General features: G+C 41.4%; 2 protein-coding genes across 12 annotated transcripts; both read left to right on the forward strand.

The window, feature by feature from the left end:
• Positions 1-26355: 26355 nt before the first annotated feature.
• On the forward strand, positions 26356-527294 carry DGKB (diacylglycerol kinase beta). 3 transcript variants are annotated; one of them, XM_043541125.1, is made up of 26 exons: positions 26356-27264; positions 27933-28054; positions 93215-93482; positions 131847-131923; positions 136720-136740; positions 161097-161250; positions 168703-168843; positions 174493-174542; positions 177809-177883; positions 179086-179205; positions 202065-202182; positions 208247-208335; positions 208417-208533; positions 224317-224415; positions 237523-237639; positions 249015-249088; positions 257494-257568; positions 267842-267927; positions 270962-271051; positions 279436-279596; positions 351370-351434; positions 422985-423075; positions 429237-429432; positions 512902-513022; positions 517326-517386; positions 524854-527294. In XM_043541125.1, the coding sequence occupies exons 3-26, from the start codon at positions 93413-93415 to the stop codon at positions 524959-524961; spliced, it is 2376 nt and encodes a 791-aa protein (XP_043397060.1). In that variant the 5' UTR covers positions 26356-27264; positions 27933-28054; positions 93215-93412; the 3' UTR covers positions 524962-527294. The 3 variants fall into 3 exon arrangements, with proteins under 3 accessions (XP_043397060.1, XP_037746522.1, XP_043397061.1); XM_037890594.2 differs by lacking the exon at positions 27933-28054; XM_043541126.1 differs by lacking the exons at positions 27933-28054; positions 136720-136740.
• Positions 527295-602041: 74747 nt separating this feature from the next.
• Positions 602042-676202, forward strand: ETV1 (ETS variant transcription factor 1). Of its 9 annotated transcripts, none has more exons than XM_027821654.3 (13): positions 602042-602199; positions 602640-602774; positions 603539-603626; positions 605405-605452; positions 615234-615287; positions 639253-639382; positions 641017-641205; positions 645918-646165; positions 662370-662438; positions 662995-663063; positions 667060-667229; positions 669362-669463; positions 673426-676202. In XM_027821654.3, exons 2-13 carry the CDS (start codon positions 602730-602732, stop codon positions 673645-673647), a joined length of 1434 nt encoding a protein of 477 aa, XP_027677455.2. In that variant the 5' UTR covers positions 602042-602199; positions 602640-602729; the 3' UTR covers positions 673648-676202. The 9 variants fall into 9 exon arrangements, with proteins under 9 accessions (XP_027677455.2, XP_043397067.1, XP_043397064.1 ...); XM_043541129.1 differs by lacking the exon at positions 602042-602199 and adding an exon at positions 602383-602506; XM_043541130.1 differs by lacking the exon at positions 602042-602199 and adding an exon at positions 602397-602460.
• Positions 676203-1153433: the final 477231 nt, after the last annotated feature.

Genomic DNA, 1153433 nt, shown 5'->3' on the forward strand with positions numbered 1-1153433 from the left:
GGGATTACACAAATTTTGCTGCATTTGTTTTTGTTTAAGGAGATGGTAACAACGTTTTAAACTCAGAATGTAACCATGTTTGCTTTGAACTCTTTTCAAAACCGTTGTACATGTAAATGCATTACACCTCAGTGAGAGCTCCAGACATTCTAATCTAAATGTAACACCTGCAGATGAAATGGAGGTTGAAGCCAGACACAGGGACAACATACTGAAACCTTGCTCTGCCCAACTCGTATCTGACAGGTAATTCTAATATTTCTTTGGCCTTCAGGATATAACTGGGTTGTCTATGGCTATAAAAGAATAGAAGATATTCAGATATAGATATGATATACACTGATTTTAAGCATAGTATGAATAAACAATCACTGGAAGGGTTTTCTCCTCCTCCAAAGTGCCATTGTTCAGATGGCCATTGCAGAACACATAGGTAAATCAAGCATTTGGTAAGTCAGTGTATCTCAAAGCACTGGGGATTTGTTGGGTCTGAGTCTTCTGACAGCCACATCAATCTCATACTAGCAGTCTGAGCTATGCTTAAAGTTATACTGGCATTGCTATGTTGGTTAGGAATGAGGAGAAAGTCACACTGCTAACCAGCATAGCTATACTGGCAAAATCCCTTGTGAAGAAGCAGTCTGGCAAAAAAGTGCTATTGTTGATATATTTTCTGTCATTTCAGTAAATGGTATAATCTGCACTGGCAAAAACACTCTTTTGTTTATATAAAATAGGTCTAACCGAGTAAGGTTTGCCAGATAACTATATAGTTGTCTCTAGCATAGACAATGTAACTCCATTGAGTTAAAGGGAGCTACTCCTGATTTACATCAGTGGAAGTGACTATTTAAGTCAGACATTTTTAAATCAGCAGGTCCAAATAACTTGCATCCAAGAATTTTAAAAGAGCTGGCTGAGGAGCAAACTGGACCTTTAATCTTGATTTTCATTAACATGAAACACTGGGGAAGTTCCAGAAGACTGGAAGAAAGCAAATGTTTCTGTGCCAATATTTATAGACCTGTCAGTCTGGCATTGATCTTGGGCAAGATAATGGAGCAGTTGATATGGGACTTGAGTAATAAAGAATTAAAGGAGGATAATTAATGTCAATCAACATAGCTGTATGGAAATAGAGCCTGTCAAACTAACATCATATCTTGTTTTAAATGAGATTACAAGTTTGGTTGACAATAGTAATAGTGTTTGAAAATTAACATGGCACACACTAAATGGATTAAAAACTAGCTATTTGATAGGTCTGAAAATGTAAATGGGGACTCGTCCTTGAGCGGGTTTGTTTCCAGTAGAGTCCTTCAGGGATCAGTTCTTGGCCCTTGCTTTTTAGCAGTTTTATCAATGACCTGGAAGAAAATATAAAATCATCACTTATAAGTTTGAGGAGTTGGGGAGTGGTAAATAATGAAGAGGACAGGTCAGTGATTGAGAGCAATCAGGATCACTTGGTGAGCTGGGCACAAGCAGACAATGTATACAGCTAGGAGCAAACAATGTAGGCCATACTTACACAGTGGGATACTCTATCTTGGGAAGCAGGGGATCCGAAAAAGATTTGGGGATCTTGCTGAATAATCAGCTGAACATAAGCTTCCAGTGCAGCTCTGTGGACAAAAGAGCTAATGCAAAAATAGGGGAATTTTGTGTAGGAATGGAGAGATTATTTTACCTCTGGAATGGCACTGGTGCAACTGATGCTAAAATACTGTGTCCAGCTCTCATGTTCACAATTGAAGGACATTAATATATTGAGAATGATTGTCATATGATGACAAACTGAAAGAGCTCAATCTATTTTACTTAACAAAGAGAAGGTTTAGGGGTGACTTGATCACAGTTTATAAGTACCTATATGGGAACCAAATATTGCATAATTGGATCTTCCTTCAAGTGGAGAAAGGTATAACATGATCCAATAGCTGGAAGTTGAAGCTAGACAAACTCAGTCTGGAAATAAAGCATATTTTTTAACAGTGAGGGTAATGAACCATTGGAAGAATTTACCCAGGGTTGTGTGTCCATTTTAAAATCAAGATTGGATGTTGTTCTAATAGGGTGAGCTCTGGGAATTATCTTGGGGAAGTTCTGTGCCCTGTGTTATGGACAGGAGCAATTATGCAGAATCTAGACCCAATTTTTCATTCATGAATTAAGAGTAATCTACCATTTTGAACTGCAAGGATAAGACTGAGGTTAAATAAAAAGTAACTTCAAACTCAAACTAAATTCACTTACTTATTTCAGAATATGGTTCATTATGCCATATTCCAAAAATACTATACAGACAGTTGTATGCACAGTAGTGTGCATACTGCTGTGAGACAGAAGCAACAAATCTACCGCTCCTTTCTGACTACATAAGAACGGCCACACTGGGTCAGACCAAAGGTCCAGCTAGCCCAGTATCCTGTCTTCTGACAGTGGCCACGCCAGGTACCCCAGAGGGAATGAACAGAACAGGTAATCATCAAGTGATCCATCCCCTGTCGCCCATTCCCAGCTTCCGGCAAACAGAGGCTAGGGACACCATCCCTGCTTATCCTGGCTAATAGCCTTACTATCTTTACAATCTATTATCAAAGGAATACTTCCATCTCTAATATTCATCTTCCTTAGGGATGCTATGCAAGCTGGTTTTTTTTAACTTTCTGTTAATTTTTAAAGTGTCTGATTTAATTCCTGAATAATAATGCATCTTGTGCTTATATAGGAATCCCATAGGGTTTTTATTTTTACTATCACAATCATTTATATTTTATTTCTTTGCAAATATAGGGATCCAGTTTTGGTTTTTATGGTTTTGTGGAATAATATTATTTACAAGTATTAGGAGAATTGCTGAGTATGAATGAAAATTATCCTGAGTGGTAAAGTTTCATGAATCACAAATGACAATTCATCCACAAAAAATCCTACCAGAAATGCATGATTACTTATTTTCCTGTTTTGAGCCATTTCCGTTATCCAGTCGGGGAGCAATATCAATTCCATGTAACTTGGGTGGCCAATCACATACCATGAATAACAAAATAAGTTTAAGAGAAAAGTTCACAGATACCCCATTATGTTGAAATTATTCATCCAAATTATTCTTCTTATACTTATGAATAAATAATACATTCAAAGAAAATAGAGAAAATTCAAAGAAATCAAAAAGGAGACTAAATTATTAACAAATATCATTCATAATTAACTATTCAACTGGCTCTAGCCAGACCTCCTCATTTTATAAAAGTCTCTACCCTAAAAGCTCCAGCGGACTTGAATTCAGGCATATGGGGCTAAATTCTGTACTCGTTGATTCTGACATGGATCCGGCTCAAATTACTCTGTTTATACCTGACTTACACAGGTGTCACTAAGACCAGAATTTGTTCTATCCACACCCCACAATTAGATTCCAAGGCCAGAAGGGACCATTGTGATCATCTAGTGACTTTATTCTGCTAGGCTGAGGATTTGTTTTGGAGAACATGTTATTTTAACAGTTGTGGGGAGATAATGAGGTTGATGTAATACAGATTATCAGATTTCCTTGGTGTTCTCACCTAGTACAAAATGCATGTTGTTATGGTCACAGGCTCTCATGACTTGCATTCTGAAAAGAGTAGCAACTTATTACAAATCTGTGCAGAAGATCTGCAGATTATTTATAAATTTTTCTAAAGTAGGTGTGGTTTGGAGATACATGGGAGGAGTGAGGGCAAAGCATAAGTACTTAATGCTACCTGCAAAAACAAAGAGAGAGTCAGATCTTGCCTTGGTGATCCACCCCATGGCTGTTCTCTTGCCTCTGAGAAAGGGTGCCCCATTGCCTTTGTATTACCACCATTTTGTAGGGAAACTTAATTGGGTTTTGCAATCCTCACGAGGGACAGGGGCTGGGCTGGAGGGGATGCACATGGTTAACTAGACAGGGGTGGGTAGGAAACTTGTTACAGTGTGGGTGCCCTACACTGCTTCTGGATAAGAAGGCGGCAACTGCCAGCACAGACTGATTCATGGGAAATGTAAGTTGTTCATGTATCTTGTCTTTATTATGGCAACTGAATCCTAAGCACAAAGAAAGTTGTATGAGGCTCTTAATGAACAGCATATTAATGATTTTGATAATGCACAATTGGGAGACTCTTAATTGAGAGGAAAGAGAATAAGACAGATTGGACGGGTGATCTCCAAACTGGGGTGTGCAAGATGATCCCAGGGGGTGCGCGGCAGCCGTAGCGCCGCCAGATGGCTCGCCACTGTTTTTTTTCTTCGGCGGCAGCTTTGCACGTCCACGGCTGGTGTTCCCCTCCGGCAGCCCGCCTGTGGCAGGTCTTCCGGTCTTCTTCCGTCGGCAGCGCGTCTGCAGCAGGTCACCCTGGGGGTGCGCGAGCCAAAAAGTTTGGAGACCACTGGGTTAGAGATTTTCTGACAGATATTGGTTTGGTTAGCTCTTTTGGGAAATCTAATTTGCAAATCTTCAAGTTGTGTTTGGTGTAGTTAAGTAGATTTGGGAGCTAGGAATAGGTGACTTGAGAGGGTAAAATAAGAGCTAACTCAGATTTTTGCTCAAAATTAAACCCAAGTCAAACTTTTATGGAGTTTTGCAAAAGTTTAGATAGTCTTTTCTGAGATATTTAGTTGGAGTGTTTCTGTACTTCCTTGTTCTATCAGGACGCCTGAACACCAGAATAACACAAGAAAGGCAATTGTCAAGACATTTGAAAATGTCAGAACCACTGCACATAAGTGGAGCAATAGAGTGGATGTCTTTTAGCATGGCAGCTTAAAAGAAGATAAAGCTTTCTGTTTTATTACACACACACATTTTATTGTGAGGTAGGTGTGTGTGTGTATGTGTGTGTACACAATATAATTTTTTTTAAAGCAGGAAATCACTGACACCAGCAAATGTATTTTATAATTCTTGTATACATTCCCTTCTCTGGCCCCAGAAATTGAAATCCCTTCAGTGCCCACGTATAGGTACTGAAGTACAATAAACCACAGGGTCCTTTGAAAACAAAGCTACTAGCCTTAGTAAGTATACTCATGAATCAATTTTCCTTCTTAAATTCTTATCTTGCTGTTTTAATTATTTACTGGAAAGGGTGAGTGTAGGTCTTCTCTGCCCCTTTCCTGTTTTTAATGAGATATTTTCTGTCTTTCCTACCCAGAAAAGAATCTCAATCATAAAATCTCATGGAAATTTGGTCTGGAAACCTACCTGAAAGGGAAAAATGGTTACATAATAGCATGCCCCAATTGAGTAGCAACCTCTAGTTCCTCAGCAGACATAATGTTAGAGATGACCTCTTTGGAGCCTGGCGGGGGCGGGAGGGTAGGTGGTCAGGGAGGTCAATTTGATTAGTTCATATGGGGACTATCCACTTTATATAGTGGATAGAGGGGACACAGGGCACCTAGGTTCTATTCCTGGCTCAACTATTAGCCTCTAGGTAACCTTGGGCAAGTCACTTTACTTCCCTGTGCCTTGCCTTGCCTTCCCCATCTGTAAAATGGAGAATGATGCTTACCACCTTTGTAAAGTGCTTCAAGATCTCTTAATGAAAAGTGCTGGGAGGTATCATTATTACATGTCCCTTTGTAGCTTATCAAGTGCTTAAGCGTAAAATTTAACCCATTGATTTTTCCAGCATGATTCCTGAGTGAACATGTGTCACTCTGGAATTTCTTAACCTTCATCACAGAAATGGAGGTTTATATTTATTATGTATATTAAATAGTACCTAGCCTGGGACCTAATTGTGCTGGGCGCTGTATATATAAATAGTAAGAGACAGTCCCTGCCCCATAGAACTTACAGTCTAAGTAGACAAGACAGACAGGCAGGAGACAATAGTGAAGTGGCTTGCCCAGCAGTGTCAGAGACAGGAACAAGACCCAGGTATTTTGATTCCTAGTGTAGTACCCTATACACTTCCCCTTGATAATCCTGAAACAATAGAAGAAACACCATGAAAATTTCCACTTGCTTTACAGCTTGGCTATTCTTAACTTTTATTGCAGCTACCTGTTGTCCCACCTGAATTGAATCTTTGTGGCCATGTGGTTAATCTGGAGTGTCTGAGAAAAGTTAAAATATTTCACGGAACATGCCATGATCTCAAAATTATTCATGTTGTCCAGGGTCCTTTCCCAAAACACATTTTCTCAATAGGCACCTCTTAATTACTTGCTGTGCTTCTCCCTGCTGCTAATTTCATATACAAATTGCTCTCTCAGCTGTCATAACACAGCACTAAACCTCCACAGGGAAACTAGACCTTTAAAACATGCTATAAATACAGGCAACTTTTCACCTGGATGCTGTCTGCTGTTTCAGAAACCATAAATTTCAGCGAAGACAATTTTCATAAGTGAATAAAACTCTCAACACTTCACTGAGAACATTAAACTTAATTTCACCTTTTTCCCCCCAGTGCCATGAGCTCTGTTAGCCAAGGAAACTTCTTTCACTTATTTGGTCCAACTATGGCAAGGAACATCATTCTTTGTATGCTTTCCTCAGTATTATTTGCTTCTCAAAAACTCCTCTAGATCCATAATTGCTAAACTCATCAGATTTAATCAAAGCACAGTCCAGACTGATTGCTGAAACAAGTCATTTTCTTTCTCTGTTTTCTTTCCAAAAAAAATATTTTTTGGTCTACCTTCTCTTCTACAACACCATCAGTCACATGCTTATTTTCATATTGTGCTTAGTGTAATAATTAAGAGCTTGATCAAATGCCCACTGAAGTCAATGCTTCAGTGTTTTATTTAGTATTCTATTCCATTCAGTTCTTCTGTTTCCCTACTTTTCTCTGCTTCTTCTCCAAGAAAAGAGGAAATAAATTTTTGTGTTTCTGCTCTGAAAAATGACTGTAAAAATGGTCCCTTCATTGTTCAAATCAACAGCTATGCTCCCTTTGTGCTCAGATTCAGGTCTGCTTCCTTTTGTGACAATTTTTTAAAACTCCTTTACTCCTGTTAGTTGAGAGTGAATCAGCTTGGATTCTCTTCTTTCCTATGTATCTTCTATAATATTGTTTTTCTAATTGGTTACATCTGTGTAAACTTATTGTGGCCACTGGAGTGATGCAGAGGATATAATGAAGACAGCAGGGTCACACAGGTGTAACGGAAAGCCTAATTTTGCTTGTAGAACATTTGTTACTGGTAATGATGCATGAGAATGATGAACCTAATTTGATTCTAAGATCCAAGGCTGAGGTTGCAGTAACAACAAAAAAACTATTTGCTTTTAATATGAACGCAACAGATATGGAAATAATAAAGAGCCACAGAACACTGAAATTCCACAATCCCATTTTTACAGACTAACTTTTACAGAGTAAAATCACACTTTAAGAAGAATCAGGGTGTTCTCTTCACTTTTTCCATTTCTCTCTTTCTCTCCTCTTTACATTTTGAGAGGGGAGGAGAAAAGGTTAATAGGATTCTTTCATAGCTAGGCAGAACAATAAAATCCTGGAGAGTGGGCTGAAGGGACTGGATTGACTTAATGGCCTTACATGGTTTGCTTGACAATATTAGGAGTTATATAGTGGTGAGGTTAGGACCAAACTTCTATTCTTGCCCTTCTCATAGATGAGGGGCACTTGAATACTCTCTACAGGAGAGATGGAGTATCGAGTACACCTGTGAATTAGCTCTTAAATATTATCACTGCTAATAAAGCTCATGAACAAACATCACACTCTGCTTTATGTGAAAAGCTGTTTCACTTCAAATATTTTTCTTGCTTCCAGATAAAGAAGAAACCCTTTTCACCAGTGACCATCAGGTTCTCTTTTGCATGCTAAAATGCTGGTTTGTGGCAACATTTAAAATGGAAAGTGTTCTCTCATAGTCTAGTCTGCCAAACTCCCCCATATTGTCTAAAGCAAAATTTCACCATTTATGGCAAGGCTATGTCTTGATACCCTTGGGGTGTTGGAAGGTGTGTGGAAGGGCCATGCTCTTAATATCAGAATTCCTCATGGGGCTCCCAGTCATCAAATGCTTGCACAATAATAGCGATATCACCTTGCAAATTCTTCAATCCGTCTGTCCCCTCATACCTCTCTCCCACACATCCCATGGCAGGTCACCAGGGTGTAGGGAAGAGCCCTTTCTTCAACTTTCCTTTCAGGTATGTATAGTAATGGTGCAGATGCTAAGGGTGAGAAGGGCTTGCACTGCCAAGCCACACTGTGGCTGCCCACTGCATGACATGGGTAGGTTTTGTTGCACACTTCCCACTCTTGAACACCCATTCAAGGATCAGATACAGTCAGAGCCTTAAAAAATTTATTTAGATCAGATTCATGCATTCTTGTGAATACTACTGAAAATTAGCATTTCACATACAAATATTTATAAGCTATGATTGGTAGCTGCATGCAACTCTCGCCCATCAACACTGGAATGTTAACTGTATTATTTCTACAATGCTGACAGTTTCAGATGATGGTTGCATGGAGGAGCAAGTTCTAAAATGGGAAAATGGAGCCAATGTCTTAGTCAAACTTCTCATGTGCCATTGGATACTGACTGTATTCCAGATATTTTATTTTTGTTCACATTTTGGAGACTGAACTGTAATGACAGGAATTGGTAATCAGTATATTTATAGTTTCTGTAGAGCCACAGAGAAGCAAAATCCCAATGGAGAAATCTTAGTCTGTGGATTGAATAATTGTTGGAAAGCTTATGAGAAGGTACAAGCATCTAAAAACTGATACTGGTGTACGGAAAACAGGGAGTTTGCCTCTACTATGTTTAGTTGGTAGTAGGGTAAAGTTTGCATGCTTGCTGATTATTTTTTGTTTCCTGTATAAATGTTTTCTATTCCTTTGATATTTTGTTTAAACATTGGTGGAAAATTGGTGCTTCTTTTGTTACCCAGCTGGTTTACAAAGAAGGGGTATAAAAAGCAGTAAAGAGCCTAATTTGGTCCATTATCCAAACATCATATTTTAAAAACATAGGCACAGGAGGGTTGTGAGGGGACTTCTTTTTGTTCAGAAAATAAAAATTAAAACAAACAACAACAAACCCAAACCTGAATGAGAGGGGTTTATTAAATAAAGAGAACCCTCCCACTCTGCATACTGTTACTGTTAGATTAGATTAGTAGGTGAAGTCAGTGATACTTTTTCACAGAACATCCCATTCAAATGGGATTTTGTTGATAAGGCTACCCTTGATTTAAAAAAACAAAAACTGCAGCTCTTCAATTAAGTCCATACATTCTCTCTTTACAATATATACACCTCAGTGTTCTACTTAAGCTATGTACAATTATTGTTCTTCCAGAACAGCCAAAGAACCATATACTGCTTTTAAGCCCTACAGCAACTTCTTCTGAAAACAACGGTAGATGTGTGTGTGAATCAAAGGCAGATGTGTGTGTGAATCAATGGCTCTTAATTGTATTATTTTATTATTTTAAACACTGCACTAAGGTATTCCCATACATATCTAATTAAAACAATCACATCCTGCTTCCTAGTTGCCCTGTATTCATTTATCTACCTAGTCCTTAGCTTTTGTATCTTTCTTCATTCCTGTTCTGTTAGCTCTACGGATGCTACCTGTAGCATATTATGAATTACAATCTAAATTTTATGCTTGTATTTGCATGCCCAGATTGTAATAGACTCTGAAACAATTTTCTGATACTTTAATATAAAAGAAGATAGACAAAGCAATTGTGCTCAATAGTGCTAAAGCCAAGAGGGTTCCACTAGAACAATCCTTGCCACCTAATTATGTTTGAAAAAGACATGCACTAAAAAAGAAGTATGTAATGGAGAGGAATATACAAATGCAAATCAACAGTTACTGCAATATCATCAGGGGAAAGGAATACAAGTGCACTTATAACAATGCTACAGACAAATTTTTTAAGCACAACATTTCACAATAAATTAGACGTAGATTAGTTAATCAAGAATCTGTTATATGCTTTAGTTTCTGTGATATTAAAATCAACCTTGTAATTAATGAATTTTGAATGACATATTTGGTCATCTTTTAAAGGTGAACTGAAAGCTTTTGTAAAAAATAAGAGGAGAGAAACAATTATGATGGCACATGGACAGCAATATGACTTTTTTGGAACATAAAATGTAATCAGAAAGTATTTTTGAAATAATGTAAATGTTTCTGATTGTGTGTTTTAAAAAAATAATAAACGAGGAATTAAGCAATAAGGAAATTTTAGTTTGGCACTTCTAAGTGCTCCAGTTTCCCTTTTTAATTATTTTTAGTTACGTTACAGATCATATATGCATCCATGAAACAGAAAAATCATTTAAAAATAGACTATTACAATAATGTAAGGCTACATTATGCATCACTTACTAACCCTTACTGGTGAGCACTTACTCGCATGATCAGTCCCACTGTCTTAAATGAAATTATTCATGCAAGAAAGTGCTTGTCACTGTGAATGAAACTGCACAGTTTCATAGAATGTACAGTAAGTTCATGCATGTAGGACTACCCACTTAAGTAAGGGTTTAAGTTCAGGCCTATGATGTTTAAACTTAGGCCTTGATCTGCAATTGCCTGCCTGTACAGTTAGGCACCTGAATGCAGTCTACTGCAGGTTCAAGGCTTTAAATGTTATGGGTGAGATCCTCAGACCAGTTCTGACCCCTATACACTGAGTAAATGGGCCAAAGTGGTGTAAAATACCCTATTCCAGCTGGGGCAGGCACTCAGAGACAGCTGTTCTATGACAACCCTTCCCATTCATTCTTGTTCCTCCTCCATTCGTCTTCTGTTCTCACCACTCCATTGGCAGCATCAGTATCAAAGTCACTAATTACCTCTTCCTTACTAATTTAAAGAGGCATTTCCCTTTTGACAGGTTTCAGAGTAGCAGTCGTGTTAGTGTGTATCCGCAAAAAGAACAGGAGTACTTGTGGTACCTTAGAGACTAACAAATTTATTAGAGCATAAGCTTTCGTGGGCTACAGCCCACTTCATCGGATGCATAGAATGGAACATATAGTAAGATATATACATACAGATAAGTTGGAAGTTACCATACAAACTGTGAGAAGCTAATTAGTTAAGATGCGTGACACCTTCAGCTGCCAACTAAAACCTCTCCAGCGCATCATCAAAGATTTACAACCTATCCCTAAAAATGATCCCTCACTCTCACAGATCTTGGGAGACAGACCAGCCCTCGCTTACAGACAGCCCCCCAACCTGAAGGAAATACTCTCCAGCAACCACACAACAAAAACACTAACCCAGGAACCTATCCTTGCAACAAAGCCCGATGCCAACTCTGTCCACATATTTGTTTAAGTAACACCATCATAGGCCCTAATCACATTAGCCATGCCGTCAGGGGCTCGTTCACCTGCACATCTACGAATGTGATATATGCCATCATGTGCCAGCAATGCCCTTCTGCCATGTACATTGGCCAAACCGGACAGTCTCTATGCAAAAGAATAAATGGACACAAATCTGACATCAGGAATCATAACATTCAAAAACTGGTAGGAGAACACTTCAACCTCTGTGGCCACTCAGTAAAAGATTTAAGGGTGGCAATTTTGCAACAGCAAACTTCAAAAACAGACTCCTAGGAGAAACTGCTGAGCTTGAATTAATATGCAAACTAGATACCATTAACTTGGGTTTGACTAGAGACTGGGAGTGGCTGGGTCATTACACATATTGAATCTATTTCCTTAAGTATCCTCACACCTTCTTGTCAACTGTCTAAATGGGCCATCTTGATTATCACTACAAAAGTTTTTTTCTCCTGCTGATAATAGCTCATCTTAACTAATTAGCCTCTCACAGTTTGTATGGTAACTTCCAACTTATCTGTATGTGTGTATATATATATCTTACTATATGTTCCATTCTAGGCATCCGATGAAAGTGGGCTGTAGCACACGAAAGCTTATGCTCTAATAAATTTGTTAGTCTCTAAGGTGCCACAAGTACTCATTTTCTATTTCCCTTTTGGTGAAGTGTCTCCTGCTTTTTGCATGTATCTATTCCTATTGTAATGTAATGGCAGGCATTTACATTAAGTATATTCCTGTAACTAAATAACTCATTGAATGCAAATGAAAAAGAGTGCTAAATTCAGGGCAATTGGCCATTGTATGGGTACAAAAAGAAAAGGAGTACTTGTGACACCTTAGAGACTAACCAATTTATTTGAGCATAAGCTTTTGTGAGCTACAGCTCACTTCATTGGATGCATAAAGTGGAAAATACAGTGAGGAGCTGAAACCTGTATGGGTACAGACACTTGTCAGATTGTTGTCTGTGACAAGAAGCTGTAAGTACTGATTCTAAGAGAGATCCTTTGTCTCTGGATTGTTTGGGTTCTAACAGCGCAGAATAACTGAACGAGAAGACAGAGCTCCTCAGAGTTATTCTGGGTAGCCCTGAAGGACGTTTGGTAAACTGGCAGTTTATTACATGGTTGCCACCATTTGGAGTTACAAACTATGATTAACATGTTATATTTTATCTGCTTCAACCTCTCAATAACTCTCATTCTTTTTTCTTAGTGTATAAACCTGTAGTTAGTTTACTGAAGAACTTGCTGCCAGAGTTGCCTTTAGTATAAGATCTGGAGTATCAGTTAATTTGGGGCAAGTGACTAGTCTCATGGGACCAGTGGGAGAAACCTGATGTGGTGTGATATTTGGTTTATGTGACCATTATCACTAAGTCCAGTTTGTCTGGGTGGCAAGATAGACTAGAGAGTCTAAGGGGACTGTCTGTGACTCAATGGTAAGACTAGTATAGTGATCCAGGAGTTCACATTTGTTACTGGCTTGGTGAAATCTAATTATAGAACACACCACTAGCTTGGGGCATCTGCCATGTTTTCTGGTGGTCTGAGCTGAGATTGGCACTCATAGTTGTGAGCCACTCCAGACAGCGTGACAGCACCTTTGTCCTCCCATGTGTACTGATGATTATCAGGGTTCTGTCCGTGGCTTTCATTCTTCTCTGTCTGTATTCTTCTTGAGGCAACCTTGTCCATTCTGCTCTTATCCAGCTTTTCTATGTGGATGATTCCAACGTCTGCCTTTTGACTCCTGACTTCCTCCCTTTTCTCCAGATGTGCTTCAGGCATCTCCTCTTGAATGTCATGCTGCTTTCTCAGATCCATCTTTCCAAACCTGAGCTGCTTATCTTTCCTCTTAAATGCTCTTCACTTTCCCAGTCTTCGTATAATAGCAGTAATAGATATTTATATTACGATAGCACCTGAAGGTCCTGATTGGGGCCCCATTGTTGTTGACCGTTCTCCTATTCTCCCTTGGCCAGATTCACTGAAGCTGGCACACCAAGGTGTATATCTCCGCCCTCTTTTCCTACTCCTCCACCTCTGTCTATCCTTACCCTTCTCCCCAAAATCTTATTTCCTGACAAGGGTTATAAAAAGCCCAATTTAAGTAAATGAATTAGTTAGTAGATTGGGGACTCCCAATTTTTGTGGTGGTGTGTTTTGTTTACAGAATTGCAAACTTCTTATTATGAACTCTGTTTATGACCATTTTATGTTTGAGGAGGAGAGATACTTAAGCAGTGAATCACATAGGTGCGTGGGTTTTTTAAAAAATTTCATTTCATCAGCACTTTGTGGTTCTTTCCCCCCCAACATATGATTTTTAGGTGTTCCACTCAGTTTGGGGGAAATAGCAGTCCTGGCCCCTTCATCTGCTCCTATTACACTCAGCTCTGTGCCTTCCTCTATGACAACCTGGAATTTTTGTAACACATTCTCCTAGTTGTTTTCCACAAAGTATGTTCAAATCTCTGCACATGTTCTTGAAATTCACAAATTAAACCTACTTCCTATGTTTATCTCTTTGCTATTGATACCTTGGTGCCTTCAGTTATCTCTGAACTGTTGTCCTCTGTTTTGCCTTATTTCTGTTAGATTATAAGCACTGCATCTTTATTCTGTGTCTTGTAAAATGTTGCGCACATACGCAGCAGTATATAGTTGCTTAATAATAATTATCTATAAAAACTCTGTATGTTAGCCAATAGAAAATACATCACTTAGCAAAAAATCTATGCTCCCTGTTCTACCATGCTCCTCTCTCCTTGTGAAGGACTCATCAGGAGCAGGGAGAAGGCAGGCTGTTAACAGTTTCTCCTGTACATATTTAGATTTAGAGATGTGATTATGCTTTTGCTGGATAACCCACAATAGCTTCCAGCAGGCATCACTCTTCCTGTGGCTCATTGAAATGGACTCTGAGGGACACAGCAGACAACTGTCAGTGGTGACATCACGCACAAAACATCCCAAAATTCAAAAGAAAACTGTTGGGGGCACGGGGAAGAAATAAGGGGAAGAAGGCAACCAACAAAAATGGTCATTTCAAAGGTTTGTGTATGTTCTTATAATAGCAAGAATGAGCTCTGCACAGGGCACTTTCTGGGAATTAATAGCTCATTGGGGGTTAATGATCCTTGACTACAGGCCATCAACTATTCTGAAATGATCATTGGCCACCAGGAAACATATTGCGCTTCAGTTGTTACTACATGTTGCAAAATTACATTTGCTATTGAATGTTAATAAAATAGTGATTACCAAGAACGTATTTTTTAAGGTTCAGCAAAGGTTTATAGTGATGTCACATGTTTTCACATAGTTGTCTTACCTCAGTAAACATACAGATGGTAATTATATTTTAAAAGACAGTTTTTAAATGATACATTAGAGCCATATTTGAGACACTTCACATAAATTTAATACTTTTTTGGAAAGTCTGTGGGCCATATACCCTTTATGTAGCACATACTGAAGGAAAACATAGTATGCAATAAAAAAAACTCGCATGTCACTGAGGGAAAGAGTATGCATGATGTTATGCTACACCAAGAAATATATAGGAATGTGATTTACACTTTTGCCTACTGTGCAGCCGGAGCTAAAGAACTCATACGGAGCTAGTACTCTGCTGTCGTTATCCCACAGCATTCACGTGGGGAGCTATCGGCCATCTGCTTCTGAGGTAAATGTAAGCCACATGGAATCCTTTGTGCTGTGGCACAACACTTATGAATTTGTTTCCACTATTTGCTCACTTCTGAATTTGAGTCCACTATGGGCTTAATCCTGCACCCATTGAAATCAAGTGAAAGCAGGGAGACTACTTAAAATTACCATAATAGAGACTCAGACTAAATGTACAGCCCAAATAAAAAAAAGAAATCAGGAGAACCAAAAGAATCCCACCACGGCTAAACAGCAGACTAATGAAGGGCATTAGAGGCAAAAGGGCATCCTTTAAAAGTTGGAAGTTAAATCCTAATGAGGAAAATAGGGAGGAGCACAAACTCTGGCATGTAAAATATAAAAGCATAATAAGGCAGTCCAAGAAAGAATTTGAGAAACAACTTGCAAAAGATGTAAAAACTAACAAAAGATGTACAGCATGAGCAGGAAGACTGCCAAACAGGCAGTGGGTCCACTTAATGACAAAGGTGGTAAAGAAGCACTCAGGGAAGGGAAGGCCATTGCAGAGAAATTAAATTAATTATTTGCCTCACTCTTCACTGCAGAGGATTTGTTGGAATACCTCGGGGTGGTCCCGGATGATAGGAAAAAGGCAAATATAGTGCCCATATTTTAAAAAGGGAAGAAAGAGAGCCCGGGGAACTACAGACCAGTCAGCCTGACTTCAGTCCCTGGCAAAATCATGGAACAGGTCCTCAAGGAATCCATTTTGAAGCACTTGGAGGAGCGGAAAGTGCTCAGGAACAGTCAATATGGATTCACCAAGGGCAAGTCATGCCTGACCAACCTGATTGCCTTCTATGATGAGATAACTGGCTTTGTGGATATGGGGAAAGTGGTGGATGTGCTATATCTTAACTTTAGCAAAGCTTTTGATATGGTTCCGCACAGTATTCTTGCCAGCAAGTTAAAAAAGTATGGATTGGATGAATGGACTACAAGGTGGATAGAAAGCTGGCTAGATTGTCGGGCTCAATGGGTAGTGATCAACGGCTCAATGTCTAGTTGGCAGCTGGTATCATGCGGAGTGCCCCAGGGGTTGGTCCTGGGGCTGGTTTTGTTGAACATCTTTATCAGTGATCTGGACGATGGATTAATTTCACCCTCAACAAATTCGCAGATGACACTAAGCTGGGGGAAGAGGTAGAAACACTTGAGGGTAGGGATAGGGTCCAGAGTGACCTAGACAAATTGGGGGATTGGGCCAAACGAAATCTGAGGTTCAACAAGGACAAGTGCAGAGTCCTGCACTTAGGAAGGAAGAATCCCATGCATCGCTACAGGCTGGGGACTGACTGGCTAAGCAGCAGTTCTGCAGAAAAGGACCTGGGTATTACAGTGGACGAGAAGCTGGATATGAGTCAGCAGTGTGCCCTTGTTGCCAAGAAGGCCAATGGCATATTGGGCTGTGTTATAGGAGCGTTGCCAGCAGATCAAGGGAATGACCCTCCTCATAAGAACGGCCATACTGGATCAGACCAAAAGTGCTTCTAGCCCAATATCCTGTCTTCTAACAGTGGCCAATGCCAGGTGCCCCAGAGGGAATGAACAGAACAGGTAATCATCAAGTGATCCATTCCCTGTCGCCCATTCCCAGCTTCTAGCTCACGAAAACTTATGCTCAAATAAATTGGTTAGTCTCTAAGGTGCCACTAGTACTCCTTTTCTTTTTGCGAATACAGACTAACAGGGCTGCTACTCTGAAATCTGTCCCCAGATCTAGTTTACCTGAAAGGAATTTTAGTTTGACCATTTGTATAGTGACCATATTTTTTTCTTAAAACATGGTAGTGTTTATCGAATCAGAGTATTGTCAAACAAAGCAATAGCTTTGTTATATTAATTTAATGATAGAAATTTGTTTTAAATTCCTTGTTTATATGGGAGTCAAACGCATGCTTTTATATCAGTAACAACCCAATGGTTGCAGATTTTTAACACTTCTTTGTACTGTACCTGCACTGTAATATTCAAAGTATATCTAAAGAATTCTTTTAGAATTATTTCATTTAAAGATGAAAAAATAATTCACAACAAATTAATTGGAGAATTTAGATTATGTTTTTCCGGCTTACAGAATATACTGTAGCAGGTCATGATTCCCTCAAATGCAGATATCATTTTTTTCAAATTTCCCCCTCACTTCTGTGGCTTTATCTAAGAACAGTTCCCTATAAATATTTGATAATCAGTATTCAAAATATGTTTTTTAATGTGATTGGTTACAAGTCACATGTTATTGATTTTGTTCACTGATTGATTAACAAACTCTGGAGGATCTGAAGTTGGTTTGTTTTTAATGATCCAGGCAGAAGTAACAGATAAGCAGGATTAGGGACTTTTCTAAAATTTGGGTCATTTTGATCTTACCCAAAAGATCACTTGTTGAATACTGAGGCCGGTGTGATCAGTGCTTTCTCGACAGGAGAGCTCTCTCCTGCTGACAAACAGCAGCTACACTGCATGCCTTTTAGCAGCAAGGCTGTAGCAGCACAGCTGTGTTTCTGAAAGCCTCGTAGTGTAGCCATAGCCTTATTGCCTTTTATATCCCTTTCTAGGTGTAACTCACTTTGTGCCTCAGCCTGCCTGATTTTGTCCCTATGTACATGTGCTATTCTTTTGTACTCCTCCTTAGCAATTTGTCATCTTTCCACATTTTGTAGGATTCCTTTTTGATTTTCAGGTCATTAAAGAGCTCCTGATAGAGTCATACTGGCCTCTTACTATCCTTCCTATCTTTCCTTCGCATAGTTTGCATTTGTGTCTTTAATATTGTCTCCTTGAGAAACTGCCAGCTCTCCTGAATTCCTTTATCCCTTAGATTTTCTTCCTATGGGACCTTACGTACCAGTCCTCCATGTCTGTTAAAGTCTTTTTTTTTTGAGTCCGTTGTTCTTATTCTGCTGCTTTACTCCTTCCTTTCCTTACTCAGTTTATACCACACACTACTTCTGGTGAGAATACTTGACCATACAAGCTTAACATCTACTTTCTGCAAAGTGTTGTGTGAGTCTACCTCAATTGCTTGAAAGTTTGCAGAAAAAGAACACAAAATGTGTGGAAGAATGGCCAAAGTTAAATAGCTTTAAAATGTGATCATATACTTATGAAAGTTTGTTTGTGGCATATGACAAGCTCTAATAAATAGACACTATGGGGCAGACCATTAGCTTGTGTTACTGTCACTTGTCATAGTTCCACTGAAGTCAATGATAGTTTGTATCAGCTGTAGATCTGCCTCTTTAAGCCTGATCATGCTGTCATTGAAGTGATGGCAAGCAGGATTGGACCTATTTGTCCCAAGGGTTCTAAGAGTATCCGTAATTCACCATAATTACAGGTGAATTACATGGTCACAACTTCTCAGTAGTAAAAAAAGGTTTGGGAAAAAGTTTTTAAAAATGCGTATCTGAAGTCCATATTTAAGCACCTAAATAAACAGTCTCAAAAATAATGAGCAACAGGATGCATGAGTCCAACACATGCCTATGACAAGATGTGGTGTACCTCATTCAGTGCAGTAAATGCCCCAATAGCAACTATGTGGGTGATACCAGACAATCGCTATACCAGGGGTTCTCAAACTGGGGGTTGGGATCCCTCAGGGGGTCGTGAGGCTATTACATGTGGGGGTCGCGAGCTGTCAGTCTCCACCCCAAACCCTGCTTTGCCTCCAGCATTTATAATAGTGTTAAATATATGAAAAAGTGTTTTTAATTCATAAGGAGGGTTGCACTCAGAGGCTTGTTATGTGAAAGGGGTCACCAGTACAATAGTTTGAGAACCACGGCACTATGCTATCAAATGAACTCACATAGGAATATGATAAAAGACAAAAACACCATATTACCTGTGGGTAAACACATTTCACAAATCGATCACTATCTACCCTTTCAGTCCTCATCCTCAAAGAAAACCAGCATAACACTTTCAAAAGATGACCCTGGGAGCTTAAAGTCATAACTTTGCTAGACACTGAGGGCTAGTCTACTCTGGCAGCACTACAGCGCTGCCATGGCAGCGCTTTAACGTGCCTTGTGCAGTCGCGGTGCAGCGCTGGGAGAGAGCTCTCTCAGGGCTCTAAAAAAACCACCTCAACGGAGGGGCACACCTCCCAGCGCTCGGGCACTGTTTACACTGGCGCTTTACAGTGCTGCAACTTGCTGCGCTCAGGGAGGTGTTTTTTCACACCCCCGAGCGAGAAAGTTGCAGCGCTGTTAATTGCCAGTGTAGACAAGCCATAAAAATCGTGTGCTTAATAGAGACACTGGATTTATGGTTTATTACAATAATCTGCAACCCACTAATGCCCTCCCTTCTTTTCCTCCCTATGACTGGATAGGTGTTAACAGGCCACTTAACACACATTTCAAGGGCCATTCAAGGTGATATACCTTGCAATGCTGGCAAAAAAAAGTGCCATGGGAACACCTGTTCTCACTTTCAGGTGACATTGTAAATAATAAGTGGGCAGCATTATCTCTCGTAAATGTAAACAAACTTGTTTTTCTGAAAAAAGAAAAGGCACCTTGTGGCACCGTAGAGACTAAGAAATTTATTTGAACATAAGCTTTCATGAGCTACAGCTCTGGCTGAACAAGAAATAGGACTGAGTGGACTTGCAGGTGCTAAAGGTTTACACTGTTTTGTTTTTGAGTGCAGTTATACAAGAAAAAAATGTACATTTCTAAGTTGCACTTTCATGATAAAGAGATTTCACTACAGTACTGTATAAGGTGAAATGAAAAATACTATTTATTTTATCTTTTTACAGTGCAAATATTTGTAATCAAAATAATAATATAATGTGAGCACTTTGTATTCTGTGTTGTAATTGAAATCATATTTGAAAATGTAGAAAAATGTCCAAAAATATTTAGTACATTTCAGTTGGTATTCTATTGTTTAACAGTGCGATTAATCACAATTTTCTATTCGTGATTACGCTTTTTGAGTTAATCGCGAGTTAACCTTGATTAATCGACAGCCCTAAAAAAAAAAAAAAAATCCAATATTGAGTTAAAATGATCAGTGATGAAGAATCCACCACAATCCTCAGTAATTTGCCCCAGTGGTTAATTACTCTCACTGTTTAAAATTTATGCCTTATTTCCAGTCAAATTTGTCTATCTTCAACTTCCAACCATTAGATCTTGTTAGCAGAGAAAGATATATTTATTAAATATTTGTTCCCTCTGTAGTTAACTGAATCAAGTCACCCCTTAACCTTCTTTTTGTTAAACTCAAGGAGCTCAATCTGTATAGTTTATCTATATAAGGCATCTTTTCTAATCCTTTAATCATTCTTGTGGCTCTTCTCTCAACCCTCTTCAATTTATCAACATACTTCTTGAATTGTGGGCACCAAAACTGGACATGGTATTCCAGCAGCACGTGCACCAGTGCCAAATACAGAGGTAAAATAACCTCTCTACTCCTACTTCAAAGTCCCCATTTACACATCCAAGGACTGGATTTGCCTTTTTGGCCACAGCATCACACTGGAAACTGATGTTCAGGTGATAACCAGAAATGATCCCCAAATCTTTTTCAGAGTCACTGCTTCCCAGGATAGTTTCCCATCATGTAAGTATGGCCTACATTCTTTGTTCCTAGATGCATACATTTACAGTGTCATATTAAAACACATAGTGTTTGTTTGCATGCAGCTTACCAGGCGATCCAGATATTTGTGACCTCTCCAAACATTATCAGTGATGACTTTGTTTTGTTCCACAACATTAATAAAAATATTAAATAATGTAGGGCCAAGAACCCATCCATCTGGGACTCTACTAGAAACAAACCCACTGATGATTTCCTGTTTACAATTACATTTTGAGACCTATCAGTTAGCCATCTTTTAATCCATTTAATTGTGTGCCATGTTAATTTTATATCTTTCTAATTTTTTTCAACTCAAAACATCATGTGATACCAAGTCAAATGTCTCTCAGAAGTCTAAGTATATTACATGAAGACTATTATCTTTATCAACCAAACCTGTAATCTCATCAAAAATATGAAGTTGTTTTGACAGGATCTATTTTCCATAAACCATTGTTGATTTGCCTTAATTACATTACCCTCCTTTAGTTGTTTATTAATCAAGTCCCATATCAGCGGTGTCATTATCTTGCCTGGGACCAACAGCAGGCTGACAGGCCTATAATTACCTGGGTCATCCTGTTTATCCTTTTAAAAAATTGGCACATTAGCTTTCTTTCTTCTGGACCCTCCCCATTCCTCCAAGACTTACTGAAAATCAGCATTAATGAGCTCCTCAGAGCCAGTTCTTTACAAAGACTTGGATGCAAGTTATCTGGACCTGGTGATTTAAAAATGTCTGACTTTAGTAGCTTCTGGTTAATATCCTCCAGAGATACTAGTGGAATGGAAAGAAGGTTATCATCACCATATGATGGGACTCTGTTCTCTGTTTTTCCCCAAAATACAGAACAAAAATATTTATTGAACACTTCTGCCTTATCTGCATCATTATTAATAGTTCTACCTTTCCCATCTAGTAATGGACAAATACCATTGTTAGGACTCTTTTTGTTCCTAATAACTTAAGCAGCTCCTGCTTACTGTTCTTAACTCTGCTGGCCATGGATTTCTCTTTTTCATCAATTTTCTATAGTTCCTAGCCTCTGATTGATATTCATTACTATTAACTTCTCCTTTGTTCCATTTGTTATATATATTATTTTTTATAGCTGCCTTTACTTTCCCTCTAAACCAGGTCAATCATTTAACCAAGACAGCCTTCTTCTTTGATTGCAGGATTGTGACTTTGGGCATCTAGTAAAGTTTTCTTAATCAATTCCCAATGATCATTCACATTTTTCTGATTAAATTCTTTCACCCAGCTCATATGGCTCATAATTGTTTTCAGTTTTGTGAAATTGACCATTTTAAAGCACCAAATATATATATATTATTGGTCTGGACTTTGTTTGCACATTATAAACGTGATCAAGTCATGATCATTTGGACCTAAGCTTCCATTAGTTTTTTTTAAAATTGGATTCCCTTCATCCATGTCCATACCATCTCAGCTTCCTCATGCAATTTATGTATAATACCACAGACCCCGGTGTGACATGGTGGACTAGGCCCAGAGGTCCCTGCCACACCCATCTCAGGAAAGGAGCAGTGGAATTAAATCCTCCAGGTGGCCTAGAGAGACTGCATAGGAAGCAGCCAATCAGGGGAGGCTGCCAAAGGCTTGCTAGTCAGAGGGTTGCAGGCTAGAATAAAAGGAGCTGCAGTGCTGACCGGAGTCAGTTGCTGCTTGGAGCCTGAGGAGTGAAGACAGGTGCTCCTAGTGGGTGGAAGGACTACAGCACCTTGGACAGCTCAGTGTTGGCAGGGACCAGAGGAGTGAGAGAATGCTCCTGGCTGGCTGCTGAACTTGAACACAGAAGAGTCCTGAGGTAAGGGTGAAGGTGGGGACTGCAGGGAAGTGGCCCAGGGGGCTGAAAGCAGTTTCATTAAAAGGACACAGTGGCATGTGACTGTTATTCTTAGGGTCCCTGGGCTGGGACCCAGTAGTGGGCAGGCCCAGATCACCCCCATAGGCCACTGGAAAAGTGGCCTACATTTGGACAGTGATAAACCCCCAGAAGGGGATCTGAATTACTTAGTGGCCTAGCTGGAGAGCTAGGGCCAGAAGGGCCCAGAGAGGGGGAAATCATTGCCTCCAGGGAGGAACCCCAGGGGGTATGGCCCGATACCAGAGCTGGAACTGTTAAAGACTGCAGACACATCTGACCAGAAGGGGTACTCGTGAGAGGTAGGTGCCATACTGTTACACCTGGTCTGACTTCTGATGACATCATTCTGCTTGTGGTTCACAAAGTCACTGTTCTCATTGCCCACAAACTTCTCATTTTATGGCTTCAGGTCTTAAGTACCTCTTTGGTTGTCCATGTTTCTGATCCTTACAGAAGAGCTTGTTTTACCAGAGTTTTGTATAGTTGTCCCTTAAGTAGTCTAGGTGTCTGTTTATCATAAACCACCCCGGCGCTCATCAGCCTTGCTTGCAGTTCTCTGTCAATTTTCACCATTTGCTGCTAACCAGCCTGCAAGATACTTAAACACAGAAATCTGATTTAGATGTTGGCCCTCATATTGATATTCATCTGTCTTGGTTCTGCCCCAAACACTTCAGTCTTTTCTTTCCTCATTGTGAGACCATAGTTTGTTAGTTCCTTGTTCTAGGCATCCATCGACAGGACCAAATCGTCCTCACTATGGGTCATTAGTAATATCATATGCATAGATCAATTTCATACCTCCTGTCATTTGGATTTGCTAATTTATCAAGCCCATCACAATTATGAGTATTGGGCTAAGTGCTGGTGCCTGGTGGAGCCCAATCTTCGTCTCAAAAACCTCTGTGATGCCAAAGGGCATCCACACTTTTTTTTGTCATGGAACCATCATACATCTGGACAAGATCCTCTGGTACCCTATACAATAGTAGCAGAGGAATGAGCAGTCACCTAGGTACTTTGTCAAATGCTTTTTCCAAATTGAGGAAAGCCCAACTGTGCTCGATGTTTCCTTCTGGCTTCTTATCCACCAACTATCTAGCACTGACCGTATGATCTGTTATCCTTTTTTCCTTTTCTAAAACCAAACTGCTTCTTTCCTAGAATGGGCTCTGCTATTCGTTCAGTGAATGTGGCTATAATACTCTACAATAGTTTCATGCAGTGGGACAACACTTAATTTCTTAGTGCTTTGAACAGTCGTGTGTTACTGTAGTGGTCCCCCGGTCTCAGGTTTGGAGGGAGGCCACTCTGTCTCGCTGCGTCAGGCAACAAACAGTCAATTAGCAGTCAATGGCTCTGGCCCTCTGAGCAGGGCAGAGCAGTAAGCAGTCTCTAGCCCAAGACTCTGGGCCAGAGGAGGTGGCAATCAGGATCTGGGATCTGGCCCTCTGGGCTGGGCAGAGCAGGGAGCCTAAGCCTCCTTGCTAAGGCAGCAAACAAACACGGTCTGGGTCTCCACGGCCTTCTGGCTGGGACAAGCCAAAAACACAGCACAGACCTTCCGGCCATGGGGAGTTTGCCGCCACCCTAGGGGATGGGATTGGTGGTAGGGGGACCCGGTCCAAGCCCAGGGCCCTAACAGTATTGGATGGTTCCACCACTGGGTCAGTGGGTATCCCACCAAAACACACTGTTTCACTCTCCGGCAGCAAAACCAAACTAAAATCTGGTTTCTCTGAGCTACTTCCTACCACAGCCCGGGTGTAGGGCTCCCTAGTCCAATGGTCCTCAGTCTCCTTGGGGTACATGGCTGACGACAGTACTGGCACGTCTTCTCCATGGTCAGTCTCCTGGGGGCTAGGCACTGCACAATGCAGTTTTGGCTCTGGCGTTCTGCAGCAGGCTGAAGATGTCTGGTTCTAGCCCAAATGAGCTGCATGGCCTGTCTTTTATACTTCCTGCTATGTCCAGGGGGAGAGTAGTGGCCTCACACTCTCAGGTTTGGAGGAAGGCCAATCTGTCTTGCTACAGTTACCCTTTTGTTTGTATATTGGTACCAGTGTGGATTCTCTCTTTTCCCTTGTGATTTTTCTTCTAGTTACAAACTGCATGAACCAGCATGTGCCAACCTCTGTCAAGGCTTCGATCACTTCTGCCATGATTTTGACTCGGACCTGCTGCTTTTCCAAATGCCATCTTCAGCAGTGCAGCCTTGATGCTCCCTCAGGTCATTGACATCTATAATGATCAATTCACAGCCTATCAAGGGTTTTCCATTAAGTAGATCCACATAATATTTGTTAGTTGCATACTGTCTTCTGTCACAAGCAGTCTGCCCCTGCATCTTTTGTGAATGGTGTGTTCACTCTGTCTTCCTTTGTTTTGTTTCTTGTCTGCATGATTGCATACATTTTCTTTTTGAGAAGTTTGAAGGCAATTGTTCAACTCATACGGCTTGTCTAAAGCTAGGTTTCTTGCCTTTCTGTTGGTTTATGTCAGGGCCAAATTCCATTTTTGAGTGAGAAAAATCTCCTTGAAATAGTGTATTAAAAAGGAAAATCAATGTCTTGAATATAGAAGAGGTGACAGAGACTAGCAGTGTACTTGAGGTAAATTGTTGTATGGACATAGGAAACGTCTGCTTTCAGTTTTTGCCACCTTTTATCTGCATCACTGGCTGCAGTTGAAAAGTTAGTCTGACTGAGACTGTCACCAGGAAATGCTTCTCCAAATTCATTGAGCCCCCCCCCCCCCCCCCCCCGCCAGTTTTGTGTGTGTGGTGGGGGTGCTCTGGCATGTTGGAAATAGTTGCTTACATCAGCCTGATCTTATCATGCTCAGAATGAGTTGTGCGAGTTACTTCACATGGGAGAACAGGGTATTAGCACCACTCAGAGGTCTCTCAACACCTTTTCAGATCAAGTCCTTTAATCCAGGTCTAGCTCTTGTTATGGAAAGACTCTCATTAACTTCAGTGTGAGATCTAACCCTAATCTATTTCCTGTCCTTTAGGCATTGGTTCTGAGGAGGGGGGAGAGATGTTTTAATAATAAACTATGCTCTGGGATTAACGAAGAGACACTTTCTGTACAGCTTCTATTTCACTAAGGGAGGTAGGGGTGTGTGTTGTGGGAAATAAGGATGTCCGAAGGTGAAGTAGGTAGAAAAGGAAGAAGGCCGCTGGTTGTGGGGATGACAAGACTGGCCTTTAAGTCTAATTTTTGCTCTGAAAAGTGTTCCACTGTCTCTCTCAAAATTTATTCACAAATTCTTCTAAACTCCTTACTGCTGTCTACCACTCCATAAATAAATACCCCCTTAGGTGCTGACTTGAGACCCATGGCTAGGGAAGGAAGTGGGGGAACAGATGGGGCAGTGCATGGCAGAACTTTATTGGAGGAAGCTTCATGAAGGTATCTACATCCCACGGGCAAGGTAAGGGCAAGGTAGGTCAGGCTGAGACCGGGGGGGTCTTGTGGCAGGAGAACGTGCGTTGGTGACTGAGCTGGTCCTGAGGCACTGGGCACAGGTGCCATGTTCGGTGTGGCTGCAGGCAAGTAGCCAGAGCCTGGAGCGAGCAGAAAGCCTGAGGTCCCAGCGTAGGGGAAGGGAGCGACACCCTGACACACACACACACACACGCTGGAAGAGGTAGCCAAACAGACGCTTGCCACCTTTGACAGACACACGGCCAGTGCCCAGTGAGCTCACGGTGGCTGACACAGTTTGCTCGTTTGCACGCACGCGCTGCCCGACATAGCTGGTGCCCCCGGCAGCCAACGCCCGGGGCTGCACGCAGACGCAGGGCGCCAGCCCACGCGCGGAGCCCCACTGAGATGCCTGGCGAGAGGCGCCGACACCCGCGCACCCCCGTGCGCCGCAGCAGTCCGCAGCCTCTACCTAGGGGAGCCCGGCACGGGGCTGACTGCCGCCGCCCCCGGCTGGAGCAAAGCGACAGCCCCCGGCGGAAAGAATCGGTGAAGTTTAGGTGAGTGCTGCCCATGCCGCGGCAGCCGCTCCTCTCACCTGGGGGAGGGGACTGAGCAGCTGCGGCCGCCTCCTCACGAGCAGCAGCAGCAGCAGCAGCGGTGTTGTGCGGAGTCCTTCCCGCATCTCCTCCTGAGGAGACCCAGCAGCCGGAGACGCCGGGGCCGGGGCCCGCCCGCCCGCACAGGTCAGCCCCCCAGCCTCCGCACACCGAGCGCGCACCGCCAGCCCAGGCGCAGCCCCGGAGGAGAAACGCCGCTGCCGGCCAACAGGTACCGCCGCTTTGCTGGTGGCGGGCTGGCTCTGAGCAATCCCTGGGCTTTATTGGGCGCTTCTGGGTGAGACCCTCCCCCCTACCAAAGGGGGTGGGAGTTTTGCTGGTACAAAGCCCGCATACAATGCACGGCAGGGCTTGGGGTTGCCTGTTCCCGGGACAAGAGCAGCGCAGTGAAGGTGCGCGGTTAACTGGAGAGGTGGGTCCATCTTCTGCCGGGGCTGGGAGAGAAGCTGCGGTTAGCAGTTGTTCTGGAGGCCGGTGTTGTGCTGTTTCAGTGGGGAGCAAGGTTAGGGGCTCTGCTGCCGCAGCCTGTGAGAGAGGTGGCGGTGGCAGAGACTGTGTATTTGCAATGATCTGGATAGACGATCAGCTGCTGCTACTCTTTGGTGTGCTGATCCCTCTCTCTCTCCAGAGGTGCACGTTTGCCCGTTCTGCATCGCACTGCAGTAAGTTAGCAAACCACCGGGTGCTTAGATTGATTGATTGCAGTCTTGAAAGCTTAGTTGAGGGGAATATGTGCGTGTATACATGGGAGGGGTTAGGGAGAAAGTTGTAGCAGCCATGAGTGCATTGGATGTTTCATGATTCATTAATCTTCAGTTAGTTCCTACTTAATGTCAGGTCCATTTGTCTCGCTGACCTATATCGTTTTGTTCATGCCACAGTAAATGTCATGTTGCCTGTTGGCTTTTCATCAATTGTTTGATTCAATAAACTTGGCCTCTTAAGCATTCAGTGTGACTAATAGAGTAGTGAGTGGATGAAACAAAACATGCAACTGGAAACTTGAACTGCCAAGGCCCATCTCCTGAAACTTTCTGTTGAGGTGGCAGCCTGTGTGTCTAAATGGCTTTCCAAGAAGGAATTCAAAAATATTGCAATGTTGTATTTGCCTAAAATTTCAGATGTCTGAGGCCAACTTATTTACAGTTCGTTCATGTTTTACAAAGTCCAGTTGTGCTTTGATTCATTTTGTTGTATGAAAGAAATGTGAAGTTTTTTTTTAAATGTCAGAAGTGTTCACATTAAATTTCTGATAAGTGCACCTTTTTTGAGGTGGATTAGGGATTTCCTCAGAACATTACATCATGAATATTCTTCCTCTTCCAAACAGACAGTCTTTGAGTTCCTCTGGTAATTCTCATGGAGACTGTTTTATAGAGGAAAACCAATGACCTTTTGCAATATTGGAAGAAAGGAGACGTTTTAGTCATCTTTAAAAAACAATTTTAACAGGTTAGTATAGCTTCCAAAAGTCAACATTGTAAAAATATGTCAGCAAAAAGAAAAGGCATGGCAACAGAATGAAAAGAGGTAGCAATATTTCCACAAGTGAGGAGGGAGGCAGACGAGGGCTGGGATGGGAGAAGCCATAACTCAAAACCCAGCTTTTTTTAAAAGAAATGCCACACTCCTGTTGAGCTTTAATAACCTGTTTTTTTCCCCCCTCCCTGTTTTCTTTTTTAGATGGATTTTTTTTTCATATGCAAAAACCACACGATCACCATTGTCTCTGAAAATTCTAGGAAGTGCTGTAGGTTCACCAAGGAGTGCCTTAGACCTATGTGAAAAATATGCCGGGACCCCTCACAGGCTTTGCAGATTAAATGAGTGTGTGTGTGTGTGTGTATGCGAGAGAGAGAGAGAGAAATGACAATCCAGAAATACTGCATCGTGTGTTAAAAGGATAGGATGTACAGAATGACAGCAGCTTCTAAGAAATAGCTGACATCCAGAAGCAGAATCTCTTACAGGGTTGTCATGATGCCTCATGCTCATTTGTGGGGGAGGAACAACAGGGACATGCAAAATAATAGCTGTTTATCAGGAAATGAAAGTCCTCAAACAATGCTTTATTAGGGGACTAAAATGGAGAGGGGGTAAACTCCCCTCCCCTCCCCCTCAAGTTTTAATTATTTTGGGCCAAGATCTAGTAACCCTTTTGGAATTAGTAGGATTGCATGCATCTAACAGAATACAGATTCTTTTATTTGTCTGGGAGGAGGAAATACGTGCAGGATGCTACTTGCAGAGGCTGTTTCATAAGCTAATAGAATATGGTATTTGCAGTGTTGTTGTAGCTGTGTTGGCCCCAGGATGTTTGAGAGAACTGGTGGTGAAGTAATGTTGGGTCAGTATTAATACCTAGATGGATAGATAAATTGCTTTTTAAGAGTTTGAACAATCTGAGTAGCAAAGCTATTACAGATTAAAGTAAATTGTGTGGTTTTACTATGTACAAGGATTTTTGTACCACCACTCCTAGGAGGCAAAATGTCATCCATGTGGTGCCTTTTTAGGATGCAGGTGGACACTCTTGACAATTGCTGAGATTACTAGAGGAGGAATGAATAGAATAGTGAAACAGCTGTAGGGGTCGCTAAGGTGCCACAAGTACTCCTTTTCTTTTGGCTGCAGGAGAGCTGCAAGAGCAGCATGTGGACAAAGCAGGAAGTAGATTTGATTGATGTCTTTACAAACAAATTTATAATAGGCTGACTAAGCCTATGGTAGTAAGACAGCATTGTTAAAGATTGTAAAGACAGTCAGCTCTGTGACAGAACTGGATTTCTGCTTTCCGTGCTTGCTTACATTGTAGCATCTCTAAATGCTTTTGAATTTCCCTTTTAAAACAAACTATACTTTTGCAGTCGAGTTATTTGAAATAAAAAAAACTAGAGGGAAGCTTGTTTGAATGTTAGTATAACATTCATTTCCTCTTTGAATTCACATGACCTTTATAGTGCATTGGTGTGTGAAATATACATTCTCACCACACATAATTTTAACAGGTCTGTTTTTAGCAGGCATTATTTCTGTCATTTTCTCTGTTTTTATAATTAAATTTGTCACACACAACATATTTTATAATGAAAGCTACGCACATATTGTAACTCCGTATCCTTTGTCATTCCTTGGTCTGCTGTGTCTACTCTATGGCCAGTTGTTCCCCACTGTTTCCACAAGTGGAAGAGAGCAAGCAGGATAAGATATGTATAGGGAGAGGAGAGGGATGTGGTATGTATGGACAGTTCTTGCTCAGTGACATGCTGTCCAGAAGCATAGGAAACTCAGACAAGTTCCACAGGTGGGGACGGGATGGAATTCAGACCTGTTCCCTCACTGATATGCCATCCCCCTGAAGGGCAGTGTGGAGGGTGACAACATTTGAGGGACATGGTAGGAATATGGCTCCTTGGTGGACAGGAGGCAGTTCAGAGGCACAGACCTCTGGTGGTCTCTTGAGATCGATTGGTTGTAGAGTCAAACCCCTTCTCTGTTCCACTAAACTCTGCTCCCATTCTCAGTGGGGATAATCACTATCTCCTTTCTTCAAAAAGAAAAGCAGCAATGGAACTGATTCTCTTCAGCCTTGTGAAAAAAAGGTGGACCTGTGCAAAGTAGTCTAAAGTGCTACCTAGTCATAATGCCAGCAATTTATATATACATTGTACTTTTAGTAGTAAATTACTACACAAGATGAAAGGCAGTGGAGAAAAATTGTAGTCCTTTTTGCAGGAAAATCACAATTGTAGGATGGCTTGGTTCTTTAGTTGTAAGCTCTTTAGGATTGGGAACTTTCTTCTATTTGTTGTAATGCTCAAGGAATACCTGTGGTGGTATATATTATAATTATTTATTAATAACCTGGAGTTTTCTCATTATAATTCTCTACACACCATCAAAAAAATTCTTTGTAGTAATATAGCTCTTCAGCGCAGTAATTTTTCTATACAATGGTTGGCATGGTATGATAGCTTTCTACCTGGACAAACCAATTAATAATGCTGTTAAAAAGTTAAAGTGACTTTTTTAAAGTTATTTTTCATGTGTTCTCACTTGTATACTCTGACAGGGTGAAAAAGCCACTCAGAAAACTCATATATTGGGCATTGAAACTGTTCTTGCTAGTTTGTCTAATTTTACCTATTTTTTTAACACCATTGCTAATGGTTTAATTATGCAGTGATGAAAATAAATGATTTGTTGAAGATAAATGATTTAACATAATACTATCAGCCAGGCTTGCTGAATACACTGTCTGCTCATTTTTAAAGGAATATATGCAGTGTACATGCTTTTTAAAATCCATATTTTAATAGTTCCAAATCATCAAATAAAACAGCTTTATACAATCTAAAACAAACATTTTCCTCCTTTAATTATTTTTTTGCCTTTACATGAAGATAATGGAGGCTTTGTCTGAGTAATGCTTGTAATATTGGGCCTGAGGGATATGTTTTTTCTTTAGTTACTTTGACACACATTTGAAATTTTAACGAATGTAAGCACTTTGTGGTTGCTTAATTATTCTGTGACTGACCCATTAGTAGCAGTTTGGGATACAAGTAAACAACTTGTGACACCATTGCGCTGTCCTAAACTTTTTGGGGAAAAAAGAGAGAATTTACAAACATATCTGTCACTTTAGTGTTACTAATTAGAGTTCTAGTTGATGTAATTCAGTAACTTCCTCCACCCCACATAAATGTTCTCCTGTTTTAAATAGTGTTTCTATTATTTAATAAACTATACTTTTTTGAAAAATGACATCTAGGTAAACTTTTTTGTGTCTAAAACATTTTTGTGCCACAAATATCAGTTTCTGAGTGTTTCTCAGTGTTTCTCAGTGTTTCTCAGTTTCTCAGTATGATCCTTTTGAATTTCATGCAACTTCATAGGGAGCAGAAATGACATTTTCTGCATATAATAGCAGAGGGATTTTCTGTCCTTCTCCTCTCCCCAGTTATTTTCAAATTTTATAAAAATGTTTTTCTTGAAGCTTTTCAGCTTCATTTGAGGATTTTTTTGACAATATTTTTTCTTTTTGTAGTAATAGTTTTTGTGTGTTTAATAGAAAGTTCTGCAGAAGCTGTATGAATATTGTCAGGTGGTTGTTGTCAAAATTGTTAAGAGTTTTTGGTATCTATATTTTATTCCACCTGACAATTTTTGGCAAAAATAAGACTATAAATTAGACTTGAAAGAAAAAAAAATTACTGATCTATTTAAGCACAAAAGAGTTTGTGCCTCATTTTGATCGGAGTTTCCAAAAGCTCAAATTCCCATCTTAATCATTTTCTCCTCTTTCTGTACTGAAAAGGTATGATGATGCAGATACACTGTAAAATAATTACAGGAGAACCTCAGAGTTATGAACACCTTGGGAATGAAGGTTGTTTGTAATTCTGAACCAAACGTTATGGTGGTTGTTTCAAAATTTTACAACTGAACATTACCTTAATACAGCTTTGAAACTTTACTATGCAGAAGAAAAATGCTGCTTTCCCTTTATTTATTTTTTTAGTAGTTTACGTTTAACACAGCACTGTACTGTATTTGCTCTTTTTTTGGTCTATGATGCTGTTTGATTGTGTGCTTCTGGTTCCAAATGAGGTGTGTGGTTGACTGGGCAGTTCATAACTCTGATGTTCTACTGTAAGCTTGTAATGTTGGCTATAAAAGTAGTCAGACTGAAATATATGCAGGTTTCTTGCAGATTAGGCTGGAAGCTTTGTGTATATACTAAAAAATTGGATTTCATAATTACGAAATCTCCATGAAACAGACAGAAGGGGAAATTGACTTGAAGTTAGTGGACTAGTTTCATGATACATGGGCAATGCTGGCACTTATTGTCATGTAGATCATTTAGTCCAAGGGTTTTCGAACTGGGGGTCAGGACCCCTCAGGGGGTTGCGAGCTGCCAGCCTCCACCTCAAATCCCCCTTCACCTCCAGCATTTATAATGGTGTTAAATATATAAAAAAGTGTTTTTAATTTATAAGGGGGGTCGCACTCAGAGGCTTGCTATGTGAAAGGGGCCATCAGTACAAAAGTTTGAGAACCACTGATTTAGTCAGAGCCCATGTTCATTTGTCCCACTAATGAGCAGTTATGTGTATGAGTAGACTCACTGGATGTAATCATGGCCCCATTGAAAACATTGTGAGTTTTACTATTGTCTTTAATGGGACTACTTGTGTGATCAACAGTTAATCAATGTGAATAAGGGGTTCACAGTCTGGCTTTTAAAGAGGGACTAGTACAACATGAGTAGGAGGCAAAAAAAAAATAATCAGTGCATGAGTCCAAAGCAATTCCCCCCCAAAGTATATATCATGCTTTCTGCATCACACACTGTGGGCCACCCACCATGAAAACCTGCTCCACTTCCCAGTTATTTCTCTTGTGTGAGTTTATGAAGTATTCCGTTGCAATGGTGATTTATACAGGGAACAGAATGTGAAGGAAGTTTAGCAGGATTGTGCAATCCTGATCATGTCATATAGTCTTTACCATCTAAATAATTTAATGCCAAAGGAAACTGACCAATGCAAGTCATTTTCCCTCTACCACAAATGTATAAGCCTTTAGGTGTTCAAGAGTTGTCTTGTGAAATTGGCAAGAGTCTCCAGGACTTTTCATCTTCAGCTCTTCAAGGCTCAAAATGGGCTTCAGGGATCCATTATGGGGAGGCATCCCTGGGGAAGAGTAGAGTCAAGAGGCACAGAATGCGGGAATCAGGTTGGCTAGTGGCTGTCTCTAGTTGACCTCTGCTGCTGCTTGTGTTTGTATTATAGCAGTGATTTGAGGTATCCCATAACATATACAAAGGCCTCAATCCTGTGTGCATGTGAGTAACCATATTGAACACTAAAGGACTACTCAGATAAGTAAGGTTTTGCGTGTGCTTATGTGCTTGCAGGATGGGGGCCATAGCATGATAGTGAGCTAATTTCAAACACTAGGGACAGGAAATGGCAGGAGAGCAATACCTGTGGCAAGCCATGCACTGAGGCAGCTCAGCCCTCCAAAGAATCACAACAAGATGGTGGCAGTCTTTCCAGGACCTTTCTGTGAAAGGAGAAAAGTCTGTTTCCATACCTCTGGGACCTAAAAGTGGTGGCCGTGAGTTAGCACAACAAGAGTATAACATTCTAGGTTGCAATCCAGACCAATGAAGGGTTGTGTGCAACCTTGGGTGCCTTACAATACATTACTGCTGTAGGTCCCAACCTGGGCCCCTCATAAACAGCCAAACAGAATGCAGGTCACACCCTGAGTGTCTTTTGTATAGCTGCAACCTGCTAGCACACTCCAGTCACACTTCCGCTAGCCTTGGTTACCAGTTGCAGCGTGATCCCAACACACTCCCAGCCCTGGATTTTCCTCAGAAAACGTGTTCTGCACTGTACATGTCCTCTTCTGTACAGTGATATCGGAGGTTCATTGCTCCTGTAAGGTGTCAGTGTACAACAGTTTGCTACTTTATTTGGAGTTACCAAACAATTCAGTTTAAACACAATACTGAATTAGTTTTGATTAAAGTTTACTTAACTACAAGCAATAGGTTTTAAGTAATACAAGTGTAAGGCATTAAAATCAGAAATGGTTACAAGAGAAATAAAGAGTAAAGGCATTTAACTTAACAAACTAGACTTGGTTCAAGGTAAAATCCTTACTACATGTTCCCAGCAACAGAACTGACCAAATTCTCAAGTCAGAGCCCCTCCCAAAGTCCAACTCTCTGTTTTCGTTGTAAGGTGAAAGAGAGAAAACCTGAGATGTTTTTGCTCCTCCCTTTTATGGTTCAGTTACTCTTTGAAATGCATTTTCCTGAGGGTGACTCCTATATAAAGATCCTTCCAGCTGTGAGGATGAAGCCCTGGGGTCTCATGATGAGAGGTTCCATGTTATTGTTTGTTAAAATGCAAATTGATCTGTTCCTGCCCCTCTCTGCTGCCAAAGAATGGCCACTTGACCAATGACTGCCAACCAACTTTGATGACCCATGGCTAGAAGTGTCAGTTTATCTTCTGTCTTTGAGAAACTGGTTAACCCATTCCCCAAACTTGTCTCTTAAACACATTTTAGTCATAACTTCAGTTTATGATCATAACTTTACATACATTGCTGCTATGTGCATTTCACCATGATATTAATGACCAGTGAGTTATTAGTTTTCAAATGATACCTCACAAGGCATATTATGTACAAAGATTATTACAGTGATGTGTAGGGTGTGAATATAAGGGTACATTCAGGTACAGTGAGTCACCACTACCCAGTCAATCCATGGGCTCCTCTTGTTTACCTGGAATTCCTTGCCTCCCCATTCCAGTGCTTACATGTCTCGTGCCAACTTTTCATCAAGCGGAAGGGAAAGAAATATTGTGATTGCAGAATAGAAGGACATTTTAAAACAGAGCAGAAAAAGGGAGGGACAGAAAGTGGGAAATAAGAGCAAAGAAGATAGATGGATAGGGAGGAAAACAGATTAAAAATGGAGTTTACAAATTAGAGATGGGGAAGAGATGCAGAAAAAGAAGTAAAAAGGAAAGGTAGAAATAATAGTTAATGTTCTGTGCTTATGGAAAATATAAAGAGATGACACCAATAGGCTTCTATAGAAATTTAATGAGGTTTTTACAAAAATGAAATATTAAAAGTTAATGATTCCTCTTTCCTTGCACCGCAGACACCTGACCACATTTTTATCTTTAATTGTTTTTTAACATTGTGGATGGAGCAATTAAATTGAATTGGTGGTTGTTCAATAGCTAAAATTTGTCACAGACTTCAAAATATAATTAATGATCTTCATAACTGGAAAAATCTGAGAGAATCCAAATCCTAATAATACATAAAATACATTTTCAAGTATTAAAAATGAATGAAGTAAAATCCTCTTATAAAAATAGAGTAAATTTTCATCTGACTTAATTATTAGCCATAGAAAATGTGAAAGGACACCTTTCAAAAAAAAATTGCCTTCACAAAATAAGTACTTTGTCAGACATTTCAATTTTTTTTGTTAAAATGTATTATTTTATTAAAAAGTTTCTCCGTCTCTGAGTTCCATCTCAATAAAAGATATTCAAGAAGTATTTTATTAGAACAAAAATTAAAACCCTTTTATAATGTTCTGAAATATTGGATTTACTCTATTAAGCTTGGATTTACTCTATTAAGTCCTGCCAAGAGTTACTCAGTTATTTTACATAATATTATTTCTTTATTATTTACATCCTATATAAAATGAAAATAAACATGGCAGTGAGCAGACTTATATTAATTTTATATACTATGTCTGAAAATGAGTGCAGCATTACTATAATTTCATCTTAATTGATAGAAAACCAACTGTCCTAGAGATGTGGGGACTTTTTGTCCCTACCTGATTTTTCAAAGCAGATACAGAAGGAATTAACCCTCCTTCCCTTAGCAGTTGCATGGCTGCTTCGTAGGATATTTTACAGATTCTATAACTTTGTGGACTACATAATTGGAATGATAAAATCTTCTACTAGCCTTCATATCATGGCAACAGCACTATTCCTAAGAACTCTTTCAGAACAAAAATAAACAGGTTTGAGAGATCCCATGAATGCTTGCAAAGCACAATAGATGTTCTGGGGATTAAACAACATTTCCACATTGCAGGGCCCCCCCAGTCCTCAGGATTAGTGGAATGTACTAACTGCCCCTGAAATAAGGCACTATGGAAAATGGTAAAACACAATGGAAAGAATTGGAATGAGAAGCTCTCAATAATTCTTATGGCCTTAAGACTGGCTCCAGTGAGCCATGGATATACCCCCTTCATTCCCACAATGGGAAGAAATATGAGGAGCCTGCAGCAGGGGAGGCTGGGTGCAGAAATCCCAGATGAATGGTAGTCTATAGTGCTGAACGACTAGTGGATACAGTGTGCTTATTGTTTAACAACATGAAATGAGTCCTCAGTGTTGGATGCTTGAAAAAGAAGTAGAACACTATAATCAGTTATGAATCAGTTATAATCAGTTATGAAATTATCTGTCTCTGAAAAATCACTAAGAACTTTGTACCAAAGACTGAAACCTCCCCATATCTTGTAATTTAGTTGGGGCATCCAGAGACTACAAAAGGAGCTCATGTGGTTAATTGTGTGACCAGTCAAGATACTTTTCTAGGATTTGTGTTATACAACATACTAGTAAACTTCGGAGGTTTTTACTTGTTGCGGTTGGTGATGAGAAAAATAATCTTGATGGATGACCCAATATTTCCAGTTGTATTTCTAATGCACAAGAGGAAATTCTAGCCTTGTTACCAAGAATTTCTGTGAATTCGTACTTAGGTTGGATGAACATAAGGTCACAGGCATGTCTTTTGTCATTGACAGAAAGAAAGAAGGATTTGTTGAACCTTAGAAATGGACTTTTCTAAACTCCACAATATTTAAAAAAAATCATATTCTAACATTTTAACATGCTGATAGATGTCTAGAGAAGAAAGTAAGCCAATAATAAGCATACACCCATATATTGTGTTTTACATCTTTAAAGCACAGATATTTACAGAACCTACATGATTTTAAAGAATTATTTTTAATGAATAAATATTGCATCTCTTTACATATTTCATAGCTAATTAAAGAAATTCAAAGGCCATTTGTGGAGGCATACAATTATAGTGCATATTCCATATAAAATAGGATATAAAAAGTTTAAGGTTGAACAATAGTTAAAGACTTAAAGGTTCAGAAATTTCAAAGTTAAGATTGAACAGTAACTGTTCTCCCTTATATGATTGCTTTGTTACGTTCTTTAATTACATGATCTACATGCTACTTATCAAATTAATAAAAAAAACTCATTAGAGTAAGGTGGAAGGTGTAGGCAGGAGTAATTAATTCTTGCAGAGATTTCAGAAGTAAATCTGTAGGGCTCTGCCCCCTTCTGCTCAGCAATATATTGGGTGCTTTCTGCAAACTTAGTGTATAAGGTATGAGAATACTTTAATACAATCCCCTTTCTTTAATAGCTTTCTACACACTGAGTTTGGTCATAGCATGGATTTTGATATATCAAGTGGGAAGAGCATTTCATGTATGACTACATCATTTGGTGAGATAAAGAAGCTAAAAAGGTGGAAGTGTTAACTGATGCTGTGAGATATTTGCAGTTGCCAAGTTAATTAGAAGTCTCGGACAAGACAGAGCAAAGAATCCATTTGTATTTTTCCTCAGTCATCTACATTTGTATTAGGATATTAGTGTATGAACTCTTCTGTGCCACTTGAGATGGTTGAGTCCTGTTGTGTTACTAACATGTGTGGTGGGTTGTGCTGCATGTGTGGGTTTTTTGTTTGGGGCTTTTTTGGAGGGGGTTGCAGAACATTCAGTATGAACTGCTAAGAATTAGGTAAGTGACCAAACTAATTGTGTGTTCACTATAAGAGAAAAGATGGGGAATCAAATAAGTCTGGGAAGGAGGACACAACGGACCATATTGTTCTTTACGCTAATCTGAAGGGGAAGTGGAAGGGGGAAAGTGCTGTGTCTACACATTCTCTCACAATCTTGTGAACTCTTGTGGGAAGGGGTTGAACCTATGAGGATCCACACTCTGTTGCATACACCCCTTTAGTCCCTGCGCATATTTCAGTGATAATTCCTACTGGGTCACCTTCATGGCTGCTGATTTGAAAGCCAGGCTAGTCGGGGGTGGGAAGGGGAAAGGAGAGGACCGATAAGGTAGTGCAGAGGGGATGTATAGGCTTCAGAGCCAGCAGGGCTGGGGACAGAAGCCCTATACCCATTGTTTCCTCTGTGGTTCCTTGAATCCTCCTTCTCTGAAGGAAGCATATGTAAGCAACATCCAAATGTGAACCTTCATTAATTTCATAGGCCCTCAACCCTTCTCCCATGAATTTTCTGTGGGAGCATATCACATGGCTCAAGGATTGGTAATTATAATTTCCATGTTGATTCTGAAGCAGATTCTATTTGGTACCATACACTTTTTAAAAATGCCTTTCCTTGTTAAGGCTTTAAAGACAATGTCATTACAATGGTTAGCAAGAGTCATAGGTTTAATATTAGATCTAAGTGGAATACTTATTGTTAATTGTGAATCAGTTGTTTTTGGAAGCTATACGTGTTACAAGTAGAGGCTCTTTCTGCCTTATCCTCTTTACCTGAACCACTTTTAGGACCAGATACTGCCTAAAGGAGATATGTTGTCCTGTACCCTTGCAGGTGAACAAACATATTGCCTGTTGCCAAAAACATTACAATAGGTGCTATTTCAGATGCAGAAAAAATCCTTGTCCATTTTTATATCCACTTTTGCTCTTTGGGGTCTTATCCTGCACCAGTAACACCTCCTGAAACACCACTGGGGCCGATAGGAATTACACTTCTTTGAGTAGTGTCCTTATGGGTTCTCCACTGAAGGTATGTGTGCACCCTTGCGCTGTCAATCGGAGAATTTCAATAGCAGTCGATCCCATCTGTGCACGCAAGGCTCTCTGCCTGCCATGAGGCTAGCCAGCGTGCGCAGGCATTTCTCCCTTAGTTCCTTCTCAACAGCTCTAGGCTAGAGACGGATTTCATCACAGTAACGGACTGACACTTGCAATGTATTTGCTGCCTCAGGCAGAAGCACAATCCACAGAATTGTGGTTGGTGCTAACAGCTAAAACCCCAGGTCCAGGAAGGACAGAGTTAAGGCTAAAACTCCTGCTCATGGAGTAAGCCCTTCACCTCGGGAGTCCCGGACGGAGACATCACCGCAACCTTCTACATTGTGGGCAGGTGATTTTTAAGGAAACGAGCCAGTTATTAAAGACTGGTAAGAAGAGGTCTGTAAGTCCAGATCAATCTGAAATGTTCTCTAGCTTTATCAGTATCTTCAGTACCGATGGTGTCAAAGCCACCTAGAATCCGTACCCAGGGCACGCATGGTACTGAGCTGACTGAGGCAGTTGGAACACCCTCCAGTTTTGGGTAGCGAACTATTAGGCTTTCCTAGCCAAATATGATTGTCAGAATTATTCAAAATTGAACTTTATTGGGCAGCTCCCAGATACATACAAAGACCACTTCATGGCTATCATTAACAAAGGCCAGCTAGTGGCGAAAATATCTCTGCAGTGCACATTGGACATGGCCAACACAGCAGTGTGCTCTATCTACACACATGGTGGTTAGGAGGAGGGCCTCTTGGCTCCATTTGTCCAACTTCCCTAAGGATGTCCAGACAACAGTAGAGGACCTTGCCTTTGAGGGACAAAAACTATTCATCGAAAAGACATGTGTCCCTCCATGTGCTAAATGATTCTCGAGCGACTCTGAGATCCCTGGGGAAATACACAGTGGCCTACAAAAGAAAATACAGTCCTCAACCACAGTTCAAGCCGAGATCATCACAGTACATGCCTCAATACTCGTTGAAGAGATCGTATGAGCCACAGAGAAAGAAATCAAAATTCTCTAAGCCCAGCAATCAGGGCCACAACTGCCCAGGTCTCATCCCTCAACTTCAAAGTGACACTTTTGACCGGTTGGTCGCGGTGCCAGTAGGACACTTCTTATAATCTCATGCTGGAAAACCCCACTCCTCCTTTAGGAGATCACCTTTCCCCATTCCACAGCACCTGGGAACAGATAATCTTTGACAAGTGGGTGCTGGAAATTGTCCAGATTGTATATGCCATCCACTTCTCCTCCCCTCCCCATCCCAAACACCCTTCCTCATCCCTCTTCAGGGACCCCTCTCACGAGAGTCTGCTATGCCAAGAGGTGAATCATCTCCTCAGTGTAGGAGCTATAGAGCCGGTACTCACACATCTCCGGTGCAAAGGTTTCTACTCTTGTTACTTCCTGATACTGAAGAAAAAGTGAGGTTGGAGACCTATACTGGATTTTAGAGCTCTCAACAGGTAGGCCAATGCAAAGATTCAAGATGGTTATGCTGTAAATGATTATCTCAGCGTTAGAAAAAGGGAAATAGTTCTTGGCCCTCAACCTTCAAAATGCATATGTTCACATCTCTATCATACCGAACCACAGGCGTTATCTCAGATTCACCCTAGGCCAGGACCCCTACCAGGGCAGAGTACTCTTTTTTTGGCTTTCCATCGGCCCACTGGGTGTTCTCCAAGGTCCTTTCAGAAGTGGTGGCTCATCTATGTTCTCAGGGTATTATGATTTTTCCCTACCTGGACGATTGCATTCTCGGGGCGCGGTCTTTTTTTGCAGAGGCCCAACAAATTGCTCAGATCACACGAGATTTATTTCTGAGGCTGAGCCTACAAATTAAGGATCAAAAATCATCTTTTAACACAAATTCAAAAACTAGAGTTCATAGGAGCTGACCTCGACTCTGTTCAGGCAAAGGCACTCCTACCACATCACAGATTTCTCAGTCTCTCCTCATTAATATAGAGAATACAATCCAGCCTTCAGATCTTGGCCAGACACTGCCTTCAGCTTCTGGAGCATGTGGCTGCAGGCATATCAGTCATTGCTTGTGCCAAATTATGCATGAGTTGCCTCCAAGCATGTTTGGCTCAGTGTACAAACCAAACAAAGACAATGTAAACAAGATCCTGTTGGTGCCCACCATAGTGAAGCAATCCTTGAACTGGTGGAAGGACGCAATGAACATTTGCATAGGGATCCCATTCGCTGAGTCTTACCCATCCCCTCTTCTGACCACCAATGCATCCCTCATAGGCTGGGGAGCACATCTCAATGGCCGCCCTGTTTAGAGCAAATGATTTCCATCAGAGACATGTCTTCACATCAAGCTGCTGGAGCTCTGAGCGGTGTGAAATGTGTGTGCTGATTTCCTCCCACTGATCAAGGACAACCACACAAAGGTCATGATGGACAACGTAGCCTGTATGTACTACATAAACCGGCATGGAGGTACCAGGTCTCGTTCCTTATGCACGGACGCTCTAAAGCTATGGAATTGGTGCATCTTCTACAATGTCCTAATATCAGCGGCCTGCCTACCAGGAGTACACAACATGAAGGCCAACAGCCTTAGCCGCAAGTTCCCGCTTGACCACAAATGGGAAGTAGAGCCAACCATTCTACACGATATATGCCAAAGATAGCCTTGTTCGCTACCTACCAGAACAAGAAATGTCCACGATACTGCTCCAGAGTGGGAACTGGATGACTCTTCAGGGGAGATGCTCTCCTCCTCCCTTGGAACCAAGGGCCTTCTTTATACCTTTCTTCAATTCCCTCTATTGCTAAAGGCTCTGTTGAAGATAAGAAGGGGGGAAAAAAGCAAACATCATCCTGATTGCCCCCACCTGGCCCACACAGATATGGTACCCTTACCTGTCTCAGCTAGTGTTGCGTCCACCTGTGACCCTACCAATCACTCCCTATCTCCCATCACAGAATGAGGGTTGCACCCTTCGCACCAATCCAGGAGCCTACATTTCAAAGCCTGGCTCCTTCATGGTTCCAGCACCTAGAGGCATCCTACTGAGAGGAGGTACAGGACGTACTACTGCACAGTAGGAAGGGTGCTACTCATCGCACCTATCTACAGAAATGGAAGAGATTCCAGATGTGGTGCCAATCCAAGGATGTCACCCCTAATTCAGCCACCCTATTGGTGATCCTGGACTATCTGTTGTCCCTAAAGAAATTGGGTCTCCCTATTAGCTCTCTGAAGGTTCACTTGGCAGCAATCTTACACCACAGGTAGAGGGCAACTCATTCTTCTCTCACCTGACTAAGAAGAGGTTTCTAAAAGGTGTAGCAAACTTTTCCTCACAACGCAGGACCCCAACTCTGCAATGGGACCTCAGCCTAGTACTAACGGGACTGACAAGACCATCATTCGAACCCATGACCACTTGTTCGTTAACTCACCTTTCCATGAAGATGGCATTCCTCATCGCCATCACTTCTGCCGGAAGGATAGGGAAGATAGCAGCTTTGATGGCACATTCCTCATATATGGTGGTCTTTCTGGACAAGTTCACACTCAGACCACACCCAAAGATGACTCCCAAAATAACTACTGCATTTCACAGGAATCCACTAATTCAACTCCAAGCATTCTATCCAAAACCTCATATGGATAACAGAGAGGCAATCCTCCATATGTTCGATGTGAGGAGAGCTTTGGCCTTCTCATACAGGACAAAAGCCATCCAAAAATCTCCGGGGCTCTTCCTTTCAGTTGTGGATAGGTCAAAAGGTGTGGCGATCTCCGCTTAGAGACTCTCCAAGGTTGGTGGTCTCGTTGATAGCCTTCTCTAAGGTTATCCCCATATTGGAGACATGCAGATCAGCTGCATGGGCATCTGCACATACCTTCACAGAACACTATGCCATGTTGAATAATTTGGCTTCAGACGCCCAATTTGGGGCCTCTGTACTATCATTTGTATCAGACTCGACTCCGAAGTCCCAGCCTCCAGCGGTACTGATTGGGTACTGCTTGGGAATTGCCTACAGTGGAGCACCCATAGGGACAGCACTTGAAGAATTTACTCACCTTGTGCCGTAAGAATGGTTCTTCGAGATGTGTGTCACTATGGATCCTCCACAATCCTCCCTCCTCCCCTCTGCTTCAGAGTTTCTACTGGTTGACTCTGCAGTAGAGAAGGAACTGAGGGAGATATGCCCCACACGCTATCGGAGCCATGAGTGTGGGATGGACTGCTGCTGAAATTCTCTGATCAACAGCACAGGGGCTCACACCTACAGTGGAGCACACATAGGGACACAGCTGTCAAAGAACCCTTGTTACTCACCTTTTGCAGTAACTTCTTCATGTGTTAAATTTGCTGTATCTATCCCAGCTGGTAATTTAGACACTGGTATCTGACACACATTAAGCTAGCTCTGTACATGGAACTTTAATTGACATCATTTGTATGTGACAGGTGGCTTGACATTCATTGGTATGTAGATCATGGGAAATAATTGAATCTCACTTTTGTACTTACATAATCAGAGCAAGTCAGAGACAGAATTTTACTTGGGTAAAATATGCCGTGGACTCAAACTAGTTTCAAGGGCAGTTTTAAAAAAAAGAAGCAGCCTTATATGATTACATCAACATGTATTCCCTGGCAGAAATCATTAGCTTCTTTATTTTCAAAATCTTTTTAAAAAACAAAATATTTTGTTTAAAAAGTTTTTTGTTTTAAAGTTTTTAGTTTTTTTTCTCTTTTGCTACCTTTAAAACACATTTCAATGCTCTGGACTTGATTATGGAAGTTAAAGTAATTTTAAATGGTCATTAAACATTTTTCTGATGAGTATAATTTTTATTGTTGATTTGAAGCTGAATATGTCATCAAGCATTCATCATATACTGCAATCATGATTAAAATTTATAACTTCCAAAAAGTTATTACAGTTTAAGCTACTTTGTAATTAATTACAGGGGTTAAGGAATTTGAAAAAATATCTATAGGAAGATAAAGCAGTAAATGTGGTAGTATTATTTTTTAGTTAACTAGTACAGCAGTGCAGAGACCTATCATTGTTTTTAACATCTGACAGTTAGGATACTTTTAAATAGAGCTAGGTTAATACTGCACAATCAACCTACTAATTTTAATTTGGAATTTTAAACAAATTCACTCTGACTGTATTTGTATCCTTTTTGTGTTCGCTTTCTGCAGATATTTGAGCAAATAAGAGTTACTGGTAAGATTGTTTTATAGAAACATTTTAAAGTGAATTTTAGAGACTATTGGGAGGAAACAACGTTAATATATGTGACTATTACTGGAAGTCTGAGTCTAAGGGTTATGCTTCTCCATTCAGGAACAGAAGAATACCTACCTGTATTTGTCCAATCAAAATAACTTGGATTTTAATTTCATTTCGTATCATTAATACATTTGAGAAAACTGTCATCTGCTCACAATTAGCTGAAAGACAAAAAAGTAATGTGTATCATAATTTATTTTTTATGAAATATTCACTCAGCTTTAATTATAAGTAATAAAACACATGCAATCTACCATTACATAACATCTTTAACCTTTTCAGTAGGAGTCATATAATTTAGTGGCATGTTGTGTGCATGGCTGTGAAATACAATGCTTATCTGCCACTTTTCAGCTGTAGCTTGCAACCTACTCTATGCCTTATCACTCTAACATGTATGCAGAGCCATAAAATGCTGCAATTCAGATACATCCAATGTCAACGTATCCAGCCGTAGCCACTGCATTCATTGAATTCTGACCTCTGTCATATGACATATTAACCTTGTGACACGAACCATGGACAGGTGAATGGGAACAGTGAAGAAAACAAATAGCCCGATCAAATTACAGTACTCCAAATCTGCTGGTTCCACTGTTGTTTCAAAGTACAATTATTTTTCAGTTCACTTTTGAATTTATTCATGCTGAGTGATGCTTATATTTTGAACTTTCAGAATGGTGATTTGAGGAAAAATTGATACAAAGCTTGAAACCCTGTAATGTGTAAATGTTCAGAAGGGGTCTCTACTTTTGTGGGTGGTATGTTGAATCTGCAAATGAATGGATAGATGTCCATTTGCACATGCATTTTGTTACAGGCACTAAAATGTGTGATATCATGGGGACTGTGGCAGTCACAAAACTTCACACTACGGTTAAGTTAAGACTTAATTTCTGCTGGAAGTTATCTAAATAGCATGAAATGTATATGCATGAGTTGGTTTTTTTTGTTTTTTTTTCTGTCACCAACAGCCAAAACATTTTTTTTTTAATGGAACCATTTGTTCTGTCGATTTATCCTAATGCTACATAAAGTTCTTGAGCACTGATGTTTGCCTTAACTTAGGGCCTTCGCTTTAGCAGAGATGTAAAACCCCTTCAACAGCCAGCTCCCGACCTGCTAAACATCTGAGGGAGCTACGGAAAGTAAATTTTCACCTAAAACCAGGATTAAATCATTCTCTAGGGTCTAAAGACTGCCCTCGTTCTACATGCAGAACTGCCACTGATATTAATGGGAATTCCATTCATGCATGGTAAATGATTTTTCAGGCAGTAACATGGAAGTAAGTAGTGAGTTGTACTTGAAAAGCCTATTTTAGTCCAAACTACATGACTGTTGGAGTTACAGCATCAAGAGATATATGTGGATGTGGTGTTAAGCATTTTTACATCCTGCAGTTGAATGATTCTGCTCACAATACACATCTCTTAAGTCACTTTTTAGAGAGATGCTTGTACACCCTTGAGAATAGCACTAGACTTTGGTCTAAATAAAAAAGAAAAATATGCATGTTTGGGCAAGAGATGTCTTTGCAAACCCACTCTGATTTCTAGCAATAACAACATGTTTATTGTACAACCAAAAGGACAGTGGTTAGAAATGAACCTCAAGCCTCCTGAACTAAAATTCTCACTGTGAATCTTCCGGTCTGGTAATTTGTTGTTCTGCAATGTTGTCCCTGAAGTTTGTTGTACATTATTAGCCACCTGTGATTATATATTCACCTTTTAAATGCTGCATAGATGCCATGGCAACAGGCACATTAGAAATACCACAAAAAGCTAAAGATGTAGTTTATGGTTTAACTTTGTGACACACACATACTTTCTTCCATTGTTCATTATAATATCTAACCACCTACTCAATGAGACATGGAAATACCACTGACCTACATAAAAAATATAAACCCCATCCTACAACAGTATTGTAGAATCCATGACTACTACTTCAAATTATTGTCCCTATCAGTGCTTCGCATCAGGATGTGTGCACCTGTGCGCTTTTGATTGGAGATTTTTGTCAGCCCACACCTGCGCCCCCACAAACCTGCCACCACTCCAGTTCCTTCTCAGCCATCTCTGACTTCAGAAAGAGTGTGTCGTGGTGTGCCTTAGCTAGCTTGGTCATTTTAATTTTTGTTTAGTGTTTTATAACACAGGTTTGTGCTTTCATGGGGTTCCCACCCTCTCCCCCCCCCCCTTTAGTGGTCAGGGCTCCACCACCCTCAGTGCTAGTCCTACATGGGTTATGCCAAAGACCCCAGGTTTCAAACCCTATTAGAACTGTCAAAGGTCCTTTCCCTTCAGCTATGGGCATTCCAGCTGTCTTGGAGAGTCTCTCATCCTCTCCAATTGTCAGGTCTGCTCTGGTTTTAAGAGCAAATCAAGAAAGCTGAGAGAAGTTAGGTTGAAATTGCTCATCATGGAGTGCTCCCTGAGATTCTTCCCCTGCCCCCCGCAATCTCTTAGTATGCTCTGGCGATGTCTTCAGCTTGGCTCCAGTAAGCAAAGACCAGGGGGCAGCTTTGGACTCTTCAAAGCCTTTTAAGAGGTACATACTCCATTCCCCTGATAGAGCCCAAAAGAATGGAAAAGTCACCTCTAAGAAGACCAGAGAGCCAGGAGACCTTGCATTCCCATACAGGCATTACTGAGGCTTCTGCCACTTCTGGTTCTGAGATGCAGGTACCACCAGAAAAGACTTCCAGCACACTGGGTAATAAGAAGTCTCAGTAAGCAGCCATCAGAGCCCTCCAAATGCAAGGACTCTTTGAAGAGCAAGGATTCCTCAAATAAATTGTCCTTGGCCCCTGATCTGGTACCACCTTCCTCAGGTTGTGGCCTCAAAGAGCATACAGACTGTTCATCCATATAGTCTCTGGTACTGCTTGATGCTCTTCACCCTGAGAAACAGTGCACAGGTTCACTGGTATTGACCATGTTCCTCTCCTATGAGGATCTCCAAGTCACAGAAGTGCCTGAATCCCTTCTGCTGAGGGGCAAGAGGGATTTCCTGCTGGTACTGACATACCCTCTGGAGTCAGCATACCCTTTTGTTCTGTGACACCTGCACATAGTCTTGACTGCCGATACCAACAATAGTGACCCCTGGAGCACCTTCTCTGAATAAGGGCAACAACACTGTTCAGGATTCCACCATGTTCCCATTTCAGCCTTCTTCCCTTGATATATTTCCCGAGGATGAGACCCCATGGGCTAGTTGACAACAGACCTGTCAACCTTGGCAGGAACATCTTTTGGGGTCTTTCTCCTTTTCTTTATGTCCCACCACAGTGGGCTTTTTGGAACCTTTGGGCACTTTATAATGACCAATTCTACAGGGTGCCCTCATCAAGAGGACCCACGTAAATTAACTACCACTGGTGCTTTTGAGACCTTTTTCCTCAGGAGGATCTTTCAGAGGAGTATGAGTTAAGAGTAGGAAGAGGAGACATCACCATCTAACAAATCCTTCTCTTCCTCCTCACCGGATGAGGCAGTTATGCCCCTTCCACCATCCTATGTGGATGACTTCAATACTTTTCAAGATCTAATGAAAAGAATAGTAGAGGTCATGCAGATCCTCTTGAAGGAAATATTAGAACCTCCACATTCCCTGGTGGGTATTTTGCATACTTCCCCTTGAAGCAAGATTGCCTTGTCCATCAATGACTCTTTACTATCACCAGCCAGTAGGACATGGCAAACAGTGGCAACCATCCCACCCAAATCCCAAAGGGCTGATAAAAGTGTCATGTACAGGTTGCAGAGTACCTTTTTCTCCCGTTCCACCCCTAACCATTTGGTCATCAGTGCTGTCAACAAAAGCAATAGGCAGTATCAATCCAGATCGACCCCCTTCAATAAGGAGCTTAAGTGTCTGGACCTTGGCTATAAGAACTATTATTTTGAAGCTGTACCAAATTCAGGGTTGCCAACAATTAGGTCTTGATGGCAAAATATGACTAAAAATTACAGTATAGTCTCACATTTTATTGATCATTTGCCTCAAGACCAGAAAGAGCAGTTTCAAGCTCTCATTGCAATGGCTTCCCCACAGGCTTTTCTCAGTGTATTGGACAAAGCTTTGAGCTCTCTGGTAGTTGCCATAGTCATGCATTGAGCCTCATGGCTGCAGTCCTCTGGCCTTCTCAGAGAGGTACAAAATATTGTAAAGGACCTTCCCATTTGAAGGGCCTAAGCTATTTAGTGATGCCAAGAATAGATCCTTCCACTTGCTCAAAGACTCTGGGGCAACTCTGCCATCTTTCAGCATGTGCACACCTACATCATCCAACAACAGTATTATAGAATCCATGCCTTCTATGATATGCATGGCAAAAGTTCAGCTTTGTCAGGGTTGCCAACCTTGTCAAAAAGGGCGGTGGTATGGGGATTTTGTTTTTTTGTTTTGGTTTGTTTTTTTAAAATTATTATTGTTATGGATTTCTGAATAATTTTTTGTTGCATCTCCTAAACTTACAATACCAAAAGAAATAGAAGTGAGATGAATTATGCATTAATTCCTTGGGATATATTAACTAGACAATCTGGCAAATGCATAAGAGCATTGATAATGTTATGAAAACTCTTCACACCCCTAGATAATGGCTTTATGATAAAGTTAGTGAGGAAGCTAAGAGGAACTTTAGTAAATTATGGATGACACAAATGGATTTGTTCTACTTAGGTCTACGTTAGTGCGACAAAGAATAACTAATAGTGTCTAAAGCTTTTTTTTTGGTCGTAACAGTTGGCATACATGTGGATTGCATTCATAGATTAGGTTGTTATTCTACAGAGGGAGTCCAGACCTTAGCAGTAGATATTCTTATATACATATGTGCTGTGATGATGCTTTTGTACAATGTAGGTGCAGTTTCCTCTTAAAATTTAAGTTCTCTATTTTTTGTGTTAAATCAGAGCCTTAACTCTTTAATTTAAAGATTGGTATCATTGTGGGGAGAAAATCTTCCCAGCAAATAGTTGTCATTTAGTAAAGCGCTCTCTCTCTGCTTCTTACCTTCATGCAAAGTGGAACTAGTTTGGCCAAACATGTCTCACAGCAATGATACCAAAGACATGGCTGGTCAGATCTGAACACGTAGTCTTCCTGGATACTCACCCCTTTGATGACCAAAATGGGTGAAAACAGGAATTGATTGGCTCCTGTGCCAACAACACTATTCCCAATGTATCTCATGAATGGGGTTGAGGTGGTTTGGGTCAAAAACCAGGGATTCTATGGGACTCTAAACTTCAATAGTTGTGTTAGGCTACAGTTATTTGTCCTTACTCTCAGTCCTGTCTCATCCCCTTGTAACAGCCATGTTTTGCAACTTTTGATACATTTTAGAAATATGTATAACTAAAAAAAGGCTTGTTGTTTTCATTAGAGTGAGCTGATAGTGTAAATTGTACATTAATTGCTTTGGCTATTCAGAAAAAATGCACATCTAAATTTTAAAAGTGATTGAATATGTAGCATTTGTGGGGATTGTAAAAAAGAAGACACATGGGTCCTTTCAAAATGATGATTTATAGTATGAATGTCAACAAAAATGACATTTTAAAAAAAGGTACTTTTCTACTGCGTTAATTATTGATTATAAGGTATATTGGAACCTGTGTTCGCTCTAAGCTCTGTGGTTGGGCAGCCACGTACACATCCGGCAGTGTGTGTTCAGGTGCCCCCCACCCTCCCCCGCTGCTTTGCAGTCATGTCGCTTTGGCCCTCTGCCTTGAAGCCCCTGGCCAGCTGCTCCTGGGATCCTCCTGCTGGTTGTGCAGAGTGGGGGGGCGGAGGAGAGGGAAGTGCTGATGTCAGGATGTCCCCCTCCTCCTGTACCCCATCTCTCTGGGGGACAGGGCTAAGGCGCAGGAGAGCTGCTGTGGTCTGCGGTCTGAATGAGCCTTCCAGGCGATGAGTGAGAGTGCCTTAAAGAGACAACACATGGCTGTAATTTTATTCTTTCAAAGTGTGTTATTTTAGTTTTTTGACTAGTCTATGCATTTTCATAAACTTTATTTCTCTCTTACACTTAAATTTAATTTTTTGAGTTCTAAAATGCCTAACCTGTCCTGGCTGGAGTAATTATCCCTATGGTAACTTTTTAAAAATAGGTTTCAGAGTAACAGCCGTGTTAGTCTGTATTCGTAAAAAGAAAAGGAGTACTTGTGGCACCTTAGAGACTAACCAGTTTACTGGTTAGTCTCTAAGGTGCCACAAGTACTCCTTTTCTTTTTAAAAATAGATATTATATCTAGGTTTTTTTGTTTCTACTAGTGGTGCACATCCAATCATTGCCTCAGTGCACATAACAAAATTCATTCCACACATGGATGGAAAAAATTAGAGGGGACAGTGATTGGAACATCAGTAAACATGGCACTTTACAAAGATAGAGTTCAAGTCTACCACCTTTACTTACATTATTGTTGTACTATGCGAGTAGTCCCATTGATTTCAGTGAGGCTAATGGTGGGGAAAGGTATTAGTTAATCATATAATATCAGGTTTGGAAGGGACCTCAGGAGGTCATCTAGTCCAACCCCCTGCTCAAAGCAGGACCAATCCCCAACTAAATCATCCCAGCCAGGGCTTTGTCAAGCCTGACCTTAAAAGCTTCTAAGGAAGGAGATTCCACCACCTCCCAAGGTAATGCATTCCAGTGCTTCACCACCCTCCTAGTGAAATATTTTTTCCTAATATCCAACCTAAAGCTCCCCCACTGCAACTTGAGACCATTACTCCTCGTTCTGTCATCTGCTACTACTGAGAACAGTCTAGATGAGGGGCGGGCAAACTTTTTGGCCTAAGGGCCACATCGGGTTTCTGAAATTGTATGGAGGGCTGGTTAGGGGAGGCTGTGCCTCCCCAAACAGCCAGGCGTGGCCCGGCCCCCGACCCCTATCCAACCCACATTGCTTTTCGCCTCCTGACGGCCTCCTAGGGACCCCTGCCCCATCCACTCCCCCTGCTCTCTGTCCCTGACCTCCCCTGGACCCCCTGCCCCATTCAACCCCCCCTCTGCTTCCTGACCATCCCCGGACCCGCTGCCCCTAACTGCCCTCTGCTGCCCCATTCAACCCCCCTGCTCCCTGTCCACTGACAGCCCCTGGAAGCCCCGCTCCTGACTGCCCCCCACCGCCCCATCCAACCCCTCCTTTCCTTCCTGACTTCCCTCCCATTCAAGCCCCCTGTTCCCCGCCCTCTGATCGCCCCAACCCCTATCCATGCCCCTGACCACCCTCCCCCCGAACTTGCCTGCCCTCTATCCAACTCCCCAGCTCCCTGCCCCCTTACTGCACTGCCTGGAGCACCAGTGGTTGGCGGTGCAGCTGCACTAGGACAGGCAGCCATGCCACGCAGCACAGAGCACTGGGTCAGGCCGCGGCTCTGCAGCTGCGCTGCCCCAGGAGCTTGCCGCCCCACCGCCCAGAGTATTGTGCAGGTGGTGTGGTGAGGTGAGGTTGTGAGGGAGGAGGGACAGCGGGGGGGGGGCGGGGCAGGGACTAGCCTCCCGGGCCAGGAGCTCAGGGGCTGGACAGGATGGTCCCATGGGCCGGATGTGGCCCGCGGGCCGTAGTTTGCCCACCTCTGGTCTAGATCCATCCTCTTTGCAACCCCCTTTCAGGTTGTTGAAAGCAGCTCTCAAATCCCTCCTCATTCTTCTCTTCTGCAGACTAAATAATCCCAGTTCCCTCAGCCTCTCCTCATAGTCATGTGCTACAGCCTCCTAATCATTTTTGTTGCCCTTCACTGGACACTTTCCAATTTTTCCATATCCCTCTTGTAGTGTGGGGTCCAAAACTGGACACAGTACTCCAGATGAGGCTTCACCAATGCCGAATAGAGGGGAACGATCACGTCCCTCGATCTGCTGGCAATGCCCCTACTTATACATCCCAAAATGCCATTGGCCTTCTTGGCAACAAGGGCACTCTGTTGACTCATATCCAGCTTCTCATCCACTGTCACCCCTAGGTCCTTTTCTGCAGAATGCTGCATAGCCATTCGGTCCCTAGTCTGTAGCGGTGCATGGGATTCTTCCATCCTAAGTGCAGGACTCTGCATTTGTCCTTGTTGAACCTCATCAGATTCCTTTTGGCCCAATCCTCTAATTTGTCTAGGTCCCTCTGTATCCTATCCCTACCCTCCAGCGTATCTACCTCTCCTCCCAGTTTAGTGTCATCTGCAAACTTGCTGAGGGTGCAATCCACACCTCCTCCAGATCGTTAATGAAGATATTGAACAAAACCTGTCCCAGGACCGACCTTTGGGGCACTCTGCTTGATACCGGCTGCCAACTAGACATGGACCCATTGATCACTACCCTTTGAGCCCGATGATTTAGCCAGCTTTCTATCCACCTTATAGTCCATTCATCCAGACCATACTTCTTTAACTTGCTGGCAAGAATACTGTGGGAGACCATATCAGAAGCTTCGCTAAAGTCAAGGAACTCCACTGCTTTCCCCTCATCCACAGAGCCAGTTATCTCATCATAGAAGGCAATTAGGTTAGTCAGACATGACTTGCCCTTGGTGAATCCATGCTCACTGTCCCTGATCACTTTCCTCTCCTCTAGTGCTTCAGAATTGATTCCTTGAGGACCTGCTCCATGATTTTTCCAGGGACTGAGGTGAGGCTGATTGGCCTGTAGTTCCCCAGATCCTCCTCCTTCTCTGCTTATGTAAGGGTAGCAGAGAACAGACTATAGGGTAAAACATGTTATTTTCGTCTTTAATCCAGGTACCATCATTGAAGTCAGTGGAGATGCACAGGTGTAAATTAAGACAGATTTTTGCATTTTGTATCTTGATATTCACATCTACTTATTTTGATGACATTTTTATTTCTGTGTCAGTGTTGTAGAGCAAATAGCCATAATAAAATATTATTTGTATCTGTTCAGTTCTCTCCAGCTTTTTGGGGGGGGTTGGTGGGTGGGTGCATGGGGGACAGCGACTACTAGGGAAAGTGGCAAAGGATATAGATCATTCATCTCTTGGTCACTGAATTTAGACCATATTAGTAGTGACCAAAAGTTGTCGTCGTCTGCAGTTTTTGTTGGCCAATGTAAAATAAGTTAGTGCTCTTACCACCTTCCTCAGTGGATAGGTGCAAAAATGAACATCATAGTTGCTGTCCTCGTTATCAGTCTTGGCAGAAAGAACAAGAAATAGACATGGAAACTGAACTGTCATCTCACTTTTAAGGCTGGGTCTCTTCAGGTGAGGGCTAAGGCACATTTGTGCAAAGAAGCTTGTAATTCTATTGGCCATAGAGCAGTGGTTTTCAAACTTTTTTTCTGATGACCCAGTTGAAGAAAATTGTTGATGGCCATGACCCAACGGAGCTGGGGATGAGGGGTTTGGGTGTGGGAGGGGCACAAGGTTGGTGTGAGGGGGTGAGGGCTGCAGGATGGGGCTGGGAATGAGGGGTTCAGGATGTGGAAGGAGGCTCGGGGCTGGGGCAGGGAGTTGGGGTGTGGGAGGGGGTCAGGGCTGGGGGTGCAGGCTCTGGGGTGGGGCTAGGGATGAGGGGTTTGGGGTGCAGGAAGGGGCTCTGGGTTTGGAGGGGGCTCAGGGCTGGGGAAGGGGATTGGGGTGTGGGCTTACCTCGGGCAGCTCCCAGTCAGCAGTGCAGCGGGGATGCTAAGGCAGGCTTCCTGCCTATCCTGGCACCATGGACCACGCTGCACCCTGGAAGCGGCTAGCAGCAGGTCTGGCTCCTAGGCAGAGGCACACAAGTGCCTCTGTGTGGCTCTCGTCCACAGGCACCGCCCCACTAGCTCCCATTGGCTGGAAACCGGCCAATGGGAGTGCGGAGCTGGTGCTTGGGGCAGGGACAGCGCATGGAGTCCTGTGGCCCCCCTGCCTAGGAGCCAGACCTGCTGGTGGCTGCTTCCAGGGCGCAGTGCAATGTCAGAACAGGTAGGGACTAGCCTGCTTTAGCTAGGCAGCAGTGCCAATGGGACTTTTAACAGCCCGGTCGGCAGTGCTGACCAGAGCCGCCGCAACCCAGTGCCTTGACATTCCACGACCCCGTACTGGGTCGCAACCCGCAGTTTGAAAACCACTGCCATAGTGTATCTGTTGGTGAATACAGAAGAGAACTTGAGTCTCTCGTGCTATCTATATGGCTTCTTTCTGTCAATTCTACATTCATTTAAACACACACAACTACCAGCTAAGTTCTAATTCCAGAACTTTTATCATTAGCGACAGTGAGGAAGATCCAAGGACTACCTTTTGAGTGTCAGATAGTAGGAAAAATGGCACTTAGAAAAATCCGATATTAGTAAACTGAGAAAATCTTTGATGTCCAAAATAGAAGTTTTTGTTGATCTTTAGCATATTTACTGTAATGGTAGCGTGGGGTGATAGTATAGGGATTGGGGCTGACTAAGTGTCTGGATAAAGAAATAATGGTCTTCATACCTCGGCCTCAAAGTAATTAAATATAATATACTTTACATGACTTCTGAATTTGGAAAACAATATAGACAGCTAGATCCTTGGGACTGTCTCATTGTTTTTGTTTGTCTTTATTTGGAGTAAAATGTCATCAGTGTAATGGCTGGCCTTGATGCTGACAGTGTCTTATTGGCTCAGTTTGGTGAACTGCTGCAGCTGATGGCCACTCTGGTCAGTCAAGAAGCAAAGCTCATTGGTCTGGTATTTAATCCAAAAAAAATTGATGTCCCTGGCTATTACCCTCAAACAGTGTCTAGCCCCAGATAACAATCAGATCAATATTTACCTGTTCAGACAGGACATTGAGCAGGTGACAGCTGTCAAATATTTAGACTGCATTATAGACATTGCTGGGGAATGTCCAGAAGACTTGGATGCTTGTATAGCAGCAGCTGCTGTTGTGTTTTGGGCCTCTGTGGGGACATCATGACATCAAGCTTCCAAGAAGCTGTGGATCTACAGAACCAGGTGGGCAGTGAGGGAGGCTGAAGAACACTGGATTAACATTATTGATTCTCGTCTACTCCATGATTTGCTCCATATTAATTGACAGGATAAGATCAGAAACTAGGATATTTGAAGCCAAACCCAGCAACTGGTTCCACTGGCAGGCCTGCTGACAGGGATGGGGCAAAGGGGCCAAGTGATTTAAAAGAGCCCAGGGCCCCCGGCAGCTACTGCTGCCAGCAGCACAGCAGGGCTAAGACAGGCTTTCTGCCCGCCTTCGCTCTGCGCCGCTCCCAGAAGCGGCCAGCACATTCCTGCAGCCCTGGGGAGGGGGTCTTTGCACGCTGCCTGAGCGCCGACTCCGCAGCTCCCATTGGCCGCAGTTCCTGGGCCCTGTGGGGGTGGTGCCTGCGGGCAGTGGTGCGCAGAGATTCCCTGGGCCCCCCACCTAGAAGTTGCTGCCAGAGGGGTGTGCCATTTGCTTTTGCAAGCTGCCCGAGGTAAGTGCTAACCTCTTGCACCCCAACCCCCTGCTCCAGCATAGAGCCTGCACTCTACACCCAAACTCCCTCCCAGAGTCTGCACCCCCTCCCACACTCTAACCCCCTGCCCTAGCCTGGTGAAAGTGAATGAGGGTTGGGGAGAGTGAGCGATGGAGGGAGGGAGGATGGAGTAAGCAGGGGGCGAGGCCTTGGAGAAGGGGCAGGACAGGGGCATGGTCTCAGGGAAGTGGCGGGGCAGGAGCAAGACAAGGGTATTTGTGTTTGTGTGATTAGACAGTTGGCAACCCTACTGGGTGGGCATGTGGAAACCCTGGTCGTGCTGGAACAGCATGCCCAGCAGCACAGCTGGTAGCTCACTGGGCACCAGCCAGGGCAGACGCAGCACCACCCTAATGTCAGGTGGATTGCGTCCGCATGGGCGCATCTTATGTGTGCGTGAGGGCCCATTAACTTTTGTCCTGGGGCCTGGAATTGATGTCGGTGGGCCTGTCCATTGGCAGTGGTTCAGTTTCAGCATCTTTCTTGGTAGGGTATTATAAAAACAGGAGACCAACAAATTCTGAAGCATGAGCACCACGGAATGCCAGTACACAGCTGAGGATAACATGGGTGCCAAAAGTTTTGATGGCATAACAAGATTGGTGGTATATTCAGTTTATGTCCATCACCAGCAGACAACCTTAAGCACCTTGCCAGAGATTGATCTGGATGGCACTTGATTTTCAAGGCGGCCACATCCATTTTTGGGATTTACCACGATGATGATGATTGTAGACTCTCCAGGTATGTCTACCCAGGGAAGAGAAATCTGTGGCTGGCCTGTGTCAGCCAACTCAGGGTTGTCGGGCTGTCTCATTGCTGCATAGACTTCCAGCCTTGGTCTGGGACCTGGGGTCTAGGACCCTGCAGGGTGGGAGGGTTCTAGAGCCAGGGATCCCATACAAGCCTGGAAGTCTACAAAGCAATAACACAGTCCCACAGCCCATGGGTTTCTCTTTGCTGTGTAGACGTAGAAATGTCAGACTAGAAGGAACCTTGTGAGGTCATCTAGTTCAGCCCCGTGCATTAAGGCAAGACCAAGTAAACATGACAGGTTTTTGTCTAACTTGCTTGTAAAAACATCCAGTGATGGGGATTTCACAGCCTCCCTTGGAAGCTTATTCCAATACTTAACTTTCCTTGTAGTTAACTTTGTAGTGTAAAAATGCCCTAAGTCAACTTAATTAAGTCGACATCCAGCCACAGCATTAAGTCGGTTGGGCGTGTCCACACCACGCTCATTGTGTTGGTGGAGGGCATCCTCGCTAGCTGTGTTTGCATCAATGCAGATAGCAGTGCACCATGGGTAGCTATCTCTCAGTGCAACTAGCTGCAGGGGGTTTTGGGAAGGGCTTACAATACCTCATGGGACCAAAATATTGTCACAGGGGGAAATGGGAACATGGCTTCGACCTCCCATGATGCAGTTTCCTCCCTAACGTGATTTCAACAGCAAAAACCCCATACTTTTTCATGCCTTTTTTCAAAAGGCTGGCTTAGCTACGCATATGCCATAGCCTGAGAAGCATGGACCCCGTTCAGTTGTGCACTTTTGTTGTGAGTATTACAAACACCTTGTGTCTTATCCTGCAGTATTTCCAGAGCCAACACAGAAGCCACTGCCTGAAACATTGCAATGTTCTTCAAGCAGCCCCGCTGCAAGCCATAGAATGAAACAATTCCTGGGTGCTGCTGGCAGTTGCTCAGCAGCTGAACACAGTGAAGTGCCATTTCTGGTTCTGGGAGACACGCACTGACTAGTGGGATCTCATCATAATGCAGTTATGGGATGATGAGCAGTGGCTGCAGAACTTTTGAATGCAGAAGTCCACTTTTCAGGAACTGGGCAGAGCTTTCCCCAGCCCTGAAGCACAGCATCACTAAAATGAGACCTTGCTCTGACAGTGGAGAAGCGAATGGTGATTGCTGTGTGGAAGCTTGCAACACCAGACTGCTGCCGGTCAGTGGGAAATCAATTTGGAGTTGTTAAATCCACCGTGGGAGGAGTTGTGGTCCAAGTGTGCAGGGCCATTAATTGTCTTCTGTTAAGAAGGGTAGTGATTCTGGGTAGCGTGCAGGAGGGTTTTGCAACAATAGGGTTCACTAGCTGTGTGTGTGTGTGTGTTGGGGTGGGGGGTGATAAGGATATGCATGCAATCTATCTTGGTACCAGACCACCTTGCCAAAGAGTACATGAACAGAAAGGGGTATTTTTCAATGGTGTTTGCAAGTGTGGAGGATCACACAGGGGCATTTCACCAACATCAACATGGGATGGTGATGAAAGGTGCATGACGTGCGCATCTTTAAGAACACAGGTCTGGTTCAGAAAGCTGCAAAGAGGGACTTTCTTTCCTGACTGCAAAATAACCATTGATTACGTTGAAATGCCAATAGTGATCCTGGGATACCCAGCCTACCCCTTGCTCCCATGGCTCATGAAGCTGTACACTGGACAGCAGTAAGGAATGGTTCAACAATAAGGTGAGCAAGTGCAGAATGGTGGTGGAATGTGCCTTTGGACATTTAAAGGGTTGCTGGTGCAGTTTGCTTAATCTTAGTTCTCAGTGAAAGCAATATCTCCACGGTTATCACTGCCTGTGATGTGCTCCATAATATCTGAGAGGCAAAGGGAGAGAAGTTTCTGCAGGGGTGGGGCATGGAGGCGGATAGGGTGTTTGCTAATTTTGAGCTGCCAGATACCAGGGCAATAAGAAGAGCCCAGCGAGGTACACTGTACACTGCGACTCCGGGAGGCTTTGAAAATCCACAGTAATGCATGCTGCTTATCTGTGTTGTGCCCTCCCATACCATTCACTCCATTGCATCATTTCCCTGTACCTCCCATTCCCTCCTCCCCCACCAAAGCCCCTGTGCTTGGATTGAATAAAGAATATTTCATTTTTGAAACATTTTTGAAACATTGACTTTTATTGCACATATAAAGAAACCGAAAATAATTTAACCTTGGACAGATGGTATGATAACGTTGGGAGGGCAGAAACCAAGTCAGCTTGTCTGTAAAAGCAGAGTAGTCTTGCCCTTCAAAGGTCATCGAATGGCCTCCTTTTAGTACACTCCCCTGGTGTTGTGTGGAAGGGATACCATATCTCCCCCTGCCTCCTTGAACGTTTACGTGGGAGGGAAGGGGGATACAGCAATGTTTGAAGGCTGTTCTGCAGGGGCTATAGAGGGAATCTCTCCTCAAGCTATTTCTCTTGAAGCTTAACCAGATGCCTCAACGTGTCTAATTGGTCATTCATAATCTGCAGCATCTCATCCTGCAAGCTGCACTCATGCTCCTAGGCTGTTCTCCTTTCTTCATGTCCAGTTTTTCAGGGAGTGAAATCCTCCAGGCTCTTAGCTCTGTTTCTGCTGTTCCAGAGCTGTTCATTATCTCGTTGAACACATTGTCATCTCACGTTCTTTTTTTCCATATTCTAATCTTGGAAGTCCTCCAGTGGTGTGGAGGATGAGCTAAAGGCCAAGTCTTCCACAGTAAGGCATGCAAAGCACAAGGTAACCATTGTCAGTGTTTACCCTGGGTCTTGTACACACTTGCTATTTAAATATCACTCCCCTTATTCCACTGAAGTGCAAGCCAGAACATAGTCAGTATCGCTAGCTATTCAGTGAACCAATTGCTGTTCCAGCCATGGTGACTATGGTCCCGTTGAATGAGTGATGAGCCTTGTGCTGCAATTTGTGGGCAACCTGTGTTGGGAGTACAGGTGGGCAGGTGTACAATGCCCTCTCCTCTTAGCAACATGGATGGTGTGAGGAGACCGGGGATCAGTGTTGAGCCTCCCAAAATGTGATCTTTTGTCTGAGGTGGCTCCAGGGAAACCTTCTGCCCCCTTCCCTTAATGCTGCTGGTAACAGTTGCTCTGGACTTGCAGATTTAGGTTAATGCCAATCCCTGCCACCCAAACCACCAACATGTTAGTGGTTGAGAGACCCAGAAATCACCATGGGTGTGGGATCACATGCTCTATTGTTTGCGGTATGAGCACTTGTAATGAAACCGACCACCGTCTCTCCTAGGTGACCCTATGTGATATCAGTCTCTGAGAGTAACCGAGGTGGCAAGGGAGCAGATGCTGCAAGCGTCTGGGTACAGACCTCGTCCTTTTGCTGCCATGCTGTGTACCACAATGATGCCAGCAGAGTTAATACTGGGGTGGTGTGGGAAAATGTTCCACTATACTGAAAGAAACCAAGCAGCCCTCCCCAGAAACCTTCCGCAATGGATTGAAGAGTACCTCTATGAAAGTTTCCTGGAGATCTCCATGGAGGATTGCTGGGCTATCCCTGTGCACATAAACAGTCTCTTTTCTGGAGGGGTGCCCTCTGCCTAGCTGGAGCGACCACTGAGAATCAGATATCCCCTGCATCTCACTTTTTTTTCATATTAAACATAAAATATAAGAGCGTGTAATCCCTACAGTTTGACTGGAATTGCATACTTACCAAAGCTGCCTTCCCTGTCATCACACTTGGCCACGACACTGTCCTACGATTGCCTGGACTGCCCAGGGGTTAAAAATAACTCCTGACTCTAGGGGAGAATGGATTTCCTGCTAGTCTGTCTCCCATTTTCCTGATCCTCGTCCACAATGTCCTCCTCAGTGTTGCCCTACGTGGCCTGGGACTCAGACTCCTGTGAGGTGTCCATACTGCATTTGGGAGTAGTGGTGGGGTCGCCGCTAAGAATTGCTTGCAGGTTATTATAGAAGCGCAATGTCTGTGGTGTAGAACCAGAATGACTGTTTGCCTCCCTTGCCTTCTGGTATGCCTGCTGAAGTTCTTTGATTTTCCAAGAGATGCTGCTGCGTGTCCTAGGTGTAACACTTTCCCCCCCATGCCCTGCATGATCTTCTCATATATGTCAATGTTTCTCCAACTGGTTTGGAGCTGTGCCTGCACAGACTTTTCTCCCCACAGACCAATAAGATTCACCACCTCCTGTGTGCTCCAGCCTGGAGTATGGTTGGGTCATTGAGTTGTCATGATGAGCTGGGCTGCTGAGCTCTCTGCACTGGTCCAACAGGAAATAGGAATTCAAAAGTTCCCAGGACTAATAGGGGAGGGGCTATTTCCTATGTACATGGCTGCTGTGCAGCGGAGTGAAAAATGTTTACCACAGTGGTCACAGCGAACACCTCCTGGAGGCCAATTCAGTTGACTTAAACAACGCTGCCTCTACACTGCCTCTGTGTCGACCTGTCAACATTGAATTAAGCGCTACGCCTCTCACAGAGGTGGAGTAATTAAGTCAACGTAACATTGGTGGAGGGGATCTGGTAGTGTCAATGTAAGGCAGCTTCCATTGACCTAAGTTTGTAGTGTCGACCAGAAATCTTCAGAAATCTCCTTTGCTGCAGATTAAACCTTCTATGCCAAGTCCTATCTTCAGTCAATAGGGATCGCCATACTTTGATAACAGCCTTAATGTATTTGAAGACTTATCAGCTCCCTGCTCAGTCTTATTTTCTCAAGACTAAACATAAAAAAACCCAATTTTTTTTAACCTTTCCTCATAGGTCAGATTTTCTAAACAGTCTATTTTTGTAGCTCTCCTCTGGATTCTTTCCGATTTGTCCACCTCTTTCTTAAAGTGCATTGCCCAGAACTGGATATAGTACACCAGCTGAGGTCTCACCAGTGTTGAAAAGAGTGGAACCGTTATCTTCCATTTCTTACATATGATACTCGTATTAATACACTCAAGAATATTAGCCTTTTTTGCAACTGAATCATGTTGTTTGACTGATATTCAACTTGTGATCCTCTGTATCCCCCCACATCCTTTTCAGCGGTACTGCTACATAGATCAGTGGTTTTCAAACTTTTTTTCTGGCAACCCAGTTGAAGAAAATTGTTGATGCCCCCAACCCAACGGGTATGGGTATGGGAAGGGTCCAGGGTTGGGGTGCAGGGTGAGGGCTGCGGGGTGGGGCCAGGAATGAGGGGCTCAGGGTGTTGGAGGAGGCTCTGGGCTGGGGGTTGGGGTGCTGGAGGGGGTCAGGGCTCCGGGCTGGGGGTGCAGGCTCTTGAGTGGGGCTGTGGATGAGGGGTTTGGGATGCGGGATGGTGCTCCAGGTTTGGGGAGGCTCAGGGCTGGGACAGGGGATTGGGGCACAAGGTTTGGGCGCGGGCTTACCTCGGGCGATTCAAGGTCAGTGGCGCAGCGGGGGTGCTAAGGCAGGCTTCCTGCCTGTTCTGGGACCAAGGACCGTGTTGCGCCCCAGAAGCGGCCTGCAGCAGGTCCGGCTCCTAGGCGGAGGCAAGCAAGCAGCTCCACACGTCTCTCACCCACAGGCACCGCCCCCAGCTCCCATTGCCCAGGAACCAGCCAATGGGAGTGTGGAGCTGGTGCTTGGGGTGAGGGCAGAGCGTGGAGCCTAGGGCCGGACTTGGTGGCTGCTTCTGGGGCGCAGCGTGGTATCAGAACAGGTAGTGACTAGCCTGCCTTAGCTGGGCGGCACCGCCCACGGGACTTTTAACCGCCCAGTTGGCGGTGCTGACCAGAGCCACTGTGACCCAGTGCCTTCCATTCCGCCACCCAGTACTGGGTTGCGACCCGCAGTTAGAAAACCATTGACATAGACAGTTATTCCCCCTTTTGTATTTGTGCATTTGATTTTTCTTTCCTAACTGTAGTACTTTGCACTTGTCTTTATTGAATTTCATATTGTTGATTTCAGATCAGTTCACTTATTTGTCAAAGTCGTTTTGAATTCTTATTTTGTCCTTCAAAGCACTTGCAACCCCTTTCAGGTTGATGTCATCTGCAGATTTTATAAGCATACTCTTCACTCCATTGTCCAAGTCATTAACGAAAATGTTGAATTGTGTCGGACCTGGGACTGACTCCTGTGGGAACCTACTAGATACATCCTCCCAGCTACTGCTGCTGATTTTCTCTAAAACGATAGGTAATAAATTTACTTTGCCATTACAGTATACATTTAATTTCTCATTCTATAGGACTCTTATGCATGAAAAGTATTTTTTAACATAACATTTAATGCAGTAAATAACCTAAGGATAGCCCAAGAAAAATAAAACTATGTAAATCAAATCAGCTCTATTTGTTATATTTATTTTGATGAGCCCAGAATTGTATTTTTTCCATGGAGCCTCATCCAGGAGCCTTACTGCCATGATGAGGGCAGCAAACCAGGCCACTCCAATGGGAAAACGAGGGCTGATCCTCACAAAGTGTTTCTCATGGAGATTCCCCCCCCCCCCCCCCCGAGCTTTCTTCTGTAGGTGTTTCCACTGGAGAGGAATATATGGGCTTGATTTGAACATGTAACCATCACTTAATAGAACTTTATCAATTTATGCTCAGAATAGCAATTTTTAAAATTTTTAATAGTTGGCGTGGAATGTCTTATGGGTTTGGAAAAAAGGTTATTTTAAAAATCCGCTAGTCTGTTGATGTGAATCAACACAAAAATAACATTTTGTTCTTATTTGTACCCTTTGCTACCTCTGCCTCAGTAATTAACTAAATGACAATAGCCTCAGAAGTCTGCTGACATTAATGATACTGGTAAATAATTAAACAAAAGCCATGTTAATTTCAAGGTCCGTTAAAAAACAAGGGGAAAAGATCTGCATAAACAATATAAAGGGAAGTTTATGCGTCATACAATTTTGTTAGGTAACTATTTATGAACAGTTGGTAAATATTTAAAGTTATGAACTCCAAATGACACGTGAACAAAAATTCTCAAATTCTAGTAAAATATTAATAGCGATAAATATGTTATAGAAAAGGGGGGAAGGGAATTTAAAAATTATGTTGCAAATATACTTACAGATATGTAAGAAATCTGATATGCAAAACCTGTGTTTTTAAATTTTTTGAAGGAAGATCTATACTTCCAGTTCACTGCAAAACCTAACTTCAGTAGTTCAGCTGAGTTAGTTTAAGAAAACACAAGATGCTCTGACACAGACTTCCTGAGTGATCTTAGGTAGGTCACTTAGGATATGCCTATACTGTGCAGTGTGTAGACATATCTGAGCTATCTTTAATCTAGTTATCTTGGGCATTGGAGCAGTGAAGCCCTGAGTTAGGCTCCTAGGCTCCCGATACAATATATGGGGAGAGTTATGTGCTTAAGGATTGGATTTTCCAAAGCCAGCAAGCTGAGCTGGACCTGCCTGAGATAGCCAGGAGTGAAGTTCAGAGGAAAATGAGTAGAGCGTAGGGCTTACATCTTTAAAGATACATGGGTGCCATTGATTTGGGCCTTAGGCTGGAGGGAGGCACATATGTCTGCTCAGGACTCCCAGCTATGAATCCTTTTCTGGAGTAATGTGCCCAAGCTACCTCATCCCTTTCTTGCAAAAAAAAAAAAAAAAAAAAAAGAGAGACCTGCTGCATTATAGCTAATAGCCCAATGTTTGGGGCACTCCTATGCAGTGTAGGAGACATGTTTTCAAATCTCTTCTCTGCTTTGATTTGGAGCAGGGACATGAACTCAAGTAGCCCACATCCCAATTAAGTGCCCTAACCCCAGCCTATTGGGTATTCTGGGGTGGGGCTCTCTCAATTTCTTTTTTTGAAGCTTTTCACTTTGTATAAACAAATGAATAAATATTCTTTGGGCCAGAGAGAAAGGAAAGATGAGAATTGACTGTACCCTGTGGTTAGGACATTCAGTGAGGATCTGGGAGAGTCTGGTTCAAGCCCCAGCTCCATTAAATACTTGAACTTGGGACTCCCACAACCCAACCCACACACATACTCTTGCTACTGGCTGTCTTTTGTAGGGGTGTTTGGAACATGCCTATTGGATTGGGCTCTACAGGCAAGATGGACAGGGAAATGCCTAGTTTGAGAATATCACTAGATTAAAATAAAGTCCATGTTTAAGTACTTTGTTGAATCCTGTGCGGCCACATGATACAGGTGTAGATATGGAAATATACATGTTTATTTAGAGATACATGCATCTTAAGTATATGAGTCACATCCATATTCCCTAAAAGGGCAATAAGTAAGAATGATATAACGGTAATAGTCTCACTTAACCTGTTCATCATGTTAAGTTGATTTTATGTTAAATAACCTAATGACATATGTGCTATTTCCCCTTAAATAGCTCCTTGTTGTTTTGATGGTTTGTTTATCTGAAGATTAAGAGAATGGCAGCTACATGTATCACAGTAGTCTGTTGAAACAACACTTTAAAATCACCTTGTAATAGTTTCACCTACAAGTTTAGGTGTAGTCATGCTGGATTTTCTACTGTAGATATTAACCATCAACCATGAGATCTGAGTGGCATCTTTTTAGTTTTAATTCATGAAAGAATTAAACAGTGGAGGACTCAAGATTGAAAGTGGCCAGAACGTTTCACTTCTAGATCATCAGTTCATCTCTGAACTGGTAACCAAGTCAGTGAGAGAAGGTTATTGCAATCTGACTGCTCTTTCTCAGGCCCATGTGAAATGAGTTGGTGGTCTTAGTTCAGTTCCTACTGGATACGCAAGCCACCACCACAACTGGTACTAAATTACTTCTTTGTTGGCAGTGTCTGCAGATAGGCCAAGATCTAAATGTGCATGTGACCTCAAATACTCTCTTCCCCTTAGAGGTGGTAACTCCTGAACTGGGTTGAGGCACATTGGTGAAATGTTGTGAAGGTGCTTGCACTGTTGCTTGCATTTTTAACAAGTTTCATCTTTGTATTATAGTGTTCTACACAAATAACTGCTGAAAGGAGATTATGGTGCATGGTAAAACATTCAAAAGTCAGGAAATGTTAACGCTAAGGTAACATCTTCTACCTTAATTCTGCTTTTATTGTGTGTGCATTACAACACAATATTTGATTACATAATCACATACTGTTTCTCATATTATACAAAAAAGCCGTAAAAAGTTAGCATCACAATTGTATTTTAATTCTTAAAAGTGACTTTTGTCTAAAAGATTACGTGATAAATTATGACAGCTGGGTGTTGCTTGATTGCCAGGAATTACTATCCATAAAATTTAACATATTTTTATTATCTGAAAGAATAATGAGACCATTATGCTGACTATGCAAACAATGTACGAAACTACTCAAGTAAGATGTTTTTAGATAGAATTATCATGAAGAAATTTGCAAATCTATGATGAATTTTATTCTCCTTAAGGGATTATTCAGTTTTTAAGGACTCTGATGGGGTCAGAGGCCCCTTGGTGAAGGCCTCAGGGCCCTGTCTCACCCTGCCCTAGAAAAGAGCAGAGATGTCCTCCAGGCAGCCCAGAGTGACTGCAGGGGAGCAGCCAATCAGAGGGACTGCTGGAGCAACCAAGCAAGGGCCAGAAGGGCCACATAAAAGGAAGTAGCAGAGGGAAAACAGTCAGTTGCTGCCTGGAGCTCAAAGACTGGGTGTCTGGTTGGCTGGAAGAGCAGTAGGACCGCGGACAGCTTACTGCAGGCAGGACTGAGCCCAGGGAAGGCTGCAGAGGACTGGTGTCTGGCTGGTTGGAAGAGCAGTAGGACCATGGACTAGTCAGTGTGGGCAGGCTGAGCCCAGGGGACTGAGCCCAGAACCTAGCCAGACTAGGCGAGGGTTATCTGATGGGCTCTGCTGGTCTGGTTGAAGACTAAGAGTAGGTGAGGGCTTGCAAAAGGACACCAACTCAGGGTACCAAGATGGGACCCTGTTGGAAGGTTAAAGAAGGCAGTGCCTCCAAGGAGGAAGCCTGGGTGCTACAGCTCCATACAAGGGCTGTGAGCAAGAACTAGAGACTGTACACCCCAGAAGTGGGGACAATGTGTGTAACTTGGCTGGAGGGCTGAGTCATTGAAGACCTGCTGAAAGACCCATCGGCAGGGGAGGGGCACTTACAAGAGGCAGATGTCACCCCATTCAAAACTGAGCGATTTGCAGTCACATATCAACCCGAAGAGGGCACTTTCGAAAGGTGGGGACTGATGCCATTACAAGTATGTAACAAAGTTGTTGTTTGAAATACTGAGAATAAAGAGCCAGAATCTGTTACCCTTTCTTTGTTGAGTAGTATCTTGCTCCATAGATAGTTCCTGATTTCAGTGGGACTATTTGAGGAGTAAGAGATTACTCAGTGGGAGTAAGGGTGACAGAATCTGATCCAAAAGGAACAGTTTTATCAAAGAAAGAATATCCATGGTTTTGGGTGGGAGGAAGTTGTATATGTAGGGTTTTTTGGGTCGGGTTGGTTCTTTTGGTTTGCTGTTTTAAATGGCTGGGCTCAGCCATTTTTGTTGGCATTCAGCCCAGTTTCCAATAAGAGTCTGTTTTGCAGATCTGACTCCTTCCCCTGGCGCTTTCTTGCCTCAGTTGGCTTTTCAGAGACAAATCATACAATTTAAGGTGAATGTGAGTCCAGGGGTGGAAAGGCCTGATTCAAAGTCCATAGAAGCCAGTGGCAAGACTCACACTGACTCCGGTAGGCTTTGGATCAGGCCTTAAATGGGCACAGAATTTGGCCCTCGGCTCTCTAAATGAAGGTGTGCATGTACCTAGAAGCTGCTGTACTTTAATTGACAAATTGTGGGAAAAGAGGTTTTCCATTAATTATCTTTTTCTCAAATAACTAGGATCCATCTACTTCTCACTTCTGACATTTTATGTAGAGCACACTTTTTCTTTGTTATTCAATATCTTTTTAATTGGTCTATGGTTCTTTTATAGAACACCAGTCATTGTAGAAGGCCAGTTATCTTCATAGTTCCAAAGGGATATTAGGGCTGACTGTATACAATTAACTCTGTAAAAGTATATCTATACTGCAGCTGGAAATGTGCTTTCCAGGTCAAGTAGACATACATGTACTAGCTCCACTTGAACTAGTGCGTGAAAAGTAGCAGTGTAGCAGGGGGTAGCTAGGTGCCTGAGTGTGTACCAAAGGGTTCTGGGAGGATTTGTACTCAGATGGCTTCCCTGAGCTACTGCTTGTGCTATTCACAGCTATTTTTAGCATGCTAGATTGACCAGAGCTAACGCATGTCTGGCTACCTGAACTGGGAAGCACCCTCCCAGCCGCAGTATAGATGTATTCTAAGGGCAGGTCTACACTACAAAGTTAAGTCGACCTAATTTAAGTGGACATCCAGCTGCCACCGTAATTGTCAGTTGGGCATGTCCACACCATGCTCATTGTGTCAGAGTGAGTCCTCGCTAGCAGCGCTTGAATTGATGCAGAGAGCAGTACACTGTCGATAGCTGTCCTACTGTGAATTAGCTGCAAGGGTTTTTGGGAAGGGCTTGCAATGCCTCATGGGACCAAAACATTGTTGCAGGGTGGGAATGGGAACATGGCCTCGACCACCCATGATGCAGTTTCCTCCCTCCCTACCTCCCTCCCCTAATATCAATGGCAAACAACCCATACTTTTTGTGCCTTTTTTCAAAAGGCTGGCTTAGCTGCACATATGCCATAGCCCGAGAAGCATGGACTCTGCTCAGCTGTGCACTCTTATTGTGAGCATTACAAACACCTTACGCCTTATCCCGCAGTATTTCCAGAGCTGAGACAGGAGCTGCTGCGCAGAACATTGCAATGTCCTTCAAACAGCCCTGCTGGAAGCCATAGAATGAAACAATTCCCGGTTGCTGTTGACAGTCACACAGCAGCTGAACACGGTGAAGTGCCATTTCTGGTTCTGGGAAACAAGCACTGACTCGTGGGATCACATCATAATGCAGTTATGGGATGATGAGCAGTGGCTGCAGAACTTTTGAATGCGGAAGTCCACTTTCCAGGAACTGTGCAGCGCTTTCCCCAGCCCTGAAGCATGGCAACACTAAAATGAGACCTGCTCGGACAGTGGAGAAGTGAGTGGTGATCTCTGTGTGGAAGCTTGCAACACCAGACTGCTACCGGTCAGTGAGGAATCAATTTGGAGTTGTTAAATCCACCGTGGGAGGAGTTGTGATCCAAGTGTGCAGGGCCATTAATCGACTTCTGCTAAGAAGGGTAGTGGCTCTGGGCAATGTGCAGGACATAGTGGTTGGTTTTGCCACAATGGGGTTCACTACCTAGGGGGTGCATGATAGATGGTACACACATCCCTATCTTGGTACCAGACCACCTTGCCCAAGAGTACATAAACAGAAAGGGGTATTTTTCAATGGTATTGCAAGTGCTGGTGGATCATGGGGCATTTCACTGACATCAGCATGGGCTGGTCAGGAAAGGTGCATGATGTGCGCATCTTTCAGCACACAGGGCTGTTCAGAAAGCTGCAAGCAGGGACTTTCTTTCCAGATTGCAAAATAACCATTGATGACGTTGAAATGCCAGTAGTGATCCTGGGAGTCCCAGTCTACTGCTTGCTTGCATGGCTCATGAAGCTGTACGCTGGCCACCTGGACAGCAGTAAGGAGCTGTTCAACAATAGTCTGAACAAGTGCAGAATGGTTTTGGAATGTGCCTTTGGACATTTAAACGATCACTGGCACCGTTTGCTTACTAGGCTAGACCTCAGTGAAAGAAATATCCCCATGGTTATAGCTGCCTCCTGTGTGCTGTATAATATCTGTGAGGCAAAGAGAAGTTTCTGCAGGAGTAGGGCATGGAGGTGGTTAGGCTGTCTGCTAATTATGAGCAGCCATATACCAGGGCAATAGTAACGCATACTATCCCCTCCGTTGAATCATTTCCCTGAATCTCCCTTTGTCTCTCCTTCCCCCTGAAGTCCTCATGCTTGGAATAAATAGAGTATTTCATTTTCAAAACATTGACTTTTACTGCACAAACATAAATTATTTTCCTGGTCTTTCAGTTTCTTTATCCTTGGACAGATGATGTGATGATGTTGGGAGGGAAAAACCAAGTCAGCTTGTCTATGAAAGTACAGTATTCTTGCCCATCAAAGGTCTTCAAATGGCCGCCTTCTGTTCTTTGTACCCTCTGCTGATGTTGAATGGAAGGTGTGCCCGCAAGGGCTGGGGGAGGGGGGGAGGAGATACTAGTGAAAGGAGGACACTCAAGCCTAAGAATAGTGAACTATGCTTTACTGAAGGAAGGAAGAACTTATGCTCCAATCTGCGTGGAGAGCCCCTAGGACACACGGAGGGGCTGCAGGGGACTCTGGTTGTTCGGGACAGCTGACCAGGCAGGACTCCGCCGGGGGAGTCCTCTGCGGCGCTATATTCTCCATGCTTATCTCGGGGTTACATAAGATAAACAGCCAGTTACATTCTTACATGTATGATTTATGCTTATTACATAAACTGACTTGTTTACAGGCAAAAATGTGCTGAGCAATGCTACAATATCTTTTGGCGGGGTCTGTCAGACAAAGTTCATTGAAACTGCCCGCATCCTCCGTTTACATCCAGTCACAAACTCAGTCTACCACTTAGCTCCTCGCCAATCTTCTGTAACCTTGCCCCTACAGAAGGGGTACTCCCCACTTCATCGCCTCCTGGAATGTTTCGGGGAATGGGGAATATGGTGATGTTTGTAGGCCGTTCTGCAGGGGCCCCAGAGGGAGTCTTGCCTCAAGCTGTTTCTCATGAAGTTCAACCAGACACCTCAATGTGTCTGGTCCTTCATAATCCACAGCATCTCATCCTGTATGCCATGCTCATGCTCCTGGGCTGCTCTCCTCTATGTCCATGTCCAGTTTTTCAGACAGTGAAATCCTCCAGGCTCTTAGCTCCATGTCAGCTATCCCCCTTTGTTTTGTTTATTTCTAATATCAGTATAAAGAGGGGAGCTCATTACCACAGCTAGGCAGGCTCAGCAAAAACTTTCCTGTGAATAATCATTTGAACTTTTTAAACAAATTCACTTTGTGTGCTTTGTCCCTTTTTTGGCTGCCTTCCAGAAACATTATAGCAGACGGATTTACTTTAGGGATGCTTACAAAAACAGCAAACTTTTAGTGAATTTTGGAGAACATTCAAAGAAAATGAAATGACACTCATCCAGTCAGGCAGAAGAAACCTACTGTTTGACCTATGTGTTCTGTACAGCTCATATTTTGTGCACTCCTCAGTTTGTGCACAATCTGCATGACAAGAATTACTTATCAGAGTTATTTGGCAAGTGTTTCAAATAACAAGTAAATATGGGAGAATTATAATGTTTGTTCACAAATTGTGAACAGGTGGTGCTATTAATAAAATAAGTTTCTTGCTGTTTCTTTACCCAGACCTCATTTTCATTAAAATACAAAGAATGAAAGAGGAAGCTCTATTGTGGTATGTTTATTTCTTTTATTATACAGAGTAGAAATCCACTTTGCATATTCCAGTATGTTAAAAAAAGAAATTGAAGCTTTGATTCCTAACAAATCATTTTATGAAGCAGCACCAAACCCCTCTTTTAATTGTTATGATAAATGAACACATGAGAGTTTATTCTCCCATTGGTGGAAAAGGGCTTTACATGGCTAAATCATTTTGTAAGGGAGTTATGCATGCCAAATTTGTGCATATTGATAAGCAAATAGACCATCCAAATGGCCTTTCAAGAATCATTTAATTTGAACTCTTCTGTAGTGATAGAGTACTATGGATACAGTCAGGAACAAATGGTAGAGAATAATGCTTATAAACCAATCTGCTTGTTAGACAACAAATATTCAGACTAGACAATGTCATTTATATTTTCTTCTGTAGGATTTAAATTATGTACAATATTTGTAATATACAATTCAATTATGGCCTTCTCCTTACACACCTCAACCTTTAACTTCCCAGTGGAGGTGGAATGAGAGAGAAGCAGACAGTGGTAACTGTGTTCAGTATAGTCTGAACTACACAAAGTCTTAACATGAAAAACAAATAAGAATAAAATACAACATACTGGTATAATGGCTAGCTTTGAAGTAACAAGGTCTTCATTGTTAGCATCTCTCTTTAGATACAAAGACCAAAACTGAATTTGTAAACAACAACCCTACAAGATAGATGAAACAGTATTCACTAAAGTATAATTTGAGCCAATCTTCTGTAACCTTCTGTGCCATGTACCTACCAGCTTCTTCAATCACCAGTATGTCCTTCCAAAGTCTCTCCCCCGTCCATCTTACATGGCCTTTTCAAAAAATAGAAATAAATGTCCATTTGTCATTTTTATTATTTGATTGGTACTAAACAGTTTAACTGTAAAATAACAGAGACCTTCTGAGGTCTCTTCCAATCCTAATATTCTATGATTCTAAATTCCTACAGTGAAAATGAAATGTAAGGCAAAAGAAACTATGTATGTTGCTGTGGAAAATGTTGTTAAGCACTCTTATGAGTGTAAAGTGATTGGATGCTCTCATGTGGAGTGGGCTCAAAATCCAGTTCCTAAAACTAGTGATGCCTTATTCTTGTAGAATTTTGGAATAATGTAATTATTGAACTAATGTACAGTAATGAGAAAGTTTTGTTATGTTAGACTTTAATAGCAAACCTTATCTAGTACCACTTTAGAAACCATCTCCTATAATAGGACCTTTTAAATTAGGAAAACAAAACAGTCCCCCAAAAGAAAAAAACAAGTGGAAAAAGCCCCCAAACCACTCTTTAAAATTATGTGACATTCATTAAAATAGAGTTCTGTATTTTAGTTTGTTTAGTGTATTTTAGTTTGTTTAGTGTGTCATGAATTGAAGCATGAAAGCTGCCTTGCTCTTTGAGTCAGCAGGGACTCTCTGAATCAGTTGCTGTTGGTGTAGGCTCTGTTTCTGTCATGCTGACTTTTTGTAGTTGAATGTGATATGTCAAGTGCAGTGGACACATGCCAACATTTCATCTTAAAAAGAAAATGGAGCCCAGATTGGAAGCAGAAAGTTTTTCTTTTTTCTTTTTTTCCTTCCCCCGAGAGAGAGAGAGAGAGAAGTGATAGTCCTAGTGAAATAGAAATGAGTTTGTGGTTGCAGCTATGCTAGTGCTGTTGCTATAGAAATACACACATAAATAATGTAGGTAACATATACATAGTAATAATTGGGTATTGCTTTTATCCCTGATACTCTGAGTGGGAGTTGGGTCTAGAAGAGTGAATTATATAATTCTTCACTTAACAAAAGAATCAATATAGTAGTATCACACTGCCATCCATTTGGGTTATTTATGCTGTTGTCCCAGATGTGTGGGAAGAAAGACAAGATGCAAGAGATGTGGTTTAATTAGGCCTCGACTTTATTAACTTAACTCATCTGGGAACTACCGGCAATAACTCATACAGTGCAGGTCGTGATTCCTTCCTTAACAGTTTTCAGCTGCCATCAGACCCCCACTCCTCCATAGTTAGTCCCAGCCCTCCTATCTGTTAGCAAGGTTCTCCTCTCCAAGGACCTCATCTCTCTGCTGGGTTCCAACATGCAGCAGCATATGTGCTCCGTAAGTTTTGACTAAAATCATGAGGCCCCTGCAGTCTTAATCTACATCTTGGCTGATCTGTTGCAGACACAACCAACCAATCAACTATTTTGATTGGATACTGGATCATCATTAAGGGCCAGATTCTGCTACCGTTACTCACTCGAAGTAATCACTCACTAACCAAAATCAATGGAAATATTTGTGGAGCAAGGTACAACATAGCAGGAATAAGGATGGCAGAATCTGGTCCTAAGGAAAGTCTACATCTATTATGTCTTTTTTGGCTTTGGTGTTTGGGTATGCTGTGCCTCCCACTTGAGGATGCAATACTGATAGCAATTATCTTTCTTTTCTCTCCTTGCATCTTACCTGATTTACCTGTTCCTAGTTTCATCTTTCTCTTGCCCTTGTCCTCCTTTCAGACTAGATGGAGATTATAAAACATTATAGTGCAATAAAGAGTAGCCAGTTCACTTGTTTCCTCCTGAGAGCAATCATATTTTTAGCCATACATTATTAGCATCCTCTATGCTTGTCTACTCATCAGCTTCACTCGTCAGGCGATATCATAATGTCACCAGAGTCAGCATCAGCTTCTCTCTTGAGCAGTTCATTAGCTGAGTCTGATCCTGCTTTCCTTCTGTCTATTCCTGGCAAGGATTTCAAAGTCAAATTGAACTTTTCTTCAGCAGCTCTGGCATGTTTTATGAGGAGATACCAGAAGTGCCTCTTAGAGGGATGGATGCTGGAGATCCAAGCACTGGAACAAATTACCTAGGCAGGTTATGAAATCTTTGTTACTGGATGTTAGACAAACATCTGTCAGGGATGGTCTATATAATACTTAGTCCTGCCTCCATTCAGGGGACTAGACTAGATGGCCTATCAAGATCCCTTCCAGTCCTACATTTCTATGATGTCACATCTGTCCCAAAGTCTGGTTTTGACCTCCTTGTAGGTGCATCATGCTGTATGTCAGCTTTGAAAGCACACAAGTTACAACATAGCTTGATTTGTCTTTGTGTCAATGTAGTTATCTCACTGAGTCACAAAATAAATTCTCTATGAGGACTGTATTATGGCTTTTGAGTGCGGGGCTTCCCATGCAGCTGCTGACACACTTAAATTCTTGTTGAGCACTTAAATTTTACCTCAGTTATGAAAAGATTAGAAAAAATAACCTAACAGACTGAAATTTTAGGCCTGTGCTTTGTACAGCCTGTGTTCAGGCCTGCCCAGTAATGATATGAGTAAATACTTTGTACTGCTAGCATCTTTCGTTCAAGGATCCTGAAGTAGTGTTAAAACATTAACTCACACATTGCAATTTTTGTCAGAGGCAAAGTCCAGTCAGAACCTCTGCCTCTATCTCCAGTCTATGCCTGCCTCCTTTCTGTACAAAGACAATGACTTTGCAAATAGTTAAAATTAGGACTTTTTTGGTGCTTATGAATACTGTGGAATTACAGAAGTGTTCTAAACACTGCCTTCCCCTGTGTTAGCCTGCACTCAACTGTTATTGCTGTCCTGATAATGTATGGTAGACTCAGCCAATTAAGGATCAGGAGGAGCTAGCATGTGTCTTGCACGATGTGACATCCTGCACAAAGTCTCACAGTGAAACCAGAACAAACCACAAAACTTTGGTTTCTCAATCTTTGTGTTTATTCAGGAGCCACAAAAAGTTTTGTTTTGAGTTTGGGACTCAAGGTGCCTTATGCTTTGCACTTGGGTTTCAATGAAAGGCAGGCCCAAATCTTGAGTTACTTTTACCCCCGCCCCCTTCATTTCCATATTCTAACCTGAACCTGGCTGAATTTCACCTGTGTGAAAGTATTGTGGAAGATCTAGCTATACGTATGTGTGAGATAGAAAGAGATCATGTCAATTCTTGGTTAGTTGACAGACAAGAAGCCAGGGAAAAAATGAGTTAGGATGGGGTAGATATGGGGTAGATCTTATACACCATCTTAACAGCTAGGATTGACTTGATTTGGCCATTTTGGCAACAGCTATTGGTTTCATCCTTTATGGTTGCATTTATGCTGATGAAAGTATAGTAGAGTTGGACTAAACCTTTTCTGTTGCGAAATGGAGGTTCCCAAGTGCACTGGATTTTGAAAGGTTTTCTTATTACAGAGATCTCTCCACTGGTCCACAGAGGTTCTGCATAGTGACAGAAATACTGAAGTAGACTAGTACAATTGATGGCTCATAAAACAGCCTGGGAGGTGCATTTTATATGTGTTACCTGCTAATAGCAAGCACTAACTCCTTGTAACATGGCAGCCTGTCCCTTTAAGGGTCAGGGGACTTGGGGCCAGCCAGCTCTGTTCAATTTATCAGCCTCAGCTGGGAAAGGGATGGACAAGTGATCCCTATAATGAGTTGAGAGCGCTCAGTTCACGGAGTGGCAGGAGGAGATGCAGGAGGGAGATGGGCTGTTGCAGTAGGAGGGACTGACAGGCAAAGGGGAAAAGCCCTTGGGAGCTGTATCCCAGGGTGGGCTGAGGAAGTGTTTTGGTGTTTGATATTGCCTTATTTTTATGATTGGAGAATAAAACTGAACCTGAAAAAAGACTGAACGTAGCTGTGAGTCCTTCATGGGCTAGGGAGACAAGCCAGCAGTCTACATGTGGTAGAGACATGAGCAGGTGATAAGCTGCTGGAACTGAAGGGAAACTGAGGCAGAAGCTCTCTGAGGAGTATGCTCTGGGTGGTTTTTTATATTAAAAATTTAAATGGACATTTTTACAAAGTCTGAAGCCAGACTGGGTAAAGCAGCCCTGCAACACTCTTAAACTGCAGTTCCATTGTGTCTGTCTGGGAAAATTAGGAAATAACAAAATCATAAGATAAATTTGAGGTAAACACACAACTGGGAAAACATACAGGGGAAAAAAAATAGAATTTAAAAGATCCTAACTAGAGAGATGAACTGGTAAGATGACATGGGCTCCAGTGCCAGCAATATGCAGATGAGACACTGCTCTGCTTAGTCTTCACCACCTATGTCCATATTACTCCCACCAAGATAACCCACTGCTTGGATGAGATCAACTCAGATGAAGAACAACTGGTTGAAGCTGAACCCGAGCAAGACTTGGTTATGCTGGTGGGTAGTGGACAGCATTTTGAGGTGCTACTGTCACAGTGCCATCTCCTTGGGTTGAAGATACACACCCACAATTAGTTAATCCAGTCCATACTGTCAATAAGCTCTCTCATAGCAACATCCCTGAGTAACACATTCAACCATCTCCAGCTGTCTGAGACTCCATTCTATCCCAACAGACAACGATCTGACCTCCGTGATACACACCTTGACTCTGGACTATAGCAATACACTATACTTGGAGCCAAGTATCAGGGGGTAGTTGTGTTAGTCTGTATCCACAAAAACAACAAGGAGTCCTGTGGCATCTTAAAGACTAACAGATTTATTTGGATGAAAAATAAATCTGTTAGTCTTTAAGGTGCCACCGGACTCCTTCTAGTTGGAGCCATCACCCTTTAGGAAAATCCAACTAGTACAGAACATTGCAGCACCTCTCCTCTACAGCAAGGACTACCTCTGACTACATTTTCCCATTGACTAGCAAATCTGGGTTAGAGTCTCAGGCCTTATCCTCAAGGCAGTTAGTGGCCTGGGCCCATGATGTCTGAAAGATCACTGAAAGCTCTGGGATGAAGAGTGTAGTTAACAACACTGCACCTCAGGCACGACAGAACATCAGGGTTGGAAGAGACCTCAGGAGGTCATCTAGTCCAACCCCTTGCTCAAAGAAGGACCAACCCCAACTATGCAGGAGACAGAGGTGGGGTTTTTTTGAGGGTCGGTCTGACACTGTGGAACACCAAGTGCAAGGAACACTTGTTCAACTTAAATTTCTCCAGTATCAACACCCAACAGTGTGTACATATAAAATAAATTAAACCAAGAAAACAAACTAAAAAACCACCACCAGCAAAAACTTACTGAAGCAAAATATTGCATTGCACACACTTACACCCTGTGAAGGGGATGGGAGGAGTGGAGAGAGAATTTAGCATTTAGATTGAATTCTGTATAGCTTCTTCTACCACCTACATTGCTGTTGTATTTCATTACATTCTAGTAGTATGTTAAGCAGTGCTAACCAGGGGTGAAAGTAACTCCGAAGACTTACCAGTACGAGGGCCAGCTCCGGGTCCCGGAAGGGGCAGGGCCTCGGATGGAAGGGGTGGGGCTGGAGGTGAGTGTCCCCCACAGCCAGCCCTTCCACACTGCCTGGCCCGCGCCACCCGGGGCTCTAGCTGTGATTTAAAGAGCCTGGTAGCAACAGCAGCGCCCGGAGCCCCGGGCCCTTTTAAATTGCTGGCCCTGGGGCAACTGCTCCCTTTGCCCCCCACAGTGCTTTAAGCAGGGTCCTTTGCTGTGGCAGCACTTTAACGTTGCTGCCCCTTCCCTTCCCCCCATTGGTGGCCCTGCAGGTAGGGACCCTAGTGGCAGGGCCGCCGATGAAGGGGGGGTGCAAAAGGGGCAGCAACGTTAAAGCGCTGCCGTGGCAGCGCTTTAATGTGAGCTACGTATGGGCCGGTACCAGCTTCTTACTGGTATGCTGTACCGGCCCGTACCGCCTCACTTTCACCACTGAGTGTAACTAACGTCTGCCATATGTGGTTAATTCTTTCCCCGGATATGCATGGGTGGTTCCTTTTGACCTAAAGAAGAGCTATGCATATATATCTGAAGGCAGAATTTGACCCCAAAATATTTATTTCCCAGTAGTTCTGTACTTTTGAAACTTTATTTTTGGGGTTAGGGAAAGAGTGACAAACTCATAACATAGAAAAATGTTTGATTGGTCCATACAACAGAAAGTTTTATTTAATGTTCTGCAGTGCAAAGCACTCTCTATGCCAGCAGTTTTATAATACACCTATCAAATTATGTCATTGGTAACAGGCAAATCAGAAATCACTTGCAGCCAGCCATTCATTAACTGAGGCTGGGTCATAAGTTTTGTGCTTCAGCAGTCTTTCATTTTAAGAGTCATTTGAACTTAAAACTGAGCCAGCATATCCCACGTTTCTGAAATAGGTCGTTTGCAGTATATTAACAGATTTTTATCCACTTTTTGGTGAGATTGAATCCCATTGTGTTTTCTCTCTGTAGACCCACTGATTACATATAAAAAGTTAAATCAGGAGAGAACGTGTGTGTGTGTGTGTGTGTGTGAGAGAGAGAGAATTTTAGAGACAAGGTGGGTGAGGTAATATCTTTTATTGGACCAACTTCTTTCTCCAACAGAAGTTGGTCCCATAAAAGATCTTACCTCACCCACCTTGTCTCGCTAATATCCTTGGACCAAAACAGCTACAACTGCATAGAATTTTGTCCTATAGTGAACAGTACCTATTCTGATGGGACTGTAGATAGTTTTGCTCATTTGTGTACGTGTGCACTTGCCTACAAATGGGAAAAAAAAAAAGGACTTGCTCATCAAACGTCATGCTTTCACTTTTCATATTTACATAAATGATTTTTTTTTTTTAAACTCTGATCCAGGAGTTTGAACTCTGGGAAACAAGTCCCTTGAGGCTTATTTGGAAAAGCTTTTGAATAAGTATTGTTTACCTGTAAAATGGGGGGCTGAGGGGGATTTAGACTGGCATCTTTCATGCTGGAATTATATTTATTTGAGTCAATTATATTTATTGAGTTTATTTGTCTAAAAGGAAGACCAGCCAAAGGACAAGAGAGGCTTTCTGAATGTATAACAATGTTAGTACATTTATGTGCTTATTTTGTTCCTCTGAAGTTACCTCCTTTGATTTTATTTTTTCTTTTTAAAATGTTTTATTTTTTTGCAGCAATCCTTAGGCATTCAGATGTAGTCTTCCTGACCTAGCAAAAAGCTTACCTTAACACCCTGGACATAGCAAGAATAAATGGAAGTGGAAAACCTTTTTTAGGTTACTTAGGATCTGGCTTATATAACTTTTAAAATATTTGGAAGCTTAGGGAGAAAAACTTGTACCGTGATGCACCCCAAATTATTTCACTATAACCATAATGGGAAAGATATATTGTAAATATGCACCTCTATATTTAAAATGTAATTAAGTGTTAAATGATTTTATTCATCACACCAGGTCTGATTCTCCTCACAGGCATAAAACTTGATATATTGGAGTGGAGGATCAGGGTCTCTCTGGTTAGTATTCCTCTTAACCATGGGGACTATAACAGTGCAATATTTTCTCCCCAATTCAAATGTTCTTCTTAATGTGTCACATATGTTTTCTATGTCACGTGTCCCCAGTATTACTGGATATATTGCAAATAAATAATTTAAGAAAGAGCATTTGAGTAATTGCTTCTCTGAGGAGTACACTGGGTGTTTTTTTTTTTTTTTTATAATATTAAAAATTTAAATGGACATTTTTACAAGCTCAGTAACACACTCCAGGGTGTATATTTGTCAGGCAATATGCACATTTCTTAGTTGTGTCAAAGGCATTCAGATAAATTTTATGGCTCAGATTCTCAGTGGATAAAAATCAGCAAAGCTCCATTGACTTCAGTAGAGGAATTCCAATTCATACCAGCTGTGTATCTCACTCCATACCTCAGTATATTGGGTGTGTATTACTAAAATGAGTGAATGCTCTTTAATGTGTTTTCTTCTATAAATAACAAAAGAGAAAGTTGCAGCTTCTAACATTTGTGTGTTCACTTAGGGGTTATGAAAACTGTGACTACAAAAAAAAAAAAAGGCAAATAAAATCAGGCCTCAAAAAGAGGAGTGGTAAATGCCTTTGATTAGTATTTCATTCATAGCGCATAATGTAAACGTAATTGGCAGGTGAAGTCTCGTCAACACTGTAGCCATGAATTTTCTAGAAACTGCCAAATGAATTGTAAGGTGTGATGTATTCATCAGTGATTTCACATACACAAATCCAGAAAGAACTCCTAGGACTTTTCAAGGATTGTTAACATTTCCCCCGACCCCTGTATAGCTTGTATGGCACTAACAACCTCAGTGCAGGGCACGGGTGATTAATAGTGAGGCATCAACCCCTCTGAGCTGGTCATCCATTCCCAGGAAATACCACCTTCTTTGATCAATATTGCTTAATTAATAGAGCAGAAATAATGTAATTGGTAACCTTGCACATTTTTAATATGCTACAGAGTTGGAAGTTATAGTAATTCAGGACTAAATCACTCCTCTGCTGTTCATTATATATGCAATTTTTTATTGTGTGACAAGCCTGCAAATGGTAATGCTAAAAGAAAAATGCTTAAACACTGTCTGTATAAGGAAATTCTCTGTGTTCTCAACTGACTTATCTGAAATAGTATAGAAGATAATTTCTTGAATGTGTCTGTGCCAGCATCTGCTGGCCAATAGATATTCTTAAACTGTTACGGAAGACTATTTTGAAGAGTCCATTTGAGCACTTCAGCTTCCTCCCTCCCTCCCCCGCAAATAGAAGTTCTTGTAAACGGTTAGACTTTGCAAATACCCTTGTGTAGTCAGGGCCTTGCTCTACAGAGGTTTGGCTGGTTCAGACAGTGCTGGCAAACCTGCAGGCAAAGGGACTCACAGGTCATAGGTGCACTGCCCTACGAGCAGGTTAAAAGACCAGCGTGATGTTTGTTGGTTGTGCTCCACTGCTGTGTGACATGGAATACAAGCTGTTTTGTGCTGACTAAGTATACTGTGGTGAAAATGTTGAGCCACTGGGGGGATTTTGATTTTTCCCCTTATTGTTGCCTTGCCTGAGACATATCACAAGTTCGTCATCTCTCTTGCGCTCCCCCCACCCCACCATGTCTCCTCCTGTGAAGCAAGAAACACGTGATTGCTGTTTCTATGACTTTCTTCACAAACACACACATCAGTTTGGAACCATCCCTGACAGCCCAGCCTCTATGGGAAGGCTGCCCCCAGCAGGCATGTTAAGGATGTGAATGAAAATGTTTCACACCGAATCTTGGACAGTGAAGTTAGGGAGGGTCAATACAATGGTATCACAGAGGGCCTCAAGTAACTTTGAGTCAGCCCTGTTTAGAGAAGTTCAATTCTTGAAATGCATAATTGTTTCAGCCTCCATAGCAATTAAGGGGTGAAACATTCTGCTGATATATTATTTGTTCCTGTTACTCAAGGAAAGCCACCAATCAGTCATGCTGTGGGGGAGTAACTGGTTTTATAGAGAGAAATTGTTGTCCCTCTGTGGTGTGTTCTCTCTCTTTTTTCTTTTCTTTCAAAAGCATAAAGTTGGAATATGATTTCTATGATTGGCTAAATGAATGGGAGTCATTTTCCTTTTTAGTGGGGGGGGGTAGTGTTGGGGCTTACTGGTTGGCAGGAATGGGGAGAAATGAGTTTGCAGAGGACCTAGATCATCCCAATTCTTTCCTTTTCCTATAACTTGGAGGATGCCTACTTACAACACAGGTTTTGTGTTGTAAAACCTTATGTTGTAAAATCTTATGTTCTTGACCAAACCATTCACTCAGCCCAAGACTATAACAGGGTTCAAAAAAGAACTAGATAAATTCATGGAGGATAGATCCATCAATGACTATTAGCCAGGATGGGTAGCGATGGTGTCCCTAGCCTCTGTTTGCCAGAAGCTGGGAATGGGCGACAGGGCATGGATCACTTGATGATTACCTGTTCCGTTCCCTCTGGGGCACCCGGCATTGGCCACTGTCAGAAGACAGGATACTGGGCTAGATGGACCTTTGGTCTGACCCAGTATGGCTGTTCTTATGTTATCTTATGTTTTTCTTCTATTACCATCAAGCCCACCCTCCCCTTTGAAGAGTAAGTGACTGGAAAGTTTGTGAATAAAGTTGTGTGAGAGAATTTGCATCATCGGAAGATGGGAAGACTTTCCATATAGCGGAAAGTCATAGAGACAACAGAGTAAATTCAAGGGCCAATTTCTGGGACATTTTATTATTTGGAGACTGATAATTTAAGATACGTTGTGACCAGGAGATACCAGAGGAAGTTTTTTGTATTTGTATTGTAATAAAATGGATGCCTTAGTAATAATAGGTCTTCAATTTGTCTTATTTGTAGGATCTGCTTTGTCTCTAAGCTCTTCGTCAACGAGGACTGGGAAGTTACCTAAACAAAGATTTTATGTGAACAAAATGATGGCAGAGATCCATGTATTCTGGAATAGGTCAAACTCTTAGAGGATCGGTGGAGTTTAGTATTTGACATCCTGTATATTTTAAGAGTATACCATATTGCTTTCTTCGAAGTAATTCGCCTTTGCATGGAGAAGTAAATGCACTGTTTATGTCTGTAAAATGCAGGCAATCAGTATTTTGCTTGCCAACAAGCAGGGTCATGTTTGATTAATGCTTTGGTTGTTTTCTTTTCCCATTTGTTGTTGTGCTGTCACTGTGATGGCTTTCCACTTGGTAAACTAGGATAGATTTCTCTTATTGCATGACTTCTATAAGGTCCTCGGGGAACAACATTAAAACAAAGTGCAAAGAATGTATTTTGGTTGAAACTTCATCAAGAAAGCTAATGTAAATTAAATGTTGATTTATATTACTGAAGCCCAACCCATTTGTATGAAATATGTTTCTTGTTGAACGGAAATGTTTATATCTGATCTGACTTATACAACTGAGGAGAAGTGTGCATCAGTGGATATTTGGCATGTTTCCACTATCTGTATAATCTATGATACACAGGATTTTTATAGCAACATCATCTATATTTAATGGAAGACTTCACTGTAAAAAACTTAACAATGAAAACAGAGTAACAGAGCTGCAGGAATGCTACCTTTCCTTATATAGGGCTGGATTGCTCCTTCTGAGTGAAACCCATGCGAGAGGACTGAGAGAGGAAATCTCCATGAGGTTCTCCTTATAGAGATTCCTCCATGTTATTCTGCTGCACCATGTGATAGTCTGTAAGACCTGACCCCAAGTTAGGAATCCGCAGGAGGGCAGGGCCATACTTATAGGGACCTTGCACCTCTGATTTGCCTCCCCAGCATCACTCAACCCATGCAGATTGGTTTCATTGGTCCTAGCTGCCTCAGGGGCCCTCTCCTTAAAACAGATCAGAGAGGGCTTTGTCGAAAAGATATAGCCCCAAAGTCTAAAAGCTTTTCCGTGAAAACTCTGCTGGCCCCAGGATAGGCACCAAGTGCATTTCCCCAGGCCCCACAGCTGGTCTACCCACTGCTCCCCCTGCTTGCTCAGTTCCTGTCCCCTTCTCTCTTGTTAGTCTCCAATCAGTGGAGAGCCTTTCAGGGGTTTTTGGGAGAATGGCATGCTGTCTCAGAGATGGCAGAGACCTCTTGCACATGTGAGGTGGGAGATGTATGTATGTGAAGGGTACCCCCATACATGGACTGGGCACATGATGATCCCCCTTCATAGAATGTTCAACTATAAAGTCATTCTAGTTGCACAGGGACAGAGCAATTAGTTAAGATCCCTGATTAGTCACTGTCTTGTCATGGACACTAATGCTAATGCCAGATTTTTCAAATTAAGTATCTTTATTAAATAGTTGAACTAAGCTACGATGATACAGCATACACTAATGTTAATTTGTACAGATGAAGAATTTAATATAATTCAGAAAACCAGCAGTAATGTGATAACAGTATAATAAATTACATGAATCAGCTATTTAAAAATAAAACTGTCTTCAGTAAAACCTAATCAATCAGAACCAGTCTGTCATTTAATGAAAAATTCCCTGATGATCTCAGTTATTTTTTGACATATAAATAAAACAATGACTGAAGTTCCCATGTTAGAATTGTAGCTATCTTATAAAATGTCAGTTCCGCCTAATGTAGTTCTTCCCCTTTTCTTTGCTATTGAAGTTGACTCATTACTATTTAGCACTGGCTTCTTTGAGAGCTGACATAAATTACCATTAACTGCCATCATCCACAATTATTTTGCTATTTTTCCATTCCACTGTGCTTGCTCCAACCAATCTTTACTATTGTTCAATCATCATTTTAGTGCCATCTCTTTCACTTCTATCCCACATTTTATTTTAATTTGAGAATATGAACGACACAGTAATCTATCTTTAATGTGTCTTATTTGTAAAGCCTGTATTGATTCTGGTTTTTAATTGAACAGGACAAGGACGCAGTCCAAGCAGAGATTTACATGAACAAAGATAACTATTATTTTCATCAGATGGCCATGATTCATTCTTGATCCATGCGTAAATGCTCACCTCACTAACCCGAGCATAGCTTTGGTGAGCCAGGAGCAGTGGAGAGAGAATGAATATCTCAGTCAGGATCAGCTGGGGCAGTGCTCCATGTACTTCCTCTGCTTGCCCCTCCATTTTCTGCTTGTTTTTAGCATGCATGGAGTGGGGGAGAGGGACTGCTTCTTTCTCCTCTCCCTTTTTGCCCTTCCTCTTGCTGCATGGTGTGGGGGTATGTGTGGGAGTGTCACATGCTGCATCTGAGCCTAGACTTTGGAATCTCTCACTGCTGCTACCATTAAGTGCTGGAAGTGTTTAACGAGTGTCTGGAAAGTGAGGGTGCTGCTGCTTCGATGAAGTAGCCATTGTGGGCTCCCTGTTTCAGCCCCACTCTTCCCATCCTTAATCTAGTTGCTGGATCTGATCTCCTGTGATGCTGAGAGCTAGACTGACTGTCAATTCTGGGGTCTGGAAGAGATTTTTCCCATATGCCAAAATTGCCAAACTGCTGCTGCCAAAACTTCCATCTGGCATCCAGGAGGGCTGGGTTTTGGGGGGTGTAAGTTACAATTGTTACAACTTTGGAGGGTTCCAGTGCAGTTGATGTGTTAGAAAGGGTCCAGTCTGAGGTCGTGTAACCCAGTAGTCTGCTTGGGCATTAGTCCTGAGAATGGCATTGCTTCTATGTCTCACACAGTGTGTGGCTCCACTTATCTTTCCTACTTCCAGCGTGGAGGAGGGGAATGGGCTGGAACTCTGGTTTCCAGTCGGGATCCCTTGGTTGATTGGATGGTGACATGGGGACCTGGCCCTCATATGTGCTCTCAGGTTGGTAGTACCACAGACATTGATGCCCATTGAGAACCACACTGGAAGAGCTGTGTCATGTAGTTTGGGGTGGCTAACCAAGTTAGGTAATAGGTTTAAATAAAGTTGCCGCCTCCACGTTTAACCATACGATGAGCTTTGTATCTCTTTGTTTCCATGTCCATATCAATAATCTATATTTCTTAGATTCATCGATTTTATAAAGCCAGGAGGGACCACTGTGAACATAACATAGGCCATAGGACTTTCCCAAATTAGTTCCTGTTTGTACTAGAGTGTCTGTTTCTCTGAAAGATATAATCTTGATTTAAAAAATTTCCAGTGATAGAGAATTCACCACAACCCTTTCTAAGTTGTTCCACTAGTTAATTACCCCTTACTATTAGCAATGTATGCCTTATTTCTAATCTGAATCTGTCTAGCTTCTACTTCCAGTGACTGGACCTTGTTTTGACTTGTGTCTGCTAGATTGAAGAGGTTCTTTTTCTATTTTCCATGTAAGTAGTTAGAAACTGATGAAGCCAACTCTTCACCTTCTCGTTGTTAAGCTAAATAGATTGATCTCCTTGAGTCTTTCACTATAAGGCATGTTTTCCCATCCTTTTAATGATTCTCTTGGCTCTTCGCTGAATCCTCTTCCTCCCCAATTTTTCCACATCCTTCTTGAATTGTGGACACCAGAACTATACAATGTATTCCCGTAGTGGTTTCACCAGTGCAAAATACAGAGGTGTTACGTATAAAAATTGGTGATTAATATAGATTTAAAAAAAAATAATTTTTTTGTTTAAAGTTTTGCTTGTGGGAGGCTGCGGTCCTGGTCCAGTAGAGCAGAGACTCCTGGCCAGGGCTGCAAAGAAGACTAGACTAGATGATCTCCTAAGGTCTCTTCCAACCCTAATCTTCCATGATGCTAAGAGGATGGTCCCCCAGCCATAAGGGAGGCCACCCTCCTGCTGAATAGTTCCTGCCCAGGGATGTCCTACGCTCCCACTCCTGGCTGGTGAATGAATGAGGGTTGTGACAGTGGAGCTGCAGAGGGCTTCCCACATGGCTGCAGGGCTAGTGACACCCGATTCCTGCAGTGCAAAGTATGGGGAAGGCCCTGGTCCTAGCCCAGAAGTGGGCAAACTACAGCCCATAGGCCACATCCAGCCCGCGGGACCCTCCGGCCCCTCCCCTGCTGTTCCTCCTCCCATGCAGCCCCAGCTCACTGCGCCGCTGGCGCAATGCTTTGGGTGTGGGGGCTGTGAGCTCCTGGGGCAGCGCAGCTGCAGGGCCCTGGCCTGACCTGGTGCTCTGTGCTGTGCGGCTGTAGTGCTGCCAGCCACCAGTGCTTCAGGCAGCGCGGGAAGGGGGCAGGGGGGGTTGGAGAGAGGGCAGGAGAGTTCCAGGGGGGGTGTTCAGGGGCCGGGGGTGTGGATAGGGGTTTGGGCAGTCAGAGGGCAGGAAACAGGGTGGTTGAATGGGGTCAGGGGTCCCAGGAGGGCAGTCAGGAAGGAGAGGAGGGGTTGGATGGGGTGGGGGGGGACAGTCAGGGGCGCGGGGGTCTGAGGGCGCTCAGGGGACAGGGAGCAGGGGGTGGTGGATGGGGCAGGAGTCCCGAGGGAGCCGTCAGGGGACAGGGAATGGGTGGGGGGGTTGGATGGGGTAGGAGTCCCGGGGGGGCCCATCAGGGGGCGAGAAGCAGGGGCGGTCGGATAGGGGTCGAGGGCCGGGCCACGCCTGGCTGTTTGGGGAGGCACAGCCTCCCCTAAACAGCCCTCCATACAATTTTGGAAACCCGATGTGGCCCTCAGGCCAAAAAGTTTGCCTGCCCCTGTCCTAGCTGTTCAGCTCCCTATGGATGGGGGCTCGTCCTCCGCTCTGCCCTGGTCCAGCAGTCTCTGCTCTGCCCTATCAGGATCGCAGCCTTCCTTACATCTGCATGGATCCAGTGTCACCAGCCCCATGGTCATGCAGAGAGCCCTCTGCAGCTCTGCTGTCACAGCCCTGCAAGGCTGCAGAGGGCTCGTTGCTCTGCTACAAGGTTGGGGGAATGCAATCCCGGCAGAAGCCATGTGTGAGAGGAGGCTACATTTCCACCAGCTGCTGCTGATGGATATTGTTTTTGTCGATTTCAGTGTGTTAGTGGAAATCGACATTTACCGACAGCTATCGATTTAATTTAGATCTGTCCAAGACTAAATTTTCTCTCTCTACTCCTGGCCAAGATTGCCCTGTTTATACATCTCAGGATCACATTCACCTTTTTGCCCCAGTGTTGCCCTGGGTGCTCATATTCAGCTATTATCCACCCTGATTTTACCCCCCCACCACCAAGTTTTTTTTTGGTCACTGCTTCTCAGGATAGCATCTCGATTCTGTAAGCATTGCCTACATTCTTTATTCTTAGATACGGCTTTATATTTGAACATATTGAAATTCATATTGTTTGCTTGCATGAACAATTCCTTCAACTTTCACTACTGTAGTAGCTACTAATTCTTTTTTTCTTAGCACTGCTAGCCTTTGTTCACTGTAATTAGTTTTCTTTGGCTCTTCAGACTATGCTGTGTATAGTGTGTTGTGCAGGATTAAACTGGCTACAGCTTCAAAAAGCAGGCATGTCAAGATAATCAATATTGCTAATACTTTGTGTCTGAAAATGTTCTACTGAGGAACTCAGGACTAGGATATTAAGTATTTGTCATCAATAGCTGCACCCTGTGGGCATATTATACTCCTGTCTGCCTCAGTTCTGGATACTGTTGGTTTTGCGCTTGTCTTGATCTTCCATTGCATATTGTCACGGGTGTGAGTGTAACCCATACACCTCCTGGGTGTGGTGTTCTGTACCATCTAGTGGCAGTGAGACCACTGTGAGAGAGAATGAGATTGAGTCTGCTCTATAACCTTAGCTGACAGCCAGTTGCCTTTTAGCTCATGCAGTAGACTCATGCACTAAGCTCCAGAGGTCCCAGGTTCGATCCTGCCCACCCGTGTGTGTCACTGTGGCATGTGTCCCCCACTTCCCTCTCCCACCACAAGGGGTCATGAATACCCTCTGCTGAAATTCCAAATGATTAATGGGTCTATTTTGATGGGTAGGTGTCAAGGTTCCTTCCCCACTCTGAACTCTAGGGTACAGATGTGGGGACCTGCGTGAAAACCTCCTAAGCTTACTTTTACCAGCTTAGGTTAAAACTTCCCCAAGATACAAACTATTTTACCCTTTGCCCTTGGACTTCCACTGCCACCACCAAACGTTTATCTGGGTTTATTTTATTAGAAAAGCATTGTTTGGAAACGTCTTCCCTCCAAAATCCTCCCAACCCTTTCACCCCACTTCCTGGGGAAGGTTTGGTAAAAATCCTCACCAATTTGCATAGGTGACCACAGACCGAAACCCTTGGATCTTAAGAACAATGAAAAAAAGCATTCAGGTCTTACAAGAAGAATTTTAATAGAAGAAACAGTAAAAAAGAAGTAACAATAAAAAGAATCACCTCTGTAAAATCAGGATGGTAAATACCTTACAGGGTAATTAGATTCAAAACATAGAAAATCCCTCTAAGCAAAACCTTAAGTTACAAAAAGACACACAGACAGGAATATCCATTCTATTCAGCACAGCTTAATTTCTCAGCCATTTAAAGAAATCATACTCTAACGCAATCTAGCTAGATTACTTACTAAATTCTAAGACTCCATTCCTGTTCTGTCCCCGGCAAAAGCATCACACAGACAAATTCTTTGTTTTTCCCTCCCCCCAGCTTTTGAAAGTATCTTGTCTCCTCACTGGTCATTTTGGTCAGGTGCCAGCGAGGTTATCCTAGCTTCTTAACCCTTTACAGGTGAGAGGATTTTTCCTCTGGCCGGGAGGGATTTTAAAGGTGTTTACCCTTCCCTTTATATTTATGACAGCAAGGAACATGACCAAGGAGTAAATGCACTCAGAAGCAAAGTTCCCCTGGGACATGGCTGGTTTCTGATGGGAAGTCCACGTTTGAGTAAATGTTGCTGGAGCATTAACTCCTCTGTATGGTGAACTGGTTGGGGTGGCTAAGGAGTCAGCCAGTGGCAGCATGGCTATGAAGAGAACCATGATACTTTTGGGGAGAGGATCCTGTATTTCGTATAGATTTCCCAGCCATCTCTGGAAGAGTCCAGAATCTGCACAGATACCCTCTACCCATGGTTGCTTTCCAACCTGAGAGACAAAAGAAACTGCCCATAGATAAACTTCTGCCATTTCTAGAGCATGTTTATTCTCCTGAATGTTTTTCCATACAAAGTGATTATTTGCACCATTGTTTCTTGAGCACAGGTGGAAAAACAATTCAATTGAAAACAAAACACCTTTTTATGCTATTTAGATAGTAGCTTCTTGGCATTTGTTCTTATTTTTCTAACTTTCCCCAGATAGAAAATTAGCATGTTTAGGGCTATTAACATACTTATTCTTAGATACCCATAAAGTAAATCGCTTATGCATCAGTCAATACATTTTGATCACTTGTGTAACAAAGGGACAGACATTGTTACCTGGTTATTATTCTGTGATATAATAGTGCTACACAGTTTGCCATTTAGGTGACACTAAGGCCTTGACTACACTACAAAGTTAAGTCAACTTAAGTTACGCTGACGCCGTAATTAAACCGGGGCTGTATGTCTGAACTACGCTGCTTGTTTTGGCGGAGCGCATCCACAGTAGCAGCTGTTGCATGGACACAGAGTAGTGCATGGTGAGGAGGTATTCCACTTTTGAACTGGCCGCAGGCTGTTTGCAATGCCTCATGGGGGCAGGTACAGGATCTCATGATGCAGGTTTCTCAATCCCATCGTTCCATGGGCCTCCAACTGCTTTTCAGCTGCCCTGGTTACCTGCAAGCCAGCCATCTCTGTCACAAAGCATGGATCCTGCACTGCTCTTCAGTATTGTGCTGTGCATTATGACCACAGGGATATAAGAGGAGATCAACGGGGGGCTATTCGGCTGAGGGGACCTTGAAGGAGCATTTTAATAATGAGCCACAGTAATATGTGTTTCTGTCCTGAGCCTGACGTTGTTTGTTTGCACCATGCTATGAACCTTGTAATGATGGCTGTGTGCCTGACTATAACAATGCAAATGCACTTATTGCTATTGTCCAGTGAATGTAATCAGCAGCCACCATGTGATGGAGAATAATAAAGATAAATTCAGTTTTCATAAGTAATTTTTTTTTTAATTTCACACCCATGCAAACGTACCTATGTAATTCTGAGGTAGACTTCATACATGCAGGGGAAAGTATCTTTAAAGGGGAGGGAACAGGGTGTTCACAAGCACATACACCAACAAGGTGTGGCTGTCCATTGTGTTTAATCTCCTGCAGGGTGGAGTGCCTTGGGTACTGGTTCAGCCCTGGAAGATGCATGGAATGGGGGAGCGGAAGAGTGTCGGGAGGTTCTGGATTCTGGAATGCTTTTTCTTTTCTAATTAAGCTTTGTATGATTGAAGAATGTTTCAGTCAGAATTAAAACAAACCTCAAACACACGAATTTGTTTCAGATAGAGATTATTTACATTTTTATCTAATGATTTGTTGTTGAGTGTTGTAACTCACATGCAGTACACTTCTCTCCCCCTCCCTCCCTACGATCCTATATCAGGACATGTGCACTTATGCAAAGAGAAAGCAAAGGGGAATAAATCCTTATGATTTCTCTGCAGCTACTAGCTCTGATGAATTCTGCTGTAAATATATTTCAGTACGACCACTCCAATAGAGAATTGAGGCAATAGATTCCAAAGAGTATATCAGAGCAAATGTAACTACAGGTGTAGTGGGAAGACAGAGATTCTTGAAACTGGAGGCACTGGTTCAGTTTTTTTCTGACATCTGGTTGCTTTTCAGACTCCTTCCTTCCTTCCTTCCTTCCTTCCTTTGAAAGAGGTGAGAGACCACTGTGATCATTGTGGAGGTAGAGATCCGAGTCATGTTGTCCAGATAACAAAAGTTCATTCCAATTCTGAATATGTGCAATGCAATGGAAATACAGTATCTCTCCACATGACACTGACTCACTTTTAATAACACTGTACAGAGCCATGTAATGCTGCAATTTATTTTAATGTATCATGTTTACTAAATTAAAGATATCTTCTAAACTGGATTTTGTTTTAACACAAAAACTTTCGTCAGGATAAGTAAATCTCTCTTCTTTAATGAATAATGTACAGTAGGTGTACAAAAATTATACCAATTTCCCACCCTCCATCAATAATTAAACCCTGTGCAGTTTATATCTATATGAAAAAGTGAATGCCAGTGGTATCCATTTTTACTTGTTCCAGGGAAAGTTTTAAATCGGTTTTCTTTTTTTTTCATTCTTCCTTAAAACCATGCCCTCTTTTCGCTCTACCTGAGGCTAAGCACCCTGGCCCCCACCCTGACTGCTCCTCCCCATTTCCCTCCCATACCACCACCCTGACCCCAGCTTCTATCTTCCCCCAGAGCCCCCATCCATATACCAACCCATATACCAACACCTGACCCCAGCCCCCTCCTTGTAGAAGCAGCTTGTCTGCAGCTCAACACCGGAGTGGCTATTTGCTTCCCTTGCCTTCAGCTATCCCTGTTGCAGCTCTTTGGGTTTGTTTTTTTGTTTTTGTTTTTTACATAGCACTGCTGCGTGTCCCTATCGTCGTCCTTCTCTTCCATGCCCTGAGCAAGTTCCCGCAGCTGGAGTGGAGCTGTGCCTGCAAAGCATCTTCTCCCCACAAACTCAGCAGATCCACCACTACCACCCGGGTACTCCAGGCAGGAGCCTGTTTGTTGCATGGAGCCAGCTACTGCCCAGCTAAGCATGCCATGTGAGCTCTTCACACTGAGCAAACGGGAAGAGCAATTTCAAAACTTCCTGGGGCTTTAAAAGAGAGGGCCGCCTACATGTGTACCTGGCTGCAGGGCAGTAGAGTTCAAAACGGTGATCGGAGCAGGCTCAGTGGGCATTGTGGGATACCTCCTGGAGGCCACTTAAGGCAGCATAAGCAATGCAGTGTCTACACTGACACTGAGTCGCTCTAACTATGTCACCTTAAGCTCTGCACCTCTCCTTGAGATGGTTTTGTTAGGTCAGCGTATCAGGCAAGTTAAAGTGGTGGGAGGAACATTGTAGTGTGTACACCTCCATAGTTAGGTCGATGTAAGCTGCTTTATGTGGACTTAACTTTGTAGTGTAGACAAGCCCTAAATGTGATCAGACATTCTGCAGTGTAATTCAGGATTCAAAATTTTTCAAGGTGATTTGGTGTTGCACCAATGTCTAAAAATAACTTAATTTGGGAATGACCCTTACTTTTAAAAAATTATCTTACATTAGGTGAATTAGACCTACCCTGTTGCTCATTTCTCTTCTTGATTTCTGAATTGGTTTACCCAGATACAGTAATCAAATCTGAGACTGAAAAGAGATGCTGTCTGTTGTTAGATACATTTGTTTGTCTTTCTTTTCTAGTGCACCAACCTCTCCTGATGTTGTCCTTCCTTTCATTTTCCTCTTCTTCTTTGACATGATGAAAGGGAAAGAGTGGTCTTCTCCTGTCTAAATTCCATCTTCATCATTACCTTAGCCCGACTCTCCCAATTAATACTACTGTTACCCATCCAGTGTACCCCCCATTAGTAAGCATGCTATCCTGTCTGATTGGGATGAAAACTGCATAAAGTTGGATTGAGACTGGGCAGTAGTTTTATCCTGTTGCCTGAATTGAACCATTGTAGTGTAACTATGTTTATACTAACAATTGTTTTTTAGAGATGGCATATAAAGATTAAAACCCTAATTATAATAATAATTTTAAAAATTAATTAGCATTTACATAGCTAGTGAAAAATGAGATTTGGAAATACAAATAGAATAATAGTAATTTTAGAATATTAATATATTTGAACAACTATTAATCTCATCATTATTAGCAAAAGTTGTACCAATTTTGTACTTGGTATGTATATTTTAATTATTTTCCCCTCTTCTTTTAACAGTGCTGTAATTCGTCATTGAAGCCACATATTCAAAACAGTTTATACCATCAAACATTGTATATAGACTGATTCTATGTCTCATAAACTCTCTAAGCACTGTGAATTGAAACTACCAAACTACGTGGAATTTGCAAGTGACTAACACATGGGTCAAATGGCACATTTTTCTGATATTTAATAAGGAGCCTTATCGCCATTATGATGAACCGGGAGAAGTGGGTTAACCTCAGTCCTTCAGAATTTTCTCAGCTTCAGAAGTATGCAGAATGTAAGTACTTATTGTTTGAAATTTTCTACATAATTTCACTGTTAATTCAACATTAAGTCTACTTCAAATTGAAATGTAATACAAAAGATTGTCCTGAGGCTGTATGTTGGCATGTTAAATTTGTATTCTACGGTGACTGAATTGTATTTATTTTTTATTCATTACCATGTAAGAGCTTGAATTAGACTTTGTCCGCAAAGATTTGGTTTCTAAGTAAATTATCTTTTTAGCATAGATGGCTTAAAAAGTTTTTTATGAACATAGAGGGTTTTCAGTTTGGAAAGATCTACCTATACTGATTATTCATGGATGGGATATGAAACACCTCTGCCAAAAGGACTGTGGACTATCTGGAAGCCAATCTGACTGCTATGTGGTGTTAAGCTTACAGTTTCACTTCACAGGCATGTAGGATTTGGAAGTGGTGTAGAGAGAGCATGCTCAGCCATCAGTGAAACAAGCATTTTGGCTTGTACTATTGCATTAGCCTCTGGTGGATGCAGGGAAATATTGATTCATTTTAAAAGGAGCATATCCAGCTCTTTACCAGGAGGATGGTTTCCAGTGTTGAGACACATGAAGATACAGTAGGGATCTGAAAGTGTTGAAAATAGGAATGTGTGTGACTCCTGTTGTTTTCAGTGGAATCTGTTTGCATACCTGAGTGGGAGGACTAGGATTTTATAAAGTAAATTATTTTACCCAATCTGAGGTTGTATGGAACAAAAGGATGTTATGTCTTCCAGGTGCTTTGTATCAGTAATAAAAGTTCTCACACAGTAAAGATGATTTATTCAAGAGAGTATTGGGTCTGCCAGATACAACCCTTGGTTTGAAACTCTAACCAGGTGAAAGTGTTCTCACTGGATGAGGACACTGGTAAGAACATTTTTCAAAGTGTGCTCAAGAGTTCTTAATTTAAAATGTGTAGCTTCATAAGAAACACTACTTAAATATCCAGTACAATATTTTCACAGTATCTCACAACTTTGGCTGGGTTTGAACCATTTCACTCAGAATCCAACTACTGAAAATAGTAAAACTAATGTTGAGAAAAGAGGACGAGATATAAATATTTATGGCAGAAACAGATTACAGGGTATGTTTCCAGTGCACCCTAAATATGAGTCTTATATCAAATACCACTCTCAGAAGGATAAAAATTGTAAAAGAACTGAGCTTTAAACAAGGTAAATGTTTGGGCTTATGGATTTAGCAGTTACTGAAGGAATAAGAATAGAAACATACACACATATTTTGACAGTCTAGATGAGCTGGCAGATGTAATATTGTAACAGTAATAAGGAATGATACAATATGTATATTAAAGGCTTTTATTACCACGATATATATAGTCAGAACAATGCTGACTGCCACAGTGAGAGTTCTAGGGAATCAGTCAGCACAAGAATCAAATTAATAGTGCCAGAGCTACACGCTTTTGGATCCACAATAATATTTGTAATATGAAATGAAAACACATATTGGATACTGTAATATCTCCGTGGGAACTGAGAAAGGGTTAAACAAGCTCCAATTGTTTTTTTTTTTCAAACAGCGTGTTAAATGTTTTTATGAATAACATCATATTTTTGAGATGTTATTTATGAAAATTATAAAATATATCAGTGATTCACTTGCCAGCCACAGACTATGACACGGGATTAGCATTTGCTGTTTCTTGCATTTAATTTGATGTATAAGCTTAATTTTCTAAAATCTTAACTAAATTATGTTATGTATAATTTTAACTTTCCTGAAAAATCTTAACAGGTATAGTAGTTTGTAATCGAGAAAGATAATATTTACAGTTTTTATTTCAGTTAGTGCTGATGCATATAGTACTCCTTTGGGGCCTGATTCAAAGCCCATTGAGGTCAATGGATTTTGGATCAAGCCGTTAGTGATTGATAGGACAGTCAGACGCTTTTACCAATCCTCACTGAGATCAGGCTAATGCTTCTACAGCAAAACAGGGTGAACAGGGTTTTTTTTTGGGAGGGTGGGTTTTTTTTTTTTTTTGGCTGAGAACAATAATATAAAATCATGCTTTAGATTATTTTAACTGCAGTGTGTTGGCGTAACTGGTATGGTACACCAAACCCTTTTAGATATTTGGTAGTGTATTACATGCACCAGGAGATTGAAAGAAACCTTTTAAAGCACTTCAGCATTTCATTTCAATATCAATTTTTAAATATTTTTTTAAATATAATTGAAAGAAATTTTGACAAATAGAAAAAATCAAAACATTTCATTTCAAAATGGTTGAAACAAAACATTTAGATTTTTTTTTAAATGTAAACAATTTGGTGAAATTGACATGAATTTTCAGAATGTTTCAGTTGACCTGAACTGTCTTGCTCACTGAGAAAAAGCTTTGAATGAAAAATTTCACCTAGGTCTAGTTTATAGCTTGATCCTAGCTTTGTTAGAGGTGAGGACTGATAGCTCATTGAATGTAGTCCCTAAATCAAAGGCCCTGCTTCCTCAAGGACTGAGCCTTAAGGACTTTCCCAGTTTCTGATTAGTGTGGATTGAGGGTAAAGGAGAGTATTCACCCAGATTCCTCCTCATTTGCTCACAGTCACAAGAAATGTCACTTAAAGTTACCCAGAAGTTGGAAATAAGTGTACATCTCTCAACTACTATATTTAAATATGGTTATATTTAAATAGTATAGCTGCCATGTCCTTAGAATCCAACTGTGGATAGGACCTATGTAAGTAGCACATTGGGGATTGCCGTCATTGCAATATAGTGGAAGGAATGTGGTATCAGATTAAAATAATGCTTTCTGTACTATCTATTAAAATTTTTTTAGTGGATGATGTCATGCAGGGCCAGTGACTTTCACAGTTTTGAACGCCTCCTTTCCGCACTACAAAAACAAATAGACTAAGAGTAGCTATAGAAATTCCCAATGTGGAGACAACACTTTATTTCCAGTTTAAAATCTTTCCTCCTCCTGGTGTCTGTAGAGAGATGTTTGTAGAAGATTGTAATTTAGAGATGCTCCCTCATAAGGACAGTATTCTGAACATAGGAATTGGAGATGTGCCCTGAAGGTGGGCGCTGGGGACACCCCATGGCTGAGGTCACCAGAGACGCTCTCCAGTTTGTTTTATTAAAGTTTTATTCTTTCTCATTCACTAGTTTGTTATTTAATGAACCCCAAGATCATTACAGTCTCCATTTTTAATTAATTTTCTGCTTCAAAAGTCTATTTGTGGAGCAACACAAACTTTCATTTAGAGAGAAGGAAAGTGAATTTGTGCCAGTGAAAGTACATTTTAATTCAGATTTGGCTCTTCAGTAGCTAATGACTTTTAAAAAATAATAATTGTTCCAGATTATAATTATTCTTTTGTCTCCTCCAGTCTGATCAAGTTAAATTCTCATAGCTGCTACTCTTATGAAGAAGGGGTAGTGGAAGGTTGTGGGGGCTTGTCCTTTATTGGTTTTAGAACACTGAAGATAAAAGAAAAATAAAAAAAAAACTATTCTCTGAACATGTTATGATTATGAAAATAGAGTAGATGCCAAATCCTGAAGAGCAAAGCGTAGAGAAATGTGTACAAGTTATAACTCACGGAGTAGAAGACCAAGGTATACCTTTTCCTATTAAACCTTCACAAGTGATCACCTTTGCCCCTGTCTTTGTTCTCTTTGCTCCTGAACCTTTTACTGTTTGTTTCTTTATTTCTTAGTCCAACTGAGTGACTGATCCAATTCCTGTTAAAATCAAGGGCAGTGTTTCCATTGCCTAAAAGAGGAGTTTGGATCAGGACTGTATTCTTGAAACTGCAAGATCTGCACATGGAAAGCTCTTATTGAAGTTGGTGGGTATTCTGTGTGCAGGATCAGGCCCCTTGAGTGTTTTTAAAGTGCCAGGTGTATGTGTGATGCTATATTATTAATAACAGTAGCAGCCTGGATGGTTAGGGTAGTGAGAAATGTCAGTGAAACTGGGGTGATGTAACTCTCTCCATTGTGATCACATCACTATGTGCAGGACTAGTTTGGGAGGGTCAGTGCTCAATGGGACATCTTATTTTTGTGAGCTAGGTATTAGAATCCTCATTTTCGGAAGGGGAAACTAGGGCATCAATGGGAGATTTGTCATTGACTTAATCATCCTAAAATATGGCCTTTTGTTTAATTCCAGAAGCAGGATTAGAAAACAGTGCCTTGCTCTTAGGCTGATCTTGCTCTCCTGAATCATACAGCATGTCTTGCTCCTGAGCTGCTCTCTTTGTGACCAAAGGGCACAGTGGCTGCTCAGGCACCCAGCTGGGAGGGAGCTTGCTACCACCCTAGTGCCATCAGTGGCAGCTGAGTCAGTGCTGCAAATTGATCTAGCAGTACTAAAAATAGCAAAGCCACAGGTCCTCAAATCCCAGCCCTAAATGGCAATAATGGGGGGAGTATGAATAACCTATAATCTTTAGGGAAAATCACAGTGACAAACTTTTAGTCCTGGAGATTGGTTTTAATAAATTTTATATTTTCAAGGGAGGGATAGCTCAGTGGTTTGAGCATTGGCCTGCTAAACCCAGGGTTGTGAGTTCAATCCTTGAGGGGGCCATTTAGGGATCTGGGGCAAAAATTGGGGATTGGTTCTGCTTTGAGCAGGGGGTTGGACTAGATGCCCTCCTAAGGTCCCTTCCAACCCTGATATTCTATGATTCTATATCTTTGGCAGGAACACTTCTAGAAACTTCCTTAAGAAAAAGAGAGAGAGAGAAAGAGGAAACGAGTGCTGATATTTCTAGCTCTTCTGGATCAGGGGTTCTCTGGTTTTGAGATTAACAGGCCTTAAAAGCTGGTATTGTTTCTTACCATGTCTCAGGGTATATCTACACCAGTGGTTCACTAACTTTAACAACCTGTGAAACCCTTTCAATAAAATGTCGTCTCGCGAACTCCCTCCTAAAAATGAATATTTCCAGGGATTTTCTCCTTTACCTGAGTATAAATTATAAAAGCAGTGATATTGGAAATATAAAATTTGTTTCTTATGACATGCTTATTACACACTATTTATTATTATTACATTATGAAAATGGCAACAGTTTTCCAAGATCTCACTTTCGTAGCTTGTATCACTTTGAATGAGCCTGTTTTAAGACAAGGCTCCTATGTTTCATCAAGGAGTATCAGATGTGAAACAGCATAAAGATATTTAAGAAGCCAACTCAAAGAGTTCCTCCTACACAAGCATTCAGGTCTTGAGCAGTCCAGGCAAACAACTCACGTTACAACAAAGCTTAAACTTGTTCTTCATAATCATTTTAAAAACAATACTAGCTGCCTATTTAATTTTTAAAACAGCAAAAAATATCCACCTCCCTTTCCATTTCTTAAAAGGAGTCTTGAAGTTTAAATCTCCTCAGTGTGATAGATAGGTGTGCTTTGATCTGCTTAGCTCTTGCAAGTCCAGGGGCTCCGGGCTGCTGGCCCCGTGCTGCCCGGGTCCCTACAGACAGCTCTGTCTGCCATTAGGGAATTTTTTCCCGCGAACCTCCTGTAACATTTCATGAACCCCAGTTTGGGAACCACTGATCTACACAGCAATAAAACACTCACGGCTCACCCTTGTCAGCTGATTTGGGCTCGCAGGGCTCAGGCTGTGGGGCTGTCAAATTTACAGTCTAGATGATCGTGCTCAGGCTGGAGCCTGTGTGCTGGGACCCTCCTTCCTGAGTCCAAGCTATAGCCCAAGCCCAAATGCCTACACTGCAATTTTATAGCCCCAACAGCCAAAACCCCGCGAGCCTGATCCAGCTAAGCCGGGCAAGCCGCAGGTGTTCTATTGAAGCATAGACATATCCTCAGAATCCTGAAGGACAAAAGGTGTTTCCTATCCCTTATTGAGGCTTGATCCATTAGCGCAGTGGACTCTTCCCATATTCTAGGCTGAGAGGGAAGTCTGTCTGTACAGATGTGCTAAGAGAAAACCTAAAGAAACCTCTAGGACTTTGCCTAATACTGCAGCCAAGGTGTTGCAGCATCAAGTGATACTACCTTTGAACATAAATTGCTTTGGCTATTTAAAAAAACCCTTAACCAACAACTTATTATAGAAAACATTATTTGAGAACTAATTATGCCTCTGTCATGTTTTTTGCATTTATTTTCTCATTATCTACTTTTTTTTCTTATGGACATTTGCATGCAAGCAGGCAAAATCTTTCATTTCTTAAGAGTTCGTCTGTTCCTGTTGCTCATTGCCTACATGGAGGATACAGGGGGATAAATATAACTGATTTCGGTGGAATTGATTATGATGGCACAAACAAAGAATTACAATGTCAGTTCAGCAAGCTGAGAGGAAACAAACAAAAGATCCTAGAATTGTGTAATTATGACAGAATATCAGCTTTAATTTTTTTTAAAGTTGTGAGCCCTCTTGGTTATGAAGAAATGTTTGAAAATGTATCCCACCCAAGTGTAAGCAATACAGTCCTGTCTTGAGTCAGCACACAACCTGAAACAATAGGTCTGAGAAGTGGGAACTGCCTTATTTAGCTCCATCAGATGTTTACTGCAAGGTCCACTGGCTGGAGGGCCCATCAACATCACCCTAGTAGAGGACTGTTTGTGGCAGGAGGAGAGGTGTGCAGAGATCCTGGCCAACCCACTCAACAGATATATCCTACTGCTGAGTGGGCCCTTCTGCTGCTACTTCTGCCTCTCAAGAATCGGGCAAAGCTCCCATCCCTGCTGCTCCTGAGGGGAATTGTTGCTGTTCCGTGTGGGGAGAAGGAGGCCCTATGCTGTTTCTTTGCCTCTGTGATGGGGCGTGGGTGCAGCAGGGCTGCATGATGGATCCCGCATATCAGCGTGGTCCAAGGGCCCTGGATTGCCTTATTCTGGCTATGCTTTCTGCTAATAAAGCTACCATTGTTCACATTCAATTTGACTTATTCATTTAAATAACAATTTGAGTCATATTTTTAATATGTTCATGGTTATATGCATTTTCATTGTTTTTGAAATACTGAAAATATACTGCTCATTGTGTTGCTTTGGAAGAGTTTTACTGGGAAATTAAGGAGTACCACTATGTAGTTCTGTTGACAGCATTGCAAATTTTATTGGCTGTTTTGGGAGTTTATAGATTGTCTACAGAAAGACACTGCACTGTGGTATATAATTTATTGCTTAGTAAAGCAGTTTGGAATATACTGGAAGAATATACTGCCATTAAATGCCAATATTGTATAATATGGTACTCTTTTATATGGTTAACAAAATAATAAGTTTCATTTTTGCTTAAAGGTCAGATCACTTTATACGAAACCTTGCATATATTGAAACTGAATCATGTTTAAAAACTGTTTGTTGCCTGATAAAGGTGCCATATCTTGGATTGAATGTAATTGTGATGGTAGCTGTTGATAATTGATTTACTTAGAAAAATGTAATAGGTCAGGATGCACTAACTGGCCTATTCAGAGATAATGTGGTTTTACCCAGAAAGACACACTGAATAGCCTTGGAATTCTGAGACTTTGTTTGTTAAAATTTAAAAGTATTCCTTTTTTATTAATTGAATACTATATGAAATTGATAGAGTGGACAACTCCTGCCTTTAGTTTCTCTTTTATATCAATGGCTCTTCACAGTGGTAAGGGCAGAATTTGGCTTCCTTTCTTTTATCAGAATATTAGTTAATAGCGAATATTTTTGGCATATAGGTGTTGTCATGGTTGCTTGGAAGGAAGCACCATGTATCCTTAAGTAAGGGAAACTCAAATGAATGACGGGAAAACAGTAGTGATAGTCTGGAGTGTCACAAGAGGAGGATGAGGACTTTAGATAGTACATGATTTAAGTTAACCATGTACTTGGATGCTCCCCAGGGAAGCACTTAAGTAGCTGGGAAATTATTAAAATGACACTAATGAGGATGAGAGAGGATTGAATAGGTAAGGAAAGGGGTCAGGGCTTTATGGACCAGGATGTAGGTGGTTTAGCCTGGTGGTCAGAGCAGGAGTCAGGTCCAGGGGGCGGAGCAGGCATGTAGTTTGAAGAACAAAGCCAAGGGTCAGTACCAGAGTTAACTGCTGATTTACCAGAGTCAGGAATCAAAGCTGGGTCAGATACCAAATGCCAGAGCCAAGGGTCAAGCCAGAGTCAGAAGTCAGAGCCAGGACTATTAACTGATGACTGAAGCAAGATGTAAGGAAGGAGCTGGAGGAGAGGCAAGGACCAAGCACAGTGGGATCAGGAGTGAAGGCCGGGTTGAGACAGGAGCAGAGCAGGAACAGTGTTGGGTGTAGGAAACAGGCAGAAGCAGAGTCCAATGCAAAAGGAAGTCACCTGGTTGCTCAGACAGGTTCCTGTGTCTCCCTCTGGCTTAAATAGTGAGGTTGGGCCAATCGGTGGAGCCAGTTCCTGTGAGTGGTGCTTGGCTCAGGCTGTAGTCCTACTAGATTCTTGGTCCACCAGGTTTTACCAGACATTAGATGGAGGCCAGGATGTGATGGCTGTCTAGGAACTATCAGGCCTGGGTTTAGGACCTGGGACATCCCAGAAAACAGAGACCAGAGCACTTAAGGGAGTTAAAATATGCGTGCCTGATTCACCACTGCATTAGTCCAGTTTTATGCCAGTGGTTGCAAATAGATATTGGAAGTGCAATCGTGAGCCTCAGTGATGGAAGAAAAGCATTGCTGTTTTGGAAGAAAAATGGAAGAGCTGGAAGAGGAAAGGGGAAGTGTGTACTGGAACAGTGGTGCCCAACCTTATTACACAAGAGGGTCATGTAAACCTAAGCACAACCTTGTGTGGACCAACAGATTCTACATATTTTAATAAGATTTAAAGTCACCTGTATTGATATATATTTTAAGTTCAGCTTGTTTTGTATGTATTTAGATAGAAACAACCTATGTACAGTATTGTCTGTTTAAAAACAAATAAAGAAATCGGTGCATAAAATGTGTATCAGAATGATAGAAAACAGAAAAAAAAACCCATTAATTAATCTGCTGTTAGTATATGGTGTTGAAGCAGGCTGAGGGCCTTATGAAATGCTCTGGTGGGCTGTGTACGGGCCATAGGTTGGGCTCCCCTGTACTGGGGGAAGTCACCATGGTCCTTGGAGTTTCTCCAAAGAACTTTAACAGTAAGGGAGCATAGGCCAAGGAAGTGGATTGAAGTATGAACAATGGTTCATGGAATGAACTGAGTGGTAAGAAAGCAAATAAAAAAAATACATATTGAATTAAATAAGAAAAAACACAGGGGAAAAGGACTGAAAGGAAGAATATCACTCTTCAGAAAATATGAAAATGGCTTCATATTGAATTTCAGAACATGTTTTTAAAAGGGTTTGCAGACCAAGACCCATGGGTGCCTGGTAAATTTACAGCTCCGATATTAAATTAGTTACTGGAGAGGTCAGGAAGCTGAGAGAGATCAGACCTCAGAATGGAATGAGTTTAGAAAAAAATCAGAATAGTGTTGGAATAGGTTTATAGAGAAAAGAGCAGTAGAGGCAATCCAGCAAGGTAGCTTAGCTAAAGCTCATAACACTCAATTCAGAAATTTTTGCTTTTAATGAACATTTGTATACAATGAATAGTAAACATTTGGTATGAAACAGAATGACTGTGACAAAGAGGCGGATCAGATGAAAGGAATCCAAATGACATCTACTGAACAGAAGAAAACTGTAGAGATAGGGTAAACAGCTCTACAAGAGCTATTGCATTTTCTGTGGAAGTTCCCTGTAAAGATTCTGCAAGTGTATAAAAGAAATTTCATACAGAAAAGCTGTTAACTAAGTAAGGCAATCAACATTATTTTAATTAGCAATTAGCTAGTAGTCGTGGTAAAAGAATGACGGCTTGCTTCTAACTTCATGGCTTTATCATAAATGTAGAGCCATGTGTCCCTACCCTATGAATTTTGCATGAAGCTAGACTTGCTGAATCTTGTCATGTTGATGCTTAAATCCAAGCTCAGTACTTCATCTTTTAATCTGTAGAAATGGTCAAGCACATGTTCTTTCTAAAACATATTACTAAACAGGATTGCAATCACACTACTATGCCTTTTAAATAATAAATGCTTTAAAATAATGTTGCAGTTTTGATATAGACCCTTAAAAGAATGGCATTTGTAATAAGTTGTCACTTCTTTCCTAATGCGCTTTAATACTTTCCAACCAATTCATATAGGCCCTGATTAATCAAAACAGATAAGCACATGATTAAAATTAAGCACTTTATGAAGTGTTTTGCTGAATGTGGATGGTTATAACTATGTGATTTAAAGTTAAACATGCACTTATGTTCTTTGCTGAGTTGGTGTCAAAGTCTCTATCAGGGACTTTCAGAGTAGTAGTTGATTTTATGGCACTCCCACAAGACCTGTATTAGTTAAGTACAATGAGTGATTTACGGGAGGGATGCTGACCTTTCTTTTGGATTGTAAGCTCCTCAGAGCAGGTGCTGTCTTTTTACTGTATACTTTGCAGCACCGAACACATAGTGGGTGCTAACCACGCATGTGGTGCAATTAATAAGCAGCTCCAATTGCCTTTGCCATGAATAACCCAAGTTATTCTGCTTCTCATCTAGCTCAACTCTCCTGCTATCACTTTACTCAGGAGCCAAACAAGACCCTGGGTTACTTTAATTTTCCTTCTTCTTCTCCCTCCACACTGTATCAGTTGTCTCATCTACCCACAAAACCTGTGATACCTGTATCAACTATGTGTAACTTACAAAAACAACAAACAACAACATGACAACTGTCGAAACAAGTTAGCAGATAGAACCTCTCCTTCCCTTCCTGACACATGTCTGAATTGTCTTTCAATTATTCCAGGCATGAAAATGTAAACTGTTGCTCAGGATCTGCCTTAAAATCAAAAAGTTACACACAATTCTGCATAATTAGGCATGATCCAATGTAATCACAAGCCTCAATTACTTTTTTTCCTGGAAACTGGTAATACCCTTTTTGTATTACAGAAAGTCTTTATTTTGGGGCTGAGTCAGACCTCTTCGAGTTGTACGTCACCTCTAGTAGCTTAAAGCTGGAGAAATTACTCAAAATGACTGTGAATTAAATTAATGAGCCTAGTAAATAAGGAAACTGGACATCTATGTTTCTTCAGTAGTTTACACACTGTGTGCATTTCGGTTTTCCAGCATGAGAGGAGAACCACATATTGTGCCAAAGCTTGACTTTAACCTGAGAATACCTAACTGTTCTCTATAAATCCAGGCTAGTTGTGAATTTTGTTGTCTGTAAACAACTTAAATCTCCAGTTTGACTGTCCCCATTTTTAATTGTATTGATTTAATTTACTGTCATTGGAATGGATTATACAGTAACTCCTTGCTTAATGTTGTAGTTATGTGCCTGAAAAATGCTACTTTAAGCAAAATGATGTTAAGTGAATCCAATTTCCCCATAAGAATTAATGTAAATGGGGGAGATTAGGTTCAAGGGAAATATTTTTTGCCAGACAAAAGTCTGTCTGTCTCTCTCTACATATACATACACATATACACAGTATAAGTTTTAAACAGACAATTTAATACTGTACACAGCAGTGATGATTGTGAAGCGTGGTTGAGGTGGTGGAGTCAGAGGGTGGAAGAGGGTGGGATATTTCCCAGGGAATGTCTTACTGCTAAATGATGAACTAGCATTCGGCTGAGCCCTCAAGGGTTAACACATTGTTGTTAATGTAACCTCAGTCTCTACAAGGCAGCACGAATGGAGGGAGGAGACACAGCAGGGCAGTGGCTGCAAACATTCCCTGTGGAAACTGAATGTGATGATGAACCCACACTATCCCACTGGAGTGCACCACTCCCTCCACTTTCCAAAGTGCTAGGGGGTGCGCGCGCGCGCGTGTGTGTGTGTGTGAGAGAGAGAGAGACACACACCCCCCCCGTGTGTGTGTGTGAGAGACGCACATAGCCCCTTTAAGTACACTGACCCCACTCTAAGTACACTGCCTTTTTAAATAGATCAGCAAATTGAGACAGCAGCTGCTGCCAGCAAGCTCCCTCCATCCTGAGCCCTGTTGTGTCCCCTCCCTGCTCTGTGGAGATGAGGTACAGGAGCGAGGAGAGGGGGGCCACCCTGACATCAGCACCCCTCTTCCCCCCCCCCCCCCTCCCCTGTACAGCAAGCAGGAGGCTCCCGGGAGCAGCTCCAAGGTAGAGGGCAGGAGCAGCACGAGGCGTGGGGCCGGGGGGGAGGGACACCTGAACTGCCCGGCAATTGATAGCCTGCTGGGCGGCTGATGGGGGGCTGCCGGTCCACCCTGGTTCCAATCCCCCACCAGCTAGCTGCAACGGGCTGCTCTTTCTGCAAGAAGTGAACAAAGCAGGTGGCTGTCAAACAACGTTATAAGGCAGCATTGTGCAACTTTAAACGAGCATGTTCCCTAATTGATCAACATAACAACGAAACAACGTTAACTGGGATGACGTTAAGTGAGGAGTTACTGTATTTTGAACTGAGATTGTGTTGTATCCCCCTTCCTGAAAAACAAGATGCTGATCAGGTCTGATTTGCATCACCTCACTGGCATGCCGAAATGGAAGGCTGAAAGTGAATACCTTATGTAATGGTTAATGTCCCTAGTGACAGTTATGGCCAACACTGAGCATTGGGGAGAGCAGTAATAATGTGTGTTCCTTGGGGGTAACCATAATTGCCATTTGGAGTCATTAACAAAGAAACTAAACTGGGAGGCCTGTATTTACTTTCCACTTTCCATTGGGTGTGAATTATAGGGTGCCATTAGTTAAGCAAGGCAGCGAGACCACTTAGCAAAGTAGTGGTCTGGGAAAGCAAATAATCTATTTAATTTATTTCTTATCCCATTCAGTAGATTTCACCAGGCAGCTAAGTTGGGTGTCTAATTTTCATATTCAGCTTTAGGTTTTATATACTGATCAATCTGAGTATAACTGAGTATCTTTCTCTCTCTGTATAACTATTCAGACTCAAAGCAGAATGTTTTGGACAATGAAAATGAATGGAGTTTTTGAATTAAAAGGTTCTGGAAGGTTCCACGACATGTTGGAATGGCAGTTTAGGAGTAGGAGATGTGTAGGTAGGAAGGGTAGTTGAGAAAAGCAGTGGCAGTTGGGATTTGTAATTGGGATTGGGCAGTTGACAAGAGGAAGGAGAGGCAGGAGGAAGGAGAGGAAGAGAGGGAAGACTAAGAGGAAACAGGGTAATGTGTGCAAGTCATGGATTTGTGAGTGAGTTGAAAGAAGGAAGAGACCAAAAGGAGGAGGCTGCAGAACCAGGGAGGAAGCGAGAGCAGAGATAGGGCGGAAAGAGACAAACAGCTTGAGAAATGCACCTGGATGCTTTTTACCTTGCTGAGACCATGTGGTTATCCAATTAATGTATTTGTTTTGCTGCATGCAAATTAGCCACACAATCATCTGCAGGCTTCTAAAAGACTTGACTGGCATTGAATTCTAAAGAGATTAATAGTAATCCAGTCCTTAATTCTTACAAAGGGATCACTCCCCCACAAGACACAACTGGCTGAATCAGAATTCTTCCTCTTAATTTTCCAGCTTTTACAAGACAAAGAACAGCCCATATGGTGCATGATGAGTCATCTTTGTGATTAAGGCATGCACATGACAGCATCTATATTATACTAACCAGGTGAGCCAGTCTTTTGTCTAAGAAAAAGGGGCCAGGAAACTGCCAATAAAAGGATCATTGCATACTTGTAAGTTGTATAGTATGGTGCAATAGGGGATAAAAATAAAGGACTTCAGTAATAGTTTTATTCTAGATATAGGTACTTACTGAAATACTAAGGCCAAACTTAAGTACCTATCTTTAGGCACCCCCCAAAATGACCTAATTGTAAGAAATGTGGAACACTCAGGGAGCTCTTGCTGACTCAAATGGGAACATTAGGCACCCATGTTGAGAATCTTGGCCTAAGAACTTAGTTGTGAGATTGATTTTGCTGGGATAAACATAGGTGAACCCCTGCACCAACCTGGAGCCCCATTAATTCCAGTGGAATTCTGCTTGGGTACAGGGTTACATGTGTTCACATCTCATTGCAGGATCTGGAATTGATTTGCAGAAATAGTTACACATTGTAAAAGAAATACACTTTTGTATTAATATCCTCCATTGTGATATCTTAATTGTTTACTGACTCTTAGATGTAACATAAAAGATAGCTAAAACATTTAGGCAGAGATTTCCAAAGCTGCCTTAGGGAATTTGGGTGCCCAAGGAAATTTGAATGAGATTTCAATGTTCAAATTCATTAAGCAGCTTGGAATGTCTCAGCCTTTAAACCTGTATTTAAAATGGAAGTTACCTTCCTCACTATCAGACGGGTAGCCGTGTTAGTCTGGATCTGTAAAAGTGGCAAAGAGTCCTGTGGCACGTTATATACTAACAGACGTATTGGAGCATAAGCTTTCGTGGGTGAATACCCACTTCGTTGGATGCATGCAGTGGAAATTTCCTGAGGCAGGTATAAATATGCAAGCAAGAATTAGGCTAGGGATCACAAGGTTAGTTCAGTCAGGGAGGATGAGGCCCTCTTCTTGCAGTTGAGGTGTGAACACCGAGGGAGGAGAAACTGCTTTTGTAGTTGGCTAGCCATTCACAGTCTTTGTTTAATCCTGAGCTGATGGTGTCAAATTTGCAAATGAACTGAAGCTCAGCAGTTTCTCTTTGAAGTCTGGTCCTGAAGTTTTTTTGCTGCAGGATGGCTACCTTTAAATCTGCTATTGTGTGTCCTGGGAAGTTGAAGTGTTCTCCTACAGATTTTTGTATATTGCCATTCCTAATCTGATTTGTGTCCATTTATCCTTTTAAGTAGGGACTGTTCAGTTTGGCCGATGTACATAGCAGAGGGGCATTGCTGGCACATGATGGCATATATTACATTGGTGGACGTGCAGGTGAATGAACCGGTGATGGTGTGGCTGATCTGGTTAGGTCCTGTGATGGTGTCGCTGGTGTAGATATGTGGGCAGAGTTGGCATCGAGGTTTGTTGCATGGATTGGTTCCTGAGTTAGTTAGTATGGTGCAGTGAGTAGTCGCTGGTGGGAATGTGCTTCAGGTTGGCAGGTTGTCTGTGGGCGAGGACTGGCTTGCCTCCCAAGGCCTATGAAAGTGAGGGATCGTTGTCCAGGATGGGTTGTAGATCACTTATGATGCGTTGGAGAGGTTTTAGCTGAAGACTGTATGTGATGGCCAGTGGAGTTCTGTTGGTTTCTTTCCTGGGCTTGTCTTGCAGCAGGAGGCTTCTGGGTACACATCTGGCTCTGTTGATCTCATAGACTCATAGATATTAAGGTCAGAAGGGACCATTATGATCATCTAGTGTGACCTCCTGCACAATGCAAGCCACAGAATCTCACCCACCCACTCCTGCAATAAACCTCTCACCTAAGTCTGAGCTATTGAAGTCCTCAAATCATGGTTTAAAGACTTCAAGGTGCAGAGAATCCTCCAACAAGTGACCCATGCCCCATGTTACAGAGGAAGGTGAAAAAACCCCAGGGCCTCTTCCAATCTGCCCTGGAGGAAAATTCCTTCCCGACTCCAAATATGGTGATCAGCTGAACCCTGAGCATGTGGGCAAGATTCACCAGCCAGATATCCAGGAAAGAATTGTCTGTAGTAACTCAGATCCCACCCTATCTAACATCCCATCACAGGCTATTAGGCCTATTTACCATGAATAGTTAAAGATTAATTAATTGCCAAAATCATGTTATCCCATCATACCATCTCCTCCATAAACTTATCGATTTTAATCTTAAAGCCAGATAGGTCTTTTGCCCCCACTGCTTCCCTTGGAAGGCTGTTCCAGAACTTCACTCCACTCCTCTGATGGTTAGAAACCTTCGTCTAATTTCAAGTCTAAACTTCCCAATGACCCATTTATATCCATTTATTCTTGTGTCCACATTGGTACTGAGCTTAAATAATTCCTCTCCCTCTCCGGTATTTATCCCTCTGATATATTTATAGAGAGCAATCATATCTCCCCTCAGCCTTCTTTTAGTTAGGCTAAACAAGCCAAGCTCCTTGAGTCTCCTTTCATAAGGCAAGTTTTCCATTCCTCAGATCATCCTAGTAGCCCTTCTCTGTACCCGTTCCAGTTTGAATTCATCCTTCTTAAACATGGGAGACCAGAACTGCACACCTGTATTCCAGGTGAGGTCTCACCAGTGCCTTGTATAATGGTACCTCCTTATCTCTACTGGAAATACCTCTCCTGATGCATCCCAAGACTGCATTAGCTTTTTTCATGGCCATATCACATTGGTGGCTCATAGTCTCATCCTGTGGTCAACCAATACTCCAAGGTCCTTCTCCTCCTGTTACTTCTAATTGATGCGTCCCTAGCTTGTAACTAAAATTCTTATTAATCCCTAAATGCATGACCTTACACTTCTCACTATTAAATTTCATCCTATTACTATTACTCCTGTTTACAAGGTCATCCAGATCCTCCTGTATGATATCCCGGTCCTTCTCTAAATTGGCAATACCTCCCAGCTTTGTATCATCCGCAGACTTTATTAGCACACTCCCACTTTTTGTGCCAAGGTCAGTAATAAAAAGATTAAATAAGATTGGTCCCAAAACCGATCCCTGAGGAATTCCACTGGTAACCTCCCTCCAGCCTGACCGTTCACCTTTCAATATGACCCACTGTAGTCTCCCTTTTAACCAATTCCTTCTCCACCTTTCATTTTTCATATTGATCCCCATTTTTTCCAATTTAACTAATAATTCCCCATGTGGCACAGTATCAAATGCCTTACTGAAATCTAGGGAAATTAGATCCAGTGCGTTTCCTTTGTCTGAAAAATCTGTTACTTTCTCAAAGAAGAAGCTCAGGTTGGTTTGGCATGATCTACCTTTTGTAAAACTATGTTGTATTTTGTCCCATTTACCATTAACCTCAATGTCCTTAACTGTTTCTGTATTCCTTCATGTATGTATCGTAGTTTTGAGAATGCTTGGTGAAGATCTTGTAGGTGTTGGTCTCTGTCTGAGGGGTTGGAGCAAATGCAGTTGTACCTCAGCGCTTGGCTGTAGACAATGGATTGTGTGGTATGTCCGGGGTGGAAGCTGGAGGCATGAAGGTAGGCATAGTGGTTGATGGGTTTTCGGCATAGGGTGGTGTTAACGTGACTGTCACTTATTTGCACAGTGGTGTCTAGGAAGTGGACCTCCCGTGTAGGTTGGTCCAGGCTGAGGTTGATGGTGGGGTGGAAGCTATTGAAATCATGGTGGAATTCTTCCAGGGTTTCTTTCCCATAGGTCCAGATGATGAAGATGTCATCAATGTAGCATAGGTAGAGAAGGGGCGTGAGTGGATGAGAGCTGAGGAAGCGTTGTTCCAGGTCAGCCATAAAAATGTTGGCATATTGGGCCATGCGGGTGCTCATAGCAGTGCCACTGGTCTGGAGGTATATATTGTCACCAAATTTGAAATAATTGTGCGTGAGGATAAAGTCACAGAGCTCAGCAACCAGTTGTGCTGTGGCATCATCAGGGATACTGTTCCTGACAGCTTGTATTCCATCTGTGTGTGGAATGTTTGTGTACAGAGCCTCTACATCCATGGTGGTTAGGATGGTGTTTTCTGGAAGATCACCAATGGATTGTAGTTTCCTCAGGAAGTCAGGGGTGTCTCGAAGATAGCTAGGAGTGCTGGTAGCGTAGGACCTGAGGAGGGAGTCTACATTACCAGACAATCCTGCTGTCAGGGTGCCAATGCCTGAGATGATGAGGTGTCCAGGATTTCCGGGTTTGTGGATCTTGAGTAGTAGATACCCATAGAGCCCCGACCGGGGTTATTCTATGTTGATTTGTTCCTGTGTTAGTGTAGGGAGTGTCCTGAGTAGATGGTGCAGTTTCTTAGTGTATTCGTCAGTGGGATCTGAGGAAAGTGGCCTGTAGAATTTGGTATTGGAAAGTTGTCTGGCAGGCTCCTTTTGGTAGTCAGACCTGTTTATGATGACTCCATGTTGTCTGGCAGGTTCCTTTATCAGCCTCTTGATTATAATGTCAGGGTTGTTTCTGAGGCTGTGAATGGCATTGCGTTCTGCATGACTTAAATTATGAGGCAAGCGATGTTGTTTTTCCACAATTTCTGCCTGTGCACGTCGGCAGAAGCATTCAATGTATAGGTCCAGACTGTCATTTCGACCCTCAGGAGGAGTCCTTCCTCACTATGCCATTTATGTGTTTACTTTGACCTTTTGGATGATCATTTTATTTCTTTTAAAATTAGAGTTCTCAGAAGAAACAAGGTTGTGGGTTTTTTATTTTTTGTTTTGTTTTAATGAGGTAATGTATGAATGTAGACAAATTAATGTCTTTGCTATTTGTGAATGACCACAGACTTGAGATATTTTGACAAGGTTCTGGCATATCTCTTAACAGTACAGCTAAAGGGTTGGGGATGACATTACTTTCAGCAGAGTGAATCTGCATGACATATGATATGCTAAAGCCTTGACAGCATGAACACTGCAAGCAAATAAATAATTTACTCTGTCAGTTCTAATGCACATATTCTCAAATGTACCTTGTGTCTGCGTGCAATCAACGTATAAAAAAATGCATTACTCTAGTGCCAGAATGAGGTATGGATGTGGCTATGGGTTTACTCCTGGGAGAATTTAGTGCCATTTCGCATGAGCAGAATTCATGTTCCCCACAGATTTCTTTGCTCTCCCACAGAAAAATGGCTTTCTGACAGGGAAGCAAAGGGAAGCTGCAAGAGCAGTCATGCACCACTCCCTAGTGGAGCAGGTACATCGTTTCAGGCACCTGGAGCAGCCAGTGGAGAGGTAAATCACTGCAGGGCTGGGACACCCCAGCCAGTGGCTCCTACCCTGAGCCAGGATCATCTGCTAGTCCTGGCTGGCCTGGAGGCAGGAGAGGATGGGATTTCCTCTTCCCCTGCAAGGAGTGGCTGGGGCTGTGTCAGACCCACCCCCAGAAACCGCTCCCAGCTGCAGGAAGCTCAGCATCCTCCCCTGCTTCCTGCCCCCATCACTCCTCAACTGTGGGGGGAAGGGTCACTGTACGGGTAGTTGCTCCCCCCATCTACCCAACCCCAGTGCATCCAGACCTCCTGTACCCAGTCATCCCTGTCAAGCCTCAGCCAGTACATCCAGAATCCCCCCTAGCCCTCCATACCCGAACCCCACCGAACCTCTACCCCTGTATCTGGAGTCCCCCTGCCTCTGGACCCCCACCCCTGTACCGCCACTGAGCTCCCTGCACTCAAACTCCCACCTGATGCCCCACCCTCTGCACCACACTGAGCCCACACATCCAGACCCTCATGCCACTGACCCTGAACTAGCTGCACCCAGACTCTCACCCCAACAAGCCCCACTCCCCCAGCACTGAGACCCTCCCCCCACATCCAGACCCCTCCACTGAGCCCCAACCATCTTCACCTGGAAGTTCCTGCAGAGTCTCGTTGTCCCTGCACCTGGAATCCCCCCAACGAGCCTTGGTGCATCCAGATCCCCCCCCATACCTAGACCCCACACTGACCTGCCTGCACCTAGATTGTCTCACACAGAATCCTCTCACCCCACACTGAGCCCCTCCTCACTTGGATCCTGCCTGGCTGAGCCTACCTGCCCCACACCTGGTGTGCATGGTGCAGAGGGGCAGGGCCCCAGGGTGTTTCTTACAAAGGGCCCAGGCCTTGTGCTGTGTCAGGGTCAGGTGCAACCTGACTGCTGAGTCGGTGTCCCGGGGTGGGGGGCCTGCAGAATGATCTCCCACCTTTGTGCAGCCAGTGGCCTGTGCTGCCCACTGCCATGCTGGAGCCTCTGCATTTATTTATTGACAAATAAAACTTGCAGAATTTTAAAATATTGTGTGCTGAATTTTTAATTTTTTTGGTGCAGAATGCCCTCAGGAGTATGGATTTTATACATGGCATACAACATGAAGAATTATAGGGGGCACAGTAGTGAGCACCATAAAGTCGTATAAGAGTTTTCATTCTATCCCCCTCTATATTGTAAATATTCAAAAACTCGTTCACCTTTTTGCCTGAAATTTATCAGGCTTGGTCTCTGTCCAAAAGTGCATGTGTTTGGGGAAGGTTTTAATAAAAATGGTTCAACTCTTTTGGCATACAAGGTGCATGGAGAAAAATACACTTTCCCTGTAAAAAAAACATTGAGTTGAAATGTTGTTGTAGAAAGTTGAAAGTTAGCATCTTGCAATAGTGCTGAACAGATTGCATGATCAAGCTCATGTAGGCCATCTACATTAACGGCTAAAGAGTCCTGTGGCACGTTATATACTAACAGACGTATTGGAGCGTAAGCTTTCATAGGTGAATACCCACTTCATTGGATGCATGCAGTGGACTTCATCTGATAAATAGCACCTAATGTTTTATTGGTTGAACGTGTACAACACTTTGCCACTGGCTAAATTATTAAAGTACATATCTGAATAAAGATGTGTGCTGGACCATTATTAAAATAAAAAATTATTTGAGCAATAGTATGTAATCACACAAGTCAGGACTATATCATAACACATGCTATCATGGTTACAGGGCAAGTTGGCTCTGATCCCTTGCTGATTTCTCTTGCACCCTAGAGATGTTCGGCTTGTGCCCTTACCCTTTCTTGAGGTAGACTCGGGCAATTCTCCCACCCTTAGACTGGGTCCCAGTCTACTGAATTGACCATGATTTGATGTGGATTACTCCAGCAGGTCTGATCAGGTTCAGGATCTGCAGTCCTTTTCTTTGGGAGCTTGTAACCCGTGAATTGTATTGACCCAAAACAGCCTTCTTGAAACCAAAATGTTCCTACTGCTAAACAAACAATAAAGCATAGCATAAGAGAAAATGGATTTTAAAAACAACAAAAGGTCTACAATTCATTTCTGTCTTACCTAAATCCTGGGCAGATTTAACTTTCCTCCAGCCTTAACTTAGGTCTCTCTGCCATGTACTTGAGAGTCTTTCTTTAAATCCAGACAAAGCTTTTTGTTCTCAGTTGTCCCTGGGCTTGGACCTTCTGTCCAAAACACAATTTGTTGAGCTCTACGGGAGGTGGAATCATCTCCACCAGGCGAGTTGCTCTCCCATTGTCATGTAAGGCCCCCTGCACGCACATACACACCCCAAGTGGTTGCTGAGGGAAGTCTTATCCCAAGTCATTGTCCTGCCTTCCTGATTTTTTTGTCCAACAGCTGCTGTTAAACTAAACAAATATATTCATACAGTAAACATCCCTTACAATTAGACAAACATATAGAATATATAATCAAAAATTATTACACAGCAGCTTCAAATCCACCAAGATGCAAATACTGGTGCAGAGTTGAGGTTCTTCTTACAATCATAATTTCCTAAATTTTGAATGCTTACACATGAAACCTTATTGTTTTCCATGCATAGTAGGGCATTTTTTGTTATAGTAGTATTTTCATTCCAAGAAGGGGGTCTGTTTTAATTTAATAAAGCATAACCCTTTAGAACATCAGAAAGATAGGTGATACAGGGACAAATGAGGCCTCCAGAAACTTTAGGGGGCTGGATGGTCTAAAATGTGATATATTTTCCTGCGCTCCTTTTTGGTCTTTATAAATGACTTAGCATTGCTGAAGGGCTGCCTCTTATATGACTCCTTAGTGATAACCCTCTTTTCGAGAGAGAGAGATGAATTGAACAGATAAAGGGAGAGATGAGCTAGAAAAACAAAGGGGAAAATAATCCCTTTTTCTTCCCAGAAACGGACGCAGTATTCCAGGAGTGGGTGCACCACTGCCAAATACAGAGATAAAATAATCTCTCTACACCTACTCAGAATTCTCCTGCTTATGCATCCCAGGATCTGATTAGCAGTTCTGGCCACAGCATCACTCTGGGAACTCATGTTTAGCTGATTATCCGTCACAACCCAAAGTCTTTTCCAGTCACTGCTTCCAAGGATAGAGACCCCCATTATGCAAGTATCGCCTACATTCTTTGTTCCTAGATTCATACATTTATATTAACTATATTAGACTGCATATTGTTGGCTTGCACCCAGTTTACAAAGTGATCCATAAACCTATGTGGGTTTGCATTAATTGCATTGTCCTCCTTTAATTCTTTATTAATCTAGTCCCATAGCTGTTCCATTATCTTGCATGGGTTGAATGCCAGATTGACAGACCTATAATTACCCAGTTCATCACATTTATCCTTTCTAAATATTGGCACAACATTACCTTTCTTCCAGTCTCCTGGAACTTTCCCAGTGTTCCAAGGCTTATTGAAAATCAACATTAATGATCCATCAAGTTCCTCAGCCAGCTCTTTTAAAATCCTTTGGTGCAAGTTTGTCTGGACCTGCTGGTTTTAAAAATGTCTGACTTTAATAGCTTCTATTTAACATCCTCCAGAGATATTAGTGGAATGAAAAGGCTATTATCACTATATGATGAGATTGTATCATCTGTTTTTTCCCAAGACAGAAATACGTATTGAACACTTCTGCCTTTTTTGCATTACTGTTGATAATTCTACCATTTCCATATAGTGATGGACCAACATCATTGTCAAGATTCTTTTTTTCCTAATATATTTTTAAAACTACTTATTGTCCTTAACTCTGCTGGTGATAGATTTCTCTTGTCCTTTTTATTCTTTTTTTTCTTTTTTCAATTTTCTGCAATTCCTCATTTCTGATCTACATTCAATACTATCAACTTGCCCTTTCTTCCTCTTCTTATGTAAGACCTCAGAGTTACTTATACCTCAGGAATGGAGGTTGTTTTCGTAACTCTGAAATGTTCGTAACTGAAAAAAATGTTCTGGTTCTTTTAAGTTTATGGCTGAACATTGACTAAATACAGCTTTGAAACTTTACTATGCAGAAGAAAAAATGCTGCTTTTAACTATCTTAATTTAAATGAAACAAGCACAGAGACAGTTTCCTTACCTTGTCAAATCTTTTTCTAAACTTTCCTTTTATTTTTTGAGTAGTTTACATTTAACAAAGTACTGTTCTGTATTTGCTTTTTGCTTTTTTTTGTCTCTGCTGCTGCCTGATTGCTTACTTCAGGTTCCAAATGAGGTGTGTGGTTGACCGGTCACTTTGTAACTCTGGTGCCCATAACTCTGAGGTTATATTATATATATATAGAGAGAGAGAGAGAGCATAGCTGCTTTCAGTTCCCCTCTAAACCACGTCAGTTTCTGAACCAGCACAGCCGTCTTCCTTGATTGTGACTTTTTTGGGTATCTAATAAGGTGGTGGTAAACAATTCCCAATGATCGTGCACATTTTGCTGATTAAATTCTTCCTCCCAGTTGATTTGGCTCATAATTGTTTTCAGCATTGTGAAATTAGCCCTATTAAAGTACCTATTGAAATGTATATATTATTGATCTGAACTTTATTCTGCTTGCACAGTATAAATGTGATCAAGATGTCAGAAGTGGATTTGTTTCCAAATTAATCAACTTATGGTCTTGCAAATTTCTTGCCAGCAAAGCAATTCATTTGCTCATTTTCCTCCAGTGAGAATTGTCTTAACAGAGCCATATATGGCAAGCAAGTGGTTTCTAGAAAGTAGATAGTGTTGTTTTTTCTCATTCCCTTCTTTTGCTAGACATGGATGGAATTTGATTTCTTTGCTGTCTCTATGAACAGAGAATAATCATGCTTAAATCTCGGGGGAGACAGAACAGTTAAAACAGCAAAAACATACAAATACTTAGTAACAGCCCGAAATGTTGGATTATAACTTTATGAACAAATAGCACATGATTTATCAATTGCTTCCTTTCATAAAACAAGCCTTCATCTATTTTAAGGATAATATATATCCTATACATCTTAAAAGCTTTTGTTGATATCATAAGCAACAAGAGTGATCTGGGTGTCTGTTTAATGCAAATCCAGCTTCCTCTATGTACTTCTCGGGTATTTCAGTACTATAATAATAGACATAGAGGGTCTGATATACTACTGTGTTACTTCAACTTTATCAATTCCATAAAAGTGGAAAAATTCAGTGGTTGACCAGGTTCAGAATATACAGTTTGGTACATTTGGGAATTCCACTGCATTTGTCAATCTAGCCATTGTCACAAGGTCATGTTCTTTGAGTTCCTTGGTACAAGGAGAGGAAGGGAACTCTAACCTATACCAGCATTGCCAACTCTTGCGATTTTATCATCTTGTGATATTAGATATTTTATTTACAGCCTCAGCTCCAGGAGGACTGACAGGATGGGAACCTGCAAGAATCCTCTGAGCCAAGAGCTGTCTCCCCATCAGACCACCTGGTGGGCTGAAGGGGAGCTGTGAGCCTTGGTTCTGTCACAACTTCATCAAAATGGGACTGTATTCATTATACATTTTGATTTGGCACATAAACATTCTCTGATGGGACAAACCTTCCACAGGAGAATTTCCAATCAGCTCTACTTTACATAACAGGACATAATTTATTATTTACTATCTAGTGTGAGGAATTTTTATTCCTTTTTTAGAACTGAGAGAATATTTTTTGGTGAGAAAATATTCTGCTATATCATTAAGATTCTGAAATGTACTTGATTTAAAGATGAACAACCATAGCTCATTAAAATCAAGGTAACATGGTCATTTAAAACAATAACATTTTATTGGAGAAATTATCCCAAAGGAGGGATAAAACAGGTCAGCTTGTGAAAACCCAGAATTACCTGGGGAAAAATGAAGAGTTTGGGAACACTTGTGATTTCTGTTTGGCAGCAGAGAAGGACTCAAACTACTGTAATGAAAATGCTGTTATAGAGGAAGTTATCTGAAATACATTTTTGAATGTGTAATTTTTAGTATCAACACAATTATCTATTTTTACTGTTACACACACAATAAATAACACTTGCTGAGAAATACAGAGTGAAAGTCTGGCCCCACTGAAGTCAATGGCAAAACTCCTATCTTACTTCACTCGGGTCAGGATTTCTCCGCCACACGTTTACACACATGATTAATCTCCATGGTTATTTTGGTGGAACTTAAATATGCAGTGAAATTCACCTGGGTATGGTGTGCCAGTGCAAAGCTTATTCTGCAAATGCTTACACACATACTTAACTGAAATCAGGTGAATAGTTCCACATAATCCTTCATTTCATCCCAGGGGTCAAGAATCTGAATTTTAATTACTACATTTTCTTTTTTACACGTCCTCACAGCGTGTGTGTTTGTCTCTATAATATATATAATTGAAAATCCTATTCACTAATTCTTCATAAGTCACACTTAAATATTAGACAGTCAGTTTTGGAGTTCTGAAAGTAGGGGTCAGAGGGAGAGAGGGCACTGAAACAGCAAAGAAAACTTTTGAAAAAATCAGAAACAAAACAGTTTTTCTAAGACCCATATCTCAAGGATAATCAGTACAATGAACCTCACACTCTTTAAAAAGAAAAGAAAAAGAAAAAACTTTTTTTTTTTTAACCAGAAATCATAAATGACAAATTTCAGGAAAAAAAAAATTTCCCTTAAAAAAATAATTAGGATGTGTGTAAAGATAAGTATCTGGGCTTTTATAATGGAAATTGGTTCACAGCCTTATTTATGCAGTCAATAGCATGGCTCCTTGATTTAACGGTGGTATGATTGTCTCATTCTGCCTTTTTATAAAGCTTTATCTTACAGATACAGACAAGTACTGTGAAACATGGACACAAATGAACAGAGAATGAGAGAAAAGTGACTTAGGGAGAGCACCACAGAGTCACTGACCTTTCATCGCAAATTTCAGGTGTAGGTGCGCAAGCATGCTCGTATCCCCTCCAATTAATAAGTCTGCAAGTACTTGAACTTCTTTTCATATTACAGTGTTCTTGTTATAAATAATAATATTATATGTGTTTTGGATGATGGGGATGTGTAGTCTTTATTCCCAAGGACTGTATTATCAAATGTCCGCTACTTTTGGCCACCAAAGAGCCATTGCTGCTGGAGGAATCTGTGTCTGTTCCAGCCCTAACCTACCTAGAAATTTCCTCCATGCCAGGGAATTCACAAGAAGCTGGATAAGGCTGTCTTACACTGCCAAAGCAATCTTAGTGGAGAATGTAGCCTCAAATTTGTTAATTAACAAAATATGCACAGAGAGAGCCTGAGGTTTCCCAGAATTCTGGAATACTTGTTTCTCCAAAACAATTTCATTTAAAATTCTCCTTTTCACTGTTCATCCTATTAGCAGTATAAAAAAGCTTCTTCTAATTGTTTTGAGTACATATAATGAAAACAAAGATTGTTGGGCCTGATGTAGTAAGATTTGGAAGCCTTTTCATATGTATGAAATATGGTGGCCAGTGCCATGTTTGGAAAATCTTTCTGAAAATTCTTTGGAGGCTTTCTCACCTCCACATATTCGGGATTTTGGAAGGTTGCTGAAATTTTTTGTGTCCCTGCTGTATTAGGCTTCAGAATGGAGGTGCAGGGCTAGAAAATGACTTTTCATTTCCTATTTATTGTAGGTGTCAAATTCAGTTACAATCCAATAAGGAACTTGATTATGAACAGTTCTCATAAAAATTGAAGTACACATCTGGATTTTTAATTGACATGACTCGTACTCTAGCTGTTGTTCAGTAGAAACTACTGCAGTTCAGGTTGCAAAATAGTTTCTGTTATATAGCCCCTTGTTTTCACATTGTCTTCCAAATTATTCTCTTTTTGGGGCTTAAATATTTCTTGCTTGCTCTCATTCCAAAGGATTTTTTTATTATTATTTTGGGTGGTAGTAAGGAAAATCTGATCAAAATTTCCATCGTATTTGAGTTATCTGGAAATGGAAAAACAATACATTGAATCCAATTCTTAGGTACTCATTTTCTCTTGGCATCAAAACTATGCTTCACTGAAGAGAGAGAATTAAAACAAAACAAAAAACAGGAACCGTACTTTTTAAATGTGGATTACAGCAAATATGGTTTGGAATGAGCATGCAATTAGTTTTCAGTGAGAACTAGCATCTTTGTTAAATCTGGAAAAGTTGGTTTTAACAAAGGTTCTGAGTCTGAAAATTGCACTGTAGCATATGCAATATTACTATTTCTATTGTTGTAGATTTATTTATTCTGTCTTTAGACTATTCTGAAACAATATTGCTTTAGCCCAACCCTCACTGTATACCCTGTTCTTTGAACCCTTGTTTTTTGTTCTAAAGTAACATTTCTGCATTTCCATCCCCCATTCTACCTACACCATCCTTCCTGGCAGTGGCACTATAGCAGTGTTCTTCCCACACTACCGTCATGGCAATCATCCTGTGACGTTCCACTCTGGTGTTATCTGAACCGGTGATCTGCTAGGTCACTCCAATCCTTGACTCTGGGAGCCAGCCTTACCCTGCTGTGCCTCCATCTTGCAGTGCCCAGTTATGCCCGCTGGATGCTTATATGAGTTCATCAATTTAACAAAGAAATTGATATGTACCAGGCTTGTTATCCCAAGGGGAGTCTCTGACATGCTTCAAACCAAATGCACTGCTTCAGGTAGAATAAACAAACAAAATTGTTAACTATAAAGATAGATTTTAAGTGATTATAAGTCAAAGCACAAGAAGTCAGATTTGGTCAAATGAAATAAAAGCAAAACACATTCTAAGCTGATCCTAATACTTTCAACACTTCCCTGTTAACAGTTTTTGAGACCTATATATTAGCCAGTTTTAAATACATTAATGTGTTACATATTGATTTTTGTATCATTCTTGTTTCAAGATGTCATGTGGTACCAAGCCAAATGCCTTATAAAAGTCTAAAAATATCTTCATCAACTACACTTTCTCCACCGCTGCCCCCCAAAAAGAGATCATTAGTTTGACAGGATCAGGTTTCCGTAAACCCATGTTTATTGGCATTAATGATATTATCTTCCTTTTAATTTTTTATTAACTGAATTCCATATCAGCTGTTCTGTTATTTTGCAGATGTCTCCTGATGATGTAGCGTTAGTGTGGGCAGTGCTTACGTTGATGTAACTTACGTTGCTCAGAGGGGTGTCCTTTTCATACCCCTGAGCGACACAAGTTACATTGATTTAAGTGGAAGTGTAGACCAGTCCATAGTTGCCTAATGCTTTAAGTCAGGCGTGCTCATGTGCTGCATGTAGCTCTTTTACAGTTAACATGCGGCATATGGAGCCCTCCCCGTCCCCGCCCCCATTCTCCATCTACCAGATTTGTGGGGAGCTTCTGCCCTGTGCCAGAGTGGTAGGGGGTAGGGGCTTCTGCCCTGTGATGAAGGGAGTTTCAGGGCTTTAGCCCTGTGGGGGGATGCTGGGGCTCTGAGCAGGTGTGCCGAGGCTTGGGGCTTCAGCAAGAGCGGGACTGAAGCCCCAGCAGGCATGTCCCACGGGGCAGAAGCCCCAAGCCCTGGCAGGCATGCCCTGTGGCTCTCAAACTTCTGCAGATTATCTTATGTGGCTCGGAGGGTCAGTAAGTTTGGACACCCCTGTTTTAATTCTTTACACTTCAAACTAGCCTTATATCCATTTTTGTGCGTGGATGGTAACTGCTACCGGTTTGCCTGTGTTTATTCCAATTACTAAGTATTGTGCTCCTTTCATTACTTTTCTGCATATCCTACTCTTCTTGATAGTGTTTATACAATATATGTATGTGTGCTTTGTCTGTGACCATCTGTATCTAAAACAGGGGTGGGCAAACTTTTTGGACCAAGGGCCACATCTGGGAATAGAAATTGTATGGTGGGCCATGAAAGCTCACAAAATTGAGGTTGGGGTGCAGGGGTGGTGGTGAGGGCTCTGGCTGGGGGAATGCGGGCTCTGGGGTCGGGCTGGAGATGAGGAGTTTGGGGTGTAGGAGAGTGCTCTGGACTGGGACTAAGGAGTTTGGAGGGTGGGAGAGGGATCAGGGCTGGGGCAGGGGGGCTGGGGTGTGGTAAGGGGTAGGCTCCGGCTAGGGATGCGGGCTCCAGGGTGGGGCTGCAGATGAGGGGTTTGGGGTGCAGGAGGGTGCTCCAGGCTGGGATCGAGGAGTTTGGAGGGTGGGAGGGGGATAAGGGCTGGGGCAGGGGATTGGGGCATGGGGAGAGGCTCAGGAATGCTGTGTCCAAGTGGCGCTTACCTCAAGCAGCTCCCAGAAGCAGCGGCATGTCCCTTCTCCAGCGCCTAAGCAGAGGCATGGCCAGGCAGCTCTGCACGCTGCCCCGTCCACAGGTGCTGCCCCTGCAGTTCCCGTTGGAGCGCTGCAGGGGGCCATTGGAGCAGGGCCTTTGGAGTGCATAGGAGCCAGAGGGGGGCCGTGCTGTGGCTTCCGGGAGCCGTGTGGAGCAGCCCACTCACTCTGGGCTCCAGCTGGAGCACCGGATCGGGGCCATGCAGCTGCTTCCAGGAGTGGCGTGGTGCGGTCCCCGATCCTGTGCCCTAGCTGAAGCGCTGGATCCGGCCTCGGGCCATAGTTTGCCCACTCCTGATCTAAAAAAAGTCCCTTCTCCAAATTAACTGAAAGACAAAAGTAGCTCCCTCATATCTAACTCTACTTTTCTAAACTGTTCACCTTGCCCATAATTCAGCTTGCAACCTTATGTACTAGCTGTATTATGATCTTTTTGTCACTGCCAACCTTTAGCCTACTAACTCCACCAAATCAAAGCTAATTCCTGTCTGCTCTGCACTGTTGTATAATAATCACATTGGATGATTCTTGTACCCCAGCTTTTGTTATGTGTTGTAACCATTTCGACTAGGGTCTGTGTATCTAAATACTGATTATTTTTGAGCAGTAATTGTTGTATGCATGTGAATTTGCCTGAGACTCATACTTAGCTCTCAGAATATTTTTTTTCTGAAGACAGAAGTAAAGAAATAGTAATGGTTTAGCTAGCTTTTGTTTTAAATTGACTGCTTTCAATTATATTGTCCTATTAAGTTTTGTCCTAAACTGTTCTTTCATTAAGTCTTGCTATCAAGTTGAATTATAGTTGTTGTAATTTGATTACTTCATTTAAAATTATACTTCATTATCTGATTCTATTTATTTCAATTTAACCATTTAATTATGTTAAAAATTCTCAGATACTAGTTAACCTTAATTAGGGTAGACAAACTGTTGATGCTGTTAATATCTTAAATAACCGAGTAAATACCATGGTGGTTGATGCTGATATTTTTTTGAATTTTATATTCAGTTTAAACTATTTGTTTGTTCAATATTGTTAACTAACCTTGTTTTAATTTATTTTATATTTTAGAATTTCAAGTTTACTTAAGAGGGTGCTTTAAGAGTTGCTACATTGTATCAGTCAGTATTTTTCTTTTTATTTGAAGTACAGTAACACCCCACTTAATGTCCTCTCATTTAAAGTTATTTCGATCTTATGTCCCTGCTCAATTACAGAACACGCTCCATTTAAAGTTGTACAATGCTTCACTATCACGTCGTTTGGCTGTCTGCTTTGTCCACAGCTGGCAGCCCCCTATCAGCTCCCCTATGCCCCCCCACAGTGCCTCCCGCCAGCTGGCAGACCCTGCGGATCAGGGCCTTCTCCCTCCTCCCCCCCCCCCCCGCCTCCTGCCCACGGCAATCAGCTGGCTTGCGGCGTTCAGGAGGGAGGGGGGAGAAGCGAGAACTTGGTGTGCAGGCTCCCCCCTGCCCTGCTGCCTCCTGAAGTCTGCAAACCAGCTGATTGCCATGGGCAGGAGGCAGAGGAGGGAGGGAGGAGGCTGTGCACTGAGTCTTCACTCCTTCCTGCACCCTCCTGTACCCTGAACCTCGCAAGCCAGCTGATTGCCGCAGGCAGGAGGGAGGGGAGAGGAGGGAAAACGCAGCGTGCCTCCGCCCTCCCTCCCCTGCCTCCTGCCCGCGGCAGTCAGCTGGCTTGCGGTGTTCAGGGGGCAGGGGAGGGGGGAATGGGGAACCTACATGCCGCATCCTCTCTCCTTCCCCCATCCCTCTTGAACGCTGCAAGCCAGCTGATTGCTGCGGGCAGGAGGCAAGGGAAGGAGGGGGAGACGCGAGGACGTGGTATGCAGAGTAAAGGGGCAGAAGCGGGGGGAAGAAGAGGCGGGTTAAGGGTGGGGGCTTGGGGGAAGGCGGGGAGTGGGCGGGCTGAGGGTTGAGCCCCCCACCCCTGGTGCTTGCAGAGTAGGTGAAGCTGCTGCTGATGTTGCGCAACGTGCTTCTCCTAGCTTCCAGCACCTTCAGCCTCCTTGCCTGCCTCAATGTCTCCAGTGCCAGTGGGCTGTGCCTGTGTAGGGTAAGGCAGGGGCACTTCCGAACTATCATACTGTACTGTATGGCAAAAAAAAATTTCCCTGGAACCTAACCCCCTCCCCCGTTTACATTCATTCTCATGGGGAAATTGGATTCACTTAACATCGTTTCACTTCAAGTCGCATTTTTCAGGAACATAACTGCAACGTTAAGTGAGGAGTTACTGAAGCTCATTTGCATACTTCTTGTTTTAATTGTTTGGTTTCTTGTATCATTTTTGAATACTTGAATAAACAGTTGATTTCAAAGTCAAGTTAATTTGTTTATTTTGTGGCATTCCTTAATGTATAGGAGAAAGAATTAATTATTATTGTTCTTAATGACACATACAAGTTACCAAGGATTCTATCTCTTGATTTATTTTCCTGAATTAGTTGTAGGAGAAGCAATTAATTCTAATTATTTGTTTTCTCTGAATTATTAATTTTAATAATTGTTTCTTTTCTTTTTGTGATTTTATTTTTAACGTTACCTGGTACCCATCTCCTTTCTGCCCCACAAAAGTACAAGGCCAAATCCTGCTTGCCCTGCTTATTTGGATATCATCAATAATAATATTTTAATAATTGTATTACCATAGCACCTGGGAGCCCTAGTCATAGACCAGGATCTTATTGTGGTAGGTGCTGTGCTAGTCCCACAGACATCAGTAAGACTTCTTCTCATTTTACTCACATGAGGATTTGGCTCATAACGAGGTCACTGTTGTGTGTGTGTCAGGGGAAGGTAATGTCGAAGCTTGGATAAATTGTTTCTTGGGATCTTTAAACTGTATTTCCATTATTTCTTTTAACAAATTCAATAGGGAAGCTGTACATCCATAAAGAGAAAAAACAAAGTCCAAAGAAACTCAAGAGAACATATTTTCAGGGATATAAAACTGTGCAGCCAAGGTCTCAAAACACACAGAAAAAATAAATAATAAAGGGATTACTGCATACTAGTTGTAATGATAAAAACAGAAAAACAAAACTGGCCATAATTTTTTTTAAAAGCCACAAGCTAATTAAAAACATAATTAAAAACCTAAACATACTCATTTTATTTCAACAGATAAAGTCTGATGTGCAAATGTTTAAACTCCAGAGGGGCTTCCTACAGCCGTAATAGTATGTACTGGAACCACAGAGTGGTTAGATTGGCATTCATTTTGGATGATTGTTTTTTCCCCCCCTCTCCTGAGTAATGTACCACAGTCTCTTCACCTCTACATACTAGAATTTTCATGCATAAATGTATGTATTTAAGAAAAATGGCAGTCTTGTGTTTAAGATCATGTATTAGGACTGAGGAAACCTGGATTCAGTTTGCAGCTCTGCTACAGACTGAGAGCGTGGCGTTGGGCAAGTTGTTTAGGCTTCATTCCTGAAGACTTGTTCATGTGCTTAATATTATGTACTGTGAGTAGTCCCATTAAAGTCACAGGCCCCTTCGTTTGTACGGTTAAATGTGCAGAATAAGATCCTTAATCTCTTTGAGTCTCAGTTCCCCATCTGTAAATTATGAATCAGATGACTTCTTTGTCTGATGAATTAGATTGTAAGGTCTTTGGGGTAGGGATTGTCTCTCTATATGCGTAGGCAGCAGGTAGCTAGGGCTATGGGGAACTCAGTCCCCCCAAATCAGAACCACCCCACTGCCCATGCACACAGCCCAGAGCAAAGCTCTGCCTTTGGTGGCACCAGGGCCTGCTTGGCACTGAGCTGTCTGGGTGCCCAGTAGCAGGAGAAGCAGGGAGAGTCCCCAGAGACCAGCAGCAATTGGTGAGGCAAGTCTGTGGGGCCCTGGCATAGTGCTGCAGGCAGAATTCATCCCCAGTGTGGCCATCGAGCCTGCTCCATCCATGGTGTGGTGGTGGCAAGTCTGTCCCACATCTCTGGTCTCTGTAAGAAGAGCTGGGGCTGATGTAAGGGAGTCAAAGGGAGGAGAGGTGAAGAGGCTGCACAGGAGGAAGCCAGACATAGCGACAGCCAGCTATGGCCACTGGCATCGCCACAGCATTCCCTGCATTCTCAACCCCCTCCTGCCGTAGACCCCCACATAAACCCCTCCCACAGTCACCCCATTCTCCTCGCCATGACCCCCAAACCTCTCTGTCCCATAGCCCCCAGATAATCCCCAGCGCCCTGCTTAAATCCATCCAACCCCCTGATAACCTATCCCTAGGGTGACCATATTTTCCAAAGGGAAAATGGGACACTGAGTAGGTCTGGCTCAAGCTGCTCACCCATGCCCTGTCCCCCTCTCCACCCGCCCACACATGGGCTGGCCTGTGTCCTGCCCCCCCGCTCCTGCCACAGAGGGCTCTCATCTGAGCCCAGATTGCCCCCTGCATGGGGCTGGAATTGCTCAGAGCCCTGCCTCCCTCCCCTCACTCTCCCCGCATGGCTGTTGCTGCTCACCTGAACCCTGCCTCTCTCTCCCCACCCCCAGTGTAGCTGGTGTTGCTGTTCGCTGGAGGCCTGATTTCCGCTTCACCCCCCGCAGAGCTGACATCACCACTTGCCCCTCCTTCATATTCCTTTGCATCCTGCTAAGGGTGCGTGCCGCAGTTTTGGGGCAAAAGTGGGCATTTGTCCCATTTGCTCTTGCCACCTGATCATCACTTTTGCCAAAAAAAAAAAAAAAAAAAAAGAAGCCAGGACAGAGATTAAAGAAAGGGACTGTCCTGGTCAAAGTGGGATGTATGGTCACCCTACCTATCCCCAAAGAAACACACCCGACACAAGTTGAAATTGCCTACTTTGGATCAATCCATAGTCCTGCTTGTAGAAACAGTCTTTCCAGGGTAATTACTTGTTACAATGGTTTCCTCACAAAGAAGGATAATAATTAGTCATAGGATGATTAATCACTTTGTTTCCTTTTTGTATTATGCCTGATCCATATCATACTTTGCAATTTGTTTAGTTTTCCCAGGAAGCATTTACTCATTAGTTGTTTTAATTATCAGTATGGTTGAGAAGGTGTTTTGTTGGATCTTCCCGTTTTCACTGGCTTATAACTTTCCAAACCAATATTTCTTATTTTATTTGATGTGGCCTTCATGTAGCAATGAAGTTTGGAAATTATCTTACAATTCAAATCCTGTTACAGAAACCTATTAAAGCGAGCTGGGCTGAACATGCTCCCAGTATTGGTTTATGTTACCGAAACTGTGAAAGGAGAACTTGATTTCTTTTCTGATAGACTTAGTGAATGAAGGGCAGGCAATTGATGTAATATATTTGGATTACCAAAAAAAAAAAAAAAGATATATTGTCTCATGACATTTTTAAAAATTCATTCAAGTTGGCATGGATATTAATACTGTCCTATGGATTGAAAACTGCTTGAAAGACTATAAACAAGGGGAAATTATAAATGACCGTGCCTCAGTTGTTGGGAGGTATATTGTGTTGTGCCTAAAAGACTCCTGGGGAGCTGGGGCAACCTAGGCAGAACTTAGACCCTCATCCCTCCTTTTCAATTACAGATATGCAGAGTATGGGAGAAGTATGTCGTTAGACCACAGGGTCCAGCTGGCATGCATAAAGGGAAGGGGTAGAGATGCTATTGCTGAAACTTTCCCCATCTTAGTTCTACTTGAGATTTTTTTAAAGCATCACTGCTGGGAGCAGAATTAAAAATGTTCAGAAGTTATAAGAAACATATCCAACTTGTTGGTAATAGGGTTTGTATTAATTACAGTTACATATGTATATAATGTTTGTTTAAAGATTAATAAAATACTGCTGGGAAAACAAAAGAAGGAAGAGGTATAGCCATTTCTAATAAAAAGCCTTGACTCAATCTTATAGCACTTCAGAGAGGGGAGGCTTTTATTTGGGGGTAGCTTCTGGCCCAGAAAGGGGGAATTTTTATATTTCTCTATTCTACCTACCTGTCTTCCCACCAACATCAGCTTTGTGTTCCTCGGATTTAGTTTCAGCCATCCACCTTTCATACACTTGCTGATCTCAGTCAGGCTCTCAGATAGTTGGATGACTTTGCTATCAGCAAGGGAAGTGATTAGGATATAGTGCAGGTGTGTTCATATGGTTATTCAGCAGGATGGTCAGTAGAATAGATCCTTGTGAGGGATCTCGTGAAAGAGGAGAAGTTGTCCATCAGCAAGCTCTGAATGCGGCCCAAAAGGAAGGATCTCATCCAACTGAGTGCTTTCTCCGTGAAATTCCTCAGATGACTAAATGTTTGTAGGATCGGGGCCTTAGAGCCTGAAGTGCTTCTCTGCATGGAATAGGAGTTTTACAGTACTTAGCACATTGGGCCCCTAATACTGATTCAGGCCTCCTCTGGGCACTGCAATCACATTAATGTTTAATAATACAAATAGGGCTAATTTTGCCCTGTATCTGTGTTCTTAACATAGTGTATAACTCACATTATATGGTACTATTTTCCTTATTACAAAGATTTTTTTGTGTGTCTAGAAAATGAAGTGAACTTGTTTGGTGCATTTCAGATTGTGGGGCATCCACACACCATAGATCATGGAACAAGACAGCAATTAGCAACAGTCTTTCATTATCAGGGTGGATAAAAATCAATGATTTTTTAAAAAAAATTAAAAAAAAACATTTTTTTTATTTAAATCAGATTTTTTTGATTTAAATCAGATTTTTTTGATAAAATGCTTTTTGAGGGAAAAAAACTATCTAAAGATAGGATTATAGCTCAAAGATATCTCATCATGGAATAGGGATTATAAATTCTAAATCTATACTATGAGACAATATATTCATGTAATGTTTATGAAAAGTTTTGTAAATGAGTTCCAACAGTTCCTGGATTAGGGACCCAATTTTATGGGGTTCCACAGGCTTCTGTATAGATTATTTAGGTTAATCTTTCTATGTACCCAATGGGACTCAGCGCTCAGTCTAGAAGATACCATCAGAGATGCTTAGTTTTGCAGTTCTCAAACTGTGGATTTGTGTCTCCAGAGGTAACATTTTTGTTAACAGCAAAAATGTTTTTAAATAAATAATATATAGAGGTGAGAAATAACAGACCTCAGCTCTGTTGTCCCTCTGCAAATTTGTGTACACAGTCAATCGCTTACCTCTCTCTAAAAGTGCAGAGTTTCAAAAAGTTCAATGAATAGAAGATTGTTGGGGGTGGAATAGATCTGGACAAGGAAAAGAAGTCTGGAGAAAAATGTGAGAAGTGAGGGACATATGCTTGTTTTGTTAAAATATTATATGTTTGCTGTTGAAGAAAAAAATCCAGAATACTTAACGTTGTTGTTTTAGTTAAATAAAACAATTTAAATGCCTGTCTGGTGAAGTTCTCCTCCTAATACAGCATGGCAAGAAAATCCTCCAAATATTAATGATTAACCTGTTGAACTGGAGATAGTTTAGCTCCCAATGACTTCATAAATGTCTGCTTCAATTATCTTTGGTAAATGAAATAACCAGACAATCATTCATTTTCTGATACAGCTGTAAAACTAATCTGAAAAGTTTTCAGCATAAATCCCTATTTAAAAATGTGTAGTGTGTACCTTCTAAAAATGAAACCTACATCTATCTCTGAGTTGTGAAGAATATGTATTAAGCTTATAACAACCAATAAGAATGCACTTTTATGTAGAAAACCATGACTAAGTCAAGTCTTCCTGACTAGTGATTTAAATCATGATTTAAATCAAATCCACTCTGCTCATCATAGTGTCTTATTTGGCTATCCCTCAATACAAAGATTATGTCTGCCAAGGGGGTTCATTGATGGGTTCTTAGGGGGCTGAGGAGTCTTCTCTGATGGATTGCAACATTGTCATGGTGGAGAGGCTTGCTTGGGCTAAAGACCCTCAGAGCTATATTGTCCAGAGCTTTCATTATAATATAACTGTGAAAGCATTAGTTCTTACAGTGCTTGAACTGCTCTGAAATTATTTCCCTTCAGTTTGTAATGTGTTACAACCAAGACTTTTTTTTTTAATTACATACATTCCTCCTTGGTGTCATATTTCCCTTTTCAGGTCTATTTATTGATTTAAAGATGCACTTTCTTTTTTTAAATCAGTTTGCAGATGGTGAACTCTCAAAAGTTACCACAGTATTGTATTTTGCTGATATAACTTAAAAAAACACAGAGCTAGGCCTGCTATTTGTAACTTAAAGTGCCTGCTGAAAGCTATTTTAAGACATGACTGAGTTGTTAGTTTCTGTTAGCTGGTTGAAATAACGTGAGATGGTCATGTGTAAGTGAATGGCGTGTTTTGAAAGAATCTGAGTCCAGGGATTTGTATAGTGAATAGTTATTGAAATTTTTGTATTAATAGTGAGCAATCAGAATGTCAGTTGAAAATTATTTACCAGTTGTGAGTCAATACCTGCAGAGCATTCCTGCATGTGGAGTGCTTAAAATCATTCAATTTCAGTTTGAGATTTATAGCTGTGGGGAAAAAGAAAATACAAAAGTTAAAGAGCCATACTGCTGCTGCGGTAGTGTTGCTTTGCGCCATTCTGCTGGGGTAAAATAACTCTTAACACTTGCATAGCTGGCCCTGCTAAGAGAATATTTGAGTGGTGTAGAGTTGGTGCAATGGCTTCTGTGCCCTTCCCTGTGGCTGGTGTAGAGGGCTTGGTTGCGGAGAAGGGGCATTGCCCTGGTCTTCCCTGCATTCTGGTGTGTCCTGGCTGCTTTCATGACTCTTGTATCCATTGGGACCTATGCCTGAAAACATCTAGTTTACACTGAGGAGGACTAGCCTGATCCACTGCTGGCACAGGATCAGGGGAGTGCAAAAGTGACTTAAAGTCGCTGATGCAAACAACCTTTTCTGAAATGTATTATTCAACCACAGTCAAAGATTAGGTCACAGAGTGTACAATTTTTCAAATGTTTTTGTCTTTGTTTTTATTCAATTAGAGGGTACAATATGTTCTCTTCTTACTGCACTCGTAATTCCCATACTCCTAGAGGAGATTACGCATGCACTTTGAAAAGAGACTATATTCTCAACAGCACAAACCCAGTCTGAAACAAATAATGCCTTTCTTGACTACAGTTCATACAGTATAAATCAATTTCCTGTTATTTTTTCTGTTTTGTTCTAGACTCCACCAAGAAGATTAAGGATGTTCTGGAAGAATTCCATGGTAACGGTGTGCTAGCAAAATATAATCCTGAAGGGGTAATTCTTCTTTTTTATTAAGTGGTTTAAAAATGTGATTAATGTAAAAAATGTTTTAAAAAATGATGTGGCAGAATAAGCATTTATAAATAGATAATTATTTACAAATTTGCTGTTTGGAGTGACGCTTTGTGCTTTTGAAAGTAAAACATATACTCAAGAACTAAAAAAAAAGATTTATTTAACTAAAAGGATCTATTAATATGATCATTTCATAGAAGCATAGAAATATAGGGCTGGAAGGGACCTCAAGAAGTGATCTAGTCCATCATTCAAAAGCCATAGAACACTCATGTTTATTCTGATGAATAATTTATTTGTGTAAACAAAGTTACAGTTGCTCTTTTATTTAAAAAAAAATCACTTACAAAAATCTTTGAGGTGAAGTTAAGATGTTGCCACAGAACAATGCCTTCTGCTCCATATATTCTTTTTGGATGTGGGACTTCATAACACCAAATTCAAATTTAAAAAAAACTAGAAATGCTCAGGTAAGATCTCCTCACGTATCCATGAAGGAATGTTTAGGTTAGAAAAAACAAACTTAGGAAACTCAGGCAATGCTTATTTGTGGTGCTGCTTCCCATGCAACCTTAATCCTAGCCACATAAGGACGCAAACACCTTGTTGTATCATTATTTTGAGAGTGAGGAATATTTGCCTGAATTGCAAATTGCCTGAGAGTAATATTAGGAAATTCTACAATGCATTGTTAGGTTCTGTAATTGCAGTAGTGCAGTTAGACCAATAAGGAGAGGTAGCTCAGTGTGTCCAGCATGATTCCTGTATCAGTGTGGCTACACAAGCTACTACAGGGCCTTGAATATGAATTCTGATTTGGAGTTATGGCGGACACGGATATAATGCCCATTATTATTAGGAGGAGTAGGCGCACTCTGATGTTACCAGTTCCTATTGCAATCAGTGTAGGATAATTAAGGTTGTGTTAGCTCAAGTTTAACCACAAGTTACTAGGCTTCATGCAGGAATTATTGGGTGAAATTCTATGGGCTGTGCTGTGCATGAAATTGGACTAGATGATCACATTGGTCCATTCAGGCCTTAAAATATATGCAGAAGTGGGACCTTGGCTGGTTTTCATAAACTTTTTTTTAAATATTAACTTTCTTTAGTGATATGTAGGGAATCCTTAGCTGAACAGGGAGCTGCAAAATTTATGCTGCTTTTGGTATTGCCCTCAATTCTTGTAGGGAGTTCTTATCTATGAATATGGGATCTTAATCAGTATTTAAAATAAATATATATATTTAAGAAAAAGCATTTCTGTTTATCTTTAAAAGTATTTTTCTATTTAAACCTATGGAATAAAGCCACATACTACTCTTTAGCACATCCATATAATGTATATCAAAATAGCTAAATAGCTCAATATGTATTTTCCTTCTTGGCATATTTTTCTGTGACTTATATGGAATTCATAATATGAGAGCACTTGTGCTAAGTAAACTTTGTTGTGAATCAGTTCCCATATATATTACTTTGTATTGTATATATTAAAGACAAGAAACATTGGCAAGTAAACCAACTAAAGCCCCTTGAACTTTGAGATCTTCTGTGATACTTTAAATTGTGGTGGTAAAATGCAATAATAAGTAATTTTATCTGACCTCTGGATCTGTATGTATCTGTAGAGCAGTGGTTCTCAACCTATTTATCATTGTGGGCCACATGCACACAATATATATACCACCTGTATGGCCTTGAGGATGTCACATGGGCTGCAGCTGTGTGGTAATTGGGCGCCCGCGGGTTGAGAACTGCTGCCGTAGAGCTATGAGTTATCCTTGGCTGATCATCTTGAATCCGCATTATTTTTATGCCTGGAGTTATGCTATGAAACTTTGTAGTGTACTATATTTATGGAGATAAAAGAGCCTAAACAATCTCATGTTCCAGATTTCTCCTTGCCCTGTGGGTTCAACGCTGTATTCCACTCTAGTGCTGTTGTAGTGCAATTCTTCATTATATGCCACTTTAATAATCAGATTGCTCCAGTACAATTATTACCTTTTTGACATTCAAAACTGAGTTTTGAAATCATGGGGTCTTGTTTCTTCATTGTCTTTCACCTTGTAGAGTCCCATAAATCTGTGCAGAGCGGTCAGATTGGGAGTTAGTTCAGCAATGGAGATGATGAACTTGGCCATCAGAGGGTTATCCAACGTAGGAGGGGACCCTCCAGTGTCATGGACCTGATTGTAGTCAGCTCCTATGCCACTCCCTCTTCCTGCTTTTGGTGTAGGGAATGTGACTGAGGCTTCTGTACAGACCATTGATTCCCAGACGTCATTTCAGTCTCACTGTAGTCATTGTCAGCTGGCATAGTTTGGAGCAACCTTTTAGACTCGCTAGGGGATGAGCTCCTAAAACTCATCTCCGTTATTCAGGATTTATCTCAGCTAGTGCATGGCACCCACTGGCCCTTTAGAAGAGCTATATTGAAGAAATAGTCAAGGTTAAGTTAAGAAAGTAGATGGAGCCAAAGACAATGAAATGTTTATGTATAGCAAGACCAGGGCTCTGTTGTAACAAGACTGTTTCAAGGCAGGCTGTTTCAGCAATTGTGTGGCTCAAGGGGACATGCTGTGGCCATTGGATCTAAGCTGCACCTATGAACTGTGAGTTTGAGATCCTGCCTTTGTCAGAAACGTGAGAACACTAGGTGGGTGTGTTGCTACTATCTACCTGTGTCAAGGGGATTTTATACTTTTGGGGACATTTGCCCTCATTAAAGCTACTTTACAAGGGTATCTATTTCCTGGGGGGGCCCCTCTCTATGCCCCCCATGTGAGTTGGGGTCTGGAAGAGCCTAGTCCCTCTGTGTGGGAAGCTGAGAATAAGCATGCTTGGAACTTGCACCCAGTGCCAAGACTAAGGTGAGTCTTGGGCATGGGCATGCTTGGTGCACAGCACAGACTCACAAGTGCAGTCATTGGGGAGAGGAATAAGAACACCCACTGAGATTAATAGAGCAGTTCACATGTCTCAGAGCTATTGTTTAAAGCTGTATTGATCTCCCTGGGGTGTTCTCGTTTAGCTGAGAACATGTCATTAACATGAAATGGGCCACTTCATCTCTCTGAGGTTATGTTTACTCTGCAATAAAAGACCGGTGGTTGGCCCAGGTCAGCTGACTCAGCTCAGGCTGCATATAAAATTGTAATGTACTGTGACCCTCCCCACCTCTCAGGGTCCTAGAGCCCAGGCTCCAGCTCAAGCCCGAAAGTCTTCCCTGCAATTTTATAGCCACACGAGCCTGAGTCAGTTGAGTCACACCGTAAGCCTTCTATGCTGCATATGCTTGTCCCAGATTTTTGGGGTAGTGACTCTGCAACTCCATTCTCCTGCCTCTTTCTGCCTCCTGCCTCTGGTACATGCACACCTCACAGACTCACCACTTTCCCACCTCCGTATGGCCTGGTAGCATGAAGTGGCAAGGTGGAGTTGGTGAGAGCGTGTGTGTGTGTGTGTGTAAGGTGTACTCAAAGCAGCTGGTGTGTATGTGGGGGGGTGTTGGCGTAGTAGGTGTGCATGGAGGTGGCTTGGAATAACAGACATGTTGGAGGGAATGAGGTAGTAGTAGTGGAGTAGTGATCTCAGCAGTTAGTGGGGAATATATGAGTCAGAGCAAGTGAGGGGTGGTGTGGAAACTGTGCAGAAGAGTGTGTGGTGGAAAGAAGGGGTCAGAGCGGTGCAGTGGAGGATGTTGTGGGGTCTTCAGCTCTGTCTCCATCATCCCCCACATCCATCAATCAAACAATGATAGATACTAATCTGGGCCTATCACTATAGCATCTGAGCGTCTCACAATCTTTAATGTATTTACCCTCACAAGACCCACATGAGGTAGGGAAGTGCTGTCATCCCCACTTTTACAGATAGGAAACTGAGATACAGAGAGTCCAATTGACTCAACTGAGGTCACACAGGGAGTCTGTCGCAGAGCAAAGAATTAAACCTGGGTCTCCTAAGTCCCATGTCCTTATCCTGGACCATCCTTCCTCTCACATCACCCACAATGTCCGTTCCCCCTTCAAAAAATATCTCCACTGACTCCATACTTGTTCTCATATCCTCTGCTCAGCCTATGGGTCTCATGTTGATGCCTGCCTCTTCTTGGGGAGGACAGTTCAGAAGAGAGAACCAGGCTGTACGGGACAGGCAGAGAGATCTGAGGTAGAATTCATACCCAGAACACAGCTTCTATAGATACATCTAGAGTGGTAATTTTTGCTCTGAAGTAGTTTTGAGCATTTGTAGATAAATGGAAAAAGTGAATACAATCCCTTCATCCAAAGCACTGCTTTGATTTACTTATTGTACAAATGATAGGAAACGCAGCATTTCATCACAGGTTTTTAAATGGTGCTGACCAGAGACTATCCTTCTCTGCGCTTGCAGTTAAACTGCTCAGAACTGATTCAGCAACACCTGTTGCTGACATCCATTGTTGACCACAGATAACTTACACAAACTACACTGGGCTGAGGGTGAAAGTTTCAAGACATTGTTTTCATTGTTATTTTTCCTTGGATATCTATCATTGCATGGTTAAAAACCAAATGCTTGCACTGTCTAACTAATCAAGACTAGACCCATTTTTAACAACTATGCTAACATAAAATAATAGAATGTTTGTTCTCTTTCAAACCTGTTTATCTACAAAACGAAACTTTCAACTAAAATAGTCCTATTATAAAAACAGAGTCTGAGTGTTACTATATATACTGCATTAATATGTGTGTTCTCTCTTTCTTTCTTTGCATGCACTACAGAAACAAGACATTCTTAATCAAGTAAGTAATCTTTCTTTATTAGATTTTTTGTTATTACTAATATGAACAGTGATTGTTTATTTGCAGGGTTCCACTGAAACATTCATATATTGATAAATATTTCATGTGGACACTCTTTCAGGTAATGTATTATAATTTGAAGCTGAGAACAAGGTGTATTCTTACTAAAACAGCATGCTGTTTTTCATTAGGCGAATTTAACTTGTATCATTGTGACTGTCCAAAATTTTGCTAAAAGTGTAATTAAGAGCAACATGGAAAATTGAGGTCGGGTAATCAGCCACAAGATAATGTGTAATTTCTAGTGAGTTCTTGTAAATGTTTTCTGTTCCTGTGAGCTATTATTTTTTGAGAAGCATTAATATGATCACATAATCTTTTAATGATCAGACTGTGTCATTCACATGTACACTGGTGTGTGATACAAAGCCAGTTAGTCCCATAAACTATCCACATTTCAGAATTTGAGTAGAATATAAACTTTAGTGTAATTAGCTATATAATAACATTACCCTTTTGTGCTCAGAGCCTAAAACAACAAAATATATCCACTCTACAGTAGATAGCTAACCAGATGAATCTGGAAGTTGAAAGCTGCTTATGTCTTCCCTCTGCACATCTGTGCAAGGGCCAGAGACAATGTGACTCTTAAGGTTTGTAAATCCTGCTTAGTTCACAACTGAAAATGAATTTTGTAATCTTCCGTAATATCCAAAGAACATTTATTTTCCAGGTAACAAAACCATGTCCAATGCAACACGGTTAGTAGCCATGGCTCTAGAGAGGCTCAGTGCTTGGAATAGGAATGTTAAAAATCAGGATTTATATTCAGGAACAAAGTGTCTGTGAGAAATATTGAGTAGTGCAGTCAAACACTGTTCCTGACCTCTGAAAATCCAGTGCAGCTCTTCCTTAGCTTTCATTTATACCAAGTTCATCCATTTCCCAGACCCCCAAAACAGTGAATGAAAGATATTTATCTGGGATATGAAACCATGAGAAGAGGGAGTGAATGCTCCATATAATTGGCTTATTATACAATAACAGCTCAAGCAGCAATATGTTTGAAGAGCCTCTGCCAACAGTGGCAGCAAGGGATTTCAGAAAATTAAGTTCCTCAGCTTTCCAACTACACCACTACCCCAATATAATGCGAACCGATATAACACAAATTCGGATATAACGTGGAAAAGCAGTGCTCCGGGGGGGCGGGGCTGCGCGCTCTGGTGGATCAAAGCAAATTCGATAGAATGTGGTTTCACCTATAATGCAGTAAGATTTTTTGGCTCCTGAGGACAGCGTTATATTAGGGTAGTGGTGTACTAGAGAACAGGTCAGCTAGCAAATATTACATACTAACTCAGTGGTGGGTAAACCTTTTGGCCCGAGGGCCACATCTGGGTATGGAAATTGTATGGCGGGCCATGAATGCTCATGAAACTGGGGGTTGAGGTACGGGAGGGGGTGAGGGCTCTGGCTGGTAGTGCGGGCTCTGGGGTGAGGCCAGAAATGAGGAGTTGAGGGTGTGGGAAGGGGTTCTGGGCTAGGGCAGGTTCCTGGCCAATGGGAGCGGTGCTTGGGGCACAGTCAGTGTGCGGAGCCCCTGTAGGAGCCAGAGGATGGACGTGCTGCTGCTTCCGGGAGCCCCCATCCTGCTCCCCGGTTGGAGCACCGGAGTGGGGCAAGCCCTGGACCCTGCTCCCTAGTGGGAGCTTGAGCACCAAATTAAAACATCTGAAGGGTTGGATGCGGCCCCCAGCCCGTAGTTTTCCCACCCCTGTACTAACTAGTTACTATCTTTCACGTTCTGGGGTGCAATCTAGACCAATGAGAGGTTGTCACTGCCTGCCGCTCTAACCCAGGGTGCCTTACAATGCTTAGCTGTTGTAGCTCCCACTCTCAGTTGGGCCACTCTCAGTTTAGCAGCATGCAGGTCACGCTAAGTGTCTGTGTAGTTGAAACCCTGATCTGGCAGCTCTGACCCCAGCAGCCTGTCATCAACACACCAGTCACACTGGCTTCCACCAGCCTTGGTTACAAACTGACTTATGACTGACATATGACTTATTTTTAAATATTATTTTATGTGTGCACAAGATTCAGCTTTTATAAGCGAGAAGCTGAAATGATTGAAATGCTAAGCCTCTCCAAAATCAGGATCATAATGGAAACAATATATGAATACAGTAGCAATTGTGGATGGTGATATTCATGATAAGAGGCAGGATAAACATTATCCCTTTTTATGTGACAGTATTTCAAAGTACTGTTTAGTGATTCACTTGAAAGTGAAAGTGAATAAACACTTTGTTGGAAGCAAGATTCAGTCAGATAGCTATTGATTTTTTTTTTGTATGGCTATTGATGAATTTTTAAAGGTAAAGCATTTGTAAGCTCACGAGTATAATGAGAAGACGCACAGTCTTGTTTTGGACTTGATTATGGGTTACAGCAATTCAGTTTATATCAGTTTTCTCTGATTGATAATGTGGGACAGTTGTTAAATTGATATGCTGAAACACCAATTGAAAAGCAGTTTTTCTGTGAAATTACTTGCTGCAAGAAACCATGAGAAACAAGGTGTTCTTCAGGGCAGATAATGTCCTCTTTTTTTGTAAAAAGAAAAGGAGGACTTGTGGCACTTTAGAGACTAACACATTTATTTGAGCATAAGCTTTCGTGAGCTACAGCCCACTTCATCGGATGCATGCAGTGGAAAATACAGTGAGGAGATTTTATATACACAGAGAACATGAAACAATGGGTGTTACCATACACACTATAACGAGAGTGATCAGGTAAGGGGAGCTATTACCAGCAGGAGAGAAAAAAACAAAAAACTTTTTGTAGTGATAATCAAGGTGGGCCATTTCCAGCAGTTGACAAGAATGTCTGAGGAACAGTGTGTGTGTGTGGGGGGGAATAGTTTTACTTTGTGTAATGATACATCCACTCCCAGTCTTTATTCAAGACTAATGTAATGGTGTCCAGTTTGCAAATTAATTCCAATTCAGCAGTCTCTCGTTGGAGTCTGTTTTTGAAGTTTTTTTGTTGAAGAATTGCCACTTTTAGATCTGTAATCGAGTGACCAGAAAGATTGAAGTGTTCTCCGACTGGTTTTTGAGTGTCATAATTCTCTATGTCTGATTTGTGTCCATTTATTCTTTTACGCAGAGACTGTCCGGTTTGGCCAATGTACGTGGCAGAGGGGCATATATTACATTAGTAGATGTGCAGGTGAATGAGCCTCCGATAGTGTGGCTAATGTGATTAGGCCCTATGATGGTGTTCCCTGAATAGATATGTGGACACAGTTGGCAACGGGCTTTGTTGCAAGGATAGGTTCCTGGGTTAGTGGTTCTGTTGTGTGGTGTGTGGTTGCTGGTGAGTATTTGCTTCAGGTTGAGGGGCTGTCTGTAAGCAAGGACTGGCCTGTCTCCCAAGATCTGTGAGAGTGATGGGTTGTCCTCCAGGATAGGTTGTAGATCCTTGATGATGCGTTGGAGAGGTTTTAGTTGTTGGCTGAAGGTGATGGCTAGTGGCGTTCTGTTATTTTCTTTGTTGGGCCTGTCCTGTAGTAGGTAACTTCTGGGTACTCTTCTGGCTCTGTCAATCTTTTCTTCACTTCAGCAGGTGGGTATTGTAGTTGTAAGAATGCTTGATAGAGATCTTGTAGGTGTTTGTCTCTGTCTGAGGGGTTGGAGCAAATGCAGTTGTATCGTAGAGCTTGGCTGTAGACAATGGATCGTGTGGTGTGGTCTGGATGATTATAAGAAGATTCTTTAGTGATTTCTAATATCCGTTAACTCCAGTTCCAAGATGGCGTTATGTAAAACACACCAGAAGTTTGTGGTCATGTTCATCACAACACTCTTTTGCGAGTCCTAGTGTTTATATTGTATAATTAACAAGATAATAAAGAGATGAGATTGGTGAGGTAATGTCTTCTATTAGACCAATTTCTGTTGGTGAGACAAGCTTTCTAGCTTACACAGAGCTCTTCTTCAAGTCCTGGGGACAAGATGGTTACAACAAGACATTTACAACACTGCATATAACAAAATAATGACATTCACAGTATAAAAATCTCTATAGAGGAAGGAGCGAGCAGTGGCTCCGAAGCTAATTACTTTGTTTATTAGGCCCTGTGGTATGCAGCACAGTGCTCGTGATAAGAAAACATGGTGTAAAAGAACCTTCTAAGTTGCACAAAAGAAAGTAGAAATAACATTTGATTCCATACTGTATAGCTATTCATACTATATAGCCAGAAATCATTTTACTAATACAGTAGAACCTCAGAGTTACTAATTGTTTGTAACTCTGAAATGTTTGTAATGCTAAACAAAACATTATGGTTGTTTTTTCAAAAGTTTACAACTGAACATTGACTTCATACAGCTTTGACACTTTACTATCCAGAAGTTAAATACTTCTTTCCCTTATTTTTTAGTAGATTATGTTTAACACATCACTATACTGTATTTGCCTTTTTTGTTTTGGTCTCTGTTGCTGCCTGATTGCATACTTCCAGTTCCAAATGAGGTGTGTGGTTGACTGGTCAATTCGTAAGTCTGGTGTTCATAAATCTGAGGTTCTACTGTAACAAAATCCTTTATGGGCTAAAGCACACCTGTCGATACACTTTAGACTCCTCTTGTCCTTCCCCAGATACCAGTACAGGAGATAGTCATAAGGGAGTACAGGGAGGAAAAAGAATAAGACTGTCCCAGCAGGACAAGCACCTGGATGATGTTTGCATGTGGTGTCTGTTGGATTAAATCTATTTACATTTGAACATACAGAAAAGAATGTATCAAACATCCAAAGGCTGGAGTGTCATGACACTATCTTCAATTGCGCATACATTTGCTTCAGACAGACCTTTTGTACTGATCAAATCTTTACCATCTCAGGGGTGATACAGCTGAAGAGTGACCAGCTGCAATAAATAAAAGAAATGACAATTCACTTTTAAACAATACAGAATAATTAGTGTCTTTCTAGTGCATTCTGCCACAATATGGTCACCATGGCCTAAAGGGATATTGTATTATTATTTTGAAATACTTAACTGATGACTGTAGCAGTTTCGCTGGGGTTATTGATGTTTGCAAAATGCCATTGCTTTCGCTCCAAGATACAGGATAACCCAAATTTAGGTGAGTAGATTTAACAATACAGTTTATATGTTAGAATCCGAATACTCGGGTACATCACTCATGAAAAATTGTACAGAGATTTGGTTGTGGAAAGCAAAATATATCAATGAGTGATATTGTCCCTCAGTAGTTGAGAATTAGGTTGGTTGTCCATTTAGAAAATACAATCCATGAGGAAAGTATTTGTTACTTTCCTGATTGCGCTTCTCATCGGCACTCTACCTCATCCCTCCTGGTATTGCCGATGTCCAGTGACGTGTGTAGTACATGTTTTCACACCATTGGACATTTTGTCATACCAAGTGTGTGACACGAGTTAAGGGGTTAAGCAAGAACAATACTGTGATAATTATGGCAAAAATGATACTGTGAGAGCTACTGGACAAACCTCATTGAATTCAATCAAACCGTATTATATTGAATTTAAATATTTTAGGAGTTGATTCTAAAAAAAAAAGTGTGTGTGAGTTGTTGTGGAATTCTATGGGAGATGGTGGGTCAGGTAATACCTTTTGCTAGACCAACAACTGTTCATGAGAGAGACAAGATTTTGAGCTTACACAGAGCTCTTCTTTAGGACTGGGAAATGTACACAGAGGGTATGTATGCAGCAGCAAGACACTCGCAGCCAGGTGGCTCAGGCTTGTTGGGTTTGGGCTTCGGGGCTGTTTCATTCCTGTGTAGATTTCTGGGCTTGGGCTGCAGCCTGAGCTCTGAGACCTTCCCATGTTGCAGGGTCATAGAGCCTGGGCTCCAGCCCAAGCCCAAAAGTCAGTGCAGTGAAACAGCCCCTCAGCCTGAGTCCCAGGAGCCCAAGTCAACTGGCATGGGCCAGCCATGGGGTTTTCTTTGCTATGTAGACATACCCAGAGTGTCCCAGCTCAATACAGTACAAAGTGGAGCAGCTTGTGGAGCATAAGCAGTTAACTCGTATTCAAGGGACCATTCAAGGTGAAGTGGCCTGTTAACACCTGCCCAATCACAGAGGAAAGGAATGGGAGGAAGAAGGCAGCTGAGGGGGGGGGAGGGGGTTGTTGTTAGTGGGTTACAGATTGTTGTAATAAGCCATAAATCTGGTGTGTCTATTCAGTTCATGTTTTTTAGTGTCTAGCAAAGTTATGAATTTAAGCTCCCAGGCTCATCTTTTGAAAGTGTTGTGCAGGTTTCCTTTGAGTATAAGGATTGATAGGCTATGGCTTGGCTACACTTGCAAGTTAGAGCACATTAAATCAGCCCTGGGCTCCCTAACTTCTGAGGTGTCCACACGGGCAAGGCACATAGAGGGCCTGTAAAAAGGCAGAAAAGGACCTAGGGGTTACAGCTGACGAGAAGCTGGATATGAGTCAACAGTGTGCCCTTGTTGCCAAGAAGGCCAATGGCATTTTGGGATGTATAAGTAGGGGCATTGCCAGCAGATCGAGGGACGTGATCATTCCCCTCTATTCGACATTGGTGAGGCCTCATCTGGAGTACTGTGTCCAGTTTTGGGCCCCACACTACAAGAAGGATGTGGAAAAATTGGAAAGAGTCCAGCGGAGGGCAACAAAAATGATTAGGGGACTGGAACACATGACTTATGAGGAGAGGCTGAGGGAACGGGGATTGTTTAGTCTGCAGAAGAGAAGAATGAGGGGGGATTTGATAGCTGCTTTCAACTACCTGAAAGGGGGTTCCAAAGAGGATGGATCTAGACTGTTCTCAGTGGTAGCTGATGACAGAACAAGGAGTAATGGTCTCAAGTTGCAGTGGGGGAGGTTTAGGTTGGATATTAGGAAAAACTTTTTCACTAGGAGGGTGGTGAAGCACTGGAATGCATTACCTAGGGAGGTGGTGGAATCTCCTTCTTTTGAGGTTTTTAAGGTCAGGCTTGACAAAGCCCTGGCTGAGATGATTTAGATGGGGATTGGTCCTACTTTGAGCAGGGGGTTGGACTAGATGACCTCCTGAGGTCCCTTCCAACCCTGATATTCTATGATTCTATGAAAAGCGGCAAAGAGTCCTGTGGCACCTTATAGACTAACAGACGTAGTGGAGCATGAGCTTTCGTGGGTAAATACCCACTTTGTCAGATGCATGTAGTGAAAATTTCCAGAGGCAGGTATAAATATGCAAGCAAGAATCAGGCTAGGGATAACGAGGTTAGTTCAATCAGGGAGGATGAGGCCCTCTTCTAGCATTTGAGGTGTGAACACCAAGGGAGGAGAAACTGCTTTTGTAGTTGGCTAGCCATTCACAGTCTTTGTTTAATCCTGAGCTGATGATGTCAAATTTGCAAATGAACTGAAGCTCAGCAGTTTCTCTTTGAAGTCTGGTCCTGAAGTTTTTTTGCTGCAGGAGGTTGAAGTGTTCTCCTACAGATTTTTGTATATTGTATATTGCCATTCCTAATATCTGATTTGTGTCCATTTATCCTTTTACGTAGGGCCTGGACTCTGCAGCTGGAGTGCTCCTGGTAATCCACCTTCATGAGAAGCATAAAGCTTGCTGTGCCCCAGCTGAAACGCTCGGATGTCAGTGTGGACGACGAGTTGCATTACTGCACTGTGATTGGCCTCCAGAAACATCCCATAATCTCCTGAAGTCAAGGGGCTACTCTTCTCCTTGTTTTGAACTCGGCTGCAGGCATGCGAATATCCCCTTTCAAAGCTCCATTTCTGACAGCCCGCATGCTTATCTGCTCCGGGACTAAGCAAACCATTACTGTGGAATGCTGCTGCTGTGAGTGTGTGTGAGAGAGAGAGGCTGGGGGAAGGAGGGGTCTGCTGCTGTCTGAACTTACAAGACAGCATGCTGACACACTCTCTGCCCCCCAAAACGCACACTCTCTCCCCCCACATACACACAACACACTCACTGTCACACTCCACCCCACCACACCCCCATTTGAAAAGCACGGTGCAGCCACTTGAGCACTGGGATAGCTACCACAATGCACTGCTCTTTGTGGTGTTGCAAGAGCTGCTTATGTGGCCACGCCAGTGCGCTTGCAGCTGACAGTGTAAACACTCGGCAGCATTCTCCTTGCTGCAGTCTCCGAAAGCTGGTTTAACTCCCAGCGCTCTACATCTGCAAGTGTAGCCAAGCCCTCAGTTATAGAGTGATCGCTTTGTTGAAAGTGTTCACTGACAAGTGATGTGGTGTGTTTTTGTCTTTTATCATTTTCCTGTGTGAAATTTGAGAGTGTAGTGATTGTCTGGTTTCACCCACGTAGTTGTTACTCGGGCATTTAGTGCACAGGATGAGGTACACCACAGGTTATGACAGGCACTTAAGACCCAGGGATTTTGAAAGTTCTGTTGTGGGAGGTTTTTTTTTTTAATCATAGTAGCAGTAGAGATATATCTACAGGTTTTGCATTTGTTGCTCTGGCAGGTCTGGTGCCGCTTTGAATCAATGTGTCTTGGTCTATAGGGAGCTTGTTTGTGATGGTGAGCTTGGAGAGGTTAGGGGGATTGTTTGAAGGCCAGAAGAGGGGGTTCAGGAAAGATTTCTTTCAGAAAGCGGTCCTTATTGAGTATGGGTTGTAGCTTTTTTTTACCCTATATAGGTTTCGGTGTGGGATGATAGGTGACAAGTAGGGGTGTGCAGTCGGAGGATGGGAGGGTTATTTCTGTATTGAAGCAAGTTCTCTTGGTGTATTTGGGGGTGGGAGGGCTGTTCCATGATGCGATCTACTTCTCAGGTGGAGTGTATGTAATTTATCTAAAATACTTGACTGATGTAAATGTTGAAGTGTTGTGAGCTTCAGAGGAATCTCTTGAACAATGGGCTTGAACAATGGCCTGAACCAAGGGCATGGCTACACTTGCAGATGTAGAGCGCTTTGAGTTAAACCAGCCTCCGTAGAGTGCAGTAGGGAAAGCGCTGCAGTCTGTCCACACTGACAGCTACAAGCGCACTGGTGTGGCCACATTAGCAGCTCTTGCAACGGCCACCGAGAGCAGTGCACTGTGGTAGCTATCCCAGCATGCAAGTGGCGGCAACATACTTTTCAAATGGGGGTGTGGTGGGGTGGAGTGTGACAGGGAGTGTGTTGTGTGTATGTGAGGGGGAGAGAGAGTGGGTTTTGAGGGGGCTGAGAGCATGTCAGCATGCTGTCTTGTAAGTTCAGACAGCAGCAGACCTCCCCTCCCCCCGCCTCTTTCTCACACACAGCATTCTACACTAATGGTTGCTTTGTTTCGGAGCAGATAAGCAGCCGGCTGTCAGCAACGGAGCTTTCAAAGGGCATATCCGCATTCAAAACAATGAGAAGAGTGGCCACTTGGGGGTTATGGGACATTTCCGGAGGCTGATCAGAGTGCAGTAATGCAACACCTCGTTCACACTGACACCAAGGCATTTCAGCCAAGGCGTAACAAGCGTTAATCTTCTCGCTGAGGTGGAGTACCAGGAGCGCTCTAGCTGTGGAGTCAGAGCGCTCTACATGCCTTGCCACTGTGGATGGGTAGTGAGCTAGGACGCCCAGGGTTGCTTTAATGTGCCCTAACTCGCAAGTGTAGCCAAGCCTCAACAGCGAACTCTTAAAATTAAGTCGGTTTCCCAGAAAATCTCTAGGGGACGTGAATGCAAATGAATCTCCTCTGGTTATGCAAGAACTGAGCTTTTTGAAGCTTCACCCTAAGGGTGAAGGACCTTTGTTTGGCTGATTACCTATTCCTGGTGGCTTCAAAGACCCAAACAGGATAAAAGAGTGACTCTCAGAGTCATGAGGGTGCCTGTTCTGAGCTGAAGCTGTGATGAATGTGTGGCCACAGGAAAAAAAAAAGACCCTTGTGCCGGGGTTTGAAGGATTAATCAACCTTGTTGAAGTGAGGTGGTGATCTCTGACAGGCTTTTAAGTATGTATGTAGGTTCTCTTATTGTTTTTAATGTGTGTGCTCTGTAATGCTTCACCTTCACCTTAGGAATAAATGTGTTCTCTTATAAAGGGCTGTGTGGTAACTTAACTGCTGGTAAATACACTGTTGTTAGTCTCTGAAGAAAAAGGACACTGCAGATGCTGGCCATTTAGGCATTTTGCCCTGCTAGAGGTTATCACCATGTAAACAGGGAACTGCTCATCCTGGAAATACCACAATCAGAAGGGAGAGAGATGAGGGTCTCTGCCCAAAAGAGGTGACGTCTGAGGTCAGAGCCGGGAGCCTAGAGTGGGTGTACTTCTGGACTACAGAAGAGGAATACAGGTGCAGTTGCCCTGAACTGTGACAGATAATACTGTCACATAATATGTGTTTGTAAAGAGCGTCTGACATGCCCTTTTGTACTTGTAAGATATTACTGATATTTTTCTCCCATCCTGCAGCATTGTTTGTTTCTTACTAATAATAAATGAAAAAGACTTTAGAATTCTTAGAGAACATGAACATCTTGCAAGATTATGATACAATTATTTTTTTTTTAGAATGCTTTTGAGAATGGTTGGAAGATGTCAGCAGGGGATTTTTTTCCCACTCATTCTGCTTCATAGTTTCATAAATTTGCATTCTTTAGAAAAAATCCATCCCTAATTTTGAAACATTTCTTCTATAAAATGAGAAAGCTGAAAACACTAAACAGATGTTTCTCTGGTGCTGTATTATGATGTCTGATTTATATCCAGTTATACCTGTTGGCTGAAAAAGGACTGTTCAGTGCTTGTAAGCAATTCTACAAGCCTTTGTATTTTCTGCTCAGGTACACAGTAGGTCTACTGTATTTTCCTCTAATGAATATTATCTGTGAAATTACAGGTAGTGACCAGACTTTGGTAGAATCTCTAAATTCATTTAATTGAATTAAGGTTTATTCAGGTTGAATTAGAAAATACTGGTTAAAGTATTATAACCAATATATATTAAATTGTTGTTTTTCTATTTTTTATTCTAATGTACAATATATTCCATCCCTTTCTGTTTTCATGATGATGGCTTTGTGCGGCAGGTCTGAACTTGTGCAGTGATATGTGGCTGATACTTAAGTATTTCCGCAGTTAAACAACATAGGAAAAACACTCCCTCCAATCATAATACTTACAGTCATTGGTGAACCATTGGATGTGACCTGGGGCCCTTTTTAGTAACATAAACAAGAAGCCATCTTTTCTGGCATCACCCCGGAACATCACTGTTGGGCACATGCCATCACTCATATCTTTCACACTTGCCTTGTAAGCCACCCCTTTTACTATCTATTTCAAATACAATCATTTGTCTTAGAAAATATATTAAAAAAAAAAAAAAAAGCCCAACCCCAATTGGATCAGATTAACATAGCTCCACTGATTTGAAGTGGATATATTTCTGAATGTGAAGGGAACCAAAGCAAGGGGTAAAGGTCCAGATTCACCCACTGCCCTACACCTTGTACATTGTTTTACACTAGTGCAAAGTGGATGTAAATTACTGCCAAATCAAAGTGGTAACATTTTACACTCACTTTGCACTGATATAAATTACCATATAAGGTGCAGGATAATGGTAATTTGGGCCCAGACTATTTAAAGCTCCCAGAAAATCAGTCAGTCACAAGATGAAATACTGAGGGTGATTTGCCAACTTGTAACTCTTAGCAATTTTCAAGGCAGGAGGAAGAAATATAACTATTCACATACCTTATTTGTATATTTATTTTTCATTAAAAATCAGAGGTAGCAAATCTTTCACTGAAGAAGGCTGAAAAATGTGGATCATCTATGCAGGTTTCACTGTAAAGGAAATTTCATTACAGTTAGTATGCAAGATAATATGGCTGTAATAACATGTTTTTATAATATGAAATTTCTCAAGAATTTTATCAAAATAAAATTAAATTAAAATTTATCCAAACTCAAGCTATCATTGGATTTTGGCACTGCCTTCACAGGCAGGGGAATGGTTTGAAACAGTCTGAGCTTCCACTGTTATCAGCTTAATCCCTTTCAATCATAGTTATTCTAAAACAGTATATTATCCCCCTTTCCCAATCCTGCATGGTAATTGTAATTTCTAGCTGTCTCCATTGCAAACAGTCTGTTCTCCCCTTTATGTATGCACATGATAATTGTATTTGTGTTAACACTTTGGCTGTGTCTACACGACCACTTATGTCGGTATAACTTATGTCACTCAGGCGTGTGAATAAGCCACCCTCCTGAGTGACATAAGTTACACCGACCTAAACAATGCTGTGGGCAGCACTATGTTGGCTGACAGCTTCTCCCACTGACAGAGCTACCGCTGTTGGTTGGGGATGGATTAATTAAATCATGTATTAGTGTAGCAACTCTACCTTTCCTGCTGAAAACTATAAATCTCATGTGCTTAAATAATTACTACTGGCCAGATTCTTCTCTGAATTAAGCAGATCATGATGTAAATCCACAGAGGTTGATTATGTAACTCGAGATTTAAACCAGCACCTCTGAGATCAGGTCTTATAATCTACATCATTTGTTCCTTTCTCATTTGTCATGTTATTGTAATGCATGATTTCATGCAATGACACTTTTTTGCCTAAACATAATTCAGGCATAGGGTTGCAGTGTGACCAGTCCTCAGAACCCTGCGTCACTGGAACTATGAAAATTTTCCATCATATTCTAGTGCATCCTGTTGAATTGACTTCTTTGAGGAGACAAACCATTTACGTTAAACATTGTGAAGCTTTGTTGTCCTTCGAGTGCTTCTTCATGTTGATTCCATTCTAGGTGTGTGCGCGCCCACGTGCACAGTTGTCGGAGACTTTTGCTTTAGTGTTTTCCGTAGGGTCAGCTGTGGAGCCTCCTTGAGTGCCGTGCTCATGCGTCGGTATATTAAGCGTTGCTGACCCTATGCCCTCTCAGCTCCTTCTTACCACCCATGACGGTTGGTTGGAGCTCCTAGTCTTGCATCGCAAGAGCATTAGCGGTTCTTTACAGCCATTGTCTATCTTCTTTGTATATAGTTTGTAGGTACTTAGTTAGTGATTAAGTTAAGCGTTAGGTTAGTTTTAAAGTTAGAGTCCCAGCTGGAACTTCGTCCCGGAGCAGGGCATACCCGACTCTCCCAGCTTCAAACCATGCTTGTCATGCAGTAGGCCGATGCCTATTAGTGACCCCCACGACAGCTATTTAAAGTGCCTGGGGAAGTCCCAGAGAAAGGACAAATGTAGAATCTGTAAAAACTTTCACCCTTGAACGCAAAAGTAGCAGGATATTCGCTTGAGGGCCCTCCTCCTGGAGGCTGCGCTTTGCCCTGCATCAGAGCCTTCCCACTCGGAACACATGCCAAGCACCTTGGCATCGGTGCGGAGCACATCACCGGCACAGGGCTCCACCCAGCACCGTTTCCCCCTCACTGGTGCCTAAGAAGCGGCAAAAGAAGAAGAGCTTCTTGGCACTGGAAGGGAAAGAGGTCCTTTGCCCAAAGCCCATGTCAGGCCATGTGCCCGCCCCTGGGCTTCACAGGGGTACCACAGAGATTGGACCCTCCCAGCCCAGCCAGGGATCTGCCTCCGACTTCTGGGAGTGGCAGGGAACTTTGGACTCTTCTAGGGCCCTCATTGCCCGAAGCAGCCCTGGCGGCTAAAGAACAAGTATGCCAACTGGCACCGAAGACACCGCACCAGGCGGTAGACTCAGCTAAGACCCCGACATCTAAGGGCAAGCTGATTATCGGACCATCCTATAGGTCAATGGAGCACCCTTTGCCTGCGATCCGGTGACTTAGATCACCATCTCTGGGGCCTAGGACCCTAGCACCGCATCCTAGGTCTCCAGTCAGAAGACCCAGGTCCCTGACATGCTTTCCTCCTACAAGGCGTGGGACACTGAAGTCAGGACACCAGGCCCCGTACCACTGGTACCGGCAAGCTTCCTGCCAAAGATCGCCACGGCCCAGGTCACCTTTGCCCAGACGGTCTCCCAGACACCGGTCGCCACTGGGACGTGGTTGCTCCCTGTCACTGCATGGGTCTCCTTCCCCCGGTACCATTTGTCATGCAGCCGCTGATCATCACCCTCGCCTCACCGGTCACTGACCAGGATCAGTCGGCAGACCCAGACCTCGATGGCTCCTCCCTGATCACTGGAAAGACAATGGTCTGAGTCAGACTGGGAGTTCAGCCCATCCATCTCATAGTCGCTCACCTCCCTGGGGCCAGGAATGCTTCGGCAGATCTCCTCAGCAGGACATTTTCATCTTGACACGAGTGGTCCCTCCATCTGGAAGTGGTCAGCTTCATCTTCCACAAGTGGGGAACTCCCAAGGTGGACCTGTTCGTGTCCAGGCAAAACAGGAAGGGCCACATTTTCTGCTCAATTTGGGGGATTGACAAAGGCTTCCTGTTGGGCACCTTTCTGCTTCCATGGTTGGGGGCTCTGTGGTACGCCTTCTTCTCCAGTACCATTGATCCACAGGGTCCTCATTAAGATCAAGCAGGACAAGGTGAAAGTGAGTCTCATCGCGCTGGCATGGCCGCACCAGCACTGGTTTGTCACTGTTCTGAACCTCTTGGTGGCTGCTCCATTGCAGCTACTTCTCAGGCTCGACCTGCTGTCCCAGAACCGCAGCAGTCTTCTGCATCTGAACCTGGTGTCACTGCACCTGACGGGCTTGGCTACTGCGTGGTTAAATGCGGAGGAGCAGCAGTGCTTGTCCGGTGTACAACAGGTTCTGTTGGGCAGCAGAAAGCCCTCCACCAGAGCGACTTACCTGGCCAAATGGAAGTGGTTCACCTGCTGGACCTCAGAAAAAGGCATTTGGCTAGAGCAAGCCTCGCTGAAGTTAATCCTGGACTACCTTCTACATCTCAAGTTCCAAGGCCTATCCCTTTCATCTATCAAGGCCCACTTGGCTGCTATCTAGGCCTTCCATCCGCCGCTTGAGGGTAGGTCGGTTTTTGCTCAGGATATGACTGCTAAGTTCCTTAAGGGCCTCGAGCGCCTCTCCCCACACGTCAGGGACCCCGTTCCTCCATTGGACCTGAATCTCATGCTGTCATGGCTCATGGGATCCCCATTCGAGCCGCTGGCTTCCTGCTCTCTCCTTCTCCTGTCCTGAAAGGTTGGATTCCTGGTTGCAGTAACATCTGCCTGCCAGGTCTCTGAGATTAGGGCACTCACCTCGGAACCGCCCTATATGGTTTTTTACAAAGATAAGGTCCAGCTGCGGCCACACCTGGCATTCCTGCCCAAGGTGGCTCACAGTTTCATACAGGCCAGGCCATTTACTTTTTTCCAAAGTCACATAAGTTGGAGGACGAGCATCGGCTGCATACCCTAGATGTCAGGAAGGCGTTAGCCTTCTACATTGAAAGAACAAAGCCATTCCGCAAGTTGATGCAATTGTTCGTCACGGTGGCCAACAGGATGAAAGGTCTTCCAGTGTCCACTCAAAGAATTTCTTTTTGTATTACTGCCTATATTCGCTGCTGCAATGATCAGGCAAAGGTACCACCTCAGGCAATTGTAACCTCCCATTTGACCAGGACCAGGTCTCTTCGTCAGCTTTCCTGGCCCAAGTGCCTATCTGGGACATCTGTAGGGCAGCCACCTGGTCATCCATCTACACTTTCAAGTCCCATTATTCTCTTACCCCGCAGGCCCGGGATGATGCTGGCTTCAGTAGAGCAGTACTGCAAGCCATTAGACTTTGAACTCCGAGCCCACCTCAGAGGATACTCGTTGTGAGTCACCTAGAATAGAATCGATATGAGCAAGAACTCAAAGAAGAAATGGTTACCTACCTTTTGTAACTGTTGTTCTTCGAGATTTGTTGCTCATGTCCATTCCATTACCCACCTTCCTACCTCTCTGTCGGAGTTGCCGGCAAGAAGGAACTGAGAGGTCGGCGGCACCTAATATACCAACACATGAGTGTGGCACTCAAAGGAGTGCCACAGCCAACCCTACGGATACCACAAAGGTAAAAGTCTCTGACAACTGTGCACGTGGGCATGCACACATCTAGAATGGAATCGATATGATCAACACATATCTCGAAAAACAACAGTTACAAAAGGCAGGTAACCAGTATTTATTTTTTTTATTTGGAAACACATAGGGCAAAATTTCGGCAGCTGTATTCACATGGGCATGCAATAGAAAACTTCTCTGCAGAGGGGACTCATGAGCCAGAGTTTCTAATACATTATCTGGCACCAGAAAAACCAGCAGACATGTCATTCTGTGTGCGCTCCTAGGGTGGCGACATCTCTGTGTGTGTGGTCTATACATTGGAGTGGCAATGGCAATTATGCATCTTATCCTGTATATGTGATTTATGTTCCTAGTAGGAATATATTCAAAAGATTTTTAGTTACAAATGCCAATGTCATTATCTGCCACATAATAGGAATCCAATTCTAGCTCATTTTGGTGCATATTAACTCAGCAAAATCACAATTATTGTGTGCCCACCCATAGACTCTTCCCAAGGAGCAGTACTCAAATATGCAAGGAGCAGTCTATGTATGAGCACACACTAATTCTGATTTTGCTGTGCTAACACCTGCACCACAATGGGCTAGAATTTGGTTTCTACTGTGTGGTAGATACTGACATTTACGTTTGTGGTTAAAACCTTTTAAATATATTCCCTAATTTTATTTAAAAAAACAAAAAAAAAAACCCCTAAATACTTAATTCAGGAAATGCTAGAAGAACACATTCACCTCAATACTCAAATGCAACTCTCAGTAAGGGCAATCTCCATAATAAATTTCCACTTTCTATCCCTATCCATTTCCACACTAGAACAGTTTAGAAAAAAACAAAAACAAACAAAAATACTCTTTCAACTTCTGTTTTAATGGGTAATGTCTATTTTATTAGCTCTCTTCATACTCCAGAACAATAGAATAAGTTTAGCATCTTTTCCAGACCAAGGCTCTGCCCAAAGTGTGGAAATTTAAGAATGATTTAAAAATTGGGCTTATATTGGAAATGCATAGGCAATCTTAACTACAGCTGTGACTCGTGCTCCAGCTTTAATAACGAGTACTTCTGAGAGTACTAAGTCTGTGCATAGCAGTGCACCTAGACCCTGCAAAGTCTTGTCCTGTGACATCACAACATTTTTTTAGTATTGGGCCCATGTAGTGTTTAAAAAAAATGCTATCACCATCAGTAGGTTAATACCAATTATACTGTATGTGCTTGGCATCAACTGGAGAACAGGCAGGTTAATGTATAATTAAACAAGCACTTAACTGAAAATTGTATTTTTAACATCGTTGTCCTAATTATACTTGGAATTATCTTATTTACTGAAATAAACGTATATTTCATGAAAATAGGATGGAATGTGTAATGACTTCGATTTTCCATTTACATGACAATGGATACAAAGGGGCTTATGTTGAAATGCTGCATACAGTTTTGAAAAAAACAAACAACCAAGGGAGTATGATGATATTTTAAATATTATTTGTGTTAATGATGAATTCTGAAGCAGTAGATTGTACCTAATCCCCTTTACTTGGACAGTGAGTTGGTGAAGAGTGAGGGAACTTATTGTCCAGCCCTTTCTGCAGCCCACCCACAATAGTAGCTTTTGTGCTCAGGTGAGCAAAAGACAACTGACAAGATTCTCCTCTGCCCTTTCCCTCGTAGGGTATGTTTGGTGAGGGCAATGTTTCTAAGCATAAGTAAGGGATCCTCAAGCTGCTTAGCTTGGGTTAGTCCTAAAGGACATATAGAGCTTGTGCTTTACAACAACTTTTATTACTTTTTGGAACCCAAAACTGCAATTCATTTGTTTGTGTGTATACTTACCCTCTTTAACTTTGTAAATAACTCTCATTTCTTTTTCCCAGTTAATAAACCTTTAGTTACTTTAATATAGGATTGGCTACAAGTGTAGCCTTTGGTGAGAGATCTAGGGTGAACTTGGGGTAAGTGACTGGTCCTTTAGGAATGGGAGTAATCTGAATATTGTTGTGATTTTTGGTATAAGGGATCATTTATCACAAAGGTAGGCTTGTCTGGGTGGCAAGAGCCCATATGACTCCATGTTAAGGCTGTTGTGGTGGCTGAGGAGTTCACACCTGATACTTGGTTGGTGAAATCTAAGCATAGAACTCACAGCCACTTTGGGATTAGTGCACTGGTTTGTAAGTCTGCCCTGAGGTTAGTGCTCACAGTCATCAGCCATTCCAGACAACTTAACAAAGAACACACCTTTTTCTTTCAGTGTAGGCATGCCATTACATGTCCCTACACCAAATGCTACAACAAGCGAACGGGAGAACTCCGGGAGTTATTTTACCTCCCTCTGGGGCAGTTTGGATCCAATGCAAGTCCATTTAGCCCCAATAAAATTACACATTTGTACACAATAGGTAACTGTCAGATATTAAATGTTCTATGCCATGATCAAAAACTCTTATTATTTGTCATTAAAGAAAAAAATTCCACAGGGGAGCAAATTTGTCTAATGGCCATATCGTGTTTTGAAAGTAGAAATCCCATTTAAGTCAGCAGGAGTTATGTATGCTTAATATCCGGATATAGCTAAAGCTGTATGAATATGAGAGCCTTGTGGCATCTGTTCAGTGCAGGAGTCTCTGTCAGGCTAAGTCTTGTTAATATTAGTTGGAGTCACTTACATAAATCCTCATATAATGGAACAATAAATGTCTCTGAGCTCTACACTTCCGTGTGCTGTGAGACATGGAGAGGAGCAAAAGTACAATGGAACAGACAAGCTACAAAACAGCAAGAGAAGGGGTAGAGCTAAAGCCTCATGTTTCCTCCTTCCGATGAGCCTGTGGAAGTGCCCCTATTATCAGTTCTGCTCTGTGGGGGGCAGATGCAGGGAAGGGACAAGGGCCCAGCCACTGTATGTTGTGTGCTGCACTTTAGGGCTTGTCTACACTGGCACTTTACAGCGCTGCAACTTTCTCGCTCAGGGGTGTGGAAAAAACACCCCCCTGAGTGCTGCAAGTTTCAGTGCTGTAAAGCACCAGTGTAGACAGTGCCCCAGCGCTGGGAACTACTCCCCTCGTGGGGGTGGGTTTTTTTAGAGCGCTGGGAGAGCTCTTTCCCAGCTCTATGCCGCGACTACACAAGCCACGTTAAAGCGCTGCTTCAGCAGCACTTTAACATTGCCAGTGAAGACGTGCCCTCAGAGACCCGCACGTATTCAGGCAGGTACCAATGATGAAGTTAATGGGCAAAGATGTGTTAATTTCTGTGTCTTCACTGTCAGAGAAGGATATGCTACAGAGATGTGGAATGAGGAGCCAATGACTGTATGGATCCGAAAGGAGCTGCTCCTTATAAACTTGTGGTTATTAAGAAGGGTGTTTTTCTTGAACTGTAATTTTTATAATGAGGAAACATCCTATTATTTTGTATAACCATGCTACCTCTCCACATTTATTCACATAACCTCTTTTGTTATGAAAGCACTAAAATAAAGTAAAAATAAAATGATGCATCAGATTTAAAAAAGAGGGAGGGAAAATCAGATTTTATCAATCATTTATATACTTTTCAGAGAGAACTGGAAAATGGAATTGTTTACCACATCAGTAACTTGAGAATATGATTGAAAGTGGCTAGGGATTTTTAATACCTATGAAATCTAACATCCCTTTTAATTTTACAGCTCTGTTGTACACAAAGTTGGCTTTCTTAACAAATATAGATTCAAAATGAGCAAGCAACTCAGAACACATGGTTACAACCACCAGAGGCCTGTCCAGCTTCAAGCAAGTTGGTAAGGATGAGAACACACCCTTTCTCATGGGTAGCCTTTTCTGCACATATTAGGCTTTCTGTCAGGATCCCTGTAGAGAGACTTCCTTCAAGGTCTTATCTCAGCCTTCATAGTGAACTCAGGCTAGCCCTTATGTAGTTCCCAAAAAACTTGTCATTTGTACCACAGTCTATTTCCACTTAAAAGAAATATCTGACAGCTGTAATAGTTGCACTGATAGCTCCTGCTTGGCCCTTTCACATGGCTAGACAGCTTCATAGGGAATTTGGAGGCACAGTACCTAATACAGATTCTGGTGCTCTTCTGGTGTGTGGAACCAGAATACATTTAACCATGGACACTTCCATTCCTGCACGTTTGTATATAATGTTGTGTGCGCATGCATGTGTGTGACAACATGGTGCTTTGTTCAATTTTCAATTCCCTTTCATCTCTTCACAAGCCAAAATCTTCAAAGATGTCTGCAACATCACTTCTCTGTGATTTTTTTGAAAGTGTGTAAAATGGTGAAACCATGAAATTATAGCTCACTTCATCGGATGCTGTAGTCCACGAAAGCTTATGCTCAGATAAATTGGTTAGTCTCTAAGGTGTCACAAGTACTCCTTTTCTTTTTGCAAATACAGACTAATACGGCTGCTACTCTGAAACATGAAATTATGAGCTTGAGGTGGGTATGAGAAGCCAGTGTCTGAACAATGAATTGAGCCCTTGGAATGTTCAGTACTTTAAATCACAGGAAAGGAAATGATGGAAATGTTAGTGCAAAGATTTGTGGAAACTCTCCCACTAGTGTTTCACAGACCTATCAGATACTAAGTTGTCTGCAAATATTAGTTTTGTAAGCACAGCAGCTGCATGCTGACTTTTGGGTGCACTGTTTCCTTTTCCAAATGAAAATGTTGTCCCATAATATTTCAGTACGGAATATTTTTTTACATAGCAGTAGGTCACTTGATGAGCTAGAAGAAAAGAGATAGGAGTAACATTAGAGAAAAAGAATAAATTGAAAATTGTACCAATGTATGTCCGACACTCCTACTTTATCAATTCACTAGTCTGTTAGGGTGGCACAGTGGAAGGAGGATCCCTAGAGTGCAGGTGAAATTTGTCAGCCCACGAGTCCTCAAATAAAAATAGTCTTTGCAGAAAATAGCATCTGACATCTTATGAACAGATCTCTCAATTGACCGTAGGAATGTACGAGATTGCAAGACAAGCACAGATCTGTATTTAAAGTTTGCATGCTCGTCTTAAATCACCTGTAGTAATGATAAATGTCGTTGGAAGATGTTGGTATGAAGACGTGTAAAGCTTATATGTTTGCATTGAGGATAAATTGGCTTACAACTGCATATGTCTTACGGTATCTGAGAAATTAGCTTAAATGTGGGCACTATATAATGTAGTTTTTAATTTATTTTCATATTATGTGGCATGGATTAAGGTGGAGCTTTGTATGTTTATTGTCCAGTGCAATTTAGTTTTCTGGTAATGGTTTTCTTACTGCCTTATTGTAAGGCAACTGTAAATAATATGGGCCAGATTCTTGGCCTCATTAAATCTGATTTGCACTGCTTCCATGCATAAATGCCTACCTGAGGATTCCTCTAGCGTACGGTTGTCCTTCAGTGCTGTAGAACTGGCATAGCTGTCCCTACACTATTCCTCTTTTTGCACTTGATGCACTGGAAGCTCCTGTGACAAGTTGAGCTCTGGAACTGAGGTGCTAGCCTAATGTATGTATACTTATTTATTTTATCTTTTATATTGCACTATTTTCATGTTACCCGGAAATAGTTTTGACCTGGCATTGGCCACTGTCAGAAGACAGGATACTGGACTAGATGGACCATTGGTTTGACCCAGTATGGCCGTTCTTATGTTCTAGGGCTTTGTGGTTTTGGACATGTGCCAATAACATCATGCATCCAGGATGATGATGTTATAGTGCCGAGGAGCCCTGGTCATGGGCCCCATTGTGCTGGGCATTTGAGGAAGGACTCAAGGAGGATGGTGAGGTTGCTTTGTCGATATTTACAGGAAACGCCTCCGTCACATTCCGGAGCAGAGTCCAGGTCAGTGAGGGATTGTGGCACTGCCTGCCCCACAACTCTGGGTGCCTAACAATGCTTTACTGTTGTAGCTCCCAACCTGGGGCACACACAAACAGCCTACCCAACATGCAGGTCTCACCCTGAATGTCTGTGTATAGTTGCAGACCTGGTCCAGCAGCTCTGACTCCAGCAGCCAGCCAGCAACACACCAGTCACATGCTGGCTTGCACAAGGCTTGGTTACTATTTGCAGGATGACCCCAACACACTCCAAATCCCGAATTTTCCCAAAATTGTGTGTTCTTCACTGTTCATCCCTCTTCTGTACAGTTCAGATATTAAAGGTTTCTTGCTCCTTTAAAGAGTTAATATTCAACAGTTTGCTACTTTAACTGGAGTTACCAAACAGTTTAGTTTAAACACAGCACTGGATTGCCTTAGATTAAAAAAAAGACAGTTTATTAACACAAGAAGATAGGATTTTAAGTGAATTCAAGTAGGAGATATGACCCTTAATATCCACATCTCAGCAGTACATTTTAGTCCTCAGGCTCACCATAATTTGTTCATAGTAAATCTAGAACCTTGCTGCTTAAAATATTTATACAGACTGGTTTATTTTAAACAACAGTGTCTGCTTATCTTTATTATTTCAGAAAGAGGCAGGATGTCTTACTGGCAGACATATAACATAGACAGTATGTGATGAAGGGACTTTCTTGGGGGCTAGTAGATTTGCCAACCACAGGTGCTACATTAGTTACATATGACTTCTGCAGCACCAAAGTATCATTATATAACATTATAGCTTGATTCTTCAGTACTTTAGTTAAAAATCTCTAGGTTATTTGTCCTGTCGACTTCAGCCATATTAGAGGTATGAATAAGTTGTTTGCAGTGTTAGTGTAGCTGTGTTGTTCCCAGGTTATGTGAGATACAATGTGGGTGAGCTAATAATTTTTATTGGACCAAATTCTGTTGAAGAAGGCAAGATTTCAAGCTACATAGATCTCTTCAGCTCTGGAAAAGGTAATCAGAGTTGAAAAATGTGCACAACAAAAACTTACTGAAGAGGACAAAAGTTGGTGTTGGTGCTGGGGGAGCGGGTGGGAGCGTGCGGCCTAGGACCCCTGCTGCTGCTGCTGGGGAGTGTTGGCGGGGCTGGTAGGCTCCCTACCCAGCTCCGCGTGGCTCTCCGGAAGTGGCGACATGTCCCTCCCTCAGCTCCTAGGCAGATGTGTGACCAGGGGACTCTGCGCGCTGCTCCTGCCCCAAGCCCTGGCTGTGCAGCTCCCAATGGCCAGGAATCATGGACAATGGGAGCTGCAGGGGCGGCGCCTACGGGCGGAGGCAGTACGCAGAGCTGCCTGGCTGCAACTCTGCCTAGGAGCTGAGGGAGGGTCATGTCGCTGCTTTCGGGGAGCCCCCCAAGATAAGTGCTGCCCAGAGCCCTCACCCTTTCTGGTGCCCCTGCCCCAGCCCTGAGCCCCCTCCCCCACCCAAATTTCTCCTGCTGCTGGTGGTGGGGGGAGAGCGTGGTGGCCCAAGAATGCCCCTGCAGCAGTCAACGTGGCTGGTCCAGGGGCTGCCCTAGCTCCTTAGTCGGCCCCTGGGTCAGCCACACCGGCCGCTACAGAAGTCATGGAGGTCCCGGAAAGTCATGGAATCCGTGATGTCCGTGACAGACTTGCAGCCTTATTTATGATATAGAAACAAACGCAGGCAACATAATCTATCCTTTATATTAATTTAAAAAAATGATAAGCTGCTTTTTTTATATTATCACTGACATAATAATGTAACTCCAGTGATAAGTATACAATTATGACACAATAATTGTAATATCTCAAAATCTTTTGATCTGTTCCATGCTATCTTTTATCTCAGAGTCACTCTATATTACTTAATAGGATAAAATGTAATTGTGAGCTTTTACTGTTCATTTAATAACTGATATTACTGTATCACCAAAATGAAAGCAGCAATATAGGCTGATTAGTCTCTCCATTTTACTTTGCTGTAGAATACAAGAACAAATTAAATTAAATGGCAAAAAACACAAGGAAACTTTTGTTTATATAATGCTGTATAGTCAACTTGAAAAATTTTGCTGTCGAAAGTCCTCAAGATAAAGGGATTGGTTCTCACTTATACTGAGGTCCCTTTACAGCATTCTGGTAGTGTAATGGAGCCATAGAGTGAATGTAATTTACCAGATTTGTATAAATGAGCCTTAGAGTAACTAAGAATCAAGGCCAAATACTGTAGGTGGAGTTCTGAAGGCTGTGAATTTTTGAAACATTAATAAAAAATGGTAGTTATGTGAGTTAAAACAGTGTGATTGCCATATTTTATAAATGTAGATTATTGAAGTTTTTCTACTGTTTCAACTAAAAACCAACATTTATTGAATATTAGACTTATTCTGAAATGCCAGAAGTTAAAGGTGTTTTATTTTTATTTTTTTTTAAACTTTAGACAATTGATTTAGAAGGTTTCAGGCTGTTCATGAAGACCTTTCTGGAAGCTGAGCTGCCCGACGATTTCAGTGAACATCTCTTTACATCATTCAGCAACAAAATCTCCCATTGTAGTCCCTTAGTAAAAAACAAGCCCCAACTCCTACCAGGAGGTAAGTAATCAAAATAATACTGGTGTAATGAAGACTGATCTATTTCAAAGAAAAATATCTACATGAGAAATTGAAAGTATAGCGGTAACATTTGTTTCTAAGAGCCATACAAGTATAGCGTTCTAGGCAGTGTATTGAACTTATGCTTTTATCCAGAACTCATGTTGTGATCAGGTGTTTGCAGAATTGGGGGGAAGTATTCCATTAAACCTGTTTTTCAAGGCTGTGCTGTGTTGTGAAGAGAAAATGAAATTAAGTATTGGCACTTTATTAATCCACAGTCACCATCCAGCTGAGGCACTGAGTGGACTAACTTTGCCAAATTAAAACCTATTCAATTTCCAATCTTACATGGCACTGCTGACTATTTTCCTTGTTACTTAAACACCATTTAGGAAACCACTGTTCCTGTAATAGGTTCCCACAACTCCTGCTTGATGCTTTGAAGCTTCCTTGCCCAATTACTTCCTCCCCTGTAATTGACTGGTTGTCCTGCTGCTCCTACCCATCCTTTGCATTGGCTATTTAAGATAGTTGTAGTTACTACTGATCTGCCACATTTCCTCAAGCAACATAAGGCCCTTGTACTCATTGAGTAGTTTGAAGTTTTTTTGCCAGTTTGCAGATTTTTATTAAATATGACTGAGTTCTCAGAGAGGATAAAGCATCTCAAAAATATATAAAAACAGAAAAGTGTAATAAATAAAACAAAACAGCAAACATCCACTCCCCACCCCCAATAAAAACAGATAGACTTTTACTAAACTTGGCAAGAAAAATTAGGTTTAGTGTAAAAATAAGCTTGAGATGTTTCAGTGCACACAGTAATTATTTTGAGAACTTATAACTGCCTGGAGAAACGAAATAAGTTCCCCAATCCTGAAACTACTTATTCACATGCTTATTGAAATCAATAGGATTACTCATGGTAGTAAAGTTACATGTGTGTCAGAGTATGCAAGATTGGGGACTGTTTAATATAATTTTAACCATTAGCATAATACTATATTAAGTGCCTTTTAGTCTCATCATTAATACTTATCAGAATGCTTGTGTTGTTATACCAATAAAATAAAAACCAGCAGGATCTTCTTACAGGGGATAAGACAAAATGTCACATTTATTGTGAATACAAAAAAAATCGTAGTAGGCAGTCAGTTATAGCTATAACATTTCATTCAGTTTCACATTCATTCACACGTTCATTCATACATACACACACAGAGGTTCTGCAAATTTGTTATAGTTACTAGGCTAGAGGTTGCTCATGCCAAGTTACTGGTCAGGTAACTTGGACATGAGGGTGGAGCCGAGACTTTGCCAGATGTGCATCCGATGCTTCTGGAGGGTGGTAGCAGAACCAGACTCAAAGTTTTCAGTTTCTAGAGTCCATTTTTATAGGAATTTATTCCTATGCCAGTCTATGGGAACTGATTCCTCATGCTGTTGCTGAATCAATCAGCAGATGGCACATTCCTGACGGCTCCGTGCTGCCAGATGTTATCTTGTTCTTTGGTTCTCCCATCCTTGAGGCTGTTGGGTGGATTCCAGTCTGCCCTCCGGGGGTCCTCTGGTTGTCTCCACTCTGCGCATTCTTCAGCCGATGGACACTGAACTCCTAGGCTGGCACCTCCCTGATCATTCATTTATTATCCTACACCAAGCATCCATCCACATACATCCTCTATCTCTATTTTAATCACAATTGTTATCAAAGCAAGATAAATACAACAAAAGGGTGGAGAGTCTCTGTGTGCTGTTTCTGTTGTTACAAAGAATTGCTTTGAGTCTCTCTCTGTCTTAGGATGTACTAACACAATTAGCAGCTTGCAAGTTTCACACAGAGAGGGAGAGAAACAGTAACAAAAAAAAAAGAAAAAAAAAAACCCCAAACCAAGAGATCTCTTAATTAGCAATGCCCTGGAATTTAAACTATGGGGAATCAAACTTACTTGTGATTTTAATACAGAATTTCTTTAATATGATCCCACAGAGTAAGCAGTTTTCTACTGTGTAATTAGCCTTTTGCTCCTGCCTGATTTTTACAGTGGTGTTATATTCCGAGGTTTCTAACGTCGCAAATTCCCCAGTGTGGAAGCAATTGAGATTCATTGGCTGGAAGGAGTATATGGCATTAGTGAGAGCATTACTGGAATGCTGTGTCCAGTTCCTGGGTCCATATTTTAAAGTGGATGATGGCAAATTGGAAAAGGTTCAGGAAGGAGCTACAAGAATGATATGAGGTCTTTACAATCTGCCTTACAGAGATTAAAGTAGCTCAAACTGTTTTATTTATCCAATGGAAGATAAAGACGTGACTTGATCATGGTCTATAAATATCTCTAGAGGAAAAGACTTTTTGATTGAGGGCTTTGTAATCTCGCAGACATAGACATCATAAATCCAATGATTGGAAGCTGAAGCTAGATAAAATTAGACTAGAAATAACGTGAGGGTAATTAACCATTGGAACTGCTTACCTAGGAATGTGGTGGAGTCTTTAGTTTGGGATTGCATGTTTTTATAAAGGATACTCTCTAGCTCATCCAGAAGTTATGGACTTGATGCATGAGGCAATTGGTGAAATTTTAGGTGTGGTGCTATGAAGAAGATCAGTCCAGATGATCATAATGGTCCCTTCTGGCATTGAAATCTATAAAATGTGGGGATTCTTTGGGTGTCAGGAATAGAGGACAGGACACCTTTACGGCTTCCTACTGCTGTTGGATTACAAGGGAGTGAGAAAGGGAGATAGACTTACCTGATGGAGCCAAGGTGGAAACAAGAAGTAGCTGGACTACGGAGGGGCACTGACCCACCCCCACATTGGGAAAGGGGACGGTATTTATACCCCTACATTCTGGAACTGTCTCAATCACTGACCAGAATCACTCTTTTCCCTACCCAGGGGATCAGGGTAGAACCAGATTTTATGATCTTCCCTGTGCTTGCACTAGTTGCCTTTTTGGGGAGGACTGAGAAGAATTTTTTACCTGATCACCAGATTGACTGAGGCAGAGTGGGGGTTTTTTTTGTCTTCCCCACAATAGGTTGGTGACGTCAAGATGTTGCAACTTAGTAGGTAACAGGTGTGGCAGGTGTCCAGTGCAGGTAGTCATTACGGAGAGGATACAGTTCCCTGATAAACAGGAGTTGGAAGTGGATTTTGGGGGAGGCACCCCCTAAGAAAGCCTAAAAAAGGTGGGTTGGGACTCCTAATCCCTCATACAAGGGCAGGGTGGTAGGGGTCCCAGGAACAGGCTGACTGGGTCCAGGTTGGGAAGCAGGAGGGCTGACAGCAACCTCCCAAATAGATAGAAACAATTAAGGAAATGATGACCTGTATTGTACAATTTATTGCCACCTATCCCCAAATATGTTAAATGAATATAGTTGCAACCTAATTAGACCACATCCATTGCCTCTGGTCTGTCTTCCTGTGTGGTTGGGACAATGCTGGTTTCTAGCATCAGGCAATGAATCAGACAACAGCGTTCAGAGTGGGGGAGGAACCTTGACAATTGTCCTAGGTTGTACAGAATATTTTTATACTATCATCACCTGCTCATTTTAAACACAATATTTTATACACATACTTTCATAGACATTGAATACACTGAGATACCTTCCCAATAGCAATAAAGGAAGCTGTCTTTTTATAAATCTCCACCAGTAGCAGCACTAGTGTAGACAAGTAGCTGAAAGCACTTGGTATTTTAATCACCTTGTCAGCTAGACCTGCTCAACATGTCAAGCAATAGGGAGGAACAGTGTGTGTGTGTGTGTGTGTGTGTGTGTGTGTGCGCGGGGGAAATAAACATGGGGAAATAGTTTTACTTTGTGTAATGATCCATCCACTCCCAGTCTTTATTCAAGCCTAAGTTAATTGTATCCAGTTTGCAAATTAATTGCAATTCAGCAGTCTCTCGTTGGAGTCTGTTTTTGAAGTTTTTTTGTTGAAGAATTGCCCCTTTTAGGTCTGTAATCAAGTGACCAAAGAGATTGAAGTGTTCTCTGACTGGTTTTTGAATGTTATAATTCTTGACGTCTGATTTGTGTCCATTTAGTCTTTTATGTAGAGACTGTCCAGTTGGCCAATGTACATGGCAGAGGGGCATTGCTGGCACATGATGGCATATATCACATTGATAGATGTGCAGGTGAATGAGCCTCTGATAATGTGGCTGATGTGATTAGGCCCTATGATGGTGTTGCAAGGATAGGGTAACAGAACCACTAACGCAGGAACCTATCCTTGCAACGAAGCCCGTTGCCAACTGTGTTCACATATCTATTCAGGGGACACCATCATAGGGCCTAATCACATCAGCCACATTATCAGAGGCTTGTTCACCTGCACATCTACCAACGTGATATATGCCATCATGTGCCAGCTATGCCCCTCTGCCATGTACATTGGCCAACTGCCCGCCGCCCCCACCATTAAAACACACAGCCTCTTTTAAAACAATGTTATCTGATATAAGCAGAAATGAATTTCAGTATTATTTCTGCCAGTGTATCCTTAGCTTGTTTTTATCGTATGTGTGTGGTTTTTATTGTAACAGTACTATATAAAATATTTTCCCCTTCACTCTACCGTTCAGGTCTTTAGCATCATGAGACTATTTTCTCTCAATAAAATCCTTATGATCCACTCATTATGAGACAATTTCATTCTCACTCTATTGAGTTAAGTCATTTGGATTCAATATGATGCCAAAGGGACTGTTATAATACTGTTCAAACTCACAGTGAAGTCAATGGTATTATGCCTAATACAAATGCTGTGGTGAAAAAACATTCAGTTAGATAATTCCATTGACCTCATAATAGATTTATGGGTAATTTGGGACTGCAATTAAACTATACAATCTCTGACTGATGTATATGATTTTGCATAGCAACAGCACTTATAATAGGTAATATGCAACGTGAAATAACTTTATGGTTGTAAATTTTAATGTAAAAAGGTGCAAAAGGCCACACGAAGGTCTTGAATAATTTTATGTTATGCTATATAACTAGTATATTTTGTAACTAGTATAGGACAGAGATTTGCAAAAGTAGAGAAAATATTTCAAATGCATTTGAAACTCTTCTGGAAGCTGGGCAGACATGTAGGAGCTAGAGGGGAGCTCATAAAAGGATAATGGACAAATGTTGCCAGAGACAGCTGTGTGATGAGCCCATTTGGTGGTGGTAGTTGCTCTCTGCAAGCGCCCCCATCACATCTGTTTATAAATTCTGTTCTCCCTTAGCGGCCTGAAGAGAAACTGGCCACTCTGTCAGGCAAGCTGCTGCCCTGAAAATGAGCATTGGCTTTTCTCAACTTCCTGAGAAATGCCTTTGCTTTCTTACACCTTTGACTTGACAGTGGGCCAAATTCTACTTTGCAATACAGATGCCATGTTCCCTCTGATTTCAGTGGGTGTGAGGGATATATGTATGAGTGCAGAATAGGATCCAGTATTTTAGTTCCTTTTATTTCTCTGGATAGAATACAAGGCCATATTTTACCTTTTAAGCTTCAAAATTCATCCCCATGTAACACATGATAGTATTAAATAGCTGTTTGCACAAAATATTAGGGTTTTTTGCCGTGTTATTTAGGTAGTTTCTTTTAAATATAACTAAGTAAACTTTTGCATTAGTTCTCCACGGAATGGCAGAGTACTTTCAACCAAGAAAAGAGTGGACTTCACTTGCTGAAAAATATATTGTTGTTCCTTACTAGATAAGATTTAACATCTTTTTGATTACTATTGTATGGCAATTTAATTTTATAGGCATTTGTTAGCACTTAAGCCTTGTGATCTTATCAGTTTAGGTCCTAGACCTGCATGGGAGAAACACATGCATCTCTGCAGGGGCCAGACTCACTTCAGTCTCAAGTGCAGATTCAATTGCAAGAACAAGGCCATAATTACCATGTATATATATTATAGTTTTCTGATCTTTGCCCTTTGGTTTCTTTTGTACTTGGCCATCTGCTATGTGAAATTACTTTATTGTTCATTAAATGCCAACATTTTCAGGTGTTGGTATAAAACGCAACTAGCAAGACTTCCCTTGCCCCATAGATGTTACGTTTTAGATGACATTTTTCATTCTAGAAGACAGATACCGAGACTAGAGGAAGGATTCAGAGTAGCAGCTGTGTTAGTCTGTACTCTGTGCATCCGATGAACTGAGCTGTAGCTCACGAAAGCTTATGCTCAAATAAATTTGTGAGCCTCTAAGGTGCCACAAGTACTCCTATTCTTTTTTCAGAGGAAGGAGTTACTTTAGAGTTCATTTTAAAGCATTTTTTTTAGTCTAATGATTTCCATTTGTTATATTTGCAGATTTCTCATAAGGAAAGACCCTTGCACTATTGGGAAGTACTGGTTTTCCCATGTAGAATAACTTAAAGTAATTCAGAGGTAAATTCATATTTAGCGCTGAGGAGCTCCTGGCATTTCTATTTGGGTGCACACTGCCTTCTAAACACCCTTTTATTTATTTTAGTTTTCTTAATCTTTCTTACTATCTGCCTAAAAAATATGCTGGATGTAAACTTGATTTAAATTAATTGCTTCTGCATGCCCAAATTCTGTTTGCTGAAAGGCAAATCCTTCTCACCTTACTCACTCCAGTAATCCCATTGAAATAAGCATGGAATACAATTTGGGAGATGAATGTAGAAGATAGTGGGATTCTGTTTCCATGGCTACAGTAAATATTTTAGCCAAGGAAAAATATGTGAGAGAGAGAAAAATTATGTAGGCAGCTTATCAGTGAAGAACCTGTTCTGAATGAATTACACAAAGTGTTTAAGAACAGTTAATCCTTTTGTTAAGATTCTCTTTTAACATTGCTAAGGTCAGTGAGAGACATAATAAACCTCCTGAATCAGAAACTTTTCTGATTCCTCTCTGGGTTGTCATGTCCTGCTGTTGTTCACATCTTAACTTGGGGCTTGATCCTGCGAGTACTCACACATCTTTGGGAACAGTCCAACTAACTTCTGAATTGAAGCATGAGGATTGGCGGTGCTGAAATTTGTATTTTACAAATGTATTCGCACTAGTTTGACTCAATAATAATTGAAATATTTATATTAAAATTGGGGTATTTATTTTCATAATATCTAGTGGCAGAGATTTTGACAGTTTAATTATTTGTTGCTCTGACACGTGTATGACTCTGCTACTGGCTAGGGTACAAATTTAGGTGGCATGAAAGAGCATTATGTGGCAACAAGCATCTTTGAATAGGGAGCAGCTTGTGAAGCTACATAATTTAGGAGGCCCATGGAGCTTCTACAGGGCCGCTGGAATGGAGGCAAATTTGGGCTGGATTGTGACCGCACAGTGGGAAAAAAACCAATAACATATCCACTAAGTGAAATAGTGGTTTTCTCTATTTATGTTGTTGATAAAGATAACAAACCATATGTATTTTTTCCAGGTTTGAGAATTAATAAAGGTACCACTACATCACGAACTGCTGCTCCTGCCAATTTACATGTACCAGATGTAATCCAGTTGAAAGACATTGTTTGCTATTTGTCTCTGCTTGAAAGAGGAAGACCTGAAGACAAACTAGAATGTATGTATATATTTTTTCGTATCTGAGGAAAAAGCTGCTAAATTAAAACAAAATAACAAAAGCCCCTAATAATTTGCTAATACATCCACCTGACTATAATGCTAGTAACAACAGACATTGCTTTATTTTCAGCTTTGCAAACCTGAGCTGTACGCAATCTTGAGGAAATTTTGAAATGGAAATTTCTGGCTCTAAATTTCAGACTTAATGAAATATGTTTTTTTATTAAAAAGTGACACTATAAAAATGGCATAGCAGAGTTCTGCATTCTTGTGTTTAGCTGATTTCCTTATCAAGTTTGCTCAGTAAGTTACAAGATGTATTTTTTCAGTTTCCAGCCTCAATAATTGACCCTGGACTCTGACAAACTGGGTTCTTTCCATCTTGCACATCATCACTAGTAGTATAGGCTCTGCAGTCCAAATTATCCCCTCAGATACACTTGCACGACCACATTATCTCCATCAGTCATACCTTTGAAAATCCACGTAAGGCTAATGAGGATGCCTAGGGATGCTTAAGTGTGAGTGTAGACAATAGGACTTACAGATGTAGTTGAGATGTTAATATGGCCCGTATATCCTATGTTGCTAGTGGTTATCAGCAAGATGGAAAGAACCCAGTTGTGTGTCCAGGTGAGTCTGTAGGGCTAGCAGTTAGAAAATATGTCTTTACTTACAAACAAAGGCCTCAGTTCAGAAAAGCTATTAAATACGTGCTTTAAGTTAAGCATGTGCCTAAGCACCTTTCCTGAACAGAAATGCTTTCCTCAGTCAGGACCTGAAAAGCTTGATATGGAAATCAATGAAACACAAAGAATATAGAACCCCACAGTGTCATTCTTACGGTCAGTTCTTGGGTTAGACTAACACATTGGCTACATCTACGCTTGGAGCTGGGGGGTGTGATTTCCAGCTTGAATAGACATACTCGTGTTAGCTCTCATTGAGTTAGTGCTCTAAAATAGTAAGGTATCTGGGGAGCCTGGGCATTGTCTAGCTGCCCTTAATATGTACCTGTGGGGTTCAGGCAGGTTTTTGCTTGTGGCTAGTCCATGCCACATCGCTCCCCACTGCCCGTGTTACCATGGCTATGGTTCTAATTTTACTGTGCTACCTGAATGAGAGCTAGTGCAAGTATGTCTGCTCAAGCTGGGAATCACACCCCCAGCTCCAAGTGTAGACTAAGGTCCTTGCTGTCCTTACTGAGGCACAAGTTGTATTGATTTTAATGGGAGGTTTGTCTCCGTAAGAAATGCAGGCCCAGGCCCTGATAGTGTACCAAAAGTAAATATTCAGTATCACTGCTGTAAAAATATGGGCACTAGACTCTATCTGCTGGAAATTTATATTCGTTGCAAGTTTAATGACCATGACTTGTATAAGCCTCCAAGTTTTCTAGACTATAGCTAGCTTATAACTACAGCATGCAAGGTCCTAGTCCTGATAACATAGGATTAGTGGGAGTTTTGCCTGAGTAGTGACTGCCCCAAATTTGCCAATATCATAGCACTGGTATCGTATAAGTGCTACAATATTCCAAGGTTAATGATGTATTGGATGCTTCTCTGCAACCCAAAACAAAATCTGTGGATTATGTGTAGATCCCATGAATAGGAAAATCTAAATTCCTAGGTCTTAATTCAGCAGACAATACATTGAGCCCATCCAAGTGGCAGACTGTGTAGGCCCTTCCAGAATCCTAAAGCCCAGATCCTCACCTTCAGATCCACATTCAGAATGTGGGAAAGCTGCCTCCACTGATCCTAGGGATCTGGATTGTGGGAGAGGGTAGTGACTTGGGTGCTAGGCAAGACCCCGGTCAAGGATGCACATCTCCCTTAGGTCCTGCAGAGGTTCTCCAGAAAAGATGTTGCAGTCTGGGGCTGTAGTATCTTCTGTATGCAGTCTCCTTTCCAGAAGCTGCATTGCCAGAGAAATCCCTGGTATTAAGACTCCAATGGAGCCCTGCTGCCAAGGAAAAGGGATTTGTCAGGAACCAGAGGTGCTCCAGAGGCACAAGACCCCTGCCCAGATGGTAGTGTCCTCTCACCAGTCCCTTGGTATCTACCAGCTTTCAGAATAAATCCCACCCTGACTGGACAATGTGAAGAATTGTCTGTGAGGGGGTTTTTGTGGAAATTTCATGCCCTGGGGCCCTCTGCCACAGAATGCAGTGCAATTATTTCAATCACAGCCCTTGCAGTATAAAATTGTTCTTAATACTGAAGAGATTTGATTGTGATAATTTATTTGGGATGGAGATAAATGTGTAATCCTAATGAACATCAACTGACGCATCATGCAGAATATAATCACTTGCTATAATGCTATAAGAAGTGCTTTGATAAAACACAGAGTCCAAGTGGAAAAGCACAGAGTATTAAAAACAGGTCCATTTGCATTTTATATTAAAAGTTATTTGGAGTGTTATCCTCATACACATAACAATATTTACATAAAACAGCTCAAAAATCTATTCTAATGTAGATGTAACTGTTTTTGCTTCCTTGAAATGCTGTTTTTTGATTATCAAGATTTTATTTGCTGTTCTGTTTTTCTTCTACTACAAAGACTGGCGCATAAGTGAACCTGATTGAGAGATTTGTCGAAATTAGTAGCATTTGAAAATGACAGTCTACATAATTCAACTTTTTTTTAATTTACAAAACAAAAACCTGTAAATAAGTAGTTTACATATGCTTTTGATGACCTTTGGAAATTAAAATTAATTGCATCAGATAAGCATATACAGCAAACACTGAGATTATGTATTTTTGGTTATCACCTTCAACAGAGGAAAAATGTGTCCATGTGGTCACAGTATATTTCACCATGTAAATTAATGGTATTTACTAAATGAGGTCCTGATCCTGCAAACATTTAAGTACTCAAGTAACTTTGCACATGAGTAGTCTTGTTTCTAGAATCAGGAACCAAGTACTTCCTAAAGTGAAAACATTTTAGAGTTAAATAATGCAGTGGTAGAATTCAATACAAAAAGAGTAGCAGAAAAAAAGAAAAATTAAGAGGTGGATTGATCTAACTGTGCCCATAAAGAAGTCAATGGTTCTCCCATTGTCTTCAGTGTCAGCAGAGTTAGATCAAAACTGGATGCTTTTGAAAATCAGATCCAAGACACACAAAAGAGTGGAGAAGTTATGCTTTCAGATAGAATTTGAAATACGATGGAGATCCATTGAGGAAGAGAGATAAAAGTATGATATAAAGATTAATAAATGTTAATCATTTGTTATAGATTGTTATAAAGTCCAGCAAGTCAATAGGTTGCTTATAACCATGGCTTACAACTGTTTATAACACCTTCTACTGATGTACTTAAAGCCATCTTTAATGCTATTAATCATATCTGTGATGTGCTTAAAACATCTATTCATCATTTATTAACCCTTTATAAACTATTTATAAATGGAATTTTACTATAAAGTGTTATCCAAAATTGTGTGGTGGATCGGAGAGGAATATAATACTGATTGAAGAATTGAAGCTCTACAGATTCATATTGAATATATTTGTGTTAACCAGTTTAATTCATCCCTGTGCAGAGGATACTTAAATACTAATTTGAGGACCTAAGTGGGAATTAAATCATGCATGGGCCTGATTTAATCTACATTGTTTAAAATTGCTAACATTATTGGGATTTTGCTATGTATTATAGCCATTTATTGATGCTTGTATATCAATAGTTATCTTTGTCTTGTACAGAGATACATATTTTCATGATTTAGTGCATTTTACTCTAGTACCACGTGTTAAAATTTTGGTGTTGTATAAAACTCCCCAGCTGACGGCACTGCTAGAGACTGCAGGACTTAGTATGAAATCCATTCTGGGAAGAGAAGAGGGATGGTGAAAGAGTTTTCTTACTTTGAACTGAGAACTTTTAAGAAGATATATTTTTCTTTAATTTAAACATTATCTGATGAGTCTCTTTCAGTTTGGGAGAATCTGAAAGGTTTCATAAGTAAATCAGTTTCCTCAAATGTAATACAAGTGGCTGCTCAATGGATGAGACAATAAAGACAGACAAATTTATGCATAGGCACTGTACCTTTTAAGAGGTTGATGGTATACGGTGTCTTTACACTCGCTATAATAAATATTCCATTAGTTACAGAAAAGAATATGTGAGGTGCTGCCCTTAAGATACTTACACTCACAAGGGGCCACACAGTGTACATTAAGCACTACCTATGGGACAGAATGGCCTTGAGCACCAGTTCAGGAAAGCACTTTCATGCATGCTTACGTTCATTCTGTTTTCTGTAGTAGAACTAACTTATGTGCACACTTAAAATTAAGCATGTAATCAAGTGCTGAATAGGAATGAGCTCTTGAATTGGGCCTAGATATGTAAACAACATTTCAGACAATAAGACCAGGGAGATGCTCTAAAGCTGTCTACACTGCACTTTCATTGGTAAAACTTTTGTCGGTCAGGGGTGTGAAGAAAACACTTCAAAAAAGTTTTCCTGACGAAAAGCACTGGTGTAGACTGGCGCTTTGTAGGCGGGAGAGATCGCTACCGCTGCTCGTTGGGGGTGGTTTTATTTTGTCAGCGGGAGAGCTCTCTCCTGCCGACAAAGAGCGTCTACGCTGTGGACCTGACAGCAACGCTGCTGCAGTGGCGCAGCTTTGCTGCTGTGAGGTGTGCAGTGTAGACATAGCCTAAGAGACCATTACAGTTGACTTCAAAAGGAGAAGAATTGTGCCCAATAGCTCTATTTTATATATAGGGCCCTACCAAATTCATCGTCCATTTTTGTAAATTTCACCACCATAGCATTGTAAAAATCTTGAATTTCATGGTTTAAAAACCAAGAATATGTATTTTTAAAACAGCAAAATATAAACATGTAAAGTCCTTAAGACTCAGCATTTCTCAAACTGGGGGGCCCAACCAAAAAGGGGGTTGCAAAGCTATTGTGTGTGGGGGGGAGAGGGGGTTTGCGGTATTGCCACCCTTACTTCTGCGCTACCTTAAGAGCTGGGTGGCTGGAGAGCTGCAGCTGCTGGCCAGGTGCCCAGCTCTGAAGACTGCAGCCCCACCAGAAGCAGCTCAGAGGTAAGGGTCTCATGGTATGCTGGCAGTAGTATTGCCACCCTTATTTCTGCACTGTTGCTGGTGGCAGCTCTGCTTTCAGAGCTGGGCACCTGGCCAGCAGCTGCCACTCTCCAGACACCTGGCTCTGCAGGATAGGGTAAAAATACACAAAAGACCAGATTTCATGGGGGAGACCAGATTTCTGAATTTGGTAGAGTCCTAATTATATACCAGTATTGTGAACTCAGTGAAACCAGGGAAAATTTTACTTTGCAGGTATGGAAAGTATATTTATTGTTGCATTCAGCTGACCTGAAAACTAGTTTCAATAATTTCCATGGGTACAATTAGCTAATGAGTAAGCATTTGCAGAGCTGCTATCATCATAGTGGACTAAAAGCACAGTGAGAGTGCAAGAGGAGGCCAGCAAATTTTCTAACTGGGATCCTGTTTTCTGTAGATATTATCAGGATCCCAGTTTCGAGTCAGACGGTAACTCTCTGTCTTGCTCTTGAGTTAAAGGAAAATGATGTACATCTTACATTTTTTCTAATTTAACGGTCCTTTTTTTTTTTTTTTTAGTTATGTTTCGCTTGTATGACACAGATGGAAATGGGTACTTGGACAGTTCGGTAATTTTATTTCTATTGACATATTATGCTAGCATGAACCGTAACAGTGTACTTGTATGAATCCATGCAGAATGCACACTTTGGATAAACACAAGTAATAACTGGGTATAATAAAAATATTTGTCATCTAGGATATTTTGAGGCTACTCCTAACAATTTGTCCTTCTGCTGAGCATATCCACTTCCCCCTCAACTATAGAGATAGTCAAATGTTGAATCTCCCACTGTGAAATCATTCTTCTGATTTTTAGTTGTAACGTTTTACTGCAGGAGGCAACTTAACTCAGCTCCCAAAACCCCTTTGTACTTATTGGGAGCTATACATGAAAGAGCTATTTGTAGGGTTGCATTGAGAGGGAAGAAAGGTGAGGCTCAACTTTCTGGGAGAAGGTAATAGCAGAAGATGAAGGGGAAAGGCCAGCATGTTCAGAGAGGCCAGAAATGAGGATACATTGTTAAAGGAGAGGTTTAGGAGTAATGCCTGATCATACAATTAAGAGAACATCAGAGAGATGTTCACGAAGTGTGTGACTTGTGGGCAGAGCTGGCACTAGGCATAAGCAGACGAAGCAATTGCTTAGAGCCCTGAACAGCTCAAGGGGACCCACTGTTCACTTTTAATTATAAGACCTTGCCTTTTTAGTATTGTGTGTTTGGGGGGAGCAAAAATATTCCTGCTTTGGGCCCCCAACAGGCTAGCACCGGCTCTGTTTTCAGATATTGGGAAGGAGCTGTGACTCGCAAATTATTGGAAATGGGGCAGGCATCTTTGTCTTTTGCTTCCTCCACTTCCCCCCACCCCCCTGAAAAAAGCGGGGAGAGAAAAGAGAGAGATTGGCATATAGGAGGAAAGAAGGTAAGGGGATATACATATACTTAAACTGGTACTGATAGTGTTCTAGGCAACAGGGGGTTTTAACAAATATCAGCCAACTAATGCATAAGGGATAGAAGGTAGATTAGTTCTCAAAGCTTCTAGCACCCTGTAGAATGAATGTGAAGAGGTTCTATTTTCTTATTTCAGTTCACAGGCTGTAACAGTGGCTGTAGGGTTAGATTTCATCTCCCCAGCTGTGTTACACTCCCCTCTCCTCCACTTACCTACTCAGACTTTATGTGCTGGAGTGGATTTGACTCAGTGATATGAACACACATTTTCCAGTGGGCAAACACCATGTTACCACAATTCAGAAGAGAGAACCAATTTAAATATGCCTTTCATTGAATTAAGTAAGGATCAGTGACAGCTCAAAGGAGAGAAGTTGTGGTGCCCAATGCTAATATACAGGTCAGAACATAATATACAGTTGATCTTTAAATTTAACTCAGAAGAAATTCTATCCCTGATTAAAACATCACCCTTCATAAAGGATTATTAAAGCACTCTTGGAAGTTAATAAAAATTTTAATTATGACAATGTGAAGAGTTTTTGGAATGTAAAAATCACATTTTAAAGCCCACATTTTAAGGACTAAGCAAAAGTAAGATTATTCAGGAATGTAGTGTCCTTGTTTCTCCACACTATTTCTTCCGCCTTGTTCTTGTAAGCTTTTTCAAGCACACACACTCAAAAAAAGAGACTGGAGAGAGGATTAGAGAGCCTTCACTGAGTTGGGTTCTGCAGAAAACATAAATAACTGCAGAAAAATATTGATGGGAACTCTTTCAAACATTGACATCTAAAGTGTGCCTGTAAAATCACCATGAGTAGCTCCCATTGTGTGTGTATGTGAGCAGTTGTGCATCCAAGCATGCATCCAGTTGCATGCACAACTACTGATTTTGTGTGTATGTATTTTGCAGGTGCAACTTTGATGCCAGTGTTTGAGAGTTTGTTCCAAACATTTTGTGGCCAAATTCAGGTTGCCTCTTGTTCATAAGAAAGAAAAAAGGAGGGTAAGCATGGTACAACTTTTGTACCTTATTCCTAGCTCCCCTAAAACCCATGGAATACACACTCCATAGATGCATTCCAGGACGAATCTGAGGTCAGAAAGCATAGTATCTTTAAGTGTGTGTTCCTTGAACCCCTGTGTGCCCTTCCTTGCTGGCATTACTTGTTGGCTGCACGTGTAGGAAGTGGTGGTGGCGGTGGCGAGGGAGGCGGTTATAGGAACTCTGGGGGTTTGAATAATGTTGCAAAATAATGCCGTTTTTGTTGAGCCTTTCACATTATGGCCATTTTTCTGAAGTACTGACAACTTGGACTGCAACTGGAGTTGAGTCCTCAGCACCTTTGAAAATAAAGGCCCCATAGAAATAATTGTAATAATAGTATATATTCACTTGCACTCAGTTTGAGAGCAGTAGTGAAGAAGGCCTGAATGTGTCCCCTTCTCCTCCCCTCCCCCCGCCCCGACATGCATGCTTTTCTTATGGGTGCAATTTATACTGGGCCTGAGTGCTGAACCTAGAGCAAAGGGGCAGATTCTTAGCTGGTGTAAACTGTCATAGCTCCATTGATTTCAGTGTACAGTAGTTGAGGATTTGCCCCCAGGTTTGTACAAATATCTAAATGGAAGTGTACCAAACTTACATTAAAACATATCCATATCTGCGTAATATACATTACCCAAAAATATTAAAATATCATTTGCATACAGTAAGTTCCTGTGATCCTGAAACACTCAAGCACACCTTGATGAACCAAACCCGTGGATTTAAATTAATGACATTTTGTGGAACTGAAATCAGCACGGTGGAGATAACACCGCAAATTTGAAAGAAGATGGTTCAGTGAGAGCCAATCTTTATTAGTCTCGCTTCCAAGAGCACAAATCATCCCAGTTAAGTGATGAGCATAAGTTATACCTGACCAAAGCAACCTGCAAAATGTGAGTTCAGGTCCTCCTTTTTCAATGAAAGATTTTCTTTCTCCAAGGCCAAACATATACACACACACACAAACCTCACCCTAAAATATTCCCTTCTTAAAACAATTAAAAGTAATCCTTTTATTCTGCTTAATGGAGTCCACAATGGATATTTATTTCTGATTTTAACTTCTGTTAGTAATTATATTGATATTCAAATATATATCATATAACTGCTGATTGAATATTTTTACCTTATACTTTGATGTATTAAATGGTTTGATGTTTAAAAGGTTTTGTTAAAATATACATTTAATATTTTCATCCATAGAGATGATGCATCCAAATACGCTGTCAGTCTATATTAAAACAATTATAAACTATATATCTGAATTGTAAGAAATGCAGTATGGTACCGCATTAAAACATCTTTGTTCTTTTTTCCTGCCTAGGAGCTAGAAAATATCATAACTCAAATGATGCATGTTGCAGAATATCTTGAATGGGATGTCACTGAACTCAGTCCAGTAAGTATTTTGTCAGATCATTGATGCAATTAATTCTGGAAAACATTCTGTAATGTCCCATGAATATCTGTGATATTAATACATATAGTGAGTACTAAAAATAATAATAGTTGTTGCTTCTTTCTGGGGCTGGCATTCAGCCCTTTCCTAATCTTTTTTCCAATGAGGACAACGTAGCACCATGGTCATAAGTCTGAAATATATGCCCTCCACTAAAGTTTAAGGCTTTCTCACCATTACATTTAGTAATTCACCTTCTCAGTGTGCCTGGCATATATCTACCCAAAACCCATGAGGGGCGGGAACTATCATCTGTGTACAACACACCTCGTACAATGGGCCCCAAACTGCACTTTAGAAATCTCCATGACCCACTCCATAGTCTGCATTACTGCTCCATGTAGACAAACCCTTAGATGCAAGCAACCATTTCTGGTGTTTTTCCTGGATTTATTAGCTAAACATTGATTTAATTTTTTTATTTGTTTTTATTGGTGGTGTTTTATTGGTGCTTATCAGTCAAAAGCTAAAATCAGAAGCCATAAAAACAGAATTTCAGTGATGCATAGGGCCTTGTGCTACCCTTGGCTCAGGGTGAATTTTTCCCTAAGCTTTATCTTTCCATAGAATTCTAAGAATCTGTAATGCTACAATGATGGTAATATGAAACTATGGTATATAATGTCACTTCTAGAGCTGAATAAAAATAGCAAGCATGTGTCACAAAAAAAATCATTTTCTTGAAGTTTTTGCTGAAAACTGGAAAATGTAATGTTTCCGGTTCCCTATCTCCATTATTTGCCTATTTATTTATTTGCTTCCCCCCAACCAAAACAAAATGGAGGAAAGAGGGAGGGGAATACAGAAAATACAAGGGTCAATGAAAAAATTGGGATATTTAATGTTTTTTGTTTCAAAATTTGAAAATGTTGAAAAAAATTTCCACAAAAATATTTTTTAAATGTGCTTTTTTAATTGAAAAAAAAAGTTTTACCAGTTCTAATAAGGACCTAAGTATGGTTTGGGGGCGAGTTGAGAGGTAAAATGACTTTAAATACATTTCTTTCAAAGTTGCCACATATGATACATTTTACTTTGCTTTTTCCTTCAGAAAGTGGGTGGATCAGGGTTAATACATATTTTTGTTTTCTTAGAAGATCCAATTTATAGGTTTTTGTTTGTTTTTGCTTTTAAATCTACAGATCCTTCATGAAATGATGGAAGAAATTGATTATGATCATGATGGCACAGTATCTCTGGAGGAATGGATCCAGGGCGGAATGACGACAATCCCACTCCTGGTGCTCCTTGGATTAGAGAATGTGAGCATTAATCTAGCAATGTCCAAAGGGTAACTTGTGGATCAGATGTGGCCCCAAAACTAATATATTTGCAGTCTGCCACCATCTTAATCTTAACTATGGAACTATAACATGCAGACACTATCCGGTACGTAGCTACCTCAGGGGGAGCAGCTGAGCCAAGGATGGAGAATTACATAATGAGACCTATTATTGCTATAGGCCACAGTTTCGTATTAAGGATGAAAACAGCTGTAATAATAATTTTATATCAGTTAGATGCAGCTGTTATATTGTTGGCAAATTGCCAATGCCATCTGCCTTCTTGCATTTGAGCTAACTTTGGGCACCTCTCTTTTAGCGTGTCTCAGGTGTGCGATTTTGATATAAAAATATTTGTATTGAAAATTTTCTGTAGTACTTTACAGACACTTAAATGGAGATATTAAAGAAGTCCCTCCACCCCAAATCAAGCCCAGAGTGTTGCAATTATGCAATCAGTTATACGATATTGTTATGAAGGTCGGTTAAGTTTAGCACTTTCTATTGCTAAATATATAACAATATAATAGTTGTGTAAGACTTTTTAATCACAGGATCTCAAAATTCTTCACAAATATTAATTGATTAAGCCTGTGAAGGAAGTATTCCTTGGTAAATATTATTTTCTTCTTTTTACATATGTGGAACTGAGGCACAAAAAGATTGTTACTTGCCCAATACCACAGAAGATATCACTGTCAGAAATGGGTTGCCCTTTTTCCTGACTCATATTCCTAGATTCGTAGTTAGATAGATTCATAGATTCCAAGTCCAGAAGGGACCATTGCATCTATCTAGTCTGACCTCCCATACAGCTTCCCCCAAACAGATCCTAGAGCAGATGTTTTAGAAAAACATCCAGTCTTGATTTAAAAGTTGTTAGTAATGAAGCATCCACCACGATCATTGGCAAATTGTTTCAGTGGTTAATAACCCTCACTGTTAAAAATTTACCTTTGATTTCCAGTCTGAATATGTCTAGCTTTGACTTCCAGCCATTAGATTGTATTATACCTTCCTCTGCTAGCTTGAAGAGCCCATTTATTAAATATTTGTTCCCCAAGTAGGTACTTAAAGACTGTAATCAAGTCATCCTTTAAGCTTCTCTCTGGGTATCTTTATGCTGGGTGGGGGGAACCAACAAAAAACTAAAACACCTCCGGCAGTGAGTCTCAGAGCTCAGGTCTGTAGACTTGGGCTTGCAGGTCTTGTGCTACAGTGTTAAAAATAGCAGTGCAGATGTTCCTGCTTAGGCTGAAGCTTGGGTTCTGAGACCCACCCCTCTTGCTGGGTTTCAGATCCAGAGCTCTAGCCTGAGTGAGAATGTCTAGGCTGCTGTGTTTAGCACCATAGTGTGAGCCCCAGTGTGTAGACCTGGATTCTGAGACTCACTGCTGTAGGTGGTTTTTTGCAGTGTAGACATACCCTATGGTTAGGTGGATAGATTGAGCTCCTTGAGTCTATCACTATTATACTTTCTTAATACTGTAATCATTCTCATGGCTCTTCTCAGAGCCCTCTCCAATTTTTCAACATCCTTCTTGAATTATGGACACCTGAACTGGACACAGTATTCCAGGCGAGGTCACATCAGTACCAAATACAGATGTAAAATAACCTCTCTACTCCTACTCAAGATTCCCCTGCTTATGCATCCAAGGATTGTGTTATCCCTTTTGGTCACAGCGTCAGACTGGGAGCTCTTGTTTAGCTGAACTGAACAGTTCGGAATGCTGCCTCTCATATAATGGATATAGAAAGTCTATATGCTGCTTTTCCCTAGTTCTTATTGCGATATGGAATGGCTACTTTGGGGGGTAGTAAGAAACTATAGTTTTCAGTGGGTAAACTTCACTTTTTTAGAATTTGAATCTGCCTAATTCCATCTATAGATTAATGTAAATCCTTCTCTATAACATTTTTTCATGAGTATGTTGAAGGCAGAAGCTGAAATATTCCAGTGGTGCACATTATGAACATAGGCCTGGAAAATACTAAATTAGATTAAACCAAATGACTTCTAGACTTTCAGAACTTATTTAAAAATATTTCTTTTAAGGAAAAAAATTGATAATGAATATTTTCCTGAGCCAATCCAACAATCAAAATTCCCTAGCATTCTGAAGTACTTATCGGTGTGGCTGTGCATCAGCGCTTTGTCTATCCAGGAATATTTGGATTTATGTGGGAGAAATTAAAATACACAGTTCTGAACAAACGCTTATATAACTCATGTGAAGTTTATTTTTGATTACTTAACAAAACAATATTGACGGGTCTCCATAATGTTTTATTTCTTGAAGACTAGTAGGTGGCTAATGGGAAGTGTAGTGCTTTACGCTATATTATTGTTCGTGAATGATTAGGCCACCAACTCAGGGAACTACACAAGCTGCATCATTAGTCTACCAGGAAAAGTAGTGTAACATTACCACAGGAATGGTGAAAGGCTCTAACATTGCCCCCCCCCCCCTTTTTTTCTTCTTCTTCTTCTTTTTTTTTTTTTAGAGGCCTTTTGGTCCAATGGAATCATACAACAGTTCCTAGAGGAAAGTCAACATTTCACATTTTCCATTGAACCAGCAAAAAGTTATTTTGCCTTTACTGTTAGGTTTACAATTTGTGTATATGTTGAATGGTCAAATCTAGATATATTTTTGGATACTGAAAAGTAAAGTAATATGAAACTCTTTTGTCTCTGTCCTCCGGAATAATTTACGAAGAGAACATAAGATAGATGATGGAATGATAGATGACAAATTGTGGGAATGGTATGAGAAATATTTCTATTTGATAAAGACGCTGCATAATCGTGACACTACATAATACTCCTGAGGGAGTTCTGTGCCAAAAAAATAAATATTTCTGAATCTGTGCACAATATTTTAAAATTCTGCACATTGTATTTGTCAATAAATAAATGTGGAGGCTCCAGCATGGCAGTGGGGAGCACAGGACACTGGCTGTATGGAGGTGGAAGATCACCCTGCAGCCCTCTTACTCTCGGGACATGGACTTGGCAGTAAGGCTGCACTCAACCCTGACACAGCACAAGGGCTGAACCTGCACCAGAAACATCCCAGGGTCCTGTCCCTCTGTGCCAGGTGCACCAGGTGTGCATAGGCAGACTCAGCTTGGCAGGATCCAAGTGTGGAGGGTCTTAGTGTGTGTGGCGATCCAGGTCTGGGTTGAGAGGGTTGTGTGTGGGGCAATCTGGGTACGGGTGGCTCAGTGAGGGGGTCCAGGTGTAGGGGGGAATCTGGATGCACAGGAGGGGTTGTTGGGGGGTTCTGGGTGGAGGGGGAATGGGATTCTGCTGAGGGGTCCAGGTGAAGGTGGTTGGGGTTCAGCAGGAGGGGTCTGGGTACAGGGGTAGAGGTCCTGATGCAGGCGATAGGATCGGCAGGGAGGAGAGGTGTCCAGGTGCAGGGAGATTGGGCTCAGCGGGGGGGGGGGGGAAGAGGGGTTCAAATACAGAGGGGAGGGGCTCAGCAGGGAGAGCTGGATGCAGGGGAGTAGGGGTTTGTGTGGGGGAGTTCTGGGTTTGTGTGGGGGGTGAGGCTTGGTGTGGGGGGGTCTGGGGATGAGAGGCTCAGGGCTGGGGCTCCCCGTGACAGGGTTTGGGCTGGGCTGCCCGGCCTTCCCGGCCACAGCTGCATGCGGGCCGTGCTGCCTTGGCTGCGGCTGGTTCTGGGCCAGGCCTCCCGTGTTCTGAAAGAAAATGGTGTATTGATTGTCTTAATTCGTTGATTTTAAGGCCAGAAAGGACCATTGTGATCATCATAACAAAGACACCATTTCATCCTGTAATTCCTCCACCATGGTCAATAATGTGTGGTTGAACTAGTCCATATCTTTTAGAGAGACATCCAGTTTTGATTTAAAGATTACAAGTGAATGAGAATCCACCCGATCCCTTAGTAAGTTGTTCCAATGGTTAATTACTCTCAGTGTTAAAAAAATATGTGCCTTATTCCCACTATGAATGTGTGTACCTTCAACTTCCAACCACTGGATTTAATTATATCTTTTCCTGCGAGGTTAATAAGTCCTTTTCTGCCAGATATAGTCTTCCTTTGTAGATATATTTAGACCATGATTGAGTCAGTTCTTAACCTTTCCCCCTCATCCCTCAATAAGCTCCTACAGTGTTTTAATTGCTTGATATTGGGACAAATAGGGGTGGGGTTGTGGAGTTGCTTGGTTCATTTTTGACTGTCTACAGGGGTTTTATCTCTTTGCTGAGATATTCTTTCTCATTTTGTATAAAACATTCATATATCAATCAGTGAGACAGATCCTCAGCTGGTGTTTGGTCACAGTTCTATTGACTTCAATGGAACTATGACCATTTATATCCACTGAGGATCTGCCCTGATACCTTTATCACCTCTGTGTTACACCTATAATGTGTGTATCCCTTAAAAGAAAACTGAATTGCTAACATAAAAACGATGTAAGATATTAAATCACTAACAATCCTTTAATTAGTCTTCCTTACTGACTATATAGCTGTCCCACTTAAGGGAATAGCCATCTGAAAATAGTTAAAATGAGACAAGGAACTATATTACATAAATTGCAAGAATTAAAAAATGATCTTCTCTCTGTTTTTCCCCTTTATTTGCTTTATCCCTTTGTTCTTTTTTCTTAGTGCCTGATTCTGCAGCTGCATTGCAGGCAAAACTTTCATTGAAATAAATGGGAGTTTTTCCTGTGGAGCAGCTGCAAAATGGAGACCAGTAATTGTATTTGTATGACGCCTCTTGCCAAGGCAATCAGCATGCTGAACAAACAATTATAACACAATGCAATTAAATTTTAATTGCTAATTAATTATCTCTTGTTTTATACAATGCTTTGAAAATCTAAAGCAAGATCTGAATGTTGTGTAGTACAAATATTGTTTTGTAATTTATGTATTAAAAGGCCAGATCTAAGAATATTATATCTGGTTAATCACCAGTTAACCCTTTAGCACTGGCTGAATGCATCCATCAAGCATCATATCTACTAAAACTGTTCCCATTAAACACCAATAATAATTATTCAATAACATTTGCTTAAATTGCTTCCCTTGGAGATGTTATAGTAAAGTAGCTCTGGTTCTGACTAAATGAAAATTCAGGATCTTTTGAGTGATTAGAAAAAAGGGAGTTAGAATGGAAACCACCATATAGCCTTAATTCTAATGGTTGCTGCTACTACCACAATATGATATTTTGCACCTATTTTATATAGTGCTTTCCATTTCAAAGGATTTCAAAGTGCCTTAAAAACACTAATAAATTAAGCCTGAAAACAGCACCATGAGGTAGCAATGCATGTTCATCCCTTTCTTACAAATAGGGATTCTGAAGCACAGACAGTTTAAGTGATTTGTCCAAGGTTAAAAGGAAGTCTGTTGCAGGGCTGTTTAAAGAATCCAGATCTCCTGGTGCCTCGGGCAGGTTTAAACTTCAACTTAAAATGCTGTAGCAGCGCCACTGTATCATTTCAGTGAAGATGCTACTGTGCCGATGGGAGAGCTTCTCCCATTGCCATAATTAATTCACCTCTTTAAGGGCGGTAACTCTGTCAATGGGAGAAGCCTGTCGATGTAGCAATGTCTACACCATGGCTTAGGTCAGGATAACGGCATTACTCGGCTCTGGATTTTTCACACCCCTGAATGAGGTAATTATATTGTAGACCTGACCCTAGTCTACACTTAGTATTTAGCCACAAGACTCTTCTTACGTTGATTTGATAGTGTATGAAAAGCTATAAGAAATCAGAGGTCGGGAATGTAGTCATCAGCTATGGGTTCTGTTCTTAGCTCTGCCAGTGATTTTAAGCTTCCTGACCACTAAGATCAGTTAGGATTTGGAGTAGTCTCCAAAGTGGAGTGGTGGAAGTCCCTTACATAAGAGATACTTTAGATGGGACAACACATTGCTAAATTCACAGGTCCAGACAGTGTAGCTTCATCACCCTCAGGATATCATAGAGTGGACTGTGTCTCTAGAACTTCTTCCTGGCCTTGGCCAAGTTTTCCATCTAGAAGCTCAAGTCTAGGGAGACTTTCTGGGTCTGTAGGGCCATTTTTCTTTCATGCCTCCATTTCCATATCTGAGCAGAGTTCCACTGAGCTATATCCACTGATTCTGTGATCTTTTCTCAGAGCAGTGGGTGTCATCTGAGGTTCTCTGATTAGTATCCTCCACTTGCACAATGTTGTTAACCATTTAATCCCACTACCAGCCCTACACTTTTGTGTTTCATGTGTCCTGATCATTTGATGCTGCTTGCTTTGTGGCTTCTCGCCTGTGACTGAGGGGTGGGCCATTGCTGTGCCAAGATCAGGGCCTCTATCTTGGGCCCTGACAGTCTCTCATGGAGAGCAAGATTCCCCTGTGGGCGTGCCTCCACTCCAGCCTTGTTCTGCAACCTGCTGGGCAGTTAGTTGGTGATTCCTTCACAGAACAAGAGTACCCTGATACCTACTCTTTCTGCAGTGAGAGTAGGACCTTGAAACACACACTTACTTCCTAAGTCCAGGCTGAAGCCCCTATTCTTCTCCTCCAGTACTCCCTTCTGAGTTTCGGGCTGTATTTCTCCCCATCTTCCTCCCCACCTGTCTGACCCATCCAAGACCCCACCGAGATCAGGTACCTCCTCATTAACCACTTTCTTGTGTTCCCATTTGCCATATATAATTCCATAATAAGGAAGGTCAGTCACAGGGAGATTCTGTGTAATTTTGAGGTAATTATCCTTGCCCTCATTTTCAGACATCTGGGCAGGATTCCATTGCATGGTGTCCAGTTACTCCTTGGAACTCTGAGTGGAGCAGTGGGCATTGTCTGGAATATTCTGCTTGCTGTCCCATACTAGCACGTTTTTCACATCCCCATGACATCACTTTTGATTTGTCACTCAGTCAGTTTACACCCATTTGTGTTTGGTGCCTTTTCTTTTGTGGGCAGGGGGTTACTGTCATTTCTCTGGATGGACCCACAAAAGGAAGGCCAACAGGCTAACAACTTTCACAAGCACTAGATTTACTTTCAAAAGCTAAGTTACAAAGTGGGTGAGGAAATATATTTTAATTTAACCAACTTCTGTTGGTGAGACACAAGCTTTTGAGCTACACAGAGCTCTTCTAGCTAGCCTCTCTCACCAACAGAAGTTGATCCAATAATAGATATGACCTTACCCACCTTGTCTATCTAATATCCTGGAGTTGACACAGCTACAGCAACACAGCTGACCCCTCTCTTCTGGCCTTCAAACAACCCCCAGCCTCTCCAAACTCATCATCTGGGGCAAGCGCCCCACAGACCAGCACACCAACTCAAAGTGGGACCAGACCCTGCCAAATCAGCAGATGCAAACATATCTCCACTGCTACAATGATCAACACCCCTCCACAACACACCTTTCAAGATCCATGTTTCCTACACTTGCCTATCACAACATGTGGTGTACCTCATCCAGTGCACTAAATGCCCCAATAACAACTATGTGGGTGAAACTGGACAACCGCTATGCTCTCTAATGAACTCACAGGAAAATGATAAAAGACAAACAACCCATCACCTATGGGTGAACACTTTTCACAAAGTGATCACTCTATAACTGACCGATCAGTCCTCATTCTCAAAGGAAACCTGCACAGCACTTTCAAAAGATGAGCCTGGAAGCATAAATGTATAATTCTGCTAGACACTAAAAATCATGGCCTGAATAGAGATACTGGTTTTATGGCTTATTATAGCAATCTGTAACCCACTAACCAACCCCCCACACTCCAGCTCCTTCCACTCCCACCCATCCTTTTCTCCCTGTGTGATGGGCCACTTCACCCTGCGTGGTCCCTTAAAATAAGTGTTAACTACTTATGCTAAACAATCAGCTGTGGCACTCTAAGTTTCCCAAACCTGAAGAAGAACAACTCTGTGTAAGCTCAAGAGCTTGTCTCTCTCACCAACAGAATTTGGTCCAATAAAAGATATTACCTCATGCACTTTCTCTAATTCCCTGGGACCAACATGTCTACACCACCACTGCATACAAGAGCCAAGACATTTTGGAGCTGAATATTTTACATTTGCTCTCCTCTTGGTTGCCACTAGATGTCACAATTGCACCACAGCTGCTATTTTGTTGCGGCTCAGAAAGAATCTGCTTTGCTTTTCTATAGTAAGAGAGAAATTCAACAGGAACAAATGCCTTCTAACTAAGGCTAAGATTTTGTCACAGATATTTTTAGTAAAAGTCACGGACAGGTCATGAGAAATAAAGAAAAATTCACGGAAGCTGTGACTTGTCCGTGACTTTTACTAAAAATATCTGTGACAAAATGGGGATAGGCAGGTCCCCACACCACCTGCAGCGGGGCAGCTGCACAGCAGCTGAGAGCTGCGGGGCCTCTGCTGCCTGCAGCAGCTAGGGGCTGTGGGGTACCCCAGAAGCTCTGGGGGTCCCCCCACCACCCACAGGGGCCAGGAGCTGTGCAGTACCCCCACCGTCCACAGCTCTGGGGGTCCGCAGTGGCCGGGAGCTTGGGGGTTCTCCTGCTGCCTGTGGCAGCCGGAAGCTGCAGGGTACCCCCAAAGCCTGTGGCAGCTTGGAGCTCCCTGGGCCACCAGAGGTGGCAGGCGGACCCCACATCTCCCTGCCCCCGTAGGCGTCAGGGAACCCCAGCAGATTCCAACCTCTGCAGGCTGAAGTCATGGAGGTCGCTGGAAGTCATGGATTCCGTGACTTCCGCGACCTCCGTGACTAAATCGTAGCCTTACTTTATAACCTATATTTATTTGTATCACAAGTAATCTGAAACAAATCACGTTTCTTTTTTAAATTACCCCTTTTAGTCTTAACCCATTACACCTACACTCATGAAGCAGACACTGAATATCTGTAAAATACAGAATTAATCATCTCAGTGAGGTAAATACTATACAACCCAAGCATGACAAAGCTACAATTGAATTATAAGGACACTTCCTTGTGAATGAGGTTCACTCATATCCCCATACATCTAATGTATTATGCTATTACCACAGAGAATTTAAAATATGAGTATTTTACCCTTTTTTGGTTAAATGTGAAATCAGGTGCTTTAGTCTGAGTTCATCCTCTTTGTGTGAAATGCCTCCTATTGTGATGTCTAACATGTTATTGTCGTCTGTTGTTTGAGCCCTACATATGTAGAACAAAAACCTGATTTGGAACTCTCACAATTCATTACAATACATCTTGCCAAATTTGTTGTGAATTGTTTGGGGTCCGTAGTATTGTGAGTGGTCCTTCTTAGATTGAAATGCAAAAATGCTTGTGGATGATACCCAACAATTTATGATTTTATAAGATTCTGCCCTTTTCTTTAATTAGAACTAAGATAAATTGTGCTTTTTATATCAACATTAAATGTGCAATTCGTGACTGTGAGGTCACAACAATCAGTTGAGTTTTTAAAAGAATGAGGCATAGATGGACTGTGTACCATTTCCATATACAGAGCTAAGTTCATTAACTCTCACACATGCAGTGCCCATGAGTCTTCTTGTCAGAGGGGTGGGTTCACCCTAAGAGACAATAGGTGCTATTTCTATCACTGCTATCTCTTAGATTTACCACCAGAGGGAGTAGCTTCAATTCCTTCCTGGAGACTTTACCAGGAACTATTGGGAAAAAATTTATGCACTGTTTCTTGTCAGTGCTGCCCACTTTCACCTGCACTAAGACCTCAGAGCCTTTTGCAAAGGAGCTTGCAGACACATTCCACTATTACAGCCTTGTCCCGAGAAGACTTTCTTTCTTGGGAGCCTTCTGCCAAGGCTTATGGTGGTAGAAATTGTTGTAGAACCAGGAGTAACTTTAGCTCATTCTCTGTGAATAAAATATACAAATTGTATCAACAACTCACTTTTATTTGTACTGTGCATTAAAAAGTATCTGTAGCTTTCCAAGCCATGCGGACAGTAGAGGGCTGGCAGATACTGGCTTTGCACCTATTTAAAAATGGTGGTGTAGTGGTGAATTGTGGTTGTGCCTTTGAGGGAGCAAAGCTCACAGAAGCAAGATTCCCTCCCTCCTGTGCTCCCCAGTCTATTATATACCTGTTTATTTTGCACTTGAACTGGCAGTTGTTAAAGCCTGTAGCTCCCCTGCATGCCCTGAAGACGGTAGATGGTCCTGAGGCTTTCTTCTTCTTTGAGTAGTGTCTCTGTGGGTGCTCCACTTGAGGTGCACATGCACCCCACGTGCCTTCTATCAGAGATTTTCAGCAGCTGTGCTCATTCGATCCGTTCGTGCTCCCTAGCTATTCTCATGCCTCAAATGACAGATGAACTGCCCCTTGATTCCTTCTCGAGTTCCCTGGCTAGCGGAGGGCCATTCATAGTGCTCACAGATACCTGCTTATTTGTTACTCTTATAATTTTGTTTTATTTTATAATTAAGTCTTTAATCTTTTATTCACTTCATATTTTATTTCTTTGGTGGTTAGTTTTTCCATTGATGGAGGTTTTTGCCTCCCACGCCCACCCTTCTCTACTGTTAGAACACTGTTTTGTTTTGGCAGCATGCTTAAGTCCCAGGCTTCAAATGTTAGCTCACTTGCCAGGAGTCCTTCCCAGTTAGTGACAGCCACTCATGCTTTCTCTGCTGCCTCCAGAATACACAAGTGTCTTCAAAGTGCAAAATCTGCACTAGTTTTAAGAGTTGCTTCAGGAGGGACAGGGCGATTCAACTTTATGACCAAGTCCTCCCTTGGATCTCCTCTTTTCCCCGCTCAGTACAGTGGCTTCCAAGTGACCATAGTGCCTTCTCTGCCTCCGAGAGATCTGCAAGTGGTGTGGGAAAGACTTCCACCAAGATGAGTACTAAATCTCCTCAAGAAGAGAATACCTCTAAGAGATCTGCTGTACGGGAGACCCCAGGCTCCTCAAAGGCTTCCATGGATGGTTCAAGCTGCCTCAGTACTGAGAATGCTAAAATGAAGTCCTCAAGCTTGTCTCAATCACACAGTACCCGACGATCCATACCAAAGCGATCGGTACCGTTGAAACATGACTGAACTGGTAAAAGCTCCAGGGACTCCACACATTGAAGAAGTTGGTACCTCCAGCTACATTGGCTGCATCTTTGGCACCTTGACTGACCGTCTAGCAATTGTTGGAACCTCTCACACCTTTGTTGGTACCATAGACCTCATTGTGGGAGCCTAGTAGGCTGCAGACATGGCACCACTGCATCTGGCACTGCAGAAGTTCAGGTTGTACCTCAGTATCCTTTTCTGAACTCATTCAGACCTCTAGTACCTCATCTACTGATGGATCTGCCTGATTCCCCTGTACCCAGGCATATGGAGAGACAAACCATCACTTCTCATCTCCCTGTTCCTCCATTAGACTATGCAGATGAGAGTTCTTCAGACTCTGATTTCTATTCAGTGGTCTTATTATTATCTGTGTAGACCACCCTCATCTGAATCTGCTCCTTTGAGGGACACTTCAGAGCTAGGGTGAGCTCAACCTGCTCTGTGCATTGTTACAATCAGTCCTGGATGCCTCCCCCATTCTCTTATGGTCCTCCCCAGTGGCCACACTGGGACCCTTGGCTGTTTACTGCCGACAGTTCTCCAGGGTTCTCAGTGCTGTCAGGGAATCTTAGGGTCAGCACTGTTTGATTCCCTCCATTTCCTCTCAGCAGTCTCCACTGCAGAAGGTGATTGTGAGGAACAAGAATGGAGAGCTGATGAAGAAGCTATGCCAAGGATGAATATTTCATCATCCCCGAATGAAGCTGTTATGCCACCTCCATATACAGTAGATGATTTAAACAATTTCAGGTTTTGATCAAAAGAGTGGTAGACACTCTTCAGATCCCATTAAAAGATATCCAAGAGACTCAACACAAATTGCTGGACATTCTTCACACATCACCTTCAGCAAAGGTAGCCATTCCTGTAAATGAAGTATTGTTAGAACCTGACAAGACAATTTGGCAGACCCCTGACACTGTACTCCCAACAGCTAAGAGGGCAGACAAAAAGTACTATGTTCAGCTATGGGTTCAGAATTTTTATTTTCCCGGTCTACCTTTAGCTTCTTAGTTGTGGATGCAGTAAATGAACTCAAAAGGCAACACCATTCCAAGATTACCCCATATGATAATGACCAAAGCACTTTCTCCATGGTTTCAACAGTTACTTGTCTGCCACCCTGCAATTCAGAATTGCTAATCACCAGGCAATTCTATTAAAGTATTACCAAATTATCTATTCAAAATTTTATTCCTTTATTGAACACCTCCCAGAAGAGCACAGGGAATGATGTAGAGGTACAGCTTCTTGCAAGGACAACTTTTCAAGCTTTTCTCAATGCTGTTGACACAGCAGCCTGCTCCATCTCCACAGCTGTAGTCACGCGCTGAGCCTTATGGCTGTAATCTTCAGGATTTCCACATAAAGTCCAGAACACTATAAAGGACCTCCCCTTAGTGGTCTTAAATTATTTGGCAAATCCACTGATGACTCCCTACATTCTCGGAATGACTCTAGGGTGACTCTTCACTCACTGGACATATATACACCTGCAAATAAGAGGAGATTTAGCTGGTCTCAGAAAGCTCAGAGATCTCTCCCAGCCCAGTTTCCCACCTACAATATGGTGCCAGAAACCCAGAATCAAAAGAGGAAAGTTCTCAACCACTGCACCTGGATCGATGCAGCAGCCATCATCTGCAAAGTATTGATTTTGATACCTTGGTTGATGGCCATGAACACCACTGCAATCCAGATCCAGTGCTGTACCACTCTGCCCTCTCCTACCTTTTGGAGATTGTCTCTCCCATTTCCACAGCTCATGGGAGCATATGACCTCCAACAGATGGAGTTTGGAGGTCAAATCTTGGAGATTATAACATCAGGCTACTCCATCCATTTTCACTGCATCCATTCCTCCCACCCTCCTTCCCCATCCTTTTTCAGAGGCCATCTCAAGAGACAAGAGGTTCTGTCCCTCCTCTGCTTAGAAGCCTTGGAAGCAGTTCCCACTCAATACTTTCTGGTTGCCAAAAACAAGGGCCAATTAAAGATCTCAGGATGCTGAATACCTTTATCAAGGTACAGAAGTTCAAGATGGTAATACTCACAGCTGTTATTCCATGCCTGGATCTGGGAGACTATTTCATGACCCTCAACCTTCAAGACATGTACTTTCTTGTTGTGGTAAATCCCTCTCACAAGATATTCCTATGCTTTGTCATAGGTCATGACCCTCTATCAGTATTGAGTCCTCCCTGTTGGACACTCTGTCACACTCAGTGTGTTTACAAAAGTGAGGTGGCCCAGTATGTACTACATAAATTGAAAAGATCCTCTTCCCTCTGTTCATAAGCTCTCAGGGATGGAACTAATACAGACCCTAGTGAATCCTTATTTTAGCAGTTGGTTTGTCTGGCCTCCAACACTATACCCAAAGATCTCAGCAGACAGTTCACCGAAGATCAGGCGTGGGAACTTGACAGTTCTATCTCAGGCAGATATTCCTTACCTGGGGTTTTCTGAACATAGACCTTTTCTCTATTGCTGTCAACCAGAAATGTGTGAAATTCTGCTTGAGGGGAGGTCTTGGTCACCATCCCCTTTGGGACACGTTTCTCCTTTCTTGGTGAAGAAGTGTCCTCTATAACTTTCCTTCAATGCCTCAAGTCCTCAGGGTTCTAAAAAAAATTAGAGTGGACAAAGCCACTGTAATCTTGATCTCACTAACCTGGCTAAGACAGATGTGGTTTTTCCACCTATTCTGTCTCTTCTCCTAGCCAGCTATCTCCCAATGATGCCTATTCTTCCCACTAAGGATTTGGGGAATGTTTGTCACCCCGATCCACTCTGACTTAGAGGATGGTATTTCCTGTTCCAGAGAGGTTCAAGACGTCCTGTTGAACAATAGAAAGAAATCCACCAGAAAAACATACCTTCGGGAATGGAAAAGATTTACCACTGGTACACTCACCATCACCTATTTCCCGTTGACGTGACTCTCTTGGAGATTCTAAGAATAACTTTTCACTCTAAAGCAAAGAGATCTCTTTTGAGTTCCATTAAAGTTTACCTAGGAGCCATCACAGTATTTCATTCTGCTGTGGAAGGTTTCTTGGTAATTGTTCACCTTGTAACTTCCAGATTCATCAAAGTGTTAACCAACCTATTCCTGAATGTCAAAGAGCCCACTCCAACTTGGGATTTGAACTTAGTTCTTAATTCTTAGATGAAACTTCCCTTTTGTTGTTAGTTACCTGCACCCTTTTAAACCTTTTCATGAAAACTACCTTTTTAGTGACCGTTACCTCTGCTTGAGGAGTTGGTGAATTATTGGATTTGATAGTGGATGTCTCTCATTTTGGCTGCTAGGGTAAGGTATCTCTGTGATCAGACTCCCACATTTCTCGCTCAGTCGTCCTGGACTTTTGTGTAAATTAGACAATTCATCTGCCAGTTTTCCACCCTAACTATAATTAGAGAATGCTGCCCTTTACACCTTAGATGTCCTATTAATAGGACAGAGCAAAACCTTTTCAAGATTGTCCAAGGCTTTTTGTGGACAAAGTGAAAGGGTTCACCCAGAAACTTTCTAATTGGGTTTCCAGCTGCATCTCTGCTGCTCGGCAACTGCTAATGTGTTGTGTCCTCCTAGGGTCATAACTCATTCTACCATATCTCAGTCCATATTTGTGTCCTCAATGAAAGATGTTCCTATTCCAGAAATCTGCAAAGCTGCTACATGGGCTTCAGATCACACCTTCTCAAAACACAATGCTTTAGTGCATGCCTCTAGAGCAGATGCTACCTTCGGTTCTACAGTTATGCAAACAGTTCTAGACCTGGTTCTGAAGCTCCCACCTCCTTCAGAGGGTAATGCTTGGAAGTCACCTCAAGTGGAGCATGCATAGGGACCTTTCTTGAAGAAGGAGTGGTTACTCACTGTGTGCAGTAACTGAAGTTTGCCGAGGGGTGTCCCTATGGGTGTTTCACTACTCACCCTCCTTTTCCTCTGTGTTGGTGGCTCCTCTCATAGAGTCATAGAATATCAGAGTTGGAAGGGACCTCAGGAGGTCATCTAGTCCAACCCCCTGCTCAAAGCAGGACCAATCCCCAATTAAATCATCCCAGCCAGGGCTTTGTCAAGCCTGACCTTAAAAACTTCTAAGGAAAGAGATTCCGCCACCTCCCTAGGTAACGCATTCCAGTGTTTCACCACCCTCCTAGTGAAAAAGTTTTTCCTAATATCCAACCTAAATCTCCCCCACTGCAACTTGAGACCATTACTCCTTGTCCTGTCATCCACTACCACTGAGAATAGTCTAGATCCATCCTCTTTGGAACCACCTTTCAGGTAGTTGAAAGCAGCTATCAAATCTCCCCTCATTCTTCTCTTCTGTAGACTAAACAATCCCAGTTCCCTCAGCCTCTCCTCCTAAGTCATGTGTTCCAGTCCCCTAATCATTTTTGTTGCCCTCCGCTGGACTCTTTCCAGTTTCTCCACATCCTTCTTGTAGTGTGGGGCCCAAAACTGGACACAGTACTCCAGATGAGGCCTCACCAATGTCGAATAGAGGGGAACGATCACGTCCCTCGATCTGCTGGCAGTGCCTCTACTTATACATCCCAAAATGCCATTGGCCTTCTTGGCTACAAGGGCACACTGTTGATTCATATCCAGCTTCTCGTCCACTGTCAGCCCTAGGTCCTTTTCTGCAGAACTGTTGCCTAGCCATTCGGTCCCTAGTCTGTGGCGGTGCATGGGATTCTTCCGTCCTAAGTGCAGGACTCTGCACTTGTCCTTGTTGAACCTCATTAGATTTCTTTTGGCCCAATCCTCTAATTTGTCTAGGGGCCTCTGTATCCTATCCCCACCCTCCAGCGTATCTACCTCTCCTCCTAGTTTAGTGACATCTGCAAACTTGCTGAGGGTGCAATCCACACCATCCTCCAGATCATTTATGAAGATATTGAACAAAATCGGCCCGAGGCCTTGGGGCACTTCGCTTGATACCGCTTGATACAGGGAGCCATTGATCACTACCCGTTGAGCCCGACAATCTAGCCAGCTTTCTGTCCACCTTATGGTCCATTCATCCAGCCCATACTTCTAACTTGCTGGCAAGAATACTGTGGGAGACCGTGTCAAAAGCTTTGCTAAATATCAGGGTTGCTAAAGTAAAGGAACAACACGTCCACTGCTTTCCCCTCATCTACAGATCCATAGAAGGCAAGTAGATTAGTCAGGCATGACTTGCCCTTGGTGAATCCATGCTGACTGTTCCTGATCACTTTCCTCTCCTCTAATTGGAATTGATTCCTTGAGGACCTGCTCCATGATTTTTCCAGGGACTGAGGTGAGGCTGACTAGCCTGTAGTTCCCCAGATCCTCCTCCTTCCCTTTTTTAAAGATGGGCACTAGATTAGCCTTTTTCCAGTCGACCGGGACTTCCCCCAATCGCCATGAGTTTTCAGAGATAATGGCCAATGGCTCTGCAATCACATCCGCCATGGGTTGGTAGAGAAGGAACTGAGGGCAGTTCATCTATCGCAGTCCTATATATTTTTGATAAGGGGCATGAGGATAGCGAGGGTGCATGCACAGGCTGAACAGGCACTGCTGCTGAAAATCTCCAATCGAAGATGCCTGGGGCACATGCACACCACAAGCAGAGCACCCATAGTATACCCATCTCAAAGAACTACACAAGGTGGGTCATCTCTCCTTTCTTTTTCTCGTTATTAGTTGGGAGTAGGAAATGGGCACCTCTCCCACCCATCTCCTTGGCAGGGGATGTTGATCTTGCCCTAACTGTAACAGAATGACAAGGGGAGCCTCCCAGTTATTGAAAAGTCCGGGGGTGGGGAGAGGCCTTCCCTGGAACATAAGCGTGTGTGTGTAAAAAGAGGAGTTCCTTGGCATGGTAGACCCTTTCCTCCTACCCTTTGGCTGACAGGCACAGAGAGGTTTGTCATGAAAAGCTCTGTCTTTAGGCTGTGTAGGTCATTTAAAAAATAAACAGAAAACAACACACTACCAAACAAACAACTGCAGGCAGCTAGGGAATAACCTGCCTACTATGTCCCTTCACATCATTTTTCTGTCTGGTTGCCAAAGAATTTGTACATAGGAAAGATAATAGGCACAACATAATGCCTATTCTGGCACTATGTTGTTGTTACCTAGGAGGAAATACTCCCTCAGAATCATAAATAGCCTTTACTGCTGCATCGTGGGAGAGGCCCTACATAAGAACATAAGAATGGCCATACTAGGTCAGACCAAAGGTCTATCTAGCCCAGTATCCTGTCTTCTGACAGTGGCCAATGCCAGGTGCCCCAGAGGGAATGAACAGAACAGGCAATCAGCAAGTTATCCATCCCATTGCCCTTTCCCAGCTTCTGGCAAAATGAGGCTAGGGACACAGCTCACTGGTTTGAGCATTGGCCTGCTAAACCCAGGGTTGTGAGTTCAATCCTTGAGGGGGCCATTTAGGGATTGGGGCAAAAATTGGGGATTGGCCCTGCTTTGAGCAGGGGGTTGGACTAGATGACCTCCTGAGGTCCCTTCCAACCCTGATATTCTATGATTCTATGACACCCTCCTTTCACATTCTGGCTAATAGCCATTGATGGACCTATCCTCCATGAATTTATCTAGTTCTTTTTCAAACCCGTTTTTAGTCTTGGCCTTCACAACATCCTCTGGCAAAGAGTTCCACAGGTTGCCTGTGCATTGTGTGAAGAAATACTTCCTTTTGTTTGTTTTAAACCTGCTGCCTATTAATTTCATTTGGTTCTTGTGTTATGAGAAGGAATAAATAACTCTTTCTTATTTAATTTCTCCACACCAGTCATGATTTTATAGACCTCTATCATACTCCCTCCCCCCTTAGTTGTCTCTTTTCCAAGCTGAAAAGTCCCAATCTTACTAATCTCTCCTCATATGGAAGTGTTCCTTAACCCTAATAATTTGTGTTGCCCTTTTCTGAACTTTTCCAATTCCAATATATCTTTTTTGAGAAGGGGCAACCACATCTATACTCAGTATTCAAGATGTGGGCGTACCATGGATTTATATAGAGGCAATATGGTATTTTCTGTTTTATTATCTATCCCTATTCCCAACATTCTGTTCTCTTTTTTGACTGCTACTGCACATTGAGTGGATGTTTTCAGAGAACTATCCACAATGACGCCAAGATCTCTCTTGAGTGGTAACAGCTAATTTAGACCCCATCATTTTATTTGGATAGTTGGGATTGTGTTCTCCAGTGTGCATTACTTTGCACTTATCAACAGTGAATTTTATCTGCCATTTTGTTGCCCAGTCGCCCAGTTTTGTGAGATCCCTTTGTAGCTCTTCTCAGTCTATTAACTATCTTGAATAGTTTTTTATCATCTGCAGATTTTGCCACCTCACTGTTTACCCCTTTTTCCAGATCATTTATGAATATGTCAAATAGTACTGGTCCCAGTATAGACCCTTGGGGGACACCACTATTTGCCTCTCTCCATTCTAAACTCTGAACATTTATTCCTACCCTTAGTTGCCTATCTTTTAACCAGTTACCAATCCATGAGAGGACTTTCCCTCTTGTCCCATCACAGCTTACTCTGCTTAAGAGCCTTTGATGAGAGACCTTGTCAAAGGCTTTCTGAAAAATCTAAGTACACTGTATCCATTGGATTGCCCTTGTCCACGTGCCTGTTGACCCCCTCAAAGAATTCTAGTAGATGGGTGAGGCATGATTTCCCTTTACAAAAACCATGTTGACTCTTCCCAGACAAATTATGTTCATCTATGTGTCTGACAATTCCGAGGCGTTTATGTGCCAGCAGACAAAGAGGCAGCTCTTCCCCCTGCATAGAACCTATAAATTCAGTTTATAAACTGTAACCTTGTGTCTTGGTTCCTAATCAAAATCACAATTACATTTATTAATAAATATCTGAAAAAACTAAAATAAGTGAGCATTAACATTAAACTAGTCTAGGGTGGTATAGCTAGTGATTGTGTGCAACTTTTTCATTTTTAAGGTTGGCTGTTCCTTGGTTTGTTGCTTATTTATGGTCCAATTCTTCTGCCTTAAAATCAGTGACAAAGCTCCGACTGACTTCTGTGAAAGTAGGATCAGGACCATAGTCATGAGACTTGGTGTGAGTGAAAAAATGTTACTGTTACCGTTGTGTGCTAACGTCTGTGTATGCCATATGGAGGATTCATTTTAAGTGTAGTATAATGAACTGAGGAAGAGATTTGTATTGAAGCTGCCCTGGTTTGAGATCTTCTAAATGACTATTTGTTGTTAAATTCTGTTTCAGGATATGGAAGTAAAATGACTGAATGACACTCAATGCACTATGTGTCAGTAATGTGGATTTTATTTATATTTAAAGTCTTACACTGAGGGGGTTTGTTTCACATTGTGTGGGCTTTTCTCCCCCTCCCCCCCAGGCAGTGTTTTAAAAAGTTATGTACATGCATAATCATCTGCAGTACTTTATTGCTGATTTTTGGCAGTGCACAAGAGCAAAAATTTAATTTGCTATTTTCTAAAAGTGCATTGTGTTTATGTAATGGATTTCTGCATCAGTTGCAGCCTGTAACACAGTTAAGTGTTTTAATTGGCAGAACACCCACATCAAGACTTGTTTGTTTTTCTGATAAGGAAAATGCCAGCTAAGTTAGTCCATATGTTCTCTTCAAATAAGAAGAGGCACATTCACATGGAATGGCCAGTCTTAAAACTGAAAAAAGTAAAATGAAACTAACGGGAAACAAAAAGTGTATTTATTTGTTATAATTTATTTTATGTGAACTTTAATACAGAGTAAATAGTTTTCTTTTTGAGAAAAAAAGATCAGTTTGGATTTTAGGTTCTTTTTAGCTTAATACTGTACATCAGGGGTAGGCAACCTATGGCACGCATGCCAAAGGCAGCACATGAGCTGATTTTCAGTGGCACTCACACTGCCCGGGTCCTGGCCACCGGTCGGGGGACTCTGCATTTTAATTTAATTTTAAATGAAGCTTCTTAAACATTTTAAAAACCTTATTTACTTTACATACAACAATAGTTTAGTGATATATTATAGACTTATAGAAAGAGACCTTCTAAAAACGTTAAAATGTATTACTGGCACCCGAAACCTTAAAACAGAGTGAATAAATGAAGACTCGGCACACCACTTCTGAAAGGTTGCCGGCCCCTGCTGTACATATTGACCACATTAATATGTTTTAGAATTAAAGTGTTTAAAGTTTGTAATTATTTCTCTCAAAAACATTTACATAATCTTTATTTTCCAGTGCCTAGTCACTCTGTTAGAAGACTTGCAATGTATTTAGTACAATAAAATTTAACACTATTAAAAAAAAAAGTGTGTTGAGTGGGGTATTCAGATCAGGGTTAAAATTATGGAGCTGTGTCTAATAAAACATGCAGTATACAGCTGCCAGTCCTGAAGAAGCTCAACAGGACTCTGGGGCTCCACAGCTGCAGAATCTATTTCTGATTCTTCAGGGAATATTGGAAAACGTCCATACTCTTTGTCAGCCTTAAAGTCCCATATTAAGCATCTTTCTTGCTCCCTCTACAGAAAGGAAGCCCTGACAGTGCCCAGCTGTCAGAGATGGCATTTGAGCTCCTGATGATAATATTAGGGGAGCACCACACAGAGTCTGATCCTGAAGTGTCCAGAAAGGCAAAAATATTCCCACTGATTTCAACTTCTGTTGACTTTAGTTGATGTAGATACTTTGTAGAAATCATTGAAAGTTGTGTTCTTCGTAGGGTTTGGCTTTGGACCAGATACAGAAATTCTTATTTCATTGATGTATCGCTCTTTATTACAAAGCCATTGTTATCTTCATGATGTTGAGTAAATCCTCAGGGACTTTGACTCATCAGTGACAAATAACTTGAGTTTAAAGAATAGAACAATACTATGTTTTTCAGAATTTAACTAGTAAAGTTAGACTCTAATAAGTAAATTCTAATAGAGCTACATGACATTTGAGTTGCATTATGTTCTTTGAATTATGCTGACAGTACTATGACTAAGGCCTCACACAGCACATTCAAAATCAGGGCTGTTATATGTGAGACCCATTCTTGTGGTCTTTGATATCATAAATCAATTACTGGGTAAGAACCAGCCATGCGTATAGCTATTTTTTTCATGTCCAACAAATATATTGAGGATGATCTTCATTTACTTTACTTTTTCAGAACGCATCTGTGTGTGTCAAAACACAACAGAGTGGAAAGTGCTTAAGCAGTATTGGCCAAGTTCAGTTGCATCCTGCTACACCAAGTCTGAATTTGGCTCAGTGTGTTGTGGTATATTTCAGTCAGGTATATGGTCTTGTTGGGCTACACCTTCTTTGGGTTTGGTTGTAAAGCTAGGATGAAAATTGGAGCAATTCATAAATATTAGGCACAGTTTTGCTTTTTCTTGCACACACACAAGTAAAATTTCTGGGTCACCTGAATATTCATTTGTCCAGACCCTGCAGTTTCAATCAGAAATTATGTATTCCTTATATAGTTGTAATCTTGGTTAGAATGCTAGTAGTGAATGTCTAATAAAGAAATGGCCAGGACACGCACAGCAATATAAGAACACACAGAACACAAAAATCAAAGAACAAAAATTTGAAAAATTCCTGCTGCTTGTATTTAACTGATGGAGATTCACTACTTTTATTATGTTACATGCTGTTTTACTTATAAATACAGATTGACATCTAGTGTCCCAAAAAAGAACGTAAGGTAGTTTTTAATAAGGCTGTTGGTATATGTTAGGTGAATCTGTTGCTTATTAAAATAAGTTTAATAGTTACTAATTTTAGAAAAATAAAGAAGCCTGCCAACACACCAGCCAAGGAACCTGGGATCTACACAAATAGTTGCAAACTATAATTAGCAACCATGAAAGTAGCACAAAGCAAACATTTTAAAAAAACAGCTACAATATAAAAAAAAAAAAAAACCCAAACCCTCAGTGATAGCGTTTGAGTGTTTTGTAAATGGGAGCTTATGTTGATTAAAACGGGAAAGAAATCTTTTAAACATTCATGTTTTCATTCACCTTTTAAAGGCAAGTATAATCGATACTAGGAGATTGTAGGTCTATCCCCATCTAGTGGCTGGTCCACACACAAGACTTATGAGTCTGCTACTGCTTCCAGCTGAAGGATTTTAGTCCTTTGGATCAAGTACTAGGGACTCATTCTTTTAGTGGTGAAGATCCAGGATATAAATCCCACTGTCGGCCCATTTGAGATCAGTTCTTTGATAGAAGGATGTGGATTCATAGAATGTAGGGCCAGAGGGGACCATTATGATCATTGTCTGACCTCTTGCTTAGCACAGACCATATGATTTCCACAGGGAGCGTATTTTACACCCTGAAGGCCCCTCAAGCAAATCTGTTGAAATGTTAACAATTCTGTAGCTGTTAAGATGGAGCAATATATATTTTAGAACTAACTCCTGTCTAGTTAAATAGTTGCCTTATTACATCTACTGACAGGAATCTATTGCAGTCTTAACTACTGGTGTCTACCTTTCTTCATGGCTTTGGAAATGCATGGACATCCATGAGCTTCTGGGGAATCTATTAGCACATCAGTTTCCATGTATTTAGAAGGATTATGTTGTGATCTGGTGTGAAGTAATAAATGAAGTAACAGCTTGTCTTTTACGTACTTGAGTCAATCTCCAGTTTTTATTGGCACTTACATGTTTCACTGTGTATGTCATTAAACGGAATCTGTTTCTTTTATGTCCCTGTGCAGAATGTGAAGGATGATGGGCAGCATGTATGGAGACTGAAACACTTTAACAAGCCTGCCTACTGTAATCTTTGCTTGAACATGTTAATAGGAGTAGGCAAGCAGGGTCTCTGCTGTTCCTGTGAGTATATGTATTCCAGTGAGCATTCTCTCGTGCTGCTGCTTGCTAAGTGTTACATTCACAGTAGATCTACTAGATCCTCTGGATCCAGACTCCTGCTGCCGCATTGATTATTTTCCCTGTATTTTATACTTGAGTGTTTGAACCAGTTTTAAATTCTTCAAACAGCGAGACTTTCAAAACTCCTTTGAGAGAATATTCTGTATTATAATGACCTCAGTATTAGGGCATTTCCTCTAATATTCGGCGTAAATGTACCTTTGCTTAATTTCTTCCTGTACATTCTGGTTGTGGTGTGACCTGAAATATTTGTTCTCCTTCTTTGGTATTTCTCCCTTTAAATAATTGTAAATAGTTACGTCATTCATATTCTTCCTTAGTCATCAACTAGCCCAGGTACTGTATAGCCATATTTAGTTATTCTAATCTTCCTCATCGTTCATTCTGTCTAGCATATTGGGGCCTGATTTTCAAAGTACCAGGTTCCTAGGACTGGCAGTCAATTTACATAGATGTTACGAGTTCCTCTTCAATCATAAATAGGGTTGCCAACTTTCTACTCACACAAAACCAAATACACTTATCGTGCCCCAGGCCCTAACCCCTGCCCTGCCACTTCTCCATGGCCACGTACCCCATTCACTCCATCCCCCCTCCCTCAGTTGCTCACTCTCCCCCATCCTCACTAACGTTCACCAGGCTGGGGCAGCGGGTTGGGGTGCGGGAGGGAGTGAGGACTCTGGCTGGGGGTGCGGGCTCCGGCTTGGGGCCAGAAATGAAAAGTTCAAGGTGCAGGAAGGGTCTCTGGGCTGTGGCAGGGGGGTTGGAGTGTTGGTTCTGGCTTGGGGCTGGGGATGAGGGGTTTGTGGTGCAGGGAGGGGATGCAGTCTCGGGGATGGGGCAGGGGGTTGGAGTGAGGGAGGGGGGTGTAGGCTCCTCGGTGGGGCCAGGGATGAGAGGTTTGGAGTGCAGAAGGGGGCTCAGGGCTGAAACGGGGTTGGGGTGTGGGCGGGTGCTGGGTGTGGGCTCCAGGAGGGAGTTTGGGTGCAGGGGGTTGGGGTGAAGGAGCGAGTGCGGGGTCTGGGAAGGAGTTTGGATGCGGGAGGGGGCTCAGGGCTGGGACAGGGGGGTGGGGTGCAGGAGGGGGTGCTGGGTGCAGCTCTGGGAGGACATTTGGATGCAGGAGGGGACTGGGGTGCAGGAAGAGTTTGGGGTGCGGGCTCTGGGAGGGAGTTAGGGTGTGGGAGAGGGTTCCAACCTGGGGCAGGGAGTGGGGTTCTGGAGAAGGTTCCGGGTGTGGGCTCCAGCCTGGTGGTGCTTACCTCAGGTGGCTCCCGGTCAGGAGCACAGTGAGGCTGGGGCCTAAGGCAGGCTCCCTGCCCTAGCTTCACATGGCTCCCAGAAGCAGTGGCATGTCCCTGCAGCCGGTAGGCAGAGGGGCCAGGCGGCTCTATGCACTGCCTCTGTCTGTATGTGCTGCTCCCGCAGCTCGGCGTGGGGGGCATCGTGCAGAGCCTCCTAGGAGCTGGACATGCCAGCCACTTCTGGGAGTCACGTGGAGCCAGGGCAGGCAGGGAGCCTGCCTTAGCCCTGCTGCACCTCCGACCGGACTTTTAACAGCCCGGTCACCGGTGCTGACTGGAGCCTCCAAGGTCCCTTTTTGACCAGGAGTTCCAGTCGAAAACTGGCTGCCTGGCAACCCTAATCATAAGGCTTGATTTATGTCACTTGTCCTCACATTCATACATTTATAGAGCTTAAAGAGAGAAGGGACCATTGGATCATCTACTCTGGCCTCCTTTATATCAAAGACCATTAAATTTCATTGTTATCCCATATTGAGCCCAATAACTTGTGTTTGGCTAACGCACATCTTCCAGAAAGGCACCCTGTCTTGATTCAGAGACAACAAGAGATGGAGAATCTGTCACTTGCTTTTGTAGTTTGTTCCAGTGGTTGATCACTCACTGTTTAAAACAAAACAAAACAAAAAACAGTGCCTGATTTCCTATTTGAATTTTTAGCTTCCAGGCATTGTTTTTTGTTATAACTTTCTCTACTAGATTAAAGAGTCCTTCAGTAGCCAGTATTTTCTCCCTGTGAATGTACTTATATGCTGTAATCAAGTCACCTGTTAGTATTCTTTTTGATAAACAGATTGAGCTCTTTAAGTCTGTCACTGTAAAACATTTTCTCCTTCCCTTGAGTCAAAAGTAGCCCATCAAAGTTATATTGATTTATATCTTTCTGATCAAGTAGTCCTACTGATGAATTTGAGACTACCAATTGTGAATAAAGGTGGCAGAATCAGACATTTACCTTTTTCAGTGGTGGACGCTGTCCCATTTCGGAAATTAATTCTGTATGTATTGGTTTCCACATCAAATAATCAAATACACTGGAGTAAAATAGCCCTCTTCTTTCCAAACATTTTAAACAAATAGCAATCTAGCAACTCCCTTTTCCCAGGGCCTGACTGCTGACTGCTCTGCAGTCCCCTTTTCTGCTCTCAGCTCCTGGGCTTTATACAGGCTCCTCCTGTTCTCATCCAGCTGAGCCTCATCTAATTAATACTGCTCCCTGACTTCTCCTCCAGGTGCAGCCAGGGCAGTTAATTGGTCCAACTAGCCACCTTAATCCTTCAGGCCTTGTGTGGGGTGGAGACACCATCACAGGGACAAAGAACTTCTGGCCATTGGGTCTGCCATTGAGGAATGGCATCACTTCCTTGGGGAGGGGAGGGGGCGGGTCCTGTCCAAGTCTGTACAGATCACAAGAATTTGGAACATCAGACAACCTGATGACTCAACGAATTTCAGATTGGCTGGGTTTTTTCCTCTCTTGATTTGACTTTTTATGGTTACTTACTGTCTGGGACTACAAGCAGGAAGGTAGACATCCTGTCCTGCAAGGACGAGTATCATGAAGTGGAGTAGGAAGCTCTCACCACACCATCCTTTGTCTGTGGGGCCATCAATGTCATCTGACAACCACTATCCTAATTCTGCTCCCAGGTGATCCATTTGCAGCCCCAGTCTGTCAGTCTCTAAGAAACACTGCTGTCTCCCCAGATTCAAGCTTCCACCTGCAAGAAGACCTCCTCTATTATAGGGATTGCTTCTTGTTTTCTGGCAGGAATTTCCTCCACCTTTTCGGCACTGAGCACTTCACCTTGACAGCCGACCACCAGCAGGCAGATGGTCAAACTGAAAGAGTCAAGAAGACCTTGGAGCAATACTGCCACTGTTTTTAGAATTTCCATCAGGATGATTAGCTTCCACTGCTGTGGTTCTCATACAACAATTCAACCTACACTTCACCTCAACAGACCATATTCTTTGAATTCTGGTTTTCACCCGCAGTTTCATCCAGACCTACCAGAAGGCTGTGCCATACCAGCAGCCACAGACCCACTCCACCTTCAATGACAGGTTTCAGAGTAGCAGCCATGTTCATCTGTATTCGCAAAAAGAAAAGGAGTACTAGTGGCACCTTAGAGACTAACCAATTTATTTGTCTCTAAGGTGCCACTAGTACTCCTTTTCTTTTCACCTTCAATGAGTATACCAAGAATTCAAAGAGCACTTACTTGCATCTAAAGAGTCTTATAGGCATTATGCCAGCCAAAAGCAACAAGCTGCCTCTAAACTTGCCATGGGGTTAAAGGTTGGACTCTTGTCCCAAACTTGAGAACAGACTTCCCTTCCGCCAAGCTCGACCACCAATGCTTGGATTCTTTTCAGATCATTGAACAAATAAACCCAGTGCCCTTTAAGCTTCATAGCCCAGAATCCATCAAGATTCACTCTGTCTTTCGTGTTTCCTTCTGCAAGCTGTTTGTTAACAACCCCTTCCCTGACTGGGTAGACCCTCCTTCACTCCCCATAATAGTCCAGGGGCAGGAAGAATACAAAATCCAGCAGGTCTTTGATTCCCAATGCGTCAGATGGAAGCTCCAGTATCTGATAGAGTGGAAGGGATTCTGGGTCAGAGGAGCGATCCTCAGAGCCAGAAAAAAATGTTCGCACTCCCAATCTCTTCTGAGAGTTTCACCAAAGATATTCTGACAAGCCAGGGCCGGGATGAGCTGGGGGAGGTAATGTCAGGAACTCAGCTTGCTCCGGACGCAGTCTCCTGGCAACACAATGAGCATGACTAAGCCAAATAAGCTCTCACTAAGTGACTGTGCTTCCTGGTTGGACAGAAGAGCCAGCACATCATTTAAGCCTTGTAACAACTGCAGCACATCAGCTTATGCCCAAATAAATCTGTTAGTCTTTAAGGCGCCTCTTGACTCCTCGTTATTTTTGTGGATACAGACTAACATGGCTACCCTTTGATACAGTAGCACATCAGCTGCTCAATATGTTCTACACCTGCAGTTGTCACATCTGCTTCCTGTAACTGGCTTTGTGCCAACCCGTGCCTGTTTGCACCTCAGCCCTAGCCTCTATCTTCCTCCAAACCCCCTGGCTCTTGGCTCCAATCACTGGGTTGTCTCCTGACCACAATTCCATTTCAGTTCTGAGTCTTGTCTCCTGACGACTAGGCCTGGCTCCTGTTCTGACCACCAGGTCGGACCACCTACATCCCAGCATATGACAGTAATATTCTGTTCTGCTGTAGATATCAGTAGTATGAAAATAGGACTTTCCCTGTCTATAACATAAAACTTCCTTGGAAAAGAAGAGTGCTCCTGTTTGTAAACTTCCTCTTTTGCATTTACCATGACCTTCTCTTTTTGCTACCATATCCTTCTCTTTTCTTTGCTTGCTATGTTGCTTGACACTAAATTGGTCATTTTTCAGTAGTGATCATCACTCTGTAGGGAACTTATGGGTTCCTTTCAGTTTCTACAAGTGTGCAAATAGGAAGGGGCCTGAGTTTTCTTACTAAACCACTCCTACACTTCCATATCTTCCTGAAACCCTCCTCGATTCCTTCCACCTAATAAATGATTCCCCTCCCACATATTTTTGAAGCATTGCTATAGATTGCACTTTTTTTTTTTTTTGGTTTAAAATTGTGTAGGGAGGAAAAAACAACAGCTAGAGAACTGCAGGGGGCCCTACCATCCCTCCATGGCACAATCAACAATGTTACTCCCTGCAGTTTGTCTGATTAATGGCTGCACCTCCCACTGGGTCTGTGTAATAGGTGCAAGCAAGGTGTTTAGAAGTCCTTTGTGCTTAATTGCTGTCAAGGCCAAAAGCATGAGACTTGTCTAATGCAGGCAGACATTCATCTTTAGGTTTAAATAGTTGAATCTATTCAATGCTGTCATTATAAGCACTAGCATTATTTCCGCATCAACGCACAGGGATGCACTAATGTTAACTATTCAATCATCACAGAAATATGAGCATAGAGTTTTATAATTGAAGTCAGGGGAGCTTTGCATCATAAACTGGCACTTTTATATTCCCCCATTATAGTTAGTGTGATCTTTATAGACAAGGTTTGTCAATAAAGACAAGTATGTAAAACTGATGGTAGTGGATTTAGAAAAGGAAGCTTCTCTGTATAGGAGTAGCATTATGGCAAGTAAGAGTTGAACTTCGGATGATTACATGAAATGCATGACAACAATAGCTATCTGGAAATGAACTAATCAACCATTTAAGATTTATAAATCAATAGAGAGAATAACATAAACTCATTGGCTTTTATTTTCATAAAAAGCTGCTCTCTTGCCTATAGTTTGTAAAATATAGATTTCTTCCTACTAGCAAATGACACCAAACCATTTGGCAGTCATCAATTTGTCTTTAATATTATTGTCGTTTGGGAATTATTGTGAAAAATTTTAGTGAGGACTTATTTAATTAAGCATTTCCTGCTGTGCCATGATAGAGCATTCTTGGATTTTTCACTTGCATAATATTTCCTGTACTAATTGGCCTTTTGTATTGCATGGAAAAAACAGCCTACTTTGAGTTTTTATTGACTGATTGGATTGATTAAATAGTAGTAGATATGAAACCTAGTTCTACTGATGTCATTTTTTCATAGAAATGTAGTCAGAAACAGCATTAACTCAGTCTTAACATGCTTCTCTTTTCAGTTTGCAAGTACACAGTCCATGAACGCTGCGTTTCAAGAGCCCCTGCCTCTTGTATCAAAACATATGTGAAATCCAAAAAGAACACTGATGTAAGCCTGTGGTAGCGTTTACTTTGGCATGTAGCTGTTAAAGCTGGCAATCCTACTTACGCCTGTACTTTTCTTTCATAGGTAATGCACCACTACTGGGTAGAAGGAAACTGTCCGACAAAATGTGATAAGTGTCACAAAAATATAAAATGTTACCAAGGCCTGACTGGACTTCATTGTGTTTGGTGTCAGATCACAGTGAGTACCTACAGTGAAAACATTAGCACTGATAAGGTAGGTTGAAAACACTGCAGCTTTCTTTTACAGACACCTAATGCAAAAGGTCTGTTTCAATTTTACCATCAATTATGGTCAGTGTGCACGTGAGATTGACACGTTCAGAATACTTATGAGCGTCTTTAGATGTATAGCCTAAACACACTGAAAGATATTATCTCCTCTGTGCCAATATGTGAATCCGTTAAACTTAATGAGAGCTGTACACACATTTCTGCAGAAGAATAGAATTCATTATAGTGCTTCCGTATGTATTTTATAGAAAGATCATAAGTGTTTTTCATTGTGGATAAAAGTAAAAGGCAAGGTCTCTGTGAAGTTAGGGCAAAATCACACCCTATGTTGCACTTTGGAATAGAGGTAATTAATTGCATCTTGGCCCCTGAATAAACAGCAGAGCAGAATGTTTTCATAGCACATGAGATTAGTAAAAATAAAGGGCCAGGAAATCCATGCACCAAATCCAGTCTTCTTCTAGCTAATGTGTATTCAGCAGCAACTGTGTGAACATTCACGGAACACTGACTTTGTTGGTGGGATCTTTATGATAGAAGAAACAACATCCAGCATCTCTACTCCCAGTCACTGTGCTTCCAGGATTTGAATCTAAATGTGGAGAAAGTCAGTACTGTATTTATTTTTTTAATTCTGAAAGATTAAACATTTGTTCAGTCTTCTAAAGAATATCGTGGGACAATCACTTGTGAATGTGTGGGTAATTTAAGATACAGTTTTTTAAACATAGGACTAGTACAGACTTTGAATCATCATAGAAGAAAATAGGTCCAAATTATTTTCTATTATATATGTTTGGACTACAGATCTAGCAATATTTCAGGGAGGAAAACTATATAGCCCAGATTGCTGTCATGATTTGGGTAGTTTGGTTTGAGAGTAAAACACCTAAGCCAAATTTTTCAGTGTGAGTAAGTAACTATAGTCAGGCCATTATAATCTCATTTAGGTGTCTAAATAAGAGTGGTATGATATTTTCAGAAGTGATGAACATCTAAAACTCCCACTGAAGTGAAAGTAAGCTGCAAATGCCCTGCACCTCTGAAAATCATACTCTTATTAATTAGGTACTTAAATATAGACTTGGGGCCAGATTTTAAAAGGTATTTAGTCATTTAGGAGGATTTTCAAAAGCTCCTCGGTCCTATTGCAGTTAAGAGCTTAGGTGCTTTTGAAAATTCCTCAGGTGCCTAGATGCATCTTTAGATGCCTAAATGCATTTTAAAATCTGACTTTTGGATCCTTAAATTTAGACCTCCAAATTTGAAAATGTTAGCCCTGGAGTTTCCAGATCTGTCAACCATGATTCTCTCTATCTGCCGATATTTTAAGGATTTATATGTGTTTTTCTGAAAATAATGTGCTCTGTTTTCAAATTCAGTGTACTCGTCTTTTCAGTTTTCTTCTAGGATTTCAGGTGTAAATTAGAGATGGTCCATTAGTAAAACACCTACTAGTTTTACTAACCTTTAAAAATATTTCTGCTTCATTTTTATACCACTTCTCGTGTAATATTCATTTCCCTTGTAATTCCAGTTCAGAGCCCTTTTTAACCCTTTCTCCTTCCGAAACTATCACTGTAGGTATAAAAACTTGCTGAAATGCCTTAAAGCTACCAACTTAAAACCAAAGCAAAACCCAGATATTTGTAACAAACACACAAATGACTTTTGAATGGCCATATTGAAGATATTAAAACTATCACCACTCTTTGCAATCCTATCTTTTCACCTGCTTATATACAGTATTCCTGCTGCTTGTTGCTGATATATTTAGTTGCAGTGTGAGCAGTTGTCAGATTCAGAATTGCCTTGTAAAACCTACCTTGCATCTATTTAAAATGTGTGCCTTTTTTATAAATAAAGAAACAGAAACACACACAGAGAAAAAGAATTTGGCAATGTGTAATAATGCTCTTTAATAAGCACTGCATTTTAGCAAGCCAATGCTGCTGTATGTTTTGTATTGCAACTCAGTTAGCTACACTGAATCTCTCTCTTTTGGCCCAATTCTCAGCAGGCAATAGGCTTAAAAAGTGACTTGAATCACGTCTCTTGCTTTTATAGCAAAACATCCATGGAGAGGCAGGAGTTCCTATCCCTGTTCGGGAAGCTGAGTGATTAATTCAATGTATTTGTTTTTTCTTGACCTTTTAAAAGTGATGGGGCCATGGTCCCCTGACACCCCCCCCCCCCCGCCCCATTCCGGCATCCTTGGCCTGGGAGGAAGAATACAGTTGTCCGTCTCTGCATGGATCTCCAGATTTCACTTCAGCTTCTGGGGTTTCTCTGCAGTTAGAAGTCCACATCCCCTCCAAGTGGCAGCAAACTCTCCCAGAGAGGTTGCTGGCTCAGAAATTTCATGCCATTCACTTTGGAGTTTTCTAAGCAAATTTTCCCCTCTTGTGGAAGGGGATGGAGATACAATATGTCTTTTACTGTTTTGTAATATTGATTGTAATAGGGCTTTTTTTTCTTTTCTTTTTATTTTTGGAGGTAGCAAGAGTAAAGATGTGTGGATTAATTCTTACAAGATAAGAACCATTTTAGACATCAGCTCTACCTCCAGACCAAATCACAAACTTTTCAGAGTTTCAGTATGAGTTTGACTAATAATACCTCCTTCCCTGGGCTACTGGTTTGCTCTTTGTGACTCTCTTCCTAATTCCCTATCCAGCTGTGTCCTGCCTTAGAGCTGGTCTTCTTTTCAAGGCTCTTCACAGACCTCCAGACTTTCCTTCCTTTTCCCTAAGGAAAGTCATCCTACTTCAGGTTACTCCACAAATTCTTGGCTTTCACTACAGTTCTTCATTTCCACATCTCCTAGGCATCCGGTTGTGAGATAAGTAATGTAGACTAGCTAGCTTTGTGGACATGGGGCTATTGCAGGAGGAAGGATACAAAAATGTTTATAAAACAATTATTTTTTAATATGAGGTGCTTAGTTTATTACTCTGTCACTATGTTGTTTTCATTAGCTATAGCATGCACATCTTAAGCTATTCCTTTTGTTTCCTACACCTCACTTCTGTTGTCAAAGATCAGCAGAGACTAATAAGAAGATTAAGCTATTTTTTTAGAGATAAGTTTGCATGCCACTGAGTAGCAGAGCTGCTAATTATCACCGAGTGTGCAAAGATACTTTTATTTGATGTTACATGGCCTAGTGTGCATTAATTATGGTACAAGTAGCCTTACCACTGAGGCAGGGAATTAGCATGACAAATGCTTTAGATTACAGGGCTACCAAAATACCCTCAGGGTAAATAAGGCTTTAATACTCAGAGTAAATCCAAACTCATTAACTTTTATTTTCCGTTGCTAAGTAACTGCCTGAAATGGTAACTTTGCAGTATAAATGAATACGGACAAGACTAATACTGGATGTCATTCACTTCAAAATTCAGAACTATTATGTCTACATTATACTGTGCTTGATAACTTTTATCAAAAGTGTGTTACTGGTAAAGTGTATATATCACCTACTGAATTGATTATATTGTAAGTTTGATACAGTTAATGCCAACATGGATAAATCATCTAAAGAAAAATGAATCACTTGCTCACTGGAAAAATATGATTTATAGGAGCAACTGTTGAAGTACATATTTTTACATCACCTTCTGAATGAAATACCACCGATTGAGCTAGATGCTGTCTGCTACCTATTAAACCACTTTATAAATAAATTAGATATATTTCCTAAAGTTTTAGATGCTTAGGACACCAGGGTACCCCCATCAATTAAAATATACATAGCTGCTAGTAAAACACATCAATTTGGAATCATGCTCTTATGTGACATGCACACACTATCTGACAGACTTAATATGCAGTATATTAAATCAATGTAGAGATCATAAACTGCACCAAATTCCACACTATAAAATGGTATTTTTATTGTGATTGCTGATATTGTAAACCATGAAAATGAAACTTGAGTGGATTGCATCTGTCTCTATAAACCAGAGATAACATTATAGCTTTGTATTGTGTTTGGGTGCGTATATTTGAAATATGCTGTTGAGGGAAATTTGAATTAAGTTAAATTGTAGGGCACCAACAAGAAACCCAGACGTCTATCTAATTCACACTGTTTTTTTCCAACAGTTTATATCACTAATTGTAATTCTTAATATTTTATGTTGGCTTGAACTTCTACAATCCCTCCCTTTCTTCTTTGAATATAGCAGTAACTCAGTGCTTTTTAGTAAATGATCTGAGAGTTGAACTATTCTCATTGCTCTCAAAAGAATCTCCATGTTAGGAAAAAATGGAGAAGTGAAATCCTAATGCAGTTTTGCCATTCACTTCAATGGATCCATGATTTCACTCATGCCCTTTAGAGCTTTGTTTGATGTTCCCTTAGTTATGTATTACATTGTCACTCTTGGTATCCTCTTAGTATTGATGGCATTATTAATCGAATGAAGTAGAAGTGGTATTTCAGAAATTCTCGAAGTCTTCACCCAGAAATGGGGATCCTTTGTGCAAGGCACTGTACAAACCATAGTAAGAAACAGTCCCTGGCGTGATGAACTTATAGATCAAGGAGATATCTTCCATAATAAAGATTGTGACCACTGATAATGCTACAGTGATGTGCTGCCTTCCTCATCATGTAGCACTGCTACTACTCTGCAGTCTGGCTCAACCTCTCCACTTCTACCATTAGAGGGATTTTGAAAACTATGGCTCCTCTTCGCTATAATATAATCAATTCCAAGGCCACGAGGGACCACTGTGACCAGCTAGTCTGACATGGAATGTCCCCAAAATAATTCCTTTTGAATTTGAGCATAAATTAAAAAAGAAAATCCAATCTTGATTTTAAATTACCGGTGATGGAGAATCTACCATGACCTTGGTAAATTGTTCCAGTGGTTAATTACCTTTACCAATATCAGCTCAGTGGTTTTGGGAAATTGGAGCCTTGAAGACTGATTTCCATTATAGAACTCACTGTAAGAACAACTCGTTTCTGTATTATTACCTTGCATTTTTGTCTACAGTTGTCTTTTATTTTCACCTGTCAGGTCATTAACCTGCCTGTACCTTTCCCGAAGCTTTCACCACATGTGGAGGAAGTTAGATATCATGCTTTAGACATTGAGGGCCTTTAGTTATTATCTAAGTACCAAACTAATCTGCACGTTTCCTGAGCATTTTGAGGCAAATGGGAATAAATCCAGGGCTTAGTTCATAATAGCACAAAAACTGGCCAGATGAATTAAGCTATGCATACATGATTGCTATGATGTGGGAAGTGTTCAGCCACCTGGCAGTATCAGTGACACTCTTGCCCCCTTGCATGTCTGCCCTCATCTCACCTGCATTCTCATGCATCCTGCTGAGCTGTGGAATGCAGCTGGCATTTGCATGTAATTGCTCCTCCCAATCCTCAGGCGCCTCTGTGCCACCTTAGCTAGGTGTTTCTGCCCTTTCCCTAGCTCCTCCTGCTGCTGGATCCCAGCCAGGAGGAGGCAGTGGCCAGAGGTGGCTACGCAAAGAGGAGGAGGTGTCCACTGGTGGCAGTGTGCTCCACCCTCTGTTAGCTGTAAACAAGCTCTCCCCCATCACTCAGCCCTGGGACTGTACTTCTCAATCCACCCTTTCCACACCCCATTACCCAGCCAACCAGCAGCCATCCCATGCACCCATCCGCCAACCATTCAGCTACCCCAGGAACATGCAGCACCCATCCATTTGCTCCAGCATCCACCACAGGTATCCCCAGTACCACCGCACCCAGCTGCCCTGGCACTCATCCCAGCCACACCCACTACCCATCCAGTAGTGGCTGCTGCAGTGTCACTCAAGGAGGGGAACTGGAGAAGCAGATAAGTAGAGATTCAATTGAGGGAGCACAAAAGAGAAGAAGGGAATTGGGAGTGAGAGAAATAGGGGGATTAAAATTGGGAGAGGAAAATAGAGGTGAATAGGGTGGGGGGAAGGATTGAAGGAAGGGGCGCTGAAATGGGAGAAGCTAAACCACAATTCGTTCCTATGACAGAAGTTATTCAGAGGTCTCAAAAACTTGTTAGTTACATATTGGGGCATATTCAGTTAGATCTAAAGCAATTTTCCCAGACTACTTTTGCAATTGCTGGCACATCTGACCCATTCTGACACCAGCATTGCCCCTCTGCCATGTGGTGGAAGATGTCTTGGACCTTGCAGGTTGACTTCCCAGGGCAGGTGGTCAGTGAAGCAGAATCTGGGTATATTCTAAGAGATGATTACTCCTGTAGCAACATGTTCCCAAGGATAATAGACTTTACAGATGGACATACTTAGGTACAGAAGCATTTTAGGTTATTTTTAGAAGATTTTTATGGCTCTTGCTGAGCCCTGTATAGTTAGATCATGTTAAATGAAGTATGAAGGAATCCTAGTGTTCAAAAATCGTGAGTTAGGCCTTCCAAAAGTCATGAGATTAGCTAAAAATTCCTAAGGACTTGTCTACACATACAGCGCTGCAGTGGCACAGCCGCTCCGTGCTGCAGCAGCGCTCAGTGAGGATGCTCCCTACACCGATGGGAGAGCTTCTTGCGTCAGTGTAGGTACTCTACCTCCCTGAGAGGTGGAGGAAGTCCTCCCACTGAGATAGTGCTGTCTACACTGGGGGTTAGGTTGATATAACTGCGTCACTCATGGGTGTGGATTTTCCACACAGCTGAGTGATGTAGTTATACCGATATAAGTCTGTACCACACACAAAGCATAAGGTGTGTGGTTTGTTGTTTTTTTTAAATAAAAATGATCAATTTTAGGTTCTTTGTACTTGTCTTCTGGTTTCTGAGCCTTTAGATCACACTTTCTCTATGTTTTCAAACATTTGTCCCCCACCAGGAGGGCTAGAAACTTACTGATCCACCCAGGATACCACATCATCTATCCATGATCTTCTTTTTCTGCCTTGTATTCATATGGAAGGGAAAATTGATAGCAGTTCCCATAAACATGCGTTGCCTGCTGAACCTCTTAAAATGTGCCCGTAAAGCAAATCTTTATTTTTTTAAGATCTCTGACTAGCCTATGCTAATCATCTCCAATTCTTTGTTATTGATAACATGGTCTCTCCATTATATTTTTTAAATTCTTTCATAGTTCCCTAATTCGAAGGATTGTAGTTTATTATTGATTGTTTTAATGTGCATGTTTCACAGCCGTAATTTAATACACACCAAATGTAAGTTTTTTAAAAGTCAGAATTTAGTCATTACATTTATGTCCCTTCTCATCAGCTGTTTGTTCTTCCAGAATGTCTCTTTCACTCTTGCAGTTCTGGTTCTGATTTGAGCAGCCAATCTTCCATCTTCTGTAATGATACTTCCTAAGTTGCAATCATTTCTCACTTACTATATGGCTGTGTCATTCACTGGAATCTTGCATGTTTTCCCAGGATCCTGGCATACTATTAATTTTTTTGTCTTGTCCATATTCAACTCTAGAGCATTTTCTTTGCATATGCATATATAATCTCCACTAACTTCATCAGACCTTCTTCTGAATCAGCCAGTAGCACTGTCGCTTGCATTGAGAATTGTAATTCACTCATTTTCCATTCATCTTTATACCTTCTTGTTTCTTTGATTAATTTAATCAAACATTCACTACAGATGTTGAATAAAGATGATGACAGTATACAAACACATCTCACTCCTCTCTTGATCTCTACTAGATTTTCATTTTCGTTGCCTATTATATTGCCTTCTGATTCCAATATAGTTGGTTTATTACTTGGAGTTCATACCCACACATCTTAGTATGTTGAATATAGTGGTAGATGGTAGATTCCATCAGTGCTTTTTGGAAGTCAATAAAACAAAAGTATTCTGTCTTCCCCATTTCAGTTGATCTTTCTGATATGAGCTTCAGTTCAAAATGGTGTTCATCATACCCTTTCCATGTTTGAAGCCATATTGTTGTTTTCTTATTTCCTTATGAATCTATCTTCACATTTGGTCTTGAACAACTTGCAAAAGTATGTTAAAATATCTTGTGACAGTACACCAGGGGAGGGCAAACTACGGCCGCCAGATCCGGCCCATTAGGGCTTTCAGTCTGGCCTGCAGGATTGCCAGCCAGGTGGCACAGCAGAACTAAAGCAGGCTCCCTGGCCCAGCGCCACTCCCGGAAGCGGCCGGCACCACATCCCTGCGGCCCCTGGGGTGGTGACGGGGGGCAGAGGGCTCTGTGCACTTCCCTCGCCTGCGGGCGCCGCCCCCCGCAGTTCCCATTGGCCGGGAATGGGGGACCGCAGCCAATGGGAGCTTTGGGGGTGGTACCCGCAGGTGAGGGCAGCACGCGGTGGAGCCACTGCCAGACATGCTGGCGATATCTGGTAGTGGTGCGGGGCCAAGGCAGGCAGGGAGCCTGCCTTAGCCCCACTGCGCTCTGCTGCCACCCCAGAGCCACTCAAGATAAGCAGCACCAGGACGGAGCCCGCACCCTGAACCCCTCCTGCCCCCTGCCTTGAACCCCATGCCACACCCCTCCTGCACTCCAACGCCCTGCCCTGAGCCCCCTGCTGCACCCCTTACCCTTCCTGCACCCCAACCCCTTGCCCTGAGCCCCTTCCTGCACACCACACCTCCTGCCACACCCCAACCCCCTGCCCCAGTCCTACATTCATGGCCCTGCATACCATTTCCCCACCCAGGTGTGGCCCTCAGGCCAAAAAGCTTGCCCACCCCTGCTGTACAGTTACATATGCGTTGTTTGCCATACTCCCTACCCCCATTGTTCAGTCTGAAGCATTGAAAGAGTGCACTCAGCACAAAAGCTAGCATGCATGAGGGGGTGGGTATGTACATGCCTCTGCCATGGCATGGCCCCATGCGGATTGTGCAGTGTGGATGGGGGCAAGAGGTGTGTACCAGATCCTGGAAATCAGTAGTCCTCCAGGGCCACTACCACAGTGCATTGATCTCTTTGCTGCCTGACTCTTACCAAAGATATAACAGTCCCTGCCCTCTGAGCTACTTATGCTGAACATTTCAGATCAGTTTTCCCATGAACGCTATTGATTTGCAGAGGTGATCATGGCTCATGTTCCAAGCGCTGCCACCTTGTCTCTGGAGCACACCTCGGTGCTGATCAATGTGTGGTCAGAGTACGCTGTCCTCCACAACTTTGCCCAGAATGGCAGGAACGTACACCTGTACTGGGAGATTTTAAAGACGCTTGAGGAGGACTGCATTCACCAGACTCCGTCCCAGTGCCAGGAGCATATGAAGCACCTGAGGCTCCTGTACTGGAGAGTGAAGGACTCCAACAATTTGTTTGGGAAGGGACCTAGCACATGTCCATGCTATGATGGAATGGACGGGTGCTTTCCAGGGCTCCGCGTACAGTACCTGAATTGGCTCATGATCCCCCTCTTAACCCAGCCGGCTTCATTGTATGACAGGATATCAATGAGGGGCAGGGCAAGGAGTCAGCAGGGACCTCAGAGGAATTCCAAGGGGAAACCCTGGCAGACCCAGAGGAAGAGGAGCATGTGTTTCTGCACCTCTACCTAGTGGACCCAGTTGAAGAAGCTCCACTGAGGAGCCTGAGGAGGACCCCAAGCCACTGCAAGAACCAGAGCCCAAGGCTGGTAAGTTATAATACATCCCCACATGCCCCAAAAATATCCCCGCTTGCTCTGATAATACATACTTGAAGGTGCCCCTACAAGATCCTTGCTCCACCCCGACATGGTCCCCTAGCAAGATGTGGTTATAAATCAATGATTGTATTGAAATCCCATGATCTACTGTAAAGCTGGAAGCTATAACAGTGGTGCGCAAACTTTTCCAGTCATGGCCCCCTTACCATCTGTCTGTGCCCTCCCCCTCCACTTCTGTATAGCCAAGGCTTCCTCAGCAATGGGGATGGGGGAGGAGCTGGGGCTAGAGATGGAGCTGGTCTGGGGGCAGAAGGGGAATGAGGGCAGAGCCGGGCTGGAGGCAGAACAGGGGATGGAGTGGAGCTGGGATTGGGGGCACAGTGAGATTAGGGGTGGAGTGGGACTGGGGGCAGATCTGGCCTGGAGGTGGAGCTGGGCCTGGAGGCAGAGCAAGACTGGGAGCTGAATGGAGTTTGGGGAGGAGCAAAACTGGGCAGAGCTTGTCTGGGGATGGAAAGAGGCTGGAAGCATGGTGATCCTCCCTGCCCCCTGTGCGGGCTGGCCTGGGAGCTGGCCTGAGCCCTGCCACGTGCCCCCCTAAACATTCCTCCATGCCCCCCTGGGGGGGCATGCCCAACAATTTGGGGACCACCGCTATAACAGATGACTAATGAGCAGTTATTGTGCCCCTGTATCTGTGTGTTTCTCAGCCATCACTCTGGCTGCCATAGTCCCTGGGCTGTGAAGATTTCGGGGGAGAGGTAGGGTGGGAGTCAATAGGTTCTGAAAGGGACTAGTGGGGAAAGAACAGTTTTGTGACAGTGATGGTTGTGCAAAGACCCACCACCACCTCTTTCCATCTAGACACTCTGTTTTTCTTGTGTGGGTGATATCAGGGTATGGCTTTATGGGCCACATTAGGAGAGAGAGGTGGGATTCCCCTGAAATAAATGTTGGAACAGAAACACCATACATAACCACATCATTTATTGAGAATCAAATCCCTTCTCCTCCTCTCTGGTACCATCCCAACCTCCTGAGTACTTTTCCCGTGTGTCCAGTGTTGGTGTTCATGAACTGTGGTGCATTAAGCTTTGGAGAATAAGTGAACAGTAATTCTTTCAGTGGGCAAAGTATTGGGATGGGTGTTTCATCAAAGGCTCCTGCATGGTTCAGAAACCCCATCCTTCGAAATCCCACTATAATTTCACAGACTTCTATTATGGCAACCACTTGTGGGTAGATTACAATATTGATAGCATGGCAAACCTGTACAAACTCCACCCCGACAGTTGGCTTTCCAACCCTGATCTGATTCGCAATTGACGGATAGCTTTCAGGTGTTTCCAGCTTTCTAAGAGCAATAGCCATCCACTCCTGTACTGGTACGAGTTTCTGAAAACAAGTGGTCTGGTGCTGGAGGATTGGTGCAAGTTTCATGCACAACTCCATGAAGGTCTGCTTCCTCATTCAGAAGTTCTGCACCACTCGTCGTCATTCCAGGCTTCCAGTTCTATGTAGTCCCACCACACCATGCTGGTTCTTTGGGATGAAAAGAAGTGGTCCCTCCATCTTCAGCATCTCAAATTTTTCTGGACTCATTCTGTACAGTATCCAGTGCTTGACCGCATGAACATTTGTCCCATAAGGTGTAGCAGGAGAAGCACCACATCATCATGGACTTGCTCCGTGTCTTCAATGCAGTTTGACAGAAGGGAAAGATGACTGGGAGTTGTTATCATCAAATGTGTGAAGGCTGAATATAGTAGCAGCAACACCAGCAAGATGGTTCCCAGAGTGTCTCCTGTGACACAAAGGACTGGGATACCATCCCTGAAATGGTAGTGCTACAATTGCATACGAAAAAGGGGCAGTATGGACACAGGCATGTGTTGTGAACAGTTTATACCCATGATCAGCACAGCAAATGTGGACGCTTGGCATAAGTACGAGGTATGTGTACTAATGGTACATGGACAAGTACCTAGGAAAGTATGCCAGTTAAGATGCAGCCTTAAAGGGATGCAATACTTGGATGATTGTTCTGTAGCCTTTACAATACATAACGTTTTTGGATTTGGATACACAATGAGGTTGTAAAGTTTTCTGACAATTCTTCTGTCTCAGACACATTCTTTGTTACCTCTGATTGCACTTTCAAGCCTTCATCCCCTATGCTTATTTACAATTCAGTCTGTATTCAAACACAACTTGCTGCTGTGATTTCTTCATCCATTATTGGTGGGCTTACTGGATTAATCTCTAGTTGAGGTTTATCACCATGTAGTTCCTTGATATATTCTTCCCATTTCTTGTTTTTATCTTTGGAGTCCGTCAAATACGGTATTGTCCATATTTGTCCTTAAGGGTCACATTGGTCACCTTTTGTAATTGAAGACTCTCATCTTCTGATACATCTCTCTTTGTTCTCTTAATCCAATTGTTTTGTTGTGGGTAAACTTCCCAGGGGCAGTGTCTTTTGCCATCAAGCACATTCACAGGCTGAGGATGATGTTACGGCCTTTAGATAAAGAGGCTAGCTATGATATAAGCAGGGAAACATGTCGAATAAGCAGTCTTGAACAATTTGATGACGGTACTAACAGGGAGTGGTGGGGCAAATGCTCCAAATATCCAAAGATGGCACTGTGACATGGCAAATGCAAGCCATCATTCAATAAGACTGTTGCCAAAAATCCCTGATGCCTTGTGGGCTATGCCTTTTGGCTAAAAACTAGAATCCCAAACCTCACCCATCCACCCCCACCCAAACTGACTGCACTTAATTATTGGGGCCCTTGTGCAGTATTAACCCCAAAGTTATATCATGATAACATGACTTACTATTCCTCAACTGCCACACAAAATGACTGGCCCTCAGTGTGAACTCGTGCACTGCCTGGCCAGATGTGTGCAATTGGCAACTGCAGGGATCACTGCATGGACTGTCAGGGGATTGAATCAACCCAGGAACCTAGCCAATATATGCAAAGTAATGGAAAGGCTAGACGTTACCATAATGGGACTAAGTGAAGCATTCTGGAGAGGTCTAGATTTTGTTGCAGGTCTTCTGAGCGGCAAAGAATACATAGGTTTCAGAGTAACAGCCGTGTTAGTCTGTATTCGCAAAAAGAAAAGGAGTACTTGTGGCACCTTAGAGACTAACCAATTTATTTGAGCATAAGCTTTCGTGAGCTACAGCTCACTTCATCGGATGCACACTGTGGAAAATACAGAAGATGTTTTTGTACACACAAATCATGAAAAAATGGGTGTTTATCACTACAAAAGGTTTTCTGAGCAGGAGAGTGGGGTGGAGGGAGAGAGAACCTTTTGTAGTGATAAACACCCATTTTTTCATGATTTGTGTGTATAAAAACATCTTCTGTATTTTCCAAGTATGCATCCGATGAAGTGAGCTGTAGCTCACGAAAGCTTATGCTCAAATAAATTGGTTAGTCTCTAAGGTGCCACAAGTACTCCTTTTCTTTTTAAAGAATGCATAGTTATCAGTGCAGGTGGATGTCAAAGTAGGTAAGGAGTGGTAATTGTAGTAGACAGGACTGTAACTGGAAGGATAGAACAAGTGAATATATCATCTGAATGTGCAATGATAATAGTGATACAAAGACTTCCAAAAGATATGATTATTCAAGTATATGCCTCAACAACTGCACATTCTGATGAGGATGTCAAAACATTCTATTTAAACATGGAAGTAATGGAAATCAGTGGTGGAAAGAAAAATAGTCATCCTTATATGACTTGTATGGAACGCAAAAGTAGGAGGGAAAAGAATATATGTCACAGTTAGTTTATTTGCCCTTAGTGAAAGAAGCAATGGAAAAGAAAGATTCATAGACTCTTGGGAGAAACATGACCTCATTATCTGCAATAGTTATTCTGAATAAAAAGAAAGTGCAAGGCCTACATGGGAATCACCAGGAGGGATGTATAAAAACCAGATTGATTTTATCACGATCAACCATAGGTATAGAAATAGCGTTAGGAAGGTTAAGATTATGTCAAATGCAGATTGTAGATCAGATCATAGATTGGTAGTGGTAAGAATGAATAATAAACTGAGAGAGATACGGAAAGCCAAATGTTATCTAGCATGGAACCTTGAAGCTCTGAGGAATCAAGAAATACAGAGTGTGACAGGGTCGGGCCAGATGGCTACAGGAGAGTAATAGAAGGCAGATATATTAGCCCCAGGTTAAGTAGGTCCCTTTTCCCTGGGTAAGGTAACAGGGAAGGTTCCAGAACAATCAGGAACCTTCTGGAGACAATTAAGACAGGCAGGCTGATTAGAAGACCTGCAGCCAATCAAGAAGCTGCTAGAATCAATTAAGGCAGGCTAATCAGGGCACCTGGGTTTAAAAAGGAGTTCACTTCAGTTTGTGGTGTACGTGTAAGGAGCTGGGAGCAAGAGGCGCTAGGAGCTGAGAGTGAGAACGCATACTGTTGGAGGACTGTGGAGTACAAGCATTATCAGACACCAGGAGGAAGGTCCTATGGTGAGGATAAAGCAGGTGTTGGGAAGAGGCCATGGGGAAGTAGCCCAGGGAGTTGTAGCTGTCGCACAGCTGTTCCAGGAGGCACTCTAGACAGCTGCATTCCACAGGGCCCTGGGCTGGAACCCGGAGTAGAGGACGGGCCCGGGTTCCCCCCAAACCTCCCAACTCCTGGTCAGACACAGAAGGAGTTGACCTGGACTGTGGGTTCACGAAAACGGCCAAACTGAGGGCTGCCATGAAGCTCCAAGGTGAGCAAATCCTCCAATAAGCACAAGACCCACCAAGATAGAGGAGGAACTTTGTCACAAAAGTTACTACCAAGATGAAGTGTTGCAGATCATTAATAAAAACAAAGACCGAATGATTTGGGAATGTCTGAAACAAGCTATCAAAGAAGCTGCAGAGCAACATTAAGGGAAGGTGTTAATAACTAAGAAAAGCCCATGGATAACATATGAAATCATTGCTCTGATGGATGAAAGAAAAAAAGTAAAACCACTGGAAAAAACCCTGAAGTTACAATAAAATGATAAAGAATAAATGCATATTAATAAAATCTGAATGAGAAATGCAAAGAAATTGAACAATTGGATAAAGAGAATAAAGTGAGATGTAAATGGATATATAGGTTGTATGAAGAATAGTCTCAATTACATTTTTTCTACTTCTCTAAACACTTGAAAAATAGTTTTCTGGACAATATGCGGTCTGTACAGAATACATAATGATGTAGTATATTATAATGTAGTATATTATTAATAATAATAATAATAATCATATTTATTACAATAGAGCCTAAAGGGCAACCATAAATGGAACCCCATTGTGCTAGGCACTGTACAGACACAGAGTACTAGACAGTCCCTGGCCCCAAAAATATTATAATCTAATGAGACCAGACAGACACAAGATGGAGGAATCGGAGGTGGAACACACAAGGAGAGCGAATAGTATGTTGGCAGCAAATTGCATGTTAGTTCTACAATATTTTTGGAGATGAGCTAAATTGAAGGAAAAGGGAAGGAGTGGGATTGAGGGGAACAGGGCAGGTGTAGAGTGAAGCTGAGGTGAAGAGACTGTGAGAGAGGGCAGGCTGGTGCAAACATCCAGTCAGCACCGGGCAGGGAAAATAAAAGAAAATTCAACAGTTCTGAATGGAATGTCCAAAGGTGAAAAAGGTCCCTGGTTTGGCTGCTTTTGCTCCTGCTAGCTGGAGTATCTATCTGGCTTCTCTCTGAACTTTTCTCCAAGGCCACACAGTGGGCAGGAGGGGAGGCAGCAACTGGTTCCTCATGCCACCCCTTTATAGTTCTTCCAAGAGATTGGTTAATCTACAGAGAGAATTAACTTTTAGAATTTTGAAAACTAGAAAAAGAGAATAAAACTGAAGCAAAGTGAGTTCCTAGAATACTGTATGTGAGTCAAATAATTCTGTCACTTGACAACAATTCTTAAATATTTTCCTATATTAAGTCTTGTACTGATCTAGTGTATTCATATTTACACTATTCCAGATGGGGGAAAGATTCTTTATAGAAATATTCTAGTGAGGTACTGTGGTGATGATTATTAATGTTCTCTCTTTTCCCCACAGCTCCATAATAAATGTGCTTCACATCTAAAGCCTGAATGTGACTGTGGCCCTTTGAAGGACCATATTTTACCACCCACAGCAATCTGCCCAGTAGTATTGGTGAGTTCTTCATATGCTCTATTCTGATATAGCCTTGTGTCATAGACACTGGAACAACCTGAATGAATGTTTGACTGCTTTAGCTTTTTGTTAATTTGGCAGCACTATATAAGCCCAAAACAGAACAGATAATTCTAGTTCATGACTTACAGACATGCTTTCCGCCCAATATATTGCATTTTCCTTCATGTGACAATGAACTTTCTGTGGGATTTGCTATAACTGAAGCTGACTCAGGTCTTATTACTTAGTCATGCTGTACTTACCAGAAATTGTATAGGCAGAACACTTCTACATTTTACATCTTTTATAGATCCAACTTCCCAGAATAATGAAGTTATTCTTATGGGCAGTTTTTGCTTGAGATGCACATTGTATATCTGCAGTGCTGAGGTCTCTCATCTCAGCCGGAGGTTACCTAGAATGATGACATTGGCCTTGCAGCAAGCTATGCATCAACATTATGGTGTATTTTATTCTGCAGGAGTGGACAGTAAATTTCGCTGTCCACAAAACAATTACTCAGTTCAATGAAAATAGAAATGGAAATGTACACTGTACATAGGTACGGCTGGAAAAGGCTGAGCAGTTTGTCATGTGAAAGAGACCTTCAAAATTAATGTCTGTATTAATACATTAAATTGGGTTTTTGTGTTTATGAAAGTCACAGCATCATCATGTTAATGGTAATAACAGATTCGATATACATGGACATTTCATTTTAAATACACTTCATAACAAAAAAAGTAATGATTGAATTTGAGAAAATATACAGTAGTCAGAAAAATTAAGAAAAGTGGCTTTCTAAACTTTTTCTTAAAAATGTTTCTGCTTATTAAATATTCTGTAATGATTGGTAAATTATCTGTTTTCTCTTTTTGCCATTTGTTTGTTAATGCCTGAGTCTCACCCCGCACCTCTGTAAATCAAGAATCACTCTATTGCAGACACTGGAGTCAAAGCTATGTCAAGCTGGTGTTAGTAATTTAAATTGCAAAATGGTAGTTTCCTAGACTATCTGTAATGATGTTTAGATTTCTATGCCCAGCGGAGGGCAACAAAAGTGGTTAGGGGACTGGAACACATGATTTATGAGGAGAGGCTGAGGGAACTGGGATTGTTGAGTCTGCAGAAGAGAAGAATGAGGGCGGATTTGATAGCTGCTTTCAACTACCTGAAAGGGGGTTCCAAAGAGGATGGATCTAGACTGTTCTCAGTGGTAGCAGATGACAGAACAAGGAGTAATGGTCTCAAGTTGCAGTGGGGGGAGGTTTAGGTTTGATATTAGGCAAAACTCTTTCACTAAGAGGGTGGTGAAGTACTGGAATGGGCTACCCAGGGAGGTGGTGGAATCTCCTTCCTTTGAGGTTTTTAAGGTCAGGCTTGACAAAACCCTGGCTGGGATGATTTAGTTGGGGATTGGTCCTGCTTTGAGCAGGGGGTTGGACTAGATGACCACTTGAGGTCCCTTCCAACCCTGATATTCTATGATTCTATGATCGTGTTTTGCTGACTGCAGATTATGCACGTTTTTTTGTAGAAAGATATTTTTCTTTTTGTTTTCTAAAACACCACTATTGCAAACTCAGCCTGAGATCTGAAAGCCAACTTGGATTTCCGATAATAATAAATAATACATACTACTTATGCAGCCTCACCAATAATAAAACTTCTGCATGTGAAATTTTACCCTTGGTTACATTTGTGCAACTCAATTTTTCCATGGTGTTTTACAAGTGCAAAGGAGGCAGACTTTTGTCCTGCAGTTGAAATTTAGTTAACAGTTCTGTTGATATGTAAACCTAGTTCATCCTTGCATAGCTTTTTTTGAATCTGCAAATTTAAAAGGAGTAAAAGTACTGAGAAATATTTCTGACCTAGAGTAAACAGATCTGACTCAGACTATGTACCGGTAAATTAATTTGGACAGTGCATTGCAGTACTGGACATGTACATTGTCATGAGAAGGAGGTGGTTGCCTTTCATGCAGTGTGTTTCACTGAAACTTTACTGCTTTACAATACAGTGTGTTTGGTCATCCAGCTGATCCTTCCAAAAAAGTGGAATAATACAGCACTATGTACACTCACATTACAGATTGCACATCGCTGGAATTCCTCCTGGATATGATTGATTACAGTGCATGTGGTGTTTGTCTTGGCAATTTTTAAAATTGGTTTCTCCCACTTCCTTTGTTGTGGAGATTGCTCTTGATGAATGTAATACTTCAGTGAATATGAAACCAGCTCTATCAATAACTGCAGCAAAGCAGTGAATACCTGCGTGCATATCCTCTAAGTGTGCAGTAGTAAACATATTCATTTGTTCATCAGTAGAAATGTTGCATTTCAGAGACAGTACATTATGTACTAGGAATAGGGAGGATCTCTTATCTGATACCAAAGTAGTGTATCACTGATCACTAGAGAAAGCAGTTTTTTGCATTATTGCTTGTAAGTAGAAGTTTAGTGTGTCATAAAAAGAAAAAGCAAATAAACATCATAATAGGTTGCTGTTTGTTGAAGGCCATGCCCATGGAGATCATCCAATATCATCCATGACTTGGAGGTTTCATTTTCCTTGGCCTTCCTCCAGTGAACCCAGATTCTCCCTAGAGGTCTGGTGGTAAAGACCAAACAAACTGAAAACTCGTGCATCAAGTTCATATAAAGAAAATAGCCCCTCCCTCCTGGGTATTGGTATCTGGTAGTCAAAGTTCAAAGCAGACAGACAGTTTCTTTGTCTCTTGGAAAGACTGCCAGCAGGTCAGACTCTTCCACAATATGTCCTTTTTGAGGGAATGAGGCAGTTTGTATCCGGTCCCCTTTGCTACCATGTCTGTCTGGGAAGGCCTACAAATTCCAGAAGCCCTAGTGGCTGAGAAAGAGAGAAGCCTTGCATCACCCTCATTTCAAGGTAGCAGTATATTGTTCCCTAGAGAGAGTTAAACACCTGGGTTCTTGAACCTCAAACTGGCACCCCTGGAATATTCCTTCTCTCTTAGAGGTCATTCCCTTTACCCATGTGCCTTTTTAGCAATCGTACAGTTTTGTTATTGCCATTAACACTGTCCCACATGACACTGTCATAAGCAAACTAGGGAAATGTGGTCTTGATAAAATTACTACAGTATAAGGTAGGTGCATAACTGGTTGAAAGGTCCTATTCAAAGAGTAGTTATCAGCAGTTTGCTGTCAAACTGGGAGATTGTATCTATTGGATTTCCACAGGGTGAGTCCTGGGTATGGCACTATTCAATATTTTCATTAGTGACTTGGATAATGGAGTGGAGCGTATGTTTATAAAATTGGTGGATAACAGCATCCGGGAGGGGGTAGAAAGCACTTTAAAGGACAAGATTAGCTTTCAAAATGACCTTGAAAATTGGAGAATTAGTCTGAAATGTACAAGATGAAATTCAGTAAAGACAAGTGCAAAGTACTTCACTTAGGAGCAAAAATCAAATATACAACTACAAAATGGGGAAGAGGTGGTAGAGTCGAAAGGGGGCAAACTATCCAGATATGTTACATGGATAGAACATCACCAGCCTGCTGGAAGAGATGGAAACAGGCAGCAGCTAAGATGATAAAACTTATAACAATTGATATTACAGTAAATAAAATCTTGCCCTGTGCTTTGTGAGCACCACTATATACAAGATTGACATGACATGTTAAACTCCTTATTTTAGGTCACTTGTGACTCTTTTCATCTACTGTCCTTTGGTCTTAAATTTCTTATGCTTGTTCTCAGCACAGAAATTAGGTGTTTGTGAAAGTTTGATATAAATCCATTTGCTGTTTGTGAATTACATCAGTATAAAATAACACTGTTTTGCATTCAAAATAATACAGTTTGCTTTTTTATTTTTTACATATTAGGAAATCAGCAAATCAGATCACAGATTTCACCCAGGCCATTTTACAAACTTTCCGTATGATGTATGTGTGTTCATTAATGTGAATTATGTCCTTTGTAATACATCATAGCCCTCCATTTATTATTGCAAAAGGGGTTACAGTCTGTGGCCCCAATCCTGCAAGTTGCAATGCATGGGCAGACCTCTGTACCTACATATAACCTCACTGATTTCAGAGGAGCTACCATCAAGCTGATGGAGCCATTCGTGGAGAATACCTTTCAGAATCATGACCTGACTCTGTAATCAACAGGCTTTCAGTGACACATTCTCTGTCACATATCCAAATTATGTCATAATAATGTTAAGTTCTGGTATAACATTTACTTTATAGTTTCATAAAACCTCCAATTCTGAGTAACAGTAAAATGTTAAGATTGTTAAATATGTAAACAAACAAAAAAAGTACTTACTCCCAAAGAGGATGCAAGACTGTCACCTCTAACATGTGACTCTAACAGACAGTTAAAGAAGCAGGGTTTGGGGACGTATTAAATTCAAATCTCCCATCCAGACATGAAGTACCTTTCATGTTAAAAATGAGGCCTACCAGAGTCTGCGTATACATTCAGTAGGCAAAACTTTCAGCTGAAAAATATGGGAAACACACACATTTGGGGAATTGCCACTGTGTATTCTTTAAAACAACTGTATAGATACACAAAAACTTTGCATGCTTCCATATCATACAAAGACCCAGCACTTTGTACATGGCTCATCTGTAATTTTTACATGTTTTAATAAGACATATTTTGTCTACATTGAAATGGGCCATATTCACAGGTCCAGTTTATTGTACATATTGTATATTTTATGGTGAAGTTTCTTGCTTGACTTAAATGAGTTTAGTTATAAACTGTGCATGCAGATCTCAAGTGATAGTCTTTTAATAGATGTCAGATACACTTTATTGCTACCCTCTTTTATTTCAGTAACGTTTTAATTAATTCACACTGATTGAATAAATGTACATTGAGACTTGTTTCCTAATGAGGGCACATTTAGAGGAAAGGTTTTGCATCATTCTGATATCCTGTGGGTAATTATATTCTAATTATATGGTGGGGGGAAAAGTCTATAACTCAGTGCTGATATTGTTCATTGGACCCAATTAATTACATGCACATAATGAAAGTTCATGATAAAGTTGACTGGCAGTGAGTTTAAAAGTCTTTAACTCAATTGAATCCTAGCCTAGCATGAGTATAGAATTAGACTATAACCAGGTTAGAAATGGAGTATTGGAATGGGATGAGTGAATCTCCAAGAAGAAAGAAAAGCTGCCCTCTCTTTGCAGTATGGCTTGTTATACGAAGCGGAAAAGGAGTAAGGCTGCCTGACATCTTGACTTCTCCATTTTGGTGCCTTCTCTCTCTTTGTTTCATTTTTATCAGTGCACAACCACACCATTCTTTCTGTCAGTGTAAACAAGTAATAGAACAATTCGATTTTCCTCTCTATCCACTCTAAATCATATATGTTCCTTTGTGTAACAACAAACCAACCAAATCGCATAATATGATTAATACATAATGAGTCTGATTCTACTGTCACTTACCACTTTCACTCTGGTGAAACTTCATTGGAGTTACTGCATATAATTACTTCAATCTACATAAGTGATCTTAAAAACCATAATCCAAACTTTGTATTTACAAATCAAGGTACACATTGTAAACCATTATGTACATTGACTTTACATTGGGTATATTATGAAACTCCACACATCATTGTTTCCATAGTAACTAATCAATTTCAGAAAGAAAAAGTGGAGTGACATTAAGATGTATCAAAAAGTGAAAGAAATAAAATGGATAAAATAGACTATAAAGTCAGCATGGGGTGGTGTGGGGGTTTATTGCCAGTAGTTAGGATTATCTGCCTAAGTCATTGTTGGGCCATTCCTGAGTGATTTGGTTACTCCTAAAAGTTATTGCAATAGAAACCTTTGAATACATCACACTATCTTGCATTCTGTTGCATAAAATAATTCAGATTGTTTTTCATCTGGTGAAAATACACATTATAAAAGTAAGCTTTATGATGCATAGGAAAGGTAAGTGACCTGACAATGGCATGACAGGAAATGTGTAACAGAGTTGGGAATTAGTTCTCCTGGATCCTATTCCTGTGCCTTAACCTTAAGACTATTTACCTGTTCTTCTCGTGTACAGTGTATGGGTGAAATTCACTCTTGTGCAGAGAGTCAGCTCAAGGCCTATGCACCATTTAAACCCTCAAAAAAGATGGTAAGTGGTTCATAGGACTTGTTTAAGGCTTCTGCACAGGGGTAAATTTCACCCTATTTAAGTAACTTTCATTTACATTAGTAAGCATTATTTGTGTATGTCCTTGCGCTGCAAAATTTATACCATAGTGTTGCACACCATATAATGAAACTGTGAGATTAAAACAGAGAGAGAGGTATTTTCCTCAAACACATTGTATCAAATTTCAGATTCAGTTCTCTGCAAATCTAAAACAGTCGAAATACAATGGTGTTCTTATCTACAGCAAAAGCTTTTCCATTTCTTTGAAGTCAGATTGAAATTAATAATTGCCCTGGAGGAAAGAATGTATCTTTCCAACTAATTATCTGTATTGCAAACACAGTTCAATGTTAAAATGAATAAGATGCTGATAAACTGAAATGGCAGACATTCAATCATTTTGAATTATACCTTGCTGCCTTACCACCCCATTACTGTTATCCATTCTTAAATTTGTTTCTCAGATCATCTTCCATTGGACTTTAATACACGTTTATCTTAAATCGACTTTTTCTGTTTGTATCTTCTTTCTTAGAGGATCATGTATTATTAGCCACTGTGGTATACATTTATTTTAGGTTTTAAATGTAAGTAATAAGCCAGGCTGTCTTGGGCCTTACTGTTGATTCATTCTTTGAGTGCACTGTGAGTTGTGAGATCAAAGGCAACTGTCTTCAATTGCTCAAGAAGTGCACCAGTGATCCAGAAATGTGAACACAGAAAAAAAAAATCTGTTTGTGATCTTAGTAGGACTCTTTTATTTTTTTAATTTGATATCTAAACGTTTAACAAAAATCTCAGGCTCCATATTCTGCACAAATATACCCTTGTTCTCAAAATAGCTCACAAAATACAGTGCAAGGGAAAGAGTAATTAATAGAGAAAAAGTTCTAAACAACTTACCTGTGCTATTTTTGGGTTACATTCACCGGTACAGCCTAGCTGCTTTGTGGTACTCTCCTTGGCAAAGCAGTCTTATATCTAATGTAACCAGACAGCTGATGGAAACCTTGGGAGGCATAGAGAGAGCCTCCACAGCAGCTCTGAGGCTGTCCCCTCTCTTGGCCTCCAGTGCAGGCATATAGCTAAGGCAAAGAGGTTTGGCCAAAATGTCCATGTACCTGGTTGATCCCGGGCTGCTGGCATAGCCCCTTGGGAATGAGGGCAGCTGGTGCAAGATTAGAGCAGCCTGCTTTTAAAAAATATGTCGATGTGGATGTCAACAATCTCTCCCATGTTTGATCTGTTCTTACTTTCATTCAATGTTTGTGTAATATTATTGAAAAACTTGTAATAAAACCGCTCTCACAATAAATGGGTAACTCAGGTTTCCTTGACCCTTCTTAGTCTGAGTTCCAAGATGCTTATGGCACAGAGACAGCTTTTGCTGAATGATGGTCTGCTCATGGAGATTCATGAAGATCAGATGCCCATGCATCTATTAGTTTGATCAGGTGCCTTCAATACAGTTTATTGCACACCCTAGTGGGAGTAGACAGAGCTGTACTTGTGAATGTCACAATTTCATTTTTTAAAAGGTGTAGTAGTGTATACCTTTGCCTATCAACAGAAAATAGAAATTCTTTCTGTACATGCACACTGTATTAACCAATTAGTAGAAAAATATCTTTTGTCAGAAGCTCCTGGCTTTGGACTAGGATTCAAAGGACCAAAATATATATATATATATTTACAAGAAGCAAAAGGTGTCTCTTTAAACTATTTTGGGCAACACAGACAGTCTTTCCACATTCTTTCTCTGAATCTATAACCAAGTGTTCTCAGTCTCATTCTCAGAAATATGAATTGTGTTGTGGTAGCCATAATGCTGTGAGAATATACTTTTGTTCAAGAGTGTCAGAAATAGGAATAAAGCAGCTCACTTAATTGTTCTGCATGACTGTTATAATGTTCCTTTTAGTGGATTTCCCCTCCCGCCTCCTATTGTTCTAATGTTTTAGCGGAAACTTTTTTTTTCCAACAGACTCTACCCACTTTAGGAGTTTCAGTCCCCGAGGTGTGTAACATAGAGGTGTCCACATATACATAAGTGTAAAAGGATCTTGATATTGCAACATTCTTCTTGCAATAAAGTGCATTTTGGGGCTGGCCTAGTGGTTTCGTGGTGGAGGTCTACATTGTCAATTGCAAAGCCCTATTTCAGTTTTCAGGTTCTTTCTCTCTTATCTGGAGGCAGCGCTTCATGGTACTCAACAGTGGCTCCCTGGAGTGATATTGAGTGATCCAAGTTCTATCCTATCTAACAGCCAAGGGATAGTGTGACAAAGTGGGAAATGTGAGGGGGAGAAAAAGGGGTATGAAAGATGGGAAAATGTGTAGAATTAGAATACTCACTTGGTGTAACAAGGGTTGTTTTGAATGTTATCAACCTGAAGAATGGACAGAAGAGCAGAACAATTTCATTCTGTAAGCCATCAAAATGTACATTAACTTTTCAAAGTGCTACACTGAGTAACTCTCACTCAACTTCACCCATGTCCATCAGACAAAATAATTTACAGCTACATCATTCATGCAATAAAAAAAAATAATTGAATAGAACATAGTTCTAGTATAAATGTCTCCCATCTTGAAAATAAATGTCTGCATTTTGCAAGTTCATTTATTTTAAGCATCAGCTTTGCCTAACATTAATTTAGAAGTTGTGCACCATTATTCAGAAATGTTTTTATTAAATTGTTATTATCTCTTTAAATTGCCATTTTTAGTTTCTGATAAAACCTTGGATATCATAGTAATATCCCAATTCTTGAAAACTTTCCCTTTTTAATTGTAATTAGAAAGGAACCTTCATTTAGATTTTCTTCGATAGAAGTATACAAAACATCAGTGCCAGAGAATCTGAGAGAAGATTTTTTGGCCACAAAATGTAAATTTCTTTCTGTATTTGTATTAATGCAAATATACAGTAAACAGTCAAGATGTCGATCATAGTATACATGTATCTGTACTATGGGCCAGATCCTTGTTGGTGCAATGCACGTAAAAAACCTGTGCCTAGCAGCAGGAGTGTGGAATAGAAGGTGGACAGTCCCTTATCTGCCCCTTCAAAACATTACAGAGAGGACACTCTTCTGGCCCGCCCATGACATACTCTGGTGTCCTATATGTACCTAAGATAGATGGCAGGAAGTACAGATATTGCTGAGTATAGGCGAGTGTACGTGCCAGACCAAAATAAGGCAATTCATGATCGTAAGCACACTGCAACACTCCATTAACTCTGGTTCTGCCATTCCATCCCTGCCCCAGCAACGTGACCCCACCATCAGTTGGAAAAGTGACAGCAGGTGCCTCATAATACAGAAACACTGTTTCGGTTCTGTACATTTGAGATGTTTAGAGTTGCAGTTGGGATTGATGGATGTATTGCAACACCATTTTTGAAGCAGGCATTAGATTCACTGCGGCAGTCCCTTGGGGGAAAGTCCTGTAGAAGTTAATACAGAATAAATATACATTTTTAGAAATCACTGTAAAACAATAGATTATAGTAGATAATGTCTGTTCTGTAGATTTTCATAACATCTAATGGAATTCTATAGCAGGAATATAATTTTTCAGTTATACTCTATAGGGTATAGATATGCTATAGAAAACTCCTATATTTCTGTTAAAGCCTGTAGGATTTTTCTGTTTCCAGTGTATGGAGAAATCTTACAGTATAAATGTGCAGGAGAAGCTTTCTTGTTCAGTTAGGCAAATTGTTCTCTAAACCAGACTACAAGTAATACAAGCTGGATAAAGGATATTGCTGGAAATGGAAGCATCAGCCATAGTGCCAAGTGAGGGGCTTTGCTGTTATCTGGGTCTCACGCTGGGATTAAAAAAACCATCAACAACTGTGCTTGAGGTAATCATCACTTGCTGCTTCTAGTTTGTGAATGATCAATAACAGCAGGTTTGGGTATTGTGGTAAACATCGCTTTTGTGAAGACCATTCTCAGCAATGTAAAAATACTTCTTCTCTGAGAAACAGCATGGTGTAAAAAGAGATTTTTAACAGCACATATTAGGAATAGACCTATTTTTAAAATAATTTATTTTTTCTCTGTTAAAATTATTTCCCCCTTTATATGTTGGATTTTACCCCTTTCCCTTATCTTCAGTGTTGCTCAATTTGACACTATTTAGAGTTTGAATTCTCCCCAATTCCCTGACTTCTGTCCTTAAACCATTTTTGTATATCAGCCACACATGATTTGAGCTTTGAAAATACTTCAACATCAATAGCCATATTTGATCTTTTGCACCAAGGTATTACAAAATCCTACTTAACTCATGTATTTTCTCTTCATGTAGCTCTTATTAATTTTTGAGTGATTGATCTTGCTGATAATAATTATTTCCAAAGTTGTTTAGAATGTTTCTTGTTGTGCAGAATTTGTTTTAATATTTGAAATCGTGTCTCTTCGTTCATAGCACTTCCAGATTTCCCATTTAAAAATACTAGAGTGAGTGGCACAGTGGATTTGTGCAAGGCATACCTGAGTTTAACTCTTGTGTTAGATAAAAAATGAAAATCCGATTGGTTGTCTCATCCTGGTCCCAATTTGTAAAAATCATAAAAGCCATGCACTATTGACAGTCTCGGGGCAACACAGAGAGTGTGTGTGTTTTGCAGGTCAGTGCTGAGATGCATTGCCAAGGCTGTTCAGGTAAGCTTGTACAACGCCTGGCCAACACTGTTAATCTGTCCCTTGACTAAGCATTAAATGTACTTTGATATTTAAAACAACTAAGTTACATGCCAGATTCTTGGGCCCTGTGAAGGGGCATGTCCTCACACTGGTATGGAGGAGACTAACAAGCTCTTCAGGGCATGTTCCACACTAACAAGATGTACCGTGAAGGCTTGTTCAGTCTGCAGGAGCAGGAGATTAAAAGGAGGAATTTACCACTGGAAGGGGTAGTGAACAGGAAGAAGGCTGCTCCACCAAGAGACTGAGGGTAACAGAGGTAGTCCAGCAGAGTAGGAAACCGTTCTGATTGACAGCAAAGCAATATGTCCCAGGAAGAGGGGTAGAAAGTAAACCCCATGAAGGGGTAATAGACTCTGGGAGACTAAGCCCTTAGAGCTGGATACCCAGGGGCTGTCTGAGAGACTAGCCCTCTTTCCAGACAGATCCTCCTTTCTCACAAGGGGAAGGGAAGAGGAGGAGCCAATCCTTCGTCCCTGTGCGATTGCCTCAGAAAGCTTCCCCAAGTGCTAGAGGGTAAAGAATGGACAGTGGGACCTGGGGGAGGAAGCGGGGGGCAGTCCAGGGAGCCCCTTCCCAGCCCACTATAATCCTATTGTACTGGTACAGAAGTGTAAAGCATCCAAAAGGCCAACTTAACTGGTTTCTTGAAGGTTCTTACTGTGTAGGGAAAATATCCAGCAAGTATAGAGTGCCATATCTGTTCTGTGCTATACACCCGTAGGCTCCTATTGGAGGTCAGAATGCTACTGTCCTTCAGCAATCCCTGGCTGCTGAAAGGGTCTCTTTGTGGCCATAAGCAGCCAGGTACAATTTAGGGCATCAAGAGGCAACTAGGAGCATTAATTTCTGCCAGGGCAAGAATGACCCCTGCCCAGACCCTGATTTGGGGAACACAATGATAGTATAAAGCCTCTGCTGCCCCCCAGTAAACCCCAATAACAATAGTTCTGTTCAGGCATTGTACTAAGTCGAATGCCTGTCAGCTATGCCAGAGAATCTGTGTCAAAATCTCTTACTAATTAGTTTAAACTGCTTTAGAAAGAATGGGATAAAATAATTGCAGTGAAACCCCATTGGCTTTGCTGCAAGTACTCCAGGGATTGATTTGCCCCAGTATGTAACATAAGCTGTGGCATTTAATACATTGCTTATTGAGCACAGTTGGGGGGAGTGGGGGAGTGGCACAAAAGTGCCCTTCATGTGGTTTCCTGCTGAGGTAGTTCTGTGCCAGTCTAATCCCCTGGCTAGTTTAAAGCCCCTTTGTATGTCTGGAGTGATATAAAATTAATGGAGCACAGCCCAGGATTGGGGATACAGGTTTTACGTAATCAAGATCTTCCATATCATTTTGCATTGTATTTTGTGGACATGTGAAAAAGGACATGATGGATCTATTTTATAAATAGAGTAATAAATGAATAATACAGAGTACAAGTAGAATTCTCCCTCTTTTTAATTTTAAAGGTATCACAAAGTTTGGTGAAACTAGTTGATAACAGTTGAAAATCTGGTTGTCAAATCTCACAGTATTTCTCTTTCTACAGAATTGTATCTTCTCTGTCTTTCACACACCCATATGCCCTATGTATCAATATTATCAGAAGTTGCCAACCTCTTAGAAGTCTGATGTAGGTTAGCTGTGCTCTCTGTATATTGTTTTCCTATTCCACAAAATTTATCTTTTCTAAAAGAAAATATTTCTCTTAAATCTATCTAGTCAATTTATTACAGTACCTGAAAGTATGAGTATATTTTGCCAGTGCCCAATGAAAGTGCCCTTAAAAAACTGTCTGTCCTGCATCAGAAACAGTTTTATAGAGATTAGTGATCTGTTAAAGAATTTCATTTTAAATTATTAGGAATTTATGTGATTAGCTTCCATGTTAGAGAACCTAGACCTGGCAGATGGGGATAATACAATATCAGATTATCTTTCACACCATTGCATTTGTTTTGTGATTGGACAGTTGTCATCTATCTATTGCCTAGCCTCTGTGGCACGTCTAGGCACATAAATAGATGTTGTGTGAAGTAGACAAACGTCACGTAGTGACTTGACTGAGATCTCATTTTCACTAATGTAAGATCTGAATCTTTGCCTCTAGTGGAGAAGCTCGTACGTGGCTCCACTTTGTCAGCTAGAGTAAACTTGTATTCCATGTTAAAATGCCCTTTTGTACTTTTCTTCTAGGAAAGACAGGCAACTGTGAAAAAGGAAAAGAGCTGTCCCCAGCAAATGAACAAATTGGGAGAACGGACTAAGATGCAAAGAGCAAATTCTGTCACTGTAGATGGACAAGGACTTCAGGTGTGATTGTTGTGGGTTTGTTGTTGTTGTTGTTGTTGTTGTTTTGTTTTTTATATGGGCATTTATAGATTAAGAGAAGAAAACACACTGAGCAACCTTAAAAAGGAACCATTTCCTACAGTACGATATGAATATTTCCAATACTTCTAAGTATTAGAAAACACTACAGTTTACCCTACAATAATGTAAATGTTTCCTTCTCTAAGAATGTCATCTATGCAGGATTCTCATTCCTGGTTCTCAGCTCTCTAGAATGAGACTGGTGGAACTTCCGAAACTCTTAAATTATTTTCAGCCACAAAAATGTACCAGTAACAGGCCAAAGCATGATTCAGGCCCCTCAATAGCTGATTGTACAGCTTATGTTGTCCATACTTAGTAGATAACACTAAGTTCTGTGTTTCCATTAATCTGATACATGGTGAAGGTACTCCATTTTTATGTATTTTGTAAAGCACCAGGCACACATATTCATATATATTTAGGTCAGAAGGGACCATTATGATCATCTAGTCTGACCTCCTGCACAATGCAGGCCACAGAATTTCACCCACCACTCCTGCAAAAAACCTCACACCTATATCTGTGCTATTGAAGTCCTCAAATCGTAGTTTAAAGACTTCAAGGAGCAGAGAATCCTCCATATGGAACTATATGAACAATAATAGAGTAATACCTTGTTTCTTACCAGGATTCAAGCTTGGTTGAAGGCAAGATTGCTGAGGCTTTGTCCATATGAGCCTGAGTTTATAGTAGTAGGTCAGGGAAACAACCAGAAGATATGGCAAAAGTGATATCTATGCCTTTGGTTGAGGGAGTTTGCCTGCATTTTGTAAGACAGGTTCAAAGCTTGGTGGATTTAGTGGATTCTTTACTACTTTAGGATGCCCTGCTAGTGCTAGTGATGAAAAGTACTTTTATTATTTGTTTGGCCCGGAAGCTGTTTCTTGGAATCTACGTGACCCAAATAGCCCATTAGGGTGTTTCCACTGGAATTTTCAGAAGCACTCAGGTGCAGTTTCAGGTGTTGGTTTAACTTTTAAAGTCTTAAATGGCTTGGATCATCCTGTGTACTTCAAAGTCCCCCTTTTTCCTCATGTGATGCTGCAGCAGTTGGCAGTAAAATGACTGTACCTACTTGGGCAAGGAATCTGGGTGAAGCCAAGTAGAGACAATACACCAATGTAAGGAGCCTGGGTAACAAAATGCGGGAACTAGAACTACTGGTGCAGGAAGTAAAACTAGATATTATAGGGCGAATGGAAACACAGTGGAATAGTAGTCATGTCTGGAATACAGGTACTGACAGGTATGTGCTGCTCAGGAAAGATAGAGATAAAGATAAAGATGGTGGAGTAGTATTGTATACTAACGGTGAGGTAGACTGTAAAGAAACTAGAATTGGTGTAAGGGATATAATGAAATCTGTTTGAGTCAAATCACTCTGGGGAAGAAAGGCAACAGTGGGATATAGTGCTTGCGGTCTGCTACAGACCTCCAGGATCTGATTTGGGTAAGGACAGAGACTTCTTTAATATTTTTAATGAAATAAATACTACTGGGAATTGTGTGGTCATGGGAGACTTTAATATCCCAGATATAGACTGGAGGACAAGTGCTACTAAGAATGATAGAGCCTAGATATTCCTGGATGTGATAGCCAACAGATTTCTTCACCAAATAGTCACTGAACCAACAAGAGGGAATGCTATTTTAAATTTAGTATTGGTGAGTAGCGAGAATTACTTAAAGGGCAACCTTGGTTTGAGTGATCATGACTTAATGCACTGTAAGCTAAAATTACATCTGCAACTAGGGGCCTTGATTTTAAAAGGGCAATTTAAAAAAAATTAAGGGAATTAGGGAAGTTAACTGGACTGAAGTCAAGGTACTGAATGTGGACAAAGCTTGGAATTACTTTAAGACAAACTTGCAGAAACTGTCTAGAGCCTTCATCCCAAGCAAGGGGAAAAAATTTGTAGGGAAGAGTTGCAGTCCAAACTGGATGAACAAGCTTCTCAAACAAAATATTAAGAGAAAGCAGAAAGCCTACAAGGGATGGAAGAAGAGATGGATCATAAAGGAAAGCTACTTACTGGAGGTCAGAAAGTGTAGGGGAAAAGTGAGAACTGCCAAAAGCCAAGCAGAGCTGGACTTTGCAAAGGAAATTAAAACCAACAATAAAAGGTACTTTAGCCATAGGAAGAAAACAAGGAAAGAAGTGGAACCACTATGGAGAGAGGGTGGGGTGGAGATTAAAGATAATATAGGTATGGTCCAACACCTAACCGAATACTTTGCCTCAGTTTTTAATAAGAATAATGAGGAGTTTGGGGGTGGGGGCAGTAGCAAGTGGCTAATGGGAATGAGGATATGGAAGCAGAAATTACTACACTTGAGGCAGAAGTCAAACAGCTTAATGGGACCAAATCAGGGGCCTGGATAATCTTCATCCAAGAATATTAAAAAGGAACTGGCACATGAAATTGCAAATCCAATAGCAAGGATTTTTAATAAAGGGGGTTGTACCCTGTGACTTAAGAATTGCAAATATAGTACCTATATTTAAGAAAGGAAGAAAAAGCGATCCAGAAAACTACAGTCCCATTAGTTTGACTTCAATTGTATGCAACGTCTTGGAACAAATGTTGAAAGAGAAAGTAGTTAAGGACACAGAGGTAAATGGTAATTGGGATAAAATACAACATGGTTTTACATGACCTTACAAAAGGTCAGGGCAGGACAACCCCAATCTCTCTCTCTTTTTTTTTTAAGAAGATAAGCTGATTTTCTAGACAAAGGAAATGCATTAGATCTAATCTACTTGGATTTCTAGTAAGGCATTTGATACAGTTCCACATGGGAAATTATTAGTTAAATTGGAGAAGGTGGGGATAAACACACAAATCGAAAGGTAGGTAAGGAACTGGTTAAAGGGAAGACTACAATGGGTCATACTGAAATGGGAACTGTCAGGCTGGATGGAGGCTACTAGTGGAGATCAGTCTTGGAATCAACCTTATTTAACATTTTCATTAATGATCTTGGCACAAAAAGTTGGAGTGTGCTAATAAAATTTGCAGATGTCACAAACCTGGGAGGAATTACCAATACAGAGAAGGATGAGAATATCACACATGATTATTTGGGTGACATTTAAAACTGGAGTAGAAATGGGATGAAATTTACTAGTGCAAAATGCAAGGTCATACATTTAGGGACTAACAATAAGAATTTTTGCTACAAGCTTCGGACATATCAGTTGGAAGTGACAGAGCAGGAGAAAGACCTTGTCAATCACAGGATGACTCTGAACTGCCAGTATGATGTGGGCCTGAAAAAAGGCTAATGAAATACTCGGATGCATCAGGAGAGGTATTTCCAGTAGAGAAGTGTTATTACCATCGTACAAGGCCCTAGTGAGGCCTCAGTGATGTTTCACTCCATATTCTTTATAAAAATATGCTTATGATATGAATATGACATAACTGAGATATACTTTATGCAAGATGGCTCATGTAAGATATCATTAGAAAGGTTATGATTTACTGAATGTAATTATCCAGTTTGTATGCCTGTGTCATTTCTGTATCTGAAGTTAGGAATATTAACTATGTATCTGTATTTCAAATGTGTTACTTTGGGAGTCAACTCCAACCAGCCCTTCAGGTACAACAGTGGAAAAGCCAGACAGGACTAATGGGCCATTAGCAGAGAAAATGGACCGTGAAAGAGCTTAAACAATGAGGAGACCTTGTGGCATCTTTGAGACTAACAAATTTATTTGGGCATAAGCTTTCATGGGCTATAACCCACTTCATCAGATGCATGGAGTGAAAAATACAGTAGGCAGGTATAAATACACAGCACATGAAAAGATGGGAGTTGCCTTACGAAGTGGGGGGTCAGTGCTAATGAGGCCAATTCAATCAGGGTGGATGTGGCCCATTCCCAACAGTTGACAAGAAGGTGTGAGTATCAATAGAGGGGAAATTACTTTTTGTAGTGACCCAGCCACTTTATTCAGGCCTAATTTGATGGTGTCACATTTTCAAATTAATTCCAGTTCTACAGTTTCTCACTGAAGTCTGTTTTTGGAATTTTTTATTGTTGAAGAATGGCTACTTTTAAGTCTGTTATTGAGTGTCCAGGGAGATTGAAGTGCTTGCCTACTGGTTTTTGAATGTTACAATTCTTGATGTCTGATTCGTGCCCATTTATTGTCAAGAATTGTAAGGGTTGAACCCAAGCTGGAAGAGCATCTAGCTTGTGAGTAATAATACGTGAGGTCTCAAGAGGGAGACCAGTGCAGTTGCCTTTCAAGACTTTCTGTAATCTGCCTTCAACAATATGTAGGATGAGAAATACTATTTGTAACCAATTTCTTTAGTGAAACTAGCTTAGTTTGCGTGTTTGGTTTCATTTGCTTAGTAATCTGATCTGTTCTGTCTGCTACCCCTTTTACCACTTAAAATCTGCCTTTTATAGTTAATAAAATTTGTTTTCTTTATTATTAAACCCAGTTTGTATAATTTCTAACTGGGTGGGGGAGGAGGGAAGAGGCAGATTTTATAATATATCTTTGGGTCTGCACTCCAAGGGAGGTGAACACCTGTGTGCTGGGGGCAAGTCCCTTAAGTTGAGCCTTCCCAGAACTGATCTCAATGTCTGTTTCATTCTGCAGTTGGGTGTAGCCCTGCCTGTGTGTGTGCTGGAGGAGGCTTAATAGCCTGACTCAGCAAGACAGGTAAAAAGGGTGCCCAAACTGGCATAAGAATTGGGCTCAGTGGTATGTCAGCACATCAGGTGGCATCCTAAGGAGTCCAACCTGTCACAGCCTCATCTGGAATACTGTGTGCAGTTCTATCTCCCGTGTTTAAGAAAGATGAATTCAAACTGGAACAGGTGCAGGGAAGGGCTACTAGGATGACTAGGAGAATGGAGAACCTACCTTATGAGAGGAGATTTAAGGAGCTTGGCTTTTTTATCCTAAGAAAACAAAGGCTGAGGGGAGATATGATTTCTCTCTATAAATACATCAGAGGGATAAACACCAGGAAGGAAGCGGAGTCATTTAAGTTAAGGGTCAATGTTGGCACAAAAGCAAATGGATATAAACTGGCCATCAATATGTTTAAGTTTGAAATTAGACACAGGTTTCTAACCATCAGGGGAGTGAAGTTCTGGAACAGCTTTTGAAGGGATGTAGTGGGGGCAAAAACCTAATGTGTGTCAAGAGTGAACTTGCTATGTTTGTGGAGGGGATGGTGATGATGAGCTTGCCTAAAATGCCATATGGTCCATCCACGACTGCTATTAGCAAATACCTCCAATGGCTGGAGATAGAATACAGTATGGGGCGGGCTCTGAGTTAGTACAGAGAATTCTTTCTCAGGTTTCTGACTGGTGGGTCTCACCCGTCTGCTCAGCGTCTAACTGGTCACCATATATGGAGTCAGGAAAGAATTTTCCCCCAGGTCAGAGTGGCAGAGACCTTGGGAGGTTTTCACTTTCCTCTGCAGCATGGGGCACAGGTCACTTGCTGGTTTGAACCAGAGTAAATGATGCACTTTATAACTTGAAGTCATTAAATAAAGATTTGAAGACTTCAGTAACTCAGGCAGAGGTTATGGGTTTATTACAGGGTGGATGGGTGAGGTTCTGTGGCCTGTGATGTGCCGGAGGTCAGACTAGATGATCATGTTTCAGAGTAACAGCCGTGTTAGTCTATATTCGCAAAAAGAAAAGGAGGACTTGTGGCACCTTAGAGACTAACCAATTTATTTGAGCATGAGCTTTCGTGAGCTACAGCTCACTTCATCGGATGCATACTGTGGAAATCGCAGAAGACATTATATACACAGACACCATGAAACAATACCTCCTCCCACCCCACTCTCCTGCTGGTAATAGCTTATCTAAAGTGATCATCAAGTTGGGCCATTTCCAGCACAAATCTAGGTTTTCTCACCCTCCGCCCTCCCACAAACAAACTCACTCTCTTGCTGGTAATAGCCCATCCAAAGTGACCACTGTCTTCACAATGCGTATGATAATCAAGGTGGGCCATTTCCTGCAGAAATCCAGGTTCTCTCACCCCCTCACCCCCCTCCAAAAACCACACACACAAACTCACTCTCCTGCTGGTAATAGCCTATCCAAAGTGACCACTCTCCTTACAACCTGCATGAATTAGAACAACGCTTCCTCAGCTCTCGTCCCCTAACGCCCCTTCTCTACTTGCGCTATATTGATGACATCTTCATCATCTGGACCCATGGAAAAGAAGCCCTTGAGGAATTCCACCATGATTTCAACAATTTCCATCCCACCATCAACCTCAGCCTGGTCCAGTCCACACAAGAGATCCACTTCCTGGACACTACAGTGCTAATAAACAATGGTCACATAAACACCACCCTATACCGGAAACCTACTGACCGCTATTCCTACCTACATGCCTCCAGCTTTCACCCTGACCACACCACACGATCCATCGTCTACAGCCAAGCTCTGCGATACAACCGCATTTGCTCCAATCCCTCAGACAGAGACAAACACCTACAAGATCTCTATCAAGCATTCTTACAGCTACAATACCCACCTGCGGAAGTGAAGAAACAGATTGATAGAGCCAGAAGAGTTCCCAGAAGTCACCTACTACAGGACAGGCCTAACAAAGAAAATAACAGAACGCCACTAGCTGTCACCTTCAGCCCCCAACTAAAACCCCTCCAACGCATTATTAAGGATCTACAACCTATCCTGAAGGATGACCCAACACTCTCACAAATCTTGGGAGACAGGCCAGTCCTTGCCTACAGACAACCCCCCAACCTGAAGCAAATACTCACCAGCAACCACATACCACACAACAGAACCACTAACCCAGGAACCTATCCTTGCAACAAAGCCCGTTGCCAACTGTGCCCACATATCTATTCAGGGAACACCATCACAGGGCCTAATAACATCAGCCACACTATCAGAGGCTCGTTCACCTGCACATCCACCAATGTGATATATGCCATCATGTGCCAGCAATGCCCCTCTGCCATGTACATTGATCAAACTGGACAGTCTCTACGTAAAAGAATAAATGGACACAAATCAGATGTCAAGAATTATAACATTCATAAACCAGTCGGAGAACACTTCAATCTCTCTGGTCACGCAATCAGAGACATGAAGGTCGCTATCTTACAACAAAAAAACTTCAAATCCAGAGTCCAGCGAGAAACTGCTGAATTGGAATTCATTTGCAAATTGGATACTATTAATTTAGGCTTAAATAGAGACTGGGAGTGGCTAAGTCATTATGCAAGGTAGCCTATTTCCCCTTGTTTTTTCCTCCCCCCGCCCCCCCAGACGTTCTGGTTAAACTTGGATTTATGCTGGAAGTGGCCCACCTTGATTGTCATGCACAGTGTGGGGAGAGTGGTCAGTTTGGATGAGCTATTGCCAGCAGGAGAGTGAGTTTGTGTGTGTGTTGGGGGAGGGGGGGGGTGAGAAAACCTGGATTTGTGCTGGAAATGGCCCACCTTGATTATCATGCACATTGTAGGGGGAGTGGTCACTTCGGATGAGCTATTACCAGCAGGAGAGTGAGTTTGTGTGAGTATGGGGGTGGGGGAGTGAGAAAACCTGGATTTGTGCTGGAAATGGCCCACTTTGATTTTCATGCAGGTTGTAAGGAGAGTGGTCACTTTGGATAGGCTATTACCAGCAGGAGAGTGAGTTTGTGTGTGTGGTTTTTGGAGGGGGGTGAGGGGGTGAGAGAACCTGGATTTCTGCAGGAAATGGCCCACCTTGATTATCATACGCATTGTGAAGACAGTGGTCACTTTGGATGGGCTATTACCAGCAAGAGAGTGAGTTTGTTTGTGGGAGGGCGGAGGGTGAGAAAACCTAGATTTGTGCTGGAAATGGCCCAACTTGATGATCACTTTAGATAAGCTATTACCAGCAGGAGAGTGGGGTGGGAGGAGGTATTGTTTCATGGTGTCTGTGTATATAATGTCTTCTGCGATTTCCACAGTATGCATCCGATGAAGTGAGCTGTAGCTCACGAAAGCTCATGCTCAAATAAATTGGTTAGTCTCTAAGGTGCCACAAGTCCTCCTTTTCTTTTTAGATGATCATGATGGTTCTTTTGGTTGTAAAGTCTATGGGTCTATGAGATTCTCCAGATCTGTGAGGGTTTTAGTTTTTGAACTTATTTTATAGTTCTTCCTAACAACATTTATATAAGGACTCAGATTTGGTTAATAAATTCAGTAAATATAGTAAATTGTCCATTCATATTGGTGTCCTAATTTTCTGTATGAGACACTCTGATGCTAAATTTTTGTAGTTCCGGTTAATGTGTATTTTTACTACTTAATTACACAGTAAAATAACAAATGCTTATACTTTGTTGGATCAATAATAATCCAAGACAAAATTTTTGTTTTATAATGTTGCCATCTCCCTATAAAATATATAAACTGCCATCAGTAATTTACTCAAAACAGGTGTTCAGGCAGTTTAACTTGGAAGACAAATATTTGGATCAGAAAACTTAATAATTGGCACTTATTTACTGTTTTATAGTCTCAAAACACTATATAAACATTAACAGATCCTCACAACATTTCTGTGAGATTGGTAATGTGGTCCCCATTTTAAAGAGATGTCTGGTCTTCTATTGAAAACAACGGCAAGACTTCTATTGCAGGATTGGGCCCAGATAATTTGAGTGACCTGTTCTGTGACTTCAGGAAGGCCTTCTTTAAATTAAATTAAGGCATGAAAACGTTCACTAATTTAGTCTAAATCTCAGGTTGCATTTTGAATTATCTGGAAATGTCTACATTATTTAGAAAAGTCATTTAGAAAAGCTGTAAGAAATTAATTGAAAGAGACCTTATTTTTTTCAGAATGGAATAGAATAGAAATTGATTATTAGGCTATTTAGATGGTCCAAGAACTTTTACCTATGATAATATGGTTGGACTTTGAAATATAAAATCTTTGAAAGGGAAATAATTGCATCTATGAGATTTATTTTTTTGTTTAGAAAAGTATCAAGAAAAAAACATAATCACAGAAGAAAGTGCAGGTAACTCAGTGGCATTGAGGATCTGTGCTACTTAGAGAAGACTATTAATCATAGTTAAGCACATTAATCTTACTTCTTTCTAGCTAACCAGCATAATGATCAGGATTATTATTTCTAATTAGAGGAAGTAATAGATCATGTGTAACCTTAAGATGAGTCTCATTAATTAACCTGAGTCCTAAGGGATTTCAGATAGGTAGTCCATCTTTGTCACAATGAGTATCATTGGTTTACACTTAGTTCACAGGAAAAAACATCATTGGAATTGGACTGAACAACTAAAATTGATTAAAATTATAGATAAGAAATAAATATATGACAATCCTTAATATATCCTGCAATTTTATATCCAAAGTATACTGATGCACAAACATCCAGTGCATACTCTGTATAGATATATTGGGCCTGCTTCTGGTGTTGTATTGGTTTTACACTTGGGTAACTCCATTGACTTCACTGTACTTACTCCTGATTTACCCTAGTGTAAATTAGATCAGAATCAGAACCACTCTGTATACAGTTATAGGTGGAACTGGTAGTGCTGTCTATCAGTAAGATTGCATGACACTACATTTTAAGACCTTTTTTCAATTGCTTATTGCATTATCAAACTTTAACTGAATTTTTCCATGGCGTATGTCTGTCCTAGACTGAGTATTTTGGAAGTTTTCACTGAAAAGGTTTGAGAGAGAATGAGATTAAGGAGAAATACTATTTTTTTTAACATTGTCAAAATAAAGTAGTTATTTTATTGAGAACTACTAATGCCTCTGTGCTTTGGAGCAAGCACTTGAACTTTGTTATAGAAACTGAATTTTTTGTTCAATTATGTGCTTTTTGCTGTCTCCATCAAAAATCAACCTAATCCGGCCAATTTATAAACCCCTGAAAAATCTCAATTTGCACATACTCAGTGGAGACTTGCTAGAGTTTAGCAAATAAACACCGTGAAGATTCCATCTGCACTAAATATGCTCCAGCCCAGGGCTACAGGAGCTGAGCAGAACTTTGCCATGGGGATCAGGCATAACAGCTCAGAGCAAGGACACTCTTAATTCTGGCTTTTGCTAATTTGTGAGTGCTCAACTTTACAACCTTAATATTCGTTTAAGGTGTTTTTTCATGTAATGTTTGTATAAAATGGTGTTGAGAACTTTAATGTAAAACTGTTGCTTAATGGATTGAAAAGGGATACAGGATCAGATCCTCAGCTGGTGAATATATTCATAAATTCATTCATGTCACTCAAGCTATGATAATTTACATCAGCTGAGGATATGCCTCATAATATCTGAAAGTACAGAGCAATTATATTGTCTACTAGGGTGGTGATAGTTTTGCTTCTAAGCTAAAAACTGATGTCAGTATCTATTATAGAGTACTTGTGGCACCTTAGAGACTAACCAATTTATTTGAGTATAAGCTTTCGTGAGCTACAGCTCACTTCTCCGATGAAGTGAGCTGTAGCTCACGAAAGCTTATGCTCAAATAAATTGGTTAGTCTCTAAGGTGCCACAAATACTCCTTTTCTTTTTGCGAATACAGACTAACACGGCTGCTACTCTGAAACCTGTCAATATCTATTATGTTACATCCCCAACTGAGGGAGGGGAAGCACATAGAGAGCATTCACTTCTCCAATATTAGTAGTTCTATCTTTGACTGGTACTGATTGCTACACTTTTTACAAAAAACACTTGGTTTTATGCCATTTCAATTAGTGAGGGTTAGTAACATGAAAAAAAATACGGATCATCTTGTGAAATCACCTTTAGGTTCAACATTTCACATAGTTTAGGTTCAGACACACCTGGAGACTTGGCTGAAAACATTCCCCAAAGGACTGGGAATGCTAGTTTTACTTTGTTTTAAAAAGACGCTTCTTTCTTGAGACCTTGTGTTTTCTTTATTGCTTGTCTGCCATGGCATATACCTGCTCTCTCAGATCAAAGTTATTCGTTTCTTGCATCAGCAGATGGGTACATCCTTTATTTAGCTATATAGTTTATATGTGCCAATGCTGAATTGATTTCAGTAGAACTTATGTTTAAAATGGCAGCACAGCAGTATGCCAGAGAGATAATAATAAATGACAAAATTTGTAAAAAATCAGTCAAAAGGGAATTATTGCAAATTGTGGAATTATTTCAACTGGATTACAGTTACAGGAGCACAGCCTGAGTTTGCATTAAGCTTGTTGCTTTCTGTCTACTGTAGGATAAATTGAACGCAACACACAACATTAATGAATGCATGTGTTATTCCCTACTTTTAGATCACTCCAGTTCCAGGAACTCATCCACTTTTAGTTTTTGTCAACCCTAAAAGTGGGGGGAAACAAGGAGAAAGGTATGTTCTTTTCTTCTTTTGTTTTAAAAGTTTGTCAGTCTTTCTGATATGTAGATCCTTTGTGTCAAAATGCAGTTGACAACTTGAAGAGCGACTAGTTTTGAGTGACTCTTGGAGTACATTTTAAAAATGTGATGCCTTAGATTTGGACAGCCCTAGTATTCTTTTCTGCAGAGGTATTAGTACGGTAGTTAGTGATAAGAGTGAGTTCTCTGCAATATTTTTGCTTCAAGACCCCAAATATTAACTATATCCAGTGATTTATGTATATAATTACCCCTGAGGGAATTCTGTGCCAAAAAATTAAAAATTATGCACACAATATTTTAAAATTCTGCAAATTTTATTTGTCAGTAAATAATTGTGGCTCCAGCATGGCAGTGGGGAGCATTGAGGTGGGAGATCACCCTGAAGCTCCCACCTTCTTTGGTACAGGGACTCGGCAGTGAGGCTGCACCTGACAGTGACACAATGCAAGGGCTGCACCTGCCCCAGAAACACCCCAGGGCCCTGGCCCTCTGCACTAGATGCACCAGGTGTGGGTGGGCAAGCTCAGCTCAGCAGGATCCAAGTGTGGAGAGCTTAGTGTGGGGAGATCTAGGTATGAGGTGAGAGGTTTCCATGTGGGGCAATCTGGGTACGGGTGGCTCAGTGGGAGATCTGGATGCACAGGGGCTCATTGCGGTGTTCCAAGTACAGGGGCAATGGGACTCTGTGGGGATCCAAGTGAAGGTGGTTGGGGTTCAGGAGGGCGGGTCTGGGTGTGTGGGGCTCAGTGGTGGGGTCTGGGTGCTGGGGGAGTGGGGCTTGATGGAGTAGGGGCCCATGTGCAACTGGTTGGGATCAGTGGGGTGGGGGTCTGGGTGTGGGGGGCTCGTTGGAGGGATCCATGTGTAGGGGGGTAGGGCTCGTTGAAGGGATCCCTGTGTAGGGGGTTAGGGCTTGTCAGAGTAAGGATTCAATGGGCCTGTTTAATGGGAGAGCCCCAATTGCTGCCAAGGGGATGCCACATGCCAGGCTCCTGCTTCTCCCAGCGATTCCCCTATCTCCTTTTCTTCTCCATTCCCCCCTTTCTTTCCCATTGTCTCTCCCTCTCGCCCTCCTTCCCTCATATCCCCCATCTCCTCTTACCCAGCCCCACTGCGGTTACTCACTGTTGTACACAGAAAGGTAGCATGACTGGCACTAGGACCCGGAGGCGGCATTAAGCTCCAGAGTCAGCAGAGCTCAGACGCAGCTCTGCGCTTGCAAAAGTAGCGGGGAGCAGTGGCACGTAACCACGTTTGCCCCCCAATGCCTCTTCTCTGTTTGGAGGGGGGCAATCCCACCCAAAAATGTGCCCATGGTCGCCCCCACCTCACGTGGCATCCCTTTGCTTCCCTGCCATTTTCTGCAGGAATTCTGCGGGGGGACATTTTCTGCGGAAGCGCAGTCCTGCAGAATTCCCTCAGGAGTATTATAATTTAATTTGCTCTTCTATCTCTTGTACTAATTCTGATATTTTAACAATTCTCTTTATAATTCCCATAATAGTTAGCCATTTAGGCTAATGGTCTATCAAGGAGCAATAGACATACTTTTGTTCTGATGTAAATCTACCCTTAATATGAACAATAAAAAAAGTTTTCCACCTTCATTATAATACTGGCCACAATGGCCAAGTATTATGAGGACTAAAAAAGGGAAGCGTTAGAATAATGGCTATAAAGTATTAAGTCCTGATCCTGCAAACATTTACATATCTGCTTAACTTTATGTATGTTAATAATCACATTGACTTTAATGGGACTATTCACAAGTGTTAAGTTAAACGTGTGTGTAAGTGTAGCTTAGCAGTCACACTACCCCAGCAGAGCCATGACAGAGTGGTGGCAGGGAGCCCCTTCCCACCCCCAGCTCCTCTACCGAGCTTGTGTCTGCTGGACCCACCACAAAGCAGCAAGTTTGAGAGTTAACACCCACTACGATGCATGGGGAAGCTCAGACCTCTTAAAACTATTGTGTCAGGCTGTCTGCAACGCACGCAGAAATCACTGTATCAGTTACTCTCAAGTCATATTTTCAAGATTTACTTCAAAGCCACGAGTGCTAGAAATATAATTTTATTTTCAACTAAAGCTGAAATTCTAGTGTCATCATTCAACTTCAGGAGCTAGTGTAGTGCTTGTAGTGCCAATGTCTTAATCTGGCCTTGACACTCCCAGAAGGCTAGGTTGCAGTCTTCTAGCCAAGTGCTAAATAAAGTATTCTTGGGCATTGCAGCTATTTGGATATCAAGAAGCAGCAAAGGTTCCAACAGGACTCCCAAATTGTTAGTCAAGGGAAGGAGTAAATATAACCACTGCCAGTTTTCTCCAGTTTCCCCCTCACACTCCTGAACACCAACATTACCTTAATTTTGTCTGTCTCAGCCACTCCCAGGTTTTGGCTGGATACTGAGAAGGCTGATCAGCTGTTCTTTCTGTGTCTAATGAAATGATGATGCAGTGTTGTCTGCATTCTAAGGCACAACGGCCCAATTAATTTACCATGTCCCCTAATGGTCTCTCCTAATTTGTATTGGCAAAGATAACAGAGTAGAACCCTGTGGCACCCACTGGAGAGAGTCTCAGAGCAAAAAAGTAATGGACTAAAACTACCATCTGAGTGCTCAGGGGAAAAGAAAAATGACGCAACTCAAGCGAATTAGCTAATCACTGGCATAACCCATACAGATGTTAACAATAATTTATGGTTAATTGTGTCAAAAGCAGGTAATTGATCTAAAATAGCCAACATGGAGACTTCCCAATCAATCACCAAAAGGAGGCTGTCCATAAATGAGACTGGAACTATCTTTGCACCATAGGCAGACCTAATCTGGCTAGAAATATGCTCTTGGCCCATAGGCAGACTATCCTCTGAAGAGGATTTTGCTCTATACCTTTAAGGTGTACTGCTGTGGTCATTTCATCTCAGTGCAAGTAACATTTCAGAAGAATAACAAGAATGTAATTAAGGGCACATGTTGTATTAAAGGATTAATTCTTAAGTGTGAATAAGTCTTCAGGACCTGGGCATAGTAATAGTATTTTACTTTTTTAATTTTCTTGGAATGCCTTTTTTGAATTGCTATCTGGACAGCAACCAAGGACAGGTAACAGATAATTATAGATTGTAGCGGCTACACAGGGCAAAATGGGGCATTTTTCTCTACTGTTTTGCACCTTATATAGTCATTTACACCTGTGCAAAGTGAAATTATAGCACTTTACACCCACTTTGCACTCACTTTGCACAGGTGTAAATGTGACTACTCAAAGCATGAGGCAGTATAGAATCATGTGCATGGTTTCTGCCCCAGACACTATATAGCTAAAAGATAGAGGATAGGATGTAACAAAACCACAATGACTAACCAGCAGTGTTTGTTGTTGTCCCTTGTTAGTCCCAGGATTTTTGAGGCTGGATTTATTTGTTATTTAGTAAAAGTAGTATTTGAAAGGAGGACGAGTGATTTTAGGTCTCTTGGAAGAAACGTGCTTTTGGTGTGTTTTTGTAGTTAGTGTTTTTTGGTTTGGTTTTGTAGTTTTTTGTTTGGTTTTGTTTTTTAAGAACTTGAAGGAGGTAAGGGGAAATACTGTGTTAGGTTAGGTCCTTGCATGAGCCTTGTACCCCTAAACTTCTGGAACATTTTCTGCTGAGTCGTACTGACTCCATAGTAGCGTGTGCACTTATTTCAGCAACAGCGGTGGACTTTTCAAGTGGCTGAAATTTAAGGTTTATGAGCTATGGCACATTCCCCAAATAGAAATTACAGTAGTGTAAAAACACCTAATTTTTATAGACTAGAATTTCATTATCTTGGCTCATGCACATTAAGGTGATGTTTTACTGAAAGCTGATCTACAGACTTTACTTAGGATTTTCTTTATTTGATGTATCATGATGAGCTGAGCTACAATTTTTAATCGAGTTTCATTCAATAAAGAAAGGTTGTGACATATTTTGTTAAGAATCCGGTAGTTCTTCATGATGTTGTCTCTACGGATCTCCACTGAGAGACTGTGGGTACATGAACACAGCAAAAAAACAAAACCAAAAAAATCCCAAGCCCATGGCAGTGAATCTAAGAGTCCATATCAACTGATTGGGGTTCACAGGGCTTGTGCTGTCAGGCAAAAAATAGCAGTGTAGAAGTTTACGCTCAGAGATTCTACCCCCCTCCGTATTGTACCACCCCATTTCAATGCAGTTAGCCTTTTGGGAAGTGTACACATACCCTTCTGTTTCAGCATTATAGAAATAATTTTATAAATACCTGTAAGTTTCCCTTAGTTTCTTTCTTATTCTAGCCACACCCCTGAAACTGAAGGGAAGGAAACTGAGGAATAGTTTAGAGTAGGGCAAGTGGGTGTCTTCTTGAATATTGGCACAGTGCATTCACAGAGCATGTTGATCTGTTGAGGCAACATATTCAGAGAACAAAAGTTACTAATGGCTAGTAGCCTCTTTTTTTCTTCAGAAGTGTCTAGTGTTATCTTTATTACAAGTAATAAAATCCAAATTATTTTCAATAAGCAGTGGCTTGGCAAATTTATATAGTTTAATAAAATGTTATTCTTGAGATTTTAGAGAAATCCATATAGCAGTAAACAAAAAAAGTTGAACAACTAGTAGATATATTTATAAAATAAAGGATACTATGAAACTTGCTCCAATTATACTTTCTTTTTAAGTGGTGGGCTAGATAGTGACTCTGTTTACAACATTTTAACATTGACTTGGACCAAGGATACACTACGGCTGTAGAGAAAAAGTGTTTATAAAGGATTAGAAAAAAATACAGTTAAACACAGTGTACAATAACAGGAAAATAACATTAAGATTAAACTGACGAATCCAAGTTTTTTGTGTACCAAACATATATTCCCATTAAAAATGATTACATGGAAGTGCAGCAAATCTCATAATGATATTAAGATAGCCTTCACATACTAAACCAAATCATAAAATGTGATTTAAAAAAAACTGTGGCTACCCCCAACCAAGATCCCAGCTATGACTGCTATGGGTTCATAAACTCTCATTTGGCATTGCAGCTGTTTCTGCGCCATGTCTCAAAAATATGCCTTTTGAATTCAGACTGTCCTAGCAGGAAATGTTGCTCCTTTTACCCTTTTTTAAGGAAAGGTACATCTCACTATGCCGTATGCTCTACTCCTTTCTCCATGTCAGTATGGATGTTTTAAAGCTAAATTCACCTAATATGAATGCCCGTAATGCACCACTCTTACGACCGACTTCTCCTCCCAGTCTAGCCACCTTTCCTTTAGAGATGATTTTTAGCCTCCCAGTATATCGTCTGTCTTCTTTTAAAGGCTTGATTTTCATCCCAAGAAAATCAGCCCAACCCATGGTAGCAGTCCGCCCAATGAGCTGTGTGCAGCAATGCTACCTGCCACTCTGCCTCGTGATTCTGTCTGCAGTCCTCCATCCCCCAAACCCAGTCACAAGGCAGGGTGTGTTCATTATCCTCCTCTACATGAAAAAGCAACATGTCAGAATAATTGTTGTTTGCTACTGTACATTTCAAACTGGGGCAGAGAAATTATTTAACTGTCCATTTCCCAATCTTGAGCATATCACTCACATTGTTTCAGGCAGTTACAGTTTAGCATAAAGGGAAACATTTACAGGCAATTTCTTCCTTCTTCTTGGTAAACGTATGAACTGAAATGAATCATTCCCGAGTTCTGGCTTTTGCACAAAGAGTAAATCTTAGCGTTACAATAGTAGAAAGCAGGATGTGTGGGCTCACCATGACTCATCACTGAATGATTCTGATAGTGCTGACTTGAACATATCTACTGGCTGGAATAGGATATGTTCAAGTAAGAGGGCAGTGATAAGAACATTTGCTAGTCTCTACATTACAATGTGATCAGGTGAAGATTATTAGTGTGGTGAAAATATTGAGTAAGAATGTCACTTGACTCACTGCAAACTGTGCCCAGGTAGTAGTTAAAATCAGCACTATCAGACTCATTCAGTGATGAGTTATGACCCACCCCAAATAGCTAATGGATGAACATTTAAGGCAGTCACCTGTGATGTGCCCTAACCACCAGGCTAAAGAGTCAGAGTCTCCTAGTCTGTGGCCTAATGAATATTTAATTATTTACACAAAGTAGAGCAGGTCTAACAGCAGAAATTGAAAGAGAGATTGACTGTTGTGTCCTAACTGGACTACTGGCTATTCTGGGTTGGTGCTCTCTTAGGAGAGATTATGTCCGTCAAAGAGGGCTGGCACATATGTACACCAGCCGGCGAATTGAAAGTGCAATCTTTTGCCTTCTCATGAATAAGATACTGCACTCTTTATAGCTAAATGTTTGTGAAAAGACAGACAGCATTTTAAAATCCACCTGTCACATGTCTGGTTTAGTAATCATCATGATAATTCAGAGTAGTCTGCCCATCTGCAAGACGAAGCCAGTCACACACATTGACTTTCTCTCATGACTGGTACTATGGCTGTTGTAATATGAGTGAGTGAGAGTGGGTGGGGTGATTTATCAAGGGACTGACAAGCATTGATAAATGATCGGACTTTAAAGAAAATCTTCAGTATGGTCATTTACAGATGACCATATTTTAAGAGGTTTGTTTAAATAAAGCCTTTCCCTCTCCTACCCTAGTAAATTACACATTTATTACCAAAAAAGTACATAGATATTATGTACAGGCAACTTTGTTTTTTTTCTCATTTGAAACCATTCAAACATTGTAAGTTCAAAAGTTCAGTTCAGATGTTATTAGATTCCCATTTTGCTTAGGGGAACATCTGTGGACAAAGGAGCAGAGAGGAAAAATCTAATGGAAAAATAGGGTGAAAATGGAGCAGAGTGGGGGAAAAAAACAACAATTAAACAGAGACTTTTAAAAAGGAACAGATAAGGAAGAGAGAGATATTACAGTGAAAAAACTAATACAGTATTAAAATGTGTAATGCCAAAATGTCAATTATTCTGAGGAAATATACATTTAAATTACAAGAAGGAGGAAAGGCTTTATGAACTCAAATTAGTATGATAGATCCCAGTCACCGTGTCAGAGGGTCACTCCATGAGGAATTCCATGAGTGAGAAGTGGAAAAGAATATTTATGACAAGGAAACAATTCTAGTCGTTGTTGTCATTACTAGGAATTATTTAAACAATTCAATACTGTGAAACAAAACGTATCCTGGTTTTAGGAGACATAGACTTAATTTTTAAAAGAAAATTGTTGTTGTTTGTTGTTTGTTTATTTATTTATCATAGTGCCTAAAACCCCTAATCATGCACATGGACCCCACTGTGCTAGGCACTGTACAAACACAGAGCAAAAAGATGGTGCCAGCCCCACAAACCTTACCATAAAAAAAATGTCTTGCCAACCTTTTTGCAAATTGTTTTCTTTATCCTAATAAATATTTGATGGCTATTTTTGGTTATGGGATATGACAAATCTTTGTATAACTGTATCAATAAGTCCCATTGTGACATTGATATTCGGGGAAAACATTTAATTTTAACTAAGGCTTTTCATGACTGCCTCATGCATCTCTGCTCCACTCTCCAACTATACTTGTACCCTCCCCGCACACCCTCTGCTCAGCACTTTCATACTAATTTTGTCTCCTAGTGATGACTCCACACCTTTTTTTCATGATGATTCCTGTTTCTGGATCAGCGTGCCCTATCAGGTGCTCCCCATTTGCATTCCTACATATTTTTAATAAATGGTCAGAACATGACAGCTCCAATTATTATAAGCCAAAATTCCCATATATATAAAACACTGGGAAAAATAAAAATGATTTTGTAATTTTTGGTGGGTAAAAACACTACTACTTTGCCATCTGATTGCACCCTCAAATCAAATAGATGTCTAAATGCTAGCATTTGCATCCACAATTAATTATTTATTTTAATTAATTTTGTGCCAATAATTAATTGCAGGTATAAAATTTTGCTTCTAAAATTTTGTACCCAAATGCTTTCCCAGGTGCTGTTTTGCCTCATCCTTTTCTTTGTCACCATACCTATCCCACCCACGTGCTGATGATGTCTACTCACCTGTTGTTTATTTACTCTGTATTTGAACCTTGTCTCAATGCTATACCTGCAAAACTCTATGCACATATACAGAGCTATATAAATTGTAATAGAAACAATCATATATTTGATTTGCTTTATTGTAATAATGTGAGATTTTATCTTAAATTATTAAATTTATTAAGGTACAATTTATGTTAACCGCTTACGTTATTTTATTCAAATTTCTTCCATTTGTTTTGTTTTTTCAAAAATCCAAAAGCATAATTTATTAATTTAAAAAAATTACTAAACACTTTTCTCCTAACTTTTTCTCCTTTGCAGAATTTACAGAAAATTCCAGTACCTTTTAAATCCTCGTCAAGTTTACAGTCTTGCTGGAAATGGACCAATGCCAGGGTAAGTCAAAGGCTAATAGCATTACCAGGAACTCATTTAATAAAATACTGCATAATTAAATAAACAGCCTGATACACATAGATATAGTATGTTTTTTGAATGTGTCAGCAGCACATATTTATGTATTAACTGCAGAAATGACAAAAATTATGTGTGAATGTACACATATAAAAGGATCATATATGTGGTATTGATAGCCCCGAATGCCGTGTGTCAAATCTGTACTGTGATTCCCACCCTCACCTCTTGACTGCCTCTAATGTACCATATATCTGAGCAGCGTCAATAAGCTACCTGTGGTAGAAATATTTCCTTCTGTCTTCTAACTATGGAATATTTTCCCCCAAAAATGACATTGTCCCTAACACACCTACTCATTCTATAGATCATGGAGCCACCGGGAGCTAAATTGGCAGTTGATGTAATTTAGAACAGCCTAAGGGCGTATCTAGGTTATGCTGGCTGCAGCAATCCCACTGGTTCTCCACTCTACTTCCAGCAAGCTCCTTCCCTGCTTCTCCCACTTCCAACAGGCTCCCAGTGGAAGGAGCAGAATGGGTAGCATATAACCAACTAGACTGATTTTAAGTCACTAAGAATGGTATGTTAAAGAGTTTCTGCTATTGCTGCTTAATGAAGGCTGGAGACTCAGGGCCTGAATCTCCTTTTATACCCATGTAAATCAGGTGTAAATCCATTAATATCATTGCAGTTTTATATTGATGTAAAATTGGTGAAAGTGAGGGCAAATCAGGCTCAGGTTTTTTACGACTTGGGTTTTCAAGGTGTGTTGCATTGTGGTGGCTGTATCTTCTAAAGGAAAATAGAAACTTAGAATCTGTGGAATGGAGAAAAAATATATTGAGAAACCTTGAAACTATGGGATCCATGATATATTTTTTTCTTGCCTATGATATTCTCCTGCATCCAATGCAAAGGCAGGTTTTGGGTTTTTGCTTTTATTGTTTTGAGGACTTTGGGGATTTTTTGTGTTTCATTAAACTCACCTTGGGCGTAGACCAAACATGATTGGGAAATTATAGCATGCTATATCAGGGGTTATTGCTAAATCTTACAAGGGCATGACCCTGTACCATTTTATGAATTGTATAATCCTTCAGACCCCATACTTCAGACTGAGTACCAACTTGACAATTTTTAAAGCTACTGAAATAGCTTTCTTCAAATTTAGCTTACTTTGTAAATTTCATTGAGACTTAAAAATCAAAGCAAGTCTGGAACCTCTGTGTACTGACAGTAATTGTAGTTTATATTTTACTTTGTAACATTTTGTCAGATAACTTGTGATGATATAAAGAGAGAATGTGTTTTAAGGCATAAACACAAGAGGGCAGTATTAAGTGCAGACTCAAAGCCCTAAACTGGGAGTCTCAACTTTCAAACACTCTCTCTCTTTGAACCATAACAGTGTTTTTTAGGTTTTTTTGAATTTCTCTTCTAATTAGGAAACTAACTGTTTTACTTAGTGTTTCTTTGAAGAAATTTCTAATCAATTTTCAAGAAGGTATTGTATTTAATTAATCAAGTTTTTTTTATTTATTGCATATGAATACTCGTATGTTTCCAGGTATCTCTTGCCAGCCCTTCTTCATTCAGGCACTAGAGTGTGGATTGTGTATAATTTGTCCCTTTTACAGGAAGTTGGTTCTGTGAAACTCCAAACAGTTGAATAAACCTATTGTCTAACTCATTTACCCATTTTTTGTTTGTCTTCACATAGGCGTTTTATCAAACACAAGCCAGTTATTTTAGATTGTCAGTCAAACCTTTACATTTATTAAATTTCACCACATATTGCATTTCAAGTAAAGGGAAATATGGAGGGGAGTTGAATACCACAACGAGAAATAATCAAGAAGTATGCACTTCCCACCACTATTACTAAATCGAAAAGGGCTATATAAATGCAACATAAATATTTATTTTTAAATTATTTATTCACATTATTCATGATCACCATAATCCATTTAAATTTTCTCTCTTGAGACTATTTTATTGAGCATTTAATTTCACTTCAGATATGTTTATTGGACTTACATATTGTTTATATTATTACTGTGCACTTTAGTTGTTTTCTGTTCAGTTAATATTAATTGAAAGTTTTCAGTTTATTTTCGCTGGGGATCTTTGTGCTGTTAAGAGCACTGAACAAATATGCAGGGGAACCAGGAGAGCAGGAAAACCCCAGGTTGCAGAACGGGTCTGAAGCTGTAGCACTCCGTGGAAGCAATTAGAACCCACTGGCTGGGTCCCTCAGCCTCACCTCTATGATGGAATGCCCAGAGCCTTTTCCCGTGCATATTGCCACAGAGGGCCCATCCACAGAAATAGGCTGCTGCAGTACCAATTGAGCCTCAGCCCAGATGGAGACAGGGGCAAGGTTGGCCCATTAATGGAATCACATCTGTCATTTTTTTGAAGAGTTTAAATAAATTCTGGAAACAGTGGATTCAACTTTCCCCACTAATTCTCTCCTATTCAACAAAGCATTTCAGAAGGAGATTGTACCTTTTAGAACGACAGTTAGTGTGCATATGATGATAAATCTGCTGAACAGTAACAGGTTGGTAGAGGTCAATGTGTTGAATCTGCTGCTGCTGTCTGCATCCTGACTGGGAAATGGTCAGGTCATCTCGGAGGGAGATATTCTATAGCACTTCCGAGAATGGATGGAGATCTGGAGGGACTGGGACAAAGGCAGATGCTCCTGTGTAAGTGATCAGGGGTCTCAAACACAGGTCCCCAAGCAGTCTTCAGCCACCACTCGGCCACTTGCTTGTACCAGTAGAGAGTGTGGGCTAGTGGACCATAGCTCACCATAGGCACCATCCACCAAGCTCCCCATTGGAGGAGATTTACTGCCTCTTCAGTTGGCTCAGATTCACTATTTAAGTCAGAAAGAGGCGCAGGAAGTTGTCTTAGCAAGTAGGCAAATCTCTGGATGGCTGCTACATTGAATGATGCCTTCTTGCCTGACTCTTGAGCCCTGCCTTGTTCCTGATTCCTGCCTTCCTGTCCTGTTCCTGGTTCCTGCCCTCCAGGCTTGTTTCAGATCCCTGCTTCTGTGCCCCAATCCCTGACTATTGACTCTGTCTCTGACCCTTGTCTTGACTCTGTCTCCATCTCTGACATCTGGTTCCTGGCTTCTGACCATCACTGATCTGAGCACTAGGAATGATCACCACTGCTCTGACTACTAGATCTAACTGCCTGCGTCCCAGACTACATCCTGGTGGCTTCTCAGACTGGCTAAGCTATGGTTTTCAGAGCTGCGTGTGGTTGGGTCTATCTCAGTTTAAAATTGAGAGCACTCATGTACATAGTGTAGATAAAAACATGTACATGATGTCAATAAACAAATCTTGCCACATCTGAGTCAGGGACATTAGTTTCTCACCAAAGACCAGCTGCAGCGTCCCAAAATCAACTGCTGCTCTAAGCACTGGCACCTTAATTAATGGTTTAGAAATTCTTTATTTGGGAGCAGAAAGATACGGGTGCACTAGAAAAACCCTGCAAATGCAGCAGCTGAAGTATAAACACAAGTATAAAAGGTACTGCACAGTTATAGACTGCCACAGTTAACAAATTGACATGAAAATTGCCAGGCTGATACTTTGTGCAATTTGTGACGAGCACCTGTGTTTTTAGCCTTGAAAAGAGTTTCCGTGTTTGGTTGTTATATCTCTATAGGAGTCTTCTACTTCTGTCAATAACTGTTATTGTGGATTTAATGATCTTGAAGAATCTGAAATTCAGTCATCATTCACCTTACAGAGAGGTAAATACTAGCTGGATGAATAGGAGTTGAACTGTAGACCCACTGACACTGTGGAGAGGTCACCATTTCTCAAAGGCTTTGGCCATCTGAAAAGACTTCACATTACATTAAGTGCTTTATTTGAAATGTCTAATTTATATTATTTTATATCTGATCATGGGAATTATGTCCACAAAAACTGTACTTGTGTTAACTGCCTTAAGTACTTAATTTGGTAAAATCTCATTTTTAGGAATTCATACAGAAGTTTGTACCACAAAAACTTTCCCTTCCATCCACTTAAAAAACATCATAAGTCTGCAGCATGAATCCTCACAACTTTCTCTGTAGTGCAGTGGGAAATCTATAGCAACTTGACCTTTGTGACTTCACAAATGACAGAGCTATTTTGAGAATTACAGTTTTTCCTTGATTATTGAAGTCCATTATCACAGTCTGTTCATGCTCATTTTGCTGTTACAAATCCAGGGTTCTGTGAAGCCTTTCAGAGAAGTAGATATACACTCTAGAACTGTTTCTTAGAAGGCAAAAGTTGCCAGTAAAGGTGGTGGTACACAGCCTTCAAAACAAAATCGTGAGTCCATGATTTTTCTGAAGGACTCCTCCCTTAAAAAGAGTTATGTTTTACCCAAAGAAAATCTGTAGCCTTCCATGGCCCCCTGCTGCTGTCATAATTAAAACCCTAAGAATATAATACAAGTGGATAAAGACTCAGAATAAATGGTAACAGGTGTAACTTAAATCTTGTCCATACGTGTATATTTTCAACAACGTGTTTACCCTGTTGTTCAATAAAGTATTAAATGCACAAATATGCAATGGATACCCTGTGTTACCTGACAACTGAATTGTTTATTTTAAAGTATTTTTAACAGAATCATGAGCCACCCTTTCTTGTCTGTCCAGAGTGCCAAAGCTCCCATTCAGGCTTTTTTTAACTAACATCAAAATTACTGTAATCTCCTTTCTGGCTGCACTACTGTAACCTTGTTAGTCACAAGTCCATTAAAAACGTTACTGCCAAAATCATTTGACTCATTGCTTCGATTCTGCCACCCTGCTCTTTGAGACCCTCGACTAGTTCCTTTTCACCATCATATCAAATATAAATAGAAACTGAATATCTCCACCTTTAAGGCATTTCACAACTGAGCTGCGCTCTGCCAAGCAGACCCATTACCTTCACATATCATCAATCACCATCTTCACTCCAGCAACTTATTTTTCCAGCCTGCAGTACATTAATCTCCTCCCACAAGCAACTCCGTACTTTCTTCCATGTGTTATAAACTTCTCTCCAAAATTTGTAAAGTGATATTTTCCTTTTAATAAATCCTTCCTTAAGACTGATATATGCTGTGATGTGTTCAGAACACGGTCTGTTAATGGCAAGGCAGGTGGTGAGCTACATTGTTTACACACCTAATCTATATGTAACATGTTCATACCAACGTTATCTCAGTTTCCCTCTCTCCACTCATACTCGTTTGTTTCATCCACCTCTTGTGTCTTGTCATTAACTTAGATTGTAGGCTAATTATAATATGTGGTGTCTTTTTACTACATATTTGTACAGTGCCTCTTTGCTGTGTGTTTGGACTCAGGCATTAATCAGGTTAAATGAATTTCACTCAAATGGAGGTCATTGATTCTACATCAGTTATCCTTTCATGTCCATGTTTGACTGGTGGTATATCACTAATTATCATATACTGGTCTGTACTGTTTTTGTTTTGTTTTGTGTGATAGATTCCTAAATAAATCTATAAATCTGATTTAAGGAAAACGCAGAGTATATTCATGGACTGGTATAGTATCCCCATCAGTGGCCAACATTTTCAACTTGGATGCCTTCTGTTGGCCACCAAAATACGAATTTAGGTCCTGACCTTAAAATGCATTTTGCATGATCAGAAGCCTTCATCTGTATGGAATCCTGTGAATTAAGTGGGGCTCCACACAAGTACAAAGATCTCCCTGTACACAATGCACTGAAGGATTGGGGTTGTATATTTACAAATACATTATTCAATTAGTTCTCTAATCTGTTGTGCTGAAAACTGTTGCACCCTTAGGTTGCAGACAGTGCTGTCTGAAAATCAGTATTTTTCAACTATTCAGCTGCTTGGCACCCACATACCAGTTAATCTTCTCACATTAAAATATAGTCCTCAGGAGAGAAATATTTTGCCCCTCACTGTAATAAACTGCATGTTTAATTAAAGTGATTTTATTAGAGTGATTTACTGTAATTATCATCTCATGAATAGTGTCTTTTCAGTGTAGACAACATTGTAACTGAGTGTTATAATGAGGATGGAGTGTGTGCTGTCCAGTTACACGGCCAACTCGAGCCAGCTTTGGCAGTCTGGACGGAGAGAAAAGCTGTGTTTAGTTTTCCATTCATAGAACAGAGTCCAGAAAATAAGCAATTTCAGGCATTGGTATTCATGTTAGCATCCAATTTTTGTATGGGATGATAAATATAATTAAGAAGTAAATATTTCCACAACCTAATTGCTATGTCTATGGTCTCTGTTCTGCTCTATGGGTGCTTGGTTTAAGGGGGTTTAATGATTAATTAGATAGATAGAAAAAATACATCAGTTGGGTTAGTCAATTAATCCCAGGATTCTGTGTATAGAGAAGGAGAAGCAAGTAAGTGGCTGAGATCACCTGGAAAGGGGAGAAACCGATGGGGTCATACTCTTGCTTCAATGGAAACCTACTAAAATCTATCTCCAATTTACTCTGAAGAAGTAGTACCAAGGGTGAGCTTTCCTCTTCTTCCCCTCTCCACCCTCCCCCATCCATATACTGTATCAAGGTAAAAACGCCAACTGTATTTCTGTATGTGACTGAGATATTAGGTTACATTACTTACAAGTAGCAAAGACATGAAAGAGCTATACAGGTCATCTGAGATATGTGCAGGTAAAATCTGAGTACAGTAGAACCTCATAGTTACGAACATCAGAGATATGAACTGACCAGTCAACCACACACCTCATTTGGAACCGGAAATGCACGATCAGGCAGCAGCAGAGACCAAAAAAGAAAGAAAAGAAAAAAGCAAATACAGTACAGTATTGTGTTAAATGTAAACTACTAAAAAATTAAAGGGAAAGTTTTAAAAAAAGATTTGACATGGTAAGTAAACTGTTTTTATGCTGGTTTCATTTAAATTAAAATGGCAAAGGCAGCATTTTTCTTCTGTATAGCAAAGTTTCAAAGCTGTATTAAGTCAATGTTCAGTGGTAAACTTTGAAAGAACAATCATAACATTTTGTTCAGAGTTACGAACAACCTCCATTCCTGAGATATTTGTAACTCTGAGGTTCTCCTGTATGTGGCTTATGCTAGACTTTAGAGACAAGTTGTTTTAGAGAATATATTAGAGTTTTCAAACATTTGTTGGTTCAGTACTATTTTATTAGCCCTCCACCTGTAAAGCCAGCCTGTTTAGTTACCATGAATGTACAGATCTTAGAGTACCTTGCTTGTACAGGTTTCCGAGTGAAAGTAATAGTAGTAATTTAGTTTTAATAATGTTAAAAACAGTTTTTCTATCGATCAGATTTTTGAAATTATCTGGAATTAGAAATTAATGCTGTAGCTGACAGTACATACACAAAACGGATAAAGTGATGACAATAATAATAATACAAAGCAAAAAATGTGATTAGAAAACAACTCAACTGCAATGAGTATTTAATATTGCTTTCCTTTTCCATACATCTGCCCTGGGAAAAACTATTTTTAAAACCTGTTCGGAACACCATGGTTTGAGCCACAAGAGCTGAACCAGTTTTTAAATTGGTTGGAATTTTGTAGACTAGGCCCTTGTATTTCATTCTCTTTTTGGCTCTTTGACCTTTTCTGCACTAGAGAGATATAGCATGCTAATTAACATTTTACTTTATCAGTTGATTGTGACACACCTTGCATTCATACACACAACTCTTCAGTACCACCCATGCTAAAGTACCAGGCCAAGTAGACTGTGTGTTATCAGGGTCAGTACTATCTGATCTTACATCATTCCAATCTCAGCAACTTCTCTGCCATTATGGTTGCAGACTGGTGGTAGTCCTCAGCTATTATCCCATACTGCAGTGCTGATCTTGTGAAGTTTCCATGCAGAAAACGTTACTTCCAGGAGCTGAGCAGGAACTGTGTCATAGGTATTTAAAGGCCATTATATCTGAAATGTTCATTATATAATGAGCCACTTCCTCAAGCAGCTCCCAGAAACAGCGGCATGTTCCCGCTCCAGCTCCTATGTGGAGGTGCAGCCAGGCAGCTCTGCGCATTGCCCTGTCCATAGGCGCTGCCCCTGCAGCTCCCATTGTTTGCAGTTCCCAGCCAATGGGAGCTGTGGGGCAGTGCTTGGGGCAGGGGCAGCATGTGGAGCCCTCTGGCTGCCCCTATGGATCAGAGCCGGAGTGGGGACATGCCGCTGCTTCCAGGAGCCATGTGGAGTGGGGCAAGACCCTGCTCCCGCTCCCCGGCTGGAGCACCAGAGCAGGGCAAGCCCCGGACCCTGCTTCCTGGCAGGAGCTTGAGGGTCGGATTAAAATGTCTGGAGGACCAGGTGTGGCCCCCGGGCTGTAGTTTGCCCACCAGTGCTCAATACAATGGTTGTGTAAGTCTGAACATAGAGAATTGAAATGGCTGAAACAATACATACATATGCAATTTTGTTGGAAAACATAGATGCATTATAAATTAAGTATTTTATATTTTTATATAATTGTGGCTATTATAGGTAAAGCAATGATAACTGGACAATTTTCTGAGCAAATTAAGGATAATAGATGTGATTCTCATGTACAGTAAGGCTTGTTTTATTGTTCTGACAGTGCACAGTACACTTAAATTAAGTGTAAATTTACTTCCACTTTAAGGCCCCTTTATACTGCTACAGTGGTGTAAAGGGGCCTTTGTATAAATGAGAATCAGGCCCAACATTTCCGTCAAACTGTTTAAAAAATCTGTTTTGTGGATTGGAGGCTATAGGTGCAAGTAATATGCCAGTTGACTAGAGAAATCTTGATAGACCATATTTATACCTTCCTTCAAGCTATGTTAGCAAATCCATCCAATTCTTTATTTACAATGACGACTGTTACTGTGTTTGAGTGAAACCATATGGGAACCATATGGGAACTATTATTAACCATTAATGCAGGATTGAAAATTGTATTTGTAGTTAATGGGCTGTATGTATGCTTCATTTATCCAAAGCCAGAAGAAACATTATGGGAAGTTCCTGGGTATAACTGTAAAGGTTCACCGTTTGGAGAAGTTCTGTGTATCGATATAAGATACTTCAGAGTAGACCTGAACATTCATTCAGAATATGACTGGTTTAAAATACTTCTGTATTTATATGTTCCAATTATATTTATTTATATTTGTGTGTTTTGGGGGAGGTTACAAGCAAAACTGAAAATTAAACCTGTGCATTAACGTTTGCGACATGTGCACAATCACTTTAGCACTGTAGCTTCTTAACATTTGTCCTGCCATGATTTATTTGGAGGACTAAGTGAAGGTTACAGGATTGGGCCCTTAAAAACAAACAAATCTAGGATATTTGAGTCTTCCTGCCTGTTTTCATGTGTAATCGTTCTAAATTATGTATTTGATGACTTATTGAGTATGTGCAAAAAGAAAAGGAGTACTAGTGGCACCTTAGAGACTAACCAATTTATTTGAGCATGAGCTTTCGTGAGCTACAGCTCACTTCATCGGAAGCAACGTGGCTGCTACTCTGAAACCTGAATATGTGCAGGATATTTTTTGATGAGTGAACAAAACATTGTTTGTGTTTCGTACTTTGGAAAAGAATAAGCTATACCACCAGCAAAAATGATGTGATGAACAAAAAGCTGCTACAAGTATGAATCATTGAACGTGGACGTTCTTCGATCGTTAAGCTACAGCTATTTTAAAGTTTTGTTTTGGTTTATTTTGCAGTGGTCTGGGGGTGCACATAGCTATTGCCTAGGTGTCTCAAAGTAGATATAGAAAAGGCATTTTTTAACCACGTGCCTCAGATAAAAATCACTTTTTAAATAGGACAAATGCAGAATTTTAGACCCATGGATTCCCCATTCTTTCCACAGACAGACTGATTCAAATGTTTCATATTCAGACTTCTTCGATTTGTAAAATACTACAGTGTTCTAAACTCAAGAATTAATGTGTTCTAATAATCTAATTAGATTTATTGGATAACTTTTTGTTGGATCGTATTTGTTTTCTGCCTCAAAAGAAAAAAATCAGTGTTATGGATACAGGTGATTTTTACTGGGAACTGTTAAACTTCCCAGTTTTTATTATACGAAGCATGTATTTCTTTTATATGACAAATCACAAAGATTAGGCATCATAAAACTGAAAGACTCACAATGTATAACTGCTTATATTTAAATTAAACAAGTACATTTACTTATTATTTTGCAGGTTAAATTTTTTCCGAGATGTTCCTGACTTCCAGGTACTGGCATGTGGTGGAGATGGAACAGTGGGTTGGATTTTGGATTGCATAGGTAATGAGGAGGTTTATTTATACTTGCTCTTGAGCTGTTATGTTTTGGAAATCCCTTTATAAGGCTATATATCTTTTTTTATCAGCTTGTGGAGCCAACAATTTTAAAACAACATTTCAGTCACTTTAAATGCTGATGGTCAGACTCTTTGAAGTATGAAATGCATTAGCTTTTAAAAATTATTGTAATTGAAAATAATTAACATCTAGAATACCTGGGTCACTAATTCCCATCTGGTATTACTTGGGTATCTACAGATTAGGGATGGTAGAATTTGTTTAATTTTTGCTTCTGTCTCCTTTCTTCAGCCTGAATCGAACGGGAGCCATTTTCAAAGTTTAGGGCAGTTCCTGCAAGTTCCCTTTGGTCATCCCCTCCTTTCTATTACCATATTCTTGCTTTCTCTCTGTGACCTCCCAAATACCTTTGACAGGGTCTGTTTCATGGTAGAGTAGGTCTCCAGTCTCTGTGTAATGCCTCACTGGCAATGCTTTATTTAAAAGTTTAGATTCCTATAATCAGTCAGATATTGTACATTTTGGAATGATCGAATGAAGGAGCCCCTGAGGTCATGAAATTTGAACTTTGTGAACCACTCAAGGCTTATGGGAGAAAATTGAGACTATTGGCACCTAGTGATTGATTATTCAACCCTAGGAAGGCTCCAGAGAAAAGAGTTGGAGGTATGTGGTATTGGAGGTCATGAAAAGAGAGTGCGTGTTGATGGGGGAAGGCAGTAAGGGAGTCAAGTTGGAGTTTTGATTAGGAGTGCTGGCTAGTGTGTGCTGTTGGGAGGTGTGAGGTAAGGCAAATGGACCACAGAACCTTTTGAAGTTAAGGGCAAAGTAGAGAAGACACCTTTCTAAACGAGATAAAAAGGTTTTGTAAAAACAAAATTGCCTAATAGCCATAAATCATTGTACCGCAATGATAAACATATTGCTGAAAGTGTAAAGTTTCTAAACTCTTCTCCTGTCATTAGGTAGTCACGGGGAATGCCTCAGATTTCCATGCAGTTTCCCTTCTATTATAGTGGAATTATCTCAACAAAATATTGTATTTTGGCTAAATATTGGCTTCCACAGCTTTGAGTAGTGCAGTCTTAGTAAGCAGGTTTTGGTTCAATCAAGCTCACTGATGCCAGGAAGAGATTATGATAGCCACAAGCTATGTACGTAAAGTTTAGGAAACTATCTGCTCTGAGAAATAAATATGCTCTTCATTTGGAAATTCTTTCTCCCTCTCATGTCCCCCCCCCCCCATCTCCACTGCCCCCAACATAAAAAGGAGTCATAGTTTGGATCAAAGCAAGAGAAAATCCCAAATCTTTATCTAAGCAGTTTGAGCCTTTTAAACTGAACTTTTATTTTTTTCTAAAAAGCTTAGGGTTTTAAAATCCACTTGTAAATACCAAATCCTCCACAAGCTTTCTGCAAAGATGACAGATAAATTGATAAAATAACACCGTGTTCCCCTCAGATCTACTGGATGTGTGAACTGGTGAAAATTACGGTTAGTGTGCACTTCAACCTGTGTAATCAAATAGCTGATTAGAATAATAGAATATCAGGGTTGGAAGGGACCTCAGGAGGTCCATCTAGTCCAACCCTCTCTCAAGGCAGGACCAATCCCCAACTAAATCATCCCAGCCAGGGCTTTGTCAAGCCTGACCTTAAAAACCTCAAAAGAAGGAGATTCCACCACCTCCCTAGGTAACGCATTCCAGTGCTTCACCACCCTCCTAGTGAAAAAGTTTTTCCTAATATCCAACCTAAACCTCCCCCACTGCAATTTGAGACCATTACTCCTTGTTCTGTCATGTGCTACCATTGAGAACAGTCGAGATCCATCCCCTTTGGAACCCCCTTTCAGGTAGTTGAAAGCAGCTATCAAATCCCCCCTCATTCTTCTCTTCTGCAGACTAAATAATCCCAGTTCCCTCAGCCTCTCCTCATAAGTCATGTGTTCCAGTCCCCTAATCATTTTTGTTGCCCTCTGCTTTTGTTGCCTTTACGTTATTTTTGTTGCCTTTACCTTGTTCATGCAAATATCAGTTTAGGACTAGGCGTAATGCTAGTAATAATGCTGTTCATTACTACTAAATGTGTTTTGTGCACTGTCATTTGAAATTATTTGTTGTTTTGTGTTGCTGTAGTTGTGTATTTGAAATATGTGTATCTCTTAAATATTCTTTCTGAGTGAAATTTACTCCATTTCAAAGGGCCACAAAAGCCTGTCCACTCTGTGATAACCCTTTGTTGGGGTGTGGGTGTGAGTGGAGCATGGAACTTTGTTTGGGGTGGGACTGCTGGATCTATGCTTATATCTTATGGATGCAATGAAAGGGGTATGTGTGGAGTCAAAAACTACTTGTGTTCCAGCCTGTAAACTTTCAAAGTACTGGTTTTCATACATAAAGCCCTCAACATTTTAGTCCCAAACTAACTTAGAGGCCTGATCACCGATCTCTGACTGAACACATAATCAGTGCTTATCCTGAATATTGGAACTTGATTTCCCAAGCTTCCGGGTGCTGGTTCCAGGGCACTTAGGGTGGTGGAGCCTCGTGGAATTCGCTCCATGTGGAAATACAATTAAACATAAACTTGGCCACTGTAAGAAAAATCTACAAGGCTCAATTCTTTGCACATTCTCAGCTGATTAAATTCTGCTTTTCTAGCTGAGCGGTAAAGCTGAAAGCAACAGGGAGCATGGTGTTCAGTCTTAATGAGATCTTCAGTATCTCTGTTTAAGACAGATACCACATTCATGGGTGCCAAAAATGCCTGTAATAATAATAATAATGTAATTATAGATTGGAATAGTAGTAGTTGTGGAGGGGCTGCACTGCAGCCAATAAAATGCTTGTCTGTGGAGGGTAGAGTTTCCTTTGCAAAGCATGTTTCACTGAACTGTTAAATCAAAATCTAACCTGGTTAGCTTATCCATAATTTTAAGTACTACATGTACAACTTAATTTTGGCTTATCAGTTTTTTATCCCTTTGATTGTGTATTTTTTTTCTTTATTCACAGAGAAGGCAAATTTGCTTAAACATCCTCCAGTTGCTATTTTGCCTCTTGGGACTGGCAATGATTTAGCAAGATGTCTGAGATGGGGAGGAGGTAAACATGAGTTAAAATATATTGCATTATGTAGTTAAAAAAGAAACAGAAGTTTACTGACAAAATCTACTTGCAACATTGATTTCTCTCTTATGATGTGTGAAGACCCATCGCCAATTTTATTTCTTTTGCCTCTTGGAATGAATTGTGAGTGTAAATATGGAGTAAAACTAGATTTTGGTCTCTAAATGGCACATCAAAATTCCTTATGGATAGTAAGGTCCATATTCTATTACTTTGCTTGTAACTCCCATTTCTGTCAATCAAAGCTCTATAGACTGAAGGAGAGTACAATATGATCATGAAGGTTTAAAGTAGCCTGGCTTTGTATCACCTTTATTGCATTTATTCACATGATGAGTACCTGGTAAAAGAGTAAGCTTAAATGTAGGGAGAGGGTTTACTTCAAATGGCTAATAGTTTATTGTTTTCAATATTTTCAGAAACATTAAAGAAAAATGCAAGTGTCAGGCCACACTAAACTATTAGCTTTGATATGACTATTCTTTGTTGTTCATTGCCTCTTCTCTCATCCCGGTGAAGATTCAAGACAATCAGCATGTTGGTGCCATCTACCAGAAAGCAAGGAGGCAAAGAATAGTGAAAGCAAGAGGATATGTAAATCTTTTCCTGGAAGCATGAAACCTTCCTTTCAGCTCTTTTAATAACTGCTTTCCATCCATGGGAGGATGAAAAGAGAAGAGCAAGCACAACCTGAAGACAAGGGACAAGAATAGGAAGGTTTCAGAGTAGCAGCCGTGTTAGTCTGTATTCACAAAAAGAAAAGAAAAGGAGTACTTGTGGCACCTTAGAGACTAACAAATTTATTTGAGCATAAGCTTTCGTGAGCTACAGCTCACTTCATCGGATGCATTCAGCGGAAAATCCGATGCAGTGAGCTGTAGCTCACGAAAGCTTATGCTCAAATAAATTTGTTAGTCTCTAAGGTGCCACAAGTCCTCCTTTTCTTTTTAAGAATAGGAAGGACTCAGCCAAGACTAAGCACCTGTCTGGTGGCTGTATCCCAGCTGCATAGGCTCACAACATCAGAAAGAATGTTGGAGAGACCCCTTCATGGGATCCAGCTGTGCAAGCTTTCTCTCAGCAGGGGACTAACAGCTCTAGCTCAAATTTCTTATTCCCTCTAGACCCATGGATTTGATCTCAACCTGCTGGTGTCCAGTGGATTTAGTTTGGGATCCAATGCTGATTCCATTTCAACTCTCCCTCAGTCATTTCAGTCTGAATGCTGCCCTGTTTCTGGTGCTCTTTCAGCTTCTGCTGCTCTTTCCTTCTGTTTCCCTCACTTCTCATGCTTAAAATATAAGTAATTTACAGGGATTATTTTATCTTCCCCCTCTTCTCTATCCTTCATTGGTTCCTGGGTGCAGATCTTTGTAACCCCACTCGAGTGTTGGCAAACTCTTCTGCAATGCAGTGGCTTTTATTCCTGCTCTGTGGAGAGTGCTTCTAGGCACTCTTTGCCTCCTGCAGCTGTCTTTCTCACTTCTGCAAAATTGGTCATAGGCGGAAGGCTATCTTGATTTCTGTTTGGGTTTTCCTCCTCATTACTGGGTGTGCATGACCCCCACCCCAATATTTTCCACTTATGGAAACCTCAGAGAACCATGGCCTCCTCCACAGGAGCAGGAAACAGGACCCCTACTTATGAAATCCAAGGCAAGCTTATCATTCGTGCCCTCTAACAGGTATGTAAGTAGGCAGTGAGTTGTGGGACAATGACTCCCTCAGATCTCATGACCCCTAAACCTAGACTTCATCTGTCAATTTGCTGTCAAAAATAGCTCTCCTTAGCAGGCACCCCTTCAGCACAGCATGCACATTGCTAGCTCCTGCCTGCATTCCTTTATATATTGGGCGCTGTGAGCACAGCTCCCACGTCTGGTCTTTCTTTGGGATCCTATTTCTGTTTTCTAAAAGAGTAGGCAATAAATGAGTATCTTGATTTTCAGATGTGCTGAGTTCCTGCAGCTTCCAGTGGGCCTGATGCAGCTCAGCTTTGTCTTACAGAGCAAGATAGTTTAGGTTTCACAAGGTTAGCTGCCTCCATCTCCACAGGGGCTGCAGCTCAGATTCACTTTCCCTTCCATCTTACTAATTGCAAGTGCTGGGTCCACAGACTCAAGTCTCTACATTCTTGCCCTCTGACCAGTGAGAGCAGGAATCTAGAACTCTAGGTTCCAGATCCACAGAGGAGTTAGGCACCTAAACCTAAGAGGTAGATGCCTAAGCCCGTTTTTTAGGCACAACTGACATCCACAAAACTCCTGCTTGGCTGCCACCTAACTGTGTAGGTGCCTAAACTCACTCAACGCCTACGTTTTTGCAGTAAAAGTTCCCTGGCGCCTATGTTCCTGCCTCTAGGCATGCACACTGCTGCCTCATTCTAGGAGTCTGGATGCCTGTCTCCTGCCTAATTCCCAGAGTGATCCACAAACCAAGGAAAGACAGGTGCTCCTCTGCCTAACTTGCATGCAGCGCCTGATACAGTATGCATGCTTACGTAGAGGCCACCTAATTCCACAAAACATAGCTGGGCGGGGACTTCCCTAATAATCTTTAGCCCAGTGGTTAGGGAACTTCACCTAGCATGTAGGAGACCCCCAGTCCTTCCTCTGCCTGATGAAGAGAAGGGATTTAAACATGGGTCTCACACTTCTCAGGTGAGTTCCTGAAGCACAGGGCTATAGGACATTCTGATGTGGGTCCCCTTCAATCTCTCCCATTGACATTGTTCCATTTTAATTAAATAATTGAACAATTAAATATTAATTGGGCCAGAGAGAGAGTGAGATTGACCCTATAGCCTACTGGTCAGAGCATTTACCTAAGAGGTGGGAGATCCCTGTTCAAATCCCTTCGTATTAGGGAAAGGGGGGACATAAACTGGGGTCTCCCAATCCCAATCTAACCACAGACTAAAGGTTATAAAGGAGATCCTCCTCCCTTCCCTTTCTTCTCTCACCTGTTTTATGTGGAGTTAGGTGTCCTCTGAGCATGCATACCAGGTCAGGCCCTGCATGCAAGTTAGACAGAGGAACACTTATCTTCCTGTAGTTTGTGGATCGCTAGCAGAGATAGGCACCTTCCTGCACCCAGGAGATAGGTGCCTATCTCTGAGAGAGGGAGGCGGGGCTTAGGACACACTCCTCTCATCAGCATCTCAAATTGGCTAGCTTGGGCAGCTCCCCGCCTAGCGTGCTGGCAGTTCAAAGGTGCCCTTCTCTCCTCATTCACTCTATATGGAGCTTACAAGCCTGACTCAGTCTTTGTGGATGACAGTGTTCTTCCTGTGATGCTCCAGACACTGAACATCGCAATGCCTAAGTCCTGGATCTAGGTTTCTCCATCCTCTTTTCCTTTGTTTAATAGGAATTTCTGTTGGTCTCTGATACTGGGGGGGGGAGGGGGAGGAGGCTCATCTTCCTAATCCTTCTCTCCTTAGAGGCTGTTTTCCCTCCGTTTTTTCTGTTCTAGCTCAGGCAGATTGTATTGTCTGTTGGTTCATTTGGAACTGCTGTTCTCTTGTCAGTCACTGGGTGAAGTTCATTTTAGTTCTTCTACTCCATGGTGACAGGTTGCCCTTCAACTGTGTGTGTGTGTGTTTCTTTGCTGTGGTATCTCTCCCCATCAGAAGGCTCTCTGGAGAAATCTCAATAGCTTGCATGCTACAATGCTCCCTTTTGAGTTACAATGTCTGTTGAATATCCAGACATTTCAGGGACTTTTTAGCTTCCTCTCTGGTGCCTTTTTAGTGCATGATAACTGTCCACTTCCCAAGCCTTAGACAGAACAACCTGGTAGGTCAGGCTTACCTTCTCCCTAATTCCTGCTTAGACAGTCCCTCTTGATGGAAGATATTTTTAAATCATTTGCCTTTGCTAATGGAAAGAGGTAAAAATAACTATGACATTGTTTAAAAATATTGATGAACATTTCATCCCCAAAAAGGATTTGATGCATGAATCAGCATGTTTTTATCAAGTGTGCAAAGGTCTGGAGAAGGAATGGAAGCCTTGATAAATGGTCCTATATAAGTAAGCAGAACATCATTAAGGTATCAGTAGGGAAGAATACCAGAGAAATTGTCTAGAAGGTGCAATTTTAAATAAAAAGAGTTTTATTAGACTTCTCAAAAACCTTACCCAGCCCCCTTCAGCCAAACATTTTGCTACAAACTTAGAGACAGTATGCATATCTCATGCTGCTGTGTCTGAGGAATGGAATACCACATTTCAGACATTTTGTTCTTAAAGCATCCCTGTTGATGTCCTGTATTTTCTATCTTTAAAGTTAATGTGTTGGAGTTGGAGATGTCTAATACAGTGTTTCTCTCAGCTTCTATGACCATTCTTACTGATAGCCAAAACTTCCTCTATAGATTTTTTGAGGTCTCTGTATTGTCCCTTAGATTTGCTGCTCTTGTTGATTTTCTACAGAGGTTGGACTTACCTCTCCTCTTAGATTCTTTACTTGTAGACCTCAGACCTAACCATCATTTTTTCCAGATCAGCATTGAGTATACTGGGGGAGGTGGGGGAGTGGGAGAGAGCGAGAACTGCTTTTATCTGTGATGCAGTGAGAGCTATGGCAAAGGTCTTAGTAGGTCAATGTCTTGTTCTATAATATTTTGCATTGTATAGCACCTTCTCTCTTTGCATCTTAGAGAACTTTTTTCAAATATTAATGAGTCAGTTCTCACACATCACCCAGAGGTAGATTATTGTGTCCCTGTTTTGTCAATGGTGAGCATGAGGCATGGATGTGTGGGGTAACTTGCCCATTGTCTCATGGGAGGTATGTTGCAGTGCTGCTTGCGACAGAGCCTTATATGGCTCATGACTTTGTCTGTATGGAGAATCAGACGTTGGCTTCACTTTACGAGCTCCAGACACTCTTTTCCTCAAAAGCATTGAGTGCAGCCCCATGCCTCAGTTCTCAAATCTATTTTTTTTCTCCAGTGTGAGAGGGAATGAAAGGGGATCCAGTTTAGACTTCTGTTCCCTTATCCTTGGGGAAAGGAAGTTAAATTAAGAGGCATCCTTTCTTTTTATGCCATCTGTAAGGATCTTTTTCAGTGTTTTGATCTGTCTCCAGATCCCATGACAAGTATTCTGGTCTTAGGCCTTACACCCTCTTACTGGGATCCCTTCTGTGGGACAGGTAAAAAGAGTTTATCCCTTTCCTAAACTCCCTTTAATTCCCTGGAAGTTATGCAAGATCAGAGTTTAGAGTGGACAAGGCAGTCGCTATTCAGGTTTTTCCCACCTGGCCTTGTAGATTCTGCCCTCCAAGTCCCTGGATCTAGTGATGGTGCACATGTGGACCCTTTCAATCTGCCCTGATTTCCTCTTCCAGGGCCTAGTCCCCTACCTCAACTCTATCTTCCTCTACTTTATGGCCTTGAGGATGAATGAAACAAGTTCATAGAGAAAGGAAGTATATTGACTTTAATACCTGCAAGCCATTGATCAAGAACATTAATCATGGGTCTTGATGGCCTTTTTTAGTTGCTGTGAATGCAGGCATACCACACCTTCAAGCTTTTTGTTCAAAAAGTCTCACAGTTTCTTTTATCTGAGGTCATCAGTGCCTGAAATTCCCCTCTCTATATTCAGGTTTCAGCTATCTTGGCCAGAGTTAAATGGGATTTTTCATGCCATATTGATGCCTCCATTTTTAAAAATGCCCTCTTCTTATGGGAACTAGTTTTCAGAAATGTTAGCGCTCAATGAGACTTGCCAACTGTGGTCCAGAATTGGGATATGCATGAAAAGTTTTCTTGCATTTGTTGACTGTGAAAGTGGCTCTATTAATTGTTATACCCCTGTTCAGCATATTGGATAATTATTATACTTCCTAATTATCACTGTCCAGTTGTCACTAGCTCTAGATCGATTTTGGAATTCCACATGAATGAGTATGTGGTCTTGCCAACCCTCTGTTTGAATCCCTCCAATTCCTTTGAGAAGAAACTTTTTCTGGATGTAAAAAGAGTCCCTAGATTTTACCTGCACCATATACAGCCCATGAGAAGGGTGAAGAGTCTGTCCATTCCCATGAACCAAGGCATAGGTCTCTGGATTCCATGCAGCTGTCAGTTGTTGACTAAAGTCAATTATTAATCTGATTTGTAAATGGGGAAGACTCCACCTCTGCCAGTGAAAGCCCACTGTACTCTGGGTATATTTCTTCCTCCTGTGCTGAAAAGGCCAACATAATTTCAGTGGAAATGTGCAAGGCCATTACATGGTTCTTGCTTTCCACTTTAATCATATACTGTCTATCTTAGATACCCATCACCAGAGTGTGAGTGCCTTCTACTAGGAGAACATTAACAGCAGAGGCAAACTTAGCTTGTAAGGCTCCCCAAACCAACCCCCTCTGACGCATCTGTGTGCTATGTCTGATGATTATCTGGAATCTCCTGCAAGATGGAAGAAGATGGGGACAAATAACAATGGAAAATTACTCACTTGTGATTAAATTTGTCAAGTTCCCTCCTCTTCTCCCATCCGGCAACCTTCTCTCTTTTCCCTTGTTCTGAGTTATCCCATCTGGACTGAGAGATATCAGTTTGAAATTTACTGATCAGATGGTGGGAAGAGTCAGTGCTCTTTATTCTCGGTCTTTCACTATTCTTTGCCTCCTAGCTTCCTGGTAAACAGCACCATAACACTGATTTTCTGAACCATCCAGAGGATGGGAGAAAAGATGAGACCTCTGCAAACTGAATTTCCGGTGAGTGATTTTCCCTTCTCAAAGATACAGACTCTTGGCATGGAGTATAAATAGTGAAACAAGTAACTGTGGTACTCAGAGAATCAGATGCACTGCTGCTGTATGTGGAGGGTGGCAATATATAGCTATGCCACTACATACCAATGTAGATCACAAATGAAATAGTCTAGGAGGGGTTTGAATGGCTTTGGACACAGTCATTGCAACTGTTGGACTTTGCACCAATCAACGGATGTGGTTGCCTGTGTTCATGGCAACTACTATCTGCAGATTGGTTCAAAACATTCACACCTACTTGGTTTTAAAACTAATGGGGGTCTCAGATCTGATGTATTTGCAGAGATAAAAATAACTGTTGGTACTCGTCACCCTCTACCATACCTTTAACAGCAAGTAGACCCATTGCTTGGTTTGGACATACATTTTTACTGCTGAAACTGGTGGTGACCCAGCATGGACATACTCTTGTCTACGTGCACTTAATCTTGCTTTGGAGAAGGAGTAAATCTATGGATCTAGGGTTGCTGCTGCACAGCCATTTTGTCTGAACAACATATGAAGTTGGTCAATGAAGTCCCCTTTTCCCTGTTGTGCAGGGTGTAGCTTCTTGGGCCTCTGCAGATGGTAATTAAGTCCATTTCTACCCAATACAATGTATGGTGCAGTCAGTATTCTAGTGGAGGGCCTATTTAGTTACCAGAAGTGCCAGGCAAGTGGTCTACTCATAGGAGTAGTCTTCTATATCCACAGGATCAGGCCTAAGGTATGTGCCCATTGGGAAGAGGAAGGGAGGATGCATAGAATAGAAGTGGATGCACCATACTTCATTTATTATACTAACACCACACTTTATTAGGGTTATGCTAAGTAACCCTATGTTCGTGAAAAATCACTGCTATAATTTCTATTTAGAAAACACAGATTTCTATTTAGAAAGCACACAGGGACTTGTATTGCTGCTGTCAAAAGCTGAGCACACCAACAGCGAAGTGACTCAACGTCTGGATGAACTTTCCAGACTGTAATCAAAATATGGAAAACCAGTTAATCTGCTGATCACTATCCTTCTCAGTTCGGAATGGTTTCCAGGCATTTGGTTGTGTTACCACAAATCTCTTTGGAAACTTTGACAAAAGCGATAGACACATGAACAGAAGTTTTAACTCCTCAGCATACTGTCATACTTTCTTAGGGCACTGCCTCTGCTCTTTTAACCTCTGTACGTATATTTTGAAATGAAAGTATTTTACATGTTAACATTCACTGTATAGCATAAACAGCTACAAAGTTTAGCTTGGTGGCGTCTGAATACAATCAGGTAACTGCTGGAAAATTCCAGTTAGTAGATCAAATCTGCTCACAGTTACACTGAGTGTAAATCCAAAGTCTATTGAAATCAGTGAAGTCATTTTAAGTTTATATTGATATGGCTGAGTGCAGAAGTTAGCATTGTATTTACATTTCCCTTAATTATAGTTACTGGAAGATTGGTAATGGAGAAAAATATAATTCTGTGCTTCAGGTTTTATATGTGCAGATAAAATTTTCCTAACTAGGAATGGGGGTAATATCAGCAGAGTTTGTCACATTTATTAAAAATCATCATGTTCACCCTTTGCTAGGATATGAAGGTGAGAATCTGATGAAGATCTTGAAAGACATTGAGAACAGCACAGAGATCTTGCTGGACAGATGGAAATTTGAAGTCATACCCAATGATAAAGATGAGAAAGGCGATCCAGTGCCTTACAACATCATCAATAATTACTTTTCTATTGGCGTGGTAAGAAAGTCATGCTTAGCCTTCAGTGATATTTTTTTCTGTTCTGAATAAATGTATGCATGCATGTCTCAGAGTGAAGAATGACTGGCTAGAGATCATTTATGATGTCATTTTGCTAGTAAAATGAATACATAGGTGACTGACGACGATTTGCATAAATTTACTTTCACATTCAAACTAGAATTATTTTTCAGAATCTTCCACCCACCTATGTATAGAGGAGAAAGTCATGTTGTTCTTAATGGTGTGATGAGCAGCTGCAGTTCTAAATTAGGAGTGTCACTATAAAGACCCCATAAAATATAAAAGAAGACTAAGCATTATTAACCCCTCTTAGTCACCTTGTCTGTTAATATTCACACATTCAAAATCATACTGAAGAACAGTGGGGGGGAGGGGTTCATTAGTACTTCTTTAAGTATGCTGCTTCTTCCCCTTCCCTCTCCTTTACTCTGCTATCAGATCATCAGTGTAGTTCTCAAATAAAGAGAATCTTTTTGGTTCAATCCCATACATGCGAATTCACAGAATCTTCCATTCTGGAAAGTACTTTGCACAACTCTTCATTTCTTCCACATTGTGGCCTGTTTCTGCTCCATGGGAGTCAAAGCTGGGGGGTGGGGTGGGGGAGAGAGATTGCCATAGGCTTTATTGAAAGTAGGATTTGGTCCCTAGGTTTATTGGATCACCAGTAGGTGGTATGCGTTGTTCTGAAAGGTTCATTCTTAGTACAGGCACTGCTAAGTCTGACTTTTCCCACATCTTCACAGTGTTTTAAACGAATGTCAGTCCAGGTGGCAAAGTTATCCATTATTTGGATAATGCAACAGCTTCCCTGATAAGTGACCCAGGATATTTGGCCTTTCTTTCTTCAGAGGAGCCCTGGATGGTCCACAATCTGCTCTCAAATTTTCTGGGTCTCCCCTTTTTAGCACAGGGGATCTGTGTTCTGTTTCTGTGAGGGCAGAGACTCTGCTAGCTACCAGGCCTCTTCCTGGGACTCAGAAGCTCAACAGCTGGCTCCCTTCCTAGGGCTCCCCACTACTGAGGAGAAGTGCTGCTCCAGCCCAAATCAGCTCCTTAACCCCTTCCACCCTGGTGCGGTGTTTATCCACCCCATCATAGGGACAGAAGAGAATGTTAAGTATGTAAGCAGGTTATGCTATTCATGTTTAATTTTGCTACCTCATATAAATGTGACAAAAGGGATATTAAGATAAACAGCTTCCCAATTAAGGGTGATATAGTGTGATTATGTATAGGAACTTAGAACTCTACTTTCAGGAAATGCTTGATGAGAGAGAATAGCACATGTGGAGGAAGGAAACAAGTCTGAATGCTGCACTGTCTTGGCTTTTTCTCTTTTCAAGCCTGAACACTGAATGCATACCATTTTCACAGGAGACAGCAGAAAAGATCCCAGCAGCTCAGGGTGGCTCTGCACCCTTCTCCCCTCTTCCCTCTTGTGGAAAGTGGGTCAGCTCCTCCTCTCTCCTCCTTTAATCCTTCAACATCAGGCCTGGGAAGGAGTAGAAGGAGCCACTTCTGGAGTTTCTCTGCCCCAGGTTTGGGGCTGGGAGTTAAAGAGCTCCTGGAAATGGTCTCCTCCAGGGCTGGGGCTGGGGATAGTGAAGACACTGCTATGGCGATGGGAGAGCTTCTTCTGTTGGCATAGTTAATCCACCTCCACGAGAGGCGGTAGCTATGTTGACCGGGGCAGGGCAGGGGGGCTCTCCTGTTGACATACGCTGTCTACACCAAGGGTTGTGTTGGTTTAACTGCGTCGCTCAGGGGTGTGGATTTTTCACAAGTGACATAGTTATCCTGATGTAAGTATATAGTATAGACTTGGCCTAAAGAGCTCCTGGAGCTGTAGAGGAGCGAAGGTATGTGGAGGCAGCAAGGAACAGATGGTGGGGGGTTGGCAGGGGGTGCAGAATTGATGTGAGGATGGATGGGCAAAGTTGATGTGGGGCTGGGGACACACAAATTAATTGATGGAGCTCCGAAGGGGTACAGTATCGATATGGGCGGGGAGTTATCATTAATTGATATGGGGTTGGGGGATGGGCAGATGTAAGCCTGGTGGAGTGTCATTGGATGATCCGAGGAATGGAAAACCTGTCTTATGAAAGGAGACTTAAAGAGCTTGGCTTGTTTAGCCTAACCAAAAGAAGGCTGAGAGGAGATATGACTGCTCTCTATAAATACATCAGAGGGATAAATACCATGGAGGGAGAAGAATTATTTAAACTCAGTACCAGTGTGAACACAAGAACAAATGGATATAAACTGGCCATCAGGAAGTTTAGACTTGAAATTAGACAAAGGTTTCTAACCATCAGAGGAGTGAAGTTCTGGAACAGCCTTCCAAGGGAAGCAGTGGGGGCAAAAGACATATCGGGCTTCAAGACAAAGCTTGATAAGTTTATGGAGGAGATGATATGATGGGATAGCCTAATTTTGGCAATTAATTGATCTTTAACTATTCATGGTAAATAGGCCCAATGGCCTGTGATGCGATGTTAGATGGGGTGGGATCTGAGTTACTACAGAGAATTCTTTCCTGGGTGTCTGACTGGTGAAACTTGCCCACATGCTCAGGGTTTAGCTGATGGCCATATTTGGGGTCAGGAAGGAATTTTCCCCCAGGGCAGATTGGCAGAAGCCCTGGGGTTTTTTCCTTCCTCTGCAGCGTGGGGCACGGGTCACTTGCTGGAGGATTCTCTGCACCTTGAAGTATTTAAACCACGATTTGAGGACTTCAATAGCTCAGACATAAGTTAGGGGTTTTTTACGGGAGTTGGTGGGTGAGATTCCATGGCCTGTGTTGTGCAGGAGGTCAGACTAGACGATCATAATGGTCCCTTCTGATCTTAGTCTATGAATTAATTAGTTGGCATTTTGGGACTTTGGGGAAGCTGTAAGCCCCACACCATTAGGCAGCACTTCATACAGATTTTTGTAATTTGATCTCCCTCAGGTCTTCTAGTAGGAACTCCTGAGCAAGGGCCAAAATCACCTTATTCTGGAGAGTTGGCAACACTGTAACTACCCTGGCTGGGATGATTTAGTTGGGGATTGGTTCTGCTTTGAGCAGGGGGTTGGACTAGATGACCTCCGGAGGTCCCTTCCAACCCTGATATTCTATGATTCTATGATACCCCACACATGCTGGGGATGAGCAATGGGAGTTCGGAAATCAGAAGACAGATCAGAAACATAACATTATTTTTTAAAAAAAACCAAACATCTCATAATTTTGGGGGTCTGACTCAAGATCTTTCAACTTTTGGAGTAGACATTTCTGCTTCCTCGAGGTGTGTAGCAGTTGGAACACTAAGAACTCCTGGTGACAGCCCTCTTTGGAACAAGGATCACCATACCCATCTCAAACACACAATTGATTCCGGAATGAGTATCCTTCAGCAATATCCAGTTTTGTTGGACCATCAAAGGGAATTTTGCATTCACTGATATCTTATATTTATTATGCAAACAATGTGAAGTTGTAGAAGTGGGTAAGTAAACAAATAGGGTTTTCTTAGAGTGACATAAATGACAGCAGCCTAAACAAGAATAAATTCAGTGTATGCATTTGTGTAGCTCCAATTGACTTCAGTTGTAGCTCCTCATACACCGTTATTTTATTTTGCATTTATGTATATAATGCTACTGTAGGAAATTGTGCTAAGATTTGTGCTAAGATTAGACTCTTACACTGGGAATTCCAAAAGCACACTTAGCACAGTGGCAACCATTGTGTATAGTTGCATTTAATTGAAATGCAGGGCCGGCTACCTTCCTTTCACACAGGGTATATTGAGGTCCAAATGGAACCTTGCGACAATGCAAAAATGTTTAAGTTTTACCATTCTGATTTGGTGGCATTGTAAACACACTTAGCACCAGTGTAAGTACAGGTGCAGAAGATTGGTAAATTTGTGACTTTATCTCCAGATGTAGAACTAATGGTCCATGTGCAAATGGCAATGCAAGTACTCAATCAAACTGAATCAGATTTCTTTGCTAATACCAACAGATACTCAGCCCTAATGCCAAAACAGTGCTTGTGCTAGTCAAGCACCTTAGCCCCGTTCTGTTTTCACAACATGCAATATTGATTTCTTAACAACTCTTAATCATCCTAGTAAATTCTAATTTGGATAGTTTTCAACCAAAAAAATCTGCATTGCAAGTATATATGAGTAAGGCAGTGAGAAGATTCAAAAATATCTGGAAATATTCTCCAGGTTCCATGAGAAACAACTCAGTAATACATGCTGTTTAAAAAAAAAAAAAAGAAAAAAAAAGTCATCATAATGAGTGGAAGCCTCATTCATATTAGTACTGTTGATGAACTGAAATCAGTATGTGTTTCCTGCAAAATTGTCAGAAGGTAGCAAAGGTTCACAACAAAGACAAGTGTACTTTTACGATACATAATATATTACCAACCAAATGCACTATCAAATAGATATTTGCCCAGTCATGATTTACTATTCCTCACCTTTAGCAAGTTACTAACAGCCTCTTATTCTGCCAATGTAAAAAAAAATATGACTGCTTACTTCTTATAATCATAAAGTTGAAGTTATGGTTCTAGCTCCCCATCACTATCTCCTAAGTTGTCAGCATCCTCTTCCGTTACATTTTCTTCATTCGTTTCAGCAGAAGTGAAGGAAAATCTCAGTTAAAACAACTTGGGGGCATATTTTACTCTTGTTCTATATGCGGACTTCCTGCTGACATCTATGAGACATTTATGTAGAGACAGGAGTTTTAATCAAAGGGCTAATATAGATTTTAGTCAATAATGGCAGAATCTAAATATGATAGTCATCTAGCTGACAGTAATGGTCTCACAGTCTACTGTTCAATCTTGTACTCCACCTACCTCTTTCAGACTATACTGATTTCTACAAAGTACGATATTATCACTCATAATATTCAGGTACAGTATTATTTTTCGGTTTGTCTTGACATGGGTTCATGGAAAATAGATCCTGTCAAACAAATGTGTTACATATTACAAGTTTGGTTGATAAAGATAATGGTGTTGATGTAATATACTTAGCCATCTGTAAGGTTTTTGATTTGGTACCTCACAACATTTTGATTAAAAAAGTAGAACTATATAAAATTAGCATGGCACATATTAAATGGATTAAAAGCTGGGTAAGTGACAGGTCTCAAAATGTAACCATGCACAGGGAATTTCATCGAGTGGGAGTGTTTCTAGTGGCGTCCAGCAGGGATCAGTTCTTGGCCTACACTAGTTAATATTTTTATCAGTGACTTGGAAGAAAGCATAAAATCATCACTGAAAGTTTGCAAATCACACAAAAATTGGGGGAATGGCAAATAACGAAGACGACAGGTCACTGACTGAGAGCGATCTGGATCGCTTGGTAAGCTAGGCACAAACAAACAGTTTGCACTCTAACATAGGTAAGTGTAAATGTATACATCTAGGAACAAATAAATACTAGGCAATACTTATTAGGCAATGGAGGACTATACCCTGGGAAGCAGTGACTGAAAAAGATTTGAGGGGGGGTGGAGAATAATCAGCTGAACATTATCTCCCTGTGCAACAGGAGAATCTTGTGCAGGAGTTAGAGAGGTTTTCTTGCCTTTATATTTGACACTGGTGTGACTGATGCTGGAACACTGCGTCCAGTTTTGGTGTTCATAGTTCAAGAAGGATGTTGATAAATTGGAGAGGGTACAGAGAAGAGCCACGAGAATGATTAAAGGATTAGAAAACCTGCCTTGTAATGGTAGATTCCAGGAGCTTAATCTATTTAGTTTAACAAAGGGAAGGTTAAGGGGTGACTTGATTAGAGTCTATTATTATCTAGATAGGGAACAAATATTTGATAATGGTCTCTTGAGTTTAGCAGAGAAAGGTCTAACGCAATTCAATGGCTAGAAGTTGAAGCTAGACAAGTGTGAGCTTAAATCCCATTGATGAATGTGAGATTCATGCACATGCTTAATTTAAAGCCAGTGCTTAAGTGCTTTGCTGAATTGGAATGAACATAAACGTGTGCTTTAGTGTTTGCTGAATCAGGGCCAAAATGTGTACCGGTTGCTAATAGAATGCTATGATATTTTGCATTATTTCTCTATCAGAAAGAAGATTACACTACAAAATAAACAATATTATCCCTCTGATACAACACACTTCAGATTAAAAAAAGAAAGAAAGCTAAATTAGAAAAAGAACAGTTCATCTATTAACAAATGTGGATTTTTATAAAAAGTGCCATATTAGTAAAGGGTAAATCATATGCTAGACCTAAATCCTGCAGCCTAATCTTCATGAGTGAACCCCTTGCACCCATGCAGAGTCTTGTTGATGGAGATGGGGCTCTGACGTGGTCCCGGAGTCCATTCATACAGATCCTGTTGTAGGGTAGAGCCTTGAAATGATTGCCTCAAATACACAGTTGTGTTAGTCTGATCTTTAACTGGCTTGTTTAATTTGACCATTAAAATGATTAACTCATTTAACAAATTTCACTTGTTTGGTTGGATGAATTGTCCTTACTCCACTTCGGCTTTTTCACTACAGCTGATCAATTTCCATTTATTTAACAAAAAATAGCTTTTTTGACCTACGCCAAAAAAAAAAAAATTCCCAACAAGAAAAGAACAGAAGTTGAAAACTGAATTCCTTTGGTAGACATTTTCAGTTTTTGGTTAATTTTTTTTATATAAATATGTTAGGTTTTGTCAGACAAGAAGAAGAAATGAACTATAAAGGCTCTTTATACACCCCACCCAAAAAAGTGGTGGTGTTTTTTGGAAACCCCAAAAATGTAGTAAATTCTGGGGATATTTTTTTCAAAATTTCCCACACACAAAAATTGGCAGTTTTTAATCAGCTCTACTTCTAACATATGGAACCGCAGATCATTATAGCAGATAGGGATGGTAAAGACCTTTTAGACTGTCAGTCCATCTTTTTGCAAAAGAAGATAATTCCCCACAGCACATTTTCTAGTGTTTTTGTACAGTTTATTATAAAAAAAAAAATCCCAAGCAGTTGGACTTCTACCATTTCCATTGCTTATTTTTCTTGCCAGCAGGATATTCTTCCACAAAGTTTGCCAATTTTTCCCACCTTTTATTTACATACCATTGGTCCTTCATAAATCTCTATCACAGTCAATAATTCCTCTCCCCACTGTCCCAAAGTACTGTGTGTGCATGCATATTGTGTGCTGTCATGTACACATTATAATTACCTGAAAAGTATTGTAGGTTTGTACTGGGGGGGCTAACCGGACCAGTGTGTGCCTATAATGCCTGTTATTCCCCTTCATGCTAGCACTGAGGTGGATTGAATAACAGAAGAGATAAATATATGAGAGTTTGTGTGTGTGTGCGCGCACACGCATTCATGTGCGCATAAATATACAGAAGAACCACAATTTTACAAATACCAGTCTTACAAATGACCAGTTGTACCTAAACATTTTTCTCAATGCGTGGAAAAGCTCTCATAACCAGAAGTGATGAAGATAAAGAACAAGTCAACATCCCTTCACATTTTGATGCTTCAGTGCATTGAAAATTGTTTTGTAGTGGTTTAACAGACAAGAAGAAAGTGATGCAGTGCACCACACTGCAACTTATGTATCACATTTACCATAATTTTGAGATGTTAAATTTTATGCAATTTTCTATTTCATGAACTCCTCAATCCTGAATTAGATTAAAAAACTGTTCCTGACACCAACTTTTCCCTTGGTATTCTAAAGAAATGATCAATATTTGCTTATTATTGTTTTTATTAAACTTTCTACAAGTAGATTAATATATTGGTTTGCAGTTTGAACAAAAAATGGAAGTCTCTTCTTTTCAGATTTATGAGTAATGTATGCAATTTTTATCATTGATTGCTCATTCCTGTCATGTAAAATCATTCTCGCATCCCAGAGGCAAAGAAAAGAAGGTGAGTTGTTTCCTATAACTAGTAAAATCTATAAGTGGAACTGTTGGAAAAGCATGCAGCATACTCCTAAATCCTTGTCTTTAACTTGTAAAGAATTCTGAAAATACAATTTATAGAATTTTTCTGAGGTGGTTTATATTAAATTTAATGATTGATACATTTAATTGCATTAAATTAAATGTAGAGAGATGTTATGGATAGAAGTGTAGAAAATTAAACCTAAGCTTTTCTACTGTTTTTTATATCTAACTTTAATTTAGTTGGTAGAAAATTTGAAACTTGCAAAGTCCTTTTGTATTGTGCAGGGTTGGGCTTTTTGGATTTTTTGGTTTTGTTTTTTGTTTTGTATTTTTAAAGCTAGATGTTACAAAACAATTTAGCCAGCAACTACAGTGTCACAAGTGACAATGATAAATGAGAGTGGATGGCTAAAGACATTAATCTGCAACAAGATTAGAACACATCCGTAGGTAAATGCAACTAAATCAGCTATGTAGTGCATAATTAACTTACATATATATTAGTCTAAGTACAATATTACTCTTTATATATGTAAGGTATTGTTATCTCCGTATGAAATTTGTAATGTACTAAGTAAAGATGACCATTTTATCATAGTACTTCATTCATATTATTATAATGTATGATGTATATTCCTCTTGTTAATGTTATTCTTAGTAATTCTTGAAGGAAATGTGATGTCCTTCCATATATGGCATGTATGATTGGTTTTTTTTCATATATATAAGAAGAAAAGTGTGTGGAATTGTATCAAATCAGGGGACATTTCATCTTCCTCTAGTCCTTAGGCTGATTTCATAATTCCTCTTGTTAGTAATGGCATGAATTTTGTGAGTCCAAAAGAACGATAAAGTGAAGGACCAACAATAGCATATATCAAGGTCAGGAATATTGTGGGTAAGCAGGGAGTTTGGTCTTGAGTCTCACTGAGCTGTAGGTAAGAAGAGGCTCAGATAATAGAGAAAATGGCCTTGAAGAGGGAGGCAGAGATTGTGGGAGAAAATATGAGTGGAAATGGAGGTGAAGTAGAGAAATTAAGCCCAAGGAAATGTGTTTGTAGAAAAGAGCTTGGTGTTCAGAAAGTGAGCTAGTCATGATGAAACAGAAGATGAGAAACCGAACTGAAAGAGACAGACTGGCCAGAGAGAGAGAGAAGCTTGAGATTTGGCATGTAGAGAAAGAGGTAAAAAAAACAGACATAGAGCTGTGAGATCTGAAATGGGCATGACTGGGCACTCAAAAAAAAAAAAAAAAAAAGGATATCATAGGTGAGAACAGCATCTAAAACAGAACTTTGGGAATGGTACAAACCCAACAGACATGGGAACCAGGAAACAGAGAAAATTTATTCAAGAAAGAAAGAAAGATTTAGCCCTGGGAGATTTTTTATATGTGAGGATTTTTTCATGTCACAAAATGTATAATTATATATATTATTGATTTTTTTATTAATACTACGTGGGGGGAATGGGGATAAATATACCCTATTGTCTTAAAATCTCCAAGGGCCTAGAATTTGTTGACATTTGCATTATTTACATGGCTAAGGAGTTTACATTCTAACTGAAGTTCCAGTGGTACAAAAATATTCTTCATATCTCCAGAACTGCATGTTTTCTACATTTTTATGGCGAAATCCCAAAAGGAACATGATTTAACTAAAAGTGGGCAGATTTAGCCAAGAAACAGTTAGTTGTATGATACCATCTGAACCAGGTGGATCTAGAGGCAAATTACTGAACATAATTTATTCCAGGCCCTTGTTGGAACAATTTGTGCTCAGGAGACTCTGCAGACTCGCAGTCATTAGAGAGCTGCCTTGCTGTATGTGATTTTACAGTTCCTTTAGTTAAACTAGAGATCCACATGCAAAATTTATCACATCCTTTGTATTTGTGACAATTCCTGGAGGACTAAAGGTCCATAAAACCAATAATGGGTTACAATTATAGATAGATATATAGATATGGTTCTAATTGTGACAAGGATGCATTATTTTTAATGTTATATTAAATAAAACTTCTCCCATTTCCCTCCTCCTAGCTGTCTATATGTTCAAAACTTACACTTCTTTGTTATGACAAAATTATGACATGCACTTAAAATTCAGGTATTAATAATCATTATGTGACATGCTTCACTCAGAATTATGCCGCATGCACAAAAGTGCAGCCGCTTCTAATGCAAATGCTTTGGCTCACAGTGGTCAGATATATTGTAATTCTATGCTTTGTCTACATTGTCACTATATGGCATAAGAGAAATATGAGGAGGGATATATTTCTTTCTCACACGTATTCTCTAACTCTTGGACTCTTAAAGTTTCAGCCAAAGATTGGTCGAACTAATGTAATGCTAATTTCAATTGTTGTGCTAAACAATGTTACATTGACTTTAAAAAAATCTAGAGACCATTTTAAGAAGGATAGCTGGAATGAGGTGCATAAAAGAGTCAAAAGAAGAAGGTAAATATAGGGCAATCTATGTGAATATAAGAATAATAATATAAATAGGTTAAGCAGTGTATCTTTGCCAGGCACCATACGAGTACGATATCATGAAATATGTTTTATGGAAGCTCCATAGATAGCTTTGAGCTGAGTTTTGTGGTTGAATCCCTCCAATATATCTGAAGAATACAGCATATCCTCCCCAAAATTACAACGCTTCTTGGGTGCAGAATGAATTTTAATCAGTTAAGGAAAGGTCATACTCTGCTTTTGCATCTGAGCATCCCCCATCACTGCTACTACCATCATCACGTGTGTGGAGAGGACAGCACAGTGGGCAGGGCCAATTGATCAGGACACGCAAGAGAATGAAGACACAGACCCAAGGGTGGAATCAAGGCAACAGGCTCAAACTTTAACTTTAATCACACTAAAAGTGGGAGACCCTCCCCTGTAATGTATATGTTGTTTGGCTGCAGTGTGCCTTAAGCCATACAACCACAACAAATGAGAGCTGGCATCTTTAACTAAATCTCCCTGTTTACATATTTATAACATTACTGAAGACAGGATTCAGCTCTAATGTTGAATCCTCCTAATTTCCCACACAAGAGGGGTTGAGGGTGTAGATTAGCAGTGCTCCAGTCAGTAAAAAATGTAAGATCTCCCTGTGCTCCACAAGCTAATGGGGTCCATGCCAGCCAAAACCTGGGTCTTGTGCTCAGGTTTACCCCAGGAACTGGCCATCTAAAACTTCTTTCCATCACTGCCACAAGTTGCAATAATTATTATTCAATGTATATTACCACTTACTAACTTACTATGTATATTACCCCTTACTAATTTATTCAATTATCATTACTATCCATTATCCTCATCATCCTAACCAACCAGGCCTCTGAGAGGAAAGGAAAAAAAACAACAACCAGACATCTTGCCAATCTTGGCTAGAGGGAAAAACCTCATTTCTGGTCAGACCCAAAGCAAGCCTTGAAGCCCAGCTCTGATGTCCATGGCAGCATTTGGGCACCTAATGCAGGCCCAGGAGAGTTTTAACTGATGGAGAGGACTCAGAGGGAGCTTGTCAACTACCTCTCCTCCTGTGAACTAGCTTAATAAGTGACTGAAAGAGATGGAGATGGAGACCTTCAGCCTTTCCCCCACTCACAGGCAGGCTCCATGTGAGTTCTCAGCAAGAAGTGGAAGTGGCACAGGCTCCCAGAACACCAAAGGCACATCCTCCCATCTAACAAAGCCCATCTCCTTGCAGGACCAGTAGACCTCCTCCACCTCTACTAAGATGGGGTAGGGGAGAGGTGGGAGGCATCCTCATCTAATAAACCACAATGCAGAGGGAATCTTCAGGCAAATTAATATATCCTGTGTAATGCTTCCAATGGTGACACACAAGCAGGAGTACCAACCTCAGGGCAGACTGTTAAATTTAAACACAAACCTCTAATTTGTTTTGAGCTCAGATTTCAGCAACGAACTGCCTCAAGTGCAAACTCCTCCAGCACTTTAACAGCCTTTACATGGAGTCACATATAGTCTCCTTAGGTATTCTAGTCTGTCTTGTCACCCATGTTAGTGTATCTTTGTGGTAGATGGCTTGTTATGCTAAGAATCACAGCAATATTCAGGTTACTCCTGATCCCAAAGGACCAGGCGCTTACCCCAGGTCAGGTGTGCTTTTGGTCTCATACCAAACACAATGACAACACTTGTAGCCAATTATATAGTAAACTATATTAAGATTTTATAAATAGGAAAAGGAAATTAGAGTTATTTACAGGATTAAGACAAGCAAACAGATGCACAAATGAGTTAGTTTTAGATTTCAAAAGGTAATACAGACTTCTCTAATCAGCTAGCTGCATATGACCTTTAGGACTAACCCACGGTAAGCAGCTGGGGATCTCTTGCTTAAGCCAAGAAACACCCGGTCCCCCCAGAATCCAAGTAACATAGAGAGCCTTAGTTACTTTGGTTTGGGGTTTCTGTCCCTTTCCTTCCATGTGTTCTGAACTGAAAACTCAGCTAATGGGAGAAGCCCACTGGCATGACTTCTTTTCATGGGGAGTGGAGCAGAACAACAATAAGACGTCTTTAGTCATTTTGTTGATGGTTTCTCAATCCAGATGTAGGGAGTTTCCAGTTGTGAGATCCACCCAACACCCATCTGGTATCCATTAGTCTCGTCTTTCAGGAGGGGCACAACAATTTCTGTAGAAGAGCAGCTCTGCGTAATAATTAACGTCCCTGTGCTGTACGGTGAGTCATACAGTCACAGAGGCTCACAATACAACCGTTCAATTATTGCATTACAGTATGGAACACAGATATTACAAGTAAGATTAATGCAGGCAGCAACTCACAAACATTTGATAGAGTCCAAACAGTAAACATTTTCTTATAATTTGAGTACCTGTTTTACCAATCTTAACCCACACCTGAGCTGGACAGATTCCAGCTATATATATGTTAATATTCGGTTGAGACAGTGGTGACTTTGGCATGAGCTGGCAGTTGCTCTGCCAGCATCAGACCCTGCTGTAGCCCATGATTCCTATCTGTTGGTTGGATAACAATATAAAATTTCTCCTTAGACTTAGAAATTGTTCCTACTCCCACTGTATCAATGGGAGTTTTACTATTGATTTTACAGGTAACAATATAATTACTTTTCTATTCGATCATTTCTGCAGTTTTAAATAAAAATGTTATGAGAGCAAGAGAGAGAGAGAAATACCACAAGTGTTTTAAATGTTTGAAAGTAATAAGCTATTTTAAACCTCTAAAGGCGGTGGGGGAGAGAGTATTTCCAGGACAAGTTTCCTAGGTCCAGGTGATTATGGTATATGTTCAAAAAGTAGCTTTTTCAGACTCAGGTTATTATATATCTTTGAAGAATGTGGACTAATTTTTTGAAGGGAAAAAATAAACTTAACAATGGGGGTCTAATGAGAAAAATAATTTTCTGAAAGCAACTGTGATCACTTTTTGAAGTTATTAGATTAATAAGTACAGCCTTTGTCAGATGACATTTCCCAACTTAGGAGGGTTATTGACATTTTGATACGAGACCGAGAGACCTTAAATGAGATCTCAATCAAAGGTAATATTTAGATAATGATACATGAATTCACAAATGCTAGTCAAATAAAATGCTGTAGTCCATTTTGGCCTCTGCCTTATGGGAAACTGCACAGGTTACCAGATGAACAAGATCAGTGAATGTCTACTAATAACCTCTCACTTTACTGTCTAATTATGTCTGGCTAATTGTATGAGATAATGTTTGAAGCTGAGTCTTACAATGTAACTTAATCCATCACCCAGACAAATCCCATGGAAGAGATACATACCACTTCAGATATTAAAAATTGCTACTCATGTTGAATGTACAGTATTTTCAATGTTTGATTCGATGGTAGTGGGCCTTACATTCCTCTCCCATGCAAAAGTGTGTTGGGAAACAAATGACTGTAGAACCTGAAGGGTTAAAAGCCATTGCTGATGTAATAACCTGGTATATGGATTTGTGTACAGGCCCAAAGTCCAGAGTCTGGTCAAGAGGTGAGAGGCCTAGCAAATAGTAATTAGCTAAGAGAAAGCAAAGATAACCTTGTTTTTGTTAAGCTATGCCTGGTCAGCAAAACCTGGTCAGATGTTGGGGGCAATAATTGTGACTTATTCAAAGTTGCAAATAGAACAAAGAAGCCCTGTTTCTGTTGTGTTAGTTTCTTCTGTAGGGAGATGTTCTTCCCACATATCCAACCTTGAATTTATGAAAAGATTGGAACATGTCAGCATAAGATATGGCCTCCTCTCACCTCCCTTTCCCAGGAACCAATGCCTGCCTTAAAACACAAATAAGCAACTTGAAAGACAATTTTTATTGCCATATACTTTCACTGTTTCTTTGCTTTTACCCCTAGATATGTATCTGTTAAACAATCAAAGGAGCTACTTCATTCCTATAAACCCAAAATTAAATTCAACATATATTCTATACTAATACATTTATTAAAGTATTAATTAAATGCTAAGTGTTCATTTGTTAACATTAAGACCATGTAACCTTTTGACCACTGGCTACTGTGCTATCATGTCTTGCAGCTAAACCTGTCTGGGGGTGTGGGACTGCCTACCCCGTCACTTTCCCTGCCCATAAAAAATCCATATATTCCATTGTAATCAATTGATTAACAGTGTCTCTGAGCCTAATAAACAAGGTGACACTCCGTCAGCGCTGTACATAATAAACTCCTGTGCTTGACCTCTACACGGTGTGGATTTATGTCCTTCAAACCTAAGTCAGATCCTCATCTATGACTCAAGTGCACAGAGCACAAGGCAGTGGTGGGTGATGGGTGCTTAAAGCTCACATTTGGAGTTACCTGATTTGCTGCTCTGTGCAGGGCAGTCCCCCATATGCTATGCTAGAGCAACGGGGGCTACTGTTTCTTACGATAGGTTGCAAAGGCTACAGAGGGCCACAAATGCATCTGCCTTTTCCTCTGACCACACCTTCAGCAGAAAGTAAGAAAGGCAAATGATTCCCTGATTCAGCTCTGCATTACCAGAAGATCACCCTTATGCTGCAGTGATCCTCTCCGGTCTGCTTAAGCTTGTTTTAGGGCCAGATTTACACTGGGGAGGTAATACAAAAATGACTCACTGCTCTAGAGGACCTGGTCTCCTGGTGCCATGGGAACCCTAGAGCTGTATCATGGGTAAGGTGAGAGAGTGGAAGGATTATGTGACAATGGGAAACAGGTTTGGATTCCTTATCTGTTCAATTTTAGACATTGTAGTGTTCAGTGGGGTTTAATTAGTAATTATACCTAGCCCTTACTCATCTATAGGTCTCAAAGCGCTTTACACAGGAAAGAAAGATCAGTATACCCATTTTACTGAGAGATTAAGTGACTTCCACAAGGTCATCTAGCAAGCCAATGTAAGAGCTGGGAATAGAACCCAGGTTTTCTATGTCCTAGTTCAGTGCTTTGTCCAGTAGACAATACTCGTTCCCCTTTCAAGGAATAGGGTTCATCCAATAGTTGTAAAATGGAATTAATAAGCTTTACCTTCCTTTGCAAAACACTTTGAAATCTTTGAAATTAAAACCTCTATATCAGAGCCAAATATTTTGTGATGGTGTTTGTGTGCCTTCTATGTCTACATACCTGCTGCACTAATTAAAACCTTCCTTTCTTACCACTGTGTGGGTTTTATATTTTATATAGCTCTATAGTATATACCTTTGTAATGCCTCTTCTTTTCCCTAGTCGCACACCGCTGCCAAAGAAAAGGGAAAAATAAAATTACAAAAGACACTTCTCACCAAGTGCCTCAAAAGAAGTTTGAGGTTTCTAGGCTAAGCCATTTTGGGGAGATGGTGAGGAGAAAATATAGTAAGTGAACTGTAGGTAAAATTTGAAAACACCATGGCCAAAATTTTCCTAACTGCATTCTCAGCTTGTTTTTTATGGAGATGCTGAGTGCCTGTGATTCCCAATGATTTCAGGCAATTTAGATTTATGTGCTAACTTTTGACACCCAAATTTGAAAAGTTTGTCCCTTAGCTTTAAAACCCCTTTTCTCACTTTTACTAAACTTCTAAGTAAAAATTCTGTGTGACATGGAACATTTCAGGGAGGTCATTTTCTTTTTTGTGGAAGTTATGGATGAGGTTTTAAAACTAGGCTTACAATGAGAAGTGAGATTAATTCATAAGCGTGGAGCAGCAGTTTTACTCCTGATGATTTTAACTACGGAGGACCAATTTTCAATGACATGTTGATAACAGGGAGAATAATTTGGCTAATGATTTGGAGCCCTGGTGAAAATGATTGCATAACGATAGCTACCTTACCTTGACTCATTTTGTAATTGATGAAATGTATGCACCTCATGCCTCTTTATTCAGAGTTACATTCATGCTACTAGTTATCCCTTTAAAAGAAAGAGAAATAAAAACCTATACTCATAAATAATAAAAATAAATCTCTTTCCCACTCCCACAGCAAGAGGTTATAAGTGCTACCACCTGGCATCTTACTGAAAGATCATAATAAGCATCTTTTCTTACAATATTTCAGTGAGATGCTACATGGGAAGAATTAGTAAATTTCCACTCTTAGATCCAAATTAGAGGCTTACTCCTTACGCAGGCAAAAATTAATGGGAGATTTGCCAGAGCAAGGCTCAGAGAGTTGCTTTTTAAAATACAATTTACAAACCTCCCCTTTTCTTTCTTTCTCTTTTTCTTTTTTTTTTTAACTGCTCCCTGTCAGTGTTTGTTTTATTTTTGTTTGTTTGGAGAATGAATGGCTGCTCAAATGCACATTTAAAATCCATGAGTGCAACCTCTCCCTCTCTTATTCTGTCTGTATCCCCATTCTGTCTACTCCTTCATTCACTCATTCCCTCTATTTCCTTCCACTTCATTCATTTCATAACCTACATTCATTTTGACTTCATCTTCACCTCTCTCCCTCTCTCTCCTTTGCTTAGTATTTCACATTGGGTTGGTCTATGCACATAAGTTGTACCTATGTAACTAAATCATTTTCTAAATTGATTTAACTAAATCAGGTCCACTGCTTCATATAGACACTTGGCTCAGTTTAAAAGTGTCTAAACTAGTTTTTAGCATAAGCAAGTTAAGCTAAATCAATTTTAGCTACTCTTAGACCCCTTTAAAGATTCCCACACAAGCAAGGTGTACTAATTCTAATTAAACCAATTTAGTTAAATCAGTGCAATTTATATATGTAGACCATACTTTAACCTCCTTCTTCCTTTAACTGCCCTATTCTTCCTCTCCGTGTCCTACACAGTATCTCTTTCATTTTCACACTAATCCAGTGCCTTGTCTTCTGGACTGGGCTGCTTCTGGATTATACTCTGGAAGCTTCTTCTACATTCCATTTTGTGGTGGGTGAATTCTTATCTGTTTGTTACGATTGTTTATTCCAAATGGATAGAACTAATTTTTGCTATGAGTTATCCAGGGTGGCTGTCTGGTAGGATTACAGGCATATTCAATTGGAACTTGAGCAGCTTCTGTGGCTTGCTTAAGAAGTGTCCTATTAGATGGAATATGTAAAGCTGTGACCTCTGATCATATCTTTACACAGCACTATTTTTTTGTCACAGAATTGAGGAGCAAAGTGCAATCTTGGAGTGTGATGCAATCGTTAGTTAGTTAGTTAGTGTACACCCCAGCCTTTCTTAAAACTAGCAGTGTTTGCTTATCACCCAGCAGTGGAAATCTGTGTGAGCCAATTCTCAGAGAATAAGAAAAAAGTGCTTAACAAATAACTGATGTTCTTCCAGTGGATTCACTTGCCCTCTTCTTCTCAGCCCTCTTGCCCACCACCTTGGCCTCTTCTTCTCAGCAAGAACAAATTTTATCACTCTAAGAAACAGAATTCTCTGTTTTAATATTGCCAAATGCAATTGCATACATCTAGGAACAAAGAATGTAAATTATACTTACAGGACAGAGGCCTGTATCCCCCAAAGAAGTGACTTTGAAAAAGACTTGGGGACCATGGTGGATGACTATCTGAATACGAGCTCTCAGTCTGCTGTTACTTTTAAGAAAGCTGATGTGATCCATGGATTTACAAATGGGAATACTGAGTAGGTGTTGGAATACTGTGGCCACTTCTGGTGTCCACATTTCAAAAACAATGTTGAAAAATTGGAAATGGTTCAGAAAAGAGCTACAGGAATGCTTCAAGGTCTGGGGAACGTGTTTTACAGAGAGACTTCAGAATCTCAATCTAATTAGTTTATTGAAGAGACCGCAAAGAGGTGACTTAATCAGTCTATACGTATCTACTCAGAGAGAAGATTTCTGATAGTGGCTATGACGCTGGCAGACCAGGTTCCAGTTCATGTCAAGGTCACTGGTCCTCACTGAACACTGAGAAACTCATAACTGGAAACCAGTCTGGCTCGCCTGTGTGTTAGTATTTTTAAAATAGATATTAGAGTTAAAAGAATGTGTTTAGTGTTTAGACTTTATGAAGTGCTTGTAGAATGTTGCATGCATTAATCTTACTTATAATATCTGTGTCCCATGTTATAAGGTTATATTTAACAGTTTATTCTGTGCCTATAAAAGTGTTTGCTAAAACAGTAACACCCCACAGTCTGAGGAGAAGCATTACCAAGAATGAAATACTAGTTTACCACAAGAGATGTCATCTCCTCCCCAACAAAAGAAGGCTTATAGACCCAGACAAATGATTGTGGAACACCAGTGGGCAAAAGATTTTGCTAATTGCTTACCCCCCACCCATGAAGAGGGTATGTGCACAAGCCCTCATCCCATCATAGCTTAAACACTGGGGAAAGGGCATAAAAATCCCTGTCAGTGTGGAATTGTTATCACTATGCTGCTTGGAATTTGGAGAAGGCAATATTTCTAAGCATAAACAAGGGATCTCCAAGCTGCTTAGCTTGGATTAGCCCTAAAGGAGATATAGATCTTGCATATTATAGCAGTTAGTATTACCTTTTGGAACCTAAGACTGTATCTCATTTTTGTGTTTATGTTTACCTGCTTTAACCTTGTAAATGACTCTTATGTCTTTTTCTTAATTAATAAATCTTCAGTTAGTATTATAGGATTGGGTACAAGCATTGTCTTTGGTTTGAGATCTAAGGTACAATTGACCCAGGGTAGGTGACTGGGCATTTGGGACTGGCAGTAACCTGAATATTGTTGTGATTTGTGCTGTAAGGGACTATCTGTCATAAAGGGAAGCTTACCTGGGTGGCAAGATAGACCGAACTTCCCAAGGGGACTGACTGTGACTCCATGTAAAGGGTATTGTAGTGCTTTAGGAGTTCATACTTGTTACTTGATTGGTGAAATCTAGTTATAGAACATACAGCCAGTTTGGGATTTGTGCCCTGTTCCTCGAGAGTCTGCCCTGAGGTTGGCACTCACGTTTTGAGCTACTCTGGACAGTTTGACAATGGTGTAATATTAGTGGGATTCACATACCACAGTTGAATTTGAAATTCAGTTGAATTTATAGATCATAACCCAACACTGTTAAAAGTTTAAATGTGATATTGAGAGTTTTAAAGATTAGTCACAGTGAGTGAATCATAGTCATATGATTGTCTTGACACAACAGACCTTAAACATTTAAACAAGGAGAGGGGAATATCCTTTAAAAAGGAAAACCACTGATCAAGAACGGAGAGCTTTGCTCATAAGTGTTGACCAGGCGTCTGAGCACCCTACTACCCAGCTGACACAGAGACCATGAAAGGGAACTGGCCCGATTAGAGCACCTGGCAGTCCAAGAAAAATGTGAGCATGAATGAGAGTGAGAATGTGAGACTGATGGCAGAACTTAAGATCAGGGAGACCAAAGAAATTGAGGAGGCAGAGGAAAGAGCCACCAAAGATGCATGGAAAGACTAGAAGCAGACTAGAGGAGAGGGCACACCAGAATCAGAAGCTCACGCATTGCAGCAAAAAGTACTTGAGTACCAAAAGGAATTTCTTCAACTTTGATTAAAACCCCTTGGGTGCTGAGGTTTTAAAATCCCTTCTCTAGGGGAAGGCAAGTAGTCTGCCAACACTAGGGGGTGCTCAGCTCTTTAAAATCAAACACTGGCTGCATGTTGAAGCTAGACAAATTCATATGGAAAATATGGCACAAATATTAACTGTGAAGGTAATTCACCATTGGGACAAATTACCTAAGGATATGGTAAAATCTCTAGTACTTCAAATCTTTAAATCAAGATCGGATACCTTTCTAAAATAGATGCTGTAGTTTAGCTAGAAGTTATAGGCCTCATGCAGTAATCAAATGGTGACATTTTATGGCCGATATTATGCAGGAGGTCAGATGATTACAATTGTCCCTTATGGCCTTAAAATCTATTGATGCAATCTTAGTTTCAATAAAGTCAATGGGAGCTTTGCCGATTATTTTAATTGAGTCAGCTTTTCCTCCTCTGAAGCTATGGGAGGGGAAAAGAAATGAGGTGCTTGGGAGACATGCATGTTTATAGCTTTTCATGGTTGTATGGCTCATGGCTTCACTTTAGTGCTAGTAAAATATTCCAGGCTTATGGCCAGATGCATGTGCTTCCAGAGGACCAGAGGGGGAATGGTCCTCTGGAAGCAATACAGCAGAAGAATATCAGTTACTTGTTAAGTAACACTTTCTCCACATACATAAAATGATGAGATCCATTTTTATCTACAACCATTCGCCCTTGGGAGGAGAAGATTTTATGACAATTAAATTGTGAGAAAAGTGCATTATGCAAGTCTTCCATTTCTTACAAAACATACAGCATTTGATATTTAAAGCAGCAGACCAGTTTGATTTGAACCCCATTATGGGCTTTCTGCATTGCATGATTCTTCCATTGCAATTGAAACAGGTACACTTTAAACTAAAAAAACCTTTAACTAAAACAACATATTCCTCTTCAAACGTCTTCTTTTAGTCACATTATCTCTTCTGATTTCTTTCTTCTCTTTTTAGTTCTTTTCCCCCTTTCTATTTGTACTCTCTTTGGAAGTAATTGGAGTTTAGGCATGTGTTATGTAGAGCTTCATTTAAGATACTGCAAGAATGCTGGCTTTAAACGTATCTGGTGAATCAAATGGCATTTTAGAAGGAGAGGCTGAAGGCAAGAATAATATTAAGTTCAGAGAAAAAGAATAAACTGAAAATGTTGCAGAAAAAAAGAGCATGTACATATGTGGAATTCAATTAGAATCAACATGGAAGAATTGTGAGCAGGTCTGCCTCACCCTTGGCTCGCTGCTCACACTGTGTGGATCCTTTCATTTGTGCACCATATCTCTTTAACTATATTTGAAGTTAAACAGCATGTGTTTTTTCTTTTTTCTCTTCATATTGCCTCTTTTCTGTCAAACAGAATGACAGCTTTTACAATTCCCTTGTTTCACAGAATATGAATATTCCAATGACTATTTTGATGGCTATGCTCATTGAGTTTTAACATATCTGTTTATTAATAGCCCTGTTCCGTTAATTTACGGTCTGCTACTATGAAGTACTGATTCTCTTAAATGCAGTATATATATATTTTTTTTAATTTAGCTTTTTTTTTTTTTGGTTGGTTGATTTTCTAACATAAAAACACAAGGAAGATATCACAGATTTGGTATTTGTGTAATTAGAAGTGGTTTGGGCACAACAAATCTCCAAGTTTGTCTACCTAAAGACCACACTGGCAACTTGCTGGGAGACCTGGGCTGCACTTAATTTGCATAAAATTAATTAGAAAGCATGCCCCCCTCATACTTAGTATGAAATTGCTGCTGAGGAGACTCTATGTTCCAGCATGTGTAATGCAGCCTAGCTGTTCAAATCAAGCTGGGGCATTGCATACTGGGACATGTAGGGCCTGATTCTCCATTGCCTTCTACCTTTTGTAGTCATTACACCTGTGCAAAGTGAGTGTAAATCTCACTTGGTAAATTTTATGACCACTTTCCGCAGGTGTAAAAGATGACTACATGGGGCAAAAGGCAAGTGAGAATGAGCACCATGGTCCCTGCAGCTTCCACATCTGGATATAAGAAATATTGTGGGCCATGTGACTCTGTGGGTCACACTTTGTCTATTCTTATCCGTATAAGATTTCAGAGATATTTGTACTTATACTACTGGAGTACTCCAAATGTGCTAGGAAAGCCCCTGCTATGGAGAACATACAATCTAAAGTGACAGAACTGCACTTTTAAGTGGAGGCGCACTTTTAAGCGGGTGGTAGGTCTGGGGAGGGGATTTGGCTGGCTAGCCGAATGAAAGGAACAGTGCTTTATGGCTGAGGGATAGGAGGGAGGTGAAAACTGCTGCAAAAGGATCAGCATAGCTGCTGAGTCGTCCCCTGGGAATACAGGGTTTAAAAGAGGCAGCCCTGCATCTGAAACAGTGGTGATTACAGCATCATCTAATTAGCAAATTCACTGCTGAGTTGTAGGTAGGTTAGACCTCAGTCCTGTAGGGCTCTGTGCAGGCTTCTGTACATGCAAATTTCAGTGAAGGACCAGGGCCTTAGTGGTTATATTCACATACCTGATAGTCTCATGATTAGACTAAGTGCTTGAAGTCTTAGCTCCTGTGTTAATTAGTCAGTACATTGCTGCTTCATGTAGCACTAACTTTTAAAGTTGTTTTTGTTTTAATTGGTTGATTATATCAGGTAGTAAAATAGACTGTGAAATTGACTCCTCCCACCTTGCATCTGACTGCCCCCTGTGTGATGTTATTGCTATGTATTCATATACCTCTTAAGAGCACCATACAGTGCTAGTAGCATGCCACCTAAGCAGTAATTTCCCACATAAGGGGTTTACTAGCACTTTTTTGCATGTAAGTTGTACAACTTGCGACCAGCTGCTTCTGTGCGCGGCATGTAACTGATGGGAACATATGGCTTTAATTAAGTAGCCTATTCTAGCTGCTTTTTAGGCATCTATCCACATGGCATACAGTATTTGTTGAATCCAAATCAAGTTTCACAGCTGTCTCTTGAGATAAACTGATTGACTGACATGAGCTGCTTTTAAACACTGTCAGGTTAGTTCCCATAACCTCAGGAGATTCAAACAACGGGAAAGAATGGCTCAGCCACATGCATTAAAGCTCATATGTCTGAGTCACAATTTTTTTAACATTTCAGGCTAACCTTACACATAGTTAGGCTGGAGGAAACTGTTATGTAACTGCTAATGCTGGCAGGCAGCACCAGAGAGCCAAAAATGATAGAGAAATCTCTTCTTTTTTTTTTTTTTTTTAGTTTCAAGTACCGTAATGTATTATTGACAGTAGTTCACAATACCGAGTTGACCTCAGTCTGAACTCTGTTTTACAGTAAAGGCATTTACATAGCTAATGGTGGAATGAGGTACAAATACAGCCACTGAAGAACTGGGCTCCCACCTAGAAACTTAATTTCAATGTGGACCTGGCTCATGCTGATAGATAGAGAAACCACTTTGATAGAGATGACCCCCTAATACAGTTGTTCATTTGTTGAACAAGAGTATTGAGTTACAGCTGTGAGAATTTGCATGTGATGCACTCTGATCACGGGCTGTACTTGTTGTGGTAGAGAAAAAAATGAATGTAAAGAAATATTCACATAGATTATAAAAGTGTAAATGTATCTTCAAGACGTTTTTGGTGATGTTCCATTCTGATAGAGGAGACAGATAATCATAATGGATCCCAAATAATATGTTGACCATAGCTTTTTACTAAAGGTTTCAAATTAGAAGTTCTACATCGTATTGGCAGGGGAGAGACATGTCTTATATCTAATATTATGTATCTGACTTAAATCTCCAGCTTTGTGTTTCAAAAGGTTGTATTTTCTTTAACAATATGGAGAGAGTGAACCATAGGTACTAAAGGATTATGAAAATAATTCAGGAGGCCATGAAATTAATACTGGGTAAATACTGGGTAAATTAAATATTTGGAAAGTTTATTGCATCTCGTGAATCCCGATTTACTGATTTTTTCCATAGCAGGATGAAATCTAAGTTTTACAAACATGTACTCAAAGTCACCTGTCTCCAAAGAGAAACTAATAACAGATCATTTTCAGAGTAAAATGGTGGCATTAGTTACTATGGCTCTTTTTTGAAATGGGTTACTAATTCACTGATCAAAAATTATTCACAACTGTGACGTTTTCAGCCTTCCCCTCTTTTTTTTTATTGGTGGGTACAATTATATTTTCATAGGGAGAGTGCACTGGACCCCTTGGTGGTAGTGGAACTGCATCGTTCCATTCCCAGGGGCAAGAGGGCATAGTTGCTACACAGGAGGACTCGATAGTCCTGGGCACATTGCAGGAAAATTGGAATAGGGTTTGCAGGCAAGCCAGTGCATGGCCAGTGGCCAAAGCCCATTTTTAGAATACATCTATAGTGCAGTCACACCGGAGCTAGCATTAATCTAGCTAGCTCAGGTAGCACAGCAGTGAAACTGCAACAGCACAGGCTTTGGCATTGGCTAGCCCTCTATTAATTACCAGCGTTCCTGGTGGGTTTGCACAGCCTATTCTGACGTGTGCTGCCACAGCTTCACTGCTCTGGTACTTGAGCTAGCTAGATTAAAGCTATCTTGGGTGTGTCTACTACAGCTGTAATCGTACCTGTGATGTCAGTATATGCACATCCTTAGAATAGTGGGTAATGGGTGGTGGTGCACCCCGCTTTGGATGGTAGGGTTGGAGAAAAGATTTCCTTCCTTCCAATTCAGCATGTCCTTCTCCAAGTAAAGCCTCTCCACTAAAAATATTCAGCTCTACCTAAATGTACCAAACTACTGATGTTAGTGTGAGACCCTTGTAGACAGGGAAAACAGACTAATGGACACAGGATCTGCCATGCAGACTGGGCAGGGGAACTTTGCCCTTGACTTTGATTAATCTCCTAGTTTAATAGTTGGCAACTTTTTTGACAGTGGAAGAAAATTCTTCATCTGTGTAATTCTTTGTCAGACTGAACTACTAAACTTGTTTAATTGTAGAAGTATTGAAATAACTACACAACTGTTCACTGAGTTACTGAGGGAGTCAAATAACTGGGTTTTGTTTCCCAAAAGTATTCTGTACATAATCAGGGAAATTACTGCAGCAAACTCTGTTTAAAAAGGTTTTATTACTGACAGATGAACTCCAGAAGGTGTGGTGATTCAGAGTGACTCTCTGTGTTGCACCTCCAAGAGGCACAGCACAGAACGCTCAGTCCAGGAGAAGGAGGGATTAAGATGGATTTAAGCTACCTTTGCCTTCCCAATTCTTGGCTGCTCTGGGGACCCAAGAGACTCTGGATGTTAGGTAGACAGCTCTGGAGGTTGCCTGTGGGCTGGTCAACACGAACACTGTAAATCGACCTAAGTTACGCTACTTCAGTTACGTAAATTACATAACTGAAGTCGACGTAACTTAAGTTGACGTACAGCGGTTTCTACACCATGCTATTTCAATAGGAGACGCTCACCCACCAATTTACCTGCCGCATCTCGGGGAAGTGGAGTACAGATGTCGATGGGAGCTCACTCTCCCCTTGACTTGGCTTGTTTTCCCCAGACCCGTTAAATTGACACCACTGCATTCATCGCAGCAGTGCTGATTTAGCTGGAAGCGTAGACAAGCCCTAAGTTATGGCAGCTTGCCCTCAGTCCAGCACTGCCCAGAATCTCTGTAATATGTGACACAGCCTCAACCCTGAGGCTTTTCACTCCTAGACCTATTCCCAGAATGCCCCGTGTGTTAGGTCTTGTGACAAGGTCCCCAACATCCCCAGTACCGAAGGAATTCTCCTTTTGGCGGATCCACAGCTTTTTAGAGCCTGCACTGGCCCTTTCGCCTGGCATGAAGGGGCTGGATGGGGTTGAGAATCTTTGGCTTGGGTAAACAATTGCCTTTAAAATTACACTTACCGCTATCAAATCCACAATAAAGCTGCATATGAATGTTTACTAAACTTTTACTTCCAAAGCTATCTGTCTTTCCAGATGAAATGCTATTGGTTTAAATGCTGTTGTTGTTATGTTCCACTGTAGAACATAGGGTTTCCAATGAACTTAAAACACGTCCATATGTGGTATATGCAGCAAAAGCACACTCACAGAACAAGTGAAGATATGAGGGATTGTGCCAAGTGTAAATGTTTTATCCCTGCTATTCTCAAATGTCCTGATGTAGGACCAGGAACAAAACATATTTGTGGACACAATGTACTCAGCAACAGAAGGTAGCCGTGGAGGACTACTTGTGCTGCTCTGTGTGATCAGATCTAGACTTCTAACCAGATGGAATTTATCCAGAATATCACTTAGAAGGTAGAATTAACTTACATGCTATTTAATCCTGCAATTTGGTGACGAAGTGGCTGAAGGAAAATGCATCTGAATTTTTCCAGCCTTTTTATGGATTAATTTGGACTCACATGTCTCTGTAAACCTGTGGTTCTAACATTAGAAGCTAGTATTCCTTGCTGTTTGGAAACATGGCAACAGGGTCTGGCAATGTCAGTGAGAAAATAAATGTGTGTCAAGGTGACACAAATAATGGTTAATCAACCTAAGGCCATTATATTTGGGGAAATTGTTTAATACTGAAACTCCATATTTAATCATGAACAGTGCCTCTGAACTGTTGAGTTGTTCTTACGTAATTATGTGCTCACAACTGAGTTCTGCATAGTTTCAAGAGTGAATTTACTGTAGGAACTTCATACTGGAGTAATAAAAGAGCGGGTTAAAAAATCATTATGACCAAGTGAGAAAAATTCTTTATGAACTGTTAGTTTTGATTGAAAAGTGACCTGCAAGTATGTTTTTAAGTAATGAATTTATAGAGGTGAATTCCCCAAATAGGAAAGGCAAGATCTATATAAGTAATTTTATGCTTGCCTTTTTTTGAAGTGTCCCCCCATAAACTGTGAGTCTCTAGCTAATGCATTAGGAGATATCCCATTATTCCTACACTGGAAACATCACAGTCACAATGGACAGTCCAATCTGCATTCCTTACCCAAACAAAATTCCAGTAACTGCAGTTAAAATGAATAGTTTGGTTTTAGTGGAAAATGCTGGGATGTAGCAGGGAACTAGTCTCCATTGGCTTAGGTAAGTGATTTTATTTACTTATTTACTATCCAGTGTGATTTTTGCAAACTTTTCTTTATTTTCTGTCCTAAAGGATAGAAAATGAGTATTGTCCTGTGAGTAGGGCACTGGACTGGGTGTTAGAAGGTCTGGATTCTTTTGCCTACTCTTCCTTTGAGCCACTGTGTGACCTAAGGAAACTGCTCAGTGCCTCTATTTCACCATCTGTAAAACTAGGATAATGCTGCCTACTGACCTGTGTAAAGCACTTAGGGTGAAAGTCTTGCCCTGTTGAAGTCAATGGGAGTCTTGCCATTGATTTTTTGGCTCAATGAATTCAATCTTTGAGAGCGGTAGATTAAAACGTGGTACGTGTAAGAAATTATTAGTATTGATGCTATTTTTTTTTTGTTTTATTTAAAAAAATAAAATTCACTCCATGTTTCTTGGGAGTTGTGAACTTACAATGTGGAGAAAATTAAACAGTGTGAAGTCTCAGAAAGCCATCACTTGAAAAATGTACAGAAATTGAAATAATTTAGAATGTCATGTTACCAGCAAAGTACTTAGTAGATTCAACTTCTCTGTTTAGCCATAACACTGAAAAAGGATTTAAATTCCTATGTATTTTTTTTTAACTTTTATGCACATTTACAAAATAACACCTCTCTGAATTTCTCTACCTTTGGTTCACCCATCATGTGAATTTATGGATGCCCAGTTCTTGTTGTGTTCACTTTGTTTATTCAGTTCACTTTCTGCTTCATTTTGCAAGGACAGGAAAGATAGATAATGAAGTCAATTCCTGTAAGAAACCAATATGAATAAAATATTAAGAATTACCATGCTTGTCTAATTTGTGATAAAAACAGTAACTAAATGGAACAAAGAATTACTTCCATTACACCTGGAAGAAAAGTGTTAACTAGCAAATCTAGTGATATGCAGTACTCTTAACATAATATACAAGCATTTTTGTATGTTAATTCTACCAATGTTGAGCTTTATGTATTTAAAAAGCCAAATATGGAGAGGAGAATGTGCTTCAAATGGCTTCTTTATGCTTTGAACACTTGTATAGACAAAAAAATTAAGGCATCATTGGAAAGCATCTTTTTTTTAACTTTTCTTTTTTGTCAGTGATAAAGGCCAATATTGGGTACACCTTTGGGAAAGAAGTCATATTTTCACTGGAAGCATACATGCAACTCATATGTTGTACGCATTCCACTTTTACTGTGGTAGCTTCATGGCTACTTCAGAATTATTACAAAAGCAATCAAACTTGCTAGTAAAATGCTACCAAAATTTTAAAAAGGCGCTCCCACAAAAATATTCCCCCTAAACTGATTAAATCCTATGTTAAACTGTGCACTTAAAATATTTCTACCATTGCAAAAGCTTTTACTAGTTCTACGAGTTTTTTCCCTTTATAATGAAAGGAAATTTCTATCTGAAGCTGGTTGGATATTTATAAGGTAAGATATTAAGATAATCTTTGGTGGAAAAATGTTCTGAATTTGTCCTGGAAAATTATATTGAGTATTTTGAAAGAATAGCACAGAATTCAACATGTGTAATTTGAAGCAGTGTCCAGACTTCTCTTCCCCTGGATGGCAGAATATTTAACTGCCGGCAGCTCACAGGAGAATCTTCGAACACATTACTGGTGATTGCCTGGATTATAAAAGTGACAAATACTGCTCCAAGATGACTGGAGGAATACAGTAGTCTAATTCACCAGTACTGAAAAGAGAACTGTTAGTCTATTAATGATCTGATCATTTGTTTCTCAGATATACTTAACATTGAAATGGTCTTTATTCCCAGAAGAATCCCCAAAAGAGTAAAGCAGTCTATAAGCAGCATTACTGGAAATTCTCCCTTAATCAGTGTTAAAGGTTCTTCTACCTTTGGAATTACAGATCATTGTTTCAAGTCTAAGAGATGGTTCCTCACAGATTTAAAATGTACTGTCATGACTCATTTAAGTAGGATGACTACTTATGTTCAAGGAAGTAAAGGACAACCCTGTGTAAAATACAGAACAAACATTGTTTTCAAGGCATTCCACTTTGCAGTAGTTTATTCATCGTACAAAATCATTCCTGTTTACATTCCATTACTTGATTATTATTTTTTGCAGCATAATTGCTTGAAAACTGTTTGTCTAATCAAGTGTTTTTAGTAGTTCTTCAGTAGATATGATTTGTGGTACATTAGTCACGAAATAAGTGATATCTGTTAAAATACACTTTGGATGGTTACCCTAACTTTAATACAGCTAAGTCAGTCCTGTTCAATTAATGTAGTTATACCTAGCATTCCTAATCCCTGATCTACTAATAGTTGGAAAAGGGACTTACAAACACCTTGATCAGGACTGTTAATGTGGTCTTAAGAGACTTTGAGGGAGATTTCGTGGAGATTGCTTTACCCTTTACCAGCACTGAACTTTGGAGCTATTCCTAGATGTGCTATCTGTTTGCATGACCATACTTACAAGTAGTGATGATTTATTTGTAATTGAATTTTGAAGACAGGAACCATAAGGGACTGACTTATTCCTTGTCCTGTTGTTGTTAGCTGCTTAATTGTTTGATTATTATCAACATTTTCAGTTCTTCTTTGTATTATTATTATTATTATTTAGTTAGTTGTATTGGAGCAGCCAAAAGTGTATTTAGTGTTTAAATGGACTGAAAATCAGAAGTGGTAATATAAATCTAGTATGACAGAGAGAGGAGAATGGGCTTCAAATGGCTTCTTTATGCTTTGAACACTTGTATAGACCAAAAAAAAAAATCTATTTTTATCCAGATTGGAAAAATCTTTGATAGATTTTAAGACTACTTATTTAAAATTAATAAATATTTCTGTATTTTTAAGAGGTGACGAGAGGTTTTATTATTCAGCAGTTCATTGTGGACATTTCAAATGATTTAAAGTTCAAGAAATTGACCTTATAGTAATGTTTAAAACTACAGCAAGAATAATTTATATGCATTTGATACTGATTATAAATTATAAATCTGTGGGATTGTGTTCAAAATTTTTAATTGGTGGAAAAATCAGTAATTAACTGGGAGGACAGAAATCATTTTCTATCAAAGCTGTCTTCGACTGAGAATTCTACTAAAGCTGTTCACGATTATAAGGGTTATGATACATGGAAACACTATAATTTGTATATAAATGTCAGAATTATATAATCTTATAAAATGCTTTTGGAAAATAGAACATTCTGATTGGTTAACAAAAATGAAAGCATTACTATCCGCTTCCAGCTATTTAACCCTATCAATCTCCATGAGATTAACATTCCTTTGAGAGGTGGGGGAGGTGCTCAGGGAAAGGGGAACAAGGGAGAAATCAAAGAAAAAAATCTTTGTGTTCCCAGCAAATTTTACTCTCTTGTTATTCTGATTTAAATAAGTGAAGAACTACCAACTTTAAAGCTCTGCAGCAACCAGCACCTTCAAAGAACTGAAGCCTTCACTTTTTGTCATTCCCATCTTATGAAGCTGCCACTGGGTTATTTTATAGCAGCTGAATTTCCAGCCATAGTATTACTTGAACTTGTTGAAAGGCAAATTGATTTGTAATGTACGCAAAACTACTCAATTTTAAAATACTTCTCTAATAAATATATTGCTCGTGAAATATGTTGGCCGCAAGCTTTCCCGCACTCCATACTCCCTTCCACAAGAGGTAAGGTTGACAATGAATTTAACACCTTCAGGACCCCATCTCCTTCATATAACACACATTGTTATTTACCCACACCCTCATCCATCCATGCACCCCCATAAACACACAAAATCCCCATAACCCCTTCTTATTCTGTTTGCATTCAAAAAATGTGGGGTAAGGGAGAAAATGAGGAGAAAAAGAACGAAAAGAAAATGAACACGAATAGTAAGACACAAAGAGAGAATCGAAGTTTTACCTAACTCTGCCTGCCTTTGGAGGCAGATAAGTGAAAAACCAGATCTCTGTGCAGATAGCTCACTAGGGTTGTTTAATTTTGTAAGATGCTCAGATACAATGGTGATCAGCTTGGCATAAAATCCTAGATGGATGATTAGGTTAGACATTGACCAATTGGTATGCCTTGTCATATTCTGGAGGACCACCTGTAAGGTAGAGGATAATTTGGTGTGCATGTGGGTTCAATCAACAGCCATTCTGCGAGGATTACTGTTGTACATACATCCTGTTTTTTTATTATTATTATTATTATGTTTCAGATTTCTGTTTTTAGTGGTACGATTCTGATAAGAGCATGCTTATTCTTCCATTATCCTAAGAAAATACAATTATTCATCTTTCTTTTCATAATTTGAATTATAATCTAAAGGACTCTGGAACATATACACTACAATAAAAAGGCATAATTTTACAGATACCAAGATGTAGTGGTTTTTATATGGATTTAGCTATGTTGATTTGACATGTAATCAGGGCTCAAGATGTGTTGGGTCTGTCATGGGCAGATGATGACATTTAATTAAATTATAACAAAAAGTTTGGGACAACTTGTTTGTATGTATATATTGTTTGTGTGTGAGGGGCAGAAGCATGATTTTCAATACTAGACGGCAGAATTCTGCAGTGGTTATATCGGGAAATGGCCTGAGTTGCCAGGTGGGGTGTGTTGTGTGATTGCACCAGCCCACTTACGGTGGCATCCAGGGATAAGCCAGGAGCAGTATTACAAATGGTAGCTCAGCCAAACACAAGTTAAGACATCTCAAAACACACATCCATCCTACTCCTTCCCCCTGCCCACTGTTATCCCCATTTCAGACCCACCTCAAAGCTCTCCATTGTTTTAGGTCAGGTCAATATCCGTAGGGGACTCAGCCTACTGTAAGCTTTCAGTAAGTGCTACTGTAAGTGGTAGCACTAGGATGGTTGAGACTGGGATGTATATATGTTATGAGCAGGCTGTAATGATTGACCTGTTTTAGGAGAGAACATATATTAATAAGTGTGGATATACTCGCCAAAAATTAAAGCTAGGTCTCCAGGGACCCAGTCCAATGCTAGTACCACAAACCATCCTTTCCTTTCATTTATTTCTTGTTTTTAAATCATGCTTTTGTAACTCAACCCCATATGATATCTACTTGTGAAAATGCACACTAAGAAAAAAATGCCTACATCATGACCTGAACCTTTATAAGCTTTTTCTGGTGATTTTTGCCTCAGTTTGTAGGTGCCCAATTTAAGAAACCTTAAAAGGGGCTTAATTTTCAGAGGGGTGGTGCACAGCATTTTTTTTAAATTTAGGAACCTTTAAAGGGTCCCAGTTTGGGCACCCAAAATTGAAGAAGGCAAATCCCTAGTCACTTTTGAAAAGGTAGGGGCATTGCATTTGTGAAAATATAAGTATTCTAAAGAAAGACTGTGATACTACAATACTTACATAAAATGCATGTAAACATTACTATCATTAGGAATGGCATTTTGAAAAGAGTAATAATTAGGCCAATTTTCTTATTGCAAAATAATTATTGGGGCCCAATCCTGTATTCTTTAGGCTACAAGAGCCGTCTTCCTCTGGGCGCTGGGGGTGCTCATCCTGCCCCCTGCTCCACCCCCGGCCCCACCCCCACCTGCCCACTTCCCCCAAGCCCTCATCTCTACCCTGCCTCTCCCCGCTCAGTTCCAGCCCCTGCTCTGAGCGCACCACGCCCTTGCTCCTTCCAGGGCCGGCTCTAGGTTTTTTGTGGCCCCAAGCAAAAACATTTTTGGCCGCCCCTGCTTTTTTTTCGTGCCCCCCCAGCTCCGCCCCAACTCCATCCCTTCCCAACCCCTTTCCCGAATCCCCGGCCCCGCCTCCTGGCCCGGGCGTGCCGCATTTCCCCTTCCCCATTGCTTCTTGTGGCTCCCCTCGCAAACTCCCGCCCTAGCTCACCTCTGCCCCTGAACACGCCGTCGCTCTGCTTCTCCCCCCTCCCTCTCAGGTGAGGGAGAGGCAGTGCATTCAGGGGAGCAGGCAGAGCGGAGGTGAGCAAGGGTGGGGGGGCGAGCGTGCAGGAAGTAATGGGGGGAGGTAGAGGAACCGCTCTACCACCTTCCCTGAGCGCGCCACAGCTTGGCTTCTCCCTCCCTCCCTCCCAGGCTTGCCGTGCGAATCAGTTGTTTCGGGCGCGGCAAGCCTGCGAGGGATGGGGGAGAAGCGGAGCGGTGGCGGCGCGCTCAGGGGAGCAGGCGGAGGCGAAGCGGAGGCAAGCTGGGGCGGCAGGGGCACATTTCTCGGGGCAGCATGGCCAGCGCCGGAATGCCGCCCCTAGAAATGTGCTGCCCCAAGCACCTGCTTGTTTTGCTGGCACCTAGAGCCGGCCCTGGCTCCTTCCCCTCTCCCCCAGAGCCTCCTGCACGCTACAAAACAGCTGTTCCACTGCATTCAGGAGGTGCTGGGAGGAAGGGAGGGGGAGGAGTTGATTGGTGGACAGGAGGCGCTGTGGTGAGGAGGGGGAGCTGGCTGCCGGTGAGTGCTAAGCATCCACTAATTTTTTTTTCCATGGCTATGATTTAGGCACCGCAATGAAGTCAGTAGGAGTAGCCTACTCCTAGTTATAGATTCCGAGCCAGAAGGTACCATTGTGATCATGCAGTCTGACTTCCTGTATTATTCAGGCCATAGAACTTCCCCAAGATAATCCCTGTTTGAATTAGAGCAAATCTGTCAAAAAAAAAAAGACATCCAGTCTTGGTCTTTAAATGCGAGTGATGGAGAATTCACCACAATCTTTGATATTTTTTTCCCATGGTTAACTACCCTCATTTCAAAATGTATGTATTATTTCCAGTCTGATTTTGCCTAGATTCAACTTCCAGCCACTGGGTCGTATTATACCTTTCTCTGCTAGATTGAAGAGCCTGTTATTAAATATTTATCCCCCATTTAGATACTTACAGACTACAATCAAGTCACCCCTTAACCTTTTCTTTGTTAAGCTCCTAGAGTCTACTACTATAAGGCATGTTTTCTAATCCTTTAATCATTCCCGTGGCTCTTCTGTGAACCCTCTCAAATTTATCGACATCCTTCTTGAATTGTGGACCACAGAACTGGACACAGTATTCCAGCAGCAGTTGCACCAGGGTCAAAGACAGAGTTAAATTAACATCTTTACTGCTACTTGAGAATCCCTCGTTTATGCATCCAAGGATTGTAGTAGCCCTTTTGACCTCAGCGTCACACTGGGACCTTCTGTTCAACTGGTTATCCATCATGACCTGCAAATCTTTTTCAGAGTCATTGCTTCTCAGGATAGAGTCCCCTATCTTGTTAGTATGGCCCACATTCTTTGTTCCTAGATGTATATATTTACATTTGTCTCAGGAATGACAATCAAGCCCTGAATCTTCTACATTCCTTTGTGTGTTTGGATCTGAGCAACTAACTTTCATAATAGGTGTGTATATAAATCCTTGTGTCATGTGATGAAAAGATACTGCATAGGTTTGATACTGTTCTGAGTTGGGAGAAATCTTGTTCTGAGTTGGATTAAACCCCCATTGAGATTGACAGGTGTGAACTCACCCTTCAATTAACATAACAGTAACCATAAGCCCCATCAAAGACAAAAGTTGTGAACCCACCCTAAAGCTTTTGGGTGGACTGTTATTTTGGGTAGGTGTATGTGGGAGTGCGAGAGAACACACAGATATTGAGGTTCAAACAAAATAGAAAAACAGAGGGAAAGATGCAAGAAGAACCAACCAGTGGCCTGTAAGCACAGTATGTGAGCCTGGAAATAGCTAGAGGGAGAGTTTTGGGGTCTGGTGTTGACTGAAAAGGCTTGAGGCGGCTGTAAACTAAGAAATGCTTCTTTTGTTCTTGGTTCTTTCTGCGTTCAGAGGCACAGGTCTTGGTACATTCTTTGTCAATGAACAAAGTTGCATCAAAGAAATACCTGTTACCAATTTCTGCTTCCAACTGGAACACCCACCAGGACCCCAAACTTTGACTAGCTGCTCAGGTCAAAAAGGGTCAACAATACCATTAGTCAACTTGTCATTTCACCACTTGAAAAATCAGTTTATCTTGATAATTCTTCTGCAGTTGTTTATGCATGCTCAAAAGTGGATTTACTTAGCTAGGCAGGGATGTAACTTTATTCATATGAGATTAGACTATGCCCCAGTGTTTTGTAGTAAAACCTTTTACATTCAGTTGTTACACTGGAGTTTAAAGAATCTAATTATAGAAATTTAGTATGTTATGAAGACAAATATATTTTGAGGTTAAAGATGAAATTGTATGAACTGCATCTAATCCTGTTAGACACATCAGTACGTTGACCTACTAACATTGTTGCAATCTGGGTCACTCTTGGATTTCTGACTGCCTGTTCAGATTTTCTGTCCTGTATTGCAAACATGCATGCAATTTAAAAAATTGTATATCTGGGGGAGGGATAGCTCAGTGGTTTGAGCATTGGCCTGCTAAACCCAGGGTTGTGAGTTCAATCCTTGAGGGGGCTGTTTAGGGATCTGGTGCAAAAATTGGGGATTGGTCCTGCTTTGAGCAGGGGGTTGGACTAGATGACCTCCTGAGGTCCCTTCCAACCCTGATATTCTATACTATCTTTAGAAATTACTGTCCATATATAGGGGTCTGGTGATGCAATAAGCCAGTCCACCAGTCTTTTAACTTTTGGAGTCTTCAGTTCACATGTAGACTTGGAACTGTGATACTCTGGGGTTCAACCCACACCAGTCCACAGTTGTGTCATTGCACAACCAGCAATTCTAGGTGCCTTCAGTGCTCACAGCCCTGAAACCAACAGCCAGCCTACAAGCATGCAGATCACACCTTGGCTTCCACCACCCAGTTACTTTTTGCAAAGTGACCCCAACACTCTGCCAGTCTTGAATTTCACCAAAATTATCTGTCAATGTGACAATCTGCTGAGGTTCCCAGAATTGTGAGTTCCTGTGTAAGCCCTGAGACAAGGTAGGTGAGGTAATATCTTCTATTGGACCAACTTCTGTTGATGAAGGAGACAAGCTTTCGAGCTACACAGAGCTCTTTCCTCAGGTCTGGGAAAGGTACTCAGTGTGTCACAGCTAAATACAAGGTCGAACAGATAGTTTAGCATAAACAACACATATTCTAAGGGACCATTCAAGGGACCATGCTAATACCCCAGTAGTCATGGGACAAAATAGAGGGTTAGTGGGTTATGGATTGCTGTAATAAATCATAAATCCAGTGTCTTTATCAAGACCATCATTTTAATGTCTAACAAAGTTATGAATTTAAGCTTATTTTTGGCTCGTCTTTTGAAAGTGTTGTGCAGGTTTCCTCTGAGGATGAGAACTGATAGGCCAGATACAGAACAATGGCTTTGTGAAAAGTGTTCACCAACAGGTGATGTGGTGAGTTTGTCTTTTATCATTTTCCTCTGAGAGTTCATTGAAGAGCATAGTGATTGTTTGGTTTCACCCACATAGTTGCTATTGGGGCATTTAGTACACTGGATGAGGTACACCACATGTTGTGATAGGTATGTTTAGGACCTTTGGGTCTTGAAAGCTGTGTTGTGGGTGGGGTGTTGATCATTGTAGCAGTAGGTTCTGCAGGTTTTGCATCTGTTGTTTTGACAGGGTCTGTTGCCACTTGGAGTTGGTGTGTCCTGGCTGGTGGGCAGCTTGCTTCTGATGATGAGTTTGGAGAGGTTAGGGGGTTCCTTGAAGGCCAGAAGAGGGGTTCAGGGAACATTTTTTTCAGAATGAGGTCCCCATCGAGCATGGGTTGTAGCTGTTTGATGATACCCCATATGGGTTCCAGTGTGGGATGGAAGGTGACAACTAGGGGACTGTGCAGTCAGAGAGGGTTTTATTTCTGTATTAAAGCAGGTTCTCTCAGGATATTTAGGTGGCCCATTCCATGATGTGATCTACTTCGTTGGTGGAGTGTCCTTGTTTGGTAAAGGCGGGTTATGTGTGTTTTGAGATATATATCTCGGACTTTCTCCTTGGAGCATATTCTGTGGTATCTGAGTGTTTGGCTGTAGAATACAGATTTCTTGGTGTATTTGGAGTGATGAAGATAAGTGTTGTGATCTGTGGGTTTCTTGTATATAATTGGCAGTAGGGTTCCATTGTTGAAGATGATTGTGGTGTGGGAGTGTTCCAGAGACAGTTTAATGGAGGGTCATGGTTGTTGAAATTGTGGTGGAAATCTAAGAAGGAGTTTGTTGTCTGTCCAGAGGATGAAAATATCATCCATGTATTTCAGGTATATCATTGGTTGTGTGGTGCATTTGTCTAGAAATTTTTCTTCAAGGTGTCCCATGAAGAGGTTGGTATATTTTGGGAGCCATCCTAGTATCTATGGCTGTTCCAATGGTTTGGCCAAAGTGTGTGCTGTTGAATGTAAAATGGTTAAGGGTGAGGATGAAATGGATGAGTTTGATGGTGTGTTTGGGGTGGATATCTGAGGGCTGTGCATTGTCTCGTAGATGTTTAAGGCAGGCGGCAATGCCATCATTGTGTGGGATGTTGGTATATAGGGAAGTGGCATCCATGGTGATAGAGATGATGTTCTGAGGGAGGTTGTTCATGCTGCAGAGTTTGTGGAGGAAGTCAATTGTGTCCTGAAGGAAGCTGGCCCTTTTTGTGGTGAGTGGTTTGAGGATGGTTTCTATGAGTCTTGCTATTCCTTCAGTAAGAGTGCTGTGGTCAGATATGATGGGTCTGCCTGGGTTCCCTTGTTTGTGTATTTTAGGAAGCATGTAAAGGGTCCCTGAGGTGGGTTTGTGCGGGCTGAGTTTGTAAAGTTTCTCTTGGAATTGTTTGGGGAAGGATTTGATGATATCTTTAAATTCCTCTGTAAATTGTGGTGTGGGGTCCTCTCTGAGTTCTTTATACTAGGTGGTTCTGGAGAGTTGTCAGTTGGCCTCATTAATGTAGTCATCACGTTTGAAGACTATGATGCCCCCTTTGTCTGCTGATCACTATTTAGTGGTTTGATTTCAGGGACAGTCCTCTTGGCAATGGAGATATGGTGGTGAATGTGATGTTTGTTAAAGATTTCACAGTCAATTTTTTTTCCCCTGAAACAATCAATGTAATGATCAAGTGTGTGGTTTTGTCCACTCTGTGGTGTCCAATCAGATGATTCTTTTTACTTATGATTGTTGGTGGGGACATGATAATTGTGAGTGGTGTCATTATTGTTGTGAAAGAATTCTTTGAGGCAGAGTCAGCAGAAGAATTCATCTAGTTTCTTCACGTGTTAGTATAGTATCGGGTTCTGTAATGGAGCAGAAGTTCAGTCCCTTAGAAAATACAGATAATTCAGTTCCAGTTAAGGGTAATCTTGATAAATTGATGTTCAGGTGTTGTGTAGTGTCCATGTGGTGGGTACTGGTGCCATGGTTTCTCCCAGAGGTGGTACTCTGTGGGTTGTGGAGTAGTTGTAGTTGGTTCCACTTTTTGTATTTGTGTTGGATGGCTACCATCAGGTTTTTTAAAAATAGTTACTTTGGATTTCCTGCATGATTTCCAGGTAACTTTCCTGATTTTTTTTCTTCCAGTGTGAGGGAAAATGTGATGATTTCATGTTTGAGGTGTATGTGAGGTGCAGTAAGTGGTTCTTCAGTTTTTATGAAGTCCGTCTGCAGAACTGTTACCCCTCTCACTTGCAGAGGCTCGGAGAAGTAACACAGTAACTCACAATTCTGGGAATCTCAGCAGATTGTCACATTGGCAGATTGTTTGGGGGGAAATTCAGGACCAGGAGGGTGTTGGGGTCACTTTTCAAAAAGCAACTGGGTGGCGGAAGCCAGGGTGTGACCTGCACGCTTGTATGCTGGCTGTTGGTGTCAGGGCTGTGAGCCACGGCGGCACAGCATTTGAGACACCAAGAGTTGCTGGGCAGGTGGTGTACTGGTCTGGGTTGAATCTTAAAGCATCACAGAAACTCAGTTGGGTTTTGCAGTCTACTGGAGCTCTCTTTTGTTCACATTGCACGTATTTGGCATGGCTGTCAGTGTCTGCTCAAGAAAGATTCTGGGTAGGAATGCATTGATGAAATACTGTGGATCAGGTTGGAAGTACATTAAGAAAGCCCCTCTTTGCAAAGCTGAAACCAGTGCTGAACCAATAGTACCATGCTGAGTACTAAATTCATCCACAAAATACTTGTTTAAAGAAATTAGGTGGATTTTTCAAAAGTGCCTAACTGAGCTAAGGTCACAGGCTGGACGTTTAGAAGGAGGTGCTCAACTTACATTGAATTTTCAATGAAAGTTGGGTGTCTAACTGTCTAATCCCCTTTGAGAATCAAAAGTCCAAGGGAAAGTCAGTACGATATGTGCTCCAAACTCACTTAAACACTTCTGAAAATCCCACCCATTATGTATCCACTATTCTTTAGAAACAATGCTGTAATGGTATTGAAACAGCCATGTTCAGTCACAATTAGATTAGTTTTGCCTGGATATTTTTGTACAGCTAAAAAAGAGTATCCAAAATAAAATTGTATTAAAGCTGACTGTGAACAATCAATTAAACAAAAAAAGTTATTATAGGAAATTTAGTGTAACCTTAAGTAATAGCTCCTATATCTGATATGAATGAGAAAAATTAACTTTTACTTTTAATTAAATATAATGCCAAAAAGGTGTTCAACCCATTCTGATATATGTAGAAGATAGAATACTAAAGTACGGACACAGTCTTAATCACTCTGCATTATTAAACATTAATACACTGTCATTAACAATAACTGTTATAATCCTGTCATTTTGGGCCTCATCTCCTTTCAAATACTAATCACAAAAGCAGGTGTGTAAGATACTAGAATAACCCTTTTATTGCCGAGCTTGAGATGTAGATCAGTTTTGGGTTTTTTTGACAGTGTATATAGACAAGATGGACATCAGTGATGTTTCTTTGGCTGTATTATGCAGAATTCCCCAAACTACAGAAATATATTGAAGATCTCTTATGTACACATTGCACTCCACTCTCTGTATCAGTCTTGTGGTTTATATAGCTACTGTGTGTATAGCACATTGTAAAAAGAAAAGGAGTACTAGTGGCACCTTAGAGACTAACCAATTTATTTGAGCATAAGCTTTCGTGAGCTACAGCTCACTTCATCGGATGCATTCAGTGGAAAATACAGTGAGGAGATTTATATACACACAGAACATGAAAAAATGGGTGTTATCATACACACTGTAAGGAGAGTCTCACCCATTTTTTCATGTTCTATGTGTATATAAATCTCCTCACTGTATTTTCCACTGAATGCATCCGATGAAGTGAGCTGTAGCTCACAAAAGCTTATGCTCAAATAAATTGGTTAGTCTCTAAGGTGCTACTAGTACTCCTTTTCTTTTTGCGAATACAGACTAACACGGCTGCTACTCTGAAACAGCACATTGTAGTATAATAGCACTTATTTAGCACCTTTTGTGCACTGATATCAAGATACTTTACAGTTAAGCCTCACCATGCCCCCAAGAGCTAGACACACATTATTTATTTCCCTTTCATTCCTGGGCAGACTTAGACACAGCAAGGTTGAAGAGGTGCTGTCAACTTGAAATCTGGTAAGTTTAAAACATTGACTTTAAAATAGTTTCAGGTACTATACCTGTCCTTAAGTCCCTCTGCATTTGGAGGGCCAGGGAAGTGCAGGGGAAGGGGAAGGAATATTTACAGTTTATTTATTGTGCTGCCCCTATTGTTGTGTGGCATACCCATTATCTAAAGGGGAAAGTTATTAACTCCACTGCTAGACTTTAAAACTGACTATAGACAGAATACTTTTGAATTAACAAAGTAAACAAATGGGGAAAATAGAAAAAACTGTTTTCTTTTCCCTCACCTGTCTTAACTGTAGTAAATCTGGGTGTTACTTGGTAATAACAGAAGTGAAATCATTCTGAAATAGAAGTGTGTATGTGGGAGGGTGGTTTAAGTTGGCAGTGTCCCTTTAATTCACTTGACCATGGTCACAGAGCAAATCACTAACAGAAAAAGGAATTCTGACTTCCAGTAACCTGCTGCTATAACCACAAGTTACCCTGCCTTTTTCTGAGATGATATTGGAATTGGGCATAGTAATTTATGAACTAAATGCTGCTGCTTTAGTTTTAAGATTTTTATAGGAATAACACTGGCTGGTCAGGTGACAGCATTGCCAGTTACAATGCTGAAATAGAGACAAGTAAAATGGCCAGTTTTAGTAACATAGAACTGTCACATAGACATGATTCTAGGCAGGTGGTCCTTAATGAGGGTGAACCAATTACACTAATAATCCATGTGGCACAGCTGTTTTTTGTCACGAGGTACCAGCAAGCTGCCTGTAGGAGCACAGATCCTACACAGCAGTCCAGTGGCACTATTCAACCTTCACACCCAGCCTCTCCCTCCCTCTCAGGTTCAGAGTTTTCACAAATCATACACCAGGAGCCAGCAGCTACCTATAGTCCCACTATTGGACTGGTTAACCATACTCAGTGCCACCAGGATTTTGTGTAGCCATCCCCATCTTGATTTCTTGAAAGTGGCAAGGCACTGCCCTTAAGCACACCAGTACTTGTGTAGCTGAAAGAAAAAGGGCCTCATCTTTGGTTATATTGTGCTTTTAGGTCTAGCCTTGAGTAAGAGGTGCTACATAAGATGTACCCCCATCAGAGCAGCCCTGGGAAGTATTGTGCTTATGGGACACCCCCTGGGCTTAAATTTCTACCCTTGCTCTTGGTTGGTAATTGATACTTTGCTGCTGCCCTATAGGAGCAGGAAATTATGACAACCCTTGCTCTGACTTGGCTCCCCTGACTGATATGGTCTGGGCCAGAGTCCACAACCTGCTTTAGTGGAGAATAGCAAGTGCCAGAGCCTGCTTATCTCAGCGCACCCAGACCCAGGGCTGTATAATCTTCACAGGGGTCCACAAGGAGCATTCTGGGTCTCTTTTATGTCCCTGATAAGTCTCTTAGTCCTAGTAACCAGTCCCTCTGATGCCCCTTAATCAGCAAGAGGTATGTTTTCAGATGTAAGGAAAATGCAATAGTGAATACAAAAATAAGCAAGCTATACCAATAGTGCCTGTATGTGTAGGGTTAAAAAGTCATGGGTGATCAAAGCTTAATGGAAAAGCAAAATAAGACAAAGCATTCAAAGATAGAAGACTAGAGAAATGTTTGACAATTGGTTCTAGCACCAACTTGCAAATAAAGTCAGTTTATAGTATTTAGCACAGAATGAATGGCCAATTGTGGAGGGAGCTTTTCACATGAATGGTGTGGGAAAGTGAGGTGAGTTGCAGGTGCATGGAACACGAAAAGACCTTTGCATTTTAACATTGCTGAAATGGAAGCCAGTGGCTTCCCACTTATCCAGCTGGCTGTTAACAACCACAGATCTGTTTGGGACCATACCACGGTTAGCTGTTTACTGGATCTCATATGTCTGCTCCAGCAAATCTACCCATTTTCCATCTGAGAGCATCACTTGCACTGTGCTCGTGTATTCCAAGTAAAGCAGTAGACATACTGATTTGTTCAAGATAACCTAGAATCACCCTGCTTTGTCTCTACAATTATTTCCCAAAATTCTTGATGTTGTACTGTATGTTCATTTTGCTAGCATGCAGGGGCGTGCACAAGGGGCAGCAAGAAGGGGCACAGGACTCCTTCAGGGTGGGGAGTGTGAGCTCCTCTGGATGTCGGGGTAAAGCAAGCTCCACTGGCTCTGGGGGGTGGGAGGGAAGGGAGAGCCAGCTCCTCTGATCGCGGGTTGTATGGGAACCAGCTCCTCCAGTTGCGGGGGGCACAGAAAGTGCCCCTCCAAAAGCAGCCACATTTGTATTCCTTTGCATACCCCTGCTAACATATAGGCCAATTTCTCGTCCCACTGAAATAATTATTTTCATTAACTAGAGTGGGACCAAGATTGGCCTTCCTTGTTTGCCATTTTACTTGGCATAGACCAGGGATCGGCAACCTTTGGCATGTGGCCCGCCAGGGTAAGCCCCCTAATAAGCCGGGTGAGTTTGTTTACCTTCCACATCCGCAGATTCAGCTGATCGCGGCTCCTACTGGCCGCGGTTCACCGCTCCAGGCCAATGGGGGCTGCGGGAAGCAGCAGCCAGTACCCTGGCGGGCCGCATGACAAAGGTTGCCGATCCCTGTCATAAACAATGAGCATCTGTGAACAAAAGCTGACTTAGCTGATGTTCGTTTAGTTGATGGTCTCTTGCACATCTCATTGAACACAGTCAGATTCATTCTTGCAATACTGGAACTTGGCCCTAAGTTCACCACACAGAATCAACTAATTTGGTCAATTTGTAGGAGTACAATTTTAAAACATGCACTATCATTTGAAGAAGCTTCAAACCTTATGAACAGCAGCTGTTTTCCCTTAAAGACGATACTATAATGTTCTTAAAAAAAAAATGTTCTGTCACCAGCTTTGTGCAGATGCTGGTTCGGAATCATCCGTTTGGCATGGCATCACAACCATCGACAGATATCAATGGGCTTAAAAATGAAGCTTAAAAATGATTTAGTACCTAACAGAAGAACAACATTTTTTGTTTATTCTGCTTATGGAATTGTTGCTTTTTGCTGCTCTGCCGTAGACTCGGTCTACTTCTACACTACTGCGGTAAGTTGATCTAGGCTACGCAACTCCAGCTACGTGAATAATGTAGCTGGAGTTGACGTACCTTAGGTTGACTTGCCGCGGGGGGTCGACATGGGAAAGACTTACCTTACTCGTCTCGTTGTGGGTAGAGTACAGGGGTCGACTGGAGCATGATCTGCTCTCCATTTGGCGGGTCTTCACTAGACCCACTAAATCAACCGCCGGTGGATTGATGTCAGAGCGTCGATCCCGGCTGTAGTGTATATGTAGCCTTAGAAAGCAAAGTAACAGAGTCATTTATGTTTGTGGCCCTGTAAATGACCACAAAAAACCTGTTGGGTTTCCATTAATTTCAGGAAATTGAGTTTACTAACAGGAAGATTCACAGAAACAAACATTTTATAGAGACAAATAAGAAGTATTTGAAGAAACAAATTTTGAACTTAAAACTAACCATTTGCACTAGAATCCTGGTAACAAGAATTAAGCTCATTCAAGCAGGGATCAGAAAAAAATAACAAGTAACCTGTGTGTGTAATCAAATACAACTATGAATACCGAATGTATATGATAAACTGCTTGTGCACAAAATATAGGTTAAAAGCTATTCACTGAAATGATTCAAGAAATAATTTCAAGTAACAAATTAATATGGAAAAATCATAATCTGTGTGTGGGCAATTTGCAAACAGCAGAAAGGGTCATACTTCCTGAGTAAACAGCTAGTTATGAATTATTAGCCTAGCTGTTCTACTGATCCACTTACATGAAAAATGCCTGAGCAAAATCACTGGGCTAGATCCTCAGCTTTGGCTGAGAAACACTCACTGTAGGGATGTGGCACAAAAGTGTATTTAAGCCTTCTTTGTAGCTCCATGATGTAGGGATACCCAGGGGATGTCCTAGCTCCCTAGCACAATTTAATGGATGCTCTTTTGCCGTTTGAACCATTGCTGGAAATTACAAGAGTATTCTGATTATGGACCTTATTCCCTGGAAATTTGCTTATTCTGGGAATGAGAAGGTAGTGAGGATGTAGAGCCAGTTACAGAGACTCTGTACCACACAGGAATTTCTTCACTGGGGGGAATTCTCAGCTGGCCAGATTCACCAAGTTTCTGGATGCTTTGTGCTGCTAGAGCAGCCTAAAGCAGGCAGAATGGCGCTGAGGATATGGTTCATTGTTTGGTCCTCCTTTTCCATTGTCTCGTGGAGTAACAAGAAAGTGAAGACAGGGAGTAATTGTCGCTTGAATTTTAAAAGTTAGGTATCTGATATATTCTGCTACAATGCTAGAAACATTATTTTGTATTTGAAAGTTAATACTGGATTATTATAATGCTGGATTATTGGTGACAATTCTCTGTAAACATAAGCATGTAACATCATGGTGGTCCACTGTTTAGACCTTCATGGCTGGGAATCGTACTATCATTACCCACAGTTGATGCACATACATGGCTATTTGGATTTCTACCTCATGCCGTCTGTTCAGATGGCATGGTGCCCACTCACAAATTGGTGAGACCTGTGCCAACAGCAATTGATATAGGTGGTTGCATTAGAAAACACTGCAAGTGGCATCTCTTCTGTAGGAAGTTCCTCACTTTTGGACACAATATTAACACAATATGGGGCCTCAAAAGCATACCTGAGATTAGAGATGTAAAGGCCTCTTTGAGTCACCTACTTAACCCCCTGTCGTGGAAAAAGAAGAACAGAAAGAATGGTGTTTACAGTTAGCTGTGGATAGAACCCAAGAGTATAACAACTCATTAACAGGGAATAAGGTAACCTTTCCCAAATCTCAAAAAAAAAAAAAAAAACCCTTAAAAATCAACAAAAACTACAAGATTTTTCCTTGTTTTTTATCTGAGAAACCATTTTTTTGTTTGTTTGTTTTTTGTTGTTGTTGTTTTTTGTGGGTCACAGAGTCAGTGACATACGGCCAGAACCAAATCTCATTGAAGTCAATAGGAGTCTTTCCATTGACTTCAGCGGACACTGGAGTGGCATCATAAAAAGCACTAAATCATCTATTTGCTAGCCTCACACTTTTCATGGATAGAATCAGCTCAAGAACAAGTTGCAACTGGGGACTTTGATGGCTTCAGTGCTTAGTAATGGGATGCAGAGACTCTCACTTCTAGGTCACTGGTTTAAATTCAGCTAAGGGCTGTAGTGACCAAAACTTATTATCAAATTACATTCATAAAGTCTACTGAATAGCTGTGCCACCTAGTGCTCAGGGTCCTTTGCCGAGTGGACAGATGGTCACAGCACTCAGTTGGTACCTCTGTTGGCAATCTCAGCAAAGAGGCCAAGGACTAAATTGGCATGGAGAGTGAACTAACTTTTCAGCAGTGTAAGTGGTCCTAAGTCAAAAGATGAAGGAAATTGGCAGTGCAGTGTGAAGAAATTTGCACTGTTACTGTCAGTTGTGCACCTGTTTTGTGAATATAGGACTTTACTTAACAACACTGTCAAGTTGCCAGCTTTCAGTTATTAAAATCACTTTAAAATAAAAAACAAAATAACGTGAGTTGCACCAAGCAAGTTCCACAGTATGAAATGGAAATTCCAGGGTATGTGCAAAACTAAAGGAACTAGTTGCATGTTTCCCTTTAAGTGTAATTAACCGTAGGAGTGTTGTCATTTTTCCGCTGTGATCTTTTCCCTGTGTATGAATGTCAGTGTTCAGTCTGAGCATGCTTAGTTGAGTCAGTATGATATCATTTACGTGGGTGAGTTTCCATATATTGGTTTGTGGGAGGCATGATATTTTGCTGATTGTTAATCTGGAGATATTGCCAAAACCTTAGTCTGAATTTCACAGAAGTAACACTGATTATCTTTTGCTTCCTACTGGGAATCCAATAGGAAAAAAAGCCAGCTAAGCCTTAAAAAGGCAAGATAAGAGATCAGAACAGAGTTTTTTGGCTGAAAAAAATTGCTTTTATAAATTTTCATAAATTCAGACTTCAGGAGATTGTCCTTTAAGGCGAGGACATTTTTTTCTGATATAGATTTAGATTGGGCAAGCTTTTTACATTGGTGAGTGTCTTCATGAATATGAAGTTGGTGGTTGAAAGCCTGGCCCCATTGTAATCAATGGTAAAGCTCACATTGACTTCAATAGGCTAAGAATTTCATATAAATTTCATATAAATTTATATATTTAATATATTTATATATTTAATATAAATTTCACTATTCATATAAATTTCACCTATATAAGGGCTGTATAATTTAGCCCATAATTTATAGTGATTGAAAGTTTACTTAAGGGCTTTATCTTTTTTAATATGTGGAGGGTACTTCAGAACATCAGTCACTGCACGTTAATTCATAGGTGCTAGAACCGTTTTTCCCTCCAGTATATGTTACAAGGCACATTGTGTATTCCACAGTGGAAAAAAAATCCTATGTCTATAAACAAATATTACAACAGATGTGTGCAACAGAATTGTGCAGAAACAAAAAGTGTACTGATAAAAGTAGATAAAAACAACGCTTTTGCTGGTTTTCTGAAAATGAAAACTTTGTCTGGGTTTCCTTCAAATTTTTCACACAGGAGAGTCAGTTTCCAAAGGTATGAACTGTTTTTGCACTGAAACTTTAGTGCTGATGTGTGAAGAATTGCATTTTATTCTCTGATCCATTTTCTTCATGGAAAATTGTCCCTTTGTGGAAACAGGAAAATTTCTCCATACAACTGTGCAGTTTTTCATTAAGACACGTGCAGTTCCCATGCATAGCTGAGCAAAGCAAAAATTGATATATTCACATGGTTCTATTGTGTAGATTCATTCAAAGTTGAAAATTGGATATTACTGAATACATGGTTACTCTGTAGCCCTATCATTCTGAAGAAATCTGAACAGTAGTATACTTCAAAAATTACTTAAACATTGGAAACTGATCTATGTTGTTTCCATTCAAATGAATGGGAGTTTTCTTTAACTTAATTGGGAGCAGAATTGGACCTTCTTGAGTTGACCAGCACAAAGTAATATTTATAGACAAAAAAGGAGAGGATTTTTTCAGTTCCAACAAGTTCATTTTTAAAAGACACATTGCCGTAACCATGAAAACCTATGTAACTCTACAGTTTGTCAACACTGAACTTCAATGAGTCCTGATAAGAAGCCAGTCAGTGGATATCCATTTAGCTAGTGATGATCTGAACTCCAGCTGATTGTCCTAGCAGCTGTGTGACTTCATTACCATTAGAAAGGCATACAGCCAAGCCAGCTGGTATCCAAAGAGGCTACTCAATACACATAGCATGTCAGTTTGTTGGTTTACATATCAGAATTACAAGATGCTCCCATGAAAATGTTTAGTATAAAATTAGAATCTACATAAAGAGTTAGTTTAAAAGCCAAGTTTAAAATTATTGTGCCAAATGAAGGCTATTTTATCATATGAATGTTTTGTTCTATGATGTACTATATTACTGCTGTTTACAACTCTTCATTTAATGGCGCCTGTGTAAGATTTGCATTTTGATTCCAAACATAACTGCACAGCATAATTTCTCAGTTAAGAAAACATCTTTTTATTGTGTTTTGTATTAGTACTTTTGAGAACACATTGCCACTTTCTCTTATTGATTGGAGAGGAAAGCTGCTGAACTTTGATGATATCAGTTCCTTACCAAAAAAGAATAACAACCCACAACTATTGTAATAGATTGTGTTTAACTTCTAGAGATAGCATCCCCAAAGACCATTTCTACCTGTGGGCAGTGTGTATTTTTAAATGTGGAGCGTTAGGGAGAGAGAACAGAAATATTGAAAGCCTCAGTACTGTACGTGCAGAACAGGGCAATCCTCTGTTAAAGAAACCAAACAAATACCCTCAGAAAATGTCTTCAGATGGTAGCACCCATAAAATAAACAAACGAGTCTTATTGATTCTATGTTGTTCAAACAAAGGTGAGATTTTTCAGAATTAATTAGGGACTAAAGATGGCTCAGTTTTTCTCAAGGCAGAAGTTTGAGTGTGGGAAAAATTGAAAGGACACATTTTTTATAGTTTTTGTTATTGTATGTTTATAATGACCTCTGAAAGTGAATTTTAATTCTCTGATAATTTTGTCAGTTTGGTTAAACATTCTGTCAAGCTCACACACACACACACACACCCTTTGTTTTTAGTTGGCCTGAAATTTAAGAACAATACTAGCCTGAAACATAATAAAATAAAAAAGGCACCTTGTTACACAGAAGAAGTGGAGCTGTTGAGTATTTGGACTCTGTTTACTTTGGTGACAATGTACATATTTACTATTTTTTCCTCCTGCCATCTTTGTAAATCCTGCACATGCCAGGAGAAGTGAGCTGGAATCTTTTTTAGATCATGTCATATTAACAAAATTGTGAACTAAATTACAGTTGAAAGGCCAGATTCTGCCTCATTAGATGTAATCTGCTTGTGAGAATTTTAAGGCAATGGAACTATGGTTTAACTGAGAGCAAACTTTGGCCTGGAAAGTCTTTTATTACTGTGACGATGCATTATCTAGAAAAGAAAAAAATATAACTTGACTTTCAGATTCTAGACTCCTCCCTGGCTCATCTGTTTTCAGGTTTGAGACAGTTTTTTTTTGTTTTGGACCCAGTGGAGAACGTGTATGTTTTTAAATTGATTTCTTCAGAATAATGTTTACTTAAAAATGGATTGGCTGAAGTAAAGGTGGAGTGGGGAAAAACAGATCTTTTGAAGTTGGAAAATATTTTCTCACTAATTTTACAAAGGTTAAAATAAAACAGAACTTGAGATTATGCTATCTGATTGGAGATTTTTAAATACATTTTTTAAAGTTCCTATAAATAGTGTTTTCGACAACATCCAATACAGTGCATATGAAGAGTTCAGCACTGCTGTTCTGCCTAAAGCACATTAATAAGGAACCTGCTTCCTACTGAAATCTAATCAACATTGTGTGGATTGAAAATAGGTTAATTTTGAACGCTATGATGAGACAACATTGTCCACAATGCATTCATGTGGGTGCATGTGATGGGGTATACAAACCCAACACTGTAGAGCAAGGAGTTAAGGAACATCTCCTGGCTCAGGGAGCCCCACCCAAGCACACCTGCAAGGGCTGCACAAGCTGGAGGCAAAACTAATGAAGTTGTTCGCCTGATTGGGGATACCAAGTGAGATGCTGATTGATCAAGGAACTAATTTTATGGCACGCTTGATGAAGAAGCTATGTGCTCTGTTAAAAGTAAAGACGTTAAGGGTGTCTGTTTACCAGCCCCAGACAGGTGTATTAGTTGAATGTTTCAACCGAATGCTGAAAAAGATGCTGAGGAAATTCATAAAATCAGATCCTCGCCACTGGGACCAGTCGCTTCCATCTCCGTTTGACATCAGGGAGTTTCCAAAGGTGTCCATGGGATTCTTCCTATTTGAACTGCTGTATGGGAGACAGCCTCGCGAGATCTTAGACCTCGCATGGGAGAACCAAAGATAACCAATGTGATGCAGCATGTACTCCAATTACGAGAATAGCTTAAAGTGTTAGGGGATTTTGCAAAGGAAAACTTATTGAAAGCCAAACACAACCAAGAAAGAGGGCCTACAACAAAGGGGCCTGCCTACAAGAATCTAGACCTAGTGACAGGGTACTATTACTTTTGCCAAATTCAGAGTCGAAATTATTAGCTTGGTGGCAGGGGAGCCATTCAAGGTGGTAAAATGCGTGAGGCCAGTTCACTATGAAATCCAACAACCAGGGAGAAAAAGGAAATGCAAGTGTACCATGTTAACCTTTTGAAAGCCTGAAAAGCCAAGGAAGGGCTTCTCATAACATCAGTGACCCCAGGACCTCTAACCGTATTGATGGGAGAAGAGCTTTTACCGGAGCAGACGGCGCAAATGGCGCTGATTGACTCCTTCCCAGAAGTATTTTCACCCTTACCGGGATGGACATGCCTGACGCATCACCATATAGCCACTGAAGGAGGACAGAGGGACTGCAAGAACCCCTGACCCCTCCTATGGAAAATGTGAGATCCTGTGTGAGAGGAGCTGCAAGCCATGTTGGACCTGGGGGAGGTGGAAGAGTATTGCAGTTCATGGAGAAGATAATGGAGCAAATAATCAAGCAATCAATTTGCAAACACCTAGAAGATAAGTAACAATCAACGTGGATTTTTCAAGAACAAATCCTGTCAAACATACATAGTGGCTTTTTTTTTTGACAGGGTAACAAATCTTGTGGGTGGAGAGAAGCGATAGATGTGTTATATCTTAACTTTAGTAAGGCTTTTGATACTATCTTGAATGATCTTTTCATAAACAAACTAGGGAAATATAGCCTAGATGTGAAGGATGCTAGGCCCAAGAAAGTCATTTCGTCAGAAGACTGCGACAGAGAATTCAGGACTCTAAAAGAGCATCTGTGTCAGGAGCTGTTACTGTTTACACAGACTTTGAAAAAGGATTTACATTACAAACAGATGCCTCTGGGGTAGGGTTGGGGGCCGTCCTTTCCCAGGAAGTTGAGGGAGATGAGCATCCAGTGCTCTATATAAGCAGGAAACCATTTCCTCGAGAAATAATCTATTTGGTAATATAGAAAGAATCTTTGGTGGTGAAATGGGCTGCAGACTCATTCAGATCTACTAGGAAACCCCTTTTCACATGATGGGCCATGCCTCCCTGCACTGTCTGAACATTGGGAAGGATACCAACCCCAAGATTATATGGTGGTACATCTCATTACAACCATATAGTTTTCAGGTACATCACTGCACTGGAAAGAACCACCAGAACACAGATTTCTTTTTACGAGATGGCAGGGACCTGGGATGAAGAACAAGACCCCAGGCCCTGTTTTGGAGGGTAGGGTAGGTGATGGAGTATACAAACCCCACTCTAAAGAACATCTCTAGGCCCAGGCAGCCCCACCTAGGGACACCTGCACAAGCTGAAAGTAGGGCTTTAAAAAGGGGAGCACAGCTGTTCAGAGACAGGTGGTGGAAGGGAGCAGATGGCTGCTCTGAGGGGAAAATACTGCACAGGAGCTCATTGCCTGGGACCTGACAACACAGACTCGTGCAAACCCACAAAAGATAAGCAGGGGATAGAGTGTGTGGGTCAGAGACTTGACTGGAGTGATTTACTCTGGAAAGCTGAAGAAGACTGGGATAGGAAGTGGTTCAAGGGGCAACGGCTTAGCACCCCAGATGTTGGGTATAGCTGCCCATCATTGGGCTCTGAACCCAAGCATGGAGGAGAGGGCGGGCCCAGGCTCCCCTACCCACTCCGAGAGGACAGTACAACAAGAGCCTTCACCTCCGGTGAGAGGCCAGCGGGGAAAGGCTGTGACTGTTCAAGGGCTCATTCCTCAAAGCCCCAGTGCTAAACAGGAGAACTGGAATCTCACAGATGTGGGGCATTAACGGATAGGACTGTGCTTCAATCGGGAGATGTCCTGCCAATCCCTGCCTGACCACTAGGCAGCACCAAAGGTGGTTGTGCACCTTCTAAGGTGCACTATAAAATGTTTTATAATCAGGTGGTGTGATGCATCAGGGGTTCCTGATATACTTCACGTTAAGCACACGCTTAGGTACCTTGCTGAATTGCGGTATTACAACAGAACAAGCCCTGATTCAGGAAACATTAACTTCTATAGGATTTAAGCATGTGCTTAATTGCTTCTCTGAATAGGGATGTTTTCCTGGAATGGGGCCCGACTGCTAATGATTTTGGATTCAATCATGCAGTTTTCTCGCAAATAAAACTCTTGTATGAGTCAATAAGAATTTTACCTGAATAAGAACTTCAGAACTGGGCTTACAACAAACTTGGAAATTTGTGAAACGTAAGAGACGTAAGTCCTTCTCATACCAAGATCTGCTTTGGAGACTTAAATATTTCCTTTAATAAGATTAAGTATTTATTTTTCCAAATTTTCTAAAGATCCCCCTCCCCGAAATAGGATTGGATGCCTTCTCCCTGCTCCCCCTTGTAGCCTGGGGTGGTTGTGCGTGTCACTGCTTCAGTTTCCCCTTCTCTCAGGCTGCTTGATAATTAAACAAAGGCTTGTGTCCAATAATAATGCTTTCTTTTGGGGGCTGGCTTATTAGCATAAAATATACTCAAAATAAAGTCTCTTCCATCCCAGTCTCACTCTGGGTACACCCCTCCTCCCTGAGGTCTGTCTGCCTTCCAGAGTTCAAACACTTTTCTGCTCCAGTTCCAAGCTGGGCACAGTCCTTCCTCCCTGAGGAACTGTGTTCCTCCTCTCCCAGCATTTCTGGCCTGGAGTTTGGCCTTCTCCTTCCCTGATGGTGGCTTCCCCACTGCTAATTTAGGGCCTTGCACAAGCCTTCTTACTCAGTGCAGTATCTGGAGGCACTTGCCAACACCCACCTGCAGCCACTTCTCTCTCCAGGCCTCTTCCTGATCTATCCCAGGGCTCCTTGGTTCTCCTGACCCGCCTCATTCTCCTCATCTGGGGAGAAAAATTGGCTATGGCATTTGGGGTGGGGTGGAGAGTGGGGCTGATCCCATCTTGCCTTAATGGGGCCAGTCATCCTGTGACATCCCAACCGGTACATTAGAGCTTTCATTTTAGATTTGAGAACTTCCTTGGCAAAATCCTTTCTGTTAGTGGATTTTCAAATTATGAGGCTATAAACCATCCCCAAACAGGTTTTTAAAATGAAAGGCTATCCCTGCCTTACCACTCTGGTACAGTGAAGTATAGCTTTGATCCTACTTTCTGTACTAATAAATACTGTATATAGTCTATGTACTGTATTTGAGGAAATAAATTTCCTCACTTTGCTTCTTCCTATTACAATCATAAACCACATCAAAATAAGAGATCCTCAGTGTCTCTGCTTCAAAAGGGAAAGTGGCATAACATATCTTTTTCTTGTGCTAGGTTTAGGCTGAATATGTGCTTTATGGTAATCACTGCCAGAATATTTCAAATTATGTGTAGCTCTCTGCTACGCTATTGACTAAGAAACTCAGAATTTTACGTTGCTTCCTTAGTACCCTTATTTAAAAAAGACTCAGAGCACTGCCTACAAAATTGTCTAAGAAACACTGTTGCTTGCTCTGTTAGATTTCAAATGTTCCTATGTATATTATGCCTCCCAAACTGATTTATATTAAAAATTAGAATAATCAGTTGTGTTCTGCATTTCATAATAGGTGGACTGTTTAATCGTTAAAGGTGAGGTTAGAATAATGCTGTATTAGAAGGTAAAAAAAAAAAAAGAAAGGAACGAGGTTAAATATTAATTTGAATGTCTACAATAATGGGTACCTATGCTATTTAAGGAAGTCATTATTCCACTGTGTAGTCAACCAGAGTATTGATTAGAATTAATTCACTACAAAAAGTCTCCAATCATTTTTAATATAAGTTTTTCCTCTTTAACAGTACCCTGAAGCTGGTCTTTTTCCGTGGTCAATTTAGCAACAAATTTGCAATTAATCATTTGCTGATTGCAATGAATGGTCTGTCAATAATATGCAGCTTACATTGCTAAAAGGGTTATACAGAGTTTTATTGTTTTCCTTTTGTCTTGGGAACACTTTGTCTAGCTGTGTTTCCTAGAATGGATTTTGAATAGATGTTTTGAAGTAATGCATGCCAGTTTTAAAGAGACACCATGGACTGCTCTAAGGGTATTAATCAAGATATGCCCTAGCTTTCTTTTGGCATTACAGTATTTGGACATCTGTTGTGACTCCTTATATGTGAAATAGGACACCCTGGCATAAATGAAGGGTTTCATTATCTTAAATGTCATAACATTTGTTTGAATTACTTGGTGTACATTTTAAATACGGAAATTGTAATCTTGGTTTTTTATAGATTTCATTGTCCTTTCTAAAGACTACAAAAATGGAAGCCTTTTAAAAATTCCATCCATAATTCAGATGGCATAATTGACAATTTGTACAATAACAGTGAAATTGTTGTGGATGATACTTTAGTAATTTCTAACAATGTAAGTATTTTTACTGAAAGAAACATAAGAGCAAAAAAAAATGTTTTATTCCAGTGACAGTGTTTAGTGACAAATAATGCATGAATGAAAAGCAGTCTTAGCCCATTATGAGATTTCCCTTTGGGGAATGTTGACATGAAGTCTTCTTTTCAGTTAAAGTCATTGTAACTTGAACATTTTCATTGTGCTTGTCAGAAAGAAATGTCTGTGTATATTCCAGCTAGCACTAAGGTGAGTGCCTCAGTCATGTGCATTTCAAATTGAGGGATCAGAAACACTGCAGAGTAGTCTATGTTCATCATGAAACTAGAGAGGGACCTGAGCCCCAGGTTAATATCCAGACTTCTCAAGATTGTATAGGTGTTTGGAGCGGGCTGATCTCTAAATTATACTGGCTTTGTTCTAGAAGTTAATTGGTGTATCTAACACTCTAGTAAACAAACATACAACTCCTCTGGATTGTCATTATTAATGCTGATAGTATACCAAATAGTTGCAACAATTTAATTGTTCATATACGGTAGTCTAATGGTATGGTTGCCCTCGTATGACTGTGATACTTAAGTCTGAATAAAAATGAACATTAACAAAAATTATCTGCACTGTAATTACAAAGATAATTTTATTACAAGCATTGTCAAGCCAAGTGTCTGCTTATTGTGCTGCAAATTTGAGACTACTAGCTTGTCATTTAACATTCATTACATTATTTAACTATCTGAGTTGCTGAGGCAAAACAGTGCTTTACAAACAGGTGCATTTTGATTTGCAAATTTATAAAATCTGGTAGCATCTTTCAGCCTTGTATTTTTTTTAAGGTCAAAAGTTCAAGGGTGTTTTGTTTAGTTAAGCTTATGTTTAGACCAAAAGTTCACTTAGAACTTTTGATTAGATGAATCAAATTAAGTTATTGCAGTTTACAGGGAAAATATATTTCTGAAACTGTCTCTATAATATATATGCATAAAATATATATTTAGCCCAAATTCAGGAAAACCACCCTATTCAGGACAGTATCATCGAACTTAATGCAACTTAAGCATGTGACTCTACTTAAGCATAGGCTTAAATGCTTTGCTTGCGTATGGGTGGACTGCTGAATTGTTGCATAGCTGTTGAAATCAGCATTTCATTTCAGATATTCAAAATGGCAGAAGCCTCTAGCCATGCATAAAAAATAGTGATAAATACACAGATAAATGACCAGTTTAGCATCTAGTCGGCCATTTGCGCATTCAGTCATACGGCCCCAGGCTTCTGGTCTGTTGAAAATCTGGTGTATTTACAGATTATTAACAGGTGTGTAGGCACCTAAATATGAATTTAGACACCTATTCTCAGGCACCAGTTTGAAAATGCATCTATATTGGCACTCACTGGTCTCTGGGACGGGCACCATATAATTAGATGTAAAGAGTGTGTGCGAAGTGGGGTGGACTGGGAGTGAGGGGAAGCCTTGGCAAAACATTAGATGGGTTTTTTTCTTTCCTTGACAAGTGTACTTAAGGAACTCAAGCCAAGTCATTGTATTGGCAATTGTATACTCTTTGGCAATTATTTTAACTTGTACCAAACACCAAACTAATTTGGGTACGATAACTTGATTATCTTATTCACTTGTGGGAGAATTCTCATCCCACATGCTAGTCTCAAGTATATCAGCCTTGCACAGGGGACTAATATGTGGTTTCATTACTGGAATCTTCCCAAAAAACTTGGAGCCAGAAAATTGAATCTGCTACACCAGTGCCCTAAGTGACTACAAAAGCCACAAATTGCTGGAGCAGCCTAGGCCCACTGCGGAGCATGGTGTAAATGCATAGACAGTAAATAGATGTGGGTTCTTAGTTACTAGATCTACTCGAGTTCAGAGACCCACTGGTCATGCTCTCGTTCCTTTTTAGGCCTGTGCGTAGCTCTTCCACATAACTTATTTCTGTGGCACATGGGGCAGCAGAGCCACCCTCTCTATACATAACACTCTTCACAATGGTTCTGCTAAAATTTGGGCATTTTCTAGTCAGGAGATTGCTCCATTGGAGCCAAATTCTGGCTGTAAATTCACAGACACAAGTATTTCAGATGAACTTAGTCCCTTTGTGGTGACCCTCTCCAGCCGTGAAGCTGCCTTGCATGGTGTGGAGGTGAGATATGGAATTGGTTTACACAAGTCACTCTATGTTTTTCTTTAGCAACTGATGCCAAAGAGAGCAATTTAAATGGATTCTAATGTTGTCCCTTCACAATACTTAGTTATTAGCCAATTGGAGACTGTGAAAGTAAATTGATATCCTTTTAAGAAACATTCAGATAATAACCTGTGACTTATTGCTTTTATACCACATAATAGAATCTGTCTGCAGAATAAATAGAAATATTTAACCTCAAAACCTTTTAATGTCAAGAGATGACAAAAATATGTACTGTATAGCTCTGCACTCCATACACTGTGTAGATACTGCCTGTAAAAAAATTTGCATAACTAAATTATTTATTCAAACCAGATATAAAGAGAGATGGTTATGTTTCTGCAGGGAAATGTGTGTGACTCATTGTAGAGAATTTGACTATACAGATCACAAAGTACAAGTAACATATCTATTATTATTGGTGATATTGACTAGTTAGCAATGTCGCTAGCTGTAACCTGTTGCCATTTATCCAGATACCGACTTATTTCAATTATTCTTCATATGCTTTATATCTTTTGGAAATATGGGACTTGGATTTCATACTGTGGGTCTTTTTCTGCCCCTGAATGCTCAATGTAATGAAATCTAATTACACTGATTTTAAAAAAATTCCGTCCCATTTTTCAAATAGCCATTTCTTCACTGGCTATCTTTACTGAAGAGGAATTGATATGAAGTGTCTTCCATGTGTCCCGTATGTTAAAGAATTAACCTTAGGGATGTGAGAAATATTTCATATAATTTTCAACTCATACCTTTATGGAAGTGCCAGTTATGGATTTATGGTGTTTGGTTCATCTGAGTTTTACACTTAAAACAAGGATTTTGTTACATATCAAAAAGACAGTGTCCTCCTAAAATCTACAGTTTGGGGAACAATGGGAGTGAAGCCAAGGTGACATCAGGATGAAGGAGACTCTGTAAACTATTAGGGGCCACCATCTTCTCTGAGGGCAGTTTGGTTATGCTCCCATTGTTCCCAATTGGAAGCCGTGGCCATTTTAAAAGATGGCAAAGATGAGGACATTTGTGGCTTCAGTCCCCATTGAGCATAACAAGAGATGGCATACATTTTGAAAGAGAGTAGGTCTTCATAAGTTTCTGTGTTAGATGCTCATTTTTCTTCAGCCCCTGCTGAAGCAGAAGCTTTCAGTTATGAAGAATAATGATAAAAATTACCATTAATCTCCAGTACAATTTTTTGAAATCTACTTGTTGCAACAGATTTACTGAATACGCAGAGGATGGTTTGAAGGGGAGTTTGAGGCACTCAAGCAATCTTAACTCCACCCTATAGTGACATGATGAAAAAAGGAAAAAATCAAATGTGTCTTTAAAATGTTTTTAATTTAATCTAGGACTACACACTAAAATAATAATTGCATGGTTATGGAGTCATTACAGTTTGGGGTTTTCTTTTCAAGTTTCATCTTAACACTAGATTCCCTGGGTTTATAACTTTTGGGGGGGATATTTACAACATTCTGTAATATTTTTACTCTTAAATTACTCATATATTCAACCTTAATTGCAGTTTAATGTAGTTTGTATCAGGGAATTATATGAAGTTCCCTATTCTATCCTGTCTTTAAGACAAAATGGATGTTTGGCTCGCCAATCACCAGTCCATTAGAGCAGACAGTGGGAAAGGCAAAGAGCAGTATCAAGATTGTTAATCAGAGCAGCTCAATTAAACAATGATGATCAGAGCAGTCGTATAAGGTCTTAGTAACCTTCCTAAGGAAAGAGGCTTGAAATACAAGGGGAGGGCCTGCAGTAGTGAGAGGAGTGAGTCAGGAGGAAAGGAAGAGGGCCTATATCTAAGGCTATGTCTACACTACAGCCTATGTTGGCAAAACTTGTGTTGCTCAGGGGTGTGAATATTCCACGCCCTACCCCCCCCCCCCCACCCCCCCCCCCACAGACCTAGGTTACACTGTGGCAGGAGAGTTCCTTCCACTGACATAGCTTATGCTGCATGCGGAGGTGGTATTTTTATGCCAATGGGAGAGCTCTCGCCCGTCGGCACAGAGCGTCTTCATCTCACGTGCTGCAGCGGTGCAGCTGTGTTGGCACAGCTACGGCGCTGCAGCGCTGTCCGTATAGACATGCCCTAATACTGAAGGTCTGGCGAATCAGGAATAATAGCATACAAGACACAGATGCAGTAGAGAAAAAAGAAAGGCCTAGGTCAAAATGAAGAAGAGTGGCCTAGGTAGAGGTAGAATTTTGAGCCGTGTAGCAAGAGCGCAAGCAAGGGTCATCATACAAAAAGAAAGACAGAGTCTAAGAGCAAAGGGGAGCTATAAGGGTTGTGAAGAAGAGAGTGGGGTTTGGAAGTCTGAAGTGAAGCAGAGGGGTAAGAGACCATTGGTATTTGAAACGTCTAACAACCAGCCCTAATTTAGGAGTGTAATTTTTTTTAGTGAACTACACAATGCAAAATTATACATTTAAGAATTGTGGGAACTTTCTTTTATATTAAGATTTTTACATTCTAACAGTTGTTGGCGCAGAACGAGATGACCTGATTATACTAGATAATATTACAACATAAAATATTTGAATTTCAAATGGAAAAATATCCCTGAATGTGGGAACCAGTGACTGATTTGCCACCTTTTTCAATTAAGAGAAAAATATCCTTTCAGACAGTTAATCAATAAGAGATGTCCCAGTGGTTTGCATAGTTCTTATACAAATATATATCTACTATGAAAACACATTGATAACATACATATGCATAGAAAAACGATGGGCTGTGTTGCTAAAGCTCTGACTAATTTTGGCAACACAGTGAAATTTCTAAGGAGAAGTCAGGTAAGAGTTTATGACTCCGTCCCTATCAAGGAAATAAGTATATATAATTTATGAAGATGTAGGGTATAATTTACAAAGGGCATTTCAGTGTCAGTTTTACCCAAGGTGATGAAAAATATCAGTCTTTCTTTGTCAGAAAAGGCTTGTACATGCTTTTTTAAAAATTTCAAAACACTGAAATATGCTGTTTGTTCAGGCGTCAACTTTATTATTATTTTTGAACATTTATATTATGGAAGGCCACAGCCAGGTTGAGCCCATTGTGACAGGCATTGTATAAACACATAGTAAATGACAGTTCTCGCACAATTTTCTTTGTTACTGTGAGTTGTTTCACAGTATAGTAAAATTGTGCTTACTAAGGGAACTTACTGGAGGACCACCCACTTCCTCTCCCAACTTAATGTTCAAAACTACCTCGAACCATGCGTGAAGTGCTGGATGCTTGTTTCAAACCAGGTTGAATCTGAAGCTGCTTGTCTGCTTTTTTACTTATATGAACTATTGCTGTATGTGCCAGAAAATCATCTGCAGTAGCAGTTGTGTATATTGCATTGTATTGATTACACTGATTTCCAGTTCAGGCAATGACCTTGACTGAATTCTGCTCAGTCACTGTAAAATATTTTCTGGTAATTTCAGAGCAGTTCCCCATCGGCAGTTATCAGAAACACCTGGAAATGTTTACCACAGAAATATTTAGTGTATTAAATAAAGATCTCTGAGCAACATATGATGATGATAATACTGTAGTTCCTTCGTCTTTATTTGGCCAAGCTAGCTGACTAGCATGTGATCACTGCTCTACTCTTCTCTTTGCTGACCATGTAATCAGTCAGCATGGCAGTCTGGGTCCAGCAAATTCATCCTCACAGATAATTCAGTTCTATGGTAAGTTGTGTTGTTGTGAAGATTCACATGCGTGTCTTCCTGTTGCCTTTAGATCACTCTACATAGTCAGGACAGCAAATATTGCACAAATACCTCCTTTCCTGAAAAATGGATTTCACTTTGTGGTGTTGGGAAATATTCCAGTTCCCTGTTACTCAAACACAAAGCCCAGGGATTCGACAAAAAGCTAGCCCTAAATATAAGCCTTAAGCATGTGTTTTTGGTTATGACTTCCAAATACACATTTCTCTGTTCATCCATCATTCATAAATAACTGGGTGAATACATAAATTTCATTTTGGTATTAGAGATATTACCTATACTTAAAATATGGAACACCACTTGAATCAATAATCTCTCTAGAAACAGAATGAACTTCTTAGGTGTCAGAGTAGCAGCCATGTTAGTCTGTATCCACAAAAAGAAAAGGAGGACTTGTGGCACCTTAGAGACGAACAAATTTATTTGACCATAAGCTTTCGTGAGCTACAGCTCACTTCATCCGATGCAGTGAGCTGTAGCTCACGAAAGCTTATGCTCATATAAATTTTTTAGTCTCTAAGGTGCCACAAGTCCTCCTTTTCTTCTTAGGTGTGTCCACTAAGTGCGGATTGTGCAAAGAATATAATTGACACTAGGAATAGCATTATCTAAGCACTCCTAAATTTGTCCTAGAAGAACAGGGACACACAAGATTATTAATCCAAGAAAGATTCCAGCAATTTTTGACTTAAAAATAAATATCGTTATTATGGTTTAGTTTGTCAGGTTCAGTTTCACTAAAACCATTCACTAAGCTTCAATGGTTGAATAGCTTATATAATATAAATTGTTCCATTTCATTAGCTCTTTTAAGATGTGGGGATGGTATGTGTGTAATTATTTATACTGAAAAAATTGACAGGTATAGGCTAAGAGATTTTCTGCTCCTTAGGAAATATGCATGTACAGTAGAATGTATAAAGAGCAACTGTGATAAGAGAATCCCTTTATCGAAAAATGAAATTTTATTCTGAATTCACCAAAGCAAATCTCTCTTAATTATGCTTTCTGTGATTTTGTGTATCTAGACTAATCTATGTTAACAACTGAGTTGATATGAGCAAACTCATTGCTAAGGTTAGATTTTCATTCTGATCCCAAAGATTACAGGTTACTGAATTACCCCTTAAACTTCCTAGCCTTGTAGATCCATTTAACCTTAATTAAAGAAGCATCTTAGAAAAATAATCAGCTTGTTTGCATCCAAAGAAGGTGCATATCAGTCATGTGGTTGTTTATTAGCATAAAAATATTATTTAATAGAGATTTTAATCACAGCAAGCTTATAGACAGACATATATTAAATGCATTAATCTTTCTATAAGGTTATTCTCAATGTATAAGGTTACTCCTCTGAAAAGACTGCTTCAGATTGCTTTCCGGTAATGCTAATACCCATTAAAAAGATGAATATATATGTGTGTAAGTCAATCATAAGGTATTAAAGGGGTATAGCAACTTAAGCTTCTTTTCTTCTTGGCAGGTCACTTTGAGAAATGTCCCAGTTCAATTAAAATATTTTTTCCATTTCCTAGGAGCAGATACAGATGTGTTCTGTCCTGTCTCTCTCTCATCTTCACTGTCAGGGTTTAAAACAAACCTCAGCAAGAAGTGACTAAGGATTGTCCAGCCATTTAAAATTCTAGTGTGGGGGTTAGGGTATGGCTAGTATCTCTTAAAGAGAACAAGGGGCTTCCATTCTGTTAGAAGTGTACTTTGAGGTTATTACCTCAGATGTTGTCGAACAATTCATGTTCTTTGTTAAAGCCAGGATTAACTAGGAGTTATATTTATCAAGTATTTATCAGTTACTTCATCTCTGCTTCCAAAATACCAAGGTAGCAGAGGCAGTGATTGGGCAGTAAATGGGGGGAAAAAAACTTAAGGGACAGGAGAAATACAAGGGAAAACCTATGATATTTTCAGGTTAGATGGGTGACATTGTCTAGAAAAAGAGAGATGCAGAGAAAAGACATCATCATTCTGGGCAACTATCTTAATATACTGTGTAGATGACTGTAAAACAAACCGCATATGTTAAACAGGAAGTAGTAGACACTGGATTATTAGCATCCTATTACTGAAGACTTTTTAATGATCTTCTCAAAGCATCATGCAATAAATCAACTGATTAGTTAGAATAACTTGATAATAAAAGTTTGATATTCAGCATTATCTGCAGTGGAGTTGCTATAGATCTGAGACAAAAACGTTTGTTTCCTCTTGGAGTCACTCACTGATGTTGCATTGACTCAGAACCGTTAAAAGCAGTAGCTTAATAATGGGCCTTGTGCTTGGGCACGTTCACAGTTAGATGTTGTGGCTGCATATTAAAACAATAATAAGCCCTTCCTTTCCTTGTTTCTTTCTTCCACCTCCCAACAGGCATCCCACCAGTTGTATCCCAACTGGATAAAACTTCTACCACGTGAAAAGAAATTAACTGTCCACTAAGTGACACCATGGTGGAACAGTGATGTATTTCCAAATTATAATAAGGGATTTCCCAAAACATTTTTATCACAATTAGTTATATATGTGACATTCCCTGGGATGAAGTACTTTTGTTTCACCTCCTTCGCAAAAAAACCCACAAATCCCATACTTTCTTTCCTACTCCACACCATAAAATATCAATTCCACACACTTTTCTATTCTTCAGAAAACCCATCAATTCCATACTCTTAGTCTCATAACTCACTAATTGTATATTCTCTCACCTGTGATGGTTCTCGGGGGACCCAGAGCTGTGAGTCTCCTTGTTGCCTCCCTGAGACCAGCAGCCTGTTAGCCACCCAAGCACCCTCCTCTGGGCAATGTGAGTCCTTACTTTGCCTTATGGTTAACAATAGGTGTACCCTAGTCCCCAAGCCCTTTTGAAGCATTCTCTGGTAGTGTCCAGCCCCGCCTCCACTGAACACTCACAGGAAATACCAGGGCTGCTGTCCCCAAGGGAATGGTGTATACACCAGCTTGTAGGATTCAACTGAGGGTCAGCACCTTGCTTAATACTACAGCACAGAGATATATTTATAGTGAAACAGAAATAAGTTTATTTTCAAAGATGCAAGAGCTACTGAGTTAGGATAATGGAAACAAAAGGGTTACATATGAAACAAAATCATAACACACTTTTTTAAAGACTAAATTTTACAGGCTAACTACTTGTCTAAAGATGTTTTGTCTCACCCAAAGTCCTTTGCAGCATCTTTCACTAAGGTAGGTGGAGATCCTGTTTTTATGAATGTAAATGTGCTGTCTGTTTACTTCCTAGAATAAAGGGGTATCATTTTGCCTTCTACTTATATTCCCAATTGTTCATTGTCTGTATTCTGGGTGATAATCTTTGTGGCTTATTTTCCTGCATGCTGCTACCTTGTTGATTTCATGTGCCCCTTCTGACTTCCTATGTAGATGTGTAGTCATTGTGTTAACTTACAATGCTTAATTTTCATGACAATATAGAGACAATATAGAGACCAATGAATAAATATCTTTTGTCTGACAGAAAACCTGTTTGTCAACTCTGCCTTGAACAACTTTTAAAACACATTTTCAGTATACTTTTGCATAGTCTCCATCCATCCATTTCACAATGATATTAATGAGCAGCGTGACCCTAGCTTTCATTAAAGACCTCACATAATGTGCTTTGGTGATCCAGAATGTACATACCAGGATCACAATATTCAAGTAACCCCCTTGCTAGTTGGCACTGAGGAGGTTTTGAGTTACATCATCCCAATCCATTAATCCTCCACCCCCTCTCAATATCCTTCAATGCACCAAGCTTGCCCAGTACCTCATGGAAGCTACTCTTGATGGCTTACCTACCTGGCAGCTTTCCTCAGTAGCAGAAGCTGTTGGAGGCAGGCAAACTGCCCTCTGGTCCCTGGCTCCGGAGTGATTGGATGGGATGGAGGGACGGTCCTGTTTTCTGGTAACTGGATCATTGGTTGTCAAATGAGTCTCCTGTGGTTCTGCAATTCATTGGGTCTCCTCTTCCGGCTGGTGCTCCCCTCCCTCCAGGCTGGTTTCTCCCCTGGATTGTGTGGGGAATGGATCTCTAGGCTTCCTCCCAATACTGACCATTCAAACTCTGTGCTTAGATTGGGCAGGCAGTTAGAGGTGAATACAGGACTTCCTCTTAGTACAGCAGTAGTAGTCTTCCTTTTGACGTGCCAGAGTGACTGGTGGGGCTGAGTAGAGAGTATTTTGGTTGCAGGATTTGCTATTTTTATTATTTATTGGTGCACTTGTCATGTTTTCTAGCTGGTACTGGTGTGAGATGCAGGAATATTTTTCTTGAAGTGGCTGACTTGCCTATGTTGCTAGTGAGCTCCACTCACAGCTCAGCATCTGGCTGAATGAGCAGCAGCGGCTTCTTCTTCCCCAACCTTAGAGCAGGCTGAAAACATTAACATGCCCAGCCACAGAATTGTGGGAGGGAGTTTGAAACAATGACCCCTAACCCAAATTTAACCCGTTACTGTCCACCATGAGCATATCACTGTGCACAGAACCAGCCTAAGGAATCTGGGGAGGTTTGAGATATAGCCCTAAAAGTATTTGACTCCATTCACTTTAAAATCCGCACAGACATACCCCTGGAACCCCAACCTGGGGTATTCTGTCTGCTACCGAAGATCCATAAACCTGGAAATCCTGGATGCCCCATCCTCTCAGGCATTGGCACCCTGACAGCAGGATTGTCTGGCTATGTAGACTCCCTCCTCAGGCCCTATGCTACTAGCACTCCCAGCTATCTTGGAGACACGACTGACTTCCTGAGGAAACTACAATCCATCGGTGATCTTCCTGAAAACACCATCCTGGTCACTATGGATGTAGAAGCCCTCTACACCAACATTCCACACAAAGATGGACTACAAGCCGTCAGGAACACTATCCCCGATAATGTAAACCTGGTGGCTGAACTTTGTGACTTTGTCCTCACCCATAACTATTTCACATTTGGGGACAATGTATACCTTCAAATCAGCGGCACTGCTATGGGTACCCGCATGGCCCCACAGTATGCCAACATTTTTATGGCTGACTTAGAACAACACTTCCTCAGCTCTCGTCCCCTAATGCCCCAACTCTACTTGCGCTACATTGATGACATCTTCATCATCTGGACCCATGGAAAAGAAGCCCTTGAGGAATTCCACCATGATTTCAATGATTTCCATCCCACCATCAACCTCAGCCTGGACCAGTCCACACAAGAGATCCACTTCCTGGACGCTACGGTTCTAATAAGCGATGGTCACATAAACACCACCCTATACTGGAAACCTACTAACCGCTACTCCTACCTACATGCCTCCAGCTTTCATCCAGACCACACCACACGATGCATTGTCTACAGCCAAGCTCTATGATACAACCGCATTTGCTCCAACCCCTCAGACAAACACCTACAAGATCTCTATCAAGCATTCTTACAACTACAATACCCACCTGCTGAAGTGAAGAAACAGATTGACAGAGCCAGAAGAGTACCCAGAAGTCACCTACTACAGGACAGGCCCAACAAAGAAAATAACAGAACGCCACTAGCCATCACCTTCACCCCCCAACTAAAACCTCTCCAATGCATCATCAAGGATCTACAACCTATCCTGAAGGACGGCCCATCACTCTCACAGATCTTGGGAGACAGGCCAGTCCTTGCTTACAGACAGCCCCTCAACTGAAGCAAATACTCACCAGGAACCACACACCACACAACAGAACCACTAACCCAGGAACCTATCTTTGCAACAAAGCCCGTTGCCAACTGTGTCTACATATCTATTCAGGGGACACCATCATAGGGCCTAATAACATCAGCCACACTATCGGAGGCTCGTTCACCTGCACATCTACCAATGTGATATATGCCATCATGTGCCATCAATGTCCCTCTGCTATGTACATTGGTCAAACTGGACAGTCTCTACGTAAAAGAATAAATGGACACAAATCAGACGTCAAGAATTATAACATTCAAAAACCAGTTGGAGAACACTTCAGTCTCTCTGGTCACTCGATTACAGACCTAAAAGTGGCAATACTTCAACAAAAAACTTCAAAAACAGACTCCACCGAGAGACTGCTGAATTGAAATTAATTTGCAAACTGGATACAAATAACTTAGGTTTGAATAGAGACTGGGAGTGGATGGATCATTACACAAAGTAAAACTTTTTCCCCATGTTTATCCCCCACCCCCCACTGTTCCTCAGACGTTCTTGTCAACTGCTGGAAATGGCCCACCTTGATTATCACTACAAAAGGTTCCCCCCCGCCCTCCCCCCCCCCCCCCCCCCCCCGGCTCTCCTGCTTGTAATAGCTCACCTTAAGGGATCACTCTGGTTACAGTGTGTATGGTAACACCCATTGTTTCATGTTCTCTATGTATATAAATCTCCCCACTGTATTTTCCACTGAATGCATCCGATGAAGTGAGCTGTAGCTCACGAAAGCTTATGCTCAAATAAATTTGGTAGTCTCTAAGGTGCACAAGTACTCCTTTTTTTTTTTTTTTGTGAATACAGACTAACACGGCTGCTACTCTGAAAACTTTAAAAGGTGTGTGGACCAGCTCTCTGGTCTACTTCTCTGGTGGTGTGAAGCTCGTAATAGATTCCCCAAGGTAAAGAGGATGTTGTCTGGTGATCCCTAGCTGCTATATTTATTAGAGGGTGGATCTTAAATTCACCGCGACCTCCAGATTCCTGCTGCTGGTTTGTTTTGGGCCTTGCAATTAGTTTGTATTTGTTTAGACCATTCTATGTAACACTAACTTCACAAAGAAATGGGCTAAAAATATTTTTTTACATGAAAGCTGAGAGTCTTCATGGGAACAAAGGGCTGCCCTGTTAACAAGAGTCCCATGTGAGTCCCTTCCAGTGTCTCAGTGACATGGAATCCTATGTAAATTGGCCAGGCCTGGGTGCAGGTTAAAGCTACAGAATCTAAGTGCCAATCAATGGATCTTGGAGTCACCGGATTCGATGCACCATTGATGCCAGTCTTATGCCAATCAATTGAAGAGCAGCTCCTCTACTTCAAAGCATATATGTGTGTGGGTACCAGTGATCAGTTTGGTTTATATTTTTTATAAACAAAGTTGTACCCTTTCAGCAATGTTTGTATTAAATTTGTGTGGCATGCATCTGCCTTGTGCTGTGCTCATCAAAATAGATTTTTATGCATTGTCCTTTTTAACCTCTCAGCTCACTAAGTTGCTTGATCTGTTTTGGAGTCAGAAAATGTTCAGATAGGGGAAAATTTCAAGCAAATTAACCTTCCATGGAAAAATAACTGCCTATCTGTCATCTGCAGTAGGCATTGATCCCTAACTTGTTTATGCCTTGCATTTGTTATGCATGTGTAAGCACATTAGCCTTTTCATTTCATTCATTAGACAGTTAGTCCTTGATTAGTGTTTTCTAGTTTCTGTCAAAGACAGTACTACTTCTTTATTCATTTTGTTTTAGGTCTTTCTTTTACTTTTGCCTTACTACAGAGGAAAGTTAACAATTTAAGTACAACGGTGGTCCTTTCTGTTTATTTTTTTCTAGTAAATATACTTTCACTAATTGGAGTGTCTAACATGTGGATAAAGTACCCAAAACGGTGCTTTCTAGATAGCAGAGTTGATTTTGATCTAATGGCTGTCTTTTCATGGAAGATTGGCAGCTCAAGTTTTACTAACAGCATCACTTTGAGGATAAAGTATTTGTAACTGCGGGATTACCTATAATAGTGAATATTTGCCTTGTAAAATTACTTTTCAACTTTCTTATAAATACGATAATACGTGAATGATAAGCAGATGAGACTGACAGGACAATGAGTTTGGGAATACTCCACTGAGACAAGGAAGTTCCACGTGGGAGTTACAAGTGAGGTGAAGCAGATAAGGATGTGTTTAAGGTTAGCACAGTTTCTCTCTCTCTCTCTCTCTCTCTCTGTATTTTTTATCTTGCTTGTAGGCCACTACAGTTGAACTTAAATGGTACTGATTTTACAGATAGATGAATATGAAAAATAGCATCAATAATTTTCTATTTTTCTATTAAATACATGGCACTTAAATACATGATGTGAATGTGGCATGGTCTGAAGGTTTTACTGACACACATTGGGGATTATATATGTAACTTGTAAGTATTGAAGCTACTTGGGAGTAATTTGGTTAGCCATCATAAACTCATACTGCTTAAAATCTTTATTCCATACCACATCATCATGTGTGATGGTTGTGTGTGTGTGCACACATGCGTGTGCACCCAGGCAAACTGTGACTTAGACCCCTTTTAGTGCCTCTTGAGTGTACCCCATCGGGGACATGCCTGACTTCCTGTGCCTCACTCTGGGTGGAACCACATGGCCCAACCACTCTTAGATTGGACTCTGGGCTGTACCTTCCTGTTCCCAACCATGTTAACAACACAGGTCCAACTTGGTTTTGACACCTGTAATAGTTTCCCTTTGAGAGTCCGTGATAGCATATGTTTTCAATGACAAAGAAACAGTATCTTCAAAACAAAGCACTATTAATTCATTCCTCAGAGGTACAAACCACTTAGAGCAAAAAGGGAAAAAAAACAATAAAAAGCCTAGACACTTTTTACTTACACCTTTGTATGTTCCCCTAAAGTTTAAACCAAGCCAATTCCAGCTCTGGCAGGGAGAAAACAGATTGTCCCCTCTATAGTTTCTACCTCTGTCTCTGTCAATCGGGTGTCAGCTTTTCTTTACGCAGCCTCTTCAAGCTCACCCAACCCCGCCTCCCTTTTCTAGGATCTTTGGGGATTAGATGTCCTTTGATCCAGGCTTAGCTTTGGAAAGAGTAAATCATTGTAAGCTGGATGGAGCCAGACAGGTAGTTTATTCCCCACTGATAGCTCAGCCATTGTTTTCTCGTGGATTCTTACACGTGTTATTGTTTTACCTTTTCTGCTTGGTTCCTTAAACAACCCCTTTTGATGTGCCTCCATAGCAAGTAACCCATCATAACCAAACACAGAGAGGCCTTGTGTGATACTCCCTGGGGGTACTCAGGATTGTGAGCCATAGTCACTACTATATACCCTTAGCATCAGTGAGCTTTGTCTGTGCCTGCCTGGGTTCAGCTCCCAGACTCCACCAGCTACTGGCAACACAAGCACCTCTCCTCCAGGCCTCGCTCTCTCTTTACACGTTAGTGTTGGGCACACTTCACCCCACGAGTCGTCCTAGCATCCCCAGTGTCCAGCCCTGCTCCAGTGGACGCTTACAGAATTACCAGGTTTGATGTTCCCAAAGGAACAGTGCACCACAGCTTACTAGTTCATAGATTCATAGATTTCAAGGCCAGAAAGGGTCACGGTGATAATCTATTCTGATGACCTGCCCAACACAGGCCATAGAACTATAATTCCTAGTGTTCACATTAGAGCACAGCTTTGCTTAAGACATAACACTTAAATGTCTGTGTAGAGAAAGCAAGTATAAGGTTTTTTTTAACAAAGAACAGAGATTCATCTGATAGCAAACAGAAATATTGAAACGAAGGGTTACATATAAAACAGTCGTAACATGCTTTCTATGGCATCAACTTAATTGACAATTATACTCCTGTTTAAAAAAGTTTATCTCACCCAAAGTTCTTCCCAACATTTTCAGCCAAGCCTGATTAAGATCCCTTTTTCATGAAGCAAACACACTGGCAATTTACTTCTTCAGTGAAGGATGCCAGGGCTTCTTTCACTCCCAGATATACCAGAACAGACCTTTAATCTTCACCTGAGAACTCCCCCTCTCCCTCTGTTTACCTCTTCCCGTTAATTTTCTTTTAAAGTGCCCCCAAGCTCTTCATTACTATTTAACTTGATATGCTAATAGACTTCTGTTGTAAGACACATAACCGTTAGCTAGCGAGATAAGTGTCTCTCACCTCCTCTCTGGAGAAGTTTTTCTCGAGGAACGAGGAAAGCTAGCTTTGAGTGACTTGCCTTTAACTACAAGGCCTTAAAAACATAATTTCCAATATACATGCCTATCTTCTTACACGTTATCCACACGTGCAACTCGCAATGATTCTGATGACTAGGGTGCCACAGGCTTCCATTAGAGACTTTACATGACGTTCTTTGGTGGACTAGTAGGTAAACACCAGAAACTGGGGATCCCTGTAACCCTTTTATACTCCTGTCCCTCTTCGCACAGAGAGGTCCCTGGGTCACACCTGCACCATATAAAGAATCAGTAGAGATATTTTCAGTCCATCACATTGTGTATAAAAGCTTACCTCTTATTTGTTATTTTTAATCCATGATTTTAAAGTGCTTTATATCCTCTTCATAAGTTAATGTCACCAAATCTGTGTGTATTTGTAATATATATGATATAATATAAAAAATATACCCCCCTACACATTTCTTCCAAGGTGTCTATGAGGTAATAGGACATGTGTATCTAAAGGCTGGGAATGCCTGTGCTCTGGAGATGCCTTATGTAGGGATCTGATTTAGAGATTTAGCATGCAGTCATTTTGTAATGGCAGTGATGGTGGTTCTCCTATATAATGAATCCACTTATTTTTTTAAAATGTGTATATAATATTGGGTAGCCAGATTGTGACCTAGACCACATAGAACTCTATATACAAGACTGTTGAATGGTCCTATACAAATGCTCAGGCTGTATACAGGTGAGGTTACCTGACTGCGTCTTCCATCCTACTTTATCAAATAAAGAGATTTCATAGATGTATTCTGTAGTCCAGCAAAAATAATGATGTGGATAGTAAACCTTCACTGAAAACAAATGCTTGTATGCTGCACAACAGTTAGAGATACTTTCAGCAAAAATAACTATCTCATTCCATTCGTATAAAAAGATGTAACAGACTGTAAAATGTGTAGTAGGTGAATGATCTGGAGCTATATTTCCTAGTTGGAATATTGTATATCTGAGATTTCAAAATTATCAGGGTACTGCTCTGATATAATGATAGTGCACAAAACATCTTGTGGTTTATGTGCCTCGGTTAGAATTTCGATTTTATATTTTGCAGTTTTACCCATGATGATAGATTTACACATTTCTTTTTTCCTGTTAGGATGCTTCAATTGCCCACAGATTCCACATCATGCGAGAAAAACATCCAGAGAAGTTCAACAGTAGGTAAGAACATAAACAATATTTGCATGTGAATAGGTTGTTTTCAAATGGGTAAGATGTATGTTCCATGAGGAGGTAAATTCTGCATTTTCCTTCAATATATTGATTATTATTACAAGACAGAATGTCACTGCATCTTACTTTAAATATCTGGTTCCAGATTATTCCGATTAAAATCAGCGATATCTGGTATCTCAGTTGAAGTGAACAGCATTATAAATAAAGTGTTCTCACATGCAAAATGATTGACTCTTAAGATTAGCATGATAGAGATGATGCACTGTGGTATCTGAGGATCCCTGAGTTGACACTTTGCCATTAGGAACTGCAGAGCACTTATTAGACAGCTGCAGCTGGGGGTCCTTATCTTTCGTTCCTACATACACACTGGTATGTTGACAGGGGACTCTTCCATATATACTCTTCGTGAGGAAGGGCAACTGAATGCTGTTTTATAAATATATACTTCTTATCATTAAGAAGCTTGGGAAATGTCTAAAATGTGCGAACTGAAACTTTGCGTATATCCACGTGTTCCTTTTTGAGTTTGATATGGACTGTTGTTCCAAAGTTTTTTTGGAAATGTAAAATGTGTTAACATGTACTCTAAATACATCTTTCCTCAATAGACTGCTTACTGAGTAGATAAAATCCATAATTCAATACTTGTTTGTCTCTCATATTAGGGTAATTTAACAGATCAACAATGATGGGGAATGGCAACATTTCAGAAGTCTTAAGTAACATTTAAACGCACAAGAGAGGAAAATAAATCAATACAATATATAGGAATATATACTGCACATATTTATTTATATACTTATGAATATATTCTCTCTCTGGGCCAAATTGTGGCATTTACCCACTGATCGGAATTGGGGCCTATGTGGAGCTGCTATGCTCCATAGGGAGATCTTGGAGCAATTGTGCCTCAGGTAAGCAAGCTGCCCTAATGGATGAGAGTTACACAGGCTGCCATTTCTATGGGATAGTGGATCTGCTCTCCCTAGTATGGCTGTCCTGCTTTGTGGACCATTACAGAGTGATGTGAGTGGGGCCATTAACTACTGCAGTGTGGCCAAAAACACTGTGCTCCCCCAACCACAGGGACTGAGGTTGTCACCAGCCATACACCAGGAGGCTTCTTACACATTCAGTACCCCTCAGCATCTGTGAGGATCTATCATGATCCAGGGTTAGATATATTACAATAAATTCAGCAATAAGCGCCCATGTTATAGCACAGTGATGGGCAAGATGCGGTGCCCATCAGGGTAATCTGATTGGGGGCCACGAGACATTTTGCTAACAATTGACCATCCACAGGCATGCCGCCCCCCTCCCCGCAGCTCCCAGTGGCCGCGGTTCGCTGTTCCCGGCCAATGGGAGCTGTGGGAAGCGGCAGGCCACAGGGATGTGCCCGCCACCACTTCCCGCAGCTCCCATTGGCTGGGAACAGTGAACCGTAGCCACTGGGAGCTGCGGGGGGGCATGCCTGTGGACGATCAATGTCAGCAAAATGTCTCGCAGCCCGCAATCAGATTACCCTGATCGGCCGTAGGTTGCCCACCACTGTTATAACCGCTCCTCTTCATAAAGCTCATATATTTTTCACTCCCAAGAAATATATAATGAAGAGAATACAGTGGTTCATAAAGACATATTGCTGGAGCTATCAGACACTTATCAATGCAGGTTTTCTAGACTCTGAAGGTGAAGCTGGTTTATCCGTGGCCCTTCTGCGTATTTTCAGCAGTTGGAAATTTTAATTTATAAAAAGCTCAGCTAATAATATGAGTTTCAGATCAGATTTCATGTCACAATAAATCATATGCCATTAATAACATCTGCTGCAGGCTCACCTTGAAATTCATCTATATTTTAAAGATTCTGATGTTTCTAACATTATCTTAAGGAAATTAATTACAAAAATATATAGTTCCAATCTTTACACCTCTTGTTACTGAGATACTGAAAGAACTTGAAAAGGTAATGATATTTCCAGGGGTTAGAAGAGCTCTCATTCAGATGATATAATATTTATCAAAAATAAATCTAAGTATTAACTGTTAAAAGTTATAATTTGCTAGCATATTTATAATAGAGAAGTTCTAATGTCAACCCAGTCATTTGTAGATAGCCAGAGTGCTACCTTTAAGTATGATATTTTAGACAAAGACAGTACATATCTTTATTCAGATAGTTTCCTGAAGCATTTTGCTACAGGCTTATCATTTTAAAAATATTTGTTTTATTTTACATACAGGGGGAAAATGACAAACCCTGCTAATGTAATTTTACATACAATTATCTCAGATGTAGTTTGTTCTGTTAACAGCAGTTTGCATATGGTGACATTCCATAATGAGAAACCTGCTGTAAGGTATTATGTGAAAACAAATCCCATTTTAGAACTCCACTGAGCCAGTGGCTATAAACTTTGTAATTTACTAGAAGGTGGCATTTTCAAAAGCATCTCGGTGACTTGGGAGCACAAATCCCAATAAGGTCAAAGGGACTTGTACTCCTAAGCCATTTAGCCTCTTGAAAAAATATCACCCTGAATTCCTAAATTCTTATCCTGTCTCTGAAAAAAGAATCCCTCTCAGGCTTGGAGTTCGCTTAGTAAGTTCTGATTTCTCAGAGACGATGAGCATCCAGAACTCCTGTTAAACTAAGTGAGAGATTAAACATTTCTGTAAGTCAGACCATTGCACTGCAGTTCTACTTTCAGAAATGCCTATGTAACAATCTGTTACACAACTAAGATGGAATTCCTTGCTAAACAGAATTTGATTTTTTGTGTTATACAGAATAGATATAGAATCATAGAAGTGTAGGGCTGGAAGTAACCTCAAGAGGTCATCAAATCCAGCTCCCCTGCACTGAAGCAGGACCAAGTAAATCTAGTCCATATCTGACAGGTGTTTGTGCAACCTGTTCTTAAAAACCTCCAGTGATGGGGATTCCACAACCTCTCTTTGAAACCTCTTCTAGAATAGCTGGAATAAGCTCTGAATATCACTTTAGTGACAAAAATAAGTTTTTGTTACTTTAAACAGGCAGTACAGGTTGGGGAGTGTGAGCTGGATTCCATCCTCGCTCATGCACCTCAATAAAATTGATAACTAGATCCACATTGAAGGATAATTCTTCCCTCATTTAATACACCTGTTCAATTCCATTGAAACTAAAACAGGTTATAGCTGCAGCAGTGTAAATTAGGGCAGATTTTTGGCCTGATTTTTTTTTAAATGAACTACTGATGACTCATAAGCTGGAAAGAATCCAACTCGACAGTCTGAACCCAGGTTATATTGGTAGGGCTGGCCATTTTTACTTGTAAACTGAGCAGATGTGATAGGAAAATGAAATGACTGAGATGCAACCACTATGGGACTGCCCCTCCCATGCCAGTTTTATTGTCACTTCTCAGAGGACAACTTTGCTGCCTCAGTTTAACCGTGTATAAAATAGAAATAAAAAATGTTTCTATTTCACTGGATTTGGAGGGATTGTTTAGTGAGTGTTCATAAAATGCTTTCAAAGTAATAGAATCTAAGTATTAGGAACTCCTTCCTCTATTCAACATGTGACAGGAATAATGATTTTCTTTTTCATACAAAGCTTTAACATTGCTAATTTCTCAAAAGTACAAAAAATAAAGTAGGACTGAGATTTTCAAAGTCACCCAAGGGATTTGGACACCCAATTCCCCCCAAAACCTCAACTTAAATACATAGCAAATAAAGAAATGCACATAACTAAAGAATGTATGCAATAGATATACTGTAATCTTTAAAGTTACTCTTCCGAAAACCTAGAGTTGCGTCCTTTAGTGTGATATTTTTCTTTTCAATGATCAAGTGTGTCCCATGGTCTTACTGATAAGATACATACTGTTACCATTCCACAGACACTTAAGGAGGTAAGTGTTTAAATGCATTCATAACTACTAGAATCTGAGTTGTCATAGTAGCCAAACACCGGTGGACTGAAGTGCTGAGATTACTGCACTTGAGAAAGCATGGTTCAATTCCTAGTGCCTCCTGTTCAGAGCAGGATCAAATTTCTTGATTTCAGTGAGCAAGTGTCTAGTAGTTAACCCTTGCAAACTTGCAGAGGACAGCATTTGAAGTAACACAGTATCACTAAACTGGGATGCTGTTAAAATAATCTAGTTTGGTCAGAATGCCCCTGCAGGGAGATCTGTGTATACATCATAGACTGGTGCTGAGAAAAATAGATATATGGTTTATGTGAATTGAACCTGCATGTGGAGACAAACTAAACATTTTACTAAAATCATTCAAGTCCATATTAAATAGTCTAAAATAGTATTTGATTAAATTAAGTTTGCTAACATGACTCTTTAGGTGTGTCTACACTGCAAAGGAAAAACCTGCAGCACTGAATCTCAGAATCTGGATCAATTGACCTGGGTTTGGGCTGCAGTGCTAAAAATACCAGTGTAGATGTTCCTGCTTGGACTGGAGACTGGGCTGTGAAACCCAGTGTAGGGGGAGGCTGGCAGAACCCAAGCTCCAGTGTGAATGGGAACGTTCACAATGCTATTTTTAACCCCACAGCCCGAGCCCTGCAAGCCCAAGTCAATTGACCTGAGCCGCTTAGACTTTCTTTGTAGTGTGGACATACCCTCTGGCACCAAATAGCGCACAAGATATTTTTGAGGTTCAGCAAACTAAAGTAGAATTTATAGCTTGCATTTACAGTTCTAAGTACATCATTTTAGAGATTTTCAAACACGAGTTTCTCTTCTTGATGTATAGCTGTTTTATGATGAAGAAATCCTAAAACAAAAACAATCTCCTATTCCTAATAACTTGATTAGTGTAGAATACTTGACCTTATATTTTACAAATTCACTTTTATCGTGTTTAATTATGCTTCTATTTTATGCCAGTATCTATGCACTTAACCTCTAAAGACACTGGTATTAAAAAAACCCCATTAAATACAAATTTACTTTGTGCAAGTGACCTCCAAGAAAATAAGCCCTCTATTAATGAATAATATGCACATAATTGTGATTAGCTTATAACCTGTAAACTATATGACATGGACTTATTCTGGGAAGAAAGAGAAAGCGGATATTGAAAATAACTGATTTTTTAGCCAGTTCTCCCTCTTCCTCCTGGTGCAGTACTGCAGTATACAAAGGTCAGCATAGCACATCACCTTATCTCACCTTAGATATCCTTTGTAAAAAAAAAAAGTCTCTCACCCCATTAATAGTGCTATATTACACAGGCATTCTGCTGTGAAAGTATGTCCCTCTGTGGGCTCCAGTCCTGGCCTGGTAGCAAAGATAACGGAACACAGTTGCTGTTCTTGCGGCTTTGAAAGCAGAGCAAAAACAATTGCTCCTGAGAGCAAGTACTACAATCACTTTAGGAACTCTCTTCTTCTCCCTGTTTTGGCTATGACTGGATGAGAAGATTCTGTCAGAAGACACCAGCCCAATGCAGAGAGCAGGTTGCAGACATCTACTACCTGTCTCATTGATCCTGCCTGATTACTTTTTTCACAAAAGGATAAGACTCCATGGAACTACACCTCTGAACTCAGGCTCATAATTGCTAATGTAATAGCAATCCTCAACAAAAGCGGAGCACGAGAATCTGTTTTCTGACACAGAACTGGAAATGTTTATATACAATCAAAAGCTGGCTTGTATTGGCCCACCTTGGCCCAGTTGGCTTCTGGTTATAACATGAATTTAGGCCAGGGAGGAGGGGCAGCCCCCTTGCATCTGACCTCAAATGCAGGAATGCCCTCCTCCCCTGAACAAATACCTTTGGTGCACTCACATGTTATGCAAGCACTGGCCTAGACAAAGACAATGTGGGTATCCTGGTGCCATCCAGACTATATTTCAGGTCTACTGGCTTCCATTGGGAACTTATTGAGTAATTATTCATGTTTCTTCACCTTAAAGAACCTCAATATTAGCACAGAGAACATTTCTAAAACATTAGACCAAGATCTGATGTTCACAATGACTAAGATGAGGTTTTCTCAGATAGTCTCCAGACTGAGTCACAAAGCTGGATACAGTTTATGCTGCTTGGGTCAGAACATCAACGGTATAGCAAATGTGTTTGTAATTTTTTAACCATCAAGTTCTCTGATCAGACAACAAGGCCATCCCTTACTACCAAGGGCCTTCTTTCTCTCACATCATGGAGGTGAAAACTGTGCTGTTCCACTAGGGACTTTCTGCAGAATCCATGTGCAACCTACATCTGGTTCATTATGCAGCTGCCCAACTTCTTAAGGGCATAATTATCTAAGCATATGTCACCAATGTTCTGCACCTTTTAGTGGCTATCTATCAAACATTGGGGTCTATGGGGTGGTGCAGGGGAACCCACTCTCTGGCCAAGCATGGCACAGCCCCTGGGCTCACATAGCCCAGTGAGGCTGTCAGTCTATACCTGGTGTTCAGTAGTCTGAAAAACCCTTTCTCTACCCCCAAGTCCATTGGAATATTGGTAGGGGAACCCAGGCCCACCCATTCCACTGGGTTCCAGCTCAGGGCCCTGGAGTTAGGTAAGCAGGGTCAGCGTTCTTCAACTCTGTCAGTGCCCTGAGCTTCTTCCTACCTTCCCCTGGGTCTCTGCAGCCTCTCCAGCCTATTGATCAGTTCATCCCCTCTTGAGCTGTTGCCTCTGGGCAGCTCTTTAGTAGCTTACTGGCAGGAGCCCTTTCTCCAGCCTGCTCACTCCTTTGCTTCCCATCCCTTTGATCCTCCCAGCTGCTGTGGGGCTTCCAATCAGCAGCGCTGGCAATGCCTATATTAACACTTTGGTTGCTGGGCCAGTGTGGGGTACCCATGACAGGGCCATCTCAAAATTCTGTTCTTTGTCTTGAAAGTTCTAATGGGCTAATGACGGGCTATTTAAAAGACAACCTCTCACTGTTAAACACAGCTGCTGCAGAGGGTATCTGGGAGGCTGAAATTGATGGAACTTGTGTTCAAACTTGTGGGGGCTGCTGGCAGCATACTCTGGGAGGAAATTCACCCACATAGAGGGCCAGCACAAGTCTTTTGCACTACATAAGACTTCAAAATATGTCTTCACAGATGACCTGTACCTGCTGATAGTGGGGATCACAATTTAAAGGTTCGGCTGCCCCGGAACAGCTCGAATCAGACCTCTCCCCAAGCTGGTCTCCCCCCTTACCCTCAGTCTTTCCTCCTGGAAAGCAGCAGCCCCTCCCTACAGCTCCCAGCTGTTGCTCCTGTTTCTCCCCATGTGGTACAGCTTGTTGGCTCTGGCGTGCAGGGAAGTGGCCCAGCCACACCATGTGACCAAGCAAGGCCAGCAAACCCTGGCAGAAATCTGGGGAGCATGATGGCATAAGCCCCCTCTGCCTCTCCCCCCGCATTACTTCCGTATGGCTTAGATGGGAATTAAGCAGTATGTACTCGGTACGCTGACCCTCAGCACAGGAGTGGATTTCATACTCTCATTGTAGGGTTCTCAGCTTTGAATTCACTACTGCTGGAGATCAGCGTGAGCTAGGGTTTTCCACTTTTATAATGCAATGTAAGACTTATCTCTTTCACCTAAGACGTTGGTTCTGAAGTGTATCCAGCTGTGTGCTCTAGAAAATTGTGTGCTGTTAATTGTGAGAGGGGATAGGAGGTTTTTTTCTTGAGGGAATTGATATATTTTTATATATATATATATATATATATATATATATAATGGCATCCAGTTTATTAGAAGAATGGTTGTCTTAGAAACATGTATAAAATAATAACTATGAAATTAAGAGAGATAAAGTCTCAGGCTGTATGTGCTATCTAGCATCTCAGTATTATTTAGCAAGCTATGACACTGAACTGTAGAAAATGGCCCAGCACACACTCTACAAGTAAGAAACTGTTGATTCATAACAGATCTATCCATATGCTATAGGCCAAGGTCAATAAAATCTAATTCTCTTCAAATGATGTCAAGCTGGCAACTTATTTTATCGAAGAAGATATTTCATTATTCAGAGTAGGTCATGAACCTATTTTTATGGATTTTGAAATACCAATTGGATATTTGGTACATTCTTTAATTAATTAAAACCACTGCCTCTTATTGCATAGTAGTTTTAAGGCTAATCTCAGTTATTAAATGAAGATCAGCATATGGGAACTATATCTATGAATTTTTCATTTATAATCTGGTCATTTGGAATGAGAAGTAATAAAACAGAAAATGATACTCAAAGCTCTCACACGACTTTCCTTCATAGTCAATTTAACATATGAGAGTGTGTACCACAACCAGAAGGCTTTAATTTGACATTTGTTGCCTGCTGATAAAACATATTTGTAGTTTTTTGTTTGAATTAATAAAATGATTTCGCCCAGCTTTCAAGTGTCTACTTTGAATCAAATATACCAACATTGTGCTAACAATTCTTGGTAAAATATCTTTTTAGTGGGGGGGGGGGGGGGCTGTTGATTTAGTGGGAGAGAAATAGAACATCTGAGTCGATGAATAGTGTAGCGGAGGTACAAAACTGGTTCTGAAGCTAGTTTGGCAGATATGCAAAATAAAGTCTGCATCCCTATGATAAGATGAGAGTGGTTATGTCTTGGAAGAAACGTTTATATCAGTTCCTGAGCTGCATAAAGAGGTGAGTAGCAGCCATTTCTGATATATATTTCCAAACAAAACAAAAAAAGCCCAAACAGCCAACTTTCATGTAAAAAACCAGTTAAGATTTCTAAGTGAATACAATAGTCTGACCAATCACAAAGCCTATGCTGTTAAAAGCAAAATGAAGTGAATTGTTAAGGATGTAATAATTTTTACACTTACCATTTAATAAATATTAGTAGCTGAAAGTCCATGCTGTTACATGGGTGTGGCAGTTGGGCCAAGTAATCCACCATCTATGCAGTCTCCCTCATACAAACAATGAAAGTGTTGCATGCAAATTAGCTGTAGAGTAAGGGTGGTGAATGGTCGAATTACCACTAATATCATAATGATCTAGGGCTCTTGGCATATCATATATACGTGCTTGGCTGTCACACAGGTATAATTTATTAAGTCAAAAATGGCTGAGAACTTAACAATTGGACTGTAACAGACCCTGGATCCCAGTGATGGTTGAGCCTGGGGTTATTCTGAACAAAAAGAGCTCTCAACCCCGTTTGTTGCTGTTTCTATGGCTTTTTACTGACTCATCAGACGTTCTAGGCTTCAGAGTGACACACAGACACTCCAGGTGACAATCCTGGAATCTTATTCAGATAAACACATTATTCTTAAGTACAAAGAAATGAAAATTTAATCACAACACAGAACCTTAACTCTGATCCATAGATGTTTTATGGATTATTTTTGTTACCTTGATTCCAGTATCTAAGGCCCTAATTCAGGAAAGCATCCTATTCAGGACAGCTCTTAAGCAGATGCTGGTAATGAGGAGATCACCTGCTGTTGGACTGACATGAGATACAGCCTAAATCTTGGTCTGTGACCTAGCCCATAAGCAAGACAGCTTTGGATCAGACCCTAGATGCTGAAGAACTGGAAATCTCAGACAACCTGTTTTTACTAAATTTGCAACCCAGTTTTTCAGACTGGAGCGGTATCTATAACTTCACATAACAACCAAAACTTGAGGTGCTGATCCAGCCCTAACCGCTTAACCTTTTAACATTTCTCAATCACTAGTGCTCTGCATGTATGTTTATTCAGATTGCCAGAAAACCAATCATATTAGCCAGCGTGCCACAATCCTAAGTCAATTTCCTGCGGCTCTTGTCTTTGCTAACCATGTGAATGAGACATTCTAGGTATTTGACATATCCTAAAATTTACTTAAAAAAACAAAACAACTACTCCCACCCCCACCCACCCCTATGTGAATATCTGCCACATTTTATACAACATTTTCCTTTTTCTTCCTACTTGCATTTGAATGCACTTGCCTTGCTTATGTTGTTTTAGTCCATGTATCACTTTCATGCAAATAACCAGACTTCTTGCTGACTTGATTACAAGTTTATAATTCCACAGCATCAGGACTATTTTTTAATATGGCTTTTCAAATTTGATATATGCAAAATGAAAACCATTTCCTATTATATAATGTATAGCAAATAATAATCTGTGAAGGAATTATAAAGTAAATCCTGGAGACTTCCCTCAATCAAAACTTTTGAAGATTCCAGATAAATTACTTAGATTTAACACATATTCCTCCAATAAATATGCTGTGAAAATATTAACTTTTTCATAAAAATAGAAAACATCTGTACACGCATCTACATACATATATATTGTGATACAGCATGGCCAGAGGGCAGCAGGAGAGTGTTTTTTGGAAACAGAAAAGAGTTTTATTTGTGTAACACTTACAAAGAATCACCAAAAAGGATAAAGCAAAACTATGCAACAAAACAAAAGCAAACGCAAGGTATAACACAGGAGCCTTCAGGAGGGAGAAGTGTTCAGGCTAGTCTGGGCCCAGAGCGGGGGGCTTCCTCGACACTCGTGGTCTTCCACCCTCCTGAGTTACCTGGTGGCCTAGAGCGGGGGGGCTTCCTCGACACTCGACTTCCTCTTCCACCCCTCGAGTTACCTAGTGCCATGCCCAGTATCACCGATTATTCCTCTCCTGAGAGTGCCCGACAAGATGGGCACGGCTGCGGGGTGGACGGTTTGGGGGTGGGGGGGACGTACACCCACGTGTGATAGGACCCTTCCTAGGTGACAGTAATGATGGTATCCACAGCGGCAATGACTGGGGCTGGGGTCTCTCGCTCTTCCCCTCAATCAAAGGGTCAGACGGAGGGAACCGGATGGGGTCACTGAGCAGCGAAACCCGGACAGCGCCCACCGCTCCTCGAAAGCGTCAAGGGAGTCGGTGGACGCCGCCCAGAGGAACTCCGCCCGGATACGTGAATGTACTGAGGATCAGAAAACGGCCCTACAGTCGCAGGACGCTTCATTGGCTAGCCTCCCCTCTCTGGTTTTATAGATGGCTGTTTTAGCTAGGGCTAGGAGGAGGTTAACCAAGAGATCCCGTGACTTTGTGGGGCCACGGATGGGGAGTAAATAAAAAGGTGAGGGGAAAAGTGTAGCCAAAAGCATAATAAAATATTCGTGAAGAGCTGGAAAAGGGGCTGCAGCCTGGTACACTCTAAATATACGTGCGCCAGGGTTTCCCTCACGTTGCAGAAAGGGCAAGTATCCGGGATGGGGGTGAACCGCGTCAAAAACACGCCTGTGCTCACAGCTCCGTGAAGGAGCTGCTAACTAATGTCCCTGGTGGGCCTCGGGACCAAGGTGGAATACAGGCTGGCCCACCGGGGCTGCTCACCCTCCAAAGGTGGCAGCAGGTCCCGCCACTTTGTATCAGGGCGGGACACCAGGGTGTGGGTGTGAAGGGTGTGAAGCGTGAGTGTGTATAGATGTTTCCGTGGCGCAATTTGGAAGCTGACCGGCCCAATTAAAAGGTCCGGCGAGCCTGGGGTAGAGGGTGGGCGGGGTGTGCCCTCGCGCAGGGCTCGGTTGAGATAAGCCCGAGCAGCGGGCGTCAAGGAGGCCTTCACCTCCTGAAGTATGCGCCGGGGGTTACGAGGTCTGGAGAGCCCCATGCTCCGAGCGAGCGTCAGGCGATCCAGCCAGCCTCCCCGGTCGTAGTACAGGAGGTCTCCGACTCTCGTGACTTCCGCCAGGACCAAACTCTGGCGCACCGAGCGGGACTCCGCTGCCTGCACACGGAACTGGGGGTTGTGTAGCAGGGGCTCCGCGAGGAGATCTGCTCCCACGGTGGCCGCCACGGACCTGGTCGTTGAAAACAGTTTCCAGGTCTGGAGGAGGTCCTGGTAGAAGACCAGCAGCCTGGAGAAGTCTCACGGAAAACCTCTCGGACAGAGATAAAAGAGCTGCCGGTCGTATCGGAGCCCTTGGAAGCGGCGCAGGAAGGCGTGCGCCAGTATGCTCCACGTCGAACTACCTGCACTATAAAGGAACCTCTGCAGGGCCTGGAGGCGGAAGACATGGACCTGAGTGTGCAGACACTTCAGGCCCTGCCCTCCTTCCTTCAGGGGTAGATGAAGAACCCCAACAGGGGCCCAGTGCATTCCTGACCAAAAGAATTCTAGAATCGATGCCCGGAGGTCGGTCAGGAAACCCGGGGCCGGGACCAGGATGTTGAGCCAGTACCAGAGCGTGGACAGGACCAGTTGGTTAAGCACCAGTGCTCTCCCTCGGAGGGAGAGACATCAGAGTAGCCTCGTCCATTTCCGGAGCCGCTCTATCACCCCGCCTTCTAAATTTTGCCAGTTCTCCGGCGGAGAAGGGTGCGTGGCAGAAAGGTAAACGCCTAGGTAGAGCAGTGGACCTGCTCTCCACCGGATGGTCTGAAGCGCGGGTGGGAGGGAGCTCACCCGCCTCCAGTCCCCCACCGCCAAGCCAGAGCTCTTAACCCAGTTGACTCGGGCGGAGGAGGCTGCCGAATAGATGGCCCGTCAAGCCTCCACCCGCGCCAAGTACCCTGGGTCCTGGACCACGAGGAGCACGTCATCGGCGTACGCCGACAGGACGAGCCGCAGCTCCGGCTTCCACAGCACCAACCCCGTCAACCTTCTGCGGAGGAGACAGAGGAAGGGCTCGATCGCCAGAGTGTACAGCTGGCCCGAGAGGGGGCACCTCGCCCGAAGCTGACCGGTTCAGTCAGGGTCCAGTTAAGCCTAACCAGACACTCCGTGGAAGCATACAGCACCTGGAGAAAACTCACAAACTGAGGTCCGAATCCAAACGCCTGCAGAGTGCCCAGGAGGTACCCATGGTCCACTCTATTGAACGCCTTCTCCTGATCAAGAGACAGGAGGGCGAACGACAGACCGTCTCTACACCCGAGTTCCAAAAGATCTCGGACTAGAAATAGGTTGTCAAAAATGCTGCCACCCGGGACAGTATAGGTCTGGTCTGGGTGGATCACGTCCGCCATCACGGACCGTAGCCGCAGCGAGATTGCTTTCGCTACGATTTTGTAGTCCGTGCTAAGGAGCGAGACGGGATGCCAATTTCGTAAATTGCGGAGGTCCCCCTTCTTCGGCAACAAGGCGAGCAGTGCTCGCCTGCACGAAAGAGGGAGGACCCCGCCCTGCAAAGACTCAGCCCAGACAGTGGCTAGGTCTGGGCCAAGAATGTCCCAGAACGCGCGGTAGAACTCCACGGTCAGCCCATCCATGCCCGGAGATTTATTGGTGGGCATGCGACGGAGGGCTTCCGAGAACTCGGCCAGGGTGAGAGGCAGCTCTAGTCAGTCTCGGTTGCCCACGCTGACCATGGGGAGTTCCTCCCAGAGCACCCTGCAAGTGCCAGGATCCAGGGAGAAAAGGCTTGTGTAGAAGTCACGGGCCCTCCCACACATCTCCATCGGATCCGTGAGGGGGGCGCCGTCTTCTGCTAGAAGGCAGGTGACGTGTTTCTTGGCCCCCCTCGTTTTCTCCAGGGCGTAGAAGAAACGGGAGCCGCGATCCATCTCCCGAAGGAGGCGGATGCAGGATCGAACAAAGGCACCTCGGGCCCAATGGTCCTCGAGGGCCTGGAGCTCCTCCCGCTTCTCCCGGCATGCTCCGCAGAGGAACGGGTCCTCGGGGCTGGCGGCCAGACGCCTCTCCATCTCTAAGACCTCCTGTTCCAACTGCTCTATCGCTGCATTTCTCCGTCGGCTGGTGCCCCGGGTGTAGTCACGGCAGAAGAGCTTGGCGTGCACCTTCCCTAGATCCCACCATCGCCGCGCCGAGGGAAAGGCAAGCCGCTGCTCTCGCCAGGCCAGCCAAAACTCCCGGAAGAACGTCACGAAGCCCTCATCCTCCAGCAGGCTGTTGTTAAAGTGCCAATAGGCCAGCCCCGGAGGGAGGCTGTTATGGTGGCTAGATGATGGTCGGAAAATGGGGCCGGCCGAATGTTGGAGGAGTGGGCCTGTGAAAGATGGAAACGGGATAAATAAATACGGTCCAACTGAGAGTGGTGTGACCGATGGGCCTCCACCAGGACAAAGGTGAACATGGAAGTGTCATCTGGGTGGTGGTCACGCCAGACGTCTACTAGGGAGTGATGTTCAACTATTTCTCGGAGAATGTTCGCAGCGGCTGGGCTCAGCTCGGCCCCTGAGCGGTCCTGTTCCTCGAGGGTGGTGTTAAAGTCCCCTCCCAGGACTAAGCACTCGTGAGAATCTAGGGTGCTGAGGAAGTCGGACACCCGCTGATAGAATTGCGGCCGCTTCGGGCTCGTTGTCGGGGCATAGATGTTGACGAGGTTGACCACGAGCCCCTCCGTACGGACCCAGAGATGCAGCAGGTGGCCCAGCACAGCCTCAGTGACCCCTAGCACCTCAGGCCGTAGGGTGGGGGAGAACAGGGTCGCCGCTCCAGCTTGTCGAATCATGAAGTGGCTGAAGTAGACCCCGCCCCCCCACTCTAGCTGCCAGCTGTCCTCGGCGGTCGGATCCGTGTGGGTCTCCTGTGGGAAAACCACAGAGTACCCCCCTTCCTGAAGGTAAGGGAGCACCTGGGACCTGCGGAGAACCATCCTACAGCCCCTCGTGTTCAAAGTTGCCATAATGAGGGGCGTCATGCGGAGGGCTGGGGGTGGTGGGGGTTCCTTGTTGGCGGGGGTGTTTGCAGCCCCGGGCGGGTTACACAACAATCCGTGACCCATCCCATAAGTGAGTAAATCACAGAAGCTGCGGGCCCACCCGTAGGCCGCGGCACCGTGCCTTCCTTTCCCTTTACCTTCAAATAAGGGCCCTTGTGACCTGGAGGATTTGATCAAAGTCCCCCCATAGCTGGAGAGCTAGCTGTACCCTATTGTGGGAGCCACGGATGTCTTCTAAAAACTGTCGCAACGCTTTTCACAGCTCATGGGGCGGGGGGTTGCGATTTCCGGGTTATTCCCTGGTGGGGCTCTTGATGCAGCCTCGTGGTCCGCTGAGGTGGGCAGGCAGGGTGCAGACCACTGACGGGGCGTCTGACAGGCTAAAGTTATTAGGTCCGTCTCAAGCCTTGGGGTAGAAGAGGATGGCGGAGGGAAAATTGCAGCTCCTAATGGGTAGCGGCAGGAAAATGCAAAGGCTGCTCCTGGGGAGGGGATCCTCAAAAACCGGGAAAGAAATAACCTCAGGGGCGGCAATAGCATTGCAGGAGGAGGTGGATTGGGCAGGGACGGGGTGGGAGTGGGGGCGGGGGCGGGGGCAGAGGCGAGGCTCTGGGCTTCGGGAGGCAAGCAGCTGAGAGGTGGTGCCTCCCGAACAGATTCGAAGGTTAAGGGGGTGGGGAGGGGGCTCCCAGTGATGCTAGGCGCAGGCTCTGTGGTGGATTTGGTAGCCATGGCATCAGGTGGTGGACCACCTTCTGCGGGGTGCTCGCCTTGGAAGGCGGTTAGGGGGAGGGAGCATGGGGAAAGGGGGACTGGGGTAAGGTTGCCCAAATCGAGGCCAGCCGGCAGTAGGTCATTCTCTCCCTGGGTGACCAGGGTCAAACCCAGGGCCTCGATCTCCTCATACATGGAGGAGAGGTCGTCTTCTGCCACCCCGGGGGGTCTCCCCTCTGGCGCCCGCTACGACGGTCGCTTCGGGGTTCGCGGGGGGTTCGGGTGATATTCGGGCAGAAGGGGCTTCCTCAGGGGTCTCGGAGGGGAGGGTCTCCCGTGGAGGGGAGATTCTACCTTCCAGTGCTATTTTGTCCTCCCCTCCTGACACCAGCGGCTGGATCTCACTAGTGGGCATAGCGGAAGGCTCAGTGTCAGTGCCTCCCTTCCTGGTCTTCCGGGGGGCCTCCGCATCGGATGGGTGCAGCGGAGCTTGAGCCTTCCGCTTGCCTTGCTTTCCCTGGACTAGGGTCCAGCCCTCCATAGCATCGTCTGGGGGCTGGTTAGCAGGGGTCGTGTCGGGGGGCAGAGGCGATGGTTCAGGGGCTCAGGGGGGTAATGGTGAGGCAGCATGAGGGGGGGGGTGGTTCTCCTTGGGGCGGGCCCTCTCCTATGCCCGGTAATATCTTTGCTGCACCCTCCTCCATAGGCTCTGCTGGATTGTTAACAGCAAGGGCAGGGCTCCCTCACTCGTCTGGGCGTTGTAGGGGAGGTGTCTCTTGGGCCCGGGCAGGAGCAGCGGTGGATCGAGCAGGAGGAGAGATGGTTTCAGATGTCGGGCGGCCAGGGGCATCGGCAACGACAGAGCCGATGTCCTGCCGGGTCTCGGGGGTCTCGGGTGCCCCTCCCCACCGGGCCAAGGGGCAGTCTCTTCGGACATGCCCCGCTGATCGGCAGAGGTAGCACCGGGCCTCTCCTGTGGAATAGTAGACCCGATAGCGGGCTTCCTGGTAGGGGACTAGGAAGGACCCCTCGAGCGCCTCTCCGTCACGCGCCGCCGGCGGTGGTAAAAGCTGCACTTGCCGGCGGAACGAAAGGATGTGATGGAGGGTGGGGTCCTTGCAGCCCAACGGGAGAGGGCTGATGACAGAAACAGGTTTCCCCAGGGTGGAGAGAGCGGGTAACAGGGTGGCACTGGGTAGAAAAGGAGGGACGGAGATCAGCACTAGGCGGACGCCCAGGTCTTCTAGCGGCTCTAGGGGGACAAACACCCCCCCCCACCGCCAGGCCTTTCTCCACCGCCTCCTGGGCGGCAGCCTCCGATGCTAAGAAAAAGACGACCTTCCTGTACATTTTGGAGGCCGCCACAATAATTGTGGATCCTACCACCCTTGCCAACGCCTGCACGTATGTCTCCACGTGGGGCGAGGTGGGCACCAGGAGTCAACGGACGCCATGCTTCCTGGTCATGGTGGGAAAGGGGCCCCGGCCGCTATTGATGGTAGCGGAGGAGGTGGGTAGGCGAGATGACGAGGCGGCAGGCGGGGGGGAGGCATACGCCCTGGGGGCCGGGGGAGGGACGCTCACAGAGCTGGTGGAGGGAACAGCGGGGAAGGGCGATGACGAGGCCACAGCGGTGGGGGCAGCCTCTGCCATGGAGGGCTTGGTGGTTGTGGCGGGGCCGTTCCCCTTCTTCGCACCCTGGCCTTTCCGGCTAACCGGGGGGGCTTTCCTAGAATCTGTGGGGGCGGTGGGCATAGCAGCGGTAATAGTCGCCCCGGTGCCTCCGGCTGCTGATGCCCCAGCAGGGGCGATGGCAGGTGTTTTGGCAGCAGTGGTGGGGAGGGGGGCTTGGGGGTTGGGCAGGGGGGTAGGTGGGGGAGGGGCAACTGAGATTGTTAGAGGGGCCTCACCCCTCTCATTCCCTGCCATCATGAGCAGGGAGAGACGGGGAGACACCAGAAGGAGGAGGGGGGAGGGGGAAGCAGATTAACCACTTCTCCCTGTTGGGCTGCAGGTGAGGGGGGGGGGCAAATGGGTCGGACTGGACAGGGGAAGGAAACAGGAGTTGGGGTCAGGTAGTAGGGGCAAACTGTGGGGTGGGCAGTCCGGGGGGGAGAGGGGGGCGTGGACCCACTTGCGTTTATCCAAAGAGTCTCGTTTGGTCGGCTGTTGTGTCTGGTCCGGGTGATGGAATTCAAAGCAAGCAGTTGAGTCTAGAGGCAGATGGCAGGTTGCCAGCAGGGACGGAAGGCGGGGGGGCCGTGACGGTTGTAGTAGTGTTGGGGGGGGCACCAATGGATCGGGGGGCAGCTTTGTGCCACACCCCCTGCGCCCCTACAAATGCAGTTAAGACACAGTCAAACTCCCCCCACACGAGAGTACAGTTCAAAAGTTACTCAGTCTTACGGCCCCCTCCACGATGATTTGTAGCTTCCCTGGGCGATGTCTCTGTCAGCTGTCTTCTCTCCTGGTCTTTGTGGAGTATTCCAAAAATGCCAAGCAGATAAGAAGACGATTAATTGCGGGTCCACAAACGAACAGCAAAACGGTTGGGTCTGGGGGCGTCCACTCCCCTCCTCTGGGGAGCGGGTCGGCAGTCCCCCCGCCTCCTCCCAGGGGCTGCAGCTGAAGCAGTAGCAGCGTCCGAGGGCAGGCGTGGGGGGGCTGGCAGGCAAGCTGGCAGCCGACCAGCACTCGAACGGCAGCAAAGAAAAACAGCAAAAAAAAAAAAAACGAAGAAAAAGCGTCTGGCCCGGTCGGGGAGGGGGGGAACTAAAGCAGGGGCAAAAAGCGAGGAAAGCCCAGGCCAGAGGGCAGCAGGAGAGTGTTAGAAGGGAGCCTTATTTCCATACAGAGGGAAGAAAGGTTGCTATAAATTAATTAAAGCACCTGAAGCCAATTAAAGCACTTGAAGCCAGTCACATTATAAAAACTCCCTGCTTCAATCGGTTAGAGGAGGAGTTGAAGCAGAGTGGATTGGTGTTGGAGCAGAAAGCAGTTTGGAGGGAAGCAGAGGAGAGTTTGGAGAAGTGCTGCGGTGGGCTAAGAAGACCAAGACCCTAGGTAAAGGGACACCTGGTTTGTGCAGAGGGAGGGCAGGAAGCCCCACAAGCTGAAGGGCAGGAGAGGGAAGCAGCCCAGGGGAAGGAACTGCTAGTTCTAGTGGTTACTGCTATCCCTAGGGCCCCTGGGCTGGGACCCAGAGTAGAGAGCGGGCCCAGGTCCCTCCCTCTCTACTCCCTTCTCTAGGACACTAGTGGGGCAGTTAATACCCCAGTTCAGGGGCAAGAAACAGTGCCCTAAACCACCCCTCCCCCCCCAAGAAGAGAAAGCGCGAGACCCATCATAGTAGTGCCAGCAATTTGCCACTATATATATATATATATATATGTCTATATCTATATATCAGTGAATTCATATGTTTGTGTGCTATATTTATTGTTACAGTCATACAGGTGATCATGTCTTCTTTAGACGAATTTTGATCAGTATTTATTATTTTTATTGCAGTCATAAAAAAGCATAACTATATAGCTAACACTGAAACAAATTAGCTCCTCTTAGTATTATCTTTAAAAATCAATGTATAGTTAGACTCATGGTTTCTAAGGAGAATAGGTAATAAAGAATGAAACTAGATTTCATATACTTACACTCAGAAGATAGAAAGCTCCTAATATATATGGTATTGTACTTCTTTCTTTGATTCCCTTATATTTGGCCTATCTGTAGGCTTCAGACATTAATTTTAATAACATACATTGTCTGGGCATGGTATAATCTCATATTTTAGTTGGTTAGTGACACTTCAGTTTTCATTTGTGACTTTTTCAGAAAAGTTTGTAACTAACGTCCATCTCAGCCAGACATTATCAAATTGGCTCCTGCAAACTGCTTAGTTCCTTCCAAATTGCTAGCTGCTGTAGCAGCTGATCCACAAGAGTCTTACGCATCTCTGATTTATTTCCATATCCTAATATGTCACTGAACAAATGGCATTCTTTATTTTTCTCTTATAACCATGTTCCTTTATCAGCTGTCATTTTTAAGGAGCACAGTTCACTCCAGAAGAAAATTTTTCTTGGATAATCTCAAAAATTTCCTAGGTTTCAGAGTAACAGCCATGTTAGTCTGTATTCGCAAAAAGAAAAGGAGTACTTGTGGCACCTTAGAGACTAACCAATTTATTTGAGCATAAGCTTTCGTGAGCTACAGCTCACTTCATCCTAGGTAATCCGTAAAGAAACATTCACAATACCCTGTTCCAGAAAGCATCTATATACAATACCATATTGACACACTGACATTATAAAATCTTATCATTGCAGTCTGGTAGAGAAAGAACCCCAGTCTTGGGCCCAATACCTTAAGTAAAAATGTGTTTGGTTAGTAAGGTTCCTTTTTCGCTAAAGTTATTTATGAACTCTCATTAGGGCCATTAAGCCCTCTTTTCCCTTCAGTTCTTGTCCTCACCACTCTATATGGAAGTTGATGCCATCTTTTCATGAATGACAGCCCCTGAGAGACATTGAGCTGCATCTGGTTCTAAATCAAAAACTTAAAGGATTTAGTGATGGTATTTTAGCAGTGGTCAGGGCGGTAGCCATCCTAGTCTGAGCTTTCGCAGTTACATGGTGTAGATGAGGAATTTCTTGGAAATTGCAAAATGTTGCCAGCTCAGTTCAGCAAACTCTTCCTTCATTTCTACGCAGGTCTGCAGAATCTTCTTGTAGTGCAAAAATGTCATCTATTCCTGCAATCTTGGCAGGTTCTATAGCTCCATAACACTCATGTGCTGCTGTGGGGCTGGAGTTCTGAAAGAGTCATAAAACTGTGAAATTCATGCTGTGGGGGTTATGGATTGCTGGTTGGGGAATCAGCAATTCTCTCTCTCTCTCTCCCCCCCCCCCCCCCTTTCTCAAGCTGACCAAGGTCAACAGGAGATTGGGGAGAAAGAAAATAGTATGGAATTCCATGTCATCATTTTGATGGTGTCTTCCAGTTTTTCAAGAAGCTGTGACTGGTGGAGCCTCTGAATTCAATGGTTGGTCACTGATTCCATCAAGGGGGGCAGAATGTTGACTGGCAGGTCCAGTCATTCCCAGAAAAGCAATGGAAAATGTTAAAGAACCAGAAATAGCCTGCTTCTGGCTTTTGACATTTGACTAAGGCTTGCATTCTTGAGCCTGAGGGAAGGTACTGATGGCTATATCCATTTATTTTAACACTGACACTGAAAAGGGATACTTTATTTACATTACCTTGATCTTCACTAAAAGAAAAGGAGTACTTGTGGCACCTTGGAGACTAACCAATTTATTTATTAAGCTTATGCTCAAATAAATTGATTAGTCTCTAAGGTGCCACAAGTACTCCTTTTCTTTTTGCGAATACAGAGTAACACGGCTGTTACTCTGAAACTTGATCTTCACTGTGTCCACACCACCAGTCCCATACACTGTCATCTTGTAGGTGATGTGAACTACCTTGGCCTCCTGCTGAGACAGCGTCTGCTCTCCCTCTGCATTCTATAGCCACAATTCCTACACCAGGCTATGGAATGGCAGTTCACTAAACCAAGAAAACAAAAGATGGAAGTTTTAAATCATGTAAACAAACTCTCATTGACTATGAAGCGATACTGAGGTCAGAACTCTGTTACCTAGCAATTTCTGAGAGTTTATTAACTCTTCCATGTATTTTAAATAATGTATTACTTGAATCACTAGAAATGACATATCGGGTATACTTTTGATATCCTTATGCCATAGAAGTGCTAATACCATTACTGGAGTTCAGGACAAACAAGTTGATAACTTGGAGATACATATTTTTAGACTTGACAGAATTCAATATTTATTTTTTTATAATTTTGATGAATAATATTAAGGTTTATTTTTAAGAATTTTTTTAGATTTGTATTTATTTAAATTTGACCTTGCCATAATTTTATGCAATTGTGAAGACAATTCTTTAATGACAATAGATGTTGAGATTCAAAAAGTTAAAGCTTTATAAAAAGTTAAAACACAAATTATCAACATCACATTGTTACCCACGCAATTTAGGGCCCTTCCCCTTCCCTTTGTCCAGTGACCCTCTAGGGGTTAGCAGGACCTTCTTCCAGTGAAAGAGCCTTCACACAATAATACCCTTAATCTGTATTTATTAGCAATAAATCAACAGAATGCACATGCCAAGCATCCATAGCTCATATGCCAAAATATACAAAGTAAATATACTTAAATCAACAAATCATACCTTTTTACTATTCATTCTCTAGTCCATTTGTAACAAGTCTAATTCAAAAGTCTCAGTACTGGATTTTGACTCTAATAAGTTGTCAGCTAGCATTTTTCTTAATTTGCCTATCTGTACATTTCAATTATTACCAATGGAAATATACTTTTGTCTGTTTGTGTGTGTATGGCAGAATCGATATTTATCAACATTTACTGATAAAAATCTAATCCTTACAAGCCTACATATTTTAAAAATATAATTAATTTGTTAAAAAATTTCCTGGTGAAGTCCTGAATTTATTATTTGACTCTCTGTAATAAAGGTGAACATGTCACAAACTATTTATGGTTGCTATTCAGACGAAGAGTCTGCGTGTTAGTTTTGCCATTGTTTGTTCAAATGAGACTTAGGGAACAGCAGTTAGTAACATATTTTCCTCATTCTTGAAAACCTTTCAGTTTTTGTGTTCCTGGGAACTATTAAAAAAATCCATATGAGGAACAAGGTCTGGTAGCCTTTCTTGCATCATGCTATTTCTGAGCAAGATATGGAGATTCTAAAGGCTTTGAATGCTCTTTGGAACAGTAATTTGTGGTTTGGGAGCATAATGGACATCTAAAGAAGTTTTTCAGTAATTGGAATATTTTGTACTACAACATATTATAAACAAGGGTAGTCCTGAGGATTTTTTATATAGTTTAAACAGATTTCCAGGACTTCTGCCTCCTCTAGTTATGGTGACATTAATTAGTACAGTAGCAATATACTCTAGAAGAAGTTTAAATTTATGAATGATTCAGATTTTGATGATAAAGCCTCTAGCGTTGTATTAAACTGGTAATCTTTGCTTCTTGATCATGATTTTGTTTGTCCAAGGGAAAAAACATGTTAATCATAGAAACATGAACTTTTTGCTGGTGTGAAATGTCATTTAAGTCATTCTGAATGAAATCTTCAATATTGATTGTACAAAGAAATCTAGGGTAGAATTATGAAAAATGCCTAATTGACTTAGGAGCTTAAGTCCCATTTACAAAAGGAACTTAGGAATTTAGCAGCATAAGTGTGGGTTAGGCACGTAGGTCGTTTTGAAAATTCAACTAGTCTGAATCTTTAGGTGCCTAAGTATATGTAGAAATCTGTTTCCCAAGTGCCTATCACTTTTGAAAATAGGGCTTAGGCGCTTTTGAAAAATTATCATTAATCAATATACCTAGTTTTACAAAACACATCAAGAATATTTTATCTTCACTCACAAGGAGTATCACTTCCAGTGACTTTTTTTGACAGGATGGCAGAACCATGTCCCTCTGTCTTCTTTAACAGTTCTCGAAGGCCCTCAAACTGTTCCCAGTAACAGTGGCAAAAATAAAAATCAGTGGGTGCAGAGCAGCTGTCTTGAAAGTAACTGTCTCAACATCACTCATTTCTTCAAGGCCTATAGACATCATCATAGTTTGCTGACACTGGTTTAATTAAGTCTACCAGTTGGGCACAGTCTGTGTCCATTTTGTAGGTTCCACTTGTAAGGGTTATTTTTGTTTCTTTGTTGTTTTTGTCTTGTCACTAAGAATTATTTATATTTAACAGACCATGAGAACGTACAATATACTGACTCCATGATAGACAAAGTTATTCTGTATTAGTCATATAAATATAAAGAACTACTAGGTTATATACTTTAAATGCCCAACAACGAACATTAATGATAGGAAAAATGTCTTTAACAAAAAAGATTTATGACATTTAAGGGACCTTCATGAAATAGATTCCATTGTAAATCTGACCTAATTCATTACCACAGAGATCTTTGTGTATAGTGATACCTTTTTAGCATCCAGAGCCTCTGTGTTGCAGAACGTAAGGGGGCCAGATAATCCTTCTATGCAAAAATGCTGATGGGAGAAGACCTGTGGGTAAGGAGGGTAGGTAGAGACCATAAGAAGATGTCTTCATGGAGTTTTCCCCAAATCATTTTGGATGGCTAGGGCTGGCCCCCCATGGAATGAACTGTGGGTCTGCTTCTAGAGCAGGTGGAGCCTGGGAGATCTTCAGGAAGCACAGGGCAACTGAAATATATTACTAGATTGTCTACTGGCTTTAGAGTCATTTGGAATCTCTGTAGTTTTCCAGCTCAGCTGGATTCTGCAGGAAAGATAATATAAGTTGGAGCTGTACCTCTGGCAACATGGATCTGCTGAGGCTACAGCGTAGCTACTCTTGGCATTTAACACAGCCCACCCAGTCCTAGCTTCTTGAATGGACCTACCATCATGAAGATTATGGTCTGGTCAAAGGATTCTAGTATAAATCCTTTTTATAAAACATTTCATGAACACAGCAGTTTTCTCTTACCCTTTTCTCTTAGTTCATTTTCACATGTATTTAATTTACTATTAACTCTTTCACTTCTTTTTGGAAGGATGGGGATGTATCTTATGCATTCCTGATGGAGCAATGAGGGATGCTCCCATACCTACCAGCTTTAAAGCTCCGTCTTTCTTACCAATGATGCTGATACCAACTAGCAAAGGGAACAAGAGACTGTGGTGAGAAGGTTCTCACATATAATAGCAGAGCACAAACAGCAGGGCTGGCATAATTCTACCTCTTTCACAGAATACATCATCATTTCATTTTATGATTCAGGAGAGCAATACGGAATATTTTAAATTGAATTAAAGTTTTTTTTAGAATTGTCATTATTGTCAACAGGTCTAACAACTAATGAAAGCTGCCTGTATTAGTATTTACATTCACCTCATCATTTTTATCATGGTCTGAAAATGCTAGTACTTGATGAACTTGAGTTGTTGCTTGGACAATTTTTGAGAACAAATTTCCTTCTGCCATGTGCTTTGTGATCGCATCAGTATTTCTGCACTTGCCCTTGTAAATGTGGAGCTGTGTTGAAAAGCATATAAACAAGTAATATTGAATATGATTATTTTATAAATGTAAGTGAACTTAAAGGGTGGGAATTCAGAAGAAATGTTCCTAGATCATCACAAAAACAAAAGTTCTTCATTTGTAATATCACAGAAACAAGGCAGATCTAAAGAAAATGGTGTACTAAGATGCAAATAGGGACCAGCAAGATACACACATAGCTTAATCATGCAAATACTTAAATGAATAATTTAATGCACTCAAATAGTCACTTACTCCAATAGCACTGTTCATGAGAGTAAAAGTACTCGGTGTATAAATGTTTGGAGGACGTGAGCCCATTATTTTTTTCATATGTAGCGCCATATACATATGCTGTATAGGAAGATACCTAACAGCACAGATTACACATCATAACATTAAGGATATGTCTACACTGCAATCAGGAGGTTTTATTGCAGCAGGTGTAGAGATACCCTAACTAGCTTTCTGATAAATAGTTTTCTGGAATAAATATTAATGCTTTTGAATTCAAATCTCTTTCCACAAATATTCCACAATATTCTCTTAAAATTTGCTTTTTGATCAAGCCTTCCTCGCAATAAAATCATGTATGTGAAAATTCAATATTGAGTGTGTACAAAAGCAAGTATGTTCACAAATTCAAATAGATATTTTCAATCATCTTTTCCAGAACTTACTCAGCTTTCTCTGTAATAAACAGATGTCCTTGCAAAATTGTCAAGAAAAAATATCTACTAGCCCAGCCTCGCAGTAAAATATTCACTAAAACAATTAAGTGTTAAAAGGGAAAAGAGAGAGTTTCTCCAAACGTATGCCAAATGTTGGCAGTCTCAGATGCAGTTATATTGGCCTCAATCTCCAACCATGAGTTTATAGAACAAGAAAGACCACTTTGAACCAGTGGCTTTCTTTTGGACAAGTGATCGGTGTACTCTCCCCACAACTTCCCCTCTTCATGCTCATGCTTAAATATCGGACAAAAATGCATGAAAAAGTCTTCCATCAATATGTCTTTATAATCTTGAATGCTCTGGGAAATAAGAGGGTTTCATTTAGTTGTGCTCCAACTTTATGTCAGAGCTGTGACATTCTGATCACATTGATGTCAATAGGAAAACTCTCATTGACTTAAATGGGACCAGAACTTCACCCCAGGTATTACATAAAGCTCTGAGATATAGTTTGATTTTCTAGTCACTGTTAGCTGAACCTAACTCAGTTGAATTGTAATCTCAGAAATTACAGTGATATCTTCTTGATGCCTCCGAAATTTAAATTTATTTCAATTAAATTCATATTAAATGGTTTGGATAGACAGTCCATTTTAATCTTTTGGCATTGCACTCTGTCTCCTCACCTTGTACGCTACTTGTTTGTTAACACGCAGCGTAGAACCATCTTACTGTATGTGCTTGTTAGATAATATGATGTCATGAGTTGCTGTCCCAATCATTCTTTTTTAATGAAGAAATACCCCATCTCTAAAGTAAAAAAAAAAAATCTATATTTTGGAGGACAAATTACAATTGTGCATTTTTGAAGTTAAATAATAATGAATCTACCTGCTACAAAAGCTACAAAATCTACTGTGATTGCAAGTCATTTTTGTACATTCAATGAGAATATAAATCAGTTTGTAGTTTAATGGAAGATCAGAAGATTTTAATACATAATCTCTCATTTACTATGAATTTCCATGACTGCAAAATATAGTATACAAATGAATACACCCATTCAGAAAATCAGTGGTGGTGTTATTTATTTGTACTACAGTAGTTCCTAGAGGGATCAGGGAATAGTACCTCAGGGATCAGGACCCATTTGTACTAACCTTTATACAGACACATAATGAAAACATAAACCCAGCTCTAAAGAGCTTATAAGGTCCTAATCCTGCAACTTGTGTGGGAACAGCAGTCTACATAGGCACAACAGAGCCCCACTGACTTCAGTGGATCTCTGCCCATGGCTGTCTGTGTGGTGTGTCTGTGCCCATGGCTAACTAATTGCAGGATAGGAACCTAAGTATAGGGGGAAAATACCACCAGTGTGGTTAGAAAGCAGACATGGGAGCACAAGCTAACACCCAGCAGCAGTCACAGCACACCACTTCCTGACCATTGTCAGTTTTTTTGCTTCTCTCATGATACCTACAACTTATTAAAGAGAGAAGTTTTAGAGCTGGAATTATAATCTTATTAAATATAGCAATCAGTTCCTGAACATAGTATATGCTATATGCTCAAAATGTATTTCACCTTTATTCTGCTGTTTTTCTCTTCTCTATTTGTTATAGCCTGCCTTTCTTCTCTTCGCCCATTCCATTTGACTCCTCCCTCCTTCTGTTGCCTTTCTAGATTTTATTTTGTTCCTTGACCCCATAGAATAATCAAGGTTATAAGGTTCAATAGAACTACACTGTTGGCTAAGCAGGATTTCGATTTTTATTATAAAACTAAATCAAGAGCTACTTAATGCTCCTGGTTTAGTGTTTTAATAAAAAATGAAACTGACAAGCCGACAGAGCCAGAGGGAAGTGCTGTAATGAACATGTCTGCTACTTGAAGTTTAAAGTGTTGCGGTGTTTGGAGTATTTTTATTATTATTTTTCTCATGTCTTTATCTTTTGGTATATACTTTTGTCATTAAGTTCTTATTCACTATTAAATGTTAAGAATACAGCTGTATTTTACACACTTAGTACAGACTTCTTGTGTCAATTTGAGGTTAAGTGATAAAATAACAGATGAGCCAATTTACTTTATTGAGTGGGTAGCCCTCTAGCCTCTGGGCAGAAAGGTCACACGTTCAAGTTCCATATCAGGACTTGAGAACATGCCCAGTTCTGACATTGAAGACCCACGCCCAGAGCTGCTGACTGTACTATTGGAGATGGCATTCTTCAGATCTGATGTCAAAATAAGATAACTTTTGACCTATCCCTGTTATCTGGGCAGGTGGAAGTTAAGAAACCAATGTACTTTTTGAAAAGAGTAAGGAAAAATAACCCCAGTTTCCTGACAAGCCTTCGCTCTGTTAGTAAAACCAGGCCTTAAGTGTGAGGCTATGTCTTAGCTGCTGTTGACTACATAATTACAGTCCCATTTGTCCACAGAATCACTAATTTTTAGCTTTTTTAAAAGCACTTTGAGATACCAAAGTATGAAAAGTATCTTTTTCTGCTCTACAAGAATTTAGTTTTGGGAATAAGTCTGAATCTGTTGGTTTTAAAATTAGCTCTAGTAGATCAGGCTGTACTTCCATAGAAATCCTGATCTATATTATATTATATTAATTATATTATATTATATTATAGGCATGATTTTAGTTTCCACATACATAACCACAAAGAAATGCAAAGAGGTAGAATTAATTTAAAACTTGACTTTAAGATATGTTTCATTGGCTCAAGTACAAACTTGTACTACCTAAATTAAGTAACCTAATATTTTAGGCTGAGGAAATGTCTGGTTTTACAGATTGCTAATAAAGTTCCTTGTGAGTGGGGTTTTATGTACATTACATTGTCCCGTAATGTGGACATTCCTGGTAGCGGCATACAGGATTTATCTATAGCCTGGAGCTACAGAGGCCAACATTCAGAAGTGTCAGAAAGCACTTAAAGGTGGTAAGTTTGTCTTGTAGCTGAAAACTGTTCCTCATTAGAAAGAAATTTGGAAGTAGTGAAAAATCATTTTATGTAGTAAATATTTTCATAAAATTGGATGTCATCACAGATGTGGTCTTATTGCCATTAACAACAAAGAAAGGATGTCTGAAAGTTTTCAGACTGATGTAAGAAACTTTCTATGAAGGCTCAAAGCTTTACTTTTTCAGGACTTACATCCAGCCATACAGAGCAGGAGAAAGCTCCATTCAGTGAAGCCATGAAAAGAGTAGAAACCTAAATGTAAATTCTCTGTGCTATCCATGAGGGAAAGGATTTGCATCCTGTGGGGTGGGAAAATGAGACTTAATGGTGTATGTCATGCAAAAAACAAAACAAAACATGGATAGGCTTCAAAATGCATTGCAGTCCTGGGATGCAAAGTGTTCATCTCAGTGGAAGAAAACCTTAAATAATATGTGGACTCAGTAGAAGTCACACTGTCATGCTGTCCCTTGAAGGAGAGGTGCATTCATGGCTGGAATCCTGTCCTATCCCTTTGAGCAGCAGACAGCACTGATTGCCACAGGGGTGGGGAGCTTTTGCAGATTCAGATGTGGGATTTCTTCTCTAGAGATTCTATAGATTTTCAGAAATAGCATTACCAAACTATATATTTCAGGGCCCTATTTTACTATCCCATGGGACCATCTAAAGATGATCTCTAGGAGTGGCTGTGGTTACTCCTCTGATTGCATTTTTCTCAGTCCCTTAAGATGAGGTATAGAACAGGAACTGGCAGTTTTACAGAAATATTTGGTATAGAGAAATCAGTTTCTACTGGTTGGTTGTTGATTAAAAAAAATCCACACTGTATTTGTTGAATATACACTGACTGGATCAAGAAATAGTGGAAATAATTTCAGTGTTTGCTAAATTATAATGCAGAGTAATATAAAATGCACATGGAACATATTTGTTTCTTACAGTTTTAGAAACTGTTGATATCCTCATTTATGCTTCTTGATCCACCACAGTGAATGCTTAATAGACCATTCAAGAAATGGTGGGAAGTTAATTTTAATATGAAATGGTTATGAGGGGTTTTAGTTTTTTCCTTAATACAATGAAGCTTCTAACAATTTTATTTGCAAAGAAGATGATTATTTAATAAAGTGACAAACTGTCCCACTGATCGGATACAATAATTTGCTTCTAAAGCAGTTCCTTGAACTCCATAAGGAGGTGATAATTAGGTTTGCAGATTAGAATAACATAATCAGACCACTTGTGTCGGTGCTTGTTAAAATATATTTTCCTCTTCGTATAAGCCTTGTAATAATTAAAACCTGTTTTTTTTTTAAAAAAAAGAATTTCTTTTTTCAGCATAGACTGTTCAAACAAATCTTAATAATATATCAAGTTATTCTTAAGATAATTCAACTTTTTAAAAGGTTAATATTTAAAAAAGAATATGGAAAGTGATTAACTGATGAGTTTAAGCATTAGCATTGGGTTTTGCTGGAACACCTACAGTATAACACAGCATTCATTCATATCCTGATTTAATTTCTTTCACTGTCACTGCTGATTGTTCCATTTAATCTTTCTTAAGTTACATGAAATTAGCTTGTATGTGTAAATTAACAATCATTTTCTAATGCTGCTGCAGACTTGAAGTACTATAAAAAAATATTGCCAATTATTTTTTTTTTAATTTTAACTACATAATGTTACAGCTGAAACCTTGCGCATTGAGTCTGTGCAGGATTGCATGACAATTTTAGAAATGGATAAAGTCAGCAGAAAAATAACAATGAATGTGAGAGTTGCTCACGTCTAAAGTCTTCAAAGTTTAAAGTTTGTCTGTATCGCACTGGATCAGAGTTGTATCCGCTGATCTTCAGTGTTAAGTCACTTAAGCCAATTTCCTTTGCTTGGGATTATATACTTCTTAAAACTAACTTCCTGACCTGAACCAAGGTGGGCACTGTGCAGGCGAAGATCATGGCAAATAGCTTCAAATGCTGTTATTCCATTACTTTTAATAAGTTTGAGAATTGTTTTATGTACTTGAAGCACATAGCAACACCGTGAAATTAGTTCGATACAAACAGGACCTCTGTAGTGGGGGAAAAGGTTTCTCACAAGTAAATGTTCTTTTCCATTCCTTCATTTGATTATAAACACCCTGTATGAGTTGTTTTGTTACAATTTTTATGGGCAGTATATATACAAAGGATGAGGATCCACCACACCAGTGAGATAGAGGATTCATCCCCATTACCATCAATGGAGTTGCATCCTCTGACCCCATAAGTGAATTTGGCCCAAAGTAAGTAACTACTGGTTGCAGAATAAACTGTACTATGTTAGCAGAAGATAATTGTTCACGAGGTTGTGAAATATTACACGCAGGCACTACTGTATGTGCACAGTTCCATATATATAATATACTAGCTTTGCACAATTCTATTTGCCTTTGATGACTAATTTTGTCTATGAGTGAGTAAAACGTATTTATTTTTTCATTATCATGATAGTAAAGGGTGGGGGGAATATATTTTGTGTCTGGATTGGAAAATATTCCTATCAGAAGTGACAAATGTACAGTCCTTCACTTGAAGGGATGGTAGATAGACTTCTTTTGATTGAAATTAACCATTAAAATCATAAAGGGGTTGATAAAATATGTATTTTAAAATATTGCTAGTTATTCTTTTTTTTCCGGTCATCCTTGGATAGTAACCAAATATTCCAGTCTGTTTAAATAAATCACATGACCAAAATTACCCTGTGCTGTTTTCCAGAAATTGATCAATAATGACTCTACATGTCTACAGGTCAGTAATTTAAAAACAATTGACCACAGCTTTTCCCTTCCAAATAGACAATTCATGTCAAACAACACTGTAGATTGCTTCAATAAATGGAATGTTTGCCTGGGTATTTCATTCTAGGTTTTCTTGGTTTGACATGAAATACTTGTCAGAAGACACAACCCAAGGAGGACCAAATATTCTGATCTCTGAGCTGCACTCTCACGTGCTAGGGTAGGTGGGAACTGGGCAGAAAGAGAAGATGACTAATGAGGAACAGTTGGGGGAAAAGATGCTCCTCTTGCCTCCCCATGTCTGGTTTTATAGTTTAATGCTACCTGTCTTGTGTGGTTACAAATTCACTTTTAAAATATGTTGCACTTAAATACCATATAAAAACAATGCATACCAACATAAGAGGGCAGGAATTAAATGTCCTTGATTTCTGTAGCATGTAGATGAGGAGGCACCTTTACCCCCTGACCAGTGCTATAGATGTGCGGCTATGAGCTGGAGAGGGCCCTGCAAATACCCTGCATGTATTTTTTTATGTACTAGTCTCTGGCACTCTTCACCCTACCACTTTATAAATGTTAGTGTAGTTATTTAGAGAAGTAGTATTATCCCCATTGTACAGATAGCTAAACTGAGGCATATAAAGATGTAAAGCCTAGATTCACAAAAGTACTTAGGTCTGGGGTTAGGTGCCTATGTCCTATTTTAGGCTCCACTGTGATTCAGAAAACTCCTTCTGAACCCTGTAAATGCCTAAAGTCACCCGGCACCTAAGTTTTTTCAGTAAAAGTTCCCTAGGTGTTTATGTTCCTGCCTCCGGGGATATGCTGCCTCACTCTAGGTGCCTGGACCCGCTATCTCCTACTGAAGTCCCACAGCAATCCGCAAACCAGAAGATGGATGTACCTTGAGGGGGAAAAGGGGTTAAAAACAGGTATCTGCAGCCTCTCAGATGAGTGCTCTAACCATTGGGAAATCCTGACGTGAGGATACATGGGGCTTCCTCAGTTTCTGTTGTTGCACTGTGGATAAATAATTAAAGAGTTATTTGGGCCAGAGAGAGCGCAAGAGAACACAAACATGAGAATGACACAATAGCCTGGCGGTTCGAGCACTCACCCAGGATGTGGGAGATCTAGGATCCGCTTCCCCTGCTCCAATTATTATTTAATAAGGGAGCCCCCTCCACCTCTGGTTTCTTCCAAAAATGGCATAGGCACCTAACTCCACACGGAGTTCCTGGCTGAGGCAGGCCTCTCTCTGCAGCCCAGACTTAGGTGCCTAACTTTGTGCGAGGAGCAAGACTTAGCCCACACCCCTCTGATCGGAACGTTCATCAGCTAGTGCAGATGGCTCCCTGCCTACCTGGGTGGATGGCTTTTGTGAATCACATTTTGGGGCACCCATCTCTCCTCAGTCATTTTATAGAGAGCCTAAGCACGTAATTCAGGCTTTGTGAATTTCAGTGATTTTTGTTGTGCTCAGTGTCACAATGACTTACTCCTTTTGTGCATCCAGGCCTAAGTGACTTAACCAAGATCATCCAAGAAGTCTGTGACAGAGTGTAGAACTGAGACTGTATTTCCTGAATCCCACTCCAGAGGTTTACCCATCAGAGTGTCTTTCCTCTTTTTATGAATGCTAGAATCTTATGCCATATAGAGCAATAGGCACTGTGGTTGCTAAAAAGGAAATACTAACCAATCATTTCCCTTCTTCTGTTGCAACAAACTTTCCAGTTACTGAAGCAGCTCTTACATGTATTACATTGTGTTTTGTTGTCCTGAGTCTCCACATTGCCACTGAGTACGGGAGGAATATTCTTCTGAAGAGGGGGAAATATTCAGGGTTAGCAAAATTATTATGGGGTTTTAAATGTTAAAAAAAATGGCTTAGAGAGTGGTAAAGGTTAGAAAGTTTATCAGGTCACTACATCTTTTTCTTATTATCTGGATTTTAAGCCTTCAAGTGTTAACCTTTTGAAAAGGCAGAAAGAGAAGCTAGATGATTAGGAGATATTTAATTATGTTTCCTCAAGGAAGATATGGTCAGGTCCAACCTGGTTCAGCTGCCGACACCTGCATAAGGCTGCTGGAGAGAGCTCTTCTGAATACCCAATTGCATGGCCCTAATTTGAGATAAAATAATGCATCTAACTATGCTGTCATCTATAATTCATGGGTACTTGTGAGTGTAATTCATTGAATCCTCACCTCTGGTCCAACCTCTGCCACTCCAGGAAGCAAGATTCATAGCACTTGTCTTTCTGGTTTTATCCAAATCATTAGGTGAACCTTATAGGGGGTTTAGGCAGTAAATCTTACACAATAAACATATAGCAGAAGCCTGGCATGAAGTTGAGTCTTTTAATAACAGAGCTTGTATTTGTTTTCTTTCCCCTTCTTTTAGAATATAGGGTGGGGAAAAAACAATTTGGTTGGTCCCCTGCTATGACTAAGCTCTTCATTGAATGTCATCTGTTTTCTAGGACTGTAAAAAATTGAAGAGCTTTGCCCTTTTAACCTATTAATACATCTCAGTCTCGGTTCACTGAGGAGCTGTGGCAACATACATGCTGATAACAAGGCAGACAGTTACATCCCCATTTTTTTTAATCCTGGCTGGACTAGCATTGCACTGATAAATCTGATCAGCAATTTGGTATAATGTGAATTAATTTGTACTAGTGCCCTTTTCTATTTATTTAATTTAAAAAGTCACCTGTAAAATTATCCAGAAGATTCAGGTATCTTAGTGTTACCAAATTAGACTTTTATTCTTGAGTTTGTCAGTGAGAAGTTACATTTATTGGATTTTTATTGTGTATTTCTGTGACTATGTTTTTCTTGGGTTAAAATAGTCTTCTTATACTTACTTTACTGAAATGAAAAATTTTACTCTGTAAAAAGACAGGTTTCAGCGTAACAGCCGTGTTAGTCTGTATTCGCAAAAAGAAAAGGAGGACTTGTGGCACCTTAGAGACTAACCAATTTATTTGAGCATGAGCTTTCGTGAGCTACAGCTCACTTCATCGGATGCATACTGTGGAAATCGCAGAAGACATTATATACACAGACACCATGAAACAATACCTCCTCCCACCCCACTCTCCTGCTGGTAATAGCTTATCTAAAGTGATCATCAAGTTCGGCCATTTCCAGCACAAATCCAGGTTTTCTCACCCTCCGCCCTCCCACAAACAAACTCACTCTCTTGCTGGTAATAGCCCATCCAAAGTGACCACTGTCTTCACAATGCGTATGATAATCAAGGTGGGCCATTTCCTGCAGAAATCCAGGTTCTCTCACCCCCTCACCCCCCTCCAAAAACCACACACACAAACTCACTCTCCTGCTGGTAATAGCCTATCCAAAGTGACCACTCTCCTTACAACCTGCATGAAAATCAAAGTGGGCCATTTCCAGCACAAATCCAGGTTTTCTCACTCCCCCACCCCCATACTCACACAAGCTCACTCTCCTGCTGGTAATAGCTCATCCGATGTGACCACTCCCCCTACAATGTGCATGATAATCAAGGTGGGCCATTTCCAGCACAAATCCAGGTTTTCTCACCCCCCCCCCCCCACACAAACTCACTCTCCTGCTGGCAATAGCTCATCCAAACTGACCACTCTCCCCACACTGTGCATGACAATCAAGGTGGGCCACTTCCAGCATAAATCCAAGTTTAAGCAGAACGTCTGGGCGGGGGGAGGAAAAAACAAGGGGAAATAGGCTACCTTGCATAATGACTTAGCCACTCCGAGTCTCTATTTAAGCCTAAATTAATAGTATCCAATTTGCAAATGAATTCCAATTCAGCAGTTTCTCGCTGGACTCTGGATTTGAAGTTTTTTTGTTGTAAGATAGCGACCTTCATGTCTCTGATTGCGTGACCAGAGAGATTGAAGTGTTCTCCGACTGGTTTATGACTGGTTCATAAACCAGTCGGAGAACACTTCAATCTCTCTGGTCACGCAATCAGAGACATGAAGGTCGCTATCTTACAACAAAAAAACTTCAAATCCAGAGTCCAGCGAGAAACTGCTGAATTGGAATTCATTTGCAAATTGGATACTATTAATTTAGGCTTAAATAGAGACTGGGAGTGGCTAAGTCATTATGCAAGGTAGCCTATTTCCCCTTGTTTTTTCCTCCCCCCCCTTCCCCCCCCCAGACGTTCTGGTTAAACTTGGATTTATGCTGGAAGTGGCCCACCTTGATTGTCATGCACAGTGTGGGGAGAGTGGTCACTTCGGATGAGCTATTACCAGCAGGAGAGTGAGTTTGTGTGAGTATGGGGGTGGGGGAGTGAGAACCTGGATTTGTGCTGGAAATGGCCCACTTTGATTTTCATGCAGGTTGTAAGGAGAGTGGTCACTTTGGATAGGCTATTACCAGCAGGAGAGTGAGTTTGTGTGTGTGGTTTTTGGAGGGGGGTGAGGGGGTGAGAGAACCTGGATTTCTGCAGGAAATGGCCCACCTTGATTATCATACGCATTGTGAAGACAGTGGTCACTTTGGATGGGCTATTACCAGCAAGAGAGTGAGTTTGTTTGTGGGAGGGCGGAGGGTGAGAACCTGGATTTGTGCTGGAAATGGCCGAACTTGATGATCACTTTAGATAAGCTATTACCAGCAGGAGAGTGGGGTGGGAGGAGGTATTGTTTCATGGTGTCTGTGTATATAATGTCTTCTGCGATTTCCACAGTATGCATCCGATGAAGTGAGCTGTAGCTCACGAAAGCTCATGCTCAAATAAATTGTTTAGTCTCTAAGGTGCCACAAGTCCTCCTTTTCTTTCTGTAAAAAGAGAATCCTGTGTCCCATCCCTTCCCCACCCCACCTCCAAAAAATCTTGGTTGGGCACACAAAATCCAAGAATCAGTGTAATTGCTATAGTTCTATTGCACGGAGGTGCATGAGTGTGCAAAATACAGAGAAGGACATGTGTGCTGTGGGCTAGTAGATTCTTTGCCTTCTCCATGGCAGCACAGGGATGGGAGGGGGAGCAAGGATTTGGCCAGTGCTTCTGGCAATAGCAGTCAGAGCCTGCACTATGCATAAGCAGACTAAACAATTTCTTAGGGCCCTGAGCAGCTCAAGGTGGCCCCCTATTCACTTTTTTAGTATGTGTTAGGGGGGGCAAAATATTCCCAGTGGGCTAGCACCATCTCTGGCAGCAGTCCACTCATCAAAATTGTCTCATAGACTTGTCTGCATGCAGAAGTCACAGTGGTTTAACTAAAGGTTTTTACCAATTTAGTTAAACCAGTCCTACTTTGTGTGTGGACACGCTCACATGGTTAAAAGTTGTCTTACGTCAGTTAGCTTGCTCCAGTTGAAAAAGTGAGAATTGTATAGGGGTTATTTCTGCTGAATCAAAAGAATGCCAGACATACAGCTGAAATACCACCTGTTGGGATAAGTTAAACAATAAGAATTCACACACAAGTTGCTGGGATTTAAGTAAATGGGAGCAAGAGCACTTCTTTAGTTAAAGCAGTGTAGTGCAGGCTTTAAGGATGTGGAATAAGCTGCAGATACCTAGAGACTGAAGTAGCAACTTTGGACTAGATGTGTAGCTGCTCTGATCCTAATGGGGTGAAAGCATTCTATCTTTGCCCTGCTATCAAAATATATACTCAGACTTTACATAGACATAAAAATATGATAATTTCCTCCACCTTCTTTTTTTCCAATTTATTGAAAACTAGAGGTAGTTTATTTTAATATTGTGCTGAGAACCTGTTAGCCTTTTAAAATTTGTATGCACTAGTATTAAAAGATTGTTGGTTTTTTTTCTTTTACTAGTGACTGTTAAATATTGAAGGTAATAATTACAGCTCTGTGTATGTGGTTTTATTTTGATTCAGCAGAAATAACCTTGATAAAATTCTCAGTTTTGCAAAGATGCCCTTTCAAGATGCAAATTAACACAATTACCATTGCTGAAAACATATTTCAGAGGTATGCAATCAAAATAATAAACTAGTTAAACCGTGCATGTGCAATCACATTTGGTAAATAATAAATATTTCTTAATGAGGAACTTTACAAGGTTTGCTGAGTATAGATTTGAATTCAGATTGTAGTCAGTTCTAATATAGATACAGCAGAACATCCCACCTAAAAACCAAGTGCTCCTTTACTCTGCATAGCACAAAGGGAGGAGAAGAAGCAGGAATTGCTCTGGAAATGGCCCAAGCAGGACATGTGGAGGAGTCTATAGAAGATTCTCCAAGCAGACATCATGATGGAGGTACTATGAGTTTTGGGGGAGCATGTCAATTCTGGAAGAGGGGCATATCGAAAAGAGCAGCCATTGTATTTTGTATACTTCTGTTAGGAGCCTCCATTTTGAGACCAAAATCCATGCAGGTATTATTGATAGTGCACAGCCTTGGAAGTGAGCACAGTGTCACTATAGCTCAGTGGATCTCAACCTGCGGCCCAGTCAGCACAGAGATGTGGCCCATGTGACATCCTCAGGGCTATATAGGTAGTATTGGATGCGGCTCACCATGGTAAATAGGTTGAGAACCACAGCTATAGCTCCTAAGTGATCTGTGTAGCCAGTGGGAAGGCAAAGCATTGGAGCAGTATCTCCAGACTAATGTCTTGGGATCCATGGAGAGAGGAAAGTTCCCACAGATCCTCAGGCTCTGCCCTGTTTCAAGGCCCTGTTTCTCCTCTCTTTGGCCACAAGTCTGTCCCTCTAAGCCTTCTGGATATAAAATAAACCAGGCTGGACATCTGAGAACAGGCTTTCTCATGAATTTTCACCCAGCACTTCCTTGTTTAAGCCAAGCCAGAATTGCTATGTGAATTCTCTACCCTTATGATATTTTTTATTTTCTTTCCTTTTAAGGAAATAAGTTTGATTTTAAATAATTTTATAAAAATGTGCTTTCTGCTCCTCTCATATCTTGTTTAGTTTAAACAGCAATTTAGAATATGCACTATTTTGGTGTCAAAGGCAGACTGTAATCTGGGTTGTCCTACATTATCAGTGGAGTGTATTATTGGTTCAGATATGGAAAGCTAATTTCTAGTAGACGCTGAGGAGGATTCTTAATAAGGCTGCTGCAATACAAGCTTTGATTCCAGTAGGAAGGAGGGGCTGAGTGTATTGAGAGGTGAATAGTTTTCCTTTTGCATTACATAATAGACAATGTATGTGTTCTCTAGCAAGACAGGCCATGATTAAAGAGATTTTATTGTTTTGTTTTACACTGGTCCTATTCACATCTATTTTTTGGTCTCCATCCTCACCTTCCCCATAGATGGCTGAATCAGGGTGTGCAGAATTATATTCTCCCAAAGCCGTTAGTTTTCATTTTCTTTTTATTGTAGATACAAAAAACATCATTGCAAAATTACATGAGGAAAAACAATCTGGGGCAGTAGTCCTACTGTTTTTGTTCCTGGACCAACATTGGTGATCCACAGAACGATCTGGTTGCAGAACCAAGAAGTGGGGCGGGGGGGTTGTGGGGATATGGGTCTATCAAAGAATTTCTGAAGTGGTGTGCTAAATGAAAATGATGGAACACACCCAGCACAAGGCAACAGTACACTGCTCTTAACAATAGGACTGTAGGTTAACATAGGCTCATTGTGATTCTTGAAATATAATTATCATCTATTTGTAGTCTATGTAGATGTCTTAAAATAACGTTTTGGGGGGTCAGCCCTCCAAAATGAAAACTGCTCTGCTGCCACTGCTCATGAATACTGCATGTGCTTTCTGAATCCGTGAAAAGGAACTTCAGCTAACAATACCATTCTTTTACAGCATGATGTCATAGTGTTATGTTCCTTACAACAAATGCCTGTTCACATCTAATCACTCTTTCATCAACTCAGCTGACAATCATCCTTGTCTTCGCTCATGTCATTTAAATATCTGAGTATTTTTTTCCTGCGTCTCACCACTGCCTACAGGCAACTTCCACCAGCATGCAGTTTATTTACAAAGTTGCACTCTCTTGTTTTGGCTGCTTTGTTCCTATCAGATGCAGAAACTAAATTGGATAAAATGTGGATGAGTCAATCAAGTTTCAAATTTTATCTGAGTCATTGCACATAGAGCTAATAACACGCCATTTTTTTATGCTGGGATTACTACAAAATATTGAACAATCCCTTTCAAAAATCAGAAATGCTCCATGGGGACACCACCTCCCTCTGAGATATGGTCACATTGTAAGTAAGTTTTGATTTATTGTTTGGGCCATCTTCTCAGCTGCTGCAAATCAGCATTGCTCTATTGACTTCAGCAGAGCAATGCCAGTTTACACCAGCTGAGGATCTAGTCGTTTAGATCCTATTTTCCACTAACCCAAATGTAACGAAAACATGGAAATACATTGAACATAAGTAGAAATTAGATGAAAAATAACCCAGGAAAATCTTTCCTGTTAGTAAGTCATCTTATTTCTTTTAGTGGTACAGGAGTAAGTGCTTTTATTATCCATTGAGATATAACTGTCATAGCCTTTAGAAACTGGCAAATGTCAAGATGTTGCAAGATATAACATTTGTAAATAATACATCTGGTGTGCATTTACAGAGTCTCATTAATCCTTTATTGGACTATAAGTACTCAGTCATGTGTACTGTACTTCTATTAAGAAAAATCATTTATAGTGTCACTATATTAGGTAAAATGTGTGGGTCACTGCATGCTCATAGATAAACTCAATACTAAAAAATAGAACTACCTAGCATGACATTCCTGCAGCCTTTCAGGGCAGTAAACATACCCCTCTAGTGGCATATTTCATTCACACTACACAGTAAATTTAGATGCATGCATGCTGTTCAGAATTGTTAAAGATGGCATGCAGATGGTGGGAAATATGTTTATAATGAATTAAATGATCAATTAAAAATACAAAACTCTATATTGCATTAGCTGTAGGTTTCTGGGCCTTGTTACAATTAAGCAACATGCGAAACAACTCCCTTTAAACTGCAGTTATTACACTGTGTTCGTGGAGGGCCATGTATGTATTATATGTGGAAGCAGTGCCATGTTGGTGGAGTGCCATGTATGTATTATATGTGATATAACTGTAAGGCCTGAAAATAATTGACTCTTGAATTTAATAGTCATAAGATGACTGTTTGGTTTTTCTATGCTATTGCAAAGAGACCCTGTACAAAAGAGTGATATATAGAAAGTAGAGATGTACACCCATCTCAGTCGGGGGGGAATTTGGTTAGACCAGTAGGGGGATGGCCAATCCTTAGGGTCCTGATGGTAGTTGGGAAGGAGAGCACTCGTAATCAGATGGCCTAGAATCTTTCCCCTCAGAATGCTTATGGTGAATATGCTTTGGGAAGGGAAGCAGGTTTTTTTCTCCACCCTTCTCCACCTCCCATTGGCCAGTCAGGGTTTGGGCAGGCAGTTGCTCTCTCAGCTCTTCACTTTAGTACTTAAACTGGTCCTGGGTGTTCAACGGCCATCATCCCACTATTGCTGCCCATCTTCCCTTCCTATGTTTGAGGAACTGCTGGCTGCATTTCCAGGATGCCTTGGGTCAGACCAGAACACATTTGAGGATCAGGAAGGATTTTTTTTCCCCTCTTGGCCAAGGAGGCAGGACGTCCAGGGGGTTACACTTTGCATTATCCTGGAGGCCTGGTTTATAATTTATATTTGTAAGAATAGGAATTTAATGTTAGGATGTAATATGGGCATGTCTGGTTTCTCACAGCTTGTGGCCAGTGCAGATAAAAGATTATGAGTAAGAGCACTGGGAGGTGGCTAGTGGACCTGTTAGTCTGTAGGAAAAAGGAGTGAATTTAGGGCTTCACAGACTAAAGTACCCTCATTCCCCTCATGGGAAGAGGAGTGACAAGATTCAGAGGTGGTTACATCCTAGGGGAAATGGAATCCAACAGTGGTTTGGTTCTATCAAGAGTGGGCAAACCTTTTGGCCTGAGGGCCACATCTGGGAATAGACATCGTATGGCGGGCCATGAATGCTCACAAAATTGGGGTTGGGGTGCGGGATGAGGTGAGGGCTCTGGCTGGGAGTGCGGGCTCTAGGGTGGGGCCAGAAATGAGGAGTTCAGGGGGCAGGAGGGGGCTTTGGGCTGGGGCGGGACAGGGGGTAGGGTGTGGGATCCGGGATTGGGCTGGGGATGAGGAGTTTGGGGTTTAGGAGGGTGCTCCAGGCTGGGATCGAGGGGTTCGGAGGGCAGGATCAGGGCTGGGGCAGGGGGTTGGGGAATGGGAAGGCCGGATCTGGCCCATGGGCCGTAGTTTGCCCACCGCTGGATTATATGATGTGGGGCCATTTAACCCCACACTAGACACAATAAACACCTGGTGTTTGAGAGGGGGACAGAAGGGTGGAGGCCTAATAGCACATTCCCCCTGCCTCATTCCACACCTTTGGTTAAAGTTATTAAAGTTATAGTCTCCCACTTTGAAATCTATTCCTGTGTCTGTGTTTTGTCTGCCTGTGAGTCCTCATCAATTTCAACTCAGGGCAAAACTACTATTAAACTCCATTGAAGTTTTACCAAAGTAAGGTATTACCTGATGACTAGTAATGGTTCTTCATTGTCAATATAGTCCAGCTCAGTGTAAGCGTGACACATTTACAGTAAGAACAATCTTTATTTCTATGATTTACAAGTGCAGTATAGCGACTGACAATTATTTACACACAAAATAATCTTATGTCACTGTTTTCAATGACAGAGGGCTTATACACACTAGCTATTTTAATAACAACCATCTGTTCTTTTTTTCCAAAATAGCAAATCAATTAGTCCAGTTTACAAATTATTTGCCTCCAAAAGTCCATTTTAAAAAATCAATTCTTTTTTGTCTTTAAGCCATTCATTCCAACATTTTATTGCACTCATGTCTCAAAAATAGTTACATATTTTTCATTATTAAATTTTGCAAACAAATTTTTGGAAGCCCAACTTTTAGTGGCAAGTTTAAATGTAAAACACATTTTAAAGGGCTAAAAATAAGAATTTATTGATAATGAAAACACAGACAGACCTTCACTAGAGTGTATTTGGACAAATGGCACTTTTATAAGAGGCACAAATATACCTGAAGAAAATGTAAGAAACAGAATATAGAGTTCCTGGAAAAAATGCCAAATTGTACTGAAGACTGACTCTCATTAAACAAAACACATTCTCACAGGAGTCCTAAACTCTTTTTTTGTAATGCTGGAAATACACATCTGCTAGTTTTTCCATAGTAAAATTCCTTTTTAATGGGTTTATAATTGGACCATAAAATTCACTTTTTGCTCAAACTTGAAATCTGAAAAAGCTACAACAGTCCTTAGGATAAGTTATAAATAGATTAGATGATGGTTAGTAAACACATTTGCATCTCTCTCTCTCTCTCTTTTGATAGTCCATTTGACATATAACTGTTAACCCTAGCTAACCATGTATTCAAAGCTTACCATAGCATCTTCCTCTGAGGCTTATACATTTGGATTCAAAGACTGATTGGTCAATTCCACAGTAAAAGCCATGGAAGAAGGCTTGGAAAAGGAAATCTACAGCAGGCTCCGCTCACTGAAATTCCTCCACACTGTTTCATCAGGATTGGGGATTGCCTGCAAAACAGGTCACAGGATCCACCCCTAAACCCTCTGAATCCTGCAGCAGGTTGGGTCGATCTTCAAATATGTGCTTTTACTTCCTTGCTCTTTCTAATATTAATTTGTTAGAAGGGTAGAATTTGGGAGCCTTGAATAAAAATCAGGGGTGGCTTATTTTATGTTCGTCTTCATATTTTTTAAATCTCACTATATATTTACAAAAATAAATAAAACCCCCCATAACTCAAAAACCATCCCTTGCCAATAAAATGTTATAAAGAAGTTAATTTTTTAAAAAAATCATTAACACAGAACTGGATAAATTAAATTAGATACTTTTGCATACAAAACAAGTAGAGTAAAACTATACTTTACCACAACTTTTATCAATATACTTTACATTAAAGGCTAAACATTTGAATATAATTTACCATTGTCCAGTGCTGGGTTCTTGACAGCAGATATTTAAATCAGGTTTGTAACCCTAGGATTACGAGTCTGGGTACTTGGATCTGTTTGGGCTCCTTCTGTACCAAAGGCAGTATATGGTCATCCCTGGTCATCCATGGAGTAGTTCAGTTAAAATGGTAATGGGCCCTGCGGTGGGGCGGTGCCCCACCCCCAGGCAAAATTGCACGACAACAGGCCAGAACGGCTGCACGGAAAGGCAGCCAATCAGAGAGGGCCTGTGGGGGAGCCAATCAGGGCCATGCTAGGCCCTATAAAAAGGCTGTCCGGGAGAGAAGCAGGGAGCCAGTCTCTCCCATACCTTCAAAGGGGAAGGTCTGTCTCCTGAGCAAGGAGACCAGCACCTGGGACAGCGCACTGCTGGGTAGGCTCAGGGGAGCAGATGGGAATGTATCTGCCAGGCTGCAGGCCCTGATAGAAGGGCCCACAAGGTGCAAAGGGGAAGCAGCCCAGGGAGGAGAGGTGGACAAGGAGAGCGAAGGAGGGCAGGGAGGCTGCTGCCAGACGGTCCCTGGGCAGGGACCCAGAGTAGAAGGCGGACCGGGGTTCCCCCTTATATTACACCCGGCATTTAGAGCAGCCATAGCAGACTGCACCCGACCCCTGACAGAAGGGGTTAGACTTTGGTGGGGTGGTTGGCCACTGTGGCTGGGGTGAAGCGGAAGGACTGCTGTTAACCCCTTCCTCCCCCCCAGAAGGGGGTGAGCGTGGACTAGGGGGCACTGCCGGAGGCCAGTGTCCTAAAGAGGACGCCGCGAGAGAAGGGAGCAACGCGGGTCCAGACGCCAACAAAGGGCAAAAGATGGATGGGACACCATCAACAGGGGGCGCTCCACATGGACTGAGCTAATTCCCAGACGCGCCAGCAGGAGGTGCTGCGGTGGTGAGTCCCAACCCCATCACAGGCCCCCATGGAAGAAAGTGCCGATACATTTTTGAATACTGCAGGGCTGTGAGGAGAGAAATAGACAATTTAATCTATTGGACAGTCCAGAATCTCAGACTGGCTTTGTGGTTGCTCATGAATTTTTAACCCGTTTTAATAACAAGCTTAGAAGGACAGACCACATCAATCTGGGAATGTCATGTCTTCCTCAGAAAGGGGCTGATCCAGTGCTCATTGAAGGCAATGGGTGTCTTTCATTTGACTTTGGAACAGTGCCAAAGTCTTTCTTAGTGCTTAGGCTGTTCTGCACATTCTTAATTACACTAGATCACATCTGACACATCAATACCAAGAGAACTTATGTGTATATAGGTATGTTTGTATTTCTGCACATGAGAAAAGGTGATATCATTTGCAGCCACTTGAAGTTGCCATCACAGGTGCCGGTGAAATCTTTTAAGATTCGGGTTGTCAAAATAATAGTCTCATGTTCTTTTTGAGTCTGATCCTGTGTCACTGTAAGTCAATGGCAAAGCTTCCATAGAGCTCAAAGGTGCAGATTAGACCCTTAAGTTGTTGACAAATTATTATCTCTAGATAATGATGAGCTCAGCCACAAAGAAGCCAAGTCAAATGAGCACTTTGGCCACTTTCTGCACCTGGAGTTAGTTCATTGGTTAATTCACTAGAGTAACCCTAGTCTTAGAATGGCATAGCGAAGAGTGGAATTTATCCTCCCAAGGGAGCAACCAGATGAAATCATGTAAGACTAAATAATGGTGAAAAATGGAGTTGAGGTGCTTTCAATATGAGCCAAAGGTAAAGTGGAAAACTTGCAACCCACTGTTCAGAATGAAGAAAGAAGCATGAGAATGAGTCAACAAATGTAAACTCAGTGATAATTGGATAGCATACTAGCGCCTTCTTCTAACCTGATTCCTGATGTAACCTGAGCCCAGTGCCTGGAAATATATGTAAGGAGAGTGCTGGTAGGGAGAGCAAATACTTCCATTTGCAGTTGGCTCCAGTGCAATGTCACATGTCTTCTGGATCCCTCCTGTCAGTGACGAGGATGTGGGCAGTCACGTTTAGTGGTTAAAGCCTGAGTCGGTAGTCAGGAATCACAGGCAATGTCAGAACTGGAGCCAGAGGCCAGAACCAGGGGTTGAAGTCAGTCAGAAATTGGAGCTGAGGGTCAGGATCAGGTAACATGAAATGTGGCGGCAAGGCACAGGAGCTGTCACAACCGCAAGTGAAGGCTTAGAGCTGCTGCTGCTGCTGCTGGGCTTAAGTGATGGTCTGCTGAGTCTTCCAACCAATTAGGTGGTGTAGCCAATCAGGCAGCCTACTGCAGGCCGGCTGCACTGGTTATGTTACCCAGAGACTGACTCTGCCTCAGACTCTGGTTCCTGACACCACCTTTCTCTTGTGGTGTAACTTCTGGGTTTTTCCCAACCTTAACAATTGTAAAGCATATATATTTTTAAGTAAAAAGAAAAGGAGTACTTGTGGCACCTTAGAGACTAACAAATTTATTTGAGCATAAGCTTTCGTGAGCTACAGCTCACTTTGTAGCTCACTCACTGTAGCTCCCGAAAGCTTAAGCTCAAATAAATTGGTTAGTCTCTAAGGTGCCACAAGTACTCCTTTTCTTTTTGCGAATACAGGCTAACACGGCTGCTACCCTGAAACCTGTCATATTTAAGTGGCATTGTTATTTTGATTTTTATAAATGCTCTAATACTAATATTTTCTTAGGAACCTGCATGTAGGTTTTTGTTGTTAGTTATTCACTGACCCTTTCAAGAACATAGTGCAAATAAAGCCTGGTTACATTAAATAGATTGCTCCAAACAGTCCTTAGTCGTTTCAGAGTGCTTACGATGTAGGCCACTCTTACCTTCTTGTGAGGGTTCTGAAATGCTCAGTATGTTTCAAGAAAGGAAGTTTTTTGCAATACTGATTGTGACAAGTTCCCCTGATGTGAGACAATGAATAATGTAATATTAAATAGGTGTGAACAAATGAAACAACCAAACTTTTAATTAATTGATCTCATGGACATTTTCCTGAGCACACACATTGGGAAGGCACTTGTTGGGACAACCATTATGTTTGATGAACTAGAACTTTGTGCCAGATCCTGAGTTGATATAAAATGGCACAGATCTATTGACTTTAGTGGAGCGATGCAGATTTTAAATGCCAGTTCAAGAGATGCAAGTGGCTCTAAGAATAAAATAACTTTTAAATTGATTACATCACTATTTGAAACTCATTGCCAAGCACTGTGGAGAGGAAGCTCATACTAGAATTTAGCATGGCAGCTACCTGCTGTTGTAGAATCTTCATTTATAAATATAGATAAAAGGAACACCAAATTTGAGAGAAGAAAGTAAAATTAGGTGGGAGTTTAATAAATAGGCTTTTTTAGGAACATGATTTGGATAAATGATCTGCACTACAGTACTGTCAGTTCCTTATCACAGTTCAGATATTACAACACAACCATTTAATAACATGGGTAATTCAAAGTTAAAAAAAAAGACAAAATTTTAAGATAATTTATTGGCAAACCATGTAAATGTCTAAATAGTTACAGGAATGCAATTCGATTAAATGGTATGTTTCTCAAGTTGTTTCTTTAAGTAAAACCTTAAATATTCAGTGAATTAATTTGCATTAAAAGAGTCCGAACCCTGTGTTTTAAGGAGGGGACTAGCCTAACTGATCAGTCACGAAGGATGAGTCATAATCCCTTCAGTACTGGCTTTTTCTGGGGAATTTATTTTCGGTCAGAGAGTGGCAATTTGTTTTGCATTATTCATTCACAAGATAGAAATCTCAGCAACAATAAAAGGTTTGCCAAAGGAACATCAACATGTCTATCTCAGGTTTAGAGTAGCAGCCGTATTAGTCTGTATCCGCAAAAAGAACAGTATCCCCACACCTTCTTGTCAACTGTCTAAATGGGCCATCTTGATTATCACTACAAAAGTTTTTTTTTTTCCTCCTACTGATAATAGCTCATCTTAGTTAATTAGTCTCTTACAGTTTGTATGGCAACTTTCACCTTCTCTGTATATATCTTCTTACTATATGCATCAGATGAAGTGGGCTGTAGCCCATGAAAGCTTATGCTCTAATAAATTTGTTAGTCTCTAAGGTGCCACAAGTACTCCTGTTCTTTATGTCCATCTCAGTGTTTTACTACCATAGTGTGAACTTCTTCAGAAGAGAGAGAAAGAGAGAGAGATCATCCCTTTTTTGAGGGGAAACTGGTTAGCACAAGTGCCAGAACAGGGTTATTATACCAGTTATCTGAAATATATACAGAGTAGTTCAATGCAAGCAATAGCATTTAGATTTAACGAAACACACCATTACTGTAACGTAGCTAGCTAGAGGAAAGAAAGATCTTGTGCCAATAAAAATCGCATCAGGTGATGGCTTTGACAGCACATCCCAATATCCCTGACACCCAGAACTGTCATAAACAAACCACTGGGGAGACAATGACAATAATTAACATAGTGTTAATAGGGCAGAGATGCTCACAGTTATTTTTCAGCTACAGTGAGCTGAACGAATGCCAACCAGTGCATGTGGCATAACATTGTAACATGCTTCTCTTTTTATTTACTGTGGTTACTGTTGGGTCTCTGCATGTTCCAGATTGCAGATGCTTGCTTTGATCTCATGAATAAACTGGACACCAAATAACAATATTTAGTAATATTTCAGGAGATGGGGAATCTCACATACTTTTAAAAGGCTAGCTGTTCTTGGAGCGGGCTAGCTGAGTGCCCTTTGCTCTGGGAATATGAAGTGGTGAGAAATCTTTATAGTTTAAGATCTGGTCTGTGTATAAAATCTGTTTTTCATTTAAAAAACAACAACCTAATTTTCTACCCCTCTTGGTTGTGAAGAAAGGCATCACTTGACCCAACTGCACCCCTAAGGCTAAACACCAAAGGACCAATACAAGGAATGTAAAATGAATTTTGTTGCAAATCTCATTGAACATTGTAGTTGGCAGTAGTGTTGTTCTGAATTGGAAAACATCATTGTATAAGAAACACTATTCACGTTCTCTCAGGAATCTTCTGTCCTTCTAAATAATAGCACCCTCTTCTCTGACCAATGAGGTGGGACAATAGAGTCTATTAGATTGTACTTTTTTTTTTTGAGAAGGGAGCGTCTTTTTGTTCTGTGTCTGATGCCTAACACAAGGGATTCTGGTCCACGACTGGGCTGCCTACGTGCTACCAAAATAATAGTAATAATGCACAGATGAACATTTGAATTTGAAATTCTTCTCAGTCCTGACTTGAGAGTTATTGTCATGACTTAAAGACCTATGGAAAGGCTAGGGCCACCATTTAAAAAAATGAGTTCCTGAATTAGGCTTGTACAATGAAATGTAGGTGTTTAAATAAGTGGCCTCAATTTCAAAACTGCTGTGTACTCAGCAACTCCCATTGAAAGTCAGGCCACTTTGAAAATCACACCATTTATTTAGGTAGTATACACCCACCCTGCAGACATGTATGGCCTGATATACTAAATCTAGTGTAGTTCCACTCTGCAGAGAAAGATACAGGGCATCTGCAACCCCTGAACATAGTTTTGTGTGGCTCTGTTTGGACAGAAAACAGAGGGGTGTTTTAGGGGTGAGTTTGAGGCATGGCTGGTGGATCTATGATTCGTTGGATGCATCAGCCAAAATCCCTCCTTCCACTCTTCTGGCTGGATGCAGCTCAGAGGCTATGGAATGAATGTATTCCCTGCAGAGAGAATCCCAACCATTTCCCCATTCCCTGCAGAATTCTGTTGTACATCCATTTGAAGCATAGGTGTAGACTTTTCTTTATAAGGGCAAACAAAAATAGGATAGCATGTATCCAAGGTTAAATTAACTCATCACTATACTAAGGAGCTGCTCTGCACCAATGGAGACATCATGTCAACCTAGAGTAATTTGTGGCTAGCAGATACTTAGAACCTGGGAACATATAGCACTTTTTAACTGCTACATCAATTCATTTAAAATGTGCTACCTGCTTTAATCTTTACACAATTAATTTAAATTGATTATTATGCACTTTAAAGAAAACCCATCAGCAAATGATAGCTAACATCAGGCCTCTGGTTCACAAAGATTTAAAGCCAGATGGGGTTTTCTGGTTTTAAGTTAGCTTATAGTATCATCTGTGCATTAAAGGCTATTAACAGAGGTTTAACACCAGAAAGAATGACTTATGAATTTCAATTTAATGTTATTTCTGGTGGTAAGCCAAAAAAGGCTATATATTTGCCAGAAAATAACATTTTTAAAAATTATTTAGATAAATAATGCAAAATCATTATGTAGTTTTAGGCTTCTTACTAATGATGGAATAATTTTCAAAGGTGTCCTTGGACCCCAGTGTGCCTTGGTTATAGCAAGCTCAATTGGTTTCTCTTTTACTTATAACAAAATTGAATGCCTTTTTACAATATCTCCAGGAAAAGACAAAAAACATGTAATTAGAATATAATTGTAGATCAAGTTGTTTTTATCTACATATATATACACACCCCTCTTCCCCCCGTATATAACTAAAAATGATTGGCACAGAGAATTCACAACTTTGCACATGATAAGATTCCAGTCAGGAACAGTTGTCTAGTAAGCTTTAAGTGGAAAAAGTTATAAGTAATTAAAAACTAGCTGTGGTGCATACTCAGTACAACATTTATTTTAGGTTGTGAATTGCATAGTTACTGGTGGCAGTTTGAATTGACATTAAACACAATTCCCTACTCCTCTGTTTTGCAGCTAGCTGATAAGGCTGAGAATAGCAAACTGATGTACATCCCCATTTCTAGTTGCTGGTAATAATCTCAGAAGATTTGTTTTGGGGCTGAAATGTCACATAGTTGGAAAGAGCCTTCCATCGAATTTTTGTGGAAAGTCTCAGTAGAAACAGTGTGACTTTTTTTTGAGTTACTCACGACACTGAGGACAGGACAAGAAGTAATGGGCTTAAATTATAGCAAGGGACATTAAATAAAAATTAATTGTAAGGGTGGTTAAGAACTGGAGCAAATTAACAAGTGATTTACCTGTCAGTGATGGTCTAGTTAATAATTAGTCCTGCTTCAGTGCAGGGGACTGGCCTAGATGACCTATCAAAGTCCCTTCCAGTCCTACATTTCTATGATGATATGATTCAAGAGTGAAAACAAATCACCATTTTTGAATTTACTGTAAAAGATAGTTTACCATGAGACCTACACATAATAAGAAAGACTTAATGAATAATAGTCTGGAAAGCAAACAAACTTATGTAAGATGCTACAATTCTGATTTGGCAGCATTGTACAACCATTTACTCAGTTTCTACAAGGGTAAATAGCTACTCAGGGTGCAAGTGGTGGAGAATCAGGCATGCAGCCATTTAATGGTTTGGAAAATGGGAGCTTTGTTGGATTACTCATACTGACATAGCCACATTATCAAATCCCTTCCTGCAAACAATGACGGTGTATGTGAGTGCACAAGCAAGCACTAATGCTGATAGAAACCACTAGATCTATATCGTTCTTTGCTGACGTATGGACTCAGAGCAATATGACACAAATCCTTCCTCAGCCTAACTGCTCACTGGATTGACAAGGACTTTAATACAAGACTAGCAGTTCTGCATCGTAAGGCTTTTGATGGAAAGCATAAAAGTACTGCCCTTTCTGACTGCGTCTAAACATGCTAGAAAAATGACAGAATGTCAGAATTAAGTGCCAGGTTGTTCACGTGCGGAAAGAGCAAGCATTATGAAAGCTTTTTGTGATAGCAGTGTTTTTGGTTTGGGCTGTTTTGCTTGCACTTTGCAACTATGTATTTATTGAATGCTTTATTGAAACAATTGTCTGCAGAAAAATTGGTTGTGGTGACCAGAATCTGCACAGCTCTTTCAAACGTGCCTTCTTTGCTGCCTCGAAACGGTACAGCAGAGAGGACTGGAAAAGAACCTGTCCATTGTCACAGAAGCTAGCTGTAGGCAGGGCCAAATGAATGCATAAGCAGTATAGGCCCATACTGAGGGCCCTGATTTCTGGAGTAATTTGACTGCATCAGCATCTAAGCTTGCTTTCTTTCTTTTAAAGCCAGTTTCTAGTTGCTGTGGTTGCGAAGAAAAGCCTTGAAAATATGACCCGAGTGTAACCAGTGCTGAGTGTCTGCCTTTGTTTACAGACAGTCTGAGACACTAGCTCTGAAAAATGTGAACTGCCTGGTTCCCACTGTCCAAACTAAGAAATGAAAATAAATAAATTAATTTAATTAAATAAGGGATGGGGTGGTAGGGAGGAGAGTGATAGATGTATTTGACTTTTCCAGTTCTCTCATTTTTCTTTGTAATCTAAGTGTGTTTTAATAATAGCTAAGTAAATTTTATTTTAAGTAGTACATGAATTTTAGCCTGACACTGTCCCTTTAAGGGTGTGATCTTGCATCACTTTATGCAGCATTGAAAAGGAGTAGGAGAGACTTGTGCACCATTGCAGTTGGACAAAAGACAGTGCTAGTGCATGCATTACTTGACTGGGTCATGATACATACACACACCTGTCCTGCTTCCCACGTACCACAAATTATATCACTGAGTGAAAGGGTACAAAAAGAGAGATGCAAAGGTAGGCCTCCTTATGCCTAGTCTTGGCCCCAGACTCTGGTTTTCTGGAGTCATTTTTTGTGGGGAAGCTCCTCCACGTGTGCAAGAATGCTGTTTTGTGATATATTATTATGATTTTTATTTAAAATATATAATATGTCATTCATAACCTTTAATCTTAAAGGCACTACAGTATCCCTGTCTCAACCAATAAAAAGTGAAAGGTGTGTGAGTTCGGCCTTTGAATGTCTTTAATTATGTTCTGCAATGTAATTCTGGGTTGCCTTAATTACAGTACACAATAGCAGTTTTTTATTGATCAATTCATACTTCACAGTGGAAATCTTGTAATGAATACAACCTTTCAAATATATACTATGGGCTGGTGAATTGTCAGTTTAAGTAAAGTAGACATTCAGTGATGCTGATGCAGAAAAGAAGCACCCAGCAGCAAGACAGAACTCTGGCCATGATTTTTAAAAAGTAGCGGTTCACGTACTATGCAATGGAAGAGAAACAATAGGCCAATTATGTTCCTTTCTGTCTACTCTCCTAAATCGAAATGTTTACCAGTTACTGCTCTGAAGATACTGGTTTTTCTTGCTCTCTTTTCTACTTATGCTCTGGTTATACCTTCCTACCTGAATTTTTTGTCCAGTTAACAAAAGTGAGAGGATGTCGAGAACTGCAAATATTTTATTGTCATAATCATCATCATAAATCAAATACACCATAAGATTTGCCTTGGTGTTTAACGGAATCAGCTTTTTTATTGACTGTCTTCCATAATTAATAGCATTTTACTCTGTAAATCAAATTAGCCCAGTTTTTCTATAAAGGTTTAGTGTGAGATCATTTTTAAAAACACTAAATGACCTTGACAAAAATGAGGGATCAATAATGTTTTGATTAGCAGTCTATTTGCTGTAATATTGGATGTTTCCTTTGTCGTTAGTTTTTCCTGTTGCAATTCTAGTAGAGGTTGAAGGTCATGGCTACATCCTGGTAATGTTGTTTTCTATAAACAGTTGATCCTACTCAATGTGTAACACTGATGGATTCACTTAGCCATCCAGATTTTCCTAATGTGCCTTTTAATCTACACCTTTTTGGATTTAAGTTTATCTTGTGGGAGTGTTCATCAACTTTATTTTCAGAAATAAAAATGTTTCTCGACTTATGATCTCAATTTAACCTGCTACCTCAGATTTAAACCAATATACTAGTTTAAAAAGTAGCCCAACAATCAGAGAAGAAAGGTGGTCCAGTGGTTAGGGCACTAGCTAAGGACTTGTGAGACCCCTAGGTTCAATTACCTGCTTCACCACAGACTTCCTGTGTAACCCTGGTCTCTCTGGGCCTTAGTTCCCAATCTGTAAAATGGGAAGAATGGTATTTCCATACTTAACAAGTGGCTTGTGAGACTAAATGCATTTAAAAGTGTGAGGTGCTCAGATACTAAGGTAATGGAGGACATATAAATACCAAAGATAGATGTTACAGCTGATCATAAATGGGAATTTTTATCCTGTAGGAAATTCCAATATTTTGACCTTTGTTTCCATCCCAATTGGGATGAAATATCAAAACTTTGCATTGAACAAAAACTTTTCAGTTTGGAACAGTTTGACTTTTTCAATCCAAACTAAATGTTTCAACATTCCTGAATTGAAATTTTTCATTTTGGTTTAGTTCAATATTAAACTGTATATATTTGAGGTGCATGGTATCTCATGGGAGTTGTAGTTTGAATGCCTCATGCCACCTTTCCTTCTTATGGGCCAGGCTACCAAGCCAGATTACATCTCCCATTATGCACTATGGTCATGGTACTCTCATGATTCATTGCATAGGCTCAGCCAGAAGGGAGACCATTCCAGCAGCAGCTGATCAGCAGGAGGTTGCAGAGTTTGGGAACATACCACCTTTTCCATAGGCTAAGTGCCAGTCATGCCCACTGCACTAAGCACTCTAAAGGGGAAGAGGGATGTCTTGGATTGGAATTGACTACACCTCTCTGGAAGTCCCTCACACAAGGGCAAATCTGGTTATATCAGCTCTAAAACATTGCTATGTATTCTTTGTGCAGACTAGAATATGGCCCTTATGTGTCTTAATATCTTGCTCCCATTTAAGGAGTATTGTCATTGCTTTTGATAATAGTTGGGACTTATACTATATAGTGCTTTTTATCTGTAGATCTCAAAACACTTTGTAGAATTGAATTTTCATCCTCATTTGATGGATTATGAAATGAGATATGGAGCAATTAAGGGTCATTTTTTTTTTTCAAATTTAGGTGCCTAAAGTTAGGCGTCTAAGTGAGAGGTTTGATTTTCAGAGATGCTGAGGTTTCTGTTGATTCCCTTAATAGCACTACAGGGATTCTGTTTGTCTATTTATGACTTCATTGGCAATTGTGAATGTCAGCACCTCCGAAAATCAGACCACTTATTGAGGTGCTTAAATATGGATAACTTTAGGTATCCATCTTAAAAAAACAAAACAAACAAAAAACTTTGCCTATGTTGCTTGCCCAAGGTCATAGATCAGGTAAGTGGGAAAGCTAGGAAAATTACTCTGGTCTGGATCGGCCACTTTGCCTTGGCCCCAGGTACATGGGGAGCAGATAAGTTAAATAACAACATACTGTTTTTACAGAGTTCATTTTCTTACCATAACCACATATTAAAATAGCCAAATTGATTTTTTTTTTAATTTGCTCTCAGGCTAAGACCAAAATGTGATCACAAACATATGCATTATAAAAAGAGTACTGCTAAAATCAGACATTCAATAGAGCTACAGTTAAATATTTTATTAGGGGTGAAATCCTGGACCCACTGAAATCAAGGAGAGTTTTGCCATTGACTTCAGTGGTGCCAGATTTTATCCAAGGAGCCCAGATACTTGAGTGACAGATACTTTACAAATGTTTATTTTCAATTACCAAATTAAAAATAAACCTTATCTCATTTTGTGTTTTTATGCCCTACACATGAACATAGTCCAGAGAGGTAACATAAAGATAAAAAATATGAAGAACACTAAAGACATAATTGATTACAAACACTTTTCTATAGACCTTAGTTTCATTTTTATGTTTTAATGTATTTTATGTAACAGGAAATTAGAAATATATTGATTGAAGTGAATATTATAATATGCCATACCAAAGCGCTGAACTTTGTTTTTTTGTGTTTTGTGTTTCCACTTTCTTATGAACATGCTAAAAAAACCCACTAAGGAAGTCAGAGGAATGCAGCCACGGAAATTTATGTATCCATAATAATAATTAATATCATGCCTTATGTGTCCAAAGCACTATACAGATATTAAATAGCTAATCTTCACAATGTTGTTCAACATTTCTATCAGTGATCTGGAAAAAGACATAAAATCTTTGCTGGTATGATTATCATGTGACACACAAATTGGTAGAGTGGTAAGTAACAATAATGCCAGGTCAGTTCTACAGTGCAATGTGGATCACATGGCGAGTTAGGCTCACTTGTACAGCATGTATTTTAATGCAGGGGCATACAAGGTCATACATCTAAGAACCAAGAAAGTAGTTCACACTTATGGAATGGGGGATCATACTGTAGAACACATTGACTCAGAAAAGGACATAGAGGTTATGGTGGATAACCAACTGAACATGAGCTCCCAGTGCGAGGTGATGGCTAAAGAAAGCAAACGCGATCCTTGGATATATAAGCAGGGGAATAATAGAATAGATGTTATTACCACTGTATATGGTATTAATGAGACCAACAAATGAAGGGGGAAAAGATGTTTGCAAATTGGAAAGGGTTCAGAAAATAGTCTGGAAAGTCTGGAAAACCTGCCTTTAGATGAGACACTAAAGAAACTCAGTCTATTTACGTTACCAAAGGGAAATTTTAAGATGTGACTTGATCACATTCTATAAGTACCTACATAGGAAAAACATTTCTGATAGCAGACAAACATTAATTTAACAGACAAAAGCATAACAAGATCCACTGGTTGGAAGCTGAAGCTAAACAAATTCAGTTTAGAAATAAGAAGCAACATTTTAGCCATGAGAGTAATTAACCATTGGAACAACTGTTTCCCCACTGCACTACCACAGGAGCTTCCCCTCCACAAACACTCAGTGCCACAACCCAGGGCACAGCATTCCCAAGCAACCATCCCATGAACCCTCACCTGCATCAGCATACCCACCCAGGAAACCAAACCAGTGACACAAATCCCACAAACCTCTGGATACAGGGGGGTGATTTTTTCACCATTTTATGTTTTGCTGGCCAAAAACAGGTTGAAGAAGTTGAAATATTACTGTACAGTGTTTCGTAAGGATAGGGTAGTTCTTCATCCATACCCTGAAGTGGCTCTGATTTCCACCTAAAATATTCAACCTCCCTATGCATTTCACAAAGCCCTATTCACTGCAGGAGGAGGCTAGGTTACATTACACATTAAGAAGACTGGCTCAAAGGCCTAGATTTTTAAAATGATTTTGGTGGTGCTCTGCTCGGCATTGTAAGGTCTAAGTCCCATTTTCAAAAGTGACTTAGGCACTTAGGAGCCTAAGGCCCACTGGTCTTCAGCAAGATGTAGGCTCCCAAAGGCTCGATCCACAAAGACATTTAGATGCCTGAATCCAAAATGTATGTCCTCAAAACACCTGCTCAGCTGTTGCGTAACCCTGTAGGTCTCTAAAGTCCCTAGATGACTAAGTTTCCACTGGTAATGTCCCGTGGGTGCCTAAATTTCTGCCGGTTAGCATGCACAAAGCTGCCTGCGTCCTGACACCTCCAAGCTGCTCAGTGCCTAGCTCATGCTGAAGCCCTGGTAAGATCCTCCGGTTAGGCGTTCCCCTGCCTGTCTTGTTTGCAGGGCTTAGTCCAGTAGACATTCTCAGAGGCCACTTTAGAGTATGCCTACCAGCTGAACAAAATATGAGGAACAGATGGTGGTGGTGCCCCCCCTTATACCATATCGCCTAGTAGATGTTCAGTTTGGGAGAACAATTCTCCGATCTTTATTTCTGTTGACCCTCCCTTTGGCCTGAGGACTGTGTTGTCAATTGCCTATGTACAGTGGGGATAAATGCAGGCAGTTTTCAAAGAAGACACAATGGTTACTTACCATCGTAACTCTTGTTTTTCAAGAGGATTGCCTCATTGGTGCCACTCCCCTACCCCTCTCCCAACTATTCATTCAGAGTCTTACTATTCATTCTTGAATTACAGGAAGGACTTGGGTGGTGGTTGGGGCTGGGTGTGAGAACACAGACAAGGTGCATTCTCATCCCCAGCAGATACTGCTATTCAAATGCTCCAAGCTCATGTACCCAAGGAGTGTGTCACTTATAACATGCATCCATGCAGGGAATCCTCCCAGGGAACCACAGTAACCATGGTAAGTAGCTGTTCTTTTCTATGTGCTCACTTCTGCAAGTAAGTGCAGCTTAGTTACTAGGTATTGGGACTTTTTAATATTTAGAACAAAACAAAAACTATTGATAGTTAAAAAAAAAAAGTGTGGTTTTGTCATATTTTGATGGACTATTTTTTTTAATCAAAGAAAATGTGTGTACCCCACAAAAGGGAGTACTCAGTGTCATGGCCTATAACTATCTCTGGTAAAGAACATAGTAAAGTCTCTGCTATCTCAGAGTGGAGCCTGTAATACTTCAGAGTGTCTTACCATATGCGAGCTTTTTGCTCACTTCTAGATGGGAGGAGGGCAAAACATTTGGTCCAGCAAACATCTGGTAGCTCAGGAATGGGAAAAAAAAGTACTGATTGGTTCTGACAGCTGTCTGCTTCACAGCAGTATTTAACCAGAAATATTTGAAACAGATTGATATGAATAATGAAAGATTTTGTGATGTATGACAAAAATAAACTGCACCGCAATTTAACTCATTAACAAAGAAATTGTTTTCCATCTAGAAATTGGGATTTAACCCCCACCCCCTTACCATGTTGACCCCACTTTGGATATTTTGTTTTTTTAATAATCTGATAACAAATAGGACTTTAATCATCATTTTCCCCACGATATATTGCAACTGTTCACTGTGAAATAGGTTGAATGGGATGTCATCATCCTTTAACTTTAACAAGTGCTGCTGATGGATGTGGTCCATTTAAATGTACAACAGAGAGCTGAACTAGATAACGAACTTATTATTACTCTCTGAGGATTATAGTTTAGTCCCAAAGGAGTGCAGTAAGCCAGAGAAAATCCATATCTACTGGCTAAACAATAGCCAGAAGGCTGACTGGAGATATTGATTTACTTTCTAGGCCATTTAGACCTTAATGGTGGAGAAAAGCTGAAGTGCTGTTTACTTTTCTGCCAGAATCGACCAAACAACCAGTCCATTTTTTACAGACTTTGATTGATTTCGCTTAGAGGAATTAGAGGTGATTTATTTTTAAGATGAAAGCAACTCGTAAATATCTCCAAGTACACAGGTTCCCTGAGAGTAAATGTTAAGTGGAAATACCTATTGAGAAATACTTCGTTGCAAATCAATGTGAGCAGGTAATACACCTCACAAGGAACAGTCAGGTGTCAGACACCTTTCCAAAGAATGGCCAAGACTCTAATTGTATTACTTGAGACAGAGCTTTTGAAAAGTCTCAAGTTTTTCAGACTAGTATAAACCTGATTGTCCAGCTGACTTTGAGCCAAATGCACCCTGCTGACTTAGAAAGGGCCTTGGATAGGATAGCAAAAATTGTGTTCAAGGCTAGCATTGAGGAACTTTAACGTTTGATGGATAAAAACAGTAATTTATCACAAAAATGACAGTTGTCCGTGATAGTTCAGACTCACATATAGAAAATACGTAACTCTAAGAAAGGAACAATTCAGACAAAAAGTGGGATGGGGTTGAGGACCCAAACATTAACATAGACAAATTTTAAAAAATTCCCACTGAGCACAAAGTTTGTAAAAGCACTTAATGCTCTTAAGAAGAAAAAAGTGTGGTGATTGTTTCAAGCACTGGATAAGCTAAACAGAACATGGCTGGCAAGTGAATCAGCTTTATTTAAAAACTGCCAAGTTTATTGTGAACATAGAGGGTATGTAAGAAAAGTCAATGGAAGAAAAAAGTTCTTCGAAGTTTTATTATGGAGCTTGGCATGAATGTTAATATACAAATCTCCTATTTCTATATTAATAGCACACACACAGCCTACAATTTCTACTTAGGAAAGCTTGTAGGAAGCAATTTGTGAATATTCCACCTGCAGTCCATTAAATACTTTTTCTTTTCCCAAGAAGCGTCTAATATTTCTGTTTTCCTGGAAGTGCTTTTGGTTTGTATTTTTCTCACTCCAGTTTTCACTCTTAACTTTCTTTTAAACCATCTTTGCTAATGTGATTTCTGTCTCTTATTTCCATGTCTGCTATATAACACAAGAGTTTCACTTACCTGAAGTCTATAGTTAGGATTGGCCACTTCTGAGGCTTAAACATAAGCAAGTTTTGTGAATTATGATGCTTTTAATCTAAGAATTACAGCTGAGATCCTGGTCTGTGTCTGAACTGTTTTAAGCTACTTTCACCGTCTTCCCCCCCCCCCCCCACACACACACACACCAACCCCTCTCTTGCTGATCCTGGGCCCATTCATTTGATGGGCCAATCCCTAACATAATTTAGAGCAGTCCCCTACAGCCATATCTGTCAACTGGGGATTGCCAGAGCACAGACATGCTTCACCCATACTCCTTTTCCCTGTCTATGCTCACATACATCAGTCAGTTGCATTTGTATGGCCTAGAAGCCATTCGAGTAGTTGCTTTCAACAAGAATCCTCCCCTCGTCAGCTCTGCTGACCATACAGTCCCTTTGCACCCGTGCACCAACAGAGAAGCTAAGAATCTGGGTATACATTTCAACCTACTCATCAACCAATCCACCATTAAATACTAATGGTGGAAGACCCATATTTTTTAAAAAAAAAAAACCTGCACCTCTCTCACAAAACAATAACAATAGTGCACCCTTGAACACCTGAGAGTAGAAGTACAAACTTTCTACAATTATTTCAAAAGCTTATGGGGAGAGAAAAATCTTAGAGCTATTTTAGAGGCTCAGATGATATATACTTATTTCCTTTTGAGCTTTGACTTTTTGAAAGAAGGCCAAACCTTTAAGCTTGCAAGCTAAATTCTATGAGCTTTGTACTGCTATTTTTGCCAGTGGGACAGTTTGCTGCATCTCTCATGTAATTACTGTGGGGCCAGTGCTGCAGTAATTTATGTGCTGATAATTTATGCTTTCTTGCTTATCTGTGACTGTTCACTAAGAACTATGTATGTATGTTAGGAACTGGTATGTGGTTCTATCCTGTGGTGGATAGAGGCTTGTCTAAACAGGAAAGTTGCACCAGAATTACTTAATGTATTTATTTAAACTTATATCGTTAAACTGGTGCAAAAGACTGTGTGGACCCTCTAATTTTGGTTTGAATTGTTTGTTTTGGTTTAGCTTAAGTCAATTAGGAACTGGTTTAACTAAACCAAACAAGTCACTCTTCTACTGAAATAAGGCCCTGATCCTCCCCACTTAAGCATGTGCTTAACTTTGTGTAGTAACATAGTTCCATTCAGGATCAGTGCTTAAGTATGTCCATGCAGCCTTTTGCACTGCTTTAATTATTTCGGGTTAAAAACCAGTTTAAGTTACACCAGTGCATATAAATTTCATATAAATAAACTTTAAATCTCCTAAGCTGGAAAAGAATTAAAAGGTGATGGTGGCCCCATTACCTAATGCATGAGTTCTTTATCAAGTTTAACTCCCAAAGTATCACTGGCTTCAGGGCTAAGTGTGAGACAGCTCATTTTCCTTTTGTCTTGGGAGCTTAAAAAGAGAGACTCACAGTGAGTAAGTATGAGGTTCAAAGAAATTTAAATCCTTTTCTGCAAGTGAAGTTCATTAGGAAAGAAAACAACAGCTGGTATCACAGAGCTGTGATACATTTTAAAAAGCAGGGGTGAAGTAATGATTAGAAATGCAATATGGAGTTACAGTACAAGAAGTAAAACCACAGAGGCACTGAAGAAGACAAATATAATTTAGGTAGAAGCACAGGTCTAATTACTAGGCTTACTTGATAGCTTAGAATTATCTCTCACAAAGGATGGTTCTTCACTAGTACTCTGGCTGCAAAAAGAGTCCCATTAGACACTGAAACTACATTTAGCATTCCTTCAGTATATGATTACCTAAAAGTTAGAAGTATAGTAGCTTTCTAAAAATTGATCTTTGTTTGTATACTTGTGGAAAAGTCCTGAAGAATTCAGTAGAATACAGTATATAGAATTCAGTAGAATATAGAATTGTTTCACCAGCCTATACAATTCCATAGCAGGGAGGTAGTTCCCTATTACATTCTGTAAGGTGGTATAAGACTTCAATGGAAAAGATATCATTTCTGTGCAATTTATATAGGGTTATTTTTTAGTAATTTCTATGGTACTGTAGCAGAGCTTGGGCTTCGGAGTGCATATCCATGCCCCAATGATCCTGTGATGGCCTTTTAAAACTGGGAGCTCTAGTTTCCGATCATCTGCTTACTCTTAGTCATGTGCCCCAAGGAAATCATTTATAAACCTACCTGGCTTTTAGGCAGAAGAGCAGATACAAGAGACCCAAGCTTGGGGAATGACTTGGAAGATGGCTCTTGCACCTGTCAGGCAGGAGGCCTGAGAGGAGGACATCTGGAGGGAGAAGGAGCTGGCTCGGGTGGAAGCCTCCGCTGGGGAAGGCTGAGAAACCCCGGTGACTAAGGGCTAAGAGAAGATCCTTTGGGGACTTTGAGGACTTTTGGGAGATGGTTTTGGTTGAAACAGTGTTACTAAATGAAGAAAGAAAATGCCAGATCAAAAGAACTGTAGCTGGGCAGGTAGATCTGGCCACCATCTTACATGAGCCCCATTGGTTTCATCTCTCACATTCTATAGAGTTTTTTCATAAGGGTAAAAATAGCATTGTCTCTTTAATACTTTCTTAGCCAGAAGGGTTAATGAACGTCCTCACTTTATAGATTGATGATAACTGATAAGCATCAGGGCTCAATTTATATCTTGGATGTGGCATGTCCTTTGCATGCACACTCGTAAAGTAAGAGTGTAAGGCGCTCCCTATGCCTATGCTCTGCATGGCAGTGCAAAGGGGAAAGCAGTCTGCCTCTGTGGGATTTCTATGACTCTTCCCCTTCCCCCGTCCCCCACCAGATGTGTATGTGGGAAGAAGAATGGGTAGAGCCTGATCAGGAAGCTGGCTTGTCCTCCTTTCTTTTTGAACACAAAGGGAGTGTAGGTATCTGGGTGTGATTCCAATGTGGTGCACTACAGTGACAACTGTGAAATACTAGGTGGCTACATATCTGTTATACCCTCCAAGCCCACCCTACGTAACAACAAAGCAATAGCAAAATGGTGTAGATTGTAGAGGAATTAACAGCGGTGCATGTACAGCTGTGCATATCTAGTGGACAGTTGTTTGAGCATATATTTGTCAACCATCCAACAACTAGATTTTCAAGAGAGAGAATCACTAATAATCATTTAGCTTCATAAAGAGAGAGAGAGAGAGAGAAACTGTGGTATTCTGTGCTTTACTCCCTCCTTGTCATTTTACCTCATCCTATAAGGTCCATTTAAGTGTGGGAAGTTTTTGAGATTTTGTATTTCAAACAGTGATGTGGTAAAGAGCTGTAGTAGAAGAATTTATTATTTATATAGCCACCATGGACACATATGGTGCTAAGCTTTGGTTTCACTAAGTAAAGACCTTCTGTCATACTGAAGATGCCCAAGATAACTCTGCATGTGGGGAATATTTATATAACAGTATTTTGGGCCACAATTGGCCACACAGTGAGTATTTAAATTACTGCAGAATAAACTATTGCTTAAAATTATTGGGACCCACTACTCAAAGGGGTCTCTATTGATAATGTTTGCTTGTTTCTGAACAATCTGTGAAGAAATTCATATGAATTATATGACATACTTTTATATGTAACATGGTTTATTTGTATGCAGTGTTATTGTAGCCATGTCTTTCTAACATGGTTCATTTGTCATTCCTGTAAGGAGTGTTCTGCATCTCAGAAATAGCCAAAACTATGTTCTAGGAAACAGTAAAGCAAAACAACCCATAAATTCCCAGAACATAAGGGTCAGCTCCCACCCCCTTTTGGGAAAACCCACGGGAGGAAGCTAGGGACGAAGAAAAGCTCTGAGAGGAAGTGAATAAAGCATTGGATTTGGATTCTGGTGATCTTGGTTCAATTTCCAGCCCTGCCTCAGACGCCTTCTGTGATAAATCACTTAATCTCTCTGTGCCTCAGTTTGCAATCTGTAAAAGAGGGTTGCGGGTAGTAATTCTTCCTTTTTATCACTCTTTGACTGTTTTGTGTATTTAGACTGTATGACCTTCAAAGCAAGAACTGTCTCTTGCTATGTGTCTGTACAGTGTCCAGCTCAAAGAGGTCCTGATCTTAGCTGGAGCCTCTATGTGCTACCAAACTACAAATAATGAAGAACCGTGGCATAGCTGATCTGCAGAGATTTGCTGAAATCAGTGGTTCTCAACCCATGGCCTGTAGGCCACATGCGGCCCAATTAGCACATGGCTGTGGCCCAGCTGTGTGGTTTAAAAAAAATCTGGATCCTGGCTGTCTGTGGTCTGGGTCTCGGCTGCCCAGCTCTGAGTGGTGGGGTGTGGAGGCCGGCTGTCTGGCCCCACACCTGGGGCTCTACTCCTAGTCCCGTTCTGTGGAGGGGTCTCTGGGCAGGGTGCTGGGCATAGGGGTCTCTCTAGGGAGGAACTAGCGGGGGGAAAGGGGTGCGCTGTGGTTCTCAACCTGTATCCTACGTAACACATTGTGGGCTGCATATGTGGCCCACAATGATAAATAGGTTGAGAACCACTGCCTTAAATCATCTTTTCAAGGGGATAGGACCTGGGGGCAATGGAGCTTCAAGGTGATGGACCCTCCCAAACCCACATAACCACACAATCTGCAGAGAAGGGCACATTCACTAAGTCCAGTGATGCAGGACCCATCCACAAGGTGACCTGCCCCGTACTCCAGCAACATTTCCCCCCTCCCTCCAATACCTGGCTGCATCGCTCCTGCGGAAGTCGTTCACTATTGTCTGAGTTCCCCTGCAGCAGGGCAAGAGGGGACCAAAGGGAATAATGGAGCTCTAAGGGTCTATTAACTCTCAGACAGAATGCTGGGGGTTCTCCTGCTACGTCCCTAGGCCTGCACCAAAGCCCAGCAGAATTCCAGCCCTGTCAAGCTCCAATAAAGCAGTTTCTGCAGGGATCCTAAAGCGGAGAGATAGTGCCATGGGGAGCCCTCCTCCTCTTCTATACAGGCTGGCGGAGGTACACGTGAAGAGGATGCCCCCTTGTGTATATGGAAGGGGTTCTTTCTAGGTCCTGGAATTTGCTGTAACTGTTTTGTGTCCTTTCAGTAATTTTTCTTTCTTGTTCTGTTGTTTTCTATTTGGAAGGACTGTCAATCCTTTTTAAAGGTGTTTCAGATCTTTTAACCTTTTTTCCCAATTGAACATCACTGGGCTACTTCAATTCATCAATGAGAGTTAAACACGGCTGGGCAGAGGGACGGAATAATGAATTCCATATGGACCTACTTTACAGGGAAGCAGTTCATAAAACTGCTTTATGCATTTTTAATTCTAGAATATAGTGAGTTTCATGCAGCTGCAGCAGCCAGCCACAAGATTCTTCCTATAAACCTGTCCCTAAACCTTTGGAGAACTATAACAATGGTTTCATTAATTTAAGTAGTACTCAGTGTCGTATCTGCTTTTACATACCAGGATATTAGGGTGAAAAAAAGGAAAATTGTTTTAGTCCTCTGACATAATTTAAAGATGAAATGTGTAGTTCTGTACCTTGCTCTAAACTATTTGGTCTATTATAACATACACATAAAGGTTTTCAAACAGTGCTTTATTGATTCCCTGGTATAGACAGGCCTGTTAAATGTGAATTAGTTTACAGACTTCATTTTTGTTCATATTAGAAACCTCTTCAGATTAATGAGTCATTGGTACATCAGCATCTGCTCCCAAGACTAGGGAATTGGGAGAGAAAGTGACAGGAAATATCAGGATAAATATAAATAAATTGTTACGTGTAGGAATCTTCATGGTGGGTAACAGACCCAGAATAGTTAGAGCACGGTATAGTGTGGTAAAGGTGTATGATATAGTTTATAGTAATAGACACAGTAAACGTAGTGATTATTGGTTTATATATATATATATATATATATATATATATATATATATATATATATATATATATATATAAAACTAAATACATTTTCAACCACATTGATCATTGTTTTTAAGGCTGAAATAAATATCTGACTGAAATGAGGAATCCTGGCATTTGCTTCTGAAGGTAACATCACAGATCAGAAAGCCAGTCTGGTTATGTGGGGAGTCTCTGTTAAAATCCTATCATTTAGATACCATATTGCTTTGTCATTACAAGTTTATATGCCAGGTGCTCTAGGTTAACCTCCTATTAACTTGTGCCAGTTGAGAGTAACACATCTCTATAATCCTTGGAGAAAGATGTCATCTTTTTTCCCAGTTAAACAACACAATGTGTCATGTTGCATATCAACACAGCACTGGTGTATTCAGAGGTATGACTCTGAAATCGTCAAGCCATCCAGTGACTAGAAAAGTTCCAGTATCCTGCACAACAAATCTTATAATGATTGAACCATGTTGCTTATCTATTAAAATACCTACTTTCTGAATAGTATTTTAGGATAAAATTCATTCCTACATAGAGGCCAGCATTGGTCCTATCCACCACTTAAGTCTCTCAGACTATAGGATGAGCAGAATATGTGGGAAGCCTCATAAGTAAGACAGAGGGTAACAGTTGGGTTTCAGATATGGCTAGTGATGGAAGGAATGGGATGGGAGGAGGTCACAGGTGGCAGCGTGCTTTTTGAGGAGGAACAGGCAATTCAGAGAGTAAAATAACAAAGAAGAGGAAATATGTATGGGACCAAGAAGCTATTGGAGTTAGCAAAGTGATTGAGGGAAAGATCATGGTTGGGTGTGAGAACATGCATGGAGGCAGGGCCTCAGCCATAGTAAGGAGGTTGAAAATGGATGTTAATTGGTGATATATGGAGGTGTGGATCACAGGAACAGAAGGGAGATGGGCAGAGAGCTGGAAAAAGTGGGAAGATGACAGGGTTGTGCATAGTATAGCAGGGATTGTCGAAGAGCAGAATATACAAATGCAGGTTACAGAACAAAATAAATTGCAATGTAAGATAGTTATGGAGTGAAATACTGATAAATTGCTGAAAAAGCAGCTGTGGGACTACTTAGTGATAGGATAAGTCAATGGCATAATCTTTTTGAATGACATAGCCATTTTTATATGGTAAATTTACATCTGATCATCTATAATATAGTTGTGATCATATGGATGTCTTAGACTGATTTGTGTACTGTGCAAATCTAGTTTGCAGCTGTCCCTGCATAGTGCTTAGGAATTTAGATATGTATCTGTACAATCTATGCTTATACTATATACTGTAGGAGATTAACACTGATTTGCCATAAGTGTAGTTGGTAATGGGAAAGAAAAAGTTGGCAAAGAGGTACCTATTAAAATCTTGCCAGACACCCATAAATCTTTTATGGATGTGCATCTCCACTGGCTATTTCCTTACCTTTGCGTATGATTCATTATAAAGGAGAACAGGAATTATATGATTGTTAATACAGAACTGGAAAGAAGAACATTAGAAAAAGTCATACAATCTTATTAATATATATTATGTGCTACAATGAAATCATTTTACCTAAGTATAAAATTACCTAGATAATAGATCTATGAACAATGAGAAAAGATGGAAAATATGTTGTCTATTGAACACTGCTATAAGAAAGTCAGGACTATTTTTTAAAAAAAAAAAATCCTTAACATTTATACTTATGAAATGACCAAATATTGATTAATTTTTAGCAGCTGAAGATTGTTTGTTATTTTTATTGAAATAAAAATGATCACTTAAGTAACTCTTTTACCAAAAATATAAAACACAGTAGTTGTCATACAGTGTTAGCTGTAGGTTTTATATTATTTATTTATCCATTTATGTGTTTTAATTTATCAGATCCAGTCACTCAGATAGCCCAGTCCCAAACCTGCAACACCTTAAACTGCAGCTGGAAAGAGTTTGCAGATTCTTGAGTACATTCAGATGTTTGAGGCCCTCGGCATTTCCCATAACCTTCACGTTTGGGGATGGAAGGTTTTGCAGCTGCTTAGGTTTCAGAATTTTCTTCTTCTTTGGGTTAGGGGCCAGCACTACAGTTTCTGGATGGGTGGTGTTAATGTCCACAATAGATATTATAAAATAAAAATACAGTGAGATGTAAGAGGCCAAATTCTGATAAGTCAGCGGAATTGCATGAGGTGCACACGCACATAGATTATCACTTGGTAACAAATTTTCCAAAAAATATAAAATTAAAGATTGCCCGTAGTTTTTTACAATCTCTTTTTATATTCCCTCATGCTTTATGGTTGAAGCGAATTACTAACTGCCTGACGTTAGGGAAAAACTTCTCTTATAAATTGCAATGTATTCCGTAACTGTCCACTAGAGAGATTCTTGGACTTTCCTCTGAAGCCTCTGGTACTGGACGCTGTTAAGTACAGAATATTGGGATACATTATCACTGGTTTGCTGCAGTATGGCAATTTCTATATTCCCATGTTAATTTTTAATGTTTTACTCTCACTTTTCAGACCTTAAAGACAAACCAAACCAAAACAAAAATTCTTCATACTTCAGTCTTTTCAGTTTATTTTTCCCTCCTCTTTAACTTCCCTGGTTCAGCCTTTTCCCCTCTCCCTATTTTATCTTTGTTTTCTCTCTGTAATATGATATAAATTGTGTACATTTATTTTCAAAAAGAAAAGGAGTACTTGTGGCACCTTAGAGACTAACCAATTTATGAAGTGAGCTGTAGCTCATGAAAGCTTATGATCAAATAAATTGGTTAGTCTCTGAGGTGCCACAAGTACTCCTTTTCTTTTTACATTTATTTTGGAGTTCTTATCTCTTACTGATATTCACCTCTTTCCCTCACTCTGGCCTCCACTTTTTCACCATAATTCTCAGCCATAGCTGTACTTCTCTCAAGTAGGTCTCTCGTTTATGGAAATTTGCCACTTCGTATCCTCTTGCTCTTTGCCGGGCTCTGTGTCTCATTCTCAGTCTCCCTCACATCTCTGGCTCTTTGTTCTAGTCTCATTGCCCAGCCAGCCCTACTTCTCCTCATACACAACAGCTCTTCATCAGATCTGTCTCCTCTCCCCCTCACCTCCTCTGCCTGCCCCTTCAGGTTCTAAGCTCCAGTCTCCTTGCACAACCAGTCCAGGTCTCGCAGGAGCTCATCATCCAATCTGCATTTCTGCCTCTGGCTTCCAGTCTCCTTACCCAGCTGGTCCCAGTCTCCCTCATGTGCCAACTTCCAGTCCCAATTTCCTTCTTCCCCCTGCTACCTTCCAGTACAAGTTTCTGACACTCCTCCTCCCCCTCTTTGTTCTCGTTTACTCTGCCACCTCCCACTTCAGTAGCTCTTGTTCCCTCTGCATTTGAATCAGAAAAATTCCTCCCTAAGACTGCCTGGCCCCAGCAGAGGGACCACTGAGAGCTCATGACAGAGAGTCTCCCTCCTCTCAGTTCAGGTTCCTTGATTGGCATCAGCCACAGCATCCCAGAGCTTTAATTTCAAGAAAAGTCCTGTTCAGCCCTAGGCTCAGTGTAGGTGGAATCTTCAGGGAGTATAACTGCGAAAAGGTAAGCAGTTTCTACTGAGCATGTGCAAACTGCAATTTTTCAGATGCTTATAACTTTGTCAAATTTGGAGTGGATTTTCATGGAGATGGCAAAAGACACATTCCTGCCACAAAGACAACTGCTGTGACAAATTTCAAGCCCCTGCTCCAAAGAAAGATACTATAGCTTTTCAAGGAGAAAGTCTTCAGAATTTTTTAACATGGGTAAAATGTGTCTTGTCCCAAGCCTCACTGGCAGAAGCTGAACCATTTTTTCTGAAATAAAAAACAAAACAAAACAATACCAGCCTGAGGCAGACACCCAGTATGGAAAATTTCAGTCCAAATGGTTAAAGTTGGGCAAAGTTATAAGCAACTAAAAATAGGGTCTTATAATGGGAACTCTTAGGCAACCTTAATAATAGGCAAGGCTAATAGCCTTGTGTATAATACTTTTTAGGTCAGAGAATGGGGTTTTTGTATTTTTTTTTTTAATTTGAAGATATACTTTGTCATTGGCTGACCCCTTTTTATGAATACAATTAATGTATTAATCCATTTTGCTTGACTGATTGCATAATGAGATGCAGTGCATGTGCTCTTCTGGTGTATAATAAAACATGTATTATTTCCATATTTAGATATAGGGCTATTTTCCCAATAATATGCCTTGTAATTTCCTAATCAGAAAGGTTACATAAAATAATTTTAGCAGTTGGGGGTTTCTAATTAACTGATAATAATGCAAAGCTGCAGCATAGCCAGCTTAAGCAAACTCACTTGATTCTTGGATGAAAATAGTGCTCTGTGCTTTTTTCTTTTTTAATTAAGTGAATGTAGCTCTTGTGCAAGGTGTTGGCTTGGGAGAACTAGAGACAAAAGTCTGCTATTTATCTCCAGTACAAGAATAGTATAGGTGATGTCAGTGCAAGCTTTCCTATGCTGTACTGCCAACTTGTTTCAAACATGTTTTAGAAGATGGTCCCACTTATCACACCATGTTCCAGTACTAGGGTATGTCTATGCTTAAAATGCTCCAGCAGCAGAGCTGCAGCGCTTCAGCTGTGCCACAGTAGCACTTCAATTGTAGACACTCACTAAAGTGACGAGAGAGGTTCTCCCATCACTGTAGTTAATCCATCTTCCTGTGAGCTGATAGCTAGGTTGACAGAAGAATTCGTCCATTGACCTATTGTTGTCTACACCAGAGGTTAGGCTGGCATAGCTATGTCTCTTAGGGGTGCTCACCAGACGCGAGGCTACAAGGAACAAAGGCGAGAAAGGGCTTGACTACGTGGGGAAACTAAAGGCTGGTCTATACTAGAAAATTACATCAACCCAGCTATGTTGCTCAAGGGTGTGGAAAATCCACAACCGAGTGACATTGTTAAACCAACCTAAGTCCTCACTGTGGCTCACAAAAGGCATCCCTACGTCACAGAGGTGTTGTGAGGAGAAATACATTAAAGATTGTGAAGCGCTTTGAGAGCCACTGATAAAAAGTGCTATGTAAGAGACAGGTATTATTTTGAGGATATTATTATCTATCATTTGTGCTTACAAACAAGGGTACCAGAATAGGGGCTGTTTTGAAAATCTAGCCATATAGCTATTTCTGAAAATACTGTCACCTGAAATAGTTTCATACTGCTTGTTAGAGTTGCTCTGTGAAGCATGTCTCTGTTCTCACAGACAGAGCAGATTGACGTTTAATGTAGAGTTCAGTGCTGAAAATTGTTTTCCAAGACTTTCAAATCATCCGTGTAAAAGCCCTTTTTGAAAAAGCTCACACTGTTTTACAGCAATATGTCAGCTCGCTCTCCTTATAGTTTGGTATCTTGGAGTAGATCTCTACACCCTATTGCAGACTCTAGTAGTGACCACTCTTGTGTCACTCCCCTGGTGCACCAGGCAGGATTCTGTCTAACTCTTTTATCAGCAGGTTTCTGGGAATGACAACTAATGTAGTATCCCTCCACATTGCCTTTAACTGGCTGTCACTTTCTACCGAGCTAGTAGGGTGAGAGCGACACTATAGCTGGCAGATTTTATAACTTGATCTATCTATATCCACCTTCTGACTTGTGCACTGATGCAGGATTAGCCAAATTCTAGTTCAAAGTGCTGTGTACTGTGTTTGTACCAAAGAATGACAATTACAGCTGAATGCACTATATTCATGTCTGATTCTTAAATGTGAATAATGAAGTCTAACTTGGGTTTTGGGTTTTTTTTTTTTTAGAAGGATAGTTTCTCTTTTTGTCACAGAATAATTAAAGTTTCACTCTGGTTACACAAAACTGCTTTTAATTATATGAAGTGGTATTATTGATGTACTGATTATATTTAACACTGTACAATAAAACTATTAAAATAGAAGTGCGAGCTTCATTATACATTTGGGAGGCTACACAGGTGTAATGTCTCCACAGGTTTCATGCTATCCTTTATATTTTCAATATAGATTTTCATCTACTTTTATTTTACCCTAGAATCCAGTAATTAACTTCAAAATGCAAATTCCATGCCCCATTTTACGTGTCAGCTGTCAAACAGCAAAATATCTGAGGAGATATTAGGGCAGGAATTTTGATTTTCTTTGAATATCTTATTTGTGATAATGAACTAGAATCACTCAAGTGGCTTGGGACAGACTTAATTCTTGTCTTACCTCTGTTTCATCCTGAGGATCTCCGCTACTTCCATATGCTAGAATTCTGTGGAATAGGGATTTGAACTCTAAACCACCAGGGTGTAAGACATGAAATAAGAATCAGTAAATTTTCTGAGGCATGTCACTGGTTAAGTGACAAAAAAAATTCTGATTGTCACTAAAATAGAAGAGTCAAAGGAACATTTGAACCTGTCAGTTCCACTCATTCCTGTTATCGCTTTAGGGGATATCATACAACTTGACACCAACATTTAAGCTTTGAAAATTACGAGCTCATCTATTTCAAATGGGATGGCACACGTTCCCAAGCCTTTGCCATTACTTATGATGGGAGACAGGATGATCACTTTTTTGTTCAGATATTGATATTGCATAAGCTGCTTCTTCTTCTTCTCCTTTTTTTTTTCCTGTTTCAGAATGAAGAACAAATTTTGGTATTTTGAGTTTGGCACTTCTGAAACTTTCTCGGCCACCTGCAAGAAGCTGCACGAATCTGTAGAAATAGAAGTAAGGAACTAATTAGTGCATGTTACGCTATAAAATGTTTCTGGTTTGACTGGAATGCAGGGGGTGGTGGGGTGGGGAGGGCAGTGCAGAGTGCCCAGATCCAATAAGACAAAGGAATGCACAAGGTTTTGACCTCAGATCCCAAAATATTATTTTTGTCAAGTCTATTTGTGGTGTGGGACAAAGTTCAGTTTGATGATTAGTGAGGTCTTAATACAGTAGAAGAGGGCAAGAGGGGAACTATAACATTAGAAATCAATAGGGAAGTTACTATCGCTGGGTCAGATAGAAAAATGAAAGATTGTCAGAGGGAGGGAGAATTGCTGCAGCATTAAAATAAAAAAATCTTATTATTTCTAGGTCCCAAGTTTTTGTAACCTTTAAAACTCAATTCACTAAAATTGTACTTGCTTTCCTGGATAAAGGTTAAAGAATACATTTTTTTTTTTTAATCATTCCCCTTCATTAACTACTTTTTCCTCTTTGCACAAGGGGCCATCTTACCATTATACATCCAAGGTTATCTGAAAAGGCACCCTTGATAGATCTGGACAGAATAGGCATTAAAAATGTTAGATCAGGGAGTTTCGATAGTCTATGGTGTAAGTGACTGATGGGGGCTGTTAGTCACATTACAAAAGTAGGGTGAAAAAATATAATATAATTAGAAATATAAACCTGAGGATGTAAGTTATAATAATTCAAACATTCCTCAAGAGGATTGAGCCCCTTTTCTATTCTGATAATAATGGCAAAGGGCCCAGACTTGCTTTTTGCGAAGTCAATGAGATATTTTGCCACTGATGGTAGGATGAGTGGGCCCAAAATGTGTAATGAAAGGTTATTAGGGCCTGATCCAAAGCCTGCTGAAGTGAATTGAAAGACTCCCATTGACTTGATTTGAATGGGCTTTGAATACTAGGACCTGATCTACACCTTAAACTTAGGTCAACCTAGCTATGGTGCTCATGGGTGTGAAATTTCATACCGCTGAGACACATAGTTAAGCTGACCTCAGCCCTGGTATAGATACCACTAGGTTGACAGAATAATATTTCTGTTGATCTAGTTACCACCTCTTGGTAAATTTATTACAGTGATGGTAAAGTCCTTTCCATCACTGTAGCAAATGTCTACAGGACACCACCAAAGATTATTAAGACTGAATTTCTGAGGCTTATGAGGCCTGGGACTTGCTTAGTTTGTTGTTAGGTTGAAAGGCAGATTTTTTGCTTGTGAAAGTTTTTTTGCTTCAGAAAAATAAATTGGATGTTACTGCCAAATTGCCATTTCTCCTGAAATTAGGAGTATTTATATCTTGCTCTTGAAGCAGATATTTTATACCTAATTTTGATTTTTAAGGAAGTGCTTCATATTCAGTTCTAAATACAATTAACTTGAGAAACATTTTCCTAAATATTTGGGGAACTGACTAGCAGGTTTGATTTTTAAATGTGGGTCTTGGTATCTAAATCTCAGATATACTGTAATTTAGCAGAATATAAAGCACAGGAGCAGGTTTTTGTCCAATGAACAACTTTCCACCCAGCCATTACATGAGCTCTGTGCCTAGTAAGAGTTGATCTCCTTAAACACAGAAGCTATATAGGTGACCATATATTTTTACATCCCGCATACTCAAAGTTAAGTGAATTTCCATCCACTCTCAAAATGGTGGTAAATTGGAGTCTTTAAATTATTATTATTAAATTCAAGACATTAGAGTTTCATTATATTGTGTATGCTTGTTTTTATTCACTTACTGCATGATGGTTAATATCATTAATGCTCAAGAGAGGTACCTGAGCAAATCAAATAGAAATGGACTCCTTAAAATTGGGTAGTGGGAATAAATTATGCACAGCTATTACCTTGAAAAATAGGTTTCTCTTACACTAATAATACCTAACCGTGTATTTGTATTTTCTTCTGTTTTGTTCTTATATTATAAGCATTTATGTTACAATGTGTTTTCATCTGGTTTGTTACCTGCTGCCCTTTGCTCAAGGATCTCACTGCAAATGAGACCTTGATGAATAATACCACATTTCACTTTGTGAATAAAACACACAAAGAGTGCATTTGCTACAGAGCCAAATGTTGCGTGAACAAAGCCCACGAAGATTAAGGATCTGTATTTCTGAGCTGGGAGAATGTAATCAGGCATTTTACGGGCAAATATTAGTTCATCCTTATATTTGGTTTCTAACTTAATTAAGCCTGGCCTTCCTAATTTGCACTCGGATTTCTTAAGTCCTGTACTTTCTTTTCTGTACAAGATGAATAGTACATTTTAAACCTCAAATTCGTACATGAAAATCCATGCGAAGGTGACAGAAAAAGTCAGTAGTTCAGGAAAACAGCACATGTTCAAGCGCTGTCCTGAATAGGAATGCTTTTCTGAATCAGGGCCCCAAAAGACAAGTCTTCTAAATGAGAAGGAAAGCAATTTTATGGAGGAAAATGGCAATCTGTAAAATTAGTTTTCTTTCCTTTGTAATTTGAGTTGTTACCAAAATTAGACTTAAACCTTTATAGTGTGTCCTGGGCTATCAGCTTCTCCTCCATAAATATCTTTTTATATAAAAATGAGCAAGATTAAGTGACAGTATGGTGTGGAACAGTATTGCACTTATTCAGATTCTATAGCCTTCATTTTCACTTCTTTTCAGTAAACTAAATCACACTTGATAGCTTCACTCTAAGACAGATCTAAAATGTTCCAGGCTAATGAATGTAATAGAAGAGCTAACACAGAAAATTGGACTGCATCCAAGAATGGACCCAAAAGGAACCAGAAAAAAACTACTATTTTCTAGTTGATATAGACAAGATATACATCTAAAAAGCATGCTGTTATATTAACAATACCTTTACATTACATGAAACAGAAAAAAATAGGAACAAAATACAAATGTGATTTGTTATTTTAGAATATGAATGTATTAGGGCAACAAAAAGCTACCTATAGAGCAAACTCCTTCTCTGTGTATGAACAAAAGAAATCCTTCTTTACTAATTCCGAAAGTAACTCATCACAGTGGGATTCTGAGGCCTAGTCAAATAATTGTCTTAGTGTACTACCTGCTGTGTTCAATATTGAGTGAAAATGGAAGTGAGGCCCCTGCACCATCTTATTTTACAATTCTTCTTTTATTTAAATAATTCCAGTCGGTTTGGGGAACGCCAGACCTTTATAAATTAACAGCAGGGAAATACCAAAGGTGTCAGATTGCATATTTATCATCTTTTTCGTGTAATACTTAAATATGTATTAAGAAGTGACTGACATAAATTAGGCAGATTTCAGAAGCCACAGGCCGTGGCTTGTAGAGGACCCCCTTCTGCTTGACATTTCATCCTTGTCAAAGATCAAATTATTTTAATTTAGGCTGCAAATTATAAGGAATGAAGACTTCTTTGTGGGAATTCCCTGTGGTAATCTGACTTTTGTTGTTACTGCTGCTTGTCAGTGTGCAAAAGATATAATATGCATGCAAATAAGGTTAAAAAATATGTACTATCTAATTATCCAGCCAGTACATTCCACTTGAAGACAGTGGGAGGCCTGACACACAGTATGTGTTTGATTCATTGAGGCCTGCAGGGTATTTACACAAGATTACTTTTAATTATGAAATTAATATCTGTTTATCTAGAATGTATAGCAGTAAGTAAGTATACACATGAGCAGAATTTTTTAGTAAAATAAATCTTTATCTTTAATACATATAAAATATAGAAAAACCATGAGTTTTCTTCCAAAATGACATTGAAGACACTCATCACCTTTTTTTGAAAGTCAATAAAAATGTGCCATTTCTGTTATACTTGTTGCCACAACTGCCAAGTCATTTCAAGACGTCATTGCATCTTACCAGCTTCCCTCACTGAATATTTTACGTGGCTTTAAACTTTTTAATTTTGTGTGAGAAAATATAAAAAGGAAGCCTTTCTATTGTGATTGCTCTTGTCTCTTCTCTAGATTTGTAATATTGTTAAAAGCATTTGAAAAAGACAGAGGGGTATACGCTAAGTATGGTTTGGTTTTGTGCTTTGGGTGAGTTACAGGATAAGTGAACAATTGGGGCAGGGATGATCATAATTATATGTAGCGAGTTCTTTTTCTTGGTAAAAGCCTTAATAAAGGCTTAATGTTAAGCAGAGAAAGAAAATGACAGTGGCCTGTAGAGCAGTGAGCTACCAGATGTCAATGAACTCTCACTGAACCATATATTTTTTTCTAGATTTCTTCCTGGTAATTATATATTGGCATTCCAAATTCAGGCCATAATCCTGCATTTAAAATGTATAAGTGGGTCCCTGTAGCTACGCAGAACCCCACTGAAAGGGCTTGATGAAAGTGCAGGCATCCCCTAGCATATTGTAAATTATAGAACCGGGACCTAACATATTCATGCAATATATAATAAAGCATGTGGTTATGCCAGGATGTGTTGTGAGGCATGAGGCTAGTGTGCAAATAACTTCAGCCAATATGGGAATGTGGATCCTGGGGACTTTCGATGACTCAATGAATTAATAAATGGATACGAAGCCTTTGCCCCTGTAATGGGTGCAAATATAATCCAAGTTGTAGTAACCAAAAGTTGTTTGTTTTCTATCCGATTGCTGTTCAGTTCCTTGCTGTAGATGGAATGGGTTAGTGGTCTCGGTCTGGTTCCTAAGGGAATATGTGTCTGTATTGGAAAACCAGCACTACATTGTATGTGTATTGGAAGTATTGGCTGAGAAGCCAAGGACTGAATGAGCAGAGAAACTAAATTATCTTCACACCCCTCAATCTACCTCATCTTTAGGAGATGTAAACAGGGCAGTGTGTAGTGACTCCTGTTCTAAATAGGTTTCCTGTTCTCTGGATAAACAGGGGAGTTTTCTGTTTAGGACTTTCCATCTGGCATCTGTCATGAGCACTAACTTTCCTAAAGAGATAGCAAAGAAGCCAAAGTGGGACTCCTTGTATCACTTTCAAGGAAAGCTATTATATTATTGAAGAAACTGATTTTTAAAGCAGAATAGAAGTTTCCTTATGGCTCTACTGGTAGCACTTTGCTCCTGGCCAAGAAGATCTTTGGTTTATCTCCAACATGGGCTCATTCCCAATGATTTGACTGCTGTATAGTGCTAAGCAGATGTGTGCTATTCGTCTGTCAGATGTGGTGATAAATTTAAGTCCTCTAGAGCAGCGGTTCTCAAACTTTAGCAACCCAAAGACCCCCATTTTGATTTTAAAAATTTGGGGACCCCCAAGTCTTTCCCCACTCAGCCCCAGGCCCTCGCCCCACCCCACTTTCTGAAGGCCTCACCCCACCTCTTCCCACTCCACCCCTGTCCCTCCTCTTCCCTGCCTCTTTCCACTCCATCCCAGCTACTCCCCTTTCCTCCCAGCACTTCCTGCATGCTGCTGAACAGCTGTTCCCTGGCATGCAGAAGGTGCTGGGAGGGATGGGGAGGAGGTGAGGGAGGAAAGGGAAGAGTTGATCAGGTGGGCCCGCAGACCCCCAGGGGTATGCGGACCCCAGTTTCAGAAACGTTGCTCTAAAGGTTAATTTAAATTTTAAAAGTAAATTAATGTTCAGAAAAGGGTTTTGATTACCAGCAGTAATCACCACCACTGCTGGTGTCAGAAACTCCATGAAGTCTACGCAGGGACTTCCACTGTTGCTACTGATCTTACATGGAAAGTGCTCAGATACTATGGTGCTGGGCAGCAGTATAAAACCCTAAAATAGAAAAAGTGTTTCTCTGGCACAGATTATTGTGAAGGTAGTTTTTGCCATATGGATATTTGTCCAGTAAGAGCTGTAGTGAGATCATGAACACATTTCACATCAGTCAATGTATAACCATCAGATAACAACCTTTCACTGCCAAATAGTTCCATATTTAAGCAAGGAACCTGGGGATGAATAGTAATCATGCCCACATTCTGCCTTCTGAACCAGGACCTTGTACTCTTCTTCCCAGCTCATAGTTCCTTTCCAGGTATGATATATATATTTTAGTATTAAACAGGAGTATGTATTTGACAGTAGGAGGAATGATGAAGGAAAAAAAACAACTGGTAGGTAGAACATTCTGATTTCTCTTTCTGTCTTACTGCTTTCTCTCTTTATTTCTTTGTTTCCTTTGCTAATCAGTGTGATGGAATTCAGCTAGACTTAATCAATATTTCTCTGGAAGGAATTGCCATTCTGAACATTCCAAGCATGCACGGTGGATCAAATCTTTGGGGAGAGACCAAGAAAAGACGTAGCCATCGTCGAACTGAAAAGAAGAGGTTGGATAAAAGAACCACTGTCACAGATGCTAAGGAATTGAAGGTTGCATGTCAAGGTAATCTTCAGATTAAAATGAATAGCTGGTTCTAGACAGTCAAATAACTTATAAAACTATAATGCTATATTCCTCCTTATTGAAACTAAGTGTGGCTTAAAAAAACAAAACACACACACAAACACAAAATGCTGCAGCAGTGCACTGGCATAAACACATCTACACTGATAATTGCGATCTGTGTGCAAACCTAGATAGGACGTCACGTGTGAAGCAGACTAAACAACAACATGGAGCACTGCTGTTCTATTCTGTAGAAAAAGTGCTTAATGCTACAGAAGCCAGATAAAAGCTACTCATGAATAACACTCTACATACAATTTGGTTTCAGGGACAGACATGCCCCTATTCTGACAGAATTTGTCCTCCATAGCCATGGAGCTTGTCTCATCATGGTAATAATGAGGATCTGCTACCATACCTGGATCCTATCTGCACTCCCTGATTATATACACTGCAGTTTGCCTGCCAGCTTTCCCTTCTATTTAGTCATTACTCATTTTTATAGAGATCTCAGGATTCAGTCCTAAGATTTCATTATTAAAAGTTATTTCTGACAATCATTGTAGTAAATAAGTGTCCATTTTACTTGGTGGGAGCTGGACGGCATTCATTGTAACACCACATTAAATATTACAAGTTAAGAAGTTTAAATCAGTTTTTCTCCAATTTTTGCATTTTGTGGACCACTTTCTAAAAGAGAACTTCTTATGAACCCACCTCCCCACACAACCCTCCAACATTTTGGTCTAAAATATTATTTGGTACAGACCACATGGAAGGGTTCTACAGACCACAGTATGATACTATTGGCCTACAGTTATCATCTATGTACTCCTTCTTTTGCTCTCTTTGTATTTTTCACTTTCAAAGAGAAAGATCCCTTACCCCAATGGGTTAAAACATTCAAAAGGTGTATTTCTCGGTAAGCTTGATAAAACTCAGGATTTTTACATTCTGATTTTATTTCAATCCTTTTACTTTTGCTGCTTCTTCAGATTTAAATATCTGGTTTTTTTCCCCAGATCTGGTACTCTGACATTACACTTTTTTAAGTCCTTGTTTGTTCATGACACTAGTATGGGATATATTGTAGCTTTAAACCACTACCTGACTGGGATGAGAAGGCAATGTGTATTGGCAGAAGTTTACTGAGGCATTGTCTTTGAAGAAGGCACAAGGACTCTGAGATTGCTGGGGGACTGGCCACAACAATGGTATCTCCTGTGCCCATTAGCAGGGTGCAGCATGTTTCCTTCACCCCGTCCTCATTTTAGCGCTGCTCTGATAGTCCAGGTGGAGCTGGGACAGCTCCATGGTGCTACCACACCTTCCTACCAACTACAGAGTTTCTATTGCTGATTCAATCCTAGAATCCCTTGTTTCTTGAACACCAAGAGAAAAAAGATCACAATTGTGCGCTTGGTCCACCGACCAACATAAGTTTCACCGACAAAAGTGCTGGTGTGGACAGTGCTGTGCCAGCAGGAGAGGCTCACCTGCCGACATAGCTAACACCATTTGTTGGGGGTGGTTTAATTATGATGGCAGCAGAGCCGACTTGCCAGCAAAAAGAGGCTACACAGGAGACCTTACAGCGGCACAGCTGTAAGGTCCAACTGTGCCTCTGTAAGGTCCAACCGTAGTGTAGGCATAACCTAACAAACAAAGGGATACAGGGCCTTTCACATCAAGGGCAGCAATTCACATGCCTTTCAAATTGGTATGGGTGAAAACCGTAGTAACCTCTCAGGTGTTTGAAGATCTGTATCGAATGGGATAGCAGTTTCAGTCTAGTGACTGGTGGATTTGTCTCCATGTTACAATAGTAATTATTACCCTTTGTTTACGTCCTTGTTGGCAGTCTCAGCAGAGATATCAAGGACTGAATGAAGAACACTAGTTACCTTTAAAGGTGGTCCCTCCATGTCAGTGTTCAGGAATGTTGCTAGGTAGTGCGAAGAAGTTTGGAATGTCACTGGCTGTGTTGTTGTATCTGTGACTCTGCTTCCAATCTCAATCGAGTACCTTTCCCAAGCCTTGTATTAATGTAAACATTTAAGTCTAAAGTAAATAGTTAGTGGATAAACCCTAGTGGTTACCAGATATGAAAAAAACAAATTTGTGAGATGAACAAATGTATTTTCAAGTTTCAAAGAGCTTCTTTTAAAGGACAGGTGTTTTTAAGTGTGTGAAGAAGTACTTTGACTATACATTTAGAATTTATAAAGAGCTTTGGTTAGCTAAGGTGAAAAGTTTAAATCAATCAGCTATCAAAACAGCTGACTTCCTGTCTGTTCTCAGACAATGTGATTCCTTTGCTAGCTGGAGAATAGTATGTCCTTGAGTCACATCTTGTCTTAGATTAGTGTCTTTTTTAAATACATTTTAGTTACTTAAAGGCTTGTGTATTTTTAGTTTGGAGCAAACATTTCACAAAATGTTAAGACTTCTGCTGAAGTTTGTACTGGTAGTTTGAGAACCAAATACACACCTGCATGTTAATCTTTGTTCATTTATTTACTTAGTCTGAATAAATATCCTTTCAGCTGGTTTTATATCCAAACACAGCATCTAATCACAAGACCTAACTAAACAGCCACACTTTATACGAAAATATTAGCTAACATAAGGCTTTTATAAGGATACATATCTGATTTTCCTGAAAATCTAATTCTCCTAATTAGGACTTTTGAGCGGTATTGAAGCTCATTTTTAGTATTATCAAATAATAGCAATGCAACTGTCACTAAAACTGTGGATCAATCTGTGTTTCATTATAAGTCCTTGCTTTTGTGATTTTATAACTTGACCATAAAAATGTGCATTGGGCTGAAGCTTGGCGCACACAATCTGAATCCTGGAACGATTAACACTGTCAACACTTAAGACTGGATTGTGACTGAGCAATCTTCCCTGAATAAGAGGCATCATGTTGCTTCACTTTCCCTGAAGCAGGCCAGGAGACAGATTGTGGGACTAAACTGCATTAGGTTTATGTTTGGTGCAGAATATGTGGCCTCATGCATGCAGCAACACCACTTATTGAAGGGGGAGGAGCCAAAGCTCTACCTACTCCTGGCCCCTCCTGCCCACTGGGTGTGGGGGGGATGTATTTATTCTGTGAAGACTGCTTCCTCTCCTGCGTTGCTACTTGTGATGGAGATAGCCAGCATAAGGGAGTAAGGTGTCACCTTATACTTCTTGTGTGCTGCCATACTAGCCAGGCCATAATTTTCCCCCTTAACTAAAAAGAAGAAGAAAATCAAAGAAACATAGGGCTGGAAGGAACCTTGAGAGGTCATGTAGCCTAGCCGCTTGTGCTGAGGCAGAACCAAGTATATTTTGACCATCCCTAACCAGTGCTTGTCTAACCTGTTCTTAAAAACCTTCTGTTTTGGGGATTCCACAACCTCCCTTGAAAGCTTATTTCAGTGCTTAATTATCCTTAGAGTTAGAAAGTCTTTCCTGATATCTAACATACATCTCTCTTGCTGAAGATTAAGCTGATTACTTCTTGCCTTATCTTCAGTGAACCTGGAGAACAATTGATCAGCATCCTCTTTATAACAGCCTTTAACTTAACTGAAGACTGGTCCCCCGAGTCTTCTTGCCTCAAGACTAAACATGCCCAGTTTTTTTAACCTTTCCTCAAAAGTCAGATTTTTCTGAACCTTTTATCATCTTTGTTGACCTCCTCTGGACTTTCTCCAATTTATTTGCAAAACAGTCCCATTATTAAAATCTATGAAACAAAAATTGAAAAGTTAAGTTCTTCACTGGGGTGCATGAGTGCAACTCCCACTGATTTCTATGGGAATTGTGCAAGGATGTCAGAGAGTGACATTTGGCACTAATATTTTCTACTTGTAACTGGCTTTGATAGATATAGATATTAAATTTTGCATAAATAAGATAGCATATTTCAAGAAAAGTTTCTAGAGCAGAAATGCACATGCTTATTAATACATGATTGAGTTAGGAAATAATTATTACAGTTTCTCTTGTGCAAAATCCATTTTATTATAAAGACCTAAATACCGATTTAGTTGGCAGTCTAGAACAGCTAGAGGATTTGGTGAACATTTTGCTTTGGCAAAATTTTCATATGCAATATTTTACTAATCAGATCCCCAGGCATTAACAGATCTGTGAAATGTCTACACATTACTGATTATTCTAAGGACAGCATTTTAGCTGTAACTGTGAACCATCTTTCTTTCTGGAGCTTAGACAAAATCCTTTAACATTATTTGGCCAAGATTTTTCTTTATGAATATACACAAATATTCATAAAAGCCAAGAATCAATGTTTTACAGAAGGTGAACCTATGGCATGTAGACTAAAATATGAGCTTGGACATATAACTGTAAACAACTGAGCTACCTGCTTTTTAGCAAATGACACTCACTCAAAATATAGATTATATTATGACACTATATTTTCCATGAAAGATACACCAGTTCTGTTAGGTGATATAACAACAATGATTATATATTAAATTCTCTTCCTGCCAGAAATGTTAAATCAAGTTCTCAAACCTTTCCCTGTTTTCTTTAGTATTTGTGACAGAAGGAAATATATTATTGTAGGAATTGTACTGCCAAAGTTTTCTTTGGGTGAGGAAAAATATTTGTTTTGTTTGCTGAATCTTATTTGGAGACCAGTCCCAACTGCTCAAGTTTATTGGGAGCCTAATTTGGTGCTGGATTATGTTAAGCACCTCACTGAATCACACCCTGGGGCCCAATCCTTCAAACACGCATGCACCTTACGTGCGCGCGCACACACACATATAACTTTACTCACATGAGGAGTCCCATTGACTTCAATGGGAATGCTCATGTGAGCAAAGTTTATAAGCATAAGTCTTTACAGGATTAAGGTCTTAAATTATAAACTCTTCAGGATAGGATCATTTCTTCCTGTGCACCTTGCACAGCAACCCGCATACTGATGTTTAACAAAATGTTAAGAAAAGGGAAATCAAATTGAACAGCTTGACAGCAAAACTGTAGTGCGCTACTAGCCAGAGGCTTCTTAAATTTAGGACAATGCATGTTCATGGCTTAATTCAGCATTTAGATATAAACCAAGCTCATGGCCTATGATTCAATAACTCTGGGTGAAAATTTGTGTTGATGTGCTTTCTCTATTATGAATTTCTGGATGGAAAAGCAGAAGCCATAGAAATGGAGCAACATCTGCCAAGACAACATATGCACAGTCACAAAAATGGGAAGATGCTGAAGCAAGGGAAAGTGACAAGGCCGCAGGGGAACTCAACAGCAGCCATGTAACATGGTAGTCTGCATCTTTAAGGGCCAGGGCGCCTGGGGCCGGCCAGTCTGTTTGATTATCAGACCCAGATGAGAAGGGGTTACATGCCCTCTATAAAGGGATCAGTTGACACAGGTTGCTGGAGGAAAGTTGGCTCCTGTGAGTAGCTCTGGAGCAGAGGAAGTGGGTAGCAGAGTGAAAGGCCTCTGGGTCCTGGCAACCTACTTTGTTTTGTGTTTGAATTAATACAGTAGTGCCCTGGAGCAAGAGCCTCAAAGACTCTGTGTGGCAGTGAGTCTTTAATGGGACGGGGAGATAGGCCAGCAGCCTACATGTGGTGGAGAATACAGGCAAGCGATTAGCTCTTTGAACTTAGGGGAAGATGAGGCAACAGCTAGTCTGAAGCTAGACCAGGTAAGGCGGCCCTGCTGTAAGCCATAAAAAGAGAAAAAAGAATACTCAGTACAGCTAACATGCCAACAGCAAGGTAACAAACCCATCCAAGCATCCAAAAGAGCTAGGAATGGCAGGAATTCTCAAAGGTAAGCTTGGAACGCTTAATGGGTCTACAAAATCCTCAACAAGCCTTGTTTTGGGGGGAAATTTTAAGTTACTGCATGGCTATTTTCAGTGCTGTCTGAATTTCAAGCTTTGAATCAGAGTGTTGACTTTGGATCAGAAAGTTGTTCCAATGGTTAATTATTCTCACTGTTCAAATAATTTATGCCTTATTTCCATTCTTAATTTGTCTAGCTTCAGCTTCCAGCCATTGGATCATATTTTACCTTTCTCTGCCAGATCAAAAATCCCGTTATCAAATATTTGTTCCCCAAGTAGGTACTTATAGACTGCGATCAAGTCACCCCTTTACCTTCTCTTTGTTAAATTAAATAGATTGAGCTCCTGGTGTCTGTCACTGTAAGGCAGGTTTTCTAAACCTTTAATCACGCTCATGGCTCTTTTCTGAACTCTGTCCAATTTATGAACATCCTTTTGAATTGTAGACACCGGAATTGGACACAGTATTCCAGCAGTGGCTGCAACGGTGCCAAATACAGCGGTAAAATCCTCTATGCCTACTCCTCTCCTAATCCCCTGGTTATGCATCCGAGGAATGCTTGAGCCCTGTTGGCTACAGCATTGCACTGGGAGCTCTCATTCAGCTGATTATCAACCACAACCCCCAAATCTTTTTCAGAGTCACTGCTTCCCAGGACAGAGTCCCCATCGTGTAAATATGGCTTACATTCTTTGGTTCATAGATTTAGCCATATTAAAGCACATAGTGCTTGCTTGTGCCTGCCTTACCAAGCAATCCAGATCACTCTGTATCTGTCCTCTTCATTAGTTTCCACTCCCCCAATTTTTGTATCGTCTCCAAACTTTATCATTAGGGCCCTACCAAATTCTCGGTCCATTTTGGTAAATTTCACAGTGATGGGATTTTAAAAATCTTAAATGTCATGGTTTCAGGTATTTAAATCTTAAATTTCACAGTGTTGTAACCATGGAGGACCTGTCCAAAAGAGGATTATGGGGGTGGGGCGGTGCAAGGTTATTGTAGGGGAGTCATGGTATTGCCACCCTTCCTTCTGCACTGCTGGTGGTGGCAGGGCTGCTTTCAGAGTTGGGCGGCTGGAGAGTGGTGGATGCTGGATGGGAGCCCAGCTCTGAAGGCAGCGCTGCCACCACCAGCAGTGCAGACGTGGGGGTGGTACGGTATGATATTGCCATCCTTACTTCTGTGCTGCCAGCAGAGGTGGATCTCACCTGGCTCCAGGAGTGGCCCATGCAGAGGAAGAGGAAGTCCCATCCCTCTGCAACCGGGTTGGGACTAGCAGCTGAAGCATGGCACATAGTAGGAGCCCCCGGTTGGTGTGACCCCAACCCTGCCCCTCCCCAGCACTCAGGGGTTAAAGGATCCTTGGGCTGCCTGTGTGTGTCACAATGCCACCGCTGACCATGGTGCCCTGGGCAGTCACCCATGTCACCCACTCATAAGGCGATCCCTGCCCCCCTGCAAAAAAGTGATGACCGTCTCCCCCCCCCCCGCCCCATATCATGCCACCCTCACTTCTGTGCTGCTACTGGTGGCGGCGCTGCCTTCAGATCTGGATGCCTGGGAGCAGCCACTGCTCTCTGGCCGCCCAGCTCCGAAGGCAGAGCAGATGGGTGGCAATACCATGAACCCCCCTACACTAGCCAGATTTCACAGGGGAGATCAGGTTTCATGGGGGAGACCAGATTTCACAGTCCGTGACACATTTTTCACAGCCATGAGTTTGGTAGGGCCCTATATATCATTAATTATGTTATGTTTTCTTCTAAGTCTTTAATAAAAATGTGAAATGACATAGGGCCAAGAATCAGTCCCTGCAGGACCCCACTACGAACACATGTCCAGTGATGAGCCTCCATTTACAATTACATGTTGAGACCTATCTGTTAGACAGCTTTTGATCCATTTAATATGTACTGTGTTAATTTTATATCTTTCTAATTTAATCAAAACATCATGCGGTTCCAGGTCAAATGCCTTATTCAAGTCTAATTATATAACATCAGCGCTATTACCTTTATCATCCAAACTTGTAATCTCATCCAAGAAAAGATACAGAATCTACTTTCCATAAATCCATGTTGATTGACATTATATTATCCTCCCTTAATTCTTTATTAATCAAGTCCTGTATCAGTCCTGTATTATCTTGATGGGGATTGAAGGGGAATGACAGTCTGATAATTGCTCAAGTCATCCTGTTTACCCTTTTTAAATATTGGCACATTGGCTTTCTTGTAGTCTTCTGGAACTTCCTCAGTGTTCCAAGACTACTGAATCAGAATTCATGGTCCAGCGAGCTCCTCAGCCAGCTCTCTTAAAACTCTGGAATGTAAGTTATCGAGATCTGCTTATTTAAAAATGTGTAGTTTAACATCCTCCTGAGATTCTAGTGGAATAGAAGACTGTTATCATATAATCCGATGACATCATCTGTTTTTTCCCCAAATACAGAGTAGAGATATTTATTGAACACTTCTGCCTTCTCTGCATTATAATCGATAATTCTACCATTTCCATCTAGTAATGGACCAATATTATTGTTAGGATTATTTTTGTTCCTAATGTACTTTTAAAAAATCCTTCTTATTGTCCTTAACTCTGCTGGCCATAGATTTCATTTTGTGTTCTTTGATTCCCTTATCCATTTTCTACAATTCCTAGTTTCAGTTTATATTAATTACTATCAACTTCTGTTTTCTTCGACTTGTTACATTTATTTTTATTTTTTCAGCTACAAAATTAGATGAAGATACTTTATGAAGATGCTTGTTGCATGCTAAAGCTAATTGAATATATGACTTGACTCTCCTATCTATGTACTTTAGAACATACACTTATTATATGGATTGATAGAAATAGACACACCTGCTGTTGTCTATTTCACCAATATTATTAGTCAGTTTTCTGGGTTATTTAGAGGAAATAATTTAGAGGAACTTGTTTTAAATTGGCTAAATATAACTCAAGTGTCTGTTTCAGAACCGTAAATGATACACTTGGCATCCAATTTCCAGTAAGCAGAAAAATTTCCAATCATTTAAATTCAGTGACTAAATCAATTAAATGTTGAAGCAAGAAAAGAATTGCATATTATTCCTTAATGTAAAAAAATATTGGAAAAAAAGGATTATGGCAGATAGAGTGTCTCAGTTCATAGAAGAGCTATGCATACTGATGTTGGATTAGCTTCATTGACTGAATGTAGAGTGGTCAAATAATCAGTTGATTGGAAATTCAGTGTTGGGGCCCGTGAGTATTTCAAGGAAAACTCTAGAATATGATATCCACGGTGTTGCACACCTCCTGTAGAACTTACTTCTATGCAGTTAATTCTCACACACGCACACTTGATACAATATGTTATATCTTTGCATGAACTTCAAAAGCTTGAAAGGTGTGGCTCAAACAACCATTTGATTTGGATGTGTCTCTGAATCTCTTTGGTTTGAAAATTTCACAAATTAATCTGTCAGGAGATTTCCATTATTTCCTAGTTTCAGCTGTTCTGAAAATACTATTAAGGACATCGTTTCTCATGGGTTTTTTGATTTTTTTTTTTCACTTCAGCTTCTGGCCCTGAGTGAAACCAGGAATGCAAAAATACTCAGCAGCAGAAAATCAATATATGTTAATAGCCCTCTCCTCTCCCAAATACTCCCACAAATAGATACATGAGTATTTCAGATGTCATAAAAGATTTGAGTTCATTTTAGTTAGTTCTAATTTTATTTGAACCAGTTTTCCCATCTCTAAAGATGTGTGTGTAAATTTCTACTTTCAACAGTCTCAAATAGCTTCAACAGCTTCAACAAACATAGCACATTCAAAATACATTTGTAACTTAAAATTTAAAATAAAACCTGATGAAATTGGTAAATTCAGAAATGTTCAAGTTGGGAGAGTCCTGATCTAAATTGGACCCAGAGTAAGTAAGACGAGGATTAACCCAGGGTCAATAAATGTATAGTGCTGAAAATGTGTAAAGAAGAGTGCAGAAGGGAAGAAAAAGACAGAAAAAGGCTGGTTAGAAGAGGAGGGAGGAGAGTATGAGAACAAAAAGCACAGTAATGAAAACATCCACATCCTCATCATCATCTAATGGTGTAACTTGAAAGTTTAATTCCTTGTCCAATATTGCATTCAGGTTAGGCCTGGATTCATATAATCATAGAATATTAGGGTTGGAATAGATCTCAAGAGGTCATCTAGTCCAACCCCCCGCTCAAAGCAGGAGATTCCAGTTGAGACTCTCCTGGTTTTTTTTCCTTGACGGGTCTTGGGAGAATTTACTGAGAGAGACTGGCTAGAGTAACAAAACTCAGTTTTTAGTATAGTCTTCAAAATAACAATTTTATTTAGAACTCTGAGGTTTTATTTAGAAATTAGAACTTTCCCTTTAAGAGCTGTCCCTTCCAGGTTTATCACTGTTTTGAGAGATTTTCATGCTTCATTAGAATGCTTAATCATGGACATGCTTGAAGGTGACAGGTCAGAAAAGATCTTAGTGTTAAAATCAAATAATTATTGTAATGTGTAAACCTTTGCAGTCTGATCTTTTTTCAGCAGTTTCACAAGAGCTGGAGTTGATGGCCCAGTGTTCTAAGCATCTTGTTTTTTTTCAATGCCTACACTCATCAGAACGACTGCTTTAAATACCAACAGGGAGGACTCAGTCCTTTATCCTGCAGACATATCTAAACTGTATACCATGTGCTTCATCTGGTGAGTTCTTAAAATCAAAATCCTGTCTGCTTTACATGGACATTAAAGATAGGATGACTCTCTTCATAAGAGAAAGGGTTGTCTTGGGGTCCTTGCTGAAAATATCTTTTCCCCCCTTTCCTCTCCATTGTTGTGCAATAGGCTGTGTGCCAGTTTTCCTCCTGGAAACCAACTTTTCACTGCTGTGGAACTGCATTTATGCAGAGTCTGATTCTGCAGCCCTTACTCACATTGAGTAGTTTTCACTCATGCAAGTAGCCCCTCAGACCTCAGGAATTGAGCCCAGAGTAACACATTTTTGAATCCCATAGAATGAAAAGTCTTATCTGTGATAATTGCAAAATGGTGATGATTATTCTTATTATTGCGAAGTAGTAGCCTCTTAAGAATTAGAATGACAATCTGATTTGGATTTATATTTATAAAGTATGTATATATGTTTCTGGGTAGTATATATTATAATTATAAAAAATCCTTTTATTTACAAGGCAATTGAGATTACCATTGTATTATTCCTTTGTATTATCCCACAGAATGTTCCTTTTATTTCAAGAGTTATTCATCGAAAGAGGATAATTATGGTGTATTTCATAGGCTGCCAGAAGGAAAATGTATCATTGAAAAGTTTCATTTCCCTTAAGTTGCTCATTTTCTATAGGAAGACAGAGCTATTAAGTAACACACATGGCAGAGATTGATTAAAATGGCATAAAGGACTATCTTATTTCTAAGTACAGGGATTTGCATGCATAGCTGCCATGGTTTCAAACAGAAATTCACTCCAGCTACTCTGTAAGGAAGCGGAAGTAAATGGGAGCTAGGCAGGAATGGGAGAGCCATGTGCTGCACCAACCCAAAAATGGGGAATAGGCAGTTCTTTATGATCTAAATCAGCTACTCCAGACTCTGGCCTGCAATAGGGGATGCAAGTGTTATATACATCCTATGCAAAGGCATGTGGCCACTTGCTTTCTGTAATTATGGACCAAGTCATTTCCTCCCCCTGCAGAGGGCTATATGCCAAAGAGGCCTTCCATGACTCTTATGCCTTATCACTCTAAGTAAACTAGTATTTTCTAAACTGACAGCCAAATGAATACTTAAGAGGGGATATGCAATATAATATATGTCCAGGATCTCCAAAGGGTTTTAATATATTGTACTTGTGATGCATAATCAGTGATGCCTACAATTTCCACAATTCATCCTACATTGGCAGGGTGATGGATTAGATGGCCTAACTGTTTCCCCTCCCCCCCCCCCACCCCCATTTCTGAGACACTAGCATTGCTGGTATTTATCCATGTGAAGATCTGAGCTCTGAGTTGAGAACATACTTTGCAGAATGTGAAACTCTCTCATATTTAGCTCTTGCATGTTTCAGTGGAACCCAGGGAAAGCTAAATTTTAGCTCTGATGAGATTCTTTTCCTGTTTCTTCTACACACCAGTCTTTTTTTCTGACAGCATTTCACTGGTGTAGGTTGGCAGCCTGGGAAATACAGAACAGTATAGTGACAATCTAGAATTAAGTGTGCTAAAATAAGAGACAAATAATTGTTACTTTAAAATTTACTGTGCTGTGTAGATATTTGTATAGTAATGTGTGATGTAAACACCCTAGGATGTAACTCCCCTTGGTGTAACTCCATTGAAATTACCAGAGTTATACCACAGACGAATAATGCAGCGCGTTAACTAAAAGCAGAATTTTGCACATCCTGCACTCCTAAATGTGGAGCTGAGAAAGTTGGTAAGTTCTAGCTGAGGAAATGCTAATATATAAGAAGTCTCTTTAATAGAGATATTTTTGATAAACCCATAAATATGCAACTTTCCCCCCTACTCTGGCTGTAGTCCCATTAAAATCCTGTTTTTGAAATGGGACTATTGCTGGAATAGAGGACTCTAAGATAAATCAAAAAAATCTCTGATGGAGGTTTTCTTTGTTTAATAATAATAAAATGTAATTTTTTAAAAAATTGCTCCATTCCACTCTTTTTCTAGGGCTTAAATCTGATCTCTGACTCATGGAGAACAGGAGTAACTCCACTGTTGCAGTAATATTAAATCAGTGTGAGAATAGAAAAAGGCCCCAATCTGTGTCTTAAGTGTAAAATAACCATATTCTATCAAGTGCTTTGGTAAGGACTTTTCCCTTAATTAACAAAATGAAAACATCTGTTGCTTTCTCTGTTAAGCTCTTTTGGTTTCATACCATTTTTATAATACACTTGTCTCTTTGATTCAGAAGTTTTTCAGATATAAGTTATTTGTAAAAGTTACTTTTCTTCCAAATGCTTACAAAAAAGTCAGCAATTAACTAACTATAACAGGTGTTTCCTTTCTTGTGGAAAAGAATGCATATTGATTATTGTAATTTAGATTCCTTTGCGAATTAAGGAATTGTTCTGTTGTTCGAAAACACTGCAAGTGCACAGAAAATAATAAATATGCAGCTTTTAGGCAGAAAGGTTGGATTAATTTAAGACTGAGACTTTGTTAACCCTTTCTAGGTCTTTTTGGCTGTGCGATCTATGAACGTTATGGGTAATTGTTACTAATGAAAGTGCCTTAAAAAGGCATGACATAAGTGCAATCAGGTGTATGTGGGTATGGTTAAAATGCACATTGATATTTTCTACTGCCAAATAGATGCTTTTTCATTGTGATCTTTATATGAAAAGGCAGCAACATCCATCTTTCGTGTTCAATTTGTTTAACAGCAGACAAGTCTCCCATTGAACATCCAATAGTATATTACCCAAACCATTTTCCCATTTAACCCTGCCCTAGATGCCTGAAGCATAGGGCTAAACTTTCAGAAATACAAATAGGGTAGCCCAGCAGATCATTTTTGGCTATTATTTCACATAATCATGTTCTCCAATCCATTCGTGTACAAACTTACTGTTTTTCATTACTCGTTAATAGAAAATGTCCAGTTCTTTGAGTGTTTGTGAAAGGTGTCATATTGACAGCAGTTTAATTCTGAGTAACAATTTCAGATTTTATACAGGATGATGCCAATCATTAAAAAAAAATAGATACAATTATCTGAAAATACTGGTGATGTGAACAAATTTTATTATAGCCTTGTAAGATTGCAAGTTAGGTGCTATTTTCTCGCTAGTGCACTGCTCACTTGCCACAACACTGTAGAGAAGAATGGGCGGGAGAGCAGGGGAAGAGAGACTGAGAGCATGCACATACATATGTTAAGTCTCTCTTTTATTGAGTAATTGAGTTCTTTTGGATTTTCTTTTGTTTGGAAAGAATCAGGCTCACCAAATGTAAGCCCATTTAATCATACAAATATTTCTTATATCTAGTTCTATTATTTCTTGGCAAGTAGAGACCCTGCACAGCTTGTCCTGTGTCTGGGAAGTGGGGGTAAGCAAATGTCCCACTGCAGTCACCAAAAAAGGGAGCATTTAGATAATGTTGTCTCCATCCTCCCTCTGCAGAGACCAGGCATAGATCAGGACTCACTTTGCTGAAGTCAATGCAATTGCACAGGTGATAAGCCAGCCTCGGTGAGACCAGAATGAGGCCCTCCATGTCACCTCAGTGACCTGTTCCATTTTTACCTGCTGCCTTTAAATTGTGGTCTCCCTCCTGAGACTGTAAAGTGTTGCCAGTAAACCACCAGGCTGTTTGTAAGAGCACATTATAAAGTGGGTAGTATTGGAAAGTATAAGCCGCCTAACAAATTAATGGCACTCTGAGGAGCTGCCTGCTGGGGTGAATATAAATTGTAAAAAAGTATAGGCAGAAAGGTAATGGGCGCTAGCAATGCTGCACATACTTTTCAAACTGCTGCTGACTGTGTGCCAATAGATATGGCAATAACTGTCAACAAGATTTACAATATTTTCACATTTACACAGTGAGAGTGGAAAGGTTGAAAGAGTTCTATAATTTTAGTTAGTTTCGTGCCAACTATTTCTGTACCAACTATTTCCAGGCAACAGGGACACTAACATATTGGGTGTCATTCATATATGTCAACAGAAGACATTTTTATCATCAGAAGTCCTTGAAACTGGACTTTACAAAAAATTCAGTAATGCAGAGATGTATGCGTGCTTGTAAAATCCAGGGAGGTACTGATCTTCCCGTTTATTGTCTACTCCATGATTTGTGATTGTGCTAAACCTTGCCAGGCTATCTGTGGCCCTAACAGGCTATTCCAGCAGCCAGGGATTGCTGGAGTGAGGAGCTCCTCCAGCTACGTCCCTGTCCCTGAAATTAGAAGGGGCTGGCTTAGAGCTGCTAAGTCAGCTTTAAACACATTGGAGGAATCCTCAGGAGGCTGGTTAAGCAACTTTACAGCCCCATTGTGGCTCTGGAGCAGTTCAAATGGGCTACAGCAGGGCCAAGGAACTGGCTCATCATCATCTCCCACAATGGATCTGCTCCCGCTATGTATTTAGTCACATCTGCTTATTTTACTGACAATAAATTTTGACTACTTTATTAGATGTTAGCGTTAGATACGGAGCTGGCACGCCTATCGGAGAGTAAGCAGGATTCTTTTCTGACTCACACATCATCAGTAGAATCGTCCATAAACTTCTGAGTGCAGAATCCTCGTTTCGCGTGCATGACCAGAAAGGGAGAACATTTTGACTTTCAGATCTCAGATTACTTATTCATTTTGGCTTATGAGGTTTCTTTTGACTTGTAAACTGAGCACATTTGGAATGGACATCACTGAAAGATGATAGACACGAAATGCACTATAGCATTTTTCAGTTAATAACTGCTCTCTAAGTGCACTATTCGGAAAGTCCCTATTTTTTTCTCACTAGAACAGCTATCAAATCTAGAAGTGCTTGCTTTGCTGAGTTACAGCCATGAAAACCGCATTCTTTTAGTTTCTTTTAAAAAATCCTACTGGTGATCACACTGAAATCCATGTTTTGTAACTTGGCTGGTGTGATTTTTATCTCCTCTGGGAGAGATTCCTTGTCCTATAAAGCTGAATGATAGACTCCAATTGCCTGTCTGGCTTCATGTTTGACTCTGCTTACTTCCCAGTCTGATTTAATTCCAACTTCTCAGAAAAGCTCTTGCTTGCTGATGACTTTTAGTAGTTTCAAAAAAAAAAAAAAAAGGAGGACTTGTGGCACCTTAGAGACTAACAGATTTATTTGAGCATAAGCTTTCATGAGCTACAGCTCACTTCATCGAATGCATCCGATGAAGTGAGCTGTAGCTCACGAAAGCTTATGCTCGAATAAATTTGTTAGTCTCTAAGGTGCCACAAGTACTCCCTTTTCATTGTACACTACAGTAAGTGAGATCAGAATATAGTCCATCTGCTGTAATGGTGCCACAAGTACTCCTGTTCTTTCTGCAAATACAGACTAACACGGCTGCTACTCTGAAACTTAGTAGTTTTAGCCGCTGATAACCAATAAGAAAACTTTTCTAAAAAGTGGAAGTGAGACCAGACTTGGAATAAATCATTTGTCAGTCTATTGGTCATTTTTTTGTGTGGCACTAAATGTCTCATTCAGTATGGGGGGAAAAAAATAGGGGATGCGGGCGGAGGTGGGCAAGATAAGTAAATAAAACAAGTCTTTCAAAGCCCAAGTGACACTTTTCTGAGGCCGATTAAATCATTCCTCAGAATATTTCATGAACTGTAACAAGTTGTATGAAGAGTGATAATGTTTGACAAATCAGCATCTAGTGATTATTATGTATCTGTATTGTGGTAGCACTAGCAGGCCAAATCATGGATCGGGACCCATAGTGCTGGGTACAATATAAATACGTAACTAATATCGTTCCTGGCTGAAGAGTCTAAAATCTAAAGTTAAGTGTCTAAATTTAGGTTGGTGCTAGGTTCAACAGTGTTCTCTCTTCTCTGTATTTTCTTTGCCTTATTTCCATACTCTCTTCTCTACACTTTCCCTTCTCTCTTTGGCCCCTATTCAGGAAAGTACTTAAACATGTGATTAAATCTGATTGGCGCCAATAGAACTTAATTGCATGCTTAAAGCTAAGCACATGCTAAAGTGCTTTCCTAAATCAGGACCTTTATGTAGCGTATGTCCTATTCAGCTATCTGTACTCTACCACGCTTCTACTGTTTCATTCTTGTTTTTCCTCTTTCCTAGTCCAGTCACTGCTTTTTTTAATTCCAAGAAACAGTGCACAAATCATTGAAAAAGTAGCAAGCACTTTTTGCCTTACAAGCTATTTTGAATTTGTAAGACCAACTACAGGCAGGGAAGAAGGTTTTCGTGGGCAACAATTTCCTACAAGTCATGTGAAAAATTCCTTTAAAAACTGTGAATGTTTCAAGTTTCTGAAGTGAGAAACATGGGTTCAGTAGTATCACTGTAATACCGTTAAAAGACATATAAAATTACATGCATCTATATGTTTTTAATGGTGTCCATCATCCGGCAAAACAGCATCTGGGTGAACATGCACACAAATTAAGACATGGCACACTGTATAACACTGATTTATCCGTCAAAAAAGTATTTTACCACAATCCACGCCGAGGCAAAAGCCTCAAAAGCCATCACATTGGGTAAAATTCACCTCTGTGCTGAAGGCCCATGTAAAAATTCTCAGGATAAGACTTAAATGGCACTCAGTGGAGCTTAGGCTTCATGTGCATTCTCTGCACAGGAGTAAATATAACCCAGTGAGTAGTGGAACTCAGGAGCTGGCTCACCATAGCTTGAAAGAGAGAGCACTATATCGATGACAGTAAACCCACAGGAAAAGTATGACATGATGATGTGTCCACGCAAGGTAAAAGTTACATAATCTGGTCTGGTGTTTTTGCTGGATGAATTCTCTGCTTAAAAGTGACTTTCATTATGTCAAAAGAAATGAGCTGAACACAAAAGGGGAAAAAAAACGGCTCTTTAGTCAGAACATTCTGAAAGTCTTTCTTCATGAAAGATGAAGCCCTACAAATCCAAAAGCAAGTGTTCCTGCTGTGATGAGCAGTGTAAGAAGTGAAATATTTACAATGCTTAAAGTAAAAGATGACTCGATGATTTTTATGTTGGATGGTGACCTTGATTAAGGCATTTCAGTGCATTAGTCCAGGATTGTCTCAGTTAGAGTTATAGACATATATATATATATAATATATATATATATATGAAAAAAATCTGTTTAGTAGAAGAATTGCAGCACAGATCATGTCTTTGTGTATTAAATAATCTTCAGTCAACTGATGCTTGGCACATATTTGGCCCTAACTGTACAGTAGGTTGGATCTGTAATATAGCCATTGTCACTTCTTAAGAAGTTACATTCCATGCCATGTATGAGACAAAGCAATGGAGATATTAGTCTGAACTCTTATGGGTTTAAATCAAGATTAGATATAAAAACTTTGCAAAACGAAAGTGTGCAGTAAAGCAACATCCACCACTGTAAAAACTAGGGCTTGATACTGCCCCGAAAGCCAAGGTGACATTTGCTGTTGCCTTAATTGTTACCTGGATTGGCTTCCTACTCAAAACACCTGGAGTTCAATTCAGAAAAGCATCCAAACGTTTGAATAATATTTATTATTTAGTGTGTGTATTATAATAGCACACAGAAGCCCGAATCAGGATCAGAGTCCCATTTGGGTAGGTTCTGTATAAACACACTGGTTGGAAGGCTCTCTGTGCTGAAGAGCTTTCAATCTTCAAAGATGACACATTTGAAGAATGAGAGAGAGGTACTGTAACAGGGTGGCTAACCCCATAAGGGCTGGAGAGCTGAGGGTAGCCAACCCTGATCACAGATTAAGCCATACTTGAGCGAGAGCAGGATGATTGCCCTGTAAAGAGCAGCAGAAGGCTGCAATGAAGGGGGGGAAGCTCAGGAAATGGTGGTGAGACTGCAGAGAGTATGAAAGGCTCCTATAGGGAAGGCCTTGAGATCAAGGAGCTGTGACAGAGACAGGGCCAGCGTACCGTTTTTGCTGCCCCAAGCAGTGAAAAAAACCTGTTGCTGCCGAATTGCTGCCGCGGACGGCAGAAGAGAGAAGCTGCCGCCGAATTGCCGCTGCTGCGGAAACACTGCCACCCCTTTCTGACTGCTGCCCCAAGCACCTGCTTGGAACGCTGGTGCCTGGAGCCGACCCTGGAGAGAGAGGAGCTGCATGGAGCAGGCGGCTCCAGAATGAGAGAAGGATTTGGACCTCGAAGACAGAACCAGAGGGCTAAGGAAAGCTGAGCTTCAGCCAGGGAAAGCCTGAGAATTCTAGTCCAAGCTCCTGCTAGAGACCCTTATTGGGAGAAAGCTTTGGGGGCCTGGAAGCCAAAGAGCTGAAGACGGCTGAAATCCATCCAGGTAAATCATGAGATTTAGTATTGGGACCTAGCTCTGGGAAGAAGGACTGCAGACCCCCCCCTGCCTCCCAGGGAGAGTGAATGAACTAGGGTTGGGGCCTGGGGAGCCCAGTTTGAATAAATGAATTGAATAAATGAAACCCCAGGAGGGGAATGTTTTAATTACATGTTCACTGTGAATTATTAAGGGGCCCTGCAGATGGGAGTAATTGGTAGCAGGGAACTGCAGAGTGACCTCTGGCCATGAAGGAACACTTAGTAAGTGGCCATCCCATTACAGGGATACTATCAGCTGGATTTGGAAGGTTGAAACCAGGGCCTTCCATCTCTTCAGTGCCCCTCCTTGCACCAGATCTCATAAAAGGCCTTGCTTTTCACAGACTAGTACCTTGTATTGTCATCTTTGGGGAGAGGAATGGTAGCCTGTCGTTGTATCTCCTCCCTCCTTGAAAAGTTCTGACAAAACAAATCTAAATGACTTCTGCTGACCCTCCAAGCTGAACGGCTAGGACCAGTTGTGGTGATCACTGCAGTGTGCAGGAGGGCGCAATCGTGCTATTTTTGACTCTTGAGAAGCTGAAATACAGCTCTTGGGTTATATGCACGTGACTGGGATGGCTTGGATTTGGTCCTAACATTTTGAAATAATCTATTCTTTTCATTAGTGTGCTCCAGTGAAACATTTTCTGCTCCACTCGACTCTTTTAATATCCATCTCTTAAAAGTATCTGTCTGAAGCGTCTTTTGGGCTGTTCATTTCTGTCTCTGAAATGTGTTTGGTGGTCTTTTTCGTAGACATATGTCACAAAGAATGATGCCACAACTGTACACTTGTTAGTAGTCTTACCAGGGAGGACAAGAATTGGATGGGTCTGGAGACTGAATACCCTGGCACAAGTCCCTCCAGGTCAGGGTGTAGGTGCATTAGAGGAGCAGCATCTATATAGGACTTGTTCTTTGGGTAAATAGATATTCCAGATCTTGATTCAACACCCCTGTAAACCAGTGTGACTCAACTGAAATCAATAGTGTAAAACTGGTGTAACAGAATGGTCATTCAGCCTTTTGTCGTCTCAGCTTTCTGTATGGCTTGTATTCATAAGCACTAAATTCACAGAAAAAGCGCTTACTATTTTTTTTTTAAGTTTTGCTCAAACAGAACCACCAAAACTATATGGAAATGTTAGGTAATTTAGCAACAAAATGTGTTGTGTAACTGCATATTTTTGTTTAAACAGTATTTCACAGACGTTTTCCCTGGACTGCCTATGTTGCTTGTGTTTTATGTTTGTTTGTCCTTGAAGGTTATATCTGCCCTGTATGAGGCCTAACAAGGGGATTGTGTGGAATCTATTTTGAATTCTTCTAAGACCTGTCTTAGAATAGCATGTCTTGTCAAAATCTGACAATCCCATAATTCTCAGATGTTCCTTTAGAGTAACATTCTAGGATCTGGCTTGAGTTCATAGAAAGGCTGTTAAAAGACTTTCATTTAGCAATCCAGCACATTGGAAAAGCAGAGCTCATCTGTGGAAGTAAAAGGATTGTACTAAAACAAAAGCTAATAGGAGAGAAGGTGGTCTTTTAGCTGTAAAAGTGAAGGAACTACTCGCAGCAACTTGAAAGGGAGGGTGACATTGTGACCACTGAATTCAGAAAATCACTCGATTCCTTTCATGGCACATGCATTAAATATCTTTTGGTCTGGGCCATATGTTTGATTCTTGTAGGGATTTGGGGGTCTTCTTAACATATGTTCCATCATTATAGGAATCTGACAGATCTATGAAGATTATGACAAGTTTGGACAATGTGAGTTGCTAGATAATTGACAAAAGTGTTGCTAGATAATTGAAAAAGAAAAAATCCATTTAACTAACATGCACTGCTTGTACAGCATGCTGAATAACATTGTTATATATCTAGCCACACACACAAAAAAGATAGAAAGTATGTAAAGTATCAGAGTTGGGTTATGTTGGAGGGATAGGAAGTCAGCCAAGTGTGTGCTTCTTCCCCTCATTAGAAAATGCTTCATACAGTGTATTAAGACCCCAGGAAGGCATTAAATCTGTTCTGGATTTTGTCGTTGTGATAGATTTACATGATTATGGTGATGCAAGATGTTAAGCTGTATTGTGTGTGCTTACAGTTGCTCTCTTTGGAACTTGAATCTCATGGAGGTTCTCCTAATCTGAAATGCTAATTAAACCAATAAATAGACTACATTTCTTTCTTCAATGTTATGAAACATATAGTAATGCTTTTGTAGGGCATCATCAGAAAACCTCCCAGGAAATATTTCATACATACTTGAGAATCCAAAGAGCCTGACTAATGTATAAATACAGGTACCCATCAAGTAGTGCATTCTCCCCAGCCACACATGTCCTGAATACCAGTCGAGATGAGTTCTGAGAAACACCATCTTGTCATTTCAGCGGCCACTTTTTGGGAGAGGTGCTACCTTATTATTGTTGAAAGCTTGGGGTTGGTAATACTGTCTGTGGTGCTGCTCAATAAACCTATAAGTAGCAAGAAAAGAGAAGCGAGCATCTTTCTGCAGATTTTGGAAGACAGCAGTGCATGCTCCATTCACATTCTGGATGGCTTTCTTCACAACCATATGGGCTACAACTTATTTTAATGAAAGGTGAAGTTGCCAGTTTTCACCTGAGAAATTCCTACTGCTGTGCTGAGATTTCTAAAACCCTGCCTCTGACAGTCAGCAAGAAAAAAACACTTGCTCAGAAATAGCCATCTTCTAATTACAATTTATGCTCACATTCATACAGATGTCACAAATATCAGCAATAGTTAGCTGCAAAATCACAGGCCTCTACGCAGAAAGTAACAGTTCTAGTAGCTCAGAAAGTGGAGGGAACAGGAAACTAGATACTTATGAGCAAGCCTGTTACAGCACAATTGGCCAGATCCTCAGCTGATATAAATGGTCATAGCTTCATTGACTTCAGTAGGTTTATGATCACTTACACCAGCCGAGGATTTCCCCCCTTGTGTTTAAGATACTAATGTCACTAAGGCTGCTTAATTAAAGTACTTGATTTAGCTGCCTGAGCAGCAGCCTAATTAACTATAACGGCGTTTCAGATCCTCTGCATTGCAATGGCGATTTCAACCCTCAGCTGTAGCACTGAAACTCATTTAAGCGCAGCCTTAGTTACATAGATATACACAGCCCTGTCCATCAAAACTTTCTTCTCAGCACCAAATATATCAGCTCTGCAGCATTTAAGTGCCACTGACGCGATAAAGAGATTTCAGGTCATTCTTGAACTGAGCACGATGCTCCTATCGATCACATGCCAGAGCACTGCCTCAAAACTACAGGGATGGCAGATTCTTATTTATTTAAATAATGGAACCATTATACTGTCTGAAATGAAAGCCCCTTTTTAACTGGAATCTTTTCTCTGTCTCTCAGACATGGGGTTTTGGCTGAGGAAAGCTGGCTGAAACGTGGGTGAAAAATCTTAAATAATTTTAAAAAATAACATGCGTTCTAAAATCTCCTGCTCTTTACTGAATTTGTTTTGGCATACGGAGCCCCTAATGCACCTGTGGTGAGAATGTTCTCAGTAATGGATGACATCTGGTTTGAAGACAAAAGTGGGATGTCAGTAGATACAGTTAAGGGTATGACAGTAGTTAGAGACAATCTAGCTGGCAACTGCTGTGAGGTCTCTGAACAACTGTGTGGAAACACAGCTTCTTCAGAAAACTCCATTTATCTGCAAACAGCTTATAAACAGTACCACCTTTTCTTACAGATTTTTTGGTTACTTTAGGCTAATGTAGATTTATCAAAAACATTTGAAATTATCAGGTTTTATGTATGATTTGTCTTGTAACTCTAAATTTTGCAAATACATGGAGATAACATTACATGTACTCACACAGCACAATCTCCTGCTTTCTTTACTCCATATTCAGACAAAGCTCAAACTAAACTTGCTTTAGGCCTTCCTAATAAGTTTAAACAATTGCCTTCTATGGGAGTTTAGCCCGATTAAGGAGTAAAGCCAGCTTCTGCAAGGATTTACCCACATGCTTAACTTTATGTAGTCCCATTGAATTCAATGGGATTAATCACAGTGTGTAAATTTAAGCACCTCTGTGAAGTCTACGCAGGGTTATGTCCTTAGTGAGGACTACAGGATTTGGCCTGTAACAGTTTGGTTCAAAATTAAGATATTGGCAGTCATTTCAAATTATTAAAACTGGTATGAAAGTGAATTGCTCAGGGGTCACTCTCTCTTTATATTGGCACAGACTTTTGCATCTGAATGATGCTCTGTTAGCATCTTGTGTGTGTATGTGTTTGTATAATGTGTGAATCGGTGTGTGTTAAAGAACCCTAGGAATCAAAATAGATAGTAAAAGATTTATAGAAAACAAAGGCAAATGCAATGATTTCAACTGAATAGGATGGTGCCTTTATCAGAGTGGTGTATTTTATAGCTGTGCGTTTAAGGAATTATGAAGGGGCCCTAAAGGCAGGGGTTGCCATTTCTTTCACAGTGGACATATGTACAAATAAAAGTAAGCAAACAATAAACACTTAAGCAATTTGGTTATATTGTGACCAACCATTCTTATTTTTAAATAGATCAAGCCCTAATAGTCTCTGCCCCAAAGAACTTACAATCTAAGTGTGTGTCTACACTAGGAAAAGCTACGTCAAGATTAGCTATCATGTTTTAGGGCCCTCCCTGAGATTAATTTAAACAAGCTAAACTGAAGTAGAAGGTAACCTGCATCAGCACAGAGAAGATCAAGGTGAAAGTGGAGTAACACCAATCTAAACTTAACCACTTTTTTTCTAGCCAAACCTTAACTAGACATGGCAGACCAAGAGTGGGAAGGGAAACAGAGGACAGAGATGTGAAAAGGTTTACCCAAGCTCATACAATAGTTCAGAGGCAGAGTCTGGAATAGAACACCGGTTCCTGAATCACAGTCCAGGGCCGTGTCCTCCAGAACACAGTGCCTCTCTAAGTAGAGGCAATATATATCAATTAAAATATTAGAAGTAAGTTACCAAAGTTTTGTTGTTAATTTGTATTTTATCAATGAACAATTGGATCTGTTAACAGGACTTTTGGCAGAATGTGTGGAAATGGTACCATCACAACCATTTCACACAACTTTTAGTTCAGAATAATTTATAGTCCTCTGTGTGCCATCCAGATCCAAATTTGATATCCAGTACAAAGGAATATTTTTCCATCAAGCTACTTAAATTCCACATTCAAACCAATACTGATCTTGCCTTGTGAATACTTCAGTGACAGTTAAAAAACAGAATAACCGCTAATAGATTCTGCCCCCCTCCTCTTTTACTATTACTATTTAAATGAAAGCACCACAGTGAGTCAGAGCAGTTTTAAGGACCACTCTATCCCCTTCTGCCACTAGTAGACCTATAATGCTCCCAGAACATGAGGCTGCATTTGGATAAAATTTAGGAAAATTTTAGTGTTGAAACAGAGGTGGAGTTAGAATAGCTGGGGAATTTGAGGTTAGCTCTCAATAGAGAGCTGCCTTTAGAAATGTTTACTGAGAAATAGAAGGCAACAACAAAGGGTGCTGTAATAATCACACCCCCAAAGCAGTTGTGACTAGGCAGTCTGATAAAATGTGCCCTTGGTGAGCCTTGAAGACTTCCTTGTAGTAATCCCCCTTCCCCAGGTATGTTTCTTTAATGTGTCGGTATTTCATTTCCATTTGTTTGACTGTCCAACTGAAAGGAATGCTAATAAATCCTTCAAGTGTGCAAAACAATGTTTCAGGCATTCCTGTTTGTGGGAGGTGGATTAATGTTCAGTGGGATCAATATACCGTATCAGTATACAGTAGAACCTCACTAATTCACAGTAATGACTGGGAAACCCATTGCCAATTATTGAGGCCCATATTGTTCCCTACACCAGTTTCTCCTGCAGAGGGGAATCAACATTTTTTTTTCTGTTCCCATAAGCTACAGAGCCCCAGAGTACTTTAGAGGCACTATTTTTGTGTGTGTGAATTATGGAATATGTGTTTTAGAGCAGTGTCAATTAATAAACTTGCAGGAGAGAAAAATACCAACTCTAGCCCAAAAAACTCGTAAAATGCAGACAAAATTCAGTGATGAGATATTACCTGGCAGAATTGGTCCTAGTGACAGGCAAACATGGTGCACCACATGCAGGGGAAGTGTGCATCTCCCCTGCCTTTCCTTACTCATGCTGTGTGCATAACTCCAGAGCACAGATAGATATGCCAAGCATTAGGTGCATATGATCTAGTTGAAACATGTGCATATATGATATGCATGTTTAGAGCACCACTTCTTCACAGCCCAAAATTGGGTGGAACAGGTAGAATTAAAAATATAGCATAATTTTATGTGTATGAATTTCAATAGAGATTTGTATTGACATCTTTCATTATTGCTATGTAAATTTAGTCAAATAAAAACACCAGGAAGATTGTTTTCAAACAATATGCAGCATGTTTCTCAACTAAGTGTGGAATGCCTCTATTTGCTCATTTTTAGTAGCTCAAATGCCATTGAGTCTTTTGATTAGAAGAAGGGTTCAGTGCAGTTACATTGGTTTATGCTGGTGTGAAAGCTGAATCAGGCCCCTTTTCTCTTTGTACAGCACCAACTGTACCATTAACCTGGAACACACCATTAATAACAACAATAACAGCATGAATACAATAATCATAGGTGCCGACTCAGTGGGTACTCTGGGGCTGGAGCACCCACAGGAAAAAAATGGTGGATACTAAGCACGCATCGGCAGCCCCCCTATCAGAACCTCCCCCTCCTCACAGCACCAACTGCCTGCCATGGATGAGCTATTTCACGGCGTCAGAAGGCGCTGGCGGGGAAGGGGAGAGGAGTGAGGGCTCAGCACACTCCAGGGAGGGGTCGGAGTGGGATGGGGCAGGAAGAGGCAGGGATGGAGTGGGGATGGGAAGAAGCAGCGCGGCGAAGAGGCATTGGGGGAAGGGGTGGAGTGGGGGCGGGGCCTGGGCAGAGCCAATGGGAGCACCCCTCGCCCCGCCGGCAGATTAGAAACTCTGCGCCTATGACAATAATAACACAATACAATCGGCCCATGATGCCAGCCTCCATCACCTGCTTGTATATTTTCAAACAAGCACATTTGTGCATGTACTCTTGCAGCCGCCTCTCACTTGCTGAACAATCACAAAGCTGCTCATTTTCCACCTTCAAATTCCTTCTCAAAACTCTCCTTTGCTGTGATGGCTGCAAAAAACTTAACAACAGTTAGGCTGCTGGTGAGCTGAGATAGCTTGTGATACTGACCAATATCGTCTCCTTATTTCTTTGTATTCCCACATCTGTCTGTATCCATCTGGTGTCTCTTGTCTTATACTTAGATTGTGAGCTCTCTCGGGCAGGGACTGTCGTTTTGTTCTGTGTTTGCACAATGCCAAGGACAACAGGACCCTGGTCCATGACTGGGGCTTATAAGTACTTGGGCAATACAGATAAATAATGAAATCTGATTTATGTACAGGACGTACAAACTATGTCAACCGAGGGCTGCGCTGATTATTTACAAAGGTCTAAGAGATTACCTGATTTCTATGGACAGGGAATAGATTGCAGTCACTCTCAGTTGTAAGGTGAATGTGCATCTCTGGAAATTATAGTTCCTACTAGGCAATGTCTAATTTAAATTGAAGTGGGTTCAATTTAGATAAGAATGTGATGCTGCTTAGTAAAATCGCTGTAATATAAAGAAGGGTGGGCACATTTAGCTTGCAGACTTCACTTTGGCCAGTTGGTACAATATGAAACTCACAAAAGGGTTGGATATTTTCTAATTCATCAACCTTTTTCTGGGAAAGTGGGCACTTCTCCCCCACATCTGGCACTATGACTGCAGACTCTTCCCACATCCTTTTAGAGGAGGGTTAGCTATAATCTTGGGTTGTGCAGCTGTATCCGAGGAAAGATTAAACATTAAATCTGGTAAGGTTAGAGTAGAGAGATTTATGGCAGCACTTAATGAAAGCTAGTAGCTGTATGTTTTAGAGGCTTAAAGTAAAGCTTAATCATAATGCTACAAACGTTAAATGTTAGCATTCGGTTAGCAGCAAGTCTGGCTAAAAATGAAATGTTGCTATAATACCAGACTATTATGTTGGCTGTACTTATACCCAGGGGCTACTAAAACTAACTGGGAACAGTTACTTACCTGCCTTTTCATGAGCTGCAAACTCACTATAGTCAGTTACAGTTTTCAGGTGTTATAAACTGAGGCCATAGACTCTCTAATGTATTAAGACTGACAGTACAGACTCCTTCATTTAAGCAATTGGGGGGGGGGGGGATTAAATTACTGTTAAACTGAGAATAGCTGAAAATACCAGCCTCCTCTGGTTTCCATTGCTTATCAGTTTATTCTATGGCCTGATCACCAAAGCAGTTGCAAGCACAAGATAGTAGCTAGAAGGTAATTTGTTGCACTTTTTCCTGAGTAAAATTATGATTGAAAACTGTTCACCAGGGAAAATCCAAATTCACATTATAAGCATAATGGTGCTTTAAAGAAGTACTAATGATATACTTTATGAATTTTAATTTCTGTTTGGAAGTCAGCAAGTGTGCTTTCTATAAATGTAAACCATCTGTTGGCACCTTCTAAAAGACTAGAATTCAGTCCATCCAAACATGAATTATTTATTTTGGAGTTTCTAAGTAAACTCAAGTGTGTTTTTTTGTTTTTTTTTTATAATCCATGTTTTTTATCTACCATGAAGTTTGAAAGTCAAGACATTAATTTCCAAACAAAACGTATCTGAGCTGCTTTGAAATACCCTTACATCATAAGGCTGGTTGTAGAAATTTTTAGAAAGCACAATATGTAACATGTCAGTCTAAGGTGTCTTTCGTGGACACTCTAGTTCCAAAATAATCAAAAATTTCATAGAGTCGAGAGGTGATGACAGAGCTGCTGCTGTAGGTCTGCCCTGGTAAGATTTTTGGCATGAATGGGTGAATTACTTATATGGTGCTTTCCCAATTTAAGAGTCTTTCTTTCATTCTTTTTTTTTTTTTTTTTTTTTTGGTAAACCAGTCAAGGCTCATCATACATTCTTCAACTAATGCAAACATGGGCAGACTAAATCTGCAAAAATGCTGCTCTACTGTGCGTTGATAGCAAAAATCCCCTGCTCAGGTGTACAATGCAATACAAGTTGCTGATGGAGAGATTGCTGCTGTTGTGGGTCTTGCTGTTTTTCATGACCCTTTTATTCCCAGATGACATTTTAGTTCTCTTGCCCTTGTACAAACTTTGACAGAATGTGCTTGGATGACATGGGGAGGAGGTGGAAGAGGGTGACCTATCTTGATGCACTTTGTTCATTAGAACATTTTCCAATGACATCTGTGTTCTTGGGTTCACTTTTTCATTTGAAGCAGGGGGTGTATTCTTCCTGGAAGCCCCAGGGGATACTCTTCTTGGTGGCAGCAGGAGGCCAACAGACTGGTGATAACATTCCGGTGTCGCAGCGTGTCTGAACTTCACACGGTCTAGTCACCGTGTCTGGGCCTTACTGCAACAAAAGAGACCCATGACCTGCACCAGCAGTACACCAGTCGGGCAGCCCACAGATTGCTAAGGCCCTGTCAGAATTTCTAGATTTAGCCAGACGTCAGCAGTGGATTGAGAGCATTGAAGGTCTGACTATCCGTTTCCAGAATTGGTGCCTTAGTCTGTGAGACCTCGTGTGATCATTAGTGATATCTAGTTGTACAAGCATAGTTCTGACTACACATTATTGATCTAATACCTAATTTAAAATAAAAGATCTCTAACATGTGTAGAAGTGCAGCTGAATCCCTCCTTCCTCAGAAAATCTGATGAGATGAAAACCTGTTGATGTCACTTGAAAATAACACACTATATCTGCAGAATGCCTAGCTCTTACATGGCACTTTCCATCAGTAGATCTCAAAGTGCTTTCCCAAGGAGGTCACTGTCATTATCCCCATTTTATAGATGGGAAAACAGAGGCATAGAACTATGAAGTGACTTGCCCAAGATCTGTTTTGTGGCAGATCCAGCAATAGAGCCCAGATATCCTGAGTCCTATTCTAGTGCTATCCACTAGCTATTAAATACTTCAGAGTTAGACTGTAGTTCACATGAGATCCAGTCCAGAGTGTTTTCTGTGATGAGGCTATACTGTGGTGCTTGATAGCAAGGGCCATAAACTACTTCTCTAGAATAAAAGAAATGAACTTGCCTCTCCAACATTTTCTCTCTTCTCTGAGTATAGGCAATTATCACCAGATGAAGTTGATCAAAGTAACTCAGCAAGGGAAGTATCTTCTAGAGTGATCAACAGCAGACCATAAAAGAAGACACGTTTGCTTCCTGTTTTTCATCATATCCCTAAGAAACCTACTAACAAAACACTTTAGATTGTTAATAAAACCAGTGAAACCATAGTTACTAGAAGAGCTGGTCAAAAAAATTTCAACATAACCATTTTCCATCAGAAAATGCAGTTTTGTCAAAATCAAAATGTTTCATGGGATCATATAGATTTTGACAAATTGTTTGATGGAAAAGTGTCTAAATGAATCCTTTCAAGTTCCTTGTTTCTTTTCAATGATTTATTTTTAGACTTATGTAATTGTAATATTTTATAGGTCATTAAAATTTTATAGTAGAATTTTTTCAACTCTGTTGAAATGTGATGTTTTGACATTATCTCAACAAAATGTTTTGAAGTTTGAATCAAAATTTTTCAAAATTTCCATTCCATGAAAAATTTCAACTTGTGTTATTTGGAACAAAAACAAATTTTGAAATGTTGGAATTTCCCATAGGGTGGAAATTCTATTATCCAACCAGCTCTAGTTGCTAACTTATCTTTTTCTTGTCAACTTGTACACGTGAAATGGCCCAAATCCAGGGCAAGTCTCCCTTCACTCCAAAACAATGATGTACAAATTGATATACATGATACAATAATTCTAATTTGTTTATTTTTAATTTTTGTTGTTGCTGTTTGGTTATTAAAATGGCTGATATGTTAGGAATTTGGGGTCTAAATTGCCTTTTAAAAGTAGTGCATGTACATTTATTGTAACTACAGGTACAAGTGTACAATCAGTATAACGAAGTGCAAATAAATTATGCTGTAACACAGCCTATAAATCCATCTAGTAGATCTTCAGTCAACAAGAGGATGAACCAAACCCTGCTCACTTTACTGATGTGTGAGCAGTGCTACTGATTTTAATACCAACTGTTCATGTGAGTAAGGGGAGCAGGATTTGGCCTCAAGTCATCAAACACAGGAATTAAATATCCTTATTAAAAGGAAATATCATTTGCATTTTTGTAACATGCATTTTAGGAAATGCTTAAGAGTTAATATAGTATTTACTGAAGGACAGCAGCTGGTGCTCCCATTCCACATATACTGAAACAAAATTCTGTGCAACACAGATTCACAGAACCATGTAGATCTAGACTGTGCCATTTCAGCACAGCCCTGCACTGGGAGCTGCATGGAGCAGCAGTTACCCAGAGCAAGCAGGAGCATTCTGCCTGAGAGAAGCAGAATTCTTCTCAGAGATCCTCAATGCACAGGAGCACACTCAAACTGCAACATGCCTTTAAGGGGTTGCATTATGCTTCATTCCTCCAACTTCCACCAGTGCCCATCAAGCTGCGATCCAGATCTGAGGGCTGTAGAATAATGCAGACAGAGCCAGGGCTATGCCTACTCCCTGCTCCCTCTTAGGGAATCTTTTCAATGAGAGCTGTATTCCTAAACATTATATAGCATAGCACCTGCTCTTATCCTCGTGTTTTTCATATAAACATCTGAAGTCAGAGGAGGCTTTCTTGTACTATAGACATTTAACTTAAACATTTGTCTTTATGTTGTAGCAACTGTGTGAGTCCAGCATCTCTCTGTCTAGCTGGCTCAGGGACTTGTTTTGTAACACTTAGAGTGTTGCCAACCCTCAAGCCATTTGGTGTTTGTCTTAAATCCCCAGATTCTAGAGTCACATGATTCCTTGAGAATCTTTCCTCCTTCATTTTTTTTAGAAGTACGTTTCTAGTCTGAATGGTGTGGAGGAAAACTTAGAAACATTACCTTCAAAGGCTCAAACGCCCAATAAATAGAATCTTAATTTATTATTTTTTAATTACGATTTTTAAACTAATCTCACAATATTTGGAGGCCTGAGTTATGATTTTTGAACAATTGGGGATGGCAACACTGCAATACATGGGACAAATCAACAGGTATTTTTTTGTCTTGTTTTTGTTTATAGAGGCGCTTTCATATCTTTGGGAATGAGGCTCTTTTAAATTTACTGCTACTGACACTTCTATTGAGTTTAGAAGGTCTAAATAAATATTCGGACATTATTATTGGTCTGGGAAGGCATGAGAGGACTGTTTGTATTTCAGATATTAAACTGTTCTGAGGTCACCAATTAAACTTTATGGGTAATCTTTTTTATTCCATTTGTGATGTAACTTATACCAGTAATGAATACTGACAGTTGTTCATATCTCACATTATAAGAATATAAGAATGGCCATACTGGGTCAGACCAAAGGTCCATCTAGCCCAGTATCCTGTCTTCTAACAGTGGTCAATGCCAGGTGCTTCAGAAGGAATGAACGGAACAGGTAATGATCAAGTGATCCATTCCTTGTTGCCCTTTCCCAGCTTTTGGCAAACAGAGGCTAGGGATACCATCTCTGCCCCTCCTGACTAATAGCCATTGATGGACCTATCCTCCATGAACTTACCTAGTTCTTTTTTGAACCCTTTTATAGTCTTGGCCTTCACAACATCTTCTGGCAAGGAGTTCCACAGATTGACTGTGCACTGTGTGAAAAAATACTTCCTTTTGATTGTTTTAAACCTGCTGCCTATTAATTTCATTTGGTGACCCCTAGTTCTTGTGTTATGAGAACGAGTAAATAACACTTTCTTATTTACTTTCTCCACACCAGTCATGATTTTATAGATCTCAATCATATTCCCCATTAGTCATCTTTTTCCAAGCTGAAAAGTCCAAGTCTTATTAATCTCTCCTCATATGGCAGCCGTTCCATATCCCTAATCATTTTTGTTGCCCTTTTCTGAACCTTTTCCAATTCCAATATATCTTTTTTGAGACGAGGTGACCACATCTGCATGCAGTATGCAAGATGTGGGCCTACCATGGATTTATATAGAGGCAATGTGATATTATCTGTCAGATTATCTATCCCTTTCTTAATGATTCCCAATATTCTGTTCGCTTTTTTGACTGCTGCTGCACATTGAGAGGACATTTTCAGGGAAATATCCACAATGACTTCAAGATCTCTTTCTTGAGTGGTAACAGTTAATTTAGACCCCATCATTTTATATGTATAGTTGGGATTATGTTTTCCAATGTGCATTACTTTGCATTTATCAAAATTGAATTCATCTGCCATTTTGTTGCCCAATCACCCAGTTCTGAGAGATACTTGTGTAGCTCTTCGCAGTCTGCTTGGACTTAACTATCTTGAGTAGTTTTGTATCATCTTCACATTTTGCCACCTCACTGTTTACCCCTTTTTCCAGATCATTTATGAATATGTTGAATAGTAGTGGTCCCAGTACAGACCCCTGGGAGACACCACTATTTATCTCTCTCCATTCTGAAAACTGGCCATTTATTCCTACCCTTTGTTCCATATCTTTTAACCAGTTACCAGTCCATGAGAGGACTTTCCCTCTTATCCCATGCCAGCTTACCTTGCTTAAGAGCTTTTGGTGAGGGACCTTGTGAAAGGCTTTCTCGAAATCTAAGTACACTATATCGACTGGGTCCCCCTTGTCACATGCTTGTTGACCCCCTCAAGAATTCTAGTAGATTGGTGAGGCATGATTTCCCTTTACAAAAACCATGTTGACTCTTCCCCAGCAAATTATGTTCATCTATGTGTCTGACAATTTTGGTCTTTGTTCTTTACTATAGTTTGCCTGGTACTGAGGTCAGGCTTACTGACCTGTAATTGCCAGGGTTGCTTCTGGAACCCTTTTTAAAAATTGGCGTCACATTAACTATCCTCCAGTCATTTGATACAGATCCTGATTTAAATGATAGGTTACAGACTACAGTTAATAGTTCTGCAATTTGAGTTCCCTCAGAACTCTTGGGTGAATACCACCTCGTCCTGGTGACTTATTACTGTTTAGTTTATTCCAATAAAATATTGTTTTGAAGAGTCTGGGTGATGTACTGGATAAAGCCTGACCTAGATTCCTAAGGGAAACAAGCGTCATGGCTCTCAGACCTCTCTCAAGAAGTAATCTGTATCTCCAGTAAAATCGTGGTCACAGTGAAATTAATGGGAATTTTGCCACTGATTTCACCCCACAAGTGTAGTCAGTTGTCATAGCAGCTCATCTATACTGTGTGTGGTGCAAGTATAAGGAGCATGGAGACTGGATTAACTTTCCCCTATAGAAAAGTCAAATTGGAGATCACTGTCAGGGCACTATAAAGACAGGTGCCATTCTGTTTCTTTGCACTGTTTTGCTTTTCAATTTTGCTGATTTATCCAGCCTAACGCACATCTGGATTGATCAGTAATTCAAAGAAACCTCACCCTAGTAGATGAGGTCAAGACTGGTATACACCAGAGACTGGGAACAGTTGAAAAATTATGTCAGCCTGCAGGCAGGTCATTTGACAGACAGATGTTTAGTTGCCTGCATACTCTCTGTTTGATAAATATGAACTGGAGAATGTAGATTTGCCCCACACTTGGCCTTCTATGTAGATGTGTGTTGAAACATACAAATTGCAACAGTACAATAACCCATTGCAATTGGTTTTATTTTTCTGTCTAATTAGGTTATATCTGCTGATAACAAAGTACTTCAGTACACCATATTTTCTTTTTCATTATTTCTTTTATATTTTTTTCTTGTTCTAGTGTACTTGGAAGATGTATGGCATTCTTCCTCCCCAAATATATGGTTGCCCTCTCCTCCTTCATAGATTTTGAATGTGTGATCCCAATGCTATTGTGGTGGGGTGTCTCTAAACATTCCTAAAGCAATGACTAGTCAATGTCACTGATTTTAGCACATTCTGGGATAAAGAAACCATCTTATGCAAAAGGTCTTCAGTTATTAAAAAACAACAGAATTTAAATCTCCAAAACAGAACACTTTCTACTCTACTTCTGAAACGTGTTTTCTCCCATAAGGAAATAGTAATAACAGTGGAATTGAGATGTGGTAAACCAAGTGTCTAGAAATAAACATTAGTAATTGCCACAGACCCATCTAGGCCATAGGTCCATCTTGTGTCACCTCTCTGAGTGTCTAGAGATAGGGTATGCTTCAGTCAAAGGTATAAACCTTCCATAATGGACAATTTATGCACAAACACACCTAAGCTGGAGGTTTCTTCCTTATCTGAGATAGTTAGTGATTCGTTTATGTTCTGAAGTATGATAGTTCTTCATAACTAGATTAATGGATAATATTTTTACATTTTTTATCCTAATATGCTTTTTTTCCCTCTGTTTTTTGGCTGTGAGTTCCATAGGTTAATTCTATACATAAGTTGTCTGTTTTCACTTCATTTAATTGTGTGTACGTTTTTGAATTATGAGAAATGGTACAGGGTTAGTAAAGAAGCTAAGATGTCATGAGCGGTCAGAGAAAAAGTTAGCAATAACGTCTTAGAGAGAAAAACAATATGAATAAATGGCCCATTTTCCTGAGGGAAGGAGGTTATGAATGGAGAGACTGAAGGATCTGTAAGATCACTATTGTTTACTACTGATTCCAAATAGCTGCCTGTGGAAAAACTCAGGTGAGGAGGTGGCAATCTCTGCAACCTTCTGTCCTTTGTTCTGTTGGGGGGCATGGTTTGCTGCCCTGACTAAACATAGGCTTCTAGACCTGCCATAAATAACAGGATTCCCAGAGGTCCACATGGATCCCAGGGGACTGCCAGGAGACCAGGGCTATCCCCAGGGAGGCCCTCTGCCTCTGTATTGACTCCAACTTCCCAACAGCCCCCTGGCAGCACAAGGCAAAATGTCTGTGGCATAGTGGAAAAATCTGGGTCCAGACTTTCATGTCTCTCATAATTTGACATGAAAATACAAAGTCAGACATGAGTGTGATTAAAATTCCTTGCCTTCTGCAGTGGAGAGCTCTTGGATTTTTATTTTATTTTATTTTATTTTTGTTGTGTCTTGTATTCCTAGCTTTTCTCATTTATCGTACCTTTGAGCTATGTGGATTATAAAAGCCGATGTTCAAACTGCATTTTTTATGGGTTTATATACTTGCTTGATTTGACTGAGCTTAAAGAAAACACAAGTTGGAAACAAAAGCTGGGGCGAAGATATGAAAAGGATGCATATCTATCTACTATCTATCCACTTTCGATACTCACAAAGAGAAGACAATCTAAGTACACATGAGTGAGAACTTTTTTAAAATTGAGTAACTGTGGAACAGAAATCTAATGGAGTTTTTAGACTAAGGGTATGTCTGCACTTCAGTTGAAGGTATAATTTGCAGCTCGGGTAGGCATATCTATGGTAGCTTTTGCCTAGCTAATGCGCTAAAAGCAGCAATGAAGACTCAGTGGTGAGGAATTCAGCATGGGCTAGCAATGCAAGTACATGCCCTGGGAGACTGGGCGGGCTTGTATAGCCCATATTGAAGACAGGGCTGGAGATTGTCAATGTGATTATTAGCATGCTAGGTAGATTAAAGCTAGTGCAGGTAAGCCTACCTGAGTTGCAATCATGTCTTCAATTGCAGTGTTAGATGTACCCTAAACTAGGCTTGCTTCATGAAACTCAGACAAATCAAAACCTTTTTACCAGGATTTGAAGAATAATGCTTGTGGGTAACCGGATGGTCATATCTGCTAATTGAGTAACTGGTATTTGAAAAGTGAGAGTCACATGTTTGATAATAGAAGTCATTACCCAAATTTAGACCAAAAATATGTTTTGAAGTCTGGGTCGAGGCAGAGTTGACAAATTTTGCAGCAAGTACCGTTTCCTTTGCATGAGTAGCACTGCAATGCATGAAGAGAAAAGAAAAGAGGATAGACAGAAACATAAGGGAAGGAGGTAGAAAAATAATGGATGAGTGGAGGGGGGGATTTCTTGATAAACGAAATAAGAAAATTACTTAATTCAAATCCTGATGTACTGAGTTGTATCTTTATTTCCATCATGCTGTTGTTTCAGTTCATTTGCGCTATAGGCAAGCTGATTGCATTGCTTGTATTGCTTTGTGTAGCAATAGGATGCACTAGACTAGGTCAAACTATTGATTGGAATGTCTTTTTGTGACTATCAGGAAGAAGGAATTTGGAGTTGTACCACCCCTGTCTCAAGAATAAATCTGTAAAGAAAGTGCTTTGATTTGTACAAAACTTTGTTGAACTTTATACTATTTCTTTCAGTTAAGGAGTTTCAGGCTGGAAATGCTCGTCTAAAGGTGCACGGAAAGCACTCTTCTATGTTAGCTGTAACAGGCTGTATAAAATTTAATCCCCAATTTGATTCAGGTTTTAGCCTTGATTCAACACATGGAAATTTTCCTTCATCTAAGAACATATTGTTCCGTTTCTGTTCTTCCGAATCTTAATCCCTCTCCAATAACGTTATAGAAAATTATCTGTGCTGGGAGAGGTTAATTCAGAAATGGTTTATAGCTCTTCTTGTAATTCTCGTGAGTCTTGTAATTGCACTGCTTTTTATTTTGCTTTCATACCTGGGAAGGTCCAGTAGTTGATTTTTCTTCTGACCTCTGTAGTATAATATTCAGCTCAATTTTACATTAAAATAGCTATTTCTCTTCTCTGCTTATTGTAGATTTTGAGAAGTAAGCAGCTTTTCTGTTTTGAAAGGCATCATGCTTGGGAGGTCAGGTTGAAATGTGAACAATTAAAATGCTATTTTAATGATCTCTTGCTGTCATTATTGGTCTCTCAAATGATTGTGGTAGTTTGAGAAGCATGGCAGTCCTTTGCTGTAGAATTTCAGCACATATACAGTTCAGATCCCAGAGCAGGGCTACAATATGCAGTCATTGTAACAGATATGGTTAAAATAATTGACTCAGCAGATTTGTCATCCTAATAATTTTGACACAAAGTTTGGTGTAAAATTAGCATCATTATGAAATTTAATGGCACTGACACTATGAAAGAAAAATAAAACAGCCAGGCATTCCAGAAACATTGCTATGCAATTTAAGGCACATCTCTCATGTTTACTGTCATAAAATTTTATAGCTGCATAGAGTAGGCAAATTAGCTACAGGAAGCTTAACATTAATAAATTCCTCTTTAAGTATGCAAGAATAGATTATGTCTTTCCAGGAGAGGTGAAAGTATAGTTAAACAAAGGAAGCTATAGTCACACATGCATATATACCTAGGACCCAGTCCTGCCCCTGAATCGAGGGGAGTTGTGGCATTCACTTCAATGGGTACTGAATGATATCTATGATCCACTGAATCTATTCAGTCATTCATTTTACTTCAGGGTGGACTCAGTTTGGTAAATTTGGAGTTAAAAGCACTTAGCATGTCACAGGATTTAGCCCCATCTTCCTGACTGAGTTGTTAGTGAAGATTGGATGTACAATGTGTCAATATATTGGGCTAGATTCTTTCCTGTGTCAAGGTCGACTTGGCTCCCTGACTAAAACCACAACTGTTCCGGCCCTTCCTCTAGGCCTGGTGCAAATTAGAAGAGTCTTTTCTGTTATTTCTAACATATGCCAGCTGCATATGATTCTAAAGGGATGATTGTGACTCAAGAACCCCTCAGTGCCATCTGGCAAGGAGGTTACAGGAACGTCCTGATTCTGGTGCGTACATTTAGTTCACCAAAGAATGTCACGTGAGGTCTTAAATGAAAGCTGGGGTCACCTGGGTCATTAATATTGGTGCAAAAAGTAAGTACAGATACTATGGAAGGAGTTACATATATAGACCAAAAATATGTTTTGAAGTCGGGGTCGAGGCAGAGTTGACAAACAGGTTTTCTGTTACCCAGACGAGGAATGTTTATTCACCTGTTTGTGGAAATATAAATAGAGTATTATCTCATTCCCAATGGGTCTCTCATCACCCATCCTAGCTGAATGCAAATGAAGGATTGTAAGAATTTCAGAGAGGAACTAAAAGGTATTTCAACACAGCAAGGGAAGAGAACCTTATCTTGAGATACACATCAGAGGTTTGCTGGACTATATTTGGGGAACAAAGAAGAAACCCCATCATCCTGCATCTAGGAAATAAACAGGCAGTGCATTTTCCTTCATGAAAACAGGGTCACAGCCAGCCTTGGCTGAAATGCTGCAGAGGACTATGGGGGTGAGGTAAACTTCTTTAGACAGGAGGTTAACCTGTACAGTGTAGTCTCTAGAAAGTGTGTTATGATTTTGCTTTATCCGTAGCATTTCAATTCCATTATCCTTACTCGCTATCTCTTGAATTTTGAATATTTGGTAATAAGTTTCTTTGTTTTCACTATAAATATATCTCTGTGCTGTGGTATTCAACACAGGATCAGCACCTTGTATAATCATACAAGCTGGGGTGTACACTGTTCCTTTGGGGACAGCAGATCTGGTATTTCTGTGAATGTTCAGTGGAGAAAGGCCTGGACACTACATGGGAATGTTTCAAAGGAGCTACGGTCAGGGTTGCACCTGCCGTTAACCTCCAAGGCCAAGTAAGGGCTAGCAGTGCCCAGAGGAGAATGCTTTGGTGGCTAATAAGCTGGGGGTGTCAGGGAGCTAATCACAAAAAAGTCTCCCTCACACTGGTGGCAGGGGGGAAACCCACAGTCCTGGGTGCCCTGAAAATTGGTGGAGTACCGCTGTGTTCTACCCTGCCCCTTCCCATCCTCAAAAAATTCTCTCCTTCCTCTGACCCCCCGCCCCCCCCCCACACCCTGCTGAAAGAGGTTGGGGTTGTAGTTGTTGTAGGAGCTTTCCACCAGTTGAGAATGCCGTCCTGCGTCAGTGAAATTTTTAGTTACGGCCAGATTCCAGCTCTTTTCCATTTCCTGGGCAGTGACCAGACTGTATCTAATTCTTCTTAAGTTACTGACTTTTTAGTTCACAGAAAGCAATGTTTTGTTTTGTTTTTTCCCATGAAAGGCATTTCCCTTGGGTTTAGCAACAGATTGCAAAGACTGAATCTGAAATTCCCAAAGCGCTGTATGCTTTTTGGCCTTTTCTAGTAATTATGACAATTTACGTTATTATGTAAATTACATAATTCTTGGAAAATAGCATAAATAATTCTTAACTGTCTCATGAAACACTGAAGCAAAATGCTGTTATAATGTAGAAAATGCAGTGAGATAGAGCAGGCATACTCCATTCAAAACCCTTGATTTGAGCTCTGGCATTCTGAGGACAGAGATGGAAAGATGTTTATATTCTGGAGGTTCTCTCATTTCTGAAGATTTCTCCACTGAGTGAGAGGAAAGGATGGAAATTAGTTCAGTTCAGTGTTTAAGTGATCAGTGTTTTCTGGACTGGAATATTGAGTTTGTTTTATATGTTGAACATATATTTGGGTGTAGCCACTCACCCATCCTTCTCCTTCTTTCCACTGTGAAACTAAAGAATTACTCAACAGTTTCAAGTTATCTAACAGCATGTAATGCAGTATGTTGAACTTAATACTTGTAATCAGAGGGCTGCAACAGTTATCGCAGGCCTAGTTCTTTTGTCCAAAGACTTTTGATCCCTGGAACAAAATTCAAACAAGGTGGTGCTAAAAGATTTTTAACCTTTTTTAGCCACAGAAGTTGTGAATGTTTAAAAAAAGAAAAAGAAGAAGAAGAAGAAGAATTTTGATATTCCTGTTTGCTTATGCGGCGTGTCTGTGTTATCAGGTCTTTCATTTGCAATTTGTGAGGGAAGCTGTAGCCTCATGACATCTGTCGCGGTTCCAGTGAAAAAAATCACTCAGCTGCAGCATGTTTTTTGAGTTCAGTTTCACATGTAAGTGCTAGAATAACAGAGCCATTGGCTGGTTCTGTTGTTTTCTCAAGAGGAGGGAATTCTGGTGCCAATAACAGGGAGTGACGCTCGACATATGCAAGCATGCATAGTGAGGACAGCCAGAGCGTACCTACACTTCCTCTGGGAGCAAGCCTCCCAGCCCCAGTCCACAGACTCATGCTACTGCTCTAAAAATAGCTGTGTAGACAGTGTTTTGACATAGCAGTTCGGTCTCTCAAGCCCGCACCAGGCTTCAGAGCCTGACCTCCAGCCAGAGCTGCAATGTCTATACAGCTATTTTTAGAGTGCTAAAGCAAGTCTGTGGATCTGCTCTCGGAAGCTTGCTCCCAGCACACGAGCTTTTCTCCTCAGCCCTGCCAATGTGCCTTAATCCCAACATGAAACAACCCTGCTGTGCCAGCTCTTTGCCTTTTCTGAGCAAAGACAGCAGCCAGTTGTGACATATTGTGGTGGTTGTGGCTGGCTCTCTTTATCTATTACCACACTACAATGTTGTTTGTTTTGGCAGGCTGTCTAGTAGCCTTGCACCAGAATCCAAAAGAGCAGAAAAGGAGATGCTTCCTGGCCTTAATGAGTCTCAGTATTGACCTTCTTGGAAAAAGATTGGATATTTCTCTTCGCTTGTTTGTCCGCTACTACAATTGTCCTTGCTCAGTTGTGGGATCAGAACTTCTAGTTAGAGAACTTTAAATTTTTCTTATATGAGGTGCAGTAGGGAAGGAAGTGTAACTTATGCTATTTAATATAGAGCAAATAGGGGACAATACTTTTAGGAGTAAGAAAGAAAAATGAAGTACTTAAAATGAAAGTGTCAACTTGAAAATCACATTTTCTGTCTAAAAGATTTTTTACCCATTTCTAAGTAACAACGTAGACCTAGGTCCTGCAAAGGCTTAACCACATGCTTAACTTTAGTCACATCAGTAGTCCCATTTTTCCAGCTTCCTTAGTTTGTACATTTTATAGCACTTTGTGCTTATTTCCTTTTCAATGTTTCCATGTATAAACAGTTAGCCCTCGCCCTCCCCCACCCCACCCCAAAAACTAATACAGAAGTCTTTTGGAATGCTTTCAGCCTAACATGATCATTTTGGCTACACCTACACCACTGCAACTACACTGATGCAAATTTCCTTCATGGCTGGGGTAGTCAATTATTTGTTGTCGAGGTCCACATCTCTCGGTCAAGGTATAGTCAAGGTCCAGACTCCAGAGAAAATAATAATAATAAAAACAATAATGATAATCGTAAGTAAATAAAAAGATTTCGGGGTCCATTCAAAAGTATCTGACGATCCTGAGTTGGCCCACGGTCTGCCTATTGACTACCCTGATCTACGCTATGAGCAAGGGATGTGAATTCCAGCTCGCATAGATATACTTATGCTAGCTTTCATCTGAGGTAACATGCTGAAAATAGTAGTGTATCTCTGGTAGCACAGATAGTGGCAGAACTGCTCTAGTTGTCCCAAGAACGAACCTGCCTGAACCCTGTGGCTACATCCTCAGGGCTGCTAGCCAATGCCATCACTCGCTGCTGCCCATGCTGCTGCGGCTACACTACTATCTGTAGCATGCTAGCTCAGTAAGCACAAGCATGAGTATGTCTACATCAGCTGGGAATCACAAGCCTAGCTCGTAGTGTAGATGGAGGCTTTGATTAAAAAATGAGTTTTGACTGAAGAAGGCCACACGAAAGAAGTCTTTCAGTAGCATTAATGTGCATATTATCATTTATGTTAGTAGGAATGCACAGGTTTAACTCAGGGTAGAATTTGGCTCCTGGATATTATGTGAAGGTAACTTTTCAAAAAAGTATGAGGTGATCAAGATGCTAGACTCACTTTAACATCAGTGAGTAACGTGGCTCTCCACTGCTTTGAAAATATACAGATCAGATATTTTTGAGATTTCATTGCAAAGATGTAGATTGCAAAGGAGATATTAAAATCTTGGCTACACCTTTTTGATTCCTCTTATTTGTACAGCACTATGGGTATATACAGCCTCTTACAAAACTATTAGATATGTTTTTGCCCCAAAGAACCCCTATCTACATTAAGGAAATTTGCACTGGTGTAGCTAGACCGATGTGACTACATTCATGCCAACTTGTATTGTAAAATGGGCTGTTTTGGCCCAAAACGGGGTTTGCATGATAGTGCCCTAAACGCAGAAGTTATACTGGTTTACCAAAAGTGTGATGTTGCACTGATGCAATTGAGCCAGTGTAACTTTGTGTGTGGACATGCTGACCTTGGTTTAACTTGCCCCAAAGTTGCACCAGTTTAACTAAGGCTATGTCTACACTACAGAGCTTATTCCAGCAAAGCGATGTCTACTCAAGTATGGACTCAGAGTAGGAACACCACTTCTCTGATCGATGTCAGCGATGCCAATGGATGCATTCTTATGTCAGCATAGCTGAGTCTACGTTGGGGATTTAGTTGTCCTAGTTGTGTTGCTAGTGGGTTTAGTTTTTCCACAAGCCTGACCAATATAGCTATGCCAGTATAAGTTTTAAGCATAGACCAAGCCTAAATCAGTGCAACATCACCCTTTTAATTAGCCCAGGTCTACACTCAAAAGTTAAGTTGACCCAGCTATGTTGTTCAGGAGTTTGAAAAGTCTACAGCCCTGAGCAACATAGTTAAGCTGACCTAACCCCTGGTGTACACAGTGCTAGGTTGATGGAAAAATTCTTCCATCAAGCTAGCTGCTGCCTCTTGGGGAGGTGAAAGAACTATGGTGACAGAAGAACCCCTCCTGTCACTGTAGTAAGTGTCTACACTGAAGTGCTGTACCGCTACCGTGTTTCAAGAGTCGACAAGCTCTTAAACTGGTGCAACTTTGTGTGTAGCCCAGGTCTTACTTCAGTAACTCATTTCAGGGAGTCTGAGCAGTGCAAGTTCTATTTTATGCCAGTACAGCTTGTCTACTTCAGGGGGTTCCACCACTGCAACTACACTGATGCAAATTTCCTTCATGGCTTATTTAGTGCCTGTCTACACTAAAAGAGTGGGTGAGGACAAGAAGAGGATCACAACAAATAACATTTGGTGTAATTAGTTTTGTAAATTTGCTCACGTGCCCTCTCCGGATGTGATACATTTTGGGGGGCCCTGGATCACCACAGTCTGCCAGCTTTACAGCGTCTTTATTCATTTTCTGTGGAAAAACACAATTCTGTTTTAGACGGCAGACTCTCAGGGTGGCATTAATTATTATGAGCACAGTGTAATGCTATAAAGTTTTAATATAACTGATAATATAAGTCAAAACCTGTTTCCAGAATGTTTATATTGGATTTACTGTCTTTTTCATATTAGAGGCTTCAGTTTTTACTAAAACAGTAATAAGATTAAAAACTTCCCATCACAACAGACAATTCTCTATGACTTCTACGGAAGTCTACACATTAAATAATAAGGGTTACATTTTCTGAATTAATTCAGTGCAAGCTGCAGTGGGCAGTGGCTAGCTTAGCCAGAGATATAGAGCAACAACTTAGCCTTTGTCCTCCAATGTTGTTAGCCTCCTAGTTTACTTCCTTCAAATTGAGGAAATAATCACTAATACCAGCTGCAGCTGTTTCTGTTCCTTTGTCTTTCAGCCAATCAGTTTCAATTGCAAAATCAAAATCACAAATAAGCCTGCCGTCATTGGAATTAGTGAAACACAGAAGCTTATGACATAATACAGTATGGCTTTAAAAACAGAAATTCTGCTTGATGGGGAAAACCTGGTACCTTTTACTGTCTCTCTCCTGCTGTAACACATAAAAGTGTCCATGCCTGCAATAAGATACTACGAGTGGAGGTTTGAGTTCTGTTTTACAATTTAAAAAAAAAAGATAAAAATAAAGTACACAGAAAATGGTAAAAGTTTCCCTCTCTTGTTCCATGACCAGTATATGATGTTTTTGGTGGTAAATATTTTTTAAAGCCCAACAGAGTTTTTCTGCATGTGGAACTCCCAAGCACCCCAGAAGTTGTACGCTGGCCAGCTATAGAAGTGGGCCATTAAAATCTAGACTCAGAGTGGTAGCCGTGTTAGTCTGTATCCACAAAAACAATGAGTTGTCCGGTGGCACCTTAAAGACTAACAAATTTATTTGGGCATAAGCTTTCGTGGGTAAGAAACCACCATCTGAAGGCATCTGAAGTGTACCCATGAAAGCTTAGGCCCAAATAAATCTGTTAGTCTTTAAGGTGCCACCGGACTCCTCGTTGTTTTTATAAAATCTAGACTGTATGCACAAATAATTCTCATGTCTTTGAGATGGTTACTTTGTGATGGCTGTTTTTGAGATTATAAATTTTCCGGAGCTAAATCCTGTAGATTTGATTGGAGTCCTTGTCCATAGTTTTGTGAACTCCACTCCAAAAATGTTGTATAGGTTAGGTTGAAAATTAAAATGACATGGTTGTGTGGAGGGAAATCATAGCTTTAAAACTGAAGGACCAGACTGTGACAGGCTTTTACATGATGCACAGGGGAAGCACACAAGGCTCCTTTACCCCTCTTTGTGAGTCCACAGCCACAATTGCATGGGGGAGGGGAAGGCCTGTTCCCTAGAACACTCCTAAGGATGTTCCAATGGGGATTGAAGAGGAGGAGGCGAGGTCCTGGCCCTTTCTTCCAGCTCTCTGTGGGTTAGGTATACTGGTGGGAGCAAGGCCATGCAGCCCCACACTCCCACTGGGCTGCTTGAGAGGAGATTGTGAGGCACATTCCCTCCCCAAGTGTTCCATTGGGTGTGCGACCCCATAGAATCCTAGAATATCAGGGTTGGAAGGGACCTCAGGAGGTCATCTAGTCCAACCCCCTGCTCAAAGCAGGACCGATCCCCAATTAAATCATCCCAGCCAGGGCTTTGTCAAGCCTGACCTTAAAAACTTCTAAGGAAGGAGATTCCACCACCTCCCTAGGTAACGCATAGTACATTCTACTGAGACAAAGGCTAAAATTCATAATTTGATCCAGAATTAGCATTGTATTTTAACAAAACCCATCACTGGCTCCCTCAGAATCTAAGGCGTGGTCTACACTACAAAGGTAGGTTGACCTAGTTGTGGAGGTGTCTACACTTAAATTTGTCTCCCACCAATATAAGCGCCCCATTGTGCCAACACAGTAACACCAGCTCCTCAAGTAGTGTTGAGCCATGGTTGATGTCATGAGGTTGACAGAATGAAAGTGTAGACACTGAATTACCTATGTTGGCTGTAACAGTCCTCCAGCAGCTGTTCTACGATGCCTGACACTGACCACTCTGGTCTCAGTTATGAACTCCATTGCCCAGGGGTCATGAAGACTGGAATTCTCCCCCCACTTTAACATTCTGTGAATTTTTGAAACGTCTTTTCCTGATTGTCTATCTTGGTGAGCGCACACCCAGCAGCTTTCCATTGCTGCACGCAACTGCCCAGCTGACCATGCCAGCTACACAATCCAGACGCGCTGTGACCTGGAGTACGCAGGAGGTAGTGGTATTGGGCCTGTGCGGAGAAGAGGCTGTACAGGCACAGCTCCGAACCAGCCGTAGCAATGCCGGCATCTGTGAGCAGATTGCTCAGGAGATGGACCATCAGCGGTGCTGTGTGAAAGCAGAAGGCATGTCAGAAGGCCAACAACTGATCTGGTGCTGAGCCATAGACCTGCCGAATTTTACAAAAGAGCTGCATGCCACACTTGGCAGAGACCTCGTCACCACCCAGCACACCACCATAGATAGCTCTGAGGAGTCCACATCACAGGCCCTGGCAAGTATAGTGAGGATGAGGAGGAGAATGGGGGTCATGCAACCAAGGGGATCCAGCTATGACACAAGCCAGGACCCGTTTGAGACTCCACCGCAGTCAGTCAGTACCAGCAGTCGATCACGGGCAAGCCCAATGCAGGGGAAACAACCTTGGGTAAGTGAATAAAATTTATTTCCCATTACAGTGATGGTGTCCCCAACTTAAAAGGACACAGCTATTGACTTTTAATTAATTTACTCATACTAGAAGAGGTAGCGGTGCAACAAAAAGAGGTACCATTAGTATCTGCTTTTCATTCCCCTCTAGAGTTAGGCAGGAGGCAAGGGGAGCATGCAGAGCAGTTTGTTCATGTACACAGGGATGTCCCTTGAATCCTCCTCAGAGGCTTTGACAAAACATTCATGGAGGTACCCTGCCGTCCTCTCCCAAAGGTTTCTAGGTATGGCAGCCTTATTTCTTCCTCCATCACAGGACACTTTCCCATATCAGTCAGCGATAACTTTGGCAGGTACCATTGCAGTAAACAGGCTAGCACCATATGGGTCCAGTTGGCTTTGGGACACCACCAGCAGCTGTGCTGTCTGTGCCTTTGTTACCCTCAGGAGTGAGATAGCTAAAATCACCACTGCTTATGGAAAATGGTGCCAGTATTCAGTGCCATTGCCCTCTACTCATAGTTTCATGAAACCAAGCAATTTCCTCCTCGTTTCCCTCACCACTGGTGGCCCTTACTCACCATGGCTAGTGCTGTGAGTACAGCCATGCACAAGCATTCGCAAGCAGGAGTGTGAATAATCATGTCTTATTTAAAACTTTAGGGCAGCAAGGGAAGGGAGTTCTGAATCTTAAGTTTCACTTTACACTGTGACTATACTCAGAATGGTACCTGTGTGTATTTTATCTGTGGCTGCTGCCATTGCAGCCTTAAGGGGGTTCCCCCTCTGCACCCTCTTAATGCCTGAGTCAGAAAGGAAGAGAAAGAGGAGGACTCGAGATGACATGTTTAGTGATATCATGCAAGCCAGTGCTGCATCAGACTATGAGCAAAACCCCTGGAGGGTGAACACTGTGGACTGTGTGGAGAAGGAAGGAGTGGACAGGAGAAAGTACCAGCAGGAAAAAGATAGGGAGATGGACGTGGGCTTCTCTGGCAGCAAACAAAGATGTTGCAGACTCTTGAGGACGTACAGGTTCAATGACAGGATCACCTCTCTTTGCAGGCAATGGAGAACTTCATCACAGAACCTCCCTCCACCTGCTTCGACAGTCCACATAGCATCAGGGGCTGCAACCCTACACCTACCACTCCACCTCTGGGGACATTAAGGACAACTACAGCTTCACAGACGCTGACCTGTGAGAGCCACAAAATGGATATGAATGCTTTTTCCCCTTCTTAAGCTCTGTTCCATAAATTTATTAAGTGTTTAATGTACTTGCTATTAGCTTGCACAGATTTTTTAAAGTACTTTTGTTACTAATAAAACTCTATTGTTTGGAAAATTATTCATCTTTATTAGTTTACAATATATTCTGCAAAATGACTAGTGATAGTGAAAGCACCCACTACTTGTTGCTGTGCAGTGTGATGCAACTTACAGGATGACTGATACACAATGTAATAATCATAAATGTACAGTAAGTACAACAAAAATTAATAGATGCATTGTTAATGTTAAATTCATAGAGGTACGCCAAGCACCATGCAATTCCTAACAGCCCACAAATTGAAGGGCTAGGGAGAGCATAGTACACCACAATGCATGACTGTGGCTCACTGCTAAGGTGCTCTTTCAAAGCCTCTCTGAGCTGTTTTCAGAGTAGCAGCCGTGTTAGTCTGTATCCGCAAAAAGAAAAGGAGTACTTGTGGCACCTTAGAGACTAACACATTTATTTGAGCATAAGCTTTCGTGAGCTACAGCTCACTTCATCGGAAGTGAACTCCACACCGAGCTCTTGTGTCTGCCTGTTTAAGCTCAGACAATCACTCCACATCTGCTCTCCACCCTGATGGCAACTTTTCCCCTTTTCTTTCACAGATAGTATGCAGGACACAGCAGGCAGCTATAACAATTGGAATATTCTTCTCACTCAAACTTGTGAGTAAACAACACTGGCATCCCTTCAATCTACCAAAAGCACATTCAGTTGTCATTCTGTACGTTCTGAAGTGGTAGTTGAATCTTTCCTTGGTGCTGTGGAGGTGGCTGGTGTATGGCTTCATGACCTATGGAAGCAAACGGTAGGCTGGGTCTGCCAGGATCACTATTGGCATTTCAACATCACCAGTGGTAATCTGTCGGTCGGGAAAGAAAGTCCCTGCTTGTAGCTTTCTGAACAGTCCTGTGTTTTTAAAGATGTGAGCATCATACAGCCAACACTGATGTCAATGAAGCATCCCTAGTGATCCACCAATACTTGCATAATCAAAGAAAAATAGCCCTTTCTGTTGATGTACTCTGTGGCAAGATGGTCTGTTGCCAAAATAGGGATGTGTATGCCATCTATCACTCCACCGCTGTTTGGGAACCGCATTGCTGCCAATCCATCTATTATGTCTTGCACGTTGCCGAGAGTCATAGTCTTGCGTAGTAGATGATTAATGGTCCTGAAAACTTACATGACAACAGCCTCCACAGTGGATTTTCCTACTCCAACTTGATTTCCCTCTGACAGGTAGCAATCTGGCATTGCAAGTTCCCACAGTGCAATTGGCTCTGGCTTCTCCACTGTTAGTGCAGCTCTCAGTTTAGCGTCCTTGCACTGGAGGGCTGGGGTGAGCTCAGCACACCCATCCAGGAACTTGGCTTTGCGCATCTGAAAGTTCTGCAGCCACTGCTCATCATCTCAAGCCTGCATTACGATGCAACCCCACCAGTCACTGCTCATTTCTGGGGCCCAGAAGCAGCGCTCCACCATCTGCTGCTGCTCTGTGAATCCCAACAACAACCTTGAATTGGTTCTTGCTATATCCCACTCAGTCTATCCTCCAGGAAATCTTCATTCTTCCTCTAGTTGTTTTTGTGGCTCCACAAGTACTGGCGGATTGTGCGTCCTGTGCTTGCAACCCTCATGACAATAGTGCAGAGCTGTTCTGGCCCATGCTTCTGTCAGAGATGGCGGACAGTGACATGTCCCACCCAGGTTATTAGCATTTTAAAAATAGGCACCCAAATTATGGGACTGGGATGCATGATGGCAACTTGACCCCGCATTCCTAGTCACTCCTGCGTGGATTGTTTCTGCCCCATCATGTATTGCCAAAACTTCCCAAAAGGCAGTGTACTGGAAGGTGGCGAGTTGCACACTGGGGTACCTACCCATGGTGCACTGCACTGTGGATCAACCCAAGCACTTCTGGTGAGTATGTGCAGTGCCGATGAAAGGAGCCAAGTATGTGTGCACACAAGCGATAGATTAACAGAGGTGGCTTTATGCCAACATAACTTGCGGTGGCAAAAGTTTGTAGTGTAGACAGGTCCTGAGTTACAAACTTCCCTGTTCCTCTGCCAGTGGTAGCAGGAGAAAACTTTCACAGTCCCTGTTGCATTCCCGCACTGCCAGAGGAGACAGGAAAGTCTGGACTGTGAGTGACAGCTCTTCTTAAAGCACCTCCCCTTTTTCTGTGCACAGTTGTAGAAGGGAGCATCACAGAACTGAGCTTAACACCTGCAGGATACCAAGAATCCTGCCCCCACCTTGAACAGTGGAATGACACTTGTTGTATTGACTGGCAGAGTCTCCCCACCTGGAGATAAGGAGGTTGTATTCAGGCCCTTGTGAAGCTTGCAGGCTGAACTGTCTGCACTCTATTAGCCGTGTCCATAACTAGCTGTACGTGCATTCACAGTGCACATTTAAGCACATCTGTAGATTTAATTAATATATTCTCTACTGTTATGGTTGGCACTCAGTTTTCAATTCTGTCTTTGTTTGAAACCAAGCAAAGGGGAGAACAAGGTTTATGACAAGTTTCAAGTTTACATCTTCAGCTGTTTTTGTTGTAAAATAAAAATATCAATGGTTATGAATGGTCTTAAATGTGAAAACAGCAAATAGGATTTTGTTCAAACTTCCTAGTAAAATTCACCTTGATCCAGAGACCATGCTTGGAAATTTCCAGCCCACAGATGAGTTTTTCCGAACATTATTAGCACACGATAACACACTTGTTTATAACTTGAGCTGGTCACAATTTTTCAATCAAAAGATGGTTTTTTTTTCCCTTGAAAAATGGCCTTTTTCCAATAACTAAAAAAGTAGTCAACATTTTTCATGAAGTTTGAGATATTCTAAATATAATTTTTATCAAAACATGATTAAAACATCATGGAAATTATTAACACTTTTCATTTACTGAAAACCAGGTTTGGGGATAAACCATAACCTTAGTTTCAATAAACAGAAATTGTTGATAATGGTTTTGACAACATTTTCAATAAACAAAATTAAGTTCAGAAAAATTGATCCATTTTGATCACTTTGAAATTTCAAAAATGTTCATGTAATTTTGGTTTCATTTTTCCCCATGCTCTATTTATAGCCATACCTAAATGCCCCTTGTCCTGTCAAAGTCCTTCTCACGTCATTCTTCTAGTGCGGTCCCCTATTATAATCTCTCCTAACTCTAGTATAAATCAAATAAAACTCAGCTCTGTGTAAAGCATACAAAACTCCTAATTTATTCCTGCTGGGTCTTCTGCTCTAGCGGAAAACAGCTCCCAGGTCTGCACAGTGCAGTGTTCTGCATGAAAAATGGTATCCACAGCAATCTGAACTGCACACCCTCTAGCTGCTATTTCTATACCTTTCTCTTCTTTCATTACAGAGCATGCACTAGATCTGGTTCATTTTAATTTCTCTGTCACCATGAGCTTAGTCCTCAGTGATGTCATAGACCTTGAATAAGTATGAAGAAATGTTATTTTTTTAAAGTTATAAACTAGAGGAAATGCTCATGCACCATGTTTCATTTTCCAGATGTGGGTAGGCAGTTTACTTTTTGTATTTGCGTGTGGATGTGAGTAATTTAGTCATTTTGAAGGCAGATGTAATAGAATGGATTTTTCATCCTTTTGTTTAAGGGAGTTGTCTCAAAGGCAGAGAAAACAGGGAAATCTGCAGCTCTGACCCCTCAGGACAGAGATTTTCTCCACTTTTGGATTCTTGCAAGCAAGTTTTAATAATAAAACAATAACTAATATAATAACAGCAACTGTGGAGTAAAGTCAAGAGCTCCTGCCCAACTCTGCGCTTGACTCCACTGAACTCTTGATCAGTTAAGATGACTTAATTAACTCTGGGCCAGATTTGGCCCTTAATGCTTGTACATCATGTAGTCATATATTCAGGGTTTTTTTTTTAAAGCCCTGTGTCATTTGCTAAATGACTTATTAGAAGTTTGAATGTTCTCAGAGGAAGTGAGGTTGCTGAACAACTTGCATATATACACAGACTAGTTCTATCATTGCAAATACAAGAGTACTTAAGCAAATCAGGAAGGGAGATCTGGCACACTGACTATTTTAATTGAATTGTTTCCCAGATCACCCAGGAGATGAAACCTCTTTTCTTTACTCAAATCTCTTTCTTTTGTGAAAGTGAAGTGGAGCCATCTACCCCCTCACTACTCTCTGTAACGACTTTCCAATTCAAGAAGTTTGTGAATTATTTTCCATATGAAATGAATACACCCATCCTATGTAAGTGCTTCTTTTCGATCAGCTTTCCATCTCTGCAGGATGCTCTTGTAAAATAAAGCTTTGCTGTCATATTCTAGCTTTGAACATACCAGTGTCTCCCATGTATTTCAATGGGAGTTTTGTGCATGCATTCAAAGTCAGAATATGGCCCTATGTCTTCCGAGCAAATGGCTCATTCTGATCCATTTAGGAAAAGAAAAATTATATACACAATACAGTAACTACATAGTGTAGAATTTATTGGGTCCTTACTGGGCCCAATGAACAATGATACAAAAACATAGAACATTAAACAGTGCAGGTAACCTAAAAGATAATATCTGTGAGTGACTGCTTTGAAATAAGATAAATCCTCATGCCCTGCACATTACCATGGGAAACTGACTTCCAGCATGGCTCTCCTAGTGTCTTTGAGATCAGTGTAATTTATTTTTTTCATTCAGTGTTTAGTGAAGAAGTGGTTTTGTTTACAACATAGGGTGTGGTGCTCTTTGGGATCACTGGTATATTATAGTATCACTGTGCATAACACAGTCATTCAGCATTTTCATCACCCTACCTTCAGGGTTTATAATCCAGATGCAGAAATTCCCACAGACCAGAATTTGACATTGAAGGTTCTGTAAGGACAAAACAGAACAACAAAAACATTGTGGTTGTTTAAAATGTATTATATACATATATATATATAAAAAGTATCAATTTGGTTTTAGATTTTGATTTATTTTATTTTAGCATTGGTGTAGTTCACGATAAGCTCACTGATTATTTTTAATTAAGGATGCTAGCTAAATTATGGATTTTTTAAAATTCATTGATCTATAACCCACGCCTGCACTGAGAACCACGTCAGCAGACCCTGCAATCAATGGGGCTCTGTAAGGGCAGGGAGTCTACTAACACAATCCTCATTGCAAGATCAGAGCCCAAATTGTTAAACTAGTTATAGCAGAATATCAGTTTTAGAATCTGTTCAAATCCCTGTAAAGACATTCAGTTAATTGTAAAGCAAGATTGGGGTAAATGTGCTTCACTTCAAAAAGGAAAATCTTGTGGCATTAACAGAATCAGCGTGGCAGGAACGGATGTAGTGTTCTTAAGAGGCAGTAGTACATGGAAGATGGGATGGTGTAAAGGATACAATAATAAAGGCACAGCAGATGGCAGTTCTGCTACCACAAATACCAATATGGCTCTCAGGAAGCTAAAGGGTAAGAACGAACTATATACAAAATAGGAAAAAGGAGAAGAGTAATGGGAGGGGTGGGGGAGGGATGTAATTAGGATTGCTGCAAGCAGAAAATATTACATCATGAAATACTACCAAATGGCAGCAAAAAGAAGTTGTATAAATCAGGGGATAAAGAGAAGAAGGGACAGGGTAGTCGATAAGGACTCAGTTGTGAGTAGCCTAATTGTGGCCATGCAGGGAAGCAGGATGGAGTGAAGCTCTCCCTCCTGCTTGCATGGCAATGCAAGAGATGACCACAGTTGCAGGCCTGGTGCTTGAGGGAGGAGTGTAGGTGCTATTCCTGGGTTACAGTTGGTGTGGAATAGTCAGAGCAATGGCTCTGCCCCCATATGCTGGTAAATGTATGCTACACCCTCTAAATGAGAGGAGTAAATTCCTCCTCCCACCCAGCACAGTGGGGGCTCCTGGTGGTGCCTGTTGGACAGTATGTTGTGTATCTTCCCTGATTCAGGGCTTTGCCTAAACAGCACAGTTTCACCCTAAACAAGGAGGGGAAACAGAGGGTTCAGAGATAGGTGAGTGTTTCAGCTCTCTTTCCCTCTGCTTTCAATCTTTACAAAGACTGGAAAGCACAGTGAGTTAATAGTTAATGAGGATCTGGGCAAGGCAGTGGTAGGATTGATAAGAGGGAGGTAACAGAACACCTAGACAAACTAAATATATACATAAATCAGCCGGGCCAGATGATGTTCAGTCAAGGGTTCTTAAAGACCTGTCAGAATAAATTGTGGAGCCACTAGCCATAATTTTGACAACTCATTAAGAACAGGTGATGTACCAGAGGACTGAAGAAGAGCAAATGTATTACCAATTAGGTGTAAACTGGCAGATTGGACCCTGGGCAAACAGCAACTAAGTGTCTTTCACTAAGAGTTTTTCTTCCAAAACTTATTCTCAAGATTTTGGCTGCAACAAAGTGAAACAACTAAAGGATTTTACATAAACAGAAAAGCAAAAGCAGTCCAGTTGGGGCTTTAAATGCAGGCTTTTAGCTGCAAGGCGTGGAGCTCTGTGTCCTCAGGCTCTCTCTGATTCTTAGTGAGCTTCTTTTGAACAATTCCCTCTTTTTTCCTCTACATTTCGAAGTGTATTTTGAGCCCTGTAGCATCCAGAGGCTCCAGTCACATCTGGGTCCCTTTGTATTGGCATTGTACAAGCTCTTATTAAGAGAGAATTGGTACTTGGAAGAGCAAAATAAGGTTCCAGGGCTGCACGGAGAACTGTGCCCACACTATGCAAGAGCCCATTAAAATCACTGGGGATCTGTGCAGGCCCATGGGGGTCCACCTGTGCAGTTGTAAAGACAGGATCAGGGCCTAAATTATGAGAGAATTGAACAAGTCAGGATAAGTAAGTAAATCGTACAGAATGGAGGGCATGCATTATGTCCATTCTAGATAATTTTAAAATGCATTTATGAATTTGGTGTAAAAGACAGTCATGTAACGATGATAGAATATATAAATCAAGAAGTCACTTCTTGGCTTATCTTTGATTCTATTATATGAAAATAAAAATCACTGTGTTTATTGTATATCCCACACTTAGACAAATATATACTCCAAAGATGTCCTGACAAATATCTCTCTCATTATCAGTGGCTGCCATAACATTCAATGCCAAAAAACTAACTCTGTCTTTATTTTATTGTCACATTGATGCAGAAAATATATGGAAAGAGCTTTCCTCTGTAAAAGTGTCAGTTGACGATAGGAGGGTAAAAAATGGGGAAGATTGTTGTCTACATACCTACATACCATACATGGATGGGTAGTTAATGGTGCCAGTGGCAAAAAGCCATAAAGCAAAGAGCCTGCATGGCTGAGCAGCTGATATTTGTAGTTAGGCCCTGTGCTTGCTCTTCCTTCTAATTCTGCAGGCAGTACTCACACTGAGTAACATCTGTTCATGTGAATAGGCCCATTGAGCTGAAGAACCATTCAGGAGACCAGAGAAAAGCCATGATACTGTATAAAAGTGACTCTCGGGTGGTCTGCATGGAAGTTGCTCAATGGGATTATCTGAGAGAGTAAGACTTACCCAGCATGAGCGAGGTTGGAAGCATCAGGTGCTTAGTTAGATTTCCTGTGCATTTTGAATGTCCTTCATTATTGTCCTCGTCCACTCATGTTTATTTGAAACTCTTGTGGGTGGAAAAATGGTTGTGAAAAATAAGCAAGCATTCATTGATTCTTTCCTGCAACCGGACTGAATGACTGAGCCAAAGCAAGCAACACTTCATGAAAAGGTGGCCATAAATATAAAGTACAGAGTAAATTGTCCAATAGTATGGGATAAGAATACTGCTGTTAATGGGTCAACATTACACAAACATGTGTGTGTGTTTGAGAGAGAGAGAGACAGACAGACAGACAGACAGATATGCTCTGAAAAGCACCACACATTAGCATTCACCAATATGGAGTGTGCCTTACTTCGAAGTCTCTGAGAAATGGATTAACAGTGATCATTTTTTTTAAATGTTACCTCCTTTTGTTTTTGTTATTATTTCTTTATATTTCAGTAGCACCCATGGTCCTTAATCAGGTGTCTGAGTACTGTGCTATCAAATAATACAAAGACAGTCCTGGGGTTCACAAACTACTTGGCTCATATCTTAAAATTGCTGATCAGTGACTTCCTGTGTGAAAAATGTGGTACTGGAAAATTCCAAGTGAATGCATACGAGCTGACACTTTTTTCAGTCCCATGAATCCAGAAAAATCCAGACCCACAACGAATCTAACAGTCCTGTTACAGTTTACCTTCATTTGACCAAAGTTACACAGTGCTTACACAGCAGTTACATGGCACAGCTGGCCAGAACCCAGGTTTCCTGACGTCCATCCTTGTGCTTTAACCACTAGACATTCCTCCCCTAATGTGAATATGAACCTTGCTGCCATTTATCTAGCATTTGCACATCTTGCTGATAGAGGTGCAAGTCAATTATAAGACTAAAGAAACACTGCTAGAGACATATTAGTAGAAAGCAGAAATTCTAAAAATACTCCAGAATCAGTGGAATATTTGAAAGAGAATTATACTCTTGGAAACAAATCTTTAGGACATAATGGGAAACATATTTCCACTTCATTCACACACAGATTGCTGGAACAAAGACAGTTTTCATAAACAAAGTTTTAGAGGCCACCTTATTTTCACTTGTTTCCAAGAGTGGTACATTCCATGAAGCAATTTGTTTTTAAATCAAAATAAAACTAAAATGTGTTCAAATGTCCATTCCTTTCAGGGACTAGTTATTCCTCCATTCACGAAGTGAAGATGCCAAACAAGTGGTAGGTGGGCCATTGCTAAAGAACCAATGAGGATTAGACCAGTTCCCAAATGAAGACCGGCACTTATACCACCAAGACTGTGTAGCAGGAGCTAAAGCAATAGGCATGTCATTTTAATAGCAATGTAATCTAATTTAAAACAAAAATAAATTTAACCATTTAAAAGATGGGGAAAATGTTTAAAAGAAAGTAATAAGTGATAGTTAATATAATTAATGTATATATTTGATCTATACATCCATAGATATTATTTTACCTACAAATATATTTATATATTATGCACAAACTATTAAAAGTACATTAATAAGGTTGCCAAGTCAAGAAGTCCAAGATAAGAAATGCCAAAGTTAAGGCTGCTTGTGCAACCCGCCTTGTGCATATGCAGTCTTTAATTACATTACCACATGATATATTTTCCATAGGACGCCTGCCTCATTCAGTGCACAGGCCTATTTGGTCCCCATGGAACATGATGGATCCCAAAAGGGATCCATCCAGTAAACTGAAAGGGCCTCCCCTCTTCAGATGTGAAAGACCAGAAAAAACATAGAGATCAACTGATTCCAGGGGACAACAAATTTAAAAACAGAAACAGGAGTGAGGATCGGTTTCCAGAAGGGGACATTGAGCAGAGACCCCCGGAAAGTGCCCACTGCTCCTTGAAAGAGTCTAGGGAGTTAGTGGATGCCACCCAGAAAAACTCTGCCCAGAGACGTGACTGGACAAGTATACAAAATTGAGCCTCACAGTCATGGTTACAGAGAGCCCCACCATTCAACCCTCCTCCTTCTTGATTGCTATATGGCCAACTTGTCTAATGCCAGAAGGATGTTGGCAAGGAGGTCCCATGACTTTCTGAGGCCACAGATAGGGAGTGCATACATAAAAAGATATGGACAACAGTGCAGTCAGAACCTCAACAAGAGGTTCTGGAGGAGGCAGAATAAGGGCTGCAACCTGGTGCATTATAAATATGCATGCACCAGGGTCTCCTACTGCACTATTTATATGCAGCACCAAAAGAAAAAGATCAAGGGAATCCGAAAGCCATGTTAACAACATGTCCAAGCTCATGGACCTGTGAAGGAGCTGCCAACTTATATCCCCAGTGGGCCATCGTACCAAGGTGGAATACAGGTTGACAAACCTGGGCTCCTTGCCTTCCATAGCTGGCAACAGGTCTCACCATTTCATATCAGGGCAGGACAGGAGGGCAGGAAATGAAGAATATGGAGCCCAAGCATGTATAGCTGTTCCCAGGATGCTGCCTAGAAGTGGACTGGTTAGATCTTACTAAGTCAGTTCAGATGGGAGGTCTGAAGAAGCCAGGGGAGCTTACGGGGCAGAGGCTCAGCATCAAGTTCTGGAGGGCCAGAGGAAAGAGGAGATGGGAAACACCTGCTGCAGGACTCACTCGAGGAAAGTTATAGAGGAAAGGGGCAGGACTGCCTTTACCTCCTAGAGCATGCAGTGGGGACAGGTGGGGTGGGAAGCCCCATATGCTCAGCAAGCTGCGTGGTGTCCACCCAATCTGCCAACAATAGTCCAAGAGGTCTCCAATTTTGATGACACCAGGTAGGACCAATCTCCAGGTCACTGAGGGGACCGCTACCACCTGTGCCACAAGATGCAGATTGTGGAACTGAGGTTCAGCAAGGTAGTCTGCCCCCTCAGTGGCCATAACAGACCTGGCAATGGAGATCAACTTCCAGTTCCTGACCATGAAATTGGTACCTGAGGAGGTACCAGTAAAAGACTGGCTGCTCAGAGAGGTCTCAAGGGAGACCTCTTGGAAGGATATAAAAAGCTGGTGGACATATCAGAGCTCTCAGAGATGGTGTAGGAAGGTATGCCCTAACTGGCTCCGGGTTGGACTGTGACCACTATAAAGGAGCCACTGCAGGGTCTGAAGACAGAAAGTATGGACCTAGCTGAGAATGCATATCATACCCTGCCCTTCCTCTTCCAGACCCTGCCCTCAGCCAAAAGAACTCCAGAACCTTTATCTGGCGGTTTTCCAGGATACAGCGGGCTGGGCTTGGGGTGTTGAGCCAGTGCCAGACCATGACAAGACCAGCTGGTTAACAACCAGCACCCTCCCCCGAAGAGAAAGGCGCTGGAGAAGCTCCATCCATGCCTGTAACTAAAGAGGCATTCTGGCCTCCAAGGCAATCCAGTTTTCCAGTTGGCAGGGATCTGTGGTAAAAAGGTAAATAGCCAGTTAGAGCAGCAGACCTGTGCCCCATTGGATGGCATGGAGCACGGATGAGAGGTAACTAACCTACCACCCATCCCCAATAGTCAGGCCAGAGCTCTTGACCCAGTTGACCCAGGCAGAGGAGGCCAAGTTGATGGTTTGGCAGGCATGCATATGCATCAGGTCTTCTGGGTCCTGGGCCACGAAGAGCATGTTGTTGGCATACGCTGACAGGACCAGCCGGAAGGCTGGGGTGGTCCAAACACCAATCTTATCAATTGCTTGTGTAAAAGACAAAGGAAGTGCTCAACACTGATTGCATATAACTGGCCAGACAGAGAGCACCCCGATGCACTCCCTGACCAAAGATGACAGGTTCAGTCAAGGCCCAGTTGAGCTTGACCATACACTCTGCAAAGGCATACTGCACCTGGAGGCACCTCACAAAACAAGGACCGAAGCCAATGCCCACCTGGTTCCCATGAGATACCCATGATCCACCCTATCAAACACCTTTTACTGGTCGAAGGACAGGAAGATGAGAGACAAATCATATCTACATACCAGATAGAGAAGGGCCCAGATGAGATACAGATTATCAAGGATAATCCAGTCCAGGACAGTTTAGATCTGGTCAGAGTGGATAACATCCACCAGCAAGGACCTCAGCCGCAGTGAGAGGGATTTTGCTACAATCTTATAGTGCATACTGAGTAGAGATACTGTGTGCCAAGTCCTCAGGTCACAGAGGTTTCCCTTCTGTGGCAGTAGAGCAAGCACGGCCCACTTGCATAACAGGAGGAACCCCTAGATCCCCAGGGATTCGGCCCAGAAGATGAAGTCCAGGATGAGGAGTCCCAGAATGCACAGTAGAACTCTACGGTCAGCCAGTTGATGCCCAGAGATTTGTTGGTGGGCATCAGATGCAGGGCTTCTGAGACTTCCTCCCCAGAGGGATAGGAAAGGGAAGACACAATAAGTACCATCTCCTGGGGCTCACCCCCACATGACAGTTGGGGGATTTCCCAAAGAGTTATGGAGAAAGTAGAGAGTCCAGGTCCCCCCAGGTAAAACCTCTCAAAAGAGCAACACTACCATGGCAAAAAGAAAAGGAGTACTTGTGGCACCTTAGAGACTAACAAATTTATTTGAGCATAAGCTTTCGTGAGCTACAGCTCACTTCATCGGACTGTAGCTCATGAAAGCTTATGCTCAAATAAATTTGTTAGTCTCTAAGGTGCCACAAGTACTCCTTTTCTTTTTGTGAATACAGACTAACACGGCTGCTACTCTGAAAACTACCATGGCAGGTTCAACAGACCTAATGGCTCCAACTTTCTCTGCCACAACAATGTGGCTGAGTGGCTTGACATCAGGGGCTAGGGCAACCTCAACAGGCTTGGTGCCTGCCAACCCAGTGTTAGCACTCTCCTGAGCAAGTTTACAATCCCAGGCCTAGATTTTGAACGGGTCCAGGGCCAAACTTCTTTGTCTCAGAGGACACTCCAAAAGGCTCAGTACCTAGATGCTGTGTGCCAGTCAATACCATTGCCACATTGGGCTTGATGGCTAAGAGGTCAGAGCTGTCATTGACTGGGCTGGGGGCAGGATCAAGGGCAGAAGGTGAATGGGTGGGGGCAACAAAATAAGCTAAGCGCTCAGACTGGGGGCCATGGGGAGATAGTTGTCCCTGCCTAGGTCAGGAGATGTTGTCAGACCCAGGGCTCCAATTTCCCCCAAGCTGTCTGGGAAGCCCCCCAGTCATAAAGTCCAACCCGCTGATGACCAAGGACGAAATCCCAACCTCAGTGCCGAGATGGGGAGGGACAGATGTTAAGGATGAGGGAACCGCACTGGCAACTTCTTCCACTACAGGCTCCTGAAGTGTGTGTGTCGGGAGAACAGCAATAATGTTCCCTATTACCAAGGGTCATGGTGGATTCTCCATCACCAGCAATTTTTAAATCAAGATTGGATATTTGGGGGGGAGGGATAGCTCAGTGGTTTGAGCATTGGCCTGCTAAACCCAGGGTTGTGAGTTCAATCCTTGAGGGGGCCATTTGGGATCTGGGGCAAAAATTGGGGATTGGTCCTGCTTTGAGCAGGGGGTTGGACTAGATGACCTCCTGAGGTCCCTTCCAACCCTGGTATTCTATGATTCTATGATTTTCCTAGTGGCTACATGCTAGGAATTATTATGGGGAAGTTCTGTGGACTATGTTATACAGGAGGTCAGACTATGATCACAATGGTCCTTCTGGACTTGGAATCTATGAATCAATCTCCTTGACAGCAAGTCCTAGTTTCACTCCTCCAGACTCCCAGTCCCAAGTCTGCCCCACCTGATTCTGCAACTGATCTTACTCTCTCCCCACGTTTGCTTCCAGTTGCCCCCCTGTCCCAATCTCCTTCCTCAGGCACCTCATCTACTCTGTGTTCCTCCCTCCATGGACTTCTGTCCAAGTCTCTTGTCTCAGCCAGTGCCACTTCTCTCTCCTCACCCTGATTCCTTATGGAACTTGTCTTCCCTGACACTCCTACTGGATCTCAGTTCCGATCTCCTTGCCCAGTTTCCCCTGGCTCCTCCTCCAATCTGTCTTCTCACCTAGTGGTTCCCAGTCTCTTTGTCCAACTAGGCAGAAGCTCCCCACCCCTCATGAACTCCCAGTCCCAGTCATCTTGTCCAGCCAGCCTGGGCTGGGTAAGAGGATACCAGATGAGTCAAATTGTTTGTTTTTCCTGGGTATTTCAAGAAGGGGAAGGGTTTTGTTTTGTTTTTTTCCTTATACTAACTATACATTGATGCTCAATTTTTTTCCCCCTCTCTTTCCCACTGTTTATTTTTTTGCATTTCTCACAAGCTAGACAATACAATTAGACTAGTTGGTTTTACTTTTGTTTCTAGTCAGTTTCTAGTCAATTTCATGGTCAGGTTCTCAGGCACTAGCAAAATGTTATCAATTCTGAGCTGCAAACAAAGCAGAGGAAGGTATGTTGTTTGGGTTAAAAAAAAAATCCATTCAAATTAAAAGAAAATACCTGAAATACTTATACGTTTTTTGTAAGAGCTTGGGGATAGTTTTAAAACAAAAACAGAATTGAATTGTATACAAAATAGTTTTTACTTGCATTTTTAAAAGCTTTTTTAACTGAATATTCCCAGAAATTGCAACGAGCTAATAACAGTCTGCTATACACTTTTATAGATATTTCATTTTCACCCATAAGTACTCAAATAAGGTTTTCAAGACCATTGATATTTTTAGCATTTTGTAACTCTAGTGACCATTATCAGATAAAAGGCTATGAGAAATGAGATATTGTAAAACATAGTAAATGGCAGCTTTTACAATTATTAAATAAAGCTTTTATTCATGTAGGTTGATGACACAATTTACAGCATGTTCAACCCAACTCCTAAAATGTGATTAACAAAAACTGATGGCATAGTTAAATATTCACTGGGCATATTCGCTCAGTTTCTTGGTATTGTTTGCTTTTTCTTCAAGTACATCAGTCTGCACTGCCCATATCCATCAACCAGCATGAGTTACCTTTCCCCTGAATGTGTTCTATTTATGGCAAGGAGGATTAAAACTTTGCTAGATTTTTTTTATAACTCCAGTGTCAATTAACAAATATTTTATTTGTGTAATGAACGATCAAATGAAACTTTTAAGTGACTTCTTTTGTCACAGGAATATAAACTGGTTTAAATTACATTGAGTGGGTTTTCATTTATTTTAGTAAAATAATTTTCAATAGAATTGTAGAGTCACAGAAATCAGAGATGGAAAAGACCTATAGATAAAGGACATATATCCCAGTTTTACTAGGGGAGTCCTGGTTTTTCATACTATCTCACAATCTGTGGGAAAATGATCTTCTTTCAGGAATCCTGAAATGTCCCAGTTTTTCATGTTAATCAGTCAAAATAGTTGGTTTTTTTTTATAATTGCAAAATGTTTGTCCAAGATGTATTTCTGTGCTGATAAAGAATGTATTGTACCTTTTCATCACATACTAAGCATTTGTTTTTCTGCTACCAATTGTTCAAGGCCAAGCTCGTCAGAATTTGTCGAGCAACAACACTGTAACACGTGTCCAATTAGTCTATTAGAATCATAGAATCATAGAATCATAGAATATCAGGGTTGGAAGGGACCTCAGGAGGTCATCTAGTCCAACCCCCTGCTGAAAGCAGGACCAATCCCCAATTAAATCATCCCAGCCAGGGCTTTGTCAAGCCTGACCTTAAAAACCTCAAAGGAAGGAGATTCTACCACCTCCCTAGGTAATACATTCCAGTGTTTCACCACCCTCTTGGTGAAAAAGTTTTTCCTAATATCCAACCTAAATCTCCCCCACTGCAACTTGAGACCATTACTCCTTGTCCTGTCCTCTTCTACCACTGAGAATAGTCTAGAACCATCCTCTCTGGAACCACCTCTCAGGTAGTTGAAAGCAGCTATCAAATCCCCCCTCATTCTTCTCTTCCGCAGACTAAACAATCCCAGTTCCCTCAGCCTCTCCTCATAAGTCATGTGTTCCAGACCCCTAATCATTTTTGTTGCCCTTCGCTGGACTCTCTCCAATTTATCCACATCCTTCTTGTAGTGTGGGGCACAAAACTGGACACAGTACTCCAGATGAGGCCTCACCAATGTCGAATAGAGGGGAACGATGACGTCCCTTGATCTGCTCGCTATGCCCCTACTTATACATCCCAAAATGCCATTGGCCTTCTTGGCAACAAGGGCACACTGCTGACTCATATCCAGCTTCTCGTCCACTGTCACCCCTAGGTCCTTTTCCGCAGAACTGCTGCCTAGCCATTAGGTCCCTAGTCTGTAGCGGTGCATTGGGTTCTTCCGTCCTAAGTGCAGGACCCTGCACTTATCCTTATTGAACCTCATCAGATTTCTTTTGGCCCAATCCTCCAATTTGTCTAGGTCCCTCTGTATCCTATCCCTGCCCTCCAGCGTATCTACCACTCCTCCTAGTTTAGTATCATCCGCAAATTTGCTGAGGGTGCAATCCACACCATCCTCCAGATCATTTATGAAGATATTGAACAAAACCGGCCCCAGGACCGACCCCTGGGGCACTCCACTTGACACCGGCTGCCAACTAGACATGGAGCCATTGATCACTACCCGTTGAGCCCGACAATCTAGCCAACTTTCTACCCACCTTATAGTGCATTCATCCAGCCCATACTTCTTTAACTTGCTGACAAGAATACTGTGGGAGACCGTGTCAAAAGCTTTGCTAAAGTCAAGAAACAATACATCCACTGCTTTCCCTTCATCCACAGAACCAGTAATCTCATCATAGAAGGCGATTAGATTAGTCAGGCATGACCTTCCCTTGGTGAATCCATGCTGACTGTTCTGATCACTTTCCTCTCATGTAAGTGCTTCAGGATTGATTCTTTGAGGACCTGCTCCATGATTTTTCCAGGGACTGAGGTGAGGCTGACTGGCCTGTAGTTCCCAGGATCCTCCTTCTTCCCTTTTTTAAAGATTGGCACTACATTAGCCTTTTTCCAGTCATCCGGGACTTCCCCCGTTCGCCACGAGTTTTCAAAGATAATGGCCAATGGCTCTGCAATCACAGCCGCCAATTCCTTTAGCACTCTCGGATGCAACTCGTGAGGCCCCATGGACTTGTGCACGTCCAGCTTTTCTAAATAGTCCCTAACCACCTCTTTCTCCACTGAGGGCTGGCCATCTACTCCCCATGCTGTGATGCCCAGCGCAGCAGTCTGGGAGCTGACCTTGTTCGTGAAGACAGAGGCAAAAAAAGCATTGAGCACATTAGCTTTTTCCACATCCTCTGTCACTAGGTTGCCTCCCTCATTCAGTAAGGGGCCCACACTTTCCTTGGCTTTCTTCTTGTTACCAACATACCTGAAGAAACCCTTCTTGTTACTCTTGACATCTCTTGCTAGCTGCAGCTCCAGGTGAGATTTGGCCCTCCTGATTTCATTCCTACATGCCCGAGCAATATTTTTATACTCATCCCTGGTCATATGTCCAACGTTCCACTTCTTGTAAGCTTCTTTTTTATGTTTAAGATCCGCTAGGATTTCACCGTTAAGCCAAGCTGGTCGCCTGCCATATTTACTATTCTTTCGACTCATCGGGATGGTTTGTCCCTGTAACCTCAACAGGGATTCCTTGAAATACAGCCAGCTCTCCTGGACTCCTTTGCCCTTCATGTTAGTCCCCCAGGGGATCCTACCCATCCATTCCCTGAGGGAGTCGAAGTCTGCTTTCCTGAAGTCCAGGGTCCGTATCCTGCTGCTTACCTTTCTTCCCTGCGTCAGGATACTGAACTCAACCAACTCATGGTCACTGCCCCCCAGATTCCCATCCACTTTTGTTTCCCCCACTAATTCTTCCCGGTTTATGAGCAGCAGGTCAAGAAAAACTCCCCCCCCCAGTTGGCTCCTCTAGCACTTGCACCAGGAAATTGTCCCCTACGCTTTCCAAAAACTTCCTGGATTGTCTATGCACTGCTGTATTGCTCTCCCAGCAGGTATCAGGAAAATTAAAGTCACCCATGAGAACCAGTGCGTGCGATCTAGTAGCTTCTGCGAGTTGCCGGAAGAAAGCCTCATCCACCTCATCCCCCTGGTCCGGTGGTCTGTAGCAGACTCCCACCACTACATCACTCTTGTTGCTCACACTTCTAAACTTAATCCATAGACACTCAGGTTTTTCTGCAGTTTCGTACCGGAGCTCTGAGCATTCATACTGCTCCCTTACATACAGTGCTACTCCCCCACCTTTTCTGCCCTGCCTGTCCTTCCTGAACAGTTTATAACCATCCATGACAGTACTCCAGTCATGTGAGTTATCCCACCAAGTCTCTGTTATTCCAATCACATCATAATTCCTTGACATCACCAGGACCTCCAGTTCTCCCTGCTTGTTTCCAAGGCTTTGTGCATTCGTATATAAGCACTTGAGATAACCTGCTGATCGCCCCTCATTCTCAGTATGAGGCAGGAGCCCTCCCCTCACAGACGTTCCTGCCTGTGTTTCCTCCCGGTATCCCGCTTTCCCACTTACTTCATCTTTGTCTTTTTACTCTCCGATTCTGCAATAAGAATTGTGCAGGGCAACACTTGCACCCATCCAGAGTTTCATTGACTTCAATGAGACTCTGTGCACGCGCAAAGGTCCCCCTGCATGGATCCGATTACAGGATCATTGCCTTAGACTGTAAACTCTCCCTACATTATATATCTGTGCTCTGCCAACCCGAATGAGGCCTTGGCTCTGACCGAGGCAGTATCATAACCTATTTGATGAATAATAATAATTAATAATAGATATGTAAAATAGATATAAACTCATAGAACTTGAAATCTTATTACACTAGAGGAAATATCTCTATTCTGAACTGTAGATACCACTGAGATCTCTGGCATAGACCTATTGAAAGACGTTTATACACTGTTTTAATTATTACTGATAATTGTAAAAGATTAAACTTACCTCCACACACGTTTTGTTGCAGCCTATTTTAAAATTCATTTAAACACTAATCTTAATAGTCTCAAATGATTTTTTAAAAATATATCTCAAGAAAAATAATTCTATTTCACTCATGTAGAATCTCAACATGCTCACTCCAGATGGTGTTTCATATCGGGTCAGAAACTAATGAAGGAATCTGGCTTTAAAACTGAAGTAACAAGAAAAGATGAGTAACAAGGGATTACAAATTTGCAACAGCAATTTTTTATAAAGCAACTCTTTGTTTCATTTTTTGATGTTGGGTGTGTTTTTTTTTTGTGGATTTATTTGTATTTATTGCATTTCTGCCACACCTTGTTACCGTTATAAAAGATTGTTTTATGAGGCAATGAAACATGCTCCAAATCCCCAGAAAAAATAATTTGCAATAATTGGACCTTCACTTGCTAGTTTATTTATTGGAAATATGTGAGAAGCTTAATCTGCGATCGGGATGGAAGAAGCTGTAGAATTTTAATTGCCAAGAGAAAGAAATAGTTTTTCAAAAAAAAATGTTTCTGAAGAAATTCACTAAAAGCTCAAACTGTCTGACTGTATTGATGACAATATTTTCTTTGTCTTTAATTGTAATTTAGTGTTATTAAAGGTACTGGATTAACAGAATTCAACTTATCCATAGGACAAATACAATGTGGACAGCAGCAGTTCAAGCATTCCAGCCCTGCCCCGTCATTCTACTCTGCCAAGGTTAAAGCATAGCTTACTCCCCACGTTCAGTCACTTTTTAGCCTCTCTTGGGGCCTGATCCAGCTCCCATTGAAGTCACAAGTATGAATCAGGCCACTGATTTCCACCTAGGGTGCCAAATGCAGTGGTGGTTTTTTGTAATGTAGAATGTCCTAAAGTTACGTCTGCACTTATGGCAGTGTGTAGATGACATACACTGCATATCCAGCTAGCAAGGGTATAAATAGCAGTGTAGACAGTGACGCACTGCTTAGGTGAGTAGAGTGCCTGCACCAAGGGGTATATACCCTAGACAGCTCTCTGGAGGCCCAAGCAGTGCCTCCTTCCATTTCTACACTGGTGTTGTGTCCTGCTGCCTCCCACTTGCCGGAATCTTTCTTCATCTCAGTGAACAGCTCCTGCAATGAAGAAAGGGTCCAGCACCAGGGAAAGGCTCTGGCACCTCCCTCATGTGGGAGCCTTTCCCCAATGCCTGCCCCCTGCCGGAGCCTTTCATTGCATCATGTCACCACGCACGCAGCCTGCTTTTAATGTGTCATGTAGCTACATGTGTAGTGCCCGTACTCTACATGGTGCCATAAGCATAGACAAGGCATAAGACTAAAAACATTTTCCACCATATAACCATTGACAGTTTTGCCTGGGTAAGGAGTGCAGGACTGGGACCCTTGTCACTACTGATGGAGGAACAGATCATGCTCCCAATGAACTCAATGAGAATTTCTCATTGATTTGCAGCAGGAGTAGGAAAAGAGCCTTGGACTGGATTCAGATGAGCAATCCAGAAGGGAAAGGCTCTGCATTTTATAGCAATCCTTAGAGCCATCCAGTCCTCCCTTTTTCAATCATTTTATCCATCTACAGTTTTGCCAAATCCAATGATTTTTTTAAGTCTTTGTATAGTTCATGTTTTTCTTAGTCCCATCTGCTGGAATTACGAGATTGCATGAGAATCTCATCTTTCTTTTTTCTTTTTAAAAAAAATAAGTTTATAGCCCTTGTAGTTGGGGAGAAAAGCTTGAAAATATAAAATGAGCTCACCCTAAAGGTGGCTGAGAAACAAGAAGGCAAAGAAAAAGACCGCCAAAGGTATTATTTTTCAAAAATAGCATAATTTTTAAGAGGGTCTCATGATTTTGGGGGACTTGACTTTTTTTTTTTGAATGCTTGAAGTTGACAATAGTGCATTTACCTAACATTTTATCACCATGCACTGAATGAGGCAGGGATTGTGTGGAAAAAATAGAGTGTGATCAAGCAATTAAATACTGTATCCTAATGCATAGACATGAGGGGGCTGTATTAACTTTGCACAGATCCTTCCAACACCAATGTCAGTACGCAAGGTGGAGAAACAAGTCTGTTTCATTTCTCCCTGTTATTTGATGCTGCTTCCATCTGCTCTGTGGTGTTGGGTGTTGTTTTGCCCTCCCTACTGAGGGTTCTTCTTGAGGTTTCTCTTGGGTGCCCTCATTTCCTCACATCATATGGTTTCCATGTGATGGCTTCATGTGGGAGTCTGTGTGTTGGCATCTGCAGTATATACACCAAATATATCCAGAGCGTCTTTCTGATTCTGGTGGAGATGAGCTACTTGTTGTTGATTTCTTGGATTTCTTCACTGGTGACGCCCAGAATCTTTCAGAGGCATTTATTTTTGAAGGTGTACAGTATTCTGTCGAACATTTTGGCAGATCTCCAGCTTTCGCAGTGGTGTGTTAACACTAAGATCCTGTTAGAGTTGAACATTCTCAGTTTTGTTCCAGTATTGTATATCTTTGACTTACCTCCCTTGTTGAGTTTAGTGAACAGTGTGGATGCCATTCCTATCCTTGATGTCATGTCCTTCATGAGGTCTCCTATGGCTAGTATGCTGTGGCCCAGGTAGATGAATTGTTCTGCTTTCTTGATGATTTTGCCTTCTAATGTGATGTTGCTGCTTTAATTCTGGAACTTTTGTGTGCTTGTTCTTTAGGTTGTAGACATTGCTGACTTTTTTTGTATGTAATGTCTTAGATTTTTAAAAGGAGAAAACAAATTACTTTATGTGCAATTGTAATTGTAGTACAGGAGGGCTGGAGAAGTCATCCCGTCCAGCCCCCTGCGCTGGGGCAAGACCACATAGTCCTAGACCATCCCTGACAGGTGCTTGTTCAACCTGTTCCTAAAAACCTCCAATAAGAGAGGTGGGGCTCAACAATCTCCCTTGGAAGCCTATTCCAGAGCTTAACTACCCTTATAGTGAGAGAGGTTTGGGTAATATCTAAACTAAATCTTCCTTGCTGCAGATTAAGACCAGTTCTCCTTATGCTACCTTCAGTGGACATGAAGAACAATTGATCACTGTCCTCTCTATAACAGACTTTAACATATTTGAAGACTTGTCAGGTCCCCCCCACCCCCTTCTTCTCTCAGGACTAAACATGCTCAGGGTTTTTAATGTTTCATTATGAGTCAGCTTTCCTTTTATCATTTTTGTTGCTTTCCTCTCAGATCTCTCCAGTTTGTCCACATCTTTCCTAAAGGCTTTGCTCTTTCTTATCAACAGCAGCGTTTGAACCCTGGACTTTCAGCACTGCAGCACAGACCATTACCACTGGACCTGAAGGATTAACTACATCAGGGGCAGCAAGAGTAGTCTGTTTTCCTCTGTGGATCAGCCACTAGAGGGAGATGCATAATGCTCTGAAAAAAAAGGTTACATACACATAAGCAGACCCATTTTACAGACAGCATAGTTGAATACTTAGATAAGGCAGATTTCTGAGAGGCAGTGTGGCTAAATGGGTCTGCCATATGAATGAGCAGGGTTAGATTAGAGTTCTGTTTCTTGCATATTGAGTAGAATGCCTTATTAAAGAGGCTAGGACTTTTCAGCTTGGAAAAGAGGAGACTAAGGGGAGATATGATAGAGGTATATAAAATCATGAGTAATGTGGAGAAAGTGAATAAGGAAAAGTTATTTATTTGTTCCCATAATATAAGAACTAGGGGCCACCAAATGAAATTAATGGGCAGCAGGTTTAAAACAAATAAAAGGAAGTTCTTCACACAGCGCACAGTCAACCTGTGGAACTCCTTGCCTGAGGAGGTTGTGAAGGCTAGGACTATAACAGGGTTTAAAAGACAACTAGATAAATTCAGGGAGTTTAAGTCCATTAATGGCTATTAGCCAGGATGGGTAAGGAATGGTGGCCCTAGCCTCTGTCAGAGGATGGAGATGGATGGCAGGAGAGAGATCACTTGATCATTACCTGTTAGGTTCACTCCCTCTGGGGGACCTGGCATTGGCCACTGTTGGTAGACAGGATACTGGGCTGGATGGACCTTTGGTCTGACCCAGTATGGCCATTCTTATGTTCTTATGTTCAGTAATAAAGAGACAAGATGGGTGAGGTTATATCTTTTATATCAGCAATAGTCAAGAGAAGTGAGACTTGAACTCGTGGTCTCCTACATCCAAGCAGCAAGAATGGCGAGGGGGGGGCGGGGAAGATTCATCTTGTCTGTTTACTATGTTTGTGAGACAAGGTGGGTGAGATAATATCTTGTATTGGACCAATTTCTGCTGGTAAGAGAGACAAGCATGGGAGCTTACACAGAGCTCTTCTTCAGGTCTGTGTAACGTCAAAAGCTTGGCTCTCTCACCAACTGAATTTGGTCCAGTAAAAGATGTGACCTCACCCATCTTGTCTCTGTAATATCCTGGGACTAACATGACTACAACATCACTGCATACTATATTTGTATGTGGCATAGGACCTGTAGGATGCACCTCTGTGACTCCAGTATTCTGTTGCTAAATCTCAAAGTCTGCTGCAAACTGGCATGAACGTTCTTTTAAAAAAAAGTCTGAGGAATTTTTTTAAGGGACAGTATTATAAATTCTAAATATAGAGGTTGTAGCTGCTCTTTCTGTAAAAAAAAAAAATTAGACTTGTTTGAAAACCAACATTTTTCTTGTGAGAAATTTCAGACAAAAAAATAAGAACATAAAAATGGCCCATCTAGCCCAGTAATTCTGTCTTCTGACAGTGGCCAGTGCCAGGTGCCCCAGAGGGAATGAACAGAACAGGGAATCATCGAGTGATCTATTCCCTGTCGCTCATTCCCAGCTTCTGGCAAACAGAGGCTAGGGACACCATCCCTGCCATTCTGGCTAATAGCCATTGATGGGCCTTTCCTCCATGAATTTATCTAGTTCTTTTTTGAGCCCTGTTATGGTCTTGGCCTTCACAACATCCTCTGGCAATCACTGAGATTTTTCCCACTGGAAGTTTTAAACTGATTAGAAATGATATTTTAGGTAAAAATTAAATGATAGGTTTAGCTCATTTTGAAATGTGGTAAAAGCAAACTTTCATAATTTCATCACGATTTTCCTCTGCAAAAATTGAAATATGGTTTCACAGGAAAATGTAAATGCCAATGAAAAAATTGATTTGATGACAATTTGTTGCATAAAAAATTAAAATAAATAAATAAATAAAAAGATGAATGACTCTTTCTATAGGGAGAGTCATTCATTTCATTATTTTTTTTATTTTCTATGCAAAAAGTTTCATCTTCCCAACAGTGCAATAAACATTATACAAATGTTAGTAATGCTAATAGTCCTGTGAAAAAAGAGTTTGTTCTTCATCATCATTCTAAGAGTCAGTAATGGAAGGACTGCAACCTGCCTATAGCCATTACAGAGCCAGATGTAGAATATAAATACTCTAGTGGGTATTGGTGAGCTAGGAACACAGGAGGTAATCTGATGCATGCAGATGCTGGCAGTCAAAATTACTCAAGCTGTGCTGAAATTTCCTTTGCACCTGGCACTGGAGGTATTAGCCATGCCAGTTCAGTCCCCCAACACAGATGTGCTTGTTGTACCACTTTGTATGTATAGCATTTAGGTTTCTGTTTAGCTTGGCATAGTACACATAAATACTGTAATCCAAAGACCACCCATTTATTAGTGCACCTGCATCTTCCACTTTCTTTAATTCTTTTTAATGTATTGCAACCCTTTACGTTGCTGAGCCTAGTGCAGGCAAACAGGATATAGGAACAAAAGGTAAAAATATTAATCTAACTTAACTTTGCATGGCTTACCATGTAAAGTAAATGGTATATTTTAAAAATTATCACAGTATACACTACTTTAGCAGCTGATATGCCCAACAGAATGTCCCATTGTGCTCTATCCAAAGCCTCAGGTCCTCACGTATCCCCAGAAGCATTAACAAATACATTTGCAATAAAAGGCAATATATATCCTATATATAGACTTAGGCCTACAATGTAGGCCTTGATACGGAGAGAAAAATAGAAAAGGAATGCAAACAAAAGCAAGCTAATAAAAAAGAACTGACTGTTGTCTTGTAAAATACAAATTCCTTCTGAAGACCCACCTATATCACAATGCCTACAAGTAACTGTAATGGCATGATCATAGATTAATTTCAGTTGAGATATAAGATGTCTGATCTGACAGTTTAAAGGGTCCTTTAAATTGGTGTAAATTACAGTTGTACTGGCTTTAGGGCACCTGTATATTGCCAAGGCAGTATAAAGCAGACTTAGTGTAAATGAAAATTAGGTCCAAAATGTGCAGACAATCTCAAATTACCCTACAACCTGACCATTATAGCTACTAGCAGATATCAGAGTTGAGGTGGGATTTGTATTTTATTCATTTGAAATATCCTTTATTTTCATGACCTTTCTTTGTACATATAACGCACATAAATAAAATGCATATATATTTGTAACATTAAAAAAGACCTGACCACCTATGGGTTTGTTGTTCCCTTTCCCCTACTCTCCATGTCTCTGTTTGTATGTTTCTCTGGAAATGCAAAGGGACCTTAAATTTGGTGTAAATTATATTATACAGAAAAATATATATATTTACTTTAAGGCCCGTTCACACCATCTAAGTGGTGTATTGTGTACTGAAGTCTTACTGTAAATAAGAATCAGTCCCTCAGTTTTTTGAGGGCCCCATCTTGCATCAGCATCCACTGGTATGGACCCTTGTGCCCATGCCAAATCTCACTGAAGACAAAGTTGGTGGGAACCCACCTGGGCATAGCAGTCAAAGCCAATGGATACCCATGTAGGTTCAGGGCCTTAGAATGTGCATTCTTTGGGGCAAGGGCTGTGCCTTCATCTGTGTTTCTCCCATTGCTAGCAGCACTATAAACAAATAATATGTACTAAAATCTCATCTTCGCTAAACAAAACCAAACTTCACATTTGTGGAAGACCATCAATCAAGCAAATCAAGTTCTGTTTGTAAAGTTTCCTTGGGTGTTTGGAATGAAATAGTTGTTTTTTGTATTTGGATTTGTTAGTAGTATTCAGAACCTGGGCGTTGGAAAGAACTTTAAATGGCCTATCTGCTAAGCCAACTCCAGCTGATGGTGTTTCTTTTGGTCCTAGGGAAAGAGAAATCTGGAACCTTAACTTGATTGTGGTTACACAGAGAGAGAGATATTTTTGTTGTTGGTATTTTTCTTTGGCCTATGTAAATACCTCTCTATAATAAGGTAGCTTTATGTCAATAATTAAAACTGTAAATATTGAATAGGTTATAAAGAAGTTCATTTTTCCTTTCTCTGTGAACCTTTTAAAGATGTTTCTTTAGCACCTTGCCAAATAAAACACGTTTGGACAGATGTTTAGTATTCATTCCAAAGGCACTATCCCTTTGTTTCTAAATTCAGTGACAAAGAAAGAAGGTTCCTACACATATCCGAATTCTGGAAAATTAATATAATCATACTTCAAAGTACTCTAGTTTTCTCAAATTATGTTTATATCCATCTCTGGGCCTCAGATTTGTTGCAGATGTCTCTGATAGTAATACGTTAGTGATCTCTTGCAAGGTATTCAGTTTAGAAATTAATGGGAATAGCAGCTATGTTGTAATAGGCCTAGACAACAAAAGAAACCCAAGGCACAACAGTAAATAATCGGTCTGGAACGAATTAGCGGTTAAATTCTGCTGCCACTTCCTAGACATGCTAGGTGGGAAGAATGTGTGGGAAATCTGTCTTTCTTGCTAGTCTACTCAGGGCTTGATTCTGAGAGGTACTGGGCTCCCTCACCTACCATTGAAGCAAGTGGGAAGTGAAGGTGCTCATCACCTTGCAAGATCTATCCCTTGTACAGGAGCTAAGTAGAAGGGTGACCAGCGTGCTCTGTTGAGTGTTAGGTAATAGATCAGACTTAACTTGCCTAGTGGCTCTTCTTGGGCACAAGAAGGCATGGACAGATTTTTTTTTTCCCCTTAAATATCTTAACATGGAATTTTCACACTGCTGGAAATGGCTAGCAGTTCTGGATTTGGGAATATGTCATTCGTGGCTTGCTTCCAAAACTTTTTGAAATGCTAAGCGCATGTTATATGTGGCTTTCTCACCTGCAATGCAGGTGGATTTTCTACCAGGAAGTGCCTCAGAAATTGCTGAGGTTCAGAGCTCCAAACATCACAGAGTGCATGTGGAGCAGGGGGCACAAATAGGAATGTGTCTCACCAAAGAGCTATGCACCAGAGAGATGGGGATCCTGGTTCTGTGGGGTTCTGTGCTGTGCATCTGTTCCAATGAAATCAATGGGAGTTTTGCCATTGATTTCAGTAGGGCCAGAATTTCTCGCCATGTGCAAAACTATAAAATCCCTCCTCTGAGAAGAAGATGCAGCAGTAACTACATTCGTACATTTTTTGGAAGGGAAACATTTTTCCCCTTCTTAGTATGTAGTAGTCTTAGAAATGTACAAATCAAAGCTGGTTTACATTGATCAAACTTCTACTGTTCCATCAATATTACTGTATCTGTCCTTTCTGGGCAGTGGCATTTTTATAGGCTAATCAAATATCCAATATTACTTGGAGCCATTTGAAGTGAATGCCAGAATTACATAGAAAGTAATCTGAGAATTAGATCTATTTTTGTTAGTTGAAATGATCTTGACTTGTTCGTATTGTACCTGATGCCCAGTAAGTTGATAGCCCCAATACAAATGGAAGGATATCCGGTTTGAAGTTCTTAAATATCTGTTAAAAGTGGTGAGCAGTCCAAGCACATTAAAATTCCATGTTCCCCCTACAAGTGTTTGCTGCAGATGACCCCCACTGATCTTAAATATATTTCTGTATCTGTAACTGAATAGAGGTTTTCCGTACAGCATGTTCTAATGGTACTCTGGCCTTTAGCCAACAAGGCACTGAATAAGGCTATTTTTAAAATACAGAAACTGGGAACAGCTGCAGCAATCAAATTTGATAAAAACAGAGAGGAACTTTGCTTTTTTTACAGTTTGTCCAAGTTTAGACTCCTTTCATAGAATGGCTTTTGTTCTGTTGGATGAAGGGGATACAAAAGTAACACAGAGAAATTCTTTTAAACAAATAACTTTTTAAAGTATACAGATTAAAATAATAGGGTGAGCTGGGGGTTTTGTTTGTTTTTGTTTTTTGCTGCACTGATATGTTCAATGCCGTTGTACCTCAAACTATTTAAACAATAAATCTCTAAAAAGAATACACTTTGTTTGCCAAGCTTTACCATGAAAGTCTTTTCCATAATGATCTCCTGAAGCAGAAGATGGCATCTCTTGTTTCAAAATATTAGAAATGTGAATGCTGGTATTTGTTCTGAATGTCCTATTTGCAGTGACTGAGGATGAGAGCGATTTAATTTGAATCCTGCATTTTTTTCTCCTTTAATATTAGTCAAGAACTTATCTAAGAAAAAAAAAGTTCACTTAAGAAAAAAATGTTATAAAGACCTTTTTGTGCACATTAAAATGATTCACAAAATATTTGATTATAAGGCTATATTCTTCCTTCTTTCACCACCTAGTTCTTAGGAAATCTGTCACACTGCCTGATTGATAAGAGTCAGGAAGTGCTTATGTACAGAAAGTCCAATATACAATTGTAGGCTGATCTGTTACGTGATTTCATCTGAGGAATGAATCTCTGTGTTAAACTGATGCAAGACAAAAAATATTGAGTGGAATTCTGGGCTCACTGACGTAAATGGAAGTTTTGCCATTAACTTCAGTGGCACCAGGATTTCACTCATTACGTTCCTTTAAAGTACTGTATATACAAATTACATTAATTTTAAAATCCTATTCCAATAAAACTATTTTTAGGTCAACACCAGTTCAACATGGTAAGCCAAAAATATATTCTTTCTTTGCCTCTTCTCTTGGTTTCTCTAGGGGTCTTTGTGTGCGTGTGTGTGTGTGTGTGTGTATAAACATTTCTAGACTAGCATGAGGCTCTCAAAAAGACTTTCTCTATATATATGATCGTATACTATTACACAAAATCTTGGGCAAAAAAATGGGTTTACGACCCATATCTTCATGAAATAAAAAGGACATCCCCGGGACTGGATACCGTAGAATGTGCACCTGAGTCTTTGTGTGTATTAAAGACATTCATAGTAATTCACAGGATAGCCAGAACTGTGTCAAATTCTGCAGGTATGCATGTTGTGTAACTTTACTGTCATGAGTAGTCCCATGACGTCAATATTGAGAGGAATATTATCAATATTGTCTTGTTAAGGCACTGGATTAGAATTCTGGAGAACTGGATTCAATTCCTGGCTGTGACCTTGGTCAAGTCATTTAGGCCCTGATCCTGTATGTGCTTAACTTTGTGCAGAGTAAATAACCTTGTGGACTGTGGTGGGACAACTCATGGTATGTAAATTTACGTATATATATACATCTTTTGCAGGATCAGGCCCTTGATCCGTTTGTGTGTCAGTTGTCCTTTTATAAAATCGGAGTAATAATATTTCCTTTTCCCAACTCTTTGTCTATCTTGTCTGTTTAGATTATGAACTCCTGGAGGCATGGGCTGTCTCTCTGTACAAGCACTAGAATAACTGGGCTCTCATCTAAATAATTATAAATGCGGTGGTATGTCTGTCTACTAGCTGCTGTTGGCTTCTTTTTTAAAATCAGAAAGCACAGCTTACAATGATTTTGGTGATTTATTTTAACATACACCAAGTAATCCAGTAACTGATCATCTTAAATCATGCATGCACTGTGACATCAAACATATCTTTAGCACTTTATACAACATATCTTTAGCATTTTCCTCTCTCTGTATATGAAAGTGTCCCCACATTCCTGCACAATGGAAAATTGTACTTTTAATACATGCACTGTTCTGAGCAGATACTAGAGACTCATGTCATGTGGAGCATTGAACTCAGCAGGTTTTCAAGGATCTCTGGCAAGTCACCAGTTTTCAACTTCTTATTCTATATTTTAACTTTGGAGCCAAAAAATATCCAGCATGATGATTACTAGGATTTAATTAAATTTAGTCAGCCCTGTAGTCCCTTCTTTCCAAAGACAAACTGCCGCCAGAGACCGATTTACCACTGACCAACAATGTTTTTATGCAAATCTGCCTGAGTAAGTGCAGTAACCCCAAATATAATAGTGTCTTTCAATCTCTTTCCAGGACTGCAATATTTATATATTATGAAGATAAATTGGATATCAAAAACAGTTCCATTACAGAGGGAAAGTTCTCTATGTAAATCACTTTTTCTAATCACACTGTATACCTCCCCACCCCCATCCCAGTTTGCTTTCCTTGCTTTAAATGCATAGATGAATTCCAAATGTATTATTCTATTGTACATTCACTTTGAATATTGAAATATTGAGTTAAGGGACAATATAAACTTCTTGTTAAATAGTGATAAGGTCTTCAGGAAAGTATCTTCTGGGGCTGAGAAGTACCATAAAGGGCTCATATTCACATATGTCATTTTGTCTATCACTAGAGCAGTTTTTTATTTGGGCTTCTTTCCCCTCTCCCCCTTCCCCCACCTGATCATAAGAAGTGGGCTGGCAATCTCCCTAGTGACTTTATCCCCCCCAATCAGGAATGAGTGCCAGGGGTCAGAAGTCCCTGTGCATACTATTCAGAATCTGCTGACATCAGCACTCCATCGTGAGAGCTGGCTTTGTTTCCTGGTGGTACTAATATGAGGAGACACGTGAAGTAGTTTGGTTTATGGAAGAGGGCAGGAGAGGCATGGTGCTATGAAAACATTCCCACACAGACTACTGGCTCATTGATATAGAAAACAAGTGGGAACCTTCAGTTCTTCCACAAAGCTTAAAATAGAACAAACTGACTCAAGAACCCAAAGGCAACAGTTAAAAAACACTCTTCTCACACACTGATGCTGAAGTTCTCTCTAGGCCACATTTGCTATAAGAGTTCAGCTCCCATTTAAGCACCTAAATGAAGCGGCCAGAACTGCAAAAGTCCTCAGTGCCTGGCAGTTCTCAATCTCAATGGGAGCTTTTGGGTGCTGAGCTCTTTTGAAAATCTGATCTTCAACCTCTTAGCATTGATTACAACCTGCTCTAGTGAATGAAGGATGCATCTAGAGTGCAAAAAATGTTGTGTTAATATATTTGGCATTTCTGATTGTCATTTTTGCAGTTACAAAATACATATAATGCAGCAGCAATACAATATACCTGAAAATATTTGTTGTATTATTTATTTGAGTGCTATCAGCGTGCATGCAGCAGTACATAACTTAAAGGTTAATGTGGCCACTGTCCCAAAAAGATTACACTCTAAATTAGATTAACATTACAGTTCAGACACATCATGTAGCAAAGAGCCACATTATAATCTAGTCTCAAAATGATGGAGGGTTTTTTTGTTTGATTGTTAAAGAGCAAACATTTATTTCTTTGGAGTAACATTCAGAATCTTTGCAGAAGTAGAAGCATGCAGCATTTTAAGACCTCAGAATGTGTCTCTTTAAAGGGAATGTATGCCCAGTGTTGGCCTTGTTGTTGTGGCTACCACCTTTGCTTTGACAAAACACAACTTTAGTGGTCGTGCATTGTCGGCAAGTCAATATGGGACATGCTTTTCACTTCCCTTTGAGGCCCCATAAATGCCATGAAATGGTTCGACCACCTCACTTAAGCAATTTCCATAGGGGTTCTTTTCATGGATGGTGTTCTAATGACAATATCAATATTTTTATATATCAAACCAAAAGTTTATCAATTAGTGTAATCCATTCATTGACATTTGGACCTTTTGTCCTCAAGGGGAGTATCGCATATCCATGTAATATCCGTCAGACCTGGGGTCAAAACCTTCACTCCCTTTTCGGTTCTTTTTCAAGCTAAGCCATCATCAAAGTCAGTTTACGTGAAATATATTGAAATGCATGTAACCATACAGCTCCCTACTGGTCAAATGTATGAGGCAGGGTCAAGAGCATAAATTAAGCATTCCAAAACCAACTATGTTATGTTCACTAAGCTGGCTTTAGCTCCGATTTTTCTGAAGGTAGACTATCACTGACTTAAGCTTACTTAAGTTAAAACTTCTCATGTTTGCCCTAAGCTCACACGACTTGTCAAAGTGCCATAACAAATGTGAGGGTTCTGAAAAGGCCCCACTTTTTGTAGGGTAGAAGTGTATTGTGGGATTCTAACTTACTGTATACGCATTTGAATTGTTCTCATCTCTTCAAATGTTTAACATACCACAGTGTTTGGAGATATGCAGTGTGGCTCAAAGGGCAGGAATTGGCCTTTAGTTACCTGCTGTCAGCTGGCACTAAGTTTACAGCAACTGAAAAGTGACACATCAAATTTAAGTCACTGAAAATCACTATACTGAATCCTTGCATATGTTTCATGAGCTGTCAGTAATACAAATCTGTTCTTAATTATTCTTCCATTTAATTTTTTTTCTGCGTGGATGAGAATTTGATGTTTGCTTTGGCCAGAAATGTTTTAACAATTTAATAGTCTATAAAATTCTGTATCCTTTTACAATTGAAGAAGTTTGGCAAATGAGTAAGACTTTTCTTTTTTAAAACTGTATGGAAATTGAGAAAAATATAATATGTTTAAGCTTAGAGTTCAAGTTGAAAATATGTATGAGTAACGTCAGGGAAAATGAACGAGAAGTACTTGTGGCACCTTAGAGCCTAACAAATTTATTTGGGCATAAGCTTTCCTGGGCTAAAACCCACTTCATCAGATGCATGCAGTGGAAAATACAGTAGGAAGATAGATATATATACAGAGAACATGAAAAAATGGGGGTTGTCATACCAACTCTAACGAGACTAATCGATTAAGGTGGGCTATTATCAGCAGGAGAAAAAAACTTTTGTAGTGATAATCAGGCTGGCCCATTTCAAACTGTTGCCAAAAAATGTGAGTAACAGTAGGGGAAAAATTAGCTTGGGGAAATAGTTTTTAGTTTGTGTAATGACTCATCCACTCCCAGTCTTTATTCAAGCCTAATTTAATGGTGTCCAGTTTGCAAATTAATTCCAGTTCTGCAGTTTCTTGTTGGAGTCTGTTTTTGAAGTTTTTTTGTTGAAGAATTGCGACTTTTAGGTCTGTAATTGAGTGTCCAGGGAGATTGAAGTGTTCTCCGATTGGTTTTTGAATGTTATAATTCTTGACATCTGATTTGTGTCCATTTATTCTTTTGCACGGAGACTGTCCGGTTTGGCCAATTTACATAGGGTGACCAGATGTGCCGATATTATCGGACAGCCCCAATTTTAAGACTAGTGAGTGGGGGGTTCTGTATGGGGTGCTGGGCAGCTGTGGTGGGGCTGTGGGCGGGGGGGGGGGGCGCTGGGGAGGGGTGGTGGTGTGCACCGCACTGTGCATTTGTGGTGGAAATGTGGGTTGGGGGGGGCTCTGGGCATAGTGGGTTCAGGGGATGCAGGGCATAGTGGATCCAGGGGGTGCTGGGCAGGGGAGATGTGTGGCACAGCATGGGCCCACCCCCAACAGGACGGGGCATGCTGGTAGCACAGGGCCAGGCAGACCAGTGTACCCCATTGCCCCTGGCCGGCCCCGCCCTTCCCGCTGCTCACCTCCTCAACTGAAGGCGGGGGGGGGTGCAGAGGTGGGTCCCAGCAGTGCTTACCTGGGGCGGCTCCTGGGAAGCAGCCGGCAGGTCCCTGAGATGAGTGTCGCTGGGCTGAGCCAGCAGTGTGGACCGGGCTCCCCGCAGCAAAGTCTGTGCAGACTGGTCTACTTAGCTCATGGCAGAGCCAAGGAAAGGAGGCATCTGCCTCTGCACGTGCTGATTTCCCCCAGGGCAGGCCGGGGCTGCGCACTGCTAAGCTGCTGCCCAGTTCACTTACCCACATTGGCAAGCAGGGATTGCACCTGGCGGTGGACATCTGCACGATGTACAATCGGGATGCCATTTGTCCCGAAATTCAGGTAACATTTTAAATTTGGTAGTCAAATAGAAAATTAGTCGATTGGGAATGTCCCATTAAACCCAATTGTGATCTGTTATCTACTGGCAATTTTGGTTTTTCAGGTTGTTTTCAGGTGTAACGCTGAAGCTGGGGCTAAAGGCAGGACTGTGGGCCTCCCCTCTGTGACTGCAGCTGGGGCTGGAGCTAGGGCTAGATCTGGGATGGTTCGCTCCCCTGCCCCGTAATTGGGTCTGACTTTGCAACCAGGATCCTGCGCCCCTGTCCTGAGACTTCAGCCAGGGGCTGGAGCTGGAGCCCTGTGCCCCTGGCCCTGTGGCTTCTGCTGGGGGCTGGAGCTGGGGCCATGAGTCCTTGAGTCCTTGCCCTGTGGCTTGTGGTGTGGGCTGCAGCAGGGGCCGTACACCCCTCTTGCAGCTTCCTAGGGGTGTGCACCTCCTCTCATAGCTCCAGTCGGGGCTGTGCACCTGTGGCTCTCCCCCTTCCTCAACCTCCCCGCCCCCCCCACTTGCCCAAGGTGTCCTGATATTTCACTCTTGCGATCTGGTCACCCTAAATGTACATGGCAGAGGGGCATTGCTGGCACATGATAGCATATATCACATTGGTAGATGTGCAGGTGAACGAGCTCCCGATGGTGTGGCTGATGTGATTAGGTTCTATGATGGTGTCCCTTGAACAGATAATGTGGACAGAGTTGGCAACGGATAGGTTGCAAGGATAGGTTCCTGGGTTAGTGTTTTTGTTGTGTGGTGTGTGGTTGCTGGTGAGTATTTGCTTCAGGTTGGGGGGCTGTCTGTAAGCAAGGACTGGCCTGTCTCCCAAGATCTGTGAGAGTGAGGGATCATCCTTCAGGATAGGTTGTAGATCCTTGATGATGCGCTGGAGAGGTTTTAGTTGGGGGCTGAAGGTGATGGCTAGTGGTGTTCTGTTACTTCCTTCGTTGGGCCTGTCCTGTAGTAGGTAACTTCTGGGTACACTTCTGGCTCCATCAATCTGTTTCTTCACTTCAGCAGGTGGGTATTGTAGTTTTAAGAATGCTTGATAGAGATTTTGTAGGTGTTTAAGAATGTTGTCCTTTTAACACATCAATTGTATTTCTTACTCTCTATCAAAGTTATGTTTACACTTTTTTTAAAGAATGGAAAATACTGAAATACAGGAGCTGTCAAAGAACTTACATTCTTGTCCATTTTCCCTCCTGATGTTCCCCCCCGCCCCCAATAGTCGGGAACTTTATTCATTTTTGTTTAGTTTCCATTGTATGATACTGACTTCTCTCTCTCATTTTAGCATTGAGAAAAAGAAAATAGCAAGGAAATAAAGAAAGGGAGGAAAATAAGAATGAGGGTGGTGGACAGAAGCAAATTCTCTGGGTGTTAACAGAATAGTTAGGACCACATCCCAACTATACTCCAACTCTTTATTCAATTTCTTCGTTAATACATAGATTTCAGTTAACTACTTTGATCCAAAGTCCCAATGAAATCAACAGAAAACTCCCTTTGACAGTTTCGCTCAACCCCATAGTTAAAAATAGCATGAAATTCCACCTACAGTGAAGGTTGAGCTACACATGTCAATATTTTCTCCTTTCTTTTGTCAATGTCATGATTCTTGCACCTGAGGTTTTAGCATTCCTCTCTCTCTAGTTCATTGGCTAGCATATCTCTGAGAAACAAGGATATTAACAGCCACTTTATAAAGCAAGGGACATTTAAGCATAATCTACAGCTGAAAGAAAATGTTTCTGTTCCTTGTCCATCTGTTCTTGGCAGCATACATTTCACTAGAACTTGTAAAATGGTTCACACAAAACAAGCCTAGTGGGTTCCAGAGAGGATTTAACTCACTTTGGTTGCCCCTCAAACTAGTCTGATGTATTAATGGTTAGAGACTCTTTTTGTCTTGTAAACTGAAGACTCTGAATTTATATTATACTTGATCCTTGAAATCAAGGCAACTAGTATTTATTTAACTTTTAACTTTCCTTTTTGAATAATACTGTTTTAAATGATATTTTACAGTTTTATTATACAATATTTTGGCACTGAACTACATGAGAAGAAAAATATTTACATTGTAAACAAGTGATCAAAATAGGAAATGCCAGATTAATGCCCGTACTTTAATTATATCCCCTTGAGCATTCAACCTGTGCAATGAATGAGGCAAAAGTCCTGTGGAAAAAAATAGTGTATGATCATGTAAATAAAGTCTGTACCAAAGTGCATAAGCACAAGGAGGCCAAATTAAAGTTGCCTAGACCACTTGAATGGAAGATTATGGAACAAATAAAAGGCACTTTTCTAGCCCAAGGGCTTTCCCTTCTTAAATTTCAAAGACCTGCTACAAACAATGGAGGTATAGAGCTTCTCAAAAAAAAAGGTTGAAAGAGTCTTTTATGATGTTAAGCAATCTAAATATAGAGGTTGCTACCAGACCTGTGTATGCTTATTATTAGACTTTAGAGACATTTTTGTCATGATGTTTTGGAATGAGATGACAGTGAGTCCAGGTATAGTAATCCTGAAAGTTGACAACTGTTAGTCAGTTTAGAAAATAATGTTGCCATTACTTCTCTGCCAGTAATGTTCCTACTACCTTTTATCTTTTCTTATGCTAGTAGTTCCTACTGCTGTCATTTTTACTAGTCAGTCCTAGCTCTTACACCATTTCAGAATTAATTTCTAGTTGAAGTGTTGATGTCTTCCTAAAGGGAAGTGTGCTGAATTGTTTCAGATCTGAGTGATCAGCTGATGGAAGTGGTTGGTCTGGAGGGAGCCATGGAGATGGGTCAGATATACACAGGATTGAAAAGTGCTGGCAGGCGGCTTGCACAGTGCTCGTCTGTTGTCATCAGGTAAGCTCTGTATTGTACCTTCTAGTTATAACATTTTGTATTGCTACACATTGAATAAAAATCAGACATTAAATGCACATGAAAATTTGCTGAATTTGTAGGTATTTACTGAATTCATGTATTTAAGTGTTTTTCTTTCATTAAAATCCATGATAAAGCGAATAGGAAAATTCTTAACTTCAGTCTTCTCGCCTTATAGTCATCTCTCACCTCATTGTGAGAAGAGGTTTTGTCTAGTGGTGAGAGAAGAGAACTGGGAGTTGATACTCCTGGGTTTTATTATTCACTGACTCTGAGTGACCTTGGACAAGTCATTTACATTTCTTTGACACATTTCAATCTCTTCATAAGATGGGTATCCTAATATATTCTTCACCCGGGAGTTATAAATTGCGTTAGTATTTTTAAAGCACTTTAAGATTCTCAGAAGCAAAAAAACCCACACGTTATTGTTATACTGTCTGTTGAGCACTGACAAGTCACCACGAACAAATGCATTTGTATGAGTTAGCCATGAAACAGGAGAACTGGCTAATTTGATTGGGCTGTATTATTTGGACAACATTGTCAAATTCCTAGGAGTGAGTACAAAAGAATAGCACAAGCATGTAGGGACAAAATCAGAACGGCTAAGGCACAAAATGAATTACAACTAGCCAGGGACATAGAAGACAGTAAGAAGAGGTTCTATAAATACATTAGGAGCAAGAGAAAGACAAAGGAAAGTGTAGGCTCTCTCCTTAGTGGGGAAAGCGAGCTAATAATGGATTACATCAAGAAGGCTAAGGGGTTTAATGTCTATCTTGCTTCACTCTTCACAAAAAAGGTAAATTGTGACCAGATATTCAACACAATTAATATTAACAAGAAGGGGCAAGGAATGTAGGCCAAAATAAGGAGAGAACAGATTAAAGAATATTTAAATAAGTAAGGTGCATTCAAGTTGGCATGGCCTGACAAAATTCACCCAAGGGTACATAAGGAACTAGATATTAGCAATTATCTGTGAGAACTTATAGAGGACGGGTGAGGTCCCAGAAGACTGGAGAAGGACAAACATAGTACTTATCTTTAAAAGGGGGTACAAAAGGACTCGAGGAACTATAGACTAGTCAACCTAACTTCAATACCTGGAAAGATAAATGTGGCAAATTATTAAACAATCAATTTATAAGCACCTAGGGGATAATAGGGTCATAAGTAATAGCCACCATAAGCCAACCTAATTTCCTTCTTTGACAGCATTTCTGGCCTATTGGATGGGGGAAGCTGTAGAGATGGTGTACCTTGATTCTAGTAAGGAATTTGACATAGTCCCACATGGCATTCTTGTAACCAAACTAGGGAAATGCGGTCTAGGTGAAATTACTATAAAATGGATGAAAAACTGGTAGAAAGAACAAACTCAAAGAGTAGTTATTAATGGTTTGCTGTCAAACTGGGGGCATGTATTTAGTGGGATCCTGCAGGGCTCTGTCCTGGGTCTGGTACTATTCAATATTTTCATTAATGACTTGGGTAATGGAGTAGAGAGTCCACTTATAATGTTTGCAGATGACTCCAAGCTGGGAGGGGTTGCTAGCACTGTGGAGGACAGGATTTGAATTCAAAACAACCTTGATAGATTGGAGAATTGATCTGAAATAAACAGGATGAAATTCAATAAAGATGTGCAACAGAAGTTGGTCCAATAAAAGATATTACTTCACCCATCTTGTCACTCTAATGTATAAAGTACTACACTTAGGAAAATCAGATACACAACTACAAAATGGGGACTAACTGGCTAGGAAGTAGTACTTCATAAAAAAATCTGGGAGTTATCGTCGGTCACAAATTGAATATTATCAGGCACCTCCTCAGTCTTCTTTTCCCACCTAGATCAGGTTTGGCCCAGGTCAGCTGTGTAGATGATCTGCCTGAAGCTGGAGCCTGAGCTCTGGGATCCCATGATTGGGGGGTGGGGGGGCGGCAAGGTGGAACTGCAAAAGGCGTGTATTATATGTAAGGTTATGGCTACACGACAGTTAAAGGCCACCAGGTGTCCCGGGTCAGCTGACTTGGGCTTGCCAGGCTCGGGCTGCAGGCCTTTAAAATGACAGTGTAGATGTTCAGGCTCAGGCTGGAGCCTGGGACCTTTTCCCTCAACCCCGCTCCACAGGATCCCAGAGCTCAGGCTCCAGCCTGAGGCAAATCATCTACACTGCAATTTTACAATCCTGGGCCACCTGGGGGTGTTTAATTGCTGTGTAGACATACCCTAAGATATGGGTAATTGTCCCACTTTACTTGGCACTGGTGAGCCTCAGCTGGAACACTGCATCCAGTTCTAGACTTTAAGAAAGATGTGGACAAATTGGCGAGAGTCCAGAGAACAACAAAAATGATAGAAGGTTAAGAAAACCTGATCTAGGAGGAAAGGTTAAAAGAACTGGGCATGTTTAGTGATGGGAGAAGAAGCCTGAGGAGAGACCTGATAATATTCTTCAAATATGTTAAGGGCAGTTACAAAGAAGATGGTGATCAATTGTTCTCCATGTCTCCTAACATAGGAAAATAAGTAATTGTCTTAATCTTCCATGCAGCAGGTTTAAATTAGGGATTAGGAAATACTTTCTAACTATAAGCTCTAGAATTGGCTTCTGAGGGAGGTTATGGAGTGCCCATCATTGAGGGTTTTTACGAACAGGTTAGACAAACACTTGTCAGGGATGGTATAGGTTTACCTGGTCCTGCCTTTGTACAAGGTGCTGGGCTGGATGACCTCTCGAGGTCCCTTCCAGCCCTACATTTTTATGATTCTATGACTTACTGAGCTAAAAGTGAACACAGTTTTCATTGGTATGACAAAGTGCTGAATAGAACCAGAAAAATCTCTATATTTCCAAAAGAGTTTTTTTAAATATTTGACAATTTTACAAAATTGTACAATTTTTCGCCAGTGAAGCTTGCCTCATCCCACCTCACCTCATGTGCGAGAGAAAACCATTAAGAAACATTAAGAAAATAAGGTGGGATTTTCCAAGGTGCCTTAGGTGATTTTGAAAATCCTATCCATGGTGTTTAATTCAGGATGGCTCCCGATTTGGGGTAGCAAACATCCAATCTCAGTTGATGCAGAGAAGAAATGCTTGCCATCTCCCCTCCCTTTTTTGGAGTGCCATGTGCCTGGGTGCACACCAAAGAAACAATACCTATGCTCTCCTACAAGTCGGGACTCCAAATGTGACACTCTTCCTCAGCTGTTGGGTGAGGCCACTTGCATGGTCTCCGTTTCTGTTTCTACATGTTGCGCCCTGGCCATAAATTACAGCAGTTACTCCCTTGAAAGTGTAGGTATTTCTGAAGGTGAAAGCCTACCTTCTGCTGAGGGTATTGCACTTGCCTTCCATTTCCCTTGACTTAAAAGGGTGCAGAATTGGATGTGCCCAAGGTTATTATTTTGATTCCTGCCTTTACATTCCTGTAGGCTTATGTAATTATCCGATGTGCATCACTTCCAGTAGTGCTGGGTCTATAACACTGTTATTCTGCAAATCATATTAGAGCACTCAACATTCTAATTGTTTTATCCTTAAAGGCAAAGCCTCTGAACACAGTCCTCCTTGGAACTGACTTTACTGCTATATGAGTATGAGCAGGGTACCAGAATAGATGCAAACAACAGAATATCCTCCCAGTGCTAATAAAAAATACTAGTATGGCTGAAAGAGTTTTCTTATTTGGTTCATAAACAGTAGTTTGAAAATTGTTATGGGTAGCATGCACTTCTCTTTATTATTTGTATTGTGGTAACATCGAGGCCCCCCTGTCCCATTGTGCTCGGCACTGTGCAGACATGTAACAAAAAGGTACTCTTTGCCCCAAAGAGCGTCACTGTGTTCTTATTTAATAAAGTAGGTTCATACCCTAAGTTCATGCAGAAGTCAAGTTCCACTATATGCACTCTGCTCTGTCATGAAGGAATAGCTGCATATTTTTAGCACATTGTGCCTGTTTGGTATACTTTTGTTTTGCATATTAAAAGTACACTTGGGGCTGTTCCTGAACAACAGTATATATGTTTGCACATAACATTACAGAAGAGTACTTAAAATAAGTGCATTACTTTTTTGTAGGGGCATTGGGTCATGTACCTGATCTATGATGGAATAGCAGTGGAAGTTGCATGCACACTTGTAGGCAATAAATGTCCTGATGATTGCACACATCTGTTCTGTCCTCATAGATCTCTGTTCAAAATAGAAGTTTGATGAATTTTGTCCAGCCACTCTTATTCATATAATTAAATATTTTACCTTAGAACCAGTAAGTCGCTGCCTATGCAGATTGATGGAGAACCATGGATGCAGACTCCTTGTACAGTAAGTATGCTTTTATCAACATATCCAATAGAACTGGAAAAGAAATTTGAGGGGGAAATATTTTTTCTATGATAAAAAATGGCAATCAGTTTTAATGATCAAACTTTCTTTTCAGATCTCCTTAAATGTTAGAAACTGCTCCTTTTCAATTAGAGACAACTGTAGCTATCAACATTGACTTAGCTTATGCTCCATAATTTCTGTACACCCACACAGATACACAGCACACCCACTCTCTCACGCGAACATAAAGAAACAAAACCTGTAATTTAATCATGCTATTTCTTCTACAGGTTGAGATGGAAGAAAAAGAAAGAGATTGTTATTATATTTCTTATTCTGAATACTTGGGAGACTCTCAGATACTGTAGTGATGGGAGGGCCATATAAATAGATGGATGTGTGAGCACAGAACAGTGGGAAATCTCATGAGATTTGTCACAAAATCTTTTGGAGTGAAGAGGTTGTGCATAACCTCTTGCAGCCATAAATCTGTGGTTATAGAGCAACAGGACCTGTGATTTCCCAGTCACTGGACTTGCAGAACCCATGGAAGGATGTTGGCCATACCGTTTTTTACAATCACCCCGATGTCTGATCCATGGAGCATCGGACCCATGGTTACAGCCAAGAACACCACACACCGTAGTCCGTTTTGTTGCCTAGTCAAACTACCCTTTAAAAGTGGTCATAAAATGCATGTGTTCTTGTGTGCAGCCCCTTCCCAGATTTACTGTATCATTCCTAAAATGAACTACTCTGTCCTCTATAACAAACCCATTATGGAACGTGTTTATTTCCCTTTTGTGGGCAGATTAATCCACAGACTTTAAGCTTCATAAAGGCGAGTATCTGCAGAATCTCTATACATTTAGTCACAGAAGAATGATTCTATTTGATTTTATTTTTTACATTTATATTACAAGAAATATTTTCCCTTTTTCTTCTGCTGAAAGAGTGCTGTTGCTCCCTGCATTTTCATAAATTTTGCCTGAACTGTTCTCTGTGTCTCCATGCACAGAAAATACTTGTGGCACCAAAAACAAAATTTACAAATCTTCTTAGACTTTCTCCTTTTCTTGGTTCTAAGTGGTCAAATATTTATCCAAGGCTAACATTCGAGGAAGGAGTTTTAGATATCTTTGTTTGATTTTGAGATCATATTTCCAAGGCTCTGCTTCAGAAAGATTTTTTTTTTTTTTTTGGAAGTCAGGGAGCATTTGTTCATGGACTGTGTAGCTTTCTCTATTCAAGCACGTGCACGAAAAAAAGTGTTACTGACTGTAACTGTGTGAACAAACTGTTTGAGCCCCAGGATTGTAAACTTCAGAAAAAAATATCAGGAGACTAGTATAGAAATCATGAGTTTTTGCCTATAGTACAGACTTCAATAAAGTTTGCCTTGAAGTTGTCCCTCTGACTTAACCAAAAGTAAATTATCATTTCTTTTAAGATGAAGAGGAGTTCAACACACACACACACACACACACACACACACAGTGAGTCCCATCCCTCCAGCGTTGACATCAGGCACATGGCTGCGTCTTTAGGCACTTAAATACCTTTTAACTTTTGATCCTAAGTGCCAAAGTCACTTCTGAAATCTGACTTAGCCATCTGAGTTACTTATGCCCAGATTTTTAAAGGTATTTAGGAGCCTTTGGAGTTAGGCACCTAAATATCTTTTAAAATTTGGGCCAATGGCTTTTTGGTGAAATCCGACCCCACTGAAGTCAATGAAAGTTTTGCCATTGATTTAAATAGTGCCAGGATTTCACCCTATAGCCCTAATAACATAGAGAATATGAAAACTAAAAATTATTATTTGTATTGTGATAGCACCTAGAGTTCCCAATAAGTATGGAAGGCCCATTGTGCTAGGCACTGTACGCATACATAAAAAAAGACAGTTCCTGCCCTAAATATCTTATAATCTCAGGCCTCAATTCTGCATTATGCTGCACATAGCCAGGCTGGTATGCTTATCTGGAGATCCACTGCAGGCCGCCCAAGAAGCACAAGTTGCATGATCGAGGCCTACATTTTATTGCTTTCATCATCTTTTCATATAGAACTCTTTTTGTGAAGGAAAAAGTATAACGTGAGTGGTTACATTAAACATCTTTGATAATTAGCTGAAGAGGAAATTCTATCACAGCTCACCCAGCCAAAATATAGTGACATAAAATATATTTATGGTCTCACTTGATCTCCAAACAGGTCATTAATAGTAAAGAATCTTCAAAGGCTCTCGAGTTAATTTGATAAACTTCTGTCTTCAGGCACCAGTATTTCTTTAAGAAAAATAATATTTCCATTTACCTACAACTGTCTTTAGCATTGTTTTGAAAAATCTCAAAGAATATCTGTCTTAATTACAAAAAACTGCAATTTCACTTCTTTCATCTGTTCTTGATTTGGTAAGTACCAAGTGTGAATCTCAAGCAGCCAGTATCACTAGATTAAAAATGGAAAAAAGAGATATTTATGGCAGATGCAAGAATATTTCCTCTGTGAAGGAATGGAAATGCTAGTCCACTGGCAGGGCCATTTTATGGAATGCAAGAAATTAAAAATATCATTGGTATTTGTCACAAAACATGTGACATACTTTCTGTCTATTGGTGTTGATAAGATTTATTTAACAACAGGACATTTATTACAATGGCATGATTTTTTTTTCTCATTAGAAGAACTCATAATACATGGCACCAGAAAATTATACAGGTGCTTTTATCATCCCTGGAAAAGAGGTTTGAATATTTATGTTTGAATGAATTTATGTATGAATTTTTTCCCTGGCCTTTCTCATACTCTTTAAGAGTGTAATTGAACCATTGTGCAGAGAGCCAGCACAAGGTCTACCTCATTACTTAACCCCCACCTAGGGGCAGGGAGACTGAGGGCTGAACAGCTTGGGCCTCTTACTCTTTGTGGAAAGAGTCTATGCGTAGCTAAGAGAGGGGCCACAGACCAGCTTTTACATAGATCCACTGGCCTCAACACCCCAGGCAGCGGGCACAGAGGAGCTCTAGTTGCAACTCCATCCCATAGATCTCTCAAGCCATTCGGGCCTAATCTCACTGAATGCAATGGGACTTTTGTCCTTGATTTCAGCGGCAGCAGGACTGTGTCCTGGCTCTATATAGCAGTTGATGATAGGGGAAACTGTCCAGCAGTAGTTAAATAGTTAACATAGAAACTGATGCCAGCCTGTAAAAAGTTTCTCTTGTTATAATGACAACTTGCATGAATTTCTGTTTCTAACCCTGAGGTTTGGGGGGATTGGTTTTTGTTTGTTTGTTTTGTGCTGCTGTTGTGTTTTTGGTTCAGGGGCAGTTGGGCGTTCTTTTTTCCGTTCACTGCTACACTGCACATTAGTGTTGTTTACCTATGCATAATTTTTCTTAATTTCACAATAGTCGTTTTTGTAATTGACAATGCAATTTCCTGCATGTGTGCTTTCTGCACCTCAGACAAGTATGCTACCATAATGCACCTATCTTTCCAGTTCAAATTGTTAAGAAAAAATTAGTTGTGACTAATTGCCAATTAATTTGCAGTAACTTGTGGGAGGGGGAACAATTGCACCTACTAATTAAAATTTAAAATATTCCAACGTGTCATCTTTAGGTGTCTGTGGAATACATAATTTCCATTTTAGTTCTGCGCTGGATCTGTAACAACCCTGAGCTTGACAGCTCTATTAATTTAAAAGCTCAGTGATACCTATTAGTACAAAACATGAAAAAAATGCTATTAATCATTTATTTTAATTTTGCAGCTCTGTCATTTTCACAGTATGTTTAAGAATTATGGTGACACCATAATGTTTTCCAATCTACCTGTGTGAAGGGGAAACAGATCACACTACTTAAGAGAGATACTAGAGTATATTATTAGAGCTTAATTAATGCCAGACTGATTAGATGTGATTGCATTTTGCACAATAATATTGTTAAGAAATTGTTTAAAAGGACTGCCACATACAGCTCTATTTAAAACCATTGGGCTGGATCAGAGAGGTTTGGCCCAAATGTACACAGCCCAAGCCAGAGAGCTTAAAACTCACCTTTGCACTTCTCTTATCCTATGGCTTCTCTGTGCAGGGTAGTCCTCTGCACTGTGTTAGACATGGGAGGCATGTGAACTGCCTCTTGTGGGAGGCTAGCCCCCCAGCCCTGCCCCTGGAGCCCAGAACCCCCCACCCCAGGCTGCCCCAGCTCCGGAGCACCAGATGGGTGGGCAGCACGGCCCCAGTCCCTGCAGCACTGGGTGGGTGGGTGGCGCCCCCCTGGGCCATGGCACAGGTGAAGACTAAGCTGCAAAATGGGAAGCAACGTGGGGCAGAGCGTGGGTGGGGCCACGCCTGGCTGTTTGGGGAAGCTCAGCCTTCCCCAGCCTATCATACCCACCACCCATGGTGTTAGAGCACCCTTAAGGGCTGTTCTTTCTGGCACATCTGCATCTGGCTTCAGTCGTTTTGGGGGATAGTTATGATGTAGTGTTGCCCCAGTCACTCCTGCCCCGGCAGCAGGGAGAGGAGTGGCATACAAACCTCTAGTCTGTGGGATAATCCTGTGAATCTCCCTGCTGATAGTGTGAAGCCAAGTGGCCACCTGTTGCCCATGTATATGGCTCAGTATGTTCATATTTGAATTTAACTTTGTATCCTCTGAGGTGTAGAGTTGACTGTTAATTCAAATATTTTAACATAAACTGGGAGTATCATTTATAGTTTCTTATTAGTTAGCATCTTGATTAGTTCCTGTATTTATAACACCATATTCTGTTTTCATTGGAAGGGCAACGATGACCTCTTATTTAAGCTGTGATGATGTTAGGAACACACATATAACTAGCACACATTGTAGAGTCCAGTAACACAAAAGGAAAACTATTTGATCTAAGAAACATAGTTAATACATTAAACTTATTACTCCCTACTGCATTTCATTTACTGGATGCATTGTGTTACTGTGGCTTCAAGGTACATTTTGAAGCTCTGACGTGCTCCTGAAAAAAATAAATGTCCATTTTATGCATTTATAAACATTTTTAATATGACAGACTCAGACTTCTCATGTATTAGCAAACATTACTATCTTCTGATGATACAGACTAACATGGCTATCACTCTGAAGCCTATCTTCAAATAAGGAGCAATTACTATCTCTAATTTTAAGAGTTATGCTCTTCTTTAAATTGAGTACGGTTTTCCTTTTAGCAAGTATATCATTAGCTGCACTTCTTAGGGCTGCAAAAATTATTTTAAAATTTCTAATGCTACATTTTCCCTGGAGCCATTTATTGATGTCTCAGCCCTTTAAAACTTCTGCATTAGGACTACAAACTTACAGGGTGAAATCCTGGTTCCATTGAATTGAGTGGGAGTTTTGCCAATGATTTCAGTGGAGTCAGAATTTTACCCATAGTGTTATATACTGACCTTTCATCAAATGCATCATAAACTACTGGTAATACTTTTGGCTGCTTGCAGTTTCTGTTTGGGTGGAGCTTTGTTTTCTGTTGTTTTTTGTTTTTCTTAAAATATAACGTTTTCTAAGCAGAAGCATGTTCTCATGGTTTTCCTATAGCTGCAACTTAACTTTGCATCTTTTAGAAATATTTTTCTTTAATTTTCTGATAATCATTCCACGTACATTGCTTTTTCAAAATAATCACAAAAACATTCAAATTGACCCAATGGTCATATTAAATTCTCCCAACCCAACATAACTAAATGGTTTCTCCACTCAGTGCTTTCAGTTCATGTTGAACCCATGGTCTCCAGGAAAGCATGAGAAAATAGCATTTGCAGCATTCCGTGAAAGTCAAGAGGATTTGGATCTCAGATGCAGTATGTGTTCCTAAAAGGGGCCATCCCACCGCCCCCATTACTAAACATAACACCTACATATGATGTATGAGTGACAGCAACCCATGAGATAAATTCACAGGACCAGGTCATCAGCTAGCATCAATGGAGCTATGCTGATCTGGTCCCCAAATTGGTGCCTGAAGCTAGGTTGACTGTGAGGAAAGAGAATCATATACTAAATTTCATGCTAATGAACAATAACATACTAAAGTTACATATTTAAAATTCGCAGTGCAACGAACATGTGAAGAGTAAGCTAAAATTCCCATAGAGTTAAATAAACCCCTTCATCCTGTTGAGATTTTTATGTTTCTGTCTCCTTAGATTGTAAAGTAAATTTCCACCCCCAAGAAAAGGATTGTTCTAGATTTTAATGAGCCTCTCCACGTGACGTACATTTTTGTTTCATTACTATTAGTGAATGACAAGTGAAGAATATTCATTTTACCTTGAAAATGTCAGGTATGCACTTTAAGAGAGAGATTTTTTTGCAGTTTTTAATGAGGCGGTGTTTCTTTTGAAAGAAATACCCATTTCTGATGTGGCTACTATGCAGGTGACAACTGATATTTAATAAGTGATGGTTCTTGTATTAGTTGTAGTTCACTAAAGAAAATGTCTCAGATTGCTTTTGAAAAACTCTTAGTGTCACTAGCCCAAAGGCAAGATGTGACCTTTTTATTACATAATGAGAATCATTTATTATCTTACAATGTATCTTAAAGTCACAGACAAAATGCCACTTTGATAATTGCTTTCAATTAGCTTTGAGCATAGCATACATTCATAAAATGTCTTCTCTAATTTAGACTTGAATTAGAGAAAATTGCAGACATAATATACTTTAAGGTTGTCTCATTTAAGGTGATTCGTAGTTTTATATCAAAGAAATCAAAATGAGTGGCTTTAGAGCAGTCTTTCAAAGTGTTTTAAACAGGCTTTTCAATATTTGATTCTACTCTATTACCAATTAATTAACAAATTAGAATGCTAGTTCATCATTTTTGACCTTTTTTTCTATGTTAACTTTTGACTTTTATTCCTAATGGTTATTTTGAAATTAAGTATCATGGCTCGTGTTAAAAGAGAAGAACAATCTGATTAGGGGAATAAATAAGGCATGTTATGATACAGTGTATATCTTAATAATGGGAAACCAGCTTGGTGTCCCCAACATACAGTGTGTCCTTTCCTGCTTTTGAATTCCTTTTTACTACTTGGATACGCAAAATATTCAAGTGACAAGCAGTGATAAAAGGGCAGGTTATAAATCTCATGCTCCTGTAGTAAGAGAGCATATTGCTATGTTCTTATTATATATGATTAATAATATGGATTTCCTGTATGATTACAATGTATGTGTTGTAACTATGACTGTAAATGAATTTGTTTATGATATAAGCAAATGTCAGTTGTAACAAAATGTATTTCAATAGCTACTTTTCAATCCTTGGTATCTGAAGTTTCAGAAGTTACATTTTAAGATTTTAAATGGTTCAGCCACTTTGTATATTTGTAAAAATATGACAAAGAAGTTGAGTTAGCTAAAGAGATAACTGTTTGTTTTTTTCTTTCCCTCCCCCCAGATAAAAATTACCCACAAGAATCAAGCCCCAATATTGGTGGGACCTCCTCCAAAAACCGGTCTATTCTCCTCCATTATCAGAAGAACAAGGAACCACAGCAAGGAATAAGCCTCTGTAGTTTAGTTCTGAGAAAGCAAATTAGCAGCACTGGGCTTTGGAATATTTATGCCAGAAATCTTTCAAAAGTTTTAGAATATCCTCGACTCACAAAATTCTGGAATTTGGCATAACAGTTTCTGTGACTGAGCAAATGTAAAATTATGCTATTAGAAAAATTTATTGTCACTTTTTTAAGGCAATTTTGCATGAGGAAAGCAGATGTTTATATACAGTAATATGGCATATTTTTGTTGCATGCATTACCATTTACTAATTTATGGTATAATTCTGCCATGGAACATTAGGAGGGAATGCTCTTGGTAATTTGATTTATTTCGTAATATTTTATTTGTAGTTAATTCTAATGCAGTGATCATAATCCAGAGATTCTGTAGTTGCCCCCTTGAACCCAAGCATCTTCAGATCAGCAGTTGATTTGACCTGTATCACATAAGAGCTTGGAAGTTCACAGGTCCCATTAACTTGGCCTTTTACATTTAACATTTCTTTCCACTCTTGTGAATATTTTTCTTCAGCAATTTAACCCCACTGGGGAGTATTAAAATACTTTTTCTTTGCTAAAATACCTTTCATCTTTCAAACACTGAGGCATGACACAAAAAGTCCCACTGGATCATTGGTACTACTCACATGTAGTTAACTTCTCACATGTGTAAGTTTTTGCAAGATGGGAAGTTAATGCAGGATTGCCTGAGTGAGGACTACAGGGCTAAAGGTTAAAGGACAGCGAATAAAGGTAATGGTACTTGCAAAACTAGTCAGCAGTGTTGTTTGTTGAAACATTAAAACATTTTACTCAACGGTAAATCTTTGTAATATACCAAACTTTAAATCATCTTGCATATTGGCCAAGAGTGCAGTATGTATGCACACAAATAACCAAACCACATGTCTTATAAACTGCATTTCCCACCAAAGATCTAGTGAAGGATGCTTCAGAGAAATGGGTTAATGCATAATTAATCATGAACACTGTAGCAGACTTATTTCTGAAAATTTACGGTTCTTTGATTACCTTGGCAATGTCCAAACTAATGCTGGAATAGGAAAAACAATCTATTAATTACAGTTTTCATGCTCACCTTTCATTTGTTTCATACGTTAATAGACTGACACACAAACTTGTTGCTTCACAATTAAAACCATTTCTAATTTTGTTGTTGTTTATAAATTTGCAACATCCCTCATTTTCTCATGCTTTAAATTAGTCTCCTTCAGGAAAGGACATGCTCTTATCAGTTCCCTTTCTATTCATTGTTACCTGAAATCAAAACAATTCCTATTATAATAATTTGGGAGGCAATTGTTTAGGTCTTCATTTTCTCAGCCCTCTGAGAGACTTCTTAACAGCTTGGAAATCACAGCACAGGTCTTATTGTCTATGGCTCGCATGGTACTGTCAGACTGTCTAATGGTTAGGTCCAAGAATGGCAACCTTTTTCAGTGTTGCAATAAATTTACAATATGGGTCTACAGTAAAATGTTTTTTTATGCAATCTTGACATTGTTCTTTGTACAAAATGACCTGCACCTCTTCACTGCATGTTTTATGTTCTCAAACATTCCATCGGGGGGGGGGGGGGGAACTGCTTGAAATGCATGATTTATTAGTTTCCTCCCACCTTTATCGATACATTAAAGTGCCAATGAGTTATCCAATCTATTTTTTTAATTGATTCATTCATCTTTAAAAAGTAAATAGCATTTAATCATTCTGTTGTGCACGGTACTGTGCATGGATTTAAGTAAAGCTGCTACCGTTCCGTTCCTTAGTATGAGTATTCAGCATCTCTTTTGTATATAATAGATCCTGAACAAAAAGGCAGCATAGTGCTGGTGAGGATTATGTATATGAAATACGCTCTCAATATTCTAGGCAAAGACCAACATTAAGTTCAGCATCAGGTAGAAAAATGAGATGACAATTATTCCTTAAAATCAAGACATAATTCACCATTGCTGGGTCCAACGATGTTAACAGTTACAGCAGGATTTGAATGTCCCTTGTTCTTGTATATTACATGCACTTTCTCACGCACACAAAAGATTCTGATGCATTAGTGACTGCAGATTTCCGTAATTACAAGGTAAGAAGTATTTGCATAAAGAAAGACCTTGCTGGCATAATGCGCACACTGGCTTTCTGAAATTATGGTTACAGGTAATAAATATTTGCTCATGACTTGACATAGAATTTTCTACTGTTGCTATTCAACCTTTTACGTCAAAACATGTTGAATGATACCATTATATAATGTGCCCCCGATGATTATCTCTTGAACACTGTCTCTCTGAAAAACAAATAAAATGGTGCATAGGCTATTCTTTAACAATGGATGCCATTATTAACGTGCCTGATGACTAGGTAACTGTCAGCTATACGGTTTTCCATATATAGAGGGATGGATGGGCTCATATATACACTCCCCACACATACCTCCATCAGAACAACTGATGCCTCTCATGGTATCTGTGCTCAAGAGGCTAACTCATGACTGACATTCTCATTGATGAAATAAATATAACAAAACAGTCTCTTCACTGTACATGGATACTTACACTATCAGTTTGGTTTTTTTAATCATAGGGATAGTTTTTGTATTCATGTATTATGTATTAATCATAGGGATAGTTTTGGGATTTTTAATGTAGCCCATTGGTAATTTAATACTGTGTTGTGATTTCTGGGCATTGAAAGAATATGATAGTCTGAAGGCAAGGATAAAAGCTTGCAGCAATTGGAAGATGACCTGAAGTGAAGGCAATGTATTTGATGAAAAAATAATGGACAACACTTTTTGTCAAACTGTGACATTCCCCTCTGGTGTTATCTAGACGGGTGATCTGCTAGGCCACTCCAATCCTTGACTCTCTGAGCCGGCCTCACCCTGCTCTGCTGTGAGAACCCCCACTCCTGGGCTGTTCACGCACAGCCTCTGATGTGTAAGCTGCTCCCAGCTACTTGCAAGCGAATGATACTAGGCAATATCTCCGGTCCCAGACACAACCCTAGGAACCTCTGTCTTGCAGTGTCCAGTTATGCCTGCTGGACGCTGCAAGCTTATATGATTTGGTCAATTTAACAAAGAAATTGATATGTACCAGGCTTGTTATCCCAAGGGGAGTCTCTGACACACTTCAAACCAAACTCACTGCTTCAGGTAGAATAAACAAACAGATTTATTAACTCTGAAGACAGATTTTAAGTGATTATAAGTCAAAGCACAAGAAGTCAGATTTGGTCAAATTAAATAAAAGCAAAACACATTCTAAGCTGATCTTAACACTTTCAACGTCCTTACGAAGTTAGATGCTTCTCACCACAGGCTGGCTGCTCTTCAGCCAGGCTCTCCCTTTTGATCAGCACTTCAGTCGCTTGGTGGTGGTGGTGTCTGTAGGTGTAGGTTTAAGAGAGAGGAAGAGCATGGCAAATATCTCTTCCTTTTATCATGTCCTTTCTCCCCTCTTGGATTTGTCCCATGCCCCCTTCAGAGTCAGGTGAACATTACTGAGTCTCTCCAAGCAAAGTCGAGCAATTTCCTTGGTGTGGCCTCATGCAGGTGAGTCATTGTATTGTAGCTCCCTTGCTGGACAATGGTTGTTGATGGGTTGATTGACACCCCACCCGGGCATTGGTTACTTTCCTTGCTGTTGCCTCTGCAGAGTTAATATCTGGCTGATTTCCCCAACTTACAGCATGTTTTAGTGACAACCATACTACACAATTCTCATAACTTCATATGCATTAATGATATACATATGATCTGCTGAAAGTAATTTCTCTATCCATATAACATTTCCCCTGATACCTTACAAGGCATGCTTTATACGTAAGATCATGATTATATGAAAATGAGGAATATGGGGGTTACATCACGCTCCCCCAAGAATGTCACACAAACCTTCAGTATCTTCTTTGTTGTCCCCAATGAAATAAAATAATGGTGTGTGCTAGATTGGAGCAAAGAATAAATGGGGCTATCTTCAAATAGTGAACACACACACAGAGACTCCAGAGATGATTTTGCATGCATTGAAATCAATGACAAAATTCACATGGACTTCAGTGGACACAGAGTAGGAATCAATCTATAATGGTTTTTGCAAACTAACTTGATATGCAATACATGAAGTGAGACTGCCTGAATATTCGCACTGGATTTGCAAATTTGGCATTGACTTGCTAGAACGTTGCAGCTGCTCAAAGCAATGTTCAGTCAAAAACGTCTCTTCTCCCTTTTCTTGACATCTTTTATTCACTCACTGCTTCCTTTACTCACCTCTTTTCTTCCCTGGATTTCATTGGTAGAAGCACTGCAGGGTAATGTATACAGGAAACATTTCATTATAATGCTCTAGAGAGAAATCTAGTTTAGAGTCTGACTGATTGAGTCCACCTGTGTCCAAGAAAGTGAAAAGCAAGAGGGTAACCATTCTGAGCACTGAGATTAACAATAGGCCACCTATACTTATAGAATTAATCCAATGTTTAACTTGTTCTATATTTTACAAATCCATTCATAAAACTACATGATTATTACTCATATTTTATGGTTACTCTGTATCCCTGTGATTGGTAGACACTTGGGTGTTACACCTAGGGCTCTGATATGCTAGAAAGTACTGAAATTTCCTTGACTGTCAGGTTCTGAAACAGGAGCAGACACTAAATCTACCACCCTTCTCAGATTTGTGCCATAGTGTATTTCAGAAAGATAGACATCAACAATGAGTGCCCATTTTTCAAAGCCGGAATACAAACAGGCCCACAGCATGAGTTAAGGATGTTGAAAGATATATTGGTGTAAAAAACGGTGTTTAAAATCATAAAATGTCTAGTTTTGATACTGATTGTATCTGTATAGAACTATATATCAGTATACTGATACACATAAAAATTATAGAGCCACTTTAAAGCAAATTGAGTGAGGAAAAATACTTTTGATCCAGAGATTGGGGCTTGTGGGCTAAGTCTATGAGCAATTTCACAGAATGAGATGGTGCTTTAAGAGAGTTTCAGTGCCGGCTCTAATCTGTGACTTGCTTTCTCCCAAGCCAAGGGAATTCTGGGACTTGTAGTCCCCAGAGCAAGCACGTGATTGCAGGCTAACAAGGTTTGCTGGGAAAGGATCAGGTCCATACAAAGAGCTTCCTCGTGCTCTCTTGGAAAGTCACTAAGGGAAATATAGCAGTGGAGGGACAAGGAGTGAGCTGAGCTTGCTGGTGACCAGGATCGGTACAAGATCAACAGTGGTTACCTGCAGAGAGAGAACCAGGGTAGGAGGCTTTTTTATACACATACAGGATTTTTATATACACACAAGATCTTCTACACTTTCCACAGTATGCATCCGATGAAGTGAGCTGTAGCTCACAAAAGCTTATGCTCAGATAAATTGGTTAGTCTCTAAGGTGCCACAAGTACTCCTTTTCTTTTTGCAAATACAGACTAACATGGCTGTTACTCTGAAACCTGAAGCTGCTTGGGTTTTGGTTGAGGACGCTCAACTCCTTTGTAGTTAAGAGCACAGGCCTAGGCCCAGTGGTGCCAGCTCAGGATGGTGTAGAGACCCTTGTCCTTGGAAATGCCTGCTGCTTAGGGGTAAAAGTGCATAGGAGATTTAGCCCAGACAGAATGAAGAACCACCAGCAAGGGGAAAAGGGACTCTGGTAACCCCTGCAAGCAAAGGGAAGGGTTTTCATAAAGACTGGGAGGTTGGCTGGGGAAGGTGGAAAATCTGTGGGGTTTTGCTTACTTCTGGACACTTTGTTATGCTGAAAGAGGAGGACTCTTGCCTTGGCTGGAAGGCCAAAAGCATTGAATCAACAGCAGAGGCAAAAAAAACCTGATGCACTGGTGGGATACCTGAGGCACAGCCACACATGTGGATGGGGACAGGTAAGCAACATAGCTCTTTCTCTACAGGAAACTAATGCTGGTCTTGTCTGGACTGTGGTCATTTGGCAGTAGCTTGCAAGGTAACCCCTCCTTTCCCCGATGTTTTTTTCTGAGCAGAAGTTAGCTCTTCTTGTAGCCCTGCCCCCTTTCCCAGAAGGCTTTGCTATAGCCTGCAATCACATGTTTGCTCCAGCGGGTAAAAGCCCTACAATTCTCTTGACAAGGAGGAAGCAAGGCATAGGTCAAAGCTGGGGCTTGAACCCTTATTAAAGAGACAGTTTGCCCTATGACAGTCAAGTGATAAACCTCTGCAAATGGGATTTGTAAAGAAAATATGGGCAGGCTCCCCTTGCTAAGGCAGAGCTTGTGGTGCCTCTCAGGCAATCTTCACTACACAGCTTTTAGCAACATGGCTGTCTCGCTACAGCCATGCCACTAAAGATCACGCAGTGTAGCCGCTGTTTGTCGGCTCTCCTGCCACCCCCAATGAGCGGCATTAGCGTTGTTGGCAGGAGAGCGCTCCTGCCAACAAAGCACTGTTCACGCTGGCACTTGTCACCGGCAAAAAAAAACAACAAAAAGCCCCCCTGAAAGACAAAAGTTTTGTCATTCAATTGCCAGTGTAGACAATAGCCTCAGTTAAATAAAACCCTGTGTTCACTGGAACATGCAAAGACAGAGCTCCACACTGAGGGCAATTTTCATGCTGAGTTTCCACCTTCTACCCGTAGTCACTTCAGCAGTACAGCTACTCAAAAAGAGTTGCTGATCATCTATTTTATAACAGGGAATGTATATTTCTCGTATTGTCATATTCAAACACTGGACCTGGTTTTGCTTAAACCTTGAGAAGTAGTTTCCTTTCAGGCAGAAAACTTGGAAAATTGGAGCCCAGTTTCAGAAAGTTCTGAAGAATGGAAAACGAGCTTATGGCTCATAAACATGTACACTAAAGATATATAAAGCTGTGTACCAGGAGTTTAGTATTGAACAATGCGTGTGTTTGTGTGGTAGTAATTGCAAGCAAGTAACAGAAACAGGGTGCTCAGACCCTCTCCTTTCAACAAGAACAACAGTTGAGGCAGAGAAACTTCTACATAATCATTCATTTCCCTTTTGTCAAATTGCCCTGCAGCCTGAAGCTATAGATAGGGGACAATAGTCTCTTCTCTTTAGATATCTAGAATCTCTTGTCATGGTGGCATTTCAGAAGTTGAGTTTTCTCTTTGATTCATGATTCAAAGAGATTACCTGAGAAGCACCATGGGGAGCTTTTCAGGAATGACTCAGAAAAAGATTAAGTAATGCTCTTTTTTGTTATTTGTTTTTGTTATTTATAGAAAAACTGCACCCATGTTGATAGAGCAGCACAATTCAATTTCAAATAAACCTGGGACATTATTCACCAGGACTGGATGGCTCCGGAAGTGGAAATAAGATTTAGAGTCTTTCACCTCTAGGTCACCAGTTTGAATCTAACCAAAGTTGTTAGTGACTGGAAGTTGATACTATCCGATCGATGGTCAATTTGAAATAAATTTTGTGTTCCCTTTCCAATGATAAACGATGGAACAAGAAACTACAACACAGTTGGCACTGACTGGCAGCCTTGTTGGTGGTCTTGTCAGCGAGACCAAGGAGTGGATGAGCATGGATTAGGAACTCCTCCCTCTTTGTGGCTGAGGCACACTACTATCCGGGGGTACCACTTGGGGCCTCAAGTTGGGGAGTGGGATGAAAGTCTAAAGAATGTACCAATCGTTTCCTAAAATTTAACCAAATAGTATCAGGTGCAGAGGGAAAGATTGTGGTCGACACCCTGAGGAGAGGGAGGGATTAGGAGCTTGGAGTCAGGTGGGTGAAGGAGGATGGGAGGACAGGCCTTACTAGATCTGACCCAGAGCCATGCAGTTGAATTGCTGGGTGGACTTGGTGCTTTTCTGTGCCATCACCCCACTCCACGTTAGTGCCCTTGGTGCCCAGCCTGGGCCTTTCGCTCTGGCCAGATTCCTGGGACCGAGCCAGTCGAGCCCTGCCCTACGCAGCCTCAGGCATTACTAGGAGATGGTGGCAGAGTCTGGGCTCCTGGATGGGGCCTGCGCAGGCTGTGCAGTGCAAAAGGCCGGGCAGTGGCAATGCCGTTCCCCAGGCCACCATTGCTGCCTCCCTGCAAGCAGCACCTCCAAAGCCAGCTCCTTCGTCTCCCCCCTCCCCCATAGCACCCCAGAGCTAGCATCCCCTCTCAACCCAGGCAGCCAGTGGGTAGACCTGCAGAGGCAGCAGCACCCCCACTGGCCAGCAGGAATAGCTGCTCGGCCTCTGCCAGTCTCTTTGGGCAGAAGGAGGAGACTCACAGGTGGGCACTGGGGTGCCTCTGGGGCTGCAGCAGCACTACCAGCCAGGGAACACAATTTTACCAAATGTGTCAGAAGCAGAGGGGAGCTTTGCTCCTCTTTGCTCCCCACCCCACCCCACCCCCTGTGGCCTCTCTGCTGCTACCAGCCAGGTTCTACCTGTTTGGTAGAAGCGTTCAGTCTCCAGGGCTGTCATTTTATCCCCCTTAAATTCAGAGAGTTTAAAGGGGGGGAAGTGACTTGTTAACGGTATCAACAGTGGCACCCTGCTCATTTGTATGTTTTAATTCCAATGAGGCAGGCAATGAGCATCATGGCTAAGCTAATTGCTTCCCTTCAGCTGTACGTCTGAATGCTGCTGAGGTTGCAAGTGAATCTGAGCAGTTACTACTCTCCAGAAATCAGAATTGTATAAACTCCGGTGCTCAGTGACTCTTTCGTGTGAATTAATGAGGTACTACTTCTTGTTAGCTGATATGAGAATGTGTCCATTCGCTTAAGGGTGACCTAAAATTTTTATGATTGCTTAATTTTTCTTCTCATTTCTCTTCTGCTGGCTGTATCATTATCACTATTTAATGTTAGAATGGCTACCTAGATTTGTCATTGCTTTAGGAAACTGGGCAAAGCCATTCAGCAGCCCTGTTTTTACCGTCGTGGGACAGGAGATGACTAGACGGGAGTAAGGTTAATGGATCTCTGACAAAATGTTACGTCCCCTTAATGCAAGACTAGGCTCTGTTCCATCTGATGGGAATCCTATTGCTCTATCGGACACAACTGCTTTCTCTGCCACAGCTCCTGGTCCATGTGAAATGATTTCTAGTTTTCCCTTAGGCTGCATTCTGAATCTTGGATAAAAATATAACTTATGGCAAATGCCAGTTGTTCCCTATTGGTTTGACTCTAGAGATATCTAATAATATGATAGCTAGTCAAAGCAATAACAATGTTTTTTAACAGTAATGGCATAATGGAGTAGCTGAGAGCACACAGAAAAGTAGTAGTTTGACATAGGCAAGAACAACCAAAACATTAGAACCCTGGATACTTATTAAACTTTGATAATCCATACACTGAAAGTATAAGGACCTAGATGGATGAGAAATCACCAACCGTGTGAAAAAGAGATACCACTGTTAATTCATACTCGGAATATAGGGGATGTACTTTGCTATCTCAACTATACTGCGGTATTGGTTGGTAAATGCTTACTTTTAATGACTGACACTGTATATGTCCATCTGGGGACACTGGGGACTCCTACAAGATATGCACTTTTTGAAAATGCAGTGAAATACAGTCCCAAGAACCCTGCAATACTGTCTGGCCATGTGTGGCTGTGGAGATCTAAGAGATGCCACAGAAGGCTGAAGTATCATCATTCCCAGCTGAACTCGGTATTAATTTGCAACAGATGTGAATTCTACCTAACTAATCAGTAGGGTGCATGTACTCTTGATCCTTTCATTGTACCTTGTGACAGGTAAATTCTGGAGTGGGCACTGCACATAGCAAACTCACACACAGCAGCGGGAGTGAGGCCTGAAAGCTTTCTGCCCAATTCTGATTCCTCTAAAACGTGCAGAGACCTGCAGGGTCTCTCTAACAAGAGCCTCTCTAACAAGAGGGACATTCTAGAACCAGGCGTACATGCCAAGGTGTAGCCTGTGTTTTCATGCAGTTATTGCCATTATTGGTATTCTGCTAGGTCCCACAATCTCCTAAGCACTGTCCTACCACATCAAGACGCACAGTACAGCAATAGCTACTATTCTAGGCAGGAATAATCAGCATGGATGGGGTGAATGTTTTGTGGACCTGCAGCTAGCTAAATATATTGTGCACCGTGCTGCTTTTGCTGTACCAAGGTGCACTCACTTGAGGTCACTTAAAGGCCTGGTACAGAATGTGACCCTAAGTCATAGCTCTGTAAAACAGGGTTCAGATGTCGTAACCTTGATTAAAACAAGATTAATGCAGTGGTGAAATAGGAACATGAGGTGAAATCCTGGCTCAACTGACATCAATGACGAGATCCCCATTGATTCTATTGTAACCAGGATTTCACCCATGGTATTTTAGCTCTTACGTGTTCTACAGGGTATGATTTGGGGTCCAATTCTATACCTCTGCTTTAAGGGCCCCTAAACAGATGCATATTGGTGCAGCCGAAACAGCTTTATGTGCAGTATGCCCAGACGAACCCGGGGCCAGACACAGTCCCATCTACAACCCACTCCCTCCATGATTATTTCTGCCTAGAGTAGCTGCAGTTCCTGGATTCCTAGTCTTATATGCTTAAAACAGCAGTAATGCAATGGTGAGTCAGGCCCATTGTCAGTGCTTATATAGTGATATTAGGTGCTATATAGAAACACCAGACAGCCAGACACATGCAAACCCTGATTTAGCATGCAATATGTAAGGGGTGTGCAAAATTCTTACAAACTCTCAATCTCGCTCACAAAATGTTCACTCCGAGGCTGGTCTGGCTAGCAGGAAGCTAGGCAGCTGCCTCTGGCTGCAGATTTGGCCTGGCTGCCCCTCCATCACGATCATGGTGCTGCAACCCCGTGGGCTAGGTCACAAAGCCACTTGCTTAGATTTGGCCTCTCTGTGTCATGACAGAGGGATGGCCAGGCCAGATCTGAGTGGCATGGGGGGCAGTATAAAAAGCGTTGCCTAAGGTGGCAGATTTCCTTGAGCAGCATCTGTGTTCATTATTATGTATAGACATACAGCCTCTCATTTACCGTAGCGCTTACATATGCACTCTGACTGCTATTTTTTCATCCTTGCACAACCAGTGTGTTTCTTTACGCTTCTGATATCTTAAGGTACAAGTTCCATTCCTGGTCATTACTATTCATTTCAAGGTTATTAGGTTGTGAATTAATAACGTGGGATAGAATATTATAGTAAACCATATGTATGGTGCTCGTTTTTTTTCCAGATACATTCTCCAAAGAAAGAGTAGCAGCTGCTTCCCAGACACAAGGAAAAAGCCACTGTCCTTACTCCTTTGCCAAAGAAACGTTACAGGCAAAGTCAGCTAAGTGCTTATAATGGTGTTGACTTCTTCCAACATCACCCATTACTAGTGCTGCAATGAAGTGCCAGGGACTTGAGAATCTTGTTTAATAATATGGATTAAGTTTTCAGAGAGTGAGAATGGCTGATGTTTCCTGTGGATCCCTTTCTTGTACCTTCGGTGTCTGTTTGGCAAGTAAATACGTAACTCACTGCTGGGTGTGTTACAGGTCTACCTCTGTGCTCAAATTAGCAGGGGCTATGAGTCTATCTACAGAGCTCGGCTTTAATGCATGTTATGGTAGATCATGCTTTTAGCTCTGGAGGCCCTCAGTTCCATCCTCAGTGTGTTGGCTGAGATGGCAGTTTTCAAATATTCTGAGTATTTTTCTTTCCATCTGAACTTTGGATGGAATTTTGCCCAAGCCTTTCTCATCCTCCCTGTCATTGGAAGGCGCTATGCATGCAGAAGTCCTAACATTGCTTCCACTAAGTCAATGATAAACCCCTACTATCTTTAATTGGAGCAAGAACCAAAAGAGCTGGGCCAATACTGTGCCCTTCTTCAAATCTCAAGCATGAGCCCAGAGTCAGCAGCATCAATAGCTTCCCCAAATTTGAAAGGTAGGGAAAGGCCAACTCCTGTTCCACTCGCTCCTTACATGCCCCAGATAGGGGATCTGACCTCTGGCAAGGGGAGTGCATGCTGCATTCTTGCAAAGGGTGAGCAGACAAGCTCCAGGATACCTTACGCCTGACACAGGCACAAAGAACCTGTCAAACAAGCTTACCCCCAGGTTTAACTGAAAGACCAAGGGATTACTTTTAATGGCTCTGATTTTGGCTGGCAGGTGCAAGGAGTCTCCCTTCACCATGTTACCCCCATGAAAGGTGAGAGCGTGAGGACTGCATGGGGTTTGGCATCCCAGAAGGGGTGGCAAAGAGGCATCCATAGCTTGGCCTCCACAGTAGCAGGCAGTGCTGGCCAGTTCCCGAAGGGAACAGGTGCTGTCTCCTTTGACAGTGTAGTAATGGTTGTGCTCCCCCTCCCCCAACTGTGTGGGGAGTATCCTGAGATGGTGTGGCTCTGGATCACCCCACTGGAGAACTGTGTGTATAAGGCACAAGTCAGGACTTGAGAGGGAGGGTGTTTGCAAGAATAAAAAAAATATTAATAATGGGGACAAATAACAAGGAGCAAAGTTTGTTGTAACTCCCAGTAAGCTGCCTCTGTTGTTTCTCCTACTAACACCTGTTATTTCCCATTGGTGTTTGCCAGGACATGATGTTAACAGGATAAAACAGAGTAAGATTACTTGGAGTCAGGGGAAATTAATATGTTATTTGCAACAGAGCTGAAGTGCAGCACATTGAATGGAGGGTGGTTTTAATTAAAACTTGTATTTCAGAAATAATGAAAAATTAGGTTGAAGCCCACGTGGAAGGAAAAAAAAAAAACCATTGGAGCTGGTATTATCCACTGTCTTGTATTTCTGTACCTGAGAGAGTCTAAGGGCTCAAGGTGAGATTCTGTGTTGTGCTGCTACGAGGTGCAACAGCCGGAGGAAGGCAGGGCAACGGTGGCTTTAAGCCTCCTCTGTGCCTTCTGGATCTTGGGCTGCTTGAGGAGCAGTGGCCCATGCATAACTTAGGCTGTCTAACTTCCTGCCATCTCCTCCAGTTGGCCTATGGGCTGCTGCACCTGGGACCTCCACAGCGCTCTCTGTTCTGGTCCCGCTCCTGACATGCCCCCATGCCAGGGCTTCTGAAGGGGTCCTCAGAAGACAGCCTGACGGCTGTCCGCCACAGTGCTTGTGTTCGGGGAAACCTTCCCAAGCTGGACTAGGGCTTTTACACAGGTGCCGACTCCGTGGGTGCTCCAGAGTTGGAGCACCCGTGGGGAAAAAAGGCTGGGTGCTCAGCAGCCACCCGCAGCCCTGCAGATCAGCTCCTCCCCTCCCCCCCAGCGCCTGCTGGCTGTCAGCTGTTCAGCAGTATGCAGGAGGCGCTGGGGGGGGATGAGAGGGGCAGGGCACGCTCGGGGGAGGGGGCAGAACAGAGAGGGAAGAGGCAGGGCAGGGACAGAGCCGGGGCAGGGCAGCACGGGGGCAGAAAGGGGCAGGGATAGGCGTTTGGGGGAAGGGATGGAGTTGGGGCAGGACCTGGGGCGAAGCAGGGGTCAAGCACCTCCAGGAAAATCACAGAGTCGGCGTCTCTGGGCTTTTAAGATAGGTTATGCCACTCTAGGGCACTGGGGCTGGAGCAGAAGTGAGGATCTCCCCCAGTGGTGCAAGTAGAATTAATTTCTTACTGGTATGCTGCATTCATGGGGGAGAGACAACGGGCGGGGGGGGCACCAGCGAAAGGGCAGTCACCTGATCTCCCTGCATGACACCCCTCCCATGTGACTCCTCCCAGCCCCGCCCGTAGCTCGCGGGGTCTCCATTCACTCCCTGTACCCTCCCCATGATCCATCCCACATTACCTGGGAGTTGGGGAGGCTCTGGCCTCCTCCTGCTGCACCGGAGACTTCTGAACTACAGGAGGGCTCTCTGGAACTGCAGAGGCACGCCGGCAGCTCCTCCAGTGCGGCTGTACTCCCCCCAGCCCGTCCATGCAGCTGCATCTTCTGAGCCCTGTCTGGGGTCTGTACAGCAGCCCCACTGGACAACAGGGCTGAGGGCGGTACAGCTGCTCCAGAGGAGCTGCCAGCATGGGGTTGCCTGGTGGCCCCATGTTCTGCTCCTCCTGTGTCTTTACGGTACAGAGTACCAGCTATAGCTATCTTAGCACTATGACATACAGGACCGGACCGGACCACTCTACTTGCACCACTGATCTCCCCCTATATTGTTACGGCCCTTATTCCTCCATTTCGAGGATTGAGGAGGAGTAAGACTCAGATCTACAAAGGTACTACCGGGTGCCTAAATCCCAGTTTTAGGCTTTACTGTGATGCACAAAATTCCTGCCACACCCTGTAGGCACTTAAACGCATTCAGCACCTACGTTTTTAATGTCAGGTTTCTGCCTCTGAATATGCACACTGCTGCCTCACCCTAGGTGTCCAGACACCTATCTCCTGCTTAAACCCCAGAGCAGTCCATGAACGGGGGGAACATAGGCATTCATTGCATAGGGAGCTGTGATGGAATTTACAGACCCCACACAGAAACTAAGGGCTTGGCTACACTTAAAACGCCACAGCTGTTATGCTGTAGTGCTTCACTAAAGACACTACCTTGGCCAACGGGAAGGGTTCTCCTGTCAGCATAGGGAATGCATCTCCCCAAGAGGCGGGCTGTGGTTGTAGACAGTGTTAGGTCAGTTTAACTGCGTCACTCAGAGGTGTGGATTTTTCACATTCTTGAGTGACGTAGTTATACCAACCTAATTTCCTTGGTCTGGTCCAGAGTAGCGACACCCCTTCCCAGGGAAGATTGTCAAGCTATAGTGTAGCCCTAAATCTGGATAGGCACGGCTCCATTACAGCAGATAGACTATATTCTGATCTCACTTACTGTAGTGTACAATGAAAAGGAGGACTTGTGGCACCTTAGAGACTAACCAATTTATTTGAGCATAAGCTTTCGTGAGCTACAGCCCACTTCATCGGATGTACAATAGAGTTAATCCAGGTCTACACTGGTATAAATGAGATTGGAATCTGATCTGGAATATTTTGTGTAAATAAAGTAAAATAAAACAGAACTGCCCTGGAAAAGACCAACTCTGCCATATCTTGCATGGATCCACCATTTATATTAATGGGAGCCTCAACTGTGTGAGGGCAGAATTGGACCCCTAGATCCAGATTCTGCCTCCTATACAGTAATCTTATTGAATTCAAAATGAGTACAGGTGATAGAATCTGGCCCTTAACATCGAATTTTCCTTTTCTGGAAGAGGCCTTCTGTTCAGCTTGCCTTTTCATTGAACAGCCCTGCTCATTCAACTGGATGGAGAATTATTTGTCACTTATACATCGGATGTTTTTGTAAATTGAAATACTGTAAAATTTGTAGATTTAATTTTAAAATAATAATACTTTGCTTTAAAGATAGTGCTTTTCATCAATAGATCTCAAAGTGCTTTACAGAGCACTTTACGAAGGAGATAAGTATCATTGTCCCCACTTTATAGATGGAGAAAAAGCCCAATCAAATTAAAGCCTAAACAAATAAGACTTAACTCTTCCCCTGAAGTGAAGACTTTAGAAAGGACTCTACCTTATCTTAATAAAAATGAACAACTCCATGAGTATCTGTCTTTGGCTATTCCTGTCTATATTTATTGGTTTTCCATGGTCACTGTAAATTAATCCTATCCAGCTGTGTTCTGCGATCTTTACTCAGCAATTACTTAGTTCTTAGGCAAACTTCTCACTGGGCCAAAATGTGATCTCTCACCAGTTTTGTACTCCATGGACTTCAACAGCTCTTCACTTGAGTCTCACCAGCATGAGACCAGATTCAGGCTTATTGGCTCCTTTGAGACTTTGCTCTGGTGATGGATGGGGAAGACACTTGACTCAGCACCTCTGAATTTGATGTGCTATAATTGTACAGAGATAACTCTGTCGCAGTATTTGTAGTTCATGATGCAAAGTTTAAGGATTTCCTGATATTAAAAACAAAATCTATTGCCTGTAAAACCTGCAGTGTGAGATTTATTTTGCCAGTTAAACACCTACTTCACCACAGGCAGCTAGGAATCTGGCCCTAACCTGAGATGTGTGGGGGTTTTTTTTTTTCTGTGAGCATTTGTTCATTTACTGTCATGCAGATAATGCAATGGATTTCACAGCACAGCAAGTTTAATCAGGACATGTCATCATTAATTTGTACTGATATGCGCTGATGGACAGGATTTTCCAGGAGCATGACTGGCTGTTTATCAAACAATCATCAATTCTGGAGAAGAAATGGTGCTACCCCCCTGTTGTTTTACAGCATCTGCTTTATCATCTGCTCACAGGAGCACTTTTTTTTCCGTGGGTTTCCCTTTGTAGCTGTCACTTGCAGACAGCTTCATTTATTTCTGCTGATTTCTAATTCCTTCAGGAGAAGGGTCCAAATGACATAGTTGATTCACTGGGCCTGTTGTGGGAATGCAATGGTTAAAGATGGTAAGACAAAACCAAATACCACAATCTGCATTTGATTTCTCACGCTTTCCTGTTATTTACTATGTGTCTCTTTGAGTGCCATAAATAATTTAGAGTTCAAAGTGATTTTTTCTTCTTCTTCTAAGTGCCAGAAAGCCAAATTCACATTTATTTGATTACTAATGTTTCCACAATATAACATAATGCATAAAACAACTCACATTGCTCTATAGTTTAACAGGAGAGCTATTAGAGTAGCATACAAGCTTAAAGGTATCTTATAATGGCAAACAGGAGGAACAGTGCTGGGGAGGTGGGGAGGCAGGCCCAGAGATAGTTAGGTACTTAACTCACACTGATTTCAATGGGAGTTAGGTACCTGAATACGTATGAGGATCTGGGTCTCTCAGTCCTTACTCAGGCAAAATTCCCATTCCAATCACAGAGGTTTTTGTCTGACTAAGGACTTGAGGATTAGCCCTTAATATGCACAATCTATTACTTATGAAGTACATCATTTTATCGTGCCTGGTAGTAACACACTCTGTTATAACTTCCTTCAAGCAAGAAAGCCAAACCCTACACATTAAAAATAGATCATACTCTTTATTAGTGGGGTGTATGAGACATTGTTGATAGCAGATGCAGGTAGCACCTACTACATTAAAGTGCAATTATGGTCAAGAAAAGCAATTACTTCAAAAATGGGGCCTTCAGAATCAAAAGTTCTGCTCCCTGGGTGTATTTAGAGTTACATCCATTTACTTTAACTGACCAAAACTATTTTTATTTCTATTGACATCAGAGAGGCAATATGTCTAGGAACAGTGATGCTCGAGTGCCTTGCTGGATTGGGGTCCAACTAAGGTTACATCTACACTTAGGGCAGCATATAGAGAACAGACACTGCATGCCCAGCTAGCACGGGTCTAAACAGCATGGTGAGTGGAGTGCCCCACATGCCGGCATCCCCAGGCTGTGTGCCCTACACAGCTCTCTTCGTGCCCAAGAAGGGCCTCCCACATCCACACTGCTATTTTGAGCACTGCAGTGTTCCTCTGCCTCCCTGCTGCCCGAGCCTTTCCCTGCCCCAGTGAAAGACACCAGCCGTTGGGAAAGGCTCCGGCAGGGGGGAGTCAGCGCAGAAAAAGTCTGGCAGATAGGAGGCAGCAGGGAAAGGGCTTGGCAGCTTGCAACTGCTGGACCCTTTCCCTGCAGTCTCAGCCATGCCTCACCACAGTGAAAGGCTTTGGCAGCTCCACGCTCCCCGAGCTTTTCCCTGTTGCCTCTCCTCTGCTGGAACCTTTCACTGAAGTGTGTGGCTGAAGCCTGCCTTTCTCCATGTCAGGTGTAGTGCCTGTACTCTACATGCTGCTATCTAGACATAGCATAAGGGTAGAGATCTAGAAGACGAAGAAGAAGCTGTACAAACCTACTCTACTGTTGTAGCTGCAAGATTAAATTTTTTGCATAATATAGTCCTTTCCTTTTTGTCCATAGCCCACAAACTTTATTTTAGTGAAAAACTGTGCTTAACACATTGCAAAAGCAAAACATGTTAAAATAAAGCACGAGAGCGATTACTGAAAAGTGAACTTAAAGTCAGCATGATAACAAACCCCTCTCTAGCTAAATGACCTCGTTACTATTAATTTCTGCTGCCTTTTGAGATCACTTTCAAGAGCAGGTTCATTAATAAAGGGGAAAAAGTTTTAAAAATAAAGATAAATATCAAATCCCTCTTATAAATGCAGCCCAAACAAGCCACTCTGAACGGATATTAAACTTCAGCTGAAATAAGATGTGAAAGATATGTCTGACATTGTAAGTGATGCATAATTTCTAGAATTACGCATGGGTGTTTTGACATTAGTATAAAAAAGAAGCTAAATATTTGCAGAGTGCTACTATACACATTCACACGCAGCTCAGTTTGGAGGGAGAAAGCTGTGTTTAACGATTTCTCTTAAAGCTATTACCTAGTTAGTCAAATTTCTTAGCCAGTCAAGTTGATTTGATAATAATATCATTATGCACCACCTTTCATTTTGAAGTATCCGAAACAGCCTTAACAAACTTAAATTGTTACACAAACTATACAATAAGGAATTCAGCCTCCTCTGGAGTGAAACACAGCAAATGTTTAATACAACTTAGCAACATTGTACTTTAATACTTTAAATTAATAATTTAATAAATTATTTAATTAATTTAATAATAATAATATTAAAAATTAATTTAATACTTTAAATTAATAATTTAATAAATTAAAGTATTATAAATAATACTTTAAATTAATAATTTAATTTCATACTTTAATTGTAGCAACATTGCAACTTTAATACAAGTTAGTAACATTGTACTACAGTTTAGGGTGGGAAATGGAGATGAACGTTATATTCAACAGATTCTGCAGAGGGCCTTGGGACCTCAATAAATTCTGCACTTGGGCCATATTATCGTGTAAGGAAAGGAGGCATAGCTCAGTTGACATCAGCAGAGCCAGATTGATTTATATCTGCTGAGGGACTGGCCCTACAACTATAATGTTTCTACTCATTTGAAACACCTGTAGTATTTCCAGTAAATACAATGGTTAGGGCCTCACTTTTAAGCCTTTTCCAATACATGGAAAAATGCACAAACTATAAAGTTAAGAGCAGTCTGTGAGTACAGATGTAATAATCCTGACAAGAATAAAGACAGATTATCCTGGCTGCTAGTTAATACCATCTAGTATTTGCATTTAGATCAGTACTCAACTTCCCAATAAGCATCTTTGCTACTATTTAAAGCTTTTCATAGAGGCAAAGTGGGCTAGTGGCTAGAGCACTGGGAGATGGGTGGTTCTATTCCTCGTCCTGCAGCTTGTTTGCTGGGTGACCTTTAGATAAGCCACTTCACCTCATTGTCCCCAGCTGTAGCATGGGGATAATGACTCTTGTAAAGTGCTTTGAGATCTATTGATGAAAAGTGCTAGATAACAGATAGGTATTAGTATTTTATTATAACTCTACTTTTGGGCTGAAGAAAAACAGCTAAATTAAAGTGGGGAAGGGATAGATTCATAGATATTAAGGTCAGAAGGGACCATTATGATCATCTAGTCTGACCTCCTGCACAACACAGGCCTCAGAATCTCACCAACCCACTCCTGCGAAAAACCTCTCACCTATGTCTGTGCTACTGAAGTCCTCAAATCGTGGTTTAAAGACTCCAAGGAGCAGAGAATCCTCCAGCAAGTGACCCATGCCCCATGCTACAGAGAAAGGCGAAAAACCTCCAGGGCCTCTTCCAATCTGCCCTGGAGGAAAATTCCTTCCCGACTCCAAATATGGCGATCAGCTATACCCTGAGCATATGGGCAAGATTCACCAGCCAGATACCCAGGAAAGAATTCTCTGTAGTAACTCAGATCCCACCACATCTAACATTACCTAAGTAACTTATATTTTTATTATTATACTGACCTCTGTCATCTCTTTGCTGAGTATTACCTATTGTTTGTGTAATCCCCATGGCCTAAAGCCCTAGGGAATAGAGAGCTTTCTATTGACACCTGTTGAGGAAGAACACCCCAGAGATATTTCAGAACATCCAGGTGGACAGAGTTTCTGTAGGGGAGTAGGGTGGCAACTTATGCATTCCCCACATACTGGGTATCCCAGTACTTCTGGGAACAGCATAGGCCTCCCCATCCCTGCCAGTGTGACCTTACACACATGATGCATGTGAGATCACGCTGGAGGGGATGGAGCAGTGTGCTCTTAAAAATGGCATCCACCATCTAATACCGGACAAATCCATGTCTGGTTTTGTCTCAGAACTAGATGGGGGACAAACCACCCAAAAAGAGGTTCAAAACTAGATGAGTGGCTATAGGGGAAGGGAGCAAGGGGGACCAACTGAATGGGCCAGGTCTCATTTGCATATCTGTTAAGTCACAGTTTGGGCATTTTGGTCAAAATTAAGTTAAGGTTCAAGTTTGAGGTAATAAAACATTATTGCTGTCTGATAACAAAAGGGCAAGAAAACTGCATCAAATGTGCCTGGGGTGAGAGTTCACCCTAACCAAAACCACTTTCTGTAATAGTTGCAGAACAGAGCCTGGACAAAGCTAAAAGCAAGAGGATAAAGGGTGGAAGTGTATTCCTGGTGGCAAGATAGCTGATCAGTGTCTTACATGCACTGCATCTTTTTAGAAGACATTGTGAAGGTGCACAATGGTGCAGAGACAATGTTGTGGTGGTGTCTTTTGTTGAAGTGGCAGAAGGCAGAAGCATAGCTGAGGAACTCTGATGAAGGCCTCTCTACCAATTAATAAGGCTGCTCTCACTGCAGGTGGGCTAGGTGGTACAGCCCTCAGAGCTGATCAGGGAGCACTTCTCTTTGGTGCTGGATATGAACCTTCTGGACTCTGCCAACCCTCTACAATAAACAGTGAGTGGAGGTAAAGTAGGGGATAGGGAGGATGGAAGTGGCTATTGCCGGAACACTCTGCCTTATTGAGCAGTCACACTGCAAGTGGAGGACTAAATTTAAAACTATTATCAAGACCCCCTGGGATGCATGTGTGAAAGTGTCTTCTTATAATTATTATATATATTGTTGATTGATTATTACTGGCTTTCCCAAGTTTATTCTGTGTCCTCTTTCCTCCCTGCCCCCAGTAAAGTTTTCCCTTTTTGAGACTCGTTACTTGTGAGTTGGGAAATATTGCCTATCAAAGGAATACCCAGAAGGGAATTTAGTTTTCCCACATTTCTGGGTGACAGCTCTGGTGGTATTTGTTACATTTTCAGAAGGAACTGCTTGGTAATGGAACCTGGCCCTTTTTGCTGGCAACAACACATGGCAGAAATGTTAAATCTGTAAAGGGTTATGAAGATAAAGTGGTATATAGGTACCTATTATTATGGGCTTAAGTGTAACATCCAATTAGGAGAAGTAGCTCAATGAAGTCGAACTTTAGAGTCAGTAATGTTGCTGAAGTGACTGTTTGACTAACCTTTAAATCCAATTATTCCCTCCTTCAGTTCATCCTTAAAATATTGTCATTAACTTCATTGGTAAGGAAAGAAAAGCTGTGCATATTTTTTTTTAATATAGAGAAAATACATCACAAAAAATACCTGAACTAAATGCTCGGAATTTGAAAAGAGGTTAGAACTGCAGACAGCTTAAATGGTGGTGTGTGGTTTTTTTTTTCTCTTTTAACATTCAGATCCACAGTTTCTTCTGAATTTGGTTTGGCAACTACGTCCCACTCAATATGAAGGCGTGTGAGAGAGAGAAAATCAGTCTGCTAGCATACTTGATTGGACCCAATTCCTTACTCATCTCATGGCAGGAAGGCTTCTTTTTGCTGTGGCAATGCCAATAGTCAAAGCAAGTGACAGATGAAGCCATTTGAAACTGTTTGGATATGGAATTTGGGACACTTCTTTCTCCACTGTGACATACCCTGTAGGGCTGGCAAAAATAAAAAAATACATACATCAAATCTGGGATTTTTTTTAAAGCTGCTTAAGTGATTTGACCCAAGTGCCAACTTCTCAGTGTAATTGCAAAATATTTCTTTTGTACTATCCCAGGAGATCCCAAAAGTTTTTGTAGATGCAATTGTTAGGGGGAAAGCTGTGAGGGACTGAAGAGTTAAGTGCAATGGGTGTCCTTGGAGCCTGCCGAGATAAGTTACCTACTTTTATTGCTCAGTGGCCTCACCTTCAGTTCAGCCTCTGACTAGATCACCACTAGAATTGTGGTGTGGAGTCAGTGACTCTCACAAGAGTCTGTTCACACTGGATTTTTAAGTTAGGGCAGAGTAGAAAATATACCTATTGCTAATTAATATTTTGTCTGTTTTATGGCAATAAAATTGTCCCCATCTTGATTCTTATTTTTCCTTTTCTTCAAGAGATTTCCCCCTTAACATTTTCAGTGCCTCTGATCTTTCAAAAGAGTCCTCTCTCTAAGAGAGTTCACAGCCATTTTCAGTTTCATGTATTAATATTATCTGTTATCGTTTGCTTTTTATTTCCTTTCACTTGGAACTCCAACTGCTTCCACAGCTAATTAACTATAAACTTTGTCCTGTCAATAAAACGTAGTGTGTGAGTAGGCATGATACTGTGGCATCTTGTAAGGTACTATGTATTATATTTCATATCTCTTATGGAAGAATGTCTGTTTTATGTGCTGAGATCATTTTTGATCGACTGAAAATTGCTTTTCATCATCATGGTGAAAATCAGATAAATGCTCCTGAGTAAATCCTAGAAAATGATATGAGACAGCAGTGATTTTTATGTGCTGAAGGAGCCACAACTCTTCAACAGATAAGTTCACAGCTGGATCACTGAGTTTTGGAGAAACTAACTGATGGTTCACCCTCCTCTGTGTTTCACTTAACTATTCAGTTGCTCACAGCTTTCATCCTAACAATTGCTGTCCATCTAGAAGCCTGTGTGATCTCTTGGGGTATTACAAAGGCAGGGTTTCTCAATTAACACTGCAAAGAATGACAACAGTTTGAGGGCCAGAGTTGAATTTGCAAGTCTCATCAAGAGTAAGATTAAATTGGTGAGCCACAAAATACAGAGACCTTATGGGTGATCTTTTCTATACATTCATAAACTCTGGAAATAGCCCTGGAAATTGTCTGCTATGAATGGAAAACTCTGCACTCCTGTTAGTTTCAAGACTGTTTTAATATAGGTATAAACCGCATCTGCACTTTTTGATTTGAAAAATTAGAGAGAAGAGAAAACCAAAACACCAAATTCCCCCTTTCTAAGCTTTGTGAAATTTGTAGTTATATAAATGATACTATTTATGGCCCTGATCCAACCAACAAAGAACCTAAACATATGCTAAAATGTTAAGTGTGTGAATATTTCCATTGAAGACAATGGGACTGCTAACCTGCTTAAAGCTGAGCATGTGTTTAGCTGCTTTTCTGGGTGGATTCTACTCTATGTATTTAGCTAATTCAATGGCTCCTATCACTGTAGTATCTGATTGCCTTCTGAGTACTTACAAAGAAATTGCTATATTCATTTATCTTTTTTTATTATTATTTGCTTTCTTGTTTGTGTGAGGTGAGTAGTTGGCATACATCTGGATATTAAAATCACCCACAACAATGAGTCTAGTGAACTTCATCATCAGACAGACCATGTCTCTGTGTTAGCTCCTCTAGGAAGCCTTTGGTGTCTATGAGTTCAGAGATTAGCAAAATGCTATCCAAGTTAATCTTTCCTCTGGTCTTCCAGATTGAAGGACTCTCCGAGGACTTTGATTTGAGTGAGCTTTCCCTGCATTTGAGCTCAAGCAAGAACAGAATAGCTACTCTGCCTCCAGTTTTGGCCTCCCTATTAGGTCTCGGCATGTGATGAATGTATCACAGTATCTCGGTGAGATGAAATGAGCTACCACAAGTTCTTCAATGATAGATCCGGTTTCTGTGATGCAGACCAGGTTGGTGATTTGTGAGAGATATGATAATAGATGGTGAAGAGCTTATCGGTCACATTTGATTAATGCAGGATCAATGAGGCAGAGGTCCTGGCATTTTTGGGCCCATGGGAGGCAGCTGTATGGAAAAATATATTTATCATCCGGCTAATTTCATGTTATTCCCTGAATGTAGATATTCCTTTAATCTCTGTATACTGTGTACTGGCTCCACATTCCTGACATCAGACTGGAATGCTGGGAAAATCAGGACTGCATAATGCAAGCTTCTTTCTTAGACTGCTGAGACCAGGGATGAGGCAAGCCTTGGGGTGGGGACACTTTAATGAGAGAGAGAATCAGCTCAGGAGGGGCAGTGGAAAAGCTTCTGGCAAGGGGAGAAATGTTTATTTGGTTGGAAGTCCAAATATTCAAACCATATCAAATAAACCTCCAACAAGAGGCAGACTGACCAGCAGAAGGCAAACTGAGGCAAAGATGCATTCAGACTTTGGAACAGTAAGAACCTACTATTAAATCACATTTCTGCTTATTTTAATAGGTGCTTCTCCGTCATGCTATCTGGAAGCATTCAGTTCTCTAACATCTGGAAATAAAACTTAGCGATTAACTATCACATTTTCATCACGTTCAGGCTGTCAGTCTTGAGCACCACTTCCTTGTATTTCCAAAAATAAATCTAAGGTTTTTTTAATGTGTTTCGCCAATGTTTTCAGATGTTCATGGAATTGAATTTCACTGTGGTAAAACAACAAGTTTCTTTGAGCTACTTAATCACTGCAAATGAGTTCCATGTGTTATCATCTCCACTGTTCAGGCTCAGAACCTCTCCCTGTAAAAGTGGAGCTCAGCAATTTTTGTACAGGACTGCATTCCTTTGTGTTGAAAGGCTTTCAATTTATCGCTCACCTGTGAACCTGCTGGTGCTAACATTAACAAATATGATTTTCTATGGTAGAAATGTGTCTGGTACAGCTTCATATGGAGAAAAGTAGACAACTGAGTCCTTCCGCAGAGTGGCTTTCACATCCAGTAAAGCCAGTTATGGATCCTTGTCATTTACAAATTATTTTAACCTAGGGCATGTCTTCACTAGTGGCAGTGCTTTAACGTGGCTCTGTAGTCGTGGCACCAGCGCTGGGAGAGAGCTCTCCCAGCGCCCTAAAAAAACCACCTCCACAAGGGGAGTATCTACGTTACAGCTATGTTACAGCACTGAAATTTGCAGCGCTCAGGGGGGTGTTTTTTCACACCCCTGCGCAAGACAGTTGCAGCACTGTAAAGTGTCAGTGTAGACAAGGCCTTAGTCTTTGTAGTTTACATGTTTCACTCAGACATTATCTTCCATCTGGATTAATATGTACTGCATTTAAAGTACCGTATATACTCGTTCATAAGCCGAATATTTTTGGTAAAAAAGTGACGCATCAAAGAGCGAGGGGTCGGCTTATAAACGGGTCTACACCAAAATTTGATGATTTGAAACTCTATGAAATCATTGAATTGAATATCTAATATGCTGTCTTTTTGTTTACCTGGAGCGTTCGCAGGCATGGAGCCCCTCAGTTCCCAGTGGCTGCGGTTTGCCATTCCCAGCCAATGGGAGCTGCGGGAAGTGGCGCCACTTCCCGCAGCTCCCATTGGCTGGGAACAGCAAACCACGGCCACTGGGAGCTGAGGAGCTCTGTGCCTGCAAACGCTCCAGGTAAACAAAACGTCCTGACCTGCCAGCGGCTTACCCTGATGGGAGCCAAAGTTTGCCAACCCCTGAAATATAGGGTCGGCTTATGAAAGGGTCATACGGTTTTTACTATTTTTACCTATCCATATTGGGGGGTCGACTTATAAACGAACGGGCTAATGAACGAGTATATACGGTAATATCTTCTTGATAAATTATGGTGTTTATTGCTGGCATTGTGAAAAACATTACCTGATAAATTCTCAGATAGTACACAACATGCAAAATGTTTCATTTTGCGAATGAACATGATTATTTAAAGGTTGAAAATTCCAAAGTTTGAATGATGTGTCTATATAAATGTAAAAGGTATTAATTATTGGGTAGTTGCTCTTCTCCAACAAAAAAGAAACTCTTGCTGTGGACTTTCTAGGCCAGGAGGTTTTCTTTTTTCCTTCACATGTTTAAATTACAGGTACCACATTTGGAAACTGTGTTTTCTCATTCAGCCATTAGCACCTAATGAAATAGGAACACATTTCTTTTCAGCAATAATCAGCTGCTTATTTCATCTCTGTTCAGTACGCCTCTGTTTCAGAATCAGCTGCAGATTTTTTTTCTCTGACCAACCTTTAAGAAATGTGTTAATGAGTTTGTTTATGATATGATTCACTCTTGCTTCTGCTTTAAAATTGAACAGTTTTCTTCAGTCATTTCTAGAGAGCCAAAGTCCATGCCAGCTGCTATCTCCCCAGCCTACATACTACACCACATGCACCTGGTTAAATCCTACAAAGGGACTGTATTCAGAACTAGTTCGGTGTAGGGTGACCAGATGTCCCGTTTTTAAAGGGACAGTCCATTTTTGGGGACTTTTTCTTATATAGGCGCCTATTACCCCTCACCCCCTGTCCCGTTTTTTCACAGTTGCTATCTGGTCACCCTAGTTAGGTGTCAGAGTAGCAGCCGTGTTAGTCTGTATCTGCAAAAAGAACAGGAGGACTTGTGACTTCGAGACTAACGAATTTATTAGAGCATAAGCTTCCGTGGGCTACAGCCCACTTCATCGGATGCATAGAATGGAACACAGAGTAAGAAGATAGATAGATAGATACATACATACAGAGAAGTATCCTGACAGGTGATAGGGCTGATGATTCTATTGGTTTGGATTCTGCTCAGGCCAATTTTTTGTCCATCTGTCACTTCTAGATCATAACTTTACAATCTGCCCTGAGTAAGGGGCAGCATGTAGCTAGCTGGATGGCCCCCAGAACAAACTAAAACCCCAGCTTTGACCCAGAGTCATAATTTCCTCCCTATTCTCCCATGCTCTGGAGGAGGAGTAACTTCACTCCTTTTTGTGGAGCAGTTTATGTTTGATGTGCATCTGGCCAACTGCTCTGCTCAGGGAGGAGTGGAGATAGAGCCAGAGTTCCTTCCATTCTCCTTGCCCATTGGGCCTTTCCCTGCCCACTTGCTAGCAGGGATGCATATCAGGCCAATAGTCACTTCTCGTCCTCCTGTAGCTGTAGTCACACTTAGAGTAGGGCCAAATGAGGTGGACCTCAGTGACGAGAAAGACAGTGTGTATAGGGCAGTCCTATGCCAGATAGGCAGATGGGAGGTGGATTGTAGTAGTTGGGAGATTGGGGCTAGGGAGGCAGTTGAGAGGAGGAGTCCACAGTGTTGGCCTGATGTACAGGTCCACAGGTATGAAGGGGCTCAAGGAGAGTGTTGACAGACTGGGCTAGGCATTGCTAGCTCAATATGTGCGTGTATGAACACAGACATTGTAGGAACAGCAGTGATGGCTACTGTCCCAGTACGTCTGTGATAATAGATACAGGTAGTCTCTATTATGTGGCATTTACTAAAACATTTTGTAGCACCCCAACAGAATGAAGTTTTCGATTCGCCTTATGCTATGTTTTGAGTGGCAAATTAGTTTACCTGAGATTTCTTCTGGGGTGTTATTTTTAACCAATCAGTGCTTTGGACATTTTGTTACTTACAATACATCCCTCAATCTAATATAAAATCTGTTATTGAATTTTCAGTTTCCAAATCTGATCTCCATTCTTTCTCAAACTTTTCCTTCCAACACTTATAATATGTTGGGGAAAAAATACATTTTCACTCATCTGTATCTTAATTTTGCACACCGTGTACTTCTGATCTCAGTAGGAGCATTGGCCTGACTCAGTAAAATGAACATTTTGTTGTATTTTTTACTGGGGATCTAACACATATTTAAGTGGTGCAGAGTGTTTACTCTATTTTTTGTGTGCATGAATTTAGTGCTTGTGAAAGATGTCATCTTGACTGCCCTAGAAAATTAAGTCCTCTATTAATCCCCAGAGTAGTTTGTTACAGCATAGGCAACAAGCATTGCAATCTTCACACTACCCACTATTGTGATTCCATTCTGAGACCACTTTTAAGGGTAGAAGAGTAGTTCAGTCTTTGGCCTCTATTTTGTGACGGCCAACAAGGCCATCAAATGTGCCATGGTGGTGACTTTGAGCTGCATTGTAAACTAACGTATTTTACTGTATTTATAAGTAGATTATAAGTAGATTTATACGTAGATTTACATGTTACCAATACCTTTCCATATATTTTCTTCATGTCAGGTGATCTGCCTTGAACTGATCTGACATCTGTCCTTAGCTCATTTAGCAGTTTAATCAAAAAGATCACTAATTTCTGATGTTCTGAAAATTCCATGTTGTTTGCATTTAAATTTGTTTTTCTTAACAAGGCTCTAACTAGATCTCTTATTATTCTGCAATCTATTCTATCCCTAATTAAAGAATCCTGTAACTGGCAGCTCAGGTTTTATTTTCTTCTAAGTTCTATTACATATGCAGCTGTAGATAATGTTTGACATTAATATGTAAGCTTGACCTTCACTCTTTGCATTAAATACATGCCTGTTATTGTAAAGAACACAGTAATTCACACTGCACTATCTTTGGAAGCTCTCTATTATTCAATAAAATACTCTTTATTCTTCTTCAGTCAAATGTTTTGTAACCTTTTTCTACTAGGTTCAAGAATCTTCTGGCAGCAAACACATGTCCTTTCTTAATGAAAAGCAAATGTCCACAAGGAATGATGTACCTTGAATATGAACTTTAATAACTTACAAAGTTCACAGTATTTTACAAAATTCCAGATCAAGATGTTTTCCCTTGAAATGCATCAGGTCTTGATATCATAAACCACCATGGTTGACGTATACAATTTCAGTCTAAAGTCTCATGGAAGGTTCAACTCTTAAGTACCTTAAATCAAATCAGGGCACAACTTTTCACTTCCCATTTTCTTAAGAGTTTCCTCAGTTCCCTTTGCAATCTGCCTGCCTGTCTGTCTTCTATAATTCCTAAATCCCGGAACCCATCACAGCTCCCAACCCTAATGATTTTTACTCTGTTGGCAAATGAAGGGATATTTAACTGGCAATTCTGATTGGCTGCCAAATAGTGTTCCTTCAAGTCGTTTTTCTCTCTTCATGATGGTTTGATTTCATCTTCAAATGGCACAGTGTATGGACCAGTTCAGTTTTGCTTAGTTTATAGTAACTTTTAAACAGGTGAAGAGCTAAAACCCAAGGTATTTTTGGTTAAAATAAGAATGGAAAACCATTATGATTATTGTATTTCTGATTTAATTAAAACATTATGAAAGGTTTACATTCTTTGGTGGCACTGGTGATACACAAATTTCCAGAACCAAGTTTTCAGACCCTTCCCAGTAACTCTGCTATAGGGCTTCTGCTTTGAAGGACTACAACCTTATTTGTACTTACTGCAGACTTGAGCTTCTAAACTATAACTTTGGAAACATGAAAGATAACTTCTAACTCAACAGATCTGCTCCTTGTAAACTCAGACATATCCACTTATTACACACTTACTTCGGTATAATTATGTCACTCAGGGGTGTGAAAAATCCACACCCCTGAGCGACGTAGTTATACCAACCTTAATCACCACCACCCCAATATAGCCAGCACTATTTCAGTAGGAGGGCTTCTCCTGCTGACCTAGCTCTCACCTCTTATGGAGATGGAATCATTAAACTGACAGGAGACCTCTTTCCTGTCAGCTTAGTGCGTCTTCACCAGGAGTACTACAGCAGCACAGCTGCACCTTGTAGTGTAGACCTGCCCAAAGAATACTTTTTTAACTCCAACTTGTGCTGCATAGTCAACACAGTTAGGGCACAGTGGGCTGAATTCTTTTCTTGGTCACATACCAACAGAATCTGATTATCACATCTTTTTTACTGGTGATGAGTTGTGAACTGAACAGGACATAGCTTGATTGTCACATCCCTAGTTGAGTTTACAATATGCCATATCTTTATAGTCTAAGTAAGTAAACTTGACCTGGAAGTTACCGAGGCTATGTCTACCCTTAAAATACGACAGCTGCATCACTGGAACGCTTCAGTGTAGACGCTTACTCCAACGACAGGAGGAGTACTCATGTCGCTTTCGGTAATCCACCTTCCGGAGCAGCAGTAGCTAAATGGATGGAAGAATTCTTCCATTGACTTAGCGCTGTCTATACCGAGAGTTAGGTCAGCTTAACTACGTCTCTCAGGGGTGTAGATTTTTCATACCCCCGAGAGACGTAGCTATGCTGATGTAATTTTTCAGTGTAGACCAAACCTGACAGACCACATGACGGCAACATTACACAGTCAGTTTTCAGAGTATAATGACACTTTAAATGTAGTCCACACCTCTTAGAGCCACTCTTACTCATGATGAGAACGATACATAGCGTACAGTCAAAATGTAACAGGTGAAAAGGACAAAGGATCTTACTACCTATCAAAATAGCTTTCTCATTTAGGGACAGATAGTGCCACCCTTACACTGAGTAGCATAATACAGTGAGATCCATAGACAACATGCTCTAAATATGCAATGCATGACATATGCCTCTGGCATATTACGGGCTAAAGACCTACCCCAACTGTTACTGAAGTCAGTGGAAAAACTCCCATTGGCTTTAATGGAAGTTGCATTAGGCCTACTTGGGTGGACTCAGTGATGAGGAACAGGCGCACTGCAAAGACGTTCCTCTGCTTCAGGAATCCTGCCAGCCAGAATAGGGTTCCTCAGGGCAGAAAGATGAACACGAGTTTATCCTTGTTGATTCTGTGAGCAGAAGCATGTATATACTAGCCAATGGGACTGGAAGTGCCCTTTAAACCACTGACTATGGCACTTTGGGTGTCTATGCTAGAGAATTTCAAGGAGGAAATTCCCATCAGGCTACCAGGAGTTCGGTCAATTCAAGCAGAGTTAAGGGTGCTCAGCATTTCTAAAATTGAGTCTACCTTACTTTAGTGGCTGAACTATAAGCACCCACATTTGAAAATGTAATTTTATCATTTTAGCCTACAACTTCCAAGCAAATGAGTCTCACAATTTTAAAGTAAATTCTATGCCTTGTCTAGAGAAGAGACATTAATTATTTCTTATTCTACAAGCATCCAGCCCAAGAGTTGTGTTCAAGAAACTTTATGGGCTCAGTTGTGCCTTTAAGCCACAATCCATGATTGGAGGAGGTGGAATGTGCACCACCGAAGCAGGAGATCCTAGAGGCATTGGGTCAAAAGCACCAATGAAGAAAAGTTCAGTTTCTTAGTGTTGGCCACACATTAGCCATCCATATCCAAATGATAACAAGCACTTCAGTTCCTCTGTTAATCTTAGCAGAAAAGAATTTAATAGATGTGTGAGGGTTTTAATATAGCAAATTTAAAAAGTTGGAAAATTGGGCAAAAGGATGCTCTCTTACCTGATGAACAATTAAATGAATTATTTTCTTCTGTGAAGAAGTTGTCCTCAGTGACTGAGAACTTTGTGGACCTTGCTCATCTATCAACATAAACTGAGAAAATGAATTTGTAAGTGAACAAGTCAAGAGCAACTGAGTACCTATATTCATGTAATGTGATACTTTTTCTTGCTATCCCCATTGCTAGAGGCAATTGCTTAACACATGGAAACTAAACACCTGCCTAAATATCCCCACTTAGCAGTACACAAACTTCTACCTTCCATTGCAAATGTCCGTCCTTATGATGTGTCAGAATATTTAAATAAGAGATTCTGAATTATCTAAATACAACTATGCATGTGTCTGCTGGTCTTTAACACTCTGTGATGTTGCCAATATTTCTGTAGAGTTGGGTATCATTCAGCACTCGGACTTCTATACAGAGAATTGGGCTGTGGTCAAAAAAAGCTTATCTGCTAACAACAAAAGGACGTGCCTTAAAAGAAAACATTTCATTCACTTACATGCAGACTGTGACCTACAGTTCAACTTTCTGTTTTTATGAACTCTCCATATGTTTTGATGGTTATCATTTAATGGTTCACATGACATCCATCAAAACACACAGAGAGGCACAAACCCCCAGGAGAATTTATTTAATACGTGAAACTTCAGTTTCATAATTACTTAATATGTTTTTCCTGTATCTTTAAACCTCACTAGTGCATTTACAACTTATTCCATTGCTCATGCAAGGGAGTTTGTTTTCAATCCTATAGATTCAGTAACAGATTAGCATATTTTTTGCCCCCCTGTGTAAGTATCGTTAGTTTAAGGAGAAACATTTCCCACTATAAAACTTCTAACCACAATACAGGAGATGAATCGAGATATCTTCTGTTCTTCTCGGGTCTGTGACTCTTGAAGCAGGAGAGTTATTATTTGTACTATTATTTTGTCTGTATGTCATGATCTTTGATCTTTCAACCCCTACTCAGCTAAAAACCATGTTTCCTCTAGTACGAGCAGCTTCTGAAGCATCCACTTTGTCCACATTCAACCCACACAGCTTGATTGAGGACACACGCCCTGTGGTTCCACAGATCCAAATCAGGAAGCAATTTAGTGAACTCTATTCACTGGAAAGGTCACGTGCCCTCTGCTTAGAAAGCAACGACCGTAGCATGTATTGCTATCCAAGTGGAAACAACTTTTTGGAACTGTGCTCAGTAACTTTTATATCTTCATGATAATTACAAGGATTTTGTTTTATTTTCTGCTAGTCCTTTACATATGGCACAGTATTGATCTTTTTAACCTATGTATTTTATATGAACAGCAAGCGATTAATAGCTTAGAGATCTATACTTAAGGTTTATATGCATTGTATGACTGAATGCAGACACTGATGCATAGTGCATAGGTCAGTGCTCCCTCATTGTGTATAGGGAATTAGGTGTGCAGTTCAAATTAGAAGAATCAGGAGATGTGCATTTGTAGTTGCCCCATAAGCCAAGTGGATGATAATGGTATACCCAATATGAAAGATACAAAATAAATGCTTTCAAAGCAGCTTTTATCTGTTAGGAAAGGGGGGATATATAAAGCTTGAATATTTCCCCAAAAGACATAGGTACATTTGACTGCTGTCAGAGACAGGAACAGAACTTGCAAGGAACTATGGTTTCATCTCCATACTTTTCAGTGAATAAACATTGCTAATCGATAAAACCTCAGGCATGAGGTCAACATTAGGTAAGACTGCAACGAACATCTTGATAAATTATGGGTTAGTGGTAGAGACAACAGCAAAATCTAAAAACTAAAGAGAACCTTTTCAAAATAATTCTGTGGAGATTTTAGCCAAATGATTCATTGGGCATCATGCAGCAGCTTTTAGCCACATGGCACTCATTGGGAGTCCTAATGCTAAAATCCCACACACCACTTTGAACTATTCAGTAAAAGTTCTTGAAACAATATAAATGTGTCCTTAATGCTCTTTGGCTCATACTGGACAAAAACTATTCCCCCTTTCTTTACTCCCAATACTAACAATATTTTGCAGTTACATCTATCTTAGTCACTTCTAAAGTGCAAACACCTAGGTAAATATTATTATCCCCATTCTACAGATAATGAACTTAAAGCACAGACAGGTAAGGTGACTTGCTAAAGGTCACAGTAGAAATCTAAGAAACACTCAGAACTCTTTGCATCTCATCCTGTGCTTAGCCATAAAGCCATCTTTCCCTTTTTATAGCTGAGGAAGCAAAACAAGGCTAAATTCTTCTGTCAGTGTGATCCAGTGGGTGGATTTCCATATTCTCTGTAGAGCTGAGTGGAAGCATGATAGTAAAAATAAGTCCAACCCCACATGTTGCTAAGAGGCTCTTGATGAAGAAAGGGAATTTCTGATTTCTGACTACTCCTATAGCACAGGGTCAGGCTTCAACCAATAACTAATTGTGTGTGTGTGTGTGAATACGTACCTTTATAGATGGTGCTGGATTTGTTTTGATTCACAGTAAATTGATTTGGCTACCGAATACAAAACTGACACCTTATTTATTCTCTTTCTATACATCAAGTGTGACATTGACTAGAGCACATCTATGTTTTTCCTTGAAAATCAGCATCAAAACTTCTATCCTGAAAGTCTGCTCCACAGAAATGCGTTTACCCACTCCAACCCCAGCAGGGATATCACGTGGGTACAGAAAGGTCCTGAGCCTCTGCAGCCAAGATATAACTTTATGTACCATAAGGTGCATAACTGAGGTCAATGCAGTGCATGATCCGTTTTTAATAATTTTGCTCTTATAAATGAGTGGGGTCCTTGTCTGGCAGGCATCAGGAGCATTACAAAATGTTCAGCACTTCTGGTGGCAATGGGAAAGACAGTCATTAGTGGATTTTAACATTTCAAATGATGAGATAGGGAAGTGCTATCCCCATTTTCCAGTTTGGGAGCTGAACTACCGGTAGGTAAATTATAAGAACAAGAGCAAAAAGATGCTATTGCTCTAAATGAGCTTATTAAGGACACCCTAGGAGTCTGTTGCTGAGGAAAAAATTGTACCCAGCTCTCCAGTGCCCTATACAAGACCATTCTTCCATTAGTCTTAGGGCAGCTCCCAAAGGGAATCTTGTCTTGTTCTCCTTGGATTGCATGCTGATCACGATATAAGCATCAACAATGACAAAGCAAAGGAAGATTAAGGTGAAGAGGTAATCTTCATAGTCTTATCCATCAAGGAGGGAGACGGCCTCTTTGGTAGTGGGAGGGAGGAGAAAGGAGTTAGTGAAAAAATGATTTTAGAATGTTAACTGAAGGTGTTTTTGTGTGTGTCTTCTGGAACCTGATGTATAAGAGACAAATGAAGGGCCCTATCTACTCTGCTTATCACCATGAATCATTATAGATTATTATAGCGTCTTATTTTTGTTATTTATTAATTATTATTTGTATTCGCATAATGCCTAGGAGCCCTAGCCATGGACCAGGATGGGGTAAATTGTTCTATGGAACAACAGAGGAGGCCCAGTGAAATAGGTCTGAGATTTGAAGTATTTCTTGACCTCCACAGTTGTCTTGATCATACAGGATATGATGTGAATGTAGAATAACATGCCTAGGTTTCAACAGAATAATCAAAATATGACCTGACGAGCTCACTAGACATATCCTTTTGCAGCCTATCCACAGGAAGGTAAAGTCTGCATGAGGTAAAGAAAAGTTCATGTCTGGGTTGATAATTCTTTATAGGAAATAAAGGGAGAACAAGGCCATGTTAGAACATAGATATTCAGGCCTGTCTGTAAAGGCCTATACTTTAAGAATTTAGGTATATGTTTATCATTTAGCTAGTTATAGAAGTATAAAAGAAAGAATCTGTGTAAGGGCCTTCTTTCACTGTGACAGTCTGAGGCCCTGTTCGTAGGCTAATGCCTTTGGCCAAGCAGCAGAGGCAGCCATAAGCTGGGAAGCGTACGGTCACATCCTCATTCAATAGTCCTATTGAAATAAGGCAATCTGGGGCTGTTAGAAAGGTGATCTGATCTATCAACTCCAGAGAAAAGGAAGAGCCTACAAGATGTAAAAGGAAATTTAGTTTGATAGTTTTCTGTTTGGTAACAACTCACTTATCAATAGACACAGCTGGGAAACCCTATGTCTTTATAGATGTAGTTGTGAAATCCTCACTTCTGTATTGTTTTATCATTACTGTTCCCTCTTTACTATTGTTTATTTGCATGGTCTCTGTCTGGTTCTGTGATTGTTTCTGTCTGCTGTATAATTAATTTTGCTGGGTGTAAACTAATTAAGGTGGTGAGATATAATTGGTTAGCTAATCATGTTACAATATGTTAGGATTGGTTAGGTAAATTTCAGTAGAATGATTGGTTAAGGTATAGACTATATAAATTAGGGGCAAACAGGAAGTAAGTGGGGATTCAAAAATAAGGGAAAAGAAACTTGGATTCACACTTGCTGGAAGTTCACCCCAATAAACATCAAATTGTTTGCACCTTTGGACTTTGGGTATTGTTGCTCTCTGTTCATGAGAGAAGGACCAGGGAAGTGGGAGAGTGAAGGTAGGAAGTTCACCCCAATAAACATTGAACTGTTTGCATCTTTGGACTTCAGGTATTGTTGCTCTCTGTTCATGCAAGAAGGACCAGGGAACTGGGAGAGGGAAGGAATAAGCTCTCTAACAGGCCATATCTGTCTTTTTTTTTTTTTTTTGAAAGGTCACAGTATATTAAAGTATTTGCTGGTATAGTGATGCATACTCCAAATCAATAACTGAAACCTCATGTTACACAAAGGATGGTAAGCAATTTTGTTTTATAATAGGTTGCAGAAAGTGACCACACTTTGCATTTCCTGCCCTTATAGTGGTTTTTGGCTTTCATGGTCTCCATCAATCTAAAGAAAGTAAGAGTCTAGTGAGATACAGTCTGAAGAGTAGAGAACAGAGACATGAAAAACTAACAATAAGGTAGGAAGCAGACAGATCTATACCATGGTTCAAGTTTCAGTCATACCTCCGTCTCCATGTATGTTATCACCTCAAAGTGCTTAAGGCTGCTGGATATTAAGAGTCAGGCAGGACTATTAGCATCTGAAGTATAAGGACTATATCTGAAGGTTTGCAGTGGTGAAAGATCTCCACGTAGCTCTCTATTAGCATACTGCCTTTAACTACCAAAATCCTAAATTAAAATGAAATTAAAGGTCACAGTTAAATCAACAAAAGCAAGGCGATTCAGAGTTCAACCTGCCACAGCATTCTTAGCTCACCCTTTCAAGGCAAAGTACTGCAGCATTTAAAATATGTAGGATCACTCATGTTTAGATTGTGCCTTGAGGCCCTGGAAGACATTGAGCTTCAGAAGCAAAATTCCCTCACTGCTTCCCTTTTGCTCCAGGGTGTAAGATTCACTGCTGGTTTACACTGGCTCAGGTGTGTGACATGGTACATTGTAGGAGCAGAGAACAAAGCCAAGGTTCTGCCCACCTGCTCTGGGTGGGTGGAGGAAGTAAGGAGGTGTGCAGCACGTTCAGCCCCAAGGTCTGGGAGCCCAGACTAGTGGAGCATTCTTACTTTTTTTCTGCATGACCATGTAGCCCAAATCACAATTCATGCCCTAGCGTTCCAGGACATGGAAATTCACTCAATGTTTGTACTCTTCAGGCAACCCCTCCCTGCCAAAAACACCAAAAACAGTACAAGTGTTCTATACCTCAGTACAGCAGAATAAGTGAAACATATAAAACAAGTGGCCACACTGAATTTCATGGCTTGTTGCCATTTAGGCAGGCCAGTAACATTTAAATATAATATAAGATCTTAAAAAATAATGTCCTTTGGGTTTTTTTCCCCAGCAGGAGAATATATGTAAGACTTTTCCATTGACATCCTAATGGCTCAGATGTCAAAGGAAATGCAGGAGACGCTAATCCATTATAATATCAGTGGAAGTGTATGAAACACTGCAATTGGCATCTTCAATGGACATTTAGAAGTCACTTTATACGAGTGCGAGATTTGTTCATTGACATGCATAGGATACTTCTATGGGTGGACCAGATTCAATGTCATTTTTTATTGTTAATCTTTGTCTTTGATGGTAATGAAATAACATAACCCATAAAAGAGTTATAAAAAGTGTCTACAGTGCTTGTGTAGTTGCTGTTTTTCAAAGTGTGCTAGGGTGGCTTTCATAACATTTTTGTGTTTAATTACTCAAGGATTCATCCTTCAAACATTTATATGAGTAGCTATTTTCATGAGTATTCCCACTGAACTTAATTGGACTACTCACATGAATAAACCTATTCACATTCAATGGTGGTTTCACTACTGGACCCTGTGGGGGCATCAATCAAACTATGTGATTAAAAAATTCTCAAGAAAAGAGGAAGAGAGGTTGTGGTGGTGGTGGAGATACTTAAGAGTAAAATCCAACAGCTTTTTAGTTGGAGCTAGTCGTAAAACTAAATCTAAAACTACTTTTGGCTGCTCCACAATCAAACAAAATTATCCAAATGATAACATTAGAAAAAAATCCATTGTGACAGATAACTTACATGTCAAATTTCAACTCACTCTGATTTGAAGCTGCTATAATATTAAAGGGTAAACTTCAAGTGCAGCGAAGAGTATACTATGAATTTTACCTTCTGCGGAATCAGATGAGGCTAGAGATGGTACCCCAATGATCTCCCTAGGCAGGTCGTTCCATTTTCTAATTGCCCCTGCTGTGAAGCAACGTTTTCTAATGACTAATTTATGGTTTTATAGTTTCAAACTGTAGTTCCCGGTTATGCAGTTCTCAGCTGCTGTAAATAACCTCTGTGCCTCCATTATATTTTTACATCTGAAATATTTTGTTCTAAAAATGTTTGCGAGGTCGACTTTTGTCTAAGCAGTACATTAAGCTTCTTTAGTTTCTTATCATGGATAATACATCCTGGCTTTTTTCCATTAAATGGACAGGTAACATTAAATATAAAATATGCTGTTAAAAATAATGTCCTTTTTTCTTTCCCTTTGTTTTCAAGTAGGAGATATAAGACTTTTCCATTGACTACATAATGGCTTGGAAATCAAAGGAAGTGTAGGAGACACTGAACCATTGTCATTTCAGTGGCGCTGCATCCAGCAGTGGAAGCATCCTCAGTGGAAGCGTAATCTTGCCTTGTGGTTAAGGCAAGTGATCTGGGCTCATTCCCAACTTTGCAATAGATCACTCCAATGTTTGAGGACATCGCCCAGACCAAAAAAAATTAAACTTGGGTGCCTAAAGTGACATTACTGGCAATTTTGTGTGCTCAGCACCTTTGAAAGTCAGGTCACTTTTATCCAGCTCCCTAAGTATAGATTGTGCTGCCTATCTTTGGGCAGCATGGAATAATGAAAGTGTTGGTCTTGTCCTTCCTGTGTCTCAACTTCCCTCTCTGTACAATGGGGATAACAATAGTTCCTTAAGCCACAGGGATGTTGAGGCTTACAAGGCTCAGAGACAATTCAGCAATGGGATCCATGGAAATGCTTACCCCTTCCTTCATTTTTTGGTCACTTTCTCTGAACTATTTTCAAAATCTCTGTAGTTCAGAGGGGGTGCTGCAGTCCCTTCTAGGCTGTTATCTCATCTGCAAATCTGAACACAATGTTCTGAAGGATAAAGCTGATTTTATGTTTATGAATACTAAATAATACTAGTCCCAATATTGATCCCTGTGGTAATCCACCTCACATCTCTCCCTCATTTGATGATGTACCCTTCAAAATTACTCGGTTTGTTCTCGGCCAATCTTTAACCAAACAGCAGCTTTCCAATTTTCCTATAAAGTTGCTAAACTACTTTGTATGAAAACCCTTGCTAAAGTCTAGGACGATCACTACATTCTCTTTGGCCATCTATAATAAACACCCACTTTTGCTCATCTATTAAAAAACCTAGAATATTTTCAGAGGGCTTTCTTGTGGTTGTGGCTTGATGGCTTTTTTATTCTTAACTCTTGTCACTGATCACTCATGATGTGTTTCTTTCCTAAGAGTTTCCATATTGATCTCTTTATTACTTTATATTTGACCTCGCAGGAGGGATAAGGAATCTTCTTCACACCCAAATCACAGAACAGCAGTGAAGGTGAGCCATGCCTCTGCTATAGCCCCTTCTACTCCTGTTCATTTCTTACATTGGGAGCAGTTGCCTGGGGATGCATGTAGTGATTCCACAAGCCCTGTTGTTGTTGTTTCTTTCCTGGTCTGCCATTAACTTTAAACCTCATAGTGTGGAATGCTGAGGAGTCCCTATGGAGCAGCACTCCGTGGCATAGAGGGATTTCAGTTGCCCTGTGTAGGCTCCACATAACTTCTCCTATCCCCACACGGACCTGCACTAGTTTGACTTCATTTGTGGCCCTCTGCAATTGCAGAGAAGGGAGTAGGAGCTGGTCCTACAATCGAATGGGTGCTATCTGTAATGTGTAGAGATGAGTTTTTTTGTTGTCCTCCAAGAAATGGAAGTGTTGCATTGCATGGCAGCCATCCCAAAGCTAACGGGGGGAAAAAACGCCAAGAACAAATTGTCTTGGCTGGATGTACAAAATTACTAACACAAACGCGAAAGGAGAAATGTCCCCCAGTTCAAGTCTGCTTCTTTTTTAGCGAACCCGAATATGGAGAGCATCTTTTAAGGATCCAACTTGCATCTATTTTTCCTATACTAAGGCTATTGGGTGAGTGGTGTACCTTTTGTGGACAAAAGCAAGTGTCCACAAGGAGTCCTGTACTTTCAACAAGAACATTCATTAACAAAAATAACTGAAAGAAAAAAATCAGAATTGCATTACAAGTTATTTTGGTTTGGTACATGCTAGGGCTTGTGTAGATGACCTTATCCTTCCCTAGCTGAAACGTATTCTTCTGTCAATGCCAGCCTCTGAGTTTCAGGAAGAGACCCATTCTTAAACCCCTGAAGCCAAATTAAAACACAATGTGGCCTATTTTATTCCAATTCCCAGCTTCTTAAGTTTCCTCACAGCCCATTACAGTGTTTAGGACAGATTCTCACCTGCCTTTCACCTCATTAGACACACTTTACCTTACATTCTCATTGGGTGGGGTTTTACACCCACTTTGCACAAGTATATACACCCTTGTTGATAGAGTGTAGTTTCCTTGCAGGACACTGGGCTATAGGATGTAGCTTTCTCAAGATACCATCAGCCAGGCACACAGCTGTAAACCCAGGGTACCTTTTTATGCATCCTATTCCAAATAGAAGAACTTTAGGCAGGCTATTGGCTTCCTGTGTAGAGCTATATGAATCTTTTTGGACAAATAGTTTATTTGACAAAAAATGTAATTTTGGTAAACCCCGAAATTTGTGATTATTTTGACTTGAATAGTTTTGATCATTCACAAAATAGCCAGAGGACAAGAAAAAGGAGATAGTGGTAGTGACACTGACATCTTTCCCTGACCAACCCTCCCCGAGCCATTAACCCACTGGTTACAGTATGCACCCTGGTATATGAGAGATCCAGGTTCAAATCCCTGCTCTGGAAAAGGCCTGAAGAAAATTTCTTTGATTCCTCAAAAATTATGAAAAAATTCAGATTTGGATCAACCCTAACTGATCTTTTTTTAAAAAAGGGTTTTTTTGGAACTGCCAGTGAGATAACAAATCAATTATTCGTCCAGCTCTACTCCTGCACATTTGGCATGAATCATAGCAAGTCCACTTAAACCAGACCAGTTATTTTGTAGGCATTCTATTGTTCTAATCCAAAAATAATACTTGTTACGTAAACGTGTTATTCTGCAATCAGGTTAGCTATGGTTCATATTGGTTACTCAGGAAGCGCTACTTTAAAACTGTTGTGTTAATCTGTGTGAACTGTTGTGTTAATCTCTGTGTGTAGAACCATTCATTTCTGTATACTAAATCTGTATAAAAATCAATTGTGATGTTTTTATCCGTGTGTCATTTGCATTAGAGTATATTATGGAAAGATTTTCTATAGTTTTGCATCAGTCAATGCAGAAAAGAAATTGAAGCATAATAGAACAAAAAAGAGGATTAAAATATACCGACTATAATATAACTGCCAGGATCTGTTGGTTTGCATGGTGGTGTACCAGTCTGACAGTGTAACTGTTATACCTGTGAATTACTGAAGAAATAAACTTAAATTCACTCTCGAGTTCTCTCTCTCTTTTTTGTGTGTTATTTCTCAGGAAAGGAGCTGGGAGTTTAATGGGAAATAAAAAAGTCCATGTACAGTACTATGAAGAGTCAAACTAGAAAGAGAATCACATTCCAAGAGGGATCTAGTCTGGTGTGACATCAGGGCCTCCAGCGTGCAAGTTGGGCTAGGCTGTTACCAGACAAACACAGCCCTCCCAGCATGTAACGCTGGCCTGTATGCATGCTCAAAAAAGATTGTTTGTCTATAACTCTGCTTGCTTGCTGTATCACTTGTTGGTAATGAACCAGTCTCAGCATTTTTAAGTCCTCATATTATTCAGCTACTAGAATGGCTCCTTGGAGTTAGGAGCAGCCATTGTAAAACAGAGCAGCTTTAAAGCTGCTCTAATTTATACAGGTGGCAAGCCCAGTGGTTGAATGGGCCATGGGGTAAAGGAATATAAAAGATACCACTGTAAAAACCAAGAAGCACTTGGTGCAGCTGATGGGTCACCAATTTCTTTTTATTGTTAATCGTGTATATTATAATAGTGCTTAGGGATCAGCTGGGAGCAGGGTCCCATTGTGTTAGGCACTGTACAACCATAGAATCAGAACCCATCTCCTCCCCCAGATGCCTGCAGTCTGCATAGGTAGGACAGATACAGGGTAGGGGAAAGGGATAGAACATAGAAGCAGAGTGCACAATGTGATGGCTGTAAAGTCATGTTCTGCAATTATTTTGTTTTTTCTCTTGTTATTGAAATCTTTCAGTGGGGGTTATGTTGGGAGGGGATTAGCTAGTCAGAAAGACAAAGGAAGGGTGGGGAATGGAGACCATGAGGGAGAAGCAGGAGGGGATAGAGCAAACAGCCAATCAGCAGGGGGCTGGGGAAGGAGAGAGTTCAAGGTAAAAATGGTAGAATGACATCATCAGTGCCCATTTACACAAATAACAAGGCAAGCACAAGGTGCTGATGATCTGTGCATCACCAAATAGAACAAGGAGTTTGGCATATTAGAAAATACCCTGGTGAATGCACTTAACACCCTAGACTATGCAGGCAACCAACTGCATGCAACCCCAGCAAAGATGCAAGTCGATGCATTCCATCTCAAAAACTGAGAGGCCAAATGCAAACCCAGCATCAGCTGGCCTGGGACAAAACTCACCCATTCCATCAATCCTGTGTACCTTGGTCTTACTCTCAACCCCACACTCTCCTTTAGAGTCCACATCGCAAAAACTAAAGCCAAGGTTAGCATACAAAACCACAGTCTCAGCAAGCTAGTTACATCCTGTCCACTCTGCGATCAGCAAGACAGGCACTTTGCTACAACTCAGCTGAATGCTGTGCAGTGTGGAAGCAATCCCTTTATACAAAGAAGGCAGGCCCTGTGCTTAACATTGCCTACCACTGTGTCACAGGATGCTTTAAGGCTGCCCACAACAACAGCCTCTACATCCCATCAGGTAGTGCTGCTCCTGATATACACCAGGAAGTTGCTAGCAGAGTTGGGAGCACAAGGCAATGCCCAGGTCCCAGACATCCGCTATATCATATAACACTGACGCTAAGTTGACTGACATCAAAACACAGTTTTCCTGACACCGTTAAACCCCTAAGATTGTCACCCCATCAGACAAAGGGTTCAGTTATGGCAAACAAAAGTAGAGAATGACCCTGAAGCCTGTGTATGCCAGTTCCCACCAATTGAGCACCTACCACTTGGTGAAGAGCAGCCCTGGACTACATAGCATTGCCTTAATCTGCACTGGAGTTGGCTGGTCTAGAGATGCAATGGTCAACTGGGGCTACATCACTGTACTTGTGACTGCCGCAGAAAGCCTCAACATATGAAGACTCTCCTGTGGTGCCAGCTGCTTGAGCAGGAATGCTCTTACAGTGACCTGGTGGAGTGCGATGATCGGGCAAGCAGTCTGAGGCCATGACAAGAAGAAGAATCAGTGTCCACTGGTCCCAGTTGGCAGCACCAGCTCTAGGCACCTGCAAAGCAAGCACGATCTTGGGGCGGCCCATTTCCAGGGGCGGCATTCCGGCCGTCCTTTTCTTTCGGGGCACTGCACTCTGGGAGCTGCACCACTTAGACAGGGCGAGGGCGCCGCGCCCCCGGCCGCAGCAGGAAGGGGAAGCCCCAGCCCCAGGTTGCTGAGCTGCCAGGGCCCAGCCGCTACCTGGGGAGGAGAGGGCGAGTCCTGCCGGGGAACCGGGGCTGCGCCGCCACATCTGCGCCCTGGCTGCGGCGCTGCCTTGTGCCACCCCTTATAGCGGGACTTCCCAGCGTGGCCGGGCAGGGGAGAGGGTAAAGCCCCAGCAGGCGCTGGGAGAAGGTGACATCACGCCCCCTCAGGGCCAGCTCTAGGTTTTTTGCTGCCTGCGAGCCCCAGCCCCACCTGAGCTTGGGGGGGCAAAAAACCTAGAGCTGGCCCTGCCAGCTGGGCCCACTTTAGCCCTTTCCCCTCACCCCTAGTGCAGCAGAACATTCTTGAACTGCTTTCTGAATGTGAGAATCTGTGTGCGTCAAAATGGCTGTTCCAAAGGAGCAAAGTTTTGGAATAATAATACAACACACTTCATATCATTATGGCTAATGTACCATACCAATTAAACAAGAATTAGCAAAGCTAAGGCTGATCCTCCCATCTTCAACTCATGTTTTTATGAAAATAAAAAACTGCAGCATGAATTAGGCACAGTGTGAAACTTAAAAAAGACACTGAGTCCTTTATATCTAATTATTAATCGACCACTAAAGTTTAATATTCTCATAAGAATATATTTTCTGTTCCAATTTAGTTTAAAACAAGCAACTCCACCCGCCCACTGCCAGTGCTAGATAATTTTAAATTAAAAAAAAAACTATGACTACAAGATACAGTCTAAATCAGTGGTTTCAACCTTTATTGGTCTATGTACCACTACTTAAAAAAAAAAGTGATGTTCTACCAATTCACTTCACAACAAGCTTATGTATGACCAGTGGTACATGTGCCACAGTTTGAGAATACCTGCTTAGAGTCTACATATAAACAAGACAGTGCGCTATCATGAGAACAGAAGATAATATGTATGCACCTCACTGTATATGACCTTGAATAAATGTGCCATTGGAAAAAAATGTCATGGTACTGGAAATAATTTTAAAAATGAGAAATAAGGATTGTTCCTGCATATCTTGGAGTCAGAGTATGTTAAGGTACTGATCTGAAATCCAGTGACGTCAGTAAAAAAACTCTCATAGACTTTCCTGGGCTTTGGATCTGGCTCTAAATGTGCAGAGATTATGCAGTTCCCAGAACACCATCACTAATGTTACAGCTAAAAATTATTCACCCATGCATGACATCTATATCATTCAGCCATAATGAAACTTTGTCCACTTTATTGACTTTATTTGATAGTTTTCTCTATTTTGGGACATAAATCACTTACCTTGTGTTTGAATTATTACGTAACGCTGTTTTAAAATTGGATGGGGCTTTATTAACGTTGAAAGCAACAGGAGTTACTCTTCTGAAGCATCACACAATGTCCTTCTCTTAAAGTCCTTATAATCCACCACAAGTGAGATAATAATGCTCATACAAAAACTCAGGTATTGATTTTAAGAACCTTTAAAATCCTCACGAGCCGTTTATATGCCTGCATAGTTCAGGAAGCGCACCACAGCAAATTCCCTGGAATGTTTGCCAAGTATTTGCAGTTGTATGTTGTATTTAGTGACCTTCCAAAGAGTCATTCCTCTGTTGGAAAAGCAGTCTCAAGCAAAGGGACGAACATTCTAAAAGTAATTAATACTAAAATATAACTTTCAAAGCGGCTCTTCAGTTTTTATAGCCCAACCACTGTGACAATCTGAAGTTCAAATAATATTTCCTCTCTTTTAGCAGCTTCATTTTCCCCCAAATTGGCAAATTTTGTTGGCGGATTTTGAAGGTTTTTGTCAAAGGTTTCTCCTCTAATGCAGTGTCCTCACAGCGCTGTGGAAGTATTAAAGGCATTTACAGGCAGTCACACAATGATGATGGCACTGTAATAGTGCTACAGTTTAAGATGAATTAAGATTTGTACTTGGGATCTGATCCAACCCAATCCAATCTGAAGTCAATGGGGGGTCTTTCTACTTACTTAGCCCTGGTCTACACTAGGAGTTGAGGTCGAATTTAGCAGCATTAAATCGATTTAATCCTGCACCCGTCCACACGATGAAGCCCTTTTTTTTTACTTAAAGGGCTCTTAAAATCGATTTCCTTACTCCACCCTTGACAAGGGGATTATCGCTGAAATCGGCCTTGCTGGGTCGAATTTGGGGTACTGTGGACGCCGTTAGACAGTATTGGCCTCCGGGAGCTATCCCAGAGTTCTCCATTGTCACCGCTCTGGACAGCACTCTCAACTCAGATGCACTTGCCGGGTAGACAGGAAAAGGCCTGCAAACTTTTGAATTTCAATTTCCTGTTTGGCCAGCGTGGCAAGCTGCAGATGACCATGCAGAGCTCATCAGTAGAGGTGACCATGTAGAGCTCATCAGCAGAGGTGACCATGATGGAGTCCCAGAATCACAAAAGAGCTCCAGCATGGACCGAATGGAAGGTACGGGATCTGATCATTGTATGGGGAGAGGAATCCGTGCTATCAAAACTCCGTTCCAGTTTTCGAAATGCCAAAACATTTGTCAAAATCTCCCAGGGCATGAAGGACAGAGGCCATAACAGGGACCCGAAGCAGTGCCACGTGAAACTTAAGGAGCTGAGGCAAGCCTACCAGAAAACCAGAGAGGCGAACGGCCGCTCCGGGTCAGAGCCCAAAACATGCGGCTTCTATCATGAGATGCATTCCATTTTAGGGGGTTCAGCCACCACTACCCCAGCCGTGTTGTTTGACTCCTTCAATGGAGATGGAGGCAACACGGAATCAGGTTTTGGGGACGAGAAAGATGATGATGATGAAGAAGTTGTAGATAGCTCACAGCAAGCAAGCGGAGAAACCGGTTTTCCCAACAGCCAGGAACTGTTTCTCACCCTGGACCTGAGCCAGTACCCCCCGAACCCACCCAAGGCTGCCTCCCGGACCTGCCAGGCGGAGAAGGGACCTCTGGTGAGTGTACCTTTTAAAAGGTACCTTTTAAAATACTAAAAGCAAGCATGTTTAATGATTAATTTGCCCTGGCATTCGTGGCTCTCCTTGATATACTCCCAAAGCCTTTGCAAAAGGTTTCTGGGGAGGGCAGCCTTATTCCATCCACGATGGTAGGACACTTTACCACACCAGGCCAGTAGCAGATACTCGGGAATCATTGTAGAACAAAGCATTGCAGTGTATGTTTTCTGGCGTTCAAACAACATCCGTTCTTTATCTCTCTGTGTTATCCTCAGGAGAGTGATATCATTCATGGTCACCTGAAATAGGGTGCTTTTCTTAAGGGGACATTGAGAGGTGCCCGTTCCTGCTGGGCTGTTTGCCTGTGGCTGAACAGAAATGTTTCCTGCTGTTAGCCGGGAGGAGGGGGGAGGGACTAGCCACGCGGTGGTGGGAGGCAAAATGCGACCTTGGAACAAAAGCACATGTGCTGTGTATGTAATGTTAACAGCAAGGTCTACCGTGAAAGAGTGTACCCATTGTTCTATAAAATGTGTCTTTTTAAATACCACTGTCCCTTTTTTTTCTACACCAGCTGCATGTGTTTCAAGGATCACAGGATCTTCTCCTTCCCAGAGGCTAGCAAAGATTAGAAGGCGAAAAAAACGCACTTGCGATGAAATGTTCTCTGAGCTCATGCTGTCCTCCCACACTGACAGAGCACAGACGAATGCGTGGAGGCAGACAATATCAGAGTGCAGGAAAGCACAAAATGACCGGGAGGAGAGGTGGCGGGCTGAAGAAAGTAAGTGGCGGGCTGAAAAGAGGGCTGAAGCTGAAAGGTGGCGGCAGCATGATGAGAGGAGGCAGGATTCAATGCTGAGGCTGCTGGAGGATCAAACTAATATGCTCCAGCATATGGTTGAGCTGCAGGAAAGACAGCAGGAGCACAGACCACGGCTACAGCCCCTGTGTAACCAACCGCCCTCCTCCCCAAGTTCCATAGCCTCCTCACCCAGATGCCCAAGAACGTGGTGGGGGGCCCTCCGGCCACCCAGCCACTCCACCCCAGAGGATTGCCCAAGCAACAGAAGGCTGGCATTCAATAAGTTTTAAAGTTTTAAACTTTTAAAGTGCTGTGTGGCCTTGTCCTTCCCTCCTCCACCACCCCTCCTGGTGCTTCTCTCCTCCACCACCCCTCCGGGGCTACCTTGGTAGTTATCCCCCCATTTGTGTGATGAATTAATAAAGAATGCATGAATGTGACGCAACAATGACTTTATTGCCTCTGCAAGTGGTGATCGAAGGGAGGAGGGGAGGGTGGTTAGCTTACAAGGAAGTAGAGTGAACCAAGGGGCGGGGGGTTTCATCAAGGAGAAACAAACAGAACTTTCACACCGTAGCCTGGCCAGTCATGAAACTGGTTTTCAAAGCTTCTCTGATGCGCACCGCACCCTCCTGTGCTCTTCTAACCACCCTGGTGTCTGGCTGCGAGTAACCAGCAGCCAGACGATTTGCCTCAACCTCCCACCTCACCATAAACGTCTCCCCCTTACTCTCACAGAGATTGTGGAGCGCACAGCAAGCAGTAATAACTGTGGGAATATTGGTTTCGCTGAGGTCTAAGGGAGTCAGTAAACTGCGCCAGCACGCTTTTAAACGTCCAAGTGCACATTCTACCACTATTCTGCGCTTGCTCAGCCTGTAGTTGAACAGCTTCTGACTACTGTCCAGGCTGCCTGCTTATGGCTTCATGAGCCACGGCATTAAGGGGTAGGCTGGGTCCCCAGGGATAACTATAGGCATTTCAACATTCCCAACGGTTATTTTCTGGTCTGGGAATAAAGTCCCTTCCTGCAGCTTTTGAAACAGACCAGAGTTCCTGAAGATGCAAACGTCATGTACCTTTCCCGGCCGTCCCACAATGATGTTGGTGAAATGTCCCTTGTGATCCACCAGTGCTTGCAGCACTATTGAAAAGTACCCCTTGAGGTTTATGTACTCGCTGGCTTGGTGCTCCAGTGCCAAGATAGGGATATGGGTTCCGTCTATGGCCCCACCACAGTTAGGGAATCCCATTGCAGCAAAGCCATCCACTATGACCTGCACATTTCCCAGGGTCACCACCCTTGATATCAGCAGATCTTTGATTGCGTTGGCTACTTGCATCACAGCAGCCCCCACAGTAGATTTGCCCACTCCAAATTGATTCCCGACTGACCGGTAGCTGTCTGGCATTGCAAGCTTCCACAGGACTATTGCCACTCGCTTCTCAACTGTGAGGGCTGCTCTCATCTTGGTATGATTGCGCCTCAGGGAAGGGAAAGCAAATCACAAAGTTCCATGAAAGTGCCCTTACACATGCGAAAGTTTCGCAGCCACTGGGAATCGTCCCAGACCTGCAACACTATTTGGTCCCACCAGTCTGTGCTTGTTTCCCGGGCCCAGAATCGGCGTTCCACCACATGAGCCTGCCCCATTAGCACCATGATGCCCACATTGCCAGGGCCTGTGTTTGAGAGAAGTGTGTGTCCATGTCCTCATCATTCTCGTCACCGTGCTGACGTCGCCTACTCGCCCGGTATCGCTTTGCCAGGTTCTGGTGCTGCATATACTGCTGGATAATGCGTGTGGTGTTTAATGTGCTCCTAATTGCCAAAGTGATCTGAGCGGGCTCCATGCTTGCCGTGGTATGGCGTCTGCACAGAAAAAAGGCGAGGAACGATTGTCTGCCGTTGCCCTGACGGAGGGAGGGGCAACTGACAACATGGCTTAGAGGGTTGGCTTACAGGGAATTAAAATCAACAAAGGGGGTGGCTTTGTGAGAAACTGAATGGCCCCCTCAAGGATAGAACTCAAAACCTCAAGGATAGAACTCAAAACTGGGTTTAGCAGGCCGTTGATTTCACAGAGGGAGGAGAGAGGAGAAAATGAATACAAAACAAATCTGGTCTATTTCTTGTTTTGAGCCACTTCATCTATCTTTATACATCTTGCTGGCAGCAGACTGTGCAGTACGACCGCTAGCCATCGTCATCTCCTGGGTGCTCGGCAGAAGACAGTGCAGTATGACTACTGGCCATCGTCTTCTGCTAGCTGCAGATTAAAAGACAGTGCACTGCCGGTAGGACTCTATTGCCATGAGACGAAACAAGGGAAATGACCTGGCTGAGTCACTCCCATGTTTGCCCAGGCACCCGGTTAAAAGAACACCCAGGACTACATCGACGACAGCTACCAGTCATACTGCACTGTCTGTTGCCAAAAGGCAATAAACTGCTGCTGTGTAGCAATGCAGTGCCACGTCTGCCAGCACCCAGGAGACATACAGTGACGGTTAGCTGAGCGGGCTCCATGCTTGCTGTGGTATGGCGTCTGCACAGGTAACTCAAGAAAAAAGGCGCAAAATGATTGTCTGCCCTTGCTTTCACGGAGGGAGGGAGGAACGGGGGCCTGACGATATGTACCCAGAACGACCCGCGACAATGTTTTAGCCCCATCAGGTACTGGGATTTTTACCCAGAATTCAAATGGGTGGTGGAGACTGCGGGAACTGTGGGATAGCCACCCACAGCGCAACGCTCTGGAAGTCGACGTTTGCCTCGGTACTGTGGAGAGACTCCGCCGACTACATGCATTTACAGCATTTGTGTGGGGACACAAACAATTGACTGTATAAAAATGCTTTCTACAAAACTGACTTCTATAAATTCGACCTAATTTCGTAGAGTAGACATACCCTTAGTGGACTTGGCTCAAGCCTCTAGAGGAGATATTAAACCTCTTTGTCATGTATAGATAGCATTGTGCATCCTCCTGAATTTATATAATTTAGGGCCAGATTTTCAAAGATATTTAGGCATCTAAAGATACAAATGGGTATTGTAAGATTTATTCACTGCAGTATGTTTGAAGATCCCACTACATGCCTTTTGGCACCTAAATACCTTGAAAAATCTGGCCCGTATACCAAGTACAGAATGACTTTTCTGAAAGTTTGTAAATAAAACTTAATTGGTTTATAAGAATTAAGGCCCACATGTGGAATTCAGATTTTTTTTAAGGCAAATTTTGTCACAGTTGAGAAATAAACAAAATTCAAACATGACTTCAAGTGCAATAGTGTTTTTTATTAATATAAATGCTCACACCCATTTCTATGTTCTTCACAGTGATCGTAGGTAAAAATATTCAGTGATAAAAATATGAAGCATCAAATGTAAGATTATTAGTATAAGCTTTAATTTTTAAAAATGTTTCTCATCATTGTGAAGAAAACCCTGCAAAAGTGAACTACATGTAAACCTCTGCAGTGTTGTTGCCTGGATCTCCAGTTAGGGTGAAAGGGAGTTCTGAGATCATTGAATTGTCCCTGTCATAAATAGAAAGGGAAGGGTAAACACCTTTAAATCCCTCCTGGCCAGAGGAAAAACCCTTTCACCTGTAAAGGGTTAAGAAGCTAAAGATAACCTCGCTGGCACCTGACCAAAATGACCAATGAGGAGACAAGATACTTTCAAAGCTGGAGGGGGGGAAAACAAAGGGTTCTTTCTCTCTGTCTGTGTGTTGCTTTTGCCGGGACCAGGAATGCAGGTCAGAACTCCTGTAAAGGGTTAATAAGCAATCTAGTTAGATATGCGTTAGATTCTGTTTTGTTTAAATGGCTGATAAAATAAGTTGTGCTGAATGGAATGTATATTCCTGTTTTTGTGTCTTTTTGTAACTTAAGGTTTAGCCTAGAGGGATTCTCTATGTTTTGAATCTGATTACCCTGTAAGGTATTTACCATCCTGATTCTACAGAGGTGATTCTTTTACTTTTTCTTCAATTAAAATTCTTCTTTTAAGAACCTGATTGCTTTTTCATTGTTCTTAAGATCCAGGGGTTTGGGTCTGTGTTCACCTATGCAAATTGGTGAGGATTTTTATCAAGACTTCCCCAGGAAAGGGGGTGTAGGGTTTGGGAGGACTTTTTTTGCGGGGGGGAGATGTTTCCAAGCGGGCTCTTTCCCTGTTATATATTTGTTAGATGCTTGGTGGTGGCAGCAATAAAGTCTAAGGAAAAAGGGAAAATAGTTTGTACTTTGGGGAAGTTTTAACCTAAGCTGGTAACAATAAGCTTAGGGTTTTTTTCATGCAGGTCCCCACATCTGTACCCGAGAGTTCAGAGTGGGGAAAGAACCTTGACATGGTGGCAGAGCGGTGGGATTAACTTGAAATCATTTTGAGATCAATTTGAGATTTTTTGAACAAGAAGCACAGATTTTTTAAAAGGAAATATTTTTTTTCCTTTGGGCTGCTGGAAAGCAGGTTTTAAGCTGAAAGCAATTAGAGGTTTTTTTGTCTCTGCTTGGGGGCCAGAGCAGAGACAAAAGGGAATTGTCTTTTGTGAGCTGGAGTTTTCTCTACCTAAACGCAGGGTAGTTAACCTCCTGCAGGGAAATTCACAAGTCTTCACAGACCTGAAGTTGTTTTTCCTTAGAGCATCTAGAGGGGTTTTCTGTCTATTTGCCTGGAGACAAAGCTGAGCACAACCTACATATATATATTCTTTTTTTTTTTTTTGACAAGCCAAGTTTTTTTGTTTGTTTGTTTGTTTGTTTTATTTCTAACTCTCGGGTGTAAAGTTAGTTAAAAACAGAGAGGCAAACATGACAGAAACCAAGGAAACAGCCAAAGAGGCTGCCCACAGGAGAGCTATGGAGGCAAAGGAAAAAGAAATGGAGGAAAAGGAAAAAGCCCAAGAGGCTGCCCACAGGAGAGCTATGGAGACAAAGGAAAAAGAATGGAAGAATGCTGAGGAGGAAAGGGAGGCTGCCCACGGGAGAGCTATGGAGGTAGAAAAAAACCAAGAGGCTGCCCATAGGAGAGCTATGGAGGCAAGGGAAAAAGAAATGGAGGAAAAGGAAAAAGAGAGGAAGCATGGTGAGGTGGAGAAGGAAAAAGAGAGGAAGCATGCTGAGGAGGAGAAGGAAAAAGAGAGGAAGCATGCACTGGAGATGGAGTAGGCAAAGGCTGAGCGGAATCTACTGGATAATCCTAACCATCCTTCCCCAACAATCCACAAATGGGAGCGACTAGGTCCAAAGTATGATGAATCCAGTGATATTGCTGAATATTTTCTCACCTTTGAGAGACTGTGCACTCTCCATAAAATTCCTGAAGCTCACAAGATGACCACATTGGTCGCAAAATTAACTGGAAGAGCTCTGGACATATTCAATAAGATGCCTATTGATGAGGCTTCTGACTATAATAAGTTCAAGGATTTGGTTTTAAAGCAATTTCAAATTACATCTGAAACATACAGAGTAAAATTTTGAACCCTTAAGAGAGGGCCTGGACTAAGTAATGTGGCTTATCTAAACCAGATGAAGGATCTGTTAGATAAATGGGTCCAAAGAAGGGGTGTCACTAGCTTTGACGGAATGTGTGATTTGATAGCTCAGGAGCAATTCCTGAATATGTCCAAGGAGGAAATTAAACAGTGTTTATGGGATAAGGAAATGGACTCAGTAGAAAGTCTTGCTTCTTATGCTGATTGATACGAGCAGTCCCAGACTGCCAGAGAGGCAGGGCAAGCCAGAACAAAACAGGTGGAGGGAGGAGAGAGGAACAACCCTGGTCGCAGTTGGAGCGGATACAAGAAGGGACACCCTCAGACCATATCCTACTACCGGGGGCAGCCCAAGGCCCCAACTACACACCAAGGAATACTCCAGACACCTTATCGTCCTGCCACACCGTTCTCCAGCAACCCACCTCGCCCCAGTGACCTGTCAGCTGGACGATGTTTTAAATGTAACGAGCCGGGGCATGTGAAGGCCAACTGCCCCAAGAACCCCAACAGATTACAGTTCATTGTACTGGAATCACACCAGAGGTCCTCAGGCCCAGATACCTCCCAGATACCCTTAGAGCAGAGGGAAACTGTGAGTGTGGGCGGGAAGAAGGTCACCGCGTGGAGGGACACCGGAGCACAAGTGTCGGCTATCCATGCTTCCTTAGTGGACCCCAATTTAATCGACCCAGAGATCCAAGTGACAATTCAACCCTTCAAGTCCAACCCTTTCAATTTGCCTACAGCCACGTTGCCTGTCCAGTACAAGGGCTGATCAGAAACGTGGACTTCTGCAGTATATGATGATTATCCCATCCCCATGCTGTTGGGGGAAGACTTGGCTAATCATGTGAAGCTAGCCAAGAGGGTGGGAATGGTTACCCGCAGCCAGGCTAAGCAAGCCGTCCCACCTAGCTCTGTTCTGGAAACTTCTACCAGGACCCGGTCAGAGGTGATGGACCCCGGACCCCATGCCAACGTCTGCAACAGCAGTAGTGGATCCAGTCCCAGAGACCCAGACAGAGCCAGTCCCAGAACCGGAACCAGCAGCAGCTACACAAGAAGCTCAGCCGGAGCCTGAACCCCAACATAGTGCACCAGTGGAGAGCGGTTCACAGTCAACGGAAACAGCCCCATCTCCTACATCGCTTCCAGAGGGACCAACCCTAGGTCCACAATCCAATGAGGAACTGATGTCTCCAGCATCAAGGGAACCATTCCAGACTGAACAGGAAGCAGATGCAAGCCTCCAGAGAGCTTGGATGGCAGCCCGGAGCAACCCACCACCTCTCAGCTCTTCTAATTGATCCAGAGTTGTTGTAGAAAGAGGACTTTTATACAAAGAAACTCTTTCTGGTGGACACCAGGAGGACTGGCATCCTCAGAGACAGTTGGTAGTTCCAACTAAGTACCGGGTCAAGCTCCTGAGCTTAGCCCATGATCATCCTAGTGGCCATGCTGGGGTGAACAGGACCAAAGACCGTTTGGGGAGGTCATTCCACTGGGAGGGAATGGGCAAGGATGTTTCTACCTATGTCCGGTCGTGTGAGGTATGCCAAAGAGTGGGAAAACCCCAAGACCAGGTCAAAGCCCCTCTGCAGCCACTCCCCATCATTGAAGTTCCATTTCAGCGAATAGCTGTGGATAATTCTGGGTCCTTTTCCGAAAAAGACACCCAGAGGAAAGCAGTACATACTGACTTTCATGGATTTTGCCACCCGATGGCTGGAAGCAGTAGCTCTAAGCAACACCAGGGCTAAAAGTGTGTGCCAGGGTAGGTTGGCCCTCCGACATCCTCACAGATGCAGGAACTAATTTCCTGGCAGGAACTATGGAAAGCCTTTGGGAAGCTCATGGGGTGAATCACTTGGTTGCCACCCCTTACCATCATCAAACAAATGGCCTGGTGGAGAAATTTAATGGGACTTTGGGGGCCATGATATGTAAATTCGTAAATGAGCACTCCAATGATTGGGACCTAGTGTTGCAGCAGTTGCTCTTTGCCTACAGAGCTGTACCACATCCCAGTTTAGGGTCTTCACCATTTGAACTCGTATATGGCCACGAGTTAAGGGGTCATTACAGTTGGTGAAGCAGCAATGGGAGGGATTTACACCTTCTCCAGGAACTAACATTCTGGACTTTGTAACCAACCTACAAAACACCCTCTGAACCTCTTTAGCCCTTGCTAAAGAAAACCTAAAGTATGCTCAAAAAGAACCAAAAGCCTGGTATGATAAACATGCCAGAGAGCGTTCCTTCAAAGTAGGGGACCAGGTCATGGTCTTAAAGGTGCTCCAGACCCATAAAATGGAAATGTCGTGGGAAGGGCCATTCACGGTCCAGGAGCGCCTGGGATCTGTTAATGATCTCATAGCATTTGCCACCTCCAACCGAAAGCCTAAGGTGTACCATATTAATTCTCTAAAGCCCTTTTATTCCAGAGAATTAAAGGTTTGTCAGTTTACAGCCAAGGGAGGACATGACGCTGAGTGGCCTGAAGGTGTCTACTACGAAGGGAAAAGTGCTGGTGGCGTGGAAGAGGTGAACCTCTCCATGACCCTTGGGCGTATGCAGTGACAGCAGATCAAGGAGGTGTGCACTAGCTACGCGCCGATGTTCTCAGCCACCCCAGGAATGACTGAACGGGCATACCACTCCATTGACACAGGTAATGCTCACCCAATTAAAGTCCAACCTTACCAGGTGTCTCCTCAAGCTAAAACTGCTATAGAACGGGAGATCCAGGATATGTCACAGATGGGGGTAATCTGCCCCTCTGGCAGTGCATGGGCATCTCCAGTGGTTCTAGTTCCCAAACCAGATGGGGAGATACGTTTTTGCATGGACTACCGTAAGCTAAATGCTGTAACTCGCCCAGACAACTATCCAATGCCACGCACAGATGAACTATTAGAGAAACTGGGACGGGCCCAGTTCATCTCTACCTTGGACTTAACCAAGGGGTACTGGCAGGTACCACTAGATGAATCCGCCAAGGAAAGGTCAGCCTTCACCACACATGTCGGGCTGTATGAATTTAATGTACTCCCTTTCGGGCTGCGGAATGCACCCGCCACCTTCCAAAGACTTGTAGATGGTCTCCTAGCAGGATTAGGAGAATATGCAGTCGCCTACCTTGACGATGTGGCCATATTTTCAGATTTCTGGGCAGAACACCTGGAACATCTACAAAAAGTCTTTGAGCGCATAAGGGAGGCAGGACTAACTGTTAAGGCTAAGAAGTGTCAAATAGGCCTAAACAGAGTGACTTACCGTGGACACCAGGTGGATCAAGGAACTATCAACCCCCTACAGGCCAAAGTGGATGCTATCCAAAAGTGGCCTGTCCCAAAGTCAAAGAAACAGGTCCAATCCTTCTTAGGCTTGGCTAGATATTACAGGCCATTTGTACAGCAATACAGCCAAATCACCCCCCCACTGACAGACCTAACCAAAAAGAAACAGCCAAATGCCATTCAGTGGACCGAAGAGTGTCAGAAGGCCTTTAACCAGCTTAAATCGACACTCATGTCTGACCCTGTGCTAAGGGCCCCAGACTTTGACAAACTGTTCCTAGTAAGCACAGATGCGTCCGAGTATGGGGTGGGAGCAGTTTTAATGCAGGAAGGACCGGATCAAGAATTCCACCCTGTAGTGTTTCTCAGCAAGAAGCTGTCTGAGAGGGAAAGCAACTGGTCAGTCAGTGAAAAGAATGTTACGCCATTGTCTACGCTCTGGAAAAGCTATGCCCATACGTTTGGGGACGGCGTTTCCAACTGCAAACTGATCATGCTGTGCTACAGTGGCTTCATACCGCCACGGGAAATAACAAAAAACTTATTCGGTGGAGTTTAGCTCTCCAAGATTTTGATTTCGACACCCAACACATCTCAGGAGCTTCTAACAAAGTGGCTGATGCACTCTCCCGTGAAAGGTTTCAGAGTAACAGCCGTGTTAGTCTGTATTAGCAAAAAGAAAAGGAGTACTTGTGGCACCTTAGAGACTAACCATTTTATTTGAGCATAAGCTTTCGTGAGCTACAGCGCACTTCACGAAAGCTTATGCTCAAATAAATTGGTTAGTCTCTAAGGTGCCACAAGTACTCCTTTTCTTCTCCCGTGAAGGTTTCCCAGAATCAACTGGTTAAAATTGTCCTTGAGATGTGAAAATTTTGTTAGTCTTTATATACTTGGTAGTATATTTAGAGGTGCATGTGTCTTAATAACTCTCTGTTTTCTCCTAGAGCTCCATGAAGAAATCACAGCCAGCGTTTCACCCTATCTGTGATTTGGGGGGTGTGTCACAAATATAAAGGGAAGGGTAAACACCTTTAAATCCCTCCTGGCCAGAGGAAAAACCCTTTCACCTGTAAAGGGTTAAGATGCTAAGACAACCTCGCTGGCACCTGACCAAAATGACCAATGAGGAGATAAGATACTTTCAAAGCTGGAGGTGGGTGGTGGGGGGACAAAGGGTTCTCTCTGTCTGTGTGTTGCCTTTGCCAGGACCAGAGCAGGAATGCAGGTCAGAACTCCTGTAAAGGGTTAATAAGCAATCTAATTAGATATGCGTTAGATTCTGTTTTGTTTAAATGGCTGATAAAATAAGTTGTGCTGAATGGAATGTATATTCCTGTTTTTGTGTCTTTTTGTAACTTAAGGTTTAGCCTAGAGGGATCCTCTATATTTTGAATCTGATTACCCTGTAAGGTATTTACCATCCTGACTTTACAGAGGTGATTCTTTTACTTTTTCTTCAATTAAAATTCTTCTTTTAAGTACCTGATTGCTTTTTCATTGTTCTTAAGATCCAAGGGTTTGGGTATGTGTTCAAATTTGTTCTATGCAAATTGGTGAGGATTTTTATCAAGCCTTCCCCAGGAAAGGGGGTGTAGGGTTTGGGAGGATTTGGGTCAGGGGGAGGGAGGGGGAGATGTTTCCAAGCGGGCTCTTTCCCTGTTATATATTTGTTAGATGCTTGGTGGTGGCAGCAATAAAGTCCAAGGGCAAAAGGTAAAATAGTTTGTACCTTGGGGAAGTTTTAACCTAAGCTGGTAAAAATAAGCTTAGGGGGTTTTTCATGCAGGTCCCCACATCTGTACCTGAGAGTTCGGAGTGGGGAAGGAACCTTGACAGTCCCATTCATCTCAATGTAGCAATTGGCTCAAACTTAAAGATGACCATTGAAACAGAAATTCTATTCACTATTTTATGGATGATCCCTCTAGCAGATCTTAATGTGCAATATTGAGATGATGACAAATGGATTTGAGGCAATGTTTGTTACTAAATACCTTTGATGACTGAGTTGTTGACACAATTTTTGATGTCACTTGTAGATTATTCCAAAATCCAAGCCGTGGGCTACTTTTAAAGTTTATTAATGTGCAGGTTTTTGAATACTGAGCCGTAACCATTTCTCTTTATGCTGTAGTCTGTCATAATTTTTAGTCAAAATAATTTGTTGTAGTAATATTTGATGAATATCACAGCATACAATTGATTTTTGCATTGATTATTTTCAGCAGAGAATGGGTTGTACATTGTGTTCAGGTGCCACAAAGGGACTAGACTAGCATTAGAGAATATGGCTCTTTGTCCCCAGATACAACAGTCTGATTCAATTTAAAGTATATAAAAATAAATTATTATTTATTTAAAGATTACAGGAAACAAATAGAATAGCATAGATTTTTTTAACATACCACTTATTCCTTCCAATAATGGTTTGTGAAAGTGTACCCTTAAGTTACAGAAAAGAAACCTACATAAAGGCAGTTAGGGCCAGATAGTTAAAGGTATTTAGGTACCTACAGCTGCAGATAGACATCTAGTAGAATTTTTCAAAAGTGTCTAGGCGTCTAACTTCCAATGGTACTAGACACTTTTGAAAATACCCACTCAGTGTCCCACTGCATTTTTAGGTGCTTAAATACCTTTACAGATCTGCCCCTTACTAGCCTTCTTTAGGAATTACACTTGGCTGAGAACATGGTCACTTCTGATCCATTTCCATGGCAGATGGGATCTCTGGCCCTACAACTCCTTCTGTTCTCTCTCTGCCCCAAAATGGGAATTGTGTTCCCCCAGACCTTGCAGTTGTCCCTCTCTGCTAGTGTGTTCCCTTTTATTTCTCCAGGGATAGAAATAGGAACAATACCATACTTCTGGATTGTCATTCAAATGCTTTCTCTGTCTTATGAGAGAGACAAGGTGGTTGGGGTAATATCTTTTATTGGACCAACAGAGTTGTTCTTCCTGGGACCAACAGAGTTACAACAACTACCCTGGATCATTCAGATCTTCCTGCTCTGTCAAATGAATAGACTTTAATGACCCTAAATAGTTGCTTAAGCAAAAATGTTAAAAATTAGGCAATTGAAATCCATACTGAGGCATAAATGTTGGCTTTTCAGAGGTGCTGATCATCTGAAACTGTCAGTGGAAGCTCAGCAACTGTTGGCAGCCAATTTTCATCTAAAACACTCAGCAGGGTTACTAAGATCTAGTCACCATATGACATATTAGCATTTAAAGTGGCTGTTTTGTGGGTTACCGTTTTTCCAGTTACTGATATGACTTAGGCTTGAAAATTGCCCATCAGCCAGACACATTCACAATTGCAAATTTATAACTAAGCCCCCAGATGCAGGAAAATAAATTTACATCTAAGAATGTGTGCCTGGGTTATCTCTTGTCAGACACTACCTTAGAGTATGCAGTGTCCTAAAAATGGCTTGACTGTTGAATGAACCTTAATGACAACACTGCCACCGCCTTTAAATGTTAGGTCCCAGCAAAGCCTTATCCCAGGTTACCGTTCTAGGATGAGTCTAGGAATGGTGATAAAATCCTGGGAGTATGCTCAGTTTGAAATGATCAACAGGCAGTCAAATAAATACTATTGCTTTAGGCCTCCTTATTTCTCAAAGTTGCTAAACTCCTTCCAGCAATAGTATATGGTAGGAGCATAACCTACCATATTATATATCATCCTTAAATTTATTTTATGAATGTATTCAGTATGATATTACATGTCTACCTATCCCAATCTTTAGAAATATTAAGCCAGTTAAAGTACATACTCATCTCAGTAGATCAAGCAGAATGTAAAAAGAAAAACAGAACTCTAAAATTTCACCCCCACTCCAGACACTGCCACCATCCTATCCTCTTCTCTAATCAGAGCTGCATTTTATAATGATATAAATATGTAAAATTTTCAAGGTTCTTTTCTGTGAAATTTAAAAATTTATCCAAATGCTTTTCTATTGTTGGATGAAAATATTCCTCTATACTTTTTCATTAAAATATTTCCCTCGTTTTTTCACTGGAATTTCAAAGTCGACATGAAAATGTTCAGTGAAATTTCCAAATTTGAAAGCTTTCAAATGGTATAAAATTTCCAAATTAGAAAACTTTCAAGCAGTTCTTGCTCGATTCAGGTTCTTATACCATATCCAGCACCATGTCTGAGCACTTCCTGACAATGCATGAGACAATGTGATTAGCATCTGGCACAGGTAGCTATTGCTTCATTCTTCTGCTCATGGAAAAGAACTGTGGGGCGGGGGGGGGGAGAGGTTTTGTTGTTGCTCTTTTAGGACAGCTTATGGTCCCTTTTCCATGCGTCAGTGGCACAAAAGGGCTACAGTAAAGGCCCAGATCTGGCCTGGGACTGTCACCGCCCACAGGAAAGGTGACCGTTGGCCTCCATACAGACTTGATAATGGCTTATCCATGCCAAGGGCACATTTTCCATTTTTCTTACCTCTAATCCCACATCAAGAGCTAGAGTGCCCCAACAATATGAGTTAAGCCAGAAATCACCTGGGACAGCCCTATGGTTGTCATGCTAGCCCAGAGAGCTTGAGCTGATTCACAGGAATGGTCATCCACATGGAAATTAAAGCCACAACAGGACAATTAGTCTTGGTGGCTTAAAAATTGCTATTGAGCACTAATTAAATAACTTACCATTCAAACATGGATGATAGCTACTTTACTAGCCACTGACCTTCTATTTCAAAACATGAATTAAAGAGCAGGATTTCCATCGGCTAGCATACCATGTTCTCAAGGTGAGATCCTGGATGTGGCCAGTGGAACCAATGAATGCCTTTCTCTGGGCCTGTCTCATCTCCCAAATAGAGGGGAGTGGACAAAATTAGTTCTGATCACACCCAACCAATCAATGTCCGTCTGCATGGATATGGAGTGAAACTGGTAAACTCCTTGACTCCCTTACAATTGCTTGACATGACTGATTTGGTTTACACTCAAACTTTTTAGTCTTTATTTTGATATTTACTTATTGATCTTAAAAGTGAAGATGGATGTGATGCATTCATGCTCAGGGGAGCTAAATCATGGTACAGTGTAAAGGAACAAACATCTGGGAGTTATAACAAATTATCTGTAAAGTTCTTGGCCTGCCATGTTACTGCAGACAAGGTGGCAGAGATGGGCTATTGGAGGGACAAAAGCTCACCTGATATATACAAAAAATATTGCTGTGCTATAATAAACCATTGGAAGAAACCATTGGCTGGAATATGGTGAGTTCAGATCACTTGTACAGTACCGTGCTTTTGCAACCGTAGTTCCAGGCATTTTACAAGCATTGGCTGTATTGATGCACTACCACACCGGCAAACAAGTCTTTTATTCAGGTCTGAATGAAACAACGTGGTCTCCAATGGTTATCTCCAGTGTATACAGAAGCCAAAACACCTGCAGCTGCCCCAATCCTCCCAGTTCCACCCTGCATTGCTATTCCTTGTATTTGGAAAATATCCTAAAATCTCTGATTCCAGAAACTGCTCACTAGGGGTAGATGCTTCAGACATGTTGGAATTCACTGGCCCAAGAATAGATATAAGATGTGCTGAGTGTAGAAGGCACCAGACGTGTTCCTGTCCACCCTGATGTTGCAGTGTGAACATTCCACCCTGATGCATTTAAAAGGGATGCACCAAGTCAATCCATGCAATCCTTCTCCAACGCATCCTCTTCTAGGCACAAATCCTGGGCAACAACCCAGAGTCAGGAGTACTGTTCCAGGAGGGCTAGTTGAGGAATCTATATCCCAATCATGCCGTTGAATGGCTGTGGAATGGCTAGGGTCCCTTAATACAGAGAAGGGAGAGGACAGGAGGATCACTTAGCAAATCTCAGGACCCGCCCAGCAATAATCCCATCTACCCCTATAGAATGATGCACTGGTGACCCTGCCATCTTCTGTGCCATTCTGCCCCTTCGCTTATGTAGCAGAGCTGTACTGTTTCCTTTGCTAAGAGAGCTTCTGCTACCATGGAAGCAGAGGCAGTATTTGCCCCTTAATGAGTACAAGACCCTAAAATATTGTGGAGAACACAGAGAAACAATATAATTGCTTGAGAGACTGTACAGAATAAATACTGTGAATGGGCTAAGCTCTGAAGTCTGGTTTAAGAGCAGTCACAAATGGGCAGGACAAGGGAATTCAGAGTTAGAGACTCTCAACAACTCTAAATCTAGCCTTTGATGTCAAAGCATTGCAGCAGCCCACCTCGATCACCTGGTTTTGGTAATACTTACCATGTATTCTACATGAAAATGGTAGAACAGAGTTCTCATTTGTTGCAATGAATAGTGTCAAGGAAAATAAATTCAGACAATATACACTAAATGTCTCAGGAAGGGCTTTCATGGTCCCACTGTTAAAACAGTTGCGATGTGGAGGCATTCCTTTTCTAGATCACCTGCTAGAGACTGAGCACCTCTTTGACGGAGGCTCAACTTCAGGGCCAGGTTCTAAAGAAAATGAGCGGAGGCACTCAGTCTAGTGCCTAGTGGACAGGTTCTTTATGAAGAAACCCACCAGCAAAAGTGGCATCGCTGGACAGTTTCAGTAGAGAAGCAAGGCTTGGATGAATGTAGGAGGATTAGTTACCTTTATCCCAAGCTGTGACCCCTGTGGGTCAAAGCAGGCCAGCTTTGGAGGATAATGTGGGGAACCTTGCAAAGGGGATTAACAGTTGAGTTTACTCTCTAGTACTGTCAGTTTACCACCGCCGAAGTTTTTTTTTAATAAATGAGAGGAAGGAAAAATCAGAAAAGGCCAAGTGAGAGAGAAAAGGCATATTAAAGTCGCTTTTTTTCTCCTCTTATTTTTTCTTATGTTTCCCCTTTCTCTTTAGTGCACTATAACTTTTTTCCTTTATGTATTTTAAACCTTCCTACCTTACTGCCACTGGACTAAAAAAACCCATGCTGTGCTAAATCATCATCAGCCACTCATAGTGGTGGACAACAGGTGCTGCTTGCAGGGGGTGGTGATTTAGCATGGATGTGAACCAGCAGATTGGCAGCTGCAGGAGTCTTATGTGCAATTCCTATCCTGGGACTATAGCAGTGTTTGAAATGTAGACTGTGCTCCTGCTTTGTTGGTACATTGTGTTCTAATACTCAGTGTGTATTCGCACAAGTCTAATAAAAGAATGAAAGGCAAAAGAAATGATCAGTTGACAAACCAGTAGGTGTTTGGCTCCAGAGGAAAGTGTATTCAGTGTCCCACAGCTAAACTCAAAAGGATGAATTAGGAGCTGTGCTGTAGCATCTCTGCTTTTGAGGCTTTCTGTGTTTAATCTTAATTTTATTCTGGGTTCGTTTTCAGGTTTAAATTTCACTTTTAATCCTAAATTTTATTTGGTGAGGAAGGAAGGCTTTGCAGTTAAGGCACTAGACTGCAATACAGGAAATCTGGGGTCACTATGCAGAAACCAAACTTAACATTGAGTTCACACAGGGAATTCCAAGAGAGGTCCCCAGCCAGAGAGACTGTTATGATTGTTTTGTAATCCAGAATACTTAGAGACTATCTCACCTCCTGGTCCACCACTGACAGCCTGGGGAACTCTGAATAGGTTGTACACCACTGATACAAATGGCTCCAAGTTTTAAGAAGAAATCTTTCTTTTTCTTTCATATGAAGCCAAACACAAAACGTTATTCTGATGCAGGAGTCTCTGGCGCCTAAGATTTGTGAGTGAAGATGAATGAACAATACTTGATTTCTATTTATTTGTGAAATGTATGCCTGTAGCTCAAATTTCTCTTTTATGAGTACAAGAATTTTCTTCACAGGTGATGCCCCGAGATGGGTAATTATTTGGAAAGCTTTAGGTGCTCTGGAAATCTAGCATGAGTCTAGGGTATTTGTAGAAGACAGACTGCTCTTGCAAATTGGGAAGAGAGGATGCGTAGATCAGAATATTATAGAGAAAGGGATGAATAGGAATTTCCTTTTACCTTAACCTGATGAAGACTGCCATAATATTTGGGTTAAGATCCTGGGGACAGGTGACAATTCAAATGGAAAGTTCTTGTATTGATGATTTCCATACAAAAGCCTTAGAAAGTGATGGTGGCACAGGAAAATTGTATATGTAGCTATGCTTCTGCAACGTCTAACCATATGAGTAAATGTCTTGGAAATACATCAGTTCAGAGGGAAGCTAAGATTCCTGGTGAGATTTTCAAAGGCAACTAAGTGATTTAGAGGTACAAATCAACAGGACTTGTGGAAGAATTTTTCAAAGGCACCAAACTCCTACTTGTGCCTTTGAAAGATGTACCCATGTGTTCCTAACTAACTTTGAGACACAAGGTGGCTGAGGTAATATATTTTATTGGACCTCACCCACCTTGTCTCTCTAATATCCTACAAGCTAACCCAGCTAAGCACTGTTGAAAAATCCCACCTTCTATCCTAAATGTCCATATCTTCATCTGTTTGCTGTCTAAGGGCTTGCCTACACAAACAATTGGTTTACAGCAAGCTGGGGTGTAAATCTACCTGCACTAGCCTGCTGCTCACTAACTCGCTTGCCACGAACTAAACGTTCACGTAGATAAGCTCTTACGCTGCTCTTATCCCTCCCTTCTTTTGGTCTATTAAGAATATACAGGATAAGTCAGAAAACATTTATTGTGGACATACTTATTCTAGTGCTCCTAGGAGGATTATATGGGAGAATTTCAGCTGTTTGATGTTTGAAAAACGTGTTGATATGGGAGACTGTATGAAGATAAGTGGGAAGGATGTGACTTCTAGGAAAAAACATTTTGTTCTTTCTCTATAGTCATTTTTCTCCAGATGTGTAAGATAGACCAACTTCCATGTCAGAGATGCATCCTTTGGTTCCAGAATGCAGGCCTCCCAGAACTCTTGGTATTCTGTCTGGTTTTGTTTCTACAATGGTGACTCCAGTATTTACCTCTGGAATAGTATATGATCTTGCTTGGAGGATGATATTTTTCTTTTGTGGTTTAGATGGTGTTAAAAGGAAATTCTTAGATATTTCAGTATTTTCTGCTATACAGTTTTTGATGGTTTCTCAAAATAATTTGGCTTCTGTGAGTGAAATCGTGAACTCATTGAAGTCAATAGCAAAACTCCTATTGATTTCTAGTCTATATAGGTTCTTACACCACTCACATCACTGTAGTATCTGCACGCCTTCCAGTAGTGCATTAAGCAATGTGACTTACATCTGTCATGTGTGGTTTGTTCTCTTAGACTTTCCCTAATGGGAGAGTTGTGCATGTGTAGTGTTTTGGTTTTTCCGGTAGAGATGTGTGTGTGTGTGTGTGGCCATGTGTTTATGTTAGAGAAGGCAAGCTCAAAGAAATAGGCCTTGCACTTACAGTGGAAGGTTTGTGATATTTTTTAGTTCCTGGGGGAGTTCGTTCCACAGCCTCACTATGGCCCATAAGGTAGTTCTGTCTCATGCACAAATTAGCTTTTTTCTTAATATAGACAGTTCCACTGTGCCAGAGCAGTGAGCTGTCGGTAATGGTCTTTATCCTGAAGCCTTAGTTAACCTTGGGCCCAGGTCATTGAACCCCAAGAAGACAATGACAGAGGCCTTGAACTCAATTCAAAATTCAATGAAGCCAGCGTAGAGAGTGGGAATTGTCATTGCTACATAGTTTGGGGACAAAGCTCAGGCTACAACATACAATATGTGAAATCCATGAATGCATTTGCCAATGTACTGATTCGGCCTCAACGTGAGTATTGTGTTCCATTATGGGCACCACTTTTCAGGAACGATGTGGACAAATTGGAGAAAGTCCAGAGAAGAGCAACAAAAATGATTACAGATCTACAAAACATGATGTATGAGGGATGATTGAAAAAAATGGGTGTGTTAAGACTGAAGAAGACTGAAAGGGGACATAACAGTTTTCAAGTACATAAAAAGTTGTTACAAGGAGGAGAGAGGTAAATTGTTCTCGTTAACCTCTGATGAAAGGACATGAAGCAATGGGCCTAAATTGCAGCAAGGGCAGTTTAGGTTGGACATTAGGAAAAACTCCTAACTATTAGGATGGTGAAGCACATAGTTAAGTGGGAGGCTGTGGAATCTCCATCATTGGAGATTTTTAAGAGCAGGTTAGAATAATAGAATATCAGGGTTGGAAGGGACCTCAGAAGATCATCTAGTCCAACCCCCTGCTCAAAGCAGGATCAATCCCCATTTTTTTGGCCCAGATCCCTAAATGGCCCCTTCAAGGATTGAACTCACAACCCTGGTTTTAGCAGGCCAATGCTCAAACCACTGAGCTATCCCTCCCCCCAGGTTAGACACATACCTGTTAGGGATGATCTAGATAATACTAAGTCCTGCCATGAGTTCAGGAGCCTGGACTAGATGACCTTCTGAGGTCCCTTCCAGTCCTACAGTTCTATGATTCCATGTTCCTAAAAAAAGCTATTTTTAAATACACAGAAAAAAGTAATACTTCAAAGAGTCCATATAAAAAAAACCCACAAAACATTTTAAAGTAGGAATACTTTTGTACCTCTTTTGTGGAAAGAATATCTCAGTGGAGGTTCTGGGGTATATCCCTGGAAGATTCAGACATTCCAACCTAGGAGACAGATGAGGCAATGAGAAGTCAGCTTCCTTCAGCAGAGCCTCATCCAAGACAATTGAAGCTCATTGAAGACAATAGAAAGATTCTCAGTGACTTAAGTGGGCTTTGGATCAGGTACCTCCTGAGAAGAGTAGCCCCTTAAGAAATGACAAAGGACACTGGAAAATTTTCTACCGTTAGACTCCTAGCTGGCTAAAATAATGTTTATGATTTACCCTAGGCAAGTCTATAATCCATAATACACCAGGTATTTCCATGTTGGCTGAACATCTGTTGTTGCTAAAGCAGAAAGCCTGCAATCCAACCCAGCTGAAATATGGTTTCTAAATGCAATTTGGCCCCATTCACAAGGGCCAGACATACCATGTTAGAATCAGCTTTACTAGGAAGTTAATTTAAACAGAATTCCTTGGCCCAGATGGAATGGAGTTGTGCATTAAGAATTTTGCATTTTATACCACAAACCTCTAAAACAAACAAGCTAAATAAACACAGCAAGATAAACTAAGAGAAGGCATTTGAAACTAAAAATAATTAGAGATGGACCCAAACCAAAATCCACACCTGATCACCCCTGAACACTGAGGTGATGAAAACTGGCATTTGATTCTCTTGTTACCTGGGTCCATCTCTAAAAAAATAAAATGAAAGGGACCGTGACAGGAATGGCATAATGCAAGTACATAATCTAAATGTTACCAAATAAGAACGGCAACTTTATATTGTATTTTTGTTCGAGATGTTTATTTCTTTCCTCGCTTCCTCTTTCACAACCAAGATGTGATTTTGAAACACAAGCAAATAAATGTCAAATCCTTTCTGCCTCTGTTCTGCCATTCCATGTCTGAAATTCTGCCAAACTGAAAATTTCCATTCAGACTGACTGGCATTTGCTGAACTGATTTTTTTCTTTAACACTTATTTTCAAAAATAGTGGAAACTTTGTGCAACTCTTGCTTTTTTTATGCATGGAATTTTAAGAGCAGCTGCCTCTGTGGATCTATTTCATAACGGTACATTTTGTCCTATGGATACTCTGAAAACCCCCACAAAAAAACTTTGGAACCACTTGTTAGTCTTGGTTCTCTATGGTGCCAAACATGCATAAAAAGCCAGTACCAGCCAATTTACTCCCATGCCAAGCCGAGAAAAGAGAAACTTATAATCAACAGAGTCAATAAGATCAGTGGCAAGTTTGTTAAAATCTTACCCCCCGCCCCCTTTTCTTTTGAAAGAAAAACAAGAGATTGTGCAGACTTTGGCTTCATCTCTCTGCTTTTACTAATATATGAGATCACCATTTTTCACTTTTTTTTAATGATTAAATTGAATAGCTAGAATAATATGCACATGGAAAGCGTTGGAGCAGAATTGCTTATGGGAAATTCCTTATGTAAAAGAAGCCTTTGATGTTAACTGTAGAGAGCATTCTCTCCAGCCTGAAGTTTGTGACATTGATTTGAAGAGGAGCAATGTGGTGATGTACTGAGTTGGGGAATCCCCATCAGTTATGCTGTTAGCTGGTAAAAAGCAGCAACGTTTTGGAAGAATCTGCACTATATTATACGTGGCTGTGATTTTTTTGTATAATGAAGGAAAATGAATCCCCTGTTAATTAATTCAGTAGCTGTGCAGACCTAAAAAATCTCTCTCTTTCCCTTTCTCCCAACTACCCGTTTCCTCCAATTCCCGGGGTCTACTTGTTGTTCCTTTTTTACACAGGGATGGGGGGAAAGACTAATGACCGTCTGAATGCAGGAGATTTTAAAATGTGATTATTCCCAGACTAAAAACTAAATACCATTAGGGTGGAATTTGGGTCCATGAAGACGGAATTATGTATCAAAAATTTAAAAGAAAAATACCTCAATAAAACAGTCTTATTAAAAAACACATCTGAAATGGAAAGGTAAGACTATCCTTTCCCACCTGTCTTCCCTCCTCCTGGAAACATTGGAGCAGAATGAAACACGGTGTTCCAAATAACCTTAGCTTGGCTCACCGAACCCCACTGCCTTGTGCGCTTTCCGTAGAAAGGCTCATTCAGAATTACAGCTGGGTCTGGTGACCCCATCACAACAGAGTCCAGGAAGCAGCAAAGTCATGGAACATGACTGCAGTCCTTTCAGCACTACAAAATATGCCTCTGTTAATGATTCTGGGCTGGGTGTACTTTGAGTTGCTGTTCATTTCTGGATGGTGACCCCATTTTGGCTATTTTATTTCAATAAAAAAGTTTCAATTTTGAAATCAGTTTTGCCACATCAACTGGATTTGTCACTGGCCTGTACGTGGTCTAAGGCAGTGTTTCTCAAACTGTGTGTTGGTACCCCAGAGTGGGTCATGATCCCATTTTAATGGATTGCCAGGGCTGTCTTAGACTCACCTGGGACTGAAGCTGAAGCCTGAGCCTTGGGCAGCGGAGCTCAGGCTACAGGCCCCCACCTGCAGCTGAAGCCCTTGGGCTTTGACTTTGGCCCCCACACCAGAGGCAGCGGGGCTCAGGCAGGCTCAGGCTTCAGACCCCCCTCCTGGGGTTATGTAGTAATTTTTGTTGTCAGAAAGGTGTTGTGGTGCAATAAGTTTGAGAACCCCTGGCTTAAGGCAGGAGCTTCATTATTCCCTTCTGTGAAATGGGAATATTGATGCTTACCTACTTTGCAGTGGAATTTTGTGAGGCATAATTAATGATTTTAAGCACATTAAGATTCTTGGATGAAAAAGATCACCCCTGCTTTTAAAATCCTATACTGTCTTATGACTCTCACAGTTCTCCTCTTACGTCACTGATTATTGGTTTGGTGGGTCCTCCTTTTCCAGTGGGAGTCCCCCAATGTCTTTGGCCTCCTGCTCATCTTTCTTTACATCCTGGCTCTATGTGCGCTTATCCATAAGCATGGCTTCAAACACCATCTTGATGTAGATGACTCACCAATCTATCTCTGTTAAAGAACTTTCTCACTCCATCTAAACCTTCCTGTCTTTCATATCTCCTTGTAGAAGTCCAGTAAGCAGTTTAAGCTTAACGTGACCAAGACAGCTGTTAAGCCTCTCTGCCAAGCCTTTCTCTATCCCCCATTTCTTTGTCACTATGGACAGTCACTTGGGCCCATAATCTTTGTGTCATCTTCAATGCAGCCCTCTTTCAGATCTATATCCAAGTCTTGCCACTTCTACCTACATAACATATCAAAGACTTGGCCTTTTCTGTCTGTCCAGCCTCTTGTTCAGCCCTCATCTCACAATTCAGGAAAAGGAAATCTCTTCCTTTTCTCTAGATTTGACACCAATCACCGTAGCCCCAGCCCATAAAAAAGTCAATTACAAATACTGCTGGTAGGATCCTCTTCCTAGCTCATCTTTCCGACCAGGTCACTTCTCTCTTTGCATCCCTCTGCTGGCTCTCCACCTTCATCACAGCAATCACAAGCTCCTTCATGATTGTGTTCCTCCCAGTCTGTTAGATCTTCTAGTTTATTTGATTGTAAACCCTGCCATCTCACTGCCAATGACTGCAGCCTTAATTGCCCATTAGAATGCTTCTTACTCAATCACTACTGCACTTCCCTTCATGCTGCCTCTTATTATGGGGGTCAACACCCTATAAATATACTTATTGTCCTCTTTGTAAATACCTCCTTAAAACCCATCTCTGTTGTGATGCCTAGAAATTCTTTTCTGTCTGGAATTGGTTAAAGTGGCAAGCTGAGACTTCTATTTTGTTAGTTCATCCTCCCACCCCAACTGTCTGTCTGTTTTCTGTTTTGTTGACATTTTGCATGCATCCTGTCTGACAAACAGAATGTAAGCTCTCTGGGACACAGACTGTCTTCTTTGTTCCATGTCTGCACAGTACCTCTCACAGGGGGGCCCTGATCCACCACCGGGATCACGGGAATACAAATAAGTAATAATATCAAATACAATGCATTAAGACTACATACTGTGTGGCAGAACTCGGACTACAACTTGTGAGATCTCACCTCCCCTATAAAGACTCAACTACTTCCTCTCCCACAGTAGCAACCCAGACAACCATCACACCATCTCGGCCATATGCAGACATATAACGAGCGCCCCATTTAATTATATCCAGCCACCCTTTCCTCTCTGTTCATGTCCACACCTGCCACAAGAGCAACTTCTCCACACATTCATCCACAGAATTTTTTTCATCTGCTGTGGCATTTGCAGCAAACGTGTTTAAAACTAATGTAATGGCTAAACTGGTTTTCAGTCCTAACACGGGTGGCACATTTACTATTTGGAAAGATATTAAGTGATACTGTTTTTTTAAAAGCAAAACTATAATAATTACTTGTCCATGTACTGACGTTTTACGTTCTGAGGACTAGAACTTCTGTGCTCCGTTCTGAGCTACAGTATTAGTGTGACATGGTGTTCCTGTACGCATAAAGGGTGGTGGGTATGTGGGGGAAGGGATGGCTGGTTGTGTTTGGGAGGACAAATGGCTAGAGGCATGCATGGATGGGTAGGTGGCTAAGTGGGATGTATGGGGGGAGGAGAATATAAGGATAGTTAGTATGTTATTCGTGTGGGCGGTATTATATTAATAGTTGTGTTAAACCTCTGAGTATGCCTAGTGTGGACAAGGGGTGAGATTCTGTATTGCACCTCCAAGGGAAAGCTGTGTGAATAATTTTTATGCTCCCTGGATTACAGGCTGCTCAGAGGGCATCATTTATACAACGTCTGTTGGGATGCTTATGAGTAGCAGTGTGACCTCTGAATGACAAAAGTTTTTAACACCTTTTTAACACCTCTGAATGACAAAAGTTTTGTCTTTCACTTGCCAGTGTAGACAAAGCCTTAATTAAACAATATGGGCCAAACTGTGACATTTAACTATTGTTGTAAGCAGAGGTGTTGTAGCCAGATTGGTCCCAGGATATTAGAGAGACAAGGTGTAGCTTGAAAGCTTCTCTCTCTCTTACCAACAGAAGTTGACCAATAAAGATATTACCTCACCCACCTTGTCTCTGACATTTAACCATTGGCCAGAGTAAGGCACATGGTCTCACTGAATGGCCTGGTGTCCAAGGTCACCCTAGGTTGCTGCATCAGCTTTTGATTGGTGACAGTCTCAGGCTTGTGAGTGGGAGAGGGAAGGAAACAAGGAATCTCCTTCCCCTCTGTTGCCTGGGCAAGGGCTTGTCTCAAGGTACATCTATGTGGACTTTTTTTTTTCCATGTGTTCTTCCCAGTGACTCATGTATTATTGTTTTAGGTGTTAGTCTAGTGTCTTGAGCTGTTTCTCATTTTTGGTTACATTTTGCTCTTGGGTCAGGAAGTTTGTGTTGTTGAGCCTGGGAAGTAATTACATGTAGGAGTGGAACGTGCTGTCATTTGAATTATTCTCTAGTATTTTGCGGTGGAGGAAATGTTTGCTTCTCTGGTTGAGACGGAGGAGCAAGAGGAAAGAGTGTGGTGCATCATGGGAGATGTAGTCTGACCAGGGAGCCCATTCTGTAGACAATAATGGGAGCATGAGACATCTGAATTAAACCTCCCATGAGGTATTGTAGCCGCATTTCAGAATCAATATATTTCATATTTTGGCTTTCCATTTTTCTGTGGAAATTTTTGACAAAAGTTATATTTTTGTTTGTTTGTTGTCTAAATTTTCCACAAGGGGGGAAACAAAACAAAACAAACAAACAAACAACCCCTCCAGTTCCCCTCCCACACACACATTTTCTGACCTGTTGTAGCTCAGATATCATGAGGATGAAAGCCATATACATAGGTAGGTAGAAAGATCGATAGGAGGGAATCTGAGGCTTGCTGGAAGTCCCAAAGGTCAGGCTCCTGTTTTTCTAGGCTGTCTGAAGAATGTCTGTGGTCCAAGCCTGTTCACTCTGAATAACTAATAATAGCCACACCTAGCTCTCTTATATAGGTGATTCCATTGATAGATCTCAAAGTGCTTTACAAAGGAGCTCAGTATTATTTTACAGTTGGGGAAACTGAGGTACAGAGAAGTGACATGACTTGCCCAAGGTCTCCCAGCAGGCCAGTGGTATGTCTCCTGAGCTCCGGTCCAGTGATTTTTCTCACTAGACCGCATTATTCCAGGGCTGACACACCTTTTTTTCTTTTTATGCTTTTAGCGTCATTCTAGATTTTCTAATATCTTTATTATAAGGACTGGATATATATAATTTCAAGTGTGTTCAATTTCCACCTCTCTGTAGTAAAATATTAGGTTGTGCTGGTTATTTTCTGGATTCTTTCTGAAATATTTAGATTTTTTTCCTGGCTAGCATATATTGCTGTATGTTTCCAGTACATCTAAGTTTCCCTGAAGGCTATGTTGAATGGGTGTTAGTATGACCAGGTAATCCGTACATAGCAATCATTTAGTGGGAGTCCCATGTTTGGGGATTGTTCCAGGAGGGTTATTAGATCACTGATGTATGAAAATGGTCCAATTATATCCCTGTTTTCTCTCCTTATTTTCTTGAAGACCCCTGTTTGGATGTTGTTTATTTTTAAACCTATGTTTGATATTTAGCATATGGATATAATTGTCATATATTTTTCCCACCAATACTACTATGTAGCAATTTAAGGTTCAATCCTGGGTGCCATGTTGAATCAGAAGCTTTATACAGATTTACAAAGAAGGCAAATATCTTCCCTGAGTTTTTGTTTTTATCGTATCTAATCTATCTATCTATCATTTTGTTGTATTCTGGTAGCATCACAATGTGCTAAGCACTGTGTCCACACAGGAAGACACAAGCATTGGTAGGTTAAAAATGTGGCGGGCAGTTCATTTCTCAGGGCGAAACTGAATTTGGTTTTCATGGACTATATTACCGTTGGTCAGACATTGTATTACTAGTTTATTGAGGCTGCTACAGAATAGTTTTCTGATGTTGCTGCTAACACAGATAGTTCTATCATCGTTTGGGTTCTGGGTATTTATGCTTGCATGTACTGAGTTAATTAGTCCCTCTGCCCATATATCAGGTAAGTGTTTGGATTGGAGAGTTAGGTTAAATCACTTCAGAAGGGCAACTGGATGTACTGTATTCAGTGTTGTTTCAAAATCTTATTTAAGCCATAATTTTCTGTGTTTGTTTCTGAAGGATTTTCTTTAGTTTCAGTATTGTAATAAGGGTGTCCAGGAGGGTTGGTAGTTTTAATGGTGTCCTCAAATATAATTGTCTGTTTTTGTTCTCAAGGCAATTTGGATTATTTTGCCATATTCTGTACAGATTTTGTCATTCATGATTGCTGGGGTTTGTTTCTTCTTTTAAAATGTGTTTAAATTCTTTTCAAATTAGCCAGAAGAAACTGGTGTTTATCAAATTCCTTGCTTTAACTGTACTGGGGTGTTTTATGTTAGAGTACTGATTTGTGCTTTCACAGTGTGTTATAATAAACAAGTGGCACACAGTCCTGCGCATCCTTACACACACGTGTGAAGTGAGTAGCTTCATTACATATTGGAAATAATATATAATTTGCAATACTTAATGAAGCTGTATTTGAATATGAGAGAGCATGTTTCCAAAAGAATATTGAATGTCTTCACTGTAAAGCTTGTAATTAGAGCTGGGTTGAAGTTCTCTTTGTAGAACTTAAAAAAAAAAACAAAAAACAAAAACAAAAATGGCTTTTTACCAATTTGGAAATTGTTGTGGAAAATTTTCAATTTGTTCAAATTTTTCAGGGTTTTCACAGAAATCTGGAAACCAAAAATTTTTCATTAAAGGTTTGCAAAATCCCCACACCAGAAGTATTTATCAAAAATGGTATTTGACGATCAAAATCTTTTTGGTTTCATGTAGTTGTCCAAAAACTTTTAAAAAATACACAATAAATTAAAAAGAAAATGTGGAATTAAAAAAACCTTATAAAAATAATTAGTGTTGTCCCACCAGTTTTAAGTGTAATACAGGCTTAAGTGTAATATATTATTGGCTATTGTTAATGAAGTTGCATCACCACACATGGATGTTTGTGTGTGTTACTGAAGGAAAGTTGGTTTCTTGCTTGCAAGTATCTCTCTCTTAATAGTTAATGAAATTGCAGTGAGCCCCACTTGATAAGGAATTAGCACATGTTGGGCGGGGGGGATGTGGCTTTAAGCCATATTTGCATTTCCCCATCTTCTCAGTCATGCTGAGGCCCTGCCTAAAGCTGCTCTAATTTATGCTTAGCTGAAATGGCCTCAAAGGGGCCTCCAAAGTCCAACACCTGGAGCATCTTAGCCACACCCCCACCCTGGCCACACCTCCAGTATGATCCCCTAATCTATTGGCTGTTGCATGGTGGCTGCAGAGGAGGATGGTGGAACCATTCTCCTGATTTTACACTCACGAGGGAATCCCACTTATACCAGATTATTCTCCAGTCATCAGTTTCACAACTATGTCACTGAAGCAGTTTAAACTGGCAGCAACAAGTTGAGCACTTGCACAAGACTATCCTCTTATAATGGACTAATAAACTGTTTACAATATCATAAAGTACTTTCCTATAACCCAGGCCTGTTTAAAAAAACAACAACAAAAAATAAACAAAAACTCCAAAGTAGTAAAAGTCTGGAAGTAGAATCTGCTGGTGATAGTATATTTTCTCTCAGAAGCAAGAGAGAGAAGGCCAAAGAGAATCCCAAAGAAAGACAAAAATGAAGAAAGAGGGAAAGAGTTGTGCAGAAAAGTGAGACAAATTTTCTTGATCCCAAAGTAGAGTGTAATAAAGTTACAGTAACTTTCAAAACAAACTATACTAAGATGGAAGCAGTAACATACAAATCGTTAATAACTGCAGACTATTTGTGCAAACCCATTTTCACTGGTTGCATTTACACCAATTGCAGGAAGACCAGAGCATCTAGAATAACCTGAGAAAGGAGTCAGGGTAAATATTGGATCCTTCCAGATTTTGGCTCCATTAATTAAATAGAGAATACATTTAGCTGCTTTGACTGAACCTTAAAAGTCTGAATCATGATGCATCCCACCACAGCAGTGCCACAGATAACTGGATTTAGCACCTGGTTCCTGCCATACCCAGAAAATGTTGATCTCCCCCACTCTGCAAATGTAACTGCCTCAGTAGAGAACAAGCGTTGACGCTCTCAGAATGCCAATGGATCTTGGTACAGCAAAGATACAGATCTGGCCAGCTTTTGACTCCAACCCTCCAAATTCCATTGCCTAAAGAGATTCTTTATTACAACACTTCAGAAATCCCAGCACAACAGCACCACAAAAACCCAGTTCTGGCACCTGGATCCTGCTAAATTTTGGCTACAAATCCCAGAAATGGTGTCATCAAAATAAAAAGCAAGTGTTGCTTCTACTAATCAACTGAAAAATCTGGATCTGGATAAATCCCGATGAAGGAAAAATGCAAAAACTCTAATTTGGCGCTGATATCTTGCTGTATCCAGCTAATTTTTGGCTACATACCCTGCTTATAGTCTAAATTTAGTACACATGCAGTTTCTCCTAATCCATCAAAAAATCCAGATCCCTATGTATGAATCTGATGGTACAGTTTCTGGGTTTGTGGCCAAAATTTGGCAGGATCCAAATGCTAGATCTGATGCTTTTTGTGCTGCTGTTGTACTGGAAGGTGTTGGTGTTTGGTATGCTATAGAAATGGACAAGCATGTTCTGTATTTAGGCAGTAGAATTCAGGGGTCTGAGGCCAAGTCTTGGCAGGATTTGGCAGGATCCAGATGCTGGTCATGGGTTTTTGTGGCACTGCTGTGCAGGGATATATTTGCATCTAATGTTTTTTGTTCCTGGCATAAGAGAGAGCCAAATTGGTTCTCTATTGAAGCAGTGGCATTTGCAGGTTGGGGGCCAAAAAACTGTCTGGAACCAGGTGCACGATATGGGTTTTTGTGGCACTATTGCACTGGGATGCTCTGGATTCTTTCTGAGTGTAAAACAAGCAGCTACACTTGTTCTTTAGTTATGTAGTAGCTTTAAGGGAGCTAGGACCAAAAATTGGGTGGACCCACCAAAATCCGGCAGGATCCAGCTTTTACCTTTTTCCCTGAGGGAGAGAGGCAGCCTGACTGACAGGCAGAAATCTGATCCTGTGAAAGACACAGAGAGCCAATGGGAGGCAGAGATCCATCAGTTTGGACTGGAGGCCCCTGGAGGAGAACCAGAGGAAAAACCACCGAATTGAGCTCTGTCAGTGGCGCTTACTGCTTCCAAGGGGGAAGTGCTGGGAAATAATTAATGTTTTTATTAAATTTGGAGGGAATTTTTTGCAGCCGATCGCCTTGCGTTACCTTCAGGTGGGTCTTTCCAGCAACTTTTTACGTAGCTCCAGATAATTGCATGGTTGTGGGTTGCAAAAATGATCCTTTAAACCAGGATAGCTGTGTCTCGCTCGCTCGCTACTCCCGTTAGGTGCAAAGCGAGTCATGTTGTTCGCCATTACTAGTTCTGCACACGTTTGCGAATCAGAGCTGCCAGTTACACAGATCGCTCTAGGGATACAGCAGGAGTGTAAATAAATACCTCGCCTCTCGTTTTGCTTGCCGCTGCTGTAAAAAGTGGGGTTTGCTCCGTGTTTTAACCTGGCACTTGCTTAGAACCCAGGTGAAAGCAGGGCAGGGAGGGTTGTTTTTATGAATGGGACTCTTTGAGGTTAATTAGCTATGCAAATTCAAGCAGTTCATTCATGGTTTCGGTTTTTTTTTAAATCTAAAAGCCATCTTGTATTCCCCTCTAGGCTGATTGGAGAGCAGATCCCGAGGAAATCTTCAGGTCAAATGCCCAGAAAATAAAAACACTGAGCTAAGACTTGTGGAAGAGCCGCAGAATGGATGGATTTTATGACCAGCAAGTGCCTTACATGGTCACCAACGTGAGTGATCAGTTCAAAAGTTGGTGTTTATTAACTTGACTCCGACTTATTTCTCTGGGGCAGTTTTGCGTCCATAGTATCTGCTTTGTTACCGCTGTAGGGACGACTCTTCATCTAGGGGTCGTGCCTGCAAGATGGGCTTATCGTCTAGTTATTTGAATAACGCAAAATATTCTTTAAAGCCAATTTTTGGATCATTTTTTTCAAAAAAGTAAAACCATGCACACGATCAGTAGAAGAGGAGGGCACCGGCAGCAGCTGCATGCAAAGTTTCTGGCTGTGTTTGCCTGCAACACCGAGAAGAATGAAGTTGAGGCAAACGTTAACACTTCTTGTTTTCAGGATTTTTGCAAGCAATTTTACAAATAACGTTTGGAAACAAACCAGCCTGCTAGAATGTCCTTATCCGAATTCTCCTGAACAGTTTAAGCAAAGGGGATTTTTATGCTATTGTGTGCCGGATTGCTAAATATATATGTTAGTACTGTGTTGCAGCTGGAGCATATTGCAAATGTATCTATACTGATAGAGGTATACATGGATAAATAGGAATGTGTTGCATCTAGGCACAAGTAGGAAGGACGTTAGGTACCCAGCATAATCCTCTGCTGTAAATTTGTATGTAGAAATTAAGAATAGAAACTGTAGGATAGTCATTTTCTCTGTGGAATATGTAAAGAATCCATGTAGGTTTTGTTTAAATGTGGAAATCTGAGGGTTGTGTGTGTGCGTGTTTTAAAGTAACTGATCTTTCCTGTTTATAGAATCCGCGTGGGAGAAACTGCAATGAGAGACCAACAAATGTCAGGAAAAGAAAATTCATTAACAGAGACCTGGCTCATGATTCAGAAGGTGAGGGCTCACTCCCTTCTCCCTCCCCGCCATCCCACCCTGCCCGTGATTAATTTAATAATGCAGAGAAGCTAAATAAGACAAGAAAATTGCATTTAAGGTTGTGACACAAACTGGCAAAGGCAATTAACTGTTAAAGTTGCTATTCCTTCCTGACTCACCCTGTTCTGTTTTAGATATTGTTGCACATATGGCTCATAAATGTCACTCACTGAGGTGGGAATTTTGCAGTATCTGACACAGTACCACAAGTGAAGGGTACACTGCAACCCAGCATCTTCACCTTCAGGCCTTGCCTACCCTCGGCTTCTTTCACATTTTCCACTATTGCTACCAGTGTGCAACTCCACTAGTGACAGCAAGAGTGCCAATGCTAGTGAAGACCAGCGGCTGGTATTCTAACCACGGTGCTTGTGCAGGGCTGGAGGGCAAGGGCAGAACACCAGCCGTTTCTGCTGGCCTATCATCTACACTGGCATTTGCACTATTGATACCACCAGTGGAGTTGGTGCTGGTAGTTCCTTCCATCCATGGGAAATTTAAGCGAGAAAGTCTAGTTTGGACCAGGCTTGGGAGGGCCCAACTTTTTGTAGTCCGCACTCATATAACAGCCATGTTAAAGTCAGTGGCACTACTTGCGTGAGTAAGGTGAGCATGATGTACTCCTACTTGACAAGGGTCAGTGTAGCTTCTACACATACTCGCCAAACCCATGTAACCCTTCTAACAGTAAGATGAGCAGAGACCCCTGAATCGGTGTGCTTAAAATCCCTGCAAAAATGCCCGTTCACAGCACACATCTAAAGCAAAACCACTTGCTGTTTTTACTTAGTGCCAGAATAAGCACAGGGCATCATCCCCTCATGTGGACTGATAGCCTGTAACATTTAAACACATATCTGCCAATATCATAGAAAAAGGAAGTATCTTTCCAAAAGTTAATAACCTTCAAAAACATTCGTTCATCGGTTCAGACATCATGCTAAGTTTTAGCTCAGAGTAAATTTTCATACTGAGTTGCTAAAATCTCTGAAAATAGGGACCACAAATGGGATCAAATTCTGCCCTGACTTACACCCAGTATGACCCCATGCGTGTCAGTGCGGTTGCATGGGATGTAAAGCAGCATAACATTTCGTCCATGGGCGAGGCGGTGCCACTTTAATTTCAAATCTATGTATGATGCTAATATAGTGGAATCAATATGTATCAAAGCAGAATTATCACTAAAACATAAAAGAGTAACACCGTACTTAACTCTATGTCTAATAGAGCCGCTGGGTGTCTTTCCTTTTACATTTTGTTTGCTATATTCTGCCCTTTACTTATGTTGGATATGGTGTTTTAAAAAATCAAATCCCTACTTAGGCAAAATTCCCAGAGAAGTCAATTAGAGTTTTGCCGGAGTAGAGATTGCAGGAAGAGGCCTGTATTGTGTAAGGAGAAATAGATCATTTGAATGAGAGGTTATCATCTTAACTTCTCTCTGAGTTACTTAATAGGCGTTATTTGCTATAAAAGCAAACTTAAAAGATTGTGATTATTATTTCAGGAGTCAATTAAATATTACTGTAGTGTGTATACCTCTTATGGAAAAAAGAGTAGAATAATCATTAATTGCAATCAGGATCTATCTGTTGTTTTTTATCAGTATGTAAGGTTGCCAAAGTAAAATTCACAGGCATTGTTCTTCAGGAAAATATTTTTTCTAGTGTAGTTTCATCTTATGGGAAGATTAAAGGTGTGCGTCTTTTATATGTGTCTTTCTCTTTCTTCAGAACTCTTTCAAGATCTGAGCCAATTACAGGAGACATGGCTTGCAGAAGGTAAGGGGGAAAACTGCTTGTAAAAAGAGGAAAAACAACTCTGGAGAAAAAAAAAAAGTCCTGAACTTGCTGTCTTAATGTTCAGCCCAATTAATTGAGCTCTAAAAGAGCCACCTCATGTGTCATGCATACATTAGAGCCTCTGATGAGTTTGTCTTTGGGGACTCTGGGGCTGCTCTACCCAGTGTCATCACAAATTACCAGGAGAAATTGCTTCCAGCTCACAATCACATCTGCTTTTGGCAAGAACTAATGCACCAAGACTTCAAGTTCTAAGCCTCTGTTCAGATTTTAATTGCAATTGATCAGGTTTATATTATTGTACCTCGAGAGACTGCATACAGCCAGAACTGGGCTTGCTGTTTCCTTTACAGCAGCACATATAATTATTTGGTGTTCTGGTGGAGTACTTTTCTGATGGCAGAAATTAGTTTCTCTGGGTTCATCGGGACGGGATGCTTCAAGATTTAAGTGCAAGTGTCTTCTTTCCACCTTGTTCACAACACAGAACATTAGGTGTGTATCAAATACTTAATAAGGAAAGATTTCTTTTTTCATAAGCCTTTTGATATTGTGTATAAGTTAATTTTTTTCTTCATGTCTTACTTTTTATAGAACTGTATATTGGGAACTAATTGGAAATTTGAGATTTGTCATTTTACATTTTTTGATATTTCAAGTAACCCTTCAAGGCTCATGATATTGATTGAGATTGATGGTTTTAAAAACAATAATATTGAAATCTGAATTTAGATTAGCTATTGAGATATGGGTAATAAAAAAGAGGACATACTGTTACAAGAGAACTTCAAAATTTAGAGAAGCTTTCTGCTGCTCGAGGTGTATTTGTTCACTTCAGTAATTTATGTTTATTATTTAATACTGTTTATTTTGAGTATGAAAATTCTTATGCATTGTCTGTCTCATATTATATTAAAGATTTTTTTTGGTTGAACTTTAAATGGAAAACTTTTATAGCCAAATTGAACATGATTTTGATTTAAACTAACATAATTTCTGTGAATTTATCCTGATTTAGGCACTGTGGGTGTTCATGTGTTTTATTTTTAGCATATTATACTAGGATTATACACTATTGTTGTTTACTGAATAGATGTTTTGTTTCTCTGGGAGAGGGGAGAATTGCACGCGACTGCTTGCCATGGAAAGAAGGAAATATTGCTGGTGGCTACTTGGCATCAGGCTGATTTTTTGATAACCATGCATGTTGTTGGTCAAGCTGTTAGCCTGTAAGTTTGTTTGTTTTACTGATTGTTTTAATTCTCTTAGCATGAATTTTTGCCTTTAGTATGTGTCTTTGTCAAGATAGAATCAAAAATTCTTTAATGAACTTATGGAATGGAGTTGGAATATAAGTATTAGTATATTTTTTAAATCACTGAAAATAGGGTGTATTGCAACAGGATAGTCTTATACTATAATCATCAGATAAAACAGTGACTGTCTATCTTAAATGGTAATTTTATCAAGGATCTGTTACTGTGTCTAATCTCATTCATTTTAACAAACTAGAAGGTTGTCAAAACACTAGTTAAAAGGTATGATTTTTTTATGATAAAACAACTTTTAGTTTTACTTTTGGTGGCATGAAACTTCTTTTTGTTCCTGGAAATGATAAAAAAAAATTATTCTAAATCAAAAAGATTCTTGGCAGGTTGGTAATGTATGTGCAGAGCCGTTTAGTAAATAGAAAAAAAAATGGAAATCAAGATAGACTTATGTCATTTCTGTCGGTATACAAAGGGTTGTAGTGGCGATTTTTACTTTTGAACTACTTTTGTTTCTTAAGAGTAAATGAATTTTTTTCAGTGCTCTTAAGTTTTCCCTTATGTTTTTAAACAGCGACTAGTTTGACAGATCAAAGCGAGGTGTCTAGACCTTTGTAAGTTAGGCTGAGGACAGCTTGTAAATACTGTTAATATCATTGGTAAGTATAAAAAGTTACTTTTTATCAGGAAAGAAATACCCAGACTACTGAGTTTTACATTTATATTTAATTATATATTTCTACCGAGTATTAAACTTACATATTATACGTATTCCACTATTATGAATATGTTTTAGCAAAACTATAAATTTCAGCCCACTACCATTTTAGTTCTCATTTAAAACAATCTGCCTCCCCCCCACAGCTTTACAGGCTTTGCAGAGAATCTGTAAGAGCTTAAGACAAAAAATCAGGACTCTGTTTCTGATCCTGTTTATAGCCTCTGACGCCTTTTGTAATTATGATGTTTTTAAAAAAATCTTCATAAATAAAAGTTTGTAAACTTGCACTAGTATTTACAATATACTGGTGTTAAGGATGCTATATTTTAGCTCTGCTGAAATGACTGCATAGATGACTTGTTTACCCATTGCTAGATTTGTCCATTTATGTCCTCCTGGACCTTCATAAACTAGAATTCTGCCAATTTGGCAGCATCAGTAATGTTTACATATTTCTTTTCATGATGCTCTGTAGCCAGGAAAGTGACCATGAAATTTTAAGAGCAATGGCAACTGACCAGGTTTCTCCCGCGAGTTCAGAACCCCATTGGGGAGTAACCAGGTCAGAAAATAAAGAGAGTCAAGGGAGTTACAATGTATCAAGGGAGTTACAATGTATCACACGTGAAGAATGTTTCAAAAAATTATCAAGGCGCCTTTCGTACTTGGGACGTTTTAGCCAGCATGTTTTTATGGAACAGGGTGCTTTGTTGTTTTCTGTGAAGAATCGTAGTAATAAACAACTAAACACAAAGGGGTTTATTCTCTTCTCAGTACTTGTACACAACTTCTATGGTAAATAACAGGATTTGCAAATGTATATTAAAGGACAAAAATAATCCAAAGTACAAAATGTAAACAGATTATTGTATTAGTTTATCTAATATATTTATTACCACCCCCAACCCCAGAAACTAAATGCCACTTGTAGAAAAGTTATGATGTGTTATACTTGCTTCTGCAATACTTGAATTCTACAAAATAAGTAGCTTTTTCTTCATGTTCTATTAAATGTATCAGGAAGAACCCCCACATTATTTTGAGGTAAAATTTAAACTGAATGTGGTTTCCCAAAATCAGTAGATGGGGGATGGAAAATAATTTTGAACTATTTTCTGATGCCATAATTTGCAAGTGGAAGGATTTTAATAATTGTCTCCACTATTAAACTTGGCAACGAAGAGTTAAAATTGCTTATCGCCAGCCAAGACAAATATTGTTCAGATAATGTCTTTGTTTTTTTATTTAAGTACTGTGGCAGCTACATTTTGTCATGATAATATTGTATAATGCCTTTATTGATTCTGTATATTTGGAATTATATTGCAGTTGGCAGATAGCAATTATTCAGTGACTTGAGATAAATTGGTTCAAATATTAATCTAATGCTATCTCATCATGGTTGCTTCTATGTATTCTGGAACAAACAGGAAAGAAAACAAACTCTTCGCCACGGAAAGCCTGCTATGCGTTGTGGAAGCACTTGGGGTGGGAGAATAATAGACAACAGAAAAGCACAGTATTTATTAAAAATGGCTATTCTAGTATTTCTGTCATTAATTCCTGGCCGAAACTTGATAGAGACGAGTAAAAGGCTTCCAAAATGAATATAGGTAACTAAGTTATTCAATAGATTAACTTTTTAAAACAATAGATCTATATGATGGAGTCCCTTCTTTGGTAGTAACAATGAGAATTTATCACATAAAACTCATTAATATTTATTGTATTTTTTTATCTAGTGCAAGGTAATAGCTTTACAATAAAAGACGCAGGTAACGGGTTTGTTTTCTCACCGCAGTTTCTAGCTAGCCAGGCACAGCAGGGGTGTCTCTCCCAAGTTTTCCAAACTGAAGAAGGCACCCCACACTGATTTCTGTAAAACATTTATATTTCTGCTACCAATTAATGGTTAAATTTGGGAAACCAAGAAATGGTTTCCGTGGTCTCTGCTACCATTGTCAAGTTTGTGTACACATGATTTGGTGTTTCCCAATGAATTATCCCTAAATGCACGTATATGAAAGCGATCACTTAATCTGCATTGTTCAGTAATGCTCAAATTCCCATTTTTAACAGAATATAAAACTTTAGGGCTTGACCCTCAGCCGGTATAAATCGTAGTCGCTCCATTGACTTCAGTGGAGCTATGCTGATTTGCACCAGCTGTGGATCTGGCTTTTTAGCTGTCTGTTGCCCTATAATGAACCCCAGCTTTGGTAAGAACACTAATCTGACTGTCGGGTATACAACCATTAAGTACTGTATCTGAATATATATGTATTTAGTGAATGAACATGGTCAAACCGCTTCACATCTTGGTTGAAGTTTGCCGAGTAGGGAATGTTCTGAAAGGGAATAAAAACATGTTAAAGATGAGATTTGTAGCCCAGTGAATCATTTCCCTTTTTTGGAGTTCTGGACAGTTAGTGGATTTGACTTTTAAATACTTGAAGTGAATGCCTGATTTCAAAAATCTCTGCACAACAAATGGAGAAAAATTGGATTTGGCAAAATGGTGCTAATCTTTTATAAAATTGTTGGTCCTAAAGGTGTGCCCATTACTAATCTGGGAGTTTCTTCTTCGATGAAAAAAACAGATTAGTAATTTTGTCCCACTGCATAGTTACTTACTGACTACGAAGGACATAGCAGATGTAAAATGTGAATGTACATTTTAAACCAACTTCTATATTATTCTGCATAAAAGTTGAAGTCAAAAACAAAGGCCAGATCTTGCAAACCCCTCTTCATCTTAGTATAGATCATTCACACCAAGAATGGCTTGCAGGATCTGGCTCCTAGTTTTTAAGCTACACATACGTTTATATGTGAGAGCAGGTCACTTGGAAAAAAACAAAAGTTTGGTTGCTTTGACAGCACACCCAGTGTTCCCTTGATAATGATATTTGCCGTTTCGTATTCAAAAAATGGTTATTGTCATGCCTTATGAGTACTTCTATATTAACAACAGTTGATCCTTTTTTCATCTTTTTTAAATAAAAATATGCTTCTTGTATTAATGTCTGTACTTTATATAACCTTCTAAATGTTCAAAACAGATATTGAATGAAACAAAGCTTAGGGGCCTCATTACTTTGTTTTGGGGCCTAAAACTTTATTTTCGGGTAAACTGGAAATACATAGTACTACTCAGATTTCCTCCTGTCAATTTCAGATTATTTTGCCACACTGAGTAAATCTTTGTTGTTTTGAAACAAATTGTGTCTAAGTCAAAAGTGAGCCACAAGTTCAGAGAGGGGAGTAGTATAGGAAATGTTAGAATATCTAAAATAAGTTTCTTAAGTGACTCAAGAAGAAACGGCAAGCTCTCTACTTGTCCAGCAACCTTACATGCATGCAGCGGTTAATTTCTGGCAGAAGTTTCTGGTTGGGAAATGAAGGGTTAAATTGTATTGCCTTTTCGTTTATTAAATATGTTCCTTAGTGTGTTTGTGCTACCTCTGAGACAAAGCAATGGAATTGGTGTGTTTATGCAGAAAGTTCAAGTTTACTTTGCTGTTGCGTTCTGGAAGGGTGTGACATGAAAAGATTGTGGTTGAGGCCACATGGTTCATGCTGGACTGTGTTTTTGTGAATGGAGGCAGAACTCCAGTTCTGACTGCTTGTCTTGAGGAATTGCTTAGGAGATCAGCTGTCTCATTCACTGGCAGAAAGAATGACTCATACATCTTCTTCCTTGTTTGGCTCCAGGTCATTGTTACAGTGGCTAGAGCTGGTTTTAATTAAATATTAACTCCTTTTGTACTGGATATTTGTTGGTGGTGACTTTTTAAAAAATTTTTGTTTGCAGTGAAAGAGAGGAAATTGCCCTCCAGTGTCAGGTTAAATTGCTTTTCCAAGTTGCTTTCCATTTGCAAGATATATTCTAAGTTTAGCTTTTTAAAGTAACGTGTTAATATTGTGTCTGAAAATCAAAAACAGGTATTAAGTATTTCTGTGCTTTGAACAGTTGCTATTGGCAAGTTGATTTTAATTGAGTAGGTGATGAGACTGTACAATCCAAACGGATACATTCCCTGTAAAACTAGGATTATAATTAACATTATTGTGCATTTCCCACACACCCCCGGGACATAGTGCTGTAGTCAGAAAGAAAAAAAACTTTTGGTAATAATCTCAGCTAAGGCGACTGGCTGACAGTACAGATGTTGCCCACTTCAAGTATGAGAGTCTGAGACTTGATGGCAGCTTGTCTGTTAATGTGGAATGACCTGATAGAGCTGCTTCTGCTATTACCAATAAAATCTACATGCTTAATCTCCTTAAAAGCCTTTTATTGGGCTTTTCCCCTCCTCCTTTTCTCTAGATCCCTTAATTAAGTAGTGTGGGGAAATAGTCTCATTCTCTGCTTTCATTTCAGACATGTTTTCTAATAGTCTGCTAAATGCAGAGGGAAAAAGTTTTGTTGACTTGTGTCTTGTCCTGAATGTGGTGATAGAAGACCGCTGTAGCTGTTATGAGAGCCTTGTCGAATTGCAGTGTCTATGACTAAAGAAAAGAGGAAACGAATGATATATCCATATATATATATAAATGTGCATGAAGTTGCAACACTCCCAAGTCACATTTTCCTTTCAGAGATCCAAGTTAAGCTGACATTAACTGTGTACTTGCTGGTTTAACTTGTTACAAAGACTCCCTTTAATTATCAAAACTCGGGGTACAAAAGCCCTCTTCTGTTTGAGTAATGTGGTGGTGCACTCAATCCATTCCCTTCTCATAGTCAGCTACTGTTGTAAAAAGTCCGTGTTTTGGGTGGACAGTTGCTTGAATTTTTGTAATATGAATGCATGAATTTCAATTCTGCTCAGTTTTTTTTAAAAAACAGAGTTGAAAAAGGGGCATAAATTGACAGTTCTGATTGCCATGGGTCGTATGGCTAGCGGATCGGTGACTCTTATTTGTGTAGTTTTCGGGATGGGCTCACAGATTTACTTCCTACAGCATTTGTTTTATTTTGGTGCTATGTGGTTTTTCTAAGCATCCCAAGAAAAATGTACGGAACTATGTGTCTGACATTTTTTGTGCATTTTTTTTTTATGTTAAAAGGAATTGCCAGCTTTGCTATGTTCTTCCCTCCCCTCCCACCCCCCCGTGTAGTAGCTTTTCGAGAAGCGCATACCGGCAAATGTATTTAAAACTATTATAGTTTTGACTACATTAGTCACCTCCTATTTTTACTGTTCTTTTCTAAAGCGGTCTGTTTGGGTTTTTTAACTAGGTTCTTTTAACTATTAGGTGTTCAGTAGTACCTTTCAGTAGTCAGACCCAATCCTTCTCTCCTTCACCCCCATGCAAATTAGGGGGGATAAAACCATTGAAGTCAGTGGAATTATGCTGGTTTACAGGTAGAGACTGGAACTGGACCTTAAAAGAAGTTTTTGGTCCTACACTTCTCATTCTCTGGATAGGAAAACAAAGAGTCTGATTCACAACTGTATTACTCCAGTTTTATGCTGGTGACTCCACTGAAATCAATCAAACTGGCAAAAAGCAGTGGTGAATCAGGCCCAGAGGCTGGAGTTGGTAATTTGCTGCGAAGAATGTAAAATATGGTGGGCCCATTTCTGCAACCACCACAAATCAATCTTAAGTGGAGATATTCACATGTGGAGAGCCCATTTATTTTCATAACTAGACCGATATTTAACCCCCTGCTAGCTGCATTTAAATATGACATAAAATTATATATATATATATATATATATATATATATATATATTATATTTATATTTCATGGACAAGGGATATTACATGGATATATCCTATTTATAAACAATAAAGTTAATGAATAGAAATGCTACAAGTTTATATGTGCTCCAAAATTAAAAAAAAAATTAGGAAAGTAAAGGATCCCTATGGTAAAGTTTGTTAACTGGGAGAGCTTGACTTCAAGATTGGAGTTTCCTGTAGCAGTCAAATATTTGGCATATTGAAGGGAAAATTTTAAAGTTCTTACATGCACTGATCTGAATGAACCAACTGAAATTTACAGAGTGTTAATTTTTGTTTGACTTTACCTCTCTTGGGCTTTGCATTGCCCTTGAGTTCATCACTGGTAAGGATGCTGAGGTTTCTTTGGAGGGAAGACAAGTTTAATTCATCAAAAAATTACTCGGAGTATTTGATTTGGTAAATCTGATGTGCATTCTGAAGAACTTTAATTCTTGTTTATTATTTAATTAAAAATGTCTTCAGATATACAGTTTTCTTCTTAAAGGGCTAGTTTTAGGTAATGTAAATGCTAGAAAAAGCTCCAACATCTGTGTTTGCCTCATATTAACATTAATTGCCATTCACATATTTGTCTTAACACTTGAGCTACACCCTTGTTTATAGTTTACCCAAAATTATTTTGTTTTTAAGGTATATTTGCTGTAATAGATTAGGTAGGATTATAAACATAGTCTTTGGAATCTTGAGAGTACTGTTTTACTGCAATATGGGCCTGATCCTGAAATACTTACTGAAGAAAAACTTCCAGTAAAGTCAGTGGAAATTTTTCCAGAATTAAGGAGTTTAGGATCAGGTCCACAGAATATCTTATACCTTTGCACTAAAGGATCAAGAGTGGCTAAGTTTAAAGAGATATTCTTACCTTTTGACTCGCATGCGTAATTCCCATTGATATTAGCGGGTGTTTGGTTTGTTTTTATACATATACCTAGCCCTTAATAGTTCCTAACTTGGAAAGCTTTCTAAAATGATCAAACAACATATTTTTCTTTATTGCTTTTAATAGTTTGATATTCAGTGTTCCAATAAATGGGTATATAACCACTGTTCACTTTTTGATGAAGCATGTTGGGTTACCAGGTCACGGAAGATGTTTTTTTCAGTTGCAGATTACTCTCGTTTTACTTCTCTTTGGACAAGACTTGTTACATACTTTCAAACTGTTCATTTCATGTCACTTTGCCATGGAAGTTCTAGATGAGGTAGTTTGACAAAAGAGCGGTATTTTTAAATTATGGTAAGCTGAGATTTTGCTAACTATGGAGGTATCTAGAAAGGTTACACCATGGCTGTCCCATGACCTGGTTTCTGCTAGTTTCCACCTTACACAATTAAACTAAACAGTATTTCAGCTATATGTCTAAACTGTGCTAAAGCCTTGGATGTTTACAAGGCATTAAGATAATTTGGGGAGACTGTGAATATCTTGACTATGCAACAAAAAGGCATTGTATTATCACCGGGGGACAACCATGATGTTTCAGATGCAGTTGGAGTTATAGTGTTAGTTGAGTCATAAAGTTTCCTAAAAGTAAAGATATTACAGAAGGCAGAGGGACTCTGGTTATGGTTCTCATGCTAGGTACGTATTTTGGGCCCATCTGAAAACAAAGATTGAAATGAAAATTCTATGGTCCAGCCAAAGACTCTTTTGACCCTTTAAAAAACAAAATAAAAATGTTTTCTGCTATTTTGGCTGCAAGTGTTACCCGTAAATGAGTCCAGTTTCTCCTGGAGAAGGAACACAAGGGGGTTAAATGTACAAAGATGGTTTAAACACTGGGATTTATTTTTGTGCAGAAGTCCCAAATACCACTTTGAAAATTGATGCTAAAGGGTTTTAGTACTGGTTGAGGTTGTTCTCATCCCTGATTTCAGTCCTAATTATAGTTGAGCCAACAAAATCCTAGTTTTGACCTTGGCTGTGCTTCAAGGTTAGCACAATAATCTTCACTATGCTTTAGTGGCTTCTCTTAATTTGTCCCCCCCTTTTTTTTCCCCCTTTCTTCAGCTCAGGTACCTGACAATGACGAGCAGTTTGTGCCAGACTATCAGGCTGAAAGTTGTAAGTATAGTATGATTCATCGCTTTCTTAAAATATATATTTATATATATATATATATTTTTTGTCTCAATTTCTAGTATTCATGGTCATGTGACAGTCATGTGACCATTCTATTTGCCTGTCAGTGACATCAGCACTAAGAATAGATGAAGCAAGTAGGGCTCTGAAGTGCAGCCAGCAAAGGTTGTTTTTGCTGAAGGTGTAACCTTTAGCAGGTGGTCCCATTTTTCCGTTTGTCACTGAAGCAGAGAAATTCTCTCTCATTGAGCTCAGTAAGATAGTGGAGCTTTCTGTGTCTCTTGAATAGAGGGAGAAGGATGGTAAGCGCTGTATGGATCCAAGTAGTGTAAAATATAAGCAACTAGTCCCTCGCATAAAAATTACTTGAGATTCTCTATGGGTTTTCTAAACAGCCCTCTTGTTTTGTATTTACCAAATACAGCTAGTCTCTGTCAACATAGTATATTAAGTTATATTAATATATACAGCATGGCTCCATGAACCATATGTTGCATTCCTATCTCAAGCAAAATTTCCTTTGGAGTTAGTGGGAGTTTTACCTGAGTTAGAACAACAGGAATTAGCCCTATGTTGTGCTAATCCACCTGCTTTTTCTGAGCCTTTTTGTGTGTGAATCAGATGGGCATTCTGTCTGGTTTGCCACTTATCTTATTCATGCCAGAAACTTTTTATTTATTTTTTAACACATGCACCCCCAACTCTTTCTTTGCTGCAGTTCCTAGTGTCCTACTTTTCTGCTTTCCTTTTTGAAGTCCCTTCCACTAGTGCTGCTCTGAGGTTTGACTGGCAGCGGATACATGAAGGCAGTGGCATGAGAGACATTGCCTGGTGAGGCCAATACTGTCTTGCATCCTCTCTGTCCCCACCATACACATATCACTCATCTATGGCAAGTCTGGTCTCCATCAAAGGTCACTTCTAGACACTTGTCTGCTTATGGCAGTAGAGTTCAGGGCTGCTTTTCCACTGAGCTAAATAACTTCTATGATTGATCCTACTAGAGAAAATTGCTGCAATCAGCTAAACTGAATACCTGTTAAAACTGACATTCATGTATCATAAAAGTAGTAATAAATGAAGGCATGAGCAATTTTATAATAGAGATCTCAAACAAATTAGAAGAATTTTAAAAAAGGACAGTAAAGGTAATATAGTTCCAGAGTTGCTTAATTTCCCTGCACATCTTGAGATTGTTCAAGATACTTAGATACATTTCCTTAACATAGTTTCCATCGAGTGCACATAACATACATATCTGGCAAAACAGGATTTATTTTCCTGGACTGATTTTATTCCAACACTGAAATTGCTTTTATTTTTGTAATAAGTTGCCTCAAATAATTCCTCACACTAACTCCTAAAGACACACAAATGAATATGGATAATAATCCTTTTGAAATTACTATTTGTATGAAGTTTTCCCCCTCTCTTCGTATAGCAAGTTTGTCTAGTATAATACCAGTGCAAAACTTGTCTATAAATTTCATCCTACATACACTGTTGTGTCCACGTAAAATTTGCCCAGCACAGATCTCTTGTATAAGAGTGCAAAGTTCTGCCAGGGCTTCTATTAACCCACAATTATTGTTCCAAAATAAGTCAGTGATTCCTGGAGAATAATTTGTGAACTGTGAATGAAAAACCCCATCAAAGTTTGTCACTGCTTCTGGTGATAAAGAAATTCACCTAACATGGATACTTCATTAATGCTGTTGTATTTCAGAATTCTTTAGCCACAGCTTACACAGTATTATCAAAGGATCATTTATTTCCTCATTTCAGTTGTTTTCTTTATCTTAAGTAAAGGTCAGGCAAGCTTCCTGGAGAGTACTCTAGCAAAGGTTACAGAGTTTCAAACATAGACTTGGATATAATGTACATAGCTTTGAGCTATTCAGACAGAAATGGGGAACAGCATAAGCAAAGTCAGAAGAAAAGTACAGTTGCGAAACATCACTCCCCCACAATTATGACTACTTCCTCTCGGTTCAGAACTTGCCATTACAATGTATTAATTCTGTTGTTTATAGCTCTATAATGAACCCCCCCGAGCAAGGCAGGAGCACCCAAGTTTCATTGTGTGAGAGAGGTAGAGTCAGCTGTAGGTTCTGTGTCAGGTATGTAGTTTAATAGTGGAGGTGAAGGACAGAGATGTGGCCTTTGGAATGGAGGTCATGGCCACTATGCCATCCCAGAGGCAGCTGCCCCTGCTTGTCTGGATTTCATAGGCCTAACTTCAGTGAGGTTCCTTGAACAAAGCCTCTTTAGTTGGGCTTTATACCAAAGGGTGTGTGTGTGTGTGAGAGAGAGAGAGACAGAATTTCATCCAAGTTGCTTAGAAAACATATTAAAAAAACCAAAAAAAACCCTCCAAGGTTCTGACCTGCAGAATTATAATCTACAAATAGTAGAAAGGAGAACAGTTTAGGTGCAAGAAGTAGTGACATTTTCTTTCTAGCTTTTTCCACTCAAAGATAGCCCTGAGATATGGTATAAACTTATGGTGTTAACCCCATCATGAAAGAAACACTTGCTAATCAAATAGCAGCAGTAAGCAAGATAGGGAAACTATTCCCAGCCACACCCCAAGATCGTAGCAATGATGGCAAAACTCTTGTAGTGCTGAAAACATCAGTGTTGGCGATGATGGAAGCGCTAATGTAGAAGAGATGTTGGCAGTTGCTGGTGTTTTTAAGGACCATGTCTTTTGACCAGTTCTAAGCAGGCTTAGATGACATGGCACTTAAAATACACTGGGTGCCTGCATCCCTCTATTTGTTAGGGCTACCGCTGCTGAAACTGCACTGGTATTTATGACAGTGGGAAACTTTGTCAAAAATACACTGCTGTAGATACACAACCCACCTTGCCTGAGTAAGTGCATGTCTACATGCCATGGCGCAGCACGGTAGAATGTCACTGTCTGTTCACAAAAAACAGGGTGAAATAGGCAAATTTCATTAAAAAAATTAGTTGAAAAATTATTTGCTTTGCAACTATGTCTACAGCTAAGCTTGAGTGTCCTGCTTTGTTGCTTCATACAACAGCAGAGAAATTCCTACTTAGTATTTTGCACAGCTCTTCTGCTTATTCTATATTTGAGGAACAGTGGCTTGATTTAAGGTAAGTGTATGAGAAGTAGCATATATCAAAAATATAAAAAAATACTCCAAAAATGAGAAAAATGCCACCCAGTGTTCTGTAAATGTTGTCTATATTTTTGACTAGTGCTCTCCTCAGATTTCAATCAACCTATTTTGGTGTTGACCTCCAATGTGTAATTACATGCCAGGAAAAAGTGGCCATGTTATCTCTCTGGGATAAGATTTCCTATTGTTTAAAGTCCATTGACACGTACTGATGACAGGGGCCAGATCCTGCAACCCTTTTAATTAATGGTATAGATCTCAGAGATGCGAGGTGAGGGAGAGTGGGCCCCAGACTTGCCATTGTAGGAGCTAAAATTGTATTTGCTTGAAAGCTTGTTTAGTTTGAGTGGAGATTTTAAAACTTTACCCTGCCTCCTCCCATTGTTTGATGTTATCTATGAAAGACACAAGAGGAGGTAGGCAGGCTTTGATAAAATTGTCAGATGGCTAAAGGATGTAGCTGGCAGTGAAAACTCATACTGTCAGCAACATACTGATTTGTAAAGTAACCTGGTTCATTTGATTATAAAAAGGGATTACCGCTGCATCAAACTAGGAAGTCTGGTCCCTTAATGGCATAATTGTGTGATTGGCGTTTTGTTTCAGAATTTTTATTTACATTGTTGCTTTTTGGTGTTTCTCTATCCCTTAAAATGTAGATTCATGATAAACTTTTCTTTTGTCTATTATTGAATTTTCTTCTAATGAGAATTTGTGCTGTGCTTTACCAGGTGGCCCAGGCTCTCTCTTCATTTTGTTTTTGATTATGTATTTTTTCCCTGATTGTTCAGTGCTTTCGCTTAATACTGCCAAGGGGTAAATGTTAATATTAGACCTCAGCTGTTGACAGTAAATCGGTAAGGCTGGCTATAAAATTCTCTCTACTCAGTGTCCGATTAAACTTTAAGATAAGAAAAATACTCTTTAGTAATGATTTTGCATGTGATCTTTCAAGACCTTTTTTCCCCCAGGTTTAGCAAAGAAGTTCTTTCATTGCAGATGCCAGGATCCTTAAATTATTCAGGGACTGTGCTTTTTAGATTCTCCAGCTTGCAGTCTTTAAAAGCCTGTTAAAGAGAGATCTTTTACATAGGCTTCAGGTAGCTGTGTTCTTCCATCATTTTAAGCAAAGGCACAGTGTCTTCTATCTCCTGTGTAAGTCGGAGAAGTATTAAAATATTTGCATCCATGTTTGTGATACACAAAGTCATGGTTAGTTTTTTTCTGCACCAAGAAATGAGAACTATTTTTTCTTCTTGTTCTTTTGGTGAATTAAATATTAAAAGCAAATTACACAAACTACAGTTTACACAACTGTAACACTTTCCTATCTACCCTTGCGTATCTTGTGAGCACAGTTCCTGGATGTTTAATTATCATTTCTTTCTCTGCTATTTTATGCGAAAGATATTTTTAAATCAGAATTGGAAATATCAGTGTAATGTAAGTTCCAATGTTAGGCCCGATCCGGCTCCCATCAAAGTCAACAAGAGCTTTGTAAGGAGCAACTATATCCTGTGTTCATTTTTGTCTATATTGATGATTCTGTGTAGTTTATTGGCGTGTAAGTTTGCATCCTCAAGAAAGTCACTAGTGGCCTGAAAAAAAAATCCAATTTTTTAAGTTTAACATTATGTCCCCTGATTTTAAGTGGTGATTCATTGCCTAGGCAGCTGGTAACTGTGTCTTACTAGAACAAGATGTCCTAGAAAGTGCAGTTGCTGGTGTTTTGGTTCTTCAAGGTGCAGTGACTAGATGGCTAACACAAATGCACAATTTTCCTGTGATATATCAATCTTGCTAGAAATTCCTTTTCTTTCAATGTAGTTCTGCAGGCACAGTACTGGAACACTTTGACAAATACCCTAGATGGTAGGGCTTTAAGAGTTTTCCTGTCTTAGCCCAGATTTCTCAGATAACTCTTACTAATAATGCTTTCTGCAGCGATTTTGCTTTGTTTTTTGGTGCTTTGCTATAAACTACTTCCTCTGTTAGGTCAGATTTTTTTTTTTTTTGTCAAAACACTGATGGAATTTATTTGTTTAGCTTGAACGTAACTCTGAGGGATATTTTTAGGTGATCAGAACAAAGGTCAGGGAATCAGGACTCCATGGTTCTATTCCTGCCTCTGGCTCTCTCTGATCTCAGACAAGTTGCTTAACTGCTGTTACCACAGTTTGAAGTGGAAACAAAAACGCATGCATCCTTCACAGCGAGGTGGAACAGCTCCCTTAATCATCTCTTGTAAAATGATTGGAGATTCCTGAATAAAAGGCTTTACGTAGCACGAAGCATTTGTTACTATTATTATTATTTATTTACTTTATTTCTGTTACAGAGTCAGGTTAACAGTTATTGACTGGCCCTTACCTCGTGCCTCCCCACATGTCCTCACCTCTTTCAGTCTCTCCCTCACAATGACTTTCTTCCGGAACTCACTGACATTACATTTTAGATGCTGTGTTTGTGTTTTGTTTTTTTAAATTATCATTTAAAATAAATTTATTTGTGAATGGTGCCTTTTAGAGAACGCTGTGGGCTCATTTGTGGTTCAGCCCTGGGAATTAGCCTGTGCTAAGCAGGGTTTTCTCCTTCCTCTAGGGGATTTTTGGGACTATTCAAACCTACCCCAGCCCAGCCTGTTCTCGCTTTAACTAAATTTAATTCTTGGAAAAGCTTTACCATGAGGCCTTTCTGAGTCCATAATGCTTTTCGTCTGTGGGCCTTATAAAATCTTGAAAGCTTATGGATTTGTTTTGATTTTAGTAAGTAGATTTTGTTTTCTCACCTCACTGTATTTTTATACTATAGTTCTCGCTCTGAAGAATAATAAAGCCTTATTATGTATTCTTGCAGTGATATTGATAATAAATTAAGTCAGTACAATTGGGACAATAGTCCTGTGAAACAAGTAGCTAGTTCTTATCCAGAGATGGACTTTGCTGCAGCCAAATCTCTTAAGTTTGAGCTGTTGCTTTTGAAATGGCCTTTGTGTGGTGAAGTGAACAGTTACTGCTGAGTAAGGTTGCCTTTCACCATCCCAGCGGAGAGTGCAGTCCTATTATGTTGAGGTGGTTTGACTTTGTAGTGGTTGGCAGTGGGGCCCAGATGTGAAGTGACCTGATAGTCCATCGAGCTAGAGGCGGGAGCACAATCCAAGTAAATGGACAGCATCGCTGTGTTGTCTTGGCTCCCTCTAGAGCCCTCCAGGCACTTGTCTGTCGCTTCCAGGCCAGTCCAACACAATTTTTCTTCCTCAAAGTCCCATTCTCATTCATGGTTTTAGTGCAGATTAATGGTTTGAGTTGCATGTGGAGGTTATCAGCTAATGAATAAACTTCAGTCTTCCCATCCTGTGATAAAGCTGTCTCCTAGGTCAAAGGTGAAGCATGTAACCTTTTCCCCTCTCAAATGGTAATTTCTTAAGGCTGTCAAATAACTTCCTGAGGGCTGTTTACATTAAAAAAACCCCACATATTTTATTCAAAATGAGGAATTTTCAGTTTTACAAAAAACTCTCATTCCCTCTCTCTGAGGAAGTTTCGTCTAGAATTCTACCGATCTTCCAGTCCGGGAAATACACAAGTCATCCACACAGTGCAACTTCTAGGCCCCTGCCAGAGTCCTTCTGACAGTTACAATTATTTTGATGTCTAAAAGGACAGTTATTTGTGTATAGGATTAAACGTATGAAGTATCTGTTATGATCTTGTTTGTGTTAATGAATGTAAGTTGAAAAGTGGCTGATTTGTTTTCCTGTCTTTTTCACAAACAAAGCAAAAAGGCAAATTAAAGGGATGCTGTCAATCTATTTTGACACAACCATTTGTGCTCCTTAAAGTTAACTACTTCCCATACAGTCTCATTGGAGAACATATTTCGTGTTGGAGAAGGGGCCCAAACTAAACCCCTGAATGTGAACATCATTAACTTTTTGGGGTGTTTGAAACCCAGATCCAATTTTGGAACTTGGGCCCACCTCTACTACTATGTTTGTTTCCATAGATAAAATAGATATATATTTAAAATGTATTTCATTTTGTTCTTCCGTCTGTTGGCTGCATCAGCAATTTAAGACAAATATCACAGTCCTCAGCAGTCAAATCTGAGTTTTTCATAGGAAAGTGGAGGAGGGAAAGGGAAAAGGAAAGAATGACTGTCCCAGATACATTAAGTATTGACAGCTTGGAGAGGCTGAGATGCACAATGCATCCACATCCTCTCAGGACAACCCTTAAAGCCCACGAAATACACATAATAGCCCTGATTTCAAGGTTCCATGTCCCTTCATTTACGATCTCTTTCTTCACATTATTGGGACGTAGTCTTACTGGATTGATAAATCAAATGGCACTGGTATATAACAAATGAACATATATTATGAAGGAAGTGTAATTATGAGTGGTCGTCCATTTCATCAGTCCTGAATACTTGTATACTAACAGTCTAAAGCTGTAGAAATAAAATTTGTCTTAAAACCTGTGGACAGAATACTGGAGTCTTTTTAAAGATATAGACTCTGAACTCGTAGTTTATATTTGGTGAATGGAAGCTTTGCCTGAGAAAGGATTAGGTCAATTTTTTCCCCGTCTCATGCTTTGTGTCTTTCGCACATCACCTCTTAGCATTATCTGCTGTTAGATTGACCTTGAGTGAAGGTGAAGACGTGAGTAAATTAGAGCAATGTAGAACATTTTCATTCTTGTGTATCTACCTGTTCTCTATGCTTAGGGCTATACATGTTAGAAATGAGTGAACCATTAGCAGCTTTATTTTTGGTCATCTTTCTCCTTTTTGCTATTTTGCTGTTTGTGAACTTATTCAGGAAATGTAGTTACCAGTAAGTTAATGTGTTGAAATATTTTGAGAGTAATAGCATTTACTGCCAAGTCATGGAGTCACTAAACAGGCAGGTTGCTTACCGGCTGGGTTTGTCTTCTTTGATTTTAACTTTAAGCATTATGGGTCATGATCAAGGATGCTGGAAATTTGCATGTGCAAGAAACTTGCCAATTTTGCAAATTTTAGGGTCTTTATGCAAATGTTGCTGCTTTTCTACAGACTAACTTTTGGCTTAAAAAGAAAATGTTTCTGACTTTTATCCCACTGCAAAGAAAATCTTCAGAATGGAAATTGATGTGATGTTTTCTTATTAATCCAGCCTTGAAGAACATTTCATCCAGCCAAACCACTAGCAGAAGCTAAGGTGTTAACTACCTCAGTAAGTTTCACAGCTGAAACTATTTGGGACTGTTGGATGTATGCAGTACATACCTGATGTATTTATGTACATTGTGAGTTTGCATGCAAAGGTTTAACATGCAGCTTAAGAAGCAACTGCATTCAGGCATATGTTGAAATATAAGTGTAAATTCAGACCTGAATCTCATTTACACTAAGGTCACTCTACACTATTCTGGCCTTGTAAAGGAGTCTTAAGTGACCTTAGTTAAATGAGAATTAGGCCTCTTTTATTGTAGGCAGCCGCAAGTCTATTGACTTCAATGGGATCTCATTGCTCAGCACCTCTGAACATCAGTACGCTTATTTACATTTCTAATTTTAGGTATCTCTGAAAATTTTCATGATGGCTTCTTTGCTGAACTGCTTATGCAACTATAGTAATAATCAGCTGGCAATAAGTTCTCCTGAGTCACTGCAGTGACCTGCGTCTTGTCCAGTGGAGACTGAACAGATTGTTTTGGCAATGGCTAGACTTTTACAGTCTGTCAGAACAGACTTGAATATAGAATGGGCTACAGACTTAGATTTGAGCTTCAGTCTTCCTTTTTACTATCTGGTGTTGTTTAAGCTGAGTTATTGCCTAAATCAGGGGTGGCCAACCTGTGGCTCCGGAGCCACATGCGGCTCTTCAGAAGTTAATATGCGGCTCCTTGCATAGGCGCCAACTCTGAAAAGTTGGCGCCTGTCGCTCCAGCCCTGATGTGCTACAGGGTGCTCACTGCTCAACCCCTGGCTCTGCCCCAGGCCCCAGCCCCACTCCACTCCTTCCCCCAAGGCCCCCGCCCCTTCCCCCGAGTCTGCTGCGCCCTTGCTCCTCCTCCCCCCAACCCCCTCAGCCTCCTGCACACCACAAAACAGCTGATCGCGGCGGGCAGGAGGCACAGGGATGGAAGGTTAGGTGCTGATCGGCGGCGCTGCTGGTGGGTGGGAGACACTGGGGGAGGGGGAGCTGATGGGGGGCTGCTAATGTATTACTGTGGCTCTTTGGCAATACACATTGGTAAATTCTGGCTCCTTGTCAGGCTCAGGTTGGCCACCCCGGCCTAAATGGTGAGTATTTTTGCTCATGTGTCATTTATAATGGGTCTACAATGTTTGCACATTTTCCTAAGTAAGGTCCTGTAAACAGATCTCCCATTGATTTAAGGCTGAGACTGATTTCAGGGGAAAATCTATTTGACAACTTCCTAGTCTCCTGGAAGAGTGCACAGGCTTCAGATGTGCAACAATACTATTATGGAACAGTGCAAGGATTAATGATGACTTGATGCATATGTTATGGTTCTGTACCATAGGGCTCTATTTTTTTGGAGGAAGTAAACTGTCATATAATCAATCCTAATACTCTATACAAACCTGCTACTAGAGCCCCCAATTTCTTGTAGGTGGGATCAGCAACCCTCCAGGATGTCAATAAAATGGTAGGTTAGTCTAACCACCAAAAGCCCAACACCACCTTGCATGCACAGCCCACAGGAGGTTAGTCACTGTGATATGTCTTCATTGCATATTTAGCTCAACTCTGCCTTCCATTCACATAGAAAAACCTCTGACCTGCGTTTGAAGGTGCTTTAAGCCCAGGTTATTTTACTAGGCTGGGGGTGGGGATTAGAGCCTTAGCTCAACTGTCTCGGGCTGGAACTCACACACGTTGCAGTGAAGATGTAGGCAAAATCACTTGTCCAAATAGCCCTTCCCACAATTCCCCTGCAGTTGATACAGATGACTGTTACTCATCACAAAGAACCAAGGGATAAGCCCCAGATACCTATGGGTGAGTGGAGACACAGTTATGTGAATATAGGATTGCTGGGGGAATGCTCACATCTGGGCTAGGCTAATCTTGGTGCCAATTAATGGGTTAACTGTGCAAGGAAGACACACCCCTGAGTTCCTAGGTATGCAAAGGCAGCACACCCACTACTTACATCCCTTTGTGGACTGTATCTTACTTACCTGATCAGCTCTGCTGGCCAGTGCAAAAGGGAGGGGAACCATGTGTTGTTGGAGTACAAAGAGAGCAGCCACTTTCTGCCTGGGCTTTACCTGGGTGTCGCTGATCCTTAGAGAGTAATAGTTAAACACTCGAAGTAAGCAAATAAAATTGACACTGCTGCGTTGCATACAGGCCTCAGTGATTTGGCAAATTTTGAAAAAAAAAAATGCATACCAAGTTCAGGAATTCTTGTTCTCTTTCTTGGAACTACAGTATATGATTGAGCAAGGTTAACCGGGTTAGAATCTGATTAATTACTTTTATGTTTGTTTATAAAACTTGATGTGCATTGTATGCTTAGGGTTGCCAACTTTTTAATTTCTGAAAACTGGAACCTACAGCAGGAGAGCTGGAACCTCCCCCTTTTCCCCCCGAGGCCCCACCCCTGCTCTGCCTCTTCTCTCTGAGGCCCCACCCCTGTCACTCACTGCTCTTCCCCCTCCCCCTTCCTCCTCGCTCAGTATTATCTACCTCCCTCCCCCCTACCAGCTGGGCTCCCTTTGCTCCAGGAGCCTGCCTGCTCGCCCACGAGATGCAGGTAGGAGGCAGCCCCAGATGAGTAGGGGCTGGCATGGGTTGATGACCCAGCGCCTCCTCGGCCTCCCCACCTGTGGTAACTGGACTTTTGGGGTCTGGTCAGTACATATGACTGGTCACTGTACAGGTCCCCTTTCCATCAGACTTTCCGGTCGAAAACTGGACACCTGGCAACCCTATGTTTGTAGAATTTAGAGTTAAGCTACAGCGTGTTTTGTTGACACATATTTTATTTTATCTCGCTATTAAAAAGACACAGTCAATTTAAAAATCATACTTTGAAAATGTACTTTCTCTTGTTATTTTTAATACTTCTCTACAACAGAGAGAGGCTAAAATAAGACTGTTTTCAGTTAGTTTACTTTGTGCCTTGGACAGCACTTTGTGTAGTCAGTGTTACTGTTTATAGATTTCTCTGTGGCATTTCCCTTCATAGTATCTAAGCACCTGACAGATATGAATGTGTTTATCCTCACAACATCGTTGTGAGATATGGAAATATTGTTATTCCAATTTTTCAGGTGTGGGAACTAACACACAATGATTAAGATTTCTCAAGTTGGGCTACCAAAACAGAGGTACCCATAATCAGAGGCCATCTTTTGAAAATGTAGGTCCAAGTGACTTGCTCAGGTTCACACAAAAACCAGGAACTGAGTCTAGTTTCCTGACTCCCAGTCCAAGTTTAATTTCTCACATACAAGATCAGCCTCCCTCTCCTGTTTGCTCTGTTCTTTATATGGATTTGTCACTAAGTTACTGGGAAGTGAGAAAACATTTTTTTAAAAAAACTAGAAAAATGTGATTGGAAACTCCCCAGAATTGGCAGGCCTGAGTAGGTCCTGCTCTATGTCCTGCTAACTGATGTTTGTTTTTTCTTTTGAGGGTGGGGAGGGAGGGAAATTGACAAAATTTTAAGTTGACAGTGTCTCTTTAAAATAATAATTTTTATAGGTTTTGCATTTAAGTGATCTATTCATTAAATGATGTGCTAAAAAGAGAAATATAGGAAATGTTCTGGTTAGTTCAGGGGTTCACGTGAAAGTCTCAACCAAATTTCCCAAAGTTTCCTTCAGACACCTGTTGTCCCTAGAAAAAATAACAAGTTGCCAAGTTTGCCCCTAAAGCTCTTCTGGAAGAATTGTATAGCACTAAATACAGAAATGATAAACCTTCTTACTGAAAACTGCCCCAGGGATATTATCTATTTACCCATGTGAGACAGGCAAGCAAAGGCCTATCTTCTCCCACTTTACGAATGAACTTAAGCTGGAAATAGGCATCTAGATGCCTACAGTGAGGCAGCAGTAGGCGTTCTCAGAGACAGAAACGTAGGTGCCTAGGGAACTCTTACCCTGAACACTTAGGTAGCAGGTGAGTTTAGGAGCTACAGGGTTTGGCAGGAGTTTTGTGGACTTGAATGGAGCAAACCTCGTCAAGTACCTTTTTTGAGTGGGACCACAGAGCTCTCAACCATGCTTGTAGCTGTTTCCATGGTTTCACACTGACTCAACAGACATTCTAGGCTTCCAGGTGAGAATTCTAGACTCTTTATTGTATAGGTGTACTTATGGCTCCCATCATCATAATATCTGAATGCCTACTACATTCTCTAGCTTAGTGTGAATGGCTGGATACCTATCCTGTCCTCAGCAGAGTACACAGGCCCTGATTTAGTGCCCAAACTCCTCTCTTCCCTGGGATTTGGCTTTATTGATAACTCACAAACAAGAACACAAGAGCTTAAACTTCCTCCTCAAGCTTGGCTGTTTCGCAGGTTTTCCTCCAGGACATTCTTTTTGTTTCCTAAATCCTAAAGAGACACTCCCATTCCCTGTCTGGACTCATTTAACCCACATACTAGCATGACTGTCAGGGTAATTACGCTAAATCTTAATGTATGATTTTTGCACCTGGGTCTAGTGTGATGCAAAAGAAGAGTCTTTTGTATTTCTATACAGTCTTGGGGGCTGCCATCCTGGTACCACTGAATTAATCATTCTAAAGAATAAATCCATTATCTGTTAAATTCCATAGGTCTTCAGAGTAATTTATGTAGAACCCAATTGGTTTCATCCCAGTTAAATTAGGACTTTTCCATAAGGGGATCCATCAGTGCAGCTCCTATTTATCCAAAGGCCTGAATTTGGCCCTAATTGCTTCATACTCTGTCCCTTCCTTCCTATCAACAGTCTAAAAATTTGCTGCATTAGCCCCATAGTTCTCTAGCGCTCTGGCATTTAGCAACTAGTTAACTTGCTCCAAAGATGTTTGCTTTGGAGCAATTATTGTACTGAATTCAGGGCATCAGCTATAAGTACCGGCGCTCTCCCCTCCATCGCCTGCAATTGCAAGTCTCATAAACTCAGACAGGTAAATGTCTCGAATGAAACATGAAGGGGGAACATAAATCAGGGTAAAATACTGCCTGTGACAGCATTTCTGCAAGATTGCTGTGTTCAGAGACTAGCAAACTGTGTCAACAGCTGTAGCGCATACCGAATAAAATATCTCAATGCATTTCTGGACTAGATGTTGAAACCTTATGGGGGTGAGACGATAGGGGTATGTAAACTAACTGAAACCACGTGCCAAATTAATAATTTCCTTTTTTTTAAGTGTTGACAGAATCTTCCCCAAATAATGTGGATTTTCAGCCTATTCGTAGCTAAACCAATTTAGACCAAATGACTAATAGTGTCCTAACAAGGTGTTTACTGGCAGGCCATTGAAAAGTTTGCTATGTAATTGCATAGTCTTTATTTTAGAAACAGGTTAACTTTCATTGGCATTTACTAAAAGCTTCCTTCTCCCCCCCCATCCACCCCACCCACCCAGCTGGCTTCCCCTTTGGGCAAGCTTACTAAGTTTTGATACTCAGAAAATATTTGCAACTTTGATTGGCTACTGATGGGTTTTTTTGAACAAGAAGCTATGTATCCGGATTGATCTCAGTCGTGCCTTCGGTAGAATTACATCATCAGAACATTGCAGGTGTACTCCACTAATTCTGAATGTAGCATTTTGTACTATAGTGACTGCATGGTCATACAAATAGGGGCTTGTTTACACTAGAAAAATTACAACTAGTCTATTAATGTTGTAATTTTAAAAGAAATCTATTAAGCTATACTAATGTAAGCCCTAGTGTGGACAAAATTGTTCTGGTCTAACTGCGCTTTATACCAGTATAGCTTATGCCAGAAACTGATATAACTGCATCCACAGGAGGAGGCTTTTGCTGGTTTAGCTATACCAGTGTAGTTAAGCCAGCAAAACTTTCCAAGTGTCCCCTTCACATCCATGCTTTAGAAGCAACACATTAAGTAATGAATCAGTTATATCATTCCCATGAATAGAGAAATGCAGAAAAGATCCTATTTGCTAAAAGGATACAGGAGGGCTGTTTTCAGCAGCCTGATAGGCAGGGAAATTGGTGAATAAGAACTTGTCAACACGGGGACCAGCGCAACTATAGCAGCAGCATAATTATACCATTATAGCGGTGTCAATATAACTCCCCATGTAGACACTCTCTCTATTCTGGAATAAAACTGGCTTTATTCCAGTATAACAGGTCTGCTGTAATTGTACTGGAATAAAGTCAGTTTTATTCCGGAATAGAGTGTTCACATGGGGAGTTACACCCGCATTGCTATAGCAGTATAATTACACTGCAGTTATAGCTGTGCCGGTCAGTTTCCTCATGTAGACAAGCCATAGTATATATCAGCTCCATGGAAAGTACCGTGACATTTCTTTTCAGTGCATAAGGTGGTGATGAGCCATAACGTTCAACAAAAGATCCAGCACAACTGTGGTGCCCAGCTCCACTAAACCCCACTCCGTTCTTTAGCCACTGCACGTCAAACCTCTTTTTAGTCTTGGACCTGTGTTACTCAAAGGCTATTTGTTCATGACAGTTCATGCTGAAACATTTGGAATAACTGTGGCGGAAATTTAGAACTATAATGTCCTAGAGGGGAAAGGTCAATGTAATTAATTAGCTAATTTAAATAAGTGCTTACTGATACCTTTCTTCGTCATTAATCTCCTGTTTCTTTGCAATTCTTTTTCTTAAATGTCACCCTTGCAGCTAGAGAAAATGATTCTAATGTGACAATGTTTTCTAATGTAAACTCCTCTGGTACTACAGATTTTAGTGAGGGCCATAAGCATTCAGTATTTCCGTAGGTATCAGAACCAGAGGAAATTACCTTTCTGTTTTTTCTCCTTTCCCAAGTCTTTCAGTGGAACAGAAATAAACTTTCACTTACAATGCATTTTTATCTTGATCTGCTACTGTTATAAATCTAGGTCAGATTTATAGTCAACATTTTTTCTCCTGTCATACCTTGTCATGGTGAGAGCAATTAGGGTAGAAATAGAAGAGAGACTCCCATGTATACTGACATTTTTTTTGTCCAAAGAGGACTTTAATGACTGCTTTAGTCTGCTTCATGCTGTGTTATGTAGCATTTATGCAATGCAGTGTTTAAAATGGTTTTGCATATTCCACTGGACCATGAATCAATGTGCATTACACTATGTGTTATAGGCAGGGAGACAGAATAGTCATGTGCTTTGTCATATAGACTGAATTTTTAAATGTTACTAAAGTGCATTTGTGATTTGTATAAAGGTGGCAGCTCACTTCAAAGCTGGTTATTTTCCTTTTTATTTGATGAGGTTCTCTAATAGCTCCATCTTGCCCACATATTTCCTTATTGCCAGTTGGCTCTGAAATCTGTTGCTTGGGCTCATCATACAGAATTAGCTTCCAAAAAATGAGGTCCCATGCTGTTTCTATCCACTGGACTGGTGAGGGCTGGAGGGATTGGATTTGAAGCCAAAGCAAAACTGAATCAGATGGGATAATATCTAATATGTATGCCAACAATTCCCAGTTCTTGAAGGTCCCATTTCTGGGACAGATCATTGAGAAGGGGGTGGTAGGTCAACTCCAATGACATTGGATATCCTCAAGTTCCCTTCCAGTTTGTCTTAACACTGGATCACTGCATAGAAATAGAGCTAATCATGATGGCCAGTAACCACCCTAGTGGAATGGACAGAGGCCATATGTCCTGAGTACTGTTGCTTTACTTTTTTCAGTGGGTTTTGATGCTGCTGTTTATGAGGCTTTGCAGATACAGCCACAGGGTGGAAAGAATTACCGTCTGGAGTTCTACAAATTTACTTAAGAACCATCAACAAAGTAGCTTTAGAAAACTCCTTTCCTAAGCTGTGGAGTTCCACACGGCTCAGTCCTTCATCTCTTCTGTTCAATTTTTATATGAAGCTCATGAGATTATGCTGATATAACTCATCAGTATGTTAGATATCCAGTCTCTGACTATGTTTCTCTGATATCCGGTAGAGATTGGGACCTAAATGAAATCCAGTTGACTGGAGCTCAGATGAGATCAGATAGAGATGATTCTGATGGGCAGGCACTTTGAGAACCTAGTGAAATTTATATTGATCTTATCTGCTCAACCATTTCAGAGCAATCCACAATCTTGGGACCTGGCTCATCTTTGTCACTTCCTCTGCTCTCCCCAGTTGTATCAGTGGTCAGAAACACTTTTTTTCATCTCTGTCTTTCCAAGAGATTGCACCCAGTCCTCTCAGATGAAGATCTTGCCTCTGTCATCTACACCTTTTAGACTAGACTAATTGTAAACCCTTTCAGCTAGTGCAGAGTGGGATAAGAGCATACCACAAGTAGGATCTGCTGTCTGCACTGTATCCCCGTCAGCTACTGGGCCACTATCTACAAACTGGGCCAAGACCAAAGTTATCCAAAAAGATCTCTATCTCTGACTTGCCATGTGACCTTCACCCATCCAGAATTTTGGCAGTTACTGTTCCGAGGTGAAGCTCATGTCTTCACAAATACTAAAGAAACATTTATAAAGACTGACATTCCTACCTTGGATGCTGTCCAATAAGTTTTTAGTTTTGTGTTCTGTTGTACTTGATATGGGACTATGAATACTGAGTTTACCGGTGGGTATTTAAACAGTAAGTAGCTAGCTGTTGGAGCATCAGAGTGTTACAGTCCTCATGAGAACCCAGTGTTTATTTGTTTTTAATGTCAAGAGCCATTGTAGAACATCTTCTCAGCTAAGAAGTAACTAACATTTTGCCTTCTTTTCAGTGTACCATTTTGTAACTAGTAGACTTTAATCTTTTTGTCTCAAAAAAGTCTACCTATTATGTGACAGAATAAGTCCCTTCTTAGAATCATCAGGTGAGTGCTTCTCCAGGAGATGAGGGAAATCACAAAAAACACAAAGTAGGGTCCCTGCCCTTAAATGTATTTCAGTTTGCATTTTGATACCAGTTTAGAAATGTTATCGCCTGTTTTGTCACAGACATAATTCACATCTTTCTTCAGGCACTGTAAACAAGAGAAATGGTTTAATGGCTCCATAAAAGCCACTCTCTGCTGATAGCTGAGATTAGACCCTTTAGTAATGGAGTCTTGTGTGTTGGGGGAGGGGAAGGGCTTGGCAGAGGTAAATGTACTGGAAAAGAATCTTTGAGAGGCTCTGATGTGTCTGAAGTGTTTGCTGCTTTCTGTGTGTGTATGGGAACATGAATTTAAAGAGTCTGTGACACTGTTGGCTTTATCAGTACACAGGGCCTTCCCCTTTGCTTCTGGAATTTAACTGACTACTAACTGAGGTCATCTCAATCAGTTTATCACCTGGAATTGAAGTGACCTTAACTTAAAGTGAATGGGTTTTCATCTTCTCGCTGGTGTGAAAAACCCCATGCCGCCTATTTATACATGTATTTCATTGGTCCTAAAAGCGAATGAGATCCCATACAAAATCTGATTGAAGGTATATTTACACTGGAGCTGGAAAGCATAATTTCTAGCTCAAAGAGACATACCCACACTAGCCCTGTTAGAGCTAGCATGCGAAAAATAGACGTGTAGCTGCAGTGATGCTAGCCGTGGGACAGGCGGATTGACCCAAGAACATACCTGGGTCTCAGGTGGGATCATACTTGGAATGGTTAGCTTCTCCTGCTGCTCGCTCTGCTGCGGCTACACTTCTACATTTACTGCACGAGCTCGATCAGAGGTAGTATGGATGTGTTTCCTGGAGCTGGATATTACACCTTCCAGCTCCAAGTGTAGACATACACTTAGAGATGATTGTATGACATTAAGGTGAGAAGCAACCCAAAAATGTGTTCAGCGGGTATGTCCAGAACATGACTTATTGTGACTTCTCCATTACTATCTTTCTGGTGGTGCACAAAATCCTCTAACCTATACATATGGGTCTAGCATTACTAAATGACTGGAAGTTCTCTAAAGCATGTGAGTTAGCAGGTGTCAGTGATTTGATCCTGACACCATTTTACATCAGCTAGTACATGACTGTCTCCATACGCATGCGGATAATAAAGTGATAACCTTTGGTCTATAGAGTGAAAGTGAACACTTAGAAACTAAGCTGAAAGCGAAGACCCCTACAATTACCCGCTTTATGAGGGTTTTTTCAACACACAACTTTTCTGAAGAGCATACTTATTTTGTCCTTGTGATCGCAGCAGGAGTCTCAGCTCTGCAAACTAAAAATTAGCATTGCATTCAAAGGTGAAAGACTTACAGCCAGTTTCATGAGGTGTTTTCCCAGTTCTTCCTCATCTCAAGTATTCAACTCACGATTGACTTGAATCAATGGTTTCACGTAGTGTAGAAGTAATTAAAGGCTTGTCTATTAAAGACAGTTAGTGAACAGTAAACTGGGTTATAAATCTATAGCGCATGAGCCTGCCACTCACTAACTGGCCACGTGGACCTTGCTCGTGCACAGTACAGAACCTTTTATGCATGGTAGCAGGGTCCACATGGCCAGTTAGTGCATGGCAGTCTAGTGTGCTGCAGATTCACAGTCCAGCTTAATGTGCACTGTCTGTATAGCCAGCCGCTTGCTATCTGACACAGCTCCTTCCTTGGGCTTTCCCAAGAAAAGTAACTTATTGTACCAAATTGGCCCAAATGAGTTACAGTTTGACCATGTGCAGAGAAGCTTACTGCCCTATTTATCTCAGGCAGCAGGGCACTAAAGATACCAACATATAAGTCTTAGTCAAAGCAAGGTGATTTCTAATCACTTACAGACGTTTTAATAAAATAGGTCTCCACTGGGTCCTAACGCGAAGATTTCACTCAGAACAAGCCTCATTGACTTGAATGGCGAGTCTGCATGAGTCAGGTAGTCGGGATTAAGGTGTTGATTGCTGACAATAGTCAAAGGAAGACAGTGCCTCAGACCTAGTGGCGATGGCCTGTAGCGTATATGTGTGCATGTTTATATATGCATGCCATTTATGAGTTTATAGCACAGTGGAGTTGTTTGCTTTATTAACTTTTCCACAAAAAAAGCACTTTTTAACACACACACCCACGCCTCAGGGATACATTATACAATGCAAACATAAAGAGAATACAAATTAGCACATTACATATCAAGAATGTGTATCTTTTTATAAGGCACGTAAAGGCACACCAGACTTACACAGTGATCCATTTACTGCTAAATGCAATGAGCCAGATCATGCTTGTCTTATGTCAGCAATCATGGTAACTTCAAAGGGACCACTACTAACATGAGCAGTGCACTGAGCAGGATTAATCCGGACTAACCTTACTCTCACAGGTAGACCAGTTGCTCACAAAGAATCCCAGCAACTCATCCAAATAAAGTTTGTAGGATTGGGCCCTTGTTTTATAAAGGGTCATTTTTATTTTTTAATTTTTTTAGTTTGGAGGTGGCCATCTATGAGTAATTAAGTATTTGGGGTGAAATCCTGGCCCTATCGAAGTCACTGGCAAAATTTCCAGTTATTTCAAAAGGGTCAGGATTTCTGGATTTTACCTGGTGAGTTTTGGGGAGGAAAGGCCTTGGTTATTTTAAATACCATTATTTTTTTAACTTGGATGTATGGGTAGCTTGCTCTTTTCCAGTAAGAATACAAATATTTTAAAAAAAGCAACCCCACTTTCCACAAAAGTACTTCATGGTTTAAAAAAACTTAAATTCAGTGTAGCAAAACAAGAAATAATATTAAATAGATACAAAAAAGTGTTGCAACCTACAATGAACTGTAGTGTGTGTGTGGGGGGGGGAAGGAATGGCAGTGAAGATAAATAGGTATTGGCATTTTGAATGCTTAAAATTTGTCTGGTTTCAGAGTAGCAGCTGTGTTAGTCTGTATTCGCAAAAAAGAAAAGGAGGACTTGTGGCACCTTAGAGACTAACAAATTTATTTGAGCATAAGCTTTCATGGGCTACAGCCCACTTCATCGAATGCAATTTGTTAGTCTCTAAGGTGCCACAAGTACTCCTTTTCTTTTTAAAATTTGTCTGTTGTGGTCACTCAGTCCTCATCAGCCAGCCTCAAGGTGTGGTTTGAAAGGTCAAGTAGCCATCACAGAAAAAATGTAACAAGTATATTCTCAGGATCTCTTGTCCTCTCCTTCCCCTTAAAGTGCCCATTTAAGGAGTGGTGGATGGAGTTTTGCATGACAAGTGGATCTGGGGTGTTCCTCAGGAGGGCTTTACATTTTACAGCTATGTTATCTGTCCTGGCCATAGTTAAGGTATGGATCTAATATAAAATCGCTTTGGACTGAACTGTGTTCCCTACATGAAAAGAAGGAGTTAACCTGTTTCATTTGATACACTTCACCCTAGCTCATAAAACTTGGAAGAAGGTGGGGTAAACTTTAATTAAAACTATAGCACAGATGCCTTCTAGCGCTCTGCCCTGGGCCTAGCTAGGACTGTACTGTAAGCAAAATAAAATGTACCTCTCAGTGGAGGCAGCAGGCTGGAGCCGTGTTCAGTGAAAGTAATTTAATTAGTGTTGATCATGACTCCAGATGATGGTGATTTGATAAGGAATAATTTAGTACTTAACAGCCTTTTACATGCACCAACTCCGTGTGGGAAGGTAAAGCAAATTGCGCAAAATGAATGTGCTGCTTTCACTTGTGCTTGTGCCGGTGAGCTGGAAAACTGCCTGTTCGCCGAGGTTCAGGCTCTCAGCACTGTGATGAAATACCCAACCCGTTCTGCATGCAGGGCCGCGGTGTGGGAGTCTCTGTACTCCCGTTATTTCAAAATAAATAAGGGAAGTCATTTTTCATAACAGATTAACTCTGAGGAAGCAGTAAAGTCAAAAAGAGAAAATAGAGCAGCGTGTGGCCTTTGTGCGACTATGCAATTGTTGGCTTTTAAAATAAAAAAACCTGTTGCATTCATAGGTTAACTTGCAATAGATTCAAATCAGAACAAGTCACAGACTTAAGGTAAGAGCCAGAGATACTGGGCCTGTCAGAGGTGGAACACAGTCTCTGTGGCCAGGACAAACAGGATATATCTACAGTGCAGTTAGACACCTGTGGCTGGTCCGTGCCAGCTGACTCAGGCTCGCACAGTAGATGTCTGGGCAAGCTGGGCTGCAGCCTGAGCTCTGGGCCCCTCCCAGCTTGCGGGGTCCTAGAGCCTGGGCTCCAGCAAAAGCCCGAACATCTATACCTCAGTTAAACTGCCCCACAGCCCAAGTCCCGTGAGCCAGAGTTAGCTGGCATGGGTTAGCCATGGGTTTTAATTGCAGTATAATTTGCATCCTGTCCTTAACTTGGGTTACCAACATGGGTTAAAATAGTGGTAAAGACACAGCGACTCAGCTTTTAACTGGGGTTTGCAGCTAGAGTTATATAGGGAAGCCTGGGGTTGAACTCAAGCTGCTGACTTGAGTTAAAAGCAATGTTGCTGTGTCCTCCCTGCTATTTTAACTGGAATTAGCTAACATGGGCTAGCTAACCTGAGTTGCGAACACCCTTTTTTTGTGGTGGAGACATACGTGGAGTCTGAACCTACATGCTGACTCCTGGTGGGTGGATAGGTGGTTGTAGGAGTTGGCACACAGATGTCTTTTCAGCTGAAGATCTGATCCTGCTCTCACATGGGTGTAAATTCAGATGTAACTCTGTTGAAGTGAATGGAATTACATCAGTTTCTTCTTGTGTAAGTAACTGAGAGAAGAGTCAAGCCTTAAGAGGGGGAGAAAGTTGTATTTAAAGAAATATTGAGTTTCTTGTTGTTGTTGTTTTCATTTAAGACAGATTTGTCCAAGCTCTGTGACAGAGTGGGGAGAATTGGCAACTAATCAGGAGCTCTGGGGCCACAACTAATTTGCATATACATTTACATAAAGGGCTAGATCTTGCTCATCATAATCATACATGGAGTCTCATTTCCTCCAACTCCTCACCTGATTAATGAGAGTTAGATTTGGCCCCAAAACCTTTGATTAAAAATAAATGTACCCAACTGTTGTACTTACATCATAGAAATTGTGGTTAAAGTACAGTACACCAGCAATAAAATCCTGTAGGATATCAGCATTGTTCTACCCCGCAATGACAGGGAAAGCCTGACCATGGACCACATTTTGACCTCTCATTTAAATTTTGGCGCCCTTAATTGAAGAGGTCCATTCAGACTTTCCCTTGGTTTTCCTCCAGTGCACGTTCACTTTTAAGAAGACTGCATGATCTGTTGCAATATATATTACTTTAGGAAAATGTATATGTGTGTGCACATGCTCAACAACCCCCCCCCCACCCCCACATTTTGGAGCAAGCATATGTCAAACTATCACTTTTAAGATTACATGCAAGTGAAGGAATGATGTAAAGCCTGAGGGTACATAATAATGCTCTGATGCTGCACTGACATTTGCTAATGTGGACCCCGGAATGTGTGGGGAGTCCCTCAGAAGTCACTGAAACTCCCCAGATGTACAGGGTTGTAGGAGGATCCCAATGTGATACAGGTGTCGAAAGCTGAAATTTCAACAGGATGTTCTGGTGATATCTGACCACAAGAGTTAAGATGAAAGGTTTTAGGCATGCTAACAGAGTCCAGAGATGGAATTGTAGCCTCGCTGTGTATTGGACTGTATTTTAAAAATATTTTTTTTTAAAAATTGTCTTTTAGGGCTGCTCTTCTCCAACATTTTTGTACTCCCATGGCCCTATTCTGTTGCCCCTTATTGGATTAGCAAAAGGGGTTGAGGTAATTCTGAGCTGTCAATGTAGATGCAGATGAGCATCTTTTACCTTCATTTTGGCTAAGGTCGACCTTGAACTACAGAAAAGGTTAACAAGGTTAACAAGCTAGCCCTATCCTGACTTTGACCTCCTTGCCCAGTTTAGATAAACCTGTGCTTCTCATTCATATTCCATTTCTGTCCCATCCCTTCCTCTTGCTGCCTTTGAATACACTGGGTAAAATCCTGGCCACATTAAAGTCAATGGCAAAATTCCCATTGTCTTCAGCTGAGCCAGGATTTCAGCTAATAAATCTTTTAGTGAACTATGTAAGGCTTTTTTATTGTGTACGTTTCTGACATTACTTTGTTATTATAACATCAACTGTTAAGCCTGTAATCCGCTAATTTCGTAAATTTTATTACAAGTTTTCACATATTTTGTGAGACCAAAAAAATTAGAGGTCCTGTATTTGAGGCTCATACATAAGAAATTAATTTTGCAGCAATAGGTGTGTTACTCTTTAAAGTGAACTACTATGCCTTTACAGCTGAAAGCTACCATGCTAATATTACTTAGAAGCATTTTGTGCCTGGGAAGTATTTTGCCTCTGACAACATTTACAGTAGCTAAGCCAAATATAAGTGGGCTGTTATTTTCCTGCTAGTGAGATGGGAGCCTGGCCATCATTCTGTTAAACAATAAAAGTGCTAATAGCCAATGCAAAGGATCTCTGGTGTCTGTTTCTCAATTTGACACCCAAAGAAATGCCTGAAATGTTCATTTCTTCCACTGTGTCTATTATTACAGAGGTTTAATTAATTGTGTTTCATTAGCAGCATCTAACTTGCTTGATAATGCACACTGTTTAATACCATGCTTGGTTTCTAACTCCATGTTTTTGTTGTTGTTTTTATTCCTTTCCAGTGGCTTTTCATGGTCTCCCAGTGAAAATCAAGAAAGAACCCCATAGTCCATGTTCGGAACTTGGCTCTGCTTGTAGTCAAGAACAGCCATTCAAGTTCAGTTATGGGGAAAAGTGCCTGTACAATGTCAGGTAAAGCAACAAGGAGTACTTCTATAGTAGCTTCAGTGAGGACTGCAGATTTAAATGAGGACCGATTAAAGAGAAATAAAACCAAAATAGAGATCTTATAAAAGTTACCTCTTCAGCAGATAACAGACTCATGAGATAATGCATTTAGCTGAACATTGATGGAACTGTTTACAGTCCTATCAAGCACTTAATCATTTTAAAGCAATAATTTTCATTGAAATACTCGTGACTGCACTTCTCCTCTGGATGTAGCCATAGTTTAAAAAATGGGGGAGGGACTCTTGTTTACTGCGAGCTGTGTTGAAAGTACTTTTAAAATGCATTATGCACTTTAGGCTGAGAGAGAGCTCCTGGTAACAGGCGAGAGATTGGCAGGTCTGAGGAACACTTTAGGTATTTGACGACTTTTGCAGATGATATATGTGTGCATTCATGGACAATTTCAGTGTAAAAATAGTATTTTATTAGGCTTTGCAGATACTTTTATTTTTTCAGAAGGAAGTAGTCTCCCTCTGATAATCAGGATAGACAGTAAATGTTTTAATTATTTTAGGAGATAAAAATGGAGTTTGATATCATTTCATTCTTTATGGATGTTATTTTGGTTCAGATTTTTGTCTTCCTTTTCTCCTCAAATGTTAGCAGTTGCTGGGTGTCTTATTGATGTTTTAGTCTATTTGGGAATCTTTAACCCAGTCAGCACAGAATTTTTGTTCACATAAGTACACTACCATTATAGGTATCAGCAAAACCACCTAGATCTGCCTCTTCATGTGGCAGACAGGGCATCCCTGGTGCAAACGTGACAAAACTCAGTCACAGAGGAATGATCTTGGGGATTTCTGCTTTACTTACCAAGGTGGCCCTTGTCACCTATTAGGTACCCTTTTAGACCCCCTTATTGTTTTAGCCCCCACAGATGCTTACTCGTGTGCTGAAACATTGAGCAGGCAAGTATTTCCACTAACTTCAGCTGGACTACCAGTGGTCTTGATTCAGGAAAACACTTATGCATGGGCTTAACTCTAAGCACCTGCATTAGTCCTTTCTTGAATAGGAATGGACTTGTGTACATGTTTTAGTGTTTTCCAGAATCAGGAAACATGTGAATAATGTTAAGCACACGCATAAGTGTTTGCAGGATCAGTGCATCAGTTTTGAGAGAGGAAAAAGTCCGTCAGTGGAGGCTGCTAACATCTGCGTGTGGGTAGATAAACTAACAGAGCTGTATTTTTCTGGGTCAGATTCCTTTTCTCCAGTTGCATTCTTTATTGTCTCACTCTGAGGTCTGTGCAGACCACGGAAAGCAGGGCAGGCTCTTTCTACTCTGGTCCAGCTGCCTATGCTTTGAAATTTTCTTTGTGCCTGTCTCCTGTTAGTGTCTCACTGTAACACCAAATCCTTTTAAAAATACATCTCTGCCCCACAGAGGCAAAGAACATGACCTCCATGTGTAACTGCTAGCTAACTTTTCTGTGCGCTTTTCCATGTACAGAAAAGAGAACTCCCCCAGAACTCCCCCAGGTGCTCTCAGAATAAAAGGAAGATGAATAGGATAATGTTTCTGTGGTACTACATTTTATTTGCAGAGAAATTAACGTCTCACCTTTCCCCCTCCCTCACCCTGCTGTCAGTGCCTATGACCAGAAGCCACAAGTTGGAATGAGGCCCTCTAACCCACCAACGCCATCCAGCACTCCAGTGTCACCGCTGCACCATGCATCCCCAAACTCAGCTCAGACTCCTAAACCCGACCGGGCTTTTCCTACTCACCTCCCTCCATCCCAGTCCATTCAAGACAACAGCTTCCCTATGGATCACAGGTAAAAAAAAACAGAAAACCAATACCCTAATGACCACAATAAAAGATATTGGGTTGGTCCCTTGGCATTGATAGTTAAGGCTGTGGTCTGATTCTGCTACCCTTCTTTGGGTTGAGTAGTACTTGACTCTGTAGCTATTCCCACTGAAATCAGTGGGACCAAGATACTAGTCAGTAATGGCTAAGAGTGGCAGAAGCATCCTTCGTAATTGCATTTCTATAACTCCTTTATAGGGGACTGTCAGCCTGAGATTTCAGCTGTGGAAGCTCAGATTGGCAACTACAGTGTATCAGGGCCTATTTCTGCCACCTTTACTTACCATGAGTGGTACCGTACTCCTCAAGTAATTCCACTGAAGCCAATAGAACTACCTGAGGAGTGAAGTACTACCTGGCATGGACCAGGGTATCAGAATCTGGCCCCATGCTAACAAATAAGTATATAAGATCGTCTAATACACATCTGAATAGAAGGATGGGTATCTTCTGGAGTTGCTGTTAGAGAGTGTAGTGTCACTTTGCATACTCTTCCCTGAAAGGGTGAGTATTATTTTTTGAGAGCTTTTTGAAATACAACAGCTTATAAAAAGGAAATTAAGCTGCCAAAATAAACCATGTTCAAACAATATTAGACTGAATAAAACTCACAAAAGCTAAAAAATCCAGAATTAAAACTGAAACTGTGCCCTTAAGTCACTCTGTTCTGTTTTGCTGTTTTAGAGGTCTCCTGACAATGGATGATCTTTCTTAGCTCACTCCCCTTTGCCTAAGTTTTGCAACACATATGCTCAGGATGGAGTTTCTTATTTTTGCAACTGTCAGTTTACTTGCTTGCATGCGAGTATAAGTAAGATCTTAACCTTATTATTTGAACATGGTTTTGTTTGTTAAATAGCGTGCATACCCATAAATACACACATGTTCAGAGTGACACATTAGCGCTTCAAAAATATATTAAAAAAACCAATCCATGTTGAAATAAAATTAAGATCTTACTCCATAGAGCATATGGGTTCCGATTCACCCCTGCTATGCCAGGAGATGCCGTTTGTATGCTCCTGCACCAGCAAGCTCAGCTGTATGCAGAGGTCCCCCGCCTCATTTCCAGGGAGAGATGGTGGTGTTTCCATTCCTGCTGCCTATTTTGGGTTCTGCTGGGGAAACTTTAAGTTCTGCCTGAGACTATATGAGCCTCACTGGCAGGAGATGGAGTAAGGCGGCACTGAATCAACACATTCAGTTGCCTTCACCAAGATCCTGCCCCATCCTTCTTGGGCTGTGTTGGAACTGTGCAGGTCCTCAACAGAGGGCAGATTGTGGTTTTGATTGCAGGACATTGGGCAAGTGTATTTCTGTAAGAACACCAAACTCAGATGGCTGAGCAGATTTGGCTGAAATTCTCTAAACATTAAATTGCTCTCTATTCAGAGAGCAAGATGGACTATTTCAGATTAACAGGTTTTTGTTTGGAAGCAACTGAAAAGGAAGGTTATAGCGGAAGCTGCATTTCAGCCTAAACATATACATTTGGAGGGCTCACATATACCTTTTCTCCAGTGTGTATAGTTTCTCATGACACTTCGCTTTATAATAGGTTTGTCACATGATGTTTTCATTATATTTACCATATGGTTTGATGCACGCCCTCCTAAGGACATTTTGCATTATGCTTCCCTTCAGTGAAGGAATAATTAGTGAACAACCTTTTAGCAAAGCCCCAAGTAATAAACTCAAAGAGTAAGGCTAATGTTGTGTGGCTAAAAATTCCATTCTTTTTTATTTCCAAAGAATGGTACAGTTTGCTGTGGAAGGTATTTTTTCCTTTCTGTTTTTAATCCTGAATTTGTTTCATGGTCTCCTCCTACCATTCCTTGCTTCCCTTTCTGAACTCAGCGGTGTGTATGCAGATCTTGTAAATATTTTTGTGAGAAGCATATTTAAAGGCCTGGATTGCAGGATGATCTATTGCATTCTGCACAGGTCTGGTAGGAGAGAGGCAGGCTTCCTTTATTAGTGTATTCAAAAAATACTGCTGTTTTAAACAAATCAGTTCTATGGTTGAATGTGATTATATGTATCTATGTAAAATGGGTGTACATTTCTCTGGACCATACATTCTGTGGCTTAGGATAACAGCAGCCTCAAGAACATGCAGCTTCATACAAGGCATGGGTGTATGGGGGACAAATAGTCCTAACAAGTACCAAAAGGAATCAAATTCACTTGTATAAACAAATGGCTTGATTCCATACAAAGCTTCCAGTACAACAAGTATTATTAACTTCCTTTGAGGCTTTGCAAGTGAGCCTGTTTCTTATTTTAACTTCAAGTTGCAATTTTCTGATTCACTCCTTGACAGTTCTTAATGATAATTTCTGCTTCTTTTTTTGGCTAATGAAAAAAGGAAGAGAGGGGAAATGAATGCAGTGCCAGTCAGCCTAACTATTTCATAATATGTTTGCGTTTCTAAGTTTATTTTGTGCAGGTGTAGGTGGAATTGCAAAGCCTAATGTTACGGTGTGCCACTCCAGAGTGGAATATTCTTCATGTTTTTAAACTAATTAAAGTTCAGTCTCCATTGCTGTCTTATTCTTCAGTTGTTTCTACACATGACAGTAAATATTTGGGTTCATGGCAGTGTTTTGATGAAAGTTGAATAGATGTTAAAATTTGTGTTTGAAATGTGTACTTCATAAGATTTATATTGAAGAATGTATTGACCTAACGATCAAATCCTACTCTCCTTCTCCAGCCAATTTTCTCAAAGCGAGCATCTGATTTTACTTGCATGAACCGCGTTAGTTCACTCCCAAAGTACAAGAAACTGAAAAATCATTGGTTTCTGGTCATGTATATTTTGACAGAGGGAAACTTCCATCTCTCTCTTGAAGATGGTTGTGTTAAATAACAGCTTGTCTTACTCTTTTAGGGTGTGTCCACAGTTGGAGTTGGGGGTGTGATTCTCAGCTCAGGAAGACAATTGTGTGCTTGCTGTGATCAAGCTAGTGTGCTAACAATAGTGTGGCCACAACAGTGCAAGCAGCAGTAGGGGCTAGCCACACCATGTATATACCTAGGGTGTTTGATGGGCAGGGATTTGAGGCAGCTAGTCCCTCCCCATCTTGTGCTGCCGTGGCTACATTTTATTTTTAGCGCTCTAACTCAGTCAGAGCAGGGGTGAATATGTCTCCTCGAGCTGGAAATTGCACCCCCATTTCCAAGTATAGACATATCTGTGGTTGAGGGATGGCAGGACAAACAAACGTTTCAGTTTACTTCAAAAATATCCCAGTTACTGTTCTGTGGGTCAGCACAGAGGCAATAGGTCCCAATTCCACCACGATTGTTCAAAACCAAGCCACCTGGGGCTGGCTGATCTCTTCCCTTTATGGGGGGGTGGGGAAGCCATGTGAAAATGTATAATTCACCAGGGAAGCATGCCACTGAGCCTCTCTTTCCTCAAACCTCTGAACGTGCAGAAGCTCAACTGCTCAAATTCAGCACACATAGTTGGGGCTCTGAGGTTTTGTGGGGGGAAACATGCCAGAGCTGGGGGAGGGGAGAGCATGGACCATGCTCCTTTCCATTCTGGTGCATTACATGGAGCACTAACTCCCCTCCACAGCTTCCACTTCCCTTGGAGAGGAACACTGTGTACAAATGGCTGGGGGAGCAATGAACTCTTATGAGCCCCTTGCTTCGATGACAGCAGTATGAGTAGAAGGCCATCCTTGGGGCTGTGTTCTTTTTTTTTTTTTTTTTGGTGTTGTCTCCCAGTAAACCTGTTAGGTCTGTGGGATTTGCAAGGTGCACCATTCCTTTTTCCAGAGGGGTAAGAACTCCTCCCCACTGAGACAGGAATGTGACACCAAGTCTGCAAGGTGAAGCTCCTTGGTTTTTTCACCATGAGGAGACAATTGAGGCTTTTTAACTTTGTGGAATGATGCCCAGATTTTACCACTGACATCTTTATTTGTTTGGAGATGGCATCTGTAAGCAAACAGATACAACTCTCTATTCTTTCATAAGACCTGATTCGCTAAGGTGCCTTTATGCCACGCTGGCAGCATACAGGGGCCACCCCCATGAGAGTGTCCTCTGTGCAGGCCTGCCCCCTTCCTCAGCATGTGGAGAGCTGGTGTAAGGCACAGTCCCTGTTGGAATAGCAGAGGAAGTGTGTATCTTTTTAGACTGTAATCCTTCTGGGACATGGATTGTCTTTAGTCTTTTTATACAATGCCCAGCACAATGGAGCTCAGATCCTGACTGGGGCATTTGGGAAGTACCATAATATAAATATTTACTACTAATAAAATGATAGGGCTATTCTCTGCTTCCCGTGTCCCATAGGGGGCTTTGGGAAGCAGAGTATAGCTGAGAGTATCCCTTGGCGGCTCTAATTTATGCTGGAAATAGGCAGGACCATAAACAGCCCCAGCGTATGGAAAATGTAAAGGCAGTTGAAACCCATCTTTCTCCTTCTGAATTCCTGGCCTGTTTTTAGAAACAGAGTAACTGAGAATTGGGCCCAGAAAATTTGAGCTCTTTTTTTATTTTTTTCTTAATTCCATCTTTTGTTGATTAAGGATAAAAATTTAAAAATTATACCTGGTTTGGAGTTTTGCTTTGTTTTTTATTTACCATCTTGTCTCTTGAGTTACCAAGTCACTCTACCATTGCACTTTTGAGTGACTTCTCTCACTTGTGTCATAGATTTCGCCGCCAGCTCTCCGAACCTTGCAATTCTTTCCCGCCTTTGCCTGCAATGTCAAGGGAAGGACGCCCAATATACCAACGCCAGATGTCTGAGCCAAACATCCCTTTCCCACCTCAAGGTTTTAAGCAGGAGTACCATGATCCAGTCTATGAACACAACGCCATGGTTGGCAATGCAGCCAATCAAAATTTCCCCCCTCCGCTGATGATTAAACAGGAACCTAGAGATTTTGCATATGATTCAGGTAGGTAAGACTTTTTTCTTTAGTTCTGTGAGAAAAATAATAAAGCCTAACAAGGGTTAGGCCAAATGGTCTTTATTCTCAGTGATGTTTAGATGCATCTGAATTCAGACTTGCTTTTTGAAGGATTTTAAACCCCTTTCGTTCATTTAGGCTTGGCAAAGTAGCCTCTTTAGATAATAACGCTGATAAAGCAGTGTAGTGAACCTTGCACTGCAATGCCTTCTCATGTTTGGTCTGTAAAGGACTTCAGTTTATCGAGCTATCTAGAAATTAAATATGAAAGACAGAGGAGAAACTGATGTTTTTAAACTTAGGTGGGTTACCTCTGATGGGTTTTATTTGTGATATGCTATAGGTAATCACACTTTCAAAAATTGTCTCTAAATTTATGCTCACAATTTTATGAGCACATTCATTTTTGTCTGCCAAGAATACGGGCCTGATTCTCCTGCTACTTATGCTCCTTTATATCAGGAGTAACTCCATTGAAGTCCAATGGGGTTTACACTACTATAAAACCAGTGAGGGATACGAATTAGGCAAATCAGTGCTGACTTCTCAATTTGTGTGTAAACTGTTGTGTTTTGTGGAAGCAAATAACCTGTGGATGCCAATTTGCTGATGTAGAAGATAAATTGTTATTAATCATGTTTATTCCAGTAGTGCCTAGGGATCAACCACAAATGGGGTCCCATTGTGCCAGGCATGGGATATAGTAGCAGACAGTCCCTTCCCCGGAGAGCTTACAGTTGAAATCAGTGGTTCCCAAACTTTTTCTGTCACGCCTCCCCCTAACCCATAATGCAACCTATCTGTGCCTACCCTGAGAGCTGCGGTCAGGAGCCGTGGCCTGCAGCTGAACCACAGCCCGGGCCAGGGTTGGGAGCTGGGGCCAGGAGCGGGGCCGTGGCCAGGAGCGGAGCTGGGGCTGCTGTCGGGAGCAGGGAGTGGAGCCGTGGGCGGGGCCAGAAAGGAACGAAACTGGGGGCAGAGCGGGGCTGGGTGGCGCTCCCTTCCCACCCGTCTGTAGGGGCTGGCCTGCGCCCTGCTGCGCCCCTCCCCAGACGTTCCTCCACACCCCCCCTAAGGGAGTGCACCCCACAGTTTGACAGTTCGGGGACCACTGGTCTAAATAGACAAGCCTAACATTGGGTGGGGAAGGGGTGGAAAACACAAGCAAAGTGAATAATGTGAAGACATCATGCTAGTGCCAGGATTATTTTGGTTTTTGAGGGGTGGGTGGGGATGGGGTTTATTTAGGAAGGGATTAGCTGAACTGAAAGACAAGAGAAGGGACTGGTGAGGAGGACAGCAGGTACAAAGAGGAGATGGGGAGGAAGGTGTAAGGGACAAGTGTGGAGAAACTGTGGGATGAGGCAGTTGGGGGCTAGAGCAGACAGTCAACTAGCACAAGGTAGAGACACTTTGAACTGCAAAGGATCAGATCCAGAGCTGAACTTCTCCATAATTGGGGGTTGCTGAGATCCCTGGTTTTGGTTCTGATTCTGATGTACCTCTGTTCTTATCAGAGCAGCACGAGAGAGACTGTCTGCACAGTTAACATGGCCACGGATAATAGAGGACTTCACAAGTCCCTTACAGTCTTCTAAAGCACTGTTATTCAGCCTAGTAAATTAAAGGGTTAAAGAAAGGTTCTTTTGTATGCATGCTTCATACTCGGCAAGGGAAAGGGATCTCCTTATTGCATACTGTTACTTTAAATCTGCGGCAGGGTTAATTTTCATTTCTGTTCCAAATTTTCTTTTTAGAGATGAAAAGTGAAATTTAATCTGAAAGAAGTGCAGTTTTTTACTTCTCTCTTTTTTTCACTGCCAGTGACAGAAATGTTCCATTTTAGAGTAATGACATTCAAGCAAAGTTGTTGTTTCGTTTGTAGATGAATAATTAGGATTTTTAAAAATGTAATAGCTGTGTAACCAGTGGTCATGAAAAATTAATCTCTTGGTATCAGAAAGTATTTTTATTGGCCTTAGAATTACTGCATTTAAGTTGACACATCTGTACACTCCATAAATTGCAGTCAACAACTGTGGTCTGTTGATATTTTGTCTTGCTGCCATCTGTTCTCTAGAAACCATCATTTTCCCATCTTTGCTAAGAGTACATTAAATAACCCCTTAGGAAACATAATGTATTTGTCACTGAATCATTGATTTCATTTTTCACCTATGGATGTTGAGGGGAGCAAATGCCATAGTGGAAAATCTTTTTTGCATGATATTTCCTTGCAGCTCAAATAAGAATACTGAAACATATTTAAAAAGTTCATTGCAATTCACTGAAGATGTTCCTTTTGGGATGTTTTTAAAGGAGCCTCATAAAAGTTCATTGCTTTTGTGCACTATACTTTTATACATTGTGGAAATCTGGTGAATGAAAAGCATTATTATGGAATGATTATAACTCTATTAAAACATGACATTAATTATGACATGGGAAATGGCAGACCAATTAGTTGTAATTATAATTGCAGGTATGCAATTTCTATTGCAGAATATTTGAGATAATGGAAAGAGGGGGAAAAAAAGAAAAATGTCAACAGAGCAGAAGCTCTCTACCCTCCCCCCACCCCCTTCTCCTCTCCCCCTGCTCCTCCTCCTCTTGGAAAATACAGTTTCTCGTATGTGTTGAATTGCAGCAGAAAATTAAGTCTAAATCTTCTGGCTGTCACTTAATAGATGTATATAATATTGTACATTTTATACAGCACCTTTTAACTCAAAGGGTAAGACCCTTAGCTGGTATAAGTTGTCACGGCTCTGTTGAAGTCAAAGGAGCTATGACAATTTTGTTATGACAATTTACATCCACTGAGACTCTGCCCCAGTGTGCTTTAGAAGCTGTATATGTGTGTGTGTGTGTGTGTGTGTATGTATGTGTGTATATGTATTGGGCATCTCAATGGGTTCTGCTGTGTGCTTATCCCTTTTTAAAACCAAGCATGTATATAAGTACTCAAATATAGATGGAGGAGTCTAGCAGCCGATGTCCGTTTTTTGAAAACTTGGCCTAATTATTTCTAGGTAGTTTCCATCAGGGCATGACCCTGTTCTTATCTTATGAAATATGACAACAGCACAGCCTAAGTGGTATACCAGGAGGTACACTGAATATGACCACAATTGTGCCTATGTATGTGTGCAGTATTAAATATCTGCTTTTAAAATGATTCCTTTTACAATTCCAAAATAATATAAATTTCCCCTTCTACTCCCAGTGAATTATTCAAAGAAAACAAATAAGTATGAGCACGGTTCATTCTGTCATGCTGCCTGCTATGCTGATGCCATACAAAATGTATTCTTATTAAGGTTGCCTGACACTTACCCTTATAAGACAATGTTTTTATTTCTCCATAGCTCTGCCAAACTTTAACTGTTTGGGTTGCAATTTTCAATACCGGGTGTCTTCCTCAGGCTGAATGTTTCAGCTAAAACAGCTGAAATTTTCAGCTAAAACAGTTCCACCATTTCTGAGAGAGAAAGCTAGTGAAAAATACATTCTTTTGGCTATGTTAAAAAAAAATCTGGCAATCTTTTATTTGAAAAGCTCTAGTGCTTCCATGCTGTGGAGCAGGGAGTTTCAATTTGTCAGGGGTGGCCTTTGAGTCACGGATGTGCCTTTGCCATCCATGTGAAAATATGCCCAAAGCTGGCCACTTTATAAGCTTTTGAAAAACCATAGTTTATATCTCAGAAGAGACATCTTAGATTTTAGCACTTAAATTCCCCAAAGATTTTGTTAGCACTGGGCATACAGCAGCCTGGAGCAACCCTGCACTTGCAGCGCTGGGCTGCTGTTGGCCAGGTTGGGTGCAAGTACTGGAACTGAGAGCAGGGAACCTATCTTTCATGTGCTCTCAATGACTCCTTTGGGCCCAGGCAGTGCGGAGGAGGAAGCTCTCTGATTCATACACAGAGGGGATAAGAGCTGGACCTGCAAAGTGTGTGTGACCGAGGGGGGGAGAGGGCGGAGAATAGGACTAGATGACCTCCTGAGGTCCCTTCCAACTCTGATAGTCTATGACCTCTATGAATAGGATAGGGAGATGATTGGGTTAAGGAAGCAGTAAGAGACGGGGACTGGGATGTGGAGTGGGGATGGATTGGGTGGGCTAGGGGACTGGGATTAGATGTCCAAGTCAGGGTCAGTGACTGCGTGTGGAAGCCTGAGGGAGACTGGGACTGGCTGAGCAAAGAGATGGGGAGTGAGAACCAATGCGTTGAGGCAAAGAGATGAGAGGAGTAGGGGAGACAGATCTGATGAGGCTGTAGGGGGAGAACAGGGACTGGCTGGGCAAAGAACTGGGACAAGGAGCCATGGAGAGGCAGAGATTGGATGAGTATCCTGGAGAGGGAGATTGGGACTGGGAGCCAATGGGGACAGGAAGTGGGGTTGTGGGTGGCGGGGAACTGGAAGCCATTGTAGGGGAGAGAGATGGATTGGATGATTGGATGAGTGTCTGGAGAAGGGAATGGGACTGGGATGAGAAGCTTGAAGATTGGAGACTGAGACTGGCTAGATGAGGAGAATGGGATTGAGACAAAGAGCCAGCAGCTGGTCAGAGATAGGAGTGGGATAGGGACAGGTGGAGGTAGCAGGGCAGAAGGGGCAACCTTAATTCTGACATGTCCTAACTTTTTGAGTGCTTGACTTTACAACCTTAATGTTCTTTTAACTTAGTTTTTTGTGCCAGGCTACAGTGTTATATGTGTGTATTTAAAGATAGAATGGGAACAAAATAAAACCTTTTAGACACCCTCCCCGTCCCCCCAAATAGTGTTTAAGTGTCATTGTCATTTTTAAAAGACTTAGGTCAATGTGAGTGAAACGAAAAAGATTCCTTCCTATGCTTTGTTCAGCATTTGTGGCCATCACTGGGGAAGGGGAGAGGGCTGGTGACATTGTTTAAATTTGGAGGTCTGCTGAGCCACACTGGTAGAGATGCTGAATTAAATTTTGAAGCAAAATGTATTTGTTGGGGACTTATTTTATTTGTCTAGGGTTTTTTTTAACTTATTTTGGGAAGAAATAATAATTTTATGTGTTTCTACTGTATGGTTGTTTTTTTAAATTGGGTTAGATTTTGGGCTGTGAACACTTTGGAGATGAAGACAGAAGCGAAGGAGAGAAATCCAATTGTCAATCTAAGCCAGTGCAGGATTGTTCCCTACAAGATATTCTCCATTGCTTTGTGCAGACTGGTTTTTAAGTGACACAACTGTTGGGATTTCTACTACTTCCCTAAATTATATTGTTGATTTCCAGCAATAATCATCTAAATTTACAGATAGGTGAAGTAAAAGAAGTGCTATTGGAGCACTTATTAGACTTTGATTTGAGGATATTTACTGTGTATATTCTGACATGTGATGTTGGCAGTTTGTGTTTTAATGATTTTATCATAGAATCATAGAATATCAGGGTTGGAAGGGACCTCAGGAGGTCATCTAGTCCAACCCCCTGCTCAAAGCAGGACCGATCCCCAATTAAATCAAAAGCTTTAACTTTTTGAATCTTAAGTATTTTGAATCTTAATGATAGTAAATGTTGTTTACTGTCATTAAATAATTTATTATCTGACATCCCCCATCTCCATTGCCACACCCCACCTTCATATTTTCCCACCACTGTGAAAATTTAAATGGATAAAAGTCGGGGGAAAATGTTTAAAAATAAATATTGATACTATCCATCAAGATTATAAAAAAATAAAAATTGAATTCTGCCAAGCCTAACTATATAAGTGTTAAATATTATTACTGCTGTTGTTTTCATTCCCTTAGGAGATTATTCCATAGTCTAACAGACTTCACAGTTAATAAATATTTCTTAATAATGGGCTTAAATTTTCTTTTGATCAATTTAATTCCATTGCTCCAAGTTACACCTCCTTGAATCATACTAAACAATTCCTTGGTATTAACATACCACCTCTAAGTCTTTGTAGGCAGTTTGCATGTATTCTCCTAGTCTGTCTGTGTGTCTAGTTGTTGAAATCTTGCCTTATAAATCCTCTAGCTCTTAATCCTGCTTTTCCTCAAATATGCTGTGATTTCCCTCCTTCTGTTATTATGCTGCTCACAACTCTGTGCAATATTTTCTGCATAGTCTCACCAGTGTTCCATAAAGTGGAACTAATACTTTCCTAGAATGTGATGTAATGCTTCTGAATGTGTAGCTCAAAATTATGTCCTTTCTAATCACCGTACTGTTGTGCAACAACATATATAATGTTCAGTTCACGACCATGGCTCCGGGTGAAACGCTGGCCCCGGTGGAGTTTTGCCACCAGGATTTCACCCGATATATTTTCCAGCATTGCTGCTTTTTTCTCCCCAGTGTCTTCCTGGAATACATGACCATGGTTAAAATACCTGACACTCTTGCTTCAGGAGCTTGTCTTTGCTGTGTTGCTTAAGTAAATGAGCTTGGGTTTCATTCTCCTGCTTAAATGCTCTGTGTAGAACTTGCTCCTAAAACAATGAGTGCACATATCCTCAGTCGGATGTGTACAACCGTGGAAAATAATGTGATGACCTAATTGAGGTGCAGGAAATACTTGGACTTGTTGAGAGGTCATTGTTAAAGCAGCAGATTTACTGTCTCACTTGCTTTCTGGGTAGCTATTTTCCTCTAAATATTTGCTATTCCTGTCTTTAAAAAGCTAGGAGCTAATCTTACTAAGTTATTCCTACTCTTTCTTCATAAAATAAGGTAAATCTCAGCAACATATTTCTCTCCTGTGTACAGCAAAATATCAAATGTGTATTTTTTCATTTCAAAGCAGACAACAAAAATCTAAAAAGTTGTCCTCTGGCTGCTGTTTTTCAAAGAAATGGATAAATATCCTCTAAATCTACAGTTACAGTAAGTGGCACTGGCTAATGATTTGATTTGAGAATTGAGAGTACAGTCTGGATTTACTCTTTGTGCATTAACGCAGGTCAGATGGACACAGGCTGCATTTTAAATCAGTAATGGAAGGCTGAAGCCTGTCTTAAACCAATCACATCAGCCTTACCCAAGACCAATTGATCCCTCGGGGCTGAACCCTGTGAGCGCAGCTTTTATATGAATGGACTCTGTACAGCCTGAAGTTTCATTCATAAAATGGATGCTGAAGGGGGAAAAAAAAACAAACCCTGGAATGTTCATTTATATAGAACTAAAGAGTGTAGTGTTCCATCAGCTGCTGCTTTTGCCAGTTGACTTGAAGTAATGATTAATGCTCATTGGCCCTGCCTGCATGTAACCTGACACCATTTATGGCCTTGGTGTGTTTCTAATGTATAGTGAATGAGAAGGCTACATTCTCAAATCAGAAACATAAACAGGAACTGGTTGGTCTGAATTCCATTCAAATATGTCACTTCAGCCATGCAGTGTTTGTCCAACTTAGATTTTACAGGCAGGGAACCAGGCGGGGGAGAAAAAGCAACACAGACATTTTTTGCAGTAAGCTCACCAAAAAAAAAGGAAAGAGAAAAAATCCGTTTTGCTTTTTCGTTGAATTTAAAGGGAAAGTTATGCTTAAACTCAAAACAAATTTTAAAGTTAATGAAAGTGATGGAAATGAATATCTGATTTTAAAGTATCCTTCAAAGACCGGATCTATGTGGAATTTAAATTCCGATTTTAATATTGGAGCCTTTGTTTTCTGTTCCTATGTATAAAGTTACATGTTGCCCTGGCAGACTGTTGTCTTAAAATGTATTTGCAGAGACCAGATGTCATGATGTTGTCATAGTGAAGCCCCGTTTCACTATAGAAACCAAAGTTGCTGCATTTCAGAGGGGAAAGGAAGATGTTTATTTAGAGTTTGTTTTTTTAACTATTTTTGCTTAGGTTTAAACTACTTGGACTAAATCTGATTCTAGCTGGTAGGTTTATGTCAGGGGTTATAGATAAGAATTAATCTTTGCCACGGCTACCTTTTAGGAAGATTTTTGTGTGTGTCATAACAGTGTTTCTGTAATACTGGGATGCAAGTGGAAAATAATGAATAATTCAAATGTAGAGCCTTGGAAAATGAAGGAGAAATGAGCCTTTCTTTGAGCCTTCCTGAAACAGGATCCTGTGAGCTCTGCACGCAGATTTAAGTCTTGCTATCCCTGCTCCTATTCATAGCACCGTGGTGGCACCCTGCAAACACTTGCCCGTGTGCTTAGCTTTGTGCATGAGAGTAGTTCCATTGAATGTTATGGGGTTGTGTGCAGGTGTTTGCAGGATCAGGATATAAGTGAGATCTCTGGACAGATAAGCTACAGACTGGGGTGGGGAGGAAGAGCTTACTCTGCTATTACCACCTGTCTAATGAAGAATGAAAAAATTATTCATTATGTTTTCCACTTCGTGTGTCTTCATTGTCCAGAAAACTAAATTGCATTATAAACAATACGGTAACAGTGAGTCACCATAAATTCTGAAATTAGATTTTTCTTGGTGGAGCAAATACAGCACTTATTTGATATATAACAATGCTACTAGAAATGCAGAGGCTCTCATTTAACGAAATTACTTTGTTCTCTTGTGCAATTTTTTTGCCCAAACCAAACAACATCGGGTTGAAGCGCTGTAGTAGAATTGTCAGATGAAAGCAATCTATGTCATTTTAAATGAAGATTTTAGAGACAACATCAGGCATTTGTCTGAACTGCAACATGTCTACATTTGGGGTTGAATCCTGGCCCCATTCAAGGCTGTAACAAATCCCACAGGAAGTAAGATGTTAGCAGCTGATCCTCAAACAGATCTGTGTGCAAGGATCTTTACTGCTGGGCAGCAAGAGTTGGGGTCCACATGTGTATATCTGTTTCCAGAATCTGTCCCTTAAACAGCACTCTGGAAGTGCTGTCCATCTGATGAGATGTAACACTGAAGCCCTACACACTTGTGGTATGTGAAGGCCCCAAAAAGCAAGAGGTGATGTAGCTGTATTGCAGCTGGAATCGTTGCATTCTGCCTACCAAGGTGGATAAAAATTTAAAAAATCGGATTTTTTTAAATTAAATTGGATTGTTTTGATTAAATGCTTTTTGAGGAAAAAACCTATGTAAAGATAGTTTTAATTAAAATACAGTATAGCTCAAAGATATCTCATCATGCGATAGGGATTATAAATTTTAATTCTATAGTATGAGACAGTATAGTCATGTAATGTTAATGAAAAGTTTTGTAAATAAGTTCCAATAGTTCATGGACTAGGGACCCAATCTTGTGGGGTTCGACAGGTTTCTGTATAGATTATTTAGGTTAATCTTTCTATCTAGCCAATGGGGACTCAGTGCTCAGTCTAGAACAGGGGTCGGCAACCTATGGCACGCGTGCCAAAGACGGCACACCAGCCGATTTTTAATGGCACACTGGTGCCTGCCGGGTCCTAGCTGCCGGCCCCGCTCAGCGCCCGCTGCCAAACCCAAGCCAGGATCCCGAAAGGCAGCAGCGTGCCATTAAAAATCCTGCCCACCTTGGCCCGCTCTTCTCCACACACCCCCGGCGTGGGGGCAGGGTGAAGAAGCTTGGTCCTGTCAGCTGCTGCTGCAGGGCAGGCAAGCTCCCCATTTCCCCCCGCTGTGCTGCGTGCCTGCCCCTCCTCCTCTCCCTCCCTGCCACCAATCAGTTGATGGCTCTTGCGAGGGAGGGGGAGAAGCAGAGCCGGAGCGCTCTCATGCTCTGGGGAGGAGACGGAGAAGAGGTGGAAACGGGGCCTTGGGGAAGAGGGGTGGAATCAGGGCATATCCCCTTTAGCCCCCTGTCGTGAGCCGCTCTGGGCAGGGGTCTGGGAGCACCCCAGCGACCCCAGCCCACACCCCCAGCCCTCTGCCATGATCCCTGCACCCCCCTCACACACACCCAGCCCTCTGCCCTGATCTCTGCACCCCCACACACCCCAGCCTCCTGCCCTGACCCCTGCATCCCCCCACGACCCCAGCCCTGACTCCAGCACCCCCCACACATACCCAGCCCCCACACCCCATGCCCTGACTCCAGCACCCCCTCATACGCCCTCTGCCCTGACTCCTGCACCCTCCTCACACACTCCCAGCCCTCTGCCCTGACCCCTGCACCCCCACGACCCCAGCCTTGACTCCAGCACCCCCCCCACATATCCAGCCCCCCTATGCCCTGACTCCTGCACCCTCCTCACACACACCCAGCCCCCTGCCCTGACTCATGCACCTCCACACATACCCAGCCCCCCCACACCCCGTGCCCTGACTTTTACACCCCCCACATTCACCCCCACCGTGAGCACCAAACGGGAGCTCCTGCACCCTCCCCCCCCCACATTCCTACCTGTGCCCCTCGCATCAAATGGGAGCTGACCAGGTAAGCACTCCACACACAAAACCTCCTGCCCCAACCCTGAGCCCCCTCCCTCATTCTAGCTCCTGGCCTGCTCCTTCACCCACAGCCCTGTGCTCAGTGTACTCCCACCCTCAGCTCAGTGCAGAGAGAGAGAGGAAGAGAATGGGCTAGAACCAGGGAGGAGGTAGGTACCCACTCTATGTGGGCAAGGCCGGGATCCCAGATGGGCAGTGGGCTGAGCGGGCCGACAGCTGGGACCCTGGCTGGCAGGAGCCGGCGGACGGAACCCCAGACCAGCAGCGGGCTGAGTGGCAGCAGACTGAGCCACTCATCCCACTGCCGGCCTGGGGTCCCGGCCATCAGCCCCACTCAGCCCACTGCCAGTCTGGGGTTCTGGCTGCCAGCCCCTTGCCAGCCGGGGCCCCAGCCACAAGCCCCACTCAGCCTGCTGCCAGCCTAGGTGAATGGAACCCCAGGCTGGCAGCGGGCTGAGCGAGCCGGCAGTGTAAGATCAGCATTTTAATTTAATTTTAAATGAAGTTTCTTAAACATTTTGAAAACCTTGTTTACTTTACATATGACAATAGTTTAGTTATATAATATATACACTTACAGAGAGACCTTCTAAAAAATGTTAAAATATATTACTGGCAGGCGAAACCTTAAATTAAAGTGAATAAATGAAGATTCTGCACACCACTTCTGAAAAGTTGCCGACCCCTGGTCTAGAAGATACTATCAGAGATCCTTAGTTTTGCACTTCTCAAACTATGGATTTGTGTCTCCAGAGGTAACATGCTTGTTAACAGCAAAAATGTTTTTAAACAAATAAATAATATATAGAGATGAGAAATAACAGACCTCAACTCTGTTGTCCCTCTGCAAATTTGTGTACACAGAGTCAATGCCTTACCTCTCTAAAAGTGCAAAGTTTCAAAAAGTTCATGAATAGAAGTTTGTTGGGGGCGTAGTAGATCTGTACAAGGAGAAGAAGTCTGGAGAAAATGTGAGAAGCGAGGGACATATGCTTGTTTTGTTAAAATATTATATGTTTGCTGTTGGAGAAAAAAATCCAGAATACTTAACGTTGTTGTTTTAGTTAAATAAAACAATTTAAATGTCTGTCTGGTGATGTTCTCCTCCTAATACAGCATGGCAAGAAAATCCTCCACATATTAATGATTAACCTGTTGAACTGGAGATAGTTCACCTCCCAATGACTTCATAAATATCTACTTCAATTACCTTTGGTAAATGAAATAACCAAACACTCATTCATTTTCTGATATAGCTGTAAAACGAATCTGAAAAATTTTCCAAATAAATCACTGTTTAAAAATGTATAGTGTGTACCTTCTAAAAATGAAACCTACATCTATCTCTGAGTTGTGAAGAATATGTATTAAGGTTATAACAACCAACAAGAATGCACTTTTATGTAGAAAAACATTATTAAATTGAGTCTTCCTGACTAGTGATTTAAATCAAATCCACCCTGCTGCCTACCTAAAAATTCCCCTTGTGGTTTCAGCTGATTACTGTATTCTTCTTCGCCTCACACGCTAAACAGTTGGGTTAAGTTGCTGTATTAAACAGATGTTACTTTCCATCCTGGAGCTGGCTGCATCTTAGTGGTGGATGTAATGACCTTGGTGCATAGGCAGTATATTAATTTAAATTTTAAGTGCTCCTGGTTCAGTAGAGATGATAAATGCTATATACATATACTGTACATTATTATTTTATTAAAATGAGACATTGTTGAGGTTGGGAGTCCTAAAATATAACCTGTCCTAACTTTTAAGATTTTCTTTAAAAACTTAAGTTGGCTCTTGAGCCTAGAAAAGAAAAGGTGAACAGGATTCTATTGATTTTTTTTCTCTCTTGCCCACTTCTAAGAACGGCAGGCGGAGCAGAGAGACAGAGAGTGTGTGTGTGTACCTGTGAAACCAAATACAGCTACGGATTTGGTGTATTGAGCCCCTGTCATGGAAGCCTGGGATTTGACCTACATCACAGCCCTTCTTTTGAGGGGCTGATGGATTTATATTTATTTTAAGGACCAAAAGGACAGTTCAGAAATGCTGTCAGGTCAAGTTAAATGATTGGCTGTTTCTCTAGCCAAACCCCTTGAAATTCTAGTGATTCACTTCCATTTTTACAATAAAAGGAGTACTTGTGGCACCTTAGAGCCTAACAAATTTATCTAAGGGGCCACAAGTCCTCCTTTTCTTTTTGCGGATACAGACTAACACGGCTGCTACTCTGAAACCTATTCTTATAATAGTATCCTATTCAGTCCCAGAGGGTAAGTGAGAGAAGAACTAGGCAAGTAAACAGCAAGACAAAAGCATGGTCCCAATGCCAATACTATCATTTTATTTTCTGTCTTTAAGGAAGAAAACAGGTTTTGTCTATGGATGAGATCTATTGATCAAAGCGAGAGACTTGTTTGCAGGCTCAATATAAGTGACTGCCACTGGGGGCAGAATCACATCTGTGCTTCCTTGCTTTGTGTTTTTTGTACAGAATTTAATCCCTGCTGTGTTATCGTTGTCACCAGGCCCCTATCTGCCGTGGGTTGTAAACAGGTGTGAGCCAGACGGTCTGACCCTTTTAGAGCAATGGAGCTCAGCGCAGAGTATTTCTTCCAGGAAAGCTGGAACCTCACGTTTCTAATAGAACTATCATTTTGTCCCAGAAATCCATTTATTCTGGGATAGGTAGTAATAATCATTCGGGTCTAGATTGCAGTTTTGCAGCCTGCCCTGAGTAAGGGGTGCTGTGGAGCTGCAGTGTGCCAGGAGGAAACCTGAGAATGAATTGTGATTCGAATTCCCAGTTCCTCCTCTGCTTCCCCCTTGCTCTGGGGGAGGGAGAAGTTACTTCATCCTTTCTCATGGCAAACCTTACAATCCCCTGTACAGCAGGCCAACTACTCTGCGGGAGAGGGTGGAGCTAGAACGCTTCCTACTCTGCCTACTTCTTCACAACAGGGAGTATTGGGGGCAAGTAGCCCTTGCTCTCCTCATCTCAGTCAGAGTCATGGTCTGAGCAGTGGACTTCAAGAGCGCTGAGTCACTCCCCTTGTGTCTGTGACAGTCCCTCAGGTTGCAGTATATTAATATGAGAGTTGTGCTAAACAAGGAGGGTCTAATCTTATGCCCTATTCGAGTATAGAATCCAGAATCCAGTATGAGCTGCTCAGTTAGGACATGACCTTGCTCCCACTGGAGTTAGTAGTTGATTTCGTTGTTTTCAGTGGGAGGAAGATTGGGCTCTTACTTTGTCCTTCTTGATGAAAGCACAACATACTTCATCAAGTTCCTCCTTGGCATGCCCCGAAGAGCAGGCATTGCTGCAGTCTCTGGATTATATATTTTAAAATAACACTTACTGGGGGGGAAAGGTGTCAGGACAATATGAAATAAGTCCAGTTTCACAATTTTAAGATGACTACTCAATTGCTCTTAGGGTTAAGGGAGACCAGCGTGACCTCAGAGTGTTCCAGATTAATAGCACTCCTTATGCATCCTTACTTTTTCGCTGGACTCTGCCCTTCGTAAGGTGATATAACTTTATAATGTGAGCTAAGAATGTGCCATATGTGTGTTGCATATCCAAAACCCAGGCATATTTATTTAATTACTATAATCCACTAAAAGATCTGAAGGTGATACAACCAGTTCACCTCAGCTACTTGCAATGTGCCCTGAAAGTAGCTCCATGCCTTTGCGCTATTGCGTTTATCTTCTTGAGACCATAATTTAACAAGAAGAAAATACACAATTGCTCTGCAATTTCTGCTCTAAAATGTTTGCTTTTGAAGTAACTCCGCTTAGCTAGTTAAAATACTTCTGGGCCTTAGTTAAGCATTTAGTACAATTTAAAACTGCAATGTTAAATTTCATTGGTTGGACTTTTTATTAGATAAGGTTGAAATGAAAGCAGCAGGCAATTTAATTAGGAGTAATTTTTCTGGGCAAGTCATTACTTTGATGAACTTCAGAGCAATGTTTATGGCTCCTAATTAACCATGTTAGTCATTTGATTGAATAATCACTTTGGAAATGTTTCTACAATTTGATTAGACTCTGACCCACTCTGATAGTCATAAATTAACTGATAGCACTTTAGAATAACAAGACTTTAGTTACTTTATGAGGAATAGACTCTTCTCTGCTATATTTTTCAGTCCTCTACGGAGTATTTAATCTTAGGGTTCGGTTGCATTTAAACAATGTTGGTACAAACAAGACTTGTCTTTAAAAAAAAAAAATAGTCTCCAGATGTTAATTATAATTGACTTTGGCGCACAAGAGATATTACCCAGGTTGGCTAAAAACACAACTGTATCGATAGATACATGCATAGCTCCCTTGTGCTGTCAGTTTGATTATTTTGCAAGAGCCAGCATCATGAGTTGCAAATAGGTTTTGCTGCCAATATTAGTGAATTTTTACCTAAAATAGAAAATGTCTGTTTCAATTCTCAAGCTTCCTCCTTTTACATAGATTCTTTTTCCGTTCTCTTACAATCTAATCTGTTTGGTAACCCGAGTGATTCTTTGCTTGTGAACCACTGCTTGCAGCTTTGACTTCTGGTGTACAAAATTACACTTGACCTGTCTGAACATTGAATCACTGATTCCTGTGATTACTTAGCATAGTTGTAAAAGATGCTTGAAATACTAGAGCCCAAGGAGACAAGTATTGAATGCTTGATAGGGAAAACAAGTAATAAAGGAGGGAGGGGCTTTCAGACGGTTAGAGGAAACTTATTACTATCCTGTGCTGTGCTTGCTGTGGGAATTCAGTGTAAAACCTCATTTTCTTATCCTGCCAAGCCCTTGATACTCATCACCAGTCAGTGAGCAGTGAAATTTAGAATTGCATTCTGAAAAGAGTTTGTAGACAATGTTAGAAGAATAATGTCCCTCTCTCCTGACCTCTCTTTGCATCTCTTCCAGAGTGATGTGTTATAAGATTGCATGGCTTAGGGTAGGAGTTTATCACAAGATCAAGTAGACTCTCGGTATTCAATAGGCAGGTTAAAAAAATGGACTAGAAGGGCAACCATTTGTGGTCCGGTTTTGTTTGCATGGGGTATAACTAGGGATAGAGTCAGGTGAGGGGGAAGTACAAAGATGGGTGCCTGCACGGAGCATACCATTTTAATTAGTATTGTTTGGTTTTCTCTTTCCGCTTCCATGCTTAAAGAAACATTGGCAACGTAGACAGTAGAAATTATAAACTCTATATGCATTTGTATTGCCTTAAAAGTGCACAGTGCTGTAAAAAATGGTAATCAGTGCCACTGAATTCCTTAAATGTGTTTTAAAGTGTCTTAACAATTAGAGAAAATGCCTTTAAACTTTCAGATCTTGGAACCCAGGCTCAGAAGCCTGGCATTCCCTGTGGTAATTATGCCATATTTTGTGGTTTATTAGTCTCTGCTATGATTGGCAAGCTATTGATTTCAAAATCATTGCTATGTCAGTTTGGTTACCAAAAGACCTAGCTGCATAAGTGTGGGGTTTAAAAAATTAATTCTGACTTGTGTATTTTGGTCTGTAATCACACTGAAGTGTGATTGTCCTGGGAGTTGACCTTTAACAAGGTTAATTATGATAAAAATTTGAGTTCAAGTGTCTGTGTTAGACAAGATCAATGTTCCACGCAATATGGTTTTCTTTTTTGCCATGCTTTGTGCATGCTGCTCTGAAATGCTAACTATGTGTTGACAGGTTCCCCCTCACTGTGACTTATGTCCCTTTCTGTTACTCTTCTGTCTGTAGCCTGTCACATTGATAACCTGCACACTTTCAATTCCAGACAATCTTTTGACTAGCGTTGTCGTCTTCTTCTTTCAGAAGTGCCTAGTTGCCATTCCATTTACATGAGGCAAGAAGGCTTCCTGGCTCACCCAAACAGAACAGAAGTTAAGTTTTCTATTTTTTATGTCACTTTTGTACAAGAGAAACTTTTGGGATTTTTTTTAGTGGAGAAATTTGAAGATCACACGACGAATTATTGTCCTGCTTGGAAAACTCCATCCTCTGCTTCCCCCTGCTCTATCCCTGTGTTTTTGATGTGCAAAAACATTGCAACCTGGACTAGTACCAAAGGTTAGCTAGGATACAAGCAGCTGAAAGGTGGTCTTGCTCAACATTCTTTCCAGTTGCACTAGCTATTGAATGGGCACTTCTCATAAATTTGCCCCCCTGCGCCCTGCCTGGTAAAATTTTAAAGTGGCAGACTTCTGACTTCTAGGTGCAGCTTTGGCGCCTTTGTCAAAATGAAGTTTGTTAGTGCGCAGTAAAGGCATTTCATACATGTAATGAAAGTAGTCCAGAACTAGAAGAAATTACCAGGAAAAGACAGATATTTTGCTTCCCAGTCTTCTGCTTTAACACATATTTTAAGACAGTACACAATGTGTTTTCTCCCTTCATTACTCATACATCTAGCAAATAAACTCTTCTCTTCAATTTACAGGTTGTATGTATGAAAAGGGACCTAGACAGTTTTATGATGACACTTGTGTTGTTCCGGAGAAGTTTGATGGTATGTATTCCATATTTCTGTTTCCTACCCGCCCCCCACACCCCCACCCCCGGTGTGGAGAGTTGGAAAGGGAGTTGTTGATCAAAAAGGTCAGTAACATTCCAATTTAAGATTCCTTAACACACCATTTGCAGTGCACCCAACCAAAGCTGACCTTTGCCTCTTGAAACCAAAGTCTCCTTTTCAATAGGATGTTAGTCTATTTTTGCTAGTGAGAGATTCTGTATCCAGAGATATGTTAGAGGAGCACAGTTCTGGCTGTGCTGAGAAGTAATAGGAGGATTTCCATTGCACTGATGATCACATACAGCTTGTTATTAGAGATTTATTGAAAGCTGATCCTGTAATTAACAAAGCAGAACAGAAAGCAGCTCCTCTGGATTTACTGATGACTAATGCAGCCTGTTGTGTCTCATTGTCCATGAAGAATTGAATTATTGAACATAAGTGCAACAGAGCAATTCGGGTTTTGATGTATTTTTTTTCTTTTTTTGTCTAGAGAGATGTCTGTATTAAACATTGTGCTACTTGGTGATTGTTGAAAGGGTTTCATACCAAAAGAATTACCTTTTCATAGCACTGGCTAGTATAACAAACATTTTCCAAAGATGACTAATGGGGTCATGTCAGATAAAATAGCCCAAAGTCATCTCACTATATGGATTTCCTGGAGCAACTCTGATTTACTATAGTTCTGTACCATTGTAACCAAAGGCATAATTAGGCCCAGTATGTGATAGTCTGCAACTTTGGCTAAGTGATTTGCAGACTGAACAGCTAATTGATTTACAGGACAACCTCAGAGTTATGAACTGACCAGTCAACCACACACCTCATTTGGAACCCAAAGTATGTTGTATTCAAAGCTGTATTAAGTCAATGTTCAGTTGTAAACTTTTGACAGACCAACCATAACGTTTTGTTCAGAGTTACGAGCAACCTCCATTCCTGAGGTGTTCGTAACTCTGAGGTTCTCCTGCAGTTGCTGTTTTGACTTAGTCTCTGTATATCCATCTTTGCTTGTTTCACAGGACTGAGGGGATGTCCTTCTGATAAGTTGACTGTGAAAGGCTCTCTGAACCTTGCTTAACGGAGTTTGGAGAGCTCAAATTTTTCCCTAGGACATCTGTGCGTGTTATCAAACCTTTGCATGTCTAACACTGGTTGCATCTGCTTATGAATGGGAGGGCTCAAATTAAAATCAACCTGAAAAATTACGTACCTTTGAAACTGAGGTGCCACCAGCATATCAGAGCTGCTGTGGAATAGCAAGAAGCAAATGGAGGATTCTGAGTGCTATTAGACCTAAGCTCTGATGATTGGTAAATCCAGCACGGTAGCGTTACGGGGTTGATGCTTTCGCAGAAGGAATGGTTTTACTCACAGTCATCCTTGTACTGTGGGTGATGGAACATATGCTAATTGTGTTTTTATTTAGCACATCAACTCAGATCTTTATTTCTAAACAAGAAACATTATGTGTCTGCTCCTACTTCCATGGGCACCGGTGACAAATTTCTGGTTACATCACTGGGAGCAGGATTGGGCCCTCTGTTTCTTTACTTCGTAAAGTTAAAATGATCTGTAGGAGCAGCATCCATCTAGTTCATTCCTGAACAGCTGCACATTTTATGTTAAAAAAATAAGAATCGAAAGGTGGAGCAAATTGCTTCAAAAAAATAAATCTTTGGAAATAACGTATGCTCTTCCAAGAGAAGCCACTGCCTGGAAGCTGCTGTAGGTGAACAGTGCAGTGCTCTTCACAAGATCAGGCTCAGGTATAATAAGAATCTGTGTGTTTGTACATACTTCTAATGTGGTGGGTGCAGAGAAACGAGCACAATCGCCCATTGTTCTAAAAATGGTATTGACTCTTCGCTGGATGTGGCCTATAGGGTAAAAGTGGGATAGACCCAGCAATGTGCCTCAAGTTTTGGGGCGAGATTCTATGCTGTTTCTGTTGAAATCAGTAGATCTCTCTCTGCCAGCTTACACTAACTAAGAATCGGGTCCTCAGGAATACTGCACTTGCTGTTTACATGTTACTCAACTATAGTTAGTAGAAAAGTCTTGTCCTTGAAAAATAAGTGGTTACAGGATCAGGATTTAACACAAATCAATGAGCCAGGGGTTGTTTAATTTGTTTTTGCCAACTATTGCCTTAGTTTTCTTTCCTTTTTATAAAAGGGTGTATTCTATTCGTAATACTCTTTTTCTTTTGACTACATTGAGCCCTTCTATATTGGCAAGGAGGCTATCCTTATGCTTTTGGTTATTGTAAAATCCTGACTTCCATCACTAGCCAGACAAGGTGGGTGAGGTGATACCTTTTATTGGACCAACTTCTGTTGCTGAGGGAGATAAACTTTTGAGTTACACAGAGCTCTTCTTCAGGTCTGAGAAAGGTACTAAGAGTGTCACAGCTAAATTACAAGTTCAAACAGATAGTTTGGCATAAGTAGTTAGCCCATATTCTAAGAAACCATTCAACCTGAATGACAGGTTTCAGAGTAGCAGCCATGTTAGTCTGTATTCGCAAAAAGAAAAGGAGGACTTATGGCATCTTAGAGACTAACCAATTTATCTGAGCATAAGCTTTTGTGAGCTACAGCCCACTTCACTGAATGCATCCGATGAAGTGAGCTGTAGCTCACGAAAGCTTATGCTCAAATAAATTGGTTAGTCTCTAAGGTGCCACAAGTACTCCTTTTCATTCAACATGAAGTGGCCCATTAATGCCCCTGTAGTCATAGAACAAAAAGGGGAATTAGTGGGTTACAGACTGTTGTAATAAACCATAAATCCAGTGTCCTAAATGTTCCCTTTGAGTATGTGCTAACTACTTATGCTAAACTGTTCCATCTTGTATTTAGCTGTGACACCTTTAGTACCTTTCCCAGACCTGAAGAAGAGCTCTGTGTAACTCAAGAGCTTGTCTCTGTCACCAACAGAAGTTGGTCCAATAAAAGGTCTTACTTCACCCACCTTGTCTCTCTGATATCCTGGGACGGACATGGCTACAACACTGCTGCGTACAGCACTAGCCAGGACAGGCTGCTTGGCAAAAGTTGCTGTTCTGGTGGTGAAGTGGGGAATAGAGTTTTACCAGTAGACCGAGGATTGCTGTCATCATTAGCAGAAACTAAATCTCTGTTCTAGCCCAGACCTTTTAGCTGTTGTTTCCATGAGCTGTTCAGTAGAAATACAATTTAAAAACAAGCAAATACACGGTATGGATGTAACAGTTTTTCATTAGCAATTTGTGCAGAGCAGTTAGCAGAAAGTTGTTTATTTGATAGATTTCCCTGGGTCTGAACTTTAAGCAAAAATAACTTAGAGCTCTTCAAGGGGAAAATGCTAATCTCATATGTAGGTATGAGTAAATATAAAGCGTGCTAAAGATGAACCATCTTGTATGCAAGTCCAGTATGCCACAGAGGAACTCACATATCTGCAGGATTTGCATGCCTATACATAAAGCCAATGCTGTTTAAGTCCAAGTCAAATGCTCTGCCAAATTTCCCTTAGAAGTATTTGCATGCAAAAGAAGTTTTAGTCAATGGGGTTTTGCAGCTATCTGAAGCATACATTAAATCTTCAAAATGGGGGTTGTGCAAAGTATTGTATACAAATGAAATTCTTCAGGCATCAGAGTTGTTTACAAAAACAGTTCATGCTCTTTCAGATATAGGGTATTGCAAAATGTTGTTTGCAAGTGAGATTTGCATATATCAGAGTTAGATGAAAACAACAAAGACTGACATGAAGCGTGACTGAATTTAGGTACTCTACTTTTTTGTCTTAATTTGCTAGTAAATTACCTGTATGAATGTATTATATATAATCAGCAAGAATAAGGGAAGGTAGTATATGCAGACTTGTAAGGTGATAAGAATTTTTTTTTGTACAGTTTTATGAACTGTACTGGTTGGTTTGGCATTTCATCTAACAAACTGATCACTGATGAATATTTGACATTATTTTGTGTGTGTGTAGGTGACATCAAACAAGAGCCAGGGATGTACCGTGAGGGACCCACATATCAGCGGCGGGGCTCACTTCAGCTCTGGCAGTTTTTGGTAGCCCTTCTTGATGACCCATCGAACTCTCACTTCATTGCTTGGACTGGCCGAGGCATGGAATTCAAACTGATTGAGCCAGAAGAGGTGGGTGTGGAAGTTTACTGTTTGAAGGACAACACGTCTCAAAATAGATTTATGCGTCCTACAAATGAATTGTATTCCTTTTCTGGAGAGATGCATTCCTCTCCTTCTGAAACTTTATAGAGAGGACAGGTACTGTATGTGCTGATAGGTTTAGAATAGGTGCACATTAATTTAAGTGTCTTGATTCAACTAATCATGCACAGACAATCACTAAAACAAATGGAAGCTTAAGTGCCGTATTTCAGACTACTCAGCACTCACAGTTGGAGGCCAGAATTTCAGATGAGTTACATGGAAAATAATAGGAGCTACTGGGTGCTGAGCTGTCTTGAAAATGTGCTCCCCCACCCCCGTGTGTTTATGAAATGCAAGGTTATTAACCCTGTATCTTCGAATTGAAGAACGCTAAGGTAACTTTAAAGGGCTTGGGCCTTAACCTGGGAGGTCCAAAGTCTCTGTCTAGAATTTTCAAAGAAGCTTAAAGGAGATGGGCACCAAACTTACATTCAGTTTCAGCAGGAGTTAGACGCCTTTGAAAATCCTCACCCATGTGCCACCAGCTGAGGCTCCAATCCTGCAAACGCTTCTGCACACGCATAGTTCCACTGAAATCAGGATTGGTCAGGGATATAACATTACTCACATGCATAAATATTTGCTGAATGGGGGCTTAAATCATGTGTGGAACAAAAGGAACAGGAATAATTAATAGGCTGTTTTATAAATAAACTGTCTTTTCACTAGCTAGAGCAGGCCTGTACAACTCGTAAAGCGGCGAGGGCCATATTACTCCAAAGAAAACAGCTGAGGGCCGAAACCCCCCGGCCCTGCTGAAACACCGCCCCCCCCCCCCCCAGTGCCGCCCAGCCCCGCAGAAACGCCCCCCCACCTACCCCGCGGAAACAAACCCTCCTTCCCCAGTGCCGCCCCGCCGAAACAGCTGTGGGCTGAAAAGGAAGGTGTGGGGGGGACCGCTGGGGAAGGGATCAGGGCAGGGGGCTGGGTTTGTGTGAGCGGGGTTCAGGAGTCAGGGCAGGGGCTGGGGGGGGTGTGAGGGGGGTGCAGGAGGCTGGGGGTATGTGAGGGGGTGCAGGGGTCAGGGTGGGCAGAGGGCTGGGGGTGCTCATGGCAGGGGCTGGAGGGGGTATGCCCTGATTCCAGCCCCTTCCCCAAGGCCATGCTCCCGTCTCCTCTCTTCCTCCGCCTCCCCAGAGCAGCGAGTGCTGAGGCTCTGCTCTTATGCCTCATGTGGAGTAACTGTCCAGCAAGTAATTGTGATTTCACAAACAGTGGTTTATGACTTCAGGTGGAGAACGAGTAACAAAAAGCCTGCTTTCATGGAAGTGCATCTGGTAATAAAACAAGAGGCATAAAGACAGACAAAAAATAAAGATGACAGCAGCAGGCATATCACTCTCCATAGAATAGCTTTCATAGTTTTCCATGAGTTGTCTGCAATTCATCTAAAAATAAACAAACAGGCAGGTTTCTAAGGTGTGGTCTGAGCTGCCTATGTTTGATATCTATTTTTTTAGCCAGGCTGGTTATCCAACCAGCTCTAGTAGCAGAATAGGGGTTTTTTTTTTAGTTTCTCTGCCTTCTTCACCTATAGTAGCATGTACATGGGGAAAGGTGGGGTTTTTTTATCTTGCATCTTCTAATAGCCTCACTACTATGGCTGTTACAGCTGCAATCTGTATGACTTCCTGAACTGAAGTGGAAAGGTTTTGTGATATACAGCGTTCCAGTAACAAAAATGATGCAGGAAAAGCAGGAAGCTCATCTACAAAGTAGCATGAAAGAAGAATTTTCTCCTTGTGTTTGGGAGGCTCAGTCTACCCACTCTTCAAATGTGTTTCTCTTTATTTCTTTTCATTTTTATTTTATTTTTTTAATTAAGCCACCAGATTGATAAATAAAGAGGCCCGTTGTCGTGTTATAGTAAAAAGATTGCATGCATGGTTTAAAAATCATGCTAGGACACAGGAAATTCAGATATCACACCAACCTTTTCTCCTTTATTTATGCCTCCCACCTGCAGTGGTTGTTTTTGTATTAAAAAAATAATCTGATGCTAAGGTCTGCTTGTTAAATGCATTTAACAGATCACTGCTAATCCATTTCTGTGGCAGGTGGCTCGTCGCTGGGGGATTCAGAAAAACAGACCAGCTATGAACTATGATAAACTTAGCCGTTCACTTCGCTATTATTATGAGAAGGGAATCATGCAAAAGGTGAGTAGCTAATGCAGCATTAAATTTCACTGGAATGTTGCACGTTAATCCATAAGTCATGTTATAAGAAGGAACACTGGTAATTGCATTGCTCAAGCAGGTTTTTCACTCTTTTGGACATATGCTGAGGTTTTGAATTTTACATGCTACAGGTCTGTGTGTATGTGTGTATACATATAATTATTACACCGTGTTAATGTGTCATTGTGTGTACAAATGTTTTCTGATCATTCACATTGAGCTGATCATAATGCAAGGATAAAAACCAGCATGCAAAAAATAGGTGATGGGACCTGAGAGAGGCAAAGTACAGAATATACTATGAATATTGCTTTGCAGATCTAAATTACCTGTCCAGCAAATAGATACTTTAGTAACTGCAAAATAGAAGAATCATCGATAGTTACAATATTATTGGATCGGTATCACAGTGATAGTGATTTTTAATGAATTCTGGAATGTAATGTAACAACCATACTGACAAACACTTAATATTTAAAATAACTGATATGCAGGAGTGTGGTCCCAGTGGCAAACCACTCCCATATTCCCGTGGACTTGATTGTATTTGAAGTTGTTGTGTGCATTCAACTCAGAAGTCAATAGGAGTTCCCTGCTTGCAGCAGCTGCCGAATCAGGCTCTTGTGTTCCTTGATGTTACCAGAGATCCTAATTATCTCCTTGCATTACTTGCTTCCTTATCTATTATTCACATTAACTTTGTGAATCCACACAGATAACAAGTTTAAACCTGGAATTGGCACTGTGCAATCCAGTGATCTGAGAGGGCTTTTACAACTACAAAGTACAACACTTGTGTTATTGCAGCATTAAGCTTGTGAGATCAAGCTTTCCAAAGTTGGGAAGTTTCAAAGTCAGGAACTGATTCTGTGAAGTACTAAGGTTCAGGTTTAAAGGTGTTTAGGTGCCTAGATATAATGGTAGGCACTTTGGCCTAGATCTTCAGATGTCTTTAGGCATCTAACTTCCATTGATTCCAGTGGCAGTTTGGTGCCTAAGTAACTGAGGATAGTGCATAGGCATCTTTAAAAATCCCACTAGGTGAGTCTCTCTATATTTAGGTGCCTAAATACTTTCAAATATCTGGCCATAAGTGCCTCTTGTGAAGTGTTGAGAGCCCTCAGCTTCCAGTTAATTCAATTCAGCACCTCACAGGAGGTGCTCAGCCCCTGCTTCCCCAGAGAGGGCCCATAAGCTGCTGCAGCAGTGTTAACTCGCCTGCATTGCACATCCCGTCTGTTTTACAGTATCCATTAATAACCACGGCTAACTTTCATATTTTATAAGCAAAGATGAATAGGACACTTTACTTAGCCATGTTGCGCAGAAGATAGTATAATTGAACAAACGTCACTTTTGGAATTTCCAGGCTTCTGACCCTTTGAGCTCACTCCATTAATTTGTGCTAGCGTTTACTTTTCTAGGTGTTTTGGGGGTTTTTCAGGGGAAGAGAAGAAAAGGCAGTTGGCCCAAACAATTTATAAACTTGCTTTCCCAGCAGAGCTTGTATAGTCCTAGCTTAGACTGTGCACCTTACTGGCCTGGCCAGTGGAACGTATTAGTTTCTTCCTCATCTGCTATTGGTCCACTTAGCACAGTTCACAAGCGTTCTGGCAGCTAGCTGGCTAGCCACTTACCTAACTGCACATATGCGCATTGTGCTTTTAAGGGTATTGTGACCAGTGGTGCCTGGGAGAGTCCTCACTGGAAATGCCAAGGTCAGGGCAGGCTGCAAAAGGGAGAGCAGAGCAGTCTTGGGAGACCAGTCTTGGGAGTAACACTGAAGTTAAACTCCCCAGCCAGTCACAGACCGTGCTTCTGATCCCCCATACTGGTTATCAAGAAGCAAAAAAAGAAATCACACAGTCCCCCTCTATTGCATTGCAGTTCTCTGGCTCCCAATCAGCACCTAGGTCCTGTACAGTGAGAAGTTATTTTAAAAACTCTGTACACTGTACAAAATGTTCTTCTGACCCCAAAGGGTCAGCCACACTACCCGGTCAGTATAAGTTTGGATCTTACCCAAAATACCACACTGCCAGCCATTTCTTTAGCGCCAAAAACTAAAGGCTTATAAAAAAAGAAACAAGAAAGAAAAAGAAGAGAGATGTTAAATGGTAAAAGAGTCACATACATGCAAAGACTCCAAAGTCCATATATCAGGTTCTAAGCAGTATTGGTGAGTTTGCTGGCTTGAAAGTCCCTCTGGAACACATCCACAGCTTGGATGGGTCATTCAGTCCTTTGTTCAGAGCTTCAGTTTGTAGCAAAGTTCCTCCAGAGGTAAGAAGCAGGATTGAAGACAATATGGAGAAGATGCAGCTGCCTTTTATAGTCTTTTGCCATGTGGCCTGTGCTTCCTTTGTTTCAAACACAAGCTGCCCAGCACATGGCTTGAAAGCCTTAGAGTTCTGTCATAGGCATGCCCGTGCATGACTTGCTGAGTCATCAGGTGTATCTACCTTCTCTCAGTGGGTCAGTTGTATAGCTTATGGTCCTCAATGGGCCATCAAGCAGGCTAGGCAGTGCTGCTGCCAAACTGTCTGGGGGTGTCACCCAGAAGCATAGCACAAGTTTTGAAATACAGACATACATACATATCTATAACCCAAAATGCAAAGGTGATACAAACACATAAATTAGATGATCATATCTGGAAAATTATAACATTTTTGCAGATATCTTACCTGGACTATCTGGCATAACTCCTTGCAGTTTTACAATATTGGTATTGATAATATCCTCAAGTTTATCCTCAAATATCCCAGATTCCATTCAGCCTCACAGGTATGCCTCCACTAGAGTTTTTTGGACAGTACTTAGCAAGTTTGTAAAGGCTGGATGCTTCTTTGTTCTAGGGTAAAAATGTTTGTAATTTACCCTGGGGATCACCCCAGATAATCAACTAATTTGAGGTAAAACCCGTGAAGATAAGCCCTACATTGTAGTGGGTACTTGCAGATTTAAGACAGTGTTCTGTTTTCCATGCTCAATATGCATCTCTGTTAAATTAAAACCGTTTGTTCCAAACCAAGCAAAGATGGATGTAATGAGGATTATGTTCCTATTTACTTTCAAAAACATTACATTTTTAAAGGAAAATATATAGTTTAAATTCGAAAGGAATTTTTAAATAGTGCACTGTAAACTTGATAGGGATTGAGGTAAGCCCACTTTTCAAGTAAGATGTTAAATCTAGCACATTTTTGCCCATATTTGATTGCTCTGCAGATAGAAGTCAGATGCCCCCAACACCTTTTGGAAAAGAGTAAGGGATAACCCAAGTGTCTTAGGCCAGTAGGCTTTCACTCAGTAAACAAATCCAAATGTCTTAGCCTTTGCAGGAGCTGCTGCTTAATACACGAAGACATCCTTGTTTGCATGCAGTCCCTCTACTACCAGCATGTGCTGTGACTCAATACATTACAAATTATGTATATTTGAGATAACTTGAATATGACTTGACTTATATCAAGCTAAATTCAGTTCTGTTTTATCATGGATTATCTATATTTTAGTTGAAACAACAGGGTGCGTAACTTTGTGGTTTGATCATACTACTGTGGTAAAAAGCTGTTTACTTTCCCCAGACAAAACAACATTGTTGGCCATTGTTTAAGTACAGAAAGTGATCTCAGGTTATAGGCTTTAGAAATAGAATCTTTTAATTCATTCCCCACCCCCATTCCCAAAGGAAATCAGGGTTGTGTTGTGTCCTGAAGCCCAAAGTGTTTTATGTAGTCTGCTTTTGCACAACTCCCACTAGTCGCAATGGGACCAGGATTTCATTCCTAATGTTGGTGCCCAAGAACTCCCATGGCACAGTATTTCATGGTCTAGTGAAAGCAGATTCCTCAGAAATCTGTAACTACAAGTTGTTAAAGTGCTAAAACTTACACTGTTCTTTTTTCTTTCCTTCTCCTTTTTGACCTTGTGTTAAGGTTGCCGGAGAGAGATATGTCTACAAGTTTGTTTGTGATCCCGAAGCGCTTTTCTCCATGGCCTTTCCAGACAACCAGCGCCCCTTGCTGAAGACGGACATGGAGCGGCACATCAACGAGGAGGATACCGTGCCACTGTCCCACTTTGACGAGAGCATGGTCTACATGCAGGAGGGTGGCTGCTGTAACACCCACCCCTATAACGAAGGCTATGTGTATTAATAGCAATGACAGAAAAGGGGGCATCCTCCCCTGTGCTTCTCCTCTATCACAAGATCCAGAGGAGAGCAGAATCCACTTCAGTTTGTTTTTTAAATAGTACACTAAAAGGGGCTTTTCCTGTTGCATTACTCCTATGTTCTGCCATGGACAGCGCACTTTATTTGAAAGGAGAGGGTTGGAATCTAAACATTTATTCTGTGCAACAGGAGGAAAAGGGTGGGTTTACTTTTTACCTAAGTTTGGGAAGGGAACATACAGGTTTTAAGTACAATGAAGCTATATCGTCTGTTTTGTTTCATATTGGCATAAGATATTGTACATTTTCTCTGGGTATCCATAGTACAGTTAATTCTTATTGTGTAAATTAACTGTTTGGATATTATTATCAGAGTAACATGCCTTGGGCATTTGTCTCTGATCATTCCTAATTGTCTTTCTGCAGTTATAAAGAGGATCAAAGTATAGATTGCAGGATTTAATGTAGAAGCTAGACGTGACACACTGTCCATCTTTCATTTACACATTTGAACATCTTTTTGTCATTCTGTTTGCATTTTATATTTTTGTTTTTCCTGCCTTACAGAAGATGCCCATTTACTTGGATGTTAGGCAGAGCACACACCATTACTGGTGTCCAAGGAGCACAATTCCTGACTTCACACTGCGAGTTGCAAACTTGAAGCATAGCATGTTGATCTAGTGTCACCTTGCTATGCAAATACAGGCCATCCTATTATTTTCGACCTTTCAAAGTCCAGTTGAGAGTAGTAATTACATATGGTGGACTTTTCTCATGATCATGTCAGCATTAAATGCAGGATCATGATCAGGGGGAAAACATTTTCTTTCCTTCCATTTCCTTTGCAACATAAATAAGTTATTTAATCAATAGGAATTAACTGTACTAAGTCACATATCTAATTATGCTGTTTAGACACAGCAAGCACTCCTTGAGAAAAATATCCAATACACTAAATAGGTACTTTAGTAATTTTTAGACACGGTACCCAATAATATGCATTTAAACCTTTTACTGCTGTGTTATGTTGATAACATATATAAATACTAGATAACGCTAATGCTTCTGCTGCTGTCTTTTTCTGTAATATTCTCTTTGATGCTGAATTTACTATGACCATTTATAAGCAATGCTGTAACTACAGATAGCATTTCAGGACAAAATAGATGACTTGAACCATTTATTGCTTAGAAAATAGCTTACGCCATAGCTGTGCTATAAGCAGCTTTTATGCGCATCGACAAATGAATAGTAAGCTTCAGCTTGCTAAGGGAAGCTCTGCGGAACCTTTTGTAACTTTCGGTGGAACGGAGACTTACGCGAACTGTCAAAGAACACAATGAAGTCGCTGTATGACGTTGTAGTGCTGGCACTGATGTTATCAACCAACTTGTTTTGGACACTAAATGTAAATGTGATCGGATATGTTTGGAAGACAATTTAAAGTTTTGAGGTTTGTTTTTTGTTTTGTTTTAAATCATTTTATTTTTGAGAGGGGGTAATCTTGAAAAAGCAAGACACATTATTCTACGTGTAAAACAAAAAGAAAAAAAATAAGTTCTAAATATTTATGAGCACCTTTTCTGAAATGTAACATTTCCAAGTTTGAAGAGGGTAAAAAACAGGATTTGAACAGCCCAGTGAAATTTAAAAACGCTGTTACTTCACAGGAGTGCCTCACTTTCCAGTTCTGTAACAAATCTAGGGGAGGAAGGAAAGATGAACTCATAAACATAAAACGACAATAATTGCAATAGATGTGATTTCAAAGACACCCCTTGGTGGTGGCTTAATTTTCCACTCAATGTCAATCAAGAAACCAGTAAGCTATAAATGATATCTTATGCAATTCATTCAAAATTAAAAAGCAGTGACTACTAGAGACCAAAGGTGCAGAAGAACTCTCTGGGCATGCATCTAATTCACCTAAATCCCATAGGGCAACATATTTTATGGGTGTATATATGCCTTAATATGCCATCTTGTTCTGTCAATAATTTATAGGTCTCAATGGCACTTAAAATTTCAATGATCAACCCAACAAAATCAAAGCAAGACCACTGAAGCTTTCACCAAGAAGGGGAAAAGTCAGAACTTTGAACATTGTGGCTTCCATTGAGATAAGGTTCGAAGGAAACACGTTTTGATTAAAAGTCCTTTCATCCATTTTGATTCCATTAATGTCATTGTGGAGCACTTCCTGTCTGGAGCAGGGCATTGGTGGGAGGGGGTGGGTCAAAAAAAAAAAAAAAAAAGAAGAGGACATTGCATCAAATGTGTAATATTTAAAGAGAATATATATGTATGTGTGTGTGTGTATATATATATACACACAGTGTATGGTAGTGACTCACTGAACAAAACAAGCATTCAGCCCAACATTACATGATCTCCCAGCAAAAGAAGAAAGGCTTTCATTGAACTGATTAACCCTTTTGAAATTGTACCTAAAAGGCTTATTTAAAGTTCTGGTTTTATTCCATTTTTTTGTTTTGTTTTCAGGTAGATTAATAAATCTGGCAGCTGATTTCTGCAAGATTCTTGTGTATTTTAATTGGAGAGGAGCTTATTGCAATGTGGTATAAAGTTCTCCTTTTGGAAGAAAGGAACTGACGGGTCTGTTTCTGTGGTTAGCGTTGCTTCTCACAAAACGTTAAAGCAAAAAAAAAAAAAGTGAGCAAGCAGTGTGTATGTGATTATATCATGTAATTTAACCAATATTTATGATGCCAAAGCAAGTATATTTGGCAGAGGGGTGGGGAAATGCCTGACTGCACTTGAGTCAAGTCCATCCTTAAAGAACAGTTGCAGCGATTAAAGTGCATCTTTTTTGCTTGTTTTTTTTTTTTCAATAGCGGACAACACCTCGGTGGCATGTGCAAAAGATGAACTACTATAGGGAAGACACAGGCAAGTCTTTGACTAGTTAATGGCTCTACGTGTCGACTGTCGCTTCTCATGAAGGATGTTAGGCCAGGTTCTTCATGTAAGTGCAACCATTGCTCAATAGTCCTACTTAACACTTCCAGGGAGTACTGTGCACGTTTTCAAACGTGTTTTTCTGAACAGGGATGATGAAGTTTCATTACTGCAGCACTTTAAAAATGTACGGCATTAGATGTGCCAAATATAATTTATTATTTTTATCTTCGAAGTGGTGCACATACCCACCAGTCCTTGCCAGTGCCTCGGAGTTGGGTAGCTAAATAAAATTGTTATTCTCCTGTCTTACTGCATGAGCTGGGGCCATTTCACTTCCCTAGTAAATGGGATGCCCCATTCCTTGCTGTGGAAAGAAGAATTTTGTAACAACTTGTTACAAGAAATCCCTGTAATGAGCCTCCAAGGTACGCTCCCATTGAGCCATCCCCTGCATTCAGATGACCAGAGTGGAGTTGCTAAAGAGGGCATACGTAGGCTGCAAGGGGCAGGTGTCCATCTCAGACCAATGCTATATGTCTACCCTCAAAAAACACTAGCTCATCTCTTACTGTGAGAACCTACTTTATACTAATGTTGTTACAGAAAGTATTATCTTCTGTTACTCAGCCCTGTTGTGGGGAGTCAGAAACATGCAGTCAACACCATAGATAGCAGAGGAATGGAGCCTGCCATAGTGCTAGGAGGAAGCTACCTGAGAGGTACAGTGATGGTGCTTGAGAGCATCTGGGCTTGCATTTGCTTCTCCTGGTGATTCTCAGTCACTGTTTATTTGCTTTCCATGCTAGTTCCATGGGCCATGCCCTTTGCCAGTTGACACCACAGTCAGCCTTGCCTTACCCTGAGGAGAAGGTGGCAGAACAGCATGACACCTGGGGCCACAGATATTTCAAAGTCCTCCCCTCTGGACCTAATTTATATGATTACTACGCAATCTGCAGTATATGCTATGCTACTGAAAGCGTTACTTGGGGAAAGAATGCTAGAAGCAGAGAGTTGAGGGATTTCTGTCATTAATTTTTCTGACTGATGATCCATTTGTCTATTCAAGTCTTGTTAAGGTAGTTCTTCATTCTCCCATGATTTCTCACTGAGTAGTGTGTTCTGTTGCCAGTGCTGTGGCATTTATGGCACTCCAAGCAGTTGCACTTCAGTAGCATGTTGAACATACTGCAAAGACCTGTGCTGTGACTTTCATCCAAAGCCTTCCACTGGGAATGGCATGTACCTAAATTGCCACACCACCGCAGTGGGACCACCAGGAGTCACTGCTCTCCCAAAGCTCCCCTCTATGCAGGGGGGAGCACACCTACTTTAGAAATTGCAACATTCGCTCCACTGTAGGGCCAACCAAGACCAAAGGCTGGTGGGGAGGTGAGATGGGGGCCATCACTCGCACCTGCTCTCCTGGGAGTGAATTGTGACCCAGGAGATCTAGCAGAGAGCAGTCATTGCACATAGAAGACTAAAAGGCCTGATCTTATCCCTGTCCTGGGGTGGCGGGACAAAAGGGGATGCTATATTGTTTCCCTGCCTTCCCCAGGTATAATCTGGCCCTTACCAGCTGGAAATCCAGAGTAGAAGGTGCTGGAAAATAGAAGAAAATATAGATGGGAGAATAGATGTGTACATGTGCTTTCCTGATCTAACTAATTACTGAAGGATGGTGCGACCGGTGGGGTGAGGGGGAACATGTATAGAATCATAGGACTGGAAAGGACCCTGAGAGGTCATCTAGTCCAGTCCCCTGCACTCATGGCAGGACTATATTACCTAGACCATTCCTGACAGGTGTTTGTCTAACCTGCTCTTAAAATTCTCCAGTGATGGAGAATCCACAACCTCCCTAGGCAATTTATTTCAGTGCTTAACCACCCTAACAGCTAGGAATTTTTTCCTAATGTCCTAAACCTCCCTTGCTGCAATTTCAGCCCATTGCTTCTTGTCCTATCCTCAGAGGTTAAGAAGGACAATTTTTTTCCCTCTTCCATGTAACAACCTTTCATGTATTATCATGTCCCCTCTCAGTCTTCTCTTTTCCAGACTAAACAATTTTTTCAATCTTCCCTCATAGGTCATATTTTCTAGACCTTTACTTATTTTTGTTGCTCTTGTCTGGACTTTCCACAATTTGTCCAAATCTTTCCTGAAATGTGGCTCCCAGAACTGGACACAATACTCCAGTTGAGGCCTAATCAGAGAGTAGTAGAGCGGAAAAATTACTTCTCATGTCTGGCTTACAACACTCCTGCTAATACATCCCAAATGATGTTAGCTTTTTTTGCAACAATGTTACACTGTTGACTCATATTTAGCTTGTGATCCACTATGACCCCCAGATCCCTTTCTGCAGTACTCCTTCCGAGGCAATCATTTCCCATTTTGTATGGGGCAACAGATTGTTCCTTCCTAAATGGAGTGCTTTCCTAAATGGAGACACAGTGGAAGGGCTGGCAAGCAATAGGCTCCTGGACCCTGCAATGGACTTCTGGCACCAGTGGCCACAGGCAGAGCTTTGCGAATGAGAGGGAATCACAAAAGACAGCAAAATGCAGAACAGGACAGTGACAGTAGATGAGCGCAGCAGCAGTAAAACCATGACACACATTAGGGGACCTGGATCTTGGTGGTGTTTTAGATAAGGATGTAAAGGACTCAGATAAGTGCTGAAGCAGTAAACCAAGATAAGAGCCGGAGGGAGGAGATAACTCGAAGCAGTGTGCTTGGGGGTCAGTAGGCCAAACTTCTTGTGATGAACAGAGTTACACTAGGGATGATGAGTCTGGCCCAGTAACTTTAGCCCCGAGGCCAGGAAGATGAGAACTGACTTTGGAGTGACTGTTTATAATGTAAAAAGAACAGGAGTACTTGTGGCACCTTAGAGACTAACAAATTTATTTGAGCATAAGCTTTCATCGGATGCATAGAATGGAACATATAGTAAGAAGATACATATGTACATACCGAGAACATGAAAAGGTGGAAGTAGCCATACCAACTGTAAGAGGCTAATTAATTAAAATGAGCTATTATCAGCAGGATAATGATAATGTAGTTACCTCCCTGCACAGTGTTTGGTAGCTGTTAAAAGAGCAAATGAGAGTTTGCAATATGCCTCGACCTGCAGGATGTAAATGCAGAGAAATTATTGTCACACAGTATTAAAAAAGTCAGCAAAGACAATGGGCCAGATGCTGAGCTGCTGTAAATCAGCTTAGTACTAGTGAAGTCAACAGAGCCACTGGCTGAGGTTCTGGCCCTATTTGTGGCCTATGATATGCAATTCTGGTCAGTGTATTCAGCCTGGGCTTTGAAACCTGGTGTGGCGGGCGAGCCTGCGCCCGAACATCAACACTGCTATTTTTAGCTTTACAGCACGAGCCTGAGTCAATTGACCCAGGCTCTGAGACTCTCTGGGCCAGGTCTTTTTTTTTTTCCTGCTCTGTAGGCATACCTAGAGAGACAGCCACTCCATGATGGACAATGATCCAGTGGTTAGGGTGCTCAGATAGGCACCTAAGTCCCACAGCCTAACTGACACTTTGGGTGTAACTGAGATCCTCATAACCCCCACTCAGCTGCAACCCAACCCCGTAGGCACCTAAGGTTTCACAGGTGGATATGTACAAAGCTGCCTGATTCCCTTTGTAGATCTAGCCCTAAGTGAGTTGCCCAAGATCTTCCAGGAAGTCTGGGGTAGAGCAGGCACTTGAACCCCCACACACCCCCAGCTCCCTAACCAATGGCCCCAGCATTTCGTTCTCTCCCTGCATAGAGCATGAAGGATCTAGCCCAAACATTTTAAGCTGATGATAAAAGAAAAGGTTTGTTGCTTTCTCTTGAGGGGGCTGGGGTATGGACTAAATTGCCACTAACAATAACAGACTTAATGGGCTCAGGCATGAAGTCCTTGCTCAAACAAACCTCTCATTGCAGTCAGGGGGAGGTTTACAGATAGCTGAGTATAGCAGTCAGCATGGGGTCCGAACGCCAGAGGTAGTGCAGAACAACTCCCAAGAGCTGAAATGAAGCCACAAGACCAGATGCTGCACCACAGCAAAGAATGGTGTTAAGAATCTCGTTTGCTAGCAGTGGACCAAGTCCTGTTTACACTATTTTTGTACAGTGCTTACCCAGACAAACTTATTTACTCAGGGCTAGATTGTCACCATCATGACAGACTAGAGTAGCCAGCTTGGTTGCACAGGGACTAACCCATCAACCTCCTGCTCACATCCCCACTCTGGCTGCAGGGGGAGTGCAGGGCTGCTCACCCCAGGCTGCCCACTGGCAGCTGGTGGGCAGGGAGGGGGTTAGAGAGTAGGAGGAGCCCTGCCCCCTCCACTCTGCACTCATGGGCCAGAATAGCTACCTATACACACAGGAGGAAGTAAGCTGCCGTCCTCCAAGCAACAGCAGCAACAGGATAGGTTGTTTTTCAGCTACACAAGTCCTTTAAAAGGATGGATTCTAAGGGCTTGGTTACACAAACATGTAGTTCGCAGCAAGCTGAGGTATAAAGCTACCCTCTCCCCCCCATTAGTTTATTGCTCACTGTGTCCACGTGGATCCTTCTGCAGTGTACTAAAAGTTCCCTGCTGCCATTTCAAAGCGGGGTAGATCAAATCTCCTTATGGTACTTTTAGTGCACAGCAGCAGGGTCCACACAGACAGTTGGCGGCTGGCTTGCCACACAGTAAGTGTTTGTGTAGACAAGCCCTAAAATTATAATTCTGGTTCAGTAAGTGACACAGTCGCAAGCTCACCACTTCAGCATTGGCCCATTATTTCTTTAGGTCAGGCAGTTAACAGAAATGATGGGGAAGATGGTTTCCTGGACCATAGGATCTTCTCCTGACCCTCTGATAGGTTAGAAATGGGGAGTAGGGGGAAGAGGGGATGGGACTATAAAAGACTGAAGAAGAGAGTACGAGTGAAGTGCAGGCAAAAAAACGGATCAGGTAGCAAAAGTCGGGGGGGAAGAAGCAGGATTTCAGCTTTCTTCATCTAGGTTTTTGTTTGTTTTTTTTTAACAGTGGAAGTTTCCACAAAAATCTGTTGTGGAATATTGTTTTTTCAGTAAATACTTGCAAACTTTAAACTAGAATCTGTTTCATTACTGATTCCCCCTTATATCAAATGCTGTCCTTACAAAGGTCTATTGTAAGCTTGCGCGTGATTGCTAAGCTGCTGACATTGGGTTTTTTAAATTTATTTTTATGGGGAAATGAAATTGCCGCATTTATGTATTGGGGGAAATGCATGACTTTTGCACAAAAATCAAGAGCCACTTCTGAGTAATACAGCCATCCTGAACTCCAGCACCTTATTACAACACACACAAATTTAGTGGCAGCTACAGCTGCAACAGGACATACCCCATCCATCCAAAAATGCAGAAGCAGAAAAATAAAAAGTTACAGGGGAAAAACTTTTGCATGGCTTTCCACGTTCATATGGCATACAATACAACACATAACCCAGCTTCAAACTTGTGCTTCAAGGTAAAGCCTTTGACTGCTTTGGAGCATGACACACCAGTATTTCTGTTAGGTGGCCTTTGAACTAGCTGCTAGTCCAGAAGGCTTCATAAGGAACGTTGGTATTGGGGCTTCCCCTGGGTCTCGCTAATGCTGGACTGCCCATAAGGAGAACTATTGCCATTTGAAAAACTTGGGCTTCCTGCTTTGTATGAGAATTTCTTTAATCAGCTGAGAACAGTGTCTGTCAAACCAGCCAACATCCTAGCCATCAGGTGCAGCATCTGCAGGTTTGGGGGCAGTAGCTCACCATCATGCTTAGGCATGGGCGGTGGGTATAATAGGCCAGGGGAAGCTAAACCTCCCCAAACCCAGGCCATAGCCCCATCCATTCTCCACCCCCAAGGCCTCACCCTTGCTGTGCCTCTCCCCTGACGCTAGCGGGGGGCTCAGCTCAGCTCAGTGGCCTGGAGCTCAGGGTTCGGGGTGCCTGTGTACTTGGGCCAGCTGATGGCCCAGGACTTGGGGTGCTAGGGCAGGCAGGCTGAGGCTTGGGGCTGCTCGGCCAGGGCTCCTCCAGCCACTGAGAGAGGCTCAGAGCTCTGGGGGGCAAGGGGGAGGGTAAGGGGTGGCGTAGGGGCAGGGCTTTGGGCAGAACGGGTGGGGCTGGGGTCTAGCCTCCCTGAAAGGAGGGGGGTTCACATGCTTCCCATGTTCTCAGATGATATGTCTGTGCAGACCGGGAGGTGACTTGGAGGCCAAAAGGGCATGTGCAAGAGATCTGGCAGCCAGAACTATTTCAACCACTAGGGATCTATCAGGATCTGTGTGCCCCCCCCCCCATCCCATCAGATGCTGAATATTACTCGAGGAACGAGGCATATAGAAAGCCTGCCGACAACTGCCGCAAGTAAGGCTTCTGATAAGGAGACTTGGCTCATGCCTCCTCTGGCGCAGTAACTCAGGCAGTTGGTGCCATCCTCTGTGGCAAATATTTTGGTTCAGTTATGGGTTTCAGCAGTGACCACCTGTGTTTGCTTAGTGCATGGCTGCTTAAGAAGTGTGCCAGGTCACTATCACATCTGGAAGGTTCAGAGCTAGTGAGGTTACCCCATTGTGATGACAGCAAATCCGCAGCCTGATGCCTTTCTGGCAGAAAGGGGATGACCAAGTTTGGCCTCATTTGTTTATACAATGCATTGTGGAGGTATTGTCCGTCGGTATCTGCACTTGGGAGCGCCACAGAACAGGGAGATGGCCCTGACCTCCAGGACATTCAAGGTATCTCTACAGTGCGAAGACAAACCCACAGCCCTGAGCATCAGAGCCAGTGGTGCAAGCAGAAATAATTTCTTGCCGGTACTGCACTCATGGGAGGGACACAAGGAGGGGCACATGACCGCCCCACGTGTCCCTCCATGTGACTCCTCCCCACCCCACCCCAGACCAGGGCCCCCACGCTTTTCCCCTCCCCTCCGACACCCCCCCTTACCTGTCCAAAATTTTACAACTGCATCTGTTAAATAGATGCAGTTATAAAATGATGCTTTGGGGCCCTGGTACTACCTGTACTTCCAGGTGTCATTGAGGATCCAGCAGCACCCCAAATTGAAAACTCCATAAAATGAAAGAGGGATAGGAAGGACAATCACCCCACTTTCCCACAACACTATCAGTACCTCCCTTAAACTAAGCTTTTGCCAGCTTACTTTTATCTAAGAGTATGTGTTCACTACAACATGAGTGAGTCCATTTGCAAAGAGAGCCAGCAACTGGTCCCTAGTTTCAGCTTGGTAAAGGAAAGGCAGTCAGGTACTCATCAGAAAAAGAGTAACAGAAATTCTTCCTGGGCGCCAGCATCCAAAAGCAGCCTAGTCCATCCAACAAAGCCTTTGTTTAAGTTTGTTAGCATATGTATTGTGCTGTTAAACCCATATAAAGAATGAATGCCCTCCCTAGCCACGTCCTGCTCCTTTAAGGAGCAGAATGCAGTTTCACACACACCCTCTGGGGTGGGGTGCGGGGGGAGCCTCTCCTTCCGGTACCCTGTACCTGCTAAAAAGCTCTTGCTGGTACTGCATACTGGAGCGTACCACCCTACTTGCACTCCTGATCAGAGCTCAGATCAATTGGCCCAGGCTTTAGGGCTTGGTACTGTAGGATTTTATTTGCAGCATAGACATTCCCTCGTGTGCAGTTTCAAATTGTCCTTGGCCTAGGTCTCCTGTATTGGCAGATGGTTCAAGTGGGCACCCCAACCTGTTCCTAAGGCAACTGTGATGAGTGTCACCATCAGGATGGGGGCAAAGACGGGAACTCCCTTTCATACATTCTCTAGGGCCAGACAACAAATGGGGGTCTCAAAAGGCTTTGAGTAGGACTTGGACTCTCTTGTTCATGTGATGTTTGGATGGGGTGTACACGTACTGCTGCCATAATTATGGGAAAGGGCCACACGTGAAGTCTGGCAAAGCAGCATCTCACATGTGCATGCTAACAAGTGACCTCGGAGCTCCAGACACGCAGTCACTGGTCTTTCCATGCTGTTTGTTTGCAATGTCATGAGTGAGTTATACAGTGCCTCTTAATCAACTGAACTTTTAGATCACATACAACCCCATGCCAGCAGACATTGTGTGTGTCCCAGGAAAAACTATTTTCAGACTGTTTAAGACTTTAAAATAAGGACATTAGAGCAATTTCTGGTATGTCTCTACCTGTAATGTCAGGTGCCGGAGGGCATGCCATGAGCGCCGGGGACTGCACTAGATGACCTCTCGAGGTCCCTTCCAGTCCTATGCTATGTGTACACCGGAGCTAGAGGTATAATTTTCAGCTTGGGTAGACATACGTGCACTACCTCTGAGTGAGCTAACAAGGAGAAGTGCAGTTGAGGTGGTGAGGACAGGGTGGCCAATCCAAGTACAGCCCCCTCTGAAATCCCAGGGCTGTACTTGGGGTAGCTAGTGCATCCTGCGTACATAACACTGCAACCACACCTTTATTTTTAGTGTACTAGCTTCATCAGAGCGCATGCAAGTATGTCTGCTGAAGCTGGAATTTACACTTCCGAGCTCCTGTGTAGACATACCCTCAGTTAGCAAGGGTGAGAGTCTAAACTGTGCCTCTAAAAGGGCAATGCACAAAATTTGAAGTCTAGGGGCCATCAGAGTCCCTCTGTCATCAGAGCAGAGAGGCCTCTGCTCTCCAAGCCCTATCTTCTCCTGACTTGCTTTTCTATACCTTAAAAGTGTAAGCGTTTTGAAGTCTGTAATCTGGGAACATTCCAGGACTAAAAGCTACCTCCCCTTCCTCATGATCTAAAGCTTTTGCTTCTAGGACTAAAGGGTTGTGAAATATTAGCCCCCCAAAGATATGACATTTCTTATTTGGGTGCTTGCACATGTGTGTGTGCTTCTGGAGTTGCTGGAAATTTTTCCCTCTATGGCAGGCGTCGGCAACCTTTCAGAAGTGGTGTGCCAAGTCTTCATGTATTCACTTTATTTAATGTAAGGTTTCGCGTGCCAGTAATACATTTTAACGTTTTTTAGAAGGTCTCTCTCTATAAGTCTATATATTATATAACTAAACTATTGTCATATGTAAAGTAAACAAGGTTTTCAAAATGTTTAAGAAGCTTCATTTAAAATTAAATTAAAATGCTGATCTTATACCGCCGGCCCGCTCAGCCCGCTGCCAGCCTGGGGTTCTGTTCACCTAGGCTGGCAGCAGGTTGAGCGGGGCCTGCAGCCAGGACCCTGGCTGGCAAGGGGCCGGCAGTCAGAACCCCAGACCGGCAGCGGGCTGAGCGGGGCCAGCGGCCAGGACCCGAGACTGGCAGTGGGCTGAGCAGCTCAGCCCGCTGCCACTCAGCCCGCTGCCAGTCTGGGGTTCCATCCGCTGCCAGTGGATCCCGGCTGCCAGCCCTGCTGCTGGTCTGGGATCCCGGCCCTGCCCACGTAGAGTGGGTACCTACCTTCTCCCTGGTTCTAGCCCATTATCTTCCTCTCTCTCTGCACTGAGCTGAGGGTGGGAGTGCACTGAACACAGGGCTGGGGGGCGAACGAGCAGGCTGGGGTTTGGGGTGTAGGGTCTGGCCGGGAGCTAGAATGAGGGAGGGGGCTCAGGGTTGGGGCAGGAGGTTTAGGTGTGGAGTACTTACCTGGGCAGCTCCCATTTGATGCGAGGGGTGCAGGTGGGAATGTGGTGTGTGTGTGTGTGTGTGTGTGTGTGTGTGTGCAGGAGCTCCCATTTGGTGCTCACGGTGGGGGTGGGAATGTGGGGAGGGGTGCAAAAATCAGGGCATGGGGTGTGGGGGGGGCTGGGTATCTGTGGGAGGTGCAGAGGTCAGGGCAGAGGGCTGGGTGTGTGTGAGGGGTGGAGGGGTCAGGGCAGAGGCCTGGAGTGTGTGGGGGGCTGTAGGGGTCAGGGCAGAGGGCTGGGGGTGTGGGCTATGGTCGTGGAGGTGCTCCCAGCCCCCTGCCTAGAGCGGCTCACGGCAGGGGGCTGGAGGGGATATGCCCTGATTCCACCCTCCTTCCCCAAGGCCCTGTCTCCACCTCTTCTCCGTCTCCTCCCCGAAGCAGCGAGCGTGCTGTGGCTTCGCTTCTCCGCCTCCCTCGCAAGGGCCATCAGCTGATCGGCGGCAGGGAGGGAGAGGAGGAGGGGCAGGAACCCAGCAAGCTGGGGGAAGAGGCGGGGGAGGGGGGAGCTTGCCTGCCCTGCACCAGCAGCCGGCAGAACCAAGCTTCTTCATCCTGCCCCCGCAGGGGGGTGGGGGTTGGGCGGGCAGGATTTTTAATGGCATGCTGCTGCCTGCCGGGGTCCCGGCCTGGGTTGAGCAGTGGGCTGAGCGTGGCCGACAGCTGGGACCCGGCAGGCAGCAGCATGCCATTAAAAATCAGCTCGCGCGCATCTTTGGCACAAGTGCCGTAGGTTGCCGACCCCTGCTCTATGGTATCCATCGAGGTGGCTCTGGTGCCCTCTGGTACCATGTGCACCTAGTGCCGCCATAGAGGGTCCAGCTGACACTGCGCCCCCTCAGTTCCTTCTGACCGCCTGTGACAGTCACTGGAACTGCTCTCCTTACTGTGGCAAGCTGTTCTCAGTGGACTTTATTTTTTTCTGAAATTTCATATACTTTTAGTGTAAATAGTTAGTATAGTCGACACCTCTTGTCGAGTAGTGGTGTTTTGTTCACTGCCGAGGCATGCCCTGGTCACCGGGCTTCAAGCCCTGTGCCTCTTGCAGCAAGGCTATGCCCTTGAGTGAGCTGCACTCTAGCTGCCTAAAGTGCTTGGGCAAGGTTCACATCAGAAGTGGCTAATGTTCCTATTAATGGAAGTGGCATTCAGACCCTTCTCCGAGCCAAACCAGTCAGACTCGGCACTGAGTACATTGGTGCAGATTGCTCCTCCTGCCAGGCAGGAATCTCAGCCCCGGTGCCAAGAAAGAAACACAAGAAACAGTGGACTGAGGGTATGTCTCACTACCCACCAGCTCGGCGGGCAGCAACCGATCTGGGGGGATCCATTTATCGTGTCTAGTCTAGACGTGATAAATCGACCCCCCAGCGCTCTCCCGTCAACTCCTGTACTCCAGCACCGCGAGAGGCTCAGGCAGAGTCGATGGGGGAGCGGCAGCAGTCGACTCACCGCGGTGAAGACACCACGGTAAGTTGATCTAAGTATGTCAACTTCAGCTACGTTATTCATGTAGCTGAAGTTGCGTAACTTAGATCGATCCCCCCTAGGGCCGGCTCTACCTTTTTTGCTGCCCCAAGCAGTGAAAAAAACCTGTCGCTGCTGAATTGTCGTCGCAGACGGCAGGAGAGAGAGAAGCTGCCGCTGAATTGCCGCTGCAGCAGAAACTCTGCCTCCCCTTTCTGACTGCCGCCCCAAGCACCTGCTTGGAACACTGGTGCCTGGAGCCGACCCGATCCCCTCCGAGCCTGTAGTCCAGGGCTGAGAGGGGCCGTTCCCAAAGCCAGAAGAAGATTGGGCATGAAGAGCAGATTGCAGTGCGACCTAGGTCAGGCCATGACTCTGCCTCAGCTCCGCAAGCAGCACTACAGGCTCTTCACAGGCTCCATTGAGTCTGGTCCCTGATGAGCCATCAGTACCAGAAGGTTGACGTGGTGCCAACCCTGTAGTGGTGCCATCTACCTCGGAGGCATTTGGTGCAGCCAGAGACCTACTGGTGCTCCCGGTTCTGCTGTTGCCAGCAGTACAAGAGGTGGTGGTACCAGTGGGTGAAAAGGAAGAGGTGTGGCCCCTAGCTGCTGTCCAGTTAGGGGCCCAATGGTACTCTCTAGAGGGACGCCAGGGACCTATTTGCGGTGCTCCTTCTTGGTGTCCTTGGATAGAAGGATGCCACCATACCACTGGGTGGCACCCAACCTGGACTCTGGTACCAAGCCCATTACCGACCTTCCAGATATAGACTTCAGGGATCCAGTCAGTGTGGAGGAAGATGATGGGGACTCCCTACTGGTGCTGGCCTTCACCTCCTCCTCCCTGGATGAGGCAGTGTCAATTGTGGGATTGTCACTTCCCCAGGATAACTTCAAGGGCCATTAGGAATTACTAAAGAGGGTGGCCTCAAACGTAGACTTGCAAGCAGAGGTAGTGAAAGAATCCTCCCATAGCCTTGTCAACATTCTGGCCACTGCAGGCCCATCTAAAGTAGCTCTTCCTCTCAATGAGGCCATTATGGAACAAGTAAAAGCCTTGTGGCAATCCCCAGCTGCCCTTCCTCCCATCTCAAAAAGGGCTGAGAAGAAGTACTTTGTGTTCACCCAATGGTGTGATTTCCTCTGCCCGCACCCTCCTCTAGGGTCGCTGGTGATCTCAGCAGCTAATGAAGGGGAAAGGCAGGGCCTGCAAGGAGCAATTCCTAAATCAAAAGACTCCAAGAAACTAAACATTTAGGGCAGAAAGGTTTATTCGACAGGAGGGTTACAGCTTTGTATCATCAACCAGCAGGCATTGCTGAGTAGATATGATTTTAACGTGCGGGACTCCATGTCAAAGTTCAAAAACTTGCTTCTCCAGGAGTCCAGATGGGCGTTCTCCTCACTGGTAGAAGAGGGGAAGGTGGGTCCAGATCTAATGCATCCGAAGGTGCTGAGGGAGTTGGCTGATGTGATTGCAGAGCAAATGGCTATTATCTTTGAAAACTTGTGGTGATCGGGGGAGGTCCCAGGTGATTGGAAAAAGGCAAATATAGTGCCCATCTTTAAAAAAGGGAAGAAGGAGAATCCAGGGAACTACAGACCGGTCAGCCTCACCTCAGTCCCTGGAAAAATCATGGAGCAAGTCCTCAAGGAATTCATTTTGAAGCACTTGGAGGAGAGGAAGGTGATCAGGAATAGTCAACATGGATTCATCAAGGGCAAGTCATGCCTGACCAACCTGATTGCCTTCTATGATGAGATAACTGGCTCTGTAGATATGGGGAAAGTGGTGGACATGTTATTCCTTGACTTTAGCAAAGCTTTTGGTACGGTCTCCCACAGTATTCTTGCCAGCAAGTTAAAAAAGTATGGATTGGATGAACGGAATATAAGGTGGATAGAAAGCTGGCTAGATTGTTGGGCTCAATGGATAGTGATTAATGGCTCAATGTCTAGTTGGCAGCCGATATCAAGCAGAGTGCCCCAAGGGTCGGTCCTGGGGCCGGTTTTGTTCAACATCTTCATTAATGATCTGGATGATGGGATGGATTGCACCCTCAGCAAGTTTGCGGATGACGCTAAGCTGCAGGGAGAGGTAGATATGCTGGAGAGTAGGGATAGGATCCAGAGTGACTTAGACAAATTAGAGGATTGGGCCAAAAGAAATGTGATGAGGTTCAACAAGGACAAGTGCAGAGTCCTGCACTTAGAATGGAAGAATCCCATACATGGCTACAGGCTGGGAACTGACTGACTAAGCAGCAATTCTGCAGAGAAGGACGTGGGGATTACAGTGGACGAGAAGCTGGATATGAGTCAGCAGTGTGCCCTTGTTGCCAAGAAGGCTAATGCCATATTGGTCTGCATTAGTAGGAGTGTTGCCAGCAGATCGAGGGAAGTGATTATTCCCCTCTATTCGGCACTGGTGAGGCCACATCTGGAGTATTGCATCCAGTTTTGGGCCCCCAACTACATAAAGGATGTGGACAAATTGCAGAGAGTCCAGCGGAGGGCAATGAAAATGATTAGGGGGCTGGGGTACATGACTTATGAGGAGAGGCTGAGGGAACTGGGCTTATTTAATCTGCAGAAGAGAAGAGTTGGGGGGGTGGGGTTTTGATAGCAGCCTTCAGCTACCTGAAGGGGGGCTCCAAAGAGGATGGAGCTAGGCTGTCCTCAGTGGTGGCAGGTGACAGAACAAGGAGCAATGGTCTCAAGTTGCAGTGTGAAAGGTCTAGGTTGGATATTAGGAAATACTATTTCACTAGGAGGTTGTGAAGCACTGGAATGGGTTACCTAGGGAGGTGGTGGAATCTCCATCCTTAGAGGTTTTTAAGGCCTGGCTTGACAAAGCCCTGGCTGGGATGATTTAGTTGGTGCTGTTCCTGCTTTGAGCAGGGGGTTGGACTAGATGACCTCCTGAGGTCTCTTCCAACCTAATCTCCTATAATTCTATGATCGCCAGAACCTCCTTGCAAGCTGCCCTGGACACGGCCAACTTGGCAGCCAGGTCCATGGTTTCAGCAGTATCCATGAGTAGGAATTTGTGGCTACAGTCCTCTGGTCTCCCAACTGAGGTCCAGCAATCTCTTCAGGACCTCCCCTTTGAAGGGACATTGTTCTTTTCGGAGCAGATGGACACAAAGTTCCATGGGTGAAGGACTCCAGAGATACCCTCAAGTCCCTGTATAGGCACTGACAGAAAAAAATCGTGGGTGCTCAGCACCCACTGGCAGCCCCCCGATCAGCTCCTCCCCCGCCTCCCAGAGCCTCCCACGTGCCAGTGATTGGCTGTTCCACAGCATGTAGGAAGTGCTGGGAAGGAGGGGGAGGAGCGAGAGTGGGGCATGCTTGGGGGAGGGGGTGGAACAGGGCATGAAGAGGCGGGGCAGGGTAGAGTGGGGGTGGGAAGGGGTGGGGTTGGGGTGAGGCCTTGCGGGAAGGGATGGGGATGAGGTCTGGGGCCCCCAGTGCCTCTGAGTCCCTGGACCTTATACTGTCTCAACTTTGAGGAAGCGTTACAGGTCTCAGCAGCCTGACCGTTTTTTGGCACTGCTTCTCCTGCCAACGCCTGCATAAGAAATGCAACAGGGATTTTAGGCATAGGTAGGCCCCCTGCCCACCTCAGTGTTCTCGTCAGGCCCTCCCAGGCACTCAGGGGGCCCGAAACACCCCTTTTGATGGTACACCCGAGAACATTATACCAGTTCCTGCATTATCGGATCCGGTGTCCCCTTTATTTTCAGACTGCCTGTCCCATTTCAGCTCAATGTGGTCTCTCATCACCATGGATTGTTGGGTGCGGAATATGGTGCTGGCGGGTTACATGCTCCCGTTCATTTCTATGGCTTCTTCAGGGACCCTTCTCATAAGCAACTTCTAGTCCAGAAGTTGCAAGCCCTCTTGTGAGTGGGGACTGTGGAAAAGGTTCCACAGGACCTAAGAGGGAAAGGGTTTTACTCCCACTATTTCCTAATCCAAAAAGCGAAGGGTGGTCTCCAACCTATTCTAGGCCTGTGCTGTCTCAACGGCTACCTCAGGAGGCTAAAGTTCTGCATGATTTTCCTGGTTTCCATCATCCCTTCCTGGATCCTGGGGACTGGAATGCCGCCTTAGACTTAAAAGATGCTTATTTCCATATCTCAATGTTCCAAGGCCACAGGAAGTTTCTCAGGTTTGTCATGAATAGAGCCCACTACCAGTTCTTTGTTCTCCTGTTCAGCCTGTTGGTGGCCCCGCAGGTCTTTACGAAGTACATGGAGGTAGTGGCAGCATTCCTGAGAAGATGGGATGTGCAAGTCTATCTGTATCTGAACAACTGGTTGGTCAAAGGCCAGTCGATGGCTCAGGTAGAATCCAAAATTTGCCTTATACAGTCTACCTTCCAAGCTCTGGGCCTGTTAATAAACAATCAGAAGTTTATTTTCACTCTAGTGCAAAGGATAGAATTAACTGGAGTGTGCTTAACTCCACCCAGGCCAGGGCCTTCTTCCCAAAGGGCCAGTTTCAGACAATGGTGTCACTAATAGCGCATGTCAGGAACAGCACATGTCATTACGACAGCCTGTTTCTGCCTCAGACATTTAGGTTATATGGCCACATGAACGTACATGGTGCAGCATGCAGGGCTACACCTCTGGCCACTTCAGCTTGGCTAGCTTCGGCTCACCAAACCACCACCATGTGGACTCAGTGCTCATAGTACCTTCCCTGGTCCTGGCCTCCCTCAACTGTTGGTGGGACCATCTATGGGTCAGCAAAGATGTTTCCTTCACAAGGCCTCAACCTTCCATATCCCTGGTCTTGGATGCTTTGGCCCTAACCTGGGGTGCTCATCTGGTCCCTCAAAACCAAAGGCCTGTAGTTCTCAGAGGAGTTTTTATTGCACACCAATGTCAGGGAACTCAGGGCAGTTCACCGGGCATGTCAAACATTCTTCCTTCACATTCCAGGCAAGATTGTCTTAGTTCACAGTCAACACCATGGCCTTGTACTACCTAGACAGGCAGAGAGGAGCTCATGCCTCTCCCCTGTGTCAGGAAGCAATTAACTTATGGGAAGTTTGTATAGCCTACTCGATCCACCAGCTGGTGGCATAGAACCAGCTGGTGGGTCACCTCAGCAGGGTTTTCTCCAATCACTATGAATGGTCCTTTCACCCAGACATCACAAAGGTCATCTTCCAGAGGTGGGGGACTCCCCAGGTAGATCTGTTTGTGACCAGACACAATAGAAAGTGTCACCAATTTTGCTCCCTGCAAGGAGCCTGGGCTTAATATAGGATACCTTCTTGGTCCCATGGACAAGACTCTTGTTATACGCTTTCCCCCCTATTCCATTCGTACAGAAGATCCTGCTGAAAATCAAACAGGGCATGAGCAATTCTCATAGCCCCATCCTGGCCCCATCAGCACAGGTTCACCACACTTCTGGACTACTCTGTAGTGATGCCAATGCCGCTCCCTCTTTTTCTAGACTGGATCTCCCAGGACCACAGTGGCCTGCTCCACCCAAACCTCAGTGCCCTTTACTTGACAACATGGAAGCTCCATGGCTGAAGAGCACAGAATTGGCCTGTGCAGTTCAGGTCTGCCAAGTTCCACTGTGTATCAGGAAGCCCTCTACCAAAGTTACGTACCTTGCCAAGTGGAAGCATTTTTTCAGTTTAGTCTTCCTAGCAAGGTCTCTTGCCCACACAATCATCTCTGCAGACCATCCTTGAGTATTTGCTACACCTGACAAGCAAAGTTTAGTATTATAATCAATTAAGGTACATCTCACAGCAATTTCTGCATTCCACCCCGCCCCCCACCCCCAGTGGTTCTATTGATGCTAATGGACCTCTCGTTTGAGCCACTGGCAATGTGTCATACCTTTCATGGAAGGTGGCTTTTCTGGTGGGCATTATTTCAGCTTGAAGAGTCTCAGAGATCCGTGCCCTTCCATCGGAGCCACCATACATGGTCTTCTTTAAGAATGAAGTGCAATTGCCCCCTCATCCTGCCTTCCTCCCAAAAGTGGTTCACAGTAATCAAGTGATTTTCCTACTGTTTTTTTACCCAAAACCATACAACGTCTCCATTCTCTGGACGTCAGATGCACCCAGGTGTTCTATATCGAGAGGACCAAACCATTCCATAGATCCACTCAGCTATTTATAGCAAGATGAGATAGGATTAAAAGCCTTCCCATCTCAGCTCAGAAGATCTCCTCCTGGATAACACTGTGCATTCGCACATGTTACGAACAGGAGGGTGTTCCGCCACCAGCTATCCTGACTGCCCATTCCACAAGGGCACAAACTTTGTCAGCAGTGTTCTTGGCCCAGCTCCCTATTCAGGAGATCTGCAGAGCAGCGATTTGGTTGTCAGTGCAGATTGTCAGTGTCCACTGTTTTGGAATGTGAGATGTTCCAGTGGAAGGGGAGAGAGAAGGTCAAAGATGTAGGATAAACGTTTTTATCACATAGCTCTATGATTTATCACATGGACATCCCCTTCCTATAGGTAGTGTGTGTGTGTGTGTGTATACACACACACACACACACACACATATATATACACACACAGATACACACATTCTACCTATAGGGAGGTGATGTCCATGTGATAAATCACAGAACTGTGTGTTACACACCCACACACTCACGGATGTGATGTAATAAATTTATATAAACATGTGCATTATATATTATACATTGCCACACATACACAAAAGTGTTTCTATTAATGTTTGTATCTAATAATTTCAGTCATGTAATTTCACGGGGTGGCAAGGTACCACTTCATCTGTTCAAAATAAGACATTTATTGAGGTCAGACAAAAATAGACAAAAAGACAAAATGAAATCAATCATGTTCATAATTCATATTTCAGGAGCAGTTAAAGGAAGAATAAAATCTCAGTGTCAAAAAGAGTATCAGAAACTAATCTGGTGGTGAGGTAGGTATATAAGATCTGGAACTGGATCAGGTAAACTTAAAATAAGGTAATAAAAATCAATTTTTCCAGGAACAGAATAGATCAGCTACTGCACAAGTAAAATGTATCATGTATTCACACTAAAAATTCAACTTTTTCCTTCATCCCTTGTCCAATGGTAAAAAATGGTAGTGGAAATTAGAAAAGGACAGAGAAACATATTTAAAGTGAAGATCATGTAAAAGTTTCCTGTTACCACAGTGAGACAATCCACTTATTTGCTCCAAGATTTTTAAGAGTAATAGGACATTTTTTCTACTACCTGTGTGGCTTTAAAAGCAAAGAAAATGATATTTTCCTAAGAGTTATGGGAAAAGAAAGTGTAGGCTAACTATAATAGCTGTGAACGGTAGCAGAAATCTTAGATTTGCAATGGTAAATGCAAAGGTACTGTGAAAGCTACTCTCATTCAAGAGACAAGAAACTCTGTGAAGTTCTCCTATCCTATCTTGGAATATATGGCCCTGATCACTGGAGTATCTGTGCACCTCACAGTTTTTTCCTCCCAACACCCATGGGATTGGAAATAATTTCCCTTATTTTACAGTGAGGGAACTAAGTCACTGGGAAGATTAAATAACTTAATCCTGATCACTGAGGAAGTCTGTGGTTGAGCCAAGAGTTGAATCCAGATTTCGAGTCCCATTTTAGTGCATTATTCAGTAGGCCATCCTTCCCACCTTCTCCTCAGAGAGTCTCCAGTGCATTCTTCAGGCAAGACCCCGATTATCTCGGGGTCTGTTGAAGTACAGATCATTCATGCAGAGAGCTAGGGCCTGTCACTGGATCCTAACCCCTCTATGGTGATCTGCCAGCATGTTTTCTGCAAGGGCTGTGTTGACAGGTTTTCCCCTGAAGCTCTTGGTCACTGTCCTCAAAATTTATTCCTAAATTGAGGTCCCAGAGAAGCGTGGTCAAGTTAATGCTGTCAGGATCAACATAAACTTATTTAGAGAAGTCCTGTGGATTTCATGAGATAGACAATACTGTCAGCATGTCATTTCTGCTCCACTCCTTCACCACCAGTGGACAGGGGGGCTGGAACAACTTGTAGAGTGGGGGTGCTGCGAGCCATTGAATCAAACTGTAAACCCTGTATATAGTGGAAACTACTTCAAGCCAGGGGGTGTGGTAGCACCCCTAATTCCAGCACCTATGCAAGTGGCTCGTAATCCCCATTTAAAGCCCTATGCAGGTCTTCTGTAGAGACAAAGGAAGGGCGAATGATACTGCAAAAGGTGGTATCCACACCTTCAGTGACTCCCAGACCGGGATCTGCTGCCTCCCTGTGCTCTTCATTTGTGAAGGAGGAGGAGTCAATCTGGTCCTTTGATTTTAGCTTATTTTAAATCAATGAGTGAATGAATTTAGTGTTCACCAAAATCAGGGACTAACGAACATTGATGTGAGCCAGGCATGGCTGTAGGCATTGTGCAAACTGCCCCACAGAGCTCTGTCAATGCACTTCAGTCCTTACTTGCATCAAGCCTGCTGTTCCAGGCCCGGCCCTCCCTTAAACATTAATGATCAAATGTATGGTGTGTTTTGTTTGTGTGCACAGATACGGACGTGGAAGAGACCTCAACATTTGTTTGCCTTTGTACGTAATGCCAGGCATTAAACCTCCCCTCCTCAGGCTGAAAGGCTAATGTACTCACTTACAATGTCATGCAGATGCCTATTTGGTTGGAAGGTTGATTTCCATGAAAGGGATTTTGATTTGACTGGACTTGTTTGGACGAGAATTTGTTGGATTTTGTTTCAGTCGCAGTGTTTGGTGTCTGTTGCATAAAGAAAGGTAGCACAAGAATGAGAGAATACTGTTTAAATTTTCACTAAAACATCCTATCAAACGTCTTTTTGTATTAAATGTATGCGCCGGTATATTATGCCCTTTTGGTATAGTGGAGCATTTTGCTTAGTCTCTGTTTCTTATTACTAGTGACTGCCACAGATGCCCACTTAGGTTAATACAGTGCTTTGTATCCTTATAGATTTCATTTGGACTGTTTTCAAGGGATACTAAACAGAAAAAAGAACTTTCATAAAGCAGATTAAGAGTATCTGGATGCAACTAAGAGCTGGACTGGTCCACTTCTCAAATTCCTAGAGTGTCAATGAACTGGGGGCAATTACTGATTTATTGATGACCCAACAGAAAATTATTGCAGAATTTCTTGCACAATACATGTGTATTGAAAGTATGGTGATAGGCACAATAGAAACCCTAAGATAGAAAGTAAGCCTGATCCAAACATCCCTAGTCTTGGGAAAAGTTCGGATTTACTAGTCAAAGGTAGCTTGAGTTAATGCTGATAATTAATAATACAGAGACAGATGAAACCTCCTACTAGAATTCATTGTACTGATCATTGTAGTACACCAGGCTCTCTCTGGATTGAGTACTAGAATCAAAATACAACACAAGAATATCCAGAGATCTATAATAAAACTACCACAAAAGTCTCAACACACTAAACAAAATCCACCTTCTTCAACAATGTCTGGTAGTATATGAGTCAAATACTCTCCTATACAACCTCACTGAATGTAAAAATGTAAAAAACTGATGGCATTGTTTGCCCTGGCAATTTGTTCAAAAATACAATCTTCATTTGGCACAATCCAGCGAAAATGAAAGGCAACAGCACTTTGTGAATTTTACAGAACAAGGTTTAAAATAGCTCACGCATCTTACATGCTGCTGTACGAGTGTGTATTGATTGTTCTTGAGGGCACCTCTTCAGGTTTGATTTGTGTGTATGTGAGTGTGTGTGTGTTACAAAGGGATTTAAATCGTTTTTGTGGTTGCTGTCATGTTGCAAAGCCCTACAAGCGAGACATGTCTGATACAAAACTTTACATGATCAGGCCCTCAGTCTTCAATAAACATCCATTCATACTATATATAAACACTCTAATACAGTTACTCAGAAGGAGGTTCTGTAAGTTGCAAGGCCAAATTCTGCTCTCATATACAGTCACGCAACCCCAGTGAAGCCACCTGCTCATTAAATCAACTCAACTGCAGAGGTGTATTTAAGTGTAACATTTAGTTCAAATCAAGATGCACAGAATGTTTAACCCATAGTCACTTGAGAATTTGAAATTACGTATTTTCTTAATTGTAATAAAATAATTTTAATTACTTGACTAGAATTAGTTATAGTTTTTAGTTCAGAAATTTCACACCTCTACCATTTAGCTGGGTGCATGGTGGGGGGAAGGGAAATCAGGGAAGTTACTGACTAGAGAGTTACCTTTTGAAATTTAGGTAGAAAAAGCACGAACCACATTCTGCATTTTCATGCATTTTCATGTAGCCACATGCAAACTACTGTAATAATCTTAAATATTTCTCAAAGACAAATTTGACAACGTTTCTCCTTATTCAAAAGCCTATAGAATTTAACCAGGATGAAACCATTGGGATTCTAGAGATCTTAATACAATATACAAATGTTATAATGTAACAAAGAAAGAAATCCTGGCTATAGGGTTTTTAAACTGTTTACATTTCTATAATAGGAATATAATTCTGTATTGAATTCCATAGGATGGTACTCAAACGTCTATGAAGCTCTTTTCCATAAGGGTCAAGAATGGAATATCCTCTGTTCCTAATCCCAAGATGTACTGATCATCATGGAGACAGTAATAGGCATAGAATCTATTCGTCTTAATAGAGACTTAAGCTTGGAGCTCATTGGATCTCACACACGGCAGGTGCTGCATTAGTGGTGTTTGGTGATTCAGTAGGAGGTGCTCTTGTCTCAGAGTCATCACCAAAGCGCAAAGGGTGCGCTAATGCTGCAGCTCCCATATGTCAGATGACACAGGAAACCAAGAAGGGCTACTAGGATGATCCGAGGAATGGAAAACCTGTCTTATGAAAGGAGACTCAAGGAGCTTGGCTTGTTTAGCCTAACCAAAAGAAGGTTGAGGGGAGATATGATTGCTCTCTATAAGTATATCAGAGGGATAAATACCAGAGAGGGAGAGGAATTATTTATGTTCAGTACCAATGTGGACACAAGAACAAATGGATATAAACTGGTCATCGGGAAGTTTAGACTTGAAATTAGACGAAGGTTTCTAACCATCAGAGGAGTGAAGTTCTGGAATAGCCTTCCAAGGGAAGCAGTGGGAGCAAAAGACCTATCTGGCTTCGAGATTAAACTCGATAAGTTTATGGAGGAGACGGTATGATGGGATAACATGATTCTGGCAATTAATTGATCTTTAACTATTCATGGTAAATAGGCCCAATGGCCTGAGATGGGATATTAGATGGGATGGGATATGAGTTACTACAGAGAATTCTTTCCTGGGTATCTGGCTGGTGAATCTTGCCCATATGCTCAGGGTTCAGCTGATCACCATATTTGGGGTCGGGAAGGAATTTTCCTTCAGGGCAGATTGGAAGAGGCCCTGGAGGTTTTTCCCCTTCCTCTGTAGCATGGGGCATTGGTCACTTGCTGGAGGATTCTCTGCTTCTTGAAGTCTTTAAACCATGATTTGAGGACTTCAATAGCTCAGACATAGGTGAGAGGTTTCTTGCAGGAATGAGTGGGTGAGATTCTGTGGCCTGCATTGTGCAGGACGTCAGACTAGATGATCATAATGGTCCCTTCTGACCTTAGTATCTAAGGTTCAGACCCTTTGTAGCCATTAACTATTCCAGGTACAGTTCATAAGCGTAGAATTGTAAACTCCAGTACCTCTGACAGATTCCAGCACAGGAAATTTCATTCTTCCCTCCTAAATTCCCACTGGGAATTCAGTTGGATTCATATTGTTCAATATCTGTCTCGTTGTCTTAGTGTTGCTAACAGAACCCTTGTTTCACTCAAGATGTGGCTGCAGTTTAGCAGTGGCCATTGTAATTCCAGTGTACAGTACCCAATTCAACTCCCATGGAAATCAATCTGAATCTTTCCATTGACTTTCATGAGAGCTGGAACTGCCCTTTTCTGTTCAAACTGTAAAACATCGGATGCAGGGACTGCCTGTTACATTGCAGCTATACAGCACAGGGGTGTCCTAATCTCAGTGGTGCTACTGTAATAAAATTAACACAACCACGACCACTCCGGGAATTGCAAACTGCTAATTTTAAAATTGAATCTACAATTCAAAATGAGCTTTTGGTGATGATAGAATGTTCAGGCTTTGAAACTTTTCACAAGTATTTACACTAGTAAAGCTCGATTGCATAAATGTTTGTGAAAAGTGAATAGGAAAGGATCACAAATACAACTGAACGAACATTCACTTTCCAAGAGGAATTAATATTTGTGGACAGTATTTCCCTGCTGTTCACAGAGCTCACTTTCCACTAGGATTAAATATTTATGGGCAGTTTTTTCCCCTACTGTTCACAGAGCTCTACTCATTGTCGTTTCTCACACAATTGCCTGAACTCATAAAAGTTATATTGCTCTCTTTTATGTTAGCCCCACTAAATGTTCATGGGTTCCAAAGCCCATGACAGCAGTAGCATAAACGTTTGCTCTCCTTTCACAATAGTCATAAATCCCTCTCATGAAAACAGTGATTAAAGTAATTGAGTAGGAGATGGAAAAAGCTACATCACTTCTTGGAAATTTCAGACATATCCTTCCCAAAAGTGAGCCCAACTTGCATTCATGTGATTGCATGTTGCTGAAGGGTAGCTAGGAAGGAATCAGGATGGGGAAAAAGAAGTAAACAGAATACAATTATTGTTACTGAAACAAAGATTAAATAAATATTTCAAGGTAAATCAACCTCCAGTAACTATCAAAGGCATCAGCAACATTTTCTCAGATCAAATATGCAAGGATAGCAAAAGGCCATTGCTTCTGACAGAATGCTCAGGGAAATGAAAAGGACAAGAATAAGAAGCAGAGACTAAAATCACTTTGTGAATCAGGACGTGTTGGCAGTACTTCTTAAACTCTTTACTGACCAGAAAATTTGGCTTTGAACATAAACTTGGAGAGAGAATCTGTATATAATGCTGGATGGATGAATGAGGAAGCATATTAACTGCTTAGTTAATGAAGAAAAATTAAATCACAATAAAGGCCAAAAGCCTCCTGGACCAATGGGGCAAAACCCTATGGATCCTCGCCTGGGACTCAAGAAGATGGGACTGTTGCCTCTGCAGCATAGTTTCCCCATTCCCAGAAGCAGGTCTTCCTTAGATGGTGGGATCTCTTCATGAGGAAGAGACTGGTTGAGAAGCAAAAGGGGGGGTGGGTGTTAGGCCCATTTTCCCCTTATAAACTCCTAAGGGGTTCTGAAGCACAGTTAATATTGAGAGAAACAGACTAACTTTTGCATGGACCACTCATCTCCCACACAAGCCACTGCCCCTGGAACAATGTCTCAGAGTAGTACAGATGTACAGGACTTATGTATACACAGCCCTGGCTTTTTGTAGATCTGATTTCTGCTAAGATTTTGAGACCCAGGTTTTGTAAGGACCACCTCCTCTATGGGACAATAGTGCATAGTGAGAGGTTAGAGAAGAGTGAGACTATCTCCCTCTCAGTGCTTGCTGTGAGATAGGGGCAATTAGGTCCAAAATAGTTCACCTGATTATTATAGTTGTTAGAGCTTAACAGCTAGGTTAAGATCTTTGGGAAACAAACCCCTTTTTTATGTAGCCAGCCTGGATGGAAGCATGGTCATAGAAACATATATAATCAGAGATGGAAAACCAGAGATGGTCATTCAACCACCTCCCACTGCCTGGGTGTGCCCTTCAGTACAATTTCTACTTCTTTGCAAAGTATTGTTCTAAGCCTCCCAAGAATGGTGTTTCCATCATTTGTCTTGTGCGACTAGTCCTCAGTCAAAGGCTATTCAGAGAAGACTATTTTAGTCACAGATGTCTGTGCTAGACAAGCATAAAGTACATGCATGTAAGAAGAGAATCAGTGCAAAAAATACACCAATGTAGAAGGCAATCCTTTAACATCTGGACTTTTTAAAATTGTGGTGCGCGATCAACTGAGAATGTTATTGTACAGAGGATGGTATCTGGTGCTTAGAAGTAGTACAGAGTATGTAGTAAATATTGTGTAGAAATCATTGTGGTAATACAGTTGGTGCTGCCAAGAATTCAACTGCTATTTACAAGCATTTTTTGGATAAATGTCAAATCCTCTGTTACGTAGTCATCAGCCATTTCATGTGATCTGTTACGGAACCAAAGACGTCCCTAGTGATCTCTTTCTTGTCCTCTGTAAACATAAAGATATGACTAAAAGGTTATAAAACCTTTCAAGAAACATTGTGTGTGAGTGTGTCAGCAGATGTTTTTCTCCTGATTGGAAGACAGAATGATGCCAATTATAGGTCAAACATCTGCGAAAGGATTACAGTGAATGAGATTGAGGGATCAGTTCTTATTGCAGAAACATAAGTGGGTATAGTTGATTTATTGGGTTCCTTGTCAATTTAACTCTCGTGGTTCTGTGATGCAGTATGTGTTTTTATACCAGAGACTGGAGGTGAGCTCTGAAAGATATATTTTCACCTGCATGTGTGTTGGTCTGCATGAGTAACTTTTGTTTTATATTTATAAGGACAAGATACATTTTAAAAGTACTATAAAATATTTCCCGTAAGAATTTAAGAGATTTTTGGAAAAATAACAGCATGGTCCCGTGAATAACCCACAGGACTGAAAGTCAGGTACCTGGATTTGATTTCCTATTTTGTGACTTGAGGGGGGCTAGTCATTAATCTCTCTGGACTTCAGTTTCCCCACCCACAAAATGAAGGAGATATTCCTTTTTGGCAAATGGACACTTTCTACATGTGTCTGTGTTGGGAGTGGTTACCTGCAACATGGAATTATTAAACTTCAGAGTAGTGTAAAATATGGGATTTCTCAATCTCAGTATCCAATAATATCTGGCCAGAGTCAATAGGCCTGAATTTTTTAATGCGGGAGGTGCAAGATTTTTTTTTATTAAATAATGTGCTCTTGCTAAAGATCAACTTTTTTGTTGTTGAATATTTAGTTTCCTTTCCCATACTTTAAAATAGAAACTACACGCTATGTGTTAAACCAATCCAAGGATTATCTGGTTTCATTGTAAATTCGGTATTGTCCTCTAACGTCTTCTAATTTACCTTCCCAAGGAAATACTATGTGACTAAACAGCTCTTCTAAAGCTTCCAACTGAAACAGTGCACTACTGTGATGGTTGTTACTCTTCATTTAATAGTGTCTCTATTCAATGGCAAGACTTGATACCAGGTTTCAGAGTAGCAGCCGTGTTAGTCTGCATTCGCAAAAAGAAAAGGAGGACTTGTGGCACCTTAGAGACTAATCAATTTATTTGAGCATCTGATGAAGTGAGCTGCAGCTCATGAAAGCTTATGGTTAGTTGGTTAGTCTCCAAGGTGGTTAGTCTTCAAGGTGCCACAAGTACTCCTTTTCTTTTTGTCTTGATACCATTACCAATAGGTGGCTCCTGCCATGACAAAGTCATGACAATAAACAGACCCCAGACTCGGAGTCTAGCTGAGCCACATCTCGGAAGGACCCAAGGGGGTGGAAATGCTGGTTATATGTCGCCTTCATGCTCCCCCTATGCCTGGAATGGTGCCCTCTACACAAGTCACAGTAGGCCCAGGGCTGCTCTAATTTGTCCCAGTGGTTACAGTCCTAAAGGCTATTACAATTGCTATTTCCCTTCCTGACTCTGGTTTATTCATGACATGTCCCATACACATATACAGCAAATAATGGGAGATTCCCCTGTGACAAGGGGGTTCCTCAATTGGGTGACCAGATGTCCCAATTTTATAGGGACAATCCCGATTTTTGGGTCTTTTTCTTATATAGGCTCCTGTTACCTCCTACCCCCTGGCCCGATTTTTCACATTTGCTGTCTGTTCACCCTATTCCTCAATGGCCCAGTTAGAACAATTTTACAACCCATTGTGCCAAAGAAGTAGCCTGCAATACTTCCCTGTGGCACACATTAAATGATTAATAATTTCTAAGCAATGCTTTTGATCAATTTTTGTGTATTATCAGCAACACAGTAGCTATATTTTAAATCTCTGTCCCACATTACAGAAGCATGGACAAGATCCTGTAGTTGCTTTTATGTACAGTATGTAGAGGAGTTTTAAGATGAAGCTTGGTACTTGATATAATGGTATATTATTTATGGGGGAGACATGCTGTATTATATCTATGGTGCAATTGTGCATTTGAGCCATTCAAGATGAGGTCAGTACCTGAAATATCAGTAAAAGGCTCGATTGTATATTTGAGTAAAACCTACAGAAAACAACAAAGATCAAATGAGATTTAAAAGGCAGAGAAAACCATGGGCCAAAGGGAAAATGTATGATCCAGAAAGTTATTAAGACTTACAGCTTCTTAAGTGAGACTTCTTTGGTCAAAGGAGTACAGTATGTAGCCTTTTAAAAGTAACAAATAGTAGTATTAACCAAATGGTTTATTACATTTTATTTACTGTAGGACTTTCTAAAAAAAGACTTAGTTTTTTATTTAAGTGGACCATAGAAACTAATTTGAAAGTGAAACAGTGATGATATTTTTATGTTTATTAGACCATATTTCAGTGGGAGATTAAGCTTTCCTTGAAAACCATAAACTACAGATTTTAATGGTTGAAAAACAGGGTCATCCATCTGTTAGAGACCAACAAAACAATTACCTCAAGTTACCTGTATAAGCTGGTTTCTCTGTAAATGTATTTCTAAATAGGCACAATGAGAACTGATAATACTGCTCATTTTTTATACAGCATGTCAAATTTAGGGTAAATGATGCTAAAAATATTGTAAAATGGTCCCTCGCCTCTGTGAGTACAATAAAATGATCACAGCAGTTCTTTTTCTCATCAAAGCAGATGGCTTTAATGATTTTTCAAGCCATAGTTAATTCATCTGCAAACAACAGAGATCGGTTTGCAAATGGGTACTGAAAGAGAGAGACGTTACTCTTCATAAATGCTCCTTACGTTTGTTTTGCCCTATCATTAGTGGCAAATGGTGTTTACTTAAGGTAAATTATTTGTGTGAACCATCTCAGAGTCAGTGTTGCAGCTACAATAAATTACCTGTAAAGTGAAATGAACATCACCTGGTTAATGTGGTTAGTGCAATTGACCTCATGGAATATGTGAAATTATCTATTTTCTTTTGAATTAAAATGACATTAAAGAAATGATTTACATCTCCGCTAAATGCAGACTTTCTGGTTCCTTCTTTTGTGTGTGATTTAATTGGTTGGTTTTTTTTAAACAAGTTTCTGCTGTGACTTTATTATTAATGTAATGTTGCTGTTGTTATTTAATGACATGCAGAAAAAAACCACATGATCAATGCACATATGGGTTCATATTTAAATAACAGTATTAAGTATAATTTGTCAAGTATCAGAAATAAATTTAGTCCAGATCCAACTGAAGAAATAATCTGGATATGAAAACTTTCTGGAGGGGATTTAACATATCCTAAAAAAGCCTAACCTCCCACCCCCACAAAACTCATTCTTGCCCTTTTACACCAAGAGAGAGGAAAATGATATTGATCCATTATAGATAATAATTATATTATATACCCACTAATATTACAGATTTCTGGCAAAATGTGCACAAGTTGTTTCTCAGTTTACTTAATGTAGTGGGACAAAAATATTTTTATTTTATTGGTGAAACACCGAATATACCTCTGAACTTTGAGACTCAGTTCTGAAGATCCTTTCTCCCATTAAAGGCATTGGATTTATCAATATCTTGGTAGCTCCAGGTTACAAGGGAACTGGAGATTTTTAATTCTGTCCATATTATACACTAAGACTCTGGAAAAAAAAATTCTTTCCCAGGACAGGCATTTATCACTTATAGATGTGAGTAATGTATCCAATTAGACCATACAGGACTTGTTTTCTTTCTAAACTGATCTTACTTGAAGTTAAAATATGTTTCATGACTTATGATTGATGGTTTGCCAGCTAAACCATTTAAAATGTAGCAGGAGTAGACAAAGGTGTTGGGATGACACTGACTATAATAAATAACATGAGATATGTGTTAAGAAAACTGTGAAATTAGATATTGAAGAGCATTGATGCTTGGGGTTGTAGATGTTCATGATTTCTAACTGGAATTATAAACAAAAGAAAGTTGTGTTAAATAATTTAAACCAAAGAAAGTTTCAGGTGGCATTTTTGATGGGCATTATCTATTTCTTCATAATTCTATACTTTGCCAGCATTCAGAACCCAAATGTGTCGGTATGCTAAACAGTTTTGTTATAATCAGTAATAATTCATTTTAATTATGCTACATGGGTAGTGATGCCTGGAGGTCTTGCAAACAGCTTTGCAACACACCATATTCCAAGCACTGCTCATAAAGTTAAAGATGTCTGCTATTAATTACAAGTGAATTGCTACGTGCAGCTTTCACAGTAAATTGTTACCTTTTCTCAAAGAGCAAAATGTTCTTTCAGTACATAATAATTTTTCTTTTCTTTAAGGAAAAAATCCAACACACACAGCCGCCTCTCCCTGCCCCCCAACCCCACCCGAAAGTCTCTCTTTGGCTTGATCTGCACTCCACACTACATCACTCAGGGGTATGAAAAATCCATGTGATGCAATTATACCAACCTATGCCCCATAGACAGCATTAGGTTGATGGCTAACTGTTTGATCAGCCGTTCAAATTCATAGAATCATAGAATATCAGGGTTGGAAGGGACCTCAGGAGGTCATCTAGTCCAACCCCCTGCTCAAAGCAGGACCAATCCCCAATCAAATCATCCCAGCCAGGGCTTTGTCAGTTCCAGCAGTGGATTACATTCTGTCTACCTGAATTCGCTCTGCAGTTTCATTTGGATATGTCGTTCATTCCACTTCCTGGCCTTAGCCTGTGTGTCATAATGCTGCTGTCAAAGGGCTTGTCTCCACAAACAGTGCTGCAGTGGTGCAGCTGTACCGATGCAGCTGCGCCACTGAAGCGCTTAATGAAGATGCCACCGGGGACGTGGTGTTTTTGTCTTTTGTCATTTTCCTGTGTGAGCGCATTGCAGAACACAGTGATTGTCTGGTTTCACCCACATCATTTTTATTGGGGTATTTAGTGCGCTGGATGAGGCACACCACCGTTCCAATAAGCATAGGACCCATGTTAGGACCCTTGGATCTTGAGAGGTGGGGTGTTGATCATTGCAGTGGAGATATGTCTGCAGGTTTTGCATTTGGTGTTCTGGCAGGGTCTGGTGCTGCTTTGAATTGGTGTGTCCTGGTCTGTGGGGAGCTTCCTTCTGATGATGAGGTTGAAGAGGTGTGTGTGAAGGGGGGTTGTTTGAGGGCCAGAAGAGGGGGTTCAGGAAAGAAATGCCCCAATAAAAACTTTCTGGGTAAAACCCGTCAATCACGACACTCTCAAAGGCACTCACACAGGAAAACGATAAAAGACAAAAATACCACATCATCTGCGGGTCAATGCGTTTCACAAAGTGATCACTCTATAACTGACCTGTCAGTTCCCATCCTCAAAGGAAATCTGCACAACACTTTCAAAAGATGAGCCCGGGAGCTTAAATTCATAACTTTGCTAGTCACAAAATCATGGTGTTAATGACACTGGAGTTATGGCTTTTACACCAATCTTGTAACCCACTACCCCGCTTTTTTTCCTGTAGGTACAGGGATGTTAATGGGCCACTTCACCTTGAATGGTCCATTGGAATATGTGCTAACTACTTATGCCAAACTATCTGATCTTGTGCTCAGCTGGGACATTCTGAGTATCTTTGCCAGACCTGAGGAAGAGCTCTATGTGGCTCGAAAGTTTGTCTCTCTCACCAACAGAAGTTAGTCCAATAAAAGATATTACCTCACCCACCTTGTCTTTCTAACATGTTACTTTGACAGCGTAAGATGCTCATTGGTCAGTCAGTAGACTAGGCCCTTCCACATAGTCTTTGTGTTTCACCTTTGGAAAGAACATCTTAAAATCACATTCATTTTTACAGTCTTGGATATATAACATCTGATGATATCAATTGTCCTGAAAGGAAGACAGCAAGCCACTGCATGCAAAGTCATGAAATTTCTGAGTAACAGCAATCAGCTCAGTTATCTAACACAATACAATCAACAGTGACAAAGGAGCATGTATTCAAAAAGGCCAGAACAAGAATAATCTACAACATGCTTTTCAATTCAGCTTGGAGGTCAGTGTTATGAGGATGGCATTAAGGATGCTAGCAATAGTGTTAGCACATAATTTAGCCTCAACATCCATGCCTAATGCCAGGAAAGCACCTGGCATCCTGCAAGAAATACCCTTTAATAAAGCACATTTCAAGAGATAATATCAGTCAGAGATGCAGAAGTCTGGATAAAAAAAAGTAGTTTTATTATAAAGTGAAGGTACCGATGTAGTGGCATTGTGTAAAAGAGGGGCAGAGGACTGTATCTCTCTAGCCAGGGAGTTTCAGTAATAAAGGCTTTACTAAGAGAAGTGCAGAGCAACTATATTCAACATACATTCCAGAAAAGCAATCAGATCATATAGCCAGAGCTTCTGTGAATAATTCATGTGAAACCTGATGAGATAAGAGGATTGACATGAAAGAAAATCATAAATAACATACTTTAAAAAGACCAGAGACCAAAGATCTCATCTTTCATCAGTAGGTACAAGGCACCCTCCTCCTCTGGACATTATGGTCCCTCTGCTGCCAGGCTCAGACCTGTTCGACTTGTATTTTCACGTTTTAGATAAGAAAGTGGCAGAATGCAGATTCCCCATTTGACAAGTTTAGTATCACTGTTCTCCCATCTAAAAAATTTGCTGAGCAACATTACATGGTAGGATTCTCCCTTTTTTCACTGTGGACCCCACTACTAGATGGCAAGTTCTTTGGAGCAGGAACAGTCTTTTGGGTCTATGTTTCCACAGCACCTAGTACAAAAGCTCCTGGTCCATGACTGGGGCTCCTAAATGATAAAATACAAATAAATAAATATTGTGTCACTCAGGCCTTAGGCATCATCTTTAACTGTGCCCTTTATCTAGACCCACATATCCAAGCCATGGCAAAATCTTGCTGTGTCTTCCTGTACAACATGACTAAGATCTAGCCTTTCTTCTCAATTTATACACTATAACTTTTCCCCAGGCCCTCATCATGATAGCTTTGACTATTGCAACCTCCTCCTGTAGCATTTAATTTCAGAAAGGGGAACTACACAAAAAATGAAGAGGTTAGTGAAACAGAAATTAAAAGGTACAGCACCAAAAGTAAAATCCCTGCAAGCTGCGTGGAAACTTTTTAAAGACACCATAATAGAGGCTCAACTTAAATGTATATCCCAATTTAAAAAACATAGTAAGAGACCAAAAAAGAGCAATCGTGGTTAAACAACAAAGTAAAAGAAGCAGTGAGAGGCAAAAAGGCATCCTTTAAAAAGTGGAAAATAAATCCTAATGAGGAAAATAGAAAAGAGTATACACTCTGGCAAATGAAGTGTAAAAATGTAATTAGAGAGACCAAAAAAGGATTTGAAGAACAGCTAGCCAAAGACTCCAAAAGTAATAGCAAAACATTTTTTAAATACATCAGAAGCAGAAAGCCTGCTAAACAACCAGTGGGGCCACTGGACAATCGAGATGCTAAAGGAGCACTTAAAGGCAATAAGGCCATTGCGGAGAAACTAAATTAATTCTTTGCATCGGTCTTCACTGTTGAGAATGTGAGGGAGATTCCCAAACCTGAGCCATTCTTTTTGGGTGACAGATCTGAGGAACTGTCCCAATTTGGTGTGGTTTTGGAACAAATTGATAAACTAAACAGTAATAAGTCTCCAGGACCTGATGGTATTCACCCAAGAGTTCTGAAGGAACGCAAATATGAAATTGCAGGACTACTAACTGTCATCTGTAACCTATCATTTAAATCAGCTTCTGTACCAAATGATTGGAAGATAGGTAATGTGATGCCAATTTTTAAAAAGGGCTCCAGCGGTGACCCTGGCAACTCCAGGCCAGTAAGCCTCACTTCAGTACCAGGCAAATTGGTTGAAACTATCGTAAAGAACAAAATTGCCAGACACATAGATGAACACAATTTGTTGGGAAATAGTCAATATGGTTTTGTAAAGGGAAATCATGCCTCATCAATCTACTAGAATTCTTTGAGGGGGTCAACAAGCATACCGACAAAGGAGATCCAGTGGATATAGTGTATTTAGATCTTCAGAAAGCCTTTGACAAGGTCCCTCACCAAAGGCTCTCAAGCAAAATTAAGCAGTCATGGTATAAGAGGGAAGGTTCTCTCATGGATTGGTAACAGCTTAAATGATAGTAAACAAAGGGTAGGAATAAACAGTGAGGTGGCAAAATTTGAAGATGATACAAAACTACTCAAGATAGTTAAGTCCCAGGCAGACTGCAAAGAGCTACAAAAGGATCTCACAAAACTGGGTGACTGGGCAACAAAATGACAGATGAAATTTAATGTTGATAAATGCAAAGTAATGCACATTGGAAAACATAATCCTAACTATACATATACAATGATGGGGTCTAAATTAGCTGTTAACACTGAAGGAAGAGATCTTGAAGTCATTGTGGATAGTCCTCTGAAATCATCCACTCAACATGCAGCGGCAGTCAAGAAAGTGAACAGAATGTTGGGACTCATCAAGAAAGGGATAGATAATAAGACAGATAATATCATGTTGCCGCTATATAAATCCATGGTATGCCCACACCTTGAATACTGCGTGCAGATGTGGTTGCCCCATCTCAAAAAAAATATATTGGAATTGGAAAAGATTCAGAAAAGGGCAACAAAAATGATTAGGGGTACAGAACGGCTTCCGTATGAGGCGAGATGAATAAAACTGGGACTTTTCAGCTTGGAAAAGAGGCGACTAAGGGGGGATATGATAGAGGTCTATTAAATCATGAATGGTATAGAGAAAGTAAATAAGGAAGCGTTATTTACTCCTTCTCATAATACAAGGACAAGGGGTCACCAAATGAAATTAATAGGTAGCAGGTTTAAAACAAGCACAAGAAAGTATTTTTTCACACAACGCACTATTAACCTCTGGAACTCCTTGCCAGAGGGTGTTGTGAAGGCCAATACTATAATGGGGTTTAAAAGGGGGCTAGATAGATTCATGGAAGATAGGTCCGTCAACGACTATTAGCCAGGATGGGCAGGAATGGTGTCCCTAGCCTCTGTTTGCCAGAAGCTGGGATTGGATGACAGGGCATGGATCACTTGATGATAACCTGTCTGTTCATTCCCTTTGGGGCACCTGCCATTGCCCACTGTCAGAGGACAGGATACAGGGCTAGATGGACCTTTGGTCTGACCCAGTATGGCCATTCTTATGTTATGTTTTTTCTGGCCTTTGCAAATGCCATCTTGAAACCCAACCCCACCTCTATATCCATTCCTAACACTATTGACAAAATCATCTTCCTGACTACTTCCTCTGCTAAAAAATGAACACAGAGCATGAAATTTTCCACAAAGTTTGAGCTATTGTGCAGATACTTTTCAAACTCAAAACCCAGCAATTTTTTTTTAATTAATTCCGTGATGGATCAACTCACTTGAAGTCAGTAGGACGACTCGTATGCTTAAAGTTAAACATAAGCTCAAGCGCTTGCTGGAGTGCAGGCAGCTCAATAGGTTCAAGCCATTAGTGCACATCAACTAGAGTTGGATGGGAATTTTCCACTGGAATAATTTTCTGAAGGCAAATGCAGTTTTGGCAGAGTCAAAATTTTCTGCAGGAAAAACAAAATTAAATATTTCATTTCCAGTCAGTTCATCCCAAATCAGAATATTTCCTTTTGCCTAACTGACCCGAAAGGTTCAATTTCAAGTTAGTTCAACATTAAACTGCATTTCCCTACTGTAATGCATTGGCTCATGGGAATTGTAGTTTGGGCATCTCAGGTCCCCATTCTCTTCTGTGGGCTGGGAGCCCATCTCCTTTTCTGGAATGCAAACTCGCCCTGTCTAAGCTCCGCTGTGTGGTACATCATGGAAGATGTAGTTCAGCCAGGGACCCTAGCCAATAACAGAAAATGGGGCAAAAGGCTCCTGAACTACAATTCCCATGATGCAATTCAGCCCCATATGGAAATGAAGTTTAATGCTAAATTGACTTGAAATTGAACGTTTTGGGTCAGCTCAACAAATGGAAGTGAAATATTTTGATTTCAGAAATGTCAAAATGTTTCCTTTTGACATTTCTGAATTACATTTTTCAGAATATTTTGAGCTGTGAAAAATTATTTCAATTTTTCATCCTGAATTTAAATGAAAACAAGTAGAAACATCAGAATTTCCCATGGGGTGGAAATTTTGATGCTCAGCCGCACCTGAGGAACAGCACTGGAATATGGGATCTTACAGACTGGTGCTGTGCTGTCATCTGGCAGTCCCCATATTTGTCACTTCTGTTTTGTCAGCAAAATTATTTCTCAGAGTCCTAACATGCTGTATGTGTGTGTGTGTGATGTCTTCCTCTAGTGGTTCACTTGGAGAATATAGAGATTTCTAGTGGTAAAGACATGTGTGTTAGGAGCAAAAAAAGACTAAGGCACTAGTCCCAGTTTTGCTGGTTTATCTTTGAACTTTGTTTGTCTGCAGACATGGGCTCGTTAAAAAAATGGATCCAAAGCCAAATAGACGTTGTTTTTATGTACTTAACTGAGGACAGAAATGAAGCATTCAAACCAATGGTGGAGGAAATTACTTCAATACAAAGGTAGGCCTCTATTTTCAGAGGCAAGACCAGCTCTCTCATTAACATTGTTGGCAGTCATGCAGCCAAATCCCAAGCACATAACTTGAACTCTTCCTGGATGGTTAAAGGGCCAAGTGTTCTCAATGAGTTTCTAAACTAATATAGGCTCAAATAGCTATTTTTTTATTGTGAGAAAAGGTTGGATTCCAGCATAGCTACACATAGTGCTTTTAGTAGGCCAGCACCATTTATCAAAGAAAAACACTGACCTTTTTTAAAAAATAAAACCCCGACATCATTTTTATTATGCCCTTTTAGCTATATGCCCAACAGCCTTCTGAAGCACATGTAGCGGATTCGACAGTGGTAATGATTAACAAGTTCAGGGCCCCTGCTGGTAAACTCAAATGGCCATCTCATCATGAGCTCTGTTTTTGCTGTTCAGCTGCTTTCCTTCATCACTCCCCAAGAAACAAAATTGGCAAGTCTCCACTCAACTCTGAGAATACAGTGACAACATAACTAGCAAAGTCAAGATTTAAACTGCAATCTCAAGTGGACAGGGGCTTTCAGAATAAGAGATGGTAGGTATTTTCATTTCAAATCTTGCAAGGAAAGAATGAAAGAAACTGGGGGGAAAATCCCCAAGAAAAAGCTGTCATAACAGATAAACTTTGGTTACAGTTGCTGTTCTCTGTAGCTCAAACAAAGTGACTGAAGTCTGAATACAAGGCCTGCTCACAGCAGTTTCATGTCTTGGAGTTCATGGAAACAGAAGCTTCTCCTGGAACAATTTTATTCTTGAATACTGCAACCTTGCAAAGAGAATTGATAAAACAAGAGGAGAGAAAAGTGAAACATAAATCTTAGCTTCTGGCTGTAGATTCTGAAAAGCCCTTACTCCTAAAAAGGATCAGGATATTTATACCCTTAGCTTGTAGAGCATTGTGTGAAGCCATGCTTTAGACATCTGGTTGACTGCTGTCATTACGTACCCAGGAATGAATTCTCTATGGATAAAATTCACTCACCACGCTCCCAACTTCACACTCCCTATGTGAAGCTTATGAGTTCTGGATCCACACAAGTGTGGCTACATAAGCTTTACTCCAATGGCTCCCACTGCTCTGGCCTGTTTGTTGCTGGCATGATTTCTCCCTCCTCCATCTTCAATTAGTGCAGTTTCTTCCTGACAGGGGAAAAGTAATCTGTATGAGAAAAGGGCAGGAAGGTCAACAAGAATTCAAACCAAAATGCACAGCCCATTCTCACAAAGTTCCATCTCTCACTTTAGAATACTTCTCTCATGGACCTAGTCCTCGAAAACCTGTGGGCTGTGAACTAGGTGGATGTCAGTGACCTAGAATTTGGCATTACGGTTATACCCCACTGGACATCCCTTTTCCAAGGCCAGCATATATGAAAAAGGAGGCTTTAGTCTGACTTTAAAACAATAGCTGTTGCATCAACAGTAACACGAGTACAAGAAATTGGGCCAGATCCTGCCTTTGCACTGCTCCAATAGTGCAAAGAGGCCACAAAGCTGCCCTAACTAGGTAGCTGAATATTCCAACCACATGAGAAACTCCTTGATTGACACAGAGCTGGTATAGCCCTCATTGTAGAGGAATGTTCAGAGATACAACTGGAGTGCCACTTTGCCCTGGAAACACCCAGCCAGTGTAACTACCCTTTGGGGCTGATACCAGCTGAGACATACTTAGACCAGCCCTGAGATATGGCTTGGCTTGAGCTGGGCTTGGGTGTGGAATGGTATGGACAAGTGCTAATACCTGGGAAGAGCTGACCAGGTCTATTACAAGGGTGGGGAGTGGAGCGGCATAATGCAGGTGCTGGGAACCTGGGTAAGTGAGTCAATCTGGGTTGTGGGTATGGTAGTGGAACGTAGCAGGTGTGAGGATCTGGATCAGGGCAGGGGATCACAGGACAGCACAGGACAGGTGCTAAGGTCCTAGAGAAGGAAAACTGGTTCTGCTCTGCAAGATGGGGAGAATGGCAAATGGTTGGAGGAGAAAACTGGACCTGAGGTACAGGGTCTGAAGAGAGGGCGGAGGATGAGTGATAAATGTTTGGAGCCAGCTATGTCCAAGCCAGGAGTGGGTCAGTGGTAGGGCACAGAGGAATCAGATAATGCAAAGGCCTAAAGGGGATAGACAGACTGCCAGGGGGAAGCTATCATGGGGAGGGGAAAATGAAGAGTGGTGCTAGTGTCAAAGGGATCCTGGATGAGATAGGGTGTGGGTAGGAGGGTGGCATTAGGGCTGATGGGATAGTCAGGTAAACCAAATGTCTGCCAATAATGTGAGAAAAGAGACAGAGGTCTCTTCCATAGTGCTCCTCTCCTACTGCAAAACAATGTGAGGTCGGTCTGCCCTGATCGCCCAATGGCAAAAGAGACTACAGTTGCTTGCAAAACTCTGTGGAATATGCAGTGTCCATGTTTGCTCTCTTTATTCTTCAGTATCATTGCATTGTTTTTTTGGTTGCAGCACTCTGCACACATGCTAATGTTTTATTGACAAGCAGAGAGGTGTCAAGTCAAACCCTTTATTAGGACCTGGAACTAGGTACAGAAGTGAGGTCATAAACCTACTAATACTTTGTGTAGCTGCAGCCTACGGTGCCCTATCGTGGAATGCTTTGCATCTGCCCCAGCACAAAGTGTCCCAGGAAACCAAAGAATGCATAGGACATGTGGCATCCCTGCACTTCCTGAAGGCCTTACTCTATAGCACACACCCCTAATACACTTCAGGAAGAAGGAAACAGAGATAGCTCCATAACCAAAAATTCTTTAGTTCCAACTCCATTCTTCAAGAACTCTCACTGTCAATCCAGCATCAGCCTAACAGGCTTCCACTTTAGCCACTCTACATAGCAGTCCCTTCAGAAATAATTGTGTAAACTAATACAAAGTCAATCCCCTGGTACCACAGTAAGAGGATGCGCCTGATATATACCTGGGTCAAGTAGGCAACATGATAGCATATTGTTTTATAATCATCTTATCCTTTGCATACACAGCTTAGTTTAAAGGAAACCAGGGTCCTATTACCACTTAAGCTTCATCTTTATAGACCACAATAAGGATAAAAAACCCCACCCTTGGATTGAATAACTATCCCTGCCGGTGACAATTGCCCAACTGATTTCTGGCAAGTCCAGTCCTCTCTGTACTCACTTTAAAGCTGATATGTGCAAATTGCTTTGCAGTGGTAATAAATATATTCCTGGTCAGAACTGGGGAAAGTAAATGAATTTCCACTTGAAAGTTGAGGTTAGTGATTGAGCTTATGTGGTAGTTTTGTAAAATCTGTTGTTTCCAGGAACATAGTTCAGGAGCTTTGAATCAATCTGTAAACTAACAGTGTCCTTTAATATTCTTAGGTTTTAAATATAGATTGGTAAAAGAGTACATACTGATTCACAAGTCCTTCCCAGAGCTCTGAATGGATATATGGCCAGTACTGAACAAGGTGCTATGACCAGCATGTGCTGAAAAACCACCATTTTGAAATTTGAGTTGGTCAAGGTGTTCCCCCTATTTTCTATTATCCATACCAATGTGCCAGAGGTCCACACTTACCTGAGCAAGGACTCACTGAGAATTGGCATCTTTGGCATGAGAATACATCCATTAGTATGAGTACTGAGTGCCATATAATAGGGAAAGATGGATGAGAATAGAAACACTTAACTGGAAGATACAGTAAATATTATTCTCATTTTGACATGTGAAAATCAAGACCTAAGTCCTTCTCCCCCAACTCAGTATAGTGGCAAACAATAGAGGCAGACCATCTGCATCAGCTGGAACCAACAGTTTTGGAGACATCAGAATTGATAGGAGAAGTAGGATAGTGGTAAAGCAGGTCCTGATTTTCTGGAGGAGGGATCAAGTAGAGAGGCAATTTCTGCAAAGTCTTCTTTATAGAGTCCCTCCACAATTATTCCTTTGGGGGCTGGATGGAGGTAGGGATGCTTCTTCATTTAAGGCCTGATTCTGCCTCCCTTGCCCATATTGGTGCTGAGTCAGTGAGGTACTTAAATGGGTGCCTAACATGGATAGTCCCATGTTGTCAAAGTTAGGCATATTTTTAAGCACCTGTGGCCACATAGAGTAGTACCATACTGTATGAGTACTCCTCTTTATTACCATGGGGCTACTTGCCGAGTAAGGTAGAAACAACACGAATAAAGGTGACAATCAGGCTCTTAATTAGTTCTTTGCATCCCTTTGGGCTCCTGGCCCACAACCTTCCTCGGTTTGTTAGTCTTCTGATTTTTTTAACCTGAAGAGATTTTGTAAAATTTTCTCTGTGCCTCACCCACCTGTCTTCCTAAATGATGCAACAACTGGAACGCTGAATCTAGAATGACCTCGCTCATGAGATATCCTCTTCAGTTACTAGAGTTAAACTAAGTCATTGCCAAGACACCAGAAGAAAGTAATAAACGTTTTATCAGAATTGATCCAAAAAAAAAGAGCGATCCAAAACTTGGTTCAGGTGCTTGAGAAACCTGTACTTCCAGATGTTTTGGATTTTGCCAGAGTAAATTCATCTCGAATCCTTATAAATTTCAAGTTTTTATTCTTCAGTTGCTATTAAAATACACAAATATCATTATCTCAACCCTGTAACATTTCAGAGGAGAGGACCCATGTATGTTGTGATTTGTAAAGTGCTATTTGAAAATCCTGGACTATAATTGCATACGCCTGGAGTGAAAAGCATACAGAGTATTAGGTAATGTGCACTGGTAACATCAAATTGATGTTGAAGGCTGAGTTTCAAGTCTGCTGCTCTTTGTAGCAGAAATATTGTTTCTGCTACTCGTGACATACAGCAGTGATTCATCTGCAAATAATGTTGGATTTACATAGTACCTTGGCGCATGTTGCATCACTTGGCAGAAATAGATGGCCAGTTACACTATTATGCTGTATCCCAAATCCAACCCATGTGCAGTGAAGTGAGGACAACACAACACATTAACAGCAATTAATCCATGCACAATACTAAGTGAGAGAGATGTGCTATGTGCTCTTCCCACAAATGTGGGTATTATAAAGATGCCAGAACAGCATGCAATAAAGCAGACACAAACATCTGTAAAATATACAGCTAGGAATGAACAGCATGCCTGAAAGAGGGATTTGGCACAGCTGGAATAGGGTTTCTCACTGTCAGCACCTGCTCTTCTTGCGACCACTTGTTCTTGCTTCCATTCTCTTCTATACTGCCCTCATCACTGTAATTTCTAAGCACCACAGATTTGTACTATCCATTTCCTGTGTCTGTATTGTGATGTGTGGGCTGTGGTCAGGGTGGTCACTTCCTCAGTGCAGGAGTGATCTGATACCCATGGGCAGTTGTTTCTGTGCCTTGGAATTGTTGCTGTGGCCAAGAGTGTGTCTTGACGCTCCGGTTGTCTGTGCTTTTGTCTCCGCTTCCTCTGCCTAGGTGCTCTCATGCTTTGCTCTGTGCTCTTTGATTTCTGTGGTGTGCTAATGTGACCACTGAGTAGGCTAATGCAATTTCCACTTGCATGAGTCTTGCGCCTAATGTGTGGCTATGTGAACTGGAAGTAGCTGTGTTCTCCCCTTTAAACAATTTCCCCATGTCTGTAGCTATGTCACTTCATAAGTGCACCTATGTCTGTTCATCATGGATCTTTGCTTCATCCCTCTGTGATTATACCTTTTTCTGTATATTACTTGATGGTCTTTTATAATGTCACTGACCGGATATTCACTTTGTTAGCTCTATACCTCATCCTTCCACCCTACCTTGTGGTCCCCATCCCCTTTTACTGTGGTTATTGTCTTCAGACATGTGGTGCTACCACAACTTATACACATTTAAAACCAACAACCCTAGAACCTTTTATACACATAGGGAGGCTATGCGTTAACGCACTGGGCTTTAGATCAGCCGTATAGGCTTCTAGGTGTCTTTTTACACAAGGGGACGAGTGTGTATTTTAAAAAATTATCTTTCTGCATAATGCTTTCCACTACTTTCCACTATGTACTTTTTCATGTGATGCAAAGATAGGGGGTGATACTATGAGATGCTGACCGTGTCACATTTATCCATGTCTGGTGACTTCCAGACTGGGTGCAACACGCCCTACATGGTGCTACATTAGGATTGGCAGGTGTCCGGTTTTCGAACAGAATGCCCGATTGAAAAGGTGGCTCTGATCAGCACTGCTGACTTCGCTGTTAAAAGTCCAGTTGGTGGCGCAGTGGGGCTAAGGCAGGCTCCCTGCCTGCCGTGGCTCCCGCACAACTCCTGGAAGCAGCGTCATGTACCCTCTCCAGCTCCTATGCATGGGGCAGCCAGGGGGCTCCGTGCGCTGCCCCCACCACAAGCGCCGGCTCTGCAGCTCCCATTGTCCAGGAACCATGGTCATTGAGAGCTGCGGGGGTGGCATCTGTGGACGGGACAGCGCGCAGAGGTGCCTGGCTGTGCCTCCATGGAGGAGCCGGAGAGGGAACATGCCGCTCCTTCTGGGAGCCTCCTGAGGTAAGCACTGCCCAGAGCCTGCACCCCGACCTTCTCCCACGCCCCAACCCCCTGTCCCAACTCTGATCCCCCTCCTGCCCTCTGAACCCCTCGGCCCCAGCCTGGAACACCCTCCTGCACCCCAAACCACTCATCCATGACCCTACCCCAGAGCCCACACCCCCAGCAGGAGCCCTCACTCCACCCGCACCTCAATCCCCTGAGCCAGCATGGTGAAAATGAGTGAGTGAGGGTGGGGAAGAGTGAGCAACAGAGGGAGGGGGGATGGAGTGTGTGGGGGTGGGGCCTCGGAGAAGGGATGGGGCAGGGGCGGGGCAAAGGTGTTTGGTTTTGTGCAAGTAGAAAGTTGGCAACCCTATGCTACATTTTAAGAGCGTTTGAAAATTTCAGGTGGGGTAGAAACACGACAGCATGCTTGTTAAATGGCATTTCATGCACATGGCACCTTTACTCTGTAGTCAGCATTGGCATCAAATTTCTGAGTGAGGTTTAAGGTATTGGTTTTGACCCCTAAAAAAACCCTTTAAATGGTTTGACTTCTCGCTACCTGTAGAAAGGTGGCTGTTTACTGAGCACCCTCTATTGGGCAGAAGTCACTCGGCAGCATCCTGCTTCTGTTCCCCCACCTCCTCCTAGGGCCCCTTAAGAATGGCGTACAGGCTTTTTCACATGGAAACTGCCACCTTTGCCTGGGACCAGCTTAATAACACGAGTGTTTCTTAACACTCCTCAGAGTCCCAAAATACAGACCATTACCACATTAAAAAAAATCTATACTTCACTTGGTGTCTTCTCTCACAGCTAGGGCTCTTCTGTTCTCACAGCCCATCCTCCAAACTCTAGCTGAGCCATCTAACTCTGCCCTCTAGGCCCAAATCCTGTCCAGATTTCCCACAGAAGCATCTTGCTTGCTGGGCTCTGGCTCCCAAATCCTCCTCGTGTCAGGGCTTTCCCCTGTAGGAGCTTCTCTCACTGCATGCAGCTTTCTGATGCTGTTATAAAGGAATCACCTGGTCCAGACCCAGTTGTGCTTCTTTAGTAACCTGGGTTGGCAAGCCCCGGGCTCTCCATCCCTTAAGGGGTAAGCCACCCTGTTACATTACTTCGGTGACAGCCTGTGTCCTCATCGTTGACAGTTGATATAAGCTGAGGGACCAAACTAAAAGCCCTCAGTTTTAAACAGAAGGAGCTAGTGATGGAGTGTTTTAAGTTAAGGGCCCTCAGCTATAGAGTTAATTTCCCTCTTTGGTTTCCCAGAGCCTGGATTTGTTGACCTATATGTAAGGCCTATCTAATCTCCTAGGCTGTCCTTGAAGGGGCAAGTTGGTTAGGGTAGGAGTGAATTGAGCGGGTGGGGAATTTTTGGCAATATTTTGTGACTAGTAAGTGAATGTTAGGGGGTGAATATTAATTGTGGCTAATACTTGATGGCTATGAATCCAACAGAAATTTTGTATATATGTTTATACTTGTAAAGCACCTAGAGCTCCAAATAGGCATTTATTAAACGGGAACAAAAACATAATAGTTCTGCCTCTCTCCCTTCCTAATCATTTGGGTTTTGCCTGGCCAGCTGGAAATTCCAAACTTCGAAGGGTAAAGATTTTGTCGTTCGGAACCTAAAGATTCTTTAACTAACAAAATTAGATCCTTGTAAAGAAAAGGAAAGCTAAGTCTCGCTGGCTTCTGTCTTCCTTTTAGTTGTGCTCTCTCTCTCTCTCCCTCTCTTTCTCGCTCCACCACTTGACTGTATCATACTGTGTGGCTGGTTGCTGAGGTGCTGCTTCACCTTCTGCAATGCTGCTTGATCTTTGATTTCCTGTGAAGCACAATGAATCTTACATTAGACTGTTCAGAGTCAGGTGGTGCACCATCTGTTCCCAGGCCTGGAAAACACTGAGTAACAGAGATCAACAGAAAGCAACAGCTATACCAGTTTCATCAGAATATTCATATTCACACAGTGACAAGGAGGCAGATGACTCTGTTTTCAAGCTTTTTCGGTTTCGGTATTAAATCTAACATGTTATTTTTAAAGACTTTATTAAAACTTATTTAATATTCATTAACATGACTGCACTGTAAAATATGTTAATGAATTCTGTATGATTTGGGTGATACGTTATGGAGACCGTGTGATTTAGGCTGGAAAATAGTTTTAATTTAACTGTATTTAATAGCAGCTGTGCATGCAGCTACCCAAAGGTAGCTGGAGCAGCTGGCAAACCTCGCTACTAGCACAGAGAAGTACAGGTAATGCAGTAGATATAACAAATTGAGAGCTCAGTGAATCCCTAGCTGCTGACCTATGATAACTCTTTTTGAAAAATGGATACTAACATTCTGTTAAGAAAAACGCTGTGTCCCTTGCAGATAGAAATCCCTATGCTAAATTATTAAACACATTTATGAACCACAGGTTACAGCTTATTTTAACGATATGTTGTTTCAGCTGCAATTTAATCAGAAAAAAACAATAACAGAAAGAACACCCATAAACCCCGCCAAAGGAAACAGAAAACTCCACCCTGAGTGCTCTGGAATATGCTCATCAGTTTAGAGGAATAATTCAAAAGATAAAAACCCAAGTTATATGCTTCTAATGCTTTCATGTTCCACACTCTCTACTTAATGCTAGAACAGCTTCAGTCAGATTTACAGGAGCCCGAAGTTGCTTTAAACACTTTGCTAAATATTTGCCTGTTACAGAAGAAACTTTTACTTTCCGACATACTTTTTTCCAAGCACTACAATGAAAAGGCTGAAAAAAAAACTTCCGCCAAAAATGGGGAAATCAGGAAAGAACAGACTGACAGATTCACACTTTATACATGTATCCAGTGTCCTCTTTTTGTCCTGTCTTGAGTGTCTTATAGCACTGAGGATTGCATGTTACTGGTAGATGTATCATATGACTAGGCAGTCCTATTCTTAGTCCTATCACTGACTTCCTGAAAGATCTTGAGAAAGTTACTGTAAAAGAGGGATAATTACATATACATTTTGCAGGGATGTTATGAGGCAAACTGAATGGATGTTTGTAAAATGCTCTGAGATGCTCCAATGAAAGATACTAGATTAAGTGCAAAGCACAATTTTCCCCCTTAAAAAGAATACTGACCATCCTGTGTTGAACAGGGCTGTGGGGGGAAAGCAGCTGACATTTAAAAGCTGACACAAACACGTGGATTTTATGCTTTGCTATGTTGAAACAAAATTGGTTTTGATCTTTCAAAGTAAGGAGCAGTAATTTAAAAAAAATTAAATATACAGATGGGCAAATGACACGACAGATATACATGGACCTATATGGGTATGGCCTTTGGAAACAAATTAAAGTAGAAGGTGGCAATCAGGCTTGGCCTGCCTTCTATTCTTTAACCTGTACTCGCTAGTCCTCAAGGTTTAAGTGGCCCAGGCACAATCCCAGGCCTCAAATAAAGCAATTTAGCGAGGCTGGACTATCTTAACGCACTTAAATTAAAGACTTCTAATCCCCTGAGCGGCAGACATGTTCCAGGTGTGTTAAGCTTAGAAGTCCTTCAGGATTGGAGCTTCAGTTCTCTGATGACTGAGCTGCAAAGATGCTTCCTTCCTTTCTTCTCCTTAATAACCTTAGGAAATTATATGCAAAAAACTGTATCAATGCATCACAAGGATCTAGAGTTTTCTCATTAAATATATGACTAAACATATTAGGGCTTGAGTCTGTACCCACCAAAGTGAATGGCAATATTTCCATTGAATTCAAAGGATATATGATTGTACTTTTATTTCGGGACCCAATCTTTCCTTCTGCCAATAAGAACAGAGGAGACTCTGAGTGGACACAGCTAGTCAGATGGGATGTTGAAAGCAGGGAGAGTGGTTGTGAGGAGACAACCTGTGGACAGGGAGGGAATAAGGCCAGCTGGCCAGTGATTTTCTACCCTATATAGGTTCTTATATGGTCCCGATCACTGTGGCATCTGAGTGTCTCACACACTTTAAGGATTTTATCCGTTCAACAATATCCCTGTGAAGCCAGGAAGTACTCTTCCCATTTTGAAAATGAGGAAATGATGCACAGGATAGATTAAGTGATTCGCCCAAAGTCACTAAGGATGTTTGTGGCAGAGTTAGAAATTGAACTCAGATCTCTCGAGTCACATGCCAGTTCCCTGTCATCTACTAGCCCAGGGATCGGCAACCTTTGGTACACGGCCTGCCAGGGAAATCTGCTGGCGGGCCAGGACGGTTTGTTTACCTGCAGCGTCCGCAGGTTCGGCCGATCGCAGCTCCCACTGGCCGCGGTTCCCTGTGCCAGGCCAATGGGGGCTGGGGGAAGTGGCAGCCAGCACATCCCTCAGCCTGTGCTGCTTCCCGCAGCCCGCATTGGCCTGGCATGGTGAACCACGGCCAGTGGGAGCTGCGATCGGCCGAACCTGCGGACGCTGCAGGTAAACAAACCGTTCTCTGGTGGGCCGCATGCCAAAGGTTGCCGATCCCTGTACTAGACCATCCTTTCTACCGCTCCCAACTCACTCAGCACCATGGAGATTCTTGGCACAACATAATGCTGCCCCATTGACTTGAATTGGAGGAGTTGGTTGTGAATTTCAGCAGCTGAATCTGGCCCCATGCGTACACCTCATTACCTGGAAGTATAATGACAATAATCTTCCCTGTTTGGAATAATACAATCTCATGCATATTTATGTTTCTGCTGAAAGAAGAGTTTCCCAATGGAGACTCTAGATGATAATGATAGTATCTGTGATGATAGTTTCCAAAAGTCATATATCATAGGAAAGTCAAGTATCAGAGAACTCTTGTACTGGACTCATCCTCAAGTCTCTTTGATTGTACCTAAAAAGAGACATTATTTCCATTTGTTTAGCATTGATATTTAATATTACTATTAATATGTTTATACATATTAATATTGTTATACAAAAGGTGATTTATGAAATAAAGAAGTTGTGCTGCGTTTTGAGGCACGGGATCATTACAGTGCGAGAAAGGAAATTCTTCTGCTTCTCAAATGTGGACTATAAATTAGCAGCGAGAAGATGTCATCTGAAAGTGGCTGTAGCTGAAAAACAGGCATGTAACACATTTTGTACTTCGGCCACATAGGCATGTTGGGCCCAGGAAATTAGACTAACTTCTAGGAGAGCTCCGTGGAGCTCAAAAGCTTGTCTCTTTCACCAACAGAAGTCGGTCCAATAAAAGATATTAACTCACTCCTCTTCTCTCTCTCAGAGTCAGGCTTGGCAGAATTCAATTTTTTTTAATAATGTTGATAAATAATATCAATGTTTATTTTTAAGAATGTTTTATTTTTATGTATTTAAATTTTCACAGTTGTGCAAAATTATGGGGTGTTAAGCATTTTAAATTTTTTGTTATCTGTTTAAATTGTCACAGTCTGGCAAAAGGGGGAGGGAATCAAACAATAATTATTTAATAACAGTAGACATTGAGATTCAAAAGGTAAAGCTGTATAAATGTTAAAACACAAATTGTCAAATTCACGTGTCAAAAAATACAAAGTATATATCAAATCAAACTGTAATATGTACTCAGTCAAGCTGTATTTTTCTTAATCTCCCTAGTTGTACATTTAGATTATTACTCCCGGAAATATTTTTTGTTGAAATGGTGTATGGTGAAATGTATGGTGTAATGGGCTTTTACTGATATTACCGATAAAAGTCGAATCCTTCCAAGCCTATTCTGATTTCTGCCTGTCACAGAATGCTAGCAACCTCTATTACTATGTATTGGAATATAACCCTGCAGTGAGATTTCATACTGTGCTGGCCTGAGGCAAATAGCCGGAGACAGGATAGTGGGTAGTCTGTGTCACAGTTTAACATTTGTCTCCATAGAATCAAACTCCTCCAGGACTCGTCCCAACTCCAGGTGAGGTTTCAGAGTGCATACATTTGTCCTGGTATCTTTACATTAGTAAATGTGTTAGTACAAACACAGGTTGAAAATTGTCTCCCCACTGACAGTGTAGAGTGAGTTATATACTTCTCCTTATGAGTGAATAAATTGAGCACTGGAAATGGTGTATGGACCTCATTTAAGCCATTTTTTAAGGTGGTAGAGGGTGCAAGTATTATTCGTTGTGCTGAAAATAACCCTTTTAAAATCATGACCTCATTTTGTGCTCCATCACCTGTAAGTGAATCTAGATATGAGCACATTTTGGATTGTACATGAATCTTGAATGGCATCAGTTAAGGGCTTCATCCACAACTGACAGAAAGCCAGATGGTCTAGTTGTATTTCTTCCACCCAGAGCCTATAACTGGTTTATTTTAAGTCCCCTTCAGACAAGCATGTGCCAATTTGACATCAGAATTTTGCCTTTACTGGCTGAAAATAAGGGGGGAAAAGACTAAACCTGTTTTTAAAAGAATATTAATTACATGGTTCTCTTCACCGGGACGACCTTTGTAAGAGAATCAAACTTTATTTCTACTTAAACTCACGTCATGATCAACTGTCAGAGATTTGAAAATAAAAATTAATGTATTAATCATATTTAAGGCTCTGTTGTTTAAAGTTGACCTACAAAGGAGAAAAAAAAGAATTTTACCCTTTTATTTGCTTCTTTATGATATATAAAGAAAAATCAGGATTTTCAAGTCTTATCTTTCCTGTTTTTAGCAGTGGCTTCCTTTGAGGGCCTACAGAGGTGGAATGGGAGTGTTTTCAGCCCTTAGTCAACAAGGAGAGTGTTGGATATTTAACAGAAAATCTATTTTCTTTTAATTGTTTGTTAAGTGTTACAGGAATGCTGTATATCTGTGTGTGTGTATGTAAATAGTTAAGCCAGAAAAATCTAGTGACAAAGAAATCTCCTGAGGATAAAGAGTAGAAGGAAGAGACTCAGAGTGGAACCAAGCAAAATGGAAGCGGTATGACATTGGTTACTTATGCGAAAAAGTGTATAGTTAATTGACATTACTCAGGGTCCATGGTAGGAGGAAAGGTGATTCAGGAGTGGTCTATCTCTGTGTATATGCTAATAGTTAATAAATAAGGGGCCAGTAGATGGAGCTCAAGAATATGTAGCATTGTTCCTTTATTTTGTCGGGCCAATAAAACGTGCTGCTTTGTACTGGCTGCTCTCCACTTCAGCTCTTAGCATAGTCAAGCAGGTAACAACAAATAGAAACCTACAGGTTTTCAGTAGGCTGATTTACTCTGTCAGTCAGGATTCACTTCCTTGGTAATGTAATATCGTAATCCTACTCGTTCTCCAGCTGTCTCCAGTGTCTTTTAGGAAAGATGGAATTAACAAGGTCTAGGTTACTAATGTAACAAAAAAAACACAGGCCCAGATTACCTTCATGTGGGTGCATGGGGTTGTGGAGACCATCCTGAGAACCTCCTCTCCAGGGTCTGGCACAATAGCAGTCCCAGCTTTTGGGGAAGTGCAGGGATTGATTGCTCTGGGGTCAAGGAAAGGGTACAACACAGGCCCATAGAGAGGGGAACAGACTGTGGTATTCCCAAAGACAGGGCAGCCTGTGCAGTCCCCTCACATGCTGGGGCACTCAGAAAAGATGTGTCTTCTTGAGGCCCATAGTCCCTGATATTCTCATGGGATGGGCAGCTCTGCAGGTCTTCTACACAGTGGCGAAATGTCTCAATTTGCCCAACAATGCTTATATTCCCCCTTTTTCTTTGCAGTTCACCTTTAGTTGGAAAATTACTTAATAAATCCTTGTATTTTGTCTCATCAAAGAGAGCCATAATGTGTGTAAATATTCATTACCCATTGTCTGGTTCAAAACCACTTTGATAAATTAACATCATAACCTTTAGAGAACAGGAAGAGATAGGAAACCAGGACATAGCAGAGACAGAACATAAAAAATGGAATGAAAACCTGAATGTGTAGTTCAACTGAGTCATTTTAAAATCTGTTCATACTGGGTTTGATTGTGACGTTTGGCACAGCCTTAAGACAGGGTGGCAGATAAGGTGCATCACCTCAGGAGTAGCTATGCTAAGCGCTCTGATTCATAGTCACCCCTCGGAGGCATAATTCCTCCCCAGCTTCCTACTTGCTCCAGAGTTGTTTATGGGGGGTGGCGTTAAGCAATTTGGTGCTGGCCTATAACAACAACAAAATACAACAGACCCCTGTGCCCGCTCAGCTGTGCTAGACAGCAAGCAGGAGGAGTGGAGACAGAGTACCACCCACCCACCATCTCCAGCAACAGAAGTAAGCAGGTATGCACGATATACTACTTCGACCATAAGCTCTTTGGGGTCAGGGACTATCTTTTTGTCAGCACAATGGGGTCCTGGTTCATGACTGAAGCTCCTAGGTATCATATTGGTTCAAATAATAAAAACAATCTATAAATAAAATGCCTGCTTACCCCTAAACGCCTGGCCTCTAGGTCCAGGTAGGCCACGCAGAGGTGAAAGGAAAATCTGTATTCCCTTGTACATCCACATAGTCTAAGGCACAATCTCACCCTAAGTCATTTTGATACATACCACAAAATATATTTAAAGAACCATAGAATAGAAGTAAGAGGATGTAGCTGAGGTCTGAGTCTGGTTCATGTTTTGAGGTGACCATATTTCCCAAAGTGAAAATGGGATACCATGGGGTGGGGAGCGGGGGCAGCAGGGCTCAGGCGAGCAGTGAGCATATACTAGATAGGTGATCATATTTCCCAAAGGCTGCTGCTGATCGAGCCCTGCTGGCCTCCCCCACCTGTGCGGGGCTGGCATTGCCGCTCACCCCTCTGCACGTTCTTCCGCACCCTACTTTTTTTTGACAAAACTGGGCATTTGTCCTGTTTGCTTTTTCCAACTGATCAAGTTGCCCAGAGCAAACGGGCCAAATGCCCACTTTTGCCAAAAAAGTCAGTACGTCTGGGACAGGGCTTAAAAAAGGGACAGTCCCGGCCACAACAGGACGCATGGTCACCCTAGAGTAAAGGATCCATACCAGATCAACCATGTGGAAACAGAAAATAGCCATAGTGATTAGCAAGAGTAGTACAAGCCTCAGCGAGGATTGATGAAAAACAAGCAAACAAAAAAATCCCTGCTACTCCACTACACCACTTTGTACCAGCCCACGAGCAGCAGAGGCACATCGGGCAATTTCTTCTGATTTAATTAGAGATCTGTGAGGAGTGGATTCTCTAGAGATAAAAACTTCTGTTTACCCTATCCACTAATTATCTTTTGTTTTCTTTGAACAGAGATGCGATATTAGAATCTACTGTTCTTGGGTAGATTTTTTTTTTTTTTTTTAATACTCTGACCTTTGATGTGCCACCACACAAAGTGAATGAATGAAGCAGGACGTGACGAAACGTTACAGAGACAAGGTGGGCGAGACAATATCCTTTATTGGACCAGCAGAAGTTGGTGAGAGAAATGGTGTTGGCTTGCCTTTGAGAGTGCGGAGATACAAAGCAGTGTGATAAATAAAAAGAGATGAACGTGGAACTTATTAATGATTTCCACCATTTTTAGCACTCAGATTACAGTTAAATTTGCAAACCAATAAATGCTATTCATAAACTATCGTAGAGTTCAACCTCATTTCCCCACCAGTTAGTTTAGTCTATTTTAACCAATGTATATGACAAAAACATTTGAGATAATTATTTTCTAAGAGGACACACAGAACTACAAGATCCCAACACATCTAAAGGAACTGTCACAACAGCTAGAGGGTTTGAAGGGCAAAATAATAAATAATAATAAAGTAATAAAGTAGATGGACAAGAATGGAGATAAGTATAATAATGATTAAGGTAATTGCCACCAGGTACTGCAATTTCCCTAAGTTATTTTGTACATTTTCCTTTACAGAAGCTATTGAATAAGCTGAGTTAGCAGTTATTATATGGAATATTATTATTAGGGTTTGGGAGGAAATAGTTTTCCCATCCTGTGAGACTGTTTGACATTTCAAAAGCTTCTCCCCTCCTGAACTGGGATGAAAAGTCTTCTTGAAAACTTTTGCAAAATGAAAATACAGGGGAAAATATCAGTTCAGGTCAATCAAAATGTTTTGTTTAGATAATTCTGAAATTATGTTTTGTTTTGATGTCAACCTATCTCCCTTTTAAAAAAAACTTTTTTTAGTGTGAATTCACTAAAACTTTGAAACACAAAGTTGTTTCTGCTCAATCTGCCCTTCCCGACTCCTCACCCCCCCAAAACTTTCCAGCCTAACCATCTCAAAACTTTTCTTTTGAACTGCACCAAAAATGTTTCAAGTTGGAGGTGTTGAAAAATCCAACACTAGTTAGGAAACAGCTTTGGTTTTGATGAAGCAGCATTTTGGGGCAAAAAGTGAATGAGCTGAAAATGTCCTGACCATCTCTAATTATTAGTAGGGGCACATCTTAAAGTAGGTAAGGTTATGACATTGTTGTATTACAGACTTTTTGTGACACTGTGGGACCTGGGAAGCGTGAGGTCTTAAAAGGACTATTATACTGAAATGTGCCAGACTGACATGGATTTTTGTGACAATCAGTATAAAGTGTAAAAAGAAAAGGAGTACTTGTGGCACCTTAGAGACTAACCAGTTTATTTGAGTATCTGTACAAGTTTTTTCATGCAGTTGATAGATTTCCACTCCATGCGGCTAAATGCAGTGCCTTGCATAATGACAGGTTTCAGAGTAACAGCCGTGTTAGTCTGTATTCGTAAAAAGAAAAGGAGTACTTGTGGCACCTTAGAGACTAACCAGTTTATTTGAGTATCTGTACAAGTTTTTTCATGCAGTTGATAGATTTCCACTCCATGCGGCTAAATGCAGTGCCTTGCATAATGACAGGTTGTTTTTGGAGTCCTGGTTTGCTGAGTTAGTTTCCTGGAGAATCCTTGGGGTTGAGAAGGGCGGGAGGGCAATGTAAATTCCCCAACACTAGTTATACAAAAAAACAGCCTTTGAACTCTGGCCCCTGTGCAGAGGGCCATGGACTGCGGTTACCTGTTGGAGGAGGCCAGAAATCAAAGGCCCAAACTGTATAAAGAGACAGCTGAACTATCCCAAGATGAAAAGGAGGACTTGTGGCACCTTAGAGACTAACAAATTTATTTGAGCATAAGCAAGCAAATAAATTGGTTAGTCTCTAAGGTGCCACAAGTCCTCCTTTTCTCTGCGAATACAGACTAACACAGCTGCTACTCTGAAACCTATCCCAAGATGGTTCCTGTTCTTGATCTAAAACCTGACATGAACTTGTAACCAGGACAGAAAACCTGGTTGAGAGGTTTGAAAGATTGACACTTACCAGAGCCCTAGATTGGAGCAGGGGTGACCTCTGTAAGATTTTAGTATGTGTGTAGGACTGTTTGTTTTAATATGTTTTCTCTGTGATTCTTTAGCCCTAAGAATAAGAGTACTTGGATTTGTGAAAGATGACTTGTGTATGCTGGTGTAACCCCTGGAGAAAGAGTGAACCACAAGTGCTGGACCCCGGTGAGACCTGCTGAGGAAATCACAGTGAGGTGGAAAGGGACTACAAGCCTAAACCCCCAGTCTGGAGGGAGAGAGAGAGACAGGGTCTTTGCCTGAGAGAGGTGATGACTAACAAGCCTGAAACCTTAAGTAGGTGCCCTCAAGGAGGCCAAAAGGTGGGTGATAGAATCTGGCTCACTGAAGCCGATTTCTAATGGGGAAGCTGATTTCTAATGGGGAAGCCAACTTTTTCAGTTCTGCACTATGCCATTAGACTTGCTAAAATGGCAGCTTCCAAACTTACTCTTGATCATTCCCTTTCCTCCCTTATATGTTAGAGAAATAAAGCTTTCTGGCCAATTACACTTCTCACATATAATGATTTAATTACTCTGAAGTTTTCCATATTAAGGGCCAGATTCTGCCACTCTGACTCAGGCTGAGTGACAGCCCCAGTGCATTCATGGAATAAGGTGCTATTCAGTGTAAGGGTATCACAATCTGGGACTAAGGTATTAATCAACCTGAGTAAAGTAGCAGAATCTAGCTCTAAATTCTGGTCTCCACCTTAATGTTGCTTCAGTAACCATCTTGGATCAGACTAAATATGTGACTATTTCCAAGGGATATGGGAAAGGAGCTTTAAGGTGGAGGGAACTTTTATATTTATCTGTGAGCTCAAGAAATGCTAAGGCATTAAGAAACTCTGTGTAAATTCTAACTGAATACAGTAATCTCCACTGCCTCTCTCAAAGTGTTGTGATTTCCCTTCCCCCCGAATTTGGACCCCAAGTGAGGCGCTAAAAAAGAAAAAAATGCAGATGGTGGGTCACCTAAATAAGAAGTGTGGGAACTGCTAGTTCCACCTTTTAAGTTAAATAAACTTAGTATGACAACCCTCTTTTACAAAGTTAGAATGTTTAGGATATATTTAAAATACTGTACTGGGATGCTGGGATTATGCACCTTTTAGATCAGGTGTATAACTGAAGACCTGATCACTTGCACAATTAAAGATCCCATGGTCCTTTTGCACCAGTAGGGGTTTAACCCCACTGTACTGATCCAATTTCAGCTCAGGTAATGACACTCTGCCTGTGTAAATTCTAACCAAATACGGTATTCTCCACTTCCTCTCTCAAAGTGTTGTGTATTCTGTCTGTGTGCTACTACGCAGCAGCTGCATTCCACTTGAGAAGTGTCTGCATTTCTGCAGTTGGTGAAGTGATTCCAATGCATGTAATAATTTGAAGCCGGGCACTATTACTAATTATTATTTGACAGGTTTCAGAGTAGCAGCTGTGTTAGTCTGTATCCGCAAAAAGAAAAGGAGTACTTGTTGCACCTTAGAGACTAACCAATTTGAGTATAAGCTTTCGTGAGCTACAGCTCACTTCATCGGATGCATGCAGTGGAAAATACAGTGGGGAGATTTTATATACACAGAGAACACGAAACAATGGGTGTTACCATACACACTGTAAAGAGAGTGATCAGGTAAGGTGAGCTGTTACCAACAGGAGAGAAAAAACCTTTTGTAGTGATAATCAAGGTGGGCCATTTCCAGCAGCTGACAAGAATGTGTGAGGAAAGTAGTGGGGCGGGGGGGAGGGTGCAAGGGGGAATAGTTTTCCTTTGTGTAATGGACACATCCCCTACCAGTCTTTATTCAAGTCTAATGTAATGGTGTCCAGTTTGCAAATTAATTCCAATTCAGCAGTCTCTCACTGGAGTCTGTTTTTGAAGTTTTTTTTGTTGAAGAATTGCAACTTTTAGGTCTGTAATCGAGTGACCAAAGAGATTGAAGTGTTCTCCAACTGGTTATAATTCCTGACGTCTGATTTGTGTCCATTTATTCTTTTACATAGAGACTGTCCGGTTTGGCCAATGTACATGGCAGAGGGGCATTGCTGGCACATGATGGCATATATCACATTGGTAGATGTGCAGGTGAACGAGCCTCTGATAGTGTGGCTGATGTGATTAGGCCCTATGATGGTGTCCCCTGCATAGATATGTGGACACAGTTAACAACGGGCTTTGTTGCAAGGATAGGTTCCCGGGTTAGTGGTTCTGTTGTGTGGTTGCTGGTGAGTATTTGCTTTAGGTTGGGGGGCTGTCTGTAAGCAAGGACTGGCCTGTCTCCCAAGATCAGTGAGAGTGATGGGTCGTCCTTCAGGATAGGTTGTAGATCCTTGATGATGCGCTGGAGAGGTTTTAGTTGGGGGCTGAAGGTGATGGCCAGTGGCGTTCTGTTATTTCTTTGTTGGGCCTGTCCTGTAGTAGGTGACTTCTGGGTACTCTTCTGGCTCTGTCAATCTGTTTCTTCACTTCAGCAAGTTGGTATTGTAGTTGTAAGAATGCTTGATAGAGATCTTTTAGGTGTTAGTCTCTGTCTGAGGGGGCTGGAGCAAATGCGGTTGTATCTTAGAGCTTGGCTGTAGACAATGGGTCCTGTGGTGTGGTGTGGTCTGGATGAAAGTTGGAGGCATGTATGTAGGAATAGCGGTCAGTAGGTTTCTGGTATAGGGTGGTGTTTATGTGACCATCACTTATTAGCACAGTAGTGTCCAGGGAATGGACCGCTTGTGTGGATTGGTCTAGGCTGAGGTTGATGGTGGGATGGAAATTGTTGAAATCATGGTGCAATTCCTCAAGGGCTTCTTTTCCATGGGTCCAGATGATGAAGATGTCATCAATGTAGTGCACGTAGAGTAGGGGCGTTGGGGAGGAGAGCTAAGGAAGCGTTGTTCTAAGTCAGCCATAAAGATGTTGGCATATTGTGGGGCCATGTGGGTACCCATAACAGTGCTGCTGACTTGAAGGAACAGCGAACTGCCAGTGAGGAGAGTCTGAGGCAGAGACTGGTAATGTCTGAGAAGGCATGATCTTCTGAGGGAAATTCACCCTGTTAACTATGGCCCCTCTGTGCACATGGGCTAATAAGAGGCTGCAGGGCTGACCCCCAGAAATGCCTTCCTATTAAAGGCCTTGGGCACAGGAGGAGTGGTAAGGGAACAAGTTAGAGCAGCCTTCATAACTTCCCTGACCTGTGCCGGAGACAACATAGGCCCCTGGTATCCCTGAATGGGTCCTCTGAGGTCAAGTTACACTTTGCAAGGCTGGTAGTCAGAAAATAAAATTACTTCTGGATGTGGCACACAGGATACGGAAATTATCGATTCACAATGAACAGAGAACCCCACAATGCCACTTCCATGGACTAGAACTGCATTTTATTTTGCAGCTTTTGTAGTGTTAGCATTGCCTTTGCCAATTCAGCCAGAGTCTTGAAATTTCAGCTCTAAAAACAGAAAAGGGTGAATCATTGGTGATTATTTTCTGGAACCCTACTGGGAATTATCTTCTGACACCAACCTAACGATACTGATAAACTCCACTTAGAGAGCACAGCTTTCTGATCACTGGGGGAACATCTAGAAGTAGAAGTAAAAAGCTTGATAGGCAAAATATGCTGACTCTTTGATAGCCTTAATTAGAAATCCTGTAATTGGGTACCATGTCAGTTATCATGTTACTGGCAGCAATCAGGAACACATCTAAATCCCTATTCTTTCATTCTCTCGCAAACACTGTCAGTCATTTGGGTGACTATTCATGCATACTAAGATAGCCCTGGGGGGCAATTAATTTTAGCAGTTGTACAACTTAGTATGAAAAAAAAAAAAAAAAGCATTACCAGGACCATGTGCACACTGAAGGTCAGATGATACCACAATTTACACCTTTATGGCAAGAAATGAAAATTAGCAATTAACACACATCTATTAATTAACATATGGATAGTTTAGCTTGATGCTAATCATATGGAGCTAATCATATTTTTCACATATGTAAGCATTCAACTGGTTCTGTAACTAAATTTTTTTTTAGACCTTTTAGAAGACCGCATGGTCTGAAAGGAATGTTTAGCACTCATGAAAAATAGAATACAGAGTAACTATAGCATAAAAAGAATAATGTGGCTACCACTGAAAGACCTGCTACGGTCAAATAACTACATAACTTGGTAACCTTATTTACCTTCATTTTCACTTTTTATTTTTGAATTTCTTGGGTTTTATTCAAAAATTTTATAAATGGGAGAAAATGAGGATAAACTGAAAACGAAGGGTGGTAGGAGGGTGTGTGTGTTTGGTGCTCATGGGGACTGGGAAATAGAGGTGAAGGGGTGTCCTGTACTCACAGCGGATGTGGGAGAGGGGAGTGGTACTCACCATGTGGCAGTTGAGGAAGTTTTCTGCTCCCTACCACGGTGGGATGATCTCAGCTTCTGGGACCAGACTCCTGCCAGTCTCACTCCCCCACTGAGCACAGAAAGCAAACGGGGCCATGCTGAAGGCTGAAATCCATGAGCACTGCCCTCTGTGCTGGACAGAGACTCCACCTGAGCTCACCCTGCAAAAAAAGCCAAAAAATTCAGGTGAACAAAAATCAGTAAAATTCAAATACTGACCTTTTCAAAAACCCGGGAATTTTTCAGGGAAAATTGGTGCATACTGATAATGAAGGGTCTTAATTATCTGCTAGCTAAAATAAGCAGGGATGAGGTGTTCTATACCCAAAGCTGATACTTGCAGTAATAACAAAAGCCCCCTCCTTAAAAAGATGTTGCAGCTTAGAGGGAACTTTGGTCCACACTGTCCTTCTTCTGTCCATGGTGCACGTCCTCACCAGGAGCACTGCCAAAGACCTAAGAGGGGCAGTGTGGAGGGCTGAAAGCCAGGGCTCTCAGCTCTGCATGCAGCTCCCTGATGGTAGCCAGGCTCCCCACACCCTGACGGGAGCCCAGCTGCCTCCCAAGCTCTTGGCTCCTTGCTCCACGCCGAGAGCACAGCAGCCGACTGGACTCCAGGTGCGGAGCTCCCTGTTGTGTGCAGCCGTGCTCCCAGTGGGGAGCCAAGAGCTCATGGGGGGCAGCCGGGCTCCTGGCAGGGAGAACTGTGGTCGGAGTCCATCAGCTGCCATGATCCTGCAGGGGAACGAGGAGCCAAGAACCCAGGGCAACAACCAGGGTCCCAGCAGGGAGATCCATGCTTGGTGTCTGGTTTTCTGCCCTGTTCCCGTTGAGGAGCCAAGATGCCAGGTGAGGCTGCCCCGTTCCTGGTGTGGAGTGGGGAGCTGAGAAGCCTGGTGTGGCTGGCCCATTGCCGGTGGCAGCAGGGAGCAGAGAGTATGCGTGTAGGGGGAGCCGGGCTGGAAGTGAAGAGTTAGGACCCCACGGGTCAGCAGGGCTTCCCACAAGCCTGGGCATTAGCCTGAGCCGAGAGCCTGGGCGGCAGCCCAGCTTGGAGTAGATACCAGGCAGCAGTCTGACTGGGGAGCCTGGAGCCAGCTTTCTTGTCAATTTCAGAGCCATGACATTGACAAGAATGACAGCCAGTAGAAGTAAGTAATAGGGTGTCTACAGGGATACTACATCACCCTAACATAAGCCCTATGACTCTCGTGGAGGTGGAGTTATTATATTTGGCATAGGCATCGACTCCGTGGGTTCTCCGGGGCTGCACTCACTGGCAGCTCCCTACCCCGCCTTCCTGCCCCAGCTCACTTCTGCCTCCGCTCCACTCTGCCTCCTCCCCTGAGCATGCCTGGGAGGGAGGGGGGAGGTGGGGGAACGCGGTGTGCTTGGGGGAGGAGGCGGGGCGGGGGCAGGGATTTGGGGAGGGATCCAATAGGAGCAGGGAGGGGCGGAGTTGGATGTAGGGCTGGGGGCAGGGCACGAGCACCCACCAGCACCGACAAAAGTTGGCGCCTGTGATATTTGGAATAATAGGGCACTTACATCAGCAGAAGCAAGACTGTAGTGTGTATACAACACTGACATAATAAGGTCAATTGAAGCTGCCTTATGTCAACCTAACGCTGTAGTGTAGACCAGCCCATAACCTCCTTGGTCACTTTTGCAGGTGGTTCTTTCCCACTTGCAAGCAGGGGTCCTTGGGTTTTACCTTACAGAGGAAGCAGAGAATCCATTCCTCTAAACCAGTGGCTCCCAAACTTGGGACGCTGCTTGTTCAGGGAAAGCCCCTGGCGGGCTGGGCCGGTTTGTTTACCTGCCGCGTCCACAGGTTCGGCCGATCGCGGCTCCCACTGGCCGCGGTTCGCTGTGCCTGGCCAATGGGGGTTGCGGGAAGCAGCGTGGGCCGAGGGACACACTGGCCGCCGCTTCCCGCAGCCCCCATTGGCCAGGCACAGCGAACCGCGGCCAGTGGGAGCCGCGATCGGCCGAACCTGTGGACGCGGCAGGTAAACAAACCGGCCCAGCCCGCCAGGGGCTTTCCCTGAACAAGCAGTGTCCCAAGTTTGGGAAACACTGCTTTAAACCTTCTAGCTCTGGGGTTTGTACTTCCAAGAATCTTCAAAGCGCTTTCCAAATATTCTAGGCTAGCCTATGTTGTAGGCACAACTATATAAAAGGGATAGTGCTTAGCCATGCTGCCCAACGAGCAATCCCAGAATGGAACTACACACAAAAATTCCTTCCCTTTTCCCACATCACTCCAGGAGGAAGCAATTTGCTACTGTCTCTTACCAGGTGCAAATTACTTCCCCTTACAGCTCTGGCCTGTACATTGGAGGGGTGGAATCAGTAATAGGCTCCTCCCCCTTCCCCAGCCATTCTCTGCCCACTAGCTTGCAGGGGGAAGTAGGAGCCATTTGGAGTCTTCTTTTTCTCCCCAATACGCTAAACCTAGGATACAGGGAGGCCATACAGGAGAGTGTGTTTCCCATGGCTAGTCTACACTGGCAACGCTAAAGCTCTGCCATGGCAATGCTTTAACATGCCTTGTGTGGTTTCAGAGTAACAGCCGTGTTAGTCTGTATTCGCAAAAAGAAAAGGAGGACTTGTGGCACCTTAGAGACTAACCAATTTATTTGAGCATGAGCTTTCGTGAGCTACAGCTCACTTCATCAGATGAAGTGAGCTGTAGCTCACGAAAGCTCATGCTCAAATAAATTGGTTAGTCTCTAAGGTGCCACAAGTCCTCCTTTTCTTCTTGTGTGATTGTGGTGCAGCTCTGGGAGAGCTCTAAAAAAAACACACCAAAAAAACAAAAAACCACACACCTCAAGAGGGACGTAGCTCATTTTTTCACCCCCCAAACAAGAAAGTTGCAGCGCTGTTAATTGCCAGTGTAGACAAGCCCTTACTCTCCTTTGATCCCCTATGTAGGCATGGTAGAAGTAGTCAAAGTCTTGCCATAATGAATTAAAACACACAATGCTTCTAGTAGATACCCATCCATACTATGGAAATAATAATGGCTAAACTAAGGGATATTGGGTGGGATTTTCAAAAGTATCTAAAAAAAAAAGTTAGGCATCAAACTCACTTAGGCATTTTGTGAATTGCACTCACTAAAGTAAGTGACTTGTCCAAAATTTCACAGCAAGTCAGTGGCAGCCACCAACATTTTCCCTTCCAGAAGGAAAGATGTTCAAGTTAAATTATTTTAAAGAATGAAGACAAAAAGATCACATAGTTAGCTCTCTCTCCAAAACTCTAAGGGCCAGGAAACCTGCACAACACTTATGAGCTTAAATTCACAAAAGAGCTTAAATTCATTACTCTGCTGGACACTAAAATTCATGGACTGAACAGACATTGGATTTATGTTTTTTTATAACAATCTGTAATTCACTAACCCCCTCTTTTTGTCCTATGACAGAGGTGTTAATGGGCCACTCTACTTTAAATGGTCCTTTACAATATGTGCTAACTATTTATGCTAAACAATCTGTTCCACCTTGCATTTTGTTGTGACGCTGGGAGTTTCTTTCCTAGGCCTGAAGAAAAGCTCTGAGTGGTTCGAAATCTTGTCTCTTACGCCAGTAGAAGTTGGTCCAATAAAAGACATAACCTCACCCACCTTGTCTCTAAGAAGTCTAGCCATCATTAGTGTGAACTGTGGATTAGTGAAGTTTCACTTTACCTAAGATTGGACTTTGGGACACATGCACTATGGGCTTGGAATTTCAATCCAACAATTATCTACTTTAACTTACTCTTGTTTAACTAAACCATCCTACCATAGACATGGCAGTGGAAGTGTGAATTTTCCTCTTACATTACATTTGCCACTAAATAAATCTGTAAAACTTCCCTGTACAAATATATTGTTGAGTAGGTCTTAAATATCTAGTTAATCCTTGCTTGTCTAGCAGTTGCAGGTTTAAACTTCAATATAAAATAGTATTTTTCTGTTATCAACAGGATGGCCTCTAGGTGTCCTCTGCCATGACTTCTTTCTCTCAGATCATCTAGGACAAGTTAAATGAGGGTAAAGCAATAGGAGCTGCCTGGGGGATGACAATTCTGTTTCATGGAAACATTCAAGCTTTAGATCTTAATTTTGTTCCACATTGGAATGAAAACAAAACCCTTTGAATGGTTTTGAAAAAATGGAATTGGGCCAGGGGGCATGTGTGTGTGTGCGCGCGCGTGTGTCTCTCTCTCATGGATTGGGAAAGACACTGGCTTTATATGTGGGAGATCCAGGCTCAAATCCTTGCTCAGATTCAGAACTGAGGGTTTCTCATCTCAGATAACACCATATCTAGCAAAGTAGGAATTTGATCCTTGGTTTTCTACCTCCCAGGCCAGTACCCTAAACACCCTGGTATAGCGTCAGAGTCTCACTCAGCTTCACGAAAACAACTAGAGTGCCAGTACCAGAAGTCTTTGGCTGAATAATGATTGTGTCATAAAGATGGTTAAAAAAAAAAACACACACAACAACTAATGCTTCTGACTACACAGGGAGCAAAGAGGAGCTTCTTTGTCTTCACTACAGCATACATAAAATCCCAGTTAGGAGATCTACTTCAAGTTGATAACAGCAGGATTAACTGTTCAGATTTGGGCCAAAGTATCTGCTTTTGTGATAATAGAGCAGGGGTAGGCAACCTATGGCATGCGTGCCAAAGGCGGCACATGAGCTGATTTTCAGTGGCACTCATACTGCCAGGGTCCTGGTCACCGGTCCCGGGGGCTCCGCTGCTGGCCTGGGATACTGGCCACTGGCTCCCTGCCAGCCAGGATTCCGTCTGCCAGCCCCGCTCAGGCTGCTGCTGGGCTGGGGTCCTGGCCGCCGGCCCGGGGCTCTGCAGCTACCCCCAGCTGTGGCCCACTGGCCCCAGCCTGGGGCAGTGAGGGGTGCAGACAGGGGCAAGAAGGGGCACAGCTCAGCACCCCCACCTTAAAAATTGTTCCAGCACCACTGTACTGGGATACTTTTAAGTCCTGATTTGCTGCTTACATCACTATCACACCACGTGGAACAGTGCACTGCATTTGACGTTGAGATTAGAATGTACATGCAAGAACAGAATCAGAATTTTCTGACAGATTTCCAGCGATTTGCCCAATGCTTTCTTTTCTAATTAAACCTGAAAAGTTCAATGAAAGCGACTTGGATTTGTCTGTATTTCAGTGAATGGGTGTTGAAGATTTCGAAATGCAGCTCACTCAGTTAAAAAGCTCAGAACTGTGGGCATCAAAGTTTGGAGATCTGCGGTGTGCACTTGAAGCTACCGAGTGAGATCATGGGGCCTCTACTCTGACCTGCTGGACGTCCCAGCCAGTGAAATGTAACTGTTTGAAGAAAATTGTGATTGCAATGTTTTCAGCATTTGGATCCACATACCTGCATGAACAGGTATTTTCAAACATGAAATCTGTCCTCTCTCCCTCTCAGAGCTGGTTCACAACTCATCACTCAGAAGCCTGTGTGCAACTTAAAGTATCCAAATATGTGCCAGACATTGGAAAACTAAGCAAGGAAAAAGCAATGGCAAGGATCACACTAAACTGACAAGATCAGCATTTTAATTTAATTTTAAATGAAGCTTCTTAAACATTTTAAAAGCCTTATTTACTTTACAACAGTTTAGTTATATATTATAGACTTATAGAAAGACACCTTCTAAAAACGTTAAGATGTATTACTGGCATGCGAAACCTTAAATTAGAGTGAATAAATGAAGACTCAGCACACCACTTCTAAAAGGTTGCCGACCCCTGTAATAGAGTGATGCATTGCGATGTAAACCAATGTACTCAGTTCTTGAGTTTTAGCCTGTGCACTGAGGCAATGGAGTTCTTGGGTGAACTTCAGACCATTTGTGATTTAGTTTGATATCCCTCTAGGCTGGGGAAGGTCCATGGGGCCTATTATTGTTGGTTATTGTCAACATCTTCTTACAGGATGCTGTCTCCTTTGAAGGAAACTGGCATATATCCCTTGCGCAGGAAACTATTGGAGGGCATTGACAATCAAATCCATTGTCAAGTAGTTTCAAATCTTCACATTTTATTTAGGAAAAGGTAATGGTGAGACAATACTCACAGTACCTAAATGCCCCAGATCTCCTTAATGAGATCCTTGGTAAAAGAGCATACAAAGTTCAGAGAATGTCTTTTGTCATGGTTCACCGTCCATATACAATTGCTAATAAAAAACTGAATTTGATGCTTGAAAAATTCAGTTCTGTAGAGTTGGTGAGGTGGATTTTTTTTTTTTGCTACTGAATCAAAATTAGCCTCTGTTGGTTCCAAGATGGGGAAGCCCGTGAGAAGGCTCCAGAGCAAAATTCACGCCAAATACTGTAGGGCTCTATTCAGCAGAAATTATATGCTGGCTTCCATAGATCTGGCTTTTGTACCTAGATGAGCCATTCAGCAGGGAAATTGGATGGGCCCAAAAAGTATCTTTGCTGATATATGTGGGTGTCTCCCAAGCTGAGCTATAAATGTTATTCTTCCCATTCCTCCTTCTCCCAGCAAAAACACTAATTATAATTCTCCAGAGGTAAGGTTGGTCCTAGATAGCTTTGGAAAAAACATTGTTTATTTGTAAAAGTGAATTTGTCTTTGAGCTTGATGAATCATGGTATAATCCTTTAACCATTGGCACAGAAGCTTTGCACAGACAGACACTCTCATTTCCACATTCTTGGATGCAAGGCTGGCCTATTGTACTCAAACGTGATGCACATACTGATTCTCAGCATGCCAACACTCATGCCCATCTGTTCAGATGGCATTGTGCCTACCATAAAGGTGATACACCATTCTCAAGAGGCATAGGTGCCAACTACACACAGATCTAAAAGGATAGTTTACAGAATACAAAAAGTGACACTTCCTTGAAGGTGTCCTTGATGAAACCACAAACTATTCTAATGTTGCCTGCCTGCACCAGACAAAACTTTGCTAACCTTACAATATCCTCTCACAGTGAGGATCCCCTTCCGGGCGAGGGGACCCCAGTTGTTAAGAAGAGACAGGTAATAGTAATGGGGGATTTGTTCATTAGAAATATAGCTAGCTGGGTTTGTGATGAATGGGAGAACCATATGATGAATTGCTTGCCAGGCATGAAGGTTGCAGGTCTCTCGAGACATCTAGACTGACTTATGTGTAGTGCTGTGGAGGAACCAGAGTTTGTGGTACATGTAGGTACCAATGACATAAGGAAGGAAAGGAGAGAGGTCCTGGAGATCAAATTTAGGCTGCTAGGTAAGAGGTTAAAGTCCAGGACCTTCAGGGCAGCATTCTATGAAATACTTCCTGTTCGATGCACAGGGCCAGTCAGACAGGGAGAACTGCAGGGCCTCAATGCGCGGATGAGACTATGGTGGAGGGAAGAAGGTTTTAGGTTTATTAGGAACTGGGGAGCCTTTTGAGAAAGGAGAACACTATACAGAAAGAAATGGAGTACTTGTGGCACCTTAGAGACTAAAATTTATTTAAGCATAAGCTTTCGTGAGCTACAGCTCACTTCATTGGATGCATTCAGTGGAAAATACAGTGGGGACATTTATATACATAGAGAACATGAAACAATGGGTGTTACCATACACACTGTAACGAGTGTGATCACTTAAGGTGAGCTATTACCAGCAGGAGAGCGGGGGGCAAAAAAACCTTTTGTAGTGATAATCAAGGTGGGCCATTTCCAGCAGTTGACAAGAACGTCTGAGGAATAGGGGGAGGAGGAATAAACAAGGGGAAATAGTTTTACGTTGTGTACTGACCCATCCACTCCCAGTCCCTATTCAAGCTTAAGTTAATTGTATCCAGTTGCAAATTAATTCCAATTCAGCAGTCTCTCACTGGAGTCTGTTTTTGAAGTTTTTTTGTTGAAGAATTGCAACTTTTAGGTCTGTAATTGAGTGACCAAAGAGATTGAAGTGTTCTTCAAATGTCAGGAATTATAACATTCAAAAACCAGTTGAAGAACACTTCAATCTCTTTGGTCACTCAATTACAGACCTAAAAGTTGCAATTCTTCAACAAAAAAACTTCAAAAACAGACTCCAGTGAGAGACTGCTGAATTGGAATTAATTTGCAACTGGATACAATTAACTTAAGCTTGAATAGGGACTGGGAGTGGATGGGTCAGTACACAACGTAAAACTATTTCCCCTTGTTTATTCCTCCTCCCCCTATTCCTCAGACGTTCTTGTCAACTGCTGGAAATGGCCCACCTTGATTATCACTACAAAAGGTTCTCCCCCTCCCCCCTCCGCTCGCCTGCTGGTAATAGCTCCTTGAGTGATCACACTCGTTACAGTGTATATGGTAACACCCATTCTTTCATGTTCTCTATGTATATAAATGTCCCCACTGTATTTTCCACTGAATGCATCTGATGAAGTGAGCTGTAGCTCATGAAAGCTTATGCTCAAATAAATTTGTTAGTCTAAGGTGCCACAAGTACTCCTTTTCTTTTTGCGAATACAGACTAACACGGCTGCTACTCTGAAACCTGTCACTATACAGAAAGGATGGGCTCCAACTAAACCAAAACAGAACCAGATTGCTGGCCTGTAAAATTAAATGGGTTGTAGAGGAGTTTTTAGACTAAGGTCTGGGGGAAAAAGTGCAAAGGAGCATGCAGTTTGGACAGAGACATCCCTTTGGGAGGCTCTAATAACAGGAATTCTATCCTCTCCTACTTACAAAGATGTAAAGAAGTTGATAAAGTACAGGTAGGAGTTGAAGAGACACAATCAAATGGAAGAGACCCATTCAATTACATCACATCAAGGCAGACAACTAAATATTGACAATTTTTATAAGTACTAGTATACAAATGCTAGAAATCTAAATACTAAGATGGGTGAACTTGAGTGCCTGGCATTAAACGAGGATATTGATATAATAGGCATCACAGAAACTTGGTGGAACAATGATAATTAATGGGACACTAATACTAAGGTATAAAATATATAGGAATGACAAAGTAGATCATGCTGGTGGGGGAGTGGCACTATATATGCAAGAAAGCATAGAGTCAAACTAATAAAAAAATCTTAAAGAATCAGACCGTACCATAGAATCTCTATGGATAGAAATTCCATGCTTGAATGATAATATAGTGGTAAGAATATACTAATGACCACCTGGGGATGGTGACTGTGAAATGCTTAGGGACATTAGAGAGGCTACAGAAAAAGAAAACCCAGTAATAATGACGGATTTCAACTATCCCCATATTGACTGGGAACATATCCCCTCAGGGCAGGATGCAGAGATAAAATTTCTCGACATCATTAATGACTGTTTCTTGGAGCAGGTAGTTCTGGAACGGACAAGTGGAAAGGCTCAAATTAAATGTATACTAAAAAAAAAGCCACCATTGCTAACCAACACAGTAAAAGAGGCAGTTAGAGGCACAAAGGCATCCTTTAAAAACTGGAAGTCAAACCCTGTTGAGGAAGATAGAAGGGAACAAACTGTCAAATCAAGTATAAAAGTATAATTAGGCAGGCCAAAGAAGAATTTGAAGAGCAACTGGCAAAAGACACAAAACCTAACTGTAATTTATTTTACGTATATCAGAAAGAAGAAGCCTGCCAAACAATCAGTGGGGCCACTGGATGATCGAGGCACTAAAGGAGCACTCAAGGAAGACAAGGGCATTGCAGTGAAAGTGCATGAATTCTTCATGTCAGTCTTCACTTCAGAGGATGTCAGAGACATTCCCACACCTGAGCCATTTTTGTTCGGTGACAAATCTGAGAAAATCTCCCAGATTGAGATGTCAATAGGAGATTTTGGAACAAATACCTAAATTAAAGAGTAATAAGTCACCAAATCCAGATGGTATTATTAATCAAAGCATCTTGAGGGAATTCAAATATGAAATTGCAGAACTACGAACTATGGCAACAAACTGATTAGGGGTATGGAACAGCTTCCACATGACCTTACCTTAAACCTTAGTCCATCCTATGCTTTGCTGCACATTGGGTTACCCACATTTGCCATCATAGAATATCAGGGTTGGAAGGGACCTCAGGAGGTCATCTAGTCCAACCCCCTGCTCAAAGCAGGACCAATCCCCAATTAAATCATCCCAGCCAGGGCTTTGTCAAGCCTGACCTTAAAAACTTCTAAGGAAGGAGATTCTACCACCTCCCTAGATAACACATTCCAGTGTTTCACCACCCTCTTGGTGAAAAAGTTTTTCCTAATATCCAACCTAGACCTCCCCCACTGCAACTTGAGACCATTACTCCTTGTCCTGTCCTCTTCTACCACTGAGAATAGTCTAGAACCATCCTCTCTGGAACCACCTCTCAGGTAGTTGAAAGTAGCTATCAAATCCCCCTTCATTCTTCTCTTCTGCAGACTAAACAATCCCAGTTCCCTCAGCCTCTCCTTGTAAGTCATGTGTTCCAGACCCCTAATCATTTTTGTTGCCCTTCGCTGGACTCTCTCCAATTTATCCACATCCTTTTTGTAGTGTGGGGCCCAAAACTGGACACAGTACTCCAGATGAGGCCTCACTAATGTTGAATAGAGGGGAACAATCACGTCCCTCGATCTGCTCGCTATGCCCCGACTTATACATCCCAAAATGCCATTGGCCTTCTTGGCAACAAGCGCACACTGCTGACTCATATCCAGCTTCTCGTTCACTGTCACCCCTAGGTCCTTCTCTGCAGAACTGCTGCCTAGCCATTCGGTCCCTAGTCTGTAGCGGTGCATTGGGTTCTTCCGTCCTAAGTGCAGGACCCTGCACTTATCCTTATTGAACCTCAGATTTCTTTTGGCCCAAACCTCCAATTTGTCTAGGTCCCTCTGTATCCTATCCCTGCCCTCCAGCGTATCTACCACTCCTCCTAGTTTAGTATCATCCGCAAATTTGCTGAGGGTGCAATCCACACCATCCTCCAGATCATTTATGAAGATATTGAACAACACCAGCCCCAGGACTGACCCCTGGGGCACTCCACTTGACACCGGCTGCCAACTAGACATGGAGCCATTGATCACTACCCATTGAGCCTGACAATCTAGCCAACTTTCTACCCACCTTATAGTGCATTCATCCAGCCCATACTTCTTTAACTTGCTGACAAGAATACTGTGGGAGACTGTGTCAAAAGCTTTGCTAAAGTCAAGAAACAATACATACACTGCTTTTCCTTCATCCACAGAACCAGTAATCTCATCATAGAAGGCGATTAGATTAGTCGGGCATGACCTTCCCTTGGTGAATCCATGCTGACTGTTCCTGACCACTTTCCTCTCATGTAAGTGCTTCAGGATTGATTCCTTGAGGACCTGCTCCATGATTTGTCTGGGGACTGAGGTGAGGCTGACTGGCCTGTAGTTCCCAGGATCCTCCTCCTTCTCTTTTTTAAAGATTGGTACTACATTAGCCTTTTTCCAGTCATCCGGGACTTCCCCCGATCGCCATGAGTTTTCAAAGATAATGGCCAATGGCTCTGCAATCACAGCCGCCAATTCCTTTAGCACTCTCGGATGCAACTCGTCCGGTCCCATGGACTTGTGCACGTCCAGCTTTTCTAAATAGTCCCTAACCACCTCTTTCTCCACTGAGGGCTGGCCATCTACTTCCCATGCTGTGATGCCCAGCGCAGCAGTCTGGGAGCTGACCTTGTTCGTGAAGACAGAGGCAAAAAAAGCATTGAGCACATTAGCTTTTTCCACATCCTCTGTCACTAGGTTGCCTCCCTCATTCAGTAAGGGGCCCACACTTTCCTTGGCTTTCTTCTTGTTGCCAACATACCTGAAGAAACCCTTCTTGTTACTCTTGACATCTCTTGCTAGCTGCAACTCCAGGTGTGATTTAGCCTTCCTGATTTCATTCCTACATGCCCAAGCAATATTTTTATACTCTTTCCTGGTCATATGTCCAACGTTCCACTTCTTGTAAGCTTCTTTTTTATGTTTAAGATCCGCTAGGATTTCACCGTTAAGCCAAGCTGGTTGCCTGCCATATTTACTATTCTTTCGACTCATCGGGATGGTTTGTCCCTGTAACCTCAACAGGGATTCCTTGAAATACAGCCAGCTCTCCTGGACTCCTTTCCCCTTCATGTTAGTCCCCCAGGGGATCCTACTCATCCATTCCCTGAGGGGGCCGAAGTCTGCTTTCCTGAAGTCCAGGGTCCGTATCCTGCTGCTTACCTTTCTTCCCTGCGTCAGGATCCTGACCTCAACCAACTCATGGTCACTGCCCCCCAGATTCCCATCCACTTTTGCTTCCCCCACTAATTCTTCCCAGTTTGTGAGCAGCAGGTCAAGAAAAGCTCCCCCCCTAGTTGGCTTCTCTAGCACTTGCACTGGGAAATTGTCCCCTACGCTTTCCTAAAACTTCCTGGATTGTCTATGCACTGCTGTATTGCTCTCCCAGCAGATATCAGGAAAATTAAAGTCACCCAGGAGAACCAGGGCGTGTGATCTAGTAGCTTCTGCGAGTTGCCGGAAGAAAGACTCATCCACCTCATCCCCCTGGTCCGGTGGTCTGTAGCAGACTCCCACCACTACATCACTCTTGTTGCTCACACTTCTAAACTTAATCCAGAGACACTCAGGTTTTTCTGCAGTTTCATACCGGAGCTCTGAGCATTCATACTGCTCCCTTACATACAGTGCTACTCCCCCACCTTCTCTGCCCTGCCTGTCCTTCCTGAACAGTTTATAACCATCCATGACAGTACTCCAGTCATGTGAGTTATCCCAATCACGTCATAATTCCTTGACATCACCAGGACCTCCAGTTCTCCCTGCTTGTTTCCAAGGCTTTGTGCATTCGTATATAAGCACTTGAGATAACCTGCTGATCGCCCCTCATTCTCAGTATGAGGCAGGAGCCCTTCCCTCACAGACGTTCCTGCCTGTGTTTCCTCCCGGTATCCCGCTTTCCCACTTACCTCAGGGCTTTGGTTTCCTTCCCCCGGTGAACCTAGTTTAAAGCCCTCCTCACTAGGTTAGCCAGACTGCTTGCAAAGATGCTCTTCCCTCTCTTCGTAAGGTGGAGCCTGTCTCTGCCCAGCACTCCTCCTTCATGGAACACCATCCCATGGTCAAAGAATCCAAAGCCTTCTCTCCGACACCACCTGCGTAGCCATTCATTGACTTCCACGATTCGACCTTGCCTGTCAACTGCCCTTCTCTCCAAATCTTCCCGTTTCATGTTGAGGTGCTTGATTTCATTCAGAACTGTTCGTTTCCATGTTATTTGCCCTTTTTGCTCTTTCTGGCTTCCATTCCAGGGCGGTATTTGGTAAGCGCTCTTTTTCCATTCTCAGCACACGTCCCAGTCACTGATGTCTTCTTTTGCAGATTTATTAGAGAGTCTTTGTCCAGTAATTTTTCTGACTTCTTCATTCATCTTCCTATCTCGATATGTTACTCCCAATATTCTTCAGACATTTGTGTTGAAATGCATCCAACTTTTTTGCATCTTTTAGTAAGTTGCCATGTCTCACTGCTATATGTTGTGATGGCGATGACAATTGGTTTGTACATGTTCAGTTTTGTCTTGAGGGAGATGTTTTTGAATTGCCAGATGTTTGAGTCTTCCAAATGCAGCATTTGCTTTCCCGATTCTTTTTCTTATTTCCTCGGAACTAGTACCATTTTGGCTGATGGTATTTCCAAGATAGGTAAAATTGTTCACCTTCTCCAGTTTCTCTTCTTCAATTTTGATTTCTGTCCCTGTAGTCCCCATTAACATGGCTTTACATTTCTTTGCATTGTATCTCAAACCTATCTTCTCCATTACTTCTTTTACTTGGTTTGTGCATTTTTGTAGTCCGTTGGCATCATTGATAAAAGCGCTTCCACATTAGGGGAAACTAAAAAGACTAGGACTATTCAGCTTAGAAAAGAGATGAGTAATGGAGGATAAGATAGAGGTTTATAAAATTATGAGTGGTGTGGAGAAAGTGAATAAGGAAGTGTTATTTCCCCCTTCATATAACACAAGAGCCAGGGATCACCCAATAAACTTAAACCTGATGTCCATTAAACAAACAAAGGAAGTATTTCTTCACATAACTCAGTCACCTTTTGGAATTCATTGCCAGGGGATTTTGTGAAGGCCCAAAGTATAACTGGGTCAAAAAAGAATTAGATAAGTTCATGGAGGATAGGTCCATCAATGACTATTAGACAAGATGGTCAAGGACACAACTTCATGCTGAGTGTCCCTAAGCCGCTGGCTGCCAGAAGGTGGACAACAGGGGATGGATCACTGAATGATTGCCTTGTTCTGTTCATTCCCTCTCAAGCATCTGGCACTGGCCACTGTCGGAAGAGAGGATACTGGGCTAGATGGACCATTGGTCTGACCCAATATGGACATTATTATGTTCTTGGAGCAGTTCCTAAGAGCTGATTTCTGCAACATTTAATAGAAAAGATTTTGTATAGCAAAACAAAATCTTAAAAAGTTTACTAGACAAAGATAACACCTTAAGGTAGACAACAACCCCCACAGTTGCTCCTGCTCTAAAAATGAAAAAAAAAAAAAAATAAAAAATCTAGGAAAAAAGCCAAGAGTCAGGTAATATCAGCTAATATAGAGAAGGGAGAGAAAACTTGCTATTACCAGCCCATGGAACTCCAGGCAGCTGCTTGTCTTCTTTCTCTGCTCTCCTCCTGTTTTATTTTGGAAAATGCAGTTTCTTTCAAATCAGAGTGATTGTACACAAAGCTCAATGAACAATCAGTTTGATTTGCAAAAAGAAACTGCATGTACCAAAACAAATACCACAAGTCCTCTCTGAAAGGGAAGAAGGGGGGAGGGGGAAGAGCAAGAAATGTTGCCTAGTTTGTTACACTTTCCTGTAATATGTTTTAACTTTGTTAGCTTTCCAGGACAGAGAACCTCAGGTTCATGAAAGCCTTTGGGGACACCCAAAACCTTTATAAAATCAGGGTTTTTTAGAATCAAGAAGGCTGAATACCCTTACTCACATTCAGTAGCACCTTACTTTGTGCATTGTCACATTGACTTCAGTGGGAGGTCTCATGGAGTAAGGGGCTACTCAAGAATACCACTTTCTAACCTAGAGTGAGAGGCACAAAGGCCTTTTGAATTAAAGAGGATTTAATAAAATCAATGTTATTAAAACTAGATGGTATTTGGCTTTTCAGCAGGAAAAATTGTGTGATTTTACTACTATATGGCTGTCAATACTGATACACTATCTAATCTAATAGGAGTATAAATGATAATATTTTGCAAATTCTAAGAGTCACACACACAGTTTCTCTCTCTCCGCATCACCCTTTTGTCAAACAGACAAGTTTTACTCTTTACATTTCACTCTGAAGGCAAGGGAAATTGTGGACCTTCAGGCTCATGGCTACAAGTCCTGGGTTTAGGCACACACAGGTGCTCACATTGATTTAATTAAGAAAAAAGGAAAAATGAGTTGTTGCTATGGTAAAACTGTTAAAATTTAAGTTGAAAAGTTTGCTTTGCACTTTAAGTGTAAGAATAAACATGTCAAGCACCAATGTTTTAAAACTTAACACTTAATCTTTGCTCAAGTCCATGTCAAATCATGAACGCGCAACCAAAATGGTCAACATCTTTAGGTGTATTGGGGGTACAGCAATGACAAAGAAAATAGATCATAATGAGAATTCCAATTGCTCAGTTAGAATGGCTTTTGCCAATACTGTTTATAATACACCTGGGCAAAACTTTTCTACTAAAACCTTTTTTGGTGAAAAATTCATATTCAAGTCAACCAAAACATTTTTCAAATTCATATAGAATTTGCTTAATTGTTTCAGTCAAAAAATGAAACAAACTCTGAAAAATCAAAACGTTTCCTTTCAACATTTTCAAAACAAAACATTTCAATTTTGATTCAAAACAATATTTCATTTAGAAACGTCCTTCAATTTTATTTTAAAAACCATCAAAGTTTCAATATTGAAATGAAACATTTTGTTTCATGTTTACCTAATGTTTCATTTGACCTCAAACTATTTTTTTTTAAATTTGGAACCACTAGTGAACCAACAAAATAGTTATTCACACAGCTCTAGTTTATAAGTGTCTTGTGTGTGACAGACAAATTATATGAAAATTGGCTCACTCACCTGTGCTCAAACAATTAGCAAGCCGTGTATCAATGTCTCAACATTGCCGTGGAATATTATGACACAGAATGGAAACTAAATATTTTGTCTTCTGCCGATAGAACACAGGAGAGAAAACCAAATTATGACTGTCATTACAGTGAGTTTGTAATGATGTGTACACATCAACTGGGCTGGGGTATGGAAGATGCATGAGCCAGAAAAAACCCAGCTTGAGTTTGCAGGGATGGCAGTTAGAGGAACAACATCTTTATTCTTGTAAAGTGAGCAAATTTGAGGTATGCAATGAAACATCATTGAGGTTGCATAGGAATTACCTGTAAAAAATTTAGAATATTTTGTTTTTACTCATGGTGACTTAGGAACCTACAGCTTTATCTCTTAGTTCTTTGAATCTGTAGAAGGACTTATTTTAGATAGTTCTTTGGAAAGAATCAGATTCTAATTCTGACAGTGGCTAAAATGATTCATTTCATTTTGCTGGCATTTGAGTAGAGTGATGGCTCACTGTCATAAAGGAGAAATTTTAAGCTGGGCCTCGACTCAGTCCTTTTGAGTTCTAACAAAATTGTATGAGCATAAACATGAAATGCCCCAAATGCCATATTTATAAACCGAGCAGCTCATCCTTGCATTAGTATACTGTGTTTGTAGTGGTAGCCAGACCTCCATGAATTGTTGTCCACCTTTATGGAGAAGGGTGGATTATGCTTCACTGTTAAAACGTACAGAGGGTCTTTTTACTAAAGACTGTATACTGCAGCCATTCACTTTCACAAGGGCATTGCAATGGAGTTGAGTGCTGGTGAACCAACTGAGAAATCATTTCTTTAAAATTGTCACACTTTTTAAAATCTCAAAAAAGTTTTGATTTGGTTTCGGTCTGAGTTTTGTAATTTGTGTCATTTCTTACTTTATGCAGTTGCTTTGCCCATCTCTCATTCTGGCCTCTTCAGATCAAGATTGAATGCCTTTCGGGAAGACATGCTTCAGCCCATGACAAGCCCAAGTTGTTAGGCTCAATGCGGGGGTAACTGGGTATAATTGAATGGTCCATAAAATACAGGAGGTCAGACTAGACAATCTAATTGTCCTTTGTGGCGTTAAATGCTGACATTTCTATTGATATGATTTTCCCTGAATGGTTTTGGTATAATCAGAACATCATTTATAAATTAATTGACTAACCAGAATCAGAGACAAATCTGAAAACAAACTACTTAAAACCAATTTATTTTATTTGACTGTCCTGGTCCTTGCATTATGGATATATAGTAGACCATTACCGGTCAAGCACATGTGCTTAGCTAATTTGATAGACAGCTTTGAGTTTCTTTTGTTGGGTCTGACTTATATATAATTAATACTTTTTCCTCTCCTTTCTTTGTTTGTCTACAAAGCAGGGACTATGCAAATAGCCTGCACCCCCAATCAATGGTGCTGGCACAATGAATGATTAGAGAAGAGCCATGCCCAGTGGGTAGCTGACAGGTGCTTGAATTTAGGCTGACTCCTTTAAACAGGAAAAGAGATAATAAATGCATCTCTGCTGGGATGGCTCATTGGGAAATTCAATAGATTAGTCAGTGTGGTGATGGGATGTAACGTTTCTTATCTGTAAATACAGAATATTGCACATTGTATGGGCCTGATCCTGTGAGGTATTTTGATGTCAGAACTTTCAACTACCATTGAACGTTAGTATAAAATGAAGGTAGGGCTCAGAGATAACCTGACTCTTATCCATTGAGGAAATTGTATTCATTGTATTTCCTTACATTTTCAGAATATGTGGATCAAGTCCCTCACTTTCTAACAGTCAAACAGGTACTAGCCCCATAGACTTAATGGGAGCAAAGGCTCCGAGCTGAATAGTTACAAAGGAAAAAGGAAGGAAGTCAGGCAGACAGAGAACATAAAGATCACAGGAATTGATCCACTGAGTAACCTCAGTGAAGTATAACTACAGTTCTGGAACAAAGCGAAACACACTAAGAGAGGATGAAGGCAAAATGACACAAACCCCGGAGAAAAATTCTACAGCCTTCAATAGTTGCATTCCCCCCCATCCCCATTTACAGTTTATTCAGGAAGAGTGTTTTTCAAGCAGCTATATTAAGAATCAATACAGGGCATCAAGAGTCTCTCTTATTGTATGAAAAGACTGTCCAATGAGAGGCATAGGTATGATAAGCAAAGCCAGACTTTGAACATGACACACTTACACCATAAAGCAGAACGCTTAATCACTTTATCAATAATTCTAATATTTTTTCCATCCACCCTACTATAAAGGAACAGTAAAACTAGCCTTCTCAAAAGCTCGTCATGATTTCCTAGTATTCTGTGAGCTGTGCCATTTTATGTTCGGAACTTAAATATTATATTAATTATTATTCGTATTCCAGTAACACTACAAAACCCATTGAGATCAGGGATCATGGTGCTAAGCACTGTATAGACACAAAGTGTGAGAGAATCTTTGCCTTGAAGATCTTACAATCTAAACAGACAAGAGAGACAAAGAGTGAGAGAAAAGTAGTATTATTTCCCATTTTATAGGTGGGGAACTGAGTGACAGAGAGCTGGAGTGACTTGCCCAAGCTCATACGGGAGTCTGTGGTGGAGATGGGAACGGAACCCAGATCGCCTGAGTCCCAGGGGGTTACCTCTTCTTACACATGAAATACACACCACTGTACGTCAGCAACAAACTCCTATGATATTTTTCATCTACGGAGACAGACTTAAAATGAGTGCAGCCATTCTGTAATTTAAGGTAGAAGGCTGTACAAGGACTATTCTTCACGTTTTCTTAACAATTAGCTAACTTCTCATTGCAGCCAAGCTACAGTATTTTTAAGGTAGTCTATTAAGATTAAGGTTGTCTTATACTACCTTAAGGAGCATTTTTCCCCATGGAAAGCTATAAAGAATAAATACATAACAAAGAATGTAAAACTTACTGAAATGACAGTGCTTCAGATTATTGGGAAACCCTGGATATTGACTGATTGGCAAGGATTTAGAATAATTCTAAGAGCTCTAATTTCTCTTGGTTTATTGCTTTTGTTCCAAATGTAGCCATCGCTATTTCAAAAACAAGAAGGAATTTTAGCGAAATCAAAGAGAATAAAATGGGGGTTCAGTTTTAGCAATCCCACCACATGCAGCACTTACCTAAATTTCCTTCTTAACAAATCAAATCAAATGACCCCCCCCCCAACTGAATAACTTCCCACAGCCTCTATTTTAATGGCAACTCATGCCTATCTTCAAACCCCTGCCAACAAAGAAGGGTTTGTTTGTTTTTTCCCAACATAGGAGCCCGTGAGGATAAATCTGTCAATAGCCTGGTGGTCAGATGGGTAACCAAAAGCTGTGTTATAGGTATGGCAGCCCTTCATGGCCATGACTAACTTTATTAGTCCACATCATTTTTGGCATGAAACAGTCTTTGAGTCACACTGATTACTCTGCCCCAGTTTTGGGCACACAAAACAAAACAAGAGGTTTTAATCAATATTGAAAAAGTGTCTCCAAAACAGAACAGCTGCTCCGAATAATTTATTTTGTATTTAACCAATGTACATTCTTTTTTCCGCATGCAGCTTACTGATCTAAAAGCCGGGCCCATGTTTAAATGCATTAGTCTTAATTCCACAGTAAATGGAAGTGCTGTATAAAAATCACATCTCACTTTTGGTTTGCAAATGAAAATCTAGAGACAACTGAATGTTACTCTGCTGAGTGATGGAAATGAAGTGTTTATAGAGGATGAGGGTACTTATTATCTATGTGGTTGGATGACTCACTTGCTTTCTTACATAGTTCAATTTACCTTTTATATTTTCTGTCTCCTCCTTTCCTTGGGTCAGAGGCCTTAAACAAAGTAAATACAAAGCTGCAGCAACTGGTGCTGGTGATTCAGTAGAGTGTGTCTTAACCAACACATGTGCCATTTGGGGCTTAGAGTCTTTTTTGGATGAAATGTAAAATAAAGGACCGAGTGCTTACGGTCCTTTAAGATCCTCTCGCACTTTCTGTAAGAGAAAAAGGTGTCAGTGACAATGCCATTTTAGGAATCCCCCTATAGTGTCAACTGGCTACAATACAGTGATGGTAATAAAGCAGCAGCAGCTTAGGAGAGAACTCCCTTGGTGCAGGAACTCTGAGAGACTGGTGCATATGCCCCCCCCCACAATTCATAATCCTTAGTATAGGTGGTATGCCAGTGGGAACTGCTGGAATGTGGCAATCAGCTTCTGTGTCTACTCCACTCTCAGTTGGAGAAAGACTTCCCCACTCATTGAACTGGCTACTTGTGCCTGAACTTTGATGCCTCGTGTGCTTACAGTGTGGTTCTCCTACTAGTCAAACCAGCTCCAAGGGCCACCTATCTCTGCTCATGGCTGGCAGCATGGGATCTCTCATTAACAGTGAACAATTCTGTAATTCTTAAACACATAATAGAAAGAAAACCAAGGAAGGAGTAAAACTGCCCTTAGCAAGAACTGATCTTCAAAGTCCCAGCTCCGACAATTTAATTCTCAGTGTACCGTGTCAGCAGTTAAAATAGTGGCAGGCCAACAGGAAGGAGAGAGCAGAAGAATGATCCAATGGCCTATAGCTTGGGAGGCCTGCCTTCAGTTCCCTGTTCTGCTACAGGCTTCCTGTGTGACTTTGGGCAAGTCACTTAACCTCTCTGAGCCTCATTTCCCAATCTGTAAAACGAGAATAATAGCACTTCCCTACCTCATGGGGTGATGTGAGGCTAAACACATCAAAGATTGCGAGGTGCTCAGATACTATAGCCATATAAGTGCCTAAGATAGCTACACAAGGCTAGCAACTGCAATACCACCCTTTCAGCAAGCTAGCAACAGGGAACATTGCTGGCATGGACTTCCAAGCATATAGTTACCTGGTGTGGCAAATTGCCGACACTACTATGATGGGTCTCATGCTTTCTCTTCTGGGGGCGGGGGGTGTTTAAGGGCACCATTTCTTGCCCCTGAACTGGGGTATTAACTGCCCCACTAGTGTCCTAGAGAAGGGAGTGGAGAGGGAGGGACCCGGGCCTGCCCTCTACTCTGGGTCCCAGCCCAGGAGCCCTAGGGATAGTAGTAAACCACTTGAACTAGCAGCTCCTTCCCCTGGGCTACTTCCCTCTCCTGCCCTCCCTCTGCACAAACCAGGTGTCCCTTTACCTAGGGTCTTGGTCTTCTTAGCCCACCGCAGCACTTCTCCAAACTCTCCTCTGCTTTCCTCCAAACTGCTTTCTGCTCCAACACCAATCCACTCTGCTTCAACTTCTCCTCTTGTCTGAATGAAGCAGGGGGTTTTATCATGTGACTGGCTTCAGGTGCCTTAATTGGCTTCAGGTGCTTTAATTAATTTATAGCAAACTTTCTTCCCTCTACAGGGAATAAGGCTCCTTTCTAACACTTTCCTGATGCCCTCTGGCTATGCTGTATCACACTGGATATTGAATTATTATTTTGATTACTGGCAGATATAGGAAGTAATTGAGGTGTATTATATCACTAGCACATGGCCATTAACCACGTCTATATAGTATCATTTTCCTGATGGGCAATATGTGAAATTAAGTACTATCACTTACCTCTTCTATAGCACCTCCATCTGAGGTTTCAAGCACGTAAGCCTTAAGGAATACATAAGGCTTCACTGCACTCCTGTGAGGTTCGTTCACGGTCATATTCTGCCTGGCCTTTGCACATCTTGCTCACAAGGAGACTTTCCCCTCACTTGCATGGCCTGCTTAAGAGCCAGGCCCATGTGCAGGTGAGTACTGCATCTCTCTCTAGGAACATAGGGGTGGGCAGGCAGGGAGAAGGGCGTGGGAAGGGAATAGAAAAAAAGAGTGCCAAGGTGCCACTCAGGACCTTCCTTCCATTACCTGCACCAGCTTTTTTGTGGGACCAGTCCATGAGGGGTGGACAGATTGTATCCCATGAAGGATTTGTAGCAGACACACTCCCTCTGCATGCTAGAGAGTTCAGTGACGCATTCTGCATCTCTAGCCCTAACCAAGCAAGCAAACAAATAAATCTTATTCTAATTTTGCAGAAGAGAACATTGGATTTGGGTGATCAAAGGCCAAAATTTTCAAACTCAGATGACAGAAGATTGGGTCCCTAAATCCATACTTAGGGAAGCAAATAAAAGTAGCCTGAAATTCAGAAGTATTGTGCTCTTATAGCTTGAATTGACTTGAACTGACTTTGTAAGGGACGCTTACTGCACATGGTAGCCCCACACATTACAAAGAGAGATAATCCATTGCCCAGTTTAAGGTATGTTTGGGTCAACAAGATCATTTCTCACTCCTGCAACATAGTTGCAATTTAGAACCAGATTTCTTCTCTCTTGAATTTTTCAGCTTCTTGGAAAATATTCAACAAATAAAAATTGTGAAGGGATTTTTTTTTATATAAGTCCTAAACATGAACTCTGAACATCAGTGGTAGTATTGCTACCAATTTCAAATTGATAATCCATTTTAGATTTTATATCCTTTATAAACACTGGCATTTTGTAATTGATTTTGCAAGGCTGCAGTTAGGTGGCTAATGGAGAAAGGTTTACAGCTTGATATAAGTTTTAGGCTAGTTTCTAGAGCTCAACTTCATCCTACAAACCTTCTGAGGTGAATATGAACCTCAGTCTAATTGAAAGTGACCCAAGTTTTCCACCCCTGCCTGCAAGCAGGTCTTGATATTTCCTTTTGTTTTGAGACAGAATCTAACTAAAACATGATTTTACACAGATTCCTTTTGTCAGATGTTCCCAGTATTCCATCTAAACTGATCTATGCATTCACAGTGAAGCTTCATTAAAGATCAGGCCAAGCAGTCTTTAAAAAGTACAGGGCTTCAATGATAGACAGATGGTGGCTTTCATGATGTCAGGAAGTGTCAAATATTATGGTTGGCTTCAGAATGATGGCAACTATCCAAACAGATTGAGAAACAGACAGAAAGAGCAAGAACACCATTTGTTGTATTTAGATACATTGTGAACAGAAGGAAGCAAGACAGAGCATACTTTTACACATCTTTTTTCCACTCCTTGAGAAAACAGTTTAGGATTTGTTATGTTATATTAGCCCTTTCATTATGCAAAAACATGTGAAAGCCAGAGATGCTGATAAAAAAATTTGCTTCTATTGTGACTTTCTGTGAAGTGTTTTTATTTGCATTTCTGCAATGCTGTTTTTTTTTAAAACATCAGAAGTACTTAAGGTTAGAGACAGACCGAACACTCAGTTTTGACATTTTTCAGGAGTAGAGCTGTGCTATTGAAATAGTGTACAAAAGAAGTTACATGCTCTCCAGGGTTCCTATTCAGGAACTTAAACTTAAGTACATGCTTCAGTACTTTCCTGAATAGGGATGGCCTTAAATACGTGTTTAGATGCTTTTCTGAATTGGGACCAAAGGGGATAGTTTTAAAATGCAGTAGGCTTCATTTGCTAAGAGGCTTCTGTTTACTGGTAGACAAATACTAAGGCAAGATCAAGCAATCTGCTCTGTGCCTGCATGGAGCCCCACTGAATTCACTGAGTCAAAAATTGATTCTACTAGTTCTGTCCCTCAGCACAGGGGTAGATGTCACCAATAAGGGAATAGGGAAGAGCACAGTCCTGTATGAGAGCTTCGTCCTGTACCTTGGAACTCAATGGGGTGTTTGCCATTGACCTCAGCGGGAACAGGAGCAGACCTTAGAGCAGGAGGATGAACTAGATGACCCAGGATGCCCTTTCCATCCCTATTACCTACACTAGGGGTGTATAATTGTGACCACTGCTTTCGTAGAGTGGACTAAACACTCCACCCTAACTGTTTTCATGAATTACACTTATACTAAAATATGGGCTTTAGAAGCCTGATTCAGCATTTGGGCTACCGTGTGGGCACAGGGGCATGAGAGTGGAAGGAGGGTTCAAAAATCCTTTCCCTCTTGTGCTTGTGTTCATGTGCTAGTCAAAATTACAGCCATCGTGCAGGCATCTGGTCCCAAGAGGGATCAGATCTTTGCCCCACCTCTACACTGGTCTGCATGTCAGACCCTCTTAAGGGATGTCACAGTGGCTGTGTTCCTCCTGTGCATTAGGATACTCTAGGAGGGAGGGTGCTTGCTTCTGTGCTAAAGCAGGCACAATGCCTCCTGGAGCTCCTCCTGGCACAATGCAGCTCCACCCTTCTCCCCACATGGGGTGGAACTATGAAGCCCAACTAAGCCCATGTTCAACTACACTCTTAGTCATGTGGTTCTGTTCGGACGCTTTGGCACTGTTTGCTTTACAAGTAGTGGAAGGAAATGGGGGTCAGAGGAAGAAAGAAGAATGTGAGAGTCTGTTGGCAAGAGAGCTCCAAGAAGCTACGAACTAGGATAATGTGTGTCTTTCTGCTTAGCTAAGCATTTCTATTATACTGATCACCATATTATTTGCATATAAACTCTCCTTCCCACCTCACTGCCTGCATTCAATGTCTACTTGGGTCCCAAAGAATTATCCAAGTTATCCACATTTTAGAGGGGAAATGTGGGTTTACACTGATAATAATTAAACCCCTTTCTTTTAAAATAAATGACCAAATTCCTTCCTTCCTTTTGCTTTCTCTCAATTCAACAGTGGAGTATCTGAATACATGGAACTGTCATGTAAGAACAATTGACACATCTAAAGTATAACGAACGTTGACAAACGGACTAGCAATTAGGAACCCCTGTAAGCAGAGTCCTTTTGCTGTATGTAAACAAAACAAAACTGCAGATTGCATCTTAGGCCACGTCAACACTACCACATGTGTTGGCAAAATTTATGTCACTCAGGGGTGTGAAAAACCACCTCCCCTGAGTGACATAAGTGGTAGCGTGCACAGTGCTATGTCAGCGGGAGAGCGTTTTCTGCTGTCGTAGCTGCTGCCGCTTGTTCGGGGTGATTTAATTATGCTGATGGGAGAGCGCTCTCCCAGTCATGTCGGCATAGAGTGGCTAGATGAGAGATCTTACAGTGCCGCTGTAAGATCTCTAGTGAAGACATAATCTTAGTCAGGGGACAGCAAACAGGGGAGTTTGAGTGGGAGAGGAGGAGGTCGAACCTGCTGAACATGGTGAGAGTACTAATCTTGGGGTGAATGCACTTGTTTGACTGTTTTGTTTTTTCCTTTCTTTCAGGTCACTTAAAGTTACAGTGTCAGCTGAGATTGTCTGTTTGGGGACTGTTTGATCCTTTGTTCCCTTGATCACCTTCGATCAGCCTGGATCAGCCTTGTGATCACCCTCCTCCTGTGTGATTAATGAGGGGCTGACCTAAGAAAGAAGGGCTTAAAAGCCAGAGGCCAAATGACCAAGGGGAGCTAGCAGATAGGGGACAGCAAACAGGGGAGTTTGAGTGGGAGTTTGTGGAAGGGAGACGTAATATAATCGCTATGGTTAGGAAAGGCTGCATCATCAGTGCCAGTGCTGCCCCGTCTCCTCCACTTGCACAGACAGAGAACCTGACCATGGATGCCTCTACCCAGATCCTGATGTGGATTTGCAGAGACTGTGGCCTGCTTTTCCCAGTCACAGAAAGCCAGGCTGGGGAGACTGTCCAGTGTGAAAAGTGTCTGCTGGTGGAATAGCTCACGAAGCAGGTAGGAGAGCTACAGAAGAAGATGGATAGGATGAGGAGTGTCTGTGCACGTGAGAAATTCATCGAGAATATTCATATGGAGACCTCCAAGGTTGAGGAAGCTATCCACATAGAGACAGCTGCTGTCACACCATGGGGAGAGGAGGATACAGCTCTGTCACAGGGAGGTTACTGGCTCCTGGTTACTTCTGGTGGCAGGCAGTGCTCCACCCCTGCTCCTAACCTATTACATAGTGATGGAGAACCGTTGTGCTATCCTAGCAATGAGGAATCTCCTCCAAAGGTGAAGGAGGAGAAGCTCTGTGTCCCCAAGGCTGGGAGCATCATGGCCACTACTCTCTAAAGGAAATGTAGGGTAGTGGTGGTTGGTGACTCTCTTCTGACGGTGATGGAGGCACCCATCTGTCGGCCTGACATGGCATCCCAGAAGGTGTGCTGCCTGCTGGGGGCCTGTATCCAAGACATTACAGAGGGATTGTCAAGGATCATCTGGCGCTCTGACTACTACCCCTTGTGGGCACTAATGATACTGTGAGGTATGACCCTGAGTACATCAGAAGTGACTACAGGGCTCTGGGACTAAGGGTGAAGGAGCTGGAGATGCAGGTGGTGTTCTCTTCAATCCTTCTGGTCAAGGGTAGGGGCCCAGGCAGAGAGGGATGCATCCTGTAGAGGGATGTGTGGCTGCGTGGATGGTGTTTCTGGGAAGTCTTCGATAACCTTGAGTATGGGATGTTGTTCTGGGAAGAAGGACTGCTAAGTAGTGATGGGGCCCGCGTACCAAGGAAGGAGAAGATTATCTTTAGATACAGACTGGCTAACCCAGTGAGGAGGGCTTTAAACTAGGTTTGATGGGGGCAGGAGACAAAAGCCCTCAGGTAAATCAAAAACATCGAGACCTGGGTGAAGGGTCAGAATCTGGGGTGACCAGGGGCAATTATAGCAGGGACAAAGGAGAGATAAGTGGGAACCCAGAGGGGAAATCAAACCAGTATCTTAGATGTCTGTATACTAAATGCAAAAAGTATGGGGAATAAACAGGAAGAACCAGACATGCTAGTTAATAAACACAACTATGACATAGATGGCCTCACAGAGATGAGATGGAAATAGGAGACAGAATTGTTGAAAGTCTCTGGGTTAGGATAAAAGGGGTAAAAAACAAGAGTGATTTCATGATAGGGATCTACTACAGACCACCTAACAAGGAAGAAGAGGTAGATGAGGTCTTTTTAAAACAATTAAAAAAGTCATCCAAAGCACAGGACTTGGTGATGATGCGGGACTTCAGACATTAGTTGGGAAAATAATACAGCAGGGCACAGATTACCCAACAAGTTCTTGGAATGCATTGGAGACATTTTTTTATTTCAGAAGGTGGAGAAAGAAACGAGGGGAGAGGTTGTTCTTGGCTTAATTTTGACAAATGGGGGGAACTGGTTGAGAATTTGAAAGTGAAAGGCAGCTTGGGTGAAAGTGATCATGAAAGGATAGATCTCATGATTCTAAGGAATGGTAGGAGCGAAACCAGCAGAATAAAGATAATGAATTTCAAGAAGGCAGACTTCAGTAAAATCAGGGAGCTGGTACATAAGATCCCATGGTAAGCAACCCTAAGGGAAAAAAACAGTTTGAAAGAGTTGGCAGTTTTTCAAAGAGACATTATTAAGTTCACAAAAGCAAAGTATCCCACTGCATAGGAAAAAGATAGGAAATATGACAAGAGACCACCCTGGCTTAACTGGTAGATCTTCAATGATCTAAAACTAAAATTATGAAGGATTAATATAAAAAACACAACACAAGCATGTAGGGACAAAATTAGAAAGGCCATATCACAAAATTAGATTAAACTTGCTAGAGACATAAAGGGTAACAAGAAAACATTCTACAAACACATTAGAAGCAAGAGGAAAGACCAAGGAAAAGATAGGCCCTTTACTCAATGAGGGGGAAAAGACAAATAACAGAAAATGTGGAAACAGCAGAAGTGCTAAGTCTTATTTGTTTCAGTTTTCACCAAAAAGGTTAGTAGCAATAGGATGTCTAACATAGTATGCCAGTGAAAATAAAATAGGATCTAAGGCTAAAATAGGGAAAGAACATGTTAAAAATTACTTAGGGCCTGATGAAATACACCCTAGAATACTCAAGGAGCTGACTGAGTAGATAGCTGAGCCACTAGGAATTATCTTCAAAAACTCACAGAAGACGGGAGAGATTTCAGAGGACTGGAAGAGGACAAATATAGTGCCAATCTATAAAAAGGGGAATAAGAACAACCCAGAGAATTACAGACCAAACAGCTTAATTTCACTACCTGGAAAGATAATGGAGCAAATAATCAAGCAATCAATTTGCAAACACCTAGAAGAGAATAAGGTGATAAGTAATAGTCAGCATGGATTTGTAAAGAACAAATCATGTCAAAAGCAACTAATAGCTTTTTTTGACAGGGTAACAAGCCTTGTGGATGGGAGGAAGCAGTAGATGTGGCTTTTGCTCGTGTCTTGTATGATCTTCTCATAAACAAACTAGAGAAATATAGCCTAGATGGAGCTACTATAAGGTGGGTCATAACTAGTGTAAAACTGTTCCCAGAGAGTAGTTATCAGTGGTTCACAGTCAAGCTGGAAGGGCATATGGAGTGGGATCCCACAGGGATCAGTCCTAGGTTCAGTTCTGTTCAATGTCTTCATCAATGATTTAGATAATGGCATACAGAGTACACTTAGAAAGATTGCAGACAATACCAAACTGGGAGGGGTTGAAAGTGCTTTAGAGGATAGGATTATAATTCAAAATGATCTGGATAAACTGGAGAAATGGTCTGAAGTAAACAGGATGAAATTCAATAAGGGGAAATGCAAAGTACTCCATGTAGGAAGGAACAATCAATTACACACATACAAAATGGGAAATGACTGCCTAGGAAGGAGTACTGCAGAAAGGGATCTGGAGGTTATAATGGATCACAAGCTAAATATGAGTCAACAGTGTAACACTGTTACAAAAAAAGTAAACATCATTCTGGGTAGTATTAGCAGGAGTGTTGTAAGCTAGACATGAGAAGTAATTCTTCCACTCTATTCTGCACTGATAAGGCTGTAACTGGAGCATTTGTGTCCAGTTCTGGGCACCACATTTCAGGAAAGATGTGGAGAGATTGGAGGAAGTGTGGAGGAGAGCAACAAAATTGATTAAAGGTCTAGAAGACATGACCTATCGGGAAAGATTGAAAAAACTGGGTTTGTTTAGTCTGGAGAAGAGAAGACGGAGAAGGGACATCATAGCAATTGTCAAGTACTTAAAGGTTGTTACAGGGAGGAGGATAATTTTTTTTTTTCTTAACCTCTCAGGATAGGACGAGAAGCAATGCACTTAAACTGCAGCAAGAGAGGTTTAGGTTGGACGTTAGGAAAAACTTCCTGTCAGGGTGGTTAAGCACTGGAACAAATTGCTTACAGAGGCTGTGGAATCTCTGTCATTGTAGGTTTCGAAGAACAGTTTAGGCAAACACCTGTCAGGTATGCTCCAGTTATTACTTAGTCCTACCTTGAGTGCAGGGGACGGGACTAGTTGACCTATTAAGGTCCCTTCCAGTCCTACACTTCTATGATTCATAATCTTGCTTATTAAGGTGCAGTATATGAAGAACTGTGCACAGTATAGTGATTTAATTTTATCAGTTTGCTGCTTTTGTTGCATTTGTTGTAGAATTCCAAGTTCCCAATTTGAACTCTGGATTCTTTTAAGAATTCCTATTGCTGTCCCTGATCTATCCAAATAAGGGCAAACAGTGTACCTTGGCTTTAAGATCTCATCTATTTTACTAGCCTTTGCTTGAGCAGTTTTCACATGCAGTCACTGTATTATGCGCTCAAATATGGGGGTATACAATTATGTGCATTTCTGCCTGCAGATCTCAGGTCTCCTTTAAAAAGCTGTGGCCCAAAATATCCCATCAGATTTTTCAAGAGTAAAGGTTTTCCACAACGTCCACAGCCAAATTTCTTGGGGCCCCTTAAAAACTAAGAGCCCAGCATTATCTCTAGTGTAAATGTCCAATAAATTGTAAATATAATGATATACATGGAAGCTCTCAGAAAGTTAGGGCATATCTACACTACAATGAAAAACTCGAGGCCGGCCTGTGCTAGCTGACTCTGGCTCATGGGGTTCAGGCTAAGGGTTGATGTTTGGGCTCGGGCTGGAGCTCAGTCTCTAGGATCCTGTGAGATGGGAGGGTCCCAGAGTTTGGACTGAAGCCCAAGCCTGAACATCTATTTAATCTACAATTAAACAGCCCTGTAGCCTAAGCCTGAAAGTCTATACCACAATTAAATAGTCCTGCAGCCCGAACCCCGTGAGCCTTAGTCAGCTGGCATGGGCCAGCCAAGGGTTTTTCATTGCAATGTAGATATACCCTTACAGACCCATTTCCACAGCCCAGCAGCATCTCTGGGGTTTCTTTCATTGAGAAGCATGAAGAACACTTCAAGTTATGCTGACTTGGGCTGTGAGACAATTCCTGCAGTCCTAGGAATAAAGAGTCACATTCTATAGGCCCTTTGCAGACTCTAGCCCTAACCCCCACTGCAGAGGACTCCCTGACTTGCTGAAGTCCTCAGTGAGTGTAGCTGAGATGTAACTGTTTCCTGTGCCATGTTCTCTGTGGTCCCTGGAGATGTGTTGGTGGCAAGAAAGCATGGGTACGAGGACTGGCTGGAGTGCTCTGGCAATATTCAGCTAGTGGGATAGTTCCTTAGGGACTGTTGCCAATGGGCACAAGTTAGAGTGGTTTGGTTCACTTATGCAGGTAGTTTCTATCTAATTAATTTCCTAACTCTCTATAAAATAGTGATTCATTAATAATACAGACAATGTCCACAAATATTCATTAAAGTTATTAATTTTCTTTGGCCATTGTCACTCAGAAACCTTTTGAGTTTACTTAATATAAACATACAAGCAATTGAATTTTACTGGCAAAAATATTCATAGAAAGCAAATAGTGAAGTCTCATGCATGAATATTTGTGGAAACTTAATTTTATTTTATTTTTCATACTCAACCAGTTAGGGAACATAGACAATATCATATGACCTGTTTGATCAATCACAACTAAGCAACACAGTTTGAATTTCAAATATTTGCAATCAGTTTACAGACTAAAAATTGAAGTCTATTTAAATGAGGGATAAGTTTGAGGAAATCATGATCTTCTGATGGATATTCCATGAGGGAAAAAAAAGAGGCCAAATTAGTCAAAGAAATTATGCACTGTGAATAATTCACTCAGCTCTACCATCAAGCAAAAAACAATCAGCAGCAAGGTTTTAATTCAAAACACTTAACTAAGAAAACAACTAATAGCTCTTTCCTTTTCCGCCCGTCAGAGCGAAATTCTTAGCCAAATTGCTTTTACAAAAACCTAACTTCCTTGTTCACTAGTTTTATTCAATTTATCATAACAAAAAATAAACTCTTAGGGCCTGATTCTGATCTTATTTACACTAGTACCTATTCACTTATTTACACTTGCATATTCACTAATGGATTTACTCCTCCTGATTTACTGCTAGTCTCAGCAAATCACAATTTACTTTCCTGGAGAATATTCCTTCATCCAAACCTTTTCTTGAGAAATACTCCGTGTTTCAATATTTTCCTTCTACAGGAATCACAGTACTTAACTTCCTTTCATAAGCTCCCAACCCAAACTTCCCTCTTTTACCTTAGGACTAGATTTTAGGGAAGAGAAAATTATTTTCATAATCCCTGAGAAAAGAATCAAACCAAACTTCTATTCTGCATCCTGAGGTCAAATATGTAAGGTGTATGAGGGGAAGTTGGTGGAAGCTTGGTGGATCGGAAACCTCTCCTTCACCCTGGGGATAGCACTGGAGCACCGATGTAGCTCCTGCCTCATGCAGGGTCAGACCATTGGCCAAGCACTGGACCCTACCACTGACTCATTCCCTCACAATTCCTTTCTGTAGGTCTGTAATGATGGTGGACTCAGAATTACATTGGGATCCCTCTCCACACTCTGCCCATCTAAGTACCGATTCCACTGCAGCCAGGGCTTGAGGAAACAGCCTACAGGGAGGAAAACATCCCCCTGCTCACAATCCGAGATGTGCAGTATTATACTTAACTGGCTACATTTTATACTGTTTCTTGAGCTTCAGTTAATCAACAAACAGAACATGCCCAGGCCTAAAGAGCCTCAGAACATTGCTTCATAGCAATATTGCAGGTTTGCTAGACATTTAAGGGTTACTGAGCTGCTACTCAAGTCCTTCTATTTCTGGTTTAGGAACTCAACCAAATTAAAGGAACAGTCCTTCTCTCCCCACCCCCCCACCCCCAATTTACAAAGGCAACTAACCCTGATACCATTAGAATGTTGTGGAACCCTGTTCTTCTCAAGAATATGAATTGTCATGTGACGATGAAAAAGAATAACAGAAAGAGTCACTTTCTTCTGACATTGAACTAAGAACCATACGAGAGAAAAAGTATTTTCTGAGATTATTTCAGACCATATGCTCTTTGGAGCAGGGATCATCTTTTTGTTCTGTGGTTTGTACAGTTTCTAGTATAATGGGGTCCTTGTCCATGACAGGAGCTCGTAGGCACTACAGTAATACAAATAATAAAATCATCCTACAATCTCTGCTGAGAACATTCCTAGCTCCCTACAGCCTAACTTCCTTCTATAAATTTCAAGAAACTGTACATATATCCTCAGTTGTGTAACTTTAACAAATGGGTGCTGAGTTGATGGTATATTCACACCTACTTATTGCAGTCCTGTGTTTGGTGAACAACATGAGACTGGACTGTTTTGTATAGAGTTATGGTAAACACATTTGAAAAAGTGTTCTTGTTCTTGTTCAAAATGTCAATAGTGTTCCATTACAACACAAGCAGGAGACACTTTGATCTAGACAATAAAACAAGATATCTCAATCAGTTCTAAGTAGTAGCTGCCCTTAATGATTTACAAGATAAAACAGAAAATATATAAAAAAACTATTATATCATATGTCATGACCATATATTTTGACAAGACTTGACATATGACATGTCATATTATGCACTAATATTACTAATGTCCTGAAATGTACAAATAAAGAAGTAATCTACACATTTTTAAAATTTTAGACATTACTTTCATTTTGAAACAAAATGTTGAATTTTTTCCTAAATAGGATATTTTAAAAAATATTCTTTTTTTGTTCTGATGAAATGTCATTATTTTCCTCTAGTCTCAATGTGGCATGTACCATAACCTGTCATTACTGCTTAAATTAATGATACATACAATATAAAATTTAAAAAAGAACTGGATAAATTCATGGAGGCTAAGTCCATTAATGGCTATTAGCCAGGATGGGAAGGAATGGTGTCCCTAGCCTCTGTTTGTCAGAGGGTGGAGATGGATGGCAGGAGAGAAATCACTGATCATTACCTGTTAGGTTCACTCCCTCTGGGGCACCTGGCATTGGCCACTGTCAGTAGACAGGATACTGGGCTGGATGGACCTTTGGTCTGACCCAGTATGGCCCTTCTTATGTTCTTATGTTAAAACCTTGGAGAGTTCATTTTATTTAATAGAGGTAAGCACTCCTCTATACCTGTGCAGTATCTGACAAGGAAGAAGGAAGTCAGAAAGGGTGTACTTTTTCCAATGAAATTTGCGCCTTTACTCAGATTTTCACATCTGATCTAAAGCCCATATTCTATACAATCTGTGGGACAAGGAGGAACAGTTTCAACAAGAGAAACTGAGGGACTGCCACATCTGAATAGTGCAGAGGTTGGGTTCCTCACCTGAGAGGTAGCAGATCCCTTGTCAAATCTCTTTTCTTCAGCAGGTGGAGGGGAGACTTGAATAGGGGTCACCCACATCCTGTATTAGTGCTGTAATGACTGGGCTAAAAGTTATGAGGGAATGTGACGTTCCCCTTTGGTGTTATCTGGACCAGTGATCTGCTAAGTCACTCCAATCCTTGACTCTGGGAGCCAGCCTTACCCTACTTTACTGTGAGAACCCCTACTCCTGGGCTGTTCATGCACAGCCTCTGGCATGTAAGCTGCTCCCAGCTACTTGCAACTGAATGACACTAGCCAATATCTCCGGTCCCAGACATAACCCTAGGAAACTCCATCTTGCAGTGTTCAGTTATGCCCGCTGGATGCTGCAAGCTTATATGAGTTCGTCAATTTAACAAAAAAATTGATATATACCAGGCTTGTTATCCCAAGGGGAGTCTCTGACGTGCTTCAAACCAAACACACTGCTTCAGGTAGAATAAACAAACAGCTTTATTAACTAAAAAGATAGATTTTAAGTGATTGTAAGTCAAAGCATAACAAGTCAAATTTGGTCAAATGAAATAAAACCAAAATGCATTCTAAGCTGATCTTAACACTTTCAATGTCCTCACAAACTTCTCACCGCAAGCTGGCTGGTTGCTCTTCAGCCAGGCTCTCCCCTTTGATCAGCGCTTCAGTCGCTTGGTGTGGTGTCTGGAGATAGAGATGGAAGAGAGTGAGAGAGCATGGAAAACGTCGCTCCCTTTTACCATGTTCTTTCTTCCTTCTTGGCTTTGCCCCCCCCTTCAGAGTCAGGTGAGCATTACCTCATCACAGTCCCAAACTGACCAAAGGATGGGGGGTAGGGTGGGGGAGTGACTCCCTTGAGAGTCTAACAGATTCTTTTGTTGTTGCTTAGGCTAGCGTCCTTTGTTCCTGTGAGGCTGGGCTGGTTTTGTCCCATACATGCCCTGGTGAGGTGTGAATTGCCTCTCTGTTCTTGGGGAGTTTTTGCCTTGGCTTGCTTTAAGCCATGAGGATACATTTTCAGTCTCATAACTATATACATGAAATTATAACCTATAACCTTTCTATAACCTTATTGTAACAATTACTATAACATCACTATAACAACCATGCTCAGTGCATCATGAGCCTTCCAAAGACACCCAACATGCCAAACTTTGCATTGGATACCACACAATCATTTTATAAAGATGAACATGGGAGTGTAAGGTGTCCCCCCAAGGTACAGAGCATCACAGGGAGGCAACCTCCATTACTATGAGTGGGATTGACATTTAATTTAATTTATTTATTTGGATTTTTTAAAATGCACCCATCTAAAGCTCTTGGATATGCAGTCTCCTTTGCACTGATAAGAAAACAAGCCCATCAGTGATCCAAACTGCATCAATATAAATACTTAAATTTGTTTTCACACAGGACATTAAACATAAATAACTGACCTGGTTTTATGCCAAAGCAAATTTACCAGCAAACACCTACTTGGCATTGCACAGGACAGAGCCTTTCCCTAGTCCCAAAGATTTTGAATTTAAGGCTTAGCTGTGAGCCACCTTATGCAAGAATATGGGCGAACAAGGCACCCTCTTACTCCCTTGCACAGGCTTAGTGCAGGGACCACAAAGTGGGTCATGACCCCATTTTAATGGGGTCGCCAGGGCTGACATTAGACTTGCTGGGGCCTAGGGCTGAAGGTGAAGCCCAAGCCCCACCACCTGGGGCCAAAGCCAGAGGGCTTCAGCCCTGGGTGTCAGGGCTCAGGTTACAGGCTCCCCATCTGGGGCTGAAGCCCTTGGACTTTGACTCTCCTGCCCAGGGGCGGTGGGCTTGGGCTTTGCCCTCCCCCTCCTTCTTGGGTCATGTAGTAATTTTTGGTGTCAGAAAGGGGTCGCGGTGAAATGAAGTTTGAGAATCCCTGGCTTAGTGTATGAACAGGATGGACAGCAGCTTCTGTAGGTCAGTTCTTGGCGCATGTGGGAACCACGTTGTTACTCTCAGTCACAATCTGGTCCTGAGTCTGTTCCTAGGGCAACACAACTCAAAGTTGCCCATGCATAGGGCAGGTGACATAGACAAAGTGAACCCTTAGTGTTATCCCAGTCCTGAGCTCCTTGGCTCTTCCAGGCTTAGTGTGAAAATAAGACAATTGAGCCAACAGCTGGAAGTATCATGTACTGAACACATGTGGTAAAATACCCTGAAACCTTTTAATTAACTGTAACACTTTCAATGAAAACGTTAAAAATTACCTGCTAAATGTTCAGCTTCTTTTCTTTTTGAAAGCCAGACACTGTCATCATAAATAATATCACCTGACTCTATTAGTGGCCTTACTAACTCGTGTATAGAACAACTAATAAAAAATAAGATTTCAAGCCATCCAGACTGTCTTATACCTCAGTATAATTCCAAAATGCAATACCACCTAAAATTCAAGTGAGATTTAAGATGATTCCGGATACTTGACTTTCAAGACATAATTTAAAGTACTAATGTTTAATTGTGCCTTGCAAGAGCTGTCTCAACAGAAGACTTGATTATACCTAAACCAAGGCAGAACGATATTAAAATCATGCTGCATAGTAATTTAAATCTGACCCAGCACTGATGCAGTTCCAGAAAGAATGGCATTGTCTTCCTGGAGAGCCATTTATTTATATTTTGCACAAACCCAATAGTTACTGAAAAAGCCTGCAAGGACATAGACTCTCAGAAAGAGCAGTGGATGTCTGGAAAGCGTCTGATTTTTTTAAACCACTGGATTCCCTTCATAGACAGGCAACAGGGACCTAATGTACCTTAAATATATTTTAATATATTTCATACAAATTCCCTTTTAACATTTCTACAATGTTTGATAATATTCAGCTTAACCAAAGGCCATATAGTAAGGGCAAATATGGAGAGCAGTTGATAAATGACATCTGTTAACAGGCACCTGTATCTATTACCCAAGAAATTATGTCAGAGATGAATGCAGTGCCAATGCCATTCTGCCACTAACAATTCAGGCAGCAAAGGTGAAATCATCAACCCTGCTTCAGCCCCTTTATGGTGGTAAAAGGGCCAGAGTGGTGTGACAGGCTCTAAAATCCACAGGGGAAGCTTATTCCAGAGCAGGCCCTGCAGAAGACAGCCATCTGGCTTGGGGGTAGAAGTCTGGGGCAGATCTGTAGTGTAAAGTATTGCAGGGTTTCCAGGCAGTTGACTGACCTAGAGGACAGCCCTTGGAGGCTGTCACTGTAACTTAGGCAAGCCATCAAGGCTGTCTGAATTATGCCAGCGGACGCTCCAGCCCCTGGAACACCCAAGGCTCAGGAGAGCAGAAAGGTGGCTTCAACTCATGTTAGCCCCTGTCTCTACCCAGGTCATGAGTTCTGAGCTGCACCTCTTGCAGGCACAGAATCTTCCCCCAGTGCTGTAGCTGCTGTGTGCCTGGAACTGCCAATGATAGGAATTGTGTGGGAAAGAGCTGCAGAATCTTTAGAGCATTTGAAGGGCAGAAAAAAGCCTGTTTCATTTACTTCAATGGAGTTACTGGTGATCAACACCAGTGCAAGTGAGATCAGACTCAGGCCCATACAACATGAATTATCAAGGTATGGTTTTATAACTAGAGCTGGTTGAAACTCAGAATTTCTGTTTCATGGGATATTTTGACGTTTCAAAATTTGTTTTCAGTCTGAATCACAACAAAAAAACAATTAAAAAAATGTCCCAGGAAATGAGAATTCCAAACCATTTCCACATCGAAAATTCCATTTTGGAAAAATTTCAAAATGTAATTTCAAAACAAAATTGTCTTTAGGGTTTTTTTTATTTTTATGTTATTTCGATTAGTTTTACATTATTTCATGACATATACACAATACATAATATTACAAAGTACATTATACAAAGTGTGATATCATCTCAAGTCATGTCAGACTGTGGCGTGCGGAAAGTTTTTTGAGAACTGCACTATGGAATATATGAAACTCTGCATCTTGCGGGCACGTTTTGGCTCCGAGAACTGCGCTATGGAATGCTAAGAGACTGTGAGATTTTTGATTTGTCACGGGTACAGGCATAGTTAATTTTCAGCAGACTTTGCGGAATCTGAAATCCTAATGTTTCTAAGAATGCCCCATGGCTTGTGAACAAAATACTTCATTATAAATAGATAAGTCAACCAAATAGAGTAAATATACACTATCATACTAGAAAAATAAACAAATTGCAATGATTTGATAACAGTGTAACTGTTCCACAGTGTCGTAATTGTAAGGATCCTGACGCAAAAAGGAGTTGGGGGGGCGGTGTTGCAAGGTTATTGTGCGTGCGCGGGTGGGGGACAGGGGGTTGCAGTACTGCTAACCTTACTTTTGTGCTGCTGCCTGCAATGTTGGAGCCTCGGTCAGCAGCCGCCACTTTCCGGCTGCTCAGCTCTGAAGGAAGCAGCACAGAAGTGAGGGTGGCATGGTATGGTATTGCCTTCTTTACTTCTGCGCTGCTGCTGGTGGGATGCTGCCTTCAGAGCTGGGTGCCTGGCCAACAGCCGCCGCTCCCTGGCCATCCAGCTCTGAAGGCAGCACAGAAGTAAGGGTGTCAATACCACAACCTCCCTTAAATAACTTTGTGACTTCAACTCCCTTTTGGGTCAGGACCTACAATTTGAGAAACGCTGGTCTCCCCCGTGAAATCTGTATAGTATAGGGTAAAGCATACGAAAGACCAGATTTCGGGGGGGGGGGGACCAGATTTCATGGTCCGTGATGTGTTTTTCATGGCCATCAATTTAGTAGGGCCCTATAGATTATAGACTGTCAAGGAAACTTTACATACTGAATATTGAAAGATGACTTAATCAGTCTCCTGGCTAGTGTGCAGGTCAGTGATACTCCAACAATATTCTGTATATATAAATTCAATTATATCATAAATTTTTTAAAAAGCCAAATGTCTATGGGTGCTTTCTAGATTTATTTAAGTTAGGGCTTGTCTCGATGAACAGCTAGTGCGTGGCAAGCTGGGATATAAATTTACAGCACACTAGCCTGCCATGCACTGTCGATGTGGACCCTGTTACCACGCACTGAAAGTTCCTTAATGAACTTTGATCTACTCCACTTTGAAACAGGAGTAAGTCATGTGCACTCTGGAAGTTTTAGTGCATGGCAGGCTAGTGCGCTGTAGATTTACACCCCAGTTTGCTCCTTGCTAACTTTTCATCTAGACAAGCCCTTAGAGATAGAAAAAAACATCGCAGACATTCTAGCCTAACATCCCAAGATGCAAAATTGCTCAGGAGATTTGCTAGTGCTTTCTAGAGTTCACATTTAAATGTCTCATGTAATAGTGCCTTTGGAGACTATTTCACACCCTAACAGATCTCCCTGTTAGGTCTTATCCCCCCAACATTCAGCCAAAGCTTTCCTTTGCTTAATGTCATCCCAATATTCTGAGATGTAACGGATCGGATTCCTTAGCATTTTCAGTTGAGAAATACTAAGAATTCTGGCCAGTCGGGGCTTGCAGGGCAGAGACAGGGGAAAGAGAACATCTTCCTGGTGAATATACAGAATATGCAGTCAAAAAAGTGAATGTTGGGAATCATTAAGAAAGGGATAGATAAGACAGAAAATATTATATTGCTGCTATATAAATCCATGGTTTGCCCACATCTTGAATACGGCGTGCAGATGTGATCCCAGAATCTCAAAAAAGACACACTGGAACTGGAAAAGGTTCAGAAAAGGGCAACAAAAATGATTACGGGTATGGAACAGTTTCCATATGAGGAGAGATTAATTAATTAAAAGACTGGGACTTTTCAGCTTGGAAAAGAGACGACTAAGGGGGGATATGATAGAGGTCTATAAAATCATGACTGGTGCGGAGAAAGTAAATAAGGAAGTGTTATTTACTCCTTCTCATAACACAAGAACTAAGCATCACCAAATGAAATTAATAGGCAACAGGTTTAAAACAAACAAAAGGAAGTATTTCTTCACACAACACACAGTTAACCTGTGGAACTCCTTGCTAGAGGATTTTGTGAATGTCAAGACAATAACAGGGTTCAAAAAAGAACTAGATACATTAATGGAGGATTGGTCCCTCAATGGCTATTAGCTGGGATTGGCAGGGATGGTGTCCCTAGCCTCTGTTTGCCAGAAGCTGGGAATGGGTGACAGGGAATGGATCACTTGATGATTACCTGTTCTGTTCATTCCCTCTGGGGCACCTGACATTGGCCACTGTCAGAAAACAGGATACTGGGCTAAATGGACCTTTGGTCTGACCCAGTAGGGCCGTTCTTATGTTCTTATGTACTGTTTGAACAGCTGGGAAATGCCATAATTAGTCTAGTCCCATCCAAGTTTAGCATAGTCACAAAGCCAGCATTTAGCCAAAACATTTCTCTGTAGGATTTCATTGCTTTACTTTTATTCATAGCTGGGAGCCTAGCCCATGGCAACCTGTGCCACAGTTAATGAAAATTGAAAAGTTACATTGTATATTGTCCTTCAGGGTAAAAAAAAAATATAACATCTACTTTATCTACAAAGACCGTCTCATTCCAGCTGCTGTGTTGAGGGAGTGAACAGCACACAAGGCATATGCATTATCCAAGTATCTCTGTCTCCAAAGAATGGATGAAAGAATGTTTTCTGGGCATAGATCTCTGTTTTTTTGGAGATGTGTTATGATAATTTGTTGTTTGTACTAGAATGTGCCATAAGGAAGGTTTTACGCGTATCGTTCAGATTGAGAGAGGGCACCCACAAATCCTACTGTAAAGGGATGGATTCCATTATTGAAACTGATTCTTATTAGGGTAATATATAAAGTACTAAATAACAAAGAACAATTTCACTGCATATGGGGCCATCCCTGTCTTATATTAAAAGCTAAAGTACCGTGGCTCCAATTCTTTACTACATCTGAGCTGAGCAGTAAGGATGGCCAGAAGGAGCAAATTCCAGCTTCCTGAGTCAGGGCCTTTCAGTCCCAGCACAAGTTAGGGACCAGAGACCTTACCCCAATGGAGGATTGTGCATAGTGGAGCACTACTCAACTCTGGCTCCTCCCATTCTTGTCCTGTCCATTCCCCACCCCCAACACAACCTTTCCTTCCCCTTATGCTGTGGTTGATGGGTGACTAATAGACAGTGGGAGCTCAGCCAGAGCTAAAATGTGCCATGTCTGCTATAGTTATTAGTTTCTTTTGTTGTTTGAGTCTTATCACTTTCATCTACCCTTTAAAACAAAATTGTTATCACTGTCAGTTGTGCCAGACCAACTGAACCAGGAAAGAGAGCTATTCTGTTATACTGTATGTATCATAAGCAGAGGCCTACTCTTGACATCTTCACTTTCTCTCTTTAAAAGAGAATATCACAAAAGAAGTTGTATTGAAAATGGCAAGAAATAGACTGAAAAAAAGGAAAGGGAATATCAAATTCTAGACAGTGGGCCAGATGCTCAGCTTGTTTAGCTCCAGAAAAATCACTGAAGCTACACTGGTTTACAGTAGCTGAGGTTCGGGCCCATTAATCCTAGAGAATTGTCCAAGTTCAAAGTCAGATTTGCTTTTAGATCCAAATTTCAACTTCGTCCTTCCCAACCAACAAAATTCAGGGTATTTGGTTTCAGGGTCCCTTTGAGGACTATTTGTAATTACTTTGCATCCAAAATAAACCTTTTTTTCTTCATGGTCAGAGTGACTGCTAAGCACAGCACATGGTTTGTGGCCACAGTGAATTTTTGAATGTGAGAACTGTCAGCATGGAGTTGTGCACTTGTCCTAGTTTTATGCTTTGCACAATAAAACACTTTAGTGACCCTGGGGAATTATACCATGACAGGGCTGGAGGTTTGTCAGCATAGAAAGGCATTGAGGAGTCATGATGAGTGTCAAAAATCATGGACATGTTTTATTAGCAAGCACATTATCTTTGTAAACTCCACCCAGTTCACTATACTCTTAAAAATGCTTAGCTCAAAGCTCATAATGAAATTTGTTCCACTATGTACAATCATGCTTACTCTTCGGCTGGAGTCCACAAGACTAGGATATTCCTTAGCCTCCCATGCAGCCCTGTTTTAACTTTACAGTTCTTAATGAAATTTGTTTCACTATGTACAATTACATTCACGGAATTCACTGACTCACACGCAAAACTCCAGAATGTCAAAAGACATGGACACGTGTTATAAACACATGTAAATCATGAAATCCCAGACTCCCATGACATCTCTGAGAAAAGCCCAGCCTTCAGCAAAAAAGCAATTGCCAGCTACATTCTGATTTAAGAATCTTTATCATTGGTAATGATGGAGCAGAAAGAACACAGGCTGGTATTTGTGCGCAGGGCAGACTGTGAGAAAAATCTTCTATCTGGTGAGTAAATATGACATGGAAATTATCAAAAAAAGAGCAATTATGGACCATCAAACCATCATTATTATGAAGTCTGTTGCTCACTACACTTTCACACACAAACTCCCAGTAAATGATTGCCACCATTTAAATTAGAAAACTAAATTCAGGCTAAATTCAGACATCGTGTAAGCAGGTGCATTTCCACTGACTTCAGCATAGTTCTACCTGTTTATATCCTGACTGATAACCCCCTGATATTGATATTATACTTGCTGGGATTTTACAAAATACAGTGCACTAAATATCACTTGTTAATTTAACAGCACTGTAATATTTGAACAAATCATTGTGAATTAACTATAGACTTTGAACTTTCTTCAGTCATAATGTCATAAAAAGATTCCCTTTGAATTTAAGGAGAATTAGTATATCTGAAATGAATAACACAATATTTTTAACATAAGAACCTAAAAAAAGGCCATATTGGCTCATACCAATGGTCCATCTAGCCCAGTATCCTGTCTTCTGACAGTGGGCAGTGCTCCATGCTCCAGAGGGAATGAGCAGAACAAAGCAATTAGAGAGTGATCCATCCTTAGCTATCCAGTTCCAGCTTCTGGCAGTCAGAAGTTTAGGGAAACCCAGACATGGGGTTGCGTCCCTGACCAGCTTGGCTAATAGCCATTGATGGATTTATCTTCCATGAATTTATCTAATCCCTTTTTAAACCCAGTTGTACTTCTGGCCTTCACAACATCCACTGGTAACAAATTCCACAGGTTGACTGTGTGTTATGTAAATAAGTACTTCCTTTTGTTTGCTTTGAACCTGTTGCCTATTAATTTCATTGAGTTATGCGAAGAGGTAAAAACACTTCCTTATTCATTTTCTCCACCCCATCCAAAATTGTATAGACCTTTATCAAATCCCCCATTAGTCATCTCTTTTTTAAACTAAACACTCCCAGTCTTTTTAATCTCTCTTCATATGTTCCATACCTCTAATCAGTTTGTTGCCCTTCTCGGTACTTTTTCCAACTCTAAAATATCTTTTTTAAGATGGGGTGACCAGATCTGCACGCAGTATTCAAGGTATGGGAGTGCCATGGATTCATACACTGGCATTATGACATTTTCTGTCTTACTATCTATCCCTTTCCTAATGATTCCTAACATTCTAGCTTTTTGAATGCCAATGCACGTTGAGCAGATGCTTTCATAGAACCATCCACAATGACTCCAAGATCTTTTTTTTGAATGGTAGCAACTAATTTAGATCCCATCATTTCATATATATAGTTGGGATTATGTTTTCCAATGTACATTACTTTGCATTTATCAACATTGAATTTCATCGGCCATTTTGTTGCCCAATCACCCAGGTTTGTGAGATTCTTATGTAATTTTTCTCAATGAATCTTTGGACTTAACTATCTTGAGTAATTTTGTATTGTCTCCAAACTTTCCCACCTCACAGCTTAGCTCTTTTCCAGGTCATTTATTAATATGATGAACACCACTGTTCCCCATATGGATCCTTGGGAGACCACAATTTTTAGTTCTCTTCAATGTGAAAACTGACCATTTATTCCTACCTTTTGTTTCCTGTCTTTTAACTAGTTACTGATCCATAAGAGGACCTTCCTTCTTATCCCAAGACTGTTTTCTTTGCTTAAGAGCCTTTGGTGAGGGACCTTGTCCAAGGCTTTCTGAAAGTCCAACCTTAGTATATCCATTGGATCATCCTTGTTCACACCCACAAAGAATTCTAATTGGTGAGGCATGATTTTCCTTTTAAAAAGCTTTATTTACTCTTCCCCAACACATTGAGTTAATCTATGTGTCAGATAATTCTGTTCTTTATTATAGTTTCAACCAATTTGCCTGATACTTAAGTTATGCTTACTGGCCTGTAATTGCCAGGATCCCCTCTGGAGACTTTTTAAAAAATTGGTGTAACATTAACTATCCTCCAGTCATCTGGTACAAAGGCTGATTTTAAGTGATAGGTTACATATAAGAACTCATAGTTCTGCAGTTTCATATTTGAGTTCCTTCAGAACACTTGGGTGAATACCATCCAGTCTTGGTTATTTCTCTTTAACTTATCTATTTGTTTCAAAACCTCCTCTATTGACACCTCTATCTGGGACAGTTTCTCAGATTTAACACTTAAAAAGAATGGATCAGGTGTGGGAATCTCCCACATATCCTTGCAGTGAAGACCAAAGCAAAGAATTCATGTAGCTTCTCTGCAGTGGCCTTGTCTTCCTTGAGCGCTCCTTTAGCACCTTCATTGTCCAATGGCCCTGATGATTGCTTGGCAAATTTCCTGCTTTTGATGTACTTAAAAACAATTTTGTGGATACTTTTTGTATCTTTTGCTAGTTGCTCTTCAAATTCTTTTTTGGCCTGCCTAATTATACTTTTACACTTGACTTGCCAGAGTTTATGCTTCTTTCTATTTTCCTTAGTAGGATTTAACTTACAATTTTTAAAGGATGTCTTTTTATCTTTAATCACCTCTTCTACTATGTAGTGTAGCCATGATAGCATTTTTTTTTTGTTAATCTTGCTGTTTTTTGTTTGGGGTATACATTTAATTTGAGCCTCTATTATGTTTCTATATTTGGGTTATAGTCTGTCTCTTTAAATGACATATGGCAGGGCCAAGGGAATCCTCATGCCAAAGTTCAAGTTTCCTTACACTATAAAAGGGAATACTGTCTAATCATGGACTATTTTGAACAGATGCATGCATGAAAAAGGCTAAAGGTGCCTGTAAAACTTGACAAATTCAATATCTAGAATGAGAGGGAGAATTCCAGTAATGTGGCAGAAAGATAATAAATATAACTGTGTTTTTAAAATAACTTCTGTGGAACATTAGCATGAGAAGATTCTAATCCTAAACATAGACAGAATGTGTTTATCTCAGGAAGTTTTGAAGTCAGTGAAAATTATTGGTGGGCATATTGTGACTAACCTGCAGCCACTTAGGATGTCATCATTGTTGTTACTATGTTCCTTGCCAGTGCCATTCGGAAGTTCAATAGAGTTGTGAGAATAGAAATAAGTTCTCTTTGTTCCCATAGTATAGATCTCTAACACTGAGAACCAATAAGCCTTGCAAAGTTCCTTTCCATGATGGAGGGAGCAGACGGCTCCACCTGACATATGTCTCTTGTGGATTCCCTCTTGGACAAGAGAAAATTTAGGGACAGTCTGTGGTATCTACAAAGCCTAAACAGTAAGTAAAGGTTTGAACACTTTTTTCAATGTTAATTAAGAACTCCAAGGCCTTTAAAACATGATCTGTGGCTAAGCCAAGCAAGTCTTACGGACTGTTCTGACTCTGCTGCAATCAAAATGTCATTTAAGTAAATAACCATTTTTACATCCAGTGATCTTAATGGTTGAATAACCAGTCTACAACCATCATCATTTGGAGGTGTGGAGGTCCACAGACCAAAAACTATTACTTTCCTCTGGTAAAATCTTTGGACTGTAGGTATCTTTTTGTAAAGTTTAGATACAGTTTAGATAAAGTAGAAATACAGTTTTAGCCCACTTTAGACTAGATGCAGGGTGAGGGGCAGGGGAGGGGGGGAGGAATAAAAATCTTTCCCAGATCTGAACAAAGAACTGTAGTGTGTAGTGGTTAGAAGAAGCCCAATAGGGCTGTGAAGGTTTTAATCTTTTAGCTTGTGAGATAGTAACAAAAAATTGCTTCCTTCTGCCAACACTCAGCGGGGACCATTGCCTCTCATTATGGAGCTGGGGCCTTTCAGTGGAATGTCTCTCTGGAGATGTTTCATTCTCCTTTTTCTCAGATGCATGTGGAGTTGCATCTACTTGCCATCCTCATCTTTGAGATATTGCTTCTATTCTTTACTTCCGGTATGTAACTTTGGCACAGGAGATCATTGCTATTTGAGCTTGGAGACCCCAAAGCAGAGCCATCCCTTGGGTAAGGCGAATTGTGGCAACCGCTCAAGGCCCCACGCTTTGGGAGGCCCTGCGGGCCGGTGCAATTGGCCAGGGTGGTCAGTCCTAGAAGAAATAAGTGCAGGAACTAAGGGTGCTGGGGGTCTCGGCTTTCGTCCTGTGCACCTGGGGTTTTTGCTGCATGCTCAAGGTCCTGGCTGCTGTTGCAGAGCAGGGTCCCCAAGCCAGCAGGGGCTGATTTGTCCTGGACCCCGCACGCCCCCTAGGGACAACCTTTCCTCAAAGTAATAGAGCATTTTCTCCACCCTACCTGGTTCATAGAATCATAGAATCATAGAATATCAGGGTTGGAAGGGACCTCAGAAGGTCATCTAGTCCAACCCCCTGCTCGAAGCAGGACCAAGTCCCAGTTAAATCATCCCAGCCAGGGCTTTGTCAAGCCTGACCTTAAAAACCTCTAAGGAAGGAGATTCTACCACCTCCCTAGGTAACGCATTCCAGTGTTTCACCACCCTCTTAGGGAAAAAGTTTTTCCTAATATCCAATCTAAACCTCCCCCACTGCAACTTGAGACCATTACTCCTCGTTCTGTCATCTGCTACCATTGAGAACAGTCTAGAGCCATCCTCTTTGGAACCCCCTTTCAGGTAGTTGAAAGCAGCTATCAAATCCCCCCTCATTCTTCTCTTCCACAGACTAAACAAGCCCAGCTCCCTCAGCCTCTCCTCATAAGTCATGTGTTCTAGACCCCTAATCATTTTTGTTGCCCTTCGCTGGACTCTCTCCAATTTATCCACATCCTTCTTGTAGTGTGGGGCCCAAAACTGGACACAGTACTCCAGATGAGGCCTCATCAATGTCGAATAGAGGGGAACGATCACGTCCCTCGATCTGCTCGCTATGCCCCTACTTATACATCCCAAAATGCCATTGGCCTTTTTGGCAACAAGGGCACACTGTTGACTCATATCCAGCTTGTCGTCCACTGTCACCGGTAGGTCCTTTTCCGCAGAACTGCTGCCTAGCCATTCGGTCCCTAGTCTGTAGCGGTGCATTGGATTCTTCCATCCTAAGTGCAGGACCCTGCACTTATCCTTATTGAACCTCATCAGATTTCTTTTGGCCCAATCCTCCAATTTGTCTAGGTCCTTCTGCATCCTATCCCTCCCCTCCAGCATATCTACCACTCCTCCTAGTTTAGTATCATCAGCAAATTTGCTGAGAGTGCAATCCACACCATCCTCCAGATCATTTATGAAGATATTGAACAAAACCGGCCCCAGGACCGACCCCTGGGGCACTCCACTTGACACCGGCTGCCAACTAGACATGGAGCCATTGATCACTACCCGTTGAGCCCGACAATCTAGCCAACTTTCTACCCACCTTATAGTGCATTCATCCAGCCCATACTTCCTTAACTTGCTGACAAGAATACTGTGGGAGACCGTGTCAAAAGCTTTGCTAAAGTCAAGAAACAATACATCCACTGCTTTCCCTTCATCCACAGAACCAGTAATCTCATCATAAAAGGCGATTAGATTAGTCAGGCATGACCTTCCCTTGGTGAATCCATGCTGGCTGTTCCTGATCACTTTCCTCTCATGCAAGTGCTTCAGGATTGATTCTTTGAGGACCTGCTCCATGATTTTTCCAGGGACTGAGGTGAGGCTGACTGGCCTGTAGTTCCCAGGATCCTCCTTCTTCCCTTTTTTAAAGATTGGCACTACATTAGCCTTTTTCCAGTCATCTGGGACTTCCCAGGTTCACTCAGGCAACAGCAAGCCAACAATGTGTCTGTGTCTTACCTCTGTAATGCCTTAACCCTGGGTGTATTGTCAGCAGTGGAGATTGAACCTGAGACCTCTGGTTCTAAAAGTCTGAACTTCTTCTGCTTGAAATAAAAGACCAGATGCATTGGCCAAGATGGTAACAGGCTCATCATCATAGCTGTGGATGAGGACAAAATACAACACTCAGTGGGTTAAACCTATAATATCTTTGCATTTTGCAAAGGTTAAAATTGTCACCCACAGTTGGATTTCAGGTAGAGTAAACTTTTTAGCAGTTGTTTGCTAGATTGCCAGAAAAATCAAGCACATTCAGAAGGACTCCTACTGTTTCTGCGGCCTCTCACATGACTGCCTACAACATATGACCAAATTCTCTTATAGGCAAATTTATCCTTATAATTCCACTTCATTTGGAATCCCTTTCCTTCCTATTAGGAATTGTCTTCCTGAATATTAAAAATTGAATGAATGACTCTTCCAAGTGTGATGTATGCGGTAGTCCAAATTCATGGGTGCTGACTGTTCCGCTACAGTTTTTTCATTTTATTCTAACTTTGGGTTCTAGTAAGACAGGTGGTCAGAAAGAAGCTGTGAGTGGTGTACCCTGTCCAGGGGCAGTGTCAAAGGTTGGTGCCAGCTTTATGGGTATCTTCCAGACATGCTGAGGCATAAGCATTCCTTAGTTCCCCATGGGAAAGCCATTGATGGATAAGCAAAGCAGCCGAGATGTAGAAGTCCCCTAAGGCATGCACTTCTTCCATTCCTACCATAAAATGTTAGACAGAAAGGGTGGACAGAAAGTAGGATGCTCCTAAACAGATCTAGTATGACAGGCGGATGCTGGATGATGTTCTTTTTCTTAGTGTGTGAGAAAATGTTCAGTCTTGGGAAGACATGCTCTGTTGTGGCTAGTTTTAGATTATGCAAGGTTCACTTTAAAGGCCACTCTGGGGAGATAGAGCTGTGGAAGCTTGGGGAGAGAATGGTTTCTGCCTTGGTCGCTGATTAGATTCAGCTCTCGAGACAGTTGTTTCCTGGGAACCGGGCATTGATCTTGGGCTGAGGTTCCTGAAAGAAGGGACTTCCCTGCATTCTGTTTGATCCCTTCTGCTCCAGAACTGGTTTATATTTGTAAAGAAAAAAAATGTTACAACTATACCCAGACTCCATGTCACCGATTTCTCCTCCACTAGAAAGCCAACCTACCAGATCCCAGACATCTGCTACTGCTCAGCAGAAAGGTGAAGATGGAGTCAGAAACGGGACACTCATGTCGGAAGATGGGGTGACATTATCAAGTAAAAAAAGCATCCATTCATGGGAAGGGGAACCCCTTATTACTGAGGGAGATTATTCAAACTTTTGGCAGGAGAGAATCTCAAATGAAAACCCAGCTGTAGAAAAATAATATGGTATTACTTCTTGATGGACAAATAATAAGTATGTCTGTAGTGTTGTTGTAGCTGTGTTGGTCCCAGGATATGAAAGAGACTGGTGGATGAGGTAAGATTTTTTACTGAACCAACTTCTGCTGGTGAAAGAGATAAGTATTCAAGCTCCACAGAGCCAGACCTGAAGAAGAGTACTGTGGAGCTTGAAAGCTTGTCTCTTTCACCAGCAGAAGTTGGTCCAATAAAAATAATAAGTATGTAACTTTCAAATATATTTGCACTTATATTGTAATATTTTGGTATTTAAGAATTAATATAAAAATAAATGCAGCAATATCCATGCATCTTTTTGTTAATAATTTATTATTTAAACGTGACAAACAAACAAAAAAGTGTGAGCTCCCTCTGCTGGGGCGTGATTGTTTCCACTGATTTCAGTGGTCTTTGGCTCAGGCTCTTGACTGTAGAAAGGAAATGACTATCATACACTATATCCAGAGCTGTGCCATGTTTCTGCTGGTGCAGGGGGAACTGTGACTCCTGGAGGTGCGAGCGCCTGCAACTCCCACTTCTTGCTCGGCACCTTGCACCACATAGCCCATAGGATTTGATCCTGAACCGCTGAAGTCAATGGGAGGTTTACACTTGATTTCAGGGGGAGCAAGATCAAAACACATAGGCAGAGAAGTAAGGAAATGGCATCTGGGTTAGTGTCAGCCCAACAGACAGGTAGATAAAAATAAATGGCTAGAATTTATATTAAAGCTGCACAAACAATTTATAAAGGGTTAATAAACGATTATTAGCTGTTTTACTAAAGGGTTAATCAAATGTTATAGATTGTTAGAGTCCAACAGGTTGCTTATCACCATGGTTCGTAACCATCTATCACAGTCTACTGATGTGCTTATAACCAGCTATGATATGTAGTATTATTGTCTGTGACCTGTATATAATATCTTTAATTGGACCAACTTCTGCTGGTAAGAGAGACAAAATGACCTGAAGAAGAGCTCTGTTATGTCATCCACCTTGTCTCTCTAATATCCTGGGGCCAACACAGCTACGACACCACTGCATACATGCATATACTATTTATTAATCCTTTATAACCTATTTATAAAAGGAACCTCAATATAAAAAGTGACCAAGTAAAAATATTACCAAAATAGTGAGAATCAGTACATTCTAGATGGAGGATAACTAGTGCTAGAGAAAAAAAATCTATAGAATTTTTTAGCTTATAAACTTTAAAAACAAAAGAGAGAAAATAAAATCTATAACCAATATTTAGTGTTGTCAACTCTTGAGATTTTATTACATATCTCATGGTAAATGATGTTTTCTTTAAAGCCCCTGCTTCTGGAGGCAAGTGATTGTGTGAGAATCTGAGCTTTCATTTATAAACAAAAATGAGTTTCTAGCCTTCCTGGTTATAGAGCAAACATGAAACTGAATGCATTTAACAACTCTGAAACCAGAAGGCAAATAAAAAGAACCGATTTTAAAAAAAAACTCATTATTTTTATAACAATCTCCTGATCTTGGGAGCTTGATTTAGGACTTTGGAATACTTGACAATACTGAATATTCATAGTTCCTTTGAATATTGGAATTTTACAGTATTGTTAACCAAATGAATTCTTAACAGATATATATCCACAGCAATATGGATATATGTCCACAGCAAGATATAGAATTAAATCCACAAACAAACCAATTACTTGAATAAATGAATCAAAAGCATTTTGATCCATGCGTTTGTATGATAGCTAAATAAAATGACTCCCAAAGTGTCATACTGTGCTTTGATGTCTGCTGGCTTTTTGAGGAAAAACACAATTTGATAAACAGAGGCACAGATTTGCCCTGGTATAAGTGGTGTAATTCCTTTGATTGCCGTGCACTTACGCCAGGTATGAATTTAGCCCCTGATGTTTAATAAAGAGAAAAACCCTTGTAATATATTATACATTAGAACACATATACTGGAAACCATTATTCTATGCTTGGAAAGCTTTGGCCATTTTTTAAACGATGAATATCTCTGCTGTTTTCAAAGATGATTTAAACCAAAATTTACTTGCAAGCTGTAACTTGAGACTGTTGTGAGTTACACCACTATTTTATTATTCTTAATAGCATGAGTCAATCCACAGAAACTTCATCCTGCAATTTTCCTCTGTTATTAAAATGCATAATGTTAATATTTGTAATACTTTATAAACTGACCATAAAGCAATGTTTATGGTCAGTTAATCATTGTATTACTTTGCTGTAGGTAATTTAGTACATTACCATAATGTAACAATCTACTTAATATAAATTTTAAAGTGAACCCAGTGCAAGTTGCAGGGCATTAATATATTATGTCTTCTAACCAGAAACTCACAAACGGCTGGAGTTTGGCTGTAGCTCAGCTATTCTATACCTTTGATTTTCTCAGTGCATTTCTTGAAGGAATTTCAAGATTTTATGAGAGACACAGAGGCAAACTGTTCTATTACTTATTATTTGTATTAAGTTAATCTTAGAAGTCCCAGTCAGCTTAGTGCCTCATTGTGCTCCGTGGTGTACAAACACAATAGTATGAGAGATTCCCCATCCTCAAGAGCTTACAGTCTAAGTTCCCAACTCCACAAACTGTTCTACAGTGGCAGGCTCATGAAGCATGCAGAGAACCCACTAAATTCATAAGAATTACTGTAATAAAAATATGCAGTTACATAGCCAAATTATCAACAGGATTTGATAGTACTAAATCTTTAAAAAGGGTCTGGGTACATATATTGATAATCTTATTAGGCTTCTATGTGCTATTATCAATTACCGGTATTAGTGGATGATCAGTCATGCTAAATTCTTTTTTAAATTGCCCCCTTAAGCTGCTGTATATATCACCTAGTATACCACAGATTCACATCAAAGTTGCATTTTAACTTTCAAGTACAACAGAAGTAGCTGGATTTCGTGATCCATAAAAAATGATTTATGTACAGGGCTAAATCATGGTCATGAGCAGGGCTTGTTCGAAAGGTTTTTTTGTCTATGGAAAATTCCAACTTAAAAAAAATTAATTGAAATGTTCTGCAAAAAAATCTGTAGTTCACATGCCTTATTCTCCCTACTATTGGCCTGACTCTCAAGCTAAACTACATCTCCCATGATGCACCATGGCCATGGACTCCTATGACACACCTTCCCTCCTCAACAAGAAGGGAGATAGTGGTGCATCATGGAAGATGTAGTCCAACCAGGAAGTCCAGCCTATACAAGAGAATGGGACCATAAGACATCTATATTACAACTTCTATGAAGCATAGTGCTACCATTTTGAAATTGAAATATTTTGGCTTTTGGGCAAAAACGTTTTGGTAAAATATCCACTTTTTTTCTCAGAAAACAGACACATCACACACACACACACACACACACACACAAAATCAGAATCAGAATCTTCCTCTTGGTTACCCATTTGCTTCATACATTGCCAGACTGTATGACCCTGCACATGCTAAGTTATCTAGTGCAAGGCTCGACCCATTCCCCACCCATACACATCAGAGGTGGGAATGTTTATAAAGGCGTTATGAAAGCTGCTCTTTCTCCTTTCTTCAACTACCCATGCTGTGTGTAATAAAGGGGTCTCTCTTGCACTCCCCTCCCCTGCATGGATGTACAAATGGGGCCACAATTTGGACCCACAATTTGTAAAATACCTTTAGGCCTCTTCAGCACTTTCTAATCTACACACATTTAAAGTATATTATTGTAAACTAAGCCATATTAAATAGAACTATGCTGCTTTAAAAGCACTCAGAGAATGACCATGTTTGTAAAATGATTTTAACCATGAGGAGAAAAAGTGTATATATCTTTAAAACACAATGTAATCTGGGATCACAAACACTAAAATGTCTTTATCGTAATCACATATTTATTGCATAGTGTCACTCTAGGGCAGAATTAAATTGTTTAGATAACCTGTGTGGTGCTATATTTAACATGTATAGATTTCTTTTATGTTTATGATTAGCTCTGATTTTCCTGGGGATTGGTTGTGGGATAATTACAACATCCCTGTAATGTATTTTACTCTAAATTATTTGTAACTCAGTTAGTGCTGGTTGGAAAACAAGAATCCTGTTTAGTGAAAAACTTGGAGGTTTCAAAATTTGTTTTCGTTCCATATCAGAAAGAAATTTAAAAAAAGAGACCTTTCAAAATTTTGTGCAAAAACAGGAGAGGGTGAGAGAGAGAACAAACACCCACCCCAATATGTGCAAGACTTGCACATGTCCCTGCTCTGAATTGGATGTCTACTTCACCAGGCCACAGAGTCAGTCTCTCTCTCTCAGTCTTACCTGTTGAAGCTGTTCCACTTCATATAAGTAATAAAAAATTCATCAATCCAGAGAGAGACTGACTCTATAGCCTGAATCAGGCAGAGCAGGGTCTTGAATCTCCATCTCTCACATCCCAAATTAATGCCCTATCCACTTAGCTATTCTGTAACAAGCTTTGGTCTCTTGCCATTGAAATTCCATCCTGTATTTGAAAAACCTTCTCAATAAAAGTTTTCCAGAAACTGATCTGTTTCTGCTAAATGTTTTGGTTTCGATGAATCAGTGTTTCCTGACAAAAAGAAGTTTCGTCAAAAAATTCCTGACTGGCTCGTCTTTCAAGTTTATGCCCATCCTAAAGTAGTTTTGTCTGCGAATAAAAAGTAAATGTTACTGCATTAACATGAGCAACTACAGCTGCTTTAAAATGTTTACTGAATGCCCTGACAGTCACTGAAGTATGGTGTCAATATGATATGCTCCAAAACATGTCCATGGAAATAATAAGAAGTTGAAAGAACAGTCATTAAAAAGTTGTGACTAATAGAACAAAAGAACCATGTGAGAAAGAGCTAGCTGTTTAAATGGTCATATGAAACAAGACACTTAAGGCTCATCACTGTCTGTTAAATTTTGTTTTATTTTAGAAATGTGTTAAGCATTAATCTGTAATGGTGTAGATGGAAAGCGTTAGTGGAAATGTTAAACAAAAAGTACAAGTGTAAAGAATTTGAGCTCTAGCATCTGAAATATAATGCAGTTATCTTATCCATTAGGTTTCACCGAATTTTCTCAGTCATGGACATTTAGGGTAATGTGAAAAGTTCTACAAGGATCCTCAACCCGCCCACAATCAGGGGTTTAAAATTCCAGTGGGTAGACCTGGGCTGAGCAGAGTATACAGATTTCACACTTGGCATGCCTTACCACAGTGGGCCCCTTACGTCTTTCCCCTCTGAGACCCCTATGCCCCTGATTGTAGACACTGGACCAAGTTCGCTGCTAGTGTGAATTGACACAGATATATTGCTGTCAATGGGAGATAAGTCAGTTGGAAGCAGCAGAAAATGTGGCTATTCTCAAGGGGAGAGGGTTTGATTTCCTTCTACCTTAGGCTACATGGTTCAATTCTCTCACCACTGGATTTTTCAGAGGGCAGCTGCAGGCTGCTTTCTTTTACCTCGATGTAGGATGTTTAGGGGTTTGCAGTGCTAGGTCACTGCCTTCCCTAAACCACAGCAGAGTTTACAGGAGGCCTGCTAGGAGACAGCCTGCACCCCCTACATGCCTATGGAAGCCTTACAACAGTCACATCCCCTCCCACCCTGACCCCCCCACTAGCAACGCTGTTGCTGATTAGGGACAGATAAAGCCCCATAGTCTTTCTGTGCAAGTAGCTAGAGAGCCTGGAAGTAGAGCTGGTTGGAAAGTAGGTCCCTCTTCTCCCTCCTCCCTCCCCCAAAAAAGAAAAGAAAATGTCACTTTTCAGAGAAAAATCAAAACAGACAATATTTTAATGTGGAAGTGCCGCTGGAATGCCTCACGGGAGTTGTAGTTTGGATGCCTCAATTTTTCAGTTTTGGGGACTCTGAACTGTCAGTGGAAAGCAGATGCTTTTTGTGGAAATCTTTGTTTAACTGAAAACTCAAATTTCCATTAAAAACAAAACAATGTAGATGGGAAATGATCAGCGGGTCCCACCTGGAACCCATTACAGACAAGGCATTCTCTAGCATCTGGGTCTGCTGGGTGTGCCCTAGTGATGTGCAGAAATGTTTTTAGGACATCACCTCTGTGGAGTGGTGGTTGTTGTTGCGTATGTGGGGTGTGGATCCAGAGACCAAAAATCATCCTCCATTTTGGGAGGTGGGGCTCTGGACGAGTCCCTCTGCCTTATTGTGGGGCTAGGCTGCCTCCTGGCCCATTGAAAATACAACTGTGGATTATAAAAAACAATAACTCACTTTGGAGTTTCCTAAAAAGCCTGTGTCAGAGAGGCGCCCCCACCCCTAGCATCAAACCTGCAGACCTCACACAAACAAGTGGGAGCACCTTGCTCTTGAAGGCATCTAAGGGAAAAGGTTGTATGTGAAGTCTTGTGGCCTGATTGAACGAGATAAGACATGAATGCAAAGGTAGCTGAGCCCAAACCACTAGGTGAAGTAGCAGAGGTTTGCCCAGTGCCAAGCCTCTGCAGATCTCACACAGCAGGATTCAGTTTGCCTAACATATGAAAGGAGCACTGCAGTGCAGCCCTGATTTATAGGTATTAATCTGGCCACCAGATGGCTCCCATATTTTTTACAATTAATTCAATACAAAACATATTGGCAGACAGAAGGAAACATTTTAAAAATTGTAACTGAAAGCATCGGAAGCTCAAAGCAATGTTTCCTGCTGCATCAGCCTGACTGCCTACAATATACCTACAAAACTCATGACAATTGAATGAAATAGTGTATTTTAATATTCAGTTAAACCTAAAGCATTTTGAAAAAGATAATTGATAAATATTGAAAAAGTACCATAATTTTCACTTTAGAATATACTTCATTTATTTGGTGAGAACAGGGCTAGCTCCACCTACCTAATGAGACTGATTAGTCCCCAATTTTGTGTTAACACCCCTTCCTCAGATATTCTTAACCAGTTGTATCATTTCTTTTCATTGAACCCTACCTATCTTTTCTCCAGCAACTTTGATACATTTCCCCCCCATAATGTCTGCCTTTATGCTGTCTCTCCCTTCCCAATTCCACACTAGCTGCCAGTCCAAGCTATTAATCCTCTCCAAGGTGTACTGGTGACATACCTCAGCAACTGTTCCCCGAGAAGGCCACTTCAGCTATGCCTGCTGAATGCATGCCAATTACTCTGCAAGGACCTTCTGTCTGCCCAACTCCCCTTCATGCTGCTGTTACCTCAGCCAACTATTACGTCTCCGAGCATGGCCCCCCAAAAAAGCCCTTGCCCCAGGCTTATGGTGCAATGGTTAATATAGTTGGGTGAATCAAATTAGTAGTACAGGAGGCATGTAGGGTTGCCAACTCTAGTTCCAGAAAACCGAACACTCTTGCCCCGCCCCCTGCCCTACCCCTTCCCCACCCCTTCCCTGAGGTTCCCCTCTGCTCCCCCCTTCCCGAGGACCCGCCCCCCCCCCCCCTCACTCTATCCCCCCTCCCTCCATGACTTGCTCTCCCCCACCCTCACTCACATGCTCATTTTCACTGCAAGGCCGAAACAGGCACCAGGAAAAGGCCAGGAGCTGCAACAGTTTGAATGTGGGAGATGGAATTGTAATTCAAATACCCTTCACCTCATCAGGGAGATATTTTAAACACGACTGGAAAATTAAACTTTTTAAACTTCTGCCTCTTCTACATCCTCTCCAGTTTTTCAACATCTGATTTAAAATGTAGATACCAGAAAAAGATACAGTATTCCAATATTTGTTTCACCAATGCCATATACATATACTCCTACATTCTGATATTGCTCTCCAAAACGGATGAATGATAAAAGGGTGAACAGGTCAAAGTGAATTTAAGCTTCAAATGCAGGTGAGTAAGACAGCTAGTAAGAATTTAACTTGTAGAACAGAAATTGGGGATCTATTTTACTTTCTTGGGGCATAATGGGTAATCCAAAAGGGAAACTAAGAATCTGATCCACCCTCAGCTCTAATTTTTTAATAACTTGTCAGATATTGCTCTTGACAAGTATAAAACCTGATTTGTTCATGTCACATCATCTGTATAAATGTTTTGTATAATGGAACATTGGTGCAACAATTCTGTTCCATCTGTGAGAAAATGGACTACAATTCAGATTTGTCAATGGTGGTACGTTGTGGAAACGATAGACCAATAAATATTTTTTTTTCATAAATGCCTATATTGTAATTTTGTGTGTGGAATTAGGACCACACATTATCACAGCTGCAATAGGTCCATTAAAGGCCCACTCCTGAAGCCAAAATACAAACCCATAGAGCACAACCACAGAAATGCACACCTATCCAGATCCATATATAAATAAATCTGTAGAAACTGACTCCCACACCGACATGCAGACACACCCATGTATTCATGTATACACATCTAGCATTCACATATATTTCCGCATTATTTATTATTACAATTATTGTTTAGTGTCTAAAGACCCCATCTAAGATCAGGGCTCCAGGGTGGTAGGTGCTGGACATACACAAAAAAAGAGAGAGTCTGTAACGAAGAGTTTATAATGTAGTGAGACAAAGGTGGGGAGAAATGTCTGATACATTGGCTCTTCTGCAATTAATAGTCAACAACATTCACTTTTTAAGAAATAATAAATTTCTTTTAGAGTTCCCTTCTCTTGTAAAACTTGTTGTGAAATGAATACACACATATTTTATGTCATCAGTGTAGGGGCTGCCTAAATCACCCAGCCGGGAAGGGAGAAGGGTGGGCTGAGAGGATGGGGAGGGAAAGAGACCAAGGACTAGAGCAAGGTGGGGGTGAAAGGGGGCAGTGAAGGAGAGAGGAGAGGGAGTGGGGGGGGGTATGTGGGTTGTATGGGGATGCAGGGGGAGGTGCATGAGGATGTGGGGAGCACAGGGGTGTATAGAGACATAATGGGAGAGCAGCAGTGTATGGAGGTGAATGGGGTGCAGGGCTGTGGGAGGTGAGGGACGTGGGGGTGGTGGCTCTGGGAGGTGGAGAGGGTGGGTGGGAGAGCTCTGTAAGGGGTACAGGACTGGGATGGGTAGGTGTGGGGGGCAGGGCAGAATGGGATGAGGGAGGGATGCAGTGAGGTGGATAGAGGTGCGGGGAGGTTGGTACAGGGAGGGATGCAATGACAGGGGGATGGTCGTGCGGGGGAGGGTTGCGATGAGGAGGGATGCAGTGAGGGGGATGGGGGTGCAGCCCCATTTCCAGCACTCAGAGATGGGGATACACATACCTCTCTAACTCCTGGGTGCTGGCGATGGGGCAACAGAGTGCGGTTTGCTTCAGGGCATGTGCCGCAGCTCAAGCCCAGCAGCCACAGGAGTGCGAGGAGGAGAAGAGGGCCAACAGCAGCAGGAGAGGTGCACGCCACGACCCCTCAACAGCCGCCTGCTGAGCTCTCACGAGTCATGCTAGTTTGTCCCCTGCCCTGACCCAGCCAATGGCAGCTGACCCTGCAGCCTGGGGGCGGGGCAGTACACAGAGCCGCCCCTAAGCCTAGGAGCTGGACATGCTGGCTATTTCCCGGGACCGGCACGGCGGCTAGCAGGGAGCCTGCCAGCTCTGCTGCGTGGAGCCACCAACCGGACAGTCAATGGCCCAGTCAGCAGTGCTGACCGGAGCCACCAGGATACCTTTTCAACCTGGTGTTCCAGTCGAAAACTGAATACCTGGTTACCCGAAGAGGCAATTGTAGCCCCACCTATAAGTTAATGTTACCCAACACTTTCCATTATAACATCCTCCTTGCAGTTGCTTACAACTGTGCCAAACTGTAACTGTCTGGGTTGATTTTCCATACCAGGTGTCTACCTCAGGCTTAAGCTTTTGGAAAAATTTTAATTGAAATATTTAAGCCATTTCCATGAACAAGGTTAGGGACAAATACGTTGTTTAGGCCCTGCTCAAAAAATTCTTACAACCATTTAGTTGAAAAGTTCCAACATCTCCATGCTTTGGAGGAAGGACTTGAAAGATGTCTCTGCCTTTTACCACCTCAGCAAAAATTAGTCCAAATTGTAAGCCCCTGAAAAATCTCAGATTGTACGTGCTCAGTAGAGACTTATTAGAGTTTGGTAGCTAAATTCTTTGAAGATTCCATCTGCAACTGAGCATGATCCATCCCCTCACTGCTGCTATGTATTGACTGGACTGTACATGCACCAGAGAATGACGGACCATGCTTTATCTCAGGGTTGTGGGGGAAGAACTGGATTTTCCCTGCAATTGCTCCTCTTGTCTCCTGTGGCAACAGGCCACAGAATGAACTGATAGCAATTCGGGGGTTAGGAGCAGAAGCTGGGAGAAAAGAGAACAAGTGCAGGAGCAAAAGGGACAGAAGACAGGGAAGATCTGAACAAGAGGGGAAAGGGAGAAGGGTAGCAGATGGAGATGATAAGAGAATAGGATGGAGGGGGGGCATGGACAGGAGCCAGCAGAGATAGCAGAAGGGGTGGGAACAGGGTCAGGATCTAGGGAGGAGGGACAGGAGCACCAGGGGACAGGAAAGGGCTAGGGAGAGAAGAGCAGAAGGGTGTATAGCCTCTAAAGCACAGTCCCCTCTAGAACTTGGAATTGAACTCATTATCCCTGAGTATCAATGGTCCTTCATTTGGATGACTGGTAGAGACTGGGAGTGGGAGACTGGTACTGGCTGCCCAAGGAGACTGGAACTGGGATGAGGAGCCTGCAGTTGGAGACTGGAACTGGCTAGGTAAGGACAATGTGATACATAGCCAGTGGGGTTAGACGGGATTGTACTCAGGGTGGTTAGCCTGAGCAGCTGCCTGTGCGGCCACAGACAAACTGCTATTTTTAGGGGCTACCTCAAGCACAGCTACCGCAAATTGGTAAGCACACCTCCCAGCTCACATGGAGATGTACCCTGAGTTAGACACAGATACCATGCAAGTTATACAACACAACATGCTGTATGGATGGAATGAGGATGGAGTATAATGGACAAAACCAGTACAGAAGAAGAATTGCATTTGGGAGAGCATTTTCCTCTGTTCTCCTCTATTTTCACTAAGTTGCAATCAAAGTGTTATCTTGCCTTGGTAATATCTTATTGTGGCCAAATGGTGCAACGTTTGGTCATGGTAGTGGGAAGTTCTTGACTGGACAATAGAAGTGGAAAGAAGTGAGTTTTGAGGAAATATTTAAAGAGGAACCTCGAAGATTGCCCCTCCAATTAGATTTGCCCAAATAAAAAAAACACCTCATCAAACCAATCTGGACAAAGTTCTGCTCTCAGTTACCCTGGTATAAATACGCATTCCATTCAAATCAATTTAACCGAGAGCAGAATTCGGCCTACTGCATTATATAGTTGCCACATACAGTGTCTAAGATAAAGAATTGTAGCATTTAAAAGATTCAAAGTAGGATAGCAGGACAGTTACATTCTTGCTGAAATATGGATCCTTCCATTGCATTCAGTAGGAACTGGAAGATATTATGCACTGATCACAGTGTGTAAGCTATTAAGATTGAAGTCATCTGCACGAGCAGCTCTGACTGCTTTTTAAAGGCTAAGCTGCACAATTTGTTTTTCATTAAGAGCTGTTGTGCAGTTTTGTGATTTGTAGCCAGCTCAGTGGAGCTTCCAGAGTGTATACTTCTATTTTGAGATTTTGTCAATAAACAAATAAGACATATGCTTCAGTGAGTCATCTCAGCAGAGCAAACGATCACAGGGATCAGTTGACCTGCACTTCCTTCCTGCTACTGAATCTCTATCTTTTCTTGTTAGCACGAAGTACACCCCTGTGCACCCCACAAAACAGAGAAGCCAGAAATGGGACAAAGACAAGGTCTCCTTAGTCCATATGGTTTTATTTGTGTTCCGTTGGCACAGTTATAGCCATACAGTAACCAACATAAATTTTTAGTTTTATTATCACCTCTAAAAAGAGACAGAAATGTGAAAATTGAAGCCAGAAGGTTTGTATCACAGGATTAATTAGGCAGGGCCAAGTGGAGTCACACTCCTCCTGGCAGTGAGTGCCTCAAGAAGGTGCCTGCCTTCAATTATGGAGCGCACAAAGCAATTAAAAACCCTGTTTCTTTTTCCTGAGGTGTTACTTGTTACTTGATAAATCTCTTTTTTAAAATTCTCTAGAGACCTGAACTGGCTTGAGGTGCAATCTACTAGGGTAGATATTCATGAAAAATTGATTTAGCTGTAGCCTAAGTGCAATAGGTTTAAAATAAACCTGAAAGGAATGAACAGTGTGTTTCTTGGCTGACATTTTATTGGCCATTTTTTAATACACAAAAAAGACCAGATAATTAAGAATCCAGACATTATGGATCTCAGGAAAGAATTTTGTCACTGGGATATATGAATTGAATTAGTCAGCTACCTTATGCATTTCCTTAAGTCATACTGCTCTCTTGATTCACCTTTTCCTCCATACTATATATGGGTGGCTGTCCTTGAAAGTCAGGGTTGTATGCATGTGTCAGATTTAAATATGTCTCACGCAGCCTTCATCTCCAGTAAATAGAAAATGAACACTGGATTTCACCTAGTTTATAGAATTTGAAACCTCAAGCCATTTGCCCTACTTATGCTCCCAAGAGGATACTTTTTTCTTCTTTACTATGGTATTACTGAGCGATCCATTGCTACCACTGATTCTGAACCTTTATATCGGTATCCATGATGATCTTATTTTGTGCAGCTGGATCTGCATGTTAGGCATTTGCCACCTTCAGTTCAATCACCCAGCTAACTCCTTCCCCTCATGTTAACTCCCATGAAATATAAATAATTCAAAATATGAAATAAAGTACAGAGTGTATCTGGGATGAATAGTGCTCCAACAAGACGTGTTTGAGCTATAGCAATGACCTCATACTTCCTGTTGAGGAGGAGAGAAGCAAAATAATATTTAAATCAATAGAATAAGAGAACCAAGATCATAAAGACAGCAGGGAGTCTGAGATATTTTCCCCCAGTTTTCATTTTAAATAAATACAATTTAATAAAATAAGGGTGCAAGTATCAACCACTGGGTAACACTAGAATCTTCTATTAGCATTTCTGTATTCCCAGCCTTTGTCATTAATACTAACTTAATTTTTAAAAGTAATTACATTTTTTAAAAATTAAGTAATGTAGAGTGGAAGTATTTTTTCCTATTGTGCACTTTATTTTTTATTACTGCTAAGTTTAAATATAACCAGTAGAAGAATGAGAAAATTCTTTATAAAGGTCATTAAATAAATGCTGCTGGAACAAATCTTTAAAGAGGATCATCACTGAAATGAGGAAATTATGCATATGGAACACTTTTACTTGTAGTGCAGATTAAACAGTTGGCAAAATAAAGCTTTAAATTGCCAGACATTATGTGTCACTAGAAATCAGTTCTGACAGATTTTATTGAGCCTTTTACTCATATTATTGCTGCTATATTTTTTTCAGTTTAAAAAAATAGAGGAAAAGAGGATTGCCTTTTTCAATACAGGTCAGGCCTGTCACATGGCACATTTTCATACTGATTGTGCTTTAATGTGCATAGCATGTTTATCAGAGTAAAATGTCACGATGACAATAGTTTGAGATATCTAAGCTATTGCCAGAAGAACTTTGATATGTTCTCTCACGCTTATTCTGCTCATCTTCTAAAGTTTCAGTAAATCTCCCATGCATGAGAAACTTCTTTTATTTTATTTTTAAATGAAATGTCACTAGCCAGCCTTTGTTACCAATTGGGGAATGGCAGAGCAAAACATATGCATCTGCTGTATGAGGTACATTTTCCTAGGAAAGGTATTAGTAATACTGTTGCAAAAAAACAAACAACAAAGTGCACTTCATTCTGGGATATATTAGCAGAAGTACAGTAAGTGAGACATGAGAAGTAATCCTTCCACTCTACTCAGCACTGTTAAGGCCTCACCTGGAGTACTGTGGCCAGATATGGGCACTGCACTTTGGGAAAGAGGTGGACAACGTGGAGAAAATCCAGAGGAGAGCAACAAAAATTATTAAAGGTCTAGAAAACATGACCTATCGGGAAAGATTGAAAAAACTGGGTTTATTTAGTCTGTTTAGTTAATTTGTTTACAGAAGAGAAGACGGGGGTGGATGCGTGGGTGTGAGGGAGGACATGATAACAGTCTTAAACTATGTAAAAGGTTGTTATAAAGAGGATGGTGATAAATCGTTCTCCTTAACTACTAAGGGCAGGACAAGAAGTAATGGGTTTAAATTGCAGCAAGGGAGCTTTAGATTACAGATTTGGAAAAACTTCCTAACTGTCAGGGTAGTTAAGCACTGGAACAAACTACCTAAGGAGGCTGTGGAATCTCTGACATTGTAGATTTTGAAGAAAACACCTGTCATGGAGGGTCTAGATAATACTTAGTCCTGCCTTGAGTGGAGAGGACTGGACGAGGTGACCTAACAAGGTCCTTTCTAGTCCCACATTTCTATGATTTCTAGTAGGCCAGATTAATCCCTGGTATAAAAACATTGATATCACTGAGTTTTGGAGCAGGGATGAATTTGTCCCCATATTTCAATTGTTTATATATTACTTTCAGCAGGGATTCTCAGATAATCAGTGCTGTAATTCAAATAGCAATCAAAATGAACAATTTGTAGAGAACTAGACAATTTTCATGTTAACTAACTTACCTTTGGGGTAGTTTAGGTAAAACAGGAGATGTATTAGAAGGGACATGAGAGAGGTATATAAAAAAATGCCTGGTACTGAGATTGTAAATCAGGCCCTCCTATTTTCTCTCCTTCACAACACCAGAACAAGCAGATATTCAATGAAGTTGCAAGGCAACAGATTTTAAATGCACTAACAAGTATTCTTTTTTCTCTATATGTAGGGCATAATTAACCTGGATCCATTGCTACTAAATATCACTGAGTCCATGAGGCTGGTAGGATTAAAATAGGATTAAACATTTATATTGATGAGAACACCCACAGCTATGTTACACAGGATTAAAAACAATCTTGTCAGAAGAGATCTAAACCCCCCGGCTTCAGGACATAAACCAACAACTAACTGTCTGGATTATGGGGAGTGGACCCATTGAGGCCACCCATAAATACATTTTATGCCAGAGATGTGGGAGTAAACCACCAGGCCACCAACTGAAGATCAGGCTATCTGATGGAGTTATCAGGATGCTGATTTGTTTGCCCTCTCCTCCTAAGAAAAAAGCGCCAAGCAAAGAGATGTTTGTTGGGGTGGGAGTATGTAGGGGACCAATGGTTAGAATTTCAGATAAGTACCACAGTACAGAATGCTTATAGGAACTGAATCAAAACTCCAAACCCAATAATACCACACACAAAATAATTTCCCTTGCCCACCCTCCCTGCACTGTTCTTGCTCCTTTCCAAAGACAACTTCTCTGGTCAGTTCTCAGGCAACTTCATCTTGTCCTCATCATACTAGTAGATTAGTCCACTTTCCTAAGGATGTTAATAAATTTGTCTTCACTTCAACCGTCTCAAATGCCCAGCTGTAGATACTCCTTACACCCTAACTTTTTAATTCTGCTGCCCCAGTCTCTTACTTCTAATGACACTGATTGTGTTTGTTTGCAGGCCACAACTGACCTGGGAATGACACACCTACAAAAGCTGGATCCAAGTAAATAAAAAAGAGATTCATATCACTTGGATGATATAAACCAAACCCAACTACTATGATCCAAACCAAAATCAAACCCAAGCACTACATCTGTAAGGGCTGCACTGTGTGGAAAGGAACAGGTCTGAGACTTTGCAGGCTTTAGGAAATATCAAGAAATGAGACATAAAACTCAAGGTGCTATTCACCCCTGGACCAGCGTTCTCTTACTGTCTCTTACTTTTTCTTAGGCTAGCCCCAGGGGCAAGCTTAAAAGGCTCAGGGATAGGGTGACCAGATGTTCCAATAAAAGCAGGATCATCCCAATATTAGGGGCTTTGCCCTCGTCCCAATCAAAGTACTGTTGCAACATTATTTGTCCCAATTTTTCATGGGGCTGAAGGAGCCAGAGCCCCACCACGCTGGGCTGAAGGAGCCCAAGCTCTACCACAGGGCTTGGTCTCGTTCAACCCCACACAGCTCCTGAAGCTCCTTCAAGGAGGCCAAGCCCGAGCTGTGCAGCTCAGGGCTGAAGGAGCTCCAGCCTGAGCCTTGCCACACTGCGCTGAAGAGTCATCCAAGAAGTACGAGATTGCTGATGCTGAAAGTTGAGAGCTGTATAATCTACAGTACAAGGTAGGCGTATGTGCGTGTTCTATTTTTAATTTTTTAAAAAACTTTATAGGCAACAATCCCCCTTCACCCCCCTCCAAAAAAAGTGTCCTGATTTTTCACTCTTGCTATGTGGTCACTCTACTCAGAGGACCCTAAAGTTAGGATATTTCTCTGAAGTGTATTTGACCTTTCCCGTGTAGAAATGGAGCTCGAACTCCCACAAGCACAGCCTCTTTCCTGACATTTATTTTATTTCTGGTTTTGGCTGTGTTTGGAAGAGAAAGATCATGGGGGGTAAAAATGAAACAAACAAACCAAACCAAAAATAGCCAAACATTTAGAAACTTTGTTCACATTTCCACTGCAGATTCAAATACATTAAAAAAATAATATAACCAGATTTTTTGCCATCCCTAGTGATTTCTCTACACGCCAGGCTGCCATAGGGGCTTTCATTTAACACTCAAGTACAATGTGTTAACAGGACTTCCCTGTTCAACGTGTGTCACATAGACATGCTGCTGCTCCAAATGAGAAGGCTTGAAAGGAGAGCGTCTCCTCATTGGTACATTATATATTACAGATAGATAGAAGTATGCCTCCTTTCTTTCTTAGTATTATTTACAGCATGTATGTTTTGTGTACCTACAAGCAGAGGTTTTATGAGAAGCGCTAACAGCAGGCTTTGTTATTTAATATAGTTTATTTGCACGTGCATGCAGTTTGTAAGTTGTATTGTTGACAAAGAAAAGGTGGTGGGTTTTTTGTTTTGTTTTTTTAAAGGCGGCACTTTTTTAAAAGTGAAGAGTGTTATTGTCAGGCTGAATGTGCTTAGCAAATGATGTGTTTCAGGAGCGAAGGGGGTGTGTGGGCACGTGCGTGTGTAAGGAAAATAGGGACAAGAAGAAGGAAGGGAGCAGGTTGTTCAGACAGAAGATTCTCTTGGGCTTCTTGCTTCACAAAATTATATACTAATTGAGCGAACGGTCCTAGAAAAAGTAATTACAGAAGGACTCAAGCCTTACAAAAGTTGAGTAGTGAAAGGAGAACTCAAGAGTGGTATTGATAGGAGAATCCAGAAATGTATTAAATTTAACATTGAGAACTGTAATATATAAGACATTTTGCGCAATGGGGTCGTAGTCCATGATTAGTGCCCCTTGGCACCATGATGTTTAATAAAATAATAAAATAAATAACAATTTATGAAATTAAAAAGGTTTTTTTTCTTTTCTCCTCCCCTTAAATCCCCCCACTTTTTAAATGTAACTATTTACTAAAGCCAGAATTTTCAAAAGTGACCACTGATTATGGTTGGCTAACTTAAGAGACTTTAAAATCCCTGATTTTAAGAAAGAGGTGAGCACCCTCCCTTGAAAATCAGACTCTTTATTCTCAATATGGGCACCCCAAATCAGTAGCTCCTGGGCACCTAAAGACTGTGCCTGACAGTCATCAGACAGTGTATTTAGTAAAATATATCTGAGATCACGCAGCATTAAAAAACATCTTAAGGCCCAGATCAGATCATTTATTTTTAAACATGAAAACCATTCCAATAGATAGCAAAGCCACCTCAGACATCTTTGTATTGCTGTTTCATTAGGACTTACAAGTTTTCACACAATAGACACTGCTCAATGAGAAACACAAGGCAGCAGAGGTTTCACAATATCTCAAAAGTAACTTGGATGGCTTGGGAGAGTGATGGCTTAAGTTCCTTTTCCCATTGACTTCAATTTGCTAGTGAGTCGGACAGGAAATACTAGTAACACAACTGCAAAAACACAATTACTTTCAAATTGTTGATGGACAATAATAGTTGTAACCAACTGCAAGATATGCTGCCTCGTAGCTTCTCATCCTCCAGCCTTAATTCTAGTTGGTTAATTAAAGAGGATGGAGAAACACAGTTAATCATGGTGTTTTTGATACACTTAATCACATTTGAAGAGAGTTTCACTGAACTGTTGAGCAAACTATTTAGATAGTTAAATTCTGTATTTTCTAGTGAGCATTTCCTGGACTATTCTATGGGTGGAACAGCCATAGTTCTCTCTTCTTCAGACTTCTAAGGAGAAGATTCAATCAGTTATTTGACAACGTTTTCAGCCAGTGATCTCTAATTACAAGCTGGTAAACGTACATATTATTAACATGACTTATCTAGTGGAGATTACCCATGAGCAGCTGTTGAAGTGTTCTTACCTATTTCTGAGCAAAAACTTGAGCCCAGTCTGACAGTGGCACAGGTCTTCAATAAACTTTATTAAAACTATCAAATGGGACCAGTGAGAAGTTCAAAGATCCTTCCGATTTCCTGATGGTAAGCCAAAGATTTTTCATTTCTTCACATCAGTCATATGCAGAGGATACAATCAAATAAAAGTATTTTTTAACAGTGGCGGATTAGCCACTGGGCTGACAGGGCCCATGTTCGGGGCCCCAGCCAACTGGGAGGCCCCAGAAAAAAAATCGCTGCTGGTAGTGGAAGTCTGGAGCCCTGGCTGCCGGGTGTGCGAGGGAAGACCCCGCACCCCGACCCCACTCTGTGGCAGCAGCACCGGGTGGGGAAAGCGCCCCACACAGTGGCCCCAGCCCTACCCCATCCCCAGAAGAAACTGTGAGATGGGGGAAGCCCACCCCCAGCGGCCCCAGCCAGAAGCCATACCTGGAAGAGGCCACGGTAAGCTCCCCGCCCCCATGGCCCCTGACTGCATCCTCAGTAGAAGTATCCAGCTGGGGGAAGTCCCCCCCCCCGTAGCAGCCCCTAACCCCATCCCTGCCAGAAGCCCCCAGGCAAGGAAAGCCCCCACACCCAACCCTGCTCTCTGGCAGAAGCACGGGGGAGGGGGTGAGGGGGGGATGAGGTGGGACAAGTCCCAGTGCCCTGACCCTGGTCCCCCGCAGAAGCACAGGGAGTGTCGGGGAAAGCCCCAGGCCCTCACTGCGCCCAGGGGCTGTGGTCCGGGGACAGAGCTTCTCCGGTCTAGGGGCTGGAGTGCGGGACAGAAAGGAGCAAAAGGGGTTGTGAGGCTGCTGTGGGGGGATGGAATGGGGGCACCCTGGGTGGAACAGTTGCTGGTCCCAGAGAAGGAGCAGGAAGGGGTGGGGCTGCAGGAGGAAAGGGTGGAACAGAGGTGGGGCTGCAGGCAGAAGGGCTGGGGAGGGGGCCCCCACTTGCTCTGGCCCAGGACCCAGGAAACCTTAATCTGCCTCTGTTTGTTAATCATCCACTTTCAGGATTGCTTATTAGTTTAAACAAAGTCTAAGATTTGGCTATATTTTAACTTAAGTAGACTGCAAACTCACCAGATGTTTCTTTTTCTACACTCTGATCACATGGAATCCTATCAATGCACTGTGAGACGTTCAACTTCTTTTACCATATCTCACAATGTAAATTGATGACTAACACCATATTTTAAATATTCATTATCTGTTACCACCATTTCAAATTATGGGAAAAGTTGCCTTTATAAAACAAACATCCTTCCTTGTCTTCTATAACAAATGCAAGTGTTCTAATGATAATTTAAACCCATCTTCTTTAATAAATTAAGCAGAACACTTATTCTCTTTTATGGCAAGATAGGAAGTGCAAAGCTTTTTCTTAAAACCTTAAATTTAGGGGAACACTAAGGTAGATTCAGCTTCTCGAACACAGAATTACATTTCTGGTCATCCCATATGGACTATCTTACTAAATGTGTAGCAAGAGACCAAATTCTACCTAGATCTAAAATAGGTTAACACTATGTAAATACATGTTGCCTGAGTAATTTACTCTCATCTTCTTCTGTAGGAGAGTGTAGAAATTGGAGTGCCATGGAAAAGAGATGTAAAATAAAATACCTTGTTTTACTATCTACTTTATCTATCTACTTTATTTAATAACCCAACAACCCAATCATAGTATGAGACCCAGTTTATAAAGAATAGACACAAAAGGGCTTATTCTAATGTAAAGCTTGACTGGCAGGTTAAACAATACAACTCACTTTGGAGATCTTATCAAAAAATCAATTATCCCAAGACACCATGCGTTCTATTATTTTCAAGCAAAGTGTTTTATTGAAAGGAATTTGTTTGATAACAAAAACCCCATAGAACTACACCCAATGTAAAGAATGTTACAAAGTAAAGGGGGAACAAAAGGAATTATAAAATCACTGCACTACAAACTGATGCAAAGAAACCTGTACTGAAATACTCATAGTAAAATCCTGGCTCCCCTGAAGTTAATAGTAGTTTTGCCATTGATTTAAATGGAGCCAGGATTTCACCCATAAAATATATATGGGTTTCTTTAAGAAAACAATATTGCATATATTTTAAAACACAAAGTGATGTATAATTGTTTTTTTTTTAATAGCAAAGAGAAGACTGAAGATAAACAGTACTGATATATTTCAGGGGGAGATTTTCAAAGGCACAAATGATAGGCACATAATTCCCATTGACTTTCAGTAGGAGTCAGGTGACAAATAGTCATTTGTGCTAATGAAAATCTCCCCCACAAAAGCAAAATAAATAGCGTCTCTCTCATACCGCAGAAGAATACATTTGTGATGCTAGCTTTGTATGTTTAGAATCCCATGTGAAGAAAACAGAAACAATTTCATATGTACTTATAGTCCCACTGTATCACAAGTATGCATTTTCCTTTTTAAAAAATTGCATTGCTTTACCTGCAATTGAGTTAATAAATATAGTAAATAAAAATATATCACTAAGGTCAATGAAGGCTATAGACATAGCTGCTTGATGTTTCATAAGACTATGACTGCAATAAAAAAAAAGTATAGACCCCAGTTTTACTGGTTTTGACATGGGAGGATAAGGTTGTGGACTTTTCCCCCATGTTCTTTAACTGATACTGTTTGGGCAGACCTCAGCATATTATGGAGCCCCCATGGCTTCAACAGGAGTAAGAACATAAGAACAGCCATACTGGGTCAGACCAAAGGTCCATCTAGCCCAGTATCCTGTCTTCCGACAGTGGCCAATGTCAGGGGTTTCAGAGGGAATGAACAGAACAGGTAATCATCAAGTGATCCATCCCCTGTCATCCATTCCCAGCTTCTGGCAAACAGAGGCTAGGGATACCATCCCTGTCCACCCAGGCTAATAGCCATTGATGGACCTATCCTCCATGAACTTACCTAGTTTTTTTTTTAACCCTGTTATAGTCTTGGCCTTCACAACATCTTCTGGCAAAGAGTTCCATAGGTTGACGTTGTGTGAAGAAATACTTCCTTTTGTTTGTTTTAAACCTGCTGCCTATTAATTTCATTTGGTGATGCTTAGTTCTTGAGTTATGAGAAGGAGTAAATAACACTTATTTACTCTCTCCACACCTCTATCATATCTCACCTTAGTCATCTCTTTTCCAAGCTGAAAAGTCCCAGTCTTATTAATCTCTCCTTATATGGAAGCTGTTCCACACCCCTAAATCATTTTTGTTGTCCTTTTCTGTACCTTTTCCAATTCCAATATATCATTTTTGAGATGGGGCGACCACATCTCCATGTAGTATTCAAGATGTGGGTGTACCATGGATTTACACAGAAGCAATATGATATTTTTTGTCTTATTGTCTGTCCCTTTCCTAGTGATTCCCAACATTCTGTTAGCTTTTTTAACTGCCACTGCACACTGAGTGGATGTTGTCAGAGAACTGTCCATAATTACTTCCAAAATCTCTTTCTTGAGTGGTAACAGCTAATTTAGACCCCATCATTTTATATGTATAGTTGGGACTATGTTTTCCAATGTGCATTACTTTGCATTTATCAACACTGAATTTCATCTGACATTTTGTTGCCCAGTCACCCAGTTGTGTGAGATCCCTTTGTAACTCTTCACAGCTTTGGACTAAACTATCTCAGATAGTTAACTCCTATATGATCCTGAATCATGTTTAAGTACTTTCTTACGATCACAGTACAATGTAACATTTTCCTCCCATTTCTGAGTTGAAAGGTCATTTGATTTGAATCCGTGTAGACTTAACAGTAGAAAATATAAAACAAACATGAGGTTTCACTCAGTGAATCAGTGAAAATATACCGTTCACAATTTTGTGATCTGTATCAACGTCACACACTAATTTAGCTATTCCTTCCTTTGTACAGGTCTGGTCACATTTGGCAAGGTATTGACTCACTGCATGTGCATAATTGCACACAGGGGGAAATGGTGAAACCCAGGAATTGGTGAGATGCTCAAATGATTTGTTTGTGAATGATTGGAACTTGGAAAGTATTGTGAATATACAGGATCTGAGAAGGGTAAGGCCAACACCAAACTAACAGACAAATGTTTCCCCTTTAAGGCCCGCAAACCGACCCCAGCTAGCAGACTTCCTAGCTTACTTAACGTGCTACGAGGCAGGCAGGCTTTTTCCCTTTCTCCTAGGCACCAGGTCAGGGGAGAAGCTACTTAACCTTAAGTTCATAAGGCCCTTGATTCAGAGCCTTGAGTCATAACTACTCACCTTACAGTGAGAAAAACAATGTCTCCAGGGCCCAGGTCAGACTGTTGATCTGGGGTCTGCGACCTGTAGCAACCAGAATTATTTCTGCTCCTCCCTTGCTCAGCTTCTTCTTTCTTCCTGTTCACATAGCTCTAGCAGGCTATGGTGAGACTGGGCTCCTTGATGTCACCAAGGCTATTTTGGCTGTAAACTCCAGACTGTCTCTTAAAAGGGTCACACACCCCTTTACAATGAACGCCTCCTGGTATTTTAGTATTACTGCATGCAATCCTAGCCAAAACTAGGAAAAGCAGAGGACTATGAACATTTACAACCAAACTTCTCTTTTCTTTTGAACTTCTAGTAAATTTCTGGCTTGATCTGAGGCTATGGTAATGGCTTGGATTAACTGTTATTTTGTATGGAGTAATTTCCACTACACTTGTTCCTTCCTATGGTAGGAATAAGGGTAGCGTAGGCATCCTTGACCCATAAGACTCTTAGAACAAGGTTGCTTTAAAAATTATGACTTTGCTTTTTGCCAAGAAAGCTCTCTTCTGAAGTACTCTGCTGATTAACAAAGCTGTCTGTGAAAATCATGATGCCACTGCAATATCACCCTAGCAGAGAATAAAAATTTCCTGTGTTGACTAAAGCGATACTTTCGTTCAGTTATAAAGAAAGACAACATGAAATATGTTAGAATTGAGTTATATTCTGCGGGCACCAACTTTTCTTGTAACAATTAGTATTTCATTTTAATTGCATAAATGTGGTACAAGACTATTCCTCTTATTCTAGTCTATAGATATAGTTAAGCTGTTATTACTTCTATTTGTTAAACACAGTTTAGCGATTTCTAATATTTCATGCGCACGAAGGGGTAGATGAACTTATTGGTTAGGTTTTTCCTCCACCCCCTATATCGGGATACTATTTCTCCCCATATAATTTCATCTCTTTAAAGATGCAACATACATGACACCCAACTGACAGATGCCTGAAGATCTCATGGCTTCTCAACAGTGGCCACAAGGGATACTAGAAGAGTAACATAGCTTGTAGCCCTCCAGGGCTACAATTCACAAACATGCTTTAGGTTGAAATTGAAGCTCTTTGGAGAAGACTTAGGATAGGTTCAAAAACAATTCATGAAGAGGGGAAAGGGCTAAATTTGTCTGATAGTTTGTTCACAAAAATTAGACCAGCTCTTACACCCGATAATCATAGTTGAAATTGCAACACTGAGGAGTAAATGCTTGATTAGGCTCTGATCAGTCTGTACCTTCACAGTCCCAAATGACTTGGACTCTACAAAAGTGGTCCAGGTTAACAGGTCATGAGACAGGATCAGGTCTCAATAAAGCTCCAGAAATGGCACATTAGAGTTAACATTACTTGCAGGTGTAGTCAGACCTACATTATTAACCCTTAAAGCACCTTCTAGCACATAAGTAAATCTATGATTTTGGGTAAGATTGTCTCTTTCCCTGGCCTCCTAGGCCAGGGCAGTAAGGGAGCATACAGGTACCAGCCCCTTTACTGCCCTGTGTGGACTACTATCAGTGTAAGACAGCAAAAGCACAGCTGTTTCCACAGGGCATCCCCCAGGCAGGTGTCAGGAGCAGGCAAGCAGAGGTGGAGCTTTAGTCCACCCCTCACTTCCCAACACACCTGCAAGCACAGCAGAGTGGGAAGTAATCGGCTATTGATACAGGCCAATAGCAGACTACTGTCCCCTGGAGCAGAGTGGGGAACCAAGACTCTTAAACTCACAATTCCTTCCTTAGGGCGTATCTTCACTGCACAGTTAACTTGGGTGTTCAACACTTGGGACTGAGTACCCGGTTAGCCTAACCTGGTTGTAAGCAGCCATGTTGCAAAGCCCTATCAGAGTTAGTGTGTCCTTGTTGGTGCTGCAGCCAACGTTGTGTGTCTTTAGGGATTCCGGGGGCACAGCCCATGGTTCTTTGTGCTAAGTAAGTTGAGCTGTATGATTCTTTCCTAGTGATTGTGGAACAACTTGTCTGCCCTAGGCACACAGGGGGAATTGTGGGAAGGCACTAGAAGACTATCAGCACTTGAGTTAATTAACCTGTGTCTGCAAAGTGGGTGGGTTACCAGTTGAAGTGAAAGTGGCTTCCGAGTTTTGGACTATACTCAGAGCAAGGCCAACTAACCTGGGATTAAAGCACTATGAAATTCAGGTGAGAGGATTTTGTGCATGGACAGGAGCAAGGTTGGGGGCAACACCCAATTTAACTGACCAGCAGCAACTCAGCAGCAAAGATGACATACTCTTAGACTGCTCCTGGGGCAGCACTAACTATGCACTGTCCCTTCCTCTGGACTAGTGGTAAAACCACAATCTAGCCCTTTATAAACATGAAGAAAATAACCAGCACAAACCTTTAAGCCCATTACAAAGTTCAAAATGTTTTGTTAAAGCATTCTTATTAGAAAATAAGAATATACTCATACTGGTTCCAGAAGCCACTGGATAAGAAAGCAGAAATAATGTGAGCTACCTCCCTGGAAACAGTGGCTCATTATTTTATACTTACTTGGTGGCATTCATGCTGAATTTTGCAGTAATTACATAATGATATAGGTCACCACTGCATACTACAAACAAAAATCTGCAAGAATTTTAATGACAATGTCTGTTCTGGAGAATAGGGTTTTTTTTTTTTAATTTGATCAATGTTGGAGAGTATAAAATGTCAGAACTATTATTTTCTATTAACTGTATCTGGTATTGGAATAAGCAGTCAACATCGCCAAGTGCATGAGTGAGAAGGGAGGTGGGAAAAGGAAGGGAAAGTGCTTGCCAAACTTAGTAAAAACTTTACAGTCACTATATCAAAGGTCTCTTTTGCTTGTGGTTTTTATTTTAATTTTTTATATAGATAAAACAAAATTCCTTCGATATTGCTTAGCTAAAAAAAAAAATCTCACATGTAAGAATGTGAATGTCTGGCTCATCACAATTTTAATTGTAAATCCCAGGAAATGCAGAATATGAAAATTAAATTAGGAAGTGCTCAATGGATTGCAGAGTAGTAAATTTTATTTGGTAAAGAAATTTAATAACATTTGGAAAATAATTTAATAGAAAGCTGCATGTGCCTTACTAAGTACCAATGGGAAAGGTTTGAAGCAGTTTTTAATACATCCAGGATATTTTTTTATATCTTACACTATTTATTCAACTCCAACTTCCATTCAAGTCAGTCCATCTTCAATATCTAACTATTATCTACTTATAGATTATTGCAAAACTGATTCATAGTTAATAAATAAAAGGTTTATGAAAAATCTTCTATAAATACCTGATGTGAAGTGACAATATAACTTATTCTCCGCAGCTACTCCTTGGGAGCTATAATCTAATATTTATAGTGGGCAATATATTGAATCAAACTCTTTTTTAAAATGATGAAACTAAAACAAACCATACAGGATTTTATAGTGAATGGCGTAGAGCTCATGGCATAATGTTCATATTTGCACTCATGTAGAAATCCAGATCTGAACAAATTAAGAAAGGAAAGAGGGATGAAGGTGTTACTTGCCAAAATCTGAAAGACACTTATTTTATATTTGTCTAAGAAGGACACAACATGAATAAAGTGAATTTGTGACCACTTGGTTTTAAAGCTGGCTCCATACCACATTCTTCAGACCCCCCACTTTTACATTTGTTCCTTTTGCAGTATTTTAAACTGGATAAGAGAGAGCAGGTGGCAGCTTAAAAAGCTGATACCACGTAAACATATCCTTGGTTTGGGACATTCTCAAAAGGTTGTTCCTTGAAGTCTATGGGAATTTTGCAATTTGTTTCAGTGGAAACAGCCACAGACAACTAGCTTGGTGTAGAGATCAGCCAAAATAGAATTGTGTATATAAGCTCATTCAGGTCAAATCAATATTGCAAAGTGCCTATTTTCCTCTTCTAGTTTAGATATGGAAGAAAACACACAAAAGCAGTAATGAGATTTCAGCCTAAGATGGCAAATGCCTCATGAGAACAATTTAGCTCACAAAAGTTCTATTCCCAAAGGTAGCAGAAGTCTCATAAGTTCAACTGTGGGCTTTGAAGTTTGGAACAAGATGTCTGGATGGGGCCAGTGAAAGGATTGACAGGTGAAGGTAAATAGGATTAATGATAGCCACAAAGGGAAAAAAACTGCAGCCAAGGATTGGTTGACACACAATTTGACCCTATTGTGGATCACCATTATACTGCAGTGATCGTCCTTTGGTCAGTTAAGTTAGCTTTAGGCCTAGATCTCACTATGTCTGAAACTTGACTCAGGATCTTTTCTTCCAAGTTTACTACACCAACAGCTTCAGAGAAGACACATGTTAAGGGTTCTCTATTTATGTCACAATGTCATGTGGCCCTGCTTCAGTCAATGGCACAGTAACTATTAAAAATAGCAAAATATGGGAGAGATTACTCCAAATGACAGGGAAATTCACCCCAGTAGTGAGAGAAAATCCCACTTCATACTGGAAGCTGCTCAGTACAGGCCCTCCACTGTTTCAGCCTCCTTCAGATTTTGTTCGTTAAGTGACTGAACACATGAAACTAGCTGAAATAACATCTTAGCTGATTTAATTAATACAATGAACAATAAAACCGGAAGAGAGAATTACCTAACGCCAGGTACTTATAACCCTACCAGCACAAATATCTCTCTCACCAGGTCTTTATAGCTCTCAGGTGAACTGCTCTGGCAATGCCAAGGGAAGAGTGGCAAGTGAGACCTGGACTGCATGAACTCAGAACAATGACTGAGCAGTATATTGATGTTGTCATCTCTTCAGCAGAGTGTCACACAGGGAACTCAGTCCCCTCACTGTCCCAGTGCCTTACTTAATGCCTGGGTGCTCCTCTGCAATGAGTTGCCAAGCATTCCTGAGGCTTGGTGGAGAGTGGAGGAAAGCTTTTATTTCATGCCTCATTTGTCCCAATATCCTTGCATGGACTTACCACAAGCATGTTTCCTTAGCAGTTACAGAGAAAGAGGAGGTTTAAGGAATGAATTAATATTTTCACTGTGTGGACACACAAATGCAAACAACATGACACTAGTGATATATCAGCCCTCACCTTACAATGCATCCTTTTGAGATGTACGGAAGGGTTTTAGCTAATTAATGAGAAGTTGGCCGGTCAACATGTGTATGTGGTGAGGGCTGGAAGAGGAGTTTTAGGCAATATAGATGTGCTTCCAAGAAAAATACTATTGATTTAATTAAGGTTAATTGATGGGGTCATCAAAGAGGAAGATTCCCTGCTTCTTGGTGCCCCAGACAGACCTATATGCAGTCACTGTCTGGGAGATTGTTGAGTTGCCAACATGCCACTCAATCAATATCTATATAAGACTTAACCCATATGGGTTAGGAGATTATGAAGGGAAGGCCCCCAAGTGTGCATGTGTGCCAATCATATTTGCACAATAGCTCTATCAGATCAACAAGGCTAAGAGGGATTTGAATGATAATCAATTATCCACATGCTAAGAATGCTCCTAAATATATATTTACATGATAAGCTCTAACTGTTTTGAATTAAGTTTCATTTAAATTGTCTACAGTGTAGATAATATGAGTAAAAATATAAATGGGCCATGTAAATGAGCTGTGATACAAATTATAATGTTAATAAATATCGATATTAAAGGTTTCCTCAGCACACATTACACCAGAGATAGCATGGTGGTGTTCTTATAAAGGCACAGAGTTTGTATTTAACAATGACTTTTTTATATAAACGTAACACAGAAATGAGGACCTGCTGTAAGTGGATTTTTTCAGTGTAGATATGCCTTAACTTTCTGAGTGCTTCCATGTATATCATTATATTTACAATTTATTGGGCTTTTACACTAGAGATAATGCTGGGCTCTTAGTTTTTAGGGGGGCCCAAGAAATTTGGCTGTGGACGTTGTGGAAAACCTTTACTCTTGAAAAATCTGATGGGATATTTTGGGCCACAGCTTTTTAAAGGAGACCTGAGATCTGCAGGCAGAAATGCATATAATTGTATGCCCCCATATTTGAGCGCATAATACCATGGCTGCATGTACAAACTGGGTGGTTGGTCAAGCAAAGGCTTGTAAAATAGATGAGATCTTATAAAGCCAAGGGACACTCTTTGCCCTTATTTGGATGTTATGGGCTACATTTGTGAGAAGAGAGGCCCAATGTCCACATGGTGAAGTGAGGATATAATTGCATATGGGTGTATACCTCCCCCCTCCCGCCCCCGAGATTATAAGGTGTATATGACAAACCCACACACCGTAAATGGCATAGCGATTTCTTGGAAGTCTAGTTTTTCAGGATCCAGTTGATCAAAGCACCTACGCATATGCTGAACTTTAAGCATGTGGAAGCAATAGGACTACACACATGCTTAACATTAACCATTGTTTAACTGCTTCACTGAATGAGAACCTCAGACCCCAGACTTAGATCAGTAAAGCCACCTCTCCAGTTATAGAAGGGATGTAACATATTTTGGGGGAATATGTGACATTACCAGGTAAAAAGCAAAAACAACAAAAACCTAATTTTTTTCTCTCCCTCTCCCTTTCCCACTCCTTTGTATTCTGGGTTGATATCACAATCAAGTATATGATATTTACAGAGTGATGTCACTTTCCTGATAAAGTATTAGAGAAGGCTGTGGCAACAATCTAGGACTCAGCAGGGAAGCTGTAAGGGAGCTATTTTTGTAATGTTTAAAATTATACTAAATTAATACAAATAAAGTCTCCTGCCGGGCTTCCCGCTTTAAATAGCATATTGTGGTATAAATGATCAGAGCATCAGGGCTGTGCTAATTTAGTACATATTATAATGGTGCAGGCATTAAAAGATCATAGCATTTTTCATTTTAAAAACAACACTTTAAGAATGGACTGGATAGTTTCAATAGATCATGCTAAGAATTGCTAATACACAGTCAAATGGGACTGAGGGAAATTGGAACCCTACAGTTGGTAACTTTGAGGGGTTCCAGTCTGAAATGTTTTAGAGCTCCAGGGATGAGGATTGTACATGTTCCATTAACTGCAATAGTCTAACGCACAAAGCTACTGCCTTCTAAAATTTTTGGGGGTTTTTAAAAAAAGAAAAATGACTCTATTTAATCTTTTATTAAAACAGATAGAAGGAGCTCCTTATAGATAAAAACAAATAGTTTTAGAATTAAATAAAACTGGCTGTCTCACATCAGACGAGAAAGCAGTAGCAAAAATATCAGTAAGAAAGGCTTTTTGAAAATATTATGTGACAGATAGATTCCGATCCCGCTTCAGTAAGAGTCAATAGCAAAGCTTTCATTGGTTAAATGGGAGAAGAATTAAATCCTAAAGTTCCAGTCCTGCAAACACTTATGCATTTGAATAACTTTATGAACTCAATGCATCTACTCACATGCATAAAGTTATTATATGTCTAAATGTTAGCAGAATCAGGGCCTAGATGGAAGGTACAGGTCCTAAATAGAAAGGTAATATAAAACAATTTAACAATTATAGGCCTACACTGGCCCGTAAAGCCACATCATCAGTGTCCTGTCAATGGTTGTGGCTGCATTAGACATTTATCCCTAACATTTCCAACTGTTGCTACCAACAGGGCAATTCCACTGGTGGTAGAATTGATGGGTGTGCTAGTGTAGTAAAGGTGCCAGTGGCTACTGGTGTTTCTACCTGCCTATCATCTAGACTTGCTTTAAACACGGTTAGAACAGGGGTCGGCAACCTTCGGCATGTGGCCCACCAGGGTAATCTGCTGGCAGGCCATGAGACATTTTGTTTACATTGACTGTCCGCAGGCATGGCCCCCCGCAGCTCCCAGCGGCCACGGTTTGCCGTTCCCAGCCAGTGAGAGCTGCGGGAAGCCACAGGCCGCAGGGACATGCTGGCCGCCACTTCCTGCAGCTCCCATTGGCTGGGAACGGTGAACCACAGCTACTGGGAGATGTGGGGGGCCATGCCTGTGGACAGTCAATGTAAACAAAATGTCTCGTGGCCTGCCAGCGGATTACCCTAATGGGCCACGTGCCAAAGGTTGGTGAATCCTGGGTTAGAAAGATGATTCCTTGTTAGAAAGATGATTCCTTGTACCCTTCCCCATACATACACGCTGCAGTGGGCAGGAAGAATCTATCCCATCATGTATTGTCAATCTACATAGGTCCTCAGATGGGTCTGAGTAAACCCAGAAACTGATCATCTCTGAAAGTTTGTACTTGAAGACCTGGGCCCACCTCATGTCCTGAATACTCATGTGCTTTCATTATGTTAAAAAATAGAGAGGTGCTTTTGTCTTGTCCTGTTTTTTCTTCACTTCATTTCTGGGGCTGGGCTGTATCCGTATGGATATTTTCATTGTTATTAATTACAGATGACTTTTCTTCACACTCGATTGCAAAAACCAGACTAAAATGGACATTTATTGAATGGAGATGGTCTACGCTGCAATAGCAACTCCTGTGCTGCCTAAGCAGATTCTGACGGCTCCCACCACTTCCCTGCGCACCACATTCTTTAAACTCAGCAGCTCTGTCAAAAAACAAAACTATAGCTCAGCAACACTAATTGCCACTTGCATCCTGAAAACAACAATCCAGGCTCCCTCTATGCAAACTAACCAAAGGAATGCCAAGGCAGACAGACAAAGGAATCTCACACTCCGACAAATATAATAGCATGGCTACTGCTGCTAACAACCCATCTCTTCTATCAGCAAAATGAAAAACAAAGAACGGCTACCAAACTTGGAGTGTACATGTGGGCTGTGGAAGGACAGAGTAATTAAAGCTGGGGATGGGGAGGGGGCATGTCTAGGAGGTTGGAATTTAGGGAACTGCATCAACATCAGGCCACCATTATACTGAGGAGAGCTAAAGAACACATCTAGGAATTTGGAGCACCTATTGTATCACAGAAATGGGGTTGGTGGTTACACCCAAAGATTGCATGGAGAAGTGATACAGGATCTCATTGTAGATAGAAGCATGGAGCAAAGCTCTCCAATTCAGGTGGTTGTTATTTTTAGTTTCCCTTCTTCTAGTTGTGAGAATAAGTGACAGTTCATTTTTGTCCTGGGCAAAACCCCAGAGTTATGCTTGTATCACTATAAAAGGAGGAAGGGCAAATTTAGAGTTGAGGTTGGTTTACAGGTGTATTGCCAAAATGGCAATGGGGATGGGGAGAAATGGATCTGTAGGGCAGACTCGGAGCTTGTCTACACTTAAAATGTTACAGTGGTGAGAATTCTCTGGTGACCTAGTGCTATCTACCCTGGGGTTAGGTCAGTTTAACTACATCACAGAATGGTTTTAGAGGTGCTGTGGGCATCAGTGATCATTACTGCTGGTTCAAAATGGAAAATGTGTTACCTCCAGCACCTGCTTCCAGGTGACAGGAAGCCTGAAGTGACCTCACCAAACCCCAAGTCACCAAAAGAACCCTTTGGAGAGGAGGAGCTGTTAGACAGGAGTATTAGAAGGCCCTTGACTTAGGGCCCAGTGGAGAGGCAAGCCACAAATCTGCTTGGCTCCTACTGGAGCATGGCTGGCATAGGCCCAGAGGTTCTGTATATTCTCAAGACCCTGCCAAGACCTATGCAAGATGAGGCTGAATTTATTCATTAGATTTCTGCATCTCTTGTTCTTGATCACAAGTTACCGACATGATCAGGAGCACTCATGCCGTACTCATTGCAGGGATGAGAAGAGTATGTGCCAGGCACAGTCTTATAGTTGGGGGGAAATCCCTGCCACCTACTGAATCTTTGTTCATCTCTTGAACCAAATCCCACAATTAAACAGTTCTGAAGCTCCAGAAAGATTAACTTTGCAAAATTAGTATTATTTGCAGTTTTAAGCTTACCTCTGCATGTCCAAGCTGTGGCTGGGTCTGGAATTGGAAGTGTCAGAATATGATTGGAAAGACTGTACTCCCAGTAATTCTGACCCTAAGCCAAATAACTTGAAAGAAACCAGACATGACGAATAAAACCGAAGTTGGAGTTAGTGATGGTGTCCATGAGCATAATATTGTGACGTGTCCTTATAGGGAGCTAGGCACTGTGCACAAAATCTAGCTTGCCTTTCTCAGGTGTGTTGTCCTTTTTGAAATCAGTGTTTTGGAAATGTGGTCAGGATTTAGTCCTTTCTCTGTGGCATACATGGCCACCAACTCTGTTTAGCCAGGGAGGACGTATGCTATGAATTTGATTTAAGACAATAGAGAGAGTTGCCTAAAACATGAGTTGGGGGGGAGGGGGGTGAGTAGGGGGGAGAAGAAACTGGAATAGGATTTTGATATAAATAAGCTTATTCTAAAGAACTTCAGAATAAAATTACAAATTGAGGTTAGGGCTGTACATTTAATTACATTCATGTAATAATACATGAATTATTACAGTGAATTTGCTTAACAGTGTGGAATTAAACAACCCTTTTATTCATCACACACACTCAAACTGCAAATATATAAAACTAATATGATAATATGACAGTTCTCTTTGCCTTTGCTAGGGACAGAGGCATTCAAAACAAATTTTAGAAAGCACCATAATAAATAATGAAAACACAAGTCTCTGGGCACTGTAATAATATGTATCAGAAAAGGGTAGAGGGAGAAAGATCCCCAGAGGAAAATTTGTTTTGTGATATTTAAAACTACATCACTAGTTAGTGTTTAATAGGAAACAATCTTGCATTGGCAGTGAGGAGCATTAGGTGACCTAGTAGGTCTTCTCCATCTCCAGATGTTATGATTCTATGTACCCATGTTGCCACCAAGAATCTTCTATGCATGTTGATATGACTGTCACTTATCTTCTTGAATCCTGCCACAGGATGGCTCCCATGACATTTAAAAGTCCTTGACCTCTTCACAGCTCTTTTCAGAACTACATCTCTGGTCTCATCTCTTACTGCCAAACCCATCCTTTTTGCTCCCCTAACTCCTCCTGCCTAATCACTTCTTTACAGCCTTCTCCCGTGGCCACTTCCGTACCTTCTCCTTTGCTGCCTCTTATACCTGGGTTCTTCTCTCTAGCCAGGTATATCAAGGACCTACTTTCCCCTCTTTCAGATCCCTGCTCATGATCTACTTCTTCCACAAAGCAAATGCCTCGCAATAAATAATTTAGCCAATTTCAGCCTTTTTTCCTGTTGCAGAATATCCATTCCCCTCTAATTTATTTGTTATTTGAAAGTATTCAGTATTTTTCTGTGTGAAATATTTTAACTCTATGGATTGATCATGAAAAGATCTGTGCAAGTCTTTAATATTCACTACTCAGACCTATAGCCCTGGTCAGCCACTCAGGCAGACTTTCACAATTGCAGGATCAGGAATCAAAAATAAAATATCAATGTTAAATATTTTGGATACAATCCAGACCCCATTTAAGTCAAAGGCAAACATTTCCATTGACTTAGTGGGACATCATTTCACCGTTTGCCTTAAGAGAATCGGAACACTATTCTTTGGAAAGGAAAGTTTGAGAAAAAAAGAGATACATTATTTCTTAGCAAGATAATGCAGTCCAGTGGAGAGGGCATTGAACTCTGACTCAAGGGACATGAGTTCTATTCTCAGCTCTACTGTATGACCTTGGGGAAATCTCTTCTTCTCCCTGTGTCTTCCTTCCCCTCCCCCATTCTTTGTTGATTTAGACTGTCTTTTGTTATGTGTCTGAATAGCAGCTAATACAATGGGACTTCAGTCTCAGCTGAGGCTCCCAGGTGCTACTCTTGGTACTTCAGTCAGAAGTCCGCTGTGGCAGACTGTCTTCGTTCTTTGCCACTCTCTCCAAGGAATAGCTGTAGGGTTATACAGTCCTGTGCTCTGGGGTGAGGCAGCTAGTTCTGACAGCTCACGAATATGGTGCTGGTCTTACAGAATGTGTCACTAAGGAAGAAAAATGTATAAGACTTACATTTGTGGGTTTTTATCTCTCCTCCTCCTTTTTCAAGAGAGCATGTCCCTGGGGAAGCAACCTTATGATAGCAGGCCAGAGGGGTGACTTACATGTGAACATATGGCACTGCCCTCCTGGGGTAATGTACATGCAAACATATGGCACTGCCCTCCTGGTGCACATTACTTGTCAACAGACACAGGAAAGACCTTGCCATGGTTACGTTGTTTATCACCCATATGCTTTTCTATTGCTCCTGATCTGTGCAGATAAATAACAAATACTTCCAAAAGCCCTTTTCATAATAGTTCAGATTTATTCCAAATACAGATGCTTACTCTTGCCTTTTGGTACGTCAACAGAATTCATTGAGAGCCAGGCACTGTCTTTTGATTGCACAGCAGGGGCTCTGACGCACGAAAAAGACAGGGAAAAAAAGAGAGGCATCAGCAGAGACCGAGCCAATAAGGGGAGTAATTGGGGAAGGGGACACATCCTTGCTCCTGGGATTTAGCAGGTTCTTAGTCTCAGGGGAAGAAAAAGTCACTCTTTCATACAGTGCAAAAATTTGCATATGTTAGTGGACAGCTGACAGAAGTGGATAATGACTCAGCATGCTGAGCAATTTTTCCCATGAAGTGTCAGGCAAATGACATGATAGATTTACATACCTGTTACTAGAGATACAAGATAGGAAAATTGACTTGACCTGTATATAGACTCTCCTTTCCCACAAGCCCACACCACGGTACAAATCCAAGCTGTGCACATTATAGAAATGGCTCACCAGGTACATAGTTAACACCCTGCCTCTTGGTGATGATAAAGTTTACACTTTCAAATGTTAATGATCTCTATCTTGCAGATGGAGAAACAGAAGCACAAAAGATTAAATAGCCAAATTTTCAAATATGTCCTCTGATTTGGGATGCCCACACTGAAGCCTCATTATAGAGATGGTAAACACCCAAAACTCCAGCTGAAGTCAAAAGGAGGTGTGGGTGCTCAGTTATTCTAATAAGAAAGCCTCTGGTGTCCTCAAAAATTGAGGCACCCAAAATCAATGACCACCTTTGAAGATATTGATCTAAGTGATTTGCCTAAAGTCACACTGCAAGATCTGTTGCAGACAGAGGAATAGAATCTAGATCTCCTGGCTCCGAGCTACAACCACTATATTAAGATTATTAAAACAAAACAAACAAAAAAACCCCAAGCAAACAAGAAAACCTCATGACTTCCCACGAGGTAAGGATCCCTGACTTGGGCTACCTATGTGTTCCCCATACAGATCTCACAATGATCCTGCTGAATTCAGGGGGTCTTCAGAGATGAAGGACAAAAGGGAGAGTTTGCTGTAATGTAGATGTTCAAAGAGGAAGCAAAATTATTTCTGAACAAAAAAAATCTCAAAATATTTATAAAATATTTTGGAAGGTATGTTGATTTCTTCATTGTCTGGCAGATTTAAGAATCCTTATAGAAGAGTCATTATGTTTTATAGCCAGTTTGCATAGGTGAAAGGCAGAGCTGCTTGGAAATTATTTAACCAACTGTTTTTTTTAATGAAAAATGCTGATTTGTCAAAAAAGTTCATGAAACAGGATCAGTTTTGGTGAACTTCCCGACTGAACATTTTTTTGACAAGATGTTTTGAAATAGTTGAAACAGCCTGTTATGACATTTTCAAATGGGAGAAAAATATCCTGAACTTTTGAGTCAGAAATATTATTTGTTTTGAAATTTTAGTAAAGTTAGACTAACAAACGTTCAAAAAAGAAAAAAAGTTGAAACTGCAATGAAACATTTTGAAATTACTGAAACAAATATTTAGGTTGATCTCTATATAGATAGATTAATGGAGTTTGTAACAATTTTGAGACAGTCTGTCTTTATCCTGATTTGGGAAAAATGTTCAAAAATCTAATAAATTCTCACAGGATGGGAAAACTGTTTAGTGCAAAGGACTAGGGAGAATTAGGCCTGATAACTTACAACTAACAGTAGTTTTACTTTTTAAAAAAAATTTCCTCTGGATAACTTGTACAGTTTAAATCAGGCTTGGTTTTTCTCGGTGTCACCTAGCTAATTCTTCCACCACTATCCTTGTACTGCAGCAAACGCCATTTGAACACTTTTCTTTCTGTCATGCTCTGGAGACTGTTAGAATCATTTTTGATGAAGTACTGGGAACATGGCTATTATCAAGGTCTCAGTCCCGGAATGAACATTATGCAGATTGGCTCTTGTTCCTGAATCTGTAGGACTCTGTACAGGAGCCATCTGTGCAGAGCTCATTGCAGCATGAGGACCTACATTTTTATTCACAGATAACTGAAACCTATTCCATATATAGTATGATGGGATTATATAAAGTAGTTAAGAGTAGACAAAAAGAAGAGGAACATTATCAAATACAATGGGAGATGCTACCTGGGTGTAATGATTTTTTGCCTATAATTATTACTCAATTGGCTTGGAGGATTTATGTTCAGTGACCTTTCTAAGCTAATTACATTTTTAGCAGGGTAGGACAGATCATAAAAGAAATCCTTAGGACACACTGAAGGGATTGTCTTTTCCTTTCAGGTAGACAGGACTTTATGACAGGAAACAATGACAGGCTAATGTAAACAACTTTTTTTGCCTACCTTTATGTTTCGACAGAGTAGTTCAATAGAACCACATTTCTCAAAAGACTCATATTCTGTTATTGAAAGGTAATGGTGGGAACCAACTTAAGAACATGTAAAATGCAAGATTTTTTAATCAATGAGAAGCTATTAATTTAACCAACCCTTCCTGTAATAATATTGAGACAGACTGTCTGCCTGTTTTTACATTATAGCTAGCTTTGCAATCTGCGTGGAACCTAATGAGGTGTGTAATTTTTGCGAATTTATTGTGAATAGACCTAGGAATTAAATGCTGCCAAATTTTTAGCATTTCTCTCCCAGGTTTTTTTTTAAATGAAGAACTTACTACACATACTATACTATTTTAGTATGAACTGTTGACTTTTGCCACTACACATGAAACTAATTTCACTGGTCTCAAATAGGCCAAATTAAGCAGAGAGCTGATGTGACCCAGTCCAGCATGTAAAACTACAGGGCCATCCTCAGGCATACGCAGCATACACGGCTGCGTAGGGCACCTGAACATTTGGGGCACCATTCCCCTCACTGGCCGCGGCTGGAATCCTCTCATCTCCAGCCCCTCCCTCTATGCTGGGCCCACGGGGAACCCAGAGCAGCGCGGCTGGTCCCTGGCGGTGCAGCAGCCTGGCCCACTGCCACCCAGAGTGGAGTCCCTCCCTGGACCCTGCCTGCCAGGCTGCGGCCAGGAACAGGAGGAGTGAAACTTCCACTGAGTCAGCTGGGGTGGGGTGGGGGGGTGAGCAGGGGAGGGAAAGAGGTGGGGGGGGGGGTCCTTAAAGTGACAATGTGCTGTCTCTCACACTTCTAACAGACACACACACACACACACACACACACACACACACACACACACACAGAGTCTCTCACACCCACATACACTCTGCCTCTCGAGTCACAGTCCCCCATTACAGAGTGTCACACACACAGAATCTCACACTCTCTTTCTCTCTCTCACACACACACACATTATTGTTGTTGTTATTACTGCTTGGTACTTCCTGTCAAAATGCTTGTGGTGAGCCAGGAGTAGCTAGGGGCTGCAGGAGGGCCATAGGGTCTGGCAAGATGCAGATCCCATGTGACAGCATGAAGCCTGGCTTTAGCCACTGCCACAGTGTCTGCTGTGTACGAAGCTCAGTGTGTGTCAGCAAGGGGGGGGGGTTTCTGGGGGTCCGCGGGCGGAGGTGGTGGCTGTGCTACCTCGACACACTGGGGTCAGTGCTGCTGGCTGGGGACCACCTTCAGTGGAGCAGAGGGGCACCAGTTTAATAATACTGCATAGGGCCCCATAAATCCTAAGGACGGCCCTGTAAAACCATGTCTGCTGCTACAACTGCTTTCATTTAAATCATGCTCTGGCTGTATGGGCAAATGGCAGCACAGGTCATGCTGTGCCTCACGTGCCCAATAACTACCCTTCTCTACTCAGAAATGCTAAACAGTTCCTCAATCTGTATAATCAGCAGCTGGACAAAGTTCAAAACCCCTTCTTGAGCTTTATTATAGATAAAGTGCTGCACCTTTAAGGCCCACATAAATTCACCAGGGCTTCCCTAATTCAAAGTATAGGCCTTCATTTAAGCATATACTACCCCACCCTTATGATTACCACCATTGTCTTAATGGCTTCCCTGGACTGGGGCCTTACTGCTCATAATGCTGTATGTGAGTCTGCTATTCACTGATGGGAGTTGTATGACATGGCCTTTGAGGATAACAGAATCTTACAACAGAGTCCAATTCACCAATAATTGAGCTAGATCTTCTTTCTTTCTTTCCCTTAATTCTATTCAATTCAATATAGGTTCCTATACAGTCTCATCACTGTGGTATCTGAATGGCTTCCATTAGTGCATTAAGTGACATGACTAACATCCGAAATATGAGTCATTTACACTGGCTTTTGCTCAGTCTTTGGAGAAATACATCAGATGTGTTACTGGCATACAGGATGCAGAGAATATAAGAGGTGCCCCTCACCCTCGAGTAGGGTTGACCAGAAAACAAGAACTCCATCCTGTGAAAAAATTTGAGGTTTCACGGTTGGTTTTTGTTCCACATCAGAACAAAACTGATACTTTTCATGGAAAAGCAGAGAGACTGACCTAAGACTAGCCAATAGCCCAATGGTAAGGGCACTTATCTGGGAGAAACAAGTTCAAGTCCCTGCTCTCAATCTGGCAGAGGAGGGACTTGAACTTGCATTCCACACGTCACAGCTCAGTGCCCTATGCAGGCCCAACCTGGAACTGAGAAACCTTCCTGAGAAGAACTTAATTGAAACCAGCATGTTTCCATGAAAAGTTTTGGTTTTGATTAATCAGCATTTTCCAATGAAATGTCAAAAATTCCTGACTGGCTCCACCCCCCAAGGAAGATATGAGAGAACTTCAGAATCTCCAGAGAGCTGACCTTTTCCTGCAGTGAGCCTGTCCTGGGAGAGCTTATACTCTGATCCCACATGGCAGCAGAGTAGGTGGATTAATGGTACAGGAGCGTATACATGCTACCTACCCACACAGTCTTGACTAAAGACCGGAAAAGCCTACCTGTCAATCAAGATTTGACACATATGTATTGTACATCTCTTAGGACAGATCATATGTTTGCAATAAGTATCTGAATACACCTGTTGATCAGTGGTTGATTCTTGATTTATCAATTTTCTTTGCAATCTTTCCACCTTAACCTGCACATCAGCTAACACAATACTGGATGTAGTAGCTGCAGTACAACCACAAAGAATGGTTACATTTTCTGACAAGGAGAGCTATATTGATACAGCTGCAGCTTGCAAAGAGTGTTAAATCTTTTTTTTTTTTGGTCACGTGTTACTTATAATATCTTTTTAGTCAGGTACTCAAGAACCGCATTGCTTTTAAAAATACTGCACTATCCCTTTAAGATTAGGGAAAGCCAAATGGAGGCATCATTACCATGCAAATTATGTGGAAACGAAGGTCCCATTCAGCAAGGTACTTAACCACATGCCTAACCGAAAGTGTGTGAATGGTCCTACTGGGTGAAATCCTGACTCCCCAGAAGTCAAAGGGAGTTTTGCCATTGTCTTTAATGGGGCCAGGATTTCACCCATTCAGTTTAATAGGGCTAACCACAAATAATAATATACAGAAAGTTAGTCACAAGTTAGAATAACTTGATTAATCAGGGTCAAAATGGATCCTTTTAATCAAACATTTTTTCCGTAAAAGGTAAGGTGTCAAAAAACAAAACAAAAATAGGCTGATCTATATTTGGTGCCTGAATTACAGTAACACTCGACACTTAAAACGGAAAGAAAACTGGCCAGTGTATGTAATAACTTTCTCAACAGGCCTGTTTTATGTTTGAATCTAAACAGTTCTGAAATAAGCTCTCTCTCCTCCCCCTTCTTTCATGAGGATAGGTTATTGTTTTCAAATAAAATACTATTAAGTGAACATTAATACAGACTTACTAATGATAAGGAATGTACAGTTAGGTAATAAATCAAAGACACTTGACAAATCTGCTACTGAGCAGTAAATGTAATTGTATTCCTCTCAAGTTAAAGTGAAAAACTGGAACATAATTATAAGACGACCTCAGTTACCACAACAAAAATAAAGAGCAAACAGTAACAAAGAACAAAGAATATAAGAAAGAGGTTTATTTTATGGGGAAAGAAGAGTTAATGTGACTGGATAATGAATGGTAGACACATTCTAAAACTCAGGGATATGTACACACCAACGAACAGTGTATGACAAATGAAACATATTTAACAAGCCTAATTTTCTTTCTGATTTAATAGAACCCAATAAATGGAAACTGTGTGTCCAGAATAATGAAAAGAGCACAAAATTTATCTCATTCTGTTGCATCCTTTCTGTGTTCTTTTGTCCTTTGATTGCACTGGTGGATATTATTATTTTGTTCCCAAGGAAATATGTCCCTTTGATTAGGTTGCAGATATTCTCTCATTTGTCACTGTTCTATCAAGCTCTGCCATGTAACAGCAGGAACCCTTGATTATTTAATTGCTTGTAAGAACTCATTAAATCTTACTATCAATCATAGGACATATGGTAAATATCACCCAATGGTATGAGAGGTTGTAATAGTTATCTGTCACTGGGGCATACCCTTTCTTTAGTAGCACAGGCCCTTTGTTTAGCTTCCTGATCATAATATTTTTTAATTAATATTGATTTACAAGAGAGGATTCATCTAGTGGCATTAATCTATGGTTAGAGGGAATAAACATAAGCTTTTGTAATTTCTTTATTAATGTTTAAAAACTTGAAAGAAGAGACGTTCTTTTACAGTGTTATGTGGCTGATTTTGGTCCAATGATAATCTAAATTGTTCCTAAAAGTGTACATGGCTCATTAAGAAAACTATATAGTGATTCATACAAGAAGTGAATAGGCTTTGAAATGTCAATATCAACACCTGGATGGGATCACTGGTGGAAAAAATTATATCTGAATCAATTGCTGTGGGAAAAAGGCCCTTTCAAATTACATAAAATTAAAAGGAGCTACTTTCTTTGACTAAGAAAAGTAAATTTTTAGCTACAGTTGCTTTAAATGGGAAGAAGTCATTTAAAACAGCATTGTGCTAAATATCTTCAAATATCATTATGATGCACTTTAATTTTAAAGATTATGTGTGTACATGGGATAAAACTGAAATACCCAACAGCCAAATGGCTTTGGGGAAAAGTTACTCACATGATCCTCACGAAAATGATGTTTGGGTTTTTGTAGCCTAAAATAAGCTCCCATTGAAATTGATGAGGCAACTTATTTCAAATGGGGAAACGCTAAAGGAAAAAGCAATGCAGTAAAGATAAATGTGCTTCTCTGAAATAAGGCTGCAAAGCTAAATTCTATTGGAGTCTGCTGTGTGTTATTCCAGATTTTATAGCAGTAGGAGTGAGAGCAGCATTTGGTCCTCTTTTTATAATGACGAATCTTTCAATGTTTGCTAATGTGGACAGGCCTCACCAGCCTTTTCATGGTAATCCTCAGTAGCACTTTGAGGTCCTTTAAGGACAAAAGGTTCTCATTTGCTGGGTGAATGTATTCTGCAAACCACCACTTTTATCCATGTTTATCGTGGCTGTCAGTGCTGTGTCGATAGTATGTTTAGTTGTATTTTGGGAAAACTTCTCTGTTTCAAAGATACTGTTTTGTAATTTCTGATTACAATTGTCTGTGCAAAACCCAAGATAAATAGCTAGACAAATAAAGAAGAACACAGTATAAGAATTCATTTTCAGAATGAATTTTATTCCTGTATCCTACATATAACATAGCAGGATCCCCATATGATCTGAAGCTCTGAATGTTCTTCAGATGACATATAGGTTTTGCCTTGACAGCTGCCCAGGTTTTTTCAGGTTAAATTCTAGAACAGTATTTGTAAGTTCTTGGAATACATTTTTGCAGGTGAATCACCATTTGGTGTCAGTTTCATTTGGGCCTTTGGTTCAGTGAATGATCTCTATAGAAGTAGCAGTGGAGATTTGAGTCTCCATAAATAGTAAAGAGCCACAGTCACTTCACCTTAAAATATATCGGAAGGGGAGTTGTAAAAGGCAAGAAACAGCTGTCAGGGCCTGATTACCTGTGACATGCATCTGCTTTCAGGTGTGGAATCACTGAACAGAGAGGTTTTAGAGTAGCAGCCATGTTAGTCTGTATTCGCAAAAAGAAAAGGAGGACTTGTGGCACCTTAGTGACTAACAAATTTATTTGAGCATAAGCTTTCGTGAGCTACAGTGAAGTGAGCTGTAGCTCACGAAAGCTTATGCTCAAATAAATTTGTTAGTCTCTAAGGTGCCACAAGTACTCCTCCTTCTTTTGAACAGAGAGTGTTTATTCTTTTCTGTCATTAGTTATTTAGTATAATAAGATAAAGATTGCATTTTTTGCTTTATCTGGTACTGGTTGTATATGTTTCTGTAGATATCATTCCTTTCCCATCAATAGCAGTACTACGGTGCATATTAATCACTTGTCACCATTGAGCAATATGGTAATTGGACCCAGACACAAATGGGGGGGCTAGAGGGGTGGGGCTTTCAGAAAAGCCAGTTTCCCTGAGAGAGATGAGAGGCTGTCTGGGAGATGAACTTAAAATAAGTTAGGAGTTTTTCAGTTTTCCATAAGAACGCAAGTTGCATCTGTTCTGTTCCTGTAAATTAAGAGGAATTTTGGAGCACTGCATTATAGCTTTTGCAATAGTAAAGACCAATGTTAAGGTTCCTTGGGGATTTCTATTATAACACCCTCTGATTTTCAGCCAGTCATGACAACTTTCTCAAAAATTCTCCTTTTTGATCTGAAATTTTCTATGCTTGCTCACAATAAAAAAGGGGATTCAACATTTAAAAAAAAAATCCGAGGAAAAATACTTCAGTTATTTTCAAATTGGGATTCAATTCTGTACTCCCTACTCAAGCAAAGCTTCCATTCACTTCCATGGAGCGCCGGATTGATTCCCATGATGTGAAGGGAAAAGATAGGGCCAGATTCTCAGCTACACCTAATATGTGCTGAACAAAGCTAACAGAGGTGTGAGGGGTTCAAAGGAGTCATTTTCAGTTTCATTTCCTCAAGATTTCTCTGAAGTATGCCACCTGCCAATGACCCCCAAGCCTTGCTCAACGCTCACAACATATGTAAATAATAATTCTTTTTCATAGAATCATTGGACTGGAAGGGACCTTGAGAAATCATCTAGTCCAGTCCCTTGCACTCATGGCAGGACTAAGTATTATCTAGACCAGTGGTAGGCAACCTGTGGTCCATGGGCCGCATGCGGCCCATCAAGGTAATCTGATTGTGGGCTGCGAGACATTTTGCTGACATTGACCGTCCGCAGGCATGGCCCCCCCACAGCTCCCAGTGGCCGCGGTTCACCATTCCTGCAGGGACCCAACTCATTATGCCCTTCCAGCATGACTGTGAACCACTGATAACTACTCTCTGGGGATGGTTTTCCAACCAGTTATGTACCCACCTTATAGTAGCTCCATCTGGGTTGCATTTCCTTAGTTTGCTTATGAGAAGGTCCTGTGAGACAGTATCAAAAGCTTTACTAAAGTCAAGATATACCATGTCTACCACTTCCCCCCCATCCATAAGGATCGTTAACCTGTCAAAGAAAGCTATCAGGTTGGTTTGACAAGATTTGTTCTTGACAAATCCATACTGACTGTTACTTATCACCTTATTATCTTCTAGATGTTTGCAAATTGATTGCTTAATGATTTGCTCCATTATCTTTCCGGGTACAGAAGTTAAGAGGACTGTAACTGTAACTGGACTGGACTGGTCTCGGGTTGTCCTTATTTCCCTTTTTATAGATTGGCATGATATTTGCCCTTTTCCAGTATTCTGAAATCTCTCCCGTCTTCAATGACTTTTCAAAGATAATTGCTAATGGCTCAGATATCTCCTCAGTCAGCTCCTTGAGTATTCTAGGATGCATTTCATCAGGCCCTGGTGACTTGAAGACATCTAACTTGTCTGAGTAATTTTTAACTTGTTCTTTCCCTATATAAGCCTCTGATCCGACCTCATTTTTACTGGCATTCACTATGTTAGACGTCCAATCGCCATCAACCTTCTTGGTGAAAATGGAAACGAAGAAGTCATTAAGCACCTCTGCCATTTCCACATTTTCTGTTATTGTTTTTCCCCCCTCATTGAGTAATGGGCCTACCCTGTCCTTGGTCTTTCTCTTGCTTCTAATGTATTTGTAGAATGTTTTCTTGATACTCTTTATGTCTCTAGCTAGTTTAATCTCATTTTGTGCCTTCGCCTTTCTAATTTAGCCCCTACATATTTGTGTTATTTGTTTATATTCATCCTTTGTAATTTGACCTAGTTTCCACTTTTTGTAGGACTCTTGATTTTTAGATCATTGGAGATGTCCTTGTTAAGCCACGGTGATCTCTAACCATACTTCCTATCTTTCCTATGCAGTGGGATAGTTTGTTCTTGGGCCCTTAATAATGTCTTTTTGAAAACAGCCAGCTGTCTTCAATTGTTTTTCTCCTTAGACTTGATTCCCATGGGATCTTACCTACCAACAAATGCGACTTTCTGGCAGCATTCTGGCAGCTAGGGATTACCAGAGAGTAGAGTGCTATGCCACCAGGGGAATCTTCCAATGATACGATGCATTAGATTTAAGTCTTTTCTTATACTGTACTTCATACAAGTGCATTGGCGAAAAGCTACAAGTACACAATACACGAATAGCAAGTGTTAGTCTGACTGGAGTGGTGATGATTCTGGTGCCAATTCTCTACTGCCTTACACTTCATGATACCATTTAAGTCTGTACAAATCAGAATGGCAATGTTTTACACACATTTTGCTCAAGTTTAAATGACTACACAAGATGATGGCCATGCAGAATCAGGCCTTTTGGGTGAAATCCTGTTGCTACTGAAGTGAGTTTGGCCATTTACTTCAGTGGGGCCAGGATTTCACCATCTGTCTCCAGAACACATGCACTCATACTTCTATTAGTGATTTAGGAATTCATATTAACTTCAGAGACATTTGTCAGATAAGCATTTTTGGGAAGGGTGTCAAGTGCTGTACAATACTCTGATGTCATCTTGGAAGTACTCTGGAGACCAATTCAAAACAAACCCACAAACAAACAAAAATAACTTGACATCTGTAGATACTGGAGATATATCAATTTCTTTCTCTATATGCAGAGATATGGTACCTGTACGAAGATGATCTCTGGCAGGTATAGAACCACATATCAGGTGATGGGGATAAAAATCTCCTTTGATAAATGCTTTGAGATCTATGGGTGTAAAACACAATATAAGAGCTAAATATTATTAACAGTACAGAGCAACTGAATATACTCTATTTTCCTGAGCATAATGGTTTTAACCAAAAGGACCTCACAGACTTAAGCTATTGACGAGAACTACATTACATTACAGTAACTTTATTACTTTCAAGCTAGAGTTGAGCCAGTGAGGTCAACTCAAGAGTAATGAATGATACTTTAAAGTAGCAAAAATAATTATTATTTACATATGTAGTGATATCTTGGTGGAAGTATACCAAAGAGGCTATGAGATTATGCCACAAAGTACAGAAAGTCTTCCAGGAAGTAAGTGCATAAGCTTTGCTCTGTGAGTGTTGAGCAAAACCCATTAAAACCCATTAAAGGAACCCAAACTGTAGACAAAAGGTAAAAAAAGATTGATTTGCTGTAGTCATAGAGGCAATAGAATGTCCATTTATTAATTAAAAGTACATTTTATGTATTGTGATGTGATAAATAGTTTGACTGTTTAGGTTAATTCCCTTACAAATGCACCTAGGGCTATTAACATTGATAAATTATGCACTACTACTTTTTCAAGTTTCTGAAAGACAGTCTTCACAAGTACCTGCTATTTTCTTTTGCATTTTAAACAACAGTTTTGTCTAATTATAGCTGACATTTAACCCTTCTTATTACAAATTTCTTAGGAAGAAAAAAAGAAGACAAACATCTGCAAACATCTCTGTCTCTCTCCCCTTTCCCCCCACCCCCCAATAAATACACACACACACAGTGGACACATTTGAAAAGTAACTTCTGTTTTGAAATATTCCACTGGATTGACGGTTATGCCCTACAGTTTAAATAAGGAATACTGTAATCTCTCTTGAAAAAAGAAACATTTTAAATTGTGACCACTATATTTGTGTAGGTGGTCACACACACATACATATAAGAAGTGTTTTTTGGGTGCTCAGCTTGGGGCCTGGGCTGAGTCCTCAACAACTGAAAAAACAGGTTTCTTTAAAGTGTCAAACTTAGCACCAAAAAATTCAACTCAAAATGGTATTTTTAAAAAAATCTTGAGTGTGTGTGTGTGTGTCTATACACACACACACACATTCAGCAATATGAGTAAGCCTTCCACAGTTGCATGCTGCGTCTGCATACATGCATTTCTTTCTTATGGCATTTAAAGGGTGTGTTTCTTAAAATGAAAGAGCTATTTAAAATAAGTTGTAATAATGCTATCTATCACAATTTTACAAGAGCAGGAGCTTTCAGGTTATGCATATTTTGTCAGGAAGGCAACTTAAAGCTTATAAACACAAATCTCATCACAGAAAACTTACACAACACTGAACTACCACCAACCGCGTCTCAAGAGACTCACAAAGTAGAGCTATCCGCCTGGAACACAAGCAGGAGTATGGGGGAAAGACTTGGACACAATATTGACATTTAGGGGCGAATCAAGCACTGATGCCTCAATTCATGGACCATCAGAAGATCCTGAGATAAAAATGGAGCTGTTTACTTCCTGCCACAAGACAGGACTTACGTGTTTCTAGCTCCTCTCCAGGCATTTGTCATTCGCTATAATTAAACCAACCTTATGGACCACAAACAAGTTATATCTAGCTAGCTAGCAAGAGGTTTTCATGCCCCACAGGAAGGTATGGCACCATGGGAGCACCATAGCTCTCCTCTTGGAAATATTCTACCTAGGTGCTCACATGCCTTCCATCAACATAGGAGGTCAGATCCTTAGCAGATATAAATCAGCAAAACTTCTTTGGAAACCAGCGGAAGATCTGGTTTTATATCCGAGCACCTCACAAATGCTAATGAATGTATCCTACCAACACTTATACAAAGTAGGGAATTTTGTGAGACCCGAGGCACAGAGAGATTACATCATTTGCCAAAGGTCACAGTGGCGTGTCTAAGTGAATTATCCAGTGTTGTCTCCTTTGTTTTATCACCTTTGACATTGTGTTCAAAGTTTTCTAATTAGCTGCCAAGCTCTCCTGTTTAAAGCTTTACCCAGGAACTCTGAACAAGATTAGCATTTGATGAACACTATCTATACGCAGTCATAATTTAGGCTTTATAGGGTTAGGGATTGGCTGGGAGATGGCTAATTACTTCTCAGTGAAATGGTGTTTGGCAAGGCCATCTCTATAAGGGGCCATGTCTTGAGAACTGCTGAGCATCTGCAACTCCCTTTGGGGTGTATGGGAATTGCAAATGCTCAGCAGCACTGAGTATTGGGTCCATGGTCTTAAAAAGAAATACTGGGGAAAGTTTACTGCAGCTTTAAACAAATAATTTAGAAATAGAAAAATGAACATCTGGTTATGCAGTGCAGCATAGGAAGATCCCTTCATTAACAGTGACAATCATGATCACAAGCCAATAAGTGGACTTCAGAATGAAGCATCTAGTGCTACATATACTAGTCAGGTTCTGCATTATAGCCCCATTAGTTTCCCTCCACCCCACCATCATCAAATTTGTATCCCATGTTTTCTATCATTGGGGACCATGCACTTTTGGCATTACTAAATGGCTGCATATTGCTTCTGAACTGTTAGCTTTTACTGGCTTGTTGGCACAACTGAATGTTAGTCCCAAGTGAGTATTTTGTGTTGTGGAAGCTTTCCAGCATACTAAGGAGCCAAACAGCAATAAAAGAAAATGGTAATTCTGAAATCTTTTCCCCAATTTGTTGATGCCAGCAGATTTTTTTTTTTAAATTCACATCTTGCCTTTTCTATACGTAAACTGTATAAAATACGTAAACTGTGAATACGTAAACTGTATAAAATCTTTGTCCAGCACAAGTTGGAATGTTTTAAAACAGACATAACACTACACTTTCATAATATAATTTTCATTTTAAAATATATATATATATTGTTGCTCCTATTCAATTCATGCTGCCCCAGACACAGAAATGGGGGAGGACAATGTTTAAAAAATAATAATGCTATTTTCCTTTTCTAGACAGCAAAATTATATTGGAGGAGAAAGTGCTGGGAAAAGAAAGAAAGAGATCAATTCAACCCGCAGTTATATGTTTACTTCGATGGGAGTTGCACATAGAAGTTATGCCTCTATATTTGAAGACAACATATGGCCCGGGGCCTGGCACAAAACAGATAGTTTGGTAAATAAAAGAAAGGGCCTGATGAGGGAGATCTTGGCAGCATCTGTGTTATAAAATCTTGCAGATGAGAGGATCATAGGCAGAAGATACACAGTCATCATTTTTGAAGCAGAGAACAGTTACCATGAGAGCAGACATGGCAGCCTGGAAGTAGCAATTGGGACTTTGCAAGGAAAAAAAAAGAAAGAAAAAAACAAACGCTTGGAATATTGTGTGTGTGTAAGACACATTCCCCGTCACACATACCTCTTCCCTGGGCCTAGCATTCCAGATGCCTGAGTAGCTCCCAAAAACCAGTGTTAAAAAAAACAAAACAAAACAGACAAAAACTCCCAGACAAATATTTGTTTCTTTCCCTGCAAATTTGGAATTCACAACCACACATGCTCAAACACCATTATGATGGCCTGAGATGCAAGGTTGACATCAATCGTGTGTTTAAGGGCTGATATCTCATGCCCCATCAGGGATAGAAATGGTAGTTTTACATCCCTGGGAAAGGGAGATTCCCAGGGTTCCAATGGAAAAAGGACTTGCTTCTAACCCTTGTAAACCATGAGATGCCTCTGATATCTGTACAGTAGGACTCATAGTACCATGAGAGATGCAGTGTGGCAAATGGGACAGAGGACTGGACTGGGACTCAGGAGACCTGATATTTACACCCAGCTCTGCCTCGCTGGGTATGCTCAGCCCAGACAGGTGACGTGACTTGCTCCCTTCCCCTCCCCCCAGCTCTAAAATGGGGAGAGATGAAAAATGACAATAATGCAATTTTTAAAATCGCTATACAATATTCCTAACAATTTTTTTCTGTTAAATACGGCATATTTGGAACACTTAATGCTGTCATGTGTAATTAGAATCCCGTGTACTCCAGGATTCTTTTTGATGACAGTATGACTATGAGCCGCCAATGTGATATGGCTGTGAAAAAAGCTAATGCGGTCTGGGATGCATCAGGCGAGGTATTTCCAGTAGAGATAAGGAGGTGTTAGTACCGTTATACAAGGCACTGGTGAGACCGCATCTGGAATATTGTGTGCAGTTCTGGTCTCTCATGTTTAAGAAAGATGAATTCAAACTGGAACAGGTACAGAGAAGGGCTACTAGGATGATCCAAGGAATGGAAAACCTGTTTTATGACAGAAGACTCAAAGTTTTGGGTTGTTTAGCCTAACCAAAAGAAGTCTGAGAGGAGACATGATTGCTCTCTATAAATATATCAGAGGGATAAATACTACAGAGGGAGAGGAAATATTTAAGCTCAGTACCAATGTGGACACAAGAACAAATGGATATAAACTGGGCATCAGGAAGTTTAGACTTGAAATTAGACGAAGGTTTCTGACTATCAGATGAGTGAAGTTCTGGAACAGCCTTCCAAGGGAAGCAGTGGGGGCAAAAGACATATCTGGCTTCAAGACTAAGCTTGATAAATTTATGAAAGGGATGATATGATGGGAAAGCCTAATTTTGGCAATTAATTGATCTTTGACTATTAGCGGTAGATATGCCCAATGGCCTTAGATGGGTGGGATCTGAGTTACTACAGAGAATTCTTGCCTGGATGTCTGGCTGGTGAGTCTTGCTCACATGCTCAGGGTTTAGCTGATCACCATATTTGGGGTCGGGAAGGAGTTTTCCTCCAGGGGAGACTGGCAGAGGCCCTGGGGGTTTTTCGCCTTCCTCTGCAGCGTGGGGCACGGGTAACTTGCTGGAGGATTCTCTGCACTTTGAAGTCTTTAAACCACGATTTGAGGACTTCAGTAGCTCAGACATAGGTGAGAAGTTTGTTACAGGAGTGGGTGGGTGAGATTCTGTGGCCTGCATTGTGCAGGAGGTCAGACTAGACGATCATAATGGTCCCTTCTGATCTTAAAGTCTGTGATTCTGTGGGCACAGAATTCACTACAGAATCTCACCTTTCATTTTTTTTGAGACGGTTCTAGAATTAATGGTTGAGGGAAGAACCTTGAAAATGAAAGCCATATGCAGGGTTTCCCCCCATCCCAAACAGCTGACAACTTAAATAAACTAGACAGGGAAAGAAGTATTATAATCCCCATTTGACAGATAAGGAACTGAGGCACAGAGAGATCAAGTGGCTTGCTCAAAGTCACAAAGGAAGTCTGTGACAGAGCCAGGAACCAAACCCAGAGCTCCTGAGTCCTCACCCCATCCCTTGACCACCAGCTCATCTTGCCTTTCTTTGCCACAAGGCCATCATCTTCCCATCAACCCATATTGTTTAGCATTTTAAGATTCACTCTGCTTGCTCAAACTCTGTAACCAAAAAACTTTTTGTGACCCTTTAAAAAAGTGTATATTAATAAACACAAACAGGACTTTTCAGTGCAGCAGAAAATAAAACAGTCTGTTATATGCAAAGCATAGCTTTAATGATGTTTAAAAAGGAGCTAAACTTCTCCATGGGAATTCTTAAAACACTTATCTCTGAGGCAGTTGTTTAGTTTCTCAAGTCTTTGTTGTTTAACAAGCTGGAGAAATGGGTCACCTAATGTTATATTAATCAGTAAATTAATATTTTAATTTGATTTTCTTTATAGTTGAGATGCTTGCGGCATCTCCAATGTTTTTTCTCTCTTTGCACTGATGTTAAGCGGTATCATTATCATATTGTACCTTGGGGTTGTGAGATAACAGGGTCCAGCGATAGCTCTATTCTTAGGAGAGTGGGAGGTTTATGATGACACTTAGACATTCTAAATGGCACATGGAAGCGCTCTTGTAATGAAATGTCTTACAGTTGAGTCATAGGCTTTTCTACATCAGGTTTTTCAGATCATATCCTGGAAATCACTGCTTTAAGATCCAGGTAGGTAATAAGTTTTGCCTTGTGGAAATAATATCTTTACATATCTTGTGTTGGAGTAAAAATCTATTCATTCAATTTTTATGAACAGTTCTATTTCCAAGGTTTTTGATATGCTGAAAGATAGAGACAGAATTATCAATAGATGGAGAACAGAGAGAGAGAGAGATGGAGTTAATTCACTGTTTGCACATGAATCCAGTTCATGCACGTAGTAATTGAATATAATTCTTCAAATGTTCAGTAATGTGAGTGCACCAAGAACTTTGAAGCAGAGACGAAGATTTTATTTAGGACCATGGACTCTGTTTACTTTTTAAAATCAGTTCTGGAAAATCTTTATATCCGTAGGACCAAATACTGCTCATACCTCTGCAACCCCATTGACATCAATGGGGATCATCTTTGTGAATGGCAGAGCAGAATTTGTTGCTACATAAAGCCTGATTGTGCCTGGCCCTTATGTGGCTGTTTGAGGGGGTGACAGGAGTGAAGTATACTTGGAATCTTTCCCTTGTGGTCTCCACACAGGGATCTACAAAATCCCTGAGCTCAGAATAGTGTTAGTATGGAAACTGTTGGAGGGCCCTGCATGGGGAGCACCAGAGAAGGAGCACTTACATCCTTGGTTCACAGTCATTTTTTTTTCCACAGACAGAATCCAGCTCTATGGTCATTCTCCTTTCCACCAGTCTGCAGAATGGAGCATGCTTACCATATCAGAGGATCCCGTCATTCTATTGTGTCTTCATTCTGACCGGAGGTTACATTTCTGAAATATGAAATGTGTCCATTGATGTCCTGGGGCAAAAGGTACATTCACAGTTTCCAAATTAAAGCCATTCTTCAGCCTAGTCTCCACAGTCACATGCGAGTGTCAAATTGCAGTTAATATGCTCCCTCAGTTTCACTTTTTTAGATGCCTAATTCCATGCTTTGTGTATGCAGTCAGATAGTAATCTCAATGGATGCAAGCAGGGGACTTATTTGCACCCACAATTATGCAGGTACAAAATTCCCTGGACAATATTGGAGACAGTCTCTATCTTTTAACAGTTTAGGCCTAAATATTCCTACATCCAAAATGCATGCAAGAACAAAGAGAAATTTCTTGTTGCCCTAAGACAATTATCAGACAATGAATAATTTCCTGCTACTGTATTTTGAGAGCTAGGAGAAATTTGGTGGTTTGGTTCACAGAAGCTTGCATGAATGCTAGCTTTGGTTTTGACCAACATGGGGTCAAGCCCCTCTGTCAAAAACACCAAGGTTTCACCCAGGTTTGCAAAACCATTAATAGGGCTATAGTTCACACAATAGGTTTACAAATCTTCCCACAAACCCACAGTGAAATCTTGGCTCAAATGAAGTCAATGGCAAGACTCCTATTGACTTCAGTGGAGCCGGGATTTCACCCTGGTCTGAATTTTAAGAATCTGAAAACAGATGAGTTTGGGTTGGCTCAGGTTTGTTTTAGGGCAACAAGAAAATTCTCTTTGTTTCTTGCATGCATTTGAGCCAAGATTTCTTGCATGCATTTGAGCCAAGGTTTGTGGGAAGATTTGTAAACCTACTGCATGCCCTATTAATGGTTTTGCAAACCTGGATGAAACCTTGGTGTTTTTGACAGAGGGGCATTACCCCGTGCTAGTCAAAAACAAAGCTAGCGTTCATGCAAGCTTCTGTGAACCAAACATCCCCAAATTTCTCATACCTCTCATAATAGCAGGTAATTATTCATTGTCTGATAATTCATTGTGGACATTTTGCACAGCCCTAGTTATCATTTTGCAAATAGATGAGAGCAATGGGAGTGCTTGTTCAGTCAGGGGCTACAGACTATGACTAAGGAAGACAGACTTGGCCTCCTGTTTGGTGCTTAGATGCCACAGAGGCAGATTCTGATATCCTTACACATGCTGAGTAGTCCTTTATTCCACAAATAGTCCCACTGGCTTCAATAATTACTGATGGAATGAGTTAATATAATCAACATATGCAAGGGTGGCAGAATGGGGCTTAAGGGTGATCGGTGCTCCAGAAATTAAGTTAGCTAAAAAGAGAATAGATAGCATGCTCATGATAAACTAAATATCCCACGGAAGGTGGTATGCATTCCTGTTATACAACACATGCAAAAACAAATTAGGAAGAAGTTGCTTGGTTTACCTACTTAAAAATATAGATTGAATTTCAATTTTATGTTCCAAAAGCACAGCAACCATTGATTATCAATCCACTTCAGTCAAAACAGTCCTGACTAAGATCAAATCTCTTTGCAAAGCTGACTTTAAACCTGATGTAATACAAGCCCCATTGCACTGTGCTATCAGATGGATATTTTTGGAAACTGAAGGTAAATCAATATTAATAATATAAACCAGAAATGGATTCACTTTGCTGCTAAGATATGTAATGGTAAAAAAAAAAGCCCAGATATAATGATTTTTTTAAAAGTCTATAGTGACCTATTAATTAAATCGGATACAGAAAAAAAAATTTGAAGAAATTTGTTAAGACTTACTTGGGTCAACCAATTTTTAGAAGTGAAAGTTCTATCATTAATAAATTTGGAAAGGCTCATAGCCATAAAACAATAAGGATGAAAGGCAAATGAAAAGATGATTATAAGTAATTTGTCAAAAGAATTTGTAATCTCCATCTTTCTCTGTCTCTTATAGTCTAATATGTTAACTTGTACTGACTGGCAAGAGAGGCGATAAAAACTGATAATTCTTTAAATGACACTAATTCCAGGATGTATGCAAAGCCTCACCAATGCCTGAGTATCTGTCAAGTACGTATTAAATAACTCAAGATAGTGGATTAACATTGTGTAACCATCTTCAGAAATTCTAAACCATCTATCCCAACATCCTCACTAGCATTGATTGTGAGCAGTTGACTCAGTACTTTATGTTCATTTCCTTTCACTTTCCGTTATTTTACACAAGGGAATATTTGCATCTGTATTTCATGCCTGCTTTAAGTCAAACACAATTTAAAATTCATACCTGCCTTAATGCAATAGTAACTTTGGTATCTATTACTTCCCTTGACAAGTACAATCTTTGCTTCCATGGAAAGACTGAGTGAAAAAGTCAGTGATATGGTTCAAATATAGTAGTCAAGTAGCAACTGTGAGATTTTAAAATTAGCACTCAGTATGTTGTAGCAAAGAATTTCCGAAAAACTTAACAAAAACTAGAGGTAAAAAGTACAGTCTGATAATCAGTAAATCATTTACACAAAGAATCAAAATCACTACACAGATCCGAAAACCACTAAATCAATCCGTATTGTCAGGCCTAATGTTATCCAATGTACTGTACAGGGGGAATGGGAAGGAAGTGTCTGCACCACATGTTGAATTAAACCAGCCATTTACTTTCATTTATTTAGTAACCTTCATGATGAGATCATCAAATATATTGTCTGCCCTAGAATCGTATAATGTTACTACATCACTCTTTTTTTCCTCCTCCACTCTTTCCAGCCTGATATTTCTGTCAGGCTTCTGTATCTGTCAAATACATCAATTTATCTGGGTAAGGGAGAAAAAGTAAAATAGGACTTACTGTTCAATGAACAAATGGTATAGAAGGTGTCTCTTAAATCACCATGAAACAGATGATTGCCAGCTTGTTAAGAATTACAGTGCTGTGTCAGTAACCAACAACGTTAACAACAGATTAAGATAACCGGGAATGATAGGAAATCATTTTATTTGAAAGTATTGCGGAGTCAAAGAAACAAAGGTTACATTTTCCCTGCTCTGCAAAAAAACAAAAAACAAAAACAAAAAAATAAAAAATGATAGAAAACAAAATATTACTCACAATAAAAAGGTAATAAAATTTATTATTTCACACTAAAGTAAAATGTACTCCAACACACACACACAGACACACAGTTTTCTTTAGCTCCTGACCTCAGACTGGTGGAAATGATCTCCAAGGGGATTTGGTAATTACCGCTTGTAGTGATCATTATGGACTAGATCATGCTATTGGGCACAGTCCTGAACATTGAGTGTTGCAGGGGCAGGGAGAGGGAAGAATGTAAACTGCATCACCTTAGCTCAAAAGTAACCCCGGGGAGGCACCGTGCCTCAGAAACATTCCCCTCTGAGAAGTCCTCTCCAGCCCCAATGGGTAGAGATTTACTGCTGGTTCTCGTGTGATGGGAAGTGAAATCAAGGCTCTGCCTGTTACCCATTGGTCCTATCCCATTTGCTCCAAAGTGGGGAGCAGGCAGAAGTGCACTGTCTGCACTACGGTGCATTCAGACTCAAGGTCCTGGTAGCCCATACAGGGGCAAAAGTAGAGTTCCTACTCTCCTTTATACCATAGTCCAAATCACACTCTACCCTTTTATATGGAGAAAATCTTACTTTCCAAAAAGCATTTCCCATAAATTCTGATCTGTTTGCCTCCGCCCTTCATTCATGGAGATCAGTGGGCTATAAGTAGTGCTAGGTGTATACTACAAAACAATAGCCATGAATATTTTGTTTGAATCTTTAAATTAATAATCCACTTTGACCATGTTTATGCTTTCATTAAATGTTCTAGCAAACATGTTTACTAGAAGAAACATTTTCAAAAGCACCTAACTGACTTAGGAACCTAAGTCACATTGAACAAAAATATCAATGAGATTTAGGGTTTTCAGTGCGTATGTCACTTTTGAAAATGGGACTTAAGCACTTTGGAAAATTTTACCATATATATGTGTGTATAATTACATTTTAACATCTATTTCACGTTAGCCATAACTATAATAACCTCACATAATTATAGACGTTGATTATTGATTCTGTGAATGGTAAAAGATTTCAACGAAACAAGAAGTCACATGAACCTTTGCCCCACAGGGACAAAACTTTATTCAAGCTTTGAAGAAGTTTGATTAATTTTTTTTTAAATTATTTTCCTCTTTACATCATTTTGAATGTCTTCTTTACACCCTAACTTCCACCATGGAAATGGAAAGAGCAAAATAATGTAATAGTTTAAAAAACAAAACAAAGAGAAAGCATTTGTTTGAGTCCTCAGAAACGCAAACATAATATTGTTGAAACCCAAATAAATTTTAAAGGAATGCAGCGGAAGGTTAACTTGTTTACTGTATCTTGGAATAAATTCTGAGACTTTTTCCCTATGAAGAGGCTACTGTACAAATTTTGTAGATTATACTTGGTAGTGTTGTAGATTATATCTCTGAACAAAAGTTTACGTGTGGCACATAAACTGTTCACAAACATCCAAGTCTTTTACCAAACAAGGTCAAACTTGATTTTTTTACATTGTATATGTAAAATGTAAAAAGTTAGAGCTGGCTGAGTGAATATACTATCTAAAAGGATATATTCCTTTTTTTCTGTTTGCAAATCGTTTGGTAAAGGACTTGGATTTCTATGAGTGTACTCATTGTTTGTAATTGTTCTGGGATTCCCAAATTGTTATTGCCAAATTTCAGTCTCTGGGCTGTTTTGCCAACTGTTCACTTTGACTATTCGCTATTTGACGGGTATGGTAGTTTACCTGTGTCACAGGCTATTGGTGCTGTTTCCTCATTGGATGATCAATTTTAAAAACAGGAGAATAATGAATAATGATGGGCAAATAACAAATGCTGTATAGTAAATAATGAATACTTTTTTTAAAAAACCCCACTGATTTCTGATTCCTTCTTCCCCCAACATTCATGCAAACATAAACCTGTTTGTGTGAAACAAAGAGGCATGCATATACAGGGAAATGGTTTCTAATTAGTTGTTTAAAAATTAGTTGTTTATAAATCTAAAAGGAAGATTAAAGGGAAGATGTTTTGTAGTGGATATCATTCACATCTAAGAAAGGAAAAAGTTATTTTCTGCCTTGTATAAATACTGCCATCTAGAATTGTAGAAAGGACTTGTTTTAAGAAAGGGTCAGACTCATAAGACATGTGATATCCATCAGCTGTACAAAGAGTCATACTCAGAATCAATAGGATTTCTTTGACCACACCAGCAGAAAGTAACTGAAAAATCTTGTGATACCTGATCTCTTCTCCAGCTGTGAAGACCTATTGAAGCAGCTCTACTTATAATGCATTTGTCAGAATGCTAATTGGAAAAATGACTTCATTGTATGAGTCATACAGTCACCTTTGAGGACCTCATTAGACTTAAATGAGCAGACTGAAGGCCAGGGCAATCATTCTGAGCACAGCCATATGTTGGTGAAGAAGATCCCTCAGAGACAGGGCTCATAGCCAACTATAGATTCCTCTTCTAAAAAACTGGATTGGAGAAGGTGGTGTTTAGTGGCAGGCATACACTGAAAATGCCTGCATACATATTTTGTTCCCTTGAATAACCAGGATTAATTGAAAAACAACTCTGACTGTAAAAGTAACAGATTTGCTTAGCTGAAACATACATGTGACTTGAAACTGGGATGTTTTGAGTTTTATTGGTGATTTCTAAGATGGCAGTAGAGCATTCATGTGTTGTTTACAGTACAGTTCTTATCACTGGTTAGAATTCCCTGAGAACACAGAACCTTTCACTGTCTGGTACTTTTGTTCTATTCTATCTTCAGAATCCAATGGCAATAAGTGATTTAAAGACACTGGACAAGATTGTAGCTTGCCCTATATGGACAACCCACATCATGGGTCACAGTACAAGGGGGAAAGTGGCTCTGTGGAGCCATTACTTACTCTCCTGCGCAAGTTGGCAGGATGTGGGCAAGCACAGATGGAGAATAGGAGATGCTCTGACTTCAGCCTCAACCCGCAAAGTGCTGGCTAGCACAACTGAACTGGCAGGGAGGGAGGACATAAACTGCTTTGCTACCATTGAGGAAGGTAGCTCAGAAAGGGTGAGAGAAATTTTATCTGCAAAATAACAAGAAAATGCTTCACAGTCAATAAATCTTGATTCTTTAAGCTATATGGAAGCAACATAGGTTGCCCAGCACTCATATTAAACAAGTCTGAGAGTTTATTGCAAATTTGGAGAAAATTACCTTTAAAATGAAATATGACGTATTTTTCAATTCTTAATAGCAAAGGAGGAATTCAACTTATGTACTTTCTTAGAATGGCAAAGTGAAAAGACTTTGATCATTAAGATCCAAGGAATTACCCTGCACCAAACAAAGTTACTAAAATACAAAACTCTCAAGATTACAGATTTGCTTATGTTAGCCAATCCTATTTTGAAGTTATGGGTTAAGTATGGGCATGAAAAACGGACTAGTCTGACCTCTATGAAGTTTATGCTAAATATTTATAGACGTCTGGACTTCAAAGAAGGGCACTCTTTTCTGCTTTTTATCTCAGTTGCTCAACACAAAGCCCATCTTCTATTTGACCTTGAAATATACAAGCATGAAAGAAACAGTTACACAACTGGAAGCTTGCTACAACCATGTAGAAATCAAAGAGGAGGCTTTTTAAACTCTACATTGTTAGTACAATGTTTAAACTAATTTGAGAGCTGCCGAGAGCTATTTTAGTAGAGCTGCCAACAACAAACCACAGAATCCTGACATTCCCATCATCACATGAGAGACAAAATTGCATCTACACAATTCCTTCTTCCTGCATAATGGAAAAAAGCCCTCAGAGACCCGGGTCTGATAAACTAGATTCAAAGTAACCTTCCCATGGGGATCTATGTGCTTACAGAGATGTGTTCTTTTAAAATAGGTGTGCTCCAGGAGTTTTATCATTGGTGACACCAAAGGTAGTCTGGAAAGAGAAATCAGAATTTTTAAATTCCCATGTAACCAGCAATAATGTTTCATTCAGCTTATAGTAGCACAAGTTTATGAAAGCCAGGAAATAATATACATTGGCCATTGCAAGTTTTGCCTTCAATGTACATATGAGTAATCCCATAAATGGTTGGGATGCTTGTTGTTTGTGCTGATCTGAGAGAAGAATTTGACCCTAAAACTCAGTGACTCATTGTTTAAAGAACTATAAAGTATATTGAACACATGGTTTGGCTGGGCATTGACACTAAACTATCTAATTCTCCAAAGTTCCTGTCTTAGTATGTACTGGGTTTTAGATAAGATTTGGGATTAATTGGGGCTAATCTGTTCTTTAGTTGTTCAAAAGTCCTGTGTCATACTCAAAGATCCTCAAAGATGTAAAGGGTAACAAGAAGGGTTTCTATATGTTAGCAACAAGAAAAAGGTCAGGAAAAGTGTAGGACCCTTAACGAATGAGGGAGGCAACCTAGTGACAGATCATGTGGAAAAAGATGAAGTACTCAATGCTTTTTTTGCCTCTGTCTTCACAGACAATGTCAGCTCCCACACTGCTGTCCTGAGCAACATGGTATGGGGAGGAGGTGAACAGCCCTGAGTGGTGAAAGAACAGGTTAAGGACTATTTAGAAAAGCTGGACATGCACAAGTCCATGGATTTAGATCTAATGCATTGGCTGATGTGATTGCAGAGCCACTGGCCATTATCTTTGAAAACTCGTGGTGATCGGGGGAGGTCCCAGATGACTGGGAAAAGGCAAATATAGTGCCCATCTTTAAAAAAGGGAAGAAGGAGAACCCGGGGAACTACAGACCAGTCAGCCTCATCTCAGTCCCTGGAAAAATTATGGAGCAGGTCCTCAAGGAAACCATTTTGAAGCACTTGGAGGAGAGGAAGGTGATCAGGAACAGTCAACATGGATTCACCAAGGGCAAGTCATGCCTGACTAGCCTAATTGCCTTCTATGATGAGATAACTGGCTCTGTGGATGAGGGGAAAGCAGTGGATGTGATATATCTTGACTTTAGCAAAGTTTTTGATACGGTCTCCCATAGTATTCTTGCCAGCAAGTTTAAAAAAGTATGGGTTGGATGAATGGACTATAAGGTGGATAGAAAGCTGGCTAGATTGTTGGGCTCAATGGGTAGTGATCAACGGCTCAATGTCTAGTTGGCAGCCAGTATCAAGCGGAGGGCCCCAGGGGTCAGTCCTGGGGCCAGTTTTGTTCAACATCTTTATTAATGATCTGAATGATGGGATGGAGTGCACCCTCAGCAAGTTCTCAGATAAGCTTGGGGGAGAGGTAGATACACTGGAGCCACTAAGCCACTAAGCTTGGGGGAGAGGTAGATACACTGGAGGGTAGGGATAGGATCCAGAGTGAACTAGACAAATTGGAGGATTGAGCCAAAAGAAATGTGATGAGATTCAACAAGGACAAGTGCAGAGTCGTGCACTTAGGGTGGAAGAATCCCATGCACCGCTACAGGCTGGGGACCGACTCGCTAAGCAGCAGTCCTGCAGAAAAGGACCTGGGGATTACATTGGACAAGAAGCTGGATATGAGCCAACAGTGTGCCACCATTACAGAAAGGATGTGGACAAATTGGAGAGAATCCAGCAAAGGGCAACAAAAATGATCAGGGAGCTGGGGGCACATGACTTGTGAGGAGAGGCTGCGGGAACTGGGCTTGTTTAGTCTGCAGAAGAGAAGAGTGAGGGGGGATTTGATAGCAGTCTTCAACTACATGAAGTGGGGGTCCAAAGAGGATGGAGCTCAGCTGTTCTCAGTGGTGGCAGAGGACAGAACAAGGAGCAATGGTCTCAAGTTGCAATGGGGGAGGTCTAGGTTGGATACTAGGAGGGTGGTGAAGCACTGAAATGGTTACCTAGTGAGGTGGTGGAATCTCCATCCTGACAGGTTTTTAAGGCCTGGCTTGACAAAGCCCTGGCTGGGATGATTTATTTGGTGTTGGTCCTGCTTTGAGCAGGGGGTTGGACTAGATGACCTCCTGAGGTCTCTTCCAACCCTAATCTTCTATGATTCTATGATCCAGCAACTTCTTCAGACAATTTCCTGTTTATGAGAGTTAAGTTCATCCAGTCAGGGAACAGAAATGCTACTATATCACTTATGACCAAACAAATCTCTTTTGTTTTCCACTGCAGTGAATGTGTCATGATCAAACAATAAAATACTAGGAAGAAAAAAATGTGAAAAAAGCCTTTGAAGTCCACTTGCACCCACGTTTCTGCTGAAGGACTAGATCTGGCCCCCCCAAAAAGCTGCATCATAATTATTAGTTGCCAACTTTGACGACAGTTTCTGGAGCCAGACCAATGGCTCAAAGTTCATGTAGTTTCCATGGCCAGACCCCTCACCTCCAGAGATGGTCATTCCAAGTCATCATGGTGGGGCAGTGAGATGGTACAGCTTGCCTTGCCACTTTTGTGACAAATACACCCCTATATTCAATAATATCATGGTAACATTTATTTAGCAACATTACATAGGAACATAAGAACAGCCATACTGGGTCAGACCAATGGTCCATCTAGCCCAATATCCTGTCTTCCAACAATAGCCAGTGCTAGGTGCTTCAAAGGGAATGAACAGAACCGGCATTCATCAAGTGATCCATCCACCATTGTCCACTCCTAGCTTCTGGCAATCAGAGGCTAGGGACACCCCGAGCATGGGGTTGCACCCCTAAGTATCTTGGCTAATAGCAATTGATAGACCTATCCTCGATGAATTTATCTAGTTCTTTCTTGAACCCTGTTATAGTTTGGCCTTCACAGGATCCCCGGGCAATGAGTTCCACAGGTTGACTGTGCATTGAGTGAAGAAGTACTTCCTTCTGTTTGTTTTAAGCCTGTTGCATATTAATTTCATTGGGTGACCCCTGGTTCTTGTGTCATGTGAAGGGGTAAATATTCCTTATTCACTTTCTCCACACCAGTCTACCATATCCCCTCTTAGTCATCTGTTTTCCAAGCTGAAAAGTCCCAGTTTTTTAAATCTCCCCTCATACAGAAGCTGTTCCATACCCTTAATCTTTTTGTTGCCCTTTTCTGTACCTTTTCCGTTTCTAAAGTATCTTTTCTGAGATGGGGTGACCATCTAAAAATTTAATCCTGCCTTGAGTGCAGGGGACTGGACTAGAAGATCTCTCAAGGTCCCTTCTAGTCTTACTATTCTATGAGAACTGCATGCAGTATTCAAGGTGTGGGCGTACCATGAATTTATATAGTGGCATTATGATATCTTCTGTTTTTTATTATCTATCCATTTCCTAATGATTCCTAACATTCTATTAGCTTTTTTGACTGCCACGGCACATTCAGTTGATGTTTTCAGAGAACTATCCACAATGACTCCAAGATCTCCTTCTTGAGTGGTAACAGCTAATTTAGACCTCATCATTTTATTTCTATAGTTGGGGTTATATTTTCCATGTGCATTACCTTACATTTATCAACACTGAATTTCATCTGCCATTTTGTTGCCCAGTCACCCAGTTGTGCATGTCAAGTTATGAAATTCTGCCTATACAACATTAAAGGCACCTGTTCAAATTGAAGTAGTTAAAGGGATATGTTCAAACTCATGAAGCCTTGATTAGGCGCAACTGGTCAAGCAGGTCTTAAATAAAGAGCTATGTGGTTACCTCAATTTGCATATAAGCTGTAAACAGAGTCCTCAGACAGCGAGAGGGAAAAGAAAGGGGACAAAGGAAATCTGGGGACAAAGAAAACAGCATGAAGCTTCTTTCCTACTAGACTCCATGTCTCCTTATGCTCAACTGAATAGAACTTTATGAGGGGGGGCTGAACTTTAAAGGTGAGGGGCAAACACCCTGTTCACCTCCCTCTTTGTAGCTAAGAAGACAAAAAAAACAGCCATTGGACATTGGGGGAGGGGTCCGGACCCAAAAGGTTTAGTAATGCTGTTAGAAGGATGTGGTAAGGACTATACTTTGAATCAAGTATAGTGTGTTAAGTTAGGCTCTAGGAAGTGTTTTACCTTTATTTTTCTTGTACCCATTTCTGACGTTGATGCCCCATTACTTGTGCTCACTTGAAATCCCTTTGAAGTTAAATAAACTTATTTTATTCTCTCACTGAAACTAATCCAGTGTGTTTAAGTTAAATTTGTCCAGGTAACTCCATTTAAGGTGGCAAGTTGTTGTATATTGTCCCCTTAGAGGGACCTAATATCTTTGGACTGTCCAGGAGAGGGCTGGACAGTACAGAACATACATTTGAGGGGAAAATCCAGGACTGAGAGTATGTTGGGGTTATCCTGCAGGAATAAAAGCCAGAGCATAACCCAAGTATAGCTAGCAGGCTGCAGTTACACACAGACACTCAGGGTATGAGCTGTATGCTGCAAGGCTGTTTGTGAGCAGCCCAGGTGGGAGCTACTGCATCAAGACATTGTAAAGCACCCCAGGGCGGGGGTGACACAGCCCCTCATTGATCTGGATTGCGCTCCAGTGTAGACACCGACGCCGTGGATGCTCAGGAGCTGGAGCACCCACGGGGGGGAGGGGGGGAGAAATGGTGGGTGCTGCAGCCCCCCTATCAGCTCCTTCCTGTCCCCCAGTGTTTTCCACCTGCTGGCAGGCCCCGCTCATCAGCAGCTCCACCTCCCTCCCGGCACTTCCTGCCCGCAGCAAGCTGTTTTGGTGTGCATGAGGCTTTGGGAGAAGGAGGGTGGATTGAGCATAGGGCACGCTGTGGAGAAGGGGTGGAATGGGGCGTGGGAAGAGGCGGGGTGGGGTCAGGGTCTTGGAGGAAGGGGTGGAGTGGGGGCAGGGCTTAGGGCAGAGCCAGGGGGTCAAGCACCCCCCAGCACATTAGAAAGTCGGCACCCATGCACCCCTGTATGTCACAACTGTCTACTCCTTGAGTGCAGGGGACTGGACAGAAGTTTACAGTCTTTAGGGCTATCAATTTCTCATTCCCCTTACCTAACCTCTCTGTACTTGTCTATCTGTGACTTGTGAACTCTTCTGAGCAAGAAGAGTCCTTTCTTGAATATCTGCAAAGTGTCTACCACATAACAAGTAATGATCAGAAATAAATAATGGTAATCAACATGGCACCTTTCACATGCCATATTTTAAAGAAAAAAATAAAAAAAATATTTAAAAAAATTCTACTGCCATTAGTGAAGCTTCTTCTAGAGTCACAACAGTGAATTATCATTTCTTAGACTGGTTTGCCAACATTTCTCATGGTTTTCATTGTAACAAGCAACACTGTTCAAATACCCAGTGTACCCTATTCTAGAACACGTGCATCATAATTTATCAATGAAAGTGCTTTAGTTTTATCAATAAAATTTGACTTGGACGTGAACATTTTAGAACTGTGTAGTTTTATGAAGTTTCGATTTTTATTCAATTACACCATTTGCCTATATTCTCTCAAGTAATATTAACAGTTGTGCATCATTTCAAATGCATTTTAATAGGGCCATCATTCTGGTTAATTTTTCTTGTCCTCTTGGCAAAAATTAAATATTTATCTATATGAATAAATATTTCTCTTACCTTCCGTTATCAGAAAGGATGCATACAGCTGACACTTTCTACATATTTCTCTAGGATGTATTTTATAAATTCTTGGTTCCGCCACTGTACAACTAGTAGCAAAAGAAAGTAACACCTCATAACAGAATGGTGCAAAAATTTTTGGACAAAATTCTTTTTGGGGATGAGGGGGGGCGCAGAAAAATGCAGATTTGGGTTGACCAAAACATTTTGCGAATGTGTATCCATTTTGGTGAATTGTTTTGGTCAAAGGGAAAGAAGAAAAAATTCAGAAGTGTCAAAACAGTTCATTTAAACATTTTCAAAATGAAACATTTCAGTCCTGTAAGTGTGCTCAGAGCTTGTCTACAGGATCAGGCCCCTAAAGGTGAGCCACAAAATGGCCAGAGGAGGATCTCCCTCCTAACTTTTAGCCCAGTGTTTAGAGCACCCACATGGGATAGTGGAGACTCCTGGCTCAGGGCCCCTCTCCACCTGAGGGGAAGAAGGGATCTGAACTGGGATCTGCCACCTGTCAGCAGAGTACAATATTCATTGGACTATGGGATATTCTGATATTGGATTCCCCAATCTTTCCTGTTGAAACTGTTCCACTATGGATACATAATTTTTAAAAGTCATCCGAGCAGGGAGACTGGATCCAAGGTCTCCCACATGAGTAATTCTACGCCCAGACTCCAGAGTCACTTTCATGCTCTCTCTCTCTGGCCCAGTGATATTTTTTTTCATTATTTATTCACAGCGAAACAACTTCAACAGGAGAAACGGAGGGAACCCCACCTCAGAATATCCCACAGTTCAGGGGTAGGGCACTGACCTGAGAAGTGGTAGATACCACTTCAAAGCTCTTGTACCCCTCAGGTGGAGAGGGGACTTGAACTGGGGAACTCCCACATCCCATACATGCTGGCTTTTTAAAATCCAATTCTGAGGTACTTCTTTCCCCCATTTGCTTAGCTAGGCACCTAACTCAGACTTTGTGAATGCCAATGATTTTCTAGGCCCCTAAAAGTTCGACGTGGCAATTCTCATTCCTATGTTTCATTGTGAATCTCACCCTAAGTGTATTGCAGCATTTTAATTTACTTTTCTGTTACCTCCATTTCAGAGATATTATACACCCAATACACCTACTTTCCTTTGCTGGTGTAGTTCCATTGACTTCAGCAAAACTATGCCAATTTATAGCAGCTGGGGATCTGGTCCTAACTGTTTGAATAATCCCATTGCAGTCAAGTGACCTTCTTGCCCTATCAAAGTTTAGAATGTGCAAAAGCATCTGCAGGATTGGGGCTTTACATGTTACATGAGTGAAAGAAGAAACAGTCAGTATGCCTTGGAATATAAACCTATATAATGAAAGCACCTCCACATCATTGTAATTTTCTAGTGTTGTGTACTTTAGTCTTAATTTTCATAGCAGTTGCTCTGATTTATCCATTTTAATTTTTTCATTATTTCTTTTTTTGCTGCCAGTTTATTATCGGTATATATTTTTAGTATTTTTTCTTTGGAATTTTTTTAAATTGACAAGATTTCATCTGTTTGTTAAAGAGAACCAGCTGTTTTCTTCTAAGATAATTTTCTGGAGCTGTTGTGCGCCATAATTACATAGCAATTACACGGCAATATCCATAAAGGCAGATGAGGATTGTATGTGTCCTTCTAACTCATTAGAAGTTGCAAAAATGATAGATGCAGCCTATCCTAGCTTGACTATTGCCCTCTGTTGGCACACTGAAGTCCTGTCAAAGCCCAGAAGACAAGAGGAATGAGTATGAAGATAAAACCTTCAAAAGAGAATTAATTCCAATCCTGGTCATGAAGTGAAATGATTGTGAAGTTACAGAAGTTTTTTAAAGGCATGTTTGTTTTAATTTTTAAAAATTGGAGTGTTAAAAAAAGGTTTTAATACATGCAAATTATGTTTGCTTTAGACTCTGCTTTATGAAAAAGTCCCCTCTCCCTCCTTATCTCCAGTTCATTTGAGCAATGCCTCCTTTCCATTTAGCCTCATTCATATTTATTCATTCCTCTTACAACTACCTTTAATTGGTTCTTTGGTATACTGCAGTATGCCTAAAGACTAGGCCAAAGTCTGATCTCAGTTGCTCTGGATTTATACAGATGTAACTGAGAGCAGAATCTGGCAACATGATTTTAGACTATCCTAGAATTTCCAAATTTTATAACCATGGTGATAAATAAAAGCTGAGGGTCTGAGTCTGAGAATCAGGACTAATGCCATTCAAGTCAACGGAGAGGAAGTGAGGTCAGAATCAGGCCCCAAATATTTTGGCTGGAAAAAGAGATTCATTTCAACTGGTTTGCTGGGGAACGTTTTTATATTTTTGGCAAATTAGTTTAGTTATTCAAGCTTTTCCTATTTAGGGTGTGGTTTGGTGACTATAGCGTCCTGCATTAGGAGCCTGATCCAACGCCTAATTAAATCAGTGGAAAAACTCCCATTGAATTCAATGTACTTAGCAGCAGGCAGAGATTCTGAGTTTCTCTAGGGCCTTGCAAGTTTTAACACAAGATGTAAAGTGGAAAAAAGACAACTCCACTAGTTTCTCTTACATAGACTCATAGACTTTAAGGTCAGAAGGGAGCACCATGATCATCTAGTTGACCTCCTGCACATTGCAGGCCACAGAAGCTCACCCACCCACTCCTGTAATAGACCCATAACCTCTGGGTGAGTTACTGAAGTCCTCAAATCATGATTTAAAGATGCCTGTCCCACTAGCAGTCTCATGGCTTCTGGAAGATTTCCCTTACATCAGTGCTTCAGCTCTTTATCACTGCCAGACTCCCCATACCATCACTTTCAACCAGAGCTGGGAACTACAAGGTTTTCAAAACATTTATTTTGGCAAGGGCAGCAGGAAATATTCTAGTTTTGTAGCCAGCAGGGCAACCGAAGGATACCAGGCTCTTATTAACCCTCTTTCAACAAACAGAACCTTTGTAAACTGTGAAGTTAAACAGAACTCAGGCTTCAGTCTCAGCGCTGAACAGGGATCCCTTTACACCTGTATCATTTTCAATTACATTGTTGGCTGTTATAACACCTATAATTGGTTTTCAAATTGCAGAATTTCAAGACTGCTGTCAGTTTTAGAAGTTGAGAGTTAAAAACTATCTTTATTTTGCTCATTAAAACAAACCATAGAATTAATTTTCTGAGACTCTCTAAGCATGTTGACAGCTAGGACAGCCAGGGAGGAAGCTTTAGAGATAAGAATGGCTGCTCATTTAACATCATTATCTTCTCATGATACTACTCAAGTTGCCTTTTCCCCACTTCTTCAGAAACAATGTATTCATTTTTCTGCCTTTTTTTTTTTAAACACCACAAACATACACCATGGCAAGTTGCACTCAGTACATTATCCAAATTATAGAAAAGGAAACTTTATCCAGATACCATGTTGTGACATCTTGCTTTAAGAGACACTTCTTTTCTTTCTGCTTTTGCAAATGTATTGCCAGATTTCTATTTCCATGCATGGCAGCACTTTCAATAAGGAGCACAACTGTATAATTTCCAAGGTGGCATCTTTTCTCTCTAGAAATTCCATTTCACGATTATAGGCTGAACAGTGTTGATTAGCTTTTAGCATCGTGTTTGACAATGGTTCTGCAGTCATTGCCCACAGCTTATACCAAGTTTGTATGCAGAAAGCCAGTCAAATTTCTTTGGTATGACAAGCACCTGATGAAGTTTAGAGTTGGAGTAGCAGCTTTTAATCCATTAGGCTAGTAAAATATATCACTTTTGATGCCACATATAATTTTTCTGTAATCTTCTGTGCCTTTCTTCTATATTCACTTTTCATTCAATTTTCCCTTATTTGGCTGCATTTTTTTTCTTATTTACTGTAGCAGTAAAATAGATAATGTGGCATTACTTGATTTTAACTCTAGTATTTAAAATGCACTTTTCAACTGCCTTGTGATGAATCTGTAGGTGTTACACTTTTCATTAAAGCATCACTTTGTTCTGCTGGCTCAGTTCTGACTACTTTGTGCTACTGACACTGTATTTGTGTAAAGCATTAATAACTAGGAAATTAAAATTCACCTAATGATACTGAGATACATTTTTGAATGTTTCAGAGAAGATTTTATGCATGCACAAGAACTACTGAAACCATGTTCATGAGTACATACATCTCCAGTCAAACATGCAGCGCTTAGAACATTTCAATTATTTCCACATTTACTGAACCTCAGACATTTTGACATAAAACTGGGCTGGTGATTTGCTGAACATGTTTCAAAGCAGTAACAGGGAGAACAAGCACAAATATCATGCAACTGGATCCCATTTAGGAAAAGTATTGTCCTGAACTCCTTTTAAACAACCATATATTAAGTACATAATATGAGTATTAAACACCAGGTGCTTAAAAATTATAATTTAAGTTAATTTTACTAATTTACCCTGTAGACAAATCCTTAGAAAATTTACAATACTAAAGAGGACAATCCTGCATTGGATGTGACATGGATTTACTAATCCAAATAGGTCCTCTCTCTAGCTTTCATATTTCTGTGACCTGTTAGACTTTTAACAAAGATTGTTCACAGATTATGGAGGCATTGGTAGTACAGCTGGGTGAATAACAGATTTTTTACTTCACTGGCAATTTCAAAAAACCCAGAAAATTTTTTTTGTTTAAACTTGGACCAAAATCAAAACACGTTGGTGAATTAAAAAGTAGAAAAAAAAGTTCATTTTGAGTGGAAAAAAATGTTTGATTTAACACGAAACAAGATGTTGAATGTCAATTTTGAGCATTTTTTAAAACATTCTGAAAATTTTAAATACAATTGAAGGATATTTTGAAACAAAAAGTAATTTTAATCCAAAATATTAAAATGTCATTTTGAAAATATTGAAACAACATGTTTTGATATTTTCAGAACTTTTTACAAATTTCTTTCCCGCAAAATAAACAATCCAGCAAAACTGATAGACACAGTCACAAAATGCTTACATGATGCTGAATTTTTATTTTTAGCCAAAAACAGTATAGGGAAAAAAATTTCACACAGCTCTAATCAGTAGTGCCTCCAGAGTTAAGGTTGATTGCAAATTATTCTTCAAGGAATTTTAAATCCCTCTCCTTCACATTTTAATGACTGACTTTATACTCCATATTTAACAAAGTGCCTCTTTAGGGAACAATTTGATTTAGCCACAACATTTGCATGGTAAAATATTTACTAGTTTTACAGAGGAGCCATTGGAAAATAAATGTTCTTCTTTTACTTTTTGCCTTATATCTCACATTTTTGGCTCCCTGTAGCTAAATAACCACAATTACTGCAAATTCCAAACTTAACACACACACACATTATCATAGTACCTCAGACATGGGACCTGATCCTTCATCATTAAAGTGAATGGGAATTTTGTTATGGACTTTAATGGCAACAGGATCAGGACAACTCTGGTCTACTTTTCAAATCTGACATCTTAGGCGTTCGTTCCCTTTTTCATCATATCTTAAAAAGCTCCATACAGAAAATATCACCACAGATTCACTAATTACTGCCATTTTCCCGTTCTGTCTGCCTTCTTCAATAGCCCTCCTGCCTCGTCCACATTCCTATTTCTTGCCTATAGCCCTTGGCAGCCACTCATCCTTGATACTTCCGAGTATGACTGTGAGGAACTGGTGGTGTGTATTTTGGTTAGTGAATATAGGAACTGGAAAGGACTTTGTTATGGATCTGTGAAGACTGAGTATGTTTTGGTATTATAATCTCTGGGTAATAAGACACGAAAATTCATGATGGTCTGGTTATTAACTAGTGATTTCCTGGATTTTTATTGATGGCACTGATAGGACGTGTCTGAGCAATCTGACTGCTATGTTTTTTTGAATGTATATGCTACATACAAAATCTTTTCTGGTTTTAGCAGTTAGGGACAAATTTTCAAAACTGCCTCTATCGTTTTGCATCTGGAAGCAACTGAGGGTGAGCATCTGAGGACACCTGTAATGAAATTTTAGGGGCTTGGTCCTGAGTGTACGTTGGTGTAACACCATTGACTTGAATGAAGTTATGCCAGTTTACATCAGCTGAGGATCCAGCCCTAGATATCTAACTTTCTGTTTGTTCCCATCTGCCTGCTAGCAGGGTACCTAAATTGGGTCATTTGCATCCATAGATTATTGTACCCACATCTGAGTATATATAAAAAATGACAGGTTGAGTTTAAGTTCATCTTAAAATTTGTTTTAGATAAATTTGTAATGGAGGTTCCAGATGTCACTCAGCAGCAGAGGGTATTTTTTCCTTTGGAAGGATTTCACTTAGAACATGTTGCTTGCTAACATCCTAACACACGATCAAGGATTGTTTTCTTGTGTATTTGAAACTCAGCTGCTGTTGTCTTGCTGCCACACACATATCAGAGGATGTTGTATACATGTACAACACATTGGGTTCAGACGCTATCAGTTTAATTATTTCCGGATTAGGATTTGTCTTTTAAATTCACAGCTTCTGTCAACTGCAATCATTTTCTGGCTGCCTTTATACACAAGATCAATGGTCTCAGAGCGCAGGTTTCTGCTAATGTCATCCCAAAGCTGATGGCGTTTCTGGTCCTTTATTGCCTTCTGACATATCAGTACAATTTCCCCCCTGTTCCTGAGGCTGAGTTGACTGAAGTGGTCTTTCAGTTACATCCTGTCATGTGTGTGTTGACCAGGACCTTCATGGTTTATTTGTGATTAAGAGGTTATGTCTCTCCTGCTCTAGGAATAACAGTTTTGACTATTCCTTTAAAGAAACTCATCATTTCAGACTATTTGCCTGGGTACCTCTTTGTTGGCAGTCTCCGAGTTCTGCACAAGATTTTTCAGTAAGTGGTGGGAAACCAGCCTGGACTTTATTTAAGAAACACTTCTGAATACATTCCGGTCTGATCCTCAGCCCTACTGCTTAATGAAGTTCATAATTAACTATTTTGGAATACTGGATAATTTGTCATTTCTGGATCATGCTATTTTCAACATCATGGGCCTTGATATAAATACAGATGATCTCTGTGCACAGGCACAGAGGTGATGCTGTAGGTATCTCATTGCAGGATTAGGGCCTCAATTTGTGACTTTTGGAGAGCAAAACTCCACTACTGCAGAATTGTAATGTGAAGTCCACAGCTATCCATATGGGAGTTCATGCTATATTACGTCTATGTGTCACTATACTTCACAGAACTATTAAGTAGGTCTGTTAACTGATGTGGGGGTTGGTTGGTGGGTTGGGTTTTTGGGTTGTTTTTTTTTTTTTTTTGCGTTCAACTGTTACCCACACATACATAATTTGGGACTGATCCTGCACCCTTTACTCTTATAAGTAATCCTTACTTATGTGAGAAGCCTTGCTGAAGTAAATGACGCTACTCACATCAGTAATGGTGGTAGGATCAACCAAATTTCTAGTGGACACAAAGTCACCACAGGAGCATTATGTCAATGATGCAGGAAAAAACTGAAAAGTCCTACATGCATACAACTTGGCTGTGACTAACTGCTGAAAAGGCTGCTTGGCGGCTAAGTGAATAAATAAGAAGAGCTTCCCATATTTGCATTTTGATGGGAGTAAATGTTATTCCAGGAAAATCTATAAAGCATCTTGGTGGTGTCCAGATGCACAAGATTTCTTTTTACTCAACACATCTCTACAACCACTAGGTCATCTTTTTCTGAAAAGCACCTTAGAATTATTGCCCTGATAAGGTGTTCTGCTACCCAGAACAGTGCTGTGACCTTCATCCAGGCATTCATCACAAGCAGGCTTTATTATTGCAATGTTCTTCATGCCAACTTTCCTGTAAATGCTCTGCATTCCCTTCAGCAGTTTCAGTCATATCTCTAAGACTGGCTGCCTAAATCATCTGATCACATCACCTCTATGCTCTGCCTATTGCATTGGCTCTAAGTGCATCAATGCACTGATTTTTAAATCTCAGATTTTAACCCATACAACACTGTCTGGGTTTTATGGGTTAAAATCTTTAGCTAGAAGAGTGATCACTTGACTTGAATGATTTGCTAATTTCAGTGGGATTTAAGCATCAACGTAAGTGCTTTCCTGAATCAAAGTTTCAGTCCCAGGTTTGGCTTAATATATTTAGAACAGGATAAATAAGGGCTTGCTTGGAAGGAGGGCCAGAGGTCTTAATGATATACAACACACAAGAGCCCTGATTCAGCAGTCCATCCCTACTTAAGAACATCCTTTTATTTTAGGCACATACTACAGTCCTACTGAAGTCCCATTCAATAGGAATTAAGAACCTGCTTAAAGTTGACAAGATGCTTGAACGCTTTGCTGAATTGAGCCAAGGAATTCAAGGCAGCAGCATCCCCCAAAGGGCATGCAAGGACAAAAACAACAGTATAGGAGAAGGTGGCCTTAACTTCCATCATCCCCTTTGAAAAGATCATCTCCCTTCTAAAAAGGCCCTTCTTCCCTTGCTTGAGGGTCATCTTTTCCTACTTTTCCAGGGCCTGGCTATAAGCAGAGTTGTGGCATTAAGACAAGACAGTAGCCAGTCTCAACCTGCAAACATAGGATCCTATGGGAGGAGACTTGTCAACTGCAATCCTGTCTGTTATTTCTCTTTCTCAACTTGGATGCTGCTTTTCCTGGGGTGTAGGCTACATCTACTGTTGCAGGCAAACTCTAAAGTGGGATCCAGAGCACTGAGCTGCCCACCCATCTTTATAGGAAGCTGGGCCCAGAGGCCTAAAATCAGCATTTCCCAAGAGTTTCCACAAAGTGGTATCTGAGATTACAATAATCCTCTCTATAATTAGTATAGGAGATATGTGTTAACTATGTTGTTGCAATTGGCAAACGTTGACCTTGGAAAGTGCTGACTTTGATTGCTTCTCCTCTACACATCCCCAGTACTCTGAGATAAAGTGACCCAACCAAAAAATGAAATGAAGAATTAGTTGACTAGACATATTTATCTCAGAGACAGGGAAATGACAGGACACAGGCTCAATAATGAGAATGTCATAATCCAACCAAAGTATAAAATGTGATCAGAAAAGTAAAGCTAGTTTATAAGCATGTTAACAAATATAATATTTACTCTTCTTTATTTAAACAATTTAATGTATCCAGAAGCTTTGGAAAAAACAAAGCCAATAATACTTCAATTCATTAGTTCCAGAGAAATACATGCTCTGGTTAAGCTAATTAAGGCTTAGATTACAAATCCTTTGGTTTAATTGATTTGCCAGCATAACGTTGGTTTATTTCATACTTAACACTGAGGTGCTCTGAATAGGGACAAACAGGCTAAGCAATTATTCCGAGGTATCTGTATGGAATTGATCTTGCTGCTTCAAAAGATGTCTCAGTGATCAAAAGGGTGTATTATGTTACAGTATGGTCATGGTTGGTGACATTCACCCCGTATAGAGAGCCAGCACAAGACTTATGCACCAATTTAGTCCCAATTAAGATTATTTTGAAAGGTTGAACGGGATTTAAGTGGCACATAAGCCTTTTGCTGGTCTTCTGATAGGGTGGGGAGGTGAACTTTACCCTGACTTCATGGCAGCCTAGGTGCTCATCCATTCAAAATCTTTTGCCAAGCTACAATACTTGGAAAGAAAAAGGAATCATAGTTTAGAGGATGCAACTCCACTCTGTAGTTAACCTATTCTGAATGCACCTGGTTGGGGGTGAAGTCTGCATGGGGTGACCATACTTTCCAATTAAAATAAAGGCCATATGTTTTACTCCTGCCCTCTTTTTCTCTGCTCTTTACTGAGCCTTAGGCACAAAAACTCCTGGGTTGCTTGTGGGGTATTCCTCTCCCTTACCAGTGTGGTATGGGGCGACCACCTTCAGAGCACCTGCCTTTTGGCCCTGGAAGGGTGCTGCTCACAGCATCCACTCTGACTCTTCCAGTCAGTTACCCAAAGCCAAGTAGTTCAGAACACATCTCCCACCCCTGACTTTCACATGTGTGTGGCAGGGAAGTATCTGTATAGTAATGCTTTTTTCAGCTTGTAATTAACTTCTTTAGTTCACGCCCCCTCTGGTCCTGATAGGTTTTTCTTGCTCCTGGTCAAGAAGCTCCCCAGACCCCCTTCCTGGAGCTGTATTTTAAACACTCACTCTCTCCAAACAGGAGTCCCCAGAAATTTTACCTGGAGCTGCTGTGTGACATAGGGAGCCCTCTCCTGAAGGCAAAAGTCCTCAGCTTTTCTCTCTAGAGCTCAACAGTAATGTAGGCCAACTGCAGGGCCTTCTCCTTCAGCTCTTTCCCCCAAGTCAGTCCTCAGACTCAGAGGATTCAGCATGCAGCTTTGTGCTGGTGTCTCTCAGATATGCTGGTCCCCTTCCTAAATCTCATCCCAACTGGCTGGGAGAACCTACTCTGTAAGGTTCTCAGTCCTGGATCCTTAAAGGAACGATAACAAGATCTCCTCCCAAACAGTATTTATTCCCAGGACCACTTCCTCTCTACCAATATGTCCTATGTCCTTGTATATATCAGACCTACCAAAATCTTAAACGGGCTATACCATGTGACGGGGATCAGCTGACCTCTAAGCATCACTACCCTTAAGGATGCAGACTACCCCATTGTGCAGGGGTTGGGGCTTAAAATCAGCAAGATAGCCAACAATAGCCTCAAAATTCTATATACTCTTTTAAATCTACTCTGTCTCACTGTGAGCAATTTGTACTAATCATTAAAATACAGGGGGAATAAAAGCCAGAAATTGCTATAGTAAAAGAGCAGCCAAAGACAAAAATGAGTAATCATCAATCCCCTCCCTTCCTAATAAAGGAAGCCCTATGCTGCTTATAAGCTAAGCAGGGGCCATGGCTGCAGTTCTCCTTCCTCTTTTATCCCTCCCCCATGTACTTCTGCCATGGTGAACCTTTCCCTGGAGGGCTGTAGGAGCTCCCACATTCATTGTTGCAAATATGCAGCCCCCTCCAGATTTTTTGCACTACATCAGCTGAGCACAGGCAAAATAATGGGCTGCTGGTTTGGAAGCTTTTCATCCCTTTCCAGCTCTGCAGTTCATGGCCCAGCCCTACGCTCTCCAGCCATGTGGTTGGACGGTGAAGAAGCAATACATTGATAGATTCCCTCATCTCTTCCAGCAGCAGCACTAGAAAGAAAAGTGTCTTCTTGAAATGCCTGAGTAAAGATTATTTCCCCTTCCTCCAAATACAGGTCTTGATAGAGAATGCTAGGGTGAAACTATAGAAGAGGGACTTTTTAGAAGCTTTGACTATGTAGAGTCTGAGCCCTCAGACAAAATTGCAGGAGTTTGTTTATTGCAAATGAACCCTGCAGAAGTCATCCACCACTGTCCACATTGCTATACTTGCAGAAAGTGGTATATTATTTTCAATGGTCTATAAGTTTTTAGGACATTGATTCTAGGTCTCATCAAAAGATGGCACCTAAAACAGTGGCATGGGAACCCTAACAGTGCTGAGGGCATTATTTTGATACTGGCTCAAAGGACAGAATCCAACTTGCTGAACCACCAACATAATTTCCTGCCACACCTTGATTTTCTCTAGTACTCTGCTCTGCTATCAAAGTACTCACCCAGCCTGACCCTACTTATCTTATAAGTACAAAAAGGATTAGACACACCCCCCTGGCTGAACTCCCACTAGAGGAATGTCTGAGGTTACCAGGCTCAAATTGTTATAGCTCAAGCTTCCTTGAAGCAGAGAACCATGAAACTACTTCTTTGCTTTTGTTTTTCCTCAACCTATTAGGCTTTGTGTTAGCCTCCACATTTAGACAATAATCAACAGAAAAAAAATCTTATTCCTTCCCCTGGATTGAATCAGAGTGCAGACCTGTCATGTACAGTGTAGAACTGGATTCTGTGGTCAAATAAAATATGAGAATACTATTGGTATACAACTCAAATTAACAGCAGTTTTTTAAAAAGAAAACCCAACAAGATAGTTGTTGTCTTTGTAGTAAACCAAAATTAAAGAAACCTTCCCAGTGTCTTCAGTTAAAGTCAGCAATAGAGAAGAAAGATAAATCAACCTTCAGGTACTTTGCAATTAAAGGAACTGTGGTTTTCCAAATAAATATGGGTACTCATGTTCTTGCATTTTATGCATAGTTTATTTTACTAAAATCTTTCAAACTTACAAATCAGTTTTGGTTAAAGAAAATACTGTCCAAGTTATACTGTATATGAGGTGGGGAAAACCTTATTTCCACTGTCTATGGCCCTGATTCAGGAAAACACTTATGTGTATACTTGACAGGTTTCAGAGTAGCAGCCGTGTTAGTCTGTATCTGCAAAAAGAATAGGAGTACTTGTGGCACCTTAGAGACTAACAAATTTATTTGAGCGTAAGCTGTCATAAACTGCAGCGCACTTCATCGGATGCAGAGCTGTAGCTCACGAAAGCTTACGTTCAAATAAATTTGTTAGTCTCTAAGGTGCCACAAGTACTCCTTTTCTTTTTGTGTATACTTGAATTCACCTCTGTTCAGGAAATCACATACAGTACATACTTTAATAGGGATGGAGTTAAGCATGTGTTTTAACCCCCTTTTTTGTATTGGAATGCTTTTCTGAATCAGGGCCCACTCTCAGCCTAGTCCACTGTTGAGAAATCTGGGTAAAGTTGGATGAATACTGCAAAATTTATTCTACACGTATGCTTACAAACATTTTAGTGGGCTCACTTTGACTCTGTTTTTACCTCTTTTGCAGCCTATGCCTTTACAGGAAGGAATGTTCACTTAAAATTGATATTTTTGTAAATATTGCAGATTGTTCCTGAAAATTAAATTCCAATTCATAATGGTAAGTATCTGTCCCAGAAACCTCATTCTAAAATCTGTGAGCTCATCCTATCACGAAATAGAGTAAGTTGAATACTGAAAATTCACCATGAACTGCTTTCAAACAATCCACAGATTGAGAATTATTTGCAGAAAATATTTGGCAAAATATAGTGGGGAAAAAAGAAAAAAGAAAAAAAAGACAAACACAGTCCCTTTGTAGTCAATTCACAAACAGAAGAAAGATGGTGTTTCATCCGCTAAATTAGTTGTTCTGAATTACTAGCCTAGCTGTACATCTGATATTTTAAAAGAATTCTGACTGGATGTAACAAATACTGTCCAAAGTATTTACTACCATAACTAGTACACACTTCATTTTAAATTCCTGGATAACAAATATTCTGTAGAGAAGATGGGGCTTCTAGCCATCCAATAAGGTAATGAGCTGTAGCTTCCAAGCTATTAATTCCAGCAACTTTCCAAAGAGTTAGATAATAATACACAGCTTTTGTATAGCACTTTTAATCAGTAGAGCTCAAAGTGCTTTATAAAGGAGGTCAGTATCATCATCCCCACTTTAGAGATGGGAAAACTGAGGCACAGAGAAGGGACGTGACTTATCCAAGGTCACCCAGGAGACAGTAGTAAGCAATGTATGAAAAGAGATTGGTTTTAATTTTGGCATCTTAACTAGTGATTCTAGATTTGTTCTGCTACACTTAGTTCAGTAATATGTTAAAATAAAAAGGAAACTCTTCCCGGTGCTAATGTCAGTTCCATCTTGATTATTACTTATGTAGTGAATGAGATAAGGGGTGCTGAAAAACTGGCACACCCTAAAAGCAACCCTGCAGCCTTAGCACACCTTATCCCAGAGACATCCCTAAGAAAAGGCATGACTGAGCCAGACAGCGGCCTAGAGTTTGGTGCATTCATGACTTGTGAGATGCCACAAGGATCAGTGATAGGACCAGGCTCATTTACATCTGGACTCAAAAAGGAAACTAACAGCATGTTTTTGAAATTCACAGATAATAAACTGGTGTGTGTGTGAGGGGGTAATTACCAAGAACAGTAATGGCAGAGAAATAATACCAAGGGGCTTAGAGAGAGATTAGAAATTAAAAGCTAGATCCCACAAAAATTTATACATGGGTAGTTCTAATCACCTGAGTTATTATATTGGAGGCATTGCGAATACTTGTGTGGGGGCAAAGTTACTTACTATATGTGTCTCTTAGAAAAATCCAGACTAATACATCTAGAGGAAACCTGTCAAACACAGTGTATCAGTCCAAGGGAGAAATCTGTAATGGCAAAAGAGCTCGAAGGTGATAATGGACAGCAAATTAAATCCACATTTTCAATAGCATCAGGCACAAACAAAAGTCAGTGCAGTTTTGGGGTTGACATAGAGGAGAGAGCACGCATGGAGTGTTGCAAACCTGGGTACCTCTTAACAGAAGCTGAAGGGAGTTTAGAGGAGAGAAACTGAAACGATGAAGGGGTTGAAGGAATTAGGAGGAACAATTAACAAATTCATGGTGATAATATAACTCCCAGGCCATGTTCACACAAGAGAGTGAGAGCGCATAAGGTAACTCCATATTTGGCTCCTAGGTAGTAGCTCAGGGTAAGGGAAGAAGGGGTTGTTACTCACCCTCCTTTGCAGGTGGGAAAGAGCAATAGTCCCCCTTCTCCAGCATGCCAGCCAGTACAGTTGAACTGCTGTGCAGGGGGAGAGCACTCTATGTAAGCCATAGGGCTAGTGCAGCTCACTTCTTGCTCTTTTCCCCTGCCACCCCGAGCAAGGGGAGAGAGAGAGAGAGAGAGAGAGTGTGAGTGAGTGAGTGAGTGAGTGAGTGTGTGTCGGAGGGGGGAGGGGCAGGAGTGGGAGACCAGGGATCAGACTCTGACTGTCAGCATCACAGTCTGATTCTGGGCTGGCTCCTGAGCGAGCGCAGCTGCCCCATTCATTGCCCACTACTCAGGGCCTATGGCAATGCCACAACCGAGTGCATGGTTCAGATCATAGCTTGGCGAAGTGCTGAGTGTTTGGGGAACACGACAGCCATCTGCAAATACAACCAGTGTATAGAAACCATACGTGGAAAGTAATTGGGTACAGCACAAAGAGTGTAACTGGGAGCACTGGGATGAAATTAAGAAAAGAAAAATATATTCCAAACATCAGGAATAGATAAGACAGTGTGAATAGGTAAGAAAATCTCACACAGGGTTGACTCGAATATGGGGCTTCTATTTGCACTTTGGAGGAAGTAGAGCCACTTGCTAAAATGTATTCTTTGGTTTAGTCATATCTTAGGAGTTAATAGTGAATTAATCATCTGTACACCAGGGGAGAGTGGTTCAATCAATATCCAAAGTATAAGCTCCACTAAGCTTACATTTGGTAAGTAGATCTTGAATAAAACTCCTTCATGCACTGAGTCATTTTTCTTAAAACATTAAACCAATAAGCATTAGAAATGTGTTTGGAGTAAGGGTGATCTCAGCAACCCTTCTGACTGGTCTAACCAAAGTGTGCCCATCTATGCATCCACAGCTATGCAATAAGCACATCTAATGCATTATTAACACAGAGTGAAAATAATAATGGATCAAGGATTAATCTTTCATGAGCAATATGAAGCTCTGGTGCTGTGCCTACAAAAGAAACAACTGAATTTATCGAGAGAGAGAGAGAGATTTCCTTCTCAAGCAAATGAAATTAGGAAAAAATCTACAGTGAAATTCCAAACCAATTCGCCATAAGATTAAACGCTTCAAATGATATAAAACGGAGATGTCTTTTCCAAGGTATAAGTAACTGATACATTATAATCCAGGAGTCTGTGGATCTCAACGGTGTGTTCTGAGTCAAAAGATCCTCTTTAGATTCAATTTGCACTTTATGACACTAGGTTTTCTGTTTGTTTCTTTTAATAACTGGCTAGTGAGGTATCACTTTTCCAAAAGCTTTAGCTGGAGTTAGAATCAGAGACTGGGAGTAACAACACCACCTCTGCTTAGAATATATAGAATGCTTTTCATTTTCACAGCACTGTGCAACCATATGCGGTCATTTCATCCCTCAATTAACTCCACCAAAGTCACTGGAGTTACACTAGGAATCAAGTTTCAGAGTAGCAGCCGTGTTAGTGATGAAGTGAGCTGTAGCTCACGAAAGTTTACACTAGGAATCAAGCTGGCCTATGAACTATAAAATATTTTCCACTGTTTTTTCCCCAAAAAACACTTCCAAGTAAACTGTATTACAATCTATTCCATGTGCTATGGTAACCAAGAAATGAGAAAGAATCACTTATGTAAAACAATCAGTAGGCAAGTGCATTACAATGCAGACACAATATTGCTACAATATTTTAAAACAATCTGGGGCCAAATTGTCTCCTCTACCTCCACTTATAGAATCATCCTCTTCTTGACTCAGTGGGGACTTTCTGGCCATGTCTGAATTAATATCAGTTGGTTCCTCTTAGAATTCTATAGAAATTTTTTTAAATACCCTGGATTTACATTAACCTTAAACAAAATCTATGAGTGTCACTGACAAGATAAGACTAGAAAAAAAGATTTTTGAGAGGCTAATGGTTCCATAGATTAGAAAAAAAACCTGACAAATTAGAAGGACTATCATAGAAATGAAGGAGGGAAAGGAACACTTGCTTGGGATAAGTAAAGGAGCAACAGGGAGCTAGATAGGAGGAAGAGAATTTGGTCTAAGTTACAGCACCTTAGACAGCTCAAAATTACTGTAGAAAATGTAAAGGGAAGTACACTGGGAGAAAAGTAAGAATGTCTAGAGTTTAGAACAAGAAAAAATAGTTGTTCTAAACTAGGTTTAATGAAGATATGGCTTTAATATAGTGTGGTGGAAGAAAATAGATCTGAAATCCAAACCTGCCTGTGCCAAAAAATACACATAGAACCAAATTGCTTGAATCACTGTATTTTATTACCAGTTTTTTTAGGTACCACACATATGACCTCAATAGGAGTTGTGCCTGAGTAACGACTGATCAGAGATTTAAGATGGGAGCACAGCGTCTGAAAAACCAGAGGTTATTATTGTAAGCATAAGAGCAACACTTTCTGGATCTCAGGAGGTCATCTAGTCCAACCCCCTGCTCAAAGCAGGACCAATCCCCAATTATTATTTTTTTTGCCCCAGATCCCAAAGTGGCCCTCTCAAGGATTGAGTTCACAACCCTGGGTTTAGCAGGCCAATGCTCAAACCACTGAGCTGGATAGTTCATTTAACTCTATTTGACAAATGATATGGGGCACTATTAGGCTCAAATCCTGCAAAGATTTATTCTCATGCTTAATTTTAAGCACATTCTTAAATTTTGCACGACCATCAGGGCATTAAACAGTCTTTTCTCTGTAACACACGCTTTCTGCAAAATTGTGTCTGGCCTGCAAGGTGTACAAAGATGGGGCTGAAATTGTTTTCTGCAAGGGTCTCTCACATCAAGAAATAAGTAACCATTTAAACTGCAATGATATTTAAAATGGGGGTGGGGGGGAGGGAAGTTGTACAAAACCTAATGTTAATGGAAGTGTTTGCAGGCAGTATTTTAAATTTTTCATCACGGGGGTTCTAGCTATATTTTTTAAAAGTTAAGTACAATAACCAATTATGGCTACATATTCTTACATACAGAGGTATTATATCTGGTTGCTGCTGCTCTCATTTGTCTGTGAACCCTCAGTGAAACTAACTAAATAGAGCTGTGTAGTTCCATTATCCAAACGGAACGAAGTACAAAAAGTAAACGGAGGGAAATAAATTATAGTTTCAAAATTCTTTCAGTTTTAATAATTTAGGCTGCTATTAGTAACACAGGGAAGGACCAAATGTTAAAAGATTCTTAGCCTGACAGTGTCCTTTCTAATTGCATTTTCAAGTCCATGGTTGGCTTCATTATTGTTATGCTGTGAAAAGCCTGGTTTGCCAAGTGAAGGTTAAACAGCCTGATGGGTGATACAATACCCTCACCTCTCCTTCTCTTTCAGCAATCAGATGATAAACAGTGCTGGTCATACACCAATGCTGATGCCTGGATTGTGGCTCCTTCTTCTTACATACTACATACAAAGTTTGACTTGTTTTTAATGTTGCCTTTGTAAAAATGTCTACCTGCTTCTATGGCCCCATGATCATAGTCTCTGAGCACTTGACAATCTTAAATGTGTTTTCCCCATTTAATACAGAGGTTCAGAGAGACTAGAAGTAAAAGTCACAAAAGCACCTGTGTGACTTAGGAGCCTAATTCCACCTTTGAAAAGTCTAACTGAAAATCAAAGGGCCTTAGATTCCTAAGTCATACCCGATTCTTTTGAATATTCACAAAGGTATTTCGGTGCCTAGCTCCCATTGTTTTCAATAAGAGTTTGACACATACATACCTTTGTGAATCCCACTTTAAGTGACTTGCCCAAGGTCACACAGGGAGTCTGTCACAGAGCACACAGGATAGTGCCCCAGCTACTGAACTATCCTTCTTTTCATATATATTACTAACACCAAAAGAAAATTTAATATAAACATAACTGGATCTGCAGGGAACTTGCCATTTGAAAAAGAACAAGACTATTGATTAGTACCAAAACATACAATTAAATAAATCAGCATTTCTGAATATCAGAAGCTGGGAGGAGAGAGAAAGAGAGAAGAAAAATATTGTTATCCATTCAGAACTAGATGAGTTTTAGGAGAGAGACGAAGGGCCTGATGGTTCATCAGTTATTCTGAAATGTGCAAGGAATGTAATATCAAAGTCTGTGTTCTGGTCTCCCCTCATGCCCTGAACTCCCATTATTACTGAAAAGACAAGAATGCAGACAAAACACATTGATTCACACACCACAAACATTATCTTGCTTTCCCCCTAACCCCCGTGAAGTTCAAAAATTCCTCTTCAACTGTTCAAAAAATCTTTGTTGAAGCTTGCCAATGGGTTCAAAACACTTAAAGTAAGTAGTGAAATGTTAAAACTGCTCTTTCAAAGATGGTCACTTCCATGCTGATGAGAGCTGCTTAAAACAGAAAAATGCAAGTCACCAACACTGAACTGGGAAGAAAAATTACCAACGCTATTAATTGCTACAAAGAAACTAGTAGGTGGAAGCCTAGAATCATGGCCTTCTTCATTTCATTTTTTCAGACATGATGCTTAATAAGATCTCAGTGCATCTGCTTGAGGCCTGAACTACTTGTGTTGCAGAACCCACATTTCAGATACATCTACCATGCAAGCTATGTAATAAATGACCACATGACTAAATCTTGTGATAAGCAGCTATCCATATTGCTACCTAACCTGAAAACAGAAGCAGTCTGCAGAGCATAAGACTAAACTACAGACTCTAGTTGCTCACCTCTGTTCAGTTTAACCTCCCTTTCAGTCAAATGTATGTAGCTGTAAGATACTTAAACAAGACCATCATGACAGCATAAATCTCCCCCCCATTGAAAAAGGCTTTGCTAACTTACCTAAACTTGCCCACAGTTTCTGCATTGCTTTACAATATGAAATCAGGTACTGATTTTATTAGATTCTTCCCCGTTCCCTTACTCCCATTTCCTCCTCCCCCTCTTCACAGAGAGAGAGTGAGAGAAAGATAGAGAGAAATGTGCACTGGGCAATTCACAATAATTAAAAAAAGACTTAGGAATCAGAAGCATAGCATTTCCCCCAGTTAACTTTATGACTTTATACTTTACTGAGCAGAAAAAATACCTCCTGAAATTCAGCCAACATTTGCAGTCTTAACTCATGATCACAGCCAGTTTTGCTTAAATTGTTCTAACTGCAAGTTTTTCCTCTGGGTTTTAAGAAAAAAGTCATCTATTATCTGCTTGTTGCCTTAGACCTTACATTTGCTGAGCTGATGAGTTCCCTTACACCAAAAAATACCATATCACTTATAAAACACTTCCAGCTTCATCATCTGAGTGAAGATATGACAAGGCTGTTTATCAGTAGGTAATAAGACAGATAATTTAACTGTACAAGCTCTAATTGGTCTAATTCACTAACTGACCTCTCTCCACTTGATTCACTAGTACAATTGAGCTCTGATAAAGCCTTTAATTGTAAATTGCACACAGCTGTGAGCTGCTTCGCACGCTGGCACAAAAACACTATCATCGACTGTTTCATCTCTGCGACCTGCTAATTTGGAGCATATGTAACTGTTTTTAATGCTGAAGGCTTGACATACCACAAACAGCAGATGTTGCAGCTGCCCCTGAGACGCTTTATTTAATTCAATTACGTCTTTTGGAGATATGTAAAAAAGCTAGGCGAGATGAGAGAGGGCAGGAGAATGTTAAAAATGGAGCCCCTGGTTGAGGCCCAGGTGGCTCGATAGGCAAATGATTGGGTGAATGTCTAAATGATCTTTTTAATTGAGTAGACTGACGGCTAATCAGGGTCATGAAGTGTTATCACACTGATGAGCTGAGTGGAGCCCTGGGCTGCTCTGCAATTAATGCTGCTTTTGTGAAAGGAGAAAAAAGAAAGATAATGTATACCATCTGGCAATTGTTTATGATAAAAGCAGCAGTTTGCTACAAATTCAAGTTAAATGCTATTCATAACATTATTTCTGCTGCTGCTGAGGGCAAGGACACGGATCCCAGGCCTTTGTCTGACTTTCTCATTCTTTTTCAACAAGCAAAACATTCATTTGCTTCCATGTGTGGTATTATTAATTACTTGGCTGCTTGCTAATGGACAGCCCAAACGATACTCTCTTTGATATGCCACTAAGAAGTCCCGCAATATACTTCTTGGATGCACACTCAGCCTTCATGCCAAAGCATCAGATTACAAGCAAACAAAGCAAGGGCTAAGCTCACAACCAAAAGCCAGAGAAAACAAGTCATTTCCCCCTCCCCCCCCACATTTCAATTCAAAGAGCTTGTCTCTTTGGCAGATATGGGTAAAGAATCAGAAAAGAGCTTATTTTTTGAGGAGGGGAGGAATTAAAAGCTGTGACAGCAAACGCCTTTGCAAAGTGTTTTACTGTTGGCACAAGGAGACCAGCTTGTGCAACCCACAAAGCAGTTCCAGAGAATCAGTCAGTCAATGGCCAAGAATGTTCCTGGGACTTGCCTCCTTAGAAACACGCAGGGAAGTTGACAAGCCTTAATAATGACATAACATTGAATTGAAAACTAACATGACTGCAGGTGGAATAATATGCTACTGGTATGTGTGAGGACTTGAAAAAAATCCTGTCAGCTGCGCATCCAACTTTGAATCCAGGGTAAATTGGAAATGAGAATCCTGGTGAGATGCAGAATAATGGCAGACAGAAGAATATAAAAGAATGTACCACAATGCTTCTCATAAACGATTGCCTGTTAATGTTAGAGGGAACATGGTCCTTCAAAGGGCCACATCAGGAGTTCAAAAGTAAAGCAACAGCACAGCAGCTGGTCTAGTGGTGAAGGCTTATAATGGAGAGTTAGGTGAGCTGGGCTCTATCTCCTACTCTGCCACTGGCACATTATGTGACAAAGTCACTTAACCACATTGGCCAAGTCACTTAACCTCCCTCTCGCTGGTTACATATTTGTAAACATTAGAAACAACAGTACAGCTACTTAAAACAGGAACTACTTCAATACCCAGCGTATGTCAATTAATACATGTCCCATTCAGTTCCTATGAAGAGTCCTTTCTCCCTTGCTAAATATGCCTTTAAAAAAAAGGACTATGTTAACGTGAAGTAGGTAGTTTTTAGTTTGCGCCTGCAGCATCCACATGGGGGAGTTACAGGGCAGCACACTAGCGCCTGGTGTAATTCACTCCCCGGAGTCTGAACTGAGGGGCTGTGTAGATGAGCTCCAGAACAAGACTGCAATAACCTCTATAATGGAGAATGCTACGCAATCTAAATATAGGACACACTACCATATAATTATAAACATTTTACAGATGGATGAATTTCGGAACAGAGGCTATGGTGACAACTCTGTCTACATCTGAGCTGGGAGGTCTGATTCCCAGCTCACGATGTACCCACACTGGGTGTGCTCACGCTAGCACACTAAAAATAGCATTGTGGCAAGGGCATGAGCGGCAGCTTAGGCTAGCCACCTGAGGACGTACTTTGGATGTCCAGGCGGGTTTGCACTCAGGCAGCTAGCCAGAGCCACCATTATGCTACCCCAGCCACATGGCTATTTTTCATGCGCTAGCTTGAGCAGAGCTAGTGTGGGAACATCTAGGCAAGCCAGGAATGTAGACATACCCTCACATCAGAAGTACGGATGCAGTGCTAGACCAGTAAATGCCTTAAGAATGAGATAGCAGTAGAGGTCAGGCGCGGCGAGTTATATGGGCCCGTGGTGCCAGTGCTCCAGCAAATTCAGGGCCCGGGGGCCCAGCTCCACGAGTGTTCGGGGCTGGGTCTCTCCCCAGGGAGTGGAACCAGCAGCAGGCTGAGGGGGTGGCACAGCCACAGCCTGCAGAGGGAGGAGGTACACATGTGATGGCAGCCTTCCCTCCCCCCCGCACCCACCACAGGAGAGGCAAGGAGGTTTCCTGGACCTGAGAGGGGCCCAGCCCCCGGAACTCACTGCTGCCAGCGGGGGGAGGGCTGGGGGGACTGTGGAGTTCTCCTCTCCGGTCCCAGCCCCAGGGCATCCTGTCTGCACCCCAAACTCCTCATCCCCAGCCCTGCCCCACCCCAAAGCCTGCACCCCCAGCCAGAGCCCTTACCCTGCTGCACCCCAACCCTCTGCCCAGCCCTAAGCCCCATCCCACACCCCAAGCCCCTCATCCCCAGCCCCACCCCACAGCCCTCACCCCCAGTCAGAGCCCTCATCCCGCCCCTGGTAGAGATCATGGCCCTGAAAGAAACCCTAAGAGAGAGGGTTGTAAGAACTGAATGTGATATTGGCAGTTGTCTTTAATCTTTTTGGTTTCTTACAGCAGCTCTTGTTCTTAACGGTTTTTTCAGTGAGGGATGATGTTGGGAAGTACCAACCATTGAGCTATATACCTTCTTTGCCTCGGGCTGAGCTTAAGCACCTTTTCAGGAGGTGCGTTTTGCACCCCTTGGCCCTTCACCAGAGCTGGGTGGCATAACAATGGAACCCTTTTCCTGCTGGCATCACGGAGGGGTGGCTAGGTCAAATCTGAGTGGCACTAAGTAACACTGTTCAAATGTGGGTAGTTAGGCAGGTAACTTGGGCCCCCTAATTAGCAAAATTCTAGTTGTGCCTTTGGTTTTGTTGGACTGTTCTCTAGTGGCATTGACCTTCTCATCAGCAGCAGAGGAAGTGTCAGTATTGTCCTCGCTCCCAGACCTCAGCGAACTTTTGTTGGTGTTGTAGAATCCCGGAATTCTAGAGCATCCAAACTGTTAATGACTTCTGCCACTCTCTGATCCCAGTGACACCTGATGTAAGACCACCGAAGTGAAGAGAATGATCCCAGATCCCAGTGCCACTGAGATCAGAATGTGGTGATTTTGTTATTCCATGCTGGGTCTAACTAAGGGCTTTGCTACACTTGCGAGTTACAGCGCAATAAAGGAGCCCCGGGCGCACAAGCTCACTGGCAAGGCACGTAGAGTGCTCTGACTCCGTGGCTACAGGCTGCTGGTACTCCACCTCGGTGAGTGGAATAATGTTTGCTGTGCCCTTGCTGGAGCGCCGTGGCGCCAGTGTGAACGAGGTGTTGCTTTACTGCACTCTCATCAGCCTCCAGAAATGTCCCATAATCCCCTTAAGTGGCCACTTTTGTCATTGTTTGGGATCGGCTGAAGGAATATGGAAATGCCCTTTGAAACCTCAGTTTCTGACATCCGGCTGCTTATCTGCTCCGAGACAAAGCAACCATTAGCGTGGAATGCTGTGTGAGAGAGAGAGAGAGAGGCGGAGGGGTGAGGGCGGTCTGCTGCTGTCTGAACTTACAAGACAGCATGCTGACATCCTCTCAGCCCCCCAAAAACCCACTCTCTCTCCCCCAACATACACACAACACACTTCCTGTCACACTCCCCCCTCCCTCATTTGAAAAGCACGTTGCAGCCACTTGCATGCTGGGATAGCTGCCCATAATGCACCACTCCCAATGCCACTGCAAGTGCTGCAAATGTGGCCATGCCAGCGCGCTTGAAGCTGTCAGTGTGGATAGATTGCAGTGCTTTCCCTACTGCGCTTTACGAAGGCTGGTTTAACTCAAAGTGCTCTACATCTGCAACTGTAGCCATGCCCTAAGTTTGGTCCAGGCTTGTAACTCAAGAGCTGTAAGCAACAGAGCTGAACTATAAGAAATACCCTTATAAAAAAACCAGTACAGCAGTAATTGCTCACAACACTGCAGCATCACTATTGAACGGGGTAGCATAGTGGGCCATAACAGTAGAACACTGCCCTTCTTCAGTCCTAAGTAAATGCAGAAAAACAAAATAGTGGACAAATTGCAGTGAGAAATATTGTGCTGTGAATTTTGCTAGGAAGATATGCCTGCTGAGTGTATTTTGACAGCATCAGTAAGTTATCACATATCATACCAGGCTGCTACTCTTGTTAAGACCACAGATACAGACAGAAACCTCACTACTAACACCGTGCTTTATGAGATAACTCAAAAATAATACTTAGATACTCTTTGTGGCTCTTTGAAATCATTGTATTAAGCTGAGAATTATATATGAATGCTGTTTTACTTTAGTTTAATAAAAGTATCACACTTTCTCTGACTAGTATTAGGTACAATAAAAAAAGAAACACTCTCTCCGAGATTTAATTTGCTGTTTTATTTCTCTTCCACAATTCCATAATCACAAAGTTCCTTATTCCCTATCTGATTTTTCAAACACATAATATTATAAAAAATACCAAAAAACATTTATGGTTGTACCCCTATTCATTTTCTCAAGTGTAGGAGGGGTCCTGTACATCAACTACATATTATGAGACATTTATGAACTGGACTTGTTGAACATGGCCATTGTGTGACAGATAGCTCTCATGACAACACAAATTGCTATCACTTTAAGAGTGTGGTTGCAGACATACCCCTGCGACACAAGCTCATAGCTACCACCTTGCAATCGTGTAGGCCTAGAAGAGTGCTAGGGAATTTCTCATTAAAGCAATAAAAGCTCTACTCCTTATACAAATACATATCTGAGCATAGACTCGTGCAATTTTAAGACTGCAGTAGAACAGCCCCCCCCCCCCCCCCCCCCCCCAGTTAGGACACTCAAATGGCTTTTAGGAACTTTTGTTGTTTTTTCAAAGGCAGGTTTACCATGTACTGAATGACCAGTAGCTGCCATTTTGGAAATGTTCCTGGGAATTATATTCCACCAACTGCTTTTAAAGCTCTCTTTGCTTATCCACATACCTTTGAAATGCTGGTGATATGATCATATATTTCTGTAAGACAAAAGGAAGCTTTATACAAATTGGCACTTTCTGTCTTGTCTGCTAGCCAATTAAAAATAAATCAAAATAAGGATGTGAGGAATTGTGTACAATTTTCCCTCCACTGAGAATTCCATGTTGTGTCAATTCTGCCACTGAGGCATGCATCCAGTGCTGCGAGAGCATCCTTCCCATTAGAGGCCCGTCATACTCACCAATAAGAGATTGTTTTTGTTCCAGTGAGGAATAATAAAACAAAACTGCGACCTCTCAATGTTTTTTCAAAAATTGGAGAGAGAGAGAGAGAGACAGAGCACATGTGCATCCAACACAAGGAAGAAAGGAAAGCAGCAGAATACGGACCCTGGACTTCAGAAAAGCAGACTTTGACTCCCTCCGGGAACTGATGGGCAGGATCCACTGGGAGAATAACATGAGGGGGAAAGGAGTCCAGGAGAGCTGGCTGTATTTTAAAGAATCCTTATTGTGGTTACAGGGACAAACCATCCCGATGTGTAGAAAGAATAGTAAATATGGCAGGCGACCAGCTTGGCTTAACAGTGAAATCCTTGCTGATTTTAAACACAAAAAAGAGGTTTACAGGAAATGGAAGATTGGACAAATGACCAGGGATGAATATATAAATATTGCTTGGGCATGTAGGAATGAAATCAGGAAGGCTAAATCACACCTGGAGTTGCAGCTAGCGAGGGATGTTAAGAGTAACAAGAAGGGTTTCTTCAGGTATGTTGGCAACAAGAAGAAAGCCAAGGAAAGTGTGGGCCCCTTACTGAATGAGGGAGGCAACCTAGTGACAGAGGATGTGGAAAAAGCTAATGTATTCAATGCTTTTTTTGCCGCTGTCTTCACGAACAAGGTCAGCTCCCAGATTATTGCACTGGGCAGCACAGCATGGGGAGGAGGTGGCCAGCCCTCTGTGAAGGAAGAAGTGGTTGGGGACTATTTAGAAAACTGGACGTGCACAAGTCCATGGGGCCGGATGCGTTGCATCCAAGAGTGCTAAAGGAATTGGCGGATGTGATTGCAGAGCCATTGGCCATTATCTTTGAAAACTCATGGCGATTGGGGGAAGTCCCGGAAGACTGGAAAAAGGCTAATGTAGTGCCAATCTTTAAAAAAGAGAAGGAGGAGGATCCCGGGAACTACAGTCTGGTCAGCCTCACCTCAGTCCCGGGAAAAATCATGGAGCATGTCCTCAAGGAATCAATTCTGAAGCACGTAGAGGAGAGGAAAGTGATCAGGAACAGTCAGCATGGATTCACCAAGGGAAAGTCATGCCTGACTAACCTAATTGCCTTCTATGATGAGATAACTGGTTCTGTGGATGAAGGGAAAGCAGTGGACGTGTTATTCCTCGACTTTAGCAAAGCTTTTGACACGGTCTCCCACAGTATTCTTGTGAGCAAGTTAAAGAAGTATGGGCTGGATGGATGCACTACAAGGTGGGTAGAAAGTTGGCTAGATTGTCGGGATCAACGGGTAGCGATCAATGGCTCCATGTCTAGTTGGCAGCCGGTATCTAGCGGAGTGCCCCAAGGGTCAGTCCCGGGGCCGGTTTTGTTCAATATCTTCATTAATGATCTGGAGGATGGTGTGGATTGCACCCTCAGCAAGTTTGCGGATGACACTAAACTGGGAGGAGTGGTAGATATGCTGGAGGGTAGGGATAGGAGACAGAGGGACCTAGACAAATTAGAGGATTGGGCCAAGAGAAATCTGATGAGGTTCAACAAGGACAAGTGCAGAGTCCTGCACTTAGGACAGAAGAATCCAATGCATCGCTACAGACTAGGGACCGAATGGCTAGGCAGCGGTTCTGCAGAAAAGGACCTAGGGGTTACAGTGGACGAGAAGCTGGATATGAGTCAACAGTGTGCCCTTGTTGCCAAGAAGGCCAATGGCATTTTGGGGTGTATAAGTAGGGGCATTGCCAGCAGATCAAGGGACGTGATCGTTTCCCTCTATTCGACATTGGTGAGGCCTCATCTGGAGTACTGTGTCCAGTTTTGGGCCCCACACTACAAGAAGGATGTGGAGAAATTGGAGAGAGTCCAGCGAAGGGCAACAAAAATGATTAGGGCTCTGGAACACGACTTATGAGGAGAGGCTGAGGGAACTGGGATTGTTTAGTCTGTGGAAGAGAAGAATGAGGGAGGATTTGATAGCTGCTTTTAACTACCTGAAAGGTGGATCCAAAGAGGATGGATCTAGACTACTCTCAGTGATAGCAGATGACAGGACAAGGAGTAATGGTCTCAAGTTGCAGTGGGGGAGATTTAGGTTGGATATTAGGAAAAACTTTTTCACTAGGAGGGTGGTGAAACACTGGAATGCGTTACCTAAGGAGGTGGTGGAATCCCCTTCCTTAGAAGTTTTTAAGGTCAGGCTTGACAAAGCCCTGGCTGGGATGATTTAGTTGGGATTGGTCCTGCTCTGGGCAGGGGGTTGGACTAGATGACCTCCAGAGGTCCCTTCCAACTCTGATATTCTATGATTCTATGAACACAGCAGATAAGCCAACTGCTGCTGTTTAGCTGGGGATGGGGGGAAACCCAATTTCTAGCCCCTGCTCTGCAAGATTTGGAGCTGTTCCATTTCGGGGGTCAGGGCACTGGCTTGGGATATGGGAGACCCAGCTTCAAATCCCTGCTCCAAATCAGGTAGATCAATAACTCGAACCTGAATTTTCCAGATGCCTTAACCACCAGGCTGTTTTGGGACATGGTCTCTCTCTCCCCACCCTGTCATGACCTGAGAAACCTTCCCAATGGAAATCACCATCCTCACTTTTATCAGAGTTCAGTTGGTCTCGCCTAAGAAACTATCCTCTCTTAGCTTGCGTTTTGAACTCTGTTACATCTTCCTACATGCTTCCTTTTGCAGCAACAAAATGCTACTAAATACAGTAACAGCAGCCCCGAGTGTTCCAGTGCCCCTTGAGGCTGGAAGGAATGCAGCCACTAGATTTCTGGTTCATACCCAACTTTGATAGTGAGCAAAGTTACAACTGTCTGTTCACTGAGAAATCATGAATGTCCAGATCACAAAAACTGACCCCAGAGTTGGCACTTAGTTTCAGCAGATGCACAAAGGATTTCATGGGCACAGAGAAAGGTCTACTATCCTCTCCCTCTAGACATGATCTCACCGGATCAGAGATGAGGCACACCGGCAGGGCAATGTGGGTAGGCTTGCATGGCTCCCTCTATGTACCTGCTATGTAGATAAACAGAGGAATTTACTTTTGGACTGAGATTTTGAAAGGCTTCTTAGCAATTTGGATGCCAATTAAAAATGAATGGAAATTGGGAATCCTAATCTGTAAAATAATTTTGAAAATCTCAGGGTTCACTTTTTTCTATCCAGAGCCTTGCACAATGAATTCACATTGGGGGGGAAAAGCCAACCATGTTCTCCACTTCAGAAAACAGTTCTGAAATAAATCTAAGAACAAAACTATCCAAATGTAAACAACATGAAATAACCTGGGATGCTATAACTGGCCATGGTTCTTGGAAAAATGAATCTACTACAGAATATATAAACTCTGTCACAGTGACAAAAAACACCCACAGAGCAGGGAGTTTATATACTGCATTTGTGTTTTAAGTTTACACTAAAACCAAAGGGGAAGATTTTCAGTGGCAGAAAGGGTATTTAAGTTCCCCACTCCGTTGAAAATTAATGGGAATTAGACACCCAGCGTAAAATTTTCAAAAGTACCAAAGTGACTTAGTAGCCTAAGTCCCATTTTCAAAAGTTACTTAGTTACTTGGGAGACGAAGGCTATATCTAGATAGCCACTAAATTTGGACTATGGGGGTATGAATTACAGCATGCATTAGTGTACTGTGCTGTAACTCCCCCATGTGGATGCTGCAGGTGTGAACTAAAAGTACATAGTTCACTTGACCGTAGGCCTCTTTAAAAAGGACTATGTTAACGTGAAGTAGGTAGTTTTTAGTTTGCGCCTGCAGCATCCACATGAGGGAGTTACAAGGCAGCACACTAGCACCTGGTGTAATTCACTCCCCAAAGTCTGAACTGAGGGGCTGTGTAGATGAGCTCCAGAACAAGACTGCAAGAACCTCTATAATGGAGAATGCTACGCAATCTAAATATAGGACTCACTACCATATAATTATAAACATTTTACAGATGGGTGAATTTAGAAACAGAGGTTTAATTACTAGTATCAGGTATGTTGCTTTTATACCAGTGTAACTCCATTGATTTCAATGGAGTTACTTCTCATTTACACCAGTGTAACAGAGAAGAACCTACATGATTTGCCAGAGTCACTGCCTTCTGACAGTTTGTACACAGTAAGTCACAGAAGGGTTGGGAACAGAATCTAGGAGTCTTAACTCTCAGTCCCTTTCTCTAGCCACCAGATAACAATTCCTCCTCCTGACAGAACCAATATAAATCAAAGTAGATTAAAACTGGCCTACACAATTCAATGAATGACAAGTGATATTTGAAGCTAGTGGGAGACAAGCACCAAATATTATGAGGTGGAAGGGTGTAGCATAAAAATACAAATTGTACAAATATGCCTAATCGGATTCAGAGGGTATCAAAATGGATCATCTTAATGAGGATTTGATTTGGAGACCAAATTGATCCAAGCTAGCATAACTCCGCTGAAGTTATGCCAGGAACATAAAGGCCCTTGATGTGTTTCCTTTTCCTATATCATTTTAGCACTGACATGGCACATGTAAGCAGGGTATTCTGTTTTGAGAGTTCTCTCATATGTTGCTGATGTGCTCTGGTAGTTCATATCATTTCACATACCCTTTTGAATGTTTTCAATTTGGAATTTTCTCTCCTTTACTGTCCAGTTTTCTAAAAAGTGTTTATAGCACGATGAAAAGCTGCTTATTTCCAGATATAAGCTAATGCACTCTGAGACTGATCCTTCTCTCATAAATTGGTTTATACCTGAATAATTCCATTGACTTCATTGGAGGTAGTCCTGATTTACACTGTCATAACATCTGTTGCAGGCACTGTATATGTAACACCCTGCCAGAATTTGATGATGATATAACACAGGATTGGCAAACCAACTTGGCTATAAGGTCTGATACAGACCTTCAGTCTAAACTTGAACCAAACATCTGAGGTTTTAAAACATTTGGTTAACTTTTTGCTTTGTATTTGTTTAGGTGCAACTAATGTTTCCAGACTGACACTGAAGTGGAAGTGGAAAATAAAGGGAGAAAGAGCTTAATTCAGCTTTAGAGGAGCAGCCGTGTTAGTCTGTATCCGCAAAAAGAAAAAGAGGACTTGTGGCACCTTAGAGACTAACAAATTTATTAGAGCATAAGCTTTCGTGAGCTACAGCTTTAGTTATCCTAGGGTACAGGGTCCCTATGGTGTTATCTTCCTGGAGTGGGATTGCAGCAGCACTAGGTGTTTGCACTCCCTGCTCAGGTGGGGACTTGAAGCCAATCAGCACAGCTTAAAAGTAGTTGTTATTGAGAGGAGAAGGGTGTGTGATCAGGGTTTCTAAGGGATGAACTGAGTCCAAACATCTCCTGAGTTGCCTCCACTAGTAGGGAAGGCAACAGTTTTTTTAAACTGCCATTTGCTGCTGGAGTTTCTGGGGCTGATTTCCCCCAGGGCTCACTGGTATTGATGCAGGAAGTGTACTTTGCACCCCATCTGCCAACAAGTGTGACTCAAGCCCCCAGACTGTTCTTGTTCTGGTCTGGTGAAACAGGAAATACAGCAAATCACAGACAAAATCCTGATTTGTGAGGTTTCCAGACCAAAGAGGTTTAAGTAAATTTTCATTAAATATTTTTGGACCCAAACCTACCAAACTTTTAATTATAAACAATTCCTTTCAGCCTCACCGTAGCTTTACCACATTGGATTATAAAAATAGGGTTAAATACTGAGGGCTGAATTCGTCTCTCAGGATCCACAGCCTGCTACACTACGAAAGGCCACAGAAAAAGCAGATCTCAGCCCTTCAGCAGCACAGCCTAATTGGCGAGATGTTGGCTGGTCCATGGAAACCTTTTTCCCCCTTCAGTGTATGGTAGATGTATCGATCTACAGGGGTGAGAGAGCTCATGCTAATGAGCTCTCCACTTCATTCGGATCTTTATGCCTAATTCATCAGGCACTTTAAAGTGTGATCAGCTCATCAACAGCCACACACTGAATTTTTTAGCTCAAGGCTGGCATATGCTCTGCCCCCGGATGGTTGTGGTTAAAGAAGCTTGAGTACATATTAATAAATGAAATGTAAAAACACCTCAAACCCCTGGCTTCCTGCCTGCTAGACACTTCTTCCTCTATTGGTTTGGAGGACTCTCTGCCTTTGGTAGTTGAAAGCGACGTTGCCAATTTGCCTTCCCGTCCTTCCCCCCCAAATTGTCTTATTTAAAATAATTCAATTTTGTGGCAAAGCAGACTTCAAATAAATAGCATGTCCCGATATATATTTTTATTAGAAGGGTTTTTCTGCTCCCCCGTTTATTTTTTGACAAGCCTTTCCCAAGAACATGAGAACACCACCATGACACATGATCTGTCCCACTTCCCCTCCCTTTTCTCTGGGCTAGTACCCGGTTGCGGCCTGTTAGTTTTCAGTTTCACCTGCAGGCTTGCTGCTGCCATTACTGCTCTTGCAGCGCCCGGGGAAGGGTATGTTCCAGCAACAAACAGGAAATTGATGACTGTGTTAAGCAAAAAAAGAAAAAAAATGGAAAAAAGGAGGTTTTTCCTTTTGTTCTCCTTGGTTATACTGATCTTAGGGCTTGCACGTGACAGTAGCAACTATCAGCTTTTCAAATAGAGAGATGATGACCAACCTTTTTGAGGCCTTTATAATTTTAAATAGCAGACCAGCCTCATTCTGGTTAGCATTCCTGATGAGCAGACAATAAGTGCCAGCCACTGAAAAGGAGGGGTTAATGGATGTAACTTGAAAACTACTGTGAAATTAACGTGATCTGCACTCAAATTGTGCATTTGTGAACTTAAATATAGGCTTCTAAAGGGCACAGTGGGTGCATTAGCAATGGGCCTTTTAGTCCCCCTATTGACACTTTCACTCGAAGGCTACAATAAGAAGCTCTATATTTGTCTGCTGTTGTACCTGACAGTTTGCTATATGGGCTGAAGGATTAAGTACTCTCTACTAGTCCTGGGTCCTCCACTAAAGAGATTAAATAACTTGTAAGGCTTTTGCAGAACACTTTTATCAAAAAATGAACAGAGCCCTGAATCAATCTTTTAAAAAACTGTACAGCTCTATCTAGAAAATACTTTACCTCATAGGACAATGGAAGCTGCATGTGCGTATTGCACTGACGAGGTCTCTGAGTCTCAATTTTTCCTTGACGTGTCAGTACACATTAGGAGACCCATGTTTTATTTGGCTGGCATTGTGCCTCTTAAGCACTGACCAATACTGAGCTCCATTTTCCAAGTAGGAGCTCCAGGAGGCATTCTTCCTCAAGAAGTCTCAACAGCTCACAGAGCTCCTGGGAGTGCAAGTCTTCCACCATCTCTTAAGTGGCTGCCGCAGTGTGCACTATATATGTGGTGATATAACTCTGATGGCCAGTGCAGGCTTTGGCAGTCAGAGCCATTCCCTCCCACTTCTCCTTTTTCACTTTTGGATGGCTATCACCACCCAACGTGCTAATACTGTGTAGTTCTTGTGCTCGGTTGAACCCAAAGTTTGTGAATGGGTCCAGCCCTTGCATGGGCACACAAGCAGCATGGGAATGGCATCTTGCCTCAGAACTATTTACTCACATAAGTACTGAGCACAATCTGGCACTAATATCTGTCTATCTATCTGCACTAATATCTATCTATATATGATCCTTCATAAAACAGTAGATAAATGTAGACTACACAATCCTTGAGGATGATATAAATTTTTATAGTACTGTTTATATTTTGAAACAGCCTCCCTTTCTTTGCATTTAATATTTTTGAGGTTTTTAAAAAATAATAATGAGCAGCTTATTACAATTTGTATACACTTGGGGCCAGATTCTCTCTTTGTACCACTCTGGCAGTGGAAACATTGAAGGCTCCTTTACATTGTGAAATAACTGTAAATGGGGCCTTAGTGCAAATGAGGATCAAGCCCTCAATGATGAGGCCCAAATTTTCAAACTTAGCTGCCTAGAGATAGGCATGTAAATTCAAAGATGCTGATTATGCACCCACAACTCACCCTCAACTTCAGTGAGACATTTGGGTACACATGCATCGGGACTAGAGCTGTTGAGAACATTTTTGACAAAGCAGGTTTTTGTTGGGAAATGCAGTTTTCTAGAAACTGAAACATTTTGTGCAGACATACAGATTAAGATGACTTTTTCAATGGAAAGATTCCTGAGGTCTAGGATGGACTTTTTTGGTCAGCTCCAGACAGAATGCGAGAGAGATAGAGAGACCCAAATAGATAAACTGAGCTTTTCACTCTGAAAATGGACATTTCGCTAAAATTCCATTTCACAAAACTTTTGAAAGGCCTGAGTTTTGTGTCATTGTAGAACACACACAAATTTCAAGACCTCAAAAGTCTTTGCAAAATGGAATTGTTGGTGTCCATCCAGCACCAGTTGGGACTTACATTTATACAGTAGCATGATCAAATAACTGCTGATCCATCAGGCTTTTAAACTCCAATATGTATAGTCTCAGGACTGGGGTTTTAAAAGCTGAAACCCCACTTGATTAGATTTGTAAGTACAGTAATTTTTACTAGATATTTTAAGGAAGTGAATAGAGATACCCAACAAAACAAAAGGAAAGTCCCACATTTATCATTTATATTATTAGATTTAGGTCTCACAAATAGCAACAAGTTGTTTCAGTACTACAGGGACTTTCTGTAATTTTGTCTGTAGCAGATCAAAGATCTACTAGTAACAGAACTATTTCCAAAAGTTCAAAGAAAAATATTTAAATCTATCTGGTAGCATTTACATTTTACAAGATCTATTTTATGAAAAAGTCCAAGCAACAAAGAACTAAGCTATTGTGCCTAAATCTAAAGGTCTGACCTAGACATGAATTGTTCCTGTTTTTTTATAGACCATCATTTGAAAAATATTTAGAAGAGTTAGGAGTTCATATTACTCACTAGAATTTTTTTTAAAAAGCTTTGGAGTGAAAACTTATAATAAAACATCTGGGATTTAACAAAGAAGCTGTATAGAAGTGCTAGTCCACATACATTTTTAAGAGTCCTGCAGTTTCTATTTTGATTTTGAACATATTTACTAGAATAGAGCTGCTCTAAGATGTAATGCTTCTTGTAAGGGGAGCTAGAAAGGTACACAGTGATTTTAGTCTGTACACTTGGAGAAGCCACAACACTTATCAAAAGTTTTTGACTTCGTAAATTATGAAGGTTGAGTGGGCTTTCAGACAAAGAGAAGAGCAGCAGCTGTGTTCCTTACAGATGGACTGTCACAAGTTTAGCAACACTGGAGCAAATGAATATCAGAAGTACACCAGCGAGAGAGAGAGAGAGTGTGTGTGTGTGTGTGAGAGAGAGAGTCCACAATTGTCACCTTCAGATAACCAGAACCATCGTGTATTATACAGGGTCAATAAAAATGGTAGGAATGAAGCAAAATGTGCTCGATTGCTGCACAAAGTTAGTAATGCCTTAGCAGTTTTTACTGTGCAATACAATACACATACAAACCAGGTGCTCAGATACCAAGGTGATTAGCCAATATACGCATATAGAGCTAGAGTCTCATCTGGTGTAATGAACGTAATTCTGTTAACTTCAAGGGAACTGCACTGATCTGCACCAGATGAGTATTTCCTCATATATAAAACTAATAAGCTATTTGGAAGTAATCATATATTCCTCCATTCAAAATAGCCTAATTTATGCAGAAGCCTCAAATTTAGCTGCCAGACAATCAAACTAGGGTCATATATAAAGTAACAAAACATTCCTCATGATTTCCTGTATTTAGAGACTGAGCCAAAGATCATTGAAATCAATGAGTCTTTTCACTGCCTACTATAGGTTTTGGATCAAGCCCTTCCTTCCTGGGGAGGTGGGTCAGCACCTTCTACAAACATCCCAGATTTTGATTTTGTAGGAAGAGAAGTGGTTTTTTTGTAACCACTTTCTTTTTTTTAAAGTGGCTAATAAAACTCTGTGAAATAATTGGAACAATTTAGCTTTCTTTAAAAAAATTCTCCTTCATATTTTCTCCTCTGTAACTTTCTTGTTTACACATCTAAACCGGAGTAAGAAATTCTCTCTTTACAAGTGAACATGATATCAAGCACCACAAATGTTCAGCTTAAACCTGTCAAGCCACACATAAAATATTGATACCTCACATTGGCAGGGTTAACACAGTGTTATTTTAATTGCAAACACGCTGTGGGTGATTAGTCAAACTTGGTGTGTCTTGAATTCTAAGATAAAGATGCCTTCTGGCTGGACCTCCTATGCAATTAGCATTATGACCCTCTTGTGCCCGTCTCTGTTATTAATATGATTGGTCTAATAAGAGTATTAGATATCTTTCATTAACCTATTGTGAACCATGCTGGAAACCATCCTTGAATAATAGACTATGTTCCTTTATGAAGCCAGTTACTGGTGAGGAAAGTGAAAGGAATGAAGGAGACGTTTTCTTTCATTGAATGTGAACTCACTGGTTTGGACTTAAATGCAATATACACTATGAAGTTATGAAAGAGCAAAGAAAATACTAGAGTCTATCTTACCGGCATTAGTACTGGCTTATTAGTAATGGTGATCAGTTGTTCGTTATGCTGAATTTCCACACACTTCAGAAGGTGAATGTACATGCTAGAATAGAAATGTTAACTGACCTCCCGCCCCTGGAAAATACAAGCTAATGCACTTCTGGAAGTGCACTTTCACTTTCTGTGTTTATGAATTACTCTTTTTTTTTTCTTTTTCTTTTTTAAGCAAGCCGTTTCAGTAAGATTCTTTCACCTTTTACTTAACTAGGATTTCATTTAACTACTGATCACTCAGGATTTACAGAAAAATAATTAGAATGAAGGAGAAAATGGGGTTCAACATTGCAAATGTTCAACATTGCAAATGTGCTGCAAACTTAATTGGCCAGATTCTCAGCTGCTCAGAGGTACTCCCCTGGTTTCAGTGGAGCCATGCTGATTTACACTAGCTGAGGATCTGGCCCGATAACTGACCTTCAGAGAAATTACCTAGCTCCTATAATGATCATAGGCCAAATCCACAGCTGGTATATATCGGAGTAGTTTCAATAACTTTCAATGACCCCATATTTTGGTCAGGTAATGCTTTGAATTTTGGGTTGTTAATAGGTCCATTTGTGAAGGTTCTATCATTTTACTTTAAAGTTATACTTATCGATTATACTGATGGGATGCAAAAAACTTTCCTCCTGGAAATAACAACATATATTAACATTTGATAATCTCTAATTATATAAAGGCAGAAGACTATTTTTATGTGTGCTTAAAATTTTAATGGGGATGGTATTATGATGCAAGTTTCCTGAATGTGTCAAAGCTTGAGCTGGCTGCCTGCTTCAGGAAGGACAGACCACGACAATGACTTTTGTTTAATTCTTTGCTTTAGAATCGAGCTTGAAATTGCAAAGGAAATTAAATTAAGGCCATTTTTAAAATGCATATTTCACAAAAGAATAAGAACAGCTCAGCATGGCTGTTTAGTGTGACTAGGAAAAACAGCAAGGAGAAGAAGTTAAATAAGGAAATATCTAATGTCTTGGTAGTCAAATGGGCAGTCTGTTTTCAAAGGAGACTTACAGAACCTATTTAAGAAGGAATAGTTGTTAGATTTACTATTTAAATTATACAATGTACCTTATGCAACCTCTAGAGGTCAGCTAGTAATTATTTAAAACAACTGTTAATCATCTGCTAATACCCTGAAGAACATTTCAATTGTTAGGAATTCTAGGGATGTAAAGATTACCATTGAGCTGAATTATTAACAGGCTGTATCAAAGCATGAGCTTAAGTTGCTTTGGTCTTGTGTAAAAATTCCTCTGATCTTTGGCAATCATAATTTATTTACAGCTTCCATACCTTCTCCCTTTTGCAAAGAAACAGGGGATTCTTAACTATGGCCAGGAGGCACTGAATTTTTATACTGTAGTACTGTCTCTTGGTTAGAAAGACAGGAAAGAACTGCTGGCTTGAAGGTTGAGCAGGCAGCTTTTCTGTGTGAAAGGCAGGTTATCTAAACATTTTCTTCCCCTGAGAGAGATATTCTTAATATTTATTCTAAAATACAAATATTAGGGCTCTTTGCTCCATGTGAATTATCCTGAGGTATAGTAAATAGAGTTCAGGTTAAAATAAAATCAGGGCATAGTAACAGCTGATGTTTACATTTATGTGAAGATTACAGAGGGAAAATGTTCCGGAATTAAATAAAAGTCCTCCTTTCAGCTGGATGAAGAGCATTTTAGCATTTGGATTTGAACCTAACTTGGCTGTAACCACATATTGTGGCTTACACAGAAAAGGTCTATGTTTAATGTGGATGTCTTCCCAAAAATTGGGATTGGTTCCATTTGCAGAAGACAGATTAATACCAAATGTCCTGGTTTACAAATTGCACAGAAGAGGATTTTTTATTCAGCTTAGATCTATCAACTCGTGCCTTGACAATCTTTAAAGATCAGGAAGAGAGAGGATCACACATTTATCCAGTATTACTTGATTGTGTGCAAAAGGCCTTTTCAGTTAGACACATAATTATTTGAAACAATTGGTCAGGCACAGTGGAAAGTGAATAGTGAAACAGAGGACATACTTGAGACATCTATCACCATAGGTCATATTTAAAGATGCAACTTACTTTAAATGGGGCATGAGCAGTGTTTCCCCCAGGAATTGAAATTAGGGGGGATGTTTGAATTTACAGGGGGAGGGAGGGACAGGGACGATGAGAGTGAGACCGTGAGGGTGAAGGTGGGCTGTATGGCACCCTAGTAAAAACTGAAAAATGTTTCATGACCATTTCATTAGATTTAACTCATGTTTTAAAATCATCACACAAATTGAAGTTGATTACTCAAGCCTTCTATGAAGCGCTACATCTACATCCTTCTTGGTTTCATAGAATCATAGAAGATCACGGTTGGAAGAGACCTCAGGAGGTCATCTAGTCCAACCCCCTGCTCAAAGCAGGACCAATCCCCAACTAAATCATCCCAGCCAGGGCTTTGTCAAGCCTGACCTTAAGGAACCTCTAAGGAAGGAGATTCCACCACCTCCCTAGGTAACCCATTCCAGTGTTTCACTACCCTCCTAGTGAAAAAGTTTTTCCTAATATCCAACCTAAACCTCCCCCACTGCAACTTGAGATCATTACTCCTTGTGCTGTCATCTGCTACCACTGAGAACACTTTAGATCCATCCTCTTTGGAACCCCCTTTCAGGTAGACGAAAGCAGCTATCAAATCCCCCCTTCTTCTCTTTTGCAGACTAAATAATCCTAGTTCCCTCAGCCTCTCCTCATAAGTCATATGCTCCTGCCCCCTAATAATTTTTGTTACCCTCCCCTGGACTCTTTCCAATTTTTCCACATCCTTCTTGTAGTATGGGGCCCAAAACTGGACACAGTACTCCAGATGAGGCCTCACCAATACCGAATTGAGGGGAATGATCACGTCCCTCGATCTGCTGGCAACGCCCCTACTTATACACCCCAAAATGCCGTTACCCTTCTTGGCAACAAGGGCACACTGTTGACTCATATCCAGCTTCTCGTCCACTGTAACCCGTAGGTCCTTTTCTGCAGAACTGCTGCCTAGCCATTCTGTCCCTAGTCTGTAGCAGTGCCTGGGATTCTTCCATCCTTTAAGTGCAGGACTCTGCACTTGTCCTTGTTGAACCTCATCAGATTTCTTTTGGCCCAATCCTCTAATTTGTCTAGGTCCCTCTGTATCCTATCCCTACCTTCCAGCGTACCTACCACTCTTCCCAGTTTAGTGTTATCTGCAGACTTGCTGAGGGTGCAATCCATGCCATCCTTCAGATCAGTAATGAAGATATTGAACAAAACCGGCCCCAGGATTGACCCTTGGGGCACTCCGCTTGATACCAGCTGCCAACTAGACCTGGAGCCATTGATTGCTACCCTTTGAGCCCAATGATCTAGCCAACTTTCTATCCACCTTATAGTCCATTCATCCAGCCCATACTTCTATAACTTGCTGACAAGAATACTGTGGTAGACCGTATCAAAAGCTTTGCTAAAGTCAAGGAATAACACATCCACTGCTTTCCCCTCATCCACAGAGCCAGTTATCTCATCATAGAAGGCAATTAGGTTAGTCAGGCATGACTTTCTCTTGGTGAATCCATGCTGACTGTGCCTGATTACTTTCCTTTAAGTGCTTCAGAATTGATTCCTTGAGAACCTGCTCCATGATTTTTCCAGGGACTGAGGTGAAGCTGACTGGCATGTAGTTCCCTGGATTCTCCTCCTTCCCTTTTTTAAAGATGGGCACTACATTAGCCTTTTTCCAGTCATCCGGGACCTCCCCTGGTCACCATGCATTTTCAAAGATAATGGCCAATGGCTCTGCAATCACATCCGCCAACTGCTTTAGCACCCTTGGATGTAGTGCATCTGGCCCCATGGACTTGTGCTCGTCCAGCTTTTCTAAATAGTCCTGAACCACTTCTTTCTCCACAGAAAGCTGTTGACCTCCTCCCCATACTGTACTGCCCAGGGCAGTAGTCTGGGAGCTGACTTTGTTCATGAAGACAGAGGCAAAAAAAGCACTGAGTACATTAGCTTTTTCCACATTCCCTGTCACTAGGTTGCCTCTCCCATTCAGTAAGGGGCCCACACTTTTCTTGACCTTCTTCTTGTTGCTAACATATCTGAAGAAACCCTTCTTGTTACTCTTAACATCCCTTGCTAGCTGCTACTCCAAGTGTGATTTGGCCTTCCTGATTTCTCTCCTACATGCCTGATCAATATTTTTATACTCCTCCCTGGTCATTTGCCCAATCTTCCACTTCTTGTAAGCTTCTTTTTTGTATTTAAGATCAGCAAGGATTTCACTGTTAAGCCAAACTGGTCTCCTGACGTATTTACTATTCTTTCTACGCATCGGGATGGTTTGTTCCTGCAACCTCAATAAGGATTCTTTAAAATACAGCCAGCTCTCCTGGACTCCTTTTCCCCCTCAAGTTATTCTCCCAGGGGATCCTGCCCATCAATTCTCCGAGGGAGTCAAAATCTGCTTTTCTGAAGTCCAGAGTCTGCTATTCTGCTGCTCTCCTTTCTTCCTTGTGTCAGGATCCTGAACTCGACCATCTCATGGTCACTGCCTCCCAGGTTCCCATCCACTTTTGCTTCCTCTACTAATTCTTTCCTGTTTGTGAGCAGCAGGTCAAGAAAAGCCCTGCCCCTAGTTGGTTCCTCCAGCACTTGCACCAGGAAATTGTCCCCTACACTTGCCAAAATCTTCCTGCATTGTCCGTGCACTGCTGTATTGCTCTCCCAACAGATATTGGGGTAATTGAAGTCCTCCCATGAGAACCAGGGCCTGTGATGTAGTAACTTCTGTTAGTTGCCTGAAGAAAGCCTTGTCCACCTCATCCCTCTGGTCTGGTCGTCTATAGCAGACTCCCACCATGACATCACCCTTGTTGCTCACACTTCTAAACTTAATTCAGAGACTCTCAGGTTTTTCTGCAGTTTCATACTGGAGCTCTGAGCAGTCATACTGCTCTCTTATATACAATGCAACTCCCCCACCTTTTCTGCCCTGCCTGTCTTTCCTGAACAGTTTATATCCATCCATGACCATACTCCAGTCATGTGAGTTATCCCACCAAATCTCTGTTATTACAATCACATCATAATTCCTTGACGGTGCCAGGACTTCCATTTTCTTGTTATAATTTTGCACAACTCTGTTAATGAACTTCTTCAATGAAATGGGTTCATCTTTGGTGGCTTCTTTTGTGTCTAGTACTTCCATTCCTTCAACTGATATGCTCATTAATTCATTCACATGATCAGGCAGAAGGCAACTTCTTTCAGAACACAAAATTTTAGTCAATGATGAAAAAGAATGCTCAACTGTAGCTGTTGTGACTGGGAGTAGCAAGAGACGAATTCCTACTTCTTTCATCCCAGGAAACATAGCATAAAGATCGGGTCGAGCCACTAGTGATAATAAAAAAAGAAGTTGAAGTCAAATCTTCATTCATTCGTCGTATGACATTCCACTCTGTGTTCAAATTTTCTATTCTGCCCTGAGCACATGGCAGCCCCATTGCTGGTAGTGCTTCACTCCACTCAACTGTCGGTGTTTCATAGGACAGGGATCTGCAAAAGCTACATAGAGGTTGAGTAGAATCTAGAAGTCACTGTTGTAGACTTTTAAGAATCAAGTCTGTGTACTTTTTCAGTGTCTTAACAAACACTTCTTGTCCTCTTCACTTAAGGATTCAATGTAAATCCTTTCATTATTCAACTACTGGACTGAAGTCTTTGCTTCTTCCAATACTTTTTCAATGGATAGCTCTCTGATTGATCCAAATGTAGCTTCTATTTCTGGACAAAGATCTACTACTGTTGTAGCAGATGCCTGGATGGCATTGTTTAATGACCCAAGTGGTTTCAACAGTAGACTTACAAAAGAGAGAGAATGGCAATAATCTTCTCTGAACAAAATAGCAAATGTAATCCAACAGCCTCACTACTTAGATCCATCCCATCTTGGTAGATACTTTCCAAAGCCAGTAATAACGGCTGGAGTAATTTTAAGACAACAGCCAAGGATCGCTCATGAACAAGCCAGAGGGTTTACCCAGGTTGGACTAATTTGAACTTCAGTCCCAGTGTATCTTCTATATTTTCCAAGATATTCAGTCTTTTTGTACTCTTGCTGAAAAAAGAATATAATGAAGACATTAAATTTATAGCTTTTTAAATGTCTTTTGAAGAGTCTGCAGCTTGTACTAGTGCTAGTTGGAGTAGATGGCCTCTGCAGTGTGTATAGGAGAGATTAAGGTTACACTTTTCCCTGAGCAAAGCTTGTACTCCACCATGTCTTTCAGAGAAGTTTGCAGCTCCATCAAATGCACAAGCAGCCATCTGTTTGAGGTCCAATTGACAAACATTTAACTCTTCTAAGATGTGGGTTGTCACAGATGCAGCCGATGTGTCTTCTATAACGTGAACATCTAGAAATGCATCTACTGCCCTACCACTGACATCAAGATAACATGTACAATGACTTAATACTTGATGCCCATTTGCATTGGTGCATTCATCAGCAAATTTTTTGACTGTGGTGAGAGAGTTCTTCACTTTTTCAACTGTTGAGCCTTTCACTGTTGCACTACATGCTTCTAGCCAGTCAGTTAACTTTCTTGCAAAAAGATAGTGAACATTTGCTGGTCTTGTTCAGAACCAGTGTTCAACTTCAGGATGAACAAGTGACAATGCACTTAACGTTGGCCTCCAGTTTGTAGCGTGTGGTATCTCTTGCTTAAATAGAAAGTATGATGCCACAGCCATGTTTGTTCACATGAACTGTTGTGTCTCCAGCATTCTTAACAGCCTCATTAATACTGACCGGTGTTGTTTTTGGTCAGTGGAGACTCAGAGTTCAGAGGTGCTTTCACATGAGTTCACCTCCCAGGTGAAGGGCAAGAAGGCACCTTGCTCATTCCTCCAGCTGCTCACTGTTCACTCTGGCCTCTGTCGTTCGTTGTGCCACCGTTCACTCCATCGCTCTGTTGCCAATGGCCCTGCGCCGTCACCTTCTGCTGCCACCTGCCACTGTGACCTCTGCAAGTTGGTCTCTTGAGGTTCCACCTACCTCTCAGTGTTTTCAGCTGAGCTCTCATGGGGGGAACCTTGCTGCTAGTGCAGACTGGACCGTCTCTTCCTCAGAAACACTGTCCCCACAGCAGGTCTAAGCACTTAGACCTGATTATCAGTGATTTCAGCTGTAGTGGTCACTTAACAAAACAAAAGACTATCTATGGAGCCTAATCCGCTCTGTCTTTAAACAGTGGAGAGGGGCAGGTCAAATAGTACTTGTGACTCAGGCAGGCCATCAAGCAAAACACCTGTCCCCACCCTCTCTCTTGATGCCCTCTATCAGCACAGGCTAAGTACAGTTCTATTGCCCTTTATTCATAGAATAACAACATTTCATTCCCCCACTCCTCACCCGCGCATTCAAGTGATTTGTAACCCAACCCCAGCCAAAATCTATCACTTGGGCAACACAGCTCTGTTTGCTGGATACCTAGGTAGATTAGGTGTGAATGTAAATACAATCTGATCCTGAAGTCTTTCCCCCCAGCTCATCACTAGCTTTCAGGGAGAGCTCATTTAGACTTTGCTTACAAATCATAATTTGAAATTATTAGGTTGGCCAACATCACCGAAAAGAATGCACTGAAATTGTCATAAAAAACAACAGCTGTATAAGGAAGCTAATCTATGTTCATACTTTTCAAATCTATTATACTTTTTCAGATACATGTATTTTATCATACACTTTATATGCTTTTAAAGTGTGTATTAATGTTTCAATTTTAATTCAAATTTCCAAACAATCACTAAACTGGCAACACTGCATGTAACTAGTTCACAAAATTGGGTGGGGGGGGGAGGGAGGGAGGGAGGGCTGTTGGGGAAATTCAGAGTGGGTGTACACTCCCCATAAGGGGGGTGTAGGGAAATCCCTGGGCATGAGGATGCTTTACAAACATTAGTTAAATTAGTTAAAAAGAAACAAAAGCTGTATTTTAATGTAAAAATAATCAACTATATAGTCACTCAGAACTGATGTCCCTTTGTTGACAATCTGTTTAAATTCTCTTCACAAGTAGTATATTTCAAATATATTTCACAGCCACAGCAAGATGCTGATCTCAGATCCTCACTGCAGGTCTCAACACTGATATTCTTAGTTTATGCTATTTATACATTAGGGAATAAAAGCATTGCTATTTTTCTTAATTTTATTACCACCTAGTTGTGTTTTGTGCTCTCTTCTACACAACAAACGCAACTGGAAGGATCCACGTGTGCACAGTGGGGCCCAACTGCCTGTGTTTACTTACAAAACACAAGGCCTAACTACATAACTGCTGCTCTGACAGGGTTCTGGTAGCTTCTGAAATGGAGAGGAGAGAGAGGTCCACTAGAGGGCTCACAAACTATTTAAAGGAATACTACCAAGTTCCTGGACACTACTGTAGTCCCTGAAGATAGCATCAGATCATTTATTTCTGACTCTCTGGCCAAAATGCTTTTGACTGTTAGCCTGTACCTTGGCTTTCACTCCTCTCATTGGTTGATTTTCCACCCAATTCCTACAACAGTAAATATATGGTAGGTATGTGTGCCTCTATATACCAGTATTGCAATGTCCTTGACCAGCTAACTCGTGCTTCACCAAATTCTTTGAGTGGAAGTACAAAGAACCTGTGCACACAAACTTATTCCTATTCAACTCAATCTCTGTCTCAAACAACCTCTCTGACAATAGGTCAGCAATGACTGACCTCTCTAGATATCTGTCCACTCCACTTGACCAGCAACTCCTGCCACATGAACATGGAAGGACACACATCACAAATAGAGGTGGAGGGCAGTGTAGTACTGGGTACATCTAAGAGCCCAGAATGAAGACCATCATCTCCTGTGGATCCTTTGCCACAGCCCAGGTTCACCTTCAGTACATTTTTCACTGTACAGCAAAGCTGTAGCACAGTCCTCCTTAACGTGCACTTTACAGGCAGGTATTTCTGAAAGTGGCTCAGCAGTGACCTAGACCCCCATAGACTTCAATGGTAGCAGAGTCAGGACAACACTGCACATATTTGAAAAATCTCAGTGTGACATAGAGGCCCATTGGTGGTTCACTACTCTGTGTCAGCAACTCTTGTCAGGCATGGCGTACTCATTACACCTTAAACACTGTTCTCATGGTATATACCCAAAAGGTGCCATGAAATATAGACTAATAACTCACTGATCATGTACAAAGAGTTATAAATATGTGCTAGAATTAGGTTCTTAAAATGTGTTTGCCATGCAATGCATAAGCCCAGTCTGCCTTAGACAAAGGAATGTGTATTTGCTTTTCTGACCAGCCTGGTCGTCAGGCAGAGACAACGAAGGAACATTTACATAAAAGGTATACAAAGACATCTAACTAGCAAGTGGGGGAGGTAGCCTCTTAACTATAAAGACAAGGGAACCTCAAATGAAAAGTAATTGAATCTATTGATTGTATACAATATTACTGTATTATAAAAGTGTATCAAGTAAAGTCTTTTATGAAAGCCTGTGACACATTGGTGATTCATAGCATTGTGAAATATTTTATTAACACTATACAAGGAATTATAGATATTCACTGATATTTTGCTGTAAAGTCAGTGACCAAACATAAGAAGAAACAGTTTTTTTCCCAGACATGAAGGAAGGCAGCTATCTACCTCTCCCCAGTGTAAATTAAGCAGTGTGAAATCAAAATAATGGAAGCCCCATTTACATCAGCAGAAGAATGGAGACTGCACCTCTTGAAAGTCTTCCTGCCTCTTGAAGCAGGGTTGATGAACTTTGAGAAGACAGCATGATGTCTACCCGCGAGCAGAAGAGTCAAGACTGATCTGGGCCTACTTTTCGAAGAATACAGTTCAAAGGTTTACTGGACAAAGAAGAAAAGGTGGAGAACCCCATAGTTATCCATCACTTGGTGGGTTCTAGGGTTCAGAGCTCTTGAAATCATAGAACATTGGATCCTTCAGCCAACGGGGTTGAAGTCTCTGGGAACTGAATATAGGTGAGAAATCTGCTTAGGAAAAGATTGTAACTTGCTGAATTTAAGTTTTAGTTGTAGAAGCATCACTAAGTAGTATAACTGATTGTGTGTGCAAATCAGGTAGCAAGCTATTCAGGTGCTAAAATTCATGCTCACAATTCAAGTTGCCAGCACAAAAAAAATGGACATGATTTTGTGTGTGTGAGATAACTGGGGTGAAAATTTGGACCAAAGAGTGCCCTAGTGTGTACAGGCAAAGATTTTATTACTTGTATTTGCTGTTATCTATTAGGAACTGATAAGATTCATGTCACTGTAGTGCTTTCATGCATACAAAAATATTAATAATCCTAAAATTATCTTCTTTTTCAGCCTGTAGGAGAAATAGCTTGATGTTTTTGTTTATTCTCATATTTATGTTTGTGCTTGTGTCTGGATACCACATAGGTCTGTGTGAAAATTATTAGTCTCACAGCCATTCTTAACTCTTATGGGAATGAGCTGTATAAGCTGCATAGTCTGAAAGTTCTGTCTCTAGCACTTGCTAGCCTCCTCTACCCCTTACTGGTAGCATGACCATATGTCCCATTTTGGCTGGGACAGTCCCTTTTTTAAGCCCTGTCCTGGACATCCCAACTTTTTTTTCCAAAAGGAGGCATTTGTCCCATTTGCTCTTGCTGACTTGATCAGTTGGCAAGAGCAAACAGGGCAAATGGTCTCTTCTGGCCTTCAAATCTATGAATAAGGGTCTGGATACCAAGTGGTAGTTTACAAGAGCTTCTGGGTCCATTTGTGGTTTATTGGGAATGAGTTGTGATTTAGGGTAGGCAGTAGGTCTCCCACTTCAAAGGATGTGCTGACAATCTCTGTCAACAGAGGCCTTGAGGATCCGGAGTATCTCTTAGCTAACCTCAGAGAGTCTCAGTCATATGTGGTAACTATGATACATGGCAACTCTGGCATCTTGCTCTGTGAATGAGCCAAATTTTGGCAAAACTGGAGTGTGTCTGTCTATTGTATCTTGGACTCAGTATATGGTTGTTACTATCCAAAGAAAGCAAGCAATCTGCTCAAAGAAGTATATTGTCAGTTCTGCACTTTATGCAGAGCTAGCGTCTAGGATGCTGTGGAGGCAGTCTGGGTTGACAAAGTGATTCATGGTCTGGAATGTATTCTAAGGTGAGTCTTAGCTGCAGTGGCACAAAAAATCTCACCACCACCACCACAACAAACCCCTCACATTCTTTACAATCGCTATAGTGCAAGGTTTTAGTAATACTTCTGTTGGATTTTGTCTGCATCAGATTGTGTTTTCTGCCCGCACCACTTGAGTTTCCTTTCTTAGCTTGTGCAGGTCATCAGAAAACTATGGTAAATGGTAAAGAGGATGGAAATTTTAAGCTTTGCTTTTCTACTGTCTTTCTCCAGTTATTAGTCTGGCATTCTTGTCCTAAAGAGTGGTTAGCCTTTTAATTTTGGGTGGTAGAGACATATGTGGCAGTTCACACCTCTCAGAACTATTATTTCAGGCCTCCTACAGACTCAGGCAGAAGTCACTGACTGAAGTAAATTTGGGTCACACTTTCAAAGCTTTCTTTGCAACTTTAATGGCTGGAAACTACCTTTTAAACAGGAAGAAAGCTGAGATTCTGATGCAAGCAGATGACTCCGGGCACAGGGGCCCTAGGCACAAGCTTATGCCTTACTCCTGTCATGAGTAAAGTAAGGCATGTTAACGGAAAATGCACACACGTTTCCTCCTGGAAGTTTTCTAACTTCTATAATGTCATTGTGTTATTGTAAAAAGCTGGGATCTTGTGATGGTTCTTGAAGAAGCAGAAGCCACTAGAATTTTATTTTTAGGTTTAATTTCTGGTTAACAAGGGAGGAAACCTCTCATGGAAGTCACCCATAGGAACTCAAAAGCATCCCGTTTTCTACTGCATTACTTCCTGGGAATTCCTGAAGGGCAGAAATGCCTTCAGAACTATGAATAGAATCTCGCTTACTATAAAGACAATAAAGCAGAGGTTTGATTTTTAAGTTAGAGCATTTGTTCTCTCAGCATCTAACTTAAAGACACATTTGGAACAAAGAGAAGGTGGACTTCTCGCCATGAATACATAATGTGAACATATTAAATCTGAACTTTATAGTGTTCATTCTTCCCCTTGAAGAAAGTGCTGTTGTACAGTGAAAAGTAGAGATGGGGAAAAATCTGTTATTGTTGTTGGAGTTTCCCACCATGGTCGATGTGCGAGAGACAGTTTGTTTCGGTGCATCTTCTTGTGTGACTGTAAGCCAATAGGCGATCCGCAGATGCATCCACACATCAGACAGACATGGCCGCATGTTTTTGCCACAGCCTGGTTTCTTCACTCACGCTTCTCTTTGGCTTTTTCTGTTCTGCTATTCTCAATGCCTTTAACTGCAGAACAACATGTCTGCTGCCATTCTGATCCATCGGCAGAAGCAACAGCTTTCAATGTGTTCAGGTCAATTTAACCAGCTTTTAGGTGAGATTCGAGAGTTTCCTTATATTGTTGTCATTGGTGTCCCAGTGTACATGCTCCTGTTTTGAACTGTCCATAAAAATATGGCTTTGGGGAGTCATGTTTCATCCATATGGACAAGGTGACCAGCCCAGCAAAGTTGCTCCTGTATGTTTAGGGATTCAAATGCTAGTCATGCAACACTGGTCCAGGTCTTCAGTGTTTGGTATCCTGTCTGACCGCTTGATGGTACAGATGAGTTGCAGACAGTGCATGTGAAAACGTTCTAGATGCTTCAAGTGTCTGCTACAGTGCCCATGTTCCAGAGCTAGACAGAGGAGTGCTTAACATAATTTCATGATATATACTAATCTGGGTCTGAGGTCGAATGCCTCTCACGTTCACAGGTGACGACAAAGTCAAGCATAGGCAGAAGTGGCTTCAGAAATGTGCTGTGTGATTTCATCGTTGATTGTGGCATTATTAGATAAAGTGCTGCTAAGATAGCAAAAAATTTCTACTGAATTATTTCATAATTTCAGGGGTAGAATATATTTTTCCTGGTGCAGGCTGGTAAAGCACTTTGTTTTTGATGAAAAATCCACAGACAAGTAGAGATCTTAGCATTTTCAGGGATTTAGCAGGATAATAATAAAATCTGAATTGGAAACTGGGATTCGACAGATGATTCACCATCTGAAAGAGCCCAAACTGTGATGTTTTACTCATGCATGTTATTCTACTGCCTGCAGTAGACTGTGCTGAAAGCAAAATTAGATGCAACTTTGAACCCCATTACAAGTAGATAAAACTTTTTGTATTCTGAGTAAATAATCATGGGCTCACCCCCTTTAATATTTAAATCAATGTAATTTATATAAATATTTTGCTATTCATATTTGCAAGCATGTTTGTCAAAGCTGCTAGTATATTTAAATAATTGTCACAAATTCCGGAATTAAGACTTGGTAAGCTGTTACAACACATACTAGAGTGGCAACGGTACCCTCAGTGAGAATATAAACCTTGACTGTCCAATATAAATTGTAAATGTGAGAGAAGGATGACAAATTTAAGCTTGTGCCTGAAAGACATATGCCAAAGCATCCATTCAAGCTGAAAAACAAAGAACACGCCAAGACGAGAGGAAAATAAATGTGTTTCCCCAGTTCCCCAGAGGCTGTAAATCAGTGTAGCTCCACTGGAATCAATGGAAGGTCTGACTTTCTTAGTAGCACTGGTGAATAATTGTAACTAATTATTTATTTGCTTAGTTTCCCCTCTTTTTCTGTTCATGAATTATGTAATCAGATTGTCTTAATTTATGTATTATTCAAAATTATTTTACAGTACAGCTTGTAAAAAAATAAGGAGTATGTTTCATGGAAAGTTTCCATTTCATTCAAAATGTTCACCAAAAATGAAAAAAGAATAATAAAACAATTTAGAAACATCTTTCTAAATTTTTTTAGTTGGAAAAAAAACCTTCTCTTTGCAACTTCCTTCAACCTTTTTCTTCCCTGAAAGAAAAAAGAACAGGGAAAGTAAAAACATGCAAGAAAGTGAAAGGAAGAAAGATTTTTCCAACCAAACTGAAAAAATTCAATTTTTTTGTTCTTTTTGGAAAACCAAAAAAATTGATAAAAAACTAAATTCTGGAAAAAATTTCCATTTTGTTAAAAAGCCATTTTTCATAAAAAAAAAAAAATGTTGACCAGTTCTATTTAACAGTAAACTTATTTGCTAGAATATGGAGAAAGCAAACAAAGAGGAGGCAATGACCGACAAAAATGTGCATGTATATTTGTCAACTTTCTTTTGCAATATTTGTTTATTACATGGAATATTTTTGGCCACTATGATTAGTTTTCTTTCACATGCCAGGTTGCCGAGTTGTCATGAAGTAGGCTGGCTGGCTCTTTTTGGTTGACTTTTAATGTTTTGGACTGTGATTTTTATTGCACAGTGCTTAATTGCTTTGTGATGAGGGTACTCTATAAATGGTTCCTATCAGAACCATATTTAAAAAACTTCTGGGGGTATGCGTCCATAGGGAACGGTAGCAAAAGGAATACAGAGGTTGATCTCCATATAATCTAAAGGCAACCTGCAGCCTGAGACTTACCATAAAAGTAAGTCTTAAGCCTGGAATTTACTTCAGTATAGCTACATCTCTCAGGGGTGTGAAAAAAAATCACACAAGCTATACTGACCTAACCATTGGAGTAGACAGCGCTAGGTTGATGGAAGAAACTAACATAGTTACCACCTCTTGGAAAGGTGGATTACTTATGCCAGTGGGAGAAGTTTCCCATAGGCGTAGGTAGTGTCTACACTGAAGTGGTGCAGCTACGCCACTGTAGTGTTTTAAATGTAGACATACCCTTTTTCACTGATGCTAGTTTTTTTCCCTGCTCTCTAGGGAATTAGGTGCCTGCTGCCAGTTAATCTTTTCTTAACATTTCCTCATGAAGCTCTTGCTAATCTACCAGTCCTCCTTAGTGAACTATAGAGATGTTTGTGATGAGGAGAGGAGGGAAGGAGGTAGCTTCTTCTCTGCTAGATCCCATGTAGGGTCCATTCACCATAATCACAGAAATACCGAAAAAATTATAACCACTATATAGTACCTGGCATACCCTTGTGAATAGGTCTAGCAAAGGGCAGAAGGGAAGAATCCACAGGCAAGATGATCCCTATTAGGTGGCATATTTCATCACCTTCCAATATGTGGTAGGAGCCCATCATTTTAAATATATGTTCATAATACATTTTGCTTTTAGGTAAGTAAAAAGACAAATACATTTTTGGTGTGAAGGTTACTTGGAAAGGACTATTCACTTACAATAATTAGCTTGACTAGTGAGATTTTAATCATTTCATTTCTAACATAAATATTTGGCTAATATATATGAAAGGTATTTATTTTCTCTACAGTTGGCTTTCCTTCCCAGGATTAGTATAACATGACAGATGGCTGATGTCATCTTTGCTTGGAAGAACTCAGCTGGCAATAATAGCATAGTACATTTCTGGGGATTTGCAGTACTGTATGTCATGAAGCAGTTTTCAACCAAAAAAAGCCCAAAAGGGAATTCCCCAAAGTAAATATCTGCCTATGATAGCCTACCGTGTCTTGTCGATGCATCACAAACAGAAGCAAGCATAGAGTCTATGTAAAACTCCATAAATATTTACAACAGTGTTGAAAATACATTGAAATGCTACAGATTGCAAATGGTATGGGCCCCCTTGGCTCTGCATCTTTAATTTTGCTGTCGCGTGAGAACAACAAAAACTGTATGTACCAAAATCTGTTATGCATATATCTGAAGATGAGTGATTTTTGTCATATTTGACATTTGTGTATAATAGAGTGAATGCATTAAAGCTATTAAAATATAGATATCCTGGTTGATGGTTTTAGATTTTGCTCAGGAGTACTGTAAACACTGGAATAATATCAGGATCTGTGGGATACCGTTAATGAGGGTATTCCATGTTGCCACCAATTAGTTATGGATGGAGTTTTCAATAGCAAGAGGATTGGATTCAATCCTTAAAATCAGTAGATTTTTGTTTTGTTTTTTTTAATATTCTCCAGTTGGCCATCTATCCCTTCCATCCACGGGATCTCTAAAGCTTCTGTAACCTTGGCATCTAAGAGTGGACCAAAATTTCGATAAAGGCCACAGAAGAGATGTTATTTCTTTCTCTTCCTTCATATGCAGTGATTTGTGAATTGAAGTGTGTTTTATAGATGAGCAGATGCACACACTCTCTCTCTCGCTCTCTCTTTCTCTCTCTCTGAGAATGTCACCACGTGTTTTACAGTAATTATTGTTGGGGGGAAAGTTTTCTCAAAATGTCCTATATAATATTTAGGTGAAATCCTGGGCCCATTCAACCAAGTCACAACTCCCATTGACTTGAATGGACCCACGATTTCAAGCATGGGCGAAGTCTTACCTCTTCCAGAAGGGAGTTCCACAGCTGGAGTCTGATCACTGAGAAAAATGACCCTCCGTGAACGATACCCTTAGAAGTAACTATTATGATATCCATTGTAAAGACATTGTTGAAACAAAAGGAGTTTAATTGACTGGCTCAGGGTAACATAGCAAGTCAGTAGCAGAGCCAGATATAAAATTCTGGAATCTAGAAGTTAGAGAAGGATTCCTTGGAACTGATCTGACTTACGTTGGTTTAAACTGGCAGTAACTGCACTGAAGCCAGTGTAATTCCGCTCGGGCAAAATCGATATAAGTATGAAATCAGACCCAGTGCTTCCTGGTAGAATGGTAGGGCTCATGGTTTAGTTTTGAATTTCACGGACATCTGCCATAAGAGAGTCACATGTGGCTGCTTCCAAAGGGGCAATGGAAAATAAAGGCCTGATTCTACTCTCACTAAAACCAGACAAGACCCCAGTTCAGCAGCGCTCTTTAGGCACATGCTTAAGATCATCTCTGTTCAGCAACTACTTAGACATGAATTGACCTGGGGTATAAGGAATAACTCTGCTGACGTCAGTGGAGCTCTAACCATTCTCAAACTAATATAAGTGAAAGAACAAACAGGCCCATTGTCTAAAACAAAACAATATTTTCTGATTTTCTGAGGATTTCCCAGCACTTCATCACCCATCAAAACATATGAAAAGCTAAACAAGAAATATTGAAAAGATGCCTCTAAAAAATAAAAACCTTCTAGAGTATCATCTTGATAAAATAAGATTATAATTGTTTTTAAAATCCATATCTCATGGCATTTAAAAATGTTCAAAATATAGGTTTTGTAGCAAAGGATCTTAAATTAGAGTGATGAATATGGCAGGCACAATACAAGAGAGACTAATGCCGTAAGACAAATGTCTTTGCCTGTCATATTAAGCTCTCTTTATATACCTGAGAAATGCACAAATAAAATATGACCATGACATTTATAAGACAATGTTTTTATTCCTTTTCCATTTTTTATTAGGGAATAAAATTAAATGGCGACACGTACCCTCATTAAGAAAAGTTTCATCTTGAGCCATCATCTGAAAAACATTATAGCCAATGAATGATAATTGACCCTTGATACCTATTAGTTCCAATGTAGGCTTTGCCTATTACACCAGCAAATTTGAAACAGGTCAGCCTTATAACACATAGCATAAAGCTGTCATGTTCTACTGTAGATACATTCATGGTGCCCTGAAGACACTGTTATGCACAGCGATATAGAAAGTAGTAGGCTGATAGAAAAAAAACCTTAAAAATCCTTTAGTGTATTTTTTCCTAAATATGATTAAATAATCATAACAACTCCTCTAAGGACTAATCTGCGTTATTTTCCAGATTTTCACCTTGGGGACATATTGTCCCTTGTCTCTGAAACCTTAGGGACAGAAGGGTACGCCACAGGGTAGCACAGCAGGAAGCTGAGATACTGATGAAACAGTGTTCAGTTAATGAAGGCATGGCCCATGGCCTCTGCTGGTATGCCATATGTTTGAAGAAATGCTAATGACTACAATTCAAATACCTTTTTCATCTTAACTATATGTAAATGTGTTTATAAATGCTCTCTTATAAATATACTATCACATTTTAAAAAGCTAAGTGCTAATGTTGCTTTCAACATCTATAATACACAATAATTAAAACTTTAGCAATTCTGCTTAATTATACCTTATGGGAAACTGTACAGTAATTTATAGAAATTAAGCAGAAAAACAAAGATCAACAGAAATAAAGCGGCAGTGGAAGAACTGAATAATAAGTCACTTAGATTATTCATTTACAAAACCAAAATCATTGTAGAAGGAAGACTTATGGGGCCCAATTCTCAAACAGCTGAGATCTGCAAGGGGAAGATCACTTTCGAGAACTCCTTTATAAACTCCTCCAGCAGCTTGAACTTGTTCCCAGTTCAACCATGTGACTTTCTGAATTGCCAGAGTAAAAAGTGTACACACACACACACACACACACACACCCCTACTTCTATCGCTGAAAGTCAAACAACAAAACAGATTTAAAGTTGAAAACTTTGAGGATTTTAATTCCAGCATGGAACTTCTTTCTCTCTTCCCTTATTTATTTATTTATTTAACACTAACACTGCAGGTGATCATTAGCCACAAATGCTACTTTGCAGTGAATCATCTCCTACAGAATTGGCCAGAACATCATCTCCATTGCAGCAGCACAAGTGTTGCTCAGGAGTAGCAGCTGGTGACCCGTTTGGAATACCTGGCACACTACTATTTTTTTGCTGTGAGACAAGGCACCCTGTAGCAGTCGTAACTATCCCAAAAGCCCACTCAAGCTGTAATTTAATGTATAGCATTGCAAGGTCTTTGAGTTTAAAAATGTCGTACATTATGTTTTTAAGAAACGGCTGAAAGCTCCGGCTCACACAAAAATTGCTGCTTACTAATGCCTACCTTATAACTTACTGAATATTAGACAGAGAAGGACCAACTATATTAAAACACACTTTACACTGCCAGCATGGTGTAATGGGGCCTCCATGTAAATGAAAATCTGGCCCACAGAATGTTTATTATGGGCCAGATTCTCTGCCATGTAAAACTTCTAATCGGAGCAGCAAAGACAGGATTTGTCAAGTAGACGGACACAGCTCCCCATCTGCTCTGGTAAAAGCAATCTTGGGACTAAGCTAAACCATACCAGCTGACTATGGTCCCAATAGACTCCCACAGAGGTTAGGGAAGCACATCCTTCTCTGCCTGACTTCCTATTCAGAAGACAACTATTAATCCCAGTTTCTAAAAGTTCTGTTAAAACGTTGTTTCGCGCCCCGTCCCTCATTTCTAAAAATGATTCCTTAGTAATCCAGCCAGGATTTTTATTCAACTTTAATGCGTGATTTGACTTTTATATAATGAAAGTTGGCAGCTGTCTTAGAGTCAAGACATTAATGCAGGCTGAAGGCATTCAGCACCTGAAAGTGTAATTGGAGTTACTCAATACCTTACCAGAGCAGTTTTCAGAGTAGCAGCCGTGTTAGTCTGTATTCGCAAAAAGAAAAGGAGTACTTGTGGCACCTTAGAGACGAACCAATTTATTTGCGCATAAGCTTTCGTGAGCTACAGCTCACTTCATTGGATGCACTGAGCCACATTTTCCCATATGGGCAGCTGTCACATGCTGGGGTGCAATCCAGACCAGTGGATTATGTTGTGTCACTACCTGCCCTGCACTCTTGGGTGCCATTGAATGCTTTGCTGTTGTAGCTCCCAACCTGGGTTGCTCACAACCAGCGAATCAGCATGCTAGTCCCTTCCTGAGTGTCCTATGTATAGCAGCAGCTCCGGTCCAACAGATCTGACCCCAGTTGCCTGTCAGAAACACACCAGTCACATGCTGGCTTCCACCAGCACTGCGTATTACTTGCAGGGTGACCCCAACACACTTCCAGTGCTGAATTTCCCCCAAAATATGTGTTCTGCACTGTCCAGCCCTTTCCTGGGCAGTTCAGTTATTAAGATCTGTTACCTCCATAAGGAGTCAACATTCAACAGTGTGTGCTACTTTAACTGAAGTTACCAAACAGTTCAGTTTAAACACAGCACTGGGTTGGTTTAGATCAAAATATAAAACAAGTTAGTAACACAAGAAGATAGAATTTTAAGTGTATTCAAATGTTAGATGTGGTTACCAACAAATAAAAGTGAAAACACGCATCTAAAAGTCTAAAATTTAATCTAGCAAGTTTTGGCTCAAGGCTTTGTTTAACATGGCCTTTCTCATCCCCAGTCTTACAGCAAGATGGTGGCTGATCCTTTCCTCGGTCAGGATCTCTCCCAGAGACCCAAAGGTGCTGCTGTCTTTGTCTTCTCATGTGAAAGGGAGAGAACTTGGGGCTCTTTGCCCCTTTCTTTTATAGTCCAGTGAACCTTTGAAATGGATTCTTCTGAGAGTTATGCCTCAAAGTAAAGTTTATTCAAGGAGTAAAGAAGGCAACATTGAGTCTAATGGTGAAGGAGGATCCATGGTCTTTCTCCTCCTCCTGCATTTGCTGAAATGTACTTTTGCTTTGTCTCTGCCATCTCCTCCCCCTACTGTCTTGAGGACCCTGTTTACTACTCATATCTAAATTGAGGTAAATGTGTGTTTACCTTTGTTTAGGATAGACCTGTTTAACAACTTTTGCCCAGTCAGGGCTGTGTGGATTTGACCATATGCGAACAACCTCATACAGGAGGATTTCACATATAATGTTGCTACATACATTTCACCATGATATTATTGACCAGTGAGTTAGTAGTTTTCAAATGATATCCCACAAGGCATATTTTATGCAAAGATTACAACAATATTGTGTAAGGTGTGAATACAGAGGTGCTTTTGGTCACAGCAGCCAGCTGCCCACAACTCTGCCATCTCTATCAGGGGAATAAATCATCAGCTGCCTCATTAGGGAAGCTTTCTCTCTGCTTTGCGCTGCCTCACTAATGCAAAGCTGGCAGAGTTAGGGTCAAGAACCTGGCCCTACATGTTTGACATGTAGGCTCAGAATGTCACATATTCTAAATGTTAACACTGTGCATTCTGTTAGGTTGATATTCTGTCCCAGGAGGTTAGGCGAGGCAGTCTTCATACTGGCTCGATGCACAGGGGTGAATTTCACCCTGTATTTTCATGTAAATACAAATAGGAAGGACTGGATGGTAATGGATTATAGAGCCTTTAGTTTAGTAGTTCAGTTCCAGACCAGGCCAATACTGAGCAAAACAATTGCATTGTTCCATAGCTGCTTCTTCACCTATGTGAAATGGGTTTGCTGATCTCAGATCAGCTGACATTGGATACATCACCAAAGTCCCACCACTCTAACCAGCACCCTTGTTGGCAGTCTCAATAGAGAGGTCAAGTTTTGAATAGACATGGAGATTGAACAACCATCTTGGCCTTGGAGTGCCCTCTGGGTTTTAGGCATATTGGCAGTGCACTGTGCTGAAGCTTTCACTGCTATTCCTTGTTCTCGGAAATACTCTATTTAAGGTTCTTGCATGGCCCAGGGACCATACTGTCTGAGCACCTCATGATCTTTTAATATATTCATCGTCACAACTCCCCTGTGAGGTAGGGAATTTCTATTATACACATTTTCCCCAATAGGGAACTGAAGCACAGAGAGACTAAGCGATTTGTCCAAGGTCACGAAGCAATTCTGAGGCAGAACAGGGAATTGAACCCAAGTCCCAGGCAGTGTTCTAAGCACTGGACAATCCCATCTTTCCTTAACAGAAGATTCAGCTCCAGAGCTGTCAATTCAGCACCTTTAACAAGGAGTGAACCCCCCTCCTTTTTTTTTTTAAGTCAAAGAGGTGAGTTATTACTGAAAAAATTCCTATCCCTTCCCATCTATCTATCTTTTCCAATTATTGCTGTGTTCAGACTGAATTCTAGAGAAACCAAGAGTATGCAAGACCAGAAAGATGCAGCTGTAAAACCATGATATTTGTCTTGGACTCCCTTTCTCTTTTTTAAATGCTTGTCAGTTAAGTATAACTTTTCTTTTTGAGCATTCTATTTTTTAATACACAGGAGGGGACTGAAAAAACTATTCGTCTTCAATACATCAGTGTTAACATTATGGGGGGAAAACAACATTCCGTACAATGAAAATCTAATCAAAGAGCAACCCAACTGCTGTGCATGAAAAAACAGTGGCCATATTAGGCCACTGAGAATTAAATAGAGCTCCCTATTGATTTCAGTGGGAGATCTGCTTAAAATCTGAGGTCACAATATGGCTCAAAGCAAGGTATATTTCTTAAAAACCAGCGTATTTATAGATTCATAGGCCATATCTATACTACCCGCCAGATTGGCGGGTAGTGATGGATCTATCAGGGATCGTGTAGATGCGATAAATCCCCGATCGCTCTGCCGTCGACTCCGGAACTCCACCACGGTGAGAGGCGGAAGCGGAGTCGATGGGGGAGCAGCGGCCGTCGATCCTGGGCCACGAGGACGCGAAGTAAGTGATTCTAAGTCAATCTAAGATACATCGACTTCAGCTACACTATTCTCGTAGCTGAAGTTGCGTATCTTAGATCGATTCCCTCCCCCCCAGTGTAGATCAGGCCATAGATTCCAAGGCCAGAAAGGGATATTGTGGTCATCTAGTCTGATGTCCTGTATAACCCAGGCCATAGAACTTCCCCAAAATAATTTCGGTCTGACCTATAACATAACTTTTTAGAAAAACATTTGATCTTGATTTAAAAATTGCCAGTGATGGAGAATCCACCATAATCTTTGTTCCTATTATTGATTACCCCCACTGTTAAAAAAATATGTCTTATTTCCAGTCTTGTTCCACCATCCAACCATTGGATCTTGTTATACATTTATCTGCTAGACTGAAGAGCCCATTATCAAATATTTGTTCCCCATGTAGGTACTTACAGATTCTGATCAGCTCACCCCTTAACCTTCTCTTTATTAAGCTAAATAGATTAACCTCTTTGATCAAGATCTTTATTAAGCTAAATAGATCAAGCTCACTATAAGGCAGATTTGCTAATCCTTTAATCCTTCTCATGACTCTTCTCTGGAGCGTCTCCAATTTATCAACATCCTTCTTGAATTGTGGACACCAGAACTGGATACAGTATTGTAGCAGAATTCACATGAGGCACTAATCAGTGTTGCATTGACATTTGCACTTCTTTATATCTATTTCTTTGGGTGTACTCAATATGTGTATATAATATTTGTCTTATATTTATTATGAGTCTTACTCTTTCAGTGTTACTAGCTTCATTACCCTTTCCTTCATCTCTCACAAATGCCTCTGTGCCTTTGATGTACTTTGTGTTTTCAACTCTCGCTCAAACCTGTCCATAAAGTTGCTTCCCTCATCACTGAAATTATTTCTAAAAACTCTTTCAGCCTTCTCATTTACAAGAAATAATGGATATAAAAGCTAATTAACTAAAGTTTAACTGAACTAGGTGCCTTACATTGGATGTGCATGAGCTTATTATTGACCTTGCCATCCTGTGAAAGAGAGTGGCACTATGCACGGCCCTGATCCAAAGCTACAGCCTGACCAACGAGAGTCCTTCCTTTGACATAAACAGGCTTCGGATGAGGCTGCACGTGAGTAAAGATACTCATGCCCTTAAGTCTTTGCCAGGTCAGCTCCCATCAATCCAATTGTGCAAGATTTTGTAACAGAGAAAGTCTATAGAGCTGATCAAAACTTGGAATGTCTGTTCTGCAGGAAATTCCAACATTCTGAATTGGAATGAAAACAAAAGCTTTTGAAATTTTGTGTAAAAATGAAATTTCGGAAGTAATTCCACTTTGTGTCAATAGAAACATTTAAGTAGTTAGCACAGAAAGATCAGTGTGCAGAGTACAGGTGAGGCTGCCAAAAGTACATGACATTTGCAATGAATATAGCATGCAAGAGTGTCTTAGGCAAGGCCATGTGAAAGGCATAAAAGGTAAATATATTTCTTTTTCATTTCTACATCTCATTTTAGCTCTCTCTCGCTTTGCTTTTTTAAATTTATTTAGCTTGCCTCACTGCCACTTGTGCATGTTTGGAGTTCGAAGTCTTAGGGGTTTTTGCATTTTATACCTTGCTTATTTATTTAATTTGGATGGAAGGGAGAGGGAGAGCACATCTCCCTTTATGAAATAGGTAACAAACATCACATAGCTCTTTATCTCCAAGAGTGTATTACACTATCGTTGATAATGATTATGATAGCTAGTGGGCAGCAAGACAACTTAACTACAGTCACATAAAGAATGCCCTTCAAAAATCTTCAGCGGGGACTTTGCATAGATCACAAGTCAGACCAGAGTGCACAAGATGCATTTACAACAGGGGTTATATTTTGAAGGGAAACTAGTATACAGAGGAAATAGCAAACCTAAAATAAAATAATATTAAAATAATGATGATAATGATAATCATAATAATAATAATAGCACTTCAATCTGACCGGAAACCGAAAGCACAAAGACCATGCTTGGATTTCCCAAAGAGTCACAAATCCGGACACTAAAGCAGTGGGGTATTTCTTTTCTTTTTTTTAAATGTGCCTCCTTTTGGCTGCTGCGTATCCTTTCTACAGACTGATTATTCCATTGTGATGCTTTTCGTCTGTCCACTTAGATCACATCAACATGATATATAAACTCTAAAGAGGCTGTGAGAGTTGACTCCAGTGAGAGAAGCCCAGTGTTGACTGGGCACCTATTATATACAGTTGCGGAACAGCTAGAAGTGAAAAGAACATTAGACAAAAATGGAAAGAGAAAATTGTGAGGCAAAGAGGAACTGGATAACAAGCAATAAATAAATGTGCTATCTGCTCGGAGCTGCCTGTTAAGTAGCATTATGCTTGCGAGACTGTACCAGAAAGACAATAATGGGCATGATAAGGCACAGATAGCTATTTGATTTTTTTTTTTTTAAAACGTAGGAGTCACTTGATCTCTGCTTTAAAGGCACTTCCTTGCCACTGTTCCTTGGAGTCACAGAACATACAATGCTTACCATTGCCGAGCCATAGTTCATTTCACTAGAGGTACACAGTGAGCTAATTATCTCCTGAGAACTTGCTATAATTTTAAGGGTTATGCACAAGATGTTAACTAATCACACAGCTCCCAGATATTTGTAACATGCAGTGTGACTGTGAGGTTGCATTTAAATGAGAGACAGGCATGACTACTGATGTGTTGTTTGTTAGTGCTGCACAGCAAGCAAAATGTTACATTACACAGTGCCAAATTCACAATACTTGATAGTTTATGCTTCAGAGATAAAAGAAAGCATACAACACTTAATCAGTGTTTGGTGTTCCATGGGCTATATTAAATAATAATAACAAACTAAGAAGTACTTGGGTGGGGGGGAAGACTACAAACTTAATTAAAAATTGCAAATATGATGCAAATCAATGCAAACCAGGGAGGCTACATATGCATGTTTTTGTACAAAATATGGGTCTGATTCAGAAAACCCTTACTCACATGAGTATTGAGAATCTGCTGGTTCAGACCATAAAAAGTACAACAGTTCTACACTTTAAAAACTCGCAATAGACCAGATATTAAATGGGGAACTTGTGCTTACTGGTCTTTTTCATTATTTTAGACTTTGAAAATTTTTTTCATTGGCAAAGTGACAGGACACATTTTCAGACAGCTCGGAATTGGCACATTTTTATTTCAGAATTCTCCTTGCACACGGAAATTCTCCAGTTAAATCAAGACTGCTGCTGACAAGTAACTTAGGACTTTCCACTTTTTTCAGAAACAGAACTACACAAAGGGAATATGCATGTCTGGATTTGTAAGCAACGACAATGGCTTCTTTTGTAACTAGCAACAGCACTGAGTGATTTATTTTCAGTCAGGTGTACTTAAAAGCGGCCAGTCACATTTAAATTTTTTTTGTAAAAATTCTCCACATTGTTTTCAAGTTGTAATTGAATGCAACCATGCAGCTGTCAATAAAGTTTTGTCTTTATAGTGTGCTTTCGTATGAAATTAAGATAAGATAACCATGGAGAATTAGACAAGGAAAATATTTAAACACTGTCCTTACAGTAGTTTAGGATAACATTAATTATACCTAATTTGGACAAGACTATGGAATTATGAGACAATGCATAAATATAACTTTACTCTTTTGATATACAAAAAAAGGTTACAATCCTTCTCTATTTTGAAACTTAGAATTAAATGGGAAGATTGTCAATGTTATAACTCTGTAGGTATTTCAATAGGTCCATCTTTCTAAACATATAGAAGTAACTCTACCAGACTAAACTACAGATCAGACAATTCATACTACTCTACTTTCACAAATCACATTATTACGTGGAATCATTACATTTCATTTCATGTGTTTAGGTAACTATTACAATTAAATTTTATGACACCTTTTGCAATATTCATAGAATCATAGAATATCAGGGTTGGAAAGGACCTCAGGAGGTCATCTAGTTCAACCCCCTGCTCAAAGCAGGACCAATCCCCAACTAAATCATCCCAGCCAGGGCTTTGTCAAGCCTGACTTTAAAAACCTCAAAGGAAGGAGATTCCACCACCTCCCTAGGTAACGCATTCCAGTGCTTCACCACCCTCCTTGTGAAAAAGTTTTTCCTAATATCCAACCTAAACCTCCCCCACTGCAACTTGAGATCATTACTCCTTGTTCTGTCATCTGCTACCATTGAGAACAGTCTAGATCCATCCTCTTTGGAACCCCCTTTCAGGTAAAAAGAAAAGGAGTACTTGTGGCACCTTAGAGACTAACCAATTTATTTGAGCATAAGCTTTCGTGAGCTACAGCTCACTTCATCGGATGCATAAAGTGGAAAGTACAGTGAGGAGATTTTATATATACACACAGACCATGAAAAAATATACATTGTTAGAAGAGTGATCACTTAAGATGAGCTATTACCAGCAGGAGAGTGGGCTGGGGGGAGAGAAAACCTTTTGAAGTGATAATCAAGGTGGGCCATTTCCAGCACATTTCCAGGAGTTAACAAGAACGTCCGAGGAACAGTTGGGGGGGGGGGGGGAGGGGAAGGAATAAACAAGGGGAAATAGTTTCACTTAGTATAATGACTCAACCACTCCCAGTCTCTATTCAAGCCTAAGTTAATTGTATCCAATTTGCAAATTAATTCCAATTCAGCAGTCTCTTGTTGGAGTCTGTTTTCGAAATTTTTTTGTTGAAGGATAATCACTTTGAGATCAGAAATCGAGTGTCCAGAGAGATTGAAGTGTTCTCCGACTGGTTTTTGAATGTTATAATTCTTGACATCTGATTTGTGTCCATTTATTCTTTTACGTAGAGACTGTCCAGTTTGACCAATATACATGGCAGAGGGGCATTGCTGGCACATGATGGCATATATCACATTGGTAGATGTGCAGGTGAACGAGCCTCTGATAGTGTGGCTGATGTGATTAGGCACTATGATGGTGTCCCCTGAATAGATATGTGGGCACAGTTGGCAACAGGCTTTGTCACAAGGATAAGTTGCTGGGTTAGTGGTTCTGTTGTGTGGTGTGTGGTTGCTGGTGAGTGTTTGCTTCAGGTTGGGGGGCTGTCTGTAGGCAAGGACTGGCCTGTCTCCCAAGATTTGTGAGAGTGATGGGTCGTCCTTCAGGATAGGTTGTAGATCCTTGATAATGCTTTGGAGAGGTTTTAGTTGGGGGCTGAAGGTGACGGCTAGTGGCGTTCTGTTATTTTCTTTGTTGGGCCTGTCCTGTAGTAGGTGACTTCTGGATACTCTTCTGGCTCTGTCAGTCTGTTTCTTCACTTCAGCAGGTGGGTATTGTAGTTGTAAGAATGCTTGATAGAGATCTTGTAGGTGTTTGTCTCTGTCGGAGGGGTTGGAGCAAATGCAGTTGTATCGTAGAGCTTGGCTGTAGACAATGGATCGTGTGGTGTGGTCTGGGTGAAAGTTGGAGGCATGTAGGTAGGAATAGCGGTCAGTCGGTTTCCGGTATAGGGTGGTGTTGTTCAGGTAGTTGAAAGCAGCTATCAAATCCCCCCTCATTCTACTCTTCCGCAGACTAAACAATCCCTGTTCTCTCAGACTCTCCTCGTAAGTCATGTGTTCCAGCCCCCTAATCATTTTTGTTGCCCTCCGCTGGATGCTTTTCCATTTTTTCACATCGTTCTTGTAGTGTGGGGCCCAAAAGTGGACACAGTACTCCAGATGAGGCCTCACCAATGTCGAATAGAGGGGAACGATCACGTCCCTCGATCTGCTCGCTATGCCCCTACTTATACAGCCCAAAATGCCATTGGCCTTCTTGACAACAAGGGCACACTGCTGACTCATATCCAGCTTCTCGTCCACTGTAACCTCTAGGTCGTTTTCTGCAGAACTGCTGCCTAGTCATTCGGTCCCTACTCTGTAGTATTGTTCAAGTACTTCAGAGATAATCAGAACAAGAGATAGAATAGCCTAAACTAATATTATCACTAGAAACACAGTACTTGCTGTGCTAGATCAGCCCATCGGTCCAATATTTTGCAGCTACCAGTGACCAATACCTGATATAGATGATCCCCCGTCCCATATAGCGCTCCTTGTCAATTCTGCAGTACTTTTTATTCAAGTAAGAATTCCTTCCTGACTTTCAAACGCAATCAGTAAAGCTGGTCAGGAAATTATTTTTTATTCTATGAAAAGCTTTGATGCAATTTTTTTTCGATGACTGTCAAAAGTTTTCTTTAACCTTCTTGGGGATTTTGTCAAAAACAATTGCAAAAAAGTGAAAATCATCAGTTTTCAGGTTTTTAGTATAAAACCAAAAACTTTCAGACAAAAACTAAACAGACTAAACAATCCCCGTTCTCTCAGACTCTCCTCATAAGTCATGTGTTCCAGCCCCCTAATCATTTTTGTTGCCCTCCGCTGGATGCTTTTCCATTTTTTCACATCGTTCTTGTGGTGTGGGGCCCAAAACTGGACACAGTACTCCAGTTGAGGCCTCACCAATATCGAATAGAGGGGAACGATCACATTCCTCGATCTGCTGGCAATGCCCCTACTTATACAGCCCAAAATGCCATTGGCCCTCTTGACATGCTTATAATTAAGCATGTGCTTACATGCTTTCCTGAATCAAGGTCTATATATTCAAGGCTCTTGTTGTTCAGCATTAATTGCAGTTGGGTCCACAATGTATTTTCAAGTGTTTACATGAGAGAGATCACCAAGCCCTGTGGGAGAATACGTCAATATCTGTTCACTTCACTTTCCTAACTTCCCTTTATGTCATCCTATGCTTGTTCATCCCACCCCCTTTGCCCTCCCTTTGGTTAGAAGCCTATTCTGGATCTCTCTTGCACAATATACCATGTCAGTATCTTCATTACGGAATTACTATTTGGTACATTTTATTTTGCTTGAAATCATTTTGGTTCCTGATTTGCTCAATGCTAGATTATACCATCTTATTTGTATATTTCATTTGATCTTTTCAACTCAGTATCCCATACTTATAAAAATAGAGGGCAATGTGGAGAATTACAAGGATTTGAGTGATGTAAAATTAGCAGATAAGGTGGAAGTGAGGTGAAGGGTTTAAAAAATGTGAATACTGAGAGCGGAGCCTGACAAGGCTTGCAAATGCAGTTCATAGAATCATAGGCACCTCAGCAGGTCATCTGTTCCAACCCCCTGCTCAAAGCAGGACCAATCCCCAACTAAATCATCCCAGCCCAGTTCAGAAAGTATAAACACCCCAAGGACTTTGTATGCTTATTCAGGCCTTATTCAAAAGGCAAAATTTTCGAAAGGCCTAAGCCTTGTCTTCAACAGGGACTTAAGTCTGGATTTATGAATTGGTATTTAGGTTCCCAAATATGCAGATAGGCACTTGTAAATCCCACTACACACCTATGTGAGTCAGGCATACAACTCCTATTGACTTTCAATAGGATCTAGGCACCTAAACCACTTAGGCATCTAGTAGGCTTTTCAAAGCTGCGTATTTGCATCTTTGAGCACCTCAATACCTTTGTCAATCTGGCCATTAGGCACTTGAGAGTCCAAGTGCCATTCACTTTTAATGGACTTTGGCTCCTAAGTGCCTAAATCACTCTTATAAATGAGACTCTGGGGCAAATTTGGAGATGTGTCTGAATCTCTGACATCTGTAATATTGAAGTGAAAATCTCACCAGATTCTTTTTCATGAGATTTCATAGGAACATAGGATTTGCCATAATGGATAATACCTGCAGTCCATCTACTCCAGGATTTGTTTTCAATAGTAGCCAACACCCTATGCTTCAGAGGAAACATGCAGCATGGAGGTATATTATCTAGTGCTCATCAGGAAATTTCCACCAAAATGGTTTTCCGGCAGAAATGATTTTCTGGCATTTTTGCAAAATCAAAATTTTCTGTGGGAAATTCAGTTTTGCTGGAAAATTTTGATTTTCTTATGAATGATCAAAATGAAAGGTCTCTAGCTGCCCACCTGGACAACTCATCGGGGGGTTTCACATTCTGCCTGCAGGAAAAAAGTGAAATAGACAAGAGCCTTCCATGGCAAAGTGAGAAGCAGACAATGGAGACTTACCTTTGCTCTTATAAAAAGAAAAGGGGTACTTGTGGCACCTTAGAGACTAACACATTTATTTGGTGCCACAAGTCCTCCTTTTCTTTTTGCGGGTACAGACTAACACAGCTGCTACTCTGAAACTTTGCCCTTATGTCAGCTTTCATAATCCCAGAAGGCCCAGGGTCAGAACAGAACAGGATTGGTGGCAGCTGAAGATGAGGTAGAGCCGATATGGTAGGTATGAGAATAGGGCTGATGGAGGACATCTCTTGGGCAGCTTTTCCCAGTGAGGTTCCTATGGTGCCTCAGATGGAATTTGAAGGTGTCCCACTGGCATAGACTGGCGGTGGTACTGCTGCCTGCTCTCTGCTGGGGTTGAGAGCTTTCAGGCAGAGCTTGCTCGCTGGAGCACGACAGCACAAATTCTGGGTGGTTCAAACACAGAGTAACAAAGTTGATTATTTGGAAAATTCAAAATGCCTTCAGTAACCTTTACAGGAATCCTAACACACATGGAAAATTTCCTGCAAGGAACCAAGAACAAGCTGTAAGTACAGAACATTAAACTCAGCTTGGTTTAAGATGGTGTTGTGGGTAAGGCAAAGGGGCTGGGAGCCAGGAGCTCTGTGTTCCATTCCCACCTATGCCCCAGACTGTACGTGTGGGCTCAATCCTGAAAAATGATAGGCATAACAACCCTCATTGGTCTTAATGGGACCATCACCAGGCATTGCTTAGCGCCTTACAGGATCAGACCCTAAATGAGCCCCTCGCTGCCTCATTTCCCCCGATCTGTAAACTGCCTCGCAGGGATGCTGTAAGGCTTAATCAGATAGGGTCATAATGTGAATCCCTTACTCACACTGGTGAGCAGTTACCCACTGCCATATTCAGGTAAGTAAATGGTTCACAATCCAGCCTCATTGTTTGGAAACATTTTTTGGGCTTCAGTGTATCTATGTTTAAATTGTATAAATAGACAGACAGAAAGCATTAAGAGTATTATTAGATCTTTGGTGGTGAAAAGAGCAACACAAGCTAAAGTAATTGGAGAAGGAAAGAGAACAGAGAGATGGAAAGCACAGTATTAGTGAGAAGCAGCAGGATCTACAATTTGTTCAGAAGGACTGCGAGAGCTGTGAAAAGAAAGAGAAGCAAGTTTAGAAGGATAATTAGAGAGGATCAAAAAGAGATACTAACTGTCAAACCTTCAAAGGATATTTTAAACTAATGATAACAGATTCTTCAAATATTATTCAGAATAGACAAAGGGAGGAGGGGGAAGAGAACCCTGATCCACTAGGAAACAATAAAGAGAACTGGAGACAGGATATATAAGAATATGCTGATTTGTTAAGTAGTTCTTTTGTGGTGTATTTACAGAAGAGGAAGAAGGGGGAAAGTTGTGAGGCGAAGCTAGATAGTATGCAGATAAAAGCTTAATTATTTAAACATATCTGGATTGCTTTGGTCTAGAAATCAGACTCATTAGTTGGATCAGCATTATAATGGGAATAATTTTTCTTGTAGTATTTCATTATTTCCTCCCCTGGTCCCAGTATTTCCCAGCTGAATCCAAGGTGTTCAGAGAAACTGAGACCAAGTACAATATCAGTACTCGCAAAAAGAAAAGGAGTACTTGTGGCACCTTAGAGACTAACCAATTTATTTGAGTATAAGCTAAGTGAGCTGTAGCTCACGAAAGCTTATGCTCAAATAAATTGGTTAGTCTCTAAGATGCCACAAGTACTCCTTTTCTTTTTGCAAATACAGACTAACACGGCTGTTACTCTGAAAAATATCAGTACTGTAACAACCAGGGCCTTTATGGTTCCCTTCTGCATCAAAATGATCAGAAAGGAAAAAAAAAAAAAATACAAGATCAATGCTTCAACTTCTGAAGTTATGTGCCATCTGGTTCTCTTAGCATATAACCAGAAGGCATGTGACCTGTTTAATGGTAGATGTGAGGTAACCCACATGCAGCCCAAGCCAGACACACACAATAGTTAACTGTGTGCACCTCTGAGATCCCAGCTCTAAGCTGGTTCTTTTGCCATCCTGCCATCGACTCACTCTCTCTCTGGTGAGGGAAGGGGTTTGTCAGATAGTGTTTAAGGACAGTTAATGCTGCTCAGAGCAACACTTACTGACACTGTGACATTCTGAATGTCCATAGTGTGCAGCATAGCAAACAACGGCAAACTTCCTAGGGAGCCCCACTGATTTGTTACACTGTTAAGTTTAGGATCTCTCTAGAGCCCTTTTTAGAGATAAATAATGTTGACAAACTAAACTGTGGTACCTGGCAGATTTTCAAAGGCCTTGGTTCCGATTTGTGTGCTCGACCCTGCAATCATGTAAGACAGGGTGCAGTGCTCAAGACTTACTTGGTGTGGTAAGCACTACACCTAATAGAAGTGCTAAGAGTAAATATTGCAAAATCAGGGCCGCAAGAATAAATGGGGGGAAAATTACATATGCACGCTTGGCCCAGGTCTGAGCAAATTAAAAAATAAAAATACAATCAGATGTGATTCATTTTTCAGGGTGAAACACTTGTTTATGATGTCTAGTGTAATTAGTATTGTGAAAACTTAAAGATCTTTTATACACTTTACACATTTTTGACTAATCAGAACTGTTTCTGTAGGGGCTGTTTTATGTAGATATGGCACAGCAGTCCCTTTTTGTACCTTTTTTTCCCCTTCAGCAACTGCTGAAGTCTTCATTTACACTGCACAAATTATCCTTAGCAGCAGGTAGGAAGCAATCAGCAAGGTGTAGCTGGCAATAGGTCTATTTTCATTACAGGATGGAGAGAGCCAGGGGATATGACATTTGTCCAGCATAGTAAGGAGGACTCTATTAGGAAAGCTGACTGGAGAATTGTGTTCTTGCCGAGGAAACACTGAAAAATGGAAATGTGCAAAAGCATGCATAGTAGATTGTAAAGTAAGGTAAATATTTTCTTTGTTGTTGCTCATAATGATAATGGAGCAACCTGAGATATTTTAAAAGCCTAACCCTCCCCATTATATCCACCCCCCCTCCAAAACCTCCCCACACCTTATGCCATTCTTATTCTTCTATCTAGAGACTCACAAAGCAGCTCAGGATTCATTTATCTGTGAGAAATGGGACTGCATAGTGCCCTAAAGGGGTGAATTTATTAGCAAAAAGGCAGGGGGAGGGAAATTTTTCTAGAATGTGAAGATTTGATGGTGCTAGGAGGCAAACCAATTAATAGAATGACTGCAAATTAGATCAAGTCATCAAGAACTAGTGGCACATACACACTGAGGCTTACTATTGGTTGTATCAGTTCTCTTGTGAGCGATCATACCACATACACATCGTAGGTTGTATCAGTTTTCTTGTGAGCAATGGGAATAGGGCATGTTGCACACTTGAAAGTATTTACCTAAGTGATTTATGAGGAAGATGTTTTATTAATCTGTAGATGAAAAATAAAAAGACCACCTTTCAAGCAACTAAATTTCCAACAGCCAAGATTTTTCCTTCTGATGTATATGCTTGGCTTCTATTTGTCTTCTTTGTAGCTAAATTTCTACACTTACCATGAGGTTGGAACCAAACTATCTTCAAAATTATCAGCAAAAGGTGCAAATCTTGCATTCTTAGTCAGGCAAGACTTCTATTATAATCAAAAGGTATTTAGCTTAAGTATAGGCTACAGAATAAGACCATAAAGGGACTCTAAAATGCTACACCTCTAATTGATACACCTCTAATTGATGAGCACCTCATAATCTTTAATGGATTTATCCTCACAGTAACCCCATGAAGTAGGGAAGTGCTATTAGCTATTAACCCCGTTTCACAGCTGAGGCATTGAAGCACAAAGGGGGGTGAAGTGACTTGCTGAAGGTCACACAAGAAGTCTTTGGCAGAGCAAAGGATTGAACCCCAAACTCCTGAGTTCCAGGCTACTGCCCTAATCCCTAGACCATCCATCTGTCTTTGCATGGGAAACAGATCTCCATCTTTAATTACACTGCCACCTGGAAGTATAAAGAAAATGCTAATACGAAAGCTCTCCATGCACAGCCCTTCTCTCTTTGAGTTAAATATTATTTCGCTATTCTGAGTTACTGCAAACATCACAATGAAATTCAGTTTTGGAGCCCCCGAGAGGGTATGGTCTGCCCCTCTCCAGACTCAGCCCAGGGACTATGTTCTTCAACAGAATTTGTATAAAGTACCGCTACACATCCAGAATGTTCTACCACAGGCATTGCCAGAAGATGAGCTTCATTTGGTAAGTGTGCCATAGAATTGTAGGGTCAGAAGAGACCGCAAGGGTCATCTAGTCTAACCCGTGCCGGAAGCTGGGAATAGGCGACAGGGAATGGATCACTTCATGATTACCTGTTCTGTTCATTCCCTCTGGGGCACCTGGCATTGGCCACTGTCAGAAGACAGGATACTGGGCTAGACGGACCTTTGGTCTGACCCAGTATGGCTGTTCTTATGTTCTTAAGATGCGGGATTTGTTGTGTCTAAACCACCAAGACAAATGGCTGTCCAGTATCCTTTTGAAAACCTTCAGTGAAGGAGTTTCCATGACTTCCTAAGGTTATTATTTCAGGGTCCAAACCCCAGGAAGATTCCTGGTTAGTCCTTTAGTGGAATCGCTAAAAGTAATATTAAAATAGAGCTTTAAATACTCACATTTAGTCCCTAATATTGTTTCCAACTTTATGTCGAAGTCTGAATGCTCTGAGCTGATGCTGTGATGAATATAGATTGTTGGAGTAAGTGAAAAATTAAGGTTGCCAACCATCCTCATTGTTATGGGACAATCTCTAAATTGGGCAGATTGTCCTGCACTGTTGTACAGGCATGCTGGTGCACTCTTATTTTTAGAAAAAGAGAGCATTCATAATCCAAATCTACGTACCTTTTTAGTTTGAGGGAACATGGTCTGGCTTGGAAGCCAGGAGAACTCAAGTTCCATTTTCACCTTTTCTATTGACTACTATTATTTTTTCTGTGCTCTTCACAACCATCCTTACTGCTCAAGGCCTCACATGCTTACAAAGCAACTACCATTCTCCCATTTTACAAATAAGGCAGTTGAGAAGTTGCACCAGGTTAAATCTTGCAGAGCTGGGAGTAGAATCACAGACCCCTGATCCTCAACCTGCTCAGCTTTCTGAACTATACCAGCTGCTAATGGCCCCAGTGGGGTACCCCAGCACCTGTTAATTGCCAGTTATATAGATGCCTCCTAGGTATGCCCCTTGAATCAGGGATCATGATGAAGGTGGTGTAGGAGCCACTACAGCAGCTTTACACCACTCTAGAAATCCCCTACACATGGGAAATCTTCCAGTAGCCAGATCCACCTGCTTTTGAGTGGCCCCACCAGGCTAGAGATTATAGTCTAAAGGCTTTAAAAATAATTACAGATGGTCATCATGAAACAAGGTGCTCACGGAAGTGAAACACTAATAGCACTGGCTGAAGATAGGGATAACACATTGGGGTATTCTACAGGTTTGCTAACTCAGGTCTGCTAAAGCATCTCAGTCCAATCTTATATGATCCTCTATTATTTGGAGTATGTATTTGTCCCTCAGCTGTGTTGCACACAAGGGAGCAAAAAGGAGTCGGAACAATCTGCAGAAGTGGGGTGGTGGAAGCAATGCAACATACTCCACCACCAAACATGTGAGCCCACAGAAGCCATTTGGTACCTAGCTCACAGGGTCAAGTTTTCACTAGGTTTTTCCAAGGTATTGAGCACCCACTGAATTCAACTTCTCATTTGAGCTGAAGAGTCAGTCAATACAAGCACTCAACCTAATGACTTTTGTAATGCTGGATTATCACTGGGTATATATCCATAATAACTCCAGTGAAGTGATTCCAGGGTGGAACACAGAACCAGAAGCAAACCTGAGAGCACTATTTTCCATGATCTCTCTTTTAATTCTCAAGTGAAAGGGATGTATTCTGAATGTCATTTTAGAGATCTTGGATTAAATTCACTTTCTCTCTAGGTTTACATAAATCCAAGTGAGTCTAGCTCTTTTGGAATATCTCGCTTTTTTGTATTTATTGTTGTCTCTTTTGTTCTTAGTTGACAGGTTCATTCTTGGAGTAACTCCATGGAAGACCATGAAATTACTGAGTGGTGTTAGTGGACTGTGATATATAGCAGGTCAGTCTAAATGATCTGGTGGCCCCTTTGGGTCTTAAATTCTATGACTGTATAACATCAGGGCTGAAACTCTTCTTATGAATCCTTACAGAAATTAAGTGGTGTTTGAAGGAAAAGAAAGCAGCAAATATATCCACCTCTCTGATAAGATTTTCCAGAAACTTTCTCAAGTTCTTCGTGGCAGGAGAAAAATGTAATTAGAACAATCCACTAAGTGCTTTATTTGCCACCTGTCATTCTCTGAATGCCTGCTGATAAAAGTGAGGTGTTTTACTTGCAGATTTGTCTTGATAGTCTGGAATTATGAAAGGTAGTGAGTGCTGTAAAGTGAGTGCTCCAGCAGCCACATGAGGATAAAGATAGATTCAATCAAATCAAAGTTTGGCAATAGAGAAGTAAAAATTAAATTGTACTTAATGTATCCCAAGGATTTTTTTTTTAAATGGAAACAGTCATTCATGAATTCAGTTTGCCGGAAGACCTAAAAACCTAAATACAATAGGTTTTCCTGTTTAAGTTGTTTACCAACTGTAGCAGTCTTCTACTAGCTATAGTGTGATTTTGTGCAAAACTTATCATGACTTTGGAATGGTTTCTATCATAGGATCAACATTATTCCTTTTTATCATAATTTTTAATTTCAAATCTGATTCTTCAACAATCAAATTAAGTTCCGGATTTGAACTAGAAGTGGACATGTGCTGAGTTCAGAACTGGAGAGGATCCACCAAAACAGGGTCACATGAACATCTGATTAGCTGCTGCACTGCTTATCAATATCCTCACATCATGGTGATTAGTGTAATTGGAACTATCACTGCACCAAGTGCAGTACAGTGTATCATTGTGTAGTAAAGGGTCAGATCTCAGCTGTTGTGAATCAGCATATGTTCGTTAAACATGTACATTCAAAGCATCTATATAATTTACACCAGCTGCAGATCTGGCCCTTACATTTCAGCAATAGAAATTATGATTCATTGGGCCAAATTCAGAAGTCAGGCAAATGATGGCATGAATTGCACATGGTCAACTGGTCATTAATTAGTGTAAATTAATTAACCGGTCATTAATTAGTGTAAATTACATGCTATGGTGGCATAAAAACTGGATTATGAAAAGACATGCAACTACAATGAGTTCTGTAAGAAGGAGAAAAGTAAGTAGTGCTGTATCCTACACATTATTTGCTACAGGACAGAAACCTTTAAAAAGTGTTAACATTATCTATGCTATAATTATAGTGCATGAAACAAAAGATGTGGTCACAAAATATAAGATCTATTCTTTGCTCTTGTCTGTATGCACATGATTCCAAATCATGTTTAGGGCATTAAACACACATGAAGCATGTAGAAAACAGCACATCCCTCAGCCATGTAAATTGTTGAATGGCGACTTTAAGGTTCACATAGGAGACTTGGATTTTAAAAGGCACTAAAAGCCTGAAATCCAGTGAACACAATGGCAACAATAGCTCAGCACCTTTGAAAATCAGGTGTTTGTGCTTTTTCACAAAAAATCAGGATAACAAAATGATTTTTAAATACAACAAGTTATTTTTGCTATAAGTATCTGTATGAGCAACTTGAACGTCACCAACTCAATTTATAATGTCAGTAGTTTATAACAGTGATAAAAATAAGGCTTTTTTACTGTACGGCTGGGTGTAGTTTTAGCTCTATAAATCAAGCAGATGGAACCCTTTTATTTCAACCAGTTGCATAAGGAAGTGTCTACCCAATGGCACGTTAGTGAGGTATGCCCATATGTCTCTCACTAAGGGGGGGCATCTACACTAGGAAGTAAGTGGGAGGTTTTTTTTACTCCAATTTAGCTAATGTGATGTGCCAACTAGCATGGTAAAATCCCAGTAAAGACAAAGACGGTTGTAAAGCCTTTCTGTGAACCTGCTAACACGTGTTAAAAAAAAACACCTGCCTTGTATTCATTAGGGTATTACCACATGCTGGCTAATGCCTGGTTTTGAGCGAAGACAAAGCCTAAAAATGTGGTAGCTTCAAGTGGAAGTGAAGAAACAAAAGTACTATATTGCTTGCCCACAAGTAAAGGTGCTATAGTGGCAGGGTTACTGCCATCCAATCCAGCAAGGTGCTAATTGTCTTTTCTGTAGAGAGAATGTACAAAAGTATCAATAGAAGAGAATAAGCGGTGTAATAAATATTTCAGTGGGTGTTTTTACAAGTGCCAGGAGTTTCTTTTAAACTAAAAACCCAAAACTATGTAAAAAGTTTTTTTGCACTAATGAAATGAGCTCTTTACATATAAATTATATTGTAATAGCAGAGCTCCCTGGTGGAAAAGAGTTCCTTCTCCTGCTGGCAAAAATTAAAATAATCACAGATGGCTAATGATCAAAAATACTGACTGACAGCTCTGAAGTACAAGGCACAGATAATATTCTCAGAGCTGCAATTTATTTACACTCAGAGCTGGCATTAGGCACCCACAAAATCTGTGTGTGTGGTATACCACTATAATGGGGATCCTTTAGCCACTATTGCATTTTCTTGTGTTACTGTGTTTCCATAATGATTAAACCAGAGTACCCTATTATTGGTTAGATGTGCCAGTTATCTGAAACCATTGTTATAATTAAAACAAGGGGATGCAAAGTGTTAGTGAATGCTTTGACACTGTATTATATTGATCGCAGCATGCTTAAATACATACTTTAATAAAATGTTTACCTTTACTAAAACGCAAAGCAGACATACTTCAGAATTCAATAAGCATGAAGAAAGAGTACTATGATACTCAAAGTATATGGCCCTGAATTATAGTGTAAAAAGGCATCCTACGTCTTCATAAGTGTTCAAACAGATAGTTCTCACTGACATCGTAAGGAATCGATTAATTGATTTCCATGGGAGTTGGATCAGGCCATAAACTAGTTCGATTAACATGGTCTTGTACTATAAATAAATATTTTATAGTCACCAAAGTTAGTACTAAGCCCTTTGTCAAAAAGGAGCCACTGTCCTTGCCCGAAAGACTTTACAGCGTATATCCGCAGTGTGACACAGTGAAGGGGGATGACAAATATCAGGGAGGACATGGGACGACAAAGGACCCTGTTACTCAGTGTAGATGTGTGCAACTCAGTGTTTCCTGCTTTTATAATTTTATACTGAATCTTGTGATATTTCACGTTTTTCTTAAACCTCCAGTTTCAGGAGTCATGAGATTATGTGAGAATCTTGACTTCCATTAAAAAAAAACAAACTAGCCTCCACTGACCCAGAAAAAAAGCTAGAAAACAAGCCCTCAGTGTATCCTAAAGGCTCATAAACCAAATTAAAACAACTTTCAATTTATTATTGGTAGGTTTTTTTTTAAAGACTCTTTAGATTTTTAAACCAATTACATGATTTTCTGGGGCCTAAACTAATGAATTTTGAGCACTTGAGGTTGGCAATACTGCCATCCTGGTGCATAAATAATCATGCAGTTGAAGTAATACCTGTGGACGTTTTCTCCCTGCAGACAATACTTGCATAAAATTATTCTGCTTCACCTCAAAACCAGGAGTGCTTTCAGCAACTAGGTGACATTCCACTCTCTGTACACTTTAACTGAGTTTCAGGCAATACACAAACGTCAATGACTTCCCAGTGTTGCAAGAGCATCATGAAGCTTCTGTGTCCTGGACAACTGCACAGTTAATTCTTATGGAGAAGCTTCTGTACTATTTTTCTATATGCAACAGCAAACGAAAGAACCAGAAAAAAACTGGCAGCTGATTAAGAGGGTGTTGAGAGCTATGAGTCCCTCACAAAACAACACTTTTAAAGAGTGTATATTCATTCTAACCTTTTGTTTTTTTAATGCAGTCACAGATAAGTGAACCATCACAAGTAAACTGAACTGAACAACAATAAACTAAAATGAGTAAAAGTATTACAAGCATGCTGCTGGCAACCAAAACTTTGGTGTTAATTTCCATTTCTTTCAAGTGCATTTGATGAATGATGTGACAAAAGAATTCTAATTAAAGTCAAAACGCTGAATACTAAATAAATTAGAAGTGCCACTACATTCAAATTCCACAATGATACTTCCACTTCTGCCTCTCCTTTGTGCCCCTTTTCATACACGTGTGGCACTAAAACTCAGCAAAGGGCTCTGCCAACTCCCATGAGGGAATGGAGATACTTCCCACAAATAAAGAGAAAGTGGAAGAGGATAACGCTACCATGTGTCCCCTACCCCCTGTCCATTTCCTATTACACATGTTAAGTTTGGAGCCTTTGATGGATTCTGTCTATTTTTCTTCCCATTTATCTAGTTCATTCCTTTACTTTTATTTAAAAAATAACACTGTTCTCTATGCACTCTAGTAGTACTCTAGTAAGTTGCAGTGTTCATGACTATGAATGTGGAATAGTATGATATTATTTATTCTTATACTGTGGAATTATTAAGGGCACAGATAATTGTTGTGATACATAAACATAACCATAATGGGCTAGTCTGTAACTTTACTAGATGAAATTATATGGCCAGCATTCTGCAGGAGATCAGACTAGATGATCATAATGGTCTCTTCCGGCCTTAAAATCTATTAGTTTTTCCCAAGGACCAGTATGTAGCTGTCCCATCCCACAAGTTGGCCAGAGAACTAATGATAATGGCAAGAGTTACCATCCTTCCCCTCCTCCCCCATTGTTTTAGGGTATATTGTATATGCCTCCCTAAAACAATAAAACACGACAATGACATAAATATACAATAGCTATTTTCTTTAGTCTTCTACCACCAATCCTCATTTTTGTTTCTCTTTTTATAAAACAATCTTTTACTGTTTTCACAGGTGATAGAGCCAGATTATAACAATACATATCTGTATTTCCTTTGCCCTCTTCCTATGAGATTTTTAACTGCTTTTCACATTTGCCCTCTGAAATCCACTGTGAACTCTCCTCCTTTCAGAGAAGACAGATACTGATCTTAGACAGAAAAAATATAGAGGATTGGCTTGTATTGGTCTGTATATTTTAAGGGGCTGATTCAATTTAGCTGCCAAAGAAGTTCAGTTGGAAGACCATTAGAGTGAAGATAAATTCAATCCTGGGCACTAGCTGCCCTCTAAACTTCTAGCAGATTCCATGCTCAGTACTCTGAGGGACCTCAACATGCCTGGTTTCTCTCACTCCCCCCCACCCCCCCAACACCCTGTGCATTAATCTATGGCTGGAAGTTGAAGCTAGACCAATTCAAACTGGAAATAAAAGCACAGTTTAAGTGAAGGTAATTAACCACTGGAACAATTTACTAAGGTGTGTTTTCCATCACTGGCAATTTTAAAATCAATTTGGATGGTTTTCAAAAAGATCTGTTCTAGGATTATTTTTTGGCGGGTGGAGGGGAGGGTAGAAGTTCTATGGCCTGTGCTACACAGGAGGTCAGACTAGATTATCACAATGGTCCCTTCTGATCTTGGAATCTGTGACTCTCATAATGTAGTTAATGAAATAATGATGGGCTCCATTTTCAGAGAAGTACAAGTATAGAAGTGATCTGTATACCGTTTCCACAACGAACATTTCTGAGCACAAACTTTTAAAAAATCAGTTTTCTATTTCAGTTAAATAATTTTTAATCCCAAATGTGAGTGACAGAACAAGCATTGTTATTCCCATATTTTGGATCAAGGCAAAGGCCAAAATTTTCAATCTTGGGTGCCTAAAACTTGGCACCTAACTCCATATTGGGACACCAAATAAAAGTGATCAGGTAGTCAGAAATGCCGAGCTGCTGCCAATTTTATGAAAATAAAACCACTTTTATTTAGGTGCCTAAATATGGAGTTGGGTGCCTAACTTTAAGCAACTAAATTTGAAAATTTGGGCCTAAATGATACAAGCTGAATTTTACTTTTCACCTTCCACCCTCAGCAGTGAGATACTCAGCTTCCAATTTCACTTGGCAAAAAGCAGTTTTTCACAAATGTTTGTAATTGGCATGTGAGCTGTTCTCCTTAATGTTAAAAATATTTCTCACAGTTTGTGAGCTAAAGATCAGGCTCCCTTTTGCTGTCATTTGAATAACCGCATACACATTCAGCTTGGAATGGAAACTAAAAGACCATGACAGCAAGTAAACTTTGAAAAAGGGCCATCTGCATGTCAGAGTCAAAGAAACAAGGTGGGTGAGGTAATATCTTTTATTAGACCATCTTCTATTGGTGAGAGAGACAAGCTTTTGAGCTTACAAAGAGTTCTTCTTCAGGTCACTGTGTAAGCTCAAAAGCTTGTCTCTCTCACCAATAGAAGATGGTCCTCACTCACCTTGTCTCTCTAATATCCTGGGACCAACATGACTACAACAATGCTGCAAATAAGAGCTTAAGTCTTTTGGACATCCCTTCTGTATTCAAAATGAAGCTTTATTCAATCACACATAAAGCTTAGAGGCAAGCAAGTACTAAAATTAATACACAAGTAAGAGACATTAGGGCAAAGAAACTATGTGTAACTCACCTCTTCCATACTGTGACTCACATTACAAGACAACAGAAAGTTTCAGAACCCCACTCCCATCTAGCCATGAGGAAAAGGAGAGTGGTCATGACCCACTGAAACCTATTCATGACCACCTAGATTGAGAACCCAAGTACTATAGTAATTGGAGTTCTTGCATTTAGAACAGATTTTTCAGTTCACTGGCAATTTTGTAAAGTTGCAAAAAATAGTTTTGGGCTGGCTAGAAAATGAAGTTTTTTTGAAGTGTTCAGTCTATTGAAAGGTCAAAAAAAATAGTCTTATGTCTTAGTTTTGAGCCAAATGAAACACTTTATTTTGACAAAACCAAAACTTCAGATTTTGATCATTTTTAAATAATTTTAGTTTTTTAAAAACAAAAGTAATGGAAATTTTGAAACAAAATATTATTTCAAACAAAAATTTGAAATGTTTCAAATTTTTCTTTTTTGGGGAGGGGAGGCTAGTTGGCAAAATCAACTCAAAATTTGAAAAACATTTTGGTGTTGAGGAATCTCCATTTTTCACCAAAAAATTGGCCAAAAATTTCATCCAGCTCTATTTGAAATCTCTCACTTTTTAGGGTTAGCCCACAACTTGAATTTTGGTCTTAATTACCTTAACTTTATTATCACTGAGGTTGGCCTCTGCTGCCATTGTCTGCTCTGACCCGTGCAGATAAAGCATCCACTGGTTATAGATTTCTATATATGTGTATGAGTTGTCATCTGTGTGTTCTTAATAGATTTCAAAGTCACTTTTACACAATCCACACTATTCTGTTTTGATTTTGGCAGAAGTGCCCTTCCTTATTTCAATGTTCAGATATTCTTTTGGGGGGGAATACAAGCATAAATAGACAAAACTGTCAGTAGTGACCCAGTTGGCAGTACTCACATCTCTGGGCCAGAAAGTCAAAGAGAGTGCTAATCTTTTCCAAGTGTAATATAATATTGATGTTTCTTTTGTGCCTATGACAACACTCTCCCACAGTCAGTGGAAAATGGCATGAGGCATGGCCCTTACAGGAAAATAGAGGGTGGAATTTTCAAAAGCGATGGCCTTCTAATGAACATGGAGCAGAAAGATACACTTATGATTGGATTTTTAAAAGTGCTCAGCATTGGCCTAACTCTGCTCCCACTGAAATGAATGTGACAAACTTCCTTGTCTTCACTAGGATTTTACCTCCAATTAGCTAACTCCAGATGGCTCTCTCCAACAAAGAACACACCATTCTTTCCCAGTAAAGACAAACCTTATCTGAAGCTATTTCTTTCATGACATATAGAGTTAGGGCTTGTCTACACTACAAATTTAGGTGGACTTAATTTAAGTCAATTTGCAGCCACCACAGTAATTCAATTGGCTGTTGGTGTCCACACTACCCTCCATCTGCTGGTGGAGCGTGTCCTCACCGGGAGCACTTGCACCCACTGAAGTTGAGCATTGTGAGGCACTGACAGCCATATGGGGTTCACAGTTGGAGCCCACCATCCGCCCCTGGGTGACAGCCTCAGCTGTGAGCCCCACCCTGGCTCAATTTCACAGTATAGAGCCTACCAGCAGTGAAATTGACTTTCTTGTCAATTTCATGCTGCTATTGTCTCCAGTCAGAGCAGCCGCACTCTGACACATCTGGGAGTTTCCTGCGGGTCTGGGAGCCTGGGCTTTCAGTGCCTGGCAGCCAGGCTTGGAATGGGGATCATGGGCAGCAGCCTGACTGGGATCTGGGAGCCAGGGAGCAGCAGGGCTTCCAACAGGAAGAGGGGAGCCCAGGCAGCAGCCCTCTGCGAGCGAGATCCCTGGGGGCAGCCAGGCTCTAGCTGAAGCCACCCACCCACCCCGGGGTGACAGCCTGAGCTGTGAGACAGGCACAGGATTCACAGAAAGGAATCTACAAGCCTTTCTTGTCAATGTCACGGCTCCAGCAGGAGGCGTGAAATTGACAAGAATTTTAGCCAACAGCCAATGTAAGTAACACAGTGTCTTTAGGAAAAGGAGTACTTGTGGCACCTTAGAGACTAACAAATTTATTTGAGCATAAGCTTTTGTGAGCTACAGCTCACTTCATCGGATGCTGTAGCTCACGAAAGCTTATGCTCAAATAAATTTGTTAGTCTCTAAGGTGCCACAAGTACTCCTTTTCTTTTTGCGAATACAGACTAACACGGTTGCTACTCTGAAAAGTGTTTTAGGGACACTGCGTTGTCCTAACTACACCAACATAAGCCCTATGCCTCTCGTGGAAGCAAAGTTATTATATCAGTATAGTAGGGCACTTACATCGGCAGGAGCAAGGCTGTGTGTACACTGACTCAATTAGGTCGACATAAGCTGCCTTATGTCAACCTAATTCTGTAGTGTAGACCAAGCCTTAGTAAACAAGCTTGTTGCAACCCCACTGTGTCCATTTGGTTCCCTCTTGTTACTGTGGTGTATGATAAGCTCTTGAGTGTGGGGTGAAGCTTCCCCTGGGGGAGGCTAGCTCCCTGACCCACCTCTTCCGCCCAAGGCCCCACCCACACTCCACCCCCGCTCTGCACCAGGCCCCACTCTGATAAAAGATTTTTGCTTCAGTTGCCCAGAATGCCTTACTAATCTCTAAATTGGAAAATCTACAGAAAAACCTTGAAAATTGCTGAAATTATAAAAATTGCTTAATTGAATATAAAAGGAATGGTGATGGTGTCAGGACACTTTGACATACTTAGAACAGTGATTTGTTTTAAAAACAAGGCTTTAATTAACTAAAAATCAATAATAGTTTAAATTAGAAAATATAGTAATGGTGGCTATTGGGTTATGTAATGTAGTGAAAAATCCCATAGAGAAACATGGTGGCCCATAGAAACCAATGGGAGTTTAGCTAGGGTTCATCCAAAGGTCATCTGAAGTAGCTAGGGTTCATCCACAGGTCAGCTACAAAAACCCCATAGGAACGCATTGGAGCCCATAGAAAACAATGAAAGGAAAGGCTACTTCACAATGATTCAGCAAAATCCCATCGGGATACAGTGTAACCCATAGAAGTCTATGGGACAGGGGAGGAGCTTTCTGTACAGGTGACTAATTAGCACGATAAGTAACATTAACATATGCTAATCTCTGGAAGCCGATTGCCTGAGCTTGAATGTTGTGTCAGTACGTGCGATATAAATTAGCATATGTAAATCCTTGAAAGCTGATTGGTTGAATTACGATGATAAATTAATAGCTAATGAGCTGAAATCATATATAGAGGCAGCAGCCAGCAGGCTAACGCTCTGCAGGAGACAGGGACCAGCCAGAGAGGAGTGCTGAAAGGAAGAAGATGCCTGCAGAACAGCGAGAGCAGCTCCCGCGGAACCCAGCGAAAGAGCGGCTGCCTGGGAGATAGCTATCCTCCCAGCAGCCCACCGGGGGGGGGGGGGGGGTTCCAAGGTTGCCCCTGGCAACCACCGCTTCTGGCAGCCAGTCAGCAGGAGGCCTCCGCAGCAGCCCAGCAGCAGCGACCAATGGGCTTCCGGCTCTCTCACCTGAGGAGACACTTTGCCCCGGTGTCGGCAGACAGCCGCCCCGCCCAGCGCGGCCCGCTCGCCGCAGCCGCCGCCGCCCCTCGGGCCATCACGCGCCAGCGGCCGACGGCGCAGAAGGGCCTTGGCCGGACGGTTCAGAGGGATTGTTAAAAAGCCTCCGCAAGTCAAAATCTTTTCTATGTCACATCCTGGAGCAGGGGTTCTCAAACTAGGGTTCGGGACAAGGTTATTACATGGGGGGGGGGGCACTGTGAGCTGTCAGCCTCCACCCCAAACCCCGCTTTGCTTCCAGCATTTATAATGGTGTTAAATATACAAACCAGTGTTTTTAATTCATAAGGGGGCGGGGGGGGGGGGGGTGGTACTCAGAGGCTTCCTGTGTGAAAGGGGTCACCAGTACAAACGTTTGAGACCCACTGTCCTAGAGTGTCTGGGTTTCAAGTGTAAAGAAAGCTGAATGCCTGTGGTTTGAGGGAGATCTCCCTCCCCATTCAGTGACCATAAGGCCAACGCTCACTGGATGTTAGTATTAAGTATTTAACATTGAATGTTAATTGACATGCTATATGTGTTTAATTTGTAATAGATATTGGTATACGGTGTAGAGCATTAAGTGAATGATTATATTGTTCTAAATTGTGATTGTAGCACTGTGTCTTTATTTCTCCCGCCGCTTCCTTTACACTGTATCTGTAACCGTTACTGTTTTATTATTTTTATTTTTACCTATCTCTCTCTCTCTCCTCTTTTATTGTAACTTTTTACTTCTAAATAAATATGATTTTTGTTTTAGAAAAATTTACTGCTTGCTGCCTATTATTGATCGGAGGGCTGTATCCGTGTCCTTCAAGGGGAAAGTTAGCTGGCCTTGGTTAGTGGCTTTTCTCTGGAGAAATCTGTAGGGTGGGCCACAACCTTTAATACTGAAATAGATAAATTGAGAATAAAGGTTTTTAAATTAAAAAGACAGCTGAGTTTAAATTTTCTGGTAACTAAACCCCCTCCCATGCTGGGGCTGCCCCCGCTCGCCACGGCCCTCCTCTCCTGCGAGACCCCTGCCACTAGCGGTATCCCTCCTCTCCTCCACCCGCTCCCCCTGCAAGACTTCCCCTGCCTCCTGCATCCCTCCTCTCCTCCACCTCCGCAAGCCCCCCCCCACACCTGCCACTCACCACATACCTCCTTCACCTGCCCACCCCTGTGGAGGGGACGCGGTGAGGAGGGGCATGGTGAGAGGTGGACGGGGGGATCTTGCTGGGGAGGGGGATGGAGGAGAGAGGGACGCAGCAAGCGGAGGTGTCTCATAGGGGAAAGGGGTGAGAAGGGATGTGGCGGGAGGGGGTTCTTGCAAGGAAGGGGGTGGAAGAAAGAAGGGACATTGGGGACCTCCGGAGGGGTGTGTGTGGAGTGGAGGAGAGGAGGGACTCACCAGGCAGCATCGTGTGGTGGGGGCATTGGGGAAGGGGCAGAGCAGGGAGGGGAAGAGGTGGAGCACAGGCACGGCCACCATGGCCCAGGCATCTGAAGGCGACTGCGCCAGGGGAGGCTTAACCTCCCCAGGCCTATTATACCCACTGCCCAAGGATTAGCTATCTGCTATTTCACTTGCTCTAAGACTGGATTTTGCAGAGGTGAGTGGTTTACCAGGGTAGCCCAGTAGCCTCAAAGACATTTGCTGCTAGATAGACTGCTCTGTAGCTGTGGCATGGCACACTGCCCACACCATGGGTGATCTTTGTTATGGGGGATCAGGATGATTTGCCCAAGATGCAAACTTCTGGGAGCACAAAATCTTTAGGGTTTTTTTTTTTTGGCTCAGCCATTCAGGGTCTGGGGTAGGGCACCAAAACCTTTTTCTGTCTTGGGTGACAAAACACTTAGGGCTACAGCATGGGGCTATGACTTACAGATACTACAACTACACAACCCACACTGCTTTTGTTCTTTAATATTTCCCCCCACACCCACCATCGTCTTTAAAACTACAGAGATAAGTTTGGATCCTTTATCAATTAGTTCAACAAAGCAATCTATTTAAATAATGTGTCTGCAGTTTTATTCTATGGAGATAATCAGTAGCTTATTAACCTTAATCATAACAACACATTATCACTATTTGGTTTCATGTTGACTAATTTGCAAAACAATGGTGAAGAGCACACTCAACACATAAGACTACATTCTCGAGTTATTGGCACTGCATAAATACAGTGACCCTCACTTGAAATGTCAGGGACTTAAGAAGCTATATCACATAATAAAGGAAGAGAGTCAAGGAAAAGGGAGAGGGAGAAACAACCATGTAATCAGAGAGTTTAAAAAGTAAACACTTGTTAAACCTTGGGACAAAGTGAGATCATTATCAGACAGATACCTAGATCACAGAATAAGGGTCAGTTACCTTGTGTAGCTTCAATTAAAGTAACAAGCAGCAGCAAAGGTTCAGGTCAGAGTTAAACTCTTTAGGATTGATAAATGAGCTGTGTATTTAGTGCTTCCATTTGGACAGAATGGCCATATTGGAACTCTGATCTGCAAGAAAAGGACATTAGCTCTGCACATAGCAAATTCCTTCCTCTCTTGAAGTTGCACATTCATTCATTCATTTCATAGGGTAGCAGAGAAGCTTCCTGCATATATCAAGCAACCAGATTCAGATCAGTGATAGGTAAATGTCAACAAGTTGGCAGGATCATTTTAATTTTGATGACCATCCAAACAATTGGCTAAAGCATGCCCAAGTTCACCTGAACATCTGTGGTCTGAGAATGAGATAGAAACTTCTCTTATAAGATTTTCCACACACTGCCAGGCTTAACTCAGGTCACAAATAGCCACACTCATAGCATTTTGGTACTTCTGTTATCAGTCCTGATGTAAACAAAAAAATAGATGAAAATCTCCTGTCATTTGCCAACAAGTAAAATTTTATCTTAACAAAATTACTGAGCAATTGTAATCTGGGGAAATGGTAGATGAAGTAAATACTGACACTCTCCTACACTGCCCATGAAAATACCTTTATCGAAGTGTGTTAAAACAACAATTCAGTTTTTGGAACAGACTCTCCCCTAAAATTTCCACATGCAGAGTTAAAACTAGTCCAACTGTGATGGTTGCACTGAATGAAATTAAAATGAAATAGAAAAAGGAAAAGACTCTCTGAACCTTGGTGTTTGGATTTGTTTTCAGTTTAGGGCATATACTCAAGTTGAACAACTTTCAGTTTGAGTCCTTTTCAATACAAAATATGATTAGAGCTTCAAATATAGCAAAAGACTTAAGCACATACTTAACTTTAAGGATGTGAGTATGCCCATTTAGAGCTATTCAGGAAGCAGAATTTCCATCCCACAAGAAATTTTGAATTTCCAAAATTATTTTCATTCCAAATCCAGGAGCCAGAAATCCTGCCCAGTGGGGTGGCAGACCTTCATTGAAACTTGATTTGAAAACATTTGATGAGCTCTACTCCCACTAATTTCAATTAGTGATGAGAGAATTTTGGAATTTCTATCCCACGGGAAATTCTGACATTTCAATATTTGTTTGAAATTTCAAAATTTTCAGTGGAACAGAAATTCTAAGAAGTTTTGATTCAGAAATGTCAAAATGTTATGTTTCAACATTTTTGGGGAAAAAAATGATTTCCCAAAATTGAAATGTATCATTTTAGTTTATTGAAATGACCCAAAATGCTTTGCTCTGAAGCACTATATTGGATTTTCCCCATAACTGTGTATTGCCTCACGGGAGTTGTAATTTGGGAGCCTGATGAGCCCATTCTTCCCTTTGGACCAGGCTCCCTGACCAGACTATATCTCCCATAATCCACCCAGAGTTGTGTGACTTCCATGATACACCACACAGCTCAATGGGAGGGAAATGAGCACATTGCCTTATGGGAGATTTAATTCTCCAGGAAACCTGGCTCATAAAAGAGAATTGGGGCTGGAACTACAACTCCCACAAGGCAATGTACCACAACAGGGAAATGCACTTTAATGTTTTATTGAACTGATTCAAAACAAAACATTGAAATATTCTGATTTGGGTCTGATATTTCATTTTGATTTTCCTAACAAAAATATAAGGAGTACTTGTGGCACCTTAGAGACTAACCAATCTCTAAGGTGCCACAAGTACTCCTTTTCTTTTTGCGAATACAGACTAACACGGCTGCTACTCTGAAACCTAACAAAAATATGTAACTTGACAAAACCTAAATTTTCCCAGAGGAGAATTCTTGACTAAACTTCCATATTTTTCAAGTGGCTTCAGTGAGACTACTTATGTGCTTGAGGGTTCAGTATACACTGAAGGTGACAGCACCTCAGATTCCATAAAAAGAGAGTTCTGCTACTGAAGTCTGCGGCAATCCCAACTACCTAAACTACATGATGCTTCCTTTCATGGACTCGGTTTTATCAGAAAATAAGGCAAGCTGGTGCACATCTTAAATATGTTGTAGTTAATTGGCCACTGGGTCACAAGGTAGTAACTGTTGTGTGTGATTTCACACCTTTCAGAAAGATATGCAGCTGCATCTGCAACTAACTAGTGTGTTTATAGAATAAAATGACCATGCTACAGGGAAATCTTTCCCTGAGGCTTGGCTACAGCTATTTCTGTGAGTGTTAGACAGAATGATAATGGGATGCATTCATGCTGTGATAAGATAGCTCAGAAAGACAGCTAACAACTGAAAGGCAAAACTAAGATAGACAAGAGTTTCCAAGTATGTAGCAAAACAGTTTTCAAGCTACTAGACTCACAAGGGAATAGAACATTTTCTCTGCATTTGGAAATGACCTACTTTGAGAAAGTCAACAAAGAGTGAAAGTAGTAATAATACCACCTAGCTCTTATTTGTAGCTCCTGGTCTCCCTCCATAAGACTGTTTTTTCTTGAAACTCTCAAAGATAAGCTAGAAGAATAACGAAAATAAGGAAGAAAATAGGAGATAGGAATATCTCTTTGTTAATATATAGAACCAGCTCACACCTTTATATTCTCTGAGTTCCTGACTTAGAATAACAAAATGCATTGTAGGGTATATCTAACAGGGATTTCTCTGAGGCTGAGAAATCTGAATGACTTGTTGAGGCAGTGGGCTGGTTGAGAAGAAGGAATTAGTGAAGGAGCTGAAGGAAGTGAGTAGAATTTGTAAGACTGGGAGTAGTAGGGGTGAAGGATGGGAGGCAAAGAAGTGCAGAGAGAGAAAAGAAACTTCAGAATTTTGGATGCTTAGACAAACTGAACTTCAAGGCTGCAATGGAGTTCCATCCATCATCCCTCCTTGATCAGTAAATATCAGTGCAAAATATGAAGCCTGGAAGGATGGAGGAATTCCTTCAATGAGGACCATAATACTACCAATAATATTGATGTTAATCTACAGCACTGTAGAGTGGGCCTATTTCCATTTATCCACAGACTAGGTACAGCCATGACCTATAGCAATGCGGGCTTCTCCAGCAAAGGTCAAGGCCTCTGAACATGATCCAGATGGGAAAATCTCTGTTCATTCATGTTAATTGTCCAAATCAATCCTTGGCCTCATTATTAAGACTGCCAACAACGACATCATAAAGTGTGATAGTGGTTAGAATGATGGGGACTTCTGTCCACTAAGAAAAGGACCGAGATGACCAACATTTTACACGTCACTAAACAGCCAAACACTGATGTTGTCGGCCAAATCCAAACCAATGAGCCAGTCCCTGATCTTGTAATGAACTCTAGATGAGCAGATCCTTCAGCCCACAAAGAGCAGGATGGAAGATCTGAGCCCCAGAAACAAAAGTCTTGATATCCTATTTTCAGCCCTTTATCCACTTAATGCCTGATTAACAGAGGATCAGAGAGGTTCAGCGCATCTAGAATTGCATTTCCCATATTTCAAGGCACTGATGGAATTTGGAACTACAGCCCTTCAAACTGAGTTTTATTCTAACCAAATTTGCTGTAAAAAGATTCCAATGTAAATATGTCAGTCTGTTCTGAAATAAAGTAGTGAAAATGTATCAGATGTTGTGTTGATTAGACAAGGTGTTGTCCAATTGAGACTTGCATCTAAGTGGTAAGTAGAAAATACAAACATTAGAATTAGCTTTCTTGAGTACGATTTTGCAGCTAATGTTTAACACACTCATGAAAACGTTCAAGCATGGAAAATAAAAGCTGATTGCACCTTTTTTGCCAACCTGTTGCCCATCTCATATTCCTTATCATGCCTTTTGCTGATACACTTGAATAATATTGGTTTATGATGACATTGCAACATGTCTTCGCTTAATAAAGAAATTATGTTTTTATTCAGTGTTTATGTTGATATCTTAAGTATCCTGCACATTGCTGTGTAGTGACAAGACCAAATGCACTTTGGCGCAGTTTCAATATAAAAATTAGAAGGTGTTGATTTTATTACCACTCTGGCAATACATTTGAAAGAGTGTTAATGACTATTAATGGCCTCATGCTCAGCCAAAAGAATTCCTGAAGTCAGAGAGGCATTTTATCTGCTTTTCAACGTGAGTAACAAGGAGTTTTTTTCCCCCATCATAAACAAAACACAAATCATAATTAAATGAGCTTTAATTTAATGTTTAATTGGATCCCATGGAAAAGTACATCCACTGCACACACAAATCTTATGTTTTATTCTGGTAAATATTTTGCTGGGGTCACCCAGCAGTTAATGATGAATGAAAATAGAATCATTCAAATGAAGATGTCTGATTCCTGTTTTTATGTCAACCACCTTTTAAACAAAAGAAAGGATTTCTGGAGTGTTGTTTTGAATTGTTTTCAGAGATCCCAACTATAATTGGATGGAAGTTGCTTAGAATCTTTTCACATTTCCAAAGAGAAAATGTTCTCAATATTTTTCCTTTTAAAAGTTTTTCAATCCCTCAAGGACCCTAAATCAACAAGGAATTAGATGAGAAATGGAAACGTCTGTTTCAGATAGACAACAGAAAACAGATGCCAATTATTTGCCAATGGCTGCTGAAGAACAAAACATTTTATGACATTTACTTTGCCTTAGCAGAGCTGCAGTTGATGTCAGAGAAACACAAACTATTAAAATTACTAGTCAGCAGGCTCTGAAAGGAGACTTAGTATGGCCTGGAATCTGAGACCCTCTCTTACACTCAGATGAAGGGAGGATGACACATTCCTGCCAATTCATAAACAGTATGGACAAATATGTTACACCAGTGTAAATCCAGAGTAACACAATCTTAGTCAACCCAGTCACACTGGATTTACACTAGTATAAACGAGAACGGAATTTGGTCCCGTACGTTTTCTGACCGTCCTGATTAAATACTATGGTAACTCTATGTGCTAGATTATGACTTGTCATGATTTTGTCATCTTTTAAAATAGTTCTAGAATCACAAGTCTGACACCTATTTTTATTTCATATAGCAAAGTTTTTCAATATAAACATTTGGTCCTCTGCTGCATGCAACTGAATTATTTGTTACAATAGAATAATATAGTTTATTCATAATAGTTAATATAGTACATATAGTGATTATATAATCAATGAAGATTTGTCAAACATTCTACAGTGAAAAATAATGCCTTCATAACCCATGTCAGTTCTGAGTTACATGTACCTCTCTATTCCCTCTCCACAAAGGAGGAGAGTCAATTGCAGCCCCCAGCTACATAGCCTGGCTTCTTAGTTCAAACTTTTCAAACCTATGTTCTTAGGTCAATCTCCGGTACATTGACCAAGACAATGGCCATCATGCAGTCTCTCATTTTAGTTGCAGTCAGATCCGCCCCCCCCCACCCCAAACAAAAGCTGAAGTTCTTCACCAACACATTTACATCAGTTGCCTCACTCTTTCATAATTCATCTACATCTTGGACAGAACATCAGGGAGGGTTGTGAACCTTTGAGATGTGCTGTGAGCGGTGAATCAGTGCATCTTTAATGTTCAGGACTCCTTCAAATACCACTTGCCCACAACAGAAAGCTAGGAGAAAATCCACACTGTCAATTACATTTAGGCATCCATCTTCTACGGGTCATGGATCGGCCACCCTCACATCTCCTTCTTGCTACGTGCCAAGAGCCTTCAGGCTACCCAAATCCTGCCTTCTTCACTGTGCAATGGAACTGCAGTAGTTTTGCTGCAACCAGAGTATTCCATGCACATGAAGGAGGAGCAGGAGTTGACCTATGGTGAAAACTTTTAAGACTGCTCATCAGTGACCTTTTTTAGATATATAGATTGGATTGGAGATGTGCCACAGAGCCTTTCACTATAAACCCCAGTTGACATACACTCTAGCTTGGTAATGACTGTGTTTTATTAACTTTTTTTTGTAATTGTAAATTAAGTCTAGTCAAATTGCCATTAGACAGAAATGGTGAAAAAATGGGGAAATAATTCCATTACAAATTTTGAAATTAAGAAGATGCAGGGTTTGAAATGGACCCATTTGCTTCTTATGTCAAGTTGTCATTTTTCCCAATATTTTTAATGAATTTATCAAAATAACTTTTAACATTTTTAATGTACTGAAAACTTGGTTTTTAATAAAAATGTTGCTAATGATTCTGATAGAAAGTTCTATTAACATTTAATTAAATTATATTTTGGCAGATGTTGGGAAGCAGAAAAGTCAATGACATTGGTAAGTTTTGCAAAACATTGTTTTTTTTAAAAAAGTCATTTTTTTGGTGCACCCACCCTCCCACCGACCTGTTTGGTGCAAACTAAGTCATCCTGCTCTGCTACTAGACAAGTATTCAGATGACAAAGAGTCATTCTCCCAGTTGGTACCTTCTTATAAATCTTAAAGGAGAGGTTAAGATGACTGAACTTACTCCTCGCTAATGATAACCTAAAACTTGAGGGGACAAAATAGATTTAATGAAGCCAAAGGGGAGCACTGCATTGCTGGGGCCCAGTCTTGCAGTCCTTACTCCTGTAAATAGTCCCACTGATTTCACATCACTAATGGCTGCAGGACTGAGCTCCTGCTGATTAATGAACATTTTAAAATCAACTCATTGTTCTGAATTTAGCCACAAAGACTGGACAGTTTCCACCTAACCTAATAATCAGTATCATAACTTGCTCATTAGTTGAAAAACTCTGATCCCCTTATTAGGCTCATGTTCACTTCCAAGAACAATATACTGGAAATAGCTGCTGTTCTCCACCAGATAAACATTGTGCCATTAGAGGAATGACTGTTAAATGATTTTGAATGCAGACTATCATGCCTTTTAAAGAGCCCCTTCTTAAATGAGAGAGTGCCTGATTGACTATGGTGTCAAGGATCAGTAGTGGGAGAGGTTTGCACTTCCCAGGCCATGAACTACATGGGCTCCCAGATGGATTTATCAGGGAGTTTGTGTTGTTTTCCTACAACGGGATTTAGATTTATTGATTCAGTCATTCTTGAGATACATGGGGATTTTGCCCAAATAAGACATTTGCAATTTGGACCAATAGTCAGAATATGTAGCTCTCACATAGGCAAGGTTAAATTTGTTTACAGTTTTATTTCTTTGAGTGTCAGTACAAGTTCACAAGACAAGGGCACTTTAATCATAGACGTCAACAAGTAACTTTGTTTTTCGTCCATGAAAACATGAACAGATATTAAATGGGACTTGGTAATAGTAGGAACCCTGCATTACATTGAAGGCACGTAAACTACTGTTGATGCTGCAGTCCAATAAGATTTAATTTTGTGATTTTAGCCCCTCTATCGCCTTTTTCTTTGCCAAGCAACAGAGCTTGTCAAGTTACACAGCAGTGTCCCAAAGGGTAAATGGAGGAAGAGGGAAGGATGCATATGCTATAACATGAGGTATTTATTTGTGAAAAAAACAACTCATGCAGAAAAAAACCCCACACTAGACAGATGAGACTGCGGATATTTCTGTGGCAAATTATTGCGAATACTGACCACTGGTTTGAATTAGTATGGAACTGAAGTACACTATTTTGTGATTAAATTGATTTATAAGTGGATACCTGTCATCTCCTGTCAGCATGAGGAATGTTCAACTCAAATAGGGTGCAGACTTAAGCCAAAAAGCATGTTTCTTTTTAATACAAGTTTATTCAACTTCATAGCCATGAAGAGCTGGATGGCTCCAGGAATTGGTTATGGGCTATCAAAACTCTCATCTCTAGAGGAACAGTTTGACTCTGCCCTGTGTTTATGGCAATCTGATGGTTTGCTTGGTTCAGGCAAAATATGCTGGTAGTTTCCACATCCGTGATAAAAAAAAAATACCATCACAATTACAACTCACTGGCAGTCTCGATAGAGAATTAGTTACTCTCTTACCATCAGAAGCAGTTCTTCCAGACTACGGTTATGGCACATTTGAGATTCCAAAATTAGTTTTTATTCTGCATCGGAACAAAAATGAGACCTTTAGAAAGTTTTCATGAAAAACTGTGAGAAAGTCACTTCAGAATAGCCAATAGCCTAGTGACTAGGACCCTCACCTCAAATGTGGGAGACCCAGGATCAAGACCCTCCTCTGAATCAGGCAGAGCATAGACTTGTACTTGTGCCTGCCACATCCCAAGTAAATTCCCTAACCACTGGCTAGGGAGTAAGTTGTTTGTTTGTTTTTCTTAAAAAAATAAATAAATCTGGAGTCTGGAAATTATGTTTCTACTCAGGATTATACAGTGTTTTCACTATTTATAAAAAACATGAAGAGACATTGGGCAAGTTTCCTGTATTCGTCCGTCTTGCTGTAGCATTAAAAGAAAGTGTCCTTTACACAGGAATGTCATGATTGATCAAGAAAAACTCATCTTTTGTTCAGCATAGATGATAGCGCCATGCCCTCTTGTTTTGTCCTTATCACACAAAGCCCTTTCCCAAAGGATGTTCCTTGGCTGTTCTCGAACATCAACCTTCCCCCGTTTTCATTGACATTTGGCATTAGAGGATCTGAGATTACCTTTCTTCCATTCTCCTTCCAGGTCCCTAAAATGATCCTTGCTCTGGTGAATCTCCATTCATTGAGTTCTCTTATGTTTTTGGCTGCTATGTGGATTATGATAAGTAGAAACTGTTCTGACTTCTTTAAGATGCTCTTTTCTTAAAAGTAAGAGCTAGAAAATATGCTACTACCTCAGATTTGCCCACCAAGCCCATGTTTTCTCTTTCCTTTTTTTTAAATAAGTAAAAAGTCTCCCCCACTCTAGTTTGCATTTTCCATGCATCCCGTGAATTATACTTTACCAGACAGTAGATAATTGATTATAACCATGGGCCAAACCCACCTCTTCATTCCAAGCCTTGCTCGTCTTCTCTAATTTACAATACCTCATACCTCATTCATAGAGCTTACTCTCTGGCTGAAATATGCAACCTTTTCCAAAACTCCTATTAATGCTGTTTCAGTGACATCAATCTGGCACCTTTCACCAGCTCTGAATTCACTTTGAAGGAACACGAAAAAGAGGCCCTAACTGATAGGAATCATTAGGAATGGTGCAGTTGGCAACTGCTGTCTTTGGACACAAGCACATCTCTTTGGGAGCAGGAATTCAAAATTCACCCCCAAATTTATGCCACTATGGCACTGAATGACCTTTTCTTTTCTTTAAGAAATTGGTATGAAAAATTACTTTTGGCACTTTCCCTCTCTACCGCTGTTTTATTTATAGTTCTCTTCGAGGCCACTATTTTATTTATGTTATAAAATACACAAATATATTATAATGCAGAAAAAAGGCTATTATGTTATTGCAGAATGAGTAGCTATTCTCTCCAAGATCCCTGTTTATGAACAAGGGTCATATCTCCTCACCCATGCAGTATTTATGCACTCACCTAAACCCCTAGCAGACGTTGATATTCAGCCACATACAGAAGTGTATCCTTTCATTTTTCTTTTTAAATCTTCTATTTCATCTGCATCCCCCATGGGTGCATCAAACATAGGTTGTGTTTTGGGGTTTTTTTAAAGGCACACACATGAATCAGATTTTTTCATTTAGAAAGGAAAGTGTTCAATTTTTTTCGGTCAGGCCCCTGACTTTCTTTGCGGCCTGAAAGTACATTAGTCTTAAACAGAGCATTTATCCCACAAGTTATTATGTAACAGTTGTAAATAATACATAAATACTTCAGCTTTATCTTAGCTTAGCACTGCTTTTAGTACTGGACGCAATTTATTAACACTTTTTATTAGAACTGTTAGTAAATCAATCCCAGATTTTCTCAATAAAGCAATCAGCTCCTCCTAGTGGCTGCTTTCAGGCTGCCATCAAAACACTGCTCCAATATTGTACTCATGTTGTAGGGTGAAGATTAGTAATAAATGCAAGGGAAACAATAACTTTTTTTCAAATATACAAAGGGGAAGGAAAAAACTCTCTGCTCAACCAGGGTTAATGGAAAATAGAAATTAAGCTGCGCCTAAAGTTACAGCTTAAGGTTCTTGCCCTTTTAGATTTGATGGCTTATCTACACTATAAAGTTAGGTCAGCTTAACTATATTGCTCAGGGCTGGGGAAAATTGCATGCCCTGTGCAATACAGTTAAGCTGACCTAAGCCCTGATGCAGACACTGGTAAATCAATGGAAGAATTCTTCTGTTGACCTAGCTGCCACCTCTCAGAGAGGTGGATTTACTGCAGCAACAGAACCCCCTTTTCCGTCATTGTACTAAGTGTCTACACTACAGCTGCACAGCTGCAGCATTTCTAGTATAGACATACACTTAGAATCACAGATGTGAGAGATGGGAAGGACCTATTAGATCATTCAGTCCATATCTTTGCCATTCCAGGATTGTTCCCTACAACAGTGGTTTTCAACCTTTTTTCATTTGCAGACCCCTAAAAAAATTCAAATGAAGGCATGGATCCCTTTGGAAATCTTAGACATAGTCTGTGGACCCCCTGGGGTCCACGCACCATAGCTTGAAAACCACTGTTCTATGGTAACAACAACCTTTCACAGACCCCTTAGCCATAGTCTGCGGACCCCCAGGGGTCTGTGGACCACAGATTGAAAACCACCACCCTACGATCCATTTTGGAGTATTTTGTGAAGTCTGGTTTTAAAGACGGGGTTTCAACTAATTCACTAGGGAGATCCTTCTATAACCTAAGGGTGTAGTCTTGAAAACACTTTAGCACAGCAGTTACTTTCCTTTTGTACACAGTTCCCTTGATTTCAATGGAACTACTCAAATCAGTAGAGTTACTCATAGATTTCAAGGCCAGACAGGACCATTGTGATCATCTAGTCTGACCTCTTGTGTAACAAAGACCATAGAACTTCCCCAAAATAATATACAAAGGTGTTTGCAGAATTGGACCTTTATGTTTCTCACAGACAGGATCCTGGCATTCTGCCTAAGTTGTTCCTTTCTTGATTTCACTGCTTTACTCCCATGAAGTTTCACCTGCTGAAATACCCCTATGGGGATTTTGAACAACAGCCAAACTGCAATTGTTTCCACATAGTTTTGTGGCATTTTTTCTCTTTTCCAACATCTCAAAGCTTCACAGAAAATAATAGCCTAGAAAAGAATATGTTTTGGTAACACTTAAGAAAAATCCAAATAAAACATTGTTGATGCATGATGTAAGTATTGCAAAGAATAGACAACATGGAAAAGAGGACTATATATAGCAGTGTTCACAGCCTGCATGGGACTAATGGCAAAAATCAAGTGTATCTAAAGGGCAAACACACATTTACAGACAGAGCAACATAATTACACATTGATGGGAAAGAATATGAGTTCATTTGTCTGCAATAAAATGTGCAGGTTAACAAAATACTAACTCTATAATTAGATACATTGAGCCCAATCCTACAAGATGCCGAGCACTTGCAACCACTGCTGAACTCACTGAGGATTGCACTCTCAGATCTGGCCGTTATATTTAATCCATTACTCACCCAACAAGGCATGACACAATATTTTTCAAGATTAAAATGCTAAAAAGAGCCAAGATTTTCAAGAGCGAGTAGTGACTGTGCATATCCAAACCTGAGATACAACAAAATGGCCTGAATTGACAGAAGTGGGTGCTCAATGCTTTCTGAAAATTAGGACCTTTTAAGGTGTCTCTTGCTGGGCACCCTCCTACATGAAGACATTCAAACTCTCTAGTTAGAATCTTGACTGAGAGTTTTAGAACCCAAACTGCACAATAATCTCATAGGACAACATTAATTTGTGATACAGTGTGCGACCTTATATATTCTCAACAAAATTATGTCCCCTAGGCTGCAGCGATGTATTGGAAAGAGAGAAGAGGCATGCTTCTCAGGCAGTGATGACTGGAAGCATTACATCTTCCAGGACCATTTTAAATAGCTTACTCATAAAAGCAAAATATTGAAAGGCACAACCTTGGAGTTGTCAGAACAGGTAAAGCAAAAATAAACAAATTTCTCAGTCTCCAGTCACTGGGAGAAAAATCAGTGGGAGGAGCCACCATTGATATTAATAGAAGAACAAACTGATGTAAAAGTTCCTGGGAGCCCCCTCCCCCTGCCCAAATAATTACGGTCGTGGGAAAATCTGGGAATCATGCTATGTCCTGAGGCACAATCTCTCCCAGAACTTTGTGTTGGTGTGATTTCACACTGTCCCCTGCACAAGACTGAATATAACCACAAACTATCCATTTACTATTGTTTAAAATTCCAATACTAAAAATTGTACACTTGTGCTCTACATGTTCACGCATCATTTGAAAAGTTATCCCCAAAAATCCTTTTGTCGTTGAATGCTAAGCACTCACATATGAAACAAAAGTAACACATACCATAAAGTCCTTCTACACTGGCTTGTAGCCACCTTTGCGGATTTGAACCTTAAAATACTTCCTGGTTACTTTTGGAATAGCTTTGATCAGTACTGAAAAGTTATTAGGATTGTTGGTTTTTTGTTTTGTTTTTTTAACAGTAGTATCTAGGCTCTAGTTGAGATCTGGGCCCCATTGTGCCAGCCACCATACATACAAATAGTAAGAGACACTCCCTGCACAGATTAGTTTACAACATAAATAGACAAGACAGGTAAAGGAGAGAAAGGAAGTGTCATATCTTCACTTTACAGATTGGGAACTGAGGCACAGGTGAAGAATTGAACTGGCACCTCTTACACTAGTGTCATAACCACAAGACTATTCTCACTCATTAAAGAATATTTATTAACCACAGTATGCACTTTGCATAGAACAAGAGCTGTTTGGGAACAGGAATTTTTTTTCCACAGGAAATTCCAAAGTTTTGGTATTTTTCATCTGAGTCAGAATGTAGGAATTTCCAATGAAATGAAAAATCTGAAAAGTTTCAATTTGGAGCTATTGAAAAGTTGTGTTTTGGTATTGTTGAAATGCTTCATCTTGATAGAGTTAGTTTGATTCATTTTGTTTTTACCTTTATATTATATTAAAATATTAAACAGACATATTATGCAGAAATAGAATACATTCACATGAATATTTTAACATAATATTGAATTTGATGTTGACATTGTTGAAATGAAACATTTGGACTTTTTTCACTCCCAATCAAAAAATTGTTGAAATAAATATGCTCCCATAAAACTCCCATTTCAACAAAACTGATCCACTGAAAGTTTTTTGACCAGCTCTGCAAAGAACCTTTCATTTGAGAATTTAAAATGCCTTACAAAGATGGGTGTGTATTATTTTCACTTTACATATGGAGAAACTGAGCCAAAACCACCAAAAGTTGTTAGTAGGGGTTTTTTTGTGTGTTTTTTTTTTTTTAAACAGGAATAAGCCAAGCTGATGGACAGAATTTTAAGGTTATTGTGAAACCCCGCAACACTTTGCACTCAGTCTTAAAAGTCATGATACTTTTAAAGCAACAGCACTGTAAATGTCTCAAGACCTGATCCAAAGCTTATTGAAGTCAATAGAAAGATTCCCATTGAGTCTAATACGTTTTGGATGAGGCACTCAAACATTAAATTAACTTACAAAGAAAAAAATATCTATCACCTTTCACTTTCAGTGGATCACAGAGTTAGGTGTGACTTATTAGTGAAGTAGTAAACAATGATGGAGACAAGTCAGACTGACCAGGATCACTTGGAAAGGTGGGCTCACAATTGAACCACACAAGTTTTAACACAGCCATGCAAGATCTTACATGTAGGAACAAAGAATGTAGGTCACAGTTCTAAGATAAGGGACTGTATCCTGGAAAGCAGTGACTCTGTAAAGAACACAGGTTATGCCTACGCTGTAGCCGGGATCGTGCTTCTCAGCTTGAGTAATCAGACGAGCTAGCTCTGCTTGAGCTAGTGCACTAATAATAGCAGTGTAGATCAGGGTAGCATGGGCGGCGGCTCAGGCTACCTGCCTGAGTACAAACCCAGATCCACTGGGTATGTACGAGGTGGCTAGCCTGAGCCATCACCCATGTAACCCTCATCTACACTGCTATTTTTAGTGCACTAGCTCAAGCAGAACTAGTGCATCCATCTACTTACTCTGGGAAGCATGCTCCCAGATGCAATGTATAGGGGCGAAGGCAGATAACTGGCTGAACATGAACTCCCAGGATGATGCTGTAGCTAAGAGGGTGAATGTGATCCTTAAGACATTTATAAGCAGGAGACTATCAGGTAGGTATAAGGAAATACAGCATCAGTGAAACTGTTATTGGAATACTGTGTGCAGTTCTAGTGTCTACACGTCAAAAAGCACATTGAAAAATTGGAAAAGTCTCTGAAAAGATCTCCCGGAATGATCTGATGTCTGGCAAACATGCCTTACAGTGAGAGATTAAAGAAGCCCAATCTATTTGGGTTATCCAAGAGAAGGTTTTGAGGTGACTACGTAACTACATGGAAGAAAATTTTCTGATCGTAGGTGACTCTTCAGTCCAGCAGAAGAAGGCATAATAAGATTCACTGGTTAGAAGCTGAAGCTAGACAAATTCAGACTAGAAATAAAGCACAATTTTTTAACAGAGAAGGTTATTAACCATTAGAACAACTTGTTTAGGGATATGGTGGATTCTCCATCACTTTATTTAAGTCAAGTCTGGATATGCTTCAGTTCAGTTGGAAGCTATTGGCTTGATGTAGACATTAATGGGTGAAGTTCTTTGGTCTGTGTTATGCAAGAGCTCAGACTAGCTGACCATAATGGTTCCTTCTGGTCTTAAAATCCATGTCTTAGCCAGATCAGAAAGGAGAGTACTTGAGTGTCTTATTCAACTGTTGTGTTCTACTTTACTAATTATTTTCAGAATGGCATAGGTTAGAGTCTCATGAACAAACAGCACACTCAAGCCATTAAACATAAACAAAAAAAGTAAAGAGCACTTAACTGAATAAAACTCTGACTTGCTGTTTCAACTTTTAATACACTCCATCATAATTAATTTTGATGATCTTAAGCTAAATTAAAAGCAATGGGTAGCACTGCATGGAAGAAAAAGTATAAGGGCACCTTAATGGAGCCACCCAACATAGTGCCCCGTAGGCAACCCTAACTTAATTTAAAAGCACACTTCATATGCAGCAATATACCCAAGTAAAATGGCAGGTGATCCTCAAAACAGAATGAGAAGTAGCTGTTGTATCCATGCTTAGCCACAGTAAATTTGTGTGAATGTGGTGCTTTTCATTAGGCAATCAATAATATCTTTTATTAGTTCCAGAACACTGCACACAACCCACTAGAAGTAATCTCACTCCACTGTTTTGAGTGTGAATGCTGCAATTAACCCAAGAAAAAAATAAATTAGTTTTTCTGAAATCTGGAGGTTTTCAAGTTGTAAAAGTCCAATTACAAATTAGCAAGCTGTGAATAATCAGATAAAATAAATCAGTCTCAACGCTGCATGTGCTTCACTTGTAAAATCCCCAAAGATTTATGAAGTTGAAGTTTAAACAGTAATTGATGGCAAATGGGATCACCACTGATGGCTAACAGAATCATTATTTTTCACCTCTAATTTCAGAAGTCAGACCTTATCTTCTCTGAACTCTCCAATTTTTCTAGCACAGGGATGACAGGGACATGGACAGTACAAGTATGTGGCTAGATAGATTATCTGACGCTCCAGAATATTTGATCAAATAAGGCTGGATTTTCAAAATAGTTCATTCAGGCACCTAAATGCTGTGGGACAGATTTTTAAATGTGCTCAGCACCCTGTAGCTCCCATTGAGAAGAGTAGGAGCTGCTGAGCACCTTTGAAAATCTGGCGAATTCATTTCGGTGCCTAAATGGGAGATCAGCTTTTCTGAAAAATCTGTCCCCAGATGCAGTTCCCCAGCATTTTTGAAAACCTGCCCCATATTGTATTAGCAAATTAGCATCAACTGTTGCGTATCAAGGACTTGTTTCTCAAGCATTTGATCTAGGTGCAGCTCTTCATCACATTCGTAATTCAATAATATTGTGGCATATTTATTATGTGTTCTATCATGTTTTAAATCTTGAGTAACAAAGTGGTTTTATACAATTATATTGGCTTCCTGTTAGCACGTGAGAATTTAAAACCAACTGTGTTGGGCTTTTATTCAGCTGCAAAATTGGCACTGAAAAGGTGGATGACTGGGCGCCTTTTTAAAAGTTAAGATGTCTGGTCTCTCAGAATAAAAGGTTTGGTGTATTTCTATTTGGGGCCCACTTTGATTTAGGAGTATAGAAACTAGTGAGAGTTATGGACAAGTCACTACTTGGGAATATAGGACTAGAAGGGATTTCCAGGGTCACTGAGTCTACTCTCCTGCTATCCCAAGCAACCCTGTCATATAATTCCACTCATAAACTTGACAATGAGATTGGAATGGAGAAGGAGGTAAGTGGTGCATGGATATATTGTACTCCTATCCTTGCCTGTGAGTAGTTGTATGTAATATAATCTATGCATTTCAAATATTCCCATTAGTACAAAAGAATAGCCTATTTTTTGCCTACAAATAGCTACAATGATAATTCCTAATACATTAAGTTCTCTTTTGCTAACAGACTGGTATTAATGTAAACTCAATGTCTGGAGAAAAACCAGGAGCCAGACATGTCATTTTTGAATGTTGCTTATCCAGGGCCTGATTTCAGAGCTATTGAGCACCTACAGCTCCTATTGACATTAACTGAAATGGTGGGTAATTAAGCATTAAGTGTTGACAATGCACGCAGAACTGTACAAGACAGAGAAATAAAAGAGTATATGCCCCAAGAGTTTACAATCCATGGATCCAAGCCCGTGAATGCTGTCAAATAGTGCAATCTTGCGTGAGCATTGACTTCAGTGGGCCAATTCATGGTGTTAAGAACTACTTTCAGTAATAGGTTTGCAGGATTTGGCCTGAAAGGGCCCACAGAAGAGACATGCTGTACTGAGAGACTGAGAATAGACTTGGTGAGCGGGTTTGCTTTTTATTATTAACAACATTGCATAATGAGCTCATTGCCACCACAGGAGAAAGCAGGATGGTCAGTGGTTAGGACACTAGCCTAGGACCTTGGGATACCTGGGATACCTTACTCCATTGTAGGCTTCTTGTGTGACTTTGGACAAATCACTTGGGGCTCATCTGCATCTAAGCCAGTACACTGGCATCGCTGTAGCACTTCAGTGAAGATGCTACCTACATTGATGGAAGGTATTCTCCCATCAGCATAGGTAACTATCTCCCCGAGAGGTGGTAGCTAGGTCAATGAGAGAATTTCTCTTGTCAACCTAGCTGTCTACACTAGCAGATAGGTTAGTTTAGCTGCGTTGCTCAGGGATGTGGATTTTTCACAACCCTGAGCAATACAGTCATACCAACCTAATTTCCTAGTGTATGCAAGGCCTAACTCTCTGTGCCTGGGTTCTTTACATATAAAATGGCGATAATAGCATTTCCCTACCTTACAGGAAGATAAATAAATCAAAGATTGTGAGGTTCTCTGATATTATGGGGGTGGGGGCCATGTGTACCACAGATAGAGTGAGATTTTAGGGGAGATCTAAGGATTGTTTAATCACTTTGGGGTAATCCCTCAGTCCCTGGCTATTATGCCTGTGCTTACTATAGGCTATGTAATAAGTAATGGATGTGTTGTATTTTTTTTAAAATGGCTGCTCATATTTGTATGAAGTAGCAGATAAACGAGACACATGCAAATCTCAGATTCTACTCTTCAGAGTGCTCAATATCTCCTTCAAGACACTGAACATCCTACTCTTGCATTGATACCAGTCCCCGATACTGCAGTGTAACATAAGCAGGCAGACTCCTGCAGCCAAACAGCACACCTGTAAGCAGGACCAGGGCCTTAGTTTGCAGTTCATGTCATTCCCATGCTTGTGTACTCCATTTTCCTAGAAGAAAGTGATGATACCCCTCACATTTTAGTTCTCAGCCTTTCACCTGAGAATGCCTTCTGATATAAATTCAGGTTGAATCAATCCTTTCATGAGCTGCTCTGACTTCCCTTTGAGCTATGGGCCAACTCACAGAAAGGCTGGGCGACTCCCATTTGCTCATTACCGCAGGTGCTCAGAACCTCCCTGGAGCTGGTCCTGACAAAGATTTGCCTAAATGGATGCCTGAAGCCAGGCTCTTAAATTCAATACTTACATCATGAATTTTAGCAAAAGTACTGAGCACCTAGCAGCTCCCATTGACCCCAGTCAGAGCTGCGGGTGTTCAGCACTTCTGAAAATCAGGTCACTTAATGTAGGAGCCAGAATTTAGGTGCCCAGTTTTTAAAGACTTGAACCCTGTACTTTAGTATCCACATTGTGATTAGGGGAAAAATTGGGATCTAAGGTTTTATCTATACTCAAAAAGTTGTACTGTATTCCCTCCCCCACTTCCTCCCCCCGACCAGCGTGTGGATGCAGTGATACAGGTATAGCTCTTCCAATAGGGGAAGTGCAATACATTATACCAGTATAAGACACCTTATAAAGTTATAACAGTATCAATACTAGGGATTACTATTTTGGTTAAAATTTGCACACCTACTCTACATAGATATACCAGTATGAAATCTGTGTGTATGCCTTATAGACATACATGAATATGAGTAAATGACTGTTATTCGCTTTCATTGCAAATCTCACTGATATAGAAAACAAAATTGAACACAGAACCCATGCAGTGCAAATTATAACAGGATCTCTCTGTACCCTTTATTTCAGAGATATCACAAGTTTAAAATTGAGTTCATTTGTGTGTATAAATAGGATAAAATAAACAAAGGATTTCAGACAACAACTCAACATGGGGATTGAAAAATACCTTCAATCTACACTAGCTACCATCGAATCACATTATGTTTCATTTGAATGACTATATCAACCACATAACAAAAAAGTTCTACATTTAGAAGCCATAATTTGACTTGCTTCAGTTGCAAAGCCTTCTGATTACTACTATTAAAAAACCCACCATGATTCATGCCTATTTCTAAGGAAAAGAGCCAGCTGGAAAATAGTAAGTATGTTTTTCATTAAAAAGATTTTTTTTAAAAACCTCATTTTTAATGATTTTTTGGTTTTCAAAATAAAATAATTATTTGATTCTTTTCTCCCCTCCACTCCCCCTTTTAGTTCCCCTTTCTTTTCTCCCCTTCCACTCAATTTGTTTCCATTTGCCAGTGCAATGGGGAGAGGAAGAGGGGAATTGGAGAAACAAAAAACAAAGCAAACGGAAAAGATTTTGATTTTTGTTGACAAATTGTAAGGGTTTTTTGTTTTTTAAAAAAAGGTAAAAAACCTTTAAATGAAAAATTCTGACCAGCTCGTCAGAGGAATAAGGTGAAACTGTGGACTGTGAAACTTATTAAAATCAGATGATTGATAATTCAAGGTACCTTTTAAACTTTCCTTTCAAAACATTTTTGATGGAAATTTTCTGACTAGGTCTAGCTAGTATGTCTTCAGTGAAAGGGGCAGATTGTCAGGTGAAATGTGGCTGATTTGTGCTACACCCTTGTTGGAATCCAGCCACAGTGCTAGCTTAACAAGCCTCAGGAGGATTATTCTCATGCAGGCTGGATAGCATGGTGTGATAGAACCAAATCTTTCTCTGAGTCCTGTGTCACAGGAGAAAGGGGACCCAGCTAGAGGAAAAGAAGTGAGGCCACCCTAAGCCCAGCTATGGTTTGGGTTTCTTTGGGCCATTTGTGGCTGCTGTAAAATACAGCAGCCTTAAGTCTTTGCTCCTGTCATCAGGATTGGGCCCTATTAGCCAAATTCTGCCCTCAGATATCTACAACTGGAGTTGCTGTTGGTATCCAAGGACATCATCGTGTCCTAGTGTATACAGGAATAACTTAATTCCCTCTGAAATGTGGCCATCTCTGGGAAGGGGGAATGTGTCAGCCATTTAACACTGTATAGCAATGCTGCACAACAGACAACAGTTAAGAAAGGAACCGATTCAGCCTTGTGACTTATAATTCCCTGTCTGCGAGGCATAAATGATACGACCTATAATTGACATTTTCTAATTAATTTTAAGATCCATAATGATCTTTTTTTAAAGGTATATTTTAAAAACTGGACGGTTCTTTATGGAGGGGTTCAGATGGATGATGCTGTTAATTTTCAAGGTTTTGGCTAGTCTACTTTACAGTGCGTAAATGGGGACATGGAAAATTATAATGAGTTATGCTCAGTGGGTTTTATGGTGGGGTTGCTCTTGAACTTTCTTCTCCTATTGTTACACTTCTTGGTATTTTTTTTATTATTATTTCCAACCCAGTTTATAGTCTGTTTTAAGATGAAAGATGAATGGTGAGAAGTCCTGTCGTTGTCATCAGTCAGATAGTTAACACATGTGTTAACATTAATTTACTTACATATTGCCAACTTGGCAGCCTTCATTAAAACCCCAAACTTATGTTGTAGAGAGCAAAGCACGGATTGGATTCCTTGGAACTATGAAGGGTTCAGGAAATGAAAAGTGCCCTCAATCTTTTATATATGTATTAAATATATAAATTAGGGTATTGTTAGTGCTGAATCCATGTATCAAACTGAGTGACCCATTTACTGGGTATTCTTTCATAGTTTTAAAGGCATTATGAATTAGAGCTGTGCAGTCTGAATCACATCAGATATGTGAAACAAAACCCTTGTGCCTCAGTTAACCTTAAACAAGTTTCTAGAATAGAGACAGATTTAATGGATATGATGTCATTCCACTATATCATACATGCCAGAAAGAATATAATAGAAAACCAGGCAACATAGGAAAGCCATTTGTTAGCTATTTAAAAGCTTCAGAAAATGGAGCCAACCCTGTAAGGATGAAGCTGGAGTGCATTTAGTAATGCATCCTAAAGCATCAGGTACTACAGATTTTTACCCTTCTTTTAAACGTCTCCACTCCTGTTCCAGTGGAAAAGTATCTTTGTGACTTTTACCTGGGGTCTTATCCAATACCACTGAATTCAATGGTAAAAGTCTTATTGATTTCAACAAGCTTTGGATCAGACCTTCAGTTGGACCAAATATTTGTAACCTTACTTGCTAGCAACATCAGAAAGCCAGAAAAAGGTTATGAAAATCCATTCTGCTTTTTTGCTGTTTTGGAAGATCCACTGTGCCAGCTGTAACACTAAAAGTTTATGGAGTACAGGAATAATTATGTATTATGAAAGGGGTTTATCCAGGTTCCTTAAAGCCAATGGGAATCTTATCATTTATTTCTATGAGAGCTGGATCAGGTCCAAAGAGTTTCTATATTAGGGGATCCTCTGGGTCTCATAGTGCTTTAATCAGACATCTTTTTACCCCATAGACCAGTTAGTCTCTATCCATAAAAAAGGAGCAAGACATCCCCATTTTCACTCTTCAGCATCAGACAACACATTTTGGGGCATCAGGTATCAGGAGTCAAGAACAGGGCAACAGGAGGATGTTACCTGATAATGAAGTCTAAATGTTGTGAGCTTGTAATTTATTTACATTCTTCACACAACCCAGACAGGTTGGTAGAACATTCTGAAGAGATAAGATAATAAAACCTGAAAGCTGAAGAGACTGGCCAGCTTTTAAACTGAGCACCTAGCAAGAGGCCTGATGTCTTCTGGGAACATGAGAAGGAACTCAAAAGAGACTGAGGAAGAGGTTTCTGTTGAGAGCTCACCTAATGTCACTGACAGAAATGCTGAGTCCACTTTAGCTTTCACTGTCATTTCCATTTGTGAATGATCCCTCTTCTGAAAAGGGATAACGTGTTATTGATTCAAATGATGGCAGCATACATGCGATTATCTAGGTATGGGATAAAAAAAGAAAGCCTATTGCATTAATATTGCTGTACATTGCCATTGTATAAGACTGCATCCCCCTTTGCATTGTGTCTAGGTAAATATATTGCCTCATTAACACGGTATGTGAGCATCTTGGAAACATTTATATATTTATCCTCACAACCACATTATGAGATATCCATTTTACAGGTGGGGAGCTCAGGCACAAAGAAACTGAGGGACATGTTCTAGATCACAGTGGAAGTTCAGAGCAGAATCAGGAAGTGAACTCGTCTCCTGAGGCACAGACTAGTGTCTTCAACACAATACCATCCTGCCTCTATGTGCTCTGGCTAACTTGAGTTTAAATACAGTTTGTCTCTCACTAAAAAGTATTTATTTTATCCCAGTAGTACCAGAAACCCTGAGCAGGAATCATGCCCTAATATGGCAGGCACTGAAAAAAACACTGAACAAAACAATCCCTGCCTTAACCTGCTAAACATCTCATCTGTAAAAGGCAGCAGCAAGTGTGCATACAAAAATCAGTGAAAGGAACTGAGGAGAGAGAGAACAAAGTTAACATGACAGAAAATATAATTTTAGAGACCACCTTTAGGTCTCCTGTGGAGCCAAGGAGCAGGAAAGAGCTACAGGAGGCCTAGCAGTCAGTGCCATGGCACAGCGTACATAGCCCTGGCCTCTGAGAGATTTCTCAAAGATCTAAGTGATCTTAGCAGATCATACTGTTTGGTGACTGTACTTCCTTCTTCCAGAGAAGCAAGTCTTCTGCTCCATGCCCAAACTAAAGGAAAACTTCAGAGGAAACTGAAGGAAACTTTGTTTTCCCTCTTTGAATCACCTTCCACAGGTTTCACTGTGGAAGGGCAACACCTGGCCTTCACCATGTGCTAACACAAGACTCTTCAACTTCAGTGGGGAATGCAGGTTCTCAGCACCTCCCAAAATTTAGCCCTCAGCCTGAAAAAGACACCTAATTCAGCTGAACAAGGATCCACTGACTGCTGTGGCACTGTGCTGATTTACACCAGGTGTGGATCTGGCCCAACGTATTCAGATTTTTGCATTATACCATAAGAATCCCTCTAAAGTAAAATGATCAAATCTGTTGTTCAAAAGTTTCTTTATAAAATCATAGAAGTTAAACATTTTTATTGCTGTAGGTCATATTTCTAGTCCACATCCCAAGTCCATGCAATTTGTGTGGTGTGGAAGCACACAAAAAATCTTGGAAAATGTCAACGGGTGATTTTTTTTCTTATTTTTTAATAATTCAAAAAACAAATGTTTTTTTATGAAACCTTCCACGAAAATGCACTTCTGAACACTGGCTGAAGAACGAGCAGGAGAAATTTTCAGCCTCCAAAAAATAATACTGAGAAAGTTTGAGTGTTTAAAAAATATGATGAAACCGTAATCTCACCTTTACCCTACAGCATCAATAAAGCGGATTGATTATATGACAGTAGGTGCGCACACACATATATATAAACACACACACAAATTCCATGTGTATACCATGAGATCAAATATAAAACATTACAACATTTCCTTCATCATTCTCAACCCCCTGAGGCATAGTACCATTTGGTACATTTACTTTTCCTTTTAAGAGATGATTTTTTAATTCTTTGAAGCAGGTGGAGGAAATATTCAGCAGAATGTTTATGACAACTTTACAGTGGAAGAATGGGGAACCTGTGTGCACAGAAAGACAGAATTCGCTTTTCTCATGCAGAGCCCAGTTTTCAAACATGGGTAGTGAAAATGAAATCTTAGCTTCAAGCCAGTGACAACGCTCTCATTGACTTTCTAAGGGCCAGGATTTCACTCCTAGAACACTGAATTCAATTGGAGTTTTGGCATTAACCTCAATCGGAGCAGAACACAGCCCCTAATCCAGATATGGATGCTTAAATGAATACCTGGGCATCTAAAATGTGTATGCAGTTACCTAAGAACACATTTAAATACCTAAATTTAAAGTCTGGACTTTGAAAGCGTACACTAATTCTTGTTTTGGCTCTTGCGCTAGTGATCAACAGCACTTGGAAATACTTGAAAAAGAAGAAAGGTAACAGAGCTACATGAGAAAAGTAGCATTTATGTAAAAAATTATTCAAATGACATCTCAAATTTACTCCACTGTTGTAATTTTCAGTTCATTTTTTGTGCACTGAGGTCCAGTTTTTAAACAGTATCTGTTGTTGAAAAAGGGAGAAGTGAAGATATTGGGATTTTTTGCTCTCAGCAGTTGGGGATCCTGCCTTTTAGTGATGTTATATATTGATAATATGGGCCCTGATTCTGCAATTCATTGCACATGAGCACAGCAGTCTGTTCACATGCAACAAATTACAGGATCAAGTAAAAAGGGATAATCATTATGGTGTTTTAATGATGGAAAATCTTGGGTTTGATTTTAAGTGAAAACATTTGAGATTTTGGGGAGGAAACTCAGAAAAAAAACGTACCCCATCTTTACCTGCAAAAGTTTAAGGCTGGAGCCTTCTAGGAAGCATGGGTCACAGCTTGATGAAATCCACAAAGGCACAAAAATCATCTATCCCTTTGGAATTAATATATGTGCCCATGTGTGTGATAGTGTCGTGTGCACTGTAGGATAAGATAGATATGAGATATAGACACATGCGAAAAAATCAATATATGAGAATTGATCTACTGTTATTCCACTGGAAAAGTACCATAGAGCATATGTCCTCTGTGGTGGATACTACAACTCCTATATCTTAGTGTCTTGATTACAGTTGAGTCAAGAGCTTTTTCTTGTATTGTCCTTTAGTTAATGCTGTGTGTTCTGAACTCTCCTTTTAATTTTAGCACACAAGACTTTATGTAAAGAAATTACAAAAGGGTCTTAGGTGACACTGGGATCAGGATGAGAGGATACTTACATGTTGCTTCTCCATCAGGAAATAGGCCTCAGATTCATGAAATTGTTGCTTGAGTGCTCACCACTTATGGGATCTTCCCCAATCTAGGTTACTTATAAGTAAACTCATTACTTGGAGATGGCAGCATTAACACATTTTGTTTGTCCAATATAGCCTTTTCCCAGGACTTTTTACCTTCATCTTTTACAAGGCTTTTCTTTTTAAAATCTTCTTTGAGCTCTCTAGTCTACCTCTCCAATCTGTCTCCCCCTGCCCACTTCTCTTGTACAAAACATAGCAGATATCTGAATGCCCAGAGTACAGGGTGGGTCCTCTACTAACAGAGGCCTGCTTAGACATGGCATGAAATCCTGGCCCCATTCAAGTTATTGAGAATCTACCATTGACTTAGATAGGGCCAGAATTTCTCCCACAGTACCTTACTTCGAAAGTAGTCCAGTTGACCACTGGGTTCTTTAACAGAGTCAGCCAACTCCTGAACACTCCCTCATGGCCAGAGGCAACTGTACAGCACCCTGCCTCTGTTTCCGCCTCTTCAGGGCCCCTTAAGAATGTCACACCACCAGTCTAAAGGTAATTTAAAACATTCCCCTGTTGGAGTCCAATTTATTTAGTCCTTGGAATGTATTTAGTCTGACCCTCTCTGGGCCCTAACCCCAGTTCAATATCTGTCTGTCTCTTCCTGCCCCATCCCCCACCCATCCCTGGGGGTGTGGGTTGGGTGGGGGGAGTTCCCAATCATCCTTCCCAGAGCTGGGTCCAAAGTCAGTCACCACTCCCAGGCTTTACCTGACTGGAGCTCAGGCTCCAGCATCCTCCTGCCTTAGCAAGCTACCCTCAGTCCTCCTAGTGGGGACAATTCCCCTGTCAGGGGTTTTTCCCTGTAGGAGCTTTTCCTCATTCTCTCCAGCCTCTTCATGAGTTTCTCCCCTCTCCAGTGTCCTGCTGCCCTTAATTGGAGAATCTGCTGTCCTCCATCAGACCCCATCGAACCTAATACAGCACAGGTGGCTCCTTCAGTGATCATGGTTGGCTGGCCCTATGTTTCCATCCCTTAAGGGGCAAGCTACTCTGTTACAGATTCTCTTGCAGAGTTATTTATTATTTCATGTAAGTTAAGGTGGTGGAACTTAGCCCAGAGTACTTTACATCTTTACAACTTAAATGCAATAAACAAACAAAAAATGTCCTGTAATAATAATTTAGTATTTTCACTGACATGACATTTTTTGAAAAACAATTTTTATTATGGAAATAATTTGGTTTCAATTATGATATGAAAAGGTCTCTCCAAAACACAGATATTGGATATATTTACAAGAGCTTATATGAAAATTAAAAAGCAATTTTGGGGAGCTTTATTACTTTCTCCATATTCCATCCCTGCACCAGCCATCCTCTTGCTTTTGCTAAAGTTTTTGCATTGTGTCAGAAAGCCCTGTTGATCAGACACGCATCATTCAGCTCAGTATTTTGATGCTACAAGCATTAGTTGAACTTTACCTTCTGCTTCACTTCTACTCTGACACACAAACACAGAATACAATACAATTCCATGACATGTAAAGAATATTTTTTAGTCTGGTCAAAGCTGCTTTTTGTTTATAGCTCAATAACAGTAACAAAAGTGCTCCCCAAAATAGTACATTTCCCACTTGCTACAGAGAGTTAGTAGAGACAGAAGTTCTCTAACATCTATTTCAGTTGATTTTTTTTTTTTAAACTAGAGGTGTGCAAACAATCAGCTTGTTTTATCCCAGACTCTGATAGTAGAGAACCTTTGGTAGAGTTACCTGATTTACTGTGGCAAGACTCAAGAGCCCTGTTTATGCCCCCAAAACTTATACGCTCACTAGCAATGCGCCGTGCAGAACAATCTCACGCTGAGAGGTGGCATGGTCTAATGGTTAGACCAGCTTGGAATTCAGGAGACCTGGGTTCGAGAGCTAGCTTTTTCACTAACCTCACTGTAAACTTGGGCTACTCACTTCACCTTTTTGTGCCTCTGTTTTTCCCTCCCATTCTTTGCTTGTCTTATCTACTTAGAATGTAAGCCTTCAGTGGAGGCACTGTCTCTTACCCGGTGGGCTAGGCACTTTACAAACAAAGTATGTCTACATGGCAAGCAGAAACCACCTCAGAGTCTGGATCTACAAACTCGGGCTCACAGGGCTCATGCTATGGCACTAAAAATAGCTATGTAGATGTTTGGGCTCAGGCTGGAATTCAGCTCTGAAGCCTAGGAAGGGAGGTAGGCTTCATAGCCTGAGTCCCAATGACTAACTCAGCTAGTTTTAGCACCATAGCACAAGCCTGAGTCTATAGACCTGGGCTCTGAAACTCACTGTCGTAGGCGTCTGCTTGCCGATTAGACATACCTGCAGTGGCCCTGATCTGTTGAAACCATTAAGCACTATAGTAGTACAAATAAATCATCATCATAATACTTGCATTTGCCATTAAGATCAAACCTAAACTTACATCACTGGAGTGTCTTCCTGGTTCCTGTGAAATTTGTCTGAAACTTTTTTCAACAGTTCAGGTCTTACAGCGTAACAAATGCGCTTCAACCCCATTGGGCAGCTTCTTCCTCTAATGCGGGCTGCTTAATGGATTTTTCCTAAGTACAGTACAGCTTGTTTCTTAGTATTAATTTCAATTTCAGGTTATTGTGCAAATTATGTCCTAGCTGGAAATTGAACCACGGTGACCACTGAAAAAGAAAAGTCTAATATATGACCTGTATTAGCAAATTTTGCCTCGCCAGCAAAGTAAAGTTGGATTGATTTCATCCTGGCTTGATCTGATAGTTTGTTAGACAAGTTCTCCACCCAGTGGCTACAGCATTCACTGAAAACTAGGACCAAATATCTAATACAGTATTATTGAGGCTTTGGAGACAAACTCTCTGCAAACCTTAATGTGCTGGAATGAAGACAGGGAGACAAATATTTTCTACACAGAAAAAAAAAATTCTGTGGTGCTCAGTTCATGGAGCATGAGAGAAGAAGGCAAAACAAAAGTTTGTCATCAAGAATAAATTGTTTAAATTCATAACATTGAAACACACAAATGTAAAAAAATATCCTATAGGTTATTTCTGCATTCCTGCTCTTCACAATAATTTGTGAATGTGTAACTGGGAGGTGTGAGTTTTTGGCTTCAAAATAGAACTGGAAGTCAGAACTTCTAGTAAGAGTTCCACAATTCTAGAGATATGAAAGTGACTCAGTTTTCTTGTAGAAACTTGCATAAGGCTACAAGTAATAACTCTTTAAACACTGTGCATCCATTAGAGTTAAGTGAAACCTCTGAGTTTTGCTTTACGAAAATATCTGCATAGATACCGATAGTTCTAATTATTTTATAGGCCCGCCCACTTTCCCACAAATTTAAAATTGTCTGTGGCTGAAATTCAGGGTCTCTGGGAGCTTCGAGCATACGAAGGGTTGACACCCAGACTGAAATGTAAGGGATCCTCAATTTAAAGGGCTAGCCTGCATCCCTCAGTGCTAGGGTTGCAAAAATCTAAATTGAAAAAGAAATACAGCACAAAAGCAATAAAAGTGTGTATATACTGACTTACTGCCTCTGTGGGATTTTGCACTCCGATTTGTCTCTTCTAACCCATGGAGATGCCTTTTTAAAACCTTCCTCTAATTCGTCTTGGACATCACAATGAAACTGTAAATCCTCTGGGTCAGGGACCATGTCTTCATACAGATTTGTACAGCACCTAGCACAATGGAACACTGGTTGTTATTGGGACCTCTAGGTGCTATTGCAATAGAAATATTAAATAAAATACTAATAACGTATAGCCTGCCAAAGTGGCATTAATCATACTTATTCACAAGTAATACTGCTAACTCTGTCCCATGCGGGTACTATTTCATTTTTTGGAAGACAAAAATTTAGGCTCTGATCCTGCAAAAACAGTGATGACCCTCTTCTCAACTGTGCCCACAGAGGATATGTCTACATTGCACACTAAGCCCAGGCTGTGACTCAGGTTTGAGACCGACTCCTCCTTCCATCCACACACAAATCAATCTGATTTGGGTTAGCAAGCCCTCAGGACCAAGGTCCTAGGATCCTGCTGGGGGGATGGAGGGTAAGAGCCCGAGCACTGACATCACTTGGATCCAAATCCTGTCATTTTGCAGTGTGGATGCAGCTCGAGCCACAGACATGAGTCAGAAGTTCTGCACTTTACAGTATGAATGTGTTAGCATGTCTGTGAAGCCTGGATCCAGCAATTGTAAGCCCAGGTTTATAATGCAGCATGGACACTCACGTGCAAGCTTGGAAACACTGAGTCCACAGACCAGCTTTTATAATGCAGTGCAGACATACCCAGAGAGTGCCACTGGCTTTACACAAGTGCAGGGGGCTGTACATCTTTTGGCAGGCAGGGGGTTAGTTTACATTATACCCAGAGCAGTTTCACTTGGAAAGCCCAGTATCCAGCAGTGCAAATTGGGTACCTTAAGACAGACAAGAGAGCAAAGTTTGCAATTAGCAGTGTTGTGTGACTTCAGAAAATGAGCTAATAGAAACGCTCCGTCACCCCACAGGAAATAATCCAATACAGTTTATACACAATACATTCCTTGCTTCCCTCACAGAGCCCCCAGATAGGGTGATCAGATGCCCCAATTTTATAGGGACAGTCCCGATTCTTGGGTCTTTTTCTTATATAGACTCCTATTACCCCCCCACCTCCTGTCCTGATTTTTCACATTTGCTGTCTGGTCACCCTACCCCCAGACTACTAGAGGCATACAAGCCCCTGCAGTTAGCACACCTCCCAAGTGCCCTGCATTGTGCAGGAGGGACAGCCCAGCTACATGCACACCAGTGTTGCACCACATAGCAGGAAGTTGTCAGAGAAACCCTGAAAAGTTGCTAGATGTCGCTATTTAAGCATTCAAAATGCGTCAAAAATGTCAATAAACAAAATTTCTACACAATTCAACAGAGAATTATATCTATCTATCTATATACACACACTCAGAGGATGATAAATTTTTGTTACAAAGAAAATACTGAAATAATACATTATAGAATTTCTATATACACTAATCACTGAAAATGTTTTTAGACTGTCTAAGTCGTATTCCAATAGGTATTTGTCATAGAGTTTTTAAGAGCATAACTGGAGATGTCCTCGGAAGGAAGCGCATTCCAGGGCTTGGGCTGAGAGGCTGTGAATGAGAGGAAGGGTTTGACTTGAGCTCCTGGTGGCAGGATAAAAGCTTAGCAAGTACCTGGGGCTCAGCTTCAATTCCTTGGTGGCAGAGAGGGGGCGAAAAACCAGATTTAATGAGGGTGGGAGGAGACAACTGCCCCAGGAGAAAAGTTATGATCTTCTGCTTAGTAAAAACAGTTAGTGACACAGGGCAGGGCTGGGATCCCCCTACTTCTTAATCAGACATTTGGCTGCCCCTCCAGCCCTTCCTTCGCTTTTTGCACGTTGCTTTCCATCACTGCCAGAGCGCCACTGCTGCCTACAGGCAACTACAACAGTACCCCCATCATTATCAGGTGAGTGTCACTCACATTGCCATGGGTGGTGGGTATAAGAGGCCTGGGAAGGCTAAACCTCCCCAAATGGGGCAAGAAATGCTGGATGCGGCACACCTCCCTTTGGAGGCCTGCTGCCTTTGGAGTGCTACCACCAGAAGCTCTCAAGACATGTGGGGGAACACCAGCTCCTGGATGGTGGCCCTGCCTGTGCTCCTCCCCCGCTCCAAGGCCCCACCCTGACTCTTCCCCCAAGGCCCTGCCCTTGCTCTGCCTCTTCCCGCCCCTGTCCCGCTTCACTCCACCTGTTCCAGCTCCCATGCTGCATCTTCCCCTGAGGCCCACCCACCTCTCCACTCCTTCATCCAAAGTCCTCCGCCTGCCACTCGCTCCTCTTCACCTCGGGGTGGTGGGGGGAGAGGAGCAAGTGGCGGGTGGGATCGGAGGGTCTTGGGGGAAGGGCCATGGTCCAGGCGCTACCCCCCTCCCCCTTCTAGGGAGCTTCCGGTACTCCTGTCCAGCCTCCCCAAATGCAAGAGTGCTCGTTGCATCTGGTTAAGGTTGCTTAGACGTAATGACATTGACTTGGTGTGCAACAGAATGTAATAAGAGCATGGAATGGATTTTAGTAACGCTCGTGAGCTGCTTTTGAATGATTGTGACGCAACCGATGACTTCTTTCTCTCAATATCACTGTAATCAGCAGTGAAAGTTGCTAGATTTGTTGCCGGTTGCTTTGACACTTATTTTGCTGCACTAGAGAACCCAAAATGTCGCTAAATCTAACAACAAAATTACAAAATTGACAACACTGCACACGCCTGCTCTCCCCCATTGCCATTGAGATGTCCCAGGGCCAGCTACTCTGCCTAACAACACATGTCACCCACCAATTAGAAATTCATGCTGGCAAGGCCAAAATCATATTGCCTTTGCTAATCAGGAAGCTCCCAAACCGAACCTCCTCTGCCCATTGCCCTATCACAGAATGAGTGGTTTCGCTACCCGACAACGCGGAACGTACGGCCAATCACACAAATATGCCAATGGAAATATCATACAGGGCCCGCCCTCTTTGCTATCCCGCACTCCCCCCCACCCCCCGTGGCTAGGGCCGGTAAAAGCAGGACAGAGCTGGCCAATCACAAAGGGAAGTATGGGGATTGACGGTCCATCATTAATCAATAGGGGAGGCCAGTGCTGCTGCTGGTTTGATTTCTTTTCCCTCACTGGGATCAGACCCAGGCCCAGATAGCTGGATGGAAAGACCTCGCGGGTCCAGGGCTTGGGTTTAGTCCTCTCCCCTCTCTGCATGGGGCTCTGCAGGGAGGTCAGCAATTTAGTTTTTTGGGGGAGGAAATTTAATCCCTTTGCCACAACCCTGGTGCAAGTAGCATTGCCAACTTTCAACTCACACAAAACTGAACATCTTTGCCCTGCCCCTTGCCCTGCCCCACCTCTTACTCTGAGGCCCCACTCATGGTTTGCTGCCCCAGCCAATGGGAGCTACGGGGGCAGCGCTTGGGGCGGGGGCAGCATGCAGAGCCCCTTGGCTGCCCCTAAGCATAGGAGCCGGAGGGGGGACATGCTGGCTGCTTCCTGGGAGCCTGCCAGTCCCGCTGCGTGGCGCTGCCAACCGGATAGTCAACGATCCAGTCAGCAGGGCTGACCGGAGCTGCCAGAATCCTTTTTCGACCGGGTGTTCCGGTCAAAAACCGGATACCTGGTCACTCTAGGTGCAAGAAGCAGCAGCCCCCAGTTCCCTGTGCATGGGGGTGGGGAGAGCACCCATGCATGGAGCCAGAGGCAACTGCCACCTGTAACTTGTTTAGGCTCTTCTGAGTAACTCCTTTCCCAGTATATCTTAGATCCGTGCTATCCAAGTATTAGTAAGAGTGTTTATCTGGGTTTTTTCCATGTCAGGGTGCTGGGAAGAGACTTGTGTCTCTCCTTTTTCCTGTGAATGCTTGTTTATCTATAAACAGTGTGCTGAATAAAAATAAGTGAGGTCCCTGATTTCAAGGTGTGTTGTCCCTGATTGTGAAGTTCACTGTCCTTTCATTTCAGCCTCCACATTTGACAGATGTGTCAGCGAGTGGCATTACTCTGCTACTCAAGTGGAAGTGCTAATCAGAAACACCCGCAACAGAAAACAATAAAGAAAATATGTTTAAAAAAAAAAAGCAGCTTTGTTAGAAAAAAATTTCAAAGCTTTAGCATGTTTTTTGACAACCCGAGAAAACAGAGAGCGTTGTGAAGTGCCTGAAAAAAGGGGCAGGTTCACTGGGGCCTGTCTGGAGCTGGTAACATGGAAAGTTGGCAAGTGGAAGAAAAGGCTGTAGAAGGACACCATTCTCTAGCTATATTCAAAGTCATGCTAGAAGAAAAGGAAAATGTATCTACTACTGACTGAGTTTCTACATATCCTGCACTGTGAGGAAAATCTGATGAAAAACAACACTTTAGAGTTGCCAGTGGTTTAGATACATGTTGACAGATTCCTGACTTCTGTGCAGGTAATCGAAGGGAAGAAATGAATGTTTTCTAAATAACTTTTTATTTTATTTTGCACAACAATGAAGTTGTTGCACAAGTTGTTGCACAGTGAACGAGAAGCTGGATATGAGTCAACCGTGTGCCCTTGTTGCCAAGAAGGCCAATGGCATTTTGGACTGTATAAGTAGGGACATGGCCAGCAGATCGAGGGACGTGATCGTTCCCCTCTATTCGACATTGGTGAGGCCTCATCTGGAGTACTGTGTCCACTTTTGGGCCCCACACTACAAGAAGGATGTGGAAAAACTGGAAAACGTCCAGCGGAGGGCAACAAAAATGATTAGGGGACTGAAACACATGACTTATGAGGAGAGGCTGAGGGAATTGGGCTTGTTTAGTCTGTGGAAGAGAAGAATGAGGGGGAATTTGATAGCTGCTTTCAACTACCTGAAAGGGGGTTCCAAAGGGGATGGATCTAGACTGTTCTCAGTGGTAGCAGATGACAGGACAAGGAGTAATGGTCTCAAGTTGCAGTGGGGGAGGTTTAGGTTGGATATTAGGAAAAAAATTTTCACTAGGAAGGTGGTGAAACACTGGAATGCGTTACCTCAGGAGGTGGTGGAATCTCCTTTCTTATAAGTTTTTAAGGTCAGGCTTGACAAAGCCCTGGCTGGGATGATTTAGTTGGGGATTGGTCCTGCTTTGAGCAGGGGATTGGACTAGATGACCTCCTGAGGTCCCTTCCAACCCTGATATTCTATGATTCTATGATTGCCTTATTTATTCTCCATCTACTAGAATATTTACTGCTTTGTATGTAAGCTTCTCTGTAGTAGCTTGCATGCTTTTACAGTAAGATTTAGCAATTGGAAACATCCTGAGTGACTCTCCAAACATGAGAGGGATACAGAACACAAACTGCATGTTGTCTTGGATAAACAAGTACAAAATCATCTGAAAGGTCTGACTTTGATCTGGCATGCCAAGTTAATTCAGATCAGGGCCAGATTAACCTTTTGTGGGCCCGGTGCCAAACCTATTTTTGGGCCCCCATGGGAGCAATGGAGCATGGTGTGGTGAAGTCAGTCCTCCACAGTGAGGGGGCAGCCAGGGGCAATGGGGGATGGCATGGCAGGGGCGTCCCAGATCAGCGCAGCCCACTTCCCCCACCCATCTCATCCTGGCTTCTGCACCAGTCCCAAGCAGCTCAGCTCCGGGGAGACAGGTGGGGCCCCACAGGTGGTGGGAAGCAGAGACTGCCCGGAGCCGGAGGTGCACTGGGGTCCAGCCAGGGGGCAGAGAGGAGCAGAGGAGTGGGGCCGAGGAGGCAGCAGGCAGGCCAAGAGGAGCAAGTGGTGGGTGTGGGGAGCCTGAGGGGTCTCGGGACGCAGTGCAAGTGGACCAGGCCAGGGCCTCTTCTGAGCATGGGCCTGGCTTCATGGAGCCACTGTAAACCCAGGACTGATTGGAGAGAGATAATTTCTTCAGTGTTTGGTGGCACTTCCCGTTTTTAAGTGCTTGCAAGCTTAGCTTTCCTATCCTGGATGAACTATTAGAATCTGAAAGTGATGGAAATTGACATTTGCTCCAAAAGCCCCAAATACAGTTTGATCTGTTTTTGGCTGCGCACCTGGCTAAATTTGAACAAAATAGGAAAGGTAAACCTTGTAACTTGCTCTCAATTATGTGAGATAAATTAATTGAATTGATGGGAAAGAAAATTTAAAATATCCCTGCAGGACAATTACAGCAACCCAAGTATTTCTCTGTAATATGGTTAATTCTGTGCTTGATGTAGCGAGTGTAGACCAGCTCACATTTATCTTCTGATTTCTTAATTCAGAGGGGCAAATAATTAAGCAATTGATGGGGTTTTAGCCACTTGAGAATTACACAAGTGCAAAACTGGCTGAAGCTGAACTGACTATGATAAATAAGTTGGGGCTGGATGCATCTAACTGTCACTGACAATTGTATGAGAATACTAGTAATTCGGCTGTTCATTACGATGGTCTGCAGGCCAATCTGTCACGTAAAAACCCAGTATAACAGTATGTGCCCCGTGCTGCACATTCCCTAAATGTAGTTGGAGTCAACAACATAAACGGTTGCTCAGACTCAGTCACTATACCTTTTTTTTGCTCAGCATATTGATGGAAAACTATTTTCCACGAATGCTAACACTAGCCACAGATTGTTGATTCTCAAAAGTCTGTCAGAAATGTGATGGTATACCGCAGACATGCTGATTCTATCAAGACTGTGTCAAAACTATATGTGACAAGCCTTGGCAGATATGTCAAAAGATACAAGTCAGGCTCCCGCCACTTGTTTATACGCAACTTCTCTTCAGAAGAAGATGGCACATTTTGAGACAGTTCTCATGGCACACTTCTGAAACGCTGCTTCAGCAGTTCAACCTGAGCAGCTTCCAGCTGCAGGAAATGGACATAGATTTAAGTACTGCTGTTAATTTACTGCCCTCTTGGGAAACATTTGTTGCCGTGTTGAATGACCAGTTTGAGGATTTTGAAATCAGTGCAAAGGAAATGTGCAGTGCTACTTCTCAGTACTATCAACATGGGTTGCATCATCCTCATAAAAGAAAATGGTTTGAGGATCAACCTGAAAAGTAGTAGACCTAGGACTTGAAGAAAGTCATTAATTTTGCATTAAAACATTTTGTCATAATTGTCAAACTTACAGTTTGTCGACATCACTGACTAGATGCCTACAAGGTGTTTGTTGTATGAATGCTTTGGAGTCCAGTTTAACCTGGGTTCACTGGATATCAATGAAGTTCACAGATGTGCAGCAGAACTTGCTACAGTTTACCCTCAAGACTTGGACTTAACCTGTTTCAGTTCTTTGTGCAAAATGAGACAGATAAGCCAAGCCACCAAATGCATGGCATTAGATGCTACAGCATAGTTGTCTTCAATCTACGTTTCCTAATGTTGTCATTGCCCTGTGAATTTCTCTCACCCTACCCATGACCAAATGTGAAGGAGAGTGGTCCTTTTGAAGATGGCTACATTAAAATATGAACTGAGATCTACAATACAGCAAAGCAGCTTGCACTCTTTATTCCCCCCAGCGGTAGAGCCAGAGTTTGTACAAGAAATTAAGTTTGATGTCCTAATTGCTGACTTTAGTTTGCTTAAAGCTAGGAAGAAAACAATAGCACAAAAAGGTAGGAATTGTTCTCTATTGCTTTGAAGTTCAGAAAAATGCCCACAGCAAAAATAGGTGAATAAAAAGTATCTGACACAACAGTCACTAAATTATATTAACTATTATTTAGCTTGTTACTGTATTTTCTAGTTTGTATTTAAAATAAATTGCTTTAGCTCTACAACTATCGGTTGTGCTACATCGTGACCAAAAATTAATATTTTAGTAATTTATCTTAAAAGCTTGAAGAATAACCCTACTCATAATTTGTATTGCTATTGTGCATGTGTTGTTCCCTTATTCTGTCAATGCTTTAAATGACATGTACATTTGCCAGAAAAATTGAGGGGTGCCACTGACAAAAAGAGTGTGTTGGTGTTTCGTCTCTGCCCCTCCCCCCTCACTTTTCCAGCAGCAAAATCTTTTGTCAGTTTTCTTTTCATGGTCATTTTTTTTTAGGCTTTAAAAACAAACAAACAAAACAAAACAAAAAACCCCAACAGCCCTGCAATGTTGTCAGGTTTTTGCATGGATATTGGGGAGGGGTGGGGGGTTCCTTTTAAAAAAACAAATATTTTGCAGGAAATTTAGGAAAAATAAAGTGGTTAACCATTTCCTATTTGCTGTATTTGTTTTCTTTTGATTTTCTTAATGGATGAGGAATTAAATCAGAGATTTAAGTTAAATTAGAGATTTCAGAGAAAGCCAGAAATAGGCTTAGCTTTCATTCTCCCACCGTATTCAACTGTAATTCATTGTACACAGAGTTTAGAACTTCTAAAATTATCAAGAGGTTAAAATGCAGGAGAAATAGAAATAACTGCTTAATGAAATGCTATTTTGTACAAGTTATGCATAGTAATTTAGAGGGATCTTGTTGATTTCCAGTAAGTGTGGAGTTTGCCTGTAGAGAACCACAAGACCTATGTGCCCTTTATCTTCTGTTTAAGCCCTGAATTTACATGGTGCAAAAAAAATTCTGCACAGGAATGAATCACACACCCTCACACATGGAAGAAAATTTTATTGGTTCTGCTGCTGTCACTGTATTGTGGGCAAATATACCATCTCTGAACTGTTTGTTAGCTAACTTCACCACCTAGTGGTTGAACAGTAGAAGTTACCAGGACTGTCCATGCAATTTACCTCCTGGTTATTGTTATTAAAAATGTGAAGCACTAAAGAACTCTGACAGTGTTGGCCTCAGAGCTATGCAGTTACATAGGTTCTTGCACCTCTATATAGATAGTCCATTCCCCTCTGCCCAGTTATGACAGCTCCAATAAAAGTGCTGCTGATTAACTATCTGTTCTTTTGGTATCTTGTAGTGTCTCTTCACCACTCCTTTTTCACAGCTTTCAGTGGTTGAGGTTTGCATCTATGGGCCAGTGAGCAACAAAGATATTTTACTTCTGGCCCCTTTCCCTGCTTCACTTGATGAGACCCTAGAGCCCTATCATGCCCCTGCAGGAACTGAGCAACTTGCACTGACTTAAGTAATAATAGGGGCCCTATTAGGTGTATAGGTCATCAGCCTTTGTATTTGCTTGGCAGCCTGGGGAGGAGGTTTGCACATATGCAAAGTCACAGATAGGAAAGAGGCTGGACGTTCTCATAAGATTTTGGCTCCATTCATATCTAAATCAGAAAACAGATGAGTAATGGGGTTCACTCACCGCTGTCGTGCCTCCTTATAGCTGGGTTTGGGGATCAGCTCTCACCTGGTCTAGTGCTCCCTTTCTGTCACTTGCTCTGTAGTCTCTCTCTCTCTCTGGGACTCGTGTGCTCCCTCTTTGTGACTCAGTCCTCCAGCCAGGTCGCTATAGTCCTCCCATTCCAGGGCAACAAAGTCCCACCAGACAAACTATCCATATGCTGTCTTAGTCTTCAGTTCCAAATCTAGGTCCAGTGCCACTTTCCTCAGGGCTAACAGGGGAACCAGGCCCTCCCTGTACACTGGGTTCCAGCCACTACTTAATTTGTAATGAAAAAGGTACTAGGGCTTGAGCAATTAAATGCCGGGGCTCAAGTAATTTTTTTTTACATTCATAACTGATGCAGCAAGCCAAGAGGTGCCAGGGCTATGAACCGCCAAGCCTAGAGGTGCCAGGGCTCAGCCCTGCTAAGCCCTGGCATAAATTAAGCACTGGTTCCAGCCCAAAAACCCTATAACCAGCAGTCAAAGTCCGCAGAGTCCTACTCCTTGCTGCTGTTTCCATGGGCTGCCTTCTACACAGCCTCTCTCAGGCTCTCTTCCCTGTAACTTCTCTTTCTTTCGGGGCTAGGATCCCAGGGCTTGTTCATGCCGTGGGTGTCTTCCTTTCCACCTCTCTGTAACCAGAAAGAGACTGCAGAGTCCCTTCCTACAGTCCTCTTCTACTCTCAACTTCCTGGCTTTATACCAACCATGAAGCCCAGCTGGATAGGAGTAGGGTCATCAGTTAAGCCTGATTCTCCCTTCCAGTGCAGCCAAGAACCATAACTGGCCATTCAGGCCTACATTAACCCTTCAGTACCTGTGTGGGTTACACACCCCATCACCAGATCCCTTAAAGTTTTGGTTTTAAGCAGGATGGGGTTAGGTTTGGATACGGAGCTCGGGGGCTGCTGCACATCCTCAAAATTCAAAGGTGTTCAAATTGAAGGGTCTGCTTTATGCCCATCTCTATACAATGTTGTCTTGATACCCCACAAGCTCCTATGTTATTCTTCATAATGTGGTTTTCTGTTTCATAATTGCTGCTTCAGGAGTTTTTAATCCTTTATGGTAGAGTTCATAAAGATTTTTATTACCCAATTTTCCACATGGCCCAGGTGTGTGTTCATTTACCCCCTATAAGCACCCAAATCTGCTATTTAGAATGGACATTAGTAACATCTTTGATGTAGAGGGCTCTAGTACTGCTTATTTAATTTCCAAAATTTAAGCCATAAATGTTGTTAACTTTGGGTCACAAGAATCTTAATTTCTCTAATGAAGGCTACTCTTTCATGCACAGGTACTATGTTGCTGCCTTGTTTTTGCTACCTCTTGAAATTATTATATTAATAAAAGAGCTGGTTACAAAGTGTGAAAAAAACAAAAACCTCATTTTTTTGAATATTTGGCTGCCGAAAACAGAGGCTTTTACATTTTTCAATGAAAAAAAAATTTTTTTTTTTTTTTTTTGAAGAGCAGATAGCTATTTTCCCTTGAAAAATTTCATTTTGTCAAAAACCTCGTTTTCTGCTGGGAAAACAAGCAAACAAAGAAAGGGTTGGCAATAAATTTGACCAGTCCTGTTAGTACATTTTAAAATTACGTTTAGTATTTAAAGTAGAACATTTGCTCATAATTGCATGGAATTTTCAAAGGCATTCAAGCATTAGACTAACTCTGCTCCCATTAAAGTCAATGGTAAAGTTAGGCCAACACTAAACAGTCTTCAAAATTCCACACCAGATCTTTGTTTAAAATACATACAATACTAGGTGAAGACAGATCAGATCTAAAAAACATCCTAATCCAATTGCATCCTTCTTTGATTAAAAATGAAAGAGATCCTCTAAAATCAGGCATATTATATCTATAGGATAAGTGCACACATCAGTCAAGCAAGAGGAAGAAGGAAGAAAAACCTTAGGATTTATTTGCACAGCTGATTTATGATCTTATAAACATGTACGAGAAAGATGAAGATGCTAATTGAATACATTCTGCGTCCCACTGAAATCAGCCAAGCCATGTATAAGTCTACATACCAGCAATTAATACAGCCAGCAGAGAGAATGGATCAGCAGATGAGTTAGTGTCCAGAGCTGGCCAATTACCGTGGGAAAAGCAAACATTTTTGGGGAACAAAGTCTGATTCTGTCCTCCTTAGCATTTTATTAATAGGGTTATGCAAATAACTGAATTTTTGGTTCCCTGACTAAACAAAAAAAAGTTTCATTCGTTCCACGCAAAAAAAAATTGAATGTTTTGATTCACTGAATTTCATGTTGTGTCAAATGAAGTGTTTCATTTGGGGGTTTTATTTTTAAACAACATTCAAATAAAATTCAGAAGTGTCTGAATTAAAAAACTGTCACTATGAAACTGATTTTTCGTGATTTTTTTAACCAACACTAGTCAGTGAATTCAAACAAATTTGCAAACTATTTTGTTTGACCCAAATCTGCAGATTTTTCCAGCAAAAAAGTTTCATCCAGTATTATTTATTAAGAAATTATACATTCAATCATCTTTTTACCTTTCAGAACAGAATCCATTAATTTGTGCCGTAGTTTTCTTACTGCAAAGAGTTTTTATTCATTTCTCCATATGTACTTTGATTATCAACACAGGATAGAGTCCTGACTCTCTGAAGTCATCACTATTGAGTCTGACTAATTAGGTTTCCTACACAGTCATCTTTGAAGCATATTTAATGATCTATGAGTAGAGAGAAGGGAAATCTATGACTGTAGAGAAGTTTTCCTGCGGCAATGGTAGCAGACCTGTGACGTTAGTCGTTCTAATCTGGGTTGGACCAAGCAGTTGTGAGAGCATAAAATACAGACAATAATCTGGAACCAAGAGGCCTTTTCAGTCTCTAGTTTGCACAGCTAAAAGAAAGGGAGTACTTGTGGCACCTTAGAGACTAACAAATTTATTTGAGCATAAGCTTTGGTGAGCTACAGCTCACTTCATCGGATGAATGCAGTGGAAAATACAGTGGGGAGATTTTATATACACAAAGAACATGAAACAATGGGTGTTACCATACACACTGTAACGAGAGTGATCAGATAAGGTGCGCTATTACCAGCAGGCGAGAAAAAAAACCTTTTGTAGTGATAATCAAGGTGGGCCATTTCCAGCAGTTGACAAGAACATGTGAGGAACAGTAGGGGTGGGGGGAAATAAACATGGGGTAATATTTTACTTTGTGTAATGACACATGCACTCCCAGTCTTTATTCAAGCCTAATGTAATGGTGTCCAGTTTGCAAATTAATTCCAATTCAGCAGTCTCTCGTTGGAGTCTGTTTCTGAAGTTTTTTTGTTGAAGAATTGCCACTTTTAGGTCTGTAATCGAGTGACCAGAGAGATTGAAGTGTTCTCCGACTGTTATAATTATTGACGTCTGATTTGTGTCCATTTATTCTTTTACGTAGAGACTGTCCAGTTTGACCAATGTACATGGCAAAGGGGCATTGCTGGCACATGATGGCATATATCACATTGGTAGATGTGCAGGTGAATGAGCCTCTGATAGTGTGGCTGATGTGATTAGGCCCTATGATGGTGTCCCCTGAATAGATATGTGGACACAGTTGGCAACGGGCTTTGTTGCAAGGATAGGTTCCTGGGTTAGTGATTCTGTTGTGTGGCGTGTGGTTGCTGGTGAGTATTTGCTTCAGGTTGGGGGGCTGTCTGTAAGCAAGGACTGGTCTGTCTCCCAAGATCTGTGAGAGTGATGGGTCATCCTTCAGGACAGGTTGTAGATCCTTGATGATGCGTTGGAGAGGTTTTAGTTAGGGGCTGAAGGTGATGGCTAGTGGCGTTCTGTGATTTTCTTTGTTGGGCCTGTCCTGTAGTAGGTAACTTCTGGGTACTCTTCTGGCTCTGTCAATCTGTTTCTTCACTTCAGCAGGTGGGTATTGTAGTTGTAAGAATGCTTGATAGAGATCTTGTAGGTGTTTGTCTCTGTCTGAGGGATTGGAGCAAATGTGATTGTATCGTAGAGCTTGGCTGTAGACAATGGATCGTGTGGTGTGATCTGGGTGAAAGCTGGAGGCATGTAGGTAGGAATAGCGGTCAGTAGGTTTCCGGTATAGGGTGGTGTTTATGTGACCATCGCTTATTAACACTGTAGTGTCCAGGAAGTGGATCTCTTGTGTGGACTGGTCCAAGCTGAGGTTGATGGTGAGATGGAAACTGTTGAAATCATGGTGGAATTCCTCAAGGGCTTCTTTTCCATGGGTCCAGGTGATGAAGATGTCATCAATGTAGCGCAAGTAGAGTAGGGGCATTAGGGGACAAGAGCTGAGGAAGTGTTGTTCTAAGTCAGCCATAAAAATGTTGGCATACATACGGGCCATACGGGTACCGATAGCAGTGCCGTTGATTTGATGGTATACATTGTCCCCAAATGAGAAATAGTTATGGGTGAGGACAAAGTCACAAAGTTCAGCCACCAGGTTTGCCGTGACATCATCAGGGATTCTGTTCCTGATGGCTTGTAGTCCATCTTTGAGTGGAATGTTGGTGTAGAGGGCTTCTACATCCACAGTGGTTAGGATGGTGTTTTCAGGAAGATTTCCTGAGGAAACTACAATCCATCGGCGGTCAGTGGTGTCTCAAAGATAGCTAGGAGTGCTCGTAGCGTAGGGCCTGAGGAGGGAGTCTACATAGCCAGATAATCCTGCTGTCAGGATGCCAATGTCTGAGATGATGGGGCGTCCAGGATTCCCAGGTTTATGGATCTTGGGTAGCAGATAGATAGAGTGAGTCTATACTGCCAGCTGATAAAGGTGTGACTTTCCAGAGATTAGAGCTCATTGCTGCCTGTTGTCAATGCATCCCCATACTAGTGATAACAAAATAATGTAATTCTTGTTAAACTTGCACAAGTTGCACTTTTAGTACTTGTATGCCTCCCTCCCTATACCGTCACCTCCAAAAAAAAAATGTTTTTATCTTTCAGAGACAGAATATTTTTTTTCTAACCCCCAGTTCAGTAATGTTTTCTCCCTTTAGGTGTCAGTACAGCTCTACTGCAATTCCATTCTTACAAACACCAACTTGCTATAAACTGACCGGCTATTCAGCATATTGGGATTCTAATATATAATAGGTAGACCTGCAGCAGGAAGTCAGCTTTTATAAATCTGGTAACATAACTCGTCTAACATCTCTACCACAAGGCCTGATCTACACACAGTTTTTGTACCAGTATAATTATTTTTGGTGTGATATTTTATCAATAGTTATACCTGTACAACCTCGGGCAGGGGTATAGACAACTTATTTTTATTTGTGAGGTCTTGAGTTAAATAATAAAATAGCTATTATTGTCTTTAACAAGTATTTTTGTAGCGTGACTAAATGTGTCCACTTCAAATAAAATGAGATAAATGAGCGTCTGTTCCAAAACCAGAGTATTTCCTTGGTAAATGTAATCCTTAAAAAGATTTTTGGAGGAGGCTAGAGCCCCTCCGCCCCCATGCCTTGTGTAGATGCAGTTATATTGTTATAAAGGAGCCTTTTACCAGTATGCCATATTCCTTTTCACATGCAGGAATTGCTGTATAAAGCACTTTATATCAATATAATTGTACCCACACCAGGGTGATTGTACCATTTTAACTATACCAGTATAGTTAATTAGTACAATTCTTGTGTTTAAACAAGCCCAAAGCAACAGAACCTCCCATAAGGCTAGATGGTATCTTTATGTCAGTGGTTCTCAAACTTTTTTTTTTGCCGACCACTTGAAAATTGCTGAGGGTCTCAGCAGACCACTTAATGATCTTTCCAAATGTTGTTTGTTCTGATAGCGAACTATTGTAAAGCACTTTGCATAAAAGCACTATATAAAAAAATCTTAATAATTAATTTTTTTGTTCTACAAATAAAAGCACACAACGCATATTTTAATATCAGTAGTCTTACCTTTCTAATGTGATGGATGTGCCGTCTCTCCCCCGCCACGGCAGCCTCCGAGCTGGGGCTGGAAAGGAGGATTGTCTCTCCCTAGCAGCTGCAGCCCCAGAGCTGGGGAAAGTCGCCTCTTTCTCTGACCGCTGCAGCCCTGCACCTCCAAAATTCCCCACACCCCCTCTTCTAACCCCACTGCCCCCCCCCTCCCACCTACCGCCTATTCCCCCCAAGGCCACCACCTCACCTTACATGTGCTTCTTCTCCAGGGTCCAGGCACCTAATTAGTGGAGCCACGCCTGCGCGGCTCCACTAATTAGGTGGGTGGCCTTTCATTCTTTTCCATGCAGCTGCCCAGGCATGCACCTTAGAGGGAACTATCCGTGGGCCACCTGAATGGAGCTCACGGATCACAGTTTGAGAACCTCTGCTTTATGTGATAAAATCCATGTAAGAACCTGGAAAAATGAGGGTCGCCCCTAGTTGAGCTTGCCCTCAATTCTTCTGCAGGCCACTCATCACTGCTTACGATAATGTCCCAAGTGAAGGGGGGCTCCTTAAATCAAAGCAACAAGACTAAATAGTGAAAATACTGGACTATGATGCTTACTGTTTGGGCTCACGCCGCATGAGTAGTTGCACAGTACCATATAAACGCTCACACTACTGTGCTAAGTGTGAAATCGGGAGAGGGATAGTTGGTAAGTCTTGGTAAGCAATCTGGAGGGGATATACCCCAGGACATTACCCTTAAAATGGTTAATATTCAAGCAACATTTTATACACCCACATGTATCCATTTACAACATCAAGGGTACCAGAAACCACATAAGAAATTCCAATAAACTTCAATACAGCCGAAGCCTTCACACAGCAGTGCCAGCTTCCACTACCGCTGGCAACAGGTAGTACCACCCAAAGAACACTGTTGAAATTTCCATTCCCCAAGCCTCTCTCTCAAATCACACTCCCCCAGAATTGTACTCCCTTCAGCTATATTTTTCCTCTTTCGCACTTTGAGGACAGACACAGGGTATTCCTCTGTGCTTTGTGCAGCACCTGGCATTATGGGTCATCAATTTGATGCATTAATACAGTACCATAATATAGATCTGTGCAGTGACCTGTCGATAAGTGAGCATTATGATCAACTAGTCTGATTTTCTTCCTAACACCATCCATAAAACCTTGCTGAGTAGACAAGTCAGAGGTGGATGACTTAGGGCAGGTCTACACTTAAAATGCTGTATCAGAGCAGCTGCGCCGCTATAGCACTCAAGTGCAGATGCTCCTACACCGATGGAAGAGCTTTCCCATTGGCGTAGTTAATCCACCTCTGCGAGAGGCAATAGCTATGTTGGCAGCTCTCCCGCCGACATAGCGCTGTCTACACCATGGGGGCGGGGGGGGGGGGGCAATATAACTAGTTATACTGATATAAGTCTGCAGGGTAAACCTGGCCTTACGTAAAGTCACACAGCAGGTCAAGGGCCAAGCCAACAGTAGAACCAAGGATGCCTGACTCACCACAAGGTGGCTCAAGGCAGTGGAGAAATGGGCTGACCTTTTTATTTAAAGCTACCACTCTAAATAAATAAACAAACAAACAAATAAATAAATAAAAGCAGAAAACATGTTCTCTCCCAAAAACATAGTATACAAGTAACTGGTTCTCTAAATGATTGTTTTTATGCCTCTCAGTATTGTCAAGCTCGCTTTCATTTGTTGCATTACATTTATATTTTGGTTCCTATGCATGTTTTAGAGAATTTCACTCATCAGCACATCTGCTACTCTACAGCATCAGGTGTCCAAAGTAGTTAAGTTTAGGTTTGCTAAGTTACATTATTTGGGAAAGGAATACCCTGTTGGCTGCCCTCTGATACTTTGCCATGTTGGTTGTGATGTGCTCAGCTGCACTTTCATTATAAGGTAGTGTTTCCTGAAGACTCATTTAACAGAGATTATTATAATGGGTCTCCACTATGTTTGTTCAGTCAAGGGATCCTTGGATATCAGAATCCTATTAGAGTCTGGAATTGCTCTGTTGATTTCATTTGCTCCTGTGAAGTAAGACAATTGTAAATGCATCAGTGAAGTACAACATTGCCTCCAGAAACCACATGAGAATCTTGGATATGGCTTCAGTTTAGCTAGCACCTTTGAGAGGCTAAACACAAAGGTATTATGGAAATGTATTCCAAGGCAAAGCTGAGTGTGTTCACATGGCAGTTACTCTACAGGATGAAGTCAGCTCCATTTGGGATGATGATCTTAGCTAATGGTGCAGCCTTCCTGCCTACATACGAAAATATTAGAATTTCTGCCTGCTGAAGAACTTCAGAATGAACTTAAATCACAAATAATATGCTCTTGGTCTGTAGCCAGTTTACAGCATATCAATGCTGTTTAAAGAAAACTCCACATTGCTTAAAATGTATTATTAGATGATAGCCCTTCTCATGTCCCCTCACGTGATCACTATTGTTTCTCTTTGCCTCCTCCCCCGCCATCCCTATTGTCTTTTCAGTTTGTTTCTTTTTTAATTTTCTTGCTTCTCTTTTGCTGTGCTTTTTTAATTATGTGTTTCCAACTCTCCTCCTCTCTGGTGTCTCCAATCCCCCTCCACATTTCTTTTGCTCCCCAGAAGGCTATATGCAGCTAAGGGTTTGGGAGGAGTCCTATTCAGCATTCAAGCATAAAAGAAAAAGACCCAAGATAGTGCACCATTCAGGTTTTATTCCCTCCTCCACATAGGCTGTTCTCGCTCATCAAGCACTTCCTGGAAAAACAAGTTCTCTAACTTCCTAAACATAATCATAGTCTAGTGTCCCCTATTGGAAAGCTATTTATCGTAAGAAATCAAACGGTGCCACAGGAAGCTGAGCTGAATGTCACAGGAGCGTAAAAGAGAAAGTTAACTCAGATACTACTTGAGCCTGCAGCCCTGTATATGTGGACCACTCCCAAAGTCATCTGCAATAGTGGCCACAACAGCAGCAGGGAAAGTCCATAGCTTTCAAAGAGCTACCTACTGCTTTACCTGCAGATGTGACAGCTGCATTATGTGTGGAAGTGAGTGTGTATCAGGGTGGTTTCGCAGCTTTCCCAGCCCCAGCGATCCTTTCCTCTGCCTCTGTCTCCTGAATGGTCTATTACTAGCCTCGGAATCTATGTGATGCAGTAAAGGTTAATATTCTGTGGTGTATTAACAGGAACATCGTATGCAGACATGGGAGGCAACTGTCCTGCTCTACTTAGCCTCAGCTGGAATACTGTGTACAATTCTGGGTCTCACACTTTAAGAAGCATATGGACAAATTGGAGCAAGTTCAGAGGAAAGCAACAAAAAATGATAAAAGGTTTGGAAAACCTGACCTATGAAGAAAGGTGTAAAAAACTGACATGTTTAATCTTGAGAAAAGGAGACTTAGGAGGGGACCTGATAACAGTCTACGAATATGTTGAGGGATATAATAAAGAGGATGGTGATCAATTGTTTTGTTCATGTCCACTGAAGGTAGGAAAAGAAGTAAATGATTTAATCTGCGGCAAGGGGGATTTAGGTTGGATATTAGAAAAAACTTTCTAACTATCAGGTTAGTTAAAGACTGGAATAGGCTTCCAGGGGAGGTTGTAGAATCCCCATCCCTAGAGGTTTTTAAGACTAGGTTAGACAAACACCTGTCAGGGGTGGTCTAGGTATATCAGTCCTGCTTCAGCATAGAGGGACAAATCGGGGAAGTCCCTTCCTGCCCTACATTTCTATGATTCTTTGTTTTAGCTTTAGGAGTCCCCTCCTGGAGTAAGTGGCTAGTGCTACAGCAGTCCTGAAGGAGGAGTCATTTACTTTATCCTTCTCTAGGAGAGTTTGCATTCTTCTCATTTGGGGTTTCTTTATCCTTTTAAGCCAACATGCTCAAACATGAACGCAACTGAAATTCCTAAATCCACGTTAGGATCCCAACTAAAAATGGCCTGATTTTTGAAGGCACTAAGCACCTGCAGCTCCCACTGCCTTAAACAGGATTTGTAAGTTAGGTACTCAGTACTTCTGAAATTATTTTACTGTTGAACTGTATTTTCTATCCAGCTCTAACTAGGTTCAGTTGCCTGTAGTTTGGGCAGCTTGACCCCATTTTTATAGCTACTTATTTATTTTACCTAAAGTTCATCATTATTCTTTACATCATTATTCTTTAGGGTACACAGGGACTCACATCCATGTCTCAAAGTGAAATTTATTTTTCCAGCCTCCAGTCTAAATGCCCTGGCAACCTTTCAGATGGCATCTCTGCCCATTCCTGTAATTTTAAATTATGCTTCTTTTTCTTCTTGACACATACAGCGTAAGAACCTTGAGTGTCACTGTACTGAACCCTTCCCTCCAGAATTCAATCTCGTTAAACTCACTGAATGAAACATTAAATGCAAGATTCTAAGATCCTAATTAATCTTATAGAGGAAGGCAGTCTAGTGGAAAGAGCACTGGACTGGGACTTTGGTGGCCTGAGATCTATTCCTGGCTCTTCCATTGGCCTGCTGGTTGACCGTGAGCAAGTCACTTCACCTCTCTGCCCCATTTCCCCCTCCCCTGTATCTATTGTTTAAAGCTGTAACAACAGATTATACATACTTCTCAAGCAATGGAAACTAAACTGGGGGCTCTTCTACTGCTCCTTATGACACAGAATAAGTACAATCCTTTCTTCTAAATTTCTCCTCTTTAAGGAAAGACGTACAATATATTTAGGAATGCCATGTCTCACCCAGGTATTAACGCTACTTTAAAATAATGATGTACGCTAATATAAAATTCTTCTTTGCTTTTCTGTTCCAACTAGGGCCCTGACCATGCAGTCTGATCTATACTAGGTGGGTAACTCGAATGATAGTACACAGGCCCACCAAATTCTCTCATTACATAGGGCCCTACCAAATTCACTGTCCATTTTGGTCAGTTTCACAGTCATCGGATTTTAAAAATCATATTTAAATCTGAAATTTCATGGTGTTGTAATTGTAGGGGTCTTGGCCCAAAAAGAAGTTGGGGGAAGTGGCAAGGTTATTTTAGCAGGGGTTGTGATACTGCTATGCTTACTTCTGCGCTCGCGGCAGTGCTGCCTTTAGAGCTGGAGAGCTGTGGTTGCTGGCCAGGAGCCCAGCTCTGAAGGCAAAGCCACCACCAGCAGCAGTGCAGAAGTAAGGGTGGCATGGGATGGTATTGCCACCCTTACTTCTCTGCTGCTGCATGCAGAGCTGGGCCCTCAGTCAGCAGCCACCACTCTCCGGCCGCCCAGCTCTGAAAGCAGCAGCCCAGAAGTAAAAGTGGCATGGTATGGTATTGCCACCCTTCCTTCTCTGCTGGTGGTGGTGGGGCACTGCCTTCAGAGCTTGGTGCTTGGCCAACAGCTGCCACTCTCTGGCCACCCAGCTCTGAAGGCAGCGCAGAAGTAAGGGTGGCAATACCACGACCCCCCTTCTGAGCCCCCCCGCAACTCCCTTTTGGGTCAGAACCCCCAATTCGAGAAACACTGGTCTCCTCCGTGAAAACTCACAAAAGACCAGCTTTCATGGGGGGAGACCAGATTTCATAGTCCATGACGCGTTTTTCATGGCCGTGAATTTAATAGGGCCCTACTCATACATATATGTTAAACATTAAGGGTCTGATCCAGTGCCCATTGACTCCCATTTTCTTCAGTGGGCCCTAATTTGGTGAGTAGTCTGGAGACTGCCACTGCCCCAAGTGTTACATTTCTGAGGTGCTCCCCTCTCTAAATGCTTAATTTCCTTTCACTTCTGAAAATAGAATCCCCCTAGCTTTCTCTTGGGCCAGATTTCAAAAAGTACTTTTGCTCAGCAGAGGCCTATACTGTGGACTGTTGAATGTAGTTTCCCTCCTGTCAATCTTGTGTGTCTGTCTTAAGTGCCGTTACTGTAATACAATGGAATGGGAATGATTTGTTAAAATGAAGACATTATCAGTCATCTAAGCCTTAGAAGCTGCTCTCCTCTCTCCACTGGGTTGCTATAAATAAAACATCCTTTGCCATTGCAGCATTTCTCTCAAAGTGCAAAGGAAGCTCCTAGGAAACCTTTATCTCTGCTCAGCCACTGACACCAAACCTCTGGTGTAGAATTCCATTTGAGTAATTTCATGATAATTAATCCACCAGGGAGGTACTATATTTGGAACTGTGGACCTTCTGATCTCAAAGAATGGAACAGAGATCTATCTATGCTATAGCTGTTAAATATGGACTTTCCAAGGCCTTGCATAGATTTAGCAATAAGCATAACAGGTTCAAAGACTAATTCTGTTATTCTGACTGTGGCTAATGAGGCATGGTCAAAGAAAAATATATATCAGACCTCTACTTCCTGTACCTCAATGGCATATTATGGATACATATTGTCCCTCACACATGGATGCTTAACTACATTAAAGTAATATAGGTTATGTGGGCGTTCCTTAAGGAAACAGGAATACCATGAAGTCATTCTTTTTTTACCTGTGGTTAAAAGTATAAAATCTGACCTGTAACCCTTTTATCCTAGACATTTATTTATTTCTACTTAGAGTGAGGGGCAGATATTAGCTTTTCCTTTTGATTTGCTTGTTCAGTTCTTGGAGACTGTGCTTACAGCCCACACTAGGACCTACTTTGATATACGTTTATTTTAGATTAAAAGAAAACCTTAAAATAGTGAGATGGCAGGAGATAACCTAGAGAGCCAGCAGAAGGGCATGGAGGCCCTGCCCTTTTCTCAGCCAGGAAAAAATGGGCTCCATCAAAAATTCAAATCTATTACACAAGTTAATGCCAAGAGAAGACAGACAAGGCAGTAGCTGTTGGCTGATGCAAATGTTTCCTCATCCAGCAGAGTTGTAGATTTCTCTGTGCTTTTTCTGACTGCTGTATGCCACCCTCTGGTGAAAGACCTATCTTGCAGTTACAAAGACAAGGTGGGTGAGGTAATATCTTTTATTGGACCAACTTCTGTTGGTGAGAGAGACAAACTTTCGAGCCACATAGAGCTCTTCTTCAGGACCTACGGAATTTGGTCCAATAAAAGACATTACCTCACCCCCTTTGTCTCTCTAATATCCTGGGACCAACATGGCTATAACTACACGACATACTATCTTGCACTTAACATAACAGAGGCAATCTCTCTATCTCTGGTGCTGCCTTCATCATGTGCTTTGAAGACTGGTGCCCTAGAACTGTGGATCTGACTTATACCTGACTGCTGCTCCCTGATCCTCCGCTGCTTTCAGTGCTTTAAAGTTCGGTTCATCTTAAATTATTTACATTTAGTACATCTGTAACTACTATGTATTGAACTGATAGTCTAATCACACAATGATGTCTCAGAGAAATGGGAAAAGGAAGAGGAAGTCAGACTTGCACACATACCTGTACTTCACATCCTCTGCTCATTTTGAATAAGAATTCCACCCACACTTTGGTACAAAATTCCCTTTCCCACTTCTATTTAGTCCTTTAGAGCAACAAGATCTTAATATTAGGGCACAATTACTTTTTAAAATGAGACATCATTTGGCTTTATTTATTGTCACATGAAATCTTTTAAACTGTTAAGCCTCCAACCTTAATTATCTCTTGTCGTTATATGATGTTTTAAAAAATCAATTAGGTTTCTTCCGCAAAGAATTCAAGCGTGTGCTTAAAGTTGAGCATTGAACAGTCTCTTCAGTGCCAATGGGACTAGTAAACTGCTTGAAGATAATCATATGCTTTTGTGCTTTGCTGGATCAAGACCTTATTGCTCATAAAAAGCCAGACTATGTCATTTATGCAGTGGCTCATACTGGCAAGTGGTGCAGAGTTTCACTGCCTGTAATGGGGTACACTCAGCACTGTAGCACCTTCTGCTTTGGTTGTTCTCCTCATGGTCCCTCTTTTTGGGGTGCTCCCTCTTCATGACTCAGTCCTCTGGCCAGGTCACTATAGTCCTCTCCTTCTGGGGTATCAAAGTCCCACTGAACAAACTGTCTATCTGCAGTCTCAGACATTCGTCTTCTTCACTTTCAAGTCAGTGCCACTTTCCTAGTGGGCCCACCCATTGCTCCATCTTTCAGCCCAGGGACCCTATGCCCAGCAACCATGGTCTGATCCTGTTTCTGTTTCCCTAGGCTCCTTCCTACCTCTCTTCTGGCCCACCTCTGAATTACCCCTTGAGCTTCCTCCACTACCCATGGCTACTTCACCCCTCTCAGCTTCTTGCCAGCATCTGTAGTCCAAGGAAGGATGCCAGGGCCTACCTTCCCCGAAGAACTCCTGCTTACACATAGCCAACTCCCCTCCTCTCTAGGGAGTGACTACAGAGCTCCTCCCTGCAGCCCCTTTCTGCTTTCAACTTAACTGGCTTCACACAAGATCAGCCTACCCTTTCCCAGCTGGGCTTTTTCATCCATTAGGCCTTATCAGTCCCTGGCTCTCCTCTAGGTGCAGCCTATAAGGTTAATTGGCCTATCATACCTGTTCAGGCCTTGCGTGGAGTAGATGCCTCATTGCGCTGCCCCACCAGCTAGAAGGCACAGTGTGTCCCAGAGCTCCCTGGAGTGTGCAGGGGGGCCCCCCATAGGATGATGCAGTGTGTTTCCCTTTCTGTACCCAGTCAGCTCTACTGGAAGGGCACTGACTGTCCAACTTCTCTCTTCCCCTTTGGGATGGAGCTAATACCCTTTGAGGTTCTGTGATTGTACAGAGAATGCGACTATGGCTCCTGCAGAGGAGCACAAAAAGGGGGAAGTCTCTTTCTGCAGAACACGCATTCAGAGGCTGGCCTAAAAGGTGCTGGATTGACAGTCTGGATATAAATAAGGAACAAATATGTGTACCCACTGAAGAGAAAGCACAGCCAGGTTCTCAACAATGTCCTGCCAACATGCTGCTAACCTGAACTGGAGCAACCATCTCTGGGGGAAAGCTCACTCTTTCCTCACCTGGAATTAAAGTAACCATTGCAGTTTACTGTGTAATCATCTAATTAAGTGAGGTCTGCAGAGGAAAAATCCCTGTCAATAATACGTAACTACAAAAGCCTTCTGTACACGGGCACTGTCTTGCACCCCAGCCATTTCGGGGCGGGGGGGGGGGACACCAGGTTTCTTTAACAATTTATAAGTTACTCAAAAATGAGGATTATAACAGAAGTGCAGACACAGCCTACAGTGAAAATTCATGAAACTAGTGTTGTTAAAACCATTTACACCCTTATGGTTCATGTGTAGTGAATATTTCCTTCACAACCTTCCCTCCAGCAAGGTAAGCAGGATGTGTAACTCCTTCCAAGGTCTTTAGGCAGCACAGTGCACACAGTAAATAGCAACGTGCTAGACCAGGAGTGCAAGAGGACCCTAATTTCACTAATGAGAGCCCTATTGCGTGGCTGCCAGTTTAGTAACGTTAATTAGAAGGCCTAAAAGGGAACAAATAGCTAAGCATCTCATTTGCATGATGAGGACTGTGCTTAAATCACATTGTATCAAATATGCCCAGTCTCCTTCCCATTTTCCCCCCGCACATTTGCAAGTAAGGGTACCATTATTCCAAAAGCTTGAAGCTTACAACTGCTTAGCATAGATAACTATGGGTAACTTTCTGGCACCCTCACATAGTCTCCGTTCAAGTTAATGCTACAAAAATCCTCTGCATTCTGCAGTATCCATTCCTCCATGGACTGGTGGGTGGGGATTGCCTCAAAAAGCAATAGCTGACTCCTTCCTCTCATGGGAAACAAGTGAGAGACCTCTGCAATGCTATCAGTTTCCATTGGCCTGGGAAGTGAAGTGCCTGGATTTGTACAGAAAATGGATGTGAGGCATGGATCTCAAGGCCAGTCAGAGTCATAGACCCCCAGCCACCCTCCATCTGAGTGCACAGAAAGAAGCTTATGCCTGCAGATACTAGCTTAGGGCCATACAAAGCGGGAATTCTGCATGTACTATTCCCCTTTGGGGGGCTTCATGGGATCCCAGGTTTGGGGGAACCAAATAGTGCCTGATGATCTCGGCTCTCTCCCCACTTGCAACCCACTGAGCACAGCAGTATAAATTACTGAAGGTACATTTTGCAGTACAATAAACATTTCCCTTTCCAAACACTGTGCCATCAAGAAAGATTTTTAGGGGCAGATGTAGGTTGGGAGAGTCCTAAAAGAAGCCAGGGTGTCCAGAGCTGGTAGGGACCCCGGGAATAAGAGTCAGGCAGCAGCACGGAGGGAATAGGCTTCTGCTTGAATTGCCCTTGCCTGTGGCAGATCCCCTGAGATCCATGGTTTGAGGAATGGAACCACCACATACGAATTAAATAGAAACTCAGATTTCTCATTCCCTACACAATTTAGTCTCATATATGGGGACATTATTCCGATACTGGCCAGTGTGCTGACCAGGGTTGTGTCATTGTTTTCTTGTGCCATCTGTCTGTATCCAGCTGTTGTCTCTTGTCTGATATTTAGACTGTAAACTCCTCAGGGCAGGGAATGTCTTTTTTGTTCTGTGTTTGTACAGCACCTAGCATAATGGGGTCCTAGTCCAAGACTGTGACTCCTCGGTGTGACGGCAGTCCAAGTAAGTAATAAATAAGTTGACTTATCACTAATTTGAGCAATGTCCCTCATTTTGGCCATTATATTTACATTCTTTAAAGTTTAGGATCCCTCCATAGGCAGTTCCATTGATAGCATCTATAACATATTAATCACATGCTTATGTATAATTAAATATGAATGACAGGTAGAGAGAAAACATGGGTAGCAGACAGCACACACACATCTCCTATATATGTTTCTCATGTACACTTCTGCAGTCCTTCACATAGGCCACATTATCAGATGAGATCAAAGCCCCACTGACATTACACTCCATATTCTTTATGGAAATATGCTTATGATATAGATATGACATAACTGAGATGTACTTTATGCAAGATGTCTCATGTAAGATATCATTGGAAAAGTTATAGTTTAATGAATGTGATTATCCAATTTGTATGCATGTATCATTTTTGTATCTGAAACTGGGAATATTGACCATGTGTCTGTGTTCCAAATGTGCTACGTTGGGTGAAGCCAAACAATGTGAGTGGCTTATTGAAGAAATGCACACAAGCATAAGGATTATCCCAGGAACTATGTGCAATAGAAACCTCTCAGAGATAGCTCCACACAATGGGAACTGTTTGACCCAGGTCAGACAGCTCTATACAATGGGAAGTGTTTGACCAAGGTCACAGCAAAAAAGCTTTCCAGCAAGTTTGGGGGAGTGGGGAAGAGAGATATAAAAGAGGAACAATGACAACATGAGTGGTCCTCACTCTCCCTACAGCAACACACCTGAAAACACGTGAGAAAAAAAGAACAAACTGTGGGAAGTGATGGGTCCGAGGCTAAGATCTTTAGCCTGTGTAAGAAAACCTGGGAAAGCCAAGGCAACTTGTGCCTTAAGAATCTGCCGGCCTGTTTATCACTGAGGGTGAGAATTTGCTAATTTGTATCCTACCTATCTAGTGTGTCAAGCTTAGTTTGCGGCTTTTGTTTAATTTGCTTAGTAATCTGCTTTGTTCTGTTTGCTATCCCTTGAACCACTTAAAAACCAGCCTTTTGTAGTTGATAACATTTGTTTTGTTTATTATTAAACCCAGTTTATGCAATTTCTAACTGGAGGGGGCAACAAGTTGTGCATATCTGTCTTCACATTGAGGAAGAGGGCAAATTTTATGAGCTTGCGCTGTACAGATATTTCTATACAGTGCATGACATCATTATTTTGGGTTTGTCTCCAGAAGGGGGTGGGCACAGAGCTGACTTCAGTCTGTGTCTGCAGTGAGGTGTGGCCCTACCTGTGTGTGTATGCAGCGATGGCCGGAGAGCCTAATTCAGCAAAGCAGGGAGAGGGTACCCAGGCTGGTTGAGCAGGAGAGGCTCAGTTAAATCCCAGTACATCAGGTGGCATCCCAGACAGGGAGGAGGGGTCTAACCCATCACACCCACTTCTAACCCTTCAGGCCAGGACATGTTGTCCTTCTAGTAATGGTAGATGAATCCTCCAAGAAATCCTCTCCCAGCTCTGAAGATTCCATCTGCAGCTTGGCTACAATAAATTATATGAGCTCAACACCCACCCCCCATGTTCCCTCAAGCTGGCTATGTGGATGTTAATGCTATCAGCAGGGACAATTAATTAAATAAAAGCTCCTGACTTAACTGGCGTAAAAATATGGAAAACGTTCCTTAGTATTTGGCATGTTATCAGAGTAATTAATTAACAACTAAAACAGGATGGAAGGAGAAAGGAAATGATTCATTACAGTGGAACAATTTATGTTGATACATCACATTTTTAAGCTACTTTTTAAAAATAGCCTGTCCATCCAAGCATCTCCCAAACAATGAATTTATCTTCACAACAGTAGTGTGGTAGAGAAGTATTATTATCTCTTGAGGCAAGGAGAGATTTAAATGCCGTAGGTCACCAAAGAGGATGGTACAAGAGACAGGAAATGGAAAACAGCCCTTGTGAGGCCCAGTCCAGTGTCTTAATTATACAGCCCTCTCTCTTCTTGAAGGCATCTTGAAGGCTGTCAAACGATTAGAAAAATTAATCATGATTAAATGCACTGAATGCATCCGACGAAAGCTTATGCTCAAATAAATTTGTTAGTCTCTAAGGTGCCACACGTACTCCTTTTCTTTTTGCGAATACAGACTAACACGGCTGCTACTCTGAAACTGATTAATTGCACTGTTAAACAATAATAGAAAACCATTTATTTAAATATTTTTGGATGTTTTCTACATTTTCAAATATATTAATTTCAATTACAACACCGAATACAAAGTGTACAGTGCTCACTTTATATTTATTTTTATTACAAATCTTTGCACTGTAAAAAATAAAAAATAGCATATTTCAATTCACCTAATACAAAGTACCATAGTGCAATCTCTTTAAAATGAAAGTTGAACTTACAAATGTAGAATTATGTACAAAAAAACCGTGTTCAAAAATAAAACAATGTAAATCTTTAGAACCTACAAGTCCTCTCAGTCCTACTTCAGCCAATCACTCAGACAAACAAATTTGCAGGACATAATGCTGCCCACGTCTTGTTTACAATGTCACCTGAAAGTGAGCACAGGAATTGCATGGCACTGTTGTAGCCAGCATCATAAGATATTTACGTGCCAGATGAGCTAAACATTCATATGTCCCTTCATAAATCAATCACCATTTCAGAAGACATACGTCCAGGCTGATGACTGGTTCAACTTGATAACAATCCAAAGCAGAGCGGACCAATGCATGTTCATTTTCACCATCATGAGTCAGATGCCACCAGCAGAAAGTTGATTTTCTTTTTTGGTGGTTCGGGTTTTGTAGTTTCCACATTGGAGTGTTGCTCTTTTAAGATATTTGAAAGCATGCTCCATACCTCACCCCTCCCAGGTTTTGGAAGGCACTTCTGATTCTTAAACCTTGGGTTGAGTGCTGTATCTATCCTTAGAAATCTCACATTGGTACTTTCTTTGCGTTTTGTCTAATCTGCTGTGAAAGTGTTCTTAAAATCAACATGTGCTTGTTCATCATCCAGGACTGCTATAACATGAAATATATGGCAGAATATGGGTAAAACAAAACAGGAGACATACAATTCTCCCCCCGGAGTTCAGTCACAAATTTAATTAACACATTTTTTTTTTAATGTGCATCATCAGCATGGAAGCATGGCCTCTGGAATGGTGGCAGAAGCATGAAGGGCCATATGAATGTTTAGCTTATCTGGTACATAAATACCTTGCAATGCCAGCTACAAATGTGCCATGCGAACGCCTGTTCTCACTTTCAGGTGACATTGTAAATAAGAAGCAGTCAGCAGTAAATGTAAACAAACTTTTTTGTCTTAGCAATTGGCTGAACAAGAAGTAGGACTGCATGGACTTGTAGGCTCTAAAGTTTTACATTGTTTTGTTTTTGAGTTCAGTTATGTAACAAAAAAGATCTACATTTGTAAGTTACACTTTCACAATATAGAGATTGCACTACAGTACTCATATGAGGTGAATTGAAAAATACTATTTCTTTTATCATTTTTACAGTGCAAATATTTGTCATAAAAAATAATAATATAAAATGAGCTCTGTACACTTTGTATTCTGTGTTGTAATAGAAATCAATATATTTTAAAATGTAGAAAAACATCCAAAAATATTTAATAAATTTCAATTGGTATTTTATTGTTTAACAGTGCGATTAATCACGATTATTTTTTTAATCACAGTTAATTTTTTGAGTTAATCGCGAGTTATCTGTGATTAATTGACAGCCCTAATCTTTATTCATTAAAATGGGAAAGTGTTTTTGAGGAAATGATGGACAACGGACAAATTCTAAGCCAAGAGGGTATCATAAGTGACAACTCTAATAGGTTTCTATTTTGTAGCCCAGATGCAGGGAAAAACTTTTTTACGGAGCCATGTTTTAGCACCTTTAGTTGTTCAGCTCTCCCACACTGGCCTGTCATTCGCTATCTTGTAGCATTTTTTTTTAAATTAAGGGAAGAAGGATGAGCATCCCCTTGCTTGCAATCTTGTATTATGGTCATTACGCACTTCAGATTGTGCTTATCCTGAAATCAATGTTTAGCTTTCATACACTTACCTAGTCAAATACTTTGGAAAGGTTTGATAGGTACACCCAAAGATTAAGGTACACAGAACTGTTTACATATCTGAAAATCTTTCCTGGTAGAACAACTTCTCCCTCCGTCTGCCATAGACATGTCTACCCAGGGCTTACATTAAGCTGGAGCTGTCCAGAGCAGAGCTCCAGTAAATATGATCAAACCCGTGGGAGCCCAGGTGCCTCCCGCGGGGCTGAAGCCCCAAGCCCTGGGGCTCTGGAAAATGTTCAATGAGAATTTAAGTCCTAGGTCTACTTATTAGCCAAGCCTCTACCTCTCACAATTCTGCCCTTTTTTTCTCCTTTTATCCGAGGAGCCAATTAACTGATTCTATAAACTAACTGATATTAGTTTCATCTCACTCAGGCTTTGTCCCAATCCCAGACAGGTATGGACATCAGGCAGTGTCTCATTCCAATACTGTGGACATAGTCATTAGCCATTTGTTCAATTCAATGACTTTCAATACACGTCTTTGGAATTAAGTCTGGGCACATCATCTGGGCAAACTCTGGAGCTGGTTTTACATTTCCAAGGTGACTTAGCAGTACAGTGTCTTTATTTAGCATGGAATTTCCACAAGCTTGCAGTGGACCAGGTTCTCCATGCCGTGTAAGCTCCATAGTGCCTCTCTTTTCATTTGAAAAGACAATTACCGTATAAGTTATAATGTTTGCACTTGCAAAAGAGTTATATGGACCTTGATCCTATTCTTTCTTCAGATCCTAAGATCTTTATTCAGGTAAAACCCTATTGAGTTCAATAGGAGCCTTATCTAAACAAAGACTGCAGAATTTGGGACCTGAACTTTTAAACCTTAGTAAAGGGAGCTCAGTTCGAGTTTTGGACCAAGATTCGGGTTCTTGGTTCTTACTATATTTCAAATAATACACGATGGTCCCCAAATAAGTTCCCTAGGTCCCCCTAATTTCTTGTTTAATCTCACAGTTGTCATACTTAGGTATGATTCCCCAGTGGTATTGGCATTTGTGTCTAATGAAATACTGTGGTTAGGACTAAAAGAGGGAAGATGCTGAATAAACTGCAACTGAGACACCCCAAAATAGAGGGAGAGGCACTTACAGTGCAACACATGCATATATAATGCAATATACATGTAACAAAGTTTGCTCTGAAATAAATAAAAGTTTATTGGCCTGATACAATGCTCAAAAACTTCCATTGACTTCAGTGGGCATTGAATCAGGCCCTATTTTCTTATCATAACTTTAGAGTGGAAGTATTAAGATGGAGCAATACAGGGGCTTGGTTCAATGGAAGTGGTGGCTGGCCTATATACACTGTTGATCAGTTTCCATCTCTGTCTCTTTCTGCAAATAAAATGTGTCTTTCATGCCTTTACATGGTGTAGAACTCAAAAATATTTTGTAATGAAGGCAGACATCGAAGTCATTAATTCTATGGCATCTCTCCCCACTCTCTGAAGCATAACAGGTTTATAGGAGTGCTTAGTTACTCCAGAAATCTGGATGATGGAACATTCCCAGGTGCTATATCAAATAATTTATTGATAGCTGATTATCTTGGCTTAGTTACTTTATACAAAGTTAGCAAACTAATTGTTTTTAAATGCAATAAATTAACAAAAATGTAGTTATGCACTTACAGCCTGAGTAATTTTGATTAATGTGTCAATTAGAACTATCTGCTATGATGTAAATCACCTTTACACAAGCATTTATTCTGAATTGCCATTTAACAATAGTGATTGTGAAATGCTTTATTAATCCTATATTAAATATTTATCAGACATTTGATTAAATGTTTGCACACACACACTCTCTCTATCATAGATATTTTCACTGATCTTGAGTGAAATTATTTAATTCATGTTTTCCCTTAGTCTTAAGCATGTTTAGTGATAACAACTTTCAAATAATACAAGAGAAAACAGCATGGAGAACAAATGAAGGGGAGACACATTCATTATAAGTACAACTACAAATCCCAGTCTCTTGCAAATCTGAAACATTTAAAAGCTTTGTGCAAACATGACGACTACCCAGGACATTCTTACATCTCCACTCCAAACAGACAACCCACCTCTCTCCCCCCCCACACCATGATTTAGCATCATCCTTTTAATTTAAGATGTCTTTTGGGGTGCTGGTAACTTGCAACTGTCTCCTTTCCCCCAGTATCTTCATGGAAAGCCGTAGACCAGGCCTATTTCTTCCTGGTATAGGATTTACTATGCCAGAAGTATATATTAGAGCAGACCTGTGGGTACCCTAACTCTTCCCAGGGCCAAAGCAAGCACAGACCAACATTTAAGAACAGAGGGCCTTAATCAGCTCCCTGTCATACATCTTTCTCCCGGGTACCAGTTGGAGCTTGGCTGCCGGATAGAATGTGGCCCAGTAACATGGAGTCAAACCTGGAGAAATGCTGAGCACCTCAACACAATGGGAGTTATGGGTACTCAACACTTCTCAGGTGGCCCATGAAGTTTCAGTAAAATACAGACAAATATAAATGAATGCCTAAGAGTGTAACGTGTCAAAGATATCACATAGTTTAAACAACTGAAACAAAAGAAATAAAGAGGTTTAAAAGAAATAAGAGGGCTAAGATTAGATTGTAAAAACTGTGACAGACATTCATTCCAAATAGACAAGAATATTTATGAAGAACTCCCCAAGAGAATTATACTAGGGTTTTTAACTGTGTATCTTATCGTTTAAGTGAGAAAATGCATAACCCACAAAACATTAAAGATACCTTTTACTGTCTCTCTGGGAATGGTGCAAATAGTTTACAAGTCTTTCTGAAAGCATTTGGATTAATTTTCCTAGTCCAAAGAATTATTTCTTCATACATTTAGACAGGAGAAACTCTGGAAATACATTAAAAAGCAACGAGCCATTTTTGATACTTTTCATAGCATCAAGGAAGTAATAGATCTAGAGCTCCAGATAAACAACTAAAAATGCTTTCAACTTTCTTTTTAAAGAACTGCACAGGAAATGATCCTGTTTACATTCATTTACCTTTCTTTTTGCTTTTAACTAAAATAGCGTTGACATGAAGTAAGAGGAACGCATGAGGTTTAAAAACGAAACTTCTTTTCCAATGTGTGTTAAGACCCAAGTAAATTAATCTGGAATTAATGTGAAAGAATACTTTGCTCTTAACATAATATTTTTCAGATCTCAGAGCACATTAAACAGGTAGATAATTATTCTCCTCCTCCTCCTCATTTTACTTATAGAGAACTGCTATTGTTACCATGGAAACTTTCATGCAAAATTTCAAGTGCGTAGACTTGTAAAATCAAGATGTTTTAAGCTAGGCGTGAACTGAGCCAACTAATCTATAAAACACTGTTGGGAATTGGGATGTTCAAAGTAAGAAACAAACAAAATGGAGGGCTTAAACATGAGAAGTGGACCTGCAGAAATTTGTGTATGAAATTTCAGACTTTTTTTCTTTAAAAATATAAACAAGTTCGACCAGCCTTACCAAAAAATTAAGTGTTGGCTTAACACTTTTGAAAAATGTACTTTAAAGTCCCTATGCAAAAAGGTATGCTTCTGCTTTATTCAAGAACATTCTGGGCAGGGATTCAAGTGAAATCTCATCCCCGCTGAAATCAGAGTTTTGCTGTTAACTTCAATGGGGCCAAGATTTCACCCAGTATGTCTGCATCTCTGGTTACATCTCTTATTACTTTCAAAACATAGTTTTTGTTTTTTAGAGAGTAAGTGAGTCCATCTGGTAATGAATACTTAAGCACTAGGGGTAATATTTTCAAAAACACTTACGTGGCTTAGGGGCCTAAGTTGCAATTTTCAAAATTGCCTACGTCACACATAGGACTTTCAATTAAACTTAGGCACTTTGAAAAGTGTCACCTCCTGTGGGCTCAATTGCATCTCCAGGATCTGCATGCAGAGAGGAACCCCCCAAGCATGGATCTCCGCCTGCATGTGTGGAAGTGGGATGCGAGTGGTGGTGGAAAGGTGGGCGGGTATGAGGGACTTCTGTTGCAGCATTCCGTCTATGCAGAAGGCTTGTTGCAGGTCCCAGTATCCACACAACCAGAGGGCATGACCACAGAGGACCTGAACAGTTTAGATGTGGATTGAGTAACACAATTCTCAGAGCAATACAGTCCCCTTGTGTACTACCCTTGTGTGGCCCCTCCTTCACTTTTAGGAAGCACACTTTGAACAGAATCCAGTGGAGTTGGGGCAGGGGGCAGGGTGGGTGGTCAGAGAATCTCACCCAAGTGCAGAGACTCAGGAGAACTTTCTGGTGTTTGCTTCCCCTGAAGATCACTCCCTTGGGTTTACCCTCTGAAACAGGCAATCTGGCCCCATATAATTAAATCCACCCCATGAAGAGATCTGGGCATCTTAAATAACCTGTTTCAATTAATTTATTAATCTCATCTCTTTACCTCTTTTGTTTCCTCAGAATCAATGGTTGCTCGGTTTAACAACACGATTTTGTATTTTAATTCAGATTCAGAGTGCAAACCTGTCACAGAAAGGTTTGGTACAGGTGAAATCCGTTTGGGGGCTGAGAGGGTTACTTATGACTCATTTGCTGCTGCATTGTTACGTTTTGATCATTGCTTGCATTATCCTTTGTATTTGCAGCTCAAAAATATGATAGGTACAAATAAATAAATACTTTAAACCTTTTGGGCTAAGTTCTGCTCTCAGTTTAAGCAATATAACCTCACTGAAGTCATTACCCACCTGTGGAACCCCACTGACACACTACTTGAACCTAAGCAATGTAGCAGGTGTAAAATTACACTAACATGCAGGCAGCTGGTGACTCCCATGCTGTGAGTTTGATAGTTTCCTGTTGCTGTTGAATTCTTATGAGGACTTCAGCAAAATGCATGTATCTATCTTTCTGTTTGTTGAACGCATGCTCTGTGATTCTGAATCTGAATGCAGGAGAAATCAATACCAGTCTGTTAGAGCTTGTATCAAAAATTAGTTTGCTTAGGAACTGTCACAGAAATAATGTTTATCTTCTTAGGCAAAAGCTAGCCATTGAAAACACATTACATTTATCATGCACAGTATTACTCTTTTCCTGTAAGTGCTGCAGGTACAGCCAGTGACACATTTAAACACTTTGGAATCCAGAGACTCATTTGGATCTGTATTCTCATCCAGTTAATAGAGATAACGAATGGGATTTGCTACAGCAGCCTCACAAACACTGACCTTAGGAAATTTCACAAGCAATTAATAGTGTGCCCTCAGCTGCCTCTACTATACAGTCCCCAGGAGAAAACTGAAGTCTTGTGGCAGTTAGTTCAATCTATGACACATCCAGTTGAGGAAAAGCTGAGGCCAGAGCTAATCTACTTCCTCTCTGTTCTTTGTTGTCTGTCTTCCCAAGAGGTGCAGTAATCTGCAAGAGGATGGCTCAGTGGGCTTTATATGATACACTCATTAAGCATGAGAAGTATGCAATAGTAGTAAATTGATGCTATGAAATCACACACGTATATTGTACAAACATACACATTCACACTGAATAATTTTATCATTGATCATCTATTATTGCAAAAGCAATGAAAAAAATCTACTTAAGCATTTGAATGGTTATTTCATAACATCAAAACAAATTATGGGGAAGGTAGAAATCAATCAGTTAGTTATCCTCTCAGTATGGAAAAAAAATCACTTGAGCAAAACATTAAGGTTACAAATGCAAATGCTTAGAAATCAAGACAAAAGTAAAAATTCTTACAGTGACGTTAAGTGGACTACATTGCACATTCCATGTCGTTCATTGCTTGAAGGAAGAATCCTCATGTAGAAAGAAATATCTGCTTCCAACTCTCTCTAACTCCCCTGTGCACTGCGATGTTTGGAGGCCACCCAGAACTGGACTCAATAGAAGGGCTGTGTAAATTACCTGCACAGCCCTCCCCACCCCTTCAAATCTCCCCTTTCCTGCTGCAGTGACAGTGGGAGCTGGATTTGGGGTACAGTGAAATTTGCTGACAGCTTTGATCACAGAATCTATTTTATTTGATTTTTAAATCTGTGGCGGTAACTCCAAATGCCAGAGAAATATGAATGGCATCTGAAATAGTTAATGCCCATCAACTAGCTCGCAACCCTATGAAGGCTTCTCACTCAGACCGTTCTGTGATGGATTCCAAGGGGACATTTTCGTTCAAGACTATTCCAGTTCTCAGAGACGCAAAGCTTCTCTTTTGTCTATTTTGGGAGCTTCTCAAGGTTATGAGAGAAGAACAGGTTTCAGTCTATAGATGTTGGCAGATAATGCTTATGGGTAGTGTGCTGAGCAAAGTAAGGTGCTGGACATAAAACCTATGACTGTACCATGCATGGTGTGGCACATACGTGAAAGAAGAATTTCTACCTTAGCAAATACTAAGAGTTATTTATTTGGATTTGAATGTAACGGAAATGAACACCCACGCAGGGTTCTAGGCTTCCTTGATACTTACTGAAAACACAATACAAAAATAATTAATAGCCAAAACAGAGGCTCAGTAATCTTCCTCCCATCATTACATAACAGCATACACAATACAAATCAGACCCTCCTCATCCCCTTATCCCTAAAATGCCTATTCAAACTGATGGGCTTTGCAGCATGCCTGAAAGGACTATTTTAGACAAACAGGTGAGGAAGGGAGTTACAAAGCCAAGGGGCCCTCATCGAGTATGTCACGCTGGCAGCTCCCTCCCATATCAAGAAGGTTCCAGTCCAGACACTTCAACTGATCAACAGCAGCAACATGGCACATATAGGAAGGTTCGAGACCATTTAGGGCTCTCTAGACCAAAGCCAACAGATCAAATTCCACCAGGACATGGAAGAGAAGATAAAGGTAAGGCACAAAAAGAACATGTGCTTCTTCAAAATGTCTGATAAGAATTTATCCAACAGGTTCAGAACAAAAGTAACTGGTGGATTATTTTGGCGGGTGAGGGGGCTGTAGGTAGATGAAGGTGGGGGGAGAAGATGAAAGGGGAAGAAAGTGTGGTACTGAAGAAAAAAACAGAAGGGAAAAGGAGGGAAAGGGAGAGGAGACTGAAATGGATGGGGAAAGGAGGGTACAGAAGGAACTGAAGCAGGGCCATGTGAATGAAGGCTAAAATGGGTCCAATGGAAAAGGGCCCAGAGAGCCTCCCCCACCCCCGGCTTTTATTCTTCAGTAGCATTGGGGGTCTCTACGATTTCAGGGGTCTATGTGGGGCTAAGGTGCAGTGAGATTCAGAGGGTGGGGGTGTCTAGGATTTGGAGGGTCTCTCTGGGGATACAGGTCTGGTAGTACAGTGAGAGTCAGTGCAGTTGGGGTTGCTGTGGCTGGTGCTGCAGTTAGATTCAGTGAGGTGTGGAGTCTGTGAGTTTGGGGGTACAGAGACAGTGGGTAGAGTACAGGGATCTCTTTGGGGCTGGGGTGGGTGTAGTGATAGCACGGATGGGGCCCATGCCAGGACTGTGACCTCTGCGCTCCTGGTCCACCCCACCTCTTTTCTAGCCCGGCAAAGAGCCTGTCCCTACAATGTGCTGAGCAGCCAATGGGGGAAGGTCCAAGGTCCCTGTAGCTTCTCCCAGCCCCACCTCAGCTTTTAGGCTGTGACGGCTGCCCCCAGAGTCACTAGCTCTGCTGCTCGCTGGGGCCTACCTCAGTCCCCACTCCAAGATCCACTCCACTCCCACCCCCCATGGACTCAGGCACCATCTGCTAATGGATGGGCCCATGAGTGGATAAAAGAGGACAGGCCTAGAGAATTTTATGAGGCAGCATCTCTGGGAGAAGATCTTCATGGGCCTCAGCATCCCCACTTGGTCTTCAAAAAAAAATTAGGAGTGGGGTCTGCAGCTCCCCCATCCACTAGCACCTCCTAGATATAGTTTTGTGTTTCACCTGATTTCCCTGAGGGTTTCACAGAGCTATTAGTTTGACCAGCTATCACAGTCAGTCCAAACCTAGCAATTCATTTGCGAAAAGCTTGGTGGGTGAATTTTTACAGTCAATTGTCATTTCCCCCTAAATATCTACAAGCATAAGGATGGTGTTCAACAGCACAAGCTGTAGCAGGCCCATGAAAAAAGATCAGAAAAGTGTGCGTGACCTACAAAGTTTCTTTAAATGAGTGAAATCTGACCATGTTCCTGGTGAATAATCCATGGAGGGCTTCGCTTCTTGCACTTCTGAGCCTTCCTTGGCTAGTGAGGTTGTTGATTTGGGTTTGTCAAGCTTATTGGTTACTGGAGTCTCTGATTGCCACACGGAGCTTGGGGAATTGTTGTTTAGGAGTCTCTGGTTCCAGGACAGAAAGTCCTGTTGATTGCTAATGTTGTTATTATGGAACTGGATGCTGAAAGCAGTTTGATTATTGACAGTGTGGGGCAGAATTTTAAGTTTGACAAGGCAGGTCCAGCTACTGGCCACATGTGATTAATTCTTTTTGCTTTTTTTGGTAGAAAATTGTCCCATTGTTAATTTAGAACATGATTTATTGATTTATTTATTTTGCCTACAGAATGCAAAGAAAGGCAAGTATTAAAATCACGATTCTTTGTCAAAACTCCTAATGGAGAGTTAGGCCAGAAATATTGGTTGATGTACAGTTCACCTCTTTCCTCTGTTTCACTTGCTTGCTTTTGCAGCCAAATTCCTCATCTTCCTTTTGTGAACTGTAAAACTGGATTCACAATCTTTTCCCATTTTAGCTCATGAGTATGCCAAAATGAATGTTCTATTTTTTTTGAATTGTTCAAAGATTGTATATTCTGTTTTTTGCTTCTACAAGTCATTGGGCTGTTTTGAAAAAGCGTACCAGCAATACATGAAAATGCCATAGGATGACTAGATCAGCCATACACTACAAAATTAGGTTGAGGGTGTGTTAGATGAGATCAAGACTTCACACAATTTTGCACCAGAATTTAAGTCAGAAGCCGACAGCTTGCAAACAAACATTTCAGAGTTTTTTTTTTTCATTTTGGCGAGAAGTCGTATACTGCCTTACCAAAAATAACAGTGTGAGCAAAAAACTGCAGAGTCCAGATCTTGACCCTGCAACTGATCTTCATCAAATGGCTCACTGTTTATTTGCTGGCCTTCAAAATGCTTTATTTGAACCTCTTCTGGGGTTGTTGAATGTAACGAAGACTAAACCCCGCACACTCACTTCACAGACTAAAATGTTAGGAATATATATATGCATTTCAAATTTTAAAAAGGAGGAAAGTAATGCCAGGCAAACTTGCAAAGGTGAAAGTTTTTGAATGAAACTCCAACACCATTTTAGACACAATATTACCACAATTAGATAAGATGAGTAAGTTTGATGGAGTTGGAGTAGGGTTTGCTTTTTTGATGGGTGTGACAGTGAAAAGTGTCAACAGTGAAGACCCAAAGAAGAGTGCTCGAAACTTAGCAAGCAACTACTTTGAGGATTTAAACTCAGAGTTTTGAGGATGAGATTGAGTTTTCACCAGTTTTTGCAAGCAAATCTTTGAGGGTTATTTGGGAACAAAGGTACCCATTGATTGCCTTAGCTACAGTCACAAAAGGTCTTTAAATGTGAGTTTCCCTAACACAGAAATGGCACTGAGTAGTTTTTGCTGTCTTTCAGCAAGTATGGTCACTAATGAAAAGAGTTTCCACAAGCTAAAATTAATCAAGACCTACTTAAAAATGTCCAGTGTGCAGGAAAGGTTCAGCAAACTTTCAGTTATTTCTATACAGAACTCAGAAGCAAAGGAGGATAGATTGGGATGGGCTATTTAATGAGATTGCTTCAGGGAAGGCTAGGAAGATCTTTGTAAAAATACTTAGCAGTGAGTATGTGGGGGGTTTTTTGAGGGGCAGGGAGTGTAGCCAAGAGATGAGTGGAGAGGGATTTGAGTCTTTGAGCGAGGCCCGGAACATGCTTAGGCATGGCACTGAGTTGAAAGTGGATGTAGCAAGAGAGATGACATTGGTGAGTGTGTATATGTGAGACTGGGAAGTGGGAGGGAATTGAAGGGCATTGAGTATAGAAAGTATATATTGGGGCAATGGATCAGTGTCTTTGTCGCACCACCCACCAGTACCTGACAGCAGTCAGGGAAGCTAATAATCCAACCAGTAAGCCAAAGCCATGAGCACCAACTCAACGAATCCTGGCACTGTCATCACCGACAACCCCAACGTGCAGCCCCAATTTTTATGTCGTTGCTCCATCTCTACGCGTGTTACAACTTAACGTGGAGGTTTTGTCGGTTGCCAGGCATGATTTACTTGGCGTTCTTGCTCATCGACACACTATTGACATCATTTGCTTGCAAGAGACACACGTGGCAACTGCCGAAGCCAGACGTATCGGCGGCTTCAACCTATTGTACCATGAGGCACACCCGAAGCACAGCCGAGCCACATTCGTGTTAGAATATAGATATTCAGGCCTGCCTGTAAAGGCCTATCCTTTAAGAACTTAGGTGTATTTTTATCACTTAGCTAGAGGTATAAAACAAAGAATCAAAATCACAAGTCTGCCTGTGTATGGGCCTTCTCTCACTAGGATAGTCTGAGGCCTTGTTCTTAGGCTACGGGCTTTGGCTAAGCAGCAGGGGAAGCCATAAGCTGGGAAGCGAATGGTCACATCCTCACATTCCAAACTAGTCATATTGAAATAAAGTGGTATTGGGCTGTTACGAAGATGATCCTGTCCTGATAGTGCCCATCACCACCAGATAAAGAAACAGATCTTAAGATAGTTAAAGAAAACTTAGTTTGATAGCATCCTGTCTGGCAAGAAATCACTTCTCAATGGTTGTGAAACCCTCATTTTTGCATTGTTTTATCTTTATGGCTCCCACTTTTCTATTGTTAATCTCTCTGGTTCTCTAATTGTTTCTGTCTGCTGTATAATTAATTTTGGTAGGTGTAATTAATTAGGGTAGTGGGATATAATTGGTTAGAGAATTATGTTACAATATATTAGGATTGGTTTGTTAAATTTCACTAAAATGTTTGCTTAAAGTATAGCTGAGAATATTACTATATAAACGGGTCAAACAGGAAGTGGGTGGAAAAATTGGAATCATGCTTGCTGGAAATTAGCCCCAGTAAACATCACATTGTCTGCACTTCGGACTTCTGATCTTTTGCTGCTTGCTGTCTGCACGACAAGAACCAGGGAAATGGGAGGGTGAAGGGAAAGCCCTCTAACAATACGTTCGGTCTGATATTGCAGATGCCCACTCAGCTGATGTCTACTGAATTCTGTGACACCATCCAGGTTGGCAGTTTCTGGCTGGCAAATGTCTACAAGCCTCCAAGCGTAAGCTGGAACCAACAGGTTCTATCAAGCCTGCCACACCCAGCTGTCTACAGTGGAGACTTCAATAGCCATCACACAGACTGGGTTTATAAGGAGGTTGACACAGATGCTGAACAACTTGCAGACTGGGCATCTCAAAACGACCTCGCCCTTATCCATGATACTAAGCAGCGAGGCACGTTTCATTCTTCCAGATGGGATTGTGACTCTTCTCCTGACTTGTGCTGGGTCAGGTCAGTTCTTGGCCATCCTCAGCCAGCAACATGCCAAGTCTTTGATAACTTTCCACACAAGCAACACAGACTATCGCTGATCCATATCAGGCTAAAGCTCCCAGTTGTCAAGAGTTCCAAAAAGTAGCGGTGGAACTTCTGAAAGGCCAACTGGGAAAAATACCAGGAAGCACTGGAGAAGAGTGTGGTGCTATCTATAAAGCAGGCTGCAGAGCCATCCCACACAGTTGCCACCCGGCCTACATCCCCTGTCTCAATGAGGAGAGCACCTTGCTTGAGCAGTATGAGGCATCTGGTGACCCAGATGTCACTCACCATCTGATCAAATCATTGGATGCTGTTCACCGAGCCAGATGGGAGGAGATGACAGAGAGTGAGCTTTACCCGCTCCAGCCACTTGGAGCAATGCAGCAGCAACCCGCACTCTGCTGACCCTCAGTGACACCCAACCAGGTAGCTGGCCACCTAATTAAAGTGGCCAGAGCACCTCTGGAGAAACAGGTGTGAAGACAAGTGAGGAACAAATGGCGTATGTTTGAACATGCACACCAGATCAGAAGGTGCCCAGAACCATTCACTGTAACAGAGCTGGAACAGACACTGGGTAGCATCAAGTGTGGAACAGGTGCTGGCTATGACAACATATCACAGGTCCTGCTACCTTCGATCACAGGTGTCATTGAACTGTTTCTCTGTGTTAGGCAGTTAATAGTTAGCGTGGCCAGATATCCTGATTTTATAGGGACAGTCCCGATTTTTGGGTCTTTTTCTTATATAGGCTCCTATTACCCCTCACCCCCTGTCCCGATTTTTCACATTTCCTGTCTGGTCACCCTATTCATAGTCCATATGAGGGAGAAGATGAGTGCCTGGAGAAAACAGAGCAATGGGTTACCCCAGGGCTCTGTGCTTTCTCCAACCCTGTCCAACCTTTACATCAACGACCTGCCAACAATGGAGTCACGAAAGTTCATTTACACAGACATCTGTTATGGTGCCCAGGCCTGGCTGTTTCACGAGCTTGATGCCACCTTCAACTGGTACATGACAAAGATAGCTGACTACTGTAAGACTTGGCGCCTCCAGCCAAGCGTCATAAAAACAATCTCCAGTTTGTTCCATCTTCATCACACAAGCCCAACCCGAGAACTGAATGTTTATCTGAATGGTCAGAAGGTGAAGCATGAAGTAGAACCGGTCTATCTAGTTGTGACCCTAGACTGCACACAGAGTTGCCATGCCCACCTGAAGAAGACAGAAGCTAAAGTTAAGACACGTAACAATCTTCTTAGCAAACTGGCAGGTTTGTCATGGGATGCCCATGCTCCAACTCTGCGGACTTCAGCTTTTGATACCACATATTCAGTGGCAGAGTACTGCGCACCAGTATGGAGCTGATCGTCACACACCAAACTGGTGGATACGCAGTTACATGCCACCGTGCACATCATCTCCGGAACCCTGTGTCCGATTCCACTCCTTTGGCTTCCAGTTCTGAGCAATATTGCTCCTCCTCATATCAGATGAGAGGTTGCCACTGGCAAGTTACTGGAGAAAGTACATGCCAACCCAAGCCTGCTACTGCACAATGACCTTTTTAAACCACCAGCTGCACGTTTGCTGCCACGTCGCCCATTATAGTCTCATCTGCCACACCAGAATGTTAGGGCAGAAACACTTTGGCAAGAGGAATGGATATCTGTTATAATCCCCAACCAGTCCGTAGTCACCGACCCCACAATCTGCCTGCCTGGTTTTGACCTGCCCTGTTGCCAGTGGTCCCACTTGAACAGGTTCCAGATCAGGCAAGGTCTCTGTGCAGCTAACCAGTATTACCGGGGCTTTCGTGACAGCACTTTATGCAGCTGTGGTGCAACACAGACAATGGCGCCCATTGTAGATGGATGCTGCTGAGCAGTGGCCTAGAAGAACTGTATCACGCCACTGAAGATGCCATCGCTTGGCTAGATGACTAGGCACACGCTAAATAGAATCATAGAATATCAGGGCTGGAAGGGACCTCAGGAGGTCATCTAGTCCAACCCCCTGCTCAAAGCAGGACCAATCCCCAACTAAATCATCCCAGCCAGGGCTTTGTCAAGCCTGACCTTAAAAACCTCAAAGGAAGGAGATTCCACCACCTCCCTAGGTAACGCATTCCAGTGCTTCACCACCCTCCTAGTGAAAAAGTTTTTCCTAATATCCAGCCTAAACCTCTCCCACTGCAACTTGAGACCATTACTCCTTGTTCTGTCATCTGGTACCACTGAGAACAGTCTAGAGCCATCCTCTTTGGAACCCCCTTTCAGGTAGTTGAAAGCAGCTATCAAATCCCTCCTCATTCTTCTCTTCCACAGACTAAACAATCCCAGTTCCCTCAGACTCTCCTCCTAAGTCATGTGTTCCAGTCCCTAATCATTTTTGTTGCCCTCCGCTGGATACTTTCCAATTTTTCCACATCCTTCTTGTAGTGTGGGGCCCAAAACTGGACACAGTACTCCAGATGAGGCCTCACCAATGTCGAATAGAGGGAAATGATCACTTCCCTCGATCTGCTGGCAATGCCCCTACTTATACAGCCCAAAATGCCATTGACCTTCTTGGCAACAAGGGCACACTGTTGACTCATATCCAGCTTCTCGTCCACTGTAACCCCTAGGTCCTTCTCTGCAGAACTGCTGCCTAGCCACTCGGTCCCTAGTCAGTAGCAGTGCATGGGATTCTTCCGTCCTAAGTGCAGGACTCTGCACTTGTCCTTGTTGAACCTCATCAGATTTCTTTTGGCACAATCCTCTAATTTGTCTAGGTCCCTCTGTATCCTGTCCCTACCCTCCAGCGTATCTATCTCTCCTCCCAGTTTAGTGTCATCTGCAGACTTGCTGAGGGTTCAGTCCACACCATCCTCCAGATCATTAATGAAGATATTGAACAAAACTGGCCCGAGGACCGACCCTTGGAGCACTCCGCTTGATACTGACTGCCAACTAGACATGGAGCCATTGATCACTACCCATTGAGCCCGACAATCTAGCCAGCTTTCTATCTACTTTATAGTCCATTCTTCCAATCCATACTTCTTTAACTTACTGGCAAGAATACTGTGGGAGATCGTATCAAAGGTTTTGATAAACTCCAGCTATATCACGTCCACAGCTTTCCCCATATCCACAGAGCCAGTTATCTCATCATAGAAGGCAATCAGGTTGGTCAGGCATGACTTGCCCTTGTGAATCCATGTTGACTGTTCCTGATCACCTTCCTCTCCTCCAAGTGCTTCAAAATGGTTTCCTTGAGGACCTGCTCCATGATTTTTCCAGGGATTGAGGTGAGACTGACTGGCCTGTAGTTCCCCGGATCCTCCTTCTTCCCTTTTTTAAAGATTGGCACTACATTAGCCTTTTTCTAGTCATCCAGGACCTCCCCCGATCACCATGAGTTTTCAAAGATAATGGCCAATGGCTCTGCAATCACATCCGCCAACTCCTTTAGTACTCTCGGATGCAACTCGTGAGGCCCCATGGACTTGTGCTCGTCCAGCTTTTCTAAATAGTCCCCAACCACTTCTTTCTCCACAGATGGCTGGTCACCTCCTGCCCACGCTGTGCTGCCCAATGCAGTAGTCTGGGAGCTGACCTTGTTTGTGAAGACAAAGGCAAAAAAAGCATTGAGTACATTAGCTTTTTCCACATCCTCTGTCACTAGGTTGCCTCCCTCATTCAGTAAGTGGCCCACACTTTCCTTGACTTTCTTCTTGTTGCTAACATACCTGAAAAAACCCTTCTTGTTAGTCTTAACATCTCTTGCTAGCTGCAACTCCAAGTGTGATTTGGCCTTCCTGATTTCACTCCTGCATGCCTGAGCAATATTTTTATACTCCTCCATAGTCATTTGTCCAATCTGCCACTTCTTGTAAGCTTAGATAATATAGAAAGTAGGAGAATAACTTAAATGAATCTGGGTGAAGAGTTCAGGAGAGACTAAATATTTACTGACTGGGAAATTGCAGACCAGTCAGTTTAACTTCAGTACCTGGAAAGATAACAGAGCAAATAATTAAGCAATCAGTTTGCAAACAGCTAGAAGATTATAAGGGCCATGTGTCAGCATGGATTTGTCAAGAACAAATTATGTCAAACCAACCTAATAGCTTTCTTTGACAGGGTAACAAGGCTTGTGGATAGGGGGAAGCAGTAGATGTGATATATCTTTAGTAAGGCTTTTGATACTGTTTGGAATGACCTTCTCATAAATGAACTAGGGAAATACAACCTATATGAGCTACTATAAGGAGCGGAGGGGAACAGTTTTCCACCAGTTATGCACAAAGAGTAGTTATCACTGGTTCATGGTCAAGCTGGAAGGGCATATCGAGTGAGGTACTGCAGGGATCAGTTCTGTGTCCAGTTCTGTTCAATATCTTTATCAATGATTTAGATAATGGCATAGAGAGTACACTTATAAAGTTTGTGGACAATACCAAGCTAGTGGGGGTTGCAAGTGCTTTGGAGGATAGGATTAAAATTCAATATGATCTGGACAAACTGGAGAAATGGTCTGAAGAAAATAGGATGAAATTCAATCAGGACAAATGCAAATAACTCCATTTAGGAAAGAACAATCAGTTGCACATATACAAAATGGGAAATGATGGCCTAGGAAGGAGTACTGCAGATAGGGATCTGGAGGTCATAGTGGATCACAAGCTAAATATTAGTCAACAGTGTAACACTGTTGCAAAAAAAGCGAACATCATTCTGGGATGTACTAGCAGGAGTGTTGTAAACAAGACACAAGTAGTAATTCTTCCGCTCTACTCCGTGCTGATTAGGCCTTGACTGGAGTATTGTGTCCACTTGTGGGTGCCACATTTCAGAAAGGATGTGGAGAAATTGGAGAAAGTCCAGAGAAGAGCAACAAAAATGATTAAAGGTCTAGAAAACATGACCTATGAGGGAAGATTGAAAAAAATGGGTTTGTTTAGTCTGGAGAAGAGAACACTGAGAGGAGATATGATAACAGTTTTCAGATACATAGAAGGTTGTTAAAAGGAGGAGGGAGAAAATGTATGCCCTTAACCTCTGAGGATATGACAAGAAGCAATGGGCTTACATTGCAGCAAGGGTGGTTTAGGTTGGACATTAGGAAAAACATCCTAACTAATAGGGTGGTTAAGCAGGGGAATAAATTCCCCAGGGAGGTTATGGAATCTCTATCACTGCAGATTTTTAAGAGCAGATTAGACAGACATCTGTGAGAGATGGTCTAGATAATACTTACTCCTGCCACGAGTACAGAGGATTGACTAGATGACCTCTCCAGGTCCCTTCCAGTCCTCCAATTCTATGATAATGACTCGAGGCTGCTGAGTCTGAAAATTCTTTCCCCTCTCCAGTTACAGCTGCTAGAGAAGCCCCTGAACCATGAAGTTTTGGTATCCCAGGTTCCAGAATTGCTACTTCCCATGTATCATGGGCCAAATACTGATCCCATGGAAGATAATGGCAAAGCTTCCATTGACATCAATAACATGAAGATTTAGCAATCAAGTCAGTGTTCAGTTGTGGCTACATATCCCAAGGCAGGTGGGGAAGGGAGAGTTTCATGTGTACTTGAATTCAATTATCCATTCTATTGCATAGTTTCCCATTAGCAAAAGGAAGATAATAATACACATTTGTCTACCATACAGCAGTGTGCCTTGAAGGTTTAAGGGCTGATTTTTAGAATTTGTAAAAATGCACATGAAAATTACTATTGTGCACAATTACCGTAATTATACATGCACATTCCTATACATGAGCTTGACCCTGAAGCATAATGATAATTACCCTTGTTGACATTTAACTTATTTCATTGGTTTTGGGAACTGTGTTTTTGAGTGGGATGGTGGATGGAGTTTGAGTAAATGTACCATCATTTTTTCCAACAACCTGACCTCTATACCTATCTGAGCCACACCTTCTAAAATCTTGTCTCCTCCTTTTAGGAAAACAAGTGCCTAAATCCTGTGTATTTTCTCATAAGTTGTTAGAAAATACAGAGATATAGGTTAGTACCATTTATGTTCCCATTCCAGAGGGAAGAACTATTTGTCTGCTTGGAAAATAGAAGACTTAGACTTGTAGTAGATGAATTGAGTCTTAACCTCATAAAGCATCCTAATTGTGTAAAATATAAGTGGTCATAGTATTGGCTCTGTTTTACAGATGACACAATTTCCAGGGCACGGACACACATCACATGCATGATAATGCATCACAGAGCTAGAAATACAAGAAATACGATATATAATCTTTATATAACCATGCAGTGTCACAATTTTTTCTTCATTAATGAAGTGTGTATGCATGGGATGCATGTTAGATGAATTCCTGCCTTTTTCATTCACAGATGTTTCACCTCCTGCATTTTATTTAGGGGAGAGGGACAATCAGATTAGGGTGGATTATTCCCCCTCCACCACCTTGTGAGCCATGGCTATGACAGGCTTTGAAAATATCACGGAACTCAAAGGAGCAGAGTGCTGACGGCTGTGACTTCACTCTGACAATATCATTATTCCTCCAGCAAGAAATCAACAGCTAGGTATTTTCAGCCTCTATAAAAATTGTGTGGAATATATTTTGCAACAGGACACTGTTATCCGTTATTAATTTTTAATAAGTAAATCACCAGGTACAGCAGTTAAGAGGTACCATGGAGATGAGGAGTTATTACAACTCCTGTTTGTAAATTGGAAAATGGATTCCATCACTTTCCCCTGCATCGCTCAGAATAATAATATTGTCACAGAGCAAAGCCAATGAATATTGAGCGGAGAAACGCTGTTCTGGTAGAAGTGTTCCTTAGGTTAGAACAGTGCAGTGAAAAAATAAGGCTGTCAAACACATTATCTTGTTTCCCATTAAGCAGTCAGGAAGATAATGACACAGCTGGGATGTACAGGAGGATGTATGTCTTTGTCTAGTTAAGATTATGCTTTCCAAGAATAGATATACAAAATGTATACACGTTGACAGGCAAATAAATATATATATATTTATATATATATATATATATATATATATATATATATATATATCCATGTTAAATTAATAGTAAACCACCAGACTGAGGACAATGCCCATGCTGGTAGCAAAACGTCTGTTTTAATATTGCAAATTACTCAGGCTTCAAATAAGCCTGAGCTAACCACCTTATTTGATCTGTGGACTCACCTGACAATTTCATGCAAGCAACCAAATGGACAAAATATTACCAGTCAATATAACAGTGTTTAAAGTGTAAACAATGCAGTGAATGAAAGAAGCAATCATATCATCTCGCCTGAATAATATGTTTCATTCCTCTTGCTGAAAAGCCAGTCTTACAACTTGTTTACCAGATTCCTTACTGATAATGGTGTTGGGTTACAGTTCTGTAATAGTGAACAGTATTAACTAATTCTCAACAAACAGTACACATTTGCCTAAATCCTTTCTGAAAATGAGCTTTAGGCTCCTAAATCCATTAGGCCTTGCAACACTAAGAGCCACAATGCCTAAGAGCCTTTAAAAATCTGGACTTAAGTGCCTAAGCCACTTTTGAAAATAAAATTGAGTTTCCCATGTCCCTTAGACATAGATTTGCATACGTGTCTAAGACACAAATAGACAGTATAAGGTGCAAGTCTGTTGTGGCCTTGTATAGGACTAATGTCACCATATTTTGACTGATAACATTACTTATGTAGTAAACCTCAACTGCAGCTCTTCTTTCTTTCCCAAAGCTACTGGAGTTCCTAAGTTCCAGGCTAGTACCCCAACCACTGGACCATCCTTCCTGTCTTAGGTCTTTGGAAAACCAGTTCTCTGAAGTATGTTTGTGAGTACTGAGTGTCTAAAGCTGATTTTCCCTATTGAATGAAATTGTGGTAGTTCGCTGCCATGTGGAAGACATCTGTCCAGTTCCCTTTTCTGGTCTCAGCTCTTTGAGCCAAAAAGGGCTGAGAGGGATGAGAAGCATGACTCCTCGGCCCTCACAGGAGAGGAGACATCACATCACAAAGCTTATTATATAACTTTAGCAAAATTGAGTTAACTGGTTCCAAACAGAATATAATCTAGTCATCATTGATCAGAAGGTTGATGGCCATGACAAGGCTTCCAGGATTGGGTTGTAAAACTGGGGTGCAAAAAATACAAGTTCATTTTATTATTTGTATTACTGTAGTGCCCAGGTCTCCCAGTCATGGACCAGGACCCCATTGTGCTAGGCACTGTACACATACTTACATACACACACAGAACAAAAAGACTGCCAGCTTTTTGAGACAGAGACTAAGTATAAGACAAGAAACAACAGATGGATACAGACAGACAGAGGGATGTAAAATGAGGTAACACTGGTTAGCATCATGAGCTATAGTCTCAGCACATCATCAACCTACCCCTTGTCAAGTTTTTTATAGGCTTTATTGCACAGGAGAGTTTTAAAGGAGGGTTTTGAAGAAGAATAATGAGTTAGTTTTGCAGATATTTATGGGGAGCTCCTCCCAAGCGTGAGGGGCAATAAGGGAGAGAGCATGAAAGTACTTGCTTGAAAATTTAACAAGTGGGTGATTGAGGCTGGCACCATTGGTTGATTAGAGATGGGAGATGACCTTCCAGTACTGAAGGGGAGGGATGGGTCATGAAAAACCTTGCAAGTGAAGACAAGTAGGTTATGCTTGGTACAATAAGGAAGGGGGAGCCAATGGAGGGATGCCAAAGAGACGGATGAGGTGATCAAAGTGATGGTATAGAAATACAATCTTTGCAGCAGCATTCTGAATGGATGTGAGTGGTGCAAGATGGCATTTATCAAGGGCAGAGAACAGGATGTTACAGTAGTCAAGATGTGAGATGATGAGAGACTGGACAAGAGATTTAGCTGCCTGGATGGATAGGAAAGGTTGTATTTTACAGAAATTATGCAGAAAGCATTTGCCATACTGAGACATAGTCAGAATGTGAGGACCTAAAGAAAGGTTCTGGTTGTAGGTTACAGAAAGGTTACAGGCCTGAGTGACAGGCAGGATGGTGGTGTTGTCTGCAGTGATCAGGATCTGGGGAGGGGTGGGCGGTGCGGTTGGGATGGGAAGGGGCTGGAGATTAGAAGCTCTGTTTTAGCCATGTTGAGTTTGAGCTGATGGCTAGACATCCACACTGAGATGTCACAGAGAAAGGCTGAGATTTTAATTTGGGCAGAAGGAGACAGGTCTGGACTAAAGAGGTAGGTTTGTGAATCATCCGCAAAGAGATGGTGGTTGAATTTGTGTTTGCAGATGAGATTACCCAGAGATAAGGCTCTGTGGAAAGCCTCATAGAAAGCAGAAGGGGGAATGAAAAGACCCTCTGAGGGACATAAAAGCACATATTCAGGCTAGCTTCATGGTTTGCTGTTCATACCCAGGGATATGAGGAAGCTGACATTTTAAAAAAATCAATACTTCTCTCCAGGTTGGCATGAGCTTTGACCTGTGCAGAGAAAGCTCTAAATTCTTGGAGGGGAAAGATCAGCTCATGTTACTCAGCACTGAGACTTCCATCCAGCTGATGAGCTCCAAAGGAAGCTTTATACAGCCTTGGTTGTGAGGTGAGATGGTCACTGCAATATGAGGATTCTGGCAGGAGGAAAACAAAGATTTCAAAAATGCAGGGACAGCAAGAATGGCTTGGAGGACAGCCCATAGGAATAAGGTTTGGAAAAACATTTTACTGTATTCTGAAAAACTTTCTACAGTTGGAATAAACAAAATAATGGGCCAGATCCTCAGATATATTGGTTATGCTCCACTGACTTTCAGAGGAGGACATGGTCCCATGTTTCCCCCTCCCCATCCCCCCCACTAAGTTCTCTCTCAAAGCACTTCAGGAGTCAAAACAATTTAAGTGTCTTATATTGCTATATGAATATCTCCCAGCATGATACAAATGACATTTTGTGAGGCTACAGGAAGTGGGAGAGTAACACTGTTCACTCTCCCTTTTTCCCTCTAAATGTCATTACACTGTTTGATAAAGAAACAGAAAACATTTAGCCAGCCAAACAGCACAGCAGGTCTCTCAAGAAGTGATTTCAAACAACTTTCTTTTTATTAAAAGTAAGATCCACACAAACAATTAATTTCAAAGTAATGTGCAGTCCCCAAAAGGATCACTAAGAGTTTACTTACTCAGCACATCTTTTGCCAAGGGTATTTTGTATGTGTATATAATAAAGTTGATTGCATACTGGAACAGCATCATATATTGGTTCCATCACATGAACACATTATGCAGTCATTTTTGTATTCTTCTTCTCTTTCTCACTCTCTTCCCTCCCAGACATTATACAAATTCCCCAGAGTTGTAATAACATATTTGTACTTGATGCAGCATCTCTTGAAGCTCCACTCACTAATGATTCTTACTGGTGTTTTCAGTCTAATTAAAATAAAGAGTACTGAAGCATTTGTTTTAAAAAGGCCACAGAAAACGTACATGGACTTTGCAAATGGCTACAGTAATTTTTAAAGTAATCAGCAGTACTGTGAGTACTTCCCATTATAACATCTTCCATTCAAAAACCTTCAAAGAGCTTTTGCAGACAATGATGAACTAACACTACCAACACTCCTGTGAAGTGCATATATATTAGCTTCATTTTACAAACAGACAAATGCAGTCACAGGGGATATAAAGGTTGTGCCAGAGGGGAGGGGTCCTAGGCCTTGTGGCACCTCCGTCAGAAGGTCTAGGATGACACCCTGGTCAACAGGAACTGCATCTCCTGCTTTACTATTGCTGCAAGAAATATGATCCCCCGCCTACCTAACATTGATGGCTTCGGGAACTCCTCCCGGCTTCTTTCTTCCCCTTCCCTTGTTCCAGGGTACAAGTATTAGTATTTAAGTTTATAGGTCCATGATTCAACTATTATTTTGTATGGACACTGTCTATGAGCAATAGATACATTTGATGGAGCATATTAAAGGGAGTATAAGCAGACATGCCAAACCCCTGAAAAATAACGCAGAAATTAGGTTTGTTTTCGGCTTAATTGGCTTGTGAGTTGCTTGTTGGCTAGTTTTCGGCTTGTAGCTTGTTGGGCTTGTAGCTTCTTTTTTTTCCGATCACCTCCCGGCAAGCAAGGACAAGGGGAAAGCAAGGGCATGGGGAGAAGAGAGTCAGGAGTGCACAACAAGCCCACCATAGTCCCAGACTGCACGCCGGGGGGACCAAGTCACATAGTGTTGGGGTTCTTTGGGGCTGGCTTGTTTTGGCCTTGTTTTGAAATGGGATTAGTTTGATTTTTGTCTTATTGTGAAAGCTGGGGTGCTTATTTACAGCATGAAAGTTGGCAACTGTGAGTGAGTAAAAAAAGGAATAAGGGAGTAGAATGGAATAATTTATTTTTTTAAGTGCAAACAAACATTATACAAAATGAATAAAACAAGGTCTTATAAGGAAGAGGATGGACAGCAAACAGATTGGGTTAGAAGAAACTAGAAGTGGGATGGAAATGAGAGTTTTGCCCACAATTAAAGCATCAGGAACAAAAAAGTATATATCACAGGTACTGTTAGAATCTTAGGCAACCTACTAATTATTTATCAAATTTGGATTTAGAAGAGTAGGTCAAATCCCAAATTAATTACTCATAAAGTAGGGCCAGGGATTGGAATAAACATTCTTTTGCTATCAGAATGGTAGAGGGAGAAAAAGTGCAGTATGAAAAGCAGCAGCAATAAAAGGTTTCAGAGTAGCAGCCGTGTTAGTCTGTATCCGCAAAAAGAACAGGAAGACTTGTGGCACCTTAGAGACTAACAAATTTATTTGAGCGTAAGCTTTCGTGAGCAACAGCTCACTTCATTGGAATAAAAGAAGCCGTAATAATAATTTTTAAAAAAGTCATTTCCCAACTGTGCTATGGACTCCCTGGTTTTGATTCTTCTCCCATTTTTTTCACAGCTATAAATGAAGAGTCACTCCATTGAAGTCAGTGGTGTTGTGAGAGCATATAAATAGTGTATGTGAAATTAGAATCAGGCCCTCTGTCCCTAATAGCTTCCACTCTCCCACCATGGTAGAACAAAGCAACTGCTGGTGACAAATCATCAGCAACACAGAGGTAAAAATGTAGCATATGTCCAGCGCATGCTGGTATTGTATTCTGCAGCTAACTTGCAAAAATTCTGCAGAGATTTTGAGCAAGCTTAACTCTTTGAGTTACTGAGTTATCTCCTAGTAGCTTGAGATCCACAGATAGCACTCAACAATCCATACAAGTTCTCTTATAATCCATACAAGTGTTCTTGTTCTGCTCTGAATTAATGAAATGTTCAGTATATTTGCAGAAAGATACATCTGTTGTCACTGATTTAATTATGTAGCAGATCAATAAATCCCTTTTATAATTGTATCTAATCACTTTGTCCAACTGTTCCAAAGAAGCAACTAAATTTGTTCCATTATTGGTTTTTTAGATAAATGTATGTGGCATTGTTTAAAACATATTTAAAAAAAAAAAAACCACAGAATATCAACTACATTCCTTAAGCAAAACAGTTTAGCAAATGCCAGGGAGCTAAGGGCTGATCCTACAAACAGTGAGGTTAATATGTGCATGAATTCCCATTACTCAAACTTTATGCTAAAGTGATCAATTTCTTCCCAAATGAGGTATTTGTTTGTGTTAACTTTATTACAGAATACATTTTATATATTCTACTTTTTAAAAAATATATTGAAGGAGGCTTGTTATAATGATAAGTTGTATGGAGAGGATTTGGTTTACATTCATATTGGCATTCAATGCTGTCAGAGCAGCAGAGTGTAACTGTTATTCCATGCTCTTATCATTTAACTTCAGCTGATGGTACAAAGCCAGCGCAGCCTGCCATAAGCCAATAAATCCCATAATAGTTGTAATAATTAACTTTATAATTTCCATGTGTTACTATGTCTTTGAGCTTTCTAACACACACTTAACCAATTCCAGGGGGATAGAGAGAGGGCACTAAAAGGGAATCAAGAAGAGAGAGATGATAAAACATGAGATAAATGACAATGGAAAGATGATGGTGGTCGATTGTGAGTTGTTTGAAAATAATTTCATTTAATTAATAGAGTGAGAGGAAGGAACCCACACAGGCTACAAAAAGAGAAGTGTAAGGATTGGATTTTCATAAGTATGCAAAGAAGTTAGTTAATGGGATACCGGGGCTCTTTCACCTTAAGACACCCTGAGCAGCTCAACATTGAGGAGCTGACACTAGCCATGAAAACTGTGAATGTGGAAAGGCAACTGGACTTGATAATATATCTAATGAACTATTACTACACTTCAGGATGAGAGCTGCTTGACTTCTTTAATTCCTGCATGGAGACAGTGCAGGTACCCAGGCTGTAGAGACAGGCCAAAGTTGTTGCACTACTTAAACCATATAAAGACTCTAACTCTGCAAAGTGTAATCACCCAATATCCTTTTTCAGCTCAACGTAAAAACTATATGACTGAACGATAATTGGTAGTATAGCACGAATTGCAGAAGGGCAGCTGACTGATGATCAAGCCATTTTTACCCAGGACATTCATTCTGTGGCCAAGTTGTAAACCTAACTCAATACATAAAGGATGGCTTTGAAATCTTTAAAATTACAGGGATGTGTTTGTTGATTTGTTGGCTGCTTATGACACTGAACCACCATACACGTCTTCTGAAACTGGCAAAAATTTTGAGAAATAGCAAGATGGTCTAGTTCATCACCTCCCTGATTGAGAATCAACGTTGGTGTATTCAGTGGAATGGACTGCTCCAAGGTTCTGTACTACCACTCTTGCTGCTTAATGAATAAACAAATGACCAACGAGAATTCCCCAATGTGTGAAGATTCATTTATGCAGATGATCTTTGCATTGCTATTCAATTGGAAAGATTTGAGGACATTAAGCTCTAACTGAGCACACTTGCACATCAATCCTTGATGGGAAGACATAAGTGTGCACCTTCCACCAGAAATACTGTCAGCCCAAGCAAACACAGATAAATCTTTGAACACTGTGAACTTCTGGTGTACCTAGAAGTCACATTATACTGAATGCTGACATTCAAAGAGCACATCCAGGAGTGAACTCCCGGAATTGTGTACTCAAGAAACTGGTTAATACAAAATGGGAAACTGACCCCAAAACACTCCAAGCAACCAGTGTCACCCGATGTAACTCAGCTGTAGAGTACTGTGTCCTCGTATGGCCATGCTCAAGCTATGCACACAAAATTGATACTGAACTCAATTAATCCTGTAGAATCATCATTGGGACGTTGAAATGGACCCCGACACAGTAGCTATACTGCCTCGTGGGATTTGCACCATCAGCGAGGCAGGATGCCTTCAGTAAAAAGGAGAGACAGAAACAGGTGCATGACCCAAGACATCCGCTGCATGGACACATTCCACCACCTAAAATGCTGAAGACCAAAAAGAGCTTTGCCCTCTGAAAATCCCTTTCCTCAAAATACCACTGAGGCTACAGAGTAGCAAAATGGCAGGAAATGCCAGTGATCTTAGAAAACCTGGTTCCTTCAGAACAACTCCCTCCAGACACTGACCTCAAACGGAAACATTGGGGTACTCTAAAACAAGCAAGAGAAAAGCTGGCAAAGACTAGTGACAATATTAGCAACTGGAAGCTGAGGAACAACCCCGGATGTGAATGCAGAGAACCTAGGCAAACACTTGAACACTATATGATGCAGTGCCCTCTGTCAACATCCTGTATTCCTGAGGAATGTATTTGAGAGAAATGACACCACCAGGTCTTGGCTGCAGTTTTGGAGTGACAAACTTTGAGATGACCCCAAGACATTAACAACAACAGCTTATCAGAAGTTGGCTGCCCAGGATGGGCAGGAGTGTTAGAACCAGAGATGTCCAAAAACTAAGAATATCTTTCAGTGATATTTGTTGTGAAAATGACCAGCATTTCATTCTGAGCTCTCTCATGAGGAGTTCCACAGTGTTCTTTCTTATTGGCTTTCCTCTTCAACCAGAATACGAGGCTTCCAAAAGCCAACAACATGTGATAATACCAGGTCTGTGATGGGTTTGTTGGAAAGGACAATGAATGTGTGTGTGTGTGTCTCTCTCTCTTTATATATATTCATACATCTATATGTATATATATACACACACAGCTCCATAGTTGTAGAGGTAAGAAATGGTCCGCAACAGTCTGTTTCACTAATGGAGGTGTTCTCTTTTGACTATTGCTAGCACAATTTGCTTCTTCAGTGAACTTTTAGGTTCCTGACTGGAATGAGATTATTTTCCTTGCAATCTCTTCCTGTGCTCTCTGACTTGGCATATCTACATGGGAACACTCAGGAAAATTAAGAGGAATTAATTCAAGGTGTGACTCTAAAGTACATTAGTTAAAGCTCATTAAACCCATATGGACAGTCTCATTCAGAAGTAAAGTGACCTTCAAAGGAAATTAAGCTAAAGCGAACTAAAGCCACTTTAGGCCACATCAATCCATCCAGCTGTGCCACTGTAGTGGATCCAGTGAAGACTCTATGCTGACAGAAGGGAGCTCTCCGATCAGCATAAAATACCACCTCCGTGAGTGGCATAAGCTATGTCCGTTATGCCAACATAGTGTGTACACACAAACGCTAATTTATGTCACTCGGGGGTGTGTGTGTGTGTGTGTGTGTGTGTGTGTGTAATATTCACAATCTTGAGCGACATAAGTTTTGCTGACATAGGCTATTGTATAGATATAGCCTTACTTCTGAAGGGAAGTGTCCCCAAGGGTTTACTTTGCCTTAAATTCACACCTTTTAGTTAATTTGGCTTAGCTTTCCTGCATGCCCCCACATAGACATGTCCAGACTGCAACTGGAAGGGCAGTCACTCTTCTACACTGTGGTTCGTTTAGAATACTATGATGCATTTGCAATCTTGGGTGACACTTGCAGACACATCGCTTGATTGACAAGATCACCACAGCACAAGGCTTTCCCCAGCAGACTCTTACCGCGTAAGATGGGAGGGAGGCTTCTCATTGTCCTGTGTCAATTATGGCATTTCCCAAGGCTACTCATTATATTATCACCCTCATACTAACTTCTAAAAATAACATTTGCTAAAATATTTGCAGCTCTGCAACCCATGCTTCAGAGAAATCATTGTCTTCTCCTCTTCAAATTATCAGAGGAAAAAAATCCCCTTGGGAAACTGAATAGTAGTGCTGCCTGCCTTAATGCTTTCTATTATGTTGCTAATGCAGCGGAACAAAAGCTTGTCCTACATTCCTTCCATTATATTTATTTAAGAGTCATAATAAAATAGATCAATTATCAGGAGCACAGAGATTCTCATCCATGTCCTGTGTAACTATGTGATATAGGTTTGCTTTAACAGTGGAAGTGCAGGACACTGAGCCCACACTGGGGCCTGGCACACTGCATAGCTATGTTCTACGAGGTTTCCATTTCTTTAGTATGCAGCGAATTTTTTGATGGAAGTGGGCAGATGGGAGAGGTGTAGGGAGCAAGGCCCCCCTGCGGCAGTTATATGAAGTGATGGGCTAATATCCTCCATTGCAATGGCTACAAATCACTCCCGTCTGGCATTGGATTATGCAAGTGACAACACTCTGACTTTTGCTAACTTTGTTTTATGAGCTCCCTTTCTCATCCAGCTTGTTCCTTCCAGTTGTTACATCCTGTCAGACACACAGCTTGAGAGCCCTCTGGGGCAGAGACTGTCTCTTTGTTAGTGTTCAGTACAGGACCTTGCACTATGGGGCTCCGATGGCGGTCCTAGATACTACCACACTATAAATAGCCAAAACATATCCTTCTGCACTGCGGGGAGAGGATAAATTGGGGCCCAGCTGAAGCCCCCTTACCCAGGGGACACCTTCTCCCCTCATTCCAAGGGCACTAGGACCCAGGTGGTACCTCTGATCCCCCTGCCCCCATGTGGCCCTGCGGGAGAACTGCAGAGAGGAGCCAGCCAGACACTCCAGCCAGTAGGAGCAGAAGCACCCAAAGCAAGGCCCTCTGGACATTCAGAGCACCTTCTACAGTTCTGACTTGAATTTCTCCGCCCTGCGCTGTTGACTGTTTGCTCCAACCCTCCACTTCCTGCTTCTGTCCCAGTCTCTTCACCGCAGCTTCACTCCACACCTGTCCCCTCACCCTTCCCTTTCCTTTCCATTTAGCCAATCCCCTCCTAACTAAACCCACCAATAATTGTTTTTAAAAAAACAGGGAACTAATATGCCATTTGATGCCATCACATTCTTCACTCTGCTGGTGTGTTCTAGCCCTCCTTCCTCCCTGTGTCTGTCTTGTCTATGTAGCTGGTAAGCTCTTCGGGGCAGGGACTGACTGCTATGCTGCATGTGTACAGTGCCTAACCCATTCTAGGTTGATGCTTAGGCACGACCCTCATAAACATGATTCATAATTATGTTAACTACATCATAATTCAGAACTAGTATCCTTGGCTGGGACTCTTTCCAGCTCCCAACTGACAATTCTCTTCTTTCCACAATTCAAGAAGTCCGTACGTGGTTTGTGTTGTTGCCTGAAGGCGTGTATTTCCTGATGGGAGTCTACAATGCGGGCATTGTTTTAGCCATGCAGGTGGTTCTTGTTCTCTATTTATAGGTAGCTGCTACTACTTCCTTTTGTGCTACAGAACAGTTGGGAGGAAGTATTTATTAGAAACTTGCTGAGAACTGACAACTCTTTAATATACATACAAGAGTAGCACAGAGTTAGAATTATAAACTATGTATTACAAATTGTGAATTATTGGAGGTTTTCCTTTTTTTTTTTTTTTAATGAGAAATGTAGTTCTCATGAGTAATGTTCCATTGACATCTTGGAGAATTACTTCTACTCTATCTACAAAATTTGTGCAGATTGGGTAGCTCCAGGCAGGGCCGGTTCCAGGCACCAGCGAAGGAAGCAGGTGCCTGGGGCAGCCAATAGAAAGGGGCGGCACTCCGTGCATTATTGGGGCGGGCATATCCGGGTCTTTGGCGACAATTCAGTGGTGGGTCCCCCATCCCCCCCTTCCTCTTCGACGGCACTTCGGCAGCAGCTTAATTGGGTTTTTCTTTTTCTTTTTTTCTTCGCCACTTGGGGCGGCAAAAACGCTGGAGCCGGCCCTGGCTCCAGGGTAAGCATGCCCAGTCTGTGCTTCAATCCTGGTCTGAGGGGCCCTTCTCTAGGGCTGAGGATACTGTAGCTCACTTTCAGGTCATTTTGTTCCTGTCTTTTCAGCTGACACAGCCAGGAAAGGCACCAATTAACACGACTCATGATGGTGGTGGTGTGATGTGGACAAATCTATTAAGAATAAATAGTCTAAATCTAGGTACATATATGACCTCCGCCACTCTAGTATCTGAGTTTCACATATGTTACCAAACAGCTATAAAATGGTAATAGCTTTCATGGCTTCCTATTCCATACAGAATCAGAGTAACTTCCCTGACTGGCAATGTGACAAGCATCTAAAAACCACTGTGGAACTTACATGACACTTTAGATAAGCTATTACCAACAGGAGCGGGGGGGGGGGGGGGGGGGGGGGGGGGGAGAAAACCTGGATTTGTGCTGGAAATGGCCCACCTTGATTATCATACACATTGTAAGGAGAGTGATCACTTTAGATAAGCTATTACCAGCAGGAGAGTGGGGTGGGGGGAGAGTAAACCTTTTGTAGTGATAAACACCAATTTTATCATGGTCTGTGTGCATAAAAACATCTTCTGTATTTTCCACAGTATGCATCCGATGAAGTGAGCTGTAGCTCATGAAAGCTTATGCTCAAATAAATTGGTTAGTCTCTAAGGTGCCACAAGTACTCCTTTTCTTTTTGCGAATACAGACTAACACGGCTGTTACTCTGAAACCTTACATGACATTAGTACACCATCACTCTGCTGTATGATGTCATATTACCTTCCCACATCCTGTGTTTGTCTTGTATATTTAGTTTGTAAGCTCTTGAGGACAGGTGTTATTCAGTTCTTGCTCTGTGGCTATCCAGTGCCTAGCACAAGCGGACCCCAGTCTTGGTTGGGATCTCCAGTAACCACCATAATAGGAATAACAACAGCATTTTCCTGTGTGGTTTTCTCTATTTCACTTCCTTTCCTTGGGTGGAAATTATGTGTGCGGGTTTTTTTTTTTTTAAATTACATGTACACTGTGCTGTGTGTGTTTATATTAGTAAAGGCAATGCCAAAGAAGAGTGCCTTGCTGTTGGACCAAAAAGTGGTGAGGCTTATGGTGTATCTTCGATCTTGCGGGATTTCATTCCATAGCCTTGGATTGGGCCCCCAAAAATCTAGTGCACAGTCCAGGTTTGCTCTTATGGTAAATCACTACCATTGTGCCCAAGTTGTTGGCTGTAGTCCTCATCTCAGAGTGTTAGGCATGAGGCTAAAAATGCAATACCGTAAATATACAGAATGGTCCAAAATCTGCCCTCAGTTACACCTATGTAAAGCCACTGGCTGCAGTGGGGCACCTAAGAGTGCAAATCTATAGCTACATCTCCTTCTTCTTAATTGTGGGTGCAAATCCAACAATTAGAGATGCAACTACTCTGATCTGTATCTGCAATTTAGTGGAGGATACACAGTGAAAACTGAGCCCACAAAGACTCAATATATATATATATTTTAATAAGAAAATTCATGAGCATATCATAACTCTATTAGATCTAAATGAACAAGTACTTAGCAGTCTTAACTTATGGTATTATCATTTTTTTTCTTGCTACTACAACTTACTGGCTCTGAGCAGATACTAATAGTTGGACTCTGTTCTCCCATCACTAATGATGAGTAAATAAGGTGTTGTTTTCATTGTCGTTCCTGAATTCCTGGGATGAAAATAGAGAAGTGCCCTCTATTTACAGAAAATAATCGCCTTTGAGAACCCCAAGCCAGCTCCAATATACTAGCTGCTGTCTGCATAGCGCTCTTCTCTATTTGGAAGCTAATCTAGCAGCTTTGGCCTCGAGTCTATATTTAATTATTAGTATCAGAAAGATACCAGTGGGCGCAATGGTCAGAAATGTCAAGGGTTGCAGTGATAGACAGCCAAAGAGGAGTTTCCATAGAAATGGTGATTGCTGAGAATACACTGTTAAGCCGAGCACTCCTACTTTTGCAAGGAGAAATACGGTTGCATCATAATTATGGGAATGCTATACACGAGTCTGATCCTACTTCACTGACTTCACAGTGAAGTGGATCATCCTATGTGAGCAAATAATATGCGTGCACCCATTAACTTTAATGGGCATTGAAGGTACTGAGCACTATGCATTAGATAGTCAACTTCTTGTCGGATTGCACCCATAGTGTATACAAAGCGCCTGTTCTTTTATGGAGGTCAGTGGGACTTTTGCCATTGACTTGAATAGAAGCAGGATTGGGCCTTCAAAAGGCTTTATTTTGTGTATAAAAGTTGTGCTTATAGCCTATGTATTTTTCTCCCTGTGACTTGATGAGATAACTTTTCTGCAAACTGTAGTTGCATTTCTTTCAATAGCTCTGAGGAAATGAATGCCGTTTAGAACTCCACCTAAAATAATTTGCTTTTATTTATTAAATTATAAAACCAACAATGTAACAAATTGAGATACTATTCTAAGCAGGGTGATTAGATGCAATTAAGGAAAGGTATCGGTCAGCTACATAATTAAATCAATGATGCTAGCAGTATATTTGCACAAATGTTCTAAACATCTTATTAATTCAGCACCGAACCAATAATAGCAAACATTATGTGCATGGGTATTTATCTATTTCAAGCTACTACAGCAAATTGCTAGCTATCAGCAGGTTTAACAATCACTTTTGGACCCATTTCATCATAATTATTTTTTAAAGTTACCTTGGGCTCCATTCTTGCTGTTTCTGGTTCCATATGATAATGTGATGTCCTAATGTCTGGCATTATATTATATGAGTCATTCGAGAGCGTTAGGTCCGCCTCCCCCCCCCCCCCGCACCCCCATAGGTTCTTTGTGTTTCTAGGATACAACAGCAACATTTGTTAGATTAGCGGGCGGGGTGGGGGGTATGCAGCTGAAAATCAAGAGACCAGGGAAATAATGATCCTGTTTATAAATGAAAATTGGAAAGAGGCCCATCTTTAATGCTAAAAGGTTAACAGCACTATATGAAACATTTAGAATAGTTTCATGTATAGCACCATTAAGGATGTCATTACAAATGCAAAGATTGCTCTCTGTTTAGTGAACTAGTAATAATTTTTCCTTCAATTGTTTTTCTTCCCCCATAAACCCCAAATTAACCGTGCATCATTAAAATGTCTCTGCTTTTTGTTAAACCTAGAAAGATTAGGGGCCAGATGGAGCAATGGGAATTAACACCAGCTAAGAATCTGCCCCTAGATATTTCCTGACAACAAAATGTAAGTATATGCGTGAATGGAATGGAATTCAATGACACCTATATGCCTCACAGGAGAAAACAAGCTCCTTATGGCCCCAATTCAGCAAAACACTTTAAGCACATGCTTAACTTTAATTATGTGCTTACGTTCCACTAACATCAATGAGATGTAAACACAAGCTTAAGTGCTTTGCTGAATAGGGAAAGGATTATTTGGATGTTTGAAGTTAAGCACATGATTATATCATTTTGCTGAATCAGGGTCTTAGGTGCCTACTGAGTACCCTGGTACTCATACAAGCTTCCCTGAATTGTTATAGGCCCAAATCCTGGCTTTGGTTTACACAGCTGTAAGGCTGGTCATGCACATGAACTTCACATTCCTTAGGCAGTCATATTCTGATCCCCAGCCCACACCCTTCTGCCTGCTGGGATCATGGCAGGCCATGTAACTACAGCAGCATTGCAGCTGCAAGTACTTCTGTGGCTCAAGCAGAGGTAAGTAGAATACAGAGAGATTCAGTCCTGGACAGTGTGTGTGTGTGTGTAACCTTGCAGAGGTGGATTTTATTCAAACGAACCTATTAAACTTTTAGATACATTTGGCTTGTATGGGTTTGAAATACAAGTGCTAGTACTGTATGGGCATGGAACTGAACCAGAACCTTGAATCTGAACACCAATAAAGTTCACTCTGTTAGGGCTGCTTTCGTGCTACTTTCAGCACTTGCAACAACTTATTATTTCTTGTTCACTAGGGACTAGACCAACAAATGGACTTGGGTATTACAATGCTCAGCATTGAAGTGAGCATTGAAGAATCGACCTAGCACTGTCTAGACTGGGGTTTAGGTCGGTATAGCTATGTCTCTCAGGGGTCTCCCAGATTTTCCAATTCCCAGACAAGTGTCCTAACCACTGCACTTTTGGGTATCACCACCACTTTTTGTGTGAGCTAGATGTACTCTGAGAAAACCTACCAGATTGAGACCAGCAGGCAAGAAAGTCAGGGGAATGCCTAGTTTGAGAATGCCTCCAGGGCTTAGGCACCAAGCTGATCAGCAGTGTCAAGACTTAGGTAGCTTTGCACATGTGCACAACCCGAAATTTGGGTTACTTTATCGGCAGAACCTTTGGGGCCTAGGGACTTTAGGTGCTTCCAAGGTTAGGCAGCAGTTGAGCGGGGGTTTTGAAGATTTCAGTGGTGCCTAAACATTGAACTGAGATACCTAAAGTATCAGTTAGGCTCCTAAATCCCTTTGTGGCTGTAGCCCTAAGATTCTTCTGTTTTCTCTTTAAAATCCACTTAAACTTTCCATCATTGTTGGGCTAGATCCAGGAGTCACTGAGTAAGATGGCTTGTGTTATGCTGGAGGTCAGACAAGATGTTAATAGTGGTCTCCTTTGTGACCTTAAAATCGATGAATCCAGAATATGTTGATTTCCAATCCAATGTTATCCTTTCATCATTTTGTGTTTGAATGGTTTTCCTGGGGATCCTATTTTTCTGTCTGAATTAGATTATGAAATCCTCTTCATAAGGAAGATATATGCTGAGTGTCCTTTGAACTCTGAGCATCCTAACAATGATCCCTCAAGAATCATAATAATAAATAAAATGTAAGACCAGAAGTGGTCATTATGATTATCTAGTCTGACCTCCTGCATAATATAGGCAACAGAATTTCACTCCATAATTTCTGCATCAAGCCCACAACTTTTGGCTGAGGTACAGCATATTTTTTAGAATGACATTCAGTCTTGATTAAAAGACTTCACATGATACAGAATCTACTACATACCTTGTTAAGATGTCCCCCACCTTAACCCTTACCCCATTTCCCTTGAAAGCTGCTTCTCTATTGGATGGGACCTGACTAAAAAGATCTTTCTGCTCTGTGGGGATACATGGAGTGGTTTGCAAGAGAAAGGGTTTGCCCTGGTGTCCTTTGTCAAAAGTCTCCCACCTTTGTGCAGCAGACTGAAAAAGCACAGGAACAGATCTGTGCAGACACATGCCTAGAACCCCGACCAGGAGTTTTCTATCTACTACCCAAGATCCATAAACCTGGAAATCCTGGATGCCCCATCATCTCAGGCATTGGCACCCTAACAGCAGGATTGTCTGGCTATGTGGACTCTCCCCTCAGGCCCTATCCTACCAGCACTCCCAGCTATCTTCGAGACACCACTGACTTCCTGAGGAAACTACAATCCATCGGTGATCTTCCTGAAAACACCATCCTAGCCACTATGGATGTAGAAGCCCTCTACACCAACATTCCACACAAAGATGGACTACAGGCTATCAGGAACAGTATCCCCGATAATGTCACGGCAAGCCTGGTGGCTGACCTTTGTGACTTTGTCCTCAACCACAACTATTTCACATTTGGGGACAATATATACCTTCAAGTCAGCGGCACTGTTATGGGTACCTGCATAGCCCCACAGTATGCCAACATTTTTATGGCTGACGTAGAACAACGCTTTCTTAGCTCTCGTCTCCTAAGGCCCCTACTCTACTTGCGCTACACTGATGACACCTTCATCATCTGGACCCATGAAAAGAAGCCCTTGAGGAATTTCACCATGATTTCAACAATTTCCATCCCACCATCAACCTCAGCCTAGACCAATCCACACAAGCGGTCCATTTCCCGGACACTACAGTGCTAATAAGCGATGGTCACATAAACACCACCCTATACCGGAAACCTACTGACCACTATACTTACCTACATGCCTCCAGTTGCCATCCAGGACACACCACATGATCCATTGTCTACAGCCAAGCTCTAAGATACAACCGCATTTGCTCCAATCCTTCAGACAGAGACAAACACCTACAAGATCTCTATCAAGCATTCTTACAACTACAGTACCCACTTCTGAAGTGAAAAAACAGATTGACAGAGCCAGAGGAGTACCCAGAAGTCACCTACTCAGGACAGGCCCAACAAAGAAAATAACATAACACCACTAGCTGTCACCTGCAGCCCCCAACTAAAACCTCTCCAGCGCATCATCAAAGATCTACAACCTATCCTGAAAAATGATCCCTCACTCTCACAGATCTTGGGAGACAGACCAGTCCTCGCTTACAGACAGCCCCCCAACCTGAAGCAAATACTCTCCAGCAACCACACAACCAAAACAGTAACCCAGGAACCTATCCTTGCAACAAAGCCTGATGCCAACTCTGTCCACATATTTTTTCAAGTGACACCATAGGACCTAATCACATTAGCCACGCCATCAGGGGCTCGTTCACCTGCACATCTACCAATGTGATATATGCCATCATGTGCCTGCAATGCCCCTCTCCCATGTACATTGGCCAAACCAGACAGTCTGTACGCAAATGAATAAATGGACACAAATGTGACATCAGGAATCATAACATTCAAAACCAGTAGGGGAACCAGTGGTGAGCTGGAGCCGGTTGGCACCAGTTCACTGGAACCGGTTGTTAAATTTAGAAGCCCTTTTAGAACTGGTTGTCCTGCGGCACAACTGGATCTAAAAGGGCTTCTAAATTTAACAACCGGCCAAAAGTGGAGCCTTAGGCACCGACGCCGTGGGTGCTCTGGGGCTGGAGCACCCACGGGGAAAATTTGGTGGATGCAGAGCACCCACCGACACCTCCCCGCCCCACGCCCGGCCCCAGCTCACCTCTGCTCTGCCTCTGCCTCCTCCCATGAACGCACTACCCCGCTCTGCTTCTCCGCGCTCCCGGTTTCCAGCGAATCAGCTGTTTGCCCGGAAAGCCTGGGAGGGCTGAGAAGCAAGCAGCGGCTTCGAGCTCAGGCCCAAGGAGGCGGAGTGGAGGTGAGCAGGGGCGGGGGGCACAAGGAGGGCCACTCGCACCGCAGCAGGTAACCCGGGGGGTGCGCACGGGAATTGCTTCCTGCCCCAGCTCGCCTCCACCTCCCTGGGCCTGAGCGCGAAGCCGCCGCTTGCTTCTCAGCCCTCCCAGGCTTCCCACGCGAACAGCTGATTCATGGGAAGCCGGGGGGCGGAGAAGCAGAGCAGGGCGGTGCGTTCAGGGAAGGAGGCGGAGCGGAGGTGAGGTGAGCTGGGGCCGGGTATGGAGCTGCTTACACCTTCTTGTCAACTGTTTAAATTTTCCCTGTGGGTGCTCCAGCCCCGGAGCACCCATGGAGTCGGTGCCTAAGGCACCACTTTTGATGTGATCAGTGGGGGGAGCGGCTGCTACCCCACCCCTAGGAGCCAGAGGGACCTGCCGGATGCTTCCTGGGAGCCGCCCCAGGTAAGCACCACCGGGACTCCCCACCTCGCGCCTCGGCAGGTCCCTCTAGCTCTTAGGGACGGGGTGGGGTGGACACCCACTACAGTGGCCCACGAGACCCTCCTGCCTGGTTCTGGAGGCAGTCAGGGGACAGGGGTGGATGGGGCAGGAGTCCCGGGGGCCGGCCACGACCCCCTCGTGGGGTGAGGAGGGAACCGGTTGTTAAGATTTTGGCAGCTCATCACTGAGGGGAACACTTCAACCTCTCTGGCCACTCAGTAAAAGACTTAAGGGTGGCAATTTTGCAACAGAAAAGCTTCAGAAACAGACTCCAATGAGAAACTGTTGAGCTTGAATTAATATGCAAACTGGATACCATTAGCTTGGGTTTGAATAGAGACTGGGAGTGGCTGGGTCATCACACATATTGAATCTATTTCCCCATGTTAAGTATCCTTACACCTTCTTGTCAACTGTTTAAATGGGCCATCTTGATTATCACTACAAAAGTTTTTTTTCTCCTGCTGATAATATCTCATCTTAATTAATTAGCCTCTTACAGTTGGTATGGTAACTTCCACCTTATACATATCTTCTTACTATATGTACCATTCTATGCATCCGATGAAGTGGGCTGTAGCCCACGAAAGCTTATGCTCTAATAAATTTGTTAGTCTCTAAGGTGCCACAAGTACTCCTGTTCTTTTTGTGGATACAGACTAACACTGCTGCTACTCTGAAACGTGTTCTTCAACTGTACTACTGGGTCCCAGCCTCACCTCCCATAGGGGGTGTTCTATTTCCATGGTGAGTGAATGGATGTATATAGATATTAAAATTAGAGCTGGCTGTCAAGGTTCCTTCCCCACTCTGAACTCTAGGGTACAGATGTGGGGACCCGCATGAAAAACCCCGTAAACTTATTTTTACCAGCTTAGGTTAAAACTTCCCCAAGGTACAAACTATTTTACCTTTTGCCCCTGGACTTTATTGCTGCCACCACCAAGCATCTAACAAATATATAACAGGGAAAGAGCCCGCTTGGAAACGTCTTCCCCCGCCACATCCTCCCAAACCCTACACCCCCTTTCCTGGGGAAGGCTTGATAAAAATCCTCACCAGTTTGCATAGGTGAACACAGACCCAAATCCTTGAATCTTAAGAACAACGAAAAAGCAATCAGATTCTTAAAAGAAGAATTTTAATTGAAGAAAAAGTAAAAGAATCACCTCTGTAAAATCAGGATGGTAAATACCTTACGGGGTAATCAGATTCAAAACATAGAGAATCCCTCTAGGCTAAACCTTAAGTTACAAAAAGACACAAAAAAAGGAATATACATTCCCTCCAGCACAACTTATTTTATCAGCCATTTAAACAAAACAGAATCTAACGCATATCTAACTAGATTGCTTATTAACCCTTTACAGGAGTTCTGACCTTCATTCCTGCTCTGGTCCCGGCAAAGGCAACACACAGACAGAGAGAACCTTTGTTTCTCCCCCCCGCCTCCAGCTTTGAAAGTATCTTGTCTCCTCATTGGTCATTTTGGTCAGGTGCCAGCGAGGTTATCCTAGCTTCTTAACCCTTTACAGGTGAAAGGGTTTTTCCTCTGGCCAGGAGGGATTTAAAGGTGTTTACCCTTCCTTTTATATTCCATAGGGGGTCTTCTATTTCCATGGTGAGTGAATGGATGTATATAGGTATTAAAATTAGAGCTGGTTAAAACATTGCAAAATTATTCTAGGATTCAGGGAGTTCAGAGCCTCTCTAGCCCCTACTGTGCATAGGTTGGGCAGTCATTTCATGCCTCTTCGTTCTCCACTGATATGACCATTCTCCTGATTAGTCAGGTCAGCATGGAGCACTACATTACTGGAATGGGGACTCATGAACTCCTGGATCACTGGAAGTTTTGCCTTAGTTAGAACTGGGCAAGAATCTTAGAATACAGTCCTGAGGAAGTATGCCTCAAAGTGTGACCAAGAGAATAATATTGCATTGCCATACATTTCCCTGAAACATATGTGCGTAATACTGGGGCTGTTTATGAAGATCAGGATTACAGCAAAACAGGCTTGCACAGAATTATAATCTCTCACTAACCAACAATATCATATACAAACATCTGCATGACACCCTGACTCCCACAGAGAATAATCATGGTCTGATTTTGGCATTTGATAGACTTGTATAATAACTCTTGTAAATGAGCAGCTGCTGTGCCTACTGCAACTATATGGACTGAAAGCCAGGTAAAAAAAACAAACAACCCATTCTGAGTTTAGTGAGTGCTCGGTGGCAAACTTGACTCACCATGTTAAAAATAACTGAAATTTTATTTTTAAATCCTGAAAACAAGATGAAGGAACAAGTGGAGTGGAACTCCGGAGCTACTGACACTTCAGTCTGAGAGATAATGTAGTGAAACTGAGTGAGCTAGTAATAGTAATAGCAAGTATTTTAAAATTTAATAGCATATTGATTGCCACTGAGAACTGATAAGAAATGTGGAGGATAAACTACTTATTGTCTCATCCCTCTTCCAGAGCCCAACATATTCAGCCGGTGTACACTCATCACTATTCCAAGGAAATATTCATTTGGATGAGCTAGGTTGGCATTTCTTTTATGCACCAGAAAAAGCATCAACCATCCAAACAAAGGACATTACATTTTCCCCAGGGTTTGCAATCAATTTTTTAATCTTTAAAACTCCCAACTTTAAAACGGCACACATATTAATTGCTTCCCTGCCTTCCATCCTCCAGGATTCTTTTCAAGACCTCTCAGCCATCATGGGATCATCTTTCTGGCTTCCCTCTGAAGCCACATAGCCAAATGAGATAACCCCAGGTGGCTTCCCTTCCCCTTCCCCAGTCACTCCCTATCTCACCCTGTAAGCATGCTTATTTTGGTGGGGAGTCTGGCCAACCAGCCGTGGGAATCCAACGCGCTGCTGGAGAGACATCACTCCACACACACAATTTTTGCAGCAGCAACACTTTCCATTAAATTAACCTGAGGCTCCAAAGTAAGCAGAATTTCAGTGTAGCCACAATACGTAACACACAAAGGTCTTACAGTTACAGAGCCCATGGCCTCAGGCCTCCCCTTGCTGCTCTCCAGACTCCAAACTTCTCCCAGGAACAACGTTCATTCTTTGGCACCTTGATCAGTTCAGGCCCCTGGTCTCTGGCAGTTCTCACTTAGGTATCAGTTCCAAAGAGACATTACTACACAAAGTACCATAGGTTACTTTGGCCTTGATTGAAGAATAGTTACCATCTGGAAGGTTCCAGATCTGCCCCTGAAAAAAAGCTTTTGGAAGGAGGGGGTTGTACAGAGAGGAGTTGCATGAAAAGGGCCAGGGGCTACTGGAAACTGGACAGGGGTCTCCCAACTTTCTTGTCGGTTATCTAAACTCAACCTCGGAAGCTTTTCAGGTTTCCCAGTCGCTAGTCACTTCATGAAGTACCAACTGTTTCATTCACAGAGAGTGAAGCTAAATGCTTGCTAAATTGAACTAGGAGGTCTTTATTTTATCCTGTGCACTGCTCTGTACATATGGCTGAGTTCCATCCAGCCTAACTTCCCACAATCCCTGTTCTCATAGACTTTAAGGCCAAGAAGGGACCATCATGATCATCTAGTCTGACCTCCTGCAGATTCGAGGTCACAGAATCTTGCCCACCTACTCCTGTAATAGACCCATAGAAGCTCTAGCTGAGTTACTCACATCTCAAAACATGATTTAAAGGCTTCGGTTACAGAGACTCCATCAGTTACTCTAGTTTAAACCTGCAAGTGACCTCAGCCCCATGCTACAGAGGAATGTGAAAAAAAACCCAGGGTCTCTGCCAATCTGACCCAGGGAAAAATTCCTTCTTGATCCCAAATATGGCGATCAGTTGGACCCTGAGCATGTTGGCAAAACCCACCAGGCAGACATCTGGAAAGGAATTCTCCATAGTAACTCAGAGCCCTCTCCATCTAGTGTCCCATCACTGGTCACTGGGGATATTTGTTACTAGCAGTAGCAAGTTGGCTACATGCCATTGTAGGCAGTCCCAGTCAAGAAGCCACTTAGATTTTTTGCCCCCACTGCTCCCCCTTGGATGGGCTGTTCCAGAACTTCACTTCTCTGATGGCTAGAAACCTTCATCTAATTTCAAGCCTAAACTTGTTGATGGCCTGTTTATATCCATTTGTTCTTGTGTCAACATTGGTGCTTAACTCAAATAACTTCTCTCCCTCCCTGGTATTTATCCCTCTGATGTATTTATAGAGAGCATTCATATCTCCCCTCAGCCTCCTTTTGGTTAGGCTAAACAAGCCAGTCTCTTTGAGCGTGCACTCTCAAGGTAGGTTCTCCATTCCTAGTAACCCTTCTCTGCACCTGTTCCAGTTTGAATTTATCTTTTTCAACATGGAAGACTGAAATGCACACAGTATTCCAAATGAGGTTCCATCAGGCTCTTGTATAATGGTATGAACACTTCCCGCTCTTTACTGGAAATACCTCTCCAGATGCATCCTAGGATTGCATTAGCCTTTTTCATGGTTGTATCACTTCCGCAGCTCATAGTCATCCTGTGACCAACCAGTAGACCCAAGTGTTTCTCCTCCTCTGTTGCTTCCAAGTGATAAGTCCCCAGTATCAGTATGCCAACAAGAACAGTCAGGGCCAAGGGTCAGGGCAGGAGCAAATTTGAGATTGGGAGTAGCAGAGCAGTTCAGAGTAAGTTCCAGGCCAGGGTTAATGCCAAAGGTCAGAGAGTCCAAGTCAGGTTTCAGGGTCCAAGTCTGGAGGTGAAGTCAAAATCAAGCCGAGGTCAAGCCAGGAATTCAAGAACAAGGAGCAGAAATGGTCATGGCAACTTCATAAGATCTGTACTGTTGTCTAGACACTTTCTGGAATGCCCCTTGGATTTATATAAGGCAGGGAGCCAATCAGGAGCCATGGGGCTGCTGTCTGTCAAACCCTTGAGGCAGAACTACCCATGGTCTGTGTTCACAGCAGGTCATAGAAGGTGGAGTGCAACTTGATAACAGCTACTGCTGAGTGGCAACTTGCAGCTGCCAGGTAGCTCTACAGGCCTTGGTTCTAGACCTGTGAGGCCTTATACCCAGCTTATAGCAAAAAATCTTGTTACAGTGCATGACCTTGCACTTTGCACTATTAAACTTCATCTCATTTTTATTAGTCCAGTTTCCAAAGTCATCCAGATCTTCTTGAATGATATTCCAGTCCTCCTCCATATTGGCAATATCTCCCAACTTCGTGTAATTGGCAAATTTAATTAGCACACTCCCACTTTAGGCCAAAGTCATTAATAAAAAATGTTAAATAAGATTGGTCCCAAAATGGATCCCTGAGGAACTCCATTAGTTACCTCCCTCCAGTTCACCTTTCAGTATGACCGGTTGTAGTCTCCCCTTTAACCAGGTTCTTATCCACCTTTCGATTCTGTATTCTGCTGCTGTCCCATCAATAACAATACCTCCAGGGCACATTGGCCCTCTGACCGTAGTTCCACTGATCACGATACACAAACCTGAAAGCACTATTTCTGAGAGGGAGACGTGGAGAAGGGACATTTTCTTCCTTGTCTCTCAGTGCTGAATATTTTTTGTCACTGCATCAAATTATGCTGCAAATATTTTTTCCAAATATTATTGAGAAACCACTGTAAACTTAGCCAACAACATCACAGTGTAGGTGATATTTAGGTTATATCTACACTACGAGAGAAAAGTGTGACTACCAGATCACGTACAGAGGCACCAACTTTCTGATTCCCCCAGCGGTGCTCGACCTCCAGCCCTGGAGCACCCACGGAGTTGGTGCCTGTGCTCATGTACATAGTCGCGTAAGCTTTCATTGAGCTAGCACGAGTATAAGTAGTAGTCTAGCTGCGGTAGCCTGGGCAGCAGCAGCAGGGCTAAGCCGTGCCACGTACAAACCCACCTGAACCTCAAGGGTCCGTCCACAGTGGGGCTAAACCATGCTGCCATCGTCCATACTACCAGCGGCTGCACTACTATTTGTGATCGCCCTAGCTCTCATCGAGCTCGTGTGTGTATGTCTGTGTGAGTTGTGAATCACACCCTTAACTCATTGCGTGGACATAGCCGTAGGCCAATTCGTAATTCATATCAGCTGTGGACACAAATACAAGAAAATGAAACTTTGACGCATGGAGCTTCACTGAAAGGCCCTGTTACGTCAGCTATCTTGAGTGAGCAGAAGCCAGTCACTGTAGATGAAAAATCCTTTCAGCACCACGGTGATTTGGTTGTGGATGCATCCTCATGAAATAAACCTGTGTTGGAGTGTCTCCCATTTAGTTTTAGTGCATAAACACTTGTACCATCGGAGGATTTAAAGCACACAGCACCATAGCACTCTACCTATGTCACAGAGTGGTTGGCCCCTGTAAATAGAGTGGGTCCAGTTCCCCTTTGCCAGGGGAAGTGCTCCCATTTGGCCAGTTAAGAGGCCAGGGAACCATCTGTGGGCTATACAGGCTCAGAGAAAGATTGGTGAGAGGGAGTCCCAGTGATTCAGAGAACAGACTGGAGGAGCAAGGAAAGAGGTAGGTGAGAGCTGCCTGGGTCAGCCAGGGTCAGGTGAGAACTGCCAGAGACGAGGGACTGAACTGGACAATATCCTGGAAGAAAGCAGGTTTTTCTCCTGGGATGAGGCTGAAGGCTGGAGAGCAGCAAGAGGGGTTTGCTGACTGATGTCCCTGAACAAGAGCTGGAGAGACATGAAGGCAGCAGCAGGAGCAGCACCAGTAGCAGATGGAGTTGCCTGCTAGTTCTAAGCCCAAAAATTACAGCCAAGGGCGAGAGAGGGTTGAAAGCCAGGGAGCCGCAGAGGGGCTCACCCTCTGACCTCTCCACGGCTAAAAAACTAGACCCAGAGGAACTATGAGAGGCCCAGGGAGGGGCTGGGGTAGGGATGTTCCCCAGCAAAGAGACAGTGGGGGGTTCTGGTGGAAAGACTATGGTGGCACCCCAGTTGAAAGGGCTGGGGTTGCTGTCCTTGTACAAGGACAGGAGAGGACTGACAACGAGTCTGGGTGTGGCTGAAGGCACTGCTGTGCGGTATGCGGGGCAGCAGGCACAAGATGCCTTAAATTCTAGGCACTACTTGCCCTGGGGTGAGAAACTGACTATATTTTTTAGACTTTTATTATAGATAGTTTTGAACTGTGTAACTATGTTCTGGTAATAAGCCACATTGATGAACTAGAGGATAAACCTTGCACTCACAGTTTCTGGATTGCCTGAGAGGGGAAATTGAGGAAGGCACACTTGCTGTGCTGTGCTCTGCCGCAAGAGGGTGTTCCGAGCAAGGTTGCCCTCCAACAGCTTGTTACTACTTTGTGTGTGTGTTTTAGATGGTTACTACTATTTTTAAGTATGTGGGTACATTGTTGATCAAGTGCTGCTCCAACCAACACTGTAAGGTCTTCTCTACAAACACTGTCAGTTTCTAAAAAGGATATCCACTAATCAGTCTAATAGCCCATAGCTGAAAGCTAGCAACCCATGGTGGGAAATAAGTTGTTTTGTTTGCCAAACAATTGCTTGAATCACTGACCCAGTTTATTTATTTATTTCTCTTAAAAAAATGCTGCTGTGGTGGAAGTACTTTCCTGCACCTGCAAGCCAGTCATCTAGTGCTGCAGATGTGGTGCTGGCAGTAGGCTTAATGCCATCTGTGACAGGGTGCTCTACTCAGTACCTCTTCCTGGCCACTTTGGGGATTAGCGCTGCACGGCCAACACCCCTTCCTGTGGTTACACACTGTGTCTCTCACTTTCTCTCCCTGCAGCCCCTCTCTCATTCCAGGAACTGCAGCCTCCTCTTCGTGCCTCAGTCTTCCAGCCAGGTCACTACATGGTTTCCCCTTCGATGTGTGTGTATCAAAGTCCCTTCACAAGAGCAGTCTCAGGCAATCTTCCTTTTCATTGCCCTGCCCCATGGTGCCACTCCCTCAGTGGCTAGTAAGGGAACCCAGGCCTGTCCTCTACTCCAGCTCAGGAACCCTCTAATCAGCAGCCCAGGTCTGTTCCTTCCTGAACAATACTGCCCTTCCTGTTTGTCTGGCTCCCTTCCCTCTCTGGGTTTGTCAGCCTCCCAAATCCCTCCTTCCAGGGAGCAACCATAGGCAACTTTGGCTCTGTAGTCCCAACCACACCTCCCTTCTCCCAGGAAGTGACTGCAGCCTACTTTCCTGCAGCGCCTTACCCTGTTGCCAGACTCCTGGTTTTGTAGAAGCCCCCCATCTCTCACAGGTGAGCTTGTCTCTAATTAGCTGCCTCCGGCTTCCCCGTTTGCCGCCTACTTGGCTGATTGGGCCCATTTGGCTTAATTTAGCTGTTGCAGGGCCAGCATGGGGAGTACACCCCCATCACATATGCAAGTAATGAACTAATTGCAAATGTCACCATTTGTGACCTGGGGAACAAAGCATAGCGAAAGTGGACACACATGGGAATCAGCTGGTTGAATAGATTATAGGAGCTATTCATGAGTGACCAACAGCAACAAGGTATTGAGTTTTATTAGGCTGTTTTGGGTTTCACAACTCTAGGAGAACACTTGATGTGGTTTTACTTTCATTCTATGCATGTTTTTAATTTGGAAACTAATTCTTTCCTAGTGGTAGTGCAATTATGTCTAGTGAGATGTTAAAATTGGTACTACACATTGTGTAGGAAAGACTAACTGTAGTGAACAATTAACAAAAGCTGTTATAAATGAGAAGGGTAACTTGATAGGAATTACTGGGATAGAACAGTCCTATTATAAATCTAATTAGAGAGCACACTGTACTTCTAGAAATATTGTATTTGCTAGACTTGCATCTTTTCCTCAGAGGGAAATGTCACAAGGAGTGTGATCATCCCTTGCCAGCTAGTTTTATATTCATATATTAATGGCATGATTAATTTTAAAATGGACTGGAGACTTGACATCTTTGCCTTCACTAATAGATACGGTAGACTTGAATTATAAGCATTTAGAGGTAAAGCTCAGAATGAAACTAAACACTGTGGTCATACAAGCCATATTCCAAGCCAGTTTACATAGTAATATATTCATGCCTTGATGATCATCTGTTTCTGAGAGTTTGTAAATCTTATTAGAAATGTACATCATGTACAGTGGTTGGAATGAAAGGTTTCCGGTTTATAGGCTGAAACAAGGAGGGAGTAAGTGGGCAGAGTTAAGATTGTTTTTTGAACTATGCAATAAAATCTTACATATGTACATTTAACAGACTTCATGAAATGGAAGCATATTTGTACAATTATCTACCTTTCCTTACTGTTCATTTCCATGCTTGAAAAAATTAGCATTTTTTTTAAATGTAACTTTAATTATACATTCTTTCCATAATGTTCCTGGTTCTTAAAAGATAGTGAAACCTTCTTCAGTCAAAAGGAATAGCTTCAAGTTATAATTCAAAAAGTCCATGAGGCTCAGCTAAACAGGGTGGCATAGCAGACAACCAAGTTAAAGTTTCAATCAGTTATAAATGTGCATCCCTTTGTAATGAGGTACAACAGCTTAAATAAGATTTAAATGGCATCTATCAACCCATTCATTTTAAGCATCAGGAGACTATACTAAAAGTACAAAGTATTCCAATAAAGCAAGGGATATCTTTACCTACCTTCTTTTCAACTCTGTTATACCTCTGATTTCAATCTGGTGCAATGCTCTTTTGGGTGAGGAATGTCATGATACTGGAAATCAACCTTAGCACTTATATTTACCCTGCCCATACTATCCAAGCACATCACAATTTTATCCTCACAACGTCCCCGTGAGGTTGGGAAGTGCTATTGTTTCCATTTTACAGACAGAAAACTGAGGCACAGAGAGGCTCAGTGACTCACCCAAAGCTGCATAGGAAGCCTGAAACAGAGCAGAGACTTAAACCCATGACTCCTAAGTCCTGGGCTAGTGCCCTAACCACTGGGCCATCCGTCTTCTGCACGTCAATCTACCTACTTTAATGCAATTTCTAGTGAAATTCAGGAGCGTCCATTAGAAACAGGTTTACAATGTTTTAGGATAACAATTCCCTCTGATTACAGTGTTGAGAGTAGTGTCAAATTTTATAATAGAGTCAACAGGTAGTTGATGTTTTTGTGCTTCACCCCACCGGCAGCTGAGAAGCAGTGATGCAATTGGATTGTCCAGACAGCACAATGAGTTAGGAGTGCAAAGTGATGTTAGCCCTAAATTGAAGAAGTACTGTACCAATCTGAAGGGAAGCAGTACTCTGAGTCCCAATTTACCTAGGTCTATACTATCAATTGCAGGAGGCAATTCAAGGTGGGACAGGGTAGATGTTCTTATTAGCAAGCAGCTGATCTTAACACTCATTTCATTTCTAGCTTCGGTAAGGTTTAGCATTGCTACATGGGGACCCAGCTATTAATTTATTTTAGAAAATCATTTATGCTGTGAAAGATGCCAGATACTGCTATTTTCAGAGTCTCTATCTCCTGCTCCCTCAAATAAAAGCTGGGAGAGAAGCAAGTTCAGGTTCCAGTCTGATGATGTTGCTGAAATGTTCCAGACGAAAGGGGGGATTAAGGATCTGAGATTTATAATAAAAACAAACAAACCCAGCACACATTTTTTAAACCACATTTTATGAGGCAACTTAGAAGTAGTAAAGGGCAGAAACAAGGCTTTGGGTTTTTCAATGATTTTTGCAGAGATGATGGATGAACAAGAGATTAAAACAAAATAGACCCTGGAACTAGCGTAACAGATGGAATTGAATGAGATACGTGATACTGCGGACAGCCAATGTTTAGCGCTAAACATGGAATCAACTGAGGATGTGTGGTAATGTAAGTAGTGCAGAACACTCAATATTCAGATTGTGACATTTGGCCACATCTGAGAGTAAGGGGCACAGCAAATTCACACTGGCTCCAGTGGGTACTTCATCACTGCTTGTTCCTCATGAACCCCCAACTCATATCACTTTGGGATGGTGCAGTGTGACTGGGTCCAAAAAAGGTCTAAGGACAACTTGTCCCCATAGATTGTCATCCCTGATCCATTTGTATGTCTTTTAACTGATTGTCCTTCCTAGAATATTTAGAAATAGTTGCAAAGTGGCTGAATATTTTCCTCCAGTTCACTATGTGATTATTGGCATCTCCGCTTACACTGAAAAGTGCTGGGCCAAATTCATCCATGGTGTAATTCCACTCCTCAGTAGTTACGCAGGGCCAATTTCATGTGTAGTGTAATTGTTCTCTGCTAAGATTGCAAGGTAGATTAAATTGTGCAGCAATATTTATAGTGATTGTTTGAAACCTGGATTGAAAATTATAGTATAAAGCTGAAAGCCAGCAGCCTAGTTGGGTGCTAAAATCTCTTTTGTTCAATAACACAATTGTCTGAATCTGACTCACTTTATCCCATTTAAAGAACAGCAGAGGGTATATGATATTAAGGGTGCACTTTCGTAAGCTGAGACTACACTTCCCAGTATGAATACAGAGAACTGTGACAAGATATCACACAGTTTGAAGTATTTAAAATGGGATTCTACGTTTAGTTAAATGTTCTCCCTGTTGTCAGTCAACATCTTCAAATCCTTCTTCAGCTTTTACTTTCCATAAAAATACACAGTTCCATTATCTTTCTCTCTCCGCATCTATACAGTCAGTCAACAGAGGATAACATTTACCATTTCTTACCTCTGATAGTGCCTATTCTATGCACAATTAAGGAAGAATGTGATCTCAGACACCACTATGTTTTAACTGTTGGCAAAAGTGGACTTATTTACATTTTAAAAATAGCAACACAAAAAAAAAACGTCTATAGAAATAGCTCTAGGGGTGAGGCAATTAATTATACAATCACAAAATAAAGATAACCCAGCAGCGTAAAAAATCATAACAAAAACTTAAACAATGACACATTGATCCAGCAAATCAGAGCAAGGAACATGGTAGTGCAATCTATATGAAGAAAAGAGAGAGAGGCCAACACTCAAGTCTTAAATGCAAATCTCCTCAGATTCCCTGGGTTCAGATTTGAATCTTCAGACCCAGACAGAGTTCTATGCTTTCAGTACTAATGAGATCCATACCAGAGACTGTTTCCTAGTTTGGAAGCAACCAAAATCTCCCAGACTTCAGCCCAAGGTGCTATACAAATATTAGGAGAACAACTTAACTAGCAAGATTTCCTCAATAGACTCAATATATCCAACTATATACAGCACATATCTAGAGTCACTTCACCAAAGTGAGGATGAATCATATCTCCTCAGATACAAAATAAATAGAAACCACAAGAAAAGACAATAAAAGTTAAGAATACCTACTGGGTGGGAGGAAGGTGCAGTCAGATGTAAAATGGCTACCTTAGGGCTGCAGGTGCTTGCCTCTCCCAAATTTAAATGGTCTATCAGAAAAGCATTCTGGGAAAGGTTCCTGTACATGGATGACCCTAGAGTAGAAACTTAAGAGAGGATCGGGCAATTGGAGGATATAGTTCTTAAACTACAACTGTATATTTTCAAGGGCTAGAAACCAGAGTGGCAAATATCCTGGATTTTCATAGATGGTGTGTGAGAAATAATGTTTGTTTGTCTGTGATATTATAATTTTATAATAAAAATCTAGGTTGCCCTTTGACTTTCATTGCATTTTATGCTTAAAGTTTGCGATCATTGCATCACAAACCGCTAAGATAATAGAACCACAGAGTTTTAAGTGCTTAATGCTTGAAATGTGCACCTCAAACTGTCACAGTTTTAAACATATATACTAGTGTCAAAGTCTTACATAGAGAATGGCTTCCAAAATCAGTGTGTCATGTGCTCCATAAAACAGCTTTAATGAGCTCCCATTTCCTGGCTGGTGTCCATTTCAAGCACAAAGACTGGTTTTTCCAGAAGTACAAATAATGTACAGGAAAATGTGTGTATGTGTGTGGGTAATGCACTGGTCAGTGTGTGTTAGATGGCTGCCTCTGTTCCTGACCTAGAGGGGATGGGTGTCTGTTACAGCCCCTACCTGTAACAGCTTGGCTCTTCACGGCTACCTGTAGAGATTCATGCTTTTAGACCAGAGGTACCTGGTTTAATCTCCAGGGGTAGCAAGATGGTGGCTATGACATGTTGTGATAGAAGGCACCCGTGTATTCACACCCTAAACATCATTGTAATAATCTTTGTACAAAATATGCCATGTGAGGTAGCACGGAAAACTAATAACTTGCTCGTCAATAATATCATGGTCAAATGTATGTAGTAACATTATATGTAAGGTTCTGAACATAAACGGAAATCATGACTGAAGTGTGTTTACCAGACAAGTCTGGGGAGTGAGTAAACCTGCTTCACAAAGACAAAGGAGAAACTGACATCTATAGTCAATCACAGTTGATGGGCCATCACCTATCAAGTGGCCATTCTTTGGCAAGGAAGGGGGGCAAGAACAAACAGCTCTGCATTTTAGCAAACAACAGCATAAAACCTCTCCCACACAAGACTCTCGTATCCTTGCTCTCAGCTGGAAAAAAAGCTTTATCTAGGGGTCACTCTCAGGAAAATGCATTTCAAAGGGTAACTGAACTATAGAAGTGAGGGGCAAAAGCACCCCAACTTCTTTCTCCCTACCCATCTCTCTTTTCACCTAAGAAGACAAAAGAAACAGCCATTGCACCTTGGAAGAAGATCCTGGCCCGAGACTATGTTACTGGAAACATGGTAAGGGACTTCACCTTGACCCAAGTCTAGTTAGTTAAGTTTAGAAAGTGTTTTATCTTTATTTTTTTTTTGGTCACCATTTCTGACCTCAATGCCTCATTACTTGTATTCCCTTAAAACCTCTCTTTGTAGTTAAATAAACTTATTTTATTCTTTAATTCAAACTAATCCAGTGTAGTGAATTGCTTAGATTACCCCATTTAAGGTAGCAGACAGTTGTATGTTGATCCCCTTAGAGGGGAAATGGATCTAATGTATCTGGACCGTCCAGGAGAGGGCTGGCTACTGCAAAACATTTTTGGGGAAAATCCAGGACTGGGAGTGTATGTGTGGTGGGTCACCCTGCAAGTAGTAACCAAGGCTGCTGGAAGCTAGGGTGTGGCTGTCGTTTGCTGACTAGCTGCTGGGGTTAGAGTTGCTGGACCAGGGCTGCAGCTATATCCAGACACTCAGGGTGGGACCTGCATGCTGTTTCGCTGTTTGTGAGGAGCCCAGGTTGGGAGCTACAGCAGCAAAACATTGTGAAGCACCCCGGGTTGCACCCCAAAGTGTCATACGTGTGCACAGAGATTTTTGCTGGTTAAGAGTTAAATGCTTAAATAGTGCAGTGGGGTATAAAATCCTAGACAGAAATTTGTATAGTAACCCACACTAGGAAAACGTGGGTCTTTGTCCCCCTCTTGCTCTCCAGGTGAGGTTAATGAGACTCACATAGTAGAAAGTAATGCTTTTAGTGCTGAATATCCTGGGCTCCAAACCCCCCCTGGGACTGGTTACCAATACACACAAATTTGACAATCATTCTCCTGAGCCCATACCCCGAATGTTCAAGCACAGCTGCCATTTGAACAGCCTCTCTGCAGGTTTGCGGGGAACCCAGGCTAGGCCTGGCCAGCTCCTGCTGCAAACGTTGGGTTTTCTATGGCATGTATAATGCACTATGCTTCATAAGATTTGGCCTTTCATGATCTAATGAAAACAAAGCAGAGGGGTAGCAGAGAGTATTCCCAAGTGCATCTGCACAATGGTTTCACCAACACGCCATGATTTGTGAAAATAATTAGCCAGCCTGAGAGAACTCCCCTCCCCGCAACTGCAAAACAACGTTTATCAATCCACCCGCCCAATCCGGCAAAGTGCTGCTGAGTGACCTCAGCTCCCATTGCTTTCAGTGGCAGTCGGGGATGCGCAGCACCTTGCAGGACTGCGCCACGTACCTCCATGCGAAAGACAGCTTACAAATTGCTGCTGAACTTAATACTATGAACATTAATCTCTTTGTATTAGCGCTCAGGGCAGCGGCTGTTTGCGGTAAAGTACACTTCAGACAGACTATCGAGTAGGCTGAGCCGTAACAAAAAAACAATTTTTGCAACTGCCCACCCCCTCTTGCCACGCAGATTGTAACCATTTCAGGAATGCTGTAAAAAGACCTGTCATTTGGGCGGGCCTTGCATTCTAGCCATGGAATCAAAAATCTCTGCTTCGGCCCCTATTTGGGGATCACAAATGCTCATCAGCGTTTCATGGTAACGAAAGCTTTAAAGGCACCGTCGTCATTTTTCACAGTAAATCCTCCATCCTTCCCCTATTCCAGAGGGGAACGGTGGAAAGAGAGTCCGCTTGGACTTTTTCATTAGCGGATCATGCAGCTGTGACAGTTGGAGCGACATGAGGGCTAGCAGTGCTTCTCAGCTGTGTAATTACACACACCCTGAGGAACATTCACCTAGTTTCCAGCTGCGTGTTCACTTTTCGATAGGGTGGAGAAAGACCACCCGGTCATTAGTTCCCATTATGTATCGTAGCTGAATGAGCCAGTTTGCACATTTGTTGTTTCTACAAAATAGAGAGTAATGAGGTCAAGATAATCAGCAAGGGAGGGAGGAAGGGGGTAAAACCAACCTGGAGGCTACCAGCTAACCACTTAAGGCCTGCTCCTTCTCCCATTGAACTCAATGGCCAAATGCATAGGCCTTGATCTTGCAACAGACCGTGTGGGCAGATACCGGCACCTGTGTGGAGCCCTGTGGTTTGAAATAATTAAGGGTCATATCCTTGTTTTCCTGTAGATGGGCTGGTCCTGATCCTGGGAGAGGTTAGCAGCTTCAGTTTTCTTTGACTTCAGTGTGCACTTCAACAAATCCCACCTTACCCATGGGAGGAGGGACTCAAATTATGTTTTGTTCTCTAAGCCCCAGACAGGGCAGAAGTCACTGCTGTAGGAGCACACTGGAGGGACCAAAAGCATCACAAAAGGCTAGATAAGAGCTACCCCCATATTAGTGTGCAGGGGAGATTCCCCCACAACATCCACACCAGGAAGCACTTGGGTTGTCAATCCTCCAGGATTGACTGTCCTGGAGGCTCCAGGAATTAAAAATTAATCTTTAATTAAAGATAGTGTCATGTGATGAAACGTCCAGGAATTCATCCAACTAAAGTTGGCAACCCTAGGAGGCACCTATCATGCTGCTGCTTGTGCTCCTAGATTGCAGGAGTGCAGCATTGCACCTTCGGAAGGAGACAGGTCTGAGTGACAAGCCCTTAGAGGAGAGGAAAGTGATCAGGAACAGTCAGCATGGATTCACCAAGGGCAAGTCATGCCTGACTAATCTAATTGCCTTCTATGATGAGATAACTGGCTCTGTGGATGAGGGGAAAGCAGTGGATGTGTTGTTCCTTGACTTTAGCAAAGCTTTTGACACGGTCTCCCACAGTATTCTTGCCAGCAAGTTAAAGAAGTATAGGCTGGATGAGTGGACTATAAGATGGATAGAAAATTGGCTAGATTGTCAGGCTCAACGGGTAGTGATCAATGGCTCCATGTCTAGTTGGCAGCTGGTATCAAGTGGAGTGCTCCAAAGGTCGGTCCTCGGGCCGGTTTTGTTCAATATCTTCATTAATGATCTGGAGGATGGTGTGGATTGCACACTCAGCAAGTTTGCAGATGACACTAACCTGGGAGGAGAGGTAGATTCGTTGGAGGGTAGGGATAGGAGACAGAGGGACCTAGACAAATTAGAGGATTGGGCCAAAAGAAATGTGATGAGGTTCAACAAGGACAAGAGCAGAGTCCTGCACTTAGGACGGAAGAATCCCATGCACTGCTACAGACTAGGGACCGAATGGCTAGGCAGCAGTTCTGCAGAGAAGGACCTAGGGGTTACAGTGGACAAGAATCTGGATATGAGTCAACAGTGTGCCCTTGTTGGCAAGAAGGCCAATGGCATTTTGGGCTGTATAAGTAGAGGCATTGTCAGCAGATCGAGGGATGTGATCTTTCCCCTCTATTCGACATTGGTGAGACCTCATCTGGAGTACTGTGTCCACTTTTGCGCCCCACACTACACGAAGGATGTGGAAAAATTGGAAAACGTCCAGAAGAGGGCAACAAAAATGATTAGGGGACTGGAACACATGACTTATGAGGAGAGGCTGAGGGAACTGGGCTGTTTAGTCTGTGGAAGAGAAGAATGAGGGGGGATTTGATAGCTGCTTTCAACTACCTGAAAGGGGGTTCCAAAGAGGATGGATCTAGACTGTTCTCAGTGGTAGCAGATGACAGAACGAGGAGTAAGGGCCTCAAGTTGCAGTGGGGGAGGTTTAGGTTGGCTATTAGGAAAAACTTTTTCACCAGGAGGGTGAATGCGTTACCTAGGGAGGTGGTGGAATCTCCTTCCTTTGAGGTTTTTAAGGTCAGGCTTGACAAAGCCCTGGCTGGGATGATTTAGTTGGAGATTGGTCCTGCTTTGAGCAGGCGGTTGGACTAGATGACCTCCTGAGGTCCCTTCCAACCCTGATATTCTATGATTCTATGACAATGGTCTAACCCACAATTAGATACCAGCATGCAGCTGAAGGGTAGTAATGGGAGAGCACATGCTGCACTTTTTATACCTGCGTAGCTGAACATGTTCCTGGAGGTACTATACTTTACCCCCCTCCACCACTGCTCTAACATGACATGCTACAGACAACAGCCAGAGTTATTAGGGAGGGAGCTGGGACTAGAACCTTGGCACAGATGGGCTTCTACCACTTCAGCTAATGTAGCATCACAGAACCATGATAGGTTGGTCACTAGAGGGTGACATGATCACAAGTGCCAAACTAGTACGTTCCCCTTCCCCAGTCCTAAACTGGAGCCAAAACATAGCCCTTTGTTTTTGGGTAGGTTGTGGGGTTTTGTTTAAAGGTGTCATTTAGATGCTATCTTAGCCACATCTGGCCAATTTTGCTACAGAAATATGTTCACCTCTTTCATGTTTGCTCTAGATTGGCAATCGTCTCTTTTGAATTAAGGGGCTGACAGTTACTCCTGAGCTTGCACTCTCTGCCAGCACACCCAATCTAAAGTGTTAAAAATGGTTGAGCTACTTCAGAGCCCAACAATATAGCTTCATTATGTTTCCTGGTAATTTTTTCCTTTGGTTCTTGCTAAGACTCAAGCTAATTAGATGTAAAATGATGCTGTGAAATACTCTTCTCTGTTGCATTTTGGCTTATGATTTGTGTGCATTCATCTTCCTTCTTGAGAAAGGTTCCCAAATGTCATCTTACGTAACTTGTGAGCACTTTTTGTTGTGATATTTATATACTCCAAATCAGTGAAGATACAATTAAATCAAATGGGGTTCACAGCAAAAGAAAAGCAAATAAATATTATGGGCCAGATTCTGCAATCCACTGAGGCCATAGTGGCTTCAAAGCAGCTGGAAGTCCAGTGTAGAGGAACTCTGCCAGTAGAAAGCAGCTTTACCACCTGCTGTGTCAGCTGCTCATCCCTGCCAGCCCCACAGCCTGGGGCGGGGCCAGGGGAGAAGGAGCGTCTAATGTCACAGGTGCTGGGTCCTAGAGACTACAATTTTTATGCCTGCTGCTCAGAATATAGTTGCAATTCAAGGTGTGTCAATTTTACATTCAGAGGTGCTGGCTCGACTGAGAACATAGCTGCAATTCCTCATATCTGATTTTGTTTATGGACTATTATAATGAACTGGTCAGTATATATGTGCCATAGTCTTTCACTGGTTGAAATCAGAACTCATCATAGACCCCTTACTGATGACAGCAAATGGAGATTCCCCCTTTAACTCTAGAGGGAGAGACCTGAAGCAAGCAGATCCGAGTTCTACATGCTCTCCCAACATCTTTCTGAGTTGTAGCACAGTGAGAAATGTGAAGCTGCAGGTGCCCAGTGGTTTACAATAGCAATGCCCTTTGTACTCCCACCTGCCCCTTTATTTTGAATTACTAAGGGCTAGATTGTTAACTAAGGGCTAGATTGTTAACTTACTCCCATTGGTGGTTAGTTATCTGCACAAGTAGGTGACTTCAGTGGGACTTGTGTGAATAACTGATCACCAAGAGGAGTAAAGAGTTCACAAAGCTAGTCCCAAGCACATTTATAGGAAAACCCAGACCTTGCTTGTTTAGAAACTCCTACTGAAGACCTAGGTCTCAATCCTGTTTCCAATGAAGTCAATGTAAATTTTGAAGAGTGAAGCCCCATAACTCACTTTTAGTGATATCTCAGTTATTTGAAATGGAGATTATTATGATGCCATTAACAGAAGTTTGACATCAGGTGGTAAATAAGAAGGAAGAAAAGCTGAACTCTGCAGCAACAAAGAGCACGCTTTTATGCAAGAGTCCCTAAAATCATCAGGATGATAAACAGAAAATATTCTGTCTGATAGCAGAATTGGCTTTTATATGGGATCCGTGAGCCGTCAGCAACTCTTTAAACTCTGTACTTCCTGCTCTATGCACAAAGGGTTTGGTGAATGAGAGCCACTAAATGAAGTCAGTAATAAAAATTGCTGATATGCTGTGAAAAGGGATGCACGTCATTCAGTGCATCTGGCAAAGGGGGAAGAGCTCTTGTTATCATGCTTGCAATTATTTTCTCCAAGTGTGCTAATAAAATCCATAATTGTCAGTACATGCAGCTGGAAAATGTATTAGGCTAGCAGTTTGCATCAAAGCGATGCTGCAAATATTAATGTTAAAAACACTGATGAATATGAAGTCCTCCTGTCTCAATGTTTTTAATGCTCAGATCAGCAGATCAGCCAAAAATGGTCCAAAAATCTCTGATCATCTTAATGATAAAATAGTATTGCCCAAGACTTGATATTTCTAACGTTAAGAAACAACAACAAACTTTCAGAGCTTCTTTCTTTATAAGGAAATTAGGGCTGTCGATTAATCACAGTTAACTTATGCGATTAACTCAAAAAATTGATCGCGATTAATCACAGTTTTAATCGTACTGTAAAACAATAGAATACCAATCAAAATTTATTAAATACTTTGGATGTTTTCCTTCATTTTCAAATATATTGATTTCAGTTACAACACAGAATACAAAGTGTACAGTTCTCACTTTATATTACTTTTGCTTACAAATATTTGCACTCTAAAAATGACAAAAGAAATAGTATTTTTCAATTCACCTCATACTAATACTGTAGTGCAATGTCTTTATCATGAAAGTGCAACTTAAAAATGTAGATTTTTCTTTGTTACATAACTGCACTCAAAAACAAAACAATATAAAACTTTAGAGCCTACAAGTCCATGCAGTCCTACTTCTTGTTCAGCCAATTGCTAAGACAAAAAAGTTTTACATTTTCTGCTGACTGCTTCTTGTTTACAATGTCACCTGAAAGTGAGAACAGGCATTCACGTGGCACTTTGGTAGCTGGCGTTGCAAGGTATTTATGTACCAGATAAGCTAAACATTCATATGCCTCTTCATGCTTCGACCACCATTCCAGAGGACATGTTTCCATGATGATGATGATGCTTGTTAAAAAAAAAATGCATTAATTAAATTGGTGACTGAACTCCTTGGAGGAGAATTGTATGTCTCTGTTCCATGGTTTTACCTGCATTTTGCCATATAGTTTGTGTTATGATAGACTCAGATGATGACGCAGCATATGTTGTTTGATTTAAGAACATTTTCATTGCAGATTTGACAAAACACAAAGAAGAATCCAATATCAGATTTCTAAAAATAGTTACAGCACTCGACCCAAAGTTTCAGAATCTGAAGTGCATTCCAAAATCTGAGAGGGGTGAGGTATGGAGCATGCTTTCAGAAGTCATAAAAAAGCAACCCTCCTATGCGGAAACTGCAGAACCTGAACCACCAAAAAAGAAAATCAACCTTCTGTTGGTGGCATCTGATTCAGATGATGAAAATGAACATGCATTGATCCACACTACTTTGGATCATTATCGAGCAGAACCCATCATCAGCATTTCCTCTGGAATAGTGGCTGAAGCATGAAGGTACATATCAATCTTTAGCACATCGGGCATGTAAAAATCTTGTGACGCCGGCTACAGCAATGCCATACAAACACCTTTTCTCACTTTCAGGTGACATTGTAAACAAGAAGAGGGCAGCATTATCTCCGGCAAATGTAAAAAAACTTGTTTGTCTGAGTGATTGGCTGAACAAGAAGTAGGACAGAGTGGACTTGTAGGCTCTGAAGTTTCACATTGTTTTGTTATGGAGTGCAGTTATGTAACAAAAAAAACCCTACATTTGTAAGTTCAACTTTCATGATAAAGAAATTGCACTACAGTATTTGTATTAGTTGAACTGAAAAATACTATTTCTTTTGTTTTTTACAGTGCAAATATTTGTAAACAAATATAAAGTGAGCACTGTACACTTTGTATTCTGTCTTGTAATTGAAATCAATATATTTTAAAATGTAGAAAACATCCAAAAATATTTAAATAAATAAATGGTATTATTTTATTGTTTAACAGCGCGATTAATCACGATTAATTTTTTTAATCGCTTGACAGTCCTAAAAGAAATAACAATAGCCACAACCCCACAATTATAAGTTACGTATCTGCCACTCCCCAGCATGTTTAACAAGGGGAGGAGAATCTTAAATTACTTTCGCTAGTTGTCTGGATTACCTTGGGACCCAGCAAAGGATGTCTCTTAAAGAACATAACAGTTCCAAATTGATTTGAAGTATCCTGTACTAGAAAAAGTTTTCAGAACAGGCCTAGGTTAACCTTGACTTAGGGTACATCTACAGCACAAATGAAGACATGATGGTGGTGCACGTATGCATCTCTGCACTAGCTTTAATCTAACTGGCACAGGTAACAACAGTAGTAGAGACATAGCAACATGAACTCCAGCATGAGTTAACTGACCCACTATGATCCATCTGGGAACCCTGGATTATTAGCTCATGCGGCAGTCCATGTCACTACATCTTCACTACTATTCATCTGCGGTATAGACATTCCCATAGACCTCGTCTGTGCTAGTCTTTGTCCTTAAAATTTCCCACTGGTACCACCACAGAACATTTGGACCTTGATTTAAAGTCATTGGAATGTTGCTCATTGATTACACTTGGCTTTGGATCAAGCTCTTGTAGATCAATGAGGTGCAGATTCAGGCTGTTGGGGACACTGGGCACTACACTAGGTAACTTGGGAGCGTGGAAGACCACGAGTGTTGATGAAGCCCTCCTGCTCTAGGCCCGGATAAACCAAGGTCCCTTTGCTTCTTGAACCCTCTGTGATCCTGCATAACCCTGAGGAAGCTAGCACACAAACAGATAGGTTTGCACACGGCTCACCAGCCAAGGCCAGCTTCGGCCTGGGAAACAGATAGATAAGGCAGAAATGTTTAGCAAAAGCTAGTAACAAATAGGACCAAATAAGGCAAGGCTCGGGCAAAGCTACTGAGGAAAAACACAACTGGCTGCTTTAGCTGATTGGCTATGGTATTGTACAGGGCAACAGGTAATTGGTTGCATAAGCTTGTGTAGTGAAGTAGGAAAAGGTATAAAATGTATACTGGAATCTGCTGCACTCGGGCAGGATTTGAGACAGCTCAGTGTCCCTGCGCCCTATTTGGAACGCCAAATAAACTTTTCTGCTTCTCCACCCTGTTGTGTTTATTGGGTGACGCACACCGGGCAACGAACCCCTGCTGTTGCTTGCCTCTGGCACTGGGTGCCGGCAACAAGGCTACAGATTGGGACTACTCAAGGGCTTGAAGTTACGTCATTGCAAAATCGGGGCATGGTGCTGCAGGATAATTTTTAAAAAAGAAACCTGAAAATGAAACAGTGGTCAAAATAAAGGGTTTCCTGAAAGGCAAAATTCCTGTGGACTAGAGGTGAAATCCTTGCTCCGTTGAAGTCTCCCCTTGACTTCAAAGGCATCAGGATGTCCACCTGGATGTACATTTCCACCTGGATGTGATTTTCAACAAGTCTTGCTCAGCGATCAGTAAAGCAGAGATGCAGATTTACTTGTATACACAGTGACTGCAGAGCAAATGGCAGTCTTGGTTCAAACTGGCAAATATGGATAGGCACTGGTGCCACAGTGGTATCCTTTAAGATGAATACTGAAGCACACTGCGTTGTTATTCCAAAGGGGGTGGGAGGACTAGCCAAAGAAACCTAAAGCAAAACTTTTTATTAAATATTTAGGATGTAAAATACCAGTATGTGGACAAGTAACCATTATAACTTGTTTTATAATCCATTATCTCAGAAAAATGATGCAAATCCTCCAACTTCTTTCTCACCTTACATGGTGTCTGAACAAATGTTAAAAAGAACATAAAACAAAACCAAAAAAAACCCTTAAAAATTCTCATTTATTGAAGAACTCAAACAAAATCCTCAAAATGTAAAAGGTTGAAAATACTCTGATTCAGTGGCAAAGTAACATGCCTAAGGGCCATGCAATATGTTGTCCTTGATCTGACATGGACAACAGGTGTTCCATGAACAGCTTTATAGCAACATATGGCCGCCATCCTGCCGTGAACTCCATACTGATGGCACCCCATACATTCATCTGGAGCCTCAACTAAGTCACAGAGGGTCTGTGCAGTTGTCTGCTTGCATGCAGCTCATTGCAAGATCAAGGCCTATAATATGGTTAATTTTGTCTCAGTAGCAAATACATATGCTTTCCCTGTTTCCTCCATCTTTCATTCTGTTGTTGAGAATGAGAACACAATGAAGTGGTTCTGTGCATTACCTGAGTATATTGTTTTCTGCACTGGCAGCAGTTTCAAGGCTCAGGAGCCTGATAAATACCATTAATCAGAAATCAGACAGGAAAGATTGATTTTTTTCTCCCACTGTTAACCAAGTGTAACGTGTTTGACAAGCAAAAAAGAGACAGGAGGGCCTAGATAATTTTTTCAGGGGCTCATACATGTAATTCCTCTCTCTGACAAATAGTTCACTTCAATTGCAGTGAAAAGCATCCAAAATAGTCTCGGGTTATTAAAAAAAAAAGTCAGGATACTTTGAGGTATAAATAAGATTTTTGTAAACAAGAAATTTGGATTCTAATATTAATCAAAGAAAATATTGAGGGCAGGAGGTTGTCAGCATAATGTTTTCAGCAGGTTCCCTACACAGTGCAAGATGTAAGATATTTTAAATAGGTCTGTATTTAGTCAACAACAGGTTATCTTTATGTATAAATTAAAAGGACAGTATCAGCTAGAAATGTAGTGTCCTACAAACAATGAATTTTAAAGTAATTTCAGGTACTACACCTGCCCTGGAGGCCCCCAGCAACTGTTATTCTTTTTCAATGACATTTCCCTATTTTTAAAATGCTTTTGTCTCCCACACTAACAACATAGGAAAATTTAGTCCCAGTCATGTATTATTTATTCGTTTGAACATAGCACTTACGAGCCCCTGTCATGGACCAGGCACTGTATAGACACAAAACAAAAAGACAGTCCTTGCCCCAAGGGGCTTGCAATCTAAGTGTAAAACAGACAACAGACAGATTGATGGGAGACTGCAAGGAAACAATGAGACAGAATTGTCCAGCATGATATGTTGTGGTATCAACACACCAGCAGCCTACATATGCAACTGACAAATTGGTCCACCTGTGTGAAGCCCCATTGACTTCAGTGTATAAATTATATGGGATTTGCATACGTGAGTTTGATTAGTCACAGTATATGTTTTAGAATATTTTGTATTATATAATCTCAAAAGAGAAAATATGTTTTTCTACTTAAATGGAAGAACAGGTAAAATTTGAAAAGAAACAGAGACTGGATGGTTCAAGATACTAGATTTATAGGCCACTGATTCAAATTCAGCCTAGGTCAGTATAGATTGAAAGATTTTCCATCTAATGAGTGTTTGGTGGCCTATATATAATGACTAGGTGATTTCAGACTAATTTGTTAAAAACAGGTGTTCACATCTCAAAACCACATCTGAGGTCCTGATTCTGTCACCCTGACTCACAGGCCTTGTCAAGACAAGGAGTTGGAAAGTGTTAACAGCCTCATATAGGAAAGTAAAGACATGCCTGAACCCTGTGGGTATATAGTCTACACAGCTCTCTACACGACCAAGCAGTGTCTCCCAAGTCTACGTTGGTATTTATAGCAGTGTAGGGTCCTGCTGCTTCCCTGCAGCTGGAGTCTTTCTCCAACCCAGGGAAAGGCCCCAGCAGTTGGGAAAGGCTTTGGCAGGGAAGGAAGCGGGGAAAGGCTCTGGAAACTCTTTGCTGTTGGAGTTCATCCCTGCCACACAGAGCTGCCGGAGCCTTTCAATGACACGGGTAGCTTCACATTCCAGTGTGGATGCAGCAGCGTGTAAAGAGAACAGGAGTACTTGTGGTACCTTAGAGACTAACAAATTTATTTGATCATAAGCTTTCGTGGTCTACAGCCCACTTCATCGGATGTAGTTACACGTACTCTACACACCCTGCCAGTGGAGTGGAGTATAGACCCAGCCTTAGATGTGAGCCTTACAGGTCAGATTTCAGATATAATATCTGGGAAATGTGAGGAAGTGCGTACAGGTGCTAATCATGCCATGCCCCTTGTTCAGCTATGTGACTTCAGTCTGTAGGACTGTCAATAAAGACCCTTTCAGAAGCACTAAACTGACTTGTTTCACAGATAATGGGTCAGATTCAACCCTGGCATAACTGTGTGCAACTTCAATTGACGTCAATGGAAATTTTACCTCCCTTCAGAAGGAATAAATTTGATTCATTATGTTTAGCATATATACTCTTGAATGTGCCCAAAAACCACAGTGGTTTTGTAAAGCACTGAAGCACTGAGGCTAATCAGGAAAACCATGCATGGAAGGCCAGTGAAAAATAGTTTAAGTAAAGTGACTGAACAATAACAGTGCTGTATAATATAACTGTTTCTAGGTAGGCTTACCATAGTCTCTAATAAAAAAGGCAAAATGAACACCTCAAATGTGTCTAATTATCTCTAAAGAAATTGTGCTAATTTATTGGCTTCCCTTTATTCTATAATTTGTGCATTACTATGACATTTGGAAAAGATCATGCAAAAATTCTCTTTTGCTATTTAAAAATGAACTAATGATTTGTTATTTAATGTGCCTGAGTTAATGAGACATTAAACACAGATTATTTGATTATACAAAGTAAAAGCGATGATACAGGGTAATTGCTAGAGATGGGGAAAGAAGGAAAGATGCATGGTATTTTTTTAAAGAAAAGATACATGAAAATGTAATGGGCCAGATCCTCATTGACTTCTCCAGAACCGTGCCAATTTACACCAGCTGATGAGCCAGCCCAATAATATAGACATACCACTAAGGCTGTTTAAGTGAATTTGCACTGTCATGGTACTAATACATTTTGCAATAGAGATTTCAGGCCTCCGCCATGGCTAGCAAAGCAAACAGTTTATACGTGCCCATGGATGCCATACCAGCTGGGGTTACCTGGCTCTGGGAAATAAATGAAAAATGAGTAGTCAGCTAAAACCTCGTTTCTGCATTTTTCAGTCAAATGCAAATTTCTTTTTTTAAATCTTCAGCGCTTGAAGCATCATTCTGACATGTCCAGCTGTGCTGGCCCATCATAGTGCACATGGTGACTTGCTCACAGTATTCCTGTAACTGCACGTGACTCTCCTGAGAGCATTTCTGGTTAAATTAAAGCATGGCTACCAGGCCATAGTCAAGCAACTCTGGGACAATCTGAGTTTGGACGACTTTGTCACTTCCAACTTGCCGCACAGTATATGGAGTTCTGTGGATGCAATCAGTGACACCCCTGCTTTGATGATAGTATGGAGCGATCACTGCACCAGCAGGAGCACTAGGAGGCTTTGTGCCTCAAGGAGACACAAAGCATTCCAGAGCTCCCCCTGTGCACTTGGAAACCTGCCTGCCTACAAGGGATGCAGCGTATGCTCCTCCACACGGTCAGCAAGCTCAGAGGAGAATGCACTGATGATCCTACTACCTCCACACTCCCTTGCAGATGGTTAGCACTAGTAGAGAGAAGTCCCTGTTCTCAGGAGATCCCATGGACCGTAAAGGTGGCCAGACCCCCTTGTGTAGGTACTACAATGGGTGAGAGGGATGGGAGAAAGCCCATTTCTTTTCCCCACCCTTGCACACCAGCACAGTCTGGCCCACGGTAGGGTGTTTGACTTAATGCCCTCAGTAATGGAAATGTATAATGTTCTAGAATGAAGCTCCATTCTGGATCTCCTGAGTGTAATATGGCACCTCTTGTACAGTAGCTGAAAGATGGGCTAAAACCCAAACCCCATACTGAACAACCCTGAATTTCAGGGACTCCAACTGAGACTCATCAACTCCAAGCTCACTGCAATAATAATTAGTATAAATAAAGCATCTGCTCAATGGTCACAGGCGTGAATTGTTTTCCTTTTACCTTCTGTATCAACAAGCTGTTTTGTGAAAACAGCTACTTTCCCTTTTTCTCTTATGCATCAATCAATGCCATCTCCAATTTGTTTTCCATAAGAATATTAATTTATTTCAAAGGAAAAGACAGATTGCTTTCATATGTTCAAGTGCCGGTAGCCCCTATCTGATATTTCTATATTGTTTGTAAATAGATGAAGTCAGCGCACCTGTTGAAAAGCATAACTGTTTTCAAACACTCCCAGAGTGACTTCTCTCTCCCGCTTAAAGGACTTTAATGAAGCAGACATATATGGCCAAATTTTGGCCTAACTTGTACCCTGGGCACTTCCATTCACTTCCGTAGCCTTGTATGGGGTGTAAGTCAGGACAATTTGAACTGCTGAATTTTAATGCCATAATATGATATTTCAAAAAATATTGTATTACCCTTTCACGTACTCAAGTGCATTATTACCTTAAAATCTATGCCACTGTTCACCTCAGATTTTGCTGGCGTGGCCATGTTACAACTTCACAATGATACAAAATGGCTGAACTGAATTGTCTTGAATAAAAATGAATTTGTCTGTTCATGATCTAAGACTTGATGCCCTAATTACACAAAATATCTAGCACCCAGATCCTCAGAGGAGCCTAAACACCTTTGAGGATCTGGATCTAAGTTATTAACTGGCAAAACACAGACACTTTCCATAACTGGGAGAGGCTTCATCTCACTAAGACCAAATTAGAATTTAGACTAGAAGGCAGCTCCTGCTCTGTGATCTTGGGGACAAAACTACAGAGAGGAGCCAGCCGAGACTCCAGCCAATAATAGTAGGTGTAGAAGCATCCAAAGCAGGGACTGATGAACTGGGGGTAAAATGGGGTTCAACAAGGCATCCCCCTTGGACCCAAAACTTTGCAAGGGAGATTCCCCTCACCCCCCCCACCCTTCCCCCGCACTCGCACGCACGCACACACACACACTCACTCACTCATTCTCTGGGGGCCCTAGAACGCAGGTGTTGTCTTTCTGACCTACTGTCATGCTGTCTGGAGTGGCTCATGACCGAGAGTGCCAACCTCAGGGCAGACTGTCAAAAGCAGGGCAGACACCGCAAACCGGCGGTATGTTCTACCACTGGATTTGACCAACCCAGTAAGAAATATGAAGTCCTGGATCACTGTAACAGTCCTCCCATGGAGTCACAGACAATCTCCTTGGGCACTCCAGGCCTTGCCACCCAGGCAAGCTCAACTTATTGATAAATGGTCACTTACACCAAAAATCACAAAATATTCAGGTTGCTCCCAATCCCAAGAAACCGGTCACTTATTGCAGACCACACCAAAGACAAAGCTGGTAGCCAATCCTATAGTAAACTAATTAAGTATTTATTAGCTAGAAAAAAGAAATTAGAGAGTTATTTACAGGTTAAAGCAGGCAACATATATATACAAATGAATTCAGTCTATGGATCCAAACAGTGACCGAGATGTAGTAATCTGTCAATAATTAATGTCTTTCAGGGCTAATTCCAGGTTGACCCTAGGATCTCTGCTTTTGTTTCTTAGCTCCAACCTTGTAAGAGTTCAAACAGCAAAGAAATGGAAAATCTTCATGTCCACTATCTTTATTTTGCTCTTACAGAATTCAAGCTGATGGGACCTGCTTTCTCTCATGTAGCACCCTCATGGTGTAAGAGGGCCATTAATCCAGCCTTTGTGTTGTGATATTCCACAATGGTCCACTTAGTACTGATAGTTCTTCTGGATGCGGGGGAGGGAGAGGGAACCATTCTTCCTGCCTCGGTTCACAAGTTCAGAGCAGGCATTTTTACAGTTATAAAGAAAAACTTGCATATTACTTTATAGCACGGGATACAGAAATTACAAGTAAGATTAACGGAGGCAGCAATTTACAGGCATTTCAGAGATGCTGTCTGTCTTGTTTATTTAGACTGTAAGATCTTCAGGGCAAAAACCATCTACTACTCTGTACAGCACCTAGCACAGTGGGGCCCCATTCTAGACTGGTCTGTATTTAGCCACCATAATATACATGATTAATAACAATCATGCAGGTTGCATAGTGGCATTTCAATATTTCATCTCAGTTAACACAAAACATTCACAGGAAAAAAGGTGGAAATATTGAATGCTTAATGACCAAGACTTAGAATTCATTAAAGATATGCTTATTAGAGTCAGTTTTAGCTTTTCTCTTCACTGAGTCAGCTATGTTGCGAAAAGAGAACAGAGATTAGGGCATTAGACGAGGGAAATGGGCCTAATTCATTACCCTCAAAGAAATGCTTTTATGAATATACCTTGCATGGTTTTATTTAGGCTACATGTGGTAGATATTAACCAGGAAGTTTCTGGAAGGGAAACTGAATTATTTCAAGCTTAACTGTATGCATATGTAAGGGGACTGTTGCCCCCTTACTAACATTCAGTGAGGGTATTTTAGTTGCTACCTCCCAGTACTAAAAAGGGGGAAGTGTCGATGAGGAATCAGGACCCTGAGACTGACAGCCCCCAAGAACAATGGGGAGAGGCCAATGCTCCAGGTCAGCCTGAATGACAGGGTGGGCAGGCTAATCAGGGAGACAGGAGGCCAGGGAGGTCCCATCCTCCGTGTGAGCTGGATTTGCCTGGTTCAGACAGAGTGGGGCCGAGCTAAGGAGAAAGCAGGGGTCCAAGCTAAGCTGGGGAGCAGAGCTGTGCCAGATCCAGAGGAACCAGAAAAGCAGCCCAGAGAGAGCAGACCTGGGAGCAGAGCTGCAGCCCCAAAGCCAGAGGCACAGCCCAGAGAGAGCAGACTTGCCCTGGGAGCAGAGCTGCAGCAACCAGAGCTGGAGGGGCCAGAAAAGCAGCCCAGGAAGCAGGTCAGTGCTGGGAGCAGAGTCACAGAAGCAGCCCTCAGAGCAGACCTGTCCTGGGAGCAGAGCTGTAGCAACCAGAGCCAGAGGGGCCAAAGAAGCAGCCCAGGGAGCTGGAGGCAGAGCAGCAGCGGCAGTGCAGAGACAGAGTGGTGCAGCTGGGGCTAGAGCAGTCCGGTGCTGGGTGTGGTGAGCAGCTGGGGAGAGCGAGGGGGACCCTGGGCAGCGGGCCCAGCACAGGGAGACACCTCAGCCAAGAGGCTCTGCAGGCCAGGCTTGGATCGTAACCCCGACAGGACGGGGGCGACACTGGGAAGAAGGGGCCTACCACTTAGAGCCTGAGAGCGTGTGGCCACCACCAGAGCAAGTGTCCAACCCACAGCATCCCTGCAGCAAAGCCAGGGCCTGAGAAGAAGGCCTGGGACTTACAAGGAGCAGACTGTGAACTGCCCTGACATTCCAGAGACACTGTTTGTGATGTTCCCTGCCACAGAGTGTTTACTTCAACCTTTCCCATTTTTCCTTATTGTTTTTCAAATTAATTGTTGATTAAATAACTTGCATTTGCTTTAACTTGTATGTAATGGTCAGTGGGTCAGAGAAGTGCCCAGTGCAGAGAGAGTACCCCGGAGTGGGGACACCCTAGCCCCTGTCCTAGGTGACCACAGCAGGGTTGGGGGTCGAGCCCCCCAGGAATCCTGGCCCAGCCTTGTTGGGGTTACGAGGACGCTGCCAGACAGGAGAGTGGAAGGGGAGTCCTCAAGGCCAGGGAGGGCACTGTGTAAAGGAAGTGGGAGTGAGGACTCAGATCCTTTCGCTAGTCCACTTCACCGGGGTAGTGCAGAAGCCAGGACAAGAGCGGGACTATTCCCCCGCTTACACATCTCTAAATGGATTAATCACCAGAATGACAACTTGTACTTAATGAGCAAAATGTTTATTAAAACCACATTTTATCTTTGAAAAATACCTTAAGTGCAATTGAATCTGATAAATCTGCTAAGGCAAAGTCCAGTTCATAATGCCATGTTCAAGTCGAGCTTGACATATGAAGTTCAATTATATTAGCATAAAAGCTGAAACTTTTCCAGATGATGATGGCTTTACATTTAGGAAAATAGATGAATAATTTGGTGAACTGCATGGTAATATTTTCCTCTCAAACATTGTAGTGGCTTTTTGAGAGCTTGCCATCTTAATCTTAAAATTAGTTTAACTTCAACCATAATTTAAGGTCAATAGTCAGTATCTGTTACCTACAAAGTGAGAGTTAATTTCCCCTAGCACTTAGACATTGCTTTTGAATGAGAAGAGAGGTCATTATGAAAATATTTAATGAAAATGATTGAACAAAGGCATGCAGCAGTTTGCTAATGACAAGTGCCTCACTCTTATAAATAGCTTTATCAGTTCTATTTTAAGAACAGTGATGGTGCTGGAGATTATCAAAATAAAATACAGTTCTGGTTACATTACTTTGTGCCTTATAATGGTGGGTGTGTTTTGGAAAACCAAGAAAGATAAAGCATATTGCATTAGATTGACTCGTATACAGGAATGTTGATATGAGGTGTATAAAATGATTAAATACACATTTTCAATACTACCATGTTCTGCTAGCAGTATGTAATTTATCTGGATAGTTATACAGCAATGCTTCCTGATTATTATACATTTATTATACCTGTGCAGTCTATGACTAAGCCACGGATAGATTCTCAGCAGATTCTGATATAAAGCTGGTCAACAATTGTGAATATTTTCATTCAGTGTATATATATATTCATAAATACAGCTAGTCAAAAATGCCAACTGTTTTTCATGGCAAATTTTGAAAAAAATTGCATTTTGTTTTTAGAGATTTCCTGCAAAAAACTGAAATTTTTCAGTGCAAAACTGAGAACCAAATTTTTTCAGCTATTTTGAATTTTTCCTCTTTCTCTCCTTTTTTGCTTTCTCCCTCACCCAATTTTATGTCAGCAAAAAATAAAATCAGGATTTTCTGTCAAAAACAAGAAAAAATTGAAAATAGTAAAATTTGCGGGGGGGGGGGGTATTATTATCATCATCTTTATTATCTGGGAGGGGGAATTTTATTATTTTTCCCTTGAAAAATGTTCTTGATCAAAGATTGAAGAGTCATCTACTTTAGAAGCTGGACACAAGATGAAAAAAAAATATTCATCAAATCATTTGTTCAGGAAATTATTTGAAAATTCATCAAGGAAATTGTTCAAATAAACCAACTGTATTCAGAGATTCACTTTGGGTCAACATCCAAGAATTTGGATGCTTATCCAATCTAACTAAACTTGGATGCTTATCTAAACCATTTAAACTTGTGTCTGCTAGAAATTTCCTAGGAATGGCCATCTGTAATATTTCAGAACTTTGGACCTAAGCAGAACCTGAAAGCGCAGAGGCAGGTAAAAAGTGAAGAAAAAAAGTAGGGAAAAAGATAGTGAAATATTTCAGAACTTCATAAAGTTTCTTTCCTGATATGAATATGGTAGGGCCTGATTCTCATTTACACTAAGGCCTTACTACATGGCTCATACATATATATCTACTTCTTTGGGTATGTCTTCACTGCACACTAAGCCTGGCCTTTGGCTCAGGTTTGAGCCCAGCCCCCCCAGTCTCGCCACCCCTTCCAGCCATGCACAAATCAGTCTGACTCAGGACAGCAAGCACTAAGCGCCTGGGTTCTAGGATGCTGCTCGGGGAGATGGGTCAGAGCCTGAGTCATGCTGTGATCCATGTCCAAGCCCTGTTATTTTGCAGTGTGGATGCAGGTGAAGCCACAGACCCAAGTCAGAAGGTCTGAATAGTACGGTATGGACATATTAACCTGGCTGTGAGACTAGGTCCAGCAGTTGTATTCCCAGGTTTAAAATGCAATGTGGATGCTCAAGCATGGGCTTGGGAACACTGAGTCCACAAGCCCAGGTCCCACAGCCTCAGTTGAATAAACAACTTCAACTTTTGCTGTCCCCTTCTCCCTCCCTCTTCCATTTCTCTGCTCGCTCCAGCCACCTCCCTGTCTGTCTTAGGTCAAGACTATACAGAACAATATTCTGAAAGAGACAAGGAGCAGCTTAAGCAAAAGAACCATGGGGCAGTATTCTCAGAATGTCTTATGCTCTGAAGAAGGCAGAGTGAAGTTAGGTGTAAAATGATAATGCATATAAAATGAATGCTACCAGAATGTTCAAAGGTTCATCTTACACTAGGAACTCTTAGGAATATTTGGGTCCTGTACAAATAAGCTGGGCTATCTCTGAACAAAAGGGAATCAATGTATTGGTGGAGCAAATTGCCAGGGCAGGAGGGGCATGAAGTAGAAATCAGGGAAAAGCGATCCGATGGGGGTCAGGGCCAATAGGGGACCCTTCTACAGCACTTGTCTAAAACACCGCATCATTTTACTGTACAGCAACAGTACTTCAGCATGTTTATTTTGATAGGATGCTGAAACCACAGGTAAACGGACACTGTAAGGCGCACTGTCACACATTGCTAGCCTTGCACAATCCTCTTGAAAAATGTACAAGCCCAGACACAAACCTACTCGCTTGAGCTTTATAGATGATACCGTACATGCTTAGGCTATATTTACACTTATTTTTAGTGTAATACCTCGATGCCCGTTAGAACAAGTATGTCTACGTGCTCTGGAACTCACACCCCTAGCTCCAAGGGTAGACATAGCCTTACTGGGTGAAATCTTGGCCCTGCTGAAATCAATGGCAAGATTCTCAATTGATTTCAACAGGGCCAGGATTTCACCTATTCTATTTTACTCATTTATTGCAAAACTAGTTACTTTGTCCGAGTGGGTGAGGAGAGTTGGGAAAGGCCATCTAAATTGTGCCCACAAAATTCATGCACACCGACACAGTATTTGCATAGGTAAGTAGCTGGGTAATTTAATATAAGTACCCATTTGTAGGAACAAACACCTGGTTTTTGTGCACAGCAATGGGGATTTATGGGGATAGGTACAAATTTAGAAGGTGCCAATTTATCTCTGAGAGAACAGTATAGGATTAGATTGTGATGTCCAGCACAGCACTGAACAAGTAGCGCCAGCCAGGAAGCACCGTAGCTGAGAAACACACCTCTGAGTCACAGTCATTCTCCTGCTGCCTCCTTTGTGGCTCCAGGCGGTAATAATTTAGCATATCTCAGCAGCAAAATGGTGACACAGCGCTTGCTGGCTCAGCTATGCTAGCAAGCAAATGTTTGTAATTCTGAGGTTCTACTGTACGTCCTCAATTCTGTGAGGTACTGAGAAGTCCTGTGCGGTGCGGCGCACCCTCATGACCCAGAGAACACTCACAAGAGAGCTCTTGGCAACATCCAATGAAGTGAGCTGTAGCTCACGGAAGTTTATGCTCAAATAAATTTGTTAGTCTCTAAGGTGCCACAAGTCATCCTTTTCATCTTGGCAGCAAAGAGTCTTTTTATTGGAAAAATGCATGGCATATAGTGGAAGGTCTTGTACAAATTTTGGAGAGATCACATGGTGGAAGTAATGTGTATGGAACCCATTAAAATGCCCATTATCACCATCTAGAAGAATGACTGACCAGAGTTTCTTCTGAATGTTCCAGCCCGATCACAGGCCATATTCTCAAGGCATCCCAACTGCATGCAGTAATTCCCAGTAAGACTGAGTTACTCTCTCCATTTGTTTTAAACCACACAGTGGAATGTCATAAAGAGTTAAAAATGTATAATCTGCAAAAGAAAATTATCTTGAGAGAATTGAAACCACAATCATTGATTGCTTAGCTGATAAGATTGCCAGAGCCCTTCACTGTTTTGCAATTAAATCACAAGCTTCAGCCACCACATATGTTTTCTTAAAAATCCAGTGAAGAGCAACTATAAATACTTAGAAATGCTTCTTTGGTAAAACCATTAAACATGAGTAGACATTCCTGGGGGGTTATTGATTATCTTTTAGCCTATCTAGCCAAAGCTGATAATTCAATTTGTTGGGAAATTTATCCCCCTCAACAAACTAGACCTATCCTAGCTTCTGGGCACTTACAATCATTAAATTAAAACTAATTAAAATGGATGGACTCTTAATGAAAAAAGAACCAACAAGGTTATGCAGTCTGAATTCTAATCCTATTAGTTAAGTTTCCTCCGCAGAAAAATTAATTTTTTTCTCTAGCTTCTTCTCAAATTTTTATTGATAAAACACTTTGTTTGGGGAAAGACATAAAAATAAATTGGTTTGCTGACCCATTTAAACGAGCTTGGATTAAGACCCGGGGAAAATCATTATGCTTATGGCTCACGTGTCTTAAGGCACTATAGCTGTCCCCCCATTCCGAAGCACTGAACCTGTAGTTCTAAAATCCTTGTGCACAATTGCCACTGACAGTTTGACTACTGGCTTCCGATATTGTCCAAAAAGTCAATTCAGCATTTGTGATTACGAGAAGAGGTAGAGACTACAGATTTCCCCTATGTTTAATATTACAGTGATTTGCCAGGCACCAAAACATGGAGGAAAAAGAGGTATTAAAGTGAAAACCTCAATGTAACAATGTTCTAATATCCCCCTCCCCCCACCCCCAGCAAATTATAAAGAGAAAATCACTTTAGAAAAGGTGCCTTATGTGTAATTTTCTAGACTGGTAACCAAGTAGGTAACTGTCATGCTGCAGAGGAGGACACAGGGAATTTAGCTCCCATTTGAATGCCCATGAAGACTTTCAAAGTTATTGCACGGCTTTGAAAGAGTCCAGATAAAGGTAAAAACAGTGCCATTTATATTTCAAATGATTGTTGTACACGTATGCCATAAGAGATTAAGCATGGCCCAGTGGTTTATGATGCTCTCCTCATCTGTGGGACACCCAGGTGCAATTCCTGCTCCACCACAAAAACATCTTGTGTGACGGTAGGTGAGTCACTGTGCCTCAGTTCCCATCTGTAAAATGGGGATACTAGCACTGCCCTACCTCACAGGAATGGTGTGAGGATAAATACAATTAACAATTGTGAGGCACTTAGATTCTACAGTGATGGGGGCCATATAAATGCTTTATAAATCTACTTGTTAACCCAGGGAACCGAGGGAGGCAGATTTGGGTTCCACTTGTGGCTCTATCAGAGACTCACTGTGTGATAATGGTCAAAAGTTATTTTGTGTCTCCGCTGCTGTTTCCCAGTCTCTAAAACAGATGGTAATAATACTTCACAGGGGTAATGCGAGGCTAAATTCGTAGTTTGTAAAATCACTTACAGATTTTCTGATGCCAGGCAATGTAGAAATATAAAATATTAATATTATTCACCAACATTTTCAAAATTAGTATTTTTAGATGCCATGCTCTCAGGTGCTACTTACAAGCCTTTCAAAGGGATCTGATTTTCAGAGGGTTGGAATTTAATATTTTCAAAAATTCTGTTCAGGTTCTTATATCACACCTCCATTGTCAATGACAGCATACTTAGGGAATCTCCTAACTCAATGGGAAGACTCCAGTGGAAGTTGGATTGGGCCCCAGCTGAGATGTCCTTGCAACATGCTAAGGCATTGCACATGGTTTTATTTCATGGCCCTCATCTTAACCGACGGATTCTAAATGTCTAATTTTGTAATTAGTTGTTGCTTGTTGCTGACAGAGTTTATCAGTTTATATACAAACGTAAACAGCAAAACAAATGCCGCATGACATTTAAACAGTGTTTAGATAAGATGAGAATAGCTTTAGAAATGGCACCTTTCCACCTTGACAAAAATAACTAAAATCTATTTCAACCCAGGTTCGGCATACAGTTAAAATCCAAGGATCATGCAGAGCATTTTGGTAGGGGCACTACTGATGTTAAAGATCTTTGCTTTACAATGATTCTTAGCTGGAATGTTGCTGAAGTCCCCTCTGATTCTGTGTGTCACTGTGAAATGTTTGTAGATTCATCAGTGGGCTTTGACCCCACTCCTGCAGTGAGTTCTCTTGCTGGAACTGAGTCCCATTAAAGTCAGTGGGGCTCTGTGCAGGTGTGGAGTTCCCCCACCCCAGGATGGAGCTCATTGTAGATCAGGGCTTTTGTGTTACAAAGGTCATTTAATTTCTGAATCATTTGGTTTCCCCGCATCTCACCCAATATATGGCACAATCCAGCTCCCATTGTAATCAATGGAAAGACATTAGGGGGAGCTGGATCAGATCCATGAGCGATTAATTTTTGGGGGGTGCCCTCTGTTGTGGCCCCTTATGACATCCACTACCCAGTCTGCTTTCTGCCTCTTAGTAAAGCAGAGGTGGTAGTGATGCTTCTTTCCTTGTTAAAAAAAACCTCCTTCTACATTTTTCTCATCAAAATAGAAGGAAACTCACAGAAAGGTAGAAAATATTCAGGATTTTAAAAGCTTCTCCAACAGCTGTGAACTCTGGACCTACTTTTGATTGCATGCCAGTTTTATACAGGTGTAGCTTGATATACTTCAACAGAAGTTAGTGCCATTTCAGGCCCTTCATTCACACATTGTCCAAAAAGTTGGCAGACTCCACTGCTCTGTGCTCATCTCCCCTTTATGGGTGTTTCATGCCGCTTTTATTTTCCCTTCCCTTCTATAACTTCACAGTGGTCAGCCTTATTCTTTTTGCCCCTCTTTTTCCCATACCCATTTATTTTTCTCTGCCACCATTTACAGTGTAGTGAAGTTGCTAAACAATCCCTCCCCCTACTCTCTTTATATATTACACACACCATGTCCGCCTTTCCCCCACATTGAACAAACATTATGTGGCATTAGGTGATGCCAGCATCAAGGATGCTTGTGGATGGAAACAGCAAAAGACACATGCGTGACACTAGGCCAATCCCCTGCAAAATTTCAAGTCCTGGTTCCCAAGAATGGGGCCACTAGAGCTTCTCAAAGAAAAGGTGGCCAGAATGTTTTAACATGGGCCAAACAACATATTTTCTCTAACCTCTTCTTGAAAACAGCTGAATCATCTTGGCTGAAATATTTTTTTTAAAAATAATCAACCTGAGGGAGATATGGGGCATGTAAAATTTTAGCCCAAATGGTTAAAGTTTTTTTTCAAATTTATATCATAAGTACACAATTGGTTGGGGAACTGGGTCCTACCTTTGAATGAGATTTGAGATTTTAATGGGCTGCCCAAAGAGTATTGATGTTAGTATTAGAATCCTGGTGAGGACTGAAGGGCATTACATTGCCTTGTAACAATATCTGTATAATTTAGAATAGTGAGACGCCACTGCATTTCACTTGCAATAAATCAGCAGTAATGACAACTTTACCTTTGGTCAGTTTCTGATGTTAGCATGCAGAGGCTAGAAGAAAGCAGGTTGCAGTGAAGTGCCACTTGCTATTGCTTGGCCTTTGGGGAGTCAGTAGATACCAGAGAAAGGACACTAAATCCCTACAACTTTAAACTGAGGGACAGAAAAAACCAAGAGGCTTAACTTCAACTATGATTTATACCTGGTGTGTACTTTTGTAGTTTCATACTAGGAAAATATATCATTTTAAAGAACGAATCTCCTGCTGGTTTTGACCAGATAATGTATTCAGTATATAGTATTTAATCACTTACTATACAAATATGGTTGAATACTGCCTGAGTGTTTGTCTAACAAATTATTTGACCAATGTTTCCATTGAATAATATTTACCATCTCTAGTCTTTGAAGCTAACTTTAAAGAGTTGTTCAACAAATATATTGAGTGAAAAATCAGGCCATAGTTAACATTATAGTAGTTAAAATCCAGCTTGAGTTAGAGAGTAGAGAAACGAGAATTAGTTGGGGATTAGTCCTGCTTTGAGCAGGGGGTTGGACTAGATGACCTCCTGAGGTCCCTTCCAATCTTGATATTCTATGATTCTATGAGAACAGACACTGTCAGAAGGTTATTTTGGAACTGGACATGTACTCACTGTTCCTCTTAGATTTTTTTCTTTAATTCTTTAAGAGCATATTGTAATGGTTTAGGGAAATTTATAAAGCTTGTATTTGAAATTTTATGCAGAACTGCTGTCTACTGTAGTAAATTTGTTTTCATAAACAATGTCTCAATATCTGCTAGAAAGAACAGTGGTTTTCAGCCTGAGGTCTGCAGACCTTGGAGGTCCACAGACTGTCTAAGATTTCCAAAGGCGTCTGCATCTGCATTTGAAATTTTTTGGGAGGGTCCACAAGTGAAAAAAAGGTTGAAAATCACTGTGCTAGAACACTGCACAGAGCATAATTAACAATCCATACAAATTGTCATGTGAAAAGGTCCTTCTGGAGACAGTCTATCTTTTGCATATAGCACAGTGGCTACAGCTTTACCCCTGGGTTCTGTCTAATAACCACCATTTAGTGATTAATATTCCATTCCTTGTTCTAATCTTGTCCAAGTACTCAGCAGACTAGTATAATCAAATATGCCTCCATTTCTCTGCAAGTTAATAGGGGATATTAAATCTTTTCCTTTTTTCTGTGGCAGGATTGTGCATGTTCTATTGCTTCCTTGTTTGAGAATATCAAAATTCCCTGAGCAAATATGACTCTTGACTCAGTCTCATGTTAAACACCTAGTATTTAATCTATCAGAGCCAAAGACATGATAGTGGGGGGGCGGGGGAGGGGGGTTGGCATGAATATATTAGTTTGGGAATCTGCCAGAAGTGATTGTGAGGATTATTGATAAAACGTGTTAGAGTGGTGACAGATCTGTTTAATTTGAAATGGCTGGAAAAGCCACAATTTTATTAAATAAGACAGGTAAACATATCTGAATATGGGAGCAAGAATCCCTGATATCTGTGAAAGTGAAAGTGTTAGGTTTGGCAATACCAATTGCTCTTTTCTTGTACCATAAACCTGTAACATAAACCTTCCAGATCACCCTGAATCGTTAAACAAAACAGAACCCTGGCTACTTGAACACAATGTTACTTTTGCTATTGACTTAGGGTCTATCTACACTTCAAGCTGGGGTTGTGACTCCCAGCTTGAGAAGACATACCTACGCTAGTTCTAATCAAGCTAGTGCTCTAAAAATAGAGTGCAGCCATGGTGGCACAGATAGTGGATAGGTTTAGCTGCCCCAAGTACATGCCTATGGTCTCTAATAGGTAAGTGCTTGGGGGAGCTAGCCCCTCTCAGTGCTGTGGGTACACTCTATTTTTAGCTCTCTAGCTTAACCATCAGCTGGACATACCCTAAAATGGGGTCAGGGTTTCACCACATATGCACATGAGGCCTGAACTTACAGCAGAGTGACTTTCTGTATAGTAACTAACTACTAGCTGCAGGAATGGCTAATCTAGCAAGAAGTAACACAGCTCTGGATCAACCTCTATTATTTGAAATGGCGATTTGGTTGCCATATATTCCACAGGAGGGAATATGATCCTCTTTTCCCTGCTACTTTGGGATAAAGCGAGACACACACATAAGATGTCTGTGGCAGCTCTTTGGATCCCTACCACCCAAACCACCCATCACAAATGCATACCGTTAAGGCTGTGCCTTTGGAAAGCTGGAGATGTTATGTAAATTATGCCATGCTCTAATTTGCATGCTAAGTGAATATGCATGACCTCATTTATCATAATTCCCCCAGAGTCAAAACTTTCAATTCTTTGCTCCTTCTCACTGTTCAATCAATAAATTATCCATTAAACCAAACCTTTCTTCCCTCTAGTTTTCTTTCATTCATACCCCACTCCTGAACTGATCATCTGAATCTCTCTCCGGTTCCCCATATTGCTTTCCTCTCTCTCTACTCCCCTGCTCAAAATTTCTCCCTTCACCCTGATCAACCTCTGTGCTCTTACTTCTCCCCCTCATCCCTCAAAATCCCCACCCCCCACCTGGCTCCACATTACATCCACTTTGTCTGGTTCTCCGTGTCACATCCTCCCTCTCTTGAGCATAGTCTCAGACATGCTTATAGCCATTGATAGGGCAACACCCTTCATTATTCTGTCCAGGGGTGCTCTAGCCATGCCTATGCTAGACTTTGTCTCTATGGTTGAAATCCTCCCCAGGGTAGAAACCCTGCATTACAAGAGAGACCTTGCCTACAGGACACTAATTATACAGATGTTGCCTATAATATTTCTTCCTCAGCTCTGCAACTCTTCCACTTGGGAAAATGAAGCTGTTGCTTAGGAGCCCAGAAGCCAAAAGCTGGGAGTTTCTAGGGCAAACTGGGAGACTTAACAAACCTGCAGAGGTTGCTAATCCTTCTGTTAGCTGACACCACCTACCTATTTACTTAGCATCAAAGACTCATGGTACTGTATCTGTGAAGCACTCCTCCAGTCAGGACTAGAGATCTAAGAGAAGGATGTTAGAGCCAGTGTCTGGAAAGTGGGTATTAGGAAAGAAATAGGCGGGGACAGTTATAGGAGATTCCCCTTTCACTAGCCCCTGAAGGGATGTATGAAATTCCTCAATGCACAGTTGACCCCTTTTCTTGCACTGTCCTACCACAGCAGATCTGCGTGTGTTCCTCTAAATGTGTTCTTGCAAGGCTCTGTGCATGTTAAGTGAGAGATCAAAATCTCTGTTTGATTTCTTTCCAGCCTTGATTTGCTGGGAAAGCCCACAGCCTCCCCGAGTATAAAGGCATTGTTTCCCATCCCACCCTTGGCGCCGACTGCTGAAATATCCATTTAAAAATGGGATGAACAATCAGCAATACTATCAATACCTGATACCAGGCTCTGAAATGGGAAACTATAAATGATCATGAAAGACAAAGGTTTGGACTATCTCCATGTAGCAGCTTTACCATCCTGGAGCACCCTTGTTGCAACAGTCTCTTGCATACAGAACTTGGCCCTCCAGTCAGATATCTCTAAAGTCCTGCTTCTTCCTGGGCAATAATGTCCTTCAAATTCTAAATAATCTCCTCCATCAGCATGTAAAGCAAATATAGCCACCCACAAAAAGTCTTCTGTCCCTTGTGTGACTTCCCTTCAGTCCCAGACTCTCCAGCAAATAGAGGCCCAACCATAAATAACACTGGACCTCTCTCTTCCTTGCTGGGGTTGAAGTTTAAGTGTCTCTTCCTCTTTGGTCTCACTGTCCATCATTTTCTCAGGACATTGACTCACAGAGCTGCTTCCCTCAAGTCCTGCCCATTCACAGGGCGCACTGCAAGAACTAATCCTGGCTCCTGCAGCTATACCTCTTGTCTTCTCCCCTTAGCTGGTCCTTGTCCAGCCTCTCCTCCCAGGAGAGAACCTTTCTCTCCCTCTGACTACTCTGTCCCTGACTACCCTTTTTTTGAGTTCTTCCCTCAACCTGACCATGCCCCCTCCAGGTATATCAGGTGAGGTTAATAGAACTCTCAGGCTCCCTGTAATCCTTTCCAGGCCTGTGTGTGGTTTATACAACTCATCACGTGCCATAACTCAGAAAGACCTGGAAATCTTAACAATATGGACAACAAACAGCCTGGCAATCAGTTCTCTGCATCACACTCTGAGCACCAAAACAGAGACCAATCAGGAAAAGTGATATCTCTTTTATGTCGGTCACCCCTGGGCTGTTCAAATTAAATGATGCAAACTAGTCCCCCAGAGGTCCCACGGAATGATTGTGTCTGTGGAAACAATGGCCACCACTCACATGCAGCCAGTTGAAACGCCATTAAATCTTTGAATGAACTTGCCTCACACATTCATGTCATCCATGTACTGGAGTGGATTTTCAAAGAGCGGTGTTTTTTAAAAACCCTTGCTGTAGTCATGCATATAACAATCCTACAAATGGAAGGTCAGCAAGCTGAAAACGGTCTGAATCTGCTTTACAGTCATCTTCTTAGCTTTTTATTCCCCACAGACCAACTCTGGTATCTTGCACACCGTGCCTATGTATCACTCTCTAGGTATTTAGATTGTGAATACTGCGTGATATCTGTAGAAGACATGCTTTCTCTGACCTAGAGCCTGGTATCCAGAAACCAAAGTACTCAGATTGACACAAGGAGACTTCATTCCAGGCATGCAGAGATTGCTAAGTATGTGGAGAAAGGAGATCAGAAGGGGTAATACATTAGATATAGTAAATAATGTTTGCACTTACACAAAACTTTACAACTTTAATGCAATTTACAAGCATTCACTGATGAATTATACCATACTGATTCAGATAATTTTAAATAACTACATCAACAACAATCAAAAATATCTTCCTCCTACTCCCAAAACACATACAAAGAGGATCAGATCGTCAGCTGATTCAAATAAGCATAGCTCTCGAAGTCGGTGAGAGTTCGCCAGCTTACACCATCTGAAGATTTATGGCACAGCATTCACCATTAAAAAGTCAACATTTGCTAGATACCAACCACATGGTTGCACAGTTATTAGCTATCGTGAGTATAGGAGAGAACTGGTCTCTCAAATACCAGTGTGTGGTAATTGTTGGATAATGCTGCCTTTTTTAACAGCAACAGTAAACACAAGTCAAATACTGCCTTCCTGTGTCTGGTGTGTAAGTGTATGTTGGAGGTCAGGAGGGGGTGGAGGAGAGAACTTAACAAAAGGATTTTAAGAAATACAGAAAAACCTTTTAAGTGTTATTTAATGAGCAATCCCACCACTCTCTCGATTGCCTTATCTTTGCTGGCACAGCTATAAGAGTACTATCGGAGAAAAATGATCCATAAGCAGACTTTTAAACTACTTCATCAAGAAATGTACGATTGAAAGCCAGAGCTTCAGGAATGCCTTGGCTTTGATGGGAAAGTGCAGATGTGGAAATGCACACAGCTGTATATTCTCAGTGCTAAGGAATCCATTCAAAGACTTTAACCAGACTTTTGCCACAGAGAATATCTCTGAAGGGCTGCAGAATACTGTGGGACCTTATGTAGGGCTGAGAAAACCAGAAGAGTTTTGAATTCTATTTCTGATATGAGGTATAGCTGCAAACTTCCCTGAACCCAAATTATATCACAAAATGAGGACCTGTGTTTCGACAGCAGCACTTGATGTGTCAACATAAACACTGTTGCATCATAGCGCCATCCCTGTAGAGCCCTAGCAATGACGACTCAAGGAGGATGACAAGCGTGTATCATCTGTATGAGCAAGCAGCCAGCGGATTCCTTCTCACCTCATTCTTAGACCACAGAGTTCATCTTGTCCAGTTACTTTTCCACTCAACACCCTTCTCCTTCCATCCAGGCCTCAGACAGGGGCTCATAAGGCCTGATTCTCCAGCTGTGGGATACGATTAGCTCCCAGTGACTTTACTTGGAGTAAAGCATGTCCTGGGGTAGGAGAAATGGGCCTGGATGGGCATGGATTCTTATGGGGTGACTTCATGACATAATGATGTTGTCATGCAAGCAGTACCACATTGCGATGCTGAGTCTTCAGCGTTTGGATTCTGTTCAGCAGAACTGATGCACGGGCAGCATTCCACAGTCTTGGCTGTGTTCTGTTGGGCTCAGCACTAAGGTTGAGCAAAGTAAGTGAAATGTAGGTAGAAAAAAATAAATGCTTAGCTTATGATTTACCATTTAGATGTTCTACACAGAACTGCTTTGTAAAACCTTGTGTCTGTAGAAAGCAGTAAAGGTTTGAGCCAAAAGAAAGATACTTTAATAAATTTTCAGTTGTAAACATTTGTCTGCTTGTATTTTTCTATATGCAAATACAGCAAAATATTATCATTTGCCTACGTCACAACCTGTGTTTTACATAGCATAGCTCCTTTCACTGTGGCATTCATTGGGCTTGTAACTGTCACGAAATGTGGAGATGAAAGATGCAATGGTAGGGAGATGCAGCTAAAAATTCCCCTTAATATAAATTGTCATTATTCATTTTTAGAGTGTCCTGGTCATGACAGTGGTACAAAATATCACTTTCTAGTTATGTTGGTTCCATGGTAGAGAAAAGAAAGAAAAAAGTTCATGTGACTGATTCTTAGATTCATATATTTTACTGGTAGACAGGTTCATTATGACAATCTAGTGTGCCCTGCATAACACAGCCACAGAATTTCATCTAATAACTCCTACATCAAGCCAATGGTTGAACCAGAGCATATCTTTTAGGAAGACTCCAAATTACTGGATGGATAAAGATTTTATGTAATGGAGTTTCAGCCACCTACTATAGCAAGCCGTTCCAATCATCAATTATTGTCACTGTTAAAATCTGCATTTTGAGATTTTTTTCAGTCAGTCTTGTGTGGCACGAGTCTCCATTGTGGGTAGGTAAAAAAAGCATGGGAAATATATAATAGATCATACATGACAGCTAACGCATCTTCATAGAGTAGTAGCACTTTTTTCCTTATATCTTCAGAGTGCAGTGTCATGCACTTTTTTCTTTTTTCCTACGTAATATTAACAAATTTCTCATCTTTTAAAATATTGCAATTTTTAACACAGCACGTATGTCTCTTATAATTAAGAATTCATGCCTTCATCAGGTTTTGTACCACTCTTTGACTGATACAAATGTAATATAAGCAGCGGTCTTACCTGACTCCATCACGAGGTTGGCTGAGCAATCCATTTCACTAGCCAAGGTGACTTTGCCAGCAGCCTCTCTACACAGACAGGTTGTAGCTACTTACTTCTAAGGCCTGGCTCTTCCCTCCGTGTTTTGTGGCTGGAAGCATTTTGGACGCTATAAACGATTCCCCTTTACCTCAGGGTTTGCTGTTACTAATGTTACATTAAAAATTCCCTGCTATTCTCACATTCAGTACATTAAAAAACAAAAATCCCTCCCAGCACTCTATATGTGAGCAATATTGGAATCTTTCAAAGCATTCTTCCAGAGACTGATTAGACTGAAATTATGTGCACAGCTTATACATGATGATACAAACCCTACTGAATCACATTACCTGTAGTAGTGAGATGCATTTTAGACACATCATCATTACCACAAGATGAGGTGCATTATTATGACAAGAATCCCAATGAAATAATTTGTCTTGCCTTGATCTGTCCTGAGATCACTTAATGGGAAACTAAATAACCCATGATATATACTGAGGACCCTTTCATATTATGCAGCTGTAGGCGTCCATAGGAATTTATCCTTTTGTCGAGAGACTATGCTTTCCAGATCCTCAGCTTGTCTACCCATGATTTGCCTTAGTTCTCCACATCATTTTTATTTTTCTGTATTCTCTCCAGAAGCATGAAAGGGGGATGAATCCTTGCTCTCTAGTGCAAGCTCTAATGGAAAATGTTTTGCCAGTTGATTTAGTGGATTTTTGTTAGAGGCATACCAGACAGGCACACACATACTGTCAGCCCAGAAACTGACCCTGACGGGAAGGCCTGGGAACAGGTGAGAAGTAAACACTTTCTGATATAGTAGCTCCAATCCCATGATACAACCACATGCATCAGCCTAGCAAACAAATAGAGAGATTTCCCTATGTTGATCCAAATGATCAGAATCAAGTAATAGAAGAAGCTGGATAAAATCCCCCTGGGATCCTTCATTAACATCATTAAACAGACAAATAAGGAAGTTTAATGACAATGGTTCCTTTGCAGTCTACTATATTCTCACTGTTTGACAAGCTGGAACACAGACCTTTCATCAGACAAAGCCACGATGTAGGATGTTGTTCAGCTGTTTGGTTTTGTTTTAAAACTGTGTATAATGCTATTGAATGGTGCCTGATTGAGAGCTTGGAGACCAGAGATTTCTGTTTAGCCGCACTAAGGGTACAGCACAAACAGCAGCCACACAAGCGTCTTCATGCTGTCATACGCCTTAATGTTCCTTAACCCTATCGTGGAGGGAGAACTTCTAGCAGCAGAGAGGATAGGTTTGCCTCCTGGTCAGTTGTTGGCCTTTCTGTTGACGTTGTTAACAAGGATGCCAACAGTAGTGGTGGCAGTATTCCGATTTAGAGACATATTCTCTAGAACTAGACTGAGACCACCAACCTAATTCACATCAGCCACTGAACAGCCATCAGATGGTAGAACTTCTTGGTCACTAGGCACCTAGTCTTAGAGGTGAAAAGGTCTATCCCATTATTAATCCCCTGAATCATCCAGTCCCTTCATCTAACATTTTCTTAGTGTCACCAGAAACAGGCAAAACAGTAGCAACCCTTCTCTCAAGAATAACAGCATGATGTCATTACTGACAGCTAAGTTTAGCAAAATACACAGTGTGTTTGCTGCTTAGGAACACTGAAGCCCTTCCTCCTCTGCAGAATGAGTGGCTAAAAACTAAGAGCTGTTGGAGCAGTTGAAAAGAAAACAAAAAGCCAACTAGCTTTCAGATGATTTCCTCTGAAGATGCCGAGTGTTATGGAATTAATTGTGGTGTTCAGACTCCAGCCAAACCCACACAGTTGCCTGGCTGGGGGAATCAGAGAGTGGTTTTTTTTTCCACACCTAAAATCAGATTGTGCCTAGATGCATAAGAACGGCCATACTGGGTCAGACTAATGGTCCATCTAGCCCAGTATCCTGTCTTCCAACAGTGGCCACTGCCAGTTGTTAACATAGAATCATAGACTATCAGGGTTAGAAGGGACCTCAGGACGTCATCTAGTCTAGCCCCCTGCTCAAAGCAGGGCCAATCCCCAAATATTTTTTGCCCCAGATCCCTAAATGGCCCTTTCAAGGACTGAACTCACAACCCCGGGTTTAGCAGGCCAATGCTCAAACCACTGAGCTAGCCCTCCCCGCAGTGCTTCAGGGGGAATGAACAGAACAGGAAATCATCAAGTGATCAATCCCCTGTCACCCATTCACAACTTCTAGCAAACAGAGTTTACAGACATTCAGAGCATGATATGCCCAGGAGTACCATTGAGATCAGGGAGGAATTCTGCCTCACTAAAGCAGAATTCCTCCTGGGGTTCTCCCTAAGGCAGTGGAGCTCCCTACAGTCCCCGGTACATGGCTTGCCTAACAGATATGGCTGATCTCATAAAAAAAGCATGATGGGGCCATTGAGAAAGCCAGGAGAGAGACAAAGAGGCCACAAGAAAATAAAAATAAAATATTTTCTATTCCCTGCTCTAAGGTTATCTCATCTTGGTCTCTAGTTTAATCATCTTTTCTTCATTGCACTGTTGCAGTGGTGCTGAATACTGGTGAGACAATGCAATTATCCTGAGAACAACTTCTGAATGGCTCTAAGGGGATCAAATTCTTCTGTCCAAACGTATCACTGGGTGCTGCACTAGGCTTTGTTTTAGTTACACAACAGAGCAAATGGCATTTACTAAATCATCCCTGTGTATCTGACAAAGCCTGTAGACATTCCTCTCATGCCTGAAAATGTGAGGATTACCATAATGAGAACAACTTTCTCTCTTATTTTTATGTAGCAAAAGCTCTTCACCCTGTGATCCTTTTAGGTTCTCACCTGTTTTATATCATCTGAGCTTTATGATGTTACCCAGCACACTTTGTTCTTAATCTGGAGATAACACTGTTACTAGAATGCTATTTTATCAACATTATATAATATAACTAAATCTATTATGTGCCTATTAAGGGGAAATAGAAGGTTGAAGGTGAACTACAAACCAGATCATGAGTACTCCAAGTCTTTGTGAAGTTACGCTGGTGTAAATCAGGGAAACACAAGGCCCAAAATATCATCTTCTGGAAAGTGTAACAATCTCTTCATCTGATGTAAATTGGCATAGCTTCTCTGGCCCATTCTATCAATACATCATCCACAATTAAACCATTCCAATAGCAGAATCAGGCCACCAATGGTAGATACTGTATGCAACATGAAAATCTGCCACAGTACTTCCCATGCAAGACTACTGGCAGTTTTTTCCTCCTTATGCAGTGGCTTGTATAGCATCCCAGAATTCAGTCCAAACTACTATGTGCCTACAGTGTATGGCCTAAAGAGTGATTGGGGAGGAAATTGCTTACAGTATTGGTCCCAGGATATGAGAGAGACAATGTAGGTGAGATAATATCTTTTATTGGACCAACTTCTGTTGGTGGAAGGTAAAAGCTTTTGAGCTACACAGAGCTCTTCTTCAGGTCTGGGGAAGGAAGCAGAGTATCTGAGCTAAACACAAGTGAGACAGATTGTTAAGCAGAAGAAGTAACTATGCTAAAGGCAGTCACTTGAAATGAAGCGGGCAATAGGGGGTTAGATTATTATGCATAAAGAGTTTGAACTGGGCAGTTAAGAGTAGCTGACAGTGTGGTGTCTTACAAATTACATTATGAGCCATAAAACCAGTGTCCCCATTAAGTCTATGGATTTGGTGTCTAGCAGCGTTAGGTATTTAAGATCCCTGGCTCGCCTTTTGAAGGTGTGCAGGTTTCCCTTGAGGATAAATATTGAAACTTCAAACCCTTTATGCATAATATTCTAACCCCCAGTTGCCCACTTAATTTCAAGTGACCACCTCCAACATGTGTTACTCCCTCTGCTGAACAATCTGCCCCAACTTGTGTTTAGCTCAGACACTCTGCGTCCTTCCCTAGACCCGAAGAAGAGCTCAGCATAGCTCTAACACTTGTACCTTACACCATAGGTACCGACTCCGTGGGTGCTCCGGGGCTGGAGCACCCATGGAGAAAAATTGGTGGGTGCTCTGCACCCATGGGCAGCTCCCTGCCCCCCGCCCCAGCTCTCCTCCACCTCCTCTGTGAGCGCGCCGCATGCCCACTTTTTCCCCCTAGCTCCCAGCACTTGTGCTGCAAAACAGCTGTTTTACGCGGCAAGCGTGGGAGGGAGGGGGAACGCGGTGTGCTCACAGAGGAGGTGGGGCCAGGGCGGGGATTTGGGGAAGGGGTCCAATAGGGGCAGGGAGGTGGAGGAGTTGGGGTGCGGACTTAGGGGAAGGGATGCAAGCTCTCACCGGCGCCAAGGAAAGGTGGCGCCTATGCCTTACACCAACAGAAGTCAGTCCAATGAAAGATATTACCTCACCTACCTTGTGCCTCTCATAAACCATTGCCACATTCAAAAGTATTAGGCCAGTTTCACCCCTGTTTTAGTGCAACTGAGATCTGTGATGTGCATTTATCAATTATGGCACAAATTGATCTTCCAAGAAATATCTTGAAAGATACATTGAAATCATGGTGAACCATTTTATGATATGGTCTCTACCTAAATAAGTCAACAGAGTAGCAGAAATGTACCATAGCTCTCCCATAAGGGGGCTATTGATTTAGTTTTTTTCCAGTTTCATGAGATTTTGTTTTAAACAAGGAAACATGTAAGGAGAAATCTGCTCTCTAGTGCCCAGCCCAAGCAACCGGGCTGAGTACTGGAGAGCTCTGTGCAAGGTAGGAATCCAGCGTCACAAAAGTGAGAAGGAATTACTTCACAGAGTTCCACTACCGAAGCACCATTCTCAATATGGGGGAAGCAAGGAGAGATAGCATTGACTTCTCCAGCCCCTTCCCAAGACCTTTCCTGACTGACCTTTACCCATCAACAAAAAGAGTTTTTCTTGAAGCATGAGCCATTAACGAGAAGGAAAAATCCCCAAAAGATTTCAAACCACATTAAAATGACAGACAGACATGGTGGATGAGGTAATATCTTTTATTGGATCAACTTCTGTTGGTGAGAGAGACAAGCTTTCGAGTTTTCACAGAAACCGCCGGTCTGGGAAATGTACTCAGGGTGTCACAGGCCTGGTCTATACTATCATGTTAGATTAGTGCAAGGCAGCTTACCTAGTTGTGCATGTGTCGACACTTAAATGTGTCTCCTAGCAATGTAGGCGCCCATTGTGCCACCGTGGTAACACAACCTTCCTGAGCAGCACACATTCAGGGTTGATGTACGTAGGTCAACACAGTGCAAGTGTAGACACTGCGTTAGTTATGTTGACTCTAACAGTGCTCCATCAGGTGTCCCACAATGCCCCACACCGACTGCTCTGGTCACCATTGTGAGATCCACTGCCCAGGGCTCACAAAGACTGGAATCCCCCTCCCCAGTAAAGCCTCATGAATTTTTGAAATTGCTTTTCCGGATTGCTCATCTTGCACATCTAGCAATTCTCCATTGCTGTGTGCAGCTGGCCAGCTGACCATGTCAGCTACATGCTCAAGATCAGGGGTCGGCAACCTTTGGCACATGACCCATCCAGGGCTGGATTAACTCTCCTGTGGGCCCAAGGCTATTAGATTTTATGGGGCCCCTGTATACAAGTTTTTTTCCTAATTTAAAACAAAATGATCACAATTTTGGCATCGAGGCTATAACGCTATACTAATGCTATACTAAACTTGCCTTTTAATTAACATTAAAGCCATTCTCTGGTTACATTTCAGTCTTAAAACATGTGGAATACAGTTAATTCAAAATAGCCTACTTCTTACCTTAGAACAGCTGTTACATTAGTTTCTTTCTGGGGGGGTGCAGGAGTTTGGATGCAGGAGGGGGCTCCAGGCTAGGGCAGAGTGTTGGGGTGCAGGAGAGGGTGAGGGGTGAGGGCTCTGGGAGGGAGTTTGGTTCAGGAGGGCATTCTGACTTGGGTTGGGGGTTGGGGTGCACAAGGGAGTGTGGCCTGTGGGAGGGGGTTTGGGTGCAGGAGGGGGTTCTGACCTGAGGCAGGGGGTTGGGGTGCAGGAGAGGGTGCAAGGTGCAGGCTCCCGCCAGGAGGCGCTTACCACAGGCAGCTCCTGGCCGGCGGCGCAGCAGGGCTCAGGCAGGGTGCCTGCCTGCCTGCCATAGCCCCACGCCGCTCCCGGACGTGGTCGGCTGTTGGCACGTCTCTGTGTGCCCCTGGGGAAAGGGGAACAGCGTGTCTCCGTGCGCTGGGTGTGCTCGCAAGCGCCGCCCCCACTGCTCCCATTGGCCGGGAACCAGCCAATGGGAGCTGCGGGGATGGTACTGGGGATGGGGGCGGTGCGCGGAGCCACAGAGACATGCCAGCAGCCAGCTTCTTATGGGAGTGGCATGGGGCTATGGCATGCAGGCAGTCTTCCTGAGCCCTGCTGCGCCGCTGAACTTTTAGCGGCCCGGAGATCGTGATCAACTGGCAGAGGCACCAGGATCGACCAGTTGGTGACTGCTGAATTGTATATAATTATGGATTTATTTTGGACGGGTTCCCCTTCGCCGAGGCCCTGGGCTGCAGCCCCTAAAGCCCCTGCATTAATTCTGCCCTTGGCCCAGCAGGGTAATCTGCGGGCAGGCCACGAGACATTTTGTTTACGTTGATCGTCCACAGGCACGGCCCCCGCACAGCTCCCAGTGGCCACAGTTCACCATTCCCGGCCAATGGGAGCTGTGGGAAGTGGCGCGGGCTGCAGGGACGTGCTGGCCGCAGCTCCCATTGGCCAGGAACGGCAAACTGTGGCCACTGGGAGCTATGGGGGGCTCTGCCTGTGGACGTAAACAAAATGTCTCGTGGCCTGCCAGCGGATTACTCTGATGGGCCATGTGCCAAAGATTGCCAACCCCTGCTCTAGATGCTCTTCTGCCTGGAAAAGACAAGAGATATTGGACTTCCTGGAGCTGTGGGGAGAAGGCAGAGCTTCAAACCAGCTACAGAAACATTGACATCTACGAGCAGATTGCTCAGGGGAATGCAGGAGAAGGGGTACAACAGAGACCAGCAGCCACACTGCATGAAAGCTGCCAAGGAGCTGTGGCACACATTCTAGAGGGCCTGCTGAAGTGATAGTTGAATCAATCATTCCTTGGTGCTGTCAAGGTGGCTGGTGTATGGCAAGGGCTAGGCTGGGTCACCCAGGATCACTATTGGCATTTCAACATTCCCAATGGTAATCCACCGGTCAGGAAAGGAAGTCCCCTCTTGTAACTTTCTGAACAGTCCTGTGTTCTTAGAGATGCTAGTGTCATGCTCCTTCCCCCCCACAGAGAACATGAAACAATGGGTGTTACCATACACACTGTAAAGAGAGTGATCAGGTAAGGGGAGCTATTACCAGCAGGAGAGAAAAAAAAACCTTTTGTAGTGATAATCAAGGTGGGTCATTTCCAGCAGTTGACAAGAACGTGTGAGGAACAGTAGGGGGGAAAAACAAACATTGAAAATAATGACACAAAGTAAAACTATTTCCCTATGTTTATTTCCCCCCCCTACTGTTCCTCACATGTTCTTTTCAACTGCTGGAAATGGCCTATCTTGATTATCACTACAAAAGGTTTTTTTTTTTCTCTTCTGCTGGTAATAGCTCACCTTACCCGATCACTCTCGTTACGGTGTGTATGGTAACACCCATTGTTTCATGTTCTCTGTGTATATAAAGTCTCTCTATTGTATTTTCCACTGCATGCATCTGATGAAGTGAGCTGTAGCTCACGAAAGCTTATGCTCAAATAAATTTGTTAGTCTCTAAGGTGCCACAAATACTCCTTTTCTTTTTGTGGATACAGACTAACACGGCTGCTACTCTAAAGCATGCAGATAATTAGGGGGAAATTTTCATTCTTTGGAAACAATATTTCTCTGTAACATCCTGTGCCACATAGCACTGACAGGTCATAAATGCACTTGTCACCAAAACCATGTTCTTTTAAGTTTACTCAAGCTTTTGCCACTCTTCTTGTATCTCTCAGTCTTTGTGTAATGTGTCAAGACAGCCAGATTTCCCACTCTGTATCCTCTTATTGTCAGCTTCCTTGTCTTAAGAAGCTTGTGGTCTTTATGGAACACAGGTGCCCATCACATGTTTATGCTCACTTTTTTATTATTACTGTGGCAGATGTGCAATTCCCACTCCAGTGCGCAAGTCAATAATTAATGAACAGAGCCAATAACACAGACCTAGCCCAGGAGCTCCAGTGACATCAGCCCTGTAGGAAATGAATCAGCATGGTTTGTTTACAGAATCTCAGTAACAACCTCCTTGCAGTACCTAAAATATCAAAGAATGAAGGCAGCAGGGAACCTTCATTGATGTATATAAAAAACACACAAGGCAAAAGCTTTACTTTTAATGTCTCATAGCATCAATAATTCTTGCAGGCTGAATAATTTCAGTGAAATTTGCTTTTTAGTTCAGCTCTGAGATTTGGAGGAAGGTGAAGTATTAATAACTTATGGTTCACGTCCAACAGTGATAAAGTAGGGCAACTCGCCTCCTCCCTCCTTTGCACCTGCACCCCTTTGAAATTTTATTCTCAGAAGCACAGAGTCCCTGTTGCTGCTACACCAGCACACACACAAGCTGAGATCATGGCCAGTCTTTAAAGCCACAATGCCATTTAACATACTTTATCCGCTGGCAGCACAAGAATGAAAAATACATTTTCCTAACTTCAAGATTTTAAACGGTAGGAATCAACTGAGCTATAAGTCTCAGAGCTCCAGCTAATCATTGTCCTTGGAAGAATCCTCATTACAGCATACCTGAGAAAGGTGTCGGAAACCTATGATAAATGTGTGCTTTGGCTATAAATCTAATCTGGTGCAGCAATGTAGGTTATCCTATTCACTGGCGAAAGAAACAGAATGAAGTTACAGAAAGTACAGAGAAGTAGCAAGAATTCCGATACAATATAGATTCCTCAGTACTGCAAATTCCTTTAATTTAAAACATTTTTCTTTAAATAACAACATTGAGACTCTTTGATGCTAGAAACAATCCAAAATGATCAAAACTATGGACAGGCAAGCTCAACTGCAAATGGATGAAGTCTGTTCAAAAGACTGTCACATCTTTTTGCCCAGCATTGTTCTCTGAAAGGTCACATAACAAGCGGGGCTTCTCGCCAGGCCTCAATTGTGAAATGTATTTGAAAGTGACATATCTGAGCCTAGTGCCACTGATAGTCACTTTGCTGAAATGTGATATCATTATTGCTAGTCATATTGCTGAGCCTTTTATGGATCTTTTATATCCTTCAGACCAAATAATAGGGTCTTTGGGAGTGGGAATCTTTTGTGTAGATAACATTGTTACTATTAATAATAGATCCTTTTCCTTGGGCAAATACAAAAGTGACCAGATTTCAGAAAGTATGGCTATAAATTGGAGAGGTAATGCTCAGATTGCAGGCCAGTTTAAAATAAGAACAGTTTAATTTCTGGCTATCCCAGAGAATAGTTTGGTGGTTTCATTTGGAACTGGGAGCTAAGATCTGAGACCTCTGTTTCTAGCTCTGCCACATTCTTCCTCTCTGACCTTGGATGAGTTACTTCAGGCCCAGTTTTCAGCCTGGCCTCTATTTTTGCACCTGAGGTTTAGCCATCATACCCAAAACTATGAATACAAACAGGTACTTAAATAGCCACGTGATCTAATCTGTCCCGAGAATTATTTGTACCACAATCTACAGGTAGTGGAAAAGAAACCCCAGTTTCTAGAAGTCTGGCCTCTTGTTTCTCTGTGCCTCAATTTCCTTATCTGTAAGATGGATATAAAAGTACATGCCTATTTCTATAGGATGCTCAGAGGCTGAATTTGTTAATGGCTGGTAAAAGAATTTGAGCTCCTGGAATGGAAGGTGCCATAGAAGTGAGGATTTTTTCCCCTAATTTGTTTTAAGAAGACAGAAAAATATGAGGCAAGGGATCTTTGTGTGATTGCATTTTAAACAATGCAAAATGAGCTATGTAATGAATGTTGAAGGGAAAATGTAAGTGTTCCAGTGACTGTAGAATAACGTATTTAGAAGCATGATAATGCACACACAAAAATGTGACCTCTGTTATAGAAATTCTTATTTACAGCTTGCTTCAGAAGACGAAAAATTATTTTCATTACCCCCATTAGCAGCTTCACAGAATGAAAAGCAAGCCCAAAAGCTTTTAATGTTTATATTGAGTAATGTGTGTTATCTGAGATTCAGAGCTGCAAGGGAGAGAGATATTTTGTGACACTGGACCAAACCAAACATTCAAATGCTTTTTTCCTCCTCTTAGAAAATTGACCATTAACTTCAGTTTCTGGTTTTCCATCAGATTGTTCAGACTGATTTTTCCAAGCTCTTTTAAACAAATCTAATCTAAATATAAAGTTATATTTGCACTCTTGTGAAGAAAACCCCTAATAGAAAACAATTAATAAAGTTTTGCTTAATATTTATGATACAAGATACTGTGAAAAATATAATTCCATTTTCAAATAACTGACTCTTACACACCTACCTTTACTGTGATGTAATTACCCCCCCCCCTCCCCCCCGTCCCTTTGCACATTAGAAGACTTGTACACTGCTTACAAAGTATTCAAGGAAGAGAGGAACATAGCTGTGGCTAATCTCCTGGAATTGGTTTGCTCTTGGACATTTCAAGTGGATAGAGGAACTCTTTCTTTTGAGCATATACAGATGGACACAAAACAGAGCATAACCCAGACTATACCCTAGGTACAACGTCATCAGAAACCATGATACCCACCTTTTTGCAAGAGCTGTGTATAAATAATATTCTCGGTAAAGCTGCTAACCGTTTACAATTTTACTGTAGACAGAGCCTTATTCTCCCATCTATTCAGACCAAACTACCCTCAAAAGTGCAAGTATTATGCAGGGATAATGAAAGGTATAGAAATATTAATAATTCAAAGTTTAGTGCAAGGATCATGCTTAGTTAAGAGTAATTTTGCATGTTCCATGTAGGATCCAGAGAAAATGAATCTCAGATCGTGAACTACTCTATTTGGCTCCCAAACAGAGGTGATGCATGCAGGAGGGTGGCACCCTCTGAGATTTCTGCCAGGGTTTGCTGGCCACGCTCAGCCACATGGTGCCCCCTCCCTGTGCGGCAGCTGCCAGAGCCATGGAGCTGCGAGCTGCACCCCACGGGGAGAGGCAGGAGAAGCAGCTGGAAGCTGCAGGAAGGGGCTGCTGCTTTCCAGGAGGGGAGACTGAGGCTAAGGCTAAGAAGTGGGTTTGCCTGGGGCGGGGGGGGAGTGGGAGGGTGTGTATGTGTGTGTCTGGAGTTGTTCCGGAAGCAGCTTAACCTTTAAATTATGTCTCCCCACTATCAGCAGGTATGGATCATCTCTGCTCCCAAGACACATTTTCAAATGGAATAGTTACCTGCAACAGTGTTGGAAGCTAAGGGCCTGCCTAGATCTTCTTGTCTAAAGGCTAAAATCACAGTCAGATAACAGATTTCCATAGAGACTCTAACTAATTCCTTGTCTTTCTTTTACGTTGAATGGGCCTGATCCAATTCCAGTTAAAGTCAATGGGAGCATTTTTGTTGATGTGAGCATTCATTTGGGCCCAAAATTTTCAACTGTGGTTCCACTGCAAGTGTATTTCACTCTGTCTTATTGACCACATTGTTATTAAGTTCTTCCTACTACAATATTTATGTATATTTTCGCTTTCATAGTTTAGGGCATTACTTCTTCTAGCCTAGGCATGGATTATTGACACTAATTCACTCCTTAATTCTGTGCATGTGTTTATAGACAGTAGTGTCTTTAAGCCTTTGCTAGACTGCACAAATTATGTTGATTTAGCTTTTTATGGGTTGATTTTCTTAATTGGTATTATTTTGGTTACCCTCTGGATCCTGCTCTATTGAGAAAGGTCTAATACAGAGCTATGAACAGATGCAGTAGTGCGTATATAGGCTTACCAGTGTTACAGAGAGAGAACTAATTGCCTCCCCAGTTCTAGTGGGTAACATAGATGCCTCATATTTCATGGATGTCTCCAGTATATGATTTATTCTGCCCTACGGTCAAGATTTTACTTTTTCTGTTACACTCTTTCATTACTGTTTCATTATGTACACATAATATGCATGGGATTCTCTCTCTCCCCCAAGTGACCTATCCTTCTGTCAATTCTGATTGAGTGTTGGGCTATTGATTTCTGTACATCTCTAACTTTTATCAGTTCTGCTATACTGGAACATGGACTTGCATCATTTTTGGCCTTCCCTCCTAGTAACATCTCCTCTGTACATTTAATCAATCAGTCTACTGTGCACTCCTGCCTACAGCTGATCTCTAAAATATTAACACTAAACCCTGTGGAGCCTCAGTCTATATCTCTCTCACTATTACTATTAATAACAGATTCTTGGTTCTTTTTTTTTTTTTTTTTTTTAGTTAAGTGAGAGCAGTATTCCTAACTAAAGAACACTGTCCCAAGTTTTCTGTGACATTCCCATGATTGAACCATGTTGAATACTGTGACAGGTCCGGCACCGCAGCGCCCCTTTGTGGCAGGGGTGGAAGGGGTGCCACTCATACGTTCCCACCCCATCGTGTAAGGGCGTTCCAATGTGGCCGAATGGCCGGTTTCCCTGTGCTCGCCTGTGCTTATTTGGGGGTAGCGGGACCTAACGGCTTGAGTCCATGGGTCACCCTGAGTATCGGGCTGTGTGGCCCGAAGGCCAGGATCCACATAAATCGCTCCCTGCGTTGGAGCAGTGCGGGGTCTATACAGTGTATCCCACTGCGGGAGGGGGACCCAGGCCCGCCCTCTCTACTGGGTCCTGACCCAGGGCTCTCCTATTGGTGAGGTTTCCCCTTGTGCTTAGCTTGGTGGGGATCTGCCCGCAACACACCGAGTGTCAGTGCAGCTTTAACGCTGCTTGTCTCTAAAATACCCTAAGGTCACTTCCTACCCTCAATGTCGTCTTCTCCACTCCAGGGGGGGTGGTCCTCCATTCCGTCCCCTCCTGCCGAGACCTCCGTCTTGGACGTCGGGTACTTCCCGGCTTGGCTGGCCCCTGGATCCGGAGCTTTGGCTGTCCCTCCTCCAGAGCTGGCGGTGTGCCTCCTTCTCCTCCTGTGGTCAGCCCAGACTGAGCACCTTTGCAGGCTTTTATACTTATTCTCCAGTTGGAGCATGCCCAGCAGGGCTTCCGGGGTGGGGCTTCCTCTGCCAGGAAGGAAGGGTTAACCCTTGCGATACCAGTGCGGGGCCACTCTGCCCTGTCACAAATACCTATTCAAAGTCTAGATACATTATCCACTAGGGCTAGAAAGCCAGTTTGATTAAAATGAGAACCTCTCACCGCCCTACCTATCCAAAAACTCCCCAGTTTGCCCATTTTTATAAACCCCAAACTATGAGCTTTTGAAACCCTCTGATTTAAATTTCCTGATGCAATCCTGGCCCCATTGACATTACTGGTGCAACTCCCATTGACTTCAACTGGAGCGGGGTTTCACTTTCCACCTCTGGTTTGAATCTAGCTGGAAAATCTTGCAGAACTGCTCCGCACTGGTGGACCCCACCACTGAAGCCAGTGGGAATCTGGACAGGTGCAGGAGTCCACCTCCAAGGCGCACATTGCAGGATGGGGTCAAAAAGTGGAAAATGGCGAGGTAAATGCCTGTTCCTCTAACCATCTACCTACATCAGAGAGGAAGTTCAACCATTATCCCTCTCCCAAAAAGATGCCTCAGACGCTCCCCCTCCTCATGACCCCTCAACTCCAGTTGGCCAGGCCTCTCCGCTGTGCACTGTAGTGATTTCTTGAAGTTAGGAAGGAGAGATTGTGATGCTTCCCAAGATTGTGTGGCATGTCATCACTACCTGCCCTTAGTGGGAGGAAGTCTTGGTATGTGCCTGCTGTGGACCAGTTCCTGAACCCCTCAGCTTTTGGCAATAGAGGCACTGTCTTCCAGGCCCCCCCTGTACAGGTTAATGATAGGTACACCAACCCTGGAGACCTCTGAGCATTCTCAGCAGTGTCCAGGAACTTATCCACCGAACACTCACAGAATTACCAGGCCTGCTGTTCCCAAAGGAACAGTACACAGCACATTAGTAGTTATCCCTTAGACACAGCTCTGCTGAACATACAGCACTTCGATATATTTATAGTAGGACTGTCAAGCGATTAAAAAAATTAATTGCGACTAATCATGCGATTAAAAAAATTAATTGCGATTAATCGTGCTGTTAAACAATAAAAGAATACCACTTATTTAAATATTTTTGGATGTTTTCTACATTTTCAAATATATTGATTTCAATTAGAACACATAATACAGTGTAGAGTGCTCACTTTTTATTTATTTTTTATTACAAGTATTTGCACTGTAAAACAAAACAAATAGTATTTTTCAATTCACCTAATACAAGTACTATAGTGCAATCTCTTTATCATGAAAGTTGAACTTACAAATGTAGAATTATGTACAAAAAAAACGTGTTCAAAAATAAAACAATGTAAAACTTTAGAGCCTACAAGTCCAATCAGTCCTACTTTTTGTTCAGCCAGTCACTCAGACAAACAAGTTTATTTACATTTGCAGAAGATAATGCTGCCTGCTTCTTGTTTACAATGTCACCTGAAAGTGAGAACAGGCGTTTTCTTGGCACTGTTGTAGCTGGTGTCACAAAATATTTACATGCCAGATGCGCTAAAGATTCATATGTCCCTTGATGCTTCAACCACCATTCCAGAGGACATGCGTCCAAGCTGATGACTGGTTCTGCTCGATATCGATCCAAAGCACTGCGGACTGATGCTTGTTCATTTTCATCATATAAGTCAGATGCCACCAGCAGAAGGTTGATTTTCTTTTTTGGTGGTTTGGGTTCTGTAGTTTCCGCATCAGAGTGCTGCTCTTTTAAGACTTCTGAAAGCATGCTCCACACCTTGTCCCTCTCAGATTTAGGAAGGCACTTCAGATTCTTAAATCTTGGGTCAAGTGCTGTAGCTATCTTTAGAAATTTCACATTGGTATCTTCTTTGAATTTTGTCAATTTTGCAGTGAAAGAGTTCTTAAAATGAACAACATGTGCTGGGTCATCCTCTGAGACTGTTATAACATGAAATATATGGCAGAATGTGGGTAAAACAGAGTAGGAGACCCACAATTCTCCCCCAAGGAGTTCAGTCAGAAATTTAATAAACACATTATTATTTTAAAGAGCGTCATCAGCATGGAAGCCTGTCTTCTGGAACGATGGCCAAAGCATGAAGTGGCATAGGAATCTTTAGCACATCTGGCACATAAATATCTTGCAACGCAGCTACAGCATTGCCATGCAAACACCTGTTCTCACTTCTGGTGACATTGTAATTAAGAAGCGGGCACCATTATCTCCCGTAAATGTAAACAAACTTGTTTCTCTTAGCGACTGACTGAACAAGAAGTAGGACTGAGTGGATTTGTAGGCTCTAAAGTTTTACACTGGACTCAAAAACAAAACAGTTATGTAACAAAAACCCTACATTTGTAAGTTGCACTTTCATGATTAAGAGATTGCACTACAGTACTTGTATGAGGTGAATTGAAAAATACTATTTCTTTTATCATTTTTACAGTGCAAATATTTTTAATAAAAATATAAAGTGAGCACTGTACACTTTGTATTCTGTGTTGTAATTGAAATTGATATATATTTGAAAATGTAGAAAAGCATTCAAAATATTTAATAAATTTCAATTAGTATTCCATTGCTTAACAGTGCGATTAATCACAATTAATTTTTCTAACTCACGATTAATTTTTTGGGTTAATCGTGTGAGTTAACTGCGATTAATCAAGAGCCATAATTTATAGTGAAAAAAAGAATAAGCTTATTATTAAAGAACAGAGATTTAAGTGATAGTGAGTATGAATATTGGAAACAAATGGGTAAGCAAAATTATAACACGCTTTCTAGAGATTAACTTAACCAGCAAGGCATTTCTCCTACAAGAAAGCTTACCCCAAGTTCTTTCCCCAGCATTTTCAACCCGATTAGTTGAGACCCCTTCTCATAAGATCAAGCCCACTGACAGCTTGTCCTCACAGACTGAAGGAATAAAATACCGAGGAGTTCATCTATACCTCAGATGTAATTTCAAAAGCTCATTGCATTACCCCTACACAAGATAACTCCTACTTTTATGACTTCTTCATTTCCTTTCTTTGAAGATTTCACAGTTCTTTTGCATTTGGTTCAGACTTATGAGCTGAGGTCCATTGTGAATCATACAATACCTCATTCACCTGTAAACAGACAGATATTTCTTGCCTGGAAAAAAAAAATCTGCTTTTCATCTTTGCTGGTGTCCAGTCTCTAGGCACAGACCTCAAGAACGTAATTTTCAGTGTATACATACAACTCCTTACAAAACATCCATGTGTGCGTTTTGCAATGCTATTGATGACCAGTGTGACACAAGCGTTCATTAGAGACCACACATGACACTTTGGTGAACAAGAATGAACATACTAGCCCAGGGGATTCCTGTAACTTTTATGCACCTTTTCTGCCAGTTGGCATCAAGAGCTCACAGTGGTCTAGTAGCTTTTGACCCCCCCCCCCCCGGCATCTTCAAGGGCAGCCTGACCTCACTTACTTTTTGGTATGAACCCAAAGTTTTGAGAGTAATAGCTCAGCTCCTGATTGAGAACAGGTTAAGAGGTTAAAGGGACAGTGCAGCGGGACACATTGCCAATAAAGATAACAAATTCTGATCCTGCATTTCTTACTCAGGCAAGAAGTCCCTAAGTAAGAAGTTCAGGATTAGGTCCTTTGACAGGATCCAAGAAGAAAAACAAGTGATAAATATTTTCCTGCTACTAATTAAAGTGTTGCAGTCTTGTGAGTAATTTGTTACTAATTAGCCTGTTACTACATTATGGAGTGTTAAAAAAATACTTGAAATTTAACAAAATGTGTACGAAAGATGAAGACATTTAATTCAGGAGTTAATTTAACAGATAGCATTGAATTACCCATCAGTCTCCAATCCTTGCAAACACTTACACATGTAAGTACCTTTGAACTCAACAGGATTGCTCACATGCAACTATTAGTAACATTGTAACATATATAAATTTTTTTCAGATTATTATAGCAATTAGATTAGCTAAAAGTGAGTATTTTATCATTAGTTCCAAATAAAAATGGACAGTAATTTTGGCATTAATTACAAGAGAAAAATCCTTGCATGAGCTCCAACCAAGAGGTGAAACTGATGTTATGTTTACAATGACTATGCAAAGGCTCACTATATTCTATTGAGCATTTTGTGTTCACATTTCATAAGGGAGGCAAATTACATAAATTGATCAGCTTAGTGACAAAAAAGCTAGAAGTTTCTCCACAGACAGAGACATTTTCAGCATTGCCTCTGACAATGTTTTAAACATAAATTTAAACGGAACTTTAAAATCAATCTGAAAAGTAAAAATCAATTTCTCCTTCATGTCCTCACTGCTAAAAAAAGATGAAATGGGTTTTTCGTTAATTTTTCAAAAGAAACCTTTTACAAATCAGAGATGAGCGGTAACATTTTGGAAATGGCTGCAAGCAGCAGGAGATGTAGAACAGAACGGTTAAAATGAACAAGTAAACCAAAAAAAGTTTAACTGCAAACATTGTGAATCGTAGCCAGGATAGCCTATTACAAGCAAAGCCAAAAAAGCCAAGGGCTCATTTAACCAGGTGTGTTAATAGTGGTTTTGGAAAGATACATTTTAAAAACACAAGGGGGTAGTGTATATATTGTCGTGTCCCTTTGTACACTGGAATTATTGGAAAACTGTCTGAAATCAGCACAGTTTTTGGAGTTGGCTTTTCTGGACTCGTGTAACTTAAAGGCAGCCCTACGCACTTTTTTGAATTTATTTTAAAGTTCACCCAGTCTATCTGTTCACGAAAATAGATTTTTACCATAGAAATGTCAGGTATTATTACTGGCCTCTAATGATGCTAGCTAATGATCTGCTGTGCAGATCTATGTTATGCAGGAGACCCAACTTTGATTTCTGATCCCTCCTGTTCTCTCACTCGGACCAGCCTGACCATGTTAGGCCCGATCCAGCAAAGTGATTAGCTTAAATTCCAGCATGTGGCAATCCCATTGAAGTCAAAGGGACTACACGCATACTTCAAGCTAATACCTAAGAACCTTGCTCAACTGGGGCTTAGATCAGTGTAACAGTGAAACAGGTGTCCCAAGGCCAGCAGCTTGTATGGAGTCATGCTACCAAGGGGCTGGGAAGGTATTAAGAAGGGTTGTGAAGAACAGGGCTTCTGTAGAGATGACACATACAACCAATGTCTCCAGCAATTACTGTAGTGCTATTTAGAGAGTCATTCCAGGGGCATTGCTGGCCAGAAGGAACAGTTGCAATATGGCTACAATAGAATTGCAAAGTAAGGGTGGTGGAAAAGGGAACCCCAGAACGAGTTTTAAAGAGATCCAAGGGGATTTCAGGGTGCATGTGAAAGTCCCAGGCAGAACTTGTACGAACTCTATGCAGAAGAGGAACTCCGTGGTTCCCCCACTTTCCCCCTTCCTTGATGTATTTCTTCTTAAAATCAACAAGCCGCCTCCTTGTGGGATATTTTTATCTTCTGAGTATTTCCATGAATGGGGTGATCAAGCCCCAAGACGGGAATCTAACATTCACTATCATTCACAGACTCAAGGAACATAAAGTTACAAACATGCTCAAATCAGAATACAGTTGATTAGCACTTTATAAAATGAATATAGAAAATCCTGCAGTGAGTTCTGGCAAGCCCATTGACCCATTGTATTCAAATCCTGACATAGTCACATGGAATAGTGCAGGTAAAAAAACCTTTCGCTTGAACAGAAAATGGTGCTTCATTGTTAGAAATGTGGCTGAAGGATTTATAACTCCTACATACTCATTTAGAAACAGTAAGTCAATGCTTTATTTGAAGGAGTGATAAGCACCCAACTTCAGGAGCTCTTCCAGAGACCTTTCACTTGCTATGCTTCATAAGTAAAAAGCCCAGTGAAGCAATGGAGAGAGGTATTTCATGTATAATTACAGCACATGGAGAGGCAGTGTGAAAAAGAATGGAATACTACAAATTGTGCTTTTCCTTTTAGTAGCTGTATAATTCTCTCACACTTGCTATCTAAATTCATACTTACTCTGGCATTGTAAAGAGTATCAAAATGAGATAAAAATATCTGCTTTAGAATTGATTTCCCCTCCTGCTCCCCCCAATGAATGAACGTTTCTTCTTACACATGCCCTGTGATGTTCCTAAGGCCAAAAGGAAAAATACTAGTCTCTTTGGCCCAGACACTCTGGCTTGGCGGAGCTTTGATAGCCACAAGTCTGGAGAAAGTGGCTCCAACTAAGCCAGCTTTGTGACTCCCTGATCCTCGGCTGGCAGATACCATTAGCACTAGTCCCCCTAGTCCATCAGCTTACTCTATCTTACACTGGTTGCCAGTGACCCACAAGTACCATTCTGGTAGCCATAGATTGACAGCAGTGCTCCGGCCATACTTGTAATTGGTTCAGTAGATAGAGAACTGCACTGGAAGTCAGGAGGCCTCATTTTATTCATGGATCTGCCACCGACCTGTTGTATGTGATCTCTGGCAAGTCATTTCACTTCTCTGCACTTGCGTTTCCCATCTCACGTGTTGTCTGGCTTGTCTATTTAGATTAGAAGTTTCTCAGGGCAGGGATTTTCTCTCAGTACAACAGGGCCCTAATTCCAGCTGGAGTTTCTAGGCACTACCTTAATACAAATAATAACCATGGCCCCTATGTCTAGACTGGGAGGGGGAGCGCAGCAAAGGATCTGTTATGGCAATGCTGCACCATCAATAAGGTTAAGATGCCGTCACAGATATTTTTAGTAAAAGTCAGGGACCAGTCATGGGCAATAAACAAAAATTCATGGAAGACTGTGAACTGTCCCTGATTTTTACCAAAAATACTGGGGGATAGTGTGTGTGTGGGGCAAACAGAGCACTGCTGGGGCTTGCAGCTGCTCCAGCCATGTCGCTGCTCCAGCCCCAGGGGTGCTTACCCAACCCTAGCTGCTGCTCCAGATGGGCTGGAGACCACTGCTCCAGTGGCCACGGGGCTGACCAGTCAGGGTGGTCTGGGGGCTGCTGCTCTGGGAATGGCTGCCGGCCAGATGTTCTGGCAGCCCCAGGGCTGGCCACTGGTCAGCTGTTCAGCAGTCAGTGCTCCGCTGGCCCGGGAGCTCACCGCTGGCCAGGTGTTCCAGGGGACGCTGCTCCAGGGCTGACAGTTGCTCCAGACCTGCCCCCAGAAGAAGTCCTGGAGGTCCCGGAACATCACAGAATCGGTGATCTCCGTGACAGAATCGTATCCTTAATCATCAGGGATTTCTCTGCATCTGCCTAGTTTGTGGGTCCTAGACATGCCTATCACAACACGTGGTGTACCTCATCCAGTGCACTAAATGCCCCAATAGCGATTATGTGGGTGAAAGCAGACAATCATTGCGCCCTCCAATGAACTCACACAGGAAAATGATAAAACTGTAGGTGAACACTTTTCAGAAAGGTTTCAGAGTAGCAGCCGAGTTAGTCTGTATCCGCAAAAAGAAAAGGAGCACTTGTGGCATCTTAGAGTCTAACACATTTATCTGAGCATAAGCTTTCGTGAGCTACAGTGAAGTAAGCTGTATTTCATGAAAGCTTATGCTCAAATAAATTTGTTAGTCTCTAAGGTACCACAAGTCCTCCTTTTCTTTTCAGAAAGTGACCACTCTATAACTGACCTGTTAGTCCCCCTCCTCAAAAGACACCTGCACAACACTTTCAAAAGATGAGGCTGGGAGTTTAAATTCATAACTTTTTCCTAGACACTAAAAATCATGGCCTTAAAGACACTGGATGTATGGCTTATTAATACAGTCTGTAACCCACTAATCCCCCTTTTTGTCCCATGACTACAGGGATGTTACTGGCCCACTTCTCTTTGAATGGTCCATTAGAATATGCACAAACTACTTATGCTAAACTATCTGTTCGATCTTGCATTTAGCTGTGACTCCCTGCGTGCCTTTCCCACACTGCCAGAAGAGCTATGTAAACTCGAAAGCTTGTCTCTCTCACCAATAGAAGTTGGCCCAATAAAAGATATCACCTCACCCACCCTGCCTAATATCCTGGGACTGACACGGCTACAAAACCACTTGTCTTTTGGTATCAGTTTTGGAAGGAGCATGATGCAGCCTGTACAGATTAAATAAACAAGAGTGTTTTTTGCTGTGCTTCTGCCCTTAGTAGTTATTTACCAGATTAAGTCCCTACCCTATATGGCAGTAGGCCACCATATTTCAAAGACCTAGAAATCACTGTAGTTATTATTCATGTTATTATTCATCTGGGGCATTCCTGAGCATTGTGGAAACCAAGATGAAATTTCCTGTCTGAGCTAAGTGCAAACTTTCTTGAGTTGGGGGAAGTCTGTAAGACTGAATATTTTCTGTTGGACAGGGCTATGTTTCTGAAGATTTTCACATCCCCTACACACTCCTGTCAAATCCCAGGTGGACTCACATTTTTACGAGCTCTAAGGCCTTTTTGGTTCTCACATCGTAATGGGAGACACCATGTTCAGTTTGGATAGAGGAGGACTATCAAATCCCTGAATTATACCTCCTCTACAAACTTCAGAATATAGCCCAGATACAGCAAAGCCCTTAAGTATGTTTCACATAAAGTTGTGCCAACAGAATTCCTCACATGCTTAAAGTTATATGAACCTACAGCAGTAACTTAATGTGGGCATGAATGTAGAAATCATAAGCATGACATCAACATAAGTCAGATATAAAGCAAGCAGATAATGCTATTCAAGAACACCTGTAGAGTTTTCTTCTGATTTATGGGCTGTTCATTAAGCAAGCATTGTAGTTGATGGTTCATTCATTTTTTGGACTGTTTGTTCCTTCGTTTCATTGCACTGAGCAGCCTTAATTGTCCTGCTGTTCCCATTGGTTATCTGTAGAAAAGCATTTTATTTAATTAGTCGTTAAAAGAATAATGTGTCATGATTAAACGGTCCTAGGTAGTGTTCTTAAATGTCTCTGTTTGGGGATTGTGTTACAGTGTTTCCAAGAGCAAGGACATGAATGCCAAATTTAGCTGTCCCGGGGGTCTGTACAGTATAGAGATGCTCTAATTTACTGGAGAACTTGAATGTAGTGGGGTTGACAGTGACAAAAACAAACTGTGTTTGGTTACGGAGTCCTAATGGGGCTGAACTGGAAATGAACAGGGGATAGAAACAAAATATGATCTTCAGAGTTTCAGCAAAAGATCTGTACATAGTATTACTATATAGAATGTCTGCATTTCCATGCAGTTTATAAGGTGAGGACAGCCTGTCTGAAAAATTAATTATTATAAAAAACTACCAAGGAATTAGCAGAGCTAGGTTTTGAAACCGGATCTGATTAGTATTTCCAAGTCCTGGTCTTATGCTTAGAGTGACACAAATAGAAAATCAATCATTGGGTATTTACTGCTTCCTCCCACCCCCAAACATGTCTAAATGCTAGTTGACAGCCTATTTTACAATAAGGGGGGCAGATTTTCAAAAGTGCTCAGCACCCAGCAGTTCCCACTGAGAACAACAGACCCAGAGCTGTGCAGAGGAGATACCCTCCAATTTGAAGAAAACACCTCATTTTATGAACCCTAATAATAATACCCAGCTTTTATATAGTGCTTTTCATCAGTAGATCTCAAGATGCTTTAAAAAAAGATGCCTCCAATTTCCTCATCTGCAGAAGTGCAATGGAGAGGGGAAGTGACTTGCCCAAGGTCACCCACCAAGCTAGTGGCGGAGTGGGGACCAGAACCCGTAACTCTGCAGTCCCACTCCCAGTCCCATGCTCTATTCAACAGGCTATACTGCCTCCACATAGTGGGCAAAGATCTTTTCTAATTTGCCTCACACTTCCTAGAAAAAAATACTATTCCAGCATTAGACCTGTCACGAGATGTTTCAGCCCAACGAGTTTAGTGTTAACCAAGTTTTCAGTAGGACATGAAGCAAGTTTACAGGTAAATCTAGCTTCAACCTGATCTAAAGCTTTTTTCTTTTTCTTTTTTAAAGGAACTTGATTTTTATTTTAAATGATTCAAGATTAAAAATGTCCTGACTAAACTATTTTGGAAGAATTATTATTTATTTATTCTCAATCCTCAAGCTTTTAGAACAGTTTTAACAAAACCTTCCTTTGGAATCCATTTAATTAAAACCCCTGCTGATCAATTCAGGCTGTCAGTATGGCTGGTTATGTCACGTGCAGTCATTTTCATTGATAAAATGCTTCCTGATCCGCTTTGCCAGTCTCAGTACATTAACTATAGGAAACATCAATTTAAACATATTCTGCTGCTTTAAATCTGTCAGATGCCAGGAATTGCTTAAAGGAAAGGAACGCTTTGAAAAGAAGGGGAATTTAATTTTAAAAGTCCAAGCCTCACTTGATTTTAGGATCATGGAAATCCACGCAGGATACACAAATATGGCACTGACAAGCTCAGCAAATGGCCCCATCACAGCTGACATTCTAAAAATGAAATCGTTTTTGAACAATGTAATGGGAGTTATTCGAATGCTTTCTCCACCAGTCTGGGTCACACTGCACTAATGAGGTTCCATATAGTGAGCCGACTGGTTTCTGATCACTTTGGCTCTAAAACGACAAGCTGTAACCTGCAGGATATATTGCAGTTACGGAAAAGAAATTTGTACTTTCCAAAGCATGTGAAAGTCTTTTGAAAACAAAGGAGTCGATAGTTCAGTATGACAAAGGAGATCATCTCTACCGCGTGGAAAATATACCTAGAATTGTTATGGTTAGCACCCCAGCCACTCTCACATGAATGCAGAAAAGCCATGTGAAGCAGGCTCTACTACTGTATGGTACTATATGTGAATCTAATTGATAACCCACCTGTATATGTTTTCTTCACCACAGTATGAGTTTGAGTTGGTGAGCTTGTCTGAGAGCATTGCATTTAATAATTTACTTAAAATACACAATAGGAATGATGTCAATAATACAGATGAGAGCACAGCAATCTAGACATAGATCCAGCACAAAGTGAAACTCAGTCAAAATGGAGTTTCACTGGTTTAGATGCAAACCCTCATCCTTCACCTGGCCTTCTCTAGCACCACAGGTCCTTGGAGGGTCCAGCAGGGGATGATTTGAGCTGAGATAACACATCCTTATCAGAGACCCTGGAACATGCCTAGACATCCCTTTTCACCTTAAGAGTCCCAGTGGTTATATCTTAATCTTAAAGCAACAGGCAGATGGTGCTCTCCTACTCAGGGCTCTTTGTGGTGTTTTACTCGTAGGCCAATTTCTCCTCCTAAATTCTTTGGAGACATCTTCTGTACTGTAGGCAAGCTGCCCACTCCATCTCCCCCTGCCCCTTCCCTCCCCCCCTTCCCACCCAGTGGGCTCCCATCTAGTCTCTTTCCGCTGCAACTGGCCCTGGGCTGAAAGGTAATTTCCTCTCATTAGCACTCAGACTCCATTTCTTCCATGCTGTCCTTGCCCATAGCTCTTACCCCACCATCACAAGATATGCCAAGGTTCTCGCAGTCAATACAGTCCAATCTTTTAATTTATATCTTGTTCAAGTCTCAGCTCTATACAATACTACTGTTATTATTCCTGCATCCCTAAATTTCATCTCAGTCTTATGTTTCCGGAGAACTTTTCCAATGGGTGGCAAAAGCAGGTATTGCCATTATATACTTCTTCATGTGCTAAATGCTGCACACTTCTCAGTTACTTTCACTGCCAACTTTGCACAGTATTTTTCTTCATTTTCTAATGCAGCCCTGGTTTGTTCAGACTTCTCTGTAGTGTCTTGGCTCATTAAGCCTGTTCTGATTACATAACAAATACAATACATAAAGGTGAGACAAGAGCAGCCATCTTTCTGCAAAAACAACTTCTTTTTCACATTGCATACAATCCATTTTTAAGCCTGCTAAACGACATAACTTATAGCATCTAACTACTGGAGTGGACCATTTAAGGGAACCAGGATTTCACCCCTAAAAGTCAGTGTCTAAGTTCCCATTGGCTTCAGTGGGGCTAGGATTACACTTTAAGGGCTTGTCTAGTTGATGTGTTAGTCCTCACCCGAATGGTGTAAACTCTATGTGCTTTATGGTGTCACTCGCTAACTGGCCCATGTGGACCCTGGTGGTACGCACTAAAAGTTCCCTAGTGCACATTAACATAGTACTGTTTGAATTCTTCACTGGAATGGTAGACAAGCTAGTCTGAAAAAGAACTACCTCCACCCCCAGTATATTTGTTGTTATACTATTTTAAGATCCAGGAACGCAAAAATCTTAGTATGGTGAGTGGAGAGAATCTTCCTTCTTTCTCCTTAACTACCAAGGGAGTAGCTGCAATAAGTTATAGACCTTCACAGGGATTATGGAAAATATCTGCTGTTCATTTCTCTAGTATTTTCTAGAGTTGGCCATTCCCTCCAGTTTATTTTTCTGTGCATTGTTGCTGTCCTGAGATCTCCAGTGAGGCTCCAACAAGGAGAGGCCTCGCTACTAACTCTGGGTTGGATTGTGGGTTTTAAATCACAGCCTCTGCTGGGAGAAGTGGGGTACAGTGAGACAACACAGAAACAGGACCCAACATGCATATTCTGGCTGATATGGCCAAAATTCCGCTCAGGGCTGTGGGAGAGTTCATGCCAGGATGTGAACTCCACCCCCCATTTACAATAATTTAAAATAAATACATTCAATTGGTATCTTCATCCCATGCTTCCCTCCATCATCCACCAGCAGATCTTGTTTTGCTGGAAGGACATGGCTGGACAGTCCCTTTCCTCCTTCTGGGAAAAGGTCTTGTTCAATGTGTGGTTTCACAACCCATTTTGACTTTGTTTTGATACTGTCCAAATGTTTCATCTGAATGGAACAGAAACATTTTCTTTTGACTTTATCCTGTTTTATTAAAATATGTATGTTATTATATTTATATTTACTTTAATGATGCAATATTTTAAATTATAATATTTCAGCATTATCAACATGAAATGATTTGATTTGACATTATCAAAACAATGTCTCTGAATTTAAATTTTACAAAATTTTGGTTCTATGAGGAATATTGAAAAAAAAAAAAGATTTTTTTTTGTTCCAATTTGGAATTAAAACATACTTCAAAATGTCAGATTTTCCTCTGAAGTGGAAATTTTGTTTTCCCACCAACTGTGCCATGCATGTCTTGAAGTTTTTGATTTTTGATTTCAGAAGCATAAAATAATTCGTTCAGCTGCGATCATGTGGCAGGACATTGTTCACAGTTCTCCCTCTGGTGGTTTGGGATGTCCCTGCAGGCACCCTGCTCTCAGTACCCTCCTAGGTCTTCCAGTAACTTGCTGCAGTCCAAAATACTTAGAACAACATTTCCCTCCAGGGAGGGTGGAGGCAGTTCTAATTTATGGGGTCTTTATCATGTAGTCAAGTGATCCCTCCCGCTCTCCTTCATAGGGTTCTACTCAACTTCAGGCTGGCTTCTCCCAGCTGACCTCTTTAAATTACCCTCACCCATCTCTGCTTCCAGCCTTCCTCCATGACTTAGAAGCCAGGACTCACCAGCTTAGTCATTTCTTCCCTAGGCTGCGAGAGGTCAACAGGTGGCAGTTCTTCCCCTAGTGCTAATCTCTACTTGTTTTGGGAGGGAGAAGGCAGCATATGTTGCTCTCCTTCCCAGGGCTTGTCCTGTTTGGCTGGGGAGAAAGGACCTGCCTCACCCGACAAGGTGCCTTAAAGAAACAGTAGCACAGACTCCCCACACACACACACTAATTATTCCCCTGGGACCAATTCCTCTCTCCCAGTATCTGTCACTGCCCGCTTCGCAGGCTCTGGAAGTTAGTGGAGTTTTGATGTGTATAATCAAACATGCATTTGTCCGCTGGGTCAGCAGCTCCCTCAAGAAATATAAATTTAAAGACAGCGAGTGTCATTGTTTGGGCCGCACTGGTGTCTCAGAAAACACAGATAGAGCTTCTAATGCAGAGGAACATGCCAGAGAATTTTAAAAAAAGAAATAAAACATCCCTTGAAAGATAACACATGGATATCAGATTCAACTGAACAACCGTGCCAGTCAGACAACAATTCCAGGAAAGCATGGCTCAAACTGTATTTCCTATTATGTAAGAGCAGGTGCAATTATAAACAAACAGTGCGTTTTTTCCCCCCCGGTGATATAAAATATTTGCTTTTCTGTCACAAGGCCAAAAAAGTAAACAAAAACCTGTTTATAACCCAGTACATATCTATGACTCTATAGTGCCATTGAATTTGTGTTTTCCTTTAAGATCAAAACCACAGCACACCATGGATTGACACTTAACTGTGATTTGGCAAGCATATTCTGAGCAGCAAATGATGATGAGAACAATGTCCTTTCAAAGCATTTGGTGGCATATACACAGCTGCCTGAATAATAAAATAGATTAATTATTCCAAGTATCCAGTTTTTAAAAACAAAACAAAACATTTTTTCTCACTAATGAACAGCTGACTCATCCTTAAGTAGAACAAGGGATGTGAATTATTCCCCTGATGGAAGACCAGATCGTTCTTATGGATTGGTGGTGGGAGAACCCAAAACATTTGCACATCTGACTGCAGAAAGGTAGGAGCTCTGAAATCCTGACACTACTGTGGATGTGACCTATTTAAACTGCCAATGGACTGTGTCTCTGTTATCTTTTTATACCTCTTCACATATATACACCAAGTATAATGATCTTTGCTAGTATCAGACTGCTGCTGACAGAATACGAAATAACAAAGCTTGTCCCTCTGTGTCCAAGACACTCATTTCTATAAATCTATATAATTGAGCTACATGCCTGTTGAATTTTTTCTGATGTTGTCGTTGGAGATCCGCTAGAGAGAAAGTTCACAGGAAAATTAAGCAGCAATATGATTATTTTTTAATTCTCTTCATGCAATGACAGTACTGCTGATTGTTGCTACCAAGACCAGAGTTCAATCATAGAATCATAGACTATCAGGGTTGGAAGGGACCTCGGGGGTCATCTAGTCCAACCCCCTGCTCAAAGCAGGACCAACACCAACTAAATCATCCCAGCCGGGGCTTTGTCAAGCCCGACCTTAAAAACCTCAAAGGAAGGAGATTCCACCACCTCCCTAGGTAACGCATTCCAGTGTTTCACCACCCTCCTAGTGAAAAAGTTTTTCCTAATAGCCAACCTAAACCTCCCCACTGCAACTTGAGACCATTACTCCCCGTTCTGTCATCAGCTACCACTGAGAACAGTCTAGATCCATCCTCTTTGGAACCCCCTTTCAGGTAGTCGAAAGCAGCTATCAAATCCCCCCTCATTCTTCTCTTCCACAGACTAAACAATCCCAGTTCCCTCACCCGCTCCTCATAAGTCATGTGTTCCAGTCCCCTAATCATTTTTGTTGCCCTCTGCTGGACGTTTTCCAATTTTTCCACATCCTTCTTGTAGTGTGGGGCCCAAAAGTGGACAGAGTACTCCAGATGAGTCCTCACCAATGTCGAATAGAGGGGAACGATCACGTCCCTCAATCTGCTGGCAATGCCCCTACATATACATCCCAAAATGCCATTGGCCTTCTTGGCAACAAGTGCACTCTGTTGACTCATATCCAGCTTCTCGTCCACTGTAACCCCTAGGTCCTTTTCTGCAGAACTGCTGCTGAGCCGCAATCATGATTGTTTGTATGGCACCTTAAGCAGATCTGACGTAAGTGACTGGGCAATAATTGTACAAAAGGCCACAGGATTTAGCAGTGTACTGTGCATTAATGTACTTGTGATCCCGCAGTGCACTAACTTAATAAAAACACTCTTAACAAACAGGCCCTCGCACCTCACACAATCAGTATTCTGAAAAAAATATATACTGCACTTTGCTTGCTTTCCCCCTCCCCCCACCTCAGCTACAGCATTTTCACTTTAACCAGTGTTGTTGTTTCAAGAACATTTGTCTTTCACAAATGGACGCTAAATAGATTTTTGGCAGTCAGTTAGCAGATACCTTTGATTCGTAATTTTTGTCTAATTCCATAAAACAATTTGTTCACCATATAACACATACAGTGTGACCCCAAGTCAGTCTCTTACATATGTCATCTCAGTTCTTGGCGGAGCCCAATGCTGTGCTTCAAGATTGGCCACTCTAGAGGAGTGAATAGGCAAAAGGAAAACTTGCTTTAATTTTGGTTTCATTTATGGCTGTTGCCACCATCATCAGAACTGCTGGAAATTCCTCCCCATCACTCCTCCTCCAATCCTTAACTTTGTTTCACCCTGCCCCACCCCTTCTTTCTGGTAGTCTTCCCCTTCTCTTTCCCTATATTTACATTTGCCCTCAGTCTTCTTAGCTTCGACACTGGTTTATCTCTCCCACCCTAATTTATCTCTTCTACTCTTTCTCCTGATCATCGCCATCTTCTCCTTGTCTCTTTGCTCCTCTGATTCTTTTCCCACCATTCAGGAAAACACACACACAGAGCTGAAAAACAGAGCTGCTCACAAAGACAGAAAGAGGAGATGATAAAGAAATAAGGGCTCCTTTGCCTTCCCACAGCTGATAGAAGTGGGCAGATGCTCTGTTACTCTAGCTCCATTGACTTCGACAGAGCTATGACAACTATGCCAAATGCTGGGACTGGACAACAGGGGATGGATCACTTAATAATTGCCCTCTTCTTTCATTCCCTTGAAGTATCTGGCACTGGCGACTGTCAAGAATGAATACAGGGCTAGATGGACTATGGGTCTGACCTAGTATTGCCAATCTTATGTTCTTATGTAATTTACACCAGCTGAGGTTCTGGCCCAGTATTTCCCAAATTGCCTATTCATCAGTGCGAGGAAGCTATAGTATGTCATTTTTTCATCTGTCTCATTACTCTTCTGTTCATTCTTTTTATTTATTGTCTATTTCTTTCCAGTTTTCCTCTCAGTCTTTCCCCTTCTCTTCATCCAACTAACTGTAGTATTACTTTTTGTATCCTTTTTCATTCCTCCCTCCACTATTAAACACATATACCACATTAGCGTCTAAAGGTTCTAATTAGTATCATTGTGCTAGGGCTCTTCAAATATAACATGGCATGGTCTTCACTCCTAGGACCTTAAAATCTAAAGAGGCTTGGCAACATACAAAGGATGGGGGAGAGGGATCAAAAGTATATATAAACATGAAGGCACCACTCCTGCCCCTGTTGAGCAAGGAGCGAGGGAAAAAATTGTCCACTGACTTCAATTGTGCATGATCAGATGTACATTTGCAATTCTATTTATATATATAATAGGGTAATTGCCAGATGTCCCCACAGCATCTCTAGCCAACCATCATTAGCTGGCTAATCACTTGTAAGCATTACAGAAGAAGTGAGTCTTAAGAAGCAAGAAGTGTCCTTATGAATAAGTGCAGGGAAATGGGTAGCATGGAAGAAAGCACAGAGAGGTGTGTGAGAGAAGCTAACAAATGGCTAGGTGAAGCAGGCATCCCTTTTTATCTTGTTTCTTTCCTGAAATGGCAGCGGTGCTGATTTACAGAGGAAGATTTGCGGGAATGGCAACATGCTTATTGGTTAGAATAGGGCCCTTGGAAACCTATGGTCTATCTCCCAACTGTGCCGGTGGTTGCTTCCTCTCAATTGTTAAGTGACCATGAGCAAGTCAATTAATCTCACTGTGCCTATTCTCTAGAACTGGGTTAATAATACACATGCGTCTTTGTAAAACACTTACAAGCCTTTAGATGAAAGCCATATAACTGCAGAGTTTTGTTATTACTTGGTGGTTCAAGAATATAAATGATAAAGAGGAACAGTGCTAAATAAATTTAAAAAAAAAAGAGTTCCTCCACATTTGAATTCAAAACCCTTCATATAGTAACTTACATTGTCCTTGGCATGTAAAAATAGCTGAAAAGTGCCAATATCTATAGAATCCTCATAATACATACCACAGATACAGACTAATAACCAACACAATACTTACAGAACTCTAAGTCTTCTCTTTATTAGTAGAGCCCTGCAAATCTGTGGATATCTGCTTTATATCCGTGGATACCTGCATCCACGGATCATGTTTGCGGATCGGATGTGGATACAAATTTTGTATTGGCGCAGGGTTCTATTTATTAGGCCCTCACAGTAGAAAGTAGAAAACATTGTGGCTACCGATGTTTTCATCGAGTACATGATATTGGATGAAAGAATAGATCTGGTAAAAGCAGTTGTGACTGAAATATAATCTCTGCTGATTATGCATTCTGTGACCTCTTTGTGCTGACTGCTGTGTTATATTTTTGCAATACTGAGTCCAACACAGACATTAATTGTTGCATAATTAATACTCAGGACTATAACAGCACTTAGCACCCGCCATTCCTGATGGGGGTGACAATAACTGAGGGGGAAAAAAAAGCTACAAAACAATCTTTACCGGTGCTGACTACATATTAGAGTACTGGCATGCCTGGTCATATTAAAAGATCTCCCATCAGCCTGACGGTTACATTGATAGAGTTTGTATCTGCAATGACCCTCTCTTCCCCATGGCCAGCTGTCAGCCTTCTAGCACCAGTGGGGCAGGAGGGTGTTACACATGCAAGCTTTCCAAAGTGACTGTGAGGTGGTCTGGGCACTTGGAAATTTACAGAGTATCAGGCAATAGTTTCTACCATATTTACAATATATGGAGCAGCGCAGAAATCAACAGAATCCCCTGGAATTTTGCAGGGTCCCCGGTGAGAAATTAGGGTTTGTTAAAACTGCTACTTCACCTGATAAGAAGCTAATTGGTGAAAAGAAAGTAACAAATTGAAGTGCGTAATTTAACAGATGCTCCTATTGCACAGCACTGCAGGGTTGACCTAGGATGTGTCATATGGTTCTCATGCCCACATCCAGTAATTCACACCAAGCCACGTAGAAAACAAAGATGAAGTAAAATGTTGACACTGAATTCACTTTAACCGCTTGACTGCTGCTGAATGCAACCACTGCCTTTTGATATTCTATTGATTTCAGCGGAACACCAATGGAACGTGGCAGCAAACGAGTTGGAGCCAAGAGGGGATTAAGGAAGATAGTTGGATATTCAGTTGGGGTTGGTCCTGCTTTGAGCAGGGGGTTGGACTAGATGACCTCCTGAGGTCTCTTCCAACCCTAATCTTCTATGGTTCTATGATATTTAGGATTTTGGCCCCATGATTAGGCTGCAACCCAGACAGAGGTGAGTGTCAGTAGTGGCATCAGTCACACAGCTCATTTCTACTAGCTGACACTCACTGCTGGTTCAGGAGTCAGGACACAGTGAAGAGACAGGATGCTCTCTGGACTTCGGGTGCCCCATTCCCAACCCCTCAAATTATGGCAATGCCCATGAAAGGAATAACTAAGTTAAGAAAAGGATAAGCCAAGTTGTAGCAGAGGAGTTTAATTTTGGTTGATCCCTCCCTTTACGTTCAGGAAGGCCCATGGAAAGAGAGAGGAAAAGAACCAGTTTTCCCAAGCAGCATTGGGCTGGACAAAGAAAGGCAGGGAGTCAAGATCAGGGAGTATCTAGAGAAAGAAAGAAAACTGAAGAGTGGAGAAAAAGCACCAATAAATCAATCATGAAGTGGGAGGAAGACTGTGGGAGAGGATGTGGGTAATGGGAAGGAAGGATCTGTCTGACTCTAGAGAGGGTACAGAGTTTTAGAAGAGACAAGCTTTTAGTGTATTAGGGCCTTATTTAGCATGAATACACTTCTACTTGAGACCAAGGACCAGCAGAGAAGGAATTAAAATATTGCTTTTATTTAAAGTTAACTGACAGCTAGCTAACTGCAGACTAGCTCAGACTCCCACAAGCTATTTCATTGTCTGCCTTTGTTTTTTGTTGGGGTTTTTTTTTGCATCTCTCTTTGTAAATAACATATGAATTACCATTTAATGCACTGCTGTAAAGGTGTTCGTATATCCATTGTAAAAATGCCTGGTTTATTTGTACAATTTATTACACAATTTTAGCAGACACACATAATATAAGTGTAATTGAGGAGATATGTTTGTGTAAGTGCTTGGCCCTTTTTGAAGTGTAGAAGTATAAAATGTGGTCCCAGACTGAATCTTTAAGAGCTTCTATGGAGTGACTCTTTAAGCCTATGAGAGACCACTCCAATGTGTCATCTGAGTGCCAAGTCTAATTAGGATCATCACAGGTTAGTGCTGAGCATGTCACGAAGGGTCTATGCCAACAACGATCATCTCGTTTCTTTTCGTAACACCAGCGAAGAAGGAAGAATACAAGAGTTCTTGATGCTGCTTAGCAAAACTAGCACAATAGTTCTGAAAGATACTTCATCTGGTGGGTACAACACAATTTGTACTTGATCTAATTTAATATTCCAAAATAAAAAGGGTCATGAGCTAAACTTACATGGACGGCAAGCTGTAGAATCTCAGGATGTTTGTAAGTACATCTCCATATTCACTGGTACTGTCTGGCGGCTCTGGTCCACTCTGGTCATCCAAAGCTGCTGTAAAACCCAGATTCACTGTTATGAGAAAAATGTATGGCTCATTTGCATCGACACAGGGCACAAAGCGGTTGGACCATGCTGATGAATATCTATCTAAATAACATCATTTTATTGGACTGGGACTCTGGAGTTCTGGGTTCAGATCTCAGCTCTGTCTCAGGCTTCCTGTGTGACCCTAGGCAGGCCACTTAGGGCTAGAGGCTAAGCGCACTTAGGCTCAGTATTGTAATGCCTAGCTTTAGGTGCCACCCACCTCACGCCCAAGTGAGGTTCTCAGGGTCCCTCTACGATGCATAGGGAGAGTCAGGTGCCTAAGTATGAGATCCAGAAAAACCTGCAAGCTGAGCAGGGAGCTGAATAAGCTAGTTAATAGCAAATGCTGAAGAGAGAGGTATGGCCTAAGCCTCACCCGTCAAAGAGGTTTAGCTGCTTAAGTCTGGGCCGGAGGAAGGCACTATCTCCATTTGGGATGCACAGCTGTGAACCTCTCCTGAAGTTTGGCACCTAAGCCTTTTCTTGGGGAAAAAAATAACAAGGGGTTGGTGCCTCCCTTTATAACCTTTTGCCCAGTGGTTTCTGGCACTCTCCCAGGATTCCTATTCCAATGAATATGTAATTATTTATACACAGACAAACAGCTTCAACAGAGACCCACCTCAGAATACCCTGTAGCCCAGTGTTTAGGGAACTTTCCCAAAAGGTGGGAGATGTGGATTCAAATCCTCTTCCAGATCAGGCAGTGTGGGGATTTGAACCCATATCCTTAGGAAAGTGCTCTAGCCCTGGGGCTGAAGTTATAAGGGGATCACTACCACCACTGCTTTGTGTAAGGCCTGATCTGATAGGCCAGTTCTAAGCACATCTACTAGCTAGGGTCCCACAGGCAAGACAGGCAGGAGAATGCCTACTTTGAAGATCCCATCAGGGCCTAGGCAAAAGCTAGGTGTCCTACATCAGGACTTAGGCAGCTATGTGCATGCTCACTGGCAGATATTTAGGGACTATAAAGCTGGAAATGTAGGTACATACAAGGTTAGGTAGAAGTTGATCGAGGGGTTGGAGGATCTGAATTTTGTACTTAGGTGTCTTAACCCCTTTGTGGATCTAGCCCGGCCTTAATCTCTGTGCTATCTGTAAAATTGGAGATAATACTTCTTTTCTATTCTTTATCTGTCTTATTTATTTATTTAATCCCGGGGTAGGGATTGTCTATCTCTCATGAGTGTGTACAATGTTCAATGCAATGAGGCTCTGATCTAGGCTTGGGGCACTAGGTGCTAATAATCCTTTTCACTGGCATTTGCTTCCATAGTTGGGGGGAAAACACTAACAGGAAAACAAAGGCTGTAAAATAGTCTTTCCTTTACCATGGTGTTTTCTGTAATTAGACTGCATTTCTACTGTACCCTGGTAAATGTTTAGTTTTAAATGCTGCCCACTGTTATACAAATGGGGCTAATCTCTGCCCTCAGATGCACAGGCAGAACCCTTACAAAAGGCAATGACAGCTTCAACCATGTATTTCTCCCATAATGCAGGGTATCTTTTCAGCTTTTTTTTTTTTTTAAAAAAGCTAAGATTGACATTTTGTACCAATGGACAGAAATTGACATTCAGACTTTTCTGTGCCTTGCCTTCTCAGAATGAAAAACAAGATCAAAGATATTTTTCTGCTCTTTTCTTGCTCCAAGGGATCACTTGGCTTACCTGCCCAACTTGGGTTTATGTAACAAAGCTGCCGGTGTATGTCAGTGACTTACTTACTCCTTTGGAAGTGTTGTGGAAGAATGAGGATATGAGAAAGCATTTTGAAAGAGCATATTTTTAAGATTCCAGTATTCAAGTAAACATTGAACACATTCCTAAGAATGACCCTTCAGAGCTGGAAAAGATTCAAGAACAGTTACCTAACAATTTCAAGAACAAATGTTCTGGGTGTTTGTTTTCACAAAAGAAAAACATGTCAAGATTCAAGTCAGATTTTAAATCATATAAGATGGAACATATTTTCTGAACAATCCAGGTACATTGTGAGGAGGGGGTGTTCAGTTAAGGGTACAAGTGGCACAGATCAATTCAATACTGTTCTTTGGATATGTTTCCACTAGAAGAGTAATCAAAAAATGGGCCCATACCAGAATTCTGGTTACAAACAGCCCAAACTTGGGGAAAGTTTGGATTCCAATATATGATCCAGATTCAAATTTCACTGCCAACTCCCATCTCCATAATGGACATCAAAAATTTGGATCTGGACATCCTTTTGCAAACCTAATAGAAGTTTGGACCCAGACCCCAAGCTTTCACCTCAAGCCAAGCTATACCAACTTCCACCCACCCACATGCATTCCAGTGGGTAAATGAATGCTACTTCTAGAAAACAAAATCTCACTGCAGGAAGGATAGACTATTCAGACTGGGAGCCCATATCAGCTAACCTACATGATCATTAACTTCTGCCAGTCTTTGGATGCACACCAATGAAGCAAGTTTAGAGTTACCTAGGACAGCCCCATAAGCAGTGCTAACTGTTGCTATTTCCCACCGCCATGCTACCTGTGAAAGAACCAAACTACGTTTCCCCAGTGATACTTCTAAAAATAGAATAGCAACCTCAGAAATACCAGTTTGACAGAAATCCCAGAAGCAGGAAAGGTCCCACTCTCCTAGGTACATTGGTGTCACCCGATATATCTCTTTGTAGTTAGTTTGATATGCAGCTGGAGAATGAGAAAAGCTATGTTCCTAAATGAACATGTGGCTCATAATTGCCGGTTTAAATGGAAGGAATTTGGCAGATAAATATACACAAGTTTTATCAAGTGAACAGTTATCCAAAGCAGTTGAGAAACCCACCAATACTTTATTGCTTACAGAACAGAAAAGCTGAAAGACATTTTATTCGAACCACAAAGTCTGGCCACCAGCAAGTTCTAAACTGAATCCAAACTCCCACCCTCACTCCTTGACATTAAGCTCTTCTGGGCCTGACCAGGGGTTGGGAATTATCAAAAACAAACAAACAAACAAACTTCATCCAATCAGTCAATGCCATGTTTTACACTAGACCTAGAGTCTTTGGGGAGTTTCTGCTCATACTGTGTACATATAGCTGCTGAGCATAGATTTGTTGAATAGAACAGATAGTCACTTACTTTGATGCTGATTTTTAATTTATGTAAAAAACTCCCAATCATCTGACACAGTATGGCCTGTGATGCAGCTTTGGAACAATGCAGTATTGCATCTGATAAACCCAAGCTCAAAGGGTCACGTTCAGTTCAGCAGTGAAGCAGATGCATGTTACGGGTGTGATTGGGTCACTGCTCAAACAATTTCCCCAGCCCAGCAAAGGGAGGCAAAACACGCTTACTCATCCTTACTCCCTTATTCATTTTAGAAGCCAGGGCCTGATCCCAAGCTCATTGAAATCAGTGAGTGCCTTTCCACTGACTTCAGTGGGCTTTGGATCAGACCACCCAGAACAGAGTTAATCTACTGCACGTGGGCATTCATTGCAGGACCAGAGGCCTAACTGAGACAAGAAGCAATAAATGAATAAAAAACCACAGGAATGAAATTAGGAGGGAGGATGTGGATAACAGTAACAAAATCGTGCAGTTACATAGGTTTGGAGAGCACATGATTTCAAATAGTTTAAACCTTTTTAAATTATTTAATATATTCTCCAATCCAACTACACTCCCTATGCTCTCTTAACGTCGCCTTTCACTTCAGTGTATTATTTATTTTCCCTTTCCTACATAGAGCATACCCAGCGGTGACTCCTCCTAGCATTATTAATTCCTTTTTAACATCTATAGGGCCAGATCCTCAATCAATCAGCATAATTACAATGATGTGAATGGATTTATGACGATTTACACCAGCTGCAGATCTGGCCCATCAATTATATTTTCATTAGAGAAATAGACGCAATCCCTCCACTGACACATGGACAAGGGGTTCTTTTTTCCAAAAAGTCAGCAATTGGAGACTCAAGCTATTGAGAAGATGCTGTCAGAAACAGCAGTAAATGTCTCTCTTTTTAGTTAGGCTAAATTACAGCATAACAGTCAGGTATAAAACCGTTTTATTTGCAACTCAAAAAAATCCCAAGAAAAGTGACACTTTTTTTTTAGTAAAACATTAGCTTGTCATTCCCTGTTCAGCCTGAGTCACTGTAGCTCTGAGATACACCAAGGAACAATGCATGGCCTTACAGTGCACGTCAGTTGCCATATTGGCAGCAAGTCTGAAGAACTATAAAATTATATACAAAACCCAGCATTAAAAGAACATTAGTGAGGTTGCAAAGTCAAGCATTCAAAAGTTAGGAAATGCTAGTATTAAGGCTTCCTGTGCAACCTTTATATGTACCTCTTGTGCGCACGCATTACGGAGCTACAAATATCGGCCTTGGAACCCGGTGTACTCAGTTGCAGAGTACTGTGCACTGGTGTGGACAAGAAGCTGCTATACCCGTTTTGTGGTTAGGCAGCTGAATCATACCATGTGAATCATCACAGGAACTTTAAGATAAACCCCTCTACTGTGGCTTTCCATATCAGCAAACACTGAACCTCCAGCTATCCATCAAGGTTTAGCCACAGTACGAGAACTTAAATGCACCAAGACCACCCAGTACTTCTTGTCTGGCAAGTTATAGACACTATACCCCAACAACCACTACAGATCACAAGTGACCATCTCATGTCTCTATATCCTGCCAGGGAATGGCAAACGGTCTGGATCTCATCAGAGGTTCCGAACAAGCGCATTGTTACTGACCCAACAAGACGCCCTCCTGGTTTTGACCTGCCACGCAGAATCTGGCCCACACTGAACCGTATCCAAACAAACCATGGAAGATACGGCTACTTGATGTACAACTGGAAAATCAAAGACTCCCCTTTGTGTGACTGCTGTGAGAACATCCAAACCATCAAACACATCATAACTCAGTGCCCCAAATATGGATTCAAAGGTGAATTGGATGATATCAGCAATGCCAGAGGAGGCCTTGAAATAGCTTATGGACCGTGTGTGTGTGTGTGTGTGTGTGTGTGTGTGTGTGTGTGTGTGTAAGAGATCTTTTATCTATCTGATCACAAACGACACAGGGCCCCTGCCTCATTCAGTGCACAAGATGGACAATGCTCAACGAATTAGGAGCTGTTCAATACTTTGTTTTCTCGTTGTTCAGTCTGTGAACCAAGACCTTAATTACTGCTCACTATTCAAACCTTGCTCTAAAGACAGAATCATCATCTTTCTCATGGGCTTCTTCTATGGTGATCATCACTATATTATCAGAGTGCTTCGCAAACATTAATGAATGTATCATTCCAATACCCTGTTGAGAGGGTATCATTATCCCCATTTTAAATATGGGGGACCAAGGTACAGAGGCTTCAATGTCAAAAGCATATGCTAGTTTTGGGTGCCCAATTAGAAATGCCTATGGCCTGATTTTTTCAGAGACCATACAGCATTTTTAGCACTTTTCACCTTCAGAAAACAACATGACACGTATTTTCCTTCCAAATTTTAAGCTCCTTCTCCAAAATATGGAGGCATAAGAATTTCTCAAAAGTATTTCTAAGGATTTTTTGGTGCAAAAAACTACATATTTTGACCTAAGCTAATTCTAGAATTGGCTGAATTGTTTTTTTTTTCTAACGTTTTCTATTCAAAAACAAAAACAAACTCACTCTGAGGAAGGCACCCAGAATGGAAAATTTCAGCCCAAATAATTAAAGTTTGGCAAAGTTATGAACAACTGCAAAGAGGGTCTGATAATGGAAAGTGTCCAGCAACCTTATCCAGGTGTGTCTATCTGTGCTGCCTATTGTGACCCCAAAAATCTAGGTATCTAAAATTATGTGCTTCTGCTGGGGTTACATCCTAGGTGCTACAGCAGTATAAAGTGGGTTATCACATAGTCTGAGAAAGTCTGGCTCTTACTGGTTTTTCCACTGGCATCAACAAAGTTAAAAGCAGGCTCTGAACATTTACTGGAAAATTAGAGCATCAAGGTGTATCCTGTTCAGGCTGCAAGCCCTGCTGGCCTCATTTTGGATACGGTCACATGAAGCAAGTCAGCTGAAGTCAGATCAGAGGAAGGCAGCATGCTCTGGGAAATAACATAATTCTTCATTCAGCCAAAGGAACATTTCAGAAGTGGGAAAGAAGGGTTAGTGTTTGGAACGAGGTCAAGAAATGTAGGCCAAACACGCATCTTTGCCTCTCCCTATTCTTTACCTCCCCCTAAAGGCAGAGCTGTTCCTTTAGCTTTGTGACAGAACAACACCTCTGAGAGAAGTTGGAGAACTGTCCCAATCACAGCAATTTCTCCATATGAATTAAGGCATTCAGAGGCATGTAACTGCTTTCTTTTTTCTAAAAAAAAAGGAGACGCACAATTGCCGCCAGTTGTCAGAAAATAGACAAAATACTGTCTCTGTTATTCATATCTAAGCCTCTTCCACCCACAAATATGATTACATGAATTATTACAACTTCTTCATCTTTCAAAGTGAATTAAACTAAACCAAATTAAGGCCACTTTATTTCTGAATGAGTGTCTCCACACAAGTGTTTAATGCAGTTTAACCAAACCACTTTAAATTAACACCTTTAATTCAGTTAATTCAGATTAACTTTCCTGGAGGCTTGTCTACACGGGAGTTTTAAACCAGATCAAATTGAGTTAATGTAGTTTGAAACACTTGCATACACATGACACAACCCATCACTGTACACTAACTTTCTATTTATCAGGAATTCTGGAGTCCTCTTGCAAAGTGGACTAGGGTTTATTTCAAATGGTCTTTTGTTCATGTGCACACAATTGCTGCGCACCACTTTTTGCATGCTTCCAATGGCTATCCCACAGTGCTTTGCAGGTCAGCCATTATTGACCTGTCTGTTCACTGGGTACCCTCCCCTTTAGGATGGCCCTTCCCCCTTTTGAAAGCTGTTGCAGAGCTAGATTTTGCACATTTGCTCCTGAATCCCAGTGCATAATTATTCTGGAGATACAGCTATGATTGAATCCAGAAGCCCTACAATATGTCTTGTGCAGTGGTGCTGAGATTCAGGGCTTCAACATGGCCCCATCGGGACAGAAGCTCTTGGGGACAGCCACCAGAATAAAGACCTTTTCATAGACATTGCAAAGCAGATGTCCACAAGGGGTCATGATCAGAATGCTAAAGAGATAGTACATTGAAACAAGGGATAAAGAGACACAATCTGGTGTGGGATATGTGACCGGTCCAATGTTCGATGGTCTGGACAGGATTCTACACAATTACAGTATGACCTGTCCCAGGCACTATTCAGAAGCGACTGCCTGCACTGTCCCTACCACCACAGCTGACTGGATCGACCCATGAGGGGGATGAGCTGGAGGATGCTGGAGAGTAGCTGCTCCATCCCCACCACTGAGAGCCTGGATCTTTCTGTGACTCAGAACCCTCATGATGGCCAGCTGGAAAGGCAGCCCCAACCCTGTCCAGCTACAACAGACCCCAGCTCCTGCCCTCTACAAGGCTGAGCCTGATTCCCAGCTGAAAACCCAGGCTGAGACCAAAGAGTCAGATCCCCTGGACAGAAATTCAGCACGTAATTACCTTTATATTGTGTTTATTATTATAGATGATGGATGTGAGCTAGGAGCACCTGCCTCTCCTCCCCTCTTTTGCTGTTTCAAAATGGTGCCCACCAGCATAGCACAGTCTCAGTCTGTACCCTCTCACCCCCACCACCGCCCATCCCTCCTGCAGCAGATTAGAATACCAAAAGCACTCATTGGTACAAAATTCAGCAGTTCATTGAGACAGCGCTGACAGAACAAGAGATTTGGTTAGTTTTTGTAGTTTCCATGAGGGAAGAGTGCACGCTGCATGCCCAGTCGAGGCACAAACAATACTGCTCCCCACTAAGGTAGAAATGCCCTGTAACATGCATTCTAGCTGGCAATTCTTGCAGGGCCCTATACTTTGCTCTGCAATTTCTCTGTGGATCCATGGGAGATCTAGCAGAACTTAAGACTGAGAAATTTCTCTATTTTGTTTTGCACACTGTAGGGAATAGCCACTCACCGTTGGCCCCAGTAGAGCTCACAAGCCTCTTCACTCCAGCAGCACTTCTCGGGGGGACCATCTTGAGGAATAACCTCACAGCTGGTTTGCCCTGTGTCTTTTTGAACAACACCTTTCTCTGCCCCGTCGTCCCCTGCCTCAGTGTCAGGACAGCCTAAAAGGGAAGTTCAGGGGATTATTATCCAGCTTGCCCCACATAATCCGCACACACCCCCCCCGCCTCCTCTTTATAGGTCCGATGCCACAGGGGGGCAGGGCTCCAGCACACAAACAAAACTGCAAAAGCAAACTGGAAACATAGCTCCGACCACCCCACTCCTTGCAGCATTAAAACAGATATAGCAGACACGTCCAAATGCAGCCAGGACCCTCTGTACACACAGACCACTTACCATCTATGAGCTTCCCCCAAAGAAAGGGAAGAGTCCCTGGGATGTAACATCACATATACATACTTAAAAAAAAACCCTATCATGACTTGTCTGGTATATAAACAAGTGATTTCCCCCCCGCCCCCCTTTCACAGCCACACCGTCAAGGACAGGCCTCTATATACTGCTGACAGGCTGGCCAACTTTAGGGGGATAAAAGGAAGGTTGGCAACAACATGTTTGCAGAACTTATGGCTTAGTCACATAGGAAAACCAGGCTGAGATGTGGAGACTGGACATGAGGACCCAGTGGGAGAAAAATGAAGCTCTCCAAGAAGATCATGCCATTGACCAAGGAAATCGTGGCTGTGGCTAAGGACAGGATAATTATGGCAAAGGAGAGTACGACAAAAGACAGAGATGCCACTCATTGACACTATTCTGAGCCAGAATGCCTTCCTGAGCCAAAACATGCTCCTGCTAGGCCAGTAAGCTGTACAGTCCCAGCCACGTCCTTCAGCCCCTGGATGATGCTGGCTAATGGGACCAGCAGAAAACCCTAACCGCCATACCCCCGCGGCAGTGTTCCCACTATTCCCATTCACTTCTCAGCTCCAACCTCTTCACACCAAGAACACTTGCACCTGGTAGTCCAGCTCTTTTAAGCCTTGCAATGCCTTTAGCTAATTCTGAGCCACAGCATTCAAACCCAGACCCTGGGCAGACAAGAAGGGCCAGAGGTAAGGTGTATACTCACCTTAGCTTTGACAGGTTTCAGAGTAGCAATCGTGTTAGTCCGTATCCGCAAAAAGAAAAGGAGTACTTGTGGCACCTTAGAGACTAACAAATTTATTTGAGCACAAGCTTTCGTGAGCTACAGCTCACTTCATCAGATAGCTTTGTGACCTGTAGCTTCACCTGTAGCTTTGTGACCCATACTCCCAAATTGCTGTATTTGAAATGTTCTAACTGTTGCACTTTGAGTTTTGTTTACACCATTGCATTCATTAAAGGTTTGTATATAGTAGGGTAGTTTGTAGATTGCATTTGGAAATACATTTAAATAACCAAAGATATTACTTTTCTATTGGTTTCATTAAAACTTTGGGGGTTTTTTGGTTGTTGTTTCATAATAAAAACCATTCACAGTACATCCATTATGAGTCACAACTGCAGTTAACAGAAAATCCTTTAAATAAAGATGAAATAATGAATGGGTTTTGCTAAAGCACATAGGGAACACTAACTTCAACCACGCACACACAATACCTCGTGCTCGCAATGTCTCTTTCCCAGTACAAACCCCCAGATGAACACGTTTAACCACGAGACTTAAAATATGAATAACAGGCATCTCTTTCAAAATTCCCCCAGATGTTTGTGATCTCTATGGGACCTCTTGTGGGATGCTCAAACCTCCAAGCAAGTCTCTATGCTTCCACAAAGCTTTCCCCCTTGGTGTCACAAACACTGTGCAAAACACAACATGCAGTTATAATGGTTGATTATTTATGCTGCTTCCAAGCTATTCCACAGACAGTGCTGGCTGCCTTTCAAACAGCCAAACGCCCACTCACCTACCATTTCGCAATTACGCTGGTGATAGTTAAAATGTTCCTTCCTTCCCCCTAAGGGGTCTGTGTATGGCTTCGCTAGCCCAGGCATCAGGGAATAAACCAGGTCTCCCAGAAATAACCATACCAACCTCCACAGCAACAATGTCCACAGCAGTCCTGGCAATGAACCGTCTTTTCTCCATTAATGTAAATAGTACTGAGTTCCAAAAGATCCTAGCATGGACCCTCCCAGACCACCCAACAGATAATCTCACCACATCGAATTGGTTGGTTACCGACCAGTAATACTCTGGGATGGCCAGCTTCCAGATGGTAATAGTGACCCATTTCTCCGGAGGTACAGGGCAGCACATGTTGGGACACAGTTGCTGAAGTGCTGGGGCCCATTCTGCACAGATCTCACAAATGGTAACCCTCAACATCCTGAAGTTCTTGCCACCGCTTATCATTCCGCAGAGCTGGGTTGAACCTCTCCCACCAAACCATGCCAGTTTCCCGGGCCCAGAAACGGTGCCGAATGCTGTGTACCTGATCCAGAAACCAGTCCTCTTCTTCCAACAGCTCAGCATCCTCCTGGTCTTCCACCTTGTTCTGCTGCCACCCCTGCAGAGTACCCTCCTTCTATCAGAGGGGCTGCTACTGCTGCCATTGAATATTCTCCTGCTCCTACATCATCTGCTCAGTGGCACAATGGGCAAAGTCAGAGCCAGACAAATTCAGCACTGCAGTGTCACAGTACAGACTAAGCAGCTGTTACCAGAGTGGCATGGAGCAGTGTCGGGGCCATGCTGTCCGACAGCAATTCGAAAATGGCGAGAGACATCTCAGAAAGAAGGCATGGGACTGAGAGAGAAGAATCATGGGATATTTTTTTTAATTTGAACCACAATTCACTGCAAAAACAATCCCAGGAAGCTTGCTGCTCAGTCAAAGCAAAGAACCATGGGATACCCCAGGAGTACACTACACCCTCAGTTTATTAGCAAACTGTGGCCGTGTGTTCACAAAATGCAAACTGAAAACAGAACAGGTATTCCGTGTGCATGCTACTGATGTGACTCACATACTGTGAGTTACCCGACAGCTTCAGGTTAGACCCCCTGTGTAGACACAACCTGAGTGTCCCTGAGCAGAAGCCCTGAGTATATGTCTACATTGCAATGAAAAACCCACAACACTGAATCTCAGAGCCCTGTCAATTGACTCGGGCTTGTAGGGCTTGTGCTGAGACCCCAGGAGGTGGGAAGGTCTCAAAGCCCAGGCTCTGGCTCAGTCCCAAAGGTCTACAGTGCTATTTTTAGCCCCGCACAGCGAGCCATTTGACCTGGGCTCTGAGACTCAGTGTCACCATCTTTTATTGCAGTGTAGACATATCCTGAGTGATTCCCTGTTAACCATGTCCTAAGAGTAGCGAGACAACTTTAAAACAAACCATGCATTTTAGTTATGCATTGTTACGCTACGCAGTGCCATACTGCAGTAAACTTAGAGAAACCAAAAATACCTGTAAAAGTCCATCCTTGGGCTTCTAATTTTAGATATTTAGTTTTCTTTAGACAGACTTTCCCTAAAAGCGTGTGCAGTTGAAACAGAGAATCAACATTTAAGGTATTATGTTTTGATCCTATCCTTTCAAGCACAATTCTTTTAAACCAAACAAATGAATAAACAAACAAACCCCCCAGAAAACATAGCTGAAAACAGCTGTTGAGAAAACTCACACACCACAGTAATGACACTATGAATTTCAAGTATCGCATCCAGCAATCTAGTGAAATTACAGTGAGCAGTACGGCTGATCCGCACTACAATAAATCTGATCAATTTCATGCATGCAGGAACAGTGAAATTAAAAAAAAATGTGAACTGGGGAAAGTTAATTCACACAGAACCAAAGGGTCAACTTAATCTGGAGGTTTCAGGGTATTAAAAGTCAAACAGTCCTCCTGAGGTTTCATATTGGAATCTATAGATCAAAACACAGTCCACGTTTGCTTGGCAGATATCGATTGATTTGTACAGTTATGTTTGCAGAGTGAATTGTTGGTTTACTGTAGCACAATCCTAAAACACATTCCCTCATTTGATAGCATCTTTGGGGGACCAGCTCAGGAAGGATTAAGGCAGGGCAGAATGGCTTGTCTGATTTAGATTCCCCCCACCTCATTCTCCAAAAAGGTTCCCAGATTTTGTGACTTCACACTTCTATCCACACCCAAGCAGATCTGCGGCTCTTATGGTTGCCCACAGTCCTGAGGTGGCTGGGAGAGTCCCCAGTATTTACAACCTATTCCAGTCAATATCCCAGGATGACTATTTAAGAGAGTCAAATTCAGATTCTATTTTCTTTCTTCATGGGATTCCTGCATAGGCAGCAAAAGGACATCTATTCTGTGGTCACTCTTGCAGGGAGAGTTAGTTGCGGGGGAGCAGCTTTATTGCTGTTCATAAGAACAGCCCTACTGGGTCAGACCAAAGATCCACCTAGCCCAGTATCCTGTCTTCTGACAATGGCCAATGCCAGGTGCCCCAGAGGGAATGAACAGAACAGGTAATCATCAAGTGATCTATTCCCTGTCACTCATTCCCGCTTCTGGCAAACAGAGGCTAGGGACACCATCCCTGCCAATCCCAGCTAATAGCCATTGATGGACCAATCCTCCACTAATGTATCTAGTTCTTTTTTGAACCCTGTTATTGTCTTGGCATTCACAAAATCCTCTAGCAAAGGTTTTTCAATGTCTAAAGTAGGGGTTTAGCTCATGATTTTTACAGAATCTTTGGGCTGGCAGCATTGTAGTGAACAACAATAAAACAAGGAAGAACAAAAGTAAAGTCCCCAAGAGACAGTGTATGTCTACTCTGGGATATGCTGTATCAACTGTCACACAGAAAGGCAGCACCACCCTGTGACTGCAGACTGATGTTCAAAGGCAAAGTATTCAGAATTAAAGTCTTAAATCTACATACCGTCACCTGCTACATAAAAAAGTATCCAAAGCAACATAAGAACTCAAGAGACTGGCTGAGATGGTTTTAAAAACAAAACCAGAGACCAATGAAATACTAACATATGCAGAGATATGGGACACCTTACCAGAGGAGATCAAACAGAATCCAACCCTGACTATTTTCAGCTAAAGTACAGGACCCAGCTCTGAGGTCTTTCCCCAACAATGGAATATGCCCAACCCACAAATAGGGAGACTGGAAGGGAGGAAATAGAAATTAAAAAATCCAGAGATACACAACAGGGGGTGAGGAAACACTGGTATTTAGGGCAGTCAGTGCTTAATTGTTGGATGGTGCTTAGATTGGGCCTGTTCCAAAGCCCATTGAAGTAAATGGGAACAACTCCCATTGACGTCAGTGAGCTTTTTACTTCAGTACCACAATAAATGGGTAGGCACCTCAGACTTTATGAACCACTGACTCAGCTATGTCCTACCAACTAACTGGGAATGTATAACCACTGACCTCCCAACTCTTGCCAGCCTTAGAATGGAACGCCAAACACTCAAAACTTCAACTTGGATTCTCTACCAAATGAATAATGTGTTTGTTACCGAGTGTTTTGTCATTTATAGAGAGGGGACCAATTGTTCATCTCCAAATGTACCTTTTGAGATGTAGTCTTGCAGTGTATGCCATCCTCGCTGCTGGAGTATGAGTGTTCCAGAGATCAGCAAAATATTTTGGCGATTCCACAGCATGCTGGCATATTCTGATGCTAGGAAGGATCCAGGTTGAAAGTAGGGGGAAGAGAGAGTCAGGAGGGAAAGCCGAACTCAAGACTTATGCCTCATACATACATACACACACACACATACGTACATGAATGAATGAGCCACAATTTAAACAAGCTCAGACCAGGAAAAATACTGCACCACTTTAGAGAAATTACTCTGGTATCTGTTGATGATCCTGAAAACTGCTCATGCACAGACTAGAAATGTGTGTAATTCTCCATTCTCATTATTTTTCTACAATAACATTTAGCAACATTTTACTGTCAGGTTCCCACAGTTAAGAACTCATGCAGTATTCAGTGTAACTGCACTAAAGACTGTACAAAAGTGAGCTCCTTGGGTTGCTCTGTCTTCATGTGTGAACCATTGTTCTTTGGTAATTAAGGGATTCAGTAGGAATTGGATGCTATATTTTCTCTTTTGCTTCCCATCACCCCTCAGCGCTAGGGTAGAGTAGTTTTAGCGTGAGAGGGAGCTAGGTATATATGAGGGGTTTTATTTTATTTTTTTGCACAGCAGTAGAAATAAACTGCAAAAGAGGTACTATTTCCACAGAATCTCCCTGCTAGCCCATCTTGCTTTTATATTTTTGCAAGATGAAAATATTTAGAGGAGTTGACACCTTGAAAGGAAACTGAAACAATTCCACAGAATGAAACATTTTGCTGCAGTATCCCCTGTACCGTTCCCCCACCCTCCCGCATCCTGTCACATTTACAAAATAGAGACATTAAAAGATCTTTGAACATCTTCAAGGGAACATAAAAATACAAAATTAACATTTACTGTAATATATCCCCATCTTCTAGGTATAAGATGGAGACATCAAAGGGAACTGAAAATCTGAAAGGAAACACAGTTTAGAGACACGTCTCTTTCTTACACTGTGTGTAATTTTCCTTAGTGTTGACAGGGTTTATTATTACTGCAGACGTGCACACCTTTGAGTGACAGCTGTACTGGTAGTTTTTATGCATTCCACTCTTCACATTAATTCTGTGTTCACTATAAACAACATTAGGTAAAGAACTCCTTTTGCATGAATAAAGTCTTTGGGATTATCTCTATACTGAAATGACTAAAGCCACAGCTTCATATTAGTTGTTTAATTTATTAATTGCATTTGATGTTTTCTGTCCAGTTTCCAGTGGACGGGTATGCACTAATAGAAATATACTACAACTGCACTATTGTTCTGCGACTGGTCTGGGCATAAAGACAGCTGTCATCTCACACCTAAAGATGGTCCCTTAAAGGTACTAAATTGGTACAGCAGTAAAAGTAAGCTTGCTCTGACAGGAACCATGCTGTACTTTTTCTGTGGATAGATATTACAGAAATCACTAGTGTCTAAAGACATTAATCCACCACCTTTCACATGCCCAGCATTACTGTCTCCATCACGCTTACTCAGGAGCTCTCTTTTTACTCACAAATTCAAAATGTTTGTCCCAGCACATGTTTATAAAAAAGAGCTTTGTGTCAGGCAGTTTAGTGGTATATTGTATTGCAGTGTGTTGCGGCACTAGCTTTTGATCTGTGGAGACCTCTGGTATTGTACCATCAAGGATATCTGAATGAATGTGAAGAGAACAGTGTTAAAATCCAACTATCCCTTAATGCAGTTAGAGCCCTCACCACATAGCACTGACTGTCTCCCCTAGAGCTAGTGGCAGGTAGCACCATCTTCCCATAGAACACTCTCGCTTTCCAGTTCACAACCTCTCTCAAACCACACCTACCTGCAATCCGGCTAGTACGGGAAGAGGAGCCCATTACAATATGTTCAAATCTTGTCTTGGGTCGTGAGTGCAAAAGAATGTAGTCACCTCATCAAAATCTTAAAAGATGTTATGCACAGTAGAATGCATCTAGTAGTTTTATTTGCAGTTAGGTCAAGTGTTCTTGACACAGATCGGCAGAGACTCTTTGTACTTAGAATAGACCTAAAAAAATAAAAGAATTTGCATTTGGGCACCCCCACACACATACACACACAAATCATAATGACATGACTGGTGTGGAGAAAGTAAATAAGGAAGTATTATTTACTCCTTCTCATAACACAAGAACTAGGGGTCACCAAATGAAATTAATAGGCAGCAGGTTTAAAACAAACAAAAGGAAGTATTTCTTCACACAGCACACAGTCAACCTGTGGAACTCTTTGCCAGAGGATGTTCTAAAGGCCAAGATTATAACAGCGTTCAAAAAGAACTAGATAAATTCATGGAGGATAGGTCCATCAATAGCTATTAGCCAGGATGGACAGGAATGGTGTCCCTTGCCTCTGTTTGCCAGAAGCTGGGAATGAGCGATGGGGAAAGGATCACTTGATGATTACTTGTTCTGTTCATTCCCTCTGGGGCACCTGGCATTGGCTACTGTCAGAAGACAGGATACTGGGCTAGATGGACCTTTGGTCTGACCCGGTATGGCTGTTTTTATGTACATAATTTAACATGAACGATGTTCTCAAGCACAGCCCAAGGCTGAAACCAGGGGAGTATTGTGTGAGTTTAGATGTACTGGCAGGGCTGTGTGCAGAAGCTTACCTAGCACCTACTTCCACTAGACCTGGCTCAAATCAGTGCTACTGGAGCATCTGAATCACTCACAGAATGTACAAAAAAGAGAAAGTTAGCTAGCTACATTTTTTCACATTAATATAAATTGTTGGGGGCGGGGGAGAGGAGAGCGGAGGTTTTGTGCTTTTTCCCCTAACTGAGAAGATGAAGGATGCTAGTCCTTTTTATATGATGGAGCTTCATTTGTATTTATTTCTCATACTAGCGTTAGAACCCATCTGAAATCTATATTTCTGTTTATATCTCCATGAACTGCTGCCTTGTCCTTTGAATTTCTACCAGCTGAGGATCTGGCCCAATGTGTTACAAGTATTTAAGTCATAAAAAAAATCTGATTAAAAAGCATGAATAGACTTATGACTGAAGTTTTAGTTAACTGAATCTTCTAAAATGTTTGCACCTTGGTGTGTCCCATATGTCCTGTAGGTCCCTTGGCATGCTGCTGGCAAGGAGATGTTTACACTTTCTGTCATACTGGTATATTTTGTTACAATCTTTGACGCATGATGTGAAAGTAATAGGAATAGACATTAGACAATAAACATAGCAACTGGGAATGAGAAACAGAGGCAAAGTGGATTTCCTAACCTTTACACAAGCTCAGATACCATTTACACAACATGTTCATCCATTGTAAATTCACCTGCCATTTGCCAGAAGCTGGGAATGGGCGACAGGGGATGGATCACTTGATGATTAGCTGTTCTGTTCATTCCCTCTGGGGCACCTGGCACTGGCCACTGTCGGAAGATAGGATACTGGCTAGCTGGACCATTGGTCTGACCCAGTATAGCAATTCTTATGTGCTATGCCCACTTACTGCCACACATTAATAGACCTTCGTGGCACAGATGCACCTCAAATCAGTGTGTGTTTAGTCTGTTTCAGAGGATAGGATTGGGACCTAAATCTATTTGTAATAAGGCCTTATATAGCAAGTGCACAATACATTATGGGCTCTGTCCCTTTGATTCATTCCTGACAATCAAACATTTTGAGTTGCTTATGTATATATACCATGGAACAGAACTCAACTGGTAGCTGCATAAAATGCAGTAGAGCTAACCTAGTTAACACAACCTGAAGATTTGGCCCATGATGCATATTTGGCCATGTTTTTGGATGCTGGGTAAGAGACTTCAAGAATCCTTATATATTTATATCCCTTATTGAGCTGTTATTTTCAGTTCAGGGTTATTTTGTCATTTGCAAATAGGAACAGGTAACAGGCACTTTCTTTGCAGCAAGTCACCCGAACTAAAGAATGCTAAACACAGGTGCAAGTTATTTTGTCCTCCCAGTATGTGGTATGACAGAAGATCTGAAAGTCTGGAATCTGACATGAATTTACATTCTCCTGTTTCACACCTTATTACAAAATGAGACATGAAAATTACATTTAGAAATAGTAGTCCCAAATTCCTCACTTCCTGGAACCTTGCATAGCATTTTAAACAGGTGTAGATGGCTAACAACTCACAATGGTAGCATCTTCTATCCACTTCACAGGTGCACAGTGACTACACAAAAAGAGATGCAGGGGGAATCAAGCCCAGTGGACCTAAAAAGCGGTTCAGATACTAGGATGCTACTTAAAGACTTCTGAGCAGATTGAGTTGAGGATGCATATTCAAATCAATGCATCTTCACAACACCAACACTTGGATTCCATGTAATTTTGAGCGTCATAATGATCTTAGTTTATTGAGGTTGATTATAGAGGCATTTGATGTAGCTGGGAACCAACGTACAGTAGTGTTTGATCAGAAAAATATAACAGAGCCTCAAATGATAATGGAATGTACCTTCACCTCTTGAAGTTAACTGTGGCATTAAAATAAAGGAATGGCAAAACTTCAAATGTCAAATGTCAAATGAATCAGGATGACTACAAATATTACCTGCTTTAATAGGAAACAGGTCTTGGAGATCAGACCACTACAAGGGCTGCATTTTTTTTAAAAGCTGTAGGCCACCCTGCAGCTCTAGCAAATGTTTCAGATCTCAATCCAAGCTTTTTTTTGCCCACGTCCCTTGCTGGTAAGTTGGAAATTTCACCAACTTTTTAAGCAAGAAAACAGCTTCTCTCCTTTTGTAGTTGTAGGTTGTAGACATAAAAATTAACCTTCAAATGTTGTTTTAAGGTTGTTTCGTGCTAAGACAGACAGCCAAGCTGTGAATGATCTCTTTGATCTTTCTGCCAAGTGTGGGAATGATGCTTCTAAGTAAAAGAATATATATATATATATATCTACACAGATAAAGGGAGGAAAAAAACAAGTCCATTGTTTTCAGTTGATGACTCCAGGCAGCAGAAGGAGCATTGTGACTACATTGCAGAAGAGGCAGACCACATTTGGGCGGAGGAAAGAGGGAGAGAAAAGCCTGTGAATAAAAACATACAGATTATACTCCTAACTTTTTTTCACCCCTTTTTTGAAGTCAGCAAGACTTTGTACCTGCCCACTCAAACAAGCCACCAAAATATTTGTTCTGGGCAGACTCAGCTGTTTTTCAAAGATAAGAAGGATTTGTTTTCTCTAAGTAGGTAAAAATTGTTCTGCTTTTAGAAGACAGCTGTCTCCTTGCCCCTTTGCTTCTTGCTTGCCTTGCAGTTGTAGAAACAAATGCTTGTCTTTGTAAAAAATTGACTGTGTGGTGAGGTATGTGGGAGAAGAAGTGTGTTTGAAGCTGTGAATACATTTCTAACAGAACACACACCCCAGCTAAGGACTACTTTTAAACACTAAAGTTTTCTAGCAAGCATTTAAAAGAATTATCTCATTTTATGCAAGCCTGAGAGAACAGCTATAATGGAATTAAGAGTGCTGAAAATCTCCATTGCCCTCTCTTTCCATGACTGAGGACTGAGCCCTACAGTCTTTCACCTGGATAAGTCAATACAAAATAGATTACTTTAAAGTTGCATTTGATTTGTTATTTCATAACAAGTACAATGCCTAAATCTTACAATAAAGTACATGTAAAATAATGCTGCTTTTAAAAATGTGATATGTTAAGCCATGAAAGTTCCCACAGCCAGAATAAAAAGAGACTTTGCCAATGCAATGTGTTATGAGGAACTCCCAGGGGTTACTTGTTAAAATTCTGCTATCAGACTGATGGGGAGCTTTATTTTTATGCCTCTGATGGCACTGGTTTTCTCTCTGGTAACTGCTGAAACAGCTCAGGCTAAGATGAATCATCCTTGTGATGGGGTTGTGAGGATCATACTAATACTTCTGAAGAGAGGTGTTTTCTACTGTCGGAAGAAAGCACATTGGGAAATACTTTGGAGCCATTGGATGCAGATAGGAGACTTCCAGACCTTCTAAAAGGTTTTTCATCATGACCCTTTTGTAAACACAAGTTCATTGCTGTGTTATATTCCCTAGGTGAAATTTTGGCCCCACTAAAGTAAATGACAAAACTCCACCGGTTTCAAATGGGTCAAGATTTCACCCAATATGTTATTCAGAACATAGCATAACATTTCTAGCAAAAGACACCTCCCTTGGTTACGATTATGACAAAACATCCTCAAAGACATTTATTTTCTTCAGTGGGCATCACACTGTACCTTGAAACAGACATCTTATCTCTCTGCCATGGAGAGGAGTCCACTGCCTTATTTTCTCTCCCCTGAACTGCTCGGGCAATTTGGGGTGTTGGTGATTTAACACTTTAGCCAAATAGGGAATTCTCCCCTCATGTGGCAAAGAAATTTCCACAAGTCTAAATGAAACAAAATCCAAATCATCTCCTCTTTTTTTTCTTTTAATTTAAACATACTGGGTCACAGCCCTCCTTTGGTATTTATCTATCTTGTTCCCTCTCAACGGATGTTACAGCATTTTACCTCATCTCTCCCTGTGGGCCACATTTCCTCTTTAAACTCATCCCCTTAGTTGCAGGGGTTTCCACACCTCCTCTAGGTAGTACCAAAAGAGAGCTCAGACCCTATATCAGCTTGAGCCCAGGGACCCTAACCATGCAGTTGCCGTTCACTCTGTACAAAATTCCTCCTGAATTTTCCCCCAGGCCACTACCTGCTTTGGCTTGCTTGCCAGTCTCCTTTCAGACAACGAATCTCAGACTCCTTCCCGAGGTTCCTACAGGCTTCTCCAGAGTCCAGGCCCCTTCCCCAGCCTCTGGCCAAAATCCCATTCTAGGCTCCTTTCAGAATCCTTACCTAGATTACCATGGAGAAACATAAGAGTTCCTTATGTTTAGTGTGACAAAGCTGTATATAGGCCTATCATCTTTACCAGCTGTCCACATTCTAGGCTGCTATCACATTATCCTTCTGGAGAACTACAAGTCTCAGAATACCTGCCCTTAATGGGCCCACAGTTGTAACAGAAATGGGCTGGACCCAGGCCTGACCTTCAGTGTACAAGCCAGTGAATAGATTCCTTGGACTCTCACAAGAGTTAGGCACTCACGTTTAAAAATTGTAGCCAAACTGACTTGCTCGGTTTTTTGAAATGCTGATTCACTTGGTGGCGATGATGCCCTGTGACTCAGTGGCAGAGACGATGTTGGAACCAGACCCTGCACTAGGCTTAAGCAGACTAAGCAATTGCTTAGGGCCACGAGCACCTCAAGAGCACCTCACTTTTTATTATGTGTTGGGGTTTGGGGGTGCAAAAATATTCCTGCTTAGGGCCACCAATGGGCTACCACCACCTCAGCCTGGAACCCTGGAACCACAGTACCTCTGCAGTAACCACAACAGGACACTATGGGTTTAGTCCTGTGACCCATTATGCACATGAGCAACTTTACGCAAATGCCTAGTCCTCTTGATCTCAAGTCAACTACGGCCATGACCGGGGTTACTTACACTGTTTAATATCTGTATTACAATCGAGCCTAGAAGCTCCAGTCAGGAATCAGGGCTCCATTGTGCTAGTTATTGTATGCACTTATTAGAAAAAGAACTTACAGTGTAAGTAGACATGTAGACATACTTGTGTATGACAGGGCCCTATCTCAGTTAAATCCCAGCCAAGGGTCCAGCATTAACCTCAACCTTGTACTCCTCAAATACTCCTTATCCACATGGACTGGCGACCCCTTCAAATATGTGTCCTCCATCTGCATTTGGGAAACAGCAGTGTTTTAAACTCTCGCTAATGCTAGTTTTGCACTTTAATTTGTACAAAGTGGTGATCAGAACAGTCAAAGAAGCAGAATAGTTTTGGGGTGCATGGCTGGTATTGATGCTGGTAATTAGTTACTTGAAGTCTCCATTAACTCCTACTGACCTAGTATGCAATGGAACACTTAGAGTGCATATGGCATTTACATTAAAGGTCAAATGAATAATATCGGCTGCTATGAAAGTGAATTCCAAATTAGCTCTGATCCTTTGAACTGCAGTTTTCTGGCAATCAGGGGTGATACCCTGGGCACATGAAAGAAATCTTTGGATTATTTATTTTTTAAAATGCTGATTCACTTGGTGGCAATGATTCACTTTAGCCCTTTTTATTTATTTAGCTGGATACCCTTCTACATTTCTTACATGTTAAAAACCCTTCTCAAGCTGGGGTATAACTTGATGTTTTTCTCTCTTTACCATTTAATCTAATGCAAATCAATGCATTTTGAAACAAAATTATCTTTGTTGTTGTTTTCAGATAACAAAAGATTCCTCTTGTGGCTGACTGGATCAGAGACACCCTTTACGCTCCATGTGCTTTAAACCTTTGATTTCCAGGGGCTTTTCTACAGATCATCGAGCAGAACAGTAGAGACAGGATGGCTTAAAAGCAACTGGAGATGAGGTATTCAGCCACATAGCACTATGACAGCAGACATATGTTTCATTCATGACTGTGCCGCTGGCTTGTTGGGTGTCTTCGAGTAAGGCCCCACCTACAATACCACAACTGGGGGACCTGGCTACAACACTTAAAAGCATTAGCATGAAGTCGAGCTAACCATGATCCCAAAGCCGAGTTAAAACCTCCAAGTCCGTTAGGGCCTGATTTTCAGAGCCGCTGAGCACCCGCAGCAACTCCCATTGGCTGAAACTGGAGATTTGGGTGCAGTTTTCCCCATCTGTAAAATGGAGATTATACCACCTCTCTCAGAGGGGGCGTTGTGAGTCTTATTGAAACTGTCACTTGTAACGTACTTTGGGATCCTTGGGGGAAAGACATTAACTGCAAAGTTCTGTATTTTTCAGTATGAGAGTAAAATTCACACCTGTGCACAGGGCTCACAAAGTCTCTCTGTACCATCGCTGTTTAGTCCCTTAAATTTAGGGCTTTAACTGGTGTTGAGTGCCTAGCTTGGACTCTCTGCACTGGAGTGAATTCAACCCTCTGTAGGTACACATCCTTAAATAAAGTGGTACATGTACACTTAATGGCCTAATTAATGGCCTAATCCTGCACCACTGAAGAGGAATAAGGACTGGGACATGAGGATATAGTTTGAAGATTAACATAATTGAAGGGACTATAAATCTGGCCCCATGTATCCTTGTGTGATTTCTGGGGCAACTGATTTCAAGGAGGAGCCTCCCTGTCTCAACCCATTTTGATCCATAAACCCTTGATAACCTTTGTCCACAGAGGTGGATTTAAAATCCATTCCTTTGAGTACACCAAATGAAAAACTCTACTTGTGGGTGCAAATGCATGTTTTAGCTAATGATCTTCCAGACACATCTGGAGGGTAGCTGAAAATTTGGAGACCAATTGTTCTCTTACATTAGTTTTACACCAGGGATATACCATTGAAGTCCATCCTTGGCCTTTATGGATGAGAACTGGGGTCTATTCTTTTTGGAGATGAAATGATACACTGCTGCCAGGATTGCCGTATCTTAGGTGCTTTCACTCCTGCCATTCTTATTCCTTGCCACTTCCCTATTAGGGGTCAGCAAGCATCACAAATACCATGCCACCCATTCACCAGCTGCAAAATACAAAGTCTACAAGACTGTTCTAAAATTCATCTCAATAGTACTAGCAGATACTAACAGCCCCCTGCCCCCCTAAAGCAACCAATGCCACAAACATGTTTTGCATAAAATGATATGTGCCAAAACCATTCAGCATTATCATCAGCTTTCCTGCTTAGCGATTCTTTGCCTGGATGTTATTATAACTACTTTATCCCCTTTAAGAATTATAGGCAAGCTTAAACTTAGTGCCTCATAAAAAAGTGGAGTTTTGAGACTGAATGTAAAGAGTTAGGCCTTGTCTACATTACACAGTTTTGTCGACAAAAGTCAGCTTCTGTCAACAAAATAGTGGAGGTGTACACACAAACCCCTTCCCGCTGAGGTAACTCGCCTGCTATGCAGACATAATAAAACTACCGCAATGAGATGCATAGGGCTTATGGCAGTGTAGTTAGGGTGACACAGTGTCTATGTAGATACCGCCTTACTTACATCGGCTGTTGTCTGTCTTTCTTGTCAATTTTACAGCTCCGCTGGAGTCATAAAGTTGCCAAAAAAGCCAGCTCCTGGGCTGCTGCCCAGTTTCTGCTTCAAGTTGGGCTGCCACCTAGGCTCCCCACTCCCTACTGGGAGCTCTGCTGCCCGCTGGGGTCCCAGCTCGCTGCTCCCCACTGGAAGCACAGCAGCCAACTAGACTGCTGGTGCAGATCTTCCCGCCAGAGGCGAGAAGCCCCAGGAACCTTTCCCCCGTCTCTTGGCTGGGAACACAGACACGAGAAGCCCCAGCAGGCAGCTGGGCTCCCGGTGGTGAACTGTGGGCCCTGGATCTCAGTCCCCCACACTGTACTTTTTCATTCCTTGGAAGCACTCCTGGTGAGGACTCGCATCAGTGGCAGAAGGAGGGTAGTAATTAATGAGGTGGCTGTAAGTCCACCTAACATAGGTCAACTTATCTTTGTAGTGTGAACATAGCCTTATTGTTCATTGAAGCCTGTAACCTACATAAAAGAGGAAACACCTCATTTGCAAACAAGAATTTGAATTAACCATTATTTTTTGTATCTTTCTTATGGCTCCAGTCCAGCAAAGCACATGCATGGTTGTAAGCACAGGTAAGCATGTGAGTATGCAGTCACACTGAAACTAAACTTAAGCATGTGTTAATTACTTTGTTGGGTTGGGACCTGTGATCTGTTCAAGTAATAGGAAAGCAGTGGTTGAAATTCAGTTCTCAGTTACATTGGTATAAATCTGAAGTAAAGATGTAAATTTCTTGGATCTGATTTTGCAGGCACAAATTTGTGCCTACAATTTTGTGCATCCATTTAACTGCAGATACAAATGCTAGGAATTTAATGGTCTAATTACCAGATTGTGCACACAGAATCATGTACTTTAGTGGCTAAATCCTATCATGTGCACCCACAACTAAAGTCTGGTTTCAGGCCCATAACAATTTAGTCCACCTCCAAATTCAACCTCCTTTTGTGCTGCCTTTTATTATAATTAGAAGAGACATGAGTGACTAGGTGCGCATATAACTCCCATTAATGGTGACGAGAGTTAATGTGTGCAACAAGAGAGAATGGACTCCATTACTGAGGAAGTGTTTTTAGATAATAATTTTGTGTCTTTCGTAAATTTGTTAGTGGATCTGGAAGGGGAAGAGGAATTCATGGTTATGATTCATGAACCTCCCCGTCTCTGAAGGCTTCCCTTAAGGTCTGGTCCATATCATATATCCCATCAGGACATGCAATATATTATCTCAGAAATAACTTCCTTTCCATTTTGCCCTGTTTTTTCTCCTTCCCTCTCCCCACAACTCCCTTCCTCTTCCCTTTCAAGGATCCTCATTGAAGCAACCCTCCTTGGCCATGGAGAGGTAGATGGAGTCTTGTTAGAGCCCATCAACACTGCTTCTTTTGCACAGCCACATTGAGTGGCTACATAGAGACACACAGGCCTAGATTATTTCATGTACAGTGCCATTCCAGAAGCATAATGATGCCTAAAATGGCCTGGCAGAGTCCCTCCCCTAACCCCCCATCATAAGATGGTTTTCCAGTCAGCATAATGGCTCTCCACTAGTCCCAACAGTAAGAAAAGCACATCAGAAGCAGGCTGAGGTGAGAAGGGAAACTATAGGCCAGTATACGGTTGAAACCATTTTCCATAAACCCTGAAGACCTTTCTCTTAAGGAAAGGTTAAACAAATCCACTTTGTCAAGTTAGATTTTCATTGCTCTAACCTGCAGGCCACTCCTGTGCTAGTATCCAAACTTGCATCTCACAATCAGAGCAATACTTATTACACCACCGTCTCTGTCTGAACACACTTTCCCCTGACCTTTATTTTTTTATATATATCTCAAAGGTGTAGTTTTTTCATGATGATTTAATGACCTCCTCCAGTACCCTGGAGTGGTACACTTAGTCAGGAACTTAAAAAAATTAAAGTTAAAATCTGAAAGTAATTGTCTGCCACAGAGTGGAGTGATTTGTAACCCTCCACCCCCACACCCTATGAATTACTGTATAACCACTGCATGGAAGGTAAAATGTACTAGTGAATGACTGACTTTGTAAACAGCATGTGGTTAACAGCTAATTTTGTTCTACAGTTTTTGGTCTCATTTCTGTCTGAGTATTGCTACTTTTCTTTGTAGTGGCTTTTACAACTCTTGCTGATGTTTGGATTAATTCTGGCCAGATGGCTTCATGCAGAGAGTTTGTGTACGTGTCACAAATTTGAGATGTCTATTTCAATTTTCATAGAGAAAAATGCTTCTTTGTACTGTCAGTTTATATTATACTTTCCCATGAAATTCATAAAATCAGGCTTGCTTTAGGATTCTTTGAGTCTTGTGCTTCAAACTCAAAAACAAATCCCAAACAAAAGTACATTTTATGCTTTCGAAAAAAAACATTCAATCTTCTGGGTTTTTTGCTAATTGTCATTAAAATATTGGATGATTTGGGTACATTACTATACCACCTAGGAACCCCATGTGACGAAGTGGGACTGTTCTTAATGTTTCCTCTGAATAGTGTGGGGGTGACTCAGTTCCCCTATGAAGTTCTTAAGTATCTAGGGGGTGGGGTAAGGGTGTATGATCATTGCAGAGCCCTAGAGGGCAGGTGTGTGCAGGGGTCTGGACACAGAGAATGGCCGACACCCTGTTTCCTGGCAACTGATGGCCTGGCCCTTCCGCCCTGCAAGGTGAGAGCTAAAGGGTTGGAGAACAAAGGAATCAGGTGACCTCCTGGCCCGGGAAAGGAACAAAGCCCAGAGGAGGAGGGGCTGGAGGGACTTTCAGTTTGGGGCTGGCTGGGACATGGAGTGAAGGGCAGACGTGGTTGTCTGGCTCACTGCCCCCCAAAATGGACCCAGCTGAGGGGTCCTGTTCTCTGCACCTGCAAGCTCTGTTTTAGACCATGTTCCTGTCATCTAATAAACCTCTGTTTTACTGGCTGGCTGAGAGTCAAGTCTGACTGCGAAGTTGGGGTGCAGGACCCTCTGGCTTCCCCAGGAGCCCCGCCTGAGCGGACTCGCTGGGGGAAGCACACGGAGGGGCAGAGGATGCTGAATGCTCCGAGGTCAGACCCAGGAAGGTGGAAGCCGTGTGAGCTGTGTGTCCTGCAGACAGGCTGCTCACCGGAAGGCGACCGCCCCAGAGTCCTGACTGGCTTCATGGGGAGCAGTTCCAGAGCATCGCCATTGGACTCCGTGACAACTGGTGGCAGCGGTGGGATGTACTGCACCCCGTGGATGGCGCTTCCTGCAGTAAGTGACTGGGGAGCAGTAAAACTAAGGGGGATTGACGAGGACCAGGCGTGCTGAAGGCTCAGAGAGGAGCGGTTTCAGGGGGCGGTAAACCCCTGGGAGTGTGTGACCAGCGAGAAGGACTGTGCAGTAATGGGGTCCCCCTGGGGACTGCAGTGAGCAGGCTCAGGGGTGGAGGAGCCTGCGGCTTGGCCCTGGGAGAGAGAAGGACTTTTGCAGTAACAGGGTTCCCCTGGGGATTGCAGCGAGCAGTCCAAGGGGCGGAGGAGTCTGCGGCTCGACCCTGGCAAAGAGGTGGTGACCTCGAAAAAGCTGGCATACTTGGGGTTCTCCCTGGAAACCGTGGGGAGCTGAAAGCACACAGGCCTGTGAGTCCACAACAACTCGGGAAGAGCGGAGTGACGGCCTGTCACCGTCTCCTTAAGAAGGACATTGTAACCCTGTGCAGAAAGAGAGGGTTGAGCATTGGAAAGTTAATGCTCAAAGTACAGTTAATCGTGCAGCTGGAGGAGGATGACCGCTCTAGGAACAGATTCCTGACCCAAATGGGGCTATCGCAGGATCTGGGAGCAGCTGGAGTGGTAGCCAGGCATCGCCAAGACTCCTGTCCCCGACCAGACGAGGGTCTTCACGATCGGGTTCCCCATCCGGGGATCGGAGATGCATGGGTTGGAGCTGAGTCCGAGAGAGCAAGAGGACTGTGAGAGACAGCGAGAGCCCGAGAAAGAGCTGCACAAGCAGCAGCAGCAGCATGAACTGGCGGTGGGGGAGCGGAGAGGCCTAGGGGACCTCCCAGGGGTGAGTGGGGATAGACCCCGGGGGGCCAGTTCCGCAGGGAACCTCGAGACTAAATTGCTGCCCCTGGTTAAGGAGTGGGGGGATGTGGATGCCCACCTCACTGCCTTTGAGCAGGCTGGAGATCTGAACCAGGGGGACCCTGCGGAAAAGCCCCGGTGTCTAGCTTCCTCGCTGGGTCCCAAGGCCGTAGACTCCGTCAGCCAGATGGGTTGGGAGGTGGACGGGCTCCCACTCCTGGTCCCAACCTATATGTCTGTGTGGAGTTTCCTGGGGTCGGGCCCCTCGGACCCCCAGGGGGAGCGGAAGGTGATGGTCAATGGGGAGACATTCCTGGGGTGGCGAGATCCTGGGACAGAGAGAACTGTTGTCAGGCCCTGGGTGGTGCAGCCTCAGATGCTGAGGGGCTGTGTGGGCTGGGTAAGGGTCCCAGGGATGAAGCCCCTCGCCCTGCCTACTGCCCAGATCCCTGTGCAGACCCAGGAGGGGTCAGGCTGGCTGGTTGTTGGGGTTCTCCGGGATATCGGCTGCGAGACCCTGTTGTGGGGTGACTGTGTCTCTTTGGGACAGGATCCAGACCCTGCTCCTGTAACTGCCAAGGGTTTGAATTTGAATCCAGGGAGCCAATCGGTGGAGAGGGAAATGGTCAGTGAAAATGCAGATGACCTGGCTGGCAGCAGGGAGGAGCGGCTAGGCTCAGGCTACCTGCCTGCCTGTAACCAGACCCCTGGGGCTGGGTGGGACAGAGAGATGCTCCCTGCGCCCTTGCACACTGGAGAAGGGGCTCACGCTGGCTCTGATGCTGTGAGGAAAGCAGCGAGCTCGCTGCCTACCCTCACTGGGACAGCAAGGGCAGTGCTGAGCAAGGGGGAAGATAAGACCCCAGCTGAGTGGGGGGAGACACAGGCAGGGCAGGGGATCTGTGGGGAGTGGCAAGGTGTTGGTAAGGAAAGTCTGGATGAGCCTAGGCAGCCTTGTGAGCCGATGGCTGTGTCTAGTCAGCAGGGTGGGAAGGCGAGGAGAGTGGAAGATGAGTGTCCCTGGACCTTACCTGTTAGCTGGGTGGAGAATTGGGACAGGGAAGGAAATGTGCCTGTGTCTGTCAGGGGTATTGACTTGCCTATGGAGGGAGCTACCCTGATCTCCAAGCAGTTGTCTGTGACCAGCCTTGTGTGCTGGGACAAGGGGAATGAGATCCCAAGCTGTGTGTCTAGGAAAGGAGAAAGTGTGTCCGGCTCTTCTTTGTCTGTGAAGCAGACAGAAGGGGCCTTTCAGCCTGTGATGGTTGAGGATAGTGCAGTTGTCTCAGAGTTGGTTCTGGATTCAGCTAAAGCCCAGGAAGGGAAGGGTCCTAAGTTTGGGTCTGCTCAGGAGAATGGCCCTGTAACTAGGTCGCATCCAGTTAGTGTCTATGTAAAATCCCAGAGCCCAGACAATTCTGGTGCTTGTATTTTGCCTGTTGCTAGTGTTTTGTTGGGAAAGGGTGTCGCAACTCTGTCTAATCAGGGTGAGATCCTAGCCAGGGCACAAGGAGAGCATGAAGGTGTGTGATTGTGTTACCTACTGAGGGTGTGGCAACCTGTGGCAAGAAGGAAAAGATTCCTGAACTTGTGTGTGGCAAAGGGAAGGAGAATGCTTCTGACCTTTTCTCTAGGAAGTCTGTCAGTTTGCCTGAAAGGGGATTGTGTAGGAATCCGCCGGATGGGCCAGAGGTAATTCTGGATGTAAGGGAGACCCAGAAAGGGTCTGTTGTTGCTCAGGAAAGTGTTCCTCTAGAGCAAGCCCTAGGTAAAGAGGGTAAGGGCAGAATTTCTGTGAGGGGTGAATTGTTGCATAGAAAAGCCCTAGGGAAAGGAATCCTCATGGAGTCTTTGCAAGCAGTTTACTGCCACTGAAGGGTGTGAAAGTGATTTAATCAAGACAGTTTCAGTTCCTAACAGCCAGAAATTTTCTGTTGTGAATGGATCCACTGACTGTCCTGTTGAAAGATCCAGTGTGGAGAGCCTTGAGAAGGTCTCAGATGAAGTGAAAGCTGTTAAGAAAGTTAAACCGTCCTATAACCAAGTGGCTGTGTTTGGCCTGCTTGATGGGGAGAAGACCCAATCCCAGTTTGACCCCCTGGGGTTTTGGGGTGGCCAAAGGGCACGGGCCGCATAAACCTTCCCACATGCGGCCTGTGAGTGCTATCGACCACCCCCGACCTAAGGGAGGGCGTGAAACTGGAAGGGCCTGGTGTAACTCCTACCAAGGAATGGGAGAGATGCTGGGGCATCCATGGGAAAGTTGGCGGCTTCGAACTTCCCCAGGTCACTGCCTAAGTGACCCCGCTCAGTTCGATCTCGAAGGGGGGAGAGATGTGACGAAGTGGGACTGTTCTTAATGTTTCCTCTGAATAGTGTGGGGGTGACTCAGTTCCCCTATGAAGTTCTTAAGTATCTAGGGGGTGGGGTAAGGGTGTATGATCATTGCAGAGCCCTAGAGGGCAGGTGTGTGCAGGGGTCTGGACACAGAGAATGGCCGACACCCTGTTTCCTGGCAACTGATGGCCTGGCCCTTCCGCCCTGCAAGGTGAGAGCTAAAGGGTTGGAGAACAAAGGAATCAGGTGACCTCCTGGCCCGGGAAAGGAACAAAGCCCAGAGGAGGAGGGGCTGGAGGGACTTTCAGTTTGGGGCTGGCTGGGACATGGAGTGAAGGGCAGACGTGGTTGTCTGGCTCACTGCCCCCCAAAATGGACCCAGCTGAGGGGTCCTGTTCTCTGCACCTGCAAGCTCTGTTTTAGACCATGTTCCTGTCATCTAATAAACCTCTGTTTTACTGGCTGGCTGAGAGTCAAGTCTGACTGCGAAGTTGGGGTGCAGGACCCTCTGGCTTCCCCAGGAGCCCCGCCTGAGCGGACTCGCTGGGGGAAGCACACGGAGGGGCAGAGGATGCTGAATGCTCCGAGGTCAGACCCAGGAAGGTGGAAGCCGTGTGAGCTGTGTGTCCTGCAGACAGGCTGCTCACCGGAAGGCGACCGCCCCAGAGTCCTGACTGGCTTCATGGGGAGCAGTTCCAGAGCATCGCTATTGGACTCCGTGACACCCCAATCATGGGCTAGGACCCAATTGTACTAGCCACTGTACAGACAGAGCAAAAAATGGTTCCTTCCCCAAAGAGCTTACAGTCTGACCTTGAACATGAGCTGTCATTTCATGAATAGCACAGCTTATAAGTGCTTGTGCAACGACAGGGTGAGCATTAGAGAAGACCTGCCCCCCAGGGGTGAAAGTGGGCCGGTCTGGTCCAGTACAGCCAACCGGTAAGAAGCCGGTACCGGCCCATACGCAGCCAACCTTAAAGCGCTTCCGTGACAGTGCTTTAACGTCGTTCCCCCTTTTGCCCGCCCCCTCTCCCCGTCGGTGGCAAAAGGGGCAGCTGCCCCAGGGCCAGCGATTTAAAGTGTCCCAGGGCTCCCGGCCGGTGCTACCATGGCAGCGGCTGGAGCCCCGGGCCCTTTTAAATCGCTGCCGGAGTGCCGGGCGGCACAGGCGAGGCAACGCAGATGGGTGGCTGGGGGAGGCTGACCGCTAGCCCCTCCCCTTCCGCCCGAGGCCCCGCCCCTTCCTGGGACCGGGACCCTGTACCGGTAAGAATTTAATATTACTTTCACCCCTGCTGCCCCCATCTTTTTTTTTTAAGCAATAGTCTAATAGCCATGCTTATAACCTTTAGTTCTCCTTAAATGATTCAGGGCCTGATCCAAAGCTCATTGATGTTTTCCCATTGACATCAGTGGACTTTGGATCAGGGCCTCAATGGGCATTATGTCACCTACAACCAAGACACACATTGGTCTACAGCAAGTAATGCAGTGCCTGTCCATATAGTGAACATGACTTAAGCTGGCCTGTGCTGGAGGTCCAGTTGAGGGGAGTTTCTTTCTGCAGCCCCAGGAATGGCTCTGGTGTGTGCTGCGAGTGCTCTGAGCAGCTACTCTCCCTTCCCTGCTCCTTGCCTGTCCCCTGCTGAATTGCAGGGACGGGATGACAGCTGCTGTGGCTGCTCCATTGCCTACTTCCCAGCTGGGCTGTGGGAGCCCTAGAAAGAGCAGGATAGGAGCTCAACCTGCCCTGCCTGAGGCTAGGGAGATAGTCAAAGCATTTATTGTGGCCCTTTGACCCACAGGATAATACCTTTGGCCCCTGAGGCAGAAAAGGTTGTGCATCACTGATGTAGATAAAGATATAAATTATGCCCTAGCAGTACAGATACAACCCTCTAAAGTGAACAGCAAATTTCATGGCGGATCCCCAACGAAGAAGCTGTAGCATCCACGCACAATTACACCAACTTCTATATGGTACTGGGACATACAGAGTTGACTTACGTGTGGTCTACTCTAGAAAATTCGGTTGGTTCAACTAGGCTGGTCAGCGTGGTGAAAAATCAGATGTTATTATTGAAGTGTTGTTTGCCTTGCACAGAATAATGCCTAAAGTTATGCAATGCTATGGAAAAGAATTCTTTAAACAGTCACAGAAGTTAGAGACAGAGTCCTCTAGAATACAAAAATATTTCCATTCATTATTTATGTTTGTATTTGCCATCTTCTGACTAAAGATTCATCCAGCAGATTTAGTGCTGCAGACAAACTGAGATTCAAACATGCATAATATGCCCTGACTTAATCAATATCAAACCACTAAGAATTACACAGTACATTCTTAACCTCAAGCATATACATTTTATAAGCAAGCATGAGGGCTCTCAAATTATTTAATTAATCTCTCAATCCTTTACAATAAATTTAATAAGGGACAGGTGATGGGTTATGGAGTCTTTAGCTGCTAGGTTCTGCTTCAAATCCAGCCCAGATTATTATTAATTTGTGACTGGCAGACTAGGTGCCAGCTCATGCCAAAGGCCCATGGCCTCACTGAACACTGACAAATGCATAGCTGGAACCAGCCTGGCTTTTCTGTAGGTTAATACAGTAAAAGCTGTTTTATCTGGGACTTCATCAACTGGAAAGCTCTATAAACGGCATTTCTGATCTTCATTGAAATGGCAGTTTATAGTCTGGTTGGTGCGGTGCCAGCAAGGGGTTGGGGCTCGGGAGGGCATGTGGAGACCTCTCCCGGGCTCTGACTGCTCCAGGCGGAGGCACGGCAAGTGGCTGCGCACACTCCCCACCCCTCCCGCCGTCCCCAGTGCCAGCTGCGCATCTCCCATTGGCTGGGAACTGCGGCCAATCGGAGCTATGGGGGAGGCGCCTGTGGGTGGAGGCAGCATGCAGAGCCGCCTGCCACGCCTCCACCTAGGAGCAGCCAAGACAGGTCGCCGCTTGCGGGGAGCCAGCTGAGGTGAGTGGCCCCCAGATCCGGCACCCCACAACAACTCCTGTGCCCCAACCTGCTGCCCTGAGCCCCCTCTCACACCCAAACTTCCAGAGCCTGCGCTCCACACCCACTCATGTGCCCCAACCCTCAGCCCCACACACCCTCCTGCACCAAAACTCCCTCCCTCTTAGTTAACTGGCATTTTTCATTTACCGGCACCTCCTATTTCCCCAAAATGCTGGATAAAACATCTTTTACTGTATAGTTAAAATAGATATTAGTGTTCTAAGAATGTGTTTAGACTTTATGGAATGCTTGTTGGATGCTGCACATATTGATCTCACTTATAACTTTGTAGTCCGTGGTATAAAGTTATATTGAGTGTTTGCATTGTAAATCTCTGTAATTGTGTAGTAAAGTGCTCATCCTGCACACAAAATGGCCCATTGGAGGCAAATGAGACATTTTGTGGCATCAAAGGACCGAGATCTTATTGATTGCATTCCTCATTCCCTCCAGGAAGGGGAGGGCCTGCGCATGAACTCATCCCATCAGCTCGGATTCTGGGGTGAGGGGGAATAAAAATCCCTGACAAGGAGAAATTGGGTCTCTTTATGCTGTCTGGAGTCTGAAGGGCAAAGATTCCTAAACATAAGCAAGAGATCTCCATGCTGCCTGGCATGGGCCAGCCCTAAAGGACATATAAAGCTACTTATTATAGAAGCTCATATTACCTTTTTAAAATCTAAGACTGTAACTCACATGTGTGTATGTTTCCTGTTTTAACCTTGTAAATAACCAATTTCTTTTCTTAGTTAGTAAATCTTTAGCTAGTTTATTACAGGATTGGCTACTGGTGTCATCTTTGGTTTGAGATCTAAGTACAACTGGCCGGGGTAAGTGACAGGTCCTTTGGGACTGGGAGTAACCTGAATATGTTGTGATTTTAGAAGTAAACTGACCATCTATCACACACACCCAGCTTGGCTGGGTGGCAAGATAGACTGGAATGCCCAAGGGGACTTTCTGTGACTCCATGGTAAGACTGTTACAGTGCTTTAGTAGTTCACACTTATTAATGGGTTGGTGAAATCTAGTTACACAACCTACAACGAGTTTGGAGTTTCTGCCCTGCTCTCTGACAGTCTGCCCTGAGGTTGGCATTCATGGTCGTGAGCCACTCCAGACAGAGTGAGTTAATTACTGTCATTTAAGTGCAGATAGTGTGCTCATAGACTGAGACACAGCCTTTGCTCCATGGAGTATGACAAGAAGCCCTCCCCAGCCCTCTCTAATAAGAAAACTGAGGATCCCAGTTTTGTTTCTTCTCCTGACTGAAGCTACATCATCCCTGACAGCCCCGCAGTGGAGAGAAATAGGACTAGAGTTGATACACACCTTTTCAGGAACTGGGCTCTCCTTAATAGCTGTCTTCCCAAAACCCTCCCCATCATTCATCCGCAGCAGGATGACAGCACACCTTGATCTTAGATCAAGTACAATTCCCCTCCATCAATTGTACAGAATAAGGGTCTGATCCTGAAAGTACACACATCAGTAACTTTCTTCACATGAATTAGTTCCATTAACTTCAAAGTTACTCACGTGTGTAAACGTCTGCAGGATTGGGCCTGTAAATCTAAACCTTGTCAGCAGTAACAGAGACTGGGGCAGTTTTGTTTCTATTTCCACATCTGTATGGAATTAAGGTAGGGGTGAGATTACAAACTGATCCTTACTGCACCACAGGTTGATTATAAAAGGAGTCCCATGGTCTAAGAAGAAAGATGTAGGTTTGTGTTTTTGTATCCCACGTTAGAAGATTGGGTGTGCAGATCTCTCAGTCAAGGAGTGAAATACTGAGATTCTGTGTGCAGAAAACTATGATTGAACCATTGTTCTTTTCTGCATTGGTAGGATCACTTCACTTCACCCAGAAATTGCTTATCAATTGGAGAGGTGGAACTGCACATACAGTGGGAAGCATTAGGGCAACTGACCTTCAGGTGTGGGATGACAGCTTGGCAGACAGAGCTCTATTTTCCTCTGTTTCTTAGACTCCCTATCCAAAAAGGAAAAAAAAACAACATTTATAAATAACAGCTGTTGCTCCTGCTGTGCCTAAGTCAACGAATTCCAGCATCATTACTATAAGAAATGATAAGCACCTCTCCAGCTATAGTCCAGGTTGTATGATTTCTTTGCAAAACATAGGCAGTTCAAAAGATGATTATATCCTTTTAAAGCAGCATGTCTTTTATAATCAGCCTGCTGCAACACACATTCCTCTCCCCTCAGCTCTGTAAAGAAATTTAAAAGCCTTACGCTTGCTGTATAACAGGCATTCAGGTATAATAGAGGGGAAGGATAGCTCAGTGGTTTGAGTATTGGTGCTAAACCCAGGGTTGTGAGCTCAGTCCTTGAGGGGGCCATTTAGGGATCTGGGGCAAAAATTGGGAATTGGTCCTGCTTTGAGCAGGGGTTTGGACTAGATGACCTCTTGAGGTCCCTTCCAACTCTGGTATTCTATGATTCTTCAGAAAGCACAGTTTAATTAGACAGCTCTCCTGTCTATCAAGTGATATTCATGTCATTATCTTTTTCCCTATTCATCTGAGTGGATGTGGTTCCTAGTAAAGAAGATATCAAGAGGAATGTTTATTTTAAGCTTTTACACATCTCAAGAACAAGCACTCATCTCCTACATGAGGCCATTTTCTATCTGATGGAACATACTGGGCTGTATTCTTTTAGATAAATCACTCACCGTATTACTCACCCATTCATAGGGGCAACTGTATCATTAGAGTAAATGTCTGATGAGGAGAGGCCCAGTTAGAAACAGGCTTGGATCCTTGGAGTCCAAACAAGAAAAATTATGAGTGAGTCACCTGAAAACCCAATCAGATATTAAAGTAGTATGCTACAGATGCTCATTATGGTAATGCTGCTTGGTGGCCTGTGGGTAACAATAGCACCATCAGTGATTGAGGAAGCTTGCCTCTTACAGGTGGTAAAAGTACTTGGTAACTGTATGCAAATAATGAGGAAGAGTCTCACTGGTAGCTCAGCTCTTCCCTAGCTCTCATGCATATTTTTATTATTCGAGCTGCCCTAAATAGGACATTGAGACTGGGAGGATAGTTACAAGAAGCAATAACAAAAGCCCGGATTTTTTTTTTAAGATGGCTAATGTTCTAATGACTCACTGTTATATGCAAGCACTTGCCTATGAAATTATAACTTATCAATTATGACACAAAGAAGAGCTCTGTGTAGGTCAAAAGCTTGTCTTTCATCCATAAAAGTTGGTCCTATAAAAGACATTACTTCACCCACCTTGTCTCTCTAAGTTATAACTATATCATTTGAAGTGTTTGTTTCACCACAAAATTAACAATTCATCAACTGACAAATCAAATGTCAAAACAAAGGCTGAATTTTTATCCCCTTCCCCCCCCCCCCAAAAGTATGTTGAAATTGCTTTGTTTTGGCCCAAACAGTTGATTTCATATTCTCATTGGGAAAAAAACAAATCTGTGCACTTCTGCCTGTTGCTGACAATGCACATGACAAGAACAGTTTCTGGAATGCAAGCCTAAGGTTCGAGTCCCCCAGTGCCACACTGTAGCCCAGGTCTTCAACATGGCAATGCACTGTACTGTCTCCAAACCACTGGATTGGAAAGTTTTGGAGACCAAAAAACTTTGATATCATAGTAACTTCAAACACTGCACTCACAATCTAGATTGTCATACCATTTCCCAATCAACTAGTAGCAAGAGTAGGGTTGCCAACTTTCTAATTGCACGAAATCAAACACCCTTCCCCCCGCCCCTGCCCTGAGGCCCCGCCCCTTCTCTGAGGCCCCTGCTCACTCCATCCCCTCTCCCTCTGTTGCTTGCTCGCTCTTCCCCAACCTCATTCACTCGCTCATTTTCACTCGGCTGGGGCTCAAGGTTGAGGTGTGGGAGGGTGTGGGCTTTGGGGTGGGGCCATAAATGAGGGGTTCAGGGTGCAGGAGAAGGCTCTGGGCTGGGGCACCCCAGAGGGTGCACCCCTGTGAGAGGGGGTGTGGACTCTTGGAGGGAGTTTGAGTGCAGGAGGGGGCTCCAGGCTGGGGCAGAGGGTTGAGTTGTAAGGGGAGTGGGCTCCAGGCAGCGCTCAGGGGACTCCCCAGAGTGGTGACATGTCCCTTGGCTCCTAGGGTTCCTAGCCAATGGGACCTGCGGAGCTGGTGCTCAGGGCATGGGCAGTGCGCGGAGCCCCCCTGGCCACTTAGGAGCCAGAGGGTCTACCAGGGTCCTTTTTCGACTGGGCTTTCCAGTCAAAAACTAGACACCTGTCAACCCTAAGCAAGAGATCGAAGTAAACCACACCTAACTTCAGGCATTAACACACTCCCACCATTACAATGCTTCAAGCCCATGTCTGCGGGAAGTCTAAAGGACGTCTCCAGCAACATATTAAACTACCCCCGAAGTAAGAGGATGTAAAAATCCTTTTACCAATTCTTCCACTCCAGAGAGAAAATGTTTCCTAAGAGTCTCTGTGCATTTCTCTAATTCTGTTCAACAGGTCAACAAACATTGGTTTAAATTCTCTTTCAATTGACTGTAATGAAAATTATGTGCACACTTCCAGGGCAGAATTGAATCCTGTTACAATGAATTTGGGAAATGAAATACATGTGATTAAACTAAGCTTATTGTGGCTATGGCAACACTGCTAATAAGTGCTGCGGTGTATTGTCATACAACTCCATCCTGGATTTATAAACAGCTGGAATGCCAGCCTGGGACATTTCACTAACTTAGCAGGGAGCAACTAGGTAAGACTCAATAATGGGAAGTGGAGTGTTAGACACCCAAGAGGTAGTTTTATTTTATTTTCTTCAGACTAAGACATATCAAACACAAAAGTCTGGGCTTGCTAGTCTCCAGCAAACAAATAAGTATATGACATTGTGACTGTGAGAGCCTCTGAATGCCAACTAGCAGAAGGCACTCCATAGTGTAACTCATATAAGGCCTGACAAAGTCACTACCGCTACCCCAAAACACGGTGTTCATAATATATATCTCGAAGGTATATGTAAACTCATGACATGCTGGTCCTGAAAATCATTGTGAGATGTACCTACAGGTTATGTTCAAAGCGTTATACATGTGAGCTGGAAATACGTTCATAAAAAGTGTTTGAGAGGTGGTGCATATATCAAGCCTGACAAAGCCTAGATAAAGTAATGTGGGTTTGCCTGGCTTGATTAAAGGCAGAGGATAATAAAAGTACATTTACATATAAGGTAAACAATGATATCACGCTAACAAGCTGAGGAGGAGACAATTTAATAAATATGACAGGGGACAGAGCCTGCCCCCCAGTACTCCTTCTTGGCTCTTGAGACAATGGACTTTGGGTAATATAAGGCGAGCAAAAATACATTTTAGTTCTTCATCACTTAAGGGACAAAAAGGTCAGAGATATTGGAATCTGTGAAATGTGGATCCTTCAGCCATGTGGGTCGAAGCCTCTGGGAACTGACTATAGTTGAGAAGTTGCTCGAGACCAAGACTGTAATCTATTAAGCCTTAAACACTAGAAAATGTTATTTTTTGTTTGTAACCATATCTATCTCTCTCTTATGTAGTGTCACTTAATTCTCTGTTCTTTATTAATAAACTTGTTCTTGTTGTATTACAAAGTCATTTCCATGCTATGTATTAAGGTGAAGTGTGAGTCTTCAACTACCTTAAACTGGTGTGTAGGCAGCAAACATAATTTCTGTGAGTGTCACAGTGAAAGGGCATGGAAACTACAGGGATATCTTAAGGGGAACTCAGGAACTGGAGTTGACTGATTATTACCTTAAAGGCAAGGTTTAGACTGAGGAGTTTGCTGGCGAGATAGACAGACAGGTGTGGAAGATAGCTGACACAGTCTAACCTCCAGCAAAGCTCTGACTTGCTGAGGCAGAGGGGTAACACAGTGGCTTATGGCTCTGGGTTTCCTGATCAGAACATCACAACCACACAGCAGAAAGAGTGAAAATGACTGCATTGCTTCACTTCAGAGGGGGCAAAGTAGATCTGAGAAGACGTGAGAGAGGTGCTAGGTTGATCTAGGTACCACCTCTCAGGTAGGTGGATTATGCTGATGGGAGAATCCCTAACATTGGTGTAGGTAGTGTCTACATATCATGATATTCCAGAAAAGGTTTTACTCTATAATTCCAATCAGCTGGTTCAACTGCTCATTTTGGGAGCCAAATGCTCTCTACAGCGTTATCACTCCTTTACATCCAGATACTGCACAGAGGCTGCAATCTGACACAAATGCCCAGCAGAAAATTGCTCTGTCAGAGGGGAACTTTCTGCTGGCACAAGTGTGCCATGGCCAGGGTCTGTGCCCTTATTACCTATTTCTCCACACCACCTGCCTGATGTATAGTGTGCACCAGAGAGATAGGGAATGTGTCAGATCAGAGAAGTGGCCTATACTGGTGTCTAGTCCACTGAGGATCTCATGTCAGTGCCACGGTGCAACTTAGAGCAGCCCAGTAGCTGTTTTAAGTCATATGGGCTGGAGCTAGCACTGACAATCAGGGAGTTGTAACTGGAACCATGATACTCACCTCCTGTTTCCTTCCTTTGCCAACTGGCATTCTACTGCAGAAGAGAACCCAGTCCTACACATCTATCTCTAGCAGAGCACCAGCTGCATGCCCATCAGAGCACCAGCTGCAAGCTGCTGCAGTACACCACTAACTTGCCTGGGAGCTGGGGTTGATAATTAAAACAAGGCAGTAGGGCTAGGGGAGGTGGGGAGAAAGACTTGCATAATTCCACTGCTGTTATTTACACTTTGATAGGCAGCAGTCTTTTAATAGAGTGATAAGGATTCTTCGTCTACAAGAACGAGAGTGCGAGGCACTAGAAATGCTTCATATGGTATTCTTTTCAGTAACCCTTTGGCTTTCGCACTCTAAAGCTCCACATCTGCAATTTCCAAATCGTTATTTTATAGCCAAGCTATTGTATGTATTCCAGGATGCCAGCCAAATTCTAATAATGGCATCATTAAGAGAGAGCTATTGCAATGTTAAATGCTGTACTACTATGCTCATTTTGCCAATCAGCAATGTCAGTAATATCCTGTTCTTCAGGAACCCTAATTAAATTCTTTCATTCAAATAATCAACATTTGTGTTTCCAACCACTTTGCAAATACAGAAATTCTTTGTCCGCCAGCTGTGAGAATTTCCTACCCTACCCACTCACATCAGCAAATGGAGGGAAAGTTCATTTCACTCTTATTTTATGCATTCAAGTGAGAGGTAAGTACATTGGCTTTAAAATTAAAACTGAAACATGCCAAAGCCACAAGCCTGAATACACTCAAGTCCAATAAGATATAAATAAATATTGTTTAGAAAAAAAAAGATCTACAAGAACTATAGTCCATTCGCAAACAAACCAAGTGATTAATTCACTCCTCAATACAGGAAGAATAGATGCATTTCATGGTCACTTTTCACTTGCATCTAAATTGTACAAAAGGAACAGTGTACAATGTTTCAGTTACAGTTATACATTAAAGTCTATTCATAGAAAGGTTTGGATACAAGTCAGATTCCTAAACATTCAATTATCCAGCAGCCACAGGGGCAAAAAATTAAAAAAGAGGCATTGGTAATGTGAGTGATAAACTTCAGAGGCATGTTATGCATCTTTGACCACCTCATTAACATTATACTCAGCAAGGTCTTGATCTTTCTTTCCATTGACTTAAATGGGAATTATTACACCCCAATTCATCTCCAGAATACTTCTAACATTCAAAACCACTTAACAGCTTCCATAGCTGCAATTTCTTTTAAAGAAAGATGGACAGACTGTTAGATTTTTTTTCTTTGCTTTGCAAAGGTAGATTTGCACCCTCTTCCCCCATATAATTACATGGGTTTGATATACAGGATGGGATAGAGGAGAAGATTACAGTAGTACAGATGAGGTGCGGGTTTGGATGGGAGATTTAACTGTGTCAATAGAGAGGAAGGACCATCTCTTGGAGATTTTCAGGAAGAAGTGGCAAATTTTAGGTACAGCCTGGATGTGTGCTCTAGAGAGACAGCCAAATTGAAGCTGATGTCCATGACAAGGAGGGTGGTGGTGATGTCAGTGATGACTGAGAAAGGCAGGAGGAGAGAAGGTTTAGGAGTAAAGATTCAGAGCTCTTTTTTTAAGCCATGTTGAGCTGAAATTGATGGCTTGACATCTACGGGGAGGTCTCAGAAACACAGGCAGAGATTTTATTTTGGACAGAAGGAGCCAAGTCAGGTGGAGAAAGGAGTCTGAGTCATCAGCATAAATACCAGATCAGAATTGTATTTGTGGATGAGATTACTCAGAGACCAGGTGAAGAGAAGGGGGTAGGACCCAGGGAAAGTTGAAGATATGGAGAGTGTGCTGAATGTAACACTGAAAGAGCAATAGGAAAGATAGGAAGAGAGCAAGGAGAGATGGAGTCATGAAAGCTGAGGAAGCACAAGATTGCAAGAAGAGCATGGTTAACAGTGTCAAAGACAGCCAATAATTTCAGAAGGATAAGGATGAAGTACCAGTTGGGAGCTTTGACCACAAAGATCTCATTAGAGACTACCACTGGACAATTTAAGGTCTATGATCGTCAACCTTATGCACCATAAGAAAACCCAAGGCATGTCCTTGTTTCCAAAAACAGAAGCAGAAATGATAAAATGGCAAGGACATTTCCATGAGAATTTTGAGAGTAATATTTTTGGAAAGTAACCTCAGAAACCCCAGTGGTGGGGGATAAAACGGCTGCCCTACACACAGGTGCACCGCGGTACTCAATTCAGAGTTGTCAAAAGCTGTTTGTTGCCTCCCCCCCCCCCTCCAGTTAATTGTAAACATTTTTACACTGTATGAAAGGGAGTGAAAAAGAGAGACTCAGTGCTAAACCAAAAGCAGATCTCTATTTGTCATTTTTAAATGGTGGGAGAATGAAATGTCCCAGTGAGCATATTCTTATCTCACTGGTTGTTATCAAAGCAAAAGGAACAAGGCTATCAAATCACTAGACTACTGTTTAGTTCAAGTGCTAACTCCTTACTGATGGAGCGCTAGTTAATTAGCGCTGGGCACAGACATTTCATTGGACCACATTCAAGCTAAAGCAAAAAAGGATTATTCAGTGAGAGCAAGTCAACTGTGACTGAATGGAGAGGCTGTTTCACTAGCACCACAATCCAGAGTGAATGCGTATTCCTTAATGGATTTTTTCTCCATTAAAATAAGTACATTGCATCGTTTTTACTGTGCATAGAAAGTGTAGCATTGTAATGCAATAAATAAAGATTGAATGTTAATCTTTTGCTTTTTATTTCACTATAGCTGCATATACATCCCTTTGGTTTCCAAGAGTACATGCCCTTTGAATGTGATCAGCACTTAATGATACTAATGTGTCTACTTTTATTAGAAATAAAAAAGGGGCACTAAATAAAAAAGGCATTTGATTATAACTGTACATTGGAGAAGCCAGATGTTTTCCTCTGACATGCAAAGAAATGATATGGGAAGGGGAAAATGGTTACTTACCTTTCATAACTTTTGTTCTTCGAGATGTGTTGCTCATGAACAGGTCCACCTGCGGGAGCTCCCCCACCTGGGGAAGATTAGGTTGATCACCTCATGATGGAGCAACCATTTGTGGCGAGACGAGAAGGCCCTGCTAAGGCAATCTGCTAGGACGTTCTTGCTTCCCGGCAGGTGGGCAGCCACCAGGTGAATGCCGTGCCACGCACAAAAGTCCCAGAGGCTGAGCGCTTCCAGACCTGGCACCACCCTGTCTGTTGATGTAATACATCACAGTGTTATTGTCTGTCAGGACCTACACCACCTTGCCCTTCAGGTGGAGCAAGAAAGCCTGACAGGCCAGGCAACCTACCCTGAGCTCCCTGACATTGACGTGGAGGCCCAGGTCGGGTTGTAGCCAATGGCCCTGGGTGTTCAGCTTGCCCAAGTGGGCTCTCCAGCCCAGATCTGAAGTGTCCGAGACCAGGGTGAGTGATGGGGTTGGGGACAAAAGGAACAAAAGGAACTCCTTGGAGCACCGACTCGGTGTCCCGCCACCAGTCCAACAACAGTAGGATATGGCTCAGTACCATGACCGCTAGGTCTAGAGGGTGCCTGCTGGGAATGTAAACTGACACCAACCACATTTGCAGAGGCCTCAG

The sequence above is a fragment of the Chelonia mydas genome, chromosome 2 (genome assembly GCF_015237465.2).
Source record: "Chelonia mydas isolate rCheMyd1 chromosome 2, rCheMyd1.pri.v2, whole genome shotgun sequence".
NCBI lineage: Eukaryota > Metazoa > Chordata > Testudines > Cheloniidae > Chelonia > Chelonia mydas.

Bases quoted from the DNA above. Each gene is read 5' to 3' on its own strand.
- DGKB (XM_043541125.1), top strand. From the start codon at position 93,413: ATGATGAACCGGGAGAAGTGGGTTAACCTCAGTCCTTCAGAATTTTCT. The intron at 136,741-161,096 runs GTAAGTAATCTT...TTTAAACTTTAG, and splicing joins AACAAGACATTCTTAATCAA to ACAATTGATTTAGAAGGTTT. The intron at 271,052-279,435 runs GTAAACATGAGT...ACCCTTTGCTAG, and splicing joins ATGTCTGAGATGGGGAGGAG to GATATGAAGGTGAGAATCTG.
- ETV1 (XM_043541127.1), top strand. From the start codon at position 602,994: ATGCACACGATCAGTAGAAGAGGAGGGCACCGGCAGCAGCTGCATGCA. The intron at 667,230-669,361 runs GTGGGTGTGGAA...TTTCTGTGGCAG, and splicing joins AACTGATTGAGCCAGAAGAG to GTGGCTCGTCGCTGGGGGAT. The intron at 669,464-673,425 runs GTGAGTAGCTAA...CCTTGTGTTAAG, and splicing joins AGAAGGGAATCATGCAAAAG to GTTGCCGGAGAGAGATATGT.